At 39.7% G+C, this 1,098,890-nt stretch overlaps 463 protein-coding genes, 17 non-coding genes and 2 pseudogenes across 482 annotated transcripts in view; 252 read left to right on the top strand and 230 right to left on the bottom strand.

Moving 5' to 3' along the window:
• The window catches only part of OSH3 (oxysterol-binding protein related protein OSH3), a gene marked incomplete at both ends in the record, with an annotated part of 3,024 nt that extends 720 nt beyond the window's left edge, over positions 1–2,304 (top strand). Inside the window, one exon of the mRNA XM_448180.1 lies at positions 1–2,304. This exon is cut by the window's left edge and continues 720 nt beyond it. Within this exon, the coding sequence (XP_448180.1) occupies positions 1–2,304 (2,304 nt within the window).
• Positions 2,305–2,697: 393 nt separating this feature from the next.
• Positions 2,698–4,839, top strand: QNS1 (glutamine-dependent NAD(+) synthetase; the record flags this gene model as incomplete). Its single annotated transcript, XM_448179.1, has 1 exon — positions 2,698–4,839. The coding sequence occupies one exon, from the start codon at positions 2,698–2,700 to the stop codon at positions 4,837–4,839; it is 2,142 nt and encodes a 713-aa protein (XP_448179.1).
• A 98-nt stretch (positions 4,840–4,937) lies between these two features.
• PPE1 (phosphoprotein phosphatase methylesterase 1) lies at positions 4,938–6,098 on the bottom strand (the record flags this gene model as incomplete). The annotated part of the gene is made up of 1 exon (XM_448178.1): positions 4,938–6,098. The coding sequence occupies one exon, from the start codon at positions 6,096–6,098 to the stop codon at positions 4,938–4,940; it is 1,161 nt and encodes a 386-aa protein (XP_448178.1).
• A 360-nt stretch (positions 6,099–6,458) lies between these two features.
• GVI51_J10527 (uncharacterized protein) lies at positions 6,459–7,430 on the bottom strand (the record flags this gene model as incomplete). The annotated part of the gene is made up of 1 exon (XM_448177.1): positions 6,459–7,430. The coding sequence occupies one exon, from the start codon at positions 7,428–7,430 to the stop codon at positions 6,459–6,461; it is 972 nt and encodes a 323-aa protein (XP_448177.1).
• A 353-nt stretch (positions 7,431–7,783) lies between these two features.
• On the top strand, positions 7,784–8,884 carry PTC7 (type 2C protein phosphatase PTC7; the record flags this gene model as incomplete). The annotated part of the gene is made up of 2 exons (XM_065626634.1): positions 7,784–7,832; positions 7,917–8,884. The coding sequence occupies 2 exons, from the start codon at positions 7,784–7,786 to the stop codon at positions 8,882–8,884; spliced, it is 1,017 nt and encodes a 338-aa protein (XP_065482706.1).
• A 124-nt stretch (positions 8,885–9,008) lies between these two features.
• On the bottom strand, positions 9,009–12,446 carry NMD2 (Nmd2p; the record flags this gene model as incomplete). Its single annotated transcript, XM_448175.1, has 2 exons — positions 9,009–12,248; positions 12,441–12,446. The coding sequence occupies 2 exons, from the start codon at positions 12,444–12,446 to the stop codon at positions 9,009–9,011; spliced, it is 3,246 nt and encodes a 1,081-aa protein (XP_448175.1).
• Positions 12,447–14,233: 1,787 nt separating this feature from the next.
• GVI51_J10461 (uncharacterized protein) lies at positions 14,234–15,838 on the top strand (the record flags this gene model as incomplete). Its single annotated transcript, XM_448174.1, has 1 exon — positions 14,234–15,838. One exon carries the CDS (start codon positions 14,234–14,236, stop codon positions 15,836–15,838), a length of 1,605 nt encoding a protein of 534 aa, XP_448174.1.
• Positions 15,839–16,212: 374 nt separating this feature from the next.
• On the top strand, positions 16,213–16,656 carry GPI19 (phosphatidylinositol N-acetylglucosaminyltransferase GPI19; the record flags this gene model as incomplete). Its single annotated transcript, XM_448173.1, has 1 exon — positions 16,213–16,656. The coding sequence occupies one exon, from the start codon at positions 16,213–16,215 to the stop codon at positions 16,654–16,656; it is 444 nt and encodes a 147-aa protein (XP_448173.1).
• A 419-nt stretch (positions 16,657–17,075) lies between these two features.
• PSP2 (Psp2p) lies at positions 17,076–18,485 on the bottom strand (the record flags this gene model as incomplete). The annotated part of the gene is made up of 1 exon (XM_448172.1): positions 17,076–18,485. One exon carries the CDS (start codon positions 18,483–18,485, stop codon positions 17,076–17,078), a length of 1,410 nt encoding a protein of 469 aa, XP_448172.1.
• Positions 18,486–19,051: 566 nt separating this feature from the next.
• Positions 19,052–19,954, top strand: LRS4 (Lrs4p; the record flags this gene model as incomplete). The annotated part of the gene is made up of 1 exon (XM_448171.1): positions 19,052–19,954. The coding sequence occupies one exon, from the start codon at positions 19,052–19,054 to the stop codon at positions 19,952–19,954; it is 903 nt and encodes a 300-aa protein (XP_448171.1).
• A 196-nt stretch (positions 19,955–20,150) lies between these two features.
• GVI51_J10373 (uncharacterized protein) lies at positions 20,151–21,383 on the bottom strand (the record flags this gene model as incomplete). The annotated part of the gene is made up of 1 exon (XM_448170.1): positions 20,151–21,383. The coding sequence occupies one exon, from the start codon at positions 21,381–21,383 to the stop codon at positions 20,151–20,153; it is 1,233 nt and encodes a 410-aa protein (XP_448170.1).
• Positions 21,384–21,874: 491 nt separating this feature from the next.
• Positions 21,875–23,833, top strand: DOT1 (histone methyltransferase DOT1; the record flags this gene model as incomplete). Its single annotated transcript, XM_448169.1, has 1 exon — positions 21,875–23,833. One exon carries the CDS (start codon positions 21,875–21,877, stop codon positions 23,831–23,833), a length of 1,959 nt encoding a protein of 652 aa, XP_448169.1.
• Positions 23,834–24,319: 486 nt separating this feature from the next.
• Positions 24,320–24,910, bottom strand: GVI51_J10329 (uncharacterized protein; the record flags this gene model as incomplete). The annotated part of the gene is made up of 1 exon (XM_448168.1): positions 24,320–24,910. The coding sequence occupies one exon, from the start codon at positions 24,908–24,910 to the stop codon at positions 24,320–24,322; it is 591 nt and encodes a 196-aa protein (XP_448168.1).
• Positions 24,911–26,663: 1,753 nt separating this feature from the next.
• SSN2 (Ssn2p) lies at positions 26,664–30,701 on the bottom strand (the record flags this gene model as incomplete). Its single annotated transcript, XM_448167.1, has 1 exon — positions 26,664–30,701. One exon carries the CDS (start codon positions 30,699–30,701, stop codon positions 26,664–26,666), a length of 4,038 nt encoding a protein of 1,345 aa, XP_448167.1.
• Positions 30,702–31,633: 932 nt separating this feature from the next.
• Positions 31,634–32,554, top strand: GVI51_J10285 (SEC14 family lipid-binding protein; the record flags this gene model as incomplete). The annotated part of the gene is made up of 1 exon (XM_448166.1): positions 31,634–32,554. One exon carries the CDS (start codon positions 31,634–31,636, stop codon positions 32,552–32,554), a length of 921 nt encoding a protein of 306 aa, XP_448166.1.
• A 1,644-nt stretch (positions 32,555–34,198) lies between these two features.
• BUD2 (GTPase-activating protein BUD2) lies at positions 34,199–37,405 on the top strand (the record flags this gene model as incomplete). Its single annotated transcript, XM_448165.1, has 1 exon — positions 34,199–37,405. The coding sequence occupies one exon, from the start codon at positions 34,199–34,201 to the stop codon at positions 37,403–37,405; it is 3,207 nt and encodes a 1,068-aa protein (XP_448165.1).
• A 385-nt stretch (positions 37,406–37,790) lies between these two features.
• ARC1 (Arc1p) lies at positions 37,791–38,921 on the top strand (the record flags this gene model as incomplete). Its single annotated transcript, XM_448164.1, has 1 exon — positions 37,791–38,921. The coding sequence occupies one exon, from the start codon at positions 37,791–37,793 to the stop codon at positions 38,919–38,921; it is 1,131 nt and encodes a 376-aa protein (XP_448164.1).
• A 1,057-nt stretch (positions 38,922–39,978) lies between these two features.
• Positions 39,979–40,907, top strand: RPL28 (60S ribosomal protein uL15; the record flags this gene model as incomplete). Its single annotated transcript, XM_448163.1, has 2 exons — positions 39,979–40,027; positions 40,507–40,907. The coding sequence occupies 2 exons, from the start codon at positions 39,979–39,981 to the stop codon at positions 40,905–40,907; spliced, it is 450 nt and encodes a 149-aa protein (XP_448163.1).
• Positions 40,908–41,311: 404 nt separating this feature from the next.
• On the top strand, positions 41,312–41,941 carry YGK1 (5'-deoxynucleotidase; the record flags this gene model as incomplete). Its single annotated transcript, XM_448162.1, has 1 exon — positions 41,312–41,941. The coding sequence occupies one exon, from the start codon at positions 41,312–41,314 to the stop codon at positions 41,939–41,941; it is 630 nt and encodes a 209-aa protein (XP_448162.1).
• A 511-nt stretch (positions 41,942–42,452) lies between these two features.
• On the top strand, positions 42,453–43,469 carry SEH1 (Seh1p; the record flags this gene model as incomplete). The annotated part of the gene is made up of 1 exon (XM_448161.1): positions 42,453–43,469. One exon carries the CDS (start codon positions 42,453–42,455, stop codon positions 43,467–43,469), a length of 1,017 nt encoding a protein of 338 aa, XP_448161.1.
• A 765-nt stretch (positions 43,470–44,234) lies between these two features.
• Positions 44,235–45,395, top strand: NIS1 (Nis1p; the record flags this gene model as incomplete). Its single annotated transcript, XM_448160.1, has 1 exon — positions 44,235–45,395. One exon carries the CDS (start codon positions 44,235–44,237, stop codon positions 45,393–45,395), a length of 1,161 nt encoding a protein of 386 aa, XP_448160.1.
• A 771-nt stretch (positions 45,396–46,166) lies between these two features.
• On the top strand, positions 46,167–47,606 carry APJ1 (Apj1p; the record flags this gene model as incomplete). Its single annotated transcript, XM_448159.1, has 1 exon — positions 46,167–47,606. The coding sequence occupies one exon, from the start codon at positions 46,167–46,169 to the stop codon at positions 47,604–47,606; it is 1,440 nt and encodes a 479-aa protein (XP_448159.1).
• A 733-nt stretch (positions 47,607–48,339) lies between these two features.
• MKS1 (Mks1p) lies at positions 48,340–50,319 on the top strand (the record flags this gene model as incomplete). Its single annotated transcript, XM_448158.1, has 1 exon — positions 48,340–50,319. One exon carries the CDS (start codon positions 48,340–48,342, stop codon positions 50,317–50,319), a length of 1,980 nt encoding a protein of 659 aa, XP_448158.1.
• A 514-nt stretch (positions 50,320–50,833) lies between these two features.
• IMP4 (snoRNA-binding rRNA-processing protein IMP4) lies at positions 50,834–51,700 on the top strand (the record flags this gene model as incomplete). The annotated part of the gene is made up of 1 exon (XM_448157.1): positions 50,834–51,700. The coding sequence occupies one exon, from the start codon at positions 50,834–50,836 to the stop codon at positions 51,698–51,700; it is 867 nt and encodes a 288-aa protein (XP_448157.1).
• A 325-nt stretch (positions 51,701–52,025) lies between these two features.
• MSK1 (lysine--tRNA ligase MSK1) lies at positions 52,026–53,657 on the top strand (the record flags this gene model as incomplete). Its single annotated transcript, XM_448156.1, has 1 exon — positions 52,026–53,657. The coding sequence occupies one exon, from the start codon at positions 52,026–52,028 to the stop codon at positions 53,655–53,657; it is 1,632 nt and encodes a 543-aa protein (XP_448156.1).
• A 284-nt stretch (positions 53,658–53,941) lies between these two features.
• RNH201 (ribonuclease H2 catalytic subunit RNH201) lies at positions 53,942–54,865 on the top strand (the record flags this gene model as incomplete). Its single annotated transcript, XM_448155.1, has 1 exon — positions 53,942–54,865. The coding sequence occupies one exon, from the start codon at positions 53,942–53,944 to the stop codon at positions 54,863–54,865; it is 924 nt and encodes a 307-aa protein (XP_448155.1).
• Positions 54,866–55,473: 608 nt separating this feature from the next.
• Positions 55,474–56,883, top strand: LAT1 (dihydrolipoyllysine-residue acetyltransferase; the record flags this gene model as incomplete). The annotated part of the gene is made up of 1 exon (XM_448154.1): positions 55,474–56,883. One exon carries the CDS (start codon positions 55,474–55,476, stop codon positions 56,881–56,883), a length of 1,410 nt encoding a protein of 469 aa, XP_448154.1.
• A 372-nt stretch (positions 56,884–57,255) lies between these two features.
• TOM7 (Tom7p) lies at positions 57,256–57,438 on the top strand (the record flags this gene model as incomplete). Its single annotated transcript, XM_448153.1, has 1 exon — positions 57,256–57,438. The coding sequence occupies one exon, from the start codon at positions 57,256–57,258 to the stop codon at positions 57,436–57,438; it is 183 nt and encodes a 60-aa protein (XP_448153.1).
• Positions 57,439–58,079: 641 nt separating this feature from the next.
• RPL16B (60S ribosomal protein uL13) lies at positions 58,080–59,273 on the bottom strand (the record flags this gene model as incomplete). The annotated part of the gene is made up of 2 exons (XM_448152.1): positions 58,080–58,648; positions 59,240–59,273. The coding sequence occupies 2 exons, from the start codon at positions 59,271–59,273 to the stop codon at positions 58,080–58,082; spliced, it is 603 nt and encodes a 200-aa protein (XP_448152.1).
• Positions 59,274–61,102: 1,829 nt separating this feature from the next.
• Positions 61,103–63,535, bottom strand: FKH2 (forkhead family transcription factor FKH2; the record flags this gene model as incomplete). Its single annotated transcript, XM_448150.1, has 1 exon — positions 61,103–63,535. The coding sequence occupies one exon, from the start codon at positions 63,533–63,535 to the stop codon at positions 61,103–61,105; it is 2,433 nt and encodes an 810-aa protein (XP_448150.1).
• Positions 63,536–63,950: 415 nt separating this feature from the next.
• Positions 63,951–64,511, bottom strand: OCA2 (Oca2p; the record flags this gene model as incomplete). Its single annotated transcript, XM_448149.1, has 1 exon — positions 63,951–64,511. The coding sequence occupies one exon, from the start codon at positions 64,509–64,511 to the stop codon at positions 63,951–63,953; it is 561 nt and encodes a 186-aa protein (XP_448149.1).
• Positions 64,512–65,043: 532 nt separating this feature from the next.
• GVI51_J09911 (uncharacterized protein) lies at positions 65,044–66,180 on the top strand (the record flags this gene model as incomplete). Its single annotated transcript, XM_448148.1, has 1 exon — positions 65,044–66,180. One exon carries the CDS (start codon positions 65,044–65,046, stop codon positions 66,178–66,180), a length of 1,137 nt encoding a protein of 378 aa, XP_448148.1.
• Positions 66,181–66,563: 383 nt separating this feature from the next.
• Positions 66,564–68,828, top strand: ARP5 (actin-related protein ARP5; the record flags this gene model as incomplete). The annotated part of the gene is made up of 1 exon (XM_448147.1): positions 66,564–68,828. The coding sequence occupies one exon, from the start codon at positions 66,564–66,566 to the stop codon at positions 68,826–68,828; it is 2,265 nt and encodes a 754-aa protein (XP_448147.1).
• Positions 68,829–68,965: 137 nt separating this feature from the next.
• NOP2 (rRNA (cytosine-C5-)-methyltransferase NOP2) lies at positions 68,966–70,825 on the bottom strand (the record flags this gene model as incomplete). Its single annotated transcript, XM_448146.1, has 1 exon — positions 68,966–70,825. The coding sequence occupies one exon, from the start codon at positions 70,823–70,825 to the stop codon at positions 68,966–68,968; it is 1,860 nt and encodes a 619-aa protein (XP_448146.1).
• A 366-nt stretch (positions 70,826–71,191) lies between these two features.
• GCD10 (tRNA 1-methyladenosine methyltransferase subunit GCD10) lies at positions 71,192–72,613 on the top strand (the record flags this gene model as incomplete). Its single annotated transcript, XM_448145.1, has 1 exon — positions 71,192–72,613. The coding sequence occupies one exon, from the start codon at positions 71,192–71,194 to the stop codon at positions 72,611–72,613; it is 1,422 nt and encodes a 473-aa protein (XP_448145.1).
• A 194-nt stretch (positions 72,614–72,807) lies between these two features.
• MTQ1 (S-adenosylmethionine-dependent methyltransferase) lies at positions 72,808–73,830 on the bottom strand (the record flags this gene model as incomplete). The annotated part of the gene is made up of 1 exon (XM_448144.1): positions 72,808–73,830. The coding sequence occupies one exon, from the start codon at positions 73,828–73,830 to the stop codon at positions 72,808–72,810; it is 1,023 nt and encodes a 340-aa protein (XP_448144.1).
• Positions 73,831–74,314: 484 nt separating this feature from the next.
• YDJ1 (type I HSP40 co-chaperone YDJ1) lies at positions 74,315–75,538 on the top strand (the record flags this gene model as incomplete). Its single annotated transcript, XM_448143.1, has 1 exon — positions 74,315–75,538. The coding sequence occupies one exon, from the start codon at positions 74,315–74,317 to the stop codon at positions 75,536–75,538; it is 1,224 nt and encodes a 407-aa protein (XP_448143.1).
• Positions 75,539–76,177: 639 nt separating this feature from the next.
• On the bottom strand, positions 76,178–77,956 carry AQR1 (Aqr1p; the record flags this gene model as incomplete). The annotated part of the gene is made up of 1 exon (XM_448142.1): positions 76,178–77,956. One exon carries the CDS (start codon positions 77,954–77,956, stop codon positions 76,178–76,180), a length of 1,779 nt encoding a protein of 592 aa, XP_448142.1.
• Positions 77,957–79,687: 1,731 nt separating this feature from the next.
• SUN4 (putative glucosidase SUN4) lies at positions 79,688–80,971 on the bottom strand (the record flags this gene model as incomplete). Its single annotated transcript, XM_448141.1, has 1 exon — positions 79,688–80,971. The coding sequence occupies one exon, from the start codon at positions 80,969–80,971 to the stop codon at positions 79,688–79,690; it is 1,284 nt and encodes a 427-aa protein (XP_448141.1).
• Positions 80,972–84,295: 3,324 nt separating this feature from the next.
• Positions 84,296–85,147, bottom strand: POR1 (porin POR1; the record flags this gene model as incomplete). Its single annotated transcript, XM_448140.1, has 1 exon — positions 84,296–85,147. The coding sequence occupies one exon, from the start codon at positions 85,145–85,147 to the stop codon at positions 84,296–84,298; it is 852 nt and encodes a 283-aa protein (XP_448140.1).
• Positions 85,148–86,144: 997 nt separating this feature from the next.
• TFC1 (transcription factor TFIIIC subunit TFC1) lies at positions 86,145–88,049 on the top strand (the record flags this gene model as incomplete). Its single annotated transcript, XM_448139.1, has 1 exon — positions 86,145–88,049. One exon carries the CDS (start codon positions 86,145–86,147, stop codon positions 88,047–88,049), a length of 1,905 nt encoding a protein of 634 aa, XP_448139.1.
• Positions 88,050–88,310: 261 nt separating this feature from the next.
• Positions 88,311–88,844, top strand: MRPL36 (mitochondrial 54S ribosomal protein bL31m; the record flags this gene model as incomplete). The annotated part of the gene is made up of 1 exon (XM_448138.1): positions 88,311–88,844. One exon carries the CDS (start codon positions 88,311–88,313, stop codon positions 88,842–88,844), a length of 534 nt encoding a protein of 177 aa, XP_448138.1.
• Positions 88,845–89,120: 276 nt separating this feature from the next.
• PTC4 (type 2C protein phosphatase PTC4) lies at positions 89,121–90,344 on the bottom strand (the record flags this gene model as incomplete). The annotated part of the gene is made up of 1 exon (XM_448137.1): positions 89,121–90,344. The coding sequence occupies one exon, from the start codon at positions 90,342–90,344 to the stop codon at positions 89,121–89,123; it is 1,224 nt and encodes a 407-aa protein (XP_448137.1).
• Positions 90,345–91,258: 914 nt separating this feature from the next.
• Positions 91,259–92,734, bottom strand: TPS1 (alpha,alpha-trehalose-phosphate synthase (UDP-forming) TPS1; the record flags this gene model as incomplete). The annotated part of the gene is made up of 1 exon (XM_448136.1): positions 91,259–92,734. The coding sequence occupies one exon, from the start codon at positions 92,732–92,734 to the stop codon at positions 91,259–91,261; it is 1,476 nt and encodes a 491-aa protein (XP_448136.1).
• Positions 92,735–93,444: 710 nt separating this feature from the next.
• On the top strand, positions 93,445–94,347 carry GGC1 (Ggc1p; the record flags this gene model as incomplete). The annotated part of the gene is made up of 1 exon (XM_448135.1): positions 93,445–94,347. The coding sequence occupies one exon, from the start codon at positions 93,445–93,447 to the stop codon at positions 94,345–94,347; it is 903 nt and encodes a 300-aa protein (XP_448135.1).
• A 792-nt stretch (positions 94,348–95,139) lies between these two features.
• On the top strand, positions 95,140–95,763 carry MGT1 (methylated-DNA--protein-cysteine methyltransferase; the record flags this gene model as incomplete). Its single annotated transcript, XM_448134.1, has 1 exon — positions 95,140–95,763. The coding sequence occupies one exon, from the start codon at positions 95,140–95,142 to the stop codon at positions 95,761–95,763; it is 624 nt and encodes a 207-aa protein (XP_448134.1).
• Positions 95,764–96,125: 362 nt separating this feature from the next.
• Positions 96,126–96,983, bottom strand: TRM8 (tRNA (guanine46-N7)-methyltransferase; the record flags this gene model as incomplete). The annotated part of the gene is made up of 1 exon (XM_448133.1): positions 96,126–96,983. One exon carries the CDS (start codon positions 96,981–96,983, stop codon positions 96,126–96,128), a length of 858 nt encoding a protein of 285 aa, XP_448133.1.
• Positions 96,984–97,455: 472 nt separating this feature from the next.
• Positions 97,456–98,112, bottom strand: MRPL11 (mitochondrial 54S ribosomal protein uL10m; the record flags this gene model as incomplete). The annotated part of the gene is made up of 1 exon (XM_448132.1): positions 97,456–98,112. One exon carries the CDS (start codon positions 98,110–98,112, stop codon positions 97,456–97,458), a length of 657 nt encoding a protein of 218 aa, XP_448132.1.
• A 409-nt stretch (positions 98,113–98,521) lies between these two features.
• On the top strand, positions 98,522–100,609 carry ACK1 (Ack1p; the record flags this gene model as incomplete). Its single annotated transcript, XM_448131.1, has 1 exon — positions 98,522–100,609. One exon carries the CDS (start codon positions 98,522–98,524, stop codon positions 100,607–100,609), a length of 2,088 nt encoding a protein of 695 aa, XP_448131.1.
• Positions 100,610–101,157: 548 nt separating this feature from the next.
• On the top strand, positions 101,158–102,147 carry HEM3 (hydroxymethylbilane synthase; the record flags this gene model as incomplete). The annotated part of the gene is made up of 1 exon (XM_448130.1): positions 101,158–102,147. The coding sequence occupies one exon, from the start codon at positions 101,158–101,160 to the stop codon at positions 102,145–102,147; it is 990 nt and encodes a 329-aa protein (XP_448130.1).
• A 1,161-nt stretch (positions 102,148–103,308) lies between these two features.
• Positions 103,309–105,555, bottom strand: YCX1 (Ycx1p; the record flags this gene model as incomplete). Its single annotated transcript, XM_448129.1, has 1 exon — positions 103,309–105,555. The coding sequence occupies one exon, from the start codon at positions 105,553–105,555 to the stop codon at positions 103,309–103,311; it is 2,247 nt and encodes a 748-aa protein (XP_448129.1).
• A 646-nt stretch (positions 105,556–106,201) lies between these two features.
• Positions 106,202–107,794, bottom strand: GLE1 (nucleoporin GLE1; the record flags this gene model as incomplete). The annotated part of the gene is made up of 1 exon (XM_448128.1): positions 106,202–107,794. One exon carries the CDS (start codon positions 107,792–107,794, stop codon positions 106,202–106,204), a length of 1,593 nt encoding a protein of 530 aa, XP_448128.1.
• A 380-nt stretch (positions 107,795–108,174) lies between these two features.
• NHP2 (snoRNA-binding protein NHP2) lies at positions 108,175–108,609 on the bottom strand (the record flags this gene model as incomplete). The annotated part of the gene is made up of 1 exon (XM_448127.2): positions 108,175–108,609. One exon carries the CDS (start codon positions 108,607–108,609, stop codon positions 108,175–108,177), a length of 435 nt encoding a protein of 144 aa, XP_448127.2.
• Positions 108,610–109,199: 590 nt separating this feature from the next.
• CWC2 (active spliceosome conformation promoter CWC2) lies at positions 109,200–110,120 on the top strand (the record flags this gene model as incomplete). Its single annotated transcript, XM_448126.1, has 1 exon — positions 109,200–110,120. The coding sequence occupies one exon, from the start codon at positions 109,200–109,202 to the stop codon at positions 110,118–110,120; it is 921 nt and encodes a 306-aa protein (XP_448126.1).
• An 889-nt stretch (positions 110,121–111,009) lies between these two features.
• On the top strand, positions 111,010–112,659 carry PEX5B (tetratricopeptide repeat protein; the record flags this gene model as incomplete). The annotated part of the gene is made up of 1 exon (XM_448125.1): positions 111,010–112,659. One exon carries the CDS (start codon positions 111,010–111,012, stop codon positions 112,657–112,659), a length of 1,650 nt encoding a protein of 549 aa, XP_448125.1.
• Positions 112,660–113,452: 793 nt separating this feature from the next.
• Positions 113,453–117,706, top strand: SWI1 (Swi1p; the record flags this gene model as incomplete). Its single annotated transcript, XM_448124.1, has 1 exon — positions 113,453–117,706. One exon carries the CDS (start codon positions 113,453–113,455, stop codon positions 117,704–117,706), a length of 4,254 nt encoding a protein of 1,417 aa, XP_448124.1.
• Positions 117,707–117,869: 163 nt separating this feature from the next.
• RAD1 (ssDNA endodeoxyribonuclease RAD1) lies at positions 117,870–121,085 on the bottom strand (the record flags this gene model as incomplete). Its single annotated transcript, XM_448123.1, has 1 exon — positions 117,870–121,085. The coding sequence occupies one exon, from the start codon at positions 121,083–121,085 to the stop codon at positions 117,870–117,872; it is 3,216 nt and encodes a 1,071-aa protein (XP_448123.1).
• A 405-nt stretch (positions 121,086–121,490) lies between these two features.
• MET12 (methylenetetrahydrofolate reductase (NAD(P)H) MET12) lies at positions 121,491–123,428 on the top strand (the record flags this gene model as incomplete). The annotated part of the gene is made up of 1 exon (XM_448122.1): positions 121,491–123,428. One exon carries the CDS (start codon positions 121,491–121,493, stop codon positions 123,426–123,428), a length of 1,938 nt encoding a protein of 645 aa, XP_448122.1.
• A 174-nt stretch (positions 123,429–123,602) lies between these two features.
• RMI1 (Rmi1p) lies at positions 123,603–124,304 on the bottom strand (the record flags this gene model as incomplete). Its single annotated transcript, XM_448121.1, has 1 exon — positions 123,603–124,304. The coding sequence occupies one exon, from the start codon at positions 124,302–124,304 to the stop codon at positions 123,603–123,605; it is 702 nt and encodes a 233-aa protein (XP_448121.1).
• A 436-nt stretch (positions 124,305–124,740) lies between these two features.
• On the top strand, positions 124,741–125,775 carry GVI51_J09295 (zinc finger CCHC domain-containing protein; the record flags this gene model as incomplete). The annotated part of the gene is made up of 1 exon (XM_448120.1): positions 124,741–125,775. The coding sequence occupies one exon, from the start codon at positions 124,741–124,743 to the stop codon at positions 125,773–125,775; it is 1,035 nt and encodes a 344-aa protein (XP_448120.1).
• Positions 125,776–126,022: 247 nt separating this feature from the next.
• Positions 126,023–126,096, bottom strand: tI(AAU)5. The gene has a single exon. It is a non-coding gene; the product is annotated as a tRNA-Ile (tRNA).
• A 715-nt stretch (positions 126,097–126,811) lies between these two features.
• SNA4 (Sna4p) lies at positions 126,812–127,258 on the top strand (the record flags this gene model as incomplete). Its single annotated transcript, XM_448119.1, has 1 exon — positions 126,812–127,258. The coding sequence occupies one exon, from the start codon at positions 126,812–126,814 to the stop codon at positions 127,256–127,258; it is 447 nt and encodes a 148-aa protein (XP_448119.1).
• A 197-nt stretch (positions 127,259–127,455) lies between these two features.
• On the bottom strand, positions 127,456–128,391 carry GVI51_J09229 (aldo-keto reductase superfamily protein; the record flags this gene model as incomplete). The annotated part of the gene is made up of 1 exon (XM_448118.1): positions 127,456–128,391. One exon carries the CDS (start codon positions 128,389–128,391, stop codon positions 127,456–127,458), a length of 936 nt encoding a protein of 311 aa, XP_448118.1.
• A 262-nt stretch (positions 128,392–128,653) lies between these two features.
• Positions 128,654–129,240, top strand: HNT1 (adenosine 5'-monophosphoramidase; the record flags this gene model as incomplete). Its single annotated transcript, XM_448117.1, has 2 exons — positions 128,654–128,708; positions 128,858–129,240. 2 exons carry the CDS (start codon positions 128,654–128,656, stop codon positions 129,238–129,240), a joined length of 438 nt encoding a protein of 145 aa, XP_448117.1.
• Positions 129,241–129,719: 479 nt separating this feature from the next.
• CDC48 (AAA family ATPase CDC48) lies at positions 129,720–132,212 on the top strand (the record flags this gene model as incomplete). Its single annotated transcript, XM_448116.1, has 1 exon — positions 129,720–132,212. The coding sequence occupies one exon, from the start codon at positions 129,720–129,722 to the stop codon at positions 132,210–132,212; it is 2,493 nt and encodes an 830-aa protein (XP_448116.1).
• Positions 132,213–132,633: 421 nt separating this feature from the next.
• PCL2 (cyclin PCL2) lies at positions 132,634–133,527 on the bottom strand (the record flags this gene model as incomplete). Its single annotated transcript, XM_448115.1, has 1 exon — positions 132,634–133,527. The coding sequence occupies one exon, from the start codon at positions 133,525–133,527 to the stop codon at positions 132,634–132,636; it is 894 nt and encodes a 297-aa protein (XP_448115.1).
• A 1,729-nt stretch (positions 133,528–135,256) lies between these two features.
• Positions 135,257–136,465, bottom strand: VCX1 (Vcx1p; the record flags this gene model as incomplete). The annotated part of the gene is made up of 1 exon (XM_448114.1): positions 135,257–136,465. One exon carries the CDS (start codon positions 136,463–136,465, stop codon positions 135,257–135,259), a length of 1,209 nt encoding a protein of 402 aa, XP_448114.1.
• Positions 136,466–137,207: 742 nt separating this feature from the next.
• GVI51_J09119 (uncharacterized protein) lies at positions 137,208–137,873 on the bottom strand (the record flags this gene model as incomplete). The annotated part of the gene is made up of 1 exon (XM_448113.1): positions 137,208–137,873. The coding sequence occupies one exon, from the start codon at positions 137,871–137,873 to the stop codon at positions 137,208–137,210; it is 666 nt and encodes a 221-aa protein (XP_448113.1).
• Positions 137,874–138,430: 557 nt separating this feature from the next.
• Positions 138,431–138,730, bottom strand: STF1 (ATPase-binding protein; the record flags this gene model as incomplete). Its single annotated transcript, XM_448112.1, has 1 exon — positions 138,431–138,730. The coding sequence occupies one exon, from the start codon at positions 138,728–138,730 to the stop codon at positions 138,431–138,433; it is 300 nt and encodes a 99-aa protein (XP_448112.1).
• Positions 138,731–139,123: 393 nt separating this feature from the next.
• Positions 139,124–140,437, bottom strand: LYS21 (homocitrate synthase LYS21; the record flags this gene model as incomplete). Its single annotated transcript, XM_448111.1, has 1 exon — positions 139,124–140,437. One exon carries the CDS (start codon positions 140,435–140,437, stop codon positions 139,124–139,126), a length of 1,314 nt encoding a protein of 437 aa, XP_448111.1.
• Positions 140,438–141,594: 1,157 nt separating this feature from the next.
• On the bottom strand, positions 141,595–144,063 carry CDC53 (cullin CDC53; the record flags this gene model as incomplete). The annotated part of the gene is made up of 1 exon (XM_448110.1): positions 141,595–144,063. One exon carries the CDS (start codon positions 144,061–144,063, stop codon positions 141,595–141,597), a length of 2,469 nt encoding a protein of 822 aa, XP_448110.1.
• An 885-nt stretch (positions 144,064–144,948) lies between these two features.
• On the bottom strand, positions 144,949–146,361 carry SRF1 (phospholipase D regulator; the record flags this gene model as incomplete). Its single annotated transcript, XM_448109.1, has 1 exon — positions 144,949–146,361. The coding sequence occupies one exon, from the start codon at positions 146,359–146,361 to the stop codon at positions 144,949–144,951; it is 1,413 nt and encodes a 470-aa protein (XP_448109.1).
• A 575-nt stretch (positions 146,362–146,936) lies between these two features.
• GVI51_J09009 (uncharacterized protein) lies at positions 146,937–147,998 on the bottom strand (the record flags this gene model as incomplete). The annotated part of the gene is made up of 1 exon (XM_448108.1): positions 146,937–147,998. One exon carries the CDS (start codon positions 147,996–147,998, stop codon positions 146,937–146,939), a length of 1,062 nt encoding a protein of 353 aa, XP_448108.1.
• Positions 147,999–148,522: 524 nt separating this feature from the next.
• Positions 148,523–149,125, top strand: RDI1 (Rdi1p; the record flags this gene model as incomplete). The annotated part of the gene is made up of 1 exon (XM_448107.1): positions 148,523–149,125. One exon carries the CDS (start codon positions 148,523–148,525, stop codon positions 149,123–149,125), a length of 603 nt encoding a protein of 200 aa, XP_448107.1.
• A 446-nt stretch (positions 149,126–149,571) lies between these two features.
• RBS1 (Rbs1p) lies at positions 149,572–151,350 on the bottom strand (the record flags this gene model as incomplete). Its single annotated transcript, XM_448106.1, has 1 exon — positions 149,572–151,350. One exon carries the CDS (start codon positions 151,348–151,350, stop codon positions 149,572–149,574), a length of 1,779 nt encoding a protein of 592 aa, XP_448106.1.
• Positions 151,351–152,930: 1,580 nt separating this feature from the next.
• Positions 152,931–155,774, top strand: UFD2 (ubiquitin-ubiquitin ligase UFD2; the record flags this gene model as incomplete). Its single annotated transcript, XM_448105.1, has 1 exon — positions 152,931–155,774. The coding sequence occupies one exon, from the start codon at positions 152,931–152,933 to the stop codon at positions 155,772–155,774; it is 2,844 nt and encodes a 947-aa protein (XP_448105.1).
• Positions 155,775–156,035: 261 nt separating this feature from the next.
• Positions 156,036–157,025, bottom strand: GVI51_J08921 (60S ribosomal protein uL29; the record flags this gene model as incomplete). Its single annotated transcript, XM_448104.1, has 2 exons — positions 156,036–156,395; positions 157,023–157,025. 2 exons carry the CDS (start codon positions 157,023–157,025, stop codon positions 156,036–156,038), a joined length of 363 nt encoding a protein of 120 aa, XP_448104.1.
• A 1,979-nt stretch (positions 157,026–159,004) lies between these two features.
• On the bottom strand, positions 159,005–159,550 carry GVI51_J08899 (uncharacterized protein; the record flags this gene model as incomplete). Its single annotated transcript, XM_448103.1, has 1 exon — positions 159,005–159,550. One exon carries the CDS (start codon positions 159,548–159,550, stop codon positions 159,005–159,007), a length of 546 nt encoding a protein of 181 aa, XP_448103.1.
• A 759-nt stretch (positions 159,551–160,309) lies between these two features.
• On the bottom strand, positions 160,310–161,401 carry NUS1 (ditrans,polycis-polyprenyl diphosphate synthase; the record flags this gene model as incomplete). Its single annotated transcript, XM_448102.1, has 1 exon — positions 160,310–161,401. The coding sequence occupies one exon, from the start codon at positions 161,399–161,401 to the stop codon at positions 160,310–160,312; it is 1,092 nt and encodes a 363-aa protein (XP_448102.1).
• Positions 161,402–162,390: 989 nt separating this feature from the next.
• SNF3 (glucose sensor) lies at positions 162,391–164,961 on the bottom strand (the record flags this gene model as incomplete). Its single annotated transcript, XM_448101.1, has 1 exon — positions 162,391–164,961. The coding sequence occupies one exon, from the start codon at positions 164,959–164,961 to the stop codon at positions 162,391–162,393; it is 2,571 nt and encodes an 856-aa protein (XP_448101.1).
• A 644-nt stretch (positions 164,962–165,605) lies between these two features.
• SEC31 (Sec31p) lies at positions 165,606–169,451 on the bottom strand (the record flags this gene model as incomplete). The annotated part of the gene is made up of 1 exon (XM_448100.1): positions 165,606–169,451. One exon carries the CDS (start codon positions 169,449–169,451, stop codon positions 165,606–165,608), a length of 3,846 nt encoding a protein of 1,281 aa, XP_448100.1.
• Positions 169,452–170,075: 624 nt separating this feature from the next.
• Positions 170,076–170,336, top strand: COA4 (Coa4p; the record flags this gene model as incomplete). Its single annotated transcript, XM_448099.1, has 1 exon — positions 170,076–170,336. One exon carries the CDS (start codon positions 170,076–170,078, stop codon positions 170,334–170,336), a length of 261 nt encoding a protein of 86 aa, XP_448099.1.
• Positions 170,337–170,677: 341 nt separating this feature from the next.
• CPR6 (peptidylprolyl isomerase CPR6) lies at positions 170,678–171,793 on the top strand (the record flags this gene model as incomplete). Its single annotated transcript, XM_448098.1, has 1 exon — positions 170,678–171,793. One exon carries the CDS (start codon positions 170,678–170,680, stop codon positions 171,791–171,793), a length of 1,116 nt encoding a protein of 371 aa, XP_448098.1.
• A 331-nt stretch (positions 171,794–172,124) lies between these two features.
• CDC123 (cell proliferation protein CDC123) lies at positions 172,125–173,192 on the top strand (the record flags this gene model as incomplete). Its single annotated transcript, XM_448097.1, has 1 exon — positions 172,125–173,192. One exon carries the CDS (start codon positions 172,125–172,127, stop codon positions 173,190–173,192), a length of 1,068 nt encoding a protein of 355 aa, XP_448097.1.
• A 286-nt stretch (positions 173,193–173,478) lies between these two features.
• On the top strand, positions 173,479–174,963 carry CRR1 (putative glycosylase; the record flags this gene model as incomplete). The annotated part of the gene is made up of 1 exon (XM_448096.1): positions 173,479–174,963. One exon carries the CDS (start codon positions 173,479–173,481, stop codon positions 174,961–174,963), a length of 1,485 nt encoding a protein of 494 aa, XP_448096.1.
• Positions 174,964–175,446: 483 nt separating this feature from the next.
• TUB4 (gamma-tubulin) lies at positions 175,447–176,844 on the top strand (the record flags this gene model as incomplete). Its single annotated transcript, XM_448095.1, has 1 exon — positions 175,447–176,844. One exon carries the CDS (start codon positions 175,447–175,449, stop codon positions 176,842–176,844), a length of 1,398 nt encoding a protein of 465 aa, XP_448095.1.
• A 479-nt stretch (positions 176,845–177,323) lies between these two features.
• ATG38 (Atg38p) lies at positions 177,324–178,004 on the top strand (the record flags this gene model as incomplete). Its single annotated transcript, XM_448094.1, has 1 exon — positions 177,324–178,004. The coding sequence occupies one exon, from the start codon at positions 177,324–177,326 to the stop codon at positions 178,002–178,004; it is 681 nt and encodes a 226-aa protein (XP_448094.1).
• Positions 178,005–178,374: 370 nt separating this feature from the next.
• Positions 178,375–180,774, top strand: NOP14 (snoRNA-binding rRNA-processing protein NOP14; the record flags this gene model as incomplete). Its single annotated transcript, XM_448093.1, has 1 exon — positions 178,375–180,774. One exon carries the CDS (start codon positions 178,375–178,377, stop codon positions 180,772–180,774), a length of 2,400 nt encoding a protein of 799 aa, XP_448093.1.
• A 257-nt stretch (positions 180,775–181,031) lies between these two features.
• CLB4 (B-type cyclin CLB4) lies at positions 181,032–182,363 on the bottom strand (the record flags this gene model as incomplete). The annotated part of the gene is made up of 1 exon (XM_448092.1): positions 181,032–182,363. One exon carries the CDS (start codon positions 182,361–182,363, stop codon positions 181,032–181,034), a length of 1,332 nt encoding a protein of 443 aa, XP_448092.1.
• Positions 182,364–183,894: 1,531 nt separating this feature from the next.
• On the top strand, positions 183,895–184,842 carry PNP1 (purine-nucleoside phosphorylase; the record flags this gene model as incomplete). The annotated part of the gene is made up of 1 exon (XM_448091.1): positions 183,895–184,842. One exon carries the CDS (start codon positions 183,895–183,897, stop codon positions 184,840–184,842), a length of 948 nt encoding a protein of 315 aa, XP_448091.1.
• Positions 184,843–185,034: 192 nt separating this feature from the next.
• SEC13 (GTPase-activating protein SEC13) lies at positions 185,035–185,931 on the bottom strand (the record flags this gene model as incomplete). The annotated part of the gene is made up of 1 exon (XM_448090.1): positions 185,035–185,931. The coding sequence occupies one exon, from the start codon at positions 185,929–185,931 to the stop codon at positions 185,035–185,037; it is 897 nt and encodes a 298-aa protein (XP_448090.1).
• A 506-nt stretch (positions 185,932–186,437) lies between these two features.
• On the bottom strand, positions 186,438–188,939 carry HRD3 (ubiquitin ligase complex subunit HRD3; the record flags this gene model as incomplete). Its single annotated transcript, XM_448089.1, has 1 exon — positions 186,438–188,939. The coding sequence occupies one exon, from the start codon at positions 188,937–188,939 to the stop codon at positions 186,438–186,440; it is 2,502 nt and encodes an 833-aa protein (XP_448089.1).
• A 549-nt stretch (positions 188,940–189,488) lies between these two features.
• Positions 189,489–191,717, bottom strand: PMT2 (dolichyl-phosphate-mannose-protein mannosyltransferase PMT2; the record flags this gene model as incomplete). Its single annotated transcript, XM_448088.1, has 1 exon — positions 189,489–191,717. The coding sequence occupies one exon, from the start codon at positions 191,715–191,717 to the stop codon at positions 189,489–189,491; it is 2,229 nt and encodes a 742-aa protein (XP_448088.1).
• A 404-nt stretch (positions 191,718–192,121) lies between these two features.
• On the bottom strand, positions 192,122–193,363 carry FUN26 (nucleoside transmembrane transporter FUN26; the record flags this gene model as incomplete). Its single annotated transcript, XM_448087.1, has 1 exon — positions 192,122–193,363. The coding sequence occupies one exon, from the start codon at positions 193,361–193,363 to the stop codon at positions 192,122–192,124; it is 1,242 nt and encodes a 413-aa protein (XP_448087.1).
• A 656-nt stretch (positions 193,364–194,019) lies between these two features.
• TMA46 (translation machinery-associated protein TMA46) lies at positions 194,020–195,039 on the bottom strand (the record flags this gene model as incomplete). Its single annotated transcript, XM_448085.1, has 1 exon — positions 194,020–195,039. One exon carries the CDS (start codon positions 195,037–195,039, stop codon positions 194,020–194,022), a length of 1,020 nt encoding a protein of 339 aa, XP_448085.1.
• Positions 195,040–195,364: 325 nt separating this feature from the next.
• On the top strand, positions 195,365–197,038 carry PTC5 (type 2C protein phosphatase PTC5; the record flags this gene model as incomplete). Its single annotated transcript, XM_448084.1, has 1 exon — positions 195,365–197,038. One exon carries the CDS (start codon positions 195,365–195,367, stop codon positions 197,036–197,038), a length of 1,674 nt encoding a protein of 557 aa, XP_448084.1.
• Positions 197,039–197,501: 463 nt separating this feature from the next.
• Positions 197,502–198,128, top strand: VPS21 (Rab family GTPase VPS21; the record flags this gene model as incomplete). The annotated part of the gene is made up of 1 exon (XM_448083.1): positions 197,502–198,128. The coding sequence occupies one exon, from the start codon at positions 197,502–197,504 to the stop codon at positions 198,126–198,128; it is 627 nt and encodes a 208-aa protein (XP_448083.1).
• A 358-nt stretch (positions 198,129–198,486) lies between these two features.
• YVC1 (Yvc1p) lies at positions 198,487–200,700 on the bottom strand (the record flags this gene model as incomplete). The annotated part of the gene is made up of 1 exon (XM_448082.1): positions 198,487–200,700. One exon carries the CDS (start codon positions 200,698–200,700, stop codon positions 198,487–198,489), a length of 2,214 nt encoding a protein of 737 aa, XP_448082.1.
• A 310-nt stretch (positions 200,701–201,010) lies between these two features.
• Positions 201,011–204,601, top strand: TCB1 (tricalbin; the record flags this gene model as incomplete). Its single annotated transcript, XM_448081.1, has 1 exon — positions 201,011–204,601. One exon carries the CDS (start codon positions 201,011–201,013, stop codon positions 204,599–204,601), a length of 3,591 nt encoding a protein of 1,196 aa, XP_448081.1.
• A 237-nt stretch (positions 204,602–204,838) lies between these two features.
• On the bottom strand, positions 204,839–205,882 carry OST3 (dolichyl-diphosphooligosaccharide--protein glycotransferase OST3; the record flags this gene model as incomplete). The annotated part of the gene is made up of 1 exon (XM_448080.1): positions 204,839–205,882. The coding sequence occupies one exon, from the start codon at positions 205,880–205,882 to the stop codon at positions 204,839–204,841; it is 1,044 nt and encodes a 347-aa protein (XP_448080.1).
• A 466-nt stretch (positions 205,883–206,348) lies between these two features.
• Positions 206,349–207,488, bottom strand: LPX1 (triglyceride lipase; the record flags this gene model as incomplete). Its single annotated transcript, XM_448079.1, has 1 exon — positions 206,349–207,488. One exon carries the CDS (start codon positions 207,486–207,488, stop codon positions 206,349–206,351), a length of 1,140 nt encoding a protein of 379 aa, XP_448079.1.
• Positions 207,489–207,892: 404 nt separating this feature from the next.
• Positions 207,893–208,012, top strand: tL(CAA)8. Its single transcript has 2 exons — positions 207,893–207,930; positions 207,969–208,012. It is a non-coding gene; the product is annotated as a tRNA-Leu (tRNA).
• A 251-nt stretch (positions 208,013–208,263) lies between these two features.
• Positions 208,264–210,015, top strand: GMC1 (putative oxidoreductase; the record flags this gene model as incomplete). Its single annotated transcript, XM_448078.1, has 1 exon — positions 208,264–210,015. The coding sequence occupies one exon, from the start codon at positions 208,264–208,266 to the stop codon at positions 210,013–210,015; it is 1,752 nt and encodes a 583-aa protein (XP_448078.1).
• A 440-nt stretch (positions 210,016–210,455) lies between these two features.
• PSP1 (Psp1p) lies at positions 210,456–212,861 on the top strand (the record flags this gene model as incomplete). The annotated part of the gene is made up of 1 exon (XM_448077.1): positions 210,456–212,861. One exon carries the CDS (start codon positions 210,456–210,458, stop codon positions 212,859–212,861), a length of 2,406 nt encoding a protein of 801 aa, XP_448077.1.
• An 896-nt stretch (positions 212,862–213,757) lies between these two features.
• On the top strand, positions 213,758–214,561 carry LPP1 (phosphatidate phosphatase LPP1; the record flags this gene model as incomplete). The annotated part of the gene is made up of 1 exon (XM_448076.1): positions 213,758–214,561. The coding sequence occupies one exon, from the start codon at positions 213,758–213,760 to the stop codon at positions 214,559–214,561; it is 804 nt and encodes a 267-aa protein (XP_448076.1).
• Positions 214,562–215,111: 550 nt separating this feature from the next.
• On the top strand, positions 215,112–216,263 carry SAM2 (methionine adenosyltransferase SAM2; the record flags this gene model as incomplete). Its single annotated transcript, XM_448075.1, has 1 exon — positions 215,112–216,263. One exon carries the CDS (start codon positions 215,112–215,114, stop codon positions 216,261–216,263), a length of 1,152 nt encoding a protein of 383 aa, XP_448075.1.
• A 340-nt stretch (positions 216,264–216,603) lies between these two features.
• On the bottom strand, positions 216,604–218,763 carry LCD1 (Lcd1p; the record flags this gene model as incomplete). Its single annotated transcript, XM_448074.2, has 1 exon — positions 216,604–218,763. One exon carries the CDS (start codon positions 218,761–218,763, stop codon positions 216,604–216,606), a length of 2,160 nt encoding a protein of 719 aa, XP_448074.2.
• Positions 218,764–219,248: 485 nt separating this feature from the next.
• PRM1 (pheromone-regulated protein PRM1) lies at positions 219,249–221,117 on the top strand (the record flags this gene model as incomplete). Its single annotated transcript, XM_448073.1, has 1 exon — positions 219,249–221,117. The coding sequence occupies one exon, from the start codon at positions 219,249–219,251 to the stop codon at positions 221,115–221,117; it is 1,869 nt and encodes a 622-aa protein (XP_448073.1).
• An 879-nt stretch (positions 221,118–221,996) lies between these two features.
• Positions 221,997–225,008, top strand: CAF120 (Caf120p; the record flags this gene model as incomplete). Its single annotated transcript, XM_448072.1, has 1 exon — positions 221,997–225,008. One exon carries the CDS (start codon positions 221,997–221,999, stop codon positions 225,006–225,008), a length of 3,012 nt encoding a protein of 1,003 aa, XP_448072.1.
• A 1,082-nt stretch (positions 225,009–226,090) lies between these two features.
• On the top strand, positions 226,091–227,590 carry MET2 (homoserine O-acetyltransferase; the record flags this gene model as incomplete). Its single annotated transcript, XM_448070.1, has 1 exon — positions 226,091–227,590. One exon carries the CDS (start codon positions 226,091–226,093, stop codon positions 227,588–227,590), a length of 1,500 nt encoding a protein of 499 aa, XP_448070.1.
• A 1,026-nt stretch (positions 227,591–228,616) lies between these two features.
• BOR1 (Bor1p) lies at positions 228,617–230,410 on the top strand (the record flags this gene model as incomplete). The annotated part of the gene is made up of 1 exon (XM_448069.1): positions 228,617–230,410. The coding sequence occupies one exon, from the start codon at positions 228,617–228,619 to the stop codon at positions 230,408–230,410; it is 1,794 nt and encodes a 597-aa protein (XP_448069.1).
• Positions 230,411–230,587: 177 nt separating this feature from the next.
• On the bottom strand, positions 230,588–231,640 carry GOR1 (glyoxylate reductase; the record flags this gene model as incomplete). Its single annotated transcript, XM_448068.1, has 1 exon — positions 230,588–231,640. The coding sequence occupies one exon, from the start codon at positions 231,638–231,640 to the stop codon at positions 230,588–230,590; it is 1,053 nt and encodes a 350-aa protein (XP_448068.1).
• Positions 231,641–232,465: 825 nt separating this feature from the next.
• Positions 232,466–235,996, top strand: TOF1 (Tof1p; the record flags this gene model as incomplete). The annotated part of the gene is made up of 1 exon (XM_448067.1): positions 232,466–235,996. One exon carries the CDS (start codon positions 232,466–232,468, stop codon positions 235,994–235,996), a length of 3,531 nt encoding a protein of 1,176 aa, XP_448067.1.
• Positions 235,997–236,318: 322 nt separating this feature from the next.
• Positions 236,319–238,577, bottom strand: SEC2 (guanine nucleotide exchange factor SEC2; the record flags this gene model as incomplete). Its single annotated transcript, XM_448066.1, has 1 exon — positions 236,319–238,577. The coding sequence occupies one exon, from the start codon at positions 238,575–238,577 to the stop codon at positions 236,319–236,321; it is 2,259 nt and encodes a 752-aa protein (XP_448066.1).
• A 450-nt stretch (positions 238,578–239,027) lies between these two features.
• Positions 239,028–244,724, bottom strand: BNI1 (formin BNI1; the record flags this gene model as incomplete). The annotated part of the gene is made up of 1 exon (XM_448065.1): positions 239,028–244,724. One exon carries the CDS (start codon positions 244,722–244,724, stop codon positions 239,028–239,030), a length of 5,697 nt encoding a protein of 1,898 aa, XP_448065.1.
• Positions 244,725–245,880: 1,156 nt separating this feature from the next.
• Positions 245,881–247,599, bottom strand: GVI51_J08063 (amino acid permease; the record flags this gene model as incomplete). Its single annotated transcript, XM_448064.1, has 1 exon — positions 245,881–247,599. One exon carries the CDS (start codon positions 247,597–247,599, stop codon positions 245,881–245,883), a length of 1,719 nt encoding a protein of 572 aa, XP_448064.1.
• A 1,158-nt stretch (positions 247,600–248,757) lies between these two features.
• GVI51_J08041 (amino acid permease) lies at positions 248,758–250,551 on the top strand (the record flags this gene model as incomplete). The annotated part of the gene is made up of 1 exon (XM_448063.1): positions 248,758–250,551. The coding sequence occupies one exon, from the start codon at positions 248,758–248,760 to the stop codon at positions 250,549–250,551; it is 1,794 nt and encodes a 597-aa protein (XP_448063.1).
• A 1,349-nt stretch (positions 250,552–251,900) lies between these two features.
• Positions 251,901–255,023, top strand: PIK1 (1-phosphatidylinositol 4-kinase; the record flags this gene model as incomplete). Its single annotated transcript, XM_448062.1, has 1 exon — positions 251,901–255,023. The coding sequence occupies one exon, from the start codon at positions 251,901–251,903 to the stop codon at positions 255,021–255,023; it is 3,123 nt and encodes a 1,040-aa protein (XP_448062.1).
• A 228-nt stretch (positions 255,024–255,251) lies between these two features.
• IST1 (Ist1p) lies at positions 255,252–256,277 on the bottom strand (the record flags this gene model as incomplete). Its single annotated transcript, XM_448061.1, has 2 exons — positions 255,252–256,124; positions 256,245–256,277. The coding sequence occupies 2 exons, from the start codon at positions 256,275–256,277 to the stop codon at positions 255,252–255,254; spliced, it is 906 nt and encodes a 301-aa protein (XP_448061.1).
• Positions 256,278–257,080: 803 nt separating this feature from the next.
• Positions 257,081–258,079, top strand: UFD1 (polyubiquitin-binding protein UFD1; the record flags this gene model as incomplete). Its single annotated transcript, XM_448060.1, has 1 exon — positions 257,081–258,079. The coding sequence occupies one exon, from the start codon at positions 257,081–257,083 to the stop codon at positions 258,077–258,079; it is 999 nt and encodes a 332-aa protein (XP_448060.1).
• A 440-nt stretch (positions 258,080–258,519) lies between these two features.
• On the bottom strand, positions 258,520–259,563 carry PDR17 (phosphatidylinositol transporter; the record flags this gene model as incomplete). Its single annotated transcript, XM_448059.1, has 1 exon — positions 258,520–259,563. One exon carries the CDS (start codon positions 259,561–259,563, stop codon positions 258,520–258,522), a length of 1,044 nt encoding a protein of 347 aa, XP_448059.1.
• Positions 259,564–260,646: 1,083 nt separating this feature from the next.
• YIF1 (protein transporter YIF1) lies at positions 260,647–261,576 on the bottom strand (the record flags this gene model as incomplete). The annotated part of the gene is made up of 1 exon (XM_448058.1): positions 260,647–261,576. The coding sequence occupies one exon, from the start codon at positions 261,574–261,576 to the stop codon at positions 260,647–260,649; it is 930 nt and encodes a 309-aa protein (XP_448058.1).
• A 936-nt stretch (positions 261,577–262,512) lies between these two features.
• POL2 (DNA polymerase epsilon catalytic subunit) lies at positions 262,513–269,166 on the top strand (the record flags this gene model as incomplete). Its single annotated transcript, XM_448057.1, has 1 exon — positions 262,513–269,166. One exon carries the CDS (start codon positions 262,513–262,515, stop codon positions 269,164–269,166), a length of 6,654 nt encoding a protein of 2,217 aa, XP_448057.1.
• Positions 269,167–269,501: 335 nt separating this feature from the next.
• Positions 269,502–270,920, top strand: ORC5 (origin recognition complex subunit 5; the record flags this gene model as incomplete). The annotated part of the gene is made up of 1 exon (XM_448056.1): positions 269,502–270,920. The coding sequence occupies one exon, from the start codon at positions 269,502–269,504 to the stop codon at positions 270,918–270,920; it is 1,419 nt and encodes a 472-aa protein (XP_448056.1).
• Positions 270,921–271,101: 181 nt separating this feature from the next.
• Positions 271,102–271,590, bottom strand: LTO1 (ribosome biosynthesis protein LTO1; the record flags this gene model as incomplete). Its single annotated transcript, XM_448055.1, has 1 exon — positions 271,102–271,590. The coding sequence occupies one exon, from the start codon at positions 271,588–271,590 to the stop codon at positions 271,102–271,104; it is 489 nt and encodes a 162-aa protein (XP_448055.1).
• Positions 271,591–271,946: 356 nt separating this feature from the next.
• On the bottom strand, positions 271,947–272,171 carry ATX1 (copper metallochaperone ATX1; the record flags this gene model as incomplete). Its single annotated transcript, XM_002999528.1, has 1 exon — positions 271,947–272,171. One exon carries the CDS (start codon positions 272,169–272,171, stop codon positions 271,947–271,949), a length of 225 nt encoding a protein of 74 aa, XP_002999574.1.
• A 339-nt stretch (positions 272,172–272,510) lies between these two features.
• Positions 272,511–274,748, bottom strand: DSL1 (Dsl1p; the record flags this gene model as incomplete). The annotated part of the gene is made up of 1 exon (XM_448054.1): positions 272,511–274,748. The coding sequence occupies one exon, from the start codon at positions 274,746–274,748 to the stop codon at positions 272,511–272,513; it is 2,238 nt and encodes a 745-aa protein (XP_448054.1).
• Positions 274,749–275,613: 865 nt separating this feature from the next.
• SIP3 (Sip3p) lies at positions 275,614–279,348 on the bottom strand (the record flags this gene model as incomplete). The annotated part of the gene is made up of 1 exon (XM_448053.1): positions 275,614–279,348. The coding sequence occupies one exon, from the start codon at positions 279,346–279,348 to the stop codon at positions 275,614–275,616; it is 3,735 nt and encodes a 1,244-aa protein (XP_448053.1).
• Positions 279,349–279,906: 558 nt separating this feature from the next.
• FOL1 (trifunctional dihydropteroate synthetase/dihydrohydroxymethylpterin pyrophosphokinase/dihydroneopterin aldolase FOL1) lies at positions 279,907–282,330 on the top strand (the record flags this gene model as incomplete). Its single annotated transcript, XM_448052.1, has 1 exon — positions 279,907–282,330. The coding sequence occupies one exon, from the start codon at positions 279,907–279,909 to the stop codon at positions 282,328–282,330; it is 2,424 nt and encodes an 807-aa protein (XP_448052.1).
• A 435-nt stretch (positions 282,331–282,765) lies between these two features.
• On the bottom strand, positions 282,766–283,233 carry GIS2 (mRNA-binding translational activator GIS2; the record flags this gene model as incomplete). The annotated part of the gene is made up of 1 exon (XM_448051.1): positions 282,766–283,233. The coding sequence occupies one exon, from the start codon at positions 283,231–283,233 to the stop codon at positions 282,766–282,768; it is 468 nt and encodes a 155-aa protein (XP_448051.1).
• A 579-nt stretch (positions 283,234–283,812) lies between these two features.
• RTC4 (Rtc4p) lies at positions 283,813–284,832 on the bottom strand (the record flags this gene model as incomplete). The annotated part of the gene is made up of 1 exon (XM_448050.1): positions 283,813–284,832. The coding sequence occupies one exon, from the start codon at positions 284,830–284,832 to the stop codon at positions 283,813–283,815; it is 1,020 nt and encodes a 339-aa protein (XP_448050.1).
• A 512-nt stretch (positions 284,833–285,344) lies between these two features.
• Positions 285,345–286,643, top strand: TEX1 (Tex1p; the record flags this gene model as incomplete). The annotated part of the gene is made up of 1 exon (XM_448049.1): positions 285,345–286,643. One exon carries the CDS (start codon positions 285,345–285,347, stop codon positions 286,641–286,643), a length of 1,299 nt encoding a protein of 432 aa, XP_448049.1.
• Positions 286,644–286,843: 200 nt separating this feature from the next.
• MRPL17 (mitochondrial 54S ribosomal protein mL46) lies at positions 286,844–287,641 on the bottom strand (the record flags this gene model as incomplete). Its single annotated transcript, XM_448048.1, has 1 exon — positions 286,844–287,641. The coding sequence occupies one exon, from the start codon at positions 287,639–287,641 to the stop codon at positions 286,844–286,846; it is 798 nt and encodes a 265-aa protein (XP_448048.1).
• A 732-nt stretch (positions 287,642–288,373) lies between these two features.
• NRD1 (Nrd1 complex RNA-binding subunit) lies at positions 288,374–290,188 on the bottom strand (the record flags this gene model as incomplete). Its single annotated transcript, XM_448047.1, has 1 exon — positions 288,374–290,188. One exon carries the CDS (start codon positions 290,186–290,188, stop codon positions 288,374–288,376), a length of 1,815 nt encoding a protein of 604 aa, XP_448047.1.
• A 949-nt stretch (positions 290,189–291,137) lies between these two features.
• On the top strand, positions 291,138–295,055 carry RAD50 (MRX complex DNA-binding subunit; the record flags this gene model as incomplete). The annotated part of the gene is made up of 1 exon (XM_448046.1): positions 291,138–295,055. The coding sequence occupies one exon, from the start codon at positions 291,138–291,140 to the stop codon at positions 295,053–295,055; it is 3,918 nt and encodes a 1,305-aa protein (XP_448046.1).
• A 286-nt stretch (positions 295,056–295,341) lies between these two features.
• On the bottom strand, positions 295,342–296,565 carry RPA49 (DNA-directed RNA polymerase I subunit RPA49; the record flags this gene model as incomplete). Its single annotated transcript, XM_448045.1, has 1 exon — positions 295,342–296,565. One exon carries the CDS (start codon positions 296,563–296,565, stop codon positions 295,342–295,344), a length of 1,224 nt encoding a protein of 407 aa, XP_448045.1.
• Positions 296,566–297,041: 476 nt separating this feature from the next.
• Positions 297,042–299,408, top strand: CRS1 (cysteine--tRNA ligase; the record flags this gene model as incomplete). The annotated part of the gene is made up of 1 exon (XM_448044.1): positions 297,042–299,408. One exon carries the CDS (start codon positions 297,042–297,044, stop codon positions 299,406–299,408), a length of 2,367 nt encoding a protein of 788 aa, XP_448044.1.
• Positions 299,409–299,804: 396 nt separating this feature from the next.
• Positions 299,805–300,593, top strand: VPS75 (Vps75p; the record flags this gene model as incomplete). Its single annotated transcript, XM_448043.1, has 1 exon — positions 299,805–300,593. The coding sequence occupies one exon, from the start codon at positions 299,805–299,807 to the stop codon at positions 300,591–300,593; it is 789 nt and encodes a 262-aa protein (XP_448043.1).
• Positions 300,594–300,637: 44 nt separating this feature from the next.
• Positions 300,638–301,168, bottom strand: CWC25 (U2-type spliceosomal complex subunit CWC25; the record flags this gene model as incomplete). Its single annotated transcript, XM_448042.1, has 1 exon — positions 300,638–301,168. The coding sequence occupies one exon, from the start codon at positions 301,166–301,168 to the stop codon at positions 300,638–300,640; it is 531 nt and encodes a 176-aa protein (XP_448042.1).
• A 603-nt stretch (positions 301,169–301,771) lies between these two features.
• Positions 301,772–302,098, bottom strand: SUI1 (translation initiation factor eIF1; the record flags this gene model as incomplete). The annotated part of the gene is made up of 1 exon (XM_448041.1): positions 301,772–302,098. The coding sequence occupies one exon, from the start codon at positions 302,096–302,098 to the stop codon at positions 301,772–301,774; it is 327 nt and encodes a 108-aa protein (XP_448041.1).
• A 937-nt stretch (positions 302,099–303,035) lies between these two features.
• On the top strand, positions 303,036–305,894 carry SLA2 (Sla2p; the record flags this gene model as incomplete). The annotated part of the gene is made up of 1 exon (XM_448040.1): positions 303,036–305,894. One exon carries the CDS (start codon positions 303,036–303,038, stop codon positions 305,892–305,894), a length of 2,859 nt encoding a protein of 952 aa, XP_448040.1.
• Positions 305,895–306,399: 505 nt separating this feature from the next.
• On the top strand, positions 306,400–311,163 carry ATG2 (Atg2p; the record flags this gene model as incomplete). The annotated part of the gene is made up of 1 exon (XM_448039.1): positions 306,400–311,163. One exon carries the CDS (start codon positions 306,400–306,402, stop codon positions 311,161–311,163), a length of 4,764 nt encoding a protein of 1,587 aa, XP_448039.1.
• Positions 311,164–311,778: 615 nt separating this feature from the next.
• Positions 311,779–313,281, bottom strand: ZWF1 (glucose-6-phosphate dehydrogenase; the record flags this gene model as incomplete). Its single annotated transcript, XM_448038.1, has 1 exon — positions 311,779–313,281. The coding sequence occupies one exon, from the start codon at positions 313,279–313,281 to the stop codon at positions 311,779–311,781; it is 1,503 nt and encodes a 500-aa protein (XP_448038.1).
• A 755-nt stretch (positions 313,282–314,036) lies between these two features.
• On the bottom strand, positions 314,037–315,692 carry NAR1 (iron-sulfur cluster assembly protein NAR1; the record flags this gene model as incomplete). Its single annotated transcript, XM_448037.1, has 1 exon — positions 314,037–315,692. One exon carries the CDS (start codon positions 315,690–315,692, stop codon positions 314,037–314,039), a length of 1,656 nt encoding a protein of 551 aa, XP_448037.1.
• Positions 315,693–316,152: 460 nt separating this feature from the next.
• On the top strand, positions 316,153–317,553 carry LAP3 (bleomycin hydrolase; the record flags this gene model as incomplete). The annotated part of the gene is made up of 1 exon (XM_448036.1): positions 316,153–317,553. One exon carries the CDS (start codon positions 316,153–316,155, stop codon positions 317,551–317,553), a length of 1,401 nt encoding a protein of 466 aa, XP_448036.1.
• Positions 317,554–318,174: 621 nt separating this feature from the next.
• On the top strand, positions 318,175–320,544 carry KEX2 (kexin KEX2; the record flags this gene model as incomplete). The annotated part of the gene is made up of 1 exon (XM_448035.1): positions 318,175–320,544. One exon carries the CDS (start codon positions 318,175–318,177, stop codon positions 320,542–320,544), a length of 2,370 nt encoding a protein of 789 aa, XP_448035.1.
• Positions 320,545–321,242: 698 nt separating this feature from the next.
• Positions 321,243–324,164, top strand: SIN4 (Sin4p; the record flags this gene model as incomplete). Its single annotated transcript, XM_448034.1, has 1 exon — positions 321,243–324,164. The coding sequence occupies one exon, from the start codon at positions 321,243–321,245 to the stop codon at positions 324,162–324,164; it is 2,922 nt and encodes a 973-aa protein (XP_448034.1).
• A 2,104-nt stretch (positions 324,165–326,268) lies between these two features.
• On the top strand, positions 326,269–327,567 carry GVI51_J07359 (uncharacterized protein; the record flags this gene model as incomplete). Its single annotated transcript, XM_448033.1, has 1 exon — positions 326,269–327,567. The coding sequence occupies one exon, from the start codon at positions 326,269–326,271 to the stop codon at positions 327,565–327,567; it is 1,299 nt and encodes a 432-aa protein (XP_448033.1).
• Positions 327,568–328,691: 1,124 nt separating this feature from the next.
• BNI4 (Bni4p) lies at positions 328,692–331,622 on the top strand (the record flags this gene model as incomplete). The annotated part of the gene is made up of 1 exon (XM_448032.1): positions 328,692–331,622. The coding sequence occupies one exon, from the start codon at positions 328,692–328,694 to the stop codon at positions 331,620–331,622; it is 2,931 nt and encodes a 976-aa protein (XP_448032.1).
• Positions 331,623–332,005: 383 nt separating this feature from the next.
• On the top strand, positions 332,006–332,863 carry CSL4 (exosome non-catalytic core subunit CSL4; the record flags this gene model as incomplete). Its single annotated transcript, XM_448031.1, has 1 exon — positions 332,006–332,863. The coding sequence occupies one exon, from the start codon at positions 332,006–332,008 to the stop codon at positions 332,861–332,863; it is 858 nt and encodes a 285-aa protein (XP_448031.1).
• A 341-nt stretch (positions 332,864–333,204) lies between these two features.
• On the bottom strand, positions 333,205–334,239 carry PDR16 (phosphatidylinositol transporter; the record flags this gene model as incomplete). Its single annotated transcript, XM_448030.1, has 1 exon — positions 333,205–334,239. One exon carries the CDS (start codon positions 334,237–334,239, stop codon positions 333,205–333,207), a length of 1,035 nt encoding a protein of 344 aa, XP_448030.1.
• A 1,046-nt stretch (positions 334,240–335,285) lies between these two features.
• ELA1 (elongin A) lies at positions 335,286–336,374 on the bottom strand (the record flags this gene model as incomplete). The annotated part of the gene is made up of 1 exon (XM_448029.1): positions 335,286–336,374. One exon carries the CDS (start codon positions 336,372–336,374, stop codon positions 335,286–335,288), a length of 1,089 nt encoding a protein of 362 aa, XP_448029.1.
• Positions 336,375–337,077: 703 nt separating this feature from the next.
• Positions 337,078–338,145, bottom strand: URE2 (glutathione peroxidase; the record flags this gene model as incomplete). The annotated part of the gene is made up of 1 exon (XM_448028.1): positions 337,078–338,145. The coding sequence occupies one exon, from the start codon at positions 338,143–338,145 to the stop codon at positions 337,078–337,080; it is 1,068 nt and encodes a 355-aa protein (XP_448028.1).
• A 726-nt stretch (positions 338,146–338,871) lies between these two features.
• Positions 338,872–340,743, bottom strand: JJJ1 (Jjj1p; the record flags this gene model as incomplete). Its single annotated transcript, XM_448027.1, has 1 exon — positions 338,872–340,743. One exon carries the CDS (start codon positions 340,741–340,743, stop codon positions 338,872–338,874), a length of 1,872 nt encoding a protein of 623 aa, XP_448027.1.
• Positions 340,744–341,138: 395 nt separating this feature from the next.
• Positions 341,139–342,734, bottom strand: CNM67 (Cnm67p; the record flags this gene model as incomplete). The annotated part of the gene is made up of 1 exon (XM_448026.1): positions 341,139–342,734. One exon carries the CDS (start codon positions 342,732–342,734, stop codon positions 341,139–341,141), a length of 1,596 nt encoding a protein of 531 aa, XP_448026.1.
• Positions 342,735–343,249: 515 nt separating this feature from the next.
• SQS1 (Sqs1p) lies at positions 343,250–345,676 on the bottom strand (the record flags this gene model as incomplete). The annotated part of the gene is made up of 1 exon (XM_448025.1): positions 343,250–345,676. The coding sequence occupies one exon, from the start codon at positions 345,674–345,676 to the stop codon at positions 343,250–343,252; it is 2,427 nt and encodes an 808-aa protein (XP_448025.1).
• A 386-nt stretch (positions 345,677–346,062) lies between these two features.
• ATG4 (cysteine protease ATG4) lies at positions 346,063–347,514 on the top strand (the record flags this gene model as incomplete). The annotated part of the gene is made up of 1 exon (XM_448024.1): positions 346,063–347,514. The coding sequence occupies one exon, from the start codon at positions 346,063–346,065 to the stop codon at positions 347,512–347,514; it is 1,452 nt and encodes a 483-aa protein (XP_448024.1).
• Positions 347,515–348,322: 808 nt separating this feature from the next.
• GPB1 (Gpb1p) lies at positions 348,323–351,196 on the top strand (the record flags this gene model as incomplete). The annotated part of the gene is made up of 1 exon (XM_448023.1): positions 348,323–351,196. The coding sequence occupies one exon, from the start codon at positions 348,323–348,325 to the stop codon at positions 351,194–351,196; it is 2,874 nt and encodes a 957-aa protein (XP_448023.1).
• A 585-nt stretch (positions 351,197–351,781) lies between these two features.
• MRS6 (GTPase-activating protein MRS6) lies at positions 351,782–353,698 on the top strand (the record flags this gene model as incomplete). The annotated part of the gene is made up of 1 exon (XM_448022.1): positions 351,782–353,698. One exon carries the CDS (start codon positions 351,782–351,784, stop codon positions 353,696–353,698), a length of 1,917 nt encoding a protein of 638 aa, XP_448022.1.
• Positions 353,699–355,445: 1,747 nt separating this feature from the next.
• Positions 355,446–355,874, top strand: RPS12 (40S ribosomal protein eS12; the record flags this gene model as incomplete). Its single annotated transcript, XM_448021.1, has 1 exon — positions 355,446–355,874. The coding sequence occupies one exon, from the start codon at positions 355,446–355,448 to the stop codon at positions 355,872–355,874; it is 429 nt and encodes a 142-aa protein (XP_448021.1).
• A 369-nt stretch (positions 355,875–356,243) lies between these two features.
• On the bottom strand, positions 356,244–357,416 carry RAD17 (Rad17p; the record flags this gene model as incomplete). The annotated part of the gene is made up of 1 exon (XM_448020.1): positions 356,244–357,416. One exon carries the CDS (start codon positions 357,414–357,416, stop codon positions 356,244–356,246), a length of 1,173 nt encoding a protein of 390 aa, XP_448020.1.
• A 482-nt stretch (positions 357,417–357,898) lies between these two features.
• On the top strand, positions 357,899–358,423 carry PEX22 (ubiquitin-protein transferase activating protein PEX22; the record flags this gene model as incomplete). Its single annotated transcript, XM_448019.1, has 1 exon — positions 357,899–358,423. One exon carries the CDS (start codon positions 357,899–357,901, stop codon positions 358,421–358,423), a length of 525 nt encoding a protein of 174 aa, XP_448019.1.
• Positions 358,424–358,522: 99 nt separating this feature from the next.
• Positions 358,523–359,137, bottom strand: SCP1 (Scp1p; the record flags this gene model as incomplete). The annotated part of the gene is made up of 1 exon (XM_448018.1): positions 358,523–359,137. One exon carries the CDS (start codon positions 359,135–359,137, stop codon positions 358,523–358,525), a length of 615 nt encoding a protein of 204 aa, XP_448018.1.
• A 3,166-nt stretch (positions 359,138–362,303) lies between these two features.
• GVI51_J07007 (Zn(II)2Cys6 transcription factor) lies at positions 362,304–365,372 on the top strand (the record flags this gene model as incomplete). Its single annotated transcript, XM_448017.1, has 1 exon — positions 362,304–365,372. One exon carries the CDS (start codon positions 362,304–362,306, stop codon positions 365,370–365,372), a length of 3,069 nt encoding a protein of 1,022 aa, XP_448017.1.
• A 486-nt stretch (positions 365,373–365,858) lies between these two features.
• Positions 365,859–366,602, bottom strand: AIM2 (the record flags this gene model as incomplete). The annotated part of the gene is made up of 1 exon (XM_448016.1): positions 365,859–366,602. The coding sequence occupies one exon, from the start codon at positions 366,600–366,602 to the stop codon at positions 365,859–365,861; it is 744 nt and encodes a 247-aa protein (XP_448016.1).
• Positions 366,603–367,898: 1,296 nt separating this feature from the next.
• Positions 367,899–368,648, top strand: TOA1 (transcription initiation factor IIA large subunit; the record flags this gene model as incomplete). The annotated part of the gene is made up of 1 exon (XM_448015.1): positions 367,899–368,648. One exon carries the CDS (start codon positions 367,899–367,901, stop codon positions 368,646–368,648), a length of 750 nt encoding a protein of 249 aa, XP_448015.1.
• Positions 368,649–368,977: 329 nt separating this feature from the next.
• GVI51_J06941 (glyoxylate reductase) lies at positions 368,978–370,108 on the bottom strand (the record flags this gene model as incomplete). Its single annotated transcript, XM_448014.1, has 1 exon — positions 368,978–370,108. The coding sequence occupies one exon, from the start codon at positions 370,106–370,108 to the stop codon at positions 368,978–368,980; it is 1,131 nt and encodes a 376-aa protein (XP_448014.1).
• A 1,515-nt stretch (positions 370,109–371,623) lies between these two features.
• On the top strand, positions 371,624–372,589 carry CAR1 (arginase; the record flags this gene model as incomplete). Its single annotated transcript, XM_448013.1, has 1 exon — positions 371,624–372,589. One exon carries the CDS (start codon positions 371,624–371,626, stop codon positions 372,587–372,589), a length of 966 nt encoding a protein of 321 aa, XP_448013.1.
• A 390-nt stretch (positions 372,590–372,979) lies between these two features.
• GDE1 (glycerophosphocholine phosphodiesterase) lies at positions 372,980–376,717 on the bottom strand (the record flags this gene model as incomplete). The annotated part of the gene is made up of 1 exon (XM_448012.1): positions 372,980–376,717. The coding sequence occupies one exon, from the start codon at positions 376,715–376,717 to the stop codon at positions 372,980–372,982; it is 3,738 nt and encodes a 1,245-aa protein (XP_448012.1).
• An 868-nt stretch (positions 376,718–377,585) lies between these two features.
• Positions 377,586–379,865, bottom strand: CQD1 (Cqd1p; the record flags this gene model as incomplete). Its single annotated transcript, XM_448011.2, has 2 exons — positions 377,586–377,769; positions 378,076–379,865. The coding sequence occupies 2 exons, from the start codon at positions 379,863–379,865 to the stop codon at positions 377,586–377,588; spliced, it is 1,974 nt and encodes a 657-aa protein (XP_448011.2).
• An 835-nt stretch (positions 379,866–380,700) lies between these two features.
• On the top strand, positions 380,701–384,018 carry BEM3 (GTPase-activating protein BEM3; the record flags this gene model as incomplete). Its single annotated transcript, XM_448010.1, has 1 exon — positions 380,701–384,018. One exon carries the CDS (start codon positions 380,701–380,703, stop codon positions 384,016–384,018), a length of 3,318 nt encoding a protein of 1,105 aa, XP_448010.1.
• Positions 384,019–384,382: 364 nt separating this feature from the next.
• Positions 384,383–386,419, bottom strand: HOS3 (histone deacetylase; the record flags this gene model as incomplete). Its single annotated transcript, XM_448009.1, has 1 exon — positions 384,383–386,419. The coding sequence occupies one exon, from the start codon at positions 386,417–386,419 to the stop codon at positions 384,383–384,385; it is 2,037 nt and encodes a 678-aa protein (XP_448009.1).
• A 1,384-nt stretch (positions 386,420–387,803) lies between these two features.
• IDI1 (isopentenyl-diphosphate delta-isomerase IDI1) lies at positions 387,804–388,631 on the top strand (the record flags this gene model as incomplete). The annotated part of the gene is made up of 1 exon (XM_448008.1): positions 387,804–388,631. The coding sequence occupies one exon, from the start codon at positions 387,804–387,806 to the stop codon at positions 388,629–388,631; it is 828 nt and encodes a 275-aa protein (XP_448008.1).
• A 309-nt stretch (positions 388,632–388,940) lies between these two features.
• Positions 388,941–389,960, bottom strand: MRP51 (mitochondrial 37S ribosomal protein bS1m; the record flags this gene model as incomplete). Its single annotated transcript, XM_448007.1, has 1 exon — positions 388,941–389,960. One exon carries the CDS (start codon positions 389,958–389,960, stop codon positions 388,941–388,943), a length of 1,020 nt encoding a protein of 339 aa, XP_448007.1.
• Positions 389,961–390,374: 414 nt separating this feature from the next.
• DBP1 (putative DEAD-box ATP-dependent RNA helicase DBP1) lies at positions 390,375–392,189 on the top strand (the record flags this gene model as incomplete). The annotated part of the gene is made up of 1 exon (XM_448006.1): positions 390,375–392,189. One exon carries the CDS (start codon positions 390,375–390,377, stop codon positions 392,187–392,189), a length of 1,815 nt encoding a protein of 604 aa, XP_448006.1.
• Positions 392,190–392,407: 218 nt separating this feature from the next.
• Positions 392,408–393,946, bottom strand: VPS30 (beclin 1; the record flags this gene model as incomplete). The annotated part of the gene is made up of 1 exon (XM_448005.1): positions 392,408–393,946. The coding sequence occupies one exon, from the start codon at positions 393,944–393,946 to the stop codon at positions 392,408–392,410; it is 1,539 nt and encodes a 512-aa protein (XP_448005.1).
• Positions 393,947–394,572: 626 nt separating this feature from the next.
• On the top strand, positions 394,573–395,205 carry MEI5 (Mei5p; the record flags this gene model as incomplete). The annotated part of the gene is made up of 1 exon (XM_448004.1): positions 394,573–395,205. The coding sequence occupies one exon, from the start codon at positions 394,573–394,575 to the stop codon at positions 395,203–395,205; it is 633 nt and encodes a 210-aa protein (XP_448004.1).
• Positions 395,206–395,489: 284 nt separating this feature from the next.
• Positions 395,490–397,004, top strand: TFB2 (TFIIH/NER complex subunit TFB2; the record flags this gene model as incomplete). The annotated part of the gene is made up of 1 exon (XM_448003.1): positions 395,490–397,004. One exon carries the CDS (start codon positions 395,490–395,492, stop codon positions 397,002–397,004), a length of 1,515 nt encoding a protein of 504 aa, XP_448003.1.
• A 335-nt stretch (positions 397,005–397,339) lies between these two features.
• RNY1 (ribonuclease T2) lies at positions 397,340–398,641 on the top strand (the record flags this gene model as incomplete). Its single annotated transcript, XM_448002.1, has 1 exon — positions 397,340–398,641. The coding sequence occupies one exon, from the start codon at positions 397,340–397,342 to the stop codon at positions 398,639–398,641; it is 1,302 nt and encodes a 433-aa protein (XP_448002.1).
• Positions 398,642–398,708: 67 nt separating this feature from the next.
• Positions 398,709–399,413, bottom strand: SPC29 (Spc29p; the record flags this gene model as incomplete). The annotated part of the gene is made up of 1 exon (XM_448001.1): positions 398,709–399,413. The coding sequence occupies one exon, from the start codon at positions 399,411–399,413 to the stop codon at positions 398,709–398,711; it is 705 nt and encodes a 234-aa protein (XP_448001.1).
• Positions 399,414–399,837: 424 nt separating this feature from the next.
• Positions 399,838–402,921, bottom strand: KAP120 (karyopherin KAP120; the record flags this gene model as incomplete). Its single annotated transcript, XM_448000.1, has 1 exon — positions 399,838–402,921. The coding sequence occupies one exon, from the start codon at positions 402,919–402,921 to the stop codon at positions 399,838–399,840; it is 3,084 nt and encodes a 1,027-aa protein (XP_448000.1).
• A 668-nt stretch (positions 402,922–403,589) lies between these two features.
• On the top strand, positions 403,590–404,639 carry CTK3 (Ctk3p; the record flags this gene model as incomplete). The annotated part of the gene is made up of 1 exon (XM_447999.1): positions 403,590–404,639. The coding sequence occupies one exon, from the start codon at positions 403,590–403,592 to the stop codon at positions 404,637–404,639; it is 1,050 nt and encodes a 349-aa protein (XP_447999.1).
• Positions 404,640–405,602: 963 nt separating this feature from the next.
• On the top strand, positions 405,603–408,572 carry BUL2 (ubiquitin-ubiquitin ligase BUL2; the record flags this gene model as incomplete). The annotated part of the gene is made up of 1 exon (XM_447998.1): positions 405,603–408,572. The coding sequence occupies one exon, from the start codon at positions 405,603–405,605 to the stop codon at positions 408,570–408,572; it is 2,970 nt and encodes a 989-aa protein (XP_447998.1).
• A 260-nt stretch (positions 408,573–408,832) lies between these two features.
• On the bottom strand, positions 408,833–409,699 carry COQ5 (2-hexaprenyl-6-methoxy-1,4-benzoquinone methyltransferase; the record flags this gene model as incomplete). The annotated part of the gene is made up of 1 exon (XM_447997.1): positions 408,833–409,699. The coding sequence occupies one exon, from the start codon at positions 409,697–409,699 to the stop codon at positions 408,833–408,835; it is 867 nt and encodes a 288-aa protein (XP_447997.1).
• Positions 409,700–411,702: 2,003 nt separating this feature from the next.
• On the top strand, positions 411,703–414,189 carry ZDS2 (Zds2p; the record flags this gene model as incomplete). Its single annotated transcript, XM_447996.1, has 1 exon — positions 411,703–414,189. One exon carries the CDS (start codon positions 411,703–411,705, stop codon positions 414,187–414,189), a length of 2,487 nt encoding a protein of 828 aa, XP_447996.1.
• A 625-nt stretch (positions 414,190–414,814) lies between these two features.
• Positions 414,815–415,153, top strand: GVI51_J06523 (uncharacterized protein; the record flags this gene model as incomplete). Its single annotated transcript, XM_447995.1, has 1 exon — positions 414,815–415,153. The coding sequence occupies one exon, from the start codon at positions 414,815–414,817 to the stop codon at positions 415,151–415,153; it is 339 nt and encodes a 112-aa protein (XP_447995.1).
• Positions 415,154–415,721: 568 nt separating this feature from the next.
• On the top strand, positions 415,722–415,793 carry tQ(CUG)2. The gene has a single exon. It is a non-coding gene; the product is annotated as a tRNA-Gln (tRNA).
• A 125-nt stretch (positions 415,794–415,918) lies between these two features.
• PML39 (Pml39p) lies at positions 415,919–416,914 on the bottom strand (the record flags this gene model as incomplete). The annotated part of the gene is made up of 1 exon (XM_447994.1): positions 415,919–416,914. One exon carries the CDS (start codon positions 416,912–416,914, stop codon positions 415,919–415,921), a length of 996 nt encoding a protein of 331 aa, XP_447994.1.
• A 469-nt stretch (positions 416,915–417,383) lies between these two features.
• Positions 417,384–418,055, top strand: URA5 (orotate phosphoribosyltransferase URA5; the record flags this gene model as incomplete). Its single annotated transcript, XM_447993.1, has 1 exon — positions 417,384–418,055. One exon carries the CDS (start codon positions 417,384–417,386, stop codon positions 418,053–418,055), a length of 672 nt encoding a protein of 223 aa, XP_447993.1.
• A 784-nt stretch (positions 418,056–418,839) lies between these two features.
• SEC65 (RNA-binding signal recognition particle subunit SEC65) lies at positions 418,840–419,634 on the bottom strand (the record flags this gene model as incomplete). Its single annotated transcript, XM_447992.1, has 1 exon — positions 418,840–419,634. The coding sequence occupies one exon, from the start codon at positions 419,632–419,634 to the stop codon at positions 418,840–418,842; it is 795 nt and encodes a 264-aa protein (XP_447992.1).
• Positions 419,635–420,015: 381 nt separating this feature from the next.
• Positions 420,016–423,252, bottom strand: MDM1 (Mdm1p; the record flags this gene model as incomplete). The annotated part of the gene is made up of 1 exon (XM_447991.1): positions 420,016–423,252. The coding sequence occupies one exon, from the start codon at positions 423,250–423,252 to the stop codon at positions 420,016–420,018; it is 3,237 nt and encodes a 1,078-aa protein (XP_447991.1).
• Positions 423,253–423,613: 361 nt separating this feature from the next.
• On the bottom strand, positions 423,614–428,626 carry NUP188 (Nup188p; the record flags this gene model as incomplete). The annotated part of the gene is made up of 1 exon (XM_447990.1): positions 423,614–428,626. One exon carries the CDS (start codon positions 428,624–428,626, stop codon positions 423,614–423,616), a length of 5,013 nt encoding a protein of 1,670 aa, XP_447990.1.
• A 1,326-nt stretch (positions 428,627–429,952) lies between these two features.
• CAC2 (Cac2p) lies at positions 429,953–431,590 on the top strand (the record flags this gene model as incomplete). Its single annotated transcript, XM_447989.1, has 1 exon — positions 429,953–431,590. The coding sequence occupies one exon, from the start codon at positions 429,953–429,955 to the stop codon at positions 431,588–431,590; it is 1,638 nt and encodes a 545-aa protein (XP_447989.1).
• A 224-nt stretch (positions 431,591–431,814) lies between these two features.
• On the bottom strand, positions 431,815–432,279 carry CUE4 (Cue4p; the record flags this gene model as incomplete). Its single annotated transcript, XM_447988.1, has 1 exon — positions 431,815–432,279. The coding sequence occupies one exon, from the start codon at positions 432,277–432,279 to the stop codon at positions 431,815–431,817; it is 465 nt and encodes a 154-aa protein (XP_447988.1).
• Positions 432,280–433,100: 821 nt separating this feature from the next.
• TSL1 (trehalose 6-phosphate synthase/phosphatase complex subunit) lies at positions 433,101–436,298 on the top strand (the record flags this gene model as incomplete). Its single annotated transcript, XM_447987.1, has 1 exon — positions 433,101–436,298. One exon carries the CDS (start codon positions 433,101–433,103, stop codon positions 436,296–436,298), a length of 3,198 nt encoding a protein of 1,065 aa, XP_447987.1.
• Positions 436,299–436,869: 571 nt separating this feature from the next.
• Positions 436,870–436,941, top strand: tG(UCC)2. The gene has a single exon. It is a non-coding gene; the product is annotated as a tRNA-Gly (tRNA).
• Positions 436,942–437,252: 311 nt separating this feature from the next.
• Positions 437,253–440,171, top strand: MCM6 (MCM DNA helicase complex subunit MCM6; the record flags this gene model as incomplete). Its single annotated transcript, XM_447986.1, has 1 exon — positions 437,253–440,171. One exon carries the CDS (start codon positions 437,253–437,255, stop codon positions 440,169–440,171), a length of 2,919 nt encoding a protein of 972 aa, XP_447986.1.
• Positions 440,172–441,959: 1,788 nt separating this feature from the next.
• GVI51_J06259 (uncharacterized protein) lies at positions 441,960–443,255 on the top strand (the record flags this gene model as incomplete). The annotated part of the gene is made up of 1 exon (XM_447985.1): positions 441,960–443,255. The coding sequence occupies one exon, from the start codon at positions 441,960–441,962 to the stop codon at positions 443,253–443,255; it is 1,296 nt and encodes a 431-aa protein (XP_447985.1).
• Positions 443,256–444,498: 1,243 nt separating this feature from the next.
• On the top strand, positions 444,499–444,780 carry GVI51_J06237 (uncharacterized protein; the record flags this gene model as incomplete). Its single annotated transcript, XM_447984.1, has 1 exon — positions 444,499–444,780. The coding sequence occupies one exon, from the start codon at positions 444,499–444,501 to the stop codon at positions 444,778–444,780; it is 282 nt and encodes a 93-aa protein (XP_447984.1).
• A 1,157-nt stretch (positions 444,781–445,937) lies between these two features.
• On the top strand, positions 445,938–446,771 carry RPP1B (ribosomal protein P1 beta; the record flags this gene model as incomplete). The annotated part of the gene is made up of 2 exons (XM_002999527.1): positions 445,938–446,051; positions 446,565–446,771. 2 exons carry the CDS (start codon positions 445,938–445,940, stop codon positions 446,769–446,771), a joined length of 321 nt encoding a protein of 106 aa, XP_002999573.1.
• Positions 446,772–447,362: 591 nt separating this feature from the next.
• Positions 447,363–449,090, top strand: AIT1 (Ait1p; the record flags this gene model as incomplete). The annotated part of the gene is made up of 1 exon (XM_447983.1): positions 447,363–449,090. One exon carries the CDS (start codon positions 447,363–447,365, stop codon positions 449,088–449,090), a length of 1,728 nt encoding a protein of 575 aa, XP_447983.1.
• Positions 449,091–450,331: 1,241 nt separating this feature from the next.
• Positions 450,332–451,276, top strand: GVI51_J06171 (cyclin family protein; the record flags this gene model as incomplete). The annotated part of the gene is made up of 1 exon (XM_447982.1): positions 450,332–451,276. One exon carries the CDS (start codon positions 450,332–450,334, stop codon positions 451,274–451,276), a length of 945 nt encoding a protein of 314 aa, XP_447982.1.
• Positions 451,277–452,082: 806 nt separating this feature from the next.
• Positions 452,083–453,714, top strand: DLD2 (D-lactate dehydrogenase; the record flags this gene model as incomplete). The annotated part of the gene is made up of 1 exon (XM_447981.1): positions 452,083–453,714. The coding sequence occupies one exon, from the start codon at positions 452,083–452,085 to the stop codon at positions 453,712–453,714; it is 1,632 nt and encodes a 543-aa protein (XP_447981.1).
• A 179-nt stretch (positions 453,715–453,893) lies between these two features.
• Positions 453,894–454,343, bottom strand: GVI51_J06127 (uncharacterized protein; the record flags this gene model as incomplete). Its single annotated transcript, XM_447980.1, has 1 exon — positions 453,894–454,343. One exon carries the CDS (start codon positions 454,341–454,343, stop codon positions 453,894–453,896), a length of 450 nt encoding a protein of 149 aa, XP_447980.1.
• A 611-nt stretch (positions 454,344–454,954) lies between these two features.
• On the top strand, positions 454,955–457,132 carry GID12 (Gid12p; the record flags this gene model as incomplete). The annotated part of the gene is made up of 1 exon (XM_447979.1): positions 454,955–457,132. The coding sequence occupies one exon, from the start codon at positions 454,955–454,957 to the stop codon at positions 457,130–457,132; it is 2,178 nt and encodes a 725-aa protein (XP_447979.1).
• Positions 457,133–457,772: 640 nt separating this feature from the next.
• Positions 457,773–463,067, top strand: APC1 (anaphase promoting complex subunit 1; the record flags this gene model as incomplete). The annotated part of the gene is made up of 1 exon (XM_447978.1): positions 457,773–463,067. The coding sequence occupies one exon, from the start codon at positions 457,773–457,775 to the stop codon at positions 463,065–463,067; it is 5,295 nt and encodes a 1,764-aa protein (XP_447978.1).
• Positions 463,068–463,415: 348 nt separating this feature from the next.
• Positions 463,416–464,942, bottom strand: PSD1 (phosphatidylserine decarboxylase 1; the record flags this gene model as incomplete). The annotated part of the gene is made up of 1 exon (XM_447977.1): positions 463,416–464,942. One exon carries the CDS (start codon positions 464,940–464,942, stop codon positions 463,416–463,418), a length of 1,527 nt encoding a protein of 508 aa, XP_447977.1.
• Positions 464,943–465,361: 419 nt separating this feature from the next.
• On the bottom strand, positions 465,362–466,177 carry FMP41 (Fmp41p; the record flags this gene model as incomplete). Its single annotated transcript, XM_447976.2, has 1 exon — positions 465,362–466,177. One exon carries the CDS (start codon positions 466,175–466,177, stop codon positions 465,362–465,364), a length of 816 nt encoding a protein of 271 aa, XP_447976.2.
• A 480-nt stretch (positions 466,178–466,657) lies between these two features.
• On the bottom strand, positions 466,658–468,199 carry SKO1 (Sko1p; the record flags this gene model as incomplete). The annotated part of the gene is made up of 1 exon (XM_447975.1): positions 466,658–468,199. The coding sequence occupies one exon, from the start codon at positions 468,197–468,199 to the stop codon at positions 466,658–466,660; it is 1,542 nt and encodes a 513-aa protein (XP_447975.1).
• A 657-nt stretch (positions 468,200–468,856) lies between these two features.
• BNI5 (Bni5p) lies at positions 468,857–470,119 on the bottom strand (the record flags this gene model as incomplete). The annotated part of the gene is made up of 1 exon (XM_447974.1): positions 468,857–470,119. The coding sequence occupies one exon, from the start codon at positions 470,117–470,119 to the stop codon at positions 468,857–468,859; it is 1,263 nt and encodes a 420-aa protein (XP_447974.1).
• Positions 470,120–470,444: 325 nt separating this feature from the next.
• GVI51_J05973 (uncharacterized protein) lies at positions 470,445–471,662 on the top strand (the record flags this gene model as incomplete). Its single annotated transcript, XM_447973.1, has 1 exon — positions 470,445–471,662. One exon carries the CDS (start codon positions 470,445–470,447, stop codon positions 471,660–471,662), a length of 1,218 nt encoding a protein of 405 aa, XP_447973.1.
• A 147-nt stretch (positions 471,663–471,809) lies between these two features.
• IBD2 (Ibd2p) lies at positions 471,810–472,766 on the bottom strand (the record flags this gene model as incomplete). Its single annotated transcript, XM_447972.1, has 1 exon — positions 471,810–472,766. One exon carries the CDS (start codon positions 472,764–472,766, stop codon positions 471,810–471,812), a length of 957 nt encoding a protein of 318 aa, XP_447972.1.
• Positions 472,767–473,184: 418 nt separating this feature from the next.
• On the bottom strand, positions 473,185–476,511 carry RIA1 (GTPase RIA1; the record flags this gene model as incomplete). The annotated part of the gene is made up of 1 exon (XM_447971.1): positions 473,185–476,511. One exon carries the CDS (start codon positions 476,509–476,511, stop codon positions 473,185–473,187), a length of 3,327 nt encoding a protein of 1,108 aa, XP_447971.1.
• Positions 476,512–476,745: 234 nt separating this feature from the next.
• On the top strand, positions 476,746–476,952 carry GVI51_J05907 (uncharacterized protein; the record flags this gene model as incomplete). Its single annotated transcript, XM_002999526.1, has 1 exon — positions 476,746–476,952. The coding sequence occupies one exon, from the start codon at positions 476,746–476,748 to the stop codon at positions 476,950–476,952; it is 207 nt and encodes a 68-aa protein (XP_002999572.1).
• Positions 476,953–477,407: 455 nt separating this feature from the next.
• Positions 477,408–479,729, top strand: CBK1 (serine/threonine protein kinase CBK1; the record flags this gene model as incomplete). The annotated part of the gene is made up of 1 exon (XM_447970.1): positions 477,408–479,729. The coding sequence occupies one exon, from the start codon at positions 477,408–477,410 to the stop codon at positions 479,727–479,729; it is 2,322 nt and encodes a 773-aa protein (XP_447970.1).
• Positions 479,730–481,898: 2,169 nt separating this feature from the next.
• On the top strand, positions 481,899–483,005 carry YGP1 (Ygp1p; the record flags this gene model as incomplete). The annotated part of the gene is made up of 1 exon (XM_447969.1): positions 481,899–483,005. One exon carries the CDS (start codon positions 481,899–481,901, stop codon positions 483,003–483,005), a length of 1,107 nt encoding a protein of 368 aa, XP_447969.1.
• Positions 483,006–484,591: 1,586 nt separating this feature from the next.
• MEP2 (ammonium permease MEP2) lies at positions 484,592–486,106 on the top strand (the record flags this gene model as incomplete). The annotated part of the gene is made up of 1 exon (XM_447968.1): positions 484,592–486,106. One exon carries the CDS (start codon positions 484,592–484,594, stop codon positions 486,104–486,106), a length of 1,515 nt encoding a protein of 504 aa, XP_447968.1.
• A 358-nt stretch (positions 486,107–486,464) lies between these two features.
• GIM3 (tubulin-binding prefolding complex subunit GIM3) lies at positions 486,465–486,854 on the bottom strand (the record flags this gene model as incomplete). The annotated part of the gene is made up of 1 exon (XM_447967.1): positions 486,465–486,854. The coding sequence occupies one exon, from the start codon at positions 486,852–486,854 to the stop codon at positions 486,465–486,467; it is 390 nt and encodes a 129-aa protein (XP_447967.1).
• Positions 486,855–487,265: 411 nt separating this feature from the next.
• On the top strand, positions 487,266–488,309 carry AAH1 (adenine deaminase; the record flags this gene model as incomplete). Its single annotated transcript, XM_447966.1, has 1 exon — positions 487,266–488,309. One exon carries the CDS (start codon positions 487,266–487,268, stop codon positions 488,307–488,309), a length of 1,044 nt encoding a protein of 347 aa, XP_447966.1.
• Positions 488,310–488,857: 548 nt separating this feature from the next.
• CUZ1 (Cuz1p) lies at positions 488,858–489,739 on the top strand (the record flags this gene model as incomplete). Its single annotated transcript, XM_447965.1, has 1 exon — positions 488,858–489,739. The coding sequence occupies one exon, from the start codon at positions 488,858–488,860 to the stop codon at positions 489,737–489,739; it is 882 nt and encodes a 293-aa protein (XP_447965.1).
• Positions 489,740–490,082: 343 nt separating this feature from the next.
• On the bottom strand, positions 490,083–491,660 carry YCK2 (serine/threonine protein kinase YCK2; the record flags this gene model as incomplete). The annotated part of the gene is made up of 1 exon (XM_447964.2): positions 490,083–491,660. One exon carries the CDS (start codon positions 491,658–491,660, stop codon positions 490,083–490,085), a length of 1,578 nt encoding a protein of 525 aa, XP_447964.2.
• Positions 491,661–492,519: 859 nt separating this feature from the next.
• Positions 492,520–493,491, top strand: NSG2 (Nsg2p; the record flags this gene model as incomplete). The annotated part of the gene is made up of 1 exon (XM_447963.1): positions 492,520–493,491. The coding sequence occupies one exon, from the start codon at positions 492,520–492,522 to the stop codon at positions 493,489–493,491; it is 972 nt and encodes a 323-aa protein (XP_447963.1).
• A 219-nt stretch (positions 493,492–493,710) lies between these two features.
• PGA1 (Pga1p) lies at positions 493,711–494,286 on the bottom strand (the record flags this gene model as incomplete). Its single annotated transcript, XM_447962.1, has 1 exon — positions 493,711–494,286. One exon carries the CDS (start codon positions 494,284–494,286, stop codon positions 493,711–493,713), a length of 576 nt encoding a protein of 191 aa, XP_447962.1.
• A 315-nt stretch (positions 494,287–494,601) lies between these two features.
• ASI2 (Asi2p) lies at positions 494,602–495,552 on the top strand (the record flags this gene model as incomplete). The annotated part of the gene is made up of 1 exon (XM_447961.1): positions 494,602–495,552. One exon carries the CDS (start codon positions 494,602–494,604, stop codon positions 495,550–495,552), a length of 951 nt encoding a protein of 316 aa, XP_447961.1.
• A 1,119-nt stretch (positions 495,553–496,671) lies between these two features.
• Positions 496,672–497,703, top strand: GVI51_J05665 (SDR family oxidoreductase; the record flags this gene model as incomplete). The annotated part of the gene is made up of 1 exon (XM_447960.1): positions 496,672–497,703. One exon carries the CDS (start codon positions 496,672–496,674, stop codon positions 497,701–497,703), a length of 1,032 nt encoding a protein of 343 aa, XP_447960.1.
• Positions 497,704–498,175: 472 nt separating this feature from the next.
• Positions 498,176–499,999, top strand: MPF1 (Mpf1p; the record flags this gene model as incomplete). The annotated part of the gene is made up of 1 exon (XM_447959.1): positions 498,176–499,999. The coding sequence occupies one exon, from the start codon at positions 498,176–498,178 to the stop codon at positions 499,997–499,999; it is 1,824 nt and encodes a 607-aa protein (XP_447959.1).
• A 186-nt stretch (positions 500,000–500,185) lies between these two features.
• GVI51_J05621 (uncharacterized protein) lies at positions 500,186–500,485 on the bottom strand (the record flags this gene model as incomplete). The annotated part of the gene is made up of 1 exon (XM_447958.1): positions 500,186–500,485. The coding sequence occupies one exon, from the start codon at positions 500,483–500,485 to the stop codon at positions 500,186–500,188; it is 300 nt and encodes a 99-aa protein (XP_447958.1).
• Positions 500,486–500,823: 338 nt separating this feature from the next.
• Positions 500,824–502,668, top strand: GVI51_J05599 (uncharacterized protein; the record flags this gene model as incomplete). The annotated part of the gene is made up of 1 exon (XM_447957.1): positions 500,824–502,668. One exon carries the CDS (start codon positions 500,824–500,826, stop codon positions 502,666–502,668), a length of 1,845 nt encoding a protein of 614 aa, XP_447957.1.
• A 369-nt stretch (positions 502,669–503,037) lies between these two features.
• Positions 503,038–503,558, bottom strand: LSM7 (Sm-like protein LSM7; the record flags this gene model as incomplete). Its single annotated transcript, XM_447956.1, has 2 exons — positions 503,038–503,379; positions 503,547–503,558. The coding sequence occupies 2 exons, from the start codon at positions 503,556–503,558 to the stop codon at positions 503,038–503,040; spliced, it is 354 nt and encodes a 117-aa protein (XP_447956.1).
• A 342-nt stretch (positions 503,559–503,900) lies between these two features.
• On the top strand, positions 503,901–504,662 carry ALF1 (Alf1p; the record flags this gene model as incomplete). The annotated part of the gene is made up of 1 exon (XM_447955.1): positions 503,901–504,662. One exon carries the CDS (start codon positions 503,901–503,903, stop codon positions 504,660–504,662), a length of 762 nt encoding a protein of 253 aa, XP_447955.1.
• A 442-nt stretch (positions 504,663–505,104) lies between these two features.
• Positions 505,105–505,518, top strand: PGA2 (Pga2p; the record flags this gene model as incomplete). The annotated part of the gene is made up of 1 exon (XM_447954.1): positions 505,105–505,518. The coding sequence occupies one exon, from the start codon at positions 505,105–505,107 to the stop codon at positions 505,516–505,518; it is 414 nt and encodes a 137-aa protein (XP_447954.1).
• Positions 505,519–506,030: 512 nt separating this feature from the next.
• On the top strand, positions 506,031–506,735 carry RPC31 (DNA-directed RNA polymerase III subunit C31; the record flags this gene model as incomplete). Its single annotated transcript, XM_447953.1, has 1 exon — positions 506,031–506,735. The coding sequence occupies one exon, from the start codon at positions 506,031–506,033 to the stop codon at positions 506,733–506,735; it is 705 nt and encodes a 234-aa protein (XP_447953.1).
• Positions 506,736–507,036: 301 nt separating this feature from the next.
• INN1 (Inn1p) lies at positions 507,037–508,311 on the bottom strand (the record flags this gene model as incomplete). Its single annotated transcript, XM_447952.1, has 1 exon — positions 507,037–508,311. One exon carries the CDS (start codon positions 508,309–508,311, stop codon positions 507,037–507,039), a length of 1,275 nt encoding a protein of 424 aa, XP_447952.1.
• A 502-nt stretch (positions 508,312–508,813) lies between these two features.
• Positions 508,814–513,520, bottom strand: THO2 (Tho2p; the record flags this gene model as incomplete). Its single annotated transcript, XM_447951.1, has 1 exon — positions 508,814–513,520. The coding sequence occupies one exon, from the start codon at positions 513,518–513,520 to the stop codon at positions 508,814–508,816; it is 4,707 nt and encodes a 1,568-aa protein (XP_447951.1).
• Positions 513,521–514,197: 677 nt separating this feature from the next.
• RHO2 (Rho family GTPase RHO2) lies at positions 514,198–514,764 on the top strand (the record flags this gene model as incomplete). The annotated part of the gene is made up of 1 exon (XM_447950.1): positions 514,198–514,764. One exon carries the CDS (start codon positions 514,198–514,200, stop codon positions 514,762–514,764), a length of 567 nt encoding a protein of 188 aa, XP_447950.1.
• A 962-nt stretch (positions 514,765–515,726) lies between these two features.
• Positions 515,727–519,947, top strand: TOP2 (DNA topoisomerase 2; the record flags this gene model as incomplete). The annotated part of the gene is made up of 1 exon (XM_447949.1): positions 515,727–519,947. One exon carries the CDS (start codon positions 515,727–515,729, stop codon positions 519,945–519,947), a length of 4,221 nt encoding a protein of 1,406 aa, XP_447949.1.
• Positions 519,948–520,310: 363 nt separating this feature from the next.
• SNN1 (Snn1p) lies at positions 520,311–520,616 on the top strand (the record flags this gene model as incomplete). The annotated part of the gene is made up of 1 exon (XM_447948.1): positions 520,311–520,616. The coding sequence occupies one exon, from the start codon at positions 520,311–520,313 to the stop codon at positions 520,614–520,616; it is 306 nt and encodes a 101-aa protein (XP_447948.1).
• A 744-nt stretch (positions 520,617–521,360) lies between these two features.
• Positions 521,361–523,802, top strand: MKT1 (Mkt1p; the record flags this gene model as incomplete). Its single annotated transcript, XM_447947.1, has 1 exon — positions 521,361–523,802. The coding sequence occupies one exon, from the start codon at positions 521,361–521,363 to the stop codon at positions 523,800–523,802; it is 2,442 nt and encodes an 813-aa protein (XP_447947.1).
• A 384-nt stretch (positions 523,803–524,186) lies between these two features.
• Positions 524,187–525,233, bottom strand: END3 (End3p; the record flags this gene model as incomplete). Its single annotated transcript, XM_447946.1, has 1 exon — positions 524,187–525,233. The coding sequence occupies one exon, from the start codon at positions 525,231–525,233 to the stop codon at positions 524,187–524,189; it is 1,047 nt and encodes a 348-aa protein (XP_447946.1).
• Positions 525,234–525,616: 383 nt separating this feature from the next.
• SAL1 (Ca(2+)-binding ATP:ADP antiporter SAL1) lies at positions 525,617–527,176 on the top strand (the record flags this gene model as incomplete). Its single annotated transcript, XM_447945.1, has 1 exon — positions 525,617–527,176. The coding sequence occupies one exon, from the start codon at positions 525,617–525,619 to the stop codon at positions 527,174–527,176; it is 1,560 nt and encodes a 519-aa protein (XP_447945.1).
• A 560-nt stretch (positions 527,177–527,736) lies between these two features.
• On the top strand, positions 527,737–530,460 carry PMS1 (ATP-binding mismatch repair protein; the record flags this gene model as incomplete). The annotated part of the gene is made up of 1 exon (XM_447944.1): positions 527,737–530,460. One exon carries the CDS (start codon positions 527,737–527,739, stop codon positions 530,458–530,460), a length of 2,724 nt encoding a protein of 907 aa, XP_447944.1.
• Positions 530,461–530,680: 220 nt separating this feature from the next.
• On the bottom strand, positions 530,681–531,061 carry SWS2 (mitochondrial 37S ribosomal protein uS13m; the record flags this gene model as incomplete). The annotated part of the gene is made up of 1 exon (XM_447943.1): positions 530,681–531,061. The coding sequence occupies one exon, from the start codon at positions 531,059–531,061 to the stop codon at positions 530,681–530,683; it is 381 nt and encodes a 126-aa protein (XP_447943.1).
• A 691-nt stretch (positions 531,062–531,752) lies between these two features.
• Positions 531,753–532,868, bottom strand: EOS1 (Eos1p; the record flags this gene model as incomplete). The annotated part of the gene is made up of 1 exon (XM_447942.1): positions 531,753–532,868. The coding sequence occupies one exon, from the start codon at positions 532,866–532,868 to the stop codon at positions 531,753–531,755; it is 1,116 nt and encodes a 371-aa protein (XP_447942.1).
• Positions 532,869–533,547: 679 nt separating this feature from the next.
• On the bottom strand, positions 533,548–534,147 carry TPM1 (tropomyosin TPM1; the record flags this gene model as incomplete). Its single annotated transcript, XM_447941.1, has 1 exon — positions 533,548–534,147. One exon carries the CDS (start codon positions 534,145–534,147, stop codon positions 533,548–533,550), a length of 600 nt encoding a protein of 199 aa, XP_447941.1.
• A 735-nt stretch (positions 534,148–534,882) lies between these two features.
• LSG1 (ribosome biogenesis GTPase LSG1) lies at positions 534,883–536,802 on the top strand (the record flags this gene model as incomplete). The annotated part of the gene is made up of 1 exon (XM_447940.1): positions 534,883–536,802. One exon carries the CDS (start codon positions 534,883–534,885, stop codon positions 536,800–536,802), a length of 1,920 nt encoding a protein of 639 aa, XP_447940.1.
• A 225-nt stretch (positions 536,803–537,027) lies between these two features.
• Positions 537,028–537,360, top strand: GVI51_J05203 (uncharacterized protein; the record flags this gene model as incomplete). Its single annotated transcript, XM_447939.1, has 1 exon — positions 537,028–537,360. One exon carries the CDS (start codon positions 537,028–537,030, stop codon positions 537,358–537,360), a length of 333 nt encoding a protein of 110 aa, XP_447939.1.
• A 354-nt stretch (positions 537,361–537,714) lies between these two features.
• USE1 (SNAP receptor USE1) lies at positions 537,715–538,383 on the top strand (the record flags this gene model as incomplete). Its single annotated transcript, XM_447938.1, has 1 exon — positions 537,715–538,383. One exon carries the CDS (start codon positions 537,715–537,717, stop codon positions 538,381–538,383), a length of 669 nt encoding a protein of 222 aa, XP_447938.1.
• Positions 538,384–538,878: 495 nt separating this feature from the next.
• Positions 538,879–540,312, top strand: SRM1 (Ran guanyl-nucleotide exchange factor; the record flags this gene model as incomplete). The annotated part of the gene is made up of 1 exon (XM_447937.1): positions 538,879–540,312. One exon carries the CDS (start codon positions 538,879–538,881, stop codon positions 540,310–540,312), a length of 1,434 nt encoding a protein of 477 aa, XP_447937.1.
• Positions 540,313–542,129: 1,817 nt separating this feature from the next.
• Positions 542,130–543,020, bottom strand: GVI51_J05137 (S-formylglutathione hydrolase; the record flags this gene model as incomplete). Its single annotated transcript, XM_447936.1, has 1 exon — positions 542,130–543,020. The coding sequence occupies one exon, from the start codon at positions 543,018–543,020 to the stop codon at positions 542,130–542,132; it is 891 nt and encodes a 296-aa protein (XP_447936.1).
• Positions 543,021–543,286: 266 nt separating this feature from the next.
• On the bottom strand, positions 543,287–544,210 carry MPM1 (Mpm1p; the record flags this gene model as incomplete). The annotated part of the gene is made up of 1 exon (XM_447935.1): positions 543,287–544,210. The coding sequence occupies one exon, from the start codon at positions 544,208–544,210 to the stop codon at positions 543,287–543,289; it is 924 nt and encodes a 307-aa protein (XP_447935.1).
• Positions 544,211–544,482: 272 nt separating this feature from the next.
• On the bottom strand, positions 544,483–545,370 carry DLS1 (Dls1p; the record flags this gene model as incomplete). Its single annotated transcript, XM_447934.1, has 1 exon — positions 544,483–545,370. The coding sequence occupies one exon, from the start codon at positions 545,368–545,370 to the stop codon at positions 544,483–544,485; it is 888 nt and encodes a 295-aa protein (XP_447934.1).
• Positions 545,371–545,646: 276 nt separating this feature from the next.
• MRPL8 (mitochondrial 54S ribosomal protein bL17m) lies at positions 545,647–546,381 on the bottom strand (the record flags this gene model as incomplete). The annotated part of the gene is made up of 1 exon (XM_447933.1): positions 545,647–546,381. One exon carries the CDS (start codon positions 546,379–546,381, stop codon positions 545,647–545,649), a length of 735 nt encoding a protein of 244 aa, XP_447933.1.
• A 275-nt stretch (positions 546,382–546,656) lies between these two features.
• Positions 546,657–546,914, top strand: COA3 (Coa3p; the record flags this gene model as incomplete). Its single annotated transcript, XM_065626633.1, has 1 exon — positions 546,657–546,914. The coding sequence occupies one exon, from the start codon at positions 546,657–546,659 to the stop codon at positions 546,912–546,914; it is 258 nt and encodes an 85-aa protein (XP_065482705.1).
• Positions 546,915–547,157: 243 nt separating this feature from the next.
• Positions 547,158–549,686, top strand: LAS21 (mannose-ethanolamine phosphotransferase LAS21; the record flags this gene model as incomplete). Its single annotated transcript, XM_447932.1, has 1 exon — positions 547,158–549,686. One exon carries the CDS (start codon positions 547,158–547,160, stop codon positions 549,684–549,686), a length of 2,529 nt encoding a protein of 842 aa, XP_447932.1.
• Positions 549,687–550,160: 474 nt separating this feature from the next.
• Positions 550,161–552,311, top strand: NUP82 (linker nucleoporin NUP82; the record flags this gene model as incomplete). Its single annotated transcript, XM_447931.1, has 1 exon — positions 550,161–552,311. One exon carries the CDS (start codon positions 550,161–550,163, stop codon positions 552,309–552,311), a length of 2,151 nt encoding a protein of 716 aa, XP_447931.1.
• Positions 552,312–559,893: 7,582 nt separating this feature from the next.
• Positions 559,894–589,481, top strand: GVI51_J04983 (annotated as a pseudogene). The gene has a single exon. A coding segment is annotated over exon 1 (29,588 nt).
• A 993-nt stretch (positions 589,482–590,474) lies between these two features.
• On the top strand, positions 590,475–591,776 carry BNA3 (kynurenine--oxoglutarate transaminase; the record flags this gene model as incomplete). The annotated part of the gene is made up of 1 exon (XM_447929.1): positions 590,475–591,776. The coding sequence occupies one exon, from the start codon at positions 590,475–590,477 to the stop codon at positions 591,774–591,776; it is 1,302 nt and encodes a 433-aa protein (XP_447929.1).
• Positions 591,777–592,129: 353 nt separating this feature from the next.
• YHC3 (amino acid transporter YHC3) lies at positions 592,130–593,365 on the top strand (the record flags this gene model as incomplete). The annotated part of the gene is made up of 1 exon (XM_447928.1): positions 592,130–593,365. One exon carries the CDS (start codon positions 592,130–592,132, stop codon positions 593,363–593,365), a length of 1,236 nt encoding a protein of 411 aa, XP_447928.1.
• A 119-nt stretch (positions 593,366–593,484) lies between these two features.
• IKS1 (protein kinase IKS1) lies at positions 593,485–595,446 on the bottom strand (the record flags this gene model as incomplete). The annotated part of the gene is made up of 1 exon (XM_447927.1): positions 593,485–595,446. The coding sequence occupies one exon, from the start codon at positions 595,444–595,446 to the stop codon at positions 593,485–593,487; it is 1,962 nt and encodes a 653-aa protein (XP_447927.1).
• A 387-nt stretch (positions 595,447–595,833) lies between these two features.
• Positions 595,834–597,975, bottom strand: ZAP1 (Zap1p; the record flags this gene model as incomplete). The annotated part of the gene is made up of 1 exon (XM_447926.1): positions 595,834–597,975. The coding sequence occupies one exon, from the start codon at positions 597,973–597,975 to the stop codon at positions 595,834–595,836; it is 2,142 nt and encodes a 713-aa protein (XP_447926.1).
• A 671-nt stretch (positions 597,976–598,646) lies between these two features.
• Positions 598,647–599,315, top strand: LOG1 (Log1p; the record flags this gene model as incomplete). Its single annotated transcript, XM_447925.1, has 1 exon — positions 598,647–599,315. The coding sequence occupies one exon, from the start codon at positions 598,647–598,649 to the stop codon at positions 599,313–599,315; it is 669 nt and encodes a 222-aa protein (XP_447925.1).
• Positions 599,316–599,557: 242 nt separating this feature from the next.
• Positions 599,558–600,916, top strand: TIM54 (Tim22-complex subunit TIM54; the record flags this gene model as incomplete). The annotated part of the gene is made up of 1 exon (XM_447924.1): positions 599,558–600,916. The coding sequence occupies one exon, from the start codon at positions 599,558–599,560 to the stop codon at positions 600,914–600,916; it is 1,359 nt and encodes a 452-aa protein (XP_447924.1).
• Positions 600,917–601,445: 529 nt separating this feature from the next.
• On the top strand, positions 601,446–602,465 carry PEP8 (retromer subunit PEP8; the record flags this gene model as incomplete). The annotated part of the gene is made up of 1 exon (XM_447923.1): positions 601,446–602,465. One exon carries the CDS (start codon positions 601,446–601,448, stop codon positions 602,463–602,465), a length of 1,020 nt encoding a protein of 339 aa, XP_447923.1.
• Positions 602,466–602,621: 156 nt separating this feature from the next.
• On the bottom strand, positions 602,622–603,641 carry GVI51_J04807 (serine/threonine-protein kinase; the record flags this gene model as incomplete). The annotated part of the gene is made up of 1 exon (XM_447922.1): positions 602,622–603,641. The coding sequence occupies one exon, from the start codon at positions 603,639–603,641 to the stop codon at positions 602,622–602,624; it is 1,020 nt and encodes a 339-aa protein (XP_447922.1).
• A 742-nt stretch (positions 603,642–604,383) lies between these two features.
• On the top strand, positions 604,384–606,822 carry IRC8 (Irc8p; the record flags this gene model as incomplete). Its single annotated transcript, XM_447921.1, has 1 exon — positions 604,384–606,822. The coding sequence occupies one exon, from the start codon at positions 604,384–604,386 to the stop codon at positions 606,820–606,822; it is 2,439 nt and encodes an 812-aa protein (XP_447921.1).
• Positions 606,823–607,265: 443 nt separating this feature from the next.
• MTR4 (ATP-dependent RNA helicase MTR4) lies at positions 607,266–610,463 on the top strand (the record flags this gene model as incomplete). The annotated part of the gene is made up of 1 exon (XM_447920.1): positions 607,266–610,463. One exon carries the CDS (start codon positions 607,266–607,268, stop codon positions 610,461–610,463), a length of 3,198 nt encoding a protein of 1,065 aa, XP_447920.1.
• A 636-nt stretch (positions 610,464–611,099) lies between these two features.
• Positions 611,100–612,446, top strand: CHM7 (phosphatidic acid-binding protein CHM7; the record flags this gene model as incomplete). Its single annotated transcript, XM_447919.1, has 1 exon — positions 611,100–612,446. The coding sequence occupies one exon, from the start codon at positions 611,100–611,102 to the stop codon at positions 612,444–612,446; it is 1,347 nt and encodes a 448-aa protein (XP_447919.1).
• Positions 612,447–612,709: 263 nt separating this feature from the next.
• GVI51_J04719 (UBX domain-containing protein) lies at positions 612,710–613,696 on the bottom strand (the record flags this gene model as incomplete). The annotated part of the gene is made up of 1 exon (XM_447918.1): positions 612,710–613,696. The coding sequence occupies one exon, from the start codon at positions 613,694–613,696 to the stop codon at positions 612,710–612,712; it is 987 nt and encodes a 328-aa protein (XP_447918.1).
• Positions 613,697–614,665: 969 nt separating this feature from the next.
• RTT101 (cullin RTT101) lies at positions 614,666–617,065 on the bottom strand (the record flags this gene model as incomplete). The annotated part of the gene is made up of 1 exon (XM_447917.1): positions 614,666–617,065. One exon carries the CDS (start codon positions 617,063–617,065, stop codon positions 614,666–614,668), a length of 2,400 nt encoding a protein of 799 aa, XP_447917.1.
• A 269-nt stretch (positions 617,066–617,334) lies between these two features.
• Positions 617,335–618,573, top strand: AIM22 (putative lipoate--protein ligase; the record flags this gene model as incomplete). The annotated part of the gene is made up of 1 exon (XM_447916.1): positions 617,335–618,573. One exon carries the CDS (start codon positions 617,335–617,337, stop codon positions 618,571–618,573), a length of 1,239 nt encoding a protein of 412 aa, XP_447916.1.
• Positions 618,574–618,814: 241 nt separating this feature from the next.
• On the bottom strand, positions 618,815–620,779 carry CRN1 (coronin; the record flags this gene model as incomplete). Its single annotated transcript, XM_447915.1, has 1 exon — positions 618,815–620,779. One exon carries the CDS (start codon positions 620,777–620,779, stop codon positions 618,815–618,817), a length of 1,965 nt encoding a protein of 654 aa, XP_447915.1.
• A 349-nt stretch (positions 620,780–621,128) lies between these two features.
• MAG2 (RING-type E3 ubiquitin transferase MAG2) lies at positions 621,129–622,928 on the bottom strand (the record flags this gene model as incomplete). The annotated part of the gene is made up of 1 exon (XM_447914.1): positions 621,129–622,928. The coding sequence occupies one exon, from the start codon at positions 622,926–622,928 to the stop codon at positions 621,129–621,131; it is 1,800 nt and encodes a 599-aa protein (XP_447914.1).
• A 507-nt stretch (positions 622,929–623,435) lies between these two features.
• On the bottom strand, positions 623,436–624,531 carry TDA5 (Tda5p; the record flags this gene model as incomplete). Its single annotated transcript, XM_447913.1, has 2 exons — positions 623,436–624,366; positions 624,446–624,531. 2 exons carry the CDS (start codon positions 624,529–624,531, stop codon positions 623,436–623,438), a joined length of 1,017 nt encoding a protein of 338 aa, XP_447913.1.
• Positions 624,532–624,748: 217 nt separating this feature from the next.
• Positions 624,749–628,666, bottom strand: TUS1 (Rho family guanine nucleotide exchange factor TUS1; the record flags this gene model as incomplete). The annotated part of the gene is made up of 1 exon (XM_447912.1): positions 624,749–628,666. One exon carries the CDS (start codon positions 628,664–628,666, stop codon positions 624,749–624,751), a length of 3,918 nt encoding a protein of 1,305 aa, XP_447912.1.
• A 546-nt stretch (positions 628,667–629,212) lies between these two features.
• On the top strand, positions 629,213–629,286 carry tN(GUU)7. The gene has a single exon. It is a non-coding gene; the product is annotated as a tRNA-Asn (tRNA).
• A 213-nt stretch (positions 629,287–629,499) lies between these two features.
• On the bottom strand, positions 629,500–631,392 carry SPP382 (mRNA splicing protein SPP382; the record flags this gene model as incomplete). The annotated part of the gene is made up of 1 exon (XM_447911.1): positions 629,500–631,392. The coding sequence occupies one exon, from the start codon at positions 631,390–631,392 to the stop codon at positions 629,500–629,502; it is 1,893 nt and encodes a 630-aa protein (XP_447911.1).
• Positions 631,393–631,651: 259 nt separating this feature from the next.
• On the top strand, positions 631,652–632,881 carry ATG17 (protein kinase regulatory subunit ATG17; the record flags this gene model as incomplete). Its single annotated transcript, XM_447910.1, has 1 exon — positions 631,652–632,881. The coding sequence occupies one exon, from the start codon at positions 631,652–631,654 to the stop codon at positions 632,879–632,881; it is 1,230 nt and encodes a 409-aa protein (XP_447910.1).
• A 200-nt stretch (positions 632,882–633,081) lies between these two features.
• GVI51_J04499 (uncharacterized protein) lies at positions 633,082–633,435 on the bottom strand (the record flags this gene model as incomplete). Its single annotated transcript, XM_447909.1, has 1 exon — positions 633,082–633,435. One exon carries the CDS (start codon positions 633,433–633,435, stop codon positions 633,082–633,084), a length of 354 nt encoding a protein of 117 aa, XP_447909.1.
• A 369-nt stretch (positions 633,436–633,804) lies between these two features.
• DCK1 (guanine nucleotide exchange factor DCK1) lies at positions 633,805–639,549 on the bottom strand (the record flags this gene model as incomplete). Its single annotated transcript, XM_447908.1, has 1 exon — positions 633,805–639,549. The coding sequence occupies one exon, from the start codon at positions 639,547–639,549 to the stop codon at positions 633,805–633,807; it is 5,745 nt and encodes a 1,914-aa protein (XP_447908.1).
• Positions 639,550–639,782: 233 nt separating this feature from the next.
• RPN13 (proteasome regulatory particle lid subunit RPN13) lies at positions 639,783–640,238 on the top strand (the record flags this gene model as incomplete). Its single annotated transcript, XM_447907.1, has 1 exon — positions 639,783–640,238. The coding sequence occupies one exon, from the start codon at positions 639,783–639,785 to the stop codon at positions 640,236–640,238; it is 456 nt and encodes a 151-aa protein (XP_447907.1).
• A 183-nt stretch (positions 640,239–640,421) lies between these two features.
• URA4 (dihydroorotase) lies at positions 640,422–641,498 on the bottom strand (the record flags this gene model as incomplete). The annotated part of the gene is made up of 1 exon (XM_447906.1): positions 640,422–641,498. The coding sequence occupies one exon, from the start codon at positions 641,496–641,498 to the stop codon at positions 640,422–640,424; it is 1,077 nt and encodes a 358-aa protein (XP_447906.1).
• A 375-nt stretch (positions 641,499–641,873) lies between these two features.
• DPH2 (2-(3-amino-3-carboxypropyl)histidine synthase) lies at positions 641,874–643,529 on the top strand (the record flags this gene model as incomplete). The annotated part of the gene is made up of 1 exon (XM_447905.1): positions 641,874–643,529. The coding sequence occupies one exon, from the start codon at positions 641,874–641,876 to the stop codon at positions 643,527–643,529; it is 1,656 nt and encodes a 551-aa protein (XP_447905.1).
• A 720-nt stretch (positions 643,530–644,249) lies between these two features.
• Positions 644,250–645,509, top strand: GVI51_J04389 (uncharacterized protein; the record flags this gene model as incomplete). The annotated part of the gene is made up of 1 exon (XM_447904.1): positions 644,250–645,509. The coding sequence occupies one exon, from the start codon at positions 644,250–644,252 to the stop codon at positions 645,507–645,509; it is 1,260 nt and encodes a 419-aa protein (XP_447904.1).
• Positions 645,510–645,688: 179 nt separating this feature from the next.
• GVI51_J04367 (RNA helicase) lies at positions 645,689–649,951 on the bottom strand (the record flags this gene model as incomplete). The annotated part of the gene is made up of 1 exon (XM_447903.1): positions 645,689–649,951. The coding sequence occupies one exon, from the start codon at positions 649,949–649,951 to the stop codon at positions 645,689–645,691; it is 4,263 nt and encodes a 1,420-aa protein (XP_447903.1).
• A 282-nt stretch (positions 649,952–650,233) lies between these two features.
• On the top strand, positions 650,234–651,346 carry CDC73 (Cdc73p; the record flags this gene model as incomplete). The annotated part of the gene is made up of 1 exon (XM_447902.1): positions 650,234–651,346. One exon carries the CDS (start codon positions 650,234–650,236, stop codon positions 651,344–651,346), a length of 1,113 nt encoding a protein of 370 aa, XP_447902.1.
• A 139-nt stretch (positions 651,347–651,485) lies between these two features.
• On the bottom strand, positions 651,486–653,051 carry VPS36 (ESCRT-II subunit protein VPS36; the record flags this gene model as incomplete). Its single annotated transcript, XM_447901.1, has 1 exon — positions 651,486–653,051. One exon carries the CDS (start codon positions 653,049–653,051, stop codon positions 651,486–651,488), a length of 1,566 nt encoding a protein of 521 aa, XP_447901.1.
• Positions 653,052–655,144: 2,093 nt separating this feature from the next.
• Positions 655,145–655,930, top strand: PUN1 (Pun1p; the record flags this gene model as incomplete). The annotated part of the gene is made up of 1 exon (XM_447900.1): positions 655,145–655,930. One exon carries the CDS (start codon positions 655,145–655,147, stop codon positions 655,928–655,930), a length of 786 nt encoding a protein of 261 aa, XP_447900.1.
• A 399-nt stretch (positions 655,931–656,329) lies between these two features.
• MCM2 (MCM DNA helicase complex subunit MCM2) lies at positions 656,330–658,969 on the bottom strand (the record flags this gene model as incomplete). The annotated part of the gene is made up of 1 exon (XM_447899.1): positions 656,330–658,969. The coding sequence occupies one exon, from the start codon at positions 658,967–658,969 to the stop codon at positions 656,330–656,332; it is 2,640 nt and encodes an 879-aa protein (XP_447899.1).
• A 663-nt stretch (positions 658,970–659,632) lies between these two features.
• PIM1 (ATP-dependent Lon protease PIM1) lies at positions 659,633–662,713 on the bottom strand (the record flags this gene model as incomplete). The annotated part of the gene is made up of 1 exon (XM_447898.1): positions 659,633–662,713. The coding sequence occupies one exon, from the start codon at positions 662,711–662,713 to the stop codon at positions 659,633–659,635; it is 3,081 nt and encodes a 1,026-aa protein (XP_447898.1).
• A 676-nt stretch (positions 662,714–663,389) lies between these two features.
• Positions 663,390–663,746, bottom strand: HAP3 (Hap3p; the record flags this gene model as incomplete). Its single annotated transcript, XM_447897.1, has 1 exon — positions 663,390–663,746. One exon carries the CDS (start codon positions 663,744–663,746, stop codon positions 663,390–663,392), a length of 357 nt encoding a protein of 118 aa, XP_447897.1.
• Positions 663,747–664,179: 433 nt separating this feature from the next.
• RFT1 (glycolipid translocation protein) lies at positions 664,180–665,835 on the top strand (the record flags this gene model as incomplete). The annotated part of the gene is made up of 1 exon (XM_447896.1): positions 664,180–665,835. One exon carries the CDS (start codon positions 664,180–664,182, stop codon positions 665,833–665,835), a length of 1,656 nt encoding a protein of 551 aa, XP_447896.1.
• A 313-nt stretch (positions 665,836–666,148) lies between these two features.
• On the top strand, positions 666,149–667,666 carry APN2 (DNA-(apurinic or apyrimidinic site) lyase APN2; the record flags this gene model as incomplete). The annotated part of the gene is made up of 1 exon (XM_447895.1): positions 666,149–667,666. One exon carries the CDS (start codon positions 666,149–666,151, stop codon positions 667,664–667,666), a length of 1,518 nt encoding a protein of 505 aa, XP_447895.1.
• A 134-nt stretch (positions 667,667–667,800) lies between these two features.
• On the bottom strand, positions 667,801–668,178 carry POP8 (ribonuclease P; the record flags this gene model as incomplete). Its single annotated transcript, XM_447894.1, has 1 exon — positions 667,801–668,178. One exon carries the CDS (start codon positions 668,176–668,178, stop codon positions 667,801–667,803), a length of 378 nt encoding a protein of 125 aa, XP_447894.1.
• A 447-nt stretch (positions 668,179–668,625) lies between these two features.
• On the bottom strand, positions 668,626–673,170 carry PEP1 (type I sorting receptor; the record flags this gene model as incomplete). Its single annotated transcript, XM_447893.1, has 1 exon — positions 668,626–673,170. One exon carries the CDS (start codon positions 673,168–673,170, stop codon positions 668,626–668,628), a length of 4,545 nt encoding a protein of 1,514 aa, XP_447893.1.
• A 1,442-nt stretch (positions 673,171–674,612) lies between these two features.
• Positions 674,613–675,686, top strand: FUS3 (mitogen-activated serine/threonine-protein kinase FUS3; the record flags this gene model as incomplete). The annotated part of the gene is made up of 1 exon (XM_447892.1): positions 674,613–675,686. The coding sequence occupies one exon, from the start codon at positions 674,613–674,615 to the stop codon at positions 675,684–675,686; it is 1,074 nt and encodes a 357-aa protein (XP_447892.1).
• Positions 675,687–677,944: 2,258 nt separating this feature from the next.
• ACH1 (acetyl-CoA hydrolase) lies at positions 677,945–679,525 on the top strand (the record flags this gene model as incomplete). Its single annotated transcript, XM_447891.1, has 1 exon — positions 677,945–679,525. The coding sequence occupies one exon, from the start codon at positions 677,945–677,947 to the stop codon at positions 679,523–679,525; it is 1,581 nt and encodes a 526-aa protein (XP_447891.1).
• Positions 679,526–679,933: 408 nt separating this feature from the next.
• On the bottom strand, positions 679,934–681,145 carry RNH1 (RNA-DNA hybrid ribonuclease; the record flags this gene model as incomplete). The annotated part of the gene is made up of 1 exon (XM_447890.2): positions 679,934–681,145. The coding sequence occupies one exon, from the start codon at positions 681,143–681,145 to the stop codon at positions 679,934–679,936; it is 1,212 nt and encodes a 403-aa protein (XP_447890.2).
• A 658-nt stretch (positions 681,146–681,803) lies between these two features.
• On the bottom strand, positions 681,804–683,372 carry MDJ1 (Mdj1p; the record flags this gene model as incomplete). The annotated part of the gene is made up of 1 exon (XM_447889.1): positions 681,804–683,372. The coding sequence occupies one exon, from the start codon at positions 683,370–683,372 to the stop codon at positions 681,804–681,806; it is 1,569 nt and encodes a 522-aa protein (XP_447889.1).
• A 1,933-nt stretch (positions 683,373–685,305) lies between these two features.
• HSP12 (lipid-binding protein HSP12) lies at positions 685,306–685,617 on the top strand (the record flags this gene model as incomplete). Its single annotated transcript, XM_447888.1, has 1 exon — positions 685,306–685,617. One exon carries the CDS (start codon positions 685,306–685,308, stop codon positions 685,615–685,617), a length of 312 nt encoding a protein of 103 aa, XP_447888.1.
• Positions 685,618–686,024: 407 nt separating this feature from the next.
• IES1 (Ies1p) lies at positions 686,025–688,037 on the bottom strand (the record flags this gene model as incomplete). Its single annotated transcript, XM_447887.1, has 1 exon — positions 686,025–688,037. One exon carries the CDS (start codon positions 688,035–688,037, stop codon positions 686,025–686,027), a length of 2,013 nt encoding a protein of 670 aa, XP_447887.1.
• A 661-nt stretch (positions 688,038–688,698) lies between these two features.
• On the top strand, positions 688,699–689,394 carry RCN2 (Rcn2p; the record flags this gene model as incomplete). Its single annotated transcript, XM_447886.1, has 1 exon — positions 688,699–689,394. One exon carries the CDS (start codon positions 688,699–688,701, stop codon positions 689,392–689,394), a length of 696 nt encoding a protein of 231 aa, XP_447886.1.
• Positions 689,395–689,818: 424 nt separating this feature from the next.
• MCT1 ([acyl-carrier-protein] S-malonyltransferase) lies at positions 689,819–690,853 on the bottom strand (the record flags this gene model as incomplete). Its single annotated transcript, XM_447885.1, has 1 exon — positions 689,819–690,853. One exon carries the CDS (start codon positions 690,851–690,853, stop codon positions 689,819–689,821), a length of 1,035 nt encoding a protein of 344 aa, XP_447885.1.
• Positions 690,854–691,392: 539 nt separating this feature from the next.
• Positions 691,393–692,301, top strand: ODC2 (mitochondrial 2-oxodicarboxylate carrier; the record flags this gene model as incomplete). Its single annotated transcript, XM_447884.2, has 1 exon — positions 691,393–692,301. The coding sequence occupies one exon, from the start codon at positions 691,393–691,395 to the stop codon at positions 692,299–692,301; it is 909 nt and encodes a 302-aa protein (XP_447884.2).
• A 594-nt stretch (positions 692,302–692,895) lies between these two features.
• On the top strand, positions 692,896–693,801 carry DSC3 (Dsc3p; the record flags this gene model as incomplete). Its single annotated transcript, XM_447883.1, has 1 exon — positions 692,896–693,801. One exon carries the CDS (start codon positions 692,896–692,898, stop codon positions 693,799–693,801), a length of 906 nt encoding a protein of 301 aa, XP_447883.1.
• A 252-nt stretch (positions 693,802–694,053) lies between these two features.
• RPB8 (DNA-directed RNA polymerase core subunit RPB8) lies at positions 694,054–694,506 on the bottom strand (the record flags this gene model as incomplete). The annotated part of the gene is made up of 1 exon (XM_447882.1): positions 694,054–694,506. One exon carries the CDS (start codon positions 694,504–694,506, stop codon positions 694,054–694,056), a length of 453 nt encoding a protein of 150 aa, XP_447882.1.
• A 351-nt stretch (positions 694,507–694,857) lies between these two features.
• Positions 694,858–695,295, bottom strand: ISU2 (putative iron-binding protein ISU2; the record flags this gene model as incomplete). Its single annotated transcript, XM_447881.1, has 1 exon — positions 694,858–695,295. The coding sequence occupies one exon, from the start codon at positions 695,293–695,295 to the stop codon at positions 694,858–694,860; it is 438 nt and encodes a 145-aa protein (XP_447881.1).
• An 831-nt stretch (positions 695,296–696,126) lies between these two features.
• HER1 (Her1p) lies at positions 696,127–699,723 on the top strand (the record flags this gene model as incomplete). The annotated part of the gene is made up of 1 exon (XM_447880.1): positions 696,127–699,723. One exon carries the CDS (start codon positions 696,127–696,129, stop codon positions 699,721–699,723), a length of 3,597 nt encoding a protein of 1,198 aa, XP_447880.1.
• Positions 699,724–700,113: 390 nt separating this feature from the next.
• On the bottom strand, positions 700,114–700,980 carry MCP1 (Mcp1p; the record flags this gene model as incomplete). The annotated part of the gene is made up of 1 exon (XM_447879.1): positions 700,114–700,980. The coding sequence occupies one exon, from the start codon at positions 700,978–700,980 to the stop codon at positions 700,114–700,116; it is 867 nt and encodes a 288-aa protein (XP_447879.1).
• A 363-nt stretch (positions 700,981–701,343) lies between these two features.
• On the bottom strand, positions 701,344–701,691 carry GVI51_J03817 (uncharacterized protein; the record flags this gene model as incomplete). The annotated part of the gene is made up of 1 exon (XM_447878.1): positions 701,344–701,691. One exon carries the CDS (start codon positions 701,689–701,691, stop codon positions 701,344–701,346), a length of 348 nt encoding a protein of 115 aa, XP_447878.1.
• Positions 701,692–702,137: 446 nt separating this feature from the next.
• Positions 702,138–703,445, top strand: GVI51_J03795 (WD40 repeat domain-containing protein; the record flags this gene model as incomplete). The annotated part of the gene is made up of 1 exon (XM_447877.1): positions 702,138–703,445. The coding sequence occupies one exon, from the start codon at positions 702,138–702,140 to the stop codon at positions 703,443–703,445; it is 1,308 nt and encodes a 435-aa protein (XP_447877.1).
• A 170-nt stretch (positions 703,446–703,615) lies between these two features.
• GVI51_J03773 (uncharacterized protein) lies at positions 703,616–704,503 on the bottom strand (the record flags this gene model as incomplete). Its single annotated transcript, XM_447876.1, has 1 exon — positions 703,616–704,503. One exon carries the CDS (start codon positions 704,501–704,503, stop codon positions 703,616–703,618), a length of 888 nt encoding a protein of 295 aa, XP_447876.1.
• Positions 704,504–704,807: 304 nt separating this feature from the next.
• Positions 704,808–706,109, bottom strand: HES1 (oxysterol-binding protein related protein HES1; the record flags this gene model as incomplete). Its single annotated transcript, XM_447875.1, has 1 exon — positions 704,808–706,109. The coding sequence occupies one exon, from the start codon at positions 706,107–706,109 to the stop codon at positions 704,808–704,810; it is 1,302 nt and encodes a 433-aa protein (XP_447875.1).
• A 738-nt stretch (positions 706,110–706,847) lies between these two features.
• Positions 706,848–707,501, bottom strand: DFR1 (dihydrofolate reductase; the record flags this gene model as incomplete). The annotated part of the gene is made up of 1 exon (XM_447874.1): positions 706,848–707,501. One exon carries the CDS (start codon positions 707,499–707,501, stop codon positions 706,848–706,850), a length of 654 nt encoding a protein of 217 aa, XP_447874.1.
• A 1,266-nt stretch (positions 707,502–708,767) lies between these two features.
• KIN4 (putative serine/threonine protein kinase KIN4) lies at positions 708,768–710,753 on the bottom strand (the record flags this gene model as incomplete). Its single annotated transcript, XM_447873.1, has 1 exon — positions 708,768–710,753. One exon carries the CDS (start codon positions 710,751–710,753, stop codon positions 708,768–708,770), a length of 1,986 nt encoding a protein of 661 aa, XP_447873.1.
• Positions 710,754–711,476: 723 nt separating this feature from the next.
• On the bottom strand, positions 711,477–712,172 carry MGE1 (mitochondrial nucleotide exchange factor MGE1; the record flags this gene model as incomplete). Its single annotated transcript, XM_447872.1, has 1 exon — positions 711,477–712,172. The coding sequence occupies one exon, from the start codon at positions 712,170–712,172 to the stop codon at positions 711,477–711,479; it is 696 nt and encodes a 231-aa protein (XP_447872.1).
• A 324-nt stretch (positions 712,173–712,496) lies between these two features.
• On the bottom strand, positions 712,497–713,900 carry MKK1 (mitogen-activated protein kinase kinase MKK1; the record flags this gene model as incomplete). The annotated part of the gene is made up of 1 exon (XM_447871.1): positions 712,497–713,900. One exon carries the CDS (start codon positions 713,898–713,900, stop codon positions 712,497–712,499), a length of 1,404 nt encoding a protein of 467 aa, XP_447871.1.
• Positions 713,901–714,185: 285 nt separating this feature from the next.
• Positions 714,186–715,448, bottom strand: GVI51_J03641 (WD40 repeat domain-containing protein; the record flags this gene model as incomplete). The annotated part of the gene is made up of 1 exon (XM_447870.1): positions 714,186–715,448. One exon carries the CDS (start codon positions 715,446–715,448, stop codon positions 714,186–714,188), a length of 1,263 nt encoding a protein of 420 aa, XP_447870.1.
• A 259-nt stretch (positions 715,449–715,707) lies between these two features.
• GVI51_J03619 lies at positions 715,708–717,316 on the top strand (annotated as a pseudogene). Its single transcript has one exon. A coding segment is annotated over exon 1 (1,609 nt).
• A 566-nt stretch (positions 717,317–717,882) lies between these two features.
• MET7 (tetrahydrofolate synthase) lies at positions 717,883–719,367 on the top strand (the record flags this gene model as incomplete). The annotated part of the gene is made up of 1 exon (XM_447868.1): positions 717,883–719,367. One exon carries the CDS (start codon positions 717,883–717,885, stop codon positions 719,365–719,367), a length of 1,485 nt encoding a protein of 494 aa, XP_447868.1.
• A 194-nt stretch (positions 719,368–719,561) lies between these two features.
• On the bottom strand, positions 719,562–720,671 carry SSP2 (Ssp2p; the record flags this gene model as incomplete). Its single annotated transcript, XM_447867.1, has 1 exon — positions 719,562–720,671. The coding sequence occupies one exon, from the start codon at positions 720,669–720,671 to the stop codon at positions 719,562–719,564; it is 1,110 nt and encodes a 369-aa protein (XP_447867.1).
• Positions 720,672–721,043: 372 nt separating this feature from the next.
• PUS7 (pseudouridine synthase PUS7) lies at positions 721,044–723,062 on the bottom strand (the record flags this gene model as incomplete). The annotated part of the gene is made up of 1 exon (XM_447866.1): positions 721,044–723,062. The coding sequence occupies one exon, from the start codon at positions 723,060–723,062 to the stop codon at positions 721,044–721,046; it is 2,019 nt and encodes a 672-aa protein (XP_447866.1).
• Positions 723,063–723,512: 450 nt separating this feature from the next.
• Positions 723,513–724,853, top strand: ESA1 (NuA4 histone acetyltransferase complex catalytic subunit ESA1; the record flags this gene model as incomplete). The annotated part of the gene is made up of 1 exon (XM_447865.1): positions 723,513–724,853. The coding sequence occupies one exon, from the start codon at positions 723,513–723,515 to the stop codon at positions 724,851–724,853; it is 1,341 nt and encodes a 446-aa protein (XP_447865.1).
• A 163-nt stretch (positions 724,854–725,016) lies between these two features.
• Positions 725,017–726,321, bottom strand: DGA1 (diacylglycerol O-acyltransferase; the record flags this gene model as incomplete). Its single annotated transcript, XM_447864.1, has 1 exon — positions 725,017–726,321. The coding sequence occupies one exon, from the start codon at positions 726,319–726,321 to the stop codon at positions 725,017–725,019; it is 1,305 nt and encodes a 434-aa protein (XP_447864.1).
• Positions 726,322–726,726: 405 nt separating this feature from the next.
• CDC60 (leucine--tRNA ligase CDC60) lies at positions 726,727–730,008 on the bottom strand (the record flags this gene model as incomplete). Its single annotated transcript, XM_447863.1, has 1 exon — positions 726,727–730,008. The coding sequence occupies one exon, from the start codon at positions 730,006–730,008 to the stop codon at positions 726,727–726,729; it is 3,282 nt and encodes a 1,093-aa protein (XP_447863.1).
• A 252-nt stretch (positions 730,009–730,260) lies between these two features.
• BUD31 (U2 snRNP complex subunit BUD31) lies at positions 730,261–730,707 on the top strand (the record flags this gene model as incomplete). Its single annotated transcript, XM_447862.1, has 1 exon — positions 730,261–730,707. One exon carries the CDS (start codon positions 730,261–730,263, stop codon positions 730,705–730,707), a length of 447 nt encoding a protein of 148 aa, XP_447862.1.
• A 1,119-nt stretch (positions 730,708–731,826) lies between these two features.
• Positions 731,827–733,473, top strand: HCM1 (Hcm1p; the record flags this gene model as incomplete). Its single annotated transcript, XM_447861.1, has 1 exon — positions 731,827–733,473. One exon carries the CDS (start codon positions 731,827–731,829, stop codon positions 733,471–733,473), a length of 1,647 nt encoding a protein of 548 aa, XP_447861.1.
• A 623-nt stretch (positions 733,474–734,096) lies between these two features.
• RAD18 (E3 ubiquitin-protein ligase RAD18) lies at positions 734,097–735,332 on the top strand (the record flags this gene model as incomplete). The annotated part of the gene is made up of 1 exon (XM_447860.1): positions 734,097–735,332. One exon carries the CDS (start codon positions 734,097–734,099, stop codon positions 735,330–735,332), a length of 1,236 nt encoding a protein of 411 aa, XP_447860.1.
• Positions 735,333–735,488: 156 nt separating this feature from the next.
• SED4 (GTPase-activating protein SED4) lies at positions 735,489–738,578 on the bottom strand (the record flags this gene model as incomplete). The annotated part of the gene is made up of 1 exon (XM_447859.1): positions 735,489–738,578. One exon carries the CDS (start codon positions 738,576–738,578, stop codon positions 735,489–735,491), a length of 3,090 nt encoding a protein of 1,029 aa, XP_447859.1.
• A 376-nt stretch (positions 738,579–738,954) lies between these two features.
• Positions 738,955–740,469, top strand: ATG15 (triglyceride lipase ATG15; the record flags this gene model as incomplete). The annotated part of the gene is made up of 1 exon (XM_447858.1): positions 738,955–740,469. The coding sequence occupies one exon, from the start codon at positions 738,955–738,957 to the stop codon at positions 740,467–740,469; it is 1,515 nt and encodes a 504-aa protein (XP_447858.1).
• Positions 740,470–741,264: 795 nt separating this feature from the next.
• Positions 741,265–742,233, top strand: CPR4 (peptidylprolyl isomerase family protein CPR4; the record flags this gene model as incomplete). Its single annotated transcript, XM_447857.1, has 1 exon — positions 741,265–742,233. The coding sequence occupies one exon, from the start codon at positions 741,265–741,267 to the stop codon at positions 742,231–742,233; it is 969 nt and encodes a 322-aa protein (XP_447857.1).
• Positions 742,234–742,469: 236 nt separating this feature from the next.
• IMG2 (mitochondrial 54S ribosomal protein mL49) lies at positions 742,470–742,841 on the bottom strand (the record flags this gene model as incomplete). The annotated part of the gene is made up of 1 exon (XM_447856.1): positions 742,470–742,841. One exon carries the CDS (start codon positions 742,839–742,841, stop codon positions 742,470–742,472), a length of 372 nt encoding a protein of 123 aa, XP_447856.1.
• Positions 742,842–743,135: 294 nt separating this feature from the next.
• Positions 743,136–744,689, bottom strand: RSA4 (Rsa4p; the record flags this gene model as incomplete). The annotated part of the gene is made up of 1 exon (XM_447855.1): positions 743,136–744,689. The coding sequence occupies one exon, from the start codon at positions 744,687–744,689 to the stop codon at positions 743,136–743,138; it is 1,554 nt and encodes a 517-aa protein (XP_447855.1).
• A 364-nt stretch (positions 744,690–745,053) lies between these two features.
• On the top strand, positions 745,054–747,135 carry HDA1 (histone deacetylase HDA1; the record flags this gene model as incomplete). The annotated part of the gene is made up of 1 exon (XM_447854.1): positions 745,054–747,135. One exon carries the CDS (start codon positions 745,054–745,056, stop codon positions 747,133–747,135), a length of 2,082 nt encoding a protein of 693 aa, XP_447854.1.
• Positions 747,136–747,325: 190 nt separating this feature from the next.
• GVI51_J03267 (uncharacterized protein) lies at positions 747,326–749,194 on the bottom strand (the record flags this gene model as incomplete). Its single annotated transcript, XM_447853.1, has 1 exon — positions 747,326–749,194. One exon carries the CDS (start codon positions 749,192–749,194, stop codon positions 747,326–747,328), a length of 1,869 nt encoding a protein of 622 aa, XP_447853.1.
• A 637-nt stretch (positions 749,195–749,831) lies between these two features.
• On the top strand, positions 749,832–749,905 carry tI(AAU)4. The gene has a single exon. It is a non-coding gene; the product is annotated as a tRNA-Ile (tRNA).
• A 214-nt stretch (positions 749,906–750,119) lies between these two features.
• GVI51_J03223 (zinc finger CCHC domain-containing protein) lies at positions 750,120–751,403 on the bottom strand (the record flags this gene model as incomplete). The annotated part of the gene is made up of 1 exon (XM_447852.1): positions 750,120–751,403. The coding sequence occupies one exon, from the start codon at positions 751,401–751,403 to the stop codon at positions 750,120–750,122; it is 1,284 nt and encodes a 427-aa protein (XP_447852.1).
• A 266-nt stretch (positions 751,404–751,669) lies between these two features.
• Positions 751,670–752,512, top strand: GET2 (GET complex subunit GET2; the record flags this gene model as incomplete). The annotated part of the gene is made up of 1 exon (XM_447851.1): positions 751,670–752,512. One exon carries the CDS (start codon positions 751,670–751,672, stop codon positions 752,510–752,512), a length of 843 nt encoding a protein of 280 aa, XP_447851.1.
• Positions 752,513–752,764: 252 nt separating this feature from the next.
• UTP7 (Utp7p) lies at positions 752,765–754,396 on the top strand (the record flags this gene model as incomplete). The annotated part of the gene is made up of 1 exon (XM_447850.1): positions 752,765–754,396. The coding sequence occupies one exon, from the start codon at positions 752,765–752,767 to the stop codon at positions 754,394–754,396; it is 1,632 nt and encodes a 543-aa protein (XP_447850.1).
• Positions 754,397–754,552: 156 nt separating this feature from the next.
• On the bottom strand, positions 754,553–756,493 carry AIM9 (Aim9p; the record flags this gene model as incomplete). The annotated part of the gene is made up of 1 exon (XM_447849.1): positions 754,553–756,493. One exon carries the CDS (start codon positions 756,491–756,493, stop codon positions 754,553–754,555), a length of 1,941 nt encoding a protein of 646 aa, XP_447849.1.
• Positions 756,494–756,731: 238 nt separating this feature from the next.
• Positions 756,732–758,195, top strand: ICP55 (aminopeptidase; the record flags this gene model as incomplete). The annotated part of the gene is made up of 1 exon (XM_447848.1): positions 756,732–758,195. One exon carries the CDS (start codon positions 756,732–756,734, stop codon positions 758,193–758,195), a length of 1,464 nt encoding a protein of 487 aa, XP_447848.1.
• Positions 758,196–758,471: 276 nt separating this feature from the next.
• MRX1 (Mrx1p) lies at positions 758,472–760,382 on the top strand (the record flags this gene model as incomplete). Its single annotated transcript, XM_447847.1, has 1 exon — positions 758,472–760,382. One exon carries the CDS (start codon positions 758,472–758,474, stop codon positions 760,380–760,382), a length of 1,911 nt encoding a protein of 636 aa, XP_447847.1.
• An 808-nt stretch (positions 760,383–761,190) lies between these two features.
• PTP3 (tyrosine protein phosphatase PTP3) lies at positions 761,191–763,845 on the top strand (the record flags this gene model as incomplete). The annotated part of the gene is made up of 1 exon (XM_447846.1): positions 761,191–763,845. One exon carries the CDS (start codon positions 761,191–761,193, stop codon positions 763,843–763,845), a length of 2,655 nt encoding a protein of 884 aa, XP_447846.1.
• A 213-nt stretch (positions 763,846–764,058) lies between these two features.
• Positions 764,059–764,613, bottom strand: YOS1 (Yos1p; the record flags this gene model as incomplete). The annotated part of the gene is made up of 3 exons (XM_002999524.1): positions 764,059–764,144; positions 764,248–764,355; positions 764,523–764,613. The coding sequence occupies 3 exons, from the start codon at positions 764,611–764,613 to the stop codon at positions 764,059–764,061; spliced, it is 285 nt and encodes a 94-aa protein (XP_002999570.1).
• Positions 764,614–765,199: 586 nt separating this feature from the next.
• Positions 765,200–766,208, bottom strand: RPS24A (40S ribosomal protein eS24; the record flags this gene model as incomplete). Its single annotated transcript, XM_447845.1, has 2 exons — positions 765,200–765,604; positions 766,206–766,208. The coding sequence occupies 2 exons, from the start codon at positions 766,206–766,208 to the stop codon at positions 765,200–765,202; spliced, it is 408 nt and encodes a 135-aa protein (XP_447845.1).
• Positions 766,209–767,314: 1,106 nt separating this feature from the next.
• Positions 767,315–768,868, bottom strand: ALD5 (aldehyde dehydrogenase (NAD(P)(+)) ALD5; the record flags this gene model as incomplete). The annotated part of the gene is made up of 1 exon (XM_447844.1): positions 767,315–768,868. One exon carries the CDS (start codon positions 768,866–768,868, stop codon positions 767,315–767,317), a length of 1,554 nt encoding a protein of 517 aa, XP_447844.1.
• A 1,311-nt stretch (positions 768,869–770,179) lies between these two features.
• TDA2 (Tda2p) lies at positions 770,180–770,518 on the top strand (the record flags this gene model as incomplete). The annotated part of the gene is made up of 1 exon (XM_447843.1): positions 770,180–770,518. One exon carries the CDS (start codon positions 770,180–770,182, stop codon positions 770,516–770,518), a length of 339 nt encoding a protein of 112 aa, XP_447843.1.
• A 94-nt stretch (positions 770,519–770,612) lies between these two features.
• SEC6 (SNARE-binding exocyst subunit SEC6) lies at positions 770,613–773,054 on the bottom strand (the record flags this gene model as incomplete). Its single annotated transcript, XM_447842.1, has 1 exon — positions 770,613–773,054. One exon carries the CDS (start codon positions 773,052–773,054, stop codon positions 770,613–770,615), a length of 2,442 nt encoding a protein of 813 aa, XP_447842.1.
• A 605-nt stretch (positions 773,055–773,659) lies between these two features.
• RNR1 (ribonucleotide-diphosphate reductase subunit RNR1) lies at positions 773,660–776,344 on the bottom strand (the record flags this gene model as incomplete). Its single annotated transcript, XM_447841.1, has 1 exon — positions 773,660–776,344. One exon carries the CDS (start codon positions 776,342–776,344, stop codon positions 773,660–773,662), a length of 2,685 nt encoding a protein of 894 aa, XP_447841.1.
• Positions 776,345–777,181: 837 nt separating this feature from the next.
• On the bottom strand, positions 777,182–779,803 carry ARG56 (bifunctional acetylglutamate kinase/N-acetyl-gamma-glutamyl-phosphate reductase; the record flags this gene model as incomplete). Its single annotated transcript, XM_447840.1, has 1 exon — positions 777,182–779,803. The coding sequence occupies one exon, from the start codon at positions 779,801–779,803 to the stop codon at positions 777,182–777,184; it is 2,622 nt and encodes an 873-aa protein (XP_447840.1).
• Positions 779,804–780,633: 830 nt separating this feature from the next.
• MOT2 (CCR4-NOT core ubiquitin-protein ligase subunit MOT2) lies at positions 780,634–782,496 on the bottom strand (the record flags this gene model as incomplete). The annotated part of the gene is made up of 1 exon (XM_447839.1): positions 780,634–782,496. One exon carries the CDS (start codon positions 782,494–782,496, stop codon positions 780,634–780,636), a length of 1,863 nt encoding a protein of 620 aa, XP_447839.1.
• Positions 782,497–783,275: 779 nt separating this feature from the next.
• Positions 783,276–783,749, bottom strand: RGI1 (Rgi1p; the record flags this gene model as incomplete). Its single annotated transcript, XM_447838.1, has 1 exon — positions 783,276–783,749. The coding sequence occupies one exon, from the start codon at positions 783,747–783,749 to the stop codon at positions 783,276–783,278; it is 474 nt and encodes a 157-aa protein (XP_447838.1).
• Positions 783,750–785,029: 1,280 nt separating this feature from the next.
• Positions 785,030–786,691, top strand: ICL1 (isocitrate lyase 1; the record flags this gene model as incomplete). The annotated part of the gene is made up of 1 exon (XM_447837.2): positions 785,030–786,691. One exon carries the CDS (start codon positions 785,030–785,032, stop codon positions 786,689–786,691), a length of 1,662 nt encoding a protein of 553 aa, XP_447837.2.
• Positions 786,692–787,392: 701 nt separating this feature from the next.
• VHR2 (Vhr2p) lies at positions 787,393–789,114 on the top strand (the record flags this gene model as incomplete). Its single annotated transcript, XM_447835.1, has 1 exon — positions 787,393–789,114. The coding sequence occupies one exon, from the start codon at positions 787,393–787,395 to the stop codon at positions 789,112–789,114; it is 1,722 nt and encodes a 573-aa protein (XP_447835.1).
• An 807-nt stretch (positions 789,115–789,921) lies between these two features.
• THO1 (Tho1p) lies at positions 789,922–790,614 on the bottom strand (the record flags this gene model as incomplete). Its single annotated transcript, XM_447834.1, has 1 exon — positions 789,922–790,614. The coding sequence occupies one exon, from the start codon at positions 790,612–790,614 to the stop codon at positions 789,922–789,924; it is 693 nt and encodes a 230-aa protein (XP_447834.1).
• A 291-nt stretch (positions 790,615–790,905) lies between these two features.
• Positions 790,906–792,252, top strand: CEM1 (fatty acid synthase CEM1; the record flags this gene model as incomplete). The annotated part of the gene is made up of 1 exon (XM_447833.1): positions 790,906–792,252. The coding sequence occupies one exon, from the start codon at positions 790,906–790,908 to the stop codon at positions 792,250–792,252; it is 1,347 nt and encodes a 448-aa protein (XP_447833.1).
• Positions 792,253–792,515: 263 nt separating this feature from the next.
• FCY2 (cytosine permease) lies at positions 792,516–794,063 on the bottom strand (the record flags this gene model as incomplete). Its single annotated transcript, XM_447832.1, has 1 exon — positions 792,516–794,063. The coding sequence occupies one exon, from the start codon at positions 794,061–794,063 to the stop codon at positions 792,516–792,518; it is 1,548 nt and encodes a 515-aa protein (XP_447832.1).
• Positions 794,064–794,937: 874 nt separating this feature from the next.
• Positions 794,938–795,321, bottom strand: PET117 (Pet117p; the record flags this gene model as incomplete). Its single annotated transcript, XM_447831.1, has 1 exon — positions 794,938–795,321. One exon carries the CDS (start codon positions 795,319–795,321, stop codon positions 794,938–794,940), a length of 384 nt encoding a protein of 127 aa, XP_447831.1.
• Positions 795,322–795,474: 153 nt separating this feature from the next.
• GIP2 (Gip2p) lies at positions 795,475–797,106 on the top strand (the record flags this gene model as incomplete). The annotated part of the gene is made up of 1 exon (XM_447830.1): positions 795,475–797,106. The coding sequence occupies one exon, from the start codon at positions 795,475–795,477 to the stop codon at positions 797,104–797,106; it is 1,632 nt and encodes a 543-aa protein (XP_447830.1).
• Positions 797,107–797,634: 528 nt separating this feature from the next.
• HOM3 (aspartate kinase) lies at positions 797,635–799,227 on the top strand (the record flags this gene model as incomplete). The annotated part of the gene is made up of 1 exon (XM_447829.1): positions 797,635–799,227. The coding sequence occupies one exon, from the start codon at positions 797,635–797,637 to the stop codon at positions 799,225–799,227; it is 1,593 nt and encodes a 530-aa protein (XP_447829.1).
• A 181-nt stretch (positions 799,228–799,408) lies between these two features.
• Positions 799,409–800,620, bottom strand: JHD1 ([Histone H3]-lysine-36 demethylase; the record flags this gene model as incomplete). The annotated part of the gene is made up of 1 exon (XM_447828.1): positions 799,409–800,620. One exon carries the CDS (start codon positions 800,618–800,620, stop codon positions 799,409–799,411), a length of 1,212 nt encoding a protein of 403 aa, XP_447828.1.
• Positions 800,621–801,015: 395 nt separating this feature from the next.
• RSM18 (mitochondrial 37S ribosomal protein bS18m) lies at positions 801,016–801,498 on the top strand (the record flags this gene model as incomplete). The annotated part of the gene is made up of 1 exon (XM_447827.1): positions 801,016–801,498. One exon carries the CDS (start codon positions 801,016–801,018, stop codon positions 801,496–801,498), a length of 483 nt encoding a protein of 160 aa, XP_447827.1.
• A 302-nt stretch (positions 801,499–801,800) lies between these two features.
• TPA1 (oxidative DNA demethylase) lies at positions 801,801–803,678 on the bottom strand (the record flags this gene model as incomplete). The annotated part of the gene is made up of 1 exon (XM_447826.1): positions 801,801–803,678. One exon carries the CDS (start codon positions 803,676–803,678, stop codon positions 801,801–801,803), a length of 1,878 nt encoding a protein of 625 aa, XP_447826.1.
• A 359-nt stretch (positions 803,679–804,037) lies between these two features.
• ISD11 (Isd11p) lies at positions 804,038–804,349 on the bottom strand (the record flags this gene model as incomplete). Its single annotated transcript, XM_447825.1, has 1 exon — positions 804,038–804,349. The coding sequence occupies one exon, from the start codon at positions 804,347–804,349 to the stop codon at positions 804,038–804,040; it is 312 nt and encodes a 103-aa protein (XP_447825.1).
• Positions 804,350–804,733: 384 nt separating this feature from the next.
• On the bottom strand, positions 804,734–804,805 carry tQ(UUG)4. Its single transcript has one exon. It is a non-coding gene; the product is annotated as a tRNA-Gln (tRNA).
• Positions 804,806–805,067: 262 nt separating this feature from the next.
• On the top strand, positions 805,068–806,216 carry CAJ1 (Caj1p; the record flags this gene model as incomplete). Its single annotated transcript, XM_447824.1, has 1 exon — positions 805,068–806,216. The coding sequence occupies one exon, from the start codon at positions 805,068–805,070 to the stop codon at positions 806,214–806,216; it is 1,149 nt and encodes a 382-aa protein (XP_447824.1).
• Positions 806,217–806,842: 626 nt separating this feature from the next.
• SAP1 (putative AAA family ATPase SAP1) lies at positions 806,843–809,650 on the top strand (the record flags this gene model as incomplete). Its single annotated transcript, XM_447823.1, has 1 exon — positions 806,843–809,650. One exon carries the CDS (start codon positions 806,843–806,845, stop codon positions 809,648–809,650), a length of 2,808 nt encoding a protein of 935 aa, XP_447823.1.
• Positions 809,651–810,120: 470 nt separating this feature from the next.
• On the top strand, positions 810,121–811,260 carry MEI4 (Mei4p; the record flags this gene model as incomplete). Its single annotated transcript, XM_447822.1, has 1 exon — positions 810,121–811,260. The coding sequence occupies one exon, from the start codon at positions 810,121–810,123 to the stop codon at positions 811,258–811,260; it is 1,140 nt and encodes a 379-aa protein (XP_447822.1).
• A 269-nt stretch (positions 811,261–811,529) lies between these two features.
• ERG28 (Erg28p) lies at positions 811,530–811,976 on the top strand (the record flags this gene model as incomplete). The annotated part of the gene is made up of 1 exon (XM_447821.1): positions 811,530–811,976. The coding sequence occupies one exon, from the start codon at positions 811,530–811,532 to the stop codon at positions 811,974–811,976; it is 447 nt and encodes a 148-aa protein (XP_447821.1).
• Positions 811,977–812,178: 202 nt separating this feature from the next.
• Positions 812,179–814,713, bottom strand: IRC5 (putative ATPase; the record flags this gene model as incomplete). Its single annotated transcript, XM_447820.1, has 1 exon — positions 812,179–814,713. One exon carries the CDS (start codon positions 814,711–814,713, stop codon positions 812,179–812,181), a length of 2,535 nt encoding a protein of 844 aa, XP_447820.1.
• Positions 814,714–815,580: 867 nt separating this feature from the next.
• RSC8 (Rsc8p) lies at positions 815,581–817,224 on the top strand (the record flags this gene model as incomplete). Its single annotated transcript, XM_447819.1, has 1 exon — positions 815,581–817,224. The coding sequence occupies one exon, from the start codon at positions 815,581–815,583 to the stop codon at positions 817,222–817,224; it is 1,644 nt and encodes a 547-aa protein (XP_447819.1).
• A 157-nt stretch (positions 817,225–817,381) lies between these two features.
• On the bottom strand, positions 817,382–817,825 carry CDC26 (anaphase promoting complex subunit CDC26; the record flags this gene model as incomplete). Its single annotated transcript, XM_447818.1, has 1 exon — positions 817,382–817,825. One exon carries the CDS (start codon positions 817,823–817,825, stop codon positions 817,382–817,384), a length of 444 nt encoding a protein of 147 aa, XP_447818.1.
• A 235-nt stretch (positions 817,826–818,060) lies between these two features.
• Positions 818,061–818,133, top strand: tK(CUU)8. The gene has a single exon. It is a non-coding gene; the product is annotated as a tRNA-Lys (tRNA).
• Positions 818,134–821,675: 3,542 nt separating this feature from the next.
• On the top strand, positions 821,676–824,363 carry GVI51_J02409 (uncharacterized protein; the record flags this gene model as incomplete). The annotated part of the gene is made up of 1 exon (XM_447816.1): positions 821,676–824,363. The coding sequence occupies one exon, from the start codon at positions 821,676–821,678 to the stop codon at positions 824,361–824,363; it is 2,688 nt and encodes an 895-aa protein (XP_447816.1).
• A 1,968-nt stretch (positions 824,364–826,331) lies between these two features.
• On the top strand, positions 826,332–828,596 carry GVI51_J02387 (uncharacterized protein; the record flags this gene model as incomplete). Its single annotated transcript, XM_447815.1, has 1 exon — positions 826,332–828,596. One exon carries the CDS (start codon positions 826,332–826,334, stop codon positions 828,594–828,596), a length of 2,265 nt encoding a protein of 754 aa, XP_447815.1.
• A 1,806-nt stretch (positions 828,597–830,402) lies between these two features.
• On the top strand, positions 830,403–833,015 carry AWP1 (the record flags this gene model as incomplete). Its single annotated transcript, XM_447814.2, has 1 exon — positions 830,403–833,015. One exon carries the CDS (start codon positions 830,403–830,405, stop codon positions 833,013–833,015), a length of 2,613 nt encoding a protein of 870 aa, XP_447814.1.
• An 858-nt stretch (positions 833,016–833,873) lies between these two features.
• On the top strand, positions 833,874–837,581 carry SSM4 (E3 ubiquitin-protein ligase SSM4; the record flags this gene model as incomplete). Its single annotated transcript, XM_447813.1, has 1 exon — positions 833,874–837,581. One exon carries the CDS (start codon positions 833,874–833,876, stop codon positions 837,579–837,581), a length of 3,708 nt encoding a protein of 1,235 aa, XP_447813.1.
• Positions 837,582–837,779: 198 nt separating this feature from the next.
• Positions 837,780–840,530, bottom strand: ULP2 (SUMO protease ULP2; the record flags this gene model as incomplete). Its single annotated transcript, XM_447812.1, has 1 exon — positions 837,780–840,530. One exon carries the CDS (start codon positions 840,528–840,530, stop codon positions 837,780–837,782), a length of 2,751 nt encoding a protein of 916 aa, XP_447812.1.
• Positions 840,531–841,345: 815 nt separating this feature from the next.
• On the top strand, positions 841,346–842,584 carry TIM44 (protein translocase subunit TIM44; the record flags this gene model as incomplete). Its single annotated transcript, XM_447811.1, has 1 exon — positions 841,346–842,584. One exon carries the CDS (start codon positions 841,346–841,348, stop codon positions 842,582–842,584), a length of 1,239 nt encoding a protein of 412 aa, XP_447811.1.
• Positions 842,585–843,309: 725 nt separating this feature from the next.
• Positions 843,310–844,248, top strand: RPB3 (DNA-directed RNA polymerase II core subunit RPB3; the record flags this gene model as incomplete). The annotated part of the gene is made up of 1 exon (XM_447810.1): positions 843,310–844,248. The coding sequence occupies one exon, from the start codon at positions 843,310–843,312 to the stop codon at positions 844,246–844,248; it is 939 nt and encodes a 312-aa protein (XP_447810.1).
• Positions 844,249–844,452: 204 nt separating this feature from the next.
• HIS6 (1-(5-phosphoribosyl)-5- ((5-phosphoribosylamino)methylideneamino)imidazole-4-carboxamide isomerase HIS6) lies at positions 844,453–845,238 on the bottom strand (the record flags this gene model as incomplete). Its single annotated transcript, XM_447809.1, has 1 exon — positions 844,453–845,238. One exon carries the CDS (start codon positions 845,236–845,238, stop codon positions 844,453–844,455), a length of 786 nt encoding a protein of 261 aa, XP_447809.1.
• A 393-nt stretch (positions 845,239–845,631) lies between these two features.
• On the top strand, positions 845,632–846,636 carry FAF1 (Faf1p; the record flags this gene model as incomplete). The annotated part of the gene is made up of 1 exon (XM_447808.1): positions 845,632–846,636. The coding sequence occupies one exon, from the start codon at positions 845,632–845,634 to the stop codon at positions 846,634–846,636; it is 1,005 nt and encodes a 334-aa protein (XP_447808.1).
• A 1,017-nt stretch (positions 846,637–847,653) lies between these two features.
• On the top strand, positions 847,654–848,963 carry RPL2B (60S ribosomal protein uL2; the record flags this gene model as incomplete). Its single annotated transcript, XM_447807.1, has 2 exons — positions 847,654–847,657; positions 848,203–848,963. The coding sequence occupies 2 exons, from the start codon at positions 847,654–847,656 to the stop codon at positions 848,961–848,963; spliced, it is 765 nt and encodes a 254-aa protein (XP_447807.1).
• Positions 848,964–849,314: 351 nt separating this feature from the next.
• VID28 (glucose-induced degradation complex subunit VID28) lies at positions 849,315–851,999 on the bottom strand (the record flags this gene model as incomplete). Its single annotated transcript, XM_447806.1, has 1 exon — positions 849,315–851,999. One exon carries the CDS (start codon positions 851,997–851,999, stop codon positions 849,315–849,317), a length of 2,685 nt encoding a protein of 894 aa, XP_447806.1.
• Positions 852,000–852,399: 400 nt separating this feature from the next.
• On the top strand, positions 852,400–852,861 carry SNL1 (Snl1p; the record flags this gene model as incomplete). The annotated part of the gene is made up of 1 exon (XM_447805.1): positions 852,400–852,861. The coding sequence occupies one exon, from the start codon at positions 852,400–852,402 to the stop codon at positions 852,859–852,861; it is 462 nt and encodes a 153-aa protein (XP_447805.1).
• Positions 852,862–853,779: 918 nt separating this feature from the next.
• BAR1 (aspartyl protease BAR1) lies at positions 853,780–855,405 on the top strand (the record flags this gene model as incomplete). Its single annotated transcript, XM_447804.1, has 1 exon — positions 853,780–855,405. The coding sequence occupies one exon, from the start codon at positions 853,780–853,782 to the stop codon at positions 855,403–855,405; it is 1,626 nt and encodes a 541-aa protein (XP_447804.1).
• Positions 855,406–855,739: 334 nt separating this feature from the next.
• On the top strand, positions 855,740–856,498 carry TMA20 (translation machinery-associated protein 20; the record flags this gene model as incomplete). Its single annotated transcript, XM_447803.1, has 2 exons — positions 855,740–855,750; positions 855,967–856,498. The coding sequence occupies 2 exons, from the start codon at positions 855,740–855,742 to the stop codon at positions 856,496–856,498; spliced, it is 543 nt and encodes a 180-aa protein (XP_447803.1).
• A 989-nt stretch (positions 856,499–857,487) lies between these two features.
• On the top strand, positions 857,488–858,777 carry PMI40 (mannose-6-phosphate isomerase PMI40; the record flags this gene model as incomplete). The annotated part of the gene is made up of 1 exon (XM_447802.1): positions 857,488–858,777. One exon carries the CDS (start codon positions 857,488–857,490, stop codon positions 858,775–858,777), a length of 1,290 nt encoding a protein of 429 aa, XP_447802.1.
• Positions 858,778–859,133: 356 nt separating this feature from the next.
• Positions 859,134–859,850, bottom strand: NOP16 (Nop16p; the record flags this gene model as incomplete). The annotated part of the gene is made up of 1 exon (XM_447801.1): positions 859,134–859,850. One exon carries the CDS (start codon positions 859,848–859,850, stop codon positions 859,134–859,136), a length of 717 nt encoding a protein of 238 aa, XP_447801.1.
• Positions 859,851–861,145: 1,295 nt separating this feature from the next.
• SGN1 (Sgn1p) lies at positions 861,146–861,580 on the top strand (the record flags this gene model as incomplete). Its single annotated transcript, XM_447800.1, has 1 exon — positions 861,146–861,580. One exon carries the CDS (start codon positions 861,146–861,148, stop codon positions 861,578–861,580), a length of 435 nt encoding a protein of 144 aa, XP_447800.1.
• A 449-nt stretch (positions 861,581–862,029) lies between these two features.
• On the bottom strand, positions 862,030–863,532 carry GVI51_J02035 (uncharacterized protein; the record flags this gene model as incomplete). Its single annotated transcript, XM_447799.1, has 1 exon — positions 862,030–863,532. The coding sequence occupies one exon, from the start codon at positions 863,530–863,532 to the stop codon at positions 862,030–862,032; it is 1,503 nt and encodes a 500-aa protein (XP_447799.1).
• A 645-nt stretch (positions 863,533–864,177) lies between these two features.
• Positions 864,178–867,033, top strand: INP51 (phosphoinositide 5-phosphatase INP51; the record flags this gene model as incomplete). The annotated part of the gene is made up of 1 exon (XM_447798.1): positions 864,178–867,033. One exon carries the CDS (start codon positions 864,178–864,180, stop codon positions 867,031–867,033), a length of 2,856 nt encoding a protein of 951 aa, XP_447798.1.
• A 157-nt stretch (positions 867,034–867,190) lies between these two features.
• Positions 867,191–867,475, bottom strand: CMI7 (Cmi7p; the record flags this gene model as incomplete). Its single annotated transcript, XM_002999523.1, has 1 exon — positions 867,191–867,475. The coding sequence occupies one exon, from the start codon at positions 867,473–867,475 to the stop codon at positions 867,191–867,193; it is 285 nt and encodes a 94-aa protein (XP_002999569.1).
• Positions 867,476–867,735: 260 nt separating this feature from the next.
• Positions 867,736–868,593, bottom strand: CFD1 (iron-sulfur cluster assembly protein CFD1; the record flags this gene model as incomplete). The annotated part of the gene is made up of 1 exon (XM_447797.1): positions 867,736–868,593. The coding sequence occupies one exon, from the start codon at positions 868,591–868,593 to the stop codon at positions 867,736–867,738; it is 858 nt and encodes a 285-aa protein (XP_447797.1).
• A 343-nt stretch (positions 868,594–868,936) lies between these two features.
• On the top strand, positions 868,937–869,356 carry BET1 (Bet1p; the record flags this gene model as incomplete). The annotated part of the gene is made up of 1 exon (XM_447796.1): positions 868,937–869,356. The coding sequence occupies one exon, from the start codon at positions 868,937–868,939 to the stop codon at positions 869,354–869,356; it is 420 nt and encodes a 139-aa protein (XP_447796.1).
• Positions 869,357–869,684: 328 nt separating this feature from the next.
• Positions 869,685–871,811, bottom strand: EPS1 (protein disulfide isomerase EPS1; the record flags this gene model as incomplete). Its single annotated transcript, XM_447795.1, has 1 exon — positions 869,685–871,811. One exon carries the CDS (start codon positions 871,809–871,811, stop codon positions 869,685–869,687), a length of 2,127 nt encoding a protein of 708 aa, XP_447795.1.
• A 1,542-nt stretch (positions 871,812–873,353) lies between these two features.
• GVI51_J01903 (uncharacterized protein) lies at positions 873,354–873,593 on the bottom strand (the record flags this gene model as incomplete). Its single annotated transcript, XM_447794.1, has 1 exon — positions 873,354–873,593. The coding sequence occupies one exon, from the start codon at positions 873,591–873,593 to the stop codon at positions 873,354–873,356; it is 240 nt and encodes a 79-aa protein (XP_447794.1).
• A 795-nt stretch (positions 873,594–874,388) lies between these two features.
• GVI51_J01881 (uncharacterized protein) lies at positions 874,389–875,813 on the top strand (the record flags this gene model as incomplete). The annotated part of the gene is made up of 1 exon (XM_447793.1): positions 874,389–875,813. One exon carries the CDS (start codon positions 874,389–874,391, stop codon positions 875,811–875,813), a length of 1,425 nt encoding a protein of 474 aa, XP_447793.1.
• Positions 875,814–877,310: 1,497 nt separating this feature from the next.
• On the bottom strand, positions 877,311–878,396 carry YIA6 (NAD+ transporter; the record flags this gene model as incomplete). Its single annotated transcript, XM_447792.1, has 1 exon — positions 877,311–878,396. One exon carries the CDS (start codon positions 878,394–878,396, stop codon positions 877,311–877,313), a length of 1,086 nt encoding a protein of 361 aa, XP_447792.1.
• An 858-nt stretch (positions 878,397–879,254) lies between these two features.
• MPH1 (3'-5' DNA helicase) lies at positions 879,255–882,413 on the bottom strand (the record flags this gene model as incomplete). The annotated part of the gene is made up of 1 exon (XM_447791.1): positions 879,255–882,413. The coding sequence occupies one exon, from the start codon at positions 882,411–882,413 to the stop codon at positions 879,255–879,257; it is 3,159 nt and encodes a 1,052-aa protein (XP_447791.1).
• A 310-nt stretch (positions 882,414–882,723) lies between these two features.
• On the top strand, positions 882,724–884,829 carry AIM21 (Aim21p; the record flags this gene model as incomplete). Its single annotated transcript, XM_447790.1, has 1 exon — positions 882,724–884,829. One exon carries the CDS (start codon positions 882,724–882,726, stop codon positions 884,827–884,829), a length of 2,106 nt encoding a protein of 701 aa, XP_447790.1.
• A 334-nt stretch (positions 884,830–885,163) lies between these two features.
• DJP1 (Djp1p) lies at positions 885,164–886,441 on the top strand (the record flags this gene model as incomplete). Its single annotated transcript, XM_447789.1, has 1 exon — positions 885,164–886,441. One exon carries the CDS (start codon positions 885,164–885,166, stop codon positions 886,439–886,441), a length of 1,278 nt encoding a protein of 425 aa, XP_447789.1.
• Positions 886,442–886,803: 362 nt separating this feature from the next.
• On the top strand, positions 886,804–887,313 carry IST3 (U2 snRNP complex subunit IST3; the record flags this gene model as incomplete). Its single annotated transcript, XM_447788.1, has 1 exon — positions 886,804–887,313. The coding sequence occupies one exon, from the start codon at positions 886,804–886,806 to the stop codon at positions 887,311–887,313; it is 510 nt and encodes a 169-aa protein (XP_447788.1).
• A 173-nt stretch (positions 887,314–887,486) lies between these two features.
• Positions 887,487–891,611, bottom strand: PAN1 (actin cytoskeleton-regulatory complex protein PAN1; the record flags this gene model as incomplete). Its single annotated transcript, XM_447787.1, has 1 exon — positions 887,487–891,611. The coding sequence occupies one exon, from the start codon at positions 891,609–891,611 to the stop codon at positions 887,487–887,489; it is 4,125 nt and encodes a 1,374-aa protein (XP_447787.1).
• A 504-nt stretch (positions 891,612–892,115) lies between these two features.
• GVI51_J01727 (uncharacterized protein) lies at positions 892,116–894,956 on the bottom strand (the record flags this gene model as incomplete). Its single annotated transcript, XM_447786.1, has 1 exon — positions 892,116–894,956. The coding sequence occupies one exon, from the start codon at positions 894,954–894,956 to the stop codon at positions 892,116–892,118; it is 2,841 nt and encodes a 946-aa protein (XP_447786.1).
• A 738-nt stretch (positions 894,957–895,694) lies between these two features.
• Positions 895,695–899,303, bottom strand: RPA135 (DNA-directed RNA polymerase I core subunit RPA135; the record flags this gene model as incomplete). The annotated part of the gene is made up of 1 exon (XM_447785.1): positions 895,695–899,303. One exon carries the CDS (start codon positions 899,301–899,303, stop codon positions 895,695–895,697), a length of 3,609 nt encoding a protein of 1,202 aa, XP_447785.1.
• A 611-nt stretch (positions 899,304–899,914) lies between these two features.
• tK(CUU)7 lies at positions 899,915–899,987 on the top strand. The gene has a single exon. It is a non-coding gene; the product is annotated as a tRNA-Lys (tRNA).
• A 2,085-nt stretch (positions 899,988–902,072) lies between these two features.
• Positions 902,073–905,324, top strand: GVI51_J01661 (uncharacterized protein; the record flags this gene model as incomplete). Its single annotated transcript, XM_002999522.1, has 1 exon — positions 902,073–905,324. The coding sequence occupies one exon, from the start codon at positions 902,073–902,075 to the stop codon at positions 905,322–905,324; it is 3,252 nt and encodes a 1,083-aa protein (XP_002999568.1).
• Positions 905,325–907,151: 1,827 nt separating this feature from the next.
• Positions 907,152–917,321, top strand: GVI51_J01639 (uncharacterized protein; the record flags this gene model as incomplete). Its single annotated transcript, XM_002999521.2, has 1 exon — positions 907,152–917,321. The coding sequence occupies one exon, from the start codon at positions 907,152–907,154 to the stop codon at positions 917,319–917,321; it is 10,170 nt and encodes a 3,389-aa protein (XP_002999567.2).
• A 958-nt stretch (positions 917,322–918,279) lies between these two features.
• tK(CUU)6 lies at positions 918,280–918,352 on the top strand. The gene has a single exon. It is a non-coding gene; the product is annotated as a tRNA-Lys (tRNA).
• Positions 918,353–921,620: 3,268 nt separating this feature from the next.
• On the top strand, positions 921,621–924,575 carry GVI51_J01595 (uncharacterized protein; the record flags this gene model as incomplete). The annotated part of the gene is made up of 1 exon (XM_447783.2): positions 921,621–924,575. One exon carries the CDS (start codon positions 921,621–921,623, stop codon positions 924,573–924,575), a length of 2,955 nt encoding a protein of 984 aa, XP_447783.2.
• A 612-nt stretch (positions 924,576–925,187) lies between these two features.
• tK(CUU)5 lies at positions 925,188–925,260 on the top strand. Its single transcript has one exon. It is a non-coding gene; the product is annotated as a tRNA-Lys (tRNA).
• Positions 925,261–925,860: 600 nt separating this feature from the next.
• MRA1 (Mra1p) lies at positions 925,861–926,076 on the bottom strand (the record flags this gene model as incomplete). The annotated part of the gene is made up of 1 exon (XM_002999520.1): positions 925,861–926,076. One exon carries the CDS (start codon positions 926,074–926,076, stop codon positions 925,861–925,863), a length of 216 nt encoding a protein of 71 aa, XP_002999566.1.
• A 711-nt stretch (positions 926,077–926,787) lies between these two features.
• On the bottom strand, positions 926,788–927,771 carry MRX21 (Mrx21p; the record flags this gene model as incomplete). Its single annotated transcript, XM_447781.1, has 1 exon — positions 926,788–927,771. One exon carries the CDS (start codon positions 927,769–927,771, stop codon positions 926,788–926,790), a length of 984 nt encoding a protein of 327 aa, XP_447781.1.
• Positions 927,772–928,061: 290 nt separating this feature from the next.
• tL(UAG)4 lies at positions 928,062–928,170 on the bottom strand. Its single transcript has 2 exons — positions 928,133–928,170; positions 928,062–928,105 (listed from the first exon to the last, which is right to left on the bottom strand). It is a non-coding gene; the product is annotated as a tRNA-Leu (tRNA).
• Positions 928,171–929,798: 1,628 nt separating this feature from the next.
• Positions 929,799–930,833, bottom strand: GLM6 (C2H2-type zinc finger protein; the record flags this gene model as incomplete). Its single annotated transcript, XM_447780.1, has 1 exon — positions 929,799–930,833. The coding sequence occupies one exon, from the start codon at positions 930,831–930,833 to the stop codon at positions 929,799–929,801; it is 1,035 nt and encodes a 344-aa protein (XP_447780.1).
• A 5,106-nt stretch (positions 930,834–935,939) lies between these two features.
• Positions 935,940–936,013, top strand: tV(AAC)8. The gene has a single exon. It is a non-coding gene; the product is annotated as a tRNA-Val (tRNA).
• A 722-nt stretch (positions 936,014–936,735) lies between these two features.
• On the top strand, positions 936,736–938,751 carry RCO1 (Rco1p; the record flags this gene model as incomplete). Its single annotated transcript, XM_447778.1, has 1 exon — positions 936,736–938,751. One exon carries the CDS (start codon positions 936,736–936,738, stop codon positions 938,749–938,751), a length of 2,016 nt encoding a protein of 671 aa, XP_447778.1.
• Positions 938,752–938,916: 165 nt separating this feature from the next.
• Positions 938,917–942,720, bottom strand: PDS5 (sister chromatid cohesion factor PDS5; the record flags this gene model as incomplete). The annotated part of the gene is made up of 1 exon (XM_447777.1): positions 938,917–942,720. One exon carries the CDS (start codon positions 942,718–942,720, stop codon positions 938,917–938,919), a length of 3,804 nt encoding a protein of 1,267 aa, XP_447777.1.
• Positions 942,721–943,188: 468 nt separating this feature from the next.
• Positions 943,189–944,091, bottom strand: OTU2 (deubiquitinase OTU2; the record flags this gene model as incomplete). Its single annotated transcript, XM_447776.1, has 1 exon — positions 943,189–944,091. The coding sequence occupies one exon, from the start codon at positions 944,089–944,091 to the stop codon at positions 943,189–943,191; it is 903 nt and encodes a 300-aa protein (XP_447776.1).
• A 1,052-nt stretch (positions 944,092–945,143) lies between these two features.
• Positions 945,144–945,899, bottom strand: GVI51_J01375 (uncharacterized protein; the record flags this gene model as incomplete). Its single annotated transcript, XM_447775.1, has 1 exon — positions 945,144–945,899. The coding sequence occupies one exon, from the start codon at positions 945,897–945,899 to the stop codon at positions 945,144–945,146; it is 756 nt and encodes a 251-aa protein (XP_447775.1).
• Positions 945,900–946,915: 1,016 nt separating this feature from the next.
• Positions 946,916–948,034, top strand: ADH3 (alcohol dehydrogenase ADH3; the record flags this gene model as incomplete). Its single annotated transcript, XM_447774.1, has 1 exon — positions 946,916–948,034. The coding sequence occupies one exon, from the start codon at positions 946,916–946,918 to the stop codon at positions 948,032–948,034; it is 1,119 nt and encodes a 372-aa protein (XP_447774.1).
• Positions 948,035–948,584: 550 nt separating this feature from the next.
• Positions 948,585–951,605, top strand: SEG1 (Seg1p; the record flags this gene model as incomplete). The annotated part of the gene is made up of 1 exon (XM_447773.1): positions 948,585–951,605. The coding sequence occupies one exon, from the start codon at positions 948,585–948,587 to the stop codon at positions 951,603–951,605; it is 3,021 nt and encodes a 1,006-aa protein (XP_447773.1).
• A 335-nt stretch (positions 951,606–951,940) lies between these two features.
• On the top strand, positions 951,941–952,768 carry PDL32 (putative ADP-ribose 1''-phosphate phosphatase; the record flags this gene model as incomplete). Its single annotated transcript, XM_447772.1, has 1 exon — positions 951,941–952,768. The coding sequence occupies one exon, from the start codon at positions 951,941–951,943 to the stop codon at positions 952,766–952,768; it is 828 nt and encodes a 275-aa protein (XP_447772.1).
• A 111-nt stretch (positions 952,769–952,879) lies between these two features.
• VBA1 (Vba1p) lies at positions 952,880–954,574 on the bottom strand (the record flags this gene model as incomplete). Its single annotated transcript, XM_447771.1, has 1 exon — positions 952,880–954,574. The coding sequence occupies one exon, from the start codon at positions 954,572–954,574 to the stop codon at positions 952,880–952,882; it is 1,695 nt and encodes a 564-aa protein (XP_447771.1).
• A 365-nt stretch (positions 954,575–954,939) lies between these two features.
• YTA12 (m-AAA protease subunit YTA12) lies at positions 954,940–957,423 on the bottom strand (the record flags this gene model as incomplete). The annotated part of the gene is made up of 1 exon (XM_447770.1): positions 954,940–957,423. One exon carries the CDS (start codon positions 957,421–957,423, stop codon positions 954,940–954,942), a length of 2,484 nt encoding a protein of 827 aa, XP_447770.1.
• A 520-nt stretch (positions 957,424–957,943) lies between these two features.
• On the top strand, positions 957,944–958,630 carry GVI51_J01243 (uncharacterized protein; the record flags this gene model as incomplete). The annotated part of the gene is made up of 1 exon (XM_447769.1): positions 957,944–958,630. One exon carries the CDS (start codon positions 957,944–957,946, stop codon positions 958,628–958,630), a length of 687 nt encoding a protein of 228 aa, XP_447769.1.
• Positions 958,631–958,749: 119 nt separating this feature from the next.
• On the bottom strand, positions 958,750–960,078 carry NPL6 (Npl6p; the record flags this gene model as incomplete). The annotated part of the gene is made up of 1 exon (XM_447768.1): positions 958,750–960,078. The coding sequence occupies one exon, from the start codon at positions 960,076–960,078 to the stop codon at positions 958,750–958,752; it is 1,329 nt and encodes a 442-aa protein (XP_447768.1).
• Positions 960,079–960,369: 291 nt separating this feature from the next.
• AIP1 (Aip1p) lies at positions 960,370–962,202 on the bottom strand (the record flags this gene model as incomplete). Its single annotated transcript, XM_447767.1, has 1 exon — positions 960,370–962,202. One exon carries the CDS (start codon positions 962,200–962,202, stop codon positions 960,370–960,372), a length of 1,833 nt encoding a protein of 610 aa, XP_447767.1.
• A 286-nt stretch (positions 962,203–962,488) lies between these two features.
• Positions 962,489–964,042, top strand: UTP15 (snoRNA-binding rRNA-processing protein UTP15; the record flags this gene model as incomplete). Its single annotated transcript, XM_447766.1, has 1 exon — positions 962,489–964,042. One exon carries the CDS (start codon positions 962,489–962,491, stop codon positions 964,040–964,042), a length of 1,554 nt encoding a protein of 517 aa, XP_447766.1.
• Positions 964,043–964,405: 363 nt separating this feature from the next.
• Positions 964,406–965,809, top strand: CTF13 (Ctf13p; the record flags this gene model as incomplete). The annotated part of the gene is made up of 1 exon (XM_447765.1): positions 964,406–965,809. One exon carries the CDS (start codon positions 964,406–964,408, stop codon positions 965,807–965,809), a length of 1,404 nt encoding a protein of 467 aa, XP_447765.1.
• A 74-nt stretch (positions 965,810–965,883) lies between these two features.
• On the bottom strand, positions 965,884–966,939 carry MTG1 (putative GTPase MTG1; the record flags this gene model as incomplete). The annotated part of the gene is made up of 1 exon (XM_447764.1): positions 965,884–966,939. One exon carries the CDS (start codon positions 966,937–966,939, stop codon positions 965,884–965,886), a length of 1,056 nt encoding a protein of 351 aa, XP_447764.1.
• A 221-nt stretch (positions 966,940–967,160) lies between these two features.
• ATP25 (Atp25p) lies at positions 967,161–969,032 on the bottom strand (the record flags this gene model as incomplete). The annotated part of the gene is made up of 1 exon (XM_447763.1): positions 967,161–969,032. One exon carries the CDS (start codon positions 969,030–969,032, stop codon positions 967,161–967,163), a length of 1,872 nt encoding a protein of 623 aa, XP_447763.1.
• A 760-nt stretch (positions 969,033–969,792) lies between these two features.
• Positions 969,793–971,232, bottom strand: ABF1 (DNA-binding protein ABF1; the record flags this gene model as incomplete). Its single annotated transcript, XM_447762.1, has 1 exon — positions 969,793–971,232. One exon carries the CDS (start codon positions 971,230–971,232, stop codon positions 969,793–969,795), a length of 1,440 nt encoding a protein of 479 aa, XP_447762.1.
• A 1,260-nt stretch (positions 971,233–972,492) lies between these two features.
• Positions 972,493–973,290, bottom strand: CMS1 (Cms1p; the record flags this gene model as incomplete). Its single annotated transcript, XM_447761.1, has 1 exon — positions 972,493–973,290. The coding sequence occupies one exon, from the start codon at positions 973,288–973,290 to the stop codon at positions 972,493–972,495; it is 798 nt and encodes a 265-aa protein (XP_447761.1).
• Positions 973,291–973,818: 528 nt separating this feature from the next.
• On the top strand, positions 973,819–973,891 carry tM(CAU)6. Its single transcript has one exon. It is a non-coding gene; the product is annotated as a tRNA-Met (tRNA).
• Positions 973,892–974,221: 330 nt separating this feature from the next.
• Positions 974,222–976,657, top strand: VPS53 (Vps53p; the record flags this gene model as incomplete). The annotated part of the gene is made up of 1 exon (XM_447760.1): positions 974,222–976,657. The coding sequence occupies one exon, from the start codon at positions 974,222–974,224 to the stop codon at positions 976,655–976,657; it is 2,436 nt and encodes an 811-aa protein (XP_447760.1).
• Positions 976,658–976,750: 93 nt separating this feature from the next.
• MAD2 (spindle checkpoint protein MAD2) lies at positions 976,751–977,338 on the bottom strand (the record flags this gene model as incomplete). The annotated part of the gene is made up of 1 exon (XM_447759.1): positions 976,751–977,338. The coding sequence occupies one exon, from the start codon at positions 977,336–977,338 to the stop codon at positions 976,751–976,753; it is 588 nt and encodes a 195-aa protein (XP_447759.1).
• A 174-nt stretch (positions 977,339–977,512) lies between these two features.
• BET4 (Rab geranylgeranyltransferase BET4) lies at positions 977,513–978,653 on the top strand (the record flags this gene model as incomplete). The annotated part of the gene is made up of 2 exons (XM_447758.2): positions 977,513–977,515; positions 977,703–978,653. 2 exons carry the CDS (start codon positions 977,513–977,515, stop codon positions 978,651–978,653), a joined length of 954 nt encoding a protein of 317 aa, XP_447758.2.
• A 184-nt stretch (positions 978,654–978,837) lies between these two features.
• Positions 978,838–981,135, bottom strand: HCA4 (RNA-dependent ATPase HCA4; the record flags this gene model as incomplete). The annotated part of the gene is made up of 1 exon (XM_447757.1): positions 978,838–981,135. The coding sequence occupies one exon, from the start codon at positions 981,133–981,135 to the stop codon at positions 978,838–978,840; it is 2,298 nt and encodes a 765-aa protein (XP_447757.1).
• A 443-nt stretch (positions 981,136–981,578) lies between these two features.
• Positions 981,579–982,358, top strand: TAD2 (tRNA(adenine34) deaminase; the record flags this gene model as incomplete). The annotated part of the gene is made up of 1 exon (XM_447756.1): positions 981,579–982,358. One exon carries the CDS (start codon positions 981,579–981,581, stop codon positions 982,356–982,358), a length of 780 nt encoding a protein of 259 aa, XP_447756.1.
• Positions 982,359–982,487: 129 nt separating this feature from the next.
• Positions 982,488–983,780, bottom strand: SNX4 (Snx4p; the record flags this gene model as incomplete). Its single annotated transcript, XM_447755.1, has 1 exon — positions 982,488–983,780. The coding sequence occupies one exon, from the start codon at positions 983,778–983,780 to the stop codon at positions 982,488–982,490; it is 1,293 nt and encodes a 430-aa protein (XP_447755.1).
• Positions 983,781–984,375: 595 nt separating this feature from the next.
• Positions 984,376–984,457, top strand: tS(AGA)7. The gene has a single exon. It is a non-coding gene; the product is annotated as a tRNA-Ser (tRNA).
• A 187-nt stretch (positions 984,458–984,644) lies between these two features.
• Positions 984,645–985,019, top strand: GVI51_J00869 (uncharacterized protein; the record flags this gene model as incomplete). The annotated part of the gene is made up of 1 exon (XM_065626632.1): positions 984,645–985,019. The coding sequence occupies one exon, from the start codon at positions 984,645–984,647 to the stop codon at positions 985,017–985,019; it is 375 nt and encodes a 124-aa protein (XP_065482704.1).
• Positions 985,020–985,215: 196 nt separating this feature from the next.
• RLP24 (ATPase-activating ribosome biosynthesis protein) lies at positions 985,216–985,809 on the bottom strand (the record flags this gene model as incomplete). The annotated part of the gene is made up of 1 exon (XM_447754.1): positions 985,216–985,809. The coding sequence occupies one exon, from the start codon at positions 985,807–985,809 to the stop codon at positions 985,216–985,218; it is 594 nt and encodes a 197-aa protein (XP_447754.1).
• Positions 985,810–986,077: 268 nt separating this feature from the next.
• PAM18 (Pam18p) lies at positions 986,078–986,539 on the top strand (the record flags this gene model as incomplete). The annotated part of the gene is made up of 1 exon (XM_447753.1): positions 986,078–986,539. One exon carries the CDS (start codon positions 986,078–986,080, stop codon positions 986,537–986,539), a length of 462 nt encoding a protein of 153 aa, XP_447753.1.
• Positions 986,540–986,660: 121 nt separating this feature from the next.
• NSE1 (Smc5-Smc6 complex subunit NSE1) lies at positions 986,661–987,797 on the bottom strand (the record flags this gene model as incomplete). The annotated part of the gene is made up of 1 exon (XM_447752.1): positions 986,661–987,797. One exon carries the CDS (start codon positions 987,795–987,797, stop codon positions 986,661–986,663), a length of 1,137 nt encoding a protein of 378 aa, XP_447752.1.
• Positions 987,798–988,058: 261 nt separating this feature from the next.
• On the bottom strand, positions 988,059–989,459 carry LTV1 (ribosome biogenesis protein LTV1; the record flags this gene model as incomplete). Its single annotated transcript, XM_447751.1, has 1 exon — positions 988,059–989,459. One exon carries the CDS (start codon positions 989,457–989,459, stop codon positions 988,059–988,061), a length of 1,401 nt encoding a protein of 466 aa, XP_447751.1.
• A 258-nt stretch (positions 989,460–989,717) lies between these two features.
• On the top strand, positions 989,718–990,368 carry RPC25 (DNA-directed RNA polymerase III subunit RPC25; the record flags this gene model as incomplete). Its single annotated transcript, XM_447750.1, has 1 exon — positions 989,718–990,368. The coding sequence occupies one exon, from the start codon at positions 989,718–989,720 to the stop codon at positions 990,366–990,368; it is 651 nt and encodes a 216-aa protein (XP_447750.1).
• A 424-nt stretch (positions 990,369–990,792) lies between these two features.
• On the top strand, positions 990,793–992,925 carry GVI51_J00737 (succinate dehydrogenase [ubiquinone] flavoprotein subunit; the record flags this gene model as incomplete). The annotated part of the gene is made up of 1 exon (XM_447749.1): positions 990,793–992,925. One exon carries the CDS (start codon positions 990,793–990,795, stop codon positions 992,923–992,925), a length of 2,133 nt encoding a protein of 710 aa, XP_447749.1.
• A 648-nt stretch (positions 992,926–993,573) lies between these two features.
• Positions 993,574–994,887, bottom strand: GYP6 (GTPase-activating protein GYP6; the record flags this gene model as incomplete). Its single annotated transcript, XM_447748.1, has 1 exon — positions 993,574–994,887. The coding sequence occupies one exon, from the start codon at positions 994,885–994,887 to the stop codon at positions 993,574–993,576; it is 1,314 nt and encodes a 437-aa protein (XP_447748.1).
• A 102-nt stretch (positions 994,888–994,989) lies between these two features.
• MHP1 (Mhp1p) lies at positions 994,990–998,934 on the top strand (the record flags this gene model as incomplete). Its single annotated transcript, XM_447747.1, has 1 exon — positions 994,990–998,934. The coding sequence occupies one exon, from the start codon at positions 994,990–994,992 to the stop codon at positions 998,932–998,934; it is 3,945 nt and encodes a 1,314-aa protein (XP_447747.1).
• An 889-nt stretch (positions 998,935–999,823) lies between these two features.
• On the top strand, positions 999,824–1,002,424 carry NSP1 (FG-nucleoporin NSP1; the record flags this gene model as incomplete). The annotated part of the gene is made up of 1 exon (XM_447746.1): positions 999,824–1,002,424. The coding sequence occupies one exon, from the start codon at positions 999,824–999,826 to the stop codon at positions 1,002,422–1,002,424; it is 2,601 nt and encodes an 866-aa protein (XP_447746.1).
• A 166-nt stretch (positions 1,002,425–1,002,590) lies between these two features.
• Positions 1,002,591–1,007,723, bottom strand: NUP192 (Nup192p; the record flags this gene model as incomplete). Its single annotated transcript, XM_447745.1, has 1 exon — positions 1,002,591–1,007,723. One exon carries the CDS (start codon positions 1,007,721–1,007,723, stop codon positions 1,002,591–1,002,593), a length of 5,133 nt encoding a protein of 1,710 aa, XP_447745.1.
• Positions 1,007,724–1,008,585: 862 nt separating this feature from the next.
• Positions 1,008,586–1,009,517, bottom strand: RPS27B (40S ribosomal protein eS27; the record flags this gene model as incomplete). The annotated part of the gene is made up of 2 exons (XM_447744.1): positions 1,008,586–1,008,831; positions 1,009,515–1,009,517. 2 exons carry the CDS (start codon positions 1,009,515–1,009,517, stop codon positions 1,008,586–1,008,588), a joined length of 249 nt encoding a protein of 82 aa, XP_447744.1.
• Positions 1,009,518–1,011,475: 1,958 nt separating this feature from the next.
• On the bottom strand, positions 1,011,476–1,012,360 carry GVI51_J00605 (uncharacterized protein; the record flags this gene model as incomplete). Its single annotated transcript, XM_447743.1, has 1 exon — positions 1,011,476–1,012,360. One exon carries the CDS (start codon positions 1,012,358–1,012,360, stop codon positions 1,011,476–1,011,478), a length of 885 nt encoding a protein of 294 aa, XP_447743.1.
• A 3,156-nt stretch (positions 1,012,361–1,015,516) lies between these two features.
• MYO1 (myosin 1) lies at positions 1,015,517–1,021,171 on the top strand (the record flags this gene model as incomplete). The annotated part of the gene is made up of 1 exon (XM_447742.1): positions 1,015,517–1,021,171. One exon carries the CDS (start codon positions 1,015,517–1,015,519, stop codon positions 1,021,169–1,021,171), a length of 5,655 nt encoding a protein of 1,884 aa, XP_447742.1.
• Positions 1,021,172–1,021,470: 299 nt separating this feature from the next.
• MAS2 (mitochondrial-processing protease subunit alpha) lies at positions 1,021,471–1,022,916 on the bottom strand (the record flags this gene model as incomplete). The annotated part of the gene is made up of 1 exon (XM_447741.1): positions 1,021,471–1,022,916. The coding sequence occupies one exon, from the start codon at positions 1,022,914–1,022,916 to the stop codon at positions 1,021,471–1,021,473; it is 1,446 nt and encodes a 481-aa protein (XP_447741.1).
• Positions 1,022,917–1,023,303: 387 nt separating this feature from the next.
• On the top strand, positions 1,023,304–1,024,377 carry THR1 (homoserine kinase; the record flags this gene model as incomplete). The annotated part of the gene is made up of 1 exon (XM_447740.1): positions 1,023,304–1,024,377. The coding sequence occupies one exon, from the start codon at positions 1,023,304–1,023,306 to the stop codon at positions 1,024,375–1,024,377; it is 1,074 nt and encodes a 357-aa protein (XP_447740.1).
• A 625-nt stretch (positions 1,024,378–1,025,002) lies between these two features.
• Positions 1,025,003–1,025,638, top strand: VMA16 (H(+)-transporting V0 sector ATPase subunit c''; the record flags this gene model as incomplete). Its single annotated transcript, XM_447739.1, has 1 exon — positions 1,025,003–1,025,638. One exon carries the CDS (start codon positions 1,025,003–1,025,005, stop codon positions 1,025,636–1,025,638), a length of 636 nt encoding a protein of 211 aa, XP_447739.1.
• A 395-nt stretch (positions 1,025,639–1,026,033) lies between these two features.
• On the bottom strand, positions 1,026,034–1,028,985 carry RPN1 (proteasome regulatory particle base subunit RPN1; the record flags this gene model as incomplete). The annotated part of the gene is made up of 1 exon (XM_447738.1): positions 1,026,034–1,028,985. One exon carries the CDS (start codon positions 1,028,983–1,028,985, stop codon positions 1,026,034–1,026,036), a length of 2,952 nt encoding a protein of 983 aa, XP_447738.1.
• Positions 1,028,986–1,029,501: 516 nt separating this feature from the next.
• Positions 1,029,502–1,031,955, bottom strand: DAP2 (dipeptidyl aminopeptidase; the record flags this gene model as incomplete). Its single annotated transcript, XM_447737.1, has 1 exon — positions 1,029,502–1,031,955. The coding sequence occupies one exon, from the start codon at positions 1,031,953–1,031,955 to the stop codon at positions 1,029,502–1,029,504; it is 2,454 nt and encodes an 817-aa protein (XP_447737.1).
• A 665-nt stretch (positions 1,031,956–1,032,620) lies between these two features.
• Positions 1,032,621–1,033,502, bottom strand: YHI9 (Yhi9p; the record flags this gene model as incomplete). The annotated part of the gene is made up of 1 exon (XM_447736.1): positions 1,032,621–1,033,502. One exon carries the CDS (start codon positions 1,033,500–1,033,502, stop codon positions 1,032,621–1,032,623), a length of 882 nt encoding a protein of 293 aa, XP_447736.1.
• Positions 1,033,503–1,033,855: 353 nt separating this feature from the next.
• Positions 1,033,856–1,035,322, bottom strand: SLT2 (mitogen-activated serine/threonine-protein kinase SLT2; the record flags this gene model as incomplete). The annotated part of the gene is made up of 1 exon (XM_447735.1): positions 1,033,856–1,035,322. One exon carries the CDS (start codon positions 1,035,320–1,035,322, stop codon positions 1,033,856–1,033,858), a length of 1,467 nt encoding a protein of 488 aa, XP_447735.1.
• Positions 1,035,323–1,036,043: 721 nt separating this feature from the next.
• Positions 1,036,044–1,038,161, bottom strand: RRM3 (DNA helicase; the record flags this gene model as incomplete). The annotated part of the gene is made up of 1 exon (XM_447734.1): positions 1,036,044–1,038,161. The coding sequence occupies one exon, from the start codon at positions 1,038,159–1,038,161 to the stop codon at positions 1,036,044–1,036,046; it is 2,118 nt and encodes a 705-aa protein (XP_447734.1).
• Positions 1,038,162–1,039,612: 1,451 nt separating this feature from the next.
• Positions 1,039,613–1,041,610, top strand: ERC1 (Erc1p; the record flags this gene model as incomplete). Its single annotated transcript, XM_447733.1, has 1 exon — positions 1,039,613–1,041,610. The coding sequence occupies one exon, from the start codon at positions 1,039,613–1,039,615 to the stop codon at positions 1,041,608–1,041,610; it is 1,998 nt and encodes a 665-aa protein (XP_447733.1).
• Positions 1,041,611–1,042,014: 404 nt separating this feature from the next.
• CIC1 (Cic1p) lies at positions 1,042,015–1,043,112 on the bottom strand (the record flags this gene model as incomplete). Its single annotated transcript, XM_447732.1, has 1 exon — positions 1,042,015–1,043,112. The coding sequence occupies one exon, from the start codon at positions 1,043,110–1,043,112 to the stop codon at positions 1,042,015–1,042,017; it is 1,098 nt and encodes a 365-aa protein (XP_447732.1).
• Positions 1,043,113–1,045,247: 2,135 nt separating this feature from the next.
• On the top strand, positions 1,045,248–1,046,246 carry GVI51_J00341 (type I glyceraldehyde-3-phosphate dehydrogenase; the record flags this gene model as incomplete). Its single annotated transcript, XM_447731.1, has 1 exon — positions 1,045,248–1,046,246. The coding sequence occupies one exon, from the start codon at positions 1,045,248–1,045,250 to the stop codon at positions 1,046,244–1,046,246; it is 999 nt and encodes a 332-aa protein (XP_447731.1).
• Positions 1,046,247–1,047,313: 1,067 nt separating this feature from the next.
• Positions 1,047,314–1,047,772, bottom strand: COX6 (cytochrome c oxidase subunit VI; the record flags this gene model as incomplete). The annotated part of the gene is made up of 1 exon (XM_447730.1): positions 1,047,314–1,047,772. One exon carries the CDS (start codon positions 1,047,770–1,047,772, stop codon positions 1,047,314–1,047,316), a length of 459 nt encoding a protein of 152 aa, XP_447730.1.
• Positions 1,047,773–1,049,522: 1,750 nt separating this feature from the next.
• On the bottom strand, positions 1,049,523–1,051,148 carry SMF2 (divalent metal ion transporter SMF2; the record flags this gene model as incomplete). The annotated part of the gene is made up of 1 exon (XM_447729.1): positions 1,049,523–1,051,148. One exon carries the CDS (start codon positions 1,051,146–1,051,148, stop codon positions 1,049,523–1,049,525), a length of 1,626 nt encoding a protein of 541 aa, XP_447729.1.
• A 781-nt stretch (positions 1,051,149–1,051,929) lies between these two features.
• FSH1 (putative serine hydrolase) lies at positions 1,051,930–1,052,655 on the bottom strand (the record flags this gene model as incomplete). Its single annotated transcript, XM_447728.1, has 1 exon — positions 1,051,930–1,052,655. One exon carries the CDS (start codon positions 1,052,653–1,052,655, stop codon positions 1,051,930–1,051,932), a length of 726 nt encoding a protein of 241 aa, XP_447728.1.
• A 638-nt stretch (positions 1,052,656–1,053,293) lies between these two features.
• On the bottom strand, positions 1,053,294–1,054,790 carry YHK8 (Yhk8p; the record flags this gene model as incomplete). The annotated part of the gene is made up of 1 exon (XM_447727.1): positions 1,053,294–1,054,790. The coding sequence occupies one exon, from the start codon at positions 1,054,788–1,054,790 to the stop codon at positions 1,053,294–1,053,296; it is 1,497 nt and encodes a 498-aa protein (XP_447727.1).
• A 950-nt stretch (positions 1,054,791–1,055,740) lies between these two features.
• AAP1 (arginine/alanine aminopeptidase) lies at positions 1,055,741–1,058,314 on the top strand (the record flags this gene model as incomplete). Its single annotated transcript, XM_447726.1, has 1 exon — positions 1,055,741–1,058,314. The coding sequence occupies one exon, from the start codon at positions 1,055,741–1,055,743 to the stop codon at positions 1,058,312–1,058,314; it is 2,574 nt and encodes an 857-aa protein (XP_447726.1).
• Positions 1,058,315–1,058,683: 369 nt separating this feature from the next.
• Positions 1,058,684–1,059,568, top strand: INM1 (inositol monophosphate 1-phosphatase INM1; the record flags this gene model as incomplete). Its single annotated transcript, XM_447725.1, has 1 exon — positions 1,058,684–1,059,568. One exon carries the CDS (start codon positions 1,058,684–1,058,686, stop codon positions 1,059,566–1,059,568), a length of 885 nt encoding a protein of 294 aa, XP_447725.1.
• Positions 1,059,569–1,059,674: 106 nt separating this feature from the next.
• Positions 1,059,675–1,061,369, bottom strand: DDE1 (Dde1p; the record flags this gene model as incomplete). Its single annotated transcript, XM_447724.1, has 1 exon — positions 1,059,675–1,061,369. One exon carries the CDS (start codon positions 1,061,367–1,061,369, stop codon positions 1,059,675–1,059,677), a length of 1,695 nt encoding a protein of 564 aa, XP_447724.1.
• A 746-nt stretch (positions 1,061,370–1,062,115) lies between these two features.
• On the top strand, positions 1,062,116–1,063,027 carry RRP45 (exosome non-catalytic core subunit RRP45; the record flags this gene model as incomplete). Its single annotated transcript, XM_447723.1, has 1 exon — positions 1,062,116–1,063,027. One exon carries the CDS (start codon positions 1,062,116–1,062,118, stop codon positions 1,063,025–1,063,027), a length of 912 nt encoding a protein of 303 aa, XP_447723.1.
• A 2,013-nt stretch (positions 1,063,028–1,065,040) lies between these two features.
• On the top strand, positions 1,065,041–1,066,534 carry GVI51_J00143 (uncharacterized protein; the record flags this gene model as incomplete). Its single annotated transcript, XM_447722.1, has 1 exon — positions 1,065,041–1,066,534. One exon carries the CDS (start codon positions 1,065,041–1,065,043, stop codon positions 1,066,532–1,066,534), a length of 1,494 nt encoding a protein of 497 aa, XP_447722.1.
• A 459-nt stretch (positions 1,066,535–1,066,993) lies between these two features.
• tD(GUC)7 lies at positions 1,066,994–1,067,065 on the top strand. Its single transcript has one exon. It is a non-coding gene; the product is annotated as a tRNA-Asp (tRNA).
• Positions 1,067,066–1,067,337: 272 nt separating this feature from the next.
• On the bottom strand, positions 1,067,338–1,068,051 carry THG1 (tRNA guanylyltransferase; the record flags this gene model as incomplete). The annotated part of the gene is made up of 1 exon (XM_447721.1): positions 1,067,338–1,068,051. One exon carries the CDS (start codon positions 1,068,049–1,068,051, stop codon positions 1,067,338–1,067,340), a length of 714 nt encoding a protein of 237 aa, XP_447721.1.
• Positions 1,068,052–1,068,734: 683 nt separating this feature from the next.
• Positions 1,068,735–1,069,574, top strand: GVI51_J00077 (uncharacterized protein; the record flags this gene model as incomplete). Its single annotated transcript, XM_447720.1, has 1 exon — positions 1,068,735–1,069,574. One exon carries the CDS (start codon positions 1,068,735–1,068,737, stop codon positions 1,069,572–1,069,574), a length of 840 nt encoding a protein of 279 aa, XP_447720.1.
• Positions 1,069,575–1,069,839: 265 nt separating this feature from the next.
• Positions 1,069,840–1,070,163, bottom strand: GVI51_J00055 (40S ribosomal protein eS25; the record flags this gene model as incomplete). Its single annotated transcript, XM_447719.1, has 1 exon — positions 1,069,840–1,070,163. The coding sequence occupies one exon, from the start codon at positions 1,070,161–1,070,163 to the stop codon at positions 1,069,840–1,069,842; it is 324 nt and encodes a 107-aa protein (XP_447719.1).
• A 2,040-nt stretch (positions 1,070,164–1,072,203) lies between these two features.
• Positions 1,072,204–1,072,275, top strand: tE(CUC)2. Its single transcript has one exon. It is a non-coding gene; the product is annotated as a tRNA-Glu (tRNA).
• A 5,990-nt stretch (positions 1,072,276–1,078,265) lies between these two features.
• Positions 1,078,266–1,095,233, top strand: GVI51_J00011 (beta strand repeat-containing protein; the record flags this gene model as incomplete). Its single annotated transcript, XM_065626631.1, has 1 exon — positions 1,078,266–1,095,233. The coding sequence occupies one exon, from the start codon at positions 1,078,266–1,078,268 to the stop codon at positions 1,095,231–1,095,233; it is 16,968 nt and encodes a 5,655-aa protein (XP_065482703.1).
• Between the last annotated feature and the right edge of the window lie 3,657 nt (positions 1,095,234–1,098,890).

Raw genomic sequence — 1,098,890 nt, 5'->3', positions numbered from 1 at the left:
AAAAACGCTGGAATATTGAGTGTGGGTCAGGGAAGGTATTTGCAAGGTTATCTGATGAAAAAGCGTAGAAAGAGGCTACAAGGTTTCAAAAAAAGATTCTTCACACTAGATTATAGATATGGTACATTGTCGTACTATCTGAACGATCATAATCAGACGTGCCGTGGTGAAATGGTTATACATTTGTCTACTGTAAGTGCGAATAAGAAGGACAGAATTATTATAATAGATTCTGGCATGGAACTTTGGTTCTTGAAAGCAGCAGATGCAGCTGCATGGCAAACGTGGGTTGATGCGTTACAGTTTTGTTTTGAAAAAAATCAACCGATCGCAAGTGATATTGATGCTGATGCTGAAGATACAACATTAGGTAGTGATGCCGCCAATATTGAAGGATTTTCTGATAGGACAATAAATGACAGCCGTGTGCCATCTAGACCTGAGTTTCGAAACACCAGCGCATTTTCTAGTTCTAGAAATGAGTATACACCATTATCTGACGATGTCTATAATGAATTTGCAGGTAACTTGGGTATTATTCAGGAATGGGTTGAGAAATGCAAACTAGATTCCTTGAATTATGTTCCGGCAAGAAAAGAGTTCATCTTGGAAGGCTCAAAGTCTGTAGGAGGTGATCACGAAAAAAAAGGTAAGATGTATCTTGCTGGAATTCAAACCCCTAAAGAGATTTCCTCAGTTGATTCACTACCTGAGATAAGTGAAGAAACGCCAACTTCACATCAACTTTATAAAAGATTGTCTGATCTAGAAAGTATAGTGGATAGGTTTATCAAACAAAGCAGAGTCCTATTAAAAGATCATAGATACATTTCAAAACAGGTAAAAGATAGCAGGCAATCTATAATTTCTACATTCAGTGATAATGATGAATATTTTGACGCTAAAGACGGTATTCCTCAGGGTGTTATACTACTAGATGATGCTGAAGAGGAAGTAGGTGAAACAGGAATTATGAAAGACGATTCTGCTGTAATGATTGATGATGTTGAAGACGATGAATATGATAGTGATATGGAGAGCAGGAATCAGAATTTAAATGGCTTTACATCAACAGATAGTCTTGTTCCCAATGATAGAGTTTTGACTACGGAATCAACGCCTACAATGTTAGCAAGTAAATCGGATGAAACACCATCTTACAAACAGCAACTATACCCCTTCCCTATTGGGGGACAAATTACTAGAAGAAAAGACATTCTACCGTCATTGACAACTCCGCCTAGTTTGTTGTCTTTTCTAAGGAAAAATGTTGGTAAAGACCTTTCTTCTATTACAATGCCCGTAACTTCGAATGAACCCTTATCGATATTACAGGTGATTTCAGAAGCCTTCGAATATTCGGATTTGCTTTCCAGAAAAGATATGCAACCATTGACTTCAGTAACTTTGTTTGCTATTTCAGCTCTTTCTATCCAAAGGGACAAAACGAGAGCTCTGAGAAAACCGTTTAATCCATTACTAGGAGAGACATTTGAATATGTACATGATAAGTTGGGTTTTAGATTGATTGCGGAAAAGGTTTCACACAAACCTCAAATTTTTGCATTCAACGCAGAGCATCAAGATTGGGTTTGTGAATATACCATGACACCAGTACAGAAATTTTGGGGTAAATCTCTAGAACTTAATAACGAAGGTACAATTAAGCTAACTATGAAATCATCTGGTGTTGTCTATAAATGGGTACAACCTACTACAATGGTGAAGAACTTGATAGCAGGAGAAAGATATACTGAGCCGGTAAACGAATTTGAAATCTTAGGTTCAGATGGTAGCAAGGCTAAGATTACTTTTCAAAAGACTGGTATTTTTGGTGGTAGGTCAGAGTCTTTAACCGCAACAATTACACCGCCAAAATCGTCCAAGTGGAAACGACAGGCATTGCAAGGTAAGTGGTCCGAGTTTTTGGAAGATAGTACCACTCATAAAAAGCTCTGGACTGTAGGAGATTTAGTAAAGGACTCGTCGAAAAAGTACGGTTTCACTGTCTTTACCGCGCAATTGAACGAGATTACAGATATAGAAAGAAATAATTTACCCCCTACAGACTCCAGGTTGAGGCCTGATATTAAAGCATATGAAAGCGGTGATATTGAGAAGGCAGAGGAATTAAAATTAAAGCTAGAACAACTGCAAAGAGATAGAAGATTGAAAGGTCACGACGTCAAGCCCAGATACTTTGAAAAAATCTCAAATGTTGAATGGAAGCGGATAGAAGGCTCTGCGTGTTACTGGAGTAAAAGAGAACGTAACGATTGGTCAGATGTAGAGAAGTTGTGGTAAAACATCGTAACATACAGATGGTTACTGAAACTCTCGCCTTTGATTCTTTCAAGTACACTCGTTTTTCAAATTATGCATGCATATGTTTACCTATCAAGCAGCTTCACCATTACTCCAACTATTTATTATAGATTAATGAATATAGAAAATGTATAAATTGTAATATGATGATAATGAAGTGTTTTATGTATTTAATATAGTCGACAGTATTGACTATATTCAGTAGTTACAGAAGCTGATACCGTTATTGATGACTCCATTTAATTTCAGCGATGCCCATGCAATGTTAAGCACTAAATTGAGTAATACTGGAGTGATTTAAGAAATAGTATCATCATCAACTAGAGTCTTTCATAAGGATTAAACAACTAACTATCTCAATTGATATCTGAAATGTCTCATTTAGTTACGTTAGCTACATGCTCATTAAATCAATGGGCCCTTGACTTCGAAGGGAATAGGGACAGGATTTTGGAATCTATTAGAATTGCTAAGGAAAGAGGTGCTAGATTGAGAGTTGGTCCAGAGCTGGAGATTAGTGGTTACGGTTGTTTAGATCATTTCCTTGAAAATGACGTTTGCTTGCACTCTTGGGAGATGTATGCTCAAATTTTAAAAAATCCCGAAACCCATGGTTTAATTCTTGATATTGGTATGCCCCTACTGCACAAGAATGTCAGATACAATTGTCGTTTGTTGTCCTTGGATGGTAAGATACTCTTTATTAGACCAAAAATCTGGCTAGCAAATGATGGTAACTATAGAGAAATGCGGTTCTTTACACCTTGGATGAAACCTGGTGTTGTGGAGGAATTAACTTTACCTCCAATGATTCAAAAAATCACAGGGCAGAAAAAGGTTCCATTTGGTGATGCTGTGATTAACACATTGGATACATGTATTGGTGCTGAGACATGTGAGGAAGTTTTTACACCACAATCTCCTCATATTGCTATGTCTTTAGATGGTGTGGAAATTATTACCAATTCTTCGGGATCTCACCATGAACTACGTAAGTTAAACAAGAGACTAGAATTGATTTTAAATGGTACTGGTAGATGTGGAGGTGTTTATTTGTATGCAAATCAAAAGGGTTGCGATGGTGATAGACTATACTACGATGGTTGTGCGCTGATAGCAATAAATGGTAAGATTTTAGCTCAAGGAAAGCAGTTCTCTCTGGATGATGTAGAGGTTGTTACTGCTACAGTTGACTTGGAAGAAGTTAGAAATCATAGAGCTAATGTCATGTCAAGAGGGTTACAATCTTCGCTAGCGGACTTAAAGTATGAGCATATAGATGTGGAGATTGAATTGGCTCCAAGAGGTTCGAGGTTTAATCCGAAGATTACCCCAACCAAAAGTAGAGATGTCACATATCATACTCCGGAAGAAGAAATTGCACTTGGTCCAGCTTGTTGGTTGTGGGATTATATTAGACGTTGTAATGGTACAGGTTACTTCTTACCTCTTTCCGGTGGTATTGATTCATGTGCCACAGCCATGATTATTCACTCTATGTGCAGATTGGTTCATAAGGCTTGTCATGAAGGAAATGATCTGGTACTTAAGGATATCAGGAGAATTACGCGTAGTCCGGATGACTGGATCCCTGAGAACCCTCAAGAGATAGCTAACAAAATGTTTCATACTTGCTTTATGGGTACCGAAAACTCATCAGTTGAGACCAGATCTAGAAGCAAGCAACTTGCTGAGAAGATTGGGTCTTATCATGTTGATCTGAATATGGATGGTCTTGTGTCAAGTGTTGTGTCATTATTTGAAGTTGCGACAGGTAGGAAGCCCATTTTCAAGATATTTGGTGGGTCCCAGATTGAGAATTTAGCTTTGCAGAATATACAAGCTCGTCTAAGAATGGTCTTGGCGTATCTTTTTGCACAACTATTGCCTTGGGTACGCGGTATTCCTAACTCAGGGGGGCTTCTTGTGCTGGGAAGCGCTAATGTTGATGAATGTTTGCGCGGGTATCTGACGAAGTACGACTGTTCATCTGCTGATGTTAATCCAATTGGTGGTATATCAAAGACTGATTTGAAAGGTTTCATAAAATATGCCTCTGAGGAGTATGATATGCCAATTCTTGATGAATTTTTGAACGCAACCCCTACAGCTGAATTAGAGCCAATAACCAAGGATTATGTTCAATCAGATGAAAGGGATATGGGTATGACATATGAAGAATTGAGTGTATTTGGGTACTTGAGAAAAGTAGAAAAATGTGGCCCATATTCCATGTTCTTGAAATTGTTGCATGAATGGACACCTAGATTGACTCCTGCCCAAGTAGCAGAGAAGGTGAAGCGTTTCTTTTTTTTCTATGCCATTAATAGACACAAACAAACTGTTTTGACACCAAGCTATCATGCTGAACAATACTCCCCAGATGATAACAGATTTGATTTAAGACCATTTTTAATTAATCCACGTTTCCCATGGGCCTCTAAGAAAATCGATGAAGTTGTCAAACAATGTGAAGGCCACTCTTCCGAAATTGATTTTATGACGATTGACTAAAGTTCCATATTGTAATAGAGTTATAATCGTTTACTTTTTTTTGAGTAGGTTATGTAGCAAAAATAGGTTTATTATTTTTCTCTAAATACTTTATTTTATCACACCTTATTTGATGAGCCCCAATTTGACTTTATTACTACGTTTTTATTGTCGTTTCGTTTCCAAAAATCAACCAAAGTTAATGCAGTCTTTCGTGGCGTATCTTCCTGAATAAAATGACCAGAATCCTGAAACACAACCAATTGATACTTTCCCTGCATTTGTCCGATTATTAGTTCTCTATCAAGGTTATCGTTACCTGCCAATATAAGCAATTTGCATGTTGGTAGTGATACAAACGATTTCGAGAGATCGCTAAACCATGTCCTCCAAAATGGTCGAAAAGTTTCTAGGTTTGTAATCCTTACCACTTTACCGGACTCTGTTGATTTAAATAACGCTGGAATTGCAATATCTGCACTTTCTCTTAGTCTTGATAGTTCATGGCTTACATGCCAATCAATGGCTTCTTCGTAACCACTAAACATATTCGGAGTAACCTGGAGAAAATGATTAACTTTCTCCAACGCCAATGTTGCAGCCTCTTCAACTATATCAAACATAGCTACACCTATTACTTGCTTCTTTAGTTCAATACTGAGCTTTGAATAAGTAAAAGTGCAAATGCTTCCTCCTAGTGAATGACCAATGAAAATAATAGATAGTTTCTCTGTTGGTAGATGTTTCAATTTCTCAGAAACAAAATATTCCACTAATGTGTGAAAGTCATCCACAAAGTCATCTCTGAAGTAATTTTGAGCCTGTTTTGCATCTATAAACTTTGTGCCGCCATGGCCCCTAGCATCGAAACTAAGACAACAGCAATTATTATTCAATTGATCTCCTAAGTTTCTAGCCAGGTTAGCAAATGAAAGACCTGATGAACCAGCACCATGGTGGAATATAAAAACTGGCAAAGATGGACCTAATATCGACGAGGGTACTGTGTAGTATGTATTGAACTCAATGTTTCTGCTTTGCACCTTAATATGTTCGTTACTTCGAAAGTATGTATTCCATTGGGAAGGAGGGATGTAAGTACAGTTGGTAGAGTTGTTATCTTGTCTTTTATAATCGTTTTTCAATGATGGTAAGTCACCTATAGAATCAGAACCTTCTTCATTACTGTTTGGCTCCTGGCCACCCTTTAACTTCTCTAGAATAGGATTGTTACTGCTTAAATTGTGCAAGAGTATCTTTCTTTTTAGATCATCACCCATATTTTCATGAATATTTGAATTCCTGAGAAACCTACTGGGTATACAATTGAAAAGATCAATGTATTTTTATCAATATTTTTGCTTGAGGCTTTATAGGCCTTACTAGACATATTTTTTTTGAGATCATAACCATGAGATAATCGGATAAGTGATAAAATCAGGTCATAATTAAGAATTCTAATCATCAAAAGGGAATTTGTTGCAGTGTGGTTGCAAATGCAAGCTCAAAGTCGTATCATCGTCCGCCTAAAGATGTATACTATACAAAGGTATTAACCCGCAAGAGTGCTATCAGGGCTTGGCAGTAAGACATGCTGCTTTACAAATAGTTCGGATAGCCAGGCAAGAGTGAAAGCTATTTTAAGCGCATTTCTCGACCGGTTTCCTATATATAAGAGTTGAGGCAGCAGGTTTCTTCTTTCTCTTAAATTTGCCAATGAATCTCCCGTAAAGCGATTGCATAATTGGTGCATTTCTATCATTGGATAGTTTGTTAGTTGCTGTTAGCTTAGGTTTCGAGACGGTGGTTGTTGGTATCTTTTCGATAGGAGTGGCAGGAGTGTTGGAAACCTGGGAGCTCAATCTTTCAACTGCTTCTGTTAATTTTGTTAGGGACTCTTCTAGTGGTAATTGCGACTTATACTCTTTCAGCTGTTGGTATACTAGATCACAATCATCGGCTTTGTCGTAAGTATCTATGAACTGTTCTGCAACCTTACGTCTTTGGATAAGGAATTTATCATATTCTTTCTTTGCATCCAGTTTTAACCGCTGCCTCTCAGATTCTGATAACTCGTTGTTATAAAATCCACTTGCTTTCTTGGAGATAGCAATTGCATCGTGTTCACGCTCAGAATTACGAATATGTGGTGTAACTCTGTTTCGATAGTAAAAAAAACTGTTCTTGGTAGGAATTCTACCATCTTTTAAGATTTCAGATAACGATGGATCTTTCAAAGTGGATTCACTCTTTAAATAGTTGGATTTCTTCAATGCTTTAGCTATGAACACATTCTTGGTTTCCCTTGGAAGATTCTCCCAACATATCTTAGCGTTCTCCTCGCCTATTAGAAATAGCAAGAACTCTTTGTAAGAGTCATCTCTAATCTGAGCAGTGGCACTAGATGAAGTACTAAAGCAACTACTCTGTGATAAAGTTCTGTGCAAACTATTCGTAGAATTCCTACGCTTGATTGTATTCAAGGCATTCTGTGATAATGATTTCTTAAGAGTCGGGTTCATCTCGGGTTGGTATGCTTGACTCTCCCTAAGCCCAATATCTATATATTCTGGCTCTTCCTCTATGGCAAGCCCAATTAGGTCGGTATTCATATACCAAAGGAGGCCGTTATTTCCAGGGAGCTACAACCTACAGCGCCAATGAGGAACAACACATTGAATACCATCAGTATCACGTCCTCTAGAACAGGTCTTTGTACCTATATTATATACTTTTCAAATAATTCATATCTATTTTAATTAGTGGTCCAACTTGCGATGAGCTAGCGTTTCAAAAAGTTACATTTTTCTGGGAAAGTTGACAGACTTATGAAACAATAGTAAACAGACTCGAAGTTAAGTTTATTTTAGTTTCAAAGAAGTTTCATAGTTTATATTGAAGCATTTGTTTGTTCTAAGTAGAGTCGATCTTTGGTAGAAGAGTTTTAAATACTTGTTGCTGAAGGATGTACAGCGCTGGAGTACGGGTGGTTAATCCCTGGGTTCTGACTAAGAGTATGTTGATTATCAGTCTGATCATGTTAATTGCAGGATTTTTACTAACGTACACTGGACTGTATTGTCCCAGTTATCAAATAGAATCTGGTACCTTATATAACCGTGTGTTTGGGAACTGTTCCAGGAGGTTATTCTTTTCTGGTGGTAAGAGTTGGTATTGGAACGGTAACAATGGTAGTGCTACCACTGATCACACTGGTGGTAATTCATTTGTGTACAAGACAGCTGTTGCTTACCAGCCAAAGGATCGTGAAGATGTCATTTATCAAAAATTAAAGGAGTCTCTGCAATCATTGACAGGAGAAGATAATTACTTCATACAGGCTAATGCAGCCAATGATGTCTACGCTGGTGTAGCAGATGGTGTCGGTGGCTGGGCTGAGCATGGTTATGATTCAAGTGCCATATCTAGAGAACTTTGTAAAGCCTTGAAAGAAATGGCAGCTACTTTACACAAGCCACTTACGCCAAAACAACTATTGGACAATGCATATGCCAAAATTAAAATTGATAAGATCGTTAAAGTTGGTGGTACAACGGCTAATGTAGCACACTTGTCAAGCGATGGTAGGTTAGACGTTACTAATTTGGGAGATTCATGGTGTGCTGTGTTCAGAGACTCTAAATTGGTGTTTCAAACAGAGCCTCAAACATTGGGGTTCAATACACCATACCAATTAGCAATTATTCCTGATGAAATTCAACAAGCTGCGGCAAAAAATGGTAACCGCTATATTCAGAACCAGCCATCTGATGCTGATGAATACAATTTTCAATTGAGTAAGGGTGATATTGTGATTTTGGCAACAGATGGTGTAACTGACAATATTGCCATCGAAGATTTAGAATTATTCTTGAGGGACAATAATGATCAACTAAATGAGAACCTTCAGAAGACTGCTGATGAGCTAGTAAAGAAAGTTGTCAAAATTAGTAAAGATCCAGAATTCCCAAGCGTCTTTGCACAAGAAATTAGTAGATTGACTGGTAAGTTATACAAAGGTGGTAAGGAGGATGACATTACAATGGTTGTTGTGAAAGTAGAGTAATTTTTTTTGTGGTCTTAGCTTATATTCTATATTTTTGTTCTACTTACTAGTTTGTATTTAAGGGTATATTATTAACGAAAGACCATCATCGGGTTAAATTATTAATGGATGACTAAAGGGAAAATTAGTCGAATTGCCTATTCAAGACAATATTCTTTATCTTTTCTCTTTCAGTTTCTAACTTTTTACCTTCCTCAACAACATTGGATACAAATTTGATATCTCTAGATAAGTTCACCACCCTGGATTGTGTCTTTCTACCTGTCTTGGTCAAAAATGCGAATGCTACTTTTTCCTTTGGTCGCTTCTCTGGGGTATTAAATTCATTCAATGAGTCTTTCAGTTTTGTTCCTGATGGATGTACCATTAGTAGGCCTCTGTCATTTGTAGATGTTTCTGACTTTCTTGCTTCTAACGACTCACTCATCATTAGATCAAATTGTTTATCCAGTTCTGCCTGTGCTTTAATTTCTTCCTCTGTTTGAAGCTGCTTCTTGTATTCATCAAATATTCTTTGTTGCTCTGATTCTCTCTCATCTTCGTAATTCCTGAAAGGCGTATCCTCACCATCCAGAACAGCATCAAATTCATCCTCTTCATCTTCTGAACCTGAATCGGAGTCGGATTCTGAATCTGAATCTGAGTCCATGGAGTCATCAGAATCATCTTCATCCGCTGACTCTAATTCTGAGTCACTTTCTAAATCTGTTCCGCTTTCATCGCTACTAATTGATCCAGTATTCACTTCAGTATCTAAATTATTTTCTTCGTAACTTTCCCCATCGTCTTCGATAATCTCAAACTCTTCAATCATTTCAAGGCCCTCATCGTTTTCTTGCCCAATATCATCATCTAAATCTTGAGCAGGACCATCTTCAAGCAAGTCCGTTTTAAGAGTACTAGTGTCCGTTCCCTTTTGATTTTCTGTTGTTGAACGTTTTGTTAGCACGAGATATTCTTGGAATTTTTGTAAACTCTCGAGTAGGTTTGCTGATCTTGTAAATTTCGTTTTATCTTTCTTCTCAATCAATGTGGAAAGCTTTTCAAATAGATTATTTACGGCATACTCGGTTTCTTTTGGTAATGGGAACTCCTTAGTAAAAATGTAATACTCAAAAAACCTTAGCAACAATTGTAAACTAGATGTTAGGGAACTGGGTGTTCTTCTTATATTTGATAAAATTGTCACGATTAGATGAATTCTAAAGTAGTTATTAGGCAAATCGTTAGGATTCAACTTAAATGGATTCGGTTGACCATTTGGATGGCCATATTTAACTATGTGATGCATGGTGTCCATTAGTACATTCGATTTCATCATTTCGTAATTAAAAATTTCTACCAGATATCTTATGTTAGCAATACGACTAGTATTTTCAGCATAAGTATTAGATTCAAGTCCATTCTCGATATTTTCTAAAACCTGATCGATACACATTATTGCAAAATTCCTATTAAAGCTGTATAGTCCACTTAGAACTTGAGTTAAAATAGGGATATTTTGGTAGCTAACCTTTTCAGGTTCTGTAAAAAGAGTAAAAAACAGCTTTTCTGTGTTAGGGTCTTTCCAATGTGCTTTCCTAATGAGCCTTACTGTATCTTTGAAACCTATGTTGCCAAGTTCACTTCGTAATAGCACTGTGTAGAAGTTCTCTTCTGGAGTAAGCTGAACAACTTCTGTATTCAATGACTTAGTTGAAGGTGGAAACAAAATTCTTAGCAACATTTCAATGGAAGCTTTAGTGTTCATATTAAGGCTATGATCTGTTCTTCTAGATTTTAGTCTATCAACTAGTTTGTCCATTTCATCTTTATATTCAGCCTTGTTTAATAAGAATTTACCACAATTTTCAAAAAGTATTGTTAATATTTCCACGTTATTAGTAATATTCATGTTGATAATAAGCGTTCTTATTTTGTGAAATACCATAAATTGAGGTATTAATGAGAATTTTACCATTTCACCGAAAAATATAACATTTTTAATATTGAATTTTGTGTTGTGTAGTTGACTTCTGAAACCATTATCAAGATATTGTATGAATTCATCAACCGTTTCCTTCATATAGGGAGCATTGATTGCAAAAAATCTTGCATATAAGCTAATTTTACTCCAATCAACGGTTTCGATAAAAAACTTGATTATTCTGTTTCGAGTTGCCTTGTTGTTCAAATTCAGTGACCAGTACTTACGGACTAAGTCATCTAAATGACCTTTAGATTCTATGTTCTGTAATTCAGTAAAAAACGAGTTTAGAGTTTCAGGTTTTGGGTCCTTGTTCGATTGAGAATGTTCTTTTACAATGTCACTGATATCAGGCAGCACTTCGTATAACTTTCTCGTCTCATCGTTTTCCCATAGTCTTTGGGATGGTGGAAGGATCTTATTGGTAATAATATCCTCTTTTTGCTCATGTTGAGACCCGTTTATATCGATTATCTCAAATTGAGGAGCTTCGACATCGAGATATTGACTCAAGAATAATGTTGAAGATTTGAATCTTTCAAATATTGGTGATATTTCTTCATATTTTTCCAAGTATTCGTCAGATGCTTTACCTGTTCTAATTTGGCATTTATGGTGCTCTTTGATTAATTTATTGACCTGTGTTTGTAATTTTGAAGCATTGGTGCTCAATGCCCCAAAAAATAGTCTATATATTGAAACCACGCTTTCTTTGATATCTTTATTCAATGGTACCGATTGGGTACTCTGATCGTCAGTTGAAAAGAATTCAGGAAATTTTTTGGCAAAGTAGATCGCAACAATTGAAGAATGGCCTGTTTTGAAATTATAGTTCAATGCTTCCTTTAAAATTGATAATAATATTGGCTCTTTTTTTTGTCCTTTCTTCATCAAAAAGGATGGCAGTTCTTTATCAGTCATTTCGTCTAAGTTTGCAAAAACATTGACAAGATAAAGTTCTGTGAATACTCTCAAATTATTCTTCAACTTGGCTGAAAATGCCATTTCATCTTTTGTTATTGTTGGATCAATATTTTTGAAATTGAAATTTTGTAAAAATGCCAATGACAAAGGTTCTGTAAATGCAACATTGAACCTTTGATGTAGGCCACTTACCACTTCAACTGCAGTTTCTACCTCTTCGTTCTTACTTTGAACATTTGTCAGTGCTTCATTAGTTGTACTCACAATTTCCGATAGATATTTTTGGAAAGAGACTTCTCCTAAATCTTTAATCAATGATGGTTTATTTTCCTTCGTAAATCCTTTCCTAAGCTTCTTAATAAATCCTGTATTTCTTTTGATACTGGAGTCAAGCTTCATGGTTTTCAGAGGATATACATCCTCTCCCAGCCAAGCTTTTGAATTCAGCAGGTATAATTCGTTTCTTCTTTCATCCTAAATGAATGTGATAATTATGATACATTTTTGCAATTTATCTTGTTGATACAAATCCAATACAGTAATTTAATGGCTTTTGGTTTCCATGCATTTTTTTAATTGCAAATCTCAATATCAATATTTTTCAGTAATGTTAGTTATCTGTATTATGGAGGGGGGTATTAAATATAGCTCATAAAGGTGACATACGTTCATAATTCATGTGGATTTGTTGTTATAATCAAATTTAATTCTAGTGTCTTTCAAAAAAACAAGATCTTCTCATCAACATTTAAATGAAATACCTTTCTTGAAGACGGTAAATAGGAAATATGCAAATGATCTAACCAGCTGTGAGTAATGATGATAGAATATTCTTTCTTGACTACCAATGATGGTTTGATATCTTAATTTGGCTCAAAGCTATCATTGAGTTCTTTCGTTAGTCCTACTGTTGTTTGAAAAAATCGACAAAATTAAAAATTGCGATATTTGTCCTCGTCGAGGTTCGAATCGAGGACAAAAGTTGCCCTTAGAACGATGGCATATCAAATAATACAGATTCATAAATACTTATTACAAAGAAATTAGATTCTGTATAGGCAAGCTAATTGAAATGTAGTCTGTAATAAATCATGAGCAGTAATGATTCATATTCTACTGAGCCCATTTTTCTTATCGTTGCTTAAGTTTTTTGTTACAGTTGAAAGCACTTGTTGTAATGTATTAAATTATTAAAGCTCTATAATAACATGTTTTGAAATGCAAAATTCTTTCACAAATAGCTAATGCTCATTTAATGATATCTTGGTTGTGTAGTCAAATTATACAATATAGCTAGTCCCGCTCGTAATGATACACATGCCAATAGGACACAGTTGAACTATAATCAAACTACTCTTGAAAATTAGGACAAATGATCTACAGCCAGGTATTTGTTGAATAAAGTTCTCATCAGCACTAATTGTATTAGCATAGTAGTTCTAAATATTCATACAGGCAATAATGGTGCTCAATGATAGCGCAACGCATTCTACTTCAGCACCCACACATGATACCTTAATCTCCACTAATATGGCTCTGATTGAACCACAAAACTGATATCGCTAGCAGTGAGCAACTTGGCTATGAATGTGCTTTAAGATGGTCGTAAAACTACAGTAGTTGCGCAAGTAGCAATATATATAACCCAAGCATTCTGCGTAGACCTGGGAAAATGTGGAAAAGGACCAAAAGAGAAACAAAGATCAACCGTGACAGAAACGGGTACCCTTACATTTTAGAGCTGTTTCAATTCTTATTTTAAGAATATTTATCCTTTTGAGAAAAGCGTTGCTATGAAGGGTCAGATAATTGAACTAGTCAAGAGTAATTGGTCCAGCAATTTAGAGCATAAAAGTGTGTGTCAACTCTCCAGAACAACAGCTACTGGATAGCTGATGATGGAATTTCGAGACATATGTATGCAGTGGAAGAAACATATGCATCTCATAAGTGCTCTCGTGCCCATTGCCAGGTGCCTGAATGCATTACCCTTCGCAGACATTGATCTACGGTTTAGTGATTCCCTGCATTGTCGTAACTGCAGAGGAATTGAAAAACAAGGCACCGACTTGTAATTTAGGGTAATATACCGTATTATGTAATAGCGATGTTATATTGGTTAACATATAAATATTTCTTGGCAATATTAGGTAGAGTTTGAGGACAACATTTGCTCTTTAAAATCCAAATACTTTGAGTATTAGCAGGCGTATTTTCTAGTTTATGATTGTCTAAATTTATGTTTTGGTGCACAGCTGACATGGAAGTCCTGTTATCACCGATCACTTGTTCTATCACAATGTCTTGAAAATTATTGGTAAACAGTCTACCAGATAAACTGAAATCGGTTCCTGTTATTTCTAGGTCATAAGGTAAAAGGTTAAGGACATCTCTTGTATTAGTAAGGAGACAAAGCTAGGCCAGGCAACTGATCATAGGGATATATCCATTGACAAGAGATGGAAGTGTTCTTTGTGCTATTGTTGTTGTGTGCTACCGCCTTTTTTGTGGGAAAATGGTCATATGATTCATTATGGTTGATAGCAAGCAGTATATTCGAGACCGGCTATAGATTAAAGACCAGGAATAACAAGTCGTTGTATCAGTTACCTTCCAGTGGTGAGAACTCAAACTATTTCTTCAACAAGTTTTACACAGTTTACTCTATCAAATCTCAAAGTATTACTAGGGGACTGCGCTTTCTATTCGCCTTTGGTATAACTTGTTATGCTATGACCATTGAAATAGTACTCTGGCAGATTAAGACAGCCGATGCGAGCCAAGAACATGACTTGATTACCAAGTATATATGGCCGTTGACTTCTCTGTCTCTCACGGTCATCCTTATTTTGGTCCAACCATTCTTCATTTTGATAACTATTTTAAACAAATTTTTTAATGACTCCCTGAATATAAATCAATTGGTTATGGGCACTTTTATGTCATTGGCGTTAATGATAGCAACTTTGCAATATATGTCATGGGGTCCCTTCTACTATAGCAAGAGTATATTGACCAGCCTTTCCATTGCAGGTGTGACAGTAATGGCAATCCTTTCCGGTATTGCATCAATATCAACATTGTACTACACATTTTCCATGATATTTAAAAGGAGATCAGACATATCAGGAATGCAATCTTCGAGCCTGATTTCCAGAAATAGAAGACTGAATCTTTGGACTACACAACGTCAACTACAAAGTCAAATTGACAACTATGAGAGAAACATTATTGAAAATATATCAATCTTAAAAAAAATGGATGAAGATAATGTAGGAGTTGCAGCACCCTTAAGAAGACAAATGGTAGATAAGATAAGTTGGTTTCAATTAGAAGTTGCAAAACTAGAGAAATCAGCGAAACAACCTACCTTAATAAGGAATTCAAGAAGGATCTTCGAGATTTCGTTTTTGATATACTGTTGTCACAAGGTATTAATCACATTTCTGAAGAGAATTCCACACATAATCAGCCATGCATTGAAATATCCCAATGACATAGACTATGAATATTTTTATGACAGCTCAGGCTCATCCTCCACCGGATCAGATCCATTGGCTGTGACCGTTGCTAAACTACTAGATTTATTTTTGTTTGGATTTAACTACAAGCAGGACTTAGACTCACTCACAAAACAAATTTCTTTGCTAATATCGATATCCCTTTTCATATGCACACTATCGACTGTGAATACCACAATAACTTATCTGCTATCTCTATTGCCCTCCAGGATTCAGGTTATCGCAACACTTGTCATGCAAGGTGAGGAGGATGCTGATCTCTTACCAACAAATACAAAAGTGAGCAGTAGAAGAAACCCATCTATAATTAAAAATCTGATAGTTTCTGAATTGATTGGAGTTTATGTTGTTTCAACAATCTTATTAATTAGGTCAAATTTACCATTTGGAACAGCCCTGAAACTGAAAGAACTATTAGGAGAAAAATTCACAATGCCGACCGGCGCTATAGATTCATGGTTTGATAAAATTTATGCCCTGGTTTGTATAATCTCAGTGGTAGGTATCCATATTGCAGAGAAATCGACGTTTTACAAAACCTAATTTGCATATTGACCTTCCTATAATGAAGGACTTTATCAATATTTGTAACATTATCATTTTATAATTAATAATTTCTAGACAATATGAACAAATTATTTTGTCTATGAAGTAGAATAAATAAGAAAAGTGAACGATATTATTTTTGTTTAAATTTTGTAATATATACTTCGAAAGTTGATCTTGAAGCGGGAAGAAAAAACACCGGGACACGAAAACCCAGTACTTAAGTAAAGCTTGCCAAATGTATGTAATCCAAGGAAGTATTAACAAAAGAAGAAATCATCACCTTCAATAGGCATTGGTTTCCAATTTACTACAATTCAATTGCCATAGGGTTTAAAGAATTGTACCTATTATTGCTTCTCTCCAATGAGATGAACTACCGTCGTGAATACTACTGGTTTTCCCAGTATGTGTTGGTAACTTTTACATTGTTCTTTGCTATTTTTTGGACACTATTGCCAAAAGTTAATGAGAACGATGATTGGGTTTATGGCTTCATTCCAGCCAGTTTTGTACGTTCTATTGGGGAAATTATACCTCAAAGAGGTTGGATCATTTACTTCGAATGCTTTCTGCTAATGGGCATGCTTTGCACATACATAGGGTTGCAATTCTTCAATGAGGATATACTGACACCACCAATAGACGATCTTCGAACTATTACAGACTCAAATGCTAATATTATAGTGACAGATGCAAATGATGATTTTATTAGAAATTACGCCTTTAAAGAAAGTAGTGGTATTGTAGATTTACCAATAATGGATGTTTGCAATATACTTTACAAAGAAAATTACATGGGTGAATACAAGTAATGCCATAATCTATGGCATTGCATAGACTACTCGTAGCATTCGATGCTGGTCATACTTGGTTTATATTTATGATACGTAAGTATGGTCAATTACTCTGTGAAGGCTATTCAAAGGATTGAATTTTCAAGATTTATTTTAAATTAATATAGGTAAATCCTGAAGCTGTGATCATATATGTTGGCCATTAACTATTGAACCAAGGTCTACTATATCGGCCCTATCAAAAAGTAGAAGACACAATAACAATTGCTTTTAAATTGCTATCATCGTTAAATTCAATAAATACAAACTAGATAATGACGTAACCTATGTCAATACTTAAAAGTGTACGTACTAGTGAAGTAGGCTCACAGATAAAACGGTCTGGTATAGTTCTAGCACTATATCACCAATGTTTGAAAACAAGCAGTTAAATATGATCAAAACCGGTTAGTGCCCTGTCCTCTAGTACTGAATCTACCTCCTCTATGAGACCCACGGCCACCACGCCCACGATCACCTCTCGAGGAATTTCTATCATCCGAGCCTCTCAAGAAATCACTAGCTGGTTTGAATAAGCCACTCAAGCTATCATTATCACTTTTGTTACTATTGGATCTTTCATCATCATTTTTTGAATAATTATCTTTACGATCTTGACGGTTACCGTAGCTATTAGTTCTTTGTTGATCCTTATTGGCACCATCACGGTTGTGGTATCCTCCACGATTATTAAAGTTACCACGGCTATTGTAACCTCCACGATTACCACCACGACCATTAAAGTTGCCTCTACCACCACGATTATAAGAACCTCTGGAAGAACCACGCTTATAGTTATTGTAGTTACCGTTGTATGAACCAGCTTGTGAACCATCGTTATTATCATTGCTAGATGACTGATTATCATCAAAGTTTACTTTATCTTCGAAGTTCTTGCTCAATTCGTCATCACTATCATTTGTTTCATGCTTTGAATATTTAGATAAATTATCACCATGCTGCATGGTGTGGCCGCTTTGATTTATAACACTTGAGCCACCAGAGAGAGGAGTAGCTGCCGGTGATGGAGAGTTCAAGGATTTTTCCAATATCTGAGAATAACTTGGCTTGTTAGTTGTTGGAACAGGAGACGTCTTTTTTTCTTTGAGTTTCTCCTCTTTTTGAAGTTCGAGCTCTTTCTCCAAGTGTGGTTTTGCCGGATCATCGTTTGGGTCGGTAATTAAAGTAGCTTTTGCAATATATTCCTTAAAGTCAGGGAATTCACCTGGTGTCAATAGAATGTTATATAGTTCTTTTAATGGAGTCGACCAAAATTTCAATATTTTATCCATATCACGAGCAGTGAACAATTCAACAAATGCTACTTTCCAATTCTTCTTGAAATTCTTTTCAAATACAGTACCGTTTTTCATGGTATCAATTGAAGGATTCTTGTTCAGCTCCCAGAACAATTTAAATTTGACATATTGAGTACTCTTGGCTTGGAATAGATCCTTAATATCAAACTCAGAAAACCTTGGGGGCAAGTTGGAAAACTTTATAATGTAAGGTGGGCCCGTAACAACATAATCAGCGTTGGGATTCACATTAGTAGGTGGTGCGTGGACTCTACCACCCATAGATGGCGATTGCATACTTCCAGAAGAGCCGCCAGGTCCACCTGGGCCATTCATACCGGGACCAAAGTGTGGTGTTCTAGCATTCCCATGTTCGGTGGACTTCGTCTTCAGGATATCTAGATTAGTAGTGTTGTTAATAGCATCGAGGTTGATCTCGTCTTCGTTCCAGACCGACTCACCTAGAATACCATCTCCTAAAAACTCCTCCAATGACAGTTTTTTACTCATTAGCCTCTTTCAATTCCTAAAAATTTGTTAGTTAGAAAGATTATACCACTAAAATTCTACCTCTTAATGTCTTTGCAAATTAAAACTCTTATCTTTGTAAGTAAAAATAAAAACAATTCCAAATAATAATTCTATTTTTGAAAGCAAATTATACCCGTTAATGTATCGTGAAACTTCCTTTCCAGTTCGGTAATCCTTCTATTGATTAAGGATGGCGAATCAAATAAGCTTGTTTCTTTTGTTCAACTGTGAAAAGGGTTTTCTACCTTCAAACCACATCATTAGAACTTTAAATTACTATAAAGTTGGTTCGAATCCAACTACTAGCCTTATTGATGCGTTCCAATGCCATTCTGTCAATATTTCGACATGAAACTTTCCAAGAGCCAAAATTATTATGTCGTTAAACATGATCACATTCTTCTTAAGGTATAAACTAAAAGTTATAGCAGTTTGCACAGAATATATCTACTTTAATTGGTAGTTCATTTAGATATCGGAATAGTTGTCACTGAGCTAGATTAAGGTGGGCGCCTAGGTATTTGATTGTAGGAGCTTGATTTGGAATGGCATTGCAAGTAGTGGCTGATTATTACCGATGTGTGCTAGAGAATGAAAGGATATACTATGAGTATCAGCTTAATAGGCGCGAAACAGTCAAAAATAGTAGAAGTGAGGATGAATTTAGTGGGTCTGAACGTACAAATGCTTTAAAGACAGACGAGCAACTGCAATTACAAAGACAAGTAAACAAACTGACGGTTGATTTGCAGTCGATGGCCCATGAGAATGAACGGTTGCGAGAGTTTCAGAAGACACAGAAACAGATCTTAGAGTCTAAGATACAACAATTGAAGAAAACAGTGGATTCCTTTAAAAATGAAAGGAACTCGTCGAGCTCATCTCATGTTAGGACTCCTCCAAGACAAACGAGAAGCGGAGCTTACACTCAAGGAAAGGATACTGATCTGTCAAGACGTGGCGGATTTCATTTACTGTCCCCCATTGTTGGTAATGTAAACCCTGGTAAAGAGAAAGCTGGTGGTTTAAAGGAAACTTTGAAAGTAGGTAGAAATACAATATTCGATAAAAATAGCAGTTTGTTAGATGATGATGATGATGATGATGATGATGAAATCAATGGCACTAGTGTGAAGGAGCGATCTCGAGTCACTGGCCGAAAGTTGAGAAGTAGCTCATCCTTAAAGGATAGTAAGAACAATCACATTGAGGAAGAAGAAGCCATGGAATTTACAACCGATAATTCTGACGAGGTAGGTCTAATGGAAGGTTTAAAGCTGAGAGATGGATCAGCAAAGGCAAACTTACAGTTGCCAAGTGGTAGCTTGTCACCAGATGAAGATACTCAAAGCTCCAACGAAGAGACTACTAATACAAGAAAGAAAAGGCGACGTCTCACAAGAAGAAGAATACAAACGATGAATAGTGACAACTCAAGTTCGGAATGAGTTAATATAGCAGAGCGAGCTTTCTTATAGTCTGTCAGGGAGTATGTATGATGCTATTTTAAATAATGACTAATTTAACAGGAATATTATTATAAAAATGCCATATTTTTGAAGGCAATTGGTACCTAGGACATAAATTACACTTTTGTGCGATAAATGCATGCCAGTTTGATACTATTGTATTTAGATAGAGTTCTCAGAATTTGCTGGTTACCCCACTGAGCTTAATTCTTAAGCTTTGGTGTAATGGAGTATTAGGTGCCCATTCGTCATACAATTTGTATAGTTTTTTGACTTCTTCCTTCCCCAACTCTTTCTCAATCTCATTCAGTAAGCCTCGCATGGTCCATGGAAGGTTATATGGGTTAACTTTTAATGATACAATATCACTTCTAATAATCGGCGAAGGACAATGTTTGATTGATTGACTGTTCAGGGCATGTTTTATACCGTAAGTGTATACCTCAGACTGAAAATACAAATCTGAGTGTCCATTACCGGTCAGAGGTCCATGTAGGTAGGGGCTTATTTCTTTGATAAAACCTTGATCTTTTTTCCCACTGTTTAGCAATGTTATTGAATCTAGGATGCACCCCATAATAAATGGCGGTACATCACATTGTGAAGTATAAAATATGCCCCTTTGTATATTAGGGTGTTGAAGGAAAGAAGCTAATGAAGAATACAACGGAACTACTTGATCGTTAACTGATCCAACAAAGGTTATCTTGACGCCAGCGTCCAAGATATACTGTACTTTCTCCATATAATCCATTGATAGTTTAGTGGCCGGGTTTTGGAACTCAAACAACTCCATTAACGACTTTCGTTCCACTACACTAAATAGTCTGAGCCAAATATTTTTGTCCGCACCATAAAGAGGGCCATAATTCACACCAGCCATACCAAGAACCGAAACAATCTTCTCCTGTGTATAAATTGGCTTATCACTCATATGAGAAACTCTGTCAATATCTAATTGTAGAATTCCCTTAATGAGTAGGTGCCCAATTAGATTCACTGTTACCGGAACACCTTGTGAGTGTGATACAAAGTAAATAAAGTCTGCTTCTGCTAAAGTTTCCCTGTATTCACCGAGCACATCAACAAAAAACTCAACTCGTTTGGCAACCGTCCCTTCCTTCTCCAATGCTAACGTTGTGGTATCTACTGCGACGCCCAATTCCTTGAAATATAGTTGCACAGCTGATTCCGCTTGTGAAACAAACCTTTGCGATGTCCCCGTTCTCTCACCCAGAATAATATCCACTGCTTTGTTTGGGAAATACCCATGTACTCCAATGATAAGACATTTAATTGGACGCTTTGTATCACAAGTAACAGGCACGAAGTTCTCTATCGGTTGTAAACTGATCAGATTTCGCCTCAAATCCTTCGCAGGAAAACTTAATTCGGGTCTTACGGTCATCGTGTACCAGCCATGTCACAGACCGATTTAGATCCCAATGAGCTAACGCTATTATTGCTTATTTAACGCTTACACGCGGGCTCATCGGTGTTTATTATTTGTGCTGCACCTAATTAAATTAGAATAGAAAATCACGTGAAAATTATATACCGAACTGTCAAAAAATTTGACGAAGTTGACCGTTTTGGGCCTTTAATTTAGAGATTATGCAGCTCTTGACACATTTATTTGTGAGCTCTTCGCTAAATTTAATACTTGTATCATAGAATTGCTAACAACGTTATATTTCCTGGACACAGCTTTTCATCACAGAGGGCTGATTTGTTCAAGAGCTGGTGTTTTGCGTAAGCGACGGTTATATTTTTAGGGATTTGCACCGATATCAGTACTTTAGCTTTTTTGTTTTCTTCTGGATTTGTGTTTTATATTGCAAATTGATACCATTTGAGATATTCTCTTAACAAAGCATTTTTTAAGTTTTTACCTTTGCAATGCAGGAGGGTTTAAAACTGGCGGAAAGATATAATGCGTCTTTAGGGTCTTCTCAGACTTATCCCATCGACAACCACCATGACAAAGAGTCTTCGACAGATGTTGCTACGGATGATATAATGGAGAAGGATTTACATTCCGGAAAGACAATAAGCAGTCAGAATAGTTTGGATGGCTCAGAGGCTTCTACACCAGTTCATCAACTTGAGAGGCCTACAATAGATGTGAGCGAAAGAAACGATAGCCGGAGAAAATTCAGGAAAAAGACCTCTCTTGACGATCTCCTTGACCAGGCGTCTAAATTTCAGCCTCAATACGAATATAGCTTTCCCACCTCTTTCCTTCGTAAGAGAAAAGCGCCCCAGAGTAATGAGTCTGATGGAGAAGAGGAAGCAAAACAAAACAGGACTAATAAAATAGTGAAACAGAAAAAGACTAAAAAAAATGTCAAGGTAACGAGCAAATCTAAGGCTTCTGTGCCTATAGAGGAAAAACACACTATAAATAAACAACCTAAGAAGACAGGAACTGGTGGTATGAAAAGAGGCCCAAAACCGGGAAGAAAGAAGAAATCACAGAAAAATACAAAAAATAGTATCAAGAAAGAGTCAACGAATGCTATTAACAATCACAAAATGTATGAGATGGACAGTGCATCCAGTAGATTTGCGGAGCATAAAAACTCAACAAACTCTGAATCAGCAAACAATTCGTTCATTGACTGGTCTCTTCCCAAGTTTAGTCCACCATATCAGATATTTGATATTGACAATATCAATTCTTATAGTAACTTTCAGGGCCAAATTTACAGTTCTGCTTCTCTTACCAAACACCACAATGAAATAGGATCTAAAACTCCATTCTCAAGGAATAGAGATGGTTCTAAATCTCCTATAGATGATGGTCAGGGCAAATTGATTGGCCTTCGCAGTATTTTGTACCCTGACTACTATGAAGAATACTTAATGGATTATAAAAAGGTCAACTTTCGTTATGACGGAATGGCTGAAATAGGAAAAATCATGGAGTATGTTGGTAGAATTTATTTGCCGGAAAAATATCAGAAGGAATATAAAGAAACGGTAGTTGATATTTATAACACCGCTTATGACAATAAAGACTTAGCCTTGTCAATATCAACAGTTGAGAAATACAATCAATTTGTGGGTAGCATACCGAAAGCCGAAATAGTAAATCATTTAGCAGCAACAAAGGAACTACCAAGATCTTTCTTACACGATTTTTTGCAAATTGTTTATACAAGAAGTATTCATCCGTATGCTTCTAAACTTAAGCAATACAAAGCCTTCAGTAACTACGTTTACGGCGAACTTCTACCTGGTTTTTTGACTGACGTTTATTCAAAGTGTGGACTATCCAAAAATCATCTTTTTATGGACCTAGGCTCTGGAGTTGGTAATTGTGTAATTCAAGCATCTCTCGAATTTGGATGCAGAGAAAGTTTTGGCTGTGAAATCATGGAAGCTGCAAGTGAACTAACCGAAATTCAGATGAGAGAGTATTCAAACCGCTGCAAGCTATTTGGTTTCAAACAAAGTAAAATTGACTACTCACTAAGGAAGAGTTTCATTAATAACGAGAAAGTTGAAAGCCTGATACCAGAATGTGATGTGCTTCTGGTCAACAATTTTTTATTCGATGGAAAACTAAATTATGAAGTTACAAAGCTGTTACAGAAAACTAAAGTTGGATGTAAAATCATCTCACTAAAAAACATACGGGCGTCTGGATACACATTAGATACTGTTAATATTGAGTCAGTCTTGAATAGACTGGAGGTCAAGAAGTACAGGCTTGACAACAACAGCGTATCTTGGACCCATAACGGTGGTGAGTATTTTATTTCAACAGTTCTAGACCGCATTGATGAATCACTGCTTGATCCTCAAAAGAGGGACCGTAGAAATACTCATAGGCCTGCTAAATATACAAGGTAAAATCTCGGATCGATTAATGATTTCATTAAATACCCTTATCGCTACCTTACGAATCGACTATAATTCCAGTACACAGAACAATCAATTTTTTTATGGATGTTTATTTAGATTAGCTTTGGACTGGAAAATTAGAACTAATCTAAAGTTTGTATTATTATTTCGTGTTTAATATATTTTTATAAACTTGTTTCTATTATATTCTCCAAAAGCAGTTTCCTTTTCTGGCACATATGATAATCATGCAAAGAAATGTGAATTGTACAGCAAAAGCGAAATATATAATGCTTAAGAAAACTTTCCTAGTCACTACTTGAGAGTTCGAAGTGGTTTCACCAGTAAACCGACCTTGAAAATGCTACCTCTCTCACCGCTTTGGAAACTTGGAGCCGTAGAATGAGCAGCTATATAGTAGCTTTACTAAAGTAAGATACCCGATGCAGTAGCCTAATAGTATATCTCCTATTTGAAAATACACCCTCTATAACTTCATGGGCTCCTCTTTAGGCCTTCTTCCTGAGTATGTAGAAGAGAGAAAACTGGAGCATCATTCAATTTCAATTTACCCTTCAGGAAATCCAGTTCCATTAAGAAACAATACTCTAATATATTTGATCCGACACTCATTAATAATTGAGTTGCAGCAGTTGCGGATCCACCGGTTGCCAGGACATCATCTATAAGAACTACATTGGAACCCTTCGGTATCGCCTCTTTTTGTAGCTCATATGTTGCAGATCCATATTCTTTCTCACAATCAGCTCTAACAAGCTCACCGGGCAGCTTGCCAGCTTTTCTTATGGGCACGAAACCTACATCCATTGCTAATGCGAGAGTCGGTCCAAATAAAAATCCCCGGGACTCAATACCAACAATGTAATCTATCTCGCCATTGGGGAACTCTTCATTCAAATGGCTTTTCAATGTATTAATTAGAGTTTTAAATAATGAGGGATTCTGAAATATAGTCATAAAATCCTCGAAGAGAACACCTTGTGTAGGAAAGTTCGGATACTGGTGTAACGCAGATCGTAGTTCCCGCCTACATTCTTCCACAACAGACACTTCCTCCATCTCCATCCCTGACTCAGGTAATTATAGTATTAAGAAAAAATAAATGTGAAAAAAAAAATACTGATTGTATCTGCCAGAACTATATCAGTTACATACGATTATTGTATTTTTTATCGTTGGTGCTCAATTTAAAATTCATTACATTTATATATTTCTAGCTTAGGGCCATCAGCTAATTTTTTTCCAGCCTTTCTTGGCTTATCCTGAGTCTTAGATGACTTGCATTGTTCCAAGTAAGAATAGTAGCATATCGCATTACGCAATAAGTGGTATTCGAAAGTGTCCCCTCTCTGCCGTTACAAGGCTTTCTTACATTTTCAATATTCCTGCCCAGAGCCTCTCTGGAAGAAAATCGTTATCGGATGATTTCAGGTATTACAACTGCATTGCATACTCGTCACCATGACCCAACAGTACCCGTTATTAGCTGGTATATTTCCTATTTTCTGCTTTCTTCTCTTGCCACTAGTAGAAATCAGTATGCTATTACTATGGAATCGGCCTTGATTTTCCTTGGCCGATAGTCCCAGCCACCAAGTATCGCGAAGTGACGAATGCTTGAACTTCTGGATTCCTCGAGGGCTCTAACATAATATCGGCCCCGGTGCAGTAGTCTCTGACTGAGTTAATAATCTAGTCAAGCTTTCTGGCTAGCCTGGTGTGCCACTGTTCACTGCAGCTGCTACCCTCATGAGGGTAGAAGAGGGTTTTTCCGATTATTAGAATTGAGCGTCTTAGAGAAACTACCACGAGGGTTTCTCTGTGCAGGAAAGTGTTGCCGGGAGAAACCACTGCACGGAGAATAATCCTTCTTTGAGTTATATACAGTTCCCCCGAATCCTCACTGGCTTGTAGTGCTGTATATTAGAGGGGAACAACTGTAAAATTAAGAAAAGGGATTGCTGTATAGAAAAGCTAACGTTATGAAGGGACGCATATGAAGTATTTCCGATGGCCCTCCAGAGAAAAAGCCTGACAAAATTATAATTGGGTGCGTGAATAGCTAAAGGAGTGATCTACGTATTTGCACACACCCAATAGATTTTTCCGCACGGATAAACTCTAGAGAGATAATAATGGGCGTAGAGCATGTGAGGGAGGGATCTAAAGTGCGTACAGAAAAACACCAACTAATAGAGAGGGGAGTCTTAGAAAGCCCTTCAGGAAAGTGGTTTTATGAGCTAACCCTTATTTCTTCCAGCGGAAAAATCCAAACAAAATTCGTGGAGATTCACCCGCAGCACAAAGATTAGCATATTTAGAGTAAATAACACCCGCACGGCAATGTATGCTGCCGTTGTCTGGGAAATACTGAAGGAATAAAATTCACATGTGAACAGAGGCCATCTATATTCACAGAAAGCCCTGTGCTAATGAATTTGTGCCTCCTACTCCCCTCTGTGAGCTCATATCAACTTGATGAATCACGGGATTGCCCCACCTGATTACACTCCTTTTCAAGATTCGGGTGAGGGGCATAGTGACAAATAGTGTCTATAGCCACAATTACCAGCTATGTACCCAGTCTCAAGGCACTAACAATAATACTTACATACTATTTTGGATATACGGTTTCACAGCAAGATATACCAATGAGGCACAGGACGATATAGTTTTTAGGTTATTCTCAAAAGATGAACCCCTGGGTGCCCAGGACATATTGTAATTATTTGAAATTTGCTAACAAAAATAGTAGATTTACAAAAAGCTATGAATTTGATTGCAAATAGTGTATATACGTTAGTGGGACTAACTAGAGTTACTGTGCTACTTTCACCCGGGTATGTACCAAAGTCTTCATCATTTTCTTTACGGCAAGGACATGCCATGGGATATGCCCATTTTCGCCGTTGGTAATACCAAACCACACGTTTAATGCGGCCAAGTTTCTGAATTCTTCTAATATAGTCTCCAACAACTTGAAACTATCCGAGTGGGGGCAATTCAACAGATTGACTTCAAATTTATCAAGAGAGTGGGGTTCTGTCGCAGTTGTACTTACATTGAACTTAACAAGTGCGCCAGACTTGATCGCACATCTGTGTAAAGAGTTCACCAAAGGAAAGGGATTTTCGAAAATGACACCGTGAATATCTTGGTCTAAATCACGTATTAAGTAATCATCTATGCGTTCAGGGTCAACCAATGTCTCTATTGAATTGGCATTTTGGTATAGTCGCTTGTAAGAAGGATACGATTCATTGCGGTCAAAAAACGATATTTTAGTGTTATCGTCTACGCACACAACAGCTAAGTGTATGTTTCGGCCACTCAACCTTCTCCAGTTCATCAACTCATCATCTGGTAATATACCGTTTAATCTTGTTAATATGAGACATACCTTCCCGTAGTTCTTTCCAGCTAAGGATAACGCCATTTCCCAGATATGATTACAAGCCTCATCAAATTTGTTCTTGGATGAGCCTAGATACCATGTTTTCATCATGTTTTCCTTCCCAGCACTATCAGAGAGTGCCGCAAACATCCACTGCTTATCAACACTACGAGAGTATGCTAAATGGATATACGCATCATACTTGAAAGCAGATGCTTGTTGAGAAGTCTTAAAAGTTAGTTTCTCTGGTATTTGCTTTCGTATATGAGTAAATTTAATCATTTTATTCGGAAGAATATTGTAGATACTAATACACAAGTTTGTGTAATCATCCACTGATGTTAATGGACTCTTAATAAAATCCATAGGTACAATTTTTAAGTAAAGTTCCATGCTAGGAATCTTTGCCTTAACCTCATTCTGTATGATTTGAAATTTAGCAGTCTTCTCTACAAGCTCAGATATATCACATCGTTGCACCGGAATTATCATCATAAAGGCAACTTCCTTTCCTGAGGTACGATTTGTTGACAAGTATGACACAATTTGGGCAGCTAGTAATAATAATTTACTATCTTCAAAGTCTTTAAGATAGATGAGGCCTTTACTATCCTCATTTGTGAGTTGTAGGTGCTCGCAGAACCCTAATTCGTGATTGATATAGGTTTGAGACAGTGATGATATGAACTGTATGCAATCTTCCTTAAAAGAATCTGTTAAAACTAAAAATTTAAAATTTTTGATTCCTCGGACCGGTTTTAGGTTTGCATATTTTGTAAATTGTTGGACATCAGATCTCAGTTTGATTTGATCATGCTGTTTACGAACAGAAACAAATGGTGTTTCCATGGGGTACAACCTTGATATCAGTGTTGTTCCATCGAGTCTTGTAAACTCACTAAACAAATTATCGATTGTATTTTTAACTACCCCATTTGAGTAATTGCGTATGCCAGAGTAAGGTACATCTGGAATGGTTAAATTTCCTAGTATATTATAATCATAGACAATCTGTTCGGCCAATAAGTCAATGATCTGGTTGTTCCTCTCATTGACTGTGATGGTGGGATTTAGGTGCTTAAAAGTGTCAGGGATCAATGATAATGGCATATGACGCAATAAAAATGGAAAGCTACTTGGGAAATTATTCATAAATTCATACTTGCCTTCTATTTTAGCAGTGTCGAAAGCCGGGTCATTACTCATTTTTGTAGGTGATATGCCATAGTCATGAACATAGACTGATTTGCTTTGTTCTGAACTTGTAGTATTTGGGAGTGTACCATCTGGCCCAATTGATGTATCAATTGCTTTGAGTGGGGATTCCGTTTGAGCTATGTCTGTTTGTGGCATTTTCCATATTGTATTTTGCCCCTCTTTGGAGCCTTCTAAAGATGCAAGATAAGGATTTCCAAGAAAATCTTGTTTTATTAGACCGGGAGGTACAGAATCTTGGAGGTTAGCAAACGTTTTATAACCTATATTTTCTGCCTTGTCATACACCACACCATCATTTTTGTTGGCTAGGTCTTCTAGTTCATCATCAGAGCTTTCAGAATCTTCACCTTCCGAACTTGAAAGTTCAGTCCTAGAAACATCAAAATTTAGAGCCTCTTCCTTTTGTAATGGACTAAAAGAGTATTTACCTCCATTTTTGTATTTATTATCGACATCTTTTGCAATAATGGGATTAAAATTTAATGGAGCAAACACACTTTTTCTTCGATCTCTTGGGGTCTCGACCGGAAGAGGTGCACCTGGATCAGTATATAAGGGGCTCGACAGTGGGGTTTCTTCGATTCTAATATCTAGATATGTTCTTTTCAAATTGGCTCTGTCTTGCATGTTTAGACCACTTTCTGCGCTTCCATTCTTTATTCCGTCATAAAAAGTACTTTCCTTTTTAGGTTGAAGACTGCTTTCGTCATCAGATGAAGCGAAAATATCTTCAGTTATTTCTCCCTTTGAATTATTTGCGTTTGATTCTCCAGTTGAGTCGTTATTGCTTTCTCCAAATAGGTCAGCATCATCTTCGTCTTCATCTTCTTCACCGAACAATTCAGAATCACTCGCAGAAACAGAGCTCTTTTTCACATCGGAAGCAGGTTGCGATGGAGCCTCTTGACCAGCAAGGTTACTCCCTGGGAAGTCCGTGTCGACATCCATCTTTGATGGACTTATTAGTAAATCTGTATGCCCATTCTTTCTATCATTAAATAACTCATTGCTGTTGCCGCTGACACTTGGACTGGCCATAAAGTCTGGTGTGAACTGCTTTTGCTCAATAATTTTATCGATACCCGGATAAGGAGATGCTGCATCTGATGGAGAAACTTTTGAATTACTCGATGTTTGTTGTTGATTAGTCTGTGATTTCGGATATACTTGAAATTGATCGGTATAAGCACCTTCAGAGCTGAATACGTTTGTACCAATATTAGTTCCAGTTAAACCTCCTGAACTACCTGGTGTTCGATATGATGAGGATTGCTTTAGTTGAAGGAAGTTATCTATGAGAGATAGAGTATCCTCAAAGGTATCCAAACCATTGATTTGACTTAAAGTTGTTGAGGAGTCGATGTCAAGGGCGGGTTGAGCAAATACTAAATCAAGCGGCCAAACAATAGTTCTAAGTTCTTTTGGTAAATCCATATATTGTGAAATATTAGGGGCCCTACCATTTAAATGTGTTATATTAGGTATTATATTTACCCATTGGCATGTGCTACTGTTTAACTTAATTCCATGAGAGGCGTACAAAGTCTTTAACAACACCTCACCGTTTTCTGGCACAGGCACTAGATATTTGTGCAAGTGTTCCTGATTTGTACCAGAGTTATCATTTTTGTTTTCCACCAAATATACTCTGACGCCTGAAGGAGCCATATATAATGCATGAGAACTCAAAAACGCCGGATCAATACTGTTGACCTTGAGTGGCAGCAATCCCAAATCTTTGACACATATTGATATAGCCAACTCACTATTAGAAAACAAATGGGGTTCAATTTGTAGTAGATTGTTGCTCTCATTATTCTTGGTAATGTTAATACATGAATTCCCAAACTGCACAAGGGTGTTTTTGGATTGTTCAACTAAGTTGAGATAGATCATTCTTTTCAAGGATTTTAGGAATAATGCATAATGCGGAGGTAGGTTAGGTTTTGAGTAATCTGCTGTGAAACTACCAGTTTTATCTGCGCTAACGTTCAGTTCGGGATCAATATCATTCGGCGATGGCAGAACTTGATCGTTTATACTAAAACACCACAATTCCTTAGAAAGTAAAGCCACCAATAGCTTTCTATCTTTCTTCCTCATTTGAATCTCCATCTGAATACCCCATTGATCATTTTGCTTCTTCGGTAGGTATTGAGCATAGTTTATCTTCGTTATTTTCTCTAGTCTATAGAAGTTAGAGACCAATTTCGATAAATCGTAATCATCAGTGGCTTCCTTCATGTTTTATAATATTTATAAATTATCTTATTTTTCCACTCTATAAGTTATAACAATCGCCTAACGAGGTGGTCAAATCATATATTTTGTGCTAGTTGCCTAGCTGTAAAAGTGTATGGACAAGGTATTGATTATTGGGACTTTCACTCTAGATCAAGTAGAATATTCACAGGATTCGCTCGAGTCGTAGCGCGTAGAGGCAATTGTATAAGTATTGAATATGTTGTACTATTACGTCGAGAAGGATTAATCCAGCTATGGCCAACAAATTCCTCAATGTTGGTATTATCTTATTCACAAATGACATATATGGTTATACTGGTATTACGTAGTGCGAAGGTTCCAGACGGGAATTCCCATTCATTGCAGAAATGGGTACTAAGAGCCGGGTAAGTTGATTTATCAACAGCAAAGCTAAGACTTTAGACTATTATTTGTGAATATAGCCTATAAGAGCAGGCGTTGTTATTATTATACAGATTAATGGATGCAAGTTACTGATGAGACTGGAACGTTTGTATATATCTTGGTGTACCATGGAAGACCTAGTATTGTAGATTTATGTTCTTGAACTGGAAAATGAGTTATGTTGTAAGAGGTAAAAGGAGTAATCATGTGTTTCATTTGGAATTGGGAATTGAAAGGCTTTGAACCCTTGTAGTTGTTAGTGTATACAGACGAAGTCGGTTGGTATAGCCCTGCAAGTGTTGCAATATGTTGCCGATCCCATTGCGAATGATTCAATCCTCGAATCGGCCTTGGAAGAATCGTTCACCACGTTGTAAGGTAATCCGAGGTAAATCCGTACTTCGAGAAAGCTCTTTGATGCTCATCGAATAGGGATCAGATATATAAAAATTGAGTTATGTTGAGCATGCCAAACTATCTTCTTGGTCACCTAAGCATAAAGACAGTGACATACGATTACACTACTGATGAGTGAAGAGGCTATTAAGAAGGAGAAAGAGATTCTGGATTCGTTTCCATCTGTGTGTGAACCAGGGTCGCCTTCAGGCACTCCAGGTAACTTGAATGATTCTCAAAAAAAAGCTCTGGCTCAATTGAAAGAGCAATTACAAAAAGATGGATATAAGCTGAGACTTGATGATGCTACTTTACTAAGATTTCTGAGAGCCAGAAAATTTAATGTTGCTATGGCCAAAGAGATGTATGTCGCGTGTGAAAAATGGAGGAAGTCTGCTGGTGTGGATACCATCTTGGAGGACTTCCATTATGAAGAGAAACCATTGGTTGCTAAGTACTATCCACAATACTACCATAAGATCGATAAAGACGGTAGACCTGTTTATTTCGAAGAACTCGGTACAGTTAACTTAAATGAGATGTACAAGATTACAACCCACGAACGTATGATCAAGAACCTAGTTTGGGAGTATGAATCATTTGTTAAATATAGACTACCAGCATGTTCTAGAAGTAGGGGTTATTTAATAGAGACTTCATGTACTATTATGGATTTAAAGGGTATTTCAATTTCAAGTGCATATCATGTTCTTTCTTATGTTAAGGAAGCATCACATATTGGTCAAAACTATTACCCAGAACGGATGGGTAAGTTTTACTTGATCAACGCTCCATTTGGATTCTCTACTGCCTTCCGTCTATTCAAGCCATTCTTAGATCCGGTTACAGTTTCAAAGATTTTCATCTTGGGATCATCATATAAGAAAGAGCTGTTGAAGCAGATCCCAGCAGAGAACTTGCCTGTTAAATATGGTGGTAAATCTGAAGTTAGTAGCTCTAAAGGTGGCTTAGCATTGTCGGACATAGGCCCATGGAGAGACCCTAAGTTTATTGGCCCAGAGGGAGAAGCTCCTAAATCATTTGTAATGTAGAAGTGGTTCGTATGAATCTAAATTTTACTGGACGAGAGACATGACAAAAATATTTATGTAACATAAATAAGTACTAATGACTACAACTGATTTATGTTGTCCTAGTATAACAATATAGTTGTATCATTACCCATTTGATTTTGAAATGTATGACACATTAGGAGCTTGCAGATATAAACTAGTTATGCAAGACCGCTACATTTTCTCCCAATTTTGAAGATATGCCCATATCTCGGTATGGGCTTATTACATACTAGCTACAGTAGGTAATAAAAGTAATTGTCGAGATACTAATATTTCATATATTGTGTAAATATGTTGATGATTACGGTATCTGTTTCGAAGGAATTTTAGATTTGCGATATTTTTGTACGTTTGTTTCTCTGCGAACCCATTAGTTTCTCAATTTTAGTAGGCTTCCATTTTCCTAAATGGGTAATCTGTCAGAAGGTAACACATCATCGCCAAAGTAGAAGCATAACTGCTCATCGCAAGAATCCTTCCAAGATTGAAGACAGCTCTATATGAAAGGGTTTCTAAATAATGATTGCGTATTTTTTTCTCATGCACATAGCCCTTCGACTGTGACTCCAATTGCTTCGGATTCTGTTTTCCCAACAAAATATATTCTGAAATATTTGGTGATATTCTACACATCGATATGATATTCCATTGGTAAACTAACCACGTATAGTTATTTATTGGTTGCTTAAATACTGCTTCTAAAATTCCAAAGGGGAGTATATAGCATTACCTTCATCATCTGATGTTATTGGCATACACCCAAACCAAGTTTTACTTTTCACACTGAATTGTCATATTTAGTTCATCCAATTCGGTAATGACTCGATGGACTAACATATGCGAAACTCAGCGACTAGTGCTAGGTTTTAACAGCATTTTGATCTTGCAACGTGTAAGTATTGCTAATAAAAAAGAATTATAATACGAGGAGATTTTGTTCACAGAGCAGTGTTGTTATTTGAATGTCCAGGGCTACATTTCAGTAATTCTGTGCAATTCTAAATTAGAATTTGATGTTCACCCCCGACACACTTATACTTGTTATTAGATAAGATGTCAACCTTCAAGCTACGGTGTTAACAACTGCCATTACCAATTTCACACAGTTCTATACTCAAGGTTACAGAACTCCAAAATAACAAAAAAAACGTTTCATATAAGATATTAATAATCCATTTAAATAGTTTTTTCTTGGTAAATAACAGGTTTTGTTAATTGCGTCTAGCTACATTTTGAGTATCTGGTTTATCAATTCTCTGCTTTTTTTGACGTTATTTGTTATTTTGAAATAGGTTATTAGCATTTCCTAAGTCACCGTCTCGCGCAAATCATTTCGAGCAGTTCAGAATTTCAGCAGATAGAAGTGACAGTACCCTGTTTTACATAAATTATAATAAGTTTTGTGAGAGTCTTCGATTGCAAATACTAGATATAACAATTGGACTAGCTACATATTGCTACTTTTGAATATTTATACATTAGTTGAAAGAATTGGAAGGGAAGTTCCACATTGTCCTGAAGAGTTTCTATAGCATTATCTGGTTGAAGCCACTATCAGAAATCATATTAATATATGCCTGTAGTCTAGCAGTCACTTAGTTTTTCGCACAAAGTAGATTAATGTCCAATATAGAGCAGCTGCAGGCACATTTCACATCAGAACGATTCCAAGTTCTTATAAAGAAGAACAAAGGGTGTTTTATAGGAAAGGTAGACTGGTGCAGTGAACTATCAATAGATGTCTGGAAGACACATTACCTCCAAATTACAGATCAAGGGTCACTGACACATGCCATTGAAACACCAATAATTAGTAAGGAATTTGTTGGAGCAACAAGCGGTTTTAAAGAACCTAAGCATCCAATCATAAAGCATTTACAAAAATGTGGAGTACGATTGCTAAGTGCAAATCAGCATTCACAACCAGGTGGGCAGCAGACATACCAAAGTCAGCCGCTGCCTATAATAGAGGTTATCGCAAGGAATCCTAACGCAACAAAGGATATGAAGGTCTACTTGAGGATAGTAAATTTAGAGAAATTCCAAGAACTCCTAGTGTCTTTGATATGGTGGAGTACTTTTAATAGTAAAGGGATATTTGATAAGGTAAGAATTCAGCATCCCGAGTACCTGCCACAAACAGAACCAACTGACAGGATTGACGTCCTTTCTGAATCATTTGAAATTGAGTGCAATGTCTATGGTCCTATTCCCTTTGATGCAAATGTCACTACGCTCAAAAATATATCTAATATTGAAAATTATTTGAGTCATAGTTCATTTATTGATGCTGGTAGCATGCTTGATCCAGATTATTTATCAAATTCATCAAATTTCTCCTGGTTTAAAGCCAAATGTATTCTCAAAAAGACAGGTATTCTGGATATAATTATCGATGAGACCATAATTTACTCCTTGGATGTGAAGACATTACTTTCATCTGAAGTGAGAATAGTTAATGGGCATTTGTATGATGATAATTGTTTATATATTGGCCACCTCAGTTCACTAAGATCGAAGATAAATTACGTTGGTGGAAATTTATTGGGAGGGGTAGGTTTAGACGACAAGCATCAAGCTTTATTACTGCATAGCAAGCTTAAACATGAAATTGAATTAATGTATACACTTTTTCAACTTTTCACTTCTGCAGAACAATTATCTCTTATAGGTGCTGCCAGATCCAATACCTTAAGATTAGTTAATAATTTGGAAGTGTCCGTTCTTGAAGGAAATCTAAATGATATGTCTGGCATCGAAGAAGGTACTTTATTTGTAGATGTTATTCTTTGGGGCAAAATATTTGCAAGAACTCCATTTGTCCAAAGCTCAAAAAATCCCTTTTGGAGGGAGATATTTGAATTTACAGAAGCTGTTATACCAGACAAATTACAATTCGATCTAAAATACAATTCAGACTATAAACAGCAAATATTAGGAAGGTGTACAATAACTAAAGATATGATACATGGAACTATGTTGGATAAGGAAACACGTGTACCGCTATTTTCAGTAGCTAATCCAGAGAAACAAGTCGGGACATTATGTTTAAAGGTAACTAGTAGAAGAAACTACATTCTTCCACCAAACAATTTCAAGAAAATTGATGAAACTTTAAATTCCATAAATCTGAAATATCTGACAGGCTTTGCTTATGGGGAAAGTATAGGGACATCAAAAGAAGTAGAAAAATGTGCAGTCACATTCCTGAATATTTTTCAAACATTGCAAAAGGAAGATATATGGTGTACTATACTAATTAACAAGGAGCTTGAGGATTTTAGTAAGCAATCAGGTAGTAGGCCTGGTATTGATGGGCAGTACATGCCTTCTCGTGTTAACTCTCTGTTTAGAGGAAATAGCATTTTAACGAAGACCTTGGAGTTATATTTTTTGAGAATTGGACGTGAATATCTCGAAAAGGCGTTTGGTACTTTGATAAGAAATTTATTAAATGAAGAAGTGTCCTTCGAAATGGATCCAATGAGAATAAGCGCAAAGGACGATATTGAACGTCGACAAATTATACAACACAACTCGGAAGACCTGAAACAATGGGTTTGTACTATATGGAATAGAATAATCGAAACTAGTAACGACCTTCCAAAAAAGATAAAGAAACAGCTCCATGAGTTAAGGAAGGGATTTGAAATCATATGTTTAGAAAAAGGTCAGCAAAGCATATTGAATTGTATTTCAGCATTTTTATTCCTTCGTTTCTTTTGTCCATTAATTTTGAATCCAAAATTATTTAAATTTACTGAAAGTCATTTGACAATGAAGCAAACAAGAAACATGTTGCTGATTACAAAGGTTCTACAAAATATATCTACCCTCAATCCGTTTGGAGTCAAAGAGCAATGGCTTCAACCCTTAAATCCATTTGTAGAAGGTTTCAGAGAGCAAGTGATAGAATATGTTGACAAGGTTACAGAAAGAAAGATTGATTTCTCAACAAAATTGCTGGGATCTACTGCTGACCGTGAAACAGCTATGTCGATCATTAAACCCGACGTTCTGCCGTATATGAAGTCTAGTGTTTACGGTATTGATAAGTACCAGGATGAAACTGAGTTGATAGAGCTTATAACTACTGATAAGTTAGGAGTACAAAATAATATTAAATCTGAAAGAACTTCAGATCTGGATAAACTAGATGACTGGACTACAGTTGACGAGGAGAAACCGGAAATTGGGGAGTTAGAATTCGAGGAAATTACTGAGGATAACTCAGATGTTTTTGGAGATGATTTGATGAGATACTTAAAATCTAATGAATCTCCAAAAAAGAAGCCATCCTCAAAGATTTATAGTATGCAATTCAAAGAAATTACAAAGCAGGACTATGATCTTTTTGAGCAACTAGAGACGGAATCAGCGCTGTTAGTAAATAAGCTTGATAGGTTACTTGATAGGTTGGCAGACTATGAATATCCATCCATTCAACTTACAGAGATGGGATCTTTTGTGCAGTCAATGTCTAATAAGATATATTATACAAAGAATGGTGTCATTGTTGCTGATGTTTTACGGGATGGTTATGATGATGATCAGTTCAGCCGGTTATTCAATGAAGATGGTAAAACTGATGTATTCTTGTCATTACCCACAGTCGATATACAAAACAAGAGAGACAACACAGAGAGATCGCAACTGCACTTACACCATCAAATGAATGGAAACGGTAAGGTGAAATCGTCTTCAATGTACAACTTGGGCAAAATCATTGGCACAAAGAAGAAGATGTCAGAATCTGAGGAGTTTGAAGATGAAAAGAAACTAAATGCAACTACAAGATTTGGAAGATGGCTGAAGAAGAAGATATAGTTTATTGCAATAGTGAATCAATCTGATGCCTAGAGGGAAATTATTAGATAGTATGATATGATTTTATATTATGTAACATTAAAATACCAGAGCATTTATATAGACTTTAAAATGCTATTGCTTTATAGCCCACTTCGTGAGAAATTCGCATTATAATCTCATTTTTAAAACCTTTCAAGAATTGAAAAATTATTGCTCATCGTTTCAACAAGAGAACAGTAATAGTATGAACTAGGATGATTCTCCGTGCAACTGTCAAGTGTTTTTGTAGTACGACTTATTGTAGCTAACTTTTTATTTTTAACTCATCTATAGTTTTTCTGTGGTTTTGAGTGTTAATTGCAATATAATTTGTATGCTCAAGTGGTTGACAGTAAAGAGAAGTATGTCTGATCTAGTTGCTAAGTTTAAGGGTTTATCTGTTGCTGATTCTACAGCTCAACTAAGTCGTGAGCAATCTGCTTTGGTTGCTCAATGGGAGTCTATTCTAAAGACTGGTCAATTGCAAGCCAACTTGAACAATTTGAACTTGCAATTGAGAGATAACAGTTTCATTGCTGCTACTTCTCAGCCAACAGTTCACGATGTTGAATTGTTCGAAGCCACTTTGCCAGTTATCAAGGAACTAGTTTCCAGTTCTAAGGACATTAAGGGTACTTTGGGTAGCTACAGACACATTATTAGATGGGTTGACTACTTGCAAGCTTTGTTGCAATTGTCTAAGGACCAAACTTTGGAATTTGACCGTAACATCGAATTGCCAAGAGAAGTTATTGAGAAGCCAAAGAAGAAGGATGATGCTAAGAAGGATGACGGTAAGAAGGATGATAAGAAGGATGACAAGAAGAAGGCTAACGATGGTGACAAGAAGCAAAGAGGTAAGCCAGATGAGGAGACTTTGAAGAAGTTGAGAGAAGAAGCCAAGGCGAAGAAGGCCGCTAAAAAGGCTGCACAAGCACAACAACAAAAGGAAACAAAGGCTCCAGAGAAGGTATTGCCATCTGTCATTGACTTCCGTGTCGGTTTCATTCAAAAGGCTATTAAGCACCCAGATGCTGACAGTTTGTACGTCTCCACTATCGATGTTGGTGATGAGGAAGGTCCAAGAACTGTTTGTTCTGGTCTAGTCAAGCACTTCCCACTAGAGGCCATGCAGGAACGTTATGTTGTTGCTGTCTGTAACTTGAAGCCAGTCAACATGAGAGGTGTAAAGTCTACCGCTATGGTTTTGTGTGGTTCTAATGCTGAGGATAAGGTTGAATTTGTTGAACCACCAAAGGGCTCCAAGGCAGGTGACAAAGTTTTCTTCGAAGGTTTCGGCGCTGAAGATCCATTGAAGCAATTGAACCCTAAGAAGAAGCTGTGGGAGCAATTGCAACCACATTTCAGCACTAACGAAAACTTGGAAGTTATCTTCAAGGATGAAGAAGATAAGGAACATCCAGTTAGAAAATTGACTAATGCTAAGGGTGAAGAATTCAAAGTTGCTACCATCGTTAATGCTAATGTCCGTTAAAGGGAGTGAATGTCCAATATATACTTTTCTCTCTTTTTGTATAGATCACACCCTCTCCATTTTCCATAATTAATAGGTAAGTCGCAGTAATTCATGAAAACTAATTGTTACATATCATATTTTAGATTCCCCTCAATATGGATGAGAACCAATTTACCAAGTATATTAAATGTAGCAAATATAGTCTACAAAACATAAATTTACATTGATTCCAAAATTTAAATGTTGTAGAATTATCTATGTCTGACGACTGACATATTATTATTATAGAGTACTAGTGGAAATTTGCTCGTAAGTATTACTACCTTAGAAAACACAATTTCCAACTGAAACCTATAAAGCAAAACCTTTCCCTTGCCAAATGAGTGTAATACTGTATATAGAAATGGCTTAATATACCAATCAAGCAGAAGACTAGTTAACATAAACCTTAAGTATTTAGCCATTGGTGGTGTCATATAGAAACTCATACACGTTACAATGACTATTCCACTAGTCTCTAGCGGCAGCTACCCACTGGTGTGCACTCGGAATTATAATCATGTGATTTAAAGACCGTAATATACGTGTAGTATGATATGTATATATTTTGCGACTGTTTTCCAACACCCACACACCATATTCTACATTTCAAAAAAAATTGGATTATTCATTTTTTTCCTCGGACTAAACAAATACGGAGCACGGGCAGATTAGGTTTCCTAAAGAGGAAAGCGCCATTGCTTCGTTACGCTTTATACATGTGACATTGTGCACAGAAACGCCAGCACAACAACTCTTATCGAACTGCCGTAGACATAACGCTCGGAGAAACTTGCGACCCGGTGCTCTGTAATACCCACGTGATATCGTGTTTCACTACACCATATTCCATCTTTTTTTTTTTCCAAAAATTTTGCGATGAGTCTCTTCTGAACCAAAAAATTTTTCATACATTTTTTCAACTGATATATAGTATACTTAGAATTGGTATTTTAATTTCCATTGGTACTTCTCTTGAGTTCTTAATTTCTGTCTTTCAATACAAGATAACCAACCGCAAACAAGTCTAACAGAAATGCCAACCAGATTCACCAAGACTAGAAAGCACAGAGGTCACGTCTCAGGTATGTAGTTCCATCAAAATAACAATTCATTTGTGGAGGAAGAAAGGATGGAATGAAAGAACCAAGACGATGATGTGTTTTTGACAATGTTTTAATAACTTTCTTCCTATACCTCTGATATAGCTGAGACAGTTATGTTTTCAGTTATGCCAGAGGGAAAATTTTTTTTGAAACCAAATCCAAAAAAAAATAGTGTCACAACCTATCTGAAATTACTGACGATCACCGGGATTGCAGATATATTTGAGAAGGTTGTTGCAAGCTTAACCTTTAATTAGGATCTATTGCTTTGTACATCTTGGACACTTAAATTGAGAAAGATTTAACATTATCAATCACAGAAATCGTTATGTGTTTATGATTCCTTACTCCAGCTGCAAATAAATAACCTAAAAAGCAATTGACGGAACATTGTTTTACTAACATTTAATTTTTATCCTGACATTTTTTTACTGAATGGATAAATCGTATATTTACAGCCGGTAAGGGTCGTATCGGTAAGCACAGAAAGCACCCTGGTGGTAGAGGTATGGCTGGTGGTCAACACCACCACAGAACCAACTTGGACAAGTACCACCCAGGTTACTTCGGTAAGGTTGGTATGAGATACTTCCACAAGCAACAAAACCACTTCTGGAGACCAGTTTTGAACTTGGACAAGTTGTGGACTTTGATCCCAGAAGACAAGAGAGACGAATACTTGAAGTCTTCTTCCAAGTCTGCTGCTCCAGTTATCGATACTTTGGCTGCCGGTTACGGTAAGGTCTTGGGTAAGGGTAGAATCCCAAATGTCCCAGTAATTGTCAAGGCTAGATTCGTCTCCAAGTTGGCTGAAGAAAAGATCAAGGCCGCTGGTGGTGTCGTCGAATTGATTGCTTAAATTAATTGAAAAAGTGTAACATTCATCTTTTTTAATTTCGCAAGGAACTGATTAATTTTCGTAGTGTATATGAATATAATCATTTAATTTAAAACAATTAAATTCTAACTGCATTTGCATATTTAATAACTGTATCATATTCTTTTAAACTAAATAATAATAATAATAATAAAAATCGTTAAATCTATTTAACTGCGAGTATCTCAGGGTTTTTAACATGGCAATTATTTTGATTTTTCATTTTTTGGCATTAACGGTCTCATCGCTGATCCTGCAAAATTATTTAACATTAAGGAATATCATTAATACAGTATAGTGGTTAAGAAATGTTGAAAGGCTTGTGATTTGAATACCATAACGTCACCAAATTTTAGAAATCTCAAGCCTACACATAACTTACTGAAATGAATGAGAGTTGGAAGCCTGAGGATCATATCCCAGACAATGTTAAGAAAGCTTTAGCAGGTACCAAAAACTCTAATTATGTTATTGCACTGCTGAACATTGTGCAGCAACTGAAGATTCAAAAAAGAACCGGTTGGGTTGACCATAAGGTGAAGGACCCCGAGAGTATTTCGGATCACATGTACAGAATGGGCATAACTTCCATGTTGATTACCAATCCTGATATTAATAGAGATAAGTGTGTGCGAATCTCATTGGTACACGACCTGGCTGAGTCCTTAGTTGGAGACATCACACCAAATGATCCTATGACAAAGGAAGAGAAACATAGAAGAGAGTATGACACTATTAAATACCTATGTGATAAAATCATAGCACCTTTCAATTCTAAAGCAGCAAAGGAGATATTAGAGGACTGGTTAGCGTACGAAAATGTATCTTCCCCAGAAGCACGCTATGTCAAGGATATAGATAAGTTCGAAATGCTGGTACAATGTTTTGAATATGAGCAATCAAATAACATAAGATTGGACCAGTTCTGGTCTGCTAAGGATGCAATTAAAACCCCCGAAGTATCCGAATGGTGCAATGATCTGATCAAAATGCGTGAGGAATACTTCTCATCATAATGAGTTGAAGTCAACACTTCACACATTGTCCTAATTGATGCCCAGAAGCTACATTTTGAATAATCATGGGCGTGCTACAGATGTATTACTGATCTAACTCATTTGTATTTTGACTTGGTATTCGGCCATGGAATAACCAAGATCAAAACCACACTGAGACAAAGAAAGCACTAACCATATCTGGTGTAATCGCATGCATACTTATTTAACAGATATAATTTCGTAATTTATTGTATTCAACTTTAATTGCTTACATGCTCATCGCCATGTTTGTCACTCAACAGCGCATGAACCGAATTTTCAATCAGAGAATCATTGAAAAAGTGTAAAATTGCACAATAACAATGGATATTTACGAAGCTTAAACAAAGTGTACTATTTGGTATTCTCGAAAGATAGAACTCATTATTTACTTCATTTTCGATTGAATTTGGTATTTGCGAGAATCATAAACTCTGCTTTTCTAGCTTTACAAAACAATTGGATTCCAGAATAATTGCATATTTTGAAAATGCAACCTTTTAACACAGGCCATGAAGATATTGTTCATGATGTTGCGTATGATTTCTATGGCAGAACCATGGCTACCTGCTCTTCAGATCAACATATTAAAGTATTCAAATTGGATAAAGATGCGACCAGATGGGAAGTAAATGATTCATGGAGAGCACATGACAGCAGTATTGTATCTCTTGATTGGGCTAGCCCCGAATATGGACGCATTATTGCTTCTGCTTCTTATGATAAGACTATAAAGATTTGGGAAGAGGATCCCAATCAAGAAGAGTGTTCTGGTCGCAGATGGACTAGGCTATGCACACTAAATGATTCAAAGGGTTCGCTGTATTGCGTCAAGTTTGCTCCATCTCACCTTGGACTACGGATAGCAAGTATTGGGAATGATGGTATAATGAGGATGTATGACGCCCTTGATCCTTCAAACTTGAGGTCTTGGACCATGACTGCAGAAGTAAAAGTATTACCAGTGGCTCCTGCTAACAACTTACAATCGGCGTTTGGATTATCATGGTGTTTCACGAGATTCTCTCCAGAGAAGATAGCTGTTTGTGCATTAGATCAGGCTTATATATATCAAAGAGGCAAAGATGGGCATTTCTACCAGGCTGGTAAGCTACCCGGGCACACATCCCTGATCAGAAGCATAAGCTGGGCTCCATTGATTGGCAGACCTTATCATTTGATTGCAACTGGTTGCAAAGACGGGAGAGTACGTATATTCAGAGTGAATGATTCTCCATCAAAATCAAATACACCAAACTTAAGTGACTCAGATGACTATAATATGGAAGACCAAGGTATAAAGCAAAGACAAAATAATACAGACTTAGAAGTGGAACTACTGAGCGAACACGATGACCACAAAGGTGAGGTATGGTCAGTTTCCTGGAATTTGACAGGTACTATCTTGAGCAGTACTGGTGAAGATGGGAAAGTACGTCTATGGAAGTCTACGTACTCGAATGAGTACAAATGCATGTCCATTATTACTTCCAAGCAAGATATCTAAATTTTATTAAGTACAGAATCATTGCACTGCGTGCCCACTAGATATATTGAATACAGAATCTGTTGCACAAGGCCCTATGTGACTGGGAAACTAATGCATTACTTATAGATGCAAGCCTGTATAATATATAAATAGAAGTTGATGCTGGCTACCCAATGCACGTAATACAAACGCAGTCAACATCAAGCTATTGTAGATGTGAGACTATTTTCACAAATTTATCATTTTCAATTTGTAGCTCATCGACATATTTGACATATTTTTGAAGTTGTTCTACGGAAGTATCTAAGGAAGTAATACTGAAAATTTGACAAAATAAAAAAGGCTGGCTTCATATTTTAAAATTAATTGCTGGTCAATGGCAATCAGCCATAGAGGTTTCCACTCACAAAGATAGTAAGTACGCTTTAGATAACGCACTTAATTGCACTAACAGGTCAAGGAGGTTAATGGAATATGTTGGGTTTGTAGAGGCTTGTATTCTCGGACAGATGTGAGGTAAAAGTTTATTGACAACGTTACTAGAGGGAACCACCAGATCGCCGAGTTAAATAAAAGGAAGAGGGATATTATTCATTCGCCATTAGCTTGTATATGGTTTATAAGACCAAGGTACAACAAAAACTAATCATTCTAACTTTTGACTGGTCGCAGAATATATAATTACCAGTAGAGATAAAGGGTAACCTCGACAAAAAAGAGATAACATAACCAAACTAACGAGTGTCAAGAAGTCACATTCGACCTGGAAGGAATGAAAACCCAATGAATACAAATGAAGGCCATACAACTTCAGTTGAAAACGACATATTGAACGCAGTATCCAACTGGGAGAAATATAAGCAAGGGCAAGCTGGTCTTCCCTTAACTCAAGCGACGAATGCTCATAGGGACTACGGATCCATAAAACGTAAAGCTTCAATTGCACGCCACTCTAGTATACAGCGGAAGGATTTTACGAATGTGCAAGAGTTGAAGAAATACAAAGATAAAAAGAAGTTCATTTTCCACAGAGGATTTTTCAAGAGGAATAGTAAGAAGAACACAAACTTTACAAGGATACAAGACAGCAACGTGAAGGTCAAATTAGAACCCCATAGATTTAGAAATCGGGCTGAGTTAGAATCAGTTATGAATTATACTGATCTCCGCACTTTGAATTTGAGCCAGATGTATCCGAGGGCAACGGACAACGCAGCTGCTGTATATGGCATCAAGAGAAAATACCATTATAGACCAAGAGTAGTGCCTACCGTTGAGAGAATACCGTCTCGAGTGTATCATGTTGACGATAGCACCGTCTCTAGGAAAAATTCCATCAAGCGTTCGATGCCGTCGGTGCGAAACTCAAAAGTAAACCAAATGAGGCACAGAGACCCTGTGGTGTCTATCACAAGCCAGGCGCCGTCTGGCTTATCGACGTCTAGCACGCCAACGGCTATTCGAAGAACAATCCGCAGAAGCAAGACCTCTCCTGGTGGTTACAGAAACATACGGTACAGGAACTTGTCACGGGAGCATCAAACCATAATGAAGCTGTGGGAGCAATACATGCGCAATATCATATACCAGAGGATTCAGTTACGAATCACACTTATGACTACAGCGCTCACCACGGATGACTCGGGATCAGAGTCCGGGGAAGTATCCGCCGAGGACGACGCGGCCCATAGCATATTGGATGAGTATGTGTTCTCGCTTCCACCAGCCATAGAGGACGACAAGTCCTTGTCGTTCCGCTACACACCCACCAGCGGACTCAGCATTGATGACCCTATAGTGATCCCCGAGGAGGAGATGCACGAGCAACTGATGGCACAGCCCACCGCTCTCCGGTCCCGTTTGCACGTCATACACCCGGGCTCCAGCAGCATCACAACCACCAGCTCATCACACAACCACATATCTACCCCCGTCACTGCATAACCTATAGAACTATATTTTTGAGGGGGGGGTACACCAAATACACACATATTACATCATATAGTTTAAACAGCTACAAACATACATATTCTCGAATAGTAACTGCGTTTCCAGACACAATTGAATCCACGTCAGGAATATATACACTGGCGGGGGCTATTTAACGCTTTGTATAGGTCACATGATAGTAATGTGACGAACGGTTACAATAAAAACATGTGACTCCAGTATACGTATCCCAAGACAAAAGCGAATGTTGAAAAGGCATCTTGTGCGGGCTGCTCTGTGTAATGGAAGGAGATAGAAGCACGAAGAAGCACGTAGAAGAGACGAAAAGGGTAAATCAGTTCCATTTCAATTTCTAAACTTTTATGCTTAGAAAGTACAGCACAAAGGAGGCAAATTTCCTTGATAAAGTCAGCTTAGAGATTGCCGACTTTTCCTTCCATTTTCTGCGTTGTTCAATCGATGTTGTGCGGGCATTTAGTGCGAGGTCATCGGGCCACTGGAGGGACGCTGTCATTTGCAGAGACCTCACATTCTTGGAAGGATTGTGTTGGTAAATTGCTTAGAAGTACCTGCAGCGAGGTTTTAGAAGCACCATTCCAATCTAGGATTTCTGGGATTTCTAGGATTTCGATGAGTTTTTGCATTCATAGTGCAGCAGAAGGTGGTGAAAGTATATAAGCAAGCAGTGGCAGCGGGCTTCTATGCAAAGTGGGAAAGGACAGGCACCAGTCTAAAAACTAATAAGAATAATTTGGATGTTTCTAGATGGTCAAGGACACGAGATTGTATGATCTACTTAATGTTGAGTGCGATGCTTCGCAAGTCACGATAAAGAAGGCGTTCCATGCTGCTGCGTTGCGGTGCCATCCTGATAAGAACAACCATTCTGAGGAGTCTAAGAAGCAGTTCCAGGAGATATCGAAGGCTTACGAGGTGCTTTCTGACCCGAAGAGCCGTGAAATGTATGACAGGTATGGCACCACTGATGAGTCTGCCATCGCGAGCCAGGAGCCCTTTGGCGAGGGGATGTCGTTTTACAGCGGTGGGAATCCGATGCATATGTTTGGTACTTCCGCTGGGGACCTGTTTGCGCAGTTCTTCAACAGCTCGGGCGATGCTGGTCCTTCGTTCGGGTTTGGTTCCCGATTTGACGGGTTTGGCAACAGTGCACAAGCCCATGGGGCAAGAGATGGCCACATGAGAACAGGGCCCGACATAAAGCATTACTTGAAGTGCAACTTGAGCGACTTGTACCAAGGTAAGAAGACCAAGCTGGGCTTAAACAGAATGAGAGTTTGCAGCAGTTGTGATGGTAAAGGTGGTATGCGTGTCGCGTCATGCAGAACATGTAAAGGGCAAGGTGAAGTGGTGAAGACTAGAAGGGTGGGCCCCATGGTACAGACTATGAGCAGTACTTGTAACAGCTGTCATGGTACCGGCACATTTATCAAGGACAGTGACTTGTGCTTTGTGTGTAAAGGCAGTGGAGTATCGAAGGAGAGAAAGATTTTTGATGTCGAGGTTAAAGCTGGTATGACCCATAACCAGGTGATTGTCCTACCAGGTGAAGCTGATGAAGTGATAGAGACTAGTCATGGGCTAATCAAAGTGCAACCAGGTGATGTAGTGATTGTGATTGATCTTGTCAAAAATACCCAATTCCAAGTGGTCAATGACCATGATCTTGTATTAAAGAACTGTGAAGTACCTTTGAAGACATGCTTATGCGGTGGTGAAATAATGATAGAAGGCCACCCATCGGGAAAAATAATAAAGTTGAGTATAATACCGAATGAATTATTGAAGCCAAGTTGTTTCAAGACAGTAGAGGGTCTTGGTATGCCTAAGGTTATTGCAAATAGTGATCACGCTAACATAGCGGGTACGGATATCGATGGTTATGGTAACCTATATGTACAATTCCAAGTTAAGTTCCCAGAGAGATTGGAAGACACCACTATAACGAAATTACAAGAGATCCTGGAGCAAGACCCGAATGTCAAGAAAGAAGATGAATCTGATCAGAAACGTATTGATGATGCTGTTACGAATAGCGATGGTGCAGTAGAAGTTGAAGAGCATGTTCTAAGCGATTTTGTACCAGACTATAAAAACTTCAAAGAGTTTAAGAGATCAAGATCAAACAGGTCTGACAGCAGGAAGCGCAGGAGATGTAATGATGACGACGATTGTATTGTCTCATAAGCACAACGCTAAATATAAGTGGAGAGAATTGCACCGGATCCGGCCAGTGTAAACGTATCTTGTTTCAATAATATATATAGCGTAAATATCATGACAACTAATATAATTTTGACACATTTCTACATCTCATCACAGGTCAATATTGCTTCGGAACACGATCTCCGTAAAATTAAAGGTCTGGGTAAAGGGACTACCTAGAAGGAAAAAATTTGAAATTTCGCAATTTTTAACTAGAAATGACCACTTCATAGTGAGAGAAACAATGTTTCTCGAGTAAAACTCCGTTAGAACAATAGCCTATGGCACTAAATCGCTGATACGGTCATATTGATTACGTTTTCTTTTAGCAGCAACAAGGAAGCATTTCACCTAGAAAAAGCAAAATCTGATCTGCCGCAGTGGTGTTTTTTTTGACAGAAGTTTGCTGCAGATAAACCTCATCCACTGAATTTGAACCACCTTTGAAGAATAAACAGGGATATACCTAGGCTAAATCTTTTCAAAAATTACTGATATACTTCGATTTTCATTACAAAGAGTTTTATATACGCCACATCATCTCGGGGTAAAATAATTAGAAAACAAGGAAGACAAGTAGCCTTCTAATGAAATTCACTACATTGATTCAATAGCGCAGGATAAACAGATTTTACTTTTATTGTAACTTATTTCTTCATACCTAATTACAATACTATCAGCAAGAAGAAGATAGACGATTACTACACACAACATCATGCCAAGTAAGTTGGGACTTCCGAGAGGCCCAGATAATATACCTCCGTTAGAACTCTCTCCTGGGACTGATTCTAAGATACCGACAGGCAACGCTATAAAGCAGACCATAACTCAGCAACATAGTGAACAACAGCAAAAGCAACGACAGCAACAACATTCACAAAATAATCCAAACAATAAACAAAACTCAGGCCTCTCAAAACAAGCAATAAGCTCTGAGTTTTTAAAGGTATCTCCCAACTTGTTTACACCAGAAAGACTTCACCTCTTTGATACAGTCGAACTGTACACAACGTTAATTAAGACTTCAAAGACGATACAGCAAGGTGAACGCTTAGGCAATTTAAGCTGGCGTATTCTCAATAAGGCACTTCTACGAAATAACGATATTAATATATCAAAGAAAAGAGATGGGGTTAAAAATATATATAGTGTACTTAATCCAATGAACAACAATGGTAACAATAAATCTGCAGCCACTACTTTCGGGACTACAACGAATATAACATCCAAAAAACCGCAAACAAGTTTCACCCAAATACTACCAAAGAATGAAAATACTGATAAAAGATCAAAAATCACTGCGATACGACCCATGGAGGCTCTTAATGGTGCTACTGAGCCAAGAAGAAATAGAAGTAATGACAGCTTTCAGAAAAATGATCAGCATGCTGATATTCGTGGTATTCTTTCAAAGGAAAGACAGCATAAATCGACAACTGCTTTGTTTCAAAAGAATCACAATAGATCAGAAAATGCTGGTAATCAAAACGATAGTGATTTCAATAAATCGAACCATTTGTTATATAAACAATTTAACCAAATTAAGCAGAAAAAGAAGAAAGAGGATCCTCAGATGGTTATAACAGGTTTTGACACTAATATGGTCATTATTAAAAAGAAACACAGCTCAGATTCTCCGAATGATAAAAGAAATAAAAGTAGATCCAGATCGCCTGAAGTTCTTAATATTGGAAAGAGTAATCATAAAAGATCAAATTCAGGTACATCCCAGGTCTCGGACAATAACAGCAAGAGTATATTCAAGCATGAGTCCCTATTTGGCAAACCTAATAGGCGTGGTTCGGAGTCTAAGCACAATAACAACAAAACAAGAAAGGATAACAAGATATTTTTTAGCAGTGAGGATGAGGATGAATCCGATTGGGATAGTGTTTCGGACAGTTCAGAATTCTATACTGACGAGATAGATGAGGAAGATGAGGATGAACAATATTATAATAAACAATGGGATAAGCTCGTTCTCGCAAAGCAGGCAAGTAATGACAAGAAGTTGAGCGCGCATGGTTCGGAGCTCCAAGATGGCGCCCATCATTTAGAGAAAATACAATCTAACAATCTGTCACAACCTATTAGAAGGAGTTTATTGAGTGGTTTGTTTCACAATGGATCATCTACATATTCTACAAAGGACAGTGGTGAAGATTCTGGTCGATCCAGTCTATTCAACTCTCAGAACTCTACGCCTACCAGTATATCAGGTCAAAACTACAAAGTTTCATCGGCACACAAGCCAACTATTGAAACTACTAATGTGACTGCTGTCGGTTCAGTAACGCCTCCTCATGATTCATTTATGCAACCATCTCAATACATCCGTGAAACCTTAACAAGATCGACATCTAATATGAGGTCGACATCTAGAAGGGGAAGTTCCAGTAGTATTGTATCAGAAGCCACTGGAGCCAGATACCTGTATGAATCTAATGCACCACCTACGGCTCATACTTTGCTACCAACTGCACTGTCGACACACATGTTTGTACCGAATAATATTCAGCAACAGCGTATGGCTGTGAAAGCAGATGTAAATCAACGAGAAGGCAGAAGGCTAACCCGACGTGAATCAATGGATATACCTATTAAAAATGTTAAGAACTCTGTACTGAAGACAAGAATGGAGATATCAGAAGAGGAAAGATACCAACGATCGCAAATGCAAAGACGGCATAAATGAGAACTTAACCATATGAAACAGCTGCATCAAAACCACATGAGTTCATCGGGCATATACAACTTGCTAACATATCTACATTGATGATTCGGTGGGGTGTTTTTCATTCTCAACGTCTGCCAGTGAATGCTGTACTCTTTCTTAGCTCATTCAATTATATAATGACACATAATTAATTAATGATTAACGAATAACTTGATTCTTAGTATTGGCCTAAAGCTTTTTAGAAGCTGACAGGTTCACAACAATTTATATTACCATCAATCAAATGGATTGATATCTGTGTGCATCGCAATAATCCATCGCATTTTCAGTTTCGAGTAAAGGGCATCACTATTTCTGAAAAAAATTGAAATTTTGAAAAATTTTGCGATGAGCATCTAAAAAGTAATGATATAACGTATATTAGTTAACATCATACTTTGTTTACTGTTGTTAGATCTAAGTGTCCACGGTATATTCAAGTTGATCCTTATATAACTGTTTCAAGGAATAATTAGCAGGAAAACAATACAAAATGTTGAGGAGACAAGCTCGTGAGAGAAGGGAATATCTATATCGGAAAGCCCAAGAGCTACAAGAGACACAATTACAACAAAAAAGACAGATTATCAAGCAAGCACTTGCTCAAGGTAAGCCACTACCGAAAGAATTAGCAGAGGATGAGCAGCTACAAAAGGATTTCCGTTATGATCAGAGTATGGCTGACAATGAGGATGAGGCCGGTGTTGATGATGAGTATTCTGCAAGTAGTGGTATAGTTGAAGCAAGAGTTATTGTAACTACATCCAGAGATCCAAGTTCAAGATTAGCGCAATTTGCCAAGGAGATAAAACTACTGTTTCCTAATGCAGTAAGACTGAATAGAGGTAACTACGTTATGGCAGACTTGGTATCGGCTTGCAAAAAATCAGGCACAACAGATTTGATTGTACTACATGAGCATAGAGGTGTCCCAACATCTTTAACAGTATCGCATTTCCCATATGGGCCTACGGCATTTTTCAGTTTACACAATGTAGTTCTAAGGCATGATATACTAAACAGAGGTAATCAAAGCGAAGTCAATCCACATCTGATATTTGATAATTTTACTACACCTCTAGGTAACAGAGTTGTTACCATATTGAAAAATCTTTTCCCACCAGGGCCAAAAAAGGATTCTTCTAGGGTAATAACTTTTGCAAACAGAGGTGATTTTATTAGTGTTAGACAACATGTATATGTGCGTACAAAAGATGGTGTTGAGATGGCGGAAGTTGGTCCTAGGTTTGAAATGAGACTCTTTGAATTAAGACTGGGTACATTGGAGAACAAGGATGCTGATGTCGAATGGCAACTGAGAAGATTTGTTAGAACTGCAAACAGAAAGGATTACTTGTAAAAGATAGCTACATATTTCAATATACATTTACAAATAAAATAACTGCATTCATTAACAACTTTACTGTTTGAAATTTACAATGAACATGTAAATAATTGTGCAACGTAATCCCTAGCTTATCTCTATCTGTCTTAGGTTACTGCTACATGACTATGACTATCTTGATGTCGCATCCATAATGACGAATAATAATTGACAAGGGCATCGCAAAAGGATGAAATACTGCAAAATTCATATTAGTATGCATGATTCAAACCTTGAAGGACGATTATAGACTATAGAAACCCTTTAAGTTAAATTTGATGTCTACAAGCAAGCACAATCAATGCTTCGTATAGTTGGTGCTCGGCTGCTGTACGCGAGCTCGAGGATACGAATTGGTAGAGGTTTGGCATCAAAGGTTGCTATTGATTCTAGTAATCTAGAATTCACGAAGAGAAATGAATTGGTTTTGAGCTCATTGGATAGGTATTATCCTTCTATGAGTTCTATTGAGCGTGGTAATTTAGTCAGTATTGATATATTTTTGAAGAAGTATGGGAGTACATCTGAAGATCAATTGAACAAAATAAACCAAAAAATATCATTATGCGGCAGGATCAAAAGTATACGATTCTCAGGGAAAAAGATGGCATTTATTGATCTGGTGGATGGAATTCATGGTATTCAGTTGATATTAAATTGTCGAGAAATTGGAAATTCGGCAACTTTCGAAAGTGAGCTGTCCTTTTTAAGGAAAGGCGACTATGTAATGACAACTGGTTTACCGCGATTATCCAAGTCAAGGATGAAGAATATATCACTTCGTTGCACAGATTTGCCGAAGATATTATCGGTCGCACAGATGCCTCTTCCACCTAAACTTATCGATACGGTAAAATCGAATAGTAACAAAGTTGTCGACTATCAGATTAATGGGTTTCAGAACATACGAATTAGAAGCTCCATTTTAAAGTCTATCAGAAACTTTTTGGAGGAACGGGATTTCATTGAGGTTGAAACGCCAATATTATCATCTAAAAGTAATGGTGCCGTCGCCAAACCATTTATGTCATCATCAAAGGACTTTGATAAACTTATGTTGAGAGTAGCACCAGAATTATGGCTGAAACGTCTAATCATTTCAGGTTGTAATAAGGTTTTTGAGATAGGTAAATCTTTCAGAAATGAAGGTATAGATGGAAGTCATAATCCAGAATTCACGACGTTGGAATTCTACCAATCTTACTTGACAATGGAAGATCTAATAAAGCTAAATGAAGACTTGTTTAAGAAGATTATAACAGATCTGACTAACAATTTAACAATAAAGCAGTATCTACCTGAATCACTGTTGGAGTTAGAAGACATATTGAAAAGTAACAATTGGAAATTTAAGAGAGTTGAATTTTTACCTACGTTATCAAAGGAGCTAGGCGTTGACCTTTCACAAGTAAAAATAGAGGATTCAAAGCAATTGCTGGAAGTCATTCCTCAAAAATACAAGGGCCAGTTTTTTGGAAAGTCATCTTCGTATTCTTCTTCCCAAATATTAAACAGATTATGTTCCGAGCTAATTGAGGAAAAATATTGTAATAGTAGTCATCCTACTATTATATATCACCACCCAGCGGTGATATCTCCCCTAGCCAAGAGTAATCCCGATGATTCGCGGACGACAAAGAGGTTTGAGTTATTTATAAAAGGTAGAGAATATAGCAATGCTTATGAAGAAGAGAACTGCCCTCAAGTCCAGTTAGAAAAATTTGAGCAACAGGCGCGCATGAAAGAGGACTACGGAGATAATGACACTCTGAGTTCGATAGATCAAGAGTACATCAATGCGATGAAGTGGGGTATGCCACCCATAGGTGGCTTCGGCCTTGGAATTGATCGCCTGTGCATGCTTATCACTGGATGCCAACGTATTGAACAAGTACTGCCATTTGGAACCCTGGATGACGTAAATAGACAGTAAGAACAAGTTGACCTAGTACTATATCTTGTAAATAGATAGCATGGGATATCATGAATTCATTATTTGATTTTTTATATGAAAAGTGTACTTTGAGTGTATTGATCCGCTATTGCGCTCATTGATTATTTTTCGCGTTCTGTGACATTGTTGACGTGAATCATAGAAATCAGAAGCTCATCGCATAAATAAAAACACAATTGCATATAAGTTGCAATTACTCTAGACAACTTTTCTGCGTATTAGATACCAGTTAGCAGTCAAGATACTTTATATATCGATTAAGTATGACGGTTACAGAAGAGAAGAATGTGTTACCACCTACTGTGCAGGTTTCTTTGAATTCATTAAAGACTAAAACGTATTACTCAGAGATACCCAAAAGTGTCATTGCCAATGAATCACCAGTGATACTTGGTGTTGATGAAGCTGGCCGTGGTCCAGTTATGGGTCCTATGGTATATGGTATCAGCTATTGCACAAAGGAATACCAGGACAAAGTTTTAATCCCAAAATATACGTTTGATGACTCCAAGAAACTGACAGATCCTGTAAGAAGGATGCTATTCAGTAAGATGTATGCGGGAGAAATAGATCAAGTAGGGTATGCCACTACAGCAATCACGCCATATGATATATCGACAGGTATGTCTCGCTATCCACCTTCCAGAAACTATAACTTGAACGAGCAAGCACATGATGTGACAATGGCTCTAATACAAGGTGTAATTGACCGAGGGGTCAGTATAGATCATGTGTATGTTGATACTGTGGGTCCTCCAGCCTCTTATCAACGCAAGTTGGAAGACAGATTTCCATCAATTAAATTCACCGTTGCTAAGAAAGCCGATTCGTTGTACTGTGTGGTAAGTGTGGCGAGTGTGGTAGCTAAAGTTACCAGAGATTTGCTAATAGAGAGTCTGAGGAGAACACCTGATGAGATTATGGGTTCAGGCTACCCATCAGACCCTAAAACAGTCGCTTGGTTAAAGGGGAACCAGAAGCCTCTGCTCGGGTGGCCTATAGAAATAGTCCGATTCTCATGGCAGACATGCCAGACACTGTTAAAGGACAAATCGACGGGTAGCGTATCGATAAAGTGGGACGAAGATTATACCAATACAAAGCGTAAACTGGTGCCAATACCTGTCCCGGAGACAAACTTCTACGAAAAGCCCCCTACCCTCGACAACTGGTTCATGAGAAGCTGAAGCTCCAGATGGAAAGCTGGATCTTAGTGTTGGCAACAAAAATAAGCTAAATCTGTCATCTGGAAAAACGGAATTTGCAGTAGCATATGCTTTATATCTACTTGACAATGTGTATTATCATCATGTATAACGACTATATAAAAATCCGTATCAGCTGATCTTTCTGCTCTTCCCATCTCCTCCAAGCTTGGAAAAATGCTCCTAAACTGTTGGAAGGGCAAACCCCTCAGCAAAAGACGGATAATAAGAGTTTTGTTGTTGGTTGAGAGCGGTTAGTTTCAGGACTGTAGACTGTTCATAAATACTACTAGTGTTACAAATTGAGTAATTGTACCTTGCTTCAAGTTATAGTCACGAAAGAATTGTGAAAAACTGCGAAGTTTTGAGAGAAATCGGGTTAGAATTGACTGATAAGGAACTCCTGGAAGGTTTTCATTGAGCAAGCTGGAATTTTGAAGAAAATTGAAGAGTTTAGATAACACTTCATAACTAATTTTTGATTATATTCTACTATTTAACTAATTTCCCTTGAGAAGGTTGTCTCTTTTGGATTAAACTTTGCTAATTCCAAAACATAACAGTATCTTTTTTTCTGGAATTGAACAGATATGTCTGCATTATTGAGAGCATTGCCCCAAGTCTCTAGGACTGCCTTGAGAGGCCGTCTAGTTACTCCAATGACATTGAGATTGTATGCATCTTTCCCACCTCACACTGTGATAGGTATGCCAGCGTTGTCTCCAACGATGAGTCAAGGTAACTTGGCTGTGTGGTCTAAAAAGGAAGGTGATTCCTTGGCTCCTGGTGATGTCCTAGCCGAAATTGAGACCGATAAGGCTCAGATGGACTTTGAGTTCCAAGACGAAGGTTATCTGGCAAAGATTCTGGTCCCAGCCGGTACCAAGGATGTTGCTGTTAGCAGACCAATTGCTGTGTATGTTGAAGATGAAGCAGATGTTGCTGCATTCAAAGACTTTACAGTAGAGGATGCTGGTGGATCTCAGTCTTCATCCGCTCCGGCAGCCGAGGAACAAAAGGAAGAACCAAAGAAGGAAGAAGTGAAAGAGGAGAAATCTGAGAAGAAGGCTGCAAAGTCTAATTCTACACCCTCTTCAGTTGCTTCAGGTGACAGAATCATTGCCTCTCCTCTAGCGAAGACTATTGCTCTAGAGAAAGGTATTGCTTTGAAGAGTGTCAAAGGTACTGGTCCTCGTGGCCGTATCACTAAGGCCGATGTCGAGAAGTACTTGGAAAGTGCGCCAAAGAGCACTTCTACTGCTGCACCATCGGCCACTCCTTCTACCACTGGAGGTGCTTCCTATGAAGACTTGGAGATTACTAATATGAGACAAATTATTGGTGACCGCTTGCTACAATCCAGACAAAGTATTCCATCATACATTGTTTCATCTGATATTTCTGTCTCCAAGTTATTAAAGCTAAGAAAGTCCTTAAATGCTACAGCCAAGGACCAATATAAGCTATCTATCAATGATATCTTGATCAAGGCTGTCACGGTAGCAGCTAGAAGAGTACCAGATGCTAACTCTTATTGGCTTCAAAATGAGGGTATCATCAGACAATTCAAGAATGTCGACGTCTCTGTTGCTGTTGCTACACCAACTGGTCTTTTGACTCCTATTGTTAAAAATGCAGAGTCTAAGGGCCTAATTGAAATTTCCAAGGAAGTCAAGGAATTGGCTTCCCGTGCCAAGATCAACAAGCTTGTACCAGAAGAATTCCAAGGTGGTACTATCTGTATTTCTAACTTAGGTATGAACCCTGCAGTATCAATGTTCACTTCTATCATAAACCCACCTCAATCCACCATCTTGGCCATCGGTACTGTAAAGAGAGTTGCTGTCGAAGACGCTGGTGCTGAAAACGGTATCGCATTCGATGACCAAGTCACAATAACAGGTACATTTGACCACAGAACCATTGACGGTGCTAAAGGTGCTGATTTCATGAGAGAATTGAAGACCGTTATTGAAAACCCATTGCAGTTACTATTGTAGATGTGAGTCATTCAGTATTTTCCTTCTCTTCTATTCAATAAGTATATATATATAAGCGTAGTGGAAATTTTAGCTCTTTTCCATGGATAATTGATATTCTAATTTTTGTGAAACTGACACCTACATAAATGTATTATAATTGTCATATGCAGCGTTTAGCGTAGCAAATCGAATTACTTGAACTCCTATGAGCCTTCATAACTTTCATGTGACGTTATATATGATATGCATATATTTGTACTTTTGAAAGACTTTTGACCTTTCGGATTGAAATTTGAAGACTTTCAATGCTATAAAATCATACATATTGAATTCAAAAGTTGCAATTCCTGTCCTAGAAAAGCAACTGAAATAAACACAACTACGAACAACATGAACTTTTTGCCATCTTTCATTTTAAGCGACGAATCAAAGGAGCGCTTCAACAAGATCCTCGACCTAACACAAAGAGTTGCCCACTATGGTTGGATCCCATTCGTCCTATATCTTGGCTGGGCCCAAACAGCTAACAAGCCAAACCTATTCAACCTACTTTCCCCATTGCCAAGTGTTTAAATATCTAGAATATCTGTTTGACTCCAATAAGGGATATTATAGCTAGTTGCACATTGTGTTGTTAAATTCTTTTGACACAGTGTACTAACAAAAACCATTGTTGTTTTTTTCTTTATTCGATCACAAACGATTACTTTGATGAGTCCTCGGCTTACATTAATGGAGCTCGTTGCTCATTTCTACGTGTACATATAAAATTCGATAGCAGCTCAGCATGTTTGTGATTTAATTTGTTGAAAGGAAGAAAAATGTTACCTATCTGCACATATCTGTATCTAGACTTTTAGTTTTTATATCGTATTTTTAATCTGTGACATCATTTTACTTACTATTTGATCTTCATTTATTGATTTCCAGTGGTTCATACCCATTGAGAACGATCACATATGTTGACTGTTGGTAGTTCATATTCAGCGATACCAGGCGTTTCTCCCAAGCCAGTTTGAGATACTTAAATATGGTAAGATTATATTATAGTATATAAGTAAGAGTTTTTTTAAAAATGGTTTGTATTTGGTTAAAATTTTATTCTAAAAAAATTTTAAAAAGTTATATTCGTTCTTTGATGTTATGATGGATAAAACAGTTGAAAGAGAATGATTAAGTTGTTAATTTTTTAATTGTTGGTTAACAAAATATGCTTAGTAACCTAGAGTAGCCAACTTCTTAGCAGCATCAGTTTCAGCAGCAGAGGCGGTGGCAGCGGTAACCTTCTTGTTGAAGGCTCTCTTCTTAGCGTAGTATTCAGCGGATCTGACCTTTCTCTTTTCTTCCAACTTAGCAACGACGTCTTCGTACTTCCAACCGACGGAAGTAGACAACTTAGCTAGAGTGGTGTACTTTCTACCTGGCTTCAATCTCAAGACTCTCAAAGCTTCTGGGACAACAACTCTCTTCTTCTTGTCGTATGGTGGTGGAACACCTTCGAAAACCTTTAATCTTTCCAAAGCAGCCTTACCACGGGCAGTCTTGTGAGAGATCATACCACGGACAGCCTTGTAGAAGATTCTAGATGGGGCTCTGAAGTGGAATGGACCACGGGTCTTGTTGAAAGCAGTAGCCTTTCTCAAGAAGTCGTGGTACTTCAACTTGTTTCTGAAGAATTCACCAGAGATGTTTAGGGCTTCGGCTCTGACGACAACGATCTTTTGACCGTTCAATAGTTGCTTAGCAACAATGGAAGCCAAACGACCGACTAAGTGACCCTTAGCTATTCAAATTATGGATTGCAAACATTTTGACATTTTCTCATGAAGGCATTGTTCCTCAAATAATTGTAACACCTTACAGGAAGCAAAAAAATATTTACAAATAAAACTGTTAGTAAAAAATATTCAATCGCATATCTGACTGTAGAGAGCTTAGCAACTTTTTTTCATCGTTAAGTGTATATTGGGCAGTATAGGTCCGTATCGGAACCACTTCATATGATAATCAGTATTTTCAGCTTTTTCCTATGTAAGGCATAATCAAAGTTCATAATCAGAAAAATCCAAATCTATCTAAAACTTTTTTCAAAAACAATGTGTTGTTCTGATATATGTTCCCATTCATAATCCTTAATCATTGATAAACTCAAAAACTTTTCTCAATAAGATAGTGGTTCTTTCCTGGTTGGACACATATAGTTTTCTTTTCAATTTATGCAACTTGCTTCATAAAGTATCTATCGAGTCCATCCCTATACGCAACAATCGTGCTTGTAATCCTCATATGGTTCGATGGTGTAGTGTAATTCTCCCAGTCAACAGGCTCCAGGAAGTGCATAGAGCGCTTATAGTTTTGTGGATAGTGTACGTACCGTCAATAACAACGACTTTTTCGAAAGTAGACATCTTAATCTCCTCTTAGGTTGTGGTTTTCTTAGTGACTCTTGAAATAGAGGTTAAATCTACCACAAAACAGTATATTTGTATATATATTACTTCTGATCAATATCAAAAAATGGTTATACAGTTTTGCAAAATTATCCGACGATGGCACTGCTCGCTCACTTTCCCACAGGTAGGACCAGTCCTGAGCCAGTGTATGTGGACTGTTGTCAGTGTGAGTGGTGAACTCACCGTGAGAGTGAAATTCTCAGTTTGTGGAAACTTTGGCAAACAAGTTCGCCAGCGAAGTTCGCGTTGTGGAGGGCGAGTTGCGTAGAGTCTCTGCCTAAGGAATGGGACAAGGCGTAGGCTGGGACACCAGGAGCTAGGCTGGATTGCTCACTCTCTCTCCTCGCCCTTGCTGCTGGCAGCTTGGGAGTGTCCGCAAGAGAGGTTGATTCCCAGACTAGTGGCAGGACAAGCTTCAAGCTAGGTTCACCGCCGGCCCAAGACTTCAGCAAGGACGAGAGACTGGTGCGAAGGTTTGGTGGGATTAGTGATGCGGAAGCTCAACCAGTCCCCTCTGATCCTACACCCTGGCCCCCTCCCCACCCTCACTAGCTCACTAGAAGGAGGTGACACGGCAGCATCTGGCCGGCCTGCACCACAAACCCGAAGCTTACGGTCTGTAGCATCTGGCGTGGCTCTGGTATTCCAAGTCCCTTCTCCTGACAATTACTGTACTGGCTGTGCTGGTGGTGGGGGCATATTGGAAGCTGTCTGTGTTGCCAGGCTGGCACAAGCCTGCCTCTAGCCACACACACACCCGTCGACCCACGTCTTCCCGGGCCACAGACTGGAGAGCGACACTGATACACCGGTGAAAATCAACCAAATCAGATATCAAAGGTGTCTGGGTGTATTAATTAAGATGTCTGGGTGTAATATTTAAAAACAGTCAAATAAGTATATCCGACTGCACGACAACATGAAAACGAGAAAAATAGCATTTTTGCTTGTTGTGAGTATGCTTCTCTCTACTGCACTTTCTGAAGGACAGGTGCAGGAGCTGCCCTCCCCCTCCTCCCCCCTGTTGTATATGCTACGCTGGTTCTCTGCTGAACCTGAAACTCAATTCGCAAGTGCCCATTATCGGCAGGGAAGGATGCATCAAGACTTGACTTTTGCAGAGGAAGTGCGTACGACGTTAAGTTAGACGGGATCTGGAGAGGAAGGACATCAGTGAATTGACAATTTTTTAAGGGGAGGCACAAGATCCCATTCATTCTGCGGGTAGTAGTGAGGTGTGATTGGTGTACGACAATCTCAGTGGGATTTGTGTGAGAATTATTCATGTGATTCTCCTCGTACTACACGTCCAAGAATAGAAAAATATACTGAGAGAGGGCGTCAATGGGTAGCCATACTGCATAAAAATGAACTCATATTATTTTTTGGTACTTTTATTTTTCTATAAAAAGGTGCTTTGGCTAGCTTATATATGCAAAAAAAAAATGAGGTGAGGGCGAGGTAGAGATGACCAATAACGACGTGAAAATTTGGTGGTTTGAGCTAGGCATTGGAACAAAGATTGTAACAAAAAAAAAATAAAGTAAAAATAAAATAAAGTACGATATGTCAAAAGAAATGAATAGTCAATATTATCTTCAGCCCAAAATAATAACAAATAATATGGATTTCAAAAAAAATAGGTATGGTAGAAATAAAAAAAAAGCACTGTTACTAACTTTGTAACAGTTATAGGAACTCATTTGTAGAAATTTCATGAAAAAAAATTTAAAAGCGTGTACAAAACTTGCTGTTTTGTAAGAGGATAAACAAAAAATAGCGTTTCATTTCACGATTGTAATCTTGGCGCTGTCAGTATCCAACAGCATATTTCTGTCGGTTTTCCTCGATGGGTCTTCTGGGATATTACCTTCTGTGTCTCTTCTGTTCTCTAAGTGTCTTTTTAATGGCGAAGAGTTGATGTCCTTGGAGTCTAAGTCCGGAACACTGACAGTCAAGTCATTTCCATTCGATGTTGTAGCACTTGGGTTTCCTACGTCAGGTCTACCTTCGCTGATGCTAGATTTGACGCTAGCAGAGCCATTTAGATCTTTTGGGGTTTGGTTGCCATTCTTGGTATCTGAGTCTAATGAGAACTTCGGTGTGTTATTCACGGAACTAAATAACAATGAGTTCCATCCGCCAGGTGAGTTTCTATATTGGGAGGATTTAGCACTTCCAAAATTGGCGGGAGTCAGCCTATCGCTCATGTTTGTACTTCTCAAACCTCCTGGGTTCGGATCTTGGATGCTTGGCATCAACTCTGTTTTCCTCATATCATCGCTGAAAGTGTGGCCATTAGGAAGTGATACACTGGGGAGGCCTACTCCTGTTGGATTATTCTCACCACGACTATTACTTGGAGAAAAATTGGTTTGTGCGCTACCTCTCTCTGGAGTGTACGCCTCCATTGCAGTTACATGAAAGGACTTAGTTGGTGACCTCAACAGTGAATCGTATGATGGTGACAGGTGAGGATTTTGTTGTAATAAATTAGAGGCTGATCCAGCAGTAGTTGGTAATGGTAGATTCTGTATTCCTTTGGTGGAAATGCTAGGTAAACTAGGTGCGGAATTGCTTGATGTAGTTGGCTTCAAGTAAGACGAGGATGCATTAGTAAAGGATACAAGCGCATTATTTGTTGGGTTTTTCCTAGCAACACTGTAGCTTGTAATTGGTTCGAGAGTTTCCCTAATTGGTGGTTGCATTGTATTTGTTGGCTGTTCCGGTAGAGTAGGGGGCAGTAACTGCATGCTATTCCTAGAGCTACCCATTATACCGTATTTGTCAAAGTTGACGTCTGGATGACTTTCAATAGAGCTTAGAGAATTCTGTCCGCTATTGACAGTACTCATAGTGCCACCACTGCTAGTACTTGACTTTTTTGAGTGCTTTTTGGTAACTTTTTTGTCCTCAGAAGCAACATCATTGCTGTAATCATTCTGTGTAGGTAGTCTATTAAATTTAGACATATGTAGCTGTAGTTGTCTTGAAACTGATGAGCCCCGTCTTATTTTATTACCATTGCCACTATTCCACTTTTGTAGGAACTCTTCTTGGTAATCCTTACTAATTCTCCATTTCATACCTTTACCTGGTTCATTTGGCCTTCTTGGTACTTTTTCAAAGGCTTTATTCAAAGAAAGATTGTGTCTGATAGAGTTTTGCCAACCAGTTTTTGCGTATCTATAATAGGAATAATTGGATGAGATGTACTTATAAATATCTGCAAGTGAAATAACACCTTCTCCGGTGGATAATATGGCTTGAGTAATCATCGTCGCATAAGAATATGGTGGTTTGATATTTCTGTTCTCATCTCTTGACAAGTCGGATGCAAAATCTAGTGATTGTGGGAAATCGCTGATCGTATTCATGTTTTGGCCTATTCCTGCTCCATTAGGCCCAGCATTATTTACATTTTGATAGGAACTGTTAGGTTGTTTGTTATTGGCCGCGATACCGGAAGTAGCCATACCAGGTATTGGTGTTGCGGCAGTTCCATAAAAGTTTGGAGTACTATCACCAAGATGAAAAGACGATCCACTGCCGTACATCTTAAAAGTTCTGACCTGCTGGTTAATTCCAGGTGGTTGCCTGGATAGCTCTCTGTGAGTTTTCACGTAGTTTGATTCACGGATAACTTCTCGCAGTAGCGGGTTATCATTGGCAATATTGGATCCATCGACACCGTATATACTCACCAAAGTGGGCATCAGGTTTTCAAGACACTCCTGTGGTATAAAAGGCTCTTGATCAGGCAGTATAAATATCATCTGTGTACCGCCAATATCTAGTATCGTTCCCGATGAAAGTTTTATACTAGGGGCATTGGCGCCTGCCTCGACTCTATGGAAATTGACTTTACCACCGTTCCGTCCCAGTATCTTCAGCTCCCAGCCACCGTATTCCATGTTGAACTTTATAGTAGCATGTCTTCTAGACACCACTTTCGCGGGACCCAAATCAATATCGATGCCGGAGTCTCGCTCCCCATCTTTGCTGCTCGGATCAGTGTTCCTGCCGATCGACACCTCTAAGTTCTTCACATAATAAGTCCAGTCCCGTCCTGAAATCTTGGCATACGCCTGCACCTCAGTCGCAACATTGCGCTCGTTGGAATATTGCTTCGAAACAGTTGTACTCTGCTCAGGCACAGCGAGCGCAGATATCACTGCATTCGTCAGCCCTTGCTGGTGCTGGCTTCTGGCCTCCATCGTGTGTTTGTGCGTATGCGATAGTTGTTCTAGCTAAATTCCTAAAACGCCGTAGTGGTTTACCGTACGCTTCCCTCAAGAAGAGCAATGAAAACAAATAAAGCGGCTAGTACTGTTTACACTGCTCCAACAGTTTTACCGCTGAACAGGGATCGCACTTTAGCCATTTTAGACTATTGTTGTTGTTTATTTACCAAATTTTTTTTCTTTGTTGTTGTTCCTTCACTGCTAGGAAAAAAGCGGAAATCCCTCCCGGATGCCTGAATCGCTCAGAAAATCCCGCAGGATCAGACGAAAAAAGCAAAATTAGGCCTTGGCCCAATGGGCCATGATAATAGCTCTCTGGGCATCTCTCTATATTTGGGTATTTTATATATGTCCTGTACATTACATAGTTTCGCTGTGATCGGGTAATCTATGGTGTGGTCTCCTGCTGGATCACTGTCGGGTGGTGTCTTCGGAGTGCGAAGCGGGGCACTGTGCGCGGGTCCATCAGGATGTCTGTTTCAAACATGGTTATGTACTCCAGGTCTGCCTCGTCCTTAAGTCCGCCGGAGAAGAGGCCGTACTCCTGGTATATGCCGGCGATGGACCAGCCTTGCAGCAGCTTGCGTATTATGCCCACCACGACACCCACGCGGTGCTTGCCCTTGTTCGAGTGTATCAGGATCGGGTAGTTGTCGGCGCGCAGCACCAGTTGCAACACCCGGTCCATCTGCGCATCGATGTCGGGGTCCCGGCACGAGTCCATGTGTATGTGGTGGTAGTTGATCCGCTCCCGCTCCAGGAACTCGGCATACTCGGGCATCGGCTCGCTCTTGTCCCCGACATATATGATCGTCTTCAAGTGCAGCTGGCCCCGGATGAACGAGTAGTTCAAGGGCATCGGGTACCCCGAACGGTACAGAGACACGTCCGTGCTCACTATCGGCGCAAAGTTCAGAGGCGGTATATACTTGGCTCGCCCACCAGACATCTCTTTTTCGCTGCTACCAGTGCAAGCAATCACATCATGCCTCCTCTAGCTACCACCCACCATCTCTTTAATACCTCTTCGGGCACTCCATCCCAACCCTCAGCTTCGAGAGACCAGTTTCGCTTGCTGATTTTAGTCAGTCACGTGACAATTGACGACTATCCCCTGCCCTCCGACCAGTTACAGCGCAATATCCATAATGCATGATGGCATAGCTGTGCCTATGCACACCATCAGCAATATGTCGCACCATTGGATATAGTGGCCACTTGCCCTGGCCATCCATTTCAAAGGACCATTTCATCGATGCTAGTGCATTATGGGGTTCCTCTTATACTGGTGCTCAATTACTATACCCGTTTAGGAAATATGTAAACATTGAGGAATGGCCTTATGGGAGCTCATCACCTTCGAGGAGAGTCCTCGCTGGGCTTTTGCCAATGGGATTGGGCTTTGTGGTATTTATTGGATAGGTAGTTGTATTTGGCGGTTGCTTGACTGGCTTACCTAGAGATACAACCACATTACACAGATGCTGAGAAGGAAAAGGGCGTTTACAGATGAGTCGCTGATGCTGATGGAGCGTGGGTTGCCCAGACTGGTCACCACTTCCACCACTCCGACGCCTACGACAGAGCCAACGACAGAGCCAACGACTACTAAGGATGAGACATCGCAGACCAGTGCAACTGATGCTTCCACTGCTACCACTTCCACTGCTGCCACTTCCACTGCTGCCACTTCCAGTACTTCCACTGACATCACAGCTACTTCATTGACTATAACCTCCAGCTCGTTGTCCACAGATGTGGCCAACATAGTGCCTCCATCTGCTGAAAATAACCCGTACATATTCAGGACTAGTGCGCTGTCTGGTACAGTGTTCATAGCCGTGGGGTCTATTGCGGGCGCCATCTTGATGCTGATATTCCTGTGGTGGTCGATTACCAAATACTTGAACTACAAGAGGACCAAGAAGGACTACCTCGAGAGCATGGCTACGCAGTACCCGTACGGGTCCCGCGGTGGCCATGCCCACCACAGCTCCATTTTTAGCACCGCTAGCAGCGATGTATATAGCTATGGTGGGGACGATGAGAAGCTGAGTCTGGGCCACTCAAGGTCGCAATCAGTGGACAAGAAAACCCATGAGAAGGTGAAGAAATCGAAAATTGGTTTGTTTGGTGGCAGCACCAACGACATCTTCAAAACGCCTACTAGAAACGACTCATGGGAATCGCTGTCTGATGCGATTACCAATTATGGAGACGGAAGTGTCCACAGATTCAACCCAATCCAAGACGACATCCAGTACAATAATAGAAGATCATTATTTATCTCACCAACTGTTGAAGTCATGAACTTGCCAAGACAAGAAGTACCCGACATATTTGCCACTCCAAAGAAACAGCAGACATCAATATATAACGACTATGATACACCATTGATCCCAGACCTCAGTAAGCCAGAGGACGTGGCATTGTCACCGCAGAGAAGTCACAGAAAGACGCCATCAAACGATAAATACCACAGAAGGAATAGGTCATCAGCAAACTTATCCCCCTCTAGGTCACCAACTAGAACACCCATCAGAACAAGAAACATGGCAAGAGACCATAGAAAGACTCCATCCATGTACTTAGAGGACCTACTAGATGATAACTACTAACCATTGTTAATTAATGCACTATTACATATATACATAAATACGCACATTTAAAATTATCCATTCTAGCTGATAACGGATATAATACCAATATATACATATATATTACACTAGATGATCAACTATCAAACAAGTGTATTTAATCCTGATCCTATAAGACTACATTGCGCATCGCAAGGTTCATTATATCGCAGTTGGGCTGAAAAATTTCGTCACGCTAACGAAATAGAAAAAGTTGGTCATAGTCAAAAGCTTGAGGTACAAGTGAAACAGCTATTGAAACCAGCATATATTGCCTTAATAAAACCTCGATTTAAGGAAGGCTACCGATTCTATAAGTAGCGAGAGCAATTGTTGAGGAAGCGATTATAAATCATCGGCAAGGCATGAGTAGAGAGGTTTCTAGGGACGCATCCCTAACTCCATTGAGAGTTGATATAATTGAAGACCCGCCATTACGGAACAGCTATGAGCACTTTATTGACAGCGCAACTTATGATCCCAATATTCCTATAGCCATTGACTTCGGGTCTTATGAATTGAGGGCAGGTTACACCAACATATCGAGGCCGTCGCATATATTCCCGAATAGATTCTCGAAATATCGTGATAGAAAGACGAACAAGTATTTGCCTTGTATAGGTTACGACACATGGCTGGATCAAACCACTAGATCACAGGCAAGAAGTCCATTTGATGGGCCGTTGGTGGTCAACTGGGATATGGTTGAAGACATTCTTCAATATACGTTTCATCACTTGGGTGTTCAACCTGATAATGGTGTGACAAACCCAATCATAATAAATGAGAAACTAGCGTGCCTACAGTCTCAACGATCTAATTGGTATCAAACTTTGTTTGAGTCGTTCGGAGTCCCAAAGGTCTCGATGGCTGTAGAGGGCATGTTAGCATTCTATGGTCATAATGGCGGAAGTTCGACAGGTATAGTTATTGACTGTGGATATGAAGACACGAATGTCATACCTATAGTAGAAGGGCAAGGAATGATGCTTGACGCGAAAAGGATAAATTGGGGTGGTCACAGCTCTATAGATTACTTGAGCAACTTACTTTATTTGAAATATCCTTACTTCCCAACTAAATTATCCTACCTGCAATACGAAAAGATGTACAAAGACTATTGTTATGTTTCGCAAGATTATGAAACAGATATTGAAGGATATTTGACGCTAGGTAACCTTGAAAATAAGAATGTTGTTGTAGAGGCACCTTTTGTTGAAGTACAAGCTCCACAAAAGAGTGAAGAAGAGCTGAGAATTCAAGCTGAGAAGAGAAAAGAAAGCGGTAAGAGATTACAGGAACAAGCACGTATAAAAAGAAAGGAAAGATTAGTTCAGAAGCGGGAAGAATACGAATATTTCTCCAAAGTGAAGGAGCAACTAGAAGGCGAGCCAAAAAAGAAAGTACTAGCTGTGTTGCAAAGCGCGGGATTTGATGATGAGAGAGATTTCAAAAAATATCTCTATAACGTTCAAAGATCGATAAAGAAAGCTGAAGCTCTTGAACTTTCTGAAGCGGTAGATGAGGCAGAAGAAGAAGAAAATATGGAAGGCAAATTTGATTTGGTAGATATCCCTGATGAACAATTAAATGAAGAGCAAAAGCAGGAGAAAAAAGTTCAGAAGCTTTTGAAAGCAAATTACGATGCCCGCCAAAAAGCTAAGGAAGAGAAGGAGAGAATATTAAAGGAGGTTGAAGAACAAAAGAAAAAGGATGAAGAATGGAGATCTACGGATTTCAATGGATGGTTAAAAGATAAGAGAAACAGATTACATGATCTAATGCAAAAGAGAAAAGAAAAGCTTAAGCTTAAGGAGGATATGAAAGACCGTAAATCTCAAGTGGCACAGAATCGAATGAAGAATTTGGCAAATTTAGCAGAAGATAATGCCAGAGGCACGAAACGAACCAGGCAGCAAGCTACGATTGATAACGACCCTAATGACACATTTGGTGCCAATGATGAAGATTGGATGGTGTACAATGATATAACCCAAAATCCTGAAGCACTTGATGAAGCGATTGAGGACGAATATAAGGAGATAGTGGACTTAGAAGGTATACTTCTAGAATATGATCCTAATTTTACCGAGGAAGATACATTAGATGCTCAGTATGACTGGAGAAATTCAGTATTCCATTTGTTTTTGCGTGGTCCCAGACCTCATGATAGTGAAAATATTCATGAGCAGCATCAAATGCATATCAACGTGGAGCGCATCAGAGTACCTGAAGTAATGTTTCAGCCAATACTTGGTGGACAAGATCAAGCAGGTATAACAGAGATCTGTGAGACGATAATTACGAAAAAGTTTGGGTCAACTCCGAGAAATTTGAGTCAGCAAAGTTTAGATATGGCCAAAAACGTGTGGTTAGTCGGTGGGAATGCTCAAGTTCCTGGGCTTAAAAGTAGGGTGGTAAAAGAGTTCACTGAGTTCCTTCCTTCGGATACAAAAATAAATGTCAATATATCAGAAGCCCCTACTCTGGACGTGTGGAATGGTATGTATAGACTGGCGAATACAGAAGAAGATTATCAACGTACAATTGTAACTTCTGAGGAGTATGATGAATGTGGCGTCGACTATCTGAAAGAGCACAAGCTAAGTAATGTACCTTATTTCGAGTAATTGAGGTCATTAACGTTTAATGTTTACATTAATAGTAATAAAGGTAATGATTTTTTACATATGCAAGTATGTTTGTAATATACATAGAATTGGTAATTAGAAGTGGGATGTTATTATATGGTTCTAAAAGTAACTAATCATTTTTTCTCCAATTTGGCTTTTGGGTTAACACCTCTCTTTTTTAGTAGCTTCGACTTGGACTTTTCTATATATTCCTTATCTTCTTCATCCTCAAACTCGGCGAAATCTTCCTTGATAATACCTTCCTCGATGGCTTCCAATCTTGCAGCTGCTTCCTTTTCTTTAGCAGTAGCTTGGTTATCGTCATGTGGAGATGGGCCAATCTTTTGGAACTTGGCAACAAAGAAACCATCCACATTATAGGTATGTGGATAATACCTCCTTGTTAATTTTAAGCTTGGGTGGAATTTTTTACCTCTGAAACTAACAAAACCCTCCTTACCAATTTGAAGACCAGTGTCAACTAGTTTCACATTTGGTCTCTTTCTTAGAGCATAGTCGACAACGGCTTCATCTTCTTCAACTGCAACGGAACAGGTAGAGTATACAATGACACCACCTTTTTTGGAGTTAGCATCAACAGAGTCAATAGCTGATAATAGCAACTGCTTTTGTAGATGAGGAATTTGAATGAAATCTTTCTCGGTACGCGATACTTTAACAGATTGATCCTTACCAATGACACCTGTACCTGAACATGGAGCATCTAAAAGAACTCTGTCAAACCCACCAATAACCTTTGGAAATTCACGAGCATCATAATTACAAACAATTGTGTTTGTGCATCCAAGACGATGGATATTAGCAATCAATGATTTTGTTCTCTTCTTGTTTGCATCATTAGCAAACACACAACCTGTATTCTTCATAAGCGCGGAAATATAAGTTGTCTTACCACCTGGAGCAGAAGCCATATCTAGCACCCTCTCATTTTCTTGTGGGTCTAGTGCGACGACTGGTAAGAAAGATGATGCTGCTTGTAGAATATAGTTACCAGCTAGATACTCTGGAGTAGCACCAATTGGGACTTGAGAGTCAAAGATTTGTAGACCAACCTTTGTCCAAGAACCTATAGGTTGCAAATTCACACCTCTGTTAACCAAAGCTTGTGCAAGATCTCTTCTACTTGTTTTCAAAGTGTTGGTTCTAATTGTAATAGGTCTAGCAATTTCGTTGGCCTCAAAGAACTCCAGAGCTTCGGCTGGAGAGAAGAGGTTGAACAATTTCTCAGCCAAAAATGGAGTGTAACCAAAATACTCGCAGATATCTTTTAATAGTCTATCAGTGTACTCACTACGAGATCTACCCTCAGCACCCAATGTCTTAAAGTCCTCCAAAACTTTAACAATTTCTATAATTCTGGTTCTAATAGAGGTCAAATCAGGTGGATTTTGAGCCATTAGCTCTTCTTCTTCCTTTGAAGGAAGAACATCAGCTCTTGGGTTTTGCTTGTGGGCCTCGGTTAATTCAAGCTCGGCTTCCTCAGCTTCTTCAGCTTCTTCTTCATCCAATCTCTTAGACAAGAATTCCATGTTGTTAGCATTCAACCTCTCCAATTCTTCTTCATCTTCTTCATCATCAGAGAACATTGGCTTAGCCTCGGCTTCCTCGTCTTCATCGTAGTCATACTCTTGTTCAAGGTCAAATTCATCCTTCAATTCATCATCATCTAGTTCTTCCTCATCATTACTGTCTGCACCTGCGTCTTCCTCATCATCGAACAGAGACTTCTTGGCCTTTGACAATTCCTCATAGTCGACTTCTGGTAGGTCAGCTGGTTCTTCCTCAGTTTCCTCAGTTTCAGCTCTCTTAGACTTGGACTTCTTCTGCTTCTTACTCTTCTTACCGTCATCTTTGTCCTCATGGGTTCTCTTAGACTTCTTGTTTAACTTGTTCTGCTTCTTCTCTTTCTTAGCCAAAAACTCATCCAAACTTGGAGGAGCGGCTTGCTTAAACTTAGAACGACCTTTACCCATTGTTCCGTATATTGTCTAGTGTTGCTACTCTGTGATAGAAATATATAGCAGTAATACTCAACTAACACTTGACCCACTTTTAAACTAAATTACTATGTGTGATGTGAAGCTCATCGCAAAATTTTCAGAAGTTTTGCAATTTTTTGTCGTTTTGGAAGTTTTTCACCCATCGCCCTAAGAAAGAGTAGTACAAAGCAGGTTTTGACAAAAAATTCAAATGCTCATCGCATCGATGAGCATGTAATTCAATCATTCAAGAAACATAATAGTCTTCCTCGAGGTGCATTGGAAGCTATTGATTTTCTAGTTGTTGCTAGCGCCCCCCGTCACCTAAGCAAGGAATCCAAGCGAAAGATACTAGAAGGAATGGATCCATTAAAGAGCATTGTCCAGGATCAGCACGTTATTCTGACCTTACCCTCCGGTAATTCGAAGATTGTGGAGTTAAAGCCCGATAGCTCTGTGTCTCTCGGTAAATTCGGTGCTTTCCAAGTGAATGACATATTGGGATGGCCATTGGGCACTACATTTGAGATATATTATGACAATGTTGAAGAAATAGTGGAGAACAAGAAGAAGAAGCCAAAGAGCAACGAGCTGAATAAAGTGCCAGTAGGTAAAGTTAGGTTGTACAAGGAGGTTGCCACTGATGACAAAGCTGAAGAGGAAGTTGAGGAGATGGATTCCTCAGCGGTGATCCCTGTTGAACTCCAGAATGTGCTCAGCAGCGCCACAAATCAAGGTCTGATTAATATCGGTAACGATGTGCAGAAATTGACCATGCATGATGTTGAGAGATTCAAGCAGCAATCAGCGTCTGCGAATGAGATTATCACCAAGATGATTGAATCGCACGGTAGTTTCCACCAAAAGACTATTTATTCACAGGAGAAGTACTTAAAGAGGAAGAAACAGAAGTTTGCGAAGTTCTTCACCGTTGATTACTTGAGTAGCTCAATGCTGCTGAAGTTTCTGGTGGAGAAAGGTGATATTCAAAGGGTCCTTGACCTTTCTGAAGAGTCCCTAGGTATGATACTAAACTTGACTAATATTAGGTCTGATGGTACTTACCTATGTATGGATGAAACGGGTGGTTTGATTGTGTATACTATGTTGGAAAGAATGTTTGGGGGTAAAGAGGACTTGGATGCGCCTGGTAAGATTGTGGTAATAAATGAGAACGAGCATCCCAACTTGGATCTGTTAAAATTCTCTAACTACTCAGAGAAGTTCATCGAGAAGCATGTTGTGACACTGTCCATATTAGACTATTTCCGTCCACCAACCATGGAAGAAGTTGAAGGTCGTTTTACACCATTATCGAAGGAGGAAGTAAACAAACTAAAGAGCGGCAAGAGAAGTGCGTACTCCAGGAAGCTGAAGTGGTATTACACACAACTGCGTGTGATTGAAATGGCTACGAAGCAGCAGTACGATGGTTTAGTGGTAGCCTCTACGTTACATCTGCCTTCCCTGGTACCGCGTCTAGCGGAGCGGGTGCACGGTGCTAGACCAATCGTATGCTTCAGTCAGTTCAAGGAGACGTTACTTGAGCTAGCGCACACACTGTACAGCGACTTGAGGTACTTGGCCCCCACGATCCTGGAGACTAGGTGTAGGCCATACCAAACCGCAAGAGGGAAGCTGCATCCCTTGATGACCATGAGAGGCGGTGGGGGTTACTTGCTATGGTGTCACAGGGTGATTCCAGCACCAGAACCTGAGATCGAGGAGCCCACGGATGTGAACGCCGATGAGCAAGAGGAGAAGAAGCAGAAGATGGAGTAGTGCCTTTTATAGATGCATTGTGTATTTATTAACCACGATATACCTTTATATATGCATTGTGTATTTATTATCCACGATATACTTTTATAGATGCATTGTGTATTTATTATCCACGATATACTTTTATAGATGCATTGTGTATTTATTATCCACGATATACATTATGTACAAGACGTGTTCCTCGACGGGAAGGGTCATACATACCTTGGCTGTTTAAACTCCTCGAATATGTATGCAATTGATGGTATACTGTTTCTGTAGCCATAGACCGCTCTGGGACAGCCATTGGAGTCGATGTGCAGTCCTACAGACCAGACACTCGGGTCCAGGGCCTGCTTTACGTACTCGTACTGCGACGAGTCCCCGATCTCATACACAAATGAGTTAGTATGTTGAGACCACACGTCCACCAGGTTCTTGTAGAACTCTTTGTCGGCGATGAGGGCCAGCCTGGGCTCGTAGAGCCTCACTGACCTCGCAGTGGTTCTCGTGAACGCTTTGCGCGGGATGTATGGCGGGTTGCACAGCAGTATATCTATCGCTGGCCCACGCCCAAGTCCAAGCCCACGCCCGGGCCCAAGCCCACCCACGATATCCGCCGGCGAGTCCTGGCGCAGCACGTCCACCTGCTTAACCTCGATGGCCCGCCGGCCGACGTTCAGCCGGCACAGGTCGATGGCCTGTGGCGAGACGTCGACCGCGGTGTACTTGATCAGGGAGGGCGCACGGGCAAGCTCATCGTGGATGCCTATGGGCACGCACCCGGTGCCAGTACACAGGTCCACCAGCGTCAGTTTCAGCGGCTGTGCTAGAGGCTGTTGCGAGCTGTACCGCGCAATGGCCCTGGCTAGCTTCAGCGCCCACTCCTCTGTCTCCCACCGGGGTATGAGCACGCCGGGCCTGCACACCAGCTCAGCGGCACCGAACGGCTGCGAGCCCAGCACGTACTGCAAGGGCACACCGCGGAACCGCGCGGCGCAGCCGCGCAGCAGCCTGCGTGCCGCTGTGTTACCTGGCACTGCGTTGCCTTGCACTATGTTGCCTTGCACTGCGTTGCCTTGCACTGCGTTGCCTTGCACTATGTTGTCCGGCGCCAGCCCTTGCATCCACCCAAACTCTACAAGAGCCTGGTCTACGCTCCTACACTGGGGCAGCAACAGGGGCAGCCACCGGTGCCGCCCCCACGCCGCACGCATATCACAAGGTCTGATCCGCATGCTAAAACACTCCCCCCCACTACGCGCCAACCAGAACCAAAACCACAACCCCCCACCCCCCCCTGTGTACCTGTGTAGGCAGAGCGGAATGCTTTATAGCTCCCGCTGAGCAAAGTGGTGCAAGAGAAAGCAGCCCTAAAAGACACTGAAAACCCTATACCCTAAAAAAGACTCATTTTGAGAAGAGCAAGTTGCGGCTGTGGAACCCTAGCCGGGTAATTGAAAATTTTTCGCTTCTGGAGGCGATGAGCAGCACACATTGGAAGAGACACAGAGAGAGAGAATTCCTGCGCTGGTTTCTGTGTGAAAGACGACTCTAGCAAAAGTGAAAATTTTCTGGCGGATTCCATGTGGTTCTTTACTGGCCTGGGAATAGTATAAATAGGCTGGGGGGAAGGTGGATGCCGATGCCGGATGTGTGTGATGGCGGCTTTGAAGTGGGCCGAACGATAAATTCAAGGTGGAGTCTAACAAGCGAGCTAAGATGGTTAAGGATACTAAGTTGTACGACACGCTGGGTGTGTCGCCTGGTGCGAGCGATGCAGAGATCAAGAAGGCGTACAGGAAGAGTGCGTTGAAGTACCATCCGGACAAGAACCCTTCTGAGGAGGCTGCTGAGAAGTTTAAGGAGGTTTCCAGTGCTTATGAGATTCTTTCAGACTCGCAGAAGCGTGAGGTGTACGACCAGTTCGGTGAGGAAGGTCTGAGCGGAAACGGTGGTGCCGGTTTCCCAGGCGGCTTCGGTTTTGGCGAGGACATCTTCTCGCAGTTCTTCGGCGGTGCCACCGGTGGCAGGCCTAGAGGTCCTCAGCGTGGTAGGGACATCAAGCACGAGATGGCTGCCTCTCTGGAGGAGCTTTACAAGGGTAGAACCGCCAAGCTGGCGCTGAACAAGCAGATCTTGTGTAAGAGCTGTGAAGGTAGAGGTGGTAAGGAAGGCGCTGTCAAGAAGTGTAGCAGCTGTAACGGTCAAGGTATCAAGTTCGTCACCAGACAGATGGGTCCTATGATCCAGAGATTCCAAACCGAGTGTGACGTGTGTCACGGTACAGGTGATATCATAGACGCCAAGGACCGTTGTAAGTCTTGTAACGGTAAGAAGGTCGACAACGAGAGAAAGATCCTTGAGGTCCGTATCGAGCCAGGTATGAAAGACGGCCAGAAGATCGTCTTCAAAGGTGAAGCCGACCAAGCACCAGATGTCATCCCTGGTGATGTCGTCTTCGTGATCAGTGAAAAGCCACACAAGCACTTCCAAAGAGCCGGTGACGACTTGATCTACGAGGCCGAGATCGACCTACTAACCGCTTTGGCCGGTGGCCAGTTCGCCCTGGAACACGTTTCCGGTGACTGGTTGAAGGTCGATATCGTTCCAGGTGAAGTTATCGCCCCAGGTGCCCGCAAGATCGTCGAAGGTAAAGGTATGCCTATTCAGAAATACGGTGGTTACGGTAACTTGTTGATCAAGTTCAACATCAAGTTCCCAGAAAACCACTTCACATCCGAAGAAAACTTGAAGAAACTGGAAGAAATCTTGCCACCAAGAAGACAAATCAACATACCTGCCAAGGCCCAAGTCGATGACTGTGTTCTAAGCGAATTCGACCCATCCAAGTTTGGTCAATCCAATGGTAGAAGCGGTGCAAACTACGACTCTGACGACGAGGATGCCCACGGTGGTGAAGGTGTTCAATGTGCATCTCAATGATTTTCTTAGAATTCTTCTGAAAATTATTTGAGGCTTAATGGGAGTAAATTAAACAAAACAGAAAAATTACATCTATTCCAAAAATCGTCGAGGACATAATAACTTTGATCTTTATCACAAAGTGGACTTCTTGGATTCTTTCTAAGAGAATATGTGTTTCCCCGAATTTTTCCCTTACTTTTTTCTTTTGTTTAATATATTGTAAATTATTTTATTAATAGTAGTTATGGAGCATTAAAGGAATATTATATAGAATTATTCTTATCATTTTTTATGTCCTTATTTCGATAAATTATTATATACTTGAAAAGGTGTACCAAATTGCATGGCTATTCAAATACGTCGGTATTTTCGGTTTCAGATCTATCATGAACGTAAATCAAGTTTTAGAAGAATGTTATTTTCCTGAGATGGAGTTTACGATTTGGTATCGGTTTTGTCACACACCTTTGTAGGTCAAAAACATTAATTTGAATAAATTACTAGGAAGAAGGTGTATTAATGCGAAGGCTTTAAATTAAAATTACTAATTACAGTAAAAGTCTATAAATATTACATGGTATTAGCAGAATGCAAATTATTAAAATATTAGGTTTTGATTGTGGGTAATTTTGGGTAATTTTGAGTTTCGTTTCGTTATCATACTTTTTCTTCAGATTTGAATGGCGAAGAGAACTTTATCTTGCTGAACAACTTGTAGCCGTTCTCATTAGCTTGATCCATGCTTTTCGCCTTAAGAGCAGCTCTTTGTTCTCTTTCTTCTCTCCATCTCATTCCGTGCTTCATTGGAATGAACATTAGGAAGTTACCGACGAAAACTAGACCAGCCAACAGAGTGAATGTACCACCTACTGTTAAGGAATGCTTCATCTTGGCAAAACAACCCATCAGAATGGCACTTAAACTACATCTCATGAAGTTGAAACAACTACTAGCCGTAGATGACTTCCCTGGGTAAAGATCAACCAAAAGTGTGCTCATAGCAGAAAGAGTACTCATTGCACAGAAGGAGCTAACACAAGAGGTAATTAAGATCGAAGGAATCTTCCAGCCTTTGTCACAACTCCATCCGAAAAGGATATATGTGACAACACACAAAAAGTTCTGTGGAAGAACAGATTGCAATCTAGCACCCATGATATTGAATTTCTCATCTTCTGGAATAATTCCAGCAGCCTTTTTCTCTTCAAATACCTTCAACTTCTTCTTATATTGGAAATCTATAATCTTACCAGTAGCAAAGGAACCAATCAGACCACCAATACCGGCTGGCAGGTAGCAAACACCGATGATCGTTAACTTATAGTTGTATGGAGCAGCTGACAATTCAGATGAAATAGCAGACAACATTAGTGTCCACATGGCAAAGGCTAAACCTGGTGGTAGTAGAGATAAGAAGATTTCAGGCAGGGCACAAATTTTGAAAGCAGATGTCAAATCAAAAACCGGCTTGGTCTTGTCTAGTGTCTCATAATCAGGGTTATCGTACTTTAACTTTCTTCTTGCGGCTGGTAGCAAGGTGACTGGGGCGATATTTAATGGATTCTTTGGTCTGATAGACAAGTTACCGACAATGGATCTCTTTGTCTCTGGAAGTAGCGCAAAGCAGATAGCAAATGATGCACCACAACCAATAGTTAGGAACCAAAAGATGGCTCTCCAATCCCATGCAGCTGCCAGAGCGGCACCAATTAGGGAACCAAATGCTTGACCTAAAAGCACAAAGCCAGAAGTAGCACCAACGAATGTGCCTCTTTCAGATTTGACAGTGAAATCACCAACGACACCTGAGCTGATAGCGATACTTGGTGAGATACCAATACTCTGTACACATCTTAGGAAAACAATAACACCATATGATGGAGCACAAGCCAGACCAATGGAGGCAACCACGTAGATCAGCATACCGATAAGTAGAACAGGTCTACGGCCGAACTTATCAGCTAGACCACCACTACAAGTTGGGGCCAAACCTTGGAATAATAGATACACCACAACTGTGATATTGACCATATTTTCATCGATGTCGAACTGTTTTTCTAACTGTTTCAGAGCTGGATAATAAATTGGGGAACCCAAAGAAGACCAGAACCCACATGCTGTAAGTAGGGCAACCATACACCATTTATCTCTGTAGTTCAGCAGGGAGTATGGAGCCGCGTTGTGCTGTATCTCCAAGTCCTCTTTAGCATCTTGTGAGTGAGTTGAAGAAATCTCAGACTCCAGGTCTTCTGGTAGCTCTCTTGTGGTAGTTCTGGAGACTGTTCCATACAATCCGCCATGCTTCTTATTGTCGTCGTCTATATCTGACAGGCTATTACTATCACTAGCGTGGTCATCGTGATAGAATTTAGGTTGTTCTATGTATTCGTTCGTTGACAAATCATCATTAATTGAATGTGGACCACTTTCCACCATCGTTATTATTATAGTTTCTTATCTTTTTTTCGTGATGTCCAAAGTTGCCATGTAAATCAGAACCAACAGTCGGTTATGATATGGTCAACTCCATCCATATATATATTAATTTGCTCCGAGTACCACTTGATGAATTGAAAATTCGTGTCCATAATATTCAATGACTCAGGCTCAACTATCCTCGCCGGAATATAGTTCAGCGTGAAATATACCACTTGGAGGCTAAGAAAATAGCGCTGTCAGTATATTGCAAGTAAGAGAAAAAAAGAAATAAAAAAAAGAAAATATTACGTGTATTGTTCTCTGCATTATCTTCACGGAACTTCACTAAAAACACTGCACAAATTGTTGTTCCGAGATTGCCCTTTGTTTCTGTTCTTTGCATCTCACCTCCTCCCTTCAAGATCTGTTTTCCTCTATGATCCCTGTAGGGGTCCTACGGCGATGCCCAGCTTGTGACAAAATGCTTCTCGCGGAAGAGGAAAAAGCAATTCTGTTCATGGAAAAGGCTTAGATACCCCCGTACCACTAGTTCGTTCTTCTCAAAACAGAAGCTCTGTATCCCAAGGGGTCGGAAAGGAACAGGGAATGAGATTCTTTCCGCTTCTCTCCGAGGGGCAGTGAAAGTACCGGAGAGGAACAGTCCGAAAAGCTAGGTTTCTGAGATCGAGTGAGCCCCACTACCCACAGACGTATTTGCAGAACTGACGCTGGAAGGGAGGAGAGGTCGAAAGTGGGTTGGTAAAGTGTCAATCACGTAGAAGTGGGTGGGGGTGGCAGTGGAAGGGACTTCCCCTTCCCCTTACAGTCGGAACAAATCGCGATTTGTTCCGACAGTTTTACGTAGTTAAGTGTGGTGTTGTGCGAGACTTTCTGAAACGATTTGTTCCGTACTTCTTCCTCCGTTCCTCCATTGTTCCGTCAAAGGGGTTATTTCCTCACTTAGCAGCTTTGTAGTTCTGTTGTTAAGGGCATGCGTAACTACATGGAAATGCAAAGCTAAGCAGCGTTTATCAAATTTCTAATAAGGAGAGATGGCGGTGATTCAATGCTATCATTTGGCATCAATTGGCCAATTGTTCGGAATATCGCCTTCTTAATCTATATTAAGGGGGGTGGAAAAGTCAGATAAGAATAGCGGAATGACCTGAAGGTCATCTAGGATAATGAGTCATGTAGCATGTTGCATAGCATATAACTAATATAGTCTAGATTACTATCAAGGAGATGACTTTCGGCTTAACGGTTCTCTTGTAGTTACAGAAAGTTCAAAATATAATGAGCAATGAAATGGTCTTCATAATATTTAAAATTACATAAGGATAAAATGAAAACATAAAAAAAATGTGAAAGCGAAGAGAAAACGAGACAACAAAAATATATATACTATAGATTCTAAATTGGATTTTCTCTTTTTCAGAAGTATGAGAAAGTAACGTAAAAAATAAGTCTTAGAAAAGATAAAACTATGTTTTTGTAAAACCTTTTAATAAATGAATAATAAAACAAAAAAAAAGAGAATAAAAGAATTTTGATGAATCAGCGAATTGCTGGTATGTGTTGGCACACTAACCATTAACTCGTGAGCAAACTTCTTTCCTAAAGGTTTTTATTCCTGAGGATTCTTCTCGTGATGGACATGCAATTAAGACTCTATCATTTGAAGCATTTTGTTCTTCAGGAGCTAATTTACAACAATTTTTTTCAAACTTTTGTCGAAAGATGTACACCTTAGTATAAGACAAACTTAGCCTTACCAGATCTGACAGCAACGGTACAACCATCGGCACCACCACTGTAGACACCATTTTCGTAGGAACATTCACCGTTGACGACGGAAGAGTCATCAGCAGCAACAATCTTGACGTTGTAGTTCAATGGAGCCTTGTTGTTTGGATTTGGAATCAAGGACAAGTAAGTAATACCGTTAGTGTAACCAGCACCGAAGTTCAATGGAGCCCAGTTACCTAGACCGGAACCAGCGTTACCCCAGACACAACCGTCTTCGACGGAGATACCAGCGTTGTTAACGTAGTATTGTGCGGAGGTCTTCATACCTTGCCATTGGTAGTAGGTGTCTTGGTTGACAACAGTCAATGGCAAAGTGGCACCAGCTTGGACGAAAGTTGGGATAACCATGTTTTCGGTACCTGGGTAGTCAGTTCTACAGATAGCAACACCTTGGCTCAACTTGGATTCAACTTCAGCAGAGTTAACACCCCATTCACACAAGTAGTCAGCGTTGGTGTTGGAACGGTACAAGTAACCGTTCTTACATAGCAAACCACCAATGGATCTACCATCAGCAGGTTGAGAAGATGGCCATTGGGTCTTGGACATACCTGGTTGACAAGCGTAAGAACAGTAAGAACCTTCCTTACAGTCACCACCAGTGGAAGTGTCACTGTTTTCAACACCAGACCAGCCGTTTTCACCTAACCAGCTGATTGGGATAACACCTTGACCGGCTGGGAATTGGGAACATGGGATGACACCGTCTTGGAACTTCTCGCTTGGACCAGAGAAAGCAGCCAAGTCACCGTAGATACCACCACTGTAAGAGGAAGAGGAAGAGGTGGAAGAGGATGGCTTAGATTGTTGGGAAGAAGAAGAGGAGGAAGAGGATGAAGATGGAGATGGAGATGGAGATGATGATGATGATGGAGCCAAAGTGGAAGTGGTGGAGTCAGCCTTCTTAGCTGGAGAAGGAGAGCTTGAGGAAGCAGGAGCCAAAGTAGAAGTGGATGGAGCAGCAGCTGGTGTTTGAGTAGACTGCTTTGGAGCTTGGGTTGGGGAAGCAGCATCGTTCTTGACTGGTGGGACGTTCAAAGTGTGACCTTGGTCATCGACGATAACAGTTTCGTAGACGTACTCAACAGCGACAGCTCTCTTGTGTTGGTGGTTACCTTGAGCAGTGGTAGTACAGTCTTTCAAGTCTGGCATGGCAGCAGCCAATGCGGTAGAACCTAGGATAGAAGCAGCAGTTAAAGTAGCGGCAGTTGTTAAGAATTTCATTTCAATATCGTTTGCTATAAGTAAAAATATCTTTGAGGGAGAAAGTTGAACAAGAACGATACCTATATTAGGGACTCTAGTTTCATCTATCTTCCTTTGTGTTCGTAGTCGCCTTTAAACCTATATTCTGATCCTATTTCTTGATAAGATGTATGTTTAATAGAACATTGTTACTTTGAGATGTTTTCCGTCATTAATATTTGTTCAGTTCAGAAGGGGGAGGAAGGCTTTCTGATAGGGAAAGATAGGATTTCAAGTCCATAAAGATAGGGTAAGAAAAATCTTGTCTTTCTTTACAATTGTCAAAAGTTTTGTAGATGTTAGTATTCAAATTCTGATTCAATGTGGTTGTTTGTGGTTTGCATTCCACCATATTTCAAAAAAAAAAACAATAGTACAGTGAGTATAAGATACCAAATACCATATCAAAAACGCCAAAATATTTCACTAGTCCATATTGGGGTAATATTTTTAGATGTCGTCATTACCATATTGTTGAGTAACATCGTATAGTCCATGATAGTGTTCCCCTTGTCCAATCCACATAAGTCATTGCCATCCCATCCCATCCCATCGTAGTGCAAAGTAAAAATAATAGGTTTCAAAAGTAATTGTTTACTTTGTATACCAAAATGGAAACTTGTAAACAAATTACGAACGCGAAAAAATTGTGAAAAAATTTCTTTTTTTCCCGTCGTTTGTAGACACGTACCAGATGATACACCTAATATGCAGCAAAAAAGCATAAAACGCGAAAAATGGATTGGAATGGATTGGGGACTCGATAACTCGTACAGAAGTTGTCAGCGAAAGAGGCCTGTGAGGAACAAGTGTGGAGACGCGATGACTGAATTAGGGCAAAACGCGAAAATAAAAGTGGAAGTGTCGCATCGCTATCAAGTTTCAGAAATCTGAAAAACTCGATTTGATTGGTAGGAGATGGGCGGGTGTTTCAAAATCAAAAGTTGCAAAAGTTTCATTTTCATAGTGTGGCAAACAGTGTGTTGTAAATGTATCATAGGGTATTAATGGTATCTTGTAGTCATTTTGTGGTGGTGTTGGATAATATTATAACATACCTTTTTAGAAATGAGACTAGATAGAGAGAGAAAAAAAAGTTAATAGTAAGGAGTGTAAATAGTTGGAATTATAGTCTTTTTTTGTATTAAAAAAAAAATAATACAGTGTATTTGTTTAAAGGAAAGTAAAAAGTTGGATTTTCTTTGGTGTGATAGTCTTGCTAAATGAAATATATCTCTATGTAAAAAGACAAGAAAAGAATAGAAAGTAACAAATACTGGCTTAATTGCAGTGCAGATAAATATTAATAGGAGACGGACTGATCCAATTTGCAATTCCTTATATATAAAATTTCCTTTAACTTTTTTCCCAATCGAAAATCAACAAGTTTTTCATTAACTCGTAATTTTGGTCCTTTGTTTTGTTTTCCATAGAGAATTCAAGAAAAGTAAACAAACAATCGAAACAAGTCAGAATCGTGTGGCACAGCAGTGAACTCAACGCACAGAACAAAGCACGTAAAGGGTACCACTTAACCAGACTACTTCGAGCATATCCGCCTCCAGGCTTTCTCTGTAGCGTAGAGCAGTTTTATACGGAAAAGGGACAGAGAAGAGATGAAATCTAATAACCAGGTCCACTTTTTGCTGTGAAATGGTCGTACAGTTTCACGACCAAGTGAATTTTTGAGAGAAGCTTGGTTTTCTAAGATCGGTGGAGAAACAGAGAAGATTGTGCTGTTGGCGAAGAAGACACCGTACACGTAAACGGGTATTTTGTACCTCCGTTTGAGAGAGCTTGGTAGCAACTCCAAATCTCTCTCTCTCTCTCAACTACTGCTGTGGATGTTTCTGAGGGTTGGCTAACTTCCGTGCGAGAAACGCGACTAGCACTCATCTCCTTTTCCTCTTCCAAGAAAACACTCGCAGAAGACCAGCAAGAGTATCGGTGCTATGATGTATACAAAGGAAAGAGGGGAGACAATCTGCTGTACAAAGCTCTCTGTGTATCTCCATTATATCTCTGCAGTATGTGCCAGGTGGGATAAAAACTTGAAATTGCTGGCTAATGGGATGGGTTCACCACTTTGTACCCCTTCGCAATCCCACCAACCTCTAAAATGACGTGGGCGTACAAATCCCCCACACAGCTGCGAAGGGACATCTGTAGGTTTTTATCACCGGTGAGCACACCGGCTTTCCGCTTCAAAGTTCTATGCTGGGTAGCAAGCACTTTCACAGCTTGCCGTCTCACTGCACACGCTTACACAGAAACTGCCGTTCAAAACCGCAGTGAGAATGGAAAGAATGATCTGCACTTTTCCGTCTCAGGGGAATCCCCAGCAAAAGAAGAAAGAAAAAGCAACTGATGTGAGTGAATTTTGTAGTAAAACATACGCACGGCAGTCTCTGTCCCAATTCGTACATAAGCTTTTCTTCATTCTTAATTGCTTGTATCACTTTAAGCGCTGGTATTGCATTACACTGTATAGACAGGGGGTATAGCGACAAAGAGAGATCTGCAATGCAGATCTATCATTAATTAATTAAATAGCACGCAAAATTGGAAACGGTACTGGTTTTCTGCTGGTATTTGGAGATGATTTACAATTCATTGGCCCAGCTTCACTGTAATAGCTGTGAATACAAGCCAACTGAATGTAGTCATTGGGAAGGATATACATTGCATCTCGATTTTATTAATGTGCGGACCCTTAATCTGCTTTGAATGAGGGTTTTTGAAAACATAGCAAAACATTCTGTAGATACTGGTATTATTATGAAGCTCTTTTTTTATCATATATTGCTGACGCCCTTACTTTGTTTAGTTTGCCAGACCGGTTACCATCCTTTGCAGTGGTTAGCACTTAATGTCAGAAGTCCACATCCTGATACCATAACATTAACTTTACGTGTAGTGCGACATCGATTTTGTACGTAATGATCACAAGTAGTCATAATCACAAGTAGTAATAATATCTTGTCTAGCTCTATTATTTACATAAGCTATTATTCACTTATTTCTACCTAATTATGGAATATTTGATACGTTAAAAAGCTGTTCTAGTGAGTTGGGGGTGTAAAAGAAAGCACAATTCACAATTCACAACAAAAAATTGCAATATAGCAAAAACAACAAAGAAATACAACCTACTCAGAAAGAAGGAATAGTGAGTCGACGTGTTACATTTACTATACACAGCAGCAAAGATTAATCTTCTGTCATTTCATTTGTTTAGAGAAATTGGTGGTGGTTGTTGGGGGGGGGGGAGCTTTCCTCTCTTACATCCCAATTGGGTGGTGCTTAGATCACGAAGGACAAAGACCAACCGATCTTGTGGACTGGTTCACTCAACTTCAAGGCGTCGAATGAGGTACCAACACCTAGAGTAACACCAGGTCTCAAGGCTTGCTTGTAGGACAAAGCTACGATACCGGCGTCGCTGATCTTAGCCTTGACTTGGGAGTTAGGGTCTGGCAGGTACTTTGTGGCGAACTCGATGTTGACGTTGGAGACGGTCTGTCTTGGGTTCAAAGTAGCTCTGGAACCGATTTGCAATTGTGGGGAGACGTTTTGGAAGAAAGTAGCGGTGGTGACTTGGTCGTTGTTGATGTTTAGACCTAAGTGGTAGTCCTGAGCGGCGTAACCCAAAGCGATGGCGTACTTGGACAAAGAGCCAGCTGCGATGTCGTAACCGAACTGAGCACCGGCAACAACACCAGACTCGTGGGCCAAAGTCATGTCACCGACGAAACCTGGACCCTTCAACAAGTCGAAAGCACCTCTAGCGGTGAAGAAAGGCTGGACGAAGGACAAGTTCAAGTTAGCAACTTTTGAGATGTTTGGGACAAAAGAGGTCATCAACTCGGTCTTTAGACCTGGGGTGATGTTGTTCAACTCGATCTTGGTGTTCAAGTTGTTGGCATTGGACCAGCCTTGCGTCAAGGTCAAACCGGTGGCTTTGTCGGTGAACTTAGCGTCCACGGTAGCGGCCAATGGGCCCTCCTTGACCAATTGCTTGGACTTGACGTTGAACTTGACACCGTTCTTGGCAACGGATTCCAAATCCACAGCGGCAGGAGTGGAGTGGTAGAAGTCCTTGTTCAATAGGTCATTGACACTCTTGAAGATATCAGAAAAGAATGGTGGAGCCATGGTTGTTGTTGTTACTTTTTTTTTTCTTAAGGTTTGGTAATATAATCCCAATACTTATTTGTAAGTTTTTCCAAATGTAAATATATATCAATTCAAAGGTGTAAATATATCAACAAATTATATATAAAGATAAGTTAATTTTGTTGAATTTGGAACTTTTTGATTAGGGAGTACATCGAGACCTGGAACGTGTGTGAGTTAGTGAGTGAGTGAGTGCATTAAGTGTTAAAGGCAAACTGAAAGATGAAAAGAGATGACGATGACACCCATAGAGATAGAGAAAGCATACCGGTGGGAGGGGAGGGGGGGAACCCTAGAGAAGTGTTGACTTTCTAGTAATCCATCGTGCACTATAATCACACCAAAAAGTCCCTCTTATCCTGTGGACCAATTGGAATTAAAGGAAATTCCGTTCCCTTTCCAAGCTTCTTTTCGAAGAGGCCTTTTCTAGTGACACCAACCTGAGTAGGAGTAATTCCCACAGCAAAAGTGAATAGAAGCTAGTTCCCTCCCCCAAGAGTGAGAGAGAGAAAGAGACCACAGGAATACCCACAGCCCACAGTCACGGGATTTCTTTAAGTCGTGAAGAATGCCAGATACAAATCATCATATACAATACATCACATGGTACATCCAATAATACGTCAGAACTCAACAAAAAACCTGAGTTTAATAGTCACTCTGTACGCTTATGCCACATGATTTAAAAGTCCATTTTGGACACTTTTCACGTCAAACCCTAAATGATTAATATAGGGCTTACACGCAGGGTTTTTTGCGTTGTGTATCAACAATTAGGGTTTTGCTTTCTCACGCTATTCCTGCCTCTCCGAGGGCCTCCGGGGGCCATTGTCTTATAGCGGTGGAGCATTTCTTCGTGATGTCCAAACATAACGTGGGAATCACATAAGGTTTTCTACTTTTTGAGGAGTTATAGGTTCTGATCTGGTCAAGACGAAAGGTACCTTGCAATTGCGGAAAAGTCTAAATCAAAAAAATGGAGTCCAACGATACCCCGGCCATGGAGGACGTGTCGCAGGCCGTGTCTAGCAAGTACGCCAGGTACCATACTCTGGACCTGCCGCGCATATCTAGTGTAGAGTTCCCGCTGGCGATCTCAACGAAGAAGCACAGCATTGTCAGGGCAATTGAGATGTGCGGAGGGATAGAGGACGTGAAACAAGCGCTGGATAACTCTACAGAGCCATCAGTGACGGACAAAGGCCTAGAGCTTTTCTTGAATAATGGGTTATCTCCGGTGGATCCCTGGGACGACGCCACCTCTAGTGCACGCAAACCTTTTTTCAATGAACACCCGATAATTGGCAAGCGTGTGCCCTTCAGAGATGACTCTATAGTGCTGAAGATTACCATGCCTGAAGGTACTTTGGAGAAGAATGGAAACGATGTTGCAAAGGCATTGAGATCACTGGATAGTAAAGATGTGTGTGCCACGCCTGTGGCAGTGGTAAATAATACCATTAAATTCAGAGAAATGTCTGATTTCCAAGTCATACTGGATAACGTACCGGCCGCGAGAGAGTTTCAAAAGAGTTTTGGTTCCTTGGATTGGCAAAATATCAAGAAGTTCATAGATTCCGTACCAGATAATGATAGCAGACCACAGGATAACATTAATAACATCATATTGGACAGATCGGTTAAGTCACCTAACTGCGATTTTCAATTACCACCACCACCTAGGTTCTCTATGGTAGGTTACCCTTTACAATACAAATACAAAGGTAATCCCTTTGCAGTCAAGAAAGAAAACGGTGACCATGAGGTGAAGGGCTCCTATTTGAAAAACTACCAGTTGTTTGTACATGATATGAGCCCCGAACTGAAAGTACCAGTGGAACCTCAGGATAAATTACTAGAGATCTACAACCAGGCTAAACAGTCAGGTGTATATCCAGGTACTAAGAAAGAATCGAAATTCTTTGAAGCTCTAGAAGAATGCCTTGCCATTCTAAGGTCGCTATTTGAAAAAAGACCAATTTGGGTTAAAAGACATCTAGATGGTCTGATTCCAAAAAATGTTTATCATACATTAAAGATTGCGCTAGCTCTGCTATCTTACAGATTTACAATGGGTCCCTGGAGGAATACATATATCAAATTTGGAGTTGATCCCAGATCATCTAGCGAGTATGCGAAGTATCAAACGGAATACTTCAAGATAGAAAGGAAATTACTAGAATCAGCAACTGTCAGAAAGAATATACCCAAGCCTCCTCCATTGGTATTTGAATCTGATACAAAAGATGGTATTGATAGCAGGTTCAGATTTGATGGTACTAGGATACCGTGGTACCTGATGCTTCAGATCGACTTACTTCTAGATGAACCAAATATAGCCGAAGTTTACGAAAAGGTAGAATACTTAGACAAACCTAATGAAGTCACTGGCTGGTTTACGGCACTAGATCTCGCAAAAATCAGGAGGATTGTTAAGTATGAATTGGGCTGTATGGTTCAAGGAAGATATGAATTCAATAAATATAAACTGAAGTATTTCAAGAGCATGCTGTTCTTCAAAGAATCTATGATGAACAATAACGGTGAGAACACTGATGTGGATGGAGATACCAATATGGATAGAGACAAAAACCCTGATGATATCACGCAGGATGACGATGAAGAAAACAATGGTGTTGAAGCTGGTGAAGATGAAGAAACATTACAAGAGAAGGAAGATGCTGAATCAGATAATATGAAAGTTAGCGTAATGAAAGATATTTCTGATGATGAACAAGATGAGCCTGAAGATGATTTCGATGTAAATAATGCTACTTTCCAGGACATTATTGGAAAGATACGGCGTCTTGATCCAGAACTTGCCGACAAATACTCAAGAGATCTTAGTGGCCTTGTCAATATTGCAAAATTATATGACTAGATATTCATAATTTCGATAAATAAAATTAACAACTCAATATGCAATACTCTTAAACTATGCCGAAGGATACTACTATAGTAACTATTCACGAACTCTTCTTCGAAGTTACGGTAATCATGATGACCTGGAATCGTAGAATTGACTTAAAAGCTATAGAAATGACCATGTTCACTACTAACATTAACTGAGTACACATGTGGATAAGAAGCAAGAATTAGTCAATTAAGCACTACAAACACTACTACTATCACATTAAGACCAATGCTGAGAAATTTAATATGGAAGAGGCTAGCCTCAACAGGTGGTCATCCAAATGCTACAAAAATCTCTCTTCCAAGGAGACCATTGAAAAAGATACGTCCCGGAAAAGCTAGACCTGCTATATACCATCAGTTCAATGTCAAGGTTGAGTTAAGTGATGGCTCTGTCATTTCGAGAAGATCCCAGTTCCCAAAGGACGAATTTCGTCTAATTTCTGATCAAAGGAATAACCCACTCTGGAACCCAAGTAGAGATGATTTGGTGGTGATAGATGTAAATTCTGGTGGTAGTAAAGATAAATTCAAACAAAAGTACAGTTCCATATTTTCAGTGGACGATGCTGTCGATACAAAAGCAGAAGAGAAGGAAGTCAAATCTAGCAAAGAAACAAAAACTGAGGACAAAAAGGAAGTCAAGAAAGATGTCGAAGAAGATGCCTTTGGTGTTGATGATTATTTGTCGTTACTTGATGATAGTTCTAAGCAGATAAAGACTGGTAAGCTAGCCCAAAAGAAAAAGAAAGATAAAAAATGATGTTGGATGAAAGTATAAACCTAGTTTTTAACATTGACCAAAATAGACACTAACTTAGAAACGTTATGTATGTATATATGCATGAGAAGGTCCGCCTTTGCACCTGTAAATAATTGTTAATTAAGCTATTCATGTCAAAAATGCAATGAAGATCAAGGGTTCTTGGTTTCTGCAAGTTCCCATTTTATAATTGATGGATTATCATGTCAGATAGGTGAATATGCAAAAATCAAATTTACTCTGTTTATGCTAACTTATTTTGTATCATTGTTGAAATTAAATTATGCCTTTCTCTCGTTCTAGTCTGAGTTTCATTTTATTCATCCAGTCATGTAGTGACTCATCTGGTCTATTTAACACAACTACAATAGCAGTCATATTATCGAATCCGACACCTGTGCTGCTATTTGCTTGTGCAATTCCATGATCTAATAATTTCGTCATAATACCATCTAGCTTCATACCCTGCATTAAATGATATTTGATGAACTGTATTAACCTCGTATTATTATATATATCCCATATCCCATCACATGCCAGCACAAGGAATTCATCTTTATTGAAGTCTAACTTATGCATCAAGACGTCTGGTTCAACTGAAACCTGAGCTTCTTGAGGTGGTGTTGGGGAGTTGTGATTTCCATTAGCGGAAATTCTCATCGGGTTAGTATTTTTGTATACGACACCTCTTTTAAACTGGAAATCACTAAAGGCTCTACTTAAAGCCAATACTCCTCCCACTCTTCCCAAAGACACAGTACCGCCATTATCATTAATTCTAATTAATTCACCAATATTTTGTGGTTTGTGATCGTAAGACATTGTTTTAATACCCCTCGCCTTTGAAGATAAGATACACCTTGAATCGCCGCAATTGGCAACATATAACATTGTACCATTTATAATCAATGCCACCACCGCGGTTGACCCACATGCGCTATTGGCAAAATGTTGATGAAGTTCTTGATCCTGTTTTATATAGGCATCTTTAATTATCTGTGATATTAGACCTTCCATAGTCCTAAAATGCCTTGTGTAAGACGTTGAGTTATCGGCATTGCTACCATTTATTGAATTATTTGGTGTATTGGTGTAGTTATTAGCACCTCCATTGTCAACGGAAGATATATTTTTCTTAGCCCCATATCTATGGTTTTCAAAAGAGTATACAACCCACTTAGCTAAACCAGCTCTCAAGTGTGGGTTAGAAGTCCCACTGAGAAACTTCGAGCAACTGTCACCTCCGTGGCCATCAAACACTGCAAACATTGAAATCATCATCTTTTCATGTTTACCAGTGAATGGATTGAAAAATCTTACTCTGAGGATAGTGTCCTCATTTTGTACTTTATGTGCATCTTCCTGACTCAATCGATAGCCTTGCATGGATCCCACACAGTTATAAAATCTAGGCACCGAACCAGCGGCCGAAGATTTCGTCTTGTAGTCATTATACTCTATGGTCTTTTCAGTCAAAGGGTGAGATAGTAATTGACCCATTGTTGTTATCTAATAGTGTGTTTCGTGAATATAGTACGGTACAATGAAGTCAATCTGGCAACGTCGTTTCCAATAGCCAACCCTTTTTTATGCTTTTGGACCTCTGATGTGAATGGTACGCAAAGTAGGACCAGAATGAATTCTAAGCGTTACTACTGCAACAATTGAGTTAAAATCAACACTCTCCAAGGGATTGCCGTCGAGATGTTATCAATTTATGTTTTCTGCACAGAAAGGGCTCCTGTTGTTATCCGGCTCTCGATCTGTTGAAAGCAAGCGTTCTGCTGGGGGAAGTGGGTAAATGACAACTGGCAATAGTAAATGGCAATTGGTACCGCTGATGAGACGCAAGACCTGCCAACTAGAGGCTCATTCCAAGCGACAGACCAGAAAAGAGTGCATCGTTTAGTAGTTATAGTTATAGATGACCTCTTCGATTTCAGGTCTCCCGGGGCACTACAGCTCGGCCCGGGAAAAAACCCCATATGAATATTGGGCTTTTCTTAATCATTACGTGTCCAATGACATGTACCTTATAGGATCATAGGATAGCTATACTATTTTAATAGTTCTAGTTGCTTGTATTCTTAGCATATATCATTTCAAGTATATAACGGTATATCTCGATATATAAGAACGTCCAATCTGCCAGGCGACCAAGCTAGGCACCGTTGGGATTTTCTAACATCTTTTAAATATATTAGTTGTGTATAAAAGTCGTAAAATGGTAATTGTTTTTAACTTGCGTTTGATGTATTTACTCACATGGTAACGAATAACACCTAGTTCAACGTTTGGTAGATGAGGAACTTGTTAACTCTGAATATGAATTTGAAATTAGATATCGATCAAAGGACTTATGGAATAATGGTGTCTGTGAAGTTTTTTTTTTCTTTGTTCATATCTGTTTTGGATCAGTGCTTTTCCTCGGAGGATTTTATGCTACCGCTGCTTGAAGAAGTGTTGTACAGTTCGTGGACAAAGTTCTCACCCCAGAAGGCGGAAGTGTACTTTGAGATGTACTTAAACAATTTTTCCCAGTTGACTTCTCTCTTGACTTCTGGCAAGGTTAAGGCTTCGTTGATGGCGTCGGACATTTCGTCGATGTTCCATGGGTTGACGATGATGGCACCGTTCAAGGATTGGGCTGCACCAGCGAATTCACTCAGGATCAGGGAGCCCTTTGTTTCTTCTTGGCAGGCAATGTATTCGTAAGAGACCAAGTTCATACCGTCTCTTGTGGAAGAGACCAAACAGACGTCGCTGACTGCGTACAGGGAGATCAATTCTTCGAAAGGAACACTCTTGTGCATGAAGTGGATTGGGACGAACTCTGCGGTACCGAATTGGCCGTTGATTCTTCCGACCAGCTCGTTGACGACTGATCTCAAGTACTGGTACTCCTCGACGTCGCCTCTGCTTGGGACAGCTACCTGCACCAGGACGACTTTGCCTCTCCACTCTGGGTGTTCGCTTAGGAAGACCTCCATGGCGTGCAGTTTCTGTGGGACACCCTTGATGTAGTCCAGTCTGTCGACACCGATGATGATTTTCTGTCCCTTGAACGTCTCCTTCAACTGGCTTATTCTGTCCTTGACCTGTTGTTTCAAGAGGCCGTCCTGGAAGGTGGAGACGTCGATACCGATAGGGAAGGCACCGACGTTGACGAACCTGCCTTGGTACTCGACACCGTTGGGCAGAGTGTTGACGTTCAGGACTCTCTGGACGGAGGACAGGAAGTGGCGCGCGTAGTCGTAAGTGTGGAAGCCGAGGAGGTCGCAGCTCAGCACACCTCTCAGGATCTCCTGTCTGACAGGCAGGATTCTGTAGATCTCGGAGGAAGGGAACGGCGTGTGCAGGAACCAGCCCAGCTTGACGTTCCTCAGCTTACGCTTGGTGATCTCCTCCTGCAGCATCTGGGGCAGCAGCATCAAGTGGTAGTCGTGGACCCATATCAAGTCGTCGTCCTGCATGGTCTCGAAGATGACCTCGGCGAAGGCCCTGTTGGCCTCGTTGTAAGCCAGCCAGGCGTTCTCATCGAAATTGATCTCACCCGGGTGGTAGTGGAACAGAGGCCACAGGATAGAGTTACTGAACCCGTTGTAGTGCAAGTCAGCGACCTCGTCGCTCAAAAACACAGGCACAGCGTTGAATTGCTCGAGCAAGTCCTGCTTGACTTGCTCTTTCTCATCGTCAGGGATCTCTAGACCGGGCCACCCATACCACTTGAACGTAGCGGTCTTCTTCAGACCTTGTAAAGCAGTAACCAGCCCTCCAGAGGACATCTTGTACTGGTACTTCCCAGTGTCATCCTTCGAGATGGTCACTGGCAATCTGTTGGAAACAACAATAATGTTTCCTGATACTTCTTTCTTATCAATCTGTGTCATTGTCCTTTGTTATATTGCAGTTATTACAGTTATAACAGTTATAACAGTTATTACAGTTTACAGTTTTTCACAACAATTGAGGCAATTGCAGATTGTTTCAAGTCTTTAAACCATTTATATATGATTATGAAAAATTTCAAGGGGGGGGGGTTACACTAATTTAATACAAACCTGGGGGGGGGTTAGGCAAGAGAGAGGGGTCAAGGAGATAACAAAAAACCATCGAAATATGGTGGGGCAAGATTGTCCGGGTAAAACCACCCAAAGAAATGGGTTTTTGAGGTCAGGTGATTATATCACTTTGCAAGGTGGAGGTCAGGTGTTCATATCACTTTGTAAATATCACATGGTACTGTATATAGTGACACAGGAACCAACGATGGGAAAATGGAAGTCGCAAGCGAGGTGGTTCCCTCTGGGAGGGTAGGTGCAAGCGAGGTGGGTTTATCATGGTGGGGCTGTTTGAATCAGGGAAACAGTGGTGGTGATTACGGAAGCTGGAAGCGAGCGAAACAACGCTCGAGGAATTTGTCCAAAGCTTTGAAGATCAACTCGTCAAAGGATCCCCCAGGTCACCTAGCAATATACAGTATATAATACAATGAACCTTTGTCAAGCTACATCTCTATAAGATAGCGAACTCTACCCCCCCCCTCTCCAAGGAAGAACAAAGTCGGATTCTATAGAAATAACGCTTGTACAACTAGGAAATGGCTCATAACGACAGGAAGCAGAGTGGTGTTGCGAGGTTGCTGGGCAGTGCATCTGCGGGTATACTGGAGATAGGTGTGTTCCACCCGGTGGACACCATCTCGAAGAGACTGATGTCGAACCACACAAAGATCACCAGCGGTGCGCAATTGAACTCCGTCATATTCCGTGACCACGCCGCTGAGGCGTTCGGCAAGAGGGTCTTCACTTTGTTCCCAGGTTTGGGCTACGCTGCCGTGTACAAGATCTTGCAAAGAGTGTACAAGTACGGTGGTCAGCCGTTCGCCAACGAGTTCTTGAACAAGCACTTCAAGAAGGACTTCGACAGCGCATTCGGTGACAAGACCGGTAAAGCCCTGAGATCTGCCACAGCCGGGTCTCTGATCGGTATCGGTGAGATCGTGCTGTTGCCATTGGACGTGCTGAAGATTAAGAGACAAACCAACCCTGAAGCATTCAAAGGAAGAGGGTTCCTTAAGATCCTGAAGGATGAGGGTATCTTCAACCTGTACAGAGGGTGGGGCTGGACCGCCGCTAGAAACGCGCCAGGTTCCTTCGCTCTTTTCGGTGGTAACGCCTTCGCCAAGGAGTACATCCTGGGCTTGCAGGACTACTCCCAGGCCACCTGGTCTCAGAACTTCATTAGTTCCATAGTGGGTGCCTCCGCATCTCTAATTGTCTCAGCACCATTAGATGTCATCAAGACCAGAATCCAAAACAGAAACTTCGACAACCCAGAGAGTGGTTTCAAGATCGTCAAGAATACTTTGAAGAACGAAGGTTTCACCGCTTTCTTCAAGGGTTTGACCCCAAAACTGTTGACCACTGGCCCTAAGTTGGTCTTCTCCTTCGCACTTGCACAATCATTGATTCCAATGTTCGATAACATGTTGAAAAAATGATCAGGAATAATTGAATACTACATTATTTGATCCTTTTTTTATGACCTATAGCGAAAACAAGTTTACTCCCCCTGCAGTGGCAATCTACATTTGAGATACATATAAGGTACCTCTCTCTTCTGCCATTTCAATTTGGGTTTTTAATCACCCTTTGCATTGTTTGTCTTTAATTTTCATCAAACACCAAATACTTCGTTTCATTCTTTAATTTAGCTATGCCGATGAGACAGTATCCAGACCAAGATTATAATCCATAACTCATGTATTTAGTATAATTTATTTTAGACTTTCTCTTTTGTAACAATATGAAGTGAAGAACAGCTAAGTTGTTTTCTTAGGCGTGCCAGGACTCACACTTGTTCCCCGATATCTTTATCTGCATATACATATAGACATACATGGCAACCTACAACCACTAGTCAAAACCCAAGTCGGCGTCAGATCGAAAATATATAGCATCTACTATGAAGCATTATTACACTGCCATCAATGGGTGCTATTGTGGCACTCTTGGTGAACTTCACATTCTGATGTCCTCATTACTTTACCTATAAGGGACATTCAGGACATTTTGATCACTTTTTCTTTTGATCTGCAAATAAGCTACAAGCATTTTTTTTAAGCAAAAGTACCAGAACAGCAATCATTTATACAGTCACAACTCTTACCTGTAAGCACATCATTTCCTGCTACCTAGCTCTTGGCATCAAGTTACAATCATCCTATTTCTTATAAATCAACAGCGCTTCAGAGACGCACACTAGCCTAATAGCTCAATAATCAGGAACATTGATGGAGGACCTACTGTACAGTTTTGTTGTAACGGATATCACATCGGCGCTGGTGTTTGTAAGGCGACAGACGGATGCGTTAGTGTATGCCTCGCTTGGATTGAACAAGAAACAGCTTCTGAAAGGTGCAAGAACTGCCTTCAATCAGTTGTCCAAGAAGTCCGCCATACACTACAACTTCAAGCAGATCGAAGTAGAGTCAGAGCAAGAGCATGTCGAGAAGTTTCAGGATACTGTGAACAAATTCACTAAATTGCTGGAAGGCCATATTGTCAAGGACTTGCATTACGAGTATATGTTTGGTACTTCTCTGCAACATCGCATATGGGATGAGCTAGTCAAGATTCCACATGGTAAAGTAACAACTTATAAGGAAATAGCGGATAAACTAAAGATCAAGAACGGTAGCCGAGCTATTGGGAGCGGTATAGGGTCTAATAATATAGCGATTGTGATCCCATGCCATAGAGTTGTTTGCAGCAATGGAACATTATCTGGCTACAAGTGGTCTACATCGCTTAAGAGGAAACTTCTGGAAAGAGAACATGTATATGCTTCCAATAAGAAAGATGCTCTAAATAAAGACACCAAGATATCTTTAATGAAGTACAAATACAGTGCTTAAAAGCCACTGTATAGCTGCTTTCAAGAAATTCAGTATGAGCCTCAGATTCAGAACTCACTAATAATTCTCTGCGTCAACAATATGACAACTCTGCATAGTATTTTTTTTAAAATTGATGTTACCATTTAATTTTTGAGCACGCCATGCCATCGATGACTTATGTTCTTTCCTTCCTCAATATCAGGCTAACCTGTTAATATAAAGTTTAACGAATGATATTTACCAATAACTTGTAATGTTAATATTTATTAGTATACATGAAAACACCATTTTTATGATTATTAATTGAGAGCTTACGGGCGTTCTATTGTATAATTTAAGCTCTCGCCTCATAACAAATTTATAGTTCCGTAAACTCGACTTTATATTATTTCAGGAGTTGGTAACCTTCTGAAGCATGCAACGAATTTATCACCCTTTTTTCTTTCAACTTTTTTACCTTCTTCTGTTGCATGTCTCATAATCCTGACACAGCTATCTTCTTCTTCCCATTCTTCAGGCAGTCTTTCGAACAATGGATGTTCGGTCAAGTGCTTCACCATCCAGTCGTGCAAGTCCTTCACATCAGTGATAGTGTATACAATACCACCTTCTCTTAACACATAAGCGTACTCACTCAATAAAGTGTTAGTAATGATACGGGCTTTATGCTTTCTTTGTTTGAAATGTGGATCTGGGAAACAGAAGAACATCTTCGATAATTGTCCCTTTTGGAAAAAGTTTGGTAAGAATTTCATAGCATTGCCTCTTAGCACATTAATATTTTGGTAGCCTTGTTCCTTGACATGGTTGGTTCTCAACGCTATAATTCTGTCTTCGACATAGTTAGTGACCTGAACACGAATCTCCATACCCAGTATCAGATCATCTGGGAATTCTGGGGAGAGATCTACCAACAAACCACCAAAACCGCATCCGATATCAGCGATAGTAACCTTCTTTGTCATTTTACCGGACTCTGGATCGACGTAATGAGGGTAGAGTTTAGTCCAGTCCATCTCTTCTGGTGAACCTGGATATTCTAGCTGGTGATCCGAAAAAGGATTGGAGTGAGCTCTTTGTCTATAAAATCTTTTCTTAGGAAGATCAACCTGATGACCCTCTACTAATGACGATTCATCAATCTTAACATGTTTCAATTCTTTTCTGTTCTCTTCTTTGTTAACTCTATAAGCATAACGCTTTGATCCTGGGTCGTTACTTAATGGCTTGGCCTTCATTCTTTCTTAACTATCTTCCTATGCTGTCGTTAAAAAATAAGGTATTTATTATCTATATTTTGATGAATAACAACGAATCCAACTATATGATAACCTAATTCAAGTCACCTTGAGTAATGTTTGCGATGAGCTCATCGCATTGACTTTTTTTTCAAAATTTTTCACTTCGCCAGCCTTTAGCACGCCCCGATAGTGACAACTTTGAAGTAATCATATATATATGCAGATCAGCACAGCATACTATTGAGCATTCTGAGTTATGACTAGACTATATCGATAGTTAAATTAACGTATTTACAAAATAAAAAAGAATATTTTCTTTTTATCTGATGATAAAGCCATACGGCTTGACTTCACTTATTTGCAGTATCTGAATTCTTTATTCATTATTTACAAAACGCCACAGGCTACCGCATCAAAGTATCATTAATCCTTCCTTCTACCTACCAGATAAAACAACTTTCTACTAGCTTCATTCTTTTATGTTATCTTCGTGGGATTTCAAGGTTAGATACAGATGCTGCTTGTTAGCCTCCAGCACTTGCACAAGACCTGCACCACCAAGCATCTGCAAAAGCCCTGCCAATTGTCCTTGTAAGACTTCTTTTGTTGGCAATGTCTTGAACTGATCCAGCTTAGCGAAGTCGTAGACCTCTTTGTCGACCTTTGCACCCATCACAAGTAACTTGTCTTGTGCGTTTTTCAGTAGCTTGAACACTTTAGCGACTCCCTGAGGGTCAGTATCTTGGAAGGAGATGACCGCTGTGGGGCCCTTCAACAGTGGGATCAGCGGGTGGTGAGGCAACTCCTTCTTGTTCTTGATGTACACGGCGGGGTCCTCGCGGTCGAGCGTCCTCAAACACACTTTGAATATATTGTTCCTTATCCTCGTCAGCTTCCCACCGGCCTGCTTGATCTGCTCCCTGAAGTGGTGGTCCTCATTCTTCGTCAAGTTGTTGTAATGCGCAAAAAGAACCATGCTGTTGTTGTCCATCATGTACCGGTAAGAGTCCAACAGGAACGTCTTCCGAGAGTCTATGGGCTTCCACGTCTGCCTCTTCAGTCCAGACTCCACCGCAACACGGGAGTACCTCCTCACACACTGCCACACTAAACCAACGCTGTTCATTCCTGGCCTCTTCAATACGTTACTTCACCTAGGCTGCAAGGTTAACCGACAAGACACTGGCTCTATTATATCGAGCCTTCTTGAACTTCTCCCAATGAGGCAGACTCGACGTCTCGCCAGGTTCAGGGTTTTGTGCAGAAAACCCAGACCGGGGCCGAAAGGTCTTCCTGGGGTTTATATCACGTGACTTGGATATTTTTGCAGGAAGGTTTTGGGTCTGGGTTTGCGCAGGGAATGGAGGTTTTGGATGGACGGATATCAACGGAATAAAAAGAGCTAGTGGAGGGTGGTAACACTTTGGTCAGGATATAGTTCTGGATAAGTCGAGCAGGGATATTGAGTGTTTCTGAGAGCAGGACAAAATCCACGGATTTTTTTTTCGATCGCGCCAGGTTAGAGTACATATGCAATGTTCAACGCACGAGATACGCAGAGTGGTAACAGGTATGAGACGCACATCAACATGTACCCTGTAGCGGATAGCGGGGTGCGGGATGGCACGGTGAGTGGTGCGGGTGCGAGTGCGAGTGCGAGTGCGAAGACGCCTTATCCGATTGAGGACACTGCGATAGGGACGCTGAATCGAATACCTGTGTTCACTAAGGCGTCGATGAGTCCCAGTCCCAGTCCCGACGAGCTGGCGGACGAAAGCCATGGAGCTGGGGACAAGAGATACGAATTGCCGTTCATGCTGAGTACTGGGAGCACAGGGAGTTTAGGCGGGAGTGCCAGTGGAGGAGTGATGGGGGGAGTAATTGGAGGAGTTAGCGGGAGCAATGCAGGTACGCAACCGGGGGTACCGCGAGGCGACGATGCGGCAGGCGCTGAGCCAGTACGAAGAGAAGCGCACGCGAAGGCGGCGAATCCGTTCAGACAGATGATAGACTACCAGGACGTCGAGACGCCTCCGCCGCCGTATGTGGAGAAGGAGCGGAAAGAGCGGGACGTCCTGCGGGAGAAGATGTACAGAACGGAGTCACGAAGCCCGCGCAAGGACACTGCGGGGGCCCGGCCCGCGGAACCAGATACAGGAGCAAGTGTGCAGCCTGAGCTAGCGCAGCCTGAGCTTGTGAAGCCTGAGCTTGTGAAGCAGCGATCTGAGTCATCTACGACCACGACGGGGAGCAGCAGCAGCAGCAAGAGCAAGCGAGATCTGACGGTGTTCTCGCGGGAGGCCGTGGAGTTCTACGAGGTGTACTGTTCTGTGGTTGCTGACCAAGGGAACTTCACGCCGTCGGTGCAGCTGAAGTGGTGCGAGACGCTGCTGGAGTATGTGTTCAAGCCGGACTTCATCTCGCACTACAACATCAATGCTGAGCGCCTGAAGCGGGCGCTGAAGCCCGAGGAGGCGCAGAAGAACCAGAAGGTGATCCTTGAGCACGCGTTCAAGGTGCTGAAGAAGCTGATCTCGTCGCGGTACGCGCCGGCGATCTACCTGATGGGGACGCTGTACTCGCACCAGCCGTACCTGGACATCAAGAACAAGACCATTGTGACGCGCAACGACGAGAAGGCGCTGGAGTTCTACTGCAAGGCCGCAGCGCTGAGCCACCCGGAGTCGTGCTACCGGGCGGCTGTGTGCTACGAGTTCCGCCGGGGATGCGATGCTGCGCTGTCGCACTACGAGTGCCTGCAGCGGGCGTTTCAGTACTACACACAGGGCGCTGAGCAGAGCACTTCGTGCATGTACAAGCTGGGCATGACGCACCTGTACGGGCTCACGAGCATGAACTACGCGCACGAGGAGGACCCGCGCGAGCTGGAGCGCATCGTGCGGCAGGACGTGCCGCAGGCGCTCATGTGGCTCTCTAAGGCCACGGAGCAAGGGTCCCCGCAGGCGTGCTACGAGCTGGGGAAGATCTACGAGTTCACGAACATGCCCTTGCCGATCCAGCAGGTGCTCGCGGAGAGCGGCATACAGAGGGACACCGCAAAGGCACTCGCGTACTACACCCGCTGCGCCCGCGAGTACGACTACCCGCTGGCGCAGTGGAAGCTGGGCCACTGCTACGAGACGGGCGACCTCGACGTGGCGGTAGACCCCCACAAGTCCATAGCCTGGTACTACCGCAGCGCAAGCGACAGCAGTACCCTCACCACCACAGGTTCAACCACAGGTTCAACCACCACAAGCGAGGGCAAGACCCGCCGGGGCAACCCGATGGCCATGCTGGCGCTGAGCGGCTGGTGCCTGACGGGCTCTCCTGGCGTGCTGCGCAGCAACGACGGCGAGGCGCTGCGCTGGGCCCAGCGCAGCTCCGAGACCGCGCAGGGGAAGCTCCCGCGCGGAGTACGTGCTCGGGTTCTACTACGAGCGCGGCATCGGCACCCCTGGCGGCACCCCGGACATCCCGCGGGCCACCGCCCACTACCGCCGCGCGCAGCAGTTCCCCAGGGCCGTCCAGGCCCTCCACCGCCTGGCCCAGTAGAGTCCCCCCATCCCCCTCCCCCCCACACACACACCTATATTCCCAGCCAATCACACACGCATTACTAAGAATGCACGCCCTCCCACTCTCTTCTATTAAACTTGGGGAGGCAGAGACAGAGGCAGGGGGAAAAGCCCAGAACCCGGGGCCACCATCACCTAACACACAGTACAGACAGTACAGACAGTACACACAGTACACACAGTAGAGCAGAGTAAGTAGACTTTTAGACTAAGAATATGTAGTACAAAACGAACCCCCAAAAAGAGGGAAACCGATTTCTGTGAATTTTTGACGTTTTTTGTGTGTAAGAAGGTAAACGAGCCAATCAGATCAATCGGGTTAGTAAGCAATTTCCTCTGTGATAAGTCCAGTATCGCAGTGTATCGCAGAAGGTAACGCAGAAGGTGTCGGAGACAGGGTCGCAGGTGTCGGGCTACGGGGTGTTGACAGCGATCTGGCAAAGCCTAAACGATTCGCTGCCCATCCTCCCCCCGACTGACCGGCTAAAGCGAAAAAAAAAATTTTCATATAAATACGGGACTGTTAATTTTGGAAAGGTAGAAGGGGGGGGGAGGAAGGCGGCAAGTACTGTATACAAATTGAGGTGTGAAGGATGACCAGGGAGAGTATCAATATTGGCGGGAGACGGTCTAAGCTGGCGGTTGTGCAGTCTAACCATGTTCGTGATCTAGTGCAGGCGAAGTTTCCGCAGTACGACTGCACGGTGTTCACGTTGCAGACTCTCGGGGACCAGATACAGTTTAAGCCGCTGTACTCGTTTGGGGGCAAGGCGCTGTGGACGAAGGAGCTGGAGGACTACCTGTACTGCGAGGACCAGGAGAAGCGGCTGGACCTGATCGTGCACTCGCTGAAGGATATGCCTACGCTGTTGCCCGACGGGTTCGAGCTCGGGTGTGTCACGAAGCGTGTGGATCCGACAGACTGCATCGTGATGCCTAGGGGTTCTCCACACCGCTGTCTGGCTGATCTGCCCGAGGGCGCCGTGGTCGGGACTTCGTCGGTGCGCAGGTCCGCGCAGCTGAAGCGGAAGTTCCCACACTTGAAGTACCAGAGCGTGAGAGGGAACATCCACACCAGACTCGAGAAGCTCGACGACCCAGAGGGGCCCTTCCAATGTCTGGTCCTCGCATCCGCTGGCCTCGTGAGAATGGGCCTGGAGGACAGAATCACCCAGAGACTGCACTCAGATATCATGTACCACGCCGTGGGCCAAGGCGCGCTCGGCATAGAGATAAGACAAGGCGACAAGAAAATCCTGCAGATCCTCGACGAGATCGCAGACCTGGAGTCCACAGTGTGCTGCTTGGCCGAGAGATCCCTGATGAGAACTCTGGAAGGTGGCTGCTCCGTGCCTATCGGTGTAGAGTCCTCCTACGACCACAAGACCAAGAAACTGCTACTGAAAGGTATCGTGGTGAACGTGGAAGGAACCATGGCCATCGAAGACCAGCAAGAAGTGGTCGTGAATGACATTAGAGAGGACTCCATCAAATGTGGTGTCTTGCTAGCTCACAAGATGATCAAGGACGGCGCTAAGAAAATCCTAGATGAAATTAACCTGGAGAGAGTCATCCAACAATAAAATAAACCCAACCATATTGGTAACTCGTCTATGAAGGACGCCTATCATAACATAACATAACATACAAACCACTCCCAGCTTCCAAAGCTATGACATTAATGATTACGAATGTTTTAATGTTGAAATTACGAAAAAAAAATATTAATACGCAAACAAGAACGCCTAATGTTATCATAATTTTAATTTATTTCCATTTTTTTTTTATATTTATTTTTCCTGTGGAGAAAATCGAGATTTAGTGCATTGATTTTTGAGAAAGTCTAACAATTATCTTCTTTGTACTACATTATCCCAACAAGCTTAATTGACCTGGTCGTCACTTTGGGGGATTTTAGATGTGGAAGGTACTGGCGTAAAGGTATTTTTTTCTAATTCCTACTGTATCATATTAAGGAGATGCATAGACTATTATAATTTATACGCTGGCCTTTTCTCCGATTCTACTAAAAGAATTTATTTCCATTGTTATTGACTTCTTTTACTTTTTGACTATATCCATACTAGTTTTTTCCCATATCATCTGTTTTTTTCTTTTTCTTTTTCTTTTTTTCTTTTGCCTAATACTGCATATATATGCTCTTCATTTGATTTCCATTTAATGTTTCAACACCAAATTTTTCACTGAACTGCTGGGAAGTTACGTTTTTTTTTTAAAAAAAAATTCACAACAAAAAAAAAATACAGCCAAATAAACCGAAATTTATCAAAACAGGGAGCTCATGCTCTCATTTCATTCATATGCTACAATGCCGGTAATTGTCTATATTTTTCATGCCATTTGCGACTTTGACTAGTACTGCCAGTCTGCACAAATGGCTTCCGGATAGTACTTCTTATTTATTCACATTCTCTGATTCATAGTATCTTCTACTTGACCAGAGCTATTTATTATTATCCTGTTGTACCCTTAACTGTTTTTGATTTTACTATTTTTTTTAATATTTCATTCTCCTGCTTTCTGATGAAATTTCTCTTTCTTAGTTTTCTATTTATATAACACAGGTACTTTAGTAGCATTTTTGAATTTTTACTTGGATTTCATAGCTCTTTGTAAGAAAAACTAAAAACTACTTTCAGCGTGAATATTTGCTATAGTAACAGATTTTCTATATTATGAATAATATCTATCTAACTTAAATGCAGTATATATGTGAATTAGAATCACGACTTCAATGCAAATATTATGTTTATTACAGTAACGGCAACATAGAGACCAAGTAATAGGATGCTAACTTTGAAGTCAAGTCTCCATTTATTTACCGGCACACCCACAATGAGGATGAAGAACGCTACGATAATACCAATACTAGAGCTTATCAAATGAGCGTCAATTTTGAACTGAATACAATTGAATAAAAGAGAGTACCATTTCTCGGGCATGCGGAATCCATGCTTATTAAGCATTACTAAAATACCATCAATACCTATACCAAACAAGATATAGAGTAAAGGACTGCCAAAACAAGCCCCCAATGCAACATCGATGACTCCAAGTTGTACGAAAGTAATATTCGATACTAAGTCACCTATCGAATTACCCCAGGCAAAAATCGTTAGACCCAGTACACTTGGAGAAAGATTGAAGGAGTCTGCCCAACTTGTAAGAACATCCAAGATCAAATGAACAGTAAATGATATTCCACCAAGTGACAGAACAAATGCAAAACATGAGGTAATGTGCTTCTGATAATCTTTTAGTGGTGCTTCAAATATTAATAGTGAAAACAATAATATGATTGATACTAAAGACAGCCAATAAATGTTGAACATGTTATCCAAGGTAAAGGAAAACACCATTGGCGCTATCGATAACTGTAGTGCTGTAATAAATGAGTTATCACCTACTGCACTACGAAACACATCATTAGGTATTAATATTGCCAATAGTAGCGTTATAGGGAAACTGAAAAGTAAAGTAATAAGTTCACTGATTGGTAATGTTACCTCTGCATCAATTAGATACGTGATCAATTTAGACGCTGTATACCATTTCTTTTCCCTTCCTGTTCCACTTACTCTACTTATCATGTTTTCTAAGTCCTCACCTAACTCCGACCTATTATCTGAAACAGATCTATAATTACGCTCTTGTATTATATCACCCAAATGATCGTAACTCAATGATCTATAAGTTGGAGGTCTTCCATCAAATACTGGTGCATGTAGAGGCTGTGGGGTAGAAAATATGGGTACCGGAGCTGGAGTTGCTGTTTGTTCAAATCTGTCACTCACAAGTCCCTGACTAAAATCAGAATAGACAATCTTAGGAATTTCTAGTCTTTCTAAGTTGGAAGTTAATGATGTGGATCTTCTTTTGATTCTCTTACTGATTGGTAGTTGTTCTGGCAAGGGCAATTCGGATAATGTATCTGATATCTCAGTCTGATCCATCTCATTTGAACCAATCTCTCTAGTTCTATCAACAATATCATCTTGATCTTGCTTACCTAAATTTTCTTGACTTTTGAGCATATCCGAGTGCTCCCAAAGGTCAAGACAGTCATTTAATGTCATTCTCACCCAACCTGTATAGTGTGTTCGCATGTAACGCTGAATTCCACGGCGGATGTATTTCCTCCTTTCAGCTATACCTGCTTCAAATAACCTTATATTGACATTTTCATTTGTCAAAGGTGAGACTATGTGGTCATTATCGCCAAGAAGACTGGAGTTCTCATTTTCCTCGGTAATGGTAGATAAATTATCATATATAATATCACGCAAAGAGGAATGATCGTCACCATTCAAAACAGCAGAATTATTTTCTAGTCCGTAGTTTAAATGACTTGACACCATATATGCTGCACAAGCAACGTATGTAACCACCATAATAAGGCATTCCCATACGAATAATCTTCCGTCATATAAAAACAATGTTGAAACCACTATCATAGTCAAAAAGATTTTCATGTCCTGCAAAAAAATCTCTCTACTATAAGAATGTGATTGCATCGACTCGCGATACGTTTCACAGCTTTCTGGATAATCTGCAAATGGTGAAGTGGATGGCTCAAATTTCACTGTTGATACTATTCCAACAACTCCTAATATTACAGTAAGAAGGAAAAAAACACCACCAATCAATTCACCCAAAGCCAATGATGTTTCATTTCGTTTCATAGATTGGTAGGTAGTGGTGATATCAGGGATTGCATTACCTAGGGCAAGTAAAGTCATACCAGAAACCCTATCTGATATCTTTAGGATATCCCTCGATATGAAGGACAACGATGGTATCAAATAATCTGATGTCAGTATACCAAGCATCATAAAACATTCGGTCAGCAGAATCAATTTCGAATAAAAACCAAAACCACTCCTATCATCATAGTCAAAATATCGTATTACTGCAATTAGGTTGATAGAATAAAACAGGCAAACAGCCAACAACCGCGGAATGACCGCCATTTTGATTTTTTAGTTTGATTACCTATTAGACTGTCCTATTTCTCTTTCAATTATAATTTCTCACACAATGCTTAATGTAAGGTTTGCTTATATCCCCATTCAAGAAAATTCAGCTGTGCTTACTATTATGCTTCAAATTTATATACTTCAAATAGAGAGCCACAAGTGAAACATCCATCTACCCGGTAGCCTGTTACTATAACTGCTATTTGAGGTCCTCCCGCCGTAATTGATTCAGTAATTGCTTGGGAATTGCAACTATGATTACAATTTTGGGATGTCTCACTGTGGGCAGCTATTATTTTTCCAAATTTCAGAACTGAAAAAAACCCCTCTCGTACGAACTTTTCTAAGGAAATCATTGACTCTTTAGGAATGAGAGCTATGATATCAGCAAAATGCGATGAGCTAGCAACGATATTGCTAATCCGCACCAAGAAGTTTGTTGATATATTTGATCACTACTTTTGTGGAAAATAAGAATTAATTCTATCGGAATTACAATATTGCTGATGATATGCTTCCTAAATTGGAATACTTCTACCAGGAAAAACTGGTATTACAAGATAAAAAAGATGCAAATTGTGTTTTAAGTATCTATCTTTACTTACAAATGAAAAAAAGAACGAATTAGTGTCGATCATATTCAAGGAACCATTTCTGGAAAACTTTCCAGTTTGTTTTCTTGCCAAGATTCCAGAAGTATACGTAATCTGGCTGCCCCAACGTACTTCCTATCAGCAACTGCAGATGTTAAGTTGTCACCGACTAACTGAAGCAGCTTTGCAGCTTGGACACCATATGCTTGTAAAAACTCCTTGGCAGCAGCATCCCACCAAGAACCTAGAACGACAAAATGTGTGTCTTGTATCAGCTTTAATGGAGTATTTGCGATTCTGGCAACAAGATGCCAGGAATGGGAAATCGGTAGCGGATGGTTCGATGTCTGGATAAATTCCTGAGGCAGTTCTAGCCTAGTTATAACGGAAAATAAGGTAACCATAGCCCCAATACGTTCGTTGTAAGAAGTAGGTTCCTCCCATTTACCGGAAGAATCTCTTTTCCAACCCATATTTCCCCTTCCATCTTCTGTTCCTATGTCACACGTAAATCCCATAACAAACGGACATTTCTTAACAAATCTTGCAAGCAATAATTCCTTAAATTCGGGATATCGTACCATTATATACAATGCCAACCTTGCTAATGGTACAGAAGATTCTGGCTTTGCACGCACCTCCGTTTCGGCCTGGTGAACTATAGCTTTTGCAATAAAGTTCAATATCCATAAGTATGCCAACTGTTGGCCTTTTGTTTCATCGATTAAATGACTTAACTCATTTTGTATACTCTGTAATTGTGAAAATGTGTTGGTTAATTGCCCAAACTTCGGATTAATCTTACGCTTATGCTTCGATAGAATGTTTCTGAGCTCCTTATCAGCATTTTTGACTGGTATCACAATCTCTTCTTTGATAGACTTGATCTTAGCTTTATACTTCCAAAAAGTTTTACTTATTGAGTCAAAATCTGTTACCGCTTTTTGTGCCTTGTCCTTTTCTTGAGCCTGAGCTTGCTTTTTAGCCTTTTCTTCTTGCTCTCGCTTCTTTTCAGCTTCAAGAGCCGCCAACCGTTCTTTCTCTTGTTTCTCTTGTTCTTTCTTAGCTCTTTCCTCCTCTTCTTTCAACCTTTTATCTTCTAGTTCTTTCCTGCGTTTCTCTTCCTCCAACTTCCTCTTTTGCTCTTCCTCTATTCGCTTTTTCTCTGCCCTGACTTCTTCGATACGTTTCCTGTTCAGAGTCTCGAGGCTATCCAATTTTCCTAGCATAACTTTCGAGAATTGCGCTTCCATCTGCTCTATATTTACATCTGGAGCTAAGCTGTGCGCAAGCTTATTATCCTTTCGTTTATCTATCAGGCTCTCGGTATTTTGTTCCTCTTCCCTGGACAGATGTATTACACTGGGAACAGTATTTGCAGCGATGACGCTACTCTTAAACTGCTTGCCCTCCAGTATCCTTGCGATCTCGGGCAGTAAAGTAACCTCTTCTTCTTTAGCTGTTCTTGTTTTAGTTGGAACATCTTTCTTCTTAGGTATCCTCAGCTTGGGGGAGTACAAGTCGTGGGGATCAGCGATGTTTGAGTAGTCTGGGTCATTAGAGGAATCAGAGTCCGAGCCAACACCCAGGTCGAGCGAGGACTCCTCGTCTGAGTATAATTCGTCAAGCACAAAACGCATTGGTTAATCTGCAGCGGTGGTATACTCCTGAGATTTGCCAGCGATCCTGTCTGCCAATGTCTTCGAGGTTCTATTCAATTATACAGTTTTTGTATCTTTTAAGAGTGGTACTTCTGTGATTTTTTTTCTTTCTCAGTTTTTAGGCGTGATGAGGGAAAAACTAGTATATAACATACACAATGATCGAACCAGAGTGTTAGATGGCCTTGTCAGTTCCTAGATATGACAGCTCATGTATTTTCTTAATGCTCAATGGGTTTTTATTTCTTGAGGGGGGTTTCTTAAATGGATTTCTTATACAAAAGGATATAATTTACACATATAATAATGATAGAGAGACTCTGGTTCTCTTAATGGAGTGATTTATTTGGTAAGGACGCTTACAAGGCCTTGACTTCCTTGACAACTTCGTTGTAAGATTCCTTGTATTCTTCCTCCTTGGACTTGTCCTTCTTGTTGCTGCCTGGCACGATGAATATCACAGAGGTAGGTCTCTTGGTTGCACTTGCGGAACCCAAGTCTTGCTTGGATGGCACGAACAGGTATGGGACACCGTGGTCCTCACATAGCACTGGGATGTGGGAGATGACGTCGGCGGGACTGATGTCACCGGCGATGACCACAAGACCCTTCTCGCCTTTCCTTAGGGCCTTGACAACTTCCTTGACACCACGCTTGACGTTCTTAGCACGGGAGGCCTTCTTGACAGTCTTCAAGACTTTCTTGTTCAACTTCTTAGACGCTAGTGGTTTGGCAAACGGTAGCACAGCTGGCATACGAGCCTCGTAGTTATCTTCCTTTACTTCCTTAGCCATTATTCCTTGGTTTGTGTATGTGTATGTGAGTGTATGCTTGTGTTTGTGCGTGTGTATATGTGTGATAAAATGCAAAGGTCTTCTATATTCAAACAGTCAGCATCCAAGAACCACAGAGGATAACCCAGGATAATAACACTATTGCAATGCTCATCGCCAAAGCTGAAAAATTTCTGCAAAAAACTTCAGTGTGAACTAGCTGAAAGAAAAATTTTAATGCAAGAGGTGAGAGTGAGAGAGTGAGAGAGGTAAGCCCATCTCGTCACCACACTAATAGCGTGGGGGGGGGATGGGATACGTATCGTGGCACCTCAATATAATCACATGACCTTAACATTATCCATAAATTTTTTTGCAAAAATTCTGTTAGAAAAGGGCGCAGGAAAGGAAATAAGTTCAAGTTGTGCGTGCGTTTCTGTGTGTGTTTCTGGCCTTCCTTGCTAAAACGGCTTTCATACCAAACGGGGCAACTGCCAGTAATAGTATAGCCACAGTCATAGGTACATTGGCAAACATATTATAAGTAATTGTTACTTGGCGAGTGGATATTGTGCTTTGGGAAACTCAGGGCAGCAAACAGTCTTGTCTTGATGGATAGCGATAAAGGGTGGAGGCAGCGGAAGGCGCGGGTACAGCTTGCGGAAGTGAGCGGCGAGCTGGCTGCTGCGCAGCAAACGCATTCTGTGAACATATGGTATGGCAAGTGGCAGTCCAGCAGACATGTTTCTGTGCACCGGCTGGACCCCGAGCGGGACAGCGGTGTGACGCGAGGCGACAGCAGCGGGACGTGGAAGTTCTGCTTGTATTTTGCGCGTGGGCTATGTGCGTTGGGCCACAAGTGCGAGTATCTGCACCACATACCCGAGCAGAGCGACTTCGACAGGTACCTGGTGGAAGGCACGCCGCTGCTGGATTGTTTTGGGCGCGAGAAGCATGCTGAGAACCGGGAAGACATGGCAGGGGTAGGCAGTTTCAACCAGCAGAACCGGACGTTGTACGTGGGCAATATCGGCAATGCGGCGGTTATGAAGAACGGGAAACCGCTGAACAGCCGCCAGGTGGAGAGCAGGATACGGTATATGTTTGGCAGACTGGGCCCGATGGACCGAGTACGGTACCTACCGGAGAAGAACTGTGCGTTTGTGCGGTACCGCCACCACATAACAGCGGAGTTTGCGAAGGAGGCCATGCGGGACCAGTCTCTGTCTCTGTCCATGGCACAGGACGCGGCACTGGGTGCGCAGGACAGCACTGGTCTACTAGTCAAGTGGGCCCGAGAGGACCCGGATCCTCAGTCGCGCGCGCACAAGGAAGAAGACCTGGTAAACGCGCTGCTATCACTGTTACCGCCACAACAAACGCAGACCCCAAGCAGGACCACAAGCAGGACCACTAACAAGACCACCAACGAGGCCACGAGCAAAGTACGCAAGCTGCATAGAAAGGTGTACAGGACAACCACAGCGGCTATGTCCCATAAGAATATACTCACGTCTTACGACTCAGATTGAAATTTGTCAGGAACCGGCTCATCACTACTTAACACCGAACACTATAGCGGGTAGCTTGTCCTGAGAAGAGTAATACAAGGGGGCTGGATCAAGCCACAAAAGTTGGAGATTGCAGTGTGTGTGTGGGGGGAGAGGGTGTTAGCACTATTGAAGGAAGACAGTATAAATAGGGTCTGGTCTTTCTAGTACTGTGGGTTTTGAAGCGTCGTTTTTCCAATGTTCTCTTTTGAATGACGGTAGTAGAACTTTGAATTTTTTGTAGTTTTGGATACTCTGCAGACTGTACTAGCTTGTCTGTGGGAATACTAATTGCTCGTCATCATATTTTGTTTTGAAAGCGGGCTCACAGAATAGCAGGCACATAGTAATATTTGTTCCATAGTGCTTTTTCCACTTCCCGCCTGTAAACCCCGACTCTGCTGCGACGATTTACAAGAAGCCATACCCGTTCTCATTCCCATTACAGTACTTTATTTTAGGGGTCCATTTTTATTTTTGTTTTGAAAGCTTCTGCTGCGCAATCTTACTTCTGAACTGCACATAGAATTTTAGTGATTTACACTTGAAGTTGTGCGAAGCGTTCTAAGTGACACTGACAAAAGCGGAGGAAATTTTCGGTTTTGAGAACAGGAAAAGGACTGAAAGTTGGAGAAACCCATCGCTAGCGGGTTTTGTGCAGGGACTATCACAGGGGGCTACACATCCGGGGTTTATACTCTTATATCCGTGTGCGTGTATCCATAGCTGCTGATCTCAGTACACTTTTCCTTTCGCAACACAAAGCGCTCAGACAAGTAGCTACCACGAACTTGAAAGGGCGGGGGAGTCTAAGAAACAGGTTGAGCCTTTTACTGATCTTTGACCTTTGCTCTTGCCGTGCCACTAAGAAATGGACTGCCGCGGCGGGAACAGTGTTCTGCAACTGACGAGGAGGATCGACTCTTCTCTCAGGTTTGGCAAGAAACTGGAGAACAAAGTGTCGCCAAGGGACGAGGCCTCCGCGTTTCTTTATACCAATGTGCCCAATGCGCCCAATGTCCAGCCTACGCCATTGGCCATTCCAAGTATCACCCTGAACAAAGCCGCTTCTAGCTCCACTTGTAGCTCTACTTCTAGTCACGCACACAATAATGTAAACTACTGTGCAAATAATGACAGCGGGTACGACCTCGTGCGTGAGTTCAAGAAGATAAACGAACCTGCACCGCCTACAAACAACTACAACTTCACCAGACATGTGCCTGTATCACATAGACCCATTGGGTTTTCGCCCAGGACCATGGGGTTGCAACAACCTTTGAACTTGGATGGGTCGTTTGACTGGGAACGTGAATTTGCGCAAATTGAAGGTGAATTAGGCGAGTCTCAGAACGTCCTAGAGGGCACTACTGTATCCTACGGGGGAGAAAGAGAGCACCAGGAATCGGTGCATTCTACATCGACAGTCGGCTACCACTATTCTTCAGACCTAGAAGAAGACTGCCTTAACATCTACGACTACGTGTCAAGCAAGGCGACTTCAGTACACTCTGAGGGTAATACATGCTCAGCAGGCCCGGGATTGGCTCGCTCCCCATCATACCGCAATCCGCTAACAAGAGACGCCTATGTTTTCAATACAGAAAACAAGTACTTGAACTCATCCCCAAGCGCTTACGAAATTGCATGCATCTTGATGGAAAACAATTGCAACTTAAGTGAGATAATTTTGGCTTTTGAAGCGGCCTTGCAAGAGCATGAACAACAACACATGGTCGACTGTTGGTACAGATTGGGGATAGTGCAATTACAAAACGAACAGGAAGAAAGCGCTATGGATGCTTTCCAACACGCGCTTGAGCTTGAACCAGGTCATTTGGAGGCATTGAAGTTACTGGCTGTGTCGCATATAAACCAAGGTAACGCAGTAGAGGCAACCGTGTGTCTCTCACGTGCTTTAGAACTAAAAGGCGTTACAATATCGAACTGGCCCCAGGAACTGTCAATTCTTAACGTCCGGGAGACGATGGAAAATGTTCTACTAGATATACCTTCTACCGCTATAAATATTACAAGAGACAAGGATATACTGACCGTTTTAGCACTCTTTAACTATCTGCTGGGCAGATCAGATAACGCCATAAAATGCTTTGAAAAACTTCTAGAACAGGATCCCAAGGATGAAATAACTTGGAACCACCTAGGTGCCACCCTGGCTAACTCCAAACGTTACGACACAGCCATTCAAGTTTATATGAACACTATTGAGTTGAAACCCTCTTTTGTCAGAGCGCGGTACAATCTGGGAAGCACTTTAGTGAAAAATGGCGAATTGCAAAGGGGAATAGAGAGTTTGCTCACAGCTTTAGTCATGCAGGGCTCCCCAATTCCCCCAATAGCGACGAACCTTGAGTCGTTTATCGAACACCTAATTTTCACTGAGGCACAGGGCAAAAATACCATTGTGACCTCTCTGAAGAATGCATTATTGAAAATACCTGATGATGATATCGAGCTAAAAACAAATATAGAGAATCGCATTCGCTTGATATTGTCTTGAACGCTATTTAGTGTCTAATTAACTAATGTTTAAAAAATATTGTTTAGCAACTAGTTTTTATAACTACACACTCTTTTATTTTGTCGTTTTTTTTTTTTTTGTTTTCTTCAATAAACTAACCAACTTTGGTGTCATTTACTTCATATCTATATAAATTAGTCTCTAAACAATTTTCAATAAACATATCAATGAAACTACAATTGTCTCAATCGACCTGTTACCCAAAGCATATCTGGTTATGACTATGACTACTGTTGTTACTATGAGAACATCCGAAAACCTTTACCCGGCCAAAGAGTTCAAAACACGACGGTGCCAGTTTGTTTTTCTTCAAGTTGGTGCAACGACAAATGCGAAATGTCATAATAAGCAAACTGATGAGCATCTTTGTTCAAACTTTAGCACATTCAGTTTGAGATAAGGTGAAAGTTAACATATTTCGGTTGATATTTGAGGGAATAACCCATACCTATAGTAAAGTTCATCTTTCACTAAGAATTTTCAATCTGAACAGCTTGTTCTTGCCACGACAAAGACGTTTTGGACAAAGTGTGTTTGTTAAAGTTGCAGATACAATAATTTGTTGAAAAGTGGTAACAAACTAACTTTTGACACTCTACCTAACTCTGTAACGCAAGCTGGAAAATTAGCTATCATATAATTTGGGAAAACAAATACAGGAAAGCAGGGTTTTTCTTTCTCTATACACCTTCATCCACCGAGTGAACTTATTACACGTTTATGAAAATCTTAGGACTATACACAACAATTCAATAAACAATACTGGCGTGAGATGGACTTTTTCAACAGTGGTGCTCCCGAAGGAGACGATAATAATATGGATTCACCTTTCTTTAATAACGAAATGAACTCTACACAGTTTTTATTTGGAGACCTAATGGATACTTCCAATTCAGGGAACCAGAAGATGGACGATTCTCAGTTTTACAATAACAAACCTTTTAATGATGGAGACATTAGAACTCAGAGTAATAATAGTAACATGAATATGAACATGAATATCTCGAATACATCGAATAACAATGGGAATAATAATAGTAATAATATGAACAATTTTGTATCCAATCCCAATACTCCATACACAGTACCAGGCAACTTTGTGACTAATCAATCACCAATGGGTTCTGTAGGCTCTAATTTTGACGCTGCACCTCCTCAGAACTCTTCTGCAATGAATAATTTCCAAGCCAGCGGCAGCTTGTCACCACAGGCAATCCTTGCTAAAAACTCTATGGTGGATAACCAGATATTGGGATTAAACTTCAATGGTGCTGATAACTCTAATAATAATATGAATGCAAATATGACAAATACGCTTTCCCCTCAAATGACCATGTCTAATATACAGTCCAGTGCTAACACTCCTCAACAGATCTTGATGTTTAATCAGTCAGCTAATACTCCTGGATCATCGAACAATATGAATCTTAGTGGCAGTAATTCTACTCCTGGTGCTGTAGGTGCTAATCAGGATAACATGAATATGCAATTTGGATCCAATATGCCTTCGAACAGTATTATGTCTACTCATGGTTCACCTAACATTCCTAACCAAATGCAACAAAACAACTTACCAATGAATCAGAACAGTGGACGGAGTTCCAGTAATAACAGTAAGATTTCTGGAAAGGATGCTCTTGCATTACAAAACGCAAGCCCTCAAGATAGAGCTGCAATATTAGCTGCACTACAACAGAGACAACAAAGAAGATTCCAAGCTTTACAACAACAACAGATACGTAAACAACAATCACAACAGCAGTTACAGAAGCAAGCTCAGCAACAGGTCCAACAACAAGTACACGCTCAAAAACAAGCTCAAATGCAGGCACAAGCCCAAGCCCAAGCCCAAGCCCAAGCCCAAGCCCAAGCCCAAGCCCAAGCACAAGCCCAAGCTCAAGCCCAAGCCCAAGCACAAGCCCAAGCCCAAGCTCAAGCTCAGGCTCAAGCTCAAGCTCAAGCTCAAGCACAAGCACAAGCCCAAGCACAGGCTAAGGCTAAGGCCCAGGCCCAGGCCCAGGCCCAAGCTCAGGCCCAAGCTCAAGCACAAGCTCAAGCACAGGCGAAGGCTCAGGCACAAGCTCAGGCTCAAGCACAGGCTCGATTTAAAGCGCAGAATAGACAAGCAATGCAGCAACCAAATTCACCAAACCCAGCAAATGGAAATCTACAGCAGCAAAAAAAGTCAATTCTTCAAAATCTACATCCAGCTCTTCAGCAAAAGATATCAATGGAACTTAACAACAAACAATACGAACTATTCATGAAATCACTGATAGAAAACTGTAAGAGAATCCACATGCCTCTACAATCAATTCCGGAAATTCAAGGTAAGAAAGTGAATTTATTTTACCTGTTCATGTTTACTCAAAGACTTGGCGGCGGGGAGCAAATATCAAGAAATCAACAATGGAACTTTTTAGCTCAAAAACTTCAAATTTCAAACGCCCAAGAATTGGAAGGGGTATATTACAAATTAATCTACCCATATGAGAAGTTTCTAGAATCTCCTGAAGGACAAAAAGAAACTCAAGCCAAAAAATTCTTCCTACAGCAATTTTTGCAAGAGCTATTAAAGAAAGTCCAACAGCAGCAAGGATTACAACAACAGCAAGGATTACAGCAACAACCTTCTCAACAGCCAGGACAGATACAAAACCAAAATCAAGGTCAAACTCCTACGCAACTTCAACAACAGGCAATTCCACAAAAGAACCAAATGCATTTTTCCAATCAGAGTCAAAATATGGTGGGATCCTTTGATACTACTAACTCTCCCATGATAAATCAACAAACAACATTTGACAGTAAACAGAGAAAAGAGAACAGAAGAAAGAAGGCATCTACTGATACACCAACAGGAACTCCGATAGCAACCCCTGTACCCTCAACAAGTATAATAAATTTAGATCAAAACGCAAAAAAAGCTGTGAAGAAACCTAGGAAACCAAGACAAAAGAAAAAGACTAAGAAAGAACTTGAACTCGAAAAGAAGCAATTAGAAGAAATGCAAAAGAAACAGCAACAATATATTGAAGAGCAACAATTACAGCAAAAAATGGTTATAGAGCAAAAACTAAAAGATCAGTATAAAAAGGAGTTGGAAAAATTGCCAAAAGTATACAAGCGATCTCTATGTAGAAATTATACTCCTCTCAAACGTGTTATTCAAAGATCTAATGGATATGATATTGAATATGTCGCTAAGGTAGGAGAAAAAGTGAATGCTAACAAACCAATTTTCTTGTTTGCTCCGGAATTAGGTACCGTAAATTTGCATGCTTTGTCAATGTCGTTACAGGCAGGAAATATTGGTGAAATAAATGTTGCACTCAATACCTTACTGGTTACCAGCTCAGATGCTGTACTTGAATTAAATATAGAAATGTACCCAGAATTGATTGAGTCATTGTGCATTCTGGGCATCAACTTACTCTCCAACCTTTGTGAAAATAAATCAGATTTAAGGCTTCTTCAAACCAATTTGTTTTCTTATGTACTTAGCGATGAGGTGGAATCCTTCCTGTCCAATGATACATGCACATTTTCAAAGACGAATCACAATATTGATCAGATTTTTGATAAATTAGCAAAAAACACAGTAGAAAGTGGAAATTCAGTAAGAGTCGATTCATTAACTGGTACCGATATCCTACAAAATTCGTCATTAAATGATAATCAAGACAGTAAAGATACAATACCCCCAATGACAAGTGAAATAAGTGACTTACTAAAGCCAATATACAATAACACATGGGATCTTTTACCAACACCTGTCAAGTACCTGCAGAATCAATTTCCAAATAAGCTTCATGTGCCATCCTACCTTTTGTCACTAAGAGCTGTAAAAGATGAAGTCGATTGCCCATTGACAAAAGTAAACACCAAAGGTGCAGAGAATGCAAGAATTCTTATAACAGATCAATTATCTACCATCTGTATGATTCTCAGAAATGCTTCCTTTTCAGAGGCGAACGCAAGGATATTAGCATCTAACCCTTTCCTAAGAAGATTTTTTGCCGATATGTTATGGGCAGTGTTTTTAGACCACGAAAAGTTTGTTTTTGAAAGAAAAAGACTAAACTTCAGAAAAGATATTGCCATAACATTGTCTAACATTGCTCACCTAATGCCATTTCATTCGTCCGTGGACGGATTTTTACTACTAATTCTGATCTTAAGTTTTGGAGAACCAAAGAAGAACTCTGGCAGCTTAAGAAGTGACGAACTGTCTTATAACGAGTATTCTCTAACATGGGGCAAATATCAGTCATTTGGTGTGGATGTACTTTCTAAGCTGCTATCGACTGAGCAATCGACCAAAAATATCATAATGCGTTTATTGTTTTCATTTTCATCTGCCACTAGAGACGACTCGTTAAGTAAAGACGAACTGCTAACCAAAAAGCTAGTAGATGCGTACTGTAAGGGCGATCAATATAAATTACTAAATGATGTAGTTTCATTTCTACTCTCTGTGATTCCCTTTGAGCAAATAAATGAAACAAGCTCACTGCTTTATAGCATGACACCTTTGATTTCACAATCAATAACATCTCTACTTCTAATTGTAGATCAGGTTTGTGATGAGAAATCTGTTAATGAGTACACACTAAAGAAAAATATGCCTTTAATATGGCTAACTACCGCTGAAAACTACGGTTACAAGCTGCGTTCATTAGGGAAGCTTTACAATGATATATCTGGGGATACCAATGAGTTATCAAAGGCGAACGGAAATAGTGTGATGGAAAACATGGAATTCAAGAAACTTGCTCCATTGATTGGTTCATCATGCTTGAAATTAGTCAACTTAATGATAGATAAAGCGCTTGAAATTGATGAAAAGGTGAAAACTAATGACAAAGATGAAATTGCGTCTAAAACATTGGCCGCTGTTCCGGAGCTTTTCCCGGGAGAAATTGAAAGTATCGAAATTATTACCAATCAATATTTACACCCCGATATTCTACAGCAGACACAATGCCTTATTGAACTTAAAGATGAAATATTATCGAGAGCATGAAATAAGATTTCAAAAAGAATTTTCCATGACTATTAAATTAATAAGATACAATACATATAGTTGTTACATATTCCATTTCTAATTTTAAGCAGATACAAAATACTAATTTAAATACGAAGTTAATATTATCATTGTCCTATTATGCTTTTCATGTATGCACATCTTAATCTAAATCACTTATATCATAGTCATCATCGTCGTTATCATCATTATGCAAGAATTCATACACTTTTGTGGCGACCATTTCATTCCCAACAACATTCTGGATGTCAATAAGCCTCATCTTTGTTAGTTTCCTAAAAGTTTTGACCTTCTTTCTTATGTTAAAGTAATCTATTTTAGACAAGACCGGAATTGATAACAGCTTTTTAAAGCTTTGCTCATTGTCAATGCTTTTTTCAGACAAACCCATTTTCCTATGCAAACCCAATTCAATTGCTATATTTGGATCCGGTTGTTCCCTCCCTAGTTTTAATTCTAATATGATATTTACAGATTGCAAGGGAGAAGAACACCACATTATTCTAAGTCCTGGGAACTTCATCACTAACTTACAAAGTTTCATTTGAATATCATCTTGAGATAACTTATTAGATATCGGATGTGTAGTAGAAGAATCCCTTGATCTGTATAGCCTTCTTTCACTGAAAGGTTCAAGTGAAAATGATTGACCTTCATCAAATTCTATCATCAACGTAGGATACTTATAGTGCTTAGACATTTTTTTACATTGCGCCTCAAGTCTATGGTTTTGGAGAGATCCAATTAGATCAGATATTGATTTCCTTTCAACGCAAATATCTGGTGTAAGAACATAATCACCGACAGTTAACATGCATGGTATTACCCTTACCCCATATCGAAACAGCAAACCCGGCAACGCGGCATTAAATTCTCTAGTATCTACCAATACTACATCTTGAGTTAGCTCTCGCAGGCCAAGTTGACCACCTGCAGTTCTAGTATTAGTTTTCCGGATATTGGATAGCTTAAGCTTTCTTTCAGCAAGATTTTTGAAATGTGAGAGATCCGTCTGAGCTTCAAATCTCTGTGCTAAAGTTGCATTTTCTCTAATTAATTTACTAAAAGCATCTTTTTCCTTTTTTATAGAAAGAAGGTGAGTTTGTTCTTCTGCACTATCACCATAGTACAGAAAAAATATTTTTGGAGGGTTCTCTCTTTTTAAAGCTCTGAAGATTTCGACTTTTCTAATAAACGCTAAGTCAGGTTCATACATGATAATATAAGATGGCATCATCTCCTCAAATAAAACGTCATCACCTATCCTACTAAAAGTTTCTATCAGTAATTGATCCTGTCTATCCAAGTACTCAAAATTTTCCTTCTTCTTTTGCATTGTTTGATCAATTAGATCAGCTTCTCTTTTCATAAACTCCTTGAATAAAGTACTGTTTTCAAAGTCATCGTACTCTCCTTCATCTTCAACGTTATAATAACCCTCTTGTTCCTCTACCCTGTAATCTTCTATCAAATCATCGGACGTAGATTTCATAGTTCCCTGTGCTTCCGCATTAAAATCGTAATTTTCAATCACATCCTCTATATCAATGCCTGAACCAGCACTATGTAGTTTTTGCACAGCAGCTACAGCGGCAGCCCCACGAGTCCTTCTTCTTTTGGTCACTACTTCCTCCTTGGCAAAAGAGGAACTGACAGATAGCTGTACTTCAGGCTCGGTTTCTTCTTTCTTGAAATCTCGAACAATTCTTTTACGCTCCTCTCTCTTCATTTTGTACCATTCAAGTTTACTTAGCATAATGTTACGCATACCAAACTCATTATCATATTTTGAGATTACCCGCCTTAGCTGCAACACAGTGGTGTTATTATTACAAACAATTAGGGTAGAACCTTCAATATTTCTAGTTGTTTTCTCATAGGCAATATCATCAAGTATACTTAGTAACTGATCCCATTTAGGAAGTTCCTCTAAAACATAATCCTGACCGTTGAAAATTCTTTGTCTAGCATATGAAATAACTAATTGAGATTCCTCTGCCATTAACCATGGCGATTCTGAGTATTTTCTACCCAAACTCGGCTTATTAGCTTCTAAACTAAGCTGTACCTCTTCGTAAAAATCAACTGCATCACTGGAGTAGAGCATCTTTAATAATCTCTTCAAATACTTGATATCCTTAACCAATTGTTTTGATTCAAAAGAAATTCTGTGCCAATTTGGCACCATTATCGCATCTATAGATCTGATAAAGTTTGCATCCAAAATATTCTCGATATTCCAATATTCTATCGATATTTCTGTATTTTTCCGTGTCAATTCTTCTATACATTTCTTCAAACAACCCATTAGGCCAAATTGTATCTGTGACATTGCATTAGTGGGGTTAATACGCACTTCAATAACCTTATCCGACCTAATCTGACCATTGATAACTTTTTCATTGTTGAGTGAGGCAGATACCTCAATCCTAAATCGAGGCCATAAAAGAACATTCTTAAGATGAAGCTCTTTCATTTTATTTATCAATGGAGAAAAAGACATCGAAAATGATTCTGGGTTATTTGAAAACGCTTTTATGAAACCCCATCTATTCTTTGATCTGTATATCTCCAAAATAAACGATTCATTCGAAAAATTTCTCAAGTTATCAGCATTTAAAACTACGAAACCAGTTATTCTGTTTGGATGTATAGTTCCTGAAAGCAAATCAACGATAAATATCCGAGACGTAACACTGACAATACCACCCTTTAAATATAATTGCCTTCTTTTCTCCACACTTAGAGTTTCCGCCGTGACTTCATTAAATATTGAGTACTTAGGGTCATCATCGTCATCTTCATCTATGCTAGCAAAGGGCCCAGCATTATCATCTGCATTTACTAGCCAATTCAACTCCTCAAGCTCTTCTGATATTTGCCGATTCTCTGACCCGGTGGCATTCAAGACAACCACAAGGGAGCGCTTCAATTGCCCTTTTATAACAGTAGGAGTGGCTAGTACGTGAAGCAGATTAGACACAATGGGGACCATACCAAGCCCTTTACCCATAATTACTAAAGGATCATCAGTAGCAAGCACATCCTCAATGATTTGCTGCTGAAACGGCAACGATAGATTCAATTGTATGTCAACAGGCCTTATATCCTCAATATTGGGCTTGAACTCAGTTGATTCATCAAGATCATCTGGAATTAGTGGATAGAGTATAGCGTCTTCATCATTTGGACTGTAGACAGTGGTCTCACTAACCACAGATACTTGCTCATCGTTCTTCTGTTGAGTCTCATCTATGAGTCTACGTGAATCATTGAACTGTTTCTGCTTCTGTTCCTCTTGCTGGGACAGCTCCAATTGCAACTCATCATCGGAGTCGTCTTGTACAAACAATTGCATCTAGTTCATTAAGTGTTCTATAACCACTAACAGCACCGATAGGTTGAGCCTAAGAACTACAAACTCCTAAAGTGTATTAAGCTCCTCAGCTCATCGCAATCCTTAATTTTTAAATTTTTCTCAGCATTTTCTGCAAAAAAATCATCAAACTTCTGCAATTTTTCATGAACTTCACAACAATCTGAGTCAAATTGGAATTTTAATGAAAGATTGATTGAAGACTAGGTTTCTATCTTCTATATAAGCTACGCAGGTTTATTTATACTTGAAAAGCAAAGTATCCACAGCAGAGTTCTGCCATTGTTATTCCTCTCTCTTTTTAGTCGGTAACGAGCGAGTCCAATAGGCTAGCAGCGTAAGATAGTCATTTCCTGTTTTATCAAAATTGGAGACAGAATCAGCAAGATGTCGATCTGTAAAACTTTCAGTGATCGTGATGGTCCTCTGATATCTCTGGAATTTTTCCCCCCAAAGACTGAATCAGGTAAGAGGAACTTACTGGAGCGTATGGAGAGAATGTCAGCACTGGATCCTTTGTTCATAACTGTGACATGGGGTGCCGGCGGTAGCACTTCTGAGAAGACACTGGAGTTGGCACAGATTGCACAGCGTGATCTAAATGTGCCTATCTGTATGCATTTGACCTGTACAAACATGGATACCACTCTCATCAAGGAAGCTCTGGACGCATGTAGATCATATGGTATTAAGAATATTTTGGCTCTTCGTGGTGATGCTCCTATCGAGGACCAATGGGATGATAAGACTATTAATAGTTCTGAAGGACCTGAATTTAGATATGCTGTTGATCTGGTAAGATATATAAAGGAAAACTACGGTGATGAGTTCTGTATCGGTGTCGCAGCATATCCCGAAGGACATTGTGAAGGCGAGGCTGAGGGTAATGAACAAGATCCTCTGAAGGACCTGGTTTTTTTGAAAGAGAAGATTGATGCAGGAGCGCAATTTGTCATAACTCAGCTATTTTATGATGTATCAAAATTTTTGGATTTCGAAAAAATGTTCAGAGAGCAAATATCTGAAACTATTCCAGTCTTTCCCGGTTTAATGCCCATTAACTCTTTCAGTTTATTCCATAGAGCGGCAAGACTGTCTCATGCATCCATTCCGAAGGCCGTGTTGGATAGATTCCCACAGGAGATCCAAAACGATGATGGTATTGTCAAATCAATTGGTGTGGATGTTTTAATCGATATAATTGAAGAGATATACTCGAAAACTAATGGTAGAGTGAAGTGTTTCCACTTTTATACTTTAAATTTGGAGAAGGCGGTAGCTCAAATTGTTTCCCAATCTTCTACTCTATCAAAAATATTAGAAGAGAGTGATAATGAAGAAGATCAAGTAGTATCACAGGATGAAGATGGTGATATTGTATTAGTTGATCAACATGAAGAGAATCCATTAAAGTTTAAGAGGCGTAGGCAGTCAAGCTCTGTCTCTGCTGATGTAATCTTCAATAGGGCAATAATAAACCGTGGAAAAACGGATAGAAACGAATCATCAGAATTAGCATCAAAGAAACTAGTTGTTTCTATTTCTAGAGGCTCAGGTGTTCTAGGTAGAGATGCTACTTGGGATGAATTTCCTAATGGTAGATTTGGTGACTCTAGATCACCAGCATATGGTGAGATTGATGGTTACGGACCTTCCTTGAAAGTCAGCAATAAAAGAGCTTATGAATTGTGGGGATCACCAACTTCTATTAGAGATTTAAAGGCTGTTTTTGTGAAGTATTTAGAAGGCTCAATACAGTCGTTGCCATGGTGCGACTTAGGCCTGTCACCTGAAACTGCATTAATTCAGGAAGAACTAATTCAACTTAATTACAGAGGATATTTAACTCTGGCATCACAGCCATGCACTAATGCGTCTTCAAGTACCGATAAAATATTTGGATGGGGTCCTAGCAAAGGCCATGTTTATCAAAAAGCATTTATTGAAATGTTTGTGCACCGACAACAATGGAAAACAATACTTAAGCCTAAACTCGATTATTATGGCCGCCGTAAGTTTAGTTACTATGCGGGAGATTCAAAAGGTTCTTTTGAAACCAATTTGGACCCTCATAGCTCTAATGTTGTTACGTGGGGTGTGTTCCCAAACAGTCAAGTTATTCAAACTACAATAATTGAAGAAGAATCTTTTAAAGCCTGGAGAGATGAGGCCTTTAGTATTTGGTCTGAATGGGCCAAGTTATTTCCTAGGAACACACCATCCAACACTTTATTAAGAGAAGTACATTCCGACTACTATTTGGTTTCAATTGTACACCATGATTTTATCGAAACTGATGAACTATGGGATCTATTGTTAGACTGATGCCCAATGTCTGGTCCGAATGACATTTCCCTAGAAAATGAACTAATTTATATGAAGTACATTCTCAGCTGAATTACAATATGCTTTTATCATTATATACTTCTTCAGGTAATAAATAACTGCATCATGAGCCAATTTTACATAATTAATAAATATGGAGATGGCATATTATCCCTACCTCTTCCTCTTCCTAGAGTCCTTCAAGGCCTGCAAGCGTTCGTTTTCCTTATTTGCTTTAGTCTCTAGATATTCTAATATTTTCAAGTCTTTATCTTCATTCCATTTCTTTACCATTCCACCTACAAATATAGCATTGTCCTCGGCCAGCAAAAACATGCCTCTACTAAATTTTGTACCTTTTTTTATTACGATTTTTGATCCCAAGACAGCTAAAGGCCATGATATAGGCTTGAGATTTATTGCATAAAATATTTGTCCGGACCTGCTTTGTAAAGTCAATTTATACATTACTTTCTCTCCGCCGATCACTCCATTTGATTCAGTGCTTCCATTACCATCGTCTTCTTCAATATTTACCTCATTGATGACTTTATATTTCTTGCTAGGACCATTGGGGTTACTATTATGGAGTCTATCTACCCGCTGATTTCTGGGATCAATTGTAGTCTTCATATCATCTATTTGAGTCACTTTAGATTTACTTATATTCTCAACCATCATGATCTGAAAAAGAAGGTCCCTGTCCACAGCAAGCATCTTAGTTTCAATGATCTGAGCTCTGCCAAGACCATCCAACCAAGGAACATTACACAATGCTTGGTATATAGTATTTTCTCGTGTGCCAGGTGTGGCCTTGAAGCTCCCCAGGCTAGTAATTGTTGTTATATCATTCGGGAGAATATCTGATAGAGACATTTGGTATGCATACAAAAGAATGAACAACTAGTTAGAGTAGTAGCAGTTCAGGAGCTGAGCAAAATAGCACTAACTTATCGGCAGCAATCGACACTTATTCAAGCTACTCATCGCGTATTACCGCAGTTTTTCAATTTTTTTCATTTTCTAAGAAAAAAGATGCTCATCGCAGAATTTTTCACTTGGCAAGACCATCAATTTGAAGAGTTATCGAAAGAGAATTACGATTTGTGAGAGTGTTATCTCTAAGTTGAAGTCATACTAGCATAAGGAGGTCTTTCTTTAATTTATTCCTAAGTGAAAAATTTATAGAAAGGAAGTTTTACTTTCACCTTCTATTTCAGAGATACAGATACTGTACAACAGAGATTGTCCAACACAGATACCATATTTTCTACCAGGAAATACATTCAGCTATTTAAATAATTTAGCAATTATGACATCTCTTTCAGAAGTTGAGACGATGGATACACTTCCATTTGTGAAAGATACAACGCCTATGAGTAATGATGATATAAAAGTTGTCGCACCATCCATTGAACAAGTTGGAAACGATCCCAATGAACTGCGGTTTCTCCGTGGTGAAGGAAGATATTTTGGTTTAGATGACTCCGAAGGTATTAAGGAACCGGAACCTAAATGCCGGAATTGTTCTCAAAGAGGGCACTTCAAGAGAGATTGTCCTCATGTGATATGTACCTTTTGTGGGTCAATGGATGACCACTATTCTCAACACTGCCCCAAGGCGATTAAGTGTGCCAATTGTAATAAAGTAGGCCATTATAGATCTCAATGTCCAAATAAATGGAAAAGGGTGTTTTGCACTCTTTGTAACAGTAAGCTACATGATAGAGACAGATGCCCATCGCTTTGGAGGTCGTATTTACTAAGAGAAGAGTTAACTGGTAAGGGCAACAAGAAAAAACTAGATCTGGATACAGATGCCATATATTGCTATAATTGTGGTGGCAATGGCCATTTTGGTGATGACTGTAATCAAAGGAGATCATCAAGAGTACCGAAGGATGATGGTAGTGCATTCGCTGGCAATAATTTGAGAGATGAGTTACGAACAAAGTACTATAAAAAATTGGACCAAGAGAGAGGCAAAAAAGGTAGGAAGAATAACAGTAAGGTGAAAGGAAACCATAAGAGGTTTGATGACAATAACAATTTCAATTACGACGACTATGAATATGACGATAGCATTTACGATGAATGGGACAACTCGCAACTGGATAGGAAGTACAGTGGTAGCACAAAAAAGAAGAATACCAACAAGAAACAGAAGAAAAACAACAATTCCCATCGGGATCCATTAGAGTTTCCAAGATCCAAAAGAAACGATTTTAATGATAATAGCAAAAGAGGTAACTTTTCTAGGAACGATGATAAAGCTAAGGCTAAAAACATGAGATGGAACAATTCTAAGAAAAATCGGAAATCATATAGGAGCACAGAAAGAAATTGAAGGTAATAGCAAATATAGTTATATGTAAAAGAAACATATTGTAATTGTTGGTTATTAGATTAGATAGATTCAGCATATATTTTTCTTTTAAGCTAAAAGGTTTAAATTGAAGAACTCTCGCATAACTAACAAAAAAACAAATAATAAGACAAAACTAACAGACTAAGAGAAGTTAAAAGAAACAAAACTTATAATTTACAGACCATCTGGGTCTTGAAGGTAACACTGCGATAACTGAAAAAAGAAATGGTCTCTAGCGGGATCGAACCGCTGATCCCCGCGTTATTAGCACGGTGCCTTAACCAACTGGGCCAAGAGACCATTGTGATTTGTTGATATTAACACGTCATTGAGGATACTACATCAGATAGTAAACTAACCACGTGATTTATTTTTCCATATTCATTGTGTAATACATGGTCTACCACCCACAGCTATTAAGAAGAAGCAGCAATGTAGATTTACACTACAATAAATACTTGTAAAGTAAACATGCGCTACTTTTATTTTTGAGCATTTCCAATTAGGAATCTGCTGGTTGAAATTGAGCTCTACATAGTAATTGTTTAAACCTTGCTATTAAAACAAAAGGCTTCTATCATAGATAGAGTAGCATATTAACATCCGCAAAAAGGAGTCTAATATCATAACTCTAATACTAGCAAAACCTAAATTGTAAGTTTCGATAACGAGAATATCTCGTTCCTGCAGATTCTTATCAGACTTGGCTAGTTAGATCCGTGCTGGCTATTTCCTGAATTGATCGTTGGCTCTATGATATTTTAGTCACTTAATCCCAGGAAGAATGCGTGCAAGCTGGGGCCAAAATAATGATAACGACTTAAAATCAGGGCTCATCTCTTAGAAAAGCTTTAGATGACACACCTGCTTTGATGTATATTTATCATAGAAAGAGTAACTGTTAGGATTATATAAAAGGCTAAATTAGTAAACATTTATTGTACTGACTTAATATTCTTCCGAAGAGAAACATTTACACTATACCCAAAAACTAGATTATACCTATAGAAATAATATGTGTTGCTGTACATTTCCTGACTTTCTCCTGATGCTACTAGCTTTCATATTCCCACCAGCCGCTGTGGTGATAAGGTCGGGAATAGCCTCTTCTGATCTAGTGCTGAATATGCTTTTGACCATGTGTGGGTTCGTACCCGGCTGTATTCATGCCATATACTATATTTCGATGACTAGTCCACTAAGAAATGATGACTACTCAACCAGATACCAACAAGGCTGGATAGACAGCGAAAGACTTGTTTCCAGTAATAGCGACACAAGGCCTGTACCACTGGCCACTCACGATCCAACCCCACAAGTTGAATCATCCCAAGGGGAAACCCCACAAGCTACAAATGATGAAGTATCGAGAGGTTATGATGTACAAACACCTCTCCTCAACGATCCTGGTTATATTGTCGATAACAAGAAGGGGGGCATGCCACCTCCATATAGTCCCTGAACAGTTCTTACCAACTCATGACCTCTGAAGTTTCCAATTAAAGTTTAATTTTTTATTCTGTTATTTTTATATATCTTTATCTAACGCAACAACCAAATTAATTAATCTACCAAACCGTGGAACACTGAACCACCATGCAGATAGAAGATTACATAGAAGACCTTATATATAAGATCAAACTTTTATTTAACGTAAGTTTAGGCCTTCTGGGACTCTGAGTTGTACTTATTGTATTGATCATGCCAATACAGTCTCAAAGGCTCGTGGTCTAGACCTAGTTTAGTAATTTCAGTAACTTCATCATCTTTCAAATCAAATTCAAATATCTCCTGAGCTTGTTTAATTCTCTCCTTCTTCTCAGAAGTGGTAACAGCAACGACACCTCTCTTGGTAACCCATCTCAACAAAACCTGACCGGGGGTTTTGTTGTAGTGCTGTGCCAGCTTGTTGATATAGCTATAAAATGGTTGTGAATTACCGTCGGCTGGCTTTTTCTGTAAAGGACCTAGAGGAGAATATGCAGCTAATTGAATGTCATTTTGCTTGCAAAAGTTGTAGATACCAGGAGTTTGGTTTTGTAAGAAGGCATTAAACTCAATTTGATTGACCTGTGGCTTGACTTTGCAGACCTTCAAAACTCTCTCTAAGTCCTCCTTAGCAAAGTTGGAGACGCCAATATTCTTGGCTTTACCACTGTGATATAATTCCTCCATCATACCCCAGGCCTCCTCTAATGAGAACCCGTTGGTTTCCTTAGAGATAAAGGGACTATGCAACAGGTACAAGTCTACGTACTCTAATCCGAGTCTTTTCAACCCAGTCTCTAAACCTACAATGGGATTCTCAGTAACTTTGCTCAAAGTCCAGTATTTATCAGTGATGAATATCTCATCTCTGGGCTTCGAAGTCTCAGCTAGTGCTCTTCCGACCTCTCTATAGGTCATATAAAATTCAGCGGCATCCAGATGAACAACACCTGGCAGAGACAGAGCGTATTTCAATTGATCTACCAGTGTCTGTGAGAAGTTCTCATCTGTCTCATTAACCTTGTGCCACTTGGTACCGGTACCAACGATGGCCACACCGGGCATCTCATGGCCATTGTTCAGCTTAAAGAATTCTTGCTTAACCATTGTGTAATAGGTGTCCTTTATACAATTGACTTTGCTACAATAGCTGCAATTGAAAGTGTATATATTGCGAATTTAGGGACTGATATAGTTGATAAGCTGGCATAGGGCTGTCAAAGTTAGTAATCCGTTTGCTATGATTGTGTGGCTGTTCGGACCTCTACTCGCATGGATCCTTAAGAATTGGAGTATATAAGCCAATTGCATGAGGGAATTGCCAACTTGAGAGACATACCAGTAACTCACCCACCAACAAATATATCTAATGTCCGCCTCAGTAGCTCACGATGCCGCATGCATCTTCTGCAAGATTATCAAGGGTATGTTTCCTACATAAAGCGATGTGGAAAGGAAATATGGAGTTCATATTACTAACAAGTCTCTGTTACAATTCATTGCATGATGTGGACGACATTCCCGCTCTTCTGACGCATTAATAGCTGCAATGAATGTGGAGTAGCGCACGCAGGTGAAATCCCAAGCTTCAAGCTGATTGAGACCAAGCACGTCTATTCGTTCTTGGACATCCAGCCAACGTCCCAAGGCCACGCCTTGGTTATTCCAAAGTGGCACGGTGCCAAGCTGCACGACATTCCAGATGAGTATCTACACGACGTGCTGCCAACCGCCAAGAAGATCGCCAAGGCATTGAACCTCGACGCAGACGGCAACTACAACATTTTGCAAAACAATGGCAGACTCGCCCACCAAGAGGTAGACCACGTCCACTTCCACTTGATCCCTAAGCCAGACGAGAAGACAGGCCTCATTGTCGGCTGGCCTGCCAAGCAAGCCGACATGGATCAATTGGCAAAGTTCCACAAGGAATTGGTGGCCAAGTTGGAATCCTGAATTGCTTCTACGAGCTTCATAACGACTTATATCAGCACACACTTCCTACAATTGCTAACGAAATGGGTTTTGGGACGCCTTAACCTAGAAATTATATAATGAGCCATGTATAGCCGACGTGGAGACCCCCACTGACTGATACTTAAATACTATAACTATGCCTCTATGCGAATAACATTGCCCAGCTTATACATATAACTATGTACGCCATACTTAATTCCCTTTTCCTTGGAAACCTGGGAATCCGAGGTGGCAAAGAACCCGAAACAACCCTTCAAATTGCAAAAGGTATTTAAACAGGAAGGGAACTTGTGGATGCGGGTGTTGCTGTTCAATTGGAAGTAGACCCACAGCATTCTAAAGTAAATAAACTAACGTGTGGCCTCTGAAAGTATACTGAGACTTTGAGCCGAGCATTGTGTGATTTACCTTAGAACTGAAACAGAGAACAAACGAGACAATAGAAAGGAACTATAAAAATGGGTGAGGAACACAAGCCCTTGTTGGATGGTTCTGGTGCCGAACCAACTGTGGAGGACAGTACCGCCACTGCTATTTTGAGACGTAAGAAGAAGGACAACACATTGATTGTGGACGATGCTACCAATGATGACAACTCTGTGATCGCTATCAACTCAAACACCATGGACAAGCTAGAGTTGTTCAGAGGTGACTCTGTGCTTGTAAAGGGTAAGAAAAGGAAAGACACCGTGCTAATTGTGTTGATTGATGACGAATTGGAGGATGGTGCCTGTAGGATTAACCGTGTGGTAAGAAACAACTTGCGTGTGAGATTGGGTGACCTGGTCTCGATCCACCCATGCCCAGACATCAAGTACGCTAGCAGAATTTCTGTGTTGCCAATTGCCGACACGATTGAAGGTATCACTGGTAACTTATTCGACGTCTACTTGAAGCCATACTTCGTTGAAGCTTATAGACCAGTTAGAAAAGGTGACCATTTCGTTGTCAGAGGTGGTATGAGAGCTGTTGAATTCAAGGTTGTTGATGTCGAACCAGAAGAATATGCCGTGGTTGCACAAGATACCATCATCCATTGGGAAGGTGAGCCAATTAACAGAGAAGATGAGGAAAATAACATGAACGAAGTCGGTTATGACGATATTGGTGGGTGCCGTAAGCAAATGGCTCAAATCAGAGAAATGGTCGAATTGCCTTTGAGACACCCACAATTGTTCAAAGCCATCGGTATTAAACCACCAAGGGGTGTTTTGATGTATGGTCCACCTGGTACTGGTAAAACCTTGATGGCTAGAGCTGTTGCCAATGAAACTGGTGCTTTCTTCTTCTTGATCAATGGTCCTGAAGTCATGTCTAAGATGGCAGGTGAATCAGAATCCAATCTAAGAAAGGCTTTTGAGGAGGCTGAAAAGAATGCTCCAGCTATCATCTTCATTGATGAAATCGATTCCATTGCTCCAAAGAGAGACAAGACTAACGGTGAAGTTGAAAGAAGAGTTGTTTCCCAATTATTGACTTTGATGGATGGTATGAAGGCTAGATCTAATGTTGTTGTCATCGCAGCCACTAACAGACCTAACTCCATTGACCCAGCACTAAGAAGATTTGGTAGATTCGATCGTGAGGTCGACATCGGTATTCCAGACGCTACTGGTAGACTAGAGGTTCTACGTATCCATACCAAGAACATGAAACTTGCCGATGACGTCGATCTTGAGACTTTGGCTGCTGAAACCCATGGTTATGTTGGTGCCGATATTGCTTCTTTGTGTTCTGAAGCAGCTATGCAACAAATTCGTGAGAAGATGGACTTGATCGATCTTGAAGAAGACGAAATTGACGCAGAAGTGCTAGACTCTCTTGGTGTCACTATGGATAACTTTAGATTTGCTCTTGGTAACTCTAACCCATCTGCCCTACGTGAAACCGTTGTCGAGAGTGTCAACGTTACTTGGGATGATGTTGGTGGTCTAGATGAGATTAAGGAAGAATTGAAGGAAACCGTTGAATACCCGGTTCTTCACCCAGACCAATACACCAAGTTTGGCTTGGCTCCATCCAAGGGTGTTCTATTCTATGGTCCACCAGGTACTGGTAAGACTTTACTAGCCAAGGCTGTTGCCACTGAAGTTTCTGCAAACTTTATTTCTGTTAAGGGTCCTGAACTTTTGAGTATGTGGTATGGTGAGTCTGAATCCAACATCCGTGATATTTTCGATAAAGCTAGAGCTGCTGCTCCAACTGTTGTTTTCCTTGATGAATTGGATTCGATTGCTAAGGCTAGAGGTGGTTCTTTGGGTGACGCTGGCGGTGCCTCAGACAGAGTTGTCAATCAATTATTGACAGAAATGGATGGTATGAATGCGAAGAAGAATGTCTTCGTTATTGGTGCCACCAATAGACCAGACCAAATCGATCCTGCTATTTTGAGACCAGGTAGATTGGACCAACTGATATATGTTCCATTGCCAGATGAGCCAGCAAGATTATCAATTCTAAAGGCACAATTAAGAAAGACACCTCTAGAACCAGGCTTAGATCTAACAGCAATTGCCAAGGCTACCCAAGGTTTCTCTGGTGCTGATTTGTCATACATTGTTCAAAGAGCTGCTAAATACGCCATTAAGGATTCTATTGAAGCCCACAGAGAAAGCTTAGCTGCTGCTGAAGCTGAAGTCAAGACAGAAGGTGGAGATGTTGACATGACCAGTGAAGATGTCAAGAAGGAACCAGTTGAGACTGTTGATCCAGTTCCATACATTACCAGAGAGCATTTTGCTGAAGCTATGAAGACTGCCAAGCGTTCTGTTTCTGATGCTGAATTACGTCGTTACGAAGCTTACTCTCAACAAATGAAGGCCTCCAGAGGTCAATTCAGTAACTTCAACTTTGGTGATTCCAACCAAGGTACTACTGAAACCGGTAATGACGGTAACAGCGGTGCTAACTTCGGTTCAGCCGGTGATGACGACGACGATTTGTACAGTTAGACTCCTTCTTAAGTAAAGTATATATAATTAAACTCTTATCAGATAAAATTATAACTATTCAACGTTAATTGAGTTCCAGTAGTTCATTGTGGACTACATTGAGAATGAAAATTTGAAAACGGATAACGGAAAGGATAATATAGTCAAATCTATTAGAATGATGGTTATCTACATAGTTAATTCTGCATAACAGATTATACTACTTTAATGTATATTAGACTACTAATGCATAAAAATGAAATGAAATTTTATAGTCGAGCTCAATCCTGTGAGCGAAATTAGATTATTGAATTGAATGAAAGTACTAATGAACAAATGTCCGTGTGTTAAAGCAAAAAAAACGAATATGCACTGTGTATCTAGGCTATCGGATCGAACAGAAAAACCCAAGAATATATAAAAAACTGTTAGTTGCTGTTTCCTAAAAGAAGTTAGTCCAATTTGACCTCTTTATCTTAGTTTGTCCGGCAACCATGGGCTTGTCAAGCCCAGTCTTTAATATTATTGGTCTGCTTGATTTTCTCTTCTCTGATACAGAAGTGTTTGCATATTTGTTAGGATCTAGGTTTGACAGACTAGTCTTTCTTTGAGATACCACATCAGATTCGCCTTCTGGTATGGTTTGTATGTTGGCGCTGTAATTGAGGGAGGATCTAGATCTCGATGAGTTGATTGTAGAGATTGTGTTTGACGATGACAATGATGGGATAGAGTTGTAGGAAGATGAACGCGATTGTGGTGAGTTCATGTACGACTTCAATTGAGAAGGAGTTGGTGCATTGAACAATAGCAACTCCTGTTGTCTTGATCTGATGATTTGGTCCTTGATAGGCTTCAAAAATGGAGCCAATGATTGGATCAAATCATTTGTTGATAAAGTAAGATTCCAATCGAAGTACTCGAGAAGCTCACGTTCAATAGTGTTGACTTCTTTCAAATGTAGCAATCCATCAGTATATTGGGCCCAGTGCTTGTTCAACGGTGAGGAGTCATTCAGAGTCTTTGCCGAAAGGATCAAACAACCCAGAAATATTCTATGTCTAGTAGTTTCAATACCATATACATTAGCTGGTATAATAGACCTCAGTTTCGTAAGAAAAACCGTGGTAGCCATTAATGTTGGTGTTTGCACATTCGAGTACTTAACGAGCTTCTTGATGAACAATTCCAATTTTGGTGCTGGAATAGCGACATCAATCATGCTATGAGTTTCACGTACTTGTATGATACTCTCAGTGGACCTTGCCAAGTACGTTATCATCTCTTGAGAAACCGGTTTCCGATTGAATTGCAATAAAGCCTCTATATCAGACATGGTGTTTAGCTTGTATTATGCAGAAGAAGAAAAAACCTTGTAGAGTGAATATCTATAATAATAAATAAAATTTTATTTTTTGGGAGCTTTAGAGGTTTTTTTGATCAGAGTTATTATCTAATTATGGTTAATGATCTCGGTTCAATTAAGTATTTTTTTGTAATGGTCTCTGTGCAAGTGTATGAATCTAAAAATGTACACGCCCTGGCAAGAAATTGTCTTCCAAGTAGCATCAATGTTATATATATACTAGTTTCTTTCACTTTTCACTCAGCAATATTAAAGAGCTGCTCATTTGGTCTGGTTATCGCAAGCCATCTCTACTCTTAGTCTCTCTATTTTTACTCTGATGGCTTGCTAAAAAAAGTCATCGACAGTTAGGTTTGACTCAAGACATTTGGTGATTTTTTTGGATCCTGTTCGTTAGTGAACGAAACGCCAAAAATGCTAGCTATTACCTGCCCTCTCTATTATTTTCTATAAATTTTAATTGCCAAATTTTCGCGACCTGCATTATTATCATAATAAGCTCCGGCAACGAGAAGCGAGGAAAGCGAGAACGAGAAAAGGAAGAAAAAAATGGAAGGCGGGAGCAAGCGTCTCTTCCCAAATTTAATCTGAATAACCAAGTCTGTACGGAACTATCTGTGGCAACTCCCCCCATTTTGACCCAGCTTCCTTCTTTTTTGTTCTTCTATCCGTCTTCTGCTAGGGTATCTGGGACTGCGTTACTTCTCTGGATTATTTATTACAGATCTGGTTCTCTGTGCAGGGAATTTAGTGAAATTACACTATCAAAATTTTCTGCATGGAAGGTTTTTATTATTGAGATTGCAGTGTAGAATCCCTGAAGTGTCTGCAGCACAATCTGTGCACTTTTGTGAAAGTGCTGGGAGTGCAAGGGAGTGGGAGGGAAAGGAAGGCAACCCGCGAAAATAGTGCAGGTAGCAACGTCGAGGTCGAAAGCATGGAAGATACTGAATACGTAAATTACTTTTTGGAGGGGAGGGAAGCCCCCATAAACTTCCGTAGATCTCAGGTATTTTGTGGAACAACAGATCTAGAATTACTTTTTTGCTAAAAACCCGCCACTTTGTTACTCCCTGTACGTGGATTTGACTCGTCCCTGCTTTGAGTTCTTATTGTCAAGGGGTCGGGGGGGAATAAGGAAAAAGAAAAAGCTGAAGCAAGGAAGGGGCTAATAAACACACGTAGGATACTTGAACAATTTTCTTCTCATGGCGACGCCGTACAAGCACTTCATAAACTGTCAGGCAAAAAATACCCAGCTGGCTTTACTTTAATGTAGAGGATGGAAAACCCGCAGTTAGTAGACCCAAGAAACGGGTTTTTCGAGACTAACTATACCCAATTGGGAAATGGCTGGATTTGTCTTCCCTAAAGGCTGAGCATTCTACAGGCGTTTTAGTGTTATACTTGTACCAACGCGAAACTTCTATGCATTTTCTGTAACGGAGCATTGAATAATCATGTTTAACGCAATTGTGTGCATGACCCATGGTCGTGCATTTCCGTTTCTAAGTATATGCATGTGTGGGCAATATCAATTCTTGCCCTTTAAGAACTGAAGTATACAGCACACAGATAGTGTTACATTTAGAGGGTATTTATTCTGAGCTGTATTCTTATATGAAGATTAAGAGAAAAAAAGTAAAAGTAGGCTAGAAATAGTTAAAAATAAAAAATATCTAGAAAGTATGTAACTTAATCAGGCGGCATCAGCCATCACATCAGGGTAGTAGAAGAAGGCCATGGCGATCAGGACGTACATGGCCAGAGACATCACACCTTCTAGCCAGTTGGACTCACCGTCTAAAATCAAGTAGTTTGACAAGAACACTGCGATGAACAATGTTGTGGTTTCGAATGTAGAGAAGTTCAAAGTCATTGGGACATCGATCCACCAGCCGACAAGGACCATGAATGGGGTGACGAACAGGGCGATCTGTAGTGAGGAGCCGATGGCAACACTGATAGCAAGGTCCATCTTGTCCTTCATAGCAACCATGACTGAAGTTACATGTTCGGCTGCGTTACCAACGATTGGAATAACAATCAAACCGATGAAAGTCTTAGACAACCCAGTAGACTCCACAACGTTGTCGATAGTGCCAACCAAGTAGTCAGCACAAATAGAGACAATGACAGTTGAAAGGAGCAAGAACCAAAGAGATGATCTGATGGACAGACTCTGGTGTGGTTTGATGGAGAGTTCGCTAACGACTTCATCGGTTTCCTCGTGTTGTTGTTCAAACATGGCATGATGGCTACCAAGTTGGAATACCAAGAATAGGACATATATCATAAGCAAGATCAATGAGGTGCCCCTAGACAGGTGTAGAATTTTGTCATCAACAATCCAATCTTCCTTACCGTGAGGCAAAGTAGCTTTAAAGGCAGCTGGAATCAATAGCGAAGCACATGAGATGGCCAATAGAGAGGACATAGTCTGAGCTGCTGTTTGGTTAAAAGTTTGTTGGATTCTGTTGTAACCACCAAATAAGAAACAGAAACCTAGGACCAAAAGCAAGTTAGAGAGCAAACTACCAAGCATGGAGGCTTGAACAATTCTGACTTGGCCCTCTTTCAAAGCGATCACTGAGACAATTAGTTCGACGGCGTTACCGAAAGTAGCATTCAATAAACCACCGATAGTGCTACCTGCTTTGTCAGCCAATTCTTCTGTGGCATGAGCTAGGATTGCAGCCAATGGTATGATAGCTAAGAAATTGAAAACAAATGTCCAAGTGTGCGACAACTCCATATAACCCCAAATGATACCTAGAGGCACAAATATCAGCAAAAGATGCAATGGAGATGATGCGCATACATATATTAAGTCTCTCTTTGCAGCAGAGTACGTAGACAGAGCAGTCTGTCTTGAGTTAGGTCCCAATAATGGTGCTGTGGAATCCATTTTTATTTTCCTTGTATGCCGATGATTGTTATAAAATAGATATTGATTCCTTAGCTTCTAAAAAAAAATCTCAAAGTATCAGTATTATAATCTAATTTATTCGAATATACAGACGTTGGTGTTACAGCTAGATCAGACAGGATCAAAAAAAATATACAAAAATATGATAATGTATTATCAATCCTTATAAGCTAATCATATTAATAAATTACCGTTATTTTCAAGAAAACTTTATTAGAGGGAAAAAAAAAGGGCATCCTTGGTTAATTTAAGAATTTTCCAATTTTTATCATTTTGGCAATCATGGGTCACTAAAATAAAGTACTGAGAATCATTTTTGGAGTCTCACAGAGGATGAGCACTTTTAATCTGGGTGGAGATTCTACATGTTTTTATGTGCTATACTATGAACATATAAGTTGTGAAGGTTGAAACGGACCTCTCAGTGACTCGGAAATCTTTAACCTGCAAGACGGCAGATGTCGCATCAAGTATATGCATAGCGATTAAGCTAGTATATGAATTGTGAAAGTTTCTCATTAGTACTTATTAAATTTTGAATATATAGTAAATTTAAAGTAGTAAAGAATATTTTATAAGTTTGGGATTAATAATACAGCAATCAAGTGATAGAATGAAGTGAAGGCATCTTTTTAATAGCTAATTTAGAACTGAAGCACACAGAAAAAAAAAATTTATCAAAGATCAATTAGCATTTCAATATCAAAATTGCGGTCCGATCTCATTTCTCTTTCTCTAGATGGAACACCCTAACATATTCGTTTCTAGAAGGATTATCGCTGGTTCTTCTCATCCTAGGATGTGGTTTCTTATTTTCGACAAGCTTAAATTGTGTTCCTGGTTCGTGTAAGCCCTTGGGAGATAAGGGCTCACCACTTGTTCGCCTAGTATTCAAGCTTCTACCAGTTGGGGACTTCTCAGCATCATATTTTGTACCTGTGTTTTGCTGTTTTGGTGAGAATTCACCTCTCTTGGGAGTTATCTGTGAGATGTCTATCTTCTTTTTCCTTTTCTCCTTCACGGGCGTGTGAACATCTACCTTGTATGGCCTCTCTGAGGGCTCTTTAAGTTGGCTTGGCGGTATCTGAATAGGATGGAGACGCTTTTGAGATGCTTTCCCGGATAAGAACTCTACTTCCTTTTTCAGTAAACTGTTCTCAACTGCAACTCGATCTTGATTATTGGGGTCCAGCTCCATCAGCTGGGCTTGTAAGACCCAGTGTGACAGCGCTGTCAAAGACCGATTCAATACGCTTATAACCTCATCTTTCGCCACCTGTCCTTCACCAGCCTCGTCATCCCGCAGTCGCTGTATAATTGCCAAAATATCACTTTCCAGCTTCTTTGTCTCAGCAATAGGAGGCCTAAACTTACTTGACTCAGACATAGTATTATTGGTTCCTATCTGGTCATCAAATAATAATAACGGCTCATTCCATTTGAGCAATACGTTGTGCTCTTTATAGTCATCTCATCTCTTTATTAGTCTTACCCATCGATTCTTAATTCCCATCATTCTTTATTTTTCACTCCCCACAGAATACACCGCACCGACTAAAAGGAGACTTGCAACTTTCACTTTTCACTTTTTTCATGTTCTAGACCCTTTGGTATATGGAAGACAATGGGAAAGGTAATGCCTCAACTCTCACTGAAAGCACTGCACTTTCAAGACATTTGATAGATGAGACCAATTTGGGAGTTATAATCGATGCCAGAATATGTCAGCAATAGCCACATTCTCACAAGTGAGAGTTAGCATATTTGTAGGTTATACGGTTTGTACTAGTCCCTTGGCAATCAGGTAATTCTTTATATTGAATATATATTCTTTTATGTGTGTGTATATATTTGGATGTTCTTCGTGAATATTTTGGCATTAGCATGGGAAAACAGGTTTATTGTATAGGTCATGTTGTATAGCAGCTCATCATAGAATTGACTTCATTTCTTGGACAACTTGTCGATCTTTTCCTGTATATCCTTGACCTTGGATTTGTGGTGTTCGAGTTGTTCTTTTAACTTTTGTAATTGCTCTCTTTCATGCTGTCTGATGAAATAGTCCTCTTTGGCCTTTTCTCTTTGGTCAAATATTCCATTGCCAGTGGCCATGAAACCATCAGAGTATTGTCTTATCACAGCCTGTGGACGTATCCTCAAAATAGCCCTAGATCCTGTACGTGCAGCTAACATCTTTTTTATGCTTTGAAACTTATCGTTACTTCTCAGAGTATTCTTTGGCATTGATTAAGGAATAGCAAACTCTGGATCATTTCTATGACTTAAAGGTACCCTCTATTTAAACAATGGAAGAACCAAAACCCTCTAAGGGGATGAAAACAAAGAAAAGGACAGTAGTGACTCCAGCTCATACGTCGTTCTGCGTGATGATTATAAGGCTCTCTTTAATTTGAGTCACTTGTAATATACATAATATGCGATGAAACATAGTAGGAGCTACAGCTTTACCGAGTGTGAAGAATGTGTTTCTTAAAATGTATATTATGCAATCTAAATAATTATGTGGATATTAGAATAAAAGAAAATACCGGAAATTTTGTGGTCTTTTTGAGAGAAATAAAAGGTAATAAGAAATAATGAGAATAAATACAAATGTTCCCTTTACGATGTTCTCAATTATTGGGATAGCTTAGATTTCTTCTTAGCTGGTTCATCAAGTTGTAGTGGCTCTTCGTTGTCAGCACCGTCTTCGGTTGGTCTGACCATTGGTGTCGCTAGATCAGCGTGGAAGTCCTTGATAATGGAGTCAACATCGTCGATATTCAGAGGTCTGATATCACCCAGCTTCTTAATCTTAGTGGTAACTTCCTTGACTTGGTCATCTGTCAAGTTCAAGTTCAATTGATCAACTCTCGACTTAATGGCGTTCCAGCCTGTTAGCCTGTTAGCAAAATGTATATATCTCTTCATACCGAAATCATGTGGGTCAAGGATTTCGTATGTGGATGGGTTGGCAAGAATGGCCTTGGCGTGGATACCAGCCTTGTGTGTGAAGGCACAGAAACCAGTGATTGGGTTGTTGAATGGAATGTTGACTTCAACAGCTTCGGCGACCAAATTCTCAATGTCTCTGATCTTGTGCAGCTTGTACTTGGACTTGACATATTCTGGAGCGGCGACAATCATTCTAGCCATTAGACCACCCAATGGTGTGATACCGTTTCTTTCACCAATACCTAGAACACTGACATCTATTAGCTTGGCACCACCTTCTAGAGCCGTGTAAGCATTAGCGATGGCACAACCAGTATCGTTATGGAAATGACACTCAATGTCACAGGAGACCACAGACTTCAAAGTTCTGACCAACTCGTAAACTTGTCTTGGGTTAGCACAGCCAACAGTATCAGCAATACCAACTCTGTTGACACCGATCTTGTCGACAGTCTTATAAATATTCAGTAGATCAACCAGGTCACTTCTGAAACTATCTTCGGAGGAAAATCTGATCTCAATACCCTTTGACTTAACGAACTCGATGACCTCAATGGCACTCTTGGCAATATAATTCATGTCCTTACCGTGGGAGTACTGTCTCAAGAACTTGGAAGTACCAATGACAACATCAACACCATCGACACCAGTCTCAACGGCCACCTTGGCATCGTCCATGTGACAACGAATGTGGGTAAGAATCTTTGCCTTTAATCCCAGGTTGCAAATAGCCTTACAATCTCTGAAAGACTGCTCAGAGGCCACTGGAGAGGTCAATTCAATGTAGTCGACACCGAAGTCATCCAAGGCCTTGGCAATTTCAATCTTCTTCTCAGTGTCGAAGAAAGCATTGGCAAATTGCTCACCTTCTCTCAAGGTAGAGTCAATCAGTTGAAATTCCTTGACATTGGACAAGAAGTCAGCTGGGTTTGGTCCATATGGATTACTTGTCTCCACAGTTGGAGTTGATTCAGTTACTTGTTGGTATTGATCCATCTTTAATATTCTTTGTTCAGCAAAAATATTTTAGGTAGAATATATTTTTACTTGTAGTATTTCACCAGTTGAAATAGCTGTTACAAAAATGTGTAATGAAACATAGATACGAGATAACATATGGTTTCAGCAAGAAACGGCATGTATTTATACTTGCCTTTAGGAATTAGTCAGAAGCTTGCAAAAACTAGAACGACTGTTGCTAAAAGCAAGAGAAGGCGACGCAAATGAGTCGACTATATGGATACGTACAACAACTACAATCGTGTATTGAAGGAAGTGTTGTAACAAAATGTGTGATTAGAATAGCATAAACCACTATGAAATAGCTGATTCGAAATGTATCGATGTTAGTAAGTGAAGGAATAATAACTGATCCCACTTCTCTACGGACTTTTAGTGCATTTTGTAAATTGTGAAAATATTTTTGCAAAAAAAAATCAGAAAATTGCGAAGGTAAAAATTATAAACCGTTGCAAAAAGAAATGAAAGCACCAAAAAGATGAGGAAAAGAGTCATAACCATATGAGGAAGTGGTAAAAACTAGGCTTGCAAAGTAGTGATGAAACCAACACAGCTGTAAAAATTCCGATGTAAATTTTTTCTTAGCTCAAGTCTCTTCTATTGGAGAGGGGAGAGGATAAGAGCCATTCGAGGTGTGTGGAATTGCAGTCATATGGACTCCTATCTGTAAACTGTGTTAGCAGGGCACGTACAAGTTTGAGTGAAATAAGTAACAAGGGTCTAGAGTTGTTTCTTAGTCACTTTAATTGTTGGGGGTGTGGCAGGATCCGTGGGGATTTCAAGCTTCTCATTTGTGTGAGAATATGCCGGTTCAATCCGAGGTTCAATACACAGATACCCTTGTTACCTGTGTAGACGTAATAAACTTCGCTCCGATTGACGATATTTTTCTCATGATGCTGCTACAATCCTTTGAGAAATAGCGCTAAATTTTGTTTCGTTAACAGATAAATAAAGTTTTTTATGATAATGCGTCTGAATAATAACTTGCCTATCTTTTTTGTTTCTATGTGCATATATTCTATGTACTTGATTATAAGAAAGAAAAAAAATCTATAGTAAAATGCTGAGTTAAAAAAAATGAGAATGGGTAAGAGTGCGGAGAAAAACTAGATATATCTTCTTCGCTTTCTCTATGCAAGATATGTATATGATTCTCCATCTTCGCCTCTTTGTAAGTAACCTTTTTGAATCAGGCTGTCAATTGCTCGTTTTATCATCGAGATCTTAGCTTTGAATCTTTGATGAGATTGCGCAATACATTCGTTGACCAGCGTAGAATGGGGTAGGTTTCTCTTCGTTTTCATGATACGGACAATACATGCTTCTAAGAACATTTGTCTTTCTGCATTCAGTTCTTTTTCGATCTTTTCACTCTCACTCAATTTTTCATCGGAAATACCAGAAACTCCGTTGCTAACTGAATTTGATGACTTGGATATGGTGCCTAGGATATCGTTCTTCACACCTGCAGCAAAGTTAATTTGAGTTTTTACTGCTTTGTATGGTCTATTCAATTTAAATTGTGTGTCACCTTTTACCAGATTATCTAAACCCGGAGGTAATTGCTGAACTAGCTTGAATTTAATGAATGGTACCATTGATGACGCAATGTTTTGAATGTTCAAGTTAGTGCCTTCTTGAATTTCCTCAAATGTTAGCACATCTTTATCATTGAAAAGCAGCAAAATGGACATTTGGAATAAAGTAACAGTGAATACAAATGGAACACGGCCAGGCTTACCAATATCTGCTTTTAGTTCACCGCGGCATAAAGGCCACAACCATTTCAATATTCTACCGTTGTGCTTTCCAATATACATAGATTCTAACTTCTTATGAGATGCCACAAGCTCCTCCGGTAACCTAAAGTCCACCTCTTGATATGAGAAGGGCCACATGTTTTCTGCTAAAACGAATGGTTGAAGTTCTGGGAACTTTTCCCTAGAGTAGTCACTTTGACTCTTAATCATAACATCAAAATCGCTTTCCAACATTTTTGATAAGCGAACGTCTTGAAACATTTTGGTTATCTTACCAGTGTATTCCATACTATTTTCTGTCTGTAGTCTCTTGATAATGGACTCTTCGTCATCAGATGATGTAGAAGTACCGTGAATTAATCTCTTGGCAAATAATCTTCTGTAATGAGATTCAAATGCGTCCTTGTCGGTAATAAATTTGAATATCGTAATAATGTCGTCATCACTCATATCATTTGCAACTTCGGGTTTTGTTGACTTTTTCAATAGTTGATCACTATATTTTGCTAACATTTCTGAAGTTTTAGATGTAGCAGATCTGGAAGATCCGCTTGGTAGGGCAAACTCGTTAATGTTAATATATGCCCTACAAGCATTGTCAAGAGCCTTTGCAAATAGAGGATCGGTTGGAAAACATTCCCTATCAATATTCTTAAAAGTATTGTAGACCTTAAGAAGTGCTTTGATGTAATCTTTTGGAGGTAAAGATTGTGTCGTTGCCATTGCCATCTTTTTAGTACCATTTCCATCAGCAGAAGCTTCCATTACAGCAGCCTTATGTGCAGATATTAATTGGGAAACTTCATTTTCTCCACTTTTTCTGATGTATTCTTCAAAAACATTAGCCAACCTGGGGAGAAGAGAAAAGTCACGCAATATCAAACTGTAAAGAGCTGATATTTTACTATTGTCTCTAGAATCTAGCAAGACAATGAATTCGGATTCGAGCTTTTCAATGTGACTCTTAACTAATACCTCATTTAGAGTTTCGGACAATGGTTTTTTGGTATGATCGTCCCAATACATGGCCATTCCCTTCTCCTCACGAGATATGATTTCGTGGGCTTTGAAAATGTATTCTGTAACTGAATGAGTTGTTAAATAATCTTCTGAATATTGTTGGTAATAAGTTTCTGTCTTTTTCAAGAATTTTTTTTCGAAGACTTGTATGTAAACATTCAAATTCAACTTCTTTAGATCTTGAGGATCAATACCTAAGGCCACCAGTGACTTGATTGAGGTTGTTATATGATCTCTTTGGATTATCTCGCCATTTCTCTCAGCAGTAATCTGATCAAGAATTTCAGTAATAAGTTCATCACTGTGTGGATCGAATAAAACTTCCTTCCATGTCATCAAACAAAGTGTATTTACATCAAAAATATGCCTTTTACCGTCGCTTCTTTCTTTTTGCACCCAATACCTATTCATATAATCAAATGCATGGTTAAGGAAGATTGCTCCAATAGTGTATCTTTTCCACCTTCTAACATAGAATTGTAAGAATGTCTCGTTGCTATCCTTTTTAAAGTTCGATATGTAATGTCTGAGATACTTTTTCAATCTTTCGTATATCTCACTGCCAACTAATATAGATGATTGGCCAGAACTTCCAGATTGTTGTCTATCAGCGTTGAAATGTCCTGATGATCGAGATTTATTAACACAGTAATTATAAATAGCTGTGTATATTTCCATGTACATTGTTGGTGATAAAATTTTCTGTACCTTTTTATTTGTTACTTCAGTACTGTCATTTCCCAGGATTTGATCGATACCTGGTTGAATGAAATTCCAGGTGGCATCTAGATCATCAGATCTAGGCAAGTTTTCTGACATGTTTTTCCGATTAGAAGAATGTATACAGTAGAATCAATGAGGAATTAAACTTAAATGTGTAATCAATATGGAGTTAATATGATCGGCTGTCAGTTTGTATACTCAAGGTAGCTTCTGGGTGTTCCAAATCCTCCAAGCAAAAACAGGGGATAAATTGGTAATGATAATAGCGTGACAGATTCAATGAAAAAAGACAAAATAGAGTTCTAGCAATATATAACTCACTTCTCCTGCTTCAGGTTCACACAATAGCAAGTGTCAGATATATTTATCAAACCAAAATTTATGTTGTAACTTTTCAGTGAAATTTTTGGCTCTAAATATGAAAAAAATCCAAATCCCCAATCCCAGTCGTGTTACTTTCAAAAGTATAGTTGATAGGAGCTACTGATTTCTATATGTAACAACTCAGAATGTTGTGAAGAGTACAATAAGGGCAATTTTTACAACCAGCATTGTATTTTCATTGCTATTATTCGCAGAGATCAGGTTTGCTTGAATTATTTACTTTTCGCAAAAAATTTCCTTCGAAATACCATCGTTTGTTATGATGGTCTGGCATTGGTAATAGTATATAACTTCGGGTTATTGTCTTTTGATTACCGGTTAGTAGTCCAATAAAGTTGCTAAATTTATATAAACCATCTGGTGATATACATTTGATGCTATATTAACATTAACAGCACTTTTTTTCAACTACGCTGGTTCAGCGATAGAGGAGTTATGTTAATTGAAGACAAATAAGAACCAAAAATAATAATAATAACGTGAATATATGTATGCAATTGTAGGGGGCTTTATGTATGCTTGATAAACATTTATATAAGATGCACATTTAGACATATCTTGTAACCTCACTTTTGATGTGGATATGTTTATAGCATCTCAATCTCTTGTTGCGCTGGAATGTACTTTGTCTACAACACGGGCTATACTGACTGAAAAAGTTACAACCCATGCAAAGAGAAGTACAAATAAAAATGACGCCAGGGCCTTCTGTTTTCGACATATGTATGGTATCTTTGGATAGTAAACTTCCTCCTCAGCAATTGTGACTCCTAATCCAGTGCATACCCATTCTTTATCGAATCTTGTATTGAATGCCAGGGCTAAATTAGCACTGGCAAATATAATGAATAGCAGATCCAACAATATGAGTTTCAATTTTCCTAATGGATTTCTCAACCCCAATGGTTTACCAGAAAATTCATCAATTGCAATGTAAAATGTATATGCTATGGCAATAGTGTTTACACATATAGCCATTATTGTGCTTGCTTGTTGCGGTATACCTGTATCTAAGTCAGCACCACCACCTTCAACCTGTTCTATTGAGGAGTCTGAATTCTGGTATATCCGTACAGATAGCCCCAACGATATGAGACAAAGTATGCCTATAACTATTCGGAACCCAAGAGGCAGGTATTGGTTGTAGAATAATAGATTAGATAGAGCAGGTTTCCATTTTTGGATTTTTCTTTGCTTGAGTTTCTTCCACTTCTCTTTCTCCTTGTTCAATTCTTCTATCCAGTCATAATTTTGACGATCACCTCTGTTACCCTCCTGTTGTTGAGATAGACTTGATGAGCTCTCGTCATTTATACCGCTTGATTCTTTATTTGGTGCGTAGTATGCATTCTTGACCTTTGAGATGTAATTCACCCAGTCTATTCTATCCTTTTCGTTCTTAAATTCGAAGTCTTTGTTGACAGAGAAATTGAATACTGCATCTAATCTTTCGCCACCTTTCCATTCCGAGTCTAAATCATAGAGTATCTCTTCCTGGATCTTCCTTTTTCTCTCCATTTCTTCGTGGTCTAGAGAAGCAGACTCGTTGATTGAATTGTTACCTGTGGAGACAAGTGGGTCAATTATGTCTTCAATATGTCTGTTTGGCTGATCCTTTATGTTACCGACCGAATAATTGTGTCGGAGAGTAGCATTATTTGCTATTCCCCGACTTGGTAGACGTTGTTCTGTAGAGTAGGCAACATTAGAGCCTACGTTTCCTATAAAATTTGCCCATCTGACCTCTCTGTCGTTGAAATCATCGTTAATGCCATGCAGTCTTCGAAAGTCTGACTCAAGTACAAATGGCGGTACTGTACTTGGATATAGACCATACGGATTCAAAGAAACCATTTGTCTTTTATGATCACTCACCCCATTTCCATGGCCCACGTTACCCTTATTACTTTGCTTCCCACCATCAACCCTGGGCTGATCAGACACACTGTTATCTGATCTCTCATCAGGATCCTGGGGATGTCCAACAACATCCTTCACCATGCGCTCCATTTTGTGTCAGAATGGTATCTTCTACTCCCGGTGACACTATTACTCTTGAATAACCCTTTCTGATATCTTTTAAATTTTGATACAAAACAATATGATAAGGACTTAAATAAACTATCTCCACAATCGATATGGCCCTCAGTCTCAGGAAAATAAAAAACTATGGTGTTATTGTGTCAGATGTATGATATACGTTCTAGTCATAAAAAAATGAGATTATAATATGCTCTATTGATACTAAATTCTAAACACTTTATGATTTTGTAACTCTAAAATGTAATTTGGAAATTTTAATTAATTTGGAATTTTTAATTAATTTTCCAGTTTAAAGGGTGCTTAAAGCTAAACCAGAGAAAATCAACTGAAAACAGCGATGAGCTCGATTAACTTGTCAATGGCTTACCAAGAGATTGGGATGGTTCGAATATAACACAAGACCATTTGGTTTGGTTTTGCCTGTTAATTGTACCTGCTATTGTACAAAGGCCTTTTTTTGCATCTTCCAGATTTGTCTGCCTTCTGGCTAATACTGGTCATGATTTTATTTTTTACTTGTACTACGTAGAGTTCCTTTAGGACTATGGGTTTATGTGATCCTGGGTAATTGGAGTTAAGCAGTTCATTATTGCCACTGACCACTCATTTAATTTTGAAACTATATCCGTTTGGCTGCAAGACCATAATGGACCATCATTCTGGCTGACGTGCTCTCGTTGTCGCTGTGATAATTGTTGAGAGTATCTTGGGTCATTATTTGACACGGGCAGATAAGCTACCGGTACGGGTGCATTGTAAACTTCTTCGTATATCTGTGGAACGGCTCCTGTACGTTTCAATTCCTGCTGTAACTGCTGTCTTCTTCTGACCACAGCAGCAGGAGGTGTCTTAACTATTGGTCTAGCCAGGAACGTTCCTTGTGAAGACACTCCAGATGATATACCTGAGTTTGACAAGTCACTTATCTCTAGCCTGCGCTCATCTTCTTGAGATATTAGCCTAGCCAATTCAGCGGTATTGTTCGTTAGCGCACTCTGCGTTTCTGTATTCATTCCTGTATCCTCAAGTTGTGGTTCTTCCTTTATTGCTGGTGCCACGGTGACTTCTACCACTTGGTCCATATCCTGCAAATCGGACAGTCCCAGTATCTCCTCTTCAAACTGTTGTCTGCGTAGTTCAAGGGCACCTCTTGCGTTCTCCTTCCACCAATGTGTAAAAGAATCAAACATTGTATGGCTCATCTGCCTTTGTGTAGCATTTCCGTTGTTCTGGTCGGCGGTTCTGAAGAGTTCTGGGTCACAATTAGGAGCATAAATCTCAGCAGCAATTTGGTAAGGATGTTTACCCTCTATTGCCATTACAGTTCCTCTATTGGAGGATAGCGGTGGTCTCCATTTTACCAAATTATCCTCCATCTTCTCCACAAATCTATTTCCTAGGCGCAGCTTTCTTTTGCTCTGAGAATCTATCACCAATTCTCTGACGCTAGAAACGTTAGCATCTTGTGGTAAAAAGTACTTGTTCTTGGACAAACCGTGATCCAATGTACCATCTACACCTCTTTGTGAATCGTTACTATCGAGATTGAATACAAGGTCTAAGGGACTTGCTGTTTCTAGGTTGATCCGAGCAAACTTCGACATTACTGAAACAATGGTTACTCAAATTCTGTTGAAAGGCTTACTGAATAATAATTATGAGCTAGTTCCGTCACTATTGAGCTCGATACTAAAATTACTTATTTGAAATTTCTACCAATAATAAATTTGAGGCCTCACTCATTGAAAATCGCACCAAATCGACCACAAAAATTACCAAAAATTCAAGAAAATTCCAAACTATATTATGCACATATACTGTACAGCTGACGCAATTGGTATCACTGTCAAATAATTAAATATTCACGTATAGTTGGGCGCAGTTATGTATATTACTTTGTGTCATGGCATACGCCTATCTCCCAATACGCTTTTCACCGCACAAACGGATCAGAAATCGAAATTTCGTTTGAAACCCTTCGAGGGAGCCGGATCAATATAGTATAATGGCAAAAGGCCTCGAGGATACCAATTATTTCGATACTTCTGGATTGATCAATTGTTTTGTATCATTTGCTGTATGGCATATCAAGTAATATACAATCTGTATAAAATATAGCCGTGGTAGGATGAGTGAACCAGATTTCAACGATTTTGAAGAGAGTACTAATGATGACAAGTACAAGGTCTCTGAGAAGAAGACTGTTGATGAATACAAGAAGTTAGATGCTGAGGATGAGTCCCTGGCTAAATGGAAGGAATCTTTGGGACTGTCCTCTGATGTTCTGCCATTGGAGTTTCCTGGCGACACCAGAAAAGTTGTGATACAAAAGATTCAATTGTTGGTGGATACAGAGAAAGAGCCAATTACATTTGATTTGACCAATGAGACAACGATAAAAGAACTGGCCTCGAAGCGTTACAAAGTTAAGGAAAAGTCCATTTATAAGTTACGTATCACTTTTAAAGTCCAGCATGAAATCATTACAGGGCTTAGATATGTTCAGTATATTAAGAAGGCAGGGATCGCGGTGGATAAAATTGATGATCATTTAGGATCATATGCCCCAAACACAAAACAAAAGCCTTTCTATGAAGTGGAATTGCCTGAAAGCGAGGCCCCAAGTGGGTTCTTGGCTAGAGGTAACTACAGTGCCGTCTCTAAATTTATTGATGATGACAAAACAACTCATCTAACTTTGAACTGGGGTGTCGAAATTGTGAAGAAATAGATTTTTTAAGTTTCTTAGAATTGCATTATCTTCCATACTGTAATTAGGCGTCCATCATGTTGACAGTTATGGTGAAAGTATGATACAAGAAGTACTTTGTTGGGTTTGTTAGATTTATGGTCTTCATCTTTTTTGTTCCTCTTTCCTATAGAAGTCAATCATCTAATTTGGAGAATATGATATCCCTCACAATTAAATTATTGTGGCTTGAAATAGATTTATGTAAGTATTCATACAGCTAAACATTTAGTTAATTTTTATAACGAACAATGTTCCAAAAGTAAAATAATCCCTTTGTAGTGGCATTATTCTTAGAATTGAAGAGAGTGAGTGCATCATGCCCCATTGAGGTATCTTAGGTGCTCGTCTTATTATTTTCGGTCGTGACATGTCCTATATTTACTATAGAATTTGCTAAATTTATTTATCTATTAAGCGTTTCTCGATCAAATTGATAGTGTTTTCAAGTTCTGATTTAATGAGAGTATATCTTCCCCCTTTGGAGAGTTATCCCCAGACACAGAATTTCCTTTCTCATTGCCTCTAGATCGATAACTGGGTGCGTTGCCCTCACGATCATTATTATTACTGCCATTGTCGATACTTTTTTCTGATTCAGATCCGTCGAATGATTCGTTACTACCACCCTCCGTCGTAATCTTATTCCTATACGAATTCTTTTGATACTTGTTGTTTCTTGTATATCCCTTTGACTCAGAATTATTACTACTGTAATGTGAACGGTGATTAGTTGAGTTTAGATTGTACCTAGGAACACTTGGCACCATTATAGGGCTCATGTGTACTCCATTTGGTAAGGAAGGGGAGAAGGGTGTAAAGTTGGCCGTCATACTGCCAGCAGCATTTCCAGGCACATTGATTCCATCCGTAGTTGGTGGTATAGGTATTGGGTACATATACGGAGCTGATGTTGAAAATGGCACGCCAGCTCCATCGATTGGTATAGTACCTGCACCTGCAAACATTCCTAAATGTGGTATCTGTTGATACTGCATCATTTGGTGTGGCGGATACATCATGTAAGGCATGGGAAAACCAGCGGGAGTTCCTTGTGGTATTTGCTGCATATATTTACCATAATGTAGGCCTCCATATTCAGAATTATTGTTATAGGATGATCTCCTACTATTAATGCTGCTATTACTGCTACGCCTGGTAAAGCTGCCACTTCTATTTTTCGATTTATATCCAGGGTTCATGTCATTACCCAAGCTGCTTGCGCTGTTACTGCTATGGAAGGATCTTCTTGAATTTCTATTTTGATATCCTTTGTAATGATATTGATATTCCTGGTTTGTCAGAAGACTGTTTCGAGATGTCTGGAATTCATCAGGTTGTGGAGATGCACCATTCTTTGAATCGTTGATACCACCAAATTTTTCTTGCACGATTTTGACTCTATAATATGGTGCAGAAGTTGATTCATCCTTACCATTTGCTGTGTCCTGATTTTCTGAATCATTGTTGGTCTTGACATCTCCGAAAACCTCACTTAGGTCTGTATGAACACCATCATCCTCATCATTCAAGGAGTTGTCATCAATTACCTCATCGCCATTGACATTCTCGAATAAATTTTGTCTGATTTGGTTGTATTCCTCCTCTTTCTTCAAGCGCTGCTCCTCTAACAAAGCAGATGAACTAGAATTATTTGACTCCTGTAATGGGGTTTCAGGTGTTTCAGATGTTAATTGGATGTTCTCTTGGCTGCTATTGTCGGTAATGGCATCATCCTTTGACTTTGATCTTTTTAGTATTTTAAATTTCTTGGTATTTCCAGCAGAGTTGTTTGCAGGTTTAGATTCTTCCTCTGATACTGTGGATTTATTTTCAGTTACGTATAACGGCTCCAAGCTCTTCAATAGGGGTTTCTTGTTCCTAAACTTGTGCGTATCCTCTACTTTAAAGAGTATAACGCTAACATCGTTACTCCGTGCGATGACATGTCTCAGATGGTGATACTCGGCAATTTGATGAGAAAGCATTCGGTAGTAAGAGTTCATAGGGCGTAGCTCTAACGAATTTTGGTTAGAATCAATAAAATTGATTATAGCCTGTTCCTTGTCGATAATGAATTGTCTGTCATGTGGTCTTTTGAATAAAGCTGTGATCATTGCAGGCGATAACCCCAATTCTTCGCAATCCAAATCGTTAACATTCTTACTAGAACTCTCAGAATTGCTCACGTTCGGTTTTTCCTCCATGGTTGAACCTTTTACTTAATGAGTGTGATTGAAGCAAAATAAGATCAATGTTTAATCTTTAAAGACTATTATTAATAAGTTGTCTTAATATCTCCCTATTCCAAATCGTAATACAATGTCTTGTGAAAGGCTAAATACTTGAAAGTTGTTGGATATCAAATATTAGTGAATTTCTTTATATTCAACTTGATTCCTTTCCTTGCTGGAGATTATTTGAGTATTCGACTTTATCTATGTTGATATCAAAAAGTAAAGTCTGTTTGCACTCTTAGAAATAACAATTGTTTAGCAATTATGTTGCGTGTAAAAAATAACCCTCAAAAAATACAAAAAGATTAATAATAGCGCACTATTCTTTCTATCAAGACAATGGATGTATCTTTCAAATGAGAAAAAAATAAGTGTATTGTGTATATGTACTAGCTCAAAGCAAAAACTTCTCTATTGACCTTCCCCTATGTATAGATTGATATAAGTTTCTAATGATTAACACTTATCTTTCCTGATTCTTGATTTTTGATTTTTTATTTTTCCTTTGGGAGCTCAATTGGAACAATCTGTGTGATATTTTAAGGTTATTAGGAATTTATTAGATATGCATACAGTACAAGTAAAATAGGTACGGCGATTTGAAATGATGCAATCCGTTTTATCTCCCCCTTTGGGTCTTTCTTATTCCCTTGCTCTACGTTGTATTGCCAAGTCCAAGTCATGATAGGAAAAAGGGAACCCAAAATTCTGCGCAAACCTGAAACAGGAAAACTAAAATTGTACCCAAGTAATTGACACAAGCCATTTTTTCCTGGGTCTTTTGTTTAAAATGCACACGGGACACATACTAAAAGACTTCAGATGGAAACCCACCAAAAGAAACTCCGTAATCAGCACTAACGAGTTGTCCCTTGCACACCCTTTTCACATCCCCTTTGCACTCCTCTCCCCATTTCTTTCATAGCATCGTCAACTAATACCCTCAAACAGTAGCTTGATAACAGGGATCGTAATAGACATGTATAGAAATAACCGACCACAATGGCCCCAACCCTTCCCAGTACTAGATCCATATTGCATTTGAATTTAATTAGTTCTAGATCCTCCGGTTCCTAGAAGAAAGGTATGATCTTACAATGACTACAACCACATTCTGAATCAAAAGCTACATAGTAGTGAATGATATACCCAGATTCAAAAATATAATATGTACTTTGCCTATAGACTTAACAGTATATTAGTTCCATTAGACTATTTGCATCTGGATGCAAACCTTGAGAGCTCATCGCTATGAGCTATGCGGCTTGTAGTCGCTTATCGTTTAATATGATATATGAGCTCACCAATTCTAGCTGAAGGCAAACTTCGAATCAGCTTCAAAAGTAGTAGTTAAGGACCATAATGGCAGATGCATGTTGTTGTGGGGTATAAACACACCATTAGTCGCTCTTTATTTTGGGTAAGTGTCTGGATTGCCAACTGTTTGTTTGCAAATATTCCGATATCTGATCTTTTGTGTGCTTTGGAGGCTTTTCACAGCAGGTCTAAGAAAGGGAGGTATACTAAGACTCTTCAAGTACTGATAAGAAATGGAATTGATCATTGAGGATATCTTTCAGGTGAAGTTGCCTGGGTCTGAGACGAATAACCCGCAGTATACCGTGCTCTCGGATGAAATCGATCGGAATATCGATGGGATTATATTAGCTCAATTGACTGAGAACGAACAATTGTTGGAGCCTTTTGCATACTTGAATAACTGTTACAATAGGACATTGACCAGAAGAAGAAAAAACAAAAATGCAAAGGAGCTACAATCTTCCTTTGACGAGATCGAAACTTTACTGGTAGGCTATGGTCTGGTGGCGTTTCAAATTGAAGAGTTCTGTATGAATGGGAATTTTAAGAACTATATCAAAAAGATCATTGAGAAAGTGGATGATTACACAAATTTCATTCCAAAGATCATTGAAAGAGCTAATCAAGAAGGATCGCTATTAGAATTCCTAACAAATGTCTTCACAAATTTGCAGTTCTATTTAACTAAGGACATGGCAATGTTTGATATCAATGACTCCATGACTTACAACAACACACTATCTATTTATGAGATGTTCCTGACATTTAAACCTGTAGCTGCAATTTTCACTAAAGTAGAGGGGTTTTTTGCAGACTATAATTGCAAAGCAAATGAATTCGAAAAGGTAACCATATTAGGCCCTATTCTAACTTTATCCCCTTTAAATCCCAATGTAGCTTTAAGAAATTATGGAGACAACTTGGAGAGATCTAAGCAACAAACAATGATTATTCATGAATCCTTGCAAGCAGAACATAAAGTCATTATTGAACGTCTATTTTTTGTTATTGACAAAATTATTAGAGGTTCTGAAGAATCAAGATCTGATATGATCAGTTACTTTGCACAAATTGTCAATAAGAACCATCTGCGAAGAGGTGACCATGCCAATCAAAATAAGCTGGCTTCTAATGCTTTCATGACAAATATTACTCTAATTTTAGTAAAGTTCTCGCAACCATTTTTGGATGTATCTTACAAGAAAATTGATAAGATTGATGTAAACTATTTTAACACATTGAATCTATATCTTGATCTATCCCAGGAAACAAGATTGAACTCTGATTTCAAAGAGGCTGATGAATTTTATGATAGGAATAAAAAAGATGCTGAAATGAAACCAAATTTTATTTCAGATTGTTTTTTCTTAACTTTAACGTATTTACAGTATGGTCTAGGAGGTACTTTATTGTATGATGAAAAGATAACGCCACAATTGAAACGGTTAAGAGAAGAAATTGAAAGAGTTAAAGAAGCCGCAAATTCACAAGATATGTTCGCTTCATTTGCTAATATGCAACTAAAACAAATGGAAAAGACACTAAAGATAACACAATCGATACGGTCTGCTCTTCAAGGATTTTTTACGCACCGTAACATGCAATTAGAGGTATTTGACTTTATATGTGGTGCTTCTACATTCTTAATGAGAGTGATTGATCCTAACCACCAGTATCCTGCTCAGGCTTTCAAGTTGCCTTTGATACCTGATCAAGTTGGTTTTGAAAATGTCGATAATGCAGAATATTTAAGAAAGAATGCGCCAGTCCCATTCAAATATTATCCAGAATTCTGTGTGGAAGGACCAATCAATTATGCGTTGTATATTGCCCAATATTCAACTTCTCCTTTGTTCAGAAATCCAAGATTACAATCCTTCCTGGAATTTGGTACTACCATTTTACGTTGCCCAGAGTTGGTTTCAAACCCACATTTAAAGGGTAAACTGGTGCAACTATTTAGTGTTGGAGCAATGCCGTTAACTGATGGTTCACCTGGTTTTATGATGGAAATATTTGAGCATGACGAACTTATTAAAGAAAACTTGCTTTACGCATTGTTAGACTTTTATGTTATTGTTGAAAAAACAGGATCATCATCTCAATTTTATGATAAATTCAATAGTAGATACAGCATCTCAATTATTTTGGAGGAATTGTATTCAAGGATACCACTGTACAAAAATCAATTGATTTGGCAATCACAAAAGAACAGTGATTTTTTTATCAGATTTGTTGCGCGTATGTTAAATGATTTAACCTTCCTTTTGGATGAAGGTTTAAGTAGTCTAGCAGATGTTCATAACATTCAAAATGAAATTGAAAACAGAGCCAAAGGTAATCAGCCAACTAGGGAAGAAAATGATCAGGAACTACAGAGTAAGCTGATGTCTGCAGAAAGACAAGCAAAATCATCCTGTGGTCTGGCCGGGAAGTCTCTTAAGTTATTCGAGATTTTTACCGCTGATATTCCTTCTGCTTTCTGTAGCTCCGAAATTGTGGACCGTCTAGCAAGTATGTTGAACTATAATCTCGTGTCATTAGTTGGCCCTAAGTGTGGAGAGCTTAAGGTAAAAAATCCTGAGAAGTACTCGTTTCATCCCAAACAATTATTAAAAGCGTTGACAACTGTATATGTTAATCTTGCAGGAGAAGATGAGTTCATAAGTGCAATTGCAAGAGACTCCAGATCATTTGATACAGCACTATTTGAAAGAGCGGTGCATATTTTACAAAGTAAAATTGGTCTTGTATCACCTGAATTCTGTGACAAGTTAATGAACCTGGCATTGAAAGCCGAGGAAAGGAAGAACGCCGAAGAAGAAGAAGATATGGAATATGGAGATGCCCCCGAAGAATTTTTGGATCCGTTAATGTACACTATTATGAAAGATCCAGTGACTTTACCAACATCTAAGGTTAACATCGATAGAGCAACAATCAAGGCACATCTATTAAGTGACTCAACTGATCCATTTAACAGAATGCCATTGAAATTGGAACAAGTTATTCCAAACACGGAGTTGAAGCAGAAAATTGAAGAATACAAGAAAAATAAGAAGATGAAGAAATAGATTACCAGTCATATTATATGCAATTAAAGTGATTTCGTATCACTCTTATAAAATTATATATTAATTAGGCATAAAAGTATATTGCATCAAGATTGATGGTGTTACTATGTTCCATGGAACAGTTCTCGTCATTTTATGACAGAAGTTATTATTATAGTATGATTGTGTATTGGATTATGAAAGATATACCTACCAGATTATAACTATTTCTACAAAAAAGGGAGTATTTTGAAAATGATTAAATTATTTCCTGAAATAAGTTTAAGCCTTGATAGCGTACTTTCTTTGTGGGAAAGCAATTTGCTTCTTCTTTTGCTTCTCAGTGACTCTGGTAGCTTCGAACTTGGTCAAAGCTCTTCTCAAAGCTCTGGTCTTCTTAGCTCTCATGTCCTTTGGTTGGTACTTCTTACCCTTGTATAGTTGTCTGACAGCTTCTCTTTGTTGTTCGTTGATGATAGTCAAGACACGGGCAATGTCCTTTCTAACGGTGTGGATCTTTGGCAAAGATGGTCTGGACAACTTTTGGACCTGCAATTCAGCCAATTCCTTCTTCAAGGACAACAATTGGTTTTCCAATTGTTCCTTAGACTTGGTTCTTAGTTCGTAAGCTTTAACACCGGCCTGTATTAATATTAATTATATTTCTTCTAAACTTCACACTAGGAGACATTCACGAATTGAAAAACATCAAAAATCGACTTGCTTAACATTATATCAATGGGATATCCACACGCCTCCCCGTAGTACGATATTCCAAACCCAGTAATACGTCTTTTATTGTTCGTCATTCTGTTTTTTATAAAAAGTTGTTTGGTGCAAATGTGTATTCTTGTAGTATCTTCTGAAATTATTCATATTCAAATCTATTGCTGTCAACTATTAGAGGTACACCATGAAAGTTTCCAGTTTGTAATCCGACTCTTCGGTTTGCGTATGTTCCCATGTATTTTATTTGACTCGACGTTTTGTTCATATGTTCATAAATGTCCCAAAGTAAGAGGTGAAAAGGTAATAAAAAAATTTCCATGTTAGTAAATGGGTTCTCCATAGCATACTTGAGAAAAGCAGTAATCGCCTCATATAGATCTACTAGAAACGAATATGATCATTATATGCTCCACGTTATAACACATAAGTATCTTCTTCATCAACAACTTTGCTGTGTCAGGTTTTTCCGTTTCTGCTATTGCTTTTCCTGTCTTCTCATAGTATTCGGCGTGTATTTCATTTTGTGAGAGGTTAACATACCATTTTGGTTACAATCGACTGTCTTGAGCTGTGATTCAACTAAGAAATAGCTGAAATTAACGATACTATTCTTATATAGAAACGCTATGTATTCTCTTATTCTATGCTAACAAGTGATGATGTGGGAAATTTTTCACAAATGGTGGGCTCTGTCTCTGGCCACAAGCGAAATTTTGAAACTCTCTTTGGGAAGTGGAAAAAAAGAGATGAAGAGAGGCTCGATAATGGTACAGTGAAAGAACCGCACAGATGGGAGAGTCTGGTAACAAACTGCAGTAGAAGGCAAAGTCTCTCCTGTGGATCGTTGCGGTGTTTGCTGCCCACATTTAGTCGTCCATGGTGATTGTGGTAACTGTCCGAACATTCTAGTGGGATGCTCTAGGCCGGCTAGAGAGAGGGTCTTTCTGTCTAGCAGCTTACCTGCTAGGCCCTCCTAGGCTCAAAGCAGATTCAGATGGACCCAGCTAGGCTGAGCTAGGCTCAGCTAGGCCGGCGTTTGCTGTGGGCGTGGAAAGGGGATGTTAGGCTGGGCATCTCTCTCTGGAGGGCAATGGTAGTTGCAGACTACGGTTGGGCCCATGATGGGGGGGTATGAGGAGTGTAGTATTCTGTGAAGGGTGAATCTAGAGGGGAGGTGGTACAGAGGCTGCTCATCCTACTGCCTTGGTAGGAACGGTGCTAAGCGAAAGTGGAGATGGCAGGCCGGAAGTGGTGCCAACCGCTCCCCTGGTCAGGGTGCGGGTCGAGGTAAGGAGTTTACTCTTGCCAATGGGATGGGCACTGTGTAGACGGAAGCCTGGCTCGGTGTAGAGAGCCCACGTTGGGGCGTAGGTCCCAGAAACAGTCGAGAGGGCCATTACACATTCTACTAGAGTAAACTACCTCTAGTGCCATTCAGTCGCAACTTAGGGCCTACAATCTCAAGATATGAGGATTACGGCAGGGTAAATATATTAAGAAACTTTCCTGATTTAGTAAATTTGGCTCCTAGTCTAGAAAACGGTGTACCCATATGACACTAACTACTTCATGGTGTATGGGTGTTATCAACAACCCAAATTAGGAAACCGTTGCAATACTATGGCTGAGTGCCAAAGCAGTCACAAGAAAATGATCAAGTCGTTGATAGATTGCACCACTGTGTCACATTCTAAGGTAGTGCACAAATGGTGTCAATATGGAAGAGATTGCAGGGGATTACGATACATCTAATCAATTGCATGACTTCGAGGGCTAAATTGAATCAATGACTATTTTTCTCGGTTAATTCTTAATCAAATATAAACACTGCTAGCAGTGAGTTATTCATTTCCTTTACGGTTGTAGAACGTAGTGATACACTATTGTATATATGATATATATGATAGAGAGAAAAAAAAAGGATAATGTCGCACATATATATGTTGTAGTTTTTTATAAAGTTCCTTTGTTGTATGTCTGAAATCGTCCATCGAACCCACCAATTAATGGCCCGTTTATAATTGATTCCCGTAATATTCAAAGCCGGCAATGGGTGTGATCTCTAATACGGAAATTCGTATAGTACTTTCCCTTCCTATTATGAGAATTGAGTAGGATCAATTCTTCATATCAGGTTCTACTTGGCGATTTTCCTCCTTAGCTCATGAAGTTGTAGACTTTATCCAGAAAGCTGGCATTTGACATCATTAACTAGCGGGTATATTGGAATCAATGTAGAAATAAAACTGAGCGTTACAATTTGGGCGGAAAGAGCGATGAAGATCTGAATGGGAGTCTAGTATATTTTTAATTCAGATTAAGAATGGAGTGAGAAGAGTAATAAAAATAGTAATAGTAATAATTAGCTTGAGAAAAATAGTTTTTTGTTCAGATAGTATTGAGCAATGCGATGTTATAATAACAGGAAGTAAAAGATAAAAAAATGGATAGAGGCAATGATCAATGTTGAATCATTGCTTTTTTTCTATAGTTTTTAGTTCTGTTCCCTTTTTTTATCTGATTCATGATTGGTTGCTCAAGTTGTTACTCAACCATTCCAAACCTTCATACAAACCTTCACCGGAAGTAGCACAAGTGGCTTGGATGAACCATGGGCGGTTTCTTATGGAGTGTAGACCAAGCTTTTCGGTAATTTCGGCAGCAGACATGGCTTCTGGCAAATCTTGCTTGTTGGCGAACACTAACCACACGGCGTTTCTCAATTCATCCTCGTTCAACATTCTTTGCATAACCTCTCTGGCTTCACCAATACGGGATCTATCGTTAGAGTCAACAACGAAGATAACACCTTCGGTGTTTCTGTAGTAGTGTCTCCATAGAGATCTGATTCTGTCTTGTCCACCCACATCCCAGACAGTGAAGGAAATGTTCTTGTATTGCACAGTCTCGACATTGAAACCAATGGTTGGAATAGTGGTGATAACTTCACCCAATTTCAACTTGTAAAGAACAGTGGTCTTACCAGCACCATCTAGACCAACCATAAGAATACGCATTTCTTTAGAACCAAACAGGTTGCTAAACAACTTGGAAGCAAACAAACCCATTTCTTATTATTTGTCGTTCGTCTCTATTGTTTCCTTTTTATTACAAGTATTTCCAGTAAACGTTATTTTTTTTCTTTTATTCCTGCTAAAAAAAAAAAATTTGGCACTTAAATCTGTTTGTTCAAGAAAACCTGCTATCAGTGTTTGATCCCTGGCGATCAGCGACTATTCAGCAACAAACTCGATCCCAGCAATTATATAACAAATTGAAATTTCTATTATTTTCCAGTCCTTTGGATGGAAGAAAGCAAAAAAAAAGTGAAAAAAAAAATATGAAATTTTGAGCAAAACTCACGAAGTGGTGGCTAAAAGGTTACCACCAAATGTCCTTGATTTTGTTTTGAAGAAATTTCCTAATTGGGAAAATTGATCCCACTGCTGTACTGCAGTCTCTCAGGGGCAAAGAAAAAAAGGACATGACAAAAGCCAACGCATTCCATTTAGGCTACTGGGGATTGTCTAGCTGCAGGATAACGGGTACGCGTAGCTTCAGGACAATACAGCAAGAAATGTCTTAAATTGGGACATTTTTCCATATTCTACTGTTTACGCGTCATGAATATATAGTGATATATCACATGATTTGAATAGCAGTTCCATGTCAATTCCATTTATATTTGTATAATGTGTGTTATCTAAAAATTGTATTTAGTGAACTATTCCCATATAGTATTAAAGGGTAACTAGTAACTATTTGTGTAACGCTGCTGTATGGGAAGTTCCATTGCCTGGACATTTATCTAGCTAATTCTCTATACATTACTTGCCGAGGTTTATCTTGCAATTGGAGTAGTGGTTCAGAGCACGAATGAAGACGCTGTAAGAGACTCGGTTGTTGTCCTGTTCCCAGAACAGCTCGGTGAGCCGAATCTGCCAAGGTGGGAACCCCTGGAGATCCAGTGTAGGGCCGAAGTACACCAGTAGATCTGGTTCATCGCATACCAATCTTGTCAGTACAGAGTTCACTAACTCCATAGATATCTCGCCCACAGACATCTTTGATTCTTTACATAGTTGTATTATTGATTTCACAACGTTGACCACGGTGGGTCTACCGTCGATGTGAGACAGAACTGTAATGGAGATATGTTCACGGGACTCGTTATTGCCCGTGTGATATCTCTTATATGTTTTACCGCTGTGAGGTACATAGATCGTGAAATTGGGAATGCTATTTCTGCTGGAATAGTTCGTTAAGGAACTGTATATTTCATCCTCCAAATGGAATATATTTTTTTGAAAATAACCATCCATATCATATAAGATTACTTCCTTGACACCAGCGTAAACACTCCAGGAGACCACTTCTGCGGCATTTGACAAAAGACCATAGAGTCCTCCCCCAACCTGTCCAATAGGTTTGGCTTCTAATATAAAGGCAACTCTAGTAGGCATCTTTTTCAATCGTAAAGTATCCCTTCTTATCAAATGGGGTATCCTGGATGGGTTGTATATCAGATGCAACAAAGATAACCTCATTTGATTGTACTGATATAGTGCATACCTGAGCATTCCAAACACAAAGAAAATAATAGCCAAAAGAATCTTATATACAAATTTTTCTAATTTACTGAACTGTCTGAAAATTAGCCTTCCCTTTTTAACGTCTCCATCTGGCACTTGTATCTCATAGAATGAGCTGCCGCTATTGCCGCCGCCAAATTCAGTTAGTACTGAGTCTAGTATAGCTTGTGCATAGCGGATCTTGGTGTTGGCACTCCCGTTAGTTAAGCATTCCTTTTCTGGTGCCAAATCAACCAGTAAGGGCCCGGATTCCTCTATATGTAAGATAGGTATCCGCCTGGTTAACTCAACAATATCCTCGACCAAGTCATCTCTAATTTCTACCATGACTCAAGCTATGTGAATCCAATCAAATAACAGCAGTTCGCCAGTTATTATACTTTCTAATCTTTTTCCTGGTTCCACCTTTACTGTAAAATACTTATAAAAGCTGATATTTAACTGCAACGATGGCGCAGATTGTTGGTATATTTTTATTGTCAGCGGAGAATTAGTCGCTTTTGGCAGGAACCAGTGGGTTCACGTATGGATCAAGTAGCTGTTTAATAATTAAAGCTGTGATCAAGTAGATTGCTATTTATACTAGTTTGCTGATACAGTTAGCAGATCTAGCTGACCAGTGTAAATTCAGTTTCGATTTAAAACATGTTTCAGATTAAGACCGGGTAAATTTAAAAGGTCACTGATTTATTGATAATAGGCGCCTGTGAAAGAGCATGGCAATTGTCAAGACTACAAAACAGTTCATTAAAATTACCATGAATTTATACAGCAGGGATCTATCACCAGTGTTTTATCGGATTTTACTAAAACTTGTTGATATATATATACTTACCTTTTTGTATACTTTTTCAACAATTCACTTAACGCATAGTTGGTGTGCTTATTGTTAACCAAAATGATAAATTTACTCAAACAAAAGGAATAATGAATACATAAAAACATCTAAAAGAGCATGCTATATTAATTAGACGAAAATTGAAAGAATCTAAGATACCTAGAATATGAAGTGAATATAAATTAGTTTGTGAAAGATTAGTTGATTTATAATAAAGAATAGTTGAATATTAAATTTCATGGTCGTTAAACCTTCAAGCTTTCAAATAATAAGAATATTAAAGTAAATGGCATTGCGTCTGTAAAAGAACGGTCCTAAATATCTGACATCAGTAAGACATTAGGTTGTAAATTATCGCCAGTTTTTCGTCGGCACTGAAAAAATTAAGGTTGTTTTTAATTAATTGTCTAAAATGAACAATATCGTAATCAGGCAAGATTAAAAAAAACTGATGTTCTTATAACTCATTGCTCGATGTTCATTGATGGTGCTGCGTCTGATCGTTGTCGTTTTGTGAGTACCCTGTATTTTGGCTGGTATAGGTATTACTCTGAATTAATTGTGACATATACGTGTTTATTGAATCCAGGTTACCTCTATTTCTATAAGTATTTGTTGATGATGGTGCATTACCAAGATCATATGCAGATTCCTCGTCACTTGTATCAGGTACTCCTGAGGAAAGTCTTCTGGTAACACTGTACAAACCAAAACCATTGCCTAAATCAACGAAGTCATTGTGATCATCATCAGATACCTTCACATCTAATGGAGATGGAGAAAATTCGGCTTGACCCAGTTGCGGAGATTTTGGTTTGCTGTCTTCTTCAGTCCCATTAATGGAAGACTTTCGTGAACCCAGCTTGAACTTGGAAAACAAGCCCACTTTTTTCTTTTCGACACTGTTACTTTCATTATAACTGAGGTTCTCCATTTGGGTTGAGTTTCCGCCAAACTCTTCTACACTAGCTGCAGTGGAGATAGATGGAGGACCTCTATTACATATATGTAATATCATGTCATTGCCAAAATCCATCATACTCCTATCGTTAACTGCGGGTGCTAAAGTGTTATCGGTGTTTTCACTTTGATACTTTTCATTAGAATCAACACTATGATGGGTGTTTATAGAGTCATTGCGAGGAGTTAGGTCATCACTTAGCATGTCTTCATTTACAACATTCTTACGTAGGTTTTCCTTGGTAGTTTGTTGATTTCTATCTCTATTTTGTTGCTCCTTGTGGCCATATGTTTTTTCTCTGTGTCTTATTCTCCTATTCCACTTAGCTGATACAATACCGTTGGGTGATTTTGTATATAGTTCATCTATTTCTTCCAAGGTTAGCCCTCTGGTTTCATAAACAGTGAAATATACCACCAGAATACCTAGAGCGTTCAAGCTACCCCAAATAAAATAAATCTTTGGTCCAATCAATGCTCTTCTTTCGCCCGTATCAACAATGTAAGGAGTTATGAAAGCACAAACAAAATTAATCAGCCAATTAGCTGCCGCACAGATGGCAGTACATTTGGCTCTGACTCCAAGAGGGTATAACTCGGCAGATATAACCCACACTACACCACCCCAGGTTGCCGCAAATGATGCAATGAATAAGCATATGAAAGCTATCATAACTTTATTAGCCACGACGGATTGTGTCGAGGATCCTACTATAGCGATAATGAAATTCGATAGAGTCATAATCGCACCTCCATATAGCAACACACTTCTTCTACCAAAATATTCCACCAGGAACATCCCGGGAACACTGAACCCAACATTTACTGCGTACGTTATTAATGAAACAATGTAGCTGTTTTCGACACCAGATCTATTGAAGAAACTTACACCATAGTAGAAGATAAAATTGATACCTGAAAATTGCTGGAATGCCTGAATAGCAATACCTGTAAACATTCTAAGTGTTTGTTTAGGTCTACTCTTATTCGATTTAAAACAGTCCCAGAAGGTTGTTTTGCCGAATGATGATTCGTAGTCAAATGTTGCCTTTATTTCTACAAGTTCTTCTAGTAGTCCTGAATCATGGATAGGAACTCCTCTTAAGAATGATAATGATTGTGCAGCTTTGTCTAGTTGATCTCTGAGAACATAATACCGAGGGCTTTCCGGAAGCCATAGCATACCAGCTGCTAATATATATGCCCAGACATATTGAAGACCTATGGGTATCCTATACGAGGAAGCGTCATTTCTATTATGTGTTCCTTGCGATACTGCACTTGACACCAACAAACCCCAAGTGATGGCCCACTGATAAGTTGAAATGATGGCACCTCTCAGCGATTTATGAGCAGCCTCTGCTTGATATAATGGTACAACTGCGGATACCAGGCCAACACCTAGACCAGATATAACTCTGCCTGCAATAAGTAATTGAATGTTATGTGCCCCCACCTGCAAGGAATTACCAAGTGAGAACACCACCGCTGTGCTAAACATAATTGTCTTTTTCCTGCCGTATTTATCAGATATCACCGGTGCCGACAGAGCACCTACAAAAGTGCCCAGAGATAGGAACGAAACCAATATGGCCAGCTGCTGCGCCGTGAATCCAACGTGATTTGGCGCGATATTCTCCCGCACATACCTCATGTCTACTATACTGTTTATGAGCCCCGTGTCGTAGCCAAACAGAAATCCACCAACTGCAACAAACGCACCCACCACTATAGACATCATATGCGACTGCTTCTGCGGTGGCTCCGCAAAAAGCAGAGATGCGTCGTCCACGGTAGACATCTCGTCCGATAGTATTGAGATGTCGTAGTCTATATCGTCATTACCACCCTCCGGCTCCTGGTTCTCCTCTATATCATTCTCCTCCCTCCGCTGATACTCTTGCTGCTGCGCCGCGTAGAGATTCGTAGAGTTCAACGTCATCTGGTTATCACAGCTAAGCGCTCGCTCTAGCTTTTCCCGCCGTACATCTTTCCTCCTGAACTTCCTGTTTACCACTTTGATAGCCCGAGCCAACACACCCTCTCTATCTCGGGCCACACTCTTCTCATCCTCCGATATGATCGTCATCCTATGCCAAAATCTTCCTCTATCCTAAGTCTCCAATACCCGTCAATAAGCGCCTAGTTCCAGCCATGGATGAAGAACGCTCACTAGCTAATTCCATTCCCCCCCATTGAGGGAGTCCTCTGCTTATATAGCCCTCCTCCCCAGCCCGGGCTTGGCAGGATTGACTGGACGCCGACAGAGGAGATCCCGCAGGAGACCACAGCAGTCCACCCCCCATCCTTCCCCGAAGAGATCGACGCACACCAGAGGTACGAGATGAGAGATGAAAAAAAAATAGTAGTTGTACGGCTGTTTCTAGCTCATTTGAGTCCTTTTAGATTCTCGCTGTTGTTCCTGTATCAATGGGGGGAGAAGTGAGAAAACTCCCCGCAAATTTCCATATCGGGTAACTGTGGTTGTTGGTGCGGGTGGTTGTGTGTCGATTCGGGAAGGCTATCGGGCCCTGATGGGAGGGAGGGGACAGTGATCATCTGATTACTACAGACGTGTGGTGTGCTTATCGGGGATAGCCTAATAAGGGTCCTTTGGATGCTTTGGGCTGTGCGTATGGTGCGCTATTGGCACAGCTGATTACACATGAAGTAGTTGTTTTGTACATGTATTAGAAGGTTTTATGTAGCTTTTAAATTGTATATAATGGTTTTCTATGCGGTTGCCTCGGAGATGCTGATGAGTCTCTTGACACCGGTGAGCCAGTTTCCGCCTTCTTCGGCGTGGTTGGTGGCGATGTCCTTGTGCACTTCCATGGCTTCGTGGTACTTCTTCTCCTTCAGCAGTTCGATGATGTGCAGTAGCTTGTCCACGGTTGGTTGTGACAGCAGGTTCTTCTCCAGGTGGGTGAACAGGATCTTCAGACGCTTGTCACAGTCCTTCAATTGCTTGTTGTACTCCTTTGGTGTCAATGGAGTGACACGGGCCAGCTCGCTGCTGAAGAAGTCGCGGATTGGTTGCTGCGCAGCGGAGATGCCTTGTTCGACTGCTGGGGCGGCCATGTCTATTGGTGAGATGGTGTTGCGGGCAGGGGTCTCCTGGACAGGAGGTGGGACTTGGGTCTGCGAAGCACTGGTTGGGACTGGAGCAGGCTCCCTGCTTAACTCAGATGCAATTGGTTGCGTTTGTACAGGTTTGGATGAGTCAAGGACACTGGCAGCTTCGTGGCTCAGAGTCTTCCCCTCGTGTGCCTTTTTTCTTGAGCTCATTGGTGGAGGACCCACTGGTGCCTTCTTGCTGCTCATTGGTGGTGGGGCATTCACTGGTGCCTTGGATGGAATCTGGCTGGCATATGGGTTAGCAGCGCTTGGAATACCAGCCTGTTGGGCTGGTGGCGCGTATGGATTCACTGGCTTTTGCAATGGAGTGCTTCCAACAGATTGATTTGGTGCATATGGGTTGGCAGTTGGAGCCAATGGAATGTCACTTTGTGGGGCGACAGGAGCTGGGCCGGCTTGTGTAGTCTGTGGAGCATAGATGCTGGTATGGGCCTTTGGACGGGCATTTACAACATCATCGATGTTAATCAAAGATGGTGTTCTAGATGCTCTCTTTTGTGGAGGTGGAGGAGATACCATGCTGGATGGAACTCTAGAGTTGCCTCCAGTTGGTGGGAATACGGTACCAATTGACTTTGTTGGGACAGCAGCAGCAGCTCCGTTTGTTGCAGGGGCTAATATTGGAGAAGGAGCAACAGTTACAGGTTTGGCACGCTGAGGCTTTTCCTTAACTGGTAGCGCAAGGTCATTCCAGCCATCATTTGCCTTCTTATTCAAGTGAGGCGTTTGACCAGAATAGACAGAAGGAGACTTAACTGGTGGTGCACTGCCGGCTAGATTAGGAGACATGGCGTTTTGTTCAGCAGCCATAGCCAAAGATTGTGCCGCAACATTTGAGTATGGGTTGGCTGGTGGGATGAATGAGGAGGTAACTGGAGTTGCTACTGGTACTTGCGTATGAGTTGGAGGAGCATAAGCATTGAACTTGTTGTCAGACGTACCTACGTTGGTACCTGCTGGACCGTAAGGGTTTGACTTTATACTAACTGATGCATTACGTGTTTGAGGAACTGGTACCGCTGGAGTTGGAACGGCCCCAACTGCTTGTGGTGCGTATCCACCCATTGTTTGGGCAGCAAATGGTGCAGCTGTTGGAGGCAAGTTAACAGGTTGTTTGGCGTGACCAGAAAATCCAGCTGAGGCAAGGTTCGCATGGGAGCCATATTTGCCCTTTCTAGATTGAGATTGATCGACAACCTTACCAGATGCAACCATCACTCTCTTCTTTTCTGCAATGACATACTCGTTATCTTCTGGAAGGATATCCAAAAACAATAAAGCCAAATCGAAGTTACCAGTTGCGGAAGTTATGTTGATAAATTCTAAAAATTTAGAAATTAGGGACTCGTTGGTGATCTTCTGCTTCTTTCCGACAAAGTTAGATAGAATGGTGAATCTTTCCACGAATTCGGTTAAACATTCAATATGCGCTTCGTAGATAGTTTTTTCTTGATCCTTGATCTTGTTCTCAAGAGTAGAGAACTCGTTTAGCCAAACAGTGGCAATCTTGTCTAGGGAACCTGCCGCAATGTATATGACAAGAGCATCCTGTCTGTTCTTGTTGGCCAGTAATCTATCACCCAACTGTAGCAGCTTGTTTGTTCTTTCTACCTCGTCATTAGCATGGAAGTTGTATATAGACTTGGTGATGTACTTCCATTGAGAAATGTCTAAGTTTTCGACAATATCATCCGAATTCTTCTTCGAAGAAGAAAATAAGACTCTAGATAAGCTTGATTCCTTTCCGTGAGCGGCGAAATAAGCATCCTTGACGTCTTCTTTCAATTTCTCGTCATTACAGGTGACTGCAACAACGAATGCTTCAAGAATAGAGCCGGATTTTAACAATTCAGATACAGCTTTGCTGTTGTTTCCAGACAGGATATTGTTGATAACAGATTCTTCGTTGCTGTCAATCTTAAAAGAGCCAGAAGGTTGGAAGTTGCTTTCTATCTTTTGGAAAAATTCGTCGCCGTCCTTTCCTTCTTGGTCCTTTTCTTCATCCTCCTCTTCGTCTAATTCTAATGCTTCCTTCAAGAATTCTTCTTTACCATCCATGGACAGTTTTTCAAGTAAGTTCCAGTCTTCTTCATTAGTTTCATTAACGACCTTGACGAGTCTTTGGTTGATCAGAGGTTGGAAATCCTTTGAAGCTAGTGCATTCTTTAATGTGTCGTCAGATTTTAGGTCGGTGATTTCAGGTTTGTTGACTTCGACACCTTTACCATCCTTGGTGACTTGGACCAATTTACCACCGAAGGCCCATTGGGCAGAGGCGGATTTGTTACCGTACCAGGATGGCGCTTGTAAGTGGACCACAGTGGATTTGATTTCGGCCTTTTCTTCGGATACGTGGTTCCAGAAGTCAGTTTCGGACTCTTGCTGTTTTGTCTTGGAGACTTCCTCGTCCAGAGTAGTTTCATAGTTTTGTAGAGTTTGAACCTCGATCTTCTTGCCGTCCAATGTGGCAAAGGCAAACAGGTCTGGGGCTTGTGGGGCGAACTTGGACTTGAAGCACCAGTTGCCGGTAGTGTTGTATTCTGTTAGGGCTTCACCGGATTGAGGGTTCCATAGCATTACGGAGCTGTCACGGGCACTGGACAGCAGCAAGTTTTCGTCCTGTTGGCACCAGTCTAGGGAAAGGATACCCTTGGAGTGGCCGTGTCCTTGGTTGTTTGCGGCTGACAATGTCTGCAATGGGGTGTTTGAGTTCCTTAGATCCCATACCAAGATCAATGGTTCGTTATCGTTGGAAGTAGCTGTGGCGACTCTGGTAGAGTTCAGTGGGTGCCATTCGACTGCGGAGAAGTCAGACTTCAGTCCTGTGTTTTGGGAAGTGTAACTCAAGTGGATAACCTCCTTCTTAGCCTTTAGATCCCAGATGGAGGCGAAGGAAGAGTTGCTAGCGGATGCGAATACGTGGGCTAGGGACTTGTTCCATGACAAAGAATGGATCTCGTCGATAGGGGACATGGACACGCCGGGCGTCAATGGCTGGTAGTTGGCCTTAGAGTCCAGCAGCTTGTTCAGATCCCATATGAAGATCTCCTGGGAGTTACCACCGGACAGGAGCACGTTGTTTTGCTTGCTGTTGAACTTCACGGTTCTGACCACGGTAGAATGGTTCTTGAAAGAGCCCTGTTTCTTCAACTCCTGTTTGCTACTGTTGAACTCGTAGATCTCGACGGCACCATTGTCCATAGCACCGGCGATATACTTGTTATCAGCGGACCAGTCGAGATCTTTGAACTTGGCATCTGTGGAAACAGAGTGGCTGGGCTTATCAGCATCAGTGCCTAGCAGGGACCACAACTCAAGCTTGGACTCATTAGAGAAATCAGCGTCAATGGTACCTGACGCGGTACCAGAGACCAAGTAAGGGATCCTGTCATTGGACCATGCAAAAGTGGCGGTACGCGAATACTCAGCGATTCTCACCATCTAGATTATTGGGGGTTTCTTGTTCTCTTACTATATTGTTGTCAGTCAAACTATGTTCAAGTATACCAAGATAAAGCTAAATTAAATTAAAAAGTCAACTTTAGTGATCGACCAATTGCTTCCTTGTCCCCCTTCCCTCCAGCGAGCCAGCGAGCTCAGCAAAGAGGGCACCGAGAGTCGAGAAGCCAGAATGACAAAAAGGACGGGAAAGTTTCAAAGCGGACAGGCCGAAAAGGAAAAATTTCAGAAAAAATCGAAAAAATCGAAAAAATCGAAGAAACCAGCTATTTATATCGTTATGTACATGTGATCATGTGTATTCGTTATTTGTTATGATATTATGTACGGTAATCATATGATTTTACGTGTGTAAGTATATGTATATCATTGTGGACGTTCTGAAACTTTTGTTCATGTGATCGCTATCAGGTCTTAAAGCGGTCCCCCAAGGATGCCCTTCTGTGAGAAAATAAGGGGATAACTGGTATTCAGTTCAATATATACAATGTGTGCTGGTATTATATATATATTTTAGAGGAATTTGGTGGGTGGTGGTAGGTTACAACTGGGGGAAACTTGTTTCAAGGTGTATGGTGCCATTGCCAATATTTCAAAAAAGGAACGATGTCTGAGTCGCGGTACTACAAGGAGGCGTTGGAGCAATACAAGGAGATGGTAGAGGAAGAGCAGGACGGCTCGGAGCGGGATAGCTGGGACAAGAGGATCACGGACACCGGGTGTTACGTTGAGAACTTGGCATTGCAACTGTGCCACGCGGAGACGAACGACTGGCGACAGTGTTTTCCCGAGATGGCCAAGTTCAAAGAGTGTTGGGAGTCCAACGGTAACAGGGACCGTGTCAAGACTGTTGATAGAGATTCCTAATAAGACATGGCCATTTTCAACACAAACAAAAACAACCCATTTTATAGAATCTTTCTTTGACTCTCTGTAACTTATTCTCTAGCTATTCTTGTACATACTTTTGCAATTTACTAGCTCTTCTAGAAGTTTCTATCTCATCGCATTTGTCTTTGTCATTGCACTGAAAACTCACAACAAGAGACAATTTAAAAAGGGCCTGGAAAAGATCAAAAAAAAACTGATCCGGATGCACTGCAGTTGATACAAAACATAGGATATTTAAGAAGCACTTATTCTTTGTGCTTGCAATTGTACTATAAATACAGTTCCTGCATAACCTAGCTGTACACACCGGGACAACAATGACTAGACCAAAGGCATATTTTGATATCTCAATTGGAGGTACACCAAAGGGGCGTATTGTGTTTGAGCTGTACAAGGACGTGGTTCCAAAGACTGCGGAGAACTTCTTGAAGCTATGTGAGGGTAAGAGTGGCATGGCTAAGAGTAAGCCAGATGTGCCATTGTCATATAAGGGGTCTATTTTCCACAGGGTTATCAAGGATTTCATGATCCAGTTCGGTGACTTTACAAACTTTGATGGTACCGGTGGTGAATCCATATATGGGGAGAAGTTCGAGGACGAAAACTTTGAGATAAAACACGACAAGCCATTCTTACTGTCTATGGCCAATGCTGGTCCAAACACGAATGGGTCCCAGGCGTTCATCACTTGTGTGCCAACTCCGCATTTGGATGGGAAGCACGTTGTCTTTGGTGAAGTTATCGAGGGCAAACGTCTAGTCCGCTTAATTGAGAAGCAACAGACTGAGGACGGTACAGACAAGCCTATGCATGATGTGAAAGTAGAAGGTTGTGGATTACTACCTGACGACTATGAAGTGCCAGCCGATGCAGAGCAAACGCCAACCGATGAGTTTGGTGACAACTACGAAGAATCTTTGAAGGACGACGCTAAGGTTGACTTGAAGAAAGTTGAGACTGTAATTAAGGCCATTGAAACTGTTAAGGATATTGGTACGAAACAATTTAAGGAACAAAACTACGAGGTTGCTCTGGCTAAGTATAAGAAGTGTGACAAATTCCTAAAAGAGTATTTCCCCGATGACCTAAATGAAGAAGATATGAAGAAGATAAACGACTTTAAAGTAACCGTTCCATTGAATATCGCCATTGCGGCTTTAAAATCCAAGGATTACAGATCAGTTATGGTCGCTTGTTCAGAAGTGCTATACGCTGAAGCTGCAGATGCAAAGGCAAAGGCAAAGGCTCTATACCGTCGTGGTCTTGCATATTATCATGTAAATGACACAGATATGGCTTTAGCAGACCTGGAAATGGCTACCACTTTCCAGCCTAATGATGCTGCTATTGCGAAGGCAATTAATGACACAATCAAGAAGAGGAAACAGGAAACAGAAAAGCAAAAAAAATCTTTATCCAAGATGTTCGGATAATTGATATATAGAGTAATGTCTAAATATTAAACTGGATATTAAATTTCCATTTACTATATTCTATTTAATATTGAAAAATCAGTTGATGTTTTAATCCTATAAAGTGCACAATAGCTATAGTTCTATTTAAGTAAGGGTATATCTCTGTGCAGAATAACCCCGTAGAAAGGGTGTGGCGATGAGCTCGATGATCTACTTGAAAAATGAAAGACGAAATTATTGCCAAAAAATTGCGATGAGCTAAGCTAACTATATAATTGAGACTAACCATGAATATCAATTTGGATTGACCACAGTAAGTAACATAAAAAGGTCTCAGCAAGGTATAATTATGTCAGAAGAGTATGCAGTATTGAGTGAATTACCAGTTACCTGCTCCCAGATAGATAACTGTGCTTTCTCTTTCTGGTATGAGAAATTCAAGAAGCATGTTCCTAAATCTAGGGTAATTAAACCTTTGCCAGAACAGTTTATTCAATATTTAGAACAAGATGGTATTAAACTTCCTATGTCTAGTACGGAGCTTTCGACATATACTGATGATGTAGCACGGACTGAAGACAATGAGTATAGTGATTGGGAAGGCGATGAAGACACAGCCACTGAATATGAGCCTGGTATTGAACCACTTAATGATTTCCCTGAACTACACAATCAGATAAAAGAGATCATTGTAGAGTTAGGTCCAGTGACACCAAAACTAAATTGGTCAGCACCTAAGGATGCTACGTGGATTCTACCTAATAATACTACAAAATGTAATGAGGTGAATGAAATTTATCTACTCCTAAATGCTTCTAATTATATTGTACATGATCTAAATCATGCATACGATGAATGTATTGATAAGAAGGAGGGGTTTTCCACTCCTGAATATGAACTGGTATTAAGGCAATGGTTTGCAATTAACCCGGCACTAGAGTTTAGAGTATTTGTTAAAGATGGAAAAGTGGCCGCTGTAAGTCAACGCGATTTGAATTATTATGACTACCTTGACAAATTGACAGATACATTTAAGGACCTAATTGATGAATTTGTTGAAGATGAAATGGTACCACAATTTCCAGATAAATCATTCGTTACCGACCTATACATTCCCAGGCCCTTCAACAGGGTGTTTTTGATTGATATTAATCCATTTTCTAGGAAAACTGACCCATTGTTATTCACATGGAATGAGATCATTAACATTAATGCACAACCAGATAGGGACTATGAATTGAGGCTAATTACAGAAAATAATATCGGTCGTTTTGCTTCTAAGGAGCACTCTCAAAACCATGTTCCTAAGGATGTTGTTGATGCCAGTCTAGATCCGGAAAGGATTCGTGAGCTAAGTCAGAAATGGTCTGAGCTATTGCTTCAACAGGAAAAAGAGTCAAGCGACGAGGAAAAGTAGCTGGTACGCAATGATTCCCCAGATTTTGTTTTTCATGTATTTCACCTTCATCTGCAATTTTATGTTTTTTGTGGTAAAACACTAATTATGTCATTTGTAAGCGCGATCACAAAACTATTGAAAAACCTACTGCGACTAATCGGTAAAATTTTAATTGTAGTAGTTGATTTTGAAGTTTTTTATTGCTCTGTATTTATGGCGATTGGTTATATTTGATTGTACAGTGATTAATGCTCTATGAGCAACAAGTACAAAAAGAATATATCTGAAGGACAGTCAACAAGCCATGGCAAAACAATTGAAACTATTGATAATAATTAGATTTCTACTTTCGATTAATTTCTCGAGAGGAATAGACTTACATAAACCTGAAACTCCTGTTAGATGTTCCATTCGGGATGGTAGCTGTCCTGCTGAGTGGCCATGTTGTTCGCCTTATGGAGTCTGTGGCAGTGGTCCAACATGTATTGGAGGGTGTAATCCACAGTATTCTTTCAGAGAGGATAGCTGTGTTCCGAGTCCTGTACTGATCCCATATAACGCTATAGAGTTTTCAACTGAAGGGACTAAATTGATTCGAATAGCTTCAGGTAATTTACAGAAAGGAGATGCCTTCTTGAAAAAGGGTGCTAGAATGAAGGAAAGAGAAATGGAACTAAAGAGAAATAAAATGATTCATTTCTCAGACTTTTTGATTACTGAGGATGCAACAGAAGCAAATAAAATGTTGATGGACTATGACTTCATATACAGTGGAATGACGCAGATGGATCCGACTACATCGGAGATTCAGCTTACAATGCCAAAGAGGAGTACAGGCAGTCTAGTAGCATCAGTGAGGTCATTCTTATATGGAAAAGTATCTGTTACAATGAAAACAGCACGATCTGGTGGTGTAATTACTGCCCTTGTATTGATGTCTGCGGTGGGCGATGAGTTGGATTTCGAGTTTGTAGGAAGCGAACTGAACCAAGTTCAAACAAATCACTACTATCAAGGTGAATTGGATTTTACAAAGATGAAAAAGCATGAAATTAAGGATAATACCTGGCTTAACTATCATAACTTTGAGATATTTTGGACTGAGGATAAAGTGGATTGGGTAATTGATGGTGTAGTAGTAAGAACTTTATACAAAAAAGATACTTGGGATCCGAATGCGAAAGTATACAAATTTCCGGATTCGCCTATGAGGTTGGAAATAGCAATTTGGCCTGGTGGTTCAGAAAAGAATGAAATTGGAACAATAATGTGGGCTGGAGGTCTGGTCGATTGGGATAATCCACCTGACATGTTAGAAAAAGGTTATTTTTCTGCTAATGTCAAAGTAATCAGAATTGAACCCTCTGCGAATAGACACTTACCTAGGATATATCATTGTTTGACTAGGAAGTCTCACAAGGACATAAACGATTTGACTTCAAGAGACCTGTCAATGGCAACATTTTACTATAACTCCTCGAGGGACAATAGATATAATGAGAACTCACTAGAATGGGATTGTTTCAACGACATTTATTTAAGTAACAGTAGTTCTTCTGGAACAGACCTATATTATGGTAATAAAGGAAAGCAAACGAACTCTCTTGAGAAAAGCCCCAATTCAGAATATTCTAATGAAAATGACAGCGAAGAAATAAACGTTGAGGAATGGTACAGGAGAAGTATGATGTTTAGACCAAAGAGACAAAAATCTTCTGCAGCTCACAAAACTAAAAGCTCGACATTACCATTAATTATCTTCCTAATTATATCATTATTTATCAAGTAAATTATCGAGTAATTTCCAGAAGAAGTTATTAGGTAGAAAACAGTGAACTTCTTTTTCATATTCAAAGTAATGATTTAATAAAATTCACTAATGAAACAATGTATAAATCAAATTCACTTTTACTGATATATATTGTAGCTGTCAGAATAGTCCATGCTTTTACACTTTCTATATATCTTTTGTAATCTGATTATGAGCCGAGATGATTCGCGAAAACTTCGCGATGAGACCAAAAACACAAATAAATAAGAATCTATTGTCGATTGTTACTCATTAACTTTTACTAAGAGAAAATCATAAATAGATAGTGTGAACCAGTATATTTGACGTTTTATTAGACTGCGAATATCGCACATTTGGGGCCTCTTACCGTTTTATTAGTGTTAACGCTAATTGAATCAGACAGGAGTAGGAAAAACAGCCCAGAACTATAAAAGTAAGGTAAAAGAGCAGTTTTATTTGCCTTGCTCATATACAGTAAACATGACTGGAGAGATTATAACTATCCAAGTGGGTCAATGTGGTAATCATGTTGGCAAATACTTTTGGAACCAATTATTAAAGGAGCACGGTATAGACAAAGATGGCTACAGTAAATATAATGACGATCTAACACATATTCGTGAAGATGATACGAATCCATTCTTCAAGCAAATAACAAATAACAGATATGTCCCAAGGGCAATTATGATAGATCTTGAGCCAGCTGCAGTAACCGATGTACAAAGCTCATTCAATGACCTTTTTAACCCCAGAAACACTTGGGTATCTTCTGAAGGTTTAGGTGCAGGTAATTCTTGGTCAACTGGTTATGACCGTGGAGTACAGAATCAGGATAGAATTATGGATATAATAGATCGTGAATTGGATTCTACAGACAATTTCGAAGGATTTCAATTGCTTCATTCTGTTGCCGGAGGAACAGGGTCAGGGTTGGGATCTAGTTTATTAGAGGCTTTAACAGATCGATATTCAAAAAGTTTTATTACAACATATTCAGTATTCCCCAGTAAGCAATCTGAAGTTGTGGTGGGACCTTACAATACTGTGCTAACTCTAAGGAGATTATGCGAAGACGCCGATGCATCAATTATATTTGACAATAATGCATTACTAAATTTAACAGCAAGAACATTCCGTGATCCTAATACAAGCTATGAGCACACTAATCAACTAATATCGTCAGCACTTTCCTCGATAACCAATTCGTTAAGGTTTCCGAGTTATATGTACAATTCAATGGCTAGTATCTTTTCCACACTGATTCCAACACCGGAATTACACTTTCTAACACCCAATTTCACACCATTTACTCCTGATTATATCATTGGCGGTCAAAGATATAAAAAAAATACGGCATATGATGTACTGTTGGATCTGTTAGATCCTTTCAATTCCTTGGTTACTCAAAGATCTGACATGGTTACACATTTTAACGTATTTAGTACAGTGATAGGTGAAGTAGATCAGAACCATATCTTGAGAGCTCTTCCGAAAATGCAACAACGGCTAAATATGCCATCTTGGTCAACATCGGCTCTCAACGTAAACATAGGAAGAAGATCACCTTATTTACCTCCGTTGGAGTCGCGAGAAAATAGCGTAAGTGGTTTGATGCTATCTAACACGTCAGCAATTACTTCAGTCTTTGAACGTTCTGCATCAGCATTTGACAAACTGTTTTACAAAGGTGCTTTCTTGAACCAGTTTGAGTCAGGACAGTTATTTCAAAATGGCCTTGATGAGTTCGTAGAATCCAGAGAGGTTATTACCAGAATGATGGAAGAATATTCTAACGCTGAACAAGATACATACTTAGATGATATTCTAAATGAGGATGATATCATGATAGGCGGTTTTGATAATGAAGGCGATAGCTAGCGTGTGTCTACAAGATCAAAAGTATAGATCTGTTATTGGCATAAAACAACATATAATTGCATGTTAAATATGTACCTGCTGGATGGCAAAATTGTATTATTAATAGTAATAATTATCGAGAATATGTATCTGTTTCGATTATCATCAGTAAGCCTGAAAGTACTATATATCTCTTTTGCAATGTAGTACAAGGACTTGTTGTACTAATTTATACTTAATTAACAAAATCGACGGGTTGTAACATCGTAGTATGTTCGTATCGTATTGTGGAATAATGTCAAGTTGATAGTCATTATGAGTATTTGGCACATTAATAACCTATATAAGTAAGCACACATTTCAGAGGACTAAACCTATGAGCCGGTTAATAGTTCAAGGAGTACCTCAATGCATGGTAGAGTTGATACTCAATCGAATGAACATCCAGGTTTTCTTAGGTCTATTCGAGTTAGAATTTGACGGATCTTGAGGAATATTAAATGAGTGACTTAAACACAGTTTATGAGCACATAAGGCGTGCTGAGCAGAAATGTCGAAGTGGTGACTTAAGTGATGCATTGGATTTGTATGTAAGCGCATTGGAAGGCCTCGATTTAAAATCTCCGAATTTTGATTTACAAGGATTGGATGATACTATTATTGAAGCGGTAAAGCTGCTAAGAGATGATATTCAATTACGGATAAAGGAATTACAAATTTGTGTAATTGAGTCATCAAAAGATGAGAAGGATAGCAAAAATAACAAAGCGTCAATGGCTCTAGTTCAATCTTCTGCAGGTAATAACAATAACCTAGCAGCATCAAAATATTGGGACAGCACTAGAAATATCACTGACATAACATCTAGTACATTCATTGATCCTTATACCAGTTCTATGTTAAGTAAACTACAAAATTCTATGGTGGATTTAATCAAAGAGGCTAAGAATCAAAAGACAGACGTAAATGATCTGGTTTCAACTGCTCTATTCCAAATTGACCAATTTAAAAAGGAAATGCTTATCTATGAACAGCGTAGAACAAGAGAATACCAAATAAAAGTTGAACACCTAAATAAGGATGTTAAGAAACTCTCTTCGCAGAATTCAAAATTGAAGGAAAGATGGGACAGTTTAGTTGAAAGTGCTAGGCAACGGAAAAACCGCCAACAAGGACTGTAATTGAATTTGTATATTTTATCTGCCTTTTTATTCAACATTTGGGGATGTTCAAACCATATCAGAATGACGAATACGAGTGGCGATATAACCTATTTTGACAGACGCTACTGTTATTCAACTGCCGTTATTTGACTATTTTCCTAACTCACTATTAACGGAAATATATGCGGGTAACTATTAGAAGTGAAAAATTTCTGGGAAAACGAATTTCTTGCGATGAGCTTATATTTTAGCGATGAGATAGGTGAAGTCTTACTTTAAGACGGCTTTATGAGAGCGAATAGTAAAGTTTTACTATTAGTTTAGCTGTAAATCTGATTAGTTAAGTACACCAACTAATTTAAGGTATACTAGTACTGACTTAAAAGTAATGGCCGGTTCTCAATTAAAAGAGCTGAAAGCCACTTTAAAGGCACATGGCTTAACGGGCCAAACCAATGTTAAAAAGTCCAAGAAAGGTAAAAGAGAGGCAAAGAAGTATGATCATGAGGAAAAGGCAAGGACTATTGCCAAGATTCGTGACAGATTCAACCCATTTGAAGTAAAGACAACAAAGAATAAGCGTAAAGGTGGTGATCCAGGCTTACTAAACTCCGATAGAGTAGCTGTAGGTAAGCCTGGTATATCAAAGCAGATCGGTGAAGAAGCCAGACGTAGGGCGTTTGAAGCCAAAAAATTGATGAAGAAAAGAAAAGGTGGTGTGATTGATAAAAGATTTGGTGAGAGAGATAAGACACTTACCGAGGAGGAAAAGATGCTGGAACGTTTCACAAGAGAAAGACAAGCTGGTTCTCAACGGAAGAAAAATCTATTTAATCTAGAAGATGATGATGAAGATGGACCTATTGAGTTAGATATGTTTGGTAATAAACTAACTCATCTCGGTGAATCATTGTCGTTAGCGGATGATCTTAATGTGCAAGCAGAAGATACGGAAGATTTAGAAGAAGGACAACCTCAAAGGAAGAAGACAAAACTAGAAGTCATGAAAGAAATTATAGCAAAATCGAAATTCCATAAGCAGGAAAGGCAAGCCGCTCAAAGAAAGTTGGAAGACAATATCGATGAACTGGATGAAGATTTCGATGATGTTATGGCAGAGTTAATGACTACTCAAACTCTCAAGCAGGATGACATTGAAGTCCCAGCAGAAGAGAAAGATTATGATATTAAGGTTAAGGAATTGAATCTTGAAAAAAGAGCGGCCCCGGCTGACAGAACAAAGACTGAAGAAGAATTACAAAAAGAAGCTGAGGAGAGGAGACAGAAGCTTGAGGAACAGAGATTGAACCGTATGCAAGGTATGTTGGAAGATGAAGAGGGTGAAGAAAGAGGTGTAGAAGACCTGGATGATGGCTTTTGGGGTAGTGACAGTGAGGTAGAAGAGGGTGAAAATATAGCGAACTCTGATGAAGATATAGAAGTTGAAAGTAGCAGCGAAGAAGCTATATCATACAAATCGAAGAAATTGGTTGCAATTTCATGTCCTCAAACACACCCAGAATTCTTAAACGATTTAAAAGGGCTATCACTACTTGAACAGCCAATTCATGTAAAGGCTATTATTAAAGCATATCAGCCCAAGCTTGCTGAAGGTAATAAGGTTAAACTGGCAAATTTTTCCAAAGTTCTACTTAAGCATATGATATATCTCGCCAATCAGAGGTATGATAAAGACTTGATCAAATTTGACAAGACCCAAAATGAATTTTTAATTATCTTGAAGCGATTATCGGAAAAATATAATCAAGCTATCTCTGAAGTTAGTAGGGAATACATTCTTGACATTCAGGAAAGGTTCAAAAAGCAGAATTTTCATGCATTGAATAATGGAGACATTCTTTTTTTCATAATTGTCGGTGTCTTATTTTCCACATCTGATCAATACCATTTGGTCGTAACTCCTGCACAGATAATATTATGTGAATTTTTAGAGCAAATCAGATTTAAATCTCTGAAAAGAATTGCTGTCGGTTCTGTGTTATTAAGAATCATTCTTCAGTATCAAAGGCTATCGAAAAGGTATATTCCTGAAACTGTTTATTTCTTGCAAAAAGCGTTGCTTTCTCTAGTTGTAAATCCAGATGATATTGAAAGTGACATGACACTACCTATCAGGTTAGATACGTTTGACTGCGGACTAAAGTTAAAAGAGCCATCTCTTCCTGATGACGCAGTAGTTCATTTGCATGAGCTATTTACAAAATCTACAACAAATGAGGAAGACTTGAAAATAAATGTATTAAGTAACTTATTTGAGGACTTAGAGAAGCTGATAGGAAGTCACTGGAATAATGAAGCGGCATTCCCTGAAATTTGTGAAATTTTTGAACCAATACTGTCTGTATACAAAGTTAGATATCCATCTATTACAACTGTTGAGTCTATTGAAGAGAAGATAAAGAGAATGAAGAAGCTCAATAAACATTATCCTCTTGCTTTACAAGCACACAGACCAACAGCCATTCCATCATACGCGCCAAAGTTTGAAGAGAACTTCAATCCTGCAAAGAAGTCATATGATACTGACGTTGCTAGAAATGAGGTGAATAAGATGAAGGCTCAATTGAAAAAGGAACGTAAATTCGTAATGAAGGAATTGCGTAAGGACACTAAATTCGAGGCTAGACAAAGAATTGACGAGAAGAAGAAGGAAGCAGAAGCATATCATTCTAAGATGTCTAATATTATCAACACAATTAATACAGAAGAGGGTGCAGAGAAGAATAAATACGAGAGAGAGAAGAGGTTACGTGCCGGGAAAAAATAAGCGGCCGTTTTATATCATATATTGTTTTCGTAGTACTTTTTTTAAACCATTCAATTTATGCATGAGAATTTGTATTTGACAATTATTGTTTATTATATTATGAAGATGCATTTACGAATTATTTATTACTTAAAGGTTTAGAGGAACATATAGAAAAAAAGCCCTCCTAACTAGTGTAAACCAAGGATACTTCCCTATTGGGTGCTTCCAATATTCACACCATGCAATTATCGTGACTACTGAATTCATTTATATGGTTAATAAATTTCTGACATATCGTCTGAAGAAACTCTACCTAAGAACTTCGTAACCAGTATTGAAACTTGATGATATTGTGGTTGACTATACTTCGTCCAAATTGCTTGGTGGCTTTCTTCATAATTCTGGCAGTTGTCTAAGATAAGTGTAGCCAGAGGATAAAGCTGTTCGTGAGTATAGCCCGAATAGTAGACATGTTTAAGGGTCCACTCTTCGTAACCTAATATTATTCTACTTAAAAAGTAGGCACCAGCTGCAAGCCAGCTTGGTAGTGCACTGATTAAAGAGGATTCCATTAGTGTGGTTTCTAGCAAATACTTAGCTAGATTTCTAGTTCGGTATTCATAATCATCTGCTTTACTTATTCTCCGCAAGAACGACATAGGACCTGGCCAGCTAACTTCGAAGTCTAGTGCATCAATCATATATTTTTCAGCTTCTATGATGTCATCCCTGGAATAAGTATTGTCTACCATATAGACTATATCCTTTATAGTAGGGCAATTGATTTCCTCGTATTTGGATGCTATCAGTAATGCAGTAGCACTAACTAGTTGGAATCTGTTAAGTGTAATATTCTTTCTTGATAAAAATCTGTCGATGATGTTAATAGTTAGATATAGTGTTTCAGGAAGTAATTGGAACCTCTCGTGAACCTGCACAATCCAGTCAATCACAGTCTTTCTATATTCCCATTTCAATTCCGGTTGGCCTGCCATGTAGTACGGATTTGGTCTATATTTTAATTCAAGCTTTCTCATGTAACGAAAAATATCACTACCATACTCCGTTACCATAACAGCATCAAATGTATCATCATCCTCCATATCTGGAGTTGCTCTATAGTATTCTTTAAATGCTCTATCAAGAGTATCTTGTATTTCATCATTAAATATTGGTGAGAGTGGCTCCACAAAATTCTCAAAGTCGTGTTCAAATTCTTCTAGTTGCTCCCTCAAGGAGTCCTCTTGTACAATATCTAAATCTGACAGATCATCCTGATCTATAAATATGTGATCAGTTTCTTTTCCTGGTTCGTTTTCAACATTGGCATATCCTGAGTTGATTTGATTTACTAAACCGATATCTTGGTCATTACTATGATTAAAAGCTTGGTCAATGTTTTTATTCTCTCCATCGGCAGTGTAATTTGATAAATATGCTGGAATATCCTTAATTGTTTTTGAAGTATGAATTCTGTTCACTTTTTGTGATGTCAAATCAGTCAAAGCCCTTCTTTGTCTTTGGTCCATTCTTGAAGTGTTCACTGTTGAAGCCATATTTTGGCTTGCATTTTCAACGTCCCTAAACATATCTTCAGTATTATTCATAAACGTGGGTGTACTTTATTTCTGATAGTTATTATGGTAATATGGTTTCACTCTTGTCCAGTAGTTTAAAATATTTTTCGATTTATTAAATCTACAGCGATCACAAAACAAGCACTGACTTCTCTATTCTAAATATGTTCTCAACTAAATAGCAAATCTGCAATTTTTGAACTGGGATAATCGTTGAATTGTGGTAACTAATATTCAATATAGTCTTGACAGAGTTGTGAAAGTTGTTTCTAAGACTATTGTAATCAAAGGTTTATCAGTAGTTAGATATAGACAATTAAAATCAAAAGTAGAAGAATGGTTCCAATATTATTTTTTTTTGAATTCTAAATGAGAATATACTGTGTAGTGCCAGAAATGTATTGGAACTTTCAATTGTTTATTGTGCAGAAGGATTTGCTTTAATTGCTATTGTTTCTTTTTTTCACAATTCCTTTTTGTTATTGTTCAGTGGTCAAAAACTATAATACCTACTTATTAGATCCATAGAGCTAAAACACAAGCTTTTCATTTCCATTCAATCTTAGTTATCTGATGGATTGATCCTGAAATTCTAAAATTCATCTCAATGAATTGGTAGCTCAATTTTGTGTTTGTTTGTGTTTTGTGTATTTCACTGGAACAGAAAAAAGAAACAATATAATAACGCAGTTCCTATTATGGAAATATGTAAATATCCAAAAATGGTAGTTCAGAATTTCATATGTTTGATAGATCTCCGCGAGATTTTCTTCGCGTTTTGACAAAGATATTTCAAAATGGTAGGTGGAGCCAAGAAAATGTCGTACCTATAGACGATATCAACTCGTAAGTATTCTCGTAGTAAGCAAGAACTATACCCATTGCAGTATTAATACGCACGAATCGATGGTAGAACAACTTCACAAAAACACAGAGATTATCGTAGAGATAAATGTAAATCACATATATACAAATGCTAACCTTGTTTCCAAATATGGAAGTTACATGCCTTCAACATTCTTCATAGTTGTAGATCACAAGAATGTGCTTTGTCGTCGATTAGATTATGTTTGCCTTCCTATTATAGTTGTCGACTAGTAATTATAAGAAATGGTGTGGTGCAAGTCCGAAAGTAAACTTCTAAGGACATGCAAAATAGTTTGTTGTAATTGTTTTTGTTAAATCACTGAGTTTAGATTTCATGGTTGGTATTATTCTTGTGCTTCATATTCTGGTTCAAGAAATTTTTATGTTTTGGGACTGCATTTGGGATTTTAATTACAGTAAGTCACCATCGGTCCTGCATTTTAGAATCCATTCTTCTACGAAAAGTTTTGTCATATCCAATCAAATAGTAATTTTGTTTACAATGACACACGGAGCAACTACCAGAAGTGCATCAAGTCTAAAATTAATTTAACGTGAAAGGTAACATGCCACTAATGCAATGATATACCCTTTATATTTCACGATATATCTTATATAAGATAATTGTTTTTTCGACTACAATTAGGAAAGCTGGTATTAATACAGACAATACATCACTACGGTTTAAACAAAAATGAATACAAATTGGGACTTAGGAGAAGAACGTGTGAAAATCGAGAAGGCTAGTGAGTATTTATCAGAAAGGTTTCAAGAACGGTTCCAAAATGAGAAGTTTGAACCTAGGGCATTAATCATTTGTGGATCTGGTCTATCAGGCATCCCCGATAAACTAAATAAAGATAAATTGGAGCCTTTGGTTATTCCATATGAGCTAATTCCCGGTTTCAAAAGAAGCACAGTTCCTGGTCACTCAGGTAACTTAGTGTTTGGAATAATGAACGATTACCCTGTGGTTTTAATGAGTGGTAGATTACATGGATATGAAGGAAATACAATGCAAGAAACAGTCTTCCCAATCAGAGTTTTGCACCATTTTTCTAAGGGAGGAATTAAGACACTAATTGTTACCAACGCTGCGGGTGGCATCAATTCCGAATTTAAACCAGGAGACATAATGTGTATATATGATCATATCAACTTCCCAGGCTTAGCAGGATTACACCCATTGAAAGGGCCAAATTTTGATGACATAGGTCCAAGATTTCTTGCATTAAGTGATGCGTACAGTCACGACCTAAGAAAACTTTTATTCCAAACCCACAACGAACTTAAAATGGATAGACCATTACATGAAGGTACATATTTTTTTGCATCAGGACCAACTTTTGAAACTCGTGCCGAATCTAGAATGATTAGAATATTGGGAGGTGATTCGGTTGGAATGAGTACGGTACCTGAAGTAATCGTAGCCAGACATTGTGGGTGGGATGTCTTAGCATTGAGTTTAATAACAAATGTTGCAGTTATTGATCACCCACCAAGTGGTAAAATTGATACACCTGTTCCAATGGACTATGGAAAAGCTTCGCATGCAGAAGTATTGGAAAATGGTAGAATAGCATCTAAGGATGTAGAAACGTTGATTTCTACGTTTGTAGGAAAATTACATTACAGAGAGTAAATATTCTATAGATTTCCAAATTTCTTCAACAAGGTGACTATGAAATTATATGCGATGATCCTTACTTGGCGATAGTCTTAAATATCTCTAAAATATTCAGCAATCTGTTAATTTCAATATATTATACAATTGGAGGCTTTTTAACATGCTTGTAGAAATATATATACTCTGAAATAAGCTGCGAGAACCTCCTTATTGATTGACTTCTCCGGCTGATTCCCATTTTCCGTTCAGATTTTCTTTCCATAGTGTTACCTTGTTATCACCACCGGAAATTGCTAATATGTTCCCCGATAGAGACCAACTTGCTCTCCATAATACGTCTGGAAATTCTTCTGGAGTCAATTGCGTCTTTACCCATGGTCCTGTATTATCTTCTTGAGTCCAAATATTACAAGTCCGATCCTGAGAAACACTTGCAATGTAAGAACGCAGCAATACAGATGGTGACCATGCCACATCCCTAACCCAATCTGAGTGACCCTCTAGGGTATCTTCGACCAAATATGACTGCGTTTCGGGATTATATCTCCATATCTTAACAAGGTTATCAGCACCACCTGTTACAAAGCGGCGCACTTCCTTTGGTGCTTCACCAGGATTGTTCCCCCCTTCAACAGTGGCAGGTGCCCATGATGCAGCATTTACACCAATAGCATGTGCATCAAAAATAAGAGGAGTTGCTGTACCATTTTCTTTGAACTCAACTACAGAAACTTTTCCATCAGATGATGCCGCTAGTAACAATGCTCCATATTCGTGAGGGGCCCATTGTACAGAATTCACCGAAGCCGTGTGAACTGCATGAACGGCTATCTGAGACCATCTATCATTCTCCTCCTTCCATATAATAACTTTACCGTCATATGAACATGATGCTAAAATAGTACCAAACTTAGGGTGTGCCCAATCGACCCTCCATACTGGTCCCTCATGACCAACCAAGGTATCGACTAATTTATGCGATTCACCTTCCACTTCAAATATCTTGATAGTTTTATCAGATGAACATGTTGCTAACTTCTTGCCATAGTAGTCCAGTACTGCATCGTGGATCAAGTCGTTGTGAGCATTAGCAATTTCAACCATTATTATCCTTTGCTTATTTGATTCGTGTCACTAGGGCTTCAAGCTTTTTCAACAAACTTCAAAAAAACAAAACGAACTAGAGCCCGCCGCTAATAATTCTTATATTCAAGTTTTGCTGATAAGAAGACTACCATAAAACCCACAATGCATCAAGTTTGATTGTCTATTATTATTTCTACATTGACTTGCCCAGCCTGAGCTTCAAAGCTGAACTCGCCTTCACGATTCACATAGTGAAAATTAAATCAGCGGACCGGGTAAATGAAGAAAACGTTCTAATATGGAGTACTATGAACAGAGAGAAAGTACTTATCTATATAACCTGAAGGTTTCCAATTGCATGCGTCTATTTATTTCAATGCATTAAAATCTATATATCTATTAATAACACTTTCTCATCAAACTAATGTGATTTTGCTAAACAATTAATGGTGCAAGCTTAAACAAAAATATCAGCCGGTTTTGCATCAAAACTATAACTGTTAATAATTGTTTCGGCATCTGGATTATATCGCAAAGACTTGTACATCAAAATTATTACCAAAACCAAAGTTGTTACGAGCCCTGGCCCTACCTTCATCATCATTTTCATCATCCTCTTCGTTTTCATTCTCGGGGTTTCCTTCTTCACCAAGGGCATTACCCCCAGCTATATTGACACCATTGATTCTTACATTCCACTGCCCACGAGGCGCAACAGTTCTAAAGAACATACTAATGGCAAATATTATCAGAACACAAACCATCGTTAATAAATCCTCGGTCTGTAGACCAAACCTTTCCATAATTCCTTGGGAAGGAGTCTTTTTCTCCTTAAGAATTCTGTGTTGATTTTTCTTCTTATTGTCTCCTCTAGTTTCTCTGGATAAATTCTTCAAGAGCTGTACCAATCTGTCAAAGAAAGGTCTTACGACAGTGCTTTCTTGCTCTTGATCGATACTGATGTTGTCAAGCTCTTTCCCGTTCAACCACATGAACCATGACTTCAATTGCAATTTCATAACGCTTGCCTTTACTGCAAAATATAATTTTTGGTTATGTTCTAAAATTTGATCGTAGAATCGTTTAGCCAGATGAAAGTCCTTTTCTACACCTAATCCATGCTCATACATGTAACCGATATTCCATAAGGCCTGAGCAGAGAACTTTAGTGCAGCACTTTGATATAATGATAGCGCTTTTGTATAGTTCTTCATTTGGAAGTATATATCACCTGCTACTACAGCAGCATCAGTATTACCTTGTTTGAAAGCTCTAGTATAGTAAGAGATAGCCATTGTCTTTCTCTCAATTGTAGTTTCCGGCGGATCGTCAAATTTGTAGGGCAATTGATATAGAAGATACGCAGCTGATATCTGTGCCGCTTCATAGCCTTGTTCAGCAGCCTGGGCATAGGCATATAGAGAAACCTCACTGCTCCCGCCAAGAAGCTCCGAGAAACCCAGTCTTAAATGTGGGGCCATAATGTTTTCATTTTCTTCAACGAATGCCTTATACAGTCTTGTAATGTCTTCAACACTATATTTCCTTAATTCATTCGATTCAACCATTTTGGCAAATTCGTATTGGGCAGGTAAATATTGCTGTGAACTGGCCTCTTGCATATATAGATATGGATCACCTATTTTTAATTCTGGATTTTTTTCAGACAGCTTCCCTAATTGATAAAACAGAATTCCATGAGCATTTCCCGATTCTTTAGCCTTTTTATAATGCTTCAGAGCCCCTAGCGTATTATTGAAATAGTATTGACTAATCAAACCCTTATCAACCTCACTGGCTGTTCTTGATATTTCGGCACCTTCCAAGATTTTTTCAGAACGGTCAAATAAGTCTAGAGCGGCCTGAACATTAGGTCTTTCAAAACCTTCACCCGTAAAATACATATGAGCAAGTAAGTCAAGGGATTTTACGTAGAAAAATTTCTGCAAATTATCCATGTATTTGACTTCTGCATCATACGTCTTGTAAACTTGTAATAGCAACCTTTTTGCCTTGTCACAATCTCTACCACGAGTGTACGTCCCTTTATACAAGTCCCATGCAGTGTAAAACAGTTCAACCAGCCTATCTTCATGTTCACTATCACTAATAACAAATGAACCAGGATTACCATTACCAGCGTTGAATTTGAACTGCATGACAACCTCTCCATACCCAACATCACCTATAGGTTTCAAGTTTGAAGAACCTGCAAATGGCGGTCTTGTTGTTTTCTTACGGCGAACTGATTGTGGAACAGTACTCAAACCTTTACCTAGTAAACCTTCGTCAAAATCAGGAATTCTGACAATATAACTCTCAATATATGGAAATACCATATTCCATTGCTCTTCACTGTACTTTTTTTTTATCTCTTCCGCTATCTCTTTATATAATAACAGCGCTTTATCAACATCCCTAGCTACTGAGTAGCCAGAAAAGTAACGATAAGCCAATACCTGCTTCGCTTTTAAGTCACCTAGTCTAGCCGATCTCTGGAAATATAATAATCCTCTAGCGACGTCCACAGGCAAAGTACCAAAGAGACCAGTTGAATATGCCACCGCTAAATCAAACAATGCAGAGCTATTCTCATAACTTGTCATATCATTAAATTTCTGTAGATACTGGAAGGCAACTGATTTATTGTGTGGATATCCATATTGCCCCCATAGATTTATCTGTGACAATTTATACATTGCCTCAGTGTTATTGAACTGATCTGCAGACACTTGTAGCTTATCGTACACAGATTTATGCCAGTCTTGGTCACTATTTTCATTATAATACTGCCACACACTCTCATATTCGCTTCTCTCTTCTTCTTCATGATAATCCATCGACACATAGAATGTGGCGTCCTGTTCATTATCATTCATATCATACGCATTCGGATTCGTAACATCAAGCTTTCGGAGCTTCCCCTGAAGGAATGAACTGACTTCATCCCAGGGATCTATATTGCTTTCAGCACCCGCTATCGTTAACAGAACACTTGCCCAATTAAGGTATGTAGACAACAGCATTTATTTCCTTAAATCTGTCCCTTGTTACCTTGCTGAGTCTTGTCTAGTACTGCAGAACTGTTGGCACAAATAAGTAACCAGAAAGATCCTTAGCCTATATTTATGATGTCAACAAGATTGTCTTATGTGGAAATCATATAGACACTGTACTGTTCTGTAATCCTGCAACTATTTCCCAAGTCAAATCCTATGCTTTCTTCCTTTTTTTCCTGGCCTCGCCCTAAACTTTTGAAAGGAGTGCAAAAGCGAAGATAACACACCAGTATTTGATATACGCAATTATATGCATAACATGGGCTGTATAAGAACAATATAGTTGCCAATAAAATGAATCTGGAAACTGCTGAGTGGGATTTATATCGTACAAATACTGTTTGTTTTTCTTTTAAAATCTAAAGTGTAGTATATAATTAAATATGTATATGAAAGAGGATAAAAATCGGGCTAGAGCGTTCTGTTTCATCAGCTTTCCGTAATGTGAGTTTATCTACTGCTGTCCAATAGTCAAAAGAAAATTAAACAAAAAACTAATAATCATTGTGTTTTCGTTTAGTCATGAATGTGCCATGTCTTGACCCATTTCAAGTAATGATAATTTATTGCTGGACCAGTCATACCAAAGGAGATTGGTGAGAAGTACCAGAAACAACCAACTACAGAAGCTATCGAGATGGCAAAGACCACTAGTCTCATAATACTTCCGCACTTTGATTTCATCCATCTCTTGGTTGTAGCGTCGATGATGTATGTTAGGATAATCAATGCGAAGTACAAAGCTGGCAAGTAATGGTGGACGTAGGTGACTCTTGACATGATGACAAATGGGACAAAATGTAGACCCCATCCAAGAATTGGATAGAAACCACCCATCAGGAATAAATTGAAATCATCTTTGTTGGAGAAATCATTGTACTGTCTTTGCCATCTCAGTAGGAGAACAACAAACAAAATCATGAAAGAGATTACAGCAACAGATGATGCCCATGTAGTTACCGGAGTACCCAACAAGAAGTACTTTGGATTGTTGTCACCCCAACCACATAGTCTCAAACCGACGTGCAAAGTAGGCCATTCCCAGGCAGAAGATGCCAAATAGTCAAATTTGTCACTTTCTGGAACCAAAGCATTGTTGGTAGCCATCATAGCCAAGTTCAAGTGAATGAAATCCTTCAAGAAACCAGAACCTGGGTATTTGAACTCTTCTGGAGTTGGAAGTTTCTCATTTTCATGGGATTCAACATTCCACCAAGTTCTCTTGTCTCTCCTAAAAGGATCCTTGACACAACTAATTTCGTGTTGTCTGAAACCCCATTCTGGCAAGTGGTTACCAGTTTGAGCTAAGTAACAGTCCAATTCCTTGTTTCTTAGACGGAATGAGGTAGTCAAAGGATGAACCTGAGTTGTATTTTCAGAACCCTTTTGGTCTACAATTTCCAGAACCCAGTAATCCTTTGCATCACCAATAGTATGGTTACCGTAACCAGAAACTTCCCAATTCTTCTTATCGACAGGAGCAGCAATGGAATGTGTGTGCAAGTTCTTTTGGGTGTTGGCGTGGACAAGTCTATAAACAGCACCGTCGACAACGTACTCGATGTCGGTTTCGTTTATGTCCCATAGGCTTTCTTCTCTCACTCTGTGGAATACCCAGTTGTTGTTGGCATCTTTGTAACTGTAAGCGGTGACTTGTTGCTGGTTAGAACCTTCTGGATAAGTTTGGACGTGGGAGTGCAGCAAAGCACCGCTCAGAGCCTGGTTCTTAATAGACACAGAAGAACCAATGGCCACATCACGAGGACCTCCGCCGACATCACTTCCGACCAAACCAGCTTGGAACAGAGAAGGCATGTTAGCGTCACCAGTACCACTGTGCCACAATAGGTCGAAATGCAGCTTGAAGCAAATCATGAAGACAGCCATTGGAACGCAGATCAACGCGACGATTCTTGCCAGCCAGTGACCGGTGTAGGACTTCCAAGACATCTTCTTCTCATTTAGCATCTGCAACAAGTCAATGACAGTGTAGATACCGACCAGAGTGATAACGAAGAGACCCACCATCTTGACAGAGATTGTGCAACCAAGGTTGATACCGGTCAGCAAGAGCCATTTCCACCATTTTCTAGAGAAAGGACGAGATCTTTGGTTATGGAACATCACAAAACTGAATACAGATGCGACGGTAAAAAACAATAACATGGAATCCAGCAAGATAAATCTACCCAGAGTGCTGTAGGAGTTTTCAAAAAGCACCATACAGGTGAACAACCACACGGCAGGCAAGGAGAAACCAATTGCCTTAGCAGTGAAGTAGGCCAATGGAACACACATAGCTGAGAAAGAAGCGTTAAACAGTCTCATCTTGACGAAGTCCACATATTCAGGGTACTCGTGTCCGGACTCGAAGTCAAAGGACCCGTTGTAACCGGCCAAGTAACCGGAAAGACCCACTAGCATCTTACCCAGTGGTGGATGCACATCGTGATAGAACTCGTGTCTCAAGTAGTAAGAACCAAATTTACCAAAATGGGCTTCATCCCACACCACATTACCGTTTATGCCAATCCTATACATTCTGACAAACAGAGCCAACCCTGTGAAGACAAGCGGCATCAGGTATGCCTCCAATTGCAGCAGTGGACTTTGCGAGACCTTCGCATCCTTCAGCTTCGACGTATCCTCTTTCTCTTCTATCAGGACATCGTCTACCGACGTCTGCTTTCTAGCCTTCAATTCGGCATCACTCTTCTCACTGCCCTGGAAACCAGTGGAAGACATGGTCAATTGTTATTAAAGCGATCGTTGAGCGGTGATTCCCTTCTCCCACTCAATATATGTTGCGAAGTACTACAACATAACACCAATATAAGTCAATCCAATGGGTTGTAAGTCCAAAGTCCTGGGTAACGTCCAGACAACAATCCACCAAAAGAAGAGAAAAGTTCTTGGTGAATTCACAATGACGACTTTTTTTTTTTTGGCGAACCCTTCTGACATAGAGGGACTTGCCCAGTCGTTCGCAACGTAGTAAGGCATCTGAGCCCTGCCCTTAATAGACATTAGCTATTAGCTTTGCTAGATAGAACCTATAAATACTATGTGATGTGCTTCTTTAATGTCTTGAATACGCTTGGGACAATATGACTAATGACTACAGAGGGGGGGGTCTTCTTCCCGATGCCCTAATTTATCAGGAAGACGAATATGTAACTGACCAGGCTTCCAAGTGCTAGACCTACTGATACGAATATGTTTGTGAAGCCACCGGCAGCTTCTTTCTCGAGGTCATTGTCCAGCACCTGGGGAACTTTCATGAAGCTCAGGGAGATGACGTGGCCGTTGGTCAAGCCGAAGACAAACTGCAAGAGCATGTAGCCGATGTCCAGCGCCACAGAGTGCCCGTCATTTCTTGATGAGAAGTAGAAAAAAAATGGGATGTGTAAGAACCTTAACAATGCATAAATAAAAGTCTTTAACGGTGTGAAAGAGGGACTTTGGAAATAGGGTAAGTCGGCAAGCACTCTTCCGTAGAGGTCACCGAGGTTCCACAGTGTGAAGATCAATGGCATGTAATGCTCATCTTTCATACCGAGTCCCGTGGATCGCACCGTAGATGCAAATACAGGGAAGATTAATGTTATCACAAATGTCAACAAGATGGATAAAACTAATAGTCTCAACTTGTCAAATAGTACGCGGAATGGAATTTGTTCGTCGTTGTCATCAACATCTATGGACTCTTCTCTCATAATCGCCATGAACTGCCCTCCAATACCCGTAAACTTGAACAATGTGGTGCTAATACCACAAACAATTGCAGTAGTGATGATATATACGATGATTCCAGCTTGACTTTGTTCCCCAGTCTCCGCAGCCGTGGAGTCACCTATATAGGAGATGCCAAACAGTACCACAGACGGCAGAACCCCGGCGACAGCTTGGCCCAGCATCACTGCCTGACTGTATTCTGATCCAAAGACATTGGCAATGGCAAGGATACCATTTTGAGTCAGTGCAGTGGCAACCGAACTGAAAAGAATCACAACCATGATGAATAGAAAGGAAAACCACATCGGCAGCATATTGTGGACCATGCATATTATAGCCAAGACAACAAACGCCATCACTTGCCATACTAGCCCACGAACAACTCTCTGCGTATAGTTCCTCTGTCTGTTTGCCAACCATACGTTAAACACAAGCGACGTAATGGTCGAGACCGCCATCATTGAACTGGCAAACACTTTCGCCCAATTCGTCACATCCTGAAAGAAACTGTGTTTGAAATAGAGCACTGCACTCAACACACAATTCCAAGGCCACAACAGGCCTATACCTATCATGCAGAAGGTGAAGTACTCGAGGTTACTTAGCTTCTTCCAAAGACCAACATTTTCCAATGAATCAATAGCATCATGATTCATCCTTTCCACGCACCTGTTACCGTTGCCTACCGTTCAACTTGTAATAACCACGGGATACACATTTATCAAATCCACAAATTACCAATGAATCGGTCTCTATCATCGATGTTCCCCGTAGCTGATTTGCAATGTATTGTTTGCTCGATGACATCTATAATTAGACCAACTGCTTATTCCACAGGATCGCGCATTGAGCTGCTCGAAACTCCGTTTTCTATGATGACTATACCGAAACGCATTACTCATCGAAACTATGTAGGTTCATCGACGCTTCTATGCAGGTCAAGTTACTAATCCGGATGTAGTATATTATTAAGTTTTTATTTCTTTTTTAAATTATTATAGTTGTTAAATATTTAAACAAAATAATGCAATGCTCTATGTTCTATGGTTGTTTTTCTTCTATTGAGAAATAGCACCCAAATATATAGAGATGACGACAATTAATTGATAGTCATGGACAACTATCCCATTTATTGGCACAATGTCATAATGCGTAGAATGGACAACGGTGTGTTTTCAGACACCCATGCCATTATGCTAGAGGAGCACCGGGTACTCACTCCAGTTCCTTCATTAGTTCCCTTCATCTGATGGGCAAACTCTTTTGCTAACTGAAAATTCATCAAATAGAAATTGGCAAACCTATTGTTTACCTATGCTTCAATTTTTTTGGTTATCTCAAAAGTTGGGTTGCTACCATCACCGTAATCCTTAATGTTGGCATCATCTGCATGGTCAGCTTTTCTGAGAGCCTCTGTGAATTCAGTAAGATCCCATGCTGTGCCTTCTGTACCGGCGGTTTCCGCAACAGAGGAGTCGTCGAAGGATTTGTTGTCTGCAAGAAGCTTTTGGACTACTTCACGACCAGAGGGTTTCTTCTTACTGTTCTCTTCCTTCATGGCGTTCAGTCTCTCTATAACGTGCTTCTTCTTCCATTCGGCAAAATTCTGCATTGTGATTGGAGTCAATTTAGACTTATCCAGGCGTTCTCTTTCGGTTTCAATAAACTCTTCCAATGTAATCTTTGGTTGGTTCTCCAGCGCTTCTCTCTCCAGTCTTCTCTGTTCCTTGGTCTTCAATACAAAACCTTCTGGCAGGGAGTGCTTATACATACACTTGTCACCACCGTTCGGACACACCCAGAACCAACCGTACTTACCGTTTTCGACGGCTTCAATAAAGTATTTACAGACTTTATCAGTCGTGGTACGAGGGTTACCGTGCTTCGACAAAATAACTTTCCTCAGCTTCTCTTCATCCCAGTCATCCATTGTATCCTTCTCCTTCTCATCTCTGGTGTCCTGGTACAAGTCCTTCTTCTCGACTTTCCTGCCGACGTTAAGATCGTGCGAGAACTTACACTTGGCACCTTTATTACAATTACCCATCTTGAACAACGCACAAACAACGGTCTTTGGATCCACGCCCGCACGTATCCTCTGATCAGCAACATTACCAAATAGCGCCCTCCGCTCCGCCTCAGCAGCCTCCCTCATCTTCTTCTCCTCCAGCTTCTTACGCTTCATCTCCTCCTTCGCAGGATCAGCCTGCGCCTGGACCTGCTTGATAAACCGCTGAACCTTGGTGGAACGGTTCTTGTTCTTCATACCAAACGTCTTGTCGACATTGTCCTTCTTCTTAGCAGGCTGCTGCTGCTTCTTCTTAGGTGGCATCCTTCTATCTCTTCTAGTGTGCTATCCTAGCCTAAAACGCCATCCACAAATAAGTACCACGCACTTCAAATACTTCTCCCCCCCCACCACTGACACACAGACTTATAACCTAAACACTATACCTTCCATCTTTGCTCATCGCAATTCACAACCAAATTTCGCTAAAAATTTTTCAGTCACATGATACGTGTGAAATGGCCCTATCTTTAAAGGGTTCCTCCATAGTCTCATCGCCTGGGTTGGCTGGTACAACAAGGAATGGTACTTCAATAATCCTCTGCTGCATGCTGTATTCCCAGTATTGCTACAGGTATACAAGCGCGGGATGTCTTCATTGAGCAGGATAGTTAATTTGAAGAAGAGCAGCAAGCTTGCTAAGGGTGCCCTGAGAGTTGGGAGCAGAGGGCTGCACATGAGGCCCATGGCGCGGCTGGGCAGCTCTACGCTGCTGTTGCGGGAGCTGAACTTGGCGCTGGTTAGTGGCGGGCTCATGTACTTGACGTACTCATATTTCTCAGAGAAGCGGAACCCGCTGGAAGTATTCAAGGCGTTCAAGGAGTACTCCACGATACACAACGATGGCGGGAAGCTGATAAGCTCCAGTGGTGGTTCTCAGAACAGCAACGCAGATTTCAAGATCTTGTCCCAGGAGGAAGTGGATAGACGGTTGCGGGCCAGGGAGCAAAGTTTCTTTGTGAAGAGGAACAAAGGGCTTGTTCGGTACGATGTCGCGCAATTGCCTTCCAACAACCCCATTGAGGACAATCACGTAGAGAAGTTAATTACTTTCCCTAGCCCTGATGGCAGCAAGCCCCTGAAGGACCGCGAAGATGAAGCGTTCGACAACGATCTGTACTTTTTTGGGATATTCGACGGCCACAGCGGTGCGTTCACCTCAGCCAAGCTTTCTACAGACCTGGTGCCATACGTGGCTCACCAGATCGCCGACGTATACCAGCAGCACAATAAAGCACTAACGTCAGACTATACACATAACATGAATTTTGATGTAGCCCTTGAAAAGGGGTTTGTACAACTAGACAATGATATAGTGTACCACTCCCTGGGAAAACTACTGAAAGAACCTACTAATGACAACATGCTGGCTGCATTGCCAGCCATCTCTGGTTCATGTGCGTTACTAGCAGTCTATAACTCCTACGAATCCACGGTGAAAGTGGCAGTGACAGGTGATTCTCGTGCCCTAATCGGTGGACTGGATTCTAACGGCGAATGGTATGTTAAGTCATTATCTACTGACCAGACTGGTGACAACTTAGAGGAAGTGCAACGGATAAGAAGCGAACACCCAGGTGAGGACAATGTGGTACGCAACGGCAGAGTCCTCGGGTCCTTACAACCCTCCAGGGCCTTTGGGGATTACAGATATAAAGTAAAAGAGATAGATGGGAAGAAACTATCGGACTTACCTGATCACTTGAAGCTGTACTTCAGAAAAGAACCTAGAGATTTTAAGACGCCTCCTTATGTGACAGCAAAACCTGTTGTCACCACTGCAAAGGTCAACGACAACACAAAATTCATGGTTCTGGCTTCAGATGGGCTGTTCGAACTTTTGAGTAACACAGAGATAGCTGCACTTGTGGTGAAGTGGATGGAGAAACATTCTGATGACACTAAAGTGAAGAGCCTGTCATTTAAGAAACAGCTACCTAAAGTCAAGGATCTAAGCACGGACAGCGAATCTCAGAGACCCGCGTTCAGATACCGTAAGGATCAATCCTTGGAAAACATGTCATACTTCTTAGAGGACGCAAATGTAGCTACTCATCTGATCAGAAACGCACTAAGCGCAGGTGGACAAAACGAGTACGTTTCAACACTTGTGAGCATCCCAGCTCCTATGAGCAGAAAGTATAGGGATGACCTTACTGTGACCGTGGCATTCTTTGGCGAAAACAATAGCAGCGTGGTTCCCGATACCCAGACAATACTTCCCAACCTTGATGCCACCACCCCTGTGCAATCAAAGTTGTAAGAAACATATGGCTGCCCTCGCAAGTAATACACTTCTATCTATGATATTTATACCAACTATCATCTGTATATAAAGTAATGATTTAATGAATCCTTCTTGCAGTTGCATATACGAACTATATTAATACCATGACACCAACTGAATCATCATCAAGGTTACGCATTGACATCATACTTCACGTCAAAGGGCTTATTAAAGGGATTTCAGTTATTCAATAAAGGGCAAATAAAAGGATAATACCCATTTGCCATCGCACAGGACTTGCATATTCCAGTAGCAAAGAAAAAAATCGACACACAAATCTAAGCTCCTGTTATTAAGCTTAGGAAATAAAACTAAATCTGGTTTAGGAACTGTTATTGGAGTTTATCTGGCGCGACAGAGTAACAACGGATAAAAAAAGAAACGAAACGGAAGTTTATAGTGTATCAACATCAATCGAAGTTCAACATAGACAGCAAGTATGAACAACAATATCACATCTCTGAAGCTGGTACTATTGGGTGAAGCAGCAGTTGGGAAATCCTCTATCGTATTGAGGTTTGTATCCAATGACTTTTCAGAGAATAAAGAGCCTACTATCGGTGCCGCATTCTTGACCCAACGAGTTACTATCAATGAACATACAGTAAAGTTTGAGATATGGGACACGGCGGGCCAGGAAAGATTTGCATCTCTGGCACCAATGTACTATAGAAACGCACAGGCGGCACTTGTTGTATATGACGTGACTAAGCCACAATCATTCATAAAAGCACGTCACTGGGTGAAAGAGTTACAAGAACAAGCTAGCAAAGATATAATTATAGCACTAGTGGGGAACAAAATTGATGTTCTAGAGAATGGTACCGAGAGAAGTGTATCTCGTGAAGAGGCCGAAAAGCTTGCAGAGGAAGAAAACTTATTATTCTTCGAGACTAGTGCCAAATCGGGAGAAAATATCACAGATGTATTCCTGGCCATTGGTGAGAAAGTACCCTTAAAAACCGCAAACCAAGCAAATGTTCCAAATAATGCTAATGAGAATCAAAGAGTAGACCTAACATCAGTGGTAAATAATCCTGCTGCTAACTCAAGCTGTAGTTGCTAGAAAAGGAGATAATCTTTAGTTCATGCATTTCATTATTAGATCTGTGATATACCCACAAATCTAAGCATTTATATAAAAAGTTAAACAAAGAGAACTTAGTAACCCTTGAATGCAATATCCAGTATTTTCTAATTCTAATTATTCATTGCCTCCAAAAGTTCACTAGTTTACCTGATCGTCTTTATTCATTTCTCAAAAGGTAGGCTTCCCAAAACACATTTGTTGCTACTGTGTACAATATCTATGACTTTTAATATACTAATCAATTAGTTGAGTTTGTGATTATTTCAACGCCTAATTTATATTCTTAAACAAGATACAGGCGGACGTATTTAGATGAATATATTTATATAACTATTTACTTTTTCTGATTTACAATCTCCTTGAGTAAAGATTTCATATCAGAAATATCTTTAAGCTCTCTTTTCAAGTCATTTAGCTCTTGTACCATGTTGCCCAATTTCTCCACATCAGTTTTGAATTCCTTGAATACTTCATCAGGAAGAGTTGAACTTCCAGAAGAATTGACAGACAAACCAACTTTACTCAATTTCACTAGCAGTTCGGATACTTTCTCTGATAAGTCATTCGAGCCGTCATCAGAGGCGCATTTTTCCTGTTCATGCTTGTGGCAGATGTGCTTAACTTTTGAGTACCATTCTCGAGGCACAGAGAACTTTGGATCCTTAGCCTCTGCCTCTCTTTGAACCTGCAAAGAGAATTTATTCTTCTTATTCGTTGCTCTGATTCCAGAAGTGTGGCTTCTTGTGAATAGCGTATCTTCTTCATCTACATATCCATCTGTTAGGTCCCATGCAGTATCAACTTCATTAGCGTCATCCGGTAGATTCTTCAACCTGTTGTACTTGATTCTTTTCGAAGTTCTGACCTCGGACAAAGCCACCAGTACCAACGTTGGACTATATATAACCATCATGACATAATAAGACAACTGACTTTTCTTTGCCTTTGACAGAAATGCGAATACCGGCGAAAACAACAGCTCAATAAGGTTCAGCGGAGCGACGAAGACATCCTCATCGGGGGCTCGAATGAACCGCAAGGTCTTTTGCACCATAAGCGCCATGTATTCGTCAGCAGCGTTGTCGACAACACGCTGGTAAGCGTTGGCGTAGAGTGCAATCAGGATGTTCAACAGTATCACAGAGACGATGAAGTAGTAACTGTAGTAAAGAATTTCTGCGTAAGGTGGTGCGAACCTCTTGAACTTATCAAAACTACCGAGGCCCAGGACTGCGATTGTCAAGTTTTCCATGATGGTTCCTGTGATTTCACGGTGACCGTCTGCCGAGTCCAAACCCAGGAACCCTTGGCAAAAGCCTACCATTATCAGCACGAGCAGCACGAAGAACACAGCCGACTCCTTCATCATGTGTTTCAGGACCACTAACATCACGCCCACGAAGGGCTCGGACTCCAAGTACAGCAGCATTCTGGACCACACGAATGGCGCGGCACAGGACAGTATCCTGTAGGATATCTTGTCCCAGTACTCCGACGGGTTGTGCAGCTTCAATGGCGCGACGGACAATATTCTCAAAACGAAGGAGACTGATATGATTGAGTACATGGTGAGGTTGAAGCTGCTCCAGAAGGAGAAGTATGCCGCGCCGATGTAGTACATCTTCGTCATTTCCTCGAGGATATTGCCCAGTGTGAACAAGTAAAAAACGAGCTCTGGCAGGTCAATTGGGGACACCGTGACGGAGTTCTTGCCGTTCACCACCACTGTGTATAGCACCAGGAACAGGATCGAGAAGAAGATGTTCAGCAGGTTCTGGTACTTGGGCGTCTTGATTCTGTCCGGGTTGAAGTGGTCTATGAAGTACGGGGAGGACACGGTCTCGTCTCTGATGAACGTAGTCGGGTCTCTTCTGTTCTGTATGATCCACCCGCGCCACAGCCACGTCAAGCACCTTTGGAACCCGCCCGAGCCAATGACGATGGTGCAGTGCATGTCGGACGCAAGCTCTATGGCGTTGGCGGGCTCCGAGTCCTCGTCGTTCTCATTGATGGTGTACCGTCTCAGCAGCATCTGCATAAACATGAAGTGCAAGTCGTTCATCTCCTCCTGGTCGATAATTATCTTGCACAGCTGCTGGGCAGCCACACCGCGGGACTCATACAGCTCAGCGTTGTGCAGCTCCGTGGCAGCCAACTGGCTGTACCACCCGTACACTTTCAACAGCGCAAACACCACCACGGCCCTGTACTTGTCCCGGTTCTTCTTGTCCTCGGGATCACCGCCACAGGCCTCCAGCGCCAGCTGCACCACGGCAGGCGTAACCACACTCGAGTGGTCACTCTCAATCTCATCACACCCATACGTAACGGGCACTACCTTGTCCACAAGGTACTTCAAGTTCAACGCAACACGCAGCACCTGCCTCGACGTAGGTGCCTCGACGTTATACCCACTGTTCGCGGGCTGGCAGCCCTCATTATCCACCGGCAACTGTTCAGACATGAGTTGCTCCAACAAGCCCCAAGTGTAAAGCACAGGTAAAGTATGGTAAAGTACGGTACTATGGGGGGGATTATATTTAAGCATCCTTATTAAAGGTACAACTGGGAAGGGAGGTACTGGCACCAACCGGGGATCGAACGCAGGTAAGCTAATTTTGGTGATCCCTGGGAGAACAATGGAGAGAAGAGGGGAGCACAAAGGGGACTGAGGGTTGATCCTGGGAAACTCTCATGGGCTGTGGGTAGTTCTTGACGGAATTAATAAAAAAAAATACTGAGGGGATAGTATAAATAGGAAATAGGCTGGGTTCCCCCCAGGTTTTGGGGAAGACCCAGTACTGGGTAGGTGCTGATTCATTGGCGAGGTTTAAGAGATCAATTAAGGATAAAAACAGATGGTGGATGAGGCGTCTACGTCTGGGTACAAGTCCTCTCAGCATGACGAGGGGATTATGTTTAAGGGTATTGGCGAGATCACGATGAGCTCTTCGCGGGAGACCCAGGATGACATGCTGAAAGCGGATAAGAAGGAAGCTGACGGGGATATCAAGGAGATAGCTGCGAAGCAGGAGCTGAAGGTGAGCAAGAACATCCAGGTTTCTGCGGGCGATCTGGTTGACGAGTTTGAGAGGCAGCGGAAGAGGGCTGCGTATGTGGGGTGGAAGCAGATGGGCGGCTGGGAAGAGAAGGATGAGCTGACGCTGGAGGATGAGCTGATGGACGCCAACAGCGACACCCTGCTGAACAACGTGCTTCCCGAGCCACTTTACGGTGACTGGTACCACAACGTCGCCATATATTTCCTGGCTGGTGTGTTGTCGTTTGCAGTGGGCCACTTCAAGTTCTCTCTGGCCCCTGTTTTCTTCATTACTCTGTTCTCTGCGTTGTACTACAGAACTTCCGCAAAGAAAAACCGTGCCTCTATCAGAGAATTGGTTCAGAAGGAGTTTACCGTCCAGAAGATCGAGGACGACTACGAATCCCTGGAGTGGTTGAACACTTTGCTGGACAAATACTGGCCTATCATTGAGCCCGCTGTTTCCCAGATGGTTTGCGAACAGGTCAACGATATCCTGGCCACAAATGACTCCATTCCAGCATTCATCAAGGCTCTATGGATTGCCCAGTTCACTCTAGGTATCAAACCCCCAAGAGTTGACTACGCAAAGACTTTCCCAAACACTGATTCCGATGTCGTGGTTATGGACTGGGGTCTATCATTCACACCACATGACTTATCTGACCTGAACGCTAAGCAGATGAAGAACTACGTCAACCAGAAGATTCTAGTCAAGGCAAAACTCTTTGGTATGACTATACCTGTTACCGTGGCTAATGTGGCTTTCAAAGCTAAGACCAGAATTAGATTCAAGCTTATGACCCCATTCCCTCATGTGGAAACTATTAATATCCAACTATTGGAGATCCCAGATATCGACTTTGTTGCCAATTTCATGGGTAACAATTTGTTCGGATGGGAAATCCTAGCTATCCCAGGTTTAATGCCCCTTGCAAAGGCTTTAGCTAGGAAATACGCAGGCCCTATATTATTACCCCCATTTTCTTTGCAACTAAATGTTCCTCAATTGGTTTCAGAGTCTCCATTATCTGTAGGTGTTCTGGAAATCACAGTTAAGAACGCTACTGATCTAAAGCGTGTCAACAATATGATTGATACAAGTGTCGATCCATATATCACATTTCAGATGGGCGGAAAGGAAGTTGCACGTACAAGAACTGTTAGAGATACACTTAACCCAGTTTGGAATGAAACAATATACATGCTATTGCCATCTTTCACTGATCCAATGACCATTACAGTTTATGACAGACGTGAAAAATTGAAGGACAAGATTTTAGGTAGAATCGAGTACAACGCAAACAGTTTGCACGATAAGCCTACACAAAGGAATGTATCTCAACAATTCTTGAGAAATTCGAAACCTGTAGGTAAGATGACCATGGACCTAAGATTCTTCCCAACATTATCATCGAAGAAACTACCAGATGGTACTGTGGAAGATGCACCAGATTTGAACACAGGTCTGGCTAAGATCATCGTCGATGAAGGTTCAAGTATTGTCGACAAGGATGGCTCGGCTTCCGTTGAGGTATACTTCAACTCCACTATGGTATTGAGCACAGCTAAAGGCAGTCCAAAGAGAGGTGTTATCACTTGGGGTGATATGTATGAGGCTATTATCACTGATCGCCGTAAAGCCAGATTCAGGTTTGTTGTCAAAGATAAGAATGGTGAAAACATTAACTCCACTTTACAGTCTCTATCTGACTTAATTGATAGAACGCAAATCGGACAAAAAAATATCCCTCTGGCTCATGGTAATGCCAGATTAACTGTCACTACTTACTGGAAACCAGTAATGCTAGATGTTGGTAACAAATCCATTGCTTACACTCCACCAATTGGTGCTTTGAGAGTATTCGTAAATAAGGCAAGTAACTTAAAGAATCTCGAAAAAATCGGTAAAATCGATCCATATGCTAAAATTTTGGTTAACGGTATCCAGAGAGGTAGAACCGATTTCGACGCACAAACAACAAATCCAGTTTGGAATACAGGTGTTTATGTTGCATTAACATCACCAAACCAAAGAATCACGTTGGAATGTATGGATGTTGAAACTTCTAATAAAGATCGTACTCTGGGTCAGTTTGACATCAAGTTAAATGACTTCTTTCAGAAGAATTCACTTGACAGATACGACACTAAGGTCGATTCCACTCAAAGGCAAGGTCGCTTGACTGCTAAGAAATTTAGCAAGGGTGTGGTTACCTACTCGATTTCATTCTATCCAACTTTACCTGTATTGACATTGGAAGAGATTCAAGATATAGAATCTGCTGAAAAAAGAAAAGCAAAACTTGATGAGAAGCGTAAGTTGCTGACCGACGGTAAACTGTCAAAGGAGGAAAAACAAAAACTCGAGGAAGAGGAGCTTGAAATCAAGGAAATTGAGGAGATGCACAACAATAAGAGAAAATTATCTCTTGATCAACTGCTTGAACATAAGATTGGTATTCTTGCAATTTCTGTTTTGAGTGGTGACGTCCCAGATATTGGAGTCTATGTTCAATCATTTTTCGATGGTAACGCCCATGCACGTTTCATTAGTCCAAAGCTGACTAGCAGAACCATTAATAGTGGTTGGACTGGTGATGTCATGATCAAAGAATTAGACAATTCTGTCGTTACCTTCAAAGTCACCAGAGATAAGTTTTCTGGTAAGACTTCTGATAAATTATGTGATGTCACTCTATCTACTATTGACTTATTGAGAGAAAGTTACTATAAGCCATCAATTCTAACACTTTCAGGACAACACACAGCAAAGCTAATGTTACAAGTACAGTGGTTCCCTATGGATATCGAAGACTTACCTCCTGAAGATTTAATGAGCAACAGTGGTGATCTAACAATTATCGCAAAGAATGCTGAAAACCTACTATCTGCAGATACTAATGGTTATTCGGATCCATTCTTGAAATTTTATTACAATGATGAAGACGATGCTTGCTTCAAAACCAAAACGATCAAAAAGACACTTAACCCAACTTGGAATGAGAAAGGTGTTATTGAAGTTCGTAATCGTGTTTATGACGTCCTTTACCTGAAGGTCATGGACTGGGATGCTGCATCGGCTGATGATGTCATTGGACGTGCTACTATTCCTTTATCTAAGATTGATCCACACAACACGACCACATTAGATGTCCCAGTGGTTGACGACGAGGGAAGAGATGGTGGTATTGTACACTTGGAATTCCAGTTCTCCCCTAGATTTGTGACTTTAACAGACAGTGAACAAAAAACAGTCGCTGATGCACCAGTAAAATCTATTGGTAGCGGCCTAAAAGCAGGTACAACTGTTGTTAGCAGTGGATTGGGATCTGTAGGAAAAATCGGTAAAGGTATCGGAAGGGGATTAGGATTAAAGAAATCTAAGAAGCATAACGAAGATGATTGAAGGATATGTAACCATGAATTTTACCAAGACACAATGTCTCATATACAGTTGAACACGAAATCGTTTATTTCTACACCTTATATTATATATGACACTTTAATTCACTGTATCAACTTTTCTCTATCTAATATTTACATCTTGAGTTCAAAAGGAAATGAATTTGTCTATTTAAAGATGATATCTACATATCACAAATGTTGAAATTTATAATTGTTAATGTACGAACTCTAAATCGTCTTATTTACCAAAGAAGTTGAATAGCTTCAACAATGTGTAAGGGTAGCCAGTGTACTTAACTTCGAACACCTTAGTGAATGCTGCAAAGAACATATAAATGAACACAGCAGTCAGAATAGTAACTATCACTTGTGCAGTTTCTTTAGCATTTTCTGGCCCACTCAGCTTCTTAGAAACATTAGGGACAACCATAACTAGGGCAACTATCAATGCACATAGGACAGCATATAGTAGGCCTACAATTTGAGTCTCAATAGCATATTGGCCGGAGATTTGGCCTGGCAAGATGTAAATAACGTTTTTTAACTTGTCCATACCAGCTTCAGGAGTGTTTCTGATACGGTTGAACATATGGCCACCAAGCATGGCAATAATGAAAAAGATGGTACCAAAACCCCAGACGTATCTAGATGTGAATATTTTCAGGGCCAATGTACTCTGCTTCTTAACCAATAAAACAGTAGCAAAAGTAGCCACACCAGTAATAGTAACGGAACTCCAATTGATCTCTTCATGGATCTCGAAATCCTGGACATCTGTGCTTTCCTTGATACCAGCAATTAAGGTCTCGACAACATTTTCACCACTCAATTGAATGTCAAGAAATTTGTATTGAGGATCACCTTTACCTGGTTCATAGATAATTATACGTGGCACTTGCTCGACGTTGAATTTTTGGAATAATTCAGGCACATTTTGGTCTACAGCGTCAACTTTGGCGAAGAATAACGACTTGGATCCGTCATTCTTGGAGATACCATCAGGATGGTCAGCAAACCAGGATCTTACTACTGTTTCGTAGTGTTCTGCAAGCTCTGTACACATTGTACAACCATATTGACGACCAGTGGCAGTGAAAACTGTCACCAAGTATGATTCTTTAGGATTGGCCAATAATCTTCCCCAGTTTCTGTCATTCAGGTCAATAATACTGTCCTTGTACTTTAATCTTTCTTTATTGAACTGCTTTGGAGACAATGCCAGGGAAACATTGACTAGGACCAACAAAAGGGCCACTAGCCTAGAAAAGTTAAACATTTGCATTTGCTTTCTCACACTGTGATTATTTCTCGGCCGTTTTTGCTGTTTCGAACGGGAAATCCAATAATTAATAAAGAACAGTAACGTCCAGAGTGGCCAATTGACTTGTAGCAGCGGCTAATATCCCTCAGAGCGACAAAAACTGCTCATTGAACATGTTTCTGATGGTTCCCGTCATTGCTGGTTGCTTATCCCTCCAGCGAATTGCTCCAGCAATGATCGACAGGCTCAGAATTTCGGTGAAAAAATCCGGTAACGTGTTATTCGTTGGATATGATAAATATACGCACTTAGCACAGGAGTATTGAGTGCAGGCAATATTATACCATTTACATGTATTGAATATGTAATTGTTTATCTATTTAACCGGTTACTTTTTATTTACTATCATGAATATTATTGCAGTTAGTCTTTTTCCCTTTTGGGTGATTTTGTGTAAGCACAGTGCCAGCGCATATGTGCAAGACAATCAAAGTTTGGATTTCTGAGGAAGTCTTATCTTGTTGAGAAAATGCTTGTAGGAATTATCTAAGAATTGGTTCCTTTCAGCTAAAGACCCGTTGTGATCTAGCACATAGTCTCCTTCCGATCTTTGTGGTGGGTTAGCTACATACTGGGAGATATGCTTACTGATGTAGTCCACAATAGTATCTGGCATCTCCAAGTTCATGAGATGATCGCCGTTGGCTACACTCACTTCCTTACAGTTAGGAATGCGTGTTCTAACGTATTCGTTGTTCACAGGCGGGGTCCATCTCGAGCTTGCCCCGACTAGGGATACCACGGGGATGCCAATAAATGGCATCAACTGCACCATTCTCTTTGCCGATGTATTATCAGTTGCATAGCACATGAAGTTGTGAACTTTCTTCATCTTAGTAACCACAGATCCGTCTGGTCTTTGGATAGCTTCAAACTCGGTGAGCCGCTTTCTTATCTCGGGATGGACTTTCACATAGAAGCTTTTCTTCTCCATAAACTCCTCAAACTCCTGCATTGAGTCAAAATTGTCAGTCATCTTGGCGGTCAGAGCTCTATAGAAGTTAGGTGGGAAGAATAAGTACTCTGTCTTGGGTTCCAATTGCGATGGGTCCTTAATTATGACAGGTTCTATGACAATGGCCAACTGGAAGAGATTAGGGTTGTGCGCCACAGCTGCCAGAGTTTGAAACCCACCCATCGAGTGTCCAACAATGACATTGTAATTATTCATGAAATTAAACTCCTCCTCGGCCACTTTACATATGTCTCTTGCACCATCGAACCAGTCGAACTCCAAACCGAGCCTACCTTTATTCAACAGCGCAGAATCACCGTGGTTGACTTGGTCAATAACCACAATCTTATCGACAACCCAGTTGCTGTTCAAGTCGGCAATTCTATCCGCGTGGTACTCCCATATGGCCCTGTTCATACCGGACCCATGGCAGAACACAAGGTTGACTTTCTTCTTCTTCGAGCCACCATTACCAGTACACCTGGTGAAAACCTCATACACCACACACAACCGATCAACATCTGGGTTCAGCACAGCATTCCGGGACCGTGGCCATACAGCAGCAGTGGTCTTCACTTCCCTCTCGTACTTCTCGTTCACCCTAGCCTCCATTATTTTTTTAAATACCTACCTGCTGTGAACAATTGGCATACGTTACAAGGAGAACCTCAGTAATGTTTTCCCACAAAATGTCTTTTATATGTACATTCTGAGCAATAGAGTATGGTCTCCGATGTGCGATGACTATACTCCAACCACCGGGCATAATCAGCCATCGCCTTCTAAACTCCGAGCCATACACAAACCCGTGAAACCCATGGTACACAGATATCTCCCAATGGCCAGGATAACCATATATACAACTTCAAAGGCAGAAATATTGTTCTTACATGTTGTTATAAGGACAGGGACTGGCTAGACTGCTATGCCAAGCTGCTATATACCCTGGGGAACAAAATTATGGATCAAGAAGGTATCATCACCAGACGCATTCAAATTTCCACCAAATACAGTATGGTTGTTTGGCCGAGCGGTCTAAGGCGCCTGATTCAAGTTGAAACATTACTTACTGGATTAACAAACTCAGGAGCACTCAGGTATCGTAAGATGCAAGAGTTCGAATCTCTTAGCAACCATTAATTTTTTTGATTTTTGATTTTTTCACCATTCAAAGAGGTAATACTCTTTCTACGGCACTTTCTTAGCGAGTGCCTTTTCCAATAGCATAATAAAGCCTTCAACATCCGATAAGGAAGTCAAGACACAATGAGTCCTATTGCAAATAAGGACACCAAATACCCATAAGACAGTTCCTTTTTGATCAAGGCCCTGTACTTTGAAACTGACGACTAGGATTCAACTTACTAATTGAAATGTATGCGGAAACATGCTGATGTACTTCTGGTTTCTGGTCAATTTATATGTGTGTGTGGCATCGACCACACATGAGCTGGTGTTCAATGTTGCTTCTGCGACCAACAGGGATGGCAGGCGGATAATATCGATAAATGGCAGGCGGAATACGTATGGGCCGCAAATAAGGGTCAAGTCGGGCGATACTATCAACTTAAAAGTGGTGAACAACATCTGTTCTGCGGAGGAGCTGGTCTCCATGGAAACCGACGAGCAGTTGCGGGAGTACTGCCATACAGCTTTGCACTTCCATGGTCTGATAGGGATTGGGAATGAGCTCGATGGTGTTCCGGGGATCACGCAGGACCCCATAGCGCCGGGCGAGGAGTTCTGGTATAACATCACGATCCCGGAGACAATATGCGGGACTTACTGGTATCACTCGCATAGTTCAGTCCAGTATGGAGACGGGCTGCGTGGAGTGCTCCTAGTGGATTGCGATAGATACCACACATACCTTGATCGTATTCTGGCCACGATAGACGGAGATCCCAGTGTGCTGGACACTAACGGCGTGATGACTCTATCTGATGCAAAGAAGAAGTTAAGAACCGGCATGACTGAACAAATAATTACACTGAGTGACTGGTATAACAGTTGGAATCTTGACATCAACTCAAAAATTGTTCTTTCGCCCGATGGAACCCGGGATCCCCGACTAGATGACTCCCTGATCAACGGCAAGAGGTCAACATTCCAGGTAATCGACATACCGGAGTCGACAAAGTATGCTCTCATCAGGTTTGTCAACAGTGGTATGTCAGGTACGCAGATTGTTAACTTCCCCAACCACAAGATAGTTGTATTCGAGACGGACGGCGTTTTGATCAAGCCATATGTGTTGGATACGCTTTCCATGGCGGTAGGCCAGCGCTATTCTGTGGTTGTTGTGAAGGGTGAGAACGAGGCATTGCAGATGATAAACGGTTGTAACAAGATGATGGGCTATTACGCAAAGCAGGCCTGGTTAGCGTCGAAGCACGTTGCCGGAACTTTAACTGCGGAAACGTCTATACCTAGAATCAACAGTCTACCTGGTCTGGACAAACTTGAGAAGTATAGAGATTTTCAGCCTGTAGAAGATGAGGTCAAGGGCCTTGAAGTCGCGGAGAAGGCCAACACTACTGTCGAACTGAGCTATGACTACTATAGAGACCCCGAGATTCAAGAAAAGTATGGCACTGGGATGTTTTTGCTCAACGGCAAGGCATTAAGTGACTACTTCAAGGAGCCCATTGAGCTGCCGGAAGGTAAAGGCAATGTGGTAGACATAGTGCTGAACTCCGTTGAACACATGCGCCACCCATGGCACCTCCACGGTCACCGGTTCCAAGTAATATCCATTGGTAAAGGCGGGGAAGGAAAGTTCGACAGCCGCGAAGCCCAACAGAAGTACCGTGAAGACATGGAGTACTGGGAAACACACCCAGAGCAGTCACCCATGTTCCGAGACAGTATCAATCTTCCTGGCAGATCATTTGTAGTGCTCAGGATAAGAACCTCTGAGCCAGGAGACTGGCTGTTACATTGCCATGTTGACTGGCACGTATCAAAGGGTCTGGGTGCCATGTTCAGAGTTAAAGGGAATGCAAAGTCTGACCCTACAACGGAAGAAGCAACTGAGTACGCGAACCCGATAAAACATAACAAGACGAAAGTACTCCTTATATACATATCTATCATGGTCTGCGTGGACATACTGATGTACTACACCATCATGAGATAGATTTCAAAAAGACATATATCTGTATGTAGCTACATGTATTTTAGTCTAATAGACAGAGAATGACGGTATTATCATCACAGCACACGTAAGCACCCGCAGAAAAGAAAGAGACAACCGATGCCTCCGGCCATTCTTTGGGAAACTCCATGAAAATCACGAAAGGGAACCCCAATAAGGACAATTTTTCAGGTGGGAAGTCTTTTAGAGCTTTAAGAGGCACTGCAAACACACCACGTTGACTAGTAATCATAATTTGGGAACATCGTTTAAGCGCCATACTTACCAGTACACTGCGCTTGCACTATTAATACTGTGTCATTTCCATAGAAAGAGAAAGAGGAAGAGGAAGAGGAAGAGAAAAAAAAACCAAACTTGATAGCAAATACAGTTGAGAAACAAGGCAGGACTGAGGGAAAATATTGAAGGATAAGCTATTTCAAATGGAGTTGCCATCTATCAGTAGTACTACGAGTATATCTGATAACGCCGATCTCCGCAACTATTACGAGAAGCTGCTGTTTAAGAACAGCAGTGGCAAGTCGCTTACGGATTTACAGAATAGAGCGCACAGGAGTAACGAAGACGACGAGAACAAAGAGAGGAAATTTGATTTTATCAATGGTTTCAAGAGTAACAAGAATGGTATTAAGTTAGAACAAGGTAGAAACCGTATGCCTACGTTTTCTGGCTTGAAGATGACATCTATGGACACTGAAAGAAAGATACCAACGAGCAATTTCTTCAACAGTCAAGGACAACTGCAACAACAGAATCACCCGAGTCAAAACAACAATCAAAACAACTTGGATCCTAATAGCAATGGTAACTACCAGGATATATTCTCAAACTATAACATGTCCGATAAAATGGGTAATGGTAACGATGTTAGCAACAGTAACAGCCACTCTTCGCCGTTCAGCGAATTTGCGCTACCGACGTTGCACAAATATCAATCTAACCCGGGGCAGGATCATATGGACTATTCAAACGGCAATCAATCTGCTGGTGCCTGGAATAACCCAAAGACGGCACTCTCTGGATTTGAAGCCCAGCAGGACAGAAATGACGGGCGTAGATCGTCATATATTTCTGATACTTTAATCCATGGTCAGTATGATATCCACAACAATCCCATACCCAATGGTATCGCTGCACTAAGGCATCATAGCTCTGCTGCTGGAGCAATGGACCCTTTCATGCAGGTCAATCCCTCTCAAATATACGGCCAAATGCCTAATCAAACGGCAACTGTACAAAACACTATGCCATACGGCTATAAGAACACGTCTAATATAATTCCACTACTGAATAATTTAAACTTGAAGGGTGAGAATAATTATAACCCCCAGAATCGCTCTTTAAATAATCAGAGGTTCCCTCACCAGAATAATCCTGGCTCCAGACAGGGTCAAAAGGATATACAACAGTACCCATATAACGCTTCCAAACAACAACAAGACCAATATAATTCTCGCTTCAATCATTACAATAACGGATCCAACTTTGAAAATGTAAAGTCTTCTCATTTGAATGATGGTGCACATCAGAATACTTCAAAAAACCATATATCTGAAAGCTCATTAGATTTCAGCATTTGTAAGGATAACTATGAAGAGTTACAGAATGAAACTGGATTATTATTACTTGCTGGGAGACAAATTGTTTCAACTCCAAAACTACATCAATTTTATTTGGAGTGTGGTGCTAACTATTTTTCTAGTAAAGAGGTTTTCAAATTTGCTGATTTTATTAAGGAGCAATTGGTGATTACAAATGATAACGAAAATACTTCGAGCTCTGTGTTGAGCTTCCTGGATTTCTTGAAATCTCGTAACAGTAATTATTTCAATAAGGGAAGCAAGCAATCTAATGGTGAGGAGAATGGAAACTTGAACGAAAATGGGAATGATCCAACCAATGGTGGGAATGCCTCGTACAAACCTTTGGTACTTGTTGCCTTAAAAAATGGTAAACTTGAATTACTGTCTACACCTCAAACAACTAATCTTCTGATGAAGAGAGGAGACCTTGTAATTATTGATGGTGATCGTGGTAAGGATTTAGTTTTGGTTGTTGAACCTTCAGTAGATCTGAACTTGGCCCTTTTTGTTAATTTCTTGAAGAAGAAGATCCATTTTGATTCATTAATTACTAATAGGAACCAACATATATCAAATGATAATTTTATTGGTTTATTAGAGGCCTCAAAAAGCGGTGAGACGCCAGATATCAATCCAAAACTTTACGACGTTGTTGAACTAACAGAACTCATAATCCCATCTAAACAGGTTTTAAGATTTGCTACACCATGGGAGGTGAGTACCAACCTTCACAATAAGTTTCAGGACGAGTTGAGAGCCATGCACATTGCTCGCAGCAAATTGAGCTCCTTAAATGAGACTATTAATGGCTCTCAACAAGGCGAAAAGGAGAACGACAATTCCAATCAGAGATCTAAGATGGCTTTGAACATTAAAATTTTGAATGCCGAATTCCAATTTGACCGCAAAAAACTGACTTTCTATTACTTGTGCGAAGAACGTAATGATTTTAGAGATCTTATCAAAGAGCTTTTCAAATATTATAAAACTAGAATTTGGTTATGCGCACTTCCTAACAACCTGGAAGTCGATACTAAGTACTATGATAAAGATCACAAGGAACTGAATATGTATCAGAATATGATTGATGGTGAAAATCAAATGGAGGTTCAAGATGCACCATTGAAAAGCGATAATAGTTCTGTTCTGGCTCCACCATTGAATAAGTTGGAATTGGACAATTTCCAAATTGGTGTTTATAAAGAACTTGTCAACCAACTATTCAAGACCCATTTTGATTATTAGGATACACTCCTTTTCGCTGTGATTCAACCCTTGTCTGATAAGGCTGTTATTGAATTAATATAAGACTTCCTTGTTTTTCACAGCCCTCAAAAAGAATGGGAGTTAAAAAGTTGTAACAAGACCCCCTATTGTGTTATTATTATGTTCATATTAATAGATTATTGGAACATGGCTATTCCTACCCGTACTGACACGCCAACTTATAGAAAAACTTAGAACATTATAGTTCATATTCCTCTTTTTTTTTATTATACAACTTGCGTTATGTTATTATTATTCTTTTCTTTTATCTCAATTCAAATCATGTTAAAACGACTCTTTGATAGACTATAAGGACCATTTCTCTCACATGATCTACCATAATACTTCTACTTTTACCTTCTTATTTTACTAATTTGTTTTTGATTCCTCCAGTTTTTTCTATTTCTTATCTAAACGCTTTTATACATATTCATATAAAATAAAATACATTCAGTTGTAAAACAAAAAAAGAGAGTATCCTACAGAAACAGCGAGCATGAATAAGTTCTTTCCCATGGGGTATGTAGCCATTGGCAATCTCATGCATGGTTATCTCAATTGTGCAATTAAATGTTAGTAGCTATGACGTATTTTTCTCTCTTGAACTTGTTGATCTATCAAACGTTCCAAGTGCCTTCTTGAAGGCTTTATCATTCAATAAGTGATGGCATTGACAGGTGTTATTTATAGAAATTAACATTACAGGACCCACTTATAGATGCTTGTGAGTGGTATTTAATAATTAGTGTTTTACAACAAAGTGGTCATCAGGCTTCATTACATATTTGAAGACTTTTTTGTAAGTGGTGCTAACTGCAAATAGGAGAACTCGCAAAGAGGTTCCTTCAAGCCAGCGATTTTAACTGATATAAGAGATGAAGGTGTCGTTTGGGTTAGCACTGGAGTATACCAGGATGTACTCTCCACAGCTGCTTGCCACGGTGTTTTGTAGTATACTATTCCTATTCACCGAGTTCAAGCTGGTACCGCGACTGGAGAACAAGAGGTTCAGGTTGGACGATAAGAGCATTGGAAAGAGCCACATCAGCAATGAGTTGATCTCGGGGTTTGAAGTCATCACAATGAGTGCACTTATAAGTGGCCTTATTGTTGTGTGGTTCTGCACATTTGGCAAAGACTCACTTAGAAAGTTCCATGGGAATTGGACAAATATGAAGCCAGAGAGCTCGTCCACTAGAGGCCACTTCTTCTTCATCAGTGTTCTATGCCTGTACCTAATCCTATCACTCAATGGTGCCGTTACTGGTTGTTTGAAGCTGGTTATCGGTAACTTCAGACCTGATTTCATAGCTCGCTGTGAACCAGCCTTGGATAAAGCCAGCGACCTCACAAAGTATTACGGCCTGGATATATGTCAACAACAGAACAAAAGGTTGCTGTATGAGGGTTTGAAGAGTACACCAAGTGGGCACTCCAGTTTCATTACAAGTGGACTAGGGTTTGCATACTACTGGCAGAAACAATTTGTGTCAAGTCATCACACTAGACACATATGGTGCATAGTACTGATTCTTCTGGTCATGATGTCTAGGATAACCGACCATCGCCACCACTGGTACGACGTGGTATCCGGCTGTATCATCGGAATAGCTATGATAGCTGCCAGCTGGAGATGGGTATTCAGTCCACGCTCCTCTACATATGAACTACCAGCATAAGATTATATATAACCTTCCCATTACTACTAGTTTTTCCTTTGCTCTAGACATGAATAGAGTTGGACAAGGGCACCTCGACGCACACAAGGGCCCAAATATGCCTCATGATCCATATAGCTCAATGATAGTATGGACAAAGGAAGGATGAAATAGCTTATTGTATAAGCCAATATACATTATATAGCACACACCACAACATCACAATGTACAGTAATCATGATTTGAGTTATCGTATGGTCACATACCCACAGTTCCCACTCTTTTCCAGCATCTTTTGTTTGAAAGAACACAGTTTGAACAAGGCATTGTTGTTCAATGACAAGAATTTGAAATCAACGCAGCTCTTGTATCGGTCTTTGAGCTGCATTGTCAATTGGCACACTGCTTCTGTGGGTGCTCGTTTAAGTATGAGCAAAACTTTTTGGCAAAAAGTATATAAAGAGTATCCAGTTGTAACAACTCTCTGGCAGTTTGAAGCAACAGTTCATAACAATAACTTATAAGCCTTTAATTTTACATATATACTCTGCAATTGAAGCAAATAAACACAATGGGTAACAACAGATTTTTATTCACTTCAGAGTCAGTTGGTGAGGGTCATCCGGATAAGATCTGTGACCAAGTCTCTGATGCCATCTTAGATGCCTGTTTGGAGCAGGACCCTTTGTCTAAAGTTGCTTGTGAGACTGCTGCCAAGACTGGTATGATCATGGTCTTCGGTGAGATTACTACAAAGGCTCACCTAGATTACCAACAAATTGTTAGAGACACTATCAAGAAGATTGGTTACGACGATGATGAAAAGGGATTTGACTACAAGACCTGTAATGTGTTGGTTGCCATTGAACAACAATCTCCAGATATCGCTCAAGGTCTTCACTTTGACAAAGCCATTGAAGAATTGGGTGCTGGTGACCAGGGTATTATGTTTGGTTATGCTACTGACGAAACCCCAGAAGGCTTGCCATTGACCATTCTCTTGGCACATAAATTGAATATGGCTATGGCTGATGCCAGACGTGATGGTTCTCTAGAATGGATCAGACCAGATACCAAGACTCAAGTCACTGTTGAATACGAAGAGAAAGATGGTAGATGGATTCCACTAAGAATCGATACCATTGTTATCTCTGCTCAGCATGCCGAATACATCTCTACTGAGGATCTAAGAAGCCAACTAAAGACTGAGATCATTGACAAAGTCATTCCTTCCGATATGCTTGATGAGAACACTAAATATTACATTCAACCATCTGGAAGATTTGTCATCGGTGGTCCACAAGGTGACGCTGGCCTAACTGGTAGAAAGATCATTGTCGATGCCTATGGTGGTGCAGCTGCTGTTGGTGGTGGTGCATTCTCTGGTAAAGATTACTCAAAGGTGGACCGTTCTGCTGCTTATGCCGCCAGATGGGTGGCTAAGTCCCTTTTAGCTGCTGGCCTATGTAAGAGAGTTCAAGTGCAATTCTCATATGCCATTGGTATTGCTGAACCTTTGTCCATCAGTGTTGACACTTACGGTACTTCCAGTAAGACTGATGAAGAAATTATTGAAATTATTAAGAAAAACTTCGATTTGAGACCAGGTGTCCTTGTTAGAGAATTGAACTTGGCTAGACCAATCTATTTGCCAACTGCTACTTATGGCCACTTCACCAACCAAGAATATCCTTGGGAAAAACCAAAGAAGCTTCAATTTTAATTGAAATTTAGACTGTAAGAATTCCGAATACTACTATATTTGAACCCCTAAGATTTTTTTCATAAAGAAATGTGTTGGATAGACTGAGCTTGTAGCTTGTAAATAGAGACTACTACTCAAGTATTTGATCTTCAATCTCAATAATGATTTAGCTGTTCAGTTTGAATATTTATTCCTTTACATTGATTTTTATGTTTTGGGAAAAAAGCTCGACAAAATCTGTTCATACTTTTATACATTACAGTTTCATCATATATTCTAAGAAAATCACGTCAATAAATAATCTGTACTAAGTAATACTAATGTAATGAAATTAGAAAGAACTTTACAGCTGAAAATGTCAAAATCCCATTGACAAATACAATGAATCTGTGTTCTCGACCGAAATAAAATTGGTTAGTTTAGATTCTAAGATGTAGCGTGCCATCTCAATATATATATCATCATATTGCACTTGCATCTTTTGCTGCGTACCATTATTAATTGAACATTCAAGTTCTTCCTTAATGTATTCCGGCATATCTTCAAATGCATCTTCATATAAATCGATTGTATCTTGTAAATGAAGATTTTCCATCTGATTTATCAAGATCCTATGTTCCATTAAATCATCTTTACATATCTTTTTGGAAGCGTGCTTGCAGACAATTATTCTCCATAGAGACATAACAAGCTCACTCTCCACTTCTTTTATTGATTCTTGGGTAATATTTTCCTCATAATACTTCCACATACGATATATAATCGATAATGCATGCTCCACAAGGTTCATTCGCACAGCAAATACATCCGTGTCTTGGTCAATGAGATGGTCCATAAACTGACTCTGTTCCACAGAGATCAATTTCGTTAAATTAATCAGAATTTCCCCATTGGTTATTTTACTGTCCTTCTTAAAATACCCCATCAAATTTTCAATTATTGATAAAATATCATCTTTTAAGTAAACGAACCACTTTTCAAGCTCTAAATTATCAGAAAGAACGCCTTTCTCCTTTTTAGACTCGTATTTATCTATAATATCATCTTTTAAGACAATATTAGGTATACCTTTTATTTCTCCCCGTGTTACTAACTGAGCTAGTAATGGGGATACACTATTAGTTCCCATGTTTCTTAAGAGACTGTAGAAATCAAAAAATCTATCGATATGCATATTATTAGTGTTGGTGTCGTCGAATACATGAAAATTCAGTATTCTTTTACCTAGTAGTTGATATAGTCTTGTCAAAAGATCAGACCACCATTTACTTGAACCAAATGGTTTCGAAAGGTTGTCGTTATTCATAATATTAGTAATGGTTACGAATACCGCAACCATACTATAGATTACATTAATTACTGGTTTAAATGATATTGTCAAAGTTAATTTGTAAACAGCTTCGAGTGATTTCATCAAACTTTCATCAAAGAACTCCATGTATAGCGTTTCCGATAGTTGCTGTATCCGTATTACCTTTGTGGTGGACTCTAAAAGATCGAATGAGTAGACCAGTATTAAGTTATCAATCAGTTCATATTGAAATATTTGGGGCCCCAAATCCACTTCTAGCGGTGATTTATGAAGTGGCTTCTTGAGAACAATTTGAAATTTGCGTATTAGATCACAGGTAAAAATGAACAAATCTTTAAGGGAATTTACACTTACTGCACTTGGCCTGAATAAGATTGTTTGAACCATAAGTGCCACCAAAAAGGGAACGGAAAAGTTTAACTCCTGATCATTGATAATGATTGCTTTTATCAAAGTCGCTAGATGTTCTAAGACACTATCTACAAGCTCATTAAGTTTCATATTCTTCTTACATGATTGCAAAAAATCAACAATACCACTACCAATAGAAGTATCCTTATTTATTTTCAATAATTTATAGTTGAATTCATCAATATGCTCGAATTTGATACAATTTAGTATCTCTATGGTAGACAGTTCCACTCCCACTATTCTATGAACATACAAACAATCAAAAAATGCTGATACTTCATCCTTAATAACTCTATTGGGATTCAATACAATTGAAGGTTGTGTACTTATCTCTGTTTTCCTTTTCTTCGGTATATGCTCTTGAATGTGACTGCTATCTGGTGTGTTCAATGCACGATGCTGGCTTGAAACTCTGCTGAATGCCTCAGGTGGAGACGTCTTTATTCTTTGATTAACAGCATTAATACCACGAGATTCTAAAACAAGAAATTTCTTCTCATCCTCGAGGCTTTGCAACTGTTGTCGCAGTTTTTGTATTTCTTTATCAAATTCCTCCTTGACTTCGTTTACTCTATAATTACTCTTTGATCTTTCTTGTTCAATTTGAGCTTGTAGTAATTTCAACTTATCTCTTAGCATACTAGACTCCCCAAGAGCCCTAGTTAATTCTTCATTACTGTCATTAGTCTCATTATGGGTATGACTGTCTTCCTCTAGCAGATCGTTGGCGTCCTCAATCTCTTTATCATTAACTAGCGTAAGAAGAAGGTCATCATCGGAAGAAAAATCATCCATTCTTCAGCAGCTTAATTCCAGATTCTGCTTTTGTAATTCCTAGCCCTAGCAACACAATAGGATTCTTCTAACTTATGCTTAACTTAGAAGGCCAACCTTCATTTATATTCGGATTATTTAAGCTCATCGGAAAAAGTTCAGGTACAGAAAGTAATAAATAATCCTACTAAAGATGACACTAGAACAGCAATGGGCACTAATAGACAAAACCAATTCCCAAATAACAGAGCTTAGAATGGATCATTAAGTATGTAGCTACAGTTTGGAAAAGCCATACCTCTCGGAACTGTTTTACTTTGGCAATATATCTGAAACAAGTTTGTTGCATCAAAATGTAAAAGATAGTTTGAGAAGTTTAATATTGAGGGAGTCAACCAATATAAAATGTAAAAATAAGTTAGTAAAATTTGTATACAGTTTGCAGTCATTTTCACAAATGCTGTCAACTAATAATTGAACCAAGCTGTCTTATAGCAAGCTACATAATGAGAAATTATTTATTGTTGAGAGATAGACTAACACAAGTTTGGCTTAATAAGTATAGCATAACTGTAACTATTCTGACCGCCAAGATTGTATTATTTAACTATTTCATTATAAGGATACTAAGGTATACAGAAAAGTATGCAATTTCAAGTTGTAATGGTTTAGATCAAGTGAATCGCAAAGTTTATGACGATCTTCCGATCTTTGTGAACACTCTTGGAAACTATATGATTAGAAAGTCCATGCTTGAAAGTGTCGAGGCTAGTCTCCGTGGTTTAGAGATCCTGATTGACGCTAGCGAGGGTCTGTTAGGTTTCTTAGTGGATTTGTACCTTGGCACTTATGCCTGCCTCTTAATTAGTGCTGTCGATGGCGCTGTCGATGTAGCTACAAATACTACCGAACATATATTAGAGGCAGTAAACAATACTTTAATTGAGGCCACACGCGGACTAGATGATGGTTTAAACGACCTGACCTCATTAATAAATAAAGGCGGAAATAGACTGTCCAGCATATTCAAGAGCGATAACTCTGTAGCTGCGAGTTTAAGTAAAGTAAACTTTACTGTCAAGGGCCTTCGAAATATACATTTATCATCAAAGATAAACGACCAATTACAGTATATGGCAGATAAAGTACCCAGTTTCGACGACTTGAAGTCAGAAACTAAGGATCTTATATCTATACCGTTTTACCATGTTAAAAGAGAAATTACTAAAGTAAATGCCGAATCTTTATTACCTGATACCAAAATTCTGTATTTAAGAAATAACACCGACACAACTTTATACCCAATTTGTGGTCAATATATCCCAAATATTAAGAAAGTATATGAACACCTAATCCACATATTAAAAGTAGGAAATATATTGGTGGCAATACTCGGTATTTTTATAGCTTTGTTTATGGCTATACCTAGTATTCAAAAAGAATATCAAGAATCGAAACGACTTAATAACGTTCAAGATGAAGTAAGTCAATATATTGACAATAAAGAATTCATGTCCTCCGGAGACAACTCTTCACTCAATTACAGTCCCTTTAACGATAGTAAATTCAATTTAGCTGAATCATATCAACGTAATTTCAATCCAATAGCAAGGTGGATGACAATTAAAATGGGCAAATACTTTGGGAACGATGAGACCGAATATTCAGAAAGATTGCAATTTTGTATGCTCTACATCTTTTCTAGTAGGTCCTCAACAATAATGGCAATGGGATTAATCGGTTTAATAACTGTAGCCATTCAACTCATCGTTATCCAGATAATTAGTAATTATCTTAGTAACACAGGCAAGGTTCATATTCAATTACAAGCTTCAAACGATGAAATCAACAAGATGATCAAAAGCGACATCAATTTATGGACTTCCCTGGCAAATCAATACGTAAATGGCACTGAGGCAAACCTGAACACACAAGTGTTTGGATGGATAACAAACACAACTGCAAGTGTCAATGCCACTGTAGCACACGCTGTTGACAAAATTGAATACATTTTAGCGTCCAGCTTTAACAATACGCCATTGTATAAACCCATGAAAACGGTTGTGGGATGTGCAATATTGCGGAAGTTAATATCTGTCGAGAATGCAATGACTTGGATAAACAATGAAGCCCATATAAAGCTACCTAGAATCAACACAACAGAGCTCATTAACATTGCTGGCCACACGAAAATGTTACCATCATCGAATGAATCCCACATGTTCGACCAAGTAGAAAAAATTGTGAACATAGCCCGCAAGACCGCATTGAATGAATTGTATGTTCCCCTAGCATTAATTGGAATTTGGTTAACACAAATCCCAATGGCTCTATTGCTGTCCTGGAGACGATGCGATACCACAGGAAAAACGTAAACAAAAGAACTCTCGTTTGAGTGATAAAAGTTGCAGATCACAGTAGCTCTCAACACAGATGCGGAATTATTTACAGTCAAACTAAAGAAGCAGTTGGGACATGACGATATGCTGGCTTAGCTCACCAGCATTAAAATTTCAAACCGTGTGAGTGGTATGGGATGAGATGATGTTCACAAAGCCTTTATCGTCGTCCATCTTTTCTTCGACTTGTTGTTCCTTCATGTTGAAAAACTTGCTACTTGACTTCACTTACCTCTGGGTGAGAAGTTGCCCTTCATTGCTTCTGGTGTTGTACAAAGTCCTTTATTGACACTAATTCTCTCAGATATCAATGTAGGACTAAATATTTGCTGTGAACCGAAGTATTCCAGTAATGTGAATCTCTGAAATAACAGTGGAAGCTGAGATAAAAGCTAAGATAAATTTTCGTGCCCTTGCTTTCTATCTCTGCAATACTTGGTGTACTCACTAGGACACCTTATTGCGGAGTCAAAGTCTCTCTTTACCAGCAAAGATTTTTCTTCTTAACTTATTTTTGATGTGCACTCAAGAAAGTTGATAATTAAAGAGGAGAAACCAAAGTAAATATAGAGACTTGTTAATATCTATCTTAGCGATATACAATAAAGGAACAATATATATATTTATATCCCAAAAGCATTTACCCCAGTGCAGTCATTATATTTTAGATTTCTACGTCTACTATTCTATTCCAACTAAGAAAGATAGCAAAAATCGATGAAATCGCGATAATAACAGGCTAAAAAATAACAACAACAACTTTGAATATATTACAAAAGAGTAACGACACTATAAATATAACTAGAGGAAAAATTTTTAATACAACTATCCTGAAATTGACATTGACTATACATAATGAAGAGAATTTTTTCTGGTTCAAAGTCACCGGATGGGCTGCCAAAATCGCCAATCAATAGTCCCAATATAGGCAAGTCAATTTTAAAAACGTCAGGCACATTCAACCAAGATAATTTGACCTCTAAATCAGCCGTTTCTCCAGAACTGGTGCCTATTTTAACGCTATTAACAGCGCATACTCACAGAAGATATCATGAAGGTGTATTATTATTTTTACAAGATCTAAAAGGTGATGGTTCTGTTGGTGGCCGTAAATGGAAAGAAGTATACGCGGTGCTTATAGGTACGCAATTAGCGCTATGGGACGCTCAAGAATTAGCAGAACTCAACCAAGCTGAGAGGTTGGATGTAAATAAAGTCTCTGCTAAACTAAAAGAAGCTGTATCAAAGCCCACGTACATAAACTTTACAGATTCTACTATAAAGCCTTTAGGTGCTGGTGATAGAGCAGTCACGGAATCTGGCAAGAAGCTAGAAAATGTTCTTATTGTATCTTCAACGTTAAAGAACAGGTATTTCTTACAATTTAGTAATAAGGATTCGTTTAATGAATGGCATGCTGCGCTAAGATTATCTCTTTACGAGTGTGCTTCATTACAAATGGCTTATACAGGTGCGTTTCTTTCCAGTAGAGGTGCGAAACTTAGCGATATAAAGGTGCTGCTAGCTGATGTGAAGTATGATTATGAAGATTGGGTTAGCGTCAGATTTGGCGCAGGTATGCCCTGGAAAAGATGTTATGCCGTTATTTCTCAACCTACAAAGAAAAACTCACTTGGAGAAATAAATTTCTATGAGAGTGATAAGAAAATAAAGAAGTCAAACTCTATGGCGAAAGTTATCTCTGCAGAGTTTTTATATGCTATTTATCCTTCAGCAGTACAACTGATAGATGATTCTACGATCATTAAATTAGAAGGAAAAATAAGCTTCAATAAAAAGGAGGATCCGCAAGATACTACGGTATTTATAATGCCTGAGAAGCATAATGCTGTTCCAGGCTATGATACTGTCATTAGGTTTTTATTACCAGCATTCAATGCATTTAAATTATATGGTAGACCTAAAAAGCTTAAAGCGGATAAGCGGGACCAAGACTCCCTTATTTTTGCATTACCTGTTCTACCGCATATTTATTACTTAGAAGTTTCAGATCTGATTCAACTGTCTAGTTCAATGAGCTCCATAGGTTGGGATAATAGAGAGTGGTGGAACCAAATAAGAGGGGTATTACAAAGAAAGTTAAATGAAGGTTCTTCCGGTTGTGGATCAATTGTAGAAGCTTCTACTTTCTTAGGGTCACCTTTGCTTGGATCAAACGATCTATTTGACACTAGTAAGTCAATTGCTTCACCTAGATCAGTATCACAGCCATTAATGTCTGGTAAACCGGGCTCTGCTTCAAATTCATCTGAAAGCTTAACAAATTCCAAAGACAGGAGTAGGGGCTCACCATCAAAAGGCTCTAACCAACGTCGCATCGTTTCAGAAAAAGCATCATCACAAGCAAAGCCTGCGAACTATGTACCCACAATTCCACCTCTTCCAAATAATCAAAACCAGAGAAACTTCCAACCTTCTGTACCAGCACAGCATATTAATAATGCTAGAGACACGAACAAGAGTGGCAAACCAAGAGATTTAAATATTGTCGATTCGAACTTCAACGCATATGGCAAGGACCATCTAACTGTCAAGCAAGATGATTCCAAAAAACTGTCCGTTGCTTCTGACTTAGCCTCACTAATTGAGAAATATTCTGACGATGAGCTCGAACACATGACAGGCAATGAAGTCCAAGGCAGGAACTACAATAAGTTAGATCGTCGTTTCAATGATGCCAATCCAAGGCAGAGAGGTGAAAATGATGCTAGCTCTGATGAAATTAGTGAAATGGCAAGGAGTATAAACGAGTTTGGATTTGAACATCCGCAGAAAGTAATGAAAGGAAATTTCGGGTCTAGCGGTACACTACCAATTCAGGATGGCCCAGACGAATCTAATCTTTTTGATCCTGATTACTTGGTCCAGGATGAAGCGATGTCGATAGGTCACAATGATGCATATGGCGATTTCAACAATCCTTACAGTTCAAAATTCAAAGGTGAACTAGTTAGTCCAAAGATTGGAAACAATCCACTACCATACCCTGCTGAGGGAGGCGATACCCCAACCAAACAGGAAAAGACTTCAAATAATCATCTCAATGCGATGGAAAATACAAATCTACCCGTCAATCCTTATGATAAACCAAAGAATATCGTACCTAACAAACAAGCAGGATACCCATCACAAAGCGTGCAAAGACCAAGTAATGATCTTGGGAATAGTGCACCTGTTAAGCCAGGATATGCCAATACCAGACCAAATATGCATACACCGCCGCCACAAGGCGTAAGGACAGGCGCACCAAGTGGCAGTTATGTTAGCCCTAATAACAAGATGGGATATGCAAATGGTCCCAATCCACAGCAAATGTACAGACCACCTGCGAGAGAACAATTCAACAGTGGTTCACCTAACGTGAGAGGAAATTCTTCCTCACCAGTAATTGGTCAGCAAAGTCCTATGAATCCGCAACAGCACAACATGCGCCCCCCACCTGGCCCTGGTACCAACCAGATGCGTATGTCGCCTGGGTCTCCAAACATGCCTGGACAAGGCTACCCACCTCAGCAGCCACCTTATCCACAGAACATGCCTATGCAAAGACCCATGGGTGGCCACCCACAGAACATGCCCATGCCTCCGTATGGCTACAACAATGCCCCACCAAACCAAATGGGTGGGTATGGGTACAATCAGAGACCAGGGTTCGGCAGCCCACAGTATCCTATGCCTAATGGCGGCATGCCAACGGGTGTTCAGAGCGCCATGGGCCGTGGACCCATGCCCCAATGGGGCCAGGGTCAAGCTCCAGGTGGCAAGCAGAGAGCCAAGGTGAAAGGCGGTTTTTCGCAGTTCATGCCACCATCCAACACAGCTACGAATCCATACTCCAACCAGTAACTCTAAAGACGTATTCTAAGTTTAACATTCCAAGTCCCTCTTTTTTTTTTATCTTTCCCTTTCTCATACTGAATCTGCATAGAAAGTCACGACTATTATACTGTTTTCTTTTCTTTTTCTACTTGTTATATTTTGTGCTATATCATTGATCTTACAAGGTTGCCAAGATCCGTATTGCATATTCGAACTACCACTACCTGTGGGAATCTGTAACATTACATATGTATACTTTTTTCTAGCATCAAGCCTTATTGCCCGTTTCTCAGCACGTCTTGTAGAGCCCATATCCATAGTAAACGCTAGCACTTTGTCGCTCACCTACATGTGACTGAAAATATGACTTAGTGCGTGCATAGCTATATACCCTCCAACGATATATCGTGCATATACGTACAAAATACCAAAACCGGGGACTGGTGGATGCACTAGAGAGAAGAGAGAAGAGACAAGAAGAGAAGAGAAGTCAGGGAGAAGTCAGCTCCCCCCCTCCCCCACGCCCACGCCTTTGTTCTCACAGGGCCGTGGGAACCGATCCACCAGAACTGTGGCACCATCTTTTCCAGCAGCGTAATGCAGAGGAAAAAAGGCGTGAAAGCGTTGAGACAAGCGTTGAGACAAGCGTTGAGACAAAGCCTTTTTGCTTTGGTCCATTTAAAGTGCAAAAACTGTGGCTCTTGATTATTCGGACAAGTCCAAGAAGCCACAGTTCTGACTCTACCCTTGAACTGGTAAGTCATCTCACATGATTCACACAGGCAGAACAGGCAGAACAGGCAGAACAGACAGAACAGGCTGAGGGACTCGGCATGTTCAGGGCCCGCAAGAACTCAGTAATTCCCGCAGGTTCCCGCAGGTACCCGTAGTTCCACCCCCACATATGCGCTGTGGCAGCGTGAAATACCCGTACCGGCGCTGGATAAGAGGAACGGACTGGACCACCAGACCAGGCCTCTGGGGGGGATTGGGAACCAGAGAAAAAAACGGTGGTGGTGGGATTATCAGCAGCACAAGCGCATCGAGCCCATGGAAATGCCCTATATAAGAGGATGGGGGGGGGAGCTCTATTGTAAGCTACCCTCGACATGGGAAGAAGGGCAACAAACATGTTGAAAGAAGTTGATATTGCAGAGCTGAGCAAGACTAATCCGTTTGTGAAGTTGGTGAAGGGGCAGAAGATAGTGGAGGTTCCTGAGTTGGTGTTGGAGTCTGGTGTGGTGTTGAACAATTTTCCGATTGCGTACAAGACATGGGGTCATTTGAACAGTCGAGGCGATAACTGTATGGTTATCTGTCATGCGCTTACGGGGTCTTCCGATGTGTCGGACTGGTGGGGACCCATGCTTGGTAATGACCTTGGGTTCGACCCATCGCGGTTTTTCATCGTGTGCTTGAACTCTATGGGCTCTCCGTACGGCTCCTTCTCGCCGCTGACTATTAATGAGGAAACCGGCAGGCCATACGGCCCAGAGTTCCCCTTGTGTACGGTACGGGACGATGTCAGGGCTCACAAGATTGTTCTGGAGTCGCTGGGTGTCAAGTCGGTCGCATGTGTGATCGGTGGCTCTATGGGTGGTATGCTGGCTTTGGAATGGGCCTCGCTATATGGCCACGGTCCAGAAAAATACGTGCACAACCTGGTGGCATTGGCGACCTCAGCAAGACACTCTGCATGGTGTATATCGTGGTCAGAAGCTCAAAGACAGTCCATTTATTCTGACCCTAAGTACATGGACGGTTACTACACATTCGATGAACCACCTGTAACTGGTCTCTCTGCAGCACGTATGAGCGCTCTGCTGACTTACAGGTCCAGAAACAGTTTTGAAAACAAGTTCTCCAGAAGGAAACCATCCATAGAACAGGCACAGAAATCTAACAGAAAAGCCTCTGCAGGTGAGGGACAAGAAGCAACGATACCGTCCTCTGTCAGCGAGCAATCGTTACGCATCCACAACGACGGCTACAGGTCTAGCACTCCACAGCCTAGAATCGAGTTCAACAGAAATGGAAGAAACGGAAGCGTGGTTTCAGACGTATCCTCGGCTGAATCTATCAAATCTGCATCTTCGTTGACCTCCGTGAGTTCAGTGACCGGTGAAGCGAAGGAGGTTAAGCCTGCACAGACATATTTCTCTGCCCAGAGTTACTTGAGATACCAAGGCGCCAAGTTCGTCAATAGGTTCGATGCCAACTGCTACATTGCTATCACTAGAAAGCTAGATACACACGATCTTGCCAGAGACAGGCCAGAATACGACGAGGACATAGAAAGAGTCCTAGAGAGTATCGACATCCCAAGTTTGATCATTGGTATTAAATCAGATGGACTATTTACTTACTCGGAGCAAGAGTTCTTGGCCGAGTATTTGCCAAACTCACGTCTCGAAAAGATAGAATCCCCCGAGGGCCACGACGCATTCCTACTGGAGTTCAAATTGATCAACCAGTTGATTCTAGAATTCTTGAACAAGAACGTGAAGGATATCATGACTGCCCCACCACGTCAATGGACCGGTGAAATAGGTCAAGACGAACATGCTGGTTCCGTGTTCGGCGAAGCCGAAGAAGTAACAAACTGGTAGCTTATACCCCGTACAGTACAGCTGTAATATATAAAAAGGACATAGGATACATTTTTCAAAAGCTTGCATACATTTAATTATCTATTAAACATAAACTTTCAATTAACTTTGACTTTCACATGAACCTGGGCAATATACAAGCCGTTGTGTTGCATGTGCGTGTGTGCACTCCCTTGTTGTATACACCATGCATCATTGCATCGCACAGAAATGCTATCGGGACTACATGCATGACATTAGACTTAAGCCAATATTCATAGCCCCCTTCCCCATACGCTGCCATTACTCGATTTAAGGGTCCCCCCCGTAATTTTTATATTATATTAGTTATATTGTTAGATAACACCGCTCAAACCATCCTCCGGGACTACAAACACGCAGGGCTTTTGAAAGTTTTTCCGGATTTTTAGATTTGTATATATTTTCTGATCTCACTCAGAGATCCCCGTGGAATGGCCACAGATTGTTAAGATACATGCGTACCACTGGTCAAGTTCGCTACTGCTTTCTAACCCTGGACTTTCGGCACAGAACTCGCGAAGCACATTAAGATGTTCCGAAATTCCACGCAGTAGTCTGTGTGCGTGTGGTGCCGAATCGGGCTCATAAATGCCATTACAGTATAACGTCATACATGATTCTGATTCAATGAAATCATTAATTCGATTCCTGAAAAAAAAAAATTAAGAAACTAATACCGGCATCACTCAACAGTAATAGATATCCAACAACATCGCCATCGTTTGTAGATTGTTTTAATAGTACAAGGATGCAATAGTGTCAGGAATTGACAAAAAGAAAAAAGATAAAGCCCTTCCTGCGGTTCTAATTTGTTAATAACATACCTCTTACCCCAGATTAATACTTTCTTGAGTCCTTATAGGAATTCGTTGGATTTCTATTGCTACAGGATTGCAGGATAAGAAAAGTTTCCTTGGTACAAGTTTCTTTTTGTTGGTACCTTATTATTTAAGTATACACTTCTCAAAATATTTCATTCCCAATATTTAGACACTTTCAAAAAGTATGATAATTAAGCGACATTCGAATATGGTTAAACAACCAGCAAATTTACAAGCGACTAGTATAAACTCGATGGAATCATCGCTACGACAGCCTGCGGACGGACCTTACGATCTGTCCTCTACGCCATCTGACATTGATGGTGAGAAATCAGCACTAGATTCCGACGAAGACTCACACAAATCAAAACGAAGGTTTCCAAAACCTGGTATCGGTATATGGCTCGACCTCAAGGATAGACTACCTTGGTACTGGCAGGACTGGACCGATTCTTGGGATTACAGAGTGATCCCCTCAGTGGTAGAAACCTATTTCAACAACTTACTTCCAGCTATCGCCTTCGCACAGGATATGTTCGATCGTACAGATAATGCATATGGTGTGAATGAAGTGTTGCTGGCTAGTGCCATGGGTGGTATAGTGTTCGGTGCACTGTCGGGCCAGCCTTTATGTATTGTCGGTGTGACTGGACCGATTTCCATTTTCAACTACACCGTGTATGACATTATCAAACCGCTAAACACAAACTACTTTGGTTTCATGTTCTGGGTTTACATATGGTCGATGATATTTGACCTCATATTAGCTTTTGGCAACGCCGTCTGCTTGTTACAATACGTTACAACTTTCCCATGCGACATATTTGGTCTTTTCATCAACATCGTCTATTTGCAGAAAGGTGTACAGATATTAACACATCAATTCAAGGATAAAAATGGAAACGATGACCCAGCAGCAGGGTTTGCCAACGTCATAGTGGCAATGGCCATGACAGTTTTCGGTACTTTCTTCAAGCTGATCAAGATGACACCTTTGCTAACCCCAAAATTAAGAACAATTATCTCAGATTACTCAAATGCACTCTCGGTGTTGTTCTGGTCTAGTTTTATCCATTTCGGTGGTTACTTAAACAACGTGGATTTTCAAAAGCTGCCAATCACCAAAGCATACCACCCAACATCAGGAACTTATCGTGATAGATCGACTTGGCTGGCATACGAATCTATCCCTGTTCGTGATGTTTTCATCGCTCTACCCTTTGGTATCATTCTAACTTTGCTGTTTTATTTCGATCATAGTGTTTCCTCATTGATGGCCCAAAAGGAGGAGTACAAACTAAAGAAACCTTCCTCGTTCCATTACGATTTTGCCTTACTAGGTCTAACTACCGGTGTTAGTGGCGTATTAGGTATTCCAGCTCCTAATGGTTTAATCCCTCAGGCGCCTTTACATACAGAAACCTTATTGGTCCACGATAAAGATGAAAAAGTTATACGCTGTGTGGAACAGAGATTTACAAACACAGCACAGGGCGGTCTGATGCTAGTCACAATGTCAAGAGGTCTGCTAGTTTGTCTGGGACAGATCCCGCAAGCAGTGTTATCTGGTCTATTTATTACTATGGGTATACAGGGGCTTACCGGTAATCAAATCATTCATAGATTGATTTGGCTTTTCACGGAGGAGAGAAAGAAGGACAAAAGCAAACTGCTCCAAAATGTGCCTAAAAAGAAGTTAATATTATTCTTAACATTCAGTTTAATTGGTTTTGCAGGCGAATTTGCCATAACAGACACTATTGCTGCTATCGGATTCCCCATAATTCTGCTATTGACTGTGGTTGCCTGTCTCTTATTCCCATATATGTTCACAAAGGAAGAACTAGACATTCTTGACTCCAATGTTGCACAGGAGTTCACAATTAAAAACTTACTAATGAAGAATATCAGAAACGCTAATTTTTTCTCTAATAAAGATGAAGTTGAAACTGATGTTGAACATGTTTCTAGTATATAAAAATATTTAGGACACTTAATTTTATGTTTTGGCACATATTTTGCATTAATTTTAAAAGAATATGAATAGATTTATAATGCTCAGAATAATATTTTAATCATAAGCATGCATGATCATTGAAACTAATAGTTCTTGTATACGCACTTATAGACAATTACATATTTACAAAATATAATATTAGATGACGGGTTGAATCTCCTCAATCCAATTGTCATTTTGAATTTCAGGGACTGGTGTGATAACTTTTCCAGTCTTCAAAGCAGATATGGCATTATCTAGGACAAGTTTCTCCATTCTCCATCTGGTTTGAACTGAGTGTGTACCCATGTGGGGAGTTGTAAGAACTTGAGGCAATTCCAACAATTCCTTTGGTATATGTGGTTCATCCTCGAACACATCTAATCCGGCACCTCTAACTTTACCCGATTTCAAAGCCGCAATCAAAGCCTTTTCATCTACAACTGGCCCTCTCGCAGTATTGACAATAACAACACCTTCTTTCATTTTATCAAAGGCCTCTTTATTAACTAAGTGCTTAGTATGTGTATTCAATGGAATATTAATTGAGATTACGTCTGCCTGCTGATAAAAGTCATCTATTGAGGCAACGTATTCACAACCATTTTCTTCATCTTCTGGTAGTCTGTGTCTATTATGATAGATGAATTTACCGAAGCCAAATGGTTTTAACCTATCAACTATAGCTCTGCCTATCCTCCCGAGACCTAAAATAGCAACAGTTTTGCCGTCTGGATCATAACCGAAAGGTGTCTCAGCTGCACTAGTAACTTCTTGCCATTTCCCTGCAAGAATGTTATGGTGTCCATAAGCAAAATTCCTTAGGGCTCCAAGTAGTAAAAAAACATGAGTATCAGCAGTGGCATTACTAACAATTTCAGGAACATTCGCAACCTGTATGTGTCTTTCTTTGAAATACTGTACCTGTATTTGGTCGTACCCTGCACCTGTGTGACAAATTGCAATGACAGAGTCAGGTAAAGCCTTTGCAATCTCTTCATCAAACAAACCGGTTTGCGAGGCACTACCAACAGTCCTGGTAATCACACTCACTTTGCTTAACTTACTCTCAGGATTCTTTAATTCTTTCAAGAATTGCTCCCTGGTCATTGAATCATCGACAGTGATAACATCTGCAATCTCCTCCACTTCTTTCCATTGCGGTTGCGCAAAAGTCAAACTTCCAAGTCTTAAGATAATTGGTTTAGCCATTGTTAACAACGTTACGTCTTTGTTCCCTCTTTGATATTGAGAATCTAGAGAAACACTGCGATAGCAAAAACAAATCAAAGAAAAATATCTAAAGCAAGCCAATTAACATCGGTTCATCACATTCGTTATTAGACCTCCTTTTTATATCATGCACAAGATCCAAATCTCTTATCAATCCATAGTGACTTTGGACCCTGTTGTGATTATCAGCAATCTGGCTGCTCGAAGCGAAAAAGAAATGTGTCACTCTCAACCATATGACGTAATAAATCCAGGAGGGAATTATAGACATATCTGAAGGTCGTTATCATGTCAATCTCCTCATTCTTTGGGGCCAACATATATCCATCAACCCAAGTGCTATGCACCTATTCTACTCAACGGTATAACACCTCACCCTCCGCTCCCTCATCGGGTTTATTTTACAATATCACTCCCCCCGCATTAATTCAGAAAGAATGCTAGATAAAACCGATCTTGTACATTTCGATCTTCTAGCCGGATAAGCACCACAGCCGGTAAGAGGGTGCATTACAAATCAAAGTGACTACAAGCAAATTCCTACTAACATACGCTTTTGCTATTATCCTATACTTTTCATTATTTTGACATATTTTTCAAGTTTTCTCAACGTGACGCGACGCGAGATAACCTAGAAAAAATAAATCTGTTCAGGCCTCGAGCAAAGAACAGTAATTAATAGACCTCATCGCCCTCCATACTAGCATTGAAAAGTTGGATACCGTAACCAGATCCAGATTGAATTGGTCAAAAGAATTAACTAGTGACCGGGACTGTAAATTAGGGAGTTAAAATTGGTAACAAATGAGTGATACAGAGTCCCCACTCACAGTTTTGAAGGCAAGAATAGCGCTTCTTGCTACTGCCATTGGTGGGCCAGATTATACTTCTCAGATTGATCCACCACCATATCAGATAGGTGATGATTGTCTGGCGTGTCTAAAGGACTTGAAAAGATGGTTTCGACTGGTTGACGATAATCAGAGGAGATGGGACGTAGCCATGGCGGTCGCGGAATACAAAATATTGACGGACGACCTGCTTCCGATTCTCATAGACTGGGAAAATAAATGCTATCTAGCTACTAAACTATCCAAAGGTAATAGCGACATATCTGCACATTTCAAGAATAAACAGTATTACGATAAAATAGCACTGAACTGCTTACAGCTTATGGTATTAATGACATGGCCTTTGATTTTAACAGAACAGTCTTCCACAAATCAAATTAATCTATACAGTGAACTTAAGAAACACCAATTGACCTATAAGAAGGCGATCCTGTCTGTAGAGAATGGTAAAGTACTTAAAGCGGCAATTAGAATAGCCATTGATGTCATAAAACTAGATCGGCTGGCTAGAACTCCAAGGGATAATATGGTTTTGAAAATGGTCTTGAATTTCATTAGAAATATCCTTGCAATAGAGCCAGGTGAGCTTACAATAACGGCGAGAAAGAATATTGCTAGTAAAGGTATAAATTCTGTTGATACTTTGCCTCCTAATGTAACTCAAGATGATATAAGCCAAAGCACTGTTATTAGTTGCTTCAAGAAAAATAAAGTGTTTCCATTTTTGCTGACCCTAGGAAGCTCAATGACCAAAGAATTTGACCAAGATTTTATAAACATTCCCCTGATGGAGGTTATGTTTTTTTTAACTAAGGATATAAGCCAAGACTCCCTTCTTTTTAAATCGGGTGAACTTGATACAGCACAAAGCGAAAATCATCTTTCAAAGGCGGGCCAAGAACTGAATGATCTTCTACAAAAGGAATCACAACTAAAAAAAAAAGTTATAATGAATACTTCAACCAGACATTCTAGGTTTGGTGCTATGCTCTCAATTCAAACCTTAGACCAGAAAAGATTAACTGTTTCTGGAAGTCAAAACCTTTTGGACAACTCTAAAGCGTTACAAAAAATTGATGACAGTAAAAAATCTAAAGGCAGAAGACCAATGATTAGAAATGAAACAGATAATGAGAGTCTTCCTACAAATTTATTGAACGTGCATAAGAAGAGCGGCACATACCTACCATTAACTATTTCAAAATATTTGAATGACTTTATCAATGATTTTATCGATTCAAGTTTCAATTATTTATTGAAAAGTGTCACGAATTATTTTGTAACAGAGGAAGATAAAATAATAAGTCTTGAAAAAATTGAGTATCTATTATTCTTTGCATGGTTCAACAAATACCAAATATTAAGATGCCAAGTAGATAAAGATGCAGATATTATGATGATCTCGGAGTCTATCAAAGAAACAACTTTTATTTTAGTTTCTTCACTGCTACGGTCCTCATATGACTCTAAGGCATGGGCAGTTGTTCATTCATCTATGCTTGCTTTCAATGAGCTGTTGAAACTTGTAAACAGCTTGAAGAAATTCGAAGATAATGAAGATATAGAGTACGTTTTAAGCAGACTTTTTAGCGATGAGAGAATACAACTACTATCTAATCTTCCCAGAATTGCATCAACTCACTCCCTGTCCTTTATGAAAACATCTATCGAGCTTACTCACACTGTATTGAAAATATTAGAAATGTATAGCGGGGATAACTCGTTGGTAGTGGAGTCTAAGAGACGTGCAAAGAAAATGAAATCTATATCAAAGGAAGACTATGAACGGCTAGTAAATGAAGAGGGCTACGATCCTGATGAAGCCATTGAAATTCTTAATCCTGGCCATAAAACTATTGTTATTAATTTCAAAAGGGTACAAAGTTCATTCTTTCATAGGAATACCATTGATCTATACATCAACACACTAAAAAGATTCAATGAATTAGAATATTCCCATATCAAGATGATCATTTCTTTTCTGTACAGACTTTTTGTCGAAAATAATGAAGAAACTCTGTTTTATAGATTAGATTTTATCATTTTGCTTAAAGATATGCTGAAGCAAGATGGACTACCAAGAACATCAAAAGCGAGAACACATATCAATGATTTTGCGAAATACTATCTAAGCAGACTGAAAAGGAAGCTGAAGTCTTCACCAGCTTGGCATGTTGGAATACTATTTCCACCTTTGAATGATGGTGTTGTCGGGTATTTCCAAAAATATGGTGAACACAAAATGACCAAGGAAAGTGAAATTTATGCTGTACAACCATCTCAATTTATTCCTTTTGAGCAACAGGAAATGATGTCTGAGAATATGATTTTAGATATGCAAATCGGTGTACTGGTTTCAACATTAATCGATGAAGGCTCCCAGAATCTAGTGGAGTTGGTGCGTGAAAATGTACAGCATTTGATAGCTGTATTTACCTCCCATCTAGAAGTTGCTGGAGAGAACGAAAAAACGCCAAATAATGAAGCATTTATCCTGAAAGAAGAATATGATGTGAATCCATTACATTACAATAGACACATAAGAGCATTACTACAACTTGTGGGGTTCGAAATACCAATACTGAAATCTGATCCATGCTTTTACCGTGGCACAACTGAGTTTTCGCGTTTAGTCAAATGCGAAGAATCGATAACCAAATACCTCAACATACCATTTGAAACTCCAAATGGCCTACCATCGTCTAGTTACCTAAAACAACAGTCAGAAAAAAATAATTCACTAGAGTCTGACGGATGGAAAGGCAACGAGGATTATGATTATACAGATCCTAACATTGTACCTGATAATGAAGTAGATGACAATGATTACTTCAAAGATTTAGACAAAAGTACAAATATTAGAAAAGAGAAGAGAACTGTGGGTATTGCAAGTAAAAAGACACAATCGAAAAATAAAACATCGAGAAATAGGAAAAAGGCATCCTTTCGATTACCAAATGCCATTGAGGGTAAAGACAAACAACCTCAAGAAAATCTTGAGGTATTCAGTAAAGAATATATCAGCGATTCGGACGAGGACGATGAAGAGATTTTAAATCCTGTATTTTTCGAAAATGAGATGTACATGCGTTGGCTACTTGATAAATATAATGGCCAGCTTCCAAATGATAAATTCCTAAGCTTTGGTCGGTTTGTAAATGAGCGTCTGTCGAATAATGGGAAGGTCGTGAGTGACTTTACTAGTTTATTTGATGGCCCAGTGCCTCCTATAGATGCGCTACCATTAGAAGGCATTACCAGAAAAGGCCCAGATAAGACTCTGTTAACACTTTCAAGAGTTGAAATCAATGAAAGCAATCAAGATAACGAGAACACACAGGTAAATGAGCAAGTTGATGAAACTTCTGAAAACTTAACAATTAATAAAAACGCCAGGAATATTGGCATTTCGCATGGCCATGTAGAAAGTGAAGCTGATGACGATGAACCTATAACTAAAAAAAGGAGAACATCAGCTAACTAAAACGATTCAAATCCACGGCTCTATGCTAGCAGTTTATCGTCGAGCTAGCCTTATGCCATTATTGCATATTTTTTATCACCCAAACTTTGTGGTTAGCGCCTGATCACTCAAACTTTTAAGAGGAAACATAGTTATGATGAACTTGGAAATAGCAACAAAGAAAATATAATCATTAATTGCTACACGATGATGACACCCCAAATCCTAATGTCATAGTAGTTGGCACTGATACTAAAAAATAATGATACTAAACAACTACGAGAAGTAATTAGAAAATAAAATTTTGTAACACTAAATATATTGAGTTTTTTCGTTTAAGCTATTACTGAAATTCTTTACTATCATCAAAGTTGTCTAGACTAGATGAATCCGCATCATCATCATTCAATCCACGCATCACCTCCTTTGCATCTAGAGTCATATCATCCTCGTTAGGCATGGTGGCATCGCCGTTTTTGGTTTCATCAGAATTCAGGTGTTTGTCTGATTGTTTATCATCACTTTGCGATTCCTTTCCAGATTCTTCAACAGTACCAAATAACTCTTTAGCATCACTTCCAATATCGTTCAATTGGTCAATTATTTCGGAAGTCCGCTTTGAAGACTTAGTAGTCTTCTTGCTATCCTCTGTTGTATCTTTTTCTATCATTTTAGCTTCCATCTTATCTTTACTGAGATTGTCTGTATCCTTTGCTGTATCTAAAGTATTACCGGAAATTGCATTTTTTTTTTTAGCATCAACATTAGCTCCTATCGTTGCAGGATCGACCTTAATGTTAACTGGCTCAATAGTTGATGCTTCACCCGTTGAAGGCTGTCCTTTCAAATTTTCGTTGACATCAGGCGCTACTTTTGTTTGTGAGTTGATATCTTGGTTTGATGAGATATCAACCGCGTCATTAGAAGATTTCTCAAAGTCGAATGTATTAGAAGTTTCTGTCTTCTTTAAGTTGAAACTTTCTGAGTCGTTAGCAGGAACATATTCCTCCAGCATATTCAGACTCTCACTTTCGCTCAACACAGGCAACAACAATTCCTGGCTATGGGTTGGATGATCAGTTATTGGCCCCATTTTGAGTGATATGGAGTCTTCCATGTTCCATATACCAACGTGTGCCCAATGTAGCATCGATCTCAATTTACACAAATGTACCCACGCTCTTTGAATATTTGATGTAGGCTGCCCAGCCTTTGTTGTATCTATGTGGGTCTCCACGACAGGGGAGGACTTTTTAGGAGAGCCCTTTGGTAATGATGGTATAAAGCTCTTTCGGTTGCTTTTCTTTTCCTCATTTGAAGTAGACCCGTTTGTAGACTTAGTAACTTCTGAAAACTTAGAGAGCGACTCGCCTTTAGAGATAGTATTTAACGTCACTTTTTCCAAATGCCAAGTACCTAACTTCAACGATCTCAAGAATGCGAAGATCTCACAAGTTTGTCTAACTTTCATTAGACACCAATGACAAAGTGGGAAAGAATTTGTTATTGTTGTAGAGCCATCATTTTCTTTATTGAATGTTTTCATAACGTACATACGTGCATGCTCAATAATATCATCTCTTTGCTCAGCACAAAATGCACATGGATCCCTAACTGCAATAGGAGGTGAATTTAATGGGAAATTAAACATGTGTGGCATTTCTTCACCTTCATTTTGTGAAACATGTTCTTTTGTTTCATAACCCAGTTGATATGCTTCATTTATACCGCTCAATGGCTCCACAACGACCTGCCCCTCCATCATAGAAGTTAGCAACGACTTTCTTACTAGCCAACCTATTCCCGAAGCATTATCAATCTTTAATACCGGTTGAATTTCATCAGACACCAATCTCTTGAGTAGTTTAGACTCTGTAGATGTTGCTTTCAAACTAGAACTACTTGGTAGAACAGCTAAAAACTTCAAAAACTCATTATAAAGCGACTGGTCGTATCTTAATGTTGTAACGTATGGAGAAAATAAAGGTGATTCATTATGACTAATTGATAACTGGGATTGCCGCCTTGTCAGCTTATTACCTGACGCTGATGTTGTAGTACTATTTTCAGTACTTATAGGACTTCTTATATTTGCATTTATAGAAGATTCAGAGTCGACTGTTTGTAATACTTTCTTCAAGTTTTTCAACTGCAGGTTCAATGTCTCTAGAACAGTGTCCTTTTCTTTTAGTGTTTCTTGTAACCTGCTATTTTGTATTTCGATATCATGTTTCTCTCTTCTAGCATCAGATACCATATTATTAGCTTCATCAAACAATGACGCAGTTAAATCTTCGACCTCTTGACCTAATTTATCGACCTCTTTTTCTGCTGCTAAACGCTTACTTTTCTCTTCTTCTAACTGTGCAGATAAAGCTCGTATCTTTTCTTCAAAGGATTGCTGACCATCTGAAAGCTCTTTATTCTTCTGTTTCAAAGTCTCGAATTCATGCATAACATGTTTTTGCTTATTAATAATAATTTGAGCGTCTCGAAGTCGTTTCTCAAGCTCCGACTGCCTATCAATACTTTCAATAAGCTGTGTTGATAATGTCGACACTTGAACAGATATTCTGTTAGATTCTTCGATAGGATCTGACATGAGAGAGTAATGTGATAAAATATGATTCAATGAATTAAATGTGTGATTAGTTTCGCCTTCTAATAATAATGCCCTATTTTAACAGAATCCTACCACTAATATTTTTCTCCTCAGAAGAGCTTGTTTCAAGATAAAACTAGTCCAATTCTTATCAGTGTGAAATTCGTTCAATTACTACTCCAAGTCAAAAACTTGTGATCGCAGGATCTACTTACTGAGTTTACTCGATTTCCCTTTGTTTTGATTCAATTATATAATTTAGTGTTCTGTGATTTTTAAACGAAGCGAGTTCAAAAGTTCTGGTTTTGGAGTATAGTATATTAAAATATAATACAATGCTCACTAGCAAATTATATTAATATGCAATAAACGTATATATATATGTCATTTATCAATGCAAAAATAAAGATTTTTTTAATTAGTTAATATAGGCAAGAATGAAGATACAATTCAATCCTCATTTTCATCGATTTGCACAGGACTTTCTTGAGCAGTAACTATGCCTGTTGTTGATATCGAGCTAGATGAAACTTCTTCTTGCTCTTCATCTGGGCTCTTTTCATCCACAAATTTCAATCTATTACTGCTTGGGATTTTATTACTATCTGTTCTCTTTCTACGTGCACGCAATCTTTCTTTGTGCTCATCCAATGCAGTGTTCCTATCCATTAATGCATCACTTCCTCTTAATTCCATTAGAAGGGTTTTAGCTCTGTCACCTATCTCTTCATCTTCATTGATTTTTTTCAATGGCGATTCTCCATTACTGTTTTCACCTGTCCCCAATTTACCATCTTCTTTAGTTTTTGGTGTTGGTGATGCCATGTGAATTTCAAGTTCGATTTGTTCCTTAGCATCAGGTGAATAAATTAAAGAGTCCCCGCCAACCTGCATCTCAGCCAATGGACTGGACTCTGATTCTTCACTGCTGTGAATCTTTTTCCTCAATAAAGCTCTTTTTCTTGCAGATGTTGGATCAGTTTTCACTTGTCCCGCATTCTTTAATTGTTCTAGCAATTTATCCATTACAGCACGCCTATCTTCCGATTCCTCCTCCTCATCGCTATTCCCTGTCTGAGAACTATTCTCATTCAACTTGCTAGCATCCTCTTGTGCTTTCCGTTGTTGTTCTTCAACCATTTTTTTATGTCTTTCATATGCTGCTTCTTCCTCTTCAACCTTAATATTTTGGGCTTGTGCCTTCTTATATTCTGCAATGAAGTCTGCAAATTTCTGGAAAAAAGATATCTTAGCAAATTTATCGCCATAATCTTCACCGTAAGTTTGCATAATTTGTTCAAATTCCATTATTGTTAGTTTCATTTCATCAGCAAGTAGTTCTCCCTTTTTCCTTGCCTCCGATAAATTAGGCAATACTTTTAGCAACACCTTATCCAATGGGTGAAACTTAGAAGAGTCACTCAAGTTACCAATCTCAATAGAACGCTCAACATTGTTAATACCCTGTACAAAATCATTACAATCGTTTACCAATTGCTCTATTGAAACCTTCACAACTTCTAAAACTGGTTCCAATTCAATTAAAAAGTTGTTAAACTCTGGATAGTTAGACCGGACAATTTTCTCAACATAATTCAAGAAAGTCATACTGTTGTCTGCATCTTTTATAAATGTTAATCTTTGTAGAGTTGATAATTTGAAACCTTTAGCTTGCTTAGCAGAGTCATTCATAAAATTACCCACTGCAAGAATAACATTAAAGATGTTTTTTAGGTTATCTGAGCCTTGCAGAGATCCGACAGCTTTGTCTACTCTATGAAGTTTTGCCAGTAACTCATTATATTCCCTTTCATACGAAGTTATCATCCTAATTGCCCTCATACGAGAAGCCCAATAAGATTGTAAGTTAACCATTAATTGAAGATAAATTTGATCAGCACGTTGAAGCTCATTTGGATCTTTCTCTGGAGCTTTGGCATCTTCGATCTTTTTGATACCTTCCCAATCAGTACTATAAGGAGCATAGTTTCTTGCCAAGTTTGTAGAGACCTCTACGATCTCTTGTTTCGATAAAAATTCAATAACACTTGGTGTGTTCATGAAATCCCTCTCACACTTCAGAACTTTTTCAACAAATTGGTTAACAGTCAGATTAGAATACATATGTAAGTTAATACCAAATTGTTGCGATATATCGTGTGACAAAAATGATATTTTTTGTAAATCTTCTTTCTTCCTTGTAGCTAAGCTCTTTATTTCTCTTGCAGCGAATGCCTTCTCTAATTCAGATAGAACACCTTTTTCATACAAATCATCAGCAAATTTCTCTGCTTTCTGCGATCCCCAAATTGAATTGTCAGTAGATTCCACCTTCTCCCAATGTAGTTGCTTTAATTTCTTCTGTGGACGGGGATAGTTCTCAAACAATGATGGGGACTGAGGAAGTAGAGGCGAAGAAACAACCTTCTTTTTAGAGTCCTTGGTCATCATTGGTGGTGCAGGTGGAATAGATGACAGAGATGTAGTTGACTCTGAGGGCGTTAACATGGTTGGCATTGGTGGTGGTGGAATTGGTGATGAGTCTTTCAAAAATGGAGGTGGTGGAGGTGGTGGAGGTGGAGCAGGCGTTCCTGAAACGGATATCGCATCAGAATCACCAGTATTGTTGTCATTATTAGCGCCAAATAGCCCAGCAGGCATTGGAGGAGGTGGTGGTGGGGGAGCTGAAGTTGTAGGTGATACCGCGGAGGTTGCTAATAACTGATCTTGATCCATATTGGTTTTGCTTTCAGAATCAAAATCGTCAGATGATTGATTGCCATTTTTATGGTCATCCTCCTCAAATTCATGATCCTTATTTCCCCTCATCTTCTTTGACAATTCTTCAACATAAGATGGCACACGAGAGTTACGCTTCATTCGGTCCACAAAAGACTTTTCATTTCTATTAGAATAATGGCCAACTGGAGACTGAATTGGCTCTGCTTGACCAGTTCCATATTTTTGAGTTAAAGTGTCTAAAAATGAACCTGATGCCAGATCAGACACGTTAGAACTTGTGCCATTTATATCCTTGTTGTTCGTTAAAGCATCCTCCATACTATCATCAGAATCTGAAGATGATTCGGAGTCTGAGTTTGACTCAGAACTTGACGTCTGAGTTGTTTCTAGTTCATTCTTTTGCTGCAGAAGCTCTTCTGAAATCTTTGTTATTTCGTCTAGTTTGTCCTGATAAACTTTAGGATCCAAACTAGAATATCCTTCATTACTAGAATCTGTAGACTCATGGGTGAAATCTTCCACTTTGAAGTCTATTCCAAACCCTTTATACTTAGTTTCCAGTTCCTTGAGTCTTTGTAGTGCGGTTCTCTTTTTATCATTAAATAGCTCATTCACTCTTTCATCTACATTGAATTTGGATACATCGTTAGATTCCATTTGAATTCTCCTCAATTTATCCCTCAATTCATTTAGTTTTTGAATTCTCTGTTCTTTATTCAGTTCTGAAATCGGTTTGCTCTTCTTCTGCACATTTGCAGGCGGTTTGAGCCCTTTCTTCTCGTATTCTGCAAAATTTGTCATTTCCAATTTACGAGCCTCATTTTCAATACTTTCCATCTGCATACGTAACACTTTCAGCCTTTGATTTGGCTGAATGGTCATACCAAACTTTTTGGAGTCATCCTTGAAGTCTTTCTTCGCTTTCTGAAGGCCACTCTGGAGAGCTCTCTGTAAATCTTCTTTTTCTGAGGCTTCTATAGAGCCAATCTTCTTTTTCTGCTCTTTTGTTTTTGCCGGTCGTGAATTCAAAATTGTTAACATCTTCCTTAATTCTACTTCCTGTTCATGCTTTTCCAATAAATGCTTTTTCTTTAGTTCTTCTAGCTCTGACTCCAGCTGTTTCATCACCCTTTGATTTTTTGCAAGAATTCTATCACGTTCCTTAACTTCCATCTCTAACTGTCCAACCAGTCCATGCTCTGCTTTTGATAACTTTTCAACTAACATATCTCGTTCAGCTTCCATTTCCTCTAATTTCTTGGTTAATGTTCTGCTTTCTAATATGGCTCTCCTAGCTACTTCATCGGTCTGCATTGAATCATATAAACGTTGAATAGCCATATTCACGTTTGAACCTTCTTCTGTGCTGGTCACGCTTACATTAGTTACCAATGAGTCCATGAGTTTCAATTGTTTTGTAACCTTGTTTGGATCTTGTTTTTCATCTAATAGCTTTGAAGTGGGCAAGAATATATGCTGGACTAGTGATACCAGTGTTTTTTCATTTTCTGTACCTTTACATGCGTCAAGAAGATTTTTCATCAATGATACGGGATCCTGGAGATCAACATTAATATTTTTCTTATTACTTTCTAGAAGTGCATTGAAATCGTCAAGCTTATTATTCTCATAGAGCTCTATTTGGTCGATAACTTTCTCATAATCCAGCAACTTGATTTTGTTCATTATCCTTAAAATACCACAATTTTCAAGTTTTCTTCTTAACAATGTTCTTTGATTTATATTTTCAGAACTTGAACATAAATGATTAATAAATACCATTGTCCATTGACAGTACTCTAATATTGCATTCTCCCCACCGGCGTTCTTATAATCCTCAGAGGCTCCAACTAATGATCCCATTTTACCACGACCATCTAGAGTTTGCTCTACCGCAAATAACCAAGCCTGAATGACTTTCAGATTACTATTTGAAGTCAAATGTGTAAAGTATTGTGGTAGTTTCTTATAGCTCTCATTCATATGGGAGTTCTGCCCAATTATAAAGTTTTTATCTAAAGAGCTTAGTACTGATTCAAAACGCTTCTTATTCTTCTTTTCTAATAGGAACACAAATATTTCAGTAGCCATTTTCCTAGTTGCAAGCCTACCAGAAAATAGACCTTGTGCAATTGTATCAGTCATTAAGGAGTGTATTGTAAATTCATGCAGCCCTTGCGACAATACCGCTAACACACGAAAACACTTGAAAAAAGCATTTTCTTTATCGAGCAAAGGCTCTGAAACTTTATCTTTGGGTGTGGTCTTGTATATCGATTTCATCAAAATATTAGCCATAGCAATGTGTCCCTGATTTTCAAGAAAAGCATCTACCCAATCTAGTTGTTCTGTTCGCAACGTAACCCATAAATCTTTCATCTCATCTTTGCTCAGTTTGTCATCTACGATTTTCTTTACATAATGAATTGGCGGTCTGTTCGCTTTATCGGATTGGATTGTTGACGAGCTAGTGTTTCTTTCTGCAATATGGTATAATTCGGTAGATGTTGCAGCTATTGGCTTACTGATTGGTATATTCTTCTTTCCGGAACGGCTATATGTGGATGGTGCTGTACTTGTTACGTCACTAGAGAATATGGAAGAACCAGAAGATGAAATTGGTCCCGGAGGTGAAACAGAATTACTGGGATCAGAACCTAAATCTGGCATTGACATACCTGTTCTGCTATCACCCTTATTTGACGCCTTAATCCTCTTAAACTCATTCTGCAAGTCTTGTTTGACAATAAGCCATTTTTTCTCAATACTATAACTCATAAGTTCGTTTTGTTTTTCCTGAGGGAGACTTTGGAGGATATTTCGTTTGTACATGATGTCCTCAAACAAAGATTCCACTTCATATGGATCAGAGGGCATGGTCAAATTTATTTTCCCATCTGGTGTCATGAAACGTGATAAATTTGTTATAGAACCATGGGAAAGAACACTAGCCGATGAAAAGCTAGTATTGGTATTGTGACGAGTTAAGTTTATGTTACCCATACTGCTAGGAGCCATAGAGACCTGCCCTGAAGATCTCCTTGAGTATGAGTACTTAAATCCCGATTGTGTGGAATCTGTTCTATGATGATTAGAGCCAGACTCAGGGCTCAGTGCCTTCCCGTTGTTAACATATTGAGACAAATTTTGTGAATTCAGTGTTGACTTCTTGTTAAGTGGTCTTGACTGGTCAATAGATCCATGTCTCGACGAAACTGCCTGTGATACATTAATATTCTTTGTGCTTCTCTGGGAAATATTATCATTATCGAGAGAGGTCCGCTTAGGGCTTTTATTTCTGTTGTCTCTATCCTTTGTGGTTAGTCTTCTTAAGTTCTGAAATAAACCAGAATTAGACCCACTCCCTGATCCATCTGAAGACTTCGAGTTGGATCCTTTCAACATTTCTACTGAAATAGGGTATTCTTGATACAGACTGTTGTAACGTGGCTGTAGTTGTTACTATGTCCTTTATCTACTTGATTCACTTGATTCACTTGGTTACCAACAGTAAAGTAGTCAAAGAGCCAATCGTGTTCTTTTTTGTTCTTCAATAGTATCCTATGTTTCCAATTGATTCTTTTTTTCCAGAAAACTGACAACAGTCCAAATACTATGAGACTCGTTGCTTTCGAGAATCAACAGCTTTCAGAAGTTAGCCACAGTAAATTACTTGTACCAAACGTAACACAAGCTGTCTCTGTTCCAAACACTTGCAAGCAAAAAAAGTGTTTCAAGTTGTATGCGAAAGTTCTATTAAAATCTGAGATTGATTTACGGCTCCTTGCCTAACACTTCCATAAACCTCATTCAACTTGACGTAATTATCCTCTTTGTTTCCCAAGAAGTCCCTTTGCAGTGACAAAAAAACACTCACACGCTACAAATGGAAAATTGCATTGCACAATTAGGAAAGAGACAGCAAAACCCGTTGATAGTGATATTAAAATACGATAGTTGATATTTGATTAGCTTCGAGTGGTAATGTATACATTGATAGCGGGAACGAGGAGGCTAAAATGCTGTAGAAAAGGCTTCTAAAGTTGACTGTGTCTTGGTATTTTATAACATCTGTATAATATTTATAAATAGTAGGAGCATACATAATTTAATGTGGTAGGTGAATGTGTTAATAAGTTTGCAATTCAACACAATAGATTTTTAACCGGAAAATATTTGTAATGTATTACAAGTGCAAACTGCTTGTCATCTACAGATAGAGCTCGCGACCTCTATTCAGATGTTTATGCACACTATGCTTATGCTAAGAATGTATGAACGATATCGTGAACGAGTCGAAATTCGGGTGGAAAATGTGGAAGGAAACTGTTAGTCCGAAATAGAAAACTGGTTAGAATGCATAAAGTAAAATAAAAATAGTATTAATAATACGAGAATCATTAAAATGACAGATGAATACTTTCTAGCAGTAGTCACATGCCACTAAAAAAAGAAGAACTGAAGAACAAAGAATAATAGCACCAAAAAAAGAGTAGTTACAAATATAGGATTAGTCATCAAAAAAAGAAAAAGTTCATGATATATTGCTCATTTGAGCCACTTAGGCAACAAAGTCCCAAAACTTATCCCAAAGTGTCTTTGGTGCATCATCTTCCCAGACCACAGATTCAATTTCTCTACGGTCTGTGTCGATATCAACGTCTTCTAGTTTCCATATTATTCTGCATCTGAAGTAGATTTGGAAGAAGCCCCAGAAAACCAGGAACAAACCCACCGAGATGTATGCAGCAACGAAATCTCTGCCGCTGAAATGAGGTGCAAAGGAGGTAAAACCTTGAATCAAGATTATAACAACCATGAAGAAAATGGCGTAATAAGCCAACCATGGCATCCATAGCGCTTTATAAGGTAAATCATCTCTTGAGATACCACGATGTTTCAATGCCTGCATGAATCTAACGTGAGAGCAAGAGATTAACAGCCATGCGAAGAAACCGGCCACACCTGTAATGTTCAACAACCAATTGAAGGCCTTGGCACCACCAGTGGACAACTCCATATAACTCAATGAACCAAATGCAGAAATAGCAAGGACAGATAAATATGGAACACCTTGCAAAGTAGTCTTGGCCAAGAACTTTGGAGCTAGACCATTCTTTGCCATACTGAACAGAATACGAGATCCAACATAAACATTTGAGTTACCTGCTGAGATGATAGTAGTCAGAATGACAGCGTTAAAGATATGTGGCAGTACTCTTGTTCCCGCATTTTGAATTGTAATGATGAAAGGAGAAGAGGAGACGTAAGAATCGGTACTAGTCAGCTTAGGATCGTTGTAAGGGACAGTCAATCCGATAAAGAACAAAGAACCAATGTAGAAGAGCAAGATTCTGATCAGGACTTTTCTGATCGCTCTGGGAACTGCTTTTCTTGGGTTTGCGGCTTCACCGGCGGTGATACCGACCAGTTCAGTACCTTGATATGTGAATGCAGCGTTAATCAGCGATGAAACCCAACCCAAAAACCTTGCCTCACCAGTGTTAGATGAGATGATACCGGGGCCCATAGCACCAGGGTTACGCCAATAACGGAAACCGATAGGACCAGTCTTACCAGCACCACACACTATACATAGAGAGTAAATTAGGAAACCCATCAGTGCGAGGACTTTAATAGAAGCGATCCAGAATTCAAACTCACCGTAAAACTTAACTGGGAACATATTGAACGCAGTCAAGAGCACCCAGAAAATACTGATCCAAGCTGCCAATGGCACTTTAAAAGTCCAGAACTGGATGATCTGGCCAACCACGGACAATTCCAAAGCGAATGTGAAACACCAGGACAAGAAGTACATGTAACCGTTTGCAGCACCCAATGCTGGAGACAAGAATCTCTGAGCGAAAACGGAGAAAGAGGAAGTGACTGGGATGAAAGTAGCCATTTCACCCAGGGACTGCGTCACTGAGAAGACAACGGTTCCCATGAATAAATAAGCAACCAGCGCACCCACAGGGCCCGCATTGGCCAACGGCGTAGCAATACCGATGAAAAGACCCGTACCAATGGTACCACCCAAGGCGATCATACCAATGTGTCTCTGTTTAAGCGACCTCTTCACATCGTGGTGTTCCAACAATTCATCTTTCTCCGTGGCCAAGTCTTCGTACTGCGTAGAAGAAACGGAGGTTTTCCGCTTCCGACGCCCTAGCTCACCAGTGTTACTGTTATGACTATCGCTGTCATTGCCATCTATGATCGTATCGATATCCTGTATTACCGACTTCTCTTTCAAATCGCTAGGACCTATTTCCATTCTTAAGTTTTATTTTTTTTTTTTGGTATGCTTGTTATGCTTTGAATGTGTTAGGTTTGCCTACCAAGTCTTTTTCTCCCTATCGGTACAGGAGTCAGAGGTTTATATATTGATCGTTACTCCAATTCATATATGTCTAATGAGATGAGGGGCACTTTCCTTTAAATGATCCCTTCCATTAAAATTTTTTTCTTCCTTTGTGTATTATAGTTTTACTTTCCTTTTAAACTCACCTCTTGCCATATCACATATTATCAATTCCATTGAAAATTGCTTTTTTTTTTCCCTTTCACTTTTTGCTTGTCACTTATTGTTTCCACTTTCCAGCCTTTTCTTTCATCACTGCGCAAGCATCTCAGTGTTGTATATGATCTTCTGTGTGCGCGTGCGCAGTTTCTTGGTTTCCCGCTTCCTTAAATTCACTGCCTGGCTCCATTCCCTGCAGAGATCGTCTCCCTTCCCAGATTCACGATTCACGATTCCCGATTAAAAAATTGCTTTTTTCAGCTCGCTCCGTGTATTCTGTGTATTCTGTGTATTCTCTGTGTATTCTGTCTCTTCTGTGTATTCTGTGTCTTGTTCTCGGTACGTATTAAGCAAAGTACGCCGATCGCTTCCTCCTTCTTTCTTTTCATTTGCCCCTACAGCACAGCACAGCAGAGCACAGCACACCACAGACAGCACAGCACAGGCTTCTACCACATTTCATTGCCATCTTATCTGTCCCACATCCAGACAGAATATGGAAGGTTTCTTGCCTCTCCCCCCCCGCACCATCGCCTGTCCCTTCCCATCCACAACCCTTATCTCCCATCCAATTCCTCGAGGAAATTACGTACTTGGGAAGGTCCGTCTCCGTCTCCGTCTTCGTCTACGTCTCTGCGACTTTTGTCTCTTCTCTTTTCTTCTCGTCTCTTCGTCTCCTCGTCTCTGTACAAGTATCTATCGAACGCATCACTATCCCATCGCTTTTGCCGGAAATCCCACAGCTAATTTGTCACTACCGTCGGGATTCTGTCACACCCTGCCTATTGCTCACCCTCTGACCAACCCCCCCAATAATGAAATTTTTTTCACTGGGATCATTGCTATATATATAAGCTTTGATATACTAGGAAACTAACTCTCATGCAAGACCAATAAAGAACCAAGAACCCAATGAAGTTCAGGAATATATTGAAGAATGAGAAGAATGAGAAGAACGAGGCTTCCGCCTCGACTTCTCATGCTTCCGAAGACATAGAAATTATACCATCCCGCTACGATAACGAGAAGTTCTACTCCGCCACAGAGGCCACACATAAGAAGAAAACCGGCTCTACAGGGTTCGACGATACCATCTCGCTGACACATACGCTCTCTAGGTCGCGCATACCCACGTCTATGGAGGACGAGGATGCCGAAGAAGCAGAGGTGCACGACACTCGTGTCAAGCGTGCGTTGAAACAGAGACACATCGGTATGATCGCCCTGGGTGGTACTATCGGTACTGGTCTGTTCGTCGGTATCTCCACGCCGCTGTCCAACTCGGGCCCCGTGGGCGCTCTGATCGCGTACATCTTCATGGGTACCATCATCTACTTCGTCACACAGTCCCTGGGTGAAATGGCCACTTTCATCCCCGTCACTTCCTCCATCACAGTCTTCTCAAAGAGATTCCTGTCGCCTGCATTCGGTGTCGCTAACGGCTACATGTACTGGTTCAACTGGGCCATCACCTACGCAGTAGAAGTCTCCGTCATCGGCCAGGTCATCCAGTACTGGACTTTTAAAGTGCCTCTGGCCGCCTGGATCGGTATCTTCTGGGTCCTGATCACACTGATGAACTTCTTCCCAGTGAAAATATACGGTGAATTCGAGTTCTGGGTCGCATCCATCAAAGTCATCGCCATCGTCGGCTACTTGATATACGCCCTGATCATCGTGTGCGGTGGATCCCACCAGGGCCCTATCGGCTTCCGTTACTGGCGTAACCCTGGTGCCATGGGCGCCGGTATCATCTCGTCAGACCTGGGAGAAGCCAGATTCTTGGGCTGGGTCTCGTCATTGATCAACGCTGCGTTCACTTACCAAGGTACTGAACTGGTCGGTATCACCGCCGGTGAAGCCGCAAACCCAAGAAAGTCCGTGCCAAGAGCCATCAACAAAGTGGTCTTCAGAATCGTGCTCTTCTACATCATGTCCTTGTTCTTCGTCGGCCTGTTGGTTCCATACAACGACCCTCGTCTGTCAGCAAGCTCCGCCGTCATCGCATCTTCGCCATTTGTCATCTCTATCCAAAACGCAGGTACAAAAGTACTACCAGATATCTTCAACGCGGTCGTCTTAGTCACCGTCATCTCAGCAGCTAACTCCAACGTCTACGTCGGCTCCCGTGTCCTTTACGCCTTGGCCCAAAGCGGCAACGCTCCAAAGCAATTTGCCTACGTGACCCGCCACGGTGTCCCATACCTGGGTGTGATCTGCACAGCTTTGCTGGGTCTACTGGCTTTCTTGGTTGTTAACCACAACGCCAACACCGCTTTCAACTGGCTGATCAATATCTCCACTCTGGCTGGTCTATGTGCTTGGTTATTCATCTCCTTGGCTCACATCAGATTCATGCAAGCATTGAAGTTCCGTGGTATCTCCAGAGATGACCTACCATTCAAGGCTAAGTTCATGCCTTGGGGTGCCTACTACGCTTCTTTCTTCGTTACCGTTATTATCTTCATCCAAGGTTTCCAAGCCTTCGCTCCTAAGTTTGACGTGTCAGAATTCTTTACCGCTTACATCTCCTTGATACTGCTGGTCGTGTTATTCGCTGGTTGCCAATTGTACTACAGATGCAGATTCTTATGGAAGTTAGAAGACATCGACATTGATAGTGATAGAAGAGAAATTGATGCTATTGTGTGGGAAGACGACGAACCTCAGAACCTGTGGGAGAAGTTCTGGGCCGCAGTCGCTTAAAAAAAAAATTGTTGCATAATTTTTACCTTTCCAAACATGAATTCTTTATCTCTCTAATGTTTCTTTTTTATTGCATATTAACAGTTTACTAATGTAACTGGCGTTGTACACTACTCATGCTCGATGTTTTTCAGTTTTTTTTTCTTCTAATTTCCTTCTATTCATACTATTTCCTTCATTTTTCATTTCTTTCCAAAAGAATGGGCAAAGATTCTAGACCTAGCTTTTCAGGATATTCGAACTCGCTTAGATCCATGAAACTACTTCAGCTCACTTTTCTGTTGTTTTCTATGCCATGTCTACTTCTAAGCACATTGCATTTTTTAAATAAAATCAAATATGCTAAATTTTTATTAACCTATTTCTATATTCTGCATAAAACATGTTTAAATCAAAATATCATTCTCTTTAGTTTATAGTATTGATAATCTATTATGTTCCAAAAGAAGTTTTAACTAAAATGTGTCAAACAGATTGATTTGAGAATTTCACCCTATAGACATAACTTTGCTACATAGTTGTCAGACAACCTAAAATGCGTACCTGTTTTTTACATACTTTATTAACTCTAGTTAAACTATAAGATCTCCAATAGTTCACTGCACACCACATAACGGAAACTCCAAGACAAAAGATATACTCCTATACTAAATATTAATGTCTATCAAACATTATACAACTATGTAGAACCTACTTCACGTGATACCTTACTATATGTTTTCATGAGGGCATTTACTTCCGAAAGCGAATTTTTGTCCCCTTCTCTGGTTTTCGCCTTGTAAAATGCGCGATGTTGAAGAAACATCCAACAACAAACTTGAAAAAAAAAATAATAAAGGAACCAAACAGCAAAACTTAGGTCCCAGTAAAGACCCCATTATAGCTATTGTTTTGAGAACAAGAAAGCAACATTTGACCACACAGCGGTTGCCAACTCTGCAGCACTGTTTAAACTAGATATTTTCTCCAGTGACCGAGATACTGTTACCTGAGAATATAAAAGTAATCAGGTCGGATTTAGTATTGATATTTGCTAAATTGATTCGAATAAGATATCACTATCTCATTTGAGTCTTATCACTACTATTTTCAAATTTCTGCATTTGTCATAAGGTGTTCTATTTTGAATTAACCTTAGAAACTAGCCACTTAGATTTTTAGTTAAGGATCAATTTCAAACCCAGTACTGAGGTTGATCGATAGTCTCTAAAATAACAACCCCTACTCCCAACTCATATTCATTTATGATTCATTTGAGTACATTTTGAACTCATTCTAATATTTTTGTTTAATTTTCAAACACTATTATAACTATAAATCTGGGCCGAGTTTAACAATTCCAACACACAATGAATATTATAGAGAACAGGCCAAAAAACCAAAACCAAGCCTCAGAGGAAGTGATAGAAGCTGTTAACTCGCCAACTTTTAATGTACACAGGTGCATTGAACTTTTGTGCAAGAATGCGAACAACATTGGTATTCATTTTTTTCTCTGTCAAAGATTAGAAAACTTCCCCCACAGTGAATTACAGTTTTATATTCCTCAATTGGTTCAAATCTTGTTGACAATAGAGACTGAATCAATGGCTCTAGAGGATCTTTTACTGAAGCTAAGGACAGAGAATCCCCATTTTGCACTTCTGACATTTTGGCAATTACAGGCATTATTGACCGATTTATCCACAGACCCTGAATCCTATGGTTTTCAAGTTGCAAGAAGAGTGCTGAATAGCTTACAAGCTAACCTATTTAGTACGGATGTAAGCGAGATTGAAAAGAAAACGAAGATGCACGAAAACGTCGCACCTGCATTAGTCATGTCTTCAATGGTTTTTTCTTGTATGGCGCTCCCACAACTTGCAGAATCAATAGAACCATTAGTTAGATCACAAGGTAGAAGACAAAAATCATATGTTTTCAAACTAGCTAAGAATTTAATGAAAGACTTTACAAGAAATATGACTTTAAAAAATACACTTCACAACAAATCTCATAAAAAGAAAACGAAACATATTACACAAGCAGCCCCTGTTGATATCATCAATCCAACTACAACAAAGGAAGACGTAATGTTTCGTAAGAGCAAGAGTACAGAAATTAATCTAGATTTTGATATGGTTGACAATGTGGGCCAAAAAGTGTTCGAAGAGAGAATATCTACATCGATTAGAATGCCTAAAAGGAAAACTAGACCAACTGATGGTATGCAAAGAACATCAACTGATACATCTATCAGAACCTTAGGAACATCGAAGCCACAAAGATTAAGAGGTTTCGATGCTGTTTCTTCGCCTGAAGAATCACCTAGAGTTTCACAGACAAATACAGGGCAAAACTCTGATGAAAGTGATGAAGAAACTGACAGTGAATCGCGAATCCCTATGAAAACAGACAGGTTCATATCGTCTATGCCAGATTTGATTGGAAATAAGCCTCGTAACTCAGGCTCATCTTATACTTCCTTAGCAAAGTCTTCTGGAGGTTTAAGCAGATCACATTCCCAGAGTGTCAAGCACGACGCTACTAGAAACTATACAAATACTGATTCGAGATTTAAGGAATTAGATCCATCAAAAATTCCTACCACTGTAAAGATCAAAATGCTAAAGGCCAATTATTTTAGATGTGAAACACAATTTGCAATTGCATTAGAGACAATATCTAGGAGTTTGGCTCAAGTTCCTACAGAAGCTAGATTAAGTGCATTAAGAGCCGAACTGTCACTACTGAATCGAGATTTACCTGCTTGTGTAGATATTCCAACTTTACTTCCACCGAATAAAAAGGGAAAGCTTCATAAACTAGTATTAATCACAGCCAATGAAGCTCAAGTGCTAAACTCTGCCGAAAAAGTTCCATATTTATTATTAATCGAATATTTACGCGATGAATTTGACTTTGATCCGACAACTCCAGAAAATGAGGAGATAATCAAAAAGGGGAATAATCATAGTAATCTAATTTTTGACCTGAATTACATTACTAAGAACCGAAAGAAATTTGATGAAGATACAATATTCTCTAGCACAGATGCTATACCCTCTAAAAATAGTCGTCATGCATCTTCAACCCCTGGTGAGGATACTTCGAAATCTAATTCAAGTGTAAATCTCTTAAAAGAAGAGGATCTGGGTGACATGTCCATGATTAGAGTAAAGAATCTAAGTGATGCAGAAGCCTACAGATCTTCACTTGTTTTGAAACGAGCTTCTAATGTTCCAGTATTACCCACAGATTCACATGATCGAACTCCAGAACTTAACTTTTCAAGTACAATGCAAGAATTCATCAATCAAGGAAACAATTTATCTGATAGTTTCAAGAGTCAGACCGATGACTTAGCTGACCAGATGAGAGTTTCAGCAGTAATGCTGGCTCAGCTAGATCAATCTCCCCAACAGCTATCCGAAACTACAAATCAAATTAGAGCCCAGATTATTGCTTCCATGAAGGAAGTTCAAGATAGATTTGGATACAAGGATGTTGAAAATCTTCACGGTAAAGCTGGTGAACGTAAGCTTGAAAACGATCTAATAACTGCCGGTATTAGCAGTTCTTATCTGGGAGAAGATTGGGCAACAAAGAAAGAACGAATTAGGAAAACTTCCGAATATGGCCATTTAGAAAACTGGGATTTGTGCTCCGTTATTGCCAAAACAGGTGATGATTTGAGGCAAGAAGCATTTGCATGCCAGCTAATCCAAGCAATGGCACAAATTTGGACAAGCGAACGTGTTGATGTATGGGTGAAAAGGATGAAAATTTTAATAACTAGTGCTAATACTGGTCTAGTGGAAACTATCACAAATGCTATGTCTGTTCATAGTATTAAGAAGGCGTTAAGTAAAAAAATGATAGAAGACGGTGAATTAGATGCCAATGGAGGTATAGCAACTTTAAAAGATCATTACTTGAGAATGTTTGGTGACCCTGAAGGATTTAAGTTCAAGAGGGCACAAGATAATTTTGCTAGCTCTTTGGCAGCATACTCAATCATTTGTTACTTACTCCAAATTAAAGATAGGCACAATGGTAACATTATGATAGATAACGAAGGCCATGTTAGTCATATTGATTTTGGTTTCATGCTATCCAACTCTCCAGGTTCTGTTAACTTTGAGGCAGCACCTTTCAAGCTGACTTATGAATATGTTGAGCTGCTGGGCGGTCTCGACGGGGCTCCATATAAGAAGTTTGTTCAATTGACAAAAGATTCATTTAAAGCCCTTAGGAAGTATGCTGATCAGATTGTCTCAATGTGTGAGATCATGCAAAAAGATAACATGCAACCTTGCTTCAACGCTGGCCAACAGACTAGTATTCAATTAAAGCAACGTTTCCACCTTGAGTTAACTGAAGAAGAAACTGATGCCTTTGTGGATAACTTCTTGATTGGTAGATCACTTGGTAATATCTACACAAGACTATATGACCAATTCCAATTACTAACCCAAGGTATTTATAGTTAAATACATGCTTTTTTGGTCACCTATACCGTACTACTCGTTTTTTGATACACTCAATAAGTTAATATAAATAGACTGGACAATCAATAATATTTTAATGCATATAATATAATTTAATAATGGATGTTCAAGAACAAATTTTTGCTACGTAGTTAAACAAGTGATGCCATTTTGTATAATGCATATATAATGAATAATTAAAGAGCCAGAGATTCACCATCTGTGCGCCATTCATCTTCTTAAGGCATCAAATCTCTTTTTCAAAGCCTCTAATTCATCATCCTTCTTCTTAGCAATGGATTTAGGCTTGCTATGTTTAACTTCAACACTCTTCTTAACATCCTTGGGAATCTTGAGTTCTGATTTTAAGGTGTCACTATTTTTTCTAGGTTTTCTTATCTTAATCGGATGTTCTGAATCTCCAGTGAACTCTTCGCCATTATTAACAGCTAGAATAGGTTTTCCATCTTTATCCGTCTCCCCTTTCTTGTTTTCTTCTTCTACCTTAAAATTTCCTCCGTCCGATTCATTTTCTGAGTCACTACCAGAGCTACTATCTTCTGAGTCTGTTAGCAAAGAAAATGGTACATCATATGTCCTAGCAATTTCCTTTAAATAAAGATCCACTAGGTCTTGATTTGGTAGATTAATATCACATTTTTTCAATACTTTTGGAGGTACTCCAACTTTCTCATCAATAATAACTTTAGCAAATTCATGTCCGAACTTTAAAATAAGCAAGTCTCTTAATTGAGTCAACTCCCTAACTTCTGGAGCCGCTAAAGTACAATACACTAAAGCCCTTACGGCCTCATTTATCCCATCATCTGTGTGACTTTCGATTAAACTGACCTCATTTTCAATATTACTCAAAATGTTTACTCGAGCATGTAGTAATTCACAGTACAACTCCAGCAGCTCCAGTAATTCAATATGTAAGTCGTCGTGAATCAAACTCTCAGCTCTATATCTAGCTTTCTGCTCTTTTGAGTTTCCCAACAATTGAGCAACTTCTCTTCTCCCTTGCTTCGCAAGTGCCTGCTGCTTATCCTGGGCATACCGGAGCCTTTGAATACACATCTTCAGACATGTCTTTAATCTTATCTAAAACGACAGTTTACTTATAAAGCAAATTAAAAATATTATAATATTTTTGTTTGTAAACCAGGGCTGTTAGTAAAGGTGCTTCGGATAAGGGGCAATAGATAAATTAGTCAAACATACATTATATGGTGCTTGTTGCATAGCTTTAGACATTGTCTCTTGTTATGTTGCGATATGTACTGCCACTGCATTACAAATAATAGTAATTAAGTGATAGAAAGACATTCCACTTTCAATGTATCGATAAAGGTTCAAAACCCTTTTAACCAAGGCAGTCCTTCAGAAGCGGATATCGTTGTGCACAACGATGACTAGGATACAAGTGATTATGAAGAACTACCATAATCGAATGACATATACAATCCATAAAGAACCATGATAGCTGTGAGTAATAAGCCATCAGCTGCCAGTATAACTTTCAATTTAAATATCAATTATACCAATGTAGGTTTGACACTAATTGCGTTAGTAATATTCTTTACAAGGCATAAGTGACTCTCCCACCATACATAGACATGACAGAAACTATCTTATTCAGTTATATACATGAAGTGTATTGCAATATAAATATTTTCAGAAGAAAAACCAAAAGGTTCACGTTATTCAATTACAAGTAGGCTAATCGTTCTTAACATTTGCTAGTTACAAGACAATATATTGCATTATACCACATCATCACGTACAAATTTCAAAGGCTCGCTCTACCACTTTTTCTAAAATAAAGGGCCAAAAGCCCATCGAGGGCTACAGCTTTTATTGATCATATTGCTTGCTTTGACATTGGGAACCCAGTATCAAGTAGTTGTATCTATTCCTTTACTGTGACCTTCTACCCAATTCTTAAATTTAAAGTATAAAATTAAGTTTAACTGAGGTTGAGACACACTTTGTTTGGACATAATCAACTCCTGCTGCTATTAATCCAAGTTGAGTAGAGGTACAAACTAGATTCAGAGATGTTTTCAGGCTTTGGTTTCGGTAATACTGGCTCTGTTCCTATTCCTCAGGAATTTGAGGATTTTTTCAGATGCTACCCTATTGCTATGATGAATGATAGAATAAGGAAAGATGATGCCAATTTTGGTGGCAAGATATTCTTGCCACCTAGCGCCCTAAATAGGCTATCAATGCTGAACATTAGATACCCCATGCTATTCAGGCTTACGAGTAATGAAAGTGGTAAAGTAACACACGGTGGTGTTCTAGAATTTATTGCTGAGGAAGGAAGAGTTTATTTACCGCAATGGATGATGGAGACCTTAAATGCACAGCCAGGCTCACTTATGAAGATTAACTCCACTGATGTTCCTTTAGGACAGTTTGTGAAGATTGAGCCTCAATCTACAGACTTCTTAGATATAACTGACCCCAAGGCTGTCCTGGAGAACGTGTTACGGAACTTTTCAACATTAACGATTGATGATATTATCGAAATTAGTTATAACAACAAAACTTATAGAATAAAGGTCTTGGAGGTTAAACCGGAATCTGCAGCCAAAAGTATATGTGTTATAGAGACTGATTTAGTAACTGATTTTGCCCCACCAGTGGGATATGTAGAACCTGATTATAAGGCGCTGAAGGCAGAACAGGATGCGAAGAGAAAATCAGCAGCCATAGATCCTGTTAAACATAGTCAAGGAAGTATGGCTACCAGAATAAATTACTCTAATATCTTGAATTCCACAGATTCAGAGACTATTCGTTTTGCAGGTGAAGGGCAAAAGATATCCGGAAAGCCTAACAAAACTAGTAAAGGAAAACAGGATATAAGCGAGATCAAGATATCACTCGATAGTGAGCCAGCGAGACTTGATTTACCTGAAGGCCAACTTTTCTTTGGTTTTCCATTAGTACTACCTAAGGATGAAAATGCCGACGAAGAAGAGAATGACAAGAAGGTGTTTATTGGGGAAGGGCAATCATTAAGAAAGAGTAAGAAGTCAAAGAAATGAGGCATGATCACATAAGGACAAACATTAATAAGCATCAACTTTCATATTAAGTATTAGTTGTTTATAGAGAAGTTCTAAAACTGACTTTGACATGATATAAAATCAATATACCCTCAAGTAATCCTTTTTGTGCTGCTCATATCTAAAAATGTTAAACCCAATTGCTATAGGAATTAAAAGATCAAATGTAATATTGATAATCGTAGCACAGATAGTTCGCAATGATCAACGGTAATTATGTAGTCATGTCTTTTATGAACTCGTGTTTGGGTTAACAAATATTGCAGAAACATATTAAAAATTAATCTATATATCCATGAGAAATAGTCAATAAATTGAAAATCTTGAATATTTAATTAATATTCGTAACATCGTAAAAATTATTAGAGGTAAGACAAAGACATTTCAAGTGTAGTAGATAAAATTAAATGTTCATAACATTAAGCTTTAATTGAATCTACAGGGTACACAAGTTCATCATGGTCACCTTTTAGATCCCACTCACTGAGCCCCATAACGGCACCAAATTTTTGAAAACGTTCATACTGCTTGTTACGAATAGCTTCAATTTTGGCATTCATATCAGGCCAATAGACAGCATGATTATACTTAAAATCAAGTCTACCATCATACGTAGCTTCAAGTTGACTTGGATCAATATGATTTGTAAATGGTTCATCGAAAATTACTTTTTCTTTGGTTGCTGGATCAAGGAAATTGTACATCATTTTTAGGAAAGCCCAGATAAACCATGGTATGTTAATCAGAATACATTTTCCAAGTCTTTCTGGATAATGATTTTGCATAATATGTAGACACATTTTTGCAATTGAAATTGGTGGAGCCTTATCAGTAATGATACCAGGTTCTTTATAATGTTTGAAATCAACTAAGACACACATCTTCTCAACACCTTGTGGGGTTAATGTGGTGGCACATTCCATCATGAAGAGCATCTGTTGTACTTGCCTGAAAGAGGATTCAGTATTTTGTCGACCATTCTTCATATAAAACAATGGTCTGCGATCGTAATCAAAACCTAGAAGAATTTCCTTACCTGTTTCATTCTCAACAGCAATATCTTCGGGTTTCAATGGGTGCTCATCTTCTTCTCCATGTGTGATCCCGACTTCACGTCTCCAAACAAGTGTCTCTGTTAGCATTTTGATAGCTTTAGGGACATCCCATTTTTGAGCTCTTAGATATCTTAAGAAACAATCACGGGTCAAGAAGAACTTCTCCCAAGAGCTTATAGGTCTGGTCTTGCCTGTGTCATCAGTAGATGACACAGGTAGAACAAGGTCTGGCTTATTAAAGTGTTCTAGCATTTGTGCCAGTTTCTTTGTCTGTTCAGCATCAAGATCAGCAGGTTTTTTTGGTGGTGGAGAGCCCTTAGGTGGCGCTTCGATCATAGTTTCACATGGGATTAGATCGCCCCTATTAACCGGGGTAGCTTCCTTCTTCTTCCTTGAGAAAATACCCATTTTTTTTAAGGCTCTATATTTGATCTGCGGTAACTGTGTATCCTAATATGGACTCTGATATTTAAGCGTTAATCAAAAAATTTTATAATGCAAATATTATATATATTATGAAAATCCATTAGAGTTTGAAAGAATATAATTCATCATGCAAAACTCAAGAGATGTCGGAAACACGATGTGACACCCATATGGAGCCGGGAATGTAAAAAAAAGTCACTCAAAATGGAAAATTAGTGAGGACCCTGAGAGTTTTGACATGAAAAATTCAACAAGAAAAAAAAACCACTCAAATCTATAAAGTGAATGATTTCTTCCACAGCTTAGTCTTCTTGTTTTTACCATTATATTTTTTCTATTACTTCTATAAATGAAGGGAAATTCTGACCAAACTTATTTGAAAAAAAATTTATAGGCCAGTGAGACACCTTTTGATATTATATGAATAGTGACTGCACATGAAAAACTGCACTTCGTTCCGCGTTTAAATTAGTTATTATTACATAACACAGATCCGATCTTGCATATTTTGATATCTGTACTTCTAGATCTAGACACAGTATAACCTCATAAGTTTAAATGTTGTATGATCTACTATTTCACTTAATCTTTGTGCACATCAAGTACGCGTGCGCCTAAAGAAACAGCGAATTTTTATAGAAACGCTCCCCTTCTCCCCCGAAGATTCTTTCTTTTTCCAATGGACTACTGCGGAGTTTTAGTGAATTTTTTTAAACAATGGATGCATGGAAGAACTTTGTAAACTGATTTGAGGTGGGGGGTGGATAAGTTTATTAGAGCTGCCAATGTAGTAAGTGTAATAACATAGGTAGCGGTACAATAAATCTGATTATGTGATAGTGGTGTTATTTTTGGTTGGCCAATAACTACTGTGATTTTGTTGTCTACAGGTGTATATATTCTATGCGTGAAGAAAGCCACCATAGAATATCGTTGTTATGTCGAAAAGTTTCAATACTGAAAGTTGTTTCTATTACAAGTTGATATACAAAGTCTTAGTGTAGAGTTTATATATATGTGTATTTGTTTCTAGTGTGCTTGATGGTCTGTATCTGTCCCTCAAGGTTAACCCATTAGCCACATTAGAATACTTTGCCAAATGAAACCATACACAAACAGGAAGTAATTGCACTTACGTACTGTAGCTTTGTTGAAGGTGACCATATCGCTATTTGTATTTGTGAATAAATTGAATTTCACTGATCTCAGCAAGAAAACGCCAAAGGCAATGAATAGGTACACCTGGACAATCATCTTTAAGTATATAGGACTGCTTGGGAGGAACAGAGCTAGGATCAGGGGCACAAACTTATATCCAACGAAACAGATCAGTTCAACAATATTGGTGGTACGTGAGTTGGTAGAGACTAATAAGTACAGACCTAGTTTCAAGATCACCAAGTCCAGGAGAACAAACGCCACGGTAGAAGATAGTTTATAGTATAAGTTTTCTGGGTTGAAAGAGCCCTTTAGACCTTGTTGGGTATTCCATATCAGGATATATGTGACTAGACCCATGATTGGGATGTACATATCTGGGGAATTGATATCATCCTTTGGTGGCATGAACGACAACGCGCCATTACTTCCCTGCTGTGCCTCTGGAATTCTCTGCCAGTTCTTATTTGTGAAAGGTATCAAAATTACCCTCAGCTTATTTATGACATAATTTGTTGTGACCTGGAAGTAAAGAGACAGGGAACCGTTTGCACTAGTTGCCTTAGACACTGTCTCTTGGAACTGACTGAAATTCTGTTCACCAATGAAATTAGAAAAAGCGGATTGACCTAATTGAAATGCCATTGATTGAGTAGGATTCTGGAAATTGAAACCTGGTTGTTGTTGCTGTTGCTGTTGTTGAGGTGGCATTTGCTGCTGAGAAGCCTGTTGCGCACCAAATAGTGGTTGGCCTTGTTCCATTGAGGGTTGCGAACCATGGCGGAACCTGTCATTCGCGGTAGCTTCTCCTTGAAAAGAGTATGGATTATATGACATGGTTTAAATATTGCTGATTTTATTGCAGTTAGTAGTGTTTGAGGAAAATAACTACCTTTAATCCCTTATGATGGCAAATAAAAGTAAAACACAATCCCTAGTTAAATTTCGCCTTATTATTATATATCAGGATTCCGTATACAGAACTACCAAAATTAAACTGTATTTGTACCACAGAGATTTTTAAGTCTTTATACTATAAACCGGTCTGATCCTAGCTTTATTAGCTTGGGTTTTCTCGTTCTACTATTCTGCAGTAAATTTAGAGAAATTCCTTGAGTGAGGGAGAGGTGAGGAAAACAAGCTTCGGGAAAGGGAAAACGGTTGGGTTCTGACCAAAAAGAAAGGCCACTTCTGTACTGAAGGAGAGCTAGAGTGAATGACAGTTAGCCCAAACAATCAGAGACTAAGAGACAAAGAGACACAGCCACCGTTATGTTTGTAGAACAGCAGCAAAGTGACAAAAAATACTGACAAAAAGGATGAAAGCTGGGTAAACAGTAAACATCAGAAGCAGCTCCGTATGTAGTGTGTGATCATATTGATAATCTCTAGTACACAATGACAAACGCGTGAAGATCTTTTTCTGAATATTTTTTTTTTCATGCGAATACGTTAGAACAAAGTTAATTTTACGCGTCTCTACATCTTAGGCAAGGTTGAACGTACTAGTTTCTGTGCAAACTAGGCTGTTTTGGGTAAAGTAATTGAATATCAGTGAGCTCTACGGTAAGCGTATTGGTGAGCTGGTTCGGCATTAACATAAATTTTTCACTTCCTCACCCGGTTGGATTTGCTGCTCTGAAGGTTTGTTGGGCGGTTATAGAATTTCAAGCCCATTAGAACTGCACACCTCCCATTGCAAATAGAGGTTCCAATATAAATACATTTCCCGAGGGAAGATACAAAGGTCGTGATATTATATAGCTTTGTGTGATGAGTACGGCGAGGTTTAAGAGAGGTAATGGCCAGGCAGGAAGTCTTTCCAATGGTTATGCTGTGACTGCTCAGCAGTTATTACAAGCTGCAAAAGTTGATGACATTGATGCAATGATGGGATTTGAGAGGTATGTGCCGCCGCAATATAACGGCAGGGTAGATCCAGACAGGCTTGATCAAGTACCGGGTAGGACAGGGTGGCTGGTAAATATGCACCCAACGTTAATATCAGAGGAGATTGCATCCGGTGGTGGTTCAGATTACAACCCTAGCGCTGCAGGTATTGCCGGTGTAGACTTTTACTTTCTGGATGAAGAAGGTGGTAGTTTCAAGTCATCGATAACATATGACCCTTACTTCTTTGTAACAGTTACTGATGATGCAAGGCTCAATGATGTGGAAGAGTTTTTAAAAAAGTACTTGGAAACTTGTCTGAAAGATATCTCAACTTTGAAGAAGGAAGACTTAAAACTCGATAACCATTTACTTGGTCTACAGAAATCACTCATCAAATTGTCATTTGTAAACTCTAACCAGTTATTCGAAGCAAGAAAATTACTGAGACCAATATTGGCTGAGAATGAGAGCAATAAACAACAAAGGAACGTGTTCAAGCACAGCAATATTTCTAATGGAAATGGTATGCTCAGTTCCAATGTGAATCGATTTGCATCCTCCAGCGTTCAAGATAAAAAAGATGCCAAACAATACATTGAAGATATTAGAGAATATGACGTACCATACCATGTAAGAGTATCGATAGACAAAGACATAAGGGTGGGAAAATGGTACAAGGTTACTCACGAGGGTTTTTTTGTTTGGCCAGATAAAGTTGCATTTGCTGACCCAGTTGTATTGGCATTTGATATCGAAACAACTAAAGCGCCACTAAAATTTCCTGAAGCTTCAGTAGACCAAGTCATGATGATATCATATATGATTGACGGAGATGGTTTTCTAATCACTAACAGAGAAATTATATCTGAGGACATTGAAGATTTTGAGTATACACCAAAACCCGAACTACAGGGACATGTTACTATTTTTAATGAAGTGGACGAACTTGCAGTTTTGCAAAGATTTTTTGAGCATATAAGAGATGTAAGACCAACCGTGATATCAACATTCAACGGTGACTTCTTTGATTGGCCTTTTATAGAGAAAAGAGCATCTGTTAGAGGTCTAGATATGTTTGAAGAAATTGGTTTTGCTCCAGATTCAGAAGGAGAATATAAGTCATCTTATTGTGTTCATATGGATTGTTTCCGTTGGGTAAAGCGTGATTCGTATTTACCTCAAGGATCTCAAGGTTTGAAGGCTGTGACTCAAGCAAAACTTGGTTACAATCCTATTGAACTTGATCCAGAATTAATGACCCCATATGCTTACGAAAGACCACAACAATTATCAGAATATTCGGTTTCTGATGCGGTTGCAACATACTACCTGTATATGAAGTATGTGCATCCATTCATCTTTTCTCTATGTACAATTATTCCATTAAATCCAGACGAAGTTTTAAGAAAGGGTACAGGTACTCTTTGTGAAATGTTATTAATGGTCCAAGCCTATCAAGGTAACATATTATTACCAAACAAGCATACTGATCCGCTAGAAAGATTTTACGATGGACACTTGCTGGAATCAGAAACATATGTTGGTGGCCATGTGGAGTCTTTAGAGGCCGGTGTATTTAGAAGTGATCTGGCAACAGAATTCAAGATTGACACATCAGCCATAGATGAGCTAATAGAAGATCTACCTCATGCATTGAAATTTGCCGTTGAAGTAGAAAATAAAGCCAAGATGGAAGATGTCACAAATTTCGAAGAAATAAAGGAGCAAATAAAGGAACAGCTCTTGGAACTAAAAGAAAATAATAAGCGACATGAAAAACCGCTTATTTACCATGTTGATGTTGCATCGATGTATCCTAACATTATGACCACAAATAGATTACAACCCGATAGTATAAAAACTGAAAAGGATTGTGCTAGTTGTGATTTCAACAGGCCAGGTAAAAGTTGTGCTCGGCGGCTAAAATGGGCATGGAGAGGTGAATTTTATCCTGCTAAATCTGATGAATACAATATGATTAAAAGAGCTCTCCAAAATGAAACATTTCCTAATAAAAATAAGTTCTCCAAAAAGCCATACTTAACCTTTGATGAACTTAGTTATTCAGAACAAGTGGCACATATTAAAAAACGTCTAACAGAATATTCCAAAAAAGTCTACCATAGAATAAAAGTATCAGAAATTGTTGAAAGAGAAGCTATTGTTTGTCAAAGAGAAAACCCATTTTATGTTAATACAGTGAAATCGTTCCGTGACAGACGTTATGAGTTCAAAGGTTTAGCAAAGAAATGGAAAGGGAAAATGTCCAGTATTGATAGAAATGATAAACATGGGAAGGATGAAGCTAATAAAATGGTTGTTTTATATGACTCCCTTCAATTAGCTCATAAAGTTATTTTGAACTCGTTTTACGGTTATGTCATGAGAAAGGGTTCGCGTTGGTATTCGATGGAAATGGCTGGTATTACATGTTTAACGGGTGCAACTATTATTCAGATGGCTAGAGCGCTTGTTGAGCGTGTGGGTAGACCCTTAGAGTTAGATACCGATGGTATTTGGTGTATCTTACCAAAATCATTTCCTGAAAACTTTTTCCTGAAACTTGAAAATGGCAAGAAATTATTTGTGTCTTATCCATGCTCTATGTTAAATTACAGGGTTCATCAAAAGTTTACCAACCATCAATATCAAGAATTAGTAGATCCAGTAAAACATAAATATGAAACTCATAGCGAAAATACCATCTTTTTTGAAGTTGATGGTCCTTATAAAGCTATGATTCTGCCAACTTCGAAGGAAGAAGGTAAAGGTATTAAAAAAAGATATGCTGTTTTTAATGAGGATGGTTCATTGGCTGAACTTAAAGGTTTTGAACTGAAGAGACGTGGTGAATTGCAGTTGATCAAAAATTTCCAAAGTGATATTTTCAAAGTTTTCTTGGATGGTAAAACCTTGGAAGAATGCTATGCATCAGTTGCAGCTGTTTCGAATAGATGGTTAGACATTCTTGATAATAAGGGTTCAATGTTGGAGGATGAGGATTTAGTTTCTTTGATTTGTGAAAACAGAAGCATGTCAAAATCACTCAAGGAATATGAAGGTCAGAAATCTACATCCATCACTACTGCTAAGAGATTGGGTGAATTTTTGGGTGAAGATATGGTAAAGGATAAGGGTTTACAATGTAAGTACATCATTAGCTCAAAGCCCCATGGTGCACCGGTTACGGAAAGAGCTATTCCTGTGGCTATATTTTCATCAGATATTAATGTGAAAAGATCATTTTTAAGAAGATGGACCATGGATCATTCATTAGATAATTTTGATATTCGTACAATTTTAGATTGGGGGTATTATAGAGAAAGATTAGCGTCTGTGATTCAAAAAATCATTACGATACCTGCCGCTTTACAAAATGTTCCCAATCCTGTACCAAGGGTCGAGCATCCAGATTGGTTGAAAAGAAGGATTGCTGTGAAAGAAGATAAGTTTAAGCAGTCAAAACTGGAAAGATTTTTGAGCAAAAGTTCGCAGGAGCCACAAAACAGGAGGATAAAAGATATTGAGGAATTATTTCATGAGGATGACGACATAAAAAGAATTAAATTGGCTAAAGTTACTTCTAGAAATAAAAACAAAAGGAATCGTGATGTCCAAAAGAATGACGAGGAATCTTTAGTGCTTCCTGCAACAATGCCATCTATGGAGGAAGATTATGTCTCATGGTTGAGCTACCAGAAAATAAAATGGAAAATCCAACGCAGAGATCGTATTCGGAGAACTCAACTATTCGGTAAATCAGGTGAAACAAATTCAAGATCAGTTTTGGGTAGCATGATTAGGAAGCAGGCGGAAATGTTTGCTAATGGGTCTTGGGAGGTTTTGCAGTATAGAGACAATTATGAAGCAGGTGCAGTTGATGCTTATGTGATTATTAATGGCAAAGTTCAAGTTTTAAAGATATATGTTCCTAGAACACTTTATATTAACTTCAAAACTGACTCCGTTCCTCTAAAAAAAATTAAAAATTGTGAAGTTGAGAGATCTAATGCGATTTTGCCAAACGACGCACGTATAAACAACGATTCAGCCAGTCCGCTGTTTAAACTAACTCTATCGGAACAAGTATATCTAGATGAATTAGAGGATAGCGGTAGTGTTTTGAATGATGAGAGTGTTTTGGGTATTTATGAATCACATATTAGTCCTGCCCAGAAAGCGTTAATGGATTTAGGGACAACAATCTCATTCAAATCTAAAAAGGTTGGTAGCCTAGGTAAGAGTTTACAAGATGGTTTTCATTTGAAGGATCTCACAAGTGTTGGAAATGACAGATATTTATCACATTTTGACTTGAATGTGTGTTATTTATTGCATATCGATACTAATATTGACTATGAATTCTTTGTAATTTTCAGGTCGTGGGAGAATAAACTAAGCATATTTGTAAAGAAGCCGTCAAATAACGCACAAGAGTTACTAGAAAGTACTATTATTGGTATTTTTAAGGAGCAATACCATAAGAGGAAGGATAGAATTACCAAATTTAACAAGTATATCAACTTATCTGATAATGTGGATATGAATAGCAATCATTACACTGACAAAAAGAAATTATTCAAAGCAATTAATCAAGAATTTGCTATGATAAAGGAACAGAAGGGACAACAGGTTCTCCTTTTGATGCAAAGTCCTTTCCCCAGTTTAATCAAGAAGAATATTAGATACTCCACTCAAATCCCTATTATTGAATTGTCTATGAATATTTTAGCATTACCACAATTAAATTGGCAAAATGTGATGATCAATAAACTGTGCTCTTATATTATCTCCACAAGTTATTGGGTCTCTCATTTGGTTTCACTGTCACAACATAGCAATGTTCCAATATGTAACATAAACTTAGAAAAGATGGACTTTGTTATTGATGTCATTTATGCGAGAAGACTGAAATTGGATAATATCATATTGTGGTGGAATGAGCAATCACCATTACCTGATCACGGTGGTATGGAAAATGATTTTGATCAAAATACCTCCTGGATCATGAATGATCTTGATTTTCCCAACATCAATGTGCCAGATGTTTATGATAATGTTGTTCTTGAAGTGTCAATTGAGAATTTAGTCGTTAATACGATTTTATGCTCCACACTCATAAATGAGGCCGAAGGTAGCGATTTGGTAGACATGAATACTGTAGACGTTTCGGATAAGCCAGTTGGAAATAATCAAGGAATTGTCCAAGACTCATTTTCCCATGATGCCCTGGCGGTCTTGAAGTCGTTGCTGAAAGAATGGTGGGATAGAGCACTTGAAAAAAATATCACTGCAGATTTATTAGTCAATTCTTTGGTAAGCTGGGTTTACAGCACTGATTCAAAACTGTTCGATGGTTCGTTAAGATATCACATTCATAACTTGACAAAAAAGTCACTCTTTCAATTGATGAATGAGTTTAATGAGCTTGGCTCATTTATAGTGTCTGCCGATAGGAACCGGCTATTAATTAAGACCAACAAAATATCACCAGAAACTTGTTATGCCTATAGCCACTACATGATCAAATCCATCAGATCTAATCCAATGTTTACCTATCTTGATCTAAACATTGAACGCTACTGGGACCTACTTATATGGATGGATAAATATAACTTTAGTGGCTTGTCATGTTCCCAAATAGAGGAACGTGAAAAGCAAGATTATACGGCTTATTCTAATTGGCAAATCAAGTATTACTTACCTAGAATCTATCAATCAGAATTTGAAGATTGGGCCATGATTATTTTGGATAGTATGGTGAAAACTAAAAGAGCATTTTTAGAATCATCATATGGAACTCAAAGGGCAACTCAAATAGTGACTGGTTTGACACCTCAATCAGATACAGAAGATATTTCTCCACTATCATCGTTTTCAAAGGAAATTGGTAAACCTTTACTTCAAAGAGTCAACAAACTATTCCGCAACCAGCGTGAATTTATTTTGGATCCCGGATTTTCAGAAGACTATGCATTTCCTATTCTTCCTGGCTCCCATATAAAAATGGATGATCCTCTTCTGGAATTTATAAAGAGTTTATTCCAAATACTATTGTTATCAAAGAGTACTACATTAGAGGTTAGGCAACTAAGAAAAGAAGTTTTGAAATTTTTAGAGATCCGAGAGTTTGCAAAAGAGGCTGAATTCCAAAACCCGTCCGATTCTTTGGTAATCAATGGTATATTGTGTGAGTATTGCTCCTATGTGTCTGACCTGGATCTATGTCGTGATGGACTTGACGGTAAATTTCAATGCCCTAGATGTGATAAGAGTATTAATGATTCTTTATTGCAAGAGCATATGATTCAGAACTTAGCCATTGAATATCAGACATATATCACTCAGGATTTAAGGTGTGAAAAGTGTCATACAGTAAAACGCGATTTGATGAGCACCAATTGTAACTGCTCAGGTAATTGGGTATGTACGACTAAACCAGAAAAACTAAGCAACATTGTTAAAATTTACAAACAAGTCGCAGAGTTTTATAACTACAGTCTTGTGAAAAATGCTTTAGAGTCGCTATATTGATGGAACATTGTCGAGACCGCAACTTTTACTTTTCTAACTTAATATTAGACAAAAAAAATCAATAATGAAAATAATATAAACAGCATCTATATAACAAATACTCATAGAGTGCATTCAGCATATATTTTAATGTTTATTATTTATATACTATTTTTTGGTATATGATTAACCAGTCTTTATTAAATGAAAAATTATGGACTTCGCGAAACAAACTGCTAAAAAAAATGTTCTGCGATGAGTAGGTATATTACAGGAAACACCAACAAGAGGTTGATTCACGATTAAACTAAGCTTGGTCAACTAAAATAAGAAAGTGTAATACTGTATGGAATTCAATGAGTAAGTCTAACTTGGTAGTTTTGTTTAGGGATTATCAATTGGAATTGCTTGATTCCTTGATTGATGTGGATTCAACATTAACAACCCCGAATTTAATCCTACAAGGATATAGCGGGACTGGTAAGACACTAACCTTGAGGAAAGTTTTTGAGTTGAAGCCAGATATTATTAATGTATGGCTGGATCCAATTGAAGTTGTATCCTGGAAGCCTCTATTTCAAGCGATAGCTAGGTCTACGCAACAAAGACTGATGCAAAAATATCCTGGACTTCAGGATAAAGAATACGATCCAATGGCTGTAGAGGAACCTTCCTTTTTGGTGAAATATTTAATAAAGCTGTTCAGTCATTACAAGGAACTACCAGAAAAGATACCGTTATATATTGTCTATGATGGATTTGATAGTTTACAAGATTTAGACTCCCAAATATTGTACAAATTACTTAAACTTCATGAACTTCTTCCTAATGACAATGCAATTGTTATGAAATCCATCTACACCGTACGAGATTTGAATTTTGTTAATAGATATAGCAGCAATGCAATTCCTATGGTTGTTTTTCCTAGGTATAACTTAGATGAAATAATAAAAATTTTAATTCTGACTAGAGCACAAGAACTAGTTGGAAGTTCGTTCCTTGTCATGCAATTAGAGCTTTTAGATGAATGTGAATATACTAACGAATCTTTAGAAAAGGTGGCGGTTAATTTTATACAATTAATTGTTCAAGCTTTTCACTCTTATACAGGGAATGACATATACGCACTAAATGATTTGATAGACTTTAAATGGCCACTATATTTGAAAAATCTCGATAAGAATAATATTCTAGATCCATTGGCACTCTATCGTGCCAATGTTAGATTATTCATAACAACTGATGATAGTCTAAAAAATGACTTTAACGACACCTATGAGGATTACTCAGATACTGCAATGACACAAACATATGAGCTATCCAACATATCAAAATATCTTCTTATTGCAGCATATTTTTGTTCCTACATTGAAACTAAATTTGATATAGGAATATTTTCAAAGCGAGGAAGCAAGGCTGCGAATAGCAAACGCAAGAAGAAGGAACAAAATCCAAGATATCTACAACCGTCTTTTTTTTACATCGAGAGGTTACTGGCCATATTCCAGTCAATATACCCCCTCGAAATAGAAGTTCCTAAGGGTTCATTAGCAGCCTTAAAAGTTGATGATCTCATGAAATCTAATGTTGAGGTATTCCAGAATTTAGCTGAGTTATTTTCCTTGAAACTAATAACTTGCAGTAGTTCAAAAAATCTTGACGTTTTGGGAAATAAAATAAAATGGAGAGTAAATATACCTTGGGAAATCATTTCTGAAATTGCAAGTTCTGTAAGTTTTGATATATCGGAATATTTCAGTGGTGTCCATGATTAAATTATCAGAACATATAGCACAGTTCCATATAATAATAAATATGTCCATTTCGTTTTATTTTATAATATTCGATATGAAGATCCGCGATATTGGGTGGATTCTGAAGATTCATAAATGGACTCGCCATTTAAGAAAGTTTAGAAATCCGGTTCCCTAGAATGAATATCGATAATAAATAAATCTACCAAGCCTGTGCCTGGTCTTGAGTCGTCTTAGCGTCTGTAGCATCTTCATCCTCAACAAACCCTTTGATTTCTCCTGCAATTGCTCTTGACAAGTCTTCAAAATTATCAAAATTGATAGGCTTGCGATCGTTGTGTTTAAATTCCCTCTGGAATGAAAGTAAAATCAATCTAAATTTATTCTTTAATTTCACTAGAGTCTTTTCTAAACTTTCAACATTCTCCTCTTTGTTGTTAAGCTCGATAGAGCTGATCAGCTCTCTGACATTTGCGATGTTCTTAAATAACGAATTATTCTTCAACTGTAAAGAATCAAGGACATCACACATCCCAACCATTTGACCTAGTAACACAAATCTTTGAAATCCAACTTGTAACCCAAACTCTTTACCTTCTATTAAATTGTTCTTCAAGTTTTCATTTCTGCCTTCTTCATAACCTTCTTGATAGAACTGTTCCTCTAAGAATAGTAATTCATCAGTATTCATGATTATCAGCTGAATAATTTAATGATGAAGTAATAAATAATGAATTTGGAACTGAACGAGAGTTGATGGTGTTTCTTACAAAGGAATATTTATTAAAGTTACAAAATACTTACTGATTCAAATGGATAGCTTTATATTGGGTTCCTGACAAATCAATTAGCTCATCGCATAAAAGCATCGTAACATTTTTGGATTTTTTGCAATTTTTCAAGTGACATCTAACTCAGAAAAAGCCCTAGTGTTTTGCCGATGCTATCTCAAATTATCGATTGGGATAGAACAATGATAGTCAACCTTCGGTAATTATTTGATGTTCCATTTACCAATCTTCAACTTGATATTTTAGATTAATTCATCTAAAGAGTGGTTCCAGATTTGACCTCTTTACCTGTCTTTTTGATCTTTTCAAGGATGGTTTCGTATGGCAATGTGGTATATACATCCACAGTTTGTTGTGGTAAGGATATATCAATGTGGGAGACATCTGGTTCAAGTTTCTTCAGCACACGTTCAACAGCGCTAGAACATCCGGAACATGTCATTACGACATCAAATTGGTAATGGTTTTGATTTTCGCTCATGTTCTAAAAGTAAATGAGTTTTATGATTTATTTTTTTTTCAAATAGTGGTAGACTCAAATAAGAGAGCAAAATACAGATTTTAATATGAAACTTAGATAAATATGAGATGAGACAGTCTTCTGTCGTTTGTTATATATTAATATAGTAATATGTACTGAGAAGCAAACATAAAATCCATGACTATCAGATGATAACGAAAGTCCGGTCTTGCAACATGAGTAAAACTGTCAAAACTACACCCTTTTTTATATGTCGTTGTATATGATTCAAAGTAGTGGATATTGGTGAAATAGTACATTTCTCTTGTTTGAATAATGCAATGAAGCCATTTGCCAGTGTCAGTCTTCGGTTGGTGTGTTTCTGATTTCATATATGTCATCGATTGCGTCTTTCCGTAAGGGCGTCTCAGCAAATAGCAATTTTATCCAAGTTATGATCTCTTCCGTCGCAAACAGATAGAAGTCACCGTTGTAAAACATTTCCATGATTTCTTTCAAGTGTAATGGTAACAACTTTGCCACAATATTGACTCTTTCGTATAATTCTCTGTACTTTGGATATGTGTTTAAACTGTCGATTTGTGTGCTGGTAATTATCAATTTTAAAAGCTCAGATATATTTTCAGAATTTTTCTCAGAAATAATATCCCATGATAGTATATTTTGAATTATCACATCCTCAAAAATAAAGCTGAACAGTCTTGTGATATATCTGAAGCTATCCTCTTGTGTGATGTGAGTTGTGATATTAGCAAGTTCCTCTTCTAGAAATGGTAAGAAGTTGTCAAGAGTGTCATTCCAACTTGGATTGTTTTCGTTTCTCTGAAATTGTTGTAATTGGCTGCTTAGTATCCTCTTGGAGATTTTCTTTGTATTTTGTAAATTAGTTTCCATGTAGTTGTATATTAGCTCTTGTAGTCTCTTCATGTCGTTATTTTGGTCGAAAGTAAATTTCATGTCGTTATAAAATTGCCACCATTCGTTACCATATTTAGTAGAACTGATCGAAAAGAAGACAGTTTGTAGAAGGTTAGCTTTGTATTTGAAATCTTCCGTTAGTGGTAGGTTTACATCAATTGCTCGTGCGTCTTCCAATAGTTTTTCCATTATATTGAGGAATTTTTTTGGTAATTCTGTTATTGTTACTTCTTCTGTTGTATTTATAAAATGCTTACTTTTGGAATTTTTATTGGAATGTGTAGACTTAATATCTTCTTCAACATCCCATTCATCGTTCCAGGCGTCATCTTCAGGTTCGGTTTCTTTTGTGTTTATTTCGTCCTCCAAATCAACATCGATTTCATCAGCCCAACCATCTTCATCGTCATTCAAATCCTCAGATTTTGAGTTTGGGACCTTAGATGTTGAGTTATGAACATCATCATCCATTTCTTCCTCGTTCCACTCCCATTCATCTCCTACATTATCTTGTGATATCTCTTTTTCCTTAGAGTCATTGAGCATCTCAGAATTTTTTAATGTTATTTTTGTTTTTGATTTCCAGGACTCGTTAGCAATCAATTTTCTGACATCAGAGATTGCACGTCCAAGAACGCCATCCAGTAACAAACTCTTATACAGGATCTCATCATTCAGAAGTTTACTAATTTGATCACTATCGAAATTCCAAGCTCCAGATTGCTCAGAAATAGTTTTTAATCTGTCGTTCAACAATAATGTTTGTTGTTTAATTGAGTTTGCATTCTTATCTATAATTCCAGTAGCATTTGATTTAACAAATCTCAAAAACTCAATTCCTATTGCCTTGCCTAGATTTGTGAGTAATTTGAATTTATCACTATTTGAAATTCCTTTCTCCAAAAAGCTCAGTAGATTGTTAAAGCTCTCAATTCTTTTCTGTATGCATAAAGCCCCCCTCTTTGTTATCAGCAGTTTAGTGTAGTTATTGTCACTCCATTCGAACTCATACTCATCCGAGAATAAGGCATCCTTAACAGCTTTTGTTAAACTTGCAAAATCAATGTAATTGATGTAAATATCCTTCAACTTGTTACGCATTCTCTCTTGCTCTTCGCTATGTATAATATCAGTAATCAGCCAATGAGAATTATTAATCGCATTGTCAGGGAAAAAACTCTTTGAGACAAAAGACTTGAACTCTTCATATTTCATCATGAATTCTTCTTCCTTCCATTTAATATCTGGGTGGAACTCAAAACTACTTTCGCTAATAGACCAAAACTTTGTAGCTAAAATATCATAAATTGTAGACAGTAATTTGATTCTTAATTCATCAACATGTACTGCAACCGATCTTTGGAAATGCAATGATTGTTTCAGAAAAGAACGGCTGCTTTTTAATTTCTTTGATAAGTTATATAAGGAGTAGTAGCAATTCTCTAGTTCCATCAAATCCAGATTTACCTGAGTCTCTTTAACCAATGAAGACACGATCTTCAGGTCCTTAAGGTCATGAAGTTCTTCCTCTAATTTGGTTTCCAAGGCATACAAGTCATTCTCATCTTTTGGATGGGTAGCCAACGAATTGTGTCGACTCAAATATACAGGATCCTTCAATAATTCAGTAATAACATGATCTTTATCAGCATAGGTCATGACTGTATTTCTAATTGGGCTTCAAGTTGATAGGCTTCTGTATTTAGGCTTGTAAGTTGTAGCACTTGTAGTGATAAAGCTTTGATATAAAATTGCTGTTTTTGCTGTTTAGTACTACTGTTGAAATTTGACCTAATTGAAATGAAATTGATGACAAAAGTCCTACACTGCCAGGATTCCTTTAGAAAAAAGTATCGAGAGTTCAATACAGCTACAGATTCAAAATACAAATACATATTCTAATTTGACAACGCTAAATGGTTTTGTATTACTGTTGCAAGGGTTTGATTACGTGAAATACTAAGAAGCTAAATTCTGTTGTGATAAAAGTCAGGTAAATTGATGAATGTTGGATAGGAATATATTATCAATCACGGGTGATCTGAGTGAGCTGAGATATAGTTTGTCATCATAAACACAACAGTGTATTAACATATTTTAGTATTTCAGGTCAAGAAATATTGGCGTACACCTTGTTGCTTAACTTCGAAAACTTTCTCGCTATTAGAATTGGTTGTTGAAAGCACCAATAATAGTGGTCGAAAGTCAAAATGTAAGCATCCATGGGCCTGTAACCTTACAAGTTAATTTGCCATCGGAGTCATGTAATACTAGAGTAATTTACTCTTGTTAGTGTTGGAGTGAAATACTTGAGAATATATCAAACCGTCCAGTTTGAAAGAACAATTTATGCTCCGCTTTAAATACTAAATTTTTTTCCATCTATGTTAACGCAAGGACATTTGAAAAAGACAGAAAAGTCAAACGTCGGTTGTGATAACGAAGATGTTAAGGTTAGGGTTTATGAATTGAGAGATATAAATATAAAATGCATCTGTATGAAAAGGTAGGTAGGTCATAATGTTCAAAGCAGTAGTCTTGAAACACGCGTAAGTTCGTCATTGCAGTTTTCGCAATAAGATTTTATGTTTTCATCGTTTGTGAAAAGGTCTGGTACTTCTCTTAAAGCTTGCTCACATCTATCCACCTCTTCAAGTAAAAATCGTTTGTATTCACCTTGTACAAGTTCTCGTTCCATGTTCTGGAGAATACGTAGTTCCACTAGTAATTCGTTACGTTTCACAGCAAGATCCTTTCTTGTTGTTTTGTATTTGAAATCATGATCGATATCGTGTAAATACTCTTGGAATTTATTGTAAGCTCTGTTATTTTCATCGATGGCAAGATATTCGGTTAATAAGTCAAGATCATCAATCTTGATTGATCTTTGCATTGTAAACTTACCGGAATCACTCATAAAATTATTGAACTTTTTCTCTGCGTTATGAACAGACCAGAAATTCAGGGTGCTACGTCCAGATAGATATAAATTCACAATAATGGATAACAGAAGTCCAAATAGCAAGTATCTGTTTAAACTCTGGACAACAGTGCTTGATCCCAAGAATAATGAGATAATAACTCTGAATAAGAAAAAAAACAGATTTGAAACACGGTAAACAAGCCTCTTGAGAAGAACTTTGCTGATAATATTTAGTGTGTATCGGGCATCGTATTGCTTCCTGTCAACAATGGGGTCAACATTTACATCCTTGTTTGTACCTATATCTTTCTCAGTTATTACTTCATGTTTTTCTGTTTCATTAGTTGCTTCATCAGAAACTCCGATTAATCCGCATAATCTCATTGCTTTTATTACTTTACCATGCTTGCCCATCTTTTCTAAGTAAAATCTAATAACCTTCCTAAAAAGAAAGAATTCAGTTCCAGCAAAATGTATAGCCCAGTCTAAATATACTCTCTCTAGGAAATGAAGATCCTTCACAGGATTCCCTGACTTACAATCGAGGAAATCTATATTAAAGAACAATTGAAAGCAAGAGCCATTTCGTGGTGATTTTGATTTGTTCTCTGAAGTAGACTTCTCTGGATCATATGCTTCACTGATAATATACTTTGTAGTGATTTTCATAATTCTTGCAAAAGGTAGTTTAATTCTGACAGGTGTTTGGTCAATCTCATAATACTTATTATCAATTGCCTTCACAATGTTTTGTTCTAATGACAACTCCTCTACGTTATTATCAGAATATTTGCTAGTTGTTAGAAAGTTATCGGTCATGTCGACAACAAACTCAATTTTTCTGGATAGAATTACATCGCCCGTTTTGTTAGTACGCTTCTGTTTCCAGTACCAGTTTACATGTTGAGTTCCATTCTTCCTCGCTAAAAATAGTGATTTGGGGAAAGCTTGAGATTCGTCACCAAACAGTAAATGCATCAATCCTTTACATGGAATGTCATAATTGTGACTAAAGTATACACTACTTTCTTTTTGTAGCATTTTTCTTTTATTTAATAGCTCAGCGCTCTCTTTAGTGATATTCCAGAATGTTAGCTCATGATCATGTTTACTCCCTACGAGTTGGCTATCGTAAACAGATTCAGATGAATCTGAATTGGCTCTTTCCAAGTTTCTCTTCTCCTCCATTTCTTTATCAATTTCTGAGAATCTAGCAAAGATTTCCATTATCGAATCATTGGTCCCTGAAGCCTTCTTTTCTAGTAGATATTGGAGTTTTAAGGCCACTGCTTCAGGATCTGTAAATAGGACATTTACCCGAAGCTGCAATCCACTAGAGTCATATATTCTTATTAGTGTACGTGTAGCTTTGTCTTTCTCGATTGAAACTAAGTCATCTAGATTGACTTTAGTTAGACAAATAAATCCAACAGAATTAATGAATGAGTAAAGGTTGTATTGTGTTAAGTAGCAAGTAGAAGCAAATTTCTGTTTTTTATTTGGGCACCAGAATGCATCGAATTTGAAAAGAAGAAACTCCTCTGTTATTTTGCTTAGTCTTTGGTCAATGGAAAAGAATAAATTCTTAAACTGTAAGTCATAAAATTTCATGGCATTTGGATAGAATTTGGGATAGATAATCTTATCATGAGGAGATACCAAACGAGTTGTCGGTTTGGAGGTAGTTCTCTCCTCATTCATAGGGACAGTTGACAATATCAGAGAATAATCGCTCCAGTAAGTCGTACCCCATATGTTTGCTACCACAGCATTGGTACAGTATGATCCATACACTGAATTATCAGCTAAAAACGCTAAGTTCGTCATTTTCGTCGAAATTGGAGTTATTATTGTTTGGAAATTGAATATTTTTTCGCTTCCAACTGATAACACTTCATATTCTGAAAAGGCACATTTGTACTTCTGGAATAACGACTCGGTTGTGTCATCAAAAGTTGTTATTTGTTGATCGATTTTTGTCGTTGTACTAGATGCGAATTCAATATATTTGGGAGAGAATCTCTTATAAGCAATTTCATAATTCAAACTGTTCTTATCTAATTGGCTGACAACCTTTCGAGTAGTTTCAAATGCGTTAATCCATGATTTTAGCTCTTTCAAGCTTGAAGCTTGAAAGACTAACTCGATCATCTTCCTTTTATCCTGTGATGCGGAATTATTACCATTGAATATTTTCATTTCAAAACAAAATTTTCGATATTCTTCCGGTTTGTATCTAATATTTGTCAAAAATATACCAAATTTATCAGTTTCTTCTACGTATGTTTTTGAAGGTGATAATAGTAAAGTTCCAAACACACCATTTTGCAGGAAACACCATCTATTCACCCATATTTCTCTGCTCGGTGTCCCCACATATGTCTTCATAAATAACCACCCGCTCTTTTCTGGTGTTTTGTTTATGTGGATATTTTGGTCGACGAATGTATTTGTGGAAATAGTCCTTATATCATAATCATTAATATCTTCTGATGGAGTAATATGACTCAAGGTATATTCATATGCTTGTTTTTTTGCATTTTCAATGTCACGTTCCAATGCTCTAGCACCATCTATAGCATTTTGAACCCACATGGTGTAGTCTTTCATATATTCATTCATGGAAGGCATCAGATCAAGTGGTCGTGAACCATCCTTTGGGGAATATATTGAGTCCGATTTCATATTATTCATTGTATCCAATAAGAATTTGTCAATTTGTAGCCGCAGTGTATAAATGGCCTCTATGAGGTCTAAAGATGCTTGTATGTAGCTTTTCTGTAGCGTAAAAATATGGATCGTATCATTCTTGGTGGTCTCTGGATCAATACTAACCTCCCTTATGTTAGCAGCTTGAAATGTAGAAAGCATGGAATCATATTTTGTCTGATAGTAGTCAAAAGATTTTCGGCAGGCCTTATACGGATCAATAGCAACAGATATTAATTCAGATAACGGAGTTGAATTCAATATATCGTTACCTTTAAGAGCTTTAATTATCCTTTCTGAGTATTCCGTAAAATCAAATAAAAAGTTACTTACCAAGCTTGGTGTATATCCCTGATTGCTAACAAGTCCACTACTTAACATTGATGGAGAAGGTAATAGCTGTGACAAGAGTGAATTTTGGGTTCTTTTGAAATCATCATATGAATGTGTATACTTTTTCTCATAGAAAGCCATGGACTTGTCTATCCATTCTTCAAAAATATCAACTCTTGTGTGGAAGAAATTTACTGTAGCTCTGAAAGATGGCGAATCAATTGATGCCTCCTTAAAAGCAACAGAAATAAGTCGCAGTTGTCGCTGGTTGTGATGTTCTTCTAACGGGGCCATTTCTCAATCAGTTAATTTTAAACTGAACAAATCCTTATGTTATAACGATGGTGAAATTAATGTCAATCCTTTGACCAGCAGTCTATTCATTTGTTAGTCCCTGCACAATAAAATGTCAAATATCCGTACAATGGCCTTTGTATGAGTCCAGGAGTTAATGCCAATCAGAGGTTATGGTCTAAGACTGAACAAAGCACAGAGCTCATCTACTGTTTATTTAGTGTTTTTCAATAATCTGGCAGTGGAATGTTGGTAGCGAGCAATCCACAATTTTTCAGCTGTGTCAAAATGAAAAATTGTTCAAAGTGCGATGAGCCATTGGTTTGCCCCAAGTGATTTAAACAAGTAGCAGCAGAACGAATGTACTACATTAGGATTCTCAAATTATACTTCTTCAGTCAGAATCCAAGCGTTCAATGGGTTATTTTGATTAATTTATTCATAACATCTATTGTTGTTCGGTAAAGTGCTTCTTATTCTTTAAAAGGCAAGTTGTTTCAATTGATCAAGGGTAATACTCGCAAACTTGCGATTGGACAGTTTTTTAGAACGCTCCCTATGAGTACATTGGTGGTTGATAAGCATGCATCTGATCGAGATCATGTTCATGTGATAAAGTTGGAAGCGTCTGCCCATATGGGTCCGGATATGTGGGGTCAACCCACTGAACAACGTTGTAACATAACCATGAATATGGGCACAGATTTTTCTAAATCTTCAGAGACAGATGATTTGAAATATTCATTGAACTACGCTGTGATCTGTAAGGACATGTTGAAATACATAGGACTTAAGAACAATAGATGGGGATCCGTTGGTGCGATGACTCGTGATGTAGCTCAATTTGCAATGGATAGTTGGCTTGGTATCAATAATTTAAATTTAGAAGTTAATGTCCCATCTGTCCACATCCGTTCCAAGGATATTGCGTGTGAGGTTAACAGAAGTCGTGCTGCTGTTACAGAGGATTTACAGGACTTTATCAAAATACAGAACCTCCGTCTATTGACGCTAATTGGTGTTTTTACCTTTGAAAGAAAGGAAAAACAGTTTGTGGACCTAGATATTAAAATACCATGGCCAAGAAACAGAGAACATCATATTTCAATCAAGAAAATAGTAGATAAGATAGTTCAACATGTTGAGAACTCAAATTTTAAAACAGTAGAGGCACTAGCAGAAAATATATGTGGTATTATTGGACATGACTCATATTTTGGACACAATTTGAAAGACCTACCAATTTCTGTTAAGGTTATTAAATTAAATGCTATCACTGATACTGAAGGTGTGGGTGTCAGTTGTGTGAGAAAACCAAGTGAATTGCCTCACTATGATCAAAAGCCATTTAGCAATCGTTCTGATCCAAAAAGTTTGGATGATTCGTTTAATTTACCGGTGGGTACAAACGTTCCATTAATTGAAGGAGCTTGGAATACTGCATTCCTTGCATTTGGGTCAAATATTGAACCTAGAAGGCAGCAAGTGGAAAGAGCTATAAATTTACTGAGAGAAAATCCAAATGTGAAAGTAAAGGGCTTTTCCTCATACTTTGAGAGTGAACCGATGTATTTTAAAGATCAGTCACCTTTCTTGAATGGTTGTATTGGTATTGAAACAACACTTTCACCTCACGAACTACTAGAGTTGTGTAAGGACATCGAATACACAAAGTTAGGGAGAGTCAAAAAGTTCAATAATGGGCCACGAACAATTGACCTGGATATTATATTTTATTTAAGCGAGAGCGGTGAGCATGTTTTGGTGAATGATACAGATCTTACTGTACCTCATCCAAGGATGTTGGAACGGACGTTCGTTCTCGAACCACTATGCGAATTATTACACCCAGAATTTACACATCCTGTATCTGCAGAACCTGTTTTCAATCATTTGGAAAATATATATGATAATGAGAACCCAGAAGATATTTTATGGAAGCTTATACCACTACCGTCAAAAGATGGAGAAAGTGAAAAATTTCTGAAGTTCAAAAACGTTAAGGTTTATGATGAGATTCTAGGTATAAGTAGATGGAGAACACAATCGTCTGCTTTGGCTATGGGAGTTGTGAACACAACACCGGATTCCTTTTCTGATGGTTCGGAATCTTACTTAGACGTAAATGAAAAGGTTGAAAAGGTTAAGAAAATGATAAATGATGGTCTAAGATTAAGTGAGCAGTTAATTGTGGATATTGGCGGGTGTTCAACAAGACCTGGCTCAACACAGGTTTCTGAAGAAGAAGAAATTGAAAGGACTATTCCTTTAATAAAGGCCATTAAAGCATGCTCTGATATCCCATTTGATAAGGTTTTATTGTCGATAGATACATATAGGTCAAAGGTTGCTCAGAGTGCTATTGAATGCGGTATTGATATTGTAAATGATATTTCAGCCGGGTCTTTTGATCCGACAATGTTTGATGTCATCGCCAATAATCCACAAATAGCATATGTATTATCTCATATCAGAGGTGATATTGCCACGATGTCTACTAAAACCACATATGGTGAACCAGATGGAACGCATTATGTAAATGGTAGAAAAAACACATCAGAAAGCACGGTTCTTATCAGGAATATCGGAAAGGAAATGGCCGATAGATATTGTTTGGCCATGAAGAAAGGAGTTCAAAGGTCCCAATTAATTTTGGATCCTGGTATTGGATTTGCCAAAAATGCCAAACAGAATTTGCAGATAATTAAACAAACTTCCCTTTTAAAAAATTACAGTTATGTACAAGACAATCTATCGGTTAATTTCAGAAATATTCCAGTGTTAGTCGGCCCTTCCAGAAAAAAATTCTTGGGTACTATAACAAAAGAAGATGATCCATCTAAAAGAGACTCAGCCACCAGTTCTATAGCAGCTACATGTGTAGGATTTGATGCGGATATTATTAGAGTGCACAATGTCAGAGAGTGTATCCAAAGTATTAAATTGGCAAATGAATTGTACAGATCTGCGACCTTAACCTAAGTATTTACCTCTCTTTGATTGAGATAACGATATGGATAGGACATTATTAACTTTTATTGTGTGAAATTCAGCTATATCAGTTTTTTTTCAACTTTTTTGAAATGCGCATAAAAAAGTAACGGATATTCATTAATAGGGTTAAGTAAATAGCTAATGGCAGATTTTTAGTCATGCTCGAGATAAAATATCAATCTCCAAATATCTAATATATAATACACAGAAGACGCATTAACATATAACTTTTCAAATTGATTCTTTACTATCTTTTATATGCCGAATTGTGACAAATCCTTGTTTTCCAGAACACTGAGTCACAAAATGTTAATTAAATAATGGATAATTGCAGATCGTAATGACATCTTCATAGCTCACTAGTTAAAAATAAAAATATTGTCTCTTCTTTCTGATTAATAATAACGTAATTGGTTAGGAAGATTACAAAACTGGGCAGTCTCTAGAGATGTGACCAGTTTCGTTACAGTTATAACAAACCTTCTCATTTGGGCCATTTGGACAATCCCTGGAAACGTGACCGAATCTACCACATGAGTAACACTTGGTGTCAGTTTGCATACAGTCTCTGGCAACATGGTTAGGACCACCACACTTGTAACAAGAAACGTTCTTGCTGGCAGCACCAAATCTACCCTTTCTTGGTTCAGGACACTCTCTTGAGACATGGCCAGTTTGATTACAGTTGAAACAACGTTGAATGGAACACTCACTCTTGACATGGCCGGTTTCACCACAGTTGTAGCATTGCTTGTGTTCAACAGTTCTTGGCATTGTACATTCGGATTGAACATGGCCTGGTTGGTTACAGTTGTAACATAGTCTTTCAGAATCACAGTCATCAGCTAAATGGCCGATCTTACCGCAAACGTAACAAGCTTTTTGAGACATCCTTTGTAGTTTTTGAAATTAAATGGCAATCTTTTGCAAAATCCAGGTTATCTTTTCTGAACAAAATTGCTAGAAAGAAATGTAAAACGCTGACAAAGTGAAATCAGACGCACAACTATTTCAAATCTATGATGAATCAAATACAACTGTTCTACACCTAGCCGCCCACTCCAATGCTAACCACTATGCTGATCCCGAACATCGGCTAATGGATGAGGTCTGTCTCTACTATTGCACATCCTCTGCTGCTATGCTCATCGTCGTTGCCATCTCGCAGCAAAAGATGAAAAATTTCAGTCTCTAGAGACGGCGAATGTTCACACTTTCAAGCCTGACAATCTCGTATATACTGATACAATTTCAATTCGTACTTTCTGCCGCTGAAATACATCCTCCTGCATCCTGATAAGTATAGGAACTACCACCACCTATGTAGTCCTCTCTCCTTTTTACGCAAAATTACAGTTACACTGTAATTATAATACAATTGTTACAAACAAAAGCATCTAGGTAGTCTTACTTTCATTAGATGGAGTTCTAATATTGTTGGAGGATGACAACAGATAAATATAAAACGGATCATGACTTCTTCTTCCTAGTTTTGTGAGTTTTTTGATTATTAGTAGGTCCATATTTTCTTTTTTTCCTTGATAATTCCCAGGACTCTAAAGGTTCATTGTCTGTCACTGTGTTGCCATAATAAGTCGTATTGTCGAATAATTCATAAACATCTTGCCTCGAGGTCAGCTGCACAGACCTTTTATTCTGGCATGTATCAAGCACAAAGCTAACTAATACTTCTGGTGCCAAGACGTAATTGGCAAAGTCAATGGGGCCCCACCATTGTATCTTAGGAGATTTAGAACGAGCAAGTTCATCCCTAAACTTTTCATAAATAATATTACCAACTTTCAATTGTCTTCGGAGACCAAAATATCCGGCAGTAAATAAATTGATGTCCAAGTTTCGAAAATCCTCTGCTGATAAAAATGCCTTTTTGGAATCCATGGCTGCTCTCTTAGCTCTAGTATAGTACATTGAAGTAACAACCCCACTCAGAATGTCATAAACAATATCCAAGTAAGGTATGATCTTTACACAAAGCTCATCGCTATATGGGATTTGTAACTGTGGATATTTACTTCGGAACTCTAATTGAATATCTTCTAATTCACTATCCGCATCTCGACTTTCACACTCTGTGTCACTAGAATACTGACTATCTCTTTTAATTTTATCTAATATTAACTGAGACTCATCTGTTGTTTCCACTTCTAGCAATGCCTGTTTTACGTTATTGTATACTTTTACAGTTTCTTGTACTTCTTCCAATTCAACTCCACCCGATAAAACTATTCGTTGATCATCGTTCGAATCAGTCTCATCATTCTTGGTTTGATCTGATTTATTAGTACCTCCAGGGTCGCTCTTCAATAACGAACTATTCAAATCTTCGCTGTTAATCAAGCTAACGTCGTCAGCACCATCGCTACTCGTTGGCAATCCGTTAACCTCATCACTACTACTAGTATCATCGCTACCAGACTCTGGTATCAGCTTGTTAAGGGACTCGCGCTGTAAATCGATGCTGTCCTCCATAGCCACTATTAACAACCGCGAACCCACTATACCACTCTACTGCACTCAAGGAAACAATTTATTATACACGCATGCAATACAGTAACTGCAAAGTCTTCTCAATTGCTTGTACTGCCCCCTTTCTAGGATCTGTAGTGCATCGTAGCTCTTTGATATCCTGGCAAATTGCTAGCACTTTCAGTAGTCGCTCTTCATCTTTACTCATTTCAAAGATATCTCAAATGGTTCCTCTTTGTGTAGTTCTGCTTCCTTTATGAGACCAAAACGTAAAATATGAAAAATTGGGAATATTCCTATTGAAAAAATGGCATTGATTGAAAAATGCTTAAAAAGTACCATATAAGTGATTCATCATTTATAAACCACCATTGATCAGCATCTACAAGCCCAATACTAATTTATTTGAACTCATATATCAGCCACTACCCGTATTTATGGTTAAGATTGACAAAACCGCCAAATTATAATAGAGTTCGTTTTAGTGAAGTCTAAATAGTCCAGCTTTTTGAACCATGCCAGCAACAGCAATTGATTCATTCAACAACATTTCCAGCAAGAGTCACGAGTACGTTAATGTAGTTGAGAATGTCGCCGTCAAGTTTTTACAAAGTGCTTTCGAGAATGAACACATTAATGCTATAGAAGATGATCGCTACAATCATGTCATCACCAGAATCCAATCACGGTTTAAAAACTCGTTAACACCTAATGAAATACTGGCCTTTGAATTCCACCCGGCTGGTCACTCGTTAGCATACAGTAGAATTGATGGTTCTATTACTATTTGGCCATCTATTCAAGCCACTTTTATTCCAGGAAAGATGATACATATTAAAGATGCATGTGGAACCGATAAATTAGTAACTTCAATCTCATGGAATCCTAATGAAATAACACAATTGATTACTTCTTGCAATTCTGATGAACTAGATATATGGGAATACGACGAATTGAATTTAAAGGCATCCAAAGTGAGGAGCATCTCGGTCGATCATAAAACTAAGCTTAATAACGCTTTATTTGATCCCACTGGCGAATATATACTTGCAATTACCAAATCAGACTCAATTTACTTATTCAGCGCAAAAGATGACTATAGGCTGTTACATACTATAAAATTGAAATCCATTATGAGCAGTGATACACTATATTCTGTAACATGGGACAGTTCAGGTTCTAATATTTTCCTTGGAACTAAAAATGGCAGTATTATAGCTATGAGCATAAATAAAGAAAATAATGAAATGTTCAAGGTACTAGAAGTAACAGCACATAGGTTTTCAGTTACATGTTTAAAAATAGATCCATTGGGCAGATATTTATTTTCTGGTAGCAAAGATGGCTCCTGCTCAATATGGGAGCTTCGAACTCTCATATGCATTAAAGAGATATCTGGGTTAGAATCTAATATTTTATCAATGGATATCTGCCATTTAGGGAAAATGTTAGGTTTATGTCTAGAAGATGAGAGGGTATGCTTTTGTGATGTAACGACTGGAAAGATAATATATGAATCATCTTTATCCGGCTCTAATTCAGAACCACTACTAAGATTTTTCCCAGATAAGACTATGTTTATTTTATCTGGTAAGAATGACACTCTGGAGAAACATTTCTATGGGTCAGGTAAATTGTCATTACTATCAGTTTTATCCACAGAATCCAGAAAAAATGGAGATTCTAAAGGTCACAGCAAAGGAATATCGAAGAAAAGTAGCAAGAAAAGTAATACCGATAGAGAGAAGAGTCAAGGGCCGAGATCTACACGTCCTAACCGTAAGAGTAGGTTCCTGGCATCGAAGAGACGTTAATAGAATATACTTGAAATTACTTTAGTTATGTATTTACAGTTTTATGAATTAGTTAAAAACAATACCATCATCGAATTATTTTCGCCCATTGAGAAGAAGGTCAGTGAAAACCCAAAACAATCTTATTTACAGTGCTTCTGATTAATCTGTTAAGCTTCAAAATAAAACAAGATTCAACAATGACAATGCCATGTATAATTTTAGATATCAGACAGTAGGAAACTGATTTTCTCGTAATAGTTTTTTTCAACCTTACCTTTAATTTCATCTTTTGATAGCCATGCAAAATCAGATAGTATTCTTTTATCCTGTATATCAAATCTACCCATTAAGATGTGTGATTTGATTAAGAATTGTGAGCTTTTTGGGTCATCCTTCAGAACTGCGGCTGGTGTCCTAGATACTGTCCAAGTATTCATATTTTCACCACCGATCTCTCTTATACCCTTTTCTGCAGCTCTATGCAATGATTTTTCCTCACCAATGTCAAAATTTGGGAACTTCCAAATGCCTTTCTTATCCTTAATTAATAAATACAAAGTTCTTCTCAGTGATCTCTCGAGGCTGGTTAAATCATTATTCTTATCAGCTTCTGTGACAATACTGTTTGCTATAATAGGTCTGGATATATCATCGGATGCTTGTCCTTCTTGTTGCTTTGATTTGGGAAGATTTATGGTCTGCTTTTGCGACCTCTCTCTACCATGCTTTATATCAGGCACACCTTTAGGAAACCATACACCCTCTTGTTTACTAATAGGTCCTTTTTGTGCTGCATAGAATCTATGTTCTGACAATGTACCTTTCTTGAAGTAGAAGTATGCAGGGAATGTCCACATCAATCTTCTTTCCAACTCAGACATGTATTTGTAATAACTACTTTCAAGTTCTGATTTCTCAGGACTAACCAATGGGACTCTTGAAAGTATCAAACCAACCTTAACAGCAGGACTTCCCGTGGCCTTCGCAGCAGTTGCAAGACCTCTAACACTTAACATTGGTAATCAATTCAGCTTGACAGGCCCCTGAATAACGTTAAAATTTTACCGAATTGCTTGCAATAGAAGCGAATCTCGCTAGTGACTTTGCTGTTTATCAAATGTTATATCTGAATCACTTGCTGGGAATCCAACATTGCTACTCAAACAGTGTGGATGGTACTATATCATCGAGAATTGACAATCTAGCATTTTCCTTCGATGGTTAACGAGAGACTAGTCAAAATTATACGTATCAGATGATATGATTATTTCAGGATAATATGCTCTGAAATGTCCATTTTTATTTAGTTTAAAGTTGGTAACTTTGGATGAAGGTTTATATAAACAGCAGTTCACAACTTTTAGCAAGATATGAAACAAGACATGCAATTTTGTCACATTGGGCTGAAGAAAACAACTATTCGCTTTGAATTTCAATTCAAACTGTAATGGGCCTAAGAAACTCCAAAGTCTACAATTTTTCTACAATATACAAACAAATTCTAGTAGTAAATATTAGTGGGTTTTACAACAAATTACACATTAGCGTCCATCATATTGTCAGATATCTACAGGTCAAAAAAATATTATTCTGTCAGCAGAAAGTTCCCACCGCTTTCGAGTTACTTTAGTTACTAGAAATTATTAATGATACAATAGGTCCTTTAATATCTTAGAAACTAAGGCTATTAACAAAAACACGTATTCCAGATACAATCAAAAGATAATTTTTCCAATTAAATTATACCCTTACTGTTGCTGCTGATTCAAAATATTCATCAGCGAGTTCAGTTGTGCTGTAGGATCATAGTTAGATGATTGTTGTTGTTGGCTAGGAGGTGCTGGAGGAGGAGGAGCTTGCATTATAGGCTGTTGTTGGGCAGGAGAAGCGTAAGCATTGATTGGCTGTTGCATCATTGGTTGGCCATACATTCCCATTTGTTGTTGTTGTTGTTGCTGTGGGTAGCCTTGCTGCATCCCAGCATAACCTTGACTGGGTGATATAACAGCTGCTTGTGGAGGACCATATTGAGGTGCCATGTTTTTCGCCTTATTAGATCTTGGGCCATTCCTACCAGAGTCAGTAGGCATTTTTTGAGATATTGCTTTGGAGGAAACACCTTCACCTACAACAATATCTGGTTCTTCAAAAGCTATACCACTTGTTAGTGGTTGTCCACCAGTACCACCCCATTGGGCACTGACGGACCATTTCTTATCAGCATCAGTAAGACGATGCAATGGTATTATGCTGAAACCATGTTGATAATCACAACAATCTCTAGGGCCGAAACCAACACCCCATCTAGTTCTCAACGGTAACGAGCCATCCTTGTTAAAGTTTAACAGAGCATTCTCAGCTTCTTGTCTAGAGTAGACTTTTACAAAGGCATGCTTTCTCGCATTATTCAAGATTACACTTTGTACTTCGGAATACGGTCTCAAAACATTTGCTATATCCCATTCCTTCATATTCATAGGAACACCACCTAGGAAAAGTGTTCTACTGTACACCTTGATGTGGTCAGGTGGAATAGAAGGCTCAAATGTTACAGTCTTGTTTCTATAGTGAGGGTTGGCCGGCACATTTACTTCATCAGGATACAAGTGATGATTATTTACTCCAAAGTTCATATTTGGTGCACCTAAGTTGTAGTTACTATTGTTTACAGGCGGCATATTTTGGTAACGTGATGGGGCTGAGTCACCGCCATAGTTCATTGTATCACGTTTTGGTGACCTCGATCTATTTCTTCTGTTATTCTTTTCACGTTCACGTTCGCGCTCACGTCTACTACCATATTCGGTTATAACATGGCGAGATTGCCTGTTTTCGTCTCTTCTAGACTGTGGAACAGGCTGTGCAGCACTATCCTGCTTGGACAATCTTGGGTCTTCTTCATACTGTTTTTGTATGGATACCAAAAGTTGCACAAGGGCTCGCTTCTGGTCATGCTCAACATCTGAGAATAAACCAGATGGGAGAGACACTGCGGGAACAATATCAATGGGCTTTAGAGTCTCTAGAATTTTATCAGCTCTCTCACTAGGATCATTGGGAAGTTGTACCATATCATCGTCTATGCTTTTATTGGCGCTTGATGTAGGTGTGGGGAAGAACTTGTTTCTTACAGAGTTGATACACTCTTTTTGAAAAAGTGCAGATCTGTCCCAAATATCCATCAGGAGTTTGATCTTCTCCTTGTGGTCCTGATTGCTTTTCTCTAAGGCATCTGATAAAAGCTCTTGGATAACCTCGCCTAGAGTCGCCACTGCGTGTGCAGCGGTGCCTGCTGGGGCTGGTGTATCTACAGTTCCGGATCTTGCCTCATCAAGATACGCTCTACCGATGGAGTCGATGATATACAGAGACCCAAGTTTATGAGAACTTTCACAAGTTCTTGAGTAATTTATTATGAGGGATATCAGTTGTTCCTCGGAGGCAACATGCTCAAGGGCATACGTTGTCAATTTTTTAATACGAGACCCTGAAATACCTGTTTTAAGGTCATGAAAGGATTCTAAGGTTTCTACAAATTCTTGATGTTCCGAATCACCGCTCATCTTCTTCGTTGTTATATCTGTACTTTATGATTATACTATCAAAAATGTTTCTCTTTAGATTAATTTCTTTTCTTTCAAAAGTTGTAAAATCTCTTCACTTGTATAATCGTTGATTTATAGATCTTAGTTTTCGTTGTAAACAAAAATTTCTTATTTGTAAATAGGATTAATCCCACTAAGATAGCTTTGATATTATCTGAAAAACAATTTTAGAACCACTTACCAGAAAATAAAATATGGAGGTTTCCTCTTCTACAAAAGAGTTTTATCAGTTGTACTTCTTTATAGTAAAGGAGTTTCACGCTGTCTGAATTTGAGGGGAATTTATTACTACAAACAAAAGATTAAAAATTTCAATTTTTGATACTAGTACTTTCCTCCCGCGTTTCGGTCTTGTTCCTGTGCTTATAGTCGTAATGATGCTAACTACCACCCCTTTAACTGAATCTGTAAGAATTAAAAATTTCTTCTCGTTTTTCGAAGTTCTCGATATTCCCAGCTGCCTTTTATAGTTTTTCCGGCAAGAAAATTTAGCTGAAAAATTATCGAAAAGCTGTTAATTATGTCGTGTGCAAGAATATACTGTAGAAAAGACGTCATAGTGTCTTGAGTGCCAATATGGTGGACATTCCAATAGTTATAGAAGCTTTTGGTATATTAACGGCTCTTGCTTTTGATAGTTGTATAGATGTATCGGGTATGCATTTTCTTGACCACTACAACGGGAGCCTTTAATTTGGTTAAACCCTTTTTGTTTGGGGGCGATGAGCATCTCACCCTCTCGTTGTACAAAGTGACTTGTATATAATGGATTCTTATAGCGTCAGTTCAATAGTTTAACTAATATTATTATAATATATATCAAGTATGTGCACTTCCTAAAGCTAGGTAATATGGAGGGAAAAGTGACATATACTATTCGAGAAACTAGTGCAGGGATATATGACTTATGAGTGCTATCTATAAGCTTTCTATACAGGGTATACGGTCCTTCGATTCCAATGACCGGGAGACCATCGAGTTCGGGAAGCCCTTGACGCTGATCGTTGGTATGAACGGATCTGGTAAGACGACTATTATAGAGTGTCTCAAGTATGCGACAACGGGTGATCTGCCCCCAAATAGTAAAGGTGGTGTTTTTGTGCATGATCCCAAGATTACGGGTGAGAAAGATGTCAGAGCCCAGGTGAAACTGGCGTTTACCAGCACAAACGGGCTAAGCATGATTGTTACAAGGAATATTCAATTGCTGGCGAAGAAGACGACGACCACATTTAAGACTTTAGAAGGTCAATTGGTTGCCATAAATAAAAGTGGTGAAAGAACAACTTTAAGTACCAGATCTGTGGATTTAGATTCCCACGTACCTTTATACCTCGGCGTTCCAAAGGCAATTCTGGAATACGTAATATTTTGTCACCAAGAGGATAGTCTATGGCCACTGAGTGAACCTTCAAACCTAAAGAAGAAGTTCGATGAAATTTTCCAAGCAATGAAATTTACAAAGGCAATCGACAACTTGAAAGCAATCAAAAAAGAGATGGCTGTTAATATTAAGCTGTTAACACAATCTGTTGAACACCTTAGAATTGACAGGGACAGGTCTAGGGCTACAAAAATGAAGGTAAAGCAGTTGAATGAAAAAATAAATGACTATCAATCTCAAGTAGATGACGTTGAACAAGAACTGGAATCAATTAACGGTAGCCTTGACTCTTTATTTAAATCAAACCAAAATTTCCAAAGCGTTTTATCAAGAATTGAAACATTAAATGCTTCAATATCTGCTGCTTCAACTCAGATTGAAAGGCTCTCGAATTCAATAGAAAAATTGGATATGCCAAAGGTAGACCTAGAAAACCTGCTCAAGAACTTCTCTGAATCAATTGAACAAAAGGAACTGGATGTTAAAAGGCTAGAATCAAAAATTGCTTCAGACCGTCAAAAATTGGAGAACTGCCAGAAACAATCAAATAGACTTATGCTACAGCAGGGTGAACTGACTGCCAAAAAGCTACAGAATGAAAACACATTGAAATCTTTTCAAGATACTATAAGACAGATTAAAGATGAACATAAGCTAGATTTGAATGCAGAAGAACCACCACAGCGAAATGTAGATCATATTTTAAAAAAGAAAGCTGATATGGAATCTTCTGTAAATGAAGCCATATCCAAATTAGAAGAAACAAAAATGAACCTTAAAGAAAAGTCTGACAGTATAAGGAATTCTATTAATCTTGAAGAACAAAAACTGTCTTACTATGAAAGCGATATAAAGCAACTTGCCACCAAATTAGATCAAAAGCAAAAGCAAATAAGTTCAATACCGGCAGACATCGAAGAACAATTGAAGGCCAAAAAGGCAGTATGGTCCAAATTAAGTAAGGAACTACAAGAGTTTGAAAAAGAAAATAACATTACTGACATAAACAATCAGATAAAATCAAATAATGAGGAGCTTTCAAAATCTGAACTGCTGGCGCAACAGATCGAAACAGACTTACAGAATTACTCTAAAAAGAGTGAATTATCAACAAAACTATCTGTTCTAATTGAAAATATGGATGAAAAACAAAATGAAATAAACAAAATAACTACTGCTTTACTAAATGATACCATGATCAAAGAATGGGGTCTTGACGATGTCAAGCAATTGTCCTTCGAATTTAAGACACACTATATTGCTCTTCAGAAAAATATTGCAACCAATTTAAAAGCATTTAATGAAATCAGTAAGAGCCAAACCGAATTGGAGTATGAACTGAATACTTGTAAAGGAAAAGTCAATAATCTTCAACATAAAAAAGAAAAATTGATTTTAAACATTAATAGCGTTCTACCAGAAGACTGTTCAATCGAAGATTATGATGATGTTCTCCTGGAAACGGAGGTCTCCTATAAGACTGCATTGGAAAATTTAAAGATGCATCAAACAACACTAGAGTTTAATCGTAAAGCTCTCGAGGTTGCAATCAACAATGACTGTTGTTATTTGTGCTCGAGAAGCTTTGAGAACACTGAATTCAGAAGCAAAATACTTAAAGAACTGAAAGAAAAAACTGATACCAAGTTTGAGGAGTCACTGAAAACAACGCTTGAAGATGAAAAGGAATACTTAAACAACCTGAGATTGGCTGAGAAAGACATTTATAATCTAAATTCAATTAGTTCTGAGTCGAAAGCACTGCAAGATAGAATTAGCCAACTATCAAAAGAATTAGATAATAAGAAATCTGAAGTCGCCGAAGCAAATACAACCATCGAGAAGCTAAAGGAAAAACGAGATCATTGTGATAATTATATTAAACCAAAAATGGACAAAATAGACTATCTACAGAAAGAAATTTACAACCACGAAGAAGAGAAGAACTCGTTGAATGATGTGATTCGTAGTTCTGCCGAAAATGGGGACAGTGTGACAATGGAACAGTTACAAGATAACCAAAAATCCACACGAGAGCTTATATGGAAAATTAGAAGTGAAATCGAATCGTTGCAAGAACAAAGAGAAAACATTTCTTCAAAAAACAACACATTGATAAATCAAATACGACAAGCAAACGATGATGTTGCTGAAATTGAAAAGCAATTCGACATGAAGGTGACTATTCAAGAACAAATAGCAAACGATAAAAAACATATTGAAGAACTGACTAATAGTAAGGAGAGCATTAAATTACATATCAATGATCTATCCAAAAGTGTTGAAATGTTAAACAAAGAGAATTCAGAAAAGATATCTACTCTTGATAAAGATGCAAAGAGAAAAAAGGGGGAGTTCCAATCCTTTAACGAACTGGTCTTACAGGTTAATCAGCTACATCATCAATTAATGCAATATAACACTTCTGATGAACAGCATTTGCAAGAATGTGAGAGATCAATAAAAGAATTGGAGAAGGAAATGAATATTCTGAAAAATGGCCTAGAGGCTGACAATCATGTATTAAATGAACAATCTCAGAAGTTATATGACTCTACAGGAGAAAAGCGAAACTTGCTGCAGAATATTGAATTAATTGATCTCAAAGAACAATTACTATCAATGAATAATGAATTGAGCAGCTTGAACGCTCAAAACGCAGAAGCAGAAAGAGACAAGTATCAACAAGAATCTGCCCGCTTAAGGACCCAATATGAGAGATTAAGTGCTCAGAATGCTGGTAAATTAGGTGAAATAAGGCAAATACAAAACCAGATTGACTCTCTTACACAGCAATTGAGAAGTGATTATAAAGATATTGATGATAAATATCAAAAAGAATGGGTAGAACTCCAAACGAGATCGTTTGCCAATGATGATATCGATACCTATTCCAAAGCATTGGATAGTGCTATTATGAAATACCATAGTTTGAAAATGGAGGATATAAATAGAATTATAGACGAGCTATGGAAGCGAACCTATACTGGGACGGATATAGATACAATAAAAATTTGCTCAGATGAAGTTGGCTCGACGACAAAAGGGAAATCCTATAATTATAGAGTCGTTATGTATAAACAAGATGCCGAATTGGATATGAGAGGAAGGTGTTCTGCAGGTCAAAAAGTTTTAGCGTCTATTATTATCCGGTTGGCTTTATCAGAGACTTTTGGTATCAATTGTGGAGTCATAGCTCTAGATGAACCCACAACAAATCTTGACGAGGAAAATATTGAAAGTTTAGCAAAATCATTACACAATATCATCGAATTTAGAAAGCATCAAAAGAACTTCCAGTTGATTGTCATTACCCATGATGAAAAGTTTTTGAACCATATGAATGCTGCTAGCTTTACTGACCATTTTTTCAGGGTAAAAAGAGACGACAGACTGAAGTCATTAATAGAGTGGGTTGATATCAATAAAGTAACTGAATAGGATGAAAAACCTGCTACTAGCCAAGATGTTTTTACATTGAGCTACAACCGGGCCGCACTAAATTTTGATTTATATCCAATATATTTTTAGTTTATAACACGCATATTTAATTAATGTCATAATATACATATTGAATGCCAAAATATTAATGGCATTAACAAGAACCGAAACTCCGGACTAATGGAAAGTATATGCAAGTATAAACTAATGGAAGCTCCCTATAAATACTGAAATTTTGGTTGTTGAGACATTATGCAGATATCAAGTATTCTTATTTTGTCCTTTTTTAACGTCTACCTCTTCTAGTCAATTCTGGTAATTTGAAGGGGACCTTCAATGATGCGATCTTATATGTTGCTGCTGCACTCTTTGGAATGCCAAAGGCCTCCGCTTGAGAAACGGTGGCACCTTTAACTATGGCACCCAATATTCTAAACAAGTTGACAATCCTTGATGGTTTGATTCCAAGCTCCTGCGCCAATGGAGAGATTTCTACTAGGAAGTTGTCCAAATGCATAACAATGGTTAGAATAAAGCATAGCAACTTATCTTCATTTTGAGGATCAATGAAGTAAGAACGGTTCTTAGATTTACCAAAATGTCCACCTCTTGCAATTGTGAATCTGTCTAGAATACCATCGATTAAGAGCTCTGGAGGTGAGTTTAATCTTTCGAGTAGTTTATCCTTATTACTAACACGTCTGTTTTCATACACACCTAGCAATAGAGATAAGTAATACAGTAATTGCAACTTTTCCATTTGAGAGGCTTGTGTTAGAGTTTCCAATTTCTTTGCAACATATTTGGATGAAGTGTAAGGGAATAATTCCAGCTTCTTCTCTTGATCTTTTTCTTTTAGTATAGGACCAACACGAATAAATTGTAACTCTTTTTTGGGTATAATATTTTCCACTGGGTAAATTTGTTCCACATCGGTTGCATCCAGGTTTGCAACTGGAGTTGGTCTGTTGCTTGCTGAAACATTTTCTTGTAATTCCGCTCTGGTGGGTAGATCCTTGGATGCAGTCTTGACAGAATCAACAATATCGATTGCAACATCAGTAAGCTTATCGGAATCAACACGGTTTCTCTCTAGATCAGCAATAGCTTTCTTGGCCTTTTTGGTACCAAAGGCTTCACCAAGAGCATTACGCATTGCCCCGTATCTGGTATCACCTTTACTTTTAATTTCAGGTCCCTTCAAGTTCTTACTGAATTTAGAGACAATTTTGGAAGTGACCACAGGTGCTCTATACAAATTTATCTTTCCTGATTGCTTGTCGTAGAGACCAACAACATATTGGTTAGTCTTGGTCGTCAGCTCATCGGTTTCACCATCATACTCTAATCTCTCGTTTTCACCATGCAAAACAAACTGATCTTGCTTACGCTTCTTGTATAGTTGAAATTCTGTGTCCTTTGGAACTCTAACGCCTTTGAAGAAGTTGGACACAACTACCGATGGATCCTCTTGATAACTATCAATAGCAATAGAACGCTTCTCACCCATATTCTCTGGTTCTTTTATATATTAATTTTTTTTTTGAGTTGTCAACTCTATTCAGAAACCAATGGCCAAATAACAGATTAAACAAATTCACACCTTATCAATCTGACTAGCAGCGACTAATAAGTTACAGAACTGCTACTACAACTACAATTGTATAGTGGATTGATCAAGCTCATCGCAAAATTTTAATTTAATATTTTTTTTTTCAGTTTTCAGAAAAATTTTCTTTCACAGTCCCCAGAAATATACGTAGAGTTTTTAATCAGCGAAATTGAACTTACCAAAAAAAAAAAGTGAAAAAGTTGCAACTTTGTAGGATAAATGTGTAGTTAATATATGCTGAAAGAGGTACAAGTTTTATAAACCTTTTTATCGCAAAAGCGTTTAATTCATATTTGTTATATAAGGCCTTTTTTTTTACCTTTTGAATCTCTTTCTTTTAAGTTTCGGGTTGTGATTTTAGTACACATTCTTTTATGGTCAATTGGTCTGTACTGAAAAGAACCGTAATGTCTGCAGCAAACTCTAAAGTGGTTCAACCTAAGTGGATTAATCCGGCACAATGTTCTGAAAGGACACAAGCCCCTGTGCTCAAGTTGTATAACAGTTTGACTAGAAGTAAAGAAGTATTTGCACCTTCTTCTGGTACTAAGACAGTTAGTTGGTATTCATGTGGCCCCACTGTCTATGATGCCTCGCACATGGGCCATGCTAGGAACTATGTTTCTATTGATATCAACAGAAGATTGATCCAGAATTACTTTGGTTATGATATTCAGTTTGTTCAGAACGTCACAGATATTGATGACAAAATTATCATTAGGGCAAGACACAATTATCTGTTTGAAGAATTTGTAAAGCAAAATGACTCCGAGACTCCTTTAAATGAATCTGATGAGATAGTGAAGAAGGCTAATGATGCGACAATATCATACATCAACAAAAACTTAGCAGATGTATTGGGATCATCCCAAGAGTCTGTAAACACCTTCCTTGTGGCAGCTGAAAAGGTAAACCACGAGGAGGCTAAGTTAAAGGACCCTAAATTCCCAATGCATATGACAAGTGTCCAGAATGCTATTTCAGCTTTATCTAATGTATCTAAATTGCCAAGAAGAAAATTCTTTGATGGTGTGAAAGATGTTTTGGTTCCTGTATTGGATAAAGAGTTGGGTTCCACCATCAATGATCCTGAAATCTTTAGAAAACTGCCTGCTTATTGGGAGAAACAGTATGACAGCGACATGGCAGCACTAAATGTGATTCCACCAAATGTGACTACTAGGGTTTCCGAGTATGTCCCTGAGATTGTATCTTTTGTAGAGGATATTATTAATAACGGTTATGCTTATGCCACAAATGATGGGTCAGTATACTTTGACACAGTAAGATTTGACCAAAATGAAAAGCACGACTACGCAAAGTGTCAGCCATGGAATAAAGGTAAGTTGGACTTGATTAACGACGGTGAAGGTTCATTGAGTAACTTTGACAACAACGGTAAGAAGTCAGCTAACGATTTTGCCTTATGGAAAGGAAGTAAGCCCGGTGAACCAGCTTGGGACTCACCTTGGGGTAAAGGTAGACCAGGATGGCATATTGAGTGTTCAGTCATGGCCTCAGATATCCTGGGTTCCAACATTGATATTCACTCTGGTGGTATTGACTTAGCATTCCCTCATCATGACAATGAACTTGCTCAATCAGAAGCCAAATTTGATAACAAACAATGGATCAATTACTTTCTACATACAGGACATCTTCACATTGAAGGTCAAAAAATGTCCAAGTCATTAAAGAATTTTATCACAATTCAAGAAGCTCTACAAAAGTACACCCCACGTCAATTGAGATTGGCTTTTGCATCTGTTCCCTGGAATAACCAACTAGATTTCAAAGAAAGCTTGATTCATGAAGTTAAATCATTTGAAACATCCATGAACAACTTTTTCGCCAATGTTAGAGCTCATTATAATGACTATAAGTCAAGTCTTGAAGATGACTCTATCATTGTAAGCAAAAAATTAACTAACTTGGAAAAAGATCTATTGGAAGAGTTCAAGAAATCTCAGGAAAAAGTACATGCTGCTTTCTGTGATAACTTATCCACCGGTCAAGCCTTGAAAACTCTTTCTGATTTGGTCACTACGACAAACACTTATATCACAAACAGTGGTAAAGATTTGAAGATTGAGCCAGTTATCAGCATTTGCAAATACATTACTAAAATTTTAGACATTGTTGGTTTTCCTGGTCGCCCTGATGGCCTGGGTTGGGTTGCACAAGCATCCTCGGTATCTAGTGGTAGTGAATCTGCTAACCAAATTTCAGGGTCAATTGAAGAGATTGCCATGCCATATGTTAAATGTTTGTCTACGTTCCGTGATAGTGTACGTTCGATGGCCATTGCTAAGGCACAACCGCAAGAATTTTTAAAGTTAACAGATACTGTTAGAGACAACGACCTGTTGAACTTAAATGTCTCTTTAGATGATAGGAATGGCCAATCTGCTTTGGTAAAGTTCTTAACGCAACATGAAAAGGATGAAATTATTAAATTAAATGCAGAAAAGAAGCAAAGGGAAGAGGAAAAGTTAAAGAAGAAACTTGAACAACAGAAAATAAAAGAAGCTAAGGAAAAAGAAAGACAAGAAAAGGCAAAGGTATCACCCTTAGAAATGTTCAAAGACACCACTCTGTATAGTGCTTGGGATGAACAAGGTCTACCAACCAAGGACAAGGATGGTAATGATATCACCAAAAGTATGACTAAAAAACTAAAGAAACAGTGGGAACAACAGAAGAAACTTTATGAAGAATTTAACGGTCCATTGAGTAGCTGAAGTTTCAATTTTTTACATTAGCTTGCATGATTCTAACAAACAAAGTTCAGATTTGCTGTTTATAGATATTTAATATTAATAAGTCCTTATGCGATATGAATAGTTACCATTTGGTATTGTATGATTTAGACAACATGAGTTATTATTAATTTAGTGTGTGTACAGTTAGCATCAAGATCAATGAATTCTCCTGAATACTGACAATACCTAAGCTTTTCAATAAAATCATTATTATTTTGTTCAATTTTTTGAAAATTTTGGTTTTGGGAATGATTGCCTTGCTCATCGCATAAAAACGACAGGCCTAGAGCAGTCAAGAGTATGGTCATTTATTATCATATTGAAGTAAATTAAATTGTGTTATAGAACAGTATCAGATACCAGAGAATAATAAATATGTCTGACAAGGAAATTGTTGGGAAAGCCTTCTTGGATTTGGCAAAATACGAAGAAGATGTTGCAAAGGTTGAAGATGATATTGAACATTATAGGTTGAAGATGATGCAACCAATGGTTGAAAGAAGGGACAATATTATCAAAAATATACCCGAATTCTGGAAAATAGTATTATCTCAGCACACTAGTTTTGCTGATTTTATAAGAGCTTCTGATTTCAAGTATATTGACCTAATTGATAAAGTTAAGGTTGATTGGTTAATCATTGAGGATCCAAAACAATACTCCGTGGGTGATTTCAGGATAACATTGCATTTCAATAGTATTGATGATGATTTTAACGAGCAGACAGTATCTAAGGTATTCAAATTGATCAAAGGTGATATAAATGAGGGTGATACTGATGATGAGACCGAAGAGGAGAGATTGGTGAGTGAGCCAGTTGACATTCAATGGCCAAAAAGCTACGATTCAATTAATCCATCATTAATCGAAGACAAACACAGTAAAGAAGGTAAGAAGAGTTATCGTCAAGGTATGAAATCATTTTTTGGATGGTTTAAGTGGACAGGGAAGAAACCTGGTAAGGAGTTTCCACATGGAGACTCACTTGCTACCTTATTCAGTGAAGACATTTATCCTTACTGTGTCAAGTACTATACGGAAGCCCAAAGAGATTTGGAAGACGAAGAAGAGGATGACTCAGAGGACAACAGCAGTGAGGAACCGCTTGATTTGGAGGTTGAGTCCGAAAGTGAGGAATCTGATAAAAAGAGAAGAAAAATTTAAATAAATAATCTATATCTATACGTAATTATTCCTTTTAAAATGCATCAGTAGTCAAGTTCTTCTTGTAAGCGTTTCTTGTAGTCAGATTTTGGTTTTATGTTGTCAGTTCGTGGCTCATTCGTAGTTTTACCTCGTAACGGCTTCACAGGCTCCTTCTTAACAACTTTGTTACGTTTAACTTTTGTGCCAAAGCGAGCCATTGGATCCTCTTTTGAGTAAATGGCGTCAGGAATAACAGTAGTTTTATTAATTTTCGTTAGTGGGGTTTGATTTTCCTCCATCACTTCTGCTTTTTTTATAACTGTAGTGTCTAGTTTCTTCTTTCCGAGCAAGTAATCCTCCTTTGCTGTGGGATCGTCCTGATACATCCATTCCAACCCAGTCTTTCTACCCTTAGTAGAGTCCCTGCCCGCAAGTAACTCCTCTTCTTCTTTCTCCTTCGCTATCTCAAGCTGTCTCTTTCGTATCTTCTCGTCCTCTTCTAGTAGTCTTTGTTCTTTTTCCCATACTTTCTTTCTATTTTTGACAAGCTTAGGGTTCCACGATTTCAATAGATTCAAGTCTCCAGTACCCATTTTATGTTAGTTTTGTGATATGTACCGTTTTTGGTATATTATCAGTAGAACTCTTAGTACATCCGATGAATACATTTACCTCATCATGATATATCTTAAAATTTGCGATGCGATGAGCTTCATGTGAAATTTATTTTTTTTTTTTTTTATCTCCGGTCCTATGCAGAAGACAGCAATCTCCTAGAAGTGCACCTAGCCTTATGGAGAGGTATGGTACAAGTATGGGAGGTGACGTTATTAATATTGGTCAACAATATATTCAGCTATTCTAGTGCTTCTATATATCTAGACTAATTCGAATAGATTATTCAGTATGTATTATAATATGTGGGAAAAAAATAGTAATGAAATATAAAAAAAAATAAAGTTAGGGAATGAATTGAACGGAATGTATAGCTGCAAGCAAAGAAAAAATAGAGGAATTCAAATGGGTAGTTTTCTTTTTGAATTTACACACTTAAGTATTCCTAATATCCAGTAGCAAGTAATGGGAGTAAGTATGATACCAGTTACGCCCAGATATATCGCCACCTTTCTTGCACTTTTTGTAAAGCGTAAAATACTGCAAATTTTAGTAGAAAAAGAACTAAGTGAAGCACTTGTTTAGAAACCGTGGATCTTAATGTTCTTCTTTTGTAGACCTAGTTGGGAGATCATAAACTCGCAAACTTTAGCTCTTTGGTCACCTTGCAATTGGATAATCTCACCCATTTCAGAGTCCTTGACAATGTTACCGTTACAAGCGAAATCTTTCTTCAAAACTTTCAAGATACGCTTCTGGTCATACTCAGCTGGGACACCTTGCACAGTGGTTAGTGTCTTTCTACCGTTTCTTTGTTGGATACGGATATGGATGTAGTTAGAGGCAGCAGTCTCGTCGTCACCAGTATCAGCAAAAGGATCAAAAGATTTCAAGTTCTCAATAGACATATAACAGGGGTTTTTATTTGTTTTGTTTTTTTTTAAACTTGGTTCTTCTATGTGTAAAGTCAACCTTTTTACTTATTAAAAATCAAGTATTTAATATAAGTTTTCTTATAAACTAAATGTATTTTCAATAAATTTTGCGTTGTTCTTCTATTTTGCTAGTTATGCAGTTTTGCTAGAACCATCCCCAGCACACGCACCCTCCTCACTAGCAAAAACGCAAAAAGTGAAATTTTTTTTTTTTTTTCATTAAATTTTCTCAGTAACCAATTAAACTGTATCCCTATAGACGTTACTGTCAGATGTGTACCCGTATTCAGGTATTATGTTTATCACTACATACTATAATCATATGATACATTCGTGATTTAGTATATTATATAATTCTAAACGATATATCATATGATTAATCGTTTATGGATATGTTCCCCGTGATCTATCCCTACGTTAGATACGATGTTTCCTTAGAAGTGATTGTTAGTTTGGTCCGAAGAGATCATCCCGTCTTTTCGTTCTTCGTTCTTCGTTGCTCCCTTCCAGGTAGAGAAGATTGTAAAGCCCTTTTTTTTTTTGATGGTTCCAGTTACAATTGACAATAGTGGGATCCTCGTCTTGTGAAAAGGAGTATTTTATAAGAGTTACTCTGCTATTAGGCGGTTATACCAGAAATCTTTGCTTTGACTTCTCATCCGCACAAGATTCTTTATCCTATTTTTTTTATCGCTCTTCAGATATAATCCTGGTAGCGAGTCTGGAATCGGATAGACCAAAAATACTTTCTGTCATAATCATAGTCATTAAGCGGAGGTACATATACTGATTGGGAGTGGGAAAAACGAACAGATACATAACCAATTGATTATAGTACAGAACAGGTGGAAGAATTTTTGATAGGCTAAAAAAAAAAAGGAAATATACCCGTTGATAATATTTTTGAGCCATGTCTAGGAAATCAAGTGAAGCAGATTTGCAGAAAATCTTGAAGAAAGCTTGCTCGATTGACGAGTCGGCTCCAAAGAGGAAACACGTCAGGGCGTGCATTGTGTTCACTTGGGATCATGCTAGCGCTCGAGCTGTGTTCTCAGCTTTGAAGAGTATGCCCTTCACTGACCATGAAATCCAGCTTTTCAAATTGCTGATTGTGCTGCATAAAGTTATCCAGGAAGGCCACCCTTCTGCGTTGGCACAAGCTATCAAGGATAGAGAATGGATCAGGTCCCTAGGAAGAATAAACATAGGCCATTCGCCATACACAAAATTAGTAAAGGAGTATGTCAGGTTCTTGATGTTGAAATTGGACTTCCATGCCACTCACAAGGGGTTCAAGAACGGTACATTTGAGTATGAAGAGTACGTCTCTTTGATCAATGTCTCTGATCTGGATGAAGGTTACGAAACAGTACTGGACTTGATGACTTTACAGGATCAATTGGAAGATTACTCTCAGATCATCTTTGCGTCAATCCACTCGGAAAGAGACAGCTCTGAGTTGAGAATCGCAGCTTTGATACCCTTGGTGGCCGAGTCCTACGGTATCTACAAGTTCATAACATCTATGCTGAGAGGTTTGCACGCCCAATTGAATGATGCAGAAGGTGATGCTGCTTTGCAACCACTGATAGAAAAGTACGACCTACAACACGCTCGTCTGTTCGAGTTCTACGCTGATTGTTCTTCGATTAAGTTCTTAACTACCATGGTTACCATACCAAAACTACCAACAAAAGCGCCAGATGTTTTGGTAGACAACAGCAATGATATTGAAACCACTAGAAAGACTCCTACCCCACAACCAAAGAAAACTCCAACACCAGAAGTGAGAAAACCATCGCCAGGACCAAGAGAACAATTGAAACCCACTAGAACAGCAAGCACAGCTAATACTTTGTCACCAATGTTCACCGCTAACGTTATGATACCAACGGTAACAGGTGCTGTTCAACAAGCCTTCCCACAACAACAGCAACAAATTCAGCCAGATTTCTGGGTCAATCAACAAGCACAGTTGGCTCAGGAGCAGCAAAGGTTGGCTCAAGAGCGCCAACAACAACTTGCATTACAACAACAGCAACAAGAAGAATTCCAAAGGCAACTGCAACAGACTCAGCAGGAGATGATGAACATGCAAATGCAACAACAGAGCCAACATCAAAATGATCTAATTGCGTTAACTAACCAGTACGAGAAGGACCAAGCTTTACTACAGCAATATGACCAAAGAGTTCAGCAATTGGAAGAAGAAATATCAAATATTGACAAGAATGCCAACGAACAGATTGATAACAAGAATGAGCAAATTGGATCACTGCAGGATCAGTTGGAAATGTGGGAAAAGAAATATGAGTCATTGGCTAAACTGTACTCACAGCTACGTCAAGAGCACCTGCAATTGTTACCACGTTTCAAGAAATTACAAATAAAGGTTGGAAGCATTCAAGAGGCTGTTGCAAATAAAGAGGTTCTGGAACAGAAGCTGAAGAAGAAGGACTTACAACTTATTGATGCCATTAAAGAACGTGATAGACTCAGACTGGATAATGAGCGTTTGATTTCAAATAAATCAGAGGATTTGAATTCAGATGGTGTTGAAAAGTTTGCTGACGATAGAGTCTTGCCAATGTTAGATGCAGTTTTGCTAAGTGGTATTAATACGATCCAGGAATCAGTGTTCAATATGGACAATTCATTGAGTTGGTCTGGTCCATTGGCTCCAGCTTCGTTCTTATTAGCACTTGCTGATAATACCTCCGAAAGGGCAACTGAGTTTGCTACAAATTTCAATAACTTGATTGTTGATGGTCTAGTCAATGGTGACCAAACTGCAGTAATTCATAGTGTAAGTGATTTTAGTGTTTCAATTGCTACCTTGGTTACCTACGTTAATGCTTATACAACATCGCTACTAGGAGAAAATGACTCGGAGTCTATCGCCAGCATGGCCAAGAAATGTGCTAGAGAAGCTGAGTTTTTCTTTGAGGATCTGTTATCAGAAAATTTGATGCCTTATGATGATGAAGGTAAAACTGATGTTGTCATTAATTCTAACGTAAACTTTCAAGAAAAGCTTCAGCATCTAACGACAACAATCGAAAAAGTACTACAATCTGCCCCTCAAAACAAAAACAAGGAGCAGGATCCACATTCCCAACTTATTGCTACAGCAGATGCCATTGTTAAATCGTCACAACCATTAAGAATAACACCAAACGTTCCAAAGCCTCTGTTGACTCTGGCATTGGCTATTATTGATGCAGTTGTTGCTTTAGTGCAAGCAGCTGTTCAATGTCAAAATGAAATAGCAACAACTACAAATACACCATTATCACAATTTTACAAGAAAAATAGTAGGTGGACGGAGGGTCTGATATCTGCTGCAAAAGCAGTTGGTGGTGCCACTGATATATTAATAAGCACTGCTGGTGAACTTGTTACTGATGATAAGGAGGGCTCTCCTGAGAGATTTGCTGTTGCTGCAAAAGAAGTTGCAGCTTCTACAATCCAACTGGTAGCAGCCTCCAGAGTGAAATCAGGAGTTCACTCGAAAGCGCAAGAAAAACTTGAAGAGTGTTCAAGGGCTGTTACAGAGGCCTGTAAGGAATTAGGGCATACTGTTCTCGTGAAGTATAATTCAGAAGCTCAAGATGACCAACCAATGGAATTTACTTCTGAACATCAACTAAAGACCGTAGAGATGGAGCAGCAAGTAGAGATATTGCGTTTAGAGCAATCATTGAATATTGCAAGAAAAAAGTTGGGTGAAATTAGAAAGCATGCATACTTTACTGAACAAGACGAATAAAGCAAGACATTTTGTATTCTCTATTATTTTATCGCACCTTATATAGCACATTGTGTATTAAAAGAAAGAACATTGTACCAATATTATGAATACCATTAATCGGATGTGTAAAAGCCAAATATATTGGAACTTTAGATGAGGAATACTTTAGTTGTTTCTTTTGTGTGCCACCTCTTTGTACTCATTGCGCTTGAATTTTTTAAAGGGAGAAAAAATGTCCGATCATCAAGAAAACTTGCGATGACTTTATCATTGGCATGTTATCAAATAATTACCATCGGTGACTCTAGTAGCTCTCATAGCAGTAATATAACATCTCTGATCCAAACACTATTGTACCATTTGTCTCAAAATATCAGAGATTTAGTTTGTTTATACCACAACAGAAGGCCATCGAATTTACATGAAAGTTAAGGTTGCAACAAGCTAAAACGGAAGATAGAAACATCAACAGTAACATATAAGGACTACATCTGTTACCGCAAAGTAGTTGGATTCATTAGTAATGGCTTTTTGGTTACCCCAAAATATACAAAGACGGTTGATATTGTATGTGTTGCAGCAGATTACATTGTTTTCAAATGTTGATATTACAAAGCTGGATGTTTCGTTGGGATCGCACAGTAAATTTACCTTCCAAGATGTTGATCTTAATATCAGCGAGATGAATATTTCTGGATGTGAGGTGAATTCTGGTATGCTAGGAAAATTGATGCTGGGACTAACTGTGTCGGGGGATGTCCATATCTCTGGAGATAATATTGATTTTATGATTACGATGATTAATGAGGATGATTTTAATGATATGAATTCATTTTCGCTGGCGAAAAGTTTTTATGATTTGACGAGTTCTATTATGCAATTCAAACCAGATGCACATTTGAAGAATGAGATATCTGGCTCGGGTAGTGATTCTCCTAGAATACCTGACGACTATACTAACCCATCAAGCGCTGGAGGTAATCCCACGACCAATACTTATGACATAATTGTTGATGATACGGCAAGCAGCACAACTGAAAGTGATGATTCATCTCCAATCGATAGTATCCCTACCTCTAGGTTCAATATCATGCAGCAGAAGGTAATAGCTACAGCACTCGCAAAATTAAAAATAACACTTCAAAGTGTAAGAATTAGGATTAATTTAGGCAAAAGGAAGGATTGTAACTGTCTGGATGTAGTAGTGAAGAGAATTGATATGTCAACATCTGAGGGTCATGTGAGAAATTTTGATGCAAATGGTATTAGTATTGCATATATAAATAATGAGCCCTCAGTAGTACCGCCTAATAATATGGATATGGCAGAAAGTTTATATTTTTCACAGGCAGATGCGAGTTCGATTTATATGAGTGCTCTAAGTGATGCAAATACTGATATAAAAAGTTTAGATGCATCAGTGTTCAATAGTGAAAGGTATGAGCTACTTAGTATAAACGGAATGAGTTTCTCTTTTGTAGGTATATCATCTATTGATGATTTTGCTATCTCACGAATAAAAATTAATTTAGGTACCTTACAAGTTAATATTCCTTTTCTTTTGAAAGTGAGGGAGGATATTATATTAACTATGATATTCAAACTAATCTCGCCCCGACATACTGATAAGGTTGATGTTAAAAATTCACCAGCATACAAAAGGTTCCAGAATGAGCTTCATTCTAATGATACAAATTTGTTCTCAAATTTAGCAATAGAGGAAATTTTAATTGGTCTGTCGTCTAATCAAAAGATTATTTTGAGAGCTGTTGATTTGGAGTCAAATGAAATTAATGGCATTAATTTAAGTGTAGGAGATATTGATTTGGTTGGACTTGATATGGATTGGATATCTGAAACAAGACCATGTTTCAATGCAAGTTTTGGTAAGTCCAATACAATTATAGAACTTGCGAATACCATCATCAGAGTGTCTGAACATGACCTAATCTTATTCCTGAAAATATATTACGAAATAATGGATTTTATCGATTTTGTGCTTTCTAAATGGAAGATTTTAGGTGTCAAACAAGTTAGTCAATTGAGAAATGATGAGAAATTCTCACTCAATGTCGGCTCTTTAGTTATTGAGATACCTCTTGATAATTCGATTTTAGAGATTAACATACCCAATATAGAGCATGATTCTCTAAATCAGGATTTAAAATTATACGAAGTAAATATGACACATATTGTTGAGTCTATCAAAATCAGCAGTTTGAAATTAAAGGAGGTATCAATTGATCTCTCAAGTGCAAGAAAAAAAATGAAATGCTATAATGAGCATTTTTCTCAATATTTTGTTTTTACTCATTATAAGGTACAAATAACAGGAATTGATAGTCAAATAAACTTAAAGTCACTATGGATAATAGGTGCGGTGATAGAACAGTTTTATATTGCATCGCCAGTACAAGAATATCCAGAAGCCACAAACAAAAATAGCGTTCGATTTCATGATAATAATAAGCGTCTTCTTAGTACTTCATTAATGATAAACAAAAGAGCCATTTTAGCAAAATATATTATTGAGCTTGATGATATTAAAGTATGTATTTCTGGATTTGATGCTGACCAAATTAGGCACTGTAAGTTTAGTTTACAGCGCTTACTATTTTTGAACCAGATTGACAAAGGTTTATTGTTCAATATCTTTCAACCTCATGTGGAAATTAAGTTCTTCAGCGGATCATTAAATGATATTATCAGAAGTACGAATATCGGAGTTTCTGGACAACCGCATTTGATATTATGTATATTTGCAGATAAAAAGATAAAAGTATCAATCAAGGACATCATGATATTTTATCAAGCAAAGTGGCTTGACTCTGTTCAAAGAAACGCAAGTTTAGATCAGGAAAAGGGTCAAAATGTTGAATATAGTGAATTGCCGGAATTTAGTATATCTATCAGGGATTCAGCAATTAATTTTCTTCCATTTAGAATTAATCCTTCTCTGGTAATTTTGTTTGAATCTATCATCGTAACAAAATCTGGTAATGATGCTCTTATTAACATGCACAGCAAAGTTGGTAGGTTCTATTTAACTGATAATTACGATCATTTGAAGACCACTCAAGTTATGAATAAAACAATATGTGATTCACTAATAAAGAGTGGGTATAGTCAAATAGGAAAGTTTGAAGGACTATCAATGACGCTTAATAAGAAGCACAAGATAGTTAACTGTAATGGATGTTTGGAGAAAGTTATATTATCCGTATGTTCTGATTCCTTCCACACTTTAGTACAATTGTGTATGGATTTGAAAGTCCCGGTTACTTTTCCTGATGATAAAAAATACCAACCAGTTCCTTCAGTCGCTGTCGATTTATTTGAGACAATCGAGGAGAATGAATTTAATTTATCTAACTTAGATAATAAAGATATTGATAAATCAATTGGAAGTGATTCAGATTCTCTTCATATTGTGAACAGTTTTCTCGATGAAGTTGAAGATTTCCAATTTCATGAAGACTATAATTCGGGAACAGTTTGGAGTCATACGACCTCTGATACACACTCCAGTTCCGATATTCTACCTATAAGTCTGAAGGAAGAGTACTTGGATAGTCGCAGAACTGAAGTTCAAAAGCATTCACAAAGTAATGACAGGAATATAATCAGTGAAATAGATTTTGATATAAAGAATGCGGATATTAGATTATATGACGGTTATGATTGGCGATACACCAGAAAAAACGTCTCCTCCGCCATTAGTGAATTAGAAGAAGGACTATTATCTGGGATACAACGTCAAGAACAGACTGAATCAGAACTATCGCGGACGACTGTTTTCGACTCCATTTGTATAGCAACCAAACAAAAGGATTTGGGAAATTTGAAGCAAATTATATCAGAACAAGTTCAAGGCAAACATGATCATTTAAACTCCGATAAAGTTTACTTATATCCATCAAAACATTACAAATCTCTTATCAAGGCAAATGAATTGATATTTAAAATAAAAATTTACGATTCCAATTCTCCACGTAATGAAGAGTTCAATAACCATGCAGCAAAGCTCTTTCAGATTACAGCCTCGATATCTACTTATGAGGTTTTGGACAATTTGCCTACCTCAACTTGGAATAAGTTTGTTACTTTACTTAAGAAGGAGGCATGGCCAAAATCTGAGCCAATGCTATATTTTGATTTTATGCTTTTCAAACCAATTAATAGTTTAGAGGCCACAGAAGCGACCATCAATATTCGTTCAGCACCCCTAAGAATACATGCAGATCAATATATGGTGGATTTTCTACTAAGATTTTTTCAGTTTAATGATAAAAGATTTGAGTTGATCGATGAGTACCCTGAGATTCTATTTCTTCAGAAGTTTAAGTCAAATACAATAAAGTTACGGATAGACTACAAACCAAATAAAACATCTAGTGGGATGTACTCTGGAAAGATTTCTGATTTAATTAATTTATTTGTGTTAGATGAGTCTAAAGTGACTCTAAAAGGTGTTGTTTTGCATGGCATAAATGGTTTTAATGAACTTTCCGAACAACTCGTAAAAATTTGGGGAAATGATGTTACCTCAAAGCAGATATTTAACATATTGCAAGGATTTGCCCCTGTAAAGTCGTTCATTGCGTTGGGAGCTGGAGCACAAACATTTATAACAGTGTTACTTGCTGAGTATAAACGCGATAGGAGTATATCCCGAAGTGTAAAAAAGAGTGGTAATATATTTATCAAAACTACTACTGGTGATTTTATTAAATTGGGCGCAAAACTTGCGGTAGGAACGCAAGCACTACTCGAAAACACAGAAGGAATTTTATCTGGAAATGCAACGCAAAATAGGACCCTTGCTGATGTAAGTCAAACAAATAAAGTCCTAGACCTAGATTCACTTTTGCAACAAGATCAGGTTCTCATTGGAAGAAATCCTAAGATTAGAAATAAAAGTCCTAGTGCTATAATCATCGATGCGGCAGACCTTGAGGAGTCAGGTAGACCGAAGGTTGTTAGCCTTTATTCCGAGCAGCCTCTGGATTTACATAAAGGCCTTGAAGAGGCCTACCATGCCCTCGAAAAGCACATACAGATTGCTTATAATACAATATGGCAGACTAACCAGGAGTTGAGAGGCGAAGAGTCTAGGAGTGCGAAGGCAGCTGCTGTCACTATTGCAAAAGCCGCACCTGTTGCAGTTATCAGGCCAATGATAGGTGCAACAGAGGCGATAGCGAAAACATTGCAAGGCATATATAATCAATTGGATAAATCCAATATTGAGGAAATTAATGATAAATATAAAAAGGAAGACAATTAAATAGTAGTATGAGTAGTTTAGTCGATTTTTTGTATTACACATTAAGAATGATCTTTTTATGTTTTGCATACAAAATTGAGAAAAGCGCAGAGCGTTTTTTTTCTGCCAACAAATGTTGAAAATGGTCAAATTGAGTATAATAGTTATTTCTGCCAATTAACCAAAGTACAGTATTTGTAACACTAACATACATTATATAAGATTCTTACAACTTAACATAAAGTATATCCGCCGCCAACTTTGTAGAAGATAAGACAGCACTCGCTATTCGAACCAATTAATCACTTTTCAATAATGATCAAACACTTGTGCTATATCACTAATAACTATATAAAATGTATACAGATATTAAATGTTCCATTGGAACACCCCACACTCCACCTGGGAAAGTCAGAGCCTGTATTGATGAAAATGTTTATTTACCGCAGTGTGACTCACAGGCGCCACAAATCTGCGGGGCGAAATATATAAAAGCACAGCAATCTATCTACGGGTTACTCCGCAATTCCACATCTGATAGCTTCTTCTTATCAAAAGAATCAGACCTCTCAAAATAGGAAGGCTCTTGTATCTCTAAATACACATAAAAAAGGATACTGTAAACTAACGAACCACTTAATCCTCATCTGGAGTGGTGACTGGCCAAGTGTATGGGTGCTTTTCCTCGATCATGTAATTGTGCTTCTTCAAGTAGTCCCTTAGACCGCTTGGACCTCTTGAACCGTATGGATATATTTCTGGTTGAGGAGCATCTGGTCCTTCTAGGTAGTTCAATAGAGGTGTGAATAAACTCCAACTGACATCAAGCTCATCATCTCTAACGAAATTAGAGTGGTCACCCAATAGAGCATCTCTGATCAAAGCTTCGTAAGCTTCTGGGATCCAGAAGTCCTTGTATCTGGAAGAGTAAGTCAAGTCTAGGTCAGTGACTTGAGTAGCGTTTGACAGACCTGGTGTCTTGGCGTTGAATTTCATGTAAACGGCTTCATTTGGTTGAATTCTGATAACCAATTCGTTGTGTGGGATGTTCTTGAATACACCGGAAGCGACAGCCTTGTATTGCAGTCTGATTTCTACTTTACCCTCGTTAAGAGCTTTACCAGCTCTCATAACGATTGGAACACCTTCCCAACGTTCGTTTTCGATTTGGAAGGCGATGGCGGCGAAGGTGACACACTTGGAGCCTGGCTTAACGGTTTCGTCATCCAAGTAAGCTGGCTTAGAGCCATCTTCGGACTTACCGTATTGACCGATCAAGATGTCCTTAGGGTCGAATGGAGCCATAGCTTTTAGGACCTTAACCTTCTCGTCACGGATGGCTTCTGGGTCGAAGGAGACAGGTCTCTCCATGGTCAACAAAGTCAACACTTGCAACAAGTGGTTTTGCATGACGTCTCTTATGATACCGATGTTATCGAAGTAACCACCACGGCCCTCGGTACCGAAAGGTTCTTTGAAGGAGATCTGAATGGATTGGATGTTGTCTCTGTTCCAAGCACTGTTCAAGAACTGGTTACCGAATCTCATGACTAGCAAGTTCTTGACCAATTCCTTACCCAAGTAATGGTCAATTCTGTAGATTTCTTCTTCTTTGAACAATGGACTCAAGTCGGCTTGTAGCTTTCTAGCGGTCTCTAGATCTCTACCAAATGGCTTCTCCACGATCAGTCTAGTGACACCGTTTTCGGCGTACACCAGACGCTTAATGTTGGTGGCGACTGGCAAGAACACGCTTGGTGGCAAAGCGAAGTAGAACAGTCTGTGTGGCACGGTGGAGCACTTGGCACCTTCGAAGGTCTCAATCTGCTCACGCAAGCGGATGAAACCGTCGTCCTGGTCGTAAGGACCGGAGACATAGGTCAGCAGCTTGAAGAACTGTGGAATCTTGGCCTCGTCCTCCTTACCCCTTGGAGTCTTCAAGTGAGGCTTGATACGCTCAGTCAATTCCTCAACGGTAAGACTGGAACGCGCATAACCGATAATCTTGGTGGATTCGTGCAGGTATCCTTCTCTGAACAAACCAAACAAAGCTGGGAAAGTCTTCTTCTTGGCCAAATCACCAGAAGCACCAAACACCACAACAACGGTATTCTTCTCAAACTTAACAGGTTCTGACATTTTTTGCTTTTCTTTGTTTTAAATAATTGTTTCAATTATTTTGGGGGGCGGGGTTGAGGGTTTGATGTGTGTAAGGTCTCAGCTTAACCGTCGAATTGACTTTTGCCATCCATCATCCTTTATATAGTGGGAAAAAGTTGCAGTTCGAATTTGCAAACTAAGGGGGATGTCCCTATTTCCTGGGGGACAATCGAAAATCCCACCTTTGTGCACCTCCGTCTGAGTTATCTCTGTTCCTTCACTCCCATCCCTCTTCCACCCTGCGAAAAGCCAAAACCCCTTTTAAGTTGCATAGTGTGGATATGTGCGGTGTGTGTGTGTCTCTCTCTGTCTGTCTGTGTCTGTGTGTGTCTGTGTGTGTCTGTGTGGCCCTGAAAATACTAACGTCAGGTGTGATTGCTCAGGGGTGATTTGTACGAGCTGTCTGGCTCGGGAGTGATTTGCAGTTTCTCAATAGTCTGCCTGCGTGCGGGCATTGTAGTGTCACTGCCGGTTTCTCTTCTCTATATGCTCATATTTATACTGTATTATCTTATATTATCTTATATTATCTTATACGGTATGCGTGTTCTGTCCCCTTTTGTGTGTGCATTCTGTTAAGGCAAGCTGGGGGGGGGGAGCAGGCCATTATGTAATGCTGGTCTCTATCTCACAAACGGTGTTATATGCGGTGTTATACATTCCCACTTCTCAATTTCCTTTATTTTTGTGGTGCGGTGCGGGTCTGTGGTGCGGGTCTGTGCTGCTGCACTTTCTTACCAGGTGTTTCCCACGGTGACGATGTCTGGCTTGGCTGGGTCCTCTTCCTGGATGTAGAAGGTGTACTGCATGGTGTACTGTGGTGGGAGTGGTGGGAGTGCTGCGGGTGGAAGAGACGTCGGTGTTTCGTCGGTGATACGGATCTGGGCCTTGTACATCGCTTGCAGCTCCTGCAGTTGCTGCTGTCTGCGGCGGGCATTGCCTCCGATGGTAGACGATGGCAACGGGGTCTCGCCCATCTCCTCGCGCTCGGGTGCAAGCTCCATCAGCAGACCCCCACCGTTGATGCTGCCGCTCGGGCACGCACTCACCTCCACGTAGTCGCACTCAGCTGGGTTCGCAGTGCCTCCCAGCGCGTTGCTGATCGCTGATGGCGTACCAGTGCTGTCCTCACTGGAACTGTCCTTCCTGCCACGAGATCTCAGCGCTGCCACACGCCGCACACTGCGCTTCTTGTGTCCGGACGGGTCCAGCTTCCTGCACAGGTTCTGGATGTTGCGGAACCCGGACAGCACGCACGCGCGCGCAATGACTTTGCCGCCCTCGCTGCTCGGCTCAACAACCCTGTACTCCAGCACGTCCGCGTTCTTCCCGGGAACACTCACCACCTGTGCTGCGCAACCGCTGGCTACGTGTGCATCCCGCACCGTGCACGCATACTGGTACGCATACCCATCGCTGTAGCCGTCGCCGTTCGCAGGGATGCTCCAGTGCAGCAGCGGGTCCCACCCGGCGGGACTCATCTCTGCGCGCAGCATGCCCAGCTGCGATTGTTGTAGCTGCTTGTCCAGCGACGCCCAGTCGCCCAGGTATTTCCTAAACGACACGCCCATCTCACCAAGCATCGCCAGCACTTCCCGCGGCGTGATCACACAGTTCACTTCACCTTCGCCATCGGGCCTAGACGCCTCTAACTTCTTGTCAAAACACGGAACAATGGTCAAGTGGTACTGCACGTTGGTCCTCTTGCCGTCCTTCAGGCTCGTGTCCACGTCATACCCTTCCTCAAGCGCTATCTCCTTGAAGAGTGCCCCGGTAACTTGCTGCGCGGACTTCACATTCAGCAGCATCGGCACTAGCTTCGGCTTCGTCTTCTCTGTGTATATCAGGAACCCAGGACATATAGACGACAACGCAGTGCCTTGGCTGGCTTTGCGCCTCTCCATAAGCTCCTCTACCACGCGCTTCACAGATAACAGACGACCAGCACCGTCACCTATCACACTGGTCGCATGGAACACTTCTTTGAAAACCCGCAGTATGGCGTAATCAGCGGCATCGACGTCAACCCCATAGTACCGCGCCATAGAGGCACGGCAGTGCGGCGAAATGCTGACCACGAGCTTGTTGGTGCACTGCGCGTCACCAGCACTCCCACACTTGTCGAATCCGAGCTCACGCCACGCATCCAGAAACACGCTGTGACTCTGCTGGCTCAGCATGATCTCTTCACTGGAAGTAATACAGCCCGAGCACGCCAGACAGTCTGACAGCGAGATAGTCACTTTCTCAAGCTCCTGGGGCTCTACTCCGACTTGAAACTCACCATCCTCAGTCACAAACTTCTCTTTCTTGATCTCCGTCGGCTTGGTGCACGCCAACGCAGGACTGATATAGTCATTCAGATAATCCTCCGACAACAACGCACTCATGACTACTTTCTTAAAGTCCTCGACCACCAAAGTATAAAGTAGAAAATAGTTGAAAACACCAAAAGAAGAACACAAGCATAACCTTTTATATGCTTCCCAACATTACTAAAATATACTTAAGCGATGCCCGATGACTAAGCTCATCGCTCTCAATGACAAAGTGCCACCCCCATCAGACACTAATCCCGTGACTTATCGTTCCCTATGTTCCCATGATTGTCATGTGACAACCACTCACTGTAGCAGACCCACTGAGAGACAACTGTACGGATAAAGATAACGGAACCTGAAAGGTTGATTGCTAGTTTGATACCTGAACTGAACCCTGTTTTGAGTCCAGGATACGTCGGGGACCAGGTCATCATATATAAAGTCTGATTGTTTCCTTACACCGTGGCTTTAGCTTCTCTTTTTATAACTTTTGCAAACGAGTAAGTTGAAGAAAAGCTAAAACAATTATATGTACAGGCTCCGTTCACTGATTAGACCTATAAGAAAATACAGTATGTCACGTTCATTGGCTATCGATGAGATTGCATCCTGGGACAAGGAGTTGTCCAAGGACTTACACCACCAATTGGCGACCACTGTGTTGAAGAACATCAACGCAGATGATGCGTTGTTGAATAAGACCAGACTACAAGAGCAAGATGTCAGAGTCTTTAACACAAAGCTGTCCGTGGACTGCACCCCAGTCACCAACCAGCGTGCCTCCGGTAGATGCTGGCTATTTGCTGCCACTAACCACCTGAGAGTTAATGTGGTCAAGGAGTTGCAATTGAAGGATTTCGAGCTATCTCAAGCTTACTTGTTCTTCTACGATAAACTGGAGAAGGCAAACTACTTCCTTGATCAGATCACACAATCGCATGAAGAACCAGTGGACTCCAGGCTAGTGCAGTACTTGCTGACTGACCCAACACAGGACGGTGGCCAGTACAGCATGTTCTTGAACATTGTCAAGAAGTACGGTCTAATCCCTAAGGACCTATACAACGATGCCGCCTACTCCACTACCGCCTCCCGCAAGTGGAACAGCATCCTAACTTCTAAGCTGCGTGAATTTGCCGAGACTATTAGAGAGACTCTAAAGACCAAAGACGTCGAAAGCAAGGAGTTCAAGGAGTTGCGCACCTCCATGCAGAAGGAAATCTTCAGATTGATGACTTTGTTCATGGACTTGCCTCCAGTTAAGCCAGACGAGAAGTTTACATGGACTTACCAGGACAAGGACAAGAAAGTACACACCATAGAGTCCACACCTTTAGAGTTTGCTTCTAAATATGCTAAGCTTGACGCTGCAAAGCCTGTCTCGTTGATCAACGACCCAAGAAACCCATACGGAAAGTTGATCAAGATAGACAGACTAGGTAATGTCATTGGTGGCGAAGAGACATTGTACTTGAATGTCGACAACAAGACTTTGACTGACTTGATCGTCAAGCGTTTGAAGAATGATAAACCAGTGTTCTTCGGCTCTCACACTCCAAAATACATGGACAAGAAGACAGGTGTCATGGACATTGACCTGTGGAACTACCACGCCATCAAATACGACTTGAAGCAGTCCAAGGCCTCCCGTATTGAATACCACGAGAGTCTGATGACCCACGCGATGCTGATCACTGCAGCCCATGTCGACGACGATGGGAACCCAGTGAGATTCTGCGTCGAGAACTCATGGGGTAAGGACTCCGGCAAAGATGGTATGTACGTGATGACTCCAGAATACTTTGAAGAATACTGCTACCAAATCGTAGTCGACATAGATGAGTTGCCAACCGATCTAGCTGAAAAATTCGACGACAAAGAACCAATTGTCCTGCCAATTTGGGACCCAATGGGCGCACTAGCAGAGTAAGTACACAGCAGCAGAAGAATATAGAAACTTAAACTAAATATCAATACATCATAAAATAGGTAAATAAAATAAAAAAGAAATTGCTATTCAATACTAGGCATAGTCACATGAAGTGGACGTATCAGATAACTGAGAGCTCTCCTATCTCCGTTCATTAAAAGACCTTCTATTTTGGGCTTTTCAGACACACACGAAAGTGCAGAATAACGAAAAGCCAGACGTGTTTATTGCTTTTCCCTGAGAATCTGCACATCCCGCAGGAACCAACGAATAGCCCAAAGTGATCATATGAACACTTTTAATATGGTATACTAGCAAACTCTTATGTCTTATATCTGTGACCGCTCTTGGCTGACTGTGTGATCGTTCCTTGGAAGTGGACGAGACGAGAAGTAAGCAAAGGGTAGTGGATACAAAGACACAGAGTTTTGAACCACAATATATTTGAGGAAAAATTGATTAAATTAGCTCAGCTCTCTTTACAATAGACCCAATACAAGTTGAGATAGGACATCTCTTCACTGTGTTTTATTTGAAGATACAGAAACTTCAAAACTTTCACCAAGAAGACGGTTTGATAATACTTCCTGGAAAAGAGGGAAAGGGAAAGAGAAAGCCAGTATGAAGTGGTGGAACAAGGGTTGCATATACCTGGCGTATATCGCACTCATATCGAAAAATAGCAATGCAGAGCTCATACCTGCGAAGAACTTCACATCTAGAGATTATTTTGCTGTTGAATCTCATCTATCGGCGGCGGAGTTATCCAAATTACATCCAGATTGGACCTTTGAACATCTGGTGAGGGGTCTAGATAACCACTACGTGTTTTCGGTTGCTAAATCCGAGAATGAGGATGACATAGACTCAGGCAACTCTTTGAGGAAGAGAGCTATTGAAAATGAGGATCATATCCTATCGTCTGAGTTTTTAACACCTTCAAATAAACTACAGAAAAGGATGCCCGTACCAGCACCTCCTCTAGATTCTAGCATGCTGCCGATACAAGAAATCAAGGATAAAATAGGCATCAATGATCCATTGTTCCCCAAACAGTGGCATTTAATAAACCCAGCATTCCCAGGGAACGATATAAACGTAAAGGATGTCTGGTTGCAAAATATAACAGGTAAAGGTGTAGTTGCCGCAATCATCGATGATGGTGTTGACTATACTAGTCCGGACTTAAAAGACAATTTCTGCAAAGAAGGATCGTGGGACTTTAATGAGAATCAACAACTCCCAATGCCTCTTTTGAGCGATGATAACCATGGTACTAGATGTGCTGGTGAGATTGCTGCAATAAGAAATAATAATTACTGTGGTGTTGGCGTTGCATATGATGCAAAAGTCTCTGGAATTAGAATATTATCAGGCCCTTTGACAGCAGAAGATGAAGCTGCTTCTCTAGTCCATGCTTTAGACGTTAATGATATATATTCCTGCTCCTGGGGACCTACAGATGATGGAAAACATTTACAAGGTCCCTCACCTTTAGTTAAAAAGGCAATGAAAAAAGGTGTCACAGAAGGAAGAGGCAATAAAGGTGCAATTTATGTATTTGCTAGTGGTAATGGTGGCATGCATGGTGATAATTGTAATTACGATGGGTACACCAATTCTATATATTCAATTACAGTTGGTGCCATCGATCACAAAGGTTTACACCCACCGTACTCCGAAAGTTGTTCAGCAGTACTTGTTGTCACCTATTCGTCTGGCTCAGGTGAATATATTCACTCTACAGATATTAATGGTGGCTGCTATGATAGGCATGGAGGTACTTCTGCTGCCGCCCCCATTGCTGCTGGTATTTATGCACTTGTCTTGGAAGCTAATCCAAATATTACGTGGAGAGATATGCAATATTTATCAATTCTTTCTTCAGAAACAATTGAAAATAACCTTGAGGATGGTGACTGGCAAACCACTAAATTGGAGAAGAAATACTCACACAAATATGGTTACGGTAAGTTGAATGCTCACAATATAGTTGCTTTGGCGAAAGATTGGGAAAACGTTAATCCACAAGTAGAATTTGCCACTGATATTAAAGAAGTGAATGAAGAGACAGACAAAGAAGATAAACCAATTGAATCGACAATCGAAATTACTGCATCAGATCTGGAGAAGGCCAAGTTCAGATCTGTTGAGCATGTCACTATTAATGTTGATATTAGCACTGAAAATAGGGGCACAACGACAATTGATCTAATATCTCCATTTGGTGTAGTATCTCATCTAGGTGTTGTTAGACGCAAGGATGACTCCAATGAAGGCTTTAGAGACTGGACGTTTATGAGTGTAGCTCACTGGGGAGAACTTGGCTCTGGTGAATGGAAATTGATAGTAAAAACTACCTCTGACGACGACAAAGTCGAGTTTCATAGCTGGAGTATAACACTTTTCGGATTGTCGGAATACTCAGAACAGAAGTTAAAAGAAGGTGACATACCGTCAGAGAACGATGATGATAACCGAAAGGAGGATGGTCCAGAAACTGATAATAATAATGTTACCGAGGAAACAGGGTCTGATCAGCAACCAGAAACTGAAAACCCTGAAAATGATGGAGATAATGGGACGGATAAAAATACTGGCCATCACATGACGCCAACTATCCCAACTGGTGTTCATTTGATAGTATCAATTTTCATTATTGGCTGTGTGTTCTTACTCTTACATTTTATGTTTTTTGTTAGAACGCGTAGAAGGATAAAAAGAGTAAGAGCCAGCAACTACGATTATGATGTGATCGATACAGATGCAGAATATGATTCTACAAACGAATCGTCATCTACTCCTCTTCCGGATACATTCAGATTATCTGATATCGATGACAACGAGTTTGATATATCAGACGAAGAAAATACTCAATACAATCATTTGTTTAATAATGATGAATCGCTGGATCAACGTCTATTGGATTCCGATAATCCAGAACAAAACCCAACAGGCGAACAAGCACAAACACATTCATCTGACACATAAATATATAATAAATATGGCATGAACAACACCAAGTATGTTGCATATTGATAATCTCTATATACCTGCTATATCAAGCATCATTAGCATAATTAGATGAACGCAATATACTTAACTAGCATAAATCAAGATTAATATCACTAGAATTACCATATATATTACCCTATAATATGAGCGGTGACTTATTATAATATAGCGCGTCTGCAATAACGTCTAATCCATAACCCTTCGTAATATATAGTGTTTCGCTATACATTCAACTATCGTTTTCATAACATAAGTGCTTTTTGCTAGAATCGAACTCCTGTTCACGAACTTTTTCAAGAATTGAGACTGAAAATAAAAAGGTCGTAGGTGTGAAAAGATATCCGCATATAGTGCAACTCAGGTACTACCACATAACTAACAACAACTCAACACGATAGCAATAACAATCAACTCACTTCATTTGAGAATATTAGTTGCAGAGTTAGAAAGTGTGCTAGACTTCATATTTACTGTTAGTTTTCGACAGTTTTAACTAGTCAACAGTTTCATTTACTACACTTGGACACCTGTTTGATAGATATCTGTTCAGACCAATCATTCAGCGTTGGGATAGACAGAACAGGTCTTATACTACCCTAATTATATACAATAGTGGAAATCCAAAAAGGCTGCTGAAATATCTCAGTATAAAAGAAATTGAGTTGATCTTAAATATGTGTGAACTGAATAACAAACGGGTATCTTGGTCAAAGACAGGACTAATCGCATATGCTGATGAACAGTCTACTTATGGAAACCTCTGCATATCATTTTTGGAAACAATTAATGGCGTTAACTGTAGATTTCATCCACCACAACGATATGTTATACATCCTCAATTGCATGAAGTACCTTTAAAAACAGAAACAGGTAATGGAATAAATGGTGCCTCAGGGTCCAGTACAGCGCAATCAAATATTCATGGAACGACAAGTGTACCCGGCTCCGCAGGGAAACACCAACATCAATTTTTCTATGATATCTCATCAATTCACTGGAACAATTGGTTCAGTTTACCAGGCGACATGCTAGCAGTATGCGATGAATTGGGAAATATGACGATGCTTATTGCAGGGCAAAGTCCAGATGGTCCAACAACGCTAGATAAATTAACAATGCTTTTTCAAGATAATGTCTACAAAATTCACAACCACGTTATGCAATTGGAACCTGAGAGAGAAAATACTGACTCTAAGTTGGAACGTAAGAAAACAAAGAAGGAATATAATACTACTATTCTCGATTTTCACTGGTTAAGTTCGTCAAAGCCAGTAATAGTGTCTCAGTTTTGTGCGTTCGATAGTTCAATTAATATGTATAGAAACAAGGCACAACAACTATCACCCCATGGAATTTTTCATCCTCCATTTATGAAATATGCAGGACTGGCTATACGTCGAAATGGCCAGTTAGACTTTTGGTATCAATTCTCTAATTCAAAAGATCATAAAAAAATAACACTACAACTTTTCAACCCACATAATGAAAGGTCAAAGGGTTTAGACTTTCTTCAATATGCCAAAATTACTTCTGTGAATAATGACAACTCTATATTGATAACCACATACTCTAGACTCACAGGAAAGCTATCATTTTACAAACTATTTGTTGATTGGAATGTAAATACAGCAAAACCTGTTGTTCTCAATGATCCATCATTAAAAATCAAACATATTTTAGATGCTACAGTAGATCAAACTGATGACGAAGGAAGAATTTTAGACTTTACACATGTACATGTGCTGGCTAAAGTTGTTGCTGAAAAGGATGCAGCTCCAGAAGTTTTACTTGCCTACGATGTTGTAGGAACACCAGAATCGTTGATCAAAAGATTCAAACTAGGTCAAGTCCGGCTCCCATTGGACTATCTTGGCATACTGAAACCAGAACTAAATACCTCAAATGAGAATCACAATCAAGCTTTGAGGTCTAACAGATCCAATTTGCGATTCTTAGGTGTTCTAAACTTGCACCATAAAGTTGCAAGTATATCTTCTGAAGTATTGGATGGATTTGTCTCATTCTATTACAGAAATGGTGAGATTGAAATATATAATCAAAATGATTGGAAGTTAGAGACTGAAAGGTTGCTAAATCAAGGCCCTCAAGGAAAATTCAGTAACATAATAACTTCAATTTTGAGTGCAGGCTTCAAATATCCAACTATAAAAAACCTGGGGACCGTGGAATGGATCAGAGTATCACCAGCAATGGCAGGAATTTTATACAAATATAGACACGACGATTTACCTCAATTCCAGCCAATGAATATTGATGATGTCAGTGACAAATCTAAAGATGAAATAAATGCGGCAACAATGGCCTTCGGATATGTTACAAGTGCACATAGACAGCTTTCAGGTGAGGACATAGCTTTAGCGTGCAAACAACACATATTAAAGATTGCAAAGATTGATGAGAAGAGAGCAAAAGACTTTACTACTACATTAATGTTCAATCTTTATAATTTCTTTAACTTTTCCCCTGGCGCTCCTAAAGAGCTTATGGATAAAATAATATCCAGTAGACCATTACAAAAAGTAATGTTGCTTCAGCTAGAATTGGGCAGTATATTTACTGATGAAAACACTTGCGAAATGGCAAGGGTGATATTATATTTAAAAAATGTATCGTTTGCTTTTAACGGTGTTGCGAGAAATTTGCAATTTGCAATCGAACAGATGACCAATAGTACCAATTCTAGCAATCCACCGCTCTCCGGTGATAAGTTTTTCCAAACAGCATTTTCCAAACAAGATCTTGTACATTCCTTAATACCAGTGACAAAATGGTTTGTTAAGTTTATTACTTATCTGATCCAACAAATTTTAATTCTAACTAATGATCCCGAAAACCCTGACAATAGATTGGTTCTGGGTGTATTTGGTGCTAAGATTCCTAGAACGCTAATTCTTACAATCTTGAAAGAAATCAAAAATGTAACAGCCATTATTACCAAGTTTCCAGAGACTAACTATCCGATTTTGAATGAATCATCTACTTACTTAAAAATGCTCTTGATTGAGTCGCCTATAAATTTTGAAAAGTTCGAGACATTCCTCATGGATGTGAATAACAAACTCTCAGCTTTTAGTGAACAACAGCCATCAATTATGCGAGAGCCAACACTGTTAGTTAGATCTTCAGTTCCAAACGAGTTGAATAAAATAACTGAGTTTTTACTTCAGTACTCCAGTAATACTGTTATTTCACATGCTGATGCATCTGCTATTTACTTCTCCGATACCAGTGGCCTTAGAATATCATGTGATGAGTTTTTCGAGCCTGGTGTTCACCGACTTTTACAACCCATTGAAGATGGCATTGTGATCGATGAAAAAAATATGCCTGCAACTTTTAGAGATTCTAAAACCTTTACAAAGCTTACATATGATGGAATTACTTACGATCGGTTTTCAAAAGAGGAGTTATCAGATAACAAGCTGAAGCGCTGTAACAGGTGTGGGGCAGTTACCAAAGCGGGATACCCAATTCCAACTAATAAAACAATTGTACCGACTTCCATTAGTACTAGAAGATGGCCAACTATGTATACCCGCATGTGTATTTGTCTCGGTATGCTGTATGAGTTATAGGCGATAACACATCTATCACTAATAGAAAGATTTTTAGGTAACTGAAATAGATATAATTTCTTTTTGTCTAACTATGAATTTATGTTTTAACTTTGCACATAGGACTATTATTAATGAAAATAACAATTCTATATATATGTTGTTCCGCGGAGACTATATTTAATACAATTTAATTGACCTAAGCTAGTCTACAAATTATTATGTCCGGAATCCGGTATTATTGTTAAAGAACTTCATCCTTGAGAGGGTAAGCTGAATAATATTAGAAATATTAGAAAAGTGTCAAATTGTCCGTTTAGTAAAATGAGATAGATCAATCTTGGAATTCGCAGTTTAATTTCCTATGACAAACTCTACCTGTGTGAAATAATTTATCGTTAAACTATAGAAGGACAGCTAAGAGTAGTTCAATCTGCTAATTATTGGAAAACAATGAGATATATGGGCTAATAAGTTGAAAATTGCGTACAAATTTTAAGATAGCAAGGAACTACGTATGTTTCCTACTTTCGATTGATGTTTAAACAGATATCTTATTAAAAATCGGCCAATATTATGTTACCATGTACACAAGACCTTGTCTGTAAGCAGACATTGTAACACACCCAATACAAATAACGCCTTTACTTAGCTTGTAATGACACAAAACAGCAAGAATGTTTTTGCAATTTCAGCAGCAGAGTGATTTGTAAAAATAAAAATATATAGAACGGTACCGAATACGTCCCTTTTCCTAAATTGATGCGTGAGTTTTGTTATTTTGAGATACTTCCGTGGCATCTCTGATGAACATTTACCTTCAATGTTAATTCTGACCGGATAATTATCCGGTTTTTGCAAAGGATGTTTAGTATTTTCACTCTGGAGCATATAGTTTTTCCGAAAGTAACGGCTTGTAGCGTGGAAGTCTTATGTTGATAGAAGCTCGGAAAAACTCATATAGTTCACTTTTCCAGATTAATTGATATAATATCGTAGGCTATGTCCAACTCAAACTGAAAGAGACTACGTCCAATGTAAGGAGAGATGCGACATCGTCAAATATTTCTTTAGATTTTTGAAGACTTGTGAGTGCTGCATAGAAGTGAGAAGTATGACATTATTAGTAACTGAACTTGTACGTAAGGAAAAAGAAATGAGAAACAGCTTTGAATTTGTAAGTCTTCGTTCTGCAATGATCTGGTGTTAGGCAGGTAGGATTTGCCACTTTCTACTTTACACCTACTTGTCACTGCTAGATATTCTCTGTGGTCATCTTGCAGACAATAGTACGGTATCCTAAAGACTTAAGAACGATAGCATCAGAAGAAAAAGGAAAAAGAAATTTATTGTTAGATTGAATTAGAGAGTCTTCCTGCAGTTTGACCCAAATACGTGCTATCTAAGCGAATACTAACTCCTAATTTACTGCTTCCCTTTAGCCTCTAACAAAAAGAAATGTAAGCTACACCAAGTTTTCCGTCTTATCCATGTAATTTGTAAAAAGCAACATAATAATATGAGCCATGTACTGAAAGGGGGATGAGAGATATTTTAGAGGGATGAAGTGGTCTTCCTCTATCTAAGAAAAATTGAAGAATGAGATAATCATTGTAGAATCTCGCGGGTTACTTGAGCAAATCCCTTTACCGTTCTCTTATAGCACACAAATCTATAACAAAATTGTCTTTTAAGATTTTCTCGAGGATTATGCACAGAGGAATGTACAGGGTTCTAAATAGTCAAATGGGAAAACAATACACACTTGATGGAACTTCCTCACCAAGTTGTTCCTTGGCCCTCTGCCACTGCTATATACTAGTTGTAGTAATTTTTTTTTCAGCTCAGATTTTTCATTACCTCTCTGCAATATTTTCTTAATTACAGCTAAGAATCATTTATATACCGAACATCACTTTATATATTATGAACGGGTCCTTCCTACTTTTGAAATATGGATAGCTAGAGTTAAAAGAACCTTATGCTATTAAAAATTTTTTGAGTTTTTATTAAAACTTCATATGTGCTTTAACAGATTCCCCTATTGATCTTTTCTATTAAACATAGCTAAATCCCAATTTTCCTATTGCCATAGCATCACTACTACTTCAAAAGAATATAAATTATGATGAGTAGTGAAACATCGATATCATTTATGAAGGAGAACTCTTCAAATATGAGCGATTCAGAGAAGAACAAAGTTCTTGAAGATATCATTGGAGAATCGCAAAGTTTGGTGAAAGGTTCTAGTAAAAAATCTACTACATCGTCATCGCTAATGGATCCACGAATGCTTAAGCTTGAACTTCATCTAACAGAGAGAGAGATAGAACTCATAAGAGATTCATGGTTCATAATGTTAAATGATGACTTGTCACCTCAAACCATGGCTGCATTTTATGGCAAGCTAAGGCAGAACAAGAAGATATCTTTGACTGCCAACCTGATTACGAATGAAAAATTCAATGTTATGAACCAACAATATGAAGAAAATAGGAAAAGACTTATAAAGGATAAAAGTATTCCATACCAAATATCCAATACAAGTACTATCGAAGGTTCTTTGTTTTGCGCACAATTTTATGAAAACTTGATAGCAATGGACCAAAATGTTGAAAGAATGTTTCCCTCCATTAGACATCAAGCAGTTTCATTTTCCGGTGTTCTAAACACTGCTGTAGATAATTTAGAAAATATACATGTCCTTGATAGTTACCTTCGTGGAATCGGCAAAAGACATTCCAGAATATTAGGCATAAAACCTGCTTATTTTGAGACCATGGGTAAAGCATTCATAAGGACATTTCAAGACAGATTTGGTATATTTTTCACAATAGAGTTAGAAGATATATGGTCTCGCCTGTATTCATACCTGGCGAATGGTATGATAGCATTCGGTGTCGACCCAGTTTTGCCTCAGAGTATTAAATCCACCAGAGCTAATAGCTTGGACACATTACGAACAACGTCTTCAGGCGATGCTAGTTTGCGCAATTCTTCCTTCTCCAAAGCTCAGGAATCAGATACGTCTGATTTCAAGACATACATGGCACAATTCAATTGCGATATTGTCGAAGAAGATGATCTCGATTTTCCTATTCCAGAGATATTGACCACCGAAACAAGTATAAATGAAAATGATAATGATGTAGATGATGTTAAAGACATGATAAAAAACTTTGGTTTTAACATGAATAAAGCAGAAATGACACACAAAGATTCTATTCAAGTGAAAAAAACTCCACTAGATTCCGTCAATCCAAAGAGTTCTGCATCATCATCTAAAGATAATATGTCAACAGCTTCTTCCATCTCGGAGAAAACAAGGAAGAAGGCTGTGCTGCAAAACAAAATGAAGAAAAAGATATCAGCACCTATTGAAACACCATACAAGATGTCCAAAAGAGATTGTATTATTATGTGACGAATTAATTTTTTATTTTATTATCATAAACTTAATAACTTTCTTTTAGAGAGTTTACAGAACCTAAATTGAACGCCCAAAAACTACGGAATGAGAGCTAATTTATATTATCCTGGAGGGACCGGTATCCTCTTTGATAAGTATTCTGGCATCATGGAAATGGTGCCTACAACATAGCAATCTCTACTGGCAGTCTGAATTTGTATTTATACTCAGATAATAACGAAACACTGAGACAAGACATTCAAGGTTAATAATTTTGATATACTATTTATATCCCACCCTAATTAATTTTATTTAATATATTCATTCAACAATATGTAAACTCGCAAAATAATACCGATATAGAGATACAATAAGGTTTACATCACGACATTTCTACCAAGATGACGAAAAATTCACGTGATAACCAGCGTATCATATGAATATTTCACTTTCGATTTCGTGACTTTCAGTATTCTGGAGGACATTTTTACTTGGCTGTTCTCATTGAAAATTTACGCGTCACTTAGGTTACCTGAAGAGGCAACTTTATGGCAAAGAGAGGTTAGAATGTTGCACAACCTCACTTCTATCATTCAAGTTTGTCACTGTACTTTATCCTAATCCTGTTCGAACTGATCAACGTTATTGGGTTCTATACTATCTCATATGGCTTCATGAGTTCAACGTTTGCTTGAGTATATTCCTCGTAGTAGCAAGCAATTTTTGGGGATCATTTCGCGTTTCTCATAACTTACCCGTATAATTTGAACTCTGCTTGTCCTATTTTCTTTCTTGAAGGTAAAATTCTAACATTGAACTTTCTACTAAGGTCAAAACTGATCCTATCGAACTAAGACTGATAAAAACTATATATTACTCAAACTATTATTCAGGTAAATAAACTGGAAACATAGCCACCAATAACACTGTACTATAAGTGAAGTACTGTTGCCCAACAAGTATCTCAAAGGAATAGCATATATCCTGCGTTTTAGATTGGAGCTCTGTGGGGATACTTTTAAATCTGTTAAAATTTTAGCTGGTATTTGATTTTGACAACTATTGACGTGGTAACGAAACATTTAATATACTTCAGAGAACACATTTTAGAAGGGTATTCCTTTCAAAATTAGCGAATAATGTCACAAGGCCAAATGAGATCAAAAAATGATCTCTTAAACAGCACATTCTATTCATCTACATCGATAAATACTATGGACCATGCTAAGACATTTAGAAACTCATTGATTCTGAATGTTTTATCTGACAACAGTATTGCTAACTCTACTGATAAAGATGAAGGTAATTACTCTACAATAGCGGATGATGGAGGTGATGTAACGTATGTTGAAGATAATGAAAGTGACATCGCAGTCAAGCGAGATGAGGATAGTAATTCATCTACACTCTCTAACAATGAGTCTCAGCCTAACAGATCTAACTTATTGAAAAAAAACGAAATACAAACCATAAATATGACTACATCACCATCTTTAAGTGCATTAGCAAATATACTTCAAGAGAAATCAAAAAATGCTGATAAGAAGATGAGAAATAGCGGACTACTGAACATATCGGAAGATAACGAAGTAGTAGAAAATAACTATACTAATATTACAAATTCTAAAACAGTTGGCAACAGTTTGCAACAAAAACCACAGATAGACCTGATAAACTCTCCTAATTTGATAGATATTGATGGTTCACAAACAGTTAATTATACACAAATTAACTCCAATGATTATGACCAACCTGATTTTTTAACTACACCTAAAATCCAGCCTGATTTAGGCAATAAACCTACTTATGCATCTAATCTAGATTGTATACAAGAGAGCCCTGTCCAGGAAACATCTAATTTGAAACAGTTTGAGCATGTTGAGATTCAATCAATGCCCAAACAGTCCCGTTCGGCATCTCTACCAAAACTCGAACCAGTTTCTGCAGAACAGTCTACAATCACAAATTTGAAAATAGTGGAAGCACAACCTCAAATTCATGTACAACCTATAAGCGAATCAGAGGTTAAACAAGAATCACAAAATGATGGGGGACATTTACTAGAAAAACACAGGGATAATCACAATGGTGACGATTCCAATACCAATTTTGCTAATAATGGAAATAAATACCCGCTAACAGAGAATAGAAACTTCTCAACCACTTCCCTTCCCTATACTACAATACATTCCGCTGGCCAACCTATCAAAAGATCTGTAACAAATGAACAAATAAAGAACAATCTTTTACGGAAGGGGCCAAGGGTTGACCCCAAAACTAGAGCGACGAGAACTGTATCGACAGGCCCTGTACTAGAACAAATATCTGACTACAAAGAAAAGAAAGGTTTCTTCTCGTTTTTGAAAAGAAAGAATAAAAGTAGCAGCGCTAGCGGTGATAAGAGGAAAAATAATAACAAAACAGTACATCAGCAAGAAAATAAGCGTGCTTTTTCAAACAGCAACAATTCTGTTGTTAGCTCACCTAATGATGTGAATTCGGGGAGAAAAAAGGAGCCTATTAAATCACAAAGCAGTAATACATTATTTAGCAATTTCAGGAAGAAGAAGAGTGAAAGGAACCAAATTAGCAATGATTTCGATAATAACGAATTGAACATTTCCAAGACTCGCATAGTGCATGCAGAAACAGAGAGTCAGAGCCTACTAAAAGATGGATCTCATTTCACTGGTACCGAATCAGAAGTGAATATCAGAAAACCTACACCGCTAAACATAGACTTACAGATTAAAAATGATCCAGAGCTAATTGAGAGTACAACTAGACAAAATGATGAAAAGAACGACAATATCAGTGAATATCGCGAGTCCCCTGCATTCAGCTTGCCTAGACCCGATGCTGGTGAGGCACTGTTTCCAAAGTTTCTAAACTCCTTTGAAGTTGATTCAATTGTCTCATTAGAGCGTACGAGATCCATGAAATCAAATAAAAGGAGTTCTATAACATCACACAGACGCTCTCTGACAGATACTCTATCCATAAATGCACAAAATGAAGGGATGTTCATTAAAGAAGTTGGCCCAATGGTAATTTCTACTCCTGATCTAACCAAATCCCCAGCCAGTAGCATTCTTCGAAATGGTATGTTTGAACCTCCTACTATTTCTTCTACTATTGAATCTTCTCCACAACCTGCTGGTGTTGTTGAACTTGACCATTCACATGATGACTATGGTAGAACTCAATATGAATATGAGGAAGAGCAGTATGATACCAATGCTTTCAATGTGGAAAATATGGAAGCTCAATTCAATCAACTAATTTCGACAGATGACACTATTACTAATAGAGAACCTATACCAAATTTGACTAAGAAGGAGGATTTAATATATGAGGAGGATGAACAATTAATAACTGATATTATGGATTTTGCGAACATAATTGATTTTGGTGACGAACTAGATGTAGGATTAGGTATCAATTATAATAGTCAGGAACTGTTACCAAACAACAATAAACTGGTGGAGAGCATGTATGATCAAGGAACAGAAAAAGAAACTACACAACAAATTGAAACTAGAGCAGCTGAACAGAAGAGCTCACTTACTGAAGAAAATGAAGATGTCTTTAAATACAAGATTCCACAAGACAGAATTGAAACTTCGTTACCTTCACCACCTGCTAGCACTCCTGGAAACTATCAAGTTCTTGACAATAAGGTTATTGATCCTAATGAATTTGAGAACGAGGACTTCAATGAAATTGATGACAGTCAACTAGAATATGAGCAAAACTTACATCAAATTGATGAAAATTGGGCGACCAAATTAAGAAAGTATGAAGGACTAGGCTTACAGGAGCCTGCTTTGAATCTTCTTCAAATACCAGAGACTGGCTCTCATGGAATCCCTCAGCTGAAAGTATGCTTCTCTTCCGAGATATTACTTTTTGAGACTTATGGAGAAGAAGAGTATGACAGACGCCCAGATATTGCAACCTGTAACCAATTAACACCACAATTGGCTCAAATGATTAAAGCTGAACTCAATGAAATAAAAGATGAGATGGAAATTCATGAAGAATCTAAATGTTATACCCACTACTATTGAGTATTTTCTGAAACATGAAATTTATCGGATCGGAATAGTAAGAGGTTCATTATAATAACTTTTGTTCACCAATTTTCTTCAATAGCACCTGTGTATTTTGGATTTCACAGAGTTAAATATTATATATTTACATACTATGCATTTTTTTTCTAACATTCCCTAGTCATTTGAGAGAGCTGACAACTGATGGTTTAAGTATATAGTTATCGTTATGCACATTCAAAATTTGCGATGAGCTGAAAAAAAAAATAACTAAGAGAAGCTGAAAAACTTTTGGCATGCATACAAAACTGTATAAATTACATTAACACAAATAAAGCTTGAATCGGGATTAGCATAACTTTGAACTAGATTTCAATAACTAGAAGTCTGCTCAAGAATTAATGTCTGAACACTTACCTATAGATCAAACCGTCTTTCCAGGAGACTTAATATGTCCCGAAATCGGCTCTGAGAAGCAAGAAGACAAGCTTATAATCTATAAATATACCCCAGGAAGAGGCTGCAGTTTGCAAAAATATAAATACAATCAACATTCTCTAGATGCGATTGTATCAACAGTGGTTGGTGTAGTAGAAACACAAGAAATAGAACCCGAGACTACAGAAACAAAAGAGAATAATACGGTAACCACCGAAGGAGACACTGATAGAACGGTGAAGTATGTAGAGGTTCGAGTAGTTCCAATACCGAAGGATCTAGAAGTTGAGTACAAATCAAACAAGGATAATAATTTTGCGAATAATTTACCAAAAGAAGGAGATGTTGTTCTTGCTAGAGTAACAAGAATATCGGCACAGAAGGTAAACGTTGAAATATTGGCAGTAGAGAATGAACCAATCCCTCTAGATAGTGGTGTTGGTAGTAATGGTGCTGGTAAAGTTGCACCAGGTGGTGGTTCTGGGGCATCAACATTTTCTGTATCTCAGGCCTCTTCTGATTTGGGAGAAACATTCCGTGGTATGATCAGGTCACAAGACATTAGAGCTACTGAAAGAGACAGAGTAAAAGTGATAGAATCCTACAAGCCTGGTGATATAATCAGAGCTCAGATATTATCATTAGGTGATGGGAATAATTATTATTTGACAACTGCAAGAAATGATTTAGGTGTAGTTTTTGCTAGATCTGATAATGGCGCCGGTGGGTTGATGTATGCTGTGGATTGGCAAACCATGGTGTCGCCATTTACTGGTGTACAAGAGAGAAGAAAATGTGCCAAACCATTTGAATACGAATAATCTTTGTATAGTAATATATCGCACATTGATATACCTCGAACTGCATTAATATAGTATTTTTCTTTATATATTGTTTCAATATTTCCCAGATAAACTAGAGGGACATCACTGCAATCTGTGACAGAATTTTCGATGATATGTAAGTGCTTATCGGAATTAACTGAATTAGTTTTATATTATCATGAATAGATTATTCTCTTTATTTAATGATTCTATAAAATGTATTGGGCGGTTACAGTATTACAATAATGTGTCCATGAGAGGGAATGTCTTATAGCTGGAAATAATTGAATGTTTATTAGTAATCATCCAAAAAAATACAAATAAATGGGATGATATAATCAGTTGACAGGATACAGTGGTGTTTCATGAGTTCCTCTCAAGTCGTACTCACTCAAACCAATCTTACTACCAAATTTCTGGAATCTCTTCATGTAATGTTCTCTCTTTTCTTTTGAATATTCAATCAAAGCAGGCCAATATACTTCATGTTTGTATTTGAAGTTCAAATGACCACCATAAATGGCATCTAGTTGATCCATAGGAACATATTTTGTGAAAGGTTCATCAAAGACTAACTTTTCTCTGGTCATTGGGTCAATGAATGGATGGATAAGTTTCAAAAATGTCCAAGCTAACCAAGGAATGTTTGTCAGCAAAGCTTTTCCAAGTCTTTCTGGATAATGTGTTTGTAGAATATGCAAAACCTCTTTCCCTACACCAATTGGAGGAATTTTACTGTTAGCCGGCACCTTTGGTACATCACTATACTCTTTAAAATCAATTAATAAAGCTAGAGATCCTTGACCAATAGGCATGAAATCAATTACTCTTTCCAACATAAAAACTAGATGTTGAACTTGTCTATGCGAGGTTTTGGTATTTTGTCTACCCGGTTTCAAGTATAAAATAGGTCTAGCATTATTTTCATACCCTAGAACAACTTGTTTACCACTTTCATTCTCTACAGCAACCAAATCCGATGTAACCTCGTCACCATTTTCTTCACCCAAATGGTTAATTCCAAATTCACGTCTCCAGGCCAATGATCCTAGGATTCTGTCAATGGCATCCTTAACATGCCACTTAGTAGCCTTTAAGTAACGTATTATACACTCTCTGGTTAGCCATGCTCTTTCTTCATCGATTAAACCCGAGGATTCAGTTGGATTTTTTTCTTTATTACCAACTTTCAATTCAGCATTTGTGAGGTACTTGTAGACTTCATCGTACTTCGCTTGTTGTTCAGCAGTCAACTTCTCTTCTTCCGGTCTCTTAATCTCTTCTGGAAGAGACTTGATTGGCTTATCTATGGATATAAGCTTCGATTCATCAACTTTCTTGACCTCTTTCTTACCTGTAAGCTTCTTAAACATCGTTCGATTACCTCTTTTAGAATTAAATCTTCTGGGTTGGCTAACTGTATAGTCTAGCGAGATAAAGACCAAAGCAAATTATGAAACGTTTATATAAATAATTAATTTTGGAATATTAGAAAAAAAGGAGAATAATGGGATATGCTCAAGTGCATAAATAAAACAGAACTGAGCTCTTAAAAGTAATAAGATGATTAGAAGTAGCTGGAAATCAAAAGCTACACGACTTTCTAACGATTTGTAATGATTTTTTACAATAATACTGGTGTTTTGTTAAATTTTTGCCCATCACACACATTATCTTTTTTTTTTTGTCAAATTTTTTCTTCAGTTTCTCGATGGAATTGAAAAATTTCAATTTTTTGCTTTTTACAGTGCGAGAAGAGCATTTCAATTCAAAGGAAAGCGATGCAATAACACCGATGTGTTAGTATCGCAAGTGTCTTGTGAGAGACTATCTGCATTAACAACCTATCGCACCCAGGGATGCCACTATAATGTGTTTGTCGGTAGATATACTACCATCCCAAACACGTACCTCCCGGTTCTACTGTACAGTTTTCATTCTGACTCCACGAAAACACGAAAAGAAAAGCATCACAACAAAAAAGGATTACACAAACAGATGGCAATTCTTAAGAGTGATAATCTCGTAGAAACTTGATACTAAGAAAACGGAACGTTTCCTGTGAATTTTGAAGATCATACGAGACTATTAGAAACACCGAAACGACATATCCGATAATATTCCCGCATCCTTTCGCCCCCAGATTGGTGCGGATTTATCACGTGTAATTCTTGAATGGTTTGCGAAGAGTCCCACGGAAAGACATCAGAATGGAGATGAGCCGGATCCACCAAGGTGTTCGATACTGATAACGAAACGGATCCGAAGTGGAGTTGTGTGTTGTTCCCACGGAGCAAATATCCGTCATTAAAACTGAGTCATATGGTTATTTACGTATTGTGTGCCGAGCATACAATAGATTTATACCTATATAGTATAATTACAAATGCAGTTTATTGGGTCTATATAACTGTAAAGATCATTTTAAGTTAAAGAAAGATGACTTCTTCCTCTTTCCGATCTTTGGTGTCTCTGTAGATACGTTAACGTGTCGCACTGGGGAAGTATTTGCTGTGTCATTCCTATGTCGTACTGGCGAAGTATTTATTTCTGTGTTTCTATTTGAGTGTTCGGGACGTGAAGGCCTTGTATCGAAAACACGTCGAATCATGTTCGGTCTCTTATTTTTTAGAAATATGCTGGGTTCTTCCCTCTCTGATCGCCTTTTCTTGACTATCGGTTTATTTTCTTTTGGAGTTTCTTTACCTGGTGATAATGCCGGTTTAGCCTGATTACTAGTGTCTATTCGTTCGTCTTTATTCCCTGCTGACACTTTAATCGATGATCTGTTTGTATTTATACTCCCAGATCCCCCACCAAATGCAACTCTATTATTGTATACTTTCCGTTTACTGTCATCGAGTCTACGAGTAACATCAAACCCGCCACTTTTGAAGTGTTGCAGTCTGTCTTTGTGATCTTTCAATGATTTACGAAATAACTCCGATCTCTCATTATTACTACCAGAGCGTCTGCTAGTTCCAAAGGCAAGCGACTTTCCTTCTATTAACTCTGTTTGTTTCTTTTGCCTTTGCTCTTCAATCTGCCTCATTTGTTGCCTCAATCGTCTAGCACTCTCTTCTTGCTTCTCAATCATATCCGATTCATATTTGTCGTACAGCATCCTATAAGGCAGTCGATATTTGCCATTGTCAGGGTTCTTCTTTATACACTGTTGAATCCAATTTCTTAGCAGTTCTTCATTGTCGTGAACAAGTAAAGGATCGTGTTCTTCAAAATATGATATGTAGTAGTTTATTATCTTATCCTTTTTACTGATATATATCTCGTGGACATTTGTTGGAAAATTATTTGTAAGCAGTTTTAGCCACAGCTCTTCGTCCTCTAGTAATAATAGTACATTTGTAGACTCTAGTTTTCTCAGCTGATCCAGTTTCAGTTTCTCTAGAATTCCACTGATGAGTCTGTATGGTACATTGTTGACACCTTCTATTCGGTTACAATGCCGCATCAAGTGTATCTGACATATTTCACTTAAGGATTTCATATCTGATGCATGACATATGACAGCAGCTCTAATTATTCTTCGATTGTTATGCTATGTATTGGGCTGGATACTATCTTTTTCTCTCACTTTATTGACCGCCAACAATAAGACTGTAAATCTTCTTCAAGTGATTTATTATCGGTCATAGACCTTGCTTGCAAAAATGGATATTCAGGCACGAGTCAAATACATAATGCCATTGTTCCTATTGTGGCCCTCATCGCAATTTTTTATTACATTTATGATCGGTTTTACGTCCGAAGTAAGAAAATAATGTGTCAAAAATTTATCTGAAACTGATAAAAGATGTAAAGGTAAAACTGAAGCATATTAAAGTTTAGTTTATATATATTATTTTAAATTAAATACTCTTTTCATTAGCATTAAGTTTCTCCATTACATATTTCGATTAAAATTTTGGACTGTGATATAGCAATTCGGTATGCGGTTACAATTCCATCAAACAATACAGACGCTTGCAAATTACTTTTATGTTAGTTATAGTAGTTTATTTAATATTTATCTAGTGACATAAGGTACTAACAAGGCAAGCTATCTACCTCCGCTCTTTTGAGGGAAATGGATTTAGAAAAAAAAAGTAATGTGCACCTTTATTTATATGCAAATGTAGTCATCGGCCAGATAACTATGAAGATCTAAGGAGCGTCCTGAAAAAGGACCAACCAACAGTGGTTTCCTTAATTTACTCTCCGCGAAGGGCTTTTATGACAGCAGGTCTTCTCATCATGTGTTTCGTCCATTTATATACCTCTGGAAACTCTACCTTAATATTTATACCTATTCTGTCCACAACGTTGTTCCAAGGAACAAAGGATAGATCTGCAATTGTCAGCTTGTCACCTACCAGCCAAACTGGGTAATCAAAGAACCTGCTCTGTGACAAAGGTGTAGTTCCTGCAGAGTAAGCTGCAGCATTATCTGTGTCCAATTCCATAATTAATGCTTCTCTCCGCTCAGCAAGTGCCATTTCGATAACACCGTAAACTCTTCTAACTTCTTCCGTATATCTTTCCACAGCACTTTCAATTTTTTGAGTATGGAAATATCTGAAATGAAGTGCTTGACCGATCATTGGAGCGTGGCCTGATGTTTGGAAAAATAACCAAGCGTTTATCTGCGCTTGGTCAGCTAAATCATCAGACCAAAGTAGTGGATTGCCGGTTTCTTTGTAAAACTTATTTACTAAGTGCAGCAATATAGCACCAGATTCCCATATGGCGAGATTTTCCAAACCATGGTCTATTAGAGCTGGAACTCTAGCATTAGGATTTACTGAAACAAATTCTGGCGCCCTGTGCTCCCCTAGATTAAAATCTAAGAAAATTGTGTTATATTGTAAGCCTAGTTCGCTCAAAACTATTGACACTTTAAATCCATTTGGTGCAGAACGATGAGAGAATAAGGTATAACCTTCCATGGGTTGGTTTTGAAAAAATTTCGATATTCTGGAATACTCCATCGGGTTGAATTGTTGTTCATTCATACGCTCTTGTTGTAATAGTTGCGATCCATGAGTGTGCTGAATAGGTACTTGGCGAGACATCATATTGGTATTTATGCTACCATCTTTATTGACGTTATCTTCATTTGTATTTACCAAATTGTGATTTCCATTATCATTAACGTTGTTATTTAGACCATTTGAAAACTCATAATTTATATTCTTTTGATCCTGTCCACTGCCGATATTTACTTGACGTAAAGCACTCGATAGATTAGAGATAGTTCCAGTATTGCGTGAGTCACCCATATTTTGTTCTTAAGGAGGTTTTATAAAAATTGTGTTGTTGTGCTAATATTTTGAGCTGATGATATAGTGTTCTTATTCTAATGAATCAAAATCGATGGTATCTAATAACACCTATTCTGCCAAAAAATAATAATGAATGTAAATTATTCGTCCAGGTATTATTTCGAAATGTTAGTGTTCCCACAAATCGTAAATCTAACTATAAGTACAGCTTTGATGAAAATTCTTTTGTTTTCAAATCCAGTTTAATATTATTTGTTCTATCCTAAACAAGTTTTAGGTAATACCAGTAATTTCCAATGTATGTGTGTATTATAAGGATCAGGCACCGCTGTTGTGAGTAATAAGTAGCTTCAAATTCTTTTTTTTTGCAAAGAAACCAAATGTGGCAGTAAGGTCAACCCAGTACTTGTTTAATCGATGTAGTATTTTATTTATCGTTATGTCTCCAAGCAAGATATGTTTCTATTTGTTGGACTTTTCTGTAATCTTCTCTGTTGGAAAAATCTCAAAATTTTGACTCGCTGAATTTTTTTTGCTTTGAGAATGACCGGGATTTAATGTACGTTTGAATAAACAGAGGAAAAAAAGTGCAACAGATATTCGTCATAAGAAATGATGTTTCCAAGCAATTTGAGATGATTAGTTCTAAATGGTTATGATACATAATATTAAGTAATTTTGTAATTGATGCATTATATTTATAATATTCTGAGTTAAATCATGCTATTTATTTTTTTTGGATCTTTTTCCCTTTTTGACTTTGGAAAGGGGCGATACATGACCCTCTGTCTGTATATGACTAAAGAGCTGATTCCTACTTTCAAACTCAGCTCTACATTCTCCACAAACCTCTTTAGCATCATTTTTGTTGGCAGTGACTGGTTGCTTGTCTGGTGTATTTGCCTTATTTTTTTTCTTTTTAGCCTTTGTCTTCTTTTTATTTGACCATTCTTCATCACTATCACTAAAATTTGATCTTGAGGTCTTACTTTCCTCAAGTTCACGCAGTATACGAGTCAGTTCATCTTCTTTCTCCTCTTCTGAGTCGCCATTGCTATCATGGTCTTGTTCAGCGTTCTGTGTTTCTGAGTTATCAGCTCCTGAGATCTGTACTTCTTCATTGGTATCATCATTAATCTCATCATCAATCTCGATATCATAATTGGTGTTTGATAATTTGTCAACCAGGCTATTCTGGTCCTCAGTATCATTGTTGTCGTCAGTAAAATCTTCGCTATCTGTTACAGATGATTGTGCTAGTTGTTCCTCGATTTTTTTTAGTTCAGCATCGATGTCATTAAGGTCCATTCCAGAGTACAATTTCTCTGTTTCAGATTCTGCAGAGTCAAAATCATTATAATCGGAAAGTTCATCTAAACCCAATGCCATACTATCTTTCTTCATCTCTTTTTGTACTCGATCAAGATTTCTCTTGTGCAATTTGGTCTTAATATGATTTTCAAGCTGCTTCTCTGACTTAAAAGACTTCTTACAAATGAAGCAATCATAGATAATAATTTCGTCAACATCTTCATGCTGAGAATTATTATTAGTTTGAAATTGATTTTTAGTAAATTCATGTCCTATTAGTTCATCGTCCTTGTCAACATTTCTCTTTTCAAATTCTTTTTCATATTGCTTTTCCAATTCTTTCCAATTCTCTTGATCAATTGTTTGCCAGCTTTGTAAGTGAAACTGCGCACCTTGTTCATTATTTAGACGCTCTTTTCTAAGTTTCATTTCATTTTCCTTTCTTAGTCTTTCATCGGCTAGTCGCTTTTCGGCAGCCTTTTTAGCACCCTCTTTCATCCGTTGATCGAGTTTCTTTATGAAATTGACGTATCTCTTTACTGTTTTTATATATTCCTCCTTAGCTTTAGCCCTCGCTTTTTCGTTCCGCTTATTGATCTCTCTCTTAGTCCTTCTATCGTAATTCCGGGAGTACATATATTCATCCTTCCATGTAAATGACTTTAGTGTGTTGAAAGATGACCATTTTGTGTAAAATAGTTTTAGTTCTTCATAGCTGGTACTTGAATATCCAAATATTGGGAACAAAAGGTTGCTTAGGTTTGCTTTACTACTATCACAAGCTAAAATATAACCTCTGCTATTTATGTGCTCTTCAAATTCCATATCCTTATAATTTTTGTAGCCATCTAAACCTAATCGGAGACCCCAACTCACTTCATCTTTTGCGATTTTAGCAAACACTTTTCCTGCAATTTGGTAAAAGCCGGCCGGAGAGTTATCTATACTAGTGTACAGAGAGGAATTGAAAAACATCATCAATTCCTCTGTTGTGACACCAGTAACAGTGCTGTCAACAACGTAGTCATCATCTTCATCGTTTGGATTGAGCGGGGTATCTGATAAGATCTGCTCTTTGTGACTGTCATACCAAGCCCTCTCTTGGGGATCAGAAAGGACTTCATAGGCAGCTCTTATCTCAGCAAATATTGTGGTGGCCTCTTCCACATTATCTGGATTTTTGTCAGGATGATACTGTAATGCCTTCCGTCTATAAGCTTTTTTTAGATCAAGATCACTTGCATCAGATCGTACCTCAAGTAGGTCATAATAACATGTTTTCATTTTTTGATCATAGATCAATTTGCCCTCAGTATTTTTATAAGCGAATGTTATTTCCTAGCGCACCTTTCTATGCGATACGTAATATATCTTTTCAAATTCTTAATAGTTTTTCAGATGGAAAATTCTATAGGAATTAGTAGTAGAAAGATAAAACAGAACAGTAAATTAGTTGAGACTTTGGTACTGGCCTCACTTGATGGATTATGGCGATCACATAACCTTTCAATGTTTTTAGTTGTTTTTTTTTTTCAGGCATCGCTTCACTTTTTTTTTTTTGCGCATTGCAATATGAAAAAAATGATACTGAAATCGGGATCGCATAGATAGAAATAATGGATATCAATATGAAAGTGATTCATGCTTGGTGAAATCTATAGAGAAGGTAAGATCAAATCTCAAGTTGAACGTAAGATTGTTGTGTATAATTCCTCTAATTTGAATTTTAAGGGATGCTCAATTCTAAATATGTTATGAGATAGCTGCCATTCACAGTAGGCACTATCGGTACATTTTTTCATTGAAAGCGGCTTGCTCATAAAGTATTCATTAAGAATATTAGCAAAATGTATTAGGATTTTGCGTTCGTGAATGATTTGAATTGCCGCTAATGGTAGTTTGATATCGAGTTTATCAAATGGAGTTCTGAAGTACATACATATCATTTTAGCCATATTTTGAAGCTGAACTAAAGATATATCTTCGATCTCGCTGATTTTTAATGATACGTATTCTTCTTTGCAAAATGAATTATCCAACTGTTTCAGTTTTTCAAAGCTTAACATATTATTTGTGTTTCCTGTTATTGATAGTAACTTATTATCTTTTGAATCGTTTAACTGTTGCAATTCCATCTTGGATTCTCTCTCTGTATTCAATTGTAGCTGTAACTCAAATACTGTCTTTTGTAATTGCTCTTTTTCTTGCAGAATTTCTTGTAGATTGAATTGTTGGTTATTGATTTGCTCAACTTCTGAGTGTAATTGCTGTATTTCGCTCTTCAACTCGTTGACTTGTGTGATCAAATTCAATGTCTCATTGTTTATTCCCGTGCTTATCTTGTTGGTCTTATTGACTTTTTCAATGGTTTCTAGGTTTTGCTCGTTATATTTTGAGACCAATTCATTGAGCTTTTCAGAGTTCAAATTTTCGTTGTCCTTTATTTGCTGAGGTAATTGGCTTAAGATTGCTTTAATTTCATCTAGTCTTTCTACCGCCTTACTTTGTATCGAAGTATAATTTATATCTTGATTTGTTTTGAAGCTGACAATGTCAGCATGAGTTTTCTTAATTGAGTCATCCAACACATTTATCGAAGAATCTAAACAATCTGTTATTATTTCACCGATTGGTCTACCAAATAAGATAAATGTCTTAATATACTCCCTATTGGACATCCTTTCATTCGTTAAATTCTTGATCTCTTCCTTTGAGGTATCTAATTCCAAAGTAAGTTGCTCAGCCGCCTTTGAAGATTGCTGAAGTTCCTCCTCCTTCAGTTGATTGTCTTTCTTCAAACTTTGTATGAGTTCATTTTGTGTTTGATTCTGCGCTGTTAATTCATTCATCTTTGTCTCTAATTCTGATATTCTGGAACTGGTTACCGATGCATTTTCGACAGCCTGGTCTTTGAGCATCCTATTCTCTTTAAGAGCGTTTTCTATTTGTCCTTTCATTTTTTTAATCGATGTCTCTATTAATTCATAATCGCTGTGCTCACTATCTGGGTCTTCGATGCCTAGTAAATTCTTGATACTAAATAGCTGATCCTTTAATGTTTCTATTTCTTTTTCATATTTAGAGTTAAAATCATCAATTTTAACTAGCGGAGTTGAGTGAGGAATTGTGGTTTTTGGATGGTTTAAAAAGTGGCCATTTGTCTCTCGAAGCGGGTGGTTTTCTTTATCCTCTTCATCATATGCATATTGAAGTGCAACAAGCGCTGCCTCTTTACGCATATGTTCAGCTCGCTGATCTTCAACTGACAAAGACATTTTATATTCCTATTTATAATTTTTTCTATCAGTATTTCGAATGTTAGGATCCTTTCTCCACGTAAAATGCCCGTATACCGAATAATGGAGTTTTAGTAACAAAACCTTTGGTAAAAACTCAACGTATTTTTGATTTTTAACTTTAAAGTCAAAAGATAGTAGCTTCAGATATACTGGGATATTTTATATATTTCAATTAATATATAGCTGCGCAATACATCGTTTTCAATAGTTGTTTTTATTTTTTTTGTAAACACAAAAATTAAGGTGAATCATTTGTCAAGATTACGCGTAGTATAAATATACAAAGTTGAAAAAAAATGCAATTTACATAACACATCGAATAACCTAATATAATCCATTAAAAATAAAGATTTTATAAAAAAAACACTTAATGAATGCTAGAGATGGATATGCAGCATAATATAAAAGGAATAAATAACTGAACAAGTTGTTTATAATATCATGTAGCTGTTCCTTACCTATTCAAAATCTATGAGAGAAAAAGAATTATACTATTTTTTTCTGAATGATGAGGAACGGCCTGTGTCCTCGTCTTCTTTACTATGTCTCAGACCAGATTTACTTTTCTTCACACGAGCCATAACTGGTATACTGATACCTTTGTTGCCATGTGCACCAAGACCTTCTCCGCTAGACCAGCCCAATTTCTCAAGCATTCTTCTTCCAATATTGTCCTGACCGATTTCAGGAGCATTCTCTCCAACAACTTCCCCTTCCTTAACATGAAATTTAGCAGTAGGTCCTCTTCTACCACTGTTCTCTTTGATTGCATCTTCTTTTGGTCTGCGTACATCAATTCGCATGAAAACAGGTCTTTGTCTAGTGAGTTGTAAGACCATGTTGTAATTTGGTCTACTCCATTTGGTTTTCTTTACTTTCTCGACCATTATGTGAGTGTGATTACCTTTTCCAACTTTGCTACTTTTTATATTATAACAGGTTGCAAATTTGGTTATTACTTTATTTCCATGTGGATCGAGTGGAGGAAAGGACATTCTGTCCTTATTTCTTGTCAAAAAGAGTTCGAATTCATCTCTAATATTCTGTACGTGGAAACCATATGGGTATTTCAAAAATAGATCATCAGAGTTCATATTCTCCTTATCAATAAAATCTTCTTTCAACCTTCTCTTTTTGGCTTTGTTCTCCATTCTCTTAGATAACTTTGCTTGTAATGTTTCCATGGTTTCATTATCCAAGTCAAGCTGTTCATTAACCAAAAGCTTCTTTTTCTTACCCTTGCCTGTGAATTCTAATGCTCTTGTTTCATAATCAATGTTTCTAGAGTTAGCGTACTTCAAGGAGTATGAAACAAGGTCGTCTACATCATCTCCTAACTCTTCATCTTCATCATCATTACTGCAAGAAGATACCGCATCAACATTAGGTAATGCATTATCCTCATCTGATTCATTGCTGGTATCTGAAAATGGAATATCAGAGTATGTCGGTGACGGTGGTGTTTCATCTGGTACTAAACTATTTTTCACATACGCTAAATAGGCCCCTACCCGATTCATAGGGAGTTCGAGGTCTTCTGTCAGAAACGAAACAAAAGCCTCTTGGTCAATCCAATGAAAGGAGTAGTCGCCGAAAAATCTATAGCACTTTAAAAAGTAGCTATTGTCGTTTAGTCCCAGTCTTATATTATCTACGATAACCTCAGATGTGTTTACTGCATAATCTTCTTCCAAAAATCCAAATTCAGGATCTTTTTCTTTATCTGTTTCAACAGTGGAGTCCATGTTATGATTATTAATAGTTATTCTGTCATCGTTACTTTCCGTAATATGAAGAGTGTCAAGATCATTTGAAAGAGTATTAGTTGGGATTGCACAGGTTTGGACAGCGTGATCTTTATCGTCATGTCTTTGTAAATCTATAATTTCATCTTGGTCAAGTTCCGTTTCAGGCATGTCGTTGCCACTGTTGTCTAGATATATATCATCTTCATCTTCAAAGTCATCAGAATCAATATTTTCTTCTTCCTGCATACGCTCTATCACATTTGAAATATAGTTATGAAAGGGATGGTATTTTGCTGTGGGTTTTCTGTCAACATAAACCTCATCGTTTTCATCTTGATTAAGTGATATTTCGACTTTTCCGACTGTTAAAACATTATGAAACTCAACATTACTCCCCATTTTTTTCTCATGTTCGGTTATATGCACTACCTTCGTGGGTTTTTGAGATATGTCCATTCCTTCTTCATCCACAAAAAATAGTTCCTGGTCCGTAACGGCGGTGATATCACACTCTGAAATGTTATTGTTATGCTTAGAATTTTCTATACTGTGATTAAAATTACCAATTTCTTGATCTGTATCAGATTCATCATAACTAATATTAGCGTCATTTTCTGTTGCGGCTGTATCAATTTCCATATCTTTTTCGGAATGTTCTGCGTATTCTGAACATTTATTGGCATCTTCTTCAGGTTCTTTTGATTCTTGATTCTTGGATCTGTTTGCTAATTGTAATATTAAGTCTCTCGAAGGATCATAAGTACAGTTGGCTTTTATAAATTCTATGGGTCTCTTTCGAAATGATGCGCTGTTGCCATTATTTGGGTCTCTCCAATCATTATGTCTTAGACCAGCCATTCGCATAGAGTTTAATTTTAGACTTGATTTGCGACCAAAATAATGGTCAGTTATAGTATCCTGAGATATATGTTTCCTTGGTCGATAATTATCTACCATCATGTCTGGATTACTTAGATCACCATCTCCTAGCGGCACAGACGAATTCAGCCAAGCACCAGGCTCAGATGCACTTCTCTCAGTTTCTTCAAACCCTCTAAATCTACCACCTCTTCCTCTTTTACTGCCCCGGCCACGTTGGCTACCTCTACCGCCACCTCTTTTCTTCCTAAACCCACCTCTACTTTCGAAGTGCTTATGTCTCTTAGCCATCTGACCAAAATTTAATCAATGATTATTTAATACACCAAAAAAAAGGTTAGACGTTGTATAGTTGTTAACTTTTTTCATATTAACTACCTCAAGGTAGCATTGCACTAATATATGCAAATTTATTCAGAAATGTGAGCATTTCATCCTAGCTCATCGCCTCTAACAAAATCGGTGAAATAAAAAAGTGATAAAATAAAGGGCAGTTAGTTAGATCAAAGCTTTACTTAATGATGGTCAAGCCAGGTAAAAGAAGCCATATCATCGGTAAATTCAATAATACTTAAGAAAGCTTTAGTTTTAGTTGGTAATGGTGAGATCAGATTAACAATATAGTGTTTTATTAGCTCTTTTTATTTTATTGATACTGATAATTTAAGGAGTTTTAGATGGAAACGATACATAATATATCGAATCGGTTACAAGAAGTGCTAGCTACAAACAAGAGTGTTAATGTAGATACTGATAATGATAGTTTGAGTTCAAATCAAGAGGATAATGAGGTCGAGAAGGTACGACATTTGGTAGTTATACTGGGAGAAAAGTACAGCTATGCTGTTGATCGCAACACGGGAATAAACGCATTAATGCAATGGTTTACTACAAACAGTGAAATACCTGAGGAAATATTGAATGCTATAAGATCTAAGTTAAATTTTACTTACAGAACAAATTTTGAACCCATTGAACGGGCACCAGATGGGCCCTCCCCAATAAACCCACTAATAATGCTGAGAATAAATCCGATCGATGCTATTGAGAATGTTTTCAATAATAGAGAGTGCTTTTTTACAGATGTAGGATGGGGCTGTATGATTAGAACAGGTCAAAGTTTATTGGGAAATGCTCTTCAAAGAGTAAAATCTACCGTTAAAGATCAGCCGTATATATACGAAATGGATGACACGAAGGAAATCACTGATTTATTTAAGGATAATACTAAATCAGCTTTTTCTTTGCAGAATTTTGTCAAATGTGGTCGGATATATAACAAAATAGCACCAGGTGAATGGTTTGGTCCCGCAACTACCGCTACATGTATCAGGTATCTAATACAGGAAAATCCATGCTATGGTATAGAGGCGTGTTATATATCAGTGTCTTCTGGAGACATTTTTAAGGAGAATATACAAGGTATGATAGATAGGTATCCAAATGGAAATATTTTAATTTTGCTGGGAATAAAACTGGGTCTCGATTCTGTTCATGAACGATATTGGGGCGAAATCAAGACAATGTTAGAATCGCCATTTTCTGTTGGCATAGCTGGGGGCAGGCCCTCATCGTCGCTTTATTTTTTTGGGTATTTTGATGATACTTTACTTTTTTTTGATCCTCATAATTCACAAACAGCGTTAATTGATGACTTTGATGAATCATGTCATACCGAAAATTTTGGGAAACTCAACTTTAGTGATTTAGACCCATCGATGCTTTTAGGATTTCTGCTGCCTTGTTCTAAGTGGGATGAGTTTCAGGAATTCACTTCTTTGTTGACAATAGTAAATGTGTTGGATGGTATGGATCAGTATCGAGATCCTGATCTTAACAGTAATGACATCGGAAATGTTGAACTATCACCTCAACTAAAACTCTCTCAAACACCAGATGCAATAACTGATGATGACTATGTTGATATTGGCGCATTAATACAAGGGAACAGTATGAATATTAATGACCGTGATAATGGCTATCAAGAGGTTCAATGCAAAAATCAGCAGATTGTAATTATGGATTCTTTGAATGAAACAAAACCGTTGGAAATAGAGAAAGTACTGGTTGGACAAGGTACCAATCTTGTGAATGCCACGACCCCTTGTCGTGAAGCTTTCCCTAAATAGTTATGCTATATATTTAAATATTATTCTTGTATACAATTGATGTGATATTTGATGACTTCAGTTCGTGACGATAGCGAATGTCATAGTTTATTTACTCCTGCCAAGCAACATCCATAAACACGGTTTATCTATTTGGTGGCCATTAAATCTGCAATGCATGATTAATATCCGCACTACATGATTAACATCCGCAAAATATGATTAATGGTATGTAAAGGTTGGCTCAAGAACCATCAGTTTGCGTTGTCCCCTCCAGTTGCTACTACAGACGGAAAAGCATATAACGTCATCTCGCACATCCCTCATCAAAAAATTGAAAATCCCTTTGTTAGCAATTTAATCCGATGGATTTTAGCAATTGGAAACAATGGGTTGGGTTCTTTTCAAATAATATTTCATATGTCGAGAGCAAGTGTGGAAGGAATTGCCATTGTTCTCAGTATTTAAGTACAACAGGATCAAATAAAAACTTGATAGACATAATTCCGAAAAGAGCAAGGGTCTGTACTCTTGGAAGAAAAGATTAGCGATAAGGTATTATAAAGTCGATACTACAAGAGTATATTTTAGGTCAATTAGATTCAGGAAAGTATTTTAATAAGAGAAAAATAATTTTAATCAGTTTTATTTTGATAGATTTTTTTTGTTTACATTCGAGGTGATCGTGTGATAGAAACAATTTGAAGGTAGCAAGTTTTACATTCTGACAGCCGGGTATAAGTTCAATCATTATATCGGTTTTGTATTTTTAGTTGAATTTTGGGGGAAAAGCCATTTCCAATTAATTAAAAGTACTTATACTTCCATTATGGAAGGAATAGTGAACGATGGGTCTGTTAACATAAACAGCAACCATGAAAAACCCACTTTAATATCTGTTCCTGGAAGCATAAGTAAATTTATGAAATCCGATAGTCCTTCTAGATATGAAACGTTTGAACCGTTAAGTTTTGCAACGAACTATGTTTCAATATTTGCAGAACCATTGGAAAAGAATAATAACGACAAGATATGTTTGGAGAATGAAAAACTATTGAAATGTTATTACGAATACAGGAGCGCTTTCTCAAACATAATGAACCATACAGTCAATAGTGCAACTAATAGTTATACTAACTTGAGCTCAATGAATGACATACAATTTAATCCAGATCAGCATAGACACGGCTCAATTACAAGTTCTATTGAGACATCTATCCTACAAAATGAAAGGCAAAGTATATATAAAGTATTAAATGATTTCCTCATTCATAAAGAGCATAAGCTAAACCCGTCCATATTGCAAAAAATCATGAAGATGGACAGAAGTCAATTCTATCGTGATTCACCATTTCGACCACACTTCGATAATAATGATAATAAATCAGATAAGAACATGGAGAACCTTAACAATGAAGCTGGTGACAACAACGATACTTATTTCAACTCTACTAAACCATATCTGCTGTATTATAAAAAACCGTTGAGTGTCAAATTTAGAGATTCGGAGGTTATACATAGGCACAATCTCTGGATGCCTGTTGTAAAGCGGAAATATCATTACATATTGAAACCTGAAAAACTGCAACAAACTTTAGATTATAGAGAACCTAGCGAAGAAGCAGCAGCTATCTACCGAGACTACTTCACTTCAAAGGCTTGTCCTTTATTCATAAAAGGATTGGACTTTGTACCGAAGAATTACGATACATACTCTGGTACTTCTATTGTACCATCGATTTTTGCTGACTATAAAATGCCGGGCCTAGTGTACCATTGTTCAGTACACTTGAATAATAACATATATATTATTGGTGGTTTAACAGCATGCTATAGGTTTGATGAAGAAGCTCCGGACCTTTCTGACTTCTATGTTGATCCCATCAAAAACCTCCCTCCTCCTCTATTATCCAAACTAATCAACAATCCAAGTCTGATATCGAATCCATTTCTATATGTATATTCGACATTGCAAAGTAGGTTCGGTAAGCCAGATTTTTCCGGTAATGCCCCACCTCCTTTAATTTGTGCAAAAGGATCGATTATAAATGATAGGTATATTTTTTACTATGGTGGTTTTGAGATTAAGACAGAAACGAAGAAGGATGAAAATGGCAAGTATTACTTGAAGAAAAGAGCGTTCGTTAACAATTTGGGGTATATCTTAGACACAGAGACATTAAAGTTTTCAAAAGTTGAAGTCATCAACCCAGGACAAGGATCTGAGAGGAATAACAAATTTTATCCCAGATTTGGCCATATTCAATTGTCTGCAAATATCGACCTGACTAACAATTCTGTCACATCGAGTTCAGAGAATGTTTCAGTACTTTCTTCTAGACGCACCTCTTCGCATCAATTGTACTACGGAAGTCATCACCACTACAAGACCAATCATGGCAACGGTCAAAACAATATCCGGCAACCTGAAGAATTATCTTCTATTGCGAAAAAGATGCCTCACAGTCTGGGTTCCGACTCAAAAGTTACTAACGACTCAGAGACAAAGATACATAACAAGACCAATTTGTCTCCATACAAGTCAATACATTCTATATTTGTGTTCGGTGGCTACACACAGACTGAGGACGACCAGTACAAGGCTCTTGACGATATGTGGCGTATAGATCTCCCGGTGGAGATTAGAGGTAAAAGAGGATTCATCAAATTTGCCTCAAAGGCTGAGCTCATCAATCTGCCAAAGAAAGAAGTCTGGCCATCTGCTCGAGCATTTTCAGCTTTCACCATATCTGAAGTGTTCCCCCCTATAAAAGAGTCCCTAGAGTCGAATTTATTGAAGCGCTTAGAAGAGCAATACTCTATTGATACAAAGAATCTAACAGGCAACACATCCAACTTGTTTGGCACCACAGTTGGTGTTAAATCGGACCTTGGAGAAGCATACCACGATCTGGGACCCAGTATACATAGTCAATTTAGCAGTCACATTAGCTTAAACAGCCTGAACAAGCCTAGTCAGCAAGGTTCGGCCGTTAATCTCGGTGCTCCCACAGAACACAGCAATGTAATTTCTAACTCGATGACGGCATTTGAGACCCGGATGCAGATTCTGTACAACAGTAAAGGCATTAACATAATCATGCATGGTGGATCTGACCACGATGAGATATACGGTGATCTTTGGATGTTTGATATCAAGAACGAGGTGTGGTCAAGATCGAATCTCTTTGCTAAGGAGATCAAGGACAAGCCCCGCCATGAATGCCAAGGTGACATCAGCTTGGCAGCGCCAGACGAGCCCCGTACGATTGTTGAGGAAGTACCCGTTGACTTGAAGCTGACTGGGCACGACATGGCCTATGAGGGCCACATGCTTGTGCTTCTCGGTGGTATCACGCAGACGGATCTGCCATCTATGTACCACGACGGGCCTATCGACGCAGACAGTGAGCCACGCCCGCTGCTGGGACAAAACACCGTCAACATCTTCGACATGGAGACAAGCACCCTGCAGGGCTACAAGATCAGAAAGAACGCCCAGGGCCACTACGAGTACATTTACGAGCAGGACAAGCCCAAGAAATCACACTCAGTGATGACCACCGCGGGCGCTACTGTCCACATAAATGGCAGTCTCTTCGTGGTGGGCGGAATCCTCGCACTGCGCTCCAACCTGAAGGACTTAAAACTACGTGCCACTGTCCTCCAGTTCGTAATACCACCTATAAGTCTGTCTTACTAGGCCAAATGGTCCTTCTCCTTAATTCCCTGTCAGCAGGCGATTTCCAGATTGTTCCTGCATAACAAGGAACGCTGTTTGTGATTTCTTGTCTGAGGGGAGATCCCCTCAAAATTAGTCTTTAGACTTTTGTCAACCCCTGGGACACGAATTACAGAGTAAACAGCCTTCTCTAGGAGGCAAACAATGGGGCTGTTCGAGATTGTACTACACCCCCACATAGAGACAAATCTCAGAGACAACGCTAGGACTCCCCCCCCCGTCAAATAGTGTCTTGGTTTTGGTGGAGGGGAAAGCACATGCAAGCTGATTTGTCCCCTTTTGTCCCGAAAAAGGACAATTTAATGGCTTAAAGCAGTTGACAGCTTTTCTGGCAGGTTTCCCGGTACGGAGATTAGGAAGATCGCCTGGGAATAAATTTTCTTCAAGGCCAGTGCTGGAAAATTTTTGTTCGGATGACGCAATAATGGTAAGGTATAAAGTAAAGGTTGGCTATAGACTTTTTTTATTCTATTGAGACGCTGTGAGGTACACAAGCCAAATTATAATAATAAAAAAAAAGACCCATAAACACTTGAGTAAATGACCATGCTGAGTCCCGAGAGACGTCCGTCTATGGCCGAGAGAAGACCTTCTATACTTGTGCCACATATCGATCATAATAGGGACGGTTCGAGCGTTGTGCATACGCTGATGGTGCCACATCTTGCTGGTATTGAGGACCCGCTACCAGAGGCCACACCAGAGGAAGTGGACGTGGTTATCATTGGTACAGGTATGGTGGAGAGTGTGTTGGCAGCGGCGTTGTCCTGGCAAGGATCCTCTGTGTTGCATATAGATAAGAACGATTACTACGGAGACACCTCGGCTACGCTGACTGTGGACCAGATAAAGAAGTGGGTGAATGGGATTAACTCCGGTGAGGTTAAAGGTTACACTAATGCAAAACTGTACGTGTCCACCCTAATAGGGCCCAACAGGTATGCCTCCCGCGATTTCGGTATCGATTTATCCCCAAAGGTGCTGTTCGCCAAGTCAGACCTGTTATCAATACTGGTGAAGTCCCGTGTGTACCAGTACTTGGAATTCCAATCCTTATCGAACTTTCACACCTACGAAAATGACTCCTTCGAAAAACTGACCAACTCAAAACAAGAGATATTCACCGACCAGAAACTACCTCTAATGACTAAGAGAAACCTCATGAGATTTATCAAATTTGTGTTTAACTGGGAACAACAACCTGAGATATGGCAACCGTACCAGGACAGAACTTTGGAAGAATTTCTAACGGAGAAATTCAAGTTGGAGAAAGCTCAAATCTCTGAACTTATTTTCTCTATCGGTCTGTGCTACAACATGAACGCAAAGATGCCTGCAGTATTCCAGAGAATACGTAGATACTTGTCGAGCTTTGACGTCTACGGCCCATTCCCAGTATTATACTCGAAATATGGTGGCCCTGGTGAAGTATCACAGGGTTTCTGTAGATCTGCAGCTGTTGGTGGCGCTACATATAAGTTGAACGAGCAACTAGTATCATATAACCCATCCACTAAAGTGGCTACTTTCTCGGATGGCAGTAATGTAAAAGTAACTGAAAAGGTGATTGCCTCACCAACCCAAGCACCTCCAGATTCCCAAAACATTCCACAACAAAAATACGAAGTTCATAGATTGACTTGTATTGTCGACAAGCCATGTCTAGAATGGTTCAATGAAGGGGAATCGGCTGCGGTAGTAGTTTTTCCTCCAGGTTCTTTGAAATCAAACAACACTGAAGTTGTCCAAGCTCTAATTCTCGGTCCAGGTAGTGAAACATGCCCTGCTGGTACCTGCATATGGTATTTATCTACCAGTCAGCAAGGCTCGAAGGCTGAACTGGACCTTGACGCTGCTTTGGAGGCAATGGAAATTTCAATTCTACGTGAATCCTCCAGTGATTTGGAGAACAATGATGACATAGTCCAATTTTCGGTAAACGGACAAACTATAATTAATTCTGTGAAACTAGGACAGTCGTTCAGAGAATATATTCCAAGAGAGAAACTTCAATTTCTATTCAAACTATACTACACACAATTTACATCAACACCACCATTTGACGTCGTTAACCCCGCACTTTTTGCCACAAATACGAGCTCAAAGGAACTCATGATCCCTGGTGCTAGCGATAATGGCATCATCTACTCACCAATGCCCTCTGTTGAGATATCTTACGATGAAGTGATAACCGCCGCAAAGGTACTGTACGAGAAAATTGTAGGTAGTGACGACGACTTTTTCGATGTAGATTTCGAAGATGAAGATGAGATGAGAGAAATTGCTGCTAATGCAGCTTCAAATGATATGACAAACAATAAAGTGGGTTCACAACAGACCAATGCAGGCATTGCTAACCCCATGATTTACGAAAACGCAATTGTCGACGAAGATGATGACTCTCAAGATGTTGAAATGGATAGAAATGATGACTCAGAGTTTGTTGGAGAAATGGAGATATGACGCAGCTCATTGATTGTGATTTATTATTTTGCTTTGAAATTTCATATCATATTTTTATTTGCATTACCTTTTAGTTTGTTATTTTTCTGAAATCAAAGGCATCCAATGACTGAGTGACTTCCACTTGCAGCTCTGTTGTGATAATCTCATAAGTTGAATCATTTCCATTTATATGAAGGATATTGCCGATAAATAAATTCAATAAAGAAAAAACTACAAAAAAACAAGAAAAATTTGTATATATAATCCAAGATATATTCCACTACTATTATAAAAAAAATTCAGGTGAAAACTTAGAAAATTGGTAAAAAAAAATGAAAGTATTAAAAATAATCAAGTTTTTTCATAACTGAGTAATAATTTGTTTATTATTTTAAAGAACACAGCATAGCACATTATTTATAATTATATGGAGTAAAAATCAAATTTCTTAGTCATTTTTTCAGAAGTAGCATAGAAAAGTAAACTTAATGTATTTCACTACCATAGGATTGTCATGTATATCTGACATATAAATAGAATTCCCCTGTACCTTGTGTATATCCTAGTTATCATAATGAAAATAAATTCGTGGTTTCTGTAACTTGTCCATGCAAGGTTATTGAAAATTCTAAGAACAGTCCTATGTAGACCTCCGAATATTATTACAAGTTGTGATAGTTTAGGTTAATGTTACTATGACTATGGATGAACGTATGTGAAATGGTACTTGAAGCGGTTAGGCAAAGCATTATATAGTAGTCATATAGTGCCAGAAAAGGGCAATTGCTAGTTTTCTGTGACTGCTCCCTTCAAAATTCCTCAATCGATGGCTAACATCGTAACACCCATACATCTTACCCAATAATCTAAAGTCATTCCCACTTTGATTTGTTCTCTTGCTCCGTTTGAATTTCTCGGCACACCAGCAAATTACCGGATGTAGTAATTTGTTTCCTCGAAGAAAATCGGTAACATATGTAAGTACTTATATACGTATATCACGTTTATCAATCTCAACTACAATGCCTATGTTAAGGAACAAAGCGGCTGTTATCAAAAGACTCTATATACATAGCAATGCAGTACAAATTAGAACATCAGCCTCGAACAGCATTAAACAACTACTTACTACAGCGAGCACTTGTTCTCACATACATAGTCCCACTTTATATGTATTTATCATCACATACGTCATATGCCTTAAGCGGTACAAGTCTATGCACGTAATACATGCAATGTATATGAAGTCCCAAGGCCTATGTGACAGTAGTTTAAAGAGTTATAGTCGTATAGAGTATTGGATGATTGATACTACTGAGCCATGCGCATATATACCCATCATACAACGCCCATGGACTTACACACTGTGATAAGACGTCTAGAAGGATATTATTATAAGATCCATACTTTAGTGGTCATAGTATACGATAGTAATACGCTTGAAAAAAAATTTTTTTTTTTTTTGAAAAACTTTCTTCACTGCGATGAGGCAAACGATGCCCAATTTGCGTGGTTAGGCACTTCGGTGACAATAATTATAATATTCAATGTGAAACTATCTTGCAAAACTTACAATCTTTCTTTCGTCAATGAGCTTTAGAATTTTATCTTGAATAATAGTTTCTTTACTATTGCTTTTCTCTATTTAAGAGTTTATTTTCGTCTTGTTCCTAGATCACCACTGAGCAGTCTTTATTCTACACTTACTGTAAGGAAGTCACATTCTAGGCTAATCACTCTACCACAAATTTATTAATAGCAAAACATGTCTGACGTTGAAGAAGTCGTTGAAGTTCAAGAAGAAGTTGTTGAACAAACCGCTGAAGTTTCTATTGAAGATGCTTTGAAGGTTGTCTTGAGAACCGCTTTGGTCCACGATGGTTTGGCCAGAGGTTTGAGAGAATCCACCAAGGCTTTGACCAGACACGAAGCTCAATTGGTTGTCTTGGTCTCCTCTGTCACCGAAGACAACATCATCAAGTTAGTCGAAGGTTTGGCTAACGACCCAAACAACAAGGTTCCATTGATCAAGGTTGCTGACGCTAAGCAATTGGGTGAATGGGCTGGTCTAGGTAAGATCGACCGTGACGGTAACGCCAGAAAGGTTGTCGGTGCCTCCGTTGTTGTTGTCAAGAAGTGGGGTGCTGAAACTGATGAACGTAACATGATCTTGGAACACTTCTCCCAACAATAAATAATATGATTTGAAAAACTTTTTTTTTCCTTTCTATTGTTTACTGGAGTTATAATTCCATAAAAAAATGTTGTCATTCACAGCCACTGATTGAATGAGAATTGAGTTTTATTACTCGTTCTTGCTTCAATGGTATATTACATATTATATAAATTAGCCTAGATCTCATGGCAGGGGCTATTCCTCTTTTACAGGTAAGTATTCCCTAAACCATGTGTATAATAGACATTTAATAATATATGCCAATTTCACAAAATCAAAACGTGATCATATGAATTGCGAAGTAGTGTTCATATCGTTATTCGTGTATTGTGAATTTCTATATCTTTACTAGTCATTATATGAAGTATGTGTGCTATCTTAAAATGATCAGAAAAATATAGGTAGGTCTTCATTCATATTACTACTAGATGAAGTATCTTTCGTATTCGAATTCGATTCGTATTCCGTAACCGGGTGGCTTAATAGATTATGTTGAGGTACGTCGGCGGCAGAGTCTTTTGAATTAGGTACTCCAGTTATTGCACCGCTTCCCATAAATTGATGTATTTCTTCTTGGGCATACATATCTAGTGGCTCTTTCTCTATCATGCAGACATCTATTACTATACCGGGGTAGTCCTTTGGAAGTTGCATGGAGTTATACCGTTTACTGGAGGTACTAGAAGATTGCTTGGTAAATTTATCCTCAGACATCATAACATTATCAGTGTGACTTAATATATTTATGCTTAGAATCCCGTGAACATCCATTCTCAGTAGTATCTTACTGGCAATCTTCGTGCTCAGTATTATCTTGTTAAAGGAAGTATAGTTAAAATAGCCAATTACAGGTTTATCATAGCACATTGTTGTTGAGTTGTTGTCGTAAATTTCAAGCTTTTCTATAACATTTTTATTACTCGGAAATTTTATCTTAGACAAGCCTAATTGGGATCTTGAAATGAATGCTAGGGTCGAGTCCCCATTACTCGTGACGTTTGCATATAAGTATATATCTTTGCAATTGATCTCTTTCAAGTCTTTTAAGGCTGAGTGCATTACCTCTCCTTTCAAAATACATTCAAGTATAATTTTTTGTCTATCCAACTCTAACGCAGAAGTATCCATCTCCTTGATCAGATATGTGGAATAATCCACTCTCTCAGATATCATTGAGTCCTCAAAGGTAAGAGAAAACGGAGAACCGCGTCCATCATAGGATAAAATACACTCAACAACATCATCCAAATTCTTATTTACCACACTAACACTATCCAATATGTGATTTATCTTAACACAAAGCTTCATGTAATCAAGGTCATCACCATCATTGTCAGTTTGGTTTGATTCAGTGGTAGCAAAATGATATGAGCTAAACAACTCTTTCGCCAGCAAAAGAGAAATACGTATAACACCGTTGTTATCTTTAACAAAGGAAAGTCCATCATGATCAATATATATCAATATATCATCCTTACTCCCAAAAGGTGTCAAACAGTTTAACGCTGTTGTAATATGTTCTAAGTGAACAGTGGTGGCACTAAATCGACTCTTTACCATCCTGTAGTGTATATCAGTGTGTAATAAATAATTTCAAGGATGCGAATTATGATAGAAAGGTTTGTTGCAATGGCATATCTAATTAGAGTGTATATTGGTATAACTTTAAACATAATGACATGATGAGGTACTTCAAATCAATTTTATGTTTCGGTCAAAAATGAGATCGTTTCGGCAACGCCATTTTTTTCACTAATTCACGTCCCTATGCCATAACGGTAGAAAGGCAAAACATTGGATACCAAGTACTATGTAGCTGAGATAATAAGGGACACTCAAGTGCATCAATAGTAATATATTATATAAAGCTTACTCGATTATTTTCGTATTGCTATAAACTCAAGTAATCTGAAAAGTTATCCTTAGTGTCAGTTAGAGGCTTTACGAATTTAAGGTAGCGACAGAATTTTGAAAGATTCTACTATTGCACTGGCTATTGAGGTTTAACAAACTAAACTGAAACTGCAAATTTATACCTCACAATGTCCAAGCGGAGAAAGAATCAAGGCTACTTGGCAATAATAGCTGCTGTTAGTATTGGTGCAGCCGCTTATTTGTGGTGGAGAAATCACTCCGAGGATGACTCAGTATCAAAATTTAATCAACAAGATGATGGCACTGCTCAAGACAATCAGATTAAAGAAAAACCAGCTATAAAATTAGGCAAGAAGAGATTACATCGATCATTATGTGTTATAATTTCTAATAAGTTATCAAATCTAGTGGAGTTGGATTGGGACGAGATACTACAAGAAGATATAGTATTCCTAATCTTACCATCTGTAAATGACTTTCAGAACAGTAATGACATCAAAACAGATACACACAAAATTATTAATTGTGACACTGAACTAGGTTTATGGGCATGCGTGCGTACTCTAAAAAAGAACGAATTACTTGTGTGTGCAGATGATATTAAAGTTCCTGATGATATTGGTAGATACTGCGATAAAATCTCACAAATAAAGTCATCCCAACAATTAATGAACTATCTCGATGAGACTTAATTATTACTCTTAAATTACTAGACCTCATATGAATGTCAGATGCATTTATACATTACAGAAATTATTACATATCTTCTGTGAAAGTAAAGGTCTAATATCTTAAGCGATATCTCTTTTCTGACCAAACACTATGTTTTCTGTTTTTTGGGATGCCCCTTTCATGTAACCGTATTCATAAGTACTCCAACCTGGAGATTCAGTTTGCAAATGCTTAGGCTTAGCTTTTACTGGTGGCCTTGGCTTTTTCTCCGTCAACTGTGGACCCAATACTGGGAACTTATCTGGGTGTTTCTTGTTAGCATATCTACTCAGAGATTTCAATGCTTGATAGACACTTGCCGGATCTTTTTCCTCAAAAAGATCAACAGTCTGGAAAAGTTCATCCTCTGGTACACCGTACTGCCTGCTAAACGCAAGGAATAACGATATTTGTTCCATTTGGACAAATGGCATGTTAGATACCTTCCATTTTATAGGCGAGAATCCATGTTCTAGCTCTCCTAGTTTATTTGCAACTTTACAGAGAACACTGCCATCTTTGAGTAACTCTAAAAGACTAGAATCGGAATTTTCTGGTCTTTCTTTCAGAATGCTACTAAAAATCCAGTTCTTTATTTCATCAACCGCCTCTTTTGAGAATTTACCACTCCTTAGTTGCTTTAAATCATCATCTAAGGTAGTAACATCAGGTTTCACCCCATAGACCTTCTCCATTATGTAATATGGTACTGATATTAAACTAGTGTCGCACTTCTGCACTTATTAAGTAGTGGGGGGAGCCTTATGTATACAGTCGTAACTACCGAGAAGATACTCTAATCTGTAAATAGTTTCAGTGTATTTACCATATATCTCAATTCCAAGCTAGCACGAACCTCATCTTACCCTTTAAAATAAAGATCATCATCATCCCTAGTCGATTGTGTTTTTCATCTTTTTAGCGATGATATTTCTGTATTTTTTAGAAGAGAGTTTAATTTAATAGTTAGCCTTGATAACATATATACAAATGTTTTTGTTGAATGAATACGACATAAGATACAGTAGGATAAACTACACAACATCCAAGAAAATAAAAACTATTGATAAACTACAGTATAATGCAATAATCCACTAATGATTTAGGAGATATAACCCAGTCTAAGGAAATAGACAACGATAACTTCCAAAAAATTTTGATGTCTTTGGCATGAAGATACAACAATTCAATGGAGGTGTGTATTAAGTAAGGTTACGGCTACTATTATCGAGGGCTTTTATCAGTTGCTGTTAGTTGTTTAGGATTGTTGCGTAACCCCGATATACTTCTAAAAACTTTCGCATAGGTCTGGTGACTTGTAGGTAGTATAAACAATCTTGCAAATACGTTTTTCAACTTGCACCACTGAATTTTGCCAGAATACATTATGGATTGATCAGATTTATGTAAATTGAAGCTTGATCAACCCAAATATCTGATGTTAGGGCTAAATTTAGCAGTGTTGTTTAGAAAGAAGCTGGGAAGAATACTATTATATTCTCCTATCAACAGAGCACATATCCAATTGGCTAAGATTGAAGCATTTTTGTTTGAGATTTGTAATGATGAATACATTAAGTAACGTTTATTTAGTTACTTGAACTCTGTTACCAATCGGAGACAAAAACTTAATACCGATCTAACAATTTTTGTAAAATAACGGGAATAAATGTAATAATGGATATGTCAGTTGTACGAAATCAAGTAATAACAGAACCAGGAGACAATTGCTTTTACAAATAAAGACGATTGTATTATTTCATTACAAAGAATCCATTTTAAAATAGGTATACTATTGCTGGGCTTTTGAGCTTAAGCTAGATAGATATCTATGAATTAACACGATTCAAATATTTACATTAGTATCGGAAAGCCACAATTGAAACGGTCTTAAATTGAAGATGTTCTTTTACATCAGAATGACTTATGATACGACAAAATACCATTTACTTACAAGAATTGTGTTCTGTGTTCTATTATCTTTGAATAATTTTCATATTATCACAAAACAATTGCACTATTTTTGTAATCAGTTAAGTACTCAAATAATAGCGCTTTTTTACTTAACCAATTCATTTGTGATATTCTTGAACCCAGCTTCAATAGTGTATTTCTTGCCATCCTTTTAACTATACTCATTCATCTCATCATTAGTCGACGTTTTAGTTGGATCAACTGAAAAAAAGGTTACACAAGATAATAATTGCACGTTAAATTCATTTCATTTTTTATGCAAAATTCCTTCTCGAAAAGAAACATTAAATTCAAAACGTAAGACCTGCCAGTGAACTCTCTAGATGCAAACCTTTCTTTGAAGATAGGGTCCACCTCTAAATATCTATGCTTTGTAAGTCTCTATAAATGCCTTTTTTTCTTAACTACCATCGCAGAGTGGTGCAACAGAACATGGTTAAGCAGGGCAACTAGGAGTAGAGAATCCTTAGGCAATAATTTGTATCTGTTCTCTGCTCCTAAATATCATTAATGCCCGCAACATTACAGTAACCATTCTGCAGTTTTCCATACTGAGAAGTAGTATTGTTTCTTTTTTTTACCTTACTTTTCTCATTCTATACCATTTGACTAAGAAACAGACCTTCACCGGGCCTCTGAGAAACTCTTGTCGTCCATATCAAAACGAGCAAAAATTATGCCACCTTACACTGCGAGGAAGTATGTTTGCTTTCCACTTATTTTGTCTTGTATTCGATCCAAACTAAAATACGGGGGTGTTCAAAGTGGGTTAGGATTCTTAATTCGCAGCGATAAACGATAATTTGTTACTGTACAATGCCGGGATTACACTCTCACTCGTAATCCACTTTTCTTAGTACGTGCATGCACTTCTAGTACCTTTCCCATAAATTTCTGAAAGGTTAAAAAATCCTGTACTTTTATTTCTTAGCTACTACTATTTCCCAGTATCCCCATTGCTAGCACTACTGCGTTGTGCCATTAGAAAATGTTCCTTAAGTGTGATACAGATTTGCAAAACAAAGCAGTAGGAATTAGAATAAAGGGACTACCAGTATATTGTAGTAATACAATATGCTTTTGTTTCTTTTGCAACTACTTGGAATTTTATTTCCAGTTCAAGAGCACCATTACGATAATATAGCAAGATAATACAAAACACAATCGAATTACTGCTTTATATTAGTAGTATATCAGTATCTAGTGGGGGGTTCCAGGTTTAAATACCTCTTTGATTTGTTCGTTGCTCAAAAGAGGAGTTTACTCAAAATATTATAATCCGATAGACATAAAGTGGGCCGTTTATAAAACATCAAAGAGTACTGATATTTTTTCCCACATTCTATAGAAGAGTATACAATAAGCTCTCCTACTGTTTAACATAACCATCGCTGGATCGTCTAGTACAGGAAGGATATTAAAAAGCTATAGTTCTAACATTATAAAGGTGGGGGCCATTTTTTTACAAATCTCGAAGGTTCTTTAGTGCCTATAATTTTTTTTGCCCTAAACTATTGATTTGCCGTTTCACTTCTGTCTTTAAGAGAGCATTTGATATTTGATATAAGCATCAAATAATTTTGAATTTGAACTCGCTATCTGGATCTAACTAGATAATACATTTCTTTAAGCGTGCTTTCAATTCCCACTATATTGATTTTAACACAGATTTGGAGGTAAAATATTGATCCTATCATCTCAGTGTATTTAATGTTGGGTAATCAAGCTGTATTTTCCGATTTAATATCCAGTATTTCACAATCATAACAGTATCAGCTGGATCGAGAGACATATTTTCAGAGTTGCAGTCATTACTATTATTCTCTATTAAAACTAATTGCATTCAAAAAAATTAAGTAGGACGCAGAATTTATATGCCAATATTAAATGAAATACGTCGATGAAGGGGATAGCTCTGATATCTCTAAGAAGCGAAATAGGCTCTCTTTTGTATGCCAAGGCTGCAGAAAGGCTAAAACCAAATGTGATAAAGAAAAGCCTGCTTGCTCAAGATGCCTAAAACATGGAATTCGATGCGTCTATGATCTTACATCCCAAAAAGCACCCAAGAATCCTAATAAAGATGCAATGATAGCCCGTTTAGAAAAGGAACTAAGTTATTGGAAAAAGAAGACGTTAAAACTAACCAAGACATTACCACCAGTCTCCAGGCATTTAATTTCGACTAATGAACCTGCCATGGATATTGAGCTCTCTTCTTTAAGAGCGAACTGTACTAATGTTGAAGTTAACTTATTTAAAGTACATCCACGTTTGATTGTCAGTGGTGTAATAAAACGTGAAGTGAATCCTTTATCAGAAAACTATTTGATAATACAAGACAAATTTACCACAACTGCAATTGCTTCTGTATTTCTAAACTATCAAGGAAGTGCTTTATTAAGTGCTTTGGCATCTGACATGAGTATTACCAAAACATCAACAAATGTTCAAAATAATATTAGTATAATAAAAGAAAACTTATTGAAGCAGTGTCGCAATGACCTACAAGGGAAGAGAATAAAACTATTTGTAAATAAATTAGCCCAGAACATCGAACCTCCACCAGACCTTTTTCAGAAAGGTGAAGAAGCCAAGAATTTTCTAACATCTTTAGATAACAGTTTTGTTGAAGATTATTGTCCCAAAGGGGCACCTTATTCTGAGCTTTTGCAATCCCTTATAGATTCAATTGAATCCCTGCTACCACCATATGATATTATAATTGCATACAAGAAATGGTATTATGACAATGTTTACTATATCGCACCTTTTGTTCACAAGTCTATTTTCGAGGACGACCTGGCGCAAATTTTGGTTCGTGACGACAAAGATCCTCAAAAGGTCAAAGTTGTATTTGGAAACTCGAAATTAAGATCTAAACTAGAAACAATGTCTATGCTTTTGTTGGTTATGAAATTAGCTTATACGTCTATCATTTTGACTGACGACGATATTAGAAAGTATAGTTCCGTCCTGACTATGGACATTGTAAGGAAATATCCAATATCTAGCGAAGTCGCCCATGTTGTTCAAAATTGTCTGTCTGCTGAAAACTGGTGTGCTACACCTAATGAAAATATCATTTCATGCCTATTACTATTATGGGCATTTTTTGTTTTTTCACCTGATGAAGGTGATTTCTTTTATGAGCAGCCGACCGGAGTTTTAGCTAGTATAGCAATGATGCTGGGTGTTTCAATTGGTCTACACAAGGATCCCAGCGATTATCCAGTCTTTTCAAATGATACTTTAGGAGATAAGAGAGTGTGTAATCAAAGGAGATTACTATGGATTGCCATGATTTGTGTACTGACATTTGAAACAAACACCAAGGGGTCTACTGTTGATAAACACGATGACTTATTTGATATTTTCATAGATCTTCGGGACCCAAGCTCTGTATATGAGTTAATGGATAGAGTGAAAAAAGACTGTGACCATAATGACGAAGGATCAATAGAAGTTATGAATGTTATTGAAAATCTATTTAGGCGAACTCAAACATCTTATGCATTATACGATTTAAATGCCCTTTTATTATCTCCAGATGGCAGATTTACACTTTCTGAATATGAGATACTTTCTTCAAAGGTTCATATAATGTCGAAAGAGTACATTGACCTCGTTAGTTCTTATTCTCCTAAACATGGTCCAAGTGGTGATAAAGCAAAACTTCCCTTGTTTTATATGCTAAATTGTTGTGATGTTTTATCTGGTATCATTTTTCAATTAATGAACCTCCGGATATCCATTGCATTGTTTCTGCATTTCGAGGAGAGACTAGTCACTGAAGAAAATGTCAAAAATCATTACATATATTTCTTTACCAAACTTTGCTTGGACCTAATTGCACTAGGGAATACCATGGAGAAGTTTTTTGATGGTACTTTTGATGCTGTAATAGCAAAGGCTTCAGACTTTATAATAAAAAAAGCTATACAAGTTGCCATTAACACCGTTCTTTTTGGCCTGTTGGCTGTTATTATGAGATTCGACCTGGCTGCAAGCATTTTATTCAATGAACTTCAGTCATTACAGACACAAGGTGTCTATAAAGAGCAAATATACTCAGAAATGAACTCAAAAATACAATTACTTAATGATATGAAAGTGATTTTTGAAACTCAATTGAAAAACATATATCACGTATGTTCTACATCTTTACGTTTTGAATACTTCACTATCTTCAAAATGTTAACGTTATTTGATGCCCTATTAGATAGGATAGAGAAAAACGAACTCTGGATTGGAATTTTGAGAATGGCACACCTAGATAATGTCGATCCTAAAATAGCAAAGGTGCTAGCAATTACTCTGAGAATACAGTTAATTAGAAAAACTGGTCTTGTTGAAGACATGCAGCTTCGAAGCCATCTTGCCCATTTTGAGTTGGAGAAAATTACAAAGTTACATAAGTCTATGACCAATTATAAGAGCAGACTAAATCTTATCAACACCTATAATGTTGATTTGGAATCTACTCCTGAAAGCAGTTTAGAACCGTTAATACCAATGAAGGAGGAACCTCTGGTTGTTATTAAGGAAGAAACTGTAACCCCTAATTTTTCTAACAGAACAGTTTCACCCAATCTTCCAAGAATTAAATCAGAAGAACCGGTGGAAATTATGGCTACACCTGCTACTGGATTAACACAACTATCCAATGCTGCGTTGCTATCATCCCAACCATTATCAATACCTGTACTACCCATTCAATCTCAACAACCTGCTTCCCAATCAAATAGTGACAACCAAGGCCCTGTGAATGAAAATATTCCTACAGCATTTCCAATCTTAGGCTCTACTAATCAGCAAAACCAAATGATAAACAACAATGGCGTTGCTAATGTTAATTTGAATAATACCGAGGAACCGTTAGCTGATTTCTTTGGAATATCAGCCACTTTAGGTGTGCTTGATTTCGAATTTTTATTGGGTAACCAATTCCAGTAAGAGCATGAAGTTCGGATGACTTCATTAATATTATTGTATGTATAAACGGAAATCAGAGGCTATTATTTCACGAAAAATGAAATCCATATACAGCATCTTTTGAACATTAAAACCATTCAATTGATGGATTACTGAAATACAAGCATAAATCAAGAATTAAAGAACTTGTTAATATTCCCAAATCAAACTATTATCATGAAAAAAATATGTAATTATTATTTATGTTTAATAACGCAACATCACAAACCTGAAAGTTAACATGCTTCATATAGTGGGTATATAACAGAATAGGTAAAATCAACAGTCAAACGAATGACTTTAGTTATAATAGACATTACAAGAACCATAGTTCTTCATTCTTGGAGTGCTAAGTAAATTTTTCAAAACAATATAAACCAAACTTAAAAACTGGGTATTTGTATTTTAGTACAGGAAATATATATATTTGGGTAAAAGATATACAGCTCTCAACATCAGTAAAATCGATTATTTTTGACAGCAACCGGAGAAATAGTTAAACCAGTACAATTGGTCTACTAATACCTTCTCCTTAGCGTACTTCACAACCGGATTAGAAGTATCACCTCTAGCAGCAAACCCATGAGAAACACCGCTGAACAAATCCAACTGGTATCTAGCCTTATTTTCCTTTAGCTTGGCTTCAGTTTGATGTCTCAATTCTTCTGGGAAGATAGGATCTTCTTCGGCAGCGGAAATCAAAACTGGCTTCGAGATAGCATCGACTTCTTCAATTGAAACGAAAGATGGATGAGCAATGGCACAACAATCAGCCAATGGGTTAGCACCAATTTGCTGAATAGCAAATTTGGCACCGTAACAGTAGCCCACGACAGCCAAGAACTTAGGCTTCAATTGAGCTCTCAAGTCAGTCAAGTATTTGGTAACTAGCTCTTGAACTTTCTCAGCAGGGTGAGCAGCCAACCAAGCGTTGAAGTCGGTAGAGCCATCAAGAGCGACAACAGGGTCATTGAACAATATGTCTGGAATGTAGACTTGGTAACAATCAGTTGCCATTTGATCAGCAGTCAAAAGGACATTGTTCAATCTGTTACCGTAAATATCTGTCAAAATAACAATAACTCTATCGGAAGAGTTCTCAGCACCGGTAACATAGGTGTCAACGCCGCAGACATCCTTATGAGTACCCTTGGCTTGACCTTCATGGTAAAAGCCTTCAAAACAACATTTTCCTGGTGGGTTAGAAGCCATTATTGCAATATAAATAATTCTTGTTTCTTGTCAAAGTGTTAACTATATTTCTAACTTATCAATTAATTCAGAAGAGATTATATATAGACCAATTGGAAAAGGATAGGAAGGCAATTGATAATTATTTTCAAAAATTTGTACAAATGTAAAGCTTAAACTTACAAATCAACGGTTGATCCCAAGTTGTCCTCCCCCCTGCAATTGAAGCACTGGCCAGTTTGCCATCCTGCGAGAACCGAAGGAACAGACGCGACGAAGCAGTGAAGGGCTGACGTCAGCAACAGAAATGTCCGTAGCATCTTGCCAATGAATTATTTCATTCATCTCGTCTCACAATATATAGTGATAAAATTCCAAGAAAAAATCTGGACAATTTCTGTTCAAAGCTAAGCAGCACTACGGAAAAGACTGGGCAAAAATTATGAAAAAGATAGCTGTGGAAGATACACAAATCAGTAAACCGTAAATCAACATGGACAAATTGTTTTTCCATCCGAAAATTGTCCCGAATCGGCCGATGCTCGTTATCTCAAAAGTTGGGTAAGAATATATGCTCCTACCAAGTGACAAATTTATCGAGGTTCTCATGCACTGCATTTTGCATCGAAGTTCTCCTTCCGTAACATGAACTTCCCCGACAATTCGTTTTTTACTCTCCTTTTTGATAAGACCTGTATGCGATGAAGTACTGTACTTCGGTGATACAGGCTGTGAGAGATTACGGAGTTTAGTTTAGTATGACGGAGATTAGAATTTTTATAGTGCACAGGATCAGAGATAGTCTTGTCTTGATGAAACTAGTCACTTTTAAAACAAGGCGTCATATCTTGTGAACTAGTATCATGTGTACGGTGCTATAATTGGTGTATAGCCTAGTATTCAGAGCTTCCCTCTGTTCTGTTGGACAGAAAATAGCCCTTTGCTCTTGTTGAGTTCGAGAGTCTTGCCAACTGTACTAGTGTTCTCTTTCCTAAAGTATGAAAAAGCAGCATTGCCGTCTCCCTAGCAAACGTACGTATTCTAACGTTAGTATACCTCTTCAATGCTGATGTCTTTATTATTCCATGTCAGGTGACCACGGTACAGCGACAAGAAGAAAAAAAATCCAAAAAAAGTCAAACTTGCAAATAAGAGTAGTGATAGTATTGCAGAAACATAATTATTATTACAACGATTCTTGATAAGCTATCACAGCACATACAGTACTCCTCTTAGAATCTATTTGGAGGATAATAATTTTGAAGTAGCAGCAATACAGTTTTCTACTTTATAGAAGGATATAGGAAGAAGCAGAACATGTCGAACTTGGAAGCTAGTAAAGTATATGAACTCATTGTCAGTAATGTTATCAATGAAGTGAGAGAGGATTTCGAGAGTGCAGGTATAGATGAACAAACGTTACAGGATCTGAAGCGAGTGTGGCAAGAGAAACTTACTGAAACTAAGGTTACACATTTTAGTTGGGATCCAGTAACTGATGCAGTTCCAGCTACAAACGAAACGAATCAGCAAGAAACTTCTACAACGGAGACCAATGGATTACAATTACCTGGTGGGGCAGTAATTTCGGCACCAAGCACAGGGAATGATATGTCCCCACAAGATGAAAATACAAATAATGCAGACGATGGCGATGCAACGGCAGGTATGCTGGCTGGTGGCGACGACGACTTAAATAACAATGAGAACAATGTAAGCGACAACAATGTACAGGTAAAACAAGAGGGAGATGTTAAATTTGAGATGACTATAGAAAATGCGGATACATCTGATCTCGAATCAAAGAACAAAGACCACAAAGAGGCTAAAAGAAGTGCTCTTCTCGATGCAGATGAAGTTGGCTCCGAGCTAGATGATTCTGACGACAACTATCTGATATCAGAAGGTGAAGATGAAGGCCCAGATGAAAATATTATTTTGTGTCTATATGATAAAGTAACAAGAACCAAGGCAAGATGGAAATGTACATTAAAAGACGGTATTGCTACTGTCAATAGAAAAGATTATTCATTCCAAAAGGCACAAGTGGAAGCGGAGTGGGTCTAAATAACAACTTTCGGAGTATTAACACTATACTATATTTCCGGTACTGGTATAGTTGTAAAAAATCAAGTGTAAGTGTCATACCGATACAATAAAAATTCGATATAAAAAATATGCAAGTAAAAAGATGTACTTATAATGACAATGTAATAAAATATCAACTTCATTCTTATTTACCGTTTTTTAGTAGACACGATAGCAAGTTATTGTTAAATTGATAGAAGCTTGACTAATGGTTACATTGGATTTAATATATGGTTTGAGTCGATTACGTTCTTCAAGAGTTGGAAGTTAAGTGATAATACCACAGTACTATGTATGACATGAGGTATTCAATTGGCTCTGTAAATACCTTCACCATTTTTCAAAAGGATGTCCTCAATATTATCCAAGGTAATAATTGTCTGGCGTACCATCATGTCAGCTACGGCACTGCCAATGTGAGGCAATAGTGTTACATCCCAGCGCTTCAAAAACTTTTCATTGATCAGTGTCTCTTCATTTTTATATACATCAAGCCCACAACTGTTGACTTTACCACTATCTAGGGCTGAAATCAGAGCATCTTCATCGATACAGGATCCTCTACCAACATTTACAATACGAACACCATCCTTACACATACCCAAAGAAGAGTCATTGATAATATCATCGGTGGATGGTGATCCTGGAAGTGCTAGGACAATGACATCGACGTCTTGCCAGGTGTCAGCACTTTGTAAATCAGAGCAGTAAATTGCATCGTAGCCCAGTTGTTCTCTAGGAACTTCACCAGACCTCTTGTAGTACTTAATTTTCATGTCAAAGGAGAATTTTAGTTTTGAGCCAATGTTTTGCCCAATTGAGCCAAATCCAAGAATAAGTGCTGTTTTCTTAGTAGGTGAGTCGACTTTCTTGCCAGCCACATTGAAATCTTTCGCGAGATTCAGGAATCTGGATTGGTCATCGTCCAATTTCTGAGGGTACAAAGCACCATCCTTGGTAATCTGGTCCTTACTAGTACCGCCTACGTATTTCTTACACTCATCGATGCTTCCTGGCTCCGAGAACCTGAAACAGTATTCCCAAAAGGACGTCAATCTGAAACAACTGACTACCAGATGGATTGCCAAGTCAGTGACGTTGTCCACTGCGTGGGGTCCGATGTTACACAAGTAAATATTGTACTTCTCTAACAACATCTTCCCGTCTATGAAGTCGCAACCGACCCAAGGCACGGCAATGACCCTTAGGCTGCTTGGGTAGTCCTCAATGTATGGTGTGGGCCCACCGAGCACCCGGAAGAACTCCTCAGTAACCCACAGCGCGGCGATATCGTTGCTATGCAAGTATTCGCGGAAGTCATCCGCATTAGTCATCTTATACTCTATGAAGTCCAACTTGTCCTTCAACTTCTCCCATTCTGGGATATGAGAAGCAACTTCCCAAGTCTGCTGATATGGAATCAATACCTTTGGTCTCATAGGTCTGTTCAGTATTTCTCTACAACGGAGGGGATGGATATCTTGTTCCGTCTATGTTTTACTTAAGTTACATACAAGTCATTATATATACTTCGAGCCTATATTATGGGAGGTAATTCGGACAATTGACTTGACACATTTTGGAATATTATCCAAGGCAAAATTGTCAATTGTGATACCCTCGAGGATCCGTATTGGTGATATTGGCAATTGAGTGGCTGTGTCTGTTCCATTATAGCGTGACTCAGCTTGCAATCGGTGAATGAACATCGATAGCATCAAAAAAAAATACGTGGGGGGGAGGGAGTGAGAGTGCAACTTCAAGTTCAATTGAGCCAGAGCCAGAATCGGCATGATCTTTTTCTAAGTTTCATTGGGAGAAAACCCTAGAAACCCTAATATCAATTTGAATATCTAACAACCCAGAAACGTCATTCTTACTCATAACTGATAACGACATATGCTCTCTTTCTACGGAAGCTCAAAACGATAAGAGACGCCGTTATCAGTTATGTATCTATCACATCAGACGTAATTGCAAGTGCTTTTCAGTTGCACTTAACGGTCACCTTGAGCATAACGCTGTACGTCCAGCTTCACAGAAATGCCTTTGGATATTGCGTATCAAGCTGTGTATTGCGTAACACCCCCCACTTCCCAACTTCCCAACTTCCTAACTTCCCAGCTTTTCAACTGCCCAAGGAAGTCCACTGGTGCTACCTTCCGTTTGGTTATGCCGGTGAATCCGAATCCGCATCCGAATAAGAATCCGATTAGACTTGCTGGTGAGGGGCAAGGGGGGGTGTCTGTCACAGGTGCTTGTATACAAAAGGCCCCGTATTTCATGCAGAATTGCACTTGGCTAATCCATTGCTATTAATCTTTACAATCAGTAGTTGTATGTGGCAATGAGAAATCTGCATAAGCATATGCCCGGGTAAGTATCAGATAACTCTATTCTCTAGATCTTTCATTGGGGGCAAATCACTTCCCAAAAAGAAAATCGGGTCCCAAAATCGGGTCCAAATCTTCTAAACTTTCATGATTTTTGACCTTTAAAAGCAGTGAAATACTCTTGTGAAAAAAAAAAAAAATGAAAATATTTATATAATTTCCTATTGTACGAGTATTTCTGTGTATGGTCCCCTTGAAAAAAAACCAATAAGTACTTGAAATTGAAAAAACAACGAAAGTTAGGTAACAATTAAGAACAATAATAAGCGATGAGCTGTTAAGTGCAGGCGCAAGAGATGTGTAAAGTGGAGATTATAAATACTGATAAAGACAAGAGAAAAAAAATTTTCTCCTGTAAAGATAAGATGTGAATCACAATAAAAGATTGGAGTAATATCTTTGGAGTAAATACCTCTTGAAAAGAATACCAAAAGTCTTATAAAAAAAAAAAGTATATAAGCAGTAGGCTAGTGAGGCAACTCTGGACTTAGCACATATACTCACAACAACAATAAGGACAAAACAAACTTATTACAAATACTCTACAAAAAGAAAAAGGAAATGACTGACTACAAATACTACAAGGACCGTCAACTGTCTTTGGTGTTAGCACCATTCTCTGGTGGCCAAGGTAAATTAGGTGTTGAAAAGGGTCCAAAATACATGTTGAAGCATGGTTTACAGAAGGACTTGGAAGAGTTGGGTTGGGGAACCGAGATCCAAAGTCCCTTAGATGAGGAAGAATACGTTAAAAAGGTGAAGGAGAACACCCAGGACCAATTCGGAATCATCAAGAGACCACAACTTGTCGGTGAAGCCACTGAACTTATCTACAAATCTGTGACCGATGTACTAAGCAGGGACAGATTCCCAGTTACCCTTGGTGGTGACCACTCTATAGCGATCGGTACAGTTTCTGCTGCTTTGGACAAGCACCCAAACGCTGGTTTGCTTTGGATTGATGCACATGCTGATATCAACACTTTGGAATCTTCTCCATCTGGTAACTTACACGGTTGCCCTGTTTCATTCCTTTTGGGCTTGAACAAAGGTAAGCACGAAAGCTTAAAGTCTTTGGATTGGGTTCCAGGCAAACTGAAGCCAAACAAGATTGCATACATCGGTTTAAGAGATGTAGACTCTGGAGAAAGGAAGATTTTGAAGGAGTTGGGTATCAAAGCCTTCTCTATGTACCATATTGACAGATATGGTATTAACACTGTTATCGAAATGGCACTAGAAGCCATTAAAGATCCTGAATCAGAAAATACACCAATTATTTGCTCTTACGATGTTGACTCGATCGACCCACTATTCGTGCCAGCTACAGGCACACCAGTAAGAGGTGGCTTGACTTTGAGAGAAGGTTTATTCTTAGCAGAAAGATTGGCAGAAACTGGTAACTTGATTTCCTTAGATGTTGTCGAGTGTAACCCAGATTTGGCTATCCAAGATATTCATGTGTCTAACACAATTTCTGCTGGCTGTGCTATTGCAAGATGTGCCTTGGGTGAAACTCTGTTGTAATCGCATTAATTAAATGGGATACGAAGTCGCTTACTCACTTTTTGCTTATTCGTGTATTTATTTCATCTAAAGTCATGAGTGATTTTGCAGTCTAGATGGAAGTATTTTCTTTTCAATTGCAATCTTATTCAAAGTTGATACAAGCGATTTTAAAGTTACTGTGCATTGGCAAAACTGTAATGTGTCTCAGAAAAGTTATTTTCAGTACATTCGATTTCGAATTGCCATTCTATTTGATAATCAGCTGTCATAATTATTATTGAATGATTCCCATATTTATGTATCTAACCCTCAATTTGCTGGGAAAATTAATTTGTTATATTCATTTCTATGTTAAGATTCAGTAAGCATATACCTTATTTAATTGCTCATTACTATTCTATTATAATTCTACTTAGTTTGAATTTTGGTGAGACCACGCCTAATCGCCAGAACACTATCAACAATAACTGCATCAACACCAGCATCTATTTCTATGGCCGCATTATTAGGATCATTATTTTCAACACCATATGTAACACATACTAACCCGTTAGACTTTACAACTTTTGCCAATCTTGGCGCTTTCACTATGGGATAGGCTGCAGATACTATACCTAATAGATTCCAACTTTTAGCAAATTTTATCGCATTTTGCAATGAAATAGCTCTATAGTCAGCCATTTTTGTTGTTCCTGATTCTGTTAGATACAAAATAGGAAAATTTGGCTGCTTCAAGGACAGCATGACACATATATCTGGATGGAAGGACGAAAATATCAAATCACGACCATTAAAATTATCATATACAACTTGTAGAACGGTATCGACCCAATGGTTCATTTCAAGAGCAATTTGGCCAAGTTCTTCAGCTTCAGCTTCATCCAACATTGGATATTTACATTCAATATTAAATCCAACATTTTGAGGAATCTTCTTGAATAGTTCTTTCAATGTGACAAATGAGGATGCAATAGAATGCCCTCTAGAATTGCCTTTGTAATTATTACTTTTATATGCTTTTGTCAGTTTCATCCGCTCCTCCATCAATTTTGATCTCGATTGGTAGTACGGAGATTTTCGGCCATCATCTGGTTCGCCAAGATCCCAATCTTTCTTTAAGTTCTTGAAGTCACTATCATCCATGGATTTCCTCCTCGACTTCAAAAGCTCCCTGGACCCCCCATAATTATTGAGATCTAGAAATTGCTCCAATGTAAGTTCATGCATTGGTATATCAACACCGGTTTCTGCAACTGAAAAATCATGGTATACCACAGGAATATTATCTTTGGTTAATTGTACATCAAATTCAACATATGACGCACCTAAAGATGCAGCCGCTATGAATGATTCAACGGTGTTTTCACCTAGTTGTAGGGATTTACTTGATTGATAATTTTTCCCCAAACCACGATGCCCAATTACCCTAGTTGAAACTAAAGACTTCCAATAAGTGTCAGTAGCATACACACCCATTTTTGGATGTGAAAAAGGAGTGACGATCGAATACTCAAACGATATTGTCCCAACCAAATCCATGCCATATTTAGATTGAATTGGAATGGTAACGTTATCGTTAAGTAGACGCCTGTTTGTACCAGCAGCACTATTGGTTTTATTCAAAAGTGCAACTGCCCTTGCAACTAACCTATCCTTCAAATACTCAACAGGAGGAGGTGAATCGTTTTGATCTCTGTCACTGGCTGATGATAGAATGACAGAGTCAACAGACGCATTACGATCTAGATTAGGTCTGACTAGGGAATTTCCATTGTCTGGAGAATATGAACCATAAGTGTACACAATGTCAAAAAAGACAGTGTAAACTCCATTATCCTTGAATGGTACTTTGAAATTTATATTAGCCATACTGGCATCTAAAGGCAAGTCCAATACAACTGGAACAGAGGATACATCATCATCACAAGAGATAACTAGTGAAAGAGCCGTGTCAATGTCCGCTGACTGAAGTAGTTTCTTTAAATTCAATGATATTGCTGGTGTTGTTATTCTTGTGTCAGTTCCACCTAAAGTAATCAGCATTATTGCTTCTTCCTCTTTCAGATAGCTATGACCAAAAGATTTGATACGCTTCACTTTTGTATCATTCATTTGTTCACTAGAATTACTGTTGCCCTTTATTATTTCAGAGTTATCTCTACTTTGTGAGTCTTGGTTTTTTGTTGAATTGTAGACAGGATGGCAGACTTCTGGCCAATCTTTAACTTCAACAATTTTTGCGACTTCTAGGTGTCCACGCAATACTGCATGTTCCATTGGCGTCCATCCTCCGTCATCTAATATGTTTATGTTTGCACCATTATTAACCAGTAGTCTGACTATATCAGAGTAGCCCTCTGCTGCACCAATGAATAGTGGAGTCCAACCAAAAAGTTTTTCTTTAATTTCTGTACTAGCACCATTTATCAGTAAGCATGCAGTTGCTTCAAATAAATTCGCCGCAACAGCCTGATATAGGGCAGTTTCTTTGGTTTGTTCGTCTTGAAAATTGATATCAATTCTACTAGAGGATAGGATAGTGTTTATTAAGTCAAACTCGTTAGTTTGAATAGCTAAGAATAACAAAGTAGGAGATGTCAACAGCAGATTGTTGTTCATGGAATCTAGAAGCATTTTTAATGTGTCAGTATTCCTACCAAGTACAGCCAAATGAACAGGAGAAAGTCCCTCAGAATCTCCCCAAAAATCTTTATCATCTAACGATATATCATCTTTCCAATAGCCCCAGGCTTTAAGCATTTCAATTATTTCAGCTGCGATACCAGTAAAGCCAAATTTTGCTGCATAATGAAGTGGTGTACGGGAGTAATTATCAACCTGTAAAATGCATGGTCTCAATCTTACTGGTAATTTTTGTATTATATGTCTGAAAGGATCTAAATAGTTCTCGTCTAATTTTTGTTTTTCGAGAACAGTGCCTGTGGTGCCACGGTTCATATAAGTATTGTAAATGACCTCCAAGTTAGAGGATAAAATAACATCTTCAGTTGGTTTAGCAAAGGATGGTTGACTTTTCAATACGAATGGAATCTCTTCTTGTTGATCATTGGAAGGTAGCTTCTTACTCAATGAAATAATAAAATGATGAAAAAAATTTCTGTTGTTGATATCTGTCACATCGTTAAACGATGGAATAACCTCTAAAATAGAATCCACACAGTTATAAGATTTCTTTAACGCACTTTTATTAAGTATGTTTATTAGTGATCTAGTTGGTACGGCTGTAATAGTACCATACAGTTGTATTAATTGAGCAATGATTCCTTTGCCATTGTCCTCATCAATAAAAGGAGTGATATCATTAATCGAAGTAACTTGTCCTTTAACACTTGGAGAGTCATTGAGTTTGATCTGGGGGATTAAGTTTTCAGTAGATTGTAGTAACTCATCTACACTGGGATTCAAAGCTCCAATAACACCTACTCTGCTTGATAATTTGCTCCAAATTTCGTTTATAGTCCCAAGATCTTTGGATATCTGTGTCTCGTTAGCGAATGGCAAAGGATAAATTCTGTTTTGCAAGAAGATATCCTTCCTGCTCAACCCTGTGATCTTATCAAACTTCTTCAAAATCTTAACAAACGCTCTTTTATTCAACTCACTGTAATTTTTCAAGTTCCTGAATTGGGTCTTCAGCTCTGATAAGATGTTATATACCTCATTAACATCGTCAATGTGGTGGGGTGTCGCGTAACGAGGTGGGATAGATCCATTACCAACAGGAGTAAGCTCTTTCTCTCCTTCTCTGTTTTCGATAAGATACGTCACATCTTGGAATTGGCTAGATTGTAGCAATTTCTGCAATCTCTTCTCATACTCAGAGAATTGAGAGTTATAAAAGGAATCAACTTTCTCAATGTCTCTATCCAGATTGAAAAAGAAAGATATTATCAGTTGCTGTATTTTCTTGTTCTCCGCAAACGTCTTCCTATCTGATGTCATACCATCTTCTTCTTTCTTCCAAAGCGGCTTATCACCTTCGCCATTGGCACTGTTTTCCTGCTGATAAAGATCATCTTGCACTTTAGTTATCTCCTTCAATATCTTCTTCAACACTTTATAATTGACATAAAGATGGGACCACTCTGGGATCCGTAACTTCAACAGTGTCTTACCAAATTTCATAGCAGAACCTTTTTCCTTTGACTTATTCTTCAACTAAGCACTTCACTGCAAATTACAACAAGTAAACCACTTATCTCGTTATGTATAATGCTGTCGCTTTTTATATACCTATTCCCATACTTGTGAAATGATTATAATCCCATGTGCGTAAATCGGAATCTCATCCCAGAAGCCTAACCCGGAAGCCCTAAAGGCAATTTCCCTTAAAAAAAAAAGGCCTAACAGATAATAAGTGCAGGATAACGATGGGGGAGACTCACACGTAGTAATCGGCAACTAAACTGTTCTATATCCAACTCCTTCATCCTCTTAAAACAGAGGACAAACTTAGGGCTCATCGGTCCCATGTGGCTCCGTCTCTTTCTATGTGTGTTTTCCACCAAATTTATTTGTCCTAGAAACAGAATACATGTTCACATTAGGTTATTGGCCTACTACGGCCGTTTCTCACTCTGATGCTTTATGAATTTAACTCGCACATGGACACGTTCCGTCCTCTCGTTCCCACCCTCACTTCTTTGTTCTTTCCATTTTGTCCCGTATTGTCCATTTGTCCCAGATCCGTATACTGCTCCTGCTGTACACAAACTTCTCAACAGGTGAAATCACGTGACGGTTCAACTTCCATAGCATAAAAGTATATGCCCACGAGGTACTTGAATATCAATGCCCTTATTATTAGGCAGCAATGAGGGCGACGTATATATATATAATGAAATGGAATCTAGGTTATATTCATATTCTTCATATATACCCCATTTTCTTTGACTCTTGTGCTTGCTGGTTCCTTGGCTCTTAGAGAGATTTCAATAATCTCCGGGGGGGGAGCTTGTTTCAATCTTTGGCGTAAAAGAATTGTACCATTCCTCTAGTAATTCGGACACAATTGGTCTGTTTTAACAAGATTGTACAGTTCACGTACGGAAACCGTCATCAATTTTCTGATCTCTAGACCTACAAGAAGTTTCAAGATTTTGTAAGTACCAATTTCAGTCAGGAATTTGTTGTTGGTTTCTTTCATAAAGTTGAAATCTCTCAGTAATGGAATGGAGCTAAAACAATCCAAATTTCCAGGTCACTACTTAACTGTTTGCCCTCTCTCTCTTCATGTCCATATTCTTCCTCGCCTTTAAGCAAATTACCTTGTAAAGGACCATATCAAAAACTACAATACGTCTGAAGAATTTGCAATGACCAAAATGAAGAAGAAAATAGTAGTAAAGGGCAAACAAAAAAGAAAATAGATCGTCGAATAATACTTGTTAGTAATCCAATATCCTAGTTAGATTAAAACAGCACATTTGATATTTATTATATCAAAAATGGCTTAAAAATGAAGAGAATAATAAAATACGAACCTCTCGAACAAATCCAGGTCTGGATCCAGTTGCCTACCAATACCTTCCAACAGTAAAATGGCCACCACAACAGATACAAAGTCACCTTCCATTCTAACGTGGTGTGATCTGACCATTCTCAGCATTTGGTCAAGAAGATCTCCAATTGAGACATTCCCCAATGTAAAAGTCCTTTGCTTGACTTTATCTACTAATTTTTCCACTTTTAGTGCAAATAGATCTTTATCTATTGCAGTCTCGGGTGTACGAGACCTCTCAATCATTAATTCACCTGCCCTGTAGCCATCAAATTGTGCTAATGCATTAAATAGAGCTATAAAATTAACACGGTTCCTATCATTCAATTCTGTCACCAGGCCGGTATCGATATAACATATTTGTGGTGTGTATGTTGTGAGTGCCGATTTCAGATATGGTATCAAATCAGAGTCTTTGTTCCTCCATTTTTCTCTTAATGTGTGCGAGATGTTATAAGATGATTCCTCAGATGAGATTATCTGAGTTCCGTATTTATTCGTCTTGACAAACCTAATCATGACATTGCCAGGATGTAAGTCTGCATGAACAAAATCATCACGGATTAACATCTGGAGGAAAGCTTCGACAAATGGGTCACTTACTCTCCTACAAAGATCATCATCTTTGATATGTCTCTTCACTTTTAAGAAATCCTCCATCGGGAAGCCATGTAAATATTCTTCAAATAAAACGTCCCTATTTGACAACTCTAGATACGGAGTTGCAAATTTAACTTGAGTTGCATCTTTAAAATTCTCATTAAACCTTTTGAGATTCAGGGCCTCTATACGTAGATCTAACTGTAGCTTCATTAATATTGAGAATTGTTCGACTTCATTAGGCAGAGAAAGCCACTCCATGGTTGGTATACCATCAATTACACAGGCAAAAAATTTCATAATTTTCAAATCTCTGTATATTTGATTTCTTACCCTAGGATGAATAATCTTTATCGCACACCATTTATTATTTTCTGGTGTTTTATTACTATATTTGTTGTAAAATGCATCATTTAATTTCCCTACATGGACTTGTGCAATTGCACCAACACCTAGTGGTTTTTCTCCGAAACTATCAAATATTTCATCGAAGTCATCTACTTCAAATGAAGAGGTTATCATTTTCTTACTGTATTCTATGGAATGGGGTCTCACCTTGCTGTGCAATTTACCTAGCTCGTAGCACAATGTCTCTGAGAATATATCTGTCCTGGAACCTGCCCATTGACCTAGCTTGATAAAACTTGGACCAGCCAGTTCTAAAGCAATTCTAATCAATTTACACCATATTATGGAACCTCTTGTATCTGTGATATCATCATTTAATTTGATCCTTCTTCCTAACCAACAAATTGGGTAAAGAGAAAAAACAGGTAGAAACAATCCCATAAGTTCTAAGAACCTACAAACTGTCAAGACAGGTTCAATTATATTATCATCTAGAACAACCCATAATTTTAGTATACTTCTAACAAGCAGCGACCTAGACTTTCTGATAACGTCTAGCTTACCACTTGCAGCAAGAGTTTCCCGCTCTTTCTCCGACGCAATATATAAACCCATTTCAAATGTATCTCCTGTCGGATCCGGTTCTAAAGTTTCATTTAGCAAATGCTCCCTACGATTATGATAAATCGATAATGATATAGCACCAGTAGCTATGCTCGCAGTTGTAAGAGGACTTATCAAGAACCGCCTCTGACGACCGACCACTCGTACTTTAGCCAGAGCAGTTGTAACTTTAGCTCGCGACTTAATTAAATTTAACAGCATGACTCAGACATATGTGCCTTTCTCAATTAATACCTGTTGAAATTAGCAAAATAGAGGTATGTTACAATTAACCCTTGGTTATCATAAACTGCCTAATGAAAAGGTAATCAAGGGTCAAGTAAACCGGAAACTACGGTCTTTTAAAATTATGGTTTAACTTTTAGATTATTTACCATTTTTGTTGGAAGTGTGCCTATTCGATTCCCTTTATGTTGGTAATTTGTGGGCCCTTCACGTCAGTAATTATCTTTTTGAAGCGAGACGTGTGAAGTTCCAACCCAAGGGCCCATAAGCAAGGAATGTCACCACACCAAACTACCTGGGGAACAAGTCAATTCCCCTTCGAACACAAGTGTATATCGAAAACCGTGGTTGTATGCACTAATACATTACCAGGCTTGGTTTAACGTGGACGGTTATCAATTGTAGAAATTGTTGGCACTTCAATTTCAATCTGGCATAAACTGCATTCGTGGTCGTGGTTTAAGAACTACCGTACCTTGTTGAGGAGAAAGTGAGAATAATACTGGATACAACCTGTATTATTGTCTTGTATTATTTGTGAGGTTATTTGGGGTTGTGTTCTTTGATATTGTTCCTTTTTTTTGGTGAAGAAGTCAAGAGAATTACATATTCCAGAATAGCATTTGAAAAATAAACAGTTACTGATTGATTTTAGAGCAGAGATTATATTATAACTATACTACCAGCTGGATCTTTTAGTATTGATTATAATTTGTGGACATAATAAGGGACAAATTGGTTAAATAGTTTAGTCTAAAGTAAATTGAAAATCATTGCACAACATTAACCACACCAAAAATTAGGAAAGAAAATGGCAGGGAACTTTGGTGCTGGAAGTTCAGCATTACAACTTCTTGAGCAATACAATGATCAGAGATTAGAAAAGGATAAAAAGCTCGAGCATATAGAACGTAACAAGCCTACAGAGCAAAAAAATTACCTAGATCCAGATAAAAGAGCAAGTTGGCGTCGTGGTAGTCTAGACGGCGGCAATAATGATTGGAAGAGTTTGTATGACGATATGTTTCAAGATAACTTACGTATGAACAAACAGCTACAAGACAAAGATAAGGAAATTGCGCTTTTAGAAAAAGTTGTGGTATATTTGAGGGACAACATTGGTGTTGTCAATGCAAAGTATAATGTCAATAAGAATAGTACTTTGGAAGATCTCAAGAAGGTGGTTACAGAGATAGACAATGCAAAACATGAGCATCAATTTGCACTACCACCTAGATCTACAGAAAGGACGAACAATCAAAGGACAACAGATCCACTTGATGACTTCGAAAATGAAATGAAATTGAAGAAAGTCTCAGAAAACACACCTAGACCTACCCCCAGTGCTACAGGATCATTTCAAAGTAATTCCACAAAAACTCAGTCATCTGAGGAACCAACTTTACCTTCTAGTTATGCAAATAAACTAAACATAAGCCCTATCCGTATTACTGAGGCACCTCAAAATTTCACTAGCCCAGCCACATCCGTTACATACACAACTTCAAGAATAACAATTTCGTCACCCAGATCAGTAAGGCATGAGCCAAAACAAGATACAACTGCACAAGTACCGGAGTCACCTTCAAGGAGAATAGTAAGTCAAACCATAAGAAAGCAGCAAAATGGTCCTCTGGAATCGTGTAGCAATAGTCAGTCGGGGAGAAATACACCAACTAAGCATCTAGAAAAGGATCAAAGTGTTGATCGTAGTTTTGCTCCAATGAGTCCACCCAGAACAGACTTTCAAAAACCAAAGGGACAAGACTTTTCACCTAGCTCTAAAGAAAAAATTGACAACTTTGCTGAGCTATTGGAGGCATCGTTTGGTGAAGAGGAAGTTAGTAAACACGACACCCAAAATGGCCATCAGGATTTGAAGAAGTCCAATGCTATAAAATCTCAAGGTTTGCCTAATGTTACAATTAATGCAAGTATCACATCTACACCAGTTTCTGCTCAACAACTAGGATCTCCCATTATTGTAAACAAGAAGAAAGATGTTTTGGTAAATCATGACAGCCAGATGTCGACTCCAGGTACATCATCGATTGTATCAAGTATTGTACCTGGTTCATTGCCTAATGAAACTCCGTTAGGTCGTGCTGACAATTTAAGGCATGAAAGAGAATATCTCCCATCTAATGAACAAAGACAAGAAACACCATCCCACATTAGTCCACAGAAACCCCCGGCAAATTCACAACAGGGTTTACGAGTTGATTTAACTTCAGTAAATAGAGATAACAGCCTCAGAAGTAACCCTTCGCTAAAGCCTGTTACTTCAGATATACCATTGTTTGTTCAACCAGAGGACTTGGGCACAATCCAGATACAGATACTAAGTACCCTGTACAAAGATCCAGAAATTAATTTTCAAGGAGAAGAGAATTCAGTGTTATTCAGTGTCATCGATCGTAGTTCCAGCCAAGAGATGTTTAAATTCAGCAAGTCTTTAAAAAAATTAAGAGAGTTAGATGTGTATCTGAAATCTCATATACCGTCTGTATCCATTCCAGATTTGCCGTCCGAACAACTGTACAAATCACTGTTACCTGTTAGGGTAGATCAGAGAAGAGAAATGCTAAATGGATATTTTTCAAGTTTAGTGAGTATTCCGAATTTTCCCGTAAATGTTGGTTTGAAAATTGCTGAATTTATTAGCACGGATACGGTAATGACACCTCTGACTTTAGGAGACACATTATATGAAGGAAGGCTACTGATGAGAAAACCAAAGGCTCTCGGTGGTGGCAATACTTGGAAGTTAAGGTATGGTGCGCTCAATTCCAAAACTCTTCAGTTGTTAGAGAATGATCAGATAATGGAACAAGTAAAAGTAAGGCAAGTGTCTTTAGAAATATTGCCGAATCTACCTGATGACAAATTCGGCACAAAGAATGGCTTTCTTTTAACTGAGCATAAAAAATCAGGTTTGTCGGGATCAAACAAATATTATTTATGTACTGAAACTGCAAAAGAGAGGGAAGGATGGATATCAGCATTGCACGGTTTACTGGATCCTAATTCTAGTAACTTGGCACCCTCAACTTCAAGTATTCGTAGTGGAAGTAATCATACTGATAACATTTCTTTCGGTAGACCCGATTCTTCTAAACCTGATCCGCATTACGTGACAGATTTAAGCAACCATCGTAACAGCTATAATATTGAAACAGCTAGCAACTATAGTGGGATATCTTCTCCGTCTGGTATTTCTGAACAGAATGAGGGTGCTGATGATGAAAGAGAATCAAGGCGTATGAAAATGAGAAGTATATTCCCATTCAAGAAGATAGCTGGAGGAGTTTTCCCCCATGATGAGGATAGAGACACTGAGAATGATAGTTTGAACAAAAGTGTGGAAACATTTGTCACATCAAATAATGATAACTACTCCCAAAGATTGGTGGAATCGACACCTTTACCTGTGTCTTTGAATACAGTTTTTGGTGCTCCATTGCAGAAATCTATGCAGCTGAGCTCGAAGACATATCAACGTCAATATCATTTACCAAGTATAGTGTACAGATGTTTGGAGTATCTTTACAAAAATCATGGTATTCAAGAAGAAGGTATATTCCGTTTAAGTGGGTCATCAACCTTGATAAAGCAGCTACAGGAAAAGTTTGACCGTGAGTATGATGTTGATCTATCAAATTTTAATAACAAACTCGAGGGTGCTGGCAATGAAGATGACAGTAATGGTGGGCAATTCATTAGTGTAAACACTGTTTCAGGTTTATTGAAATTGTATCTGAGACAGCTTCCGCATCTGATTTGTGGTGATGATGAGTATGGCTATTTTAAAGGTGTTGTTGATATGAACCATGACAACCCTGCCAAGATAGCTCTAGGTTTTCGTGATATTATTGCAAGTGGCAAGATTCCTCACCAAAATTTATCTTTAATGTACGCTCTCTTTGAATTGCTACTACGAATCAATGAAAATAGTCGCTATAATAAAATGAATTTGAGAAATCTATGTATTGTTTTCTCGCCAACCCTTAATATTCCAATAGGTGTCCTACAACCATTTATTGTGGATTTTGCATGCATATTTAAAGGAGCAGATCCAATCCCAGACTCTTCGAGAGAGCAAATTGATATTCATATACCGAATGTGTGATTACTAGTTAAGAACTTTATAAATACTACTTTCTGATTTATGGCATATTATCTCATGTTCGTCTACATAATATGGCGAATGACTATAACAGCCAGTTTGTACTATATTTTAATACAATGCAATTGCTTGGGAATTTGCCACTATATTTTCCATTTTATTTGATTGAATGCAATAATGGCTTTCAGGTGAATGATTATAATATTTGATGAAGTATATATATATTTTTTATTTTATTAAGTTTAGTAGTACAGGAAGTACATAAATGCAGATATGTGAAGTTTTAATCAGTTTTTATGATCCAGCACAAATACGTTATTATACCTATGATCGAAGTGTAAAGTATTTCTTGAACTTACCTATAAATTTACCATTTTCTTCCACTTCTTGTATTGTGCTTTCTTGCAACTGAAACATGAGATATCATGGAGATATCACTATCATCGTATGTGGGGGGTGAATTTGATTGAGGTTGCTGGCTGTTTTTGAACCGTTGGGTTTTGGAGGAGGGTATTTTATACATCCCATTGCTCTGAAGATGACGTTGCTGCTTGTTTTCATCCTTTTTGATAAATAATTCTTGGGGCTCATTTTCGTCAATTTGTTCTAACTCTAAAGTTTCCAAGTGTCTTGAAATATCATCAATTGTTATATCTTCAACGGTACGATTAAAGGTTTTATTCAGTTCTTCATCATAGACATAGTCTTCATCTTCTCCTTCATCTTCACTTGATAGTTCCTGCTGTATGAATGGAACATCCTTTTTAGTATCATCATTCCGAGACTTTCTGGTGTTCGTAGAGGTTTTTGGAGGTTCTGTCAATTCTTTAGTTTTAGTAGGCTCTTCTTTAACATGTGTCTTTCTGAGTCTCTGTGCAATAGTAGAAGTTGGAACATCGCCAAGTCCAGGGTTGCTCTGAAGACCTTCTTTGAATAATATATCTTCAAATTCAGGGATCATTGCTCTCCCTAATCTAATAACCTCTTCGGCCCAAATTCTAATAACATCTCTAGCTTTCTTTGTTTTGTAAGGTTTCCAACTTGGTTTACAGCCACGGACAATTTCTTTAACAACTTGTTCAGAACCCCATTCATTAATCCAATCTTGGTTTTGCAAACCAATTAAGTGAGAGAAAACACCGGATGTAATAGCTTTGTCTGAATAACCGCCTTCTAATAATGATAAGACTTTTCCTTGGCAATGCATTTGAGCTAACTTTAGTGCATCCTTAGTGAACATGGTATAAAAACTTGTTGGTACGTTAACTGAATGTCTTTGCATAGATGTTTGTTCAAACTCAGAAGCATCAAAACCGGCGCTAATTACAACTAGTCCTTTAAATGGCTTGCCTAGTTCGTTCATTTCATTTTTTGAGTTCTTGAAGAATTCATCGGCTTTTGCAAATAATGTTCTATATTTAGATTTGTAAATTTTTGCAAACTCTTCCTCTGTGGACCATCTGGATAAATGCACATTCCATATATTTAGATCATGGGAATTCATTATACAAGTCGAGGCATTCTTGATATTCTCCTTTGTTGCAAAGCCGGATTCTGTTGGGAAAGAATTGATATCATGCATTGAAAAATAGCCGACCTTTGGAAACTCGGCAAATTTCTTACCAAATTCATCGTAACCATCCTCTTCTGTGTGTTCATCAGGCTTGAAGCCCGCCCTCTTCCAGCACAAGTCCTGAGTACCATCACCATGATGCAGATCAAAATCTAGTATGACTGCGTGAGTAACGCCGTATTTGTCTGCGGCATATTCAATACCGATATGGGCATTATTCAAAAGACAGAATCCAGATGGTGTTGCGTAATGGCAATGGTGTCCTGGGGGTCGTATGGCAACGAAAACCCTGTTACTGATATGCTCTAGGGAAGGACCTGAAAATATGGAATCCACACCGGTCTCAACTGCGCCAATTGTACCTTGCAAGGCCTCGATAGTGCGGGAGGTTAAATAAATATCGCCTGCATTCCAGTTGTCAGGGACTTCTACCTCACCGCGAGCCAATTTACTATCAGATTGTTTACATAGTTGTAGTAGTGTGCGCGGCCACTCTGACCCATGAACCTTGAGTACATGTGGAGACAGCAGCGAGCTTTGTCTTCTATGGGAAGACTTCAGCGTGAACAGCGCAGGGTACATGGTGATGGCGGCGGCAACACCCATCGCCGCAGCCAGCAGACGCTCAGGCCGCTCAACGATGGTTTTCTTGTATGACTTCGCTACCCAGTCCCTGCTAAATTCATGAGACAACGAGTACGGCGAAAGCACAATCACTGCTTTGGCACTCTCCGGTATCTGGGCTGCAGCCCTGGCTGCAGAAATAACATTGGGGTTGTTCTGAACAAACAGTTGGAACTGCTGGAAGAACTTACTCAGCGGATCATCCATGGTTTAGTATATGTCTTGGTATGACTATTTTTGGCGATTCTTTAGCGTTATCTAGTGCCTATCCTCACTCCCGCCCAGGTTCGTTCCAAGTTTACTTATGAATCTGATAGCTGAAATAACTTTCAAGAACAAGCAACCCGCTGAACAGCCCAAATAAAGTCCTTGTATTATTTATTAGCCATTTAGGACAAGTAAACAAAAGGATCAGCCCTGGTGCTTGCTTCGATGATTTTTTTTTTTCACAAGTGAATGGGAAGTCCAGCAATTAGGGAATACAAAAACAAGGACACTTCTGCGTGTCACTTCCTTTATGTCCCGGGACAAATTCACAACAAAAAAACCGAAAATCAAACCCCTCCGCGTGTTTTCACTGCTAACAAGTTTGCAATTGCAAGTTTTTCTTGTACCTTAAATGCAAATTGGGATCCTGATTTTGAGGACAAATGGACAAAGATTGAGAATGAGAATGCCCTAGGGTTTAGGGTTTTTTTACTAGGGCTTTTTAGGGTTTTTAGGGTTTTTGCCCTTTTGTATGTGGTAGCAAGATATGATATATAATGGCTGTCTATGTGGTATAGTCTACGTATGGTCTACTGTATGGTCTACTGTATCGGTTTGTATTGTCTTTTTATTTCCTTTGAAGATATCTTATGAAGTGTTTGGGTCCACAGAATTGAGTACAAAATAAACAATTGGTTCAGTCTCTTGCTGTAGACTGGTTGTGGTTTAGTAATCTGATATTGGTGTATATTTTTCTGGTTGCAATAACCTGTATATATCTCTGTAACAGAAGGTACTGATACAGAGATATATGCAAGAGCATGCGTTTCTTTCAATTAGGCGGGGACACGTTGTATGCATTATGTTATCTGCTATGTAGGTTTAGAGCCGCGGGGCCCTATTTTTGATCGAGTGGATACGGTATTGTCTAGTTGCTTGTTTGTTAGTGGGACTATAAGCACCTCGTTTTGTAGTAATACATTTCACAACAACTTTCATTATACCGTGTCGATTATCAGGTCCAAGGCTCTCAGCTGAATAACACCGGCAGTTCCTTTTTATCGGTGTCATCGGAATTTTCGTATCTGGCTATTAGTGAAAATTTACGGTAATAAGAGCTCTTCTCATCAAATTTCAATTGTTGGGATATATATTCTCGAGGTCAAAAAAGAAAATTAAATATCTGTATATTGCTATCCAGTTGCTATCGATACAGATATAACCACATTATCTTTTTATTTTCGAGAGTATTTTTTTAAAACCTTTTTGACTAGTAGTCATTGTTATTTTCAACTTCCTTTCTATACTATTTTGGGTATTTAAACGAAAGGTCAAATACTCAAGGATATTTATTGTTGCAAACTCCCTTTTAGCATTTATAAAAATGTCAGAATACAGGAAGCTAGTGGAAGGTCTAGATGAGGCTGCTATCTTGGAGAATTTCCCAGAGATTATCCCATTGCAGAGCAGACCAAATACACACTCAAGCGAAGACGCCAGTCGTGGCAAGGATGATGTGTTTGCAGGACATGATCAAGAGCAGATACGATTGATGAATGAGAACTGTATCGTCTTAGACTGGGAAGATAACGCCATCGGTGCCGGAACCAAAAAAGTGTGCCACCTAATGGACAACATCAACCGTGGTCTTCTGCATAGAGCCTTCTCTGTGTTTATATTCAACACTGAGGGTAAACTATTGTTGCAACAAAGAGCTACCGAAAAGATTACATTCCCTGATCTATGGACCAACACTTGTTGTTCCCATCCACTTTGTGTTGATGACGAACTCGGTGAAAACGGCTCTTTGCCAGCTAAGGTTCTTGGTGCCAAGACTGCAGCAAGCAGAAAGTTGGAGCATGAGCTAGGTATCCCAGAAGCGGAGACTGCTACTAGAGGTAAGTTCCATTTCTTGAACAGAATTCACTATATGGCTCCTTCTAACGAGCCATGGGGTGAGCATGAAATTGATTACATTCTATTCTACAAGATCGATGAAGGTAAACAACTCACTGTACAACCAAACTTAAATGAAGTCAGGGATTTCCGTTGGGTTTCGGCCGATGAATTGAAGGCTATGTTTAACGACCCACAATACAAGTTCACTCCTTGGTTCAAAATTATCTGCGATAGTTATTTATTCCAATGGTGGGAGCAATTACAGGACTTGTCAAAGGTTGAAAACGATTCTCAAATACATAGAATGTTATGAACAGTAGGATGAATATATTCAGTTATCTGTATTTCTTAAAATTTTCTCAACAAATCCATTATCTCTAATTTATTCTCATCTAATCGTTATGGAAGCACAGTAATCATTAGTATATTTTGATATTTTTATCTAGATAGAACTATTAGAAGGTTTTCAAATATTTAATTAACGTGATACTTATAAAAATTACTTACATGAAATTTACTACTTGAATAGGAATCTAAATGTTAATTATGTATATGAAATGCACCTTTCCCATTGATCGTCTTTTTACATGAGTTGTGAATGTTATCTGCATATATTTATCTCTTAGGATTTATTGAACTCGAGAATTGCTTTCAGTGATTCAGCCACATCACTCTTTCTTTCCCCCGTTGAATACCTGTTACCATAAAGAGGTTTTGGGTAATGATTGCGGCGTAGTCGTTTCTGTTCGGGCTTATTTAGCATCGTACCCTTAGCATCTAAAGTAATCTGGCCATTGTTAACGGACAAGTTCGATACTTCAAATGGATATATCTTGTCTCTATTGGAGACCCACTTTTGAGGTTGAGCAGATATCACAGAAGAAGCTGCATTTGCGACAAATCCTCCAATAGCTGCGATCTTGTTATCATTGGTGGGAGCAACAAATCTACCTGGTACAATGTGCTTCTGAATGACACCATTAGGTGAATTCCTTAATCTACCTTTCAATGCATATGTTAGCCCACCGGTACCAATCATTGTATCTGGAGAATTTAGTTTTGAACTCGATCTATTGTTGTAGGATTGCAAAAATTCCTTACCATAAGTTAGCATGTTGTCAGGTTTCGTAAAGCTTTGATTCAAAATAGCTTCTGGGTACTTTGCAACTAGCCATTCCTTGAATTCTTGGCGGACATTTTTAATGAACAACTTTCTGGATTCGCTCAAAGAGCCATACTTCATAGACCCATGTTGTTGTTTCTCGAAGAAGAATTTAGTGAAAACTTCATTTAAGGATGAGAAATCGTAATGCTCCTTATTAAATAGCGGATTTTTGGTGTTTGCATTGTAGCGGGGACTTAATCCAAACTCCTGGACACGTATTCTATTCCAATTAGCACCTCCTCTAGGCTCAAAATCGGTGAGACGTTCCAAAGTATCGAGCTCCTTATACATCAAATACTGTGTCTTGACCTTAGATGGAATCGCGGACTTCAACCCCCATTCATGGAACTTCAATAGTGCAGGTTTAGTCTCTATAACCTGGTGGGTAGGAGCTATTTTCAATCCTGTACTTAACGGCTTGGAAGACTTATAGACCTGGGCAAGCCGCGACGCACGCAGCATATTTGACAGCGACATTCTACTTGTTTTGTCGAATTTTTTTTTTTGTGATCCCCTCCGATAGATAGTATCAAGCAATGGCTCCCAACTGGTATATGGCGAAATACTTTACTTGAGTTATAGCTCAATCGAAATGTAAAGCTAAAAGCAGGATCCTGCACTTCACGAGCAAAAAATCCTTTCTTTCACATTCACCAGTATCGTAACTTCGCATAACGATCGTTCGTTGGCATCGAACAAAAATAAGGGAGAGTTTCAACATTCCACTAGTATAAATAGTCAAAATAGATCTTAGATTACGTCAGAAGTATACTTCTTATCTCTGTTTTGACACTTTAATGAGCCTAACAGTTGTTTAGGTGCTTACTTCAATACAAGTATACTGAAGTGAGAATTGTTTTCGTGAGTTTAGTTTTTGAACAGAAGAAATAGATGAGTGATGGGTCAGGTAGATACGTGCCCCCACATATTAGACGGGGAGGTGGTAATTCGCATGAAAGTGCTGCTGCAGATGGTTTAAGCGGCTCTAGGTATAGTGGCAACGGATTTTTCTCCAGTCCCAATAGAGGTAATCATAAGTCTTCAGGCGGGTTTTTTGGATCTAGGCCGTTCAACGATAGAAGGACTGGTCAAGGAAGTAGGGCAAGTGGCTCTGGTGGGTTCGGTGGCTCTGGTGGTAGATACGGATGGGTAAACGGTAAACATGTACCATACCCGAAAAATCCAAGGTTAGAGATGGAGTTGTTTGGTAATGCAACGGATCACGTAACTTCTGGTATAAACTTTGATAACTACGATGATATACCCGTAGAGGCCAGTGGTGACAATGTTCCTGAAGCAATAACAGAGTTCAAGTCACCACCACTAGATGAACTATTGCTTGAAAATGTCGAACTGGCCAATTTCTCAAAGCCTACTCCGGTACAGAAATACTCGATCCCAATTGTCACCAAGAACAGAGATCTAATGGCTTGTGCACAAACTGGATCTGGTAAGACAGGTGGGTTTCTGTTCCCAGTTTTGTCAGAGTTGTTTTTAAATGGGCCAGCGCCGCTCCCAGAGCACACTAGACACTCTTATATGAGGAAATGCTATCCCAGCGCGCTTGTGCTTGCACCAACAAGAGAACTGGCAATACAAATATTTGACGAGGCCAAGAAATATACTTATAGATCGTGGGTAAAGCCCTACGTAGTATACGGTGGAGCTCCAATCGGTCAACAGATGAGAGACATGGACCGCGGGTGTAACCTACTGGTAGCCACACCCGGTAGGTTGAATGACTTGTTGGAAAGAGGTAAAATTTCTCTTGTTAATGTTAAGTATCTAGTACTCGATGAAGCTGATAGGATGTTAGATATGGGGTTTGAGCCTCAAATTAGGCATATTGTAGAGGATTGCGATATGCCTAGTGTTAATGACAGACAGACGTTAATGTTCTCTGCTACATTTCCGAGAGAAATACAGCACCTTGCTAGAGATTTTTTGAAAGACTACATATTTCTATCAGTCGGTAGGGTTGGCTCTACCTCGGAAAACATTCAACAGAAGGTGCTATTTGTTGAAGATTACGATAAGAATTCTGCACTTCTGGATATATTAATTAATGAAATTGATGGATTGACTCTGGTTTTTGTGGAAACAAAAAGAATGGCAGATCAATTGACGGATTTTCTGATAGTTCAGAATTTTAAAGCAACAGCAATTCACGGTGACAGAACACAAGCTGAGCGTGAAAGAGCCCTACATGCATTTAGAAACGGTATAGCTAATATACTTGTTGCAACTGCAGTGGCAGCTAGAGGCTTGGATATACCAAATGTTACTAATGTGATAAATTATGACTTACCAACGGATATTGATGACTATGTTCACAGAATTGGTAGAACTGGACGTGCTGGTAACGTCGGTGTCGCTACATCCTTTTTCAACTCAAATAGCATGAATATTGCCAAGGAACTTATGGATTTGTTGACAGAAGCCAATCAGGAGGTCCCTCAGTTTTTGGTCAATATGGTTCAAGATAGCATGAGATTTGGTAGAGGTGGACGTAATTCTAGAACTGGAAGTAATAGAGGAAGAGGCTCCAATACAAGAGATTATAGACACTCTAATAAAGATGACTGGGGTAGTCTAGGGTCGTCAAGAAGGGGTTTTAGAAGTAATGACAATCGTGGTTTTGGTAATAACTGGGGATCGTCTTCTGGTGATGGTTTTACTAACAAAGCTGCAAACTCGTGGTGGTAATAGCTAAGTTTTATGTTGTAACAGTTATATAGTATGTACACTTTTGCTGAAATGAAAGAAGTTTGATGAACACTACGCTGTGTATTTGATCTTAGTAATCCCTTTTATAATTTTTATGTTTTGTTCATGATTGTTAGTAAAGATTAACGACTGTACTGGTTCTTTAACTAATATCCAAAATAAAGTCTATCTAATATTAGAAACCATTATATGCTACATCATTGGAGTGAGAGTTTACTAGAGCAAAAAACCAATAGCCATTTGGCGTCAGTTAATAAGAATTTCATAGCAGTGGTCCATTCGAGATTGGGTTCTGCACCGTACAGTTTGACAGATATTCCATTTATTCTATCTCCATCTATCATATAAGGTAGCTCACTTTCTGTAAATAACCTATCAGCTCTTAAATTAGCATTTCGATTGGCTCCTCCATTCAACATGGAATCATTGCTTCTAGTTCTCTCATCTTGAATATTTATATCAGTATCGCTAGACACAACCGTAGAAAATGATAGTGATATCTGTTTTACTATGTCGAGTAAACTTTCCATTCCTTTATCAAAATCTGTCTCTCTTTTAAAGATTTTTTCCAGACTGAAATTTGACGAAAAATATAGTTCATATGTTTCCCAATCCTCTTTATCTGCTAAAAATTTTGAAACCTTCGAAGTAGAACCTATAGGCTGCAGTCTATAACCTGAAATCTTTATATTTAACGATGAACTTATTGTCATTAGGAGAAGAACAAGTTGTCCTAGTGCTGCATTAATTTCACTATACGATACTTTATGGTCCTCATAACTGCCCAATTTTAATCCACAGATTGTCGCAAACGGACCTTGATGGGATATTCGAAAACTTTCATTGTATATGTTCGTTTTCCTTAGTTGATCCAACTTATTTAATTCCGTCTCATATTGATACTGTAGGGATGATATATCATTCAACAGTTTCATTTTATCCCATTGCTTTGCATTGTCAATTTTTCTAGTAGCCCTTTCGTTAGCCTTTTTCTCTGATATTTGCCGTGTAAGTTCAGCTATCTCAGCATCTAATTCCTCTTCAACTTGTTCTTTCTTTGTCAATTCCAATAATAGTCGCTCTCTCTCTTGATTTATCTTTTTTGTTTGATCAGTATACTCTTTTTGTCTAAGGGATAGTTGGCTTGAGTCTGATTCATCCAACTGTTGTTTCTCTATACGTTTCACAAATTGAAAGTAGAGGTCACGCTCTTTAACAGCCTTTTCATAGTCGGTTTTCAGCCTTTTCATCATTATATTGCAACATTCTTGACAGATAGGATAGTCTATGTTCGATTCAGACGTAGACATTATCTCGAACAGTTTGCTAAGCCTTTCGATCTGCGTTGATAATGTCTTAGCGGTGTCCTCAACGTCCAATTCCGACACCATAGAATCTTCATTGCTCTTCCGATCATCATTATCTCCTTCAAGACCCTTTTTAAGATCCTTCTCCGCGATGCTATCATCAATATCTCTCAGAAACAGAAAATCAGAACTCTGAAAGTCTTCTTTCAGTAACTGTTTCGCCTCTTTGCCGGTTTTAACTTTCTTCAACATGTCCTGACTTTCTTGACGTAAATTAAACTCTTCTACACCAGGTCGCCTATCCTCCCTGGGTAGCAGCAACTCACGTTGCGATTTGCTAAGATGCAGCATGGTGGGATCCACCTGCAAAGGCAAGTGACAATTCTGGCACTTGAAAACTTTCAAACTATCAAACTGCAAGTCATTCATTATCTTATGACTATCTCGTAACAATTATAACACAAAAATAAAACTTAGTTCACACTTTAATACACCTCAAACCAACTTTTCTATCAAATTAAAATCAATAACCCTAGTTCCTTGTACTTAATGAACAACCATACTCATCTACTAAACCAAAACTAAACACACATATAGCGCTTCTTCGTCATATACACATATAATCGCCCATCTTTTCTAGCAACGCATCGCTACATAGTATCGATGCAGATGTACAAACATAGTAGACTTCATTTACAAAAGTCATAATCCAAAAACAAGGAGATCACAATCTACGAAAAGTTTAGAGCCCACTTCTTCAAGTTGGCTAAAGTCGGGAAATCCTGGTTTCTCTAGCGACGATATCCGGTTTCGGCGGCTAAATTATCCAATTATACCCAGAGTGTTACAGTTTTGTGGTATTTTGCCTTTTTTTTTAAATTTAGACTTAATACTGGATTACCGTTGGTATATATTAACTGAAGGCCAGGTTTTTCCTTGTGTTAATTCTCCAAGGCATTGCTCATTAATAATCAGTGAATAACTAACTGAATAAGTAAACAGATTCGTTAGATCCAGCTTATTTGGCATTTGTTTTCTGGGTATTGTAGTGTATTATGGAGGATACATTTATTGGCGATGACACTACACTGTTAGAATCAGCATCCCAGCCTGGAGAAAAACCTTCGGTTAAAACAGTTAACAATGGCAAGGTCTTAAAACCAAGGAATGAAAACATAAAGAGACACAGGCTAATTTTAAGTGAGTACAGAAGGAAAATTCGCGATGAAGAGAAAGATATCCGAGAACTAAAACAGGCTATTAAAATAATAGAAGAAAAGAAGCTTGAACATTTGATGTCGCTAATAGAGAAATGGCGTGAAGTGTCCCAGAAGACTTTATCATATATGCAATATTCAACAGTACTAAAGATCGATAAAATGGGTGGATTCAAAAAATACATGGAAAGGGAACTGGAGAATAAATTACTAGAGATCGAAGATGAATATACCAGATTTGAAGAGGAGATGGGAAGTTTTCTTGAATCAGATGAATTTGAAAGACTGAGTGAAGAGCAACAAGAAGAATATAAGGATCAAATAAATTCTAGAAGATATGATTTGGAAAAATTAAAATTACAAAAAGCAAAAGAAATTGAAAAGGAATATGAAAATGTAGACGACGTTTTCACTCTTCAAGAATTGACGAAGTTGCTGAAAATTGACTATAAACTAATATTTCCTCATTGATAAAAATGATTGTTTAGATATATGGCTGACATTTATGAAACTCGATCCATAGCATAGTGAACATCTTTCTATTAGCATCTAGTTTTTATACTGAAAAAACCGAATCGCTCGGTAACATCTTTGAAAATTTAGTGCACCGGCTATGTGAACCCTGAAAAAAAAAAAATAAAAAGATCAAGATCAATATTATAATACATAGCATAAAAGTTTATTTCACCACTTGTCAAATAAGATAATATTACTAACTAGAACATTGCTATATTTTTCAATAAGAGTGATTAAGAATGAGTTTCAGTGGTCTCAAGCACTCGATTACACAGTACTTGGAAGAGATACCAAGCCAAGTGCAAACAAGACTGTATAAATCCCCGGCTACATGCTTGGCTATTTACAGACTTCTGCCGACACTGGCAAAGTTTTTCATAATGACAGTTATATTCAATGATAAAGATATATCATTACGTGACCTGGATCGTTGGGTTAAATCGAACGGCAAGCTACAATTTCAAGAGGCTATCAAGTCAATGAAATCTTTACATTTGCTGATACCGACAAGGGTAAATGGGCAACTTTTAATCAACTTGAATCCAACATTTAGAGAAAGTTTCAGAAATGCGTTAACAGGTGGTGAAGTGAACAACTCATTTGGTATTGTAGTTGATGAAGATAGACTCGACACCGTGGTAAACTTAGCTGTCCTAGATGAATATGCAGCAACGAAATGGGAGACAATTTTACATTTTATGGTCGGTACTCCAATGGCAAAAATGCCATCGGAAAATGTTCTTAATCTATTAAAACATAGCAAATTAATGGAAGAAGTTCCCGACTCCTCTGAGTTTATGATTACTAATGAAGGTTTTCAATTCCTTCTACAGGAAGTTAACTCACAAATCTGGTCATTACTTTTACAGTATCTGAAACTAGCCGAATCATTGCATATGGACCCAGTTCATGTCTTGAACTTTATCTTTATGCTAGGTGCTTTAGAGACTGGAAAGGCATATAGCACAGAAAACCTCAGCGAAACTCAATTAAAAATGCTTCTCGATATGAGAGATTATGGTCTAGTGTTTCAAAAAACAAGTAATCCTAATATATTCTATCCGACACGGTTGGCACAAATGTTGACGTCAGATACTAAGAGCATGAGAACAGCATCTGGTGCTATGGAGAGTGTTCTAAACAAACCTGACGATGCGGCAAAATCAACGGATGACAAATATGATTCATTGGAAGGTAAAGCTGAGGATATACAAGATGGTGCTCTGATTATTGAAACCAACTTCAAACTATACTCATACTGCAACTCACCCTTACAGATAGCTATTCTAAGTTTATTTGTGCATTTGAAATCTAGATTTGCTAATATGGTGGCTGGTCAAATTACAAGAGAATCTATCAGAAGAGCTTTAATCAATGGTATCACTGCTGATCAGGTAATTGCTTATTTAGAATCTCATGCGCATCCTCAGATGAGAAGATTAGCTGAGGAAAAACTGCAAAAGAAATTAGAACTAGATCCCAACTGTAAAGATCCCTTGCAAGTGCTACCCCCAACCGTCGTCGATCAAATTAAATTATGGCAACTAGAATTAGATAGAGTGTTAACGTATGAAGGTTCTCTATACATTGACTTTGATACAGCACAAGATTTCAATATGCTCTGTAAATATGCACAGGATATTGGCGCTCTACTATGGAAAGATGATAGGAAGAGAAAACTATTTGTTTCTAGAGAGGGTAATGCTCAAGTTCTAGAGTATGCAAAAAGGAAAATCAAAAAGAAGGAAGAATAAACCGAGCAACGGTAGAACCTACTGCATTAATTGTTTACTATTAAATACCATTACATTCAGAGTCAGATAAAGCTGTTATTGAGACGGTCTACTTGCACATCTATTTGCACTAACGACTGCCTAAAATATTACCCGGCTCAAGTGTTTACCATCTTAACCAGTTGTGGAACCCTTAAAAATATTGCATTCATTCCAATCACAAGAGTGACCTGGCTGATCGCTCAAATATCTAGCATATATAAACGGCATCAATATTAGATACTTATCGAATATCATATAATTTACAATAACAACTGTGACTGAGCTTTTGTTCTTTCTGAAATTGTACAGTTTTCATGATTTTAGCAAGTGTCTTGAAAGCCTTTCAAGGACTTCAAACAGGGTTGCAACACTCTTACCAAGATGGCTCTCCTAGCTGTCCAATCAATCTACCACTATCTTGTGGAAATGAAACAGCAATATCTGATCTATGCTGTTTTGAGTATCCTGGAGGAATTTTACTTATGACTCAGTTCTGGAACTATGCACCATCAAAACCTAATTTGAATAGAACAGAACTTGAAGAAGAACTGGGTCCTGTTGATTCTTTTACAATTCATGGACTCTGGCCAGATGACTGTATGGGCGGATACCCCCAATTTTGTAAAAGAGACCTGTTTATTGATGATGTAGACTACCTTCTCAAATCAGATGCCTTCAACAATGACGATACTTTACCTATACAAGGAGAAGAACTACTTAACAATTTGAACAAATACTGGAAGAGTAATAATGGAAACCATGAATCACTATGGATTCATGAATATAATAAGCACGGCACTTGCCTAAGTACTCTCCAACCACAATGCTATAGCAGATGGAATCCTACTACAAGTCAAAAGGGTCCCAAGTACTACAAAAAAAAAGCAGTATATGATTACTTCCGTATATCGTATGATCTATTTCAGAAGTTAAATACTTATGAAATGCTTGCAAAACATAATATTACACCTAGTAATGACACTAGTTACACTAAATCAGAAATTCTATCTGCTTTGAGTTCGGAGTTCCAAGGTACGCAAGCTCACATCAATTGCAATTCCCAAAATGCATTAACAGAGGTCTGGTACTATCATCAACTCAATGGCTCAATATTAAATGAAGATTTCATTCCTTTAGATCCTTTGAGATCAATGTCAAGGTGCAAAGACCAAGGCATAAAATATTATCCAAAGGGCTATCAACGGAGAGATAACAGAGGCCCCAACAAAAAACCGATATCAAGGGGGACAATTAGGATAAGCCAATATGGTGGCTTTTTGATAAAGACAGGGAGGTGGATGAAAAGAGGCACACCCGCAAATTTTGAATTGATAGAATCAAAATACGGTAACTATTTATTGAAATCCAGAATGGGTTATTGTACAGTTCACAATGATAAGTCCCAGCTGGACTGCTCTAGTAGATCGCCAGATTATGCAACCCAGTTTGATTACAATGAAGAAAAGGGTATCTTGGGCTATTCAGGATCTTTTGAGTGGGGCGCTGAAAGTGCACCAAAAAATGGAAGAACTTCCCGTTCCGTTGTGTTTGCAGTATCGAACGAGAAAAATAGCAATCTCAAATACAAATTTCAATTGAAATTCAACCGGAAGTAAATAAATTGATGCAATCAATATTATGCGCACAAATTCACTATTTATAATTTAATTCGTTACAAATAAATTAACCAACACTTCTGTAATGTGGATCCGTTATTTGCATTAATCTTGTAGTGCTATCATCATAATTGGAGAAAATTCTATTGTTTCGATTAATATTCGTGTCTGGTTCAAATGACCTTATAGGATATTCATCCCATCGTCTTTTTAAACCATTGTTAAATATCGGATCCGAGAAATCCTTCTTAGTGGTATTTGATCTGATGTCCTGATATGCTTGGAATTTATCGTGACTATTAATAAACCACTCTAACCTATCAAATCTCCTCTCCATCTCATTATATTTTCTTTGTAACTCTGAGTTCATATATCTTTCTTGCTCTAACGCCCTTCTCAATTCTCTTATGCTCTCTTGTTGCCCGTCAATTATTCTCTTCATGACCTTCATATCATCATATATCATTTGATTCCTGGATTCATCAGAATTTGTACGTAAACTTTGTTCTATAGCTACATCGGAAGCCCCAGTTCGTAACTGCTCTCGAAGTTTTGCATCAATGGTTGTTGGGCGCTCATTAGCAAAATGATCAAATTTCCGAATTGGAGAGCTATTTGGGTAAGGTTTTCTAGAAAATTCATTTGTATTTGTCTCCTGCGAAAGCAGATTTGATATTTGTTTCTTTGACTCTAAGTATTCTTTTCGAATATGATTTAACGTATCATCCTTGAGAGCGTCATCTCGCAGATTAGAAATAGGACCAACCACCATCTTTTAATTTATGCAAATCTTATTAAGAAGAAGAGTGGCTGTATAATGTTATGAACAAATCCACACTAAAATGTTATAACTATATAATTAGCTAGTTAAGTAATATACATTGACACTATTTATTGTGATGAGTTATCCATACAATTTTTAATGGCGCGAAACGCGTGAGTGAGTCCTCCTTTGAAAACAAACTAGGTCACATGACCAGCTTGCTTGGAATAACCATGTATTGGATAACAAAGAAATGTGCTCAAACTCCATTTTAAAGCATTGTTAGTTATATTTTTTAAAATGCAATCCATCTGCAAATGTCGAGCAGTTATTAAATTGATGAATTTATGGCTGTGATTTAGGTTTATTTAGTCGAAATGCAATATATGTATATATAATTAAAAATATATCCACGATATTATGCTGGCTTAAGCTACTGTTGTTGAATGCTCAAGAATAGTTGTAGATTTTCGAGAAGTGTGGGATTATTTGAGTTTAAGAATGCTTGATATTCTTGGGAACCCATTTGTGTTTCTAAGAATTGCATCGTTTGAGAGATGAAATCTCTGAGGCTTATGTTATGTGTGGGGTCATTATTCTTGACTAGTTGATGATATCTTAACTGTTCACAACTGATAGGATAAAATTCTAGAGATTGCTCTGTGACGATATCGTTCAAATGATACTTTTCACAATCGCCATCATTTGTCTCCTTTATTTCTTCTAGCATTTCAATCCAGATTGATGCAATCGCTGGAAATTCGCCAATTACTGACACTAACCCAGTTCTTAAAAGACTTGATAAGCCCAGAATATGAACCTTTTTCTGTTTTGGGTCGTATACATCCTTAAAACAGACGACCCATACAGAAATAAACTTACGTACAACGTCGTCATAACTCATATCACTGGAAACCAGTTTTCTTTCAGTCACCGGCAATTGCATATTTTGTTCCATCAAGGGCAAATTAGAATGATAGCTTGTCAAGAAATTCATTACAGCACTAGGGTTAACGTATGTGATTCTGGAAATTACTTGAAGAACTTGCAAGCATTGATAACTTGATAATGCTTCCTCAAGAAGTACTGCATCAAATAGGGCAATAAATATACCATTACTGTAAAAATTTTCTATCAATAATGATTCATTGTTAGACTCATTACAAAGGGTTAAAATTTCCCAAATTTCGAGAACCAATTGGAAGGAGTCTTCTCTTAACTTTAATAGGTACTGAGATAGCTTTCTGAAAACTTCTGCAACTGATGGATGTGCAAAAAATTGAGATGGTTCCAAAAGCAATGCATAACTCTTGATAATTTCTAAAAGGGTAGGTAGTATTTCGGTATGACACTCAACTGCTGAACTAACATAAGGCAAAAACTCTGTAAATCTTGTATCCAGTTGCTGTTTTTCAGGAGAATAATTCTGTAACAGCACACTCCATAGTTCAAAACCATCTTCGTTCAATAGTTGGTAATCTTTGGATGACGGATTACAGGATGTCATAACAATTGGTATTGAGATTTCCCACGTCATATAGGAAAATGCTCCTAACGAGGTAGCCAAATGTCTTAACAATCTCAGCAGGGAATTGCACAAGATCGACTCTGTGGTTTCATTGGTGGCTACGTTCCAAAGGTTAGGCACGATTTGAAGAATTTCAATCAGCATATCTTGGCCTATGAGAGATTTTGTTTGTATAATTAAATCACTCATTGTATTCAAAACGTAAAGCCTAGTTTCTGTCAAGGAAACTGATGGTAAAATTTTTCTTAATAACAAAGAAGCAACTGAATTTAAATATGGTTCAAAGTTATCTTTATTAAAATTCCAATCATCCAGCATGGTCCTTAGCGATTGTACTACAGTAAGTAATACAACTTTGTCCTCTTCCGTAGCCAACATTTCAGCGAAAAATTTGTAGCACAGATTCTTACTTTCTTCAGAACATTTCACTATCGACCATTCATTGATAATTAATGCAACTCTCCTTCTAATAATTTTTAATCTTTCTCCTGGTGTGTTAGATCCGGCCGCTTCTGGCAAGAAGACTGTAGGCAAAAGTCTGTCGAAGTCAACCATTTCACTAACTGCAGATGCACTTAATTGGAAAGCGGCATAGATGGCGTCCTTCCTTAAGAAGTCCTCCAAAGAATCGGATAATGTACTGGCTGATGTTTCAATCTTATTTAAGAGATAGGAAGCCAACAATTCAGGAAATGTATTGATTAAATCTTGAAAGAAGTTTTCTGCGCAAGGCCTTATTTGATATTCGTAACTCGAAGCCATCTGCTCGTTTATCCATTCTTCCGGATCCATAAACCAGTTGTCTAATTCAGTAGCTCTCAACTTCAAATACCACTCCATCAATGTGTCCACCATCTTTTTAATAAGATTTTCATTTAAATACTCATTGTTAATCTTAGTGATTGCTGCATCAATGTTGGGTTTATCACTCCTGGCTTTAATAGTGACAGCACCCTTTTTAGATACAAAATTGATAACTCTTTTTATTATCATAATGCCCCTAATAGCAACTTGTTCCCAGAAATCTCCTGTTACATCCGGATTTTCTTGGTATACAAACTGAGCTTTGTTAAGTAGGAAACTGGTGTAGGAAATTAAAATTTGTGATGAACTTGGTATCAAGATAAAATTAGCAGGCGATGCGGTAACTAAGTTAAAATACAGCTTTCCAAAGCATTTGATAAACTTCTCGTAAAGATCAAACTTTTTGAAATTTTCATGGTTAGCAATGAGAACATCGAAATGGGTAATTGAAAGTTTCATAAATTCACAAACAGTTTCATCTCTTTGTGGGTATTCATAACCATCAGAAACCATTCTTCTTAATACTTTTAAAGCCAAGTATGAGATCTGTAATTTAGATAGAATGTCTCCGTCAGCAACGTTAGAATGCGTCCATTCATCGAATGACTCCAAATAAATACGAACAACTAGTGAAAATATCAAAGGTATTTTACTTTGCATTGCTGGTCTGCACCTTCCAATACGGGCACTTCCCAAGATTTTGATTATCTGATTCAAGTGCATCAATATATTATGTGTTTGAATTTCTTTCCTGTGGTTAATGTTAAGCAGTTGCTCGATTGACTCAAAAAGATTTGGCCATTCTACAGGGAAATCAATACGAGAAATACGAGCTGTTGCTTGTGCATTTTGGATACAGAGTTGATTATTCTGCTCATCCACCACATCAAATAATCTTTTCCTAATAGACGCCTTTTCATCCTTTCCGATGCTATTAATTCTTGTCGCCCTCCAATACTTCTCAACACCATTTTTAAACTGTATAACAGCTAGCCACCGTACATGCAAGCCATTTGATAAGTCCAAGTATATTGATTGCAAAAGAAAGTGGAAGCCAGGCTGGGTTTCCCATGCCTTCAATTGTGATTCGGCCATCCTCTGTCTTTCGGTACCCATATGCTGCATGTCACTAGCCTGCTGTAGTACTTCAACTAGGTTTAGTTCAGTTAACATAATCCCTGACATATTGAGTTTATTTTTTCACTATATGGTTTATGCAAAAGATTTATCAAATGTCTTTAGTACAAATTTCAATACCAGACAAAATCACCAACTTACTGGTCCTCTGAAGTACTAAATCGTATGTTTGCTAAAGGTTCCCTTATTACAGCTCTATCTCTGTTTCTGGTGCCGTTTTTCTTTCCTATTTGGACCTTGACTTTAAAGCTGAAGCACAGCGTACCCACAGTTAATAAGAATAATATGATATTCCACAATTGTGTCCTCGAAAGGTGAGTACTTCTAGAAATCTTTGTTAATCTAACAGATGGTACCCGACTAATGAATTTATTTTTTTAACTTAGCAATTTTTGAAGCTCATCGGAATTGTTAGCTCTTTTTTCCATCCTTCTTGTAAATGTAGTTTTTTACAGACACGATAGCCGGGTAAAGTGTTTTGGCATTTTACTTTTCATTTTTATTAAGTGAAAACTGTTTAAAGAGCCACTTCTGCTAGCGATGGGGCAATTAAATAATACTGCCAGTATGCCTTTCGAACCGTATAACTGCAAAAATTATATTTAGGCAATACTAGTTTAAGTGCTGCATATTGTTGCTGTGAAATAATAAGCTTATTGTGAGAGAAATAGGGACTGCTTCAAAAAGTTCAGCGAAGACGAACAATAAATAAGATAATGGATTCATTTGAAGCACGTTTGCAGTTTATCCAAGTTATTAAGAACTTACAGAAAAGTCTAAACGTTTCAAAGGAAGATACAGATGGAACCTTGGGAATAGGTCTAGGGTCAGGTCAATCCAGTGGGGCGAACTCTGTATCGCATAGTGGTAGTTATTCTAATATACAGGAACTGGACGATACCACAATTGGCACGCAAGTATCGAAGTCAATGTCAGATCCACTACAATTTTACTTGAAGCATTATGCACATCACTATGAGGACTTCCACCAGTGTCTTTTTGACACAGGTTTAAAGATGGACCCATTGCATAGACTGAATATTGTGATATTCTACTACCAAATTATATTAGCGCTTGTCGCAGAGATGAAGAAACGCAAACTAGACACCAGCAGTCTTCAAGCTACTGTTGTGTATGAACATCTAATACCGTCCATGCCACGCATATTTGAAATATGTCTACCGAAGGATGATTGGAAGGCACTCTCCAACTTGAAATCATGCACAGATATATACTACAACCTTCTTCGGTTATTAAAAACACTACCGGGGTACCAGCTCGAGATGTCGCCTGAAGAAATGACACTATCTGAATATACAATGGATTCTGAGGAAGTAATACAGGCGATGACTCAACCCACATCTGAATTAGACTGGAAAACGATAGCAAACGATGATAAGCCGCAGAACGTAAGCCAGTCTATACTGTGGACCCGTGAGCTATTGAATGATAGAATGATTAAGAAGTATGTAGTGTTCAAAACCTTTGTCACCAACGGTGTTTGCAACCTAAAGAACTCACACAATAGCAGCACGAGTAACAACAACGTGAGCAATATACTACACAGAATGGAGAACGATAGAGAGAGACACAAGCGACAAAAGGAGAACAACTGGGTTGTCGAACGTGTTTCACAGTCTATGCTGGATGAGAATGAATTCAAAGCAGCATGGAACTCAATTACTTCCCTTCCATCACTATCAAGAAGCGACCAAAAGGATATACGACAATTGCATACAATAGCCAGAGGAAGCTACTTGATTTAACAACTGAAACTATAGAACAAGCAAGCATATATCTTCTACAAGCATTCCAAAAATTTATTTGGTACCCAATTTTTTTTTTTGTCTGTAAGCTTTCTGGGAATAACACTTTGAAAGGGCTGGGGATAAAAACAAGATATTCACCAAAAAGTATATAGATCAAAAAAAAACTTGATATGGAGAACAAAGTATAAAGGTATGAATACTGTTCTATCGCCATCCCCCCCCTTCCCTCCAGCATACGCATCTATGTCTCTAAGTATATAAACGATTACATTCCATTCAGTGTGTAACTGCATACAAATATGGACAACATGCAAGATACAGTGTACCAGTTTTCGGATCAAATTTTTACTCCTCTGCGGAGGTTTCGTGGATCTGAATCTTTTCGACTTCTCAGATGAAACCCAAAACCCGATCCCGGTATCGGAAGCAAGTGCCGATTCCGAAGAATCTTTAAAATAGAAATTGAAATTTTCTCTCAAAATGAAAACAAAAAATCAAATGAAATTCTGAAAATTTTATGGTTGTGGTGTTAGGTCTTAAGTTTCCTGCAGTTCTAGGCTGGGGGAATTTTCAGCTTCAGCGATTTCTCGAGTAAAAACTACGATGAGTAAAGTGTGATTATGTTAGCCATCTTGATAAGACTGCTCTTGTGGGATTTGTTATTCTGCCAGAACATAGTTAGATTTGTAAGTTATATTAGGTTAGGAAACTATAGTTATTTGATTTGATCTAACACTTACGTTACGGCAAGAGGGAACTACAAGAGAGCTAGATAACCTGTGATCCAGAGAGCTTTAGTGATTGTCATTGCAGGCTTTACGAAAAGAAGAATATATACTCGTATATTCTAGAGTACTGCACTATAACACTGTCTTTTCCACGGCCCTACTGCAACAACCATCTACTACCAGATAAAAACAATCATACAACAAGGACCGATCCAAAATACACAGAACTAGAATGCAATCACCGGAGAAACCAGGAAGGAGAAGAAGACCTCCATTGTTTACACTGTCTACTGATAGTAGCATAAACACTTCAAACAGGTCAAACAGAGCGGAAAATGAGAGTAGTAATCATGTTAAGTTTCCATTATCCCCACCAAGAGCACATCACCACGAAACTGAGCTAGGAAATGCTAGACTATCTGAAGAACAGGAAAGGAGGCGGGCCTCGACTACCAATATTGCTAATATGCGTAGGAAGCATATCAAAGAGATTAATGTCTACAACACACCAAATCCCAATGACCTTGATGCATTATGCGTTGCAAAATCAAGCACAGAGTTAAACCAGATGAATACTGATAGCAAGGATCCGAATATGATAATCGATGTACTGCCTTCTTTTGAATTCTACAATGTGCTACATAAACACATCCCTCAAGGCAATGTAGACCCCGACATTCATGATTTCCCACCTACTTATCAGGAAGTTCAAACACAAAGATTGCCTGCATTGCAAGGTAGTTCTTCGTCACAATCTGGTTCAGAACTAAATGTAGAAAGCCCTTTAAGAATGAATGGAAGTCAGACTAGTATACATGGCAACTTCCGCAATAGTTCCAGCAATACTCTTCTACCTACAACATCTGGTATATTTGGTGGAAGCTCTTTACAACCTTATTCTACTAGACATTATTCACTTAATCCCAATCAGAACAACCCATTGCACCCGACAGTAAGCGGGAGCACAGCTGTTAATGACAACACCAACATAGAAGACGATGTTAATGACGCCGATAATATAGCAATAGACAAGTTATACTCCTTACCAAAATTTTCGACTCCCTTGGAAATCGACATACGGATAACTAAGCATGTGCCAAAACCGCATGAAAAACCAGAGGAAGAATCTGTCCTGAAGGAATTTACTTCTGGTGACATTATTCATGGCTACTGTGTTATCGAAAACAGATCAACACAACCATTAAAATTTGAAATGTTTTATGTAACATTGGAAGCCTACATTTCTATAGTAGATAAACAGAAGGGTAAGAGAACAATCAAAAGATTTTTGAGAATGGTTGACATGAGTGCAAGCTGGTCTTATTCCAGTATGCAAGTAAGTTCTGGGATCGAATATGTACCGGGAGATGTTGACTTTGATGATTCTATTTTAGGGTTAAGCAATAGCAGAACTTTTTTACCTAAGACAAAATACAAGAAATATTTCATGTTTAAAATTCCAGATCAACTGTTAGATGTCACATGTAGACAAGAAATATTTCCTCATTGTTCTCTGCCACCTAGTTTGGGTATCGACAAATGGAAGGATAACGGGAAATATTCAATCATTAAAGTTAATAATGTTTTGGGGTGTGGCCATTTGGGTACAAAGGGTTCACCAATTCTTACTAATGACATAACCGATGAAAACTTGTCAATAAATTATACTATTGATGCTAAAATAGTCGGTAAAGAGAAGAAAACATCAAAGCTAAACATCATGAGAGAAAGAGAGTATAATTTGAGAGTTGTACCATTCGGATTCAACACACCATCACCAGTGCAATCGAATTTAAGAAGTAAGTCACAATTAAAAGAATTAAAGAGACTTCTCAATGAAAGAATTGCTGCATTAGAAAGAGTATTTGAAAGACTAAAAAAGAACGAACCAATACAAAATGCTGATATTTATGGTACTGATATTAGCGGAACAATAGACTCAGAGACAGACCTAGATGTACGAGAACACTTAGAAAGAAAACTCAACCAACTTCATGTAAGAAACCGTATCGAAGAAAGTGACAGTTGGTCTGGGCTGAAAAGGATGAGTCAGCCCGATAACCTAGTAGAATCAGAACTCAGATATCAAATCAAGTCCAGGAAGTTGAATTCTGGTACCAACATAGCCAACAGTTTATTTTCTGGTTTTAAAAGTTCATCGTCGATGAGTTCCTTGAAATCGAGTTCATCTTCAAGTAACTCTGAAACTGGCAAAATCTTAGATGGCTCCTCTTCTCATTTGAAAAAACACTTGAAACACTCGGATAAAACTGGACTAATCACACTGAGTACAACTATCCCCACAAAGGCAGTTAAGTATTGGTCTCCTTCATTATTTAGAAAAACGAATACATTTGAATCGAAGAATAAGCATGATCAAGAGAACTGGGTCAGACTAATCGACTTGTTATCTGAGGAGGAAAAAACTCCTTTAGAGAATGTCAATGTTAAACTAAAATGCTTTGTGTCGAATAATGGGCCAATTCATCAACCACCTGGTATTCAAATCATTACAACTTCTTTGATCTGCATAACAGCTAGCTCTGATAATTCCATTCCTATTCAGTTAAGTTCAAAGCTATTATACAACGAAGAGAATGTCACCACCTTAAAGAAAACTTTCACAGATTACAACAAGAAGATAACCGAATACAAAGCATTATTCGAAGAAAACGAGGAAAAACTTAACATCCTTTATCATGGAAACTCAATGTTATCACAAACCAATAGAGGATTGAAATTTACTGATTTCATCCCTACGAATCTTCATAACGATGTAGAGAGTTTGATGGAATTACATGTTGATGTAACTGAACTTCACCAAGTTTTCAGAAAGCAATCCTTTTTTACAAAGTCCACCAGTTCAAATGACTCTTACTTCAACTTTTCGTTGTCCAGCAGTGAGACTATAGGAAACAATGCTAGTTCTCCTTCTGAAATAATTGATGCAAATAATTCACCTAAGCCAACCAAAAGCGAAACTTCAGCAAGTGGTTGGAGAAGCACCGGTAAATTTACCTTTGAAAGAGATGTTAATGTTCACCTCTCTTTAGATCCACATATGAAAGAAACTCTTCCTCCGAATTTTGAGAGTTGTCTATGCACCAGGTTTTATGTTGTGAGGGTGTGCATAAAATTTGACCACCATATCGGAACAGCTACATTAGATATTCCTGTTTCAGTTAAAAGGATAACCACTTGAATCTGTGTTATATAGATCAGCATTACGAATACCATATAATAATATTACGATTACATAATAGAAACGTGCATTATATAGTACATATAGATTATAGAATAATTTTGTACTATAAAACTATTCATCAAAAGAAAACATATTAAATATTCTTATAATAAAATATCAGAGCTTATTGTCTATATACAGTAGTTTGTTTTTTGAAATATAAATTATATTGGCTAAGTCTACCAAGTTATTATGCTTGGCAATTTCAGGAGAATATCTTAGACCTTAACACCCCAATGAATAGCACATACCCCAAAAGTCAAACTTTCATATCCAACGGATTTGAATCCAGCCTTCTCTATCATTGATTTGAAAGTCTCTTGATCAGGGAATCTTTCGATAGACTCCACCAGGTACTCATATGAGTTATAATCATTTGCAACTATGGATCCCATAACAGGCAGCAACTTTGCCCATTGTTGGTAAGCCAGGTCCATTACTGGATTTTCAATCTTTGAGAATTCTAAACAGTAGAAAATACCACCTGGCTTTAAAACTCTATAAGCGGCATTTAAACCCGCTTGGATGTTTGTGAAATTTCTAATACCGAAGGAAATGGTGTACACGTCCTTTGAGTCTGAAGGAATCTTATCCAAGACTTCACCATTTTGTACCATGAAATTAACCCTTGGATCGTTATAGTATTTTTTGTTTTCCATAGCACGCTTCTCTCCCTCTTTCAACATATCAGGGTTGATATCAACGACATCCATGGTGGACTCTGTGTCGTGGAATTTCTCTTCAGCGTAATCAAGAAGACCAAAGGCAATATCACCGGAGCCACCAGCCACATCTATAAAGTTTAGAGGTTCAGTAGAGTTGGGACGTTTGCCTGCATCTAGCTTATGAATAAAGTGATCCTTCCAGCATCTATGGATACCAAGCGACATCACATCATTCATCAAATCGTATTTCGAAGCTACCGAACTGAAAACATCCCCGACCAATTTCTCTTTCTCTTCAACTGGAACAGTTTTAGATCCAAAATGGGTAGTATTATTACTCTGAGTCGAATTCCATGCACATAGCTTGATATTTGAAGTCAACCGTCTGGCTGCAATTGCCGAACGTCTAGTCAAAAACATATTAACACTCTACCCGGTGGTTCAATTACAAAATAATTTGTAGTTTTGATGCTAAATCTAACAATGTAGAAATCGATAGCATGTTGAAGACTAAAACCCTCCACTTCTCAATGCTCCCCATAACTTAAACGCAACTCCCTTCGTTATCTCTCGCTCTTACAATGCTTCGCTCATGTTCTCACTCATCGACAATTTCACCTTCCCTTCGTTTTTCCCTCGTTTTTGCCAATATTTTCGTGTGGAGCTCTCTCTTTCAACTCTCGCCCGCGGACTCCATCAATTCAGAATTTGCCGGATTCGAAAAGTATATAAGCATCGAAGCTTTGAAATTATCTACCAAGAAAACTTATTGTTTCTGATCTCTTTGCATTATAACAGCTAGTAACATTTTGTGAGTGTCATCATATAGAATTGGTATGTACACACTAATTCGGTTGTGATTTCTATGAGTTTTAAGAAGTTAGCTAGTTTTGAATCATTTTGCTGACTCTTTTATTCAAATGCATAAAAGACAACACAAAAGTATAGAACTGAAATAATTACTTAGAGTTTATTGTCATATTACCATTTCCCCTTTGTTTGAGTTTTCCTGCCTTCAAGACTTTACTTTTCAATTCTTACTAACTTTCAATCTGTCGCTAATTGCCTCGATGTTTTTGTTGATCGTGGAATACTTTATTTTTTGTTGCCTTTAATTGCCTGATATCGATATATGCTTGATTTTTGTTTTTTGTTTTAATGTGATCACACTCGGCGGCTATTTACCAGTTTCCCCCCTGCAAGACGATGTACTGATCGGCGGCTAATTTTCAGTTTTTCTTTGAGATCTCGGGGACCCTTTTTTAGACGAAAATGTTTGAAATTTTCATTTCTGCTGAGACTCAAATTATATAATGGTTAACGAATACCATGTGCCAAGACTTTTTAAAAGAAATTTTTTTGAAGGAACTCGGGGTCATATCATACGTTATGTGTGAGTAGGATTTGCATAACCACTTGGACAAACTGTTTGTTGGCTAATCAAAATTTATGCTCTATCTTCTTACGCGTTAATTGTTTTTTTCTGATGTTTTTTATTTTTGTTTTTTTTTTTTAGATTTTTTGTTATTGTTGTGGTCTCATTTTTGAATTTTTGTCCATCGTTCTTTTTACATGTGTACATCCACCTTAGAAGGAAGAGTAAGAGGGGAAGGGGTAGGGGGATTAGAGTTGTTCTTGTCACACAACAGGGCCCGAAGAAGAGCTGATACGCTTAAAGAAAACTGAAAAAAAAATACTTGAATTGATTTTACCTATTAACTTTTATAATGAAAGTTGCCGTCTTATTTTTTTTACGTGTATGACAAGTAGGACAATTTTTTGGTGTTATTTTATTGGTTACCCTATTATTACGCTGTCCTCTTTTCCTTAATTTGAAGCACAGAAAATCACAATAATCAGATTGCTGAATCTGGGGGACGGGGAAAACTAAATAATATAGAATAGGAGAAAGACGTACGGTACTTTCTCTTATTTAGAATTGCCCTTCGAGCTTTTTTCTTGATCTTCTTGTTTAATTTTAGTTTAGATTCCTTTTTTTTTTTTTTTTTTCGTGAGCATCGAAGTTTCTTGATCTGTTTCGTTAATTGTGTTTTCTCGATGTTTCTCTTTTGAGCCAAGAATTCCGATCATTTTGTTAACAAGAACCAATTTGAGATGAGTATTTCGCTCATATAAAATATACGTTCGATGGTATTGAATATAATATTCTCGTCATCTTGTTGTGGGAAATAAATAAGCATATCAGGTGGTGATATCTAAAATAGATTTGATGGGGATCAAAACTAATTAGATACAAAGGTGGGAGATAAACAACAATAAAGCTATAAAAAAAAAGTGTGGTAAGGTTACAAATAATAAGAAATCGATATCATCAGTAGAATAAATAATTAAAGAACAAGAACAATTGAGAGTTTGTTAATAAAGACGGAACTATAAAACTATTATAACATAAAAACTTGGTGATGAGTAGGTTGGAGGTACCGAAAAGGCGATCGAGAGTACAAAAAACAGACGGAGTTAGTTCTGAATACCTTAGAGCTGCTCAATCTTTGGATCAGGAGGTTCAAAATGTTAAAAATCTAAAAAGACTCTCTATTGGATCGATAGATTTGATTACAGACCCAGAATTAAATGTTACAGTAACAGGAACCGAACGCGAAGACACGTCATATGATGCAGATTTGAGCAATGGATCATTTACTGAAGAAGATGACACAACGACAGAAATTGATGGAAGTGATGCTGACGAAACATCAGCAAGCATTGATCGCACAAGGGTAGAATATCTGACCTCATATGATAACACACAAGAGAGTTCAAATGAGAGTCCGAAAGGTGTTGCTAGAACTCGATCACTTAATTTAAATTATCATGCCAATAGCAATTCAGATATATCTATAAAAGAAAGAACTTTAAGAGGATCGCGAAGCCTCTCCAATTTGAAAAAGCCTAAAAATGAAGAACAGTCAGTTAGTGACAAATTATTTTGGGTGCCTGCAAATCAACATCCAAACGTAAAACCTGAGAATTACCTGGAATTGGTTAAAGAGACATTGAATAAAATCCGAGATATAAATACAGATGGAAAAGAAAAATCTGAGAACAACTCAGAGGAAGAGGTGTCAAACAAAGAGAACATCAACGAAAATGGTCGATTGCGTGGCTCTATAGTAAGAAGACCTTCAAAACTAAGAAAGTCATATACAGAGTTTAGTTCAGAAGATCTGGAATTACTGGACAAAGCTTTGTCGAATAATAGGATTATATCAACAAGAAATACAACAAATTCAAAGAGGTTGTCACTAAAAGAAATCACCAATGAGCTAGTCAAACATAGTAACAAAGCTGGACTTACCGATGACAATGCAGTTACATTAGCTCGTACATTAAGTATAGCAAGTAGTGTAACCAACCAAAATGAAACGGGCAGAAATGATCAGTCAAATACTGAACAACAAAAACAATCAGAAGATGCTGATGATGACACTTTTGCTACTGCAGTTGTTGGCAACTCGCATTCATTAGCATCGAATACATCATCTCTTAGAAGAAGTAAGTTCAATACATATAGAGTAAAAGCAGGACAACAAAGGGGTATTTCAAGAAGTAATTATATTGATAGCACAAATCGTACCGATAACCTAATTGCAAGACATACCTGGGAGACTCCATTGAAGGATTCTTATGATGAACATTCAACTTCTTACCACAATAAGCAGCACAGTATTTTGGATTCGAATATTCCTGTAGTTACAACAGTGAGTGATGATAACCATGATATATCAGGTAGTTCTTTTTCACAGGATAGTAGTATGGTGTCATCCGATTCGACATCAAACAGTATTTTAAACAGACCCGAACACTCTTACTCATATGTATCAGAGAAATTAGACCGCGAGATAGAAAAAACTGATCAGTTCTCTAATTTAGGCTCCAGCGAAAATAAGATAGATGAGCCAACGGTGGATACTAAAAGGCCCTCGTTAGAGCATAGAATAACTGGTGCAACAGAAATAAAAGATAAGAATCTAGAACAATCAGCTATTTCGAATCATCAAACAATTCAGAAGAACACGTTTATTGAGAAAAAAGAACGTTTAGATAAAAAAATATCAAATCTATTCAAGAGAAAAAAGGGCAAAAAAACTGACAATGTTTTAGAGGCTGATGTCCCTCTAGAAAAGGACAATTGCTATGACATTATTTCTAGTGAGTCACAAGAGGAAATTGGGAATGTAATTCCGCGCACGACTTCTCCAGAATCCATAAGAGGTGGTTCTTTGATTAGTTTTACAAATTCAGCAGATGATATAGATGTCAAATCGTATCAATCGGATAATCAACAACGTCGTTTATCAGACGAAGTTGTTGAGTATGTTCAAGAGTTAGAGGAGGACTCTAGAGAATTGTCCGGAAGTGATATCTTCAACGATCTGAATGATGAATACAATAGACATTTGGAGTATTCTATTGATAATTCTAATGAAAGCGTATCAATTAATCAATCATACTCATTGCATACAGATGAACCAAACAAAGTAGGTAAACCAAAGAAATTAACATTTGATGATGTAAAGAAACCTGAAAGGGCAAACGCACCAATGGAATTTACTGATAGTGCATTTGGATTTCCATTACCTCCATTAACAATTTCGACTGTAATTATGTGTGACCACAGATTGGGTATTAATGTTGAGCGTGCAATCTATAGGTTAAGCCATTTAAAACTAAGCGAGACGAACAGGGAATTGCGTCAACAAGTTCTTTTAAGTAATTTTATGTATGCTTATTTGAATTTGGTTGAGCATACATTATCTGTTGAAGAAGCTGAACAAGATAAGCAATCTACATCATCGCCAGACAACAAGGTAGTTGAGCTTGAGGGCTCTAATTACAATACAGCTCACAATCAATCAGATGGTACAATTTTGATTCCTGAGTTACAATAATCCGTATCACAGTCTAGGGTGGCTAATTCGTCCATTCCATTCCCAAATTATTTTCAAATGATAATAAGCTGAACGTCAAGCTTATTTTTTAAGTCTCATTTTATTTTGCATTTGTGTTATTTGATATCACCATTTGGTCTAAAATATTATTCAACTGGTGGTAAAGCATCTTTATGTCAATAGTGCATAAAGAAGTCTTTTGGGTTTAATTTTATTTCATCGATTTTCTTTTTATTCATTTTATTTCTACAACTAATTCTAAAGTAAATAGCAGCATATTTATTCCTTACTATTCTCATACATATCATAACGAAAGCATTATACAACTCTATAAAGTCAGCATGAATGTTCCCAATGACATTGAAATACTACTTTTGATCGATCATCGTCTTTGTTGACTCTCGGTAATTCAAAAATTTTGCGATGAGCATTGCTCATCGCAAATTATGAACTGTAATATAGATCTCAAGAGCAATACAAATGCTTGTGATAGAAGCTTATACAAGTGTGTAAGTGCTGCTATTATCCTTTTAACTGCTTTCGAGTTACTGTGAGATCTTTGGTTTAACAACCGTATAATAATAAGCTGGTACACTTTTATATACTCAGGAAAAACTAAGAAAATATGAGTAATTTATACAGAATGATGGTTCTTCTGGAAGAACCAATGGAAGAAGACATTACCATTTCTGATTCGAAAGAAGAGAAGAAAGTAATGCATGAATTTATGGATGAGTTGACATTACCTTTTCAAATTGATGAAATTGATCTACTGAATAAATGGTTTGATAAGTTTGATGATGAAATATGTATACCGAATGAAGGCCACATTAAATATGAGATTACAAGTGATGGTCTTATTGTGCTGATTCTGGATAAAGAGCTAGGGGAAGAATTTGTAGGTAAGGTAAAAACATTTGTCGAGCAAAACAATGTCGAAGATGAAGATGAGGAAGATGCTTGAGATATTTAAGACATATCAATGCGTTAGTTTAATGTCATGAAATTGTCTTTAGGTTATAAGTGTTACACGGATCCTATTAAAAATCTGTGAAAATATATGGTTGTCCAAAATGGATATATTAGAACTGATAGGAGTGAAAATATAACATTTCACCTCCTCCATTTGTAAACTAAAGTCCAGTTTCTAATTTATAAGATATGAGGTAAAAAGCATGCCAATCCAAGCATTTTTATATCTAATATTTTAAATATATACTGTATTTGTGATTATTTTTTATTTGGTATATTACTGGCTCGAGAGGTGTTACTTTTATTGTTCGTTATTTAAAATATATTCTAAAGTCGCTGACAGCAGCAGTCTTGAGAGGATTGGCTGTTCACAGTTAAAACTTTATGCTAGTTTTAGCAGAAAATTCATATGTTCACATTTTTACTTCAATAGCTCTTAGGTGAAAAGTTCATGTCTTCTTAACGATATGGAGAAAGTATATTTCAAATAAATCAGAAATTTATCGTCTGTACTGTTTTGTTGAGATCCCAATTCCGCTTGATTAATCGTAATCCTACAGGGTCTTATAGTGTAGTGGTTATCACTTTCGGTTCTGATCCGAACAACCCCGGTTCGAATCCGGGTAGGACCTATTTTTTATTTTTTTGATTCTTATCCTGTATATGACATAGACGATGAAGTAGACAGATTAAGCATTGGAATAATCAATGTTCATGCAATTATGTATAATTTATTATGTCATGTAGTTAAAGTTATTTACAATTTCTCTAAGGTCTTTTCCAACTTATTCAATCTAGCCACAATTGGTAATTCCTTGACAATATAGGAGCTATCATGAATTGCATCCTCAATTAGGTGATATAGTTGATCTTGATCTTGGTACCTGCACCAAGGATAGTGACCGACATGATCATTTTTAGATAATGAAGTCAATGCTGATCTACAACAACAGTATTGGCAAGTCACGAAATCTTTTATCGTGTGTGATGGATTCGAACTCCAGAATCCTCTTAGAAACAATTTCAGGTTATTTTCATCTTTAATGTTGAAACAATAACGTATTTGATCAATGCTGTTCCTATAGAAGATATCTACTTCAATCGTTGCTCGTAAATTGAGCTTTTGTAAACATAGGAATTCGGCAAGTAGATTATGTTTGTTTAGGTAATAGTCTCTTTCTAAAGGGAACTGGTAATGTCTCCAAGAGCAGTCTTTTAGATGACTATCTGTTAGCCACCCTCTCAAAGCCAATTTGTCAGATAAGTCCATTGATGTTTTATCACAATTAAATGATATAAGCTGGTGACAATTCGAACAAGTGCATATTAAACTATTGTGAGTTTCCCCAGCATCGGGGGCCTTCCTATCGACAATTCTATGCATAGACCACCCATTAGCCACCAACGTCAGTGGATTTGTTAATTTGCTCCATTCTATGTCGAGGTACTTGGTACCATCTAGTAAATGTTGATACTTCTCCAGAATTTCAGCTAGAGTGTATTGTAAATGTGTCTTTTCTTTCTCTGTTTCGACCAAGTTTTCGTATAATTTTCTAAACTTCATGTTCTTCGAGCTCAGAAATCGATTACTCTTAAGCGGACCGCAGCTCCTGTATTTCCTCCTCTTAACGATCCGCTCAGCGGTCCGGGGCACCGCTTCATTTCGATGCACTAGGTGCCCATGATAGGAGTCCAGCTCCCGAGATAATCGCAACAACCGCGCTTCCAGATCCATCAGTTTATTTGCCTGCATGAACAGCACATCGCAAATACACAGCACACTGGTTACCAACTAATAGACCCTTTCTGTAACTGTGTGTGATCATGACCTGACGGTGAACAGCCCTCAATGCTGATTGGAAGTCCCGTGACCCCCCCCAGGCAAGACAAGCTCTTCCAGACAAAAAAATGAAAATTTTCTGAACTGAAAAATTGACGAAAAATTGACGAAATTTGGCAAACTTTTGGGCATCAGAGGCCATCTTCACACAGTAAACCTGAGTTTACAGAGAGCAAGCAATTCTATTTTGGTTCAGAAATTTCGAATTTCAAATTTTGAATCATAGTTAGAGACTCATTAACTTTCATTGTGGAATAAATATTTGGTTGAATTGTTCGGTTGTCTTAATTTCTTGGCAGTTAAGAGAATTTTTTTTTGGGAATAGAATATTGGGTCATTCTCTAAAGGAAGGAAAGAATAGCAAAAAGTATAGAATCGTACAATGCCATTGGAAGATTATCAGAAGAATTTCTTGGAGCTTGCCATTGAGTCCCAAGCTTTGAAGTTTGGCTCTTTCACTTTGAAGTCCGGCAGACAATCCCCATATTTCTTCAATTTGGGTTTGTTCAACACTGGTAAGCTGCTATCCAACTTGGCCACGGCCTATGCAATTGCCATTATCCAATCTGACTTGAAGTTTGACATCATCTTCGGTCCAGCTTACAAAGGTATCCCCTTAGCTGCCATTGTATGTGTTAAGCTTGCTGAAATTGGTGGTTCGAAGTTCCAAAATGTCCAGTACGCTTTCAACAGAAAGGAGGCCAAGGACCACGGTGAAGGTGGTAACATTGTTGGTGCAGCTCTAGAAGGTAAGAAGATCTTGATTATCGACGATGTTATGACCGCCGGTACTGCCATCAACGAGGCCTTTGAGATTATTGCTGCCAACCAAGGTCAAGTAGTGGGATCTATCATCGCTCTAGATAGACAAGAAGTTGTCGGCTCGCCAGATTCTACAGATAGCATGAGCGCCACCCAGGCTGTAAGTAAAAGATACAACATTCCAGTTCTAAGCATTGTATCACTGAGCCATGTTATTAATTTCTTGGATGGTAGAATCACCGCTGAGGAGAAACAGAAAATTGAAGACTACTTGCAAAAGTACGGGGCCTAGATGAGATTCAGATTCTACAGTAATTATCGGAATTATTGTGAACTTCAATCCTCTATGCTGTTTTAGCAGAAATATATCTAATATTTTTCATTTCCACGCTCATTAATAGATTAACGTAGTAGTTGTTTTTGTCTTTTCTTTTCTAATGTTTTTTTTTATCAATCTATTCCAAAAAAGTTTCATATCTGCAGTTCTTCATCATGTAAGCTCGTTGGTAATTTGTATCTCTAGCTACCAATCCCCTCCAAACTTCCTCTACTTTATATTGGTCAACAATGATAACCTTGTTGAATACAATAAATGGAGCTGCTGAGATGAGCCAAGTTGGCTTATATTATTAGCTTTCACTTTGGCTATTGCTTCTACCATACCATTATCTTCCTACATGTCTGCTACATACCTCATCCATCTGATGCCCAATGTCATAGAAAAAAACAGTTCCTCTTCTATAGATGTTCTTTCTATTTTATTCTAAATCAAAATTTATTTACCTTAGTCCTTAGTCATATCTTCTTGCATTCACTTCATTTCTGGGCAATGGTCATATTTGGTGCGGTAACCTAAAAAAACAAACGTATGTGCCAATTATAGTAAACATTATTATACAGATAGATAAAGGGTAATATCTCTTGATTATATTTTTGTCTCCATTACTCGATAAGATTGAAAAATTGCTGGACAAGAATTACTCAAGCAGCTATTATTTAGGAAATGTTGACTTCTATTGTAGTATCATATATCATCAATTTCAATATATTCCATGCATCATTAAGTTTGACTGAAATTACCTTCTAACAACCTTGAATTTGTTCTTAGGAGCCTTGAATTGCTTTTCAGGTGCTTCAATCTTAGGAGCTTCATAGATTGATTTCGTCATTGGGTGGCCCCACAAGTATGGACTATGTAGCGGTACTATATCGTTCATCTTAAACCCTTTGACTTTAGGAATCTTCTTAAACTCTATATTATCAAAATCTGGACCATATGGTAGTTCCCTTAGGGATTCCACAGTTGTGGGATGCTTCTGTAAATACTCAGCAACAAGCTTCATGAGTTGTCTTTTACCACCAGAGAACTTAGAAGCACTTGGAACTAACTTGCCTTCTTCTTTGAGCAAAACCCTGATTCTTCCTGGGTTACCAAAGTCCTGCGGATGACATTTGTCACCTTCAAATATAGATAGTAAGCCATATTCACGCACAGCATCTGATATAGTTTTTGCCAACGGATTCTCAACAGCCATTTCTATTGGAACTCTTCTACCCTCCTTGTGTGATCTGTTTTTATCAAAATAGCAAGGATATAAAACTTGGAATTTTTTAACCTCATCTAGTTCTTGTTTTGTGATTGGGGCGGATTCTTCAACTTTACCTGTTTGAGGGTTGATGAAACTTATCATTTCCTTGTTGCTACCAGCATATTGCTTTTTACGTTCTTCTTCTTCAATATCCTGACTTCTGACCACTGTGGGTGTTATCTTTGGAGCAATTGGTGTATTCAAAGTTGGATCCAGCTCCGCCAGATCCATATCCATATTGTCGATGTCATCGTAGTCTTCAATTTCTTCCAACTTCGGCATGCTTGGATAATATTCTTATTGTGTTCAATTTGGTAAACAACTGGCCTATAAGGAAAAACAATACTGTAAATAATTCAAAATAAATTTAGTTTAGATGATAAACATTTGACTGCTGCGAAAACTGTAAAGCTATCGCTACTTGTCAGCTATTACCATCGCTGCTAAAACCAAACTTCCTACAAACTAAAAAACAAATTCATCGGGCTTGGTAGAAATACGTCGTATATGATATATAGAACTATAATATACAATCCAATGAAGAGGAAGCCATTGTAAGTTGGAACAGTTGTACTGATCGAATTTAAAATTGAGTTTAACTAGTCTATAAATTTGTGTTTTCACTCGCAAATAATTCAGCATGAACAAGAATCACAGTAAAGCTTACATAGTTATTTTGTTTGTTTCTAGTTCCTCTTTTCTAAGTAAGAATTCATCTATAATGTCATCGAATAGCTCGAAGACTAGATTGCAATTCAAATATTGATTCTGAAGCATCTCATGCAGTGACTTTGATGCTTCCTTTGACCTTTGGTAACCTATAAAAGTCCCAAATTGCTCGATAAACAAGGTTTGCATCATTTGGAAGGCCTTGATTTCTACTTTGCGTTTTTCATTGCTACTTATTTCCTTCTTGTCCACCTTAGGTCTCCTAAAAGTTCCATTAGGTCCCCATAATAAGAATTTTAAGCTAGCCAGTAGATCACTAACATGACTATCTGAGCTCCATTTATCACCCTGCTCTTTCATGTATTTGTCAATGGTGCTCCCCATTAATTGTTGTAATAGTGTCACAATAGCTCTTCCTCGCAGCCAGCGCGAGTTTGTTCTACTGGAAAATATTGCTATAAAGAATTCTGAGATAATCTTTACAGTTGATTTCGTTTCGTTCGATGTGGGTACCTTTGCATAATGAGAAGTAAGGTATTTATTGTCGTAAACTAAATCATCAGTTGATCTAAGACCCTCATCCATTAAAGAAAGTTCTGGTATGCACTCATAGCTTTGGGAATTGTTAATCAAAGGTAATTCTTCGGGGTTTCTGTTTATACTGAATGATAAGGGGTTGGTCAAAAACGTCCTAAATAAATCATCCTCACAAATTTCTTGAATTTGTAAGAGCTGATTTAAAAATAGTTCAAATTTAATCCTTCTTTCATTGCATATGTCAACTTTAGCAATGTTGTAATTTTCTGTAATTGGAATCTTAGATGGAAATGAGAGATCTAACTTTTTTAACTTTTTAGAGTAATTGGCGTGCAAGTACTTGTATAGTACAGCAAACTCATTGAATCTCCTTGAAACTTCCCATGAAGTAGATTTATCGCCATTTTGTCGTTTAACATTTACCAAATAAAAGGTAATTAGTTTTTTACCGCCTTCATCTACATCTTCATAAAAAGAAGATATTGACACTTCGGTTGTGCCATATAATGCATTGGATGATTCTTGGATTAGAAGAAGTTGTCTTGCAACATCCATTCGCTCTATATCTTTCTTCATTGCGCGTTTTGACTTTGATAGAATTCGCAATTGTTCCTTGTCATTGATTAATTCCGCCTTTAGTAATAGATGATCTAGTATTTCATCTTCCTTTTCAGTTTGATTGATCTTTAATGTTAGATCTGCTATGGCTTCTTTGATATCTTTGAAACTCTTTAAACCTGGTCTGAATAGTAATTCTTTGCTCTCTTGAGGTACTGAAAGTTGGATATCATCTATAGACTTATCTTTGTCATAGTTATCCAGCAAGGCGTTGGCAAGAGTGGAGTCCTCTACATTTCTTTTGGGTAGATCATTTGCAAGTATACCGTTTTCAAAGATTATAGACTCCAGTTTCTGATCAATTCTGGAGTTTTTTGTACCCATATTTGTTGCATTTTCTTGAGAGTAATCTTCACTTTTTTGTCTCAGGGAAAATTCTAGAATACCTTTTATGTAAACATTAGTTTGGAAAAATTTGGAGGATGTGATCATATTCAGAAATGAAGCTGATGACTTAAACTGTTCAAAGTATTGCTTTAGGATGTTTTCAACTAAATTGTTCAAAAATCGGATACTTTTCAGACAATCAATAAAGTATATATTCATATCAGGTTCGTTTTGTGACATAAAATTCATGATATTATCTGTCCGTTCTGCATTTATATTTCGCAAAGCATGTATCATGGTTTCAGTTATGAACTGTTTTAGTTGCCTGTAAAAAGCAAGTGGCTCTACAATTGATTGGTCTTCCTCGTAACTATCATCAAGTGGAGTCAAAATGAGATTGGATTCACAAATAAATGATAGCAATGGTTTCAGATTTATATTATTTTCATTCGCCAAAAATTCTTCGAAGAACAATATCAATTCGTTTTGTTGAACTATATCAGCAAATGTAATAGTGCTAATAAAATTTTTTACAAATTGTGTTGATTCCCTCCAACTATTCTTAGAATTAAGCACCTTTGAAGATAAAGAAGGACCATATATTAACTTAGAATTAAAAGTTTTCAGTCGCATTTCAACTAAGTTCAGCATCAGTAATAGCCTTTGTTTTGATGCCTTTTTATCGATATTATCATCGAGGATACCAAAGCATAATAATAGTACGTATCCTATATTATGTAAAGGTACGATTTGTCCGCATGTGGTAATATATCTCAGGCTCAACTCATATTGCTTATTATTTATGGGCAGTTCTTTAAATAACCACCATACTTTAGCGTTATTTATCAGTTCTTCCGTAGTACCTGAAGTATCAGTTTCTTCATTTAATAGCTGTCGAATGCGAGACACTTGTTTAGTTTCTTTCAAAATTCTTTCAGACATTGATATTATCTGTAGATTAATATCATACGGATTTATTAGTTTATTAATTAAAGGATACAATACAGAGCCTGCCAGTATCTCTTTCACTAAAGATGAAACAATTGTGGAAGAAGCCTCATTCTCATTCAAAATTCTTTTCTGGATGAGCTGGGCTTTATCCAAACAATAGTTTTTTACACTATCATCCAAGATATGGTTTCTGAGTGAGACATTTCTGTGGAACTTTTGGTACTTGTTGAATTCTACAGCTAAATGCAAGCTATTTTTATGAAGAGTGGTTTGCCTTTTCAAATTAGCTTCTGTAGTTACACATCGTTTATAGATGTTTATGTGCTTTGTAATCTTGGGGATACATTTTGTACTAATGATATCAACAATATTTTTGTCTGCTTGAATAGTCGCTATTTTATCAGTTGTATTCTCTAGTAAGGACTGAATTAAATTGGGAAGAGATTGGTCGTTATCCTTCTCGATTCTTAAAAGCCATGATTGTATAAAATCAGTGACAATAAACTCGATAATTTCCCTGATTTCTGATGCAGTTCGAGGATATTTATCAATTGTAATAAATTTACTTTTATAGGTGGCCACATTATTTGGTAGTATATTTTTATGACACGAAACTATTTCATTTATTCGTTTACTCTTGAAGTGTGATCCTGTAATAAAATTCTGCAGTTTAATTATGCTGCAAAGCAAAAATATTATGGCCAAAGACAGTATGCATAGAATTAACAAGCCATTTCTAAATAAGGATGGTACAAATAAAAGGATTGCGAACCCAAACACGCTCGGCAGTTTTTGCATTCAATGGTAATATCACAAAGTCTCAGCTAGCAATCTTCTCGAAAATATATATCATTCAGCATACAGCATAAAATAAATTTTTTTTTAGTTAATATTACATTCGTGGCCTGGATTGAAGAAAGTATTTCTGGAATAAACTTGTATCAATGACTATCTTCAAGTTATTAGGTTATTATCATTCTTATGACAAAAGGTATCCATTGAGATTTTAAGCCGTTCGAAGTAACTTTGAGTAGTATATATTTATCATTAACTGATTTAGTTGAATTCTTAGGTTTGAAGTCCACCAAGATATATCTATGGTTTCTCTACTTAACTATATGGTTTCTCTACTTAACTATATTGTTGACGATACTACTGTTTACAATGTTTCAAAAAGCAAATCTTGTATTTCTTTGATTTGATTAGAAATGATCGTGGACAGCTCATTTCGTCTGCTTATTTCCTCCAGCATATGTTGTTCATCAGTCGTAGAAGCAACTATTCTGGAATTTAGATATTTTGGATGAGTTAACAATTTCTTCAAGGCAGAATTCAATTGCTTATAGTCCTGTTCTGAAACAAGACCTGGGATTTGTTTCACATTATCCGGGTTCTGAACTGTACTGTTGTTTCTGGATGTGGATACTGAATTGACCTTGTTTATAGCCTCCAGCATTTTTTGCAATAGGATTATTTGTTTAGTTTCATTGACTAAAGCAGTTGATACAGACATGTTGCTGTCGAACCAAGAACTCAAGACATTTCCGATCTGATTGGAAAAGTAAGAGATGAAAAGATAGGTCTCTGGTAAGATTTTCGAACCGAAGTTACTCAATAGAATTAAGGTAATTGACAATAATCCATTGCTCCAAATATAATGGATCCTTGGTTGACTTGAAGTTTTAATCGCATTTCTCTGTAACGCAACCGAAAGTGGAGATTCAACAAGAACTGTAAATAGTCCATTAGTTATAAGTTTTTCTGCAACTTCTCTTATCATGCACAATTCTGCAATAATGCTCAAACTTAACTGACCCAGGATTGGTTCATCGTTGACTAAATACAAATGGGAGCTGGAATATAAATTTAGCATCACTTGTAATGTACCCACTTCATAAAGTGATGAAGCAAAAATGGAATTGAATTCTGAAGAGGGGTTTAGCTCCTGTGTTTTTACAACTATATTCAGTAATAGAGAAATGTCCTGAATTTTTTCATCGATGTTTGCAATAGAATATTGTCCAGATGTAGCTTTCATGCTATTGATTTCGGAGAGAATATTAGAGAATAGCAAATATAGTCCTTTACAGAAGGATTCTTCGTTGGTTTGTATTAGAAGGTCGGCATTTAGCTCCACAAATTGAGGGCCATCTTTTACCATAGATAGTAATAGTAAGATGGAACGTAATATTGGTCTGTATAGCAATGAACCAGTATTTTCCGGTATATTTGTCAAAAAATTAACCTCTGGACTTTTGAGTATTTCTAATAATTGAGCTAATAGTTTTTGGATATTTTTATCTGGAAGCTGTTGACCGTTATTGTGAATATTGTACAAGAAAAAAAACACAAGCTCTAATCTTTCCATATAAACATCTGTGAAAATAGGAGCTTCAACGCCATACTCGATATTATATTGTAAAAGATCGGATAGCAAAGACATGTAGCATTCTGGAACAATACTATTTTTTCTCTTGATGAAAGCAGTAATTAAAGCGCCCCATGATTTAGCTGCAGCTACTTGAGCTACTGTGCTTTGTAAATTAGAAGATGCATCGATAATTTGATTTCTTATGCTATCGGTACCAGTCCAAGACGAGTCATTACCTAAACATTGATCCAATATCGAAATGTCAAAAATGTTATCGTCAAAATTAATGAATGTTTTGGCAATAGGTGAAAGAGCGAACATAGAAAGTTCTGCTTTGTTCCAAATTTCTGATATATTCTTCTCTAGGTTTGTCTGTAAGTCACTTTGGTAACCTTCGATCAAGAAAAACTTTTGGAGGTGAGGAACAATCTTGTCACTTTCAAGCAAAGACATTAAATCACTATTAGGGTTTTTCGATGTAAAAATGTATAGAGCAAAAATCTCTACAATTCTAGCAATTAGCTTATAGCGTCTTTTCAATTCTTTGTCATGAGTCACCTGGCTATCGTCTGAGGAATTAGTTCCAACAGTTGCATCCATTAAATTTTCCAGCTTATTAAGCAGAGATACAATAAAGTCATTGTCTTCATCTAAGTTTCTCGCATTACTCCATGTATTAAATGCATAGGATATGGCCTCAAGCAAATAACAGCAGGTTGTCTCAGGATATTGATCCATTTTTTTTGCATTGTTCTTCAATACGTTCAAGATAGAAATTTGGTTGTCTTTCGAAGTATTCTTTAAACTGGACGATATAGCTTTATCCGGAGCTCTTCCCGTTAGGAATAGGATTGATAAACCATCTTGTTTGCTTCTTATCAAAGTTCCAAAAAAAACATATAGCGTCTTTGCCAGTTGATAATCCTGTAGTGTTGTGGTCAAATCCTTGATAATTGAAGACAAAAACTTTTCAGAGTAAGTATGTCCAAGATATGAGTACAAAAATGGATACTCACTAGACCATGGTACTCCAACCAGGCTGTTCAATAATTTCACTATTGATATTTTTAATGTTGGTTTAGTTAAATAAATGTCGATTAATTTAGGTGATTGGCAAAACAACATCCTTTCAAGAGAGCTGGCATTGAGTTTTGAAACTCCTCTAATAGAAACCAGAAGATTAGCTAAATCGTATGCTTTTTGAACAACATGATCATATAGTTCATCAAATAGCCCATTTCCAAAAATATAAATTGTTTTATTCTTGGGGGATGTGATAGTATTTATTAATGAGATCACCACAGGAGGATCGTAGGAGTCTGGGACTAAGAATGCGTTGGTGATTGTATCCGCTGCTTTTGAAAGTACATTCGTAATTTTGTTTTCCGGAGGTGTTTCTGAATCAATTCCGTGAACAAAGTAGAGTATTTTTGAAAAGGCTTTTGTTAGTTCCAGAGAGAGCTCAAATCTTTGTTCTATAGATTTAGAATATTTCCAGAACTGAAAACTTTCATAAACATTTAGCAAATGAACGATAAGGTTTGATAAAATCGATTTTTTAGTCTTCAATGGTACCCCAGAATCAGAATATAGGCTAGTGGTAACAGCATCATCAATCAAGCCTACAGTCATCTTAGCGATAGAAATTGTAAAGTCATATTCACCATTTGTTAGCTCAATTGATCCTAAAATAATATTCACAAGTCCGGATTTTCCGTAGTGATCTAACAAGTCAGAAGTCGAAAGGTAGGCCCATACGAAGTGTGGGAATCTACGGACTAGAACATTAGTAAAGGAGGCACAAATGCACAGTAGCTCATAATTTCTCTTATGCAAAGCTCTTTCAAAAATTTTAAATACCACAGATATTATGTCATCATCTCTTGGTTTGGATAATTGCGAAGAAAGTGACTCTAATATTTTAATTGAATGATCAACAGGTATAGTAGAAGACATGATATTAGACAAAAGACTGATAGCGGCTATCATAAATTCCTTTTGTTCATAATTGATATCATTCCCTTTGACAGTGTATAAAATGGATAAATTTTGTAATATTCTTCCTAGCAATGACCATCCATTATACTGATAGTCAAAGACAAGAAGCGTTTCGTTAGTAACATTATTTGTCGTAAAGTTACTACTTCCATCTTCAGAATTGTATTTCACTATTGAGTCTTTTGTATGTTCCTTCCCAGAGGTAATTGCGGGCACGTCAGCCACAATAAAAGCCTTTGTCGATTTGGGGAGTGGCATTAATACATCATCATCTTGTTCAAATGGTGGTTTTACCAACACTTCAGAGCTGAGTTGAATTTGCTCTAGGGTAGAAGAATCGTTACTATTACTTCTATCCGCCACATCATAATCTATTGAGCCTAATGGCATTTTTACAGCATAAGAGCCAAATGCTTCCCAGTTAAATTCAGCCAGCTCCTCATTTATTGAAGTGAGATTAATAAAGGGAAGTAAACCTTCATCAATTAGAGGTAATTTTGCCTTGATTGTATCGAATTTTGTAATAAATGCATTATTTGAAATAAAGTTCTCGATGACACCCCTTGGTAGATCATTAAGCACTGATTTGATAATTTTAGTAGTAGATGCTGTAAAAGGGATAAAATTGACCGATAATGTCATGAAAGATGCAAATAGAGTAGTGAAGATATTATCGTTTCTTATGCAGTTTGATGTCTCAAGGAACTTCGCCAAGAGACCAATATCTTCTGCATTTTTAGCAAATAGTATACTCATAGAATGAATTGAATCTTGTGGAAAGCATTTTCTAATAAAATCTAGCTCGTTAATCGATGTTATTTCGTCGCTATCATCCTCTGCTATAATTGATTTTGCGCAAAGAATAAAAGACCACATATACAGAACAATTGGCATACGCTTTTTATGCATCTCATCCAACAGAACAGAGTGTACTAGTTCGAATGTAGCAACGTCATGTAGGAAGTCAGTATCCATATTGAGATTGCTATCTTCTCGAGCGCTAGATAATCCCAAAAACACTATTGATACAATGGAAATTGTTGATTCTAATTTAGCAATGAATAATGTATCAACCATTGACCTTTCTGTATTATCCAAGAATCTTCTGTTTGAATGGGTAGAAGATATTAGTGTAACTTGATTAACAATCTCGCTAAAATTAGAAAACCATTTCTGGGTTAAAGAGACAGCCACGTTACGGTTTATTATGTATAGTGTTAATAACTTCAATAGTTTGAAACAATACAGAATGTTATAGTTGATGATCAAATCAATTATATCTTGGATTGTGTCCTCATTGTCGAGGTGCAACTCTTCCAAGTGGTCCATACATTGTAAGACACATTCGTCGACACTATTTGTTGCTGTTAGAGTATTCAGCAGAACATCAATAACAGTCGATATTCTTCCGGTCAATGAATCCTCATTCTTTGCATTGTTTACATTCAAATCAGGAATGTATCTATCGCATATGTGCCGCCTAGTATTTAGATCAACCATAATATCCACCATCGAGTTACGTTCCAACAATTCTTTCTCCAGAAACTCATTCAAATTATACTCATTGGACCCCTCAAAATCGTAGTCATATCCCAATATTTTCCTAGCAATAATTCTCTTAGTATCGTTGTTATCATTGTGCTTGGTGCTCTCATTTGATCCCAATTGCAATTCCAGTAACTGCCTTTTATTCTTCTCTAGAAATGCGCTGACGGCATTAATATGCTCCTTGTTTATCGCATCATCCTCAATGCTATTTAGAAACCCGGCAACGTCTCTGTACTCCATCGTCATCGCCATCATGAATATAGATCTCGGGTATGTTCCTTTTTAAAAGGTTAAAAAAGCACGGAAACCAATCTTTCTTAAAATAAGAACCCTATTATATAAGAGTTCCTTCAGCCCTGCCCTTCCAAAGATAACCGAAGAGTTATTAGTAGTGTATACGTCAATTGCACAGGATAGACCACTTTAAGCCCATCTAATAATGTTTAGATTTCCAAGTTCCCATTTTTGAAGTTCGTAATGAGGACAAAATTTCAAAGAAAAAAAATGACGTTAAGATTAGTACGACGTGTTGAATGATGTGTATAAGCTGTTTACTAGAAGCTTATAAGGATGAGATCTGCTTTCAGCCGCTGAATCTTGAGCGGCTGAAGTATGTGACTAGTGAGCAGCTATTGATGAAGAACATGATACTACAAAATTTAATAAGAAAGTTTAGCCGAGCACTATGGTGAATTGGATCTTTCTGTAGCCGGCAAGGATCAAAACAGCTCTGTGCTTATCTAGATAATAGGTCTTAAAATACCTATTGGATAGGTTTATTAGATTTACAAAGGATCTCAGTAAGAGAAGGTGGGGGTAGGGGGTTGGGTATATGTATGCTATTGAGCCAGAGGTCCCGTCAGATAACTAGATTATCGTAGTTCTTTGAACTTTCCAGTAATAGAAAGTTCAAGAACTGGGACAATTACAGTTCAAAAAAGAACAGAGTGACTCGTATGCAGATTGTACTACCTCGAAAGGTAACACAACCATATATTGATATCTGCACAATTACGGCTCCGACCAGTATATTAATTGAGCTGGCCGGGAATTTGACATATGTGCAACAGAGATTGGGGGTTAAAAATGTGAATAAAACTGGTTAAAACTAGAATGCAAACTCAGGTCGTCGTCTGACGACTATTATTTAAGTGTGCACGTCCTAGCATCATAACCAATAGAAATGGAATGTATCTCCCACAGAATAAAGTAGAATACCTGTACAATTTATCATTCTGGTACAACGTTTCCTTAAAGTTATAATACGCGTTTGATTTACTATAACTTTCTGATAGGACATTGTATTAATAAGTTATACCAACACTCAATATGAAGGATTCTCATGTTGAACACAACTGTCATCAAAAGTGAAAAAAAAAATTGCCTACTGTTTCGAAGTTAACACGAAAAATCTCATCAATTGCGATGAGTTGAGTTTCTAAAATAAAAAAAAAAAAAACTGAAGTAATGATTAGGGCATCGACACATTTAAATTGCCAGTTATGATTGAGAAGTTGGTAATTTTAAGGTGTGTTGAAAAGAATATAGGACCAAGACATTAGGTGATATCTCAAATTTAACATGGAGGCGACTAATCTACAAATATATTGGCATGAGTCACAACCTGTGTATAGTATTACCTTTCGTGGAAGTCAGGCTGACGATGATAATGATGATGAGAACTTTAATGAGAAGGGTGAGTTGTTCACTGCAGGCGGGGACAACAAGGTCAGATTATGGCGTTTGAATTGTGAGGAAACAGGTAAAGGTACTTGTAAAGTGGATACAATTGACTTTTTATCAGGTTTATCATTGCACGAACAAGCTGTAAACGTAATACGGTTTGATCATAGAGGGAACGTCTTGGCATCTGCTGGTGATGATGGGCAGGTTCTGCTATGGAAACTAACTAACGAAGAAACACGCAAGAAACAACAACGTATGGGAGATGAACCTGTTGAAGGTGATGGTTGGGCTGTTTGGAAACGTTTACGAGGCACGGCAAATGACTTAGATAACATGCCGGGTGGTGGTGCTTCAGAAATTTATGATTTATCATGGTCACCTGACGACAAATATCTGGTAACAGCTTCAATGGACAACAGCTTAAAGGTGTTTAATGTTGATACAGGAAACTGTGTTGCATTTGCAAAAGATCACAACCATTATGTTCAAGGTGTTACCTGGGATCCATTAAATCAATACATTATCTCACAATCAGTTGATAGGTCTATTAATATCTATGAAATTGAATTAAGAGATTCAAAAGATATAACTAGTTCAACAACATCTACAGAATTGATAAAAAGGCTTAAGCTCAAAAATAGAATATTCAAGAGCGAACTGCCTTTTATAGACGAAGATGCTAGTAGTCGCAAAATTGACTATTCAGTTCAAAAATCATCTTACTTATATCACAATGAAACACTGCCATCTTTTTTTAGGAGATTAGTGATGTCCCCTTGTGGTAGTCTTCTTGTAGTCCCAACTGGACTAATCAAGAACCATCCAACTTCTACTAGTATAGGAACGAAAGATGATGGTGAAGAGAGTTCACAATCTAATAGTATTAATACCTCCGCATCGAGTGATTTTAATAATGCGGTATTCATATACACAAGAGCTGCGATCAAACAAAATTTGGGTAAACCTAGCATATGTCTGCCGTTCTTCAAGAAACCAGCGGTTGCTGTAGCATTTAGTCCCATTTTCTATGAACGGACCTCCAATAAACCGTATGTGGATCTTCCGTATAAACTAGTTTTTGCTATTGCTACAATTAACCAAGTTATCTTCTATGATACCGAAAATATTGAACCTATTTCGATAGTAAGTAATTTGCATTACACGCCATTGACTGATTTAACATGGTCACCCAGAGGTGATATGGTTATGGTTTCATCTACTGACGGTTTTTGTTCTGCTATTTCTATAAATACAGCGGTTTTTGGTCGGAGAACGAAGAAACCAAGTTTCACTAATACTATTGTGAAAGAAGAGATAAGCTTGAATAGAGAAGATGCGTCAGAAGTAAAGCAGCCAAAGCGATCTCATGATATAATTAACATCCTTCCAGTTAGGAAAAAATCGAAGGTAGATACTAATAAGAGTACTACTGATAGCGCTAGTACACCGGATGCTACTGGTAATGATAAGGAGAATAAAGATGACGCAAAGACCTTAGAAATAATTAAGAACACGGAGACTGAAAATTCGTAAATAATATATAAGTCAATTCATATTTATAATTGGATATCATTATTAAGTCACTTTCGATAATATCTTAACTTTGCATAGTATCTTTATTAGATATTACTATTGTGAAGCTAGTTAAGTGGTTCTGCTTACTGAGCTGTCCTGCTGACAGGAGCTATAAATATGAAATACACTCTTCTATAAATATAATGCGAAAATAATAGAATAGAAAATAATATTTGGAAGTCTTAGTCATCGTCGTCTTCTGAGTCGCTACTATCAGTTTCAGTGTGGTAGTCTTCGTAGTAATCTTCTTCATTTTGTGGTTCTTCATTACTCTTGCTATTATTTGCAGTTGAGCTTTCATCCTCCTTTGGTGGAAATTCAAACTCTTCACCTTTCAATAATCTCTCGACGGTCAACTCTACAGAGCCTGTCTTTTCCAAGTCATATTTGATCTGTTCTACATCCAGGTGTGGGGCTAATGTAGAAACAATCTCAATCATTCCCTCAGTCACACGTCTCTTCCTCCGCCTCTTGACAGTCTTTTGATCTTTGCCAGATACAAGAACATCCTTATCTATTTCTTCTCCGTCATTGCTAATATCCACAGTTTTATTTATATTCTTATGAGTAGGTTGGTTGAGATACCTCTTTACCACCAAAATGAACGCCACCAGCAAACCCAAGAATACTTTTGTAGACAGATCCATTGTACTATGTACTAATCTACTCGCTAAACGATCTATATTGGCAGTTGCAAAGGCAAGAATTATGAGTATTATAATTAAACTTCCATGATTTGTCTTTATATTCTGCAATTGGCACGCTCATCGGCTTTGCATTAAAGTTCCAATAATGATTTTTCAAAATGGGAAACTTCCGATGAGCACTAACAAATTGCAAAACTGAGACTTATAAAGAGCAAAGATGCTTGATTTGTAGTACACCCTTATGGATTTGACATGACACTTGAGCATGTCTATTTGAATAGATCAATGTACAGCAAGATATGTGATCATTTACATACAGTTTTGTGCCTGAGGATGAGATTAGAGCTTTCTCATATAGAACCCTCTAGTTAGTAATTCTCTGATCGGCATATATTTAAACTACAGCAAAGTCGATATGGCTCTGTTTAGATTTTGAAGCAGTATGCAAATGTTGTATGAACTGCTAATAAGATAGTTCCTCTTGACCATCAACAACTGGTGGGAAGTGACAATGAAGATGAGAACTAGCCAAAAGTCTGAGCAGATTCTCTCTTCGAGCGAACCGATAACGTCTGCAGGACGAAGGAAGGGGGGGGAGGGGTGATGTGCATCCTGATATTGTGCATATTGCCCAAGACCCTTGCTTTGCGAAAGAGGGGTCCATTATTGTTGATCACAAAATTACCTAACCTTGTGGAAAGCATTATATATAACTTAATGAACTATTTCCAATTCAATTGGTTCTCAATTTGTATATAGTTGTGATACTTATCTGGAAAAGGTAGCTAAACTAAGTGACCAGGTGGAAACTATAAGAAAATATGACTATTATAGTAGCCTCGTTGTTTTTGCCGTTTCAACCTCAGTTCGAGGTGAATGCTGACCAAGAACAGACAGCTGAGTTGGTTGATTCCAAATTGGTCAAAATATCCGGTGAACAAGAGGCTCATGCTAATAAGAATTTACCAGATGTGAGAGTACAAGAGACAGATGCATATGCTACTGCAGCAACTCAGCCGTTTCTAAATAGTAGAACACCGCTTGCGTTGAGTTCGGCTGCTTCCCAATTGAATGTTAAGCAGGGTCCATTATCCTCAGAGCAATTTTTGGAGAACTTAACAGCAAATGCCACAACGGCTGGCACTCCAGTTAACCCAAACTTGGGTGTTCATGGGCATGCATCCGCAGAGGATTTCTTCACTACGAACAATTCAACTGCCATAAACAACAATGCGTCTTCTCCTCCATTTTCTGTCTCTTCAATAGCACCGGAAATCAATGCTAATGTTGACGGAACTGATACAATGGATGTTACCGCTGATTTGTTAGATAATGTCAATAAGTCTTTGCTGTTACACTCTGTTCTAAACAGTGGACAGGGAGTCTCTAGCCCTAATGCGGTAGAAGGTCATACGGCGACGCATTTAACTAACCCAAACACTACTGTTATTACCCCTAAATCTAGAGCAGTTCCAGAGAGCAATCCTGGTGTAGTTAACTTTGATAATTATAAGGAAAGACGTGATAGTCAATCGAACTCAGCATTCCCTTCGATGAAAAGGGTTGCTTCAGGCTCACATGGACCCTCTCACTTAAAATATTCTCAGAATGCTATAGATGCTGCTCTAGAATCTGATGTTATCGATGATGCTGATGACAGACAGAACTCAGAAGCCGAGTCTGATTATGAAACTGACAGAAAAGTTCATTATAATGTTCCAGGCTTTGGTGGATATTCTTCAACTTCTAAAAGATTAAAAAACTCACTAGAAATTTTTAGCAGAGTGCCTTGGAAGATAGTTCCTTCTAGAAAGGGTAATGGTGCATTGAAAAACGCCATTAATACATCAATTTTAGAAAAGGATATCAAGGATGGCGTTAAATGGGTTGGTACGTTGGGTATTCCTACTGATGAGATTCCTGTTGAGACAACGAAAAAAATCGTGAAGGATCTTAATGAAAACTACCAATCTTCGGCTGTTATTGCTGATGATGTAACTTTTAAAGGTGCATATAAAAACTTTTGTAAGCAAATCTTATGGCCTACACTTCATTATCAAATTCCAGATAATCCAAATTCTAAAGCTTTTGAAGATCATTCTTGGAATTACTTCCAAAGGCTTAACCAGTACTTTGCTGAAAAAATTGTTTCGATTTATGAAGATGGTGATATTGTATGGGTTCATGACTACCATTTAATGTTAGTTCCAGGTATGGTGCGTCAAAAACTTCCGAATGCAAAGATAGGATTCTTTCTACATGTATCTTTCCCTAGTAGTGAAGTGTTCAGATGCTTCGCACAAAGAGAGAACATGTTAGAAGGTATTTTGGGTGCCAACTTCGTTGGGTTCCAGACTGCTGAGTACGCAAGACATTTCTTGACAACAGCAAACTTGCTATTGACAGCCGATGTATCTGGTGATCATTTAAGATACAAGGGTAAGGTCGTCTCAGTAAAATCGACACCGATTGGTATAGATGCCTTTGATTTAGCAAATCAGTTACTGACTGACCCTGTTACAAAATGGAGGCAATTGATAAGACAAAGATGGGCTGGTAAGAAACTTATTGTTTGCCGTGATCAATTTGATAAGATTAGAGGACTTCATAAGAAGCTTTTAGCTTATGAAAGATTTCTGAGAGAGAATCCAGATTATATTGAGAAAGTAGTTTTGATTCAAATTTGTATTGGAAAAAGTTCTGATCCTGAACTTGAGCGTAAAGTGATGGTGGTGGTTGACAGAATCAATTCTCTTTCTATCAGCATCAGTGTTTCACAGCCTGTGGTCTTTTTACATCAAGATCTGGACTTTGCCCAATACCTAGCTCTAAGCTCAGAAGCGGATCTGTTTTTGATAAACACATTTAGGGAAGGTATGAATTTAACTTGTCATGAATTTATTGTTTGTTCAAGAGAAAAGAATTCACCACTTCTGATCTCGGAATTTACTGGTAGTGCTGAACTATTGAAGGATGGTGCCATCTTAATTAATCCATGGGATACAAGACATCTAGCTAAATGCATTAAGATGGGTCTTGAGATGCCATTGGATGAAAGGAAAAGAAGATGGAAGATTATGATGAAATCGTTGATTAACAATGACTCAACGAATTGGATTATGTCGAATCTACAAGCTATTGAACATTGTTGGGAATTCAGTAAAGAGAGCTCTACGTTGTTCAGTCTGTCTTCAGAGGAGTTGGCAAGTGAATACCAATCTGCATCGAATAAATTATTCATCTTGAAAATCTCGGAGCCTCCAAGCCCTAGAATGTTAGCAATCTTAAGGGAACTGAGTTCAAGGTGTACTGTTTATATTATGAATACCTTTTCCAAGACAACTCTTGAAAACCTTTACGGTCGTGTTGGTAATTTGGGTCTTATTGCTGAAGGCGGTGCTTATGTAAGGTTGAATGGAACATGGTACAGCATTGTGGATCATGTTGACTGGCTTGAGGAAGTCACTAAGATTTTGGATACCAAGATTGAAAGATTGCCTGGCTCGTACTATAAACTAGCAGACTCTATGGTCAGATTTCACACTGAAAATGCAGAAGATCAAGACAGAGTTGCCAGTGTTATCGGTGAAGCTATGACACATATTAACACATTATTTGCCGATCGTGGCATTCATGCTTACGTGCATAAGAATATATTGTTTGTGCAGCAAAAGGAATTGTCTTTAGAAACTACAAAGTTTATCCTAAAGTTCCATAATAGTGGTAAAGTATACAATACAGGTCACTCTACTCCAAGTAAACACAACAACGAGATGTCAGCAATGTTTTCTGGTCAAAGCGACACCATTGATTTCATCTGTGTAGCAGGGTCTACGTCTCCAACAATTGAACCGATATTCAAGCTGGTAAAAGATGCCACACTTGCTGGTAATTTAAGATATGGACATACTATTGTATATGGTGATGCTCCATCTACATATGCCAGGGAGCATACGAGTGGTTGGAACGAACTTTTTAATATCTTTCAAGATCTGGCAAAGTCAAATGAAAGACAGTGATTAAAACTATTTGACAAGATTAGTTGGCCAGAAATTTGCCAATTTATTCTACTATACACTCTATTATACAGGCTTCTCTCGTAAGAGTATTCATGATGTGCCACCTAGTGCCCCCTAGGACTTCGAATCCGTATTTGATCTCGAATCCGTGAACTTTACGATTTGATAAAATATATGATATTTTAATGTCCACGCTATACTTGTTTGAGCCTCCGCTGATGTATGCATATATTTTACTCATTTTAAATGTAACGAAACTAAAATATTCATCGGAATATTTATTATTCATATATACTTACTATTCTTATGTATTAACAGTTATTATTATATCTGCTATTTTATTTACTTTCAGAACAAAAAGCTTCCCAAAGACAAATAAATTTATTATTCCATAAGATGGCACATCTATGTCAAATTACTATCAACAAATGTTAAAGCATATTTTTACACTATTTATACTGACAAAAGATAATAAGCCAAGATCTGTGATATTTTGTTCTTACGCTCAAATTTTTTGTAGTGAGCCTATAAGTTGAGATTTTTTAACACCTATTGGTAACAAACACTTAAAGGGCGGTTAGTGTAGTGGTTATCATTCCACCCTTCCAAGGTGGAGACACGGGTTCGATTCTCGTACCGCTCATTTTTTTTGCATTTAATGTTCAATTTCGTGAAATCTTTTTTTTCAATTATGTTTCCCGATTAGGAAAAACGTCAAATTTTCCTGTTTTCTGTTTCAAATAGCCAATTCGACGTACAGCAGTCTTGCGAAAGCGGTATAGTCAACTTAAATTAGTTAATACTTCTAAGGTTTTCAGGGTTTTTATTCATTTCATCTGAACTGTAAGTTGAGGATAATTATAGTGTTTTGTTAACCAGTTTTTCTATTTTCTGTGGAGTAGCAGCAATAACAAACTTGAACACTAAACTTCACATAATTTCGACTAGAATATAATGTCGTCGCCATTTCCACATGATGAAGAGACGAGGGGTGGTCCATCTTCCCAGCCTGCTTCGTCTTTAGGAGGCTTTGGTAGTAGTAGTGGCTTTGATGAGTCTCAGGTTGGTTCGCGCTTACAGTTCCCTAGTTCATCACAACCACATGTTCCTGATTCTGTGGGCAGTAATATACCCGGTATAAGAGATAGTTCAGCGAGAGATTCCTCACAATTCAGTTCACAGAGACCATATGAAAATGAGCCGGAACATGAGGAAAATGAAGACATGCCAATGCAAGGTTGGAGGAAGAGGACATTCAACCATATTAAGAAAGTTGAGGATGTCACAGGTGAAAAGGTAAGGGAGGCTTTTGAACAATTTTTGGATGAATTTACTATTCAATCGTCTGATACAGGTGAATTACAAAAGGTCTATAGAGCACAAATTGAGTTTATGAAGCTATATGATTTAAGCACTTTATATATTGACTACCAGCATTTGTCCATGAGAGAAAACGGTGCTTTAGCTATGGCTATCTCGGAACAATATTACCGTTTTTCTCCATTTTTGATCAAGGGTCTAAAGAGGGTTGTGCGTAAATATGCACCAGAATTACTCCTGACATCAGATTCGGTCAAGATGCAGAATGAGGATGATGATTTGTCTACTATAGATCCCTCAAGCATGCCAAGAGATTCTGAAAACTCTCAGCAGGCGACTAAATCGACCACAACTAATAGTCCTGAACAAACTGAAAGACTTTTCCAAATAAGTTTCTTCAATTTACCTACTGTACATAGAATTAGAGAGATCAGATCAGACAAAATAGGCTCGCTAATGTGTATCTCTGGTACTGTAACAAGGACATCTGAAGTAAGGCCTGAACTCTATAAAGCAAGTTTCACTTGTGATATGTGCCGTGCTATGGTTGATAACGTTGAACAATCTTTCAAATATACTGAACCGACATTTTGTCCAAACCCTGCATGTGAAAATAGAGCGTTTTGGACATTGAACGTATCTAGATCAAAATTCTTGGACTGGCAAAAGGTAAGAATACAAGAAAATACAAATGAGATTCCAAATGGTTCTATGCCGCGTACATTAGATGTTATTTTGAGAGGTGATGCTGTAGATAGAGCAAAACCTGGTGATAAATGCCAATTTACTGGTGTTGAAATTGTGGTACCAGATGTCTCACAATTAATGTTACCTGGTGTTAAACCCAGTTCATCGTTGGACACCAGAGGTATTGCTAGAAGTTCAGAAGGGCTCAACTCAGGTGTTACTGGTCTAAAATCTCTTGGTGTGCGCGATCTTACTTATAAGATCACATTCTTAGGTTCCCATGTTGTTAGTGTAGGTTCTAATATGAATCCAAACGAAAATAGTTCTGCAGAGACTAATCTGCAGTTTATTTCAAAGCTACAAAATAATGATATCTACAGCGATCGTGAGAAAGATCAAGAGATATTTTTAAGTAGTTTAAGCCCTGATGAGATTAATGAACTGCAAGATATGGTTAAGGATGATCATGTTTATGATAAGTTAGTGAGATCAATTGCACCATCTGTGTTCGGTCATGAAGCTATAAAAAAAGGTATATTACTGCAAATGCTAGGTGGTGTTCACAAAACCACTGTTGAAGGTATCAAACTAAGAGGTGACATTAATATTTGTATTGTTGGTGACCCATCTACATCTAAGTCTCAGTTTTTGAAATATGTTTGCCGATTTGCTCCTAGATCAGTGTACACCTCTGGTAAGGCCTCCTCAGCTGCTGGTTTGACTGCAGCTGTGGTTAGAGATGAAGAAGGTGGAGACTACACTATCGAAGCAGGTGCCCTTATGTTGGCTGATAATGGTATTTGTTGTATTGATGAATTTGATAAGATGGATATATCAGATCAAGTTGCTATCCATGAAGCTATGGAACAGCAAACGATTTCTATCGCAAAGGCTGGTATCCATGCCACTTTAAATGCAAGAACTTCTATTTTAGCTGCAGCTAATCCAATCGGTGGTAGATATAATAGGAAAACATCCCTTAGGGCCAACTTGAATATGACGGCACCTATCATGTCAAGATTTGACTTATTTTTCGTTGTATTAGATGATTGTAATGAGAAGATTGATACAGAGCTAGCCTCTCATATTATTGATCTTCACATGAAACAAGATGAAGCAATTACTTCTCCATATTCTGCGGAACAGTTGCAACGTTACATCAAGTATGCAAAGACCTTCAAGCCGGTTATCAACAAAGAAGCTAGAAAATTTCTAGTTGAGAAGTATAAAGCGCTGAGAAAGGATGATGCACAAGGTTACAGTAGATCTAGTTACAGAATTACCGTGAGGCAACTGGAGAGTATGGTCAGATTATCGGAAGCTATTGCTAGAGCTAACTGTTCTGACGAGATCACTCCTGAATTTGTAGCAGAAGCATATGATCTATTGAAGCAGAGTATTATTAGAGTCGATGTCGATGACATTGAGATAGACGAAGACCCTGAAGAGCCTGAAGAGATTGCCACGGATGTTCAAGCTGCAATTGTTCAAGAAAACACTGACCAACAAAAATCAGACAAACAAAAAGTTGTTGTTACATATGAAAAATATGTTACTATGATGAATATGATCGTCAGGAAGATATCGGAAGTAGAAAAGAATGAAGGGGCGGAAATGACAGCGACGGATATCATTGATTGGTACTGTGTACAGAGGGAGAACGATATTTCTTCAGAGGAAGAGTACTACGCTGAAAGAAAGCTTGCATACAAAGTCCTGAAAAGACTCGTGAAAGATAGGATATTAATGGAGATTCATGGTACGAAGGATAATCTCGATGATGACGAAGACCATGATGGCAATGGCAAAATTGTCTATGTCATTCATCCAAACTGTGAAATGTTTGATACAGCACAGGACGCTTGATAAAACGATATCTCATGGGCTTGTTTTAGGATGAAAAATACTATATATGAATTACTGTGAAAACACCGAAGCCTTCAAATCATTTTCTATACATTGTAACATTACTAATATCTGTAAAATATAATAAGTGTAACACTTTATAACCAATGTTTTCACATTTGGGTAAATGCTCCATGGAACCGCTGAAAATACACTGCCAGATAGAAATAGCAGCGACGTACTGCAGCCCCAGACTTGGAATGGTACGTCATGTGATAGTCACGTACTATATTATCTACAATGGGCTGTGGTTTAGACCCGTAACACCAGACACCCAGAAATCCGCATTTTTCTCCAGAATTTCCCGTGGTATTCTCATAATTAATGGGAAGAAGCTGAAGAAGATTCTGACAGATTCATGATGATGCCCCCCCCCCCCCAAGCTCTTCCTGAAAGTGGCAAATTTCCACCGGAATTTGTTGAGGGTTTGCAAATTCCGTAAATTTTGAAATGTTAATGAGAGAGCTGATATTTTCCCGATGGAACCCCTATTCCACGATTTATTCCGCTAATTTCTTTGTTGATCAGTATAGAACAGATCAAGTGGCAATTGCGCGACATAAATTCCGGCGGAATTTTGATTTCTTTGAGTAACTAAGCACTTCAGTTTTTCAGGAGCCCTGGTTAACTGTACAGATGGAAGTGGAGGGAGCAAAAAGTCAGAAAACGGCGTGGGGGGGCAAGGGGATGGTGAAGGGGTAAGTTGGATTAACCTCTGCGCGATATCTCTGTCTCTGTCGAAGACTCCTCGGATCACAAGTTTCGGCTAGTGGCAGAGCAGACACCCGATTCTTGCGCTGTAGCTCCAGTTGAAGGGTCTAAGAGCAGCGGACGTAGCTGGGACTATACTTCTGAGAGACGATTGACGTAGGACTTGGCTCGCCTGTGGATCTCAGGTAAGGGAAGGGAAGGTTGAAAAGGCAGGAGAGTTGTACGTGACTATCTGAGTGTTTTCTCTTTATTTGATTGTCATTTTCTTTTCTGAGCTTCTAATGCAGAAGATGAAGCTTTCTTTGTCATTGTCCCACCCATGACTCAAAGGGAACTGCAATGGAAGGCGTGTAACTCATGGCGTTTGTGAGAGTTCTGCTGGGAAAGCGCATTATCCCACTGCTATTTTGCTTAGATGTCACAGCCAGCTAATGTTGAGAGTAATAGCCGTCTTATGGTGTATTGTGAAATACTATGTAGCATTGATAGTCTTGTCGTTATTTTTCGGTGAAATTGAGTGGAAGAATCAAGTTCTTATGAAATCCGCGCACAATACTTGCTAGAAAACGACATAAAATTCTATTTTCAGTTAAAATAGACTTATACATGTTGTAATAGAATAGGATAGTCTAGAGCGTTTGACCTTTTTTTTTTTATGACTAACAGGTACGGTAGGTGTACGGACCTAAGTCTTTGAAATTATAACTTGGATAGAAAAATTTTTATTCAATAATTCAATATGAGTAACAGTTTATACTGGTCATGCGCAATATTCAATTGATACATAACAATTTTTTCTGTCAAGAATTGAAACTTTATGAATTTTTTTGATATATAAGAGAGTTAATGATTTTGCATTTTAAAATTATTGTTACATATATTAACTTAGTATATAAAAAAAAATATAACAGTACATTAGTTGATACAATACCTTTAATTGGTACCTAGCTGATTGAAATCTACACTTTTTCTATTAAGTGAAGCTAATAAAAAAAATCAATTTTAAATCAATTTTAAGAATTTAAAAAAGATCAAAAGATGACCGCAAATAATAATCCATACGCGCCAAGTCCAACTGATTACTTGTCCAACGTTAACAGCTTTCAATTAATTGACTCGACGCTGAGAGAAGGTGAGCAATTTGCTAATGCGTTTTTTGATACCGAAAAGAAGATAGAGATTGCAAAGGCTCTGGATGACTTTGGTGTCGACTATATTGAGCTGACATCCCCAGTTGCTTCTGAACAGTCTTACAAAGATTGTAAGGCAATCTGTAATCTAGGGTTGAAGGCAAAAATTCTGACCCACATTCGTTGCCACATGGACGATGCCAAAGTGGCCGTTGAGACTGGTGTTGATGGTGTTGATGTTGTCATCGGTACATCCAAGTTTTTAAGGCAATACTCTCATGGTAAGGACATGAACTATATTGCCAAGAGTGCCATTGAGGTTATCGAATTTGTTAAATCCAAAGGCATTGAGATCAGATTTTCTTCTGAAGATAGTTTCAGAAGTGACCTGGTCGATCTGCTGAATATTTACAAGACTGTCGACAAGATCGGTGTCAACAGAGTCGGTATTGCCGACACTGTTGGTTGCGCCAACCCTAGACAAGTTTACGAATTGGTAAGGACTTTGAAATCTGTGGTTTCCTGTGATATTGAGTGCCATTTCCATAATGATACAGGGTGTGCCATTGCAAATGCATACACCGCATTGGAAGGTGGTGCTAAGTTGATAGATGTCAGTGTTCTGGGTATTGGTGAAAGAAATGGTATTACCCCGCTAGGTGGTCTGATGGCCAGAATGATTGTAGCCGCACCAGACTATGTCAAATCCAAGTACAAATTGCATAAGATCAGAGATATCGAAAACCTTGTTGCAGAGGCAGTTGAGGTTAATATCCCTTTCAATAACCCAATTACTGGTTTCTGTGCTTTCACACACAAAGCTGGTATTCACGCTAAAGCCATTCTAGCGAACCCATCCACATATGAAATCCTGGACCCACATGATTTCGGTATGAAGAGATATATACATTTTGCTAACAGGCTTACAGGTTGGAACGCCATCAAGGCGAGAGTTGATCAATTGAACTTGAATTTGACCGATGATCAAATCAAGGAAGTTACCGCCAAGATCAAGAAACTAGGTGATGTCAGACCTCTAAATATTGATGATGTGGATTCTATAATCAAGGACTTCCATGCAGAAATTACTACACCACAACTACGCAGTATTAATGGCCAAGCTAGGACCAGTGCTATTGACCTACAAAGCTTGGACACAGTAGAAGAAAATGAGCCAGCTCAAAAGAAAGCAAGAGTTGATTAAGCATTACGTTCTTACATATTAGAGTATGTTATGTGTATATGTTAATAAACAGTCATCCCAAGTAAAAGAAGAAAATATAAAGAATTTGCATATATTTATCGGCTCTTTATCTTCAGAATGATTGAAAGGTGATACTGTATTATGAATGTAGTATTAGCAAATATTTATAGCTGGTACACATGAGGCATATTGACAAGGTCATGTGATTATGTTTGCTCATCTTTACAGCTACTCTTCTTTAAAAGCTTAGGGTTGACTGGTATCTCTAGTCTCGAAGTTCTCACTCGAGGTTATTCAGAAACCCTAAAAAATTGTACAACAGAATCCAGAAAAGAAATCGATCTGTTCCCCGGTTGAAGAAAAGATCAAGCCCTAAAAAAAGAAAATGCTTCGAAGTCATTGGTTGATTCAGTAGTAAAATCAGTTGTGCTACTGCGTTTCTTCTCACGCACCAAATGACACCTATTTTTGTGGGGGGATAGTAGTGGAGAAGTAGGGTTCAAGGAGAATCATAAAAAACCTGACACATGGCTTCTAACCCTAAAAATAGAATAAGCTAGATAATGTGCCCTTGATGTTCGTCGCCTAGCCATATATTAGGGCTTCTACAAGTTAATACCACCATATGTTAAACCATTCTTGGAAATTTGGATTAACTATACAAATATATAAACTTGAAACAAAAGCCATAATATAAGCTCTTGCATCTGCTCATTCATGACTATTTAGTATGGCTAAACCTTGAAGGTGGTTTATTGACACTCACCTCTCTGTCTGTGCAGAAACCACAGTGAAAGTTAGGGTATAAATTAATATTTTTGGACGAACCTATTGCACTGGAGTGTTTTGGGTCAGTAACTAGAATACCCTAATTTCTAAAGTGTTCTCTATCATTACCTCTTTCTTCTGGGAATGGAGCCCGATGTAAGCGTAGGTCAGTCCAAAAACACAAAGAAATCTGGGAATTCTACGGCCCTTTATGGCAGTTTCAGTGCTGGCATTGGATACCACATCATGCCTTGGAGCCATCTAATATATAATATATGCTAACTTCCCTTTTCCATGTTTATGACAAGTAAATCAAGTATCGTATCTTCATATTTCTTACCCGCTTTTTTATTTTGAGAGCTCTGTATTTAATGCTCTTTTACTTTACATAGTTTTGTATAACTTTTTATAAGTACTTCTTGATAAGTTATACTAACAAGACAGCACAAGTTTACAAACAAACAAACAGATTATTATGCTACGTTTAAACGCTATAAATACTTTGAAGCAAAGCAAGAGTGTCACTCCAGCTTGCCAAACAGCAATGAGAAGATATTCCAACATTCCACCACCAGTAGGAGGGTTCAGTAGTACTGGCCAAAGCGACACTTTCAACAAAAGGGAGAAGGCTGCGGAAGACTATTTCATTAAACAACATGAGAAGGAACAGTTGAAGAACTTAAGGGAACAACTGAAGCACCACAAGGAGCAATTACAGGATTTGGAAGAAAAGATAGAGAAGATTACCAAGAACTAAAATCCTAGACACGAATGCATGAAACAGGTTTCTTTACTACAATTCCAAACTGGAAAATGCTTATAGCTAATAGTCTTCTTCCTATTATTTTCATTTATCATTTGAGTGTCCAAAGGAAAATGAAAAACTAATATCCACTTTTATTACTTTTTATTAAATATTCCAATTATTCTTAAAATTCATTTTACACTATTCTATTCAAAAAGCAAAAAGAATAAAATATGTCATTATTATTGATAGTATTACTTATTGAATTTTTCTTCTTTTTCACAAATTGACTAAAGTCATTATATGACTTGCACATTTAGTAAATGGACAACAGTATTGCTTAGCAATAATCAAGTTATTGACTCCGTTGTTCTGTTATCCTGCTTGCAATTGATTCAGTTGTATGGAAATTGTTTTGTTTCCTCACTAGAGTTTATTCCATATACTTACATATTAGCCAAGGCTACCAGATATAACAATAAAATAAAGGCAACAATATTCTTTTGCGTCTGATTTCAAGATGATTCATTTCTATAATTCTTATGTATACGCTACATAATCTAACAATGTACGTCAGTCGCAATTCTTGTTTGTCAGTTCCTCCAATATACAATGCCTTCAGAGCTCGACAACCAAAACATAAAAAAACCTCAGACACAATGAACAACGTTCACTATAGTAAAGATAACATCAAATACATGTGATATATTTGTGACTTGCAAAATATTTAGAAGTTAGCAATTCATTGTTGTAACACCCAGACATTTTTTAAACTTTCTCAAACTTAGAAGCAAAATTTCAGAAATGCAATTATTTCCTGTTTAGGAAATTTAAACGTAAATTCATATAAATATAATAGTACACGAAACATCATGCCTATAATCGTGTTGTATTACTATTTATAACTCATCTTTTTTTTTTCAAAAAGTTTCAACTTGCTCGATGGCAGTATGTGGGTCAGATTATTCACTGAATCTCTACATTGACGCCATTCCAATACCATAATACTGGTTCAGTGGTGCATACGCCTATCGCATATTATTACCAGTAATTAAGCAGTTCCTTGTCAAAAAAGTTTTTGCATATTAGTAGTTCATACAAATTTTTACATTTGTTTTTTTTTCTTGTAGTTTCATTGTACAGAACCATATACACCAACATAAGAAGAAATGTCTGACGCTGCTATCTCTTACGCTGCCTTCATCCTAGCTGACGCTGGTTTGGAAATCACTTCTGAAAACTTGCAAACCTTGACCAAGGCTGCCGGTGCCAACGTTGACAACGTATGTTAATCGATTAAAGTCTATTTAGGACATCAAAGCCTCAACGTCCTTTCCGTGATCAATTGGTTATAGAATTCATTTTTACTAACAATCTATTCATTTCCTCCAACTTATTAATTGCTCTACTTTGAAGCTTTGCCCCGTTTTTGTGTTTAAATCTCTGTGAATGCTATTTAGGACGGTATTGAGAATATTTTTTTCTGACTAAATCCTTCATATTAAGTGCCTGGTTGATATTTATAATCTGAAAAAGGAATACCATGGCAGCTATATTAATTTAACCAACTATGGAATCGAGACTGTATGTCCAATATTGTAATAATATTGTTTTGAAAATTTGAAAATTAGAAACTATGATCTTTAATAAATGCTCTTTGGGGCGACGAAAGAATAATAACAGAAACGCTAGTACTGAGCTAGATATCGACATTATAGGGAATAAACACAAAACGCCAACGGTTGTTATGGGTGATGCAATAAATTATTGTAAGGGGGAGAACTATATATGTTTAGGTCTGGGCTGATGTTTACGCTAAGGCTTTGGAAGGTAAGGACTTGAAGGAAATCCTATCTGGTTTCCACACTGCTGGTCCAGCTGTCGGTGGTGCTGCTGCCGCTGGTGGTGCTGCTGCCGCCTCTGGTGAAGCTGCTGCTGAAGAAAAGGCCGAAGAAGAAGCTGAAGAATCCGATGACGACATGGGTTTCGGTTTGTTCGACTAAGCGCACAGAAAGTCTTATATTACAAACTTTTTTACGCAATTCACAAGCAAATGTACAAATTCTATCTTCATAGTTCATAAAGCTTTTTTTATATTAATATAAAAGAATTATAAAAAATTATCAAAAAAATTTACTTTGGTTACGGTAGAATATACAAATTACAGAAATGTTTCCTATTCATATAATGAATTAACTCATTTCTATTATTTAATTAGTATTCGCAATCGGCTCTAACTTATGGTAGTAGATATATATGATTATCGTTTACTACGAGTGATCTCTTTAATCTCCGATGAGCTTGACAATCTTTACCTTTAAAAGTAAATTAAAGCTTGAATCGCAATAATAGGTCCAAACTTATGATTAGTGAGTACTCAAAGCAAATATTTAGTTTACTAGCTATGGTGGTATTGTTGACATTGCATATAAATTAAACAGCATAATAATTTGTTCTCTGATAAAGAAGAGTCAACATTTGGCATTTTTTCCGAAGACTTAATCATTTTGCATTGCATTCACAAATAGCAAAGAGTATATATCTCCTATTTCAATCACTCAAGTCAGCGCACATACATATCTGATACAAAAGGAATGGTACGAATATCGAGTGCTGCATCATACTTCATGCCGCTACTGTGCTCCAAGAAGCCTTCGGTGGTCGTATCTGCAGTTTTTGTGGTAACCTTAATATATTCGTTAGCATATCTATCATCCACAATTCTTCCGAATGCGTACGATGACCCTAATATGTTTGCTCCTAATAGTCAGGACTATTTTAGGACATTTTTATTAGGGTTTTTCTCTCCTTGTCTACTTTATTTGACAAGATCATTTTTACTATCGGTTAATCCAAATCAACGTTTTATAAACTTGATACTTGACTTTCCTATAAATGACAGCTTTCTCTTACTGATTATAATAGGTCTGGCATACCCTCAGATCCAAGATGGCCACGGAATACATACTAAAAACGATGGAGATGATGCATCTGCGGTGCAGTGGCATATTATTCCAAAACAATCTTATATTTTTGGAATATCATGGTCCTTAAGTGAATTTATTATATGTGCTATTAGCAATCTTTTTGAGTTTCAAGAAGTATCGATTGCGGGACAATTGAATTCAAAAGAAGATTCAGAAATAGATGTACTTAATAGAAAGAATTCCTTGAATAGGGAAAACATCACTCTATCAAAATGTATTGGTGTCAGAAGAAAGTCATCTACCATTTCAAACAACGTTTATACTAATGATGCCGATCCTGAGGTATCCACTTCAAAATATGGTACTCTCACTTACATGGATTATACGAGTTGGGATAAATTCAGAAAATCAAACTTCAATAGCGACGAGTATGGTCGTGAAGCGAACAAAAACATCACCACAGACAAAACAGGACGTGATCCTTTGATAATTATAAATCCGAAGGACAACTCCTTGAGAATCACCTCCTTGAATAGAGAAGGTAACCATCTGGAGTTCGAAGAAAGTGAACCAATATTTAAAGACAAGAGGGGATTTACTTGGGTCCGGTGGAAAGAAGATAATTACTTGGAAAATCAAGGTAATATGCTAGATAGTGATACAACCTCGATTAGGCATGCTAACGTAATAGAAAGACTTACATCGAACGGAGGGCAAAAATCCTATTTTACATTGAAGGGATATGGCCATTTAGGTAAGAATTTCTTTATCATGTCGGTAGTTATTTTTAGCAACATTTGGATGACCATTGGCCAGTCATTGCTAATGTCAATATATTTCATTTATGTCAGAGGGCATGAGAAATTATTCTCTGACACAGTAATATTTTTTGGCAGTAAAGATATTACATATTTCCTGCTAGTCGTATTCATACCATTTGTTTCAATGAATTTTTTAATCAATACCTATATCTACCTTCAGGACACACTTGTTGAATGGTTTATCGACCCGTACTTTAATATGAATGGAGGTATTGGTGCTTCCTTAAATAACCAATATCCCTATTATCCAATTGTTGAAAACTCATTACTTTTTCCCAACAAAAAAAGAGTGAGTACAGCAAACTCAAAGCCAACGAGACAAGACTTAACTTCCTCATACGATTCGGCATTGTTAATGGAAAGTGCAATGCTCTACGGTAGCCATAATAACGCCGATGACTACGATGCAAATGATCCCAAACCTTTAAAGCTTGCCAAAAGAATGATAATAAAATGGAAAGAGATATCAGCGTCTGACCAATTTGTCTTGTCTGCAATGTTTATATGGGGACTATCTGTATTTGTGTGTGGCCTTTTTGCTACGATCCCATCGTTTAATATCCCTTCAAGATAAAATAACGCTGGTTATAACGTTTGGGTATTCTCATTTTCTTTTGTGCTTGAGTTTAGGCTGGGTATGTTTCCAACTATATACCGTATGACCTAGAAAAGAGAAACTAAGATGGATCTGATAAGGCTTTTATCTTCTCCCAAACATTTCATTTGTCTGTAATTGAGGCTGTATCGTCCCAATAATCAACAAACTGAGAGAAGACCCCCATGTTTAGTACCAGATCAGAAGGAAAATATAAAGACATAAAATGTGTTTTGATATACGTGTATTGTTGATCGGCCACGAACACCATAAATATTCTAACACTGTCGGCATAATTATTTACCCTCAGCACCCCATACAGAGCACCTGAAAAGCATAAAAAGTCAACAAATGCTTTCATTCGCACAGATCATAAAGCTGGAGATATTTTTACTATAATTTCCATCATGCCATATGCATGATTCACTGTCAATTGCATGTAATTTTGACATTTTGCTTCAATTGCGGATTTTTGATCTGGTCTCTACCCTTTAATTCAAAATACTGCACAGAAGGCACCGTAGGTTTCAAAAGATCTCGTGAAAATAACTAGCTACTGCTGGCGACGTATTTTATGATGTTTTGAACTAGCCAGGTCATCAACTAATAAGCTGTATGCTATGAATGATAACAGCACGACTACATAATATCTGCTGGTACTATAGCTAAATTGAGCCTGCGAAATTTATTTCAAACTAGGACAGTTGGTGTTTAATAGTGGAGATTTCAAATGCTTGTGCTAGCTTAGAATATTTTTTGATCTAGAATTGACCAAGTCATCTCTTCTGTTTTCTTTATGCAATGCAATTATCGCAAGACACACTAATGAAAACGTTGATCGGAGAGACAACTTGACAAATTATTTCTGAGGTCCATTTGTCTAATAGGCTTGAGGATGATATCGATTTATTTTGAAAATGGGACTGAGATGGACCCTGGCTAAAATGTGGCTCAATATATATAAGTAATAGTTTTCTCTACCCAAAATTGTCTCAATCATAACTCTAGAAGCAAAATTAATGAGCATATCTTGATCCCTGGGTTATGGCTTAATGAAAAGCGCGTAAAATTAACATTTTACAATTGAATATCATCATACTCTTTCAAATCGGGAAATTAGGGTGATACCAGAGGACTTTAGTAAAAACCATTAAACATTCTTTTGTAAAGAGAGAGAAAATAGTTGCAAGTCATTTTTCATTGGAACGATTATTGGCAAGATGTTTGAGACGCCCCCGTACTGCGGTCTTAATCCCGTGGAATATGAAATACTTGTGCGATTTCTTAAAAGGAATGTCACATATGAGATGCTCACCTTTCTGATATCTAAAACGAATTCAATGATTAAAATAAAAAAGACTAATAGCCCCAAACCTGTGGAATTGAGTCTATTTGTTGAGGAATTAGTCGCATCATCTAAAGTCCAAGCTTCTACATTAATGGCAACAGCTGTATATTTGGATAGATTGAGCAGAATAATCCCCTCTAACGTATGTGGCATTGAAACTACAAAGCATAGAATGTTTCTAGGATGCTTAATCTTATCATCCAAATCTTTGGATGACTCATCACTTTTCAATAAACATTGGACAAAATACTGTAATGGACTACTTACGTTGAAGGAGGTCAATTCAATAGAGCGTGAGCTGTTATCGTACTTTAATTGGGATATCAACATTCAGATTGAGGAATTATACAATACTTTAGAACCTATTTTGAAACCAATTAGAGAAGAAATGGTTACAAGAAGATATACACTGTACTTACCAACGCCTTCGTCTTCTCCAGGTAAAATTGATGGGCGTATTAAGCTAAGCTCTCACCCAGTGCTTCAAAAACAAATTGCAGAAGAAATATCGACCTATCTTGACGATGCATCCCCAGTGTCCAGTATTAGTACCTTTTATGACTCTGAGTCACCTACATCAATGCAATCAGGGCATAACGGTCGACTATATCTGTGCGATAATTGCTCTACTCCAGCGCTCGGAAACAGTACAGTTAGTTCGGAATATGTATTAGATAGTTCGAATCAAAGAAAAAGAGGCCATTCAAGTGATTTGAAATCCACTAAGTCTGAAGAGGAAGAAAGCAATCTAGAATATTTGTTCAAACGTGACAAAAAATTGGTAAGGTGGAATAATCGATGGTCAATGGTTTTTTGAATGTACTATAATCTAAGTACTTAAAATTTTTGAACTTAAACACTAACGATTTTTACCAATTCGCAGCGACTGATAAGTTGATAACTTTATCAATTAAAAAGTATACTTTTTTCATATTCATTATCAAAGTGGTTATGTGCATATTTTCTTTAACTTAGAAGCATACTATAATGCACATTGTAACAACTAAACTAAGTGATACCTCGTGTTTCCATTCAATTTGAAATAGTCTTTTCTACAGATGTCATTTTAAATAAAATCAAAATAATTTCAGTTTTATCATATCATTATGCAACTATATTAATGTAGCTGTCTTGTTAAAATACCAATTAATTCGATAGAACAATGACATAAGATAAATAAGCACTTTTTATAGCAAACATAATGCATGACTCACTTTTGCAAAGGTTAACTTGCTGACTTTTTTTAAGGACAAAGCTTGCTGTATAAATCAAGAATCTTTACAACAACAAAATCTTATAAGTAATATAAATGTTCTACAATCTAGTCGGGAAAGATACTCAATACACATCAAAGACTGCAGAGGTAGAGAATTCTGAACATAACCGACCATTATATAGCACCCGATAATATAATGTTACACGTGTAATAATTCCACATCTCGATGATGATGACAATCAAGTCACTGCCGATCCACAGTCATCCGATATATCAGCAAATTGCGTTCTTCTATATTGCTACTACTATATGTGCATCACACTGCTAATTTTGTCAAAGTAGCATAGATATCTACAGGTTGCAGAGCCATCAGAGTAAGCTAATTCCTCAAACTTCTAGCGCAAGACATGATGTTAAAGTGTGGCAGGCAGTACAGGATTGTTTCGAAGAATGCCAGCAGAGTGCTGAATAGCACTGCCGTTAGTGGCAGAAACAGATTGGGACTTTACATGCAGCCATTGTTGACCATGGCAGCTTATACTCGAACATACTCTTCGAAACTACCACCACGTTTAACAGCAGAGACATACCCAGAAGTGAAAAGAGATGGCAGGTTTAAGTCTTTGGCTAAAGATGATATTGACTATTTTAAATCTATCCTGTCTGAAACCGAGTTATTAGAAGGAAATGATAGTAATGACTCATTGGCAGCTTACAATGAAGATTGGATGAGGAAATACAAAGGTCAAAGTAAGTTATTGTTGAAACCAAAAACTGTGGAACAAGTCTCAAAGATTATCAAATACTGTAATGATAATCGACTTGCTGTAGTTCCTCAAGGTGGTAATACCGGCCTTGTTGGTGGATCTATCCCTGTTTTTGATGAAATAATTTTATCTCTCGCTAACTTGAACAAAATAAGAGAATTTGATCCAGTAAGTGGAATTTTTAAATGTGACGCCGGTGTTATCCTAGAAGCTGCAAATGAGTATTTGGAGAAGAATGGTTACATCTTCCCTCTGGATTTGGGTGCTAAGGGTTCCTGTCATGTTGGAGGTGTGGTAGCTACAAATGCTGGAGGTTTAAGATTACTGCGCTATGGTTCATTACATGGATCTGTTCTAGGTTTGGAAGTTGTTCTACCAAATGGGAAGATTGTAAATAGTATGCATTCCCTAAGAAAAGACAACACTGGTTATGATATAAAACAATTATTTATTGGTTCAGAGGGTACGATTGGTATTATTACAGGGGTTTCCATTTTAGCACCTCCAAAGCCAAAGTTCACTAACGTCTGTTTCTTATCACTTGAAGATTACGAATCCGTCCAAAAAGTATTTGTGAAAGCAAGGCAAGAGCTGTCAGAGATTATATCTGCTTATGAATTTATGGACAATAAGTCTTTGAGCTTAACTAAAGATCATTTGGAAGGCGTACCTTTCCCACTGGAAGATGAACATCCTTTTTATGTTTTGATCGAAACTTCTGGATCAAACAAAGAGCATGATGATGCAAAACTTGAAGCTTTCTTAGAGTTAGCAATGGAGGAAGGTTTAGTGACTGACGGTGTTGTGGCACAAGATGAAACAGAGCTAGCTAATCTATGGCAATGGAGAGAGATGATTCCTGAATCAAGTCAATCCAATGGTGGTGTATATAAATATGATGTTTCTTTACCATTGAAGAGTATGTACTCTCTAGTTGAGGCTGTAAATGACAGATTAACTCAGCATGGTCTCCTAGGTGAAGCACCAAAGCCAGTTGTTTCAGCTATTGGATATGGGCATATAGGTGATGGTAACCTTCATTTGAATGTTGCAGTTCGTGAATATACGAAAGAGGTAGAGAAATGCTTAGAACCCTTTGTATATGAGTTCATTCAAAGACACCATGGTTCTGTGAGCGCTGAACATGGGCTGGGTTTCCAGAAGAAGAATTACATTCAGTATTCGAAAACCCCTGAGGAGATTGAGATGATCAAATCTATAAAAAATCAATACGATCCGAACTCCATCTTGAATCCTTACAAGTATATCTGAGAGGTTTCTTGTTAAAATAATATATTCAGTGTTTGACTCCATCAAAACTTTCTCATAACATTTATCATTAGGAATCAAACTACGGTATACGAGTTAAGTATTAGTTATATTTAGTAATCATTATTCATTTATAAGTTACGTGTTACTTGTTAAAAATAGAACGTTCAAATCTACTTCCTCTATGGAACAAAACCTCCGATACGCAAACTTTGAAGTGCGGCTGAACAAATGTGCCTGAATCGAGCTGGACCTAAGGGAGTGCCACCATACCATCTAGTAACAATTACTATAACATTGAAAGCATTAGACCTTTCCAATAAAGTTAGAAGCCGCTGGCCTGCACCAGCTTCACCACAGTCTGAGCTACCTTGCTGAACATTTTTTAGCTGAACCACCTCATCCTGCTTCTTGTTATTCTTTTTTTTGGTTTGCTTCTCATTTCCTTTCAACTCTTCAGTTCCAGTTCGCCAAGCATACATATGCATGTGACTAGCCTTTGCTATATGCTTATCACTTTGAATCATGCCTTGCAATATATCTGGTATGTCCTTCTGGTCTCTCAAAAAGCAGCACCTAGCTTGAAATTTTGATTTCTTATCCGTTACGACATCTGATACATTCCAATCCATATTAATAATTTGCTCCTAATTCAAAATCTGATCTGTATGCTCGTCATTCTCATACACATCCGATTATACTCATTTGATATTGTTGCGATGAGCTTTAATTAATACCATTCTTATAGCCATTCTAGTTCGCCATTGTTCAACCTGAAAATCACCGCGATTTTTTTTCACTCAAGTATTTAAGGGCGAATTAGGATGGCTCGATACCAAAGGTTTAATCATAAGGATTCCAAGATCTCATCAGTACCAACAAAGATATAGGCTACATTCCTGCCCCTCTGTTTTGGAATTTGGTCTGTTTTGTAAGAGTTCTAGGCTAGAGGTATATAGCTGGATCTATTTCTCTGCATTTTGAACCATAGAAACAATAAGGATAACAGTTTTATCTTTTTGTGGAGATTGAATCAATAAGGTGTATTCACATACTAATTCTGTGGAAAACGCAGAGCACATTGAGAGTTGAAATTATTCAGATTAGTAGCGTATTGAGCGCAGCAGATACTTAGTTGAAACGAAAAGAGAGTGTTTGCTCAATATTTCCTAAATATACATATAAGAAGACCTGCTGTTTGAATTAATTCAATTTGGAGATAATAAATGCGCTTGGCCTATTAATGTCCAGAACAATAACACTAGCTGTATCTACCCCCTCTAATAAGAAGGGTAACACGTCCACTTACTGTATATTGGATAATAAGGATGGCAAGTTTACAAGAATACGAAGAAGCTCGAATTTTGGCGATGAAAGCGTAGATAGCAGTGTGCTGGCATTTTGCTACCTGGTTCCAAAGGATAGATCACTATATGGCAACCAAAAACCAAGTCAAAGAGCTGAAAAAACTAACAATCCAGTTGAAGGTGACTGTACTAGTAACATTAACTCTGAAGTCGAAGAAAACGAAACTAATTTTCCTAATTTTGACCTAAAAGATGATTCTGACTATATGCTCATATGCAGGTCTAATGGGATCATTGAGGTTGTTAAGGACTATCGACAAAAAATTTATCAGAATTCCTCTTTATGCCCACAATTCTTATGGAAATGCTTCCCTGATGACATCGACCCAACAGGAGATTTCGACTTTAGCATTGCAAATCTATCATACTTCAAGGGCTTGCTTTATTGTTGCACCACATCTGGAAAAGTATATATATTTATTCTTAATCTTCCAGAAGATTATATTCAGGTTGAAAACCTAATTAGTAACAGTGATAGCAACAAGATCAAAGATATGAAAAATGATGGTAATGGAGGAACAACTGCTGCTCGAAATATATCCCCTGATGAAGACGAATTCTTTAAATTGACTCAATACAGATACTGCGGTAAAACTGATGATATCTGCTATTTTTTAATTCCTATTGATGAAGACACTCGTAATAGTATCTTGGGACAACAAAAATACACAGCCAGCTATAGTGGAGCAATAATGTATAAGTCGTCAGGTTATAATAGACTTGACCAAGGTATTGCAAATTTTCAAATAAACCCACTGGATAGGCTGAGTTTTATTGTATCTGCACAAAGGTCACCGCTTATGATAAGAAAAGTTGTTATGACACGGATATTTGTTATTTTTTTGCGTACCTATTTGAAGAAGAAATTAGAATGCCAATCAAATCAATATTTGCAATCATCCTCATTGATTTTCAATCTGGATAATGACATTGCAAACATGCCACAAATTGATCATCGTTTGTGGAATTCGATTATACAGCTGTCTGGTACAGCTCCATTACAATCAATTATCGTTTGGAAGCAAAAGTTTGGGGGGAGGAAAGATGAAATTGATAAACTATTGCATAACATAGCTGATAATCAAAATGTTGAATTAGCGGAAAATTTAAGTATATCTACTAGGCCACTATCTAGAGGGAATTTGATGGTAAATAGGTCCCAAGACTCCCTGTTCAGACGAATAAATTACATGTCTAGACAGTTGACGGAAAAAAAAGTGGATACGCTCCTGAAATCACTAAAAAAAAACACCTTCCCTATTGATTTTTGTGCTGTTCAATTGCGACAAGAAAGTCAGCAACATATATTTAATGGGTCATATACGTTCAATGATGAGCCGCCATCTGATGTAGAAGATGATGTGATAGTATCCTTCCTTACAGACAAATATAGGAATTTGGACATTTATAGTATCGAAAAGTTTTTGAAATTTCATGTTTTCAGACCAAGGTTGATGAATGAACCCTTGGTGGAAATCAATGTGTACCCAAATCACCAGTACAGTGAATTTAGCAATACAAAGGATTCGAGGGAGAGATTTGATGAAATATTATCACAAGTTTGCTCATTCAAAAAGTTGTTTGTATTAACAGAAAAGATAATTCTAATTATAGGAAGTGGTGGTGTTTTATTATTAGATAGAAGTCTTCTTAAGTATATGAATCACTTAAGCGATAACCCAATTGAATCAATTTGTATCATTAAGATAGATCTGGGCCTACTGAATGATGCTATATTACTGGTTGATCGCTTTGAAACTTGCAAGGATTGTAGTGGTGTACTACTCAATTTCCAGTTAATTACAACAAACCTAAGTGGCGAGATAAACTCTTATAATTGCATGATGAGACCTCATTCAAGAATTGGAAGCTATGAATGCACCGACAGTATTCAGTTAACAAAAGTCGGTAAATTCGTTGATAAATTAATTTTCATAACTGATTTCAAAGAACAAGTATCAAGTCGTAAAAGGTCGCAATCAGATATTGAAATGGGACAGAGTAGGAAGAAACAGAGGTCACTATCTGATAATTTCGTCATATCTTCAATCTAATCATATACTGTTGCATTTCAGCCATTCTCACAATAAACTGCTCGGGTATATTTTTGCTTGAGTAGTCTTAATTATTAATGTAACTTTTTTTATATTCATTATTGTCTGTCTCATAGTGCCTTTATTATACACAAACATCAACAACAATATATGTCTATAGTGATCATCATATACGATATTTCATTAATTTTAAGGTTTTCGAGACAAAGGCCTTCGCGCATGCGCACAGATCATCAAAACTAGCAATAATAGGCTTTTGTACCATCTCATTGCGATCCAATTGAAACGGTAACTATTAATATCGAATGCATTTATTTATTACTGATAGAATCGATTTTGTATATAATTGTTTAGGTGTAAATATTCACCTAAAACAGACCTAATATTACCAATCATTCTTATTGCGGATTGGCATACTGTTCGTTCATTGAATGTTAGGATCTAATAGAAGGTTGAGCAGTCGCAAATAAATTTGGGCTCTTGATCTATCTAATATTGCAATTAAATTTACCTACTAGGAATTTACTAAATCTATTCAATTTGGATTTATTTCTGATAATAGAAAGATACTACTGCTAGATCAATAAAAGCGAACAGACACTATTTTTTGTACTGTGCGCCAGTTTTTCTGATTACTGGAATGAATTTTAAAGAGGACTTTTCATTATTCAAGAAATGCTTTGAATGTAGTGATGATGATCTAGGTGACCTTTGGGTATCTCCTGACCGGAGAACTGTCGAGTGGTTAGTAGGTAAAGGCACGGAATGTAGAAGGCGATTTACTTTCAACTCATCTGCTGTAGTAAGAGCTGGATTTACCAAATTTGAAAATCTACAGACGAAATGTCTAATAATTGTACTGAGAGAGCTTGCATATGTCTACTATATCGCCAATGAAAGCTCAGAAAGTGCAAAAAGTGATAGTTCCACAATATGCTTCCCTTTTCCAATAAAAGATGCATTTATGTATCAAAATGGTATAATATTGGAACGGGATGATATGTTATCATTAGAACCTGGAAGTGGCGGCAAATCAATTTTTTCTGAAGAAAATAGTGGAAGAACCTCTATTGAGCAGCAGTTCATATCACTTTCTGACCCATTGGCACCTTTTGGGACCCTAGTATTTATTAATGAAGATGATACAATACTCACCTCAAGTGGTAAGAGACGGAATACGCGGGAGATCGATACTGTGGATGGTAATATTCTATTTAAGAAAAAAAGACGTACATGTAGTCCAAATGAATATACTAAAGAACTGGAAAATAGCGAACAGACTTGTTTAGCATCATCTAGGGTACGACATCCTTTAAAAATGATGACCTTTCCAAAAAATTCTGGGCTTAGTATCACTGTTCTCTATGATTCAGAAGAATTGAATTTGCAATTTTATTACACTAGGATACTTGGAGATAATGCTAGAACAGAAAACACTTTGTCAGACTATAAAAATAGTAATAGTGCAGGTCAGAATAGTCATTTACAAATCTCCAAACCTAGAACTATAAGTAAATTGGAAGCAAGTCAGCAACTAGAAAATAGACATCAATACAGCAATGACTTAAGAAAACTTTCGTTGATGAATCGAAAAGTAACACCAAACGCTGGCCTTCCGGTTGATGTTCAACTGAAATCACCTGCAGATTTTTTTCAAGAAGTTAATGTAAGTCATCAACAGCTGTCATCATCAACTTTAAAACGGAATGACTCATCTACTATGGATAGATTGGGGATAAACGGCAACGAAAGCTTATTGAAAAATCACCCCAATAGCAGCGTAAGAGTTTCGAGTAGTACTATGGCCACAACCGACACTATGAGCAGCGAAACATCAATAAAAGATGTTGTATTAACTAAGATTTCAACTGTTAAACTTCCTGAATCCTTGAGAAATGGCGAAGGAGGTATAAATATAAAATGTCTTCCTTTAAAGTATGAAAATATGGAGGGTGTATTAATTTTTGACACGGAAAAGGGTTATTATAAATTATGGTTTATTGATATGATCCCTGAAGTAATTAACTCTAATTCATTTCTACTTTATGGCACATTTCCACAACTGATGATCCAGTTAAAAAATCTGCCTAAAGTGGATTTTGGTAATATATTGGACTTTCAACCAACAAATAGCTCGGAATATAGATTAGATGGCTGTGTTTTTGCCATTACAGAAGAGAAGACATATATCATGAATCCTTACCTTGATATATATTATGAAGAAAATATAATGGCCATTAGAAGAATGGAAATGGTTAGCAAAGAACAACTGATAGTTCATCAATTCCCTTCTACATTTGTGAGATATTTTACTCTATATGACCGCTGTCCCAAAAGGCTGTTGTTAAGAGAGATTTTTCTTTCGTTTAGGTATATTTGTGACTCGAAATTTTATCAACTACTTGTTTTCTTTTGGTTTCAAATTAGTCTTGAGTATGTTAATTCTAAAGAAAATCTCGATGTGTTTGATTGTGAATGGGAATGCTTTAAGGTTTTGATTTCTAGTCTAATGTCACCAGACTCTTTAACTTCACTACCTTCCTTACGGAACTCTCGAATTTTAAATTCACTTGAAAGAATGGATGTTGGTGTCACTTTTCCAAAAATGGTTATGGGACTGCATTTGTTAAGAGAGGAGACCATTCTAAACATATATAGGAGAAGGGATACCGACGACATGGGTTCTTTGATTGGCGCAATAACAACTATTCTGGAATGGCCCTCTCAATGGGATGATTACTACCAAGATTATAAAGGTCTCAAAGCAATCCCGTGCTGCCTAAACTTGTCCTCTAATATAGTAAATGGTTATGTCAAACCCTTGGATGCACCGACTTCAATTCTTGGATCTTTATCGAGTTTAAGTGATAAAGATGTTAACACTATTGTCCCTTTTATAGAGTTTTCTAGACTAGTTGAAATGGACAATAAGGTTAACGAACTTATCACTCCTCGGACTTTTAAAGTAACTCGACTATTTGAGTCACTAAATAATATATCACCTAAAAGTCACTTTTTGAAAGTCTTGACAAAGTTCAAGATGAATAGGGAAGATCTGCAATCCTATCCACCTGGACTTTTTAAGCCTATGGTGGAAGCCTTACAATTGTTTGAGAACAATTTTGCTGAGATTGAAGAGGATGTTGATGTTGGACTTATATCGAGAGCAGATTTAGCGAGATACTCAAGCATACTTAAAGAAAAAATGACATGGAAGGGTAGCAATGAAAGTGCTTTGAAAACTGATATAAAAGCGTCACCATTACTAAACGCGAAATCAACGAAATCCATACTGTCTGTTCTTTCTGATATTGTTTTGAGTTCAGAATCCCAACTGTCAAAGGATATACTTTTAGATCAAAATGCTTCAGAAGATATCGATGATGGTGTCAATCTAAAGAAAAACTCGAGTCTGATATTTTCGGAGGATAGAAGGTTTAATGATGCTATGACATTGTTGTCTTTTAGTAAGGTTCAAAAAGTTCCTTTCTTTTCTACTGATTCCGAGTACTCGAAAATACTAAGTAAAAAAAAGAAGATTGCAGAAATTATTGCTCTTAGATCATGCGCTCAGGGTATTGGTTGGGCAATGGTAGTTTTTGCAACAGAAAAGCCATTGTCAACCCAAAAGTGGGTTTTGAGGCCAATAAATTTTTCAGTTTCCTTTCCTGACGAGACTGTAATTAATGTTGACAAGGATCTCATCCCAAGCGATATAATTGAATGGGGTGAATTTCATGCAGGTGTAAGTTCTGGTTTAAAAATATCTAGAAAAACCAAAGGAGTAAATGGTAGTTGGATTGTTTTCAATAAGCCAAAGGATGTAAGTGCATCACATGCAGGTTTCCTATTAGGTCTTGGTTTAAATGGGCATTTAAAAGAGTTAGAAGAATGGCATATTTATAACTACCTCAGCCTAAAGAATACACATGTTGGCGTTGGTCTATTGTTAGGAATGACCGCTAGCATGAGAGGTACCATGGATCTGACGTTAACAAAAATTTTGAGCATCCATATCGCTTCCTTATTGCCTAAAGGAGCTAATGATTTGAATATTGATATTCGAGTGCAGACAGCCGGACTTGTTAGCTTAGGACTTTTATTCTTGAAGTCTCAACATAAAAAGATGACAAACATCCTTGTTGATCAGTTGGAGTCTTTAGTACTCATTAATGAGGAGTATGTTGCTAATGAAGGATATAGAATGGCTGCTGGTATAGCTATTGGCATGATCAATCTAGGTGCAGCTGACAATTTTACTAAATCATGTGGTACTGAAGAGCACAAAAAAAGTCGAAGCAATTTGGTTGAAGACGACCTTGATTCATCTTATAATTTGCCGGAGATTCAAGATTCTGCATATTTTACTTCTTTGACAGATGGATTGTTAAACAAGTTGAAATTTCATTCAGAAGCTGAGAAATCTGAGCTGCCTCAGAACTCATATATAGGCAGGCTTTTAGCTATTATGTTGATATATCTGAAGAGTGAAAACGCAGATGTTGCCGATCAAGTTAAGCCAAAGATTATTTTTGGCTTTGAAAGAAGCTCTTGCCGTCCCGAGTTTTATATGTTTTCAGAGTTTGCATATCGCATGATAATGTGGGACTCGATCCATGACTCTGTTGAATTCTTGATGGAAGAGCTAGGCGTGGATATACTAGACTCTTGTTTGAAGTCTGATCATATGCAAATATATTACATATTATCAGGCAGGATTTTATCCCTAGGGTTAAAGTTTGCCTCTACTGGAAATTTAAGAATTAAGGAATTCTTGCTCTCCTTGTTTGACCAACTTCTTCCCTTTTATCAATACCCTGGAAGAGACTCTGTTGATTTCAAATTAGTTGTAACTTCTATTAATGTGCTGTTAAATGTTATTATGGTATCCCTCAGTATGGTTATGAGTGCACGGGGTGATTTGGATGTATTTAAACGAATTAGATACGTTCATGAGGTGGTATTTGGAAGTAGCTCAGATATTTATCATAGAAAAGAATCGAAATCACAGAACAACTGGGATCATTCCGATGCTAACACAATTAACAATCAGGCAGTAGGTAGTAGTCGAAGGAGTTCTCTAAACGGGTTTGAGGAGGTTGTTGAAGGAGGTTCAGCAGGAGAAGATACCGTACCCCCAAATTTTGACCAACCCGACACAGATAATCACTATGCAAAATATATTGCCACAAGTCTGTCCATAGGATTTTTGTTTTTAGGTTCGGGTCAGTATGCCTTAAAGAACACCGATAAAGAGTCTGTCGCTTATTTAATCTTGAGCACTTTACCTTTATTTTTACCTCCGTATTATCTTCAAGAATTGAGACATTTTTGGAGTTTGGCAGTTGAATCTAGATGTCTCTTAGTTAAAGATGCTACTACGGATAAAATGGTATCTGGTGTTGATATCAGAGTTCTCACAAAGTCTGCCAACTCACAAAAGCTCAATGAACAAATTTTGCGAACTCCTTGTCTTCTGCCTGAAATTAACGCCATTAAGGCAATATCGCTAATATCCAATGACTACTATCCCCTTCACATTGATTTCAGTAAAAATATCTCTGCATCAAAATTATTCAAAAACGGGACAATTTTGTATGTCCAATCAAAGAAAGAGTCTTCATATCCTAATGGTGCTTCTGACTACAGAACTCGGAATAATACGGATGTAGTTGACCTTTCTCTAAGTAAGAAAATAGAGAAAAGATTACGGTTTGATAAAATTATGGTACAGCCTGCTTCTTCTATACTTTCTTTGTTGCATATAAAAGGCAAGGATTTGCAGGACCCGCTAAATGAGTTCGAAGATTCTAGTATCTGTTCAAGAAACTCTAAATTTGATCTTGAATTAATTCAAAACAATAGAAGAGTATCATCGATATCAAATGATGACCTAGCAATTTGGTGGAAGCTTTACGAGGAAGCGCAGCATTGATTTAACTGGCTGTTACTAAATCGTGGTGTGAATGAGGAGTTTCTGAAAATGCACATAGATATAAATATGTATGCATCTATATTCGTTAACTCAAACAAAACTGTTTAGATTATTGTAAATGATGCGATCTTTTCATCTTTGCAATTTTAGGTAATGAGCGTATTGAAACTATATATTTTTATTGGTATGCGTATATCTAGATATATGGTCTCCCAAGAGATATGTAGAGCTTTCTCATTTGAGAAGTACCGTTATTTATAAAAGAATATGCAAAATATGGTTAATTTGATAATATGTTGATATTCAACATAGAGTTATGAAAGGGTAGCAATTGTGATTAATTCATAGTTAGTCTTTCTGGATAGAGCCTAGCTTTTGTCCCATTTTGACTTTCTCACCAGTTTTGATATGGAATTGAAAATCTTTTGGTGCTTCAAAACAAAGAACTACAGTGCTTCCTAACATGAAACCACCCATTTCCTCCCCCTTTGTCAAAGGAAGTCCCCCTAAAACCTTACTGGCTTTCTCATAAACGGCTTCATAGCAAGTATGTGGTTTTATTTTCCTCCTTTTTGCATTGGTCTTTAGTTCTTCATCAAAATTCAATTTGATTGATCCAACATTAGTGGCACCAACTGGAGTCATACTGAAGAATCCATGTCTCCAGTAACCTAAAAGAGCAACTCTCTCATTTAAAACAAACAGATTGGGGAAATTTCTTTGAAAATATGGTGCAACAGAGAAAAGGTCACCAGGAAAGTGACGACGGAGGCGACAAACCCAGTTTATTGGTGAATGAAAGTGGTGATAGTCACCAGGAGCCAAGTAGATGACAGCAAAATATAGGTTAGTCTCTTCGGGGCCAGTCATACTCGAAGTATATGAAGGGAAGTTAGGTGAGACTTCGGTTAGAAGTTTCATTGTCTTAGAGATGCTAGGAGTATTATACTCGTCGACAGTTTTATCACCCTCATTCTCAAATTTAATAACGTCAGTTGCCTCCTCATCTTTCGTAGCATTCAAGTCTGGAGATGAATAAGACACTTTGAATTTGTTTGCTCGTGCAAATTCCTGATGGCGCTCTTCATGGCCGGATAAGTCCAGAGTGGATTCACTCTTACATAGTAAAGGATGGCTATGCGTACCCAAAAATTCCTTGATAGAATATGTTAATCCTTTGACCTGTTCAACTTCGCCAGTTTCAGAGTTAATAATACCAATCTGAAGAACTTTACCATCGCTAGGACAAACGATGACTTCATCACCAGGAGCAACAGGTCTGGTCTCAGGCCTAATATTACGGTAGAAGAAATCTGATAGGTTTGCATAGTCCTCTAGATTTGGGTTCTCCATTTCATCCAAGTTAACACCAAACAGGTAAGAGTAAAATTTAAATCCCGAAGGTCTTAACCAAATGGGTAAAGTGTAGGAATTAACCTGGCCCCAAAGACGTGAAATAGCGTTCAAAGGTAACGTTGAGTAGCAAAAAAATAGCCAGTTGTTGTCAAGAATCCTAATCTTCTTATACCTTTTCCCTTGGCCCTCGCTGTCCTTCTTGCTATCCTCATCTTCCTCAATTCTACGTGAAGTCAGCAACAGAGTCCCAAGAACAATTGTGACACCTGTTAGCACCGCCCATTTCATATTTACAGAAACAATGTATTTCTCCTTCTGTTTCGTGGTAACACTAGCATAACTCCTAGCTTTGCGGACAATCTCATTGGACTTCCTCTGCGGATTGCTTAACCTATTGGTAATGCCACGCTTCAAGATGGCAGTTCTGTTGCGCAACTGCATACCATTAGAAAGGCGCACAGGCATCCTACCACTAAGCAGAGTCTTGCTCTTTAACAGCACAGTCTTGACTGGAATCATCGCGATTTGGTACTGGTATTCCCTTAAGCAGCGCTAGTTTCTTTCCCAGAGAAAAAGAGCTCACCGTCTTAATTTCTATTATCTCAGGTGCAAGGATACCACGATCACTCTAACGGTCCTCTTGGTTTGTTTTGAATAGTGTCTTATGACTAAACGCAAAGAGCACGATGAGCATTCGAGAGTCTTTGTTTGGCTTCCTAAGAAGTCGATTTGTGCGAAAGGTTACGCGAGATGGGCTCAAAAATGAAGAATGCCGAAGGATTTTTGGCATAATGGCCTTTTAAAGCCTTCAAACTACAATGATGAATGCATTAATATTGATTACATAGAGCTTTGATATAAGTCGTACAGATCAGTGTTAGAGTAGTATTTAGGTTTAGTTTTAGTACCATTTTTATTTTTATTTTTGTTTGATTAAACTAAGTTTCTTTGTATTCGTAAGGACCAGGGCGAACTACGCAGTCGAAATTGAAGTCAATGAGCAAGTCGTCTGTGTAGTACAACTGACCGCTGATGTTGTCACCGGCAGCAATTGGGCCCACACCAGCAGGTGTACCTGTGAGGATGATGTCGCCTGGCTCCAAAGTCATCATTGTTGAGATATGCTGGATGATTTTGTGGAGTGGATATAGCATCAGGTTTGTGTTACCGTCTTGTCTGCGAGTGCCGTTGACATCGCAAGTAACTCTGAATGCTTCCTGTAGATTTTCTTTATTGGCTTCGAATTTGGTCTTTGGGATCATATGTGACATGGGCAAGAACGTATCGAAACCTTTGCCGATGGACCACGGTAGACCTTTCTTCTTGGCTTCGTCCTGAACATTACGAGCAGTTAAGTCCAGCGCCAGGGCTACACCTCTGATGGAATCGTAAACATCAGCTGCAGTGAATTCAGACTCGTTGGCATTCGAGATGTACTTGTCCATCACCAATGCAACTTCAATCTCATGATGGACTACCGTACCTTTTGGTATCTGGATAGTGCCTGGGTTGGTACCGTCATCGTTCAAACCATGGTAGCTTGCTTGCTTAGGCAACTCTTTTATGGCGTGTTTCTCATCGACTGGTGTTACAACACTGGACATTGGCTTCAAGAAGAAGAATGGCTGTTTTGGAGTTGCATTGTTCAACTCTTTGATGTGTGCAGCATAGTTTCTACCAATACAAATTATCTTCTTTGCGTCCTTCAGGTAAGTGTAGCTCATCTTCCCTGCAAATAGCTTAGCTATCGACATCTTCGGAATTATCTGAATAGAAGAAACTTCGATGACGGTACTGTAGCTTTTATACGTGGGGCAGTAGCATGTAAATCATTTGGAAGATGATCAATGAAATCGACAGGCGTGATTCAAATTCCAGGACTCCAAAGCAGTTAAATGGATAAGATTGCGATGTGGGGAATTCCGAAGTCCTTTATGATTGGTTAGTCATGTGAAGATTGAACAGATGACAAACGTGACTCTTTGATATTTATAAGTAGGCTAGACAGAATATTCAAAAAGGGAGGATAGTATATAAATTGTAGGACGATTGATTTCCCATAATATTACAACGGATATTACTTAAATTTACTAGTTGTCCTTGTATCTCTTTTGCCCTCATTAGTCAATACCTTTCATCCAGCCATGGTAAACGGAAGGTGAAAATGTTTGAGAATATGCTTAATAGAACCAATAGTAGAGAGACAAGGGGCCGGTCTATAGAATTGTTTACATTTATTTGCCCGAATCTGAACTATCATGACTTGTATTTTTGGCAACTGGGTTTGCACCGTTTCTCTTGACAAAGTTTGATGATGTTAGAATTTGCTTTGTGCTTTCTATAATTTGAAGTGCAGCCTTTATGTCATTGTTCATCAAGGATTGCTCAAGCATAAGTAATATGGAAGCTGAGACTCTATCGTCACTGCCTTCGGGTGTTATACCAGCGAGATGGCCGATTATCTTCGACATATCATTATACTCTGTTTGTAAAATGCCCAAATCCGTTTCTATCTTCTTTATATACTCTTTCTTCTTCCGTCTAAACCTTGACGCAGCAACTCTGTTTCTTTCCAAGAACTCCTGTCTTCTTCTCTCTTGTTCATCCAAATCGTCGTTACCAGTGTTGACAGCATTGTTTGCTTCCGGGTTAGTGACAGTTGCAGTTCCAGTATTGCCTTCCGATTTCTTAGAAGCTGAGCTTGTTGAAGCACGTTTTCTCTTAGGTTCTGTAGCCTTTGTCGAAACACTCTTCTTCCTTCCTCGTTTCTTTTGTGTACCAGATTGATTATCAGCACCATCGGCACCTGAGTCCTTCTCAATGGTGGTGTCTGCAAGTGGGAAGTAACTGTTGGTCGGTACTGAATTAGATTTAGTGACGCCTTGTACAACTGGTTGACTTACGGATATGTTAGGAGTAGACTCTCGTGTATTATTGTCCAAGTTCAGTTGCTTGGCAGAAGAGGCTAATAAAGAGCTCAACCCAGGGGTTAATTGACCAGCGGGAAGACCCCCCAATGCAGTTAGGGCTTTATTAGGAATGTCTATTTGTCCATTCATCTTTCTACCAGATCCTGATTCGTCTTTATCTCCATTTGTTGGAACTACAGAGTTACTGTTCGCTCGAGAAATGCTCACATTGTTATTCATCAGCGAGGGTAGAGACCCTTGATTGAACTGGCTACCCAATATGCCCGGTGTGAAATTAGCCCTCAGGTTAGATTCGTTAGGTGTTAATCCTGACTTAAATAAGTTCATCAAAAACCCAGGCAATTGGCCATCTGTTTCACTACCATTTGCTACTCCTTGTGAACCACCTAGTGGTGTTTGTCCCCCAGTAGCACTACCGTTGTGCGAACTACCATTTTGACCAGATTGGGACTGTCCTTGTAAATAAGATGGTGACATTAAAAGAGGTGGCAGTTTCTTAGAGCCACCTGGGGTCAGCAAAGGAGGCGACTGCATCGGCCCTCTCTGGTTGCCATAAATCAAAGATGCGGCACGCTTTTGGTCACCAGCTATTTGAGGGTCTATATTCAAACTACCCGAACTACCGTTGTTCTGGGAATCCAGATAGCTCAACGAGGCCATGCCCTTAGCGTTGTCTAAACCATCTCCATTCGCGGCAGAATCATTCGTATTACCTATGTTCCCACCATCACCACCACTTTCTGTTTTCTTTGTCGACGCAAAACTTTGCTCAAAGGGATTGGGCTCCAGATCAAACGACGACACTGTCCCCAACGACCCCGATGGTCTAGAAGACGTGTTCTGCATAGCTGTCAGATGCTTTCCTTTGCTCTATTCACGGAAGTCTACTTCTTGATCGTGATCTTCCTAACAGAAACCTCGTATTATATACTTTTTTCCTTGCACTTTCGATATATTTGCTATTATGCAGAATTTACCCGCTTCTACAACAAATATTCCAATATTGAGAGCTAGATCCCTTGCAGCTGTGCGGTATCTCTTTCCTATTTCTTTTTCTTCTCCTCTGCACGATAGTTTAATCCCGGGGGCCACTTCAAGCTCAAACGCACACTTGCAACGCCTAATAGATTGTATAATGATCCAGGGAGGAGTGCTTGGTATGGGTCCAACTACTTGGGAATTTCCAACAAACTTTCCTTATCACCAGTTCTTTTGTTCCTGGGGGAATCCTTTAAATTTTTTGCCATCCCGCAATACGTCATTTTGGATGTTTGACAGGGCCTATGCACGTCATGTTGATATGCAGCTACTGGTGGTGGGTGTATATTGGTGGGGTTGTGTAGCTATATTGATTTATACATCCCGAATTTTATGTACTAACTACAGTATTTGTTATTGAGTGCAAAAAATAGGTAATGAAAGAATAGTACAGATTGCTTTAAACACGTTAGAAAACTTTGAAAAAAATATTTATGTGGGGGGAGGAGAGAGGAGGGGGGTTGACTACTTGGTACCTATCCAGAACTCTCCGTTTTCCCCACGGTTGATATCTCTTCTTAATTGCCGACTTAGTAATACACCTACTTCGTATCTTTCTTTGTTTTTCTTGTCCAGGTATTCTTGTAGTTTTGCAATTGCTCTTGTGAGCTTACGTGAATCGTCTATAGATAATGTGCCCTGCGAGTTCATTTTATTTAAGTAATCGATCTCTTTCTGTATCTTGCCGCACTTTGTGGTCAAGTAGTAGTGTCTTTGTTCGTATCTCTTCAGCTGCTCGCTTGGAGTTTGCTCCAGACCCATGTCGTGTCCACTGGACTTCCGGGAGCTGTTAGTAGAGCTATTACTACTGCTCACAGAGATCACACGGAATGGGTTGGTGGTTCTTCTGGTGTTTCTCAGCGTCTCTTTCATCTGCTCTGTAAGCTCGCTGTTCTGATTCTGTTTCTTGGGTATAAATATCGTGGACTCAGCATCATCTATATCTGTCACCGGTGTCAAGTTGCCATTGTCCGCAACGTTGCCTCTAAGATCTCCAGCAGCTAGTACAGATGATCCCTCAACCTGCTTGGTGTCTCCTATAACGTTATTGCTCTCAGTGGAAGTATCTATCTCATTGAACTCTTCCTCTTCCACATCCTCCCACTCATCGTGTCTTGTAGGTTGTTCCTCTGTAGTAGCTTGCGGCGGAATTTCGGCATGTTTCATCTCAGGTTCTAGTGCGTCTGTCTCCTTTATCACAGGTTCTTTCATCTCTGGTTCTACCGTCTCTGGTTCTTTCATCTCTGGTTCTACCGTCTCTGGTTCTACCGTCTCTGGTTCTTTCATCTCTGGTTCTTTCATCTCTGGTTCTTTCATCTCTAAATCATTTACCTCCGGTGCTTGTGTCTCTGGTTCTGGCATGCTTTCAGTTTTAAATGTATTCGTTTCCTCATTAGTACCAGCCTGTTGATCTTGTGCTTGTTCTGTTGCTTGGACAGAACTCTCGGAGGCGTCCTCTACCTCCTTTGCCATACCTTCATTCGTAACTTGTTCATGTTCAATATCCTTTGTCTCAGAAGTTTCCTCAGCTGCTGTGGTAACCACGGGTTCTACTGGACCAGCTTGTCCATCTACTCCCTCACCAACTGCACCTTCGACACCTTCGGTACCAGAGTCATGGCCGTCGTTCTCGCCTAGTTGCAAGTTCTCATCGATCATCTTGTTCATCTGGTTGATGTCTAACTCAATCTGGGACATACGTTTCTTGACATCTTCCTGATCCAGCATCTTGCACACACTGTCTTTGCTAATATCTGACGCGCAGCTAAGAGCCTATGCTCCTTTTCTAATATCCTACACTTTGGCGTTGTTTTGGTTATTTTCTTGCTATTTTGGTGTTTTTCCAAAAGACTTTCGCAAAGCTCTTTGCGAACTGCCAAAGTGATAACCCGAGGCCATCGAGCTCCGGATTGATCGATTTGCGATGAGCTGTCCACATCACATAACTTCAACCGGCTTGTCCAGCCTAGATAACAGTTCTGACCTATCATACCAATGATTCCGGGCAAGGGACCATTTCAAGAACTTTGTGTGCGGAATAGGCGGTATTATCATGGATCGTGTGCGGTCGCTGTTGAATTCCAGGCGAGTAGTCAGAGTTCCGGAAGATGAAGGTGAGAGGGTATTGCTACCTCCGCAAAATTCGGTGAGTGTTGAGTCCACAGCAGAGCATCTGTATAGACCGCATGTCGGCGGGGATGACGACGATCAGATGACAATGATTGACGGTGATCGAGACGACATGACTATGCATACTCTGCTTTCCGAGAGCTCTACAATTGGTGATTTCCAGAGACTCGGGTTTGTAAATCGATGTCCCAACTTCGATAATGAGCGGGTAGTGCCGTTTGTCTCTGTGCTTTTGAGTAGAGGCTTTTATGCCTTTGCGAGTGAGGAGTCATACAAGGCTTACCTGGGAAACAAGAGAAAGATAGAAAAATTTGATGTGCAGTCTGAACTGGGAATACCTCTGTTTCATGCACTGCCGTCTAATGTAGTTAAATCGATGTTCGGATCAAGAAGTACTCCAGTGATGAGGATATTCAAGTTTATCGTGGTGCGAACATGTGATGCCAACGATAATGAGGGAAGCACTCGCGCTGATGTGTTGGATTTTGCTCCTCAGGGTTCCGAACTTGTATCAGAGTTACAAGGCACTCCGTATTCTGTCTACAAATATCAGTTCTGTACAATATTCAAGGCAGTTGACACTAAAACTGGTAAAGTAGAACATAAGTTTGCGTTTAGTAAGCTAACTAGCGATGTCAAGGACACTGTTATTACGGAAAATGTCAATATGACTAACTATATGCAGAGCAGAAACGCTGATACGAACTATGCAGGTCTAAACTTGAGGTGGTATGGATCGACTGGTTTTGCAAGCCCATTTGGTTCTAACAACATCAAGCTGCTGGTTCTTGATGACTCTATGCCATCCTATATGACTCAAGATACACTAAATGACTATGAACAGGCTAGAAGGGCGGAGAGACTCCGACCTTTAGGATACCTTCCTGTATGGGCTCGATACTCAGATGATAAGGTTTCTGTGATTCCGAAGAAACGGACGTTAAGAGTTGCCACACTAGATATAAAAGAACAGAATAGAGAACTTTCTTCTGATAATCCAAATACGGCTTTTGGCTTACCATGGGACACACAGGTTTTAACTTGCATGTGCATGCTTTTACATGAATATGAGTCTCGTAAAGACAAGAGACATAATGCGACTTTGCGTTCGCAACTAGTTGGTCCGGGAATGTTGATGTAACTTGCTGAGAGAAGCGATTTTGAACTCGCTTATAAAGTGATTATTTTCTGAGTTTTATTATATGCAGAAAGTGAGGTATGCTATGTAATTAAAATAGAGATCAAGGTACTAAATGGATTTTTGCCTAATTCAGTTATACTAATGCTATTATCTATTCCTATGATGTCTGTCATTCCTCTGTGGAAGATGGTTATAACCGTAATGCATGTTGTACCACTTGATCATGTTCTTTGGGGGCTCCCCAAATACCATATAATATTCACAAAACAGGCAAACTGGCTTTTTTTGATTAATTAGAGCGCTGAAATTAGGTTCAGTTTTTGGGTGTTGTACTGTATATTCGTAATCATGATAATTATAATTTTTGTACTTAGGCGCTCTTCGACGATTGTCTTGGTTGTTATGATGATGCGGACAACAGTCGTTGTAGTTTTCGTGACCATCTATATTTTCTTCAGTATGTTTATGATCTTCCGGTAGAGGCTCCGTTTCGAATTCCACCTCGAAATTACCTTCAGCGGTAGTCAATCCGCCCTCAATATGCTCCTCTTCTTCTATCCTATCAGATTTATGGATCTCCTCCGTTATGTTAAGCTCTTTGCCATTAAGAACTGCCTGTAGTTTCCCAGTAGTGTTGGGACCCAAACCATTCGGAAGTACAGATTCAATCATCTGTGTGATTTTCTCTCCGATTGAATCAGAGCCATCTACAGTACCCTGAGTTTCATAATCAAAAATGATCTCTGCTTCTTCGCCATCAAGCCGCAGTTGGGACTCGTGATTCTTCAATATATCATTTAGTTGGTCATTTAGTATTATCTCCGCTTCATTTTGAACACCGTCGGACATATGGTAATTACTTTCATTGCCTAATTCAACGACTTCTTCATCGTCACCATTAATATCTATAGCCTTATTGTCTTTATCATTTTTTTTTATTATGAAATGCATAGGTTGTGTTCCTGGGGTATCATTTAATTGATTCGACAAAATTCTAGTTAAAGCTTTCACTCCTTCTTCCATCATTAAATTTAGCGATATGGGGCCATTTTCCGAAATCAGCTCTATGGAAGTGTTATTCGTATTTTGATTATTAGAGCTCATCCTTCTTTTCAATTATTGCCACTGTTAATAAATCATCTAACCTACACTATAAGCAACGTCTCTTCGCAATCTTCTGTTTCTGAAATGATAGTAAAAGCGCTAAATAGCAGATAGAAATATTATACCCTTCTGTAGTCTTAATATGGAGACTAAGTATCGTTTGAACTATAACAATAACCTGAACTACTTTTAGTCATCAATGTATAGTATTTCACTATTAGAGATGCCCATACCACAGTTAGACGATCTGCGGATGTAAAATTTCAAGAAATACATAACGTGATTAGTGATTGTAGTGAATGTATATAATTCATAATTGTCAAAGCCATATTGTACTATCATTTTTAAACAGAGATACAAAAGTGAACTTGATTGATATATTTTCTTGTATTTATATTTTTTTTTAAATATTTTTAATTCAATTTCTCTTCAAAGTTCTTTGCTTCTCAGCATTTTGGATCACCTTTTCTTCAATAAATAGACCTTTGCGTCTTCTAATGTTATTCATATGAGCACGCGCAATATTTTCCTTGTCTGCCGTTTCACCTAATTCTTCCAATTCTTCCTCTGTGGTTGGTACCCAGAATGGATCCAGGTCTATACTTTCATATCCATCAAAGACTAGCTGAGGTTGAGCTGCACCCGAAGTTTTCTTTCTGATGTCCTCACTGAGACCGAAGGCCTCGACAACAGGGATTCTAGCAATAATCTGGAAGAATGGTGTACCTTCTTTCATTTCTTCTGATATAATTTTACCGTGTCTTTGTTGCACAACGGCGTATACTTTACCAAGAACATCCACTGACGTTTGAATATCACATGTATACATTGCCCACATTATACGTGGTGACCAGTCCAAAAATGACTTATGAATGCAGTCTCTAGTTGTTGTAATCAATCTACCAGAGAGATTTGGCTCATCGACCTGATAATGTGGGTCATCTATCTCTGAAATTTCATTTTCTGTCATCTCGTGAATATCTTCCAACACAACGCACATTCCTTGGACTTGCTCGTTTGCTAATGGACCCTCATTCACAGATAATAGAAAACCATTTATTATCGAATCTGAGTATTCGAACTGTGGGGCCTCATGTTGTTTGACATTTCCAAGAATACCATTATTGGACACTAAAATATTTGCACCAATTCTTTTTGGACCAAACGCTGCTATCTTGTCCATATAACTAACTAATTCTTCAGTTCCTTCGCTTTCTTCAAATAGTGACCCCAATTTTTTCCAAAATGTATCTTCATCCAGTATCTGTTCCTCAATGTTCTCATTAGCTGACTTAGAGGATACAATTCTGGCAATCGTTCTCTCGTGATGTGTCAAAAAGTTGGTTATTTCATCTGATAGTGGGATACTTCTAAAGGACATTCTGTATTTTCCTAGTTTTAGCTCAATAACAGATCTTCCAAGTTCCGGATTCTTTGGTGGATTCATTCCTGATACATTTAAAAATGTCTCTCTGTATGGGATAGCAGGTTCACTATGTGTGATGTCAATACCAGCAAATCTTTCTTTCAAATCCTTCAAACACCTTTCCAAGTGCAGTTCACCAGCTGTACATAAAATGTGCTCACCAGAGTCTTCAACCTCAATATTCACACATGGATCAGCTAAATCCAGTAATTTTAGACCTCTGACTAGTTTATTAATCTCCATAGGATTTGATGGTTCAATCGCAACACGAACAATAGGTGTGGAGTGTAAGTTTACTCCTGCAAGGTTTAAGCCCTTTGCAGAGTTACCTACAATAGTACCATTTTTAATGATTTTTCCAGCTAAACCTCCAATACCCACAATATTACCAGAAGGACAAGAGTTTAAGCTTACTAGTTCCTTACCCATAAATAAATACAGCTTGGTAATTGTTGTTGTGTGTATATGCTCAGTAGGATTTTTTGGGTCATACTTGGGACCTATGACTGAGATTTCTTGTCCAACTTCTAATGTACCACTGTATATCCTTGCAAATCCGATTAGAACTTCGTCCTTTTCATCAAAAATATCGTCATCCTTTAACTCTTCTAAAGAGACAGGTTCGAAATGTGTTTCCGCTAAAGTAGCACCGGTAGAAAATGGGTCTTCTTCTTCATATTCAAACATAGAGCTGAGCGGATCGTTAGGATCGATTTCACCTGGGACAAATTCAGGAATAGCATCGCCATTTGTATCTGAATCATCATCTGACACAGCTTCAGGATCTTCCTCATATTCAAAGCCAAGATCTAGAGGAGCAGCAGGTGCCGTAACAATCTGGAAAGTATCGTTTTTGGTTTTGTTTTCAGTTCCTGAATCTAACTCTGGAGTTATGATCGTCTCTTTAGCCCTTGCATATAGGTCCTCTTCAGTTGAGTTATCTTTTGATTTTTCTAGCATTTCTGCTCTTTTAGCTGCATTCATCGCCACTTCACGAGCTCTCCTATTTCTTTCAATTATCTGATCTGCTGTCATGTTCTTATTGTCCTCAAGAGGTAATTCATCTCTTGGGATCGATAACATCTTGGATACATATGCACATAATTGACCATTTCTATTACATTCCTTCATATCTTTGATCAAGTCTTCGTCAACATCCTCTTTTTCATATTCCTTACCAATTATGACATCTAGCCTCTCTGATTGTGACTCTAGTGGTGAAGGCAATTTTTCGATCACAGTTAGTAGAACAGCTGTACTTACAGGTAGCCACTGGCCCATAATCTGTCTTAGTAGTTGTTTATCATCTTTAGTTCTTAGATCACGGGCAGTTAAGGTCACGTCTAGAATTTTGGTAAACTTCTCTACCATATCGAGGTCCTTTTCCATAATAACATTTTCATATATCTTCCATATGTTATCGAGTATCAATGAAACAAATAGAGGCTTTAGATTTCTTCCTTTCAGGTTTTTATTAGTGATTATTTTCTTGGTCTTTGGCTCCATGTAAAAATCACCCCATAGGACTTTCTGCAAGTTCTCTCTTTTGGCGCCCATTTTCTTTTCATAGAATTTGGCTAGTTGTCCAATGTTGAAACCCCAGCCATCTGCTGCAGAGGCAAAGATCACCCTATTATCCGTTGGTGTAAAGTAAATCTCGGAGTCATCCTTTTCAATGAATTCTGCGTTGGCGTTGGTTTCAAGCCTTTCTCTCCAGGACAAATCATCTAACTGTCTCTCACCAGCGAAGAATGAACCAATGACGGAGTTAACTTGTTCAATAGTCTTGTTTAGGTGGATGTACGCCTCCATAGGTGTCAATTGTAGTTCTGTGATTAGTCTATCAATCTTATTCAGTACCAGCACTGGTTTCAGCTTTTCTGTCCAACATTGTCTCAGCACAGTGACTGTTTGAGAGCAAACACCCTCCACTACATCAACCAGCACAACAGCACCGTCACATAGTCTCGAGGCAGCACTCACTTCACTTGAGAAGTCAATATGGCCCGGCGAGTCAATCAAGTTGATCAGATGTTCATTGACCAGGGGTTCATCTTTCCCTTCTTGCTTATGCAGCACTCTGAAGTAAAGTGAAATGGCAGATGACTCCATCGTGATACCACGCAACTGCTCGTCTGGTCTGGCATCCAAGTATCTCACTCTACCGGCCAGTCTCTGGGAGATAATACCGTTGGAGGCCAACAGTGAGTCAGCCAGCGATGTCTTACCATGATCCACATGTGCAACAATACATATGTTCCGCACACAGGTGGGATCGCTCTGCAACCGCTTGAAAGTCTCTGGGAGTACTCTAACCATTTTTACCGTGGTTTTTATTGTTTGCTGTGTGATGTACTTGGCTAAAACAACACTCAATGACCCATGTAAATATGTTGATGCTTTATATTGCCCTCATCGAGAAGCCGATTTTGCGATTTTTTGGCAAAAATTTGCGATGAGCTAAAGCTATTAAGAGTATAGAGGGTACTTCATACTTGAGGAGAGCACCTTGCGCAAGGAACAAGGCAAGTGTATTGTGGTCAGAGAGTAAGGATGGATGCGAGGGTGTGTCCGCAGTGTGGAGAGTTATTACACAGGTTCATGATCCGGATGAAGCATGCCGTGGTGATGTGTGCCAACGACAAGTGTATGTACCCGTTCAACACACCGGGCGGTATAGAGAGCAACCTGGTATATGTGGAAGGGTCAGAACTACTGGAAGCATCTACCAAGATAGAGAAACCACCTAGCCGACACTGAACATACACAGCTATTAATTACATTTTACACACATGCATAGGCACACAGTGCACGCAGAGCACACAGCCACAAATATATATTCACCAGAATTACGGTAAAGGACCTACTTCACATTTGATATTATATCATCTATATTTTAGCCAGATATATAGACACGAATAGCCAATATATTACAAATACCCCAGCCTTCAATATCCACTGTTATGCCTGCGAAGGCTATGCATATCACCAGGTACGCCAGCGTAAATGCTTCGAAGCTCCTAAAAACAAAATTTTGCCAAAATAACGAACAGCGAATCTTTGGAATCACTGAGATGTGCAGATCAGGAATTGCAAATCAACAATAACAAGCGCTAGATCAAACATTGCTGGGAGTTCATTTAGCACACAAATTTGTAGAAGGCGTGGTGTTACGTGGGAGACGCAAATAAAAGCAGTGTAGAGCAAAAACCAGTATGTTTGGTGGCGAGTATGATCACGCGTATGATGCTAATAACGGGCAGCGGTTCCAGCCGCCAGTGCTGGATGCCATGGAGTTTGAGAAGCCCGGTAGTCCCAGTGTTGGGGATCATTTTCTGAGACAGCAGATCTCAAACCAGTCTTTGCACGATCAGTATTCGAGTCACATGGAGCAACAACAACAACAACAACAACAACAACATAATGCGGCGTATGGTGCTGGTTTCACTGATATACCTCAGTTACACCCTTCCACGCCTCCACATGGTCTAGTACAAAAAATAAGTAATGGTAATTTCCATCCTGCTATGAACCAGGGTGGAAATATACCGAGCACAAGTAACATGAACAACATGTTCAATACGCCTCCACCTACTATGGGAAACAACCCACTGTATTCGCACGACAATAACTCTACTAATCTGTTACAGGATAATCTAAACCAAGCTCGTTCACAGTTTTCTCCGGATCGTTATTCAGTTGATTCCGATTTCAACAATGGGGCCGGGAACCACGTTATGGCTAATGGGAATTATAATATTAATGGAAGTCAAAGTAGCAGTCCTTATCATCAACCACAGACTTTCTACACCAACAGCAATTTGTCATCGGGACAATTAAGTGCCCATAGATCATCTCCTCAAAGGCAGCCTGCACAGCCATTACAACAGACAACTTTCACCCAACTTCCGCAACCTTCTTTACCTCCCCAACAGCAACAGCAACAGCAACAGCAACAGCAACAACAGCAGCAGCAGCAGCCAAAATTTCAAAGCATGGTTCCTCCACAACAAACACAGCTTCAACAGCAACAACAGCAAGAGCTACAAAATGCGGGTAGCTATATGTATTTTGAGAGGAGACCCGACTTATTGAGTAAGTCGACACAGGACAAAGCCGCTGCTGTCAAGCTTAAGGTTGAGAATTACTATCAACAGTCAGTGAAGTATGCAATCGAGAGGAACGAGCGTAGAGTAGAGCTTGAGACAGAGCTGGGATCGCATAACTGGTCTGAAGAACGGAATGCAAGACAGCTTGCCTCCCTAGGTAAGAAAGAATCGCAATTCTTGAGGTTGAGGAGGACCAGGCTATCGTTGGAAGATTTTCATACGGTTCAAGTTATTGGTAAAGGTGCATTTGGTGAAGTTAGACTTGTTCAAAAGAAGGATACTGGTAAGATCTATGCGATGAAGACGTTGCTTAAGTCTGAGATGTACAAGAAGGATCAATTAGCGCATGTCAAGGCTGAAAGAGATGTCCTGGCAGGCACGGACTCCCCTTGGATTGTTTCATTGTACTACTCATTCCAGGATGCACAATACCTTTACTTGATCATGGAGTTTCTACCGGGTGGTGATTTGATGACGATGTTGATCAGATGGCAGTTGTTCACGGAAGATGTTACCAGATTCTACATGGCCGAGTGTATATTGGCCATCGAGACTATCCATAAGCTTGGTTTCATTCACAGAGATATTAAACCGGATAATATTCTAATTGACATTCGTGGGCACATTAAACTTTCAGATTTTGGTTTATCTACGGGGTTCCACAAGACCCACGATTCCAATTACTACAAGAAGTTGTTGCAGCAGGACGAGGCTACTACGAAGAATGGGGCACCAAATGACGCAGGAGACGGTAGTAACAACCGGCAAACCATGATTGTTGATTCTATCAACCTGACTATGTCTAACAGGCAGCAGATTCAAACGTGGAGGAAATCTAGAAGGCTGATGGCGTACTCGACTGTTGGTACACCTGATTACATTGCGCCTGAGATCTTTTTGTACCAAGGGTATGGCCAGGACTGTGATTGGTGGTCCTTGGGGGCTATTATGTATGAGTGTTTAATTGGATGGCCACCATTCTGTTCGGAGACCCCGCAGGAGACGTATCGTAAGATCATGAATTTTGAGCAAACGTTGCAATTCCCTGAGGATGTACATATCTCTTACGAGGCGGAGGATTTGATCCGTAGGTTGCTAACGCACTCCAATCAGAGGTTGGGGAGACAAGGCGGTGCTGACGAGATCAAGAGTCATCCGTTCTTCCGTGGGGTGGACTGGAACACCATACGACAAGTGGAGGCACCATACATCCCCAAGTTGAGTTCCATCACGGATACCCGATTCTTCCCAACGGACGAGTTAGAGAATGTCCCAGACTCGCCCGCAATGGCACAAGCTGCAAAACAAAGGGAGCAAATGATGAAGAACGGTGTGAATCCGAACCAGAACCAAGTGAAGGAAGATCTACCTTTCATCGGCTACACTTACTCCAGATTCGACTACTTGACGAGAAAGAATGCATTATAAGTTTTTTCCTTAGTTTCATTTATAAGTTCTAATTTTTTTTTATACATAAAGATACAAATGATTATCACTTTTCAACCCACGAGACACTGTACAATATCCAAATGTCATTGCAGCTCGCCCCAGTGACCACAAGCTAAGTGTGTGGTATAAATAATTGTATAGACAGCATACGTGTTCAATATGTTAGCCACACAGTCATAGCCGCCAATGCAAAATTGAAAACAGAATTTTACGTAGCCTTCCACCCCCCCCCCCTTTTAGCCCTCCCATTGTTACTCCTTTGTGAGACATGTGTCAGGAACAATTGGCAGCTGTGGACCTTAAACGATTACAAGGAGTGGTCCCCCCCCCCCCCAAAAATCAAAGGAAAATAATCTCTCAGTGCCCAGGGAACTAGAAGATGGCAGATGGAAGATCGAGTCGATGGCAGATGGAAAACCACTCACATTACCCGATTAGGCAAAGATATTGAAATCAAAAAGACCATGACATCATCCTCTGGCATTGTGTGGCCCTATTTGGACGAAAAGCGCACAGAAAATGGAGCAGATCATTAAAGGCATTAACATTTCTTTTTTTCTTGGGTCGTATTTTCGATTTCCAATCTGGCAAGATAGAATTCTCTGTGTTGCAACACAATCCGTAGAAAAGGTTTAGAGTTGGAATTAAAACACCTGTACACCCAGACTCAGGGAACAACTGTGCATAGTGATTTACTTAAATTTAGAGTACGATGCTCTTGTGCGTGCTTTCTATGTGTATGAAGTTGCGTTCTTTTTCCTTTCCATTTTCCTTTCCATGTTCTATGGGGCGTCCTAAATTGTATCGAAGTCGAAATCACGCTCATCCGTCGGACGCCCCGTTTTGGGTAATTGACTTACCCAAAAGGGGTGTGTGTTCACAACCCTTTCCGAGTTTGAAACCAATTTTGTGCGGCTCTTGCCCCTTTTCATATCGGGGGAGGGGGGGGCGTGTCCTTCTTTAACCACAAAGGGATAGAAGGGGGAGCCCAATCCCGCAATGACCCGTTCGGGAATACTGAAAGGGGGGAGACATTTCTGAATAAGGGAACTACTTCCTCCACGGTCTCTAAGTACTTTGGGGGGAGGATTTGCCACACCAACGGATGATCGGGATTGGGAAGCGAAGAATAGGAATCCCCTTTTCCCGTAGTCGATTCCTCTCCAACCAAAAGTGTAAGAAGAGCCCCCCCGGGGGAGGGGATCTGTACAGAAGTTCAAGGAGAGAGACAAACACGGTACATAATTACAACAATCCGTACGAGGAAGTTAATAAAATAGAGTAAGCTCATATAACAGATACACGCAGTCCCAATCGGGTCAAACAGTTGTATTAACAACCGTTATGTACGAACGGGGGGGGGGAAGGATGGGAAGTGGTAAGTGTAGAAAGACGAGAAGGAAGGTGGACGCAGAATGGAAGAGAAAAGAGGGAATAGGGATGTTCTGGCCCGATAATGTTGAGGAAATTAGCTGCACACAGAAAGTACAGAAGAGGGACCGAAGGGTAGGATGAGACAGCTAAAGGACTCATCGAAGGTGAAAACCTCGATGAGTAGCGAACCCATCTGAGGGTACAAAGGCATCGAGTTGGGAGGGAAAACTCCCCTAAAACTGAGAGAATTCGGAAAAACAATAACAACTCTTTTGCTCAATTCATCTTTTTCATCTTTTTCATCTTTTTTTTCAATTTTCAATTTTCAATGTTCCTTGCAGTACCTTTCCCATTTCTAGTCAGCGATGTGCCCTGGGACTAACCTGTACACAGTGTAACCTTTGAAGGTTTGAGGGCTTTTTTGTTTTTGTAAAAAGAACTTGTAATAATTGGTAATTGTGTAAAATAGAGAGAGAGACAGAGAGAGCCCCCATCACAATAATGAGAAAGCAATTAACTGTAGCACATGAAATAAGGACAAGGACAATTCCCTTATTAAGGAGAGACAAACGAAATAGGAGCTCATCCACATAAGGAAAGCATTTCTTGGAAACAATTTTTTTTTAAAAAAAACATATATAAACAAATCTATATAGCTTTTCTTGTGACTCGATTCCTTTTCATTCCAGGACTTACCAAGAATCCCAAAAATAAAAAGGAAGTTGCTATAAAGAACAACACCCGATCACATAAAAAAGTCAAATATTATTAACAATGAAATTCCAAGTTGCTTTGACTTCTCTATTGGCCGCTGCTGCCGTTGCCTCTCCAGTTGAGGACTTGTTCAAACACAAGGCTAAGAAGAGCTCCACTTCTAGTGTACACCCATCTTCTACCACAAAGGGTAAGCCAACTTCTTCCGCACATGCTAAGGCTTTGCCATCCTCTTTGGCCTCTTTGTTGGCTAACACTACTGGTAACGCTTCTAACATGACTAACAGCACTGTTGCCCCACAAAAGCAACAATTGCAAGTCATCTACACCGGTGGCCAAGTCGCTATCCCATCCACCAACGCTACTAACACTACTGCGTTCTCTACAAACTCTACAGCTTTGTTCAACACCACTTCCGCTTTGAACATCACCGAACTATACTCCGTCGCTGCCACCATCAACCAAACTTTGGCCGACAACTCCACCAAGGGTGCCGTCGTTGTTGCTAACGCTAAGTCCCTAGAATCCCTAGGTTTCTTGACCTCCATTGTCTTGGACTCCAAGAAGCCAATTGTCATCTCTGCTGACGAGAAGATGGCCTTGGCTGTCGCTAACGAAACTGCCGCCTGGAACCGTGGTCCATTGGTCGTTTCCAAGGAAGGTCTAGTCTACGCTGGTATCTTCACCCCATCTTCTGCCAACGCTGTCGGCCTACCAGTCGCTGTCATCGATGATGCCAAGAAGGTCCAATGGTTCTTCTCCCCAGCTCCACCAGCTTTGATCAACAGCAACAGCACCATCAGAGTTAACTACACTAACTTCACCAACACCGACATCGAATTCGCTGCTACCCCATTGGTCCCAATTGTCTACGATGGTGGTTACTCCAGCTCTTTGATCTCCTCCTTGGCCTCTACCGTCCAAGGTTTGGTCGTTGTCTCCTCCGGTAGCTCCAACTCTACCACTTCTACCATCGAGTCCGCTCAAATCCCAGTCGTCTACGCTAACTCTGGTGCTCCATTGACCCCAGTTTCTTCCAAGGACGTCCCACAAAACGCTCTATCTGCCGGTTACTTGACCCCAGTTAAGGCTCAATTGCTATTGTCCATTGCTGCCATCAACGGTGTCAACTCCGATGAAGCTTTGATGTCCATCTTCCCAAACTAAACTGATACAATTATATTAAAGTGAGTGATTTGTTTTCACTGCAGGCCTCTTCTAATCCAACGTTTTAATATCGTAAGTTAGAACAGTAATGGAGGGTCCTCTGTGATTCTAGGCACTTTAATTTCTTTATCTTTTCCAGTTTGTTTTTATTTCTTAATTTGCTATGGAAGGCGATACATTTTTTACCAATAATATCAAATTAAGCAAGAAGTTCTCTTGCCATTACACTGCAAGTTCTGTGTATAGCAATCAGAACTCCGAACGCATAATACCGTCATGAACTTTCTAATACCACTATTTTTTTTATTTCAAACTCCGACTTTTACTTTCTACTACACGTTAACACATTTTTTTATGTCGAGGCAGTATAGAGAAGAGTTTAATACTGCGAAAAAGCCTAAATTTAATTTCACAGTTTGACAACTTGACTTTGCCCCGATTGTTCGTCCACCTCGAATGGGTTTTGCTTTGCTTTGCGAAGCAAGATTTCCCTCTTCGATTCAATTTCTTTATTTGACTTTTATTTTTTTCCTACATATTTTTCTACTATACAAGGGTTTTTAATCTATACCTGGTTGTAAAGCAAGTACACTTGTGATACCTTAATTATAATTTATAATTAATTTTCTCTTTGAATTTGATTAAGTTCTTAGTTTTTATCTCATCTTAGAAAAGCACACACACACACATATATATATACATATATATATATATATATGCCGATTGTTGCTCAATTCGAAACGAGTCATACACAACAATAACTATTCTCATCTAGTCAACAATCATAAACTCATCGACCAGAGATAAACCATCTTATCTTATCTTTCCAATATCAACGACACAACATCGACACTTCTCTGCAGCGATAACGTGAAAGCTATTACCACCAACAATGCCGAAATCCCGACGGAATATCACGTTTCCCTCGTTATCTCTAACTTATCTTTCTAATCTCTGAGCCTTATCTCTCAGATAAGCAACTGTTATCGGCCCATCGCATCACCCGAATCATCATGAAAAAATAACAAATAGAGGTTGCTTTGTAGTTTAGTCAAATGCAAACTGAAACGGAGTTTAGTAAGATCGTAGGAATCCCTCGCTAAGTATGATTAAAAACAAAAGGGTCTTCATACTGTTTGCAAGTTCAGTTGTAAAAATGCAAGTCCGCCTGCAGGTGTCTTATCTTTTACCCGATGCGGAACTCCAAATCTGTAATCATTTTATCTGAGATAACAACCCATATTGCATGTCACATTACTTTTCTTTTTGTGATCATGATTGTTTAAACTCTCAATATAACGCGGTTATGCATTAGGTGCTACAGTTCTTGATGTATTGACCTCTGCATCGTTAATATTATCTATCACAGATAAGGGAAACCTTAATTGTCTCCATTAGTAACGATTTTCTATATAGAGGAATAAAATGAAGTCATGATTCAATCAACTGACCATAAAAAAACATATATAAACTACCCAATATTTCAATTCCATAACAGCTTGATAATATGAAATCTTGTTTTGACAGTGTTAGTATATTCAATAAAAGTGAACACATTGAAAACAATTATACACTAGAATACAACAATGTCTTACAACTTTACAGGGACCCCAACGGGTCATGGGACAGGTGGTGACTCACTTACCACCGATTTAAACACACAATTTGACCTAGTCAATATGACGTGGCTAGGTGTATGTACCTCAGGTGTCTGGCTTATGGTGCCTGGCATAGGTCTGCTGTACTCTGGTCTTTCCAGAAAGAAACACGCCTTATCACTTCTATGGGCATCGCTCATGGCCGCTTGCTTAGTGATATTCCAATGGTTCTTCTGGGGTTACTCACTATCATTTTCCCATGAAACTAGAGGAAACGGATTCTTGGGAACTCTAGAGTTTTTTGGTTTTAGAAATGTCCTTGGTGCACCATCCGTCGTCACATCAGTACCTGATATCGTCTTTGCCATCTTCCAAGGAATGTTCGCTGCTGTAACTGGTGCTTTAATGCTTGGTGGTGCTTGCGAAAGAGCTCGTCTAATGCCAATGATGATCTTCCTATTTCTATGGATGACAATCGTCTACTGCCCCATTGCATGCTGGACATGGAATGCGGAGGGATGGTTAGCTAAACTGGGTGCTCTGGACTATGCAGGCTCTGGACCTGTTCACACGGCCTCCGGCCATGGTGCTCTTGTCTACGCATTAATCTTGGGTAAGAGAAACGATCCAGTCGCCAAGAAAGGTATGCCAAAGTATAAGCCACACTCAGTCACTTCTGTTGTGCTGGGTACCGTCTTCCTATGGTTTGGATGGCAATTCTTTAACCCAGGTTCTGCTGGTAATGCTTCCATTAGAGCCTGGTACTCTGCTATGAACACAAACCTGGCTGCCGCATCTGGTGGTCTAACTTGGTTATTCATCGACTATTTCAGAACTGGCGGAAAATGGACCACCGTTGGTATGTGCTCTGGTATCATTTCTGGTTTGGTCGGTATTACACCTGGTGCTGGCTTTGTTCCAATTTGGTCTTCATTTATCATCGGTGTGCTTTCTGCAGCAGGCTGTAACTTAGCCGTTGACTTGAAGAATGTTCTGCACATCGACGATGGTCTTGATGTGTATGCATTGCATGGTGTTGGTGGTTGTATTGGTTCCGTGCTAACCGGTATCTTCGCAGCTGATTATGTTAACGCAACAGCAGGTTCATACATCGCCCCAATTGCAGGAGGATGGTTAAACCATCACTGGAAACAAGTGGGATACCAATTGGCTGCTATTTGTGCAACAATTGCCTGGACAGTCACCATTACTGCAATTTTGCTTCTTGCCATGGATCAAATTCCATTCCTGAGACTAAGATTAAGACCAGAAGAAGAGGAACAAGGTACTGATGAAGCGGAGATTGGCGAGTTTACATACCAAGAGGAACAAGAATATATTCCTGAACCAGTCCGTTCAAGGTCTCCAGGTATGCAACCAAAAATGTCCTCCATTGACGATAAAATTACTGGACCACAACAAGTGATTGATTCAAAGCTTTCTGAGTCAGAATCAGGATCTAATGAGGCAGGCTCTAATATGGGTGAAAAGCAAACAGTTTAAATATATCTCACTAAAGTATTCATTTTTGTTAATCCCTATTTTGAAGTCCCTCGTTTTGATCCCAATATATAGTTTCCAAGATACAAATCATAATGCTTTTCAGTCTAATAAGTAATTTTTCGCATGTGCAATTTAATTTAATTTATCAATAACAAAGTAAGATTAAAAGTTTCACTTCTATAATGGTATAGTGTTTTATTATTTTTATTTTACAACAGAATATGTCTATATTTTGTATCGTAATTAGGCTTACCGTATAAAGCTTTTTGTTTATTATCTCGAGAGTGTTATCCAGCAAACAAATGAAGATTATATATGTACAGCAACAGTGTATTACCTTTGATTTTATTACCTAGTATTAACGTTCTAAATTGATATTGTCACCAAATTTAGCATATAAAGAGGTTTTCAATTCTTTTATTCTGTCCTCCAAATCATCCTGTTTACTTTCCAATTGAGAAATCTTTTCGTCTATTATCTCTGTATCCTTTTCGAGTTGCTCAACAACTTTACTCTGTTTCAGAAACACAAAAACCTCACCCATTTTATATTGTACTTCCTCATCCTCATCTATAAGTTCAATTTCTAGTGAAACATCCTCTAGGTATTCCTTCTCCTGTCTCTCTTTCTTCAACTCTGCTTCCAAAGCATCCTTGCGCATTATCAGCTTGGAGAACTCATTGATCTTTTGTTGATCAGCAAAGGTCACCTCAATATTATTCTTCTTGCCTTCTGGTAGTAGTTCCATCTTTGCCGATGTTTTTTGGTATGATATAGTATCTCAATGATCCTCACACCCAGCTTATAAACTTCCCCTTCACTGTTTCTTTTTTTTTTTTATTTCTAATTTCTTTTATTTCAGTGACAAGCTCATCGCAAATTTTTTTTTTTTTCACTTTTTTCACTTTCAGTATGAGTTTTGTCGAAAAGTATAAATAGTCATCGACTTTTTAATATACTTATAGTTCCTGGATGCATATGATTGGCATTTTTCGAGTTATTCTCTTTCTCTTTTAAACTGTCTGGGAATCGTTCTGGTTTTAATCCTTTTGGAAGGAAATGGTTCTGTGTTTTCTCTTCTTTGTGTAGTTTCTTGCATTTATATCCTGGAATAGTACATACAATAAAGCCTTAATCGAGTTTTATTTTCTTTGAAGAGATGGTCCCAGAATCCTTTTTGTTAGAGTTGCCAAAGTGTGAACACCACTTGCATTTGGAAGGTACTTTAGAGCCTGATCTATTGTTCCCCTTGGCCAAGAGAAACAATATTCAGTTGCCTGATCACTTCCCTCAGACCCCAGAAGAACTAGCTGTTCGTTATACTCAATTCAAGGACTTGCAGGACTTCTTGGACTACTACTACATCGGTACCAATGTCTTGTTGAAAGAGGAAGATTTCTTTGACCTTGCATGGGCATATTTCACTAAGGTCTCTAAACAAGGTTTGGTGCATGCTGAATTGTTCTATGATCCGCAATCTCACACCACTAGAGGTGTCTCTTTGGAGACAGTCACCAGAGGTTTTGAAAGGGCCTGCAAGAAGGCTCATGAAGAATTAGGCATTACATCCAAACTAATCATGTGTTTGCTAAGACACTTACCACCTCAAGATTGTTTGCAAACAATCGAGGAAGCTGAACAATTAATCAAATCCGGTGTCATTCATGGTCTAGGTTTGGACTCTGCTGAGAAGCCTTTCCCACCAAGCTTGTTTGTCGAATGTTATGAGCGTGCCGCTAAGATTAACCCTGAATTGAGACTAACAGCCCATGCCGGTGAGGAAGGTACTCATCAATTTGTTTCTGATGCTTTGGACCTGTTGAATGTTACTAGAATCGATCACGGTGTAAACTCCAAGCAAAGTGAGGAATTAATGGCTAGACTAGCAGAACAACAAACTCTGTTGACTGTTTGTCCATTATCCAACGTTAAACTACAAGTGGTACAATCAGTGAAGGAGATTCCATTGCAATTGTTTTTGGACAAGAACATCGCATTCTCCCTAAACTCTGATGATCCAGCTTACTTTGGTGGCTACATTCTTGACAACTACTACCAAGTCAACAAGGACTTCCCAGACTGGGACTTCAAGGTCTGGGAACGTATTGCCAAGAACGGTATCAACGGTTCCTGGTGTGAACAAAAGAGAAAGGAGGAACTACTGGCCAAGGTTGACGCCGTGGTTGCCAAGTACACCAACTAATTCAATACACCAACTTTCCCGAAAATTACAACTTGCATTCTCAACAATATCCATTTATAAACTACATTAAGCATGAATACGTGCATAGCATAATGGGGGCATTTATTTATAATTCAAAAACTACTATTCAACATAGGTACTATAATTCATACAACAATATTTTTTTTTTAGCTAATATAGAAATAGCTTATATCCTACTATGATCCAATCTTTATACCAAGATTTAGGATAGTTTTGGAGAAGCTTAATTATTCTTGATTGTGCTGGAATATTGTTATTCCATCAATTATGACTATGACTACTATTGTGGCAAGGCTGGCGATGAGCTCTCTATATCACTTTCTCCTCGATGAGCTCACAGAAACTGCAGTGCAAACAGCAGCAAATTAAGGATGTACATCATAATACCGATGGCAAATCGTCAAAAGCCTTACCAAATTTAACCAATATGAATATATAAAGGTCTTACTGCTTTATCCAAATGTTATCTCGCAATTATAATCAGTATCAATAAATACTAAAGATTTTCAAATAATAAGAGCATAGATATGTTTGCAAAAAGAGCGCCACAGAGTGTGGTGAATGATATGAATAATAAGGAGAAAGAAACGGGTATGCTTGATGTTGGTACACACTGTCAGTATTGCCGTCAACTTGACTTTCTACCGTTTCACTGTAAGCTATGTGATGGAGATTTTTGTTCGGAGCATAGGTCCAAGGAATCACACCATTGTAAATGGCTATTAGACCATCCTGAAGAATTAGAGAACAATGGGGCAAGAAGCCCTCCTTCATCCTCCAAATCGAATGGGGGTAAGTTCTTTCAAAGTTTATTACCTGAGAAGGCCCATATAAGGGTCAAATCACCATCGCCAAGTTCAACGACTTCACAATCACCAGTGAAGTTAGGCTCAAGCGGTGTAACAACAAAGAATAAGCCTTCTGAGACAACCAAGATACGATCAACTCTAAATCCAGCAGCATTGAACAAGCTTCTGAATTTCTTTAAGAGAACAAAATCCGACCCAAAAACAAAGAAAAAGGTATCAACTAGTTCCAACAGATTAGTAGAACTCTCTACTCTAAAGAAAACCGCTAAAGGTGACTCTAAGATACCTGTGCAAAACAGGATTTATATTTATTGCCAAGTAATATTGGGTGAGGATGAAACGAGTGATACCCTAGGCTTGACTAAAGTACCATTATATATCAATAAGATTTGGCCCGTTGGCAGAGCACTTGATTATCTATCCCAGCAACTCCATGTCACGAATGTAAATGGGAACGTGGACACAACTAAAGGCGAGAAGTTATTTTTGTACAAATACGATGAGAAGCTTAATGAATACGTTGGGATTGAAACCTCCGGAAGGGTCAACGTTTTAGTAAAGGACTTAGATACTTTGTATTTGGTCAGAGGCCAAATATAGTAATATAAGTAACAATCTATATAATTTAACATCCAAAATATCCGCTCATAAGAATAATAGTAATCAATTTATTATATATCGAGAAAATGGAATAGTTTAATTAAAAATTAAAGATCAGGATTTTTCAAAATTAACCTAATACAATATTTAGGTTATTGCATAAATGATTAGAACAGTTTTACCCATATGAATTGATCTGTCATGATACTTACTACAACATCAAATCATTTGATGTAAGACCAATGCCATAAAGGGTGCGACATTTATTTTCAAAACTGTTGTAAAAACTACATTTCATATGCATTTGAAGGTTGGAAAATGATAATGTGCTATAGTATATCAGTCAGCAACAACCCAGCTTACTGAAAAATCCTTTCTCAGATGAAGAGGAATGCATGTCCTGCTGTGTATTTTTGGTTTGACCATGCGTCGTAGTTGGCTGCTCTTGAAAGTTATATCTATTACCATTACCGTTGCCGTTCATCATATTCGTATCTTTACCGCCATTTCCTTTGTAGTTATTTGGCTGGCTAGTGTTATTTATTGGATTGTTGTTTAATCTATAGTTTTGCTGATCAACTGCAGTATTTTGATTTCTTTGCGATTGCTTTTGCTGTTGTTGCAACATCTTCTGTTGGGTTTGTTGTTGATAGGCCTCATAAGAGGTGGGATCTAGACCGCCATGATTAGCATCGTTTGCATGATTACCACCTTTGGCAGCGTTTCTGTTCCTATGAGATTTGTCACCAGGCGGATTTGGATGTCCATAGCCGTGCAAATTGGGCTTCTTGTTAATCGTTAAGTCCCAGCCACGACCTCCGTTAAGCTCCATCCAGTCGTATTTACCGTCCATAGTCTCTCCGATGTCATCCAATGCAGAGGCTAACAACTTACGGTAGCCTTCGTAGTCTGGTGTTTCATCAAAACCTAAATTTCTTACTATCTCTAAGTATCTCGCGAATTGAACAGGATAACCATTGGCTAGATCATAAACGTCAGTTGTTCTCTTCTTTTCACCTATCCTCTCATATTTTTGCTTGTTATTTGGAGCTTTCAACCCTTGCCATGGCAATTGTCCTCTCAAGAAATAAAAGAAAACATGTCCCAATGCCTCCATGTCATCTCTTCTAGATTGCTCTCTGCCCAGGTGGGTGTTGATGGACATATATCTTGCGGTACCACTCAGTGATTTCTTCTCCCTATAAGGGATATGTTGTTTAGTCTTTGGATCCCTGTATTGCTTGGCCATACCGAAGTCGATCAAGTGGATATTATTTTCGTCAGGTTGACCAGGTCTTCCAACCAGGAAGTTATCAGGCTTAATATCTCTGTATATCAGGTCGTGTGCGTGCAAATCCTCTATCAGTGTGATCATTTGCACAGCAACTTGTACCACTGTCTTTGGAGAGAACTGTCTTCCACACCAGTCAAACAGATCTTCCAAAGAAGGACCCAATAAATCCATCACTAAGATGTTGTGCAACCCTTCCTGACCGAAATAATATGCCTGAGGAACACCTGGAGTACCTGCGAGGATCTTGTAGGTTCTATACTCATCCTTTAACTGTGGTGCCTCTGTCTTGCGAGGTTCGAATTTAACTGCCACAGGCATCCCGTTTATGATATTTGTTCCTTCAAATAGTACACCAAAGGACCCTTCACCGATCTTCTTACCGATCTGGTAGTGCAAACCAGCGATGGTACCACCGTTACCGTTGTCCTTAGAAGAGGACATGCTTCCTTGGGTGCTGCTATTGCTGGTAATCATTCCAGGAGACGGCGTCCCAGTTAGAGAGTGCGGCATATGCCCGTTAAGCAATCTCACATTACTTGCATTTGGATACTGAGAAGTGTCGTTAGTCGTCGCGGTTGTAGTAGCAGCCAAGTGGTTCTTGGTAACTATATGCTGTTGCAAAGACATTGTCCCATACACTCATCTGTTGCAAATAAGCCACGGAACATGAGAAGTATTAACCCTACACGCATATATATATGTACCTGCACTTCACGATCCACACTCATCCCCCCCCTCCTGGGTCGTGCTGATCATTGGGTCGGAGACACAAGGATCAATGAATGCAGCACCACAATGACATTGAACGAATATTTATGACAAGGGAAGTAGTAACTAATAGGATATCTAACATGACACCGTATGCCTGAGATAGTATAGACTAATACTTGATATTTTACAATGATACTATCAATGGGATATTAAACCTATGGCCACTGATTTCACCGTTGCATTGACACATTTCGACACAATAATTAGGCAATTGATGAAATGTGTGCTGTGAAAGTACCAGATAACTTCTTGAATATCAAATGATACAGCTGTCTTTTCCTGTAATACACAAATATCTATGAAACTTGCTGTTGTAGTATCTTGAACAGTTATATACATTTTTAATGGTGAGTCCATCTATAGAAGAGGAACTATCCACTCGAAAATGCAATAAAAAAAAGAGCTACACGCTATCAAGATGGGGATACCACAGCAACTAACCAATTGTAGATTGTATACATAATACTTCCAAACTACGTCTGCGTTTATCTGACTGAGATCCCTATCCTATCCATGCCAATATGGCGTTCATAGTTGTTCTTAAACCCACTATTTGCTCCTGTTCAAGACTTTTTTTTTCGCCTCTTTTAAAATTCAGAAGTTCATCATTTGAGCCCAAAAAAGAGTTGCTGTGCGAATCCTATAATAGTTGTTAGAATAGTGGCCATTGTTTGTATCAATCAGAACAGACCAGTATCAACTACAACAACGAACAATGGTGAAAGGTAGAAAGAAGAAAGCCGTCAAGACTGTGGAGAGCAGCGAGTCTATTTCATCGCTTACGACTCCTCAATTGTATTCTATCTATGACCAGGACATTGTCAAGAGTGAAGACGCTGAAATTTACGAAGAACTGAAACGGTCCAGGTCAAAGTCTAGCTCTTTGGACACACCTCTTTATGCCATTGATGAAATTATACATTTGAAGAAAGACAACGACAAGGTAAACGAATCTCCACTGATCGATGTTTCCGAGGGATCGCACATACGCCCGCTTTCTCAACACAAGAAGCTTATAAATGAGACATTGCTGACACCTTCCATGTCTGCAGGTGGCAACTTGGGACTTGATGCCACTATGGCCAATACTATGTCCTTCCATGTTACACCGTTCCAAAGGTTTACAAACTTCGTATTCGCCATCGTCGTGCTTTCTATAAGCGGTGTAGCATACCACCAGTTATCTCGGAATCTACACGATAACCATCTATTACACGAGGACTTTGCCTCCAGACCATTGCTATGGGGTGTCACCATCCAACAGAAACTAAGTTGTGGCATATTGCCAGATTGGTTCGGTTACGCCCTAGAAGGTATCATCTTCGGATCAATTATCCCATTGATGGATCACATCACTAAAGTTAAGCTAAGACCAACAAGTTACAGTCTATCCTCGGTGATCAGAAGCATTAACGCAATGCTAGGTGTAACCTTCGGTATCAGGAAGATCCAATGGGCATCTTCAGGCCAAGCAGCTGGTGCATGGGGTCTTCTTAACGTTATCCTGTGGTTATTCTTTGATGGTACTTTATCCATGTTCTCAAATTGTTCCGTGCTGGGTCTGCTATGTTGCGCGTCATGCTTTCATGAAATCACAGACGTTTCTCAGTTCCTATATTTCATGGATTTTTACTTCTTGGGTTCCTTGATGTTCGGTAAGATCGGTAGATACTTATACCACCTATGATCTAGACCCCCATTTTGGAGTACTCATACAATTATTTATCCACTTTGCACATATATAATCAATTCTATTCTATCACATCCATCTTCTCTCTGCTAACCGTTTCTCTATGGATTACCCGTAAATTACCCCGGCATTTATATTAGAATAATTATTCAGTAATGCAATGCTATATAACTCTTACTTTCTTACTAATCTTTATGCTAAAAGTTGATGACTACCTTACAGTAAAGGCGACAACAGTTTCCACCCATGAACCACCACCAATCTGGATATACTTGCCAGCACAATTAGATACGCTATCATTACATATAAGTCTGATGTAAGGCCCAAAAACGTTTCCTTAATGTTAATAGCAACATTGAATACTTGACCATCTTCTAAGAGCGGATAACTATCTGGAACAACTTTAAAATATACGTATAGCTTCTCATGGAGTCCTTCGAAAGTTTCATTTGACCATGGTGTAACAACTTCGTGTTCTTTAGTTATAAGCAGATAGCCAAGATCATTTATACTGTATCCATCTGCTGCTGTCCATGATACTCTGACATCCAACGTTGTACCACTCCAATTACTCCTCACCTCAATCACATGAAATGGACTCGTGCTATTGATATTACCTGAAACAATTGCTGTATCTTCTAAATTCTTTAATATGCTATAACTGTCATGAACTTGCCTTGTTAGCTCAGAGGTCTTGAATTGCCTAGGTATCCTGATCCGTAAAGTCTCGGTGTTGGCACTGACAATGGCACAAAGCCACAGGACCGGAAGTACTGTATAATATAAAAGCATGCCAAACCACAAATCTAACAGAATTGGTTCAATAAGTGGATCATATTACAACAACACCGATCCCTCACGTAGTGTTCTATTATAGTGTGCTCATCTATTATATTGGCACAATCAGGCGATGCCCTGGAAACTTTTTCAAAATTGATCGGAAATGACTTACTATAGAAAATAGGGAAGGTACCCGAATGCAGGCCGTGTAATTACAGTACCTATTATAAATTAATTAGTTCAAGACTCATCAAACATCAACAAGAAATATAAGTACTATCTATTTTCTAGAACAGAACTACTGTATATTGGGAGGTGACTTACAAGATGAATGATCAGGAAGGAGATTCTGACTCGGAACTATACGAGCAGTATTTGGAGGATAGGAGGAGATTACAATCTAGGGAGGATGCCCACGAGATACAGACAAGCGAAGAAGTATTACAAAGAAATCTAGATGAGACTTTAAGTCGGGTACTTAGGAACTGGAGCCAAGAAATTGATAATCATCATGTGAGGATACGAATTACTGGCAGAAGGCATGAGAACACGAATTCTAATAGTCATACAAATAACTCATACAATAATGGTGCAGCCACTGAGAATAGAAATAATAATTATGGAAATATGCTAGGTATAAATCTCCCCTCTCACAATAGTATTGGTAGCAACAGCAATGGGGTGAATCAAAGAACACCCTTCGCTCAGAGACCCTCATTTTTCAGAACATTGGTCAGGAACTTACTAGTTTTGAACTATCTAGTACTTTCGTTATTATTCCCTTTTTCACTATACAATGTATTGAGAAGTGGATTTAGTACCATGACATTTTCAGAGCGTGATTTCACTAGAGAGATTTTAACATATTGGTATGCAATAGATACAGTTGACGTTATCAGTCTAATAAAGCCAAGTACCCCAGAGACATCCGATAGCGGTCCAGGCTTAGGACTGTTAGGGAAATTTCATAACATCATCGTGTATTACTCATTGCCAATAGGTGAGGCTCTTTTGAGACGGATATTGAATATAGATAGGTCATACACAGATACGGAAGAATATCCTGTATCAGTTGGAATTTATAGAATGATTCTCGGATTTTTTTTCAGATGGTATAAGAAAAGCATAAAGATTGTTACGATATTAGTTTATTTGCTATATGGTATTGGAGGTACAACCTATCTAATGATTGCTGGGTTTTTCTTTAGTCTATGCGTGGGTCTAACTATAGTGAGAAGGTATAAGAGTACGCAGCAGATACTTTCAGGACTTTTTTAAGCTAAATATTTAACGTTTTAATGAATAAATGAGATAGTTTCATAAATAGAGTTTAGCCAAAAATGAAACACTAAAATAAAATAGATAAGGGACCACTACACTTTTTAATTATCTTTATAGGCGATGCGATTTGAGTAACGGACGCCGTGGGACTAAATTTGCCGCCTCCTCATCGGCCGACGGTACACACTCATACGAAACGACATATATAAATAAACGGGGCTGACATAACACTATCCACATATACAACCATATAACTCAGAACTTTATGCAACTATGCGTTGTAACTATCGTCACCAATTGTCTAATTATTTGTTAATACGGCCACAAAGTGTAAGTATCCCGTGGAACCTGTAGATGAGATTTTGGCATAGTAACAACTTCTAAATGGGACCTTGAACTTCCATTGGATTATCAGAAAAGATTCGGAATGGTCCCGGCTAACATCCTATAGCTGCTACTTCCCAGTGTGTAATACCAGTATAGCTGTAATAAGCATAACTGAATCTGGTTGCTGTCTTATTGCAGTCGGATGGGATATCGGATGGGATATCGGATGGGATATCGGATGGGATATCGGATGGGATATCGGATGAGACCCTTTATTCCAATGTTTGCCCCCCACCCACCAGATCGAAGTTGCCGATTGGGTTGCAAAAAATACTACTTTTCCCGCATATATTTCCTCAGAAACATCAGTAGTAGAAACGGTAAATCTTATTCTAGCTATTGACAACATACAGGCAGCAAAGCACACTATAGTTAGAATAAGCATGATCGGATTTCAATTGATATTGGCAACTTACTGGCATGATTGACTGTGGGGGGAGTGTTGTAGATAGAAATGTTCCGACCCGACTGACCCGATCGAACCAATGCCTATGCCCAAATTTCTTTTTGAAGGTTTTTTTTAGTTCTAAGCAACCATTTAAGCTGAATTAGTTATAATTGATCCTCTATGTGTATAAAAACTGACTGATTCTGTGACTGACAACAAATAAATTTCCCCTGTTCCAATTATTAATTTGTTCATATTTAAGAGAACCACTACAGTCGAAAAGCACCTGAGAACTGCTTTTTAACAAGAACATAAAGAAGCAACCATACAAAAAAGTAACAATGCCAGCACCTACCCAACCGGCTCCTAGCTACAGCAAATGTTATGCTCTCAAGGAGATCATCTATGGTTTCTGGGCAACTAAAGTTACATACACGCCAGACAAGTACCCAGACCTCACTGGCAAGACAGCGGTGGTCACTGGCTGCAACACCGGTGTTGGTAAAGAAGCTGCGAAGCTGCTATACCAGAAGAATTGCAATGTCATCGGTGTCTGTAGGACGGAGTCCAAGGGTCTTGAAGCTGCAGAGTCAATCAAGCAGGAGATCGGAAACAGCAAAGGTTCCATCAGCGTTGTCAGTGGCTGCGACTTCCTGGATTTCACCACGGTCCCACAAGCTGGCAAGAGAATCCAAGAGATACTTGCGGGCAAGCCATTGAACATTATTATCCACAACGCTGGGTTGATGAGTTCCAGCAACGCCGGGACCTCCAAGCAGGGACTCGAGGCTATGTTTCAAACCAATGTCATGGGCCCACAGCTGCTACAACACTACTTGGACCCAGTGTTTTTGAAAGAAGACGACACCTCTTTGAAGAGGATAGTGTGGGTCAGCAGCGGTGCACACTTGCTGGGCCCAAGCCAGTATGGTATCTTCTGGGAGAACCCGGGATTCGACGGCGTTGCCATTGAGAAGCGCCCAGCAGCAACTACCCTGTACGGTGCCACCAAGGCCGCAAACATCTTGCAGGCCAAGGCGTGGGCCACAAGAAACAAGGAGATGGTAGACAAGATCGGCTGCGTCTCCGTCTCGTGCTACCCGGGCAACCTCAGAACCGACCTGCAGAGAGACTGGCACCCATGGACACGCGCCACTGTCGGCCGCTTGTTCTACCCAGCTGAGTACGGTGCCTACACAGAACTATACAGCGTGCTCTCCCCATCGCTAACCACAAGCGACCAAGGCAAGTACATCTGCCCGTTCGACCAGGTACACGAACCAAGAGAGGACGTCAAGGAAGGCCTGCAAAACGGAACAGACCTGGCTCTCTGGGACTGGATCGAATCCGAGATCAAAGAATACATTAGTTAAATAATATAAGTAATTGATATACGCTATTTCCTCCCTCCCCCCCATTGTTCTCAACGGTGCCGATCATGTGCATACAGATCTCACTAAGAGATAAGTACCCCCCCACTGCAAGCCCCCCACTGCAAGCCCCCCTTACCCAATCAATTCCCCCACACTGAGAGAGGACCCCACTAATTGGCTTTCTTTCTCCTGCAATGCTGTCTGAGCCCCCTCCTCCAATCATTATCTGTTTGTGCGTGTGCGGTGCCTTCTGTGTTCCCTTATCCCCCCCACACTATTTCTATGCAGCGGAAGTCATTCTGTGCTGTCTGTTCTGTGCTTCTCGCACTCGAATCGCTATAATGGACTGGGATCCTGTCAAATTAGCTCCTATAAACTATGATAAGAAACATAGAAACTATATAATAGCAGTGAAACGCACAGAACTGGGAGTCAATACGGCCGAGGTGTCGCGGACAAGATCGAGTCAGACATGGACACAGAGATGGATATGGGTATAGAGCTGCCGGCGTATAGCGTGCATAGCGTGGATAGTGTGCATAGTGTGCATAGTGTGGATAGTGCGGATAGTTTGGAGTGTGCGGAAGAGCTGCCCGGGTACTCGCCTGCTGTTGAGAAGTTTGTGAGGGCTAAGTTCAAGCTGGAGTGGGAGTCGCCGACACAGGTGTCGCGAGACCCCTGCTGGTACGATGTGGTGCTGCATATCAATTCGACGCAGCTGAACCTGTACTTGCCGAGGTGTCCCAAGAGCAGGCCCGCAAGCAAGAGTCTGAGCTACGTGAGTGCCAAGCCCAGTGTGAGCGGTGTGCGGAGGCTGTCGGAGCGGTTTACCAGGTTTAAGAAGAATTATCTGCCGGCGTTCGAGCCGCTGGATTTCCACCCGACGCCCGCGGGATTCACAAACTCTTATCAAAACATGCCGCAGGATGCCCTCGGTGCTAGGAAGAAGAGGTCGAACCAGTACGACTTCATATACGATACAAACTACGAGGAGTACTGCTCAGAGACTTGCGACTCGATGGACGTGAGCACGGGGTTCGTACCTTTCAAGAGCTACTCTTTGCAAGGCGCAAAAGTCGGAATGCCCACTTCCGAGTCCCGGAAGAAAGTGTACATAGATGAAGAGAACGTTTACAAGGACGCCTACTTAGTGTGCCTGCGTCTGCGGATGGAGGACCAGCAGTTTCTCGTCCAGTTCGAGCACATAGATGACATGATCATGTGGTCGATGTACTTGAGCATGGGCATAAATGTGTCAAAGGACCTCTACGACAGAGAATACCCAAACTACAGAATCGTGCCCAGAAGGCGCAGAAGAAGACATAGTGGGCACAGTAGGAGACGCTTCAGCTCTAGAAGAAGACACAGTTCGGGGAGAACACCTGTAAGAAACACGGAAGGCCCATCATCGTCAACTAGAAGACGGGCTAATTCGTTCTTGAAGCACTTCACAGGTGCAAAATCAGCTTCTGAACCCTTACAGATCGATTTCAAAAATCCATTCACATCCGAACAGCAGCCAGATGCCGCATTAGTGAGGCAAAAATCTCACCATGAGCCTCCAGAAAGGACGCCCGCCTCTGATCAAAGTAGAAGTGAGAGTTCTGCTCATGGAGATATTACGCCAAACAACTCAATATCAAGATCAACTACAACCTCGTTGCACGATAACGAGTCTGATGTGATGGACGGGTTAAACAACCTCACCAGGTCGCCTTCAGAATGCCTTTCATTATATGAGACTCTCACAGCGAACTCATCATTCTGCGAATATGACCTCGATAAACCACATGCAAAATTGGCTAGGATCAATTACAATTTCGACTATTGGTCCCCTCTACAGTTTGGTAGCTCTCTGTCGTCAACGTCTTCTCTTGGACTCAGCAATTCCATGGATTGTTCATTTGATTCAAATGAGTCAACATATCCTGATGGTATGATTCCCGAGTTGATCGAATTAGAGGAGGAGATTGAAGAGGATGACGAGGACGATATCGATATTGAAGATTACGGATTAGAAGAGTTTGAAATATTTGAAGAAGGTGAAGAGCTGGAAACTGATGACATGAATGATTGTGACACTAAGTGGAACCCTGTCAAAAAAGAGCAAACAAGAAAACGCTATATAAGACACTCACTGCGGTGTATCAGACCATTAGCTCCTGATGCTAAATGGGAGGGAGAAACTATTTACGTTAAAGCTGGTCTTCGTAATAAGATGTACAATCCATCACTTCTAAAGGATATCAAACCATACCTAATGGAAACAAAAATAGTTGGAGCTATGTCTACTTAGTATTCTCCCCTTTTTAATGACCTATTGGCTTTATTATATTTTTTTTTTTTGTAGTGATATAAACAATACTGTTATATGAATTTTAGAATATTTTTTTCCCTTAAAGAGTCACATTATTCTTTAAATTTAAACTTATTGACAGTAGTGCAAATTTAGCACGGAAATATAGATTGCTATTGACATTATCTAAAATACGAAAGGAATGGCTAATGAAAAAAATACCACTAAAAACATTATTAATCTCTTAATGTCTACTGTATGCACATCCACACCATCAAAATCTGGCTCAGAGAATATCGGTACATGGTTGACATCTTCTATCGAGTAACCACTTCGTACTCTACCAAACATATTCAAAAACTGCTGTACTATATTTCTCAATCGAGAAGTGAATAGCAGTGAAATAAGTATAAATAATACACCAATACGTAATGCACGCCTCAGATCATGATAATAACTTCCATTTGAACTTTTCGTAGTCTTCATTATGTCAATTTTGGAGGAGCGTTGACTGAGATGAAACCTTTCAAACTTACGTCAATCAATGAAATGAATATCAAATATTGTAATAAGTGGATCTGTTTGATACTTCTCTTGCTTCCTCTTGAAAACTATCAACTCGATAATGATCTTTGATGATCCCTAATCCTACCATCGAGTTCTAAGCGAAATTTTGAAAAAATATTGAAAAACTTGGCAGAAACGGCATCGATGAGATGATGAAGCCAGATATATAATTAATAACTATTTGTCAAGCGAAGTTCTTGAATTTGGAAAGTATTCAATTATATTGAAAACATCAACTCAAATTTGTAGCAGTAACAATGGGGACCGCGAATAAAAGATCACTAAAGGAAATATTGGACTCTGAGTACGTTGAGAATAGCGATGACGAAGTACAGCATGGTGATAGCGATCACGATGTGTCTGACAATGAGGAAGCACCACTTGATCCCAGTATTTGTGAAGAATGTAGGGATATGAAGTTTGAGATCATATGTAAAGATTGTCAAGAGAACTTTTGTGTGATCTGCTATGAAATGATTCACAGAGGTGGTAAAAGAAGAAAGCATGAATTCACTAAAGTTTCAATAGATAACCCGGGTGAGGCCACTGAAACAACACTACAACAATTACCTGCTGACAGTAGTGAACAGAAAGAATTACAAGATACGATAAATAATTATGATGGTTCAGAGATACCGGCTCAGAAACAGGAATCTGTTGAAGATACCAATTCTATTGACAACAAATTGATGTCCATTCTTTTTGAAACGTCTCATTACATACCTATGAGATTAACATATGAAGAAAGACATTTGCTAAGGCTGTTGGAAGCAGCTTTGCAAGTCTCCGAATATACAGATAGAGTCGATATTTTGTCAAACAAATCGAAATCAAGACGTATAGTAGAACAATTGAAAGAAATATGTTCTGTGCTTTCAGGCTTGGTAGTGGCTTCCAACATGAAATTGGGTCAGAAGCTATTGGATATGAAAAACTTTTCTGACAATGCTAAATGGTTCCAGGATATCTTTGAAATCGGAAGAAGATACAAAATCATGAACCCCGAACGTATGCGTGACACATACGGTAAGTTATGCTACATGGTTATGGATTCCAGATTACCTCAAATTTGTGAACATATGGAATTTCACTTATACAAACCTATCTTAACAGTTCAGTCATTCTTAACAACTAAGACGGAAGATAATGGTAAAGCAATGGGAATTTTCAAAGATAAATTGATCCTAGCGGCTACTAGCCATATTTCTCCTGTCGGTAGAACAAGGAATCAAATAAATAGAAGTATTAAACAAAAAGAAACTGCTATTGAAACTCTAGCATCAAAGTACAGCAGCAAACACTACTCAAAGGAAGACATCAGACAGGCTTTGTACTCTATTGGAGATTACAACGCATATGTGAATATGAACAGAAAGCCTGTGTTGAGAATGTTATCGAGATTAGAAATATTCCGCCAACCAGAAGTGGCTGCAAAGTATAACATTGGTATTCAGTATGGTCGCAATGGTGCCAGATTAACACACGATCATGAGAGACAATGGCACTACGTACAACAGTCTCTAACACTTTGGTCTATTATTCAAAGGGAGATGGTAAAGTTATGGTATATTGCTGACCTCGATCTATTTGATGGATCTAACTATAGACTGGCTTCAACAGGACATGGCCTAAATCGGATTAAACCTTGTCCTAGAATCTACAAAGAAATGCACAGGATTATTGGGGAGTGTAGATCTAAAACAGAAGCTTGGGTGGGGTCATCTGTTGTCCATTTAGGAGATGATGCTGTTCCTAATGCCCTGTTCTTCCTGGACAAGTACACTCAAGTACCAAGCATTCTAATTCCATTCGATCAAACATTAATCCAAATAAATGACCTTGTTAAAAATGATGAGTACTTACTGGATTATATTAAAAAGGAATATGGTTCTGTTGAGGATTTGAAAATGACTATCTTACAGGATGCATTTGCTCATATGTTTGATGGATCAGGAGCAGACAACTTTTACATGAGTGGATCTTGCATTGACGGTAGATTAACTTCAGCATGGAACCACTGTAACGAAATCTCCAAGAAGAAGTATTATAACATCTTCTTATTGACATCATTTACAGGATTTAATGGTTCTGAAGGGTTTTGAATTAGTTAATTAATATTATATTACTATACATTTAATTTATAACTCTCCTCGATGATATTTTATTTATCAGATGGCAAAGACAGAATAACATTATAAAATAACTGCAAATACAAATACCTCAACTTCACCATTAAGTATCATTTTTGAAATTCTGTTTATTAAAAATGGAAAGGATAAGAGTTTTGATGTTTTACCAAATGTTTGATAGGCATCATAATTACAAAAGATTGAATTAGAACTAATTGCTAGGGAGTACCAATACATAGCATTTGCCATGATTGATTTATAATGGTTTGTTGTTTCAATTTAGTGAAAGAAAAATGTTCAGCTTTCCGTGTATATCATTTCATGAGTCTTGCCTTGTATAGCTTAGTTAGTTTGAATGTAAAGCACCTCAGAGCCATCCAGTGGGCTCAAGGATATTAAAATAGTTCCTCTTATGACAGTTAGACCCAATTGCCTTGTAACTTGCTGGGTAGCACCTGTTTCGACTTCTGGTTTCAATGTCTCTTCTGTTTCTTCAAGCACGAGATTCATCAACTGATCGTAACCCTTTAGAATGCCTGTCACTATTCTACCACCCATCAGTTTGACTGAAACCTTGCTGTCTTTATATTTACCTAGATCTACAATGGCCTCTCTCTTTGGAGCTTCAAACTTCTTCTTTTGCTGCCCTCTGTTGTTGTTATTCTGTTCCGCTTGTTGAGTATTCTGTACCTATAAAGCACAATTATTACAGCCACACCAGTTTACACATCAAGTTTATGATTTGCATGGTAAGAGCTTTGCAATATCGAAAAGAAAAGGTCGGTTAGTATTATGAACATAGTTGGTGGGGCTAATTGCCATTTAACAATCCCTTCGGGATAAATACATACCTGTTCGCTCATTATTGCTTTATTGGTAAAACCTATAGATTATATGGTTCTGTGAATGCTGTGATATATTATTTAATGGTTAGCAATGAGCAATCAAAACTCTTGAACTATGTCCTGTAAATGTTATTATACTACTAAATTTTAGATGAATTTTCATTTTTTTCACTTTTTGACTATGGCGAGCGAACTCATCGCAAGTTGAAATAATGTGATATCCATTAGCAACAGCATGATAAATTTGAAATATCAATTGCATACTGGAAAGAGGCCTCTTGGATAATTTCAGAAGAGGCGTACCTATAACAAATAGTTAGTTTAATATTAAGTGTTTAGCAAGACAAACCTCGTTTCCATATGACCAGTGACAAGAAAATCCCAGTAACTGTGAGGCTTTTCAATGGCCAAGAGCCCACAAAGATGTACTCTGACAGTATTACCGTGTCCGAGCTCCGTGAGCAGATCTATGCATTTAGTGGAGTTGATCCGCAGGATATGAAACTCTATGTAGCTTTTAACAGAACGCCAATGGGTCGCGCTAGCTCAGATGAGAGACAATGGGATCTGGAAGTCACTAAGGAAACCAACGGTGATCAACGTATACTAGAAGGCCATTCCAGTTGTTATATAATAGTCCAGGATACAAACAAGGACTCGTTAATATATCAATTGATGAAGCAAGATGAACAAGATGAAGGTCCCCTGTTTGAATACAGCCAAAAGGATTACGAGAACCGTGATAACACAGTTCTTAGATGGAAACAGCAAGAACAGTTGGGCAGATTTGATTCTGAGTACAATGCAAATATGGCCAAAGACCTAGAACAACAAGAGCTCAAGGCGTCTCAGTTACAATTGGGTGAGAGATGCACGGTTAAGGGTGTCTCTGAGAGACGCGGCTGGCTCAGATACGTTGGTCCTGTCGAGGGGTTAACTGGATTATGGTGTGGTGTGGAATTCGATAAGGCTGAGGGTAAAAACAACGGTGTTTTCAAAGAACACACATATTTTGGGCCTGTTAGTGACAACCACGGTGGATTTGTGAGACCACAACAGGTGGAAACAGGAACACAATATGCTCCTTTCGAAACCTCGGGTTCGGACTCCGATGAGATATAAGCTGCGTGTGAACGCAAATTTTTGAAATATCAAGGAAAGTGAAAGGAAACGCTATCATAAACAAGGACTCTACTGTACAATAGAGTATTAGATAGGTTTCCGAAGCCAGGATAGCCATCATATGTTGAATTTGCGATGAGTTCCTGCGATGTCTTTAGTAAGTTGACAGAAGAAGGAAAAAAAGAACGCAATTTTTGGTTGATAGTGATGAAATCGGAATTAAAATTTAGATTTTGTAATCTCTTAGGAGGCAAATCTCAATCTTGATATTAGCTAACAACGGTTGAATCTAGATAGTTTATTATTGTAAGAGTATTTGCTAAATACTATTTTTTTTTTGAGGCATCGGAAGCATAAGTTGGAGTTTACTCGCGTTGTTCAGAACTTCAGCTAATATAGCAAGACCAAGACCAAGACCAAGACCAAGACCAAAATCAAAACAATGGAGAGAATATCCAAAATTTTTGAGAATTCAATTGACAACATTCTTAGTATCGAGCCCAGAAAGGCTCTTAGGATTGTTATAATTGTTGGTGCATACATGCTGTTCAGGAACCTGGTAACAAGGGATCAGAACCGCAGACAATTGGCTAGACAAGTGCGTCAAGAAGAAGAGAGAAAGAAAGAGGAAAGAGAGAAGACTTTGTTAGAACGCCCAGAAGATTTTGAAGTCGAAACCATTGCCAAATCATCCACTACTGAGTACGGCTGGGGTAAGAAGACAAGGCAACGTGTGAAGAGGCAGCAAGAAGTTCTTGAAAGAGCAGTGGATGACTTGAAGAGACATGAACAGCTAAAACTTTCAGGTACTGGTTACGATAGCGACGAAGAGATTGAAGAGCTTCTAGAGGACTAGGATTCATTTCATTGTGAACCTTCAAAACACACTCTTGTAGTCAATACCACAAAAAGAAAGTTGCACTACTTATTATTCATGGAATCGCTACATCAATTGCTACATTTAAACACAACGTAACATCCGATATTTTTATTTTGCTTGACTCATTCAAAACTCGCATTTATATATACTATCTTATAGATTTTCAAACTAATATATATTTAACTGAACTCCTTTCAGAATACTCTGAGATATAAGAATCTGTAATATTTACCAGTTTCGCACAGATGCCAGACTATACCAATTAGACCGATGAGCTCTTATATGCCATTGTTTTCTTTTGATCCAAACTCAGAAACCATCGTAGAAACCGTAAATTACTCAAAGTGAAAAATTTTGATTTTGACAAAGAAAAAACTTGCAAGAAAGCTCATCGCAACTGATATATATGAGATTGGTAGGGCTAGCAGACCTGTCACACTCCCCCTACTTAAGCAAACGTATCACATAATTCAAGAAGATAGGACAACATGAGTGGAAGGCGAGGTGCAGGAAGTGGTGGCGGTGCTAGATCATTGCCGTTTGGTCTCGGGTATCAGGATATTGGACCAAACAACATTGCTGAATTTCCGAGCTTATCATTACCTGTTAATGGCAATGTGAGTAGCAGAGATCGTTCCATTGCGTTAAAGTATATTAATTTCAATGCTGCGCTTAGGGAAAGTCCATTTTTCACAGGCACATTGGAGGCGGCTGAAGAAGGGGACAATAAGAACAAGAAGAAAGGTAAACGTGAGCTTGTTAACAATGAAGGGCCATCAGATGGGATAGCGAGATACTCTGACAAATACTTGAAGAAAAGGAAACTTGGTGTTTCGATTGATGAGCATCCGTTTCATTTGGAGCTGTTCCCGAAGGACCTATATGCTGTCATGGGTATTAATAAAAAGAAGCTCATGACGTTATCAAAATTCAATAATGAGGATGACATATTTACAGGATCTGAACAAGATGAAGCTCTAGGTTTATCGATGCTGGAGAAATACAAGGAACTCGCTGAAGAAGTTGACGAAGAGGACGAGAACAAGAAGGAAGAGGATGGTACTGAAGAACCGGTAGATGATGAATTTGATGATGAAGACGACGATGACGATTACAACGCCGAGAAATACTTCAGTGGTGGTGACGATGATGATATCGGTGAAGATGATTATGGTGATGAGCCTGCATTTTGAATTTAAGATGCTTAGCAAATCCGAATCTCAAAATCTACCATCTAATAAATAATAATCCTAGTATTATTACGGTCGATTCCAACATTTTAAAAGCTCGTCATCCTTCAATGGGTTTATTTTTTTCTTGGTTATATTTTCATGCATAAACTGTATATTATTCTTATCACTTATCTAATCTTAATTAAAAACCATCATTGCATTCAATTAATCAAACTGAGCGAGATATCTAAAGGAATGAGAGACGAGTTAAATAATGCCTATTGAAATTATTATAATGGATATATACTCACCTGCTGATTTTTTAAATAGGTGGCGGTCTCCTTCTTGTTGGAGAAGTTGAGTTGTTTCTACTTGTAGGTAATGGAGGTAATTTAGGTGATACCATTTCCTGATGTTGATGATAGTGATGGCTATGAGGAGTACGATGAGGGCTCCTGTCTCTTGTAGGAGATCTTGACGGACTTTTTGGTAAAGGTGGTAGTGGAGGTTCATTATTCTGCCCACCCGAGTATTTAAAAAGAGCATCATTATGCCCTCTACTGCTCGATTTTGAAATATCTCTTGATGCTTGGTAACGTTCATGAAATGATTCCGTTGAGCTAACATCATCTGATTGAGCGTCGTTATTTATACCTATCGCCTTTTGTAGCGCTTCTATATCAACATTTGAGTTTTTTGTTTCTGGCTCTTCAGAATTGTTAGGATTCTTAAAGATATTAATCTTTTCTTTCAGTTTCCTCAAATTAGCAAAGTGAAACTTAGTATCCGAGTTATTTGTTATAGTAGTTGTACTCGAATCTTGCGTAGTTACTGTGGAGCTAGTTCCAACAGAAGACATGAAGTTCGCTGGTCCGTTTTCGTTTCCATAATTATCAGACGTAGCAAACCGTTGAGCTACACGATGGTGATTGTCATCTACTATCGCTGGTGTGACTTGTCGTACCGCCGAGGCATGCAAATAATCGCTTTCACTTCCCCCAAATCTGGATTGAGTTCTTGAACTACTCGAAGATGAAAAATGGGAATTATAGTGGTTCGGCCTGAATGATTCTGGTTCATTTTCAAATTGGCTCATGTCATCTGGTAATGGAGGTATAGGTCTTGCGGCCATGGATTTGTCCTGATTTCTTGAATTATAAGACTCCCCATCTCTCCTGAATGTGGGGTACGTAGGCTTAAAAGTCAATTCGATAAACACAGTTCCAGCAAAGTCGTTATTTGGCTTCTTCAATTCGTACCAGGTACAGTAGCCTTCCTTGGGATCTGCACGAATACCATTCAAAAGATCAACCTCACATCTTCCTATAAGAATGGGTGCTTTTTTCCTCCTATCCGAATAAATCTCAACATACATCAAGGGTCTTAACTCTGGTGTGATTTCGAATTTCTCGTAGTATTTGAAAATTGGCGTTTGACCTGCCCTAATTATGGTATCGCTCTCACGAGTCATATGAGCGATTCTCAATCTCAAAAGCACATCCTGCTTATCCAGTTTATCTAGATTAGGTAAGTCCTTGGCTTTACTAACATAAACGGACAAAGTCCCTTGATTTCCATCCCAAACTTCTTCACTCATGGAACAATTGAATCCACACCTTTATATATGATCTACCGCTCTTGTTATCCCCCGGCAATTATGTGCTTTTTAAACTTGTATTAGATCACAATTGAGAAATGTATGAAATACCACTAACCTACTGACAACCAATAAATAGACTAGTTATTATAGAATTCAATTCATTGAAAGGACTTAACTCAATACAGTTGCAATATTTCACTTTGTTGATCTTTTGTTTTTTGTATTTTGATCATTAAGAAAGCTGCAAAATTTCTGTGCGAGATTGCTTTACATGAAAAACGCGATGAGCTAACTAGCTTTAGCTTTAATATCAATGGAGTATCAACAAAAATTGTCATATCTTCTGTAATCATCATCAATGGTAAGGAATGATGATAAATTACTCTGAATTATGCATTATATATTATTTTGAATGTCTCCACGGGGACTTCACAGCGTATAAAGTTTGTTATAGTTATATAAATTGATGAGATGAGAAATGTATCTATTAACTGACGATTTAACGTTGGTATCTGCTGCCACTTGATCCCTTGGGGCCTTGAGGCAATGCTGTTGGCTTGTGATCACTAGAGGCATTGCTGTTTTTATTTGTGGGACCCCCGAATCTTGAAGCCAAATTCTGATTAAATGAGCGATTATTTCTGTCTGTGTAAGACATGCGTGAGGAGTCCTCCTTTCTGAACCGTTTGCTAGCATGGTCATCATGACTGTCTTTTTGTTGAGATTGGTATCCTCTTTTCTGACCAGCAATCTGATGATCATTTCTTCCTTGAGTCGGACGGTCAGGGAATTGAAGTTGAGACCGTTGCTGGGGAGTCTTTTCTTTATCATCCTTGCCAGTTTTGTAGCTATGACCACTATGTTGTCTATCATTATTGTAGGTATTTCTACCAGGTGCTTGTCTGAACTGATTAGAACTTTGTTTGTTCTTATCTGATGCTGGCCCACTGGGTGTAGTTGAGCGTCCTCTCAGGTCCTCTGACTTTGCTGATGCACCAGGAGGAACCTTTACAGAGCCCCCGTATCTGCTGCTCTTCTCGGGTTCAACATCATTGGATTTACGATCCAAATATTTGGTTGCCGCCTTCAATTCGTCCATTCTTACCTGGAAATCACTATTTTGTGGATACAAAATAAGCGATTTGAAATAGCGTCCAAAAATTTCAAAGATGTTATTCCTAAAGCTTCCTAGAGAGCCTTTATTCTTGATAGCATGCTTAATATTCCACACTTCAGAATCATCTTCAACAAGATTAATAGCTCTGTTCAATTCATTTCTTGAAATGAAGTAGCAAACATCATCCATAACTCTAAACAGTTTGGTTAATCTCCAAGTGTGGGATTGACCTTTTTGTTTTAGTTTTGCTTCTGACACTCTTGTTTCTCTGGAAGATTCAACCTGCTGTTGTTTTTGCAACTCTGCTTTCTGCTTCTCAGCCTCCAATCTCTTTTGTTTATTTTCTTCTATTTTTGCCCTCAATTCAGCTTGTTTTTTCTCATTTTCTAGGCTAGTTTCATAATCCTTAATTTCATTCAGCTCCTCATTATATTTCTCTTCCAGAAGCTTTTCATCTTCTGTTAATTGACAATATTCACTCTTTCTAATCGACGATTTTAATTTGGAGTTTAAGTGACCTAAAAGAGCATTTGTAGGAAGTTTGATGTCCTCTCTAGTTTCAGCTTCTAATATGTCTCTTAATGCCTGACAGCATAACTTGATATGAATGTCAACAACAGGGAATATATCAGAAACGTTACGAAGAAATTCAATTCCATTACGAATAGACATATAGTTTCTTTCTTTCAACAGTATAATTGATTCTTCTACAAGAACGTCATGCCAATTATAAAGGGTAGCTGTTAGATCGTCTGTCAATTTCCCAGATATTCTGGCTTTTTCCAAATATTCAAACAAATCAGCAAAAAATATACCTAAGTTAGCAGCCTCCGAAATAGTAGAACAAAATATCAAAGCATGCATCATTCTTGATTTGATAAAGGTGTCCATGAGGGAAAATAATAATTCATTACCAAAAGTTTCTATCAAAAATCTTGAGGTGAATAAGGCATCCGAAGGAGAAAATAAAATTCTAGGCACAATACAGAATTTAATGAAAATGTGCTGGTTATCTAAGTCCAAGCTATTACCCCAGCTAGATGAATTTTCACATAAATATTTTTTGGTTTTGATAAAGATATGTTCATGAGTAATACAACTTGACATTATTTCCTTCTTCTCACCTACTTTTTGATTTTTTTGTCTGTTAGTCAATCCTGGAACTATTTCACTTTCAATTTCCTTTTTTCTGGTATTATAAAGATTCTTATCAAATTGAACATGTAAAAGAGATAGTCTCCAAAATGTCAGAAAGAAGCTTCTGTCAAAGTTCGATGCTGAAAGTTCTGGGAAATCTATTTTTTCATAGCTACTAAAATTTGATAGATCCCCAGATATTTCATCCTCTTCCTTAAAATAATCTCTCCAGATATGGAATGCCCATGGTGTGGAAATGTGAAACTCATTAATCAGTCTTTCGAAAGGGTAAACATATTTTGGAAAGTTGTCATGAGTATTACTGTATTTTACAAGCTCTATGTAAGACCATAATAACGTATTCATCTCATCGCATTTGGAGGAGAGAATTTTGTAATGCAGATCTTGTTGATTAATATTCAAATTGAGATTGTATAGCAAAACAATAATTTCAGAAACAGCATCTTGATTTTGGAATAAAGTCATAAGTTTCATACCCAATGATTTATTTTCATTTCTAACATCAAATATAAGCTTATGACCATATTTTTGAAGAGGTCTACTTGAGTTGATCAAGATTAGACGTTCTCTGCTAACATGATTCAAATCACGTATACCTGCAACAGTCGAAATTAACTCTTTCATAATTGTGATTGCAATAGAACTTCCAACATGCAATTGTTTGATTATATAAGTGATAAGCTCCGAGATATCCATTTGAGGACAACTTTTGACTAACCCAGCAATAAATACTGCCAATCTCTGAACCCACATAGACTGATTTATACCATCATCTTGCATAATGGGCCTAGAATATGTTAAACGAAGAAGTAGAATATATTGAAGAACATCGTATCCAAATTGATTTAAGAACTTTGTTGTAAAGATTATCAATTCACTAACTTTGTCGTAGTTTTCAATTTGCTTTATCGTGGGGAGCAAAGTTGCAAGTGGATTTGATGATAAAAGTCTTGCAAATTTCCTGGAACCAGTTTCAATATTATCTGTACTCAAAGATTTCAGAATTGACTTAGCTTCCCTTTCAGCTTTATTAAATCCGATCTTTACGAGAAGATTATCCTGCGATGTCTTAGTTAACATTTCATTGTACATGAAGTACCTTTTTTCCAATGGAAATTCCTTCAAAAGATTAAATATCTCACTCCCAAGAGTGGAATTTTCGCTCATCACACCTACAATAGGCAAAAGAAATTTACGGGTATAATTTATAGCTAATTCGAGTGTCTGAGATTGATCAGTCCCATCAACTTCGGTTCCTCTTAACTTTGCAGATACAATCCGACAAAGCTTTATTATTAAGCTGCTATTGCATCCTAATGAGACATCAAAGTACTTGAAATACTGGTGACACACATCTACCAATTCATTGATGTCAGCTATTCTTGGTAAGCCAGATGACCAATCTTGATAGTAGAATTTTCTCTTAGTATTCAGCTCTACACACTCGTTGGTATCATCTGAGTATATTGTTTCATATAATCTTGGCTTAGAAGACAAGAGGCCATTTTCCAGCTTTTTTAGTCCTGAGATTATGGCAGGAGTATTACGCCACCTGAACGACATGCTCTCATAGAGGTTCTCTATTTGTATTTCGAATAGCTTTGAAAACAAGATTGGAATATCTGTATCTAAATGAGAAATTTCTGGAAACTCACTAATGGCCCATAAAGTTGGTGCATAAGTTCCATGAGCTAAAAGTTTTATAAGAAGCTTGAGTTTGCCGTGATTCAATACAGCCGCTTCAAAATTTCGTTTCTGTGCTTCCTCAAGTTCCTTATCTTCTTCTTCTGTACCTGTCATAGTTGTATCAGAATCTTTGTTGTCTAATTCTTTGTTATCAGCCTCGTCATCCTCGTTGGTCAAAGCAGAAGCCATAGCTAACGGATTATCTAACCCTTTTGTAGACTCCAACTCAAGTTTTTTCATATAATCATCTAAGGTGCTCTTGAACTCTTCACTTAATGGACTTAAATTACTCCATATATTTGAAAAATTTACAAATCCTTCTTTTATGAGTAAGCAACTGAGGTTAAGATAATTGTCCTCGAACGAAGAAATAGATTTTCCTTCAACCGCCGATTGAAAGAAAGAATTCAACCTTACAGTAATCAATTTGGCAGCTGTTTTGTTACCACCGTGGTTTAAACTCATGATGTTATCAGGATTGGCAAGTTGAGTATCCCTTGGCCAGTAGTTTGTACATTTCAGAAAATCGAGTATTAGTTTATAATGAAGAGTTACATGCTCTGCAAAAAACGTTATCATTACATCTAGGGTTCTCAATGGGTCCAATGAGTATTTTCCCATTATCTGATATAGCTGTGAAACGAAGTATGGAATTTTTTGATGTGCATAAGGATCTAGGACCAGTACATTTAATAGCGATGTTATTTGCGTAAAACCAATTGGATTTTCATATATCAAGTTATATTTTTTGATTTCATACCTATTTTTTTTTAGTAGGTGTTTTGTTAGTATCTTTTGGTCGTTGGTCATTAACTTTGTCGACAACCAGCTGTATTTATATACTTCAGTGCGAAGAATTGGCGTTAAAGTAATCAACCTCAAAACTTTGTCAATTACCGACTTCGGACAATATGTATTTACCACTGCAGCAAACACTTCACCTATAGTTTGCTTAAAAGACGGAGTGGCATTATATACCAGTTTGATGAGTTCAGATAAAGTATCAATTTGTAGAGAATTGTTATCTTCAGACAGTTTCAACAATCTAATAACATCCATGAAAAAAGATCGCAGCCATTCTTTCCTCTCAGAATCGTTATCCAATTTTTTGTAATTATCAATCAATTCCTCCCTTTTGCTATTCCAACTGGATGCAAATTCATCGGTCAAAATAGTTCTGGTGGTGAAGTAGTTGTCGTTAACCTGTCCAGAAAGACGCTTTAAACGTCCCAGAACATTAGTCATACTTATGATAATATCTGCTTGTAATCCCAGTGCTGAAATTGTCAAAACGCTTCACAGGCACGTAATGTTCTATTGATAAATCAATTCCGCACAGTGCAAATTTCTGTTCCTAAAGTAAGATCTAAGTACAAAGTTAACCAGCCAAACTCTGAGATAACGTTGAATTGATTTGATTAAAATAGCTATCTGATACGTTAATATGACTGTTAGAACATATACCAGGCTGCTGAACGATTAAATATTGTAGATTTTACATTTGTTCTTCAGAATCCATCGCTATTTCAATTGCTCGAGGACAAAGGAAAAAAAGTAGTTCAAAGGCAGTTTTAGTTGAAAATGCACAAATTACCGTTTGTAAGATCAGAAACTACAGAAAACTTTATTAAGACTACTTAGCTACTTTCAGACTCGATTAAGTACCAGCTGATTGTTGTTGTACAGGTTACAATATATAACATAATATCTCTGGCTTGCAGTGTACCGTTTGTTTTCGATTGTGAGGTTGATTAGGAAACAAGGGGATAGGTGAGCTTATTTCGATCGATAAGTATAGACAGTTGGAGAGTGTCTTGCATGTCTATCAAGTAAGCGAGACAGTTATTGGAAAGAGTAATTGCATCATTGGTTAAAGAAGCCACATAAGAAACTATAGACTATAAGTAAACATTTATTAAGAAATGTCCGAGAAAGCTATACGGAGAAAATTGGTGATTATCGGTGATGGTGCGTGCGGTAAAACATCGTTACTTTATGTGTTTACGCTGGGGAAATTCCCTGAACAATACCATCCTACAGTGTTTGAGAACTATGTAACAGATTGTCGCGTTGATGGGATAAAAGTATCTCTGGCATTGTGGGATACAGCAGGACAAGAAGAATACGAAAGATTAAGACCATTTTCTTATTCAGGGGCAGATGTAATACTGATTGCTTTTTCTGTGGACAATGTTGAATCTCTACATAATGCCAGGACAAAATGGGCCGAAGAAGCGTTCAGGTACTGTCCAGATGCACCTGTGATACTTGTAGGGCTAAAGGAAGATTTGAGGAAATCAAAACAAGAAGGCATAGTTTTCGTAAATAGAGAAGATGCAGAACAAGTAGCGAAGGCCATTGGGGCTAAAAAGTATTTGGAATGCAGTGCGTTGACTGGTGAAGGTGTCGATGATGTTTTTGAGTTGGCCACAAGATCAAGCTTGCTAATGCACAAAGAACCGGACCATTTTTGTTGTTCGATATCTTAGGACTCCAGTTATACATCTCGGAGATGTACTATATATGATTTTTTATTAGAGGCTCTCAATTTCAAGTGACATTCAGAGGGCCCATAATACATTTATCTTGACGTGAATTTCGCTTCGTGGGGGGAATACTAATAAACTAAAGAGGAACATCACCAACAAAATTGTGAACGAACTTATTCTATAGAAAATTAATTTTTCTCTCATTTTAACCTCTCGAATGAATGCAAAATAATAACACCGACGAGGACCATGGTATCGAGAAAGGACTTACGATATGAACAGATATTCTTTTAATAGAAATAAGCATTCACAAATATCTGGTTACTCCTTTTTTATCTCTGGAATGTGCCATTTACCTACACAAATTTTAGTGGTGTTTGCGTGTATGACTTGAATACACATACACTTTTTATGATTGCAATTGCTGGCATTGCTACCTCTATTTTGATTACTAATTTATTCCATGTATAGAATCATATATTTGCAATATTTAAACGAATAGAATATGAGATCACTTAAATTCCTTTGAGATTTTTCTAGAAAATACTCTACTTGCTATTAAGGTACTAATTAATACTCGAACTCCGATGAATTGCTATTACCGTCACTAAGTACGTTAGTGTTACACGTAAACTGTAAAATACGAAAATTCTGGGAAAATCGAGTTGTGATTTGTATTGTTGATCATATTTTTGATCTGCCAATGCTATTGTTCAAGAACGACAACAACAAGGAATTGCCGCCATCTTCTTAAAGCATCCCGTGAGTGACGTGTTTAGAGTTTTCTTTTATTGTGTTGTACTCGTTACTGTTTGTGAGTTCAGGCAAGAAGTAGATCCTACGCGCTCAATTAGGAAAGCAAAATTGACGTGGGAAGCTCTTTCAGATTTGGGGTTCGTACGGACTAGAACACGTAATTGCAAGCAAGTATCAAAGTTAAAGGATTGATATCGGGTGTTCAAATGAGTGAACCTAAAACCGCTTCTGAAAGATATCAGAAGATATCTCAGTTAGAGCATATTCTTAAGAGACCCGATACATATATTGGATCTGTAGAAATACAAGAACAAGAGCAGTGGATTTATGATGAGGAAACTGATTGTATGATTGACAAGACCGTGAATATTGTTCCAGGTCTATTTAAAATCTTCGATGAAATTCTAGTGAATGCAGCTGATAATAAGGTACGTGATCCCTCAATGAAAAGGATTGATGTTACCATCAACCCTGAGGAAAACTTCATTGAAGTTAGAAACGATGGTAAAGGTATCCCAATTGAAATTCATGAAAAGGAGAAGATCTATATTCCAGAACTAATTTTTGGACACTTGTTGACGTCTTCTAATTATGATGATGATGAAAAAAAGGTCACTGGTGGTAGAAACGGTTACGGTGCCAAATTGTGTAATATATTCTCAACAGAGTTTACTTTGGAGACAGCAGACCCCAAAAATGGCCGTAAGTATGTTCAGACGTGGGAAAACAATATGAATGTGTGTCATCCGCCTAAGATTACCTCTTATAAGAAAGGTCCATCGTATACTAAAGTAGCATTTAAGCCTGACTTGAGCAGATTTGGTATGGAGTCACTAGACAGTGATATATTGGGTGTGATGCGTCGTCGTGTTTATGATATTAACGGTTCTGTACGTGATGTTAATGTTTACCTGAATGGAAAACCATTGAAGATAAGGAATTTCAAGAACTACGTGGAATTGTATTTGAAGTCATTAGAAAAGATGAGGAAAATGGACAATGGTGAATCAGACACTACTCCAAGTAATATTCCAACTATTTTATATGAACGTGTCAGTGACAGATGGGAAATAGCCTTTGCAGTCTCCGATATTTCTTTCAAGCAGGTTTCATTTGTTAACTCAATTGCTACAACAACGGGTGGTACTCATGTTAATTATATTGCTGATCAAATCGTCAGAAAAGTTTCTGATATCCTTAAGAAGAAGAAGAAAAATATTAAGCCATATCAAATCAAGAATAACATGTTCATATTTATCAACTGTCTAATTGAAAATCCTGCATTCACATCGCAAACAAAAGAGCAACTGACCACAAGAGTTAAAGATTTTGGATCAAGGTGTGATATTAGTAGCGACTATATCAATAAAATTATGAAAACTGATTTAGCCACAAAGATTTTTGAAATTGCTGATGAGAATGCTAATAATGCACTAAAGAAATCAGATGGTTCCAGGAAGTCAAGAATTACTGATTATCCAAAATTAGAAGATGCCAATAAAGCAGGTACTAAAGATGGTTACAAATGTACGCTTATTTTGACAGAGGGTGACTCTGCCTTGTCCTTAGCAGTTGCTGGTTTAGCTGTTGTTGGTAGAGATTACTACGGTTGTTATCCGCTAAGAGGTAAAATGTTAAATGTTAGAGAGGCCACTGCAGATCAGATTCTAAAAAATGCTGAAATTCAGGCCATAAAAAAGATCATGGGTCTTCAACACAGAAAGAAGTATGAAGATACGAAATCACTAAGATATGGGCACTTGATGATTATGACAGATCAAGATCATGACGGTTCACATATCAAGGGTTTGATTATCAACTTTATTGAGACATCTTTTCCTGGTTTGCTAGATATTCCTGGTTTCTTAATTGAGTTCATCACTCCAATTGTCAAAGTGACTATCACCAAGCCAATCAAAAAGGTAATCTCGTTTTTCAATCTTCCAGATTATGAAAAATGGAGAGAAGAAGAGTCTCATAAGTACAGTTGGAAGCAGAAGTACTACAAGGGTTTAGGTACCTCCACAAGTCCAGAAATTATTGAATATTTTTCTAATCTAGATACGCATTTGAAAAAGTTTCATGCTTTACAAGGGGATGATAAGGACCTCATAGACTTGGCATTCTCAAAGAAGAAAGCTGATGATAGAAAAGAATGGCTACGTCAATATGAGCCTGGTACAGTCTTGGACCCAACTCTAAATGAAATTCCAATAAGTGATTTTATTAATAAAGAGTTGATTTTATTCTCTTTGGCGGACAATGTTAGATCTATTCCTAGTGTACTTGATGGTTTTAAACCTGGTCAAAGAAAGGTTTTGTATACTTGTTTCAAGAAGAATCTAACTACAGAAAAGAAGGTTGCTAATTTAGCTCCAGCTGTCAGTGATTACACTGCTTATCATCATGGTGAACAGGCCCTTGTTCAAACTATTATTGGTATGGCTCAAAATTTTGTTGGTACTAATAACATATATTTCTTGAAGCCGAATGGTGCCTTTGGTACAAGAGCTACTGGTGGTAAGGATGCTGCTGCTGCAAGATATATCTACACTGAGCTGAATAAAATTGCGAGAAAAGTATTCCATCCTGCTGATGATCCTCTTTTCCGCTATGTTCAAGAAGATGAAAAGACTGTTGAGCCTGAGTGGTATCTTCCAGTCGTACCAATGGTGCTAATTAATGGTGCAGAAGGTATTGGTACTGGTTGGAGTACCAGTATTCCTCCATTTAATCCTCTAGATGTTGTTAACAATATCAGGCATTTATTGAATGATGAAGAAATGGATGATATGCACCCATGGTTTAGAGGTTGGACTGGTACAATGGAAAAAATTGAGTCACAGAGATACAGGATGTATGGTAGAATTGAACAAGTTGGTCCAAATACACTTGAAATTACTGAACTTCCTGCTAGAACTTGGACTTCTACCATTAAGGAGCATCTATTGCTAGGTTTAGGTGGTAGTGAAAAGGTTAAGCCTTGGATCAAAGATATGGAGGAACAGCACGCTGAAACTATCAAGTTTATAATTAAATTGACAGATGAAGAAATGACTAAAACTAGAAAACTTGGATTTTATGAAAGATTTAAACTGATATCGCCAATTAGTCTACAAAATATGGTCGCCTTTGACTACAGAGGTAAGATCAAGAAATATGATCATGTTCATGAAATTTTAAAAGATTTCTATGAGGTTAGATTAGAATATTATCAAAAGAGAAAGGATTATATGACAGGTAGATTACAATGGGAGGCTGAAAAATTGTCTTTCCAAGTTAAATTTATCAAGATGATCATTGATAAATCTCTAATTGTCACAAATAAACCAAAGAAGCAATTGATATCCGAACTTGAGGAATTAGGTTTCCCTAGAATCAATAAAGAAGGAAAACCACACTTCGGTAAGATTGATGAAGAAGTTGAAGCTATAATTAGTGAAGACGAAGATGAGGACTTGGAAGAGAGTGAAGAAGCTACTAGAAAGAAGGACAAGGACGATGAAAGTACTGTTAATGGGCCTGAAGAACTCTTTGGTACTTATGAATACCTGTTAGGTTTAAAGATTTGGTCTTTAACAAAAGAACGTTACGAAAAACTTTTGAAGCAGAAGCAAGAAAAAGAAACTGAGCTCGAAAATCTGTTGAAACTTTCTGCCAAGGATCTATGGAATAATGACTTGGATGACTTTTTGACTGCGTATGAGGACTTCCAAAAAATGGACTTGTTCTTGCGTAACAGTGCTGTTCCAAAAACAAAAGGTGGGAAAAGGAAGAGAAAAGGTGGTGATGACGATGACTATGATCCATCGGGTAAGAAGAAACCTGCAAGAAGAATTAAGAAAATTAAGAAGGAAGACGATTTCGATAGAATTTTGATCAAACCTCAGGCGAAGATAAAGGCTAAGAGGCCCGTTAAAGTAAAGGTCGAACCACCATCTTCAGCTGCATCAACACCCAGCGTAAAAGAAGAACTTGGGGTTTCAGATGTAACGAGTAACGCTTCTACCCCATCAACTACTATATTTGATCAAAAGGTCAAACAAGAGAATAGTGACGAGAGTGGAATAAGCGCATTTTCTAGTAAGTTCAACAAGATCGCTTCAGCCTTTGATGAAGATGCACCATTAGATCAAATTACGTCAGAGGATACCTCTGTAAAGGAATCAAGTGCTCCTGCAGCAAAGAAAAAAGCTCCACCCAAGAGAAAAGCCAAAGTAGTCGAATCTTCTGAAGACGAACTCTCTGATGCAAACTTGTCAGAGCAAGACGATGAAGAAGTCGTACCAGTCAGAAGACAAAGGTCCTCTAGACAGACAGCAAAGAAGTCATATGCTGAGCCTATAGAGATATCGGATGAAGAAGATTTCATTGACGATGATGAGGATGAAGAAGTTGACTCTGATGAATCTTTCAATGATGAATGATTGCATAACATACATATAGTAAAGTCGGTTGGGGTAAACATCTGCATTTACTGTTACGTATTATTTTTTTTGTATCTTTAATGAGACTTTAAAATACTGAAATGTGGTCTCAAGTGAGTATGTAATATAGTTCTTTTACGTTTTATAGCAACCATCTGTTATTATCATAAAAGTTTGGCCATGATATCGGAGAAAGACAAGTTTTGCTCCTTCTTATTTATGAAGAACTCAATTCAAGGGTTGATTACCAAAATGTAAAATTAGATAGCAACCTTTTGAAATTTAATGAAAAGTCTAGTAAACTTAAAGTGTTCATAAACAGAAATCTATTTATAAGTGCAGCAAGGGTTTTAAAAACGATTAATGTCTGATAACAGTGAAGTACAAGGTATACATCCAGTCGAGTTAAGTGTGTATTCGTTGGTTTCATCAGACCTGGATAATCTATACCAAGCAATCAACGAACTGCGAGAGTCCCAAGCACTACTGATCTTAAAGTTGCGGACTGTAAGAGACTCGTTAAGGCTGGAGAACGAGCTCTTGTTTGACTCCAACGAATATAAAGCCCAATTTAAAGAGGTAAACAATCTGCAGAAACGGTTACAAAAGATAACTTTACGCTTGAAAGATCTTGAGAGAAGATCCAGTCAATTAACTACCAGCTCGTGAAGATATGTGTAAGCCTTCTGAAATACGTCAATATTCATGATCTAGCATATAATTTCCCATTTTGTAATTTCGAGTACGTATTTGTATATTCTCACAAGCGCAGAATAGTGTATAAAACAGTAATCCATAGACTAGTAACGGAAGAAAGGATCAATTTCAGTACCAGTTCAGCACCAGTTCAGTACCATTTCAGTACCATAGCGGTAGAGATTATCCATAATTTGAGTAATATTAGTATATAACTAACTATTACAATTTGAAGTGTAGAAGGTACATGTGACTTATTACTCGTATGCATAGATTTTGGGAGTATTTTGCCATTTTTCCGGCGAGAAGCAAAATTCAAAGCAATTCGGAAAAGGAAACTTTGGGATTTCGAAGTAAGAGCCCATTTTAATGGTCATTAAAAAGGGAACAGATATCAGATTGGATTACAGGATTCTACTTCGTGAAGCTCCGATTGGTCTTAGGTAGTGTAACCATCTATCACTGGGCGCTTTCATTGTTTTTGATCTACCTCGAAGCACTAACTCATCGGATATCTATTATTTTTTTTGACACCTGTGTCTTTGAAACATCTTTATAAATTTGTTCTCGATTGAGGTATTTGCAGGAATTATTGCATATTCTTTTGGAGATCTTTTGACATTTGGAGCACGATTTAGCAATTGTGAAAGCATTCCTCATCATAAAAGTAAGGAAATTGGTACTGGTAATACTTGAAATACAGAACAAAAATTAATTATGCCAATCAAATCATTAGAGTCTTACTTGTTTGAGAGATCTTTGGTGGGCTCCTATTCCATAGAGAGCTTAGCCAATTGCACTCTAGGTATTGATGTTAACCACTATGTGTCAAGGTTACTTACCAGCAAGAGGGAGCAGTACTTGGATGCAATTGGGGGTTTTCCCACTAGCTTAAAGCTGTACTTGGAAAGCGATTTGAAAGTTTACAATGAGTATAATATCACCCCAATTTTCATTTTCAATGGGTCGTTGACTCATGATCAATTGGAGAATGAAGGTTATTTCTCAGCTGCGTCAAAGGAGTCTGCTAAAGCTGCATCTAATGGTGCGACAACTTCAGGTCCAAATGCTGCGACTAACCCAACAATGCGCTCAAACAAGGAGACTGTCCTGGCCCAGAGACATAGAGCTTGGACTCAGTGGAACAACCTTGTTACCAGCAACCAAGAGTCATACATTGACCAACCAATCCAGCCACAAGAACCATTTAGATATACAACTACAATCGATCCAAAGGCATATCAAGCAGATCTTATTTCTTACTTTATCGAACACGATATAATGTACCAAGTTGCACCATATACTTCATGGATTCAACTTGCATATCTATTTGAGAATGAGTTCATCGATGCTATTTACGGCCCAACAGACTGTCTAATGCTTCCAAAGGTAGACAAGTTTATCTTAGGTATGGAATTCCCAAATAAAGAGTTTAGATTTATTGAAAAGTCAAGAGTCCTAAAGGAGTTTGGCATTACTCATGAGGAGTTAGTTGACATTTCCATGGCTGTTGGAAATGACTTGCAACCAGTCACATTACCTCCATTGCAAATCTATCCTGTTCCACAACTTTTTGATATTGCTTTGGAAATGGTTTTGAATGCAGGGACAAATTTCTACACATATGAATTAACCAATCCTATCAAATCCGAAAAAGATCAATATTTGATTAAATATCAAAAGGGCTACGCAGCCTTGAAGTTTATGCCTGTCTTGAAAGCGAACGGTAGAGTGGAACTTTTGAGTGAGAATGAGAATTCTGATGAAGCCCAAAAAGAAAATTCGGCTACACACACTTCCCCAGGTGAATCCGATAATGAAAAGAAGAAAAGTATCCCCAGTGCTTCATTTGATGATCCTGACGCAATTCCTGCTGATGTTCACGATTTTATTGCTCAAAGATTGCCACATGAGTATTACTTTTACCGTTCCATTGGTTTGGTTACAGGAAAGTTGTTTGATGCGATTACAACTGGAGTTTATCCAGAAGAGCCACCATTGGATGGTGGCTCTTCCAATTCATACAGAAAGCTTGTCGAAAAATCCGTTGATGCCTTTAAGAATCAAGAGGTAAACTTGCTTACTCAACCAATTAACAGATACTACCAGATCAAACAAATTAAACATGTCAAATGGTTTGCCCCAGAGGAAAGCGTTCAATTGACCAATAGAATGACACCTTCAGCTTTTGAAAAAATTAATCGAATAATAGTGAAAACTGATAGTGAAGCTCCATTTTCACTACTATCATTTTTACAATTGTTGTCAACTTCAGACAATTTAGGTGACAAATTTATCTCAAATGAAGTTATTTTCCCTGCATCAGTGAATCATGAAAAGAAACTACACAGCGCTTTTGATTTGCTTGCGACATGTTTTTTGAGAACATTAGTTGTTCTAGGGTTCTTTGATTGTAACATATCGAAGAAGGAATTAACTCCAACAAAATGGGGTGAGGTCTTGATGAAATTACCAGAACTACAGGTATCCAAGGACTACATCGAACCAATTTTCATTTTGATGGTGTTCTTAAAACTAGATGTGCTTGAACTAGGAAAAGATACTGTACCATCTACCACTTCAGCACTATCTGAAGCCACACTAAGATCGTATCCAGATGCTTCACAACATATTTTAATAATAGCCAGAATCTTAACACTATTCCAGATTAAACAAAAGCCATCTAACTACCATGGTCCAATAGATAAGAAGACACTTGTTTTCAGAGATCACCTGGCATTTGTTAAAGAGAATCTGAATGAACTGTTTGAAGCAATAACCGTTTCCTCATTAACATCTGGTGAATTTGATAGATTAAACCTAGATAATTTTAACTGGAAAAAGTCTGTTGTGAGAAGTATGCCATTTAAACTAGACACACCAAATACCATAATGGCTATGATGTGGGAGTTCTTTTTGCAAAAATATCTTCACAATGGCAATGCCAAAGCGGACGCGTTGTCATTGGTGGCTACTGATTTCAGTACTTACAAGTCCACTCCAGACCTTGATGAAAAATTCCAAGAATCTTTAGAATTCTTACAACAGGTTAAAGCAGTTGCAAAAGAACTGGCAAATAACAATCTAATAAAAGCCTCTGATGCATCACTACTATCAGCTGCTACAGATTTTGCTATATCTGCTTATTCATCTTCCTAATGAATTTTTTGATATCAATGTGTAATACTTCTCTGACACTTTGAGCTCTAGGATAGAACGATAATGCATGATAAGAAGCACAAATCCTGGACATTCCTTAGATAGAGAGATGAATGGATGCTGTTAATCGGTTGAGCTTGCTTTACGCAGAATTGTACATACTTGCTGAAGTTCATTCAATGGTATACATTAATGATTCTATATTGTATATAAACACGCCGAATGTTAAAAGTGCTTCTTGTCCTTTAAGAAATAAATTCCAATGATCTTTTTTTGCATCATAAGCTAAGATTTTTTTAATGCCATTTTTTTTTTGTTTATATACTACTAGATACATTACAATATTTAGAGTTATTGATTTTAGTTCCACATAAACCATAAAAACTACGTAGAACCAACTTCTGCCTTCAGTGATCCAAGTTCTTGCCTTTTTTGTTGCAAGTAGGTCTCTAACATCTGTACTTGTTGATCAATGTTATCTAGATCATCTGTGACATATTTTACATTAGCATTACTATCTGGGTTTGGATGGTTCAAATCATTTTCCATGAATGCTAACAAACCCTTAAACTGATTTAACGATTCTTTACTCATTTTAATTGTACCTTGTAATGTTGAGGATGTACTTCCAGTGGTTAAATTCTCAAGGCTGTGCTCCAAACGATCCAATTCGTCGCCCAGTTTTGTCACATCATTCTTTGTGGGTTCCTTTGTGTCTAGTCTCTTTAAGTCGGCTTGTTTAGAGGACAGGTCATATTCAACTCTTTGCTTATTGCACACTTCTGCCAATGCAGGTGGTAATTCTGATGGAATTGATGTTCCAATATCATTGCGTTGTCTTAGGCAATGGATAAAATACATAGCTGGATCCCTATCAATGGATGGTAAATCCCTAGGGTTTATCAACTTCCAAGTCCTTTCCATATCGCTTACACCAATATTGAAAAACTTTGACTTCAAAGCCAGGCTTAACTCCGCAAAAGTGACAGTACCATCCGCCATTGGTCCACATGTGGATAGTATCTTTTCATAGTATGTCTTATCCTCTGGTGATATATACCAGTCAACATCTGGAACTTCTTGTCTTGGAATCTCAGCATTCTCTTGTTGCTTAGCTTTCTGTCTTTCCTTAATCAACTTAGCTTTGCTTCCCGGAACTAACCATTCAGGGAGTTCATCAGGAACAGAATCAATGTTCTTATTTACCATATCAAAAATTAACCTCATACAGATCACAAATTCCTCAAAATCAAGGTTATCATCGTCATCAATATCGGCAAGAAACCATATCTTGTTCAATATCGAAGAATCCAGCTTCGAATTGTAAAGAATGGGCAACACCTGATCGTGGCTTACTTTGTTCTCAACCGGCTTCAAACCGGAGAAAATCTGCCAATACTTCTTGATCTCAAACTGCTCTAACTTAGGCATCGCCAATTGTACTTCCTTTTCCCTACTAAACTTCACGTCCTTGTCCAAATACTCCAATAGTCTCCTTTTTAATGCAACAAATTCAGCCCAATAGGCTCTTCTTATCCCATTTTTCTTGTGAAAAAAAAAAGTCCTGAAATTGACCATTTCAAGGCGAAAATCCTTTAAATTAAAATTTTAGAGCCCTGGGGTGACCGATGAGCCTGAGTGAAGCTTGGCATTTTCTTCAGTACTGTACTTCGTGTTAATATTCGGCATTGGTCGTGTATCTTATAAACATTAAGGCTGTTTTGGTTGACTTTGTATGGCCCATAAGAGTGACTCTAGGCGATTTTATTTACTCAAACTTTTGTTTTTGAAAAGTATTATTGCAAGTGTTAGTAATGGCAGGTAGTAATGCTGATGATTCGAGATATGAACGGCTGTTTAAGGACTTAGATGTCGATGGTAATGGTCGGATAGATTTACGGGCTTTGAAACGGGCTTTCAAAGAGAAAGACCACCCTTTGAGTAAAAGTGATGATGCCTTACATCTTCTCTTCAATGCCATGGACTCAAATCATGACTCCGTTATAGACATCGAAGATTTCAAAAAGTATGCTAGGAAAGCTGAAGAACAGATAGAACTCGGGTTTCAACGAATAGATGCAGACAACGATGGGAAAATTAAAACTAGTGAGCTAACTGAGTATCTACACTCATTGTCAACTTCAGCTGACAATGGTGTACGACCAGAGGATAAGCAAGTTATGAAGCCAAGATTTAATAGTTTCATAAAATGGGCTTTCTTGAGAAGAAAAGCAAAGTCTAGCTCTGACCCTGAATATATAACCTACGACCAATGGAGAGATTTTCTGCTAATGATGCCTCGAGAACAAGGCTCGAGACTACATACTGCTTACTCGTATTTTTATTTATTCAATGAGGATGTGGATCTGTCTTCTGAAGGTGATATGACTTTGATTAACGACTTTATAAAAGGGTTTGGTTTCTTCATCGCAGGTGGTATTTCTGGTGTTATTTCTCGTACTTGTACTGCACCGTTTGATAGATTGAAGGTGTTTTTAATTGCTAGAACAGATTTATCATCTACTTTGTTAAACTCCACAGAGGACGTGCTGGCTAAAAATCCACATGCCAAACCAAACAAACTTAGATCTCCATTAGTTAAAGCCATAATAAGTCTTTATAGACAAGGTGGTATAAAGTCTTTCTATGTGGGGAATGGTTTAAACGCTTTGAAAGTGTTTCCTGAAAGTTCAATTAAATTCGGGTCATTTGAAATTACAAAGAAATTAATGACAAAAGTAGAAAATTGTAAAGACACTAAAGATCTGTCCAAATTATCAACTTTCATTGCAGGTGGGTTAGCGGGTGTTTGTGCACAATTTTCTGTTTACCCAATTGATACACTGAAATTTAGAATGCAATGTGCCCCATTGAATGCAGAATTGAAAGGTAGAAAACTAATGATTCAAACAGCGAAAGAAATGTACACCGAAGGTGGTCTAAAGTTATTCTACAGAGGTGTTACTGTTGGTGTACTTGGTATCTTTCCGTATGCAGCATTAGATCTTGGAACTTTCAGTATGTTGAAAAAATGGTACATTTCATCAAAGGCAAAAAAATTAAATAAGAAAGAAGAAGATGTGGAACTCAGCAACTTAGTCGTTCTACCAATGGGTGCCTTTAGTGGTACCTTTGGTGCCACTGTAGTCTATCCAATCAATTTACTGAGAACAAGACTGCAAGCACAAGGTACCTTTGCTCATCCTTATAGATATGACGGCTTCAGGGACGTCCTGCTAAAAACTATCCAAAGAGAAGGTTACCCAGGTCTCTTTAAAGGTTTGGTACCAACTTTAGCTAAAGTGTGTCCTGCTGTCTCTATCAGCTATTTATGTTATGAAAACTTGAAAAAGTTAATGAAATTGCAGTCTTAACCAAGAATTTTAGCTTAATGATGCTACGAAAAGGAGTTTAGTTCATGTCATACTCTTCCATATTTGAAATAGGAAAAAATACATTTTTTTGGTCACATCAACTAGCCAACGAAACTTAAACAGCAAAAGAAAGTTAAGGATGTAATCATTAGAACAACAATTTGAAACATATTCCTGCATGCAACTATTTTTCTGTTTGAATCTACAATTGCTCCCCTTCTTGTAATTAAGAGTAGAAAGATTCGAGATCCGTTATTAGTAAAAACTGAAATCACTCATCAATGGTCTGCGAAGAAAAGTTTTCATATTGGTACATAATATTTTTATAAATTAGATGTTAATATTCTTTTCGAACTCCAAGTCACTTATATAGCATGCATTTACCTGTTGAAAAAAAAAGGTTACTGCTGATGCGAGCTTTCGCGATGAGCTTCATTTTGAAGAATAGTAGTACAAAATTTAGAAGATGGATGATCCAGCTAATCTTCAGATTAAAACCAACCGCATTTTGATCAATCACACAGTTGAAGTCCTTTGCTTTACCTAATTTGCAGACTATCATGCCAATTAGTCAAATATCAGAGCAAGACGTCCATAGAATCACATCAGGCCAAGTCATCATTGATTTGGCGTCCGCTGTAAAAGAGCTGGTAGAGAATAGTTTGGACGCTCAAGCAACCCAGATAGACATAACGTTCAGAAAGTACGGTATAGATGGACTAGAAGTGTCTGATAATGGTACAGGAATTTCGAAGGACGACTATGAGAGCCTCGCCCTAAAACATCACACTTCAAAGATTAAAAATTTTGACGATGTATTAACAAATATCAATACCCTAGGATTCCGTGGAGAAGCTTTATCATCATTATGTGGCATTGCTCGAATGGCAGTCATTACTACTACACAGCCTCCGCGTGCTGATAGACTTGAATACGATATGGCAGGCCATCTTTCAAGTAAATCCACCACAACAAGAAATAAAGGTACCACCGTAATAATAAGTGACCTATTCCACAATCTTCCAGTTAGACAAAAGGATTTTGAAAGAACAGCTAAGAGGCATTTCACTAAATGTATTACTTTATTACAGAGTTATGCAATTATAAATGAGAGCGTAAGAATTACAGTAACTAATATTACCTCCACTGGCAAGAAAAACAACATACTTTCAACAGCGGCAAACCAAAATTTAAACAAAAGAATTATTAGCATATTTGGTTCTACAAGTTTAAGGGGCCTTTCACCGATATCACTAACTTTGGATATGAATCCATTTAAAAAGAATATTAAGAGTCGATACGTAGACGACCCCGATTTTGACAATATGGACTATAAAGTAAAAGTCACCGGATTATTTTCGCAGAATTCTTTTGGTTGTGGCAGAACTTCTAAGGATCGTCAATTTATTTTCATGAATAAACGCCCGATTGATTATCCAGCTGTGGTTAAATGCTGCAATGAAGTCTACAGAACATATAATAATGTCCAATATCCCATGTTCATATTAAATTTTGAACTTACACCTGATTTAATCGACGTGAATATAACACCAGATAAGAGAACAGTAGTGTTGCATAATGAGCAAAGTGTTATCGATGTTTTATATGAAAATTTAAGCGACTATTTTGATACACAAGATATGGCACTACCCAAAGAAGAACCACAGGATCATATTTCAAAAAGGCGAAGGTTATTAGACCATCCATCGGATTCTGCTGATGATGGATCCTCTTCACAGTTAGAAATCAGTTCAACAAATGAAAGCTCTTTTGTAACCCCCATTGAGATGGACATAACTGAGCTAGTAGAGACTAACAGCTTTGAATATGACGGAAAGGAGTCTTTGCCGGCATCAGAACCGGACTTTCGTAACGATATAGAGGATGATAATATGCAATGCAATAGCAGTCCTTCAAAAGAGCCCCACTCTCCAGATGATAATTACAATGAAATTCATAAAGAACAAGAGTTATCTGAGGTATATGCCCCACAAAGAAATCTCAGAAGACCCAAGGTAGTGAACATAGAAGAGTTTGCTAACCCTATTCATGAACCAGAAAGTTATATAGCTAAGAATGGGTCGCCTAAAAAGTCACAAGAATCACTTATACTACAAATCGACGACAAAGTGTACAAGCAAACTGTAACAGTGAATAACAATAGCGATATTGTATCAATAGAGAATATAACTCCAAGCAAAGAATACGACTCCCAACATAGTACTGCAAGAGAGAATGATAGTAAGACTGAAAGCCAAGAGACAGATTCATGCGAAAGTTGCAAAGATGATTCTAACATACCTGGATTGAGATCGAACGATGAATTGCTCGAATATGATGACGACAAAGATGAGGATTTAGCGTCATTCCATCCCACGGACTACAACATTAGATCACCTATTAAGTCAGTAACCAGTAGAACTTCGAAGCGTGATACATTCAGATCAATGACTGATAATGTTCTAAGTAAGAACAATATACAACTGCTATCACAGCACCTGGTCGTTCACAATATTGATGATATTGTAAATATATCTAATCTGAAAGAAATAATCACCAACAACACTTACATGAATGAGAGACAAGGTACAAGTAAAATAATAAGAAATTCTGCACTGAATGATTTAGACAAAGGTGCACAATATTTGTCATTATCTGTCAAAAAGAGTGATTTCAAAGACATGAAAGTTGTGGGCCAGTTTAATTTGGGGTTTATTCTAGTCACTAGAAACATGGGTAGCAATTATGACCTGTTTATTGTAGATCAACATGCTAGCGACGAGAAGTTTAATTTTGAGAACTTGCAACAAACTACAAGGTTCAAATCACAAAAATTAATTTCGCCAGAAACTATTGAATTAAGTGTCATTGATGAACTAATAGTAATGGATAATCTAAGTGTATTCGAGAGAAATGGGTTTAAGATTGAAATAGATGAAGATGCAATGGCAGGACACAAGGTCAAGCTGATTAGCATTCCAGTCTCAAAACGAACAATATTCGGAGTTGCAGATTTCCAAGAACTGGTATACTTGATTAAAGAGGATGGAGGTACAAACAAGAGTAACATAAAATGTAGTAAAATACGAGCAATGTTTGCAATGAGAGCTTGCAGAAGTAGTATCATGGTTGGAAAACCGCTAAATATGAGAACCATGACGAGGGTGGTACAAAACCTGAGTACTCTGGATAAGCCTTGGAATTGTCCTCATGGCCGCCCAACTATGAGGCATCTAATGGAGTTGCAAAATTGGAAGTCGTTCTCGGAAGACTATAAATTATAAAATTTAGCAATTTGTTTCCTGTTTACAGTGCAGACTTTATTATGAATATGATAGTGTTTAGATTTGTCATCTGAAGGATATATATAGACTATTGTTGTAAATTTGAAATGACAATTAAAAATTTCAAATTATCTATGTACATGAATAGTTTAGGGACTCCCAAAAAATTCGACTATTGTAGTATGAAAATATTGCAAGCTACCCCTGCTAGATAATACCTTTACTGGGCAGTGTGGAATGCCCTTACACCTATTCGATTTATCTTTCTAGCCGTCTTTGCGTTATTTCTAGTACGTTGACCTCTAACAGGTAATCCTAACGCATGCCTCATACCTTCATATGAGCCGATCTTCTTCTTCAAAGCAATGTTCTCCCTAACTATAGCTCTAGCGTCACCCTCAATTGTCATATTAGATAGTTCACTAGTTATATTTAATATCTGTGGTTCAGATAACTGATGCATTCTCATCCAAGGATAAAATCCAAGCTTAGAGCATAGTCTCTCAGCTGTTGACTTACCAACACCATAGAATTTAGATGCCAACGCAATTCTTATCACCTCTTTACCTTTGAAGGCCTTACCCAAAATATGGACCACCATTTTCTTTTGGTACAGTAAAGTTGAGTAGTTATCAGCTCACCTTGTTTAAAGTAGCTCCAAAGATATTTATTAGAAAAGTTTCAACAGGCTGATCTACTTATTGCAAATATATTGTTGCTTATGATTGATGAATATTGATTCAATGCTTATAATGCTTGAAAGCTTGTTCCAGTTGGCCAAATTCCGGATGTACTCAAGTGTATTAGTACAAAATGATAATATTACGAGTGTTATCGCTATGCTATTAATTACATTTATTGTATTGGTTTCAAGAATTTTTGTAAGTCATTGAAATGCCGAATAGATATCAATATCCATCATTATATTTTTTCATCTGTACAGTACTTCAATTTCATAATTTTTATATGGTGCTGATATTTTTTGATTATGTCATACATTTTAATGTAAAAGAAAGCGTTTTCTCGATACAATGTTAACTATGATATATCTATTATACAGCAAAATAGTTAGAACTTATAGAATAGAATGAGGTTCCGATAAGATTAAATGCAATTTGTGATGAAAAAAGACGGAAAGCAAAAAGAAATTCGGATGCAAATAAAACTCCAACGAATTAATGGGAAGAAAAAGAATCAAATAAAAATTAAGAATACAACAAAATGCCATAGGTTATGAATGAATAAATTTGTCTCGCTCTGAATTAAGAAAAAAACAACCAGTGAGACATATTTTATGGATTATAACTTTCATGTAACATTCTTCCTAGTTGTTCAACATCTAATCTCTGGATAAATAAATTCCTCAGTAATCCGACCATGGTGATAAAACTTGCTATCCCAACAGGAACAACACAGAATACTGTAATGTTGTAGAGATCAATGTATCTTTTAGTTGTAAAATCGATACTTTTCACAGTGTTTCTTTTTTGTGACCGCCTTTGCGATGTTGCAGATGTTGGTGTCGATGATCGCGACTGTTGACTTCCAATCGTGTTTAGTCTTCTCTGATTTATTTGTGATGGGCTATCCTCATTAGAGATAACCTCATATTCGCTATTATTATCTGGTGTAGCCTCTATAGTTGTAGAATAACTGAATTGTCCATTAATACCTTCTATTTCATCGTCAACATCAATGTCATTGATGTCTAGTTTTTTATTTCTCACATAATTAAGATCAGAGGTCAAATAGCTTTGCCAGATATAGACAGCCGTTAGAATACAACTAATTGTAATCCAAGTGTGTAAAAAATAGTTCTTTTCGGGGGATAAAGATGCTAGTAACATCAGTTCAAATGTTATTATTATCATAGACATAGAAAACATTCTCAAAATTGCTGCCAGAGTAGAGTACTTTACAATCCATCGTACCATTAAAGAATCAAGGATAGCATAAGTCAAGTACAAGGAAACCAAACACCATAGTGCACAGAATAAGTGTTCAGAAGCACGAGCCTTGGTTAGTGCGGTAAACAGCACAGATTCCCAATTCTCTGCACTTGTGTTGTTAACATTATGCTGTGTAACATTCTCCATAGTTCTTAAATTACTAAACTGTACTGAATCACTTATATTAGCAACCATATACGTCTGCCAAAACGCTATTAAACTTTCTCGAAGTGATTGCGGCTCATAAAGCTTTATCGTTGTTTGTATGGATATCTGCCAAGCTTTCTTCAACGACATAAATGTATAATAGACTGGAGGAAGCATAGAGACATCTCTACAGAGTGCCATCAGCAGGTGCTGCTTTGCACTTAGATGGTTTAGAGACATCTTCTTTATGGAACGGTAAGCATCTCGGAGTGACTCCTTCGTCATTTGGCCTGTGCCAGCTTCAGTGGCCATAGTATAAATATTCTAGTTCTTAACAGTTGTATTCAGAAGCGGCTATAAATAATCTCAAGCTTAATTTCTTGTTTCTAAATAGTTGCTCATCTAATTCAATCTTTTATTTTTGTGAATTGGCAGAACTGCTCTTTTGTCTTCTGCGACTCTCCTTTGTTATTTTTCTTTTTTGCGAAGATTTCACAGGCGTCCCCGATGCAGTGCGATGCGATGAGATGCGATGAGGATATATGGAGTTTATATAAACATTGAAGCAGTAGTACAATTCCATTTCGAACAGCGTTGTCTCCCAGATATCAAACATGTTTGTGTAACTTAGATCTAATGATGAGGTTAAAAATGTTATGGAGAATAAATTGTTCTTGTCGGTGTGTGGCTGAAATGTAGATTCATCGATCGAACACCAAATTTCGGTTCATGCATTGATTTGACGTAGGTATCGTTTCATATCCGCATATTTTATGTTTATATATGTGCTTAGAAATGTATGATATTGTGCGGTCAAAAACAAAAGACTATATCTAGCAATTTCACACAAATAACAAGAATATACAAGTAGGTAAAAAAAAATGCTTTTCATATAATACTTTATATTTGACTATAACTTTTGGTGTTTAACTAATATTGAACAAGGGAGAAAGAAAGGAGAATTGATAAGATAAATTTGGCAACGTGTTGATTACAAGTTTTCTAGGGAAGCGGCAATCTCGTCCAATTCCTTCTTTGCTTCTTCGTACTTGGCGGTCAATTCTTCGTTCTTCTTCTCGGCCTCGTCTCTTTCTTCTTCCAAGGCAGTGACCCTTCTCTCCAATTGATCGACCTTTAGGTCAGATTCTCTCAACTTCTCCGTAGTTTCCTTCAACTTGGCGTCACTCTCTTCAAGCTCCTCCTCCAATTGCTGGTTCTTCTTGGTGAAGTTCTCGTTGTTGGACCTTAGAGTAGTGGACTCCTCAGAGGTTTGCTTCAATTCAGACAACTCAGATTCCAGCTTCTCGACTTCTTCTTCCAAAGTCTGGTTCTTGACAGTCAGAGCCTTCACCTGGTTCTCCAGATCAGTCTTCTCCTGTTCCAAGCCACGGGACTGATCAGCACCACTCTCCAACTTCTCAACTTCCTCCTCAAGAGACTGGTTCTTGACAGTCAAAGCCTTGGCCTGGTTCTCCAGATCAGTCTTCTCCTGCTCCAATTCTTTGTTCTTCTCCTTCAACTCCTCGTACTTCTCTTGCCACGACTCGGCTTCCAACTTCAAGTTGTTCAACTTCTCTCTAACTTTATCCATTGTTTTCCCTCTTTTTTTATTTCCTAGACACAAGCTCTGGACTGTCAATGATACTGCACTAACCAAAAAGTCGCAAACCTCCCCTTCCATCCAGGAAACAGCTTATATATACAAATCCCAATGAAAAGTGTTGAAGCCACGAAAACTTGGGCGAAAGTCGAGAGACGAGACAAGCTGACAGGGAAGGGGGAGCTGTCCGGGTAAAGAGCCCAGAAACGGCCATATTAAGCATCGATGCTGATGCAGTTTCATCGGGAGAACACCGCAAGTTTTTACATCACTGGCCATTTAGACAATTGTCATAAATAGTAATGTATCTGTATTTGATGGCCGCTGTCCCAAGGGCCACCGATAAATATGCTAAGGCGGCCCTTCCCAAAACACCAATGAAAGTCGAATGGTCACGCGGTACGAAGAACTATAAAATGGCGGTTCACATGCTTAGAGGTGTGGTGTATGGATGTTACCTGCCTTTCACTCGGACACAAGTTTACATACACAAGTCTAAAACCATGTGGATGTGGTGTGTGGGTCTTATCTTAATTACCGTGAGGAATGAAAAATTTGGCAAAAAAAAATGAGAAAAGTTGAATTTGCCATCTCATCGCAAGCTCATCGCATACAGATGTAACACAATATTTCTGCAATGTCGCTAGAGTCGTAAATATTGGTGGTCGCTAGTATACAAAAGCTGTAAGACACAGATCAGGTAATTTAGACCAAAAACAAAAAACCATGCCGCCAAAGACTGAGCCTAAGAAATGGAAGCCACCAAAGGGTCCCAAGCCCATCCAGAGAAAGAACAAGAACCCCATTGGGCTGGGTAGGGCTATCATGCACCAGCGGTCCAAGGAGAACACTATTGAGTATCTACCTGATGGTGAGATGCGGTTCACTACCGACAAGCACGAGGCCAACTGGGTGAAGCTACGGTCTGTGACGCAGGAGAGTGCGCTGGATGAGTTTTTGAACACCGCTGCGTTGGCTGACAAGGATTTCACTGCTGACAGGCACTCGAACGTTAAGATCATCAGGATCGACAACGGTGATGGCTCCGCTACATCTCAGGGCTTTTCCTTGACCAACGAACAGAAATCTACCATCGACGCTAAACAACGTGCTTTGGCCAATGACTTGATTGTGCCAAGGAGGCCGTACTGGGACGAGTCCATGACGAAATATCAGTTGGAGAGACAAGAGAACGACGCCTTCTTGGAATGGAGACGTAAATTGGCTCACTTACAAGAGAATAACGAGGATTTACTGTTGACTCCTTTTGAAAGAAACATAGAAGTCTGGAAACAACTGTGGAGAGTGGTCGAAAGAAGTGATTTAGTTGTTCAAATCGTGGACGCCAGAGACCCACTGCTTTTCAGATCTGTCGATTTAGAGAGATACGTTACAGAAGTGGATGACCGTAAACAGAATCTATTGCTTATCAACAAGGCAGATTTACTGACTAGAAACCAAAGAATAACGTGGGCTAAATACTTTGCTAAGAAGAATAACTCATATGCTTTTTACTCCGCATTAAGAGCCAATCAGTTACTGGAAAAACAAAAAGAACTAGGTGATGATTACAGCGAAGAACACATAGAGGAAGAATCGGATGACAGTGAAGAGACGCTTGAAGAAAGTGTCAGAGAAGGTATTAAGATCTTAACCATTGATCAATTAGAGGAATTATTCTTATCTAGAGCACCATCTGAGCCACTTACTGAACCTTTGCCTGGTCAAGAATCTCTGTTACAAATTGGTTTAGTTGGTTACCCTAATGTAGGTAAATCCTCTACTATTAACTCTCTAGTTGGTGCAAAGAAAGTCTCTGTTTCCTCCACTCCAGGTAAAACCAAGCATTTCCAAACCATTAAACTGTCAGATCATGTTATGCTTTGTGATTGTCCCGGTTTAGTGTTCGCAAACTTCGCTTACAACAAGGGTGAGTTGGTTTGTAACGGTGTGTTACCAATCGATCAACTTCGTGACTATGTTGGTCCATGTGCTTTAGTTGCTGAACGTATTCCTAAGTACTACTTGGAAGCAGTATACGGTATCCATATTCAAACAAGATCAAGGGAGGAAAGTGGTGATATAGAACCAGAGAACCCAACGGCGCAAGAGTTACTAGTCGCATATGCGCGTGCTCGTGGTTACATGACCCAAGGTTTTGGTTCTGCAGATGAATCAAGAGCAAGTCGTTATATTCTAAAGGACTATGTCAATGGTAAGTTACTATATGTCAATCCACCACCACATCTAGAAGATGATACACCATACACTAGAGAAGAATGTAAAGAGTTCAACAAGGAATTATACGTATTTGATAAACTACCGGAAACTCGTCAAGAACAACTAAGGGAAGCAGCAAAAGCTAAAGGTATTGAAGTGCTTGATCTAGCTAGAGACCTTTCCAAACTGACATTCTCTGCACATACAGCTGCCGAGGCAAACAAGAAAGCGTCGTCGGTAACACACGGTGGTAAGCAAGCCGCGCTATACAATGCCGCAGACGATTTGGATAGAGAATTTTTTAACATGAACAAAGTCGAAGGGAAACTCACGACTCCATTCCATAAGCAGCAATCTCAATCTGGTTCAAAGAAACACAACAAGAAGAACAAAAAGGGTAAAGTCCGTAACTTAAACTTTGAATAAACCGTATATATTTTTCATACACTATTCCTAATTTTGCCATAACATAATCTTGCATAAATATACCGTGAAAAGAAGCATACAAATATATAAGAAACAACAAATTTTATAACCTTTATCAGGTGTCATACTACTATATGAAACCCTACTCTTGTCCGTATGTCCTCTTGCAATTAAAATCGCACTGAACGTTTCTGTTAGCTTGAGGAAATCTGGAAAATTTTCGTTATGAAAAATTATATAAAAAGCAGAATTAATTGCAGTTTATTCTACAATCACTTGCTCCTTTGTGTATTTGGTGATTTCGTTCTCAATATTGAAATAAGTATGGGCTCTTATACACATTTCGAGGTGCTCAACCCGATGCTTTCTGTTACTCCTTCTGTTCAGGTGATTTATTTCCAGAAGTTTCGTTTTCTTTTAGTATTTTTATTTCTTTTCGAAGTGATGAGAATGCTTGGAACTGCTAGTGTTCTACTAGTGGAGAGACTTTTGGAGAACTTGCCTATGGATTTGATGGATGGCGGAGCATTGAACCCCCACGCTCCCTATATGAAATAAGCTCAAGATGCCCAGAATTATTTCGTGCCCTTTTTCGCTAACAATGACTGATATCTTCTTCCACAGTTCATAAGTTTGATAGTAGATGGGCATACATATTTATATGAGAAGTATTTATATAAAGGTGTCTTATGCGCTATATATTGACATTGGGAATTGTAGCTTGTTCTTCTCGATATTGCATAGTCGTGAGCTTTTTGGCTAACGTTAAACGTAATTCCTGTAAGTAAATCGGGTTATAAAAGGTCATTTTTATATTAAGAGACGTAAAAGAACAGCAAACAGTAAATATACAAATTAGACTACAGCAAAATATTTTAACTTTGTCAATCAAGAACAATTGGGATATTTAATATGTCATCAACATTGATTGATTTTTTGGTTACTTCAAAGGAAGCTTGCAATAACAAGTGCAGAAGAGAAGCTGCTATCAGAGATGGAACAGTGGAGCAATATGAACAACAGTACTCCAAGACATCATTTGAATATGATTCAAAATGTTACAGCCTCTTAAAAGATATGGAAAAAGAGTATAATAAGTATGAATCATCAATAAAACATAGAAGGTACAGTGAGGACTTTGATGGCACGCATGGCGATGAAGATGATTCAAAAGAGCTTAAAATTAATACAGAGGATGAATCGGTTGCTGAACTAAGAAAACGATTACTAGGCAGACTGAGTGACAAGGCTGAACAGGATGCTGGACAATCTGTTGAAACTCAGATTCAAAATCATGAGGACATGCAACAGAACTTGTATGAGGATATGAGCAAACTTGTAGGCAGCTTGAAGCAAGGTGCAGTAGCATTTCAAAACGCCTTGGAAGAGGATCAAAAAGTTCTTGGTGCAGCTGAAATAGGTATTCAAGTGGCGTCGCGAGGCATTGTTGACATAAGTGGGAAGCTTAAAACCTATGACAAAGCCAAACTTGGATATTTGTTTTATATTTTGACTTTCCTATTTATGTTCATTGGTTTATGCGTTACATTTATCATCATTAAAATATTCCCAGCTATGTAAGGGAGGTTTTACTATTATTTTAAGTAGATAAATTTATAATCAAGTGAAGTTTCATTACTACGCTTTTCAAATGCCCCGTAAGACACCAAAGCGTGCCAGATTGGAGATTATTTCATACTACATTATAAAGCCTTCATAAAAAAAAAAAAAAATACTACATTATTCAATACAACATATATAATCATCAATATAGTGGAATACTTCTCTAAATTCATGATAGATAATGATGTTTGAAAGATAAATCGAGCTGGCATTCGCCTTGTCATTATTTTTCATTTTTTTTGTAATTGTAGCTCAGCTCATCGCATTCAGTTCGGATCATTTTTTTTCGTTCGCCGTTGCGATTAGCACTAATAGTGTATTAGAATTAACAATAGTACTTTCATTAACAAAATGCTTGGACACTTGAATAGACTAAACTTTATTAACCTATACTAAGTATCTGTTTGGACTAGTTTGAATATATATTAGAAGTTAAACCACTCAGGATCAAAGATGGTTAAGAGAAGTGCTAGCGACGAAGCACCAACTGCTAAGCGTGTTTCTACTAAGAAAGTTTTGAATCAGCTAGATGACTACACGCACAGATATATTAGTGTCCGTCCACTAGATGTGTTTGTATGGGGTACTGGTTCCATGTGTGAACTGGGGCTGGGTCCATTGGCCAAGAACAAGGAGGTTAAAAGGCCAAGGTTAAACCCATTTTTGCCACAAGACAAAGTCGGCATTGTTTCCATTGCTGTTGGTGGTATGCACACATTAGCTTTGGATAAAGATAACAACATTTGGTCTTGGGGTTGTAATGATTATGGTGCCCTAGGAAGAGATACCAGCGGAGCTAAAGAAAAATTGAAGGATGCTAATGATTCCAGCGATGATGAAGATGGTGACCTAAATGAACTGGAAAGTACTCCCACCAAACTACCATTCAAATTTGAAGGTACCAGCGAAAAAGACGCTAAGATAGTCCAGTTGGTTGCAACTGACAACTTAAGTTCTGTACTTTTAAGCGATGGTACCATTTACGCTTGGGGTACTTTCCGTTGTAACGAAGGTATACTTGGTTTTTACCAGGATGAAATCGAAGTTCAAAGAGAACCATGGGTTGTACCAAAATTCGCGAAGGGTAAAATTGTTCAAATGGCCGGAGGTAAGGACCACATATTATTTTTGGATGAGGCAGGTATTGTCTACGCCTGGGGTAATGGTCAACAATACCAACTAGGTAGAAAAATATTGGATAGATTCAGATTAAAGACTCTTTATCCTTTACCATTTGGTCTAAAGAAAGTGAAATACATTGCAAGTGGTGAAAATCACTGTTTTGCTTTAACAGAAACTGGTAAAGTTGTGAGTTGGGGTCTAAATCAGTTCGGTCAATGTGGTATCGGTGAAAGTATTGAAGATGGTGGTATTGTTGCTGTTCCATCGCAAGTGATGAATTTACCATTGGATAATGATAGCATTAGAACAATAAGTGCTGGAGAACATCACAGTTTATTTTTGATGGAATCTGGAGCACTATATACTTGTGGAAGAATTGACATGAATGAAATTGGTTTGCTAAAGAAAGAATTACCTACATATGCCTATAAGGATGAGCATGAGCGAGTTAGAGCAGTTCCGCTACCTACGAAGGTTGTAAAAACTCTGGAAGAATTGGATCCAGAAGATGACGAAGACGATAGAGAATATAAAGAAATGAAATTCAAGAATATCGCTGCTGGCTCACATCACAGTATTGCTATTAGCCAAGATGGTAAACTATATACTTGGGGTTTCGGGGAAACATATGCAGTCGGTCAAGGTCCTGCTGGCGATGACATCGAAGTTCCGGTTAAAATTACAAACACAGCAACCAAAGAAGTCGATATGGTATTGGCTGGTTCAGGTGGACAGTTCTCTGTTTCTGCCGGGTACAAGCAATAGACTTTAAAGTAGCAGCTTCTTTTCTATATATTAGTCAAGAATAAATTTTCTCTCTTTATCTAGACCTACAAATATTGATTCATTATCTACCGCGTTTAAAACAACCATTAATGTGATGATTATAATGCTAATCCAAATCAAACATTAAACCGAAATCTTCATCAGAATATCAATTAACTATACGTTTTGTGATTATAGGGGTTTTTTATGCTTCGCCAAAACCTGAATCGCTTTATTTGCTTGACATGTGAAAGTGGAGTTACATTGCCGACTAGCAGCATGTACGCAAATGATCAGCATTCATTTGGACTTCTACTGTTTATGCAAGAACACTTATTTTTCATTATTTGTAGCTAAAATATATACATTTCAATTTATAATATATTATACGTCTCACTCTAGAACTCAAGCCAAAGCAATTGTTGAGTATCTAATACGGTGCTTGAAGCAGTCTAAAATCTCAACATTAAACAAATCGATGTATGTTTTGCAGTTAAAATGTCCTTATGTCAAGTTTTTATGGCCTCGAAAACAACCTTTTCTCGTTGCTATATTGTGATTTACCATTTTCTTGGGGTTACATAACTTCTAACCGGACTCCTTCCTTTTTTGTGTTTCCATGAAAATATGTAAATCTCCTAAATCAAATGGATGCCAGCGAAACACAAGGTAAGATAATGAAAGTCTAGATAAGAGCATTTGCATGTGAATATTCTGCTCAATGAAGTTTTGTTCACATGCTGTCCAGAATATAATTTTTTATTTTGAGTCTATTCTCTGTCAAGAGCACTTTCTCAATGGTTATGGTGTTGTTTATCGGTGTTTACTTATTTCTGGCTGTGTACTACAGAATTACAGCGCTAATGTGCTTAAATTTTGTAAAATTTTGATAATAACTCAAACTCTTTTTCTTTCAAAAAATGTATACATCTTATGTTGTCTTTACATCAGTTATTATTAATTACTGTAAAGCATAGTGCCTAGTAACTTCATGTAACTGTCCGATATTGGATGCGGGGTAAAGGGAAGTCAATGTACTACAATGGGAGTAATGAATATTTGATAGTGGTCAAAGACATTTACTATAAAACTCCGGTACTTTGTCTAACTGCATACTTCAAATACCAATTCAAATGTGCTGTTCTCTTAATAACTATGAGACTTACACGATATGCAAGAAAGATGAACATACAGAAGGCTCTCATCAGAATGATATCAAAAGATTCACCCTCTTGACATAAGAGAAAAAAAAAATGTTATAATAGATTTATAGTGGATACCAGATTTCTTTTTGATCATCTATACTTTGAGATAGAGTTACTAGTTACACGTGGGGAATAGAGTACTTCATTCACCCAATTGCAAACACAGCAAACACCTCCATGCAGATAAATAATGCTCGATAAATAATTACAAAAATAAAACAATGCTGAGAAGCATCCATAGGTTGATTAACTATAACAAAATAGGACCCTTTGTCTGAAAAAAAGTAATTGTAATAAAAAGTCCAACCGGAATGGGCTACAAACTATAGAAACCAGTTCAATGTCTGTTGACTATAATTGGCCATGATACTGCTATAAGGTTTGGGGAGTACATTTTTTATTTTGCATTTGCAAAATATTTTATTTCCTAAGTTTACTAACGATAAATCAAGTTTGAATTCATCTAGAAAATCATTTTATAAAAAACATAAGTAGCAAATAATCTATATTGGTATTGGTATATGTCGACATCTATGTATTGTCCTGTGCTGTGTTGTAACTAAGTATACTTAAAAGTGGGCAGGTTCTCGTTCAAGTCCCTTGTCCTACTGCTCATGCTAAACCCAAGTGTTTGGCGTGGAAAGCTGCGTGTTCTGGGACAAATGTACTGATGAAGTAGTAAGAGTGGTCGAAACCATCCACTAAGTTTATATCAATCTTGTTTTCCCATGTAGTCCCTGTCGCAGCTTCCTTTAGTAAGTGTGGTTGCAACTGTTCTTTCAAGAATGGGTCGTTAGTACCTACGTGGATCAGAATAGAGCTGTTGTTTGTGTTCTTTACTTGCTTCACCAGGTTGCATGGATCATAATGTTCACCTTCCTTGGGGTCATTGAAGTAGCCCTTGAAAGCTTTCTGGCCCCATGGTACCACAGATGGGTTTACAATAGGTGCAAACGCTGAGCAGGATTTGTACTTATTGTCTGAGTAATGCAGCAAGTAGCCCGATAACGCACCAAATCCACCCATTGAATGGCCTGTGATAGATACGTTATCCAGGAAATCGATTTTGCTTTGGCCTTGTTCTTCAAAGAACTTTGCCAATTCGGAAGGCAGTTCCTTGTGGACGTAGTCAAACATGTGGTAATGCTTTTGGAATGGCTCCTTCGTAGCATTGATATAGAACCCAGCACCTTTTCCAAAGTCCCAACTGCCTTCGGGATCACCGGCAACATCGTCACCTCTTGGAGAAGTGTCTGGGTATACCATGGCGAACCCGTACTTATCAGCTTGGGCTTGCCAAAAGGCCTTCTCACTGGCATTTTGTGGAGTGCATGTCAACCCTGACAAGTAGTAGATGGTTGGAATCTTCTTCCCCTGGCTGTTGGTATTGTACTGCTTTGGTAGATAAACATTGACGTCCATCTCACAGTGCAATACTTCGGATGCATGCTTCAATTGTAGCAGCTTGCCTCCACACACAGCAATACTTTTCACTTGCTTCATCTAGTTCTGTTTTTATAATGTCAACCTTCTTGCAATAATTATTAACAGTTAAGCTCTGTATATGTCCTCAATAGCTGTGCTTCAATGTTATATTCCCTTTTTTTTGTTTCTTATAACACCGATTTCGCCTCCTGATGACGGAGTGATAACTAGTATAGGATAGTGGGCTTTTTAACAAATACATACATGAATATCTAGTAAATTATATACTTCCTTTAAATATTGGTCATTAAACATAGCGTTAGAGATAAATAAAGCAGGAAATTTTAGAAGCCATTGCCTTTGTCCCTTGAAGATGGCACAGTTCTGACAGTTCTTTCAATCCTAGGCTTGCCACCATCCTTTGGGTAAACCTTCTTAATCGACTCTATCGATGTCGTACCGTTGTTGTAAAAAGTCTTTAGTTGTTTTACTTCTTCTTTACCATCGTTAGTCGATTGTATGGTAACATACTCTGACTTGCCTATGATCTCAGGACCATCCTTGTGGTCGAAGTCCTGTAGGGACTTCTTCATCATGATATCTTCTGGAGTTTTGTCATCGCTGTCATAGAATCCATAAGCCCAATCCTTCAAGTCATTATTCTTTCTCTTAGTGATCTCTTCCTCTTTCCTTTGCTGGATGAGATGGTTCATATGCACTCTCCATTTCATGTAAAGAGACCACTCGGGGAAGAAAACACCGTACTTGTTATCCTTGTCGTTGACCACAGCTTCTTTGGTCAATATTTTACTCATTACGCTGTCTTGTTCTTTGCTTGATAAGTCGTCGACCTTCAACTTGTCCCTTATGACCCCTTGAGGAAACAAGCATCTCCACCAACCTTGGGTGTCCCAAACAGAGAGACCATCCACATCAGCACACTCTTTATATTGGCTCATATTGGGTGTACCATAATGGTATAGACCAGTAATACCTTGTTGAATAACATCGTTGCCTTGGGGTCTGCTCACAAGACTGCCAAGATTGGTGTTGTAGTTTCCTATCTCTTTCAATGTATCCCACAAACTGCCATACCCGGACTCAAAGATGTCTTTCAATCCGGCTTTGTCATAGAGTTCTAAAGCACTATCTTTCAACCCATGAGGAATGAGCCCATCGTCGAACAACGACTCCCTGTTCAACTCATCCTTTACCCCGGAGTCGCATAGCTCTTTCAACTTTTCGTCGTCTCCATTAAACAAGCCCATTATTCCATCAAATTTCCTAAGTGATAGCTAACCACAGACGCTACTAATGTATTTGTGACAAGATACTGTTCTTGGTGGTCCAACTTATATATCTATACTAGAACTACCGTTCCTTGAATTTCTAGAAATTGATCCTTGATCAATGAGAACGGACCTTATTTTGTTAACGTTATAAAATGAGTTTCTTTATACAAATTGAAAACTAATACTACACATATGAACTCCTTCTTCAATCTTGGAATCTTGGAGTATATAATCTCTACGACAATGACTCAGTTCTTTTGGGTGGCAGTGTATCTGACTTTGTTCTCCTTGACTAACTCTCGTAGGTTCTTGGTTCTTGGAACAATGTCTGCCAAAAATTGGAAGTGGTCGACCAGAGCTATTGACTCTGAGAGCGATTTATAATCCAGGAGCAACTCGTCGCTGTTTATAGGTGTTGAAGGCTCTGGTTTGGGCTCCTGTTGGAAGTTGCCGTCCCCGTACGGTACCGATCCGTTGACGATCAATGTCTCGTAGGTCAAAGTCTGCACAAATAGCTCAGTAGCGAAGGCTGTTGCGATCAACGCATCCTTGGTACACTCTAAGTATTCAGGGTCATTCTTAGCAATCATTCTCATCTTTGAGATCGGGAATCGTGAGCATCGTCTGATATACTCCCTGTTTATCAGTTTGTACTGCTTCTTCAATTCATCTACCACACGTTGCTTTTCCTTGCGTGCTTCCTCGCCAAGCTCGCTCTCCAATTCCTCCATCTCCCTTCTGGACTGCGCTATAGACTCATCCATCTCGCTCTTGACCACACGGCTAGAAGACCGGGACTCCTCCTTCGCAGACGACTGCGTTGTGGGTCTCGTCTCATCGCGATCATCGTGCTTCATCTCCTGGTCCTCATCGATATCCATTTCAGTGTCACCTTCAGGCGACGAGTCACTGTCCTCGATCTCAATCACTTGCGCATTCGACCTGCTCTCATCGCCTTGATCCGTGTCGCCATCCACCGTCTCATTCATGGCTTCCGCGTCCTTCTGCTCAGCTGCTTCAGCTGCTTCAGCTGCTTCAACTTCAACCGCTTCAACCGCTTCAACCGCCGGCTCTACCGCTTCTGCTCCTTCGTTTCTTGTCTCCATCTCAACTGGCTTGTCCGCTGGCTGCTCCATCGTCGACTCCTGTCTGTTTGGCCCCAGCGTGAGCTACTAACAAATCAAGTCCCAATTGGCTCTGCCGTCTGCCTTTTTATAATTTCGCATTTCACCAATTTGTTTTGCGCGAGGCATATGATGAGCCAGTGGCAGTGACAAGCATAACACAATGATAGGAATATAGAATTTCTGTAGGGCTATATTGATTACGTCTTCGCTATATAGATATGTACAAGGTTTGCCCGTTTCTTTTGAACTTCACAAGTTCCATAGAGGCCCTTCATTTCAACTTTTCTACTGGGGGCCGTTGGGTCTCGCGGTCTCGAACTTGTAGTCGTTTCTGACCTTCTTCTTGGACACTGGTGTAGCTGCCTGTGCTGCCTGGATCAGTGTGGTCACCGCAGCGTGGTCCTGCTCTTTGTCGACTGGCTCGAGCCCCATATCCTCTCTCAGCAGCGATCTCACGACCAGCAGGTCCCTCGCGACATCCCCGGCATCCCTGAACTTGAGCATCTTCTTCAAGTTCAGCAGAGTTTGAGGGTTGTGGGCCCTGGCCAGCGACTCGTCTGTCAACGTAGCCCTCGCAAGCAGCCACAGCTTCATGTTCCCGCGCTGGATGGAAGGCTGCGGGTGCGCTACGTCCCCCGCGGTGACCACGGGCGTGTCCACGAGCTCCAGCACGCTCTGGCGCGCCCTGTCGCCCAGCCGGGGCTCCAGCTTCATCACACGGGTGTACCCGCCTGGCCTCTCCACGTACCGCGGCGCAATCTCGCCGCACAGCTTCCGCAACAGGCCCGAGTTGTTCCCGCTCAGAAACAGCTTCGACTGGATCAGCGACACGTACTTAGAGCTGTGGCCAGCGCTCTTCGACCAGTGGATCACCCGGTCCGCCAGCCGCGACGCCTCCATGCACTTCTCATGCGTACTGACCACACTCCCGTGCTCCAGCAACGACGTCACAAGGTTCCGCAGCATCATCTCCCGGTGCGGCTTGTCCCGACTCAACCGCCTAGCTATACCAGCAGTCATGGTTGGTATCTGTGCAATTTCAAGTTGTATTAGCCTATGCAAGCTGCAGTTCAAGCTGCAGTTCAAGTACCTTTAGCTCATTCCAACTTGCAACTTGCAACTGCTGAAGTAGTTGGACTCGAAGTTCGAGGTGGCGTGCGGCATGACTTGGACTGGGAGCGAAGGGGGCAGTATAACTGGGAACATAACTGGGGACATATGTATTTGCAAGCACATAGTCCACACAATCACATAGCTACATAGCCACATAACCACATAAGCACAAGTACTTCGATATGGTATTGGAGCCTTCACGTTACCAGGATCCGCGGACATGGAAGATGACGCCTGCGATGATCCGTGCGAGACAGCCGTTCTTCAAGGGCAACATGGTTGGGCTGGCCGGTCTGCTGGCCGTCACGGGCGGCATTTACGTCTACACATACAAGTTCCTGCACAAGGACAACGACTTCGAGGACGTGCCTGTGCCTCCTATCGACCCGAAGGAGCTCGAGCAATTGAAGAAAGAGTACGAGGAGCACAAGAAGAAGTGAGCTCCCGCCAAAGCCATCCCTGTATATATCCCCCCCACCCCATTCGCACTAGACACATGCTACACATGCTACACATTACACTACGCGAAAGTATATATGACCCTGGTTGTATAATCTATCTATCTCTAATCAAAATTCAATAGCTCTCTTTTTTCCACTTCGAATGATACAAATTGGGAAGCTGTCGATGCAATGCAATTGGCCTGTGCAAGCAGCAAACAAGAGGGCACTTAACTATCGACAATGCTGTTTCTGCTGGTGGTAGCACACGCAATTGCGGTGCTTATATTTGGCTGTGGGTTCTTCCCGCAGAAGAAAGTGCTCGATGGCCACGCCGCGTTGGATGGTACACACGCCAGAGACCCTGTGTTCGACAAGCTCGTGGTCGTGGTCGTCGACGCCATGCGCAGCGACTTCCTCTTCGATGCGTCCATCTCCAAGTTCCACTTCATACATGAGAAGCTCGCGGACGGCAGCGCCTGGGGCTTCACTGCGCACTCAAATCCGCCCACTGTGACGCTGCCGCGGCTGAAAGGCATCACCACTGGCTCCACACCGAACTTCCTGGACGCTATCCTGAACGTGGCCGAGGACGATACTTCCTCGAGTCTGCTGGCACAGGACTCCTGGCTGTGGCAGTTCAGAAACAACGCCGGCAAGCGCATCAGGTTCTTCGGTGACGATACGTGGTTGAAGCTGTTCCCACCTGTAGAGGCCAATGAGGACTCCCAGACCATGTTCGATGAATACGAAGGAACCAACTCTTTCTTCGTGAGCGACTTCACCCAGGTGGACCTCAATGTAACAAGACATATCGACAGGCAACTGCGTGAGACAAGCGAGTGGGACGTGCTGATCCTGCACTACCTCGGTTTGGACCACATCGGGCACAAAGACGGGCCTTACTCCAGGTTTATGGGGCCCAAACACGAAGAGATGGACAGCATCATTAGGAAGCTTTACGACGAGCTAGATATGCAGTCTACTTTGCTCGTGCTGATGGGTGACCACGGTATGAACGACCTCGGCAATCACGGTGGTTCCTCAGCTGGTGAGACCTCCGCTGGGATGGTCTTCTTATCTGATAAATTGGCAGCATATAAGCCTTCTAAGGAACAAAGCAGCGCTAAGGAATTCCCCATGAAAATTCCAAGTCTAAACGCTGGTGAAGAGAAAACATTTCACTACTTGAAGAAGATCCAGCAAATCGATGTTGTACCCACAATAAGCTCACTATTCAATGTAGCCATACCGAAAAACAATGTGGGAGTTATAATACCTGAGTTCTTGCAATTGTTCAAAGATGTCTCATTGCAGAAGGCTATAGTCAAGGAGAATTGGAACCAACTTTCTGGTTTAACAAAGGGTAAAACGCAAATCATGGAAGAAACAAAGAATTTTGTAATTGAGGATGTAATCAAGAACATGAAGGATGTGCAAGAGAATCTAGCCAAAACTGCTACGGACTACAATTACCCATTACTATTCATTGGTTGTTTCCTTTCTATTGTTATTACCGGTACTATATATTATAGATATGCTAGGCATGTCGCAATTAACATCAACACCTCCATCCTGATAGCAATTGCTGCGCTTATGGGCATCTCAGTATTTGGAAGTAGTTTTATCGAAGAAGAACATCAATTTTGGTGGTGGATTATTACTGGTCTAGTGCTACTATCAATGGTTAATTTAAACTTTAGTAGTTGGAAATCACATATCATAGTTCTGTTTTGTTTACGTTTGATTAGAGGCTGGAATAACAGTGGCCAGAAGTATACTTATGATAACGTGATTGCAAACTTGCTAAAGGGAAATATCGATGCCCTATGGTGGTTAAACCTGATAACAGTTACAGTAGTAGGCTTAAATTTAAAGTCTTTACGTTTTGGTAATCACACTGTTTCTCTTCTTGGATTTTCAGATCTACTTTCTATGGGTTTATTATCTATGATAACTTTTCTGTACAAGGTAAACTGGTCCATTGTCAATGGTGAAAGAGTTCCAGATTTGTTTTATAAATGGGTTCTTGAAACAGCCTCATTAATAGTTGAAGATGCAACATTATACCGAGAGGAAGATCTAATACACACTGCATTGATTCCTTTGGCAAGGATATTTTTTAAACTATTCTTTGCTGTACTTGTCTCCAGGTTAATGATACAAAAATTCTTCCAAGTATCCGATATCTCTAAATCTTTGGCAGTGGTGAGCCGTTATGTTACTATTTTCCTTGTATTTCAGACACCTAGTCACAACATTGGTTTATTTTTGTTCTTTGAAATAATAAATGAGATAACTGTACATATTATAAGGGAAAGATACCAAAGTGACTATCTGCTGGCTGTTATATTTGGTATTATCTTGCAGTTTTTTACTTTCTTTCAAAGTGGAGGCACGAACTCCATAGCTACAGTTGACCTTTCAAATGCGTACAATGGTGTCTCTGAGAACTACAATATTTATGTTGTTGGATTGATGATGTGCATCTCTAACTTTGCACCAACGATATATTGGTCGTTCTATAATTGGCGGATCACTTACGCAAACGCAAACTCCAGTAGATGGCAGACCTTGGTCGCCGCCAAGTATCCATTTATTATCATTCAATCGACCATTGGATGTTGTCTACTGCTGGCATGTATCATACTTAGATATCACTTGTTCATATGGAGTGTGTTTTCTCCAAAACTGTGCTATTATATGGTGTGGACCATATTTGTTGGTATCATCGTGCATTGGATACCGGAAATCCTTTTACTATTGACCTGAAAAATAGGTTTGTAAATGCTCTTTTCTTGAACTCCATGGATTTGCAATTAACTCATAGAACTAATTATATATCAAATATTGTAGATTGAAATGTTATAGACACTCACTTTAGACAGTGGCCAGAGAATCACAACTTGGATGAACATATACCGTATTATTGTGCTTGTACACGAAGTAGAGAACCGGAAAAAAATGGGCAATTCGATGAGTTTCAGGCATTTAGAAGTTTTAAAGACAGCATCCAAGATCAAGAACTGATCTTTGGAATCAAGTGACAGGATCAATTGATCAGCAGTATAAGTCCTAATTCTATTTGGAAGCCAATATATTTGCATAGACTAGAACTTACTAGCGAGTCCCCAATTTAGTCAGAATTATCCTGTTAGGTAAGGATAGTGGAAAGAAAAAAAAGCACTGAAACGACCTCATTCCAAGAAGTTTAACTGTGTCGTGACTTTGAATTACAGGCAAATAATGTCGATCCCCAATATACTCAAAAACTCCGAAGCGTTTACTGGAAATGCAGCTCAGAGGTTCCTTTTTTCATCTTCTGACGGCACAAAGATTGTATCAATCGCTGACCGTGGGCATCTCCGTTGGTGCCATAGCACTTCTACAACTTATAAAAGCTTAGATTTTGATTTGCAATTTGAAGGTAAAGTGGAGGGTGCGGTTTCAAGTACAACAGCCGATTACGTATGTATCTACAATCGAGATGAGCTGCATGTGTTGGAAGTTCCATGGATGTATTCTGGAGAGGAGAATGGCCTAAAACATCTTTGCCACATTTACAGCCACAAATTTGATGAAAATCATAGTATTAAACAAGTTTTATTTCACCCTAAGAGCTATCTGGATTCTACTATACTTGTTCTGACGAATGACGATAGTATTTTCATGATAAACACAGACGATAATAGATCTGACAAGAATATGATTAATCTTAATAGCAAGAACTCTGCCCTCGGGCTATACGATCGAATCAACGATATCCAAAAGATTATTTTCTCACAGGATGGCTTGTCTTTGCTCATACTTAGTGCTGAGGAAGGTTGTGATATATTTACCATTTATCCGTGCCTTCCAAGACGGTGGGATATCTCTCTACATGAAGTAGACACATTATTTGCGAAATCATTGCTTCTTTATAACAACATGAATGTAAACACAACACCGCAGGAAAAAAGAAATATTGTCAAGCAGCTTAATTTCATGGAGAAAATCAGAGGTCAAAAGACTGCCTTCAGGAATGATAAAAAACCTTTAATACTTGAGGATGCTTACCTTAATGCACAACCCCAAGGGCCATTTTCTATGACACCTTATCCTAATGAACTATATGATTTCATGGCAACAGATATCAATATCATTCAAATTACACAAAACATATCCTTACTAGCAATTGCGTTTAGTAATGGAACTGTTCTTTTATTTCTTTCAGATTTAGAACCTATTATGAGTTGGGATATTTCTAGATTTCCCGGAAGCAACTCATTGGCACTTTTGGAACAGATAAAGCTCGAAATAACAGATAATGCAAAGTTTTTATCGATTCCAGGAACCTATGGTAAATTTGTGGTCACTGACAATGTTAAGTCGAATTTCTTTGTTAACACTTGTGATTGGTCTACAATTCTGGCTCAAATAATTGATGATTCTGATATTAAACTATTAGCAAACTTAAAGGTTAAATCAAATATTGAAAACCTTCAACAATTAGCTACTACCTTTAAAAGCATAATATACTGGAAAAATGAAAACATCTCATGCAATTATATTATTAGTGATAAAAAAATTGAGGAGTTGGACATGCTTGATGGAATTTCAAGTACAACGAAACACAAATTAATTGATCAATCCAATAGTCAGGTGGAAAGTAAACTTGACTTACCGGAATTAAAAAACGGTCTTTATGAAGTTAAATTTGCAAGACCATTGACAGAAATACAACATTATGAGCAAATATACTATAAGAATCTTCAAAATCAAAATTTTACAAAAATACCGCTTGAAATAAGAAGTGCACCACTGAAAAACTCAAGTAACGAAAATCAATTAGAATCATTGACCAAAATTTCTGAAAGTTATATGAAAATGATATCAATGGCTCAGACGCTCGGTTACATATATAGGAAAAGAATGATTGACTCTATTGAGGAATTCAGCAGGCAAATCGAGACGACCTATCAAATAAATAAGTTTTGGGATAATTTTGAACAAATAAGAGAGGTCCAAAATACTAAGATCGATAAGGTAAAAGAAAAACAACAAAAACTAATGGAAAGACTATCATCATTATACGATAAGGTTGAAGGGCAAAAGGAAATGGGATCGATGAATAACTCTAATATTTCAGCTGCTGAAAGTGAGTGGTTTGCTGAGATTAAAAGGTCGGTTATCGAGTTTAACAGTTATGTTAGGAAGGCCTCGACTAATCATCAAGAGTTGGAATTCATAAAAGAGCAACAGGCTCAAATAGCTAATCAAAAACCAGACATAAGCTCGGAAAATGGCAAAGAATGGAATGATCTTCAACAGCTTCTGCGAACAGACTTGAAAATAATTTCTGAATTTGAGAAAAAATGCGACACTGCGGTAAACGGTATTAACCAACTTAAAATATAATCGTGCATAAGCAATGCTGGCTAAGAGTCGAACTTACTAAAACTTACATAGCTCAATGTTACAAAAAAAATTAGTAAAGATACGTTTATGTGACATTTTAAATAGTAAAAGTCTTCATTATCTTTTTTATTGGAATATCTAAAATATGTATATATGTGCTTATCGAAATTTTATATTTTGGTAGTCGACTAATGTTCAAACTGTTATGAGCAATTGTGTCACTTCCTACTATTGTTTTTAGGCTTATAGTATAATGTTTAACTTTATCATGTAGAATGATTATGTTCAGATATAAATCACCCTTAGAATAATAAAATAGTCGTGGAATATAGTAACTGTCAGAAAACTAGTATGTCTATAACTAATAGTTATCGCGTTTTTCTCCTAATAAGTATTAAGAATATTTTTTATAGAAAACAAGATTACTGGGTTTTATTGATTAAGCGAATAGCGATTTATAAATAATAGTAGTACTATTACCAAGAAAATAAACTAGCAAGGTACTGTTCTTCTTCAACTTTTATTAATTTTTAACAGTCTCTATCAGAAGACACTTCCTATCATGAAAATTATGCCTTTTATGTACATAGCTTTCAATTCATAAAAGTCTTGAACTTTAATTTTGAAACAGCAAATTTGATTCCATCACCAAATCCATCCTTCTTAAGTAATCTGCTTTCAGCAATAGTCATGTTCAAATATAGGAGAATTTTATTCATTTAATTGGAGTTTTCATACTTTTTAGTACGAATTCATTATGAACAGGAATCGAAGTCATATTCAAGAATTCATACTTTTATTTATATATTTCATCATTTATAGAGTGTCATTCATATCAAAAATAATGTAAGAATTTTGCTATCTGATATTGAGATTTGACAAAGAGTTTTTGAGTATATGGGTGAATTCAAGAATGCGGCCAAAACCAAACACATACAAGGTATGAATTGCAAGGAAAAACAGTTTACTTTGTTTTTAGAATTTTTATTCCTCAGCTTACACAATGTAGTTAGGCGTTGCTAGAGCAATCATAAGGATATAGTAAGTAAAGTTTTCATTGGCATTCCCATTTATGCCGTTCTGATATCACTATGAAGTCATAATCGGAATGATTACCTGTTCTTTTCAATTTTTCGAATTATTATTGGGACTATGTAGAAGAAATATTGATACTACGTTTTCGGCAATAATTTTGAAAACCGAAGAGGAATTTAATCCCTAAAGCTAAGATATCCTATTTTTCAACAATAACAACCACAACACTAGTAATTATCTGAACAGACAACGAAACCCATGCAGATGATCAAATGAGCACGAAAAGGAGAGCCTTACTAAAAAATTACATATCAGTAATTCAATAACAAGTGGAAGAAAACAGCAGCATCTGTTTTTCTTTGATTCATATTCACACATGTATACCGATATTTTAATTGGAACACCCCAATAGAATGTTATCTGTAGAAGATGCGGTATTTTGAGAATGAACGTAATTGCTATCAACAATCCCCAGATATAGAATGATGGATAATTCCTTCCAAAGAGGGAATAACATCCACAACACATTAACGATCATTGGTTAGAGAGAAGTCCTTCCCTATTTTTCTGCGATTTAGGTAAGGTGCGAAGCTTCACTTGATCCACAGTGATGTAAATGGTATGATCAAACAGAAAGTATTGTACCAAGCAAAAGTAACAACTGAGTATCTTCCACCAGCTACTTGCCCTTTTCTTCTTTCCTACCATCTTCCAATGCGTTCGCTTCTTCCTCCATTCTCTCAGTATTGTTCTATCTTGATGCAATATCTTGCAGAAGACCCTATTTACAGGAGATGGCCAGCATACGAAGTGTATAAGACAATGGCTCGAGAAACAACTTGGCATATTATTTCTTTTTCCGCAACTCCCCTACCCGATTTTTTATCACAGACAATAACGCAGAGAAGTCTCTATTCGCTTTTTGTCTCGAGGCGAGTAGTTCTACTGAAGATCTTTGCTTCTGCGTGGTGTTCTGGCTTGCAAGGAATACTGCCGCTTCTCTTCCGAGTACGTCTGTGTAGAACATTCAGGGGGGACTCTGCTGGGAATACACTGACTGGCACTTTTACCCAAAAACCGTAAATCTATTAATAATCATATTCTCTCGGCGATAATTTCAATTACCGAATGTTTGTCCATAGACTTATCTGTTCTATTAGGAGAGGGAAGCCAGTGCGTGCATTAAACTGAGAGAGCTGTTTGTGTTGATAAGCTCTTTGGTTTCTTTTTCTAGCCAAGTACTTAGTACTTACTCGATCTCACATAACCTCTTATTACAATGGGGAGGGGGGAGTGTGTTGAAATAGGAGATACACATACAATCTTACTACGTTTGATTATTCACTGAGTATGCAAGATCGATATTAATAAATCAACTATCCCTTACGTTACGTAAACGGAAGTAAAAAATAAACCGTATAGCTCTACACTTCTTTATTTTTAAGAGCTCAAGCTCCAGTTGATGGATAACTGGAGAGCTTCTACATATCTTCTCTACTCCCCCCCAATGAAACATAACCTTCAATAAAAACTTCGACTGAAAAGCCACCTTGCAAGAATATTATCCCACTTTAATACTCCAAATATAGCTTAGATAACTTTTCATAACATATTACAAACATCCTAAAAATAGAAGGTGAAATTTGATATGGCATTAACGGTTAAATCTTGTGAATATGTGGGATGACCATTAAACAGCAATATAATAGTTCATCAGGATGGGGAGACATAGAAATCGAGGTAGTTCACTGTAGTTTTATTACGCAAGAAAAGGTAGAAAGTATAAATCATTTTTTTTTTGAAAATTTACTAGTTTATCAAAATACCTGATAAATGCAATAGATGTAATTTACATTAACACACTAGTGTGTTGGGTTCAATTCATTTTAGATCAATTTTTTGATTTAGATTGGTCAAGATATCATATATTTATTATTGCAAAGCACCAAAAAAAATAAGTGGGTGGTAATATTTCGATATTATAAAGTTGAATTATACCCTTCCTAAGCATATGAATCGCTAGAAAAGTAATTTTATGATCTGAAGGATAGAAGATTTTCTATATACGAGAACTGCCATTTTTCTTAATGGTGGCACCTCTTAAATTAATTTGACAATTTTCTAGTAACATGTAAGTTATTTTTTTGAGGCAAAAACCTCTGAGTTCTTTTACTACCAAAATTAAAATATTCTCGTTACTGAAAATCGGCACATTCTGAATTATGCTTACATAGTACCCACAAATATGACCACCCACATACTATGCAAACTAATTACCTTGGATCAATGCATCTTCAAAACGAGCTAGAGAATTACAATTTTCTGGTCAAGTAGTACGTAATAGGCATTTACATGTGTAAGATAATAGAGCAAAAATCACTAATCCAGTGCGAGTAATAAAACCAAAGTAGAATAGTAATTTATACATGTTCTATCATCAGAATACCAATATCTATATCAAACCCCTTAGCCAAGTCAGTCTAAAAAACTAAATACATTGAATAAATCACTCATGTGTTTTATCTGTTGTATGTGTACGAGAAATTGCTTAAGCCATTTCTTTTTTTGTATACTATCTCTCATTTCTCTTTCAATCCTTCAAGCGCGTATCTTATCAGGTGTACGCAAGAGTTACCATACACTGAGGAAGATGTATTAGCAACCTATTTTAGATAAATCCCACATAACCATACCTTGATCCGTGGGATATATTGTATTCTAATCAATCAAACTGTTAAGTTATTGAATTGGAATACAATAAACACTGATAAGCATTAGAATATGGTTTCGTACTAACCAGCGTTATACCATTTTTAATGTTTTGTTTCTTTTTTCTTTCTATCATAACAATCCAGAAAAAAAGAACATGAAGTACAGAAAAAATTTGTTCAATTTATGGAGGTTGAACGTTTGTGTGTAAATACAATCAAAGGTCCCCACCAATCAGTACACTATGGCCGAGCCATTTTAAACTACTACGTAGCATAGACAGACTTTTTATCTGTATTTGTTTGATTGGTAAATAAGAACTACATAAGTTTCTTAGTTAGTTTTACATTACTGAAACCAGCTATTTCATTTTTTTTCCACCGACCTTTTTTTCTAGCTAATGTTCTCATATTGAACTTCAATTCTAGTTTCGTGTGTTTCTTTTTCTGGGTATATCCCCCACAAAATTCTTTATTGTAACGACAATGATTAATTGTAGAACATGAAAAAGGTAACTCAAAAGGGGAAAGCTATAGGGATTCGCCGCAGTTCAATATTAGTGTACAGAGAGAATCACACAATGCTATCCACATATTAAGAAAGCAATCATTGAGATCTTATAATAATGTTTTATTTTTAGAACTCAGTTTTTGTTAGTTTATATTTACATTCAGACCAGAAGAAGTAATTAGCATATCAACAAGGCATAAGAAATACAATCACAGGTATAGTTCACATTTCCTTTCTCTCTTTTATGTGATCAAAAAGAATAGCTAACTCAAGAAGCCAGTACTACTCAGATGTAAAATAAATGGTTCTATCGATATAATAACGCTGGCTAAGCAATAAACACTCTTTCACTAGTTCAGAAAATCGTTTGCTGATTACAGAACTGTTGTTCTATTGGTCTCAATCTTTATGGCGTTTGAAATGTGAGGTTTGCTTCAATTTACAATTATTATGAGTACAAATTCTAAATGTCGCATGTTACCATAATAACATTATTAAAATCCTTGAAGTTATTTTAATACATTCTGGAACATAAGAAAGGCATCTTTTTATGGTGCTTTACGTCTGTCCATTAAACTCACTAGATAGATATGTAGCCATTGAAAATTACAGGCTTCTACAGGTATGAACCACATGGATGTAAGTCACAAAACAAAACTTGAGATTGAAACACTCTAAATTATTTCGCAGAGATCTATTACTCCAGTGATGTAAACTCTGTAATCCAATCAAGGTCTCGATCGCATTCCAACAATAAAATTTATCTTGTTTTTGAGGTTCTCTAAAAGCACTATGTATAAGGGCTATGGACACTTTAGAGCATCATATAATAAACATATGACATCATATAAGTAACAAAAGCTAAAAATATAAAATACATGTAACCGAATAAGCAAAATCGTAGAGCTTTGCATGCAACCCTCATTACTACATCTTCTTTTTATCGAGTAGCCCCCCCCCCATCTTTTCTCCATCCGTCAGCAATAATACGGATACCATCGCGCAGCTCCCCTTCCTAATTGAGAAAGTTTTGCACAACATGACACATTCGAGAAGTAAATATGCAAAAAGAAATGCCATGCCCATTTCCATTCATGATTCGAGGGTCTTACATCTTTTCGAATTAGACGACAGTTAACCCAAAAATTTCCCATCGCGATAGGCTTGTCTTAGCTTTGGCCCTCGGAAGTATATGAAGCAGAGAGTAAGAGCACCGAGGCCGGAAATAATTCTCCACTGTATGTGTAAATTCCGACAGTGAAACCAACGCAGAGAAACAAAGTGTTTCATTTCTTGCAAATATTCCTCGCGGACATTTCTGTGTAATTGATCAAGTTTCTGTAAATTATGAGGAAAAAATAGAAAATCGTCGAAACTTTGACCCCAGATGTGGTAAGCTTACAAGTCCACTCTCTGTAACGAACGTTTCTGTGAACAACATGAAAACCACGGAAAAACTATTTTGGTTTGAAATTGCTTTTTCATTTTTATTTAGCGTTTTCTGGTTGTGGCCAGAGAAGACTAGGAAGAAAAATACATTATGTCAGTGAGAAACTCGCACACTGCTGATAGGAAATGATGAAATAATCATTTTCTGAAAACGGATCCCGAAGTATGTTCCGGATCTAATACACCCCTGTACAACCCATCCCGAAGCTCGAACGAGATCTCGTATGCGTCAGGCGTTAGTGTCTATGGGTCCCTTCAACCCAGATACGAAGGATATTCCATATACATTCATTTGTGGTCCCCCTAAATTGTAGGACCAGTTAGTATAGAACTTCTTTCTGCATCAGATTCTACACCTTCATAGATCTATGACTTGCATTTTTCACTAGCCTTTTATTTTTTTCACAGAATTCATATTCTGCAAACATACTGCCTGAGTTTTCTTCGAGTTACTTGTATAGCCGTTCTACTCAGACATAGTAGCTCCTCTCATTTCTTTCTTTTTCTTCCTCCCAAGGAGAGGAATACCACTATTTTGCCAGGTTCTTCAGCGTTCTATAATCCGATCGGTAATGTTGTGCCCGATAGGATTTTAGGGATTTTACAAAATGAATTACAAAACAAAACAAAATTCACTCATAGTCTCAAAACTTTCAAGATAGAAGAAAATCAATACACCCTTGTGATAATTATTTTTTTACAGTCAAGTGGGATTAATTAAACACCAATTTTCATGTTCAATTATTTCTTTCTGTATTAGATATTATAAGGTATTTCTTTTTTTTTCTTTTAGAAAAATTGATATGAATAATAGAAAAGAAAAAAAAATTATACTCAGCGATTCACGAAAAAATTTCTGTTACCATGATAAAACGATTATTTTATTCAATCAGGATTCTACTATATTCTTAATGTAGATGAACATTACTGTAAAGCTTAGAAGATTCTAAAAAAAAATTTCTACTACTGACAAATAAGGAAGAGATTGGGTAAATAGTGGTTCAATTTTGTTGTTTTATCTGGACGAAGCTTAACCTCCACTATCGCACTGAATAAATGAGGTAAGAATTAAGGAGGACAAGAAAGTTCAGAAGATGCTCATCTTGTATTATTTCTACTCTTCATTTTTGGTTTTTTTGATCCCTGGCTGCATTGCTTTACCATCGATTTTTTTTTTCCATCTAATTTTCACTGTGGAAGAAGCATATGAAATTCCCCTACAACACGTCTGATTCTAATATATAACCATTCAAATAGAGATAGAAATTCTCTTACCCACTCTTTAGAACAAAGTTCATTGGAATGAGTTTTTGCTCTCTCTTTTAAAATAAAAACCTCTAATCAATCCTTTATTTCTTTCTTCAAAAACTCTACTTTTGAATTGACAAGTATTTATAAAAATCCAACGTTTTTTATTTTCTGGTAAAAGTATCAGCTTTAGAATACACCAAACATAAATACGATATAAAGGTTGAAAAGAACTATCTTTACATATTTCTTACCCTTTACTTTGGTATTTGGTTCAATAAAAACTGAAAAACAAACTAATAGAAATATCCTATTTTTATAAGGTGAATAAATTTTAGTGACTGAATATAAGGTTCGAAAGACTGGCCAATTCCACATATCATAAGGATTTGATATAAAAGTGTGAACTAAGAAGTTTTTCAATTTCAGAAGTGGTCTTTGGACATTACAATCATTAAAGTTTTCATTTTATTCAAGTTTTCACTTAGAAGTTTTCCTGATAGCTAAAAGAAAATACAAAAGTAATCTACAATTTATCATTTGATAAACCACTTAGTTTTTGTAACACTATAAAGAAGTGATTATTTATTGATTAACAATAATTTTTGTGGTCCAACTAAGGAGAAAAAAAATGTTGCTCAACTGGACCATAACCTTATTGTGGACATTGCTATTGTCCAGGGTTACTGCACAGCTTGTAGTAACTACGACAATTCCGATACCACAAGCAGTAACGTTCCCTACACCTGTGGCGGTTGGTACCGGGGGTGATGTTACGTTTGAAGGATCAGGTCCTTACACTTTTAACGACAAGGTCTATATCATGAAAAATGGTAAGCTAACGATTCATAATCCTCAAAGTGGTAGTCTGTTGAACATAAGTATAACAGGTGATACGATCAACAATGGACAAGTTTCTGTGCTTAATGATGGAACTACTAACGCCAGAATTAAAATTACTGGTGACAGTATCCTGAATACAGGTACATTGTTATTGCAAAATAACGACGCCGCTGCTATTGTCAACCACGACCTTTCTATAGTTTTATCGCCAAAGGATTCTATCCTTAATACTGGTACTTTGACCTTATACCAAGCGGGTGGTGTTGATATCACTACTGGTGACATTACGAATAATGGTGTTCTAAACGTGTATGGTACTGCGTTGAGAATTCATCAACCTATTGTAGGCAACGGTAATATTAATTTGTTTAGTGGCTTTCTTATTTTAGGTTTTGATCAGACGGAAAGTAATATTCTACAAAACATTACTATAGGTTTCGGCTCTCTTATGCTTTTTGATACTAGAGGCAACACAACACCTCGTTTAGTTACTATCAACTTGGCATCTTTTGATCCCAACAATTTTTTGGGTTTCACTGATCCAAACTTTACTTATACTTATGATGGAAATGTATTAAACCTAGTCTCTAACCAAGTTACAGTTAAGGTTTACATTGGCCCAGGCTATGATATTAACAGTTTTATCAAACTGGATAGTACACAACAAGAATACCTTGGTACTAACTATATCATTTCAGCAATATATTATGGTGCTCAGCCCCCTACAACGAGGACATTTCAACCTCTTCCATCACCATACAACACTACAATATACACTCTTGATGTCACTGAGGAATTTACTGTTTCATACATTGCGACCAGTGATAAAGGAGGATTTCCTACAACTATAAGGACCTCAATACCATGGAGTACACCAATCTCTTCACCTTATACAACGTTCACCATTCATGACTCCACTACTGAATCATATGTGGTATCTTACTTCTCAACTGTAAACGCAAAGGGTGGCCCACTAATTAGTTCAACAACCTACCCTGTTTTGCACGCCCCTTACACTACTACAATAACAGAGAAAGGTGTCACACACGAAGTATATTACTCTTTTACTGATATACTCAAAGGTAACTCCCATTCCACTTCTACATTTATTTCTACCATTATCCCACCTTTCCCAAAACCAACAACTTTTACATCCTTTTCTGGCAACTATGAATATATTGGTGTAGTCACCTACTACAGCACCGTGAATGCTCAAGGTGGCACTTACACGGCTTCATCAACTAAAACAATCTCAACAATCACATTAACCCAGTATAAGGTCCCACCAGTTACCACAGTTACTATTAGCAATTCGCAATACTCTGAGGTGGATGTTATTTCTTACTACCTAACCCAAGACTCCAACAGGAAGGTCTTTACCGCGAGTACTACTATCTCTTCATCTAGAGCCTATATTACTCCACCTCCACTGACAAGCAAAACTGTTGATTCCAATGGAGTCACTATTTGGGCTATTATTTCCTATTATACGAGTGCAAAAGATGGACAAATTATTTTTACGAGTGGAAGTAGCGTCTATTCACCACCACCATTAAAGACAATTACAGTACTTGGGGATCACTATGTTGAAGAAGATGTGTACTCTTATTTTATTACAGTTAATGGGCAAGGTCAAATAATAACTGACAGTACAGAGATCAGCTCCAGTGTGTCTCACGACCCAGCACCTTCTGGCAGTACGATCACCAAGGATCTTGGTAATGGTATAACAGAGTATGATGTTGTGAGTTACTGGACGACTGTTGATGAGAACGGCAAGTTCATCACTACCAGTTCTGTTGCAGTCTACTCTCCTCCACCCATTTCTACCGTCACTATCAAGAGTGATCACTACGAGGAGGAGGATGTGTACTCGTACTTTATTACTGTTGACTCTGAAGGTAACATTATCACTGACAGTAAACTGATCAGCTCCAGTGTGTCTCATGACCCAGCACCTTCTGGCAGTACGATCACCAAGGATCTTGGTAATGGTATAACAGAGTATGATGTTGTGAGTTACTGGACGACTGTTGATGAGAACGGCAAGTTCATCACTACCAGTTCTGTTGCAGTCTACTCTCCTCCACCCATTTCTACCGTCACTATCAAGAGTGATCACTACGAGGAGGAGGATGTGTACTCGTACTTTATTACTGTTGACTCTGAAGGTAACATTATCACTGACAGTAAACTGATCAGCTCCAGTGTGTCTCATGACCCAGCACCTTCTGGCAGTACGATCACCAAGGATCTTGGTAATGGTATAACAGAGTATGATGTTGTGAGTTACTGGACGACTGTTGATGAGAACGGCAAGTTCATCACTACCAGTTCTGTTGCAGTCTACTCTCCTCCACCCATTTCTACCGTCACTATCAAGAGTGATCACTACGAGGAGGAGGATGTGTACTCGTACTTTATTACTGTTGACTCTGAAGGTAACATTATCACTGACAGTAAACTGATCAGCTCCAGTGTGTCTCATGACCCAGCACCTTCTGGCAGTACGATCACCAAGGATCTTGGTAATGGTATAACAGAGTATGATGTTGTGAGTTACTGGACGACTGTTGATGAGAACGGCAAGTTCATCACTACCAGTTCTGTTGCAGTCTACTCTCCTCCACCCATTTCTACCGTCACTATCAAGAGTGATCACTACGAGGAGGAGGATGTGTACTCGTACTTTATTACTGTTGACTCTGAAGGTAACATTATCACTGACAGTAAACTGATCAGCTCCAGTGTGTCTCATGACCCAGCACCTTCTGGCAGTACGATCACCAAGGATCTTGGTAATGGTATAACAGAGTATGATGTTGTGAGTTACTGGACGACTGTTGATGAGAACGGCAAGTTCATCACTACCAGTTCTGTTGCAGTCTACTCTCCTCCACCCATTTCTACCGTCACTATCAAGAGTGATCACTACGAGGAGGAGGATGTGTACTCGTACTTTATTACTGTTGACTCTGAAGGTAACATTATCACTGACAGTAGAGTCATTAGCTCCAGTATCATTGATGATGGTAAGGACAAGACCACAGTCACCACTGACAAGGATGGTGTTGTTCACACAGACATTATCTCGCACATCACCACCACTGACTCTGACGGTAAGCCAACGACTATCTTGACCACCTACCCATCTCCAAGCGACGATGGTAAGGACAAGACCACAGTCACCACTGACAAGGATGGTGTTGTTCACACAGACATTATCTCGCACATCACCACCACTGACTCTGACGGTAAGCCAACGACTATCTTGACCACCTACCCATCTCCAAGCGACGATGGTAAGGACAAGACCACAGTCACCACTGACAAGGATGGTGTTGTTCACACAGACATTATCTCGCACATCACCACCACTGACTCTGACGGTAAGCCAACGACTATCTTGACCACCTACCCATCTCCAAGCGACGATGGTAAGGACAAGACCACAGTCACCACTGACAAGGATGGTGTTGTTCACACAGACATTATCTCGCACATCACCACCACTGACTCTGACGGTAAGCCAACGACTATCTTGACCACCTACCCATCTCCAAGCGACGATGGTAAGGACAAGACCACAGTCACCACTGACAAGGATGGTGTTGTTCACACAGACATTATCTCGCACATCACCACCACTGACTCTGACGGTAAGCCAACGACTATCTTGACCACCTACCCATCTCCAAGCGACGATGGTAAGGACAAGACCACAGTCACCACTGACAAGGATGGTGTTGTTCACACAGACATTATCTCGCACATCACCACCACTGACTCTGACGGTAAGCCAACGACTATCTTGACCACCTACCCATCTCCAAGCGACGATGGTAAGGACAAGACCACAGTCACCACTGACAAGGATGGTGTTGTTCACACAGACATTATCTCGCACATCACCACCACTGACTCTGACGGTAAGCCAACGACTATCTTGACCACCTACCCATCTCCAAGCGACGATGGTAAGGACAAGACCACAGTCACCACTGACAAGGATGGTGTTGTTCACACAGACATTATCTCGCACATCACCACCACTGACTCTGACGGTAAGCCAACGACTATCTTGACCACCTACCCATCTCCAAGCGACGATGGTAAGGACAAGACCACAGTCACCACTGACAAGGATGGTGTTGTTCACACAGACATTATCTCGCACATCACCACCACTGACTCTGACGGTAAGCCAACGACTATCTTGACCACCTACCCATCTCCAAGCGACGATGGTAAGGACAAGACCACAGTCACCACTGACAAGGATGGTGTTGTTCACACAGACATTATCTCGCACATCACCACCACTGACTCTGACGGTAAGCCAACGACTATCTTGACCACCTACCCATCTCCAAGCGACGATGGTAAGGACAAGACCACAGTCACCACTGACAAGGATGGTGTTGTTCACACAGACATTATCTCGCACATCACCACCACTGACTCTGACGGTAAGCCAACGACTATCTTGACCACCTACCCATCTCCAAGCGACGATGGTAAGGACAAGACCACAGTCACCACTGACAAGGATGGTGTTGTTCACACAGACATTATCTCGCACATCACCACCACTGACTCTGACGGTAAGCCAACGACTATCTTGACCACCTACCCATCTCCAAGCGACGATGGTAAGGACAAGACCACAGTCACCACTGACAAGGATGGTGTTGTTCACACAGACATTATCTCGCACATCACCACCACTGACTCTGACGGTAAGCCAACGACTATCTTGACCACCTACCCATCTCCAAGCGACGATGGTAAGGACAAGACCACAGTCACCACTGACAAGGATGGTGTTGTTCACACAGACATTATCTCGCACATCACCACCACTGACTCTGACGGTAAGCCAACGACTATCTTGACCACCTACCCATCTCCAAGCGACGATGGTAAGGACAAGACCACAGTCACCACTGACAAGGATGGTGTTGTTCACACAGACATTATCTCGCACATCACCACCACTGACTCTGACGGTAAGCCAACGACTATCTTGACCACCTACCCATCTCCAAGCGACGATGGTAAGGACAAGACCACAGTCACCACTGACAAGGATGGTGTTGTTCACACAGACATTATCTCGCACATCACCACCACTGACTCTGACGGTAAGCCAACGACTATCTTGACCACCTACCCATCTCCAAGCGACGATGGTAAGGACAAGACCACAGTCACCACTGACAAGGATGGTGTTGTTCACACAGACATTATCTCGCACATCACCACCACTGACTCTGACGGTAAGCCAACGACTATCTTGACCACCTACCCATCTCCAAGCGACGATGGTAAGGACAAGACCACAGTCACCACTGACAAGGATGGTGTTGTTCACACAGACATTATCTCGCACATCACCACCACTGACTCTGACGGTAAGCCAACGACTATCTTGACCACCTACCCATCTCCAAGCGACGATGGTAAGGACAAGACCACAGTCACCACTGACAAGGATGGTGTTGTTCACACAGACATTATCTCGCACATCACCACCACTGACTCTGACGGTAAGCCAACGACTATCTTGACCACCTACCCATCTCCAAGCGACGATGGTAAGGACAAGACCACAGTCACCACTGACAAGGATGGTGTTGTTCACACAGACATTATCTCGCACATCACCACCACTGACTCTGACGGTAAGCCAACGACTATCTTGACCACCTACCCATCTCCAAGCGACGATGGTAAGGACAAGACCACAGTCACCACTGACAAGGATGGTGTTGTTCACACAGACATTATCTCGCACATCACCACCACTGACTCTGACGGTAAGCCAACGACTATCTTGACCACCTACCCATCTCCAAGCGACGATGGTAAGGACAAGACCACAGTCACCACTGACAAGGATGGTGTTGTTCACACAGACATTATCTCGCACATCACCACCACTGACTCTGACGGTAAGCCAACGACTATCTTGACCACCTACCCATCTGCAAGCGACGATGGTAAGGACAAGACCACAGTCACCACTGACAAGGATGGTGTTGTTCACACAGACATTATCTCGCACATCACCACCACTGACTCTGACGGTAAGCCAACGACTATCTTGACCACCTACCCATCTCCAAGCGACGATGGTAAGGACAAGACCACAGTCACCACTGACAAGGATGGTGTTGTTCACACAGACATTATCTCGCACATCACCACCACTGACTCTGACGGTAAGCCAACGACTATCTTGACCACCTACCCATCTCCAAGCGACGATGGTAAGGACAAGACCACAGTCACCACTGACAAGGATGGTGTTGTTCACACAGACATTATCTCGCACATCACCACCACTGACTCTGACGGTAAGCCAACGACTATCTTGACCACCTACCCATCTCCAAGCGACGATGGTAAGGACAAGACCACAGTCACCACTGACAAGGATGGTGTTGTTCACACAGACATTATCTCGCACATCACCACCACTGACTCTGACGGTAAGCCAACGACTATCTTGACCACCTACCCATCTCCAAGCGACGATGGTAAGGACAAGACCACAGTCACCACTGACAAGGATGGTGTTGTTCACACAGACATTATCTCGCACATCACCACCACTGACTCTGACGGTAAGCCAACGACTATCTTGACCACCTACCCATCTCCAAGCGACGATGGTAAGGACAAGACCACAGTCACCACTGACAAGGATGGTGTTGTTCACACAGACATTATCTCGCACATCACCACCACTGACTCTGACGGTAAGCCAACGACTATCTTGACCACCTACCCATCTCCAAGCGACGATGGTAAGGACAAGACCACAGTCACCACTGACAAGGATGGTGTTGTTCACACAGACATTATCTCGCACATCACCACCACTGACTCTGACGGTAAGCCAACGACTATCTTGACCACCTACCCATCTCCAAGCGACGATGGTAAGGACAAGACCACAGTCACCACTGACAAGGAAGGTGTTGTTCACACAGACATTATCTCGCACATCACCACCACTGACTCTGACGGTAAGCCAACGACTATCTTGACCACCTACCCATCTCCAAGCGACGATGGTAAGGACAAGACCACAGTCACCACTGACAAGGAAGGTGTTGTTCACACAGACATTATCTCGCACATCACCACCACTGACTCTGACGGTAAGCCAACGACTATCTTGACCACCTACCCATCTCCAAGCGACGATGGTAAGGACAAGACCACAGTCACCACTGACAAGGATGGTGTTGTTCACACAGACATTATCTCGCACATCACCACCACTGACTCTGACGGTAAGCCAACGACTATCTTGACCACCTACCCATCTCCAAGCGACGATGGTAAGGACAAGACCACAGTCACCACTGACAAGGATGGTGTTGTTCACACAGACATTATCTCGCACATCACCACCACTGACTCTGACGGTAAGCCAACGACTATCTTGACCACCTACCCATCTCCAAGCGACGATGGTAAGGACAAGACCACAGTCACCACTGACAAGGATGGTGTTGTTCACCTGTTCACACAGACATTATCTCGCACATCACCACCACTGACTCTGACGGTAAGCCAACGACTATCTTGACCACCTACCCATCTCCAAGCGACGATGGTAAGGACAAGACCACAGTCACCACTGACAAGGATGGTGTTGTTCACACAGACATTATCTCGCACATCACCACCACTGACTCTGACGGTAAGCCAACGACTATCTTGACCACCTACCCATCTCCAAGCGACGATGGTAAGGACAAGACCACAGTCACCACTGACAAGGATGGTGTTGTTCACACAGACATTATCTCGCACATCACCACCACTGACTCTGACGGTAAGCCAACGACTATCTTGACCACCTACCCATCTCCAAGCGACGATGGTAAGGACAAGACCACAGTCACCACTGACAAGGATGGTGTTGTTCACACAGACATTATCTCGCACATCACCACCACTGACTCTGACGGTAAGCCAACGACTATCTTGACCACCTACCCATCTCCAAGCGACGATGGTAAGGACAAGACCACAGTCACCACTGACAAGGATGGTGTTGTTCACACAGACATTATCTCGCACATCACCACCACTGACTCTGACGGTAAGCCAACGACTATCTTGACCACCTACCCATCTCCAAGCGACGATGGTAAGGACAAGACCACAGTCACCACTGACAAGGATGGTGTTGTTCACACAGACATTATCTCGCACATCACCACCACTGACTCTGACGGTAAGCCAACGACTATCTTGACCACCTACCCATCTCCAAGCGACGATGGTAAGGACAAGACCACAGTCACCACTGACAAGGATGGTGTTGTTCACACAGACATTATCTCGCACATCACCACCACTGACTCTGACGGTAAGCCAACGACTATCTTGACCACCTACCCATCTCCAAGCGACGATGGTAAGGACAAGACCACAGTCACCACTGACAAGGATGGTGTTGTTCACACAGACATTATCTCGCACATCACCACCACTGACTCTGACGGTAAGCCAACGACTATCTTGACCACCTACCCATCTCCAAGCGACGATGGTAAGGACAAGACCACAGTCACCACTGACAAGGATGGTGTTGTTCACACAGACATTATCTCGCACATCACCACCACTGACTCTGACGGTAAGCCAACGACTATCTTGACCACCTACCCATCTCCAAGCGACGATGGTAAGGACAAGACCACAGTCACCACTGACAAGGATGGTGTTGTTCACACAGACATTATCTCGCACATCACCACCACTGACTCTGACGGTAAGCCAACGACTATCTTGACCACCTACCCATCTCCAAGCGACGATGGTAAGGACAAGACCACAGTCACCACTGACAAGGATGGTGTTGTTCACACAGACATTATCTCGCACATCACCACCACTGACTCTGACGGTAAGCCAACGACTATCTTGACCACCTACCCATCTCCAAGCGACGATGGTAAGGACAAGACCACAGTCACCACTGACAAGGATGGTGTTGTTCACACAGACATTATCTCGCACATCACCACCACTGACTCTGACGGTAAGCCAACGACTATCTTGACCACCTACCCATCTCCAAGCGACGATGGTAAGGACAAGACCACAGTCACCACTGACAAGGATGGTGTTGTTCACACAGACATTATCTCGCACATCACCACCACTGACTCTGACGGTAAGCCAACGACTATCTTGACCACCTACCCATCTCCAAGCGACGATGGTAAGGACAAGACCACAGTCACCACTGACAAGGATGGTGTTGTTCACACAGACATTATCTCGCACATCACCACCACTGACTCTGACGGTAAGCCAACGACTATCTTGACCACCTACCCATCTCCAAGCGACGATGGTAAGGACAAGACCACAGTCACCACTGACAAGGATGGTGTTGTTCACACAGACATTATCTCGCACATCACCACCACTGACTCTGACGGTAAGCCAACGACTATCTTGACCACCTACCCATCTCCAAGCGACGATGGTAAGGACAAGACCACAGTCACCACTGACAAGGATGGTGTTGTTCACACAGACATTATCTCGCACATCACCACCACTGACTCTGACGGTAAGCCAACGACTATCTTGACCACCTACCCATCTCCAAGCGACGATGGTAAGGACAAGACCACAGTCACCACTGACAAGGATGGTGTTGTTCACACAGACATTATCTCGCACATCACCACCACTGACTCTGACGGTAAGCCAACGACTATCTTGACCACCTACCCATCTCCAAGCGACGATGGTAAGGACAAGACCACAGTCACCACTGACAAGGATGGTGTTGTTCACACAGACATTATCTCGCACATCACCACCACTGACTCTGACGGTAAGCCAACGACTATCTTGACCACCTACCCATCTCCAAGCGACGATGGTAAGGACAAGACCACAGTCACCACTGACAAGGATGGTGTTGTTCACACAGACATTATCTCGCACATCACCACCACTGACTCTGACGGTAAGCCAACGACTATCTTGACCACCTACCCATCTCCAAGCGACGATGGTAAGGACAAGACCACAGTCACCACTGACAAGGATGGTGTTGTTCACACAGACATTATCTCGCACATCACCACCACTGACTCTGACGGTAAGCCAACGACTATCTTGACCACCTACCCATCTCCAAGCGACGATGGTAAGGACAAGACCACAGTCACCACTGACAAGGATGGTGTTGTTCACACAGACATTATCTCGCACATCACCACCACTGACTCTGACGGTAAGCCAACGACTATCTTGACCACCTACCCATCTCCAAGCGACGATGGTAAGGACAAGACCACAGTCACCACTGACAAGGATGGTGTTGTTCACACAGACATTATCTCGCACATCACCACCACTGACTCTGACGGTAAGCCAACGACTATCTTGACCACCTACCCATCTCCAAGCGACGATGGTAAGGACAAGACCACAGTCACCACTGACAAGGATGGTGTTGTTCACACAGACATTATCTCGCACATCACCACCACTGACTCTGACGGTAAGCCAACGACTATCTTGACCACCTACCCATCTCCAAGCGACGATGGTAAGGACAAGACCACAGTCACCACTGACAAGGATGGTGTTGTTCACACAGACATTATCTCGCACATCACCACCACTGACTCTGACGGTAAGCCAACGACTATCTTGACCACCTACCCATCTCCAAGCGACGATGGTAAGGACAAGACCACAGTCACCACTGACAAGGATGGTGTTGTTCACACAGACATTATCTCGCACATCACCACCACTGACTCTGACGGTAAGCCAACGACTATCTTGACCACCTACCCATCTCCAAGCGACGATGGTAAGGACAAGACCACAGTCACCACTGACAAGGATGGTGTTGTTCACACAGACATTATCTCGCACATCACCACCACTGACTCTGACGGTAAGCCAACGACTATCTTGACCACCTACCCATCTCCAAGCGACGATGGTAAGGACAAGACCACAGTCACCACTGACAAGGATGGTGTTGTTCACACAGACATTATCTCGCACATCACCACCACTGACTCTGACGGTAAGCCAACGACTATCTTGACCACCTACCCATCTCCAAGCGACGATGGTAAGGACAAGACCACAGTCACCACTGACAAGGATGGTGTTGTTCACACAGACATTATCTCGCACATCACCACCACTGACTCTGACGGTAAGCCAACGACTATCTTGACCACCTACCCATCTCCAAGCGACGATGGTAAGGACAAGACCACAGTCACCACTGACAAGGATGGTGTTGTTCACACAGACATTATCTCGCACATCACCACCACTGACTCTGACGGTAAGCCAACGACTATCTTGACCACCTACCCATCTCCAAGCGACGATGGTAAGGACAAGACCACAGTCACCACTGACAAGGATGGTGTTGTTCACACAGACATTATCTCGCACATCACCACCACTGACTCTGACGGTAAGCCAACGACTATCTTGACCACCTACCCATCTCCAAGCGACGATGGTAAGGACAAGACCACAGTCACCACTGACAAGGATGGTGTTGTTCACACAGACATTATCTCGCACATCACCACCACTGACTCTGACGGTAAGCCAACGACTATCTTGACCACCTACCCATCTCCAAGCGACGATGGTAAGGACAAGACCACAGTCACCACTGACAAGGATGGTGTTGTTCACACAGACATTATCTCGCACATCACCACCACTGACTCTGACGGTAAGCCAACGACTATCTTGACCACCTACCCATCTCCAAGCGACGATGGTAAGGACAAGACCACAGTCACCACTGACAAGGATGGTGTTGTTCACACAGACATTATCTCGCACATCACCACCACTGACTCTGACGGTAAGCCAACGACTATCTTGACCACCTACCCATCTCCAAGCGACGATGGTAAGGACAAGACCACAGTCACCACTGACAAGGATGGTGTTGTTCACACAGACATTATCTCGCACATCACCACCACTGACTCTGACGGTAAGCCAACGACTATCTTGACCACCTACCCATCTCCAAGCGACGATGGTAAGGACAAGACCACAGTCACCACTGACAAGGATGGTGTTGTTCACACAGACATTATCTCGCACATCACCACCACTGACTCTGACGGTAAGCCAACGACTATCTTGACCACCTACCCATCTCCAAGCGACGATGGTAAGGACAAGACCACAGTCACCACTGACAAGGATGGTGTTGTTCACACAGACATTATCTCGCACATCACCACCACTGACTCTGACGGTAAGCCAACGACTATCTTGACCACCTACCCATCTCCAAGCGACGATGGTAAGGACAAGACCACAGTCACCACTGACAAGGATGGTGTTGTTCACACAGACATTATCTCGCACATCACCACCACTGACTCTGACGGTAAGCCAACGACTATCTTGACCACCTACCCATCTCCAAGCGACGATGGTAAGGACAAGACCACAGTCACCACTGACAAGGATGGTGTTGTTCACACAGACATTATCTCGCACATCACCACCACTGACTCTGACGGTAAGCCAACGACTATCTTGACCACCTACCCATCTCCAAGCGACGATGGTAAGGACAAGACCACAGTCACCACTGACAAGGATGGTGTTGTTCACACAGACATTATCTCGCACATCACCACCACTGACTCTGACGGTAAGCCAACGACTATCTTGACCACCTACCCATCTCCAAGCGACGATGGTAAGGACAAGACCACAGTCACCACTGACAAGGATGGTGTTGTTCACACAGACATTATCTCGCACATCACCACCACTGACTCTGACGGTAAGCCAACGACTATCTTGACCACCTACCCATCTCCAAGCGACGATGGTAAGGACAAGACCACAGTCACCACTGACAAGGATGGTGTTGTTCACACAGACATTATCTCGCACATCACCACCACTGACTCTGACGGTAAGCCAACGACTATCTTGACCACCTACCCATCTCCAAGCGACGATGGTAAGGACAAGACCACAGTCACCACTGACAAGGATGGTGTTGTTCACACAGACATTATCTCGCACATCACCACCACTGACTCTGACGGTAAGCCAACGACTATCTTGACCACCTACCCATCTCCAAGCGACGATGGTAAGGACAAGACCACAGTCACCACTGACAAGGATGGTGTTGTTCACACAGACATTATCTCGCACATCACCACCACTGACTCTGACGGTAAGCCAACGACTATCTTGACCACCTACCCATCTCCAAGCGACGATGGTAAGGACAAGACCACAGTCACCACTGACAAGGATGGTGTTGTTCACACAGACATTATCTCGCACATCACCACCACTGACTCTGACGGTAAGCCAACGACTATCTTGACCACCTACCCATCTCCAAGCGACGATGGTAAGGACAAGACCACAGTCACCACTGACAAGGATGGTGTTGTTCACACAGACATTATCTCGCACATCACCACCACTGACTCTGACGGTAAGCCAACGACTATCTTGACCACCTACCCATCTCCAAGCGACGATGGTAAGGACAAGACCACAGTCACCACTGACAAGGATGGTGTTGTTCACACAGACATTATCTCGCACATCACCACCACTGACTCTGACGGTAAGCCAACGACTATCTTGACCACCTACCCATCTCCAAGCGACGATGGTAAGGACAAGACCACAGTCACCACTGACAAGGATGGTGTTGTTCACACAGACATTATCTCGCACATCACCACCACTGACTCTGACGGTAAGCCAACGACTATCTTGACCACCTACCCATCTCCAAGCGACGATGGTAAGGACAAGACCACAGTCACCACTGACAAGGATGGTGTTGTTCACACAGACATTATCTCGCACATCACCACCACTGACTCTGACGGTAAGCCAACGACTATCTTGACCACCTACCCATCTCCAAGCGACGATGGTAAGGACAAGACCACAGTCACCACTGACAAGGATGGTGTTGTTCACACAGACATTATCTCGCACATCACCACCACTGACTCTGACGGTAAGCCAACGACTATCTTGACCACCTACCCATCTCCAAGCGACGATGGTAAGGACAAGACCACAGTCACCACTGACAAGGATGGTGTTGTTCACACAGACATTATCTCGCACATCACCACCACTGACTCTGACGGTAAGCCAACGACTATCTTGACCACCTACCCATCTCCAAGCGACGATGGTAAGGACAAGACCACAGTCACCACTGACAAGGATGGTGTTGTTCACACAGACATTATCTCGCACATCACCACCACTGACTCTGACGGTAAGCCAACGACTATCTTGACCACCTACCCATCTCCAAGCGACGATGGTAAGGACAAGACCACAGTCACCACTGACAAGGATGGTGTTGTTCACACAGACATTATCTCGCACATCACCACCACTGACTCTGACGGTAAGCCAACGACTATCTTGACCACCTACCCATCTCCAAGCGACGATGGTAAGGACAAGACCACAGTCACCACTGACAAGGATGGTGTTGTTCACACAGACATTATCTCGCACATCACCACCACTGACTCTGACGGTAAGCCAACGACTATCTTGACCACCTACCCATCTCCAAGCGACGATGGTAAGGACAAGACCACAGTCACCACTGACAAGGATGGTGTTGTTCACACAGACATTATCTCGCACATCACCACCACTGACTCTGACGGTAAGCCAACGACTATCTTGACCACCTACCCATCTCCAAGCGACGATGGTAAGGACAAGACCACAGTCACCACTGACAAGGATGGTGTTGTTCACACAGACATTATCTCGCACATCACCACCACTGACTCTGACGGTAAGCCAACGACTATCTTGACCACCTACCCATCTCCAAGCGACGATGGTAAGGACAAGACCACAGTCACCACTGACAAGGATGGTGTTGTTCACACAGACATTATCTCGCACATCACCACCACTGACTCTGACGGTAAGCCAACGACTATCTTGACCACCTACCCATCTCCAAGCGACGATGGTAAGGACAAGACCACAGTCACCACTGACAAGGATGGTGTTGTTCACACAGACATTATCTCGCACATCACCACCACTGACTCTGACGGTAAGCCAACGACTATCTTGACCACCTACCCATCTCCAAGCGACGATGGTAAGGACAAGACCACAGTCACCACTGACAAGGATGGTGTTGTTCACACAGACATTATCTCGCACATCACCACCACTGACTCTGACGGTAAGCCAACGACTATCTTGACCACCTACCCATCTCCAAGCGACGATGGTAAGGACAAGACCACAGTCACCACTGACAAGGATGGTGTTGTTCACACAGACATTATCTCGCACATCACCACCACTGACTCTGACGGTAAGCCAACGACTATCTTGACCACCTACCCATCTCCAAGCGACGATGGTAAGGACAAGACCACAGTCACCACTGACAAGGATGGTGTTGTTCACACAGACATTATCTCGCACATCACCACCACTGACTCTGACGGTAAGCCAACGACTATCTTGACCACCTACCCATCTCCAAGCGACGATGGTAAGGACAAGACCACAGTCACCACTGACAAGGATGGTGTTGTTCACACAGACATTATCTCGCACATCACCACCACTGACTCTGACGGTAAGCCAACGACTATCTTGACCACCTACCCATCTCCAAGCGACGATGGTAAGGACAAGACCACAGTCACCACTGACAAGGATGGTGTTGTTCACACAGACATTATCTCGCACATCACCACCACTGACTCTGACGGTAAGCCAACGACTATCTTGACCACCTACCCATCTCCAAGCGACGATGGTAAGGACAAGACCACAGTCACCACTGACAAGGATGGTGTTGTTCACACAGACATTATCTCGCACATCACCACCACTGACTCTGACGGTAAGCCAACGACTATCTTGACCACCTACCCATCTCCAAGCGACGATGGTAAGGACAAGACCACAGTCACCACTGACAAGGATGGTGTTGTTCACACAGACATTATCTCGCACATCACCACCACTGACTCTGACGGTAAGCCAACGACTATCTTGACCACCTACCCATCCCCTGAAAATGGTAGCTCTGCTCCAGATGCCTGGACCACCACATACACAGAAGATGGTACTCCGGTTGTCGAAGTTGTACACAAGACTACATACACTGCATCAAATGGTGATGTCATAATAACTACGGTTACAGAGTTGTCCAAGGAGGCGATTGACGCTCAACCAGCATGGGTCAGCCCAACCACGAGTACGATAACAACAACCGATAGTGATGGCCATAGTATCACAATTACCACATCCTACTTGATAGATAACAACGGCAACACTGAACCTATTCCAAACGAGGCATCCTCATCCATGTCACCTAGCGACGATGGTAAGGACAAGACCACAGTCACCACTGACAAGGATGGTGTTGTTCACACAGACATTATCTCGCACATCACCACCACTGACTCTGACGGTAAGCCAACGACTATCTTGACCACCTACCCATCTCCAAGCGACGATGGTAAGGACAAGACCACAGTCACCACTGACAAGGATGGTGTTGTTCACACAGACATTATCTCGCACATCACCACCACTGACTCTGACGGTAAGCCAACGACTATCTTGACCACCTACCCATCTCCAAGCGATGATGGTAAGGACAAGACCACAGTCACCACTGACAAGGATGGTGTTGTTCACACAGACATTATCTCGCACATCACCACCACTGACTCTGATGGTAAGCCAACGACTATCTTGACCACCTACCCATCTCCAAGCGACGATGGTAAGGACAAGACCACAGTCACCACTGACAAGGATGGTGTTGTTCACACAGACATTATCTCGCACATCACCACCACTGACTCTGACGGTAAGCCAACGACTATCTTGACCACCTACCCATCTCCAAGCGACGATGGTAAGGACAAGACCACAGTCACCACTGACAAGGATGGTGTTGTTCACACAGACGTTATCTCGCACATCACCACCACTGACTCTGACGGTAAGCCAACGACTATCTTGACCACCTACCCATCTCCAAGCGACGATGGTAAGGACAAGACCACAGTCACCACTGACAAGGATGGTGTTGTTCACACAGACATTATCTCGCACATCACCACCACTGACTCTGACGGTAAGCCAACGACTATCTTGACCACCTACCCATCTCCAAGCGATGATGGTAAGGACAAGACCACAGTCACCACTGACAAGGATGGTGTTGTTCACACAGACATTATCTCGCACATCACCACCACTGACTCTGACGGTAAGCCAACGACTATCTTGACCACCTACCCATCTCCAAGCGACGATGGTAAGGACAAGACCACAGTCACCACTGACAAGGATGGTGTTGTTCACACAGACATTATCTCGCACATCACCACCACTGACTCTGACGGTAAGCCAACGACTATCTTGACCACCTACCCATCTCCAAGCGACGATGGTAAGGACAAGACCACAGTCACCACTGACAAGGATGGTGTTGTTCACACAGACATTATCTCGCACATCACCACCACTGACTCTGACGGTAAGCCAACGACTATCTTGACCACCTACCCATCCCCTGAAAATGGTAGCTCTGCTCCAGATGCCTGGACCACCACATACACAGAAGATGGTACTCCGGTTGTCGAAGTTGTACACAAGACTACATACACTGCATCAAATGGTGATGTCATAATAACTACGGTTACAGAGTTGTCCAAGGAGGCGATTGACGCTCAACCAGCATGGGTCAGCCCAACCACGAGTACGATAACAACAACCGATAGTGATGGCCATAGTATCACAATTACCACATCCTACTTGATAGATAACAACGGCAACACTGAACCTATTCCAAACGAGGCATCCTCATCCATGTCACCTAGCGACGATGGTAAGGACAAGACCACAGTCACCACTGACAAGGATGGTGTTGTTCACACAGACATTATCTCGCACATCACCACCACTGACTCTGACGGTAAGCCAACGACTATCTTGACCACCTACCCATCTCCAAGCGACGATGGTAAGGACAAGACCACAGTCACCACTGACAAGGATGGTGTTGCTCACACAGACATTATCTCGCACATCACCACCACTGACTCTGACGGTAAGCCAACGACTATCTTGACCACCTACCCATCTCCAAGCGACGATGGTAAGGACAAGACCACAGTCACCACTGACAAGGATGGTGTTGTTCACACAGACATTATCTCGCACATCACCACCACTGACTCTGACGGTAAGCCAACGACTATCTTGACCACCTACCCATCTCCAAGCGACGATGGTAAGGACAAGACCACAGTCACCACTGACAAGGATGGTGTTGTTCACACAGACATTATCTCGCACATCACCACCACTGACTCTGACGGTAAGCCAACGACTATCTTGACCACCTACCCATCTCCAAGCGACGATGGTAAGGACAAGACCACAGTCACCACTGACAAGGATGGTGTTGTTCACACAGACATTATCTCGCACATCACCACCACTGACTCTGACGGTAAGCCAACGACTATCTTGACCACCTACCCATCTCCAAGCGACGATGGTAAGGACAAGACCACAGTCACCACTGACAAGGATGGTGTTGTTCACACAGACATTATCTCGCACATCACCACCACTGACTCTGACGGTAAGCCAACGACTATCTTGACCACCTACCCATCTCCAAGCGACGATGGTAAGGACAAGACCACAGTCACCACTGACAAGGATGGTGTTGTTCACACAGACATTATCTCGCACATCACCACCACTGACTCTGACGGTAAGCCAACGACTATCTTGACCACCTACCCATCTCCAAGCGACGATGGTAAGGACAAGACCACAGTCACCACTGACAAGGATGGTGTTGTTCACACAGACGTTATCTCGCACATCACCACCACTGACTCTGACGGTAAGCCAACGACTATCTTGACCACCTACCCATCTCCAAGCGACGATGGTAAGGACAAGACCACAGTCACCACTGACAAGGATGGTGTTGTTCACACAGACATTATCTCGCACATCACCACCACTGACTCTGACGGTAAGCCAACGACTATCTTGACCACCTACCCATCCCCTGAAAATGGTAGCTCTGCTCCAGATGCCTGGACCACCACATACACAGAAGATGGTACTCCGGTTGTCGAAGTTGTACACAAGACTACATACACTGCATCAAATGGTGATGTCATAATAACTACGGTTACAGAGTTGTCCAAGGAGGCGATTGACGCTCAACCAGCATGGGTCAGCCCAACCACGAGTACGATAACAACAACCGATAGTGATGGCCATAGTATCACAATTACCACATCCTACTTGATAGATAACAACGGCAACACTGAACCTATTCCAAACGAGGCATCCTCATCCATGTCACCTAGCGACGATGGTAAGGACAAGACCACAGTCACCACTGACAAGGATGGTGTTGTTCACACAGACATTATCTCGCACATCACCACCACTGACTCTGACGGTAAGCCAACGACTATCTTGACCACCTACCCATCTCCAAGCGACGATGGTAAGGACAAGACCACAGTCACCACTGACAAGGATGGTGTTGTTCACACAGACATTATCTCGCACATCACCACCACTGACTCTGACGGTAAGCCAACGACTATCTTGACCACCTACCCATCTCCAAGCGACGATGGTAAGGACAAGACCACAGTCACCACTGACAAGGATGGTGTTGTTCACACAGACATTATCTCGCACATCACCACCACTGACTCTGACGGTAAGCCAACGACTATCTTGACCACCTACCCATCTCCAAGCGACGATGGTAAGGACAAGACCACAGTCACCACTGACAAGGATGGTGTTGTTCACACAGACATTATCTCGCACATCACCACCACTGACTCTGACGGTAAGCCAACGACTATCTTGACCACCTACCCATCTCCAAGCGACGATGGTAAGGACAAGACCACAGTCACCACTGACAAGGATGGTGTTGTTCACACAGACATTATCTCGCACATCACCACCACTGACTCTGACGGTAAGCCAACGACTATCTTGACCACCTACCCATCTCCAAGCGACGATGGTAAGGACAAGACCACAGTCACCACTGACAAGGATGGTGTTGTTCACACAGACATTATCTCGCACATCACCACCACTGACTCTGACGGTAAGCCAACGACTATCTTGACCACCTACCCATCTCCAAGCGACGATGGTAAGGACAAGACCACAGTCACCACTGACAAGGATGGTGTTGTTCACACAGACATTATCTCGCACATCACCACCACTGACTCTGACGGTAAGCCAACGACTATCTTGACCACCTACCCATCTGCAAGCGACGATGGTAAGGACAAGACCACAGTCACCACTGACAAGGATGGTGTTGTTCACACAGACATTATCTCGCACATCACCACCACTGACTCTGACGGTAAGCCAACGACTATCTTGACCACCTACCCATCTCCAAGCGACGATGGTAAGGACAAGACCACAGTCACCACTGACAAGGATGGTGTTGTTCACACAGACATTATCTCGCACATCACCACCACTGACTCTGACGGTAAGCCAACGACTATCTTGACCACCTACCCATCTCCAAGCGACGATGGTATGGACAAGACCACAGTCACCACTGACAAGGATGGTGTTGTTCACACAGACATTATCTCGCACATCACCACCACTGACTCTGACGGTAAGCCAACGACTATCTTGACCACCTACCCATCTCCAAGCGACGATGGTAAGGACAAGACCACAGTCACCACTGACAAGGATGGTGTTGTTCACACAGACATTATCTCGCACATCACCACCACTGACTCTGACGGTAAGCCAACGACTATCTTGACCACCTACCCATCTCCAAGCGACGATGGTAAGGACAAGACCACAGTCACCACTGACAAGGATGGTGTTGTTCACACAGACATTATCTCGCACATCACCACCACTGACTCTGACGGTAAGCCAACGACTATCTTGACCACCTACCCATCTCCAAGCGACGATGGTAAGGACAAGACCACAGTCACCACTGACAAGGATGGTGTTGTTCACACAGACATTATCTCGCACATCACCACCACTGACTCTGACGGTAAGCCAACGACTATCTTGACCACCTACCCATCTCCAAGCGACGATGGTAAGGACAAGACCACAGTCACCACTGACAAGGATGGTGTTGTTCACACAGACATTATCTCGCACATCACCACCACTGACTCTGACGGTAAGCCAACGACTATCTTGACCACCTACCCATCTCCAAGCGACGATGGTAAGGACAAGACCACAGTCACCACTGACAAGGATGGTGTTGCTCACACAGACATTATCTCGCACATCACCACCACTGACTCTGACGGTAAGCCAACGACTATCTTGACCACCTACCCATCTCCAAGCGACGATGGTAAGGACAAGACCACAGTCACCACTGACAAGGATGGTGTTGTTCACACAGACATTATCTCGCACATCACCACCACTGACTCTGACGGTAAGCCAACGACTATCTTGACCACCTACCCATCTCCAAGCGACGATGGTAAGGACAAGACCACAGTCACCACTGACAAGGATGGTGTTGTTCACACAGACATTATCTCGCACATCACCACCACTGACTCTGACGGTAAGCCAACGACTATCTTGACCACCTACCCATCTCCAAGCGACGATGGTAAGGACAAGACCACAGTCACCACTGACAAGGATGGTGTTGTTCACACAGACATTATCTCGCACATCACCACCACTGACTCTGACGGTAAGCCAACGACTATCTTGACCACCTACCCATCTCCAAGCGACGATGGTAAGGACAAGACCACAGTCACCACTGACAAGGATGGTGTTGTTCACACAGACATTATCTCGCACATCACCACCACTGACTCTGACGGTAAGCCAACGACTATCTTGACCACCTACCCATCTCCAAGCGACGATGGTAAGGACAAGACCACAGTCACCACTGACAAGGATGGTGTTGCTCACACAGACATTATCTCGCACATCACCACCACTGACTCTGACGGTAAGCCAACGACTATCTTGACCACCTACCCATCTCCAAGCGACGATGGTAAGGACAAGACCACAGTCACCACTGACAAGGATGGTGTTGTTCACACAGACATTATCTCGCACATCACCACCACTGACTCTGACGGTAAGCCAACGACTATCTTGACCACCTACCCATCTCCAAGCGATGATGGTAAGGACAAGACCACAGTCACCACTGACAAGGATGGTGTTGTTCACACAGACATTATCTCGCACATCACCACCACTGACTCTGACGGTAAGCCAACGACTATCTTGACCACCTACCCATCTCCAAGCGACGATGGTAAGGACAAGACCACAGTCACCACTGACAAGGATGGTGTTGTTCACACAGACATTATCTCGCACATCACCACCACTGACTCTGACGGTAAGCCAACGACTATCTTGACCACCTACCCATCTGCAAGCGACGATGGTAAGGACAAGACCACAGTCACCACTGACAAGGATGGTGTTGTTCACACAGACATTATCTCGCACATCACCACCACTGACTCTGACGGTAAGCCAACGACTATCTTGACCACCTACCCATCTCCAAGCGACGATGGTAAGGACAAGACCACAGTCACCACTGACAAGGATGGTGTTGTTCACACAGACATTATCTCGCACATCACCACCACTGACTCTGACGGTAAGCCAACGACTATCTTGACCACCTACCCATCTCCAAGCGACGATGGTAAGGACAAGACCACAGTCACCACTGACAAGGATGGTGTTGTTCACACAGACATTATCTCGCACATCACCACCACTGACTCTGACGGTAAGCCAACGACTATCTTGACCACCTACCCATCTCCAAGCGACGATGGTAAGGACAAGACCACAGTCACCACTGACAAGGATGGTGTTGCTCACACAGACATTATCTCGCACATCACCACCACTGACTCTGACGGTAAGCCAACGACTATCTTGACCACCTACCCATCTCCAAGCGACGATGGTAAGGACAAGACCACAGTCACCACTGACAAGGATGGTGTTGTTCACACAGACATTATCTCGCACATCACCACCACTGACTCTGACGGTAAGCCAACGACTATCTTGACCACCTACCCATCTCCAAGCGATGATGGTAAGGACAAGACCACAGTCACCACTGACAAGGATGGTGTTGTTCACACAGACATTATCTCGCACATCACCACCACTGACTCTGACGGTAAGCCAACGACTATCTTGACCACCTACCCATCTCCAAGCGACGATGGTAAGGACAAGACCACAGTCACCACTGACAAGGATGGTGTTGTTCACACAGACATTATCTCGCACATCACCACCACTGACTCTGACGGTAAGCCAACGACTATCTTGACCACCTACCCATCTCCAAGCGATGATGGTAAGGACAAGACCACAGTCACCACTGACAAGGATGGTGTTGTTCACACAGACATTATCTCGCACATCACCACCACTGACTCTGACGGTAAGCCAACGACTATCTTGACCACCTACCCATCTCCAAGCGACGATGGTAAGGACAAGACCACAGTCACCACTGACAAGGATGGTGTTGTTCACACAGACATTATCTCGCACATCACCACCACTGACTCTGACGGTAAGCCAACGACTATCTTGACCACCTACCCATCTCCAAGCGACGATGGTATGGACAAGACCACAGTCACCACTGACAAGGATGGTGTTGTTCACACAGACATTATCTCGCACATCACCACCACTGACTCTGACGGTAAGCCAACGACTATCTTGACCACCTACCCATCTCCAAGCGACGATGGTAAGGACAAGACCACAGTCACCACTGACAAGGATGGTGTTGTTCACACAGACATTATCTCGCACATCACCACCACTGACTCTGACGGTAAGCCAACGACTATCTTGACCACCTACCCATCTCCAAGCGACGATGGTAAGGACAAGACCACAGTCACCACTGACAAGGATGGTGTTGTTCACACAGACATTATCTCGCACATCACCACCACTGACTCTGACGGTAAGCCAACGACTATCTTGACCACCTACCCATCTCCAAGCGACGATGGTAAGGACAAGACCACAGTCACCACTGACAAGGATGGTGTTGTTCACACAGACATTATCTCGCACATCACCACCACTGACTCTGACGGTAAGCCAACGACTATCTTGACCACCTACCCATCTCCAAGCGACGATGGTAAGGACAAGACCACAGTCACCACTGACAAGGATGGTGTTGTTCACACAGACATTATCTCGCACATCACCACCACTGACTCTGACGGTAAGCCAACGACTATCTTGACCACCTACCCATCTCCAAGCGACGATGGTAAGGACAAGACCACAGTCACCACTGACAAGGATGGTGTTGCTCACACAGACATTATCTCGCACATCACCACCACTGACTCTGACGGTAAGCCAACGACTATCTTGACCACCTACCCATCTCCAAGCGACGATGGTAAGGACAAGACCACAGTCACCACTGACAAGGATGGTGTTGTTCACACAGACATTATCTCGCACATCACCACCACTGACTCTGACGGTAAGCCAACGACTATCTTGACCACCTACCCATCTCCAAGCGACGATGGTAAGGACAAGACCACAGTCACCACTGACAAGGATGGTGTTGTTCACACAGACATTATCTCGCACATCACCACCACTGACTCTGACGGTAAGCCAACGACTATCTTGACCACCTACCCATCTCCAAGCGACGATGGTAAGGACAAGACCACAGTCACCACTGACAAGGATGGTGTTGTTCACACAGACATTATCTCGCACATCACCACCACTGACTCTGACGGTAAGCCAACGACTATCTTGACCACCTACCCATCTCCAAGCGACGATGGTAAGGACAAGACCACAGTCACCACTGACAAGGATGGTGTTGTTCACACAGACATTATCTCGCACATCACCACCACTGACTCTGACGGTAAGCCAACGACTATCTTGACCACCTACCCATCTCCAAGCGACGATGGTAAGGACAAGACCACAGTCACCACTGACAAGGATGGTGTTGCTCACACAGACATTATCTCGCACATCACCACCACTGACTCTGACGGTAAGCCAACGACTATCTTGACCACCTACCCATCTCCAAGCGACGATGGTAAGGACAAGACCACAGTCACCACTGACAAGGATGGTGTTGTTCACACAGACATTATCTCGCACATCACCACCACTGACTCTGACGGTAAGCCAACGACTATCTTGACCACCTACCCATCTCCAAGCGATGATGGTAAGGACAAGACCACAGTCACCACTGACAAGGATGGTGTTGTTCACACAGACATTATCTCGCACATCACCACCACTGACTCTGACGGTAAGCCAACGACTATCTTGACCACCTACCCATCTCCAAGCGACGATGGTAAGGACAAGACCACAGTCACCACTGACAAGGATGGTGTTGTTCACACAGACATTATCTCGCACATCACCACCACTGACTCTGACGGTAAGCCAACGACTATCTTGACCACCTACCCATCTGCAAGCGACGATGGTAAGGACAAGACCACAGTCACCACTGACAAGGATGGTGTTGTTCACACAGACATTATCTCGCACATCACCACCACTGACTCTGACGGTAAGCCAACGACTATCTTGACCACCTACCCATCTCCAAGCGACGATGGTAAGGACAAGACCACAGTCACCACTGACAAGGATGGTGTTGTTCACACAGACATTATCTCGCACATCACCACCACTGACTCTGACGGTAAGCCAACGACTATCTTGACCACCTACCCATCTCCAAGCGACGATGGTAAGGACAAGACCACAGTCACCACTGACAAGGATGGTGTTGTTCACACAGACATTATCTCGCACATCACCACCACTGACTCTGACGGTAAGCCAACGACTATCTTGACCACCTACCCATCTCCAAGCGACGATGGTAAGGACAAGACCACAGTCACCACTGACAAGGATGGTGTTGCTCACACAGACATTATCTCGCACATCACCACCACTGACTCTGACGGTAAGCCAACGACTATCTTGACCACCTACCCATCTCCAAGCGACGATGGTAAGGACAAGACCACAGTCACCACTGACAAGGATGGTGTTGTTCACACAGACATTATCTCGCACATCACCACCACTGACTCTGACGGTAAGCCAACGACTATCTTGACCACCTACCCATCTCCAAGCGATGATGGTAAGGACAAGACCACAGTCACCACTGACAAGGATGGTGTTGTTCACACAGACATTATCTCGCACATCACCACCACTGACTCTGACGGTAAGCCAACGACTATCTTGACCACCTACCCATCTCCAAGCGACGATGGTAAGGACAAGACCACAGTCACCACTGACAAGGATGGTGTTGTTCACACAGACATTATCTCGCACATCACCACCACTGACTCTGACGGTAAGCCAACGACTATCTTGACCACCTACCCATCTGCAAGCGACGATGGTAAGGACAAGACCACAGTCACCACTGACAAGGATGGTGTTGTTCACACAGACATTATCTCGCACATCACCACCACTGACTCTGACGGTAAGCCAACGACTATCTTGACCACCTACCCATCTCCAAGCGACGATGGTAAGGACAAGACCACAGTCACCACTGACAAGGATGGTGTTGTTCACACAGACATTATCTCGCACATCACCACCACTGACTCTGACGGTAAGCCAACGACTATCTTGACCACCTACCCATCTGCAAGCGACGATGGTAAGGACAAGACCACAGTCACCACTGACAAGGATGGTGTTGTTCACACAGACATTATCTCGCACATCACCACCACTGACTCTGACGGTAAGCCAACGACTATCTTGACCACCTACCCATCTCCAAGCGACGATGGTAAGGACAAGACCACAGTCACCACTGACAAGGATGGTGTTGTTCACACAGACATTATCTCGCACATCACCACCACTGACTCTGACGGTAAGCCAACGACTATCTTGACCACCTACCCATCTCCAAGCGACGATGGTAAGGACAAGACCACAGTCACCACTGACAAGGATGGTGTTGTTCACACAGACATTATCTCGCACATCACCACCACTGACTCTGACGGTAAGCCAACGACTATCTTGACCACCTACCCATCTCCAAGCGACGATGGTAAGGACAAGACCACAGTCACCACTGACAAGGATGGTGTTGTTCACACAGACATTATCTCGCACATCACCACCACTGACTCTGACGGTAAGCCAACGACTATCTTGACCACCTACCCATCTGCAAGCGACGATGGTAAGGACAAGACCACAGTCACCACTGACAAGGATGGTGTTGTTCACACAGACATTATCTCGCACATCACCACCACTGACTCTGACGGTAAGCCAACGACTATCTTGACCACCTACCCATCTCCAAGCGACGATGGTAAGGACAAGACCACAGTCACCACTGACAAGGATGGTGTTGTTCACACAGACATTATCTCGCACATCACCACCACTGACTCTGACGGTAAGCCAACGACTATCTTGACCACCTACCCATCTCCAAGCGACGATGGTAAGGACAAGACCACAGTCACCACTGACAAGGATGGTGTTGTTCACACAGACATTATCTCGCACATCACCACCACTGACTCTGACGGTAAGCCAACGACTATCTTGACCACCTACCCATCTCCAAGCGACGATGGTAAGGACAAGACCACAGTCACCACTGACAAGGATGGTGTTGTTCACACAGACATTATCTCGCACATCACCACCACTGACTCTGACGGTAAGCCAACGACTATCTTGACCACCTACCCATCTCCAAGCGACGATGGTAAGGACAAGACCACAGTCACCACTGACAAGGATGGTGTTGTTCACACAGACATTATCTCGCACATCACCACCACTGACTCTGACGGTAAGCCAACGACTATCTTGACCACCTACCCATCTCCAAGCGACGATGGTAAGGACAAGACCACAGTCACCACTGACAAGGAAGGTGTTGTTCACACAGACATTATCTCGCACATCACCACCACTGATAGCAATGGTAATCCAACCACAGTAGCTACTACACTTGCATTGCCATCTAGTGGTAACAACAGTGGTAACAACAGCGGCAACAACAGCGGCAACAACAGCGTCAACAACAGCGGCGACAACAACGGTAACTCAGCCGGCAACAATGCTGGGGAAAGCGACCATACCACTGTCATCACATCGAATGGTACACCAACATCTGTATTTGTATCCCACATCACTACAACTGACAGCAATGGTAACCCATCCACCATAGCTACCACACTTGCATTGCCATCTAGTGGTAACAACAGTGGTAACAACAGCGGCAACAACAGCGGCAACAACAGCGGCAACAACAGCGGCAACAACAGCGGCGACAACAACGGTAACTCAGCCGGCAACAATGCTGGGGAAAGCGACCATACCACTGTCATCACATCGAATGGTACACCAACATCTGTATTTGTATCCCACATCACTACAACTGACAGCAATGGTAACCCATCCACCATAGCTACCACACTTGCATTGCCATCTAGTGGTAACAACAGTGGTAACAACAGCGGCAACAACAGCGGCAACAACAGCGGCAACAACAACGGTAACTCAGCCGGCAACAATGCTGGGGAAAGCGACCATACCACTGTCATCACATCGAATGGTACACCAACATCTGTATTTGTATCCCACATCACTACAACTGACAGCAATGGTAACCCATCCACCATAGCTACCACACTTGCATTGCCATCTAGTGGTAACAACAGTGGTAACAACAGCGGCAACAACAGCGGCAACAACAGCGGCAACAACAACGGTAACTCAGCCGGCAACAATGCTGGGGAAAGCGACCATACCACTGTCATCACATCGAATGGTACACCAACATCTGTATTTGTATCCCACATCACCACCACTGACGGCAATGGTAGCCCAACCACAATAAGAACATTGATACCATCGTCTTCTGAATTCTTATCCCAAAATATTATCTCAAATACACCTATAAATTCACAAGCCAATATTTCCTCTCCTACCAATAAGTCTTCGCGGACAACATTGCAAGGTACACACACTGTTCCAACTGTATCACCATCATCCGTGTCTTCAGCAACATTCACTGGTGCAGGAGAGAAATTGAATGTTAGTAAGTTATATGCGGCTGTTGTATTATCCGGTATTGTACTTTGTATTATCGTTTAATTGAGATGATTTTGTCGCTTAGTTCATTGCTTTGCTATCATCAAAGAAGTGAGTCAACAGCAAAACTTTCTTGAGGTTGCTCAATAATGAGCAGCCCTTCTTCTCTTTTTTTGTCTTCCATTTTCTATTTTCTATTTCATTATGATTTTATTATGAACGTTTTTGTATCTATCTTTTATTCGAAAGGGCCTATGATTTAATATTATTTCAATACTGGGCATCTCAATATCAATATATATTTTTTTTCGTATTTTCAATAAGAATTAAGACACTTTATATCTATATTAATTCCTATTTGTGTTTTCTGTTTTTAAATCTCTATGGAAGAAAGTAATTATGGGCTATTGGCCAACCTTAAATCTGCATACTACAATATGCTTACAATTTTCCATTTTTTACTATATATTATTCTTCAAATTTTATGTTTTGGTCAAATGGTTCCACAACTTGAATAAATTCAGCTAGTGAGCTTACAAGAACATCAGAAATATTATATATCTATTTATCCTTCAATGATACACAATCATAGCCAAAGCTCTAATTAATATCGAATGGCTATAAGCTTATGCCCTGCACCAGCTTGTAGATAGTCGACTATCTTAAGCAATTATATGTTGGCATTCAAATACCAGTCTTCATATGACTTTCCAGATGATTACTTTATCCACATCTCGTTGAGTGTCACTGAGTGTCACTGAGTGTCACTAAGTGTCTCTGTCACTCCTGTTCTTATTGATGATAATTCACACAGTTTTATAAATGCTTCAACATCACTACACTGAAAGGTGTGGTGGCTGTTGGGATGGTTCTTGATTTCTATCGGAGGATGATTTCGACGCAATAATTTCACTTCAATTACACTTTAGATTTCAAGAGGATCCTGAATTCTTTGATCATATAAAGCTATCAATTGATGCTGTATTGTAATACTACATTCAATTTTCTAAGTTACTTTCATTGCGTTAGTTGTTTTCAAGGTAGAGAGAGCCACATATGAAAAGGACTTTGAACAGAATGACTAAGATAACACCAAATAAGTATTTCCAGAAGAACACTTCGAAGGATGTGTGGACGCTCACCAATGAATTTGCTGCTTCTGCAGTAGGGAAGAGCGAGGGACGAGAGTTGATCAATTTAGGACAGGGTTTCTTCTCGTACTCACCACCGCAATTTGCCATTAATGCAGCCAAGTCTGCCCTAGACGTGCCCTTGGTGAACCAGTACTCCCCTACAAGAGGTAGACCATCCTTGATTAAGTCTTTGGTCGAGTTGTACAAGCCTGTTTTTGGAGACTTCATAGACAACCAGAATGTGCTGGTCACAACAGGTGCCAACGAAGGTATACTTTCGTGTCTCATGGGTATTTTGAATGCCGGCGATGAGGTTATTGTTTTTGAACCTTTCTTTGACCAGTACATCCCAAACATAGAACTATGTGGTGGTGTCGTGCGCTATGTGCCTATTCATCCTCCTAAGGAAATGAAGACACGCAACACTACTGGTGATGAATGGCAAATTGATTGGGATGCATTAGAGAAGACCTTTAATAACAAGACTAAAGCTGTGATTATCAACACTCCTCATAACCCGATCGGTAAAGTGTTCACAGAGCAAGAATTGACTAAATTAGCCCAGCTTTGTGTTGAACATAACACTGTGGTAATTTCGGATGAAGTTTATGAGCATTTATACTTCACTGAGAGTTTCCCAAGGATTGCAAATATTAATGAGGACATCGCTAACTTGACCTTAACTGTGGGATCTGCAGGCAAATCTTTTGCCGCTACAGGCTGGAGAATTGGTTGGATTATTTCAAAAAACGACCAACTGCTGAACTATGTTTCAAAAGCTCATACCAGAATTTGCTTTGCGTCACCATCGCCATTACAGGAGGCTTGTGCTGGCTCTATTGAACACGCTTTGAAGATCGATTACTTTCCTAAGATGAGAGAAGAGTATAGGAAGAAATTCGAAATTTTAACCACTGCATTTGATAAATTGGGTCTTAACTATACACAGCCAGAAGGTACTTATTTCATTCTTGTAGATTTCTCAAAGGTTAAGATACCAGAGGACTACGTCTACCCAGAAGAATTGTTGGAGAAGGCAAAGGACTTCAGAATTTCATACTGGCTAATCAATGAAATTGGAATTGTAGCTATCCCACCCACAGAATTCTACATTAAAGAACACGAGAAAGATGCCGAAACTTTGCTGAGGTTTGCTGTATGCAAAGAAGATGAATATTTAGCTAAAGCTGCTGAGAGATTCCAACTCCTAAAAGATTATTTATGAACCAAGAAAGTATAGATATAGATACCTAAAACCACACAACTTGGGTGAGGCCAATATCACATCCCTAGCTAATAGTATTATAGACCTTAAATACTAGAGATAATAGATAGAACAAATACAATATCGACATTTCATTATAGTAGTTACTTGCAACTATAAACTCATTTAGCCTTAAATTTTCATTATCGCGAATATGGGCTGCTTAAAAGCTGAAAAATGACATCGATGAGCTCACCATATTAGTCACTTAGAATAAAAGTTCCAACAAGAGTGTATACATTGAGTCAGTAGAATAACCAGTTTGACTTGATGAGAAGGAGCTGCTAGTATAAAATCTGATGTGTTCTTGAACAATGAATAGCAAGCAAAGGGTCTATGCGTTCTTTTGGATATTTGGTTTAGTGAACAATGTCTTGTATGTTGTTATTCTTTCCGCTGCGGTAGACATTGTGGGTCCGAAGGTGCCCAAGACTCTGGTATTATTAATGGACATAACACCATCGCTATTGATAAAAGTCACCGCACCATTCTTTATAAAGTCCATCCCTTATACTATGAGAATATACGCGTTGATCGCCTTAAGTTGTATTGGAATGATATTTGTTTCTGGAAAATCTCTACTGCTGTGCATGATAGGGATTGCTATGGCTTCTGTATCTTCAGGTTTTGGTGAGGTTTCCTTTTTACAATTATCCCATTTTTTTGAGGAAAATGCACTAAATGGATGGTCATCGGGTACCGGTGGTGCAGGAATAGTTGGAAGTAGCGTTTATATGCTGTTAACATCGATATTCAAACTTCCCATCAGATTGTCCTTATTAAGCTTCACAATATTACCATTTGCATTTCTCTTGTATTTTAAGTTAGATACCACTCAAATTGAGTATGATAGCATCTCAAGTTCAGGTGAAGAAACTTTGATTCGAAACAGCAATTCAAATGCACTACAAACAGATACATTTAATGAAAGTATCAGGCTATCCAAGACCGAAGAGCAGAATATTTTTGTAAGTTCAATTGACCACTTTAAGAGTACTTGTGTTAACTTGAAGGCTCTTGTGGTCCCTTATATGTTACCATTGAGTTCAGTGTATCTGTTTGAATATCTTATCAACCAGGCCGTAAGTCCTACTCTGTTGTTTCCTCTTGATAGTCGTGGCTTACCTCCATTCTTCAACAAATATAGAGACATGTATGTCACTTATGGAACACTTTATCAGTTAGGTGTTTTCATTTCAAGATCATTAGCACACAAATTCCGAATGCACAATTTGTACTTTCTCAGTGCACTTCAAGGACTCAATTTAGTCCTAACTATTTTACAGGCTTGGATATATATTGTGCACACACCGTGGCCAATAATGATACTAATATTCTATGAAGGCCTCCTTGGAGGGAGCTCTTATGTGAATACCTTCTTGAATGTGCTGGAGGAGGTCGATATGGACAAAAGAGAGTTCTCACTGGGTGCGGTGTCCATTGCAGATTCATTAGGCGTCTTTATTGCAGCTTTGGTAGGATTAGGTTTAGAGCCTACTATTTGTAACCATCAAGTTAGCACTGGTAGACCATGGTGCAGGATGGAATAAAAAGCAACTGAGAAATTCTAGTTATATAGTGTTATTAATTTCTTAGTTTCTATTAAATGATTGCATATATTTATATATAGACGCAGATATACTTTCTAGCCATATATACTACTTATTCATCAATATAAAAACATTGCTCTCAATGAGATGATAAATTGAATAATAAAAATACAGAATAAAAACCTCTGATTATCAACAAAGCTCAATGCCATAAAAGTGGATGACCAAAAGAAACTATGCATAACTTGAGGGTTTATAGCATTTACAGTTAATGCATATCTATAATACGCTAATGCAGCAAAGACAAAGATCAACCCTCTCAATGTGATATTCGTTAAATTTATCTTAGTTGAATCTGACACTTGTTGTCTATCAATAAGATTAGGCAAAGCTAGCCTTGGAGTTGCGGGTAGAGAGGCAATTTGGAAATAAGCTTCGTTCGTGGAAGCCGAACCCTTATCACTACTTTGGAATTCTTCCAGTTTACCAATATTAATACCATCTGGTTGTTCATATAGAACATCTGATTTTTCCAGTTTGTCTTTAGAGGAATAATCATATGCCAATTTTTCGTTATCATCATGTTTAATATTCAGTCCAATTAACTTTTCAAAGATACTTTCGACTTCAATTGCAGATGGCCTAATCGATTCCTTAGAACTGAGAAGTAGTTGCAAAACATCAAATATTCGGTAATCTATATCTTTCAATCTCATCTCTCTATGCTTCTTCACCATATAAGTTTTGTCAATATTGAGAGCTTTTATACAATTTTTAATTTCCGGAATATCTAACTCACTACCAAATGGCAATTCTCCAAATATCACGAAGTAACCAATCATACCAAGGGAGTACATGTCAGATTGAAAAGAGAACTCATGGTATTGACTATTCGAATTGGAATCACAATTTTCAATGATCAATTCCGGAGCTGTAAATTCCATGGTACCTGTACAGCCAGTTGCTGTTCTATATTCACCTTTCATCTGGCTCTCTCCAAAATCACCGATCACAACGGTAGGAAATACTCTCTCTTCATCGTTATGCTTGTAAGGGGACAGAAGTAAACAATTAGAAGGTTTCAAATCTCTATGAATAAGCCCAGAATTATGCAATTCCTTTAGTCCACTGGCTATATCATGCAATATCGATAGAATTTGTAATGTAGAAAGACCAGCTTTTGCACTACCTGAGGATTTCTGCCCATGCCTTTCTCTAAATCTTTTTTTTCTTTCTTCAATAGATATCAGTTCAGGGTTCTTTTCAAAAACGACATTGTTTATGCAATCCTCCAAGTTACCTCCAGCACAATATTGCTGAAGAATAAACATACATGGCACGTCACCTACCATACCTGTGCTACTACCATCAAGACTCTGAACGTGCCCAACAGAAGCATCCATCTCCATCCAGACATGGTTATATGTTATCAAATTCTCAGAAGTATGTTTCAAAGAGCTCAAAATCTTTACTTCACGAATACATTTCTTAAACCATTCATCGTCGTTACCAATGGGTATTTTCTTCAGCGCATATGTGCCTAGAGGTGTAGATCCCAACTTATGAACAACTTTGTAGACTGATCCGCGGGCACCATTTCCTAGGGGTTCTAAAATGTCAAAGAACTTATGGAAATATCCAGGTATGAACATGTCATCCGGTATGTGGCTGTTCTCAGTTTGTTCACCATCTTGTATTGCGTAAAACTGATGATTCCTCTGCAACAGCCTAAAGTATGCACTCGATCCCGTGGTGGTCGATAGCATATTATAATTACTCAAATCATCGGGGTCAAAATCCGGGGATACATTCCGTCTATTCGTATTCTCCTTCCTCGCCTTCCTCGCTGAAGAGCCATAACCCTCATCATTACTCAAATGCACCTCAGTGCCACAGTGCGGGCACATATACGAAGCTATAGACTCCACCGACGACCTCCGATCACTCCTTAGATGCTCTACTCTCGCATTGATCTGCTTATATATCGCAACAGACCCTATTTTAGGATCAACAATGGCCAGTGACCGCGAGCTTGGATCATTCAAAATAATGGAACCTTCCTTGTATGGAACTAAACTCATACTTCCATAGCTTAATGGTGTCTTGTCTAACCTGGTGCTCTCACCCGGTGCAATCCATTAAATCCGTTTATGTAGTAAGCATCCCCCCTCCATTGTTCCTAGATTGGTAAAGGGCATCGGCCTTTTCTTGAGTCGTTCTGAGCGTTGATCACAGCGAGAAGCAGAGCATCGGTTGCCATTAACTGGACCTGATAGTGAACAACAATGGGTTGGGATAATGGCATTCAATACACGAGAAGATGCATAAGATGGATATTTCTTTTGGGACGAGTTGGAGTTATGTCTATATATTTATTGGACTATGTACAGTATAGTGAATGGGCAATGCTATGGTAAAAAAAAAAAAAGGACAAACAGAGGTGCAGTAGGTGTCCGTTTTAAACACATCTAGGTGGCAATCTGCTGGTCCTTTATTGTTTTCGGGTGAGACCTCAGCTCATGAGCTTTATATTTTTCCAATGTATCAAAACTTCGGGAACATTGGCTACAAAAGTATTTCTTCATGTGGGTTTTCATGTGCTTACTGAGGTTTGAGGACTCGTTGAAGCACCTGCCGCACACTTTGCACTTCAGTGGTTTCTCACCCGTGTGAGTTCTGATATGTATTTTCAATGAATTTGAGATGGCAAATCGTTTGTGGCATATATGGCACTCGTAAGGCTTCTCGCCAGAGTGAACTCTCTTATGTTGGTTTAGTGTATCTTCTGTTGAGAAGCATTTTTGGCACTGTGGGCATTGGTATGGTTTGTACTTTGAATGTACTTTCAAATGCCGCACCAGCTTTTGTCTCTGGCTGAAGGTCTTGTTGCAACCTTCCCATTCACAAGTGTATTGTGATTTCCCCTTTGTTAAATGCATTTCTTCCAAGTGATCATTTAGATCACCAGCGGATTTGAACCTTTCGTTACAACCGGCCCATTTACAGCAGAATTCTGTCTCGTCAGGCTTTGTGGGCTCTGGCAGTTTTTTGCTCCTACTCACCCTTTGCCTAGCTCTAGTCCTTGTGCTATTCGAGTTATTTAGGTCGTTCTCTTGCTCAGCTTTGATCATCACGGGACTACTCATTGATCTGATATCAGGGTGAGGAGAGTCGAAGTGCAGAGATGATTTTATTGAGGATGCACATGATGGAGCAGAGCTGTTAGATACCGATGTGTCGTTCTCTAGAACATTTATCTCAAAGTGGATACCGTGTTCATCATTGATGTGGTTCACCAAGGAGCAAATGTCACCACCTTTGAACTCACAGTCCTTCCATTGACAATGCGAGAGGTGTTCGCTCTCTCCATTGAAAATGTTGTGTTTATCCTCGTTAGTGATGTGGTCCTTGAGCATATGTCTCTGTAGGTCAAACAATGTTGTGTACGTTTCACCACAATCGTCCCATTGACAGTGGATGTCGTCGTCGTCCCTGAAGTTCCAGTTGAAGTTGATTGTGTTGGTGTTCAGGTCGTTGAAGTCGGCAGGGATATGCCTATCGTGGGATGTCAACGGCTGTGGCGACATCACCAGTTTCCGTGAGCCGAACATCGGCGACTCCACAAGCTTCCGCCTCTTTCTATGTGGTTTATACTCCTTCATGTCGTGTGGGTGAACCTGTATCCTGTGGTGGTGGTGTGGTTTACCGGAAGTGCAATTGCCAGTGCAAGGCGCATCTGTTTGGTGTGATCCGTCGCAGGCGTGGCCGTCACCACTGTTTGCGTTTTGGTTTGCGTCTCCGCCACCACAGAGGTGTGTGTCCTCAAGCAAGTTCACAACGTTTCCATGGTTGTGGTGGTGGTGGTTGATGTGTTTGGCCATGGGGAGTTCGTAAAGCTGGGATATGTTGCAGAGGTCCTGCAGTATTTTCATGTCTTCGTCCTCGTTTCCCGCTGCGGTGTCGTTCCTCGTCCCTATCGGCGAAGTGGATGCGGTTGTTGTGGTGTTCGTCGCTGTAGCGGTGCCTGTGTTCGCCAGCTGCGTGAGTGCGTTATCCGTGAATATCATCATGTCCTTGCTGAAGTCATTAGTGAAGACAGAGCTGGCTGTGTTCAGAGACATAGCGTTGTTCGTCATCGAGGCCGACCCTGGCCCCGAGTGGCCCGCCGAGCCCGCCGAGCCAGCAGAGCCTGTAGAACCTGTAGAACCTGTAGAACCCGCAGAGCCTGCAGAGCCACCCGTGGCACCAATCTGGTTCGACACAGGGTGATCCAAGTCACAACATATCTCCAGGATATTCGGGTTACAACACTGCACGGGAGAACTCGCACCGCTGCTGCTCGCGCTGTTGTACTCGTGGAACATCTGCGCTTGTGCATGTGCATGTGGATGTGCGTGTGGATTAGCTTGCACCTGCATCGCTTGCAAATCCATATTCGTGCTCATATTCATCCCCATATTCATACCCATGTTCAAGTTCAGCATGTTCATACCCGGCACCCGGCAGTCCTCGAACCCTTCACACTCCTCCGAGTCATGATGCACATGCCCATGCACATACGTGTACCGCTCGCTGTTGTGTATATGCCCGTGCACTACTCCTTCCACCATCGTTATCCTCTTGTACCCAAGCCGGTCTGTAGTTTCTTAGCTTTTGTAGTCCTTTTTATACTCAATTATGGATCACACACTTTTTATCCAGCTATTTGGTAAGAGTTAGCGAAGCGATGAGCCCAAAAGCATCTCCCACCACAATCAACAGCATTATACATCCACCCTAAGGGTTATCAAAAAAAGTGAGAAGAAACAGTGTTATCATGTACGGTACCATGTGTTAGTGTGAAGTGATTTGTAGAAACCCCAGAAATTTTTATTTCTTTTTTGTGGGTTTAGCCGCTGAGGGTTGGGGGTTGAGATCTGGGGGTTGAGATCTGGGGGGGTCATTCCGGGTATCTCCGAGATCTAATTTCTTTTGGGACGTTGGTGCCTTCCCGTGTGTGTGTGTGTGTGGGGGGGGGGATACTTCTTGCGCGGCTTGTGCAACTGCTTTGTGCAAGTTTTTGTACGCATTTTGTTAAACTTTATAACACCGACGATTTGTCCCTCTTGCATTTGTCCCTCTCCTGTTGTCCCCTGTACTCTCCTGTCCCCTTCTGTTCCCTGTTGTCCCTCCCGTGGTGCGGTCCTTCCAGTCGAAGAAAAATAAATTTGCAGGACGTGTAATACTTGTAACTTGTAAGTTGTAGTTGGAAGGTGGGAAGGCGTCAGGGCACAGAGGAAGAATGAAGAGCGTTTGTGTTTATTGCGGTTCGGCTAGCGGGGACAAGAGCTTCGTAGCTGCTGCGGAGGAGCTGGGCGCGCTGATCCACGCGAGACGGTGGTCGCTGGTGTACGGCGGGGGCACCACTGGGCTGATGGGCGGGGTGGCCCGCGGTGCCATGGGCCCCAGCAAGGACGGCTCGGTGCATGGGATCATCCCGGATGCGCTGGTGGCCAAGGAACGTAGCGATGGTGGTGGCGCTGGGCAAGAGCAGGAGCAGGAGCAGGAGGAGTACAGCGAGCCTGTCAATGGTACCACGGTGGTGTCGAGCGACTACGGTGAGACCACGGTGGTGCCGGACATGCACACCAGGAAGCGGCTGATGGCGTCTATGAGCGATGCGTTCGTGGCGCTGCCCGGCGGGTTCGGCACGCTGGAGGAGCTGCTGGAGTGCGTCACTTGGTCGCAGCTGGGGATCCACAACAAGCCGGTGGTGGTGCTGAACACCAACGGCTACTTCGACGCGCTGCTGCGGTTCTTCCGGGACGCCATCGCGGCGGGGTTCATCAGCGAGGCCAACGGCAGCATCTTGCAAGTGGCCTCCACGCCGCAGGAGGCTATCGACCTCATCGTCAACTACAAAGTCCCAGAAGGGCGGTTCAACTTGAAGTGGTCCGACGAAGGGTTGTAAACCTGTATGTAAAATAAATAGCCTATGTAATATGGAACTCGCACTAGGAATAGAGGAGCCCCTACCCGTATTATGTGTTTACCCTGGCGTCCCAACAATTCAAACCAAAAAAAAACTTGCTTAAGATAGAAATTCATGCAGAAAAGACATTGCTTATGGCAATAAGTGGGGACACAGTGGATGGATGCTGTAGAGATAGAGCGAGATAGCGAGAGAGAGACACACACACACACATAACTTGAATGAATCCCGCTTTGAAGGCTCTTGGGTTGGGCAACTTCAAGTTGCCCTCGCGGAACTGGACAATCTTCTGGACGGTGCTGGCCGGCTCGCTGGGTGGTGTGGGTTACGACAAGTACCAGCAGAGGCAGATTATCAGCAGGTACTGTGACGAGGTGAAGCCTTTGTCGTTGCAGCATTGCGACGTGAACAAGTCGCCAAGAAAGATCACCGTGTTCATCGCACCACCACCGAACGATTACCTCGAGACATCGCTGAAGATCTGGAGAAGGTACATCAAGCCGGTGTTGTACTATGCGGGCTTGGATTACGAAGTCATAGAGGAGGATAGACAAGGAATTATCAGGTCAGAAGTTGCGTCAAGGATAAGGCAACTGCGAAGAGAGTTGCTGGAAGCTGATAATGAGCAACAAGGAAATAGTGGGGACTCCTTGTTGTCGATCTTCAAGAAACCACACGCAAAGGACCCTGAAGAAGAACAAAAATTTGACCCAGAGCAAGCGAGACAGTTTAAGGCAGATTTCGATTTCCGTAATGTCATGGGCATTTATACTAAAGTTCCGAAACTGGACACTATTGTGCAGACTGATTCTTTAGTAGCTGATCCAGTCCTGGCAGGTGGCGTTGTCTGTGTCGGAAGAGGTGCATACAAGGAGTATATCACTGGCTTACATGAAGGTTTATTGGGTCCTCTGGATCCACCTGAGGAGACAACACAGGAGGTCGAAATGGGCTCTAAATTGAAGTCCATGAATGACGGAGATAATGTAGAAACTACCGTAGAAACTGCCGTGGAAACAATGGTCGAAACAACACTGGAAAGCGCTGATAAAGTGGAAGTAGAAGGAAAAGATACAGAAAATGAGGAAGGAAAAGATGAACCTGATGAAGAAAAATCAAGAGTGCTGAAACCGTATTTACTGAGAACAGCGTTCCATGACACGCCAATACCGCCAGAGGTCGAGCCAGTGCTTGAAAAAGATGCTTTACTGAAAGATCCGAAGACTAACGTTCCATCACTGCTGCACCAACCTGTGCTAGTTATCCCAGTACCAAACTTGATCGGTTTCCTCACAATCCCAGAAAGAATCTACAGATTCTACCAAAGAAGATTCTTTGTTGATGAAGTATGCCGTGAAGCCTCCAACTTGGTGAAGCAGGAACATATTGTCAAATATGAACCTGATAAACATATAAACTTGGCACTAGAAGAAGAATCGGACTGGCCTAAGCAATGGGTGAAAACCGGAATTGAGAAAAACAGTGAATGGACTCAGGAATTAGTACAGGATCAAAGAGTGGTCTCGAAGATGCATGTCTTTGAACTACCAAAACATACCACCAAAGATACTAAAGAGTAGATTAGTACTTTGGGCTTTTTCAATGTATTGCACTCACTTTTTTTTTTATTGCTGGGGTAATGCATTTTTCTGTATATAAAACCATCTCTCATCTAAACAAATAAAAGATAGTATAATAGCATAGTTACTTAATCATTGTTAGCATCAATAGAAATTAGTTGCAATACGTGGCATCCCGGGTAGGAAGGCTTTTTTGCTTTCAGATAGATTATACTAATATCGCTATTCCTGCGATCTGATGGCGAAATAACTAGAATTTACCCGGCTTCTTCAGAACAAGGTTCATGCACAGTGAATCGCTCAATTATAAAGGGCGTAAGGCTTCTTGGACAGCAATAAGTACTGGATGAAATAGCAGTGGATGACCGGTGTGAGTTCCAAGCTATTCATTGTCGATAGCTGAAGCAGGCAATAAAGGTAAAAGTTTAAATCAACTTTACTTGTTTTTCATTTGCTAATTTATAAATAGTCATCCGGAAGTTGCACAGATAAGATTGCCATCGAACCAAATACACCTCCAACTTGTACGATGTTCTTCAAGTCACCTGTGGATATTGAAATACAGTTAGATGGTGAAGAAACCAGGAAGCATGTGGATGTGACAAATACTAGCAACTCCAAGACTCTTAAGGAGAGTTATCCGTTGTTCGAAGATGGGGAATCTATTAGTGGTAATATTACCATGAGAGTTCGAGATGGTAGGAGAGTTGAGCATTTGGGGGTGAAAGTGTCAGTGATAGGGTCAATTGATATGGTCAATGGTGTTGGATCTGGGAAATCTAATTCACAGTCTTCTTTTGGTACGAGTACGGATGTTAATAAGAAATGTGTTGACCAATTTTTAACACTGAGTTACGACCTTTGTCCACCTGGTGAACTACAACATACAAAGACATTCCCTTTTCTGTTCAAAGACATAAACAAACAGTATGAGTCCTATACCGGCAAAAATGTTGACGTGACATACGCTGTGAAAGTCACAGTAATTAGGAAGTCCGCAGATGTGTCAAAAATGAAAAGGCTTTGGGTTTATCTATATAACGACCTTTCGAAGCCCATTATTGAAAACACCAATCTGATTAATACAGATACTTCAGAAGGAGAGAACAGTGACAAAAACAAAGTTGAAGCGTTCAAAAAACCAGTTAAGCTTGATATTGGTATTGAAAACTGTTTACATATTGAATTCGAGTACTCGAAAGCTGAGTTTAGTTTGAAAGATGTAATAGTTGGTAGAATATACTTTTTGTTAACAAGACTTAAAATAAAGCATATGGAAATAAGTCTAATAACTAGAGAGTCTGCTGGTATTCATACCGGAAATACACTGACCGATACTACAGCAGTACGATATGAAATAATGGATGGTTCTCCAGTAAAAGGAGAGACTATTCCGATAAGACTATTTTTAGGCGGATATAGCCTAACGCCTACAATGTCCAATAATCAATTCAATGTCAAGAACTATTTAAGCTTGGTAATAATTGATGAGGATGGGAGAAGATACTTTAAGCAATCGGAAATCATATTGTACAGGACAAGACAATAGTAGCTACTAAAGATGCTTTCAAAATTTAATGCAATTTTTTAAAATAAGGAATATAAAATACTTAACGTCTCAAATATGTATAAAGAAGACTATTAGAAGAGTATGCGAATTCATTACAGTTAACCACCTAGCTGGATGAGTGTGATATCATGCTAATTAATGTTTTAGCTGAAAAACTTTATTGCAAACTCTGAGAGTTCTGTCGTGGCTATGTTTAACACCTTTAATTGATGCCAAAAATTTACTCTCTAGTGCTTTCTTCATAGTCAGTCGCTTCAAGGAATCGATGTGTAAAAACAGCAAGATAAGCTCTTTCAAATCTTCGTCGTCTTCTAGATTGGTTAGTACAACACTAGTGTCTGCTTCTTCTGAATAAATCTTGTAAATGCTATTTGAAAACCTTGCTGATTCCCAAGGGTAACGAGGTTTCCATCTAACTGAGTCATTAGAAATGTTGAAGATCTGGAACATTATTATCCCGACGGACCAACAGTCAGCATACTCGCCGACATAGGATATGCTGCCTAACACTTCAGGTGCCATTAATGCTTCTGTACCGCACATGCCTTTACATGCTGTAGTCAGTGATTGTGGGTCTTGCCTGTTCACCGCGACACCGAAATCGATGAGCTTTATCTGACAGGCATCTGCACACAGCATTATATTTTCCAGTTTCAGGTCTCTGTGGACTATGCCTCTAGAGTGCAAATACTGTACAGCTTCGCAAATTTGGAGAAAGTAGCATTTCTTCTCCTGGAGGCTCGGCGACAAGTCCATTGACAGTACCCTGCTGAGACTGAACGGCAGGAATTCCATCTTGATGGTGCGTTTCGATATATCCAGGTCATACACGTTCACCACGTACTTGGATTTACGCAGAGTCACAAGGATATCATACTCATTTCTCAAAACTGTGACCATGTAGTCCCTATAATCCTTTGACGGATCCCGATCGGTATTGTAAACTTTCTTCGCAACCGTCTGGCCAGTCTTCTTGTCCAGAGAGACCACGACATCGCAAGTGGTACCCTTGGCAAACTTGATAGCCTTCGAGTTCAAACTGAGGGCATCGGCTGCCAGTTTCTTACCAGTGGCCCTCTTGTCGGTCTTAGAGAAAATCCCCGAGAAGGCACTTCTGAACCCGCGAGGCCTCTGATCTGCAACAGCTATCACCATCGTTACCAGGCTCAACCTCTTCTATACAGAAAATATATGAGAAGCTCATCGCCATCTTGCCATTATATAGTGTAAATCGTAATTAATTCTGATTAATTTTTTTTTCATAATCTCCACTAAGGATCCGTTCGTTGCCTAGACAGCACATTCCTTTTTTTGCTTTAACACTCTTACGCAATATTGCTGCATCACAGCTATATTCCGTTAGAAGCAGATATATTGCGAAAGATATGTGATGCATGGCAACAAAAATTTGAACCGAGAGTGGCTTTGCGTCTATGGTGTAGTTTTGTTTTATCCATCCCATCATCGCCCTCCCCCCACACACACCATACACAGTAGCTTAATATGCTTTCTGTCTGATCCGGTAGTGCAAGACAGCGACCTAAACGTAAAAACGGGAGAGAGCTAGTCTCTGGGAAGTATCACTAGCCTGGGGATACAAGTCCTGGGGGTGAAGCCATGAGAGAGACCTTGCTCATAAGTATCAGAGAACTTCACAGACTTCATGAAGATTTCAAAGATGTTAGAAATTTCAGAAATTTCACTGGGAGTTGGGTCTAAGGGACAACCATTGTGAAATTTAAAGATTTTTCCTAAAAGGGTAATGGGTAAATATAAATAATGTCGATGAGCTAGTGTTAGAGAAGGCAGCTTCAAGAGGTTCAAGTGGCTTCTGTATATAACGAGCTAGATTAAATTATTGTGTATTGTATAGTTTCTTTTGGAAGGGGGCCAAGCAATGCAAGGATCGCGGATGCTACTCATGCTGGCCAGTGCGGTGTCATTCGCATGCGGGTCTATGGTGATTGCGCTGCTCGCACAGATCAGGTCGATTACAGGTGCCCTGACCGTTATTGTGTGTGCGACGTACTTGTATGGTATAGCCGCTTTTTTGAGTGCAGTGTGCGGTGCGAAGCTCGCGGCGCTGAATGGTTCTGGGCTACTGGTGTCGTTCTCCTTGGAGATGATAACGCTGTGGGCGTCGGTGTATGTGTTTCACAGGACTAACCAGGCGAGTTTCATGGCCGCTATCAACCACAGCTCTCAGCGGGTGCTGACCTCTTTCCAGTCGTTATTGGTATTGAAATTGCTAGTGAGCGGGCTGAGCATCGGCGCGCAAATCAATAAGCAGCAACCACCAATTGGTGATCAAGAAAACTTACCGCTGGAAGACAGTACTAAATTGGTCAGCGACCCAGAAAAATTTATACCGATGAAAAACTCTGCACAGACTTTGACACCGGGCATGGAGATAACCACAAATGTCCCTACGAGAGACGCAAACCAAAACTTGGATGGCAGAAATGCACTTAATAGCGTCACTGTAGTGACGGACCCGAATGTAACTCGGACAAGGTACGACTCAAGCGCACTTTCTGGCGGGTCTGTGATAAGACATCCTTTAGTGAATATAGCCAACTTAAACAATACATCCGAGACACAAATGACAAAGAGAAGACGGAAGAGATTGCTACGACAATTCAAGACTTTGCATGTGAGATTTAAAGGCAGGAAAACAGTACCCAAAGCATTACCACTCCAAGTAGAAAATGACTCACAAACAGATTTGCATACCACAAATAAAAGAGGAACAATCCTCTCCGACATATCTGGTCTTTCCAAGGGACTCATACCCTTTGTAGGTAATAATTCGGACAAGGAGTCCAAGCATGAAAATAGCTCATACTCATTAATACTGGATCTTGCTCATAATCGGAATGAGCAACTATCAATCCAAAATTCACCACAGATGGAAGTGGAAAGAAGTGCAATTGGAAGATTTGATAATATGCTACTGCCGCCTTACCTACGGATCAACCCAAGTGCTCCAAAAACTCCTGAAGTCAACTCAGATCATGTAAATCTTTTAGACATTCCTCATCCACAAGAAGAGATGCTAATGAAGACTTCATCGAATCATTCTAATGTCCTGGACGAATTTGATCTCCATACAATCGAAGGGCCAAATGATAATGTTTTTGCTCATGATGACTATCCAACTACCGAACATGTCAATTATCCTAGTCATATTTCTCTGGAGATGTGGGAAAAAAATAAAGAAGATTATCTAAATACCTCGCGAACAAAGTCAAAGAGTTTACTACTGCCAATATTTACACAGGACAGTTTCATGGACTCATCCAATATAAATTTGAAAAAGTTGGAAACATTACAAGAAAGCGAAAATAATAGTCAGCTTGTAGGTCTAGGAATAAATACATCATCAGGATTTAGTTTCCCATCTAAGGATACAGTCGAGTCTGAAGATAAGTTATATATGGCACCTATTAGTGGATCTAACGAGGAGTCAATAGTGGAAACACCTATCAGTCCCAACAAGGTAAGTAATGAGTTTTACAATAATGACGATGCCATTAGTGCCCTTGATGAATACCTAAAAGAAGAAGAGCATCAAGAAAACATTGATGATAGCATTATGGAAGAAAGTTTGAACCAGAATCTTTCATCATCATTCATTCTGGACTCCTATGGTAACAATGAAGTTCTAGCCAGACATTCACCAACTAAATCAGTCATATCTATCATGAGCGGCAATACTAGCCTAAATCACAAGCGCTCTTACAGTAAAATTGCAAGTTTCCTGGGACATTCGAGGGGGAATTCTTTGGTTACACAAACAAGACTACCCAACAACTCAATTCACTCATCACCAACTAAATCAGAAAGAAGACAGAGACTAAGCCAAAAATTATCATTTTCTAATCTATCAGATTTCGGATCACCAACCAAATGGGAAAATAAGAACTCTAACCAGAAGTATAACAATAGTATTGGGCATAAGCTGAATAAGAGTATAGATTTCAGTTACATCCACTCCTTACAAGGTAACGATGGAAATTCACCAACTAAAAACAATATCAGGAGACATAGCACTATCTGGGATCAAATGACTCAGGACCAACGACGCCATAGTGTAGCCACTGATGTTATGTATGACTTTCCTTCAAACCAAAACAGTAAATCAAGCTTTCAAGTTCACAACATCAACACAACAAGATTTGAAGTGAATATTCCTAATCCCGAGCTCCGTGAGGTTAGCGGAGGTACAATTGAGACTTCGCTTTCAGACGAAACCGAAAGATACCCAGAACAGGCAATGAGTGAATATGATAAAGAAAAATGGAATACATTAAATGAACCTGTTCCCAATATTTAATGATTAACTTTTCCACTTGTAAAGCATATCTTATGTACATCTTTTAGCATTTGACATAATAGTATTACTATTCATTTATGAGAACACACATTAAGAAAAGAATTTCAACACAATAAATACCATTATGAGATTAAATATTAGAAGCAAATATCTATCCATGTTACTAATTCAATCAGTATAAGTATACTTGTGTAAGTTTATATTCCATTGCTTGTCATTTATATCACTATTATGAATGGCAGTATTTAACTTCCGGGTAAGTTTTGAAAATTTTTTTAAGTTTACTTCGATCTTCAGTTTTTCTGTGCGATGAGCTGCAAAAGCAAAGCTCATCGCAAGAACATAGTTAAAATTACAAACATACCTACCGGTGTAATTGAAGACTATTGCTTCTAAAATACGTTTCAGACAGGCTGGTCTAGAAACGCACAAATAGTGAAACTATGGATTCGAACGATTTGTTTGATGTCTTCTCGGCTGTGCCTGAAGAAGTACCTGATGTATCAGATGAAGAGATTGAGAATGACTCTGCCAAGGTACCGAAATCAAATGAAAAGCATACGCTAACTTCAGATGAAGAAGATGGCGAGTCTAATAAGAAGGTGAAACCTAACAAAACAAGTGGTTCAAAGAAGGAAACTTCAAAGATTATTCCAATTGTAGCAGATGACTTCGAACAGGAAGCCTCGAGAGAAGTGGATGCATCCGCAGGATTATCTACTCAAGCTACTACTGAGGTTGAAGAGGATGGTAAAGTCAAACTTTCACATCAAGTCCGTCATCAAGTCGCACTACCTCCATTCTACGATTATAAACCTATTGGTCAGCATAAGAGAACCAATGAAGCCCGTACTTACCCTTTTACGTTAGACCCTTTCCAAGATACTGCTATCTCTTGTATAGATAGAGGTGAATCTGTTTTAGTTTCAGCTCACACATCTGCAGGTAAGACAGTGGTGGCTGAATATGCCATTGCCCAATCTTTGAGAGAGAAGCAAAGAGTTATTTACACATCACCAATCAAGGCTCTTTCGAATCAGAAATATAGAGAACTGTTGGCTGAATTTGGTGATGTTGGCTTAATGACCGGTGATATTACTATTAATCCCGATGCAGGTTGTTTGGTTATGACCACCGAAATTTTGAGAAGTATGCTTTACAGAGGTAGTGAGGTTATGAGAGAAGTGGCATGGGTTATCTTTGATGAGGTCCATTATATGAGAGACAAGGAACGTGGTGTTGTTTGGGAAGAAACTATCATTCTACTCCCAGATAAGGTGCGTTATGTCTTCTTATCTGCCACCATCCCAAATGCAATGGAGTTTGCTGAATGGATATGTAAAATCCATTCCCAACCATGTCATATTGTCTATACAAATTTTAGACCTACTCCACTTCAGCATTATCTGTTCCCCGCACATGGTGATGGTATTTATTTAGTTGTAGATGAAAAGAGTACTTTTAGAGAAGAGAATTTTCAGAAAGCTATGACTTCAATTGGGAACCAAGCTGGTGATGACCCTAACTCAACCGAATCAAGAGGTAAGAAGGGTCAAACATTTAAAGGTGGAGCAGCAAAAGGTGACGCAAAAGGTGATATATATAAAATTGTCAAGATGATTTGGAAAAAAAAATATAATCCAGTAATTGTCTTCTCTTTTAGTAAACGTGATTGTGAAGAACTGGCTCTAAAAATGTCTAAGCTGGACTTCAATTCTGATGATGAAAAGGATGCATTGACTAAAATATTCAACAATGCAATTGCATTACTGCCTGAAAACGACAGAGAATTACCACAAATCAAACACATTCTACCATTGCTAAGGAGAGGTATTGGTATCCATCATTCGGGGTTATTACCTATATTAAAGGAAGTTATCGAAATCCTGTTCCAAGAGGGTTTCCTCAAGGTGCTATTTGCTACAGAAACTTTTTCCATCGGTTTGAATATGCCTGCTAAAACCGTTGTTTTTACATCTGTTAGAAAATGGGACGGTCAACAATTTAGATGGGTATCTGGTGGTGAATATATTCAAATGTCTGGTCGTGCCGGTCGTCGTGGTCTGGATGATCGTGGTATTGTCATTATGATGATTGATGAAAAGATGGAACCTCAGGTCGCCAAGGGTATGGTTAAAGGTCAAGCTGACAGGCTGGACTCTGCGTTCCATTTGGGCTATAACATGATTTTGAATTTGATGAGAGTTGAAGGTATCTCCCCTGAGTTTATGTTGGAGAACTCTTTCTTTCAATTCCAAAATGTCATTGCAGTTCCAGTAATGGAGAAAAAACTAATTGAATATCAGCAACAATATGATAATATCCATATTGAAGATGAGTCAGGAATTAAAGAATACTATGAAGTCAAGCAGACCTTGAAAGGTTATTACGAAGATGTAAGGAAAGTAATGACTCATCCAGCACATTTATTGAGTTTCTTACAACCAGGCAGATTAATCGAGGTTGTAGTTGATGGAAATCAAAGATATGGTTGGGGTGCTGTCGTTGACTTTGCAAAGAGAGTAAACAAGAGGAACCCTACAGCTGTATATTCCGACTATGACTCTTATATTGTAAATGTGGTTGTTAGCTCAATGTATGTCGACTCACCTATTAACTTAATTAAACCATTCAATCCTGCATTCCCTGAAGGTATTCGTCCAGCCCAGGAAGGAGAAAAATCACTATGTGCTATTATTCCAATTACTATATCATCAATCACAAATGTCGGTAACCTAAGGCTATTTATGCCAAAGGATGTCAAAGCTTCCGGTCAAGTCGATATTGTTGGTAAATCATTGAAGGAAGTTGGAAGAAGATTCCCGGATGGAATCCCATTGATAGATCCAGTCAAGCATATGAAAATTACTGATGATGATTTCATGAAACTGCAAAAGAAAATTCAAGTCCTAGAAGAAAAACTAAAAACTAACCCATTACACGGTTCTGTCAAGTTAAATGAACTCTATGAAGCCTACAACTCTAAGCATGAGTTATCCGATGCAATGAAGAAACTACGAGCAAAAATTACTGATTCACAAGCTGTTATCCAGCTAGATGACCTAAGGAAACGTAAGAGAGTTTTACGTAGACTAGAATTCTGTACACCAAATGACATTATTGAGCTAAAAGGTAGAGTTGCGTGTGAAATTTCAAGTGGTGATGAATTGCTTTTAACAGAGTTGATTTTCAATGGTAACTTTACTGAACTGAAACCAGAACAAGCTGCTGCATTACTTTCATGTTTTGCATTCCAAGAACGTTGCAAAGAAGCACCTAAACTAAAACCAGAGCTATCCGAGCCATTGAAAGATTTGAGGGAACTAGCAGCCAAAATAGCAAAAATCATGAAAGACTCTAAGATTGAGGTAGTAGAAAAGGATTATGTAGAGAGTTTCCGCCACGAATTGATGGAAGTTGTCTACGAGTGGTGTAGAGGTGCCTCTTTTACTCAAATTTGTAAGATGACTGACGTCTACGAAGGTTCTTTAATCAGAATGTTCAAGAGATTGGAAGAACTTGTAAAGGAACTGGTCGATGTTGCAAACACAATTGGTAACCAAGCATTAAGGGAGAAAATGGAAGCAGTCCTGAAACTAATACATAGAGATATTGTTTCTGCTGGCTCTTTGTATCTATAGGTAAATTCGAGATTATTCTATTGCAGTTAGAATGGAAGCTTTATTAGTTATTTTCCTTCTACCAATATATATATATATATATATATGTATGCTTTGTACTCATTACGGACAAGCACGGGATTTTTGAACAGAAAATAAAGAATATTATGTACATTACTCTGTTACAACCATTGATAACTCCGATATTAATATATTATCTAGAAAGTACGGTTTGTATTTCTTTGATCAAGTAGACTTTATTTATTTCATATAGATATCTTTGTATTGGACTAAGGTTTCACCGCAGAAATTTTTAAGGGCCGAAATTCCAAAATTTTATTAACACGAGAGGGAGCTCATCGCAAAACTTCAATAACTTTAAAACACCATACTATAGTCACTTATTATATAGTGATTGATATAGATATACATTAATAGTTATAATGTCAATATATAGAGCAAGTATATGAAAAGTGTTTTTCTACAAGGGTATTCGGTATTTCTGATTTCTGCTCCAGTCAACAAAATCTATTCTATCTCTTGTCAAATTAAAAAAAGAACTTATACAAAAGAATAAAAAATAAGAAAGTATATTAATCATACACACTAAAAGATCGCTTTTTAATATACTATTGATACTCTACTGAGACTGTTTAAATGGACAAGCTTGTATCTCAGAGCAGGTTAAATTCCCTATACAAAGATTTCAGACCCTTGAAGGAACTAAACTTCGACGGTTATGTTGCTAATGTCAATGATTGGCAAAACTATTTACTGAAAAAATATTTCCCTAAGCAGGATAAGATCTGTGTCACTATTGGTACGAGATTCCTTCAGGATATTAGTGACAAGAAATATGGAGCTCCCGCGAGTATAGATGTTGTAATCGATAACCTGATTCAGGAAAACATTTTAATTAAATTAGATGAATTCAAAAACAGTGCTACAAAAAGGGATGAAAAGACAATAACAAGGATATTTTCATGGATTCATGCTTCTTCAATAGGTAAGCTGAATAGATATCAATCCCGAAAGAATGACAACGCTACAAATTATTTGAAACAGGACACATTTGTGATTAGGCCTCTCCTAGAGGAGAAATTTACTAAAATCTACGACATCATCAGAAATAATATTCTTGCCAAAGCTACCACAGTATGTGATTTGATATTTCCTCTAGAAGATTTTATCGATTTTTCAGGTATATCTTACACTTTGCCAAGTGATTCACTTATCGAATGGGAGGTAATGTTAAATTATCTAGAGTATCACAAAAATACGATAACCAGGAAAGAAAATATAGTAAAGATTATTGACCCTCTAGTAGAAAGTATATATAAACAATTTGGTGTGGAAATCACAGAAACTGACCAGAGTATAGCAGAAATTAAACAATGCTTTACTAACATCGAAAACGCAATAGAGAAATATGAGATAGAGGTTTATGAATATAAGATGAAACTAAAAGGAGATGACTTTAAGAAACTAACGAAAATAGCTCAGACGGAGTATAAACGAGGATACTTTTTAGCTCAGAAAATGCTACTGAAATTGTTCAAGTTTAGAAACAATCTGGTAGAAGTGAAGTATCAATTGGATATGAGTGTCTCAAACTTGGTACTATACAAGACATTACAATCTTCAAATAAAATAATTACAACGATAAATGGCAAGATAGGTCCCGCAGAAAAAGTACATGATTTGCTTGAAGAAATCAGAGAGAGGTCAACAGATAATGAAGAGATCACAAAAGTTCTATCAATGGAAATATCGAAATTTGACGATGATGAGTTGGATGAGGAGCTAAAAGAAATGGAAAAGGAGCTTGCAGGTCAAGAGATATCTAAAACTCAGAGCGAAAAGAACAAAGAAGATGATGAAAGTAAGATTCTCGAACAATTAGAGAATTTGAACATCAAAGATGAACAATCATTAAACGTAGTTAACAATAATTCAAATAAGAAACATAATGAGAAATTTATGTTACGGGAAGAAGCAGCGTAATAATGTTATTAACATTTATTCCACCCAAACTAATGCTTCATGTTGTCACCATAACTATACTCAACCTATAAACCATTATTTCTGGATTAAAAACGATAATGAATATATATTCTGACTTAAAAGTAAGTGGTATCTAAACCTCTACAAAATAAATAATCTAATAAAAGTCACTCAATTTATCTTGCTTATTATAGATAGCAATCATGATATTATCAAGATAGTGGCCATAACTCTCGACCTTAAAAACAATTTGACACACAACTTCATGTATTTATCTGCAAAACGCTAGGTGAGTCTGGTCTTGCTATTTCCAGAGGAGTGTTCATAATTGATCCCGTATTTTGATTGTATTTTTGTTTGATTTTGACAATATCTTCTGAATTGTCATCATTAGGAGGGAGACTATTAGTAATCTTGGTCATATTAGAATCATCTGCCTGCAAATAACTCATCGACGAGCTTCTCATAATATTACTAGTGGTCCTGTGGCTCGCTAGAATTTCTGATAATCCTTCGAGAAGTTGTCTCTTAATCCTTACGGTCAAGAACTGCCAATACCACGATCTCTTTCTGGGCTTTGGGACTCGAGTCCTAGGCCGTAGGTCATATTGTTTCAACATTAGAATAGACCTTGGGGTCAAATCTAGCTCGGCCAAAGTTTTATATTCTTCAGTTATCCTTATGCTTTTCCTAGAGATATTTTGGTGGAACAAGTAGGGAAAGTCCCCATCAGTACGGTAGTCTTTCAGCCACCTTCTCACACTTCCTAAGGAAGTATTGGAGTCAAAATCATATTGTACATAGTCACCGTTAGTCATCCTAATCTTCAATGTACATATGTCGCTCTTGTTGTTTTTGATATTATCTTTGAGTACAACTTCAGAAGACAGGGCAGTATATCCAGATAACTGCCTGCTTCTTGAGTTTCGCTCTAGTTTATCTGCATTTATCAAGTCTATAATCCTTTGTCTCTCACTTTCATAGGGTCTTGTGCTGTTCTTATTAGGGAATCGAGCTTTCAACTCATCCAGACTGCGGGCCTCCACCACAGTTGGACCTTCAATATAATAGTATAAAGCAGTCTTACTACTATTAAAAACACTAACAAACCGCTGGAAACTACCTGAATCCCTCGAAAGCCTGACTATCTGACACTCATCAGCCAACTCACCCATAGGTTCGTCAGTTACAGTTACTATAATTCTTCTGCTGTCCCTAATGGATAGCCACAGCAGACTCTCAACATCCATCTTCTTCTACATAGATATTTTTAGTTCGATCCTACTATTCAAGAGAGCTAAACCAAACATTACTATCCTGTCTGGTGATGTGGGGTACTGGTACTTCCATATATATAGCTCTAGTAATCCAATAATGATAAAATAGTTTACCGATTTCTAGGACTGTAAGTAAATAAAAATGTCTCAAATGTGGTCATCATAATGCCCCCCCTTTCACTGTATAAGTGGAGTTTAAATACAATGCGTAACTGCAAGAGCATATTTGCAAGAGCATATTTGCAAGAGCATCTCAACCTCTGATAGGGTCTCCCCTACTGTCCCATTGCAAATCCCGACATTTTAAGGAACACCATGGCTGATTAGAACCGAAAAGTCCACACCACCCATCTCATCTACAAGATAATGGTCATTTACAACAAATGTCCTACTTAAATGGTATTACGTAGTCCCACAAGTATCGAGATATGCTATGAAAGGGTCTTTAACAAAGGCTTTTCTTTCTTAAATAGAGTCAGATAGGAGCGAAAGACTAAATTCGATGGAAATTTTTATCTTCATAATAGATTAGAATATAATCTTCTCAGTTGAACTATGCACTAAGAGATTGTTTTATCATCATATTAAAAGAAACCTTTGTTAATTCCTTTCCTCTTCCCTGGTGTCCAGGAAAACCAACTTCTGAACAGAGATAGCATTCAACTGAATACTTTCCTATTCTGAAAAGTCAGTGTTCCTTTCGCTCACCAGATTGTAGAGCATTACAAGCTCCATAGTTCAAGAGATAAGTATCCTTTCTTAGAACCGTAGTACAAACTAATATTAGAACAGAAACTTCTCAAGATGGACCTTGTAAAGCTTTATATATGTATTTATGAACTGCTAAGAAGCTGAAAAATTCGACAAAAAAAGTGAAAAAAATATCATTCAAGTCATGGTTAACGTTATACTGTGGTAATTGTGATTAGGGCTATATTTGAACTAATACGTGTAGCCTTCTGCAGTCTGGCTGATTATTTTTTCAGAGACTAGACGATTGATTGACTCCTTACACTCCCCTACACTTACACCATTTATTCCTGTTTTGATCTGTTCGAAAAGAGTGTCGAAATTCATAGGTTTGCCGTTGGCTTTCAATGTACGGACGATGGCAGCCTTGATAACTTCCTGTATCCACAGGGAACTGTAGCCCTCATTATGAGATGCTGACGTAGACACAGTAGCAGATGCTGTTGATGAGCTAGATGAAGTGTCCCTTCTAAGTCTTGATGGTGGCCCCGGTGCCATAGGTATTCTGAGCTTGCCATCTTTTAATTTTCTGGGATCAGCCTTGAAACTTGAATCGATTGTGTATGTGCCTTTGTCCTCTTTGAATATTCCTGCCGACAAATAAGATGTAATAACTGCTTTGCTCATCCGTTCAGACAGCCCTGTGAGTTGCATGATCTTTGCTATGTCCAACTTATCGTGGTCATTAAACAAGTTCAGAACACAAGTTTGATACACCGAGATATTAAATGTCACATACTTATCCCTAGTACCTTCAACTAAAAATTCAGTTTCAACATCACAATGTTGTAAAGCGTATGCAGGTACCAAGGTCCGACTAGCCGATGTCTTCAATGTGCTGTTATAGTACTCCACTAACTTACCCCACTGCCTCTGTAAGATTTCGGGTAGGATAACATTTTCATTTTCTTCTTTTTGAAATGCTGTAGGTACACTTTTCTTATCTATGACAAGCGGTACCACTTGGTCTCCATGGTCTTTCGAATATTGTTGATAAAATACGTAGCTTTTCCGCAATGACGTGTATAGATCATATAAGTAGTGGAATTCATCAGAGGTCTCGTACTCTGAAATCAGGGAGAATAAAATATTCATCTCCAGATAACTGAAATCACTTATACTCTCATAAATGCTGGGTCCTTGTAAAACTGCTCTTCTAAATAACTTTTGTTGATGTAGCCGCAGAAACGAAGAGTCAAATTTTAGCCTAGAGGGAAGCATGATTAGGAACCTTTCATAGTATTGGTGTTTTTTTATATCATCGGAGAGTCTGTACGGCTTTTCGATATCGCTGTTATTCTTGTTCCAAAGTTCATGACTTCGATTGTACTTTCTGATCTTGTATTCCAGTAACTTCTCGTAATTTTCATACATCTTCAATACACCTCCAAATTTCTCACATAGAGAAGACATCAATATCTGTAGAATCTGGTTATCAAAGTAAAAAAGTAACATCAATTTTGTGCACTCAATGAATATAACCTCACTTATATTTCTCTCTAGAGGGCAATTTTTGAATCGGTCATTGAAAAATACTGATACCAATCTATAGTAATCATCTTTCTTCCCATGCCGTGTATAATAGGCACACAGACTATATTGAACATCATTCTTTCTCAGTTTTATATTACAATTGCCAGACTTTAAGATCTTGTCAAGTTTATCGAGTTGGCATGCCAGTATTTTGAAGAATACCTGCTTGTCTAGTACTAAGGAAACATACCTACTTTCGGTTTGCTCAGGGAATCCACAACATTTGATTAGAAGCATTTCTGCTGTGGCGCCACTGCTTATCCTTTCAAAGTAATCATCACTAATGTCTCTTGAGGTTAGTTCACTAATATCATGGTTTATTAATTCATTCACAAATTCACTGACAGTAACATTCTCATCTACTTCAATCTTGTAATAATGGAACAATGAGATCAGGGAGTATTGTACTTTACCTTCTTGCTGATAGTTTTTGTCCTTCAGCACTTCAAAGGAGTCCTTGAGAATCAGTTTAAAGTTACTACCCATGTATAATTTCAACTTCTTTATGAGAGATACAAAAGCAAAATCAAAAGCACTATGAAAACAACATAAATCACGCATGATCTTGGTATAGTTCAGGAAACTGTACTCAGTTATGGGTGCTAATAGAGAAATAAACCTCTCAAATGTATCTAACAACATCTCCATACTCACGTTGAAATATCTAAATACTCCATTATGCTGTTCGGCATACCAGTCCAAATCTTGATTCAGGTTATAATGATCTACTACCATCAACGCATATTGATCCGCCAGCGTCTCAATACGACTACTAATAAATTTCCAGAATTCGCTTATTGCAGTATATAGCCTCGCAGAACTATCTGTCTTCAGTCTTTTCCTACCTGAAGAGTGGCTATCACCGTTGTCAAGCTCATTGATGTCAAAGTCTCGACGCTGTGTCAAATATTGGCATTGAAACCTCAACATATTTGCCCTCCACACAAGGAAATCACGATCCTTATCGGGTATGCTAACCAAATGAATATTACTCTGCGCTATACTGCCTGCAGTGTCAAATAGCTCACCAAGCTCCCGAAGAGACGCTTCAACGTTCATCTTTCTAGCATCAACGGTACTAAAGTTGAAAGTGTTAATAGCAATTGATAGATCAGGTCAAATAATATATGTTAGATTCCCAAAACTGTCTGTCAAATGAACCTTTTGAATACCAAAATTTGCTTCGATTTTTTCTGTCAAAAATAAGGTCCCGGATTTGCGATGAGCTTGCAACTGTCTTATCAGTATTACGAGTCCTATATATAATTAAATATTGATGATAGAAAGATAAAGTGCCCTGACCAACTCAGAAGATTGACTAAGGAGAGATGTTGAAGTTAGGTACTCGACTGCTGCCGGCTCTACCGGCTAGGAGGACCTCCATGGTCAGATATATGGCTACGAACACCCCGTTTGATTTGGATGAGAGTGATCCCAAATATAAGGAGCTGAATACAATGTATGAAGAGATGTTCAGCGGTGAGACAGTTCCATATATGTCAAATGATGCGACAGATGAAGTTTCTGAAGTAGATTTGCTGAATGAGGAAATAGATTCTTTGTACAATGTTGGTATGAATAACCCGAGACACATTAAAATCAACACTAGTACTGAACTGAATAAGCTAATAAAGGGAGAAGGTCCTTTTGTACTTCGAAGTATATCACATAACCCATACTTCAACTTAGCATTAGAGGATTACCTATTTCGTAACACTCCGATAGACAAGAATAGCAAAAGCTTCGATAGCCACAGACTGGTGTTCTATATCAACAACAAATGTGCAGTAATCGGCAAAAATCAGAACATATGGGAAGAGTTGCATCTACAGAAGCTAAAGGAAAAAGGTTATGAAGTTTTGAGAAGACTCTCTGGTGGTGGTGCAGTACTGCACGATTTAGGTAATGTGAACTACTCTTACATTTGCTCTCGAGATGAATTTGATACAAAGTACTTTAATGGCAGAATAGTATCTTGGTTGAAACAGTACAACCATGCACTACCAGTTAGCTTAAACCAACGGGGTGATATCTTGAGTAACGGTTTCAAGATCAGTGGAAGTGCTTATAAGGTTGCTCTTGGTAAGGCATATCATCATGGTACCATGCTAATTAAATCAAACCTATCCGATTTCAAAGGACTTTTGAAACCTGATATCATTGAGGGAATAAACTGGGAAACAAATAGTGTTGTAAGTGTTAGATCACCGATTGAAAATTTACCTCTCCCATCTCCTGATACTTTCATAGATCTATGCACATCCCAATTCAACAAAATGTTTCATTTGAACAATAATAGTTATGTTTGTAATGAATCAGTTATGGAAAATAATGACGATATAAAAGAGACCATGCAAAAGCTTCAATCGAATGATTGGAAGTACCACAGTGGCCCAAAGTTTAAAGTACACATTAGAGACTCAAAAACTGGCAAAGAGCATTCTATTGCTGTTGAAAAGGGATTTATCGTTGACTCGACATTGAAAGGCGTTGAAGCTCAGGATTTCAATAATTTCTTGCACAATGTAGATAAATATATAACTGTAAATAAGGCAAATATCTTGTAAATATACTAATAACACTAAATGAACAAAATACCAGTATTTGCTCATGAACTGAGTTCAACAAATAAAATATGATGATTATTAATTACATTATGTTAGATGGGATTGTCATTCATATCAAATGAAAGTCCAATATTATACAGATATATCACAAGTTTAAATACCAAAGTCAACTGGAATAATAACTATTTTGCTACCATCTTGATGATAAAGCATTAACATGTATGATGATACATCATTTCTTCTATTTCTTTAGTAGTGAGTCGATCTTTTCTTCAAGAGCCTTCAAGCGATCATCCTTTTGTAAATTGGATTCTCTCAAATCATCAACGGTTTGTTGCAATTTCAAAACTAATTCTGAGAGCTTCTCTACAGACTGCTTCAATCCAAGAGACTTAGCTGATTTTCCTGGTGTTGCTGCTTCATCCTTACTGCTTGTGGACCTAGGTGTAGATACAGATTCTTTCTCAGTAGAGGCCTTTTCAGTAACAGGTGTAGACTCTCTGACAGGTTCCATAGTTTTATTTTCCTTGGTAGGTGTGATCTTAGAAACTGGCATCTCAGTTTTAACTGGTTCGGGAGTCGATGACTTTACAGGTGTTGGGACTTTTGATGATTCTTCGCTCTTCTTTGGTTCTTGTTCTTTTTGAATGTTTACATCGACTTTGTCAACGGTACTTGACGCAGTAGAGTCAACGTTAACTGAAATTGGTTTATCATCTTCTTCGTCCCAACCAGATGTATCCTTAGATGGATCTTCCACATTATTTGTCATGTCCAAATCTGAAGACTTTTGTAACAACTTATCGATGGAGTTATCAGATTTCAATACTTCATTAGCATTACCTACTGTTTTAGGTTTCTCTGGCTCAGGTGTAGGCTCCTTTTCAACTGGTTTCTCGGCTGGTTTTTTCTTCTCAATCTTAATTGCAGGTTCTGGCACCACTTTAACTGTTGCCTCTGCCTTGTGAGATTGATGTAGTTCAGGCTCAGCACCGTCATAAAGAGATTTCATACTAACCAATATTGGGCCTTCGGTGGTTTTACCAGAAAACCACTCATCAGCAGATAGAGCAGGCTTATTAGAAGGTGCATCTGGATAAATATCTTCTTGAAATTCTTCCGATCTTCTTGGCACATAGAAAGATACTGGTTCTATACGTTGATCACCTACAGTCTTATAGCATTTCATCACTTCATTTTCCCTAATGTTAACTAAACGCTTTGGAGTGACAGCAAATCCTCTTTGTGCTTCAATGGATTGAAATTCAGATAACTCAAATAACTCATCATTTTGAAATTCATAATAACGAATATTACCGTCACCTTTACCAGCTAGGTACAGTATCTTGTTTCCGTCATCATAGAAAGGCATCAAAATACCAGAAGATTGATCAACTGTATAGAATCCACCCAAGTCACCCTTTTCTAAGTTAAAAGCATCCCAAATACCGATTTGACGATCACTTAGCTTGGAAAAACCAGTTGTGGCTAATCTTTCAGAATTACCTAACCAGACAACTCTTTGGTTTTTAGCACCAGCATGAGCAGCACCTTCGCTAACGACCTTCTCTTCTCTAACATTCCAAACTCTCAACTTTTTATCACGGGCAACAGTGGCTAGATGTGTACCATCATAGGAGAAGGACATTGAAGTAACCATATCCGGATGCTTCAACTTGTAAATGTCCTCACCAGTCTCTACATTCCAGATTCTGACAGTATAATCCAATGAAGAGGATGCAAGCACATCCTTAGCAGTTGGGTGATACAAAATATGACCAACTTTCCTGCTGTGGCCGGTCAAAAATTTAGTTGGTTCAATGTCCTTTATTTCTTCATTATCACCAGATTTCAAAATTGAATAGTCCTGTGGGATATCCCAGATACCAATCTTACCATCGTCAGAAGAAGAGGCAACCCTGTTGTCATCAAATGGATCAAAGTCGGTATCTAGGACTTGCGCGGTATGACCCCTAAACAGTGGCACTTGATCTGGAAGCTTGCCTGGCTCACTAACTGGTACAATGGCAAATGCACCACCACCAGAGGAGTTCCAATTAACTGAGAGATACTTACCATTACTCTTTATCAAGTTAGAGTCCCAAGCGTTGTTTGTAACCCGAACATTTTCATATTGCAACTCCTTCTTGGCTGCCTGACCGAAGACATGCCTATACTTGGACGCACGAACAAACTTTCCACTCATTTTTTCCTCGATTTATACCCCCAGTCCTAACTATAACTACTTCCAAGCTTATGTGGTTACCCAATTGGAGAGCTCTGGGAAGTTATCCTCTTAAGAAAATAACCAGCAACTATACCTATTATGATCCGCAAGTTGGCTGATCTGCGATATTTCTGCAACTTCGATTCAAGACTAGCTATGTGCCGTATATTACGATAATATTGCCAATTTTGAGTATGTCATGAGTAGAATATCTGATATAGACTGTTAAATATGCAATTTATTGTCCATTAACATGTCCCTGAACGTTATATAGTAGCTAAATAGCTTCTCTGTTATGTTTACGGTTATTAAGCACCAATTATTTACATTACAGATGCTGCTGAGTGTTACTGAACAGCATAATCTTGCCTTTCTTTTTCTTGTTGGATTTCTCTTGTCTCATTTTCTGCAACAGCATGTCTTCAAACTCTTTATTTTCCTTTGTGGTTTTCTCATCCTCTGTGATCTCTATCGATGTTCCCCATATTGTCTTTTCATTATATTTACTCAGTTTTGCTTCGGTATTCTGTGGCGGCTTAACAGGTGCTGGAAGTGAAGTCAATTGAATATCTTTCTTATTGATCTGTGGTTCCCATCCAGTGAAATTGCTATTTTCACGTTGATAAAACTCCCTTTGTTCCTGCTCCAACCGTTCCTCGTACTTCTTTTTCTCTTGGTCTTCCCGTTGCTTTCTAATAATTAGCTTCCTTCTGCGTTGCTTCAGCTCAGATGCAAATCTATTGTAGACATCTTTCTCAATAAAGGGCACAGACCTCCAATCTAAATCCAGAAGTGCAATCTCCGTACCATATGGCAAATGGCCTAGGTACTTGTATCTTTTTATCAATGCCTCTGTTACGATATTACCATAATGGATATTCTCTATTTTCACCTCTAGTAGCTCAGGAAATTTACTGTAATGACCAAAAATAGTTAATAAGATCTTGATGTCCAGTGGACTTAAATAGTATTTTATTGGAGATTGAAAATTTGTCTGATAAAAGAAATATGCTGATGTGTCATCATAACTTTGATTACCATCAAAATGCAGTTTGTTCATAAAGTCTTCGGTTATATGATTTATTGATGAATTAAAATCATCCTTAGACAATATCGTGGAGATATTTTGACGTATCTTATCAAGTGCAACTTTCACATACTTACCACTGTCACTATACAATGCTTTGTCTATCTCGTACTGATTCTCAATCGCATCCATATCAAGTTGATAGTACTTTAATGCATAATCATCTCCACATTTCATAATGTGGGAGTATTCCGAAATCTCTTCAATGTTTGCAGGAGGAATGTCACCAACTTTCTTTGGATCAATATCTAAAGATATTGGCAATGCCAGTATTGATCCATGTGGTTTACACATTAAAACCAGAGATGCCTCGTGTCCAGGCTCAGGTCGGTGATCAGACCCTTCTTGGAATGCTTGTTTATTAAAACTGTAGTCTTCTTCAAATAGGACCTCCTTCACATTATTTGGCTTAACAATGCTACCACAAAGTGGGCACTCCTTGAATTTTTTCTTCTGTTTAATTCCAGTTTCTGGGTTCTTAACTACTTCTTCAATCTCAAAAAAATTCTCTAAGCAGCTCATACAAAATATGTGACCACATGTAACCATCCTAGGAGCCACAGGTATTTCATTAAGACAAATAGGACAGTTTTGTCCACGCGGAACGATGACCCTCACAATTTTCTCCTTATCAACAAATTTATTGGGATCATTTTCTTGATCTTTATAATCGTAACGATCCGATACTAAGAGTCTATAGTTTACATTAATGAAGGATTCTCCATGGAGATAAGTATGGCTGTCAATTCTCCGTTTATTTACTTTCCGATGCGTATGGTTCTCCCGCTGCACTTCCGGAAGTTGAAAGTCAAGTAGATGATCAATTGAGACTTTTGTTTTCCGCCCTCTCATCTTAAAATTGCCTTGGTTCAGTTCTTGCTCTATAGACGCATCAAACCTTTCCTGTTTGTCGAGGTCATACTTTGTGAACTTCGAACCACCATTGTTTTGTCTTCTACGAGGGCGTCCAGTGTCGGTTTTACCATTTCCTTGATTCCGTGACTTCCTAGTGGAAGAATTAGAGTTTGTAGATGAACTCATTTTATCTCAACAGATCAATACCAAGCTTTAGCAATTTTAAATATACGGCAGCTAGCTCACACTTTTCCTTCTTCGATTAACAGACTCTTTCCTCAAACACAGGATGAAAAAGATCATACAGCAGCAATAATATGCAACAGACACTAAAATGTAACAGCAGTGATTTGTGTGTTGCACTTAGTATTGTTGGTAGATTTGCACACGTGGAATTTAGGGCGATGGCGTTTGACCCCTGCTTGCAATAGAAATGCCTGAAAAGATAACTCTTTTAAGTAGAGGTAGAGTTCTGCCAATTAATGGCAAATTGAGGTGCTGTATTGCTTTGATGAAATAAGCGCTGACTACTTAGGTATCAGTAACAGTGTTTAAATCTCATTATTCTTAACGTTGGCCTACCTCTTAGGCTTTTGAACCTTTAAAAGAGTGTAACTCCGTACGTTGTGCTGAGAAGTTACTTATATTACATATTATTCGGAATGCTTATATGTAGTGTCTCTATCAAATAGTCTATAAATCTACGGATGCGAGTGACCTTTTGCTGCTAATAGTCTCTATAGGTAAGCAGTTGTCCATCTTGGAGAAGTTTCTTGCGAAGCGCTGGAGTAAATAAGGTATTCCCATCAGAAATTCTGGGAAATATGAGTACAGAGGTGTTCTCAAGGTTCCTCTTAAACCATTTTCGCAGTGGTCTATTATAGCTTCTGCCAACGCAGCTGGACATACTATTGGTGCCCAGAATTTCCTTGGTGGTGGGAAACCATCGAACATTTGGGTGTCAATTTGACCCGGAAGCACCAACAGCGTTCTAATATTGCCAATACCTCGCACCAAAAAGTCATTGGTCATAGAATTATGCAACGCTGTAATTGCTGCTTTGCTCGCTGCATAACTAGCTACCTTGGATGGTGCAAGGATCCCCAAGACACTCGAAATCGTTACTATGTACAACTGCCTCTGATTATCACGAGGAATGATTGCCTGTAGAATTCGAGCAGTAGACCAAGTATTGATATTCATTATTCTTTGCATTTCATCAATTGGGGTATCTTCAAACCAATTGAACCTGGATCTCACACCTGCGTTACATATTAATAAGTTGATCTTATCCTCATACTCCAACTTGATCTTCTTCAATGCTAGTTCAAGACCGTCAGCATTCACTAAATCACATTCAATGTTAATGACACGGGCTTCTTCAGACCAATATTGCACATCTAAATCGAGATTAATTACTTTGATATTATTATAGCTCCTCAAGAGTTTATGTATAATACACCGACCCAGACCATTAGAGCCACCAGTGATTAGCACAATTGGATCATGAAGTTCATTAAGTGACTTCCAGGTTTGCTCACCTCTACTTCTGAACCATAACTCTAGCCAATAAAATCCGTTGATGATAAGTGTCCAAATACTGAACACTACAATCGCATACAGCCTGTAATCTCTAGTAATAATGTTCCCATGTTAGTAATCAATAATCTATACTGCTGTTGTGATGTAAATATCAAACATACTTAGAGCATGCAAAGGCAATGGGAACAGGAAACCTCAACAATGGAAATACGACATAAGATAATATAAAATCTATATCGAAACCCATTGATAAATTCTTTGTTATCTTGATGACTTGTTCCTACATCCTTGCTCAATACATTTTAACCTACTCATCGAAAATTGCTTAAAATAGAGCTGACGTCAATGAGCTCACTGTGTTGGAACAAAATAGTGATAACAATGGAATGCTACTAAGATCAGCTATATCAAAAATAACTTTATATTGCAAAAAGAACATAACATATTAAATCTATAAATTGTTACTATTTTACCTGATAATTTGCAGGTATGCAGCTAAATAGGAGTTGTCTGTTTGGAATCTTTGGATGACTCGATGTGACAGTTGGGTAATCCATTCCACCCGAGTTTAATAGTTCTATCTTTTTACTATTAATTATTTGAACCGGAGTCAGCTCTGAAATTGGAGTACCTTCATATGACAATTGATAAACTAATATTAAATTCTCACCAATTAAGAACAGATAACCATTATGATATGAAGCACCTGTACAGTAAAAATCGAGGATCAATATATCGTTCTTCCAGTTGGGGATCATACCAGAGCTATTGATCTTAACAATTGCTTCATCATATACCATGAGAAATCCATCACCACTTTGTAGTCGGAAAGCAGTTATTGGTTTAGTTTTACCTGAAGCGATGTCCTTCTTTACATCTGTGACCATACTTAGGTTTGCGTCTAATTTACTAGAGGATGATGAAAACCTACCTGAATTTAGATGTGGATGTTTGATATATGCTATCATCTCTTTATCATTATAAAATCCTGGTAATGAAGCTCCTAATTCATTAAAGGCATCATTGAATAAAAAGACATTCTTCTTTGTGAACACCATAAAGCTCTTCTTGAATATCACGATATCACTTATGCTATGTGATGCAAGCATCTTACTTGAAGATGGTAGATAATATTTCTTGTAAATCTTGAAACAATTGAAATTATTCATGATTGAATGAAACTCAGGTGTCGAAACAACAATTTTACCCTTCCGTTCATAAAATAATTGCTTAGAGTTCCCAAAATCATCTGCAAACTTGAAAAATGAAACCTTGTCTTTGAGGACTATTCCAACAACAAAATTGGCATTGAGGAAACGTTCAGGATTATAGTAGACTGCTAGGATACTGCTAATGCTGAAATAACACAATTTTTGACCATCAAGAACAAACAGTAAACCTAATTTAGGTACAGCCTGAAGTCTGCTAACAGATATATTTTGTAATACTTTCACAAATTTGGTAGTATAATCGTTTTTCCTTCTCAAAAATACACCACTATTGGTTGCAATGAGATTAAATTTAGTATCTTCATTATCAAATTCTGTAGAACAAAAAACCGTCGTTGCTATATTCTCAAATTCGTCTTTAAGATAACGCTTGTAAGTCTTTAATGCACTATCAATTTCTGAACCTTCTGGAGCCACAGGTAAGTTGACTGGAGCATTTCTATCCTGATATGAAAATTCTGCTGTTATGATGCTCAAGTTTATCGGATGTCTATTATCATCATTATTCCTATTCTTGAAACAGCACTTGAAGGCATTCATCCAATTATTCCATTCGATGCTATTAGGAACATAAAATGTGTAAGAATCATTAGTGGCTGTATTACGCACTTTGAATGCAAACTCAGTTGAACTTGGTAGATTATTTGAAATTCCTGTGTGCCCGTAATTCAAATCACCAACTACCGAGCTGCGGCTGTTTAAACTACTTTTGTTGTCCAAATCCGAGACTATTTGTGATGTTGGTCTCGAATCTCCTAATGGTAAATCCTTATTAAATTCTTCTGGTGCCCTTTTTATTTCCAGATTTAGATACTCTATAGGAATTGGTCTGTCAATCAATTTGTATTTCTTCTCCAAGCCTTTTGAAACTAACTCTGTAATTAATAAAAAATTATCTAGTAGGGCCAGGAATACAGGATAAGGTTCTAACCAGTGATCACTTTTTTTTAGTACTGTATCACAGTTAATCATTACTCTTTTTGGATCAGCTAAACCTAATGATAATTTATCCCCTTTAACCATCTTCTCAGGGTTTCCAATATTTATATAACCCGTGGTGCTACCTTTGTTGCCGCTACTATAAACAAGTTGTTTGGAAAAACGAATCAGTTTTCTCCTATCAATTGCCATACCATGGACTTTATCTACATCTGCACTTAGTTGTGTTACTTCTTTGATAACCAATTGCAATGCTCCATAATCTTCGCTTGATGGGCTGGTATTTTTTAATATTGAGCTGAGAGTTACTGGCATATTTTGAAGGGATTTAAAATAGCCCCCAAAGAAGATAACATCATGGTACATTTTCGATCTTGTTATTTCAGGCAGATTATCGGTCTCTAAGAGCCATTCTGCAAATTTTGTATGATGTGTCTTTTCCCATGATATTACCTCATGTACAGTAGCCATTGCATTTGCGTAATTTAAATAAGCATCTCGAACCTCATGACACCATTTCAAATATATTTTTCCAATCCCATCAATAAATTTACCCCGAGTTTTAATTTTCCAAAATAGTGGCTTTAGAATAAATTCCTTATGAATTTCGATAATTGGCAAAAATATATCAAAAGCAAGAGATGCAAAATTAGTTTCATCTGGCAGGAGATCTGGGTCAAAGCGCTTTCCATATATTTCGACAGCAGCATTGGCCATACTCAAAGATCTCTCTTCCAAGATAATTAGATCAAATATAAAACTTTGTCTTTGAATCTCTTTTGGATTTATTTCTGACAGTTCTTCAGCGGATAGTTGCCAATAGTCCGTCCATAACCCCACAGACTTATTGATTATTTCTGAAACCTTTATTTCTTGTCTTGATTCATTGGATAATCTATTACAACAGGTGGTAGAGTAACAAATAGTGGAATGATCAAACTCATTGAATGTTGAATCAATAAATGAATAACATGGTAAAAGATCAGTAAATATACTAGAAATTGTGAGACCAGCTACAATTACGGCTATTTCTTGTTCATTGTCTACCTCAAACTTTATTGCTCCTTGATTAATAAGAGAGGACATTATTCTATCAACATTTGAGTCAATAACTTCTTGTTCATACGTCTTTGGAGATTGAAATTCTAACAACAACTGTACAATTTGGAAAAGATCCAGCTTCTCAAAAATATATTCATTAAACCATTCAAAGTATACTTTCAAAAGCCACTCGTAAATATCTGAAAGTCTGTATATACTATAACATTGGTATAGTTTATGCTCATCTATTAGATCAATCGAAAAAGCTTGTGTGGGAGCAGTCACACTTGGGGCATATTGTAAAGGTTTTGCTCCCAAGAAAGAGTTGAAGCTACTATTTCTAGCACTAGAATTGTTAAAAGTATAATTTGAATCCGAATAAAAGCTCTCAACTTGATCTGAAAACCTGCTAATTCCAGTTATATTTCTAGAAGATGTCAATGGAATTTGAGGCTTAGAGTAGAAGTTCAATTCTGTATTACTAATTGTTTTTGATTGTACTCTACTAGATTCCTTTCTTGTCTTTGTAGTTTCATTTGCGTTTGATGGAGAAATTATAATGTCAGAATCCAGATCACCAACGAAAGGCGATTTATACACCTTACCGGCAAAATGAGTAGACTGCTGTAACATTGAGTCTTCAATATCTTGTTCCCCAACAAAAGGTGATTTATATGGCTTTGTTTTAGTAGGTGTAATAAAATCATTAGTTCTTCTCTTTGTGATAAAAGGAGTTGCGGGAGAACCCGGGGAGCTCTGATACGAGTCTAATTGTGAAATTGAATGCTGTAAAGATGGCGGAGGTGGTCGCCTACGTGACTTACCATTTCCCACCGATTTAACTGACATGGGAGAATCGCCATTGAAATTTTCATAAATCAAGCTATTACGACGATTAGCGGGTGATTTCGGACTTCTCAACTGTGGAGAATTCCCATAACCAATATGTTCATCTGCAAATTGTCCACTAGTCGATATCGTGTTCTCTGTCAAGGGAGTCCATCCAATGGACACATCACTCTGCATCATGTCAGACTCAAGAAACGAGCTGCGTGTATTGAGCGGTGGTAGCTTCGGTAATATCACATCTCCTTGCACACCAGGGGAGTCTCGACTCCGGGTATTTCCACCCTTCGACCTCTCAGGAGTGTTGGGTGTATTGTATCTATACATGTTTGCAATGTCTCAAATCAATCGAGCGTCCCTAGAACATGAAGTTTATTGTTGTTGATTCTAAACCTATTGGTGGATTCGTTACAATTGAATACTTTCCTTCCAAACCTCCTGTGTTTTCTCTTTATTGTACAAAACAGTTACTCAGTATTCTAACAATCAAGAAACTCAAGTCACTAGAACATGGGTAATTGACCCAGGTTTCGAATGGCTATTCCAGTTTACCGATTGATACTGTGGTTTGATCATCCATTTCACTGAGGGCTTTTGTGGTGGTCGAGAGAAAACATCGTATAAGGACATTGATCTCCGATGAGATCAACCATAGACTATTAAAGATTTGGGTTTGGTATCATTGAAGACATCAGCAAACTAAATAACCACAGCAACAATTTAGTAATAGTTCCATGTATATAAAGTATAAATCACTAGAAGGTTTTATATGTTATTATAGCTATGTATTTATATATATATATAATTTTTACAAATTATATTTTTCTATAATTTGGTGATTGACAACATTTTCGGTTATCACGAATTTAATAAGACTCCGTGGCCAAGCTGGTTAAGGCGTGCGACTGTTAATCGCAAGATCGTGAGTTCAATCCTCACCGGGGTCGATTATTTTTTATTGCTCTTGCAATAAATGTTTTCCAAAATCGAATGAACTATAATATGATCTAAGCTACCGTTGTAGTTCCATGAACTAATAGGAATATATATACTCTTTCTGACATCCTATTTGGTTATGATTATGACTTAGCTTGATGATATTAACTATTTTTCTTTTTTTTTTTTTTCTCAGAGTTATAATTCAATAATGTTGCGTAGGTCTATAAGGTTAAATTATATAAAAATTCTGGTCTATATCCGGATAGTCCTTCAATCCATAAAATGTCATCCTTAATGGCAACTTTCCTGGCTTTGGTACCTTTACGAATAGTAATAATTGGTACCAAAGAAGTGCCATTGATACCATATGGAAGTTGCGTGTAATTTGTAGTGTCCCTTATCATTTCATAACCATTCTCTTCACAGTAACGCTGAAGAATTTCTTTGAAAGTAGCATCTACCCTTCTGATAGGAATGTCTTGTACAGTATATCCATCAGAATCCCTCATATCCTCATCAGAATCATCAATCTGTATTACGTTGGGATGGTCATTTTCATCTCGTTCGAGATCTATAAATTCCCTTTTTTTCAAATGCAATTCCTTTAAGATATCAAACTCCCTATCATAACAGACAGTAGATAATTTCCCTACTTCAGTACCCATTCTTAAAATTTCTCTTAACTCAGTTATCTCAAAATCTGAGATTTTAGACTCTTCTGCGTAGACAATGTTAAAAAAATCATGTATCAGATTTTGGCAATTTTGCCAATCATTTGGTTCACTGAACAGATACCATTGGAACACTAACTTTCTTATATCATTGAACATCCCCTTCATTATGGTAGTAATTTGAGTGTTGGTTAAAAAATTGGCAAATTCCTTGACTTTCTTAAAGCAGTATGCAGGCCCTTCTCTGTCATGATTTATATCAGACCAATCTTCCAAGTCATCTACTAAAGTAAAATGTTCTTCATATAGCTGCTTCACCATGATTGGGAGTAATTTTTTTTCTGTTATACTGTAAAATACAGTTTCACCGAAAATCAATTTGAAATAATGGCAATCAAAATGAAATGCATCTTTGTGGTACCACCCTGAACAATAGTCACTAAAGATAACTTTGAGAGCGTCTTGCAACTTTTTCCTTTGTTCCTGATTCAATAGAATATAAAAATCGTAGAAATGATGATCGATACCATTTCTTTCGGGAGCCCACTCTTTGATTAGGCCCAGGAGTCTCGGCATTAAAAACTTGTCTATCAACTTATCATACATCATAATATATTTTAATATCAGTTCGTATTCCACAAGGATATAAATGATACTGTCAACTGAATCTGAGTTTTTGAAATCAATTTCTGTAATAGCCGCTTCAATTCGGGGACAAAGCCATTGGTATAATTGAGTTTGGTTCTTATTGAGAGCGCCGGGATCACTCTCTAAAGCGTACTGCAATAATTCTACAACTGGTTCTAGGGTATTTGTTATCCGATCATCTTTTAAGGAAAGGTTATTGTATTTCTGTAATTCATCCTTCAAGATTTTAGCTGCCAGTTCATCAATTATGGTTTCATTATTAAGCTTTAAAACCTCAGAAATCTTATCCAACAAAGACATTTCGGAATGTTGCAGATTTCTCAAAGTATTCAATTGGGTTTCTACATCATCTAGTTCTTGCTTCACCACTTCAACTTTCCTAACTATAGCATCCAAAGTTCTTTGTTTAGTAACCAATTCTTCAACAATTGTCGATGCGTTAGGATGTCTAGCCAGTACATTGGCGTCTACTGGAAGACCTAACGCCTCTATCTGATATATGATGTCACTAGATGGTTTTGTAGCATCGGTTTTCTTGAACTGCAACGGTCTAGCTCTTGCATTCTCATTCACCTCGCGGCCCTCATCGCTAGACGAAGTGATATGCATATCAATATCCTCAGCAGTTGCTCTCTTGGATAACATACCAAGCCCTGCATGTGTCCCATGCTGCTCAGCGTTAACCTCGATTGGAGAGGCTCGTCCACGCCCATCGCTGCCTAAACCTTGTCCTTCCACATAGCCAAGCTTTTTTAACAGCCGGGCACCAAACCCATACTGCTCTTCTAAGCCCATACCTGCGTTGAAACACACCAAAGCCTTCTTTCTTATGCAGACTGTTCAGCTATCAATCTCAATCTCAAGGACCTACACACCACATTTTACAATATTTCTATTGTTCAACCACTGTTTGCAAGATTTCTAAAATTTAAAGCTCATCGCGATTATCAAAAAGAGGGAACAATGGGCAGGATAAGCAACAGCATAAAGGAATGAACCAGGGTATCAGTTTGACTTCTGAAAATAATACGTGGGCGTAACAAGCACATATACAATGCCGGAGTCGTTGGCTGAGCGGGCGAGAAGCACACTTTTAAAGGCTCAGGTGTTATGTCGAGAAGTGGAGTCCCGGATAGCTGAAGTAAAGGACCGGCTGTCACAATGGGAGAAGAATAGACACACATTGAGGTTTTTGGTTAGCTGTTTGGAGCACCAGTTAGGCTTTTTGGAACAGTGTGCCTTGAGACAAGGTATAGGCCGGGCTTTGATCGAGACTGAATGGAGTCAAGTGGTTTTAGTTGATTTGGTCAATGAGATGAAGTTATGGTATGATAAGATACAGCTTAGATTAGAAAGGCTAGACCAGGTTGAAAATATTCTTGTGGCGGATAATAAACATTTAAGTCATTATATATCACAGGAGCAAGCGTTAGTATTGAAAAAGAGGCTAGACGAAGTACCTATAATAAGACCACAAATAGAGAATATACAAACACAATATGACACTATGTGCAAACGAGTACGACAAAAGTTGATTAATAAAAGACTGACTGAGATAAAAACTATCTTTGACTCTCAGTTTGGTGATGAATTGACCGAGACGGCAGAACTTACTGAAGTAAAGCCTCGAGATCTTGATAGTATAGAATTGGAATTAGTGGATTACATCAATTCTTTAACCGATCACTTTGATAAGTGTCAAGCACTAGAGAAAGGCCTGTTCAACGATTCGAATGAATATGATGAGCTACTTAAAATTGTATCGGCAGATGATAGTCAATTGGATGACATAATGAAACACCTACTCAATACAATTGATAGTACCAATCATCAAATAGACAAAGTATATGAGATATTAGATATCAAGACCAAGCAAAAGACAATTTTGCATGGAAAGATCAATGAGCTAATAGCCAACTGCACCAAGTATAGCGAGTATTTGGCCATTTTCAAAGGCATTGCCACTTCAATTGAGAAGTTTAAGGAAGGTTGTATGCAGGACATTCAACTTACGAAAGAGTTGTATAAGTTTTACGACGAATTCGAGAATAGTTACAATAAATTACTACAGGAAGTTCAAAGAAGGCGAGCTTTGAGTCAAAAGATGTTAGGAATTATAAAAAACTGTGAAAACGAATTAAAAACACTTCATGATGAAGACCAAAAGCTGCGAACGCATTTCCTGAGTGAGAACGGTGCATTCCTGCCAGAGACAATATGGCCAGGAGAAATAGACGACCTATCACCGTTATATGCACTCGATTACCATATCAAAGAAATTTGAACACTGAGGCAGATCACTAGAAATGACAATATAATGATGAAGAAATTGTATTGTAAATGCTTATAATATTAAATATATACAACTGGTATTTACACGGTGTCCAAAAATTATCATTGCGGGTAAATTATGCATCCTTGTATGTAAATTAAGACTTGATTCCCCAAGCCGTAATCAGACAGTAAGTGAAGCTATATTTACAATTAATTCTTTTGAGATGCTAAATAATCAATGGTTTCACGGATACTAGTCAATCTGTCTGCAACATCATCTGGGATTTCAGTATCAAACTCTTCCTCAATTGACACAATCAACTCAACGGTGTCCAGTGAGTCAAGACCTAGGTCTTTGTGAAACTTTGAATCAGCAGTAACATTCTGTGATGACTCACCCTTGACAAAGTTCTTCACAACTTCAATCAATTTCTGAGAAATCTCATCTTTACTCTTAACACTGTATTGTCTCATCAGCATGGGAGTCACGAGCATTGGTCTGGCAATAACTGTACTTGGTATTAAAGCACGGGTGGCTAAGCGTGGTACTAGTCGAGAAAACATCTGGTATATTGTTAGGAAGTTCAGTGCCGTCTATTTTCAATCAGTCCAGTATGGAAATTCCAAAAAGTGTTCTCCAAATCCAGACTATGACTAACTTATACTTCTGAAATTAATCAGCAGTCAGCCTTCAAGAAAGTCGACGGCCCTCATCGCTTTATGATTTCGCAGAGCTTTCGGAGGTGACAGGTATATATAGATCACGTGAACATATAAAAGAGTCCTATCATCGGAGGTGTCCGTCAATGTTCCGTTGTTACATCAGTTCAATAAAGCATATATATATCAGTATTTGTTCAAATCAGTCTATGATTCTTTTAATTACGATATTTACAAAAATTCAAAACTTGAATAAATAAGCTAACAAGAAATTTAGAAGTCTGGTATAGCGTATGGCATAGGGCTGGATGCAGCTGTGTTTCTCTCACTTGCATTTCTTGATTGTGATCTAGTGCTAGACAGGTATCTCCCCAACATAGATGTGCCAAAAGGCACGCCATTATCATTTGTATCGCTCTTGACCCGCTGTGACTTCCCAAAGTTAGGTCTGTCCCAATGTGAATTGATATGCCACTTGTGTACCACTGATTTGTTATGCACGGGCTTGTTAGAGTCCTTCATGATGGAGTCCACACTCATGGTGCTGATATCAATACGGTTTCTCTTGATCTCTTCCGCAAAATTCTCTTCAAATAACTCTACCAGTAGATTGTGTCCCGACTTGTTGGTGCTACCTGTTCCAGATAGCTCACTTTGTAAAACTAAGCACTTGCTCAACGCATGCACCAGTTCATCAAAACTAGACATTAATAGTTTCAAGTCGTTTTTATCAAACTTATCACGGTTCGCCTCCTCAAGGAATACTTTATATTGAGAGATGCCTCCATTTATTGGGGCTGAAATGGTACCAGTTATACTTCTTGAAAGTTCGTTCAATACATTAATGTAGTCGCTTTGTTCTTTGATAACTTTATAACACATGTTTTCCAAACCATATAGTTCCTGGATTTTCATCTGTAGTGTCCTCAAAGCATTTTCTAGTGGTGATAATTTCCTTCGTGATACTTCAATTATCTCCGATCTGTTCATCAGTGTTGGGAATGTATTAACTGTACCATATGTGTATTCTTCAACCCATAGATCAGTTACAGACTTGGAACCAGCCAATCTCCTGAAATGGCTAAAAGTCCGCAAGTTTCTGTTTTCAATGTACATCCTGATCTTGTTATTTAATTCACTCTTTCTACTAGTTGAGTATTGTTCCGATAACGCAAACCTCGGTTCTACTGTACAAACATGGATGAATTTGCCCATTGGTGGATGCATTAATAATTCATCCACCTCATCTAACGTTTGGACTATACTAGAACCGTGATATATTTTTAACAGTCTATCATGCATTGACGTTATATGCTCAAATGGTAAACCTTCAAATATGAACATACGGTTCCTTAAAGAATTTGGGAAACCAAAACCTAGCAATGCAACACGGAAGTATGTTGGAACTAGTCTATCCACAGACTGTAATTCTGTGTAGATTGCAGCAATCTGGTCATGGACAAAAGCCAAACCATTCAAATCATAATTAATTTCATCGTATGCTTTCGTTAGATCTTTATAAATTGATAATGCTTTTTCAAGTTTTAGACCTTTGGCAAAATTTCTAGCAGCTTCCTTGAATAAATATTCCTTCCTTTCAAAGCTCGATTGCTCTGGTAAAGGAGGATAAGCTATGGCTGACAAAAAGTCGTTAGGATCCCATTCGTAGGTATTAGCCAACAGTTCCAAACATAATCCGGCCTGAACATTGTCCCTCTTCTGTATGAAATGTATGAACAAATCATACACCATTTTATGAAATAATTCTGGTCTATCAGCTTCTAATAAGTAGCTAAACATTTCAATTCGATGAGCCGTTCTATCGTCATCAAATTCTTGCTGTGTAGGAATTTTATAAGTTTCGCTAACAATATGGAAAAATCCCATTATCTTTTCTAAAAAGTCAATTAGAGGATTATACATAACATCATGTTCATCAATATGGATTCGGTAAAACAAGCAAATCATGAATCTTTCTAATTCATCGTCATACATGTAGAATTTTCCACTTTGGTAAGCATTAAACAATTCTGGAATACAAAGGTTGATTGCCGGTTGTAGAGACTCATAGTGATTCCAAAATAAAAGAACCATTGTCCATATTATGTTGGTACTGGTTTTGACTGCTTGTAGATGTCTGTTTAAACCAAATCTGAAAATTTCACGTACTATATTTGGGTGGTTTGTCAGTAGTTGTAGTTGATATGATGAAACGTCGCCAGTACCATATTTACATAGGAAATCATGGTCAAAGCTTTCATTGGCTAACCCAGTCCAACATTCACTCAAAACAGAAGATACTTGCTTTTTTAAGTTGCCAGATATCAAGTATACAGCCTTTCTTGGTATAATTGCCAACCTGGTTAACGTACTAACCTTGTGATTGGCTATCATAAATAATGCTGAAAAATAGTCTGCCCATAATTGTTCATCGAAATGCATATCATTCCCTCTTGTTATTGGATATGGCGAAAATTCTTTAATCATAAACTGTTTACACATAGTAAGCATGATTAAACATGAACGAGCAAATAATGCAGTCACACCTAACCACTTTTTGCATGGAAAGAAATCACCTTTTAAAAAGTATTTCTGAGTTTTAGTTATTAGTAACACAGTTTCCTTCGAACAATGTTTAATATAAGCGGATGACTGAAAGTGAGTATCATTCTTGCATTCATTAATGATTTCTAGAAAAGAAGGGTTCTTCCCATAAAGTGTTGTAGCCATTTTGGTGATTTTACATATTATTGTTGCAATTTCTAGAAGGATTTCAATAACCACCTCATCATTTACAATAGAGTCCATTGGTATACTGAATGGCGCAGTCTGTGTGGGAAACAGCTTGGTGAATATTCTTCTCGTTCTGAAAAAGTTCGCCTTTTTACAATACTTTCTTATGAGAATAAAGTATTCACAATATCTAGGTATTAATCTAATTAAATTTCTTAGAATTTGGACATTAGTAATATTTTCTAGAAGTGTCATCATTACTGTATTTGCAACCCGCGTATACGAAATCACATCGTTATTATCTGAGTAATAGAAGTATGGCTGTTGAACCCATTCTATACATCTTGAGAAAAACTCTAGTTTCATATTTGAGTTATCGTTACAGTCAAATAGATATGTTTGAAGAGATTTGTGTGTGATGACACTCAATAAAGAAGAGAATTTCTCTCCCAGGTATTTCTCTTCTTCTGGTGATATGCATTTTTGGGTAAAGTTTAATTTATTATCCTTCTCCTGGCAACTACCAAACAAACGATCTGTAACAATCAGAAGTTCGTATGGTTCAAAATATTGATGTAATGCTGAAATACAGAGTGGGTAAGCTCTAAGAATCAATATTTGATCATAGTATATTGACTCCTCAGTTAAAGATAAGAATTTTGTGATATTCACAAACAGACTTTTTACCGCTTGTTTCCATTCATTCATATAATCAAGACATGAAATAGTAGACAGTAACAAAAGATGAACAAAAGCCTTGCAAGCTTGTCTTCCAATTTTATGCCAGCACTCGAAACCAGGCTCAAAAACATCGGACATACAATTAACAATCTCTATACCTGTCATTGATAATTCGGGTTCATGCAGAGGTAAGTTTTCATAAAATTCTTCAAAAAAGCATATATCATTTACGTCATCGACAACAAGGGAGTTTAATAATCCTACTAAATTAGCAAACACAGTTAGCCTATTTTTTTTTCCTTCTTTATCATGATTTAGTTCTTTGACATCCTTGAAATATTGAAGTAGCTTGCGCAAAAGTGAATGGAAATGAACAATTAGTTGTGGCAATGGAGCATCTTGTAAGCCAGATATGATGCAGTCGACTGATTGCTTTTTGCATTCAGCCAACATATCAGAGTAATCTCTAAATACTAAGAATTTTGAAATTGAAGGATGAATATTATAATTGGCACCATTATATTTGAGTTTCAGTTGTAAATTAACTAGTTTCTGACCGATAGAAGACATTAGATGAAAACCAGTGAATTTCTTGTACTCAAGGAAAACTCCATTCTTTTTTATGCAAATATTTGATTTTGCCATTAAAAAGCCATTCAAAAATACCAAAACTCTAATGGACTCATCTTCTGCCATATGCTCCAAACCATCTATTCTTACTGTTTCGCCAATAGATTCACCTGGTCTGACTGATATAAAATTCCAGTTATTACGTTTAACCCCTAGGTCACTGTAAGAGAATTTAACTTTGTCGTTCTTTGAATTTACTTGTACCGCGATATTTTTAATGTTAGTTTCTTTTTGACCAATATCACAAAGACAGACACAACCTAGCGTCAGATACAAGCTTTCTTTCTTTTCTATTTTATTGCGATTTACTTTCATAGGAACGCTTAACACCGAAATAATATTTGAGCTTCTTACCTTATCTGCAAAAGGTTCATCAAGTATTTCTTTGACTGTAACTGGCACGGATAAAGCTCTTGGGTTGATAGCAATACCCATAGTCGAGTCACTCAAAATGTTATTCACTAGAGCACCCCATCCCAGTAAAGTTTCTTGATCATCATAACTATTTTGAGATGCAGATGAAGGACAGAAGCCAGATTTAAACCGTGAACCAAACAAATTGATGACAAATCTATGTGGTGTATCTGCATGGGCAATACCTTTCTGTTTTGAAAACACAGGAGATATATCTATAACACCAGCAACAATACCTCTTTTAAGTTTATGTAACAACGATTCATCGTTTTCTTTAAATGGTATGAAAGGTTCCTTGAAGGAAGACAAGGCAGCTTTGCTTTTCATAGTGTTCGTATTTATATCCACCGTCTCCGTAATAATCAGAACAAGGTATATTTTGTTTTTTTTTATTACGGAATGAAATAAACTCTCAAAAAGTAGTGTTACAAAACTAGTGTCTCTTTTGCCATTAGGGATCTGAAATTCTATAGGATCTGTTAAGCGTTCATTTGGGGTCATTAAATAGGTGATTGCCGTTGCATTTTCCAAATTTGGGTTCAGAACTGATGGGTCACTTGTGATAGATTTAAAATCTATTAAGATATGTGATTTTGCTCTATCATAAACTTCGCATTTGGGAGCCTCGAATTGTAATATACTAGATTCGGTGTTCGGAAAATTATTTGTTAGCCCATACAACATCGAGCTTAACATCAATGTTCTCAATTCGGTGTCGTGGTAGGATAGTAACTCACCTGTAATTATATCCCTAGCAAAAATACCTTCAAATCCGTAAGGATCAGGGTTGGATGATTTCGATTGAATCAAAAACCTATTTGTTCTTCCCTTTGAAGAAATAAACTTGGAAATCTTGGCAAGTAACGAGTTAGCAGCTCTGATTAGTTTTATCCTTTCAATTTCAGTAGTCAATTGCAATCTCAATCGTAGTCTTATATTATCCAACTCATAATAAAGGCCAACAAGCTTTGTATGTATCTCAAACTCACCAAGAGAGTACATCCAGTAAATATGTGAACACAGTAGGGATAGCACGGGCCCCATCTCATCAACAAAGGGCCTTTTCTGGTATCTAAAGTACGGAAATGGTGGTCTTGTTGGCTTTGAATTTGCTAATTTGGCTACTTCATGATCTTGTGATTCACTTAAGGTATCATATAGACTTGGTGACTTGCATTCCGCAAGCTGTTCGTTCTCAAAATCAGATCTATCTGGGGCCTTAAAGAACGATATGATGTGAACAAACCTATTGGGATCCAATGCAACATAGCATTTCGGAAACACACATACCACTGGTTTCACGTCGGGTAGTTTCTCGTTAGTGGAGGAAGAGCTGGCAATAAACTCCTCGGGAAAAGGTCTACAACAGAAATAAGCCCTGCACCATTTGCCATCTTCACTTTCTTCAAATACATAGACTTCCGCACCAGCATACACGTTCATGAACTGGTGGTTGTGGTAGAACAAGCTTGGGTGTCTCTTCAACGGCAAGTAAGACCGCACCATGACACCGAACTGCAATCCATTCAGCGGCACCCATCGCCTCTTAACCTCTACCATTGCTATATATCCTAGTTAATTTCACTTGGTACTTTCTGGGTGCTATGATTAAGAATTCCTTCTGACTTATTGTCTCTCTATTGTTTTATTTCTATAAGTTTTGAAACTCATCGGTCGCCGGGGACAAATTTCAGGATCATGAAAAGGTTAAAATATAAAGAGAGAAGTAAATTTTAGAAAGCAATTATAGACTTAAGAATTGGGGTGAAAGCAAAGTAAATAAGGTTATTGAAATGAGTGAAGTAGTAGTACGTGCAGGTATTTGTGAGTTTGATGAGAGCAGCAAGTTGTGTGATCCTTTGCCAGTGCAAGGGAGCATCAAGATGGCGCCACACGAGGAAGGTATAGAGCTAGGGTTTTGGTCGTTTGAATGGTCTCCTGTGGAGAAGACAGCCAAGCCTATGGAGCCAATTTCGCTCATTTTGATTCCTGGTGAAACGAAGTGTGTGCGGTTAAGTAGCAAGAACGGTAGAGTGTTTTCTCTAGTGTTTTCCTCTGATCAGAAATACTTCTTCTGGTTGCAAGAGAAGAATGCGGGTAGTCTGAAGCTAGATCAGTTTAGTGAAAACGATTTGAAGTTCTTGGAGAAGCTGGATAGTATACTGAAGGGCCCTGAGGAAGAAGAAGAAGAAGAAGCTGAAGATTTGACAGAGAAACTGAAACATGAAGATGTCGAAATGAAAGATTAGAATATGAAAATGTCTCTAACTACATATTGAATGTTATAACTTGATAAATATAAAAAGTCAAATTTCGTAATAATATTGATACTAATATATATAACGAGATATATCATGCATGCGTCCAGGAGTTGCGCACTTGGATCTATCATGTGGATATATGCTATGCCATGGCAGTATTGTTTTAGTCTCTTATTGCCACTTAACAGAAAAATCCAATTTCTCACCTGGTTTAAATAAAGCAACCTTCAAATTGTTCTTTCCTTGAATGGTGTCTTGAACTGTTTGTTCTTGTTTGTACAAGATTGCGTGCTGGGTCGATCTAATTTCACTTTGTGGTACATCGTAGAATGCCAAGCCAAAATCGGATACAAAACCCTTCAATTTATCCATGGCATTGGCTTCATGGAACACTTGAGCAACGTACGGGATAGCTAGTGACTGAGTGTATACACCAGCACAGACACCAATGTGACGTCCTTTCATCTCCAGAGGATGAGGTGCTGAATCAGAGCCAAAGAAAAAGTATGGCTTGCCAGAGGTTGCTGCAGCAACTAGCGCTCTTCTGTCTCTAGGCAACTTTGCCACTGGTTTACAGAAATTAATTGGATTACCGGCCCAGTCATCTATTGTTAAGTACAAGTGATGAGCTGTTAAGGTGGCGGCCACTTTAACATCAGATATGTTTGTCACATTCTTGTTAATCTCCTCGATGGCATTTACTGCAGCCTCAGTTGTGCAATGTTCCAATATAATTTTCAAGTTTGGGAAATCTGTGTGTAATTTCTTCAGAGCCGGTAGAAATGATTCTTCTGCATTTAGAACATGGATATCTTCCTTGGCCACTGAGGGTTTCTCACCATGAAGATTCAAGACCAGATGTTCTTCTTCCATAGCCTTGAATATAGGATAGAAGGCAGTAAAATCGTTTGGATCAACACCAGCACTTGAGTTTGTAGTTACACCAGCAGGATAGCATTTCACACCTTGAATAGCCTTGGCTCTGGCAGCTTCATGGATCAATTCCGGAGTCAAATCACGGGACAAGTAGAAACTCATTAAGAAGGTGGTCTCGGGAGCAAGTTCTTGCAATTTCTTCTTATACGCAACCACTCTATCCAAAGTGGTAATAGGTGGTTGTAAGTTAGGCATCACATAGCAGACAGAGACACCGCCATCACGGATAGAAGGAGTCACCAACTCACACATATCCCCTTCACGGACATGCACATGCATGTCGCAAGTAATACCCAAATCAATTTCACTCATTATCTAAACCTTACTTTATTGACCTGATCTATTTTTCACAAAATATACAATCCAGATATTTTATGTGATGTAGAGTCCTCCTAGCGAGACAGTTCAATTCCTTTAATCATCAATGATTAACATCTCCGTTTCCAGCTCATCGCTGAAATTTTTCATTTTTTCAACTGAAAAATTTCAAGCTCATCGCAAAGATTTTGATCCTAATACTGCTTACAAATATAGAAATATTACTCTACTGACTGGTGGTTTTTATGGATTGGTATTTAAAATCACAGTGTATACACTCATATGATCAGCCTGAAGGATATTTATTTTATTAGATTTATTGCATATTAAAAAGAGCCGCTAGTTCCATAGCAAATAAATTTTGAAAGGATGTCTAATGAGGATATACTTGTACCGGCAGCATTATCCACTCATCAGGATGAGAGTGATTTTACATTCCAGAAGTTCGACAGCGATTCTATGGAGAGATCATTCTATTTAGGCCCTTTGAGTAGTCAGGACGAACTATGGGACAAACTGATGCAGTATTACTCTATTGACAAACTGATAGCATATCTACAGAGAAATCCAGAATACGTTCAAATTACATTACAATTCCCTGATACACTTGTGAAGGACAGTAGTTTTATTATACGTGCATTGCAAGATAAACTAGATGGTGATGGAGCTGGTAGGAAGTTTTGGGCTTTGGCTGATACCGCTTATAGTGCGTGCTGTGTCGACGAAGTTGCTGCAGAGCATGTTAAGGGTGATCTTGTGATACATTTTGGTGATGCTTGTCTGAATGCGATTCAAAAACTTCCAGTAGTTTACGATTTTGGTAAGCCTTTCCTTGATACAGATGTACTATTGGCTTGCTTCACTGAAGAATTCAAAGACAAAGATCAAAAAATTTGTTTGATGTCTAATGCAAGTTATACACACCATATCCCAGACCTATACTCCAGATTAAAATCTAATGGATACACAAATGTTGTCTACTCTGTTGTAAATACTGGCCTACTGACTGAAACTGCAGAGATCATTGATAACACTACCCCTCTTTCGGATACCGATGAGCTTTTTACTCTTGGAAATAGAGTATTAATGGGTGCAAGACAAGAAGAAGATATTGATGAAGAAACCCTGAGAAATGAGTATGCATTATTCCATATAACTATGCCTCATGATCCTCATTTGCTTTACCTAACGACGGTATTTGAGTCCATTCACACATATGATGTCGCAGACCAGGTTATTTCGAATGGACCTTACCCTTCTCTAACCAGAAGATATAAGAATATGCATAAAGCAAGAACCGCTGGGTGTATCGGTATCTTGGTGAATACGTTGTCTATTAGGGGCACTAGGGAAACAGTAAACAAGTTAATCAAGCTTATACGAGAGAATGGAAAGAAGCATTATTTATTTGTGGTTGGTAAACCAAATGTTCCAAAATTAGCCAATTTTGAACCCGTCGACATATGGTGTATTCTGGGTTGTGGTCAAAGTGGTATTATCGTAGATGAGTTTGGTGAATTTTACAAGCCTATCATTACACCTTATGAATTGACGTTAGCATTAAACTTTGAGGTGACTTGGACTGGTAAGTGGATTATTGATTTCCAGAAGGCCATCACAGAGATTGATAACAGTTTGGCAGAGTTAGGAATTGACGATAGTAAACATGGCAATGACTCAGACCACGACCTCGATGCTCCAGAATTTGATGCGGTCACTGGTAAATACGTCAGCAGTTCGAGGCCTCTAAGAGCACTGAATCACTTGCAATTGGATGCGCCAAGTAATGAGGATAAACAAGTGATGGCAAGAGTCAACGGTGGTACTGTCATCAAGGGTACAGTATCTACAGCCGTGGAGCACCTGGCCAACAGAGCATGGACCGGATTGGGTTCAGATTATAAAGATGATGAGGGTTACGAAGAAGATGGTGCTACAGTAGAAGAAGGTATCTCAGGTATCGCCAGGGGATACGAATTCGACCAAGAGGACGCTGCCAGAAAGAGTCAAAATCAGAGTCAATGAATTGTATAAGACAGAACGGCTGTTACCCCACACCACCACCCCACACACCACCTGACAGCACTGACTCTTCTATTTTTATATAGCAACAGAATTTCTCCTTGAATCTGTGCTTCCGGTTACCCACAACTGTTATCGTAATTGTTATTTATAAATTAGTTTAATTAGTTAATTTCTTTTTTCATTATCTAATACAACAGCTATATCCACAGAACTCTGCGCAGACAATTATGTTTTTCTTGCAACGGGGTTATATCTTGCATCACAAATGGCAAAAAAGAAAGAAAGAAAAAGCTTTTGAATGGATAAGGAATGTTTATGTTTGATGGAAGATAACTGTTTAATAGTGCATTTTATTCTTGGCGACTGAGTCAAAAAATGCAAGAGATGTTTTTGACACATTCGTGTCAGCATCCCGAGTAAGCCATCTCCTCTCGAGAAACTACCCTTTAATAGGGTAGTTTTGGCCATGCTACTAAGAAACTTAACAATGATAAGACAATAAGCCCCAATGAAAGTGGGTGTCCTAGGCATACAGCAAAAAAAGTAGCGAAAACTGAAAAATATCTGGATGATAACGATAATTTTATGTAGGAATAGAAGACCAGAGAACTGGTTTCTGTTCTCTTGGGAATGTATTTAAATAGATAAGTTTGTAACATTCCAATAGATATATCAATTAGTTCCGTCGAGTGAAGGTGAACAAAAAACACATAATCAACAATGGTAAAAATTTCAGCTACGGTGTACAACGATGTCGAACCGATCAAGACCGACATATTATTTGCAACAAAGCAAAGGTACTTGAAGGATACCAGAGGTTTCAAAGTTGATTTGGGTGTTGGAGCATATCGCGCTGACAATGGTAAGCCATGGATTCTTCCCTCGGTACGTAAGGCTGAAAGGTTGGTACAAGAGGAAGATGATTATGACCACGAATATCTAAATATTTGTGGTCTTGACAGTTTAACAAACAGCGCTGCTAAAGTTATACTTGGGGAGGATTGTCCAGCATTGAGAGAAAGTAGGGTTATCTCTGTACAATCTCTGTCAGGTGCAGGTGCCTTACATGTGGCTGCTAAATTTATTAAAAAGTACACACCTGAAAAGAAAATTTACTTGTCAAACCCAACTTGGCCTATTCATCAGTCAATATTTGAAAATGTGGATTTAGAGACTGATTCCTACCCATATTGGGATGCTACCAATAAAAGCTTGGATTTTGAGGGTTTCATAAAGGCAATTGATCATGCCCCAAGAGGATCCATATTTGTTCTGCATGCTTGTGCACACAACCCAACGGGACTTGATCCAACGCAAGAGCAATGGCATCAAATTATTGAATCCATTCAGAAAGGTGATCACATCCCACTATTTGACTCTGCTTATCAAGGCTTTGCGTCCGGCGATCTTGAAAGAGATGCATATGCTATACGCTACACCATAAATCAATTAAGAGACTGTGCACCTATATTTGTAGCACAATCATTTGCTAAAAATGTTGGAATGTATGGTGAGAGAGTTGGTTGTCTGCACTTAGTTCTACCGGCGCAGAAGGAGGATATTGTACCAATAAAGGATGCTATAACCTCCCAACTTTCGAGAATTATCAGAAGTGAAATTTCAACTCCACCAGCATACGGTGCTAAGGTTGTATCAAAAATATTTACTACACCAGAACTGAAGGAGCAATGGTATCAAGATTTGGTGACCATGTCAAGTAGAATCATATCGGTTAGGACACGTTTACGTGACCTATTAGCTGAGTACAATACACCTGGAAACTGGGATCATATTGTTCAGCAGTGTGGTATGTTCTCATTTACAGGACTAACTCCTGAGATGACCAAGCGATTGGAAACTGAACATGCAGTTTATATGGTGCCTACTGGTAGGGCATCTGTTGCAGGCCTAAATACTGGGAATGTACAACATGTTGCTAAGGCTATAAATGAAGTGGTTAATCACTTTATGAAAGATTAGCTACGTTTCCATTTCTATTCAATTAAAATTCATTTTCATTTCAACAATAGTTTCAGTATAATTATCTATAACGATATAAATATGCAATGGATTAAATAGTATATTATTGAACAACTAAATATGCCAGAAATAAATACGTGGCGCGCCGGTTTACTAAGGCATAATGCAAGTGAGAGTGTTCAAGATTCAATTTCTATCAGATTATGTACCAGTTGAAAAACATGCTCTAAATTCTTGCTAGTATTTTGGGTGCCACTAACGTACTGAGGCTTTTCTAAAACCGTTTGTATAGCTTTGTCTAATGTTAACCGGAGTTCATTGAGGAGGATGCCGTTCTTACACCATGTTCTTATTGGTATCCAATCATCCATGATGATACCAGGAGAAAGTGATTCACTATCAATATCATATCTTAGAACACCACCAAACAAAAGTAAAACTAAAGTTGACACAGGAGTTAATCCATTTATGAATTGTTTAGATGTTAACTGCGTTGAAACGTAGGCGACAAATGGGCTAGTTAGTGATGTGGGGGATGTTTTCTTCGAGATTCTATGAAGGTCATCCTGTAACGCTTGCAACTCAACAACACTCATTTCATTTCCTTGAAATAGTACAGATGATGGATGTAAAAAGGCTCTCTTGGTAGAAGGTGGTAAGTCATTGTTCCTCCAATTAATTTCTTTCCCTTCATCCTTCAATTTTTGAAGTTCGGTTTGCAACTCTTCATTTCTAATCCAGTATTTAATTTGCTTTGCTTCAAGGTCCTTTTCAATTGAACCCATGCTAGTTGATAAATATTTCATATCCGGTAATTGAACACGGGCAATGTTTGGATATAGAGTTCCCGCTAATATGGCCTTAAGAATAGATTTACTCTTCCCATTTCTTTCCAGTTCTGAACCTTCTGATTGACGGTACTTAATGGGTAAAAATCCTAAATCACTCAGTATTGAATAGTACTGGGATATGCTTGATTCGATCTCTCTTAGTTTATTAAAGGAGAGGTAATGTTGCTTCATATACTTACCACGATCACTACTATTGGTTTTGGATAAGCATTTTTCTACTATGTCCACGATGGCAAGAATATCTCCATCGTCACCATGTTCCTTTAACATCTGCTTAATATTATCTCTGTTTTCAGTACCACCTATGAATGGTGAATTTGATAAGCTTAATATTGATGCAATCAGAACACATTTTGACACACAGCCAAAAATAATACCAAATAATAAAAGCTTACCATACTTTGGATCTACTAATGGCATCATACTTACATATTTTCCAAGTTGAGTTAGTTCTTCATTTTTCCTGTCAAGAAGACCTATCATAGAAAGCTGAATTTCGGCCATTTCCAATGCGTTTAATGGAGGAGGTTCCAAACCCTTAGCTAAGAAAGATTTCACATTCCTGATTCCCATCGCTTTTACTGAAAGGTAAAGAGAATCTAATGCAACTCTATTTATTTCTGATGTTGGCATTTCGACCATATCCTCTTCGTAAAGCCGTTTGGAGTACAATTTATATGAAAGACCTTCACGAACTCTACCTGCACGGCCTCTTCTTTGTTTTGATTCTGCCCGAGAAATGAAGCGTTCGATAAGACGTGTGCTATTATCCTTAGCATTATACATCATAATTTTAGCTTTACCAGTATCTATGGTAGCAACACAGTCATCAATTGTTATAGATGTCTCAGCAATATTTGTGGAAACCACTACTTTCCTCTTGGAGAACTTCTTGAAAACTTGTTTCTGATCTTCAGCTGATAATGCAGAGTGTAAAGGCAATACAACCAAATTATTATTCTCAAGCATTCTGCAGAGTCTGTTTATTTCAGCTACACCAGGAAGAAATACGATTATGGAGCCAGAGTTGTTCTCAGAAGTTAATTTATCGTTAACGTGTAGCACTAGTTGGCATAATAGATCATAGTTGATTTGTCCAGTTCTAAAAAATTTGGAGTCCGCAGTAGGTCGTAAAAACTGGTTATCATGAGATGATATAGAATCGTCATCGTCATCGTCATCATATTCATGGTATTTGTTTCTTTTAATTTTAAAATCAAGTTGATCCAGTATATCCTCCAAAAAGTAGTCTTTGATTGGAAATGTACGACCTTCAATATGAGATGATACAAGACCAGGAAAGTAATTATGGAATAGATTTACATTTACTGTGGCACTCATTAGCACAATCTTTAGTGTTTTAACTTTTTCCATTATTTGCTTAAGTAAAGCCACCAACAAGTCTGTATCGATGGATCTCTCATGGACTTCATCTATGATGATAATACAGTTTTCAAGACTTTTCATAGAACTTTGAAGTATCCTTACCAGAACACCAGTAGTCATAAAACGAATTTTTGAGAATTTGGAGCTCTTGTTAACACCTCTAATAGTGTAGCCAACTTCCTCTCCACATGGAACACACCTCTCTGCAGCCACACGCTCCGCTAGACCAATGGCAGATATTCTTCTTGGCTGTGTTACTAGAATTTTTTTTTGAAGTTCATTAGAGTTATTAGATGTAAACAGCGCATCCAATACAAACTGACATACCTGTGTCGACTTACCAGAACCCGTTTCACCAGTTATTAGTACAATTTGGTTTTTCATTATCAAATCAACAATATGATCTTTCTTTTTCCAAGCAGGTAATTGCATTCTTTGATCTTGCATCAGTTTATAGTTATTGGTTAAGATCCTTTTCTTGTATTCATCCAATAACGCCGATAGTTCGTCTTTGGTCAATGATGCCTCTTGGTTTTTTTTATTCAATTTCATTTTACTCTTGCGAGCCTCTATGATTTCGAAATTGCTGGAGCTTTTCATATCATCTATATTTAGTAACTTTCCAGGATTATCTATGATCGATTTTATATTGTCTAATAGCCATTGATATATTTCATAGATCATTTCACCACCAATAATACCAGATTCTTTGACGTGATGTAAAAGCTTGATCATCACTTGTTTTTTAATATAGTTAGGCAGTTTGATTTTTTTTGAAAAGGTTGAAACTACAATACCGGGAATATGTTGTGGGTAGTTTGGAGTCCTATACACTTTCAATTTTAGTGAGTATTTTTCCATCAGAGATATTACATAGCAGTTCGGCTCGTCAATAACTTCTATTTTATCTTCAAAAATACACTTTAAACTTTCAAGTTCCTGTATCCACATTTCTTTACTTTCCGGGTTGTCAATTTCTTCGGTTCCTAAAATTGGTAAATCAGGTATCATGCTTTGTGTTAAGTATCCGGCAGCCAATGCTTCGCTTCCATTGTATAGATCCAAAGCGAATAACGCTTCGTCTTTTGAAACTGGAAACTCTTGCAATCTTTCCAGAGTTATTTGCTTCTGCAAAGGTAGTGTAGATATTTCAATGATGTTTTTAGAGTCCTCTTTGCGCTTTTGGAAGTATCTCGGAAAGTCATCTTCAGGAAGATTAAAAAGTAAAAATGATAATGGGTCCTTATACAACATGGCTTCGTTCACATGTGCTTCTCGAAATCCAAGATTAATCAGTTTGGATTTTAATTCTTGACGCTCCGGTGTGTTATTACTTGACTTTAGCATTTCAGATTCCCAATCAGCATTTCTCTTTATACAGTTTTCAATCTGTTGCCTAGAAGATTCATTTAAATCAATAAAATTTGCCGACTCCCAAACGTTTCTTGAAAAGGTCACTTCTTTTGTGGATTTCCTCACCGGCTTGTTAACTTTTTTGGTCAAAGAGCCGTCATTGTCTTTCATATTGTTGTTGACAGAGTTTATAATTACAGGTGTGCTCTCATTTTTGGCAGCCTGTTGCATTCTAGATTCGTTTTGTTTATCTTTAATGGCTTTCTCTTTCCTTTCTTCAATTAACTGTTTAAAAGGATCATCACAAAAATATCTTTGAGCTCTATCGTCCTTTTTCAGTGATTTTCTAAAATCGTCCAACTTATACCATATGGATTTATGATTAGGTGGCAGCATCATATGTGTGTTAGTGTTATAAGCTAGCCTGTAAAGTGCCACAGTGGCAGCGTAATGGCGAGCCTCCATGGTAGTTTCCTGGGGTTCTAGAGCACCCTGGCCCACAGCTTTATCATAAGTAGGGTCATTAAGTCTTACTAATAACGTTTCGCGAGTCTTCGGATCAACAGATGATATAATGGCTATACCAATGAAGCCCTTTGAGCCAATTTTCTTCATGTCATATTCCACTTTACCCCATTTTCTCTTTTGACAGAACTCATGAAGCAATGTATGCGGAAGCTTACCGGTCCAACTAGATGTCGAGGTTACCTTGGCTCTATTACTCTGTTGTTGAGCCTTCTGCTCCTCAGTTAACACCCTCTTGCCTCTCTTCCCACCAGTAGGCCCGGAGTTACTTTTATTTGCAGCCTTCTCCAACGCTGGAGTTTCATTTTTCCCTTTTTTCTTGGCCATAACTCAATAAAGTTGCGTGAGTCTGTATGATTGATCTAATTGTTAGCCAGGGCACTCGTTTGTCAAACAATTGGTAGCTCATATTAATATAAATACTAAGCTCATCGATTTTTTTGTCAAAATTAAAATTCAAGCAGCTTTTTTTTCCAGGACGAGCTGGCAAAAAATTGAAAAATTATCGAAAACAAAGACTATAAACTATTCAGAGGTAGTCAAGAGTACAATACTAGTGCTTCTTCTGTTTGAACGTGGGCTCAGAAAATATAGCAATTGAATTAGGCGATGTCTGTTTTAGTTCAGTTAAAGAAGCAGCTCAGCAGTGCCTCGGAGTTCACTCTTGTGGACGGCACTGGTAGTACGACGGCCGATATAACTAATGCTGAGTTCATACAGTTTAAAGAGGATAAATTACCATTGGATGAAGCAACAGAATTTATTGTTGATGAGCAGCCAGCAAAGCTACGGGTTATCATTCAATGCTGGTTGCATAAGGATGACAGTGCTGCTGAATATCTTGCAGATTGCCAAGAAAAGAAGATTACCAACATTTCATTTCTGCAAAGAAATGATCTTTTAAAATGGTTATCAGGTGAATCGGAAACTTCTGAGTATCTAGATGTCAAGAACATAAAGACTGATAATAGTGAAGCGGATGTAAATACTAAAACGGATGTAAGTGAAAGTCAGAAGATTATAGATGATCCAGTATTACAGGAGGCCACTCAAAAAGAGCGTATCTTGATTGATCATAACTCTATGCTGCACGGTAGTAAGCCAGTTGATTTCGGCTATCTAATCAAAGATGCAGAACTGAAATTAGTTCACTCCATCAAGGCAACATTACGCTCGAAGCAAGGTAGCGGTAAGCCAGGTGCTGTGTCAAAGCACGGTTCACAAAATCAAAAGACTCAAAAGAAAGATCCAATTATTTTGATACCATCTGCGGCATCTTCATTGTTTGCTATTTCGAATATTAAACAATTTTTAGAATCCTCTCAATACATCAACCCTAGAGATGCAACAGCAAATACAGGCTCAGACGTGATAACTGTGGAAAAGAAATTTGACCGTATTTCAAGACCGATTAAATTTATTGTAGTCAACAATACTAGAATGTTTACTAAGCCTGAGTATTGGGATAGAGTGGTAGCAGTATTTACTACAGGACACACATGGCAGTTTAACAACTATCAGTGGAACACACCTCAAGAACTATTTCAACACTGTAAGGGATACTACTTCCACTTTACTGGGGACTCAGTTCCACAAAATGTCCAGCAATGGAATGTAGATAAAGTCGAACTAGATAAAACGAAGAGATTTAAAGATGTGGAGGTTGTACGTTATTTCTGGAATACAATTGAAAAAGAACTAATGGCTAGAGGATTCCGATAAATAATATGCTGTAAATTTTTTTAGCCATTTACTATCCTCTATATCAGATAAATAAGGAATTAATGTATTATAAAATAGGTCATGAATTTATTCTATGGACAATTTATTGTCTTACTTCGAATGAGGTACGGTAGATAACTCAGAGTTTCCAAGCATTGTTACAATAGTAGTAAATACCACTAATTTGCTTGTCAATTAATAGTTGTCCTTCATCAATACAACTTTTCAGGACCTCCTGAATGACACCAATTCCCCAATTATTGTTGGGCTCATCGTTAAACTTTTGCGTTAAAGTTAGGAGATCTGCTCCCGGTGAGCGATCAATAATGTCTATTATCTTCTGGCGTATGTAATCGAAAGCATCATCTGTGCAGACACATAAGACACATCCATTAATTTTTTTCAGATAGAGATCACTTAAGCCAAAGCTACCGAACTTTTCACATGCTTCTCGCATTTCAGCGGGAGATATTAGGCCTGTGCCGATTCGCATGGATTTATTATAAAGGGCATAGAGATCCACAAGCGTAATCATTACATAATTATTCTTAAATCCGTTTTTAACAAAATCGTATATCTCCCTTGAAACTTCGGATAGGAACTGCTCCTTATTATAGAATGTATCTCTGTCTAATATTAGGTTAGGCTTTTTAACACTCTGATTGTCTATACTTTCCTTTCTGTATAATCTTTCAATTGAGTCAGCTAAAGAAATGAGCTTATCCAAGTCAGTCAGAGCACTGGTAAATATTATGTCATTGTTCAAGATTTGATTTTCTCTGCTATGTTCAAGACTGGTAATTCCAATTTTTGACAGCTTAGTCTCTAGCAAGTTTAGTTCACCATTTTCTTCAGACTTGTTAGTCTTTTCAATAGTGTTCCGATTGAATTTTGTGCTAGCTTTCAAATCGGTTATTGTCTTCTCAACAGCATCTGAGAATAAAATCCCATCTGATTTCCTGAAACTTACCTGTATGAAACACTCCTCTGCGCTTCGGGATGATTTGACACTTGAAATTGAATCTAGCTCAATGGTCAACCTGGAGTCCTGTTTTCTCCTTGAAAGCGCTAATCTGTTTCTTATCTTTGTATTGTTCAGTCTTGTTCCACATATTTCACAATTTCTTACTTGAGGATGATTAATGAAAGTACATGCCGGACAACTATTTTTGTTCTCTTTTTTATCAGAATGACTATTACTATCGGTTGAATTGCCTTGAATTGTAATAGAGTTTTTAGTCAATTCGTAATCAGCTGGTACACCACAGTTGACACATACCGGTGGAGGTTGTGTATTTGCCTTAAATTCACCTTCTGTCTCATTAGTCACCATACATATCGGGCAAACCCAAGTGGTTGTATGTACCTCTTCAGTAAGTTTGTTATTGATGTTATGTAGGCCACTAGAAGCTGAATGAACATCCATGAATATTATTAATCTCGCTGACCTCCTAAGAAAGCTTGAAGAATAGTCCAGATGGTCTATATCATCGAGTTCAATCCCAAGAGAATATTTTGTAGGTTCCTTAGAATCGACATAGATTATACGCTGAGAGGTAAGAAAAATCCTACCATTCTGTCTATTCCTAATTCGTTCTTTACCTTGGTATAAACCAACGTTATGATCGATCAATATATCCTTTTCACTTTCACGTAGTAATGGTTGTCCGGATTCCGTAGTTTCAACATAGTGCCAGTATTCCATCTGCTTATTCAATAAATTTTATTCCTTCGAGTTATTATAATCTAAGAAAACGTAACTCACTCAGTGGTTCAATATAGTTCTTCATGACTATTGTATACAAAAATGTGGGTTTGGCTGGCCATATAAAGGGAAAATCGGACGTTTTTGGTGATGTCACCGGAGTCGATATAGTTACACATGAAATATTTATAACTAGTATCGCAATAGCCTTTTTGCGTTCTGAACTTGGTGTAAATTCTAGTAATGCGTTCACTTCTGTAATTTAAAAATTAATTAGTGTCTCAAGAATCCATCTATTTGATACAAATTCTTGTTGTAATAATATCATATTTTTAATGTTGTTATCGCTCTATTTAGGCCAATTCAATGGCACAGGATCCTGTATTCAAAAAGCAGTATCAAACTTTCACTTTGGTTTTTGGTATACTATAGAGACTAGAAACTGTAAGCTCAAAAGCTAGGCATTAATACACATACCGAACCTCAGAACATTCATGATTCCTGACAAAAACATGAAATAATATGAATACTCCCAATTCCCAAAACCGAACTATATTGCAGCAAAAAATTCGAAATACTACCTGCGAATGCAATACACTGTAGAAAAATAGAATTAATGAAATTACAACAAAAAAAAACTTACATAATCACAAGTAAATAGCAACCTTATTTTTTTTTTAAAATGACTTAATTTCGTCTGCGCTACGCAAAACTTGTGGAGTAAATGCGTCAATTCAACAGATAAAATAAACTAAGGCAAATTGATTTACTCATTTCAGATACAGTCAATTAAAAAAAATTACTCCTTATGATTAGTGCGCAGGAAGTCTGATCTTACGTTATCAACTTCACAATTTAAGAAAAGAAGTTTTTTGAAATTTTCCATACGCGCCAAGATGCAACTTAGGTAGTTTTCTACGAGTCACTATAGACCGAGCTGCTGTTATAGAGTATAAAACACATGATTGATGGATTGATTGATTGATTGCGATTCTTGACTCAGCTTTGTAGTCATTAACTATTACATTTCAATAAAGCACTGAGATCTCTTAATACATGACATGTATCACATGTTTCGCAAGTTAAGTACCTGGGCTTCCTTAGAGATCAATGCTTTGAGCCATCCCATACTTTGATTCTTGTTACCACTCCCTTACCTGCTCACAGAGCCACCATATTGTGAGCCCCCCCCCAAGAAAACTTACCTGATTTTGAGCTGAGTATGTGGATTTGCCCTCTTAAGGGAATTATGACTGACATGTAAAAGCCTAGTGTGTCTCTCTAGCCTCATTATTTGTCTCCCCCATCTACCTTCGCCCCCAACTTAATAGCTAAGCACTGGGAACCAAGCCCATCGAATTTTTTTGTACAGCATTCCAACCAGTCCCGTACGAGTGTTTCTAAGGCGATATGAAGAATAGCAGAAATTGCTGATCCCGAGCTATTTTATTCTGTTGATATTGATTGTGTGGTGGAAGACTTTGATCAAATTCTGATGTAGAGGATACTCTCATGTGTCTCTTCATGGATAAGATCAACTGAACACAGCAATATTTATTATCCAGCAATTTTCAAGAGTTGCATCTCTTTGTAGGGTTGATTCTTATTGTCACTTCTTGCCATTTTGAGCTTTCGTGACGTGGAGGGTGGTTTCGTGCAAGCCCCGTTACAATGCGTAGTGAAATATCGAACCCTGGATTACTATCTTCAGAATTACAATTTTTCTTCTTCAGCCAGTGGTTCTCCTGTAGAGGTTTTTACTGAGATAACTTGCGATGCCCTCTAGATGGGTTCCTATTTTTAGAATGGCTTGGTTTATAATTTACATGTCGATGCACACTTTATCGGAATCATCATGCATACCAATTCGGCGACAGCGTAATTTGAGCAGCTCTCCACATATATATAACGATCTCTTCCGTAGACTCTGAATCTGGTTCTCTAATTCGCACACCGACCTTTGTCTTGGAATATCTAAAAAGCACATTCCATCAACTAAATATTTGAACAAATTTTGATATACACAGCTAACAAACGCCAAACCTTTCAATTTCATCAAACTTATAAACATTACACTGGAATAAGAGATAACCATGAGGAATTTCGTCGCTCTTATATTAGCACTGTTTTTTGCACTTGCTTCGCTAGTGCTAGCTTGCATTGCATGTGCTGGATCAACTAAGAACTATTACCCGATAAATCAAATATTTTGTGCACAATTGGACCTTTCAAACCTTGATATAGCTACAGTGATACCCGCAGCTAGTTCATTCAGTATATCAGACCTGGGTTTGCCTAAATTCATAAACATAGGTCTGTGGTCATACTGTGTGGCTAGTTCTTCAACCGATGTTACTAGCTGCACATCTCCAAACGGTATACAAACTTTCAACCTAAAGAACCTACTGAAAGATAATATTGAGAACAATCAAGTCTTACAATTAGTCGATGATGTTGCCAAGATCGTTCTACCACAGCAATTACAGGACAAACTTGTCTATTACAATAACCTGGTAAAGTGTATGTTCATCACATTGATCATTGGTATAGTATTGACATTCCTGAACTTAGTTATTAACGTATTGCGGTGGTTTCTACATTTCAGTTTCGTTAACTTCGTCGGTGGATTTGTTTGTTTCCTATCATTTGCAAGTTTGCTGATCAGTGTTGGCACTAATATGGGTACCTACATCTACATTCGCCATATCCTAAACAAAAACTATAGCGACTATGGTATTCATTTAAGCCTGGGAAGGAAATTTTTAGCACTGTTATGGGCCGCAGTGGTAGCAGCACTTCTTAACCTCTTCTGTTGGATGACTGTGAGGCAAAGAAAAAAGGTTGTGTATGTTCACCAACCATACAACGATAAATATTAATGGTAGACATCGTGCTCCATCTCAACAAATTTATATATCCTAAAAATATTAGATATTACGGTCGGCACACCCATAAGAATGTCCCAATGGATTATAATACTTATGCTTTGATAGTATAGATAAAAGTATTATGATAGGTTATTGTGATATTTTTGAGAATTGTTAGTATTATAAAAGGTTATATTATATGCATTTTTTATACCTCTATAGAACGTTTCAATTAAAGTTATTTCCAGTTTCTTTAAGTTTTGGATTCTAGTTAGTATGTATTGATTTTTCTCAATTAATAAAGTGTTACATTTACTAATATAATAATAGTGTATTAATACAAGGTGCGCCAATATTTAAATAATGACTATAGTACAATGTCAAGCCTTTATATAAGGTTTTCTATCAATTTTAATTTTGTCCTAATGTATAGATAGCAAATGATCTCCGCAATTGGCGGCGAACACTGATCTTTTGAGCATCCACAAAAGAATCAACCACCACTTTAATAGCTCTATCCAAATCCCATGACGATACAAATTCTGATAGCCTCATCTTAGCGAAAGATTCTGCTATTCTTAGAATAGATTCCAAGTGACGCACTGTAATAGGGAAAGAACCAGTTGTGATACTTTCTCTTCTTAAATCAGCATACACCTTGCTTACTTTGTCCATATCCATTTGATGAAGTCTAGGATACACCTTGGTTCTGGCATAATGAATGTATTTTATTAGTAATTCTTGTGGTATTGGGGAGATCTCCTCCTCTTTTTTCCTTTGACGCTCTGCTCTCTTTTGTCTATTTGATAACTGTATATCATCATCATTTTTCTGCTCACCGTCCTTTCCTTCTTCGTCATCAATAGAATCATAACCCGGATGAGAACGTACGTGAGAATCAACAACGAATGATGCCAACCTTTCATCCGATTCTTCATCTACTACATCTCTAACAACACATAAAATATCAAATCTTGATAAAATGGGCTCAGTTAGACTCACATTTTGAGACAACGGAAGAGTTGAGTTATATCTACCACCATTTGGATTTGCTGCAGCAATGATAGAACAACGGGCTTGCAATGTTGTAACAATACCAGCTTTAGAAATAGAAATACTTTGTTGTTCCATAGCTTCGTGAATAGATGTTCTGTCTTGATCATTCATTTTATCGAATTCATCAATCAAACAGACACCCTTATCAGCAAGCACAAGAGCACCACCTTCTAGTGTCCATTCTTTTGTGATGGGATCTTTACGTACTGAAGCGGTCAAACCAACAGCAGACGCACCTTGACCTGTTGCAAACACAGCTCTGTGGGCAGTTTTCTCAACATATTTCAATATCTGAGATTTTGCAGTACCTGGGTCACCGAGGACTAGAACATTTATATCACCACGAATGGCGTGCTTACCATTGATATTTTTTGGTACACCACTAAAAAGCGAGCATGCTACAGCGGTTTTAATATCTTTGTGACCATAGATGGAAGGCGCCATGGAAGCAATAATCTTATCAACAATTCCTCTATCCTTGGATAATTTTCTGAACTCTCTCTCTTCTTCTTCTGTCCAACTAAATACATTTAAACCTTCTTCATTCTCATTAGCAAGATTTCCTTCTCTTCTTCTTACTGCATTTGCTTCAATTATAGTTGCAAAAACTGGGAAACCATTTTTAGCATTCAAATTACCATCATAGTTATTCTTATAGATACCAGTCACTTCAATTTCCTCACCGGGCTTTGATACATCAACAAGATCAGCTAATAGAATAACTTCTCTGTGCCTTGGCAAACGACCTGCAGGTACTGTACCTGGTGCTTCTTGTAGCGTGATTCTTTGGTAATTACGATAAACTGTCTTTTCACCGTTAATACTAAAAGGGCCTTTAGATTTACAATTAGTACAGAATGAAATTTTTATTTCTTCATTTGAATCTTGGAAAAACGGCCCCAAGATAGAGCCACACTTGAGACAGTTGAATTTCACATATTTTAGTTGTGGGAAGACACCTGTTCTTCTTGTCACAACACCAGTCACACGGACCAATGTAGATAAATTAGACTGACGTAATTCTCTTAAGTTGTGAATTGTTGGGAAATCTGATATTCTAACATGAATTTCTGAATGGATACGTGAATAATCCGGATAGTGCAATTCAGTTGCCTCCATTGCGACCAAATCAAAAATCTTAAGCATTTCTTCCGGACACTTTGCCAAAAACAGCGCTAATATAGCCTTTGATTCAGCAAGATGTCTAAAATTTACTTCTAGAGATTCAGAATTCATTTCACCTAACACTCTAATACGTGCACCATAGACCGATCTACCAGTTTCATCTGTGTATTCAAGCAAAAATGATTTTAGTTCTCTTGCGATTGTCCTGGAGACATTAGGTTGAACAACCCATTCAGAATAACTGTTGGCCTTAACATTACTTAGTGACTCTAATGTCAATTCTTCTCTTAATGGATCAGCATCCAAATCACTTAGTAGATCATCATCACTATGTTCAAAATCCTCGTATTGCCTTCTACGCCTTCTTCTTTGTTTTGGCAAACCCATTTCATCCAATTGTTCGTTTCCCATGGCTTCATCATCATCATCTAAATAGGCCACATTCTTCAAAAGTCTATCTCTTTCATTTAATTGTGCATCAATTCTTCTTCTGTCGCTCAGACTCAGTTCTTTCTGTTCAGTATCATCAACACCTAACCCTTCATATCTATCCTTGGTTGGATCAGACCTGTAATCGCCGTACATGTCGTCATCCATAAGATCAACTTCGTTCATTTGTTCTTCCACTTCATCAATATCAGGTGCATCATCAATCTCGTTATCATCACCTTCTGGATTCAACATGCCCAACTCATCATCGTTCTCCTGATCCTCATCTCTAACAGGGGAACCAATGGGTGATGACCCAGGACCAAACAGGTTTCTTGAACCATGATGTTGTGGCGAGGATGGCGGCATACCGACATTTTCATTGTCAGAGTCATGCTCGTCATCTTCTGGATCTCTTCTACGCCTCCTGTTATCAGACATAGTATATGTGTATTATTTTATCTGCTTTCCCAAACCACTGTACCACAATTTCAAGTCTATGAGTCGCTAATTATTCAAACCGGACAGCCAATTAACCAATTTTTATACTTCAAACACCAGAGAAAGATGGCAACGAGGGCAATTAGTATTATGATATACAATAATGTAGTTGAAAGCCTATCTGTTGTCTCTTGGACACTGTTTGAGAATTCTACTAGACTAAGAATACTATGTATTTTGTAGTCTCGATGGCTAACTTTTGCCAAGGCAGGAAAAAATTGGTGGAAAAACGACAAAATTGAAGATATTTCCTAATCGGGAAACATAATTAACTTTACCCAAATAGCAACCTTCTGCACTTATAACACTATTGTCAAACCGAACTTAATATAGATTTAGTATTGTGCAATTTGTTTTATATAATATAAAAAACACCTATTATCAACACTAATCAATGATGTAATCAGGGACTAGATTATTATCCTGCCACTTTCCTTAAATATGCTATTCTTTCAAACATACCCATTATTTTAGTGTGATATATACTATTTACAGAACAATGCTGATAATGCAACAGTGTGACTATGGCAAGCATAACATCTGAGCATTTGTATTACATTCAATGGGGGTGTACAAAAGTACAGGCTTTTGAGAGTCAGTTTTCTAATCGTTTTCTTTCTTCTTCTTATCGATTAGCTCAAATTCTGATTTCCAGACGTTATTACCTTCTGATTTCTTGACACCAGAAAACAGTCTTTTGTAAATGTCATCATACCAATCAGCAGCCAGTGGCTCCATGCCTTCTTTCACATTCTCTGGAAGCTCTTCCCAGTCGTTTAAGTTATCCTTAGGGAAAATTACAGTCTTGGCACCAGATCTCTTAGCAGCCACAACCTTTTCTCTTAAACCACCAATACGCAATACTTTTCCGGTTAATGTTAATTCACCAGTCATTGCTACAGTTGGATCAACAGGCTTGTTTAATGCAAGTGATAGGAATGAAGTTGCCATTGTGACACCAGCAGATGGACCGTCCTTTGGTGTTGCACCTTCAGGACAGTGCAAGTGAATAGCTGCCTTTTCAAAGAATCTATTTTCAGGGAACTTCTTTGACAGGTACATCTTTGAGAAAGAGTAGGCTAGACGCGATGACTCTTTCATGACATCACCAAGCTGACCTGTTCTCTCTAAATTCGCATGTTTACAGTTGTGTAATGGCTGTTCCAGTACAGATTCAACATATAGGGAACAGCCTCCCATATTAGTCCAAGCCAATCCCATGATCACACCAGGAGGAGTAGTTTCATATAATCTGTCAGTAGTGTAGATTGGTGGCCCAACATACTTTTTCAAATCTTCTGGAGTAATTTCAACTTTAATATCTTCTGGAACAATCATAGAAGTGTCTTCTTCCTCTTCTGTTTTCACAGCCTTCTTGGTTTCTTCTACTGATGCACCTTCTTGCGAATTATTGGGCTTTGATGCTTCCTTGGCAGTATCTGGATTGACACTATCTTCAAGATCCGTAGTAGAATCCTCAGCAGAACTTGACGATATATTTTGATTTGTTTGAGATAATTGTGGTTCCTCAGAAGTTGAGACTAGAGGTTCTGTATCCTCGATGCTCATCTTTTTAACAACTTCTAAAGCTGCCTTACGATAGATTTTCTCAATATGCTTTTTTAAGTTTCTAACACCACTCTCTCTACAATAATATTTCATTAGCGCATTGATTGCTTCTTCATCCATGGATACAGTAGCATTTTGCAAACCTGCAGTTTTTTTAGCGCTTGGAACTAAATACTGCTCGGCAATTTTAATTTTATCTTCGGCCACATAACCAGTAAGTTCAATAACCTCCATACGATCAAGTAATGGTCTTGGTATAGTATCTAAAGAGTTAGCGGTACAAACAAACAAAACCTTAGATAAGTCAATTGGGATGTCTAAGTAATTATCCAAGAAACTGTTGTTTTGTTCAGGATCAAGAACTTCGAGAAGTGCAGCAGAAGGATCACCATGAATACCACCATGACCAATTTTGTCTATCTCATCAATTAAAATCAAAGGATTTTGAGTTTGACATTTCTTCAGTGCTTGAATAATTCTACCTGGTAGAGCACCAATGTACGTTCTTCTATGACCTTTGATTTCAGCAACATCAGTCATACCACCGACAGAAAATCTGAAGAATTGACGGTTCAAAGCTCTTGAGATCGATTTACCGATGGACGTTTTACCCACACCCGGTGGACCCACAAAACATATGATTTTACCATCAACTTTTCCAAGAAGCTTTCCTACGGCAATAAATTCTAGAATACGGTCCTTAACATCTTTCATACCATAATGATCTTCATCTAAGATCTTACGAGCTCTTGGAATAGAGTATTGTTCTTTGGAGTTAATTCCCCATGGAAGCGATGTAAGCCAATCTAAATAGTTTCTGATAACACCAAATTCGGACATAGATGTTTCTAGGGTTGCTAGTTTTGTTATTTCCTCATCAAAAGTTTTCTGAACATTTTCTGGAAGATTTAGCTTTTCTACTCTTTTTTTATAAGTATCAACAAGTTTATCACGGCCATCATCAATTCCAAGTTCTCTCTTAATACCTTTTAACTGTTCCATCAAGTAATATTCTTTCTGTCTCTTTTGTATTTTTGTCTCTACATCTTTCGATATTTTGTTTTGAAGTTCAGCATTCATCAATTCCTTCTTAAGTACCAACAAAGATTTTTCCAATCTTTGCTCTATATTCAAAGACTCCAGGACCTCTTGTAATTCTTCTTCTTCACCCGCAGATACAGCCGCTGCAAAATCTGCCAATTTAGCAGGCTCCTCAAATATATTAGTGGTTGCAGATTGAATAGATGCAGAGAAAGTCGCAATTTGCTCTCTGAACATGGAGTTCAGTTGTGAAATTTCCTTGAATACTTTAAGGATTTCTGATGTTAATGCATTAATGATTGGTGATTTGATATCAAATGGTTCATCTTCCAGATTAGAAACATTCACTAAAGTGACATTATAATCTTTCAAGAAATCCGTCGGATTCTCATAATTATCTGGATCTTCTGTTACTTCTGTAGAAGGTGCTTTAGCAATCTCTTCAGTAATTTCTTCACTTACTTTATCAGTCGCTGATTCAGTTTTATCAACTGTTTCTTCGTCCTTTGTCTCTTCAGATGCTACTTCATTATCCACTACTTTTTCGACTACAATATCTTCTATTTTCACATCTTTTGGTGGGATTAACTGATCAATCTTTATACGCTTATGAGGATATAGTAATGCGGTCATGGTTTCCTTACCAGTTTTCTCATCCTTGCTGGGAAATGCTGAGGTAACTTGAGCTAGCACACCCAATTCATGCACCTCACTTATATCGTGTATAATGTCTGTGTCATTATTACTATCCTTAAGCATAAACGCACCAATGTATGGTTGCTGTCTCTCAACCATATCAGTGATTGCCTTCATTACTCTTGGCTCTGAAATCACTACAGCTTTATAAAAACCGGGAAACAAGGGCCTTCTCGATATAGGTAGGGCTAGCATTTGTGGATAGACATCTGGCAGTTTTTTATCGTTCTCTTCTTTATTTGTAGTCGTGCTTGTAGAGCTCCCCTCATCATTCTTGCTGCCATTATGCACATACCTTCGATGTAAGCCCAGCGCCCTCAGTTGTAATTTGAGAGGCGCACGGGTATAGACCGCTCTAGTAACCCGAGTGCCCAGCATATTTCTGTCCTTGAAGCTACAAATGTGTTGAGCCGCAATGCAAAGTTCAAATACCTTCGCTATCAGTAATCGGGTCTATGCCTATATGTACGTCGACTTAAGTGGCGGGAACCCAATTTAACCCTCTATTTTACCCAAAATTTAACACTTTTCACAGCAAAGAAAAGGTGTGTAAAGCAAACTATTTCAGTAATCTAACGTTTGAACTGTTTTAGACTAGTTTTAGGACTCTGGGTGCAATGAAACTGCCAGGCAGAAACCTTTATTTGCTATTTATGCTTTTGGCAGGACTCATTGCTTGAAATCCCACCGAAAATTGGCGGCGGGGGAAAAAGGTGTGAAGAAACCCTTAACTATGTCGTTATGTATGATATATGTTCTTAAGTAATATAGTTCCAGCTATACAAACTGCCATATGTGAGTAACTTCTGAGTTCATCTATACCACACGCGTTGTCAGAAGTTGGCTTATAATAAATTCGAGTCCATACTCATTTTATTTTCTTGTTCGCTCCAGAAAAATTTCAGCGTTATCAGCCAATAGTATTAGAATAAACATGATTATTATTTACAAGCATAACCAGCACTATAGATGGCCTTGAGGGTCAATTTAGGATGGAGATATACAGCAGTTCTTGATACCGCTCATATTACCAGTTCTATAGAGGTTGCACAATTTATGAGTCCTCTTCGTAGTTGTTCTTTAGAGCTTGCTGCTGCCTGTATTTAGCCAAGTATATCTTAAGCACTTCAGCATAGTTTTCAAATCCTAATGCATGCAAGGATATAAGAATATCCTCACCATTGATGGTCTTCCTGCGATCCTGCGCACACCTATCACTGGCCTCACTTGTTACAAATGAAATGAACTCGCTCACACATTCTTGCATACACTCCTTCGCACTCTTGGAAACTTTCGCAGTCTCTGGTAGTGTGTTCTTCATCAAACGCGCAACATTATTGATGGGTAACCACCTGTCTTGCTCCCTCAATTCTATCTGCTTGTCGATATCGTCCTCTGTAGTGTTCCCCATATTATATTTGTTCTGCAGGTGAATACTCTCAACTAAAACAGCCTCTTGATGAGCTAGCTTCGTTACAATTTCCCTGTAACTTGTGTCTTACACACCTTGAAATACCAGCTATACACCAATACAATGGGGTACCTTTAAATAATAACACCCACCTCGTTGCTCTGATAGTCGAAAGTTGTCATCTCTATGGCAAAGTCGCTGAAATTCGTGAAATTACGATTGTCTCGAGGCCAAAATTGGTTAAACTACGATGAGTTCAAGTAATATAGTTATGGTTTAACAAAAGTCGGACTATAAGTACTGATACAGCAACTGCCGAGCACCTATAGCTGGTAATATAACGTTGTCTATAACTACAAAGGAGTGTATTCCGTTACCGCTGGCCGAATTGTTTCTATAGGTGGCTTGAAAGTGCACAATATACTGTTGAACAATGAGCGGTGCTGACATCTTGGAGAAAACCACTCGTGGCGCTACTTTCCTGATGATGGGCCAGTTATTCAGTAAGATTGTTACATTTTTGCTGAATAATACTCTAGTGAGGTACTTATCGCCTAGAATATTCGGAATTACTGCCTTTCTAGAGTTTATTGTTGGGACTGTGCTGTTTTTCAGTAGAGAGGCTATCAGACTATCTACGCAAAGAATTGCGGATGGTAATGATGCTGACAATGATCATGATCATGATCGTGATGACTCTGCTCTTCAAGTTTGTGTCAATTTCGCTATGATTCCTCTATTCATTGGTATACCGCTGTCAATTGGGCTAATAGCGTGGCAATATCATAACATTAATGGCTATTTTGTTACTTTACCATTTTTCCAATGGTCTGTCTTTGCGATTTGGGTAGGTATCATATTAGAACTTGTGAATGAGCCTTTATTCGTATTGAACCAACATTTTTTAAACTATGGAGCTAGATCAAGATACGAGAGTATAGCAGTAACAGCTAACTGCCTCGTAAATTTTACTGTGGTATATTCATATGAGAAAAAACTCATTCTTACATCTTATTTTGACGACTCTGAAAGATTCAGAGAAGGTATTGCTATTTTAGCGTTCGCTCTCGGTAAGCTTGCATACGCCGCGACCCTATTGATGTGCTACTACTACAACTACTTGATGAACTTCAAATCAAACAAGCCATTTAAATTATCATTACAGAAAATCAAATCCAAGGTAAATGAAAAACAAACGTACTACTTCCGCTCTGATATACTGGAGCATTTTAAAAAGGTCTATTTCCAACTGTGTTTCAAGCATTTACTGACTGAAGGTGACAAATTAATTATTAACACATTCTGTACAGTGGAGGAACAAGGCATTTATTCCTTATTATCCAACTATGGGTCGTTGATAACAAGATTATTATTTGCTCCAATTGAAGAATCCTTACGTCTACTTCTAGCCGTTTTGCTCTCTAAAAAAGACTCTAAAAATCTTCAATTATCAATGAAAGTGTTAGTGAATTTAACTAAGTTCTATCTTTACCTCTCGTTACTAGTTATGATTTTTGGTCCAAACAATTCTTCTTATCTATTGCAGTTTTTGATTGGATCTAAGTGGTCCACAAACTCAGTTCTACACGCTATCCGTGTATACTGTGTATATATTCCATTCCTTTCTTTCAATGGTATATTTGAAGCTTTCCTTGCTAGTGTTGCCACAGGTGATCAAATTCTACGCCACTCCTACTTTATGATGATGTGTTCGTTTGCTTTCCTAATTAACAGTTGGATATTTATAGAATACCTAGATTTATCCGTGAACGGCCTGATTATCTCTAACATAATCAATATGTCGCTGAGAATTATTTACAGTTTCAGTTTTATTGTGAAATTTTACCGGGAATTACACACAGAATCTTCAATTTTTATGAACTTCACTAACTTCAAAGCTACATTAGGTGCGGCTGCACTAGTAGCTATACTAAACTGGCAAATGGTAGGCTACGTCTCCAGTTTCAACGGGTTTATAACAAGTGCAACACTAGCATTAATCTTGTTGTCTGTAATCTTAATCAAGGAGCGCGCAACTTTGAATGAGCTAATTATTAACAGAAGAGCTGCAAATATGAAGTCGGTTTGATTCTGCAGGTAGCACTTATAATCGTTTCGTTTCCTCAATTAGAAGTTTAATATATAATACATGTTCATAGATCATCACTGAAGTCAAAAATATATACCAAGCACGACCGACTGCGTACCTTTCTGAGTGATTTGTCATATGAATGCCAAAATCGCGAGTTTTGCAACTTATGGGCTCATCGCAAACAATGGATACGATTTATTGTCACAGTTACAAATAATACACATACGGAAAGATTTCATCTCAAGGTTGGAAAGTAGTTTTACATAGTGGAGACACTGGCAAGAAATTTGCGTCGACTAATACCACTAACATGGGAGCTATAGATCCGCTGCTGCCTGATAATATTCGATTTGTTACATTTAATGTCAATGGAGTTAGGACATTCTTCCACTATGCACCTTTCTCAGAGATGAGACAATCACTGAGGAGTGTCTTTGACTGGTTTGAATCTGATGTTATTACCTTCCAGGAACTGAAAACAGAGCCATTGTCACTCAATAAATGGGGTAAGGTTGATGGGTTCTATTCATTCATATCAATACCACAGAAAAGAAAGGGTTATTCAGGCGTTGGATGTTGGGTAAGAATACCGCCAAGGGACAGTCCAAAATATAATGCTTTACAAGTTTTGAGAGCTGAGGAAGGAATAACGGGTTACCTTGAAGTCAAGAACGGCAAACAATCAGTATCGTATAGAGATGATTCAGAAATCGGCATAGGTGGTTATATCCCTGACGATAGTCTTCCAGATCATATATCAACATCTGATGCATTACAGCTTGATTCGGAAGGTAGATGTGTCATAGTGGAACTTAAATGCGGAATTGTGGTTATATCTGTTTATTGCCCCGCCAATTCAACATGTACTGACGAAGGAGAAGTATTTAGAATGAGATATTTGAAACTATTGTTTGCAAGGATTAGAAATTTACAAATGATGGGTAAAATGGTGGTTCTTATGGGTGATTTAAATATATGCAGAGATCTGATAGATCATGCGGTGTCTTTAGAAGAATATCATATATCAATTGGTAACGAATCAACTGGGACCCAGATCGACGAAGAGTACAGAGATTTTGCTATCAAATTCATTGTCAACCCTGAGGTTCCTCACAGGTTACTTTTAAATCAAATATTAGACGATTCTATGGTTCCTAATACAGATAACGAATTTTGTCTAATAGATACAACCAGGAAAGTGCAAGGCAGAGATAGACTAAAAATGTATACTGTGTGGAATACATTGAAAAATACGCGGCCCAGCAATTTTGGATCTCGAATAGATTTTATCTTAGTAAGTAAGGATCTCGGTAATAACATTGAAAAGGCCGACATACTACCAGACATAAATGGATCCGATCATTGTCCTGTCTTCTGTGATATAAATCTTAACAATTTAACATTAACATCGAATATATCAGTAGAGGAGAAAATACCAAAATTTGAAGCGAGATACAGATACAATATGACAAATCGAAATATATTTGATATGTTTGCCAAGAAAAGTGGAAAGAGCTCTTCTTCAATTGGTAATAAATTAAAATCTGAACCTATCAAAGATAAAGTTTCAAAACCTATTCATAAGAGATCCGCAGAAGCAATTACCGATAAGATGGGCACCACTCCTAATCAAACGCCGAAAGATAAAATTGCCTTATTTTTTCAAGGTTCCTTTGGCCCGCCTCCACTTTGTAAGCATAAGCAGCATGCTATACTTAAAACTTCCAAGACATCAAATAATCCAGGAAAAAAGTTTTGGACATGTTCAAAGCCAAGAGGTCATCAAAATGATGAAAACTCCTCATGTGGTTTTTTTGAATGGGCCTGATCCTGTATATACATAGCTTAACAAGTAATTAATGAATCAAATTCAATCTTTCATCATGATATTGACACTTTTCTGAAATATCCAATCAGTTTCGTATTGTATACTTGTTAGTTTTTCGACCTCTATTTTTTACATCAGTCCCCATTCTCTATTTCAACTATTTTGTTAAACCATAATTTATCATCCTCAGGTAGAAATAAATTATTCAATTGAGACGCTTCTTGTTCCATTGTGATAACTAATGGAGATCCAACTAGCTCAGTACTGGATATATATGTAGCCAGTGCAGTCTTTAATATATCTTTGTCTGCAAAACCACATTTGATAATAGCTCTCTTATTATCAATTTTCAACCAATACAACTCAATTTGCTCACCAAATAATCCATGTGACTTTCTTAGAGCATTTGATACTGCCTGTTTCCATGTAACTTCATCGATATGATCAACATCACTCTCTGCTCTTATTGAAAGCAAAAAATATTGCCATTCTTTGTATTTTGTGGATCCCATTCCTAAAGTACCCAATTGATGCTATATTGACCCCTTTTTAATACGTTACTACAAAAAATAGCGTTTGCTCTACTCTAGTAGATATTGCATTTCATTTTATTTTGTTCGCTCTGAAGTAGATCAATGTCATCGCAAATTTTCGAAAACCACTGATTCAAAAAAGGACCTTAAGGCAATCTCAGAAACCCAAAGTATAAAACAACCGTAGAGTTACAGAGAAATATACACTTCCAGTGGTTATATTGAACTTTTAAAAGAGTATCAATGTTTCATTGACTGTATTATATTAAATAAGAAAGTACGGATAATTGTTTACCTGATTTTCGCTATTTACTATTAACCAATGAATTATGTATATAAGAGGTATGGTATGGTAATCGTATGTAGAAAATACAGCTATCTGATGCGGATGCTATATAGAGATTAACTAAATAGATGACATGGTTCTCAGTTATTCGAGTCAACTACATTTTCTGTTTCAGGTGATTGGTCTCTATACCCAGAGTCATTTACTGAAGTAGTCTCATCTTCGATGTCAAAGTTGCTGTCGTCATCCATGAAACTTGCTAAGTCGTTAGCGTCATCGTCATGGCCGGCTAACAAATCATCAGCTTCGTCAAGGAAATCATCATGCATTAAGTTCGAATAAGATGGTCTGTACCGTCCATTCATTCGGCCAGTAATTCTGTTAAAACTATTGTTAGCAATGCGACGTATTATACCAAATCCCCCTGCCATAACTTCAAATGAAGCAACACCAAATCTTATAATCGTATTCACAACTTTATCGGTTGTGTTCTCTTCTATCAATTGGTCATCTCCAAGACGTATTTCCCCAAATCTTGCAAATCCGCCATTTCTTCTAATACCTCGGTCATACACAAACCAACCAGCAGAAACAAAAAAGAGAAATGGAACAAAGAAGAGCAAAAAAAATGATGATCCACTAATACCATACTTTTGCTTGAACTCCTTTTCTTTGCCAGGACAAGGTAGTGGCTCAGTACGGCCATCCAATTTCAATCCACCTTGGCAAGTAGATAGCGGTATTTTCCTATATCCTGTTGATTGGAAGTATTCTACAAGATCGGGGTCCTTCTTACATATAGCTGCCTCATTCCCTGGTTGTAGGCCATCAACCAGTTTACAAGTTCCATCGTATTGTCTAACAAAATTATAATCACATTCAAAGTCAGCTCTCGTACAAGTACAATTTTTCATGACTCTGGTAAACTGAGATAAACTTACAGCACCAACGTAACACTCTTCCGAATTCTTCCTCAAATATTTAACTTTGTGTCCAAAAATGCATTCATTCTCAGAATTTCCTATAGAGAAATAATCAAAATCATCGTGATTTTCATTATTGAAATCCAAAACACATTGTCTCTTGAATAATCCTGAAAAGTCGACAGTTACTGTTCCTGATTCAAACCCTCTTCCTATTCTATCTGCAGTAATAAGTAAGAAACGCAATGCTGAATCTTGAGGAACAGTAACTATGTCCGAAACTAATACCTTTTCATCACTGAATTGGTAATCATACCAACTTTTCCCAAAATCTGTAGAATATGATATGCTGTTAGTCATTTCTCCGTCACGCGAAAGTATCAATATACCTCCGTGATCACCAAACTCCCATTGGTACGCGCCCTTCTTTATTTCAGTCCAAGACTTGCCCCCATCAATAGTCAAGAAAGTGGAGCATTCTTCAAATGGTAGCAGTTTATCTCCCACATTACCTACACCAATCATCATACCTAATGCCGAACCAGATGAAAACGTGTCCCTAAAATCTTTTCTTTCAGTATAGCTGTGTAGGTTCAAAGAACAATGCTCCAGCTTATTAGATTTGCAGTGGTAACTGTCACCAGAGCTGTCTTTCTTTGGGGGTTTAATATACTCCCAATCAACCCCATCGTTGAATGTAATCTTAGTTCGTAGATGTTTCTGGCTACTACCATCCTTTATTTCGTCAGCGTTAGTAACCACATTTGTTAGAATAATACCATCTAGACCTTGAACCTTTTCAAAGTCAACATAACCTGCTTCATTTCTATTAACATTGGACTGCAATTTTACATATGATGTACCATTTGTATTGGATTTCAACAAGCTACCAAAAGCAACACTATTTTCTTGAAATGAGGTAAAATGCAAGAACACCGAACCAGTACTTGATCCTAAGACAGTGAAAGCTTCAGGTTGTTCAATATCTAAGTCATATGGTAGCAAAGTTTCGGCAAATTCATCACCATCCATTGTAACATAAGCCGTTATTTCATGATTTTCTCCGGGTACTGCAATGATCACATACTCACCATTCGTCATGTAACCTAGAATTTTTTGAAATACAACCTTTGGCTCGGTTTCAAAATAGTCGGTGGTAGACACTAAGGATCTTTGACGTGTTTTTGAACTTGTTTCATCCTTAACTTGACAGAATAATAAATCATCGCTATCAGACAGTTTTAGAGACGAGCCAACAAATTCACAGTGTATTGCGTTTGGTAGAAGTTCAGAGAATGATTTACCCCCATCTCTAGTTATAAAAGCCACAATATGGCAATTTGTATCAAAAATTGACTTACAATTTTTACCGCCATAATATATAAAAGTATTAGGGTCCTTTGAGTGGAAGTTTAATGGCAATCCTAATTGTAGACTTGCTGGTAATCTAATTGTATCAAATGTATACCCACGATCATGTGTAACGTGCAAGTTTCCATCGATATCAAATATGTATGCAGAAGAATTGAAGTACTCATTGAACACAATTTCATGAACTTTAGGCTTGTTGTAATTAAAATGGGTGTATGTTTGACCGCTATCATGAGATATATACGCTTCTCCCTCGGATGTTGCCAAGATTAAGGATTCGTCCTCATCTGTGTCGAAGTATTGATAAAATCTAACTTTTCCTTTGAATGTGTTAAATGTAGCTTGAATATCACCGGTACCAAATGTCGGTCTGTCACCTTCCTTCGGCTTCTTTGGAATGTCCTTTGGATCACTTGGATTCTTATTTTTACATGATACTGATTTAGATTGAATTGGTAATTCCTTTTTACACATATTATCTGCAATCAATCTCATTGCTGGCTTCTTAATATCAGTAGACGGACAGTTACCAGTAGCACTAAGCCATTTTTCATCAACAACACATACACCCTTTGAATCCTTAATAAACTCCGATGAACATTCATAATCTTGCTCCTGACACTCTGTACAAACTTCCATATCAAATAGTAAATCCTTAAAAACTTCCCCACCAATACATTTTGCTGATTGCTTTCTTCTGTTGAAAGTGTATTTCGCGCCATTAATGCAAGAACCTTCTGCTAATTCAAACTTCTCATAATCTTTTGCTTTACACTTCTTACCGTCGTGAACGTTGTTAAAATCGATTAGGTATGTGACCCTGTTGTCAATATTGGGTCTTTGGTCATCAGGTTTATCTAAAGAAAACCCAGTTAATATAAATGATAACCCTGAACCATCAGGGGTAATGTTTATGACATCGATAGGAATAAACATTTCATCGAGCTGGTATTCACTCCAGGTCATACCTTGATCTAAAGAATAATATATTTCGCTTTGCGGGTCATTGTCACTAGATGGGTCAACTGGACATGCAACTATAACGTTACCGAGATCACCTGTAGCATAAATCCCTGGAAACTCAAGTCCCATTTCCCAATTAAGACCTCCGTCTCTTGATATAAAAGTCTGTTGGTCAGAAAAATTATCATTGATATGACCAAGCATTACAAGGATACCAGCAGTAGGACCATGAAATATCTGTGGGATTAAAAGTTCTAAGTTGCAATCATTTTCATCTTGACATTTGATAGGATTTTTATTCCCCTTATCAGAATACTTCAACTTTCTCCATGTGTTACCGTTATCTATTGAAATTGAGTATCCACCAGAATTACGTCCAACCTGTTTTTGAATAAATGTACCGTTCAAAAATTCCACTGGCGTTATTGTTGTTCTAGATTTACTGGCGGATGTTGAGAAACTTGTAAATTTCAAACCATCTGAATTTGACACCAATCCATCCGTAAATAATGTATTGCCATTGTCATCTTGAACATTTGACTCACTACTACGGGTAAGAGTAATGAACATTTTTCGTCCTAGTAGTTCAATAATCCTACGTATGTCAGATCTTCTCAAGGTAGTTGGGAGGTAAGCCTTCTTGAAGTCCTTGGCATCGCTGGATACATAAAGATCAACTTCGGCAGCTTTGTTATGTATGTCTCTAATGGATCTTATTACCAGGTATGAATTAGTCAAATAAAAATTATCAAAGGCAATATCTTCACCAATTGACAACTCTTTGAATGACTTTCCTCTGTTTTCCGATAGTAATAACTTATTTTGATCAGGACTACTTGTTTTCGTCATACAAATAATGTTGTCATTATGAGGAAAATTACTTTCATGCGATATCGACAGAAACCGGCATCGCATGCTTTCATATTCTTGGCCTACATCTAGAACTCTGAAAGACTTACCATCATCGGTTGAAACATAATTAAACTCTTTTTCATCATTTTGATTGTCTTTAGCAACAAAACTTGCTATTATAACATCTTTCGCAAAAGGTGAAAAATCAATTGTTAATGCTTTTGTGAGTTGTCTGTCACTCGGGAATTTACTTTCAAACCAGTCAGAACCTTCGTTATGTGTTCCGTAAAGTTTACCATTCAAGAAAACAAAAGCTCTGCTATTTGGTCTAAAAGTATTCAGTGTTACACTTACCGGATATTCACCCTTATTTCTCAATTTTGTTTCCCAAGTTCTTCCGTAGTCATGACTGACATTAACGCCTTTTCGCCCCACAGATAATATGGTAGACGAATCATCGAACGGTATAATACTCGCAAGCGAGTCGACTCCATGGAGTAAGCTTACTTCAGGAGACCAGCACAAGGTCCTCGCAAAGAGGTAAAAAAATACTAAAAAGATACTGGGTAATCGCATTCCTTCTATAATAAACTGGACCTAGTTGGTTTTCTGGAGCTCGTTTCTAACAAATTTAATTCTCCAAGTACACTTCTAGTATGAATTGAGCACCAGATAAAGTTTTTTATTTGGATGCTTTCAAATGAGAAAAAGTCAATTCAATTGACAATTATTACGCACTTGTTCAGGTCTTCTAGTTCTGATGCTCTAGATTGGTGAAGTTAGCTATAATATATTCCAAACTTCAACTCTACTATGTTAGTTGAAAACAGTCCTCAACTGGGATAATGCTTCAATGGCTTCAAACAAAGACAAATGAGTATGTCTGTTTAATTCAGTATTGAATAAATATGAGATCAAAATTGATGTAAACTTTCTTCACTCAACGGAGTTTATGCCCAAGAAGATTATAAAATGGTCGCCAGGAAAAATTGAGAACCAAAAGGTCAATTGAATTAGTAATAGCTCGTCTGTTGGCGTTTTATCAATGTATAGATAAACTCTATCATGGCCGTTTCAAGCAAACTCTAGTATAAATTGCAACGGTTGCAGATTGTTCTTTGAAGCTCGCAAAAAAGCAGGGGCGATAATAGTCAGATTATGAAGCCGACTGCACATTCATATTTCCGTACAAATGCATTTCAACGTTCTGATATCCTGGCTAACTGTGACAACGGTTTTGGTTCGAAACTGTGTTTGTCACTATGAGTGCACTAAGTTACAAGACATTGTACACCATAGGTGCTGAATATGCTAATGAAGACCACTTCAAACCCAGCATATAAGGTTATTATGTTTGAAATTAGAAACTTCTTTGAGCTTGTATAATTGTGTAGTTTATTTTTCACAATTAATAATGGATAATATTAATAGTACCAATACTTGTATGCCTCATAATTAGCATTGTTAGTTTTCTTGATACCGTATTTAGAGTGGGGACATTAGGGGTGTAATTGTTCTAATTGAATATTGGGAAAACGATTATTGAGGTAAACTGAAACAATTGATGACGGAAACATTTAGAGTCAGCTAGATGTATTATCTTGAAACAAGCAACCTTTCACTAGAGTTCAACTTTCCGACGGATAAACTAGCTTTCCTACCATATCACTATTAGTGGGCTTCTACTCCACGTAATAATTTGTTGAATTTGATAATATGATGATTCTATAATTCAAAAAAACACCACAATTCAAAGGAAATGGAAAAGATCATATATAAATACATCTTATGATTTAAAAACTTGTATACTCCCAGCGTATTATGAATGAAATTTTAATGTGAACAGCTTATTCAGAATATTTTTGTCTCTCTCAACCTAATTTTTGTCGTACTGAGAATTCCCTATTGAATATCTGTTATAGGAGAAGTGGTTTGTGTTGGCAAAAATATATGGAAAAGTTTACACCATTATACCGCGACCGACATCTTTATTAGGATTGCAAACTGAATATAAAAAAATGGGCAAGAAAATTGTCTTCAACATTTCCAGCGACTTCCAACTTAAATCACTGTTGGGAGAAGGCGCTTATGGAGTTGTTTGTTCTGCGGTTCATAAGCCTACGGGTGAAATTGTAGCTATAAAGAAAATTGTTCCATTTGATAAGCCGTTGTTTGCATTGCGGACATTAAGGGAAATAAAGATACTAAGAAGGTTTCAACATGAAAATATAATTTCAATCTTTGATATACAGAAACCAGAAAGTTTTGAGAAATTTAACGAGGTCTACATTATTCAAGAGTTAATGCAAACTGATTTACATCGAGTCATTGCCACACAAACACTAACTGATGATCACATCCAATATTTTATCTATCAAACTTTAAGGGCAATCAAAACATTGCATGGATCAAATGTTATACACCGTGACCTTAAACCTAGTAATATATTGATCAACTCAAATTGTGATTTAAAGGTTTGTGACTTTGGATTAGCTAGGATAATAGATAGCGGGGAGAATGGTGATAATGAGGTCGACAAGATCGGAATGACGGAATATGTTGCAACTCGATGGTATCGAGCACCAGAAGTGATGTTAACAAATGCCAAGTATTCAAGAGCGATGGACATATGGTCTTGTGGATGCATACTTGGGGAGTTATTTTTGAAACGACCACTATTTCCTGGGAAGGATTACAGACACCAATTGTTGCTAATTTTTGGATTAATTGGTACGCCAGACTCATCTGACAAAAGCATGGAATGCATAGAGTCGAGAAGAGCGAGACAATATATTGCATCTCTGCAAAAATATCCGCCTGTTCGGCCATTGCAGAAAGCATTTCCGGGAGTTAATCCCGTGGGTGTGGATCTTTTATCTCGCATGCTAGTATTTGACCCTAGAGAGCGAATATCAGCTGATGACGCTTTGGCACATCCTTATCTGTCTACTTATCATGTTCCAGAGGATGAGCCTGCCGGTGAACCTATACCTCCTGATTTCTTTCAGTTTGATCAGTACAAGGAAGTTCTTACCACAAAGGATCTAAAGAAATTGTTGTGGAACGAAATCTTTCATGAACAAGCAACTTAAATTTTTTTTTTTCTTTTTAAAAAATAACTAGACAAAATAAGAAAAAATATTACTTTGCCTAATTGCCATCTTTATCTTCTCAGTATTGGTTTTGTATCTTCTCCTTTTGGACACCTGTTTTATTTATTTTATTTTATTTTATTTTTTTTGAGATTACAGTATTTCCATAGTAGTCTTTAATTGTATCATTAACTTGGCGCGGATGACTTTCAACAACAAATTCACGAAATATCAATTAGATTTGGGTAATCACAAGATAGGTTGAAAAAAAAATTAAAAGTGCAATAAAAATTGAATAAAGGAAATTCTAGTTAGGTAAACAAAAAATCAAAGTGAATTGGAACCGCTGAAACTCAAATGAAAAGGGAAAGGAAACTGAAGAAGGGGAAAAGAGGATTTTGGTCGGCTATTTATACTTTTTTTTTTGGTGGGAGATCTGTCAAATATTGAAAGAAATTGAATTAATAATCAAATTTTAAGGGGGGGTGGAACTGCGCTCAAAGGTTTTCCAACACAAGTGCGTAGAACATTTCGCAAGATTTCTTTCCAGATAGATCTCGTAGGTAAAGGAAAAAAAATAGCCGCCAATCACCACGATCCAGTATTTAGTCTTATGATTACCTAATTAGGAAGTTGTGCTACAAATACTTCTTCCAACTGCAACTTTGGAGGAGAGAAAAGGTGGTATGGGGGTGTTACTATAATTAGAAATAGTATGCCTTATTTCGTTGTTTTTTCTACTTAGAAAATGTTGCATCATTTGTTTTTGCACATATATTTCTGGGGTTTATCTCAACCTTCCGCGGTTAAAAATGTAAGGATCTGGCACACATAGATTGTGTCTGGGTGTTTTTACACATTAGGATGTGACAGCCTTACACCATTCATATCCGTGACACTAGTAAACGAACAAATTGTTTATTCTATGAAAAATCAGTAGCGTCAGAATTTACTGTTTTTATTTGTGTCCCCATTCATCCGACAGAGATGAAACTTGGTCATTACAGTATAAATTCCCGATTTCGGTTTGGTTGTCAGTGAAGCCAGTAGAAGCAGTTTTTTTTGTTATTGTGTATGCATGACTCCCTGAGCAATCTTTTCCAACAAAAACACGTACCAGCAAACGGAATCACGCCGAGAAATCGCACATACCACTTCTATTTATTTTTTTTTTTTTTTCTGCATGGAATGTTACTAAGAACCCCTGCAGGAAGCAGTGGTTGGTGATCCGTGATACTGCGCTCTGAAACGAACGTGCAGACGTAGAAATAGGTTGAGATTTACACTTAACACAAAAAAATAATTGTACAACTTGTTAAATTTCACAGACATGGTACAGCAGCTTCTGTGCAACTCATCCCAAAACTCCCCTCTGCACCAATTCCTCGAGGATTTCAGGAACCCGTAGGGGTTCCCTCTCTACGTGGGAGGCTCTTCTGACTTGTAAGAAGAAAAACTGAGAATGAGAGCATGGGAGACCGGTGGGGGGCCATTGAAAAACAAAAATAAAAAATAAAAAAACTTCGAGGTTTTCATTGATATGATTGGTCAGGATTCATGTTTCGAAGAAACTAGCGTAGAACCTGCCGAGTTTTAATTTCAAAATTTCTCGAGAGAAGGGGAAGGGGGGGAAGGAACAAGAAAAAGTCATTGGTCCCGCAAATAATAGCTCATTGGCTTATGTGTGGACTAAAAGTTATAGAGTCCTCGTTGAAGTCCTTTTTTCAGAACAAAGGCTGTTGGAATGAGAAAGTGGGAAAAGAGCCTAAATTCTGAACTTGATTGGGCAAGCCTTGAATGTTTTGAATGGCTAATGTAGGAGTTAGAGAAGGTGGAGGAGGAGGGGGTAGGAGAGAGGTGTGATGCGGATCACTGAAGTCACGTCCACAATCTCTATGATGTCTCCATGCTAACTACACCTAGGATTAGATATATAAATGTAATGTAAAAAGTTATCTGTTGTCTCTAACATCAGAAACACAAAATCAAAAGCTGTAAATAAAGGAAATACAGAAAGAGAAAAAAAAGGATTTTGCGATAAGGACTTGCACACCGAAGAACGCATAATAAACTTTTTTTCAACTGATAATTTTTTGGAAAAACAAGTCATACTCATAATATTCTTTCAAGCATCCAGCTAACAACTCTTTGCTTTTCATAGTACCAATTTTTTTTATTTCTTAAAAGGCATTAGCATCTGATAATCCTAATTCAAAAGTTTTCTAAAAAGAAAAACACCCACGGATATACACAAAAAAATGACTGTCTCTAAACTTTTAAAAGAGAGAGTTAGATACGCTCCATATTTGGCTAAGGTCAAGACCCCAGAAGAGCTGATTCCATTGTTTAAGAATGGTCAGTACTTGGGTTGGTCTGGTTTCACTGGTGTTGGTACACCAAAGGCTGTGCCTGATGCTTTGATTAAGCATGTTGAGGACAATAATCTGCAAGGCAAGCTAAGATTTAACTTATTTGTTGGTGCATCTGCTGGTCCAGAAGAAAACAAATGGGCTGAACATGACATGATCATCAGAAGAGCTCCTCATCAAGTTGGTAAGCCAATTGCAAAGGCCATTAACAACGGTAAGATTCAGTTCTTCGACAAGCACTTGTCTATGTTCCCACAAGATCTAACATACGGTTACTACACGAGGGACAGAACCGATGGTAAGATTCTTGACTACATGATTATTGAAGCCACCGCCATTAAGGAAGATGGTTCCATCGTTCCGGGTCCATCTGTTGGTGGTTCTCCAGAATTCATCTCTGTCAGTGATAAAGTTATCATTGAAGTGAACACGGCTACTCCATCATTCGAAGGTGTTCATGACATTGACATGCCCGTAAATCCTCCTCACAGAGTTCCATACCCATACACCAAGGTTGACCAAAAGATTGGTGTAGACTCCATCCCTGTTGACCCAGAGAGAGTCATTGCTATCGTTGAATCTAAGACCCGTGACCAAGTTGGTCCAAACACTCCATCCGACGATATGTCTAAGGCTATTGCTGGTAACCTAATTGAATTCTTTAGAAATGAAGTTAAGCATGGTAGATTACCAGAAAACTTGCTACCTCTACAAAGTGGTATTGGTAATATTGCTAATGCAGTCATTGAGGGTTTGACCGACGCTAACTTTAAGCACCTGAATGTCTGGACCGAAGTCTTGCAAGACTCATTCTTGGATCTATTTGAAAATGGTTCCCTTGACTACGCAACTGCTACATCCATTAGATTGACTGAGCCAGGCTTTGAAAGAGTTTTCAAGAACTGGGATTTCTACAAGTCTAGATTATGTTTGAGATCTCAAGTTGTATCAAATAACCCAGAATTAATTCGTAGATTGGGTGTGATTGCTATGAACACTCCTGTTGAGGCTGACATTTACGCACACGCTAACTCCACAAACGTGAATGGTTCCCGTATGCTAAATGGTTTAGGTGGCTCTGCTGACTTCTTGAGAAATGCTAAGCTGTCCATTATGCATTGTCCAGCAGCCAGACCAACTAAGGTTGACCCAACTGGTATTTCCAGTATTGTTCCTATGGTTTCCCATGTTGATCAAACAGAACACGACTTGGATGTCTTGGTCACTGACCAAGGTCTAGCAGATTTGAGAGGTCTATCACCAAGAGAGAGAGCCCGTGAGATTATCAACAAATGTGCTCATCCAGACTACAAGCCATTGCTACAAGACTACTTGGACAGAGCTGAACATTATGCTACTAAGCATGGTTGTCTACATGAACCTCATATGTTGAAGAATGCTTTCAAGTTCCATACCAACTTAGCTGAAAAGGGTACCATGAAAGTTGAGTCTTGGGACCCTGTTGAATAGGTTGTTAGATTAATAAGCACTAGCCAGATGGACGATTCTTGTAATGAGTAATGATCACATAAAAGGAAAAAATATCATGTAATAGTTCCAGATAGCTTCTCGGTATATAAGTATTTCATAAAACTTAGAGATATTATCAAGATCTCTATAGTAGGTAAGTGAGTAAAATAAATGAATATATATTCTTGTCTTTATTGTATTAAAAAGTTTAGTTAAATGCGAATTGTTATTGTATTGATCTTGCATATTGCTCTTAACGATTGATGGTCATGCTATAGCTAATTAGATCGCGCCGAGAAAATAAAGTGCATATTATAGATAGCATAAGGGTTTGAAGAAAGCAGATATAATAAAGTGTTTATGTCGAGTTTAGGGAGCTAATAGAATATACGCACATAGCCTACCAGATCAGTTCCGTTGATCGGCACCTCTCCTCGCCAACAGATCAGCCATCTCATTCCCTGGTTCGCCAGCATGACCTTTGACCCATTCAATTTTTAAACCTTTATCATTAGAGAATTTGTCCTTGTTGACATCATAATATGTCTTAACTTTTACGTATTTCTCAATCAGAGGCTTTACTAGATCTTTGTTGGGTAAAGTTTCCATCTCCTTCTCCGTATAACTAGAATAACGATCGTTCAAAAGCTTAGAAACGTATTCAGAATCAGTTTTGATAGTATATTCGACTTTGTTTCCGTGACATGTTAGATCGTTCCAAATTGTATCAAGCGCCTCAGAAACTGCCATTATTTCAGCCCTATTATTAGTCTGGGGGCCTATCAGTAATGGTTTAGAAATGTTATATGATGGATTGTGAGGAAAGTACACACCATATCCAGCTTTTGAAGCATGAGTACCATTTCCTAATGATGAACCATCACAGTAAGTAGTAACCTTTTGCACAGGTTTGTGATCATCACTAGCACGATATTGCTGTTTGAAATCTTCTCTTGACATTCCTAAGATTCTTGAGTCAGTACTTTCAGTATTGCCATCCAAGAAATCATATGCCCCTTGTTCACTCTCAAATTTCTTAAAACTAACACCTTTCCTACCTTTAACGTAGTCCTGGCATTCGCTCCAATTGGTAAATACTTGATTTTGCCAAGGGTGATTACTATTTTTCACAGCGTAGTACTTATCTGATCTGGTATTATAGGTTTTTTTCTTGATTTTACCATTGCTCGAGTGGGGTGACTTGTACGTATTACTAGAACTGCTCTTGTAATTGTCAGATTTATATGATTCTGATCTTGATTGGCTAGAATTTGGAGTTGAATCAATGGTTAGGCCAGAGCCAAAAAAGTAGGCATGAACTGGCTCATGGTTTGAAGAACTAGAGTCTCTATACCCTCCCGTATCTCTATACCCTCCCGTACCTCTATACCCTCCCGTACCTCTAACTCTGTTCCCAGATCCACTACCACTAGAGGAATGGGAAGCTCCATAACCACTTGAGGATTCCGAGAATGCTTGGGCCTCTTGATATGTATCGAACTTTTTATATACAGCACCTTGGTAGCCCTTCACCTGGCTGCTGCATTGGTTCCAGTCGGTGAAGACGCCTGTGCTCCTACCGTTCTGAACAGCATAGAATCCTCCTTTCTTCTTAGCCATTCTTGTCAAGTTCTTTGTGATGCTAGCAACTGGAAACGCTACCTTTGAGTAGAGTGTATTGTTAAGTTGGCAATTAGGCAAAAGTCGCCCCAGTCGACTCACAATGAGATGTAACAATGATTTTATATTGAAATTTTGTAATATATTTCAAGATTCCTAACGTATGTTTCAGTAGTTCGGCATATGCCCTTATCTGTTACAAGAATGTCAGTGTGAATATTGATCACTCCAGCATATTATTTTGTTTCAAGTATCTGGTACACTTCTTTGCAGGTAGTTGAGGTGTTATCCTAACACCCCATCGAATTTGTGCTTATCACTCGCAATTTACCCAGAAATGGGTGAGGCTCTCCATCTACGTCAACGATTATGGATAAGTAGCTGTTAACAATGCACCTGTTCAGAATTATTTACTCGGTTGTAGATATGTATAGATAAGGAAATAAGATAAGTATTTACAATCTTTAATTTAGAAAAGGGATTACAATTGGCTTGATCCTGATATAAGCAGTCTCATTGTTCGAGTGTATGTACATGAATTTCTGAATCAAAAAGCAAGCAAACCAAAGGCCCAAAAATAATAGTGAAAGAGATATAGATATAGATATAGTAAATGAAATGTCACCTCATTTCTAACTCTCTTCGTGGATCATAAACTTTAGTTCTTGTCACCTTTGATCTTCTTAAAAGTGTTACTGATGAACTTCTCCAATCTACCCAAGGTGCTTGGGGCGTCTGGGTTCATAGAGTTGTCTTCGGTTGTGTTATACGTCTCCTTAGAGTTATTGGAAGTCTTGTTGTCATTATCGCTGAGCTTGTCTTCTACAGACTTCTCGACCGAGGAGGCAAAACTTTCCATAGTTCTCTTGGCGTTAGTGTCGTTCGTCACATCAGCCAGGGCTTCCCATAAGCACTGTTCGGCTTTGGATTGCGGCTTTCTGATCACGACTTTGTACTGAATCTTCATATCGCCTCTAGCCTGGACGGCAGAGTTTCTGTATGGGCTGGATTTAGGCACACCCATGTTTGGTATAGAGATGACCTGCTCAGGGGCTGTTCCAGCAGGGACTTTGATTCTGATCTTTGTGCCTTCGATGGTGGGGATCGATACAGTACCACCCAGGGCTGCTGTTGTGATAGGTATTTCTTTGGTGTACCAGATGTCGTACTTGTTCTTTATGCTGAAATGCGGGTCCTTGTTGACGCGTATTCTCACCAGGATATCACCACGGGACAGTTTGACAGATTTTGCCATTTCCTTGTCCACAGCGATATCTGGGTATGAACCCTGGCCGGGTATTCTGACTACATCTCCGTCCTGTAGTCCGTGTGGTAAGTCAACAGTGATGGTCTTTTGGGTATTTACATTGACACCTTCACCGTGGCAGGATTTGCAGAAATCGGAGGCGTTCACCGTGGTTCCTTCACCGCCACACGTCTGGCAAGTGGACATCATCTGGAACCCGGCTCTTACGTGAACAGTTGTACCTGATCCGTGGCAAGACGGACAAGTGGTCTTTGATGCGCCGGACTTGAGACCAGAACCGTTGCAAGTTCCGCAAGGGTCGAGCGCTCTGAACTTAATCGATACGTTTTTCTTACCGAAGACTGCATCTTTGAAATCCAGGTTCTGTATGACTTCGATGGTATCACCTTTGTACTCTCTGAACATTGAGGAAGACCTGCGCCCGCTGTTTGACGAGGAACCGAATGGCCCGCCTCCGAAAGCAGTTCCGAACAAGTCCTCGAAGTTGATGCCTCCGAAACCACCAGCGCCACCGGCCTGGCCTCCCGAGAAATCGAAGCCAAACCCGTTGCCAAAGGGATTAAACCCACCGGGACCAGCACCTGGCCCGCCGGGGCCAGCACCCGCGCCACCAGAGAACGCAGCTGCGCCGAACTGATCGTACTGTTTCCTCTTGCTTTCATCGGATAAGATCTCGTACGCGTTCTGCAAGTCGTGGAACTTCTTCTCTGCGCCAGCCTCTTTGTTAATATCCGGGTGGTACTTCTTGGCCAGCTTATAATACGCTTTCTTGATGTCCGACTGGGACGATGACTTCTTGACACCCAGTGTCTCATAAGGGTCCTTAAACTCTTGCTTCACAGACGATGTAGAGTGGAATCCTCTCCGTAGCAACGGCTGTCTCACACTAGAGCTCAGCACCCGCCTGTGTGTCAGCGACAAGTACCGTCTTTGCAGCAGTAATGATCGTGTACTCTTCATTTCTCTTCAAAACACTGTTGCCCTCCCGCTTCCTAGTGAAATATTTCTTGGTCTATAAGGAGGAACTCAAAGAAAAAGAGTGAGAGACTTATATAATAGTATTACTTCCAGTTCTTGGGCGGTTAATACTATATCAAATCACCGACTATTTGTCTATTACTGATGGGTTTTCCAGAAATTTCCAGTCACTATAGAGCATTATCAAATCATGTTGTAGAATACGGTAAGACATGTGAATTCTCATAATCATGTACGCTCCAAATGAAAAATATCGTTGGGCATTAGGGTTAGGGTTAAATGGTTCCCGATTTTAGGGTTATGATGCTATTTCTCATTCTTGTTAATAGGTCCATGCTCGTTTTAAACGAGGCTTTCTTATTATACTCTGTGCTGAGTGCAAGGCATTTTCTCCGAGCCTTGGGAGCATCCCCCTTTGTATTAAGGTCTGGAACGTCTTGCAAGCGTTCTGCCAGCATCCTTCATGTGTTGTTCCTGTGTTCTGCAGGTGTTTACTGTGGATTATACACGCCCTTATTTCTGCACAGAGCAAGGGACAAAAAAACGTCATCGAAAAAACTCACGGCGTACCTGAGAGCGGATCCGCAGCGCGCAACTCTAAAAAATTAAAATCAAGAAAATAATTAATTTTAAGGAAATCTGGAACTAGGTGGGGTGCAGGGGGGGTTGTAGGGGAAGTTGTAGGGGGGATGTCTGTTAACAGCGCACAGGACTCATTTAATTATCAAAGGGTCCATCCCCTAAAATTAATTACATACAATTTTTGGTACTGAGAATTCTGTGCAGATAGAATTTAAGATGCAAGCTCGCACAGTGATATTAGAAGGGGTGTGGCAAGAGTAGAACTTTGGGAATGCGGGTGGTGCGGGAATACACTGGGATTTTGGGAAAATGATTAGAAACAAGCAACTCTTGGCACTATTTAAATTTAACCCTTGTGCAGGGTTGCAGTGGGTTGTACTGGGTTCTACAGAGTTGCACCAGACGGTACGAAGATGTCTCTCGGAGATTAAGAAACGGAGAAGAGAAGAAGGCGATGAGCTGCCGTCCCCACACACAGACATATTCCGTGGAAGTGGAAGTAAAAGTGGAAGTGGAAGTGGAAGAAAATGGATCCAAATTAATTAAAATGAGAAAAAGAAAGAAGCAGAGTATGCCTGTAGGATTGTTTTGTGGTGCGGACTTTGTACTTGCGGGTTGGGCACTCAAAGCGTATTGGCACCAAATTGGCACCAAATTGGCATAAGGCATACTGGTTATAGGCATAACGACACATAATATGGACATGGTGTGCTGGGAAACATTGTATTGTACTGAGTATAAACAAATCATAACGTATCATGATGTATCATAACGTATCATAACGTATCATTAAAATTATCATTAGAACCATTAGGTATAGTGCCTCACTCGGCATTAAGGAAGCTCAAGGAGCCGAGCACCATTAAAAGAAAAAAATAAGGGTAATGATAAGAAAAGGTATAACGCATGATATTGAAAAAAATAAAATGTATTGAATTACCAATATGGTATTGTAAAGGGAGGGGTGCTATTGATCCCATTGCAGAGTACAGTACAATTGATGTCATTGAACAATTCGAAAACTAAATTAATTTTCGATTTCGAAGTTAAAAGAAGAAAAAAAGGATTAATTAGTAAAGCCACCACCCCCCTCATTACTATGCTTTATAGAAATTAAATTAGGAATTCGAGTAGGGGGGGAGATCAAGCCCAACAGAAAAAAAGGTATATAAGGGTGGTAAAATTATTCAGATAGATCAATTCTTTCTTCTTCCAATTTATTTTTTTTATAACAAATAATAAGAAACCATCAACAAGAAAGAGATTATTTTATTCAATATAATAATTTTTTCTTACAACCGAACAACAACAACACACACATATTAATTTAACAATGTCTGACGCTGGTAGAAAGAACTTCTCTGACAAGCTAAACGAAGGTTTGACCCCAGACTCTCAAAAGTCTACTTGGGACAAGGGTAAGGAATTCGTCACTGACGAAACCGACAAGCTTGCTGGTAAGTTCCAAGGTGAGGAAAACAAGGGTGTTGCCCAAGGTATGCATGACTCCGCTCAAAAGGGTGCCGATGAAGCTAACGCTGAATCCTACGCAGACACTGCTAGAGAATACATGGATGCTGCTAAGTCCAAGTTGAACGATGCCGTCGAATACGTCTCCAAGTCTGTTCACGGTGGTGAAAAATAAACTTGAATAACATCTGATGTTCAGTTATTTTTTATACTGTTCCAACTTTCAAAAAAACTTTTAAAAAAACAGATTGATAATATTTAGTATAAGTATAGCATGAGATTATTTAGTTCTCCGACCAATTGAAGCTATTCTGGTAATATGCTATAAATTGGTCGAATATACTATATAATAATAAAATATTTGATTATTAAAAAATTCTTACTCTCTATTCGAGGCTGTCGCTGTATTATATTATACAGGCAGCCACACGTTGATACAAGTAATATTATAAATACTATCTATCATTATTCCTTCGTGATTTTTACCCATGCATTAATTAATAAATAAGTTTATAGTTTTGTCTAAAAAATGCAAATGAAATATTGTGATTAGTAATAGAACATCATTAAATATAAGCTATTTTAAAGATGAAAGATATTGTTCTCGCTTTGTTGGGGTTTCGTATCTGCACTTCTCAATGCCTTAATAAATTTCTGTTTTGCTATAGAAAGGGTTTTCAAGAAACTTGTCTCATATCCCAATACGTCATCCTTATATTTCCGTCTTTTCTTCCCCCTAACACCTATAACAGAGCCCATGGGTATGTCATCGTATTTATTAAATAAACGTAACATGCCAATTTGCTTCCTTTTTCTTTTCACAATTTCTTGAGCATCTGACAGATCTTGCAGTAGTTCTCGTTGCGTCTTTCTTTCCCTCGATTTTTCAAGAATACCAACTTCTTTATTCTGATCGAAGTTAATTAATCTGTCAGCACGGTCTTGATGAATTGATTCTTTGCTCTTTTTAACATCGGGGGTTCTTTCTGCGGCCAGTAAAGGAGCCTCGGGCTTCTCTTTTGCTGTCTTTAGTGCTTCCTGATCCTGCTCAGGTTCAACCTTTACGCGGTCCTCAGTTTCTTCCTCTTTCTTGATCTTTTTATTAGGTTTGCTAGATTCCAGGAGTATTTCTTTCTCCAAAGTTTTCTTCCGCTTTCGCCTTGTTGCCCTTTCTGTAATAGAGTCGTCATCTTTACTATCAGCAGTTGATGTCTTTTCTTCTTTTCTAGTATCAGATTTGTCTAATTTCTGTAAGAACAGTAGTCTTTTCTCCTTTTGCTCCTTGCCATATTTCAATTCCTCTTCTGTGTCTACATCATAATTGTTTGTAGTCAATCTTAATGGTATCTTATTATGTTGTAAATCTGGAACGCTCGTTGGCGGTATGAATAGTTTCAAAGATTCTACAACTTCTGCTTCTGTTAGATCTGTTTCTGTGTGGATGTAGAGCAGCCATAATACAACGTTCACTCTATCGATTACATCGAATTTGGAATTGTCCAGTATGTTAAACAATGTCAAATCTTTGTCGAGATCGAATCGGTGATTATTATCCTGGGGGTCTATAAGTTGGATGTACTTGGATAAAAATTGGGTCCTCACTATAGTAGCGTTATCACATAATGCAAACAGCATATTTATGCAGTTGAATTTACCATTCAAGCCGAACTTCTCGGCAGACGATACTTGTTTATCTAGTTTCTGGGATGCGCTGTCTCCGATTTCGTTAAACTTCTCCTCTGATATCACGCCCAGTAGCTTGTATATCAACGACAGATGTATCGGGTTGTTACCCGTTGGCAAGTTTCGTAGTATCGATTTGATACGTGGCGTATCTTGTAAAGACTTGATATCCAAAGTGTGAGCCTGCAAACAAGGAACACTGTGGTACGTTCTCAGTTGCGAGGTCATCTCCAAGTAGAAGTTGATTGTTGTGTTAAGCCTACCAATATTGACAAGAAAGCCCAGCACACAAGTAGAAAAAGCCACTTGACCGTCCAGTAGCAACTTGTCTCTCAGTATCTTCGAGCATTTGGACGAAGTCGCCATAGTTAAAGCATACATCTGGGCGAAAGTCAATTTGTCGTTAAACACAAATGTTCTGGCATCGTATTCCTTATCAGTGATAATAGGTATCTTGTTATTTGGCAAAGACATAGGAGCCAACGAATTAGTGTACTGGGCTTTCAAATGATTAGTAAATAAACATCGATCGTCGGTGAGCAAAGCCTTCAACATATCATATTGTATATCCTTTCTCGAGAAGAAATCGCCGTCGGGCTTCTTTAAATGCCTTGTATACTTGGTATTGGTCATATGGGGCACGGGCACAACTTTCTCCTTTTCAGCATTGTTATCTTCCTCGGGATCATTGCTCAATAGATTGGAGATCGAGTTCCTGTGAGCTCGCTCAGGTATGGCCTTCTCCGCAGTCTGATCATCAGACGTCAAGAGGCTGCTAATGCTCGATACATTCCTCCTCGAAGTCTCGCTCGAGTTTAACTCGCTAACGGACAGCACTTTCGACCTCTTGGGTTCGTTGTCGCCGGTGTCCTGGAACACATCATGGATAGGATCGTATATCCGCTTCGCCATTTGTGGATGTGTTATCAGTAATCTAATCAGGGCAGCGCAAATACACTGTTTTTCAAAATATGGATCAAGGCGGATGCGAATTAAATTGGAGGCTTATTGGTTTCTATAATGACTAGTTTCCCCCGCCATAAAGTTTGATAAGTGCTGATCATCGGTGTTACGTCCCAATGCCTTTGTGGGTTACAATTGGGCTGATTGCTCGTTGGGCAAAAGTTGATTGAGATGAGCCAGAGGTGAGGGGGTCTGCACGGACGAGAAGCTCTGAATGGGATTCCCATTTACCATTTAGAAGTCCTTAATGGGAAACGGAGGAATGGGACGGGGGAGATAGTGGCCCATGGGAGGAGCAGCCATTTAGAGAAGGGGGTTAAGGGACCCTTTGGCCTAAGAGGCGAATTTGGGCAATTTCTGATTGATTTCAAGCCTCCAAATGGATAAAATCTAGGTACCCTAGCCTTTTTTCTCTTTGTAAGTACGATATATATAATTGATACTTACTCTTGACTCTAAACGGAGTTGCTTATAGTTTCTAATAGAGTTTTTATTTCTATAGAAGGCGTATAAGGTATACGTGCATATACATACAGAAGTAGATAATACGTCCAGTACACAGACATCACACACAGACATAGACACAGACACGCAGATATAGCAGCACAAGATGAAGACACAGGTATTGATTACGGATGTTCCCAAGAATAAGTTTGACTCGAAGTGGCCAGATACGCTGGAGAAGAAGTTGTTCAAGGAGAAGTATCCACAGTATAGGAAGCACCTGCAGTACTTCACGCCGCTTCCGTTCCTGGATAGAGTTATAATTATACTTGATGATGAGGCCGCCACGATGGAGATATACGAGTATTTGCAGAAGGAGGAGCCCAGTGTGGTCAATGATAAGAGCATAAAACTGTACTTGACGGAGTCCCTGTTATCGAACAGGTTCAGGTCGAGGTCGATGGGAGAGTCTTCGCCAGAGGATTCTAATGCTGCAAGCAACGGGAGTGCTGACAGCAACAGTGCAATTGGTGACAAACCTATACTTTCACTAGATACAAACCCAGTCAGCACGGGTATTAACGTCCAATCGTTAGCAATGGGGAGTCCCTCTCTATCCCCAGATAGAAGAACGTCTCTTGAATCGCCAACGTTATTGAAGTTTGCAAATGATGAGAAGGCCCACCTTTACAGAGAGCCTCTCCCTACAAAGAGTGATAGCTCAAAGGAATCTAGTCCCGGTACCACGGAGCTTCATAAGTCTCAGAAGCTGACAGTATCGACAGACGCTGTAAACAAGATGGCTTCAAATACTCCACCACCTTTAAGCCCCAGTATAACTGTCGATGAGTTCTTTAACTAGTTAGGGGATTGCTTCTATGAAGCTAGTTATAGTCTTTTTTGAACCTCATATTGGAAAAACGTTAGCAGTTGCTAGAATGCATAATTATATATACGCACACGGTCTCATATATTTAAATAGGTCCTCGAATACACATAATAGAAGTGTTAATAAAAATATAACAAAGCAATAATTCATCAAAGTCTATAAAATAGCGCTTGCAACGCTACCCCAGATTATTATGAAATTCAAATTGAGAAAAAGATAATGTATAGCAATAGTGAATAGTGAAAAGATATAACTGAATTGAACTGAATTGAACTGAACGGAAACATTAAACTTGCATGCAGAACTGAATTAGCAAAATTGAGTGACAAATGACATTATATGTACAGGTATTAGGGAAATTGATAACAGTGTTTATATTTGTTTAAAGCACTTTCCTTTATAAGTCGTGTGTACCATGGTAGGAGTCTATGGTGGCCATTGAAGAGTATTCCACGCATTTCAGGCTAGGGACATTCCTTCTGATTAAGTTGTAGATGACATTTCCCGGCCCGATACAGATAGCTGCATCCAAGGGGTCCTCTTGATCTTTTGTGGCTTCCGCTATTCTGTTAATGGTATCGTAGCATTTTGTGAACTGTACAGTGGTTGAGCTACACTTTACAAACTTATCCAGTGCGTGGTGTATAAATTTGGTTTCTTTACCGTCGAGGTTGGAAACTATTGGGTGGTTTAGCGTAGTCCATGTATGTGTGCCGTTATTCTTCATTATCTTCCATATGAAATCGTATAGTGGTTCCTGAATTGGTCTTAGTACTGTGTTGTTGTGGAATGGCAAGTTATGTGGATTGGTTAGTTCTGAAATTCTTAGTCTTGGTATATTCAAGTGTAATTCTGTTCTCAATGCTTCTAAGTCCTCGACTAGACCCGTTACCACGCACTGCTTAACTGAATTTGCATTGGCGACCGATATTGTGTGGGATCCCGGGAACGTAGGTGACTCCGTGAGCAATTTATGTATCTCATATGGTAAGTCAGTAGCCTTTGGAGACGACAGCGCCCACATCTCAAACTTCGATCCTCTTCTGTTGTAAGCCCTCAGGTACTGTTCCGTGTACTTGACCATTAGGTCATTTCTGTAGTTGGCAATCTCAAACAGCTCCTTTGTAGTGAACAGCTCATTCACCTTCAAGCAGGTCAGCTCACCTAGCGAGTGCCCAAGCAGTATAAGCGAGTCCCGATGGTGGGGCCGCAAGTCCTCGGAGATCAGACCATACATTTCATATAGGAAATTGGAACACACTGCGATGCTACCGGGGCTAGATGGGTTTCTGAATATGTACTCTAGTAAGTCCCGTCTGTGCAGTCCACGATTCAAGATAGTGTTGAACTGCGCATCTTTGTTCCGAATCAAGGCCTTCAGTACAGCAACAGGGATCGGAGTGCCTTGTCCAGGGAATGTAACCAACTTCATTTAGCGGATTGTGTCCTGTTTGGCTGTCAAATAGAGTTAAATGCTATTTGGAGGAGCGAAATATTATATATCTAAAACTAATTGTTTAGATGATCGAGTTCTAGTTCGATTCAGCTCAAAAGTTTGAATTTAAAACTGGGAATTCTTGTGTCGGTGTATAAACCACGATGCGTTAGTTAACTTCCGACAAGTTTTGAGTAGGATCCAGTAAGCTAGAGGGGAGGGTCTCCAGAGTTCCGAATTCAAGCCCTACTTCAGAAGTCCAGAGCTAACTGTCTTAAAGTTATTGAATGCGGGGAGGATGATTAATATTGCTATACTTGGGAGAAGGGGATACTACCCATTGGTGCGAGATAGTTTTAAGTTGCATAGTGATTTCGTAGTGGGACGACCAATCCCGAGGATTGAGTCAAACCGAAATTCTTTTGACAAAAATCTTGATTTCAAAGTATAAAGTAAGCTGGACGATATATATTTCATGAGAGTTATGGTGTTACTGGGGTAGTAGGGCCGACAAACACAGAATATAATTGCTTACTATGTCTGAGAAGCCTTTGCCATTTATCTACCAGTTTGTTTCTGGTGCTGCTGCTGGTGTTTCCGAGCTGCTTGTTATGTATCCGTTGGATGTTGTTAAGACACGGATGCAATTGCAAGTTGGCTCGGGGACAGGTTCCGGTGTCGCCTACAATGGTGTTATCGACTGTTTAGGGCAGATTGTCAAGCGTGAAGGGTTTAGCCGTCTGTATAAGGGTATTTCTTCTCCGATGCTGATGGAAGCACCAAAGAGAGCCACAAAGTTCGCTTGTAATGACTCTTACCAGAAGATGTTCAAGGATCTGTATGGTGTGGACAAGCTGACTCAGCAGATCTCTATTCTGAGTGGTTCTTTGGCGGGTGTCACGGAAGCCTGTGTCATTGTGCCATTTGAATTGGTGAAGATTCGTCTACAGGATGTCAACTCCAAATTTAACGGACCAATGGAGGTCGTCTTCAAAACCATTAGAGAGACTGGTATTCTCTCGCTGTACAATGGGCTGGAGTCTACCATGTGGAGAAACGCCTTCTGGAACGGTGGTTACTTTGGTGTCATCTTCCAGATTAGAGCCCTATTGCCAAAGGCTAAGACCAACACTGAGAAGACCACCAACGATTTGATCGCTGGTACCATCGGTGGTACTGTAGGTACTCTACTGAACACACCATTTGATGTTGTAAAATCTAGAATCCAAAGTGGTGCTACAACTACATTGGCCGATGGTACTGTGGTACCAAAATACAATTGGACATGGCCATCTTTGTTCAAGATCTACTCCGAGGAAGGTTTCACCGCCCTTTACAAGGGATTCATTCCAAAGATCCTGAGACTGGGTCCAGGTGGTGGTATCATGTTGGTGGTCTTTAACGGTATGATGGCATTCTTCCAAGAGATGAAATACGGTAAGTGAGCGTTTTAACTGTTCTGTAAACATTCATTACCGCCATATTTACAGGCTCTTTCGCTACATTATCATCTCCTTGATTTCCAAAACAAAAAAAACCATTCCTTTACAAGAAAAACATATTTTAAACCAGTGCACCGTGGATACATCTAACCATTACATTCCAATGGGGAAAGGGACCTCTTTTATTGTAAATATTCGTATTATTGTCATAGTGTTAGGGAACCAGTGATCGGATCCAAATATTTTGGATGGCAAGAATGATCCCCCTCTAAACCCCCATGAAGTTATATAAAAGAAGAGCATATTAAAAGTAAATAGCGAGAAATATATTTTAATTAACCTCGATGTAAACCATACAATCATGAATCAGTTGCAGCATACCATCATCTATGCCATTACTTGAGCATTGGAGCACCACACATGACTATTATTGTGGGTAGTGACAAGATTTTGGTCCCTTAATGACAAGGATAATAGACCAGGCTGGTGGTCACTCTAAAGATATCTTTGGCGAGCCAGTAATCAGGACCATATGAGCGGTGTTACAGCTACTCTAAGTATTATTAAATTGACAACAATACAGCAAATATAATAGAGATGTCTTCTGGGCTTGGAACGGGATCCTTAGATGGGATGCCTGGCGATAATGGTGGGATATCAAGATTCATAGTGGTTCGTTTCAATGACGACACCATTCCTGATCTTAAGCTAAATATTACACATGTATCGATGGATACTATTAACACGCAATGGTTACGTCGCCTGTGTAGGGAACTGAGAGGAGAGCAGACACATAGGAGAAGGCTGCGGTTTATTAGGAATGGTAACATATTGAATTCTAGGGCGAACCTTGGCTCTGAGATTCTACAGTATTTTGAACGGTTGCAAGCAGAGAATACAGAAGGTACGTTAAATGAGCTTCTGTTCTATGTGCATTGTATAATAGGTACAGAGGATTTGACCGATGAGCAACTCGCGAGCGAGGATGTAATGGATACAATGGGACCAAGTGCGGACTCAGTGACCACTCAGGCCATAGGTTTCGATAGATTAGCCTCTGTGGGTTTCAGTGAGGAAGAAATTGAGTTGTTGAGACAGCAGTTCAGATCTACCTATGGCGACCCAGAGGAGGAAGACGACCTCCTGAACGGCGACGAATCCCAAAGCAACATAGGAAGCCGTGGTGGTAACGCAAGGAGAGACATAAGGCAATTAGAAGAGATGTGGATGGAGAGTGGTAATGATCCTATGGCCACCGCCGGAGATGGGTTACAACCAGGGAGAGACAGAAATGGAGAGGTGGAAGATCGTTTCAATTCAATTCCAGTTACGGATATACGGCACAACAAAGATCTGTTAATAGGTATAACAACAGGATTCTGTCTTGGAATATTTGCACTGTTACTAATGAAGAACGAGGGTTTGTTCAATAAGAGACAGAGGATGTCGATCATAGTCGGAGTAGCTACCAACGTGCTGTTCTGTCTAGTTAGGGGATTTTAAATCAAATATCAATAAGTAATGACTATTACATGAATAAATAGATAAAGTATTCCTTTATTATTATTTCTTATCTTCCAATATGAATAGTTTGATTTTATACAATGTATTTATCGATTTAGCACTATGGATATGTGGAAAGGGGAATGACGAAAGATAAGCTTCGAAATTGACTAATTTACAATGTGGGGAGGGTGCGAAGTTGTTTATTAAAATACCATGTAATAAGCTGTATGGTCTTGTGATTCAGTAAAATTAACGACGGATCAACAAGTAGGCGGTCTCTTGCTTCAAGTTGTTCAAGTTTCTGTAGTTACCTTCCAATCTCATCAGTAGACCTCCGAAGGAGTAGTACACAGCGATGACATCCTTGCTTACTTCCTCGAACTTGTATGCAGTACCGTGCATCACATAGTCGTAGTCGTCTGCCAATGATCTGTCGCCAGGTTGTGGTGGTCTCCAACTTCTGGATGCACCGGTAGAGTCGTTAACTTTGGCCTTGTCGTCGTCATCAACATCCAAGGAGGAGGCCACTGTCACTGTCAGTTGTTCGTTGACTTGCACTGGGAACAAGTTGGTATTTATATCTAGGGTCAGCTTGCATTGCTCCTGTGTAGTAGAGCCGGCTTCTATACGGCAGACATTGTTGTAACGGCCTGGATCCACCTCGGAGATGGTGAATATATCGTCGAACAGTGTAGTGGACATAGCTCTATGCGGTTGAGAGTGATTTTCAGCGAAGAGATGAAGAGCTCGTACACTATATTACCAGTGTGTTTAAACGCTGTAAACGCATGTAACACAACTATTTTGAAAGCGATGGCCTAGTGTTTTCAATGGGCTTTATTATGCTTGTGACTGAAAATTTTTTGAGAATTCGATGGGAGGGGAGGAAGTGCAGAGAAGAGCGAAGTTGAAAAAACCTGTGACACTTAGTGTGACGTGATGATAATACTGGGTTTGTATGCAGTGTGATATTAAGAAGGAGTTTCTATTAGAGTTACACAGGTATGTATGATATATTTTTTGTGAATATTGAGTTCTGAAGTGAGAGTTGGATTAGTGGAGGGTTGTTGAGCTTCTCTTGGTCTTGTAGTCTCTCACCGCGGCCTTGATGGCGTCCTCTGCGAGCATCGAACAATGCAGTTTGACGGGAGGGAGACTCAGCTCCTTTGCGATCTCTATGTTCTTGATCTTTTCGGCGTCCTCGATGGTTATTCCTTGGACCAGCTCTGTCAGGTACGAACTCGATGCGATGGCGGACCCGCAGCCGAATGTCTTGAACTTGGCCTCCTCTATCACCCCAGTGTTGTCGTTCACTTGTATCTGCAGCTTGATCACGTCACCACACGCTGGCGCACCGACCACACCCGTGCCGACGTTCCGCAGAGTCTTGTCCATAGACCCCACATTCCTAGGGTTGGTGTAGTGCTCTATCACCTTCGGATGGTACATCCTGGTAAACGGACGCATCAATCTAGTACTTCTCAAAAACATTTCGTAGTTGTATATGTATGTGTGTATGTGTGTGTATGTGTGTATGAGTGTGTATGTGTAAGTGTATTTCAAGTTGTAGTCATTTGTATATCTACTCTATTTAACACGCTTATATATACCACAGCTTCCCGGCATCGGCCACACACCAGACACCCCCCCCCCCACTGCTCTGCTGACAAATCCTGGATCTCGCTGCCCTCGAGACAGAACAATGGGAAGCCAGTAATGGGGCCTCAGAGATACACGCACAACACACTAGGTGGGGTATTCAAACACCCGTACAAGTGAGCAAAAACTGAAATACAGATAGCAAAGTGTGTGTATGTGTGCGGTGTCTGGGTGTCTGTAATATGCGTCATACATCACTTTATAGTGTAATATCATATGATATACGTGCAATAAGATAGGATAGACACCTACATCCCACGCTTTCACTTTCCTGATAGAGTCATCCCACCCACTCTCTGTTTTGATTGGTCCAAGCTTTTACTCTCTGGGTCCCCATTGTGGTGTTCCCCCCGTCATACAATTGCTCATCGCAACTGTCAGCAGATGTGTCAACTGTCAACTGTTCTTGCTTTTGTTCTATTGCTCAATTGCTCTATTCTCAATTGCTCTATTGCTCACTTCAGCTGGGTCAGTTGGTCAGTTGTTCAGTCCCTGTGACGATCATGAGCATTGGCTATTATTGCTGATTCTTGCGTTATTTCTACTGCATGATAAAAGGGGTGATCTGGACGTCCGTGGCTACAGCCTTCAAGTTTAAATATATATATACATAGGTTAGTTTAATTTGTTACTAGGCATACTGGGTAAAGGAAAGCACCAACGATGGCTTCGATTGAAGTGCTCAAGAACCAGGTAGATGTGCAGATAGAGTGGCTGTACAAGGGGAAGAAGCGCAAGCTGCCCAAGGCAGGGAGTGTGGATCCCATGCGCAGCGATCCCATGGACGGGAACAGGCTCGGGAGGAGGGCTACGATCTCTGTGCGGGAGACCATGCCAGAGGGCGTGGCGAGGAGGCGACCCAGGTCTAGCTCAATCTCAAACGGTGACCTCTCGAATGACAAAAGTGCGCAACGGGAGGCGCCCGCTACGGATTACTCAAGGAGGCACAGCGTGTCCCACAGCGAGAAGGAGAAGAAGAAATCCATATTTGGGTCACTATTCGGTAAGAAGAGCGACAGTACTGATAAGAAACCCCCACAGTCGAGTGCGAAGTCACCCGTGTCGGTGAAAACCAGTACTTCCTCTGCGTCCCCAACCGCTTCTGTACCAATTAACATCAACGTCAACCGTGAAAAGCCTAAATCCCACGAACCGAAGTCTCCTAGCTCACCACTTAGATTATTTCATTTTGGACAGTCCAATTCTGAGAGTCACGCGGCTCCAATCTCAAGGGGCTCGCCTTCTCCCTCCATGGATCCACTCGATGAAAGAATTGAAAGCTCAAAACATCACCATAGTCATCATGACCAAGGGCAAAGCAGAGACAAAGAATCGATTGAAAAATTGAATAAAATTGACTTGAAGAGAGTCTCTTTTGCCTTGGACAAATTCCATCATGAACCAGCACAACAGCTTCCTTCCAGGAAACCCAAGATGGGAGATATCGTGGTGCCTGAAGACATGATCAGCGAAGAACCTAAGATATCTGTAGGTATTACTACGACTTCAGATAATAAAGCCTCTTCTGCCCCAAAACGTAAATATAGCAAGGATTCACAGGAGTACAAAATGGTTTTGGAAAACTACAAGAGGTTGCAGAAAGAGTCAGAGAGGCAGCAACTAGAAGCTCATCGAGTAGCTGAGAGAATTGCCAACGAGGTGACTGGTTATAGAATTAGATCTGGCTCCCTTTTTGAAGCGGCACATAACGCTGTTGTTAACAAAGTTTTGAGCCCTTCAAGTCCAACTGAAGCGTCTGTGATCGACTCTGATCCCACTGTTGCTCTTGACTCGCGTGTAGCTGAACTGACAATTGATAAACCTATACATGCTCACGAAACTTTTTTTGAGACAGAAGGTTATGACTCTTCGACGTCTCAGGTAAACTCAAACCCTGATCTACATCAACATCATCATGAGCTACCTTTGGATGTTGTATACACAAGATGTTGTCATCTAAGAGAAATATTGCCTATTCCATCAACTTTAAGGCAAGTAAAAGGTAAGACTGCTCCCTTACAAACTCTTAAGTTTTTGAATCCTAAACCTACACTCATTGATATTCTTTCTTTCTGTGATTTTATTTCAATTACGCCTATTCAAGTTGTTGTTTTTGATAATGTTGCACTAAATTCAGATATGATCCAAATTGTATTGTCCTCTTTAATTAACTCAAAATCCATAGAAAAGCTGGGCATTCGTAATGTTGTTTTAAGTTCCAAGGACTGGGAGATGCTTTGTAAATTTTTATTGGTTAACAAGTCCATTATTCGCCTCGATCTTTCCCAGACAAAGATTAAGCCTGATCTACCCGCAGAATGTTATCGCCATAATATGAACTGGAAATTGTTCTGCAATGTATTACGTGAACGCACTGGGAGACCTTTAGAAGAGTTGTTGTTGAATGGTGTCCATTTTGATGAAATGAGTTTTGATGACTATCAAGATTTGTTGCTAACTTTTGCTAGTAAAAATTCAAGTCCAAATAAAAGACTTGGTATGGCAGCTGCATCTTTCTCAGAAAAATGTATGTCATTTCTATTTGATGTTATTTCTCAATTCAGTGTTCAAGGTGTTGACTTGGGATTTAATGAATTGGAGCCTTATATCCATATTATCATTGACAAACTTTCAACGTTACCTTACAATAACTTGGAATATTTCACACTAAACAGCTCTTCGTTTTCATGTACTCAAAATATTGGATCGTTGTTGAAGTACCTGTCTAGGCTTCCTAATTTAAGATTTTTGGATATGAGTAACATACCAGAGATGTTTCCTTCGGTATTTGCATATCTCTACAAGTATTTGCCTTTATTTCCATCTCTTCAGAGAATACACTTTGATTCAAATTGTTTGACATATAAACAATGTATCATGCTTTGTGAGATACTGCAAAAATGTCCCAAACTGGCACATGTTTCAATGAAAAACGAACTCACATACCCTGAAGCTATCAAGGATCAAGAGAAGGAAGATGGATCGGATGATAAATCAACGAAAGAATTTGCAGCCCGGACTTTAGGAGCAACATTGTATGGATTTTGTAGAGATAGATCAACCTTATTGGGTTTGGACGTTGATTATGGTGATATATCAGATGAAATTCAATCTAGAATAGCAGTAACATTGATGATTAACATGAAAAAAACTATTGATTCAAACTTTTCTCAGGATGAAGTAACATCACAAGATGATTTGTTGTTTGATGGTAAAGTCATTTCTGAAAACGCAGAAGGAATATTGCATCGTTTGACTAGTAATTTGGGAGACCAATCAGATCCAACAAAAATGTATTTACTAAAGAAATTTGTTGAGAAGATTGAAAGTTTACATTATGAAGTCCAAAAGAAGATCGATATTATGTTTGAGAAACGAGAAACTGGTACATTACCATTAAAAGAGAAGGAAAACTTGTTAAGATTAGTTTTGCTAGAAAAAAATTTATCCAACATAATGCAACTATTTGCATCAACTTCGTCAATGAAAATTATGGAGACCCCTGAAGCCGAATTGATTGGAAAGGCCAATTTTGCCGATGACAGTAACGACAGCGCTGATGAAAAAAATAACTCCACTAATACGAGTCACATCCGTCCATTCCTAAAACACTTGGATTCTGATAGGATATTTGGGTTTGCTAGTCACCATTCACCTAAGTCCCCAGATGTGGATGCTAGTCAAATACCACATTCTATGGCTACCGAATCAGGAAAGGTTGTGGATGCGACAACTGGTAAAGCGCTACTTTATAAAACCTCATCAAGTACTTCCTTGTTAGTTAAGAAGCAGGAGCATGAAGAAGGTGAATTCCATAAGTGGGGTTTTTTTGTTCACCAGAAGGGGACTACTAATCCTGATACCGATGATAAGAAAAGTGGACCTGAAAAAACTCCTAATGTATCGGAAAACACTAATGCACCAGAAAGAGTTACTGTGCCAAAAATACAAACTGTGCCTTCAGGTAATGAATTAAGAGAAGCTATTATCAAGGCTAAAGGTATTGATAGTATCGAGGATCTAATAAAGAAAGTTAGTAAGGATGATCATGGTTTGAAGAAAATCTATGGTGAGTCCTTGAAACCGTTCCCCATTTTGGGAGCTCAAGATGTGGACTATACTTCACGCAACGCATCTGAGGGTAATACCGAAGCTTCTGGAAGATCAACTTCTACCGATTCTAAAACGGATGAATTGGTGACAGAGAAGTATGATGAGCTATTAAACTCTATATCACAAAAGAGAACTAGCAAGCAATGATTTATTTTATTTTGTTTTTTTTTCAATTTTCTTCTTTATGCTGCATCCATTCTACTTTATTTATATTGTTTACTGTTATGTGTTCATGAGACATCAGTTTATATTATTATGTTGATAAACGTTCACGAAGTACATTTATTAAGCATGAGTGGAGTATTTAGAGCCGCTTTAGTCCCAGTTGTATGGAATAACTATGTTAATATTCAAAATTCATTTAATTAATCATGTTCATTAGAATCAGTCAATAATATATAATTTAATGCCCTGCATTTAAAAAATTTTATATAATTCGCATACGATATTTAGAGCCACTATATGGGAGACCACAATATACAGTAGTATAATAGAGAGCTTTTTTAATGTTGTTTTCAATTCATTTCTATTGTAAACTCAAGTTCTCAAGAAATTTAATTTAGTGAAAATATCATTAAATTGAGACCAGTCAGATGAGAATGACTTGGCATTTGATAGTCTTAGAATCGATAAAAATCCGGCAATACTCAAACCAGAGATAATCCTGGAAGCGTTCTTTCTCTTCTTCATGTCTTTGACATCGAGCAATCTACAAGCTCCAGCAACAATATGATAAGAAGCGGCAGAAATTAACGCGGATAGCGGAATTATACCGGCAAACCAACGAATCCACCACTCACTAGCTCTCAACAGCTGTTTGACAAAGTCGAACCCTGTGGCAGGCTCACCCAAACTCTCTGGAACCCATTTCATTATCAGCAAGTGATATAGCACTAATGGTGTTAGAACATATCCGGACATTGACAAAGGTGAAAGAGTGAACTGTTTGTAAATTCCAAACAAGTAGCCAGAAATACCACCAGTCAATCCAATGTCATCTTGAGATGTGGTATGTTTGTGCTGGTGGTGGAGATGGTATTTCTCCTTCAGCACATGACTCTTGTAAAGCTTCCAGCCACGTAGCAAGACGCCGCTTGCAATGTGGGTTAGCAATGAAGCGATCAGTATCTTGGACGCAGCCTGAGGAACCCACTTGTGTACTGCGGTCAGGAACGAGTCTGGGGCAGTCTCTGGGTTAACCAATGGTGTAATCATCGTATTAACCGCATGGACCGGGAAATATAGTGCCATTGGCACAATCGATAGTCTTTGTAGCTTGAACAAAGCATGAACCACAGTAGTAGTGGAGACCTCAATACCCAGGATCTTTCTAGGGTTGTAAGAGATAGGCCTCTCGTCTGGTTTTAGTGGTGTAGGTGATACTTCTTTAAGATTCTTAGACATTTTTTATAGTTGTTTTTATGTTTTAGTCTTGGTGTGGTACAAAGGATCATCTATATACCAAATAACTATGAAATTATACTTGTATTTATATACTATGCAACAATATGGAATTTAATAAGGGGATACATGTATCTAATATAATTGGACAGCTTTGGCAATGATCAATTTAACAACTGGGACCGCTTCACCCCCCCTTAAAACCGATAAATGAAACCCGTTCAAGAAATATAATATAAGTTGATAGAATGGAACTCGAAATCCGAGTGGGATGGAGAAATTACAATGGTACTTTGACATTTACCAGACTTGAGGATGAGTGTTCTCTTTGTCGAGGGGGGAAGTGATGAGCAAAGGGGAGTTAAATTAGGGTAGTCGTGTGTCAAAACTTAGGCATGTGATTCCGAATTTTGGCGGATATATACTGTTTGAGATAGTCCCAACAAGCTGTTTGTAACTGTATTGTATATGTGGCTCATACACTATTGCTCTACTTGTACCAACTCCTTCTTCAAGACTACTGTACCCGGCAATAATACCCTCGGGTAAGCGTTGTATACTATATCCTTCAAACGTACTTGTATTACGATCAGTCCAACTATTCACTACAACCATAAGAGACCATACTCCATTCTTGTACCACTTCCGACAATACTTATTCCACTGAACTGGCCCCGGCTGACTGATATTAGCTCTGTAAGCTGCATAGAACATGCTTACTCATCGAGATCGGCTTCTCAGCAGGAAAAAAAAGAAACGAAAAGTATTAATAGCTAAATTAGGCACAGAGAGGTTCGTACACCCTTGGAGAAAGCTTCTTTCTTCGGCTTAGAAGACGCTGTGCAACTTTAAAAATTCTTGGAAGGAAAGCACAAGAAAAAAAAAGAAAGAAACTTCGGTATCGAGGAACTGAGTACCCATTGTTCCCATTTGCGAAGAGAATCAGTATTGGTACATCGATTGATTCTGAATCAGACACCCAAGGCCCTTGCCAGGAGGAGAGAGAGGGGGTGTGGGGACGTCTGGTGGATGGTAAAATTTTAGTTATATTTATATAGTATTTATCTGGGCTTTTAGAGGTTCTCTAGTGGAGGAGCACTTGGACTTGGGACATAACGAGTGAAACCAGTGGGTAATACAGATACTAGACTGTAAGTAAGATGCTACATAACAGAAGGCCTAACCTTTACCAGCACATTTCTGAGTTCACGCCAAAGTTTGTGAACAAGCTCAGTGCTGGGCATGCTGACAGAACGCTGGCTTGGAGACACGATGTTATTCCAGACAAGAGCAACAAGAACTTCTCTACTACTTTGATATACTCTCAAGGCAGTGACATATACGAGTTCAAAGGTGTTTTCCCTTTGGACATCCTGCCATACACTCCTGTTGAAGAGCAAGCCTCTGACGAAAGTGCCAAGGTTGAAGAAGGTAAATACGGTATTGTGCAGGATGCAGATGTTGTGAACAGTGCCAAGTGGGTATATCAAGGTGAGACTGTCGCCAAGATGACTTACCTTGATGATTTAAACGACAACGCATTGATTGCGATGTCCAAGAATGGTTCTTTGGCTTGGTTCAAGGACGATTGCAAAGTGCCAGTTCATATCGTCCAGGAGATGATGGGACCATCTACTAGCTTTGCTAGTATGCATTCTGGACAGAAACCAGCAGAATTGGCTGTTTCTGATTTCTCTCTATCAATGGACAGTGAAACCATTGTAAAATCGCAAAGCAACGGCTACGAAGAAGAAAGTATCTTGAAGATTATTGATAACTCGGGCAAACCTGGTGAAATCTTACGCACAATGAAAGTCCCTGGAACTGTAGTTACACACACGGTCAGATTCTTCGATAATCATCTATTTGCATCCTGCTCTGACGATAACGTTATCAGATTTTGGGATACTAGAACAGATGATAAGCCAATCTGGATTTTGAGTGAACCACAAAATGGTAGATTGACAACTTTCGATGTCTCGCCAATAACTGAAAACCTGTTTGCAACTGGTTTCAGCACGGGTTTGATTAAATTATGGGATGCCCGTGCTACATATGAAGCAACTCAAGATTTATCCTACAGACAAAATGGTGAAGACCCAATTCAAGTTGAGATGGCAAAGGTGTTTCATTCTGGTGGTGATTCGGTCGTTGATATCAAGTTTTCCGAAACTTCTTCTAGTGAATTTGTCACTGTGGGTGGTTCCGGTAACATTTATCACTGGGATATGGAATATCTATTCTCTAGAAATGATGATGACAACGAGGATTATCTGCCAAGCTTGGAACCAGAAGAATTACAAAGTCACTGTTTGAAGTTCTGCCAACCAAGCCGTGTTAAGAGCGGCTCCAGAAACACTGTAGCTTTGCATCCTATGGTGCACGACCTGAGCGCTACTATTTCATCCAAGAACTCCATTACTGTTTACAAGCCCTTTGATGGAACTGAATTCAGTAAGAACGACTGAATTATCCTCAATCTGAAAACATTTATTCTTTGTGTTGACGTTTATCTATCATTACGTTTTAGCACTAAATTTTGCATTACTATCTATTATAATATGTTAAATATTTATGTCTATCGGTATTTATATCTAAAAATTGTTATTGAACGTTATTTATTATGCTGTACAATCTTTTACCATGGTGTATGTCCAACAATATGTTTCTGTAAAAATTCTTCATCGCTATAATTTTCCAGTCCTTTTAGGATATTGAGTATTTCATATTTTGGCTGTTTGTTGAACGGATTCCTAGATTGTTTCTTATCCAGCAAAGGTGATCTTCTTCCATAATAATCATTTTGAAATAATGCTGCTGCATTCTTTTTTTCCATAGCAGATAGAGTACTAAAATATACCTCTAGTTGTTCTGAATTATATCCTGTTGGTGATGGCTCTATTGAAATATAGTTTATATTCTTAAAGTCAATAGCCTTAGCGTGTAAGTCCAGGTATCTTGATTGTTTGAAGCCAAATCCTACAATGGTCATCTTTTTAGGATAATTTCCATTCACAGCTTGGAATTGTCCTAATGAATAAAGAAGGTTATCAAATGAGTCTAACGCGTATTCTTCAAGAGTAATCCGATGGGATTCGAAGAGTTGATCTAATGTAATTTCCTGATCTCTCATTTTACTTATGATTGATTGAATAAGCTTCAATATCTCACTATCAATGTTGCCAAAAATGCCATTCACTACATTAATGTCGTCAATGGATTGCTTTATTATCCTATACATCAACAATTGATAGCTTTGTGCTTCTGAGACTGGACCAGCCTCTGCCTTCGTTTGTGAACCACTAAAGATAAGTGTTGAATTTGCAAAATCACTTAGTAAAGTATCCAAACCTGCCAGTCCATGCTTTATAAAGCTTAAATGGTCTCTTCCCTCGTACTGAAATGGTGCAAGAAACCATTGTTCTGGATCTTGTCCTAAATGAATATAATCACTGCAACTGGTGAAGTAATTCCAAATAGAATGGCATGGGACCATTATGGCATGATCCTTTCGAAGTGAACTCATTTGGCCTTTGAACTTGGATAGCTTAGTGCTTGACCAGGTGTTGCCAGAGATTGATTTGTTGTCTAAACTATTCCGACTCTTTTTCTGTGTCTTAGATCATCGCTTCAAATATTGATAACTTTAGAACAACATTGAAAGAAAGTAAGGCTAACTACATCCAGTTAATTTATAAAAATTATTAAATGATCTCAATGTCAAGATACATATATGTATATATATATTAGGAACCTGAATCTAATTATTCCCATTCTCTTCTATTAGTATACTATTAAAACTTAAAACAATGTCCCGATGACATCGAATATTAAACTGTAATTTCATCATCTGCCACCCACTTGCTATGGTCAAATCTCCAATGTTTAGCTGAAGAATTGGCCTTCTGGTCCTCTCGATCATTAACCAAAGTACCACTTGGTACATTCTTTATCGATAATCCCAACTCGTTAGCTAAGGTCAAGAACAAATCTTTATCCTTCATGTTTTGAGAGTAATCAACCTCATTAAACCATCTTCTCTTCCATGTAGTGCCATTTGCAGCTTCCTCCTTTCTCATTTCTCTTTGTTTGTTCTCTAGAGCAGATTTAGTTTTGTTGATCAAACCGTAGTCACCTAGTCTAATAGCATCTGCAACATCCTTCCATGCTCTTCTACTTTCTAATGGATGCTGTTTGTCAATGGTTTTCACTTGTAGACTTTCAGTTGCGGTAATGTTTGTGTCATGGAACAAAACTGGTGCGGATTGCTTACCATTAGGTAGATTCTTTACAATTTTTGAGCTACCTGACCATTGACCTGATATAACATAAAGAGGAGTACCATTGTTCTTCAAATCAGCACCAGATTTGTAGACTTTGGCTTTGAAAGAGTTCTTTTGTCCACTGAAATAACCTCTACCGGAGTACTCGAACTGACAACACATACCAGTTGTGGATTGTATATATGATTTACCTTCCAGTTCAACAAATGGAGAAGCCATTAGTATACCTTCAATATGCAAAGGCGGTGGGATGACTAAATAAGTCTCTTTGTCTCCAATTGTCAATAAGTTGTGCCCATATTGTTTCACATTTAGTGTAAGAGTCTTAGATATGCTAGACTTGATGTTATTGTAACCCTCAATTTTGACATTGTTCTTTTCATTATATATACTGTAAGCAGACATTGGAGGATGGTGGGATACCTGTTCACTCAGCAATATAGTTTCACCGAAATGAGGATATGTCTTGCTTTCCCATTTACCAACAAACAATTCACCTAGGAAGGGGTTTAATGGTTTCTTTTCAGACCCAGACTTCTCACTACGTGAGCTGTATTGTGATCTTAAAGTAGAGAGAAACCATTTTATCACAGCCAGCATGCGAGCAGCTTCTGGAGAATCGATGTCCGGGTCGCATTGTCCCATTCTTTCCTTATAGTTAGTCTCATTGATGAATGATGGTTCTAAAAATAAGTCTGGGTGCTCTGCCCAATATTGACAGAATTCTACTAGAGAAACTGGTGAAAGAATAAAAGGCGGTGCTGATAAGGCGGAAAGATCACCATTAAATGATGCCAAAGACTTCAAAAAGGTTGTCCAAGTGGAAGAGCTAGCTCTGTCTTGTGTCATTATAAATTATTTGGTGATGCTTGTGAGTAGTTGGCAAATAAATCGTTATTCTTAACAATGTATAGCCAAGAATGTATGGTAGAAGAGGTTGATGAAAGCATTACATTAATGGTGGCCCTTATAATTGTTGTTGGTATATATACTAGGATTCAAAAATAGTTAATTCAATAATATCCAAATATTTATTAATTGGAGCGAGTTCCTTGTTCGAATAGGGCTTAGCAATGTTGTTCAACATTAATTTACAGTATGAGTTGTATAGTGCCGACCCGAAATAATGTTTACGACCAACGTACTCAAACGAAGTCACGAAGTTAAAAGTAATTTTGTATCCCAATGGCATTAATGATTGTAGAGCTCAGGGAGGTATACAGCATATCAACTCCGTTTAGTTATCACATATCCGTGAGGGGTCTCGAAATGTTGATCACAGAATCCTTTTAAAACAATGGATGATCAAACGAGCCATTGTAACTAAACGATGGATCTGTCCCTGGAAGAGTAATTCAACAGATCATGTACCGGAACGACGACACACCTCTTCGCTGAAATTTTGCCATTTATGTATCAATAATATGTCGAATTGCTTCCTTACTATTATTTGTATATTTACCACATTTGACTGTTTTTTGCTTCTAAAAACCTTATACAAAGCGAGAACCTTGGGATCAACTAAGGCCAATGCTATTCCTTCTTATTACTTAGATTTGATGTGTAAAATGCAGCAGTTTGCACTATCTATTTTTTAGTGTACAGTGTAAAGTAGAATTGATAGCCCTTTTCCTGGACAGGAAGGCCTTTGACCAGTTCACCATTCCATTCCTGGGAAGTAAGTCTTCCTTCCAATTGTATTGAAGATGGTAAGAAGTCTACTAATTTATCAGAGTTGTCGTAGAATCTCTGTTCCAATTCTTGTTTTTGTAGGAAAGTGTCCATTTGTGGGATGGTGGTCTCTGGCAGCGGCATAATCTTTGTGATGAGCCAGTGGTCAGCCAGATCCATTGATTGACGGTAGATTTCTCCACCACCAATGATATATATGCGTTCAATCTTGTTCTCGTTAGCTAGGGACGATTGCAATGCTGTTAAGCAGTTGCGCAGCGAATTGGAGTGGTAAATACCGTCCTCCACTTTGCGTAGTTCGCCATCGAAGCTTCTTGACACTACGACGTTGATTCTCTTGGGCAATGGTCTGAATTTCTGAGGAATTGATTCCCATGTCTTTCTGCCCATGATAACTACATTTTGTTTGCTGTTATCGTTGGTCAATGTAGTGACTTCTCTAAAATATTTCATCTCCTTGGCTAGTCTCCAAGGCAAATTACCTTGGAAACCGATGCCCATCTCTGGCAGCAGCGCTGCTACTATCCCTACCACTGGAACTTTCGACATTGTGTTGGTGGGTACTTAAGTGATGTACTTAAAAAGGTTCTTTCCCGTTTCTTATCAAAGGGTTCTTGTTCTTATATATAAATCGTGGGCATCGTTGTTCTTATCTTGCACATCGCATCTCCGGCAGTGCTCATAGCAAAATTGCAATACAGAGTCAAAATTAAATATTACATCAATATACAATTTTTTCTTATTTCATGCTAGTGTTGGTAATCAAGCCTTTGATTACAATTACAACCTAGGAAAGAAATAAAAACAACTTGTCAGACTGCCATTTGTACCCACCCAAGACCCAAACAGAGAAGATGTCCCGAAAGATATCAACTCCTAGGCCATAAAAACTTGTCCCTTCCACGAAGAGAAGTACACAAGATGGGTAAAGATCATCGCGCCATTTTGAAGGGGTCGAAGAGGTCGTCCACCCGCAAGACCGAAGTCCTGTGGGCATCAAACCAATTCTATACGCAAACAGCAAAACGTAAGGGTTGGGCGAAGGGACAGTACAGATGACCGAACCGCTTAGGATTACGGAACCAAACTGCATCTTCCTTTCGGAAGAGATGTCACCTCCATTGGGTTTGTTTCTCACTCTGGGGTACAAAGGTTCTGTGGCTCATCAACCAAGTTGGATTCAGTGGCTCTTTTGAAGAGTCAAAGAGTGACGATTCCTATAGAAATGATCCTACTATAGAATGTGTTAGTCAAATGGTGCTCAAATTTAAATTGAAAATAGCATAAAACCACTGCAATGTGTGAATCCAAAGTCACATTTGTCTGGAAAGTAACAATATTTATCACTGGAATGCTATTGGGAATTGGAAACTTATGGGTAAGTTACATACTGAAGTACGTCGACACTTTTTTTATGAAAGAAACAAGAAGTAAAACTAGAATAGAAGAACAATGACAGAAACTATAAACCATGAATCAAGCTGGCCTTTATATATGTTTTCATAATCGTGCTGTACGGTGAAAATTTTTCAGAAAATGCAGTGAGCCCTACAGTTGCGGGTAACATATGTGGATACCATTGGGACAGTTAGGGTTTCAGCCATACAGTTAGGGCATTTTTTGGACTGTTTGGCGGTATAGTTTGCTCTGTTGCTCTGTTCTTCCATAGTTTGTTCTGTATTGTGTTATGTAGGTATCTAGTATTGTTGGGTTTTCTACTAATCTCAATTGCAGTACGTTTACGCTTTTATATTACTTTTAATGAGGATAAAGTGGGGGTATCAATTAAGGATATGTTATATGAATATATAGGTTTCACATTCTCATGCTTCTCCGTTTGAAGAAGTCGATGACTCTTCTAGCAGTGGACTTATCTCCGCCCGCTGAAGGGCCCATCATTGAGGCTCTGTGATTTCTCTTGTTCTCCGTAGTGTCCGTATGGTGGACTACTGAAGGTATAGAAGGTGGCACCGTGGCTGATTCTTCTTTCGAGGATGGAGTCACGGACACCTTGGAGTCATTATGGAGGGATGTCTTGGACCCGTTATTTGTGTAAAAGGAGAGAAGACTGAATCTCTTGTTCTTCTTGGAATCGCTAGACTTAGCAGTAGCGTTGCTGCGCAGACTCGACATGCGTGATTTGTCTGATGTCAGCGGTTGTTCTCGAACTCTGTTTTTCTCCAATTGCAAACCATGCTCGTCAGTGACCACTTGGCTCTGGTCTCGCTGTGGTGTTGGTGCCACTGGGTTGTTGCTTGTGCTTGTGGAGTATGGATGCTTTGAGTTATCATTCTCATCTGAGTTAGTTAAGTTTAGGACGATTGGAGAGAAGTTGTTTGCAGATCTGTTGATATCTACAGGGTAGTAAGACGTGGGGCGGGGTTTCCTGTGATGTGAACTGGTACGTGCCACAGTCTCTAGGTTATTATCTTCTGTTGTGTCATCCTTATCCTTATTGGGCGATCCCATCACAGTTGCCAAATTACTTTCATGTTTATTTTGAACAGCATGTCTCGCTGATTCGATGGCATTTGGATCATCTGACATAGAATGTCTTGGAGCATATGATGCAGATCTTGCAGAGTAGGTCCTAGAATTGATGAATACGTTAGCTAAAGGTTGCCTGTTCGGTATACTGTGTTGTGCATCATCGGTGGTATTTGACGTGTCCATTGCTTTATTCACCATATCAGACCTGACTGGTTGGTTAACGGATGAATTTTCCTGCTCTGTTTCAAAATGTTGTGATGTTCTGCTAACTCTCTTTGTATGATCCAATTGTACATTTGCACTATTCTTTATAAGTTTATCCCACTGCGATGTGCTAACTGCCAAAAACGGCCTATGTGGTTTTAGCCATTCATGTCTGTGGATATACTGCATATTCACTCTCTTATTAGGGTCTGGAACCAGTATCTTCCTTAGTAAATCTCTGGGTATCGGTGTGATATACTCTGGAAACTTTAGTGGAGTTCTCGTTATGTATTGGTAAAGTTTGCCGATGTCATCTCCTTCAGGATTTGTAGAATCGTCATCCCACGGTAGATATCCGGCCAACATTGCATACAAAATGATACCGCAGGACCAGACGTCTGCTTTTCTAGCAACATAAGGTCTGGTACTTATCACCAATTCAGGTGCCGCGTAGCAGGGAGAACCACACGATGTCTTCATGTATTCGTTGTCCGGTAAAAACTCGTTGACAAAACCAAAATCCGTTATCACTAAATTCTCATTTTTATCCAGAAGCAAGTTTTCTAACTTCAAATCCCTATGTACTAGATTCTTCGAGTGCATGTATGTAACACCACTTATTAATTGAGCAAAAAGTCTGCATGCAGTTGACTCTTTCAATCTTCTCTTCCGTTGAATATATTTGTAGAATTCACCACCAGAAGCATATTCCAGTACTATTCCGATATACTTTGAATTCTGTAGCACTTCTTCGAGTCTCACTACATTAGGGTGTGTCAAGTGTTTCAAAGCATTGATCTCCCTGTATATTTTAATCTCCTTCTCTGAGTTCTTGACTATGGTGTCTCTCCTGATAAGCTTGATGGCCACCTGCTTGGAGACCGCAGGACGTTGCTCAGGACCCGTAGATGGCGTTCTCGTCCAACCTAGCTTCACTTTCCCAAACTCACCTTCGCCTAGAGTAGAACCAACAATATATGGACCAAAAGTCACGTGCTTCTTACCCCTACTACTCATGGAATTCCTAGGAGCGGCTGAATATGGGTTCCGCGTGTAGTGCACCTCGGGTCCTCCACCATAAGTATGCCTCTTCGGTATTGTCGCCATGGCTGTCCAGTTCTGAATTAAATTTCTATGTTGCTGCACGCCAGATCTCAGTTTCTAAAAATAACTAGACTCCCGAACTTCCAGAATTTCTCGGTTGCTAAACTTCCAGGTTTACGCGTCTTACTCTCGTAACTCGAATATTTGATGGTTTCCAAGATAGAACTATCCAGCAAAACTGCTTTATCAAGCTATGTTGCTGTCATTGCCTGTTGAAACGCCTATTTCTGATTTTTCTGGCGTCTCGGGATCTTTGAGAAGTCCCAATGGCCATTATGTGTACGTTCTTGGTGATGTTACTTGAGACTGCTATAAAGACTATGGACTGCTGCTAAGATGGTGTGTCGATTATGGTATCATTTTGCGGTCGGGGGGGAGGGGAAGGGATGATATTAGCCTCCTAGGGCTTTGTATTACTAGTATTATATATATCATTAGTATTATATATTTGAAACTGGTCTTTTTGACATGAGATATGTACATGGTTAAAAAATTAGGTTCTCTCTATTTCCCTCCAGTGAATGAGAAGGAAGTAAAAATAGTCTTTGGGGGTCTTTTTCTAATATGTTACTAACACAGAATTGCAATATGGAGCATTAAAAGAGAAAACATGGCATTTCGTTGGATCATCAAACATTACAATTGGGTGGGGGATGGTTTTCAATACAAAAAAGAAAAATAAAAATAGAACAAAACATGTGAAAATGCAACTTATGCAAATGGCATTCAGTCCTCCTTGACAACACCAACCTTAGCTGGTCTAATGACTCTCTCGTTCAGGGTGTAACCTAGTTGTTGGACGTGGAAGACGGTACCTGGCTCTTTGTCTGGTTGTGCAAGTTCGAAAGTGGCCTCATGCTTGTTTGGATCAAAACGCTCACCTAGTGGGTCCAGCTTCTCGATACCGTACTTCTTCAAAGTCTTCTCGAAGACGTCTCTGGTCATCTTGACACCAGTGTATAGGTCACTGATCTCCTTAGATTTCTCTAGATCTTCCTCTTTGAAGGCACCCAACGCATGTCCAAAGTTATCCACGGATTCCAATAGATCCTTTGCGAATTTCTGCAAAGCGTAACTCTTGGCCTTCTCAACGTCCTTCTTGGTAACTTCTTGCAAGTTTCTGAAATCAGCAACAGACCTCAATAGCCTGTCCTTCAACTCAGCAGCCTCTTTAGTCTTCTTGTCCAATTGCTCTTGCAAATCCTTGAGCTTCTGCTCCTCAGCACTGAGGTTCTGCTCCTCAGCCTTCTCCTCGGCCTTCTCGCCGGCTTTCTCACTAGCCTTGGCATCCTCAGAGTAAAAACGCATCATGGACATGGCGTTTCTGTTCATCAATGGAACAGTCCTAGCAGGAGCAGCCAAGGCCACTCTAGAAACTCTGGAAACTCTGGAAATTCTGGAAACGTTACTGAAAGCTCTCATCCTGGCGTATCACTTGACTCGTTGCCCTGTTGATGTGGTTACAATCAATAACAACAGCTACGCCATTTTATGATTTGAAATATGAAGGAAACACCTTTACTGGCAAAGTGGAAGTCGTCCATTTGACAAAAAATTTGAGTCGTTATGCATGATTTCGTTGAGTCACCGTAATAAGAGGAACGAGGGATAAGAGAGTGAGCGATGATAAATGATCTTGCTATGTACTTATATAGTCTCGGAGGAGATGTTTGAGGCCTCCATTTTTGTGTTAAAGGGTATTTAATTGGTTTTTAGTATAAGAAATTAAGGTGTCTGTTTTCTTGATCACTTCTGCCAGCATTTAGTGATAAACTTCCTCATATCCACTTGTTTCTTCATCTGGCCCTGTATCCATGGGTGCTGGATCATCTGTCTTGGAGATGGTCTAGCACGGGCCTCCTTTCTGAGACAGTACTCGATGAAGGACTTGAAGGCCCTGCTCCACTTAATGTTCTTGTCGGGCTCGTCGTCTAAGTGTGGTGTGAATGTGAGGATAAGTGTTAGTAGCTCGATGGGTGCGATCGTTGTAGCCATCTTATCAGGTCCAAACGGGAAGTGGCCTTGTGCTACTTCTAATATCGTCAGCCCTAATGACCACACATCGCAGGTGACACTGTAGGGCTGGCCTTGAATTCTCTCTGGCGCCATGTAGTAAGACGTTCCTGTGAAGGTGGTAGCTAATGAGTTTACTGCTTCACCACTTACACCAAAGTCGCACAGTTTAACTTGACCGTCTTCATTGAGAAGGATATTTTGAGGTTTGATGTCTCTGTGGATAACTTTCTTCTCATGCAGATACGATAGGCCTCGCAGCACTGCTTCTGAGATTTTACCTAACACTTTCTCACTTATCCTCCCACCTCGACTAAGCAGCTCCTTGTATATGGCCTCCAGGGACTTCCCTCCCATGTATTCCATGGCTATGTATATACTAGAATTCTGCTCATCGGTGAACATACCGAAATACCGCACTATGTACTCGGACTTAAAACTCTTGTTAAATTGCAACTCTCTGAGCAACTGTTTCTGGAACTCAGGGTCGCCGTTCAGTATATTTATCGTCTTCAATGCAAACACTTTCTTTCCTGTCCTTAGCTTACACTTGGCCACCGAACCTCCGGCGCCTTCTCCTAGCACACCTTGTGTCTCTATCTCCGCGAGTAAATTCTTGCTGTGCCACACCTCTTCACTCAACTCATCAATGTCCTTACCCTGCGTCAATGACCTGGGCACCCGAGTTGCCAGGGCATCCTTCACCGCCGAATCCTCTGGTTCATCGATTTTGGGGCTCGTGATAGCACTCGAGCTCTGGTCATAGACAGATATCAGATTAGAGAAGAAGGAGTCAACAGACTGGTTGACAGCTGTGGTGTCATCCCGTTCCACACCGCGCGAACTTCCGCTCTGAGGACTCTCATCCTCCACCGAGAGCTGCTTCATCTTACGCACAAGCCCTTCCGTGGAGCTCGCCGCACTCAGCGGAACGTCCAGCTTCGGCAGCGGCGGCGGCATGGGCCTCTTCATGTTCGCAGACGTGGCACTCGACCCACGCGACGACGTAGCACTGAGCTTCCCAGTGGGACTCTCCCCAGGCACCGCAAGACTGACGTTGCTCAACGGAGGCAGCTTCAACCGCGGAGACCGCGCATTCTGCCTCGTAGACTCAGGTGGGCGGAACAATGAGGCCATCTTATACCTGTCCTTGCTTCACTTAAAGCTCTATGGAAACCACTGGAAGAACCTGGCCAGATAACCTAGTTAATGGATCCAGTTAATGGATCCAGATCAGCGATGCCCAACTTTTCAAAGCTTTCGAGGCCCAAATTTTTGCGGACAAAGTGATGATAATAGCGAGTGGCATAGTGAAGGCTTCGAAGTTTCGATTAAATACCTGGATATATATGGTAAGTACGTTACAATAAGTTATTGGGAGTCGTTTCAGTTTGCCTTGTGTTTGGCTTTAAATAAATATAACTAGTTGTTGTATGGCAGGTAAGTGGTGATCAAGGTGTCTGGGTCGACGTGGGCGACCAGACCCTCGATCACTGGGTGCCAAGCGACAGTGTTTCTTAGTCCGTAGGCGGTGGTGCTTCTTCTGGAGCCACCGGTGTGTAGGAAAGTTAGGGACTCGTTCTGTAGCTGCTCGGAGGCTTCTTGTGGGGCGTGGTTCTCAGGGTCGTAGTTGGAGAGGGCGTAGTCTGCGTCCCAGTGGTATACGTTGCCAGAGCCTCCGACTGTGAGGAACTCCGTTGGGCTGGTCGAGGAGAACTTCAGGTCGACCACGGAGTCGCCGCCGCGGTGGTACCAGTTGGCAATCTCCTTCTGGATAGGCTCCTCACCGTTCTGTCTGTTTGATAGGTCCAACGTGGCGTCCTCGACAGCACGGGCATCCCACAGCTTGACCACACCGGTACTGAAACCGGTTGCAAACAGGTTGCCAGACAGCTGGGAGACATCGAATGCGGTCAGGCTGCCGTTCTGTGGGTCGCTCAGCGACCACAATGGCTTGTCAGCGGTTCTGGTGTCCCAGAATCTGATAACGTTGTCGTCGGAGCAAGAGGCGAAGACGTGGTTGTCTAGGAACCTCACAGAGTGTGTCACAGTGGTGCCTGGGACACGGATCACACGCAACACTTCGCTGGGTTTGCCTGCATTGTCAATCAACTTAAGGATACTGTCTTCCTCGTCACCGTTGCTCTGAGACTTCACAATGGTCTCCTGGTCCAAGGACAAGGAGAAATCAGCAACGGCCAGGTTGTCCGGTCTGGTCAGCGAGTGGATGCTGGAGAACTTGGTAGAAGGGCCCATCATCTCCTGCACAATGTGCACTGGCACTTTAACACCTTCTGTGAACCACGCCAAAGAACCGTTCTTGGACATCGCAATCACATTGGTGTCCTCCTCCTCGCCCAGAAACTCCATCTTGGCCACAGTCTCACCTTGGTACACCCACTTGGGCTGCAATGGCACATTTTCCATGGCCTTAAACGCATCCCCATAGTCGCTCACGGGCTCCTTGTCCTCCGTGATCAGTGGGTAAGCACACTCCAGCTCATATATCTCTGACCCTTGCGAGTACAGCAGCTTCGTCTTCAACTCATGCGCATCCGTGTCCGGAACCAGCTCATTGCTGAACGCTAGGGACTTCAATTGGTTCTCAGCAGCAAAGGCCCTCGAGATAAACCTCGGCTTGATGCTCGAGATGTGTTCGTAAGTAGCAGTCTTGTTCCAAGTCATCGAATATCTGTGGGTCTGCTTGCTCTTCGCCCAGAATACCCCAGTCCTAATACAACAAGACCGGTTTATGTATTACTAAGACTAAGGGTCCCCGTCTCCCTCCCATTGTTCTTGCAGGTCATGGATCACTAGGATTTATTGTTTTGGTGCGATGAGGTTGCCAAAAGGCTTGAAAAGTGGACATCGAAGTATAAAAATATAAATAAAAATAGTTCGAGTAATTATCGAAGCCAGGACCAAGGACCACATAGCTGTAACGATGGGTGTTGCTGATTTGATTAAGAAGTTTGAGCAAATTTCTCAAGAGTCTCCCAAGACTGAGGTGAAGAAGCCCACGCCTGCTGTTGCTGAACCTTCTGATGCCACTGAAGCTACTGAAGCTACTGAAGCTACTGAAGCTACTGAAGCTTTGACTGACGAAAGTGCTGAACCAGCTGAACCAACCCCAGTTGAAGCTTCAGAAGAAACTCCAGTTGAAACTACTACAGAGGAAACTCCAGCTGAAGCTGCTCAAGAAGCTGAAGCTACCACCGAAGAAACTCCAGCTGAAACTGCTCAAGAAGCTGAAGCTAATACAGAGGAAACTCCAGCTGAAACTGCTGAAAATACTCCTGCAACTGATTCAGAAACTGCACCAGAAGAAACTCCAGCTCAAGAGGCCGAGAGTGAAAAGACTGAAGACGACCAAGAGGCTTCTGCTGAAGGTGACAACACACAGGAGAATTCTGAGCAATCTTCTAAAAGCAAGAAGAACAAGAAGAAGAAGAACAAGAAGAAGGCCAAGAAGGCTGCCGCAAAGGCTGCTACTGAGGGTGAAAACGGTTCCAATGAGGAGGAAACCCCATCTGATTCGCTTAGGCCTTGATCAATCAGAGAATAAAGAAGAAATCAAAGCAATTACACAGGACCTACACGAAGAGACCTTCGAAGGTATTGCTCATGAATCTGCTCCTAATGAGGTAGAGGGTACTTCAAGACTGGGTCGTGATAATCCATTTGAGTTTGGTAAAAGAAACCTAACTGAGGACTCTGACGTTTGGAACCACAACGCTTGGGATAACGTCGAGTGGGGTGAAGAACAGATCCAACAAGCTGAAGAAAAGATCAAACTCCAATACGATTGCCCTGTCTCAGAGTTCGACAAGGAGTTGTACAACAGTAACCCATCAAGATACTGGGACATTTTTTACAAGAATAACAAAGAGAACTTCTTCAAGGATAGAAAATGGTTACAAATTGAATTTCCAATTTTATACCAATCTACAAAGAAAGACGCAGGCCCAGTTACCATCTTCGAAATTGGTTGCGGTGCAGGTAACACTTTCTTCCCTATCTTGAATGAAAATGAGAATGAAAACTTGAGAATTATCGCTGCCGATTTTGCACCAAGGGCTGTTGAGTTGGTCAAGGAGTCTGAGAACTTCAATCCTAAGTATGGCCATGCCACTGTTTGGGATTTAGCCAACCCAGATGGTCAATTGCCCGACGGTGTTGAACCACATTCAGTGGACATTGCTGTGATGATCTTTGTCTTTAGTGCATTATCCCCATCACAATGGGACCATGCTATGGACAACTTGCATAACATATTAAAACCAGGTGGTAAGATCTTGTTCAGAGACTATGGCCGTTACGACCAAGTTCAAGTGAGATTTAAGAAGAACAGATTATTGGATGATAACTTCTATGTAAGAGGTGACGGTACGAGAGTTTACTTCTTCACCGAAGAAGAACTAAGAGACATCTTCACAAAGAAGTATTTCAAAGAGAACAAGATCGGAACAGATAGAAGATTATTGGTCAACAGAAAGAGACAGTTGAAGATGTACCGTTGCTGGCTGCAAGCTGTCTTCGATGTACCAAACTGAATCATTACAATCTGATGTCGTTGTTCACCACAACATTCCATAGTTATAGAAGCAAAGTAATGAAGGGAGTTTACATTTACTAATAAAAGTAACATGTGCATTAGATACCATACGTTTTCTCTCCACATTAGCATTGCTACTTTATTTAATAAACAGTAATCATATAACTTTTCTAACCTTTCGGTCCGAATTGCCAAAAACAGTGCATCTCCCATCCAAGTGAAACTTGCTGTTTGAATGCAATTTCGATAGCTGTGTAAGCTAGACCAAGATATTAGAACATATGTAGTATAGAAGTTATTCTAATAAGAAAATTCTGAACCATCTATGCTATGTATGGCCAACTATTAATAGTCATAGTGAGCCATAGGAGGCATCATATTCGTCACTCACTATTTTTACACAGTTTACTCGATGAGCTCTCTTGAATCAAATGACACACACAGCTTTCACCTAGTTATAAGTCAACCAGTCACTTCGAGAATTATATAAAAGGCAGCATTATATACTAGGTGTCTGAAATTTGTACTGGTACATTTGCTTGATAATTTACCAAAGTCTGCTTCATGCTGATTACACCTACGCTGAGGATGGCTTCTAAGAGAACGTACCAGGATGCATTGACTGCATTAAACTCATTACAGTCCAATTATGCCAATATCATGGCAGTCCGCCAGTCTGGAGACCGTAAGAATCGGATGAGTATATTAGAGATGTACGAGTGGAGTCGACGCCTGGGCTACAAAGTATCTGATTTCAATAAATTGAACATTGTGCACATTACGGGAACGAAGGGGAAAGGCTCAACTGCTGCATTTACGAGCTCAATTCTTCAACAGTACCAGGACAAACTGACCAAGATTGGTCTTTACACTTCACCTCATCTGAGGTCTGTCAGGGAGAGGATCAGGATTAATGGCGAACCAATCTCAGAGTCCAAGTTCACTGAATACTTCTTTCAAGTGTGGGATAAGCTTGATAAGACCACTTCACCTCTAAATGAGTTTCCACATATGGTCCCAGGTAGTAAGCCTGGCTATTTCAAATTTCTTACATTGTTATCCTTCCATGCTTTCATGAAAGAAGAGTGTAGTTGCTGTGTGTATGAAGTCGGCGTTGGAGGTGAACTTGATAGCACAAATATAATTGAAAAACCGGTCACATGTGGTGTTTCCTTGTTGGGTATTGATCATACATTCATGCTAGGCGATACAATAGAAGAAATTGCATGGAATAAAGGTGGAATATTCAAAAAGGATGCCCCTGCATACACAATTATGGGCCAAGAACCAGCGGGACTTAAAGTTCTACAAGAAAGAGCCAAGGAAAGGGAAACATCATTGACCGAGGTCCCAACATTTAAACAATTAGACAATATCAAACTTGGGATTGCTGGCGATTTTCAGAAAACGAATGCTTCATTGGCAGTAGTATTGGCTTCACAAGCACTGAATTCATTATCCATTATAAAGGAAGATACACCAATCAACTCAGATTCTATTCTACCGGAAAAATTTATTACTGGCTTAAAGAAAACCATATGGGAAGGTCGTTGTCAATATATCAAGACTGGGAAGATAAATTGGTACATCGACGGTGCTCACACCAAAGAAAGTATCGAAGCCGCTTCTCGTTGGTTTGCCCAAGAAGTCGCTTCCAACAATAACAAAAAAATACTTTTATTCAATCAGCAAACTAGAGATGCTGCATTATTATTGAAAGTCCTACATAGTGTAACTAATAATAGGCTAAATTTCAGTGAAGCCTTATTTACCACTAATGTTACATGGAAAACAGGCTCCTACAATGCTGACCTTGTATCTATAAATGTCTCACAAGAACAAGTCGATAAATTGGAAGTCCAAAAGGAGCTAGCAAGTGTATGGAAAGACTTGTCAAGTGAAACTAAATCAAACATTTGTGCCAATATAGAAAGTGCAATAAATATAATCGAAGATTATGATATAGATGAAGTTGATGTTTTTGTAACAGGATCATTACATCTCGTTGGAGGATTTCTTGTAGTACTGGATAAATATAACAACCAATAAGGACTATAGGAAGTAATACAGGACTATAAAATTGAAACAGAATTGAAACTAAGGAATTATTGAATTTTCGATAAGCAGTTTTTATTATATTATAGAGTAGTGGTTTTTTATGTAATACATTTAGAACTTCTTGGGGACACTCTGCTGCAGTGTAGTACAAATCCTCATTGTAAACAATACAGAAGAAAGAATAATCAAACTGGGATTACCGGTCGATCTGATATATCCTTTCCATACCAAATGGCCCATTTACCGTAGTAATTTTCATGTAGAAACGAAGTGTTATCTTCATAAGACATCATTGCCTTCATAGCACTGAAAATATCATAGTAAACAATTGATATACATAGTTTTCTTGATATAACTGGTGTTATATCAAGTATGTTACCGTAATTTTCGAAATCCCTTCTTATTGCATTAACGTCTATGTTTTCTAAAGGAGGCTGCTTAGTAGATTGAATATATCTCATATTATTCTTTGTGGGATACCTCTTTAAAATAATACATCTGCAAACGTTTTTTGAAGTATTTTGTTTTATGAGGTCTTGATACCATTTATCAGTTTTAGTTTCACAGAATTGTACCCATTTAGGTCGCAAATAGACACCATTAACTTTAAACATATTTCTTGTACCAAGTTTCATGAAGTCACTTGCAGCCTTTGAAGTAGTAAATTTAACATGAAGTTTTTTTAATTGATCTACATTTGACTCATGTGGAACTGCCTGTATTTTAGCAATCGGACCTCCTTGTAATTGGTATACTATGCTTTCGAGTCCAATATTTGCAGGGATATTATCAAAGACAATATCAGTTATATCTTTGGTATCGGACCCTAATGAAAGAATACTGGAATTGCCAAACTTATTACATTTTTGAAAAAGAGACACATTTCGACAGAGTTCTATCGCATCCTCTGAGGACATATCTTGTATTAGACCAAGAAGTGCTTTCTGTAAGTTATCATCAGTTCTACTTCTGCAGATTTTATCCGCCGAATTTATTTTGGGACGTTTCAAATCAGCGCAACTTCCGTAACTACTTAGAACAATAGCACCTCTCTTCTTTATTTTGCCAGTGTTATCTTTATTTAAAGCAACCGATTCAATGGGGGAACCTAGAATTAAAGTTTTCGCTAATCTGCGAATACTAAACGGCTTAACTTCAGCTACATGAACATTGGAAATATTAACATCTTGCTTATAGTTAGCATCCAGACCAAAAATAGATGACAATGTCGGACCGTTATGGATATTGTGTAATTTGCCTGAGAAGTTTCTAGCCCAGTGGTTACTCAAATCCATTTCAGGGTACTATTTGATAGATGTAATTGTTATTTTTAATTAAGGATTATGTTTTGTTATATGGTTTTATTGTTCTTTGACTACTATAAGTCTGTCAACAATAAATTCAATGACAAATAACACAGAACAACACTATGCTAAATGTTATAGCATTCTTTTCATTGCTTTTATATATTTTACACTCACAAGAATTCAGTGATGACACAAATAACGTTATTGCGCCAATTGGAGTGAAATGCGAAAACAACAATAATAAAGTAATTTACCGATGCCATAACAATCTCTGTATGAACTTGGAATATAAATGAATAATGCTAGGAATAATAATGCAATGCCTTTTATAAACATAAATATCACCATTAATCGACCAACTCATGTTGAAGAAGTAACAGCGCACATGTCACCACGTCTTGAAGTCTCAAGTTTCATTAGCTCTCTCAAAGCCATAGTAGCATAAGCAGATGTTCCAAGTTGAAATTTCAAAACAACAGCAGTCCTACTGCCCGGCTTGTCTGGAACATATCTTTCTAGCTTTGCCTTCATGTATTTCTGATGGTTTTCCTTAGCCCTTTGATTATTTAGGATCTCAAGGTCAGTGTTGACAATTTGCTGAACAGGATCTTCATACTGAATAATTTTATATTCAAAATTTTTAGGTTTCTGAATAATATTTCTATATGATCCAGCAAGGGAGAAATCTCTAACTTTACGTCTCATGTCAAAAGGATCCATACCATCTGCTCCCATGATATCGACATATAGTTGTTTCAATTCATCAGATGATGGATATAGAATATCAAAACCTGGAGTTGGAAGAACCACGTCTTCAATGGTATACTTGCCACTTTTGACCTCTTCTTCTGTCAATGCCTTTGCTCTAATAAAATCAGCAGAACGGAGATCTTCATCAAAATCATCATCGCTTGTAGAACCGTCTGCCTTGTCAGTTTGTTTATCTTCATCCTTTTCAATGATTACCAAGTCTCCTACTCTGATATCGGTACCAAAAAGTTCAATTCTTTTACTTGCTACTTTGTTCCACACATAACTTTGATAAGCATGAACATACATGGTTCTCAAGTTTCTTGGAATCTTCATAATAGCATCATGGTAAGCACCGGTACCAAAATCTCCACTCTCTTCTTTTCTATGGTTGGAAAGAGTATGCAAGATGGCATTTTCAGCAATACATTGCTTGGGCATTTTTTTCATTGCCTCATAAGGATCTCTGTTCTGTGCCCAAAGTTGTCTGGCTTCCTTAGATGCTGGCAATATGTTCTCTTGATCAGATAATATCATTTCTATGGCGGCTCTCCAATTTCCTAGAAGAAGTTCTTTACCAATTGTGTGGGTTGATATACTGAAAGTACCAAATCGCTGTAAACCATAATAGTTGACAAAACCGTTATCCACCAAAGATTTAGAACCTGCCTCTAGAACTTCCTTTAATGATTTACCACAAGCAGGATCGACCTTGGCATCACGGATGACAATGTGGAATTCATTACCATTTAGTTCACCTAAATTCATGGAAACATCAGAGTATTTGTAACCACCGATAATCATCCCTTTCAAAGTTCTATTCAATGCATTTAGTCTTTCCAAGTTGACACCAGAAATGGACAGTCTTTGACAAGTAACAGCTCTTCTGTCCTTTGTACCGGCATATCTGACCAGCTTGTTTGGCACTCTCATCAATTTTGTCAGGACATTCACAGCTTCCATGGTATCTTTATTCTCCTTGTGAAGAGTGAAGTGAATAAACTCCTTTGCTGGACCATAACCATAGTTTTCTACACCATTCTCGTCCTTGGTAGATTCGACCAGCGTTTGCTTGTTGACTCTCGAGTTTCTATTGTTTCTGGCTATCTTAAAAGTGTTTTCAGCAGTGGTGACAGACTCCAACTCGTTGTTGAAAGCTTGGCGGATCAATTGATGAATCTTTGTCCTTGTAGCTTTATCGTCAAATGATTTCTGAGATTCCATCTTTTGTGCATTCTTGTATACATCAACTATCTTGTTAAAATCCTCCTCTCCAAAAATGTCAATCAGACTAGCTTTCAACTCCTCTTCAACTTCGAAGGCCTCACGCTTGGCATACTCCGCCTGTTTCTGAGCTTTCCTCTCCTCGTCACTCATCTTGGGCTCGGCGTTCCTCTTTGGTACTTTGAATCCCTTGTCGACCAAATGCACAACTTCACCCTCCATCGTGATCTCATTCACCAAGAAATCAGTGTACCTTTGCTTGATCTGACCAGTAAAACCAGGCAAATCAGACAAGTACAAAGTAATACCAGCATCCCGCTCCTTGATATCCCCGGTGACTTCCAACTTCACACGCTTCAACACTTCATCATCAGCAACCTCGGCACTTCTCTTCTCAGCAGTCATATTACACCCTAGCAAACAGATTAAAAGGGACCCTGTTACAATTCCAATTTCACCGTCAACTACAGAACCGCTTATCAGCTGCTAAAGTCCACAACTCCAAAGTTTACTACCCAGTTTGACTTTGACTAAGTGCTTTTATGCGATGAGCTGATGCGATGAGCTTATGCTCGATGAACAAATTTTCATTTAGTCGTGCTCTGCGATTTTGATGTTTGTGGGCGTAACGCCTGAAATTTTTCAGAGTTTGAGCCTGGCGACGTTATAAACAGGTGAATTTATTCATGCTTTCAGAGGCTAAAAAGGCCAGGAAGGTTTATCAGAGGCCTTGTGATTGCTTTTGTGCGGAACTGGGCGGTATTGGATTGTTGGGTGTTCTTTTTTCCGCGAGAACTTTGGGCTATTGGATGTTGATTTGAAGGGTTTTTTTTGTCACGTCTCTAGATATTTGTAATGGCTGGTGCAGAAGTTGAAGAGGAAGCTGGTATTCCTAAGAAGATTGAGAGCACTGAGGAAGTACTGATTAAGTGTCAGTGCTGGGTGCGTAAGGATGAGGAGGAGCGGCTGGCTGAGATACTGTCGATAAACGCGCGCGTGAGCCCATCGAAATTCTATGTGCACTATGTCAATTTCAACAAGCGTTTGGATGAATGGGTTACTGGGGATCGTATAAACCTGGATAAGGAAGTTATATTTCCGAGACCCAAGAGACAGTTGGAAGAGGACACGAACAAGAAGCAAAAGAAAAAGAAGAAGTTTCCACAGAAAGCTGCAGTGGTGGAGTCTGATGCGAAGAGCTCAGAGATGGGTGAAGGTAGTGATGTTATGGATCTGGATAACTTAAATGTGCGAGGTCTGAAAGACGAAGAGATATCTAGGGAAGATGAGATCAAAAAGTTAAGGACTTCCGGTTCCATGATTCAAAATCCACATGAAGTGGCTCACGTTAGAAATTTGTCCAAGATCATTATGGGGAAATTTGAAATCGAGCCTTGGTATTTTTCTCCATATCCAATTGAGCTCACAGATCTTGATGTGGTATACATCGATGACTTCACGCTGCAATACTTTGGTTCCAGAAAACAATACGAACGTTATAGAAAGAAGTGTACACTACGGCATCCACCTGGAAATGAAATTTACAGAGACGATTATGTTTCATTCTTTGAGATAGATGGTCGAAAGCAGAGAACGTGGTGTAGAAATCTGTGTTTGTTATCTAAACTCTTTTTAGACCATAAGACGTTATATTACGATGTTGATCCATTTTTATTTTATTGTATGACTAGAAGAGATGAGATGGGCCATCATTTTGTTGGCTACTTTTCTAAGGAAAAGGAATCTGCTGATGGTTATAATGTTGCATGTATCCTAACATTACCACAATATCAGCGTATGGGTTATGGTAGATTATTAATCGAATTTTCTTATGAACTATCCAAAAAGGAAGGAAAAGTAGGTTCGCCGGAAAAGCCATTGTCGGATTTGGGTTTGCTATCTTATAGAGCTTATTGGTCGGACGTTTTAATCACACTTCTAGTGGAGCATGGAAAAGAAGTTACCATTGATGAAATAAGTTCAATGACATCAATGACAACAACTGATATCCTTCACACTTTAAAAACATTAAACATTCTACGATACTACAAGGGACAGCATATTATATTTTTAAATGACGATATATTAGAAAGGTACAACCAGTTAAAAACCAAAAAGAGAAGACATATCGATGCAGAGAAGTTACTATGGAAACCTCCTGTATTTACTGCATCGCAATTGAGATTTGCCTGGTAGTTGTTTTTACTATCCAAGCAGTCCAAGCCATATGATTAATTTTAAGGCAAAATAAATGTTTCTAAATAGTTTAGTCTATATGTCGTTATGTTTCTTCAACAAGAAACAGTTTGTATTATTAAATAGAACTTTTTGCATTTTTCGTTACTAGCAAACCTACTGCTTATCCCAATATTTCAAAGTCTGCTGCACCATAGCCATACCTGTCTCTGTTTTCTAAATATATTCTTTTTAATTCTTCCACATACAGTTCATGGTAGTGGTCAACAAGGCTTTGTTCAGGATTTTCTTGCTGTTCTTTGACATGTATGGGCCTACCAACAACCACATGTAAAGGTGCTCTGAATGGCAATAGCCCAAAATCATAGTTGAATAATCCTCTTGCGTAGAAAATTGGTATAGTAAATCCAAAATTTTCCTTAACCCAGAGCTGTAATTTCCTAATGATGGATGTCTCATCTGTAGCTAATATATTATAACAGTCATTTTCGCCAAAAGTATACACTGGGACAAGACTAACATTACCGGCTTGAATAGCTAACTTAATAAACCCCTTCCTTTTATTTAGAATTAATCCAGATGTACCAGGAATGCTTATTAAAGATTCTCTAGCCCCACCAACAACAATACATATCGATTGGTTATTATCAAGAACTTTCAAAGCATTCTTCCTGGAAACTGATGATATCCCAACCGAAAGCAGATAATCACGATAGAAAGGAATATGGAATTGTGTAACTAAAGTCAATAGAGATACCGGAATGCCCGGAAATTTATTAGACCAGCCACGTCCTTCTGTTGCAAAAGCACCAAACGATCCTAAAGCACCAATACCATGTGGATGATATCCGAAGATATACTTTGGCCCCGTGCGCTTATAGCCGTGCGAATACACGGTGTTCTTCTTGAACAATCTTATCTCGTAGTCTGATGGCCAGAGACGTAAAGTATAATATTCTTGAAGCTTTTTGTTTTCCTTCTCCTCTTCTTCATTACATGGTGTAAACGTAGGTTCCAAATCAACCGTCTTAACCAGTTCAATAGGGAAATAATCACAATAGTATTTCCAAATCTTTAAAGAACGTACCCAAGGTGAGTATCGGTAGACTACATCCCCATTAGCTGGAGACCTGTCATTGAAGAAATAAATGAGATAAGGAATTACAACTATCCATGTGAATGGATTGGAAATAATCAACAGGGAGAAAATGCTAAACAGCACAAATGAGGAAATATGCCAAGCAACCGCCATTGTCTGTAACCTATTAGCCATGGGTGTTGTGGGTGAGCAGCAATTGCTCAATCTTGGCCTCTTTAGCGGCTTCACTAACTTAATATCCTTGGTCTTCTGTTCCACAATATTAGGGGCATTATCCCCATCATCACTGGACTCATCTTGATCGAGTCTATCAGAGGAACTGGACCTTTTATGGATCCTATTACGTAAGTGAAATGCGTTACCAAACATCTGGATAGCCGTGTGTACAACAACCACTAAATCTGAGTTAGTTGTATACCTCCTTGCTTTGTCAAACGCTTCGCTATCCTTACAAATATCCTCCTTGCGCTCTCAATTTAATTCAGAGTCCTCTTGCCTTTAAAACTTTGCAGAAATCTTAAAGCCTTATTTCAATTGCTAAGTAATATATCGTCTTGATTATGATATGACTAGTCTATGACTCTTGTTTATAAAATAGAGGTGTCTATTTGCAATTATGATGCCTCGCTTTTTCACAGCTTAAAGCCGAACAAGCTCATCGCTGTTTTCTTTATGAAATTAATAATAATTGAGAAATGTATTAATCTATTTGAATTACAGAAGGTATATCATATCGTTTCTATCATACAATTTATTTTAACAGAATAAAGTTGTTTATATGTTGTTGAAAAGGATGGATGGGTTACCTGGTAAGGCTGACTCGATAGCCTTTGGAGCAGATGGTAGCTCCACTTCTTGACCTGTGAAGATGTTAGTAGCAACGTTAGAACCATGTGGGAATGCTAGAACTTCAATCTCTTCCACCTTCAATTGTTGTGCAGCCTTCTTGATGTTGTCAATGGTTGCCTTGATGGTTTCAGTCTCGTTGAATTGTAATTCTCTGTTGAAGACAGCTTCTGGTGATTCAGTGGCTAAACGCTGTTTTAGCAAAGAAATGAAAGGCATAGCTCTCTTCATTTCCTTTGGATTAACCTTCTCCTTAATCATTTTATTGTCGTTCAAAGTTTGGTTAGCAAACATTTCACGTACAATTTCAATGCAGCCGGCTTGCCATTCTGGGAATGTCTTGGAGACTAACAAAGTCAACTTGACTGGCTTAGATTGGTCAACTTCAGCACCCTTACCCTTCTTCTTCTTCAAAGCTTGACCTTCAGCTTCTCTGATGCTTCTTTGTAGAGCTCTGACATATTCCAAACCGGCTAGAATGGATCTGTCAATTGGCTTAGAAGCACGAGGGAAGTTGGCAGTCTGCACAGAACCCTTCTTACCAAGGACATCACGGTAGACATATTCGGCAAAATGAGGAGCAATCGGAGCCAACATCAATGCTTGAGTTTCTATGTAACGTAGAACCAAGTCTTTGTGCATGGTACCAGTAGCTTCACGGTAGTAATCTCTAGCTGTTTGGAAGTCAAATAGACCAGTCTTCAAGGCGTTCTTGTAATTGGTCAATTCGTATTGCTTGTAAGTCTCTTCAATCAAAGAGTTCATTTCGTGCTCGAAAGCAACATCAAAGATCTCAGTAATTTCACCAGATCTTAGAGTGTCAATGTCCTTCACGATTTCCTCAGACCATTCCTTTAGGTTGAACAATCTCAAGATAGCTGCATTGGCATTGGATTCGTCCAAGTTAGCATCTTCAACAGTGTCACCAGCATCGGCCAAAGCAATACGGGATGCATCAGCACCGAACTTCTCAACAATTTGTTCCAAGGTCATAAAGTTACCGGTAGACTTGGACATCTTAGCGTTGTTCAACATTAAGTGACCGTTAGCTCTGATACCCTTAGGCCAGAACTTCTTAGGGAACAAAGCAACATGTGTGTAGATAAAGAAAGTCAAATGGTTTGGAATCAAATCCTTACCGGAGATAGAGACATCTAATGGATAGAAGTACTCAAATTCTCTTCTTAAGATTTGCAAAGATCTCAATGGAATATCAGACTTGACATCATCAACGTGTTGGAAAATGTAATCGAAAACATCGTCTGTCATTTGTTCAGGCTTGATGTTCAATGGACCAATTTCCTTACCATAGTAATCTTTGAACAACAAGTGGGCAACGGTATAGAAAGCTTGGTAAATAGTGGAGTCAGACAAAGATTCAACCAAGTACTTATCGTCCCATGGTAGCTTAGTACCTAGACCATAGGTACGACTGACGGCCCAGTTTCTTAACCAACCAAGGACACCCTTAAAGGCGTGGTTGACTTCTGGAGCGAAGACTTCCATTTGACTCAAACATTCTTCAGCTTGCTTTCTCCATTCTTCCTCACCATAATCCAAGTACCATTGGTCCTCTAGGGAAACAATACATTCGTCACCGGAACGAGACATGACCAAACCTTCTGGTTCGTTGTAAACAAAAGCTTCACCCTTGGCAATCATGTCAGCCTTAACCTTAGCCTTGGCAATTTCGACCTTCTCACCCTTGTAGTCACCGTAGATCATAACACCGCTGTAGTAATCCTCCTTGTAAGCAATCTTCTTGGCTTCTGCAAGCTTGGTAGTGTCATTTGGAGATTGGATTTTCAGCTCTTCACATAGTGCCTTAGCGGTCAAATCACCGTACTTGTCAGTCTTAATAACAGGGATTAATTCCATGTCGATCCAAGTTGGGTCGATACCGTAGTATTCGGATTTCTTAATCAAATCCTTGACGGTCATGTAATCATCTGGGGAGTTTGTTGGAACACAAGTCACCACACCGGTACCCTTGGTGGCGATGACAGTTTCCATTGGTAAGATTCTTAATTCCTTGTATGGGGTCAATGGAGCGTGAATCTTGGTACCAATGAAGGCCTTACCGTTGATGACAGCAACTGGTGAGTATTCACCTCTAACTGGAGTCAACTTTTGGTAGGACATGTTCTTGAAAGCACGCTCAGTGGTGATGTAGTAAGAGTCACCAGCATCGAAGATACCGTAGTCAATCTTTGGAGAGACGAAACAACATGTTTGACCGTACATGGTTTCTGGTCTTAGAGTGGCAGCGACGAAGTAGATCTTCTTGCTCTTGTCAATCTTGTCGTTCTCGTCGATCAACTTCTTGGCCTCTGGAGCGAACTCGGTGGCTTCGATTTTGATGCCGACGTATTCCTGTGGAGTGACACCTTCACCGGATTGTCTATCGTGGTCCATACATGGTTGGCCATCCTTGACGGAGTAGATAGTGTAACGCTCACCGAACTTGATCTTACCTAGGGCTTTCAGTTTGTTCATTTGCCATCTGATAAAGGCGTCGTAGTATGGGTTTTCATCGGTGGTGATGTAAGAACGTCTCCAGTCAATACGAGAACCTAAGGAACTACAGTCTCTTTGACACAGAGGTGGGAAGTAAGTCAACCAGTAGCTGGCATCAGCGAACTTGTAGACCTCGTCTCTTGGGATACCCAATTGCAACATAATCTCGAACTGGTACTTACCACGGCCCTTCTTGGCAGCAGCCTTGGACTTCTTGGCCTTGAACTTAGTGACGTCCTCGGACTCAGCCTTCTTTTCCTCGACCTGTGGCTCCTCTTCGTCCTCAGCTGGCGCTTTGCTGAAGTCAGTACCGAACATCTCGGCCTCACGCTTCAGCTTGTCAGCACACGCAAGAATAGGCATACCGGTACAGTGGAAACCCAATGGGAAAAGCGCACGCTTACCGTTCATACGCTCGAAACCAATGGAGAACTCAACCTTGGACAAGGTGAAACAGTGGCCCGCGTGCAACACACCGTTCATGTATGGGTACGCCATGGAGCTCATGAACTTGGGGTACTTCTTGTGCAGCTCCTCAGTGCTCATAGTGATAGGCTCGTCGTCAATCGAGGGCGCATCCAGCTCGAACTGGTGCTCCTCCGCCCAAACTTGCTGGTACTTCTTCTCAATCGCAATTAGCGCGTCTCTACGCCCGGTGTTCTCTAACACCAGACCTTTCTTCTCGTCACTCATCTTCTGCTGCTAGTCTTAACCAGTGTCCTAGCAATCCAAACCAGCTCCAGGAACCGCTGATCCGACCACTATTGCTCTTATATACTTTTCCAGCCAATTTTTTTTCAAAATTTTTTCTTCCCAGCGAGCGATGACCGTTACCGGGTTGCAAACGTAAGAAGAGCTTATATAATTGTAGTGGAAGTTGCAGTTGCAGTTGTAGTTGTAGTTGTAGTTGCAGCTCTTGTGACAAATACTAGCAAACAGGCGGACATGAAGGTGAAAGGGTATGAGCGGGTCGAGCCTGTTCTTGCAGAGTTTGAGCGGCGGCTGAAGGAGATCGGTAAGGACAAGAGCAAGAGCCTAGGCAAGGGCCAAGGCAAGGAAGATCTGTGGCGGATAGTGCAGATCCACAGCGAGCGGTCGCGGTATGTGTATACCATGTACTACAAGCGGCGTGCGATCTCGCGGGAGCTTTACGAGTGGCTGCTGAAGAAGAAGGTAGCCGACCGGCGGCTGATTGCGAAGTGGCGGAAGCGCGGCTACGAGAAGCTGTGCTGCCTGCAGTGTGTACAGCAGAGCGAGACAAACCACGGGAGCACCTGCATCTGCCGTGTGCCCAGGCTGCAGCTCGAGGCCGAGGCCGAGAAGAAAGGCGTCCCGGTCAGCTTCAAGGAGTGTGTGAACTGCGGCTGCCACGGCTGCGCCAGCACAGACTGACGACATGCACAGAATTATACAAGATAAAGAGTTGCTGTATTGAAATTTAGGCCCATAGAAAATTTAATGGGTAATTTTGGGATATTGCCAATGCTATTTGCGCCCATATTTAATGTTTGTAACAATGAAACTAACTGAAAATAATGATGGAGTAGTTAAGAAGTAATGCAAAAAAAATTGGCTGAAATCAAGACCGTACCTGCTTGATACCCAACAGTATAGAAGGACAGTTTGTTTATGGATATGACACTTCGTCTTCATTTCTCCTCTGCATCTGCATCCGAATACGAATCCGCATTCGCATTCGCATTCGCAGTGGCCCGGAACAATGGAAGACACTATGAGTCATCACGAACCTTTGCAAAAAGCTGTATACAGCTTTTTGCCAACCATACATACACGCGGACTTGTACCTAGGAGCTATACAGCTTTGCCATACACTTTTGTGGGACGTGTGAGACGTCTGGGTGACGGGGGGGGGAGAAGGAAGTGAAGTGAGAAGCAGGTTTGTATAAGTCATGTGATATAATAACTATGAACGAAAACACGAAAGTCGCGGCTTTTCCGCCAAAAAAAGATTTTTTCGCGTTTCGGGCAGGACGGTATTTCCTATTTGGGACATAAAAGTGTTTTGTGACGCGAAAAGCGATTGGGCTGTTGGGTTATAGCTCCTTGGGTAAAGTGCCCTGGATGGGAGTGGGGGGACAGTCCTGGCACAGGACACTGGTTCTTGGGATAGTGGCTCACTGGGTTATTGGCGATTGGGATACAGTCGCGTGTGGATGGCTGACTCCTGAGTAATACGTGTTCTCTTGTGCAAGGAATTTGTGCCATGCGAGGCAGCTCAATCATCCTTAATAATTAGAAGTAAAAAAAAAGCAAAAGAGGTCTAATAGAGGAGAAAATTTTTTTAGCAAATCCCTTTCGATTGTCTTATTTATAAGTGGCATGTTCATTACCCTTTTCCCGCATTCTTTAGCAAACCGCAACACCATAGAACGATACCGCTAAGTGGTAGGGAGGATTGAATAATACGGACTACACGGAGAGAATAACTACAAGACACAGAGGAAACACTTATACAATAGGAGCAAAACTTTTTTAGACGACGTTTGATAGATGGAACCTGAGTTTATTAGCATGTACAATTTGCACAGTACGTCGCCCGCGAACATATTCATTGACACGTCAAATATGAAGAAGAGGGCGATGGACGAGGCGCTCATCACGCCACCTAAGTCGACTCCTGCGAAGTCGCGGCTGGTGAAGAACCCGCCCATGGGTGACTCTAGTGATAGTAGGCCGCTGTCGCCGGCACGGTCGTCGCCTATAACTACAACGAAGGCGAAGAGGCAGAAGACTGTTGGCAGTGCGCGGTCTAATGGTACTTTGACTCTGGAAGAACTGTTCGAGTCCCTGGCCAAGCGTAAAGAATCCGGTGACAAGAACTCCAAGCCGCAGTACTCCTACGCGGTGCTGATATGTCTCGCCATTTTGCAGTCGCCTGAGGGTAAGCTCACACTGTCGCAGATATACTGCTGGATATCAGTGCACTTCCCATATTATAGACCAAAAGACGCCAGCTGGCAGAACTCGATCAGACACAACCTGTCTCTGAACAGCGCTTTCACCAAGACTGAGAAGTCGAGCGATGGTAAAGGACATTTCTGGCAGGTGAAAGTGGGATCAGAGTCGAAATTTTTCAAAGGTGACTATGGAGATTACGAAAACTTACGCAAACAAGTACAGACGATTGAAAAGTACTTCGACATCGATCCCGCTATGCTAGAAGAATTTGACAACGAAAAACCAACTTATCTGAACCGCGAAAGCACTAACGAAAAGAAGAACACATCTAACGCTCAAACATCAGCTAGTGAATCAAGTAGCATAAGCTCTACACCAAACGCTGACAGCTCTTTCACAGACCTAAATTCGACTTTTTCGATAAAAGTGTCACCTCCAGAAGACAAGCCCAAGGATGGCAGCATATCACAAGGGAAGGAGGAAGTATTCAATTTTGGCATGGTAATAAGGCAGAACGATCACAACTTACTGGATTCACCATATCCTATGAAAAAGACTGAATTGCCAGAGATAGCAACTCCATTAAGTAAGAGCAAGACCGAAAGGTTGCCAACTATAGGTGATATTCAAGATCCCATTACGACCTTGAATCCTTTAAACTCTCCACCTAACATGAGAAGGTACATGTGCTCGTTTAACTCAAGTTTTGACACTGACTCCCCTTCTCACGCAAGACACGAACCTAGCACGCTTCTTGGGCCGGTACCCATGTCTTCTTCTCCAACCACTTTACCACAGATTACTACCCCATATGTGAATAGGTACTCTGAGGATACTACGCATCTAAAGCTACCGCCGATTCAAGTAAATGTGCTAAAGACACCAGAAGTCAATAGCATAACTAATGTAAAGACACCGGCTAGGTTCACGGAGACACCAAAGGATAGCAATTCTATACTACGCAAGTTGCAAACACCTTCTCATTTGTTCGAGGATACCTATCTTTCCCCAATGTTTAGAGCCATGGGTACACCGTTGAAGTTCTCAGCTACCCCATGTGACACGAAACACAATAATTTGTCACCAAGGTCACAACAGATACCTGGGTTCCACAAGGCCACAAAGTTCCCATCAAGTGGTTTATTTGGTGTGGATATCTTTTCCGTTTTGAAAAGAGCTGGGTCAACTTCATCGAATGCTCAGGACAAGAAAGATGAAAGCAACGATGGCTCTAAATGAGAACTGCCTCTTAATTCAATTTACGAAACTGCTTAATAAGGTCATTATCATTAAAATATTCTTTTTTTTCTTATGATAGGAAACTGCCATGACAAACTTATCAGCTGGTTATGATAAGAAGGTGCCTCCACTTGTTGATGACTAGTGGACGCGTATCAATTTTTGTACTTTGAACATTTTTTTCTATAATTTTTACTTTTTTATATTATTTATCCAAGGACAGGATTAACAGGATATTGGGTTTAATTAATTTTCTACTTCATTTTTTAACTTTTATATTATAATACTTGCTTCAATATATATATTCTATTGAAGCGAGGTTAACAACAATAACGCGGCTAGGATTAGAGTTGAAAAGAATTCTTGTTCTTTTATGCTTTCTTAATGCTGTAGGATTATCCAGCCCGATAAAACTGTAAAGTCATTATACTTCTTTTATCGGTGATGTCTATGCATATTATCACTGGCCTTTAACCACCGAAAAGTGACAAAAATCATTAATTTGACAAAAAACATATAATAAAAGTCGATGAGCTGTAATTTATTACTAGTGGGAGACTCAATGTTATTGATCCCAAGAAAGGAATAGCTAGTATACATAATCTTTTGGAACTGTGCTGGTCATGGATGTGCTAACTAGTGCTGCTGACTTCAAGAAGAGTAAAGTGCCGCAGCTGCAAGAGCTTGATGATCTTCTTCGCTGCCACATTTGCAAGGATTTCCTCAAGAACCCAGTGTTAACTCCATGTGGGCATACCTTCTGCTCACTCTGCATTCGGGGTTACCTCAGTAATGAACCAAAGTGCCCGTTATGCCTGCATGAGTTACGAGAATCAATGCTAAGGAGCGAATATTTGGTGAATGAAATAACAGAGACCTACAAGGCAGCCAGACAGCGACTGTTAGATGAACTAAACAGTTTAGAGACCAATCAGGATAATTCTGTTATAGAGGTTGTCTCTGATAAAGAACCGTCTTTGTTACAAATAGATGACGACGTTAATGAAAATAGTAATCATATAACTGTTAATGATACTAGTGATATCATAGATGAGGATAATGAGATACAAATTACTGGTACAAAGAGAACTGCCAGAACTATTTTGAATGGGAGTAGACCGACCAAAGCTGCAAAAATCAGCGACATGTTCACAACTAGAAAAGCTAAAACAGAAGAGAAGGCACCATGCCCAATATGCTCACAGCTGTTCCCCATACGTTATTTAGAGAGAACACATTTAGATGAGTGTTTGACCAAACCACCAACAAGTTCACCACCAATTAAACAATCAAGATTGTCGCCAAAACCCAGTGAGTCTGTTTCGCATGTAAAAAGATACTTAAACTCTACAAATACATCTACTCAACAAAGGCTGCCGAAGCTTAATTTTGCCAAAATGACGACGAGTCAGCTAAAACAGAAATTAGCATCATTGTCTTTACCAGTTAGTGGAACTAGAGCCAACATGGTAGCTAGATATAACTATTACGAAATGCTATGGAATAGCAATTTCATAGACTCCATCAATCCAGTTTCTGAATCCGAATTACGAAGGCAACTTATGAGCTGGGACGCCAGTCACAATGGTAACAATAACAGTAGCAACGGGGGAACAAATACTATATCACAATTAATGAAAATGAACAGTAAAAATAAAGGAAAGGAATACGAAAAACTCTTGAAAGATTTCAAGAAAGACTCATTTGATAAGAAAGGATGGATGCTGCTACACAAAAACTCCTTTAACAGATTGCTATGTGATGCAAAAAAGACAAGGAGAAAGACTGAGAACGAAACCTTAATGACATCACAATCTCCCAGAGAAAGCTCAACTCAAACAGAGCTATCTGCAACATAAAATACTATACGATTATCATATAATTCTCTATTTATTGACCTATAGAACAAGTGCATAAATGAAATACAGAAGGTAATTTACAAATATCCATATATTTCACAAAACAAATAACTGTTGTAGTTACATTCCACTGTAGTCAATTCATTATGCGAGAATCTACAATTCATCGTTTATCACATTATGTTGTGTATCCTGAAAATTACTTGAACCAGAGTTAGTATCTTCCATTTGCTGGGCAACTTGCTCATCCTGTTGAATATTTTCAATTACTTCATTAGCCACAGCAATAGGAGATGGTGATTCGGTCATAAACGTTGTCGAAGAAGAAGCTAAGGGAGAAGAAGTCTCGTTTTCTGGTGTTGTAGTGAATTCATTTATAACATTAACGACCTCAGGGGTTGAATCTGAAAATTGATTATCACCCTGCTCAGATAACGCAGATGCAGATGAGTCTATCTCAAGGGTATTCGATACGTCTTCAATATGTACTTTATTGCCCACTTCTTCATTGTTCATACCGTCGAGAGAATCGGAAACAGATGTATATGATCCCTGAATAACATCTATTGTTGCTGCTCCAACAGATAGAGTTTCATTTTGTGAAGTTTGTTCATCCTGAGATACATTAGTTTCGACTGTCTTAACACTTGAATTACTCGATTGAGAGTCAACAAGAGAAGCGTTTACGATAGTCCCCTCAGTATTACCAGGATTAACACTAGCCTCTTCGGATGGGAGATCAGTAACAAATGCGCTACTACTGACAATATTCCTCTCGGTATCACTGATTTGAGAGAAATCATGTGTTTGTAAGCTGGATTCTGACAAATTAGACTCTGGTGAGTTGCTTTCAGGTTTCTTTTCTGTCAAATTTGAGGACTCCTTCATTTCAGTGTGCTCAGTTGATACAGTTGACAGTGACTGATTGGAGACTCTTTCATTATTCTTTACTAATTCTTCAGTTACTTGACTCAGTGATGATTCATTAGATGATGTCTTTACAGCTTCTTCCAAATTGTTCAGCTCTGTGGAATCAATATTTTCGTTGTCGATAGACCCAACAATGCTTGTTTTTGCTTCGGTTGGCAACTTACTTTCACTATGATTCTCATCGACTACCGAATCAGCATTTCTAATGGTACTTTCTTCATTGATCATAATAGATGAGCTCGATAATTCTGTTTCTATACTAGAAAGGGAACTTATATGCATTTGAGCTTCATCTCCCACAATGCTATTAGAGGACCCTTCAGAAGATGTTGGGATTGAAGAACTTGAAGATACATCAATCTTGTCAATACTTTGATTCTTGTTAACTTTATCAGTGGCGCTTTGCTCAGAAACATTTTCAGTTGGGTAGAGCATATCTTCTTTGATTATAGAGGTTTCGCTACTAATTTCCCTAGAGCTCTCGCTTGTTGTGTTTCTGCCTTCTTCTAAAGACGAGCTTGACTCAATAAAAGTGCTATGGCTATTAGTACTTTCCTCAATGCTGATAGAAGTGCTTGCATTTTCAATTTCCGTTTCGAGGTTCGCCTTCGAATGATCACCTAGAAATCCCTCGCTCACTTCTTCATCTAGGTGTTCGGGCTTATCATCAATAATTTCACTTTGCCCAGAAAGGGTCTCCAATTGAACTGGGACCTGACTGGACAAAACCTCTGAAGTATCAACAGAGGTTGAAGCTAGTGGATCATCTAGTTCCAAATCTATGTCAATAGGTGCAATTGGCTTAATTGTATCATCTATGTCAAAACCAACACTTTCATCTTCAGTCTCTATCGCATCATTTTTCATTACCACATCCTCATTTTCTAGGATTTTATTCTCTATATCATCAAAATTTTCTTGCACACTTTCAATATCATTGGAAACCTCAGAAGGCCAATAACTTTCAGAAACAGAACTCCAGCTATTACTAGGTGTAGTTTCTTCTACTTTGGCGTATTCCTTATTATCCTCGCTGAAGACAGATGACGTCAAGGCTGGTGCTGTATCAGTTACAACACTTACAATATCGCCCTCAATAATAGTTGATCTAGTGGTAGTAGTACCGAGAATGCCATCCAAGAACGATGGAAATTCAATTGATCTCTTTTCCAACTGAACCTTGGTAACATCGTATAATTTGTGGTGTAGATCATATTTATAAAATAGATGCGCCCAGATAACCACCACTGCGAGCTTCATCACATTAAATAAAAAGCGTAATAGTGATTTCCATAAGTTGGAGCCGCCCATTGCGTCAGGGGAGATTTTAAATATATGAACAGTCTTATCTGTAGACCCAGTTGCAACGTATTGACCCCCAGGAGAAACAGTCACTCTAGTGATCGTGTCCTTATGTACTTGCTTAAACAATTTGATAACATTGAGTTTTTTGACTGACAATAAAGCTAAGGAATTATCATCTGTAGTCAATGCTATCAATTGTCCCTTTGGATCCACATCCATCGCCGTAATCTTCTTATAGTCCTTGAAAACCTTCTTAGAGGATAGTATAGTTGGATTTGTGTTCCGAATTCTGAATGTCGTTAGTGCGATACCGGCCTTGTCTTTAAATCCCGAAGCCAAGACAAAATCGTCATCGTTAATAAATTTGACACGCGCCAGGTCAGTGGCTTTATTGAAATCGGTCTTTCTGAACAGAAACCTGCCAGTGACCACAGAAACTACTTCTAGTGACGTAGCTGTGATATAAACAAGGAGTTTCCCATCTGGAGAGAAGTGAATGTCCCTGACATCTCTACCGGTCTCGATCTCATACTTTTCAGTCAGATCGATCGGGTCGATGATCCGAATCACAGTTGGCAGCTTTGAAGACGCAATTGCAGCAATAGTGCCGTCCTTTGACATGCAAATTAGTTTTGTGTATACTTCGGGATCCGTAGAGCCATCGAAGTCAATGGCCCCGATAAACTTCAAATGATCATTCTCAAATACAAACTTCCGAATGTGGTGATTCTCCCCTGTAGAGCTGATCTTATCATATCCTTCGTTACAGCCCATCAGGATCATGTTCTGTGCGACACCAAGGTTAGAAGGCGAGTCATCCTGGGAGTCTAATGTGATCTCCCTGTACCGTTTCAGCACTTTCTTCTTCTCGAAGTTCACACGCAGCGCAGTCAGTTTGTTCGGGATCATAACCCCAACACCACCACCACCGGCAACCAGCAGCATCCCATCACTCAAAAACTGGGCCCCATATACAGGATACCCGAGATCATACTCGCTATCAAACACCATCTTTTGTGCTTCCTTTGTGCTTGGCACTCGTATCTCGACAGAAACACCAGAATGGAGTAAAAAAAAAAAAAGCTAGCAGTAAGCCACAACCAATTGTACTTAATTCACCTGCCGGTGACACATCCTAGAAATCCACACGCCCAATCAAACAACTATCAATATGCTTATTTCATTACTATTAGTCCTATTCACTTTGCCAAATTCACATCGAAGCCAAGAGGAACAAAGTATCACTCCATACGCAAACTGGATGGCCATTCGAATCTCCGATGAACCATTTATTATCACGGGAAATCTCTAGAATTTCAGTTTGTGCAATATCATAAAAAGGGCATTCCTCTCTTGCTGGGCGTTTATCAGAGCCACATATGAGTCCATGCTAGGGCGTCAGGTTACGATGCTTTTGAAGGTTATAGTAGCTGTAGCAGTGCTGTTTGTATGGCACAGGAGCCGGGATTCTTCACGCGGTGACGGTAGCAATGGTGATGGCCTTAGTGATAGCAGTGGCAATGGGTTCCGGTTAGAGCACATCTGGGCGTATGATCCTGAGGATGTAGTAAGCAGTTGTGTAGATGTTAGCGAGGAGATGCGTGTGAGTGCGGACGAGTATGTTAGTATGGAGTCAGGTTCTGAGTTTGTCGAGAGTTGGTGGGCTAAGACTGGTGCGAGGCCGTTTAGCCATGTGTTTGATCTACGGTCCCGAAGCATGGATATTCAGAGGTTGCAAGATCGAGATCCCGTATCGATGGAGAAGTACATCGATTTTAGCTTAGAGAACCCCGAATTGGCGCGCACCATTGAGCTAGAGTGGGAAACGGCAAAGATACAGGTGCCGGATGTGCGCAATAGAAACACCGTGTTGGCGCTGGCGCTGATGTCTTCAAATGCGTATGTGAGAACACCGTATACCGGTGATTGGCGGAACTTATCATCTTCCTGGGGCCACACTGGCGAGGAGAAGTTCGGATGGGACAAGGACGGACTGCGAGGGCACATATTTGTTAATAAAATTACAAAAGTTGTGGTTATAGCAATAAAGGGTACAAGCTCACAGGGGCTGTTCGGATCTGGTGAAGAAGATACCATCACAAACGATAAAATTAACGATAATCTACTTTTCTCATGTTGTTGTGCAAGGATTAGCTATCTATGGACAACTGTTTGCGATTGTTACATGAAATCGTATACATGTGATGAGAACTGTGTGGAGGCTGAGCTGAAGAGGAAAGACAGATACTATGCGGCAACACTAAAGCTTTATAAACAAGTTACTGAGATGTATCCAGATTCGGCAATTTGGCTGACAGGCCACTCTCTTGGTGGTGCGCTGGCCGCACTTCTGGGAAGGACATATGGTGTCCCTGCAGTGACCTTTGAAGCACCGGGTGAGTTATTACCAGCAAAGAGATTACACCTGCCTTTACCACCGGGACTACCAGACTATGAGGAGGCTATATGGCATTTTGGACACAACGCCGATCCCATTTTCATGGGAACCTGTAATGGGGCCAGCTCTTCTTGTTCCATCGGTGGATATGCGATGGAAACTGCATGCCACTCTGGCCAATACTGCATGTACGATGTTGTAAACGACAAAGGCTGGAGAGTGAACCTGTTGAATCATAGAATCCATAGAGTTATAGATGAGGTTATCTTGGAATATGGCAGACCAGCAAAGTGTCAGAGAGCTCCTACTTGTATAGATTGCTACAATTGGAAGTTTGTTAACAAACGGAGGAACAGAAGGGAGGAATCATCAAGCTCTATTGCATCTTCTTCACAATTAACATCCTCTCATTCAGAATCTGAGACCTTGACCTCTACAGACGCACCAGAAAAAACATGCATAGGAAGAAACTGGCTGGGAATATGTACAGATTACGGTGTGTGATTTAAACTGTTGCCAATAATATAAGGATAAACTACAAAATATGGCCACATTAGCAATAATTTTTACCACTGAAAACAACTTGCATAGCGACAATGAGAGCGAGAGAGATGTATGACTACCGGCGTCGATATAGTCAGGCCATGCATTTTTCTTCAATCACCATTGACATATCATTCATGCCGTCATGTGAGGAGTCATCAAAATAATATTATTGCAGTACACGATATCCATTCATCTTAACGAATTGTTTTCTTCGCTTTGAAAAATCGCGTACTTATTCATGAGAAATGTCCTTTTGTCAGCTGAGTTTTTCCCATTATTGCTGCTCCTCAGTGTTGCCCTCTCACAACTCTTGCATCGTTTGTCTTCTCCCAACCTAAGGCAACACTTGCAGGTTGCTTCCTTCAAAGCTCTCTTGCGAATCCCTTTCCCAAACCCAAAGGAGGAAGAACCCCTTCGCAGAAGAATTGCGTTTCAAGTGTCCCAAAGAACTCAGTCTTTTGCCCTTCTTAGTTACTGTCGTCCTGGGTTTTCTTTGCTACTTTTTATATTCTGTAAATGATTTGCAACTAACTAATCTTTTGTACAACATTTCGCCATTCTGCATTATATAAAAAATAAAGAGAGCATTTCTGAGAAACTTGTTCTTACTGTAAGTTAAACCAAATAAAGACCAATTGCAAGTACACACATAACGCCATCTTCTCTTTTCAAAAGCTGCTGCAACTGTTAATATCAATTCACCTCCAGTTCGAAAGATAGGCCAAACGTGGAATTGTTTTCAATACTATAAGGATGCTTGCCAATATTTTGTTGTTTTTATTCACCATGCTATTTAGCATGCAATCCACATTGGCCGACAGTGCTGATGTGGATTTGAGATCAATGTATGCGCCAGACCCACCTGCTACCAACCGTATTTCCATGACCATTAGCTATTTCCCAAAGGGTAGCGATGTCAAGAAAGAAGTGGACTTCAGTATTGACGTGTACGGTACTGTGTGCCCTAAGGCCAGAGACAACTTTATTACCTTGATTAGAGGTATTAAAGCTGTTATTGAAGGTCGTGGTAGTGGTGTCATGACCTTGAGATATCCAGGTACTAAGTTCACCAATGTTCTTCCAAATAAGTACATTCTTGGTGGTGAAATCTTGCCTGGTATCTCACCATACTCTATCTATGGTGACAAATGGCCTGAGGAAAACTTTGACTTGAAGTTTGACAGACCAGGTAGAATTGCTATGTGGAACCACGGTCAAGGTAAGCAAGAGTCTCAATTCTTTATCTCTACCAACCCCAAGCCTGATACCGAACTAGACGGCAGATACAGTATTTTTGGCCAAGTTGTCTCTGGTCTAGATGTCATCTTGAATGAAGTTCAACACGCCGAAGTCTCTTCCACCAAGGACATGATCTTGAAGTACATGGTCAAGGAAGACTTGCGTCTCGCCAAGCCAGATGAGTTGCACGCTAAATGGCTGAAGAGATTGGAAGAGTATAACAATGGTGACAAGACCAAGGGTGTTTCAATTGCCAGATATTTCAAGGCTGAGGAAACTGCTGCTATTCCAAAGAAAATGCCAGCAAATGCCTTGTACAACGGTTATGTCAGACACTCTGGATTCCCATTATTCAAGGTCTTCTTTATCCTAGTCTCTTTGGCTGTTTGCTTCTATGTATTCAAGCACAGAGCTGAATTCTTGAAGAGAACTAATATCGTGTCATTGAAGCAGTGGAGATCCGTCCCAGAAACTAAGGCTTAGTTCATGAATAACTTTGTATAAAATCTTGTTTTTTTTATATATGAAAATATAATATGATTATTTGAAATGATTCGATGGAAAGTTATCAGTTTCTATGTACATGTGGATGTAAAAAACGGAGCGCAACATTATTAGACTATTTTTGCCAATATTATTACTAGTCCAAATTACAATTTGGTGAGTTATATGCTTCGTGACGCACTTGAATATTAATTCACTTGGGAATATTGTATCTTTCAGAATGTTTCTGACAGCACACTCTTCAGTTCGGAGATGTAGTTACCTTTGATCTCTATCTTATTAGATTGCGAGATCACACGCCAATCCTTCTCAGGGATATGTGGCAGCACCGCTTGCAAGTCCTTCTTCAATTGCACTGCGTTACCTCTAATTCTGCGTATCTCAGTGACCACTTTGTTACCGCCACCACGATAGTCAGAATAAACGGGAAGATTGCCTACTCGACTCCTCTCCACAAAATAACTCTTGCTAGTATAACTGCCATGCCCAACCAGCTCATCGTTACGCACTTCGCTAACTGATGGGAAGACCGCACTCGACTGAAACCTCACAAATACACCGTTCCTCCGGGCCACACGCGACAACATACCTATACCAGACCCTATTCCTCGACAGTGGCTATCCTGACCACGAACTCTAAGACCTCCAAACTACAATATGCCATTTATATCCTCCAGCATGAGATGTGGCTATTGCTAGTATCCTACAGGGCCCTTCCAGCTGATGTTCAAGTGCTTCGAAGGAAAAGCCATCTAAACTATGGCGTGGATAGTGATAAATATAGAGATTAGTACGATATAATGCATAGAGGTTTACTTGGTATTTGTATTTGTGTTTGCTATATGGCAAGGGATATCTATAGGCTATTCGTATATATGAGCTCAATGTGTCCACAGTCTCATCATCTTGTCCTTACCTCCGCTGCATACACGCTTACCATCGACACTCCAGTCGACGGTGTATACTTCGTCCTGGTGGCCTGGCAAGTCCACAGACAGCTTTCTGGTCTTGACATCCCAGACTTTTAAAGTAGTATCCTTAGAGCAAGAAACTAGCAGTCTGCAGTCAGAGGACCATGCTACTTGGTAAACACTGGCTACATGGCCTCTGAACGTGGATAGGAAAGTACCCTCTTTACCATCCCACAGCTTTATGGAGTTATCGAACGATGCTGAGACAATGTACTTCCCATCGGGGCTGAATGCTACATGGTTTACCAGTTTCTGGTGTCCTGTCATTCTGGAGATTGGTTTTGTGCCCTTCAATGGGTTCCACAAGAACATGGTGAAATCGTCACTTGCTGTGACCATCAGCTCTTCATGCTTGCCGTTCTTCCTGGCGACTTTCTCGTAGTTCTGTAGTGCTTTGTCTCTAGCCTCCTTTGCATTGGCAGGTTTTACTCCAGTGTAGTCGAATGCACCTACACGTAGCGCATAATCTGTGGATAGAGACAAGTGATTTACCCAATGTGCGTGTGATTTGAGAATATTGATACATTTACCGTTCTGCTTCATATCCCAAGCCCTGACGGTCTTGTCGTGAGAACCACTGTATAATATACCTTCACCACCCCATTTCACACAGGATACCGAGTTTGTGTGACCACCCAGTGTCATCAAACAAACTCTCCTGCTTGAGTCCCAAATTCTGATGGTACCATCCTTCGAAGCAGATGCCAGTCTAGGCTTAGAGCCTGGCTCAACCAAGTGAATAGGTTCCCAGGTCAAAGAAGTAATCCATTTAGAATGCCCTCTCAATGCATCACCTAATGGCTTACCACTCTCAGCATCCCATAATCTTATAGTGTTGTCCATGGATCCAGTAGCTATAACTTCACCGTCCGCGGACCACGATACACATAGAACCCAGTTTCTGTGTCCATTGAGGGTGACCTTTGGAGTTTGTGTATCACAGTCCCATATTCTGGCGGTGTTATCACCACCACCTGTGACAACTCTTGAGCTTGTATGTGGAGCAAAAGCAGAACACAGAATAGTTGCACCGTGGCCCGCAATGGCTGATGAACTACGAGTGATGGGCTTCACCTTGAAAACAGCCCTAGGCTGGAAATCCAAAGTTATTATATCTTCCGTACTGTTATGACCGGGCTTCAACAGCGAACTGTATATGTTATCAACAATATCAACAGTATGCGTAGTAGTAACTGCATTCTTAGTGTTCTTGACAGTACAACTGAAAGTGTACGGTACCGGATCTTCACCATTACCATTCAACTGATTCAATAGTTCCTCTAGCTGCTTCTCAGTAATGCCACCTGGGACACGTAGAGTACCTCCAACAAACTCACCAGTGTCTTCCGCTTTAAATTTAATAGATACATGAGGAACATCCTCGGGGACCAACCCTACCACTTCTCTGGCATTCTGAGCCTCCTTCTTCTGCTTCTTCGATGGCGGTGGTAGCTGTGTAGACATTGTGCTCTGCTTGTTGTTCTTCAAATGTTAGAATGCCAATATCAAGCTCTAATAATGATCAAATGCTATTCTGATAGCTACCATTCTTTATGCCTTTGCGATGAGCTCATCGCAAATTTTTTTTTTTTTCAAAATTTTTCAGCTGAAAACCTGAAAAAACTGGAAATCAGCAAGCGTTCGAATGATCAACAATGAAAAAGGTTAAAGTTCAAATCGGTCAATATATATCTAGAAAACCATTGTTACGTTGGCTAGCGCTAAATTATTGTTGCAATTGGGTTAGTGATTATCTGGTGAGTTTTTTTCTGCGAGCGTTCACTGTTGCTGGAGGCCAAGATAAGTGTTGTCAACAGGAATATCAACAATGGGTGTTGAATTGAAGCAGGAGCCTGGGGAATCAAAGCGTAAGTTAGAGGATGATGTTGCAAGTCAGGATGTTAAAAGGCCAGTGATTGTGCCTACCCGCAAGGCTCAAATACATTATACTCCATTGAAGACTGGTATATGTTATGACGTGAGGATGCGTTACCATGCGAAAATCTTCACTTCATATTTCGAGTACATTGATCCACATCCAGAGGATCCCAGGAGAATATACCGTATTTACAAAATTCTGGCGGAGAATGGGTTGATAAATGATCCTACCCTTAGCGGTGTTAACGATATTGGTGATTTAATGTTGAAGATACCTATTAGAGCAGCTACAGCTGAAGAGATCCTAGAAGTGCACTCGAAGGAGCACTTGGAATTTATAGAAAAGACGGAAAAGATGAATCGTGAGGAGTTGCTGAAGGAAACGGAGAAAGGAGATTCTGTATATTTTAATAACGACTCGTATGCTACTTCGAGGTTACCATGTGGAGGTGCAATTGAGGCATGTAAAGCTGTGGTGGAAGGTAGGGTTAAGAACTCACTGGCTGTGGTTAGACCACCTGGTCATCATGCTGAGCCTGAAGCTGCAGGTGGGTTTTGTTTGTTCTCTAATGTAGCGGTGGCCGCTAAAAACATTTTAAAAAATTACCCTGAGAGTGTACGCAGAATACTGATTCTGGATTGGGACGTTCATCATGGTAATGGTACTCAGAAGGCATTTTATGACGATGATAGAGTTTTATATATATCACTTCACAGATTCGAGCTGGGCAAGTATTATCCAGGTACAATTCAAGGGCAGTATGATCAGATAGGTGAAGGTAAAGGTAAAGGTTTTAATTGTAATATTACATGGCCAGTTGGAGGTGTTGGTGACGCGGAATACATGTGGGCTTTTGAACAAGTAGTCATGCCAATGGGAAGAGAATTCCAACCAGATTTGGTGATCATATCGTCTGGTTTTGATGCAGCAGATGGTGATACAATCGGCCAATGCCACGTTACTCCTAGCTGTTATGGGCATATGACACATATGTTGAAATCTCTGGCAAGAGGTAATTTATGTGTTGTCTTGGAAGGTGGTTATAACCTAGATGCAATTGCCATCAGTGCCCTCTCTGTAGCAAAGATATTAATAGGAGAACCACCAGATGAGTTACCAGATCCTCTGAGAGAACCTAAAGCTGAAGCTTTGGAAATAATAGATAAAGTTATCAGCTTACAATCTAAGTATTGGAAATGTTTTGGAAAAAGATATGGTAATTTAGGACTTCCATCCGAAAATGTCGTCAAAGCTCTGATGATGTCAAAGAGTTTTCCTTTACAGACTGCTATTCGCCAAGAGCAATTCCATCAGCTTTCTGAAGATTTTGGATTTGTAACACTACCACTCCTTAATATGGAAGTTCCACAAGATAGCGTCATCTGTTCACCTAATTTATTTAATGAAACTACTATTTTGGTTGTTGTACATGATACACCAGAAATATGGGCCAAGAGAAATGTTATTACTGGTACAATTGACCCATCAACATCTCTGGTTGTTGATTCAGGAGCCGAATTTATTAAATGGGGATTAGAAAGAAAGTATGGTATTATGGATATCAATATCCCTCAATCTCTATTTGAACAAGAAAATTATACTGCTGTGTTGACATCGCAAGAGATATTGATATATATATGGGACAATTATCTGAAGTTTTTTCCTTCTTTAACTAAGGTGGCCTTTATTGGTATTGGTGATGCTTCAGCAGGAATCGTTCATTTACTTGGTCACAGAGATACAAGAAGTGTTGTCAAATCGGTCGTTAGTTTCATTGGTAAAAAATCATTGAAACCTTTAGTCCCATTAGTGAACGAATCACTGGGAGATTGGTACTTTAAGAATTCTTTAGTTTTTACAGATCATAGCCACAGCTGTTGGGGAGACAATGAAAATAGGAAGCCTAGAAAGAAGTTTGGACGTGTGTTAAGGTGTGACGCCGAAGGAATGAATAACATCATAGAAGAAAGACTTGAGGAATCTACAGATTTCATCTTAGATTCTTTCGAAGAATGGAGTGACAGTGAATGATTTGCGCAGGCATTAAATTAACGCCATCTTAAAGTCTCCTAGTACTTATATAACTGGAAAACGGGTTTTTCCTATGCAATGTCAACTATGCAATGTTAAATTATGTTTTATAACTATATGATGAAGATTACTATTATATAAGCTAAACTGAAAATTAATACTGGTTTATGAGAGAGAAAAAAAATCATTCTTATGTCTTTAAAAATGCTGGCTTTGGTGGTACTTTTGGTTTAAGATGGTCGGGTTTCGGAGGCTTAACAGGTGGAGTTTTCTTTGTAGGAAGATTATTTGAATTGTCAAGAGGGTTAACCACGACACTAGAAAACCTCTGTTCATTATCTCTTCTTCCGTGAAGTTTCGATTTTAACAGATAATTGTTGTCATTGCTAACAGAACCATCTCTAGACTTAGTTTTCTTTATAACATCCTCAGATGCATTCAGTGCACTCATCATCCTCTGTCTCAATTGCTCCTTCTTCTCTGCTTTGGACAAGGTATCTAATTCGGAGTCAGTACTTTGGTTTCTCCGGGCTTCATTATTGGTGAATGGTAGACTTCTTCTCTTCAGCAGAATTTCATCTTTTGTTTGCCTTTTATTACTGGTTTCTTGTGTATCACTTCTGAATCTATTTAAATGCGATGCACCTGGCATGAATGACTCATCACTATCCTCTTCTGAGATACTATCATTTGCTTTTAGGTATGCATTGAATCTATCAACTGTCGAAACGCTGTGTGCAGATTGTGTTTTGGATATGAATGATGCATGGTCATCAAAGCTATCCTCGGAGGTTGTTGATGATGAATCGTCATCAATATATTTTGAAGACTCTAGAGGATTGGGTGTAGCCTCTAATTCTGCTTTCTTTCTTAGTAAGAATGCCGAAATATCGGATCTTTCGTTTAGACCACCTATGTCATTTGGCACTGTCTTTGAGCGGCTGAATAGCTCTTGCTTTCCTAACTTTGTGCTAGGTTTAGGCATATCATTCTGGAATCCTGCTAACATCTTGCCAGCAGAGTGTGGAGTAGAAATTCCAGAGTTCTGGTTCATAGGTTTGTAGTAGCCGTTAATTGACATATTTCCTGTGTTATTATTGGATACAGCAATACTGATATCTGTGGGTACATGAATATTTGGAATTGGGCAGTTAACATTCAGTAGTTTGGAAACTGTTTGTATAATTTGGAATATGTTGGGTCTATGTAGTGGATTCTTTGCTAACATAGACATTATCAGCTGCTTCACCGCATCGCTATAATGAGGGTATGGTGGGAATTCTACACCACCGTTTAGAATACCTGCTTCTCCGGTTTGTTCAAATGGTGTAGTGTAATAACAAAGTTTGTATAAAAATACACCCAGGGCCCAGATATCTGATTTGTCATTCACGGAGAAACCTTTGGTTAAGTCCAACATTTCCGGTGCTCTGTATTGGGCTGTGGTACTCATCATTATGTCGTGTCTCACATAGGCTAACTCTTCTGGTGTCTTTGGAGGCCTTATATAGCCTGAAACTGAACCAAAATCACATAGTTTATACTTGTGATCGTTAGATATCAAGACGTTTTCAATCTTTATATCTCTGTGGATTAAGGGAGGCTGTAGAGTATGCATAGCAGCCACACCTTGAGATATATGAAGCTGAATTGTTAATATCTCTGTCTCGGTAAGTCTGTTCTGTAATCTAGTATTCATAAAGTCGATTAATCCACCTCGACTGCAGTATTCCATGATCAGGAACACCTCATAAGTACCATCCATGTACTGAGACTTAGCCGCATGCGAATCAATATAGGAGACAATGTATTTGTGATGTTTTAACCTTTTCATTGCGTCCACTTCAGCTCTGAGGGTATTCAAGTGTGACTTGTCTGGTACAATGACCCTCTTCAAGACGGCCATGTTGGTTCCCAAAAACTGGTCTGCAGGCATGATCTGTGCACTGTAGATCTGAGCATATCCACCACTAGTCAAATACTTCAAAATATGCACGCTATGTGATCCAACTGTCACTGTGGTGCCAGGCTCATACTTTGGTATATGCGGCGTGTTCATCTTTTTGCCATGTGTGTTGGTCGGTTACGTTTAAATCAATACATTAGGTAGCGAAAGTACAAATAGGTATTACTCTTATATAGAATATGATGGTACACTGATCTTCCCAATTTGCAAGTGCTGCACGCTGAGAAAGTGCCCTTGCGATCTTCTCCTCCAAGGGCCCTCATCATCACTATGGGGTGATCTTGAGTGCTACCTACAGGAATATCACCAACCACAAGGATTTGCTCTGGGGAGGACTTTCCACGTTAGGTGGGGACTCACTTAAGAAGAGTGTAAAGATTCTAAACTTGCTCATAAAATCCTTAAAAAGAAATTATTGCAAACTTAAAACCTTGCTGCAGATCGATCTCGTTATCTTGACTGTTCAAAGCCTCTTAACAGTACGTGAGAATGAACTGCTTTGATTCCCCTTAATGTACAAAAATTGATTTTAGTGTGCAATATAGTACCACAGTCTGAGCCCCACATATATTAGGGAGGAATCACCAATATTAGCTCCAATCTTGCCGTTTCCCAAACGCTATGGAATACTATTGTAGCCTATACCACTCGAGACTCAGATATTTTTTTTTCATGTTATCCACACTATGAAACTGACCATTTTATTTTTCCGGACATAACAAATCACAATGGTCTCTTGGCCCAGTTGGTTAAGGCACCGTGCTAATAACGCGGGGATCAGCGGTTCGATCCCGCTAGAGACCATTTACTTTTTTTTACTAGTTTATCTCTTATATTTGTCAGTCAATGTATAATCACAACAAGGTTTTGGTCCATTTCTGTATCAATACAAATAGCTTCCAAAAGTGGTGATGTGCTTGGTATGTTGGCGTTTCTAATAAGAGAGAGTTGAATCTTATACTTGCCCGCACTGGGCTTCCAATACAAAATTCTGATCTATAAAATATGTATTCGTTATTTACTCATCGTAACGCTTAATTACACCACTCCTACTGGGTTTCACAGGTGTGGGTGCTGGTGGAGCATATGCACTCATAGGTACCTGCTGGTTGTAGATCATATTCTGTGGTGGGTACGTGCTGCTGTTATTTTGGTAATACTGTTGCTGGTAATGGCCAGTGTTTGTAGCTCCTACATTCACTCCGGATCTAGTTGGCAGTATTCCACTGTGATGTTCGTAACCGGAATTCTGTGATGGGTATTGTTCGTAAGAGGCAGACTGGTATCCCTGGTATGGTGGTCTGTAGAAATGGCTTTGCTGTTGGTTATATCCTGAGTTTCCGTTCGTTTTCTTATTACCGTATCTAGACCGGCGGTCTGATCTTTTGTGATTATCATGCCTTGAGTTCTCTTTGTAGAGTTGATCCTCTTCATCCTCGTCATCCTCTCCGTCGTCATATAACGAGTCCTTAAACTTCCTTTTATTCTTCGAACTACGGTCTTGTACATACCTAGCGGGCGTCTTTGATAATCTAGCGGTATCTATTTTAGTGTTGGAGAACCTGGATGGTCGATTACTATCAGTTTGTTTATCGGAATCCTCCAATAAAGATCCGCGGTCTGATCCAACCTGGTATGCAATAGGTTGCGAAGAGCGTAGGTTATCGTACACTGACGAGACCATGTCCTGACTTGACCTCTGTCTATCTATGTTATGTGTATACTGACCTCTGAGTTCCGAGGATAGATTCTTTCCTGAGAAGGCACTGCCGTCATCGTTGGGCACACGAGAAGACCTGGCCTTGTCACATTCGTCACCGTAATGACCCTTGTCACCACAGTTATAGCAATAGATCTGGTGCATCGGCAGCACTTTCCTTTTGTTATCCTCGTTCTTCAATAGGTAGACTCGCCATACACTTGGACATCTATTACGCAGATGTTTTGGACTATTACAAAGCGTACAGTTAAGTTTCTTCCACTTCAAGGGACAGTGCATCCTATAGTGCCCACTTTCATTACACAGAGCACATCTCATGGTGGTTGGACACTGTTGGGAGTAATGGTCGTCCATCACACCGCAGTAAGAGCATATTACATGGGGGCAATCACGCTTAAAATGGCCCGTCTCTGAACAGTTACTGCATTTGGCCTCAGGCTCCTTTATCGTATCATCCTCAGTCTCACCAAAGTATCTACTTTGGCCTCGAATACTACGTAACTCATCGGGATCCTCGTTGACATCCTCAATAGAAGGTGCCAGCATTTTCTCACCTTTGGTATCCTCCACAAACGTCGCCATTACAGTTATTACTAATCTTAGTTATGTTTCGTCTCAAGTACAAAGACACTTGGATTAGAAGATGTCAATACGGTACTGCACTTGTGTCCTAAATCTAATGACTCTACTTAACTTGCGATGCCCATTTCGAAGTTCTTGAAATTTGTCAAGTTTTCCAAATTTTGCAGCAAATCCGTCAAAATAAAGCAAGATGGTTAAAAAGAGCACTAACTTGGGACAAGTACACTGATCTGTTCAGGACAGAAGTAGAGTGAAAAGTGGGCCATATGTCGTTAAGTGAAGCTGAGAAGCGTAAGATACTGCGGGAGAGAAGGCAGCAGAAGTTTAGCCGTGGGGGTGCTAGTGAGAGGTTGAACAAGATAGTTGGTGGTCAAGGCAGCCAGCTGGATACCAAATCTGCTTTGGATGAGAAGCCTGAAGTGGTTGAGGAGATCCCTCGTGAGGCTGTGAAGCCTGAGATGAATTCCAGTGTACAGGCCAAGAAGGAGAGTACGGCTCAGGCAAAGGCGGAAGATCCGCAGGTCGAATTGTTCAGGCAATTGGCGGAGATGCAAGGCCAAGGTGCCACTGAATCTACTCCAGATCTCTTTTCAATGATGAAGAACTTGGGTGCTACAGGTGACTCTCCATTCCCCATGGCAGAGCAACAGGTAGAGGCCATTGACCCCGAACTTGTTGAGTACCACAAATACAGGGTCAATACGTTGACCGCGAAGACAACGCTCGTGAAGTGGATAGTTCTACTTGCTTACATTTTTTTGTTAACAAGAACAGATGATACATACTTTCCTTTTGTTGTCAGGTCGTACTTGCCAGAAGTGTTCACTTCTCAATCGAGCTTCTTTTCAATCTTCTTGACATTCGAGATTCTCGCAACCTCAATCTACTACCAGTTGAGCGTCGGTGTGGAGAGAGAGACGGGTGTGAAGACTTTGCAGGACACTAGTAAGATAGTCAGCCTGGTATCCATGGTTCCAGAAGGTATTTTACCCATCGCTGACTTACGCGGGAAAGTGATACTCGCCATGAAGTACTGGAACATCATAGCCATGATGATAGGGGACGTCTGCTTCGTTCTGGTGGCCATCGGACTAGTGTCACAGATATAAATGTATATATTATGTAGATAACGAGCTTAATACCTTCCATTAGAGACTATGATGGTCCACTGGAATCATCGTCTGCGAGTATGCTGTGCGCAGAAGCCCAAAAGTGAAAAAAAAATTTGCGATGAGCTTTGCGATGAGATGCCCAGTATTTACATACAAAACAGCTACATTGGTTGGAGATAATAGTATTGATTGATTAACTGATCGTTTATCTAGTGTTCAAATTAGCATAGTATAAGTAGCTGAGCCAAGATGTCTACTGAAAAGTACAGGAGGAATGCCAATGTGCAGAGAAAAGGAGTGAAGAAGACCAAGGATGTGTATAAGACCAAGGATAAGAAGCTGAAGGCTAACCTGCGGAAGCAGGACAAGAGGTATAAGGAAGCTGTGGAGAGTGCCTCTGCCACGGAGTTCTTGCTGCCCGAATCCAGCGGTTTTATGGAAGCTGAAACTGAGATGGAAAAGACATTTAGAGTGAAACAGGATGAAATTAGAGATAGTGTCGATGTTTTAACTGCATCCAAGGGTATTGATCTGAAACTAAATGATTTTGGTCCTTACCATGTTAATTTTAACAGGAACGGTACACATATGTTGATTACTGGTTTGAAAGGTCATGTGGCCTCCATGGATTGGAGAAAAGGTGAATTAAGGGCAGAATTAAACCTGAATGAGACATGTAACGCTGCTTGTTATTTACAAAATGAGCAATTTTTTGCTGTTGCACAAAAGAAATACACATTTATTTATGACCATGAAGGTGTTGAATTACATAGGCTGAAACAACATATCGAGGCTAGACACTTGGAATTCTTACCTTACCATTATCTATTAGCAACAGCTGGTCAAACTGGGTGGTTGAAATACCATGATGTTTCTACTGGTCAGATGGTATCCGAACTTAGAACAAAATTGGGTCCTACAACGTCAATGACGCACAATCCATGGAACGCTGTGATGCACTTGGGTCATAGTAACGGTACTGTTACTCTGTGGTCTCCATCAATGCCAGAGCCTCTAGTTAAATTGCTGTCAGGTAGAGGACCAATAAATAGTGTTGCTGTTGACAGAAGTGGTTACTATATGGCAACAGTGAGTCAGGATAAATCTTTGAAGATCTGGGATATAAGAAACTTTAAAGAACTTCATAGTGTGGAAAACCTACCTACACCCGGCACAAATGTCACAATTTCAGATACAGGAGTTTTAGCTGTTAGCAGGGGTCCCCATGTCACACTTTGGAAGGATGCGCTCAAGAGTAGTAAATCTGCACGTCCATGCTTCGGATCTATTAATGGCGATCCAAATAGAAATACACCTTATATGACACAACTGTTCCCTGGCAATAAAGTGAGAAATATGAAATTTGTCCCATTTGAAGATTTATTATCTGTTGGTCATGAAAGTGGTGTTACAAATCTGATAATTCCTGGTGCTGGTGAAGCAAACTACGATGCTTTGGAGATCAACCCATTCGAAACTGCAAAGCAAAGACAAGAACAAGAAGTGAGAACATTATTAAACAAATTACCAGCAGATTCAATTTCTTTGGATCCAAATGTTATTGGTACAGTGTCTAGTAAGGCCGCTGCCACAAGACTTACCGCTAAGGACCTAGAGCAAGTTACTTTGCAACAAGACAATGTCAAGAATGACAATTCAGATATTCCCCAAGTGAAAGTTGATACAAAGGGGAAAAACTCTGGTTTACGTGCATTTATGCGTAAGAAGACTAAAAATGTTATAGATGAAAGAAAGGTCAGAGTACAAAAATTGATAGAAAAGGAAAAGCAATTACGTGATAGAAAGCACAAAATATCCAAAGGTGAACTTGATGAAAATTATACTGACGTAGTGGATTCTGCATTGGGTAGATTTAAATAAGACCCTATTATATAAAGTTAATAGAGTAATTGAATAACTCTGGATGCATGCATTATCAGACCGCTGGCTAGGAACCAGGTAAAAAGAATTGCATGAAACGATTCTTTCTGTATTTTTGCTATATACATGGTATTGATTCATAAAAAAAAGGGAAAGCTAAGCAGATGGGTTGATATCGTTAACTGTGAAGTTTCCAGTACTGTCTTTGATGATTACACCTGCTCTGACAAGGTTATCAAACATATCCTGAGGAACCCAACCTTGGGTAGCAGCGAACGGAGTGGACACTAATTTCTCATGTAGGGAATTCAAGTCATCTGCATGCTGTTTGACTTGCTCATCAGTGAAAGTTAGTGGGAATTCCTCTTTGGTAACAAGACCGTTTTTAAAAAAGAAAGCCCAGGCTTCTCTCAATTGGAAGAAGGAGTCATCAACCAGAATGTAGTCATTATCAGTCTTTTGTTCCAGAACAGCAGTATAAGGTCTTCTTAGTACTTTAACTGGTGGAGCAACAGTCATAATCAAATTTGGTAAACGCTCGTTGACTGCCTTTTCCCATAGAAATTGGTTTCTAGTACGTTTATACATAAATTCGTAGTGTTTTCTTTCCTCTTCTGACAGCTTTTCAAATTCAGGTATGTCACTCTTCATGTTGTAAATCTTAGGGCCATCGTAAGCAACAAATTGAGGTGAACTTTGCAGAATGAAAGGTTTTACTACAGCACCTTCCAAATCTAGCATAAACGGAGTTTCTGTTTTGTTCTCTATTAGAACATTCATTGGATCTAAATCAGGATGAAAGATGGTTGGCTTTAAGAGATCCTTTATGTTTGGAATAGCCTTCATTTCAGAAGAGATCAAATCGCCCGATATTTTTTCCACATTTTGGAATGTTTCTATTTGCTTTTTTATTAATGTTTCTGTGTTTTTATCCTTGCTACCATTTTGTTCGGATTTTGCTAATCTGGCCTCAGCATTTTTCAACTCCAGAATGGCAGTGTCTCTTAGAATTTGGGCAGATATAGATGTCTCTTTATCCTCCTTCCATGGACCAAGATATTTCAATCTTTCTTCAATAGCTAAGTCGCTCTTCTTTTTCCATAGACGCCTCTCGACAGAAGGTCCTAGAACCCACCTGTCCTTCAAGTTAGAAGCCAGATCATTACTAATGTTATCAATGACTGTCTCAGAATTCAAATTTGAGTCATTCTTGAAATATATAGAACCCGCGGCGTTGAATGAGATGCTGTTAAGTTTAGCATGGAAATCTGCCATACTCTTGACAACTTTATTCAAAGAAGCCAACTCAGGATTCTCGGTTGACCCCTCGCCGGTTTCGACCATCAAAGCCTTATCGTCCATTAGAGGGTTCCAATCTTTCATCAGCAACGAGCCATCTATGTATTCTTGCAATATAAATGGAACCCCAAGCGGATTACCATCGTCAGCTGCATAGCAGATAACTTTTGGAACCTTCATTTTCAATTGGAGATCTAGGAAATCTAGAGTAGCAACTTCACTTCTAATACGGTGAGAAATTGTTGCCTTATCATCGTCTAGTTGATAGGGAATCCTTAGAACAAAGGATTTTTCGTCTGATAAGTTAGTTTGAACTTTATATATCCTGTGGTGCTTACCTTCGTGGACACTGGCAATAGTCTTGATAGTGACCGATTTCTCGTTGGGGTTCAAGGTACCTAACTTAGTGATAGCGATATTATTTGGCATGGATACAGTTCTATTCTTGTTCGTCAAAGGTTGTGGTACAATTTCAGTTTCAGATTTGAAATTATCCTTAGTATTTTTAGTGGCTTGTCTATAGATATCATCTAGGACAGAGTTCAGTCCATTCAGAGAAAACTTTGTAGTCCTTTTGTCCTTCTCAAGCTTGTCATTTTGCAACCAAGTACCCCAGGTATACTTGAAGAACTGATCCCGCTTGGGATCATTCACATCAGCCAAATTGGTGTACACTTTCTCCGGCTCCTTAGAAATATTTCTCCTGGAAATATGTCTCATCACCGAACCACATTTCAGATTGCGACCGGCACAAGCCAACACCTGCCTGCTTCCAATTCTCGAAGGAATACGTAGCATTGTTTCTTATTCACTAACAATTTGGTCAGTTTATGCAATTACCAACCAGTGATTGAAATTTGAAAGCATTGACTAACTTTTCCCTTTTATAGAATGTGAAAAGTCTCAACGAGCTGAAATTTCGGGCTGAAAAATTCATGACAATTCGCTGAATCATCGCGATGAGCTTGGTATATATAAGCAACACTTGCCCAACGACGGCACGAATTGATTGCTAGTTGGATCAAGGATAGTGACCATGACAATGATGCTGAGACGGTATTTGAGTAATGGTGCCAAGTTTGTGAACAGGCCGAAAGTCCAGTGGAATTTGGGTCAGAGATTACATGAAAATAGACCGTTTCTGTTGCAACCAGGGGAGTTGACTCCAGGTATCACTGCTGCTGAGTATTATCAGAGACGTGCAGAGCTTGTGCGTAATCTTCCTGTTGGTAGTTGTTTAATTATTCTGGCTAATCAAATAAAGTTTGCCTCTGGTGCGGTCTTCTACCCCTTCCAACAGGACAACGATCTGTTCTATCTCACAGGTTGGAATGAGCCAGATAGTATAATGGTGCTGGAAAAGCCCAGTGAGAACATAGAAGACCATGAGTTGACGATGTTTGTACCGCCTAAGAATGAATTTAAGGAGAAGTGGGAAGGTTTTAGAACTGGTGTGGATGCAGTTAAGGAATTCTTCAACGCTGACCATTCATACAGTGTGGATAATTCAATGAGCATGGTAAATGAGTTGGCTAAGATTATAAAACGGAACAAGGGTATTTATTTTGATCCCGACAGCAACAAGAACTCCAAGATTAATTCTAATATTTTAAACTTGATAAAGGAGACTAATAAAGGTACACCAAAGAAATTGAAATCTCTGGTAGCTGATCTAAGAAAGGTAAAGTCTGAGAGCGAGATAAGACTTATGAGGAGAGCTGGGCAGATCTCGGGTAGAAGTTATAACATGGCCATGGCACAGAGATTCAGGAATGAAAGAACTTTGCATACATTCTTGGAGCATAAATTCATCTCCGGTGGCTGTGACAAGAGTGCCTACATTCCAGTTGTTGCAACAGGACCAAATGCTCTGTGTATTCACTACACAAGTAACGACGATGTTATGTATGATGATGAAATGGTTTTAGTGGATGCTGCTGGTGCACTCGGAGGGTATTGTTCAGACATTTCACGAACCTGGCCTGTTGCTGGCAAATGGCCTTCTAGTGCTCATAAAGATCTTTACGAGGCAGTCTTGAATGTGCAAAGAGAATCGTTAAAAAATTGTAAAAAGGCGCTGGAAAATAATATGTCTTTACATGATCTCCATGAAGCTTCGGTGAAACTTACCAAACAAGAATTGAAGAACTTAAACTTCTCAAAGGCTACTGAAATCGCAGAAAAGTTGTATCCACATTACATTGGCCACAATTTGGGTCTGGATGTACATGATGTTCCAGAAGTCTCAAGGTTCAACCCACTTGTAGAGGGACAGGTCATCACAATCGAGCCTGGTTTGTATATACCTGACAGCCCCGAGTATCCTGCAGAGTTCAGGAACATTGGTATTAGAATCGAAGACGATGTTGTTCTGAAGAAAGATGGCTATATCAATCTAACAGTTGAGGCTGTTAAGGAGATCAAGGACATTGAGAATGTGATGCAGAATGGTACAACTACAGACTTTGAAGACGACGTTGTTAGTCCATTGCAAGGATAGGTTAAGTGATAGCATCGAAGCCAAAATTCATGTAAATATATATAATGTTATGATAATAAATTTAGAAATGCCATGACCCTGTCAATTGATTTCTTTCAAATAAATTTAATATTTTACTGTATCATCTTTTGTATTTTGTCATTTAGCCAAGTCATCGGTATTTCCGCGATGAGCAAAGAAAAGTCTTCGAATATTGCATAGTATAAAGAGTAGTGATAGAGCAAGTGTTTGTGGATACTTTAATAAGCTATCTATAAACAGGCAGGATCAGTGGCCATGAGTATGATAGCTGTAAAAGTGAGCAGAGTTACTGTGCGTTTCTACCATGGATCGTTGGTTAATTTTGGCAATACGAACTTGAAAGAAAAGCTTCATGTTTTGAAGAAGAAATCTACTGTAATTAGAAAATCATCTAAGGAGCTTCAACGGCTTGCTGAGAAGCAGAAGATTAAGAGGAACAAGGCTCAGAAGGCGTCTTACCATAAGGACAGAGCTGTTCACATTTTGAAAAGTAAATACGGCATATCTGATATATCAAGGGACCAATTGGGTCCTACGAGTGAGAATGATATTAAATTCCTGTCTAAGATCAAGGATAATAGGTTACTATATACCATTCTGGGAGTTAATGGTTTTCAACTACGGGATGCTATCTTGGTGACTAAAGATGTTGAGAAGTTCTTGAAAAGAGGGCAAGTTGAGAAGGCGGTCATGTTAGTGAAGTTAGCCAAGGCCAAAGGATCTAGCGGTGCAAACTTAATCATGGACTATTATTTGAATGAGTTGCACTCGCCTAAATCTGCAGTGGATATGTACAATTGGAGGAAGAAAAATGGGATCCCGATTAATGAATATACAGATGTGACGCTTTTTGATGGTTTAGCAAAGCAACCAGAACCAATATCGACTAAGTACGGAGAGATGGTTTTGAAGATCCTGGATTCTAAAGGAGAAGATGAAGAGTTCAATATCAGGGAATTCAATGCGGCTCTTGGAGCACTTACCAACTGTACTGACTATTCGCTGGCGTTCCAATTATTTGACAGCCGATCTCAGCGCTACTCACGTAAATTTGATGCCATTACCTTCACCACGATGATCAAAGCATGCAATAAAATCAAAGATGAGGACTTACTGATTTCGATGCTGAATGAGATCATCGCGAAAATGACGCATAGATCGATTGATCCAATGCTAGTAAACCAGCTTGTTAGTGCATTGAGCGGGTCTGACAGAAGTAAGCGATTAAATAGGGAGGCGTTGTTACTGGCCAGTGAGGTATTTACATTAGATCTTGGCATTTCCGATTCAGGAGTGGAAAGACGTATTCATTATGATGTAATCAAAGAGTCCATGCGTTCGCGTGGGGATGGGTTACGTCAGGACAAGCTTTACCCCTCCATTATACAGGCATGTAATTATTCAGACTTGCCACAGATAGGGATCAAGTTTTTTGCAAAAATCACTGGGTTTCCATATGAAAATGAAACAGGGGGAGAGCAAGCGTTACTGGAAGGCCCGCAATTGACATACCAACTGTTCAAGAACTATATTGATCTGCTGGTACGTCATAGGACCAGTGTATGTGGTTCTCGCAGCATGGATCTCTTTGAGACCATCAATAGCACGCCATCGTTGAAGCAGTTACCGATGAAGGTTCTGTTGAGACATGTATATACCGCTGTTCAACGGCAAGGCAATAAACAATCTGTATACTGTGACGCTACGAGAGCCAACGCACTATTGCAAAGAGTAAACGAATTTGTCAAGCACGTAGAACCCACCAAGGACAACGTCGTACCTCTGGCAGCGTGGAAGTTTGTGCTACCCATCGCGGAGAAGTTGCAACAGGGATCACAACTAAGCGAGGAGCCCCAGGTCCACCTAACGCAAAGCTTCCTCAGCACAATCAGCGCCTTGAGGTTACCCCTAAACAAAGAGGCCAAGTCTACTTTACTGGCCGGTATCCGCGTTATAAACTCCCTGGGCGAGCAACTCAGACTGCCACCCACGGTAGACCTCGAAGACATACCATTGGAACTCAGAGACAAGTTCCTGTATAGGAGACTGCTCCTCAGAGTGAAGACAAGACTGGTACATATCGTAGACTCCATAGACAAGAACACCCCACAATTGCCGGACGACCTCAGCCAATTGATCTCGCAGCTGGGATTACATAAACGGTAAAAGGCCCAAATTCTAAAAATACATTTTATCTATTTTATTGCCTTCTGGTTACTTACAAAGCACAGAAGAACCCATGGGGGGGAGTGAATACCTACCAGTCTCTTCCAGGAATCCTCAAAGGAAATGCTCAAATCCTCGAGGATATCCTCGAGGATAGAAGGAATCAACTGAATGGGAAGGGTCCTTCGATTAATTTATCGTTAGAGTGGGCAAGAGAAAAAATTGGATTTCACTTAGAAATTACCGCACGGATGGGGCATAAATTTTTTAGAATAGCAATAATGCATCGAAGGGAATCTCATTCTTCTGCGAAGGAGCATAGAACCCCGGTTCTGGAAATCACTTTTCTGCTCGTTTTTGGGAAATGTTGTGCGGTGGTTTGTTAGCAATAATCAAGAGGTTTCTTCATGGTATAGTGTCAACAAGAAGATGGAAGATGAACTTCGGCAGAAGCTGAGTGGCGATGGCACTACGTCATACTCTTCCTGAGAGAGCTATGCAGGGACCTTACGTTTAAATATAGATAAAGTACTGCTCAAAAAAAAGAAAGAAAGAAAGAAGAATTAGCAATAATAACTGGCAAAAAAAAATATCAAAAAATAACCAAAAAATTCATATCCAGAGCACAACAAGATAAAAAAAAATTATTAGCAAGGAAAAACTTTGATTCGATTGATCAGTTGCATCAGAAGGCAATAATTTTTTTTGGCAAATAGGAGGAAGTTTGAGAGGGAGGAACAGACTGGGCTTTGGAAGATATAATATAAAGCATTTGAAAAGCCTCCAGTGAGAAATAGCATTGATAAGCATGGATAGCTCATCACCGACAGGTGATAGTGATTTTAAGTGTGCGATCAGGCAGATGGCGCCACCCTCGTTGGATATACCGCATTCTAATGGCTCTAGTATTGTGAGATCGCCGCTGGTGAAGTCAGTGACGAGCCCAGTATTTGCACCTAGTATTAAGCAGGCAAGTACTTTCAAGAAGCCCAGTGGGTGTGCTTTGGTCAGCGCGTTGGAGTGTAACAGGATATTAGAGAACAAAGACATCATTGTGCTTGATCTGAGGACGTACTCAGAGTATTCCAAGTCGTCGATACGCGATTCGATACACGTCGGGTTGCCATCGACGTTGCTGAGGCGAAAGAACTTCGATTTCAACAAACTGGTGCAGAATCTGCCCGTGGATGATAGAGTTAGATTGGAGAACAAGATGAATGCAATGGCCCTGGAGGCAAAGAAGCTTAGTTTCTTGATATATGATAATACACCAAACCAAACCGATACGTCGCTGTCGCTACCGTGTTATGGGGTAGCAACAAAGATATCAGAGTACAGGAATCAAGATGAAAGAATGGAAAATTGTGGCTTATACATCTTGAATGTGGGTTACAGTGTCTTTAAGCTCCTCTTTCCAGATGACGTTATAGAGTCCACCGAGACTTGCTTAAAAAATATTACAGAATGCTCTGCGATGAACAGCCCGATGGTAGAGCACCCAGACTTATTTATTCCTATGCCTCATAATATTAATACCTCAGGTGAAGAATACATACGACAGACTGTAAATGGGCTATCATTTTCTCCATCTCTGGCTTCGACGGCTACGAAATCGCCTTCGATATCAGGATCAAGTATAAATAACTCCATGACAAACTCTAATGACTTCTCTTTAGAATCACCAGTATCCACATCGTCACCAATTTCGGCATTGTTTAAATTCCAATTACCAAATAGACAACAACTTGCATCTCCTGTATTTAAACTTCCTCAGAATGAAGAGGCATTGAGTCTGGAGGATTATATTAGTGCAGTTAATGCTAGGGAAAATCAGGAAAATAGAACAAAGGAATTTAAATTTCAATCTTTTGAATTCCCAAAGAAGCATCAAAGTGCAGAATATTCTACTCGCTCTCCAAATGAGGATAAATTAAATTTCCAACGAAAGTATGCCAAATTGTGCACAGAATACAATGATGATCTTATTAATGAGGTTATACCTCAATGGTTTCAAGAATTAGTCACAAAATCTAAAGTTGAGATAATTTCACAATTTCAAAAATTGGATTATCTGGAGAGAAGAAGACTTAATAAGTCTATTTCGAAACATAAAAGCACAAAATCTGCTTTGACTACTATCAGCAGGCCTGAGTTGTCAAAGATGACGCCAATTGATGAAAAAAGTTTTGATTTTAATTCCAATAAGGGTTCAATGTCTACGCAAATAAAGCGTAAAAAATCTCAGAAGCGTTCATATTCTCAGCCTAACTGTTCGTATTTGAAATCTGATTGGAAATGTTGTATTGATGTAGATGATATGGAAGATGAGCATGATATTGAGATATCCTCAGGAGTTGAACTTGGTGTAAAGAATAGGTACAAAGATATCTTTCCATTTGAGAACACAAGAGTTAAATTAAAGAGAAGGTCTGTGTCCTCCCTTTCAAGCTCTCAAGAACAGACACCGAATCATAGTAGGGATAATTCACTTGTTAATAAACTGAATGACCTTACCTTAACTCAGCCAGTTGATAATTATATCAATGCGAATTATATAGAACTCCCATCATTACCAAATACGCTCTCTGATCAGAAAAAAGAACTGTTAAAGAATCTATCAGCTGGCAAGGGTAGAAACTGTCGGTACATTGCTACGCAAGCTCCAATGAAAACTACTGTGCATGATTTTTATACTTGTTTGTTAAACAATAAAGTGCCGATTATCCTATCCTTAACGGACACATTCGAGAATGGCATTGAAAAATGTGTGCAGTACTGGGAAGATGGAGATTACGAAGGTTTCAAGGTTAAATTATTAGAAGAAATTGAAGTTCCCAAATCCTATGGCACAGAAAGTGAGCCTGCTGATAAGGATAACAAAAATGATATTGTACTAAGAAGAATCAATATAGAATATGATGAGGCAGGTTGCAACTATGAAGTGATTCAGATTCAAATAAGGAACTGGCCTGATTTGGGGGTTCTTACCGATCCCACCAATATTATTCAAATAATTCACTTGAAAAATAGCATTATTGATAGCCTCTTTGAAAGAAAGATGTACCAGCCTGGGACACGACCAACAGTGCTGGTCCATTGCTCTGCTGGATGCGGGCGTACTGGTACTTGGTGTACAATCGATAGTGTGATCTCGAATCTTGATGTGTTTGAGGTACTGCGGAATGAGCTACAAGTTGAGATGAAGGGAAAGGTTTACGATCCAATTTCATGGACTATTAACACCTTCCGTAAGCAGAGAATTTCAATGGTACAAAATGTCAACCAGTTCTTGTTTATTTATGACAGTCTCGTATGCTATTTTTCACTGTGTCTTGAGAACCATGGAAAAAAGGATATACTCACAAAGCCCTTATCGGCCATTTATGACCAGTCTAGACATATCAAATCGCTAAACGAATTCGTGGATAAGAAAATGAAAGAGGTTGAGCCTATTTTCATTTAGTATGTAACTAGGTTATTATTGTAACTAAATTTTTAACAATTTTATGATAAATATTAAACTTGAAACAAATATTCTCAAAAAATGAATTTATATTTTTTCTTTATTAATAATATACAGTAGAGTTGCCTTTCCCTTTGATCTATAAATAAATCTGTGATGATATGAAGGAAAACGTGAACGTCAGTGATAATCAATATCTCAAATAACTATGATTCAACCCAATAATAGCTCGTAAACAATAACTAGTATGTTTATACCAATAAGAGGAACTGAGTGTGTTAGTTCTTGCATAGTTCTGTCTTTTAAAAGAGTCTATGCCAGAATAATAAATTTGTTAGTAAAACGTATCCCGTGTACTTTCTAAAAAAACACAAAACCGTGTAGAGTTTTTCAATGACATACTTCTTAATAGCGTTTGAACAGCGCCTATCAGCTGTACAACTTTCGATTTTGTAGAATTAGCATTCTGCCCAAACGCAGGTGCTTCCGAACCGGATCTTCCTAAACCGACTATAATGATACATCTTCCCTAATACACGAACCCAATTTTGGTTTCCTTATATGATTCCGGTTTAAATTTAAGTAATTGGGTATGTTAGAGGAAAGTGACGTGTTAGTAATATAATTCAATTGCTCCATAACCTATGTATATGTTAATGTAAAGTTGTTCAACATACTCCTCGATAAAAACCTCTCTTCACTTAGAACAGCAACAGCATTGATCAATAATAGTGTCACGTAGAATAGTCTTCCAAGCCCAAAAATCATCCTCGCAAAAATGTTACTATAACTTTGATGAGAGTAGATGTAATAGTTAAAATCTGGTTGATTGGTATGATTACTACGTGATTAGTTCTAATATTGGCTTCAAATTTAAAACCTTTAAATTTCACTGAAAGAACGGCAAATAATGCTAGTCGTTATGTATGATGTATTACGCAAAGCTAATAACTAAATATTGAATGATTTATATCTTCAAAAAGAGTAGAATATTTGGTATCAAAGCACTTCGTTACCCACTGGGTTGTCTACAAATCCAGTTGATCTAATCGATCTTCATATAATTCCCATCGTTACTACTTTTGCCCACGGTTTCAAGGTAGATGTGTTATAGTCAGCATGTATTAATATTTATACAAATACGTTCTTGAGACTTGATTATATAGATTGTTTATGGATGGAGGTTTGAAAAAAGCAAAAAATAGTAATTGTATGCTACTTGGAAACGATTTTATTATTATACGTTTTATGTTTTTTTTCTTTTTAGATTTTAAAAAAAAAAGAAATAGACAGGTTTAATAGTTGAAGGATATAGAAAAGATATTGAAAGAAAACATAATGAAATGAACTTCTCTTAATCAGCGTTACGACGAGCAACCTTCTTGGCCAATCTTCTACCAGTACCGAAGATCTTCTTGTCTCTGTTCTTCTTTTGCTTTCTTTGTTGTCTGGAAGCCTTTTCAACCTTTTCAGCTAGACCGTATCTGACCAATCTGTAGGTTGGTTCGAACTTCTTGGCGTCAGCAACAGAGTTGTAGACCAAACCGAAACCAGTGGACTTACCACCACCGAATTGGGTTCTGAAACCGAAGACGGAAACAGCGTCCTTTTCAGCCTTGTAAGCTTCGGCCAACTTTTCACGTAGTTCATCCTTGGAGACATTAGCTCTGTTTGGGTGCAAGACGTCGACGACGAATTGCTTTCTAGCCAACAATGGGTTAGTGATAACCTTTCTAGTACGGATAGTGACAGAGTCAGACTGTAATAATTTTATAATCTCTTGAATTTGATTCATAGCAATAACCCCCATTTATATTCTTTGTCTTAGCCTCTCCACGCTGTGTCTTTTGCAGTTATTGTCATTGGAACTTCTTCTCCCATTTTTCACAATTGATTCACCATATTCGAGATTTCTTCTTCACAAACTCAGACACACAGTAGAGTAACCAATAAAATATACAGGATTAGATTGAAATAAAAGAGAAAATGTACTGTTAGTATTCAAAAAGTTCAATAATATTGTTTTTCACAACTGGTGCCATATGAGAGATATCCATGTGTGAGTTCGGTCAATGGTATTGGCAATGATTCATGAGCTTCTTTGTATCTATTTTTTCATTTCGAGCGTCTGTTGCTTACATTGTGACGTATCCAGGCAAATCGCATCTATCCAGTCACCTCAATTTTAGCCACTATGTCCGGTTTCTAATAAAGTATTGTTCACGTTGTTTCTATATCATCATAAGTCCTGCTTTCTTCCCGACTTCCAGTATACTCATTCTCCTATCGTGCTCATTGCCTCTCTTAGTTCCTCATCCAGGCCCTTCCAGCGCTTGTTTCGCATATACTATAAAACATACCATTTCGGCTGTGTTATTCCTTGGTTATTTCGTTGTGTTCAGCTAATAAACGACACCCAAAAAAAACACACGTAATATATAATATACCGCTTAAAGAATATCACGTATATTGCTCTTCAGCGATTCATTTTTGCAACTTTTGCTCAATGGAGACATTTGACAAAATGTGACCTGCTCAGCTTGCGGTGAGTATCAAGCGTGCCAATGTGGTCCCATCCTCACTGAACAGAACACCCCCCACCGGCTAGCAGTAGTACCAGCCTCACCGATCACCGGGCCAAGAGCTAGGCTCAAGGCTCTGTGGGACTTGAGACTGGAGACTGAGCTAAGCAAGCGAAGCTCAGCCTAGCCGTGAACCTAGGTTCCAAGTGGCAAGTTGGTGGGCAGTAGGGGGGGAAGTGTGTGTTCCCACTGGAAGCTCAGGAACGGACTTGGTAAGCGGTCCCTCAGTATGGACTAGTCCGGTGAGTGACCCTAGGCAGTTGCGGTACCAGCAGGACAGAGCTTTGCTGGGTGGGCTGGGTGGTGCTACGATCTTTACGGCATGAGCTGGGCTGGAGTGGGCTGATACCACGATGTCGCAGGAGCGCAGGCGGAGCTGATTTGCCAGTTGGGACGCAAGCCAGACCACCTTCCGTGTGAGTCTGGAATACATTTTTTCCAGTGATGTTGGGTGCTAAAGTGATAATACAACTGCAAAAAAAGAACGGTCAGCAAAATGTGTTGGGTCTGGGTGTTGTTGGTGTTTGGGTGTTATGAATAAACATTTGTGACTGCTAATTATTCGTACATATAGACATTTGCATGTGACAGAATACTGACACATGGTTTTGTTCCCTCACAATACTATAGCCACTTTACTGGCGAGAGGTTGTAAGGATAGATATATAATTAAATACAAATTGAGCAGTATTTCCGAATGAAGAATGAATATTGGATTGTTGTGTTCTAGTGTACAAAATTAAAAAAGTCTCTATATATTTGAAGGGATTGTAATGTTTTCAATGAAGCACATTGTGTGCTTTCCACCATAGTAATGTGACATTTTTCGGTAATGATTTCATACTATTGGTTTATCTAAATCATGCAAAGTTTATTTTCGATGGAATTTAGACTCTTGGCTTGGTGATGGCCATTCTGACAGACTTGACTTGAGTGTAGTTGTCCAAGGCGGCAGAACCCATTTCACGGCCAATACCAGATTGACCGAAACCACCGAATGGAACGTTTTGGTGGAATGCGTTGTAAGTGTTGATCCAGATGGTACCGGCCTTCAATCTGCTGGAGACTTCGACGGCCTTGTTGACATCGTTGGTGTGGATACCGGCGGCTAGACCGTATTGGGAGTCGTTAGCCATGGCGATAACCTCGTCAACAGTGGAGAACTGGGAGACGGTGACGATTGGACCAAAGATTTCATCCTTGACAATACGCATGTTTTCCTTAACATCGGCGAAGACGGTTGGCTTGAAGAAGTAACCCTTCTCACCGATTCTTTCACCACCGGTGACAATTCTGGCACCTTCTTGCTTACCAATGTCGACGTATTCCAAAATCTTGTCTAATTGTTGTTGGGAAGTTTGAGAACCTTGGTAAGTGTTGTCACCGAATGGGTTACCGACCTTCAAGCTTTCAGTGTACTTCTTTAATCTGTCCAAGACTTCGTCATAACACTTATCTTGAACGTAGATTCTAGAACCGGCACAACAGACTTCACCAGAGTTGAAGAAAATACCATGGGCAATGTTTTCAACAGCTTGTTCCAAGTCAGCATCAGCGAAGACGATGTTTGGAGACTTACCACCCAGTTCAAGAGTAACCTTCTTGATGCTGTCAGCGGCGGTCTTCATGATACGGGAACCAGTAGCGGTAGAACCAGTGAATGCAACCTTCTTGATGTCAGGGTGGGTACAGATTCTTTCACCGACGGTTTTACCTGGACCTGGGATAATGTTAACTACACCAGCTGGGATACCAGCTTCTTGGCAAAGTTTGGAAGCGAAAAGGGCGGACAATGGAGTCAATTCGGCAGGTTTTAGAACGACGGTGTTACCGGTGGCCAAAGCTGGACCGATCTTCCAGGACCACATCAACAATGGGAAGTTCCATGGGATAATTTGACCACAGACACCCAATGGTTCCTTGACGGAGTAAGTGAAGTGGGACTTACCGGTGTCGATAACGTCACCGTAGATCTTATCAGCCCAACCACCACAGGAACGCAAGTACTTGGCCACTAGCGCGACATCGGCACGGGAACACAGCAGGGACTTACCGTTGTCTAGAGAGTCGATACCGGCCAAAGTTTCCAAGTTAGCTTCGACTAAGTCGGCCAAGTTGAACAAAGCTCTGGCACGCACTTCAGGGTCTTCTCTGGACCAGTGGTTCTCGAAGGCCTCCTTAGCGGCCTTGACGGCGATGTCGACGTCGGCAGCCTGGGCTTCATATAGCGTAGCGATCGTTTCTTCGGTAGATGGGTTCAGCACATCGAAGGTCTTACCCTCGTGTGACTTCACAAACTCACCGTTGATGAACAGACCGGTTGGTTGCATATACTTGATACCATTTGGCAAAGTAACTGGTACTTCCAATGGAACGTTAGTTGAGTACAAACGTAGCACCGCAGGAGCACGTAGAGTTCTGGTAATAGTACGGGAGAACATTGGAGCTATGCGTTGGAGATGCGTGTGTATCTTGTAACTCAAGCTACAATTACAAAATTGAATACTTTAATGGGAAGAAAGCAACAAAAAGCACACACTTATATATGTATACTCGGTGAAGAGGGGTGGCTCTCATCTCTATGGCTCATCGATTACAAAGACAATTGTCCTAAAGCACATCGGAATACAAAAGTCCTGTACCGGAGCCTCGGGGACAATTCTCAATAATGTGAGTCAATTGTCCCTTTTCAACAAGGAAAAGATACCATCCACGGTTGTTCGAATCAGAAACTGGATTTCAACACAACTATAGTACTAGCATTATAGCCCAACAGCTTTGCTTGTGAATGGGCTATAGGGTATTATTGAATGCAAGAAACTGCGTTAAGAAACTGCCTAAGAAACTGCGTTAAGAAATTGCATAAGAAATACACGTACAAAATGGATCTTGAATTTGAACCCGGAAAAGCTAGAAGAGAAAAAAAAGAAAGAAAGAAAGAGGATCTTGTGATTTGCTATTTTCCAGATATTCCTTAGACCCACTCGCAGAGAGGACCCCCTTCGAGAAATCTCTTAGTTTGCGAACTAAAGACAATGCAGATTGCGTCTGCGCGGAAGTACTCTGGGAAAGAAAGAAAAAAGAAAGAAAGAAAACACGGGTCCTTAGAAAATGACGTGCAAGATGTTGGTTGTGGGAAAGCATTTCCTCGAGGAAGAACAGCTATCAGCTTCATTGAGACCCTCTATGCATTTGTTGGACAACCACACAAGCAGATGGGTCAAAGTTAGAGTTCTAGTGAAGAAAAAAAAAGAGGAGCTTTGAGAGTTGTATGAGTCGGTACAAAAGAGCTAGCAATCACAAATTACAAATCACAAATCACAAATCACAAATCACAAATCAAAAAGTGAGGGGAAGCTACGAGACAAAAATGCTATCCATGCAGATTATTATAGAAACATTTTAAGAGCCGAACTGCCTGTAAAAGAGGAGACTATCTAACCCTCTTTTTTTTTTGATCGTTATACCATATGTCGTCATAGTTATTCTCTTGGGACATTGATAGGAGGATATTAATATACTCTTAATGGAGTAGTCACACTTTGACCACATACTGCCATTTAGCCGAAATCGATCCGTTCGAATCCTGGTTGGATCCTTTTTTTCTTCCCCTAAAAAAAAAAATAAGTATGAAAAAATAGGGCACCATACAAAAACAAAAAATCATGAATAACACTATGCATAATATATTATTATTAAATAATGTGTAAAGTGTAGACAAGTACTTAGCAGACACAATTTAAAAAAAAAAAATGGTCATTGAAAAGATTGATGACAAAAGTTCGAACAGTCCATTGACTGCCCCAAGACTAATTGACTTGATTGAGAGTCAGTTCTCCGAGTCTCAGGTGAGTGCTGACACCTTGATCCAACATATACTGGAAAGTTTGAATAAGCATTCCTCTCAGTACAAATACATTGTATCGGTAACTAGCATTGATATACCCACGGAAAGTTCTAGCTCATGTGAAATAGATAATAAGTTTGGTGCCTCTTGGAACGCCAAAAAGGATGGTTTCCTAACACATGTATTGGAAGATAAGCATGCCGGGAAGAATCATGTTGTCTCAGTGGCATGGTTATCTAAATGACTATGAATACTGAGTATATATATAATTTGTCACTAGAATACACCATTCGTTTGTCTTACAATTCGAATATACTAGTCTATGATTTTTTTTCTACTTAATAGTCATCTCCTACATCCTCAGACTTCTTTGCTGATTTGATGGTGAAGTTGGACAGGTACGATGGTTCGTATTCTTCGCTGCTGATGAATGCTAAATGTTCAGGTCTCAATGAAAGATCAATGGCCCTTTGGACAAGCTTCTTTCTTCTAGAGCGATCGATATCCTTTCTGCTCTTCAACACAAATTCTAATATTACCACAGGAACATCTGGGTACCTCTGTAGGAAATTATCCCATATACCCATCACTGAATCTATAGGTTCGCAGCATAGATCCATGAAGTAGTCCATGACTTCAAATTTCTCCTTCACTATTTCTATGGTCTCGTCTGAGGAACCAATATATGTAGCGAAGAGCTTATAAAAGATCTCGAAATCACGTTTGACACTCTCTAAGAACTTGTTGTTCTTATTCTTTATACTGTGTTCATACTTCAATGCCCCAATATAACCTAATATAGTATTTTCAATTAGCCTTTCCATAAACAGCCCATACAAAACTGGGTTCATCAGTACCTTTATATCTTCAAGGTATTCAGAAATTGTATCTGAAATTTGTTGTGCCTGGCTACCTTTATACCATGTCTTGCTAAATATCTCACTGTATGGTTTCTTAAGGTCATCAAAGATAATTGTAAGCAGAGCTGATATACATACTTGACTCACATCTGCAAATCTGTCAAGAATATTGTCAATGTTTGTTTGAATTTCCTTCTCGTATGCTTTGGTCACCATGGCTCCGTATTTGGAACCAATTGCCATTGCATAGTCGGCAGCCCTCATCTGGTCATTTGCAAGAGCAATAACATACTCTAGTAGACCACCTGGAACTTCGTTTTCAGGGGCGATAGCATTAGGATCAAGGTCATAAAGTTCATTATATTTCATTAGTCTTCTCACTTCTTCGTCTACAACAGAAATCCAATTGCTTAATCTATTTTCAATAAGTTCGGAAAACTTCTCAATAACACCAACTAAAATCTTTGCCTGACTTGAACCGGCAGCCACTTCAACTTGTTGACTGAACATTTGAAAGCATGTCTTTGTCCCTTCTAATAATAACAAGTTCTCGGCATCTGATTGTGGAGGAATAGAACGATCTTTGAACGTTTTGAACTCCGTCTTTTGTAAGTTCCCAAGCCATTCGGTCATTTTGATCACAATTAGATTCAAATAGTCTTTGAATAGTGTTTCCTTCTGTGTGTCACCAATAACTGTCTTCGTTTCTTTCCTCTTAAAGCCAAAGTCCTTGACCAAAGTATTCTGGAATGTTTTGTCAAAATCTATAATATCTAATATAATGATTGTTTCCGGTTCAGCATCAACTAACTCATTGATTAAGATGTGAAGCTCATCATAGTAGAATTGGTAGTATTTGTCAAATATATTCCAATAGGGAGGGGAATACTTGGACACATAGTCCTTAACAACAAGTAACTCGTTGAACACCCAATCAAGATTGTTAAGTACATCAAATTTTTTATCGCCATCGTACTCTTTGCGGACTTCAATAAACATTTCTTGTATCGATTGTTTGATTTTATTGTACAACAAATTTTTGTAGCCTCTCGACTGTACTCTCGTTGTTATTGTACCATTTATAATTTCTTGATATAGCCCTTGATCTGTTGGATATTCTAATGCCTTAGAATTACTTTCAAGTTCCAGTCTACCAATGTTCTTAGAACTAGGTAGCTTTTTAAATGTTGACTTTTCTGCTTCTATCTCTTTCTTCTTGATAATGTTTCTAATGGCCTCAATCCTCAGGTCTTCTCGTTCTTCAAAATCTATTATTTTGAACAATCTCACTACTAAAGAATAATTTTCAGCTCTTATCATTTCGACAATGTCATATATAAGTGATTCCAATAGCTGATCAAATTTATCCACTAGACCAGAAACTTTAGAAAAAAGCTTTTGGCATGTACGTTGTACATCATCTGTGGATACATTAGCCATAATTGTCATTTGATCCTGAAAGTTTCTTATCGTTGTTAGCAGGTAATGGATTTGAATCAAATAGGGACAGCCAGTTTCTAAACCATCTTGTGCTAGTTCCGTATCAAGCATTCTGTTGACCTGTTCTACTGTATCACTAAATGCTACAATCTTATCGTATATCTCCGAGGTCATGTCTACCTTTTCATACATTCTAGTTGCATCGAAGATAATGTCATATCTGGATATTGATGACTTGCTCTCATCACTGAGCGTCTTAACTTTAGATAACTGATCTTTCACCTCAATAACATCCTTTTGTGATATGTTTAGTAGCTTTATACTCTCTTGCACAGCTTCGTAATTCTTGTTCGATTCTTTACTTAGTTGGTAATCAATAGTGGATTTCTCCTTAAGAAGCTGGTCCTTTAACTCCTTAACTCTCTCAAGGGATACTTCATCCTTGAGTATATCTGCTAAGTTCATACTATTTGCCACCATTTGTCGAATAAATGTGTTAGTTGCTCTAAAATTCAGCACAGTGAACCTGTTTGGCTTATTCTTTACAGCTCTTTGTCGACCTTTCGCCACGACTGTTATACCTTCAGTTTTTCAAGCAATTGAACACTGTTTGATGTGGTCAAATGTGTTTGATGTGGTAAAACCAATTACAAAGCTTTTGCAAAAGAATGTACTGCTATTATGGCTTACTTGCTATTACCCTTTTTCGATTTCTTGATTGTTGACAGGAGCGTCTTGAGAAATTTACTTACCCGGTCTCCAGCCTAAGGATCAGGAAAATTGAACTACAATGGAGTAGCGTATCAAGACCGCTATAATATAAACTAATATAATTTAAGAGAAATATAATGCTTTTTTAATATTAAATGAAGATTATTATTTTTTATGTTTATATCGTTATTTTAATAAAAAAATATGAAATTAAAGATGTGAAAGGTGGACATGACTAACTCATAATGTGAAAGATAAAGAAAACCAGTAAAAAAAAATTGTATCAAAAGTAAAATACACCGAATTATTAGAAAATAAATGAAACCCAAATAGAAAACAACAAATTAGAATAGAAAAACTAGAAAGAGCAAAGATTAACCAGAGCACATTTCACAAGCTTCTGGCTTGTCGATGGCACAGGCAATGACCTTAGAGTTGTAGATGTCAAACTCGGATTCGGCATCTTCAGCTTCTGGGGCAACTTCTTTCTTGTCTTCCTTAACTGGAATGTTTGTGGTGGTTGATGAAACTGGAGTAGCTGGGTGTTCAGAGATCTTCAATGAACCGACACTGCTGCTCAAGTCGTCATTTGAAGAAGAAGCAGATGGTGTTAGAGAAACGTTTCTAGATTCATCTTCGGTTTCGGAGTAGGTAATCTTGGATGGCTTGATGTTTTCCCAGTCAGCCTTAAAGTCGCTTGGAACATAGGATGGCTCACTTTCAACATAAGATGGTCTCTTCAAGTTGGACAAGTCGGCGATATTGTTTGCAGCTTGTTGAGCAACAGATTGATCGATAGTGAATTGAATGGCGGCAGAGGCAGCTTGAGTTCTTAGGTAGTACATACCGGTCTTCAAACCCTTCTTCCAACCGTAGAAGTGCATACTGGTGATCTTACCCATGGTTGGAGCTTGCAAGAACAAGTTCAAAGAATGAGATTGATCGATGTAGACAGAACGGTCAGCAGCCATGTTGATAATGGTCTTTTGTGAGATTTCCCAAACAGTCTTGTAAAGATCTTTCAATTCTTGAGGAATGTTTGGTAGGTTTTGAATGGAACCATTTTGTGTAATAATGTGTTGCTTCATACCTTCATCCCAGATACCCAAGTCAACCAAGTCACGCAACAAGTATGGGTTAACGACTTGGAACTCACCAGATAGAACACGACGAGAGTACATGTTGGAAGTAACTGGCTCGAAACATTCGTTGTAACCCAAAATTTGGGAAGTGGAAGCAGTTGGCATTGGGGCCATAGTCAAAGAGTTTCTGACACCATGCTTCAAGATGTCCTTTCTCAAAGCATCCCAGTCCCACATACCGAATGGCTTAGCATTCCACATGTCGAATTGGAAGACACCCTTAGAGATTGGAGAGCCTTGGTAAGATTGGTATGGACCATCCTTTTGGGCCAATTCACAAGAAGCTTCCAAGGAGGCGTGGTAGATGGTTTCGAAGATTTGGATGTTTAGCTTAGCGGCACCCTCAGAGTCGAATGGCAAACGCAACAACATGAAAGTATCAGCTAAACCTTGGACACCAAGAGCAATAGGTCTGTGTCTCATGTTAGAGTTCTTGGCCTCTGGAACTGGGTAGTAGTTACGGTCAATAACCTTGTTCAAGTTACGGGTAATAACCTTGGCGATGTCGTGCAACTTTTGGAAGTTGTAAGTAGAGGTCTTACCATCTTCACTTGTTTCAATGAAAGCTGGCAAAGCAATAGAAGCCAAGTTACAAACGGCGGTTTCATCTGGAGAAGAGTATTCGACGATTTCACAACACAAGTTAGAAGACTTGATAACACCCAAGTTTCTTTGGTTAGATTTTTCGTTACAGGCATCCTTGTAGATCATAAATGGGGTACCAGTTTCGGTTTGAGCTTCCAGGATAGAGTACCAAAGCTTTTGAGCCTTGATAGTCTTACCACGGCCTTCTCTTTCGTAACGTTCGTAAAGCTCTTCAAATTCCTTACCGTAGCAGTCGCTTAGACCTGGAGCGGAGCTTGGGGAGAACAAAGTCCAGTTACCGTTTTGTTCAACACGCTTCATGAACAAATCAGGAACCCACAAAGCTGGGAACAAATCTCTAGCACGAATTTCTTCCTTACCGTGGTTCTTTCTGATATCGATGAAGTCGAAGATATCGGCATGCCATGGTTCCAAGTATAGGGCAAAAGCACCTGGTCTCTTGTTACCACCTTGGTCAACGTAACGGGCAGTGTTGTTGAAGACACGGACCATAGGAATCAAACCGTTGGAAGTACCGTTAGTACCGGCGATGTAGGAACCTGTGGCACGAATGTTGTGAATGTGTAGACCAATACCACCAGCAGTCTTGGAAATCAAAGCACATTCCTTTAGAGTGTCGTAAATACCCTCAATGGAGTCATCTTTCATGGCGACCAAGAAACAAGAGGACATTTGTGGGTGTGGAGTACCAGCATTAAATAATGTTGGAGAAGCGTGAGTGAAGTATCTTAGAGACATCAGGTTATAAGTTTCCAATGCAGCTTCTAGATCTCTACCGTGGATACCCAAGGCAACTCTCATGATCAAATGTTGAGGACGTTCAGCAACTTCACCATTTATTCTTAGCAAGTAGGAACGTTCCAAAGTCTTGAAACCGAAGTAGTTGAACTGGAAGTCTCTGTCGTAAACGATAGCGGAATCCAGCTCATCCTTGTTGTCCATGACAATTTGGTAAACCTCATCGCTGATCATAGGAGCATGCTTGCCAGTGGCAGGGTTGATGTAATGGTACAAGTTAGAGACAACTTGGGAGAACTGTTTCGTGGTCTGCTTGTGCAAGTTAGAAATAGCGACTCTAGCGGCCAGAGTGGCGTAATCTGGGTGGATAGTAGTCATGTAAGCACATGTCTCAGCAGCCAGATTATCCAGCTCGACAGTGGTAACACCTTCGTAGACACCAGAGATGATTCTCTGGGTGACCTTAACAGCATCGATACGTGGATCTAGACCATAACAGAGTCTGGAGATACGTGCTGTGATCTTGTCAAACTTGACAGGCTCTTTACGGCCACTTCTCTTATACACATACATTCTTTAAAGTGAAAAACTTTTGTTGTGTGTGTGTGTTCTATTTTCTGTGGGTTTAGAGGTATAGATATCAGTAATATATATCTCCTTGATCTTTATCAAAAGGTTTCCGGGTTTTTTTCTATTACTGTTCTAGTTTAGGGAGAGAAAGAATTTTATAAAATCTATCCTGATTTCCCTTCTGCTTTATATATCTTTTTTTTTTTGCTATAAATCCTTGACCCAGGATGGCAAAGTAAGCAAGAGGACACGAAAATAGTAGTACTGGTTCGTTGGCGACTGGCACACAGCTAGTTCGATGCTATAAGTGTATGATCCTCTAACAGGATTGAAGTTGAAAAGTTTTCCAAGTTGCTTAGAAGAGAGCGATGGGGGGTGACGCGTGAGAAAAAGAAATTAACTTTATTTTATGGATATTTAAGTGTGTTTGTACGTGGGTTTGTTAGACCGTATGACGCGTGAAGGAATATTAATTTTTGCCATAAATTACAAATTAATGGCAGAAAATGTAAACAATAATAAGTAGACTGGGTGTGTGAATAGTGGAATCCCGAGTGGAACGCGTAAACAAGTTTCGTGTTTACTATTTACAAAGGAGAAGAAGCCTAAGAAGAAGCCTCGGTCTGTGGTTATTATGATCTTCCCTCCCCCCACCAACCAAAACAACTCTTGCCACTGCATATTCTACTGTAGATGGGATTGGACTGCTGTAAATATTTATTGTATATCTTATTGTTGATAGTGCTTAGGATTCCCAATGCGGTAATGCTATTTCTATCTAGAAAGGGATTGGAATTTAAGAAGCTAATTAATGTACAGAAGAGATTTATATGCTATGTTCTAAGAGACTATCTTGTCCTTTGGAATACCGTCGTATTCCCCGTAGCCCATGGCTAGGTTCATGTTTTGTAAACATTGGGTGGCTGCACCTTTTAGCAAGTTGTCGATTGTGCCACAGACCACTATTCTGTCCTTGTTGTCGTTCAGCTTGAACCCACCAATGACCACGCCGTGGGTGCCAGCTATCTCCTTCACGGATGGGATGTCTTCCATTATGTGTACCAGATTTTCACCTTTGTAGAAATCTTTGTAGATGTTCATGGCTTCCTCGTTGCTTTGGATACTGCCTTTCTTGATTGGAATGGATACAGTCAGGGCAATGCCTTGGAACCATTGGCCAACATGGGGCATGAATGCCACTTCATGTCCCAAACGAGTGGAGATCTCTCTTTCGTGTATGTGGTTGGTTAAAGCGTATGGAATAATGTTATTGTTTAGATTCTCGGGATCATTCTTAGGTGAAGGTTTTGCGCCAGCACCAGAGTAACCAGAGACACCAAAGACAGTTGGTAGACCATCAACGTACTTCAACAATGGTGCAATAGACAATTGGGAACCAGTGGCATAGCAGCCTGGGTTTGATATCTTCTTGGCTTTGTAGATGTGTTCTCTGTCATTGATCTCAGGTAGACCATAAGCCCATTCTTCCTCAGAGACAAATCTGTGGTCAGCAGATAGATCAATGATCTTGGACTTACCATTGCAGCTGTCAATGGCTTCGATGAATGGCTCAGAGACATTGTTTGGTAAAGCCATCACCCAGAAGTCTACAGCATTCTCAGATTCTAACTTCTTGATATCCTCGATTTGTAAGTTGTCATAGATAATCTCAGCCTTCTTGTAATCTGGCAGCTTTTGACCCTTCAATTCACGACTGGAAACATGCGAGATTTCAAAATAAGGGTGGCTATCGATCAATGCAACAAGATTTCTACCGGTGTAACCTCTGGCACCAATCAATGCAACTCGAGCTGGAGAAGTGTTAGTTGCCTCTGGCTTGGGTGGTGTTCTTCTGACAGTAGAGTACGCCCTCTTAGCTTGTTGGGAGCCAAAGACACCGCTGGAGTGCCCACTGTTGGTTACACCTTTAGTAAATTCCCCAATCAACTCGGAGACAGTGTTCAAATCCTTAACACCATACCAGAACAGAACCTTGCCATCCTTCAAATAAGAACCTTGGGACTTGTCAAAGTGCCAAGCAATGTTGGCATCATCTTCAGAAACAATCCATTGCAAAGCAGGGAAATCGCGCTTCAGAGTGCTAAACACATTATCCGTAACATTGTTCAACCACGCAGAGTTTGAGCATAGGAACTTCTCTAACTTTGGAATCTTAGGTTCAGTTCTGACGATGGCTAAAGCTTCTAATGGTTCATCAGAGTATGATACAAATTGAGCTTTTTCAAGCTCTCTTAAATATGTAGCTGCTGATTGAGCTTTGGAAGCAATGTCTGCATCTCTCTGAAGCACATTTCTTAGAGCATCAGCCGATTGAAATTCAGATAGACTTGATCTCTTCAACAGTTTGTATCCTCTTCTGATCATAGTACCAGCACCAGAGTCGGTAAACAGTTCTTTTTGCAAGTCTTGTACGTTGATAATTGCAACCGAGGAAGAACGTGGTAAGTAATCTAGTAATTCCTTAATTTCCTTAATCTTTAATTTGGTACCATACTTAACCCAACTTTGTTTCAATAAATCTTCGTATTCCTCATCCAAGTTGATCATTGATATTCTTTCCCCAGTTTCACCATTAATTATACCACCCTTTTCATTCAGGTAGACAATCTTTAAAGGCTCGAACACACGAGCTAGTTCACCAGCAGCAACATCTGCGTTGACGTTCAGCATTTGGCCTGATGGAGTTTCAGCTAGTGAAGTAAGGATCGGTAGAGCACCGGCTTTGATAGAGGCCTCGATGGCATCCTTGTTGACCTTTGTAATATCACCAACTAGTTGGTATTTGCTCTTGTCCAAGTATTCGGCTTGGAACACACCAGATGTGATAGGTCTGGCACGGACACCCAATTGTTCAAGAGCTGTCACTAGCTTCAAGTTTTGTTCTAGGAAACATTCTCTGACAACTGCCATGGTGTGCTCATCTGTAATTCTAATACCGTCTATATAGTCTGGTTCAATGCCCTGGGCTTCCAATCTGCCATTGACCTGTGGACCTGTACCGTGCAGAACAATTGGGTAGAGTCCGACATGGTATAAGAACGCCAGGCATGATGCTAGCTCAGGTAAGTTGTCACTGATAATAGCACCACCTACCTTAATAACGGCAAATTGTTGTTGCGATACAGAGGTGAAGTATTTAAGGTACTGCTCAACCTCTCTTTTTGTGCTGATATTGTTTAGTAGTTGAATCACTGTGGACCTGGTACCTGAAGTGCCAATGCCGTTCGAGGACGACAGACTTCTCTTTGAGAAACCAACTTTAGATCTAGTAAAAGTCTTGGGTACTTCACTGTTCTTTATGTTTTGGACTTTGCTCTGTAAGGAGTACTTGTTCTTGGCTGATGTGCTCAAGAACCCAACTGTGCTCTTATTCAGCAATTTAGAGGCCTGCTTGAACTTAGCTGGGTTAAAACCCTTTGTGGAAACGAGGACACTCACCATCGTTTGTATATTTGTATGAGTATTATGTATCAGATATTCAATTGGCTAATGGACAATCCAGTAATACCTTTATTTGCTCAGCTTTTTTTTTTGTTAGCTGATTGCTTGTAACTGTGAAAAAAAAATCGATGACCTTTGATTTGATACACAAGAGCAGGAATAAGTGTCAAATGTAATCGTGATTGTGATTTATGGTATACCCAAATGCAATCTTAGAGAAACTCAATTGTTTCTTCAAGTCAAATGAAACACAGTTGCCCTGTGAGAGCTCCCACTTATATATGTTTGTTAAGGTTGCTGGTTGATGGGGGACTCCCAAGGCATAACACCATTGTCGCCTGTAGTTTCCATTTTTTGAAACCGGCATCGTTGTGACCTTTCACCGGTATGCGGACCTCGAGGCCAGCAGGCTGTCACAATTTATGGAAACATATGGCGAGAAAGGCAGAAGAGCCCGATTTGACTCATACATTTAGACGGCATCTAGGAGCGAGGCTGCTTTACTCTAACACCGTATCTCTCTTGCAGCTTCCATTAACGGTGAGATGAATTTTCGGATTGGGAACAGATACGGAAGTAAAGTCTGTAACGGGTAGTGGCAAGCGAAGTGTGTATATAGTTATATGCTCATTACAGTTCTAATGTTTGATAATTGAGTAGTCTTACCGTATACCAGATCAGATGCCAATGATGTTGCTAGGGTATCATCGTTGCATTGGTGGATCATTAAATGCAAAAGATGATCAAGTATTGCAATGATCATTATTTTTATCAAATAATTTATAATTATGTAAAGGATTGTATTTGTTTAAATAATTTTGTATGTACGTCTAATTGGCAGCGGCGAGCCTCTTACCACTGATTAGTTGGTTTAGGAGGTCGTTAGAGCCAACGTTATTAGACTGCATCTGTGCCATTTGCGGTTGAGCTTGTTTCTGGGCAAGTTCTTGTGGGGACACAAACATACCGTTGGCGTTACCACCCATGTTCATTGGCATCTGTTGCATTTGCTGTGGTGGTTGTGCTTGCATTTGTTGTGGTGGCTGCATTGCCTGTAGCATTACGTTCTGTGGGCCAGGAGTGCCTGGGCCCATAACACCACCATTACCTAGCTGGGCAAGGTTAGGGTTGATTGGGTTGTTGATTGGTGTTTGTGTAGCTTGGGCGTTGTTGGCACTGGTGAAACTTTGGACACTAGGCAAATTAATCAGTTCGGGTTGGCTTGCACTCACACTTTGTAAGAATTGAATAACAGACTGAGAGTAATCTGTAGGCTTGATGGCCAAAATCTCCACTAGCTTTTGTGTTAGGATGTTCTCACTGGTTTCACTGATCTTGATATTGCTTGCGGTAAATAAAGGTGGGTAAGATTTCAGTGTTTCTTGGTCAATGGCATCAGACCTCAATGAGAAAGTCTTGTTTTGGTAATTTGACAAGCTCTTGAATCTCTCGTTCATAAAAGTAATACAACCATTCAATGCATCGTATGGATCAACGTATTCCTTGGATGAGTTCTTCTTCTTGCTGCTGGATGTGTTGGTATTACTTACAGGTTTTGGTTTGCTTGGCACTTCATTATTATTGTCATTATCTTGTGTAACGTTATCGTTTAATGTTGGTAGGTTGATGGAGCTGTTAGGTTTTGATAAGTTGATATTTGCAATTGCAGATGCTGTTTGACTAATACCCCAAGGATTGGAAGTACTTGGTGGAGCTGGTGCTGGAGTTAGGACAGGTGTAGAGGCGGAGGAGTCATTGTTCGCAGCCACGGATGAAGTGGCACTGTTTAAGTGAGCCTTCAGTGGAAGTGGGGACGCAGCAGCAGAACCAAACTCACTACCGTTTCTGAAACTACCAGAATTCATAGAGTTCTGAGTATGTAATTGAGGTTTGGATAGTTCTCTTTTGTTGGAAGCGTCCACTTCTTCACCTGGTTCATGCAAAAACATACAGTTAGGATTTGGACATACCATACCTTTCAAGTATGAAGAGCAGTACTTTGTAGTACCGTATGCAGCTTTGATCAAGCGACCATCCATGTATGTACCGTCAACTTGTGCGATACATCTGGCAGCATCATCCTTGGAGGAGAAAGTTATGTAGACACCGTAGCCTGGAGCATGGTGGTGGTAATGGTCGTTGTTGCTTCCACCGTGAGGAGCTTTCCTGTTCACCACAATCTTGTTGATCTTACCGTATTGTCCAAAGTACTTGTCGGACTTCAACGTTGCGGCGACTTCCTCGGGTGGCACTGGTGGATTCACACCGATCACATACACCAAGTTCTTCTGGATCACCCTGGTGCCTGCTAGATGCTTCCTGTTATTCTGCTCGTACTCCTTCTTCTCCTTCTCCCTCTGCTTCCTCTCTTTCTCCTTCCTGGCCAGCTTGGCCCTCTCCATCTTCAGCTCTTCCGGTGTGAGCACCACGTATCGTACGGACTCGTCGTCGAACTTACGACGGCACGCAGGACACCTACCGTTCAGCTCGGGGTTCTGTCTGATGTTGTTGTAGCAGAACTGGCAGATCTGGTAGCCACAGGGACATGGGAAGAAGTTCTTATCCGTGATATCCATCGGCTCGATACATAGCGGGCAGTAATCCTCCTCATCCTCAGACAAGAACGATGTGTCGTAGTTGCTCAGCGTGTTCTGAATAGCTTGTAAGTTCTCCTGAACGTGTGGGTTTATCATGGTGTGCGTGTGTATATCCGTATAGCTTCTTTTATGGGCTAAGAGTCTGCTTACGAGCTGTGCATAGGCTCCCAACTTTCCAGCTTATTATCGTTAATAGCCTTTGCATTGCCAGAACTTTGAGCTTTTCGCCTTTCAAAAGAAATTTTCCCATATCGTGTATAGTTATGTGGCGTGATCTTGCAGTATAAGCAGTATAAGCAGTATAAGCAGTCTATACAGCTCATATAGTTTGCGCCATGGGTGGGTACTTATTTGTGGGTATTGTGAGTTATACTGTGGTCAATTGAAGTTGGAGGGGGATGTGTTCTGGTTTATGGGTAGTTGTTATTCTAATATCGATTATATGATTTTTTTTATTGTGATTTCCCTGCCATGTTGACATTGCAGGACCTAAACTTGAAATGTCAGTATGTTCTGGTGGTGAGTTGGGAAGGCAGACAGCAAGAATTATGTAAATAATTGCGACAAGGCAATTTCTGGGTAAGATATATATGATGCAGTTGATGTAGCACTAGCGAGTGTTATATCATAAGCACGGGTACAACTCAGGGCCTACATATACAATTGGTTTTCTTAGTCGACTGAAATAGTATACAAAACTTGTTATTTGTTATCTAATTATAGCCATACTAGAGCATATATTTCCAAGTGCTTATCTGTATAGATGGTAAGTGTACAGAGATGTATCTGAAAGCAGATTGCAGGATTAGAGAGGTGGTACATAATTGAGATATAAGAATTTATTAAATCGTAACATCATTACACATTTATATAACTTACAAAGGGATGGTCTTGTAGTCGACGTCGACCATAGCGTCGTCGTGGTTGCAAGTCACGGTGACCTGGATCCTGAACTTCCTGTCGTGGTACTCGGTCTCTTCGCCGTAGTGCCACACAATGTGCTCGAAGGTCTCGTCCTTGGACTTGTCGTGGAACTTCAGCTCTGGCTTGTGGAGGGCCTCCTTGATGTCCTTGAGCAAGTGCTTCTCGACGTGCTGGTGCAAGTGTCTCACGAACTTCTTGTTGTGGGAGTTGTTGGTGTCCTTGATCTTCTCGGGGTCGTCGTGGGACTCGTGCAGCACAAATGGCGGGTAGTAAGTCAGCTTGCAGTGGATGTGGTCGAACTCCTCGTCCTCGGTCTCGTTCTTGATGAACATCTCGAAGTCATTGAGGTCCTCGAACACCTTCAGAGACTCACCGTCCTTGGTAACAATAGTGTTAACCTTTGGTTTCTTATCCTTCTTAGCCATTATAGATTGTATTTGTATTTGTAGTTGTAGTTGTAGTTGTAGTTGTAGTTGTATCCAGACAAGAGTTAGAAGTACAAGTTACAAGTTACAAGTTACAAGTTCAGAGAACAATCGAGCCCTTATATACGTTTGCCCCACCATATTAGAAAGAGGGGCATCAATTGGACAAGCAACTGCTATTGCCAGGTGGTACTACGTTATACCCTGTTATGCTCTTGCTATACACTGCTATGCTCTTGTTATACACTGCTATACCAGGCTATTTCAACCCATTGAGCCAATCACAATGCAACAATCCGGGGTGAAGGGGGGGGGGATCCATCACCCCCTTCACTACCCCCTTCACTACCACCCAGACCCCACACACTTAACACCCCCCCTGGCCCCCCATTGTCGCACAGCCCCATTGTCTCTTCCCCCCCTGAATGGCCCTTATGCTGACCGTAGATCATGTGTGCGTGCGTGTGGGGGTATATACAGATGTGCGTGTGTACGTGTGGAGGTCATGTGCGTGTACGTGTGTAAGTATATACTGATGTACAGATGTACGTGGGTGTCATGTGCATATACTCGCATACGTACAATGGTGCTTCTAGCCCGCGTTCACCGAGTTCTCGGTGTTTGGCTCTCTCTGTCCGTTGGGGCAGGGCAGTTGGATGACTCTGTGTGGCCTGATGGGAGCCAGATGGGTACCGGATGAGTGGGTCTTATAGGGGAGAGTCATCGACCAGTAGTTGTAATTGTAGTTGTAGTTGTACTAGTACTTGTATTACTACTTGAATTACTACTTGTATTACTACTTGAATTACTTACACTACTACAAGTACTACTACAAGTACTACTACAAGTACTACTACAAGTACTACTACAAGTACTACTACAAGTACTACTACAAGTACTACTACAAGTACTACTACAAGTACTACTACAAGTACTACTACAAGTATTACTACAAGTACTACTACAAGTACTACTACAAGTACTACTACAAGTACTACTACAAGTACTACTACAAGTACTACTACAAGTACTACTACAAGTACTACTACTACCACTACTAGTACTGCAAGTACTTGTAGTTGTACACCTGTACCTGAACTGTAAACTCCTTTGGTCCGGGGTATTGGTCCGGTCTTAGGCTCTTGACACCCCGGTGCCAATCATTTCATTGTTCTGGGACTCGAGAAAATTCATATATAAACTGTCCAACTATGCAATCCAAAAACCGTTCTCTTGCCCATCCCAATACCACAAAACACACACAACATACAACAGAAAATATGCCTGTGCCTAACTCAGAAGCTAACGAATTCCAAGCTTTGCAAGCCCGCATCGACGCCGATGCTAAAGAAATCGAACAGTGGTGGTCCGAGCCCCGCTGGAACAAGACCAAGAGAACTTACTCCGCAAGAGAGATCGCCATCAGACGCGGGACTTTCCCTCCTCTGACTTACCCTTCCTCCGTAATGGCCAAGAAGGTCTACAAAGTGCTAGAGAAACACCACAAGGAAGGTACCGTGTCCCGTACCTTCGGTGCCCTGGACCCAGTCCAAGTCTCCCAGATGGCCAAGTTCCTAGACACCATCTACGTCTCCGGCTGGCAGTGCTCCTCCACCGCTTCCACTTCAAACGAGCCAGGCCCGGACTTGGCTGACTACCCTATGGACACCGTGCCCAACAAAGTCGAACACTTGTTCAAGGCACAGCAGTTCCACGACAGGAAGCAGTGGGAGAACCGCGCTAAGGCCACCTCACAGGAGGAGCTCGACGCCATGGGACCCGCCATCGACTACATGACCCCCATCATCGCCGACGCCGACGCCGGCCACGGTGGCCTCACAGCCGTCTTCAAGCTGACCAAGATGTTCATCGAGCGCGGCGCAGCCGGTATCCACATGGAGGACCAGACGTCCACCAACAAGAAGTGTGGCCACATGGCCGGCAGGTGTGTCATCCCAGTCCAGGAGCACATCAACAGACTGGTCACCATCAGAATGTGCGCGGACATAATGCACTCCGAGCTGGTGATCGTCGCAAGAACCGACTCAGAGGCCGCCACGCTGATCAGCTCCACCATCGACACCCGCGACCACTACTTCGTCGTCGGCGCCACGAACCCAGATATCGAGCCCTTCGCCGAGTACATGGACAGGGCCATCATGGCCGGCGTCTCCGGTGACGAGCTGCAGAAGCTGGAGGCCGCCTGGATCGAGAAGGCCGGCCTGAAGCTGTTCCACGAGGCCTTCGCCGACGAGGTCAACAAGTCCTCCGTCTCCAACAAGCAAGAGATCATCAAGAAGTTCAACGACAAGGTCGGCCCACTGACCGAGACCTCCCACCGCGAGGCCAAGAAGCTCGCCAAGGAACTGCTCGGCAAGGACATCTTCTTCGACTGGGACTTGCCAAGAGTCAGAGAGGGCCTGTACCGCTACCGCGGTGGCACCCAGTGCTCCGTGATGAGAGCCCGTGCCTTCGCTCCATACGCCGACCTGGTCTGGATGGAGTCCAACTACCCAGACTTCGAGCAAGCCCGCGAGTTCGCCGAGGGCGTCAAGGCCAAGTACCCAGACCAGTGGCTAGCCTACAACCTGTCCCCATCCTTCAACTGGCCTAAGGCCATGTCCGTGGACGAGCAGGCCACTTTCATCGAGAGACTGGGCCAACTGGGCTACATCTGGCAGTTCATCACCTTGGCAGGCCTGCACACCACCGCGCTGGCCATCCACAAGTTCTCCGAGGACTTCGCCAGGGAAGGCATGAAGGCGTACGCCCAAAACGTCCAGCAGATAGAGATGGACGAAGGCGTCGACGTGCTAAAGCACCAGAAGTGGTCCGGTGCCGAGTACATCGACGGCCTACTGAAACTAGCACAAGGTGGTGTCAGCGCCACCGCGGCCATGGGCCAAGGTGTCACAGAGGACCAATTCAAATCCAACTTGTAAATTTCGAGCTCTCGTTTATCTTATATATTCCAATTTATATTTAACAATATCGCAATCAATGTATCAGTGTATCGCAATGTATCAGTGTTATCACAGCCATCACTTCAGTCATCTGACAAGGTTTTGACACATTTTTCGAGTGATGGCCCAATGACGTAAAGACAGGTTTGTATATTTACCATGCACCGTTCTACGCACCTTTCTGTGTGGGCACTTGTGTCCTCACCTGGATCTCTGCATCCAACGTCCCATCCCGCACAGAACACTGCGTGGCCCCTCTTCTCAACAAAGATCTGCCTTTCCCTCCTTTCACTCTGCGGCACTTTCTTAATGTAATCCTAATCAAGAAAATTGCTTTTTTTTTCTTAGCCTTTCTCGAGAAAATCGTGAAAGCTGAAAAATTCCTCGAAGCCTTGCCATCTTGCCATCTTGCCATCTTGCCATCGAAGTAGTCGAAGTAGTCGAGTCGAGTCGAGTCGAGTCGAGTACAGTACATTGATTGAGCAATCGATTACAATAATGCTATCTGCACAATGGATCATGCGCAGTTACAATTCCTGCTGAGTCTTGAAACTTTTTTTCTTGTTATTTTTCATTCATTTTTTCTTTCTGAATCAACGATGATCCCCCCCATTTGAGACTTATATATTACTTATATTACAACTACATAAACACTATTGCCACAACAGCAGAGATACACAATGCCTTTCTCATTGTCTGGATACGGTACCACCCACAAGATCCGCGAGCAATTGCGGTTCACTGATGAGATCAAGTGGAAACAGTTCTCGAGCAGACGCCTCGAGCTTATCGACAAGTTCGAGCTCAGCAAGTACAAAGCTAGCGAGCAGGACGACAACATCAAGCAGATAGCTAACATGCTGAGAATAGAGTTCGAGTTCCCCGTCGAGGCCACACAGGGCTTCGAGAAACTGGTCACCGCAGCTGTGCAATCGGTGAGACGCAACAGGAAACGCTCAAAGAAGAAGAGCCCTTCCTCCTCCTCTTCCACCTCTAAGAGAGTACGGAAACCGCTCACACCAACGCCTTCCAAGACTCAGGCCAAGAGAAACAGAAGCGACAGCGTCACGAGCAACTCCAGCGACGACGGGCACGCCAGCGACTCATCCTCGATGTCCCACTCCAGGGCAAGCTCTGCCACCACCTCGACTGCCGCTGCGTCTCCACACTCCACTTCAGCCTCGAACAACGGCACCCACATCACAAGGGTAAACACCCCCAGCTCCATCGCGTCGCCTCCTTCTACCATCTCGCTGCCTTTCCACCAGTCGGTCCTGTCGCCACCAAACCAGAACTTCCAAACCGCTGTGCAAAACATACTGCTGCCTCTGCCTACCTCCTTGAAGAAGTCGACCTTGCTGTCTAACAACACCGACAGCAACAACATGCCGCCTGCTCAGGAGACACAGAAAACACTGACCGACGACGACGTCGCCAGGTCCATCATGTCCGACCTGATAGTGCTGCCAGTCATCAACAACAAAGAGTTCGTCGACCTGGTCAAGGAGTCGCACACTTGTAACACTATAATCAACAAACAGGACTCCCAAGCCAACACGGGCAACTCGGGCAACTCGGGCAACTCGGGCCCCGACGTCTCCACCATATTCGCTGTCTTCGCTAACATGGAAATTCTGGGTGAAATGGTACTGAAGTCGTCGGTGTCCTTCTCTGTAGAGAAGAACTTCAACGACAAGTTCTCAAAATTTGCATCAACTAAGGAGTACATCACTCTAAAGACTTTCCAACAGGAATCATTGACCACTTTCGCGAAGAACTTGTTCAACAAGTTCAACATAAACGCAAACACTTTCAAGCAGAACGACTCACCTTTCATCGTAAAACTGCTGTTCATCATCATCGGCGCTCTAGTGACAGACCACGGTTTCGAAAAGACCCTGGCTGTGCTAAATCCTTTCCTCGAGGACCTAACAATCACTCTGTTCACTGCTCCAACACCTACACCTGTGGCTCCACCGGAGCAACACCAAAGATCAAAATCTGCTGTCGGACTGGACATATTGAGTACCGTGTCTTTGCAAATCGACCAGGAATCTCAACAGCATAACAGCCAGATGACATCCAACCAAAACAATCTATTCGCACAATCCAATGGATCCCAAACAATCAAGCTGCCACAGATACCGAGAAGATCACAAACACCATCAAACACATTATCCCTGCCTATCCCAGCACCAGCTGCATCGATCCCACCAAGGTCCGTCAGCGCTTTGACAACTCAGTCAAAACCTGACCTGAGTGTCATCGACAACATTATCAACAGAATCCACCAGAAAAACACAACCCAAAACCAACAAGTGAGCGAAAGTAACAATGGTATGAAAAGACATCTATTCAAAGACGGTAACCTACCACATCCAATCGCCCAATCACTATCATAGTTCTCCTAGGGACAATTTGGATCTCTCAACGGACCCATCAACTAATGAACAGTCTTTTAATGATGCCCAACCATGTGAAAAGGGTAATATCCCATAAAAACTAACAACCAATTTTCTATAAGCACTAATTTTAAGCTTCATAAAGTAAATACGTTTAACTGCATTTCCCCCAATATTCTTGTAAAGAATAATTGTGAATGCTATTTGGCTAGTTTTTAGATATATTATTTTTTAATTGTGGTGTGTATAGTCGCTGTTTAATGTTTAATCAATCATACTTTATTTGTTTTACGTGTCTTTTCTACACTTAGATGGAGAGATGTTAGCCCTTCAAAACCAAACACCATACAATTGATGCTGAATTGACGACACCGCTCACAACAAGATATAACAACTAATTTCTTACAAAAGGCATACGCACACACAAATATGTATATAAGTCTATCGTTTCGCGCAAGTTGTGGCTTAATTACAATAAAGAATACTACAATATTCAAAACATGAATATACACCGGATAGACTTTTTTAAATCTCTTATACATATACAATGGTTTGTTCTTCCTGTACCGTGGTATGGAGGTTAAGTAAAACAAAAAAAATAAAAATCCAGTTAGCTATCATTACAAAATTCGTCCCTCAATTCTAATAAGGTGTTTGTCCTTGCAATCTTATCAAAAGATCAACATACAATATGGTTTATGCATAAAAGTAACGTACACCATGTTATGGTATTAAGAATAAAAGGAAATTATGGTAAAATAAAATCAGATAAAACACAAGGGTATTAAACACAAAAGTTCGTTAGGTTTACCACCTTCTACCAGAACCTCTATTCTTGTTCACTCTACCCTTTCTGTTCTTGTTATTACCTCCTTTGTGACCGTTTCTATTGTTGTTCTTGTTGCTTCTGTTTTGTTGACGCACTTCCTTAGGCTTTACCAAGCCAAGTTCAAGAGCAATAGACATATTACGGTCGACACCAAATCTATCGATTCTCACCTTCAGCTTCTCCAATGAGTCAATTTGGTCTTGTTCAGCACCGAACTTCTTCGCACGGTGAAGTTTCTTGTCTATCAATTCGGTGGCTCTTTGCTTGATCTCTTCCGCTGTTAGAATATCGAAAAGCTCCTTCTCTGGCTCTTTTACCTCAGGTGCCTTTTCTTGAACCTCAGCAGGCTTGTCCTCACTAGCTTCCGCTGGCTGCTCGCTTGCAACAGCTGGAGCAGCCTCATTGCTGGCCGGCTCAGCCTTTGTTTCTTCTTCTGGCTTGGCCTCTTCTGGCTTGGCCTCCTCAACTTCAGCAGCCACTGGTGCAGCAGCTGGTGCTGGTGCAGCCTCTTCGGTCACAGGAGCTGGAGCAGCCTCACCAGCAGCCTCCTTGGCCTTGTCATCGTTAGTTAAACGCTCAACCAACTGGTTCTTCAAGCCCGCGACGGACAGATTACGCTCAGTCAGCAGCTCCTTCAATTGCACCACAGTCAACGCAGAATAATTGCTCATTATTTATATATCAATAGTATTGTCTAGCTCGTTACAGTTATCCTAAAGACTTGTGTTGTCCTCGAAACTCAATTGACTTTGCTGTATTCTCCTTATATATGTTGTTGCTCTCTGTCGGCGAAAGCTCGCCAGCTTTTTTTTCCACGATTCCCTCCGAACCTCATCGGAGCATGTCGCGCTGCATGCACAAATAGTCAAAGTGACTGAACTTTGCTCATAGTCAAAAGAATAGTCATAGCTGAACTTAAATGGTCCATACACTTGTAGCACATCTATAAGTGGATACGTGTAATGTCTAGAAGGGTGGTAGTTACGGGGCTTGGTTGCGTGACACCGCTGGGGAAGAGCGTGAAGGAATCATGGCATAGGCTGTTGCAACGGGACAGCAATGGTCTGGTAAAGTTGGATCAATTGACCAAAGGTGATTTCGCCAAGTGGCGTGGTATATTCCCGCCAGAGCTGCGAGTTGGTGCTGTTTCACCAATTGAATCATTTGAAGTAAACTCGCAGCTGTTCACTTCGCAGGACGACAGAAGGATGTCCCGGTTCATCAAGCTGGCTACAATTGCTAGTTATGAGGCCCTAGTGAGTAGTGGACTAGTGAATAAGGAAACAAAGATGTCGGAGGATGGTAGGATACCAATCGACCAGCATAATCAAGGGATCGACCCCGATAAAGTAGGATGTCTCATCGGATCAGGGATTGGATCAATCGAGGACATATATGAGACATCGGTAACCTTTGACTCAAACACGAAGAAGAACAGAATAAATCCATACTTTGTGCCGAGGATCCTGACCAACATGGCTGCAGGTAACATTGCGATAAAGTTTAACCTGAGAGGTCCGACGCATAGTGTATCCACCGCATGTGCTACTGGAAACAACGCCATAGGTGATGGCTATAACATGATCAAGTTGGGGATGCAAGATATCTGCCTCGCTGGTGCGTCAGAGGCAAGTGTTCACCCGTTAAGTCTGGCTGGTTTCCTGAGGGCTAAGAGTCTATCACCAGATGGTATATCCAGACCTTTCGATGAAGAGAGAAACGGTTTTGTCCTGGGTGAAGGTGCCGGTATTGTGGTGTTGGAATCACTCGAGAGTGCTGAGCGTAGAGGAGCGCCAATTCTTGCAGAGATAGTCGGTTATGGGCTAAGTTGTGACGCACACCACATAACGTCACCACCGAATGACGGAGAAGGTGCAAGCCGTGCAATCAAGATGGCACTAGATTTATCACATGGGAATGTGAATGCCAGGGATATTGAATACGTTAACGCTCATGCAACATCTACAAAGTTGGGCGATAATACCGAATGCTGTGCCATACAGAACACTCTAATTGATAATGTGAATAGACAGAAGCCCCTATACATATCGAGTAATAAGGGCTCTATTGGGCACTTGCTTGGTGCAGCTGGTGCAGCTGAGAGTATTTTTACGATATTGTCACTGTATAACAGGACTATTCCGCACACTTACAATCTGAAGAATGTTTTGGGAAATTTTGAAAGCTCGTCAATGCGTTTTGTCAAGAGCCAGCCACACAAAGTAGCAGATTTGGAATATGCTTTATGTAATAGTTTCGGATTTGGGGGTGTTAATACATCTCTACTCTTCAGGAGATGGCATGAATAATTATGTAAATAACTGCTGAGATTTGAAAACAATAATATTATAATATTAATACGAATATCTATTAGCTGATTTTTTATATTTTGTTGCGAAATAAATAATGATTTTAATGATAATGCAAGGAAGGTCGTTATTAGATTGGAATAATGCAGAGCGGTAATGGTTAAGCTGATCGTTTCAAAATATGCTAGTATGAAATATTGATGCAAAGTGGTTAATTAGTGAGTATGATTAGGACTGTTCAATTGACAAACACGAATATTTTTTTAACGTCCAAAGTATTTCAATTCTAGAGGTCTGCAAATGTTGTATGCAATGAATGCCCAACCGGCACCCAATTCGATGGCAATGTCACCACCGTATTCACCGATGTGTCTAGCGATTTCACCAACCCAGTAGGATTGGGACATACCTAGCGCAACACCGAAAGCACCGACGACCAAGGAGATGGTACCGGCGATACCAATTGGTAGCTTCTTGAAGTTGTTCCAGTCCTCGACATTGTAGTTGCTGAAGCTGTTGTGTCTGTAGATCAAATGCTCACATAGAGCGATGGAGATGTAGATGGACAAGTAGTAGGCGATGGAGTCCATGAAGTATTGCATGAAGGTGGAGAAGTAGTAACAAGCTGGGATGGAGATACCCAAGGCGGCCAAGTTACCGATCATGGTCCACACGACTCTTGGGATCTTGGCGAATGGGTCCCAGACGGACTGTGCGGACAGGGCGATGGTGTACATGTTTGGAACATTGTTGGCGATAGTGGACATAGCCAGCACCACACAGCAGAACTGTCCGAAACCGTGTAGGGAGTCAGGCACCAGGATGGCGAATGTCAGGCCACCCATACCGTTCTTGTTGTAGAACTCTTGCCATGGGGTGTAGTCGACGGCGGCCTGGGCGCAGGCGCTACCTAGGATCATGGTGAAGAACAATGGGAAGGCCAAGCCTGCGACAAGGGCGAAGAAGATCTTGTAAGAGTTGGTGTTTCTGGGCATGTAGACGGTGTAGTCGGCGGCGTAAGTAGTCCAGCCGGAGGCGAAACCAAACACGGCAGAACCGAAGGACAGCACGCTACCGGCGGTGGTAGGGCCGGACCCCCAAGCACCGTTGTGGAACTTACCAGAGATCTTTAATCTAGCGATAAGCACTAGGAAGACAGCGAAGTTTGGGACCCAGGAGTACTTTTCATAAGTGTGGATTACTTTGTAACCGAAGAAAGAGACGAGGATGGTGGCACCGATGATGACCAGACAGCCACCCCACAGCGGCAGCTGGTGGGAGCCCGGGTTGATTTCGTTCAGCAGTTGGGATGCGGCGACAGTGTTCACAATACCCCAGCCGACACAGGCAACGGAGTTGATCAACGCGAAGATTCTGGCAGTGATGTTCCCGACCAAGTAACGGGACAGCACCATCTGTCTCAGGCCGAACTTGGCACCGAACACAGAGAAGAACGCCACGGCGAACAGACCCAGGATGTTGAAGAACACGATTGTGAGCACAGAGACACCGAAGTTCAGCCCGAACACCAGCGGACCCAGACCACCGATGGCCAGCGCAGGCAAGACCATGTTGGCAGAGAACCACATCGACGCAGCATTGATCAGCGAGTCGTCGTTCTTCTCATCGTCCGTGATAGGCTCGATACCTTTCGTCTCGGCACTGATCATCGCAGCCAGCCTGTTCAGCAGAGACAGCTTCGTCTCCAGCACAGTGGCATCGTTGTAGCCGTCAGTCTCAACATGGCTGTTGGCTGACGACTCCACCTGCATCTCCATATCATAGAGATCCTTCTTATCCTCGTAAGACATCGTGATATTGGTATATATCTGTATGTGTATGTGTATGTGTATGTGTATATGGGGATGTTATATCTATTTTCTACATTTACAACTTTTAACATTCTTTCAATTGGGGGGGGCACGTTAACAAATCCACAACCCATTCCTTTATATATTCCAGTCGCGACGAAGGAGTCTAAGTAGTTTAATTACAAGTTATATTTTAAATTGGGTTAGACAAGGAGAAGTCTCGAGAAGTTGTGATGCCATCCAGTGCTATCCAGTGCCATCCAATGCCAACCAATGCTTGTCATGCTTCCACTCTGCACAGACTTCTCTGCTTACTACGTGATGACCAACTGAAACCACCGCAGACCCCTTTACCATCGGGAGCCCCGCGCCGGTTCTTACAGCAGAACCCACATTGCTTTTTTTCTGCATTCATCTCCCCATTGTTCGCGTGTTTCTGAGTTGCTGACGAGAGAAATAGAGAGATCTGAAGAGATCTATTTCTGTGTAGAATTTAGAGAAGAGAAGAAAAAAAGCAATTTAATAAAAAAAAAGCAATTTTTATAAGAAATTTGCTAAGAAACTCACGCACACACATCCCCCCACTATAAATCTGCGAAGGGGAGGAGGAGGGAAAACCCAAAGAATTACCGTAAATCACTAGGAACGTGTACCGTTGTACGGATCCGCGGGAATTTTATGTTATCACTATACACAAACGTGTCATATGACACGTTTGTGTATAGTGACAGTTATACGCCAATGATTCCATTCTCATTCTGATCCTCACTCTCACTCTAACTCTCAGAAATACTTCTGGGATTGCTTCATATATGTATTGCCACTATTTACACACCCTAAATACAGGTTATTCTTTGACTATTTACGTGTAACTTCACTTGACACGCTCGCCATCCTGGGTGACGACCTCGCCGCTCAGAGGCTGCATGGACTCGTACTTCTTTCGGAGCTCCTGCTGCAGCTCGTGCTCGCTCCTGTTCAGCAGCTTCTTCTCGTCCGTGCCCGCAGGCATTAGCTTCTTCTTCTCAGCAACACGCTTCGCGTCCTTGATGGGCCCCTGGTGCAGCGTCTCCCGCTCCAGCTCCTGCACATAGTGCACGCCGATGATGGTCGCTAGCGTCACCGCGCATGAAACGCCAAAGGTTATCTTACTGGCTCGGCTCATTGTCTGGTCCTGGTTATATATGGATGCTAGGATTGCGGTTACTCCTTCCCTACCCCCAGCTTTTATCACTTCACCCCCGGGTTCGTTGATCATGGCAAGGGGGGACCTTCTAAACCGAAAGGGGTTTCGCTGCACCTCCGCTGGGATTATATAAAAAGTCGCTCACTCCCATTGTTTGGCATTGACGACATCCCCAACACATAAGACCACAAATCTCGAACATACAATTTTCTTTCGACTGGACAGATGACTTATATAAGGGCGGGTGCTGTGCCGCTGCAGGAGAAGAGCCCGAGGGAGAAGCACACCGCGAACGTGTACGCCGGGAAAATGAACGGTGCCATAGTGGGCGGGTCCGGGAAGCTCACGTCCTTGCAGTTTCTGCACAAGCCGCAGCGGGTCTCGCAGCTCAACAAGGACAGGTTCCCCGAGGAGGAGCTGCTCAGGAACACCCAGCTGAACAAGAACCTGCACCAGGTGGACTCGAACTACAGGGAGTACAGCCAAGGGCCCGGCGACGGCGGGGCCTCAGAGCGCCAGCAGGCGCGAGACGACCTCATACCGCTCTCGCCGAAGTCTACGCTCCCCGAGCTGGACACGAACATGCTCGACAACACCCTGGACAGCGACAACAGCAGCAACGACCTCGCACCATTCTCACCTCCTGTGTATAAGAAGTCCGGTGAGCCGGTGAAGAGCGTGCTGAAGAGGAGGTCTAAGTCGCTGCCGGGTACCCCGGGCCTCAACACCTCAATGCACGGCGCCAGTCCTCCGAACAAGCTGATGAGAAGCAAGAGTGTGCACTTCGACCAGACGGCGCCTGTGCGCTACTTCAACGAGAACGAGAGGCCCATCGACGTCTCAAACGCGGACATATACCAGCAATACGGCGCGTACCTGAATGAGTACGGTATAGAAGATAGAAGAAAAGCCGGTAGGGCAGGAGGATTGTCGGCCATGATGCAGGAAATGTCGCTAGACGACAAGACCAAGGAGAGGCTGCGTGCGCTCGAGCTCGAGTCCAAGAGGGTGGACGAAGGGTATGACTCTACCATTGCTGCAGGTGGCCAAGGCAACGCTGGTCCGAAGCTAAGGAAGAGTAAACGGTTTCATGCGATCAAGAAGAAAGATAAAGATAACGAAAACAACAAGGAGAATGTGTCTAATCCGAACTCCACACCATCTTCAGCGAACTCCAGTAGCACCTCGCTCAGAGACATGGGCACGGCCGCAAACCAAGGGAACACACCATACAGCAACTATAGAACGGACAGCGGAGCCTCGGTGTCCAATGGTGGTTCCATGTTCAACGGGTCGTACTCTGGGAAGCAGCAGCAACGGGTTGTGGGGCTATACAACGAGAATTTCCCTATCCTGAGTAACAAGAACCCGAAGAGCCTGAAGTTGAACATCTTCATCAACCTCTCGCAAGGGAAGGAGGTGTTCTTGCAGGAGTTGTCGCTGCATATTCACAGGGAGAGGGCATTCTACAGCCCCGGCAGTGGTGTGGACATAGGCACTCCGATAAACACACGTTTGCTGAGCGGGCGTGTGCTCGTCAAGAACATATTCTTCGACAAGAGGGTGCTGATACGGTACACCTGGGACCGCTGGCGGAACGTCCAGGACGTGGAAGGCGTGTGGGTCAGCAGCGCACAGGGACTGGTGCCCGGCGGCGCCGCCATGGACGTCTTCCACTTTGTCATCGACGACGCCACCAAGTGGGAGGGCAAAGCCAGCCTCGAGTTCTGCATACAGTACACCACAAGAGACGACACCCAGAGACTAGAGTTCTGGGACAACAACTGCGGCAAGAACTACTGCGTGGACCTGGTCATGGACGGCTTCAGAAACCCCTTCGCAAACGCTCTCAAGTAAAGTAAATAAAGTAAATATTCAAAATCGGCAAATATCTCTACTGCACACTACAATAAACAGCACACACACCACAACACTATGCCTTATAGACAGACTATTACCCTCCCAAAATGGCGGTTACTATGTAGTACAAAGTGATAATGACTCATCCGGTGGTCTTTTCCTTATTTGGCTGAGGTGGTAAGAATGAAAAACTTAGGGCTTTTCATCTGTACGCCACTTTCTGTGGGTTTTTCTGGTTTAACCTTGGTTTTGGTGAAAACGGTGGTGGGAAGCCAATTTTTCAAAAAACTTCTCGAAGCTTTCAACTGGGGAAGTATATAAACGGGCTCATCGAGTCTCGGTAGTTTCGACATTGCGTAAGGTGAACAGACGCTTGCAGTTTCATATAAGCAGGAAGTATACTGGCACGCAGTTAGCACACAATTAGCACGCAATTAGCACGCAATTAGCACACAAAACAGGTCAGTTAATAGATAAAAAAACTGTGTGAAAAAAAAAAAAAACATACTTCAAGGTTAACTACAAATGGCTTACAGTACAAGTGCTACATCTAATTGGGTTGTGCAGAAGTTCGGTGGTACTTCTGTCGGTAAATTCCCTGTGCAGATCGTGGACGAGATAGTCAAGTACTACTCTTCTTCCAAACAGGACGGTGGGTTTGATAACGATGTCGCCGTTGTGTGTTCCGCGAGGTCCTCCTATACCAAGCAGGAAGGTACCACTTCTAGGCTGCTGAAGTGTTGTGATCTGGCATCTCAGGACCAGGAGTACAGCGACATTATCGAGACCATAAGGCAGGATCACGTCAGCAACGCCGAGAGGTTTCTGGAGGACTCTCCTTTAGTCGCCAAGTTGATCGACGACACTAACAAAGAGCTGGCCCTAGTGGATAAGTACCTGTCCGCCTCGAAGGTGTTGGGTGAGGTCAGCAATAGAACCATCGACCTGGTGATGTCCTGTGGTGAGAAGTTGAGTTGTCTGTTCATCACCGCGCTTTGCAACGACCGTGGGTGCAAAGCCAAGTATGTCGACCTTTCCAACGTGGTCCCATCAGATTATCAAACTACTACACTAGATACCAGTTTCTACACTTTCCTGGTCCAGGCCCTGAAGGAAAAACTGGAACCATTCGTAAACTCCAAGGAGAGAATCGTGCCAGTATTCACCGGTTTCTTCGGTTTCATCCCAATGGGTCTGCTGAATGGTGTCGGTCGTGGTTACACTGACTTGTGTGCGGCTTTGATCGCCGTCGCCTTGAACGCAGACGAATTGCAAGTATGGAAAGAAGTCGATGGTATCTTCACCGCCGATCCACGTAAAGTCCCTCAGGCTCGTCTACTGGACAGTGTCACGCCTGAAGAGGCCTCAGAATTGACCTACTACGGTTCCGAAGTCATTCACCCATTCACCATGGAGCAAGTCATAAGAGCTAAGATTCCTATCAGAATCAAGAACGTCCAGAATCCAAAGGGCAACGGTACAATCATTTATCCAGACAATGTGGCCAAGAAAGGTGAGTCCACTCCACCACATCCACCTGAGGCCTTGAGCTCCACTTTCTTCGAAAAGAAGAGAAGAGGTGCTACCGCTATCACTACTAAGAACGATATCGTCGTGCTGAATGTTCACTCCAACAAGAAGACTCTGTCTCACGGTTTCCTAGCTCAGATATTTACCGTTCTGGATAAGTACAAGCTAGTTGTCGATTTGATTTCCACCTCAGAAGTTCACGTCTCTATGGCTCTTCCAATCCCTGATAGTGACTCGATGAAGGCTCTGAGATCCGCAGTTGAGAAATTGAAGCCCTTGGGTTCAGTCGATATCATCAAGAAGATGTCCATCGTTTCCTTGGTCGGTAAGCAAATGAAACAATTCATTGGTATCGCCGGTACCATGTTTACCACTCTGGCAGAGCAAGGTATCAACATCGAAATGATTTCTCAAGGTGCCAACGAGATTAACATCTCCTGTGTTATTGATGAAATGGACTCCATAAAAGCCCTTCAATCCATTCACAAGAAACTACTAGACGAACTCCCAGAAAATGGATCTGGCTCTGAACAATTTGAGAAGGCGGTCGATGAAAGACTTGAACAAATCAAGAGGTTGAACTTGTAGATGACCTATATTGCCGCCATTTATATTCTCAGGCTATCATCAATGGCCTAATTATTTTTTGAAAGACAACTAGAACTACAATCTGCATGTTTAATTTATACAACTAGGTAATGTATATATTTTTTCAGGATATATTAATGACAATAATGCCTTCAAGTTGATATTTGGTACTTCGTTATTATTATAGATACAAGTTACTTAGCTCTTGAAGCATTTGCTTCTTATTTATAAAATTGGTAGGCTTATATTTAGTTTTACCTGACTTCATATAACTGATTAAATCGTTAACAGTTTCCTTCTTAACTTGCATTTGCTTGCCCTTTTTTTGGTTTTGGCAGAGCCATTCACAGGTCCTGCCCATGACTTCATCAAACATCGGGAAAGTGTATCTCTTCGTCACACCGGTTTGTTTTTCCACATCCACAATTTTAAGTTGCTGTGATATATCTCGGAAAGTAAGGTAGTTACCACCAAATATTAGTGAATCCTCAGGGGTATACACTACATGTATATAGCCTGATGGTATCATGAAAAGATCACCACCATTCAATTCCATAGCCACACCACCTGTAAGTTTTTCACCCAGGAACAGCATATTCTGATAAGTGCTTGTAGACCATTCGATATAATTTTCGATATTCTCTGGAGTAGGTGGGTAAAGTATGAATTTCTTCTTTCCGAAGGCAAGATTATAATATACCGACGTTCCAGCAAAGTCTAGATGGTAATCTGTAAATGCGTTTTTTACTGACATTAGACAGTACTTGGTCACTTTTGGTCTTGGGTCATTCTCGGTATCAAGATTCTCAACATTATTCCATACAATGTCAACCAAATCTTTATCATCTACAATGTCTGGCCTGTCATATTGTAAATCTTCAACATGGGAAACTTCTAAAGATATAACATTTCTTATTCTATCCTTCTCCTCTGCTGGTTTATTGAAATAATTGCACCATTCCCTCAGACTCCACCGTTCATTCTCTTGTGATTGCACATCCATCACATTAACGAAGTAGTCATCACCAACAGCTTGAGTGATATCATCAACTGTTAGGTCCCTCGTAGTCTTATTATTAGTCGAAACCACCATTCCAGAGTTCTCCGGATCAGATATCTTTAATGGGAAGTCAATATCATCAAACCTCTTGCAATACTCTGAGCATGTCATAGACATGTCCTCTGTGACATTCGATAAACATTTCTCAAATTCCTTCTCAAAGAGGGCTATGTGAGGGTGGAAAAACTTAGATTTCTTATCCTCACCTTCATTCAACGCAGAGTAATCCAGCTCTACCTTCTTCCTGAAGTTATACCGTTTCTTCCTTGGAACCTCGTCATTGTCATTCAATGACCTTTTCTCACCGAGAGCTTGTTCAATTTTAACCGCCATTTGATCACTCAAAGCTTCGTAATCGGCCCAAATTTATTTATTTGACTAGCTATATGGCAAACTTCAATATGTAGCAATTCCTCTTCATAAAACTTCAGTCCTAGTCGTGATGATTCATTGCGTACTACTAGGCAAAGCTCATCGCTTTTTCCTGTCATTTGGTGCTAAGTGCAAACTTTGGCCCCGAAGCTGAAAAATTCCAAGAAGTTGTAGCCAAATGAATAATCGGCAAGATGGTCGAGAAACAGTAATTTATTAGCTACAAGAAGGACATTCAGACTGCTATTGTTACATATTAAACTATCAGGCTAGTGTACCGGTTGGTGGTTTACATTTGGCATTGTTGTTTTGAAGGTGAAGAGTTGCAAGTGACTAGGTAGAGAACGGTGTCAGGGATGTTCATGGTTGGAAGAATTTGTGGTATTGAGAGTGCTAATGTTGCAATGGGGTTGCGTATGGTGCAGAAGCGTGGTATAGTTGATATGAGACCTAAGAAAAAGTCTGTTATAGATGTTGATTTTGAAGGCAGCAGGGAGAATATTAAGACCATTAATGCCAACTTTGTGCCTCAGTTTCAAAGGTCTGCAGTTTACGATCCATTCGATTTCTCGCTGTCAAGGCTAAACCTGGATAGGAAGATGAACCGTCCCAAGATTCAGCATCATGACTTGTTTGAGAAGTACGGGTTAAATCCATTGAACTTTTATGCACGTCCCGAGATTTTATCATACTATGTCGGTTCTACAGGTAAAATATTGCACAGAGATGTCACTGGTCTATCAGCGAAGAACCAGCGTCGTATGGCAAAGGCCATTAGAAGATGTCAAGCCATTGGTCTGATGTCTAAGACTCACAGGTTTACAAACTTTTTGGAGTGAACTGGAACTAAAAACATGTCATGTATATTCTATAATAAAATCTATGGTTCATGTAAATATAATACAAAGGCTTTAATCATTATTAATTACTATCTTTATGTGTTGTAGCATTCGATAAATTAGCAATATGGAGATTATACTCTAAAATAAAGACTATCTATGTTCGAGAATGTCTGTGGCTAAATATATAAGGTTTTCTCTCTCTATAAAAATATAAATCATGTCGTAACAAACTGGAGCTTATAGTCATAAAAACAAATAAAAATGTAAGATCATCAAATGGAAATGTGAAATTAAGGCATTTATTCGTTGTCTTCACCAACATATTTGACATCCCATTCCATCTTAACATCCCATCTGCTGGACTTGGCAGCGCAACTGACGTACTTGACAAATTCTAGAACAGATTGGTCTCTTAGAACTAGGTTGAAAGTATTCCAGCTTGGTGGGTTGTTCACAAGAACAGAATCACCATTGTCATCGGTACGGTAGACGGAGGCATCTTCAACATCCTTGTGCATTCTTTCTTCTTCTTCTGTGTTTTCGTCATCCATCATGTATAGTTCATAACCACCAACTTCACCGGATTCCCAGCCACTGCTTGGAGTCAAACATAGGTTACCTACCAAGATAGATGGTAGGATACCTTCGACGTCTTGTAGGAACTCATTCAAACGGCATTGGGTAGCCAAGGTGAAATCATTACCAGGTCTGAATCTTCTAATTAGGATTTGCTCACTCAATGGACAAAGAGCAGTTAATAGAGCCAAATACTTCTTGAAAATAGTACTCTTATAGAAGATAGCAAGGTCAATCAATTTTAGTTCAACGTCTACAGAACCGTCCTTTGGTAAGGTTTCTCTTAGCAGCTCGAAGTTTGGTAGTTCTTCGTTGTTCAAAGCTTCCATGATGTCAGAGGCCTTCAATAGCTTACGTGGGTTCTTACCATCAATGTACATGTATCTCCACTTGTGGGATGGCATAGCTGTTTGCCATGGAGTTTCGACATCCTTGGCCATATATGGACAAGCCTTTTCCAATTCCTCGGTCTTGATCATCTTCTTCAGTAGCTCAGAAACTTCTTCATTCAAGAAGTCCTTGATTTGTAAAGTAGAGTTTTCCAAGAATTGTTCTTGTAATTTCTTGATACCTTCCTTAGTCAAGTGTTCTGCAGAGATGTATTGAGACAAGTACTTGTATTCCTTCTCAGACAAGCTGTCAGTATCTTGAACGACACTCTTGACTTCGTCTTCATCAATCTTTTTACCATCAGCGGCATATAATACCTTCTCGAAGTGCTTGACTTGATGGTATGGTAGAATATCCCTCTCTTGTTTTGGATATTCAAAATCTTGTAGGACGTTAGTTTCCAATTGAGTCAAAGTGGAGGTATTGTTCTTAACCCATGCTTCCTCTTGACCTGGAGTGTAACCAGGCTCACCTGGTTGTGGGAAATGGTACCAACCTTGAATGGACAATCTGTGCTTGTCAACCTTGACTTCTTCAACATCGTGGAAAGAGAAACCAGGCAAGACCTTGAAGAAAGCGATCTCGTTGAATTGAGGAACGAACTTAGCACATGGGTCGGTCTCTGGGATGTTTGGCAAGATACTTGAGAACAATCTCAAACCACCACCATATTGTGGCTTCCACTTTCTGTCTGGGTCTGGCAAGTACAAGATGAAACTGATACGTCTGGAACCGATGACATCGTCGTGAGTCAACAAGTGACAACCCTTAGTGTAAGTGTTGACACTCATATCCATCTTGGAACCGGATAGTTTACCAGCACCAGTAACGTAACCGATCAAGTCTCTGTAGACATCCGAGTATAGAATTTGACGCAACTTGTACATATTTGGCAATCTGGACAAGTCATCCCAGTTTAGGCCTGACAAGTTAGCTAAGTCACCACTTTGGTTGACTTTGTAAATATCAGTTTCCTTCTTGGTGAAGTGGATTTCAGTTTCAATTTCCTTACGCACAGCACGCAACAGATCATCGTTAACCAAACCACTGATGTTACCCCAGTTATAAGGAGCTGAGGAGTCAATCTGGTTCTTCAAACCTTCTCTGAACTCTGGAGTCCATAGCTTTTGGTTGAAAAGACCTTTAACTTTGTCCTCTTCCAAGTCAAGTTGCTTGTTACCGTTCTCTTGAGCTTCAGCCTTTCTCTTCATTCTGGGATTATAATATCTTTCCTGTTCTTGTGTAGTTAGGGAACTTGGGTGAAAGAAACTTAAGATCAATCAATGATTCAATTTATAAATGGTAAACTACTATATTTCCTAGCGATGAGCTGTGCGATGAGCTAGAAAATTTTTTATTTTTTTCATTTTTATCAAAATTTTTCACCAGTCATAGCGTCCCTGCGGTAATCCTCTGAGAGAGTTGCTGAATAATAGACATACACTGATCCAGGGCATATAGCCTGCTTCATTTTAACATTTCATTATATTGGAGAGATATTAGAGGTTTATATACAGATATATAAGTATGCAAAAGGGTTTGTTATTTTCTGTGGACGTTTTCCAGTGGATTACTGCTTTGGCTCCACGGGCTCCACTGGCTCCACTGGCTCCACTGGCTCCACTGGCTCCACTGGCTCCACCACCAGCTTGTCAAAGGTGTACATCTGTGATATAATGGACTGTCTCTTCAACACGCCGAGGTCGCGCTGCGCGCCTTGGAATAGGGACTCTATCTTAGCTGCGTCCGTCAGAGCCTTGTTCGCCTTGAACTCTGTCCTGGCCTTCCTCAGGAAGTACTCCCGGAAGTTGTAGTTACTGAACTGGTTGGCGTTCTTGATTATCTGCTTGTAAAGCTGCAATACCTGCTGTCTGGCTACCATAGTGTGTTGTGTCTTGTTCCGCTAGTCTAAAATGGGAACCCGATGACTTGACACAGGACTACATCTCCATTATATATAAGTCATGTTAGTAATCACCAAGAACCAAAAAATCCAGAACCGGGTCAACATCTGCACACACACACACACCCCCAATCGTTATGACGTATTCCTCGTGATCCACAGTTCAGTAACAACATGTAGACTACATTTCAAAGAAGCACAGCATTTCAACTGCATAACGATACATTGCCATCAAAGTAAAAATAAAAATGTTGTATAGATACTTCAAGGAGCGGTATTCACCTATATGCCACATGTTTATAGAGAGGTATAGCATACGCAGAACAATATTTGAAAAGATGGTGAATTGAAAAAAAATATAATAGGTCCTACCCGGATTCGAACCGGGGTTGTTCGGATCAAAACCGAAAGTGATAACCACTACACTATAGAACCATAAGAAGTTCTTGTTGACGGGGAAAAGAATCTGCAGTTTTGTACACATCAAAACTTGAAAAAAAAAATTAACTCTGGAGCTTGTCACTCAGAAACAGCTGCACGAACATCCATGTCCCAAAAGGGGAAAAAAGCGAATCTTGCCTTGTCCACACCACCGCAGGCTAAGCCGATGCCCAATAATAGCTGGAATCAATATATAGAACAGAGTAACTATTTGAAACTCGATTACTAGTTCAGGTGAAAGAACACCAGAGCGGCCATGGTCAAGGATACTGAGTTTTATGATGTGTTGGGGATATCCCCTGAGGCTACGCCTTCTGAGATCAAGAAGGCGTACCGTAAGATGGCGATGTTGACGCATCCGGATAAGCACCCTGATGATCCTGAAGCGCAGGCTAAATTCCAGGCGGTAGGTGAAGCGTACCAGGTTTTGAACGATCCTGCATTGCGGAAGCAGTATGATGAATTTGGTAAAGACAATGCAGTGCCTCAGCAAGGTTTCGAGGACGCTGAGGAGTATTTCACCGCGATTTTTGGTGGTGATGGTTTCAAGGACTGGATTGGTGATTTCTCTTTGTTCAAGGAGCTGAACGAGGCTACTGACATGATGTCTGAGGATGCCACTACTGACGCTACTGCTGCCGCTACAACTTCTGAAGCCGGCATGGTCAAGCATGATGGGAAGACAGATGCCAAGGACAAGAGTGGGAAGATGACCAAAGAACAAAGGGAGAAGTTGTGGGAGATGGAGAAGAAGAGACGGGAGGAAGTCGCAAAGCAAGTCGAGGAGTTGGCTCGTAAGTTGAAGGAAAAACTATTACAATACAATTTGGCTGTCAAAGGTGGACACCTTGATGACTTCAACAGGAAACTGGATCAGGAAGTAGAAGAATTGAAATTGGAAAGTTTTGGTCTTGAGTTACTCTACTTGATTGCAAGGGTGTACAAGACGAAAGCCAATAACTACTTAATGGCTAAGAAGACATTCGGTTTCTCCAAGATTTTCACAAGTACTAGGGATAACGCACGTACCGTAAAGTCGGCCTATAATTTATTGTCAACTGGTATGGAAGCACAAAAAGCCATGGAACAGATGAGTAAAGTGGATGAGGATCAACTTGATCAGTATGAGAGAGCCAAGTTCGAAAATGAGATGGCAGGTAAGGCCTTGGGTGTCATGTGGGCCATGAACAAATTCGAATTGGAAAGAAAATTGAAAGATGTATGTAACACTGTCCTATCGGATAAATCAGTGTCATCTAGCGAACGTCGTGAAAGAGCTAAGGGTCTATTGTTCATTGCGTCAAGATTTGCAAGTGCAAAGAGATCTCCAGAAGAAGCAGAAGAAGCCAAGGTATTTGAAGAATTTATCCTTGGTGAGAAGCAAAAACACGGCTCCAAACCTTGAGACATGTCAACACATTTTTGCACTTACTCAGCGATTCGTTTTCTTCCAAGCTCAAAAGTTCTGTATAGTAGCTACTAAGTAAATAGCCTAATGTATTAATAACGTTAATGTTCTGATAAACTTTATTAGATGTGCATTTTTTGTGCCAGATTGTTATATTGTTTTATTATTAGAAAACGCCTACTACTGCGAAATCACCGGTTTTCTTACTTTGTCTGAAAATTTGATGGGCCATCGCGAATTCACTGCGGAAACTCCCTACCGGCATCCACAAGAAAGATGGCAAATAGTCTCATATTTCTTGATCTACACATAGAGACGACTTCAGTAACACTTTAAAAACTGGGCAAATAATCATAATAAAATAGGCATTTGGATCCCACACTAATTTTCTTTCCTTCTTTTCATTTGGGAGCTTTTCAAAGGAGGATCAAAAACTAGAAATAACTAACACCAGTGACTTCAAGGACATTACCAATAGATCTGATATACACTCTGTTTGTTGCCACTTTTACATATAGAATAACAGCCACATCATTTTGCATTTGGAATTTCGAAAACAGAGATTCCTATAATCCTAATAATTAATAAAGAGTATTTTTTTATCTTCATATTCATGTTGCTAGATGGAAGGCACTACAAATAAATCATTGTTTGGTAAACTTGCCAGTCTTGGCAGGAGGCCGCAACAACCTTTAACTGATCTCTCAGAGCTTTATTCCAAAATAGCCAATGAAAGTATCTTGTTTCTCAAGCTAGAGGAGAAGGGGAGGTACAAACAGGCAGTCCAGGGATGGAAAGCTATGACTACTAATGTCATGTTTCAATTGACAATGATTGAGAGACAGTATCCACATGCAGATAGATATACCCCAGAGGAAATTAGTCTCCAAACTGGCATAAACGAACTATATCAGAAGAGCATGTTGCATCTAGATAGAGTAAAAGAACTAAATGAGCAGTATGGTTCGCAACAAGACAATATGGGAAATCTATCTTATTCCCAGGTATCAAAAGGTACTAGGATAAATTCACCGGTTAAACCGCTCAAAACTCATAATACATCAGGCTCCATTATATCGTTTTCAAGTGATAATAAAGGCAGAAAGATGAATACGACACTGCGAGATAATGTACATTATACTGCACCAAAGAAGAGCAATAGGACAGCAAATAGACTTGCTTTCTCTGGGGGCGACAATAATTCTTTGAAAGATGCAGGCTACAGAGAGCCTAAGGTGTTTTTTGCTACTTCTAAACCATTAGGACAACCTAAATTAAATGATCATAAGAGTACCACAGCTGATTTCTTTGATGACTTTGATGATACTGCTTATCAGGATAATGAATTTGACGATCCTATTGAAGATTTGATTGACTTAAATAGTGACGAAGACCAGAAATTTACTAGCCCCGTTGCAATTCAAAAGTCTAAAAAGGTTGTCAGTGAAAACATAGCCGATTTAAATAGAATTTCAAAGCGTTTTACAAGTTTTAATGGTGATGAGGATTTCGAATTCGATGTTGATGATTATTTTGCGGATGATTACTCGGATAATACTGATGATGACTCTTCCGTTGACTCAGAACAGGAGAAACAAGCGAGATCACAAGCACTAGACAAATTAATGGGTGAGCAAAAGATCGAGACAAATTCATCTATATCTACATCAAGTGCATCCTGCAAATCTAATGCGAGCGACGAGGATATATCTGTACCGATAGTGCCGCCACCGTTACCACCACTTCCCCCTCTTGATATACAGGATGATAAAAGATTTTGGTCTACAAAAAGAGCAGAATTATCCAAAATCAACAAATCTGCACCAACTTTACTGGGTAATGAAACGGGAAAGGATTTATCTGATATAAATTTGAAAAAAACTGCAACGAATCCAACTGAAAAAAAGAGTAGAAAGACAGGATCATTGACCTCATTAAGTAAGCCAGTTCAGAAGATATCTAGCAATAACACCAAAAAAGAAGTTCCTGCAAAAATTGTTATACCTGCAACTAAACCAATTTCAGCTGCCGCTGCAGCCAAAATGGTTTATGCCAAAAAAGGTGCGACTGGCATTCCTAAACCGAATAGGACTAAGGCTAATTTTTCAAGTTCTGTAAATGACCAGAAAACAATGTCTAGGCCATCAAATTTAAACCCTACCAAGTCTGTTCCCGTGATTAAGAAAACATCAGACACTCAACTTTCTACATCATCGAAGGCAGTCAAGAATGTAAAACCAGTGTTGCGGAAAACGGTAATAAAAAAGCCTGCACAACAAAAACCTACTAGCGTGAAGATTAACGGAAGCACAAGACCTACTAAAGGTGTGGTAACTTCGAAAAAGCCAATCAAGCCCACACAAGCTAAGAAAGTTGTCAAAAAAGTGGATGCCCTTGAGGACAAAAAAGGTGATCCTGATACCAATATCAAACAAGCACCAGATGGGGAGGCTGATGAAGCAAAATTAAAGGAAGCTTTGGAAGATGAAATCATAAATAGTCTGCCTGGTGTTGATAGAACAGCTGCAAAGCAGATTTTTTCAGAAATTGTTGTACACGGGGATGAAGTGCATTGGGAAGACATTGCTGGTTTAGAGAATGCAAAGTTTTCATTAAAAGAAGCTGTTGTTTACCCCTTCTTGAGACCTGATTTATTTTTGGGATTACGTGAACCAGTCCGAGGTATGCTGCTTTTTGGTCCGCCAGGTACAGGTAAAACCATGTTGGCAAGAGCAGTTGCAACGGAGTCTCATTCTACTTTTTTTTCCATTAGTGCTTCGAGTTTAACATCCAAATATTTAGGTGAGAGTGAAAAATTGGTTAGAGCTCTGTTTGCCATTGCAAAGAAGTTATCACCATCAATTATATTTGTTGATGAAATCGATTCTATCATGGGTAGCAGAAATTCTGATGGTGAAAATGAATCTAGCAGAAGAATAAAAAACGAGTTTTTAATTCAGTGGTCTTCGCTAAGTAGTGCTGCTGCTGGAAACAATCGAGAAGACGGAGATGATGGGCGTGTATTGGTCCTTGCAGCAACGAATCTTCCTTGGAGTATTGATGAAGCAGCAAGAAGAAGATTTGTTAGAAGACAATACATTCCCCTTCCCGAACCAGAAACCAGAATGGTACAATTGAAAAAGCTTTTATCTCATCAAAAACATAATCTAGATGACGCTGCTTTTGCTGAGCTATTAAATCTCACTGAGGGTTATTCTGGTAGTGATATTACTTCATTGGCTAAAGACGCTGCGATGGGACCACTTCGTGAACTTGGTGACAAGCTGTTAGAAACTACAAGGGAGAGTATCAGACCTTTGGAGGTGAAAGATTTCAAAAACAGTTTGGAGTACATAAAGCCTTCTGTCTCTCAAGAAGGTTTGGAAAAATATGAAGAATGGGCCGCTAAGTTTGGTTCTTCAGGAGTTTGAAACAATAATGATAACTAATTATCTGCTGATCTCATACATTCATTAGGAAGGCTGGACCTTCACAGTATACATTCCAGGAATTGTTATTGGTTCTTTTTTCATAGGATCTTAACTCTTCGAAATCAATTATTCCATGCATTTACTAATTCAATATTCTAATTGATTAAGTAACAATATAAAATGTGTCTATTATATATAAATTCATAGTAAATCTTATCTGATTTAGTAATTATCACGATTATTTATGTGAATTCTCTGAATTTAATATTTTGGTCAGTAAAGGTAGTCGTTGGGAATCTGTTTTTGGACTGCAGCGGCAAAAAAAAATTACAACTCACTACGTATTTGAAGTCTATACTAAACTGTAATTAAGGACATAAAAAGCATCACCTATAACTTTCAATACTTTATACAATATACTACTAAGAAACAGTCTCATTTTGCTCTCAAGTTCTTTACTGAAATTGGACATGAATCTCTCTGAAGCCGACTGGGTCATATGCATAGCTTTGGTAAAATACAAACTCAGAACAATTAGTAAGCAAAATAGAGTGTACATTCCCCTTCTAACTGATATATCTTCGTTTAATGAAGATGAGCTTCAGTACTGTGATCTTAGGCGCCATCTACCAAGCGAATTATCGAAAAATGACAAGCAAGAGGAGTTGATTAATATATTCAACCTTATGTGGGCAAGAAGGAAAAACTGGGAGAACAGTCTTTATTGCTGTGACATACTTTTGAACAACCGAACTCTACTTATTCACCTATTGGAAGATTGTACACACCAGCGATTATTACTCCATTACTACGGTAATTACCGGTTTTTATTGTTTTATTTGAATCAACAGCCATGCACTAGGCCAACTATCACTACGGAAGCAGCTACCATATCGTTTAGATGTTATGAACTGATTATTATAAGTTATTTTGGACTTGCTACCAATTATCACGTTACAAATAAAGGTATTCCGAATCCGATCAAAAGGCATTTGATTGATGGACTCATTTTCAAGTTCATTAAGCAAGAACTAACTGCATTAATTACCAATTGTCCAGGCTATTTGAACAAGAGTCTAATTATTAGAGTACAGAACAATATGCTTTTTTTAAATGTTTGTGTCACTTCACTACAGAAATCATTCATCCAAACTGTATCCACAATCATCAACACAATGATAACCACTAGAACAACAGTTTTTATAACTAATACAAATGTGGAGGCTCTAATGATAAACCTGGTTACTTTGCTAGAAAGCTTTGTCAGTCTTTTGAAATGTCATAATACCAAAAGCAAAACTGCATATGCCAGAATTAGCTCTGAAACTCGAGAATGTAAGGATAAGAGGATCTATGCTGCTCTATATAAGAAGAACTTCGGAAAATACAACCATTCTTACAAACTGTTCCTAAAGTGCGTGGATAAGACAGTCATGTTTTTATTGTGTTTATATAAAAAGTTGAGATTTAATAAGAAAACTGATCAGGAACGCATGTCACAGTCAACTGTAGCGATAATGCAACAAAAACGAAAACAAATTCTAGCTGGTCTATTAGCTGCACGGAAACGAGAACTACTTATAAAGTACAGAAAGATCAGGTGGCTCTAGTTCAACAGTGAGCTATATGAACAAACTGTCAAATTTCCTTAGAAACAACAATTCTCTTTGGTAACAAATTAAACGATGAAGCCGAAAAATTTATCAGCTGATTCAAAAGTTTTTTAGGGGGACCAGCAATGCGAAATGTTTTCAGAAACAATGGCAATTGGTATAAATAGAGGACAATTGCAAATTTTCGTTAGCATTTCTAATGCCTCCATTGACTTAATTTAACAGAAGTGGTTAAATATCAGTAAGGTTATACAATTAAAAAAAATATGCTAAGTTTACAACAATTGACCGGTGGTGTACATAGTGCTGTCACCAACATGGCTCCTGGCTACTTGCCAAAATGGTTATTATTTATTTCCATTGTGTCGGTATTTAACTCTGTTCAAACATACATTTCTGGTCTTGAACTAACTCGTAGAGTCTACGAAAACAAACCTTCTGAGACAACATCTCTGAGTGCTAGAACTTTCGGTACTTGGACCTTTGTCTCTTGTGTTATCAGATTCTATGGTGCATTGTACATCACTGAACCCCACATTTACCAATTGACCTTTATCTCCTACATCATTGCTTTGTTCCATTTCGGTAGTGAATTGTTGATTTTCCGTACTTGTAAACTGGGCAAGGGTTTTATGGGTCCATTAATCGTTGCTTCGACTTCTCTGATCTGGATGTATAACCAAAAGGAGTACTACACTGGTTTACCATGGTAAACCACTCCATCTATAGCTAGCTAAAAATTAATGACTACAGAGTTTGCTCTATTAACGAATTAATCATATAGAAAATGCCAAGTGTCTATTATTAGAAATGTATATAAATAAAGAGTTTCTAATTAATCTACGAATATGCCAAACGCTAACAGAATACGTTTCTGTGAGTGAATATGTCGCGACGGAACGCGCAAAAGAATATTTAAAATCCAGATGTTGTCTCAAATAGCCTTACATGAGGGAACTCGACTTCTCTATCTGGTGAGTAAAATTTGAGCGATCTATCTGATAACTCCTTTAATTCAGCTTCAGTGAGTATATCATCTTGTTTGGGTTTTTTAGACGTCTCGAATCCAATACTTGATTCTTTACTCATTAGAAGCTGTGATAGTTCCTGTACAAGTTCTTTATTGCTGGTCTTGTTTGGATTCATACCAGTGCTTTGTTGGAGGAAAGATCTCTCATTCAAGGCTAACTTCTTCAAATTACTGAACTTACCCATTTGAATAACCATTCGTTCTAACTTTCTCTTATTAACAGCTCTGGTTAGTATGACGTGCTCAATAGTATTGTCACAGCAAAATCTGTATACTATTACTGGTTTTGTCTGGCCAATTCTGTGACATCTATCCATTGCTTGGAGATCAACCTGAGGGTTCCAATCACTATCAAAAATAATCACAGTATCTGCAGCTACAAGGTTAATACCAAGACCAGCTGCTCTTGTCGAAAGCAAGAAAATTTGATGGTCGTCACCTTTTTTGTTAAATTCATCGATATATTCTTTCCTTGATTCGTTATCAACACCACCATCAATTCTCAATGAATTGAAGGAGTTTAGTTCAGACCAATCCTCCAATAAATCTAACATACCAACAAACTGAGAGAATATCAATATTTTGTGACCTTTTTTTATTAGAGGTATTGCCAATTTCTGCAACATTTGTAGTTTTCCAGATGATGCAAGCAGATAATCCAATGTGATGTCCTCAGGTTCCATGTATGGGAAGAAAAATAGTAGAGTAGAGTCTACAACTTGACGTAGCTGCATCATCATATTTTGTAGTCTCTGATTCTTGGTAAACGTGTTTAGGTGTTCCATATATATGTCATCCATTTGCTTGATAACGGCGGTTACTTTGTCTTCATCTGGCTCTTCACTTAATTTATAATCAATGAAGTCTCGAATGGATTTATTTGAAACAGTCCCTATGTACTCTTGATTCAGAGTGAAAAATGCTTTGACGAGTTCTTTGAAAACAGTCACCTTAAGCTTTCCAGATAAAGCCATTCTGTAAAACTTTGTTTGGATTGGTGATAAAGGGCAGTTGACTATGTACTCTCTCTTTGGCGGAAGAACGTCCTTTAAGACCACACTTTTCAATCTTCTTAACAAAAATGGTTTTAAGATTGTATGCAGGTTGGATATCAAATTTTTTTCTAGTTCATCGTTAATCAACTTATTTAATTTAGCAGAATTACTTTGCAAATCAAGATCTTTGAAATCAAACCATTTATTGAATATTTCAAAATCAGCAAAAATGTCAGGCAGAATAAAGTTCAATAGAGACCACAACTCTGACAAGTTATTCTGTAAGGGCGTACCTGTTAGTAAAAGTCTGTTAGAAGTATTGATTCGCTTCAATTCCTGTATCAAACGACAGTTAATATTCTTCAAACGATGACCTTCATCTACAATTAGAAACTTCCATTGTTCACCCATTATTATATTTGCATCCCTAATTATCATCTCATATGAGGTAACAATAACACCTTCCCTATTATTATTTTTGAAGAATTTTTTCAACAATTTCTGTCTTGCATCTTGTCCATTTTGACTATAATATTTAAGAATCGGAATTTCTGGAGCGAATTTTGCGAATTCGTTCATCCAATTATCGACGGTGCTTAATGGTGCAGCAATTAAGAAGGGGCCTTTTGTGTCCATTTCATAAATGAAAGACAATAAAGCGATACTCTGAATAGTCTTACCCAAACCCATCTCATCGGCTAGGATACCGTTTAGCCCATTTTCATAAAGTGTAATTAACCAATTCAGCCCTTCCATTTGGTAAGGCTTTAGGACACAATTCTTCAAGTAAGATGGTTGCTCTTTGGCTATACGCTCTTCCTCCGTTTCCTTCTTAACATCAACAGCCATTTCCTCAACCCTATTGTCATCTGTATTTTGTCTTCTAGTAAAAAAATCTAGTATAGATTTTGATTTTTTAGCCTTTTTCGCAGGAGGTTCTTTCACAGGGTCATTATTTGACGCATCAGATTCCTCTGTTCTCTCTAAAGTCCTCTTCAACAGTGTATCAGCGATGATACTTGAGTAAACCTGACTTTGCTTTACGAACTCATCTAGTTTCTTTAATTTGGACGTGACACTGGCTTTATCCAACTCATTTACTTCGTCATCACTATCTTCCTCTTTAGTCTGTGCTTCCAGCCTGTGTTTTTCCTTTTCCTTCAGTAAAAGATCGTCAAGATCCCTATCATCGTCTTTATCACCACCGTTTTCGTCGTCTGAGTCGAGCTGAACGTCCTCATTCGGACGTACATCATCTCGCAGCCACACAGGCGGCGTATCCTCAGCGTCTACACTGACGTCAGCATTCTCATCATCACTCGCAAAAGTATTAGCACTCAGATCATTATCGTCAGGTTCCGCATAGTTGACAGTAACCGCAGCGGCCTTCCTGGCACTCCTCAAAAACCTCTTCCTTGTATTCATATTCCGTATAGTCGGCTTTTCAACTAATCACAAGAACCTTTACCTCTATCAATAAGGTTCCCAGCCCAAAATTATTCAATAGCAACGAAAAAAAAAAGAGATCAATGGAAAAAATCAACAGGGCCTAGATTTCCTTATCTTCCTTTTAAATTTTTATTCTTTTTTGGAGCTAACACATATGAAGTTATTCACTTAGCCGCCATCTACTTAAATTACCGCCAATTACTGTATAAGAAGTCAGATCTAACCTATAAGTATGCCCGTATGCAGGCGGCGCGGCTGGATGAGCGCAATCTGGTTGAAAATCATGAGATATTGGTAACGCGTCAAAAGTATATTTTCACACGGAATATACACGAGATACTTCTTACGTGTGAAAATATAAATCAACACGCGTAAACCAATAATCAACATATACGATAACGTGATATACGTATATAAGTACATTATTTTTAAGATCACATGACTTAATATAATATCCGACGGATAGCTTGTGCTTCATTTGTAAAAGTGTAAGACCCCATTGAACCACCAAAAGACAGACTTGGTGAAATTTGAAAAAAAAAAAAAGAATAATAAGCTGACAATAATAAAGGCTTGCGTAGTGAAAAGCACGATTAATTATATTTGGCGCCAATTACATCGGTTTTAGTATTCATTGGGTGTGTGGAAATATACTGCTATATTTGTGGCCAAAACATCTGTAATAAGGAATTTGTATTTTTTCTTCTAATTGTTGTTCCGAGGATAACAACTGGGTCAAAAGGACGGTTCGATTTGGTAAACTAGAACGTAACGCGTGCATCGAGCACATAACATTCGAACTGAACTTCAAATATAGTTTAGAAAGGACAAAATTTGTACATAATGAGCGAAACAGTGAAGAACGAGATGGAGATTGACTCCGAGAATGTAGCCAAAGTTGAAGAGGTGACCGATAAATCGAACGGTGATGATGATACATCTAGCATGGAAGACAAGACATTGAAGTTCTTGATCAAACAGACTAATGAAGTGACCATACCTCCTTTTGCCAAGTGGTTTGACATGTATTCTGTGCATGAAATCGAGAAGCGGTCGCTTCCAGATTTCTTCGATGGCTCCTCCAGATTTAAGTCAGAAAAAGCATACAAGGACACTAGAAATTTTATAATAAACACATTCAGATTATCTCCTACAGAATACCTAACAATTACCGCGGTAAGAAGGAACATCGCTATGGATGTCGCTTCTATCGTAAGGATTCATGAATTTCTCGAGAAATGGGGACTAATTAATTACCAGGTAGACCCTAGATCAAAACCGACCTTAATAGGTCCTAGTTTCACAGGGCATTTCCAAATTACTTTAGATACTCCACAAGGTTTGAAACCATTTTTACCGGAAAAGAAAATTATTGCTAACAAGAAGCTCAAAATAGAGGCACAGAAGAAGAAACTAGTACATGAAGATGAGGAAAGGGTCGAGGTACTAATATTGAATGATGCAACTACCAAGGAATCAAATGAAGATGACCAAACAATAAATGAGGAAGAGAACTCATACCCAACTAACGTCTCTCTAAGGCAAAATGTCTATGATGCATCTAAAAATTTCAATGCCCTGAAAGAAAAGAAATTAGAGTCAAAAGATATGCAAAAGGTATTTGTCTGCCACATATGTGGAAACGATAAGATGACAGTTAAGTATTTCAATTTGCGCAATAAACATTCGAGCTTGTGCCATAAGTGCTTCTCTAAAGAGCAATTTGGCGAGAAATTTCAATCCTCAGACTTTATAAAATTAGCAGATGAAAATGCTTTCCCTCAAAGAAAGATATGGACAGATCAGGAAGTCGTTTCATTACTGGAAGGTCTAGAAATGTTTGGGTCTGATTGGAAGCACATTGCTAAACACGTAGGCGGGAACAAACTAATTGCGGACTGTGTTGATAAATACATGTCACTTCCATTGGAAGATGATGACGTTTCAAAACTATTAGACAAGTATAAGAGCTCTGCAAACCAAACTACATCAGATACCATCATTGAAGTGATGGAGAATTTTATTAATGCATTAATCACTAATGGAAATGAGGACATATTGAATAGCAAGCTTCCTACTGCTGCCCACAACTGTCAGTTGAAGTCACAATACCAAATGCGTATCATTGCACAGGAACTTATAACATTGAGTGCTAAAAAGCTTAAAATAAAAATGTCTAAATTAGATAGCCTGGATAAGGCTCTAACAGAAGAAACTGCCAAATATGAGAATGAAGTAAGTAAAATATCTCAACAGAAAAATAATTTGAGTAAACAAGTGAGTGAAATTAATCAAAAGCTCTCAGATTTAAATGTCACAAAGAAACTTGTGATAGCATCAGAGCAAATGGATTCTAACATGGACCTGGTAGACAAAGAAGAAGAAGAAGAAAAGAATGATAATCAGCAATTAGCAAAAGAAGTAGCGCAGCATCTTGATGACCCAAAGCTAACTGAACCAAAGAGATTCAAAATTTGGTCGTTGTAATTCTATATAAATATAATGTTATGGTAATGTAGTATATAATGCAATTATTCCATTTGGCTTAAAGTCTAGCAAATTATTTCAATTAAGACCATAATATTTTGATGATCTAGAAAGCTCGTCTAACAGTTAGGGTTATTGCTCGTCTTCGATACTAAATTCACCCTCGATAAAATGGATTTGACTGTGTTGAACCAGCTTCAGTTTCAGAGGTCCCGCTCTGACTGTTACCTTGCCAGTTAGAGTTAGAAGTGGTGTTTTGAGCAAAACTTCCTAACGACACATTGAGTCCCTGATCAAAGTTTACTGTGCGATGCATAGTCTTATTGTCTAGTGGACTTGCATTTATGAAAGAGTCAATGGGTACAGCATCCTCTAGAGACTCATCACCGTTATTATACTGCAATGCTATGCCATCATCGTTGTTATCTCGGCTCGCCAACCGGGTATCTTCAGATCCACTCTCTAACTTCGTTGATGTTCGAAGTACTCTGTCCCTCTGTTTATTTATTATTCTTTGCAGCTTGCGCTCTTCTAACTCATCAACAAGATCATTAATATCAGTTTGTGAGAGAGTCAAAGTGGTAGCTTCACGCCTTATCATTTCATAGACAGTTGATATCTTGTTTATTATAGGCTCACAAGAAATCTTAAGTGTTTATATGGCAAGAGTAGTACACCTAAATTACAAACTAACAATTTTGATGATATAAATGTACATAGTATTTTAGCTTTATGTTATACATTTGGAAAATAATAACAGTATACGTGGGATCACCAGAATGTTTTCATTCATGTATGGTGACACGAAAATTTTAGAATATCAACGCAATTAATAAGCCTTGTTGGCGCAATCGGTAGCGCGTATGACTCTTAATCATAAGGTTAGGGGTTCGAGCCCCCTACAGGGCTTATTTCTATTTTTTTGCTGGAAAGTTGCAGGAAATTTCCATTAACAGGCGCATTTTACCATAGAAGACCAACGCAAAAAGGTTGCATTGAAATGGCTCTATGGTTGCACACCTTTTTTCGTTTTTGAAACTACAATAATATTAATGTTTATAGCTATATTGGTTGTGCGGGTTAAATCTAGATGTAGTAAGAAAGACATGAATCTCAATAAAAATCTGTTATTATTAGATAAAGATAGCAAGATGAAGTGCCTGCCTCAGATCATAAAACATCCATCTGAAGTTCACCAGACAACAATATTCGTGCACAAGTGAAGAGGGTTTCGTGCTATAACTCAAATCTACTAACAAAAACTACTTTTATTGTAGAATATTTGATGCAACCCGCAGAAGATAGGAACCAACCCACAAAATAACCCACAAATGAGTTGTCTTAACATTAGAAAAATAATCAATTACATCTTGAAATATTGCATAAATTCTTCTGGAAAAAGAAAAAAGAAAAAAAAGGGCATCAAATAAATACCATACCAATTACAGTAGATGTACGTCACCTTTGAACAAGTGATATCAACTTTTTCATCTTACACACGCGGTGATTGACGATGTAATAAGCTTATGGAGAAAGGCAACCAATTATTATATGAACTGCATTAAGCACCCACATCTTACTTCCTATCATATGCCTGAACACTTTCTTCCCCCGCATTTCAAATAGTTCGTTATACCTTTTGTCTCAACTACAAATATCAATACTACAGTATAGTGATCTAATGGGTTCCTTCTAACAAGTCATATCAATAGTCGTCTTAGGGTTTTTATTAGTCTTGTTTTAGGGTTTGTATCACGTCAAGTCGGCGATGAGCCTACAATCTCCGATATTGTTGACACAAATCTTAACTGCATAGCTCGCAGTGCATTGTATTAGTGGACTGCAGTCTCATCTTAGATGGATGGCTACTTGTTGCTTGAAAGACATTAATAATCTGTTGCAATCTAGCTACAGAAGTATCTGTGCCTCCAATAGCATTTGCATTTGATAGAATACATATATCTAACCCTTTTTGGAAATACAGTTGAATGAGTTTCCGTAATTCAATAAAAACGGCTTTTATACGCATGTTAGCGTGTTATGTTTTTCTCAGCCAAGTCTTACATACTTTGACGTAGTAGGCAATGTGCTTTATAATAGTAATAAGCTAGAAGTTGGCGCAGGGCTCTTAAATTGCAAGTTAGCGATATCCAATACACCGGGTATTACCTGATAGGGTTAATTAAAAGTTTCACTAATTGGGTTAATGACAATGGATTTATGGCTAATCAAACAAAAAAACTGATCAGTACTACCGAAGAATACACTGGGTTACAGTTGACTTTGCATTTTACAGCAAAAGTAACCGACTCAAATGATATATCCTTGTATACAAGATACGTGTTTCTTTCTATGTTTTTACTATTCTACAAGAAAATAAAATGTCTGTATAGTGTTCATATTATCCCAAATCTAGCTCCAACTTGTTTTAGGCTTGCTTATCTTTTCTACAAGAAGGCGTATTACTGGAGAAAAATATCGGAGTTGAGCATATACTGTGACATATGGATTCGGAAAGTAGTCACTATTCCACCACAATTGTGCGAATCCTCAAATAATTTGCGTAGTAAAGATTGGCCCCCAAATACATACTATATATAGGAGAAAATAAGGGAAGCTATACTATTACAACAGCTGCATTATACTTATTAATTAAACTAATACAACCAATTTCAATCAACTTAACCAACAAAAATATGGAAAATCAGCAGAAAACATAATAAAACAGGAAACTTTCTGTAGATTAGTAGAAAATTTGTAGAATGTGCTTAAGGTCTTCATGCAAAGAGTATCTTCATGTGTTTATCATTGTCAACTGTTTACAGTAAAGATTTATCTGTTTACTTCCTTCACCTTACTCTGGCTACCAATATCTTGAACAAATGGTTTTCTTGTTATTTCTTAGAGAATCCGGCTTAACAGAAAGTGTGATTCACCAGTGATTCATTCTGTCTCTTTTCTTCTATATAGTATTACACAGCATGAAACTGTAGTGGTAACAAGTATGTTACTCAACTTCTAATAATCAATCAAAAATCAAGAAAGTGAGGTGTAATCAATGTATACAAACTTTTTCTTAAGCAGACCCCACAATTAGATCGTAGTTAAACCAGCTAGTTAGAGTTTTTGGAGATCAAACTTTGCATTTCATGCTTTGTCTATGCCAACCTATCAACTCACAAGCTTCGCAGTCAAATGAAATTTCTATGATGGAACAGGTTATTGGAGAAAATGCAACCAAAGAGTTGGACAAACAAAGCTGTTAATCATTATGGTCTAGAACATTTCTCTCACGTCTGTAATGCATGTGAGATGCAAAGAAAATCGGACTTTTTCATAATTTAATTTCAGAAGAAAAAACTGCAATAGGTGACATATTTAATTAGAAAGCTTAATAGTCAATAGCAATCTGCACAGGCAATCTGAAACTTTAACTTTCAATCTTTGGAAATTCTGTGGTCAGGTTTCCCAAAGTGGAGTGTCTCCTTCCACTTTCCACATGCCAGCTTCTCATAAGTTTGTTGTAGCATTATGCTTGGCAGTTCTCAATTATCCGATATAATCTGATGTTAAAAAAGAGTATGGAATATAACATAACCAGGGCTTATATTGTGTGCGCAGCACCTCTGCTTCATGTACTGATTTCCTGTCATCTTGCAGTTTTCTTGGCATAATTTAATTTGATGTACAAAACTGTGCTTAAATCGCTTTGCAATAACAGAAGTAAACCTGCGTGAACTTCCAGAATGAACCTGTGGTAGTAAATATCCAGCTGGCGGGGGAATAACCATATTTGCCCCACAAAATAAATAAAAGAAGACTCTTTTCTTTAAATTCAATTAATTACTATTGATGTAATATGTCAAACTATACAGCTTTATCCTCCAATCTGTAGGAGCACACAAGTTGCTTGATAGCAGTAATAAAATAATGAAAGAAAAAATACAGTAATTTCAATTAATACCATCTTTTTAAATTACATTCCCCACTATCATCTAGCAAAATAAATGAGTTGATTCTAACTATAGGAAGATAACTTGCACAATAATCAGGCGAACGCTATCTACAGTTCTTCATCGATTTTGTTGAATGAATACTGCCATACTAAATATAATTACTCGCATTATAGATTCGATCAATTCTCAATACATAGTTACAGAAAAGAGGCGATAGCTAAGTTCAAATAATGAGTGAGTGGGTTAATTTTTAAAAGGAAAGAGGTCTATAATGCAACATCTTCTCCAACCAATCTCCAATTGAGTGTCCACAAGAAATAACATTTTCATATATCCCAAAATATATACCTAAAGATTCATTCATTGAGCTATATAAAAAGGCACCGTTAAATGCTTTCTTTCCTTCATGACTCAAGTATACTTTCGTTTATTCTTAATAGTAATTAATTCTTTATATCATACAACAATATCAATCAATTAAAGACACACTCAATTATGACTAATATGAAAGTGTTTATCGTGCTGATGCTCGGCTTTTGCCTGGTATCTGCACTGGATGTTAATTCAATTTTATCTCTGACTGGTATCCAGCTTTTTACTGAACCAGTTCATATATTTTCCACAGGTGCGTTGTCGTTGACATTAGGTAATTCATATGCTTTCAATGACCTTCTAACTATTGATGGAGGTGGTTCCCTATCCGCAACAGCTTTGCTGGATATCTTATTGCCTTTTTCTTTCAGCATCCCAAGCACTTCATCTGTAACCAATAGCGGTTCAATGACTATATCTAACGGCAATCTTTTGGGTCTAGGAGGATCGCAATCAATAAACATAATTCCCTCATCCCTTACCAACACTGGCACAATAACGCTGGATTTAGCACGTACAGTCTCAGATGCGACATCTCTACTAGTAATCGATGCTGGAGTATTTGTTAATTCTGGCACCATTAGCTATATAGGAGGCGGAGCTGGAGGTACAGATCCAAATTTGCTGGGTAATATCCTTCAGATTGGCAGTGTCGGTAACACTATTGATAACACAGGTACTATTCATTTAAATGCAGCACCAAGATATAATTTACTGGGAAATATAATTGGCGATGGAGGTGTGATTGACATCGAACAAGGAACATTGGTCATCAGCTCCCAAACATTCACCGGTAACTCAATTGCTCTTCACCCAAACACAGCAGCAGCATTTGTTAATGCACAGGCAAATGCAATAGTTGTAACAGGTCTTCTAGATGCAGCAGCAATTATATCACTTGGAGTTGATGGTAGTTTCGTGTATGATCCGACAACTGGTATTCTAACAGTCACAACAAGTTTAGGTGTGTTTCTGTATGATATCGGCTGTGGATTTGATCCTGCGTTATTTTTAGGTGCACAAATTACAATTCAAGTAGGGGGTGTCAATGTTGACGCCTACAGTGTTGTCTACCTAGGTGTTGCACCTTCTGATACTACCTGTGCTGCCGCCTCCTCATCGATCATACCTTCATCTTCGATAGTACCTTCGTCTTCCGTTGAACCATCGTCTTCGATTGAACCATCATCTTCGATTGAACCATCATCTTCGATTGAACCATCATCTTCGGTAGTACCATCATCTTCGGTTGAACCTTCGTCTTCAGTAGTACCATCATCTTCGGTTGAACCATCATCAGTATTACCTTCGTCTTCGGTAGTACCTTCGTCTTCAGTCGAACCATCATCTTCAGTATTACCTTCGTCTTCGGTAGTACCTTCGTCTTCAGTCGAACCATCAACACCTCCAATTCCATCATCTTCGGTTGAACCATCATCTTCAGTGGTACCATCATCACCTGCAGTTCCATCATCTTCAGTCGAACCATCATCACCTGCAGTTCCATCATCTTCAGTCGAGCCATCAACACCTCCAATTCCATCATCTTCGGTTGTCTCAGCCTCCGTTTTTGATACCTCTTCAACTTTACCATCATCTCCAACTGTCCCTACGTCTTCAGTATCACCATCATCTCCAACTGTCCCCACATCTTCAGTATCACCATCAACAATCTCTACCCCAAGCTCTTCTGCAGCGCCCTCATCATTCTGCCCAACATGTGTTAGCAGTGGTACACCGCCCGCACCATCATCTAGTGCGGTTGTTCCCACATCATCTGCAGTTGGTGGTAACGGAGGCGATAATGGACAACCTGGAGCTGATGGACAACCCGGAGCTGCTGGACAACCTGGCGCCGCTGGACAACCTGGTGCTGCTGGACAACCCGGAGCTGCTGGACAACCTGGTGCTGCTGGACAACCCGGAGCTGCTGGACAACCTGGAGCTGCTGGACAACCTGGTGCTGCTGGACAACCCGGAGCTGCTGGACAACCCGGAGCTGGCTCTGGAGGAGGTTCAGAACAGCCAACTCCTGGAGCAGGAGATGGATCAGGAAGTGCAAGTGGTAACCAGTCTGGAACAGGTAGTGGAACAGGAAGTGGCCAACAAGGATCAGGCCAAGCAGGATCAGGCCAAGCAGGTGCAGGCCAACAAGGATCAGGCCAAGCAGGTGCAGGCCAAGCAGGTGCAGGTGCAGGCCAACAAGGATCAGGCCAAGCAGGTGCAGGCCAAGCAGGTGCAGGCCAAGCAGGTGCAGGACAAGCAGGATCAGGCCAAGCAGGTGCAGGCCAAGCAGGTGCTGGCGGATCAGGAGCCGGTAGCTCAGGATCAGGATCAGGGTCAGGTGCTGGTGGTGCAGGGACTAGTGGTTCAGGATCAGGAGCTGGCGGATCAGGAGCTGGTAGTGCAGGATCAGGTTCCGGTGGATCAGGAGCTGGCGGATCAGGAGCTGGCGGATCAGGAGCTGGTAGTGCAGGATCAGGTTCCGGTGGATCAGGAGCTGGTAGTGCAGGATCAGGTTCCGGTGGATCAGGAGCTGGTAGTTCAGGATCAGGAGCTGGCGCATCTGGATCAGGATCAGGAGCAGGAGCTGGTGGCGCGGGCTCTGGTGGTACGGGAGCTGGGTCAGGTCAAGCAAGCCCTCAACCACATAGTGTTGCAGCTCAGGCCAGAACTACAACAGGTGGTTCTCAACCTACAGTATTAGCACCTTCTCAACTGGCTACTACCTTCCATGGTGGTGTAGAGAAGATTAATGTTGGACTATTCCAAGTGTTGCTACCATTTGTTGTCTCTGTTCTATTGTTATGATAACACCGAGCTAGATAAATTAAGGCTCAAGACTGTAAGCTATTGCAGGCAATGGCTTACACAAATAATCGTTCGAGATTGATCGATCATAATATTTTTAATGTCCCCCCTTTTCAATTCTCTTTTTTTTTTTTATTTAAAACATATGCATTCCTTGATGGAAGCATTTCTTGGTTCGTTTTCTTTTTTGTCTTAATTTATTTTTAATGATTACTTACCAGTTTGAACTATTTTTTATTCATTTCTCTGTCAGATAAAAAATTGGCAGGCCCCATATTATTTGAACAGTAATTTTTTAGTTCTTTTTTTTTTTATTTTAATCTCAAATACATATTAAAAAAGTACATAAGAAAAAAAAATTACTCCTTTTCTCATTTACACTTTTCTAAAATTGTTAAAACAGGGAAGGTCACAGTATAAAATCCTGTCCCTATGTGTATCAACTCTCTTATTTTGGTAATGTGCAACTGAGTAATGCTAACTCATTCCCAATTTGCAGTTCTACGAGTCTAACACAGTTCAAAAAATACCAGTCACATGATATCATTGTACCCGAAAATAAGGGTCGGACCCCACATTCCCCCCATGGTATCCCTAATTTATTTCTGAGCCCTAATAAATTAAGGGTAGAGAATACGTCATTGCAGCGTAATGAATCTCATTTCTGAGAGATCGGTGCCGCAGGGGTGACTGCAAGGAAAGCAGGGAATGTGTGAGGGGGGGGGGGGGGAGTGGTCGGAGCGGGTCCATTATCCCGTCTTCCACATAAAAGCGTGTAGGGGCCAAAGTCTATAAATAGTTGTTTGAGAGAGAAGGAAGTTTAAATTGCGAGACTCCGAAGATAATCTTGTGCGCAGCTATCTTCGGTGGCTAAGCCCGTCGGTATTGCTATGGAGCAATTGCCAAGGAGTGACTCTTTTCTTATGAGCCGCAGTATTAGGGCTGTACATAACACTTCAACAGATGAGATGAGTGGGTTAGAAGGTAGACAAGGCAGTGCTGCATGATTGCCTGTGTATAAATTCTGTAGCTGATAACAATAGAAATATTGGGGGGGAAGGCTTCCAATGCCCAGTGTCTAGATTTCCTGTATTTGAGATCTTGGTCCCTTAATAAGTCATGCTACCGTAGTAACATTGCCTTAAAAGTGTAAATTTCGATGATGAGTATTAGATTAGGGACATATTGCACATATTAAGCACACTACTATGGGGTGTGTTTTACCCATTCACCTTTAATAAAGGGTAAATTGCGCAGAGCCAATTTACATTTTCGGTGTATAGAAAACTTGTAAGCGTATGCTGACTAGGTTACGGCCATCGCAAACATGTAACCCACACATAGCCGGTGTACATACATAATATACTGAAGGTAGTCTTAATAGTGGGAAGGGGTAAGTGGGGGGGGGGGCTTCTAGCTGCAAATGTTGAATAGAGATGTTGCTTTACTAACTGTTTTAACGGATATTTTGAAATAGTGTTGTTTACCTTCCGAACCAGGAACGATGGGGTTAGCAAAAACCAACTAACTGAAATTAACGGGGAATATGTTTCAATTTCCCTATCAAGGTACTAATTAGAGTTAATCAAAATAATTAATAATTCTCTCGAATTGTCTTGTAGACTAGTGCCTTATTTGGAGGACAACATCACTGTGGTCCAAGTAATATTATCCCTTTAAATTCACCTATTCTAACCTTCGCTAATATTTCATCACAACATATTAATTATACGACTACTTCAGTAGCCAAAATTATATTAGGCAATTTAATTGTTGAGACGACAAACATGGGGTAATATAATTACGGGATGTATTTTTGTCAAACTAATAAACAAAAAAAAAAATAATATATAAGAAACTCTCGTTTTGCCTTTTTCTTTCACAAGTTTTCACTTTTACTATTCTTTAATTCATTTTAAATTCTTTCTCAAAAAAAAAAAAAAAATACCATATACAAAAATTCCGAACATGCTCATGTTTTCAAGAATTTTATTATTTTTCGCTAGTTATGTGCTAGTTAAAGCACAGCAAACAATTACTACTCCTACCACGTTAACTGGTAATCAAAATTTCAATGAGGATATCGATGTCCAATCTTCGTTGACATTGAACGATGGTTCTGAGTATATTTTTAACAACCTTTTGGATATTAGCTTAGACACTGCTAGTGTTGAAGCTAATGCGCAATCTGGATCGGTTTTTACATTCTCTATGCCACCTTCATCATCATTCTCAAATCTAGGTACTTTGACCATCAATAACAACGCAGGCGTAGTATCTGAACAGCACATAAACATTAACCCTAGCACCTTCAGTAACTCTGGCACTTTGACTATTAGAGTGGTTCATTATCAATCAGATAGCAGCTCTACCATGCTCATAGACTCCCCAAGTTTTGCAAACTCAGGAACTATAAATTATGAACGTACAGGAACTGAAATCAACGATCCCGGCTTAGAAGGCAACATTTTACATATTGGAAGTGCTGGCCACGCTTTAGACAACACAGGAATAATAAATTTGGCTGCCGGAAACAACTATTACTTACAAGGAAACATCCAAGGCGAAGGTGGCTCAATTAATGTAAACTATGGGTTACTACACATCGATTCGACCTCATTTGCTGGTAACACTATTAACTTAGGACCAGAAGGTGCTTTGGCGATGATAAGACCAGTACCTGAAACGGTTGTTGTTCGTGGCTTTGCTGCACCAAACTTCATTGCATCAGCTGGAACAAATGGAGCATTCGCATATAACGAACAAACTGGAATCTTAACAGTCACAACTGATGGTAATACATATACTTACGATATTGGATGTGGTTATGATCCCGCATTACTTATAGGCACTCAATCAAGTATTGGTTATGAAGGTAATCTTGTAGATGGTTATGGTGTAGCCTATACAGGCGCAGCTCCAGCAGATGTGACTTGTGCTGCAGCATCATCATCAATTGTACCTTCATCATCAGTTGAGCCATCCTCATCAGTGGAACCATCCTCATCAGTGGAACCATCTTCTTCAGTGGAACCATCTTCATCAGTTGAACCATCTTCATCAGTTGAGCCATCCTCATCAGTGGAACCATCTTCTTCAGTAGAACCATCTTCTTCAGTTGAGCCATCCTCATCAGTTGATACCTCTTCTTCAGTGGAACCATCTTCATCAGTTGAACCATCTTCTTCAGTTGAGCCATCATCATCAGTTGAACCATCTTCATCAGTTGAACCATCCTCATCAGTTGAGCCATCCTCATCAGTTGAGCCATCCTCATCAGTTGAGCCATCCTCATCAGTGGAACCATCCTCATCAGTGGAACCATCTTCTTCAGTGGAACCATCTTCTTCAGTAGAACCATCTTCTTCAGTTGAGCCATCCTCATCAGTTGATACCTCTTCTTCAGTGGAACCATCCTCATCAGTTGAACCATCTTCATCCTCATCCTCATCCTCATCATCCTCATCCTCATCTTCATCACCTTCATCATCCTCATCTTCGTCTTCGTCATCTTCTGCCGTTGTTACTACAATTACCACAACAATAGAAGATCCTGGAGTACCTCCAGTAATTATCACCACCACAATTACAATTGGAGCCGGAACGGGACAAGGTGAACAAGGCCAAGCCGGTCAAGCAGGCCAAGCCGGTCAAGCAGGCCAAGCCGGTCAAGCAGGCCAAGCCGGTCAAGCAGGCCAAGCCGGTCAAGCAGGCCAAGCCGGTCAAGCAGGCCAAGCAGGCCAAGCAGGCCAAGCAGGCCAAGCAGGCCAAGCCGGTCAAGCCGGTCAAGCTGGATCAGGTCAAGCTGGTCAAGCCGGTCAAGCCGGTCAAGCTGGATCAGGTCAAGCCGGTCAAGCAGGCAGTGGTCAAGCTGGTCAAGCAGGCAGTGGTCAAGCTGGTCAAGCAGGCAGTGGTCAAGCCGGTCAAGCAGGATCAGGTCAAGCCGGTCAAGCAGGATCAGGTCAAGCCGGTCAAGCAGGATCAGGTCAAGCAGGATCAGGTCAAGCCGGTCAAGCAGGATCAGGTCAAGCAGGATCAGGCTCTGGAAACCAAGAACATAGCCATAGTCTCGCAGCACTTGGAAGAACAGGCACAACAAGTGGCAGAGCCCAGCCTACAACAATTTTGACACCATCTCATCTGGCTACAACATTCCATGGTGGAGTAGAACATGTAAACGTGGGACTATTTAATTTTATGTTACCATTTATCATATCTGTTCTGCTACTGTAATCGATTTCCCGGCCACAGATGATACACAAATTATGCAATCAAACGGAAATAATTTTGTGGTGAATGGTAGTCCAACACTTTTACTACCAAATGATTATCCTTTATTATATTAATATAAAACAATTCTTTAATTGAATTATTGTTTTCTTCGCTCCGTGGGTAAACAATATATTTCTAGGAGGGTGTTTGACCTTTTCAGTTCGTTTCTATTTGTTATAAATGATTTCTTCAAGTTGGATCCTTCAGATGTTCTAGTAGGTCACTGCCTTTCAAGAAGTCTGAGCAGTAGATAATCTGAGACATAGCAGCAACATGGTTTGGATCGATGTATATTTTCTTAATTTATTATGATCGATACCTTTATATTCATATAAAAAATAAGAATCAATTTTGATTAGTATTATTGCTAGGACGCTGAGTGGATAGAAGCCATACAAATCTTAGTTAAAAGGTTTCCATAAATTGAAAACAAAAGAGACTAACTAAACCAGCAAACATTTCATGCTCATATTGCCATTTGCATCATATTTAGGCATCAGTCCGTCAGTGCTTCAAGTTACAATTTTCTATTAATAAAGCCAAACAACACACCAAGACGTCACTGATAGAGCCAAGTAGTGTGGTTTGAGTTGCAGCACAAAATGCAGGGATACTCAAATGCATAAAATAATTGGAAAATGGCAAAACAAGGCATCCCCATCAAGGGAAAAGGAAAGTTCGTTAAAATGGAAGTAATGCTTGCTGTTGTATCGTAAACACACTTATACTATGGAGAACCCTAATAAAAGGGAGGACATTACATCAATTGGTCCTTTCTTATTGAACCAGGCAATGGTCTAGATCTTGCATGTCATCCATGGGATTTTGTGTACGTTTACACTGGTGTCACTTTCCTTCTTTGTTGCTTCTTTGATAATGTCATTACTACGACATTGTTTTATTAGAAAAACGTATTTTTACAGAAAAACGATGTTTTAACATCTGCAGTTAATATGAGGAAAGTACTGCAGAGTTATTGTAAAATGCGTGCTAGGAGACATATTTGATGTTTTAATTCCATAACTCAACCATAAGCATTATGGCTTTTCTAACAGTCAACCCATACCTTAATAAATTAGCGGGGCCCTTCTTTCAAATGCTATGATAGTTTTGCATTGCCTCATAGCAATTTTGACAAGAGGCAAGTCTCTGAAGAACCATGATCAGTAATGATAGCTACGATCCCATGTATGTGACTAATAAACAAGATCAAACCATTCGGCTGTTCTAACACGCCGTATTGGAGGTGCTATCCAGTTCGTCCTTTCTTTTCTTTTTCTTTTTATTGCAATCAAATATGTAAACAACCATAGGGAAATATCTTTACCGCATAACTTTCATAACATTGCAAGAAAGCATTTCTTTCCCAGCTCTTAATAAATCAAGTCTTATGATTGAGCAAAGTTATCAGTCTCCTGTAGCCCCTCTTTGTTTTTATCGTTCCATATAGCTCTGAATATCATCAGCTACTGTCTATTTCTTCTGTTAAATTAATGACTATGTGTTAATAGTGAGCCCACATTCTCTGCTTATTAAGAAGAAATATTTAGGGATTTATATGGTATATTTACTGTGGAACAGCCCTATGTAACATTAAACCTCTGTAACTCATTGCATTTTCGCAGTCCTGAGTTTATCAATTGCAATGTCTCAAAAAGTATCTAATATAAGACTTCATCAAATATTCAACAGATGATTAGTTTCATTTCAGATTATCTTTCTCTTAAATAAAATGTTATCACAAATCATCAATAACATTACCAACAAATGTCGCTAATAACAATATTTGCTTTTTTTATTAAAGCAACGCTCGTGTTATCATTAGATATTCTCACACCAACTACCTTAACTGGTGACCAAACATTTAATGAGGATGTTAGCGTTGTTTCTTCGTTGACATTGAACGACGGTTCACAGTATCTATTCAATAATCTTTTGCAGATTGCACCATCTTCGGCCAGTGTTACTGCAAACGCGCTAGCAGCGGTTTCTGTTTTTACCTTTTCTTTGCCTCCATCATCATCACTATCTAATTCAGGCACGCTAATAATATCGAATTCGAACACAGGTCCATCAACAGAACAGCATATCGTGATTACACCCAATGTGATGGCGAACACTGGTACTATTACACTATCTTTGGCTCATACCAACACTGATAGTAGCTCCACCTTAATAATAGATCCAGTCACCTTCTATAATACAGGCACAATCAATTACGAAAGTATAGGCAGTGAAACAAATGACCCTAGCCTGACAGGTAACATACTCAGCATTGGCAGTAGTGGCCGCACACTACAAAATCTAGGAACAATAAATTTGAATGCCGCCAATAGTTATTACTTGCTTGGTACAATCACTGAGAATAGTGGATCAATTAACGTACAGAAAGGATTTTTATACGTAAATGCCTTAGATTTTATTGGTAATACCATAAATCTATCAACTACCACTGCATTAGCATTTATTAGCCCAGTTTCCCAGGTAGTCAGAGTTCGCGGTGTTTTTTTTGGGAATATAATTGCATCGGTAGGGTCCTCAGGAACATTTAGTTACAACACACAGACAGGTATACTTACTGTTACCACCAATGGTGTGTATTCATATGACATTGGATGCGGTTATAATCCGGCATTAATGTCCGGTCAACAAGAAACATTATCTTTTCAAGGAAATCTTTACGATACCTTCCTTGTATTGGTGAATCAGCCTATTCCAAGTGATTTGACCTGTGCCGCTGTGTCTTCATCAATTACACCTTCCTCATCTGTTGAACCATCTTCTTCAGTTGAGCCATCTTCTTCAGTTGAGCCATCTTCTTCAGTTGAGCCATCTTCTTCAGTTGAACCATCCTCATCAGTTGAACCATCCTCATCAGTTGAGCCATCCTCATCAGTTGAGCCATCCTCATCAGTTGAACCATCTTCATCAGTTGAACCATCTTCATCAGTTGAACCATCTTCATCAGTTGAACCATCTTCATCAGTTGAACCATCTTCATCAGTTGAGCCATCTTCTTCAGTGGAACCATCCTCATCAGTTGAGCCATCCTCATCAGTGGAACCATCCTCATCAGTTGAGCCATCCTCATCAGTTGAGCCATCTTCTTCAGTGGAACCATCATCACCTGCTGTTCCATCATCTTCAGCCGAACCATCATCTTCAGTAGTACCACCAATAACTCCAATTCCATCATCTTCGGTTGTCTCAGCCTCCGTTTTTGATACCTCTTCAACTTTACCATCATCTCCAACTGTCCCTACGTCTTCAGTATCACCATCATCTCCAACTGTCCCCACATCTTCAGTATCACCATCATCTCCAACTGTCCCTACATCTTCAGAATCACCATCAACACTCTCTACCCCAAGCTCTTCTGCAGCGCCCTCATCATTCTGCCCAACATGTGTTAGCAGTGGTACACCGCCCGCACCATCATCTAGTGCGGTTGTTCCCACATCATCTGCAGGTGGTGGTAACGGAGGCGATAATGGACAACCTGGAGCTGATGGACAACCCGGAGCTGCTGGACAACCTGGAGCTGCTGGACAACCCGGAGCTGCTGGACAACCCGGAGCTGCTGGACAACCTGGAGCTGCTGGACAACCCGGAGCTGCTGGACAACCCGGAGCTGCTGGACAACCCGGAGCTGCTGGACAACCTGGTGCTGCTGGACAACCTGGTGCTGCCGGACAACCTGGTGCAGGCTCTGGAGGAGGTTCAGAACAACCAACTCCTGGAGCAGGAGCTGGATCAGGAAGTGCAGATGGTAACCAATCTGGAACAAGTAGTGGAACGGGAAATGGCCAAGCAGGATCAGGCCAAGCAGGATCAGGACAAGTAGGATCAGGCCAAGCAGGTGCAGGCCAAGCAGGATCAGGCCAAGCAGGTGCAGGCCAAGCAGGATCAGGCCAAGCAGGTGCAGGCCAAGCAGGTCTTGATAACACTGCTTCTGGCCAATCGGAAGGAGGCCAAGCAAGTGCTATGGACGGTGACCAAAGCGGCAGAGGTGGCCAGTCCAATAGTGGAAGTCTACTTCAACCAAACGCTCAGCAAGGCACAGGTTCGGGTACAGGCTCAGATACTGGAGCAGACCAAGCTAGTGGCGAGAGTCCAGGACAAATCGGAGATGCACAACCCGGCTCAGGAACAGACCAAAGTTCAGGGCGTCACAGCCTAGCAGCGGAGGCCCGGACTTCACAGAGTCACAGCTTAGCGGCAGATGCCAGAACGCGCAGCACAACACGCCAGACCAGCGTTATAGCTCCAGGCACAGCTCCAGGTACCGCGGTCGTTACAACGTTCCATGGCTGTGGAACTGTGAATCACAAGGGGATGATAAATATATTGCTAGCCTTGGCCTTGTTGGTTCTATTGTAGGAATTGGAAACCGCTAGCATTTGTGTGTTCATTCGTTTGTATTAGATTCCATCATTTATTCACAATTTGTATACTTTTATTGTTATCTAAAGGGTTTATACTGTATAAGCAACATAGTTGAGGAGTGCTAGGCAGACACAGACACAGACACAGACACAGACACAGACACAGACACAGACACAGACCGAGGAACTCACAGAAGAACGTTAGTAAGCTATATACAAATTAGCCGCCGACCAGCTGCATTTAAGATCTTTAGATCTAGAGATCTCTAGATCTCTAGAGATCTGGGCGGTTAAAAGAATGAGCAGAGAAGGAGATCTAAACTTTCCTGAGAATTTCGTGTTTATCGTGTGCCTGCAGGAAGCAAAGAAACGCGACACGACACGGGAAAGACACCAAAAAGAAAAACCGTAAATCAGCTGAACGGCTCCGTGAAAAAGAGAGCAAAAATAGAAGAATCACGTGACAGAGCATTATCTATCCTTTGATGCTAATGCATATTATAAGCCGGGTAAAATTTGAAAAAATCGAATTGGCCAAAACAAAAAAAAAAAAAATTTCAGAATGGAAAAAACCACCAGTTTTCCTTGAAATCATTATTCATCGCATCTTGTACTCAGGACCGGGCCCATTCAATAATATCACCAGGCAGCTGAGAAACAATTAGGCTAAAACAAAATAAGAGAAAACGCTTTGGGATATAAAGATTCTTGGGGGGGAAGTTTTAGACTTGTTGCTGACGGTAAAGGTAAAAAAATAAAAAGAGTCTACAAAGAATAGTGAATAATTGCACAAAGTAAGGTTTATTGGAAAATAGATTATATACAAGAAAAAAAAAAGGGCTAAAAACGAGAGATGGATATACCGCAGGGAGCTACATGTCGTATATGCCGTGGTGAGGCCACTGAGGAGAGTCCGCTGTTTCATCCATGTCGGTGTCGGGGTTCTATCAAGTACATTCATGAGTCCTGTCTGCTGGAGTGGATATCATCGAAGAACATAGACATTTCGAAGACTGGTGCGGAGGTGAACTGTGATATTTGCCACCACCCGTTCAATTTCAAGACCACATATGTGGAAGATATGCCAGAGAAGATACCGTTCCCAATACTGTTGAAATCCACACTGAAAGCGACGTTTTCCAAAATGAGGAAGTCTCTTGAAATCTCGCTCGCATTGGTGCTTTTCCTGTTCGGATGGCCCTTAGTCTGGAATACCTGGGCGAGACTTTATACATTTGCCCTGGATGGCACAATACCGTATGAGGAGGACACTATCAGAAGCATACTGTTTGGTTTTCAGGAAAATCCAGAGTATTACAGAAACATTGTCCTGACGAAATCAACTGTCCTGAAGCAACTACTATGGAATTATAAATTTACAGCATTACAAATCGCACTTATCGTTATTCTGCACATTGCATTATACTTCCAATACGATATGATTGTTAGAGAAGAAGTCTTCTCAAAGATGATCTTGCATAAAATTGGCCCAAAGCTGTCTATAAACGATATGAAAGCCCGCTTGATGGAAAGATTTCCAATGATGGATGAGGCTATGATTGATCACCTTGCTGTTGCTCTCAGAGCAAGGGAGAACAACAGACAAGGTATTCAGGATGAAGCGCAACGCCCTATTGTGGTAGACAGAGTCCAAGAAAGAGAACCGCTACATGAAGTAAACGCTGATGAGGAAGTAAACCCACAAAACAATATAAACAACATGCATCTAGATTCTGATGACGATGAGAACGATCCTGATTTTGTTGTAAACGATCATGACTCGGACACAGACGATGAAGCTAATCACTGGGGTGTTGGCCAACAGGATGAGATGAATGATCCATTCAGAGAGAGGTTTGAAGAAATGATGAACCGAAGAGCTCAAAACCAATTTGATAATTTACTAGCGCAGCAACAAGAAAGGAATGCTCAAAATGCCATGAACAGACCTAATGCTCCTATATTTATACCACCTGTCCAGGAAGCCCAACCAGATGAAGCTATGCAAGATAATGATGGTGCGAATGCTGTGTTGATCAATGTTAAGTTAAAACTCAGCTCCATTCTGATATACTTCGTTGTTGGTGCTGTAGTCTGCTCACTTTATTTGTTATTGTCATACTTGATACCTACTGTGGTAGGCTATGGCCTAATTAGAGTTTACCTTAAGATTTTAGAAATTGCATTCAGAGGATTTAACTTGCTCATGCATTATTCAAAGCTCTCAGTTGTTTATTTCGGGCTCGTAAAGTACATTCCTTTTATATCCGTGGTTCATCAGGAATTAGTTGTTGCCACTACTCATCAATATCTAGAATACTATCAAGGATACTTCGATAACTCAATGAAACATTCTATGCTACTAAGAGCCCTACCATGTTTGACAACTTACCTCACGGCCATCGCAATTAATACTGTAGTCTCAGAAATGATTAGCAAAGGATACGGTAGGCACAATGGATTATCGAGTAACGTGAAGAGGCAAATATTCCAAATTACGTTCGCAATCAGATGTACTCTAAAAGTGTTCACATTATTCTTCATTGAGCTAGCCGGTTTTCCAATACTGGCTGGTGTGATGTTAGACATTGCTCTGTTTTGTCCTATCTTAGGATCACCAAATAAATTGTTGTCTATTCCTCAACTTTTCAGGATCTGGCCTAAACTGTCTTTTTTTGCTTACTGGATTATTGGAACTTTGTATATGTATTGGTTTGCGAAGTATATTGGAATGATTAGAAAGCATATCATTCGTCCAGGTGTTTTATTTTTCATTAGATCTCCAGAAGATCCTAATATTAGAATATTGCATGATAGTTTGATTCATCCTATGGGTATTCAACTTTCAAGATTATGTCTTTCCATGTTCATCTATGCTGTATTTATTATTGCAGGATTTGGGTTGCATACACGTGTAATCTTTCCAATGTTATGGAAATCCGGATTTTCCACTTTCTCTGACAAATGCAAACCAGACAGCTTTTTTGATAAGACTTCACTAACAATTCTTCTGGCATTCACTGTGACTAGGAATATATTGGAAAAGAATAGCGTATTAAAAAGAGCAGTTAAAGACTATTGGGTGTACGTATTTCATGTTTGTGCTAGAAACTTACGACTTTCCTCATTCATCATCGGAAAGGATGTTCCAACCGAAAGAGGCCACATATTATACCGTAATTGGTTTTTCAAACTATTTGCATCCCAAAAGGCACAATGGTCAAATACTGAACTATTTACAAGCCCCAAGACTTATGATGAAGCCTTAGAACTTTTTAGGGAAAACAAGTCTGTTCATGCATATTTTATACCAGATGGTGTTTTGATGCGGGTACCATCGTCTGATATTGTTTCAAGAAGTTATGTACAAACCATGTTTGTGCCGGTCACTACAGATGACAAGATTTTAAAACCCCTAGACTTTAAGAAGATAAATGAGAGAAATAAAAGTACAGCTGGTGAATTCGGTTATTTAGATGAGCAAAATACTGAATTTGATCATTATTTTGTTGTTTATGTCCCACCTAACTTTAGAATGAGATATATGATATTGATTGGTTTAATATGGTTCTTTTCGTCGTTATTATTTATCAGTATTTGCCTGATGTCTCATTATACTTCTAAATTACTCATGTTACCAATTGAAGTATTTATTATGACAAACTCGAATGAAAACAAGGAAGAGCATATCAACCCATATTACGTCTGCATAGGCCTAATAATATTATCTCAACTGCTACCAAAGGTCTACAAACTTGTTGAAAAACGGACACTAAATAAAACTCATCAAGTCGAAACGGAAGTAGAAGCAGAAAATGAGGATGATGAAAACGATGTTGAAGTGCCAATGGAGCCTGAGGTTGCATTCCTGGATATTGTTAAAGATTTCAAGGAGTCATTTGTTTTCAAACTGATACTTTCGACGTTGATAGCTATGGGAGAGTTTTGGATAGCGTTGATATCAAACATTGCACTGCTAGTGCATTTAATAATTGCATACAATTATTGCATTGCCTTATGCGGTGGTTCCCGTTTCATCTCATTTTTACCAAGCTCTTCAGGAGATTTATTCACTTCCACCAACGATAAAATTAGGACCATATTTACAATAATAAACTCAGTATTATTGCTACTAAAGGGTAAACGCACCGGTAGTGTATTTATTAAGAACAAAAATAGAAGAACTTCCGAACTATTGAAAAGGTTACTATCAGCAGTGTTAACCAACACCCTTAAATTCCATGGTTCAAATTTACTAGTTCTTGCCGTACTATGCGTCATTTTTAATGTAATCAATGGAACCTTATATTTGGATATGACCTGGTCATCAACTGCAAAGTTCATCCCATTAGTTTTCAATAGTGTTCCTAGTCATTCTTGGAGTCGTACAGAACATGCATATATGATGACGTTGTTGTTGGCATATTTCAGTTATTTCATTAGCAATTTTATGGTTACATTCAGCAAGTATTGGAATGTCCTTGAACAAGGTGTGAAAGATACTATCTATACCAAAGGTAAAAAGTTAGAAAACTTACCTGAAGAAAAAGATGGACAATGAGTACGATAGCTCAGAGCAGTTAATGTAATTAAATATTATAGATAGATTTGTATTTGATTTAATTTCACTATTTAGCAATGGCATTTAAAACATTGTTATTTGTTTTTAAGATGTTAGTTATACAGTCATGGTTTAAATGGAAAAGTGAAAATATTCGGACAAGTGTATTATCAATTCATGATAATTGGCAATGAGTAACTAATGAGTATCGATATTTTCATTTAATTCCCTTGCTAAGCTATCCCTAATCAGATCAAGAGCATCCTCGTCTTGCTCTGATTTAGGTGCTACTCCTTCGGGTATTAAATTTACGTCACTTTCGTTATATCGTTCAGAAAAGTCATCGGCACTAATTTCTGAATTTTCGCCTACGCCTATGTCCATAGTAGGAGAACCAGAATTATTAGCATTTGATTTTTCATGTCCATTTGAATATGTAGAATTAGAATGAGCATTTTCAGTCGATGCAGTATAGTTGTCTACTCTATCTTTCAAAATTGATTTCCCAAAGTACGGAGATGTGTAGACCTGATTGGACTCACTATCCTTATAAGAGGCAAGTATGTGTGAGGACCGTGATAAGTTAGATATAATATGGCCTTGTTCTTCGGCCTTCGAATTAACGTTCATGATTGAAGAACTGGGAATTGATTGATCTTCTTGAAATTCTGGAGTAGGCGAAGGCGGCTCTGATTGCAGACCAACGCGAGAAGATAAAGATTGCCTACCAATATCTATATCATTGACATTTTTTTTTACATCTATGGGGGCCAGTTTACTGTCTTTGGCATCATATAAATCTTCAATTATTTCAATATCCTCATCTTCATCTACATTAGATAATGCTTGTCCATTGGCTTCTATACCAGCATTATGAAGCACCTGTTGCTTCTGTAATGATAAAAGAATATCTCTGAGAAATTTTCTGGAGTTATTCCTTCCAGATTTATTAAAATACTCGTTAATATAGCGCATATCATGCTTATTCTTCATTTTTTTAGAATACCAAAGTTCTACCGTTTGATGAGGATTTTCAAAAAATCCTTTTATATTGAAAATCACATGGACACCACAATCACTAAAGTTTGCCTGTTGTGGTACAGCACATGTTTTCATTTTTATAAGGCTTTTATCAATATCTAGTTGGTACTTGTCCTTAGCATACCCAATTAGGAATTCTTTTATCGGATCAATTTCTCTGCTATGCGTTTGTTTTAATGAATCAAACGTGAGTATCGTAATTATTGGTGGACTAACTGTAATATCATCTTCTTCTCTATCCATGTTTGCTAAATTCTTGGAATTCTTAGACATTTTGTTCTCATTGTAATATATGAAGAAAGAATCTAAATTAGTTATAATGCATCCAAACCAGTGAAAATTATTATTAATAGGAATAACGACATATTTTGTCTTGAATAAATCCGTATTATTGACCCATTTCTTTACATTTGAGTATACTTCTTCTTCAGTACTAGTTAATTTTGTATAAAAGAAAGATGACATGATATGTACATCCTCTTTCCGCACCTTATTGTTTGTTATAGCTGATTCAATGAAATATTTAGTGAAAAAATCGAGAATACTATCGTTAATCCAGTCTTTATTATAGAGACATTTAAAATCCTGATTAGTAATAGTGTAATAAGAACCATCGGTAAATTTATACACGAGATTTGGTTCAAATATTTTTGGAGTTTCGTAAAACAATTCGTCTTCCGCATTGCTTTTGTCCTCATCAAAAGCGATTTCTTCGTCATCGATCGACATTGGATCTTTGATACTGTTATTAGACCCATTAATCATACTCTTTCTAGTCCTTTTAACATTTGACAGTAAATGATCAGAGAGTTTATGCTCATTTGCACGCTTATTGAGCGAATTAGATCGTGTATTTCCACTTGGGCTACTGCTCGAGTAAAAATTTGAAGAAGGTATAGGGTCTACTGATTGACTTGTAGAAGAAATCTTGCGATTATTTGCGCCATTAACGCTAAAAGGTATTCGTATTGACTTACCATTCCCCGTATTATATGCGGCCTTACTGGCCTTAGAAATCAGAGATCTGATCCCATTTTTACGTGATACATTGTTTGTGTTTGATACACCCTTGTTCGGTACATCATCCTGGTCGTTAATACCGTCTGATGAAGAAGAAATTAGTCTTCTTTTAGCCCTTGACAATTTTTGAAGTTCTGTGATCATATTGGATTTTATGCATCTTTGTAATTCAAGTTCGGTTAGATTCGTGAGTACTGTTAGTGTAGTATGTAGTGTTTTTCTACTTTTGGCTAATTCATGAAGCACTATCTGAATTCGTGATAGTCGGAGAAATATTGTTGAATCCTGAAGTGATCTAACCCAGACAATGCAGATAATAGGCAAAACCTCATTGCTACCATCAACGATGGGAACATCCAATTTCTCTTTCAGAAATATACCCACTTTTGCTACCCTTTCTGTGAACCATATCTTAGAACAATCTCGGAGTATCTTGATTTTGAAATCTTTCACTTTGCTTCTACTGTCTGTAGGCCTAATCTTCATAGAAGGGTTAAGTTCACCTTTCTTGTTACTGAACTCTAGCACAGCTTCCTCCACATCCACCTCCTTCTGATCAAGCGTTATCAGCTTCATTTTCCCAACTACCACGTATCGAAGACTCTCATAATTGCCATCTGATGTTGAAGTCGGCCTATTTGATGATCTTTCCTCACCTTCACCACGCTGTACATCTTTCTCCTTGTGTCTCATTGGTAAACCATCTTCATCACCTATACTGAATATCTCATGGCCTTTCTGATTTAACTCCGCGATGACCTTCGGATCACGCTTCCTCCTATACCGTACCGGGGACACCGGCCGCCTCTCCTGCGTCTCCGCAACAGGCGATGAGGAAAGAGTGTCCACAGGCATTATACCGCCTTGAAATGCCCTCCTCCGCGACATACTATTCCAAAAACCAGCTATTCAAACCTTACAACCATGCGGCTAGCCCTCCCCACAAAAAAATCTACTAGCCCAGAAAGACACCGAGTTTCACTCACACACTAACGCTGGTACACTCCTCCTCTTCAAGTATAAACCACCTGTTCTTGGTGCTACTAGCGAGTCCAAGATCTATTACACTAAACAATACTGCTAAATTTAACGCTGAAAGGTGGTATGCCAAGAGAAGAGGACATCTGGGGGAAACTTGAAAACGTAAGTTTACCCGGCCATGTTGAAGTTTGGGTTTAAAAAGTTGGATTTCGGCGGTTCGCCGGTTTCAAGAGTATTCAGAACTGTATAACAGCGGTTCTACTTTTCTGATGGCAGGCTATTCCTTGGCTGTGGCATGGGGAGTTTGTGGTGAGTTTGTTGGTGGGAGTTTACGTGCCCTATGTAAGGGCTACAAAAAGGTGTTGTGTTTCAAGCTCAAAAGGGCGCTTTTGTGGGTTTAGTACTTGATGGTGATTAAAATTGAAGATGAGCGGGAGGATGAGATTATCTCTAAGGTCTATTGTGTGGTCCTTGTTTGAGTTTTATGGCCTTGATGGGCAGCTCAGTGAGCGTTGGCTATTGCACCAACGTGAGATGTCACTTTTGTGAAAAGAGGAAAAACCGAACCGTTGGGAGTTTGAGAGGAAGAAACTTGGAAAAATGAATCATTTTGATACTAAGAGAGATAAAACAGAACAGAAAGAGACCAGTTACTACCAGACTGTGTGATACTATCCCAGCCTAGTCAAAGTGGTTAGGATTATTTGTAGTAAAAACAAACTATGATCAGTGTACGTTCGACAAGTGGGGTGCTGGTGGCTCGCAGATGTTTTGGGACCCGCTCGGTTCTTCTGAGTAACCCAAGGTCACCTCTGCAGATCTTCAGAGAGACATTTAAGAAAGAGTGGGAGAAGTCGCAGGAGTTGCAGGACAATATCAAGACTTTACAGGATGCCTCTGGTAGACTTGGTGAGTCTGAAGCATACAAGAAAGCTCGTGAGGCGTACTTGAAAGCGTCGAAGGGCAGTCAAACCATTGTCGGCAAAACTTTGCAGAAGACGGGTGAAACGGTGGAGGAGCTGGCGACTAAAGCCTGGGATTCCGACATTGCAAAGACTACAAGAGTTGTCGCATCTAAGACCGCCAAGAAACTGGACGAGAGCTTCGAGCCTGTCAGACAGACAAAGATATACAAGGATGTCAGCGAGGTCATCGATGATGGTGACAGTTCCAGTTACGGTGGTTTCATTACTAAAGAACAGAGAAGGTTGAAGCGTGAGAAAGATCTAGCCTCGGGTAAAAGAGTTCGTGCTGTAAAGAGCAATGATGAAGCGGGATCTGCATTGGTTGCTACAGATATTGAAGCTAAGGAATCATTGGGCAAGAAAATCGAGGATTTCAAAGAGAAGACGCCAGTCGGTCGTACTTTGAAGAGTGTTAAGGTTAGCCTATGGGATGAAAGTGAAAACCCATTGATTGTTTTCTTGAGAAAGATCACCGGTAAGATTGGCGGTTTCTTTGCAGAAACTGAATCCGCTCGTGTTTACAAGCAATTCAAGATGGTTGACCCAACATTCACCAATATCGGCTTTACAAAACACTTGAGAGACTATATTGTGCCAGAAGTTCTTGAAGCCTATGTCAAAGGTGATGAAAAAGTGTTGAAGAAGTGGTTCAGTGAGGCCCCATTTAACGTTTACAACGCCCAGCAGAAGATTTTCAAGAAGCAAGAGCTTTTCTCCGATGGTAAAATTTTAGATATCAGAGGTGTGGAAGTTGTCAGTGCAAAGCTATTGCAACCACAAGATATTCCTGTTCTTGTTGTGGGTTGCAGAGCTCAAGAAATTCACTTGTACAGGAAGGCTAAAACTGGTGAAATTGCAGCTGGTGATGAATCCAATATTTTGATGTCTTCTTATGCGATGGTTTTCACCAGAGACCCAGAACAAATCGATGATGATGAAACTGAAGGCTGGAAGATCCTAGAGTTCATTCGTGGTAGCTCCAGACCTTTCAACTGATCATATAATAAATGATAGACCCATTGAATATAAAAACAACTCTTTTATTAATTTTAGAGGGGAAGGAAGAATAGGTTCACTGAGCGTACACGGACTTCTTGTATGTCTAGTGTACTTTCTGTTAGTATACTAACTTTGTTTTTCTCCTCTCATGCATTCGGCATTTTTAGATATATTAGTTGCATCAATTGAAGGCTTGAAATTAATAATTTCTGTCAACAATGCAATGGTATATGCCGTTTCCTGTAAATATTACAGCTATTCGTTTTGTTTTGTTTTTTTTTTATCTTGTCTTCTATTATTATTATTTTTCTATTTATGTTATGTAAGCATAGACCAATTAAAACAGTCACTAATACAATATCTTTATATCAAGTCTCAGAACTAGACAATTAATCAACTAATTCACACTTGTTGTTATTGCAGACATTTGCATTCATCATAAACTGCTATATCTATCATAAGATACGTAACTGAAAAATTCTTGGTGAGCAAAGCTGAAATTTGACAAAATATTGAGTTGAAATTACGTGAAAGTCATATAAGGCAGTCAACACTAGCGAACAATAGCGTCTTTATTCCACTAACTGCTGGGATTTGATAGCATAAGCGCCTGTGGATCATTGTTAAATTTTAGCTGTGTGCTTGCATTTTGATACGTCGGCACTGTTGTAATTCTAATTAGCATCTGGAAAGCAAGCGAAGCAAACAAAAATATACAGAAAATGAGTGAAGAAGGTCCTCAAGTGAAGATTAGAGAAGCCACCCGTGATAATGTTGATTTCATATTGTCGAATGTTGATTTAGCATTAGCAAATTCTCTACGTAGGGTGATGATCGCGGAAATTCCTACTTTAGCTATAGATTCTGTTGAGGTCGAGACAAACACCACTGTTCTGGCAGATGAATTTTTGGCACATAGATTGGGTTTAATACCTTTGCAGAGTACAGACATTGAGCAACTGGAGTACAGTCGTGACTGTTTCTGTGAAGATCATTGTGACAAGTGTTCGGTCGTTCTAACGTTACAAGCAGTTGGTGAAAGTGAAAGTACAACTAATGTTTACGCAAAAGACCTGTTGATTGTGTCTAATCTAATGGGCAGAAATATTGGTCACCCAATAATACAGGATAAAGAAGGAAATGGTGTTCTGATATGTAAGTTGAGAAAAGGTCAGGAACTGAAACTAACATGCATAGCAAAGAAAGGTATAGCAAAGGAACACGCGAAGTGGGGACCTGCTGCTGCTATAGAGTTTGAATATGACCCATGGAATAAACTACAACATACAGATTACTGGTACGAAGAGGATATAAGAAAGGAATGGCCTCAATCTAAAAACTGTGAATACGAAGACCCACCAAACGATGATGAACCATTTGACTATAAGGCGAAGGCTGATACCTTCTACATGAATGTTGAAGCAGTTGGTTCAATTGCAGTAGACCAAGTTGTTTTAAGAGGTATCGATACTCTACAGAAGAAAGTGGCATCTATTATGCTGGCTTTGAATCAAATGGATCAAGAGAAGGTTAACTTTGCCACTGGTGATGCTAAAGGCAATGGAATAGAAGAAGATGGCGATGCTATGATGATGAATGGTCATGATGGACCTTATGGCGACAATGGAAGATCCAGTGATACTTACGGAAGTGCATGGTAAACGAGACCTAAGTAAATATCGTCAAGTTTTCTCGTTATTAGCCTTTTTTTTTCGATCAAGTTGTATTCTAAAGATAAACGGTAGTATATTCATATTTAAATAAATCTATATACAACAGGTTTCATGGCATGCAATTAATATGTTTCATCAAGGATAATGATTGGTGATTTGTTATCCAGCGCGTTGTACATTTTATAATTGATCTTAATTATGCTTCGAGTTCCATTCGCAACAATCTTGAAATCTGACCAACTTCCCACCAAAGATATCTAAGGAGCTACCATACGTCAGATCTACAGTACCATTACTCAATTTATCAACTAATTCTAGGTCAGAAATACTCTTTGCGCCCCCTGCATAAACAATCTTCACTTCTTTGTTAATGTCCTTAGTCCATTCGTAAAGTTTTGTTACCAAATCTGTTTCAATACCTTTACACAGTCCTTCCACATCAGCAGCATGAATTAGAAATTCATCTGTATATTTACTAAGCTCGGTAAATGTTTCCTTATTTAGCTCCAATGTGGTCAAAGTCTGCCATTTATTCATAGCGACAACCCATTTGCTATCTGGTGTCCTTCTACAGCTCAAATCAACAACAATTCTATCAGGTCCACACTTGTTGCTTAATAACTGTAGCCTATCCATTAGAAAAGTGCCCTCTTTAGTGAAAAGCCAACTTGTTACAATAATCTTGCTTGCCTTCTCTAGCCATTGCAAGCAGTTCTCATCGTTAATTCCACCGCCAACTTGTAAAAACCCTGGAGCAGCATTGAGAGCCTCCATAGCTGCTGCATCGTTGTTTGGTCCCAACTTGATAACGTGGCAGCCCTCAATTCTATTCTCCAAATACAGTTGAGCGTAGTATGATGGCGGATACTTCGAAACAAAGTTAGTCTCTAATGAGTCATCGTTGTCCTTTAGCGTCCCTCCTACAATCTGTTTCACCTGTCCATCATGCAAATCAATGCATCCAACAAATTTGGTCATCTTAATCACTCAATTACAGTTATTTTGAAGTTTCAATCCACACAATTGTGAGAACAAGAATAGAGCATGACAACATGTCGACAACTCATAATTCTTAACTGTGTTGTATAATTATCACTGCCACTACTCGATGAGCTTCAAGTTGTTAGTTTTTCAGAGTGTTTGTCACCGTAATGATCTATAGTTTTGCTTAGAAAACATCGCAGAAGCTGATTTAATTGTTGTGAAAAAGTGCAATTTTGACAAAATGAAATTTAAAAATTGAAGCGATGCGATGAGCTATACAGAAAGCATACTAGTTGAGAGACTACTAGAGGTCCATTTGTTAAATAGTCCGTCACATAAGTGGTATATATTATATTGCATTAACTTGAACGAACAAAAAAATCAAGTATGGGTGAAACCGATGCAGAGTACCTTAAAATGCTTGAGCTTCAAAGGCAAGCCTTTGAAGCACAATTTGGCTCATTGGAGTCTATGGGGTATGAAGACAAGACCAAGGAGGGAGATGATAGTGGATCTAGTGACGTAGACTCTTTTAGTGGTGATTCCGACTTATCTGACAAAGAGGGCAGTGATGAGAGCGAGCAGGATGAGGAACAATTCCGTGGGTTTGATGAAGAAGATGATGTTGAAGATAAGTCAGTGAGCAAATCTGCAGACATAAGACAGCCTAAAGTAATTAAATTCTCTGGGGCCAATGACACTTACGTACCGCCTAGCAAAAAAGAGCAAAAATTGCTTAGAAGCGGTAAGACCTTAAACAAGAACCGGAAGCTTCTCGAGAGCGAGGGCACTGAAACTAAACCAGGAGATGATGAAGGTGAGGACATGGAGATGGAGAACTTGCAAAACGATATAGAGCTTCAACGATTTTTGAAGGAGTCGCATTTACTAAGTGCGTTTAACAGTGCTACCAGCGGTGCGTCTCTGACATTGGACGGGTTGAAGGACACCACGGTCTCATATCAGGATGACGAAGTGATGGGGAAAGCCAGGGCCAGGACACTGGAGATGAGGTTACAAAACATATCGAAGGTCAACGGTGATGGTAGAAAGATCTCCAAATTGGAGAAAGTACCCATGCATGTGAGGAAAGGTATGATAGACAAGCACGTAAAAAGGATAAAGAAATACGAGGAAGAAGCCGCAGATGCCGGTATCGTTTTATCTAAGGTCAAGAGTGGTAATTTCAGAAAGATAGAGTCCACATATGTTAAAGATATAGAGAGAAGAATAGGTAGCAGTATCAAGTCCAAGGACCTAGAAAAGAGCAAGAAAAGAACCCGTGGTCTTAAAGTGCAGTCAGTTGGTAGATCCACAAGAAACGGTCTGGTTATCTCCTCAGAAGACATTGCTCGCATAAACGGCTCTGGCAAGAGCAAGCGCAGAAGGTAATTCATAACCATTCTTCTCAGCTGCATATTATAAAGGGCATAAGTAGGTCATATATATTGTAAAGAAGCATGTAATATAATTGCATACCTACTACATCATCACAATTTTCTACATCACAATAGCTTACCAGTGTGAGTTGTATAGTGCTACATACCACATACATAACACATTGTACGTTAATATCACATGAGAAAAGTAGTTTGTTGTTTTGTGACTGCTACATCCGTACACCCAAGAAATCTGATAGTGTTTTTGGGAATTTTTAGTTACTTTTGCGTTTTTAGTCATTTTTGTCAATTGAGCCCAGGAAGTGATCGCAACTAAAATTTCCTGATAAGGAAGTGGGTTGCCGGGAGCAAGAATGGAGTGTACGCACGATGTACACTGCGCAGGGCTATCTCTTGGAGATAGCTAACCTCTCGCTCACCTTGCAAGGGATGTTTGCGATGGCTGGACTGCCAAATTGCTCTCCTTGTCTCTCTGCCTCTCCCTGGCGAGAGTTGAAACTAGGCTGGAGCCCTCCCTTTTGCCCACACAGCCACTACAGTGCCACCGCTGTAGCGGGTAGTGCCATCCTGGTTCAGCAATGTTCTTCCCAAAGGAGCGAAACAACCGGGCTGCCAAGTGTAGTTCTTGGCTTAGGCATGGGTAGACAGAGCAGCTCCTCCCAGAGGGGCCCTGCTAGGCAGATGGTACTCGACATCCAGGCAGGAGCATGTTACTACCGGGAGGGGGGGCTTGATGGGACAAGCAAATCCTCCTGCCTAGCAGTTGCGGAACCTCAGTGCCCGCATTGGCAAAATTCGGTTTCGTCACTTTTTGCCAAAACTGCGGAATGGGCATCCTCGGGTCGGTAGTGCCCAGTGTAGCGCAAGGAAAGTGCAAAATTGTCAAACTTCTCATTGACTAAAGTATAGCTAAATATTAATAGTGTAGCCATCGAGTATATATAAATATTGGTTCTGTGTATTCTCTTTTTCTCAGGAGGACAAGAAAACCAAACAAGAACAAGGAACAATGGGTATGTGAAAACTAGAGTGCGAAATGCAAACAATGAATATGGCGTAAACGCTGCCGAGCTATGAAACTGGATTAACGATAGGATATCAAGCGAAAATACACAACTTGGAAGTATGAGAACATGAAACGATCAGATACCTTTGGCGTAAACAATATAGGATATGTTGGTGGGATATCACCTATTGTTGAAAGAAATAGATCAGAATACTTTATGGGAATTGATATTTGAGAATTAAGCTTGAATGCGATGGAGTGATACATAAGTCTTTGGCAGTGATTAGCATTAATAGAAATGAAAATTATTCAAGAGATCAACTTTACTAACAGTATGTCTTTAACATATATTTTTTTCGATTGAAAATTTGTATTACAATTCATGTGGTTATCAAGTCTCCTAACACCTGACCATATACTGGGAGAACTTTTGTTTTTAGAAGATGCTAATGTTAATTAGGATGGCTATGTGAACTAATGATGTACAAATTGCAGACCTTTAGAGGAATTTTTAAAGGAGAGAAAAAAATATATTATGATTATTATTTACAGGTAGAGTTATTCGTAACCAAAGAAAGGGTGCTGGTTCTATCTTCACCTCTCACACCAGATTGAGACAAGGTGCTGCCAAGTTGAGAACCTTGGACTACGCTGAACGTCACGGTTACATCCGTGGTGTCGTCAAGCAAATCGTCCACGACGCCGGTAGAGGTGCCCCATTGGCTAAGGTTGTCTTCCGTGACCCATACAAGTACAAGTTGCGTGAAGAAATCTTCATCGCTAACGAAGGTGTTCACACTGGTCAATTCATCTACGCCGGTAAGAAGGCCTCTTTGAACGTCGGTAACGTCTTGCCATTGGGTTCCGTTCCAGAAGGTACTATTGTTTCCAACGTTGAAGAAAAGCCAGGTGACAGAGGTGCTTTGGCTAGAGCTTCTGGTAACTACGTTATCATCATTGGTCACAACCCAGATGAAAACAAGACCAGAGTTAGACTTCCTTCTGGTGCTAAGAAGATCATCTCTTCTGACGCTAGAGGTGTCATCGGTGTTATTGCTGGTGGTGGTAGAACTGACAAGCCATTGTTGAAGGCTGGTCGTGCTTTCCACAAGTACAAGTTGAAGAGAAACTCTTGGCCAAAGACCCGTGGTGTTGCCATGAACCCTGTTGATCACCCTCACGGTGGTGGTAACCATCAACATATTGGTAAGGCTTCTACCATTTCTAGAGGTGCTGTTTCTGGTCAAAAGGCTGGTTTGATTGCTGCCAGAAGAACTGGTTTGCTACGTGGTTCTCAAAAGACTCAAGATTAAGTTACGTAATTTTGGTTTTCTCTGTCATTTTGTAACTATGGTGTTTAGAATATAAATTTAATCAATCATTTCAAAAACTATTTAACATAACTGTGTCTATTAGTAAATCAGATATTCATTCTCTGCTTAACTGAGTATGTCGTTGCGGATTGTATTGCCAGAAGAGTGTCCAGTAAGGCGATTGCTTATTTCTTGCGTAATCGTAACAACATAATCCTGATCATGAATCATCATTCTCCAACTTTACGAATATGTTGATTTTATACAAATTTCATTAACTTCGTGAAAATAGTTCATTTAGTTACCAATTTTTCTTTGTTTTCTTAGATAGCCTCCGCATGCTTTTTGAATTCAGCTACTGTTGCTATCACGTAAAAGTAAGTCCATATGAAAGGAAAGTGTTCTTGCTTTCTCTCTTACTGAAAGTGAATCGTCAAAAATATTCTTTTTCACCAGTTCATGTATACCTAGATCAACCAATTTCTTGCATCTTAAAACAGTGGAATTATTATTCTGAGATCTACCCTCTGGGATATGTCTCACAAACTCGTCGTTCCGTTCTTCATTGTCTTGAAGAGCGCTACTGTCATCAATATCCTCATCAATAGCTGAGTTATGATCGGTGTTGCTTGTAATGCCATGTATTTCATTTCTGGACACTCTACCTGATGGCGGTTCGGAGTAATCTATTGGTGCTGAACTGCTGTCTCTTGACGTTGGTGGGTATCCATCCAAACCAAATTGGGAATGGTTTGCTGATTCAGAATTCCATAGTAAGTTATTTAGTACCCAAAGTGATGCAAGTTTCAAGTCACTATCGTTTCCATATCTTGTTGGGTTTTGTGCAGAAGCTGCTAATATTTCACTTAATATTTCTAATATTTCATCTTGTTCCACAACGAGTTGTTTTTTGTTTTCATTCACAGCAGCTAGGTTAACTATTATATATAAAATCCCTTCTAGGGTTTTCTTTTGTGGTGGATCACGGGGATCTAATTTGGTCATTTTATGTACAAGGAACTCAAACAGATAAGTGTTACCAATTGCTTTGGTTTTGCCTGTTACTGGGTCAAGATTGTATTCAACTTCTTTAAAGTTCTCCAGTAAAATATTCACCACTTTTCTAGAATTCGACGTCAGATTTCTGATTAATTGGAAAGCTTGTGCCTGCACTGGCCAGCTAGGATCATTAACAAACTCCAGAATAGTTTCCATTGGAATCTTCGCGAGTAATTCTAGCTTTTCTTCATTTTGACAATTATACATTAAGTGACGCAATACCCATAACGAATTAGTCTTAACATCCTCTGTGTTGCAACCCTGTAACGCATTCTTCCTGCTTTGTAAATTCCACTCGATACTGTCGTTTAATAGTGGATCACTGAGCAGATCTTGTATAATTTCAATTATGCCGTTCTTTACTAGGTATGGCTGGAGATTGGAAAATTCTACAACAAAATTGCAGATCGTACCTAGTGTTTGTCCCATTACTTTTAATTCAGCGCCTAAGAATTCAGGGCCCACCTCAAAACATTCTTTTGTAATACGATGTATTTTTCTCAAAAGTCTTAGCAGCAACTCTGGTAATTTGTTTCTTTTCAGAGAAGTACGTAACGCTGTCACGCTTCTTGAAAATGACTTTAGTAAAGATAACCATTCAAAACAAAGTTCCGAATCATATAAACATGGGAAAGGTTCAGTACTAGAAATCAAATTTCCATTTTTAAAGGTATTGAAAAATTCAATAAATTCATTAAGTAAACTAAGGTGAAGTTCTAATCCAAACTCTAGGTTATTCAACAGAAACTTATGTTCCAATAGAAGGGCCCTATATTTTTCATCGTTAGCAGCAAACGCAGCACAAAATTTAACGCATTTAGTCAATGTTTTGATAGAAGCATTATTTTGTGTTTTTAATGACATACATTCAAAAAATACCCCCAAAATCCCGTATAGCATATTTGATTTTGACAAAAACATAATAATGGGATTGTTCATGGGCTCGTGCCTGTTGTATAATTCAATTAAATCTGTTAAAGTCTCAAAAATGTCAAACCACTTTGGTAGGGGTTGATAATTGAGGAGATCGACTAAATATGGGAGGTATTTTATAATGATCTTTCTCTTTTTCCAAGTGTTTTCAGTATTCAGATAGGGAGCTATTAAAAACTCCAACGCAGCACACTTTAGTTGTATATTCTCCCCTTTTAGAAAACTGGAAATAAAAAATTGAAATTCGCTGCTTTCCCAAAGTGATGCAGTTTGATTTATTTTATGACTCCAAGTGTAAAGTACCAAGCATAAATAGAGGAGCTTTTCGTCTTGTTGATTTGATATGGTGATCGAATTCGGTAATGAAATGCAAGAGTTCAAACCTTTATTGCTGAGCGGTTTATATTTGTTATTCTTCTTATCTTTTTGAACTCTAAGGCGAATCATATACTTGTAGTTAATTAGCTCTGCGTATTTTCTGTAACATTTAAACAGCATTGACTCAATTTGCTCCTTGAGTGATTTTGTCATTAAAAATGACCTATTTTTGCCATTTTGTAGTTGTAATGTGAGTAATTCGATCGTGTTTGCTATCTCGCTTGAGTTGGCTATATCAGAAAGTAGCTTGTCGATTAAATGAGACAAATATTGTTCTGTTTCTTTGAGGAAAGGGAATTCATCGCATTCCGTATAGCCTTTGCTCATGTTAATCAGTTTGATATATTTTCTGTTGATTGAAGTATTGTTTGTAAGAAATGTCTTAGGTAGTTCAATATCCTGTAGAACACTTACAACAACATCATTATAGCTTTCCCCTAAGGATTCAATTGTATTTTTGTCCACATTCAACAAAATCAATAATATGTCTAACTTTAAATGTTGTAGATCAATATCATCGCTGGCACTTATAGATGTCAGCTCCTTGAATATCGTACTATTTTGGCCCAAATAAACATCAAGTTTAGCTGTAGCATCGCCGACTATCCTGTTTCGCAAGGCAACCAAGGAGTGCTCGGAAGAACTGACTGAATCAAAACTGACCATTAATAACAAGTATTTGTCTTGATGTATAAAGTAATACAAAAGGGGTGGAAAACCAGGCTGCTATTCTTCTATAATCTGGCGTTGAAAGGTAGCGAGGGGGCAATAACTTTGGAGTGTAAATTTAAATATAGCGCTTAGTGTAATTAAGGTTGTTGCAGTAGTTTGTAAGCATGCTGTTTTATAACACCATGCAAGTGATATGCTGGAAAATGAGTCTCCCCATGTTCGGCACATTAACGCCTGTTCTAATCGGCCTTTTTTTTCTTTTTCTGGTACTAGCATTGTGCGTTAAGAAAACAAGAAATTGGGAAGCAATTTAAGTGTAATTACTACAGTGAAAGTTATGGTGGTGAATAGCTACTGTAGATTATAGACCAAACCAGTATCTTTTGTGAGTAAAATGGACTCATTAATTGAATACGTTAAACAACAAAATATTGATGTACAAGGCATTTGCGTAGCCACCGTGAGTGCAGCCGTGTTTGCAGTACTTCTTTGGAAGTTCACTAGTGGGAGCGGTTCCAGTAAGAAATCCAAGAGCAAAAGCTATAAGAAGAAGAATAAGAAGGAGAAAGTTGCAGCTTTAACTCATGAAATGCAAATAGAGAACATACACTTGAGGTATAAGAATGAATTTGAAGATAGAGTTAACAACATATTGGGTGCTTATAATCCTGATGACGAAAAATCAGTTTACGAAAAGAAATACTGTAATGAAATGCTATTAAAATTGTTGATAGAGTTGGATGGTGTTGATCTAGTAAGTGAAGAACCCGAAAAGAAAGCAATCTTGAAAGCAAAGAGGAAAGCTGTCATAAAGGAAATTCAAACCCAATTGAAAAAGTTGGATACATTGGTCTGAGTTTGAAGATTCTTGTTACTATTCTTACCTTACCACTGCTTGTTCATATATGGTCAAAAGTAATACTTTTCTTTGCTTTGAATTGGCTTGTTTCATATCTAAACATTGAACTTGTTATCTTACTAGAGAAGCATTCGTACAAGAACCCAATATAGCACCTGCATGACATTCTTTTGTTTAACCTCAAATGCTAGTCAAAGTAAAATATTATCATAGACTTCAATGGCATTTTATTTCTACCGAGTATGAATATGGACACTTGTTGCATTTTTTTCAGTTTCATTGTTTGATATTTCAGATCTATCCTTCATTATTCATATGAGTGTTAAAACCACGGTGCCTATGAAATACGTAAAATTATGGTATGGTATTCATTTAAGTTTCAGATTTTCAGTTTTGTTCACTATTTAACTCATTTAACACCTTGTAATGTCCGATTTGGGTAATATACATGGTTCTATCTATTTCTATCTTGATATCTGTGCATATTTGGACATAACACTAACAATAACAATATAGAAAGACCAATAGTAATAACCTTATTAACATACTAATTATTCAATTAATAAGGTCAATAAAAAAAATGATACCATGTCAATTTTTTATTTATTTCGATTAAAGTTGTGTTCGGAAGTTTACTGGTTATGAGGAGACTATACTTCCTCCAAAGACCGCAAATACAATTTACTCACCTCAATAAAAGGTCTCTCCTAAAAAAATATAATCGCTGTATCCTATGATACATTTGGAATATAAGAAAAGTATAAATGCTACTTTTATGATGAGTATAAACTGGAATCCTATTGATTTTTACCAGACTTGCTTTCTCAAGCTTTATACTCCAAATACAGTATATGGTATGATTTAGGTCTTTAAATAAAGTTGCTACAAAGACAGTTGGAATACCCAAATAATAAAATGATTCAATTCATTAACTGTTATTTTATATTTAATCTGGTCACTGTTGTTAATTGCTTACGACTCACTATTGAAAAGAGAATTGTTTCGTCTCATGCATCTCTATCAAAGCGTAGTGCTGTTGATTTGCAATTTAGACGCTTTAATAATCTTTATTATGAGAGTGTTCTCGAGTTTGGGACACCACCTCAATCAATTCCATTAGTTTTGGATACTGGTTCCTCTGATTTATGGGTAACTTTAATTGGGAATCCACTTTGTTACAACAAAGGTTCTGGGAAACCGCCCAAATGTTTGATTGATTGCTCTGGGTTGGTGTTCTATGACATGGATAAATCTCAAACTTTTGATTATCTAAAAAATGTAACCTTTAAGATTGGATATGCAGACACCACATATACAAGTGGAATATGGATTGTAGATATCATTACACTTCCAGAAGGACACTTAAAAGATTTACAGTTTGGTATGGCATTTGCAACAAATGCAACTTTTAGTGGTGTTTTAGGAATTGGTTTCCCTGCGATGGAATCGGTCAATGGCTATGAATTCGCACCTGGTAAATTCTATCCAAATTTTCCCCTAGCGCTTAAGAATGCAGGCTTCACAAATATTGCGGCCTATTCAATAGAGTATAATGATGAAAGTAAGAAAGGATCAATTCTATTTGGTTCAATTGATACGTCACGGTTTATTGGCCCATTGTACACATTCCCTATGATCAATGAGTTTCCTGGAATTGCCGACGAACCATCTACACTTAGTTTAACACTAGATGGTATAGGTATTGATGGATCATGTGAGCAGTGGGTAATTTCTAATACCAAATTGCCTGCGCTTTTGGATACTGGATCTACTCTTATAGAACTTCCTCATCCAATTACTCAATCGATAGCCAGTTACCTGAATGCAACATGGAGCGATGATCATGGCTTGTTTGTATTGGCATGTCCATCGGATGATTTCCTCACAACAACCGATTTGGCATTCACATTTGGCGAATTGCACATGAAGATTCCGTTGCGATCATTTATTCTGTTACCCGATGAAGAAAGCAATGGGCTCTGTGGATTGGGGATTACGTCTTCAAAAGGGCGCGTAATTCTAGGTGACAGTTTTCTAACGCATGTTTATACTGTCTTTGATCTGGATAATTATATGATATCACTTGCTCCAATGGCAAAATCATCATTACCTGGCAAAGTGATTGAAATTCCAGCAAATGGGTTGATTGAGAATGCTGTAATCTCAAAATCAGAAAAATGGACACATTTTAATGATATAACAGTTAATGAGTACGGTTTTAGGAATTATTGTGACGGTGAGTTGCAAGATATTCATTCCTATTCATCTAAATTGAACAGTTCTTCTCTTGTTTATTCTAGTAATTTTTCAAGTGATGAAGAACAGAATTCGAGTGAAAGTGTTTCACCATCTATTTTCAACACGGACAGTAGTATAAAAGAGATATACCCAAGCCTGAGTCAGAAGGAACATTTATCTGCATTATTAACAACCATATCTACGAGTGAAATCCACAAGCCAGTAACTGCTACAATAACTGATAGCATTACAACTACCATTAGAGTCACAAAAATACTTACAGTCCTACAATGTGCGACATAAATGCTATATAATGAAGGAAGAGAATTAAAATTTGATGATTTGTTCCTAATTATTAATTGCTACAAATTAAATGAAACTAGTAAAAATAATTGACAAGTAATTGTACTATCTTATGTTATATAATGTCTATAAACTCTGCTCGTTAGTTCACAATTGTGAAGTCTCTCAATAAACGAAGATCATCGCAAGGTGTCCAATTTTTCACAGCTTGCGAACAAATTATAATATTTAACAGTAGAACAAGTAGTCAAGTATTTAGGTGCAATAGCAATTTATAAGACCATTCTTTCTAAGAGACTCTGACGACCAAGATTATATCAGTATATCATTTACAATGTTTAAGAAGTATGTTATTTTGATATGTTTAAAAAGAACTATCCGAGTGGGCTAGGTGTGTTTAAATTTAAAAAGCAAATATACTAACCAGCTATTTTTTGAGCTTGCAACATTTTTGGTTATAAGATCATACAGCTATCTCCAGTGATCATTTGCGCACTAGCTGTTCCTTTATGTGATCTTTTTAATTGTGATTGTTGGTAATGTTTTGAAGACAAAATGTAGATTCTCTAAAGAAGATGTGCACTCACGTTCCAAAGTGAAGTCCTCGGTTCAAAGAACCTTGAAGACCAAGCTGGTTTCCCAATATCCTAAGCTAGAAGATGTTATTGATGAATTGATTCCAAAGAAGAGTCAAATCGAGCTTATCAAATGTGAGGACAAGATACAGCTATATACGGTTGACGAGGAAGTGTTGTTCTTTCAGAAATTCAACGACTTAATTCCAAGTTTGAAACTAGTACACAAATACCCAGAGGCATTCCCAACTGTGCAAGTGGATAGAGGTGCCATCAAGTTCGTACTTTCCGGTGCCAATATTATGTGTCCCGGTCTGACTTCCGCTGGTGCTAGCTTGCCAGAGGCCCCAGGTTTGGAGAAAGGAACCATTGTAGTGATCAATGCCGAGAACAAGGAAAATGCTCTTGCCATTGGTGAACTTATGATGAGCACTGAGGAAATCAAGTCTATCAACAAGGGTCACGGTGTTGAGCTAATCCACCACTTGGGTGACCCACTATGGCATTTCACTTTGTAAGACTATTAGAATAAACCTTATTAATATCGGCATACCCCTTCTATGTTTCTTTAGAGCATCGATTTTTTTTTTCTTTCTGAAATAACAAAATACTGTACCTTTTAACATCTTATAAAACTTACATAATAGGTTCATGTCGACATATAGACATACCTGACATTCCGACATTTACAATTACCATTCACGTCTACACTTACATTAAACATATGTATCTGTCTCCACAATAACAATAACAATGACACTAAAACTACGCATTCATGGCTTTAATCCCAACACTTAATGCAAGAGCACCTGCATAGGAAATTCTGGGGCAGAAAGGCGATAAATGTGTTTAGACGTGGTGGGGGTGTTGACGACTTCCCATCAACAATCCATAATTTGAGCATTGTTCTATAAAAAGAAATGGCAGAGACAGCCCAGGAGTGGTAAAGAGCTTGCAGGGTTGAAAGAGCTTGCAGAGTTCACACAGAGCTTGTTTAAAAACTAATCAACAACAAAATTGGGCATAAAGTGCTACCAAAAATCAGCTAAGAAAAGCTGGAAAACAATGAAAAAAAGTGGAAAAAAACAAAATATAAAATAAAAAAAGAAAGAAGCACTGTCTCAATGCTGGTGTTTTTAGTTTTGGAAGTTGAATAGAATCACGTAATTTTAGGAAACTAAATGGTTTAGCTTGTGTAAAGCTGGAAAATTCGCGTAGTTGGCATGTACTTTGCTGTGTCCTGAGCTTAAATAACTGGGAAGGCGATTTCATCTTGGGATTGGAGGACCCTGGGAGGTAAGTGACAACAAAAGTAGAGAGGATACAGAAGAACGTTGGATTTTGACGTAAATAATACTTTTTTGATCTTGTTATTAATATATATAACAGAATTATAATCGATAATTTTTGTGGAGATAAGTTAGCTGTTCTGTCTTAGCAAATAAAGTCAGGACAATATTCGATAACCATACATACACACTCCTATAGATAACCTTAACCAAAAAATATGACTAGTGATAGATTTTTTAGATTGGATGCCGGCTACCAGCAGTATGACTGGGGTAAGATCGGTTCCAGCAGTGCTGTTGCTAAGTTTGCTGCACACTCAGACCCTTCTGTCAAGATTGATGAAACCAAACCATACGCTGAGTTATGGATGGGTACTCACTCCAAGTTGCCATCTGTAAACCACGAAACCAAGGCTACTCTGAATGACATTCTAGCCAAGAACTCTCAAGAGTTGATTGGTGAAGATGTCATCAACAAGTTCAAGAGCACTAACGAGTTGCCATTCTTGTTCAAGGTTCTATCTATTGAGAAGGTGCTGTCTATCCAAGCCCATCCTGATAAGGAATTAGGTAAGAAGCTTCATATGGAGGACCCAAAGAACTACCCTGATGACAACCACAAGCCTGAAATGGCCGTCGCAATTACCGAGTTTGAAGGTTTCTGCGGTTTCAAGCCACTAGAAGAGATTGCTGATGAATTGGAAACTATTCCAGAATTCAGAGATGTTGTAGGTGATGAAGTTGCCAATGAGTTCATTCAAAACTACAAGACTGGTGTTGAAAACAGTTCATCAGCTTGCGCTAACAATAAGAAACTATTGCAAAAAGTTTTCGAAAAGGTTATGACTGCTCCATGTGATATACTAGAGAAGAACGCTGATGGCATGGCTAAAAGAGCTAATGAAAACCCTTCCAGCTTCAAATCATCTGACTTGCCAGAGTTAGTTGTTAGATTGAATAGACAATTTCCAAAGGACGTTGGTTTGTTCTGTGGTTGTCTAATGCTGAACCACTGTAAATTACAACCAGGTCAAGCTTTGTTTCTAGAGGCTAAGGACCCTCATGCTTATATTTGTGGTGATATCATTGAATGTATGGCAGCTTCTGATAATGTTGTGAGAGCTGGTTTCACTCCAAAGTTTAAGGATGTTAAGAATTTGGTTGAAATGCTGACCTATAGATATGATCCAGTTGAAAAGCAAGTCATGAGTGCTGAAGAATTTCCAAGAGCTGGTGGTGATGGTGCTACAATTATGTACAACCCTCCAATTGCTGAATTCTCCGTGTTGGAAACTACTTTCAAGAACAAAACAGGTAAGGCTACTGTTGAAGGTCTAAAAGGTCCAAGCATTGTTATTACAACAGCTGGTGAAGGTTACATAAGCGCAGACGGCCAAAAGTTAAAGGCTGAACCAGGTTTTGTCTTCTTCATTGGTGCAAATGTTCCAGTGGAATTAGAAACCACTGACAAAGATTTTACAACTTACAGAGCTTTTGTTGAAGCTTAGCTCGTAATGAGAACCTAAATTACATGTCTGTCGGTCAAAAAAAACATTATAATGAACTTCTAATTTAATGCCAGATATCTGGTTTATATATCTATATATTTGTATTAGTGAATTCAAAAATTCTCGAATAAGTAATTAACCGCATTTTCTTCATTTGGTCCATAGTCAATTTTGTATATAACAATAGCTAATGATATGAGTATAAAAAGACGTATGAAAATGATATTGATTAATACTAGTGTACATGAAAATTCTATATGGATATCGATAAATGTTGGAACTAAGTCCATTTACTTAATTAGGCTCATACAATGAGAATTAAGATGACATTGCTTATTGTTGGACATGGTTTAAAATTAAGCAATGTTATTTTCTGATTTCCATTTCCTCATTTTCCTCTTTATTTCACCTTCAGATTGTTGATATATATTTAATTTTCTGTCAAAGAACATTGCTTTGTAGTTATCGCCGTGTTTCTTATACAACTTCTCTAACCATTCGACTTCTCTTGGACTTTGTACTCTTTCCTTTTTCACAATTGGTCTGGAAGCAAAGGCTTCAAGTTGTTTGACGACCTCAGTTTCCTCTTTCTGTTGATCAGCTAGTTTTGCCTTAATTGTATCAATATCATCATCAATATCAAACACCTTCTTCTTACCATATACTACCTTAACTACGTTACCTTCAGCATCGCGAATAATTCTGGCTTCACCCTCAGGTATCTCATTCTCGTCGATATCCTCGACATTTTGTCCCTCATTATCTTCTTGGCTATTGGAACTATCTTCTTCAGAATCAGAATCGGAGTCTTCGCCAAATTGTGTTACTGGGTCGATGGTAGCTTCCTTCTTGATGACTGTGTCATACTTGGCTTCCTGACCACCTGCAGGTGTCTGCAACTTGGCTTTAAGACCAAGCTTTTCGTAGTTCTGTGCTAGAGTCAAAGAATAATCCCAGTTCTTAGCAATTATAGGGTTGCAAGCTATAAGCTTCTTCTTTTGCTTGTCTTTGTTTCTTCTGGAAACCTTCTTAACAGAAGATCTGTTCATCTTTCTCTTCCTTACCGACGTCATCTCTACTGCTGTCTATCTTGTAGTTGTTTATGTCTCTAATAGCTACTATAGCGAATACTATTAAAAAAGTATCCAATAATATGTTTTATATATAATAATAGTGCTGAAATGCAAAGTGCATCATGCCTAGCCATCGATTAAATTTGCGATGAGCATCGCTGAACAATTTTTGTCAAATCACAAATTTACAGTACCATTCTACGAAGTCGCTTGCCCAGCATAACAGAGGATTAGTCCTGAATTATTCCAATGCATTTATATTTACAATTATCTAACAGGCAATACTGCAAAGGAGGATATATCTACCTACTTTACATCCGAGGTTCAACCGAAACTGTAGCGTCTTCCTAAATAATATTTGCAGGTACGACTGGTTAATAGTAAGCTGCCACAGCTGCCTATTTGATGGAAATCAATAATCCTTAACACTACCAACACAGATTGCTCATTAGATAAATTGTTTTCTGTCAGTTAAGCTATACTATCAATTCCATCTTATGTATTACTTTTTTATATTATTCTCCCTTTTATCAACCCAGTATCCAAATCTGAGCGGAAATGCATGACACTACAACAAGATGAGGAGGAAATTTAGCTATACTATATTTGACATACTTTATTATCAATCGCAAATATGGGTTGAGATAGTGGTAGTGGAATTGGACATTTAATAAATCTATATGTTCGGAACTGTTTTCTTTTCTTGTTTACCATAGACGTTCATAGATTTTGATTTTCCGTACCCCGAAGATCAGCTATCGATTTGAATAGCAAACGTAACTCTTTCCTCATATTAGTTAGTATCAGATGTGGCACTTCTGCCAAGAAAGTTTCACCCCTCTCCTATGTTACCATGTGGACCTTCCTTGCACTATCAGTTGATCGATCGATGGTCAGTATCCGATATTTTGTCAGAATTTTCGTCAGATAAGGGATTTTGAGCATGCAAACTGTGACTTGCCCTATCCATTGGCAATGTAGTCCCTACTATAAACAAAATCACCTACGGAAAACAGTGGCATGAGTACGATATAAACCCTTCCTGTATTCAATTGTTACCACAACTTACAATCCCAACTAGGTAAAATATCAAAAATTATCGCCATCTGTTTAACAGTACCTATCGACTGTAAAGAAATATTACCTGGGTTTCAATTTAGTTTGTCGAAACGAATATTGGGTCAATTGATACAAACCTAGAGCATTCCGAATATCTCTTGGACCTTAGAGAATATAGTGCTATAACTCGCTTAAAACATAGCATAAAAAATAAAGAGATCCTATAATAGACTGTCATGGCAATTTCTCCACAGAAAATATCAGAGATATTTGAAAATCTCAACGTCAGTAGCAATAACGTCACAACACAGTCAAACTCTAGATTGACAAGAGAGCAGAAGCATGCTCTACAACTAGAAGCTGACGCCTGCTCAATTTATATAGGAAATATTAGTTTGGATACGACACCGGAGGAAATTGATGAGCACTTCAAATCATGTGGGGTCATTAAGAGAATTACTATGCTATATGATAAGAACACAGGGCCTTCAATAGGTTACGCATATGTGGAATTTGATTCGATTGATTCTCGTGATAAAGCCTTGGATTTTAATGGCACAAATCTGCGACAACATGTTATTTCTGTAGAACGGAAAAGAACTAATATACCTAACTATAAGCAAAATACATCAAACAATACAGATAGTGGTACTGAAAATAAAAATACTTGACTTATTTCAAACATATGCCTCAATCACTTATATCAGCACTACTTCTCATGGATTATGCCCATGGTTTTAGACATTTACATGTTACATTAAGATTATAATATTATGAAACGAACATATTTTCGTGCACCCTTGAGTATGTCTCCACCAATATAACGTCAATAGTTATAAACCTACATATGTTTGCAGTATAAAAATTAATTTTATAAAACCAAGTTTGTCGTTCGGAACTCAAAACCTTACCACTTTTATATTTTGTATCAGTAAACTTTATATTAATAAAATAAATTAATAAAATTTAAAATAAAAACTTTGAATCACCTGATTATATTGGGGATTAAAATTACAGTTTTATTTAATTTTTTGATGATAACTCAAATATCAATTCTCTTTGAATGTGCGTCTAATTCATAATAAACGATAGTTTTAACAACCTGAGTTATATAATATATTTATGCGTCTATATTTAATTGTCGTAAAATTTTGTTCACTACAGCAATCCGTTTCTGATACTCAATATTCTCATAATCCTCTTCCTCGACAATATCACTATTTACATTGGTAACGAATGAAGAAACCAAATAATATCTGATATCATCTACCAATTCAATAGTATCGGTCTCTTGTCTAGCTGATATTCTTTGTGAACTCTCCAGTATTGCTTGTTTCAAGTTTTGATCTTCCTCATATTTAAACAAATTTTCTGCGATCTCCTTAGCTGCAAAGTGTTCTAATTTCTCTGATCTCATTTCCCATCCCAACTTTAGTATATCAAAAACAGAATAGTAGTCGAAAACAGATTTTGATTTTACCAGATTTGCGGTTGCTATCGCTTTAAGACGGTCCTCCAATAATATATCAGCCATGACTACCGTTTCTGCAGCATATTCAATCGGTATTTCTGGACAATCGTAGTATAAGTATCTTAGTATGATCTCGACTACATTGAAGTCGCAATTAGGAAAATTGACAGTTATCGAATCATTGTATTCTGATTTTGATATATAAACAGATTTTTCCCTAAAATTGGAGTTAAAAACTAGCTGAAATAACGGTGCTCTCTCTAAAATAGCCAAGTGGCATGGATAATATCTGACCTGTGTATCATGATTCTGAACTCGCAAATATATGTCATGAAATGCTAAACATTTATTAGTTATATTATTGAGATTCTCCTCATAATTATTAATAATCTTATCCTCTACAAATACCTTCAGTGCTTCTCTAAGATATTCTCTAAACTTGAACTGAAAGTCCATTACTAATGTTGACTTTTCGGCTGCATCATATGTGGTTCTTGATTGGTGTAAAAACTCAGTTAATATATGTAGTTTTGTAACTTCAGAGAATTTTATTAGTTCGTCATAGTCTCGGTGTGACAGTTTATGTACGGCTGGTAACAGGTATGCATAACCAAGAAAATATTCAAAAGTAGCAGAATCTGTTACAGAGCTCAAATCTATGGAGTCATTATCACAAAGCCAGTTTGAATCAAAAAACTCGGGGCATAATATATTTAGTAAAAACTTGTGTGCTTTAAAGTTGATATCTTCTTTCGAGAAATCAATAGTTAGATCAAATGTCATAAAGAACCAAAAATCCCTGATTAAGGAAGATATATGAGTGGCAAACGGCTGGTTTAAGTCAACAGCCTTAGATATATCATGGCTCAGTAATATATCTCTTATAGAATCGGTCAAAGCACCATAGATGCACCGTGCACCTTCAAATTTATCTCTGTCACATGCAGCCCCTCTCTCCAGCAACAACTTAACGACTTCCTCATGGCCACACAGACTAGCCAAAAATAACGGCGAGTTGTCGTACTCATCAACGCTATTAATATTAATCCCAGTAGATATTAGCCGGTCGGCATTCTCGATGTCACCTACTCTGCAAGCCATACACAGCTCTGCGAACCGTGGGTCAATGCTTGTAGCGCTTCCTTCCACCATGAACCTTCAAATCTGCGGCTTCCAGATCAGATATATATTTGGCATGTAGCAGCCCTACTATGATGTAAAACTCTTTTGGGCATCGCAGCACTTATTATTATGAGAAGTTGGTCCATCAACCGTTATTGTCGAATTTCGCTACTCAGATGAACATTTTTGCACAGAAAGTACTGTACAAATTCTCTTAGTGCTTTTGACTACATTCCAATAGCTACTGAGATGGGAAACGCAAGAGCACATTTGGAAAAAAGGGCTTAATTGAACTGCGAGATGAGATAATGGATGGGAAGCCGACTGTGTGTCTGTATTTAGGACTGTGTAAATGCTAGATTCTTGTCGGGGTCTATACTGGGATATCACTAGGCAATTGAGCATACGACATCATACTATACTTGAAATTAGAGACATTGGCGAGAAACTTTTTGCGATTACTGGCGAGTTGAACACTGAAACAGTAATCAGAATAAAACTATTGGGGGGGAGTAACACTGGTCCAACTTTCAGTTAATCATAGTATATCTATAAGTAATTGGCTGCTTGGTTGTGGTCCTTTGGCGACATTGCGACGTAATATCATTAATAACTGCAGCAGCGTCATCATAGTGGTGGTTTACGTCGAAGAACCTTAACACTAATACTGAAAGTATGAGAATATTTGTTGGGAGAAATCCCAGGTCTGTGGTGTTATCTTCTGAAAGTTATAGTCTAAAATTTGAAAGACTCTATGATCGATCTAATCAAACTCAAGGCAATGTGCAAGCCCAACAAGGCCAACCAAATCAAATAAAAGCACCCACAGTTTCGATTAAAAACGTCAGTGCTAGTGAATTGGTCAAAGATGGCTATAGAGAATTGAGAGCACTACGTTTGAATGGCCTACTAGGTTTACTTACAATCAATGGTGATGTCTACGTAGTAGTAGTTGGTGGGGTACAAAGTATAGGGTATCCTAGATGGCACTTGGATGATAGCTCAAAAATCACACCAGAGCAATCAATTAACAAAATATTGGAGGTTGATTTCATCAGCTTAGATACAGAGATTTATGATCATTTGTTTTTTGACCGGTCAGAGCAGAATTTTGACAAGCTACTGCATGAACATCCCTGTGGTGTCTACAAAAGACTCTTCGCTGACGGTTCATTTTATTATACCAAAGATTATGATTTGACGAATGCTGTGAAGTCCCCTGGTCTTACCCATAACTTGGATTATGCGATAGATAATTTTGATACATCTTTCATATGGAATGCAAATTTAATTGGTGAAATTATCAATTGGAGAGGAAGGCTATCGATGAAAGAGAAGCAGGCTTTTGATAACGCTCCTTTTTTGATGTTCGTTATTAGGGGCTTTTGCAAAACATCCATAGTCAATGACCCTGATTTAACAGCTACAGTAACTGTTCTATCAAGAGTTTCTACAGAAGGTCACAAGTCTATATCCGATTCAGAAGGTATGCACGAGGACTCGAGAGTTTCCACCATTATCGAAACTGAAACTATTGTAACAACTGATAGTTTTATTCTATCATACACACAAATTGCAGGGAATATTCCACTATTTTACGAAATTATTGATGGACAACTACTTTCCGGTAAAAAGCTGAAGCTTCTAAAACAACCTGGTGAGGGGCAAAACGAGTTTAACAAGCATTTTGACACACTAGAATCAAAATTTGGTATTGTCAGTGTTGTTAATTTGGTTAAATCTAGGAGCGATTCACAAGAAACCTTGGCATCTATTTACAAGCAATATTCGGACACCAGAGGAATAAAAATAAGCAATATTCCGTGTGGTTCACAAACACTAAATAAATCTCCTCATAAAGTTTTATATAGTCTGAAACAAGACATATATGAGTGTGGAGCTTTTGCATATAATATAAAAAAGGGAATTTATTTTGGTAAACAAACCGGTGTAATAAGAATTAGTGCAGCAGACCCGATTGAAAAACCTATTCTCTTAGAAAAACTGATAAGTAAAGAAGTGTTGGAACTAGCTACTAAGGAACTAGATGGGTTTAGTATAACTTCTCCATTGCTTGAAGTGCATGACAAATTGTGGTCAGAAAATCATTTCTGGTTAGAAAGAGTGTATGCGAAAAATCAGAAAAATTATAATAAATCTGCAAAAATATATTTGAAACTGTTTTCATCACATGTAAAATTATTCGATCCAGTTCATTTTTATATTTCCCAATACTTGAGACAATTTAGGAGCAGTTTTACACATATGAAGGATATAAAAGTATTTGCAGGGACCTTTAATGTCAGCGGCAAATTGTCTAAGGATGATATTTCTCAATGGATCTTTCCTAATGGTGTAACCACAGAAGAAGACTTTGCAGATGTGTATGTATTTGGTTTAGAAGAAGTTGTAGAGCTAACTCCAGGACATATGCTGGCAATCGATCCGTATATTAAACAATTCTGGGAAAAAAAATTATTGGATACCATCAATTATTATGATAAAGATTCTAGCTATACTAAAGTTTGGAGTAGTCAGTTGGGTGGTGTTTTATTGATTTTATTGATGAAATCCAGTGAATCACTAAAGGTTAAGCATGTCGAGGGAGATGTCAAGAAAACAGGATTTGGTGGTATCACATCTAATAAAGGCGCAGTAGCTGTTAGTTTCAATTACTCTGCAACAAGGTTCTGTGTCCTGGTTTCGCATTTGGCAGCAGGTCTGGAGAATGTGGAACAGAGACATAACGACTATAAAATGATATCGAAAAACATAAGATTCTCACGAGGTCTAAGAATCAAAGATCATGATGCAATTATATGGATGGGTGACTTTAACTATAGGATATTGATGTCTAATGAGGAAGTACGTAAGCTTATTGCTTTAAAGGATTATAAGAGTCTATTTGAAAAGGATCAGCTGAACCAGCAAATGATAGCAGGTGAATCATTTCCCTACTTTCACGAGATGCCAATTGAGTTCCCTCCTACCTATAAATTTGATCCAGGAACAAGGCAATACGATACTAGTGAAAAATTAAGAATTCCTGCTTGGACTGATAGAATTTTAGGCAGGGGTGATGTCTTGAGACAACTAACCTATACTTATGCCCCAGATGTTTTATTTTCTGATCATCGCCCAGTCTCAGCTGTCTTTTCTGCGAATGTTACTGTGGTGGATGAGAAAAAGAAAGCTGAGTTATCGTCAGTTATACATACCAAGTTAATGGAGCGGCTTGAAGGATGTGATGAGGATGAACGCATAGAAATTCTGAATGATGGTAATTTCAAACTCAATGAACTTGATGATGAGATATCTAATATAACCAATATGAATGCAAAACCAGAACAAAAACGGGCAAGAAAGCTACCACCACCAAGTTCAGAGATTAGGAAATGGTGGGTAGGAAACGGAAAACAAGTCAAGGTTTTCCTAGATACTGATCCTGAAGAGTTTATGTTGAATCCTGAACACACTCCCAATCCATTTGATTCTAATGATACAAGTCCGTTGTTTGTACCTAGGTCATAGTTAAAGGGTTAATTATCCTCCTATGTAATTTTCGTAGTAGTACTTCTAAATTTTAATATCCTACGTTTGGTAGTTGGATTATGTTGGTAAAGAATGCAGACGGGGTTTGAAAGCGATTTTGTTAACTTTGTCAGCTCTACTTAGTGTTGTTCAAAACTTATTTTTGCTCGTCCTTCTCACTTTTCCCATTCTGCAAACGAGCGTCTTCAAAAGACTCTAATTGTTTTAATAGCATGTCTAAGTTCTTTTCAACTTGATCCAGTTTTTGTTCCATCTCACTTGCCTGCTTCTCACCTTGCAGTATATCCTTTAATGCATCCTGTAGATTCTTAGCTTCAGAATTAGTTAAGTTATGGTCTTCAATAGTCATGATATTTAAAGTTATCTTGACTGGTCTATCGATACTAGTTATTTTGTCAAATAGCTTCCTTGGCCATTTCATTTATCTTACACTTGTCAAATATGAAGGGCTTTGTTTTTTCCAGTCCTTGGTTATAGTGTTGTTAGTTTCACCAAAATATAAATTTCAAGTTACGTGCTGAATGAACTAACATCAGAAATTGACATACTATGGTAGAAGAGAATATTTTAGTTTGCAGTTTAAAAAGACATTAGTAATTAAGTCATTATATTGTTGATGGTAAATAAACATTATAAAACGCAAGCGACTTTTAGGTTTATTTCATTCCCTTTACTATGCATTTATTCTTGTGGCTTTGAGCTTTCTTCTTGAACTTTCTTCATTATTTCTAAGTATATCGGATATAAAGACGACTTCTCATATAATTCTACTAGAGTACCCTCCATCTTCTTTTGATTCTCAATGAGATCAACGAACTTTGGATCAATCGGTATATTTCCAAGGTAAGGTACATCAAACTGTTTCGCCAAACTTTCACCACCACCTTTTGAGAATATGTTTGTGCATTCTGTACAATATGGACAGACGAAACCTGACATATTTTCTATTACACCCAGAATTCTTAAGTTTACTTTCCTGCAGAAGTTAATCTCTTTTTTGACATCAGCGGTGGCAACGCCCTGTGGAGTGGTTACGACAATGGCACCATCTGGATTGGTGAATCGAAGTTCTTCAGCTATAGAAATATGTTCATCTGAAGTTCCTGGTGGAGTATCTATTAACAAGTAATCCAGTTCCCCCCATGTGACATCCTTGATAAATTGTCTAATCATAGAAGTCTTTTTAGGACCTCTCCATACTACACTTGTACCCCTAGAACCTAATAAAAAACCTAGCGAGACTACGCAAAGTTTACCCTTACCGTTGGTTTCAACAGGAATAGGCATCCAACCGTCAGCTGATTGATATATACTACTGTCTTCAATACCAAACATTCTAGGTAATGAAGGTCCAGTCAAATCAATATCCAGAACACCAACATTGTAACCCATACCACATAATGTCAATGCAGTTTGTGTAGTAACTGAACTCTTTCCAACACCTCCCTTACCAGATAGAACCAACAGAATATGCTTAATCAAGCTCAGTGACTTTGCTGGCACTCCTTCAGTAGATTCCAGTTGTTCTTCGGGATCCATTCTCAAACTGCGTGTTGTCTATTAAAGTCTTCTTCACCAAGAGAACTAAAATGTTCGAATATGTGTGGCAACTAATTGGTCAAGGAGCTCTTCCTATTATATACTGTTGGGAGAGTCATCTATGGTGCTTACTAAGTCACTGCTATTTTGTCAAGCTCATCGCTCTTCACACCTTTTTTTGTTTTTTCTTTGGCAGGACCGCACTTTTTTCAGTGAAATTGTGAAATTTCAACAAATTTACAGTTAAAATGAATAGCTCAATGTTTATAAAACTATGCAGAGTTCCTTGTTAGTACTATTGAACTGAGTTAAAGATTATACACTCATTTAGATAATTTTAGGTATGAGTTCAGAGTATGCAGAAAGTACGTTGTATCAGAGAGATCCAAGTAGGACACAATTATTTGGTGCTGCTGATCCGACATTGATTGATGACAGAACTTCCCCATATGATAAAGGTAAGCTGGATTACTCACAGAGCACTTTAGCTCATTTAGAGTCCCAGAGTGAGGAACAGATGGGAGTGATGACTGAGAAGATACGGGCTTTGAAGTCATTGTCAATGAGAATGGGGGACGAGATAAGAGGAAGCAACAAAACACTTGATCAGCTAGACGACACTTTTCAAAGAACAACAGTGAAACTTAAACAAACTTTCAATAATATGATGGATATGGCAAAAAGATCGAGAATTAGCATAAAGACGTGGTTATTGTTATTCTTTTTTATATTCTTGCTATTCTTCTACGTTTGGATAACTTGAAAGTCCCAATTTCTATAGAAACACACAGCGCAGTGTCCACAAATAAATGTTCCTAGGTCTTGTACATGGCAGCCTTACATTTAATATTTTGGTCTTGAACAGTTTCTACATCATTTAAAGCAGATTATAAAGCTGTCCCATGAACCTCAATTATAATCGAAAAGCTTTGACTTATTTATGCACATGTAATATAGACTAACATTAGACTATTGCACCATACAAAAATATATATTTACAAACTCGGGAAGTTTGTATCCGGCAATCATTACTGTCACATTGTTATACGAATTACATTTCTTATTTGATCATATAATGTCTATGCTGTAGTTTAGTCCTGGGCCTCAAGTTTGCTATAAGAAGTATTAGCCTGATATGATGCTCGATGCGAATGCCATTTTCTACTTACCATACGATAAACAGGTGATTTCCTCAATAGTACCAATAATAACAAAATAGCAAAGAAATACAATATATTGGAATTACTTCCATTGGAAACTTTAACATGAGGAATTTTGATTTTCTTCTGTAGTTTTATTTTAAGATGTTGAGCCCTTAGGATAGTAGATAGTTGACATTTTTCCGGAATATTAATAGATAATAAGGCTTCTCTTATCCCATATGTATCTTTGCCAGTTAATCTCTCCTCAAAATGGTTTTCGGCATATAATGTCTTGCGTGCTTTATCTATCAGGAGAACTTGGTTAGGAGCAATGTTAGCATTATGAACTCCAAGCCTCTTCAGTAGTCGCTCATCTTTAGCCAAATCTAAGTACATATACTGAACCTTCCTATCGTTAGGATGGCTGATTTCTTGTCTCATTTTTGCTAGAATATTCTTTGTATTTTCTTGTTTCTCTCGCATTTTCTCTATAGCATTTGCTTTTTTTAACCTTTCCTGTTGAACAATTTCAAACATCTTTTGCATTCTAACATGCTCATAATCTAGGAAAGAAGTAAAAAACTTTTGCGCAGCATTCACTTTGTCATCATACTCCCATTTTGTACTCATTAACAAAATAGCCATAGTACGGTATTTCGATGGATTCACATTCAACATCTCTTCAAAGTTATCCCATGTCAATTTTGGCAACGATGGCACGATCGTATCATCAATCCAATCTAATATAGTATCTAAGTTTCTCATCTCAGTTGTAGAGAAGCCATTAAATACGTGCGTTTGTAATTCACCCTCCTTAATAATTAAGAATGTTGGATATTCTGTGACAGCTGCCATAGTTTGAAACTCCTCATTCAATTCCTTTCTTGGTTCTGAGTCATTATAATTCACTACTTGGTAAAAAGGATCATAAACCTTTTTAGTTAACTCAGGAATAGTACCATTGAATTTGCGTAAATATGTATTTGGGCGACTGGCTAATGGTTCTACTAAGTGCTCTAGTATAGTAAAGTCTTCAGGTACAACAGTCTTGTGGTTGTAACAAAAAATAATGTAGATATTTTGTCCCGAATGCACTTTCTTTGCATTGGTGTGCACAAATTCAGAAAACAACGGCATAGAATTTCTAGAATAGTCAATGATTTCACTTTCCGAAATTTCTGCCGCCTCACTGTTAACTGAAATTCTTTTAATGAAGTCCAGAACATCGGCCTGGTTACTCACATCCTGACCTTCTGGATATATGAACAAATTATTTGTTACTTTTTTTGGAATAATTAATGCTAACCTTGGCTTTACATTACCTCCTGATTTTGCTGATGATGCAAGGTCTGCAAAACCTAACCTTTCACATAGATTTTGTTCTGAACCACAATTTAAATGACCTGAATCAACTCCAAGACCATCAACAGCATTATTTATTAAATTCCACTTCCTTTGATATATTTCGCATTTCGGACAGTTGTTAAATTTAGTTTCCACAGAGCTGTCTTCCTGCATATCAGAAGTAGGCCAAAATGATACTAGCATAGGCTTCGTGGACTTACCAGAAATTAACTGGCTAAAGTCTTTTCCGCTCAACAACTTACTTAATGAAGGTAGAATCAGGTCATCTGTATCACCATACTCCATAATACTCTTCCTGGCAAACTTCAAGAATTCCTCCTTAGTTCTCTTACCGTGATACTCCTCTAAAAATCCATCTGGACCATATAATCTGATGGTTGGATACGCTCTAATGTCTTCTTTATGACATATATCGCCACTTTCAACACAATTTACTTGAGATAGCTTCATGTTTAGTTTTTTCCCTTCCTCTCTAAATGAAACCCAGGTGTCTTCCCAAATTGGGGCCAAATTCTTACAATGACTACAGTAAGGACTGTAGAATTCCACTAGATGGAAACCGTTGGATAATTCAACCTCAAAATTCTTCTTATTCAAAGGGAGAGGAAATCCTCGAGGTGGCTTGTCATTTCTTTCATCTACTTTCGGAGGTGGTCTCGCACAAGCTATGGCCAACAGCCACATAAATGACCACAAATAGCTATACAACATGTTCCCGAGTATTTATTAGTTATAACAATTTGCTATTTTGATTCTCACCTGCTATTTAACACCAATAATTTCCCTTTCAGTTGAATATTCACAACTTAAGTGAGCGAACCCTTTCTGATAGATCGTTACTATTAAACTGGAAAAAGTCTAATCAGGTTCTTTGTTATAACAATTTGAGTCGCTATATCTGGAGAACTGATGGGAATTGAATTGTCATAAATTTGGCAAGTAGTGGTACCGGAAAATGATAAACCTACCTTGTCCGTGCAGTTATTTATAGCTTTCGAGCAGTCCCTGTGTGTAGGCAAGTGTTCCGGAGGTTCTTAGTCACGATAGGGTGGATCCTTGATACTTTCAATTAATTTTTGTCTGAAAATTGAATTTGACTGAAACACACTAAATCAGAGACTAGAGACCAGTGGCTGTACAGGTATAAATAGTACAGTAGAATGAATACAGGTCTTAAGCAACTCCAATTCTATTAAATCACCTAATCTTTGCTAACGCTTACCACTAATTTTCTTAAATAGTAGATACGAGAATTCAGTGATAAAAATGGAATATTAATAGTATAATATAATAGTATTACTATTAGAACAACGTCTGATCTTTTATATGTTTATAATTTTGTGCAGAAAGTTGAGAAATATTCTGGGGTGGTGGAATGAAAGCAGCAAAACTAGTAATTATTAAACCCCCTTGAATTCTACACTCCAGAACAATTTAGCTATTGTTATCAATGAGAGAGCAGTAAGTTCTGTCTCACTACTTTAAAAAATCAGAAAAGCCACGCGATCTCTCGTAATCCTATTATTGATAGTAGATTAAAATGCGTGGGTGCTAATAAGATACCTAAAGATCACAGCATTGACACTGTTTGAAAAAAATATCAAGTGCTCTTATGCATTTCTACCCTTCATAGAAATCACTGTATCAAAGGTAGCTGTTGCATCTCAAATGTTTTGTGTGATCAGATCTCTTCATTACGCCTTAACGAAACATTACTGTACTTCATGCTAACCGAAATTGAAGCAGCCTAGTTTAGTGTTGTGATTAACGAAATTCATGATCCATACAAACCACTTGCTTCACTATGTCGTAGTTCATAGTCAGCAATTGAATCTCTAAAACACTTGTTAAGAAATCATATGCACAAAATTACATAATATTATGAAATGGCAGCCCTCGACAATTGAAAGGACAGCACATCCAACTTCGAAATTCAACAGAACAAATACACAGAAGAAACAGCAGCGTGTCTTGAAGGAACCTTTCTAACGAATTTCTTGTCCATTCATCTCCACACTGCCACGAGTGTTGCACTGCGGCTTATAAATTCATCAATTAAAGGAAATAACTGTCAATCATTTTTGAAAAAATTGGTAAATCACTTTAACCATGCTCACAGAAAGTCCCGTGGGCATCAGACTCTTAAAAATTTCAGGTTAGCCAAGATATAAAATAGCCAAATTGCTGGTCTTTTAGAGAACTTATTGAAAGTAAGCACTCATGATATGTGAAATATCGGATAGGACCAGTCGGTCAAAGTGAAGATGGACCACCAACGGAAGCAATTGAATATATCCAATGTGGAAGAACACTACCGGTCCATAATGGCCATACTGTCTGCAGAGTTTGTCGGAGGAAAATGTAATATGTGTATCTCTTACCAGTAAATTCTAAAGTGAACAGCAAAGCACCAATATCACTCAAATCTTGCAACTGTGCATGGAAACATAGATCTTTGGAGCCTGTACAATTCCTCCTTCTAGAATACAGCATAGAATTTTTGTTGTGCAACGGAAATAAAACACGAAATTTCGCCTTATTATTGCAACCCAGCTGTACCAAAAAACAATGAAATAAAATATTTGAAAGCTACAACAACTACTTCTTTACATTATCCAATGCAGTAAGAATTATCCTAATTAACAGGAAATTTTCAGGCTTCCATGGGAGGTTGTGTTAAAAAAAGATGAATAAAACCATCAAGAACTGAAAACTGTATTAGTAACAGCTAAATACTTGTTATTAGTCTACACGCTATATACCCTTCTTCTAAGAATTGCAAACCATAGATAAACAATCGGCCTGGACGAAATGGTCACATGTATTTAATTTCCTTGGATCTGCACAAGCGGCTAGTCCACAATAATTCTAAAGTGAGTAAAATAAAGTCCCCAAACAGGAAAAAAGATGGATTTTAGGTTAAAAGTTTGTGGTTAATTTATAAATATAAATTCATAATACTATCAGTATGGGTATTTCTGAGAGGTTAGCGTTTGGTCCGGAATTAAACCTCGGAAATTATTAGTGAATATATGATTCTTATGGTACAAAAACCAACAAAATGGTTACGTTTGTGTACCTGAACTATACCTTGATTTATTCCAAAAACGTATATTAATAGGCCGTCTTTTTTTTAAGTCTTAAATATTTCTTTCCCGTTTTACATTTTAATTCAGCTTCATAATATTTATTTTGAGTATATTCTCCTCCTCATATAAACTAAAAGCGCCTAATACTCACTATTAGACAAATAAAAACAACTTCAAGTAAAAAAAAGAACTTCAAAAAATGATCAACAACTTCAACTTTTCTGCCGGCTCCAGATGGACTTCCTTCACCAAGAAGTTCAGAAATGTCAAGGAATCTCTTACTTCCTTTTCAGTATTTAAGTGGAAACGCTCTGATAAGTTGAACAAATTCAAACACTGGTTCCACAATGGTGCCTTCTCCAGTAAGTCCATTGATGTTACCAGAAATATTTACGAAAAACCTGTTGATTATTCTGAGGTCATTGAAATAGTCTACGGCCCAAACGCAACTTTGGAAGACTATGAATTTGACATGGAAGTTGTTAGCAACTCCTTTTGCTCTATGAATAATATTGCATCTAGAATTCCATCATGGGAAGATGGGAGTGGATCCTCTGCTGAAACTGTTCTTGAACCTCAAGCTGTCTACAAAGATGCTCGCGAAAGAGGTCAGAGAAGTCTATTTGAAGCATACAAGCAGATGTACCCAATACTCCCTTACATGCCCGATGGAAATGAGAGTGGGGAGCTATCTGATGAAACTAACGACAACTCGGTCTCACAAGTATGCGAGACCTCTAGTATTTACGACGGTTCAAGCTGCTGGGAGGGCAGTATTGCTTACGGTCATGATCGTACTCAACAAGAGGCGATTGATTGTGAGAGTATTAATAGTTCAACGGTAAGTATGGTTACTATTATCAGAACCAAGTTACCAAAAGAATGCTTTAGTTCTGTTATGTTGTCTGACATCTCTACTTATGCCACAAAGAATTTAGATCTTAACTCTGACAGTAATTCCTCTGTGTCTGATTTCAATGAGTCAGTCCCCAATAATCCATCCTTGTTCCCATCTGGCAGCATGAAGAGAATGAAGAAGCTAGCCAGGAAGCATGGGTTCAAGAATCTGAAGGAGGCCTTCTCCAAGGATATCCAGGGAAGAATTACTGAAATTCATGATGATATAAGGGAAGAGAAACCGGAACACAAAGTTGAACACAAAGTTGAACTCAAAGTTGAACACAAAGTCGAACACAAAAATGAAGAAAGTGATGCAGGCAGAGAAAGTGCTGAAGAGACAAATAACTCCTGTTGCTCTAAGGCTAAAGGTAAATTGAGAAGAGGCTGGCATGTGATTAACAAGAAGAAGAAGAAAGGTAAAAAATCAAAGTCTAAGAAGAATAAGAACAAAAAGCCCTTGGGAATGAAAATGCCCGTAGAAGAATTCGAGGCCAAAGTCGCTATGTCTTCCCCAACGTCTGTAGCCGCTGTAATCAATGGCAGAAACCACCTAGAATTCCTGCCAGAAGATAACACTGACGACAAGGCTAACGAGAGCTTAGACCAATCCAGCCCAATCATGTCTGAAGCAGCCAAGTACAGAAAAATGATCTTCGACCAAATTGACGCTTATTTCCAGGACGAAGAATATAAGGACGGTGAATCTGCATGGACTGTACAATAGACTCTATGAACGAGAGACAATTTAGCCAGGTGAATGTATATTAGTGTAAATTATGATGAACTGGTATTATAAAAACACAAAAACAAAAAAACATTAAAAAATTAAAAAAAAAAAAAAAAAAAATAAAAAAAGTGCATTTTATGCACACAAAAAAAAAAAAATTGTATTTTATTATTTTATTATTTTATTATTTTATTATTACTATTACTAACCCAAACAATGTTAGACTTTAAAATTATTACCACTGAATAGAGGCCATGGAATGGGTTTTATTGTTTTGAAACCCTGTGGACCGTTCCAAACTAATTAAATTTAGTTTGCGTTTCATGGAAGAATAATTTTAATTGAATATGACATTGTTTGATTTTGCATTCAATTACGAAACTATTTTCAGTTGAGGTCTTGTTGCTCAACCAACTTGAACTGTTCCAGCATAATTTTATAATGATTATGCTGTGTCTGAGATTATTCGTATCGTTTCGTCAATTGAATCGACCATCCATTTTCATTAAGTGGAGGCTATGGTATTTCACATGAGATGCCATAGACCGTTCCAGTTCATTTCAAATAGGAACAAATGTACTGTGTCTTAATGAAAACAAAAACAATCATATGCGTTGATTACTGACAACATACATTCATCCTGACGGTGGAGGCTTACCTGTTCAACCATTAAGACCGTTCCAGTTTTTATTATTAATTCTAACTGTGTTCCTGATGGATAATGTATGTGAAGATCAGTGAAGTTTTGCTGATGGAGGCTAAATCGATCACTAGATTTAGACCGTTCCAGTACATTACCTACCAGTAGTGAACTGCGTTTCAGTAAAGTCATATATACATATATAAACCACCATACGTATCATACATTATCTTAGTTTGGCCAGCTGAGATATAATATGACATATGTGGACTGGTGAGTTTATTCTGTAAATAGTTACATACCTAGAGATAACCCATAAGGGGTGTCTCATTGCAATTTTTGAACTTAAGTTGTATAATGACTACATACAATCAATGTTAAGTGTCGCAAAAGGGCGAACTTTGGCGGTTATTTTACGCAAGAAGATATAAAAGTAATAAATTTTTCTGTTTTGGACAGTTCAAGGTTCGAGTTAAAAGCAGTATAAGAAGATATTTATTAAATATATATAGCTATATGATGCAAACTCTGTGGATGGATTCACATTGCTGAAAAAAGAAGATATAGCAGAATATTATACTGAACGTATTAATTTAAAAACTTTTGTTAAATACTACTAGTTAGCCGAATATTTATAAATAGTAGTTTTGATATTTGCAAGTATTAATTATCGGCCATTATTATTTATTTTGCACCGAGTGAATATGCATCATCTATATATAAGAGAAATTTTGTTGATTGTTGCTGAGCAATAAATAAAGAAAAATGTAATGCTGAATATTATTAATTGGCCACTAACCCGTAATGCGATGAATAAACAAAACAATGAAAAAAACCAACCTCATTTATCGATGCTATATTTTGTTGAGAAAGTTCCTAACGTATTCGAAAGAAACTAGAGTAATAGCCGATGCAGGTAAAGTTCTGAATAAATTAGTTCCAAAACCAGAATAGAATCCGAATATTCCTTCTTGAATGTATGTAATCTTTATCAATGGAATCAATCTTCTCTGATGTGATGGGAGGTCAGATTTTAATTGCAGCCTTGTTCTAAGTATTTCATGAGGGTATGAAAGCACCGAGGCAACCATCTTTGAGACTGATGATGCTAAAATCAATCGTTTCAAGTTAATTTTTGATTCATTAGAACTCTCATCCCTTTGATAGCACTTAAATGATACCTTCAACCTCTCATAAACAGGGAAATGAATAGCTACATGCAATAATCCCAATAGTGATGGGACCAATCCTGCATACAACGCTTTAACCCCTTCCTGATTTATTATCTTCTTGAATGCGTCGTAGGTACCTTGGTAGTGAGTGGTGTTGCTTCCTATATGAGTCTGAAGCATTAGTCTAGTTTTCACGACCCAAATCGGGTTGGTTACCACAGTCGATACAGCACCCGCAGTAATAGCAGAGAATGAATGAGATACAAAGCTCCAGTTAGAAGAGTTTGTTCGTAGATTATCCTTACAAAACTCGTAAACTGAAAAATATATCATCCATGTTGGGAAATAACCCATGATAATTGGCACTAGACCTTTATACAACCCACGTACACCTTCGTCCCTCACAATAGTGGTCATTGTCCCTATGGACCCCCTGTAGTACAAATTCTCGGTGGTTCTCGTTTGCAATCCTTGAGCTTGCAACCTCGTCTTGGCAACATCAAGAGGACACACTACTATACCTGACAGCAACCCCGCCAGGGCACCAGATATAGCATTGATACGGTTATCATTAAGCGTGAAACCAAACAGCGTATTTCGCACTCGCGGTACTTCTTGTACCAGCCCTTTGTAAGCCTCCATCTTATTGTCAATAGTGTCTCCTCTAAATGGCTCGATAACATCAGTAGATGTCAAAGGAGAAGCACTATCTGGGAAACATATCTCTTCAGGATGAGATTTCTCTCGATAAAACTCATCTTGTCCCATGCCCTATAAACATCCGAGCTAATATAATAGCTTGTTCTGGTCTTGAAATTAATAAAATTAGATTGAGCACCACTTGGCCCCCCTCTAGTATACAGAAAGTAAAGTTCCCCTATGGAATGTTCAAGTCCGGGGGAGTCGCATACAATTATTAACCTCCCTGCGTTCGGGATATATCGAATCCTAATCATTTTAGTGAGTCTCGAGGATGCAAGCTACACACAGGATTTTCCCTTAAAGACAAAATGACAAGATGGGTCCAATGATATACAACTGAATATTGACATATATAAAAGAACTTCTATACTGCCAGCCAATGGACTCATCGAGCACAGCATTATAGAGGTAAGTTCATTACAAACAGGAGACCTCCTTATTATTAGGAATAGAAAAAAAAAGGAACAGGGACAACATTCCAGTGATTGACCACCGCTAGAACTATGTTGTCCATGTGTGAAATGATGCCAAAAATTCCCTGCATGCGCTCTACAATGCCACGGAATTAAGTGTAGCACTGCCCACTACCCAACTCACAAGGAGACGGGACGCAGACGAGCCATGAGGAGTACGGTCTGGTTTATAATTAATTAAATTTCAACCAGCAAAAACACAATCTCGGAACGAATCCTCACTGATATGCGTATTTCCCGAGCATAAGGATGGTTCTCTAGAAGTCGCAGAAAGACAATACTGCAAGAAAGCTACAAAGCTACAAGCTTCGCGATGAGCTGCTTTTTATACTTTTTCCTTGCAATTTTCCTTTGAAAAATTTTCAGATAATATTACACGCACATATCACATGGCAGGTTACATAGACATATACAACACATATATACAAGCTGCGGAGTTGCTTATAGTAGGCTAGAAGTCTGAGTCTAGGAGGTCTTCTAGTTCTGAGTTCGTGAGGTCTTTGTCCTGGCTTGATCTGTCCTTCTGTGAAGCTTGCTGGGACTTTTGCGAGGTGGAATGGGCTTGTGACTGGGAGTTGGATTGGCCTTGCGACTGGCTGACGGTGTGCAAGCGCCGGGCGATGCCTCTCAGCTTGTTCATTTCGATGGTGCGCGCCACTCTGTTGTGGTTCATGTCTTCGAACAATGTGATGAGTTGCTCAGTGCGCTTGCTGTGTTTCACGCGCCCGTGAGCTCGCACAAACCTCGGTACGGGCTCTATCGTGACCGTGGCGTCTTCAGGGTTGTACTTGGACAGAAACAGCTCCTTCTCATGTGGTTGTAAGAACCCTTCGTCGCTGAAAAATATGTTCTTGTACAGTTTGGAACCCTCTTCAGTCTTTATCTTGACTTCGGGCTTCACTGTTACTTCTGGTTGCACTTCTGGTTGCACTTCTGGTTGCACTTCTGGTTGCACTTCTGGTTGCACTTCTGGTTGCACTTCTGGTTGCAATCTTTGTCTTTTACTAGGTCTTTGTACTCCAAATTCTAGTGGTGGAAATGGTTTCTCAGCTACATTGGTGGCATTAGGTACTTCCTTTGCGGTCTCTCTACTAGCTCGCTCAACATGTCTGGATAATGGTAAGTCCTCTTCATCGTCACTGTGGTCCACGGCCATTGTAGGTTCCTTTTTAACTTTCATGCTTGAGCTTGCTTTCGCCTTATTCCTGGTATCTCCAATCTCAGGCGTCTCCTCATTTCTAATCTGAAGAGCCATGTCATTCGTCTTCTGAACAGCATTGGATGCTAACCTTCTATTGACCTCTTGATCAACATCAAGTATTTCTACTTGCCCGTCCTCATCCTCTAAATCAATATCATCATTGACTATGGAGTCCAGTAGCGCTGCACCGCTACCATTCTGAGCTGATTTCCGTTTACGGACCAGATTATTAGCGGTAATGATCCCAGTTATGACATTGTCAGGCATGAAGAATGTCTTACCTTTTTTGGCTTTTCCTTTATCCCTCCCCTTTTTTGTCTTAGGTATTTTGCCCAACATACACTGAGTTGCAAACCTAATAACATCATCTGTATCTTCCATATTATTTAGCTCTTGATCTTCCTCACTAACCTCTATGAATTTCTTTTCACATTCAGGCTCTTGGTTTTCAGGCGGCAAAATTCGGTCTGATTTCCTGTATTGTACCAGGTGCTGAGAAATTAGTTTCTGCAGATTATAATAATCATTCATACTTTGATCAAACTTTGAGGCTTCGTTGCTACTAAACATAAGCACAATTCTACCATCTCTTTTACGCCCAGTTCTGCCCATTCTTTGAATGTTTTTGATGGGACTGCTAGTTGTATCGTAACAGATAATTAAATCAACTTCACCGATGTCAAGACCTTCTTCCCCGATAGAAGTACAAACAAGAACGTTATAAAGTCCAGACTTAAATTTTTTAATCACCTCCTTTTGTTGTTTTTGATTCATGCCGCTCAATTGAGCTTCCTCAGAACTTCCTGTTCTTCTTGATGTTCTTTCTAGCTTCTCTTGCAACGCTGCTTGCTTCTTTTCCTCGTCCATACGACGTTCTTCCTCAAGCCGTTTTTCCCTATCGCTTTTCTTTCTACCTTTGGGCCCATGCTTCCTTACAAATTTAACCTCATCAAAGCCTTCCTTACCTTTAGCTTGACCAATAAATATATGAGGACGAATTTCGGAGTTCTCCATGGAATCAATACATTTTACTATCTCTAATGCACTTTCTCGAAGCTCAGTAAATATTATAACTCGAGATTCAAATGGATTCTCGTAGAAGAACTGAGTAAGTTCATCTCTCAAGTGCTCTAGTTTACCATGACCCAAAAAGTTTGGATCTTTTATTTTTTCTTCGCACTCTTTTGTGATGGCTTGAATCATTGGATGATAGTAAAACCCAGCGGCTATCTTATTAGTTGACTTGCCCAGATCGTATTTTGTTGTAAATTCCTTAACCTTATTTTGAAAGTATGAGAAAAATGTCCGTATCCCATAAATCTTAATACGCTTTAACATTTGTCCCACATGGTTAAGTAACTGTAAAATAAAATAGTTCCTCCATTTGATTCCTTCCGGGATTGATGGATTCATGATGATAGCCTGGCTCTTTTGCATAGCCTTAAATGCATTGATCGCAGACGGTGGACAAGACTCATAGATTCCAAGTTCCACGGCTTGATTCAGAACTGGAAGAATAGCTATACCCAACTGTTCTACTATGTTCTCAATCTCCACTGTTGTTTGTATGTTTACCCTATCCTTTATCTTCTTCTTCATGTATTTGACAATGTCCATACTCTCCTCCGTCCTAATCTCAATCTTGGAAATGTTCAAGTTATTAACTACTTCTTGGACACCCTCAATGTCTGTAGCTGGTGTGGCTGTTAATGCTAATAGCCTATAGGAAGAGTTAAACCTATTTATGAATTTCACAAGGTTTGCGTAAGCATAAGAGCCTGTAGCTCTATGAGCTTCATCAATAACAAGGCAGACAATATCCTTTGGATTCAAGACACCTCTTTTCAGGTCGTTCTCCACCACCTGCGGTGTAGTAAAGAATACACGCTTGTTTGCCCATATCTCTTCCCTGTTCTTCCGTGTCTTGTCCAGCAGAATCGCAGTCTGGTCGTGAGGTATACCGGTTATACCAAGGCAGGCTTTGATCTGCTGCGCTACAAGAGGTCTAGTAGGTGCCGTAAATATAATCTTGGCGGTTTTAGTCCACCGAAAGAAGTTCAGCATCACCGTGCTCGCTATGAATGTCTTACCCATACCTGTCGGTATCGCACATAGGATATTTTGCAGCAAGCCCTTCCGCACTATATCAAACTGATAGTCCCGTACTTCAAAGTTCGTCGGGTAGATGTAACTATGCAATAGCTCCTCATTCAATTGGTGGTGCGTGGGGCCAAACGTCACCTCAGTGCGTATCTCCTCATAATACGTGTCCTGTCCAGGCACCACACCGTTCTGTAAGTCGCGCTGCACAGGTAGCGAACGTCTAATCAATGTCTCATTCACACGCCTATTGATAGCCTTCTCATACAACTCATCCAGCTCAGCATCGTCGAAATCACTGTCCTCCATCAGTTCTTACTCTCTTGTTCACTTCTTGTTGTTCTATCTTGTGACCCACAAGGGCTTATTCCATCGCAGAAAAGAGCTCGCCACCAATTAAGACCACGCCAATACCGATGTAAGCACTACTTTCAACTCCCAATGGCTTCCTATCGCTCTAAAAGGCCTCATTATCAAGCTCAGAGTTTACAAGAAATCGATGCCCATCAACACACATTTTTCAGGAAATTGGCAAAAAGGGAAAGGTACAACAAGAGGACTGATTTTAAAGCATTGGGACAGCTAGGTGGTTAGTGTTACAGCGAAAGCTATATCAGCGATGATTCCAGCAATACCAGCGAGACCACAGCGTAAGAAGGGCGATAGCGCGGAGGACAGTCCCGTGCCAGAGGTGCCACAGCGGCCCATGAGGCACTCTACCACGGAAGAGATAGCTGATCTGGTGTCAAATACAACTAAGGAGTTGGAAGAGATGGAGCAATTGATTTCGCATGGACACAAGGGTGAGGAACCGGTGGTTCCTCAGCGGAGGCCTAAAGTAGTGAAAGCTAAAGAGCACGAGAACAAGCAGGTGGTGGATACTCCTGAAATGCCTAGTATCCCACAGCGCCCAAGAAGGAAGCAGACTTCTGAGAGTCTTGAATCAGTGTCAGTTGCTGATGGACAAGGGTCGAAGGCTACTGAAGAAATGACAGCAACTGATTCGCCAATGGAGGATAAAGACACCAATATGGTCGAGAACACGGCTGATGTTTCAAAAGCGAAGGAGTCTACAGAATTAAATGTCCCTGGTGGAACAGAAGAGACTTTCACAACAGAAGATCCACTACCAGCTACAACTGGTTCTCATCCAGAAGCAATAAAGGAGATTTCTGATGAACTGAACGAAGTAGTTGCAGGTACGGAAAAGCCAATAGAGCATACAATCTCTAATGACAAGGAGGAAACTACTTTAATGAAAACGTCTGAGCAACGGGATGAGGAAATGAAGGAGACGAAATCAAATAGAGCTTCTGAAAAGCTTTCTGATAACACATCTGAAAACGAAACTGTTAAAACTAGCGACTTTGTTGCTAAGACAGCTGAGAAGACGGCCGAAATGGTGTCACCACAAGAGTCGAGGGATGAAATTGAGAAATCAGTTGCGAAGACAGACGAGGAAACTGATGACAAACAAATTGAGGAGCAAAAGATTGAATCGATTGAAGAATCAATTCCAGAGTCAATTGAAGTGCCTATGAAGAAGTCCACTGAGGAACCCGAAAAGGAGCCTGTTGAAGATTCAAGCGAAATATTGGTTAAAGGACAAACAGAAGAGCCTTCTGAGAAATCTGTGTCATCTTCTCCAGACCAATCTAACGATGCGCCTAAGACCAGTACCGAATCTGCTAATGAAATTCAGAGGAAGTCCCAGGAGCCAACTACAGAAACAACTTCGGAAACATCTGAAAAGTCTACCAAAGATTCAACTGAGCCATCGGAGAAAGTATCACAAGACCGATCTGACCAGAATGAAACGGCTGATGGAGAAGAAACGAAGCCGCATGTTCCAGAAAGCAGGCCTAAGAAGCGTGGACCTCCCCCAGTTCCGAAGAAGCCATCGTCACGGATAGCAGCTTTCCAAGAGATGTTACAGAAACAACAAGAAGCACAGTTTGAGAAGAGCCAAAAGAAAGGTGAGCAAAATGATGGAGCAATGAATAGTGATGCTAGGACCAAGTTTGCAAATAACCTGAATGGTCTTTTTGCCCTTCCAGGTATGGTTCCTGGTGGTCCGCCTCCACCTGCACTTGCAAAAGTGTTGAAAGATCCCCAAGATACTGCTAATGACAAAACCTCGACGTCGAATGACCAAGATACTGGATCTGGTACAAATTTGAAAGATGTTCGTCATGGTAGAGCAAGAGGTCCTCGAGGGCGCAAACTTCCAACAAAAGTGGCCACCACTGAGAAGGTGAAAGTTTCAGAGACAGGAAACACCATCGAGATATTCAGTGCATGGAAACTGAGTATCAAAGGGCAAGTTGTTCACGACGCGGATGACGACATTGACTGCCGTGATCAGGACAACTATGTAGAAACAGAGGAGCAAAACATGGAAGAACAGGAAGAACGTGAAATGGAGAAAGAACTAATGGCGTCTGAATCTACTGTTGAAGAAGAGGAAACAGTTGAACAAGAAAAAACAGTTGAAGAAGAAAAACCAGTTAAAGAAGAACTTACAGTTAAAGAAGAACAAACAAAATCTGCAGAACCCGTACTAGTCAACGTACCAACTGGTACATCTTCAGACATCTTGGACAATGAACCTACTAAAACTACTTTGGATGTTCAAGAGCCTTCCCCTGAACAGAAACTAGACACTGAGGCCAGAGAAGAGTCAGGAACTCTCCCAACTGAAGCCGAACCGCTAGACAATGAATAGTTATGTAAATGTATAAGCAGCAAAAGCTACCGACTCTAAGAAATATGTGAACAATTCATCAAATTCAATGATACTATGTCCTGGTATAAACCTTAATTATACCGTATACTATGCCCTCCCATGTTCAAGGCTCTAAGAGCTCAGAATCGAAGAATTAAGAGCTACTTCAACACAGCATACTTCGCAGACTTGTTGGCAAACACATGGATGGACTCAACCATTGAATACTCAGAAAACGATTAGGTGGCTAATTTTACAAGTATACGGTGGGACAAGCTGAAATTGATACTTTATTTGAGTGAGTACGATACATAATTAAAGAACATAGTTAGCGATGGTTGTAGATTCCACGTACTACGATTTGTTGGGTATTGGGCCCACTGCTACTGCCGTTGAGATTAAGAAAGCGTACAGAAAGAAGTCTATACAGGAGCACCCTGACAAGAATCCCAACGATCCCACGGCGACAGAGCGGTTTCAGGCCATATCAGAAGCCTACCAAGTGCTAAGTAGCGAGGAGCTGCGAGCCAAGTACGATAAGTTTGGTAAGCAAGAAGCTATACCAAAGGGTGGATTTGAAGATGCAGCGGAGCAATTTAGCGCCATATTTGGTGGTGAAGCATTTGCATCCTACATTGGTGAGTTGACGTTGCTGAAGAATCTCCAAAAGACAGAGGAACTAAACGCCGAGGATGAAGCACAGAAGCAGAAAGAAGCAGAGGAGGCTCAGAAACGTAAAGAGAAAGAGGAAGAAATGAAGAAGAATGGCCATGTACAAGGTAGTGGTCAAGACATAACGGTACATCCTGATCCTGAAGGCACAAAGCCCAAGGATGATGCGGTCAATCAGAAAAAGAAGACAAAACTAGAAGAATTTGAAGAACAACAGAAAATTGAAAGAGAGAAAAGAATTGAAGAGTTGAGTAAGACACTGATTGAAAGGCTTTCGATACTGACCGAGAGTGTTTACGACGACGCATGCAAGAATTCTTTCCAAAAGAAGTTTGAAGAAGAAGCAAATATGCTGAAGATGGAATCTTTTGGTGTTGATATTTTACATACTATAGGTGATATTTACTGTGAGAAAGCAAAGATTTTTTTGGCCTCGCAAAACCTATTTGGGTTTGGTGGCATATTTCATTCGGTGAAAGCTAAAGGCGGTGTGCTTATGGACACACTGAGGACGGTGTCTGCTGCTATTGATGCTCAAAATACTATGAAAGAGCTTGAAAAAATGAAGGAAGCCTCCACTGAGGATACTGAAGAAAACAGTAAGAATCAACAGAAGACAGAGACAGAAACAACAACAGCTCCTAAACCGAAACCAACTGCTGAAGAATTAGCACAACAGGAACAATTACTTATGGGTAAGGTCTTATCGGCGGCATGGCATGGAACTAAGTTCGAAATGACATCAACACTGAGGAGTGTGTGCGATAAAGTACTTGATGATCAAAAGATAGACCTCAATACACGTATAAAGAGGGCAGAGGCCTTAAGACTATTAGGCAAAGTTTTCCAAAAGACTTACAGAACTAAATCTGAACAAGAAGAAGCGCAAATATTCGAAGAGTTGGTAGCAGAAGCCACTAAGAAGCATAGGAATACCTAGTGTAATTTAGTCAAAGTATACCTATGATTCTACGAAGATCAATCGATGTTTATTTGTTTTGTCATAAGTATTTTTTTGTACATATAACTATCTCATTGGCATTATTCAAGGCATGACACCAAAACAATATTAAAATAGCTTACTCAGTGTTACAAATGCATGGCCCTAGAGCTTGAGTACGACCTCCATGCTAATTTGGTCATCAATTCATTCATATCACTCTAGCAGTAAAATATCTTGGTTTCGAGATATTTACGCTACAAACTTGTAAATAATAAATATGGCAATCTGATCCACTACCGGCTGATATCATGAATGGTTGATAGATAATAATATATTCACTAACACGTGAATCAGATTTCATGAATCAGATCAAGGCTATCCAAAGAATCAATGAGAAGGAACTAGAAGCTGGTATACTAAAGCCGGAACACTCCTGGCATCAGGAATACAAGGATCAGGCATACATATTCATTGGAGGATTGAACAGACAGTTGACAGAAGGTGATTTACTTACCATATTTTCACAGTATGGCGTCCCCGTTGATGTATTACTTGTCCGTGACAAGGAGACTCACGAATCAAAGGGTTTTGCATTCCTGAAATATGAGGATCAGAGGTCAACAATCCTTGCCGTTGATAATCTCAATGGCATAACAGTGGCTGGTAGACAAATTAAAGTCGATCACATCTTTTTCACCCCTCGAGATGACATACCTGAATACACAGAAGCAGTAAGAGAGTTTTTATCGAAAGATAAAATAGATATCCATAAGGACCATTTATCAACCGATAACATTCAAAAGGAAACCAAATACACAAATAATGAAGAAGATGAGTTAAATGACCCTATGGCCAGCTACTCAAGATAAAAATATATGTCAAGTATGAAGAGATTACAATATTGACTCAAACTCAAGATAATAATATAAATTTGTCGATTTGTAAACAATATATATTTCTCTATGATACAAACATGTGCTAACAATACCTTATTATTGGACAAACAATACCTCTCTAAGTGACTATTGTGACAATGTGCCTTTCAAAAATTAGGTAGAGGCGGTGGAGGTGGAATTCCCATAGCTGCAGGAGTATGACCAGCTGGTGCCAGATCTTCCTTATCTGATTCAACAGAGTCTGGTATGGACAAAACATCCGAACCATCGTCATTATCAACAGTTTCATGAGGTTGTGGTACGGACAAATTTGGCAGAGGAGGTGGTGGTGCTATTGAGCTCACTTGAGGCAACGGTGGAGCAACTGGAACAGGAGGGATATGGCTAACATGAGAAGTGTTTTGCTTATCTGCTGATGCTGCTGCACCAGATATATCAGTATCTTGATCCAAATGATCAGCTCCAGCTACATCGGCGTTTGAGGTCATGGGAATCGAAGATTCTGAAGGAGTAACAGCAGGAATTGGAGGCGCGACTGGAACTGCTGGAGAACTTGCCTGTGGGGTAGGGATCGGAGGAGCAATAGGTGCTGGAACAGATGCATTCATCCCTGGTTGTGGTGTATTAGAGCTATCTAGTACTGGGGCAGTTTGAGGAGCAGTGTTTGGCTTGCTGTATAAATCATCATCATCATCTGACCATCCATCGTCATCGCTTTCAAGACCTCTCTGGATTTTTCTTTGCTGCTCAGCTTTCTCCCTATCAAATGCAGATTGTGATGTTTGAGTTGGCTTAAAATAAGTATTTGAAGCCATATCATAACTACTACCAGTTTGATTCAATGAAAGAGGTTTAGTGGTGATATGTGTGTTCTGCAAATTCTGTGGTTGACTATTAGCAACAGGAACACTGGCAGGTTGATTTGAAGAAGATTGTACATTTCCACTGTTACTTTGTGCTACACTGGGGTGCTCTTCTTCCTTCTCTGCTTCTTCAATCTGTCTTCGCAAATCAGCTAGTCTTTTCTCCTTTTCAGCATTTTTCTTTTGTTTTAATAATTCTAATTGTTCTTTCAGTTTGCGCTCTTCTTCATCCTCTTCCTCATTGTCTTCACCAGCAGTTGAAGTTACTTCCATTTTTTGTGGACTTGAAATAACCTCCTCAAATGGTGTTTGAGATGCATTAGCAGTTTGGGCAGCTGGTACAGCATCTGGAGTGGAACCTGACTCCTGTTGTTTAGAGGATTCAAGATCCCTAGTTTCTCTTCTGCTAATACCGAATTTAGCTAAACGCTCTTTCATTCTCTTTTGAGCTTGCTCCTTCAGTTGAGCAGCACGGTCTTCACCTGTGGCTTCTTTCTTTAGAGCAGCAGCTGGTGGATGAGACAGTGTTTGATTAGAGTTCATATGGGACGGTTCAGAAACATAGAGTAGTCCTTTCTTCAAAGTTAGGACAAATTCCCTTACATCGTTCTCCAAGCCAACACCAATTTCCCACTTTTCGAAATCTGTAGAAGAACATGTAGGGAGTGAGCCAGTCATAATGGATCTAATAGGAGCTGATAATTCAGAAATTGATATTCTAATATCTTTAATGATCTTCTTATTTTGAGCACTTTCTGATTGAATTTTCTCAATTTCTTTAGTGAACGATTCAGATTCAATATCAGGTTCGTCTGAGTTGTCTCCCTTACCAGTTAGTGCATTCATGCGAGATCTTAACAAGGCTTTACTCTTTGCTTTTCTTCTGTCATCCTCTGTAATACTACCACCTGGTCCAGTACCTATAATCGAAGATGGAGTTCTTCTTTTACATAACTCAATCCGAGCTTGCATGATTTCTGTATCAACTTTGTAAATTTCCACAAACAGAGTTGGTAATCTAGCAACAACTTCGTTGAAACGTTTTTTGAGATCGTTGGGGATTGATTGATTTCTTACAGCCAATTTTTGCTGTGCTTCGGTGATTCTGCGCTTTATATCCTCAATTTCAGAAACAGAAACATCTGTAAACTCTGGTTCTGAGTTGGTAAAACTACCTTGTTTGCGGGCTCTTTCGATATCCATCTTAGTTTTTCTCTCTTGTTCTTTCTTCTTGGCAGCTTCTTCTCTTTCTCTCTCCTGTCTTCTCTGTCTTTCCTTATCAGCATCATTATCTGTTGGGTAATTCTTTCTTCTGTTTCTGAAATTTGGCAATTTGTCATTATCATCATTCTTGTAACTTAGGGCATCCATTCTGGTGAAAGATTTTCTATTCCCATCAGAGGAGCTAGATATCAATTGATTCTTGACATTATCAAGGATTTTAGTACTTGAGGGAATGAGACTGGGTGGAAGTCTGTCAGGGATGCTGCGACCATTTAGTCTACCATAAACCAAATGCATACCAAGAGCGAACTCTTGCTTGTTTAGTTGTCCAGTATTATTGATATCACATAGGTTCCAAATCTTTTCAAGATCAGATCTGTTCAGACCAGACTTTCTAAAGATTTCGACAGCTGTTGCTGAGTCTAATACGCCACGGTTTTGAGAAAACGTTTCAAATATCTTGTAAAACAATGATTTCTCTTCACTAGTAATAATATCCGATTCCTGTGTAGAAAAGGAAGGACCATTAAAATTAGATTGGGCATAAATTTCATTATTTCCAAAACCTGTTTTTTGAGCAGTTAAAGGCATAGTGGCAGAGAATTGAGAAGGAGGAAGATACCCAGTAGCTTGTGGTTGCAATTGCTGATTAAATGGTTGTGCACCAAAAGATGTTTGAGGAATGTTACCAGTTAACGCAGGTTGAAGACCTCCAGTAACTTGTGGTTGCACAAAGCCCCCAGTACTTTGAGGTTGGATACCAAAGGTAGTTGGCATTGGTGGACCAAAACCCCCAGTCGATTGTGGCGCAATTGGCTGTGATTGAACAACTGGTTGTTGCTGTTGTTGCGGTACAAAACTTCCAGTATTTTGAGGTTGAACAAAACCAGCATTATTAAAACTTCCTGTACCCTGTTGTTGTAAGAAGCCGCCAGTACCTTGTTGATTCTGAGCAAAACCTGTACCTTGTTGTGTCAATGGATTCATAGAAGGTTGCTGAGCAATACCACCTGTTACCTGTTGAGCTTGCACGAAGCCCCCTGTCGTTTGAGGCTGTAAACCAAACGTTGTGGGCTGTGGCTGTCCAAAACCGCCAGTCACTTGAGCTTGAAGTTGACCAAAAGTGGTTGGTTGTGGTTGTCCAAATCCGCCTGTAGGTTGTGCAGGCAAACCGAAAGAGGTTTGAGGTAAAAATCCTGTGCCCTGTGGCTGCAAGGATTGCTGAGGTTTAAATAAATCATCAAATGGTGTCTTAAAGTCAGACTCTGTTGAAACAACACTCAAGTTAATTGCATCAATAAAACTGGAAACCTCATTCTTTGTCTTGGAATCAAGTTCATATGGAATTGAGTCACCTTGCAGCACGTTGTTAATTAAGTGCATAGCTAAAGCGAATTCAGGGAACAGCAGCTCACCTGCACGATTTGTATCACTGAGTTGCCAAATCCTAGCCAGTTGTGATGGCTGCAATCCTGATTTCATTAGAATAGCTCTACAATTTTCACCAGAAACTGTATTAGAACCTTTGGTGACAATAGATCTAAACAATGTTTCAAACTTAGCCTGATCTTGCGCTGTTATGAATGATAATCTGATAGCAGGGATTTTCAAATTATTATCAAGACCGTTATTAGCAAAAGAGTTAACAAACCCAGTCGCAGTTGGCTTTAAAGGTTCCAATACGGGTTGGTTGCCTTGCCTATAAAAACCTGTTTGCTGTGGTAGCAAAGGCTGAACGGACTGTTGAGACTGGACGGTGTTTTGAACATTCAGTTGATTTGGTTGAATTGTTTGAGAAGATTGTTGCATCTGTGGTTGTAAAGGTTGTTGCAGCATACCAGATTGAGTAAGTTGCTGCTGCAATGGTTGTTGCTGCATACCAGTTTGAGTAGGTTGTTGTTGCAAAGGTTGTTGCAATTGAGGCTGTTGGAATGATTGCTGTTGCATAGGCTGTTGCTGCATAGGCTGTTGCTGCAAGGGCTGTTGTTGCTGATATTGTTGCTGTGGCAATTGCATTCCCTGATTCTGGTTCATTGTTTGCTGCATTGGCTGTTGATACCCTGTCTGTAACGGTTGCTGCATTGGTGCCGTTTGCTGATAGCCACTAGAACCATAATTCTGCAAGGGTTGCATGGGAGGATTCCCATACACCCCGTTCCCAGTTTGATTTGAATACTGGTACATGGGTAGCAAAGGTTTATTGTTCTTGCTAATGGATACTTTAACTTCGCTGATTGACACTAATAGATACTTGAATCCACTTCACAGACCTCGAATTATATTAAACTTTGCCAAGAGAGGGGCTTTTGGAATCAGGATCATCAGCTGGATCGACAGTCAGGATCAAAGTAATTACGTAACAAATGATATACCATTTGGCTTGTATAAGCTTGAAGTAACAGTATTAGTTCACAAATTAGGTTGAGGACAATACCATTTATTAGGAATATACGTAAAAAATCGACCCAACAAAAATATTTATAGAGATACTTGGTCTTGATTCAGGTAAGAATGAGTGCTTCATCGACAAAATACTTAATAAAAAAACCAACAAAATTATTAAAAAATTTATAAATATGAATAATATTACATCTAAGGTACAATTACGGGAAGGAAAATATTAAGTTGTGGTAACTTGAAACCAAAACATTATGCGTTTATTTTTTAATTGTCATCTTTTGGTTGCCGTTAAACTTCAGAGGAGTATACTGGCTCATTCACTCTTGCTAGAGCGTAAATAGCTTTTCTAATTTCATCAACAATGAGAACACTACTACTAACAAGTACAAGTGTTAATAAATCATAAAATCCCAAATTCTCAGTCTTGAAGATATGCTGGAAAAATGGAATATAGACAGCACACATTTGACCACAGACAGACAATAAAATAGCGATATTAAATATCCTGTTGCTAAATAAGCCGATTTGGAAGATAGACTTCGTTGTATGCCTACATGCAACAGCATTAAAAATAGCAAAGAAAACAAACCCAGTAAATGTCATGGTAATGTCCTTTGAAGTGGTTTGCTGATTTTCGTCCATACCTTTCAAAAATATGTAAAAGGTCCCTACCAATATACATATGGCCAGGTATAATAATCTCAAAAGTATGTTCATGTTCAAAATTCTTTCCTCTCTACTTCTAGGTGGCTTGTCCATAACATCAGAGTCAACAGGTTCAACACCAAGTGATTGTGCTGGCGGACCGTCCATGATAATATTGATCCACAAAATTTGCATTGGGTTTAAGGGCGCAGGTAATTTTGCAATAGTAGTAATTGCAATTAATGAAAGTGTAGCAACTGATATGGACAATTGGAACGTCAAGAAATTCCTGATATTATTAAAAATACCCTTACCTTCTTCAATAGCTGTTAATATAGAACTGAAATCATCATCAGTCAAAATCATATCTGACACTTCTTTGGCAACGTCTGTACCACTAATTCCCATAGCAATTCCGATGTCTGCTAACTTTAAAGCTGGCGCATCGTTTACACCGTCACCTGTCATTGCAACTATATCACCACGTTTTCTAAGAGCTTTGACAATATTCAACTTATTCTCAGGTGTTGCTCTAGCAAATATGTTAACTTTATCAATGACTTTCGAAAGCTCATCTTCAGTGAGCTCACTTACCTTATCACCTGTCATAACTGAACTCTCCCTGTCTTGAACGGACAGACCAATCTTTTCGGCAATACTAACTGCTGTGTTTACAGAATCACCAGTAATCATGATGATATGAACTCCACCTCTATGCAGTTTTTCAATCGACGCCTTGACGTTTGGCCTTGGGGGATCAGCTAAACCAAAGAGACCTGTGAAGGTTAAACCATTGATATCATCTTCACTAATAACATTATCAGAATCAGTTGGTTTGAAAGCGCATGCAATCGTACGCAACCCATCAGAAGCACACGAATGTGCTGCTTCGAGGACCATTACCTTAGAGTGTTCATCAAATTCCCTGACTTCACCAGCTTTGTCGAGATAATAGCTAGACTTATCTAAAATTCTTTCAAAGGCACCTTTAATGTATAAAACATGCTCGCCTGATTCTTTGGAACTCTTTATAGCCATGTATTTTCTCTTTGAGTTAAATGACAGTTCTTCCATCTTTTCATGACTGTCCCTTTGATCGGGAATACCAAATTTTGTCAACACTTCTATCAGAGCCACATCAGTAGGATTACCAATATACAAATTGTGTTCTTCGGAATATTTTGCGTTGTTGCAAATATTTGCAATTGTTAACGTTTCCTTAACATCGTTGTCATGTACATCGAATTCTGAATCTTCCTCAGGAGATATTGCGTTTTCGTATGTTCCACTACTGTCTAAACAAAACAACTTAGACACTGTCATATGGTTAGTAGTAAGAGTACCAGTTTTATCTGTGCAAATAACATTGACTGATCCCAAAGTCTCAACACTTGGTAACCTTCTGACAATAGCGTTCTGCTTGGTCATTCTCAACACACCAAGAGCCAAAGTAACAGTCACAATAATAGGTAGACCTTCTGGGATCGCAGCGACAGCCAAGGACACAGACACTTGGAACATCATCAGCAAAGAGTTACCTCTAATGATTCCGACTATGGAAATAATAGCAATGATGAAGAAACTAATGTATGACAGTTCGGTTCCCAATCTGTCCATTGTCTCCTGTAATGGCGTCTTAGGCTTTTCAATGCTATTGACCATCTCGAAAATAGCACCATAGGAAGTATTTGTTCCGGTTCCAATAACGATACCTTTACCGTGACCTTCTTTGACCAGAGTACCCATATAAGCGATACAAGATCTCTCAGAGACTGGAACATTACGATTGTCATATTCTTCTGGGTCGATGGTCTGCGCATCCTTATGCAGCGGTTCTGTTTCACCCGTGAGATTACTTTCATCAATGGACAGGTCTACAGCCTCGATAATTCTCACGTCCGCAGGAATCCTGTCCCCGATCTTGAACCGCACCAGGTCACCGGGGACCAACTCCGACGCCAGCGTATTAGACTCCCTACCATACCTGATCAGGTGACACTTCGTGGGCACAAGCTTGTTAAGAGCCTCAAGGGACTTCTCTGATCTGTACTCCTGTATGAACCCAACGGTTACCACGATCAGTATCGCGAGCGATATACTCACTGCATCGTCAATCTGGCCTATCGCAAATGACAGCACCGCCGACCCTATCAGCAGCAGGATCAGCCTGTCCTCCACAAAGCTCATCAGGAACTTCTTGATCATGCTCTCGTCGTCATCCTCCTCGAAATCGTTCCTCCCATGTATCTCCCTCCGCTTCACGACTTCTTCCTCCGACGACAACCCATTGTCCACATCCGTCTCGAGATTCTCCACGGTCTCCCCGACAGAAAGCGTGCAAAACTTGAGACTCGGATTGGGCCTGTTCAGCAGCTCATACGCTTCCTCATCCAGCACAGGGGCACTCGGCAGCATCTCATGCGTCTCCTCCACAGAATCATCCACACTCTCTTCCACAGCTTTCATCACATAACTCTCAACCATAGTTATTTTCACTCCTAGCAATTTCAATATTTTTCACCCTAGCGCCCTATCCTCAAACACTGCCTGATCCTCATATAGAAGGTACGTTTAATATATAATTATAATAGAGATAATTGATATATATCAAATATGTAATAAGCCTTGATTCAGCATTGGTGTATGCGTGCGCAGAGTCCCCCCCCCTCCTCCAAGTCAGCTAATTTAGCCTGTGCCGGGTAAAATTAACTCCCACCCCCATCCCCCCCACCAGAGGCAGAGGCAGAGCCAGAGAGCCAACTCTAATTTCACAGCTTTCAACTTTCTGCGGCGTTGTCTCTGCCAGAGGACACAGATCCCGAATTATACAGGCTTGTCAAAGATTCTAATCAAAGCTTTCAGACAGAGAAGAAAAAAAGAAACGATGTGGTTGTGCAGGGGAGTCTGTGGGAGAGACGCATTTCTGCACTTGATTTACTCTTTTTATGCGTTCTGAACATGCTTCTCCACCTGTGCAGTGCCGTCTGAGTACCGGAGCCGGTAAGATGGACCCTGTCCTCAGTACTCTGCGTACGACTTCCACCCACCCCCCCCCCCACCGCTGAACTGATCGGCACTTTTTTGCAATAGCTAAGCCTCGTTGCTTCTCACGGGGAATGGTGTGATGATCCGTGTATTGATATATATTGCTTATGGACCTTCTAGATATGGTTATCTTCTTGGATATTTAGTATACAGATTGTCAGAGATGCCACTTATGCATTACTTTGGGTCGACGTTGTAGCGCAGCCTGATACCCATGGCGCTCAGCTCGGAGTCGAGGTACTTCAGCACAAATGGGATGGCCACCGTGGTGGTGTCGTTACCGCCCACGAACTTCTGGCCCTGGCCGTCCTCCCATATCTGCGAGTCGTCGATGAATATCTTCTCCTCTGTCTTCTCCTCGTGCTCGAACAGCGTCTTCTTTGCGTCTTCGAACTTGACTGCGCAACGGCGGCAGCACACCGACGACACCGCTCCGATACGGGGCACGGTCTGCTGCGTGGTCAGTATCGAGCCACACTCGCGACATATAGCGGCCTGTGTGTAGTCTGAGGAGTTCAGCAGACGGTCCTGCAGCAGGAACGAGGTACCGTGGCCGATCAGCGCGTCTCTCTCCATCTCACCGACACGGATACCACCGTGTCTCTTCCTACCCTTCACGGGCTGCATGGTCAAGCTGTTCACCGGACCAGTGGAACGCACTTGGAACTTATCGTTAACCATGTGACGCAGCCTCTGGTAGTAGACCACACCTATGTAGATATCGCACCGCAACTCCTCACCAGTGGCACCAGAGTACATCGGCTCGTTACCGTGGTAGTTGTAACCTGCCTTCAGCAGTTGCTCACCGAAGTAGTCAGCTGGGGTGTCCTGCTCGTTGAAGATCCATGGCGTGGAGTCCTGAGCAATACCATGCAACGCACCGGCCTTACCAGCTAGAGACTCGACAAACATACCAATGGTCATACGAGATGGGAAAGCGTGAGGGTTGATGATGACGTCCGGCTGGATACCCGTTTCGCTGAAAGGCATGTCAATAGTTGGCCACTTACGGGAACAAACACCCTTTTGACCGTGTCTAGACGAAAACTTGTCACCAATCTGTGGTGTTCTCCTAATACGGTACTTGATAGACACAGTTTGCAACTCTTGGAACTTGTTGGATTCGTCACCAATCAAGTTGACTTCCTCAATGTAAGCTGGCTCCGAAGAGTGGTACGTCTTTATCTTGGTCTTACCAATGGTATCGTCAAAGTACGCACAGATAGGGTCACCTTCTTCGACATACGTACCAATGTATGGCAAACCATCCTCGTCTAACTTATCCAGCCACTCCTTTGGCCATTCATCAGTACCAAAACCGAAGTGTTGTGTAACAGGGTCACCACGACTTCTGTTGAGGGATAGATCAACCTTCTCGACTTTATACATAGTACCGTAACCAAAACCTCTCTCGTCAGCAGATTTGTTGATAATCATCGCATCATCCATATCGTAACCTGTGTATGAAATAACCGCAACCACAGCGTTAGTACCATTTGGGAAGTTATCCATACCATAATCATCGTACAAGTTAGCCTTCACAATTGGAGTTTGACCAGTTTGTAATCTATAAAGTTTGTTATCGGAACGGTGACATAGTGCAACACCAGGAGTACCCATAGTTTGCTTACCCATTTGACATTGGTACATATTTCTTGGAGACTGGTTGAAATCAGAAAATGGTGTCAAGTTGGCCAAGATGGATAGAATATTAGTTGGACTGAACTCAACATGGGTGTGAATGTTGTTTTGGATTTCTTGTGGTGTAACAGCAATGTTCATATAAACTTGTTCAAATGGCCCAACAATATCTTCCTTATCCAATGGCAAATAACGTACTGGACGCATCATTCTAGAATGACCTCCAAATATGTACAAACCTGGATATTGACCCTTACTGGAAGGTGGGACATAACCAATTTCCAAATCTTTAGGCAAGCCTGGAGTCTCTCCTTCGACCTTCCAAAATCTTAGAGTATCGGCAATAACCCTACCTTGTTCATGCGACGTCCAACCAATGATCTTACCATCCAACTGAACACAACACAAGGATGGACCAGCTGCAAATGTATGAGAAGCTGGAGTAACACCCAAGGAGTACAACAGTTCGGGTACCTTAGAGACATCTGATTGTGTGGTAGAAATACGACACTTGTGAGCAAAATGGTTCAAAAGACCACATGGAGAACCATCAGGTGTGTGGACAGGACACAAGAAACCCCATGACTCTGGTAACAGTTTTCTAACTGTGGTTGTTTTCAATTGAGCAAAGAATGAACCTCTGTGAACCATTCTGAAATGAGAAATAAAACGGTAGAAATTAATTTTTTCGGCAACAACGGTATAACCAGAGACTTGTTGCAAGTCAAGACCAGATTGGGAGACTAGGTTACCAGTTGACAAAAAGTATTGCATTTTTGAACCAATATTATCATTAACTCTCATTAAAACTCTGGACATGTACTTTTTTTCATTAAAATTGATCGCTACACCACGATTGATGTCAGTTCTAACCTGTGCTACAATACCTTGTAAATACTCATCAATTTTTTCTTTTAAAATCATACCATATAGGAAACCACCTAATAAAACTTCCTGATGCTGAGTAGCATCTGGATTATCTGGACAACATTCACCAGCCACAAGAGAGTAAAGTTTTCTCACCATGAACAGCAACATTCTGAATTTATCCATGTTACCATTGCTGCCTAGATGTACCAGAACAATACGGTTTAGAACTTCTTGACCGACTTCATAGTCAGACTTATCTGGAGAAGCTTGGAAAACCAGTCTGAATTTATCTCCCAAATATTGCAAAACTTGGGTACGGTTCTTCAATTGTGGATATCTCTTCTTAAAACCACGAAGCAACAATTCCAAACGATCAGTTAAGAAAGAGTTGTTGGTGTTCGAACCGATTATACCATCGAAAATCTCTCTATCACTGGTGTCCACTAATGCTTTCATAATCATCACCACTGGAATTAAATATTCGTTCTTTCTCCATGAAAATCTGAAGGTGACTTGACCATCATTCAAGTAATGCAAAACGTTAGTTTGAGAAGTTTGGTCTGGTCTAACAGATCTTATTTGGATACCGTATTGGGAGTAAGAAGCACCTCTGTTAGCAAAAGAAGGTCTGATGATGGCCATTGGGTGATTTCTACGTTGAACGATTAGCATTCTAATAAGCTTTTCGATACCATTGATAATGAAATAACCACCTAATTCATCTGATTCTTCCTTGTGTTGAACCAACTCATGTGGGGACATCTTGTTCAAATGACATCTGTTTGATTGAAGCATGATTGGCAAACCACCACAGTCTCTAACTTCAGAAAACACATTCTCGCCATCATTGACAGACCATTTAAGCTTCAATAGAATCTTACCTCTGTAGGAAGTAAGACGTTGTCTGGCTTCAGATGGGTAAACTGGTCTCTCTGCGGCACCCATAACACCATCGTTAGCTGTTGGCTTGGCGATGGAAACTTGTTCAACACTGATAGACAGCTTGTTACCTAAGTAGTCGCTGATCTCATCAGACCCATCGGACTTACCATCAAAGATAACTTTCTCACCAATATCCTCAACGGCTCTCTGCAACAAACCACCATCTGGACCTTCAGTTAGTGCATTAAATGATCCAACATGTGGTTGCACAGCTTCTTGTAGGAGCGGGTAGGCAGACTTGTCCTTTGGTGGATTCTTGAATCTGTTCTCCCTTTCCAAAGTACGAAAATGAGCTGTCCTAGCATTGCTAGGAGGCTTGATTACTTTAGACATTATCTAATCCTCGTCAGCTCTCAGATTCTAATCAAAATTATTTTGGGAGAAACTGTCAAGGCTGTCCAGAATATTTGCTTGTTTATAGTTATTCGAATTCTTAAGAATTTCTGTTGTAAAGCAAACAAAACAACCTCTAGATAGAAAAAGCAACTCTTTAATGTACTATTATTTGAATCTCAACTAAATACAAAATCCAATACAAACAAACCAAAATAACACCTATAATCACTATAATGATAGGGCGATGCTCTTATTTTAATTGAAATCATCGATTTTTTTTTTCACTTTTTTGCGATGAGATGAGCAGAAAAATTTTCAAAAATTTTCACTGAAAAAAAAAAAAAAAAAAAAAAATGAAATGAAGGTCATGTGACCGACATTATAGTACTTGCCTATATATTGTAAGGGAATCATAATAAATCGTCATGTTTCTGTGCACACTCCTCATCTAACTTGCGCAATGATGGTGTTCCTTTTGCGTTTGGTCCTTGAGGTAATAGATATAAACCATGTATGGCATAAAACCACCAAATCTTATTATGGTCACGTGATGGAGGCTGGCTCTACAAAATGTTTGTGTTTTACGAAGACTACAACGCAATTAATAAGCCTTGTTGGCGCAATCGGTAGCGCGTATGACTCTTAATCATAAGGTTAGGGGTTCGAGCCCCCTACAGGGCTTATTTCTATTTTTGTTTTTTTGGATCTTGTCAATTAAAGATAGGCAATTCTGAAGTCATAATGAAGCTATGGCCTCGAATTCAGTACATTATAGTTCCAAGATACTCTTGCGTCAAATGCGTATAGTCGCAAAAACTAAATTTATTTGAGATTCCCAATGATATTTTGTTTGACCCTACTAGTCAATATTTTGCCGGTGCACATGTGCAAAAATAGGCTATTTCAATTTACAGAGACTATCATTATTCCAATATACTGGTGATTCAATATAAATTGTTCTAAAATATGCTAAAAGAAAAGGAATAGTCAAGATGGCTTTAACTCATAATTCTTACTTTTCAGGTTTTAGTCCTCCAAGTAGTACATCTCTACATACCTGGCAAATACATCGGAATGCTGCCATCTATAGTTATAGTAAATATCTTAGTTTATTCAGAACCTTTTACATGACATCACCTGCACTGAGACTATCACTTTTAAAATGAGATGGGGGTTAAGGAAGAAGTAAGGAATTTCAATATACCTGTTCCATTTTTTTGATCAGTGTCCATTTTTAGTTTCCATAGATGCAACTGGGATCTATGCGATACTGCTGGTAAATTGAACCAGCCAAGTTGAATTGAAGAAGTCAAAATTATTCAAACTGACAGGCAGTTGGTGGTAGGTTTGTTGATAAACCAGCGACTATTAATTACCTCTAACTACGTCATTGTATTACAGATTGATCCCTTATTTATTCGTTTAGCTATTTATGTTCCTGTCACTAACAAAAACCACAATAATTTATCTACTAACAAGCAACGCAAAAGTCTGACTACCCGTAGTAAAATCATGGAGTGAAACTTGGCTTGTGATATGTGAATATTGTGTCACTTTGTGCAGTTGTATGCTACATAGCTTCGGTTTGATTTCTGTTCCTTCCGGAATTGTTGCTCTTATGCACAGAAAACGTCGTGGAGTGGGAGCTTATCGGAATGCAAAGTAAATCTTTCTGATAAGAAATGCCAGTAATACTGTTAGCAAACAAACACTCCCAAATATTATGATCTCACTGCTTTAAAATCAATGGCATTGTACCCGGGCAATTACTGTAGTAATGCCTTGCAAGTATGGTTGTTGGGGTAATCTTGAAATTTGGGTAGCTGTGGCAATCGATAAACTAGGGTAATTCACAAATTGGAAATATGTTAGGCCTATTTCTTTGCTATCCTAAGTGGAATGGTGCATCCATACTTTATGCCGTAAAATATTCAGTGAGTTGCTGTAAATCAACTATAAACGATTGTGAGAGCCAGACATCGTGTATGAGTTCTCCTTTGGTATCATTTTTGTACCAGTATTTGAAAAGAAATACACGATAAAGGCTCCCAAAACAACTCAGTTCAGCAGTAAATTAGTGCATGGATTATTTTCCAATGTATCATATAAGCAATGAATTTGGATTATTTTCGTGACCAGCCTTTCTATTTGGTAGTTTACATGTAACCTGATCTTGAAAGTCACCATGAGACCTGTTACTACATGGTCACTATAAATGTCAAATAACGTCAATGCTTAAGTAAACACAGGGTTAGTTTATTTTCACCATCCAGAAATATATGGGCAGTTACTTCGATACTGGCTTTGATAAGCAAAATTCCTTTTTGGTTTATCGATTATACCGATTGCACCAGCATAATAAATTGAACTGTTCAATATAGTATCACTCTCTTTTTGATAAGATGTTGCTTTATTGCCAAACGCGAATTAACACAGGCATGCTGTTTTATGAGTTGATAAATTGAGGATTCAGTAGCAGGGATGTTCTTGGTTCATTTCAGAGTAATGATCAACTTTTTTCGATGCTGGTTAAATTAGTCAGTAAGTTTACGTTCAAGTCTTTTTTTATTTGTTGAAGAACAACAAGAGATATTCTTAATTGACTAAAACGGGTTGCTAAAATATTTTCAAACTATATAAAAGGGTGTATTTTATTGTATTTTATTGTCTTTTCTAGTATCCATCTAATGTGTGGCATTTTTTATACATATTTTTCTTGGGTACTATGAAGACTCCAGTTTGATCTCAATTAAAAACGACAACATTATGAAACTTATCCTTTTAATACAATTGTGGTGGCTAACTTTGGTCAATACGAAAAGCATTTACCCCGGACCAACGGTGTTAACGGGTAATCAGATATTTGAAGATGAAGTCATCATTGATAATGGTGGTGGGCTAGTACTAAATGATGGTTCAGAATATATTTTCAATGGCGGATATCATGGCGGGAAGCAATGTTCTATTGACATTAATGCCGCTAAAGGTTTACCATTTACCTTAACAACCTCTTCAGATGCAAAGTTATTTGAGAATGGTTGTGTTTTCAAAATTAGAAATGCTAACACTGGAGCTAAGACAATACAGTCCATAAACTTCAGTCCAATTGAATTCAAAAATACTAACAAGTTTATCTTGGAACTAGGTCATACCAATTCAGATGCTTCCTCTCGACTGATTTTGGGTTCACCAGAAATTGTTAATAGTGGAGAGATAAGTTATATTTCGACAGGGGTTGAGATAGGCGATTCTAACAATGAAGGTAACCTGTTGAAAATTGGTAGGCCAACAGGTTCTATAAACAATACTGGTAAAATTAGTTTTGATGCTGCCAGCAAGTATTATCTATTTGGGAAAGTATTTGGTCTTGGTGGATCTATTAGTGTTCATAGAGGTACTTTATATGTTGATTCCCTGTCATTTTCAAATATCATATACTTGGGATCAAATACAGCTGTTGCATTTAAAAATTCGATTTCTGCCCCGATTACCGTCAGAGGTTTGGAAACATCTTCCGCAATAAGTTCTGCAGGGTCTGATGGTAAGTTCAACTATAATGATAAGACTGGTCTTCTTGTTGTAACTACCAGCGAGGGCTCCTTTATATACAACATAGGTTGTGGATACAAAAGTGAGTTGATTCTGACGTCACAAACCAAAACATGGTACCAAGGCAAGTTGTATGACTATTTTTCTGTCACATTTCACCAGGTGCCACCAACCAACACCATTTGTGTGGAATCATCAAAAGAATTTAGGAGAGTAAAGTCAACCTTACTAGATAAATATGGTGATATCAAAGGCTGGGATATTATGAATCTATTTAAAAGAGATGGTGAAAATGTTTCTCCTGCTAATGCCCCTGCAAACGCACCTGCTAATCCTCCTGCAAACGCACAACCAGACGTAAATGCGCTTGCCAATGCTCCTGCTAATCCTCCTGCAAACGCACCTGCTAATCCTCCTGCTAATGCGCCGGCTAATGCGCCTGCTAATCCTCCTGCTAATGCGCCTGTTAATGCGCCTGCTAATCCTCCTGCAAACGCACAACCAGACGTAAATGCGCCTGCCAATGCGCCTGCTAATGCACCGGCTAATCCTCCTGCAAACGCACCTGCCAATCCTCCTGAAAATCCTCCTGCTAATGCGCCGGCTAATCCTCCTGCAAACGCACCTGCCAATGCTCCTGCTAATGCGCCTGCTAATGCACAACCAGATGTAAATGCGCCTGCTAATCCTCCTGCTAATCCTCCTGCTAATGCGCCTGCTAATCCTCCGGCAAACGCACAACCAGACGTAGATACGCCTGTGAACGCTGCTCCAAACGGACCAGCTAAAAATGGCACATATGTCGGTCCACAACCCAAGCCAAACAAACCTTCTCAAGAAGAACCAAATGCAAACTCTCCAGCTGCCGGTCCAGCAAACCCACAGCCACAAGGTAATACTCCTCCTGTGGTACAGCCTGCAAACAATGACACTTCAAGTAACCCACAGCCTAAACCAGATGTAAACTCAAATGCAAACTCAAATGCAAACTCAAATGCAAACTCAAATGCAAACTCTCCAGCTGCCGGTCCAGCAAACCCACAGCCACAAGGTAATACTCCTCCTGTGGTACAGCCTGCAAACAATGACACTTCAAGTAACCCACAGCCTAAACCAGATGTAAACTCAAATGCAAACTCAAATGCAAACTCTCCGGCTGCCGGTCCAGCAAACCCACAGCCACAAGGTAATACTCCTCCTGTGGTACAGCCTGCAAACAATGACACTTCAAGTAACCCACAGCCTAAACCAGATGTAAACTCAAATGCAAACTCAAATGCAAACTCTCCGGCTGCCGGTCCAGCAAACCCACAGCCACAAGGTAATACTCCTCCTGTGGTACAGCCTGCAAACAATGACACTTCAAATAACCCACAGCCTAAGCCAAACTCACCTTTGGGCAAGCCTCCACACGTTGATACCTCAACTCCGAGTGTCAATTTTCAGCAACCTAGTGTCTATTCTCCTACTGCAAAACCATCTGTCATAAACCGCTTTGCTAACTCCTCAAGCGTTGTTCATCCTGGTATCCAGCCATCCAACATTAATTCCATTGGTAGCCAAGATATTGCAGGTTCTTCTAATGGCTTGTCTTCAAAAAATAGTATAGCAATTGGTAGCCCATTGGCTGTTTTGTCTCCAACTGAAGAGCCATCAATAAGTCAGCGTGTAGTAATAAATCCTGCTTTGTCCTCGTCAGTTAAACTTTCATCTTCCCCTCAAGCCTATATGAATTCATCGAGTACAGTGAGTTCCTCTTCGAAGTCCTCAGTCGAAACTAGTAATAATAGAAATAGCGATAATGGGTATGCTAAACCTTCCAAAGTGAACTCGGGAATACACCTAAACCCATCCAGTCACAACATAGATGATTCTTCAAAGTCAGCATCTGCCTCTCCAAAATCTAGTAAGCCATCGTCTGCATCTTCTAATGTTTCGAAGCCAAATCCAAGTGGTGATAATCGTGTATCTACCATCAATTCAAAGAAAGGAAATGGTCTTTCGAGTAAAGCTACGCCAAGTCCCAAGCCTAATGTTAACAGTTCTCAAGGCGGGAAGGCGGGGCCAGGTAATGGGCATTCGTCCAATAATGTTAGCAAAGAAAATGAGAAACCAAGCACTGTGAAATCAAACTCTGGGAAGTCAAATACTGTCAAGCCTACCTCTGGGAAATCGAATACTGGAAAATCGGAAGCTCAAAAACCATCGACAAAGACATTAAGTGGGTCAGCATCACAACCAAAAGCCAATCAAGGTCCTGGGGGTACACAGCCTACTAAAGGTCCTTCTCCAGGATCAAATCCTGCACAGCAGGTGAACGGAGGCTCATTGTCTGGTTCAAACATTATACCAATCAACTCTAGAATCCCAACAATCCTAAGTTCTACGTTCCGTGGTAATGCAGCTATGCTAAGCATTCAAGGTATTGAATTGGTGCTGCCAGCATTAGTTGCCCTACTATTCCTCTAAACAATTGAAGGTCTATCATAACTTGAAAAGTTATGCTGTTTTGGTGAATTTCTTTTGTTTTTGTTGCTTCTATTAGTAATTCAACGGGGTAGCAAACGTCTTGTTACACCCACATTAAATTGCTTTAATTATTAAACCGAAATTCTGTCTTTCTATTATCGGTCATTCTTCTGTTTTAACTGCATCACTACAGTAAAAACCATAAAAGTATTCCACTACACAAAAAATGTCTATAATTCGTTAATAATCTTAGCTACTCTTTAAGGAAAAAAAAAGCTTCTTCTTAAGAAAAGCACAATAGTATGTCCAACACGAACTTCTGAGCTTTGGCTTCTATCCTTAATGCATTTGACTAAAACTCAGAAGTGTATTACACATTTCTACACTTGGTCGAGCAATGCGTAGGGGGTCATCGACAGATTAGTGCTTGGGAAATACTTTTCAAGAAAATTTTTTGCCGTTTCGACCCAAGGAGCAGCTCGGTAATTCGCAATATGTTTCCGGGTATTCGGATATTAACATATTGGCATTCAAATGATGCGACTCTCCAGATACCAATAATCAATCTCCTTCATCCCTATCATGAAGGCATACCCATCCCCTGCAGAGCAGTACATATGACTCTCTCAAACTTCCCCCGCATCGAGTTGCTATGTGATATTTGTTTTGCGTACTACATCGCCAGCAAAGAACAGGTGCGTTCTGTGGGTAACTGTGGGTAACTGTGGGTTTTTCATTGAGGCATGTTTGCGGTTCCCAAGGACGGAGTGAAATCACTCCGATCTTCCAAGAGAAGTTGCTTCCCGATTGCATTACGCCCAAAGGGGGGAGGGAAACAGGTTATCCCTATTTCAAATGATATTTTCCCAAATAGGTAGGTGCAGAGAAGGTCGGCTAACTGGAGAATGATTTTCTCTTTTCTCGGACTTCTTAGAAACGCGGGGAGAATTCGAAACATACAAATTTAGTATTGGCATCGCGCTGCTTAGAAAACAAAGCATAGTATTGTGACTGACATAAGAACAATTGAAAGGGAAAATCATGTAGAGCAGAACCGAAAGTTGGAAACCTTACTTAATCCACAGAATGTTTCGTGGCGGTGTGGGTATTAGGAAATTTTCGTGGGGCGTGGTAATAGCACTTGGTTGTACGCAGGTTGTACTGAGATTTGCGGAAAATGAAAAATTTATGGAAATAGTCACGCCTCACTGGTGAAAGCAGGGCGGGAGTAACGAAAACAGGGACCTTCTGCGAATGGAAAGACTAGTTAAGACATGTATTGCCGATAAGCAAATCTTTTGATCCCAAAGGAGTTCGGAATAGTGGAGGGATAATCTTTGTGGTAAATCCTTTCAAAAGGGTTGTGAACCCCAGTGAAGAAGACATACCCACTCCTCTTACTTGTGTTCGCATAGGTCATATGTGATGGTATTCAGCTTCAGGACAAGGTGCCGAGCACACTTTATCTGCATGGTATTGTCACAATGATGATAGAAAAACACAGGAGAGAGATAAGTAATAATAATAATAAACAAAGTCAGGTAGTGAAGGAGGGGACGGTCAATTGTTGCAAGCTGGATGCACGCCTGCTTACGGAAAGTAAAACTTAATTGTACTCTCAGAATATATGCCAAGTAAGGGAGGATTCTTCTTTAGCAGATATCTTTTTTTTGTTTTTGCGAATCTCCAAACAGGTCTCGGTAAGGGCAGTTAATATATAAAGACATGGTAAAACGACGTTTTACAATTTCTGAGGACGCACCTAGTTCCCTCAAATTTGGAGTTATTTATCAAGGGACATAATTAAGCAGTTCTAACAAAGTGAAAATGCTTTGTTATACACCACTATTTCTGTCGAGTTTTCTCTACATACAAGGTGTGTTTGCCCAGGCAAAAAATTATGAAGGTAATCAAGACTTGAAGAATGAACTTGTCATTCAAAATGGTGATACAATCAGCTACGTTGATGGTTCAGAGTATAATTTTGGAGGTGGTATTGTTAGCAGCCAAGAAGGCTGTACTTTCCGTGCTGTAGCTAATGATAAATCCGACTTTGACTTCAATGTTGGTAAGGAATTTGTTAACTATTGTAATTTTGAGCTTATAAATAAAAATTTAGATGGCTTCAAACAAACAATAAACTTCAGCCCAGCTGTTTTTAAAAATTATTATCAAGTTGATATACAGTTAGCGCATACCAGATCTGATGCAGTTTCCAAGCTTATTCTGGGATCACCAGAAATCATCAATGCTGGTAAATTAACAGTGAGGCCATATTCGGCTGTTGAGCAAAATGATCCTTCTAGGGAGGGAAACATTCTACAAATAAGTACTCCAGGTGGTAGGCTAGTAAATACTGGTACTATTGAATTAAGTTTAGGAGTAAAGTATTATTTATATGGTGATGTCAGTGGTACCGGTAATATTAATATTGCTAGAGGTATCCTACATATGGAGACTACATCTTTTGTCGGAAATACAATAAACTTAGGGGGCATTAGTGGTATATCTGTCAAATCTACTTCTTCAAATATCATTAAGGTAAGAGGTCTGATTAGTGGTAATCTGATCAGTAGTATTGGTGATAATGGTTCATTCACATACAATAATCAAACGGGTATAGTGACAGTTAACACAGACTCAGGTAGGTATGTTTATGACATTGGCTGCGGTTACGATGAAACTACTCTGGGGTCGACTACGGGATACATCGTCTATCATGGAGAAAGTCTCAAAACATTTGTAATTGCTACAAGTTTAGAAACCGCTCCAGATTACCAAAAATGCTATATCCCTGGCCAACACGAAAATCATGATTCAGGCAGTGGTTCCACCCCAGGTGAAGGCTCTGGCTCTGGCTCTGGCTCTGGTTCAGGCAGTGGTTCCACCCCAGGTGAAGGCTCTGGCTCTGGTTCGGGCACTGGTTCAGGATCTGGTTCCGGTTCTGGATCCGGTTCTGAAGGTGGCTCTGGCTCTGGCTCTGGTTCAGGCAGTGGTTCCACCCCAGGTGAAGGCTCTGGCTCTGGTTCGGGCACTGGTTCAGGATCTGGTTCCGGTACTGAAGGTGGCTCTGGCTCTGGCTCTGGTTCAGGCAGTGGTTCCACCCCAGGTGAAGGCTCTGGCTCTGGCTCTGGTTCGGGCACTGGTTCAGGATCTGGTTCCGGTTCTGGATCCGGTTCTGAAGGTGGCTCTGGCTCTGGCTCTGGTTCACGCAGTGGTTCCACCCCAGGTGAAGGCTCTGGCTCTGGCTCTGGCTCTGGTTCAGGCAGTGGTTCCACCCCAGGTGAAGGCTCTGGCTCTGGCTCTGGTTCGGGCTCTGGTTCAGGCAGTGGTTCCACCCCAGGTGAAGGCTCTGGCTCTGGTTCGGGCACTGGTTCAGGATCTGGTTCCGGTTCTGGATCCGGTTCTGAAGGTGGCTCTGGCTCTGGCTCTGGTTCAGGCAGTGGTTCCACCCCAGGTGAAGGCTCTGGCTCTGGCTCTGGCTCTGGTTCGGGCACTGGTTCAGGATCTGGTTCCGGTTCTGGATCCGGTTCTGAAGGTGGCTCTGGCTCTGGCTCTGGTTCAGGCAGTGGTTCCACCCCAGGTGAAGGCTCTGGCTCTGGCTCTGGTTCAGGCAGTGGTTCCACCCCAGGTGAAGGCTCTGGCTCTGGTTCGGGCACTGGTTCAGGATCTGGTTCCGGTTCTGGATCCGGTTCTGAAGGTGGCTCTGGCTCTGGCTCTGGTTCAGGCAGTGGTTCCACCCCAGGTGAAGGCTCTGGCTCTGGCTCTGGTTCAGGCAGTGGTTCCACCCCAGGTGAAGGCTCTGGCTCTGGCTCTGGTTCGGGCACTGGTTCAGGATCTGGTTCCACCCCAGGTGAAGGCTCTGGCTCTGGCTCTGGCTCTGGTTCAGGCAGTGGTTCCACCCCAGGTGAAGGCTCTGGCTCTGGTTCGGGCACTGGTTCAGGATCTGGTTCCGGTTCTGGATCCGGTTCTGAAGGTGGCTCTGGCTCTGGCTCTGGTTCAGGCAGTGGTTCCACCCCAGGTGAAGGCTCTGGCTCTGGCTCTGGTTCGGGCACTGGTTCAGGATCTGGTTCCACCCCAGGTGAAGGCTCTGGCTCTGGCTCTGGTTCAGGCAGTGGTTCCACCCCAGGTGAAGGCTCTGGCTCTGGCTCTGGTTCAGGCAGTGGTTCCACCCCAGGTGAAGGCTCTGGCTCTGGCTCTGGTTCGGGCACTGGTTCAGGATCTGGTTCCGGTTCTGGATCCGGTTCTGAAGGTGGCTCTGGCTCTGGCTCTGGTTCAGGCAGTGGTTCCACCCCAGGTGAAGGCTCTGGCTCTGGTTCGGGCACTGGTTCAGGATCTGGTTCCGGTTCTGGTTCCACCCCAGGTGAAGGCTCTGGCTCTGGCTCTGGTTCAGGCAGTGGTTCCACCCCAGGTGAAGGTTCTGGCTCTGGCTCTGGCTCTGGTTCAGGCAGTGGTTCCACCCCAGGTGAAGGCTCTGGCTCTGGTTCGGGCACTGGTTCAGGATCTGGTTCCGGTTCTGGATCCGGTTCTGAAGGTGGCTCTGGCTCTGGCTCTGGTTCAGGCAGTGGTTCCACCCCAGGTGAAGGCTCTGGCTCTGGCTCTGGTTCGGGCACTGGTTCAGGATCTGGTTCCACCCCAGGTGAAGGCTCTGGCTCTGGTTCGGGCACTGGTTCAGGATCTGGTTCCGGTTCTGGATGCGGTTCTGAAGGTGGCTCTGGCTCTGGCTCTGGTTCCGGTTCTGGTTCCACCCCAGGTGAAGGCTCTGGCTCTGGCTCTGGTTCAGGCAGTGGTTCCACCCCAGGTGAAGGTTCTGGCTCTGGCTCTGGCTCTGGTTCAGGCAGTGGTTCCACCCCAGGTGAAGGCTCTGGCTCTGGTTCGGGCACTGGTTCAGGATCTGGTTCCGGTTCTGGATCCGGTTCTGAAGGTGGCTCTGGCTCTGGCTCTGGTTCAGGCAGTGGTTCCACCCCAGGTGAAGGCTCTGGCTCTGGCTCTGGTTCGGGCACTGGTTCAGGATCTGGTTCCACCCCAGGTGAAGGCTCTGGCTCTGGTTCGGGCACTGGTTCAGGATCTGGTTCCGGTTCTGGATCCGGTTCTGAAGGTGGCTCTGGCTCTGGCTCTGGTTCAGGCAGTGGTTCCACCCCAGGTGAAGGCTCTGGCTCTGGCTCTGGCTCTGGTTCAGGCAGTGGTTCCACCCCAGGTGAAGGCTCTGGCTCTGGTTCGGGCACTGGTTCAGGATCTGGTTCCGGTTCTGGTTCCACCCCAGGTGAAGGCTCTGGCTCTGGCTCTGGTTCAGGCAGTGGTTCCACCCCAGGTGAAGGCTCTGGCTCTGGTTCGGGCACTGGTTCAGGATCTGGTTCCGGTTCTGGATCCGGTTCTGAAGGTGGCTCTGGCTCTGGCTCTGGTTCAGGCAGTGGTTCCACCCCAGGTGAAGGCTCTGGCTCTGGCTCTGGTTCAGGCAGTGGTTCCACCCCAGGTGAAGGCTCTGGCTCTGGCTCTGGTTCAGGCAGTGGTTCCACCCCAGGTGAAGGCTCTGGCTCTGGTTCGGGCACTGGTTCAGGATCTGGTTCCACCCCAGGTGAAGGCTCTGGCTCTGGCTCTGGTTCAGGCAGTGGTTCCACCCCAGGTGAAGGCTCTGGCTCTGGTTCGGGCACTGGTTCAGGATCTGGTTCCGGTTCTGGATCCGGTTCTGAAGGTGGCTCTGGCTCTGGCTCTGGTTCAGGCAGTGGTTCCACCCCAGGTGAAGGCTCTGGCTCTGGCTCTGGTTCGGGCTCTGGTTCAGGCAGTGGTTCCACCCCAGGTGAAGGCTCTGGCTCTGGCTCTGGTTCGGGCACTGGTTCAGGATCTGGTTCCACCCCAGGTGAAGGCTCTGGCTCTGGCTCTGGCTCTGGTTCGGGCACTGGTTCAGGATCTGGTTCCGGTTCTGGTTCCACCCCAGGTGAAGGCTCTGGCTCTGGCTCTGGTTCAGGCAGTGGTTCCACCCCAGGTGAAGGCTCTGGCTCTGGTTCGGGCACTGGTTCAGGATCTGGTTCCACCCCAGGTGAAGGCTCTGGCTCTGGTTCGGGCACTGGTTCAGGATCTGGTTCCGGTTCTGGATCCGGTTCTGAAGGTGGCTCTGGCTCTGGCTCTGGTTCAGGCAGTGGTTCCACCCCAGGTGAAGGCTCTGGCTCTGGCTCTGGTTCGGGCACTGGTTCAGGATCTGGTTCCACCCCAGGTGAAGGCTCTGGCTCTGGTTCGGGCACTGGTTCAGGATCTGGTTCCGGTTCTGGATCCGGTTCTGAAGGTGGCTCTGGCTCTGGCTCTGGTTCAGGCAGTGGTTCCACCCCAGGTGAAGGCTCTGGCTTTGGCTCTGGTTCAGGCAGTGGTTCCACCCCAGGTGAAGGCTCTGGCTCTGGTTCGGGCACTGGTTCAGGATCTGGTTCCGGTTCTGGATCCGGTTCTGAAGGTGGCTCTGGCTCTGGCTCTGGTTCAGGCAGTGGTTCCACCCCAGGTGAAGGCTCTGGCTCTGGCTCTGGTTCAGGCAGTGGTTCCACCCCAGGTGAAGGCTCTGGCTCTGGTTCGGGCACTGGTTCAGGATCTGGTTCCGGTTCTGGATCCGGTTCTGAAGGTGGCTCTGGCTCTGGCTCTGGTTCAGGCAGTGGTTCCACCCCAGGTGAAGGCTCTGGCTCTGGCTCTGGTTCGGGCACTGGTTCAGGCAGTGGTTCCACCCCAGGTGAAGGCTCTGGCTCTGGTTCGGGCACTGGTTCAGGATCTGGTTCCACCCCAGGTGAAGGCTCTGGCTCTGGCTCTGGTTCAGGCAGTGGTTCCACCCCAGGTGAAGGCTCTGGCTCTGGTTCGGGCACTGGTTCAGGATCTGGTTCCGGTTCTGGATCCGGTTCTGAAGGTGGCTCTGGCTCTGGCTCTGGTTCAGGCAGTGGTTCCACCCCAGGTGAAGGCTCTGGCTCTGGCTCTGGCTCTGGTTCAGGCAGTGGTTCCACCCCAGGTGAAGGCTCTGGCTCTGGTTCGGGCACTGGTTCAGGATCTGGTTCCACCCCAGGTGAAGGCTCTGGCTCTGGTTCGGGCACTGGTTCAGGATCTGGTTCCACCCCAGGTGAAGGCTCTGGCTCTGGCTCTGGCTCTGGCTCTGGTTCAGGCAGTGGTTCCACCCCAGGTGAAGGCTCTGGCTCTGGTTCGGGCACTGGTTCAGGATCTGGTTCCGGTTCTGGATCCGGTTCTGAAGGTGGCTCTGGCTCTGGCTCTGGTTCAGGCAGTGGTTCCACCCCAGGTGAAGGCTCTGGCTCTGGTTCGGGCACTGGTTCAGGATCTGGTTCCGGTTCTGGATCCGGTTCTGAAGGTGGCTCTGGCTCTGGCTCTGGTTCAGGCAGTGGTTCCACCCCAGGTGAAGGCTCTGGCTCTGGCTCTGGTTCGGGCACTGGTTCAGGATCTGGTTCCACCCCAGGTGAAGGCTCTGGCTCTGGCTCTGGTTCAGGCAGTGGTTCCACCCCAGGTGAAGGCTCTGGCTCTGGCTCTGGTTCGGGCACTGGTTCAGGATCTGGTTCCACCCCAGGTGAAGGCTCTGGCTCTGGTTCGGGCACTGGTTCAGGATCTGGTTCCGGTTCTGGATCCGGTTCTGAAGGTGGCTCTGGCTCTGGCTCTGGTTCAGGCAGTGGTTCCACCCCAGGTGAAGGCTCTGGCTCTGGCTCTGGCTCTGGTTCAGGCAGTGGTTCCACCCCAGGTGAAGGCTCTGGCTCTGGTTCGGGCACTGGTTCAGGATCTGGTTCCGGTTCTGGATCCGGTTCTGAAGGTGGCTCTGGCTCTGGCTCTGGTTCAGGCAGTGGTTCCACCCCAGGTGAAGGCTCTGGCTCTGGCTCTGGTTCAGGCAGTGGTTCAGGATCTGGTTCCGGTTCTGGATCCGGTTCTGAAGGTGGCTCTGGCTCTGGCTCTGGTTCAGGCAGTGGTTCCACCCCAGGTGAAGGCTCTGGCTCTGGCTCTGGCTCTGGTTCAGGCAGTGGTTCCACCCCAGGCGAAGGCTCTGGCTCTGGCTCTGGTTCGGGCTCTGGTTCAGGCAGTGGTTCCACCCCAGGTGAAGGCTCTGGCTCTGGCTCTGGTTCGGGCACTGGTTCAGGCAGTGGTTCCACCCCAGGTGAAGGTTCTGGCTCTGGCTCTGGCTCTGGTTCAGGCAGTGGTTCCACCCCAGGTGAAGGCTCTGGCTCTGGTTCGGGCACTGGTTCAGGATCTGGTTCCGGTTCTGGATCCGGTTCTGAAGGTGGCTCTGGCTCTGGCTCTGGTTCAGGCAGTGGTTCCACCCCAGGTGAAGGCTCTGGCTCTGGCTCTGGTTCGGGCACTGGTTCAGGCAGTGGTTCCACCCCAGGTGAAGGCTCTGGCTCTGGCTCTGGTTCGGGCACTGGTTCAGGATCTGGTTCCGGTTCTGGATCCGGTTCTGAAGGTGGCTCTGGCTCTGGCTCTGGTTCAGGCAGTGGTTCCACCCCAGGTGAAGGCTCTGGCTCTGGCTCTGGCTCTGGTTCAGGCAGTGGTTCCACCCCAGGTGAAGGCTCTGGCTCTGGTTCGGGCACTGGTTCAGGATCTGGTTCCGGTTCTGGTTCCACCCCAGGTGAAGGCTCTGGCTCTGGCTCTGGTTCAGGCAGTGGTTCCACCCCAGGTGAAGGCTCTGGCTCTGGCTCTGGTTCAGGCAGTGGTTCCACCCCAGGTGAAGGCTCTGGCTCTGGTTCGGGCACTGGTTCAGGATCTGGTTCCACCCCAGGTGAAGGCTCTGGCTCTGGCTCTGGTTCAGGCAGTGGTTCCACCCCAGGTGAAGGCTCTGGCTCTGGTTCGGGCACTGGTTCAGGATCTGGTTCCGGTTCTGGATCCGGTTCTGAAGGTGGCTCTGGCTCTGGCTCTGGTTCAGGCAGTGGTTCCACCCCAGGTGAAGGCTCTGGCTCTGGCTCTGGTTCGGGCTCTGGTTCAGGCAGTGGTTCCACCCCAGGTGAAGGCTCTGGCTCTGGCTCTGGTTCGGGCACTGGTTCAGGATCTGGTTCCACCCCAGGTGAAGGCTCTGGCTCTGGCTCTGGCTCTGGTTCGGGCACTGGTTCAGGATCTGGTTCCGGTTCTGGTTCCACCCCAGGTGAAGGCTCTGGCTCTGGCTCTGGTTCAGGCAGTGGTTCCACCCCAGGTGAAGGCTCTGGCTCTGGTTCGGGCACTGGTTCAGGATCTGGTTCCACCCCAGGTGAAGGCTCTGGCTCTGGTTCGGGCACTGGTTCAGGATCTGGTTCCGGTTCTGGATCCGGTTCTGAAGGTGGCTCTGGCTCTGGCTCTGGTTCAGGCAGTGGTTCCACCCCAGGTGAAGGCTCTGGCTCTGGCTCTGGTTCGGGCACTGGTTCAGGATCTGGTTCCACCCCAGGTGAAGGCTCTGGCTCTGGTTCGGGCACTGGTTCAGGATCTGGTTCCGGTTCTGGTTCCACCCCAGGTGAAGGCTCTGGCTCTGGCTCTGGTTCAGGCAGTGGTTCCACCCCAGGTGAAGGCTCTGGCTCTGGTTCGGGCACTGGTTCAGGATCTGGTTCCGGTTCTGGATCCGGTTCTGAAGGTGGCTCTGGCTCTGGCTCTGGTTCAGGCAGTGGTTCCACCCCAGGTGAAGGCTCTGGCTCTGGCTCTGGTTCAGGCAGTGGTTCCACCCCAGGTGAAGGCTCTGGCTCTGGCTCTGGTTCGGGCTCTGGTTCAGGCAGTGGTTCCACCCCAGGTGAAGGCTCTGGCTCTGGCTCTGGCTCTGGTTCGGGCACTGGTTCAGGATCTGGTTCCGGTTCTGGATCCGGTTCTGAAGGTGGCTCTGGCTCTGGCTCTGGTTCAGGCAGTGGTTCAGGATCTGGTTCCGGTTCTGGATCCGGTTCTGAAGGTGGCTCTGGCTCTAACCCAGGTACTGGTGAAGGCGGTTCTGGTTCTGAAGGCGGTTCTGGTGAAGGCGGTTCTGGTTCTGAAGGCGGTTCTGGTGAAGGCGGTTCTGGTGGCTCCAACCCAGTTGATGATGGTAAGGATAAGACTACAGTTGTCACTGACAAGGATGGCCATGTACACACCGATATCATTTCCCACATCACTACTACTGACAAAGATGGTAAGCCAACTGTCATTTTGACGCAATACCAGTCACCAACCCCATCTCCTGGTGAAGGTGGCTCTGGCTCTAACCCAGGTGCTGGTGAAGGTGGTTCTGGTTCTGAAGGCGGTTCTGGTGAAGGCGGTTCTGGTTCTGAAGGCGGTTCTGGTGAAGGCGGTTCTGGTGGCTCCAACCCAGTTGATGATGGTAAGGATAAGACTACAGTTGTCACTGACAAGGATGGCCATGTACACACCGATATCATTTCCCACATCACTACTACTGACAAAGATGGTAAGCCAACTGTCATTTTGACGCAATACCAGTCACCAACCCCATCTCCTGGTGAAGGTGGCTCTGGCTCTAACCCAGGTGCTGGTGAAGGTGGTTCTGGTTCTGAAGGCGGTTCTGGTGAAGGCGGTTCTGGTGGCTCCAACCCAGTTGATGATGGTAAGGATAAGACTACAGTTGTCACTGACAAGGATGGCCATGTACACACCGACATCATTTCCCACATCACTACTACTGACAAAGATGGTAAGCCAACTGTCATTTTGACTCAATACCAGTCTCCAACAGCTGCACAAGATGGTACTAGTAAGACCATCACCGTTGATGGAGAAGAGATAATTGAAGTTGTGCATATTACTACTTATACCGACAGCGATGGACATACCATTACAAGTACTTACACTGAAATGTTCAAGACATTAATTGATGCTGAACCTCAATATGTGAGCGAAACTACTCAAACTATCACAACCACTGATGCTGAAGGTCACACAACTACTATTACAACCACTTATAACATAGATAACAATGGAAATGCCGTACCAATCGTACCTTCTTCATCCAGCATGTCTTCATCTTCTTCATCTAGCATGTCCTCATCTTCTTCATCTAGCATGTCCTCATCTTCTTCATCTAGCATGTCCTCATCTTCTTCATCTAGCATGTCCTCATCTTCTTCATCCAGCATGCCCTCATCGTCTAGCATTATTTCCAGTTCAATCTTTTCCTCCGTTTCTACACCATCCGGCCAAGATTACACAATTACTACCACAGGTTCAGATGGCAAAATTGAAACCAATGTAGTATCACACATCACTACAACCGTTAATGGTAAGCCAACTACTATTACAACTACTGTTCCATGTGATGTTAGTGCAGAGAAGGACAGAACTACTACTGTTACCCATAGTAACGGTGTAATTGAAACCAATGTAGTATCACACATCACTACAACCGTTAATGGTAAGCCAACTACTATCATAACTACTGGTTCGTTTGATGTTGGTGCAGGCAAGGACAGGATAACCACAATAACCCACAGCAATGGTGTTATTGAAACCAATGTAGTATCTCACATCACTACTGTAGACACCAAAGGAAATCCTACTACTATCGTAACAACTACTACGAAGTTCAACAACGCCCACACAACAACCTTTTCTAACAAGAATGGCAGTGTTGACACCAAGACAGTAGTCGGCGTTACTACAACTAATCAATTCGGTCAACAAATAATTACCTCATTAACTTTTACTGGATCAGAGGCCCACTCCAACAATAACGTCCACACATCTGCTGGACCAAATGATGCTGCAGGAACTAGTCCTGCAGGAACTAACAATCCACAAACCAAACCAACAGGCAATGCCGGTTCTACTGCTAGATTGAGTGATACTACTCCAGCTCCTAATGCTGGCTCAAACGGTTCTTCCCCAGCTGCTGCTGATGCAGAATCGGCTGTTGCACCAAAGGCTCCTGCAAGTAACTCGGCTGCTGTTCCGCAACAATCTGGTGCAAGTAGCACATCTCATGGCTCTGCTGCACCAACAATACCTCAAATAAACAAGAATGCGGCATCATCATTCAAGCAAAATAACTTTGGTGTTATCATTCTGTTTGCCTTGTTGTTCACTATGCTATGAAGTAAATATTCTTTTACCCTACAGTTAAGCAACAAGCGGGTTCTATGTTAAAATCTGTAGATTGTCTATAATAATTATCAAGTTAAGAATCTGAACAAATTTGTTTTCAGTTTCAGTATTTTTGTATTAATTACCGGCCACTTGATTTATTGCATTACTTTTGCGACACATTTTCACACAGTCAAAGATATTATAAGATTTTTAGCTTAAACTTTGCAAATTACTACCGCAGCGTTACAGAAAATAGTTAAGTAATTTGCTAAGCATTTAAGGAGATGAACATTTCATTACTTAAAAGATTCAATACATTAACAAATGTATATAAAAAAAAAAGAATACATGTTAGCCACCGGAGTATATGAAATTCTGAATAAGTAACGTGCAAATAATGCATAAGCATTATGATAATAATTCAACAAGTGACAAAGAGGTAGATATCAAAAAGTAGTTATAAATATACACACTCAAGATAACATAAAGCACACACTGTTATATCAATTAGCTCAGAATTGCAAGGCCAAGGCATATTGGCAGACCCCTAAAATTTGGTTGGTGTTGTCAGCAACTAATGCTACTTATAAAAACAAAAATCTCAGGTTTCAGAACTTATTCTGCAGTTTTGACAGTACCTTATACCACCTGTGTCTATCTTTTAGTTGATAGACCATAACCAAGAGTATCATAATTTTCCTTCCCAATAGCACATAATAAAACTGCTACCGAGATTGTTACTTGGAACAAATTTATTTTAAAATATAATATACATATCTCTATTTTAAGTAAAAAAAGCGTTAAAAATGCAATATGTATTTCTCTTAAAGAATAAAATAGTGAAGGTCATCTTTGACCTTTCTGTGTTATGCAAGGGAAATTATACTGGTTATATATTACACCTTACTACTTGGCACTTGAATTTTCCATCTTGGTTTTGTCACTATAGTTTATACGGTTACACCGTGTTGAGGTGACAAATTCGTATGATATCTCTCTATGAGTAAACTTTTCATCATAGAATAAAACTGTCCAATAATCCCGTAATTTTCAACGCAATTAATAAGCCTTGTTGGCGCAATCGGTAGCGCGTATGACTCTTAATCATAAGGTTAGGGGTTCGAGCCCCCTACAGGGCTTATTTCTATTTTTTTTTCTTCCTGATATATAACTCCTCAGTTTAGTTGAAGGTTTTAGAGCTACATATACTTACACCTCCTACTCTACTAATGGTGCTGTAAAAACTCAAAATTTAATTATTGTCAATGTTGTTTACCTTCTCGATTTCGAATTATTTCTGTTTCATAGAAATGCCAATCGATTACTTTATCTAGTTCCTGTCGTTGTAATTGTTGCCTACTTATTACATCTTGGCAGATCTTTTGTGTTTGTGTTTGTGTTTGTGTTTGACAATGACAAATGGCAAATGACAAGGGAGCGTAGATTTCCAGGAAAGGAAATACTTATTGTATTTGGCTAATTGATATATTCAAAGCTGTAATCATGGGCTGTAAAAACTCAAAATTTAATTATTGTCAATGTTGTTTACCTTCTCGATTTCGAATTATTTCTGTTTCATAGAAATGCCAATCGATTACTTTATCTAGTTCCTGTCGTTGTAATTGTTGCCTACTTATTACATCTTGGCAGATCTTTTGTGTTTGTGTTTGTGTTTGTGTTTGACAATGACAAATGGCAAATGACAAGGGAGCGTAGATTTCCAGGAAAGGAAATACTTATTGTATTTGGCTAATTAATATATCCAAAGCTGTAATCATGGGCTGTAAAAACTTAAAATTTAATTATTGTCAATGTTGTTTACCTTCTCGATTTCGAATTATTTCTGTTTCATAGAAATGCCAATCGATTACTTTATCTAGTTCCTGTCGTTGTAATTGTTGCCTACTTATTACATCTTGGCAGATCTTTTGTGTTTGTGTTTGTGTTTGTGTTTGACAATGACAAATGGCAAATGACAAGGGAGCGTAGATTTCCAGGAAAGGAAATACTTATTGTATTTGGCTAATTAATATATCCAAAGCTGTAATCATGGGCTGTAAAAACTTAAAATTTAATTATTGTCAATGTTGTTTACCTTCTCGATTTCGAATTATTTCTGTTTCATAGAAATGCCAATCGACTACTTTATCTAGTTCCTGTCGTTGTAATTGTTGCCTACTTATTACATCTTGGCAGATCTTTTGTGTTTGTGTTTGTGTTTGTGTTTGACAATGACAAATGGCAAATGACAAGGGAGCGTAGATTTCCAGGAAAGGAAATACTTATTGTATTTGGCTAATTAATATATCCAAAATTGGGACAAAATAATAAACTAAAACAACAAACAGAATTGGCTAATAGAAAAAAAAGGCTTGATAAAGTGTATTTAATTCTCCTTTTTCTGTTGAGTAGTAATTTTCCAATCAATCATTATAAATTTCTTACTACTTGCAATGTTTTTGTATGATCTTTGAAAGGGTAATTATTCCTGACTAGATTGAACTTCTACTAGGGTTTCAATGACTTATGACGGTCTAAGCTTATAATATTGCCGTTGATAAAATATTTACAATATTATTTTTCTTAGCAATTTTATATTAGTTAATTAAAACCCGATACAGTAGTAACTATTTCTCCAGCCAATGACCATTCATATTCGATAGTCTACAAGTAGTAAAAATATCCTATTTTAAAATTGATATCCCTATGCCATGTCTACTTTCCTGAAATGAGAGAGAAATTCATATCATTGATATTGTAAGTGAAGTATGACAGCCAGCGATAAATGGTCTGGCATGTTTAATTTCACCAAGGATATATGCTGCCAAGAAAGGGAAGGAGTATTCAGTTATTAATTTCTTTTTTTTGTTGTTCAACAAGTTAGTTTAGTTGTCCCTTCGACATCATTTCAATTTCACCAGCATTGAGACAAAAGGTACTTCTTACTTACGTCATTCCATCAGGAATAACAGGATCGCCTTGCAAAACTGCAACCGTCGAACTGAGTTGCACTTTGCTGTAGGTACTATATCTCATGGCAGGTGCTTTCCTTGCATAAGAGAAGGGAGTGATGAAACCGTGCACAAAGTGATATAGAAGGAGTCATGTTGATGTAGCTAGTGAAATCGTGCATGAATTAATCATCTGAGCACAGAAGGTAAATCTTGGTTATTACCGTGGTGCTACACCATAGTAAATTAACTGAGGAAGCCACGCGAAGAAGTTAATCCCAGAAAACACTGTAAATCGTTTGTTTCCGCAGGGGCGGACGCGAAACAGGAAAATCAAAATGAAGTGCAAGTCAATGATAAAAGGGTCTTGGACAGCCACAATCTCGAACTCTGCTGGTGTTTCTGTGGATATACTGTTGTTCAATATTTCCTTCTATAGAAGACTGGTGCAAACGGTTGTAAATCCATTATAATTCTAGCTGCTGCCACAGTGATGTGATGTAATTTATTGCTTAGCAGGCACAATTTATGATTAACTTGTATATGCTGTGTGTGGGTAGTGCAGCCGTCATTAAGCCGGGTTTATGTCAGTGCTATATCCTTTTCAAGTGTGAAACCTGTAGGGAAAGTCGTTGGCTTGATATCTTAGATAAGTTGGAGAGAGGGTTAAAAAAAGTCCAGCCTCCCAATATACCATACAAAATTATTAAGTGCTAATATAATTATTAGTGTATAGAATAATTAACATCACAAGTAGTAATGAAATGTCGTATTGCGTACTAAACCCTGGCATTTTTGCCAATCCTACGGAATACTGTGCGAAAAATATACCCATCTAGGCAGCAGAGATGTCTTAAAGTTGGTTTGATAATCTATACTTTATACACAGGTATTGCACGTACTGTCTGTTAAGCATACTCGATACGTAATCAAATGTATCGACGTTGTAAATTCATGAGACAAATTCAATAGGGAATTAATTTGCTTTATGTCAATGATATTCGCTAGTTAAATGACTGGCTGTGGATTCCACATATAATTCTAATTGAAAAGAGGGCAATCCTTATGACAAAAAAGCATAGGGGTAATTCTAACTGGCAAAGGTTCCTTAGTTATCTCAATGTGTTGAACCTACAGCCGGTTACTAGCTCCTCATGAGGAATATGTCCCAATAGCAAGCTAATTGGTGGATAAGTTCTCAACTAAATTCGAAAAGGCAACATCAGATCCATGCTTTGAAATATATATAAAGGATAGGGTATAAATGTTGTAATGTTGCTTTATTCATACTGTGTTAAATTGACTTTTGTTTAGTAATTCTTTCTTAATAGTTATAGCATAAAAACTGCAAATCATAATGAAAGCACTAATTTTGGCACAGTTGTTAGCTCTCTCTTTTGCAAATGCACAAAATGTGTATAACACGCCTACAGTGCTAACTGGCAATCAAAAGTTCAGTGATGAAGTTGTTATCAACGATGGCAGCGCCTTAACATTGAACGACGGTTCTGAGTACATTTTCGATGGAGGTTTCCGCGGCGCTCAGCAATGCTTCATGGACATTAATGCAGATAAAGACTCCCCGTTCACGTTGACGTTTGGATCAAATGCAAAAGAATTTGACAGCAGCTGCGCTGTAACAATCAATAACCCTAACACAGGTCCAGACACAGTACAAACTATTAATATTAGTCCACCAGTATTTAAAAATTCGAATAAGTTTATTTTAAATTTAGCACATACTTCAAGTGACGCTAATTCAAAGATTATCATTGGTTCCCCAGATATCACCAATACTGGAGAGATAAACTACATTTCAACTGGGGGTGAAATTCATGACCCTAATGAGCTCGGAAACGTATTGCAAATTGGTACGCCTTCTGGTTCAATTCAAAACGTTGGTACTATTAGCCTCAATGCAGCAAACAGCTACTATCTATTTGGTAAGGTCTCCGGTAAAGGGGGCAAGATTAATGTTGAAAAAGGTGTCTTACAGATTGATTCTGCTTCCTTCACTGATAATGTTATCCATTTATCTCCTGGAGGTGCTATCTCTCTGAGACGTCCTCCTGCTGAGGAAGTTAATGTGTCTGGATTAGGTACTGCTACTGCAATCAGTTCTATCGGAAAAGATGGTAAGTTTGAATATGATTCAAAAACAGGTTTGCTTTCTATCACCACCAGTGAAGGTGTCTACAAATATAATATCGGATGTGGATATAATCCCGAATTAGCATCAGCACAGGAAATAAAAATTTATTTTCAAGATACCTTGTATGATACTTTTAGTTTTGAAATACAGCAGGCTCCGCCAACTGACTCGAAATGTGAAGATATACCTCCTATTGAACCTTCAAGTGTCAAACCATCTAGCATGAACCCATCTAGTGTCAACCCATCTAGTATGAACCCATCTAGTATGAACCCATCTAGTATGAACCCATCTAGTATGAACCCATCTAGTATGAACCCATCTAGTATGAACCCATCCAGCCCATCTAGCATAAACCCATCGAGTATGAACCCATCTAGCCCATCTAGCATGAACCCACCTTTTGCTAACTCATCTAGCATGAACCCATCTAGCATGAACCCATCTAGCATGAACCCATCTAGCCCATCTAGTATGAACCCATCTAGCATAAACCCATCTAGCATGAACCCATCTAGCATAAACCCATCTAGCATGAACCCATCTAGCATGAACCCATCTAGTGTCAACCCATCTAGTATGAACCCATCTAGTGTCAACCCATCTAGTGTCAACCCATCTAGTATGAACCCATCTAGTATGAACCCATCTAGCATGAACCCATCTAGCATGAACCCATCTAGTGTCAACCCATCTAGTATGAACCCATCTAGCCCATCTAGCATGAACCCATCTAGCATGAACCCATCTAGCCCATCTAGTATGAACCCATCTAGCCCATCTAGTATGAACCCATCTAGCCCATCTAGTATGAACCCATCTAGCCCATCTAGTATGAACCCATCTAGCCCATCTAGTATGAACCCATCTAGCCCATCTAGCATGAACCCATCTAGCCCATCTAGCATGAACCCACCTTTTGCTAACTCATCTAGCATGAACCCATCTAGTGTCAACCCATCTAGCATGAACCCATCTAGCATGAACCCATCTAGCATGAACCCATCTAGCATGAACCCATCTAGCATGAACCCATCTAGCATGAACCCATCTAGCATGAACCCATCTAGCATGAACCCATCTAGCATGAACCCATCTAGCATGAACCCATCTAGCATGAACCCATCTAGCATGAACCCATCTAGCCCATCTAGTATGAACCCATCTAGCATAAACCCATCTAGCATGAACCCATCTAGCATGAACCCATCTAGTGTCAACCCATCTAGTGTCAACCCAAGTGTCGAACCTTCGATTCTTAAACCATCCAACGTTAACCCATCTAGTTTCGACTCATCTAGTATGAACCCATCCAGCGTGAACCCATCCAGCGTGAACCCATCTAGTATGAGCCCATCTAGTGTCAACCCATCTAGTGTCAAACCTTCAAGTGTCAAACCTTCAAGTGACAAGCCATCCAACGCTAATCCATCTAGTGTCAAGCCATCTAGTATCAACCCAAGTGTCGAACCTTCGATTCTTAAACCATCCAACGTTAACCCATCTAGTTTCAACTCATCTGGTATAAACCCATCTAGTGTCAACCCATCTAGCGTTAAACCAAGTGTCCACCCAAGTGTCAAACCTTCAAGTGAGAAGCCATCTAACGTTAATCCAACTAGCGTCAAACCATCCAGTGCTAGCCCATCCAGCGCTCATCCTTCTAATATCAGTTCAAAGCCAACTGTCTCGGTCTCGGTCTCATCTGTGTCGAATAAGCCAGCTTCTGATGTTTTGAGCTCTAACAAATACGTTTCAAGTGGTTCTGTTGTCGTCTCCGCAAGTAGAGTCATTTCGAGCCGCAGTCCATCTTCTATTGTATTGGGTAATGGTGGTGGGTTAGTTGTATCCAGTCAAAGACCAGGTTCTGTTCAAAATTCGGTTAGACCAAGCGCTAGTCCAAGCTCTGTAAGACAAGGCTCTGCTCAACCAGCAGCCAACGCATCAACCAAGACTGTGAGTGGTACTCAGGCCTCTAGAGCTCCATCTGGTGTTAACTCGGTCTCGCAAGTTAGGGTCTCTTCAAATAGTGCTTCTGGGGTTGTCAATTCTAGAGCACCTACCGTGGTTAGCTCTACTTTCCGTGGTAGTGCAGTAATGTTGCACGTTTACGGTATTGAGTTGGTGTTGCCAGTGCTAGCGGCTCTATTATTCATTTGATGAACTGCTCATGATTTGTTTTTTGTGCTATTAATCTCACTTAATATTATCCTCTTTATTTGACCTCGAAGGAAGACAACCAGCCGCCCGCTTACACTTTTCTCTATTTTAGTTCTCAAACGCGTAATAAAGCCAGAATCAAAGTCTCAAAATCAAAAGCGCTTCTTAAATAGGAACACATATCTGTAGCAATATATCGGAAAGTTGTTTAATTTTAAATGAATACTCAGTGTAGAATTCATAATAAAACGTATTCCTGCTGTTTTCCTGCTTAGTGTTTCCCGCACTTGAATATCTCTCACTAGTTCATTGTATTTATCGTCTGTTTAAGGTATATCTTCAAACATATAATAAACTCCGTGAAATTATAACGCCCTTTTACACTTCAAATCGCTTATAATTCAATATCTGCTATGGTAGGCGCTTAGCTCTCGCGCTCAGCTAGAATTTAAGGGCCAGTTAGAGCTGACTACAAGGATTTTAGTGCTAGGCGTTGTGTGATGAAATCATGTGTGGAAATGAAATGATAATCGTACTAAACTATATCCCTTCCTTTTGCAATCTAGCTGACAAAACAACTATCTTTCATTATAATTACAACGCAATTAATAAGCCTTGTTGGCGCAATCGGTAGCGCGTATGACTCTTAATCATAAGGTTAGGGGTTCGAGCCCCCTACAGGGCTTATTTCTATTTTTTTCTTTGGGAAAATTCTGTAACAAAATCAATATTTACGAATTACCACATGATGTGTTTGTAATAAGGTTCTATGTGTCTTGGGAGTTACTATTGTTGTATATTGGAACTATTGGAGTTGCAGACTTTTAATATGATCCACTTATGTTAATAAGTACATACATATTTTATTTTATTTTTTTGGGTTTTGCAGGATAGGATTTATTCTGAAAAGTACAATGTTTGGACAGAGGTTGTGGTTTTCATCGTTCTGATGGGTATCCAAAACATATAAACAAGCTTATCTCCAATGTTTCAAATCAACAATGCATGATGTTATGGAAAGTATTTGAAATAAAAATTCATTAAAAGTTATATATTTCCTCTAGAATATAAATAAATAGGTAAGAAAAAAAAATAAAGAAAGTGTCTTTGGTCGGTGTGAAAGGGATATTAATAATGATAAAAACAGTTGAGAAAGTCGCTAGTAAATTAAAAAAAATGCATGGCAGGGATAGAGTAGACTAAATGGAACAAAAACCAAATAAAAATGAAATAGTCTCTATTACTTGTAATAACGTAGGTTTTCCATTTTACACAACCTGGAGCTTCATTCCTTGGCCTCCTTCAAGACGTCGTCCAAACCAGACATGTCAGGGTTGGATTTTAGTCTCAAACTGTCATCGTATGTCAACTTCTTATAAGTGAAAAATGTACCTGAGCACAGAGCAACACCAATAGCAGCAAACAATGGAGCTAATTCAATAGGCACCTTGGTACCAGAGGACTTCTTGGCCGCGTTCATCAATAGTTGTGCTGGTCTCATCTTTAATGTATATGTCTGTGTGCGTTAATGTGTATGTCTATATTCTGGTGTTATCAGGTCTTTGTAACGGCCTTCAAAAGTACTAAGTAAAAACGAAAACAAAAGTTTTATATATAAAACTCTCGATTGTTTCAATTTCTTTAAAAAGAGTAAACCATTCAAGAAGTTCCAAGAGCCTCCTGCGAGCTGCTAAATGTCGAGACTATGAGTTGTCATTGGATGAGATGAGCTTCGCAATGATCAATCTGTTGAAGCAGACCTTGAAGGAGAGAGACCACCATTTTGAACTGGAGGAGAGGGTTATTCCTTGGCTGGATGTCGATAATGATTGGTCAGATTTGCACCCTGCAACAGCTTCCCACTTAGGGAGAGAGAACTCTCCGCAAGTTCCCTTATTGTTAAGGGGATGCGGGACAGGAAGGGAAAATCCGCATTTTTCGGCTGGAAAGGACCTGCTTCGAGGGGGGAGGGGACTTACATGAGTTCAGGGTTGCTGGGTAAAGTGATATTGGTCATGTGACTTATAGCGTGGTTTTTGTAAGTGCTTAAAGAATTATGCGTATTAGTTGCGACAAAGGTATGATTATATACAGATTATTTACTTGTGGATTTGTCATTCAGTTTAGTATTAAGATGGCAGATGTTGATGGCTACATCTGTCTTATGCAAGGTTTGAATAAAAAAAAAAATAAAGTGTTCATTATTGTAGATTTACCAGCGTTTCATGTAATCCCACGTCAGTTCGTAAACCAACCAGCTCACTGCAGTAGATGGTACCACTTTAAACAGGTTGGCTGTGAGGCCCTTGTAGTAACCTTTGAAACCTTCAGTTTTGCCGATGGTCACAAGTGCGTCCCAGACACTATTATAATGGAATCCCAACTCGTTACCACCCATGGCCAGCACTTGGAATCTCCTTCTTAGAAGATCAAATGGGTATGTTATTGTCTGGGCAACACCACCACTAATAGCTCCCATGCTCAGCTTATATAAGCTGTCACGCATGCTACTGTTCCCGTTTTCATCACTGGGCATGAACTCTTTCAATTGTTCATATACAGCAAAGTTTAATGCCACATATGGCACGATTCCCAGACTAGTTGGCCATACACCTCTGTATAGCCCCATTATGCCACCTTCTTCAGCGTAAGCCTTAGATAGCAACTTCCAAACACCCGGTGGCTTGGCAATATCAGAGGCCCTAGACTTGGAAAGTTTCGATAGGTTTGCCGTCTGCACAGATAGTCTTGTTCTCACAAGATCCAGCGGGTATGTGGCAACTACACTACAACCACCACATAAAGCGCCACTAAACAGTCTTTGCCAATTGTTGAGTTGTTCACCTTTACCCTTCGTATCGACATGAAATATGTGTTTCTTACAGCCTTCGAAGACCACGAACTGTACAGCACTATACGGGAATACTCTGATGCAGTTAAGCCCATTACCACGGAACAAACCTTTTATATTCTCTTCTTTGTACACTTGCCCGATGGCATCGAACAACCCTTTATTGTATGCTGTTGTCGAGCTCTGGACTTGCAAGAGGATCTTAACCCTTTCAAACGGTGACACTACTGTCCTAGAGATAGCACCCGCAATACCACCTGCTAAGAATGCAACATTAGTGTCTTGCTTGAGGAAGTTCTTCAATTGATTCTCTTCTTCAATTGCAGGAAGTATAACCTCGGACATCTGATCTTTCCTATGTACTTGCTTCCTTTCCCAGAAAAAAAAGATACTTACCCCTTCTGAAACTATAAAACTAATTATCTTTAGCCAATGTAGTACCAGATTGTATTATATATTACACAATATTCTATATTCAAAAGCTTTCTTCAATTCAGCCATCACCCAAGTATAGTCATTCTTGATTGACAATATTCCGGAGCAGGAAAGCCGAGAATCGGGTTTTTCAGTTTTGTTACCATTTTCCCTTGAATGGGTGGGTATTCAGGGAATCTTAAAAATCAAAAAAAAATTAATGAGAGATAAGGGATTCGAACCCTTGCATCCGAAGATATCAGAGAATTTAAGCTTTAAGTGTTTCAACTCACCTAAATCTGACGCCTTAAACCACTCGGCCAACCTCCCATAATGTGATTTATGTCTATACGAAACATTTTGAGGGTAACGTAGACTTCTTTACCAATAACTCGTTGATAATGCTCAAACATGCGCTCATCTGAGTAACACCATGTACTTCTTGTTGAACGTGGATCCCATATACAAGTTCTTAGTAGCCACCAATGCGTTATATTTGGTATATTGAAATACAGTTTATTTTATCATAATAAATTCTATATAAAAGTGCAAGGAATAACAATTATAATCTGTGCTGGGTGTAGACGCGAGTAAGTTTATGAGGTGAAAGAAATACGGCATAGATCATAATAAATTTCCATGCATTTACAACACCATGACGTTTAGTTATTAAAATTACACTGATAATGCGTAATATGTTTTAAAGTTGCAAATTCCATTTCCCAACCAAGATTTTGCCAATCTCGTTTATCAAATCTCTTGTCTTAGAACCCCATCCCTCCATCCGATTGACTTGTTGCAACAAACTTTTGTCCTTTGTATTTCAACATGAAGATCATTTACCATAATGGTTGCAAAATACTTATAGATTGATTAACGGCACCTATTATCCTCTTATTTTCTTTTCTTTTCTGTGGTCTGTACTGTGTTTTGTGTTGCTTTCAGGGAGGCCTTTTGTCCCGTCTATTTCCGTTTGACGTATATCACCGGGGGGTTCAGACTTAACGGATAAACCAGAAAAGACACGTTGAACCGATAACATCACAGTGAACCAGCACGAGGATATGTGTCGATAAGGAGCAAAATGTCAATCTAAGTATTGCCAAACCACTAGAGGGAAGATTCTTCGGCCCTTAAGTTTGGGACAACTTTACAAATTACGTGAGTTTTATGTATAATTCCATGTATAATTTCCTGTATAATTTCCTGTATAATTTCCTGTATAGTTTCCGATTTACGAGTACACCAAGCAAGCTTTTGTGGATCAAGCACCCTTATCAAAATCCAACTTTATGAATAGAACTTGTCTAAAATAACAAGAATTTGGGTGACCGGCAGTTCTGTCACTTAGACGGACCCTCGTCGTAATTTTTCCCTTTCGTGAAGTCACCAATTTCGTGCCATCAGTCACCGACCATCAGAGTCACCCGTTTTGAAGGAAAAGCAAAGAAAAAGGCTCTTCTGGTTGTGGACCAGCAACCGGTGTATTGAGAATTGCTGGGGCTGCAAATGGCGTATGGAGTATTATAAGAAAAAAAAATGAAGTTGTGGTGTAGTGATAGATGAGGATAATATATTATATATATAAGTTTTGTTCACGATATACAATAAATAAGATAGCTGGTTGAACAGGAGCAGGGGGGAGGGGGATAAAACACTGAGTTCCAGCTTCTTTTATAAATTTTTTTTTCTAATGTAACAACTCTATAAACATGGGTTCCCCATTCATTTGGAAATGCTGTTAGGAAAAGGAACTATAATAGTAACAAAACTGTAAGAAATTAAAAAACAAACAAACAGGTTAAACCGATGGATAGGAATAAATTAAATATTAAGGATTTTTCATCAAAGTTGGAAAAAACAAACCAAAAGTAAAAAAAAAAAAGAAAATAATTTTAACAAAGTAGAACTGAAAACATTTCTTTCAATAGCGGATGCATAGTGTAGCGATTTCTTTCTTATTTTTTGTTGAGGCTATTTTTCTCATGACTTTTCAAATGCCTTAGTAAATTTGATTTGACGTTAAATGCTTTGCGACAGTCCTTCCAAGTACATTTGAAAGGAGTGTCGCCTGTGTGTATGAGAATGTGTGTCTTAAGCGTGGATGGTCTTGAGCAGATCTTTCCGCACACGGGACACTGTTTACGGAGTCTGGTCGTAGCTTTCTTCAGTTGTCTTTTCGTTAGTTTTATTTCTTGTTTCGTCATGGCGTCAGTAAGCTGGTGCTCCATCAGCGTGGGTGGAATACTTACACCAGCCAGTGCCAGTAGTTGCTGTTGCTGGTGAGGGTTGTACATTAGCGGGTTTATGGAGATGGAGTTCCTTCCTGAAGTAGGTGCCGAGAGGCTCTTAGGGTTCAGAGCGATCTGCACGTCTTGGCGGAACCCCGGGTTATAGTTCCTGGCCTGATCGGACGTTTGTACTTGTCCTGTAGTGTTTACTGGGGAAGAGTTCCCTGGTGGAATGATAGCAGAGATAGGTGGTAATTTTACAAGTGGGTGTTGTTGTTGCTGCTGCTGCTGCTGCTGCTGCTGCTGTTGTTGTTGTTGCTGTTGCTGTTGTTGTTGCTGCTGTTGTTGTTGTTGCAGTTGCTGCTGTTGCAGTTGCTGCTGTTGGACTTCAATGGGAGAAGCGTTCCTAACGGGCAGAATCATCTGTTGCTGAGGGTGCGCCATTGTCGTGTAGGTATACTGCTGATCCTCCATTGTTGGCACGTACGAGACGCTGGGTCTTTGTATGTAATTTATCTGGTTTTGAGGCACGTAGTATACAGGCGACTGCACGTTAGACTGAGGCCTAGAAGCATCGGCGGGGTAGTACTGGGCAGAGGGACTGACGGCGGGCAGTCCTACTGGTACGAACTTGTTCTCTAGGTTGTAGTATCTGTCGTCCATCGCAATCATAATAGGTAGTGTTTTTTGTGGTTTTATGCTAACCTCAAAATCACAAGGAGTCAAAATTAATTTACAGAATATCCTACAAATCGATAACATCAAATCCCTTTTATAAGTTTTTTTTTTTTTTGGGACCTCATTTGTCTTTTGAGTTTTAATTAAACATGGATTAGAAGATAATGGGTTAGAGGAATCAAGTAATTTAAAATTAATTTTTTAAACAATTGCAGAATACTTCTGCGATCACTCTTACGAATAGAATGGCTAATTTGTTATTTTTAAAAAACAGAGAGATGGGATTGATAAGTGAGATAATGGTGCAGCGATTTCCTCTTTGATTAGCGGATTGCGAAAAAAGAGATCTCTCTCTCTGTGTCTCTGTGTCTGTGTGTCTGTGTCTGTCTGTGTGTCTGTGTATCTGTGCGGCAGTTGAGTGGAGGGGGGTAGGAATAAAGGGAATCAGAAGAGAGACGGAACAATTACTTGCAGAGAGACTATATTGCACATACCATTTACGCTAGATGGCTTTTGTTAGCGAGAGGAAATTCCTGGTGGGCAAATTGCGCACTTGGCGTTGTCTGATTTCGAATTCGAATCCCCCATGGTGGGGACAAATAGCAGTATCGCTGGCATGCTGTGAGAAGCTGTGGGAAGCTGTTTTTTTGGGACATTTCTGCCGGTTATAGTAACAGTAACTCCTATGGGAGAGATAGCTGAAGAGAAGAAATACTCGAGTCTCGACGCGGAGAAAGTGCTGTGTGGTGGAGGTGCTAGGGATTTGGGAGGTTATGGGAGTTATGGGAGTTATGGGAGTTATGAGGATGAGGATGAGGATGAGGATCAGGATGAGGGTTAAAAATACATTTGCAGTGGGATGTACGCAGGGTTAGATGACAAGGCGTCCTTGGAGGGGGGGGGGTTAGAAGGTAGAAGGGAACGCTGCAGGATGGGGACTTACGCAGTGGTATTAGCATTTTCTTCTGAAACAAGCTTAGAATATACTGCACAGTTCCTAGAAAAACAAAAAGCCTTGAATCTGTCCGCCTTTTCCTCTCGGATCCTCAAAACTTCAAAAGCAAGAAGCAGAAAATGAGAGGCTATTCATTCGCAGCATTCCAAAGAAGAACAACCTGCACATGAAGAAAAAAAATACCGTTGATCACATTGCACTGCAGAGGAACGGCAGGGGAAGAAGGCAATAACAAGCAAATGACATTGCGAAATAAAAAAGCAATTATGTATGCGTGCGTAGGGTTCTGGGGAAAAATTGGAAAAGGGGAGGTTGAAGTGTGTTGATTTGATATACTACATCCCTCTCACACAGTCGCTGCAGGTGTGACTGTGGTTGCCAGATGACCACGGATCACTTTGGTCAGAAACTCACGCACCAAAGTGGTGCAAATTATGTTTGCGCAAAAAACACAAATTGTGTCTGTGAGAGTGTCCGCGGCTTGTTATGTAGCCCCCCCCTTCATGTATTGAACTAAAACGCAGCAAAAGGATGTGGGAAGTGCAGAGTATAGCATATGAGTTGGAGCAGAAGAGAGATTGGACCTCAAAATGCAAATAGCATAGATGAAGCAGTTGCAATACATGGTATCTAAATGCACTTACACCTATGCATGACAATGACAATGACAATGACAATGATAATGATAATGACAATGACAATGACGAGTGCGTGTGTTTGTGTGACCAAGGGAATGGAGATTTCCGGATCAACTCTCTTGTCGAGTATACACATATTTACAATCTCTTCCCACTCTACCTAATAAGGCTACAGTATTGTCTGTGCCGGTGTCGATGTGGGAGGATATGCATCGTTGAAGAGCAAAGAAGTTTGAAATTGAAACACCTTGTGCTAGAAACACACGCATGCACTTCACAAACGCTAAAACTTACAACAACTGATAGACACAAAGCTTGTAATCACACAGAACCATGTGCAGAAAACCGAGGATGTGACCCAGAACAGACCCTACAGAAAAAAAGGAAAGTAGAATTACAACTCAACTCAACTCAACAGATTATAACACAGAGTTACCCAATTCTCTTCCCGCCTCGCTGCTACAGGCAGTTCTAACTGAACTGTATCTCCCTCACTTATCCTTAATTTCTCGCTTCATTGATAAGGGCCAACCAGCACAAATACGGTTGCCACTGAACAGCAGTAGGGACACAAATGACAGACAACACCACTTAGCCCATTAGACAAAAAACGGCTGATACCTTGCAGGAGTCGTTCCCCCCCCCCCTATACACCTCAGCAGGACCCATTGACCTACACGAGCAGGTCACCACGCGTAGCACTGTGTCTTTTCCTAGAGAAAAAAATCATCTCTTATCGGGGTGTACCAGCCGAACTATGGGATGAACATAGAAGAACAAGAACAAGAACAAGGAATTGCAATGCTGTACCCTCCCTGCGCTGCTTTCTGTTGTTCTTTAACCGTGAATTAGTCAAACAGCGAGAAAAGCCAATCTTTCCCCTCCCCCCCTTCACTTTCTCCCCTCCGAAACATAAGAAATCACAGAACGTCAGCATTGTGTGCCTAAAAATAGACGGATTTCCTTGTAAACATGACGTAGCCCTGCCCTTCGTATGTTGCACACACACTCTCTACGTACTCGTCTCTGCAGAAATTTTTTTTTTACTTCATCTCTTTCTGGAAAATGCCAAGAAAAAATAAATATTTAGGCCCTTTGGATAATGCACCCGCTTCCTTCAATATGCCACTCAAATCTTCCTTCCTGAACACAGAAACGCTCGAAGCACTTCTGCTTTTCCCTTGCATCCCACCTGAGATCGACCCTACCTACAACTGCCTCGTTCTCTGTGCGCCCTGCGTGAAATCTGATTCAGCTAGCCCTGCGAGGAGCATGATCTACGCTACGAGGAATATTGTCAAGATTTCAAGGCCCTCCTGCGTTGCCCTCACAAGGCATACATGGGCATGATAACTCAGCGTCAGCAATTGAAAAAAAGAAACGAAAAGAAAAGAACTTGAAAACTCTTGGCATTTTGCCTGTTTAGGAATATGTTCTAGATTCCTGGAAGCCCTCGTAGTCGCGAGTATACGCTTGCCTTTCTCTCAAATAAGCGTTCCTCCCCTCTCCAGCCATCACAGCATAATAAAGTGCGTTACCTGTAACAAGGGCACCACTGTTGGGCAAAAAGGGTTTAGTGTGGTTGGCACCGACATCCTCTTAACAGCGATCACCAAGAAGGGTAAAAGGACAAACTCAAAATCCCTCATGCATTGGGGGGGGACTAATCCGATTATTTTGTGCTCCCTCATCCGACCTCTATTCTCTACATGGATGCTGAAAGGAGAAACTTCGCCGATGTGCCAAAATGCCAAGATTGCCTTTGCTCCGTTCCCCCCACCTACCTTCCACCTCGCATCGAGACAGCCCCCCCCCCACCAAAGCAAAACTCGAACTGAGTAGCGCAGGCATAGAGGGAATGATGTGTGAGGGGGGGGGGAGGATCAATCACAAACGTATGCATATAGCTACACACCGGAACCCTTGTCCCGATTTGTAGACTCCATGTCGACCTTACGCTTAAACCCCGTGATGGGTCCGCTGCTGATAAGTACAGCAAGACGTAGAATACTCGAACTCGCATTTTCATCGAGCTTACTATACATTTCACATGGACCCTGGAAATGGTGGCAATTATGGAAGAAAAAAAGAAAAGATTGGCAGATAATTAAATAAAATACTCCTTGTCGAGCGATTATACTATTACAAGATTGATCTCACCCTCATGAAACAATCAAATATGATATTAGAGAAGCATAAAACTCACACTGTTTTCTGAGGGCACCCAAGGTGTTATCGGATGACATGTCATAGATGGTGCGAGAGTATTACAATACAGGAATAAGAAAAAGGCTTAATTTGTTTTTCTAAAAAAGACGTTTAGCCTCATACCCACATCATTATTGCTGGCAATCTTGTCAGGAAGAGTCATTTTGCCGGGCAACAATGTGCTGTAACTAAGCTCCCCGCCTCTCTTAATACATACTTGCATTTACTTAATAAGGATCTTGTTCCTAGCTGCCTAGGACTGTTCTAACAATATTAAAAATTATATGCCAAAAAAAAAAACACAAACAAACATCAGCATTCAATTCATCCCTTAGGCATAGCAGCACCACTACGTCATTGACATGCTTACATTTTCGATAACATATGATGTGAATTTTTGCGAGAGTTGTACAGATTGTTCCGCGATATTACATTTTGCTGCATATGAAAGTATTATGTCGAGACATTCTTATTTGAGATGAAACAACTTTGTAATATAAAGTAAACGAAACGAAGCGTTTGTTGCGAGTTGACTACCGTTTATAGGACATTTTTTTAGATTTGAGTGGTACGAATGTCGTAGATACCTGCAATAATAAGACAAATGCATATAGCAATAGCCATATTTCATGACATACAATGATGTATTGTAATATACAGCTCATCTACTTTTCAAACTCTGGGCATAATAGAGGGATAAAAAAAAGGCTTTGTCCTGCATGTTAATCTTGTAATATACCACCGATGAATAACAATAAGTATTGTTGAATTACTACAACTATAATTTTTAAAAAAGAAAAGCTAACAATGATAGCAGTGATACAGTCAACGTTACTGTAGGTCAATTGCTTAATTGGCCTATAGATCGTTCCTCGGATCAGATAGTTACGCACATCTCTGTGAGTGCTTGCAAAATAACCAAAGCTTGATGATGCTACCACTATGGTTCCAGATTGTTTCGAAAAAAAAGTATTTGCGCAATTATTGGAAAATATGCTCTACCTATTGCAAAATACATGCAAACGTATTGGGAGGCTCTTTTAAAAAGTTAGACTTAATATGAAAGAACTACACCAAGATAAAAATGACGCAAATTGCACATGCAGAACTACGCTCAAATAAATTACTTTCTAGTAAGACCCTTCCCCCCCTTGCAAAACAAAGTCACACACTATATTTTAATTATCCCTGTGTGATTGACAACAATAAAGAAGATACAAATCTGAACTTCAGATGGTCCCTTCTTACAATTTGTATTTCACCAGCGAGCTATATAGTTTCTACTATTGCCCACCAAAGGTAAAATGAGCATCATGTGACATAAACGTATAAAATAAGTTCTACTCTACCAGGTAACAAAATATGTTGTCACTTTCAACAAATTAACATGGTTTCGTGGTCTAGTCGGTTATGGCATCTGCTTAACACGCAGAACGTCCCCAGTTCGATCCTGGGCGAAATCATTTAATTATTTTTTAAAATTTTTTTTCTATGCTAGCTCTCTGTCTATGAGAGTCAACCGCCACAGCGTGTGTTAACCAAGGATACTTTGAATATAACTAACATATTTCAACTTCTAAGCCTCAAGAGTAGCTAAATTTTTTTCCCTATTACATTGCAAGAACCATTACTACTTATTATTTATATACATCAAAAAGGTATGACTTCTCCCTTTCTCACCACCCCCAAACAAATACACTCTGCTTGTTCACCCCCTTCCCAAGGATATACGGATTCCATTACATCCTTTATTCTCTCATCATCTACAAGATCAAAGTATATATATTCGCCTTCAAATTTAAGAAAAATTTTATTAAAAAAAACACCAAAAAACAACCCAAAAGAAGAGCAACTTTGATCAACTTTGAAGCTTTTCTGCGATTTCGACATTTTGATCAGTGAATCAGCTGTGAAAGCGAGGTGATAAAAACGAGAACACGAGATTGTGAAAAAAAAAAAAGTTCTGTCAAGCACACAGACAGGCAGCAATACTCTTTCTATTCCCAGCAAGTCCAGGTAACTAATTGGTATCACCCAGCAATAAGCCCAGGTTGCAGAACAAGGGGATTGAGACGAAGCAACTGATCCAGACAGTTGACATATATAGGCACATTGCCAAATTCTGAGTCCATAAAACAGTTTGGCTGATCTTTGAACAAGAGGAATCGGAAGGATAAGTTTTACCATGTCGGGACAAAGCTCGAATACTTCATCGAAGGGATCTTCTGTGACTCCTGCTTCTGACGGTAAGACTATAAATGGCTTAGAGAAGGTCAAGGTGAAGTTGGAAAAAGTCAACGAGAGAGGCAGGAGTAGACCGAAACGTTCTTCCTCCCAAAATGTCGACTATGACTTGAAGAAAAGGAAGATTATTACGGAGGATTTAAACCTTGGAAAGAAGAATGGGGATCAATCTGAAGCAGGCAGCACTGGTAATGGCACACCTACGGGATCAACAAATGGACCTGAATTCAAAGCCGAGGATATCATAGAGTATAACAGAAAGGGCGAAATAGTGAAGGTTAATGAACCCCCAACAATTGAAACTGTCAACGGTGCTAATGGCATACCGTTAAGTCAGTTCCCACCTGATAAAGTGAAGAAGGAGTACTTATGGAATTTCAAAAAATCTAATTCGGGTCAGTACTTGCTTTCAGCAGCTGTTGCTGCAAAGTCATCTAAAGATAATGAAGAAAAACCAAATTTCACCGAAAGATTCGAACAGCTGCTATTACAAGCCAAGGCAACCACCGAGAAAGAGAGAGAACTTACAAAACCAAGTCACATTAGACATCAAGTGAAAAGCTCTTCCAAAACAGAACATGTCCTTGTGCCGAAAGGGATCAATTTGCACAATCCGCATATAAAAACTAAACTGAAGGATACTCATGCATTTGATTCCAAAACAAAACTTATAAGTCAAAATCCTGTTGGCCAGATGAATGACATTGCTATGGCTAAAAAGAAATCATCAGATGGCACTACACAAGAGATTGAGAATGACGATTACTGTTCAGCTTGTTTTCAAACTGGGTCCTTTTTGTGCTGCGACACTTGCCCAAAATCGTTCCACTTTTTATGCCTAAACCCTCCACTTGACCCTGACCACCTTCCTGAAGGTGATTGGTCGTGCCCACAATGTATGGTAAAACTGAGGTATGCAAATAATACACAATACCTCAAAGCACAAAAGGCATATACAGCACAAATGCCAAAAGGAAAACGTCTATTTGGAAAACTCTTATTTTCATTACAAGGCACAAATCCAAGACAGTTCAATTTACCTAATTTTATAAAAGAAACTTTCCAATCGGTGAAGACTGGCCCAAGAGGACAATATAGTGATGACACTATTAAAGAACCATTAAGTGACAAGCCGATTTTTAACAGTCCTTACGGTCAAAGTATCACAAAACTAGATTCATATAATTTGGACAGTCATATAGACCAAACCACAGGTAAGATTCTCACATGTTATCGTTGTGGTGTAAGTCGTTTAGGTAGTTGGTCTCATCCCGAAGAAGCTAGACTACTGATAAAATGCGATTATTGTAATACTAGATGGCACTTAGATTGTGTTCCAGAAGTACCAAGGGCATCGCTGAAAAACTTGGGATCTAAATGGCAATGCCCACTACATTCCGAACCACCAAATACTACCAAGTTTGATGATCAATCTAAGATAAAGAAAAGCAGAAAACTTATCAAGAATCAAAGGTATATGGAACCGTTACAAAGCTGTGGATATAGAAATGAAGGTAATATTGAAGTTGCCTTAGATGAAATATCTGCACTTCCTCCCAAGAATGCAAGAAATATCAACGTGGCCTACAAGCCGATCCCTTTACTTAATGAGTCTAATTTTATACTGGACTTTGAAGAAAAGCTAAGACAGGTAAAGGAAAATGAGTTTAGGAAGTCAGTTAGTGCTCAATCGAAAATATTAGAGCAGCTTATGTGTACATTGAAGAAGGACGAAAAGGAAGACATAATGACCTTACTTCAATTTAGGTTCAAAAAGTCAAAAGAGCTAAAACAATTGTGGGATTTCAGCGAATTGACATCTAAATTGAATGCTAAAATTCAACCGCAAAATGAAACTAAGAATGAAGATATTCAGGCTTTACTAGCTTTAAAAAAAATTATAGAGTCTAAACCAAAAGAAGAGATCCTTAGGTTTCTTGATTTAAGTGATGATTAAAGATACTACGAATAATAATTGAAGCAAAACCTCAAAGATTTAACGATCAAGAGGAACTATTTATGAATGAATGATTTATTTTGTAACTAGCATCAAATTCTTAAATGCTGTATATATTTATTGCATTATAATAAGACGGTAAATTTCAATAAAGAACATGTTATATTAATCATCCTCATTGTAATCAACTTGCTTTCTTGCTCTGTTACTCTTTCTAACACCTGATGCATTCGCTTCAACATTACCACCTCTATATATTTCCTCATCAGATTCAATATCTGATCCATCGTTCTGTCTATCTTTCCTTTGGGTTTTACTACCTTTTGTCCTCTGTTTTTTGGGACTAGTGTCTTCACGATACTCTTGATCAAGCAACCTCTTTTGAGATCTTTGCCTTTGTGTTTGAGAGGCATGGATCAATTTACCTACCTTGGCAACAATGTTACCCTTGATCTTTTCAGCGTACTTCTCGCTCAAATAGTTCTTGAAGGTAGCTTGAGCACTTTCAGCACTATCGAAAGGCTTGAATAAATCACTTGGTAAGTTTAATTTACCTGGATAAGCTATATGCTGCCAAGATCTCCTTTCCTTTATAGTCAAGAGAATAATCTGGGATAACTCACCAACAACATATATATACTGGAATGGCTTCCATCTGCTTATGCTATCATCTTCATTTGCGGAACTCTCTTCATCTTCGTCAAGTATATCTTGGTAGTTCTTAACTCTTTCAGAAAGATAATACAGCAAACTAAAATTTTCCTGGGATGCAACCGAATCAAAGTAAAATACTAAATAATCAACAGCTGTTGTTAAGGCTATTATTACTTCCTCTTCAGTGCCTTGAAACCCTTCTATAACATCAGGATGATGCGCTATAGCGTGTATTAACCTTGGTAGAACCCTCTCAAATAACGTTCCTTTTTTGAATGATGGCTTTGCACAGGTATAGTTAATCCATATCTTTGTGCTTGCCTTCAGTTCTTTATCTGGTTCATATGCAGTAAAGAAAATTAGTGGCAAAAATTTAATTGAGATAAGTTCGCATGACAGAGAGTCTTTCAGTTGATCCAAAAATCTTCTGCGTACTTCTAGAGATTCATCTTCAACAATGTTAACCAATTTACAGATCTCTGTTGACTTGATAAATGTATTTAGGCTTGAAATTCTTGCAACTTTCAATATTTGAAGAGCAGCCGATAATCTAAGAATGGTTTGATATGCTTCTGGTGTCGGCTTACTCGAAGAAGTCTCAGATACTAATTCACCACCACTCGCAATAAGGTAGATGTATAACTTCAGTGTCTTCTCAATAAATGCTTTTGAAAGATCATCATCATCATCATGTAAAGAAAGTGCTCTAAGCTTATTGGTAAAGAGTTTCAGAGTGAATAGTTTATTTGCTAGACAAGCATGCTCGTTTGACTCCGCAATATGCTCCTCAAATAAAGATTCACCTTCCTCTACCTTATCCTCTTCAATTTTATAATTTGACAATAGAACATTTTTAATCAAATAAGAAACTATATTGGTAGATTCATCATCAAGGAGGTGTGGGGTAAATCTAAAAACTTCCATCAAGATCGCTAGGTGAGAGGTGAAATTTTGGTCCTTATCAATATCTAGTGGTAATATTTTCAATACCAACCCCCTGAGTTCACGCTCACTATCAGGTGATAATGCAATCATCTTTGTTGCATATTTAGCTAATTGAGGGGAGCCATTCAAAGCAAACTCGATTAACTTACTTGAAAATAATTTGTCATCAAAGGTGTTGTTGTCCTCAACTGACTTGGATATTTTGTATATTGTTTTAAGGGCTTCTGTTGCAAGAGCTTGCTCTTGTCTGGAATTGAAATCTTCGAGGTAGATTATTGTGTCCTTCAAGTTTTTTAATTGATCTCTGAATAAAGTCGGACTAATCTTCGAAACTTCATTAACAAGTTTACGCTTCAGACTAGTTTCAGCCTCATTTTCAAATACAGAATTATCTAGCAAAATTCCAATATTTGAAATGTTGAATATTATTGGAGAGGAGCGCAAAAGCAATGCTTTGATCTCATGCGCAATATCTTGTGGACTCACTGAGGTTGAGTTCTTAACTCTATTTTTTTTGAAAAGATTATCGTCACCTAATTTATCTAGCAACTCATTATAACTGTTCCTAAAAGTTGAATATGTTACATCAGCTCTAACACAGTTTTTTATCAAGAAAAATACCCTTCCCATATTTAGCTCCTTAATGGCTTCTAAAACATCCGCTGTCTTAATGGGATCAGCCATGCTGGATGATAACCAGTCTATCGTTTTATTATATTTTTGTATTGTATCCAAATCATCTTCATATTCTGATTGTTTTAGAACTTCACAAAATTCGACAAATTTGGCCATAGCCACTGCACTAGGAACTTGCCTTTTATTAAAAGCAATGAATGAAGAAAAGGCCTTTTTGTCCAATTTACTTACAATTGACAATAACTCCCTCACGCGCTTAGTATCATCGTCTTCAAATGGCAGTAAGTAATCAAAGACTATTTCATCAACCCATTGATTAATGTGAGCATCATTAATATAATACAAGTTGAATAATGTTGATGGAATTGATTCGACTATAGACCAAATTTCGGTATCATATGATTCTTTTTCAATATTTCTCCTTGATTCTGCATAAAACCTTCCAACAGAATGAATACAGAGTTCTCTTATTTCTCTATTTTTCTCTCTCGTCAGTTGTAATAGGGACTTATACACAGATATGTTCTTGACATTTTCCCAAATAGCCTTTACAGGTACTTCATCAAATACGGTGACTGACAACTTCCGTACTCTAGCGTCTGAATCGATTAATGTTTTGGCCAGACCATGCCCAATATCATCAGAGATGTCACTTCTGACTTCGAGGATATTTGGAATACAGGAAATCCATTCGACACGTACATCTGCATCAATGTCAGCGATCTTTGTCATCCACGCTTTAAATGTATCCTCATGTGCTTGTACAAAATTAGCCATTGTATTCTTTGATATCATTTTACCTACTAACCGTGTCGCCAACTTCCTTATGATCTCATTTTCTGATGACAGTTCATGGTAAACAAACCCAATTACTGATAGTATCAAATCTGGTACTGTTTCCCAAAGGCGGTAGACAAGCTTGTGCAACTTTTCAGTAGCTATAATCAGCTTGGTTCTCATCTCGTAAGAATCATCAATATTTTTCTCATTTGTTATATTATAAAGAATTTCAGAATAGTATTTTGTTAAATATCTGCTCATGCGAGCAGTATAGTTTTCACATAGTATTAAACTGACCTCATAACCACAATTTGAAGCAACTCCCAACCCCTTTGGCGCTTTCTCGGGATTATATGTTAAAAATTTGTTGAAGATAAGCTTGAGAACATTCAGAGGCATATTCTCAAATTCTGATAGAACCTCACCAAGTAACCCTCCAATAACATTAAATAATTTATTCTGGTAGCTGTGGTTGTCATCATAGAAAATTTCAAATAGTCTGAATAGCAATTTATCGGAAGTAGGCAGATCTGTTATAAGCACTATCGACCTGTATTCTAATAATCTTGTTATCAAGTATGTTTGTTGAACATAGTAGCCATTATCGGGATCCCCCAAGTACTCGAACTGTGATAGGACAAGCTTAAAGATATCCGTGAGTTGTCCATCAGTATACGGAGCCTCAGGAGCATACAGACGCAATATATCACTCAAACAACATGCTGTAAACGCCCGCACCCCAAGATCCTTGTGTTTCAATAATTTGTGATTAATGAGATCTCCTTTAACCGCGTCCAGACTGCTCAGATCAACCTGATCTTGCACAAACTGAGCCAGCTCTTCATGCAAATTGCATAACCTACCAACTAGCTCCGATGCTGCAATAGTATTCTCCAAAGTAGATATAATCGGCTTGCTGAATTGCAACTTCCGTACTGCGCCTGGCATTGCCATTGATTTAAACCTTGTAATTTCGACTACTCAGCTTCCTATAGAAACCCAATTCAGTGATAAGAATTCGTCGCCTTTTGAGCACAGAAGTTCAGTTACTATGTAGATAGTTGCTAGCCTAATGCATTGGCAATATATAAGAGCTGTGACTGCCGCGATGCCGCTGACTAGCTCGTTTCAGCTTTGTTATGGTGATGCGACACCAAAAATTTCCGAAAAAAATCAAAATGGCTGACGCGTCAGTAAAATAACTATACACGCAGCACGCTCGTGACCTATACATAAGTGTTTCTCTTTAGAGCTATATTTATGTGTATTATTCATGTAAACTGACCGCAGCCGGGGACATACCCAAGTCTGGTATGGTATTTGCTCATCTGGGGCAGATAGGGTTCATGCTGCTGAAATTGAAGTAGGCAGTTACTGAGCTTGCACATGTGTGGGCCCAAAGCCATATCTTCTCTATTGTCTTTATATCTTGCTGTCTCTTAGGGAGTTGTAATGCTCACCCAGAGCATATGTGTGTTTGTAGTAGACCAGTTTCAGTTCAGGCTTCGAGCCCGTCTCGTTGACGGTGTGTGTTGCTTGACCAGACATCAGCACCGATATTGGGCAGTCCAGTGCCTTTGACAATGCCAGAATCTCCACTTCACCACCCCACTTGGCAGTACTTTTCATCTCTTCAGTGTACTCATCGATATCTTTCAGAGACATTGTAGCCTCGTCAAACAGATACGGAATAAACTCATCTCTGTGCTCCAAGATATAGTCGCACGCCAAGCACCGCAAGGTATGCACGTCCATCTCTGTTTGGGGGTCTCCGTGACGTGTCTTGACTTGGTCCAAGATGGAGGCAAACAGACAATGGCCATCAGGCTGGATGTCGTATGGCACAAGACCTTTCATCTGACAGAGTTGCCATATGGCGTCCTGCTCGATCTTCTTCAGGTCCGGCTGCTCGGCAGCCTCTTTCTTCGCCTCTTCCTTCATCCGCGCTATCTCAGCTTCTCTCCTAGCAAGCTTCTCCTTCTGTCTATTCCTCTTCTTCTTTGGCTGCTGGCTGGGCCCCACCTTGGCTTCCTTGTCTGCCTTGGCCTCGTTGGCCTCGTTGGCTTCCTTGGCACCGTCATCCTCAACTTGCAATTGTGCCAGCAGTTGCTCGGGGGTCACTTCCTCCACGTCACCGCCCTCGCCATCCAGCTCCTTCAGCTCCTGCTCGTGCTTCTCCCTCAGCTCCTGCTCCAATTGCTCACACTTGCTATTCACCTCTTTCCTCTTCGCCTTCGTCGCTTGCTTCTTCATCCCCGTGATCCTGTTCACCAGGTCCCGCTTCTCCTTCCTGTGCTTCGCCAGCAACTCCTCTCTAGCATCCATGTTTGTTCCGCTCCGTCTCACTGATGCACAGAACCAGCCACAACAGCATGTGCTTCAAACTTATACTTCCCAAAGAGCTCATCGCTTTGCCAACTTTTTTCACTTTCGCACTTATTTTTTTTTTCAGACACAGAAACAGACGTACAACTTCCTAATCAACCTTTGGACTTGCTAATATGTGTCGATGTAGATATGCTCCACTATGCTATTGCTGCTAATAAATTGCATATAGCAAGATATCACTGCATGTATTTAGACAAGCTACAAGGACCAATCGCATAGCTACTGCAGGCTGCTGGGTTATACTGAAACTGTTAAAGGAGAATAAAACTTTATTGGGACGAACTAAACAGAACTATGTAGTATACATATTTCCTATTTTCAATGGAGTTGTTGTAAATCAATTCCAAAACTAGAGAAACTAACAATTTCAAGGGATTTGAATAGGGCTTGACCTTACAATCCTCCCAGTGTGTTTTTTATTTAGTATTTTCTAATTTTTTTTTCTGTGAAAGAGGAACAATACAAATATAGAAAAACAGGGTATAATAGTTCCATTCAAATTCACATATCAATAGTTGAAATCACTGCATGAAACCCAAACCGGGATAAAATACCCTATATTTCCCCCATTAAAAACTAAATTAAAAATGAGGAAATCATTCAAGGATTCACATAGCGTTGGACTGAATATAATAGCAGATAAAATAAGGTGCTTTGCAAATAAAAAATAATAGCAATAGCAATAAAAACTATTCAGAAGAGGAAAAAAAAAACATATAAATAGGCCCTCAAACTTCCCATATTTTCCTCTCAAGAAATGGTTCTTTTTTCTACCAATTACTAATATTTTAAATGGAGGTTTTCAACTATTACTTTATAATATATTTTTTCCTTCTCATAATAGTAAAAATAAATAATTAAAGAACAAAAACCAATAACCGAAACTTAACTGATACCATGTTTTAGTAAAATAAGGTAATGAAATATAAAAATAGATGGGGTAAAAATCAGTTTTTATTTTCATTACCTTTTTTTTTTTCAAATACATTTTACAATAGGTATGCAATAGCTGCGGCGGCAACGCCTGCATGCATTCCCAAGTATGGACCGTGCTGGCCAATGGCACCATTGTGCGATTGAACAGGTGGAACATGGGAAGTTGCAGTGGCCTGGATTTGTCCATCACCGATTTGGGAAATTGGGACGGCTGACCCTGAGGCTTTAGATAGCACCAAGGTTGAACCCGAGGACACCAAAGATGATGGGTGGACAGAAGAAATGGAGCTTGGCACCACCGAAGACACAGAAGACATGGCTGCTGGTGTGAAATCAGCAACCACGTCAGTACCCGTGGTTGACTGAGTCCTCAAGACAACAGGGGAAGCCGCGGCTCCCTGGGCACTGTTGGTGTTCTTGGTTGACAAGGACCAAGTAGCACCGGAAGATGCTCCAGGAACCGCGTAGAAGGACTCAGAGTTCAAGTACAGCAAGTGGCCATTCTTGATTGAGAACCCAACTGACGCAGAGTTGCTGTCGCTGACTTCCTTCAAGTTTCCACTGTTGGCATCAACGGCGATGAATTGATTTCCAGAAGTGGACTTCAACTTACCATCATCGGTGACAACAAGTGCAAACTGGTTGTTTGGCTGATGACCAACAACTAGGTTGTTGGAGTCAAAGAAAGCAGAGGCGTATTGCAAGTCAGAACCCGAAGCAATGGAAATAATTCCAAATTGTTGCGAGTCTGCCATGACCAATTTAGCCAGAGCAATCAGAGACAAGACAAACTGGTGAGTAAACTTCATTTGATTCCTAAGAAAGATTTCTTTCTAATCAAGTTTTATTGTTCTTTAACAAAAAAATATTATTGACTATTATTCTTTTGTTATTTGTTGTTGTTATAATCTTGCTAAAAAAGGCAAGAAACAAAATCCTAATAACCAATAATATTTATATTTATTATAGAACACTTTTGTAAATAAGCATGTACATATTAATGGCATATTCCGACTAGCTATTTATACATTTTTTTTTTATTATTTAATTCTCATTTATTGTACACAAAAATAAGTTAACCGCCACAAAAAAAGGAAAACCAATAATTCACTACCAACATTATATAGTTGACCAGTCACATACACAGCTATATCGTGCCTACTCAGTTGTATATAGTTGCCAGTACTAGTAGTTCTAGTTCAAGTACTACTAGTAGCACAAGACCGTGCGGGTAATTTGAAAAAGTTATGGTTTTGGGCTCTTTTCACATGACGGCACTCTTCGAGAAGAGCTGATATACAACTTATTAGAGTTTGTAGCAAGTTAGAGCTCTAGGGTTCCTGAGTAGAACTGTAAAGAACAATGGGAGAGAGAGAGTGGAACAAGTACATCGAGCAAATTTGACAGCGATAGAGGTCAAAATTGGATGTCATCGCTCCCATTGATTAGAAAAATTTCTTATCAAGTAGAGATTAGTTGATGACGATTGTCCTTTGTTGAATGGTTTTGTCATTGGGAAGGGGACTTGCTGCGTGCTTCTCAATGGGCTTTACTGATAAGACCGGGATCGCTGCTCAGATGCAAGCTGACTTCTTTTATTTACCATCGGAATTTGGTTGGCATCACCCCCTCTCACTCACTTGTCGATGATCAAAGGGACCAATTGCAATGATGGGGCCTTATATAAGAAGCAACCAATTGCCAATAGGAGAACACTTTTTTGATAAGAGAGAGAGAGAGAAGGGAAAAACTATATAAATAGTAGGATCTGAATATATATTCTATAGTGCCACATCATTGTAACTTAAACAAAACACTATAAGCGATGTTTACTCGAGTTGCTGCTGCTGCCAGAATTCAATCCAGAAGACCTCTAAGACTGAGGTTGCAATCTACACTGTCAATTCCACAGTCTCAAAAGGGTGTTATATTCTATGAGCATGGTGGTAAGTTGGAGTACAAAGACCTGCCTGTCCCTAAGCCAAAGCCTAATGAAATCCTGATCAATGTCAGGTACTCTGGTGTGTGCCACACTGACTTGCACGCTTGGCATGGAGACTGGCCATTGGGTGCCAAATTGCCATTGGTCGGTGGTCACGAAGGTGCCGGTGTCGTTGTGGCCAAGGGTTCCAGTGTCACCAACTTCGAGATTGGTGATTACGCCGGTATCAAGTGGTTGAACGGGTCCTGTATGTCCTGTGAGTTCTGCGAACAAGGTAACGAGTCCAACTGTGCCAAGGCCGACTTGTCCGGTTACACCCACGACGGTTCCTTCCAACAGTACGCAACAGCTGATGCCATCCAGGCCGCTCAAATTCCAAAGGGCACCGACTTGGCCCAAGTGGCTCCAATTCTGTGTGCCGGTGTGACCGTCTACAAGGCATTGAAGGATTCCGACGTCAAGCCAGGCCAATGGGTCGCCATCTCAGGTGCCGCTGGTGGTCTGGGCTCCCTAGCAGTGCAATACGCCAAGGCCATGGGTATGCGTGTCCTAGGTATCGATGCAGGTGATGAGAAGCGTAAGCTGTTCGAGTCCCTAGGAGGTAACCACTTCGTCGACTTCACCAAGACCAAAGACCTGGTCTCAGAAATCCAAGAGATCACTGAAGGTGGTCCACACGGTGTCATCAACGTCTCTGTCTCAGAGAAGGCCATTGGCCAATCCGTCGAGTACGTCAGACCATGCGGTACCGTGGTGCTGGTTGGTCTACCAGCTGGTGCCACTGTCAAGTCCGACGTGTTCAACCATGTCATCAAATCCATAAACATCAAGGGTTCTTACGTTGGTAACAGAGCCGACACAAGAGAAGCCATCGACTTCTTCGCTAAGGGCCAAGTCAAGTCCCCTATCAAGGTGGTTGGTCTATCCGAGCTGCCAGAAGTCTACAAACTGATGGAAGCCAACAAGATTATCGGAAGATACGTCGTCGACACGTCCAGATAAATGTAACACTACGCCTTTCCACTGGTTGCTCCGCTCCTATATCCTCTTCAATCCTCTGCCTTTAGCAGACTTGTAAACTAAAAATGCCAAAAATTGGGCTTTCTGAGAATGCTAAAAAGTCGCAGAAAAGAGGTCCATAAGAGCCGCAACGCTATGATAAATCTCCTTAACGTTTCCTATGTATAAAAACTAAATATTTTAACGAATCCCCCCAGCATTATATCGTCTTATTTAGCTTGCTCATCCATTTCGCAGCCTTTTCCAACAATTCGAAGTCATGAAAAATTACTTCATAGGGGAACTTGCCCGAGGAAGGGGCCGAAAAATTACAAAACAAAACAACCATTAAAAGAGCAATTGTATAGTGTCTGAGGCAGCTTTTCCTGTTGCTCAGCAGATAACAGAGGTTCGATTGATAGTATCGAGACAGAAGACATTAATTCACTATCTTTTTGTGTCTTTTCGCGACCATAAACGCTTATTTTAGTGGCAAGATATCCTTGATAAAGGCCAACAGGTGGATATAAAGGAGAAGATATCCAGAGCAGAGATGTTTCGCTCTAGAAATTACAATGACCAGATGCGGTATGCTAACCCGAATGCTGTGGCAGCTGCGTCAGCGCTTGGTAATATAATGATGCCTAAGCAGCCGCAGTCGCAAGCGCAGCCACAAGGGGCCAAGAGAGCTCCTGTTAGGTCCTCATCCATGATGAATATGAGACGCGGGTCTTTGCTGAGAAAGCCTGAGGAGAAGAAATCGACTCCCAGCAGAACTGGGTCCTTGGTGCAAAGGAAACCCTCAATTACTAACCAGAAAAGGCATTCAATTTCGTCAACGCCTCAGAGCTCTGCTCCTAATAGGACTTCCAGTCTACCCACGAAGAGAAATAGTCTCGTGAGCAGGAGTGGAAGTTTTACCAGACGCATGAAAAATGCACAATCTACTTTCAATGAATTCGGACCACAAGCATCCGGTGTTGCTAATGTTCGTAACTCAGGGGAACAAGTAGTTAAGATGGTCACTAAATATATTCCAGGTAAAAATGGTTTAATTGCAGTACAAGTTCCCGCAACAACAGAGCAACCTAGAAAGACTTCGTCACTAACAAGACGTCCAGGCTCTATGACGTCTATATCAAACAAAAATGGTCCAAAGAGAAAGATCTCACAGCAATCGTTACATTCACACAGTGTTCAGCAATCAAATCCACAAAAACCATCTAAGAAAAAGGAAGTAATAGATTCATCAAATCCTGAAGACTCATTTAATAGAGCAGTAGACAAAGTTGATGAGTCAGTTCCACTAATTGAGACATCAATGAGGGAAGAAACTGAACAAGAGCTTTTAGAACAGACTGTCGCCATAGATGAATCAGTTATTAAAGCAGATGAGAATCCTGCGGGTTTACAGAACCTATTAGAAGATAACATAGTCCTAGAAGAGACCATGGAAGAGCAAAAGAAGGATGGAAAAGCTCCACTGGAAAATGATGCTACATCTAATGAAAAGGTAAATATCGAACCGCTACCAGAAGTAGCTGTGGACTCTACAGATATTCCAGCCCCACTTGAAGAAAGTGAACGCCAGGAGACTAATATTGCACCAAAAGAAGACTCTATGAAGGAAGAAATTGAACCAGAAGCACTAGATAATACTGCTAAAAATATCACGGAATTTGATTCAGAACAGATGAAAGACAACAAGACTGTGACAGATTCAATCAATGAGTTGGAAAATATACCTGGAACTATGGATAATGAAATGCAAGAATTAAAAGAATCCATTGCCAACGATATTAATTCTCAGTTAACTACAGAAGAAATGATCGATGAAATGGAAGGTTCAAAGACTGATATGATGACCACAGACTTGAATGAAAAATTTTCTAAAGCAGAATTAAGTGAACAAAATTTGCCAGACAACAATGACAGTCCATTACTGAAACAACAGAAGTTCGAGGAAAATAAACTGAAGGAAAGCATCGAAGCATTCGGTAAAGGAGCTAATGAAGGTAATGAGAACAATGTGCTACAGGATAATGTGGTTGGAAATGACATAACATTGCAGCATGATATTGTAACCAATATTAGATCAAATGAAACCGTTAGTTCTCCTACTGATTCTGAATTTGTGGATTCAAGCTCTGTAATGGAAAATGACGAACAGAAAGAAAATGTAGAGAACTTAGCTTCAAAAAACAAATCTCCTAATAAACAGAAACCACAAAATATGGCGCAATATCTCAGATCCGCTAATCCTTATCTGACAACGGGTGGTTCTGCTACGTCAGCTAAGAAATCTCCTGCAACTTCACCCAAGAAACAGGGTTCATCAGGACCTATAAAATCTGCTATGAAGAAGTCATCCAGACCGCTAAGCACTACATCATCAGTTTACTCGGATATCAACTCTCCCGCTGATGGTGCTTATCTGTCATTGACTACCGCAGAGAATACTAGAATTAACGCTAAATTAGCGGTTGAAGAACCTATTGACTGGCATCCAAATGCCGACAAGAGCAAAAGAGCAAGCATGCCGGTAAGATCATCATCAAAGCTGTACAAGAAAACCAGTAACTCTCAATCACAAGAAAAAGTGGGCTATAATAGAAGCAGCAGACAATATCAAGGCCCTATTCAAACACCACCAAATACTACAAAAACTCCAGGTGGTGTAACAAAAATGGGTGTCGTATCTGCTGCCGCATTGTCATCGAATAACAATGCTGCAGCTGCTGAGGATAAGTCAAACCGTCAATCTTTGTTAAAAAACCGTGCTTTAGAAATGGCTAAGCAAGTGAACATAACACCTAAGAAGGCCAAACCTGTAACCCCTAGTGTGCCATCGAGCACGGTAACTCCACCTGCTGTTAATCCAGTATTAAATGCAGCTCTTTACCCAAAAGAGCCACTTCAAAAGAAGTCTAGCTTTGAGAAATTGAGGAACACAGATAAGAACCTGGGTTTCAAAAAGCTATCATTAAGGGACAGCGCTTTTATGGATGGGGCAGATGAGCAGGCTCTTGTCAATGCAGGTTCACGCAATAGCATGATGAATGAAAGCCCAGGTCAGGCCCCTCCAAAATTAGCTACAGCATCTACTAATTCAGGGTGGAAATCCAGATTTCAAGATTCTGATTCTGATGTAGAACCAGTACAGGCAAATGCTGCGCCTGTTGCTCCACCCAGGTCTGAAGAGCGTGTTAACGGGTTTTCTTTATTCAAAAAGAAATCAAATACTGGAGGAAATACTTTCCTAAAACCACCTCAACCTGATTTTTCAGCCGGTTCAGAAATGGGAGAGAAGGTATCGAGAACTTCCAGCTATAATTCCTCACCAAACAAGACATTAAACAACCAATATAGTAAAGGCTCTTTGAGATCCTCTAGTATGCAAACTGCTGGTCCTGGATCAACAGCTAAGCCAAATATCTTCGCAAATATTGAGGAAACTGAGAAGAGAATCTACAGTAACCCCGAAGTTATGAGGAAGGATGAGCATAATGATGAAGGTGTTAATCATGGTTTTGGTAAGAAGTTGAAAAAACTATTTGGCAGAAAGAAGCATTGAAATAAAAGAATCACTAAGGGGCAAGATATACTATTAATTCAAGATATTTGTATTAAATTTTTATGGATTTTATTTTCTACAACCAGCATAAGTTGTAACTCTGTAATAATACAACCTGCATATTTTTATACTTCATTTAAGTAGGTACAACCAAATTCTTTATCTATTTGTTAAATCTCAAACAAATTATTCGTTTACAATATATCCCAAAGAAATTGTAGCTTTATTTGTACATCTCTAGGATTGATAAACTCATCGATCTGTTTTCATGTAATGAATGTATAAGGAGGATGCTAATGACCTGCTAATTGAAAACAACTAGTGTAGCTCTAACAATGACAAGAAACAACACCAAAAGAAAGTCCATGAATCAGATCCGAATAGTTATTTGTGATACCAATGAAGTTGTAGCTAGGAAATTACACCAATATGTTCCCAAGAAGCTTACATTATCACAGCAGGCAGTCTGTACACACCATGGCCCTTTGGAATCGCTTATAAACTCTATGAGAACTGATAAAAAGAAACATCCCGGTAATAAGTATGCCATTGTCTCACCAGGTAACTCTTTCGGTTATTTAGGTGGTGGGTTTGACTTGGCACTGTTCAACTATTTTGGTGGTAAGCCCTTTGAATCTTGGTTTAGGAAAGAACTTGGTAATAGATATCATACAGTGGGATCTGCAACAGTGATAGACTTGACAAGATGTCCACTGAATGATATTAATGAACTACGAGATGGTATTCAGTACATTATCCATGTCCCTACTGTTGTTGCTCCAACAAAACCTATCTACCAAGAATCCCAGAAGCTTAAAACAGGTTATGAGCCTGTATTTAATGCAATGTGGAATTCTGTAATGCATGCACCTCATGATGTGGATGGTTTAATTATTCCTGGTCTATGCACGGGTTACGCTGGCGTACCACCCGATATAAGTTGTAAGAGTATGGCCTTTGCGCTTTCCCTTTACATGCTTCAGGACAAGATATCTGTAGAGCTTCGAAACGCATTGATAATGTACTTCTTGGGTTATCCATTCAAACCATTCATATTAGAATCATGTTTAGAAGAGTGTCAGGCGCTAGGACTTAATATCCACTCACTTGAGAGTTTCAATGTGGAAGAAGATGACATTCAGCAATTGCTACCCAAATTTTAAATGAAAATTAGCTTCTATAAAACAGATTTGTTGTTGTAAATAAATAATCCTAACTATATAATGAATATATATCGAACTCCAACGGATTATAGATTTGGTTGGATAATGTTATTAATCTTGAGCGTATGATACCACAAGTAACCCTCCACAAATAGCAACACCCGCTATTGCCAGTATAAAGTTTGGTAGATATGATAATAAGAAGGAATTCCTGTATACCTTAAGTAACTCGAACAGTATTCCATCTGGGAAATGTCCTGACCTAAGATAGCTTGTATCTGAAAGGAGTTTCCTGTATTCTTTTTTCGAGAAGTTATAATCATCATGCTGTTTATTGAACATATAATTCCATAGAAACGAGCTGACACCCTTCTCGTAAAATACCAATGTTAATGAAGCACCTAAAACATTACCGATTGATCTCCATAGGTAGAATATGCCGGTTACAGTGCCTTGTTGCGATTTCGGTATGGTAAAGACGATATTAACTAGTGTAGCGACTAATAGGCAAGCATACCCAAATGACACTAAAATTAGCGCTAAAGCATAAATTACAACCCAAGTATAAGATTGAGATGATATATTTTGTCCAATTTGAACAAAAGCACCAAATATAGCTGATCCAGATAAAGAAGGTTCTAAGTTCTGAATCAAATAGTAGGCAACAACTAGGCCTAGTAGCTGGATTGACATACCAATGGTCACAATCCAGTAAGCACAGTGAGATAGTTTCATTTTGGTGTGTCTCAATATCCAGCCTGTTGCAAGTGATCCAACAGCTACAGAAATTGATGGGAAGAGCATAAAAAAACCGGTCTTAGTAACACTTACACCTTGGATCAATTGTAAGTAGATAGGAGACCTGAATATATCACCAAAAATAATAAATGAGGAAATAACTGTTGCTGCTGAAGCTAATCCAAATGAGCCTTTTAGTAGTTCAAATGGCATGATTCTTTCCTTGCTGTAATAAAGCTCGATCAGGATGAAAGCAATAAATGAGATAACTGTAAATATTGATAATAATGCTTTATTCAGTTCGGTTGAACATAGGAAAAGAACTCCGCTTATAGTGAAAACTAGCGTGCTAGAACCAAGAATGTCAATTCTTGACAAGTTGCTCCATTTGAATCTCTCTTCAACAGGAAGTAAATGACTTAGTTTAATGTTAACATTTTTGTGCACTAAAGATGAACATAATAGAATTGTGGGTACTTGAAGTCCAAACAGAATTCTCCACCCTAAAGTATCGATAAATAACCCACCAATGGGAGCACCAAGAATCTGTCCCAATCCAAAAACAATGTTTGCATAGCCTTGATAGATACCTCTCTCACGCTGAGTACATATATCACTTACAGTTATGCTGCTCATGGCGTTTATACCACCACCTCCGACACCACAAATTGCTCTTGCGATGGCGAATTGTGTCACACTATTGGCAAAGCAGGTCAGTAAGCATCCTAAACCAAAGAAGAAATGTGCAGTAAGTACAGCAAATTTACGACCAGTAAGGTCTGATAACTTACCATATAGGGGTTGAAATGCAGTGTTAGTCAGCAAGTAGCTGGTAGCAATCCATTGCTTTTTATCTGATTCCTGGAACTCTTCAGCGACTCTATTCATGATATTGGCAACAATGGTACCGTCGAGTGAACTTAGAAAACTACCTAACCATAGTGATAAAACAATGGGTAACTTGGGTAGCGATAAATTATGTTCATGGTATTCTTGCTCTAGGGCATCCTGTTCTGTAGTGTCTGGTGTCTGCTCCAGCAGACCCGTGGTCTCGTCCAGATTCTCCATCCTTTTTATGATGTAACAATGGTTCTTTAAAGGTATTTATAAGTTATAGTATAGTTAAAAATATGGTGGGTTTTTGTTAACAATTGATGTATTATAATTATAGCTCATCGCAAATATTGTTGTTATTGAAATTAAGGTGTGGCAGGCAACTTGAAAAACCATGTGACTTCAAATGACTAATAAGGTGGTGGTGCATATTGAGGAATGTAGTCATTGCAATAAATATGGATGATTATTGAATTTTATTTCAGAATATATATGCTTCTATTAAGATGTCCAGTTCTTTTATATATACATGAGTTGGTATTAGGTCATTTCGATAGTTTAAAAGTCATTAGGACAGATAAAAATTAAAGATGAAGGAATTATGCAGCAGATGGAGATGGATCGTCCGGATTCTGTTCTTCACTCTTTCTGATCTTTTCGGTCTCTGCTTCGTTTAAATATTTGTCAAATGCATCGTTTCTCTCAGGGAATGGGCGCTTGCCAAGCAGGTTGATCATATCTTCTCTAGTGAGAACTTCTTTTTTCAATAGCAGCTGTGCTATCTTTTCAACATCTTCTGCTTTTTCTTTTAGGAGGTCTGTGCACCTTTTGTGACACTCTTGTACTATCCTATAGACTTCGGAATCGATAATCACACCGGTCTCTTCTGAAAACGCCTTTGTAAGATCGTTGTCATCGTTCTTCTTATAGTTGATCCAACCAATCTTCTCAGACATACCTAATTCAGTTACCATTGCTGTTGCCATGTTAGTGACCTTCTTGAAGTCATCTGAAGCACCACTTGTCACCCACTGGAAATGTAATTCTTCAGATACTCTACCACCAAGAGCCATGGTCATCCTATCCAGAAGCTGTTGTTTGCTTAATAGGAATACATCACCTGGTAAGTATTGTGCATATCCAAGGGCACCCTGACCACGGGGGATAATACTTACTTTCAATAATGGATCTGCATACTTCAAATACCAGCCACATACAGCATGGCCAGCCTCGTGGTATGCAACAACTTGTTTTTCTTCTGGAGATAGAAGGCGTGTTTTTCTCTCGACACCGCCAATAACCCTTTCAATTGCCTGCTCGAAATGTGATAACTTAACAGCATTCTCATCATGTCTGGCAGCAATCAACGCGGCTTCGTTACATACGTTGGCGATGTCAGCACCTGAAAATCCCGGAGTTAAAGCAGCCAATCTATTTTTCAAATCAAAAATTGAACCTGCCAGTTTCAGTTTCTGCAAATGTACTTCAAAGATAGCCTTACGGCCTTCAAGCTCTGGTCTATCTATATGAATCCTTCTGTCAAAACGACCTGGTCTTAAAAGGGCATTATCTAGAATATCGGGTCTGTTAGTACCTGCCAAGACCACAACGTGGTCAGCAGATGTGAAACCGTCCATCTCAACAAGCATCTGGTTTAATGTGTTTTCTCTTTCGTCATTGGCACCTGAAAAATTACCTTTCTGTCTAGCCTTACCAATGGCATCAATCTCATCTATAAATACGATTGATGGTGCATTTTCTCTTGCCGTCTTGAATAAATCTCTGACTCTGGCTGCACCAACACCGACGAACATTTCGACGAACTCAGAACCTGATACAAAATAGAAGGGGACACCAGCTTCACCTGCAGTGGCCTTCGCTAGCAAAGTTTTACCGGTACCTGGAGGCCCAGATAATATAGCACCCCTTGGAATCTTAGCACCCATCTTTTCGTATCTTTGTGGGTTTCTCAAGAAACTGACAAACTCCATGATTTCTTCCTTGGCTTCGTCACAACCGGCCACATCCTTGAATTTGACTTTCACATCAGTTTCGGTGTTGAACTTCTTAGCCTTAGATCTGCTAATACCAAAGATCCCGCCACGAGTGTTCCCTGCGGACTGCATTGATTTCCTGGTCAGCCAAATGATACCTACTAGCATTAGTACTGTGGGTAACATCTGGAAGACAGCCCTTGCCCAGTTGCCTTGTTGGACGTACTGTACTGGTACTCTGAAATCTTGGTCGATGTCCATCTCGTTTTGTGCTTTCTCAAGCTTATGTTCGAAATTCTCAACGGAGCCCAGGTTAAAGTAAACCACTTCCTGGCCGTAGTTCTCAGGTTGGTTCTTGCCCATGTCATTCAGGATCACTTTCACGTAGGACTTGTTTACTACTTCCAATCTTTGTACGTATCCCTTAGCCAAGTACCGCTCCCTGAAGTCCTGCCAGGTGATCTCTTTCTGGCCCTCCGTGTCATTAACCAGATCTAGCAAGAAAGATAGCAAGAAGAAAAGCAAACCCAGCTGGAACAATCCGATATTGTTCGCGTTGCCGCTCGGATCATTCAACGGCGGCGGAGGAGGATTCCCACCGTTCGAGGACCCTTCTCTAGCTTCTTGTTTCGTCCCCTTAGCTTTTTCTTTAGCTTCCTGTGGTTCTTTACTCTCTTGACTTGATTCCTTAGCGTCCTTTGTGTCTTTATATTCTTCTCTTGGCGCCTCAGGAGTCTGTTTCTGTATCGTCTGCTCCATCCGCTTTAACTCCCTGTCGATCTCCTTCCTGAACCGCTCCATATCCATGCCAGCACCAGCACCTGCACCAGCATCAGTGCCAGCATTAGTACCAGCATCAGCACCAGCACCAGCACGCTGGTTCTTGCGCATATACTCGTTGATCCGCTCCTGCACTCGCTTCAAGTCATCGTCAGCACTGTTCCGCCACACCGGGCCGCAATGAAACCGCGCCCGAAATACAGGCACCCGCACACGCGCTACCGCACCAATCCTAGTCCTGATCATCGCTGTGACTACTCTATTCACGTTCAAATAGCCCAGGAGGAAGCATCCCCCCCACTCCAACATGGCCAGCTACGCCCAGCTCCTCTCTTTATAAGGAGCGAAGATAGGACGCTTGCGCAATCCGCCACCCGTCTCGCAGTATAAGTCACATGTTTGCAATTATAGCGGAAATTTCAAAAATAAAATCGAAATTTCGAGCAATAATATTGGCATATTGGTGGTAGTTTTTGAATTTATTTGGGCCAGGCAGTGTGGTATAGTGGTGTCAATTGTGGTTCTGTGTGGTGTCCTGGATATTGTGGAATTTTGGGCCGTCTGGGATTGCTGTTTCGGGTCGCCGATGCCGTTGCCTGTGGGCAACTATGGACGAGGAATTAGTAATAACGAAAAGTTTAAATTGCGATCCCTTGCATCTAATTAAGTGTCCGGGGGGGTTATGCCATGCCCCTTGGAATGTTGTCAATGACGTATATGCAGGAATTGGCATATATAAGCACTGCGCATTGTGCATTGTGCTTAGGAGCTCGAGGCTAGTCCCCATTGTAACCCAAGCAAGAAATATAGCTAGACTACAAAAAAAAAAATGGGTCCATTGAGAGTTGCTATAGTTGGTGCTAACGGTAAGATTGGTCACTTGTTGACCGCGAAGCTTAAGAACAGCAAGGCCAGCTTCGCTACGCCTGTCGCCATTGTCAGGAACGAGGAGCAGGTCAAGCATTTCCAGGATGAAATGGGTGTCGATGCCTCCCTGGCTTCAATTGAGTCTGCCACTGTGCCTGAGTTGCAGAAAGCGTTCACTGGTTGCGACGCTGTGGTGTTCACCGCTGGTGCTGGTGGTAAAGGTGTCGAGAGGATATTCACCGTTGACCTAGAAGGCTGTGCCAAGGTCGTGGAAGCCTGCGAGAAGTCCGGCATCTCGAGGTTCGTGATTGTCTCAGCTATAAAGGCTGAGGACAGAGACTTCTGGTGGGGTCTGGAGGGACTGCGTAACTACTACATCGCCAAGAAGGCTGCTGACCAATACGTTAGAAACTCTAAGCTGGACTGGACGATCTTACAACCTGGCTTCCTTGACACCAACTCCGGTACAGGCAAGTTGGTGCCACAGGATCAATTGGAGTCAAAGAAGGACGACAACTATAGGATCCAAAGAGAAGATGTCGCAGAGTTCATTGTGCAAAGCTTGCTACACCCAGCTGAGACGAAGCTGAAGACCATCTCTTTGGCCAACGGTGACGTGCCAATTGCTGATTTCATCAAGTCCTTATAGATTATTTAAGATGAAAGTTTACTTCTTCCAGTTATATATAGTTACAACAGTTATTTCCTTTATAGTTCTATAGAGAGAAAGCCCGTCCTTTAGTAATAAGATGACAAGGATCCTATTATTCAGTAAAGTTGCCTCTCGTATTCCTGTTGTGCCAGGATTGCCTTCTTTGTCTCTTCATCAACCACGCCTTCGTATATCTCTGGTGCTACATCGCACAGATTCGTTTTCGGCCTGGCGATGTTGCTGCTCTTTATTATTGTCTCACAAGTAATTGCGTCCTCGTTGGGTTCTTGTTCTTCATCAACCTCTTTGTACCAATCCAGTACTTTAGTCGATTGAACATTTTGTGGGATATGTAAAGTGTTGGTGTATGGATCTCTAAGCCCCTGCTGTTCTATCAGCAGAACCCGTACCCTGTCATAATATAGATCACTGTTGAACCTACTACATGCAGCTGCATGTTGGTAAAGCCAGTTTGTAGAGTTTAGTTTTGAGTTCCCAGTAAACGTGTTGGCAACTGAGTTTCTATATTCCAAGAAAGTAGGGTTGCTGAGGAGTGGGCTCTGTTTCTTTGGTAATTCTGTTGGAGTAGCGGTAGCGGATTTTTGTTTCTCTTGACGTTTTAGATCACTTGCTGTAGGTTTTGGTTTCTGACCTCTAACTGGGAACACTGTGACATAGTAATCGTCGTGGGGACTCTTTCCAGATTTTATAACTTTGGCACCGAACTCCTTGTAGATACTCTTTGCTGCTACTATGGTGATCTTCCTGCTCCTGTATGAGTATGGGATAATGTTCTGATCTATCAAGTGATTCTTCTGGTTTTGGCCCAGCACAAACTTGTACACACTGGGATGGTATTGGAAAAACATGTACGAATCTCTGTAGCCCATGGTTCTGGCCACCTCCGTAGATAACATGAATTTCTGGGCGTTATTCTCCGCTATGGCGAATGATCTGATAGTGAACTCCCTCCCATCCAGTAGATCACCATCTGCAGTAATTTTCTTCTCACCTTCTGGATCCTCCAATGTCTCGTACTCGTACTTGTAAACAGGCAGCAAGTGGCCTTCCTCATCGATCGGATAGCTGATCTCGCTCTTACGTGTGGACCCAGCACCGCCCATTGGCGTCGCGGAGCGAGCCCTCTTAGCCCTAGCACGCTTATGAGGACCCTCACGCGCCTCACTCTTGCCTCCGTCATCTTCATCGTCCTCGTCCTCGTCCTCATCGTCATCCTCTAGCGAGACGTCCTCATCCTCGTCGTCATCCTCCCGCGAACGCTTCTTCCGCCCACTGCCATCCTCACCGTCATGCTCAGCGTCATGCTCATGGTAGTCCACATCGTTGTCATCATCATCCCGGATCTCCAGCCCCTCAGTATCGATCTTGTAATCAGGCTTCTGGCTACCGCTCCTAGACCGCAGTTTCGTCTCAGAATCACTCATTTTTTACCCGCCGTTCGCACCGTTCCTTCAACAACAGCTCTCCAGTGTAACTGTGTCGGCTGTATACAACGTCTTGTGCCCATCTCCAGGCTCAAACAGGCACTCCTAGCCGCTCAAATACGTCGCCAAAAGCTGCTTCTATGCCCAAACAGGCCAAAACGCCCGTCGCGGTGCTCGGAAGAAGCTAAATGTATGTCGTTCGTAGTGATGTGTATACAAGTACAGTGTCAAAAGAGCTTATAGTATCTTACTTGAGGTTATATATATATGTTTGTGTGTGCACTGCTGTTTCTACTGGGTGAACTTCCATGTGTGGATGCAGGCGTCTGCGCCTGCAGACACGATGTGGTCGCGGTCCTTCCACTGGACGGCGTTGACGCCGTCCTTGTGAGCGTTCAGGACTTTGACGGTGCGCATTGGCTTGGACACGGAGTAGACTATGATGTGGGTGTCAAGGGAGCCCGTGGCCACTAGGTCCTCTTCCTCTGGTCTCCAGGAGATGGCGTTGATCTTGCTGGTGTGGAAGGCCCATCTGGAGGTCTTGACGGTCTTGGTCTCCAGGTCATACAGGATGATCTTACCCATCACGTCACCCACTGCGAGCAGCTTGTGGGATGGTGCAATCGATATGCACGATGGGGTGGCACGCAGTGGGTCTGGCAGCTTGTACAGCAGCGACAAGTCGCCGGAGTTGTAGACAGACACGGTGTTGGTTTGCTCCGAGCCGATGGCGACCAGGTCACCGGACAAGTGGACCGCAGAGGCAGGCACGTCGAGTGCGGTCTCTACCAGTTTCTCACCGGTGGAGGAGTCTAGGACCAGCAGCTTGTCCTCGGTTGTGACAACGGCGATCTTGCCAGCGGGGTCCATGGAGGCGCACTTAGGCTGGCTCTCGAACTTGTACTTGACCTCGTTGTTGACTCTCAATGTGTCGTCCCAGGCCACAGAAGAGTAACCGGACTCCTTGGAACCAATGGACACGACCAAGTTGGTGTGACCCGTTTGCATCTTCGAGTCGCATATCTTTTCTGGGACCCATTGCATGATTCTGCCGTCATAGGACCCCGTGACCAAGGGGTTCACGGCCAAAGCTGTGATGCTCTTGTTGTGGCCATGCATGGTCCTGACTGGCTTGTCCTCGCCTATCTTCAGGAAGTTCAAGGTACCATCCAGGGACAAACTGATGATCTGGTCGTCCTTTGCCGCGACGACACCGATCTGTTGCTGCTGCAGGGTGTTGGGCTCGCCGATGGTCCACGAGTGTAGGCACTTGGACTCCCTGACGTCCCAGACCCTGACCTTCTGGTCGGCACTGGCGGTGACGAACCTGGTCTCGTCGAGCCACGAGACGGCAAACAGGCCACCGGTGATGGGCTCGTCGGCGTCCTCGATGTACTTGACAAACTCGCCGGACTTGCCGTCGAAGCAGGCGATCTTCCTGTCGGAGCCCACAGTGACCGCGAACTCGCCAGCGCCCTTTGAGAACTCCACGTCCCTGACAAACTTACCCTTGTCGTGGTGCGTCCTGTCGGAGGACACAAACTTGAATGGCGGGCCCTGGTAGAACACCACGGTACCGTCGTCCCCGACAGTGATGCAGCGCATGGGGCGGGACTGCTTGATGTGCACAGCGTTCACACGGGAGGAGTGCGCCGTGACTTCGCCCAGCGAGTTCCCGGTGTCCCACGAGATGAACACACCGAACTTGTCCCGGCCCTCGCCAACCACACACAAACGCTTCCCTTCAAAGTCCCACGAGATATCCGTAACTGGCCCAGCCAGCACCTGGAACTCCGCCTTCACCACACACTCAACTCCTCCATCGCCGTCCCGGTTCCACGACCACACGATTACCTTCCCGGACTCGTCACCAGAACACATGTACGCACCAACCGGCGCAAACCGCACCACACTCACATTGGCACCATGGCCCGTGAACTGCACAACGTCGTTACCGCCAGCACCGCCCTCGCTACCGCCAGCACCAGCACCAACACCAGTGACATACGCACTCTTACCACTCCCATACGCAACACTGTCGCTCCGCTCGTCATACGCCAACCGCGCGCTGAAATTACGCGTCCCTTGCGGAACTGGAACAATTGACCCTTCTAGCACTAGCATCGCCTATCAATACTCTTATCAGTGGTCTCACTGCCCTGCTACCCGCTCTGCTACTTCCTGCTATCCGCTAGGAGCCAGGTCCCTCTTATACTCGCAGCTCCTCCCCCCCTATGAGCTTGGGAGTCACGTGAATTTTCAAGACCCAAAAAATTTTTCAGCTGAAAAGTGAAAAAGTTTCAGCTCATCGCGAGCTCATCGCAAAGGTATAAGAAGGAAGGGCCAGTGTGTTTTTTTGTGGGAGTGGCTAGTTTCTGCGTTGGAGCTGGTCCAGGAGGGTATTAAGGAAATGTCTTCGTCGCACCCACGCATAGTTACATCCCGGGCTGCTGTGCTGCCGCAGCAGACCACTGCGGAGCAGCGGTACTGGCGGCAGTACGCTGCTACGCAGCTGGTGAAGGAGCACAACAGTGTTACGCATGTAGCGTTCAATCCGCAGAAGCCGCACGACTTCGCTGTAACGTCGTCTACCAGGGTGCAGGTGTTCTCCTCGCGGACGCGCCAGGCGATCAAGACCTTCTCCCGTTTCAAGGACGTGGTGTACTCTGCGTCGTACCGGAAGGACGGTAAGCTGCTGTGTGCCGGTGACGCCACGGGTCTCGTGTCCGTCTATGACTCGTACAACCCGCGGACGCTGCTGGTGTCTGTAGCCGCCTCCCAGCACCCCACGCACGTCACCAAGTTCCACGACCACGACTTGAAGACGCTGGTCTCCGCGAGCGACGACCGTGTCACCAGGGTGTGGGACATCTCGCACGCCTACGAGCCCCAGCTGGAGCTGACGGGTGCCGCCGACTACGTGCGGACGCTGTGCTTCGTGCCAGCGGCACCGCACCTGGTGGTCACCGGCTCCTACGACGGCGCGCTCAGACTCTATGACACCAGGGCAGGCAGCAAGCCCCAGCACACACTGGTGCACGACCAGCCCGTCGAGAACGTCGTCGCCATCTCGCCCACACAGCTGGTCTCTTGCGGTGGGCCCAACTTCAAAGTCTGGGACCTGACCAGCAACAAGAAGATATTCGAGCGCGCGAACTTCAACAAGACCGTCACCTGCCTCGACTACGTGAACCTCCCTAGCGACTCCGGCCTGGCATCAAACTCAGCGCTGCTGGCGTCCTCGCTGGACGGCCACGTCAAGGTGTTCGACCCGCTGGACAACTTCCAAGTGAAGTTCGGCTGGAAGTTCTCCAGCGCAGTGCTGAGCTGCGCAGTGTCCCCCAGCGACGCCCAAGGCAGCAGGCATCTAGTAGCAGGTCTCACATCAGGACTGCTGGCCATCAGAACCAAGAAGAAAGAGAAGAGGAACAGCCACCTGGCTGTGGACGACTACACAGCCGGCTCCACGGGCCCAAAGAAGAGCAACAACTTCCAAAGAATGATGCGTGGGTCCCAGTACCAAGGTGACCTAGAACATATAATCCACGATGACAAAGTGAAACAGCAGCGCCGCTTGCGCACTTTCGAAAGATACATCAACCAGTTCAAGTGGGCTGAGGCACTCGATTGCGCTTTCGTGCCCGGTATGGCCAAAGAACTCACTTTGACTATCCTCCAGGAGCTGCGCAAGCGTGGCAAGATACGGGTAGCACTCCAGAACAGAGACGAGTCCTCGCTAGAGCCACTACTTAACTGGTGTCTGAAAGGTATAGAAGACGTAAGGTCAGTTAACGTGGTCGTCGACTGGGTCACAGTGGTCCTGGAGATGTACGGCCAAGTAGCCCAGGAGTCCCCAGTGCTGAACGAAATGGTGGTGGCACTACGTAACAAGGTCAGAGAGGAAGTTCACAAAGCAGAAGAGGCCCAGAGGATAGAAGGCATGCTCCAATTGCTAACGAACTAGACTTGGTGGTGAGCTCAACTCCACGGCCATAATATTCCTCAGAACTTCTATATACTTTTCGCATATTTCGCTGCGGTCGACACCAAAGCACATTTTTAAAAGTCCCTTATGTACTCATATAATTTATACTAAAATCGCATTACAACTTTCATCAAAACACTCTGGTCTGTCCTCATGTGGGATTGAGCTCATATGGCATCGACTCTATCGTGATCGTTCTTCGTTGCCAGTGTTGCTTGTTGATCCAGCTCATCGATGACCTTCAAAGCAACTTAAAGGCATAAAAAGTCAATTGTACCTCAGTTATGTTAAGTACTGTGGCAGCAACGCATTAAAACTACAAGCCAAGAAGTTTTCGCTATCATGGTTGAGGAGCGGTTCAATACCCTCAGGTTCCTGGATCAGCCCTACGAGGTCAGGAAGTTGGTTTACTATCATCTAGATGGGCAATACACGAATGCAAATCCACCAGCACTGGATGCACTTTACCATGGTGCCATTGAGATACCCAATGTGCGAGATTATGGTGGCTCCAAGAAGGTGAAGAAGTACTACCGCCAACTGGTGAAGAAATTGTACCCGTTATTTGAGCAATACTTGCAGAATTTCCAATACTCGCCAGCAATGATCGAGAGCTGGCTAGAGTACTCGCTATGGCTACGATATGATGCGATAGTGTTGGATTCGCTGCGCCTTAATCACCTCTATGATGGTGAATTAGTAGGCCCACTTGACTGGATTGAGATAGATGGTGATCTAAGACTTGCTGTGATCAACAAACTCTACATGTTGCAGGTCTGGTACTCTTACGGTGAGTACAAAAGATGGGTCATTAGGAATAATATAACAGATTATGGTGATATGGAATTAGGATACCTGCGATTGAACTTGGAAATGCAGAGAGATGGGCAGATACCTAATATAATACAGAAACTGCGCAAGAAAGAACAATTGAATCTGATATCAGAAATCAATTTTACAACAAACATTGATACTGTGACTAACGGGAATGCTAATGGCAATGTAAAGAGAGGCACCAATTTGAAAAGGGCAAGATCTGACAGTCCGGATGTCTATCTTGAAGATCCGATGGTAAAAGAACGTTATCAAATACCAAATGATCCCGCCCTCACTGAAACGATTGTTAATTTAGAAGAGATGAAGCAGGTCTCCAGCCTTTCTGTCAGAGGGAAGAATCTTTATGAGTCTCTAATAAATGTCCATGGTGCAAGAGATAATCCAGGCAGAACCATCTCATACATAAGTAGGAGGAGGGTTATGAGGATAGCAATGAATCAGGTTTTAAATCCTTCTGAAACAGGTTTGGCTGATCTAACCAAATGGGTAAATCTTCGAGTAATCAGTATAAATGACTGCGGGTTTATTGATCTGAATAAGCTTATCTTACCTAGCAAGGCCATTAGCTTGTCTCTGAGTAATATAAGAGAGCTACGGTGGTGGGAATTTGAAATGGACTCAGCTATTCAGGCACAATTTCAACAAAATAAATTACTTCCATATAGGCCATTATTTGATTTGTGTGAAGCTGGTATTCACTATACTCTCGATAAGAAGTCTATATCGTTGGTAGAATTGAAGAAATTTCAAACAACTATATGGAAGAAGTTACAGGCCTTGAATTGGATTAAGATTAATAATGTGGCGATGATCAGTAATAAGTTTATTGTCATACCAAAGACACTTTACGAGTCGAAGAGAACTGTAATTTTTTCTACCACGGTTCATAGTAACATAGTTGTGATTTAACTGAAATATATAATTACCATGACGTATATGCAATTGTATGTTGTATTTTTACAAGTAAATATGTGAATATTAAGTTATTGTCTTTCCCTGAGAAATGTCAATTCACCGAGCTCCTCAAGTTGTTTATCAACATAGTCCCTATAAGAAAAGGCATCTGCTGGGAGTAACGTTTCCACGTCAAATAAAAGATTCTTCGAGTCTAGTCTCCATTTGTTGACCCAATTAGTGGCAACTACGTTTTCATCAAACGATTCCTTATTCTTAGCTAATCTCCTTAGTACCTCATAAATATCATTTGTTGGTTCTGATTTATATTTTGGGTACCATTCGGCTCCTGGTAATGGATTTTGTAAATTCATTAAATATAATAAATAGTCAGCCTGTATGACGGGTTCTATTAGACTTGTCTTTACTGCACCGCACATAGACAAAGTCAACATACGATTCTGGTTAGTGAGTCGTCCAGGTAGTCCAACTCCCGGGGAATCTATAAGGTAAATTGGGCTGGAATTGTTGGTAGTAGGCATCAGTCTGATAACTTCACTAGTACTTCGAGTAACACCTGCTTCTGATCCAGTTCTGGCGACCTTCTTGAACTTAGTGCCACTAGAACTGGGGTTTGTTACTCTTCTAAGCGTGTTAACCAAGGTCGACTTTCCCACGTTTGGCATTCCTGCTATGAAGGCTCTATAGCCCAGAGGGAGTCTCATCCCTCTGCTCTCTACCTTATGATTTTCCCACTGTAAAATCTTTAACAGCTGTTTGGCATCACTAGTATCCCTACCATCAAGTATAATAAACTTTTCATTCAGCTGTGCATGCCATTGAGACAGTTTCTTAAAGTATTGCTTCCCATTGGCGTTCCCGCTAGTCATATCTTTCTTCGTATACACCACAAGCCGCTCCAACGACCTGTTACTCCTCAAAATATTATCGAATATCACATTTCTTGTTGAAAGCGGTGCACGTATATCTCTGAGTTCTATTAGCATGTTCAGTCCAGGCGACAGCTTCTTGAATTTCTTAATAGCCTTGACCTGGTGGCCTTTGAAATCGGATTTGGGAATGTTAAATCTTGGTAGAACATGTCTGGGAACAAAGCTCAGTGAGCTATAGCATCGGTAGCTCATTCAAGCTTGTATTGGTAGGGTTCTTTCTTTGTTGAGTCCTACATTTTAACCAAGTTGAAGTTTGCAATTGGTTTTTGTAGCTCATCGCAAATTCCTGAAATTGATGGAGAAGATGAAAAATATGAATATTTTGATATTTGCTATAAAATGCTAGATTGTATGTACATGTAGTTTTATAATCATTTCTTTACTGGTACTTGGGTAGGAGTAAGATATATTGCCTATTGGCGTGTAGCGGAGGATGGTATCAGCAATCGTTGCTGATCGTTGTAAATTAAGTTTTCTGGATCGACAGTCTTGAAGGCTGTTTTAAGTAATACTGCCAGTTGAGGATCGACATCGACCTTTCCCCTACTGATATCTAGTAAACATCCCTTTTCTATAATTAGCCTGATGAGTTCCACGTCTTGCGTCTCTGTTATGGCTTTTAGGAATACTTTCCATGGTCTCGTGTCTTTCGATCCCACATTGTAACCAATCTTGGTGGTCCAGAGCCTCAAAAGATAATCGTACTCTCCAAAATTTATGAGTGTCTTTAATATTGTTTCTAGTGTATTTATAGGAATTTCCTTCTCGTATTTCCATACCAAAAATTTGATTACCTCATAGAAAGAATGTAGTTTATGCTCATTGGAATTGGTGGTCAGAGTTTTTATTACTTTTGAGAGAATTGCATCAGTGAAAATTACCTCCTCATCAAAAAGTCTAAGGGCTTCCACTACTTGAGTATTTGCCTTGACTAAATCCCAATAGTTCTGAGGATTTACTCTCTCGGAGATTACACTGAGAAAAGTAGTAATATCGTCAGCAGTTAATTCCTCACCCATTGATCTCTTAGTGACCAAGTAATCGGGTATCAATCTCTTGTAGCTGTAAGTTTGACTGTTACAATCGTTTAGTAATAATAAGAACTTCAAGTATGAATCCCAGAAAGTTGTATCTTGTATCACTAGAGGCACATTGTGTGAAACAAATTTGTACCACTTTTCGGTGTTTATGGAAGCTCCTGTAGAATCCCTTATCTGCTCTATTGTTGATATTGCTACTTTCACCAGTTGCTCACGTAATTCAGGATTATCTGCTAAAAGCTTCTTACTGCTATCGAAATTCTCTTTTACAAGCTCATTTCGAAGGCTTCTTGCCGGAGATTCGGTTGAATATTGTCTCTTTTGTTGTGCTAGTTTCCTTAATGCTAGTAAAACATTATCTTCTTCCTCTAATGAATCAAACGCTTGACTCCTGTTATTAGTATTTATATGCATTGAATGTTCTGATTTCTCATATAGGTGTTTTTCATTCAGTGGTGCATATAACTCCTCGAGATTCATCTCATATCTTCTGTTTTCCGTAAGAATGTTTAAAAAGATGGAGTCTACATGGCAATCTATCATATACCATGATGATTCCTCAGTAGAATTTAACGCATTTCTTCTAATATTGGTCCTACCTAAGTTATTTTTACGAGCTAGCCTTTTCAGACGTTTTTTCTCATCATTGGGATTTACTTGACCTTCGACATATCCTGAAACTCCATATTCATTCTTTAACAACTTATTAATCTCAACGTATGACCTCTCACAATGTTTTGTGGACATAGCAGTGCATATGATGACATAGTCACACATTTTGAGTCTATAGTTCTCCGGATCAGCAAGCCGTTGATTCTTCAAATCAAAGACCAGGATATCTCTTAGGGCCAGTTGTTTCTGTAAATGTTTAACAAGTATGTGTAGTGAATCAGGACAGTCATCTGGCAATCTCACCTCATGCTGTTTCGAGATGTCCTCATTCAGCGACTTCAAAGAGTCATCCTCGAGCCTCATGTACCATGGAACGTGCTCTGACTCCTCATCCTTAACCACAGGCTCTGTCTGAGGCTCCCTATCAGAATACCACCTAACTGAGGATGGGAAAGGGACCTGTATTCGGGTACCGCTAATTCCAGTAACTCTTGCAGCGTTCGCCCATGGACGTCGGACAATAGGTCTCGCAATCGACCTGATTCGCAACATGTAGTGTAATTTCTGGGTACTCAGCACTTCTAGATAGCTCGTTAGTAAAGGATAATGCTTTAGTTGTAGTAATGATTGCATTCTTTTGCCGCCAACTTAAGCATATTATTGCTACTCCTCAGCTTGTCGCCGAACATTTGGTCAGATCACTGAGAGGCCCGAATTTTGCTAGTTGTACAAAGTGATGTGAATAAATCAGAAGTATAAGCTTGAGCTAGTCATTTGTTGATTAGGCTTGGTGTTAGTGCCTTGTTGGAAGTTTCTTTTTTATAGAATTGTTTGATAATATTCATCTCGTTATATAGAATACAGCTATCTAGACAGGTAGTTAGATAATAATAAAATGGTAAAAGTCTTTGTGGTGTCTTTGGGAAAGATAGCCTTTGATTCTCTTGATGTCAAAGGGTCTCTCTCCTTGTTGCCAAGGGTAGGCATACAAGTGCATCCACACATATGCGACAAATAGGATAAAGAAAGGAATGCGCATACACTTGGCACTCACACACATATAATAGTCCATTCTTAAATTAGTAAAAGAAAAAAATAAAAATAATAGAAAGAAAAGTATGCACTTTCCCTGACTGCACAGGTGAATGATTTGAAATAAAATAAAAAAAATAGAGAGAAGAAAGAGCGTATTCTCCTAGATCAGAAAGGAGAGTATTTTCATAGGAATAAAGGCATATTTTAAATATAAGTGAGAATAAAGAACTGAAAGGGAGAAAACAACAATAAGTAGAGTCCGATAAAAAAAGCAAAAAAATTATAATAAAGGTTTCAAAATTGTATTTAATGGTTTGTTTCCTTTATTCATTTTAATAATTGGAGCTACCATTTAAGTTTATTGTCCTCTTAATTCAGGTTGAATGTTCTCGTCTGAGATTTCAGCGCTGTTCTTCTTACCTTCTTCGTCTTGCAAGTTCTGGTTCTCAACATCCTTGAAATGGGACGATAGAAGTCTCAGTTGCTCGGCGACTTCACGAGGAAGCTTGTCGTCGGTGACTTCGTCGATGGATGCAAGAGGGTTGATCTCATGCATGGCAGCGTTCTGAGTTGATGAGTGATCGCCATCATCGTGGATACCGGAGTGCAAGTCGGTGTCCTCGCCTAATCTGGCCAATTTCCTGGCGTGTTCTTCGTCGTCGTCGTCGATATGTCTCTGGTGGTCGACATCGTCCATCATGGAGTTCTTTAGTGCCTCCTGGGCGATCTCGGTTTCGTCGTCTTCGAGACTACGCTTTCTTCTGGTTCTGCTGATTCTTGGTGGTCTGTTTCCTGAGGCGGCTGGGGCAGGGTTTGCTCTTGGGTGGTGTCTGTCACTCTTGATGATACCGTATTTCTTCTTTCTTAGCACGAAACGGGCTTTGTAAGTGGTGACACGTCTAGCGATTTGGGACAAGAATTTTTTGGTGATGTCGGAGTCCATCAAGTCGTAACGGGCTTTTATTATATCCAACAAACCGCTGTGTTCGACGTACTCGGAGACTCTGAACTTGGCGACATCACCGTCGCTGGCACCTTCGGCGACTAACGTCTCTAGCACGTCGTCGAAGTTCAGCTCGTTCTGCAAGATTCTTGGGATCTTCGTTAGCACAAACTTGTCTAGAGACAGGTTGTCCTGGACAGGGTGGTCATGGTATGGGATGATCTTTGTGACGACGAAGGGACCCCTTATAGTCTCTGGGGCGTTAGAGTTAGGTCTGACGCTGGCTTGGGCCTGGGCCTGGGAGTGCGCAGAGGGCTGGGTGTCCTGGACCAAGTTTTTGTGGTCTTCACCGCCGTTTGTAGCGGCAGCAGCAGCAGTAGCAGCGGCAGTAGCAGCGTTGTGTGGGTCGCTGCTGTCCTTGCCGACAGCTGCAACGGCGGCGGCGATTGCAGCGGTGACCTGCGGATCGTCGACGTCGTGGTACTCGAGCTTGTGGTCGTGGGCGCCGTCATTAAGCGCGTCCACGTCCTCGTCCTTGGACCTGTACATGTCGTCCTGCGCATGGCCATGGTGCATACCAGCGCTGGAGTAGCTTAGCAGGATCTTGAAGGGACAGTTCTTCAGGTGGCACGCGAAAGTGAAGTGCTTGTTGCGGTGCGAGTTCTTAAGGATAATAGGGCAACGCGACTGGAACTCGTAGTCGTTAATCACATCGTACCAGTCCGCAAGCGTCGCGAAGCGACGCACCTCTTTCCCTTGCTGCTCGCTGGCACTCACCGCAAGCGCATTGTTGATAATGGGGTGCGAGTACTCATACACATCCTTGACTCCCTCAGAAATCATACCGTCATCCATCGTTGTTTGTGTTCTCGTTGGCGTACTTGTTGGTGTTTTATTGTATTGTGTCGGGGGGGCGCGCTACTCTTCAGTGGCAAATCGCAGTAGCACGGTCGTGTCTTCTAGAAATCCTCAGCGGCTGTCGTCCTGGTGCAATGGCAATAACAATAGCTGGCTGAACGTATCCTGGGCGTCTAATACCGTGGATAGTATCATCACTTTGTCACTACATCACTATGTCGTTAAATAGTTCTTTCGTCGTCAAACTTCTCGGATCTTCCTTGTTTACTTTCGAGGACCCAATTTTTTTGTAATTGTGTACGGTTGTAATAATGTACGTACATGTCACATGTAACTGACTTGGACTGGCCGAAATGGCTATAATAGGCTCTAGTTACATGATTGTGCAGCTGTACTCCCTCCCCTTCCCAGTGCTAAAACCAGCGGGCTGAGGTTTAGTATTGTATCTGTTGCATCTGTATTTGCGGTGCTTGTTTTATCATTCTTGTCCCTGTGCTTAGCGTGTTTATTTAAATGTGAGGATATGGGTATGCCGCGGTGCACCGCGGCATACCACTGCCACAAATATCCACACCACCCTCATTGATGTGAAGTCAAAACCCGGTGCTGATTCAACTCGACGTGTGTCAATTCTACCCTGGAATCACCCCACCTTGGTAAATCAAATAAATTATAAAATAAATATTAATTAATTAATATTTATTAATTATTTATTGATTTCTAATCAAGTACTTTTATTTACCAGGGGTATATTTGATATGTATATAGCTATTCAACTGTGCTTTTACCGCAGTTGTGTAGTAGTACGTGTGGTTTCCGTTGTCGTTGCCGTTGTTGTTGCCGTTGGCTACCAATAGATTTTACTATTTTTTGTATATTTGTAATTCTGTTTATTTCTGTATTTTCTGCTGTATCCATGTTTATATTTCGTAATTCTGGGTCTATTCCTGTATTATTTGCCCAATTCAGCCTGTACTAGTAACTCACGCAGGTCATTCACAACTCCGAGTCTAGCTCTGCTGCATCTGCGGCTAGTGGATGACCTGGGTGGACGATACACACTCTTGATAGGCACGTAACGCAGGCTGAAGGTGCTGAACCACAATAGAGAGAACTGTACACTCAGCTATGCTGTCATTTATCTCAGGTATTTACTCTCGGGTGCCCAGCACTTTATGTTTTGGTGGCACCCACTGCAGTTCAGGTGATGAGCTATGATATTGCCTACACAACAATCTTAAATATGCATAATATATATCAGTACAACAATACTTTGACTGAACTCTTCTTGTCCAGCATGGTCCGCAACACTTTGCACAGCACTTTCGTGTTCTCAGAGTCCAGCAGCGAGTTCTTCTTGCTGTCGAGGTAGCTGGCGTCCAGGATAATGTCCAGCTTGTCCTTACCTTCAAAGAACAGCTCTGTGCTCTCCAGCAGCTTCTCCAATCTCGTAGGCGTGGCCACAAAGTACTTGATCTTCTTCTTGCTGTCCTTGTCCTTCTTGTCCTTCTTATCCTTCTTGTCCTTGTCCGCACCCAGGACAGACTCCACGGTGGCCACGTCCTCATGCAACTTGTTCTTGGCAAACAGCTTCACACATTGGGAGCTGCCACCGAGACTCCTGTACACATCCGCCACACGGATGTTCGACATCGAGAGCACAATGGCCCTGGGCGCCCTCGAGAACCTCGCCATGAACCCCGGAAACTCGTGCAAGTTCCGCACACCGTCGAACGCCTCGGTGCCCAGGAACTCGCTCTTCTTCAAGTACATCTCGTCCAGCTCTATCGCACTCAGATCAGGGTTCTGTGCCCGGATCACAGTGGCAAAGTGCTCGCTGATCGCCTCAGCTCCTTGCATGGGAAGCTTCCGCAACTTCTCCTCCTCATACGCGGCTTGCTCCCTCCGCTTCTGCGCCAGCTTCCCGTGCTTCAGCTTCTTCTGCCTCTTAGATAACTCCTCCTCGTTGCTACGCTTCTCACCCATCTCGACGCTGCTCCCATCCCATCCCATCAAGACCCCAGTTCCCTCAGCATCCTGCTTTTTAAAGCTCATCGCAGAAAATTTTCCTCACAGCCAAAACTGATCTGAACAACTCTTGGAGCAAGAGTGGATGGAGGATAAGTGCACTGCACTGCTGAACTGCTGCACACTATACATTTCAGAGGACTGAAACGAACAGAGTCCCGAATAGCGGGTGCCATAACGAGTGTGTTGCCAGGTGAGTCCGGTTTCAAATGTGTGCTTGAACAACTATAAGAACAAGTACTATTACAAGAACAACCACAAGAACAACACCTGCATCAGTACATACCGGACCTATGGATTGGGCGGCTACCGGGCTTGGCAAGCGAGGTGCGGGCTGCTGCACAGGTGGAAAAGAGGCGGTACACACAGCTGCGCTATATTAGCACGGCTGGAAGCTGTGCACCGCTACGTGCTAATGGCGGCTAGAGCATGTTATATGGGCGTTCAGTTACAGACTGTGATCCAATATATAAGCTTAAGCGCTTACTATGGATAACGAAACCTCAAAACGCATATACACGCACCATCAACCCACTGAAACATAACAAGTAATATGCTTCTGTAGCTCAGTCGGAAGAGCGTCAGTCTCATAATCTGAAGGTCGAGAGTTCGAACCTCCCCAGGAGCATTTTATTTTTAATTTTTTTTTTGGGCAAAATGGTCGTCCTTCTCTGCGTGGGTTTCTGTGCAGGGAGTTTCATCTCTTGGATTGCGTATTCCAGCAACGTTCTTGCTGGAGCTTCCAAAACCCATTCAGTCAGTACAAGTTCATGCTCTCAAAATGATGCCCATTAGAAGGCATTTCAAACTGCGTGTGCATGGCATAGAGTAGTGATTATTGCTCAAGGACACGGTGCTGGTGGAGCAAGAAGTTAAAAACCTGGTGTGCTTTTGTTTTTAGTGCTCAGAGGGGAGGTGAATAGATAAGTTCAATTTTCGATTTTGAATTTCAATATTGATGCTGGGAGACTCGCTGGACTATGATCCCACCGAGGATATTACTGGGATGCTCATGTCGAGGGACTCTCTCGAGTCCCTCGACGAGCTGATCTCGGTGACGAGGTCATACAAGCTGGAGTTGAGTAAGGAGATTAAGCAATTGGAACTGGAGGACAGCGGGGAGGCTGCTACAGAGTCGGATGCGCTGGCTCTGTTGCAGACGCTTATCGAGGAGTATGAAGTCACGAAGGAGACTTCCATGCGCACCCAGCAGAGTATCATGGATGTCACACAGGGTATATCCAGACTGGACAACGCAAAACAGAACCTGTCACAGACCATGTCTTTCTTCCAGAACTTGAAGATTCTCACAGACTGCTACATACAATGCAAACAACTCCTGGACTCAGGCTCCTTCCGCGATATGGTATCGCCCTATAGGATAATGTACTCGCTGGCGGGCACCACTTTTGCTCCTTACAAGTCAGTCCAGGAGATCAACAAGCTACTGACCTCCGTGAACAGACTTAAATCGGAAGTGTTCGATAGAATAAAGCAGAAGTTCCAGCAATTGCTCTCTCAGCAGGAGATACCGCCGCAGGAGGATACACAACAGCATAACGAACTGAGAGACGGCGCTTGCGAGCTTTTGGATTCAGACCAGAGCGCAAAATCCACACTGATTGACTGGTTCATATCCAAACTTCTGTACGAGATGAATGAAATCTTCCAAGTCGATGACGAGGCTGGTTCCCTCGAGAATCTTGCAAGAAGATATATATACTTCAAGAGGGTGCTAAATAACTTTCACTCAAACCTGGAACAATTCTTCCTGCCGTCCTGGGATTTACCAATGCACTTGACCGAGACATTCATGGAAACGACAAGGAAAGATCTAAACATTTTGTTAAAGCGTGAATTTCAGGACAAATCACCTACTATTGACTTATTCATGAATGCACTTCAGGAGACTTTAGAATTTGAGAATTATATCAATGTGAGGTTTTCCAAAAAGCTGAACGATAAACCAAAACTGAGTACTTGCTTCCAACCATACCTATCAGTTTGGGTCTCTCATCAGGATAAATTAATGGATAAGAAACTGCTGTCATATATGAGTGATCCCAAGTTTCCTGAAAACTCTACAGACTCTTTCATTGTACCATCTAGTGCAGACTTATTCCGGAATTATAGAGCTATCCTCACACAGTCGTTAGAGTTGGTGCAAGAAAGTGAGAACACTGCGGTTTTAACAGCATTAGCTACATTTTTTACAAAATGGTTGGGTTTGTACGCCAATAAAATCCTAGAGCCATTGATATTACCAGATAACGTTGAAGTTGAAGACAAAAGAGAATGTGCCAAATATACAGTTCTAGTTATTAATACTGCAGGATACTGCTCTACTACAATTGAGCAGCTAGAAGAAAGATTACTCGAATTCACATCTGCATCTGAGCAGATTAATGGAATATTCATGCAAACGAAAAGTAAATACGATGATTTGGCCGCTAAAGGGATAAACTTCCTATTGAACCGTTTGATTACTGTCGAGATCTCATTTGTATGGAGAGAGTTTAAGAATGTCGACTGGAGCAATGTCATGGTAGAGGATTACAGTAGATACATGCAAACGTTGAAGACATTACTCAAAGTTACAAGAAGCCAACCAAACACAGAAGGGAACGTTACAATCTTGGAATATATACTGAAAACTTTTAACAGAGATATATACAAGTGGAATTTCCTGGATAAGGTTATCAATTTGGTATTCTCTGAATTCCTGGGCTGCATACTGAAATTGTTGCAACCTACTCCACCTTACGCTTCGGCCACAACTAAACCTCGTTTAAATCCTAGAGCCGTTGTAAATATCGGGGAGCAACTTATGTTAGACTTGGATTTATTATCAAATATTCTGAACTCCATTCCAGAGAATATGTCTGGAGATGGTGAGTCTACTAACAACAGTAGCATGAAGAGGACTAAGAAGAGAATTGAATCTGATATGGACAAGTTAATGAAGCTTGTAAAGCTACTTATTGCACCTGTAGATTCTCCTGAAACATATGCCGAAACATATAACGAGATTACAGGTGGAAATGACAACAGTGTTGTTTGGGCGTTCATTCTATCTCTGAAAGCAGTGCCCTGGGATTTGGAACAATGGAGAGCACTGCGGGCTGCCTACAAGACTAAGCTCGACGAGAGGAAAGAAGAAGGTAAACCAATCGATCACAGTATGCTCATCATGGAGTGGGATTCACGCCCTATGATGCATTTCCAGGCTAACATCTGCCGTATCCAGGACCCCGAATGGTCTAAACTGGTGAGAAACGAGCTTAGAATCCATCCACCTGCCAGAACGATACAACGTCCTGTAACCCCACAGCCACAGGAACCCAGAAGAGGTATAAGAGAACTTGTATCTAACTCCAAATTGTTCGAAAGATAGATATATTACTTACTATACTATGTACTATTGATCTTCCGTAGCTAAATCATTTATAGCATTCAAACGTATCCAGGACTAAAAGAACCTACTGCGCTATATCTTGTAGCTAACCTGGGCACCAACTCTATGATCATTGGTCTCAAAGCTTCTGAACTGCACTATCTCACCATCTTTGACCTCCTTGCTATCAGAATCCCCCCATTCTAGCGGTACCTTGGCATCGGCATCCGTGTATGCCAGAACAGTGAAAGTGTACCCGCCTTCCTTCACTAGTTCGGGCAAGAAAGTAACACTAGCGGTGATCTGCTTAATCAGTGTCCTCATCTGGTTGCGTGTCTCCTCATCTGTGACTTCCGCAGCGGTCTCTTGTTCCTTGCTGAAGTGTGTAACATCGAACTGCCATCGCTCCACCACTTCGCCATCGTCTTTGTCCACTATACACAGCACAAGCTTGTTGCATTTACCACCCAACAGCCACCTGTGTACTTGTGACAGGATCTTCCGCAAGTAATCCTTCAACTCATCGTCATGAGTCCGTAGAAGACTCAATTCATACTTCCGCACAGTGCTAAAGTCCTCTGGAGGGTATACTCCGCGCTGGAAAAGTATAGAATTGATACAGTACTCAAAGAACTCGGTTATACTCCTCGTAGAGCCCTTCAGCGATAGGTTTCTATCCATTATTGGACCTCTTGTGGATGGAATTGCTGGCTCTGAGTAGCATTTTGAATTGGATCAGGAACTGAAAAATTCTTGCGATGAGCTTTAAATAGGTGAAATTGAAAGAAACTAGTGATTGAAGTGGAATTTGCAACGGATGGACAACAATAAAAAAGCTCAATTGGTCGAATCAGCATGGTATGTTTTTGTCCAGATGGTAACTTGTGTCTTTCGCTCCCTTAAGCAAGTTTTACTAACAAATATAACCAAAACGCACCAGTACCAAAGTAACCAGGGTCTGCACACAAGAAAAATCGAGGGTGTACTAAGGTAGTGGGCATATGTGTCAAAGTAGCACGGTGTTAGAAGACGTCAATGGACCCAGGAGCTTCTAAAGCAGAAGAGAGTTCAAGATCAGCTCAAAATTGAGAAATATAGACAGTTGACCGACACTGTCCTGGGGCTGAAGGATAAAAGGGAGTTCACTATTGAGTCCTTGAAACTCACCACTAACTTATTGGAACTCAATCCCGAATTCAATGCTGTTTGGAACTATAGGCGTGACATTATAGTGGATCTAGGCGAGAAGCTCGAGCCAAAATTCTGGGAAGATGAACTGATGTTTGTAATGGCCCAATTGAAACGATTCCCCAAGGTATATTGGATTTGGAATCATAGACTATGGACTTTACAAAACTATCCTGGTGCCAGTGTGAAGATATGGGGTCGAGAACTTGTAATTGTGAACAAATTGCTTGACGCTGACGCTAGAAATTACCATGGTTGGCATTATAGAAGAATAGTGGTTTCCCACATGCAAAAGATGACAGGCAATGATATGAACAAGGAAGAACTGGAATACGCTACCACAATGATCAAAAGCAATATATCAAATTTCAGTGCCTGGCACCAAAGAGTCCAACTTATACAAAAAATGCTAGAGAAGAATGAGATTGAGGACAAAACATTATTTATTGAGAAAGAGATTGATTTTGTTACCAATGCAATGTTTACAGATGCTGAAGATCAAGCTGTATGGTTCTATATCAAATGGTTCATTAGGAGTGACTTAGTTCTGAAAGTATTGACAAAGGAGAGGTACCTAGAGATGTTAAAAACATTTTGGGAAAATATAACAATGATTAATGAAGACGAGCTAGAGTTTTCTGGCAAAGAAAATACGTGGTGCTTGAAATTACTGCTGGTTATACAACAGATTCAAAAGTCAGAAGGTATTGATATAGAAGATCATACTAAAATTTACTTAGAAAAGCTATTAACGGTTGATCCGTTGAGGAAGAACAGATACAAGCATTTATTGAAATTAGAATGCTAATACAATAAAAATTATAAATTCAAAATTATATTTACTAAGTATAATGAATCGAAAAAAAAAACATGCCTTTTGTTATTTAAGGAAAAGATATGACTTCTATAAATGTATCTCTTCACATATGCAAAATAATTGGTACGTAATAAACCAATGTAGAATTGAAATAATTTGGAAAAGATTGGACCTATTAACCTTCGATAAGTCTTGCGGTAAGGGATTCCAAGTCTTCAATGGTTTCTGGTTCTTGAATCTCCATAATATCAGTATCTTCAGAAATAGTTTTGTTCTTCTTGTCAAATCTGTAGTCAACAGTCTTACTCTTCTTAGTTTTACGACTTTCTTCATCAGAAGAGTATTCCTCCATGTCATCACTTAAATTACCTGTACCCAAATATGCAACATTACCGCCTTCTTCATCCTCATCGCTGTATTCGTCAGCATAGGCAGCTTCCATTTCTCTCCTCATTGCCTCTAATCTCTTTCTCTTTTTTTCCTGTTTCTTCTCTTTCTGTATTATCTTATCGCTAACATCTCTATCAGCCATGATTTCAGCTTCTTTGCTCAAGAATTCTTTCTTTTGTTCCTCAGCATCACCTTTTTTATGGAACTCTTCTTCACCTTCAAGCTCATAGACTGGATGCGCTTGTCCTTCATCATCAAACACCATTTTAGTGGCATTACCCTTAGTAGATAAGGATGCCTTTTTAGACAGAGCCTTCTTTTGTGCTCTCCTCGATGTTGGTACAGTTAGTTGTGGCAAATCTTCTTCCTTCAATTCATGGTCTTTTCTCTTAACAGTAATGAAGTCTTCATCCTCATCTTCTTGTGCTTGAGATTTCGTTATGTTCAAATAATGCTCACTCAAAATAGTTTGATTTTTACGTTCAAACATCTTGTCATATTTAGTTCTAACCTGTTTATCCTTCTTATCATTGATTTCACCATCATCATTGGCTTTTGATAATGACAATAGACTTCTAGATGTGTTTTTCAGCTTCTTAGCTTGTTCGATTGCCTTCATACCCTTTATCTTGATGCGTGGTGCACCAGGTAGACCCAACGAGTTTGCAAACTCTTCTGTTGGAAGCTCATCAAATTTAAAAACTTCCTTATCCTTTTGAATATAGATAGATTTCACATAAGAAATAAAAGCCTTCTGACCAAGATATTTTAGTTCTGGGTCCTTGAACAGTAAGGATTGCAATTGTGGTTTGATAGATTTTTTCTTAGACTGTTTTATAGTTAGCTTACCAGGTTCAATCTTCTTAGCTGCCATTCTTGTCAAAAAAGCCTCTTCTTGTGGAGTGAGAATGATAAGCGACCTACCTTTCTTACCATACCTGGCGGCTCTACCTACCCTATGGATATATGTGTCTACGTCTTCCGGACAATCCACTTGGATAACCCAATCAACAGCTGGAAAGTCGATACCTCTAGCGACGACATCAGTAGCAAACAAACATACTTGCTGAGCTCTGAAGAATTTGTCTAGAGTTTCAGTACGAGCTCTTTGCTTCTGCCTACCATGCAAGTGCAACAAAGAAATACCAGGTTGCATCTTTCTAAATGTCTCGTAAACGAAATGTACTTGCTTTGAACTGGAGAAGAACACAATCATCTTAGTCTTCAAATGAGATTTGATAAAACTGTACAGGACATCCAGTTTATCGGCCAGGTCTGCTATGATATAAGACTGCTGCAGTGTTTTTGGAGTCGCTGGTCCATCTTCAGATGAATCAATTGTACCAATCTTCTTATAATCGGTCAAAGACAATCTTGCCAGATCAGATATGCTTTGTGATTGCGTTGCAGAAAACAACAGAGTCTGTCTGTCAGGTGGTAAGTTACCCACAATGGCATCCAAGGTCTTTTGGAAACCCATATCCAAACACCTATCAGCTTCGTCTAACACCAACATTTGCAAATTCGAAGTATTTAACCCAACCGCTTGGTCCATATGTTGAAGAATTCTACCGGGAGTACCAATCAAGATGTTGATCTTGGCGATCCTCTCCAATTCGAAGTTCACGTCCTTACCACCAATGACTAGACCTGCTGAGAATTGTGTGTGTGAACCGATCTTCACAAGGACCTCGTAGATTTGCATAGCCAACTCCCTAGTAGGCGAGATAATCAAAGCCCCCAACCCGTCGAACTCAGTCCAGCGCTCACGGTATAGTTTCTCCAGCACTGGTACCAGAAATGCCAAAGTCTTACCAGACCCAGTCTTGGCAGTACCAAACACATCGTGGCCTTGCAATGAGGTAACGATGGAGTCCCGCTGAATATCCGTCATTTTTATAAAAGAGGCCTCATTTAGACCTTTCAATGTAGATTTACTGATCGGCAGGTCCTTGAAAAACACTGCCTTGTTGTTCTTCACATCATAATCCTGAATACGCTGCTCCAACTCCTTGATATACTCCTCCTCCTTCTGACGCTCTTGCTTACGCTGAACCGTGGTATACCTGTGCTTCTTAGCCATCTTAACACTGCTACACTAACCAGAAATCTACCGCCAAAAAACGTGAAACAACCTCAAGTCTTACACTATCTAACTAACCACTATAACTAAACTCAGAGAAATCTTATAGTCACAATACTTGATCAAATAGATAGCACTATTATACCACTAAATGCCTGAAAATTTTTTTGCGATGAGCTAAGCTCATCGTATCTTCTTGAAGCTGAAATTTTTCACACACAGCATACGACACAGAAAACGTCGCAGAGCACAGGTCTTTCCACTGCCAAAGTCCAAATTTGGCTCATCGCATAGCTCATCGCATAACTCATTGGAATGTATATTGGCCACTCGAGGTTATCAATCCCATTATTTCCTTTGATTTGCTATGTTAATGACACAGGGAATCACCCATTGATATACCTGCACCTTTTGTGGGGGGTAAAATTGAGTTAAAATTGAGGATGGACAAGTACTTGAAGCACATCGATAGTGCGTTGAAGCTGGCGAGGTATGCTCTTGACCATGGGGAGACGCCTGTGGCATGTGTTTTTGTGCATGAGAAGAGCGATAGTGTGGTTGCCTATGGTCTGAATGACACTAATGACTCGCTAAGTGGTACTGCACATGCTGAGTTTGTGGCCATGCGGATGCTCAGAGACGCTGTACAGGCTCAAGGGTATGCCTCGGTGCAATTGAAGCAGTTGTTCAAAGAGATTGTGTGCTACGTTACAGTCGAGCCTTGCATTATGTGTGCTTCTGCGTTGAAACAGATGGGGATTCATAAAATTGTATTCGGTTGTGGGAATGATAGGTTTGGGGGTAACGGGACAGTTCTATCAATACACAGTGACAAGAGCACAACGGTTGCTGGCTCAACCGAGTACGATAGAACAATATTGGTACCAGGTATACGGCGTCGTGAAGCCATCATGTTACTGAGATACTTCTACGTTAGGGAAAATGATCGTGCCCCCAAACCGCGTACTAAAGCGGAGAGGAACCTCGACAAGAACACATTCCCACCTATGCAATGGTGCAACTACCTAACGAGAGATGACTTCACCACTATATTTGGAGAGCCACTAATATCTAAATATGATAATAATGAAGACCTGGCAGGCGAAACGATTAACTGGGATATGATTGATAATAGTCACGACAGTATTATCAATGAACTTCAGCAAGAGTCCCAAAATTTCGAACTTTTCCTGCAAAATAAGAAACACAAACATTCTACCTGAACTAAATTCCTGTATGGAGATGTTTCCTTACTTTTTATACTTTTGACGTGTAGTCATAACGATTGTAACTATAAACTATTAAATAGATTATCATGCACATATACTGTAATTTCATTGCATAGCAAAGCGCTACCTTAGACTCTGATCAACCTTCTCCCAGGTCTCTAACATCCTCTCATAAAATTTTATATTTTCATCTGCAAGATTATTCAAAGATATCTTCAGCTCATCATTTTTGATCTCTTCGAACTTTTTAACTTCTTTAAGAGTTTCTTGCTCAAATGTGTCCGCAACTTTCTTAGCAGTTTCTAGTTCTGTGGTCAACGATGAGATAGTAGATTCCAACTTGTTAATCTTATCTCTTCGGCTGGCCTCCTGATTATAACCTGCGAGTTCTTCCAATTTGCTTGTCAAAAAGTTACCGCCACCATACCCGGATATCAGGTTATTTTTCTCCTTTATCGATTTCGTGAGATAGTCACTTAGCTCTTCGTAATCTATCTGTTTCTGATCCTTTAATCTCATAGTTTGCTTCATACTCCCAATGTAATGGCTCAAATCTTTCAAGTCGATTAGGTACTCGTAGTCAATAAACATATTCAGATCCTGCAAACCGTAAGAAAACTGAGTAACTCCCTCGATAAAAACTTTCAAGCTGTCAGCAAGCTTATCGTTATCGGACGACACCAATTCCTGTAGTTCTTGCAGAGTCAATCCAAGCTTCGAGTAATCCTCTATGATTGCTTCGTTTTTCTTCACAACTCTATGAAACACCTTGTTTATTCTATTCACACTATTATCCAATTTATCACTCCTGTCTCTGATCTCGGTAAACTCCTCATTCTGATTGTGCACTTTTTTAAAGGCATTCATTACAGCATCCGTAACATCCTCCTTTTGCGCGTTCTGCAGGGTACCTGCGATGTTCTTGCGGTACGTATCCCACTCATTACCCACCAAGAATATTTCCAAAACCTTGCTGGTCGATAGGATAGGATGCTGGGACACACGCCTCAAGAAGTTCTGTAAACTATGACACCTCCGCTGGGTGAAACGACGTCCGAACCTGTCACCAGCAATGTACTGCAGCACCTTCTTGTCCGGCAAGGGAGGTATTATGCATGTCGGATGGTCGTTCTGCAAAATGTCATGTAACAACACAACGTCGTTATACCTCCGATGAACTACTATAATATCGTCAAAGCTAGCCTTCTGATTTCCATGGTATGAGGGGTTATCTGTCCTCGTTGAGATCTGATAACTCACATATGGCCCCAACCCGGCCTCCCCAGCCCGCTTCTGCGGGTCAGACACAAGTATCTCTAACTTATAAAACTTTCCTCCACCATTGACACGCTCTGCAGAACTACCCTTGGCATTGCCGCTGCCAGTCACGCTCGCATCTGCACTCGCACTATCCATGACCTCTTATCTTCAAGAAAAAAACCTCTATTCCAAACCAAATACGCTGAATTAAGTGGTAACTAACTCCTGAGCTACCAATCCAACGTTCTTATGCTCTGGGTTTTGCTCAATAGGCCAGTTTTTACTCCCAGAAACTACTTGACTTTGTAGTTCCTGAACTTCTTATACTTCTGAGATGGGCTCCCTTTAATGACGTCATAAATGACATCGAATTTATGAGGTGGTATATGAATAGTCAGCTATACAACCTCGATAACAGCACTATGTAGCCACAACTGTTCACCCAAAAGAAGCATAAGCAAGATATGTAGTAGCGGTTCTTTTATACTACACCAATTCCTTTAGGCTCGAAGGAGCGATCTCCTGTAGCACAAATAGCAGATGATAGTTGAAATTGTGAACTTTAAGGCTCTGTCGGTTCCTGCACCGAAATAAACACAGCAGTTGGCGCAAATATATCATAAGGAGTTATATGTGGTAGTTGTTATTACTGCGGCCTGTAATGCAGTCTTTATAAGCGAAATTTTTGATTGAAGGAATATAGTTACCTATACACTACTACTGGAAACTTTCACTTCCATCTAATTACAATGGCAACTTGGCCGAGTGGTTAAGGCGAAAGATTAGAAATCTTTTGGGCTCTGCCCGCGCAGGTTCGAATCCTGCAGTTGTCGTTTATTTTTTTTTTGGATTTTTATAATCCATTAAAACACATCAAAAGGCCACTACTTATCTTCATAGATCAGTGCTGTGAACTTCGAAAACTGTACTTATCGACACTATATTATACCCTGGTGGCCAAATCTGTAACCTATCTTTTCCTTTTTTACGTTCGACTGGAGGGACGGTGCCCGCGATGAGATGAGCAAACTGGTGGTCGACATTGGGCAGATCAACAATAAGATCAACAAGAGATACAGGGTAATAGGGCGAGTGGAAGAGCTGGTCTCGGGTTCTGCTGGGTATATCAGTATCATAGTGCTCAGAAATGCGCCTGAGCTCTCGAGTGAGGACGGTAAGTTGCGAGTTTCTGTTGGAGATGCGTGCTATTCCAGATTAGCCACCGCTATTGGAGAGCTATGCCAAGGGAGTGCTGTAGACGCTATGATTCTGAGTTTCATGAACGAAACTGGGGAAGTAGCATATGAGTTGCTGGACTTGAGACTTGTATCAGTGGGTGAAGTTGAAGCACTGAGACAGTTCTGGGCTTCTGAAGACCGTGAATTGCTCGGTTGATATAGACAGTAACAAAATTTGTTATAACATGACTTTTTGATAGTATATAATAATTGATGTATAGCTACACCTTGATATATAAATGTGCTTTCCGGTAATATCTTATGAGATAAAAGTTCTTTTTCTTCGATGAGTCTTATTAATGTACAGAATGGGGTTTGAATGTTTATATTCCTATGCTGGCAATGCAAGCATCTTAGAATGCAAGCTTCTTTGCGTTTCTCTTCTTGTTCTTCAACAAGATCTTTTGTTTCTGGAGTTTCTCTTCTTCTTCTTCCTCGCTGTCGACCTCCATGTCTTCCTCTTCCTCGGATTCCTCTTCTGACACTTCCTCTGCAGCGGCTTGTTCCTTTGCCAGCCTGTTGGCGATCTCCACCTCTCTCAACCTCAATAACTCTGGGTTGGTCTCGACCAGCTTCTTGTCCCTTAGGAAGTCCCGCTCGCTGTTACCCTTCATTCTGTTCTTGTAGAACGCACGCTCACGCTTCTGTCTGATCTCCTCGATACGCGACATGGCCTTCAACGTCGTCGCCACAAGCTCACGGTTATACCTGACTGGCACATTCCTGCGCTGCGCAAATGTCAACGTAGAGTCCACAGCAAGCTCCTTACCAGCAGCCTTACGGAACGCCTTGGTCCACTTCAACTTACGTGGGTTCCTCCGTTGCTTGAAGTTCTTGTGACACTTCGACCTGCAGAAACGAAACTCCTTGGCGTCGTTACGCACAAACATAATACCATGGCCAGGGTACACCGGCGAGGAACAGAAATGACACTGATATATTCTCATACTTGCTTATTACCCCTCTCAAACGATCAATATAGAAGACACACAACAGACTACAAAACCCATCACTCAAATACTAGTGTTATAAAGGCTTCTGTTATATGCGATGAGCTCATCTCATCGCAAAATTTTTCAGTTTTGAAGAAAACTTTTCCTACGGAGGATCCGTCACATGTACTTCCATTCTGAGAAGAATAAAAGAGTCGAAATTGGCGTTGAATCAAGTTATGGGGTCCTGATGGCAGGGAGAGCAGCAGTATAAGACGAGAGCATGGACGGTACAGGTATTAGCGATGGTAGTAGTGTGACTGGTGACGCGGCTGCAGGTTTCCCCGCGGGTGCCACGCAGGCTCCGGGCTCGAAGCAAGGCATGGACCTGTATTTCGACAATGCGTTGCAATATATGGGTGAGCACCCGGTGCTAGCTGGTGTTGGTGGGTTTTTGGCGCTCTACGTGGGTGCTGGTGTGTATAAAGGTGTGCAGACGAGGCTGAACGGCGGGAAAGCTGCCACGCAGTTCTTGAAAGGTGGGTTTGATCCGAAGATGAACGCCAAGGAGGCTCTACAGATATTGAACTTGAAGGAGAACAACCTGACCACGAAGAAGTTGAAAGAAGTGCACAGGAAGATCATGTTGGCGAACCACCCGGACAAAGGTGGATCACCATACCTGGCCACCAAAATCAACGAGGCAAAGGACTTCCTGGAGAAGAAAGGTATCGTGAGGAAGTAAATGCAGATAATTTAACGTTCTATTGTTCTGTAAATAGGTAACAACAATAATGCAAATATGTTATAAGTAACTCATTCATTTTTTCGACCTTGTATAGCAAATTATCTCTACTGCACCATCACTAGGTGACGTATACACCACGATCCAGAATCGATTCCCCACAGCTCCTGCAAATACGGTTCTCATGTAGAATATCATGCTCATAACAATCTACATGCCACACGCTATTGCAATCCCTCGTACTACACTGCACACCCTGTGCCACTATATCTTTGCAGCGTTCACAACTACTCATGCTGTAGTTATCGCTAAGATAGTCATTCATTTCCACTAAAAGACGCAGATCCAGCCCATATTTTCCTTTACCTGTCTTGTATAGCCATCTTAGTCTACATAGTTTGTCCAGCAACTCCTGCGTCTCTAGCGGTTGCAAGTCAGTAGTATCCGTAAGTGCAGCTATATCAGCTGTATAACTAGCATAGTGCGTCCAACGAGAAACTGAAGAGCTTTGAACAGGCTCATTGTTTTCAGCGTTCTCTGGACCTGACTCAACATCTGAATCATGCCGGCGCTTGTTACCATATGCTTTCTGTCTGATTTCGTCTATTTGTTCAACGATTTTGCTGTCTACCCCACTAACATCATCGACTTCGTGTATTACACTACCTCTATCGGCTAACACTTTTATGAAGGCCTTAATATACTCAAGTTCTTTGTCTGTGAAAGTAGTGGCATGCTTCATCTCACCAAATGGGGAAGTGTCGATGTATACATAATACTGACTGCTGTTTGGAAAGTTGACTTTACCAAACGAGTTCGCACTGTTAAGTTCAAGCTGACTTCTGACTTTCTCACTCACAATGGCTCTCCCAGATCCATATATAGCCTTCTTTACCTGGTATTTAAGTGGTTGTAACTTCAGATTGATCCGAGCCACACGCTCTTGCAACTTTGCCTGCCACTCGAACACGCTGAGCCCTTGTTCCAAATCCCCTTGCTCGTTCTCCATAAGTAACATTACCTTCAAAAGCACATTCTCATGACATACACCTCGGCAATTGAGCAAGTACTGCAACAGATGCTTCTCTTTCTCGCTCTCACTCAATCCAATGCGCACCTCGCCAGCCAGATCATCGCCAACATCATTATTCGGTGTACCTTCAGACATCTGGGTTGCTACCTCTACTCCGTTACTTTTCTTAGATCTGGCAATTGCCTTCAAGTGTAGTAAATGGCTCTTTATAAGTTTGAAGCTCATCGCTTGTCCCGTAACGCGCTACGGATTACCAAAGTGATTTATACCCTGGCCATTTAATAGTGGAACAAACAGGCAAAATATATGGTAAATACCCAAATCGAACTGTATGATCTGAAGGTGTATAGTGCATGGTATCTATATAGTTTGATTTTAGTGTGCAGTAGTTAAGTGTCTATATATATTTGTTGATAAGAAATGAAAACAGAACGAAAATAAAATGCAAAAATAATGAAAATTAATATACAGTTTGTTCCTAGAAGATCAGAAACGTAGAGAGTTTAGTGAGCTGGTCACCTTTTCTACTTCCTTCTTCTGTCTCTCACGGTTTCTCCTCAAGCTCAGTTTACCTTTACTGACCTCGTCTGCCGCCTGCTTGATTCTGTCTCTCTCGGCATCCTTCTTGACAATCTTTCTTCCACCGGCATCCAGCTCGTAATTGTCTAGGAAGTCATCAAGCATGGACTCAAAGTCAGCTCTCTCTTCCTCCATGTTAAATGGCTTTGCATTTTCGTACTCGTCGTCTAATTGTTCTTCTTCGTAGTTCTCATAGCTGGCGATGATGTTGTCGTATTTGTCATCTAGGATGGTCATGGTCTCAGTTCTAGCAATAGCACTTGAGGACATTGAGAACCCGGAAATATCAGACATTGCACCTTTCTTCTTACGCTCCTTGCGCTTCTTTTTACCAGTGGTCTTCTTGTTTATCGTCGGCAGATCACCCAATACATCGCCGTCTTCCTCTTCTTCTTCATCCTCAGAAACGTTACCGCCGCGAGACAAGTCGTCACCCTCAGCATCAGAGTCAAACTCGTTATCAGACTCGAACTCCTCGAACTTCTTCTTCTGCTGCTTCTGAAATCTCATCACATCAGCCTGATAATCGATGCCTTGCAAATCTTCCAAGTTGTCTATGTTGTCGAACTGCTTCATCTCGTCCTGGTAGTGAGTCTCCTCGTATTCATCCAAGTTATCCATATCCCACTCGTCGAACTCGTCCTGGAACTCCCCGTCGCTGCCAACTTCACCACCTTGTAGCAGCTCGGCGAAGATATCATCGTCCTCTTCCTCGAGGTCATCGGCTACTTCTACTTTCTTTTTTCCTTTCTTCTTCTTGGGATCCTCTACAACAATGTCCTCGTTCACCACATAAGCCTCGTCCTCTAGTGCTTCCAGCACTTCTCTAAGCGCTGGGTTCATGTCAGGCTTGAAGCCTCTGATGTCATCGGGCACATCCTGCTGGTGTTTCAAGTACTCAGGCTTTGCCATACCGAACTTGAACACAGAGTCTGGTCTGGTGGGAGCTTCGCCCTTGTACGTGTCCTCGACGAACAAGTCCTCTATGTTCTTCTTCTTTGCTGGGGCCTGAGCTGGAGTCTTGGCGATGAACACGGCGTTGGGGTCCTGTCCGATGGGCTTCAAGTGCTGTGTGTAGTCGTACTTCGAGTCGTCGAAGCCAATACCGTAGATGCGCGCCTCGCCTACGTGCTCATTCACCGGCTTGCGCTGCCTTTGGGGCCGCTGCTTCACGGCCTGCTTGCCCTTGGGGTCCACTGGCACCAGCACATGCTCGGTGGCATCGGCGTCATAGTAGTTCGGGTCGTCGTGGGGCCTGTGCACAACGGCAAACTTCTGCGAGTTCTTGCTCGTAAACTTCTTCGACATGGGAAGGGGTAGGTATATTTAGGTTCAGTGTTAGGCTGCACCTCTTGTACTAAGTGCGATGCGATGCGATGCGATGCGATGCGATGAGCTTATCCTTTGAAATACTTTTCTGCAAAAAAATTTTTCAAATTCGCGATGAGCTATAAAGAGTGCTGCTGAAGAGCAGATAGTCTGGGATACTTAAGGCTGAGAGGTTGCAGGAGGGCAAGTCAGAGTACAGGACAGAGAGAGAGAATAAGAGAGAGAGAGAGGAGCACAATGTTTATACTTACCAAGCTGAAGGACCTGGTGCGGATCCCGCCGGACCAGTTCCACCGGGACGCGGTAAGTGCGATCACGCATGAGCTGAATGTGAAGTACAGCAACAAAGTGGTGCCGCATGTCGGGCTGAGCGTGAGCGTGTATGATCTGCTGGAGGTTGACGAGGGCCAGCTGCGGCCCGGGGACGGTGCGTCGTACATCAATGTGACGTTCCGGTGTGTGGTGTTCAAGCCGTTTGCCGGGGAGATACTCACCGGGTGGATCAAGCGGTGCGACGGGGAAGGGATACAGGTGTCTATGATGGGACTGTTTGACGATATATTCATTCCGAAGAAGATGCTGTTTGAAGGGAGCTATTACTCGCCTGAGGACGGCGCGTGGGTGTGGCCCATGGACGAGGAGACGAAGCTGTACCTGGACGTGAACGAGATGATCCGGTTCCGTGTGGAGGAGGAAGTGTTTGTGGACGTGAAGCCGCCCTCGCCGAAGGAGCTGGAGCTGGAGCGCGAGCGCGAGCTCCAGCTCCAAGAGCAGCAAGAGCATCAGCAGCACCAGCAGCAAGAATCGAAGCTGGAGAAACCGCCAGCGTACGCGCTTCTGGGCAGCTGCCAGACGGACGGCATGGGCCTGGTGTCCTGGTGGGATTGAGTTTCCCCCCTCTGAGGCACTGAACCGGGCAAGCTAGGGGAACACCGGCGGATACAACTGGTGGGGGATAAGATACGACACAATATAGACTCACATATAATATCACACGACTAGTCCGCGCACCGAGCGCACAGCATATACAATACTATATAATGCAATGGAGTAGTATACAATAGTATACAATAGCATACAATAATATATAATACTATACAATAGTATACAATGGATGCAATTGTATATAATACTATATTATAGATGTAACACCTACAACACGTATAGGCTGTGTATGCTACAAGTAAGGGTATGACAGTGTGAAGTGGGTAGCACCAGTAACACACCACACTGTGATGACACTGTCAACGCTGTAGAAGCGGTGTAGAAGGTGTCAGAGTAAGTGGGGGGAGACTCTCGCACGAACGGATCAATGGAGACGGACTTCTCCGAGAACCAATCAGAAACGACCAAATGTGAAGCAGCGCAGTGCTGCCCCCTCTACGCTGCGCTAGTCCCCTACCCTTCCCTTCCAGCGGGCTCTCGGGCTCGGGCTCGGGCTCGGGTGCTGTGTGGAAGTGAAACATATATAAGAGACATGCTTCGCTATGTGGTGGGACTGGGAGGAGAGACAATCCACAGATCTGGAGAACAGGAAATAAGTAAAAACCCAAACACCTCCACCCATAAGAAAATGTTGAGGACGGGATTGAGACTGAGACAACTATCTACCAGCTGCGTGAGGAGACACGCAGCGCCTGCGGGGCTAGGCGCGGGCAAGTACAACGTTATAGACCACGAGTACGACTGTCTGGTCGTCGGTGCCGGTGGTGCGGGGCTGCGGGCCGCGTTCGGGCTGGCGGAGGCCGGGTTCAAGACTGCGTGTATCTCTAAGCTGTTCCCTACGAGATCGCACACTGTGGCCGCACAGGGTGGTATCAACGCTGCGCTGGGGAACATGCACAAGGACAACTGGAAGTGGCACATGTACGACACCGTGAAGGGCTCAGACTGGCTCGGGGACCAGGACGCGATCCACTACATGACGCGTGAGGCGCCCAAGTCCATCATCGAGCTGGAGCACTACGGTATGCCTTTCTCGCGTACCGAGGAAGGCCGGATCTACCAGAGGGCCTTCGGTGGCCAGTCGAAGGAGTTCGGCAAGGGCGGGCAGGCGTACCGTACCTGTGCCGTCGCGGACAGAACGGGCCACGCGATGCTGCACACGCTGTATGGCCAGGCGCTGAACCACGACTGCCACTTCTTCATCGAGTTCTTCGCCATGGACCTGCTGACCCACAACGGCGAGGTCGTCGGTATCATCGCGTACAACCAGGAGGACGGTACCATCCACAGGTTCCGCGCGCACAAGACCGTGCTAGCCACCGGTGGCTACGGGAGAGCGTACTTCTCCTGTACCTCCGCGCACACCTGCACCGGTGACGGTAACGCCATGGTCTCCCGTGCGGGCTTCCCCTTGCAGGACCTCGAGTTCGTGCAGTTCCACCCCTCCGGTATCTACGGCTCCGGCTGCCTGATCACAGAGGGTGCCCGTGGTGAAGGTGGCTTCCTGCTGAACAGCGAGGGTGAGCGGTTCATGGAGCGTTACGCGCCAACCGCCAAGGACCTGGCCTCCAGAGACGTCGTGTCCCGTGCCATGACCATGGAGATCAGGGAGGGCAGAGGTGTCGGCAAGCACAAGGACCACATCTTTTTGCAGCTGAGCCACCTGCCACCCGCGGTGCTGAAGGAAAGACTGCCAGGTATCTCCGAGACCGCCGCCATCTTCGCAGGTGTCGACGTCACCAAGCAGCCCATCCCAGTGCTGCCCACAGTCCACTACAACATGGGTGGTATCCCCACCAAGTGGACCGGTGAGTGTCTCACCATCGACGAGAACGGCGAGGACAAGGTGATCCCAGGCCTGATGGCCTGCGGTGAAGCCGCCTGTGTCTCCGTCCACGGCGCCAACAGACTGGGCGCCAACTCCCTGCTGGACCTGGTCGTCTTCGGCCGTGCCGTCGCCAACACCGTCGCGGACACCTTGCAGCCGGGCACACCACACAAGCCTCTGCCTGCCGACCTGGGCAAGGAGTCCCTCGCTTCGCTGGACGCCATCAGAAACGCCAGCGGCGACAAGACCACCGCACAGATCAGACTGAACATGCAGAAGACCATGCAGAAGGACGTCTCCGTGTTCAGAATGCAGGAGACCCTGGACGAAGGTGTCAAGAACATCACCGCCGTCGACAAGACCTTCAAGGACGTACACGTCACCGACAAGTCCATGATCTGGAACAGCGACCTCGTCGAGACCATGGAGCTGCGCAACCTGTTGACCTGCGCCACACAGACAGCCGTCTCCGCCGCAGAGAGAAAGGAGTCCCGTGGTGCCCACGCAAGAGAGGACTACCCATCCAGAGACGACGAGAACTGGAGAAAGCACACCTTGTCCTGGCAACAGCACACCGGCGACCCAGTCTCCATCAAGTACAGAAAGGTCATCGCCACAACCTTGGACGAAGCCGAGTGCCCACCAGTGCCACCAGCCGTGAGATCATACTGAGCGTTTCCCCCCACCCCCTTTTTACACCTTGCTCAGTGTTTTCTTGCTCCTAAGAATTTTAAAACAAAATTTATCCCTGCATAAAGTCTTTTATGATAATGTCTCCTCGAATGTTGATTTGAAGAAATTAAAAAAAAAAAATTATTATGGCATTTCATTTGCTAACCCCCGACCACACTTTGTATCTTAATATTTTAGCCCCTGGTCGGATCTTACTAGAGAAAGTTTGGAACTGAAATGGTTTTTAGGAGGCTTTATAAGCTGGAGTGATATCGTTGTCTTGAATATATCGTTGTCTTTTGCAATATACCACTTTTCGTAACTTTATCCCTTTTCAAAAGCTCCTCTCTTAAACTTTTTGTCTCTTCTGCAACGTTGTCAAAAACAAAATATATATATAACCTTATTTATTATTTTATTTATTTAATAACACCTTATTTATTGATCTATCCCCGTCGTAACAACATCTATCATGCTCAGGTGCGCTGGAAATAACAAATAGCCTCTGCGCAAAGCTACCAATGTCTATGCTCTTCATTACATACAAATTGTCATAATCGTACCACAAAATTAAAATATTAGTACTAAAAAATAGCACTGAAAACCTAAAGATTCAGGCAACAACAAAAAAAATACTGTGCACCCGCCTCATCTGTGCAGTCTCTGCAGCACCCTCTGCTTGAGCTTCTCCTCCATTCGCAGCCTGTTGGGGTCCGGCGGAATGTCAGGCCTGCCGAGCTTCATGTCCCGCGACTGCTGGTGCATCGCTAGGATCTGCGGGCTGTCGCGGTACTTCCACTCTAGAAACTTCGTAGCGGTGCCAAACAGCTTGTCTAGCTCGCCGGCATTGAACTGCTCCGTGGCCTCCATGGCTACTTGGCAGTACTTCACCACATCGATATGGGGGTTCATCTCTTTGTACCGCAGCAGCAGGATCTCAATGAGATCGTCGTGGTCTAGCGTCTTGTCCCGGGAGAACTCTACTACCTGGTCGTAGATGGACAGCAACATCACCGAAATGAACGCAGCCATGAACAGCGGGAATTGCGCCGCGGGAACCGTCAGCAAGTGGTCCCAGAGCTCCAGTATATCAACTTTGGACGCTATCTCACGGATAAACAGCAGCCTGGTCCACCTTATTATCCATATGAGGTTGTTGTTGTGGTGTTTACCGTGCCCAGAGTATATGATACTGAACACCTTTGGCGAAAGTCCCATCAGCATCGGCCGGAATATCTTCTGCTCCCAGTTCAGCAGGTTGTCTTCCTCGTAGAACACTTTGTTCAGCGGCGCCATCAGCGTGGTGAACAACTTCAGCACCGTTCGCAGCTTCGTCTCGCTGTTCTCGTCGTTGTCGTAGATCTGCATGTATATCATACCCATAATCTCGTGGAACCCTTGCTTGTACTCGATGCTGTCGAGCAAGTAGTTGTACAGCAGCAGCTTCATGTTCTTCACGTGCTGCGGCTCGCTGAACATCGGGTGTATCAGCAGCCGTTTCAAGTCCAGGTCCACAATCTCCATGGAGGTATTCAATCGCTCACTCAAATCACCTTTCTCAGCACCGGCTAACGGGTGCGCAGTGGCACGCACAGGCGTCAGTACCCGCACATTACCCTTCCCAAGGCCGCCATGACCACCATAAGTAGCATGTGTGTGGCCCGCACGCCCGCCAGAGCCAGAGCCAGAGCCAGAGCCAGACACACTCCGAGACTCCTCATGACGGTACTCCGCGCCAGGCATCTCGAGCTCAGGCAGCTCCTCCCCGGCCAGATGCGTCCACAGCCAACTCCGAGACCCGCGCCCAGCACAGCGCTCATCGCTGCGACTCATGCCCTCGTAAAACTCACCGAGCCACACCCCACGCGCAACAACACCACCGTGGTCATACCCAAGATCTACCGCCCGCTGCGAGAACCAGTCCATCCTGCTCCTCTGCTTATACCAGTAACTCTTACCCATTGAACCAATTTAAAAAGCTCAAATTTCAATCTTCTTTTTTTTTGGCAGGGGCCACCCCCCGGGAGTCCTCCCTAAAAAGTATAAAAAGGCCCGAAACGATCAATGGGAGGACTTCACTCTGCTTGGAGCCGGATGCAGGTACGCAAAACCATGGACAGGAGGAAGAGTGCCACTGATGTGGACGTTGCGTGGCTTATCAGGAACAGTTCGCACCGGAAGGGTGTGGTTTACAGTGAAGGGGACGAGGCGAGCGAGGTGTGCAAGCTGCCTATGCGGGAGGTGAAGGAGGAAGGAGTGCCGCTGCGAAGGACGAAGTCTGCGTCGTCTGCGCCGGCGCCTACGTTTAGTGAAAGTGCAGCCAATGCCAGTAATGCCAGCGTGGAGGGCGGCAGGAGGGGCAGCGTGTCTAAGGGGAAGATCGGGTTCTTCAAGTCGTTGTTCTCGCACCATCGGCACGAAGTGCCGAAGCCCGTGGAGTCTGCGCCGCAGAGCCCCGAGCTGAGCCCCATGCAGTCTGTGCAGTCGAACGGGTCCTCTCCGACCAGGCGGCTGAGCCAGCCGCGCACCATCAGCAACGAGTCCTCGTATGCGGTGTCGGCGGAGAACAGCAAGCGGCTGGACGACTTCATAGCGCACTGCAAGGAGACGCTGAGCGAAAGACAGAGAGGTATTGACGAGAGGCAGCGGCACGCTTCGATCGGCAGACCACAGAGTTTTATGACGCCGGCTCAGAGCGCGCCCAGGAGGCTGGACTCGCGCGGGAGACCCATCCCACCGCACCCTTCGAAGTCTGCTTTCCCACCAATACTGAAAAGAGGCAACTGCGACGAGCGCAAGCTGAATGTGGAATCCACAGTATCCCTGTCGTCTGTCGACGGGCCCGCTCCAGAGACGCCATCCTCGGCGACGCACAAGTTCGGCGCATTCTTGAAGAAAGTGACCTCGTATGGCAGTCAGCCCAGCTTGAATCCAAACGGGACTTTCGACAGCATCGACCGTACCGTGAGCAACATATCAGACTCATCCCACAGGACCACACAAGACAGGTACGGCACAGTGCCGGGACTAGAGAACTGTAAGCAGCTGAAACACGTAGCGTTTGCGACAACAACCTATTTTAATGACCCACCACAACAGATATGCAGCAAGAACCCCAGAAAAGGTGAAGTAGAAGTGAAACCCAACGGATCAGTTATTATTCACAGACTCACACCAGAGGAGAGAAAAAAGATAATGGAAACATCTTCCGCCGGTATAGTAGTCGGCGGCTCAGGACAGTTGAAAGTGCTGAACCCAATAGAACAGCAGTCATCAGACGACGAGGACTCACAGAAGAGAAATATAGCCATAGCAGCAGAGGAAGCAGCAGCAGAGGCTAGAGGAAATAACAAGAAAGAAGAAGATATAGAAGTTAGCAAACTTGCATCCCACTTAACCATCGATAAACCAATGGTAAGCAGAAGACCTCGTGAGAACCCAATTAGAACGAGCTCTAGCTCCTCTTTACTTTCGATTCTATCAGATGAGGAAAATAAAAATGGTACAGACCAGTCTCCAAAGGGATCTGAGTCAGATTCAGGTACTGATGAAGAAGAAATATACCCTCCTCCGAACCTCAAGATCCCCCATGATGTGGTTTACACAAGGTGCTGCCATTTAAGAGAAATTTTACCAATACCTGCAACTTTGAAACAGATCAAGAAGGGCTCGACTGATCCAATACCTTTATTACAACTACGGAACCCTAGACCTTCTCTACTGGAAATATGGTCTTTTAGCGATTTCCTAAGCATATCTCCTGTGCTGTGTGTTTCTCTCGATGGTGTTAGTCTGACAGAAGAAATGCTAAGGATTATTCTGAGCTCATTGGTATCAAACCCACATCTGGAGAAGTTGACCATGAGGAACACTCCATTAAATGAAGATGGTTGGAAAATATTATCTTATTTCATAACCAAACAGAAGAAAAACTTTGTCGCATTGGATTTAACCATGGTACCAACAATTAAAACCAACGTACAAAAACCATCCAAATCCTCGTTGGCCAAGAATGCTAATAATCCAAATCTTTTGAAAAGAATGGAATGTAACACACATAACAGATCAGACATGAACTGGGACCTACTAACTGCAGCGGTGGCTACTAAAGAGGGTGGTATTGAGGAATTTGTATTAGCAGGTGCATGTATGAGTTATACGCAATTCAAAAACTTTATTGAACTGGCATGTACAAATACAGATAGACTAGGGTTAGCTTACAACAAATTGACAATGGAGCAGTGTAAAGTTCTGGCTGAATGGATAGTTACATCCAATATCCGCGGTCTAGACTTGGGATTTAACGACCTAAAAGGTAAAACATCAGTGTTCACTGATGCCGTTGCTAACAAAGTTCAAAATGTTGGTGAGAAAAATGAAATGAAGTACATTTCATTAAACTCAACAAATTTATCAGTCGAAGCCGATACCACTCCTGAAAATAACGAGGTTTTGAGATTATTAAGTGTATTATGCTACTCAGAAAACTTGAAATTTTTGGATTTGTCCAACAATCCAAAAATATTCCCTCATTGTATCAAAACCCTAACGACGTCATTACCAGTGTATGTGAACTTAATTAGGTTACATCTAGATTATAATGATCTAGATTGTGCTTCGATTGTTGTCCTCGCAGAGAGTCTACCACTATGTTCAAAATTGCATCATTTGTCTTTGTTGGGGAGTAAGTTGAATTTGGCCTCGGCAAAAGCATTAACAGAAGCTGTGAATAAGAGTAATACATTGATGACATTAGACCTTGAGTATAATACTGTCCCTGAGAGTATAAAAGAGAGAATGTCCTTATACACCATGAGAAATATCCAAAATGAGCTTGATAATGTTCAGAAAACAAAAAGGAAAGCAGGACTTTCCTTACCATCCGTTCCTCAGGAGGAAATGGCAGCTAATGAGAAACAAATATCCACCCTACAAGAAGAGTTATCTTCGTTACTTACTGACAAGTTTGAAGACTCTTTAGAGTATGACAAGTTAGTTGTAGAGTTTATTGAAAAGATTACTAAGGTTAGAACTAAAATTGAAAAAGTTGTCAGTGATTTATTTGATCTGAGAGTTAAGAATGAGCTAAGTTGTGAGGGTAAGGAGACCTTGATAAACCTATGCCTCATCGACTCAAGTTTTGAGCAGGGTATTCACCTTCTGAAACAGCGCCATAATAAATTACAGAAACACACGGTAGCAGCACCAACGTCTATACATGACGAGAAAACAAACCTGACCTCAAATAAGGCAATGAACAAGTTACTAAACAACCCTATGTTTTCAGATCCATTTGCTAATGATTCTATGAGTAAACTATCAAATAATGATTCTGATCAATCTTTAGAAAGGACTCAGAGGGATAGAACCATATTATCTTCTTCTGCATTTGGAAACACCGGCCATTCCGCCTTGCTACCATTTGGTACTGCCACAGTGGAAGAGTCCAACAAAGCTGCTGACGATACAGTTGAGTTTAGAGAAAGTGAAAACTCTTATAAGACAATCGTCCGTGGTCCAAGTACCGATCCAATTGGTACCAAATATGACATTCTGAACAAAGAACTCGAGCACCTACAAAAGAACAAAGCCAATAAACCAGCTGAGAAGTTATATACATTAGACTCCGGAGTATCCATCAATTCCGATGAATTAACTCGTGCAGCAGAATCTTTAGAGAGTGAAAAAATTAAGGACTTCTTGCTGAAGAACGATGTCGCTACCATCGTTAATGTGATTGATGAACTGCACGAGAAGGGCTATCATCTGCACGATATTTTCCGTAAACAAGAAGTTGACGACCATAAGAAAGAAGAAATTCTCAAGACACTACAGGAGGACCAATCTCATAACAAAAGCAATAACCCATTCTTAGAAAGTACCGGCAACGGTGCATCCGCCGAAGCAAAGAAAGCTATACCAAAGTACATGGAAGAGAAAGCCATTGACGAAGCATACGACCAAGTCCTTGACAACATCGCAAGAATCAGAAGTAAAACTCACGAATAAACAAACTTTTAACTACATTTTCCTGTCTCTGTTATTCCATCAAACGTTCTATTTTCAATTTCATGTTCAAAATTTATCATTCAAACCAAAACTTTTTTGCATTCGAACAATCTCTATTTATCTCCACATTCTTAATATAACTGCAAACCTAACAAAAACTATAACTAACAAACTTTCTAAAACAGTGAACATTTTGCCGTAGACTTCACTGATCTCAATATTCATGTTTCTGATATACAGTTCCCATGTTTTCATTGTTTAATTATTCATATCCAATTATTACTTTGTAAAACTATGTATCAACCACCCACCCAGACAATTAATATTTTAATCATTACAGTTACTCAAATACACTAACTACTCGTATTATCTTAGCTTACAAATACACTAATCAGCCAAGTCACTGAGTTAATATGCTGATCGGTGCAAGGCAGTATACATCATATACTAGTAAGCCACATACCATACGTACAAAGCGATAATATCACCCGTTTGTTTTTTTGCAAAAAATTGGCATTTCAAGAAGGATCGGAATGCCATCAAGTACCACTGATCATCGGCATCAATCAGGCTTTTTCTGGCGTCTAATAGTGAGTACAATCGTCGAGACCCATATTTAACGAACCATACTAACGGTATATACTTGGTTAATCCCCTTTATCTGCAGTTTTCAGCGTTTTCATAGCCTTTCTATCTTTTTTTTTTGGTTGAAGACATCGAAAATTAAGCAATTGCGTCTCGGGAACTAAGTCAATAGCCTAGTTACACAGCCAATTATCCATTTTATTGAAATTAAAGCAATTACAAACACTAGTTATAACAAAGAAACTAATAGCTTCTTTTTGACATACAAATTTTAAGCAGAAACTGTGATATAAATCAAGAAAATATGAGTGCCTTCGGTAACAGTGGTGGAGGTTCTTTCAGCTTCGGCAACAATTCATCGTCTGCATTTGGAGCGGCTGCCAACGCTGGCTCTAACAATACTGGTGGAAGCTCGGCCTTTTCTTTTGGGGCCAATCAGAATGCATCCACACCATTTGGTGGAGCTGCAACGAACAACTCGGCAAACAATGGTGGTGCTAACAACACTGCGTCCCCATTCGGAATGAACGCAAACCAGAATAAGCCATTGTTTGGTGGAGCAACAGCTGGCCAGTCTAGTAGCCCATTTGGTGCAGCAAGCAACAATACTGGTGCAACCCCAGGACAGACAAATAACACAAGTGCTTCACAAGGCCTATTTGGAAGTAACTCGAACAACGTCTCACAGAAACCTGCCTTTGGATTTGGCGCATCAAACACACAAGCTACACCCAGTTTCGGTGGCTTCGGCTCAGCACAAAATGGTAGTTCAAATAATACTACTGGTGCTAGTGCTTTTGGGGCTGCTACTTCAAATACACAAAACACAACACCAGCAGCTACTAACACGGGGAGTGCAATCGGATCAACACCAGCATTCGGTTTCAATAGTGCCAACAATAATAACAACAACGCACAAAATAATAAGCCAGCCTTCTCCTTTGGATCAACACAACCACAATCCAATAATACGCTAGGCACAGCAGCAGGTACAAACTCCAACCCAGGCAGCTCAGGCAAACCTGCATTCTCCTTTGGCGCTTCCAATACAACCAGTACTACCGGAACAGCAGGTGCGGTCGGTAATACCTCTAATACTCCTGTACCTCCCTCAGGAAGCACTCCAAAACCAGCATTTGGAACTAGTGCATCTACTACACCAGCTCCAGGCGCTGGCTCTTTTTCATTCGGTTCTTCAATTGGCACAGATGCTAACAAAACAGATGCAGCAAAGCCATCTCTGTTTGGCGGCTTGAACAAACCTGCGGATGCTGCATCGAAACCAACCCTTTCATTTGGTAGCACTGCTCCTTCATCAAATACTACAAATGACAAACCTGCTAGTGACGCAAAACCTGCCTTTTCTTTTGGCAATAGTAGCACCACAAATAACGGCCCTTCTCTATTTTCACAAGCAAAACCAGCTGATGAAGAAAAAAAGACAACCCCAGCTTTGAACTTTGGATCAGCTAGCCAGTCAGGTGAAAAGACAGAAGAAAAGAAACCTGCTTTTTCCTTTGGTGCTGCAGCAACAGGCTCGACAACTCAATCTAAACCATCACTGTCTTTTGGAAGTACAACAAAAGAAGAAAACAAATCCAGCTCTACACCAGCTTTCTCTTTTGGTTCCAAACCAGCAAATGACGACAAGAAAGATACTCCAGAAACTTCTAATAAGCCAGAGGCATCGAAGCCAAGCTTTTCTTTAAATCTAAGTGCAGGTACCTCTGAAAAGAAGGATGAAAATTCAACTAAGCCTTTTTCATTTGGAACCAAAACTGCTGAAAAAGATGAAACGAAGACAGATAAACCTGCCTTTTCTTTTGGAAAGACAACTACAGATACTAACGAGTCCAAACCCGCCCTTTCGTTTGGAGGCAAGAATGAGAACTCGGATAAAAAATCGACACTAACGTTTGGCTCTCAATCGGAGAAGAAGGAAGATTCAGGTGCTAAACCAGCTTTCTCCTTTGGATCTAAATCTGATAAGAAAGATGAACCTCCAAAGCCAGCATTTTCTCTCGGTACTAAGACTGATAAAACTGAAATTTCTGAAAGTAAACCTGGTTTCTCCTTTGGCGCTAAAACAGACAAACCATCAACTACTACAGACGTTAACAAAACTGAAACGCCGAAAGCTGGATTTTCTTTGAAGTCGGATAGTAAAGCGGATGACAAATCAAAAAACTTCAGTTTTGGCACATCTAAGGATGGCAAAAATACTTCTGAGACCGACAAGACTGAATCTGCAAAATCAAATTTAGGAACAGAGGCATCTAGTCAACAGAAACTCGAGTCCAAACCAGTGGAAGTAAAACCTGTATCACTTGATAATAAAACACTTGATGACCTGGTGACCAAATGGACAAACCAACTCTCATCCGCTTCGAAGCACTTTGATCAATATTCCAAGAGAATTACGGATTGGGATCGTATTCTTGTAGATGGAGGGAAACAAATTAGCCAACTATACACTGAAGCAGTTAATGCAGAACAAGCACAAAACAAAATAGATCAATCTTTACAATATATCGAAAGGCAGCAGGAAGAACTTGAGACATTCCTGGATAATTATGAAAGTAGAACAGAAGCACTTCTTTCTGATATTCTACCATCTAATTCGGGTGTGCCAGGCAATAATAATGATCAAAAACGTCTACAAGCTTACAAGACTGCCGAATCATTGGATGAAAATCTAAATGCTCTTTCGGCTAACTTAAGCTCTTTAATCGATGAAGTAAATGATGTCAGCAACACATTTAACAACGTAACTAGCATAAACCTGAACAACAAAGACGAAAGTGCCCAGCTAATCAAATTGCTGAATGTTCACCTAGATGCTTTGAAGTCTTTGGATAATAACGCTCTTCTATTGGAGAATAAGATCGATTCAATCCAAAAATAATTCTATAACTTAGAATAGTAGCTAAATAATTTGTATAGCATAGTAACATGTTGACATGAAATTTTCACAAAAGGCTATCAACAGATAGATGATATTATTTTACAAGCAAATTATTGTTATCATGAGAATGATCGTAACTATACCGCATTCTATACTTAGTTAATTATTATTTATCTTCATATTTGGTGATGGTGCAGATTAAAACAACAAGCTTGATAAATTCTTGGTGATGTTTATATTTCAATTCATCCGAGGCTTGCTTCTTTCCAGATTTATAAAGCGTATCTCTCTTAAAAGTACCTATGATCAATTTTTGATACTGCTTCAACAAGGAAGTGGTTGCTAATCTTACAGCATCATTAAATCTCCCTGAACTGATAACAATGGCAAGCATCAGCTGGAAAATTGGAATTATCAATTCAAAAATTGAGACCGAAGTCGCTTCTTTACCCAAAATTAGAGGTTCATCAAATGTAATGTTTACTCTCAATAAAGAGGAAGTATTATTAGAAGTTTCGTCAAATACTAACTCAAGTCCTAGGTCCGGATCAATCTTCAAGAAATTTAGCTCAGCTAAAATATCAAAAACTTTGCTTTCAATCAGTGCTACAGCACCTTCTCTTGTTTCTGCAATTCTTATCAAGAAATATGCTGTTGCCTTGAAAGCAGTGAGCTCATACAGGAAATTCTCAACATTGACATTTTCTGTGCTTGCATTTAGTAGTGAATCTGTCGCTTTCAAAGAACGAATGATGTGAAATAATTTTGTACTTCTCATTAAAGTCATAACTATGAAATTCTCCTGATGATGATTTCCAAGTTGTACTAACGAATCCAGGAGTAACAACCCCGTTATCTTAATTGCTCCTTCTCCATAAATAGCGTCGTTACAAATCACTTCTACCAGCCTCTCATTATTTAGGCGTAAATCCTTCACTATCGCATAAGCCATACCAGAGTTTTTCAAAACCCGCAGTAGGTAATTGTTAGCAATAACGTAAAAATCTGATCTCAGTTTCAAGGATGACAATGGAGAACTTATCCCTCTTATGCATACTTGGAATAAATTGTGCAGTTTAGAGTCCAGAAAATACTTTCCAGATGAGCTTGCATTCGATTGATTATATATATGGAATAGGAATACCATTAGAGAAACCAGTTCTTCTGCAAACTTAACATCGATATCAACATAAACACTTATTTTTGGAGTAACCATATCAAAAACCTCCAGAATAAATGTAGATCTTTTCCTCTCACCCAAATTTCCGTCAGATACAATGATTTGAACAAGTTGGACCCAGTTATGAAGAATAGCCAGCTGTTGAGAAAATGACTCCTTTCTTACTAGAAATAGAGTAATAAGTTGCTTTACCTCTTCAAACTCGGATAGTATCTTATCCATAAATTCCTTTGAGTTTAGCTGAGACACAGAATAAGTCTTACTATGTAATTCAAGTACTGAGCTAATTTCATCAAAATCATAGATATTTCCTGTGCAACTTTTTCTTAGCTGGACTTTATCCAAATCAACTGGCAAATCCTTTAGAAGCTGAAGGTTTTCTGGCACTATCTTTTCCTTTAAGATTATATTTTGATGTAGGGGACGCAACAGAGAAAAAATTCGAGCAGAGTAGATAGAGTTGGATATCAGATAACTTGTATACGGTGCTACTCTTGAAATGGTACCCTTCAATGAGATAGTATGAATAACAACGTTTAGGAACTGAATCATTGATGTCCTGTATCTCAAAAACATTAGATATGCACCAGCCGAGCTACCTTGAATAAAGCGTGCCTTGGTTGATTGAGTAGTAGATTCCAAATTTAGGCCATTCCACAAAGTGTGATTTGACGTTTGGGGATCAACATCCATAATCTTCTTTATTATTTCATTATTTGTGATATGTTCAATTACCAGATCCGATGTCAACTGACTTTTACACATGAGCTCTAATAATTGCAGCGATAATGCTGCTAATCGCATTGGTGCAAAATCAATTTTATAACTGGACAGTTCATTCAAAGCAGAAATCAAAAGTCTAATTACCGAATGAAAGAGTGAATGCCCAGACTGAATAAAAGTACTTAAATTGGGCCCAAAAGTTAGCGTATTATCATATTGAAAGCCCAATAATAAATGTGCAACACTAGGTTTTGACGATTCGATATCCAAACTGTCTTTTAGAAATTCAAGAATCTCCACTTTCAGCATTAAATTGTCTGAATTTTCGATAGGACAATCAAGTTGATCAATAAAAGCATCTTTGATTCTTGCTGACTCATCAATAGAATCAAAAAGTGTAAATAACTTGTTACCCAATATTGGATCAGGCTCTGTTGAATTAAATAATAGTGCCAATTTTCGTAAGATATTAATCGAGATTATAGGAATACTGTCATTGTCCAGGCCAATATATAACCCTAGACAAGTGACAAAATCCAAATTGAAGAAAACTGTTTGCGTGAAAGATACAAGACCGTGAAGACCGTAGTATTTTGGCCTATAAAATTCACCGCTTTGATATTTTTTGATTATTGTGAGCAATTCTTCTGTATAAGTCTTTTCGTAATCCAATGTTCTCTCTATAACAGATAAAGAAAGACGCAAAAGAGTTTGCAGCTGACTGTGTGGTTTTAAAAGGGAGGAATTATCTATCCCTACTGATGCAATGGAGTATAGTTTTGTATATACATTTTCCTGAAACAAAAAATTGAACATCGCAGGTGCTGCATTATCCTGAACATAACTTGCAAAATTCTCACCATGAACAAGGTTGTCTAAATTAGCACCAACAGAAATAGAGTTTAATAGCACAGAATAGTCAAATGAATTCAAACAGGTCAGAATTATTTCAAGCACACGTTCCTGTAATTCATGTCTTTTAAATGAATCTGTAATTTTGTCTGAGTTGACAAATACCTCATTCATTACAAATTCTAAGTAAGGCCAAATTCCCGACTTTCTGTATGGACGACCTAACTGATTTGGATATTGTAGATGTCCAAATACTAGAAACTCCTTGTTACAATCAAAAGATTCAATCTGTAGTAAATTTCTAATCAATGCAAGAAATCCAAGGACATCAGAGTATGTAGTCAAAATCGAACTGAAGGCAGAAATATACTGCGATGTGTCAGACAAGGCAACGCCCTTGAATAAAGTGCTATCCAGCTTATGCCAAATGCTAGCTCTGTCGCTTTCTAAAATTGGGACCAGTGTACTGATCGTATTAAAGCAGGCACCTACCAGAGGAGTTTCACATTTTGTTAACTCAAAGATAACATCAACAAATAAATGAGAGAACATTAGCTTCTCATCAGGCTCCATTTGATCCGCTACAGAACTTATCAAAGTGAGCAATGAGGACAAAAATACTATTGTTTCTTCATTCAAACCTTCTTCTAAAGCAAGTAGCGTTGTGTTGAGCTCACCCTCATTTTCTTGTTCCTTTGCTTGAATAGCTTTCCCTAAGTTTAGTATTTTAGAGGAATAGCTACCGATAGTATCAGCTATTCTTTTCCAAGAGGTGGGATTGGAGTCACCAAGGTAGTAATAGACATTCAAAGCATTCTCTTTACCAGATGATAACCCACCTAGCATTAAATAGAAGCAGGACTTCATCAAATTATCATTACATTTTGAAGCCCATTCAACAAAGCCATATGCTGCAGATTCCTTGTCTTCCCAAAAAGCAGCTACGTAATGTGGTCTCTTGGAATAGAAGTAAAATACTGACACAAAGAATCTTTCTAAATCTGCTTTGGTTGCTATATCATCCAAATCAAGATCTTCACCGGACAATAACGAGTCCTCTTCAGCGTCTTTTAATTTTGTTAGCAAAAATGCACAATCTGAAATAAATGTTTGGATGAAATGATGGATATTTTCTTCTAGAAACATCTCAAACATTTCGGAAATATTTTCACGAAACTTTGAAATTTCTTTATTCATATCTGAAGTAGAGAAAAAAACCCTTCCCTCATTTAATCTATCCATACTAATCGAGGTTGATCCTAACCCATTTGTGAACCTGTTGTCTTTGCTATAGTTGTTAGGTGAAATCATTGAAGGAGGACGGTAGGTATTCCTGCTAAAGCTTTCATGAGGTCCATTTATCTTTGTGCTGTCAGAACGTTCAGTCAAGCTAGACATTTGATTATACTTCTGTATAACATTTTCATCCACTAACTGTAATGGGATAAATCTTGGTAGGTGTCTTTCCAAAAGTGCCCTAAAATCATAATATTGTACAGCTGTTGATTCATCTATCCGAGATAAATCAGCTATTACAATCAGTAGTTGTTCAATTGCACCTAATTCAACTGCGATAGTCATGGGGTCATCAATATCGGATTTGAAATTCAGTTTTGTTACTCTATTTTGGGGGTCTTCTTTACACCATCCAATCAAAAATGTTAGAAAAATAAACATAATTAATACCTTCATTGGTTTTTTATAAACTTGCTCTTGTTTTGTTATCAACTCATTAGTATACTTCTTGTGCAGTCCGAATATATCCACATCAGAGAATGTGTTAAGATTAGAAAATAAGTTTAATAACGTTGGAAGAAAATACACCACGAAGAAGTCATTAGTTTCCATTTTTAATGAATGTTCAATAATCAAATCAACGGAACTGATCTGTGTATTTATTAATGATCTTTTTGACAATCCATATAGCACTTGACTAAGTAAATCATATTCTTTAGAGAAAAAATCCCTTTTAAAATGAATGCCTTGAGTAATCAATGGATTCATGTTATCAAGGATTTGATTTCTATTCACTTCCTGCTTGATATCTGACAAGTGTTTCGATATTATATCAAAATTCTCCAGGACTTTGCTTAAAATAGTGGTATTGGTTTCTGCATTAAAGAACTTTTTATAATAAGGACTCATAACATCTTCAGCATTGCAGATATAAGACACAATCTGAAGTATGTATTGCCTTCTGAGGAAAAAGGATATTTTACCATTATTAACTACTTCAGAAGCATATATTTGACTCCCAGGGGAATTTTCTAATACCAAATTCACTGCCTCTAATTCATCTAAGTTAAGTTCATCAGATAATGAGATTATAGATATAATGAAATCCTGGTTCAATTTGAAGATTGACCCATCATCGGTCTTGTAATCTTGTAGTTTTTCTAGTTTGTTCCGTGATTCGGTGTTCTTTGGTGGATATTTGAGAAGTTCTTTCAGATCAGGCAATAATTGAGTGAATAGCTCGGAGCTAATTGCCTTAGCATCAATGGAAGCATAAAGATCACTAAATTGTGATACGCTCCACTTCATTATTCTCTTTGTGTGGTATTATCTTTCAAAAATCGTGTAATCCAAGCTCTTTCTTTCCAAAAACAGGATAACTTTCTTGAATACCTGAGGAAAATGATTCAGTTCTTGATTTAAATTCGGTAAATTGATTTGTATTAGTTGATATTGGTAAAAGGATCTGACTTACAAATCTGCACAAATGTTTTTATCCTATAGATGTGTTCTGTATAACCTTCAAAGAGTTGGAATTCAATTGGTCAAAACAAATACACTATTCGTTATCTTGACTTGAACCTCGGCTAATCAAATCTTTAGCAGCCTGAAGTTAACTTCATTTTGGTGTGATTTTAGTTCCTCATCACCAAGAATTCATAGTTTGAAAGTTCACCAACTGAAAGAAAAAATTGTATGTCGTTATATATGATATTGGATAATAGATGTTTACTATATACCATTTTAAATACTACTGAGAAGGCAATATTGGCTGACCGGGTTGTGGCATATCATAGCTTAATAAAGCTCTTTATAACCTTAGACATTAGATAAAAAAGGGACATAATACTATTCACTGATCTATGTCAAGTGAGCCCAATTATTTCTGGTAATTCTTTTTTTGATACATAAAAGTTTGTATATTAATACTTTAACTTATATTTAAAGTTCACTTAGCTTAGTTCCGGTTCCAAATAATTATCCAGAACAATACTATATAATGGTATAGACGTCATTTTGTATCCCTATTGTTTTTATAATTTTGAATGTGTATTTTTATTAATTAAAAAATTACTCAGATCTTCTTCCGAAAGGAAACATGAGAGAATGCTTTAGTACAGATAGATAAATACAATCGTAATGAAAGTTTTTATTTTTGTAAAATCTCTGTTTACTTTCTTCTGAAAGAGGTACCTTCGGAAAGCTTAGCCTTACCACCGGTTGGGGTACAAAGAACAGTAGAACAGGATTCACAGGTAACAGCAGTTTGGGCGTGAGAGAACACGGTGGTAATGTTCAAACAACCTGGGCATTTAACATCCAAGAAGTAAGATCTTGGAGCTTGGACCAAAGTCTTCAACTTGTGTTTTCTGGCCTCAGAGGCAGCAGTTGGGTGCAACAAATCTTGAACTAAAACCTAGTATAATTATGGTCATACTTCCTATTACTTCAGATCAGCTTTTTCTCATTGATCATGATAATCTAACGCATGTAACTTTAGTGTTTCTCGGAACAATTTGGCACATCATAGCCTTTTGTACCATGCCAATCACATAAAGCTTATACTTTACTTATCAAACACAATCAATAAAAAATCAACGTAATAGTAGTTGTAAAACAAAAATGTTAGTAAAATAATTCTGTGATAAAAATTTACATTCCTTGCAATATCCACAGCAGAGCGCAGATCTTTAAATTATTTTGAACATTGGTTTTTCTCACACTCGAAATGGCTTTTTAATTAATCACTTTCCTACCAAACGATACATGTGCACAATTAATATGACAAAGGTGAAGGGATTTCGAACCTATCTTGGTAAAAATGGAAGCCATAATTCGATAGGTTTATTCACTAAGACGCAATTCCACTAACTGGTATAATGTGTATGCACTAATTCCCACTATATCCCCATCTCGTTTTCTCTCTATTGTCTTATACAAGTCTCGACCAGTTCATTAATTCACATAATAGAAGTTTCTTCCCATCTCACCTATTGTTGGTATGGCAAAAACCTATTCAAATCACTCGTCACAGCTCTGCTTTTCTCATTCTACTTGGACTATTGCTATATTATCTATCTCGTTGGGCGCAAAACATACCATCTTGTTATTCTATTGCTCTTTATTGTCCTTGTCTTGAAGGGAAATCCTATAACTAACAAACCTCTAACACTGAATTGTTATATACTAGCAACTCAGTTGTAAGAAAGAAAAAAAAAATTCATCAAGCACTTTGCAGCTGAAAAAAAATTTTTTTTCCAAAACCCATCGAAATTGTTAGTTCGTAACAATTTCTTGTGACTGCTCACTCAAACCAAGTAGTGCAGATGAAGAAAACATAAGGCAACTGTGTTACCCGCAACAGCATCTGCAATAGCTTGTTGGAAAAATTGAAAAATAAGAAATTCGCCACTGAGCGAGCGTTTCCTAAGAGTCAAGCAGAACTTGGGCATGGATATTGCGTAGACATATCCGTAGGACTGTAAGTAGTGTTACTCAAATTCTGTTTTTGATTTTTTTTTTGCCAAAATACATCAGGGTAAATTTGAAGATTTTCTAGATCCAGTAACTGTAGTTTTTGTATTATAGCCGGACCTGCCTTCATTTTCTCAGATAGTACTGTACAAGCAATGGTTTTTTGCGATGTGCTTAGCACTCCCTCGAAAGCATGCTGCCAGAATAGTTGGTGTTTCCAAAGTCTTGTGCGATGCTGTCTGAGAATTTTTGGGGGGGGGGGGAGGGCAGATTGTGATTCATCATCGTGTTACTCAAAATCACACAGATTATACCGTACAGTATTCAAGCCAGAGTCTTTCATTTGCATTTCTCCGCCATTTTCTGTGCTTGTCTCTCTCCGTCACGACGTTAGAAACAGTCGCAGAGAAGAGGTTGAGCAACTACACAATAATTGCGTGCTGAAGTGCTATCCCGCTGTTTTCCTATTTAGGCAATTATCTGGACTTTTTCCAGTCTAACAATTTATTGTGTGTTTGGTCAACAGAGGTATGTTGTGGATGTCTGGGTGGTGTTAGTTGTAGGCAGTCACAAAACTCTTTGAATGTGCTAGCAAAAGAAAGTGCCGGTTTTGACGTGGTGTGGGCGCTGGGAGAGAGTGAGCAGCTGAAGCCTCGATAATCGCAGGCATATACAAAGTAGTAGGTGGTCTAAGCATAGTGGATAATAGACCAAGTAGACTATGTAAGCCAATACCTTGGTATGAAAGGCTTTCACTTAGCCAAACATCTCGTAATGCGTACCGTGCTGTAACGTTCTCTATTATCTAAGCATATGCCTTGCTGTCTTATATACTTCCTATTTTCGTTACTTACTTGAATTGAGCCGTGGGCGGCTATCGCTTTCGTGGTTGTTGGTATGCAAACTGTGGATTGACAGAATAAACTGAACGTTTCTGCATGGATCTCTCCGGGAGGTGCGCCGGTTTCTAACCTTATGTTACCTACATTAGCCGCCCATACAGAGTCTGTAGCAGGTTGTCACCGCAGAAGGTCCCCCTTCTTCTCTTTCTTCTTTGTGCGCAGGTTTTAAGCTATAGGGGCATCTATTTTTTTCCTGTTTGGGTGATTAATAGAACCCCCAGATCTGGTGAATTGTACGTGATTTTCTGCGTTAGTGGTGCAGCAGTTAGCCGCCATTGGAAATGCCCTTACTGCCCACTTCTATTACCCCTATTTGCCTAGATACACTGTTGCCATATCCTTTGCCTTGTTTGAGCAGAAATTGGAAAACGTATATAAGGGAGGGAGGTGGGCCAAAAGCCTAGTCTCTTCTTCCTTACTTATTTCTGCTTTCAGTGCTTTCTGCTTTCATACCTCAGTGTTTTCTGTACTTTCTGTGGTTTTGGTGTTTCTGCACCTATTGGGAAATATACAACTGCTAGTGCAGACTACAACTATAGAATAATAGAAATGTTTCGTTCGATTAGGATATATTATTTTATAAAATTGTATTAAAGTTAAAAAGAAAGAAAGAAAGAAAGAAAAAACCACAATGATTAGTTTGTTTAATTTTGGGGTTTTATATGCATGTCATTAAAAAAGTCGTTACATTATGCAACAACATTGCTGTTGTGCGGGTGAGTCATTATGTGAGAGCTTACGAATAGCTCTAGGGTGTAATAGACGGCCTCGAGTTTTCTTCTCATCTTCCTTGAGTGTCTCTGTTGATACACTATCGGTGCTGCTCTTTTCCTCTTCGCTAGTAGCGATACTGTTCTTGACCATATCGATACGCTCCGAAGTCTTACAATCCTCAATGTGTGCCAAGGTTCTGTAAAGCAATCTTTCAGTACCAATCGCATGCTTTGAAGACACCTCGTAGTAATCAGATGGTGAGATGTTCAGTTTTTCAAGAATATCCTGGGTCTCCTCGATACCAAACACACGTTCGGCGGAAAGGTCTACTTTTGTGCAGCACAACATGATCAAAGCATTCCCACGGATTGAGTCTATCTTACGTTTATAGCCTCGAAGTTCATCAACAGCATTACTATCCGCACAATCAAAACAAAGGATGAAAGCATCGGATTGCTCGATTTGCATGTTTCTTAAGTCTGAATACTCGCCAATCTCAACCGGCTCAGCATCCAGAATCTGGACTTTCAAGGGATGTCTGTTCTTGTAACTACTAGCCCTGGTCATAGCAGGTGTAATATTTTCATCACTCGGATTCTTAGCGAGCATCTCGGACTTGGTCTTCGATAGAGCAGCATTGATTTCGTGGTCGTACTGGTGTATGTTTTGTCTAGCAACATGAGTGGTGTAAATATCATAATCTCCTTGGTCAACTTGGATGAACATATTTCGCAGCCACCTCGTTATTAATGTAGTCTTACCACTGCCATGCTCTCCCATTACCGTAATTCGAGCAGTATTGTCAAGGCATCTTGGCGTGGGGTTATCACTAACATCATATAAAAGAATTTCCATTCTTTAGAGCGTCAAAATCAGATTTGATTTGTATCTTTATGTTAATTTCTGTAAAAAAAAAAAAAAAAAAGCTGAGTACTCTATTAAAATTTGAGTCACTATCTAGATCCTTTTCTTTTTGAAATAGCAGCCAAAATTAGAGATGTATTATTCTTAGATAGCGTATTATTGTATGTGAATCACTGACTCTAGAGTATGAGAAACAGAAAAGATGAATATAGAGAAATATACCGTTTCGAGAACCAATGAAGACTCAACTATCAAGATTGGTGGGGAAAATAAATCAAATTATCTGACTACTTATATAACAGTTTTCGTTATTTTGGTTGCTCCATCTTCGAACAGAAAAAATACGGGGATGTACGTTATTTAGTTCCGCAGGTCTGGTCCCTGACATGTACAAATCTGGAAGCGACATTATTTTCTGGAGTAACTTCCCCATTGTATATACACTGTAGGTAAGATTCACTGCCAGCATTTCTCTCGGGTTTGAGGGTGCCAACATTAATCCAATTGTTGGCCCTGGTTTTTGCTTGCGTCGGACAAAAAAGAAATACTGTTCCTGGATTGCAGTGCCGTATTCCAGGTACCAGGTACACGTCTGTTTCACGGGATTATTATTTCGAAAAATACACTCAACGGTCTAGTTTCTTTGACCATTTTTTCACGGCAGTCAAGAAAAACCCACGTCTACATTCAACTATAAGCAACTATCGTTTACTTAGAAACATCAGTAGTTGAAGGTTTTGACTCTGCGCTTTTAAGAAACACATCCCCTAGGCCCGAGGGAAATATCTTCAAAAAGAAATTAAAAAGTACTGGTACAATGGTCCTGCTTATTCAGAATTTTATTTTCTCGTAGTTGTACGATATTTTGTTTGAAAAAAGAAAATAAATGGTTGACCCCAGAAGAAGTTTAACTCCACGAATTTCCTAATCGATCGAATTGTCAGAAAACTTCCGGGGTAGATATTGTTTAACGGGGAACAAGGACACCTTATCTAATAATAATATCCCACCTTTTTATTCACCCCCACTATTCTGCTTGTTCTGCACTGTGTGCTTGCTTAATAATAACAGTTGTTCGGATGGTTCTTTAAATATATGCAACAAGGAAGAATCAGTATACCTACATGAAAATAATAGCATTAGTAACAAGGACTTCGAACAAGTTCCTCCAAAAAAATATGTAACTATAGTGTGGGATATTTCCCATCTTATCCCGTGCTACAACAATACAGTGTCTAACGAGGTTCATTTCTCGAAATGGTCCAAGTATCCCACTTTTATCGAAAGTCGAGGTATTTTAGTAACGTAACGTCATGGCATTCCATTCAAATAATAAAATGCCGTAACGACCCCAGTTTTAATAGAATAGCCTGGTGTAAAGTATCTATCCCACCTAATTGGTATTATTCCTCTGAGCGAGCATGGCTTACTGTTGTAGTGTATTGAATTTGTATGCTATTAGTAAGGTCTCGCTAAATAGGGTAGCATATGTGATGTTAGCACAAATAATGTTACTAAATATTGTGCAGGTCTAAAGAGAAAAGTTTGGAGAAAATGGGAGCCCAACAGTAAAAGTGTTATGCACTTTGTCCGTTGTTCCAGATTCAGTTCGTTGGCAATATCCATTCCTACTGAATGGCACAGATAAGTTTCCCTTCTTGTCTTACATCAAATTCATATATGACCTAAAGTGGGATATAATAATCTGTCTATTCCATTAATTTTGGAAAATTACTAGTCTTTTTGCATAGTAGGGCAATATTTCAGGAAAAGTGTGAAGTATGAATAGCGATAAAATATTTCATAATTTATCCTCCTTGTATTTTACGTGAAGATAAAGTTAACCCCACATCAAAAGATTAACTATTTTGCCTTTTTACTTTTCGAATACTGCACTATAATCAGTGTATTTCATGGGGTAAGGACGGCAAAAAAAGGCTAACGATGTTCAATCCCAATATTTTTATCTGATATTGCTTTTGTTTACGTATCAAACAATGATGTATTATTTTTGTACTAAGAGGTTATCATTCAATTTCTTTATATGGCGCACCTGAGCCTGAAGCGCCTGTTCGAGAACATGATAAAATTTAAAGTCAGAGAAAGTAAACACTCCGTCAGTAGAGTAAAAAAAAAATGTAGCGTTTACAATAAACTGCTGGTTTGGTAAGAGCAAGCATTATTGGTCTTGTTTTAGTTGAGGATGAGCTTTGCTTTCCCGCTAGGGTGAGATAGTTTTAACAAAGCCTTGCAAATTCCTCCCAAGGGTAAATTGTCTCACGAAATTCATTTGAGTAAAACAAAAAAAAATGAAACAATAAAAAATTATACATCTGAATCAAGTGTTTTTCTGGATGTGAACTATATTTTTGAGAACTTTAGAGGTCTTGGAAATACCTTGTGGTTATGTACAACCACAATAATCATCAAGATGCTTAGGGTTGAAGTAAACTGAATTTTCAAATTTTTAGGGCTCAATTGTAGACAACACCCTAAACTGCAAGAGAAAGCAACAATTAGACCTAAAATCATGTGATGTAACTATCTACAAAATGAAAGGACCCATGACAACACCAAAAAAAAATAACATTTTTAGCCAGGCTGAAATCGAAAAATTTTGGATTTTCATCTTGGACTGTTTTCAATTACCCTTTTGGGTAATTCAATAACTTAATGAAGACAGCTAATACAGATCAAGTGTTGACAATTTGAAGTCTTTGCATAAAATCGTATCAGAATAGCCATCTCTATTGCCAACAGTGAGCACATTGTAATTGAAGAAAATAAACTAAATTTAAGGCCTTTTGGATGCTTTTAATCTATAATTTAATGGACAATTTAAGTTTGAAAGATTAAAAAGAATATTAATCTAGTGTTATACATTGATAACGGACAACTGATCAAAAAACTATTGCTAATAATATCCATTCGCTAAGGGAAAAACTTCATAGACTATCACAAATACAAATAATATATCACTAGAAAAACACGACTGTTTTGAAGATATTTTAAGCTTTATTTCATATAAGTGAGTTAAACATCTGGTTCTAGTAGTCTGATTCAATCTACTAATATAAGTCGGAGCCTTCACTATCGTTAACACACAATCACATACATCTCAGAAGGCACTATTGGCCCATTTTAATAATGAATCAAGATATGAGAGTGTGGGTTCCCGACCCAGTAGAGATATTTGTCCGTGGTGACTTATTGAATACAGATATAGTCAAGGATAAATTTACTGGTGTTGAGCAGCAAGTAGGTTTAGTCAAGAAAGACAATGACGGTGAAACAGCCACTTTCAAAATCTCCGAGATATTTCCAGTAAACCCAGCAAACTTCGACAGAGTTGACAATATGTCTGAGTTAACACATCTAAATGAGCCTAGTGTACTAAACAATTTGGAGAACAGGTATAAGGACAATCTCATATATACGTACTCTGGTTTGTTTTTGGTTGCAATCAATCCATATAAAGAAATAAGCAACCTGTATTCAAACTCTACTATCAAATCCTATCACAGTTCTAATGAGGAAACCTCTCAAAAACCACATATATTTGAAGTTGCAGAAAGCGCCTATCGTGATTTAAAATCCAAAAAACAAGACCAATCCATTTTGGTCACAGGTGAATCGGGTGCTGGTAAAACCGAGAATACAAAGAAAATCCTGCAGTATTTGGCATCTATAACATCAGACTCGTTTGAAGTCTCAAATAACTTTGAAATGAAAATCTTACAAAGTAATCCTGTTTTGGAGTCCTTTGGTAACGCCCAAACTGTGCGTAATAATAACTCATCCAGATTTGGTAAATTCATAAAAATAGAATTTGATCAAAGTGGGAAGATCAATGGAGCGTTCATAGAATGGTATCTATTAGAAAAGTCAAGGATTACCAATGAAAATAGAAATGAAAGGAATTATCATATATTTTATCAATTGTTGAAAGGTACATCACAGAAAGATCTTGAGTCCATATATAAATTGTCATCAAATGATTTCGCACATTATCAAATATTAGCAAACTCGAATCATGTGATACCCGGGGTTGACGATGCTGCAGAGTTCCAAAAGTTGTTAGTTGCACTTGAAACAGTTGGATTTGGTAAAGATCAGATTAACTCTATTTTTAAAATTGTAGCTGTCATCTTACATTGTGGAAACATAGAATTTGTATCTGAGAAATCTGAACAGGCATCCTTCAAATCCGACATATCTGCAATTGCTACATTGCTAGGTGTTTCAGAGAGTGATTTCAAAACGGCAATCTTGAAACCGCGGTCAAAAGCAGGTAGAGAATGGGTATCGCAGGCTAAAAATGCAAATCAGGCCCGTTTTATCATCAACTCTCTGTGTAGAACATTATATGAGCACCTATTTGGATATATTGTGGATACAATCAATATGAGTCTTAACCATGGATCTATGACAGCTAACTACATAGGATTGTTAGACATTGCTGGTTTTGAGATATTTGAGCATAATTCTTTTGAACAACTCTGTATTAACTATACTAATGAGAAGCTTCAACAGTTCTTTAATCATCATATGTTTGTACTGGAACAAAGTGAGTACTTAAAGGAAAACATTCAATGGGATTATGTAGATTATGGAAAAGATCTACAATCGACAATAAATCTATTGGAAGCAAAAGGACCACCAACAGGTATATTACCGCTTCTTGATGAAGAAACAATTTTACCTAAATCGGAAGATTCCTCATTCTACTCTAAACTAATATCAACTTGGCAACAAAACTCTACAAAATTCAAGAGATCAAAATTAGATATGTGTTTTGTTTTAAAACACTATGCTGGCGATGTTGAGTATCATGTTAATGGGTGGTTAGCAAAAAATAAGGACCCCCTAAATGAGAATCTAGTTAATATTTTATCAGTTTCATCGAATAGATTGATTTCAGAGTTCTTCAGTGGATTTGAAAGTATTAGTTCCCCATCATCCTCACCAACAAGATTGACTCACTCTTCTTCATCGGCTTCTATTAACAGTCTAGGAAAAGGTCGAACCAACCTGAAGACTGCCCTATCACGCCATAGGGAGCAACAATCTTCATTGTTATCACAATTAGCCCTAACAAATCCACACTTTGTGAGATGCATCATCCCAAACAATAAAAAAATGTCAGAGACATTTGACAGAAGATTGATTTTAGATCAGCTGAGATGCAATGGTGTTTTAGAGGGTATAAGAATAGCGCGAGAAGGTTATCCGAATCGTATCTTATTCAAGGAGTTTTATGAACGCTATAGGATATTATCGGAACACCTAGATAAATCAAGTGATGCAATCAACTATAAGCAGAGCTCTCAAATCTTGATCTCCGAACTTCATCTGGATCCAACAACATATAAAGTTGGTACTTCCAAGCTTTTCTTTAAAGCAGGAACTCTTGCAGAGCTGGAAAGTAAGAAAGAGAGTATATTATTTGAAATAACAGTTAGGTTTAACTCGATAATTAGAGGATGGTCACAGAGGAAAAGAACTAAGGGTGAAATTCAAAAGATGCGGGCATCAGAAATGATAGGGAATGTATTCCGGAAGTATAATGAAAAAATGCAAGACCCATGGTTTAACATGTATATGAAAATAAAGCCATTGTTAGCATCATCACAAAATATTGTAGATAGCAGAAAATACACAGAAAAGATCAAGGTCCTGGAACAAAAGTTGACAGCAGTTGAAACTGAAAAGAAAATACATACTGCAAAACACAATGATCTGCTTAATGAGTTAAATGACGTTAAAAATTTATTAGATGTTGAAAAGGAAAAACTCAAAAGAAATGAGCAATTACTATCAAAATCAAATGAACAGCAAAGAGAAATTGAGACAATGATCAAGGAAATTAGAGAAGATAAAAGTACCTTACTCTCTGAGAAAGAGGCGGCAATCTCAAAAATTCAAGAATTGGAACTAGTCAGGCAAAAACTTGAAGAAAAGAACAATGAGAAAGATGCTTCTATTGCAGAGCTAACTAGAAAGCTCTCTTCTTTGGAATCTGAAAAGGGCGATATTACTAGGCAAATTTCCATGGATACTGAAGTTCTGAAGAAGCTTGAGAATGAAAAGATGGAAAAGGAGAGGGTTATAGAGAAACTTAGCCATGATATCAAAGAAAGAGACCATATTATTGATGAATTGAAGCAGAAGGAGCATATATCAAACAAAGATCTAGATATAAAACTGCAAACTTTGGAAAAGAACTGTAATGTTGCCCTAACAAAATTGAAATCTCTTCTCAACGAGAATGCTGAGTTGCGAGAAGAGGTTGGAAAGAACAAAAAATTACATGCTAACACTATCCAACAAGTTTCATCTAAGGAAAAGGAGATTGAAAGATTGAAGGCTAGGTTTGCCTCCAATCAAGGTGAAATAAATGAGATTCTAAAGCAAAGAGATAGCTTGATGGCTGAAAATGATAAATTGTCTAAAGAATTGTCTGAAATGAAAATGGCTCTAAGGAAAGCGAACGAAAACTATGCCCAAATGAAGAACCAAATTGAGGAAATGGCTAAGCAGGAGCATATAAATAGAGAGAATAGTCCAATGGAGTCGAGATCGGATATTTCACTTCTAAAGAAACAACTTGAAGATGAAAAATCTTTAAACAAATACCTCAATCAAAAGCTATTAGGTGATCGAGTAGTTCAAAGAAGTTTACATTTGGATGACTTATCCAATGCGGACAAAGATGTTTTACTCAAGAAATATTACGAAATCAAAACGGCTCTCCATGAACAATCTACTTCTTTAGAAGAAGCAATTGAAGAAAATAAAAATCTGATATCCCGATTAAGGTTCACCGAAACTAGACTTGCTTCTTCTTCTTTTGAGTCGCAGACAGTAAAGGCACAACTAAAGAAACTAAAACACTTCCTAGAAAACAAAGGGATGCAGGCTGATATAGATCAATTGCTCTCGGATATAAAACCTTCTGATGTCAATGTAGAGCAAATCCTCCTCGAAGTTCAACACCTAAAAATGCAGTTGAATGCAGAACAGAAGGCACATAAAGAAGCAGAGGCAGCAATAACAGCTCTGCATTCTAAATTTGAGTTGATTCAAAAGGTTGATTCAACTTCTGATATTTACAAGATCAAGTATGAGGCTAGTGAAGAGCATGTCCGTGCTTTGGAAAATAAGCTACGCTCATTGCCTTTCAAAGATAGGACAAACCTACCTAGTGGTGAGATATTCACAAATAAGGATAGCATATCCAAGTATGAAGAGGAGTTAAGGTTTTACAAGATCGAGAATTTCAAGCTTCAAGATAAGCTTTCTGAGTTTGAGAATATTTGTGGTAGTTTAAAGCATGAAATCAAACAAGGTAGTGTGAAAGAAGTTCTTTTAGAGGAGCAAGTTGAAAGACTTCAGAAAGATTTAGAATCCACTGAACGACAAAAGGAAATGCTGACTTCTAATTTACGTCAACAAAGGCAGCAATACGAAGATTGTTTGAGTGATCTTAATGCCAATGAGACTCAGTTAAGAGAATATAATCATGCGTTAAAACAAGCAGAAGATGATATAAAGGGGATGGCAACTGTTATTGAAAAACTCAAAAGCTCAAATAAGCAAAAAGATAAGACTATCTGGGATCGCGAAACAGAAAAGAATGATTTAGACATGCAATTACAAGAAACACTCTTGGAGCTCAAGAGAGTCCAAGATATGAATCAATTACTTCAAACCGATGTGCATCATTTCAAGGAGAGATTGAACACAAGCAGTGATGTTTCAAGATATACCAATGAAATTGAGAGATTGAAGGAGGCTTTGGATGAATCTTCAAAATATAGTGGTGAATTTAAGAAAGAAATATCGACATTGAAGTACAAGTTAGAAACATTGAAGAACGACTCAGAAGCCAAAATAGAGCATTTACTAAAGCAATCTGAGCATTACGAAACTATTGTTGGTCAGTTGGGTGAGGAGAGAGACGAAAATCAAGAAATTATCAAAGATTTGAACCAAAAATTGATTGATATGGAGTCAAATTTGAAAAAGCTAAACGATGATTATGAAGCCCTAAGTCAACAAAGAGATACTCTACTTCAAGAGTCAGACAGACTAAGATCTGAACTTGGTAATTCTACAGAGCAGTTCAACGCGACAGTAAAACACAATGTTGATGTTAATGATAAGTTAAGGAACCTCGAGGAGACACTTCGTTTACAAACCGAGCAAAATGAGAGGAATGAGCAATTAGTGAAGTCTATTCAAATGGATCTTGAATCATACAAAATGAAATATGATGAAGAAAAGCAGAAAAATATTGATTTAGTTGAAGAGGCGGAGACATTGAAAAGTGTCACAGTTAGATTAGAAGAAACTATAAAGGATCTTGATCAAAGATTATCTGATACCTCCGAGAAAGAAGCTTGGCTCAGGAAAATACATGAAGTTGAAACATTGTTAAATGATGAAAGAGACATGAAAATTGAAGAAATGAAAAAGTCGAAGGCACTCGAAAGGACAATCAATGAGCTTGAAGCTAGAAATGCCTCACAGGTTGAGGTAATAGAAACTGCAAATGGTGATAGAACGAAATTTGAAGAAACAGTCATGAAATACAATGAACAGATGCATCAATTAGAAAAGTATATTTCCCAACAAGAAATTGACATGAAAAAGGTTGTAAGGGAAAACATGGAATACCAAGAGAAGATGAATGAAATGGAAAGAGAACTAATGCTGTGGAAGCAAAGATATCATGTCGCATCAGGAGGTACTAATAATTTCTCGCAAAGAAATGAAGAAGAGGTAATGGTGCAAACATGAGTATGGTACAAACATGCAAATGCTTCGACCAATATGATCATTATCAGCGAACTACTTCTAAAAGCATTTGCTTAATGTTACATACCTTGATGGCACTTTGACAATATTGTTAAAATTGTGTCTTAAATTAGGTCTTTTGTTTTTTTATGTATACAATTGTTCTACTCTATAATGTACAAGTTTATACCTTAGTCACAGTTATTTACATGAACCCAAAACGAATGTAACCAAGAAAATGTGGGCTTCTTATGCCTGTTAAAAATTGTCGCTTGGTACTTGTAAAACAAGAATTAGAATATCTAAAACCATTTCAGCTTTGTTGTTGATGATTTTGATTGGTCAGTGCTAAAAGAGCTTGAACCAAGACCGTAGTGACCAAGCACTTCCTGAACATCACCAAAAGCAGCTCTATCACCTTGCATAACAATCGTCGCCCTACCGGTTCCATTGCCCTTGTTGTGAGCTTTACCTGTAAATACCATCTCTGCGACTCTACTAATATCTTTTGTTGTGAGGGACTCGATTTTAGAAACCATTTCAGATACAGGTATCTTTTTGCCATGCATCAAAACTTGTCTACCCATGTCTTCTAGTTCTACTAGTTTTGATTCTAAGTTCATTAGCAAGGACGATTTTAGTTGATTTTTGGCCCTTGAAACCTCTGCATCTGTTAGACGTAAGGCGCCATTTGCGAAACAATTATAAAATTGTTGTGCGATAACTTCTGCTGCTTGAGGTGCTGCTTGAGGTATGCATGAAAGTGATATGCCAAAAATACCAGAATCAGAGTAAGCATGGTTAAAAGAGACACAGTTTTCAACGAAATAGTACTGGTTCAAAACATGAGTGTATAAACGGGAATACATACCCTTGCCAGGTCCACCTGCACTAAATGAGCCACCACCTCCAAGCAATGTCTGTAATGTGGCTAGAGCATATATGTCAGGGTGGTCAATAGGTAACCCTTCAAAACCAATTTGTATGTGCATTAGTTCTGGCATTGTTCCAAATACAGGAGCAGATGGTATGCATGTTTCACCACCGGTATAATGTGCAGCAGTTTTATCTAAAGGCTCACCTGTTGTAGTCCAATCACCCAAATATTTTTCTGCTAATTCAATGGATTTCTCATGAGGTTGCCCAACAAAGGCAGCGACGGTATTTTCGGGATTGTAGAACTTTTCCCTATAGTTCAGCAAGCTTTTCTTTGTAATGGATGGTAATATTTCTCTGGGGCAAATAAGAGGGGAACCCAAAGTCTCCCCTGAGTATGCAGTGTTATGTAACAGTTCAGGCAAGATCAAGTCCGGCTTGGTCCAAATGTTGTCTATTTCATATTGTGCGGTAAATTTTTGTTCTTGTAACTCTTCTTCAGTAATTTTTGGAAAGCGAATAGTCTCTGCAAGTAAGTTTAGCATCTTTTCCACATCCCTATTGAACACAGAGGCCTGGTACATCATTGATTCTCTCGAGGAAGTGCACTGGTAATTTCCCCCTAATAGTTCTAAAGTCTCCATCATCGAACGCGCATCGATATTCTTTGTCGATTTGAACGCTAGTCTATCAACAATATGTGTACAACCTTTTAAACTACCTGTCTCGTAACGGGACCCACTGCTTACGTACATACCCAATGCACTGAAGTGCCCAGGTGTATCACTCGTGGCAACTCTCAGGCCATTCTTCAACCGCGAGACTTGAAAATAGCCTCGTCTTTGCGCAACTCTTAAAGAATTTCTCAACATTGCGCTGGCGTGCTATCTTTCTTGGACAATACCCGTTGTATTCCATATCGTTTGCCCAACAATATCAACGACATTATAAACCCTTGGCTTGGCTCATTTGCAACTATGATGTGTCATCGGGCTTAGTTTGTTTTTGCCAAAAAATTTTTCAAAAATTCAAGAAACTCATCGATTTTTAGTCAGAGTTTGAGCCATTCTAGAATCAATACTTAAACACTGTTACTCTTTGTTTCTTTAATATCGGTATTAAATTTTTGTCACTCGAGTGCTAGTAAAGCAGTTTAATTGTGTTGTTTCAGCGGTCGTTTTACCCTAAAACTGGTGGAGGAATTAACGCTTTGAAAGCTTGCACAGTCATAACAATTAAAATAAAAACATAATATAAAAATGGTTCGTCACTTTAAGATAAAGGTTCCTGCCTCATCGGCCAACATTGGTCCTGGTTATGATGTTCTAGGTGTCGGTTTGAACCTATTTTTGGAGCTAGATGTTGAGATTGATGCATTGAATGCCCAAGAGACCAACGATGACAAGAACAATTGTAAGTTGAGCTATACTGAGGACAGTGAAGGTTATGACTCAGTACCTTTGGAATCTGATGCCAATTTAATAACAAGAACTGCGTTGTATGTGCTGCGCTGTAATGATATCAGGAAGTTCCCAAGTGGAACCAAGATCAATGTTCACAACCCTATCCCATTGGGTCGTGGTCTAGGTTCCTCTGGTGCTGCCGTTGTTGCCGGTGTAGTGTTAGGTAATGAAGTAGGTCAATTAGGTTTCTCTAAGCAACGTATGCTCGACTACTGTCTAATGATTGAACGTCACCCAGATAACATTACCGCCGCCATGATGGGTGGTTTCTGTGGTTCTTTCTTGAGGGACTTGACTACCCAAGAAATGGAAAGAAGAGAAATTCCTCTGAGTGAAGTGCTACCTGAACCATCTGGTGGTGAAGATACCGGTTTGGTTCCACCATTACCACCTTCCGACATCGGTAGACATGTCAAATACCAATGGAACCCAGCTATTAAGTGTATTGCTATTATCCCACAATTTGAGTTGTCCACTGCTGACTCTCGTGGTGTCCTACCAAAGGCATACACCACCCAGGACTTAGTTTTCAACTTGCAAAGATTGGCTGTCTTGACCACGGCTTTGACATTAGACCCACCAGATGCCAAGTTGATCTACCCTGCAATGCAAGATCGTGTTCACCAGCCATACAGAAAGACCTTGATCCCAGGCCTGACTGAGATTCTGAACAGTGTCACACCAACAGCATATCCAGGACTATTAGGTATCTGTCTATCTGGTGCTGGTCCAACTATCCTGGCCTTGGCTACAGAGAACTTCGAGGATATCGCCGCAGAGATCATCAACGGATTCCACAAGAAGAACGTCAAATGTACCTGGAAACTACTGGAACCAGCATACGAAGGTGTCACTGTAGAACAATTATAAATATACATTCAACACCCCTCCCTCAATATAATGAAATCAAAGGTCCCCTTGGAATGACCGTCAACTCTTTTACACATCATTAATATTTTAGCACGGTATATAACATATTATAAGAACTAATCACTGTAACATTCAAGCATTCCAACCGCTAATAGCATTCAATATCAACGATATGATGCGCTCTGTCAGTGTAACTAAACAGTATAGTCTTCAGAAAGTTACTATTCTTGATGAAATAGCTTATTATACATACTACTCAAATAGCAACTCAAATGTTGCGTATATAATGATTGAAGGTTTTTCCCAATTCGGCCATTTGCCAAAAGTCTAAGACAGCAGTGAGACGAGCAATAATAGTCAATTAGAAAGGAATGCACGTCTTGTAATTGTTAGGGAGACTATAACTGTTTCAGGCTGGAGACGGAATTGTCTCAATTAGAAAGTGGAGTTAACTTGCTCAAACGCTGAAAGTAGAGCTACATTTGCTACCTCGATAACAGGGAACCTACCAGAAATTAAGGAAAAATATTAGGTGGATAAGATAGGTTACTATAGATTTAAAACCTAGAAATTGCCTTGATCTAGAAAAATCTCTACACAAAAATATAAATTTCAACACACAATCATGGCTGTTGTTGCTGATAAGCCTCTTGTCGGCAAGATTAACTATTCCCGCTATTTCTACTACTTGGTGCTATTTGTGGTGGTGGTCTATGCACTTCGCAAAATGTTGACAGGACATGGGTCCGATATTGATATCGGCAGATTCCTGTCAAAAACCTCTCCATATATGTGGGCAAATCTTGGTATTGCCTCTTGTATAGGTCTAAGTGTTGTGGGTGCCGCATGGGGTATCTTTATCACGGGGTCATCTATGATTGGTGCTGGTGTGCGGGCACCTAGAATCACTACAAAGAACTTGATCTCCATTATCTTCTGTGAAGTGGTGGCTATCTATGGTTTAATTATGGCAATCGTCTTTTCTTCTAAATTAACTGTGTCATCGAAGGATTCGCTTTACTCAAAATCTAACCTGTACACCGGCTACTCCTTATTTTGGGCTGGTCTGACAGTGGGTGTCTCAAATCTAATATGTGGTGTATCTGTCGGTATCACAGGAGCTACTGCTGCTGTTGCAGATGCCGCAGACTCCTCCTTGTTTGTTAAGATTCTAGTTATAGAAATTTTTGGTTCTATTTTGGGTCTATTGGGTTTGATCGTTGGTTTGCTGATGGCCGGTAAAGCAGCCGATTTCCAGTAGACAGTTTTGACTTACATTGAAATGTTACTATGGAGAAGTTAATTCCATTTTTAATATGGAAGAGAGCAATTAGACAGTTTTAATCAGTTCTTCGGGGAGAATAGATGTGACTTGGGTTACTTTAATTCTTCCACAGAGGTGATGGACTAGAATGTAGTTTATATAATTTAACTTTGCTGGTTTTATAACAAATTTAAATACTTTTTTATGCATATATTAATAACGCAATATTATACCTAAGGAAATTTACCATATACTTTTTTGTATGCTGCTTAATTAAGTATTTGCTTTTCGATGTATTTGTTTGAAGCACTATATATTAATTAAATTATACATGTTTATCTCCGGATTCCCACGTTGCAGCAAAATTGTTTGTATGAAATGCTCTATATAAGTTACTCTTCTTCTTGGAAGTTAGGATTCTTCTTTAGAATTACAACACCTTCAATGTTATTCGTGTAACTGATATACTCGTCATTTTCAAGTTCAGCTCTTTCACCGTGTCCCAAAAGAACTGGAGTTGATTGTGTAATCCATCCAGTAATAGTCTTTGGTTTACCTGCTTGGCCAACAGTCTCCACAGCTTGGCCAATACGAACATTAACCTTGATTTGTTCACCCTCCTCATTTAATGTGATGATGAACTTAGGTCTTACACCACTGTTTAGCATGTAGAATAGTTGATGGTGTTTTAGAATGAAACTTGGGGATATTAGGCCAACAAGAACTGTCAACAAAGAAGCTAATGTCACTTTGTTTAAAACATGGGCGTCGTTGAATATGTCCATAGTCATGGTACCTTTACCCAAATGTACAAGACCTTGGGCCAATCTAGTTATAAATAAGGCATCTTGTTCTCTAGAGTAATAACTAGCGAGCTGTCTCAATAATTGGGCTAATCTTGCGTTATTCGTACCTACACCACATAGACCCATGGCAAATATAGAGTTCATTGAAACATCTAAATCAGGGTCGTGTGAGAATCGTGTTAAAGTGTCGAATACCTTCATTTGAGGATCCGCAACAGATACAAGACCCATGGCTAGTGGAACCATACGACGAATATGTTCATTACCGTAATGCATCAAATGGCCGAAATGGCGTAGAGACATTTCTTTACCAATTTCTTCACCCATAGTAATTAATGCAATACCAATAACAGCATAAGCAAGCTCATCGTTGGCACCTTCATCCTTACTTTCTTCTTCGTCCTCTTCTTCCTCATCGTTTTCTGTCTTCTCGGACTTCTCAGTCTTTTCTTCTTCATTCTCCTCTTTCTTAACATTGTTCTCCCCTGTGGTTGTTTCATCTTGATGAGAGTCCACTTCCATTTCATTATCTGCACCTTCATTGCCTTGTGGCTCTTCTGCAATTTCATTTTCTTTCTTACCCAAGAAAGCACTAATACCATTCATATCTTCCTGGCTTAATTCCTCATTGTCTTCATCTTCGTCTTCATCGCTTGATTTGACGGCCTTAGGTGTCAATCTATGCAGGAGATCTTGAACCAATAGAACGTCACCAGTGGCAGTATAGGCACAGGAGCTGATTAAAACTTCGATGGCAGAGGTCATTGGGTGTTCTATAGCGTTAATGGTTTCTAAGACATCATCAACATGCTCACCTTGTCCTAGGTATAGCAAACCCAGAGAAAGGGCTAAGAATCTAGCCCATTCTGATTTCAACTCGAGAGGTGTACGTTCTAAGAAATTATCCATAACAGCTGTAGTAATATCACCATTACATGTACCAACAAAAACATGCGATAGGGCTAATGCAGCTATAGCAGCTAATTCTAGTGAATTCTCAGTATTGGATACGACTGGCAACAGAAGACCTAACACTTCGTCATTCTTACTACCTGCAAATGCAATACCTATACCTAAGATAGCAGCTGTGCTGATCTTTGTATCTGAATGGTTGATATATTCTTGAAGTAGAAGTAGCGCTGGTTCTACATCATGGTGAACACCAGCGGAGGCGATACCAATACCTAGTAAACCACCAGCTTTTACTTCAGGTTCATCGACATAGAGATATTTATCTAATTGCTGTAGGCCATCAATATTCCATTGGTAAATGGAACCTATACTTGCCACTGCAGATGTCATACCATCACCTTTCGTTTTGTAGACCCAATTGTCATTATCTGTAATCATTTTATCGTTGCAGTAACCAAGATTCAAGAATGCATTAACAAATGAAGCAGCCAAATTCTGCTGCGCAGAATCCAGTCCGGCGCTGCTGAAAACAGACTTTGAGCTGTCCAAGTGACTCTTATAAATATCCTCAGGAATTTTTGGAGTTAATAAGTTTAGTTCCTTGGCCAAATATAGAAAATGTTCGGACAGTTTAGTGTTACCAATAATTTCTTGTAGTTCTGGATGTTCAAAAGGAACCCTCTGAGCTGCTAGGATGTAGGCCAACTGTTGATGAACTATAGGGTCAGATGTAGCATCAAAAACAGATCTTATCATATCTTCGTTACCAAGTCTAATTGCCAGTGAAAGTGCTTCTGGTAGTTGTAATTCTGATAAGTAGATAGAGTAAGCAGTTTGTAAAAAGGAAATATCCTCTGGAGGTGGAAGTAGCTGTACACAGGCAATCATATACTGGCAAACTCTCTTGTAAGTGTTTTCATCAACAAACTGAGGTAGTTTTTCAATGGCTTCTATCTCTAGTAGTAAATCCACAGCATCTTCCTCACCGTTATGCTTCATAAAATATGGCACTATTTCCAATGACAACTGTAGGATAACATCTTTTGAGAATTCAAAGTTCATGTGTGGCGGTTGTGGTGAAGATTCTGTGGAAGTTGAGTTGTCCTCGGCCTCCTTCTCAACTTGTTCATTATAAACCTCACCAATCTCAAGTGCCAGGTGGCGAACATATTCATGACCCCAACTAGCTATATTCGATGTGTCAGATAATAATCTAAATCTTAGTGAATCATGTTGATGCGTGTCAGAATATGTCATGGCTAATACCGATAGCATATCTGCCAAAGAAGATTTCTGATCCTTATCGGACCATTTGTCATATGCCTTGCATAAGTCAGGGTAGAATGGACGTAGAAACTTGAGAGGTTTTGGAACCGCAGTCATAGAACTTGTAGAATTCTTAATGAATTCCTTCAATTGAGTTAACGTGGTCTCATATAGTTTCGAGTCATCTTCCAGTAAAGTCTGGACTAGCATTTCCAGATCACCCTTAAGCTTCTGGTCTTCTTCAGACAGTTCTTCTTCCTCGTTAGCTTTCTTCTTGTCCTTGTTCTTGGTTTCATCCTTCACCGTTAGATCTTCCGTCTCCGGCTTGGGAACTTCCTCTTTCTTCTTATCAGTACTCATACTCTATAATTGGTTATCCTATGACAGGTAAAATTTCAATGCTTGACAGATAATCTAAATACCTTCACAATGTAACTACTTATTCCACTATTTTCAAAATGAAAACAAACGATACCAATTCCGGTTGTTAAGCAGTGTAGATAAGCGGGCAATGGATTCAAGTAGTAGAATATTGACCTGAACTAATAGGCGCTTACAGATTGTCCGAACCTGTGCTAGATGAAACTTTCTTGGACACTTTTGTTCTTATAATTCCAGAAGGGGGAAGATGGGCCCTTCATTGGAGCTTTTTGCCACTTTTCGTTGTTTCCCACACAGAAAGCCTATATATAACTATGTACGTGATAGTAATATGGGAATATCTTGAAATGTCATATTAATAGTGCTGGCCTATATAGAGTAGTCTAGTACTTATACAGTGCATACTATATTCCATATTTAGAAGTTACATTATAGATAATAGGTTCGTTCCCATTAAGTTTCTTTCATAACAGCTGTGCATCTGTTCTTGTCCAATTATTTAGGGTCAAATTCCCCGTTGAAAGCCTTTCTGGTCCATGAAACGATTCTGTTGTAGATCATATCGTTAGCATTGTGGTATTTGATGGCGTGGTCTGAGTCTGGAAAGACATGCACATCATAGTTCTCAATTGCTTTCAAGTTTAATCTGTCCAGCAGTTTCAAGGTATGTTGGAAATGTACGTTGTCGTCACCTGTTCCATGCATGATTAAGAACCTTCTAGCTTTACCTAAAGCTTCTACATCGCTGACTTTCGATTTCTCATAACCTTCAGGATTTTCCTGTGGAGTATGCATATATCTCTCGATGTACACACTATCGTATAATTTCCAATCAGTTACTGGTGCAACCGAAATACCGAACTTGAAGTTCTCACCAGCGTCTTTCTCCAAGGTCTTCAAAGTCAGGTAACCACCATATGACCAACCCCATAGAGATATCTTATCGGAGTTGACAAATGGTTTTGACTTATAAAGCTTGGCAGCTCTGATTTGATCTTCGGCTTCGTAGTTACCTAAGTTGTCACGTACAACAGCTCTGAATGGTCTACCTTTTAAGCCTGTACCGCGGCCATCAACCACAACTACGATAGCATTTAATTCTGTGGCAATCACTTCATCTAATCCGATGCTGAATCTTTCGATGCATTGTTGTGAATTAGGTCCACCATATGCGAAGAAGAACACTGGATATTCATTCTTCAGCTTGCTGTCGAAGTTAACTGGGAGGATCTCATACGAGTTCACAATAATGTTATTGCCATCTTTATCTTTACCAAGATTTAGCTCTTGGTACGTCTTGCGAGGTCTTGCATAATCTTTAAGGTTATCTCTTATCTTCTTGTTTTCCTCCAGATAGTAAAGAGTCTTACCAATAGAGTTCCCGTGAATATGCTCATCCCTCTTATCGGTGTCAAGCTCAATAATCTTTTGATATGGAACATCAGGACCGTCATATGACAATAATGCAAATCTGGTCTTACTGGAGAAAGAGGCAGTGTATACACCCCTCTTTGAATCGTCAGTGACTTGATGAACTTCTTTTGGTTTGTTGATGTTCACATACAGAAGATGCCTCTCTGTACTCTTTCCTTCTCTAGTACCAATGAAAAAGAGGTTCCCTGTTTTTGAGTTGAATGCTAGTGTACCATCGATAACCTCCCATTCACCAGAGGTTAGAACTTGAGGGTATTTTGAGTCAGCTGGACTGAAATATACTAGGTGATTGTAACCATCAATGTTTGCAACATCGACATAACCATCTTCAATGATACCCATATTTTCATCCTTGGCAATTCGCAAGGTGTTATGAGTTATCTCCCACCAGCCGTCGTCAGCAGGCTCTTTTCTAGCAACCTTTGCATGTTTGGTATCGGCGTTGAAATGTAGAACTAATCTGACGTCAGATGATCTATCGGAGAATTTGGTGACAAGAGAGGACTCACTTATCCATGTCACTTCGGTTATTAGAGTAGAATCAGACTCATGGTGGCTGCTTATATTCAATGGGTAAGTAGAGTCATCGTTAAATCTGTGAACCCATAAGTCAACCACTGGATTTGGAGTACCACTTTTTGGGTATTTGATAGTTTTAACCTCTGGGTACACATCATCTTCCTTCTGAGCATAGTATGGAATGGAAAATTCTCCAACATTAGTTTCATCTGTCTTCAAAAAGGCCAGGTAGTCACCATTAGGTGACCACCATAGCGCTCTGTCGTTACTGAACACTTCTTCTTCATAAACCCAGTCTGGGATACCGTTGAAGACATTTTCATTGCCATCATCAGTGACAATGATGGTTTCGTCTGTCTTCGTTGAATAAACGTAAATGTCATTATTTTGTACATAGGCAACATCCACTGAGTTTGGCGACCAGACAGCCAATGCAACATTTTCGGCCAATTGATCAAACTCAGCCTTCTTAGCGTCATATAGGAAGTATGTGCCGAAATTTGAGTGTCTCCAATTCTTAACAGTGCTGGATCTAACGAGCAACTTGGATAGATCTGGAGAAGCTATGATGTCATCTGCAGTGTAATTTTTACCATCGTACTCGAAAGTCTTCTCTTTCAGAAGTACATCCTCGTAATCTTCATCTAGCACAGATTTAATCACAAACTTATCATCAATCTTTGTGGCATACAGACCCATGTCATCGTCAGAGCCCTTCTTCGTGCTCTTGATCCATTGTAAATTATGTCTAGTTGGCTTGAATGTACCGTTTCTGATATTGTCAAAATTGATTAGCAGCTTACCATCCACAGTGGTATTGGATGGCAACTGGTGTCTCTTGTGATCCTCTTTCAAAGGCGTCACCATCTTCAGCAGCAAGACGCTACCCCAAACTAGGAGTACAAGCAACACCGCAAACTTCAGCATCCTATCGACCACAAAGCGCTTCTTCCAGTAGAAGGCATCATCTCTGATCCGTTCAGGTTGTTCCTCCATAGTGCTTCTTGAGCTTAAAAATAACTTTTTTCTAAAATCTTGGAAGACCAAAGAAAACCGAAAAAAGTGCTTTTTGGGCAAGAATGTTCAACAAATTATACCTATTGACCAGTAATTTGTGTGAGCTATCAACAATGAGTCAAGTCAATCAAGCAAAAAAAAACTACTCTACCACAGACCTCTTGATTTTTATATTTGCACTTCTCCCAGTCAATATTAGGACCGAGGAAGGGGTGAAATGAAAGATCAAATTGTAGCAACTATTAAATTTGTGCCGTGGAGATCTTGGCAACCGAACACTACTTTGATACTCCCTAATAGAATCAGTTAGATCACAAGGTATAAGGAGTGTTGATCCCAGTGCAAATTGGCATATCAATTGCTAATAACCCATGCCATTTCGCATTGCTATTTTGGTATTCCAGGAAACTCGATGTGGAAGGGGTCTCAAACCACCCCCTATATTGTGATATACGTAAACATCACATGATTATTGGAATTCTGGGTAATAATAGCAATATTATTCTGCCAGAGCTATTTATCTGTGCCCTTTGAATGCTATTATACTGTTTTTTATATGGTAATAAACTTACAAGGCTGGTGTTTTATGTATTCTTATCTATTTCTTTATCTCATGGCCACAACAGGTGAATGTTGTAGCATTTCTAAACTCTAACTGTGATGGTACCATCAACCACGGTTACTGGCACACCACCAATTTTGTAGACAGGTTTCTCGTTGTCTAAGTTGATCTGACCAACAATTAGACCATTTCTGTTCAGTCTGCCTCCTTGGGTGATTTTCACATTTGTGGTTTCCTTGTATTGGAACCGCTGTTGCAAATGGCCAATGAATGCAGCGGCACCACTGCCACATACAGGGTCCTCGGGAACCGATAGCACAGGTACAAATGCTCTCATCTCCCATTCATTGTCACTACGTGGACCAGCAATGATGACACCTGAGTGGTCATTGTCCAGGTTCAAGAGTTTTAAGTTCTGGAAATTTGGGTTGATGTTGTAGCAGGTGTCAGCGTCTTCGACCAAGTATACTACCCACTGAGGGCCCGAATCAATCATCTGAGGCCTATGTGTGTATGGATGGCCCACAATCTTGGTATATTCTGCAATAACTTCGTCACTAAGCTCTGTAGGAGCAACACGAGGCGCAGAGAAAGATACGATACCATCCTTGATCTCGATGGGTACTAACCCTGCAGCACATTCCTGGTGAACAATATAGTTCCCACTAATTGGCTTACCGACAATATCCAAGTATGCTTTACATGTGCCGACTGTTGGATGACCAGCAAACGGTAATTCACTTACCGGAGTAAAGATCCTGACTTTATAGTCAGCTTGAGGATTCTGACTCTTGTATATAAAGGTGGTCTCTGAAAGGTTAGTCCAATTGGCAATGGATTGCATCTCCTCATCAGTCAGGTAGTTGCTCTCATCTAGATCAAGACAGTTAATCACTGCCACTGGATTACCCTTAAAGGGCTCGCCACTGAACACATTCACTTGCTTGAAAGGTACTTGCAACATTGGTTAGACTATTACCTCAAGTTTTATTGACAATGACTTCATATAACTAAGAATTCTGATCGAATAGTATCTCTTTATGTACTTTTAGCCAAGTCTGCTTTGTCTGAGGTAACTATTCATCGAAATGAGTCAAAGCTGGCCTATCATACCTCACTAAATGTTCAGGAACAAAATAGAATATTCTAACAGGACCCACACGGCATCAGTGAAGGCTAATAGTTCGATTGCATCTTTTCTGGGATCTATATTTGCTCTGTAACTGCATGTGAAAACGGTTAAACGAATTAATGCATTACCTAATGGTTGTAGAAAAATATATATGTTATTTACTTTGCATGTCTCTCTATCTCCAATCATAAATATCTCCTATCCAGTCCAAACTCCAACTCGCGTTCTAAATCGAGGAAGGAATCGTTGTTCATGGAGTTTCGATCAGATGCGGATGGGAGTCCCATAGGTGATGCCAGAATGTTCTCTTGAGGTCTCGGTGGGAAATCTGTATCATGCTCAGGTAAATTATCTGAGTGGATTCCAACGAATGATTCCTGTAGTTGATCCGGAATAGTTGAGTTCTGATTTGGTGTCTGTGTCAAAAATTCTGGTTCCTGTAACAGATCATGAGACCCATTATTATGTAAACGTTGTGGGGATATATTCGTTGGGCTTGTCTGTTGGTAATTCTCGGGAGATCCTTGTTGTTGTTCGTCTTCTTGAGATTTGTCATCCATTAAAGGTTGCCTTACAAATTCCCTGAAACTTTGTACCTCATCAACAACCATGCGCTTTAAATCTTCCATTTCGTTCACGCTTTCGAAACTGAATTCAAACTTTTCGTTACACTCAGGTTCATCAGCTGGGTCGTGCCATATGGTTAGATATGGATGCTCTAGTGCCTTATCCACAGTTATTCTCTTTTGTGGATCAAACGCCAGCATTCCCTCCAGGAGATCTAAAGCATCTTCATTCGCATTAGGGAATAATTCAGAAAATGGTATCTTTTGTATGTATCCAAGTTGGTGAATATAATCTTGGACATTCTTTGAGCCCACTCTCCTTAAAGTTTCATCAGGTGGTGTACCTAAGACCTGTAAAATTCTATTCAGTTGATCAACGTAGTCCTTCCCCTTGAATAACGGTTTGCCACCTAAAAACTCTGCTAAAATACAACCTGTTGACCAGATGTCAATGGCCTTTGTGTAACCTTGGTAACTTAGCATGATTTCAGGTGCTCTATACCACCTGGTCGCCACATACTCAGTTAAAAATTGGTTGTTCTCTTCGGGATTCTCACTATAACCTCTTGCAAGCCCGAAATCACAAATTTTAAGTTGGCAATCGGCATTCACCAGCAAATTACCTGGTTTTAAGTCACGATGTAGAACGTCAGCTGAGTGGATATATTTTAAACCACACAAGATCTGATATGTGAAACTCTGGTAATGCGCATCTGTTAGTGCTTGCCCAGATTTTATAATCTGGTGCATATCACATTCCATCAGTTCTTCGTATAAATAAAGGCCATTTATAGACCCATCTGGGTAGAATACGATATCCATATCGTAAAGACAGGTAATGTTCTTATGTCCTCTAAAATGTCTCAGAAGCTTCAACTCTCTGAGCGATCTTTTACACAGAAGTGTTTTGCTGAAGATGTTGGTCACTTTCTTGATAGCAACTGTAGTCTCCTCGCTTGCCTCTGTGAACCTGGCAGAACACACTATACCATATGCGCCATGGCCAATCTCTTTGATCAATTCGAACCTCTTATCAATGGTGAAGTCCTGGTTAAAGACCTTAAATGTCTGTCTCTCAACGTCCATTATATGATTTGTAGGATACGCTAGAATTTCTTTTAAAGTTGTAGATACCTGGTTGTATACCAATGCGTGTTAATGAGACCTTTTTTATTTACTACTGTTCAACAGTTAATAAATGGAAGGGATCAATATCTTTAGTTATAACTTATCAATATTCTAATTGCTTTATAACAAATGACATAATCAGCTCTGCTGAAAACTCTATCCCACTTAGCAATCACTGAAACAAGGCTTCTGGCTTCTTATTCTTTTGAAAAGACTTCTATTTATAAATCGCAATTTAATTTCAGTGATCAGTGTGATTGTCCCCCGGAGGCATAGAGTACTTCGCAATCTCCTACGTAATAGCATGAGTATTACCAGTTTGACCCCCCGTCCAGCCACTGATGTTTCTTCGAGTGATAAAACATCATCGAAAAGTTTGTTCAAATTCGTGAAAGCCTCCTAAACTTTAAGATTGGGCATCTAGGCATCACTACGCCTACTTTTACAGTCACAGCTAGTTTGCCGTTTTTGGTGATTACGTATAGTCAACATCCCACATTGAGTATATTGGGCATATGTAGAATCTATCGGACACATTAAGGATTACCTCTATTGAAAATTAAGAAAGTCTATCCTTGGTATATGTGCATTGCTATGTGTAAGCCTCATTGTAGAAAAAAAATTCTGGAGAAATTTATGTGTCAATGGTCTCATTCAAAGGGTCTTTCAAAGAGCCTTATCAAGTGTCAAGAATTTCCAATTGACGGTAGAACTCTTTAACTTTGGGATCAATGCTTATCTTCTTGGGGTTAAAGTTCAGAACTTGTAGGGAGTCCATTGATATTGCTCTGGAAAGCGCCACATATACTTGGCCTGATTCGAAAATATTCTTCAAGTCGACTCTTAAACGTTGTATAGTTTGTCCCTGGGCTTTGTGTATGGACAATGCCCAGCAGAGCATCAGAGGTAATTGGTTACGCTCGAGACCAAGTTTATCACCTGGTATATCGACAGGAAATCTCTCAGGTAGCATTAATTCGTAGTTGTATCTGCCGTGGTTGAGGGACCATTTTACATATGGGAATACTTGTTCTTTGATGGAGGTCGTCACAGCGTCATTTATCATTGTCTGTAACTTGTGAAACCTTTCCATGGGCCTCATATTCACTTCTTTCATGAATCTCTCACTGCTGGCTATGTCAGGCCGAGCAATTACTCTGCTAACCAACCTCATGTCGGTTATTAAATCTTCATCAAGTGGTGAGCTACCGTAAAGCTCTTTCATTCTTCTAATCAGCTTTTCTGTTGAAAAGAACAAAACTCTTCCCAATGTACCGTTAAACAGCTCAGACTCTGGCTTATTCTTAAGCATCATCACCTGGGCATCTTCTTTTAGAGTTAGTTTCTTTTCGGCCATAACTGAGTTGTCTAGCATGTTTTGGTAGCTAGGTGGAGCAACATCCACACTCTCATAGATTTTTGCCTCTCCTGGTAAAGCTTCTAACTGGCGCGAGTTGGATATATCAACTTCCCTTCTGGTAGGAAATAACTCAGTTGGGGATATGCCATCTGGATAGTAAACATCTCTTCCTAAGGACTTGATTCTTTTGATCATGTCGTTTTGTAATTCACCATACCTAATGGCGTTAAGTATATCAACAAGCTCATTATCCTGTTGTCTAAAGACTTTTGTCAAAAGGATGGTCTTCTGGATACATTTCTTCCACATCTTACTGTCAAAACAGAAAACTACATTTTTATCGTCATCTTTCTTGGACACAGGTGGTAATTGGAAGAAATCACCTGTTAAAACTAATTGAATACCACCAAATGGTCTATCATTATTCCGTAATTGTTTTGCGACAGCTTCTAATTTGTCCAAATAATGACCATCCAACATGGAAATTTCATCAATAATTAGAACTTTGGTATGCCTCCAGATGGCATACTGGTCGTGATATCTTCTTATTTGTCTCACTAGGTGGTCTACTGATTTATTACCAATGCCGCATGATGACCATTTATGCAGTGTAGATCCCCCAATAGTATTTGCAGCAAGACCTGTAGATGCGGTAATAGCAATAGATTCTTTTCCATACATTGAACTAAGTTTGTCTATAATTGTCCTCAGAATAACTGATTTACCGGTACCTGCACTACCTGTGTAGAAAACATTCATGTTTTTTTTAACTACGTAGTCAACCACAGTCTGTTGCTCTTTAGTTAATGATATTAACGGTTTCCCATAAGGAGATGAAGTGGACTTCTTGTTGCTGTTTTGATTAGGTGCTTTCAATTTTCTAAATTTAAGACCAGAGAAATTGGCCAAGTCATTATTTGTATTGATTAGATTATTATGCTGCCGCATGGCAGAGGTATCCACAGAGCTCGTGAAGGATAGTTGTCTCTTAGCATCTTGGGACTGGAAAGTAGTAACTTCTCTAAACTCATCATCACTTGATAGGACTGTTGTAGTACGCTTAACTGGCGATAAAGACATCGATGAGTTTGATCTAGTGAAACTTGGCATTCTAGAGAGACTTGGGGTCTTAAAATTGTTAATCTCCTGTGGATTCATCAATTTGCGAAATTCGTTCTGTGGATTACAATCCTCATCATTAAAGGATCCTTGAAACGTAAATAAGTTGCTCTTAGTCAATGTACTCCGCTGTTTCATAACACGTCCACTGCCAAAACTTGTACCATCTGATCTGCTGCTCCCTTGTGATGAAGGTAAAGTACTATGGGCCTGGCTCCTGGAACTGCTGTTAACAATCAAAGATTTACTCTTTGCAGCTTTAAAGAAGAACGAGTTTATGCTCTTCTGTTTTGGGTCTTTCTTCGCCTGTCTCCTCATCTTCTGGTAAACCTATCCCGAAACGTCGATGTCAGCTACTAGATATAGTTCAAAGACCTCCATACAACTGGCTGCGAAGATCAAAGTTCTCTTATCTTCTTACTCGGATGCCCAAGCTCATCGCATCGCGCGCTAGTTCGCGTGTTTTCATTCTGGGCGGAACATAAAAAGGCGACGCGTCTCTAGAGCTCATCGAGTCTGTTTTTGATTACAATGATACCAGCCAAGGATTTTTTTGTTCCCAATGAGTACTGAACCATATAGATTGTTGATAATTTTATATGCGAATGGTTTAGATGTTAGCTGCCTCTATAGCTACCTCATTATCTGAGTATCCTAGGTAGTAACTAGTCGAAGTGGAGCTTTATTCAGGAGGAGGAAATGAGAACAGCAACAACAAAAACTTCTAAATTATACGATAATAATGGTTCCCAGGTTTATTTGAGTTGAGCTATATTGTTGCAATACATACGAGTAACCGAAAAGGTCCACTAGAGAGTGCTTCTAAGTTCAGCGGCAAATAGCTGCTTTCATGAGATTTAGTCACGTGCTTGTTTCGATATTTTTCAATGGTATTGAGTCATGTGACCAGGATAGATTGTTAAATACCAAGTGAAATATCTAGAGGTGCTGATGCTGGACCATACGCCGACCAATATGATGTGTGGAAGCTTTCGTTTTAACTTTTCTAGACCTAATAGGTATTTGCATCAAGTGCATGGCTTTTAAATCCATTTGCAACTCTAGTCGTATAGTCGGATTCAATGAGTTTGGCAAGCTTATCAGAGTTGCTATGGTTGCTAATGTGAGTATTTAACTGATTGCTAAATTATTAATAAGATTACGTGATAACGGTTACGGTGACTGCGATGTTAGCATTTTGAAAAAATGAATGAAAAATGCTATTCATCAATAACGTAGTAGTTAGAGAACTGATGAGAAACGCGGCTACTGTACTGAGTTTTGTAATTGGAGTGTGTTTAAATAGAGTGATGATAATGATATACAAGCTCCTTATGAAAGACTCAAAGGATGTACTATATGCTGGCAGTGTGGTGGACATTACACTAGCACATGAAATTTGACAACTGCCAGCAAATCTCCTTTCTTTTTCCATATGACCGTTTTCGGGTTGCAAAAAAATTCTGAAAAAATCATCCTTTTACTTGATTGCGAAGACTAAGCGTACTTGTAAACTCTTTTGAAAAAAATAGTACATCCTGCCATCGATTAGCACATAGAGAGAAACCCATTAGCGAAGAATAAAATCTGACAATTGACCGCAACTATAACATTTTAAAGTTCAATTAATCTGCATTATTGCATAAACCAAGTTATTGTTTTTTGTCCATAAAGTTTGCTCGGACCGTTGGATTAGTTGAAGGGTTCCGTATTCAAAACAGAACTCATCAATAGATAAGAAGACAGTGACTGAGTAGTTTTTGAGCAAAATGCCTAACCAATTCAAGTACACCACCGATGAGAGGCGATCGTCTGTCATTTACTCTACTAGTGTAGGCAAAGGTGGCTTGTATGTTCCACAAGACTATATTCCACCGGAGGCAACCGAGAGAGTAATTGATGAGGAGATGGAAAGAGGTGACAGTTCTGATGAACCGTTAACTTATCAAAGCTTAAGTGTAAATAGAAATTCAAATGCTGGTAGCAACAAGAGGAGGAGTGATGAGTATCAGTCCCTCATAGAAGCAAATAATGCGAGAACATTACAAAGGGAACATAATGCAAGGCAATCTATAACTAATGCTGATGGCTATGGAGCAATTAGTAACTATAGGAAAAATTCTATTAACAAAGAGTTGTTAGAAGAAGAACGTGATTTACTGATTGATAATCATCTTTTGGATACATCAAAATCAAGAAGGCATAGTCAAAGTGTAGGCATAAATGCTGCGCAAGATTTCTTTTTAGGGCAAGGCTATAATGAAAATACCAATAGTGTACATCCAGACTTATTTATAGAAGGAGAAGAGGAAGTTGAGGAGGAGGAGGAAGAAGAAGAAATAATAAACACATGGGAAGATGCAATAGAGTCGGGAAAAGAAATTAGTACTTCTTTTCATAGGGAGATACAGGTCATATCCGTTAATGCCTTTCCTCTTGTTTTTACATTCATCTTACAAAACTCATTGTCACTAGCATCAATATTTTCTGTATCGCATTTAGGAACGAAGGAATTAGGTGGTGTTACACTGGGATCCATGACCGCTAATATTACCTGTCTAGCTGCAATTCAAGGTCTCTGTACTTGTTTGGATACGCTATGTTCACAGGCTTATGGAGCACGGAACAATCATTTAGTCGGAGTTCTTGTCCAAAGATGTGCCATTATTACATGTTTGGCATTTTTGCCTGTTATGTATATATGGTTCTTCTGGTCGGACAGAATACTGGCATCTATGATTCCTGAAAAAGAGCTTTGCTCACTTGCTGCAAGTTATTTGAAAATAACAGCTATTGGAGTTCCGGGATTCATTTTCTTTGAATGTGGAAAGCGTTTCTTACAATGTCAAGGTATCTTTCATGCATCAACTATTGTGCTTGTTATATGTGCGCCGCTTAATGCAATTTTGAATTACATATTGGTATGGGATAAAAATATTGGTATAGGCTACCTTGGTGCACCAACCTCAGTAGCTATTAGTTATTGGGCCATGGCTCTGGGCCTTTTGGCTTATACAGTATTGACCAAGCATCCTGCGAATCCTATGAAGTGTTGGAATGGAGTTATCAAGCCTAATCAGCTATTCCGTAACTGGAAGAAGATGTTCAATCTTGCTTTGCCTGGTATTATCATGGTAGAGGCTGAGTTTCTCGGTTTTGAAATCCTAACAGTTTTTGCTTCAAGAATCGGTACCGCACCTTTGGGTGCTCAGTCTATTGTTGCTACAGTGGCTTCTTTGGCTTATCAAGTTCCATTTTCAATTTCCGTATCCACTAGCACAAGAGTAGCCAATTTCATCGGAGCATCTCTTTACAAGAGTTGTATTATTACTTGTAAAGTTTCTTTACTACTATCTTTTGCATGTTCTTCATTGAACATGTTAATTATATTTACATTTAAGAAGCAAATAGCAGGTTTGTTTTCGAGTGAAGAAGATGTCGTTTCTCTTGTGGTGTCAACTTTGCCTATTTTGGCTTTCATGCAGTTATTTGATGCGTTTAATGCTTCTACAGCGGGCTGTTTACGTGGTCAAGGACGCCAGAAAATCGGTGGATACATCAATCTGTTTGCATTCTATTGCATTGGTATTCCAATGGCATACTGTTTAGCATTTGTTTTTAATACAGGTGTTGGAGGACTATGGTATGGTATTACCTGTGCGTTAGTCATGATGAGTATTTGCCAAGGTTATGCCGTTTTCCACTGTGATTGGAAACAAATTATAGAGGCTGCCAAAGTTCGGAATTCTGAGAGCTGCAGGCCATAGCTTTCGATTTTCCGACAAAAATACAAGTCAATAAAGATATTTATGCATAATATAAGTAATAGATATAATCTGATGAGACAGCAATTATGTACTTACATCATATTCATTATATGCTTTTGTAATTTTGAATTTCTTATTGATATAGGGAAATGATATAATAATTATATGCTACCTTTCAAATTGGGCGTTTTAATTAACAAAACATAAAAAAAATAAACAAAAAATTTAATATATAAAATTATTGCTTACATAGTTGAATTTCTAGTTAACAATTACCATGAATATTCTTTCATGCATTATGCATTATTTATAATATACAGTTCTCGAGTATGCCATTATTTAATTTAGTCAGCAATTAAATTTCCATTATATGTTTAAAGAATCATTTTTTTGATCCGCATAATTTATTTCTTAGATTTTGGTGACTTCTTACCTTTTACTTGTTTAGAGTCATTCTTACCTTTCTTAACAGGAGTTTTTTCTTCAACTTCTGGTTCCTCTTCTCTGGCTCTCTTTGCCTTTGAGATTTGCTTTGAGAACATAGTCTCGTATTCCTCTGGGTTAGCAACCTCCATCAAAGCTCTGTCAAAGTTGGACAATTCTACATCAACCTCACCAATCTTAACGGTCTTAACGTCTTCAGCCTTTTCGTCATCTACGGTGTTCTCCTTTACCATCTCGTCAATGACATTGTCGTTACGGTATATAGGTAGGGATGGGGATGTTGTAGTCTTCAACATTATGTTTCTGATCTTTGCGTCTTTGATCAATGCGTCAGCCACAGATTCAATGTTGTCTATTATCTCTTCGTCAGTAAACCAGTTTACTCTTCCCAGATGGACATTAAGCATATTACCTCTTGGAGCCCTTACTGGCAGCTTATGCAAGTAGATCTTCTTGATTTGATTAGTTAGTGCGTTAAGAGAGAATTGGCCTTTCAAATTGCATCTGATTGGGATTGGAGTAGTTTCGACTTTGCTGTAGGCTTTACCACCTAAGAGTTTTGGCAAAGCGGTTACGACGCTGTCATCGGCAATCACCAGCGAGAATTGAGAGATGAAGGCGTTTCTGGCCTCGTAAGCCTTGTACGTAGTCTTCAAGTCCTTACCGCAGATAATCTCATCGATCTCAATACCGCTCTCGTTCAGCTGATCATACAGTTCATCCTGGGTGACTTTGGAGACATCAGAGTCCTTCAAGATCAGCAGCACTTTGAAATCCTTGATCTCAGTGGCACTAGCAGCCTTCCACTTGGCGTACAGAGAATGCTTCACATCTACAAGTTTCAGCTTGAAAGACTTCTTAGAGCCGGTGAAGGACTCCGCATTGGTGAAAAGCAGTTGCAAGTCGCCAAGACTCTCATCTTCCAACAGCTGGGTCTTCTCCCCTCCTTCTTGAGCTTCCAAGTACTTCTTCAAACTCCCCAAAGCACGTCCAATTCTCTCACGAGACAGACCTTCCTCCTTGTTCTTCACCTGCTTCTTAACTCCTTTCTTAGCCATTGCTTCCTACCTTTGTATATTTTCACTTCCTGATACCAAACTTCAAATTGTAAACCAAACCACACCCAAGTATACACTAACTACAACTTCTTTATAAGCTAACAAATTTTCAATGCTTTCAGGATGCGATGAGCTTCAATTCCCAAAGTCACAATCCTCCCCCACCATACCACAGAAACTCCCGCACCAAGCATTTCCAGCAAGACAAGGCGATGAGCTTCAAGTTAAATTTTTCAAATTTTTTTTTTCAGAAAAAAAAAAAGAAAATTTTTCCAGCTTCGTTGCCAGGGATATAACAATAGATCATGTGATGGAATATATTTTACCCGGATTCAAGATGTGCCGTTTAAAAATACATTATTTGTTCTCAGCTGGTCATGTGATATGAGTGTTACCCGGAGGCAATCATTTTTTCTTTCCGCAGAAAAATGATTGCCTTCGGGTAAACAAATTCCGCAATTTGCTGATGGAAAAGTAAGCACGCCTTTTTGCTCCCTTGACAAACTTAATTCGCATAAAGTCTTACAATATTATTTTATTAAGGAGTTCGAGCTGGACCCAGTATTATTTTTTGTTCTGAAACATTGCTAGTCAAAGACATACACCATGAACTATCAAGAAAATTTTACGTAGTTACTATTTTTATCTTTTACAAGATGTGGTATAATCATGACTAAAAAAAAATGCTTTTTTTTGACAATATTACTGTGAGAATTCACACCCCTTCAAAGTATAATATCGCCTCTGGCTTTCACGATTCTTATTTCATTCCTATGTCAATAATCTTTGTGGTTTTTTGATAGTCCGCATCCCTTGCATATTAAAGTTTTGAACGTATTGCTTACGTTGCCAACAGATCTAATTGGCTCTAGCATAATTGCCTCATAACTTATTTTTTCTCACAACAGTTAGTGCAAACACATAGGATTGGGACGCCCATTCCTTGAGAACCACTAAAAAGTAAGTATTATATGGGCAATGACTAGACTCTACTTGAAGGATGCCAATTATCACACTACACCAGTGCAGTGCCGAAAATTGTGTCACCTCACACCCATGCTCCTATCACTAGCCAACGAAGTGAACTATCAATTTTCTCCTTACATATTATCATCTCAACATCTCAATGAAATGACGTACACAATACCGTTAATTTGACCCATCTGTAATACTAATTCTTGAACAAAACCATTGTTCTGTTTCCTTTCTTTTTGGGTGTTTTTTGGCATTTACTAGGAGAATGGGCTTCCCTTACCTCTCATAATTTCATGTTTTTCCCTTAAAAAGGATCTCTTAATTATCGGAAGAGCTATCCTTTTTGATAATACCCAAGGAGCAGTGACCTATCTATTCCCAAATGTTATTACCCTCCCCCCATGAAGACTATTCTTTCTTTCATTTAGACACCTTAATAGTTAGCAGCAGCTTTCTCCAATCATTCAACAAACACCTTTTCTTTAGATCTTGCTTTTGTTATTACCCTTACTATTGTCTGGCTCTGCGCCATTCTTTCCACTAACAATACGGGTGCATGGCAATCATTTTATGAAAATATATACACATACATCTCATGATAAATTTCAGTTGTAGCCTCCCATCAAGAGTTAGTTAAACCACATGTATAGCTGTCTCTAGGAATAATGAAATGATAATGCAGGCCCGAGACTGTATTATTGTGTCTTTGGCACCTTAAAAAAAAGTGTCTTCCCTCCATAGTGTGCACCTACAAAAAATTTACATACATATCCCATAGTGCTAACAACTTCCTTAGATAAGACAAAACTCTATAGTGACCAAGAACAGTATTATCAAAATTCAATAACCTGCAATATGACAATTCCCAACAAAGAGACAATTATCAATTCTAGAATAACTCTTGTGCATTTTACACTCAACTGAAGAGGTATTAATCCCTCTCAAGAAGCAAACAGCATAATAGGATATGCCTCCCAGCTTCAAAATAATCATATAAATATGTGCCCTCTTTGCAAGTAACTGACATCAATTGTCCTTGAATTCATTCCATTTTAAACATTATCTATAAAGCTTGAAAAAACCACAGCTACAAGTATTAATTACTACAGGCTAAAGATACACAGAACACATACACATAACAAAACTTATTAACTTCAAAAATGGTCAGAGTTGCTATTAACGGTTTCGGTAGAATTGGTAGAATTGTTTTGAGAATTGCCATGAAGAGAGACGGTATTGATGTCGTTGCAATCAACGATCCATTCATTACCAACGATTATGCCGCTTACATGTTCAAGTATGATTCTACTCACGGTAGATACGACGGTGAAGTTACCCACGATGATAAGGACTTGATCATCGACGGTAAGGCTATCAAATGCTACCAAGAGAGAGACCCAGCTGATTTGCCATGGGGAGACAACGACATTGACATCGTTATCGAGGCTACTGGTGTCTTTACAGCCAAGGATTTGGCTGAAAAGCACATTACTGCTGGTGCAAAGAAGGTTGTTATCACTGGTCCATCTGCCACAGCCCCAATGTTTGTCAAGGGTGTGAATGATGACAAGTATACCTCCGATGTGACTGTTATCTCTAACGCGTCATGTACTACAAACTGTTTGGCTCCATTGGCTAAAGTTTTGCAGGACAACTTCGGTATTGAAGAGGCTTTAATGAGTACCGTCCACTCTCAAACAGCTACACAGAAGACTGTTGATGGTCCAAGCAAAAAGGACTGGAGGGGTGGTAGAACCGCTTCTGCTAACATTATCCCATCTTCTACAGGTGCCGCTAAGGCCGTAACTAAGGTTTTACCAGAACTTGAAGGAAAGTTGACTGGTATGGCTTTCAGAGTGCCAACTGTCGATGTTTCTGTCGTCGATCTAACTGTCAGATTTGCTAAGGATGTCACTTACGATGAAATTAAGGCAGCTATTAAGAAGGCCTCCGAAGGTGAAATGAAGGGTATTTTGGCTTACACTGAGGACGCTGTTGTTTCAACTGATTTCTTGGGTGACACCCACTCTTCTATTTTTGATGCCTCTGCTGGTATCCAGTTGTCTCCAAGATTCGTTAAATTGGTATCTTGGTATGACAACGAATACGGTTTCTCTGCCAGAGTCGTTGATATGGTCGAGTTAGTCTCCAAGGCTTAAAAATGGGTAGAATATCGATGAAAACAATTTTTAATTTTTTATCGTTCTTTATCTGTCAGACAACCAAGTTTACCGTAAACCAATTATAATTGATATCAGTTACAAATATTATTGAGTTTTTGATGAATTATAGTAGTTAAAGGTTCTAATAACATATGCCTTAAACTTCTCTAAGTATATAAATCTTTTAGAAAAATAAAATGACAATAGTCTCAAAAGTAATTATGCCTCTTCTTCAACATATGTGTACATCTTTATAATATGTCGCTTGAAAACTATAAAATTAACAAGTAATTCCAAAAAGGGCTTGGAAATTAATCGCTAATCAGAGTCGTCGACATCGATAAGTAATTGACGCCATTTTGAATCAGTCCAAATAGTTTTCATTGATAGAATATTAATTTCTAAATAGTAATAAAAATTGCGAAAGTTACACAGCATATGTAAATGTTAATTTTTCTAAAAGAGATCTAGATCAAGTAATAAATAATAGAATAAAACAAGTCATTGAACAATCATAGGATATCGTACATTATTGTTGGTGAAACCACCACTGCTTCAGAAAAAAGCAAACGAGCATCACTTTATTTTGCAGGCCCTTCAGGTATAAGCTCATTTCATTGAGAACCAATATGGATAAGAATGTTAAACCGTTATAATAGTGAAGAATAAAAATTAAAATAAAAATATTGCTTGGAATAATATCAAATATTGAACAGACTAATCATTCAAATGACTTGATAACAAGACTTAACAGTAATTCAATGACGAAAGGCTACCAGGATTACTATTTCTCTAATGACAATGAGGTTCTAATTTCTCAAATAATATAACAATTTCCCATGAATGACACTGATATTCTAAATCTTCTCAAATAATTTATTCTTGGATATGAATTGAAAACAAATAAGGATCCTTGGAAACCTTTTAGTAATAATAAATTAACTTTCCATTCTCTATTGAAGGAAAGATATTAAAAATGACATCGTTCTGAAGTTAGGTGATTATAGAATGTGATTTGTGACAAATAAGAGTGTTTTAAAACATACCTGCCCTTCACATCACATTTATTGGGATGAAGATGGGAATAGATCTTCCTTTAGAGGAACACCCAATTCTTCTCTAACTTCTTTTAGTTCATCCAAATAAGCCTTGTATTGGTCCTCATTTTCAACCTTGTACTTTAAAGCTTCAAATACTCTAACTGCAGTTGGCAAGTCATTGACTCTTCTAGCAGCTCTCAAAGCCTTCTCGATGACAGCTGGGGCTGGGACCAAGTCATAAGAGAAACAGTTGTTCAACACTCTTTGGACTTCAAACAAATCGTATGCTTCATCAAATTCCTTCTCATATCTAGCAGTGAACTCTTCAAATGTCTCCTCATCGTGGTGGTCGGAGTACTTTCTAATGGAGGTTATTTGCGGACTCCACGTAGCAACTCTCAATGAGAGTGGAGTAGCCCTAGTAGCTGATGTCAACAAAGTTCTCTTGAAGACTGGTGCTCTGAGTAGTGTTCTGGACAACATGTTTTGCTTTGGTTTTAGTTATAGTTTGATTTTTTTTTGACTTGGTTTTAATGGGAGCTTGTGAACTTTCTTAGGTTTACAAGTTTCCACTGTTTATTTTTTATTGTCAAGTTATTGAAATAGCACAGGATAAAGCTTTGTATTATCAGTGTTTGACGTATTTTCCAATATTTGAGTCTGGTCTTGTCTCTTTTTTTCAGTTGACTAACGGTGAATAACTTTTAAAAAAAAGAGCTCTTTGTTAATCAAGAAAGATTTTGTATTAAATTAGTGAAAGGAACTAAGTAAAGTGCTTTTATTTGCTCTCAAATAAATATCAAATGCAAGAAACTTAACTACAATGCTACAAATAAATAGAAAAACTTTTCGATTATAAGAGACCCAATGAGCTTTCAAAGAACAGGAAAAAAATGGTCAAAGGATGAAAGTAAGGATTGTGATTGGAACAAATTTCTTGTCAGATAAAATCCCATAGTACCATTTAGAAGGGGAGCAAGAAACAGAAAAAGGACAACGACAAAAGTCAAAATGTGTAGGAATTAGTTCGAAAGGCTTCCTCGAACAAAGATAGTGGGAAAAATTACTAAACCACTCTTTGTGGGAATCGTAATCATGGTTGCATTTACAATAGCCTACAAGCTGTACCGTACCGTACCTATCCCAATCCAGCAAGTGTCCTCCACCCCCACTCTAATCCACTGCATTCACATAGTATTTCTTACTGCCCCCCCCCCCCCCGGGGTGGAAAAGAGAAGGGAAGTCATTAATACTCAAATATTGTAGGTCAATCCTCTTTCAGTATGCAATCGTAGTTAGCAGTTTGAATCATTTCTTTACAAAGCTTTCTTAGCAATGTTGGTCCTTTTCGATAACTTCACAGGTTCAGAAAACAGAAACTTGAACAATTTAACGAAAATTTGAAGCAACAATCTGAGCTCCCGATTGGCCAGTTTCAAACCAGAACGGATATACCGCTTCTAAGAGTAGCTGAATTCAAGAAGCTTACAATACTCAAGCTACATTTCAAAGACTTCTCTGTCGTTACTACAAGGGCAAAAAAATAGGTTTTGTATTCCTATCCTGTTTCTCGAGGAATCACTTACTAATCTCTACAAACACCGATACAAAATCGTAGTTACACTAAGTAGTGTAGACCTTCGATGGAAACTGCAACTGGGCTAGTATACAACCATTGTTAACCTGTCAGCTACAGTTAATTGTACTGACACTCTATAATGCTATTTACATCCTATTGTGTTCTTTTTTTATTACATGCAGCCTTTGTATGTGGCCCAAAATTTGCTTGTCTGTGATTGGCTCGTTGCCCACTTTGGGTTTACCCGAATAAATACTCTGCGGTTTCCCTTGTATTATAACACATGACCGAACTTTCATTCTCCTGTCATAATTCCCCCATTACAATTATTTTATTAGATGTAAATAGTAATTCAAATGAACGCTTTTACAATTGTTAAAGTTAATAAATTGTGAAGCCTTGCCGTGCATTTTTTATTGTTAGGTGATGAAGGACAAACCTTTAAAGATAAAACCTCTTATTTGAGTTTACTGTCAATGCAAAAAATGAAGTATATTGAAATGGTGTGTGAGTGCTAATATAAAATGATATATATTAAATAACGGTAGATTATAAGAACTACCTCAATTAAGTTCAATTTATCAATTAGACTTACAATACTAATGAGCACATAAAAAAGATCAACTGAGAGGCTTTTCAAATAGACAACAAGGTTCACTTATCTAAGTTCTTTAGCATGTACAAGTTTAAGCCAGAAATGAGGAGCCAAACAGTAACTGCTAGGATATTCACAAACGTGCTATTGCTCATATCCTTATATTCGATATTTTGATCTTGATGTTGACTTTGATCTGTTTCAGTTTCAGTTTCCATATCCTGTAAGGGAATGACCTCTTCCTCATCTTCATCAAGACGTACTTTCCCGTATTTCTTCTTGTTTTGCTCGACATTGCCTGGTGTAGAAAAAATTGAAGTTGCAGGAAGTTTTCTATCAATCATTTCTATCCTCATGATGTTCTTATTACTAGTAAAATATAGTAGCGGTGCTGATACAAAAGGTAGTAAAACCGATAACACAACTTGCGAAGCATATAAAGAATTCGAAAGCCCACTACGCCCAGATACCATGACCAATATTAAACAAGGTGTTATAGCTACAGCTCTTGTCAACGACCTTCTCAAGGCAGGTGCTATGGTCCAATTTAAAAAACCCTCACTCACAATTTGACCACTTAAAGTACAAACAATACCCGCGCTTTGTCCCGAAAATAGCAGAGCCAACGCAAATATAGTACCTGCACTCTTGGATAAAGTATTAGACAACAACTCATAGATAGAAAATAAATCAGCAATATCAGCATCCTGGGGAGTCTCAAATAAAGTGGCACCACTAACAATAAGGATTGCGCAGTTCACAAAAAGAGCTATAGTAAATAAGGAAACTAGTAATTCTGCAACTGTGTAATGTAGTGTCTCTTGTACTGACTCAAGAGAAGGCTTATAATCCTGATGGTTATTATCAATATCGAGCTCATCTGGTGAGTAATAACCGTGCTTGATATCATAGTCTCTCAATCTTGGCTGAACCACCCCTGAACCCAGATACAAGGAATGAGGCATTGCAGTAGCACCTAAAATGGCTAAACTTAAATACAACCCATCACCCTCAATGACAGCTTTACTTGGTAAAAATCCCTTGAAAATATCCGAAGCTGGACCCAATTTGACATAAAAAAGCTCAATTGCAAAACAGATAACAGTACAAATAACCAAAAAGGAGACAAAGAGTTCAAAGTATCTTATAAGTTTTAGATCCCCATTGGGCTTGTACGCCATTAACACGATAAGAACATCAATAACGGTCAAAACAACTCCGATGGGTAGTGGAATCCCCAATAGAATATTCAGTGAGATCGCAGTTCCCACAACTTCTGCTAAATCTGTCGCAATGATTGCTATCTCAGCTAAAATATAAAGTGTTATGTTAAGTCCATATGGTAAATGCTTCTTACAATTTTGAGCCAAATCAAGTCCCGTAACTGCGCCTAATCTCGCGCATAAACATTGTAGAAATCCCGCCATGAGGTTAGAAACAAACATCGAAAACAGTAGCTTGTACTTGTGAGCAGAACCGGCTGCTACCGCTGTACTATAATTACCGGGATCCATATATGAGACTGATACCATGAGGCCAGGCCCAATAAATCGCGCATATTTCTTACCGATCCTAATTAGATTTTGCATCCTTGATGATGTAGCTATCATCGGTAGTTCCTCGCTCTCTTCTCGCAGAAACATCTGTGATAGAGAATTTCTTGAACTTTCTCGTGCTACTGGCATGTTGGCTTATCCTGTTTGGTGTGTCTTTTGATTATGCCACTTTTGAGTTTAATGTAATTTTGCAAATACTTCTACCGCCTCACAACTTGAAATCTTTAACTACTTATGATTACAATGATGCTCTATTCAATGTTTAGTAGCCAGGTTACTCACGTTAATAAAATGAAACTTCTTAACCTGAAAATCCCTCGAAATCTTGTCTATCTTGGTTAACTTTCAAATGCACAAAGAGCCGGAAAAATCTCTTGATCCCCTATCAACTACAGTGTAATAATGTCCTTAGTGAGTCTATACCGATAGTTACCATGTGTATATTAATCTAAGCTGCAATAACTCATAAGGTTCACGTTAATTGAATCCTAGTTGAGTTCACCGATGCCAATCCTACGCAACGGGAAATAGACACTCTTAAAATTTTCGTAAATTGCTACCAATATATACTTTAAAGGCAATAAACATAGAGCTGTTATGCATATCATGACATGCATAGGTTCCCAACGTTAGCTTTTTGTAAATCATATACGATAAGCAATCTCATAGTTTGTTGTGACACTGATTTTGTTTTTACTATATACCCTATTTAGAAGTATTTAGTCGGGCGTTGCCATAAGGTGTACTAACTTTAGATTGCGCATCGGACTTGGTGATTGAAAGAATTTGGCGAATATGCTGTCATCTTTAATTATATGAACGTGTATTTATCGGGTAGTCTATAAATGGGAAGTGCAATTCCCGTTAAACCATTTGGAAATCGGCATACAGGGGGCTATCATGCTAAAATCTATAAAGATGATGTAATTTGTTCAACAATTGGTCTGATAATGTCCTTTTTGTTTGGAACCATATGGCCACCTGGATGTTCAAATGCATGCAATTTTGTACCTTCCGCATCTTCTCCAAAAGATTCCTTGTACAAGTTGTATAGATACTTGGATCTCTCAGAAGGCACAGCCATATCGGAGGCACCATATACAAATAGCATTTTAGTTTGTGATTCAGGGTTTGGCTTGAATGATTCTCTGTACTTTTCTGTGATTCTCAATTGACCTGGATTTTCTGGATCTGGTTCAGTAAATGAATAACCAGAAATGACTAAACTGACTTTGAATTCTGGATGACTAGGTACCAGTTCAGAGATCTTGTTAGTGATGATAGTAGATAGAGCAGCACCTTGAGAAAATCCAACAATACCATCGTATGGCCCATTTTCCTTTATATGATTAGCAACGGTGTTAATAGCTTCAGTCAAGTCCAGTTCTTTGGAGATTTCACTGTGATAGAACCAAGCTCTGTTGACATCTGCCTCTAGAGTTGCAGCCCATTTTTCATCATCCATTTCAAATGGCAAATCTTTCTTCTCAAGCATAACTGGAGCATCGATATAATCGCACTGTATGTCAGCCTTCTTCAACAACTTTCTGATACCGGAAGACTTCTCTGAGAATACTTTACCATTTTGCAAAAACCCGTGTAGGAATAATAGTCTTGGAGCAGCGCTAGCGGTCATCTTTTCAATTTATGTGAGTGCAAATCGGTATGCGAAAAAAACTTATCGTTATTCTTTAAATTTATTGGAATATTAAAACTCAAAATTACAAGTGGACACAAGGACAGAAAGAAACTCAAATGACCTTAACCTCTTAAATATGAAGAAAAAAATACAATTGCGATGCTATAAACAATATCTTTGATGTCAAATATGGTTGCAACCATCTCGAAATCATCGAGTTAAACTACATAGAGTCCCTCAGAGGCAACCTACACGGAATATTCTAAGAGCTCCATTATGAGTTTTCTTTCTTTTCCATCAAAATTTTCAGGCATCGAGAGATTCAAAAGAAAATTACGTCATTTTGGATTACATACTTTAAATGTGCGATATTGAATTGAATAATATTGAACAAAGTGATTAGCCTGAATGTGTGTTTGCTTCTCTGAGTTACTACCCCCAGGTGAATATTGGAAAAATAAAGAAGACGCTAAGACGTCGATGATAAAGATATATTAATTATTAGTTTTAATGAAAAATGCAGCACATAAACTGTGCCAACTACGTAAATATATATATAACTATTATTAAATTTCAAAATGACTAAAAAAAGATCAAATGGTTCGTGCTGCTGTTATATTCAGGGATAAGGCAGATTAATCATCCCATGCATATGGCGATTTTGATCTCAAGTATGGTCCGTATCTGTCAAAAAGAAATGGCACTGGTATCATCAGAACTGTCACCATGGCAATAAGGAAACCGGCCCAGTTGACTCCCATACCTTTATACATTTGAAGTCCGAAAAGTGGGAACACACCACTCATGACACTTCTCACAAATGAGTTGCATGCCATGCCGGAAGCAGCGTACTTACGATAGGCATCAACAGTGTAGCCGAAGACACCAACGAAAACAAAGTAAACACCTACACCAAAGATGGCACTACCGATTTGGGGGCCAATCCAGTGAACATGTGAGTAACACGTCCAAGCAAATATCATTAATCCTATAGGTGTACAAAAAGCACCGTAGTATAAAGGCTCGAATCTCATTTCTGGAGTTCTCACACCACCGTTTCTTTCAACCTTGGCATCATATCTTTTCTGAAAGATATAACTTGTTGGTGAAGCTAAAAGCATACCCACCATTAGACCAATGTATGAACATCCAACTTCCATGACAGTGAAATGATAGAGTGTCTCAAAGACATATGGAAAAGCAACAAAGTAGAGGTAAACAATAGCCAAGACTAATCCTGTATAAAAACATAGTACACCCATCATTGGATCTCTCAACAGCAGACCGAATGGTCTCTTGGCAGATAAAACGACAGATTTAAAAATACTAGTTTCTTTTCTTGTAATTTCAAGTGGTGCGTAGTATCTATCATCACCAGTCTCTTCTCTTAACCGCTGTGCCTTCTTAATCAATAATACTGGAGCATAGGTTTCCGGTACAGATATAACAATAAGAGTCAAACATACACCTGATGCAATAAGCAATGTCACAAAAGTCCATTTATAGTTGGCATGATATAAAGCACCGCTAATAATTGGTCCCAGGGATGGACCCAAAAAGGCGGCAGTGGTGTAGATGGCCATTGGAATACCGATTTGTTTCTTACTGAAGATATCACTTATAGCACCACCTGCAACACTTAGAAAAACAGATCCAAAAAACCCTGAAAGGAATCTACCGAATAAGACACCTTCAATGGTTTTTGACCAGGTTGTCAGGCATTGCCATATTATACTTAAAAATAATGATGATACGAATGTTATACGTCTTCCGTATAGTTCACTAATTGGTGATAAAAATAGTGGTCCAAACCCAAGACCAAAGATATACAGGGTTATACCCAATGTACTGACTTCATGAGATATGTGGAAGTGTTTCATGATATTTGGCGACGCCAATGACCAACAAGAGGATATAATCGTTATCACTGTCGATGTCAGAGTAATTAGCGAAGATATGTAGTACTTCCTTACTAAAGGAAGATGTCTGGCAATGTTTTCAGGGTCTGGATCCCCATCCTCACTGAAACTAACTTCAAACTCTGTTTGCTCATTGGCAGACAATGCACTTTTACTTTCTGCGTCTATTTGATTGCACGAATCTGAGTCCTTCATCGATATAGATTCTGACATTTTCTATTGTTGCTGATTTTGGTTGTGTAATAGTGTAAGATATAGAAGTCGAGCAATCTGAAATTATGAAATAAGACCTTTGACACCAGTATTTATATATTTGCTGCTTAGCTCATCGCATTCGCGGAGTTAATCGAAGTTTTCAGTTTTCAGATTTTTTTTTTCAGAAAGCTTTCCATTGTTCAAGTATACACTTTTTTTAACTCCGGGATGTTGCTTATCTCCTGTATAATTCGATAAGCTCTTGGCTAGGAGGGGGGTAGAGTGTTCGAAACAACACATAGTGCCAAGTTCACATGGAATCAGAGAAGCACAATAACTTACACTGACAATGGGTAACTACGTCAATATTTTTCTGATAAAACAAATGACGGTGCCGGAGATAACAGCATACAGTACATAAAGGAACAAAGATCCACTCAAAGGTAAACAGTTGCCGGTGCAAACGAGGTTTAAAACGCAACAATATTACTAGTATAAGAGGTAGCCGCTGGCAAATATGCATTGGCATATGTGTATCAAAGGTACCAACAACACTATAGCGCTAGACAACTCCATTTTGCATCGATCAGTTCCTAAAACCTTAAAAGTTGTGCTTCAAAGGCAAAGCCAAGATTGGACTTCTAGAAGGTTTCCCAATTGGGAAATGTGTCAGATGCAACGAATGTTCTCTGCACCAACCGATTTTCAGGAAATTCCAGTCCAATTTATCCTTTGCAGCGCTGTTCTGGACCTTTTTTTTTTCTCTGCTTTGTTGACACATTTTTTTTTCATCAAACTTGAGTGGTTGAGTTGGAAATTTCCAGTTGATGCTCATCGAGTATTACAATTAGCAAAGAAGTTGGGTTATTTAAAGTTTTGCACAGTAGTAATAAAGTTGTGTCTTGGTAGTCCTGCTTTTAACCACTGAGGAATAATAGATTCGAAGAGACTTTAACAATATACTAGGAATGGATCGTGAAATTCTGCCTAGTAATGTCACTCCACTGCACTACGATTTAGTGCTGGAGCCATCTTTTGAAACTTTTAAGTTTGATGGTTCTGTAACCATTGACCTACAGGTCAATGATAGTACTGTGGACTCTATCAGTCTGAACACCCTTGAGATTGATATCAAGGCTGTGACACTGGATGGTTCCATCACTCCAAGTGAAATCAAGGTTGATGAAGCTGCCCAAGTCACCGAATTTGTCTTTGAGAAAGGTACCCTGTCTGAGAAGAAATCAGTCAAACTGGAGATCAAGTTCATTGGTATCCTGAATGATCAGATGGCAGGTTTCTACAGAGCCAAGTACGAGGACAAGCAGACTGGTGAGACCAAATATATGGCCACCACCCAGATGGAAGCAACTGATGCTAGAAGAGCTTTCCCTTGTTTTGACGAGCCAAACTTAAAATCAACCTTTGATGTGACTTTGATTTCTGACAAGCATTTGACTCAATTGTCCAATATGGATGTCAAATCTGAGACTATTGAGGGTGAAAAGAAGATTACAAAGTTTAACACAACTCCAAAGATGTCTACTTATCTGATTGCCTTCATTGTTGCAGAATTGAAGTATGTTGAAAGTAAAGAATTCCGTATTCCTGTGCGTATTTATTCTACTCCAGGTGATGAACATCTAGGTGAGTTTGCAGCTTCATTGACTGCTAGAACATTGAAATTTTTTGAATCCACATTTGATATTGAGTATCCTCTTCCAAAGATGGATATGGTTGCTGTTCATGAATTCTCAGCTGGTGCGATGGAAAACTGGGGTCTAGTGACTTACAGGGTCGTCGATTTACTACTTGATAAGGAGAACTCCACTCTGGACCGTATCCAAAGAGTTGCTGAAGTTATTCAACATGAATTGGCTCATCAATGGTTTGGTAACTTGGTTACCATGGATTGGTGGGAAGGTCTGTGGCTAAACGAAGGTTTTGCAACTTGGATGTCTTGGTACTCTTGTAACGAGTTTCAGCCACAATGGAACGTCTGGCAACAGTACGTTGCCGATAGTTTGCAACGTGCTTTATCACTTGATTCTTTGAGATCATCTCATCCAATTGAAGTACCTGTGAAGAACGCGGATGAAATCAATCAAATCTTTGATGCAATTTCGTACTCCAAGGGTTCTTCTCTGCTAAGAATGATTTCAAAATGGTTGGGTGAAGATATTTTCATTAAGGGTGTTGCTGAATATTTGAATAAGTTCAAGTATGGTAATGCTAAAACTGAAGATTTATGGGACTCTCTTTCAGAAGCTTCCGGGAAGGATGTCACCAAGGTTATGAATATTTGGACAAAACAGATTGGATACCCAATTGTTACTGTTAATGAAGAAGGCGAAAAGATCAGCTTCACGCAACACAGATTTTTGTCCACTGGCGATGTCAAGCCTGAAGAGGATGAAACTCTATATCCTGTATTCTTGGCAATTAAGACCAAGGATGGCATTGACAATAACATTAATCTAGATGAGAGAGAGAAGACTATTGAACTAAAGGACAATGAATTTTTTAAGATTAATGGTAATCAAGCTGGTGTTTATGTAACATGCTACAGTGATGAAAGATGGGCAAAATTAAGTAAGCAAGCCGAATTTTTGTCAGTCGAGGATAGAACAGGTCTTGTTGCTGACGTTAAGTCTTTGGCCTCCTCGGGCTACACTTCTACAACAAACTTTTTGAACTTGATTTCCAATTGGAGCAATGAAGAATCCTTTGTAGTTTGGACACAAATGATAAATAGTATTTCTGCTCTTGAGTCTGCTTGGGTTTTTGAAGATGAATCTATCAAGACTGGATTGAAGAACTACGTGACCAAATTGTCCATAGAGAAGGCTCATAAATTAGGTTGGGAATTCTCCAACGAAGACTCATATTCCACACAAAAACTAAAAGTCTTACTGTTTGATGTTGCATGTAGTAATGATGATGAAAAAGCTCAATCTGCAGCCATTGACATGTTTAATAAATATATCTCTGGTGATAAGAAGGCCATTCCTGCATTGATCAAACCATCCGTCTTTAATACTGTTGCAAGCAAAGGTGGTGAAGAAAGCTACCAGAAACTATACAATATCTATAAGAACCCAATGGCGACTGATGAAAAACTGGCTGCTTTGAGAGCCCTTGGTAAATTCAAAGAAGATAAATTGATTACCAAAACACTATCGTATCTATTAGATGGAACAGTCTTGAGTCAAGATTTCTATATTCCAATGCAAGGTTTGAGAACTCACAAGGAAGGTATATTGGCCATGTGGGAGTTTTTAAAACAAAACTGGACTGAAATTATTAAGAAACTACAGCCAGGTTCCCCTGTTCTTGGTGGTGTCTTAACTGTATCAGTATCATCTCTTGCATCTGTGGAAAAGATAGATGACGTGAAACAATTTTTCAGTGACAAACCAACAAAGGGTTTTGATCAAACCCTAGCTCAAGCGTTAGACACTGCTACTAGTAAATCAAAATGGGTTGCAAGAGATGGTGAGGTTGTTAGAAAGTATCTGGAAGATAATGGCTACTTTATCAACTAGACCTATTTTTTTACGCATAATAGTCCTCTTTGGATATGTAACATATCTTGACCACTTTAGTAATTATATATATATTATGTTTCTCTTCTTTATGAAGCTAATTAATGACTACCTCATTTCACTTGGCAGACAACGCTAAAAAGATGTGCTATAGTATGTTATAATTTTTACCTTTCCCATTCGAATGTTTATATTTCATCGTTGGTTATCGCATTTGGAGTTTTACATGACATTGAACAAAAATGAAAAAATTGACCAAATCATTAAAACACAGAAAGCACTAACAATTAATGAAGAAATTTAAAAAACATTTACAATAAACTAAAATTATACTATCACGTAAGATCACCAGAAGCCACCAAAAATATAATGGACCTACTCTCAATTGAAAAATTCCTTTGTGATTTGAGTGTCAATCAAGTAGGACCAATAATCAAAAAGAAATCTGGGACACAGCATGTTTATGATCTAAAAACTGGCGAAAGGGCTGTTGATATTGTTACAGCAATTGATAAACAGGTTGAGAAATTAATCTGGGATTCTTTGAAAGAGCAATATCCAGATTTCAAGTTTGTTGGTGAGGAAAGTTATGTTAAAGGTGTGACAACGATCACTGATGATCCGACATTTATTGTTGACCCGATTGACGGTACAACCAATTTTGTACATGATTTCCCATTCAGTTGTACATCTTTAGGGTTAACCATTAATAAAGAACCAGTAGTTGGAGTAATATACAATCCTCACTTGGATTTGCTTATTTCTGCTTCCAAAGGCAACGGTATTAGGATAAACCGCGAACCTTTTGATCATAAAGCTAAATTGGAATCTATGGGGCCTTTATATCTGAATAAATCTGTGGTTGCACTTCAACCAGGTTCTGCAAGAGAAGGTAATAATTTCAAGACAAAAATGAAAACATATGAATCTCTGTTATCTTGTGACGAAGGGTTTGTCCATGGCTTCAGAAACTTAGGTTCAACTGCAATGACATTGGCTTATATTGCTACTGGTAACTTAGATAGTTATTGGGATGGTGGTTGTTACTCTTGGGATGTATGTGCGGGATGGTGTATCCTAAAGGAAGCAGGAGGTATCATTGTTGGCGCCAATCCCGGTGAATGGGATATTCCAATTGACAACAGATCATATTTAGCTGTGCGTGGTACAACTGAAGAGGGAGGTAAAGAACTACAAAAGAAATATGTGGATGACTTTTGGAAGTGTGTAAAGGGTAAATTGAGCTACGACTAACATATCCATGCTGATATTAGTAATTAGAAACGACAAAACATTCAATGACTTATGCAAGAAATAAATAAAAAATATCAATACAATTTATAGACAATAAATAATAACCTCATTTATAAATATACAAGCAACCATCAGTTCCAAATAAGCCAAATACGCCAATAAGTGGCATCCAACCATCAGCGCCCCCAACAGTATCGCTCAATTGCAGTGCATGGTTTAACCTTTCTTCATCTAAAGGTTTACCTATACTGTAGCCTCTTATGCATAACATACCTTGTCGTTTTGTTACATCTAGTTTTTTCTTTGAAATGACCTCTACCATTTTTGCTTCTAAGTTAGTCTCCAATGTTCCAAAGCAGGCCAACAATTTATCTACATTTTCAGGAAACACTCTATAGTCATAGTAGTTAGTACCAGAAATAATTCCCATCAACATATATGGACAAACAAGTTCCTGGACAACCCGACATCCAAACTCACTTCTAATATCCCCCAATAACTTACTGCTTAGAACATTGCCCACTGTTGCGGTGTCATATGATTCTATTTTACTAGAGTCAAGGGAGGAGATTATATCGGCGTTCAGTAATTCATTTACAACGTAGATGCATCTCATATTCTTGATGCTGGAAATCTTTTTTTTTGCAAATTGTGTAAATATACCTTCACTGAACAGAGTTTCTGCCCATTTTTTCTTTATTCTATCAAAAATAGAAGTGTTATTAGATAAAATTTCCCGGTGAAGAATTTCAATTTCCTGTCTTGATAATGATGCCAATGTAACACCATCTAAGTTGTTTAAATTAGTGTCAGTGACTTTCAAAAAGGATACGGATCCACCATGAAGTAATACTGCAAAAAGTTTAGGCCAGACTGACAAACTTTCCAAAGGCTTTGATTGTTGCGCGCCAACTAATAAATTGTCTTTTTCGCTTAAGCTATGATCGACTGGAAATCCTTTTATACAAGATGCCACTGTGCTTACTAAATTCATTTGAGAGAATCTGTTAGTTTGATTTTGAGGAGAAGTCACATACATCAGGTCTTTTTTGTCGTCAGACATATCTTCAGGGCAAGTATAATCAAATTCACTATCGGTAAGTGATCCATTAACCAAATCGTCCCAAAATATTACATTGGCAGGTATATTTTCGATCATTGGTTCCTTTTCCAGTATAAGGATCTTGCTATACCAGTTCTCACTACCATTTAGTCTAGTGTATGATTTCCAGGTAGGAATTACAATAATATCAAGACCATCAATCTTACTTCTTGGAACAGATGATAACATCTGAATTGGAGCCGAATGGGTAACTGATCTAACCATACCGGCAATGGTCAATACAAACCCTTGAATTGTATTTATTGGGACTGTAATACCAATTCGTCTGCACTTCTCAATACCCTCCAACTGCAGTATCTTTTTCACTAAACCATTGAGTCTTGAAAGTGAAAACTTCTCTAACTGGCCATTTTCGTTATACAATTGTATTGTGTTTTGTCCCTCCCCAACTTCCATGACCGCATTCCATATATCACAGACGTTCCCATTTCTGCTCTTGTAGCCAAGTGATAAGCTCAATCCTGTAGTTAGCGGAAACCCCAATGGGATCAGGAAATTTCTATAATGTGCACTTTCTTTCTCTTTTCTAACACTAGAGACATTCGACTGTTGGTTCAGGGCTACTTGAGTCCAATCACGCATGAAATCCAGCACAAATGAGCTCAAAAGCCAGTTGGTGCCTAGCACAAAGGCCAACACTGTTATACTGAGCTTTATCAGAAACCCTATGTCAAACATGATAGATAATGGTCAGGTCTTACAAAAGAGTACTATTTGGTGTAATAGCTCAACTGCTGATATAATATCCTACAAGATTGGTCAAAAATGAACAGTGATTATATACTACCTGACATTTGTAATAGGAAAATGTAAACCTGATGAATAGACGTTTGAGTTACATAATGCTCTCTAGTCCTATTTTGCTATACGAGAATGTCTCGTTACGAAGTGGCATAATTGCGATTCTTAATTATATCGGTGTTTACCTAGTCAGAAGAGAGAAGCAAACCGTTATAAAGAAAGTGGAAAGGAAAGATTTCCTATAATAACAATCCATCCAATGGTAGCTTTAGTTAACACCATTAACGTCCTTTAAGCTAATTGCCAGTAACGCCATTCCATCTGCAACTAATACTAGTTTAATAATCAGGTTGCGATGAGCTTCGCTATTAACATCATGTACGACGTAGAGTGTTCAAGATTGAAAAATTTTGAAAAAAATGAAAAGATCAAATTCTTTGAAATGCTTGTGATTATTGTGCAGGAGAGGGAACAACAAAAAATAATGCGATGAGCTTGGATAATACCTGGCCGTGCATTGTCTTGTCATGTAGTTTGAATGTACTCGTTGAAGGGCCATACATTTCTCATATTTTCGAGAGTTATATACTTCTTTTTTATCAACTATATTTGTATTTGTTGTGAGTCTACCTCTAACTAAAGCATTTACAAAAACAGATTAATAGACATAACATCAACTAAGAATGGCTAAGGATATAGAAATTTCGACATCAGAGGCTACGTTTATAGTAGAGGCCCTAAGACAGAAGCAAAGGCTTGACGGTAGGAGACTCGATCAGTTCAGGGATGTGCAGATTGAATTTGGGAAGGAGTATGGTGATGTAACGGTACGGATGGGTAAGACATTAGTCCAATGTAGAATTAGTTGTCAGATAACAGAGCCCTACGAGGATAGACCATTTGAAGGGCTATTTGTAATCTCGACAGAGATATCACCAATGGCAGGCCCACAATTTGAAAATGGTAATAGCACAGGGGAGGATGAAGTGTTATGCGCACGTATCATTGAGAAGGCAGTGAGAAGATCAGGTGCACTAGATGTCGAGGGGCTCTGTATAGTGGCAGGAAGCAAGTGTTGGGCAGTAAGAGCGGATGTGCACTACTTGAACTGTGATGGTGGATTCATTGATGCCTCTTGTATTGCTGTCATGGCGGCGCTATCTCACTTCAGAAAGCCAGACATAAGTGTACATGGGGAGGACGTGGTAGTTTATCCCGTGGATGAAAGAGAACCAGTTCCGCTGGGTATTCTACATATTCCTATCTGTGTTACCTTCTCATTTTTCAACCCACAGGATACAGAAGAGAACATCAAAGGTGATAGCAATGCTGAAATATCCATTATCGATGCCACGACAAAGGAAGAGTTACTGAGAGACGGTGTATTGACGGTTACACTAAACAAGAATAGAGAAGTTGTACAGGTATCGAAAGCAGGTGGTCTGCCGATGGACGCACTCCAATTGATGCAATGTTGCCACAAGGCGTATGAGATCACGGAGCAACTGACTGACATGATACTAAAGGAAGTGAAGCATGACCTCGCGAAGAGAGACAAGTACTCTTCTATACTAAGCTCTGAAAATGCCAGATAGGGCACATGTAGTGACAAAAAATAGATATACGTAATATATACATTAAGGAGCCCGAGTAAAAAGTAAATGCCTCATCTGTATAGTGAAGTGAAGTTCCATCAGATAAAAAAGAAATTGTAAATCTGAATCTACTTCCCCTCCCTCCGCACACAACATTGTGAAACGCACACAGTGTCAAAATTCAATTGCCATGCCAAATAGGTTCAATTAGCTGAACTTATAAAACCGAGGAGTGACCATGTCATTGCTATTATTTATAGAATGGGGGAACTGTATCAGAGATCAGAGATAGAGCATACTAAAAGAAACAGTGTGCAATACAATTACCTTATCGACCAAAATCTGGGAGATGTTGGGCATTGCTATATTGTACTGGTTTACAATGCGGCGTTGGAAGGAGGGGGGGGGAAGTGCGAGGTATGGCTCTCAACCAATATTTTATCCTTATATAGTAAATTATCCATTTGTAGTAAAGACGAAATCCAAGATAGTAAATCACAATTTGTATTGAAATACAGATATATTTAGCAGTTACAAATAGTAGCCATACCAGCAGATTGTTTTTCTATGTTAAGTTTGCATTTTTGAGCAAGATGCAAGTCCTAATTACTATAGCGCATCGCATCCCGAAGCTTTGGCAAATCAACCACAAGGAGCCTAGCTGGAATGGCAAATACGTCATTAACATATGAATATGAAGAAGAGGAGTGTGTGTATAGAAGGGGAGAGAGAGAGAGAGTGTGTGTGTGTATGGGTGTGTCTCTGCCAGAAATTGCGTATCTTCTAAATCATCTAAATCACAGAAGTTTGTCTTCGGTTCGCTGCTCACCTCTTGCAGTCGGTACCACTTACCACTGAAAGGGGCGCAGGCTTGGTGGGAATGACGAACAGAAAGGAATAAGTCACAGACAAAGCTGGGCTCCAACAGAAGGGTACTAACAGCCGGCAATGACGCACAGTAGTCCTCCTTCCACGTAGAAGTAGAAATAGGAGGAGGAGGAGGAGGGGGAAGAGGTCCGCCCACAGAAAGGCAGGTACGACTGGGAGAATTCACGGACGCAACTCATCTCAATATAGTTCCAATACATCAATGCCCACTATCTCTACCGTACAGATATATCCATTGCAGTGTTCACCAAGTACAGAAGAGAGAAGAAGCCCCAGAGAGTGTAAGAAGGACCGTAGAGTTGGAAAGGCACCTTGGGAGAGGAAAGAAGAAAAAAGCTTCTATTTTCCACACTTGTACGTGATCTCAGTGGAGTATAGCGATCCTCCTTGCTTCTCCCACTTCTTCTAATTCAGGGTACGACCAGAGCCCATGAGATTGCCAGTGAAATTGCTGTGGGGACAGGGGTGTGTGTAGAAAGCACACACAATGATCAAGGAAATGGAAGACGTGGACTTTGCTAACTATAGCAGATTTAGTGTTCCTGGAGAAGCGTAATGGTAAGTAAATAGACTCACACAAGTCTGTATTTCGCAGGTATGGGAAAGCTTCCAGGGCCCACTCACGAACAATGTAAGTGCAGAAATGGAGCAGAAGGGATCGCAAACTGAAAATAGAAAATAGATTGGAAAAATAGAAGCTCCCACTTGCACAGGAAACATCGTAGGACGGCGTGAGATTTCATATGCTTTCGCCTAGAAGACACTCATTAAACCAAAAAAAACAAACTGAAAAATAAAAAATTGATCAAATAATAACAATAAAATTTCATGTTCATCCCTATCGTAAATGCTATAAACAGATATCTAATTGATTTTTTTTATATTGTTGCACTAATTATTGCATTTCTACTCTGATAATATACCGATGTTAAATGGTAATCACTTGGATTGATCTGTATATAATAGAGGATCATTGTTATAGCAAATCATAATTCTACACAGTTACTTTAATCGCTGGCAGAAACGAAAATAAATTAGCATAAAAATCTACAACAACACTGAAGATCAACGAACATATCCAAACATCTAAAATATAAAATCTGTATCGGGACAGATCTATAACATATGTTTGTGGTGTTACTTCTGCTGAGTTTTGCCTTTGCACAGATAGAGCCACCAGCAGGTGGAGTTGGTATCAACAACAACAACAACAACAATAATAATAATGGTACTGATCTTTCCAGTTCCAATATAATCCCAAGTTCAGACCCTTACTCATTTACACCGGATGAATCTACTCAACTCCAGGTGCCGTCCTCCACTTCATCGGTGGTACCTGTGGAACCTTCGTCATTCACAAATTCCTTCAGCACTCTCATATCACAAAGCCCAAGTACATTCTCAAGCACATTTTCAAGCACATTTTCATCCATTATTCCATCAAGTTTTTCTTCATTACCATCATCATCAAGAAGTTCACAATATACTCCTTCATCTACAATTTCGAGTATATCGTCCTCATCATCTCTATCCAGTTCGTCATCTTACTTTTCCAGTTCCATTTCAGTTAGAAGCTCATATTCATCAAGCTCTAGAAGTTCAAGCAGCATAATATCGTCATCCTCTAGATCAACAATTGCTCCAAGCAGTTCCAGCTCGTCGTTTTTTTCAAGTGCGATTACTTCATCTAGCTCCTCGGTCTATTCAAGTTTCTCATCCTTTTCCTCCAGTTATTCGTCTAGCTCATCCTCCATTAGCCCATCCTCTACATTGTCAACTTTCAGCTCTAGTAGTTCTATACTACCTTCAAGTACCACATCTTCCTCAACAACATCGATTTCATCATCAATTAGCTCTACGACTATTACTACTTCATCCACCCCAAGCTCATCAAGTTCAATAAATACATCAAATGTTATTATCACGAGTGTAATTGAAGGCAAAACTATTCTGTCAAATTCATATACAACCATCACTTATTCACCCGAATCGACTGCGCATAAGTCGCCGCAAAATAAGAGTGGAAACCATGGGTTGTCTAGCAAAAACAAAAAAATTGTGATTGGCTGTGTGGTAGGTATCGGTGTTCCGTTGCTCATTGCCATTTTAGTGTTACTCTATATTTTCTGCATCATGCCCACTAGAACTGACTTTATCGATTCTGACGGTAAAGTGATTACCGCATACAAAAGGAATATTTTTGTTACCATATGGTACTCATTACTAGGAAAGAATCTTGATGATGCTAGGAACTTTAGTTCAGAATCACCAATGGGTAGTGACGATAACTCATCCGATTTTATCATTACAAATGACAAAGATGTTGCCAATACCTATGAGGTACCAGATATCGATACCACTCAAGCTTCCGCTAATGAAGAGGATGATTTAATCAATAACATACGAGGCAGAAATTTCAAAGCACATCGACATTCGACAAGTTTGACAAGTAATATCTATACGGAATCATCTGTTGATGAATTCACAACACCGTCACAGGGAAGACAATATGACCATCTTTCGATTGTCAATAGCATAGCTTCTGAAAATATCATCCCAGAAGATTTTGATGATGGGTACTACCATCGTGGTGGCAATTTGAATGTTACTAACTACTGATTTGCATTTAAGATGTGAGTATTACACTATCAGCATTCAGTGTAACTATCTCCATCTACATTAAGTTTTTTTTCAATTCATTTCTTAGTATGATGTTTTTTTTTCTATTAAAGTTCTTTAATTTTTCATCAATGATAGACAAGGCATTAAACTACGACATTAGTCCATACTTTTGGATGCCGGCGTCTATGTACTGTTATTTCAGTTTATTTATTTTCTTTGTTCTGGGTTTATCTAACTATCAATGAGGTCAAAAGCAATCAATCGGCATTTTATAATATCTTTATAATATTTAAACAATATAGACATTTTACCTACAATATCAACTTTCTTCTATGATTTACAACATAGACAATAAACTATAAAACTATTAGTACCGTAACTTGCCTGCCGTTTGATGCGATAACCTATTATCCATGTGGAGAGAAAGTAAATTATTCATTACAACAAAATCAGCAATCCGCGATAGTTTAATGGTCAGAATGGGCGCTTGTCGCGTGCCAGATCGGGGTTCAATTCCCCGTCGCGGAGATTTTTTTTTGTGCCAGTTTATGTTTATACCTCTGATAAATATGAACAAGCAAGAAATTGTGAACTCTACCAATACTGTAAATGGATATTTAAACCGATTTTCAAGACCATGATTTGAAAATATGGTCGTGATAAAGTTATTACACATTAAACAGTTTCTTCTATAGATGGCGCTTCATTGAAAAATTAGTCCTTAAGATCTAAAGCGCAGATTTTAACTCGTTAACGCTTCATTTACTTATTACATACCTCACAGAAACGCTTTTTGTTTATTAGTAGCCTTCAAAAAGAGAGTCCAAGCTATCAATGACATTAATATGTAATATCTCTCCTTTGTTGGTTATAAGCGATCCCTTTTTGTACATTTCCGGTTCATTATTATAATTAATCCCACATTCTTTAAATAGTATCTCATTCTTTTCACTACTAACTGTTCCAGACAGCCTTTTTTCTGCTTCCTGAGGATTCATGCCACATTTTTGTATCAATTGCCAAAAGGCGGTATTGTATAAGTTATTTATGTGGGTGTCGACATATCTCCAAGTTACATAGTCTCTTATGGTTTCTAAATTTGGATAAATCACACACCTAGAATCAAAGAAAGGCAAATGCTTTGGATGCAAATTTGTGCCGGGAAAGAATTTAGACCACAACGCTACGTAGTTCGAAGTGAACAAGGAAACAATCAAAGTCGATAGTTTGTCCCTTCTCCGTTTGTACAACTCCGTGTCTTTCTTCAATACAAATGAATATTCGTCGCTCTCGCCATACGCCAGAATCATTTCATGCCTATACTGGAGTACAACATTTTTAGCACATGCGTTCATCAGCTTCAAAGCACGCTCATCGTTGGGCTTCTTGAAATCGTAATACTTGGAAAATTCATGAAATTTCTTTCCATCAATACGCACCACTATATAACACTGGGGCAAAAGTGTATCATGGGATTCAAATTGCTTCACATATTCATATTTCGACTTAGCCATCTCGAATTCCACAACAGGCACTTCCCGGATAAGCTCTGTTTTTCTTAGAGTTTGCACCACTCCCTCAGTAAAGGCAAATCAATTTGGGACAAATGCTAAGTCTGAGATGCAGAAGCTCGAAGTCTCACATACTGAAATCAATGAGCCACTTACACTGTATGGACTTGTCATTCATATGTGATTGAGCATTCGATTCGATATGATGTGATGCGATGAGCTCATCTCCTACAACGTCGATCACCAAATAACCGGGTAAATGTACATTCTGGAAGCAGTTTGAATTTTTTTTTAATGAAAGAACAATGGGAAGCAGAAGATGTTGTAAGGGGCATTGGTTTCTGTTGTGCGATGAGAGGCTCTCGTTTTATTAAAGATAGTCTTAAGGAGATAACATTAAGATTACAATCCAGTTTATATCGACCTCTTTGCTTGAGTTGTTTTTCAAATTCAATTCCTGACCTATAGTTGTACTGTATGTTAAGTGTGATCCTAAACGTTTGCTGGTTTTGATTAAGAAAAAGCATAACTACCATTGCCTGTACGATATAATATAAAGTCCTTGGAAGTTGGAACCTTAAGTTTAGTTTTGAGTTTTGTATAAAACTACAGGAATCTTGTTTCAGTATTAAATTACCATTTTAGTGCAAACTGTAATAACGGGACAAACACCGCATTATAATAAAATGGCTAAGAAGATCAAAATAATCAAGAAAAGGGATCGCAAAAGGGTCGACCCATTAGCCAAACAGAAACTAGCATGGACAACAGGTCATTCATTAGTTGTTGTGTGTGGTATTCTGTTTAGTATCGCATATTTCTTCCAAATATTATTATTCTTCAAGTATAGAAATTGGAAATGGCTATTCCTTAGAGAGAACAAAAACTATACTTTCATTAAGGGAACAAGATGGTACCATACTATTTTGAGACATACACCACTTCTGTTATATAAGACCTCGTTGATCGGTGTCTTTGTCAGCTATGGTGTTACCTTATTACAGAATTGGAAGGGAGTGGATCCAAGTTGGAATGATTTGTTGGCATCTCAAAATTTTCAGTCTATCATGATAGCTGCATTGTGGTTTGTAAGTGGCGGTAAATCATTTTATAAGCTAGTTCCTTTCATGGTTTTGAGCTACCTACATCTAATTAATATGAAGAATGAATTTAATGGCGTTGATAACCATAAAGAATTTAGTAAGAAGTACAAGTTTCAGTTAAACATTGTTGCCTACTCTGAGTTAGTCGTAATGCTGAGACTGTTAATCGATGCGCTTGTAATGAGAACGGGTACTTCTGGCTACATGTTCGTCATTTATCTTGGGATTTATTGGCTGAGATTGAACTACTCTGCTTATGCACAGGCATCTGTAGTTCAGATCATTAAGCTAGTAGATCACAAAATCCCAAAGCAGGCTCAACCATTGTGGACTGGTTTTAAAAAATTTTTAAGTCTTAAGATCTCTGAGTGTATTGAGAGGAATAGACAAATAGAGAAGGAAGATGCTATTATAGCTACATAATAGTTTATGTAAAAAGAATTGGAATGCGTGGATCCTCTTGCAATCAATAAAGCTACACATAGCCATACACAAAACTTTATCAGGTCTACCTAAATTGACATTGAGAATCCTTGACACTTTCGCAAATCAATCACGATTCTATTTGTATACATATATATAAATGAACATGGTTATCGGATGAACGTATAGATATTATTTTCTTGGATTAAAAAGATATTTAGAATGCAGAAAAACTCATGTATGAATATTTCCTAGATTAAGTTATCTATTCAGCAGAAGCTCTGGTGTAGATAGCTTGCTTAGAGTGCTTGGAGATTGGCTTGATGATACCTTCTCTTTCCAAGTGTCTCAAAGCAACTCTAGCCATGGAACCACCAATCTTTAATCTGTCAACCAAAACGGAGACAGAAACGTATCTGTAAGTTGGGACTTCCTTTAGGATTCTGTCGAACTTTTCTTGATCCAAGATGACAGCGTGTTGGGCCTTGTCCTTATGGGACTTCTTGGACCACTTCTTCTTGGACTTCTTACCACCGGCCATAGCGGCAGCAGCCTTGGCAGCCTTGGACAATTGTTGCTTTGGAGGCATTTTATATTATTCTGTAATCAAACGCACAATTGCGCACCTTACATGTTTTCTTGCTCTTGTTTAAGACATAAGGTAAACATAACTCAATATCAGTCAAGCCCATAATACCTGTAAAGACTTCCCCTATCCTCTAACTGTTTGCGATGTACGTCCTTCTATCACAACTTTTTTTAACACTTTGATTTAATTATTCTTCTCGGAAGCCTTAGATTAAATTGGACCTTGTGTAATCGAGAAATACTCTTGTCAAAAACATAAAACATAGGATAAGCAATCGAGTAGAATTGTTAGTAAACCAGTTCACATTGTTGCAAGTTAATATTATTAAAAAATTTGCATTAAGAAAACACTAGCAATGACAAAAATGGTCGGTGGTTCATAAGTATAGATAATCAACATCCCGCATTCGAGGCTAGAGTTACTGACATCTTCAAAAATAAATGACAATCTGATTTGACCTAAGTAACCCACAATTCCACAAATAATGCAATCAAACTCGAATATATCAGGTGTTGGCTTATAAAGCTGGCAGCATAGGCCCATTCCACATTTTGTACCACAGGTTTTTTATATTACCACCACCATATGCGCTGTTTTCACAACTATCGTTTCCTAGGTTTGCCGGCAAATATTTCTCTTTTATCATATAGGAACATACCCTAAACTTAGTTGGCTTACTATGGTTTGTAATATAAGTAATCGAAAATCTTGTAAATTTAAAGCTCTAAAATATATACTTCAATATAAAAGAAGATATCAACACCAACTTCACACATAAAATTACAACTCGTTCATTTCCAGTATATTGTGATTACCACTCGAAGTGGCGGTCTCCAGTGCCATGAAAGTATGCATAAACTGAAGAGAAAATTTGGCTGTTGGTATTGGAACCCACCTACATTGTACCGGGTGGCTGGCCAACAGAGTTAATGCTACACAGAGCGAAGCAAACAGCTAGGCAGGAAGACCTTCTCTACGTAGCCCAGGATCCAACTTGCCTGTGCCCTCTACTGCCGGGTGGAGCCAGTGGTACCAATCAGCAAGTCTTGGAAAGGCATGGCTATTTTCCTTTGTGGAAGGGAAGATGGCAGTGAGAGTAAATGACCTTGGTAGCAAAGAGTCAGTAGGGTAAGGTTCCCAGCCTGGAGTGGGATTAGCTCCAGGATAGTAGGCACTAGCTATGAAACCTCCCAGGGAGGATAGCTATTTGATGTGTGGTACAAAGATTTGAGGGTGGACCACCCAGTACTTCGGCTGGAAAAAACAAAGAGCCTCCCTGTGCTGGTGTACTCGTCTCCTCTGGTAGTTCCCAACCAGACGGCATGGCATCTAGTGTTGCGGGAGTATGCTGGGACTGCCACAGTACATATTCTCTCATTTTCGCCATACGGCTCTACAGTTGAAAGCTATGTTACTCCTGTGGTTGTCCAATAAGGTAAATATCCACTAGTTTTTTCACAGAAATCAAAATTACCTTATATAGAAAGTTTAGTGAATTTACTCTTATCAAACTACACGAAATAAATTTAAATACTTTGACAGTATGAAATGTATGGATGTACTTATAAAGTAAGCAGTCACAAAAAGGTGATCTTGGTTTCTGCCCTAGAAATTTAATCACAATGGCTTATCACATCTGTAATGTCACAAATGAGGACATCTGGTATAACATATCCTTGGCACATCTACAACGTTCCCCAAGATAACTTCTTTAGAGTTTCTTATCCGTCTGATTGTGCCTTATCCTGTCTCAATAAACCTCCTTTTTCTCCTTCCTCGATAGTGCTCGGATTGCCGGCATGAGCACTGAAGAATCCGGAGCGTCTGGCTTGGCTTATCGGAAGTATTGACGGATACTCTTCTTATCGTATTGCTAAGTATTGCATTTCGCAAGTTTTGAGCGTTTATGATTGACACGTACGATATTACTATTCTTATATGGTCATGTGGTCTCAATCTTCAAATCTATACGAATACAATGATAAAATGTTGGAAAGGAAATATCACAACAGATATTGTCAGACACGTATCAATTACATATCCGATGTAGTGTAACGGCTATCACATCACGCTCTCACCGTGGAGACCGGGGTTCGACTCCCCGCTTCGGAGTTTTTTTGCAAATATGTTAAAGGCATAGGAAGGTAAACCACTTCAGGCCATTTGAAGATGTGTGATATACCTAAACTATATAATGATATGATTTTTTTTTCTGGCATAGTTTTTAGACCTGTTTACCTTACAAAGCCTAGCATCATTGATATGGTCTCCTCTTATCTTCATAACAGGACCTCGAGAAGGTACATCACCACTAGGAGCTATAGAAATTAAACAAAAAAAATTAATATCCACCTTATCGACGTTTTCATTACAAGGAAGATCTAAGTCATACAAGAATCACACCAAGAAAAATACTCATAATTCAAGAACTAGTTTAACATGCTTTCATTATAATTCTTATCACATTAATAACATTATTCATAATTAGTTGTGTCTTTTTATCAGTATTTAAACATATATGGATTTATTGCTATTTTAAATACATGAATTTGGAAAGTAAAACTCTAATTTCGATAAACAAAATTCTTGACTATAATTAATTTTTGAGAGGTTAACTATTTGGAAAAAAACCGAATAGATGGCAATAACAAGAATAACTACTGTCGATTTAGTTCGAATTTTTCCAGTTGAATCGTTTTCACACAACTACATGTTTTTAACCAACTCACTAGAGAACATGATAATCTGAGTATGATGTAATTTCAAATTGTAAAAACAATCTACAGCTGCGATCATAAGCAATTTTGAACCAACTAATAACCTATTTATGTAAACTTTATTCTACCACCGATGGTAATAGTTTAAAAATACACATTCAGTCTTCCCCCTCTCACCCAAAAAAACAACTGATCTATTATCTAGCATAATATGGCATCATTAATGGCCTTGTGAGTAATTCGCTGACTTTTGGAAGTCTTTCAAGAACCAGAGGTATCATGGTTGAATTAAATTCCATGACTATATTTCGATTAGGATCAATGAAACATTAGTCTGCTTTGTCCTACTGTATCGAGGATGTTTTTTTCGTTTAGTTGAATGCTCTTTATTCAAAAACAAATTGATCAATCTCCCAAAAATTTGTGAGAAAAATTCTAGCCTTTTCATTTAACTTATTATGAATAAAAATTTAAGTGATATCATTACCCTGACAAGGACTAGCGGGACGGAAAAAGAAAACCATTAGAAAAATAGCTTTAAGTTTGACTGAACGTTGTGTAGCTTCTATTCTGTTTATTTGCAACAATAAGAAAATAAGTTATGTATAATAGACAATAGTTGATGGTTATTCGGCTTATGTTGTAGCAAATATATTCCAGAATGTGCTTTATGAAAGAATAATCTTTCTCAATTAATTGTCGCATGTGAAACCTTATTTAAATATCTAGAATCACTTATTTCTCTGAGTCTGGAAAAGACAAAGTTATTCCGAACAACTATATTTTGAAACGTAATTTGAATTTTTCACAGAGTATTTTCATTTACCATACAAGAAAAATAATGTTTCCAAAACGTTGTTCAACGTGCTTATAAGTTTCATAAGTTTCATAAGTTTCATAAGTTTCATAAGTTTCATAAGTTTAATAAGTTTCATAAGTTTCATAAGTTTCATAAGTTTCATAAAAGTATTCATTTGTTTTCTACAATTAAAGAATAGATAAAATATCCACCATATTCTGCCATATTTTTTTTGTCATGCTTTTCCAGATATTGAAAGTTCTACTGCTTTATATTATCCACTTATTCTTCCGCAGGTTTTCCCGATGCGGCGAACGATGACAACCTATCAGCAAGTAATGATTATCTTGTAGATTGTAAAAACTATTAATTGGTTCAATTCTTAGGCCGGTATAGTCTACCATATTATCCGGGAAATATAATTGAAGTATGTCTTCTTCATCATCGAGGAATATTAAAGAAAATTTTGGCTTAGAAAATTATAGTTAGGAAAAATTTTACTAACGTCGATTCATTATGGTAAAGTATTTCCATTCTAGTTCCTACACGAGTAAACCAACTCCTATACAATTCAATTAAAACATGAAACATCCTTACTCAAGTAAGCTTTACTCAATAGTGGTGGGCAAAAATGAAATGTGTTGATAGTCGAACTGCACATATATCTATATTAAAGGTGATATGTCATACACCAATATTTACGGATTCTAAGATGTAAGGTTTCCACAATATGAAATAGGTATAGTTATTATGCACTCTAACAGTCGACTTTCGAGGAATTTTAGTCTCTCTAGATTGAGTCTGCTAATACCTTTAAAGCCAATACTATCTACATATTTTATTTCACAAACTATAAGTATAAGGAAATGTTAAGATTAAAACGTCTCAATCTCACAAAAATCACGCAACTTACAGAGGTTTAAAATGAAATCGGTTACGTACCGGTCATCTTCTCAATATCCATTACTAAAGCAAGTTCATTGACAGTGATTTCAGTAATTTGATAGTTGCAGAATCTGTCTTCTTTTCTGCAAACGCTCTTAAAAAGGAGCAAAAAACACCAAATAGGAAATAGCTTATATTGTGAATCAATCTAACTTCATCTTAGTCTTACAATGACACTATATTTTTCATTTACACTTATTTTGGTCTATTATTAGTATGAGAACAAAGATACGAAACTTTTATTCTGAAGTAGTACAATCAATTACTCTTTAGCATGATAGGGATTCTAGATGAAAAAGGAATACATTCGAAAGTGTGCTGTGACCTAGATAGCAAAATATTAAAAATAATTGGTTATTATTAATTTTTATCAGCTATAAATGTATTAATGCAATCCTTAGGCAGTGACGTAACGTGAAATATATATTAGTAATAGGAAAATCTTAATCTCATTATTGTGTTAAATCAATATTGAAAGAGCAAACTAGTATTTTGGTAAAAGAGCAACATCAGTAACTCATAGGAGGATCAATAGAAACAGACCAGTCACATTTTGGTCCCCATTGAAAATAGTTTGGTAACAGAATTATATCGTAAAAAACCCTCGTTCGCACAAAACTTCGAGGGCCTGTAAAATGCATGAAATATATTAGATATACAAGATTGTGTTGATAACAGAAAATTATATTTTAAATGGGTATACATTGCTTAAAAAAAAGGAACTACATTATCATTTATAGGAGCTACGTGGGATAGTTCTAGGATTAAAATTGTTTATTTTACTGCTGTATTTTCAATTTCAATCGACAAAGGATATTGTCACTCAGAGGGATATTTTCATAAATTGATTATGAAACAGATAGCTCTGCGATATTAATATGCCCAAAAATTTACTGGAACAGATAAGAACAAATCTCTTACTTACACTTGTTCAATTGCTGTCATAATTTATTGAGTTCTAGAATTTACTTTGGCCAATTTTTTTTGGACTGACCTAGAATAATACCAGTAATAATTATAACTCTCTATCAATGTTTATAATTGATAATCTAACATATGCAAATAACTTCCATTTTTGGAATGTAGCAGTATACGAGGGACAGGTCTGCTAATGTTCAAGAAAATCAAGAAGGAAAAATAATACCAATATTACTGGACAAAAAGGGATTTCTTTTCTCACAAGATTAATAATATTACGTGGATTAGGATAATAGGGTAGCATAATTCTACAAATTAGTCACAAAATTGCTCATCAAGCCAATTTTTTTGCTCGTTAACTGTATATAACTGTATATAACTGCAATACGCTAATAACGATTAAAGGGGTTACTCAACTGCTTTGCCCAAACTACTGTAGATAAATTTATTACTAAGCTGTAGAAAGAAATAGTAAATAAGGAAATTAGAATATATAAGGATACTTGAAAGAGGTACTCCTTTTGGGATTTACCTTAAACAACGACAACTATTAAAATATTGATCTTGCTAAATAGCCTTTCGTCATCAAACAATTACAGAGTTGTCTTTGTATAATAATCAGTCCTTTGTATTTTCAAACCCATATAGTTCTCGTTAAGCCCGATAGTTATTTTTCTATGCGCTGCTTACAGAACGCTTCTCAGAAATCAAATATACAGACAGGAACATAATGCTGCCCTTATAATTAAGAGACCTTGCTTAGTACTGTCCTATTATACTCAATTTTGGTTTGAACAAATTGTGTGACGGGATTATTCTAAAATAATAATAGCTCTCAACTCAAGGGAGTACCAAGGAGTACACAAGCAAAAATACAACAACTGCTGATATAATTATTCTAAACAACTGATTTAATGCCTTCTACAAAGCTTAGTGATACCCTAGATGAGGGCCCCTGTCTTTACGTGATAACCTTTTCTCTGTAGTATATGCGTAGCAAGAAAATTCTAAATGCACAACACTTGAGTAGTTCGATTCTTCGAATCTGGTGGAGCTAGTACACTGAAACAGTTGCAGACGTGCTTACCAACTCGGCACTTAATGCCCAGTTGAAGACTTACTCTGAGCAAACAAGAAAGCAAAATGGCAAAATACCCGTATGCTAGGGATTGTTCTGGCATTCTAAGAACCAACCCCCTTACCTCCGATTCAGCACGCAACCCTTATTCAGCTTATCTGCTTATTCGACTCAACTCCCGCGATAGCAAGCAAACCACAGAAGAAGTCAGGAATACACCCATACACCACCGGTAATCTGGTCAGGACTTCCATCCCGGAGAAAAGACTTCATCCACTTCTTTCTTTGTTTGGAAGCAATTCTGCACAGACAAACCCGGACTGTACTATATCTCTTGGTAAAGCGGAAGGAACAATTTTGCAATTTGTGGAAATAAGAACCTTTTGTCCGATGCCGTGGAAGCAAAATATCCCACGATCTTTTGCACAACCCACAGAACATGCTGCTGCAAGCTAACGAACTGTGATTTGCCTTCTAATCTCGCGCATCGAAAATCACGACCGGGAAAATCAAGATCGGGCATAAATATTGATCGGGAAAATCAAGATCGGGCATAAATCACGACCGGGAAAATCAAGGCCGGGAATATCTTTACATCTATAATCATTACACTTAACTGCTTCTCTTGCAGAAATATGGACTCCCTTCTGTTTCTTGGGAGGACATTTCTTATTAAGTCTGTTGAATTACCCGTTTCATCCCACTTTTTCTCTCTCCGATAGAAACTAACGCACATAATACTGTTTCATCAAATGCTCTACACCTCTGCTCCCCTCTCATCGGTTAGCCGGGAAATTTTTTTTTTCATCCCACGCCATTTTGTGTACACACAAAATGTAGCAGCTTACACAACGTCTTACTTACAAACATTTCCGGTAGTACATCATATTGCTAAGACATCCCAAACAAAAAGATTAGCAACATTGAAGTTTGAATTCAAGCACCCTGGTAAATTTCGAAGTGCCCAAGAAATCGACTCATCCATGGTAGTGATTATCCTTTTGTCAAAAGCTTCCCTGACAAAACAGTTTGTATATGCTTACTTCCCTGTGGTGGCCGAGCCTATAGTCCCTTAGTAAAGAAGAAGGGGCAACAGCTTACTTTATCAGTTTCATCTGTATGCCGTGAGTACCGAAATGTCCAATGTCGCGATAGAAAGTATACCTGGAACATCAGGACAATATGGGAAGCCTCATTGTACAAAATATTTTGTGCTGATGGGTAAAATAAGTTTCATATATTGAATCATTTTGCTTAAATCTCACATCCCAGTATTGAAATAAGGAAGAAAGATCTGTACAAACCAAAACCACTCCCTAATGCTCACCATTTTCTGTATATAGTTCTAATCACCAAAGAATTGGTAAATCCGCAGAGTCCAACGACATCAAGGAGTGTTTCTAGTTTCCGGACAATCATTTTGGTAATTCGTTTTCATATATAAACGATATGTGAAATCCATCTTGAATCAAAACAAAAAATTCTCCATTTAATTCGTAATACGTTATATTACAAGTTGTCACCTGCTATAGTATCAAGTGACAAAGCATAGATAAAGAGTCCTGAAAAGTTACACTAAAAAAAAAGACTACAAGAAGAAATAATCGATAGTTTGTACAAGGTGTCCTACTGATTTCATTTGTTCATGAGATTCAAAAGCATACTTTCAGCTGCCGCATCAGTATTTTACTGCACATTGGTACTTGCTAAAACTTATGAAAATCAAGAAATTGTCCTTGACAGTGCTACGCTTGGATTGACAACCTACGAAGATGACGAACTGATGGTTCTGAAAAATGCTAAGGTGACACTTAATGATTTCACAACTATCAAATTACCAGAAGGTATTTCACTGTCTGGCAATTCTGTACTTACGATAACTGCGCCTTCAGGTGATGGCACTCCATATTCAATAGTTATCAATGGCAAGGTAAGTATAGATGATGAATCACAGTTTATCTTTGATGGTAGCTCATTGTCATATAAAGCTGATGTGCAAGACTTTAGTGCTTTTACATTCGATATCAACACCGGTGCTGATGGGGTCTTTATATCAAAAAACAGTCTTATGAGAATTAAATTACCAAAGACAACCGGTACTGGTTTAGGTGGCGGTTTCAAATTTAACCCCTCAATTCATATCGGTGGTACGTACAAGGCTCCTAATAACTCACCATTAGCCATATTGGGTAAGCTCGAGGTGTTGAAAAGTGAATCGAAAGTAGATGGCTATTTTGATGACAAATTATGGAGAGTAGATCTTGGTCCTGACCACATTGATGAAAATGGTGCATTCACTATTCAGAATGATTTATCAGGTAATATACACTGTCAAGCTTATATTGGCGTTTATGCGGATATTTTCAAAGGAACAGAAAATGTACTAATTTGTGCACTTGGTTATCAAGGGTATTCAGTAGTTTCACCAATAACAATTGACCTCGGTGATGGCCCAGTATTGGGGCCTGGAATTATTTTAAACTATATCTTACTTCCAGAAGGTCAAGATGGCTTTAAGTTTTTAAATCTCAATTATTTAGAGCATGGAAATAGTGCGTCACTTCAGCTGGGTTTCGCCTATTTCTTCGACGGTACTAGTAATGATGTAATTGCAACGGCTGAAAACAATGTCATTGAGGTAAAAAATCTTACGTCACAAAAGTCGATATCTGTAATAGGTGATCACAATTACAACATCAGCTCAGGATACGTACAAGGTAATTCTGATGCAAGGAAAGGTTATTTCAGTTTTCAACAATACAAAAATGAAATAGTTATCTTTCTCCAACCAATAACATCAGAAAATCCCGATTATACGACGACAATCGACAAGGGTAACGGTGACTTCGAGACAGACCTCGTCTCCCACATCACCACCAAGGACTCCAACGGCAACCCTACCACCATCGTCACCACCATCCCATTGAAGCCAAGTGATGCCGGCGAGGCCGACTACACGACGACGATCGACAAGGGCAACGGTGACTTCGAGACAGACCTCGTCTCCCACATCACCACCAAGGACTCCAACGGCAACCCTACCACCATCGTCACCACCATCCCATTGAAGCCAAGTGATGCCGGCGAGGCCGACTACACGACGACGATCGACAAGGGCAACGGTGACTTCGAGACAGACCTCGTCTCCCACATCACCACCAAGGACTCCAACGGCAACCCTACCACCATCGTCACCACCATCCCATTGAAGCCAAGTGATGCCGGCGAGGCCGACTACACGACGACGATCGACAAGGGCAACGGTGACTTCGAGACAGACCTCGTCTCCCACATCACCACCAAGGACTCCAACGGCAACCCTACCACCATCGTCACCACCATCCCATTGAAGCCAAGTGATGCCGGCGAGGCCGACTACACGACGACGATCGACAAGGGCAACGGTGACTTCGAGACAGACCTCGTCTCCCACATCACCACCAAGGACTCCAACGGCAACCCTACCACCATCGTCACCACCATCCCATTGAAGCCAAGTGATGCCGGCGAGGCCGACTACACGACGACGATCGACAAGGGCAACGGTGACTTCGAGACAGACCTCGTCTCCCACATCACCACCAAGGACTCCAACGGCAACCCTACCACCATCGTCACCACCATCCCATTGAAGCCAAGTGATGCCGGCGAGGCCGACTACACGACGACGATCGACAAGGGCAACGGTGACTTCGAGACAGACCTCGTCTCCCACATCACCACCAAGGACTCCAACGGCAACCCTACCACCATCGTCACCACCATCCCATTGAAGCCAAGTGATGCCGGCGAGGCCGACTACACGACGACGATCGACAAGGGCAACGGTGACTTCGAGACAGACCTCGTCTCCCACATCACCACCAAGGACTCCAACGGCAACCCTACCACCATCGTCACCACCATCCCATTGAAGCCAAGTGATGCCGGCGAGGCCGACTACACGACGACGATCGACAAGGGCAACGGTGACTTCGAGACAGACCTCGTCTCCCACATCACCACCAAGGACTCCAACGGCAACCCTACCACCATCGTCACCACCATCCCATTGAAGCCAAGTGATGCCGGCGAGGCCGACTACACGACGACGATCGACAAGGGCAACGGTGACTTCGAGACAGACCTCGTCTCCCACATCACCACCAAGGACTCCAACGGCAACCCTACCACCATCGTCACCACCATCCCATTGAAGCCAAGTGATGCCGGCGAGGCCGACTACACGACGACGATCGACAAGGGCAACGGTGACTTCGAGACAGACCTCGTCTCCCACATCACCACCAAGGACTCCAACGGCAACCCTACCACCATCGTCACCACCATCCCATTGAAGCCAAGTGATGCCGGCGAGGCCGACTACACGACGACGATCGACAAGGGCAACGGTGACTTCGAGACAGACCTCGTCTCCCACATCACCACCAAGGACTCCAACGGCAACCCTACCACCATCGTCACCACCATCCCATTGAAGCCAAGTGATGCCGGCGAGGCCGACTACACGACGACGATCGACAAGGGCAACGGTGACTTCGAGACAGACCTCGTCTCCCACATCACCACCAAGGACTCCAACGGCAACCCTACCACCATCGTCACCACCATCCCATTGAAGCCAAGTGATGCCGGCGAGGCCGACTACACGACGACGATCGACAAGGGCAACGGTGACTTCGAGACAGACCTCGTCTCCCACATCACCACCAAGGACTCCAACGGCAACCCTACCACCATCGTCACCACCATCCCATTGAAGCCAAGTGATGCCGGCGAGGCCGACTACACGACGACGATCGACAAGGGCAACGGTGACTTCGAGACAGACCTCGTCTCCCACATCACCACCAAGGACTCCAACGGCAACCCTACCACCATCGTCACCACCATCCCATTGAAGCCAAGTGATGCCGGCGAGGCCGACTACACGACGACGATCGACAAGGGCAACGGTGACTTCGAGACAGACCTCGTCTCCCACATCACCACCAAGGACTCCAACGGCAACCCTACCACCATCGTCACCACCATCCCATTGAAGCCAAGTGATGCCGGCGAGGCCGACTACACGACGACGATCGACAAGGGCAACGGTGACTTCGAGACAGACCTCGTCTCCCACATCACCACCAAGGACTCCAACGGCAACCCTACCACCATCGTCACCACCATCCCATTGAAGCCAAGTGATGCCGGCGAGGCCGACTACACGACGACGATCGACAAGGGCAACGGTGACTTCGAGACAGACCTCGTCTCCCACATCACCACCAAGGACTCCAACGGCAACCCTACCACCATCGTCACCACCATCCCATTGAAGCCAAGTGATGCCGGCGAGGCCGACTACACGACGACGATCGACAAGGGCAACGGTGACTTCGAGACAGACCTCGTCTCCCACATCACCACCAAGGACTCCAACGGCAACCCTACCACCATCGTCACCACCATCCCATTGAAGCCAAGTGATGCCGGCGAGGCCGACTACACGACGACGATCGACAAGGGCAACGGTGACTTCGAGACAGACCTCGTCTCCCACATCACCACCAAGGACTCCAACGGCAACCCTACCACCATCGTCACCACCATCCCATTGAAGCCAAGTGATGCCGGCGAGGCCGACTACACGACGACGATCGACAAGGGCAACGGTGACTTCGAGACAGACCTCGTCTCCCACATCACCACCAAGGACTCCAACGGCAACCCTACCACCATCGTCACCACCATCCCATTGAAGCCAAGTGATGCCGGCGAGGCCGACTACACGACGACGATCGACAAGGGCAACGGTGACTTCGAGACAGACCTCGTCTCCCACATCACCACCAAGGACTCCAACGGCAACCCTACCACCATCGTCACCACCATCCCATTGAAGCCAAGTGATGCCGGCGAGGCCGACTACACGACGACGATCGACAAGGGCAACGGTGACTTCGAGACAGACCTCGTCTCCCACATCACCACCAAGGACTCCAACGGCAACCCTACCACCATCGTCACCACCATCCCATTGAAGCCAAGTGATGCCGGCGAGGCCGACTACACGACGACGATCGACAAGGGCAACGGTGACTTCGAGACAGACCTCGTCTCCCACATCACCACCAAGGACTCCAACGGCAACCCTACCACCATCGTCACCACCATCCCATTGAAGCCAAGTGATGCCGGCGAGGCCGACTACACGACGACGATCGACAAGGGCAACGGTGACTTCGAGACAGACCTCGTCTCCCACATCACCACCAAGGACTCCAACGGCAACCCTACCACCATCGTCACCACCATCCCATTGAAGCCAAGTGATGCCGGCGAGGCCGACTACACGACGACGATCGACAAGGGCAACGGTGACTTCGAGACAGACCTCGTCTCCCACATCACCACCAAGGACTCCAACGGCAACCCTACCACCATCGTCACCACCATCCCATTGAAGCCAAGTGATGCCGGCGAGGCCGACTACACGACGACGATCGACAAGGGCAACGGTGACTTCGAGACAGACCTCGTCTCCCACATCACCACCAAGGACTCCAACGGCAACCCTACCACCATCGTCACCACCATCCCATTGAAGCCAAGTGATGCCGGCGAGGCCGACTACACGACGACGATCGACAAGGGCAACGGTGACTTCGAGACAGACCTCGTCTCCCACATCACCACCAAGGACTCCAACGGCAACCCTACCACCATCGTCACCACCATCCCATTGAAGCCAAGTGATGCCGGCGAGGCCGACTACACGACGACGATCGACAAGGGCAACGGTGACTTCGAGACAGACCTCGTCTCCCACATCACCACCAAGGACTCCAACGGCAACCCTACCACCATCGTCACCACCATCCCATTGAAGCCAAGTGATGCCGGCGAGGCCGACTACACGACGACGATCGACAAGGGCAACGGTGACTTCGAGACAGACCTCGTCTCCCACATCACCACCAAGGACTCCAACGGCAACCCTACCACCATCGTCACCACCATCCCATTGAAGCCAAGTGATGCCGGCGAGGCCGACTACACGACGACGATCGACAAGGGCAACGGTGACTTCGAGACAGACCTCGTCTCCCACATCACCACCAAGGACTCCAACGGCAACCCTACCACCATCGTCACCACCATCCCATTGAAGCCAAGTGATGCCGGCGAGGCCGACTACACGACGACGATCGACAAGGGCAACGGTGACTTCGAGACAGACCTCGTCTCCCACATCACCACCAAGGACTCCAACGGCAACCCTACCACCATCGTCACCACCATCCCATTGAAGCCAAGTGATGCCGGCGAGGCCGACTACACGACGACGATCGACAAGGGCAACGGTGACTTCGAGACAGACCTCGTCTCCCACATCACCACCAAGGACTCCAACGGCAACCCTACCACCATCGTCACCACCATCCCATTGAAGCCAAGTGATGCCGGCGAGGCCGACTACACGACGACGATCGACAAGGGCAACGGTGACTTCGAGACAGACCTCGTCTCCCACATCACCACCAAGGACTCCAACGGCAACCCTACCACCATCGTCACCACCATCCCATTGAAGCCAAGTGATGCCGGCGAGGCCGACTACACGACGACGATCGACAAGGGCAACGGTGACTTCGAGACAGACCTCGTCTCCCACATCACCACCAAGGACTCCAACGGCAACCCTACCACCATCGTCACCACCATCCCATTGAAGCCAAGTGATGCCGGCGAGGCCGACTACACGACGACGATCGACAAGGGCAACGGTGACTTCGAGACAGACCTCGTCTCCCACATCACCACCAAGGACTCCAACGGCAACCCTACCACCATCGTCACCACCATCCCATTGAAGCCAAGTGATGCCGGCGAGGCCGACTACACGACGACGATCGACAAGGGCAACGGTGACTTCGAGACAGACCTCGTCTCCCACATCACCACCAAGGACTCCAACGGCAACCCTACCACCATCGTCACCACCATCCCATTGAAGCCAAGTGATGCCGGCGAGGCCGACTACACGACGACGATCGACAAGGGCAACGGTGACTTCGAGACAGACCTCGTCTCCCACATCACCACCAAGGACTCCAACGGCAACCCTACCACCATCGTCACCACCATCCCATTGAAGCCAAGTGATGCCGGCGAGGCCGACTACACGACGACGATCGACAAGGGCAACGGTGACTTCGAGACAGACCTCGTCTCCCACATCACCACCAAGGACTCCAACGGCAACCCTACCACCATCGTCACCACCATCCCATTGAAGCCAAGTGATGCCGGCGAGGCCGACTACACGACGACGATCGACAAGGGCAACGGTGACTTCGAGACAGACCTCGTCTCCCACATCACCACCAAGGACTCCAACGGCAACCCTACCACCATCGTCACCACCATCCCATTGAAGCCAAGTGATGCCGGCGAGGCCGACTACACGACGACGATCGACAAGGGCAACGGTGACTTCGAGACAGACCTCGTCTCCCACATCACCACCAAGGACTCCAACGGCAACCCTACCACCATCGTCACCACCATCCCATTGAAGCCAAGTGATGCCGGCGAGGCCGACTACACGACGACGATCGACAAGGGCAACGGTGACTTCGAGACAGACCTCGTCTCCCACATCACCACCAAGGACTCCAACGGCAACCCTACCACCATCGTCACCACCATCCCATTGAAGCCAAGTGATGCCGGCGAGGCCGACTACACGACGACGATCGACAAGGGCAACGGTGACTTCGAGACAGACCTCGTCTCCCACATCACCACCAAGGACTCCAACGGCAACCCTACCACCATCGTCACCACCATCCCATTGAAGCCAAGTGATGCCGGCGAGGCCGACTACACGACGACGATCGACAAGGGCAACGGTGACTTCGAGACAGACCTCGTCTCCCACATCACCACCAAGGACTCCAACGGCAACCCTACCACCATCGTCACCACCATCCCATTGAAGCCAAGTGATGCCGGCGAGGCCGACTACACGACGACGATCGACAAGGGCAACGGTGACTTCGAGACAGACCTCGTCTCCCACATCACCACCAAGGACTCCAACGGCAACCCTACCACCATCGTCACCACCATCCCATTGAAGCCAAGTGATGCCGGCGAGGCCGACTACACGACGACGATCGACAAGGGCAACGGTGACTTCGAGACAGACCTCGTCTCCCACATCACCACCAAGGACTCCAACGGCAACCCTACCACCATCGTCACCACCATCCCATTGAAGCCAAGTGATGCCGGCGAGGCCGACTACACGACGACGATCGACAAGGGCAACGGTGACTTCGAGACAGACCTCGTCTCCCACATCACCACCAAGGACTCCAACGGCAACCCTACCACCATCGTCACCACCATCCCATTGAAGCCAAGTGATGCCGGCGAGGCCGACTACACGACGACGATCGACAAGGGCAACGGTGACTTCGAGACAGACCTCGTCTCCCACATCACCACCAAGGACTCCAACGGCAACCCTACCACCATCGTCACCACCATCCCATTGAAGCCAAGTGATGCCGGCGAGGCCGACTACACGACGACGATCGACAAGGGCAACGGTGACTTCGAGACAGACCTCGTCTCCCACATCACCACCAAGGACTCCAACGGCAACCCTACCACCATCGTCACCACCATCCCATTGAAGCCAAGTGATGCCGGCGAGGCCGACTACACGACGACGATCGACAAGGGCAACGGTGACTTCGAGACAGACCTCGTCTCCCACATCACCACCAAGGACTCCAACGGCAACCCTACCACCATCGTCACCACCATCCCATTGAAGCCAAGTGATGCCGGCGAGGCCGACTACACGACGACGATCGACAAGGGCAACGGTGACTTCGAGACAGACCTCGTCTCCCACATCACCACCAAGGACTCCAACGGCAACCCTACCACCATCGTCACCACCATCCCATTGAAGCCAAGTGATGCCGGCGAGGCCGACTACACGACGACGATCGACAAGGGCAACGGTGACTTCGAGACAGACCTCGTCTCCCACATCACCACCAAGGACTCCAACGGCAACCCTACCACCATCGTCACCACCATCCCATTGAAGCCAAGTGATGCCGGCGAGGCCGACTACACGACGACGATCGACAAGGGCAACGGTGACTTCGAGACAGACCTCGTCTCCCACATCACCACCAAGGACTCCAACGGCAACCCTACCACCATCGTCACCACCATCCCATTGAAGCCAAGTGATGCCGGCGAGGCCGACTACACGACGACGATCGACAAGGGCAACGGTGACTTCGAGACAGACCTCGTCTCCCACATCACCACCAAGGACTCCAACGGCAACCCTACCACCATCGTCACCACCATCCCATTGAAGCCAAGTGATGCCGGCGAGGCCGACTACACGACGACGATCGACAAGGGCAACGGTGACTTCGAGACAGACCTCGTCTCCCACATCACCACCAAGGACTCCAACGGCAACCCTACCACCATCGTCACCACCATCCCATTGAAGCCAAGTGATGCCGGCGAGGCCGACTACACGACGACGATCGACAAGGGCAACGGTGACTTCGAGACAGACCTCGTCTCCCACATCACCACCAAGGACTCCAACGGCAACCCTACCACCATCGTCACCACCATCCCATTGAAGCCAAGTGATGCCGGCGAGGCCGACTACACGACGACGATCGACAAGGGCAACGGTGACTTCGAGACAGACCTCGTCTCCCACATCACCACCAAGGACTCCAACGGCAACCCTACCACCATCGTCACCACCATCCCATTGAAGCCAAGTGATGCCGGCGAGGCCGACTACACGACGACGATCGACAAGGGCAACGGTGACTTCGAGACAGACCTCGTCTCCCACATCACCACCAAGGACTCCAACGGCAACCCTACCACCATCGTCACCACCATCCCATTGAAGCCAAGTGATGCCGGCGAGGCCGACTACACGACGACGATCGACAAGGGCAACGGTGACTTCGAGACAGACCTCGTCTCCCACATCACCACCAAGGACTCCAACGGCAACCCTACCACCATCGTCACCACCATCCCATTGAAGCCAAGTGATGCCGGCGAGGCCGACTACACGACGACGATCGACAAGGGCAACGGTGACTTCGAGACAGACCTCGTCTCCCACATCACCACCAAGGACTCCAACGGCAACCCTACCACCATCGTCACCACCATCCCATTGAAGCCAAGTGATGCCGGCGAGGCCGACTACACGACGACGATCGACAAGGGCAACGGTGACTTCGAGACAGACCTCGTCTCCCACATCACCACCAAGGACTCCAACGGCAACCCTACCACCATCGTCACCACCATCCCATTGAAGCCAAGTGATGCCGGCGAGGCCGACTACACGACGACGATCGACAAGGGCAACGGTGACTTCGAGACAGACCTCGTCTCCCACATCACCACCAAGGACTCCAACGGCAACCCTACCACCATCGTCACCACCATCCCATTGAAGCCAAGTGATGCCGGCGAGGCCGACTACACGACGACGATCGACAAGGGCAACGGTGACTTCGAGACAGACCTCGTCTCCCACATCACCACCAAGGACTCCAACGGCAACCCTACCACCATCGTCACCACCATCCCATTGAAGCCAAGTGATGCCGGCGAGGCCGACTACACGACGACGATCGACAAGGGCAACGGTGACTTCGAGACAGACCTCGTCTCCCACATCACCACCAAGGACTCCAACGGCAACCCTACCACCATCGTCACCACCATCCCATTGAAGCCAAGTGATGCCGGCGAGGCCGACTACACGACGACGATCGACAAGGGCAACGGTGACTTCGAGACAGACCTCGTCTCCCACATCACCACCAAGGACTCCAACGGCAACCCTACCACCATCGTCACCACCATCCCATTGAAGCCAAGTGATGCCGGCGAGGCCGACTACACGACGACGATCGACAAGGGCAACGGTGACTTCGAGACAGACCTCGTCTCCCACATCACCACCAAGGACTCCAACGGCAACCCTACCACCATCGTCACCACCATCCCATTGAAGCCAAGTGATGCCGGCGAGGCCGACTACACGACGACGATCGACAAGGGCAACGGTGACTTCGAGACAGACCTCGTCTCCCACATCACCACCAAGGACTCCAACGGCAACCCTACCACCATCGTCACCACCATCCCATTGAAGCCAAGTGATGCCGGCGAGGCCGACTACACGACGACGATCGACAAGGGCAACGGTGACTTCGAGACAGACCTCGTCTCCCACATCACCACCAAGGACTCCAACGGCAACCCTACCACCATCGTCACCACCATCCCATTGAAGCCAAGTGATGCCGGCGAGGCCGACTACACGACGACGATCGACAAGGGCAACGGTGACTTCGAGACAGACCTCGTCTCCCACATCACCACCAAGGACTCCAACGGCAACCCTACCACCATCGTCACCACCATCCCATTGAAGCCAAGTGATGCCGGCGAGGCCGACTACACGACGACGATCGACAAGGGCAACGGTGACTTCGAGACAGACCTCGTCTCCCACATCACCACCAAGGACTCCAACGGCAACCCTACCACCATCGTCACCACCATCCCATTGAAGCCAAGTGATGCCGGCGAGGCCGACTACACGACGACGATCGACAAGGGCAACGGTGACTTCGAGACAGACCTCGTCTCCCACATCACCACCAAGGACTCCAACGGCAACCCTACCACCATCGTCACCACCATCCCATTGAAGCCAAGTGATGCCGGCGAGGCCGACTACACGACGACGATCGACAAGGGCAACGGTGACTTCGAGACAGACCTCGTCTCCCACATCACCACCAAGGACTCCAACGGCAACCCTACCACCATCGTCACCACCATCCCATTGAAGCCAAGTGATGCCGGCGAGGCCGACTACACGACGACGATCGACAAGGGCAACGGTGACTTCGAGACAGACCTCGTCTCCCACATCACCACCAAGGACTCCAACGGCAACCCTACCACCATCGTCACCACCATCCCATTGAAGCCAAGTGATGCCGGCGAGGCCGACTACACGACGACGATCGACAAGGGCAACGGTGACTTCGAGACAGACCTCGTCTCCCACATCACCACCAAGGACTCCAACGGCAACCCTACCACCATCGTCACCACCATCCCATTGAAGCCAAGTGATGCCGGCGAGGCCGACTACACGACGACGATCGACAAGGGCAACGGTGACTTCGAGACAGACCTCGTCTCCCACATCACCACCAAGGACTCCAACGGCAACCCTACCACCATCGTCACCACCATCCCATTGAAGCCAAGTGATGCCGGCGAGGCCGACTACACGACGACGATCGACAAGGGCAACGGTGACTTCGAGACAGACCTCGTCTCCCACATCACCACCAAGGACTCCAACGGCAACCCTACCACCATCGTCACCACCATCCCATTGAAGCCAAGTGATGCCGGCGAGGCCGACTACACGACGACGATCGACAAGGGCAACGGTGACTTCGAGACAGACCTCGTCTCCCACATCACCACCAAGGACTCCAACGGCAACCCTACCACCATCGTCACCACCATCCCATTGAAGCCAAGTGATGCCGGCGAGGCCGACTACACGACGACGATCGACAAGGGCAACGGTGACTTCGAGACAGACCTCGTCTCCCACATCACCACCAAGGACTCCAACGGCAACCCTACCACCATCGTCACCACCATCCCATTGAAGCCAAGTGATGCCGGCGAGGCCGACTACACGACGACGATCGACAAGGGCAACGGTGACTTCGAGACAGACCTCGTCTCCCACATCACCACCAAGGACTCCAACGGCAACCCTACCACCATCGTCACCACCATCCCATTGAAGCCAAGTGATGCCGGCGAGGCCGACTACACGACGACGATCGACAAGGGCAACGGTGACTTCGAGACAGACCTCGTCTCCCACATCACCACCAAGGACTCCAACGGCAACCCTACCACCATCGTCACCACCATCCCATTGAAGCCAAGTGATGCCGGCGAGGCCGACTACACGACGACGATCGACAAGGGCAACGGTGACTTCGAGACAGACCTCGTCTCCCACATCACCACCAAGGACTCCAACGGCAACCCTACCACCATCGTCACCACCATCCCATTGAAGCCAAGTGATGCCGGCGAGGCCGACTACACGACGACGATCGACAAGGGCAACGGTGACTTCGAGACAGACCTCGTCTCCCACATCACCACCAAGGACTCCAACGGCAACCCTACCACCATCGTCACCACCATCCCATTGAAGCCAAGTGATGCCGGCGAGGCCGACTACACGACGACGATCGACAAGGGCAACGGTGACTTCGAGACAGACCTCGTCTCCCACATCACCACCAAGGACTCCAACGGCAACCCTACCACCATCGTCACCACCATCCCATTGAAGCCAAGTGATGCCGGCGAGGCCGACTACACGACGACGATCGACAAGGGCAACGGTGACTTCGAGACAGACCTCGTCTCCCACATCACCACCAAGGACTCCAACGGCAACCCTACCACCATCGTCACCACCATCCCATTGAAGCCAAGTGATGCCGGCGAGGCCGACTACACGACGACGATCGACAAGGGCAACGGTGACTTCGAGACAGACCTCGTCTCCCACATCACCACCAAGGACTCCAACGGCAACCCTACCACCATCGTCACCACCATCCCATTGAAGCCAAGTGATGCCGGCGAGGCCGACTACACGACGACGATCGACAAGGGCAACGGTGACTTCGAGACAGACCTCGTCTCCCACATCACCACCAAGGACTCCAACGGCAACCCTACCACCATCGTCACCACCATCCCATTGAAGCCAAGTGATGCCGGCGAGGCCGACTACACGACGACGATCGACAAGGGCAACGGTGACTTCGAGACAGACCTCGTCTCCCACATCACCACCAAGGACTCCAACGGCAACCCTACCACCATCGTCACCACCATCCCATTGAAGCCAAGTGATGCCGGCGAGGCCGACTACACGACGACGATCGACAAGGGCAACGGTGACTTCGAGACAGACCTCGTCTCCCACATCACCACCAAGGACTCCAACGGCAACCCTACCACCATCGTCACCACCATCCCATTGAAGCCAAGTGATGCCGGCGAGGCCGACTACACGACGACGATCGACAAGGGCAACGGTGACTTCGAGACAGACCTCGTCTCCCACATCACCACCAAGGACTCCAACGGCAACCCTACCACCATCGTCACCACCATCCCATTGAAGCCAAGTGATGCCGGCGAGGCCGACTACACGACGACGATCGACAAGGGCAACGGTGACTTCGAGACAGACCTCGTCTCCCACATCACCACCAAGGACTCCAACGGCAACCCTACCACCATCGTCACCACCATCCCATTGAAGCCAAGTGATGCCGGCGAGGCCGACTACACGACGACGATCGACAAGGGCAACGGTGACTTCGAGACAGACCTCGTCTCCCACATCACCACCAAGGACTCCAACGGCAACCCTACCACCATCGTCACCACCATCCCATTGAAGCCAAGTGATGCCGGCGAGGCCGACTACACGACGACGATCGACAAGGGCAACGGTGACTTCGAGACAGACCTCGTCTCCCACATCACCACCAAGGACTCCAACGGCAACCCTACCACCATCGTCACCACCATCCCATTGAAGCCAAGTGATGCCGGCGAGGCCGACTACACGACGACGATCGACAAGGGCAACGGTGACTTCGAGACAGACCTCGTCTCCCACATCACCACCAAGGACTCCAACGGCAACCCTACCACCATCGTCACCACCATCCCATTGAAGCCAAGTGATGCCGGCGAGGCCGACTACACGACGACGATCGACAAGGGCAACGGTGACTTCGAGACAGACCTCGTCTCCCACATCACCACCAAGGACTCCAACGGCAACCCTACCACCATCGTCACCACCATCCCATTGAAGCCAAGTGATGCCGGCGAGGCCGACTACACGACGACGATCGACAAGGGCAACGGTGACTTCGAGACAGACCTCGTCTCCCACATCACCACCAAGGACTCCAACGGCAACCCTACCACCATCGTCACCACCATCCCATTGAAGCCAAGTGATGCCGGCGAGGCCGACTACACGACGACGATCGACAAGGGCAACGGTGACTTCGAGACAGACCTCGTCTCCCACATCACCACCAAGGACTCCAACGGCAACCCTACCACCATCGTCACCACCATCCCATTGAAGCCAAGTGATGCCGGCGAGGCCGACTACACGACGACGATCGACAAGGGCAACGGTGACTTCGAGACAGACCTCGTCTCCCACATCACCACCAAGGACTCCAACGGCAACCCTACCACCATCGTCACCACCATCCCATTGAAGCCAAGTGATGCCGGCGAGGCCGACTACACGACGACGATCGACAAGGGCAACGGTGACTTCGAGACAGACCTCGTCTCCCACATCACCACCAAGGACTCCAACGGCAACCCTACCACCATCGTCACCACCATCCCATTGAAGCCAAGTGATGCCGGCGAGGCCGACTACACGACGACGATCGACAAGGGCAACGGTGACTTCGAGACAGACCTCGTCTCCCACATCACCACCAAGGACTCCAACGGCAACCCTACCACCATCGTCACCACCATCCCATTGAAGCCAAGTGATGCCGGCGAGGCCGACTACACGACGACGATCGACAAGGGCAACGGTGACTTCGAGACAGACCTCGTCTCCCACATCACCACCAAGGACTCCAACGGCAACCCTACCACCATCGTCACCACCATCCCATTGAAGCCAAGTGATGCCGGCGAGGCCGACTACACGACGACGATCGACAAGGGCAACGGTGACTTCGAGACAGACCTCGTCTCCCACATCACCACCAAGGACTCCAACGGCAACCCTACCACCATCGTCACCACCATCCCATTGAAGCCAAGTGATGCCGGCGAGGCCGACTACACGACGACGATCGACAAGGGCAACGGTGACTTCGAGACAGACCTCGTCTCCCACATCACCACCAAGGACTCCAACGGCAACCCTACCACCATCGTCACCACCATCCCATTGAAGCCAAGTGATGCCGGCGAGGCCGACTACACGACGACGATCGACAAGGGCAACGGTGACTTCGAGACAGACCTCGTCTCCCACATCACCACCAAGGACTCCAACGGCAACCCTACCACCATCGTCACCACCATCCCATTGAAGCCAAGTGATGCCGGCGAGGCCGACTACACGACGACGATCGACAAGGGCAACGGTGACTTCGAGACAGACCTTGTTTCGCACATCACCACCACGGACTCCGACGGCAAGCCTACCACGATCATAACAACTGTGACTCTAACAGAACAACCAGATTACACATCTGTGTTTGTTTCTGATGGTCACACGATTACAGCTGTTGTTTCTCATGTTACAACGACCAATGATATCGGTCAGACGGTCACCACTACTGTGACCGTTATGTCATATGATCAAGTGGGTGAGGGTGTATACACTTCTGCTCCTGCTTACGCGCAGCCTCCAGTCACTACGACAACTGTGAGTGCAAATACTGCTACAGCCACTGTCGTAATTTCGTACTTCCCATCTATTGGTGATGATGGAGTCACCGGGACAGGTACAACTACCATTTCCACTGTCTCTGTCGGAGGTGAAACCGACTACACTACAACAGTCGACAGGGGCAATGGCAGTACCGAAACTGATGTCATTTCGCATATCACCACTACCGACTCCAATGGTAATCCTACAACAATAACCACCACGATCACCAATGCACCCGCACCTTCGAATTCTAAAGCAAATATTGGGTCTGACTACACCAGCACTGTCGTTTCGGACGTTCACACGTTCACCGAGGTGGTATCCCATAGCACAGGTACTGATGAGCACGGTCACACAATTGTTTCTACAGTAACGCAAACCGTGGGTGGCCAGAGTCATGGCAGCACTGTTTCAAGTGCAGCACCAGTCTCAACAGTATCCGGTGCTGGATCTAATGCTCCTGGAACAGCAGGTGTAGGTGGTATTGTCAACTCTCAGAAACCTCAGTCACAAAATGTGGCTGGCCAAGGGTCTGGCAACGAAAAGCCAACACAAGCTGCTGGCACAGCCGGTGGTAGTGGCTCTGGCTCTGGCTCTGGCTCTGGGCCAGTTCACCAATCGGTAGGCAATATTGTACCATCTGGATCTCCATCTGTTCAGAGTCCAATGGACACTGCATCTCCAGTCAGTGGTATTCATGGTAGCCAAACACCAAACTCTGTACCTTTACAAGCTCAACAACAAGGGCAAGGACAAGGCCAAGGACAAACTCCATCATCACGTCAACAGGCGGCCACGACTGTTCTATTACCTTCTGGTTCCTCTGTTAACAACAACGGCAGTGGGTTCAGCAGCACGCAAACAGCATCTGTCCTACAGGGTAAGGGTGCTTCAATTAGAGTTGCTTCTTCCAGTATTATATTCTCCATTATTGCAGTAATAGTTGTCGGTATGATCTAAAGTGTATTTGTTCTGTGAATGCCCAAGCCCAACATGTACAATATTACAAACGTTCGTCCAGCCATGATTTTTAGATAGGCTGTTTCTTTTATTATCGATAATGATAAAATGGATTGATTATTGTCCAACAAAAAACAAAAAAAAACTGAAGCTTCCCTATATATATTTATTGTTCGTAATTTGGGGCTATTATTTTTGTTTCAGGTACTGTTTTCTATATCTCATATTAATAATGTGAGCAGTATTATTCTCAAGAGTTTTTGTATATATTATTTATTATTAGTTAACAATTTAAGCACTTTTCTCTTCTAAAAAGTTTTATGTTATTTTATGTCTTTGTTATTGTATTGTGTGCGTCTCACTGTTGTCGATGTTTCTTATAATATCTTGGCTAACCATGGATTTGAACCTGTGGGTTTAAGATTGAACTTCAAATGCTGCGAAAAACGCGAGATGTGATAGTGCACGGTAGTCATCTGACAGATTAAGTTACCCTGATCAACAATTTCCTTTAGTTATTTGACGAAAAATATCGTGACCAATCGAAGTTACCCTGCCAGCATTTCCACAACAGTACATCATACGATATATGTTCACATGACCTTTGATATATCGATGAACGAGTACTGACTTTTTCACCAACATCCAGGGAAGGTTTCAAAGGGTTGGCAATTAGGTTGAAGGGAGGTGATGGCAAAGTTTTCATAATTACGCACTTCAGCACCCAAACATGAATTTCAAATTTTGTGATTCTTCAATTGTTTAAACGTATATGAGTGCCAGAATAGAAATAGTAAATATTAGTTACAGTACATGGTTTTACCAGTCAAAACTTATTGGTGAGTTTATACTGATGATATTGCTTTTTATGTGCGTAATAGCTTGTATTGTAAATCCATATTTGAAGCAGTGGCGTAAACTAAACTGAAATGATTTAAGATATTGTTATAAATACTTGAGAGAGTATAGTGTTGGCCATTATAAGATTACAGTTCTTAAATGATAAAAAAATATACACAAATTGAACACAGAAATGTACACTATCTACAATAAATAAACAACAAGGGTTGTTTATTCTTATTTACAAGCAACATAATCAAATATGTATCTAATATGTGCCTCATACATGCAGCTAGTCTCTTTTATTTACCATTTTCTCCTACAAAAAGAGCCTTGTCTGAGAGGGTGGAATCACAGTAGCATGTCTCTGTTCTGAAATGCTATTGTTTTGACAGGGGACCCAGCTCAGTCCTGCAAATCCAGATATCTAAGTTGCGAAAAACGCGAGACCTTGCGTTCTACGAGACAGTCGACAAAGCAATTTGATTTACCCAGCCTGGTTGAGAGTTGCGAAAAACGCGAGATGTTGTGTTTAACGATGAGTTGTTGAAGTACAAGAATCCACTCTGTTCTAGAACAATTGTCATTTCTGAAATGTTGCAGTTCATCTGGTTGAATCTGAACTCTTACCAAGATTCATTATAGGATTGATGGTGGGAGTTAGACATACAAGGTTCACATTGAGATGGGATAAAACTATGCAAACAATAGGATAGTACTGAATTACTGTAATCTTGTAAGAGTGGAAACATTTAAATACTCAAGACTTTTTCTACTGTAATATATTATTGGTTGAATACTATGCAGGAGGATGAAATGAACAATCCAGTCTATTTTATGAGGTTTTCTTGACTTTCCCATATATGCCTTGATCACTTGTCACCAATATTTACTTTATCAACATTTACTTCACAATGATCATGAGATGAAGTTGTTATCATGATGTAGTTATTATGACTTTGTAGGATTCCCATATGTATTCCTGAAACAATGAATTCCTCCACAACACAACACATAACTATTCAATATCATGTGTGATTTATAAATGCTTATGAATATGGTAATATCTGTGCAGTACTTTTACCCAGAATGTTACTTTCTGTGAAGAGCATTTTTGTTCGAGTCAAAACATCATTCAAGAACAGATTTTCATTTTTTTAGGGTTACATAGGGTGTAGTAAAACTCTTAGGGCTGCATTAGGGTTTGTGTTTTATTCATTTGTCTGGGTAAGTAGGGTTTATAGTTATTACAGTTAGGGTTAATTAGGGCTATGTAGGGTTCCAGAAATATATATTTTGGTAATGAGGAAGGGATTTTTGGGTGATAATAGTAAAGCCTAGCTATCAGAAATATGATAACGTATACCACAAGGAATCCTGAATATCATGTAGATAGATTAAAAAGTTCACTGTACATATTTCATGCCGTATATCTACAGTCATGAAAAGACATTTGTAGAGTATATTATCTGTACATATATATCTAAGGCTCAACTATGAAAGGGATTCAAAGTACTAGATAATCCTAAATCCGAATGACATATGAAAGAGAATAAGAGCTATAACAAAATAGCAGTCTATACCTTTGAATATAAGATTAGATGTCTTTATAGAATATGAAACAAATATAATACATAGAAATACCCCTAATGATGACATTAATCTGTTTAATATCAATTCATAACATATAATAATAAAATGAATGCCATACAAGAGCAAATGACACTTACATGATGAATGATAATTTACAACTACAAAATATAATTCGATGAAAGTGTAAGGTTTCTTACGCAATAGGTAAATGGTGTAACCCATGACATCTTTTGGATACCTGATATTTGGGTAAAGTAACTGTCATATAATCAAGTGCTTGTCAAGAATTTCATATTATGATTATAAATAGAAAATAAACAATCGTAATTAAAAATGAATCTTAGTTATAATACAATCTAAACATTACGTAACGGAATTTGGTCAATGTGGAGTGTAGTGTGGATGGAGTGTAGTGTGGGTGGAGTGTGGTGTGGGTGGAGTGTGGTGTGGGTGGAGTGTGGTGTGGGTGCTGTGGGGTCTGGGTGCTGTGGGGTCTGGGTGCTGTGGGGTCTGGGTGCTGTGGGGTCTGGGTGCTGTGGGGTCTGGGTGCTGTGGGGTCTGGGTGCTGTGGGGTCTGGGTGCTGTGGGGTCTGGGTGCTGTGGGGTCTGGGTGCTGTGGGGTCTGGGTGCTGTGGGGTCTGGGTGCTGTGGGGTCTGGGTGCTGTGGGGTCTGGGTGCTGTGGGGTCTGGGTGCTGTGGGGTCTGGGTGCTGTGGGGTCTGGGTGCTGTGGGGTCTGGGTGCTGTGGGGTCTGGGTGCTGTGGGGTCTGGGTGCTGTGGGGTCTGGGTGCTGTGGGTCTGGGTGCTGTGGGGTCTGGGTGCTGTGGGGTCTGGGTGCTGTGGGGTCTGGGTGCTGTGGGGTCTGGGTGCTGTGGGGTCTGGGTGCTGTGGGTCTGGGTGCTGTGGGGTCTGGGTGCTGTGGGGTCTGGGTGCTGTGGGGTCTGGGTGCTGTGGGGTCTGGGTGCTGTGGGTCTGGGTGCTGTGGGGTCTGGGTGCTGTGGGGTCTGGGTGCTGTGGGGTCTGGGTGCTGTGGGGTCTGGGTGCTGTGGGGTCTGGGTGCTGTGGGGTCTGGGTGCTGTGGGGTCTGGGTGCTGTGGGGTCTGGGTGCTGTGGGGTCTGGGTGCTGTGGGGTCTGGGTGCTGTGGGGTCTGGGTGCTGTGGGGTCTGGGTGCTGTGGGGTCTGGGTGCTGTGGGGTCTGGGTGCTGTGGGGTCTGGGTGCTGTGG

This window comes from Nakaseomyces glabratus, chromosome J (assembly GCF_010111755.1).
Source record: "Nakaseomyces glabratus chromosome J, complete sequence".
In the NCBI taxonomy this organism is placed as follows: Eukaryota; Fungi; Ascomycota; class Saccharomycetes; order Saccharomycetales; family Saccharomycetaceae; genus Nakaseomyces; species Nakaseomyces glabratus.
The sequence above is the reverse complement of the archived record's forward strand: the minus strand, read 5'-3'. Positions and strand labels throughout refer to the sequence as shown.